This window comes from Odocoileus virginianus, chromosome 8 (assembly GCF_023699985.2).
Source record: "Odocoileus virginianus isolate 20LAN1187 ecotype Illinois chromosome 8, Ovbor_1.2, whole genome shotgun sequence".
NCBI classification, from domain to species: domain Eukaryota; kingdom Metazoa; phylum Chordata; class Mammalia; order Artiodactyla; family Cervidae; genus Odocoileus; species Odocoileus virginianus.
In genome coordinates, this window is record NC_069681.1 from 31,781,639 (window position 1) to 32,646,354 (window position 864,716).

General features: G+C 40.9%; 2 protein-coding genes and 1 pseudogene across 5 annotated transcripts; 1 reads left to right on the forward strand and 2 right to left on the reverse strand.

Moving 5' to 3' along the window:
• Positions 1-19,300: 19,300 nt before the first annotated feature.
• FGF14 (fibroblast growth factor 14) lies at positions 19,301-623,070 on the forward strand. Of its 2 annotated transcripts, none has more exons than XM_070471440.1 (5): positions 19,301-20,323; positions 503,303-503,413; positions 510,878-510,981; positions 615,253-615,451; positions 617,142-623,070. In XM_070471440.1, exons 1-5 carry the CDS (start codon positions 20,116-20,118, stop codon positions 617,276-617,278), a joined length of 759 nt encoding a protein of 252 aa, XP_070327541.1. In that variant the 5' UTR covers positions 19,301-20,115; the 3' UTR covers positions 617,279-623,070. The 2 variants fall into 2 exon arrangements, with proteins under 2 accessions (XP_070327541.1, XP_070327542.1); XM_070471441.1 differs by lacking the exon at positions 19,301-20,323 and adding an exon at positions 456,760-457,505.
• Positions 623,071-623,457: 387 nt separating this feature from the next.
• On the reverse strand, positions 623,458-845,023 carry ITGBL1 (integrin subunit beta like 1). Of its 3 annotated transcripts, XM_070471438.1 has the most exons (11): positions 844,707-845,007; positions 843,496-843,716; positions 747,009-747,155; positions 740,587-740,709; positions 735,573-735,713; positions 732,858-732,998; positions 724,413-724,559; positions 654,892-655,008; positions 631,469-631,615; positions 625,358-625,471; positions 623,458-624,353 (listed from the first exon to the last, which is right to left on the reverse strand). In XM_070471438.1, exons 1-11 carry the CDS (start codon positions 844,805-844,807, stop codon positions 624,262-624,264), a joined length of 1,491 nt encoding a protein of 496 aa, XP_070327539.1. In that variant the 5' UTR covers positions 844,808-845,007; the 3' UTR covers positions 623,458-624,261. The 3 variants fall into 3 exon arrangements, with proteins under 3 accessions (XP_070327539.1, XP_070327538.1, XP_070327540.1); XM_070471437.1 differs by having other exon boundaries at positions 624,270-625,471; positions 844,707-845,015; XM_070471439.1 differs by lacking the exon at positions 735,573-735,713 and having other exon boundaries at positions 624,270-625,471; positions 844,707-845,023.
• Positions 649,696-649,814, reverse strand: LOC139036378 (5S ribosomal RNA; annotated as a pseudogene).
• Positions 845,024-864,716: the final 19,693 nt, after the last annotated feature.

Consider the following 864,716-nt stretch of genomic DNA (forward strand, 5'->3'; position numbering starts at 1 on the left):
ATAATCATCCTTCCCTCCCCCCACCCCCTCAGGCTTCCACTCTCACAGTCCAACCTGAAACTTGTCATGTGGATAAACTTTGAAGTCTTCGATTTACCTCAGTTCTTCGACCACCTCCTTTCCTCACTCATGGGTTTAAATAATTTCACAGGAAAAACTCTCATCAGTGAATTCTCTCCCGTAAACCTACCCCAGCACTTTCTTACCATCTCACACCCTTGCCCCCCCACACATACACACCTGTCTTCACTTTCTTCCTTGGGCAACACAGAGCCCTTGACTTATCATTATTTCATCATTGTTACTTTCCTGTCATCTCCTTCACCTTCTTCTCTTTTCTTTTGTCAGTTTTGCCTGGTCAAACCCCAGTCTGTGATGACTCAACCACCTGACCATGACTTCTGTGCTTACACACAGACAGATGAATGTTTCAGGAGGAGAGAAATGCAGACAGGCAGCCTAGCTTTCCTTTAAATAAAACATCTCAAACTCCAAGGGGGCACCCGGCCCTGCCTGACAACTTGACCAGATTTGTCTTCCAAGTTTCTCACTCTCTATTTTGTCCCATTTCCGTTCTCCACAAACTACTCCATCCCCCTACTTTCATCCTACTCCTAGCCTTAAGTCTTCTTTCACTTAAACATTGAAGTCATCAGCTAAGAATTTCATCTACTCACTTCCAAGTCTAGAAACCTACCAGCATCAAAACCCACGTATTTTTTCCCTCCAGAGGGAGGGAGGGCATTTTCTAAAAATTCAATATGTCCCAAACTTCATTTAGGTTCTGCATCATCTCTCTCTTATAAAAAAAATTTTTTTTTATTGGTGTACAGTTGCTTTACAATGTTGCATTAGTTTCTGCTGCAGAGCGAAGTGAATCAGCCATACGCAGATATCCCCTCTTTTTTTAGATTTCCTCCACATTTAGGTCTCCACAGAGCACTCAACAGGATTCCCTGAGTGGTCTCATTAGTTGTCTGTTTTATGTGCGTGCTAAGTCACTTCAGTTGTGTCCAACTCTTTGCGACCCTATGGACCACAGCCCGCCAGGTTCCTTTGTCTGTGGGATTCTCCAGGCAAGAATACTGGAGTGGATCTCCATGCCCTTCTCCAGGGGATCTTCCAGGCCCAGGGACTGAACCCAGTTCGCTGACGTCTCCTGCATTGGCAGGCAGGTTCTTTACCACTAGTGCCACCTGGGAAGTGTAGTGTGTGTGTTAATCTCAATCCCCAGTGTACCCAACAACTCTCCTTTCTCTCCGTGGTGTCCATATGTTTGTTCTCTCCGTCTCTACTTCTGTTTTGCAAATAAGACCATCTATACCATTTTTCTAGATCTCACATATATGCGTTAATATACAGTTCACTATTTTAGCCTTCTCATACTCTGTGATGAATTCTCCACGCTCAGGCTGTAACCTATCTCTTTTTCAACTGGACCTTTGCCCCAGGAATATGACCACTCTGCAGTGCTTCCCAGGAGATGGACTTCCCTTCCTTCCACTGTGCTTTGGTTTCTTTATCCGTTTCTTTTGTCTTGTCTTGTTACACCCCACCCGGTGATTTCCTTCTCCCAACTGGGCAGCTTTTCCCCTGGCTCCTCTCCTCAGCCTCCTCCAGGGAGCGAGTGCCTTAAAGGGCAGGAGGGTCCTTGACGTGGAGGGAGACGGCTGGGGCTGGGACTGGACATACTGGGGCTACTCTGGGGCTGGTTTGCTTCTTTTCCTTGATCTGTGAAGTGGATGCAATACTGTGCACCTCGTAATAATTCACAAAGCCGTATCGATCAAGCAAGTAGCATTGAAAATGTACACAAAGTTGCTCATAATTTCCTCTTTCTCCCCTTTAAATATCCGCACCATCCGTAGTGATAACCCCCTTTCTTCATGCCTAACGTGCACGTGTGTGTGTGTGTGTGTGTGTGTGAGTGTGTGTGTTTTTTCCTCATTTATTTTTTTGGGGAGGCAGCCACTATCAGTTTTACAAGTTTTTCAAGGATTTGTTGATGTTCTTTTAATATTCATTTTGCTGATTTCATTTCTTTTTTTCCTCCCCATTATTTGGGCAATTTGCTCTTCTTTCACTAAATTTTTGCGGTTGACTCTTTGCTCATTAAAATTTCAGCCTTCCTTCCTTTCTAAGATAAATGTTATATCTAGTCTTCAATTACTATCAGCTGAAGTAAAATTTATTTCCTATATTTCTAGTTTCTTACGGAGGCACTCACTGTGTTTTCCAGGTGTTGACAACATTTGTTTTCTTGATGACCTGATAGTCTTATTTACTGTGGTAAAACATTTCTAATTCCTAATGTTTTCCTTTTTCCCAAGCTCCCCCAAAACTCAAATTTGAAATGTAGGCACGTTGATCAGATTGATTCTTGGTTGATTTTATACTTATTTTATAGTTCTATATTCTTGCAAGTATCTTTTAATAGGTTGATTTTGTTCCACACAATGGAGAAAGAAACAGACACAAATAACTCTCAAAAAACACCAGGTACACCCAGAAATGGACAGTTTATTTTATCATGAGGAGCAGGCTTCCAGATCACACAAATTAGTGAAACATGTAAAATACAGTTCAGAAAATTTCATTGATCCTTGATCATGTTCCACACATTACTCAGTATCTTGCTTATTTGAATAACTCCCCAACTGTACCTGCTTCCTCATCATTTTTTAAGAGAAGATAGGAAGTTTCTGATGATGCTTTCTTCATCTTTACATTACCTAAAGAAATGACTCAGTAGTTAAAACAGCTATTGCCCAACACTTCTACAATTCATGGTCTTATTTTATCCCTGAAGTTAGTGCAGTACCAGCCTCTGTGTCCTCGTTCCTTCCTTGGTTCCAGTTGCTTTGTAAATGTGTAACTGCCTCTGTTGTTTAGTCACTAAGACAGCTCTGACTCTTTATGACCCTGTGGACCGCAGCCTGACAGGCTTCTCTGTCCATGGGATTTGCCAGGCAAGAATACTGGAGTGGGTTGCCATTTCCTTCTCCACTAATTGCCTCTATTACACCCTTAATGTAATATAGAGTGATGTCTCCTTCCTGAATCAAACACTAACTGTGACAATCTTTGTCTCCTGAGAGTTCAAACATAATCTTTCCTTTTATGTGTATTTAAAAGCCATAATGGAACCTTTTCTCTTGTCTGCCATGATCAACACCATCCCATTTTACCCACATGGTTTGAGTTGTGCGCTACCATGTTATTATATTACCCTCTACTCCCACGATCACTTTCAATTTGCCTAGAGGTGATCAGCTGACTCAAGCTACATCAATCAGAACAACCCCCTGGAATTTCTAAACGTGGGTCTGGAGGACAAGTTTCAAACCTTCACTGCTCCTGAAGCCTTGGGACTTCAGGAATCATTCTTTTCCTGAACTGGGAGAGGAAGTCCCTCTGATAGAATGAATCTGACCTGCTGAGAGAACAGAGACAATAGATGGAAAACTCATTTTCCTTTCAGCCTTGAGAATCAGTGAAAATTTTGCTCCTCTCATACTTAATGGTATCAATAGTTAAGGTTGTGTTTCTGTTACGTGCAACCAAAAAAGTCTTTTAAAAAATATTTCAGACCATGTGAAACTGCTCAGTTGTGATGGCTAGTCTGTAATCAGCCTATATTGATGCTAGGGTGTTAGGGAAAGTTTATAAAGTCACAGAGATTACTAAAAAATGGCCAACAGAGAAGTAAGAGCTGTTATTTTCCATAGTAATAGGAAAAACACAGATTCACACTCCTTCCTGCTTCCTCCATGTAATTTTTGTTGATAAACATTTATGATTCAACTTGGTGAAAGCATTGCTCAGTCATGTCCAGCTCTTTGTGACCCCATGGAATGTAGCTCACCAGGATCTGTTTATGGGATTCTCCAGGTAAGAATACTAGAGTGGGTTGTCATTCCCTCCTCCAGGGGATCTTCCCAGCCCAGGAAACGAATCCAGATCTCCTGCACTGCAGACAGATTCTCTACTGTCTGAAGTAAATTCACATTGTAAGTTACTCTTTCTAGTCCAGTCACATGGCAATGATGAATATGCTATGAAAACCAGAAGCCAAAGTTACATATCTGGGGTCAAAAGTCAAGATTGCTATTTTCAGGAACCAGAAATAGAATAGAAACTTGAGGGTTTGGTTCTTGAGGGGTAATGGGGTCTGGAGGTCAGGAGCTGGAACGGGATTCCCAGTCTTGTAATGGCCTCAGACATCATTGTTCTCACTACCCTCAGGGACGTGGGAAATTAGGAGCTTAGGAAAATAGATGATAAAGGTCAGGTGGCATGGTCAAGCACTCCCTTGGGAACTGGATGCAGTGTCCTGAGTACCACTGGAGCTTGTGAATATCAGCAACGCCATCAATCCTAGTGTGAACTATAATCCTGGGAAGTGGAGGATGGAGGCACCGTTAGAGCAGAGTGAAGGGGAACAGGAAGGAGATGAACAAAAATATAGACAGAAATCTTCCTGCTCACCATCTAAAAGCCAAAATTCCAACATGCACTTGAATCACATGCTAAGGAACACCACTAAGAATATGAACTGTTGGAATGCAAATTCAATCCATACTACATCTACTTTCTAGAACCATCTGACAGAGACTTTAGTGCATGCTTAAGATGCTTGAACAGAGAAATAAAAACACAACACATGTTAACCATAAGCCAGAAATCATGAACCCAAGACATAAAGGAACAGGAATCAATATTTCTGTGTTAGAATTTCCAGGAAAAGAGAATGGAGAGAATGGCAAGGAATAAATATCTGAAGAGGTGATGACCAAGAATTTTGGACTTGAAGTGTCTCCACCGTATAGAATGCAGGCTCAGGAAAGATAAATCTGCTCATAAGCACACCACAGAAAAACTGCAGATCACCAAAGAGAAAGAGGAAAATCTCAAGAATTACCCAAGAATAAAAATTTACCATGTGTCAGGCCCTATGGAAGGCTCAACACACCATATTCTGAAAATACAACACTTCTAAATGGGAATAATTATAAAAAGAAAAGAATACAGGAATAAAAGAAGAGCAATTTAAAAGAGAAATTACTGTAGATGTATAATTAAATACAACTCTTGTAAATTACTGTGAAGAATAGCTTAAAATGAAAATACATGTTATGATTTCACAAATCAGTCCAATTTTAACTACACAAGTATAATATTGGGGAATGAGAAGGGTTAAAGAAGTCTTCTGCTCATGGCTTGCTGGTTAACTTGCTCATTTTCCATAATTCCAATGTGGATGGGGATGGTGGAGAGGAGGTAAAAGGAGATGTTGGCCTTGGAAAAGTGATATAATGGCAAAATCTCATAGGATTTTACTCAGCCCGGTTTTACAGAAGTGGTCCAAACCTGGACCACATGTTCAGGTCCCTAAAGCAAGTGTTTTTAAAGAAACACCCTCAAAAATCTCCCTTTGCAGGTAGCACCATGTTTCTCTATTCTTTTTTAAACATGACAAAATGAATGGTCAATTTAGGAAAAGTTACATTCACAGAGTTGTGTATATGTGTGTGTTCATGCAAGTTTCTTATTAGAGAGAGAGGGGGGGACAGGAGAGGGCAGAGAGAGACGGAGAGAGAAAATTAATGCCGGTGGTCTGAATTTTCAAATTTTCAATGGCTGGTCTCACAGAGACAAAGCTGAAATTCTCTAGAGACTTAGATTTTTTAACACTCCTAGAACCTGCCCAAATTTCTCATGAATTGGCTGGCTAAATGCCAGAGTTAAAAATCAGTAGGCATGCATGATATAGATTTGCAAATATTTTTTAAATAAATAGAACTAGTAATCCTCAAATACATTAGATCCAGGCCAGCAGTCCACTATGCTTTTGGTTGAATACCATTCTGACTTTTGTATGTTTGAGATAAATATTCATCAGCTGCAGAAATTGACATTTAATATGTTGGAGAGACGCGGTAGGGTTTCCCCGGTGGTGAGGTGGTAAAGAATCTGCCTCCCAATGCAGGAGACACAGGGGATGTGAATTCCATCCCTGGGTTGGGAAGATCCGCGGGAGAAGGAAATGCAACTCACTCCAGCACTCTTGCCTGAAAAATCCCATAGACAGAGGAGACTGGTGGGCTACAGTCCATGGGGTCACAAAACAGACGGACATGACGGAGCCACTGATCATAGCAGGGGCAGAGAAGAGGTGAGAATGGACTCTGGTACAAAGATATTTGTTCAGCGCTCAGGTTTCGAGGAATGATGAATAATTTATCTAGAATACCACCAGGCACATTATCCTCTGGGCACACCAATTAGAAAAATGTACAATATAAGGCAGAGTTTATCTGAATTTCATACCTCGGATTGAATTAAAAACTTACCATTCCTTCTGAATCTAAGCCTGTCTTCTTTGATGAGTTTTATGTGTCTATACCCTCCCTTCTCTAGAGGTGGATCCCCTTGGTGTCATGGGTACTTAACAAGGGTCTCCTTGGTCTGGTGGATACGTTGACAGGAAGGCCTTGATTTCAGAGCTCCATGCAAGTCAGAAAAAAAAAAGTCCTTTCTGTATGGACCAATCAGAAAAAAGGCACCCGTTTTAGGTTGACCAGTCAATAAAAAGCATACCTTCTGGTCTGACCAATTAGAAAAAGGCATCACCTTTGGTGGACAAATGAGAAAAAGGCAGCCTCTCAGGGTGAACCAATCAGAAGATGTTCTTGGTTGATGCCTAGAGCCCTGGCTGACAAATGGAACCCAGCTTGTCTTTTAGTCCTGACTCAACAACCACCTTGGTTAGCGGCCTTTGAGTTTCCAGTGTTCAAAAATTAAATGGCAATGTTTTGCTGCAAGCAGTGGTCTTTTCCTCTGTGTTGTAGGAAATGAAATGAAAACATAATAGGTTTTCTTTTTTCGATTTTGTTTTTTTCTCCCAGATTTGACTTGAGATCTTGCTTCTTGCTGTTGTTAATGTTCACACTGTAATAAAGATGGTATGACTATTATCAGAAAAACATATTTAGTAATTTGAAGTTTACTGTAACACTATTTCATATGGCTCTGCATTCAATATCATACATCCTGCCTTCTATTACCTAAGCATATTGAAAATCTTACTTAAAAGAGTTGCCTTAATGGAATAAAATCAGATTCAATTTACTAATGGAAATTTACACACATCCAAACACTTGGGAATGCCTATTTAAAACATAAATTAATTTAAAAAGCTAAAAACAAATGAACAAGAATATCCTATTGTGTTATCAGAGCTTGAGAAATATCTGCTAAGAGAAAGTGGTTGATGTGAAGTTACCATATGATTTGTGTATATTTTTATTCTGATTTTATCCTAATTGTAAATTCCTTAAATACAATCTGAAATACTGGCCATGTTGTGCTTGACTAATTACTTACCTATTGCTCATTACAATGTTTATTTTTAAAAAAACAAAGTTGATATTAAGTAGTAATTATCTCGATCCTTTATACATGTGTGTGCATTCTATTATTTATCTCATACAAACAAGTAATAAAGTAAAATGCATTGTTGTCCAGAGACCAACAATACATTAAATCAAGTCAGTGTTCAAACACAGTATTTTAAACATTTTTCACACCTTCTTGGACAGGGATTCAAGTATGTGCACTTAGATTTACAATATTGTAAATGTTCATGAGGCTATTGGTTGACATGAACAAAGAAATGGGACTTTTTTTCCCATAATCTTCAGAATCTAAGTTTATGTGGAGATTCAGGACACAAACTATTAGCTAGACATATATTTAAAATTATTAAGGTACTATATTAAGTGAGTTAAATAGCCTTAATTTTTGACCTCTGGAAATTTATGATCCAATAGACTTGTGCCATTTATTTTTTGGAATGTAAATTCTCTCTGAGTTGGCATTTTCCTTCATTGACTTTGTAACCAAAATGTTAGAATATATGACACACTTTTTTTTGGAATTGCATGAAAGACACATGTTAATTTAATGACAGGAAATTTTGGTTTGTGGGCAAAATAATTCCATATACATCTTCTTATGTGAGCATTGAATTTGATTTTTTAAACCACTTTTTTGAGGAAATATGAGACACAAGCCCAACCAAGTCATTTTCATTCAATTCAGAGTGAAATGTGCTACAGAGTCAACTTGATTTTCTCAAACAAGTAGCCTGTTGGGTGGGGTGCTCAGCAAACATTTATGGGAGGAAATACTGTTTACATGTTTAAGAGTGTGTAATAAAACATGTGAATATTGGGTTGAAGTTTGTATTATAATACCGGAGTTTTAGGTTTTATTGTTTACCATCACAAGGTCAAAGGGAATTCTTTATCAGTAAGGTACCCAGTTTCTACAATCTATGGGCTTCCCTGGTGGCTCAGTGGTAAAGAATCTGTCTGCCAATGCAGGAGACTAGGGTTCAATCCCTGGATCAGGAAGTTCCCCTGGAGAAGGAAATGGCAACTCTCTCCAGTATTTTGGCTTGGGAAATCCCATGGACAGAAGAGCCTGGAGGTCTACAGTTCAACATGATTTAGCAACCAAAACTGAACAAGAATAGCAACAACTGGAATCTAGGCAGAGAGAATAATGTGTCCATCTGAGATCAATCAGGATGTATTCCACTTACAAAGTGTTTTCACATGGGAACTGGGGATTTAGAACTAATGGCGGAGCTGAGAATGAGGCACGCACCTCTTCTCTTCAGGCTCATATTCAATACTGTTAACCTCGTTCTGCAATTATCCTCACTTTATAAAGTGAACTTTGGGCACTTTATATTATATTATATTATATTATATTATATTATATTATATTATATATTATATATATATTATATATATTATATTAATATATATATATTATATATTATAATATATAATATAATATTATATTATATTATATTTAAATAATATTCTAAATTTTGAAATATCACAGATCTCTGCCCACACTGAGAAAGTTTAGTGGAGAAATTTCTCCTATCAGTGTAAAATGGTATCTTCAAAGTGGTCTTATTCAATGGTGATAGCGAGTAAGGGCCAGCTTCCAGGTGCAGGAAAGGTAGTTCCCCCTTGCATGCATGCTATGTCACTTTAGTCGTGTCCAACTCTTTGCAATTCTCAGAACACCCCAAATCATGGATGACAATATCTTTCAACTGAGGCCATACTTTCACAGAAAAAGGTGCAACAAAATTTGGGGTTAGTGGGAGAAAAAAATCAAGTGCTGTTTGAAGTAGTTGTATAGTTACCACTGGTTTGATTTAGTTTTAGTAATGATATTTAATTCACATTGAATTTAAATCACACTGTTGTTGTTTTCAGTGGCTAAGTCATGTCTGAGTCTTTGCGACCCCATGGACTGCAGCACGCCAGGCTTCCCTGTCCTTCGCTATCTCCCAGAGTTTGCTCAAACTCATGTCCATTGAATCAGTGGTGCCATCCAACCACCTCATCCTCTGTTGCCCCCTTCTCCTCTTGCCCTTCAATCTTTCCCAGCACCAGGGTCTTTTCCAGTGAGTCGGCTCTTCACATCAGGTGGCCAAAGTATTGGAGCTTCAGCTTCAGCATCAGTCCTTCCAATGAATATTCAGGACTGATCTCCTTTAGGATTGACTGGTATGAGTCCCTTGCAGTCAAAGGGACTCTCAAGCATCTTCTTCAAACTATAGTTTGAAAGCATCAGTTCTTCGGCACTCATCCTTCTTTATGGCCCAACTCTCACATCCATACATGACTACTGGAAAAACCATAGCTTTAACTATATGAATCTTTGTTGGCAAAGTGATGTCTCTGCTTTTTAATATGCTATCTAGGTTTGCCATAAATCACATTAAAGCAGGTTTAACATGTGTATCAATGGAAAGCATGAGTTATGATTGTCCAGAGACCTTGATACAATGGGCCATGCTGTGCAGGTCCTCAGATTGTTTAGGGTCAATCCCACTTATATAAGGTTAATTCCTACCTGCCTCAGAGGATGACAAGAAGGGCCCTCTGGACTCTTCCTAAGCTGCACAGGACACTAGGGCTTTACTGTCATGCATATCCCTGGTGGCTCAGATGGTAAAGAATCTGCCTGCAATGCAGGAGTCCTAGATTTGATCCCTGGGTCAGCAAGATACCCTTGAGAAGAGAATGGCAACCCACCCCAGTATCCTTGCATGGAGAATTCCAAGGACAGAGGCTACAGTCTATGGGTTTGCAAAGTCAGACAAGGCTGAGCCGACTAACATTCACACAACAGCATATCTATATGGTGGATATGAATTTGGGCAAACTCAGGGAGATAGGGGAGGACAGAAGAGCCTGGCATACTGCAGTCTATGGAGTCTCAAAGAGTTGGACATGACTTAGTGACTGAACAACAAATATATATATTGGCTGAGATAAAGTTCCTTTAGGTAAGAAATGAATCCTCATGGCATTTTGCCAAGAGAAGATCACATTACTGAGGATTCAGAGGGTTTCACCTGCTTTGGCCTGTATCTCTTGGCAATTTCCTCACTGTTTTATTACTAAAGTTGCCAACATAATAGGAATAAAGAGGAGGATTTTTTTTTCTTAAATTATTTTCTAGTATGGAGGGCGTCTTAAGACGTGATAATTAATTCTCCCCCTTCTCTCCACTTCTAAGTTCAGATTCAATATAGAAATATGGCCACATGAGTTAGAAAGATGGCTTTAGACATATTGTTTTTTTTTTCCATTTATTTTTATTAGTTGGAGGCTAATTACTTTACAGTATTGTAGTGGTTTTTGCCATACATTGACATGAATCAGCCATGGATTGACATGTGTTCCCCATCCCGATCCCCCCTCCCACCTCTCTCTCTATCCGATCCCTCTGGGTCTTCCCAGTGCACCAGCCCCGAGCACTTGTCTCCTGCATCCAACCTGGGCTGGTGATCTGTTTCACCCTTGATAATATACATGTTTTGATGCTGTTCTCTTGAAACATCCCACCCTTGCCTTCTCCCACAGAGTCCAAAAGTCTGTTCTGTACATCTGTGTCTCTTTTTCTGTTTTGCATATAGGGTTATCATTACCATCTTTTAAAATTCCATATATATGCATTAGTATACTGTATTGGTCTTTATCTTTCTGGCTTACTTCACTCAGTATAATGGGCTCCAGTTTCATCCATCTCATTAGAACTGATTCAAATGAATTCTTTTTAATGGCTTAGTAATATTCCATGGTGTATATGTACCACAGCTTCCTTATCCATTCATCTGCTGATGGACATCTAGGTTGCTTCCATGTCTTGGCTATTATAAATAGTGCTGCGATGAACATTGGGGTGCATGTGTCTCTTTCAGATCTGGTTTCCTCAGTGTGTATGCCCAGAAGTGGGATTGCTGGGTCATATGGCAGTTCTATTTCCAGTTTTTTAAGAAATCTCCACACTGTTCTCCATAGCAGCTGTACTAGTTTGCATTCCCACTAACAGTGCAAAAGGTTTCTCCACACCATCTCCAGCATTCATTGCTTGTAGACTTTTGGATAGCAGCCATCCTGACTGGTGTGTAATGGTACCTCATTGTGGTTTTGATTTGCATTTCTCTGATAATGAGTGATGTTGAGCATCTTTTCATGTGTTTGTTAGCCGTCTGTATGTCTTCTTTGGAGAAATGTCTGTTTAGTTCTTTAGTCCATTTTTTGATTGGGTCATTTATTTTTCGGGAATTGAGCTACAGGAGTTGCTTGTATATTTTTGAGATTAATCCTTTGTCTGTTGCCTCATTTGCTATTATTTTCTCCCAATCAGAGGGCTGTCTTTTCACTTTGCTTATAGTTTCCTTTGTTGTGCAAAAGCTTTTAGGTTTAATTAGGTCCCATTTGTTTATTTTTGCTTTTATTTCCAATATTCTGGGAGGTGGGTCATAGAGGATCCTGCTGTGATTTATATCAGAGAGTGTTTTGCCTATGTTCTCCTCTAGGAGTTTGATAGTTTCTGGTCTTACATTTAGATCTTTAATCCATTTTGAGTTTATTTTTGTGTATGGTGTTAGAAAGTGTTCTAGTTTCATTATTTTACAAGTGGTTGACCAGTTTCCCCAGCACCACTTGTTAAAGAGGTTGTCTTTTTTCCATTGTATATTCTTGCCTCCTGTGTCAAAGATAAGGTGTCCATAGGTTTGTGGATTTATCTCTGGGCTTTCTATTCTGTTCCATGGATCTATATTTCTGTCTTTGTGCCAGTACCATACTGTCTTGATGACTGTGGCTTTGTAGTATAGTCTGAAGTCAGGAAGGTTGATTCCTCCAGTTCCATTCTTCTTTCTCAGGATTACTTTGGCTATTCGAGGTTTTTTGTATTTCCATACAAATTGTGAAATTATTTGTTCTAGTTCTGTGAAAAATACCATTGGTAGCTTGATAGGGATTGCATTGAATCTATAGATTGCTTTGGGTAGTATAGTCATTGTGACAATATTGATTCTTCCAATCCATGAACACGGTGTATTTCTCCATCTGTTTGTGTCCTCTTTCATTTCTTTCATCAGTGTTTTATAGTTTTTTATGTATAGGTCTTTTGTTTCTTTAGGTAGATATACTCCTAGGTATTTTATTCTTTTTGTTGCAATGGTGAATGGTATTGTTTCCTTAATTTCTCTTTCTGTTTTCTCATTGTTAGTATATAGGAAGGCAAGCGATTTCTGTGTGTTAATTTTATATCCTGCAACATTACTGTATTCATAGATTAGCTCTAGTAATTTTCTAGTAGAGTCTTTAGGGTTTTCTACATAGAGGATCATGTCATCTGCAAACAGCAAGAGTTTCACTTCTTTTCCTATCTGGATTCCTTTTACTTCTTTTTCTGCTCTGATTGCTGTGGCCAAAACTTCCAAAACTCTGTTGACATATAAGTTTTGATTGCTGATAAGGTTTGTGTTGGGGAACGAAATTTAACCTGTGGACAGGAGTTGGTTTCTCTAACTTCTTGCCCCACATCTGAGTGTTTCAGTGACCACTCAAGGCAGAGTTTGAATCTGGAGAGCAGACACTTTCCCCCAAAACCCCACCTTCCCTCTGCAAACCCCACCTTCCCTCTGCAAACCCCACCTTCCCTCTGCAAACCCCACCTTCCCTCTGCAAACCCCACCTTCCCTCTGCAAACCCTACCTTACCTCTGCAGCCTGTCATGGTTTGAGTTTCCACAGAGAATGAAGATTCTAATACAAGTGGTTTCTTTAGGAATGAACATAGCAGATGAGGGAGGGGTGGATCATGGCTCCCTTTGCCTTATCATTATTCCTCCCAAGGAGTCAGGGGGCTGGGTGTTTAGTTGTGGAGAAACTCTCCGAGGGTGTGCTCCTTCTGTGATTGCCTAGACAGAGGGGACTTCTGTGGTTTGGACAAAATTCCTCAGGTTCAAAGATGGAGATGCTGGTAAATGAGAGCCATCTGGAGCACACTGATGTGGAAGTAGGAAAGGAGTCTGCTCCAAGTTCCCTTACAGAGTTCAGAGAGAGATTGGTCTCCAGGCCCGCTTCTAAAAGATGGACTATGGGCTTCCAGGCTGGTCCAGTGCTTCCTGAGCAGAGAAACTAAAGCAGAGGGGGTCTGAAAACCTTCTGAAAGCCAGCAGAGCCAAAGGGAGAGAGAGCAAGAGAGGGGGACAGAAAACCCTGGGCCACTCAAGTCGTTCCATCTTCACTGAGAAGCTGGGAGGTGGCAGAGAGAAGGACTGCAGTTCCTTTTCCAGACTGTTTGCTCCAGGAGAGATGACCAGAGGTGTCTGTGCTATGAGTCAATGGAGGAAATGGGGAAAAGAAGATAGCGTTCCTATGAAGTAGTTAGTTCAGTGATGTGAAGTAGAGAATTATTCCTTAAAAAGCGATAACAACTGTAAGAGAAAGAATGAGAAATAATTGATAAGAGAAAGAATGAGTGTGCAAATCACAAAATGCATCATCTTTTCCAAAAAAAGGTTTGCAAAGTAAATATAGACACCGAGGGCCTTGGCTACACACAGGTCTTTTTCTGACCAACTCTTCTTCCAATCACTTTGCCCTCGGTCTTTCTTCTCCTTTACTGTGGTGGTCATAAGGTCTAAACTGTCAGAGGTTACCTTTGATGGGCAGGCAGCAGGGCAGAGGAGGCATGGGGAAGCAAGATCTGACAACAGGACATTTGCACTGGTGGTGAGGATAAGAAAGAGTGGCTTGTAAGAAACAGCTAAGAGATATGTAGGTGCTACAGTGATTGGAAAGGAGAGTGGCAGACTGCATCAATCCATAGGTTATGTGTGATGTACTTGTGCTCTTTGTCTTTTCAAAAAAATTTGTTCCTGGGCTGTGCCACACGGCGTGCAGAATCCTAGTTCCCTGACCAGGGATCAAACGTGGGTGCCCCCTGAGTTGGAAGTGCAAAGTAGCCAGGGAAGTCCCTATCCTTTTAATATAAGTTCAGTTCAGTTCAGTTGCTAAGTCGTGTCCGAGTCTTTGCAACCCCAAGGCCTGCAGCACGCCAGACTTCCCTGTCCATCACCAACTCCTGGAGCTTACTCAAACTTATGTCCATCCAGTCGGTGATGCCATCCAACCATCTCCTCCTCTGTCATCCCCTTCTCCTCCTGCCTTCAATCTTTCCCAGTATCAGGCTCTTTTCCAATGAATCAGTTCTTCACATCAGGTGGCCAAAGAATTGGAGTTTCAGCTTCAACATCAGTCCTTCCAATAAATATTCAGGACTGATTTCCTTTAGGATGGACTGGTTTGATCTCCTTGCAGTCCAAGGGATTCTCAAGAGTCTTCTCCACCACCACAGTTCAAAAGCATCAATTCTTTGGCACTCAGCTTTAATATAAGTAAATAACCCAAATAGATAAGTGTTTTGCTATTCATATCAGGCCAGTCCATAAGATAGTAGAGAGGATAAGCTGCTGGAACAAAGTCACACAAAAATACAGCGGCTCAAAAAATAAAAGTTTCTTTTTCTGTCCCTTAGGAGAACAGAGACAGGTGGGTAATCCTGGAAAAGCGTGGCTGCTCTGTCCAAGGTCCTGGGTTTCTTCTATATTGTTATTTCATTCCTGGTGTGTGTTCCTGTCCATGTTCTCAAAGCTGCTCACACCACTGCTTTCTGCTCACAGGAAAGAAACGAGAGATGTGGAAGACAAGCAACTTCCTTTGGCGACAGTGACTAGGAAGTTGAACATGGCACTTTTGCTCACATCTCATTGGTCAGAATCTGGTCACATGACCTTGCCTAACTGCAACGGAGCTGGGAATTATATTCTCTATTTGGATACCCATGTGCCCTTCCCAAAGGGTGGTGGGGTTGAGGTTTTATAACTAAAAGGAAGAATGAAGTAGAAGAGTAACTGGAACAACTAAAAAAAGATAGTTACAAAGATTTTCGATAACAAATCTCATGAACGTTTATAGAGTCTATATTAAGATAAAATATATATTTTATTGTGTTCTGGTCATTACACATACTTTTAGGTTTGCTTACTATAATATGCTGAATGTAAAATTAATTCTTGAGTGAGCCTGATTATAAGAGCTGGGTTTATTTTACTTGAGCTTTGTGGTAACACAGTCTTTTTTTTTCTATCTGTATATACTACAGGTTTTACCTCCAGTTTTACAGTTGCCATGAAATTTTCCTTATTTTCTTTAGCTCTAAAGCTTACATTTACTTTCTAATAGCTACAATTTTTGTCATCTAATATTGATTTGAATGTAGCATGGCAAAGGGTAAGTAAATATTTTGATGTCTTCCAAAACAAAACTTAAATAAGGGTCTGAACTTAGGTGGGTGTGAGTATCTTTGGTTCATCTCTGAGCTGGAGGCAAACCACCCTTGGTCTTCTTTATTGCATAACTGGAAATCCGGTTTAGTTTTATGAATTAGCATGCACCATGGAGTCTTAAAAACAAAGAGGAACTAAAGAACCTTTTGATGAAAGTGAAAGAGGAGAGTGAAAAAGCTGGCTTAAAACTCAACATTCAAAAAGTAAGATCATGGCATCTGGTCCCACCATTTCATGGCAAATAAATGAGGAAACAATGGATACAGTGACAGGATTTATTTTCTTGGGCTGCAAAATCACTGCAGATGGTGACTGCAGCCATGAAATTAAAAGATGCTTGCTTCTTGGAAGAAATGCTATGACCAACCAAGACAGCATGTTAAAAAGCAGAGACATTACTTTGCTGACAAACGTCTGTATAATCAAAGCTATGGTTTTTCCAGTAGTCATGTATGGATGTGAGAGTTGGACCATAAAGAAGGCTGAGTGCTGAAGAATTTATGGTTTTGAACTGTAATGTTTGAGAAGACTCTGGAGAGTCCCTTGGACTGCAAGGAGATCCAACCAGTCTACCCCAAAGGAAATCAGTCCTGAATATTCATTGAAAGGACAAATGCTGAAGCTGAAACTCCAATTCTTTGGCCACCTGATGCAAAGAACTGACTCATTGGAAAAGAGCCTGATGCTGGGAAAGATTGAAGGCAGGAAGAGAAGGGATTGACAGAGGATGAGACGGTTGGATGGCATCACCAACAGAATTGACATGAGTCCGAGCAAGCTCTGGGTGTTGGTGATGGACAGGAAAGCCTGGTGTGCTGTAATCCATGGGGTTGCAAAGAGTTGGATACGACTGAGTGACTGAACTGAACTGATGGAGTCTTGTACAGTTACTTTCACAGCATAAATGTTCAGTAAATATTAGTTGAATAATTACATAGGGTTCCTCAAAGCTTGTTAGAAATTGCAACTCCCTTTGACCAAAGGTGACCTGAATTAGTGTTATGCCATCTTGATTTTCAGGCAAAAGTGTTTGGTATTTTTTGTTTGTTTAATAATGAGATTGCATGCGTGTGTACTCAGTTGCTTAAATTGTGTCAGACTCTTTACAACCCTATGGACTGTAGTCCGCCAGGCTCCTCTGTCCGTGGGATTTCCCAGGCCAGAACACAGGAGTGGGTCGTCATTTCCTTCTTCAGGGGATCCTCCTGACCCAGGGATCAAACCTGAGTCTCTTATGTCTCCTGCATTGGCAGGTGGGTTCTTTATGACTAGCGCCACCTGGGAAGCCCTAGTAATGAGATTAATAGCCTATATAATGCAAATGAATAATGTGTTGGTAAATATAGGGAAAAAAACTATAGAAATTTCATTCATTGTAAGAAAAGATTTCTCCTTGCTTTAAACAGCAAAATAAAATAAAAGAAAAGCAACCAACACAGTGCCTTGCATAATAGATTCTCAGTAAATAGTAGTCACAATTAATCACCTTTTATGTTGTTCCTTAGGTCACAGGACAAAGAATTAATAAGTTTCCCACCGGTACAAAACAACCATAACTTTCTGGCAGTCACCAGTCATCCTCTATGTTAATAGGGATCAAGTTCACTGTCACAATGTATAGAAGAGATTCTAATTTGGAGAGGCAGGAAGAGCTGCTTTGAGAAACACTTTCTCTACACAAACAGTACAAGAAAAATGCAAACACGTCCCCAGATTTTGCTCTAATTGTGATACCCCAGGGAACGCGGCGAGCTTTTACAGAAATTTTGAGCTGTGTAAGTTCAGAAGACCTTGATGAGGACTACTTTTTATCCAGTTGTGTACCTGGCCTATGTCCAGTGGTAATGTACTGAGATATTCTGGAACCCCTGACAGGTCACCAGAACATTATAAAAGCAGCATGAGGTATGTGGTCCTGATTGATTGATATCAAAAATTCTCTCCTAATTATTTGGCCTTGTTGTCTCATTTTCCCTCTTTCAAAAAAAGAACTCCGCTATTCAGTTTTTTTTTTTTAGGCTGATTATAAGTCATTTGGCGTTATATGTATAGACTTTTATATATTCTCTCTTCCCTTACTTTTCCCAAGTTTATCTAAGTAGTTTCTTTACACTGTATCACATGATTCCTTAAGCACATTGAAGACATCAGCATTCAACTTTCAAGCTTCTTAACTTTAATAAAATTTGCTTGAATTAAATTCCTCTTGTATCTTGTTTAAAAATCAGCTGACATTTCCCAAAAAGGTTATCGATATTGGATACAAATTTGACACCTCAAAATTCTTCTTACATGTTAGAAAACACCAGCATGGAAAGTTGTTTATTATATTTTCATAATTTAGTAACTGATAAGTAAGCAGTTAAATTTCTTTAAAATCAGTTTTTTTCTATTGGTCTTCAACAACATAAATCTACATCTATTTGTTTATAAGAATAGCTTGATTTCCCATGCAGAAGAGGTAATAGTTTTAATTTTTTGAAATTAAGACAGAGCTTAATAAGCTGGCATACCTTTAAGTCCTTTGCCTAACAACAGTGAAAGTGGTGAATTTTACTTTTTGAAAATGCTCAGCACACAAATATGAAATGTTAACATTTATTAATTCTGATTAGGAAGTACACTGGAATTTGTTATATGATTCTTAGTAATAGTTTGTATTATCTTGTATATTTTCCCCAAATGAGATAAAGTAAGTCAAAAGCTCTGCCCTAAATTGTTTCGTTTTTCTGCGAAATTAGGAAACTGGGTTACATCTTGATAAAAGAAAAAAATTTGCCCGTTTTGTTAGGTTAAATGGTTGTGGCAGGTGACAAGTTTGTAGACAAGCATAGATAACAGAATAAGGATGAATTTAATGTTAGTTCAGTTAATGAGTGCAGAAAAAAGCAATGAATTAGTGTGTGAATCGAGCAGAGTGCTTTCTGTACCAAAAAAAAAAAAAGTATTTGAAGATCATGGGTTGTCTAGAAAAGACATAAATGTTCCCATTTACATATGACCCTCCTCAACAAAGTATAGCTTGTCACCCTGATCTTAGTGATTGCTCTTTTAACAGGCAGTATCTGCAAGTACATACTTGTCATATGCCTAGTTTATATTTTTCCAACAGCTCTTCAAGTAGGATTCAAATAACAACTAAAGAAACTTGAGCTTTCCTTAAGGTTTTAGATGCTTTCCAGGCTGTTTTCGGAAAGTGTAAGGTGCAACTAATGTTGGCTGAGGAGTGGTCCTAAACTGCTGTTTCCACTTAAACCCCTGCCTCCAGTCCATCCCATGTATTTTTGAAGGTTTACTAATTATCATCAACTCTCCTTTTCAGAATTCACTTTGCAAGAGAAGGCTCTGTCAGCTGGCTTTGGAGGGCAAGCAGCAAGCCTCCTCAGGCCGGGGAGAGGAGGGAGGGGGTCGAATGGTGGGGTTGGGGCTGAGTGCCGGCTGGGTGGGGGGGTACTTCGAGAGGGGAACCGGCGGGGAGACTGCAGTGATGCTGCCCTCCCCGGGCGGGTGCAAGCATCTCACTGGTGACGGGTCTGAAAGCACGTGGCTACGTCATGGAAAGCCAGTCTTTTCAATGCAAACTTCAACTCCTCCTCCCTTTAATGCCTGTAACTCACATCCGAGGCTGGGCGAGGAATCCGGAGGGGAGATTTTCCCCATGCTCACCGTTGTTGGAAACTGGCGGAGCGCGAGCCAGGAGCCAGGGGGTCCGTGGCGCTGTCTACCTACGACCAGCCTGCCCAGGCACCTCGATTTACATCTTTTCTTCGTGGTGATTGAGAACTGCAGGTTCAATCCGATCCCACTGAGCACCGGCGATTGATTATTTAACAAAAAAAAAAAAAAAAGAAAAAATCGACACAGAGAAGGGAGGCTGTGTCTTCGGCTGTCAGACTCGGAGGTGGTATCGGTGTGTGTGTGTGCTCGTGGTGGTTTTTTCTTTTCCTTTTCTTTTTTCCCCCCCTTTTTTCTTTCTTTCTTTCCTTTTTCCTTTTTTCCCCCCTTCTCTCCTAGGGACAACACAATGGCAGTCTTCTCTCAGTGAGACGAATCCTGCTTAGCCTCCTGCAGACTCACTCATCCTCATAGCGATCAAGTAAAAAGGCTATGATTTTCTCTTCGGGGATCTTTTGTGCATTCCTGTTCTCCTTGATTAACTCTGCTCTCAGTTGGGATTTCTTTGCTTTTTTGTTTGTCTTCACGCTGAAAAAGGATTTTTTGGCCAACCCTTTGGTAATAGTCCAGTGGTGATCAAGGGGGATAAAATCGTTCACCCTGGCCGAAAAAAAACAATCACTGAGAAGTCTCAAAGAAATACACCACGTGAGGGGAAAAAACTGGGAGAAGATCCGGAATATCATCGTTTTTCCTATGGTAAAACCGGTGCCCCTCTTCAGGAGAACTGATTTCAAATTATTATTATGCAACCACAAGGATCTCTTCTTTCTCAGGGTGTCTAAGCTGCTGGATTGCTTTTCGCCCAAATCAATGTGGTTTCTTTGGAACATTTTCAGCAAAGGAACGCATATGCTGCAGTGTCTTTGTGGCAAGAGTCTTAAGAAAAACAAGAACCCAACTGGTAAGCAAAACATGCATCATGTTATGTTTTTCCTCCTAATAACCTGTCTGTTGCTCACTGAGCTAGATCTGCAGTTCTGCTATGCAGGAAGGCAGGGGAAACAGCAAAGGATCAGGACAGTGTAGTGTATAGAGCTATTGCATGGATAAACAAGTAACAGCTGGATCCGCGTCTCTGAGCCCCCAAACCCTTGTCAGCATCCCTTGGCTGTGACACAATTCATCACTCGGAGGGAGGAGGAAACTTTTTTTTTTTTTTAATTAATGTGTCTGGTTGCCGATGTTTGGTGAAATATTGAAGGGTTTATGGCTTAAGGTTTGGCCCGAGGCAGCTGAAGCTTCGTTCGTTGCCAGGAAAAAGAAGCCGAGAGCTCCGCCGACTTGTGCTGCAGGTTTCAGGGAGACCTAGCTTGGCTCCGAGAACCTGCTTGAGACTTTCTGATTAGCTTGCACAATACCCGCCACCCCATCACCTTTACCAAAGTAGAAGGGGCTCCCCCTCCCTCGCGGCCCCCGCCTCCCGCCCCCGTCTAGCTCGCCGTGCCAGAGTTTTAACTCCTTCCCCCGTTTTCTGCCTCCGACACCTCCTGTCACTGGGGACACTTGAGCGGGGCTCCTGTCGGGAGGGAACCCCACACCAAGCCGACAAGCCCGGTCTCTCTCTTTAATAAAGCAGTGTCCTCACCCCGCGTCTGGGTTCCCCGGGTGGGATGCGCCTGGCCCCGGGTCCCTGCTTCAGCCTCGCGGCGATCGTGCGCCCCCTTCCAAAAGGCTCCAACCGGGACACTTGCAGTGCGTTACATAAGAAATGCAAATGCAGGTGATTCGGGGGAGTCGGGTCCCCGGCGTTTGGGGGCGGTCGCGGAGCTGTGGGCGAGCCGCCCTGGGGAGGCCATGCCGGAGGACTGCGCGGTGGTGGCGGCGGCGCGCGGGCGCGGCGGGTCGGGGAGCGCGAGCGCTGGAGGCGGTGGGGCTGAGGGGCGGGGTGCGGTGTGCGGTGTCCCACAGTTCGGCCCAGGCCGGGGAGGGACCCGAGGGGCGGGGGGGGGCCGGTGTTTGTGTCTGGGGGCCGTTTTGGGGGGCGGGGGCGGGGCCCTGGCCGTCCTGCCGCGGTAGCCCGGGGCGCCCGGGGCTCCTGACGCCGGCACTGCGGTGTAGTAGATCATGGCTTCCCGCGGGCGCCCTGACACCGCGAGCTCCGCCGGGGGCGCGCTGGCACCCGGAGCCTCGCCGGCCGGGCGGCAAGTGGCGGCCGCCTCCCTGCCTCTGGAGCTGGCTGATGCAGCGTAGCTGGGCGGCGCGAGAAGAGGGGCAGGAGGGAGAGGAGGGAGAGGAGGGAGAAGAAGGGGAGGAGGCGGGGAGGAGGAAGAAGGGGGGAGGGGGGGGGACGGCTGGGTGGGCGGGGATGGAGGGGTGGATGCGGAGCCTGGGTCCCCCTCGCGGCCCCCTCCGCTGCTGTCCAGAGGGCGGGGAGGACGCCAGGCGGCTGCCTTCTGCCGGGACCTTTGGGTGGCAGTTGCGGGAAGCTCTGGGCGGCAGGGTGCTGCAGTGGCCCCCTGCCTCCCGCCTGGAGCTCTCAGCTCCCTGCTCCGTCTTGCTTGACCCGCTTTCTCTCCGCCCCCCTCTCCTCTTTCCCCACCACCCGCTCCTTGCCCTTTCCTACAACCCTCCTCTCTCTTAACTCCTCAGCATTTAGCAACTCTGAGATGGTACCACCATCCCGGAGCATCATCCAAGGAGAAAGCCGTGTGGTCACCTCACCAGCCGCATTTCCAGTTGGGCAGGGAGCTGTGGGTACCCCAACCAAGCAGGCATCAGGCCCAACACTTGCTGATGGCCTGGTCATACCCAGATATGCAACACTACCGTCTCCCAAGTTCACGCCAAGACCCTTGAGGCAAGGGTTACTCCCTCACACAGTCAGATCAGTGGTCTGTGAAGCCTTCTTGTGTCCTGTGAAAAGATTTATCTCCCTCTGAGAAAGGAATACTGTAAAAGCATTTCTTTGGACTTGGCCGTTTGTTTAGAGATCTCGAATCTGTCCCTCCATAGTGCTGAGAGTGGGCAGTAATTCAGCAGGGAACAGTAAGTTTCCTTACTGCCTTTTATAAATTTTATTTTATTTTTTTTTGGTAAATAGTTTTACTGGAAACAGTAATTTTCACCCATACACGATTCAAGATCTTTTTATTACACCTCCCGCACCCCACCCACTTTCATCTCTCTGGAATAGTAGTTTTTTTTTTTTTTTTTTTTTTTTGCTTCAAAGGCGTTTTAGGTGTCAAACAAATGATGAGTTATTTTTAGAGTGATTTATTTTGCAGCTTATGAATGCTAAAGTGCTTGAGTGTGAATTGATGGGTTAACTCAAACTGTGTCTAACAATGCCTAAACTACTTGAATAGGATAGTTTAAGTCTTAGAATGCCAGGGGTGAGAGTGCCAACCTGGGAGTTGGAGCATTTTGTAAATCGTTTTAAAAATGGGACTTTGATGTGTCACACTATTTGTCTCGCCTTCTAAAGTTTTGCCTTCCGAGATTGAATCAAACCTGTGCCTAGCCATTCACTTTCAGGATTGTAGCTGGTAAATTCTCTTCTCATTCTGCTGTTAACACGAGGCCTAAAATCGTTCTGATCCCAAGATAGCAGTATAACCAAGAAGTTAATTGGGTAATTAAAATAAAACAAAGACTAAAATCTTCTTAACTGTTAAAACCAGAAAGAACAGATTGACTACTACCTATTATATTATCTTAGATCTCAAATGAGGACAATTAACTGGTTTCAAACCAAGAAGCTTGGCAGAATACCTCCAAGTACCAGTACTAGGATCATGAATTTGCTCTAAAGACTTCTTATTAAAGGAATCTTTTTCCTCCCAATTTTTCCAAGTTATAAAATAATTTACTGCTTATTCCTAGCGCTTTATTAGCAAGTACAGACAGTTTGCTCTAGGGTTCCTGAGAGAAATGTCAGAGTACTGCTATATAACCAGGTTGGTGTGGAAATAAGCAAATAGTAGAGTCATAAACTTAAGGGCATTTTATTCACCTACCCAAAAGTCATTGATTAGTGTTTAAATAAGAAGTGATAATTAAATAGGTTTTTACTGGTAGTTGTTTTTTATATAAAACTTAAATAGAAAAGAGCATGAAGAATGCATTTGTACAATATATGCTTTTTAAATCGCAATAGCTTAGAAATCTTGGATAGAAAGTAAATTTACTGTCTTCATAAAGATGTCCAATATCTCACAATACAGCTATTATCAGACACAGAGTCACACACACGCGGGTGCGCATGCTTCTGCTTAAATGTCCTACTTTCTTCTATTTTCCTAGTAGAGGAATAGCTATATGTTTAGAATAGATGTTACCTGCTTTAACTTTCACTGCATGAGTCATGCAAAGGGACTATATTTTAGGCAGATCATTAAGTAGAGAATACTGAGTCCAAGGCACTTATTTTGCCCGGAGGAGGGCTTGATCTGTTTGTTTAAACTAGTACTGATAGTTTGGACTGACCAATGTGTATCCCAGGCCAGTTTGGGAAATAATCTAGGTCACTAAACTTTGACTGATGGCTGCTAAGGAAATAAATACTGTTGGAAAAAAGAAGTCCGCAATAAAAATAAATAGGAAGATCATGTCATGGATGTCTATTCAGATACTGTCCAACAAAGGAAGCCACAGATGTGCAAATATAGTAAGTCCCCTACATACGAATGAGTTCCAAGAATTTGTTCGTAAGTCTGACAAAGTTAGCCTAGGTACTCAAGAATCAGCTATATAGTATTGTACTGTAATAGGTTTATAGTACTTTTCACAGAAATAATACATAAAAAACAAACACAAAGTGCAGTGCAACAGCCGGCATACAGGAGCTGGCACTGAGAGAACGAACAGGTAAGCAGAGTCACTGACAGGAGAAGGGAGAGGAGGCGGGAGATGGCAGAGCTGACGGGTTTTCAGCAATAGGCCAGAGTGTGCAGTGTGCGCATGTGTGCTCAGGTGCTGAGTCGTTTCCAACTCTTTGCGACCCCATAGAGGAGACAGAGGGCAAGCTGCAAATGCACTCACACTCGACAGGTTCTGGTTCCTTGCTGGATTCAACTCTGTCTACCCTCTTAGAAAAATGAGCCAGTGATGTCTGAGTACAACCTGGGCTTGAAATAAAGATACTGTACTATTGTACTCTGTACAGTACTGTGTAGTAAAGTACACAGAACACGAACAATTATAGAGGGTGCGTGCACATGACTATGTCCACCAGACACATGAACAAACGTGACTGGACATGGGAATGCATCTTAGAAAGTTTGCAACATGAAGGGTCATATACAGGGGACTTATGTATAGCTACTCCCACACACAAATTGCCATGGCTTGATGGATTTTGGAAAGCACAGATTTTAAGAAAAATTTGTAACCAGAGGTAATTTTATCAGGGACCAGTGCTAGCAGCAAGGAGGGTATGAAGTGGGTGCCCTAGATTTAGTTCTGCAAAGCGCATTTAGAAAATCGACAAACTCGTGGCCTTGAGTTTCCTCTTCAAAACTCTCTCTCTGCCATGTAACTTTGAGATGAAACAAGCAGGGCTTGGTAGAAGTCATTGTCACTTTCTATTTTCTCCTTTTTGAGGGTGTCTTCCAGCTTTGCTTTTGCCATTTACTAAGCTGTTTTAGGTGCCAAAAACATCTGGTGTGCCACTGTTACTCATGTAAATATATGTTAATCTTTTAAAGCTAATAGCTTTACATCTGGGGAGGTCATGCCTTTGAGAAGTGAGAAAATAGGAAGAGGGAGAAGAAAAAAAGAGTAAGCATTTTTCACTCCTCTTCCTGCACCTGCCGACTCATCCTAGGTTCCCGTAGAGCTGGGTGAGCCACTAATGGGCCATAACCTCTGCATTTCTAAACACAGAGCAGATATAATATGGAGACATCGGATTCAGACTGCATGGCTGGAACACCAAACAGATGTCAGGTCCTTCTCCTTCTCATATGCTTGCCTTCAGAGTGGGATTCCTTGGATTGGGTTGCCCAAATATTTCATTTGGGTTTTTTTTTTTTTCTGTAGGATCTTATGGAAAAACAAATGAACTTTTTGGCTAACCCAATAATACCAGTTGACCTTGGACTCCATCCAGGAAGCTTCAGTTACTGAAGTAGCAAAATGAGTTTTGCAGGCAGTGGCACTTCATGAACCAACGATTGAATGTTTGTTAGGCTTCCAAGTATTGACTTGTTGGGAGTGTTGTGTTTTTGTTTTATGTTTGCTTTAATTTCTATCCAAGTTAACAAGTGTGAAACCAAATGCATGATCATCTGAACTTGGTTTTAACAATGGAGCTCACTTTAGCTGTACCCATATCCAGCCATGTTCTCATCACAGGCAGCATCCATAACCAAGAACATTCGCTCAAACGATGCACTGCTTTCAGAAGGTGCGAAAGCTAATTCTATATTTCACATTTCCCACGCGGAACCACTCCTTTAAAAATGTTCAAACCCAGTCTTCCATATTTTAGCAACACAAACATTGAGGACTTTTGTGAAGCGTTTTTATAAATGTGGTAACAAGGACAATCACTGAAGTTTTTGCTCCTTTGTACATTCTGGCATCATAACTCACTGAATTGACTCATAAGCTTTCTATAAATATGTACATGTCTCAAAATGGAAGCATTTATTCAAAATAGTTTCTTATGCCTTATGGGGAAACAGTTGGGATGTTTAAACAGTATATTTGAAGCTCTTCTATTAAGTTTTAAATGAGACATTGCATTGTGTCTATATTCTTAAAACCTTTGAGCCCAACATAGTACTACCTCTAGGAGGGACAGTGGGTCAAGGAAATACCTACTGACATGTCTAGCTGCCTAATGCCATACATAGTCTGTGCGGTGTTTCTTGGGGTTTTAGATTGTGTACCATGTGCTAGATTTAGTTATAAAAGTTGAACCTGAGGACAGAAAGGCAGGGAATTGCCTCAAGGAGATTTCTCAGTTCCTTCATATGCCTCTAGAGAGGCGCTAACTTTTTTGCTATTCTGCTTTTGAAGACCAGGTGTGTCTTCATGTTGTCCCTGTATATTTCTGTAGTTGGTACAAACTCATTTTTTCTTTTTTTGCTTTGGCCAGAAGTAAAAGGAAGGATGATGAAGGGTAGAGAAGTTTAACGGAGGAATTCTTAGGGCCTTCCTAAACTTGAAAGCAAAAAGGAGCTATACTGCAGACAAGTTTTACAGGAAACCCTTAAGTTTTTATCTAACCTACTAACACCATCTAAGAAAGTCACCTAACAATTGTAGAGCACTACTGCCTTTATCATTGTTCCCTGACAAAAACTCTGGTTTTGACAGATCACAGGTTTTCAATACATTTCAATTAACTGAATAGTGAAAAACAGGGTTCCTTGAGAAAGTGTGTGGGACTGTAACTCCAGTATCATACGATTTACTTGGTTAAGTTCACTTGATGCTTACTCCAACAGTGCCAACCAAGAATCTGGCCTCTAAATGATAAAACAAGGAAGGAAAAACCTGTTGGCTTTCTGACCCTTCATCCCAGGGCATCCTGAAATGTGGTTTGCAATATTCCCCGGGGCCCACATTTTTCTCATGCCCTTATGCTAAATCTCAAAACTTCAGACCTTCCTTAAACACATAAGCCCAAGAGTTAAGTCTTGAACATTCACTGGAAGGGCTGATGCTTAAGCTGAAACTCCAATACTTTGGCCACCTGATGCAAAGAACTGACTCATTGGAAAAGACCCTGATGTCGGGAAAGATTGAGGGCAGGAGAAGGGGACAACAGAGGATGAGATGGTTGGATGGCATCACCGACTCAATGGACATGAGTTTGAGTAGACTCCGGGAGTTGGTGATGGACGGGGAGGCCTGGCGTGCTGCAGTCCCTAGGGTTGCAGAATCTGACACGAACTGAACGACTGAACTGAACTGACTGGCGTACACCGGTTCTTGCTCGCTCAGCCTTTAAATAACAAGTGTTAGGGCACCCCTGGGTTCCCTCTGCAGAAGCCTGCTTCATTTTCTTTTCTGAGCTTTAATATGCTCCTTGAAAAGCAAGGCATTCGGCAAAACAGTTGAGTGAATTTGAATCCTCTTTTCATTTCCAAGCTTCTTCTGAAGACGCGACTCTCCCATGCGGCACGTTTTTGTTCTTGAGGGGACAGCCCCTAAACCAGCAGCCTCGAGCTTCACTTGCTGGGAAAGGAGGCGCCCCTTCCTTCTTTGCTCTTCGCCGTTTTTTAAGCCGTCATCTGCAAACTCCTGTTTTCCCCACAACCACACTCAGCTACTCGGCTTCCGCCCTCCGGAACCACCAAAGGCACGACTGGGCCGAGCTCCCGCCTCCAGAGCAGCAAGCGGACCCCAACAGTTCTCTGCCACCGCCAACCCGGCCACCTCAGCGGTTCGGATCTGCCTCCAGGAGACGAGCCCCTCGGGTATCTGGCTGGACGGGGGCTCGGAGTCGGCTTCATGGAACTCTGGAGAGAGTTGGGGGGCAGGCAGGCGACCCCGCGGCCAGAGCCCTGGGAGCCGGCCACTGCGCGCACACTTCCTCAGAGCGCCGGGGGCTCGGCTACGCAATGCGGCGGGAGCGGCCCGTCCGAGCCGCCGTACCGCGAGACGTTTCCGTTGCCACAGAGATGACCTCCGACCCTGGAGCGTCTCTGAGGGGAGGAGGGCTTGGCGGCCGGCGCAGTCGTTGCTATGGAAACCACGTGGCAGGAAGCGGCGGTGCGGGCGGTACTGGACGCGCGGGCCACACCGGCCGCCTGACGCCGGCACCCCGGGGTCGGCTACCACGCGCGCGTCCCCGCGCGCCCCCGGAGCCGGAGGACGGCGGAGGAGTGTGGTCCCGGTGCACAGGTGGCCGCCTTCACCCGAGGCGCCCGGGCGTTCGGGGGAAAAGGGGCTGGGCAGCAGGAAGGAGCTAACTTGCTGGCTGAGGCGCCCAAGTTCAGGACTGGGAGAGGATGAGCCCAGCCCCCACTCGTCACAGGCAGACCCGCTGGCTCCCTTAGTTCTCCCATCCTCACTTCCCTCACCTGCAGTGTACGCTGTTGTTGAGTCGCTCAGTCGGGTCGACTCTTTGAGACCCATGGACTGCAGCACATCAGGCTTCCCTGTCCTTCCTTCACCATCTCCCAGACTTTGCTGAAACTCTTGACCATTGAGTCAGTGATGCCATCCAACCATCTCATCCTCTGTCACGCCCCAACCTCCTCCTGCCTCTAGTCTTTCCCAGCGTCAGGGTCTTTTCCAGTGAGTTGGCTCTTCGCATCAGGTGGCCAAAGGATTGGCGCTTCAGGGTCAGTGCTTTCAATGAATATCCAATGAATATTGCCCCTGCAATTTATGGGCACTGATTAAAATAGTCTCAGGTCAGTTGTAGCTCTCACATGCCAAGCCTCTTGTCATTTTCCCACCAAATCCGGATTCTGAATGAACTTTCCCCTCTTCTGTCTCTCCTGGTCTATGTTGAGTATATTTTAGTTCAGTTCAGTGGCTCGGTCGTGTCCAACTCTTTGTGACCCCATGAATCGCAGCACGCCATATATTTTAAGTTGTAGTTTAAATTTGAGATGAGAGATGGAAGGCCACCTTCGGGCACATGATTGACCTTTTAGAGGTGTGGCGGCTCCCTCATGGTGCGGAAGTGACTGTTGGAAGAGCCGGTTTTGAGTTACAGAGAGAGCCCCTCTTCCAGCTTTGATCTTTGGAGGAAGAAACGCTTTGTACTTCACTGGTGCCACCACCAAGAGCTCTATATACATCTTACAGAGTTGTGTGGTTGGTGCTGAAACAGATGGCATTCCTTTATATCTATTGTATTCCCCAGATGTCTTTCCCTGCAGTCTCTAAACAGTTTTTGGAGAGGACTCGGCCCACGTTATGAACTATTGGGAAAAATCGCAAGCATTTTCAAATCTTAAATAAAACACACACACACACAACTTCACTGTAAATTTAAAAGTTGAAAAAGACTTTTGAGGGTATGATAAGGCAGGCTCCCTGCTTTATAAAAGAACGGCTAGACCCAAATTATGTTTCTGGGAGATAGAGTAGGTTAAGGTTCCCTGCTCAGATGGCTTTACACTTTTTAAAGACATCTGTTGGCCTAGTTTCCAGTCTTTTAACCTTTTTTCTCCTGTTTTATGATAATATCCTCCTTGAAGTTTGCTTTGCAAAGAATTGGTCATCAGTTCCTCAAGAAAACTGGGTAGACTATTTACTTCTCAAGACAGGGAAAGAATGTAAGATCCTTCAAGAAGGACTTTTGTTTCCTAAATCCAGGATTTTATAATACCTACCAGTGTAGGGGAGATTTGGGGATAGGTGAAATGGATAGGTGGACTTTGAATTGCTTTATGGGCTGCATTTCTGTTCTTTTAAGAACTCAGTTTCTGAAACAAGGAATAGTTTTGAATAACTCAATTGTGTTGCAACTTTTATGACATCAAAGAGCTGATCACTCATCAGACTACATTATCTTCTGTTTGCTGCTTTAGAGTGGGGAGAAGCACTTCAACTAACATGGAAATAAAAAGATTTCTGTGTACTAGGCTTAGAGCTGTCTGTTTCAGATCTTTCTTTCCTTCTGGGTTCATAGTTTCACTTAGCTTAGGGGTAGTGGTAATAGTAGCAGTAGTTGAGTGTGTGTGTGCAAGCGCCCATGCTCAGTTATGTCTGACTCTTTGTGATTCCATGGACTGTAACCCACGTGCCAGGCTCCTCTGTCCATGGAATTTTCCAGGCACGAATACTGGAGAGGGTTGCCATTTCCTCCTCCAGGGGATCCTCTGGACCCAGGGATCAAACCTATGTCTCCCGAGTCTCCTGTATTGGCAGGCGGATTCTTTACCACTGAGCCACCTGGGAAGCCTAACTTGGGGGAGGAGTCCTTAAAAAAGTTCTTATTAGGATCTGAATGTCAGATTTCAGTCTGGCCCACTTCTCACTGTAGAGCTATTTTAAATTAAAAAAAGATTTTTTTCTAATATCTTGTCAGGTTTCAGTTGAGACAAATGGTAAATATTCTGGCAGTAATGAAAAACTTGTTGGATTCTTAGAAGTGTCCCCAAAGAATGTGCAAAAGGTCCCACCCTCCCAAGATCCAGAGGCACATCCAAAGATAGCCAGAGAAAGACTCAGCCAATCAGGACACTAACTGCACATGGAGTGCAACCTACATTTCTGTCCGGCTGTGCTTTGAGGACCCTCAGTCTGATGGTTCCCAGGTCAAGTTCTCAGGACCCGAAATGAGACAAGTCGGTAGCTGTTGCTGGAAGAGAAAGGATCAATAACCAGTGGGTCTTGGAAAGGAAGAAACGGTGAGATTTTCTCTTCCTTTCTCAACTGGGCACTGAGATCCAGGAGAACTGAGTCTGGTAAGAATTCTTCGGCAGTCTTACCAGTTTTGTCAGGTTCCAGAGCAGGTGGGGTTTAAAGCAGAGTGTAAGTCTGGTATCTACGAATTTGTCGAGGTTGTTCATTAATTTAAACTTGAGTTTCCCACAGGCTGCTCAAGGGAATAACTAGTAGCGGTTTGCTGGTTTCCTGGAGAATCCCTTGAAGCCCTGTTAGCTCTGAGAGGGGTCCATTTGGGGGCAATCCTTCAAGGGTATGTGTGGGGGCATCTGTAAGGTCACTGATTTGTTGTTTATGGTTTTGTCATTTCTTCAGAGTGGAGAGGCAATTCAGATAGAGGATGCGTAGACTGTGAGGACTGAGGTTGAGGACAGAGGGGAGTAGAGAGTCTTGCAGTCTTCTGTTTTGGGTTCCTCTTGTGTCCTTAGTTTTTCATAAACCATTTGCAGTGAATCTTTCAATTAAGCTATTTTGGACTCTTGTTAATTTTGGAAATAAGTGTGGAAAAATCTTTGCGTGGAGCTGGGTTGAAGGCAAGAACTGCCAGAGAGGAAGTGGTGAAGTAAAAAACAAGGCAGCTACAGGGGCTGGAGAGGAAGTGGAGTCCACCTATCTCAGCCGCCAGTTTGAATTTGGGAAGGGAAAAGAGGGAGACATCTAGGATGTTCTGACCACAGGTTTGAACGGTTTGGACGATTCTTTTTGATTCTGAGCTACTGACCATTTACCAATAAAACACCCCTGTCTCCTTGAAACACAGAGCAAAACTTGCCTCTCTCCAGACGGCTTACATTCAATGGGCTGTGGTAACTTTTAATAGCAACTAGGAAACTTTGACAAGTTTCTTCTTCTAGATCATAGTTTAAATAGGCAATTCTTGGGAGAGTTGCTCTGGGTTAAAGAGTTCATTTTCTTGACTCCAAAGTCCATAGGGATGAAAAAAAAGCCTTACAATAAAGAGAAATCAAAGGGTTTTTTTGTTTTTATTTTTTCAAAGATGATATACAGTTCTTTGTTGATAGTAGATGCTTTTGTGCACAATACTTTGTTGCATTTGGGGAGTCAAATAATACATTTAAAAGCCAATTTCTCAGATTATTCAGGTCTGGCAAGAAAAAGGAAGTGTGAACTTTATTGAATATACATATGTAGGTTTGTGCACCTGCTTCTTGGATAGAAATGAATGTAGTTGTAATTAAAATGTCTGGGTTTTTTTGCCCCACAACATTTTGTTGTCTGCACAATTAGAGTGGATCACTGAAGTGTGTGGTAGCCTCTGCTGAAATGCTGCCTCTTTCTTAGATAAAATGTAGTTTGAGAGGGATTGTAATCTCTGATCTTCCCACTTCCTGTGTGGAGCATGCGGCAAACTTTAAAAAAGAAGAAATGTGAGTGGATTCTTTACCCGCTGGGCCATCAGGGGAGCCCCGAAAATAAGAAGGCTCCAAGGCTAAAATAATTGTAGGGTTTTTGTTTTTTTATTAAATAGCCACTTATTTGAAAGTCTGAAACTTGTCTTCCTTGGTTGGGTCTCTGTTGTAATCCAGGTGTTACCATTTGAAAACAAAGAAAGGGCTTTGTTTGCCTGGAGGTCTGAGTCAGCTTCTAAATTAAATACTCAGTAGTCACCAACATTCTGCCTCAACATTTTCCTTGGGGAGGGGGCGGCTTGAAAACAGTGACCAAGTCTGCTTTTTCCTCTTTTATTATCCAATGACTTGTTTCTAGGAACTCACTTTTTTCATCATCTTAATTATTTTTTCTTTTACATTTAAACTTTCCACCCAAATGCCAGTTAAGTGATGCAAAATTCCTCATACATCAGACATATAATAATAAATATAAAATATTGGAAATACTTCTTAATAGAATGGCTTCTAAATGTTAGAAATAGCTTCATGATATAGCAACACATTAAAAAATAAATTTTAAAACAAATTTGAGGGCTCATGATTGTTTACTTATTTTACCTTTCCTAATTATATTTCTTTTTAAATTTTTATGTCTTTTTCATATTTGTTGATGTTGTTTATCATTTTTTAGTTGAATTATATTTCCTTTAAAAACCTTGGGAATAATCTTAAACAACACCATGCGGAGGTGTTTCTGGCCCACCCATGGCACATGGCCCTTTCCCTAGGAACACGAACCAGTGGCAAATGTGCTAAAGATGCTAAAGGTGCTAAAGGTGCTGTCCTGTGCAGAGCCATGGAGCCCAGGCCGCTCTGTCCCGGTCGCTTCAATAAACTGCTTTTCCATCACCAAGGATCTCTCCCATTCTCCCGGGATCTGTACTCTCTTTCCCGAGATTTTGTCCTCTCACATTTTTCCTTTAGTTGTGTCTTTCAAATGGTTGGTCATCAATTTAACTCTTCAGGCAAGGTTGGGATTAGTATATTATACAACTGGCTTTTCAACTTTTACGTATGTTACCGTAAGGGGGAAAAGGGCAAAAAATGCCAACAGTACAGTTGTCAGACAGTAAATGAGACACATCAGTCTGAACTTGAGATATTTAAAGTAGCGCTATAATGTTTTTCTTTCTGTGCTTCAAATAACATGTTAGAAAAAACTGTGATGTGTATCTGTGGCTTTAATAGATCATAAACAATTTGGGGGTATTACTATAATCTATATAATTATTCCACCTAATATTCCCACTAATGAATGCCTATACTTACTAGATTTTTAAAAAACATATTGCTTTCTACTTTAACAGATATGCCCTGAATTACTCTGAATCATGTATTAATATTTGTGCTCCCTGTAATAATAATCTTTATAGGGTACATACTCTGTACTAGATATTTTATTTATATTACCTAATTTAGTCCTCAGAACCATAGGTAGGAACATTTCTTACATTTATCTGATAAAGGATGATGATCAGGCATGAAGAGTTTAAGGAATTTGCCTGATGCTACTCAGCTAGCAGTTGAAACGCAAGCAGTCTTTCTCCAGAGGCGTCGTATTAAATCCCTGTATTGCAGCTCCTGATTAAAGATGGGTTCAAAGGGTATACGTGAGAGTGGCTGGTATTGTCTCCATGTCTCTGTGAATCATTCTATCCTGAAACTAAAGGGGAATGCAACATATTCAGTGTTTGGATATTTAGAATTTGTAGTGCTTTTTTTTTTATTGAGCATAATTTACATACATTAAAATGCACAGCCTTCACAGTAGAGTTTGATGTCTTTGACTATTGCGTGTCTTTTTGTGCCAACCACCCCACTGAAGATCTAGAGCATTCTCATCACCCCAGAAACCTCATTCTCAGTTCGATTCAGTTCCCACCCTTCCTCCTGTGAGAGGCAGCCCCGATCTACTCTCTCTGACTTTACCTTAGCCTAGAGCCTCAGATAGTTTCCCTCGGTTGCTCAGCAGGAAAAGAACCTGCCTGCCGATGCAGGAGATACAAGAGATATGAGATATGAGTTTGATCCCTGGGTCGGGAAGATCCCCTGGAGAAGGAAATGGCAACCCACTCCAGTATTCTTGCCTGGAAAATTTTATGGACAGAGGAGCCTGGAGGGCTACAGTCCATGGGGTTGCAAAGACTCGGACATAACTGAGTGAGCATGTGCGCCCATGTGTGCGTGCGCACACACACACACACACACACACAGAGCCACAGATGATCAAATCCTGGAATCCTCGTGCCCTTGAGCATGTGCTTTTCACTTGCTGATTTTGAGATTTGCCTGTACCATCGCATTTGAGATGTGTAGAGCTCCATGTGGTAACTTCTGTTTTCTTTTGTAAACTAAAAACTCCTAACTGAACACACTCACTTTCAGTTAACATCCAGAAGTTTTCCGAAACTGCAAAGGGTTCTTGAGCTGACCCCATGTTCAGGCTAACAAGCCGGTCCTCCCCTGTTACAGGGATGCTGATTGAGGACGGCGGCTCCTGGGTCAGAGATGAAGGACTGGATTACTCAGGACACGGGCTTCCCAGGTGGCTCAGTGGCAAAGAATCTGCCTGCCAATGCAGGAGATGTGGATTCCATCCCTGAGTCAGGAATATCCCCTGGAGAAGGAAATGGCAACCCACTCCAGTATTCTTGCCTGGAAAATCCCACGGACAGAGGAGCCTGGCGGGCTGCAGTAGATGGGGTCGCACAGAGTCAAACATGACTTAGCAACTAAACCACAGTGACAACTGAGGGTCAACAGGCTTCAGGTTCTCGTTTCTCTGGTCCTCATATCTGCCCGGGGGGAGTGCTGAGTGGCCAAGGTGGGCACCTGCACACAGCGGGTTGGTGTCAGAGCTGAGGACCTCCGAGTTTAGGAAATCTGCCTTTTTTTAAGGAGCTTCTTGCAAAAATGCCCAGTCTTTGCCCATCAGGGAACCATGGTCTTTATTATCCTGGGTGGAAAACAATTCCACCCTTTAACCTGGAAGCTGAGCACCAAAGAATCAATGCTTTTGAACTCTGGTGTTGGAGAAGTCTCTTGAGAGTCCCTTGGACTGCACATAGATCAAGCCAGTCAATCCTAGAGTAAATCAACTGTGGATGTTCATTGGAAGGACTGATGCTGAAGCTGAAGCTCCAATGCTTTGACAACCTGATGTGAAGAGCCAACTCATTGGAAAAGACCCTGATGATGGGAAAGAGTGAGGACAGAAGGGGAGGAGGTGACAAAGAGGATGAGATGGTTGGATGGCATCACTGAATCAATGGACATGAGTTTGAGCATACTCTGGAAGATAGTGAAGGACATGGAAGCCTGGCGTGCTGAGGTCCATGGGGTCGCAAAAAGTTGGACACGACTGCGTGACTGAACAGCAACAACCTAGAAGCCCTGTCTTTAGATTCCAAGGTTGCTCTGCAAAGCAAATATCCTCCTGAAGATAATCTAAGTCAAAAGCTCTTTTGGAGACAGGTCAGAAATCCCCTGAGTAAGTTGTCCTTTAAATCTGTTTCTACACAGCAACCTTTTCTTTCCTCTCTGGTGTCTAGGGCTGCCAATCTTGTCATTCCGAAGATGCACTAAATGTAGAGAAACATCTTATTTGGAAATTATCTAAAAGATGATCCCGAGGTTTTGAGAAGATGGACAGTATACAATCTATCTGGATAAACCTATCAGCATTTATTCATTTATTTTTTAAAAGCAACATTTATTGCTGTAAAAAGGAAGTTATGCCATTATTTATTTTGGATCCAAGAGACCTGTAGTTGCCTTGGAGCAGAATTTTTTAGCAGCTTATTGAGCTATAATTTATATGCAAAAGACGTTGAATGTTTAATGTGTACGATTTGATGAGTTTGGACATATGAATACACTGTAGTGTTCTCACCATAGAGGTGAGATGTTTATTACTCATCAATCACCTCCAAAATTTTCCTTGAGTCCCCCTCTCCCTATCGGCATTTCTTTGATAACTGTATGGGGGTAAGTTGCATGTTAGTTACTGGGAGAGGTTGAAAACATTCTGGAAGGATTTGGTCTTTGGCCCCAAAGTACTGAAGCTCAACATCCAGAGAACACTGGTAATGAGATGTGAAAGGCCCGCGGGAAGGCTGTAGGGAGACCCACAGAAGGATGAGCTGGGAAGAAAGGGAAATCTCGTTGAGAAGTGTGACCTGAGCTGACTTTTAAATGCGTGTGTCTTTTGGCAGGAGAGATGAGTATATTCTTGGCAAGGCAAGTACAATGTGAGTGCAAGTCAGAGGCTGAGCAAAAGGTTCATGTTTGGGGACTCTGGGTGATGGACAGGGAGGCCTGGCGTGCTATTCATGGGGTTGCAAAGAGTCGGACATGACTGAGCGACTGAACTGAACTGAAGTGAAGGGACTCCTTTTACTTTGGAGGAGGAGAGGAATCATAATTCGGAGTCCAGAAGCCTGGCAGAGGAGCTAAACTGGATGTGGTAATAGTGGGTGAATTAGAGAATGTTTCTGGGATGGGAAGACTGAACAACTTGGTCTGCAGCCCTTCAGATCGGTGGGGCAGCATGAACTTCCCAGCAGGATGACGTTTCCGGTGAAACACCGCCAGACTGAAGATGTCACAGGCTGTTGAGTTACAGGGAACTTTTCAGCACCATGCCCACAATTTCTTGTACAAGAATCCTGATACACTGCTCTGGCTCTAGCAGTGGATGTGTGTTTGAGTAACCCCTGATGACTGTTGCTTAGTGGAGAGATGGCATTAAGTAAACGGTTTACTAAAAGCACAAGTCTTGGAAATGTATTTTGTTTTTCTTCTCCTTTCTGTTATAAAATTTGAATTGTGTTTGGGGAGGGGGTCAATATCCATTTCTTGGTTATCTTAATGCTTCAGAGTGTGATAAAATATATAAAATGATATTTTAAGGGTGATGACTTGTTAAAACAAGAGCACGAATTTAGTTATTAATGATCATTTAAACTTTACAAACACATACCTCGTAATGCCTTATAAGAAGCAATTTCAATTTCTTTGATTTAGAGCTAGGATCCTTCTTAGAGATCCTAGGTTGTAAGTTTATAAAATGAATATTTACAGGGCCACAGCATAATTCATACAAGAAGGGGAAGGGGTTCATTTTAAAACGGTGGTGATAACAGTTGTAGACACACTGTGGTGGGAGCAAATTGGCAGCAAAAACCTGAATTCTGTCGTTTCAGTGGGAAGTGAGTGAGTAAATGATTTAACTTTTTTTTGGTGCCAATTAGGGCAAAGACAATAGACAGCTGTACAACGCAAAAGGTCTGACTAGTGCAGAGTTAAGGAAAGGTTCTGAATGTTGTTGCATTAACACAGTCTTGAATAAAAAAATAAACTGCCGTATAAAGATGCCACAGTCCAGGTTGTGTCCTAAGGACTGGCACAGTCATACATGCACCTTCTCACCCAGGGTCTTTGGTGCCCATCACCATGTCTGTGAGAGCCTCGGGGGAAGGAAATGAGAGTCATCAGCTCTTTTTGTGAATCAGTCTTGCTCTCTTACTTTTATTATCCAGAGCAGAAGCAGTTACCTCTGTGAATCTTTGCCTGACTATGCTTTTCCTTTCACTGTTACAGGTGTTTTTTTTTTTTTTTTTTTAAATTTTATTGAGCATCTGCTAGGGGCCAGGGTCTGTGTTCACTGCTGAGGACACAGGTAAGAAAATGCCTGTCTCCTGGAGCTGACAAGTCTGTGTGTGTGTTAGTCGCTCAGGTGTGTCTGCATCTTTGTGACCCCATGGACTACAGCCCTCCAGGCTCCTCCGTCCATGGAACTCTCCAGGCAAGGATACTGGAGTGGGTTGCCATTCCCTCCTCCAGGGGATCTTCCTGGCCCAGGGATCAAACCCAGGTCTCCTGCACTGCGGGTGCATTCTTTACCATCTGAGCCACCAGGGAAGCCCCACTGTTACAGTTTTAACAGAAGATGGAACTTTGACCTTTTCTTTCTTGTATTCTATTCAATTAGTAATTGGTAGAAATACTTTTAAATATTATTGTATGTTTTATGAGGAGCTCTTCTTTCCTCTCTTCATTTTAGAATTACTAAGAAAATTAAGGAAAATGATAGATGTTGATACTGGTAACAAGTGTGGCAATACTGGTGCAGAGTACTTAAAAAATTGCCTAAAAGTAATTTCAGGTAATATACATTATATTTATTTCCTAAATGTCATATTATTACATCTTGGCAAAATATCCATATTTTAAACTGCTGAATAGTGATATACTCTTTCAGCTAAATTTTGGTTTGGATTTTTCCAACTTGAGGGACAAACGTTAAGCATGTTAAATGTATTTATGGACTTGGAAGTATGTCAGACATCTAGCTTATCACTAAATTCTGGATGCTTGTGTGCTCACTTAATCTATAGATGAACAGAATCTTTCATTTAAGATAGCCACTGGGCAAGGGTTTGTATTAACAGCAATTTGAAGGCAGAAATGAGTAGCTTGGAAGTGAGATCAATGCACAAATAATGAATAGGTTATTTATTTTGGGTTTTTAAACTTGTGATTTTGAAATTAAAAACCAGAATATTTTATACCCACACCAGTCCATCCCATGGCTTTCAAACAGTTTTTGTTGAGATAATTTTTACTTAAAATTAGATGCCAATTGAAATTAGATTGCCAAAGCAGTCTTGAGAAGAACAGCAAAGCTGGAGGCAACATGCTCCCTGAGTTCGAGCTATATTACAAAGTTGTAGCAATTAAAACAGTATGGTATTGGCATAAATGCATACACATAGGTCAATGGAACAGAATATAGAGGCCAGAAATGAACCCATGCCATATGGTCAATTAATTTATGACAAAGGAGCCAAGAATATACAATGGGGAAAGGACCATCTCTTAAATAAATGGGAAAATTGGACAGACACATGCAAAAGAATGAAGCTGGACCACTGTATTATGCCATACACTAAAAATTAACTACAGATGGATTAAAGACTGGAATGTGAGACCTGAAACCTTTAAGCTCTTAGAATAAAACAGAGACAGTAAGCTTCCTGACATAGGTCTTGGTAATGATTTTTTGAATCTGACACCAAAAGCAAAAGCAACAAAAGCAAAAATAAACAAGTGGAACACATCAAACTTAAAAGCTTCTTCTCAGCAATGTCTACTGAATGGAAGAAAATATTTGCAAATCATGTATTTGATAAGGGCTAATACCCAAAGTATATAAAGAACTCATGCACTCAATAACAGGAAACAAATGATCTGATTAAAAATGAGCGGAGGATGTGAACAGACTTTTTCCCAAAGAAGACGTACAGATGGACAATAGGTATGTGAGAAGATACTCAAAGTTATTAATTGTCAGAGAAATGTAATCAGAATTGCAATAAGGTTATCACCTCACACTTTTTATAATGTCTGTTATCAAAAAGATAAGAAATAACAAGCAGTAGGGACGATGTGGAGAAAAGGGCAACCTTGAGCACTACTGGTGGGAATGTAAATTGGTGCAGCCACTATGGAAAACAATGGAGATTCCTCAAAAAATCTAACATAGAACTACCATCTGATCCAGCACTTCCATTTCTGGGTATCTATCTGAAGAAAATGCTAACTAGAGAAGACATTGCACCCTCATACTTATTGTAGCACTATTTGTAATAGCCAAGATATGAAGCAGCCTAAATATCTGTCAATAGATGGACAGATAAGGAAGATGTGATATGTACCTATATACATAAGGAGTGGGAGAAATGAATTAATTGTTTCTTCTTTATTACTTAATAAAGTTAAAAGAATTCTCTTTTGCACTACCAGGTGCTCAAGCTACTGTAGTCAAAGAATCCATAGACCTTCAACCAGAGACCCCAGCTGTCTCCATTTCACATCTGGTTTCTTGATGTATTACCCACTGCCATCCAGGACTACCTGCCTTTCTTCTTTGTTCATGCCAACATCCACCTGCCGTTCCATTCCCCTGAAACTTCACTCATTTTCCAGGTACTTGAACCGAAAGACATCCTACACACATAGGGTCCACGTGTGCAGATTATCACCATCACCACCAAAATAAGGAAGATCCCCTGGAGAAGGAAAGGGCAACCCACTCCAGTATCCTTGTCTGGAAAATCCCACGGACAGAGGAGCCTGTCAGGAGCCTACAGTCCATAGGGTTGCAAGAGTCAGACAGGACTTAGTGACTAAACGACCACCACCACCACAGTCTAACCATCACTTTAAACTTCTATCAAATAATTAGGTCACATAGGTAACTTAGAAGTTCATTTTGTTACCTCCAAATATCTGGTATCTTAGTCTTTCTATAGGGATCAGAGGGGATTGGAAGGTCGGATAAAGATGGAAGAGTTACTGGGGTCTGTCCTGGAGCTAAGGAAGCAATATTGACAGAGGTGTAAACTCTATCATAAACTCATGCATCCTCCTTCCCCTTTGCTCTCCCATTTCTTTTTCCCTTTGCCACTGCCAATTATGTCATGAGATTCTGGCTGATTCATGTCAATGTATGGCAAAAACCACTACAATATTGTAAAGTAATTAGCCTCCAACTAATAAAAATAAATGAAAATGAAAATCACCCTATTCTCCAGTTGGGTAAAGATGGTAAAGAATTTGCCTGCAATGCAGAAGACCTGGGTTCGATCCCTGGATTGGGAAGATCCTCTGGAGTAGGAAATGGCAGCACATTCCAGTATTCTTGCCTGGAGAATTCCATGGACAGAGAAACCTGGCGGGCTAGAGGCCATGGGGTCAAAAAGAGTCGGACACGACTGAGCTACTTTCACTTTTCAAAGCCCTATCACTATAAATATGCAGAGGCTTTCCTAAAGCAGGTGGACATTCTCAGGGTCAGTCATCTGTGGAAAAGTTCAGACTGAACCTGAACCGTGAAAGTGGGAGTTAATTACATCATAAAAGGAACTTCATGCTCTCCCAACTTCTGGGTTTGGGTATTAGGTTGCTAGATGTAGCTATTTTTGGTATTAGCTATTTTTGGTAGCTCGGAGGCTGAGTAGGGAGCCATCCATGTACTGAACTGTAAGCTGAAAATGGTTAAACTGTGTGCTAGACTGTCCAGTTCCATGACATTCTATGTTGATTTCTTAGTGTTCTATCCAAATATTTAATTCCCTTATACTTAAGTATTGCAGCCTTCCCTTGACTGTGCACTGGGGACGTAAGAGAAGGCTTGAACCAGAGTAGTAAATTCAGAGCAGGGCCACTATGCTCTGTCTCGCAGGCATCATTAGTGGGACATGCACAGGGGAGGTGCATCTCAGGATAGATGACCGAAGCTCCAAAAGGCCTGGGTTAAAAACTTTGAAAGATCGTGGTTTTTATTTGCTTAAAAATAAAAGCTATTTTTTTGGTTTTATGACATCAAAGATATTTTATTTGTAATTGCATCATTAGGGAAAGTGTAGTTATGAGGTGATTTTTACTTCTCTTTTCTAACTTGTTTACTTGGGCCTCCAAGCTTTAAGAACCAGGTGTACATATATCCCCTCCCCTTTGGTCCACCTTCCCATCTCCCTCCCGACCCGGGATATATGCACACCTATGGCTGATTCATGTTGAGGTTTGACAGAAAGCAACAAAAGTCTGTAAAGCAATTATCCTTCAATTAAAAAATAAATAAATTAAAAAAAAGAACAAGGTGGAGGGACTTCCCTGGTGGTCTAGTAGTTCAGAGTCTACCTCATAATGCAGGGGATGCGGGCTCAATCCCTGGTTGGGGAACTAAGATCCCACATGTTGAGGGGCAGATAAGCCCTCTCACTGCAACTTGGGGAGCCCGTTCTCTGCAACTCGAAAGTCTGTGTGTTGCAACGAAAGATCCCACACACCACAACTCAGACCCAGCACAGCCAAGTAAAATGCTGAAGGAAGGAAACAAGGTGGAATTATTAACAGCATACTGGCATTCTTTTTCCTTAATCTGTGCACATTCAACATCCAGAAGCATACAGTAAAAGCTTACCCATTGAATTCTGTACATATGTGTATGTGTGCATATACCTGTGTGTGTATCTAGCTCCACATTCCCTCAGTATACACGTGATATATGTGATATATACAAATGAATCAAATATAGGGCTATGTCTTGGCTATTTCCTTATGTCTGGTGAGAAACTTACTTCCTGGTGCCTCGTGGCTTTGCTGAATGAATGCATTCAGAATAGGTTTGATTTACTTGAAAGTAATATTTTTCTCAATGTTTTTAATTTTAGATATCTCCAATCCAAAACTGGGGAATTGAGCTCTGAGTACAAATAACCACTTTCACAGAGGTTTTAGATAATATTATTATCATGTTAAAAAATGAAATGTTTAAAAATCTGAATTTTGATTTATGTGTTTTCCTTTCATAAGAAGCATAGAAAACTCTCCATCGTTAATGTCCTCCTCCACATGATAGAAGGATCTTCTGGTACAAGCCTAGGCCACATGGTTTTATCTTCTTTGGGCTTGTGCTGGCCAAGATGTCCTCAGCCCTATTGATTGAGATGGCCAATTCTATGACCCCTGTCTAAAGGCCACGGAGAGCCTCTGTGTCCTTATTGTCTTTTTGGACAACTAATAGTTGTATATCTAAAAAACAGTTTTTGTTGCTGTTATTTTATTTTTTTTTACTGTGTGAACATTGGAGTTAAAGATTGGAATCCTCCCTGTAATTTCTCTCTAGCTCAGACTTGTTTCTGTTTATTGGGTGTATTTTGCTTTTGGTAGTAGAGAGAGAATACTTGCCTTGTATGTCTGTAGTGACTGAAGGAGAACATGTAAGTAAAGTGCCTGAGAAAACATCTGGCACATAGACTTATTTATCAGTCCCTTCTTTCACATTTCCTTTCCAGAAGCAATTTTAGTTTTCTTTCCAACATTTCCCAGTGGGTGATCTATGCTAAAGTTATTATTATTATCAGTTAATATAATATTTTAAAGCTTTGCCTATAGTTAATACTTTTATTGTTGTTTAGTTGCTCAGTCGTGTGTGACTCTTTATGACCCTACGGACTGTAGCCCGCCAGACTCCTCTGTCCATAGGATTCCCCAGGCAAAAATACTGGAGTGGGTAGCCGTTCCCTTCTCCAGGGCATCTTCCCAACCCAGGGATCAAACTTCATCTCTTACGTCTCCTACATTGGCAGGTGGATTCTTTACTGCTGAGCCACCGGCAAAACCCTAAGAAGTTACTTATGTACCCTATAGTATTAACTAAAATGCCCCAGTTACGGCTGAACAGAGACAGACTGAGAGTCCTGGTATTGGGTTGGCCAAAAGGTTCGTTTGGGTTTTTCCGTAAGATGTTACAGAAAAACCTGAAGGAACTTCTTGGCCAACCCCAATAGAAGCCATGTTTTCCCCGAGTCTCCTTTTGTACTTTATAGGCCTAACCAGTTCTTTACTCACACGTCTTCAGGGCCTGAGGGAGACTGGAACATTTTGTGTTTCGATTAAAGTGGGACTGGCTGCAAAGAGACAGTATTGAAGTTCATATATTGTTCTGAAGCTAAAGAACATTGTCACACATACCTGTTAGAATATTACAATATTATCTGCTTTTCCTGTTTATCTTATTGAGTTGAGCCTTAGTCATCTACACTTACAAAAGTGAATATCAAAAATATTTTACAGCCTTTTCTGATAGGTATATTTTACTTTACTTTTATTATTATCTTCCTTAATGGCTAATATCTAATAATAAATACCTCATGATTTTGAGGTAAACTTTATAGGTAGTTCTCTGAGGATTTTTACTTTAGTTATAAGTGAAGTTATAAAACAGTCAGTCTTAAAGGAAATCAACCCTGAATATTCATTAGAAGGACTGATGCTGAAGCTGAAGCTCCAATACTTTGGCTACCTGCTGCAAAGACCTGAATTATTGGAAAAGACCCTGATGCTGGGAAAGATTGAAGGCAAGAGGAGAAGGGGGTGGCAGAGGGTAAGATGGTTAGACAGCATCCCTGACTCAATAGAATTGAATTGAGCAACTCTGGGAAATGGCGAAGGACAGGGAAGCCTGGAGTGCTGCAGTCCTTGGGGTTACAGTATCAGACAGAACGTGGCAACTAAGCAACAACCACCTAAATGAAGAAAGCACATTTTAAAGCAAACTTTTTCTGTCATTCATTGCCCAACTTAGTATTTTTTATTTACTTCTTTGAATTAAAAAATCTCACTTGCAACTTTGAACTCTATTTTGCTCCTGGGCTTTTCTTTCTTTTCATTCCTTTCCAAACACTGTGTATTTAAGTCTGAGTTTTGCTACTGGCCTTGCTGCTTACACCCTGAAAACTATAAATAGCTTTCCTGCCAATTTTGTATTATCCGTGAAAACTGTAGCCCATTTCTTTGTTTCTACCTGGCTACTTCAGGCTCCATCATTCATTTATTTTCTTCAGGAAAAAAAAAAATAACCTGATATTTAAAGTCTAGCTTGAATTTGCCTCTTTCAAGAGACTTGGAGGAACTGCTAGGCTTGTAAATGAGAATCTTGATTTGTTGGGAGGGAGCTTGGATCCCAAGAGCACACTTCTCACCCCAGGACCCAGGTGACTGGGGCTGTTTCTAACACCAGGCACCACTGGACTTGTGGTTACTTATTATCAATATGTGGGAGTGACCCCGAATAACTGACTCTCTTTTTCTTGACAGTACCACTGGACAACACATAATTTTCATGTGCTAGGAAAATATAGTTTAGGGAAACTAGCAAGTGCCCCACTCCAGTATTCTCGCCTGGAGAATCCCGTGGACAGGGAAGCCTGGTGGGCTACAGCGACTCTTTGTGACCCCATAGACTGTAGCCCACCAGGCTCCTCTGTCCACTGGATTCTCCAGGCAAGAATACTGGAGTGGGTTGCGGTGCCCTCCTCCAGGGGATCTTCCTGACCCCAGGGAATGAACCTGCATCGCCTGCAGTTCCTGAATTGCAGGCAAATTCTTTACTGCTGAGCCATCAGTGAAGCCCAAGTGAAGTTGACCTGATTCAAAATGTCACTCAACCAATCATTAAATTGATTTCCTATTGTGTATTTACTATGACACCAGAAGCAATGAGGTTTCACTAAAAGTTACTTGATGTGTCATTTGATATGTACTTTATTTAGAATTATGTGGTAGTGCAAGTTCTTTCTGGAAGAGGCTGTGCAGGAGGAACATATATGTTTAAGAGCACTGTAGACTGTAGTTACTCGTATCTACTCCTCAGAAGATAGGCCTGGGGTACAGAAAGACATGCTGGCACATCAGTATGGGGTCGGTAACTGAAAATTTAGGAATGAATGAAGGACAGAGGAGAGAAGGCTTGGAAGGAGAAGATAGCCTAGGACAGGGTCCTCACAGACTCCAACGCTTAATAAAATAATAAGCCAGCCAGGCATCTTTATTGAAAGCAGAATTAGCTGACTTACTCCTTAGAATCCGAAAATCAATGTAATAAATGGACTCTAGAAATCTACAGCTTCTGAATTAATAGGTTTCTTTTTCAGTCAGGTTTGCACTCAACAAAGAAGGAAGATACATTAGGACACACTGTTCTTTTGGTTATGATGTTCTGTTTTATGTATACAGTTTTTAATCTGTTGTTGATCTTTTTAGAAAGATGGATTGAAAAATTATATAAAAAATGGAGGCAGAGGACTTTTATTGACCCGTTTATCTGCTGAGTTGAGGTTGGGTTTTCTTAAACTAAGGAGTGGTTATCTTGTCTGGAAAGGAATTTAGGTGAGTGTTTCTCCTTTCTGAAATCTGGAGGACACAGTCTTAAAATAGAAACTATAGTTCATGCTTCCAAATATAGCTTCCCATATAAATAGTCTTATCATCCGAAGGTTGGGCCTTTATTTTATTTAGAAGGTAGATTTTATATGATATGCTTAACTTGATTTTTTAAAAACAATAGATTAAACTTTACTAAGTCTTCTATATTGTGATCATGAAATAATTATAATTTGTGCCAAAGAGCTGAGTGTCTAGTCACTAGTTTACTCCGAAGTCTTATCCCTTCAGCTAAAGCATTTTATTATCTGGATCGCGCTGTCTGAGGGTTCGGATTCGAGCACAGTGGTGACTGGTGCCCGGGGCTGAATCAGGGACATGGAACACAGCTTCTTCCTGGCGACTGCTGGGCTCCTGCCTCTAGCTCAGTCCTGCGTCTAATGGTGAAGATTAACAAGACCACACATGAACGTGGATTTCGTTTTCGGGGTGTGACTGTGGCAGCAGGGGTGTTGCTTTTTATCAGAGCGAGTGACCTTGCCTAGCATTCTCTGCAGTTCCAGTTCTGTTAGGTGTAGTCAGCCAGAGACGACGGGCTAATTATTATGATAGCTAGGGCTTCCCTGGTGGTTCAGATGGAGAGAGTTCAACCTGCAATGCAGGAGACCCGGGTTTGATCCTTCGGTCAGGAAGATCCCCTGTAGAAGGGAACAGCAACCCACTCCAGTATTCTTGCCTGAAGAATCCCATGGACAGAGGAGCCTGGCAGGCTATAGTCCATGGGGTCGCATAGAGTTGGACATGAAAGAGCAACTAATACACACACACGATCCACGTCTTCCTTTGACTCCAGCTCTGCCTCTCTGAATTCTTGTTTGTAAAAGTTTAGCTTTCCGAAGTAGAATTCAGCAAATGTCTGTTAGCTGATGTTCTCTCATATCTTAAGTATTCTTTTTTTTTCCCTTGAATATTTATTTCATTTATTTATTTGGCTGCACCAGGTCTGAGTTGTGGCATCTAGTTCCCTGACCAGGGATTGAACCTGCATTGGGCGCACACAGAGTCTTAGCCACTGGACCACCAGGGAAGTCCCTCAAGTATTCTTTCTTTTTTTAAAATATAATTTTGTTGATCTCTTTCTTTTTGTCTGTGCTGGGCTTTCTCTAGTGGCAGCGCACGGCATTCTCACCCTGGTGGCCTCTCTGGTTGCAGGCTTCAGCAGTTGCAGCATGCAGGCTCAGTAGTTGAGGCTCCCCGGTTCCAGAGCACATGTGCAGCAGTTGTGGCACATGGACTCAGTTGCTCCCCAGCATGTGGGGTCTTCCCGGATCAGGGATTAAAGCCATGTCTCCTGCATTGGCAGGTGGATTCTTTACATTGAGCCCCCAGGGAAGCCCTCGAGTATTCTTCATCCTGTGGGATCAGCATGGTTCACTAGCAAAGTGGCCGTTTTTAGGCAATTGTTTCAAGTTATTGGGAATTTGGTTAAACTGCATAAACCAACAATATATCTGTGTCACTCTAGGAAATATCACTTTAGCCCTTGGTTAAAAAAAAAGTCTCTAGAAGGTTTTGCTTAATAGAATTTCTTCCCATAGATGTTTGGGGAGGTACACGTGCATGTTGGTATACCTAAAAGCTGACCTATGACTTTGGCATTTTCCTTTGATATCTCTTCCCCTTCAATAAAACATATGACATGTGGATTTTGCACCATAGCTTAAGAAAATAAGATAACATACTTCTACCTGCATCAGCCTTTTCTTCGCAACTGGGCGTACTCTCTTAAATGAACTATCATGTACTTAAACTTCAAACGTATCACCTTAGTTTTGTATCACAGCCATTCATGCCTGTTAAATTGTCAGTTCCAGTGAGATCTGAGACTCCAGTGAGACCAATAACTTGTTATTGAGTGTTCAGTGCCCAGAGGATTGTTTTGCAGATAGTCGATCCTCAGTAGATATTTCATGATTGAATTGATTGGATTATTCACTTTAAATATCTCTTCAATTGGTGATCTGCAGAAGATAGGATACTACAAGAAGGAGGTGTAAATAATAGTAGTGGCTTCTCTGTAATTGGAAGGTACACCCAGGAAACAATATCACTGCAACAATTTATTCTGAATTCACACATCCAGAGAAACTTCAGGTCTAATCTAGTACCATGTTGTAGCATGCATCATATCAACAATCAGACTTACTGGAGACATAAAGAACAGACTTTTGGACACAGTGTGGGAAGGAAAGGGTGGGATGATTTGAGAGAGTAGCATACACATTACCATGTGTAAAACAGATAGACAGTGAGAATTTGCTGTATGATGCAGGGAGCTCAAACCCAGTGTTCTGTGACAACCTAGAGGGGTGGGATGTGGGTGGGAGGCGGGAGGGAGGTTCAAGAGGGAGGGGGCCTATATATATATACACCTATGGCTGATTCATGACAGAAACCAACACAATACTGTAATTATCCTCCAATTAAAAAAAAACCATTGGACTCTCAGGGTTGGAAGGGTCCTGAAATGGCACCTGTTCCAACCTTCTATCCAGTGCTCAAGTTCCTTCTGTGGCAGTGGTGTCCACCGTGGCCATCAATTTGAATGACTTGAGCTTCAAAAGCCCTGTATTAAAAAAAAAGTCTTCACGCTTCATCTCACTCCAGCTTTATCAGCACCTCTGTGAGTGGGACCTGGGCCTCAATCTTGGAAAAACTCCTTAGGTGGTTGCAGTGTGCGTTCCAGGTTCAGAACCACGGTTCCAGAAACTCAGTATCAAGCATCTACCCCGTCTGATCGAACTCCTCTGGTGATGAGCGCCTCACTATCCAACTTAATCTTGTGTTTATTCCATTTATTCCAACAGTGACTTAATTATGAATGTTTAAATTATATACTAGTTTAAATTACATAACATAAATCAAGCATCCCAATTTAATACTCAGCTGTAGATAAACAACACTGAAGAGAGAGTGACATTTAAATTCTAGTTATCTTCTTTGAAGTAGTACTGCTGCACTTTTGAATGACTTCCAAAAGGCTGATCATAAAGAACCACTTTACTCATTTTCAAATTCTACTTTAGTGGTAATCAAGTTACTTGGTGTGACTCAGATGAACAGTCTGCTTTTAGAGTATTAAGAGCATTTCACTTTCTTGTACCTGGGAGAACAGAGAAGAAACGGGCAGATTGCCTTTGTATTCACCTGCCCGCACGCGTTAGGGAGACCCTTTTGGAAATGTGCAGGTTTCTTAGGACTGCAACATACCATCTAGGAAACTTGAGGTATACTGGAAGGGGAGCTTTTGTATGGCTCTTTGATTTTAGAGGAGAATTTTTAGAGAAAGCTGTATGTGACCACACACAGATACCTACACACCTGCATTTGCGCTTAGGAACTTACCTATCCTGAGGCTGCTTATCTGTATGTCAGCTCACTTGAGCACTTCTGCATTCCCTTTGAACCTTTGAAGGACTTCCCTGGTGGCTCAGATAGTAAAGCATCTGTTTACAATGCGGGAGACCGGGGTTCGATCCCTGGGTCAGGAAGATCCTCTGGAGGAGGAAGTAGCAACCCACTCCAGTACCCTTGCCTGGAAAATCCCATGGATGGAGGAGCCTGGTAGGCTACATACAGTCCATGGGGTTGCAAATAGTCGGAAACGACTGAGCGACTTCACTTTCTTTCACTTTGAACCTTTAAAAGAACGTAGATACTAAAAGTCAGCATGTAACATCATTACTAAGTACTCATGTAGCTCTGGAGTCAGACAAACCTGAATTTGAGTCTTGTCTCCACTTTTCCTCATTGTTATTCTTGTTCCATCACTAAGTCGTGTCTGACTCTTTGCCATGGATGGCAGAAAGTCAGACTTCCCTGTCCTTCACTCTCTCCTGGAGTTTGCTCCAACTCATGTTCATTGAGTTGGCAATACCATCCAACCATCTCATCCTCTGTCACCCTCTTCTCCTTTTGCCTTCAATCTTCCTCAGCATCAGGGTCTTTTCCAATGAGTCAGGTCTTCACATCAGGTGGTCAAAGTATTGGAGCTTCAGCTTCAGCATGAGTCCTTCGATTGAATGTTCAAGGTTGATTTCCTTTAGGATTGGTTTGATCTCCTTGCAGTCCAAGGGACCCTGAAGAGTCTTCTCCAACACCACAGTTCAAAAGCATCCTAGGGCAAAAATTATCATTGTATCTCAGTCTCATATCTCTGTTTGTAAAGTAGAGATAATGACACATATCTTATAGGGGTGTAGTGAGGACTAATAGTAATAATGCGTATAAAGTCTCACCATGACCCCTGGGTTTTAGGGGCTCTTAACTTAGTTAAGTAGTTTGCATTGAAACTGGGGTTTTCAAAGATGAATAAAAGTTTGTTGGAGAAGAGGAGAGTTAAGGCCATTTTAAGGAGAGAGAGAAAAGAGAAAACCCTCCAACACACCAGCCTGTGGATCACCTGGTAGAACTCTTTGTAAGAAGACATGGTGTGGGGAGTGCTCTGGACGCAGTGAACCCTGTGGAGCTGGTGATCAGATTTAAGGACAGGCAAGAGCTGCAGTCCATGGGGTTACAGAGTCGAACACAACTGATCGACTGAACTGAACAGAACTGAACTGAAGAGAAGATGGGTCCATGATGAGTGTTTTATATCCGGTTATGAGTTTTGATTTTATAAAGTTTTGAGTCAGTGAGACCTAATTGGGTTTTAGGAATGTATTTGGAATATAGAAATCCAGGTGGCCAGTTGTTGCAAGTTTATGGACGATAACTCGATGACATAGGAATGGAGTAATTAGAGCAGGAGTTAAGAGATTTGAACAAGTTTTCTGGCTGCTTTTGCTTTTTGTATGAGGGAAGAGTTTTGAGCATAAAAGAAAGGGTTAAGTTGTGTGTGTCTGTGTGTCTGTGTGTGTGTGCGAGAGAGAGAGAGAGAGAGAGAGAGAGATTTCCCCAAGGCCTAAAGGTCATCAGAGGCAAGGACCCACTTCTAACACTTCTGTTTGGTACCCACAGTGCATCAAACTGTACTCAATAAATACTACATTTGAGTAAGAAACACAAAATTATAAGATCTGGAATATCTGTATATGTATACTTTATTATTTTGATAAGTCTGTGGGGTATTACAAGAATAATCCTGGATGCATAATGGAAATTCACTCTTCACCACCTTGGTTAAATAAAATAATCCCGGTATCTGATAACATAGCGATCTCATTAAAATTAATCTTTGTATTTAATAATGTGTTCTCTCTTTTGATTGTTACAATTTCCTTTAAAATGTAATTGTCTGTAATCCTTTTAATTTTGGATGTGTCAATAGAATTGTTCTTCCCATTTTGCAGTTGAAGAATTCTGCTAGGGCAGTTTGAGACAGACCAAATCCTGAACTTGGAATTCTCAGTGGTAGTTCTGTAGCTCAAAGCTTCAGTGATAAATCCTGAGACCAAGAAACAACAAGCAGTGATGCTAATAGAAAGGCTTTCATGTTCCAAGAAGTGTATTACTTTATACACAAAATAGCCAATGCACTATTTAAATATTATTACATGGGAATTTTTTATTTTCCTGGGTGATTCCGCCCCCCCCTCCCCTTTTTGAGGCCATCTAATGCTACTGGATTGTAAGTGTAGGTTCAAGTGGGTGCATTCGGGGAAACACACCAGTTGAGGAGGTCCTGAGCGAGGTTCTCAAACACCCAGACTGTAAAGCGGCAACACTTAACCTCGAAAGGTAAAGAGCCGCTTCCCACTCCCACAGAGTCGGGATGAGAGTGTGACCTTATGATATTCCATTCGGTAAGGTCTGCAGCAAGATTCTGTGAGCACCACTCACCCACTGATTCTGCAGCCAGGGGAAGACACCGAGGAGCAGAGCTGACCCGTCAGGTGGCGGTTCGCGTTGAGACACGGCACCTGCATGCCCGTCAGCGCGTCTCAGGCCCTGTACCCCCGACGGCGGAAGAAAGCAGGACGCCCCTGGGCGGTTTCCGGTCCGGCTTCCGCCGACGGGAGGTGGGGCAGCCATTGCGTGCTGGGCTCCTTTCTCTGTGCTGCGGCCCTGTGGTGGCCTCCGCGGTGGCCTTTCAGGGAAGGACAGTGACAGAAGAAGACTGAGGTGGCCAAAGCCTCCGTGAGGCTGAAAAACCACATTGCACTGACACCAGAGCTCCAGGGTCCGGCTGTGTGACCCAGATGTGTGACACGTGGGCCAGTGGTCCCAGGACTTAGGTTACAGAGACACGTGTGGTCATTCCGTCAGCGAGCTGACCGATGAGTTGACTAGTCTGTTGACTGGGAGCTGAGGGTACATCCTGATAAACTCTGTCGGGGACAAATCCTCTGAAACGGCGTGATGACTATGGTGATGCCTGTATTCTCTTAAAGAAAAGCCTTCTTCTTATTGACTCTTCCTCCTATTAATTTAGGAGTCTTCCTCAGTACCTCAGTAGTGAAGAATCCGCCCGTGATGCTGGGGTTGCAGGAGATGCAGCTTCAATCCCTGGGTGGGAAGGTCCCCGGGAGGAGGGCATGGCAACCCACTCCAGTACTCTTGCCTGGAGAATCCCGTGGACACAGGAGCCTGGCGGGCTACAGCCTATGGGTTCACAAAGAGTGCAGCATGACTGAAAATAGTTGGCATGCATGCATGCTTATTCCTTTAGGTCCAGAGGATCCAATTATACCTTGGCTTTTTATGTTACTGAGTCAAGGGATGAGGCAGGTCAAGTTACTTCTTACATAGTTCTCTTGTTGGGACAGAGGCCCTGAATGATGGCATCTGTGGAGCTTTAATGTCAACATTTAAGAGCAGGTGGGTTGTATTCTGTTTACATGTAAGGAAATAGTGACTTCTGTAGAGTAACTCTGAAATACAGTCATTGCATTACTGTCAGGACTGATAAATCTCTTAAAGTGTTACCAATTCTGTCATGTGCTTTATGTCTTAAGATGCTCCCAGATAATTCTTGTCCCACAGAAACTGTGTGAGGTGGTAAATGTTTGCTGCTGTTTCAAGTTGATAAGTTGTGGGCTGATTTATTATGCAACAATAGAAGATAGCAATACATGGGAATTCTATATTTCCCTGGGTGGTTTTTTTCTTTCCCTTTAAGGCCATCTAATGCTATTGGATTACTTCCTTACTTTGTGTTTTCCCTTCAACTCTAGAATTCTTCCTGCTTATGACAGTGAGTTTTAAAACTAACTGAATTGTAAAGTGGTACTTTTCATAGTGATTGTCACACAATAGTATGTAAAGAAATTGTAGTCGCATCTAGTAGTTCTAAGCAAATTTGGTGTAAAGGTCTGTACAAAAAATGATATGCTTGTGTAGAAGAGAATTTTTGCAACCTATTTTCCAACAAATGTGTGTTTTTCCTCTTTAAGATTTACCTATTTGATATTATTTTATGTTTTAAATCATATTGTGAAGTTTGGAGAAAGAACAAGCTTGGACATTTTTTATGAAGAATTTATTGTAGGGAGGAAGGCAGAACTTAGAAGTAACTGCTGGCTTCTTGGCAGGGAGGGGTGTTTTCGGTGTTTTAGTCAGTGCTGTGCTGCCCAGGCAGAATGTGGGCAGAGTTTATAAAAGGCAGAATCCTGCAGTGGAGGGCACACATGTGAGGCTTGTGTGACTGGCACCACCCATGAGCCAGAATGCTCACCAAATCCACACATGGATCACAGATTCCATCACGTCTCAAATGCCACGACTCATCCTTTCATGTGATGGTATGTTGTTGATACTTAGGCTATTAATCAAGGAGCATGTGATATTTATAAATCTAATTATTTTCAGAAATATGACAATCCAGAACACCAGTATGACATGGATTAATATCTAGTACCTTTATGTTTTTTAATCACTCATATTTTACTCTTGAAAGTTGTACAGTCTTTCAGAAACGGGCCTGTCAACTGGGGATCCCGGCATTTCCTAGGGTTCCAGGGGAGGGAAGGTTAAGATGAGTCAGCTCTTGCCAGAGTCTGTGAAGACCCGTAAGCCAACAGAATGCTATACTTCTGCATCACATCTTCCTAATATCTGTTTCAAAATCTTTGTTCTATTGAATGAGAAGAAGCTTTCTCAATGAAAGTTGATTCATTGCCTATTTGTGCCCATTTCTCCCCACCTCCCCATCAGAAAATTATCTTTTTCTCTCTCTCTCTCTGTTCTAAATTCTCTATCTTGTATAACTTTGTGCCAGTGCAGAAATGATTAGTAAGAACGTCATTTAGATCAAACAATAATTCATTTTGGAAACATGACTGCCTCATAGCAACAAGCAGAGAGATAAATGAATATATATTGCATTCACATATAAAATTTTGTATGTAAAAAAAAAATTTGTATGTTTACATACACAAATGTAGATATAGACATTATATATGTATGTGTGTGTGTGCGCTTAGTCGATCAGTGGTGTCTGACTCTTTCTGACCCCATGGACTGTAGCCCAGTAGGCTCCTGTCTTCATGAGATTCTCCAGACAAGAATACTGGAGTGGGGTGCCATTTCTTTCTCCAGTTGTATATGTATATTTATGTTTACTTATTCGTATGTAACAATGCATATTTATAACAACTGGGAAGCAGAGATTGGGGTTCAGGCATAGGGACCTGACCAAGGTGAGTGAGTAGATGAGAGACAAAATCAAAGACTCAAACATGACTCCAAGGTCTCTAATTTAAAGACATACTTTAACCTCATAGGGATATATAATTACAAACTTTTGATATACAGAACAAATTTTATTGATAGAACCCAGAGATGTGGTGATGGCAGAAATTACTATCTTGTGAAAGAGAAAATAGAGGCTTGAAGAATTTTAATTGATTTGCTTAAAGTCTTATACTCAATAAGGACCAAAGCTGAAAGTTGAATCTGGGGGTTCTGTCTTCAGATCTACTTAGAACTTTCCATTCCCAGAGATTCTTCAGTCCAGTCCTTGGATGGCTCTCTGGGGAATCCAGAAGGTGCTAAAATGTTGTATGCTGGAGTGTAGTCTGAATTTCCTCACCGGGGGACTCAGACTTGGAGATTCTCAAAGGGGTCATGTCTCAAAAGAACTTAAGAACTTGGTTTCTCCTTGGTTACTGTCTGGTCTTTGTGTCTGAAAGGATGCTGAAGTAGGAGGGGCAGCCCTAACTAGTAACTGGATTGTGGAAAATCCCCCTCCCAGAAAGGAGGTGTCTTATGGTAAGAAGACTCCTGAGTGTGGGATGAACCTGGAGCCTGTTACACAAAATGGAGTAAGTCAGAGAGAGAAAAACAAATACTATATGCTAACATGGGACCTAGAAAGATGGTATTGAAAAATCTATTTGCAGGGCAGGAATAGAACAGACTTGTGGACACAGGGGGGAAGGAGAGGGTGGGACGAATGGCGAGAGTAGCATGGAAACATATGCATCGCCATGCGTAAGATAGATAGCCAGTGGGATTTGCTGTAGGACACAGGGGGCTCAACACGGTGTTCTGGGACAACCCAGAGGGAGGGGAGGGGGTTTCAGGAGGGAGGGGATGTATGCATACCTATGGCTGACTCATGTTGATGTACGGCCGAAGCCAACACAAGACTGGAAAGCATTTATCCTCCAATTCAAAAGAAAAAAAAAAAAGCAAGACTGTGGGATTCAGTGAATTTTTAAAGGAAAATTTTTACCTGGGGTGGAGCTGGCTCTGGATCCCAGTTGGGGAAACAGGTTGAACTCAAGAGCTTAGGTCTCCTAGATTTCGTGACTCTGTGAAGGGGTTAGAGCTCACCTGTATATGTGCAAGGTTTCTGGTCCCTTCTGGCCTTCCTCCCACAGACAGTAGATTCTTCACTCTGCTGTGGGCTGATGACCAACCGCAGAGGAACTGGACTCCCCCAGAGGAACTGGGAGACTATGGTTTCTGACCCCTGTCAGCAGGGTGCTGTGGACAGTTCCTGAGGGCACTGTGGGTGCCTTTTGGTGCAAACAAGCTTAAATTTTGTTAACAAGAACTGTTCTCTGCCATTTTATAATCTAACCTCCAATAGGTCTGTTTATACTCTGTGAGTGGAATACTTGTTAGACTTAAGTGGAAGTGACTCTATATGAAAATATCTATGGAGAAGTTCTCTAATTGCCACAATTCTTTTTTCCCCCCTCAGCAGTAGTAAACAGGGAACATTCTTAAGCAGGAAACAGGGAAGAACTAGAGTGGCGAGTCTGAGACTGCGTGGACGAACGTAGCCTGCAGCGAGCACTTTGGTAGGAGTTACTGTGGACTTGCTAGCAGCTTTCTAAAGTTGAACTGTGTCCGCTGCGAGGTTTTGGCTTTTATAAAAACTTGGAAACCATTAGAACAAATCGACATGAAAGTCGTGTCAGAGTAAAGCATCGCTGATGGCTTAGAACCTCAAGCGTGACTCCTGAAGCGTTTTGCAACACAACAGTTCTTGATCCTTTGAGTGTTTACTGAGATCAGTGTTGGCATATCAGTATGGATGCACACATTTGTGCTGTTGGCAACTAGTTTAAAAAGCTTAGAGCAAAGTCCTGTGGCACTCACAGTATCTTCTCTCTAGTAAAAAGGTAGCAATAATAATTACCTTCAGACCCACTGTTATGAACCAGGGTATCCAGATGATCTCTAATGGTTTGGCTCATCCTCTCAGGTAGAGACCAGAAAGTTCAAAGTGTGTTTTGGGGCTAAGATTTTTTTCACAGTTAAATCACAGTTAAGACTTTTCTTCCAGACAAGATTGAAAAACTCAAATGTCTCCCTGTTTAATGTTAAATATGAGGGAAAAGAAACCTGGCTATAAATTGGCAGGGATGGATAGAGAGAAACTCATTCAAGCTACTCAAAATGGCAGGAAGACAAAGGACTTCCCACGCTGTCAAACAACAGTTGATAGAGACATCACATTTAAAAAATAAAATGTTATTTATTTTCTTCAGTTCAAGGAAATGCCTTTTGTTTTTCCTTTCAGAATAACAATAAACATTCATCTTTATGACAGTCTCATGCCATGGGAAAAGGAGTCTTTTGTCACAAAATTTACTTGAAGTCTCTATGAGCACAGAGTGTTCTAATCCAGCTTGTACGGAACGTATATTTTTATAGTTCTTTACAGTTTACAAAGCTCTTTGAACATTTATTATCTCACTGAATAGGCTGGAGTCCTATTTCTGATTTCCCAGCTGATCTACCATGTGAAAAGCAGAAACTGTTAAACCTCTCCCAGATTCACTTTTCTTTTTCCAAAATGAGGAAATTAGTGCCATCCTAAATGACTGGGCTTTTTTTCAAATAGATTAATAAGAGTGTGTTTTCTCTATAAATAAATTATTAACCACAATACCTGAAGATCACAATCAACTGATCTAAGTGTTAAGTTGAATTAACTATTTAAGCCTTGGCTTCTCAGGTCTGGAACTTTCTTTCCTTCTACTTTCAGGTGCAGGGAGTGGTCCTTTCCCGTGGGAGATTTATTTCCTGCTTTCAGAGAGACAAAGAGGAGGATCAAAGTGTACCTCTTGAATTGACTGTTTCTCTTAATTCAAAATAATCAATATTCTATTGAAGCATATCTTGGAGTGGCCTGCCCTGGGCCCCCCTTCCTCAAAAACTTATAATTTGCCTGGGAAGAAAGATACAAGCGTATTTATTACAAATGATTAGAAAAGATTGGTGCAGAATTGCATACAAGTATCACTGATATTTCAGTGTTTTTCTTTCATGTGTATACATCTCTTAAAATAACCAATTTTTATTGTATTTCTTGTGATAACTCACTCTTTAGTAAAATCAGAAGTTTATGCTTAAATGGTTTAGTTTTCTTAATAGGCTTCTTATTGATAATTCATTTTTTCCTGTGGAAGGTAAATCGTTTTCCTTTTCAATACCTCAAAAAAGTAATCTTTTCCACTTGGATTTAGTTAACATGTCTTTTTTATTCTTCATAATATGACTAAAGATAATGCAGTATTGTTTTAATCAGGTTTTAAAATTTTTATGCTGCAATATAGTTATTTAAAGCTTGAATTCTTTTTCCTGTATTTGTATGGACTTCACAAATAAGTGTCAAAATGAAATCCTTCTTATTTGTTTGGGCAGTAAATGAAATAGTGGTATGGGTAGTGTTGGGGAGGGGGAAATCTCCCCATCCACTCCTCTTGAGTTCTTATATCTGAAATGGATGCAAGACAGATTAACAGAGGAAAAAGAAATAAGTTTAACTGGTTAGCATGGAGTTTCTCAGAAACAGGACCAAAAAGAAACTAATGCAAGCAATTTTTATGTTTTTTAGACAAAGAACCAATAAATTTGAGAGGAATTGACAGGACAAAGAAACTTAGGTTGGGTGCTTAATTAATAAGGAGTTAGGCAAAGTTTGGGTAGTAAATTAATAAAGAAGTAACAAGTTTCATTTATATAGGCTTCTCAGGCTTGGAACTTTCTTTCCTTCTACTTTCAGGTGCAGGGAGTGGTCCTTTCCCATGGGAGATTTATTTCCTGCTTTCAGAGAGACAAAGAGGAGGGTCAAAGTGTACCTCTTGAATTGACTGTTTCTTAAGTAACCTTGATTCAAAATAATCAATATTCTATTGAAGCATATCTTGGAGTGGCCTGCCCTGGGCCCACTTCCCCAAAAACTCATAATTTGCCTGGGAAGAAAGATACAAGCATGTTTATTGAACATACCAGTACTAAATTAAGAAAGTAGTATTGTACATAGCTGTAGAACCTTCGATTTTGTCTGGAGGCGAGATTAAGTGCCCCCATGGCACTCTGATCATCTTGCTGTTATCCTGTTGATAATGTTTTATTCTAATGAGTAAAGTTTCCATTTCATCTGCTAAATATTTAACTACTTTGGGCAGAAGCACTCTTATTTATGTCACTGTCTCCAGTCCTTTACCTTGCTTTATGCTCATTAAATATTTATTGAGTTCATTTTGGTGGGCAGAAGAGCCCAGAGAGGAGATAGCACTTAGCAAATGAGATCACATCCAATGTGGGCCTTGAGGACTGATGGGGCAGAGAAAGGACAGAGTAGAGGTGAGAAGGGAAGTTCCATTCCCGCAAAAATCAGAAAGGAACAAGAGCTTGTGAAGTGTTTGGAAAATGGCAACAGAGTGCGAGCGATTGGCTGGAAATGCAGATGGAATGGTAACCCCAGGCCATAAAACCCAGGCCCTTCAGGCCTTGACTCCCGTGGTAATGAATTTAGAATCTTCTTGAGAACACTCAGACCCACTGGTTTATGGGAGTAATGCGGAAGCTGCCCAGAAGCAATGACGCTAGAAGGAAGGCCATGACGATAGCCTAAGGAAGAGAAGATGGCGTCCTGAACTAAGATGGCAGCCTTGAGAGTGGAGAGGAGGAAATGAATTTAAGAAACAAGCCTGGTGGAGCCTGGGTTCCTGACACAGGGGTACTGCTGTATCAGCCCTGTATTGGACTGTTACTTAAGAAATTTAAAAAATTTTATCCTGTTTGAGCTAATGCTTCTCTTGGGCCATAGATAATTACAGGATGACAGCTGGGCATTTGAAGTGCTATTGATGAGGATGTTTACATTTTGCTGTGAGACTGCCCTGATTTGACTGTCTTGAAATGAGGTGCTCTGAAAAAAGCGTATCAGTTAGTACTGCACTATTTTACAGTTTACTCCTTAAATTTATTATTAAGACACTGAGATATTATTTGTTCTAGAATTTTGATGTGGAGGTCTTAACTCACCCCCTGCCTTGTTTCCATTATAAATTCTATGAATCAGAAAGTGATATCATTTGACTAGAAGATATTTTAGAACTACCTTCAAACGAAGCAGCAATCTGCTGTCTTCTCTGCTTTGTAGTTTGTGCCCTAGGTGCAGAGACCCTACATCCTGGTGCTCATGGCCTGTTTTCTGCATCACTTATTCAACAGTTAGGCTCTGTGCACCATCAGAATGAATGTACCTGTTGCTGATGCAGTGGTGTGTGTGGGTATTTTGCAACATTTAGAGTGAATGTGCAGTGGGAACTGGCTTGGCTGAGACACGAGGACATGAAGAATAGAGTTTCAAAGGAGAGCACAGTGCACCTAAGGAAACTGGAGACAGGTATGAATGATTAGCTAGGGGGAGTGGTCATTTTCCCCCTTGACGTTGACTTCCAAGGATGATTGCCCTCTTATCTGCAGTTTTTCTCAGCTTACTGTGGGGATGTTACCTATGATTTACATAAACTTCAAGTGAGAACTTTTATTTTCATCTTGTATTACCTCTTGAGGTTTTAAGTTCATTAAATAACTAGCATTGTGTGGAATACCATTTTGTCTTAAAATTATGTGCCTAATTTTAAAGGATGAGGAAAAACTCCATTGTTCCTTTTTAACCTGTTCTGTCCTATTCATGACATTCAACATTTTCAATCAAGATATTTCCATCTAGGCTAAAATGCTTGGGCTTATTTGCCCCAGAGAAGTGCAAGTAGTGTACATTTTGGGGCAAGTCATTTAATTATTTTATAGATTAGTTTTCAAAACTAGAGGACTTCCCAATAATGTCTTCTTGTAATTGTATCCACATGTGGTTTATAAATTTGAAATCAAGAATATGATGTGCTATGGTTTTAAAAATCACCACAAGCTGACAAAAGACATGATCTAGATCCCCCTTCAAAGCAGGTTTCTATACACAGTGCACCCCCTCCTGGGTATATGTAAGATACTGCTTTTTGTGGTATTAATTATTGCTGAGTGAAAGCAAAGTTAGGATGGCTGAAGGTGAAAATGGATAATCAATCCATTCTTCAAAGGTTTTATAGCTATTTCTGATCTTTTTAACTTTTCAGTTTTGTTTTAAAATCATCCTCATACTTTGGGTTGACATAACATTTTTATTGAAAATCTAGTCTACTCACTCTGTATATTCTGTATACTATAACATTTTCTTTCATTGTATTTTAGGTACCAGAAAATGTTGCAAATGTGGAAAAGTAAATCTTTCTCCCTGAGGACTGCTTGGTTTTTTTTTTTAACACAAAGTTAATTTTGATTAATTTCTTTTCTAAACTGCTATAGTAGTTTCCCAATGGAATTCTATTTAGAATTTCAGAAAGTTAACACATAAAGGACATGAGTTTTTTTTTTTTTTTTAATTTTATCTAATTCAAAAGTTTACTGTACGAGGAGAATCTTGCTGAGATATGAAGGGCTAAAAATGAAACTTTATTTGGAACAGCAGCTTGTAACTTTACTTAAACCATTGTACATTTTCAGATGCACTAACTTCAAAATTCCTTGTATCATTTTTCTTTAGGGAATCTGAGTGATAGAAGAGCTGCCTTTTAGTTGGTATTAGGTGAAAAGAATGTGAAAGTGAAAACTAGCAAGATGTATAGAATGCAGGAGTCCATGGTATTTGGTTTAAATCGTCAAAATGTGGAAAGAACGTTATATCTTAAAAGTGATGAGAATATGGAGAGGAGTATTAAGGGGCAATAATAGTTTTTTTCTTTCTCTTCTGCTATATGTGAAAGCATGTTTTTGTATTATGCCTGGCATTTATTAGGTGGTTATAAATTTTATCTGAATTGATGAATGAAAATTTTTCTAGGGTTTAACTGGTATTCATTGTAGAGTTGTATCTCAGATAAGCATTTACAACATTTGAAAAAGGAAATTTTGTCATCTGAGTCTTCCTATTCCATGCCTTCATTGTGGAGCTCTAATTTATGGTAAGCAATGTATTTTTGTGGCAATGAAGAGAACGGTTTTGTGTCATGGAGGTGAAAACAAACACGAATCAAAACATACCTGTCATGTTTCAAGTAGAGAGTTAAGAACACGCATGAGCAAGCATGCACACACACACACACCGTGTTAACATGTAAATGCTCAAATCTAAGCTGGACTGGGCTCTGACAGCTTATGTACTCTCTAGACCGCACCCCTGGAACTTTTGGTAGCATCAGACTATCAGGCCTCCTAACCAAACAGTTTATGGTTAAAAGCCTGTCTGTAAGGAAATCCCATACATTCACTAGGATACCCGCTTGATATTAGAAAATCCTTCTAATTTTGGTGATGTCAGGGTCTACTGAGTATCAAAAATGAATTTAAAACAAATCACAGTGAAGACCATAGACAGTCATGATGGAGGGATTCTCTGTTTCATATAATTGCTGTATTACTGAACATGTATCAGTTGAACATATTTTTGTTATTGATTCATATTTCAGTTGTTTTTTGGGAAATCACTATTTAGAAGAAACCAAAGGTTTTAAAAATTGTGATCATTTTTCAAAGGCAAACAGCTCTCTTTCATTGTATAAAGTTCAAGTTTTGCCCATTAGAAATAAGACCTCCTGATGTGAGGTCTTTTATCAAAATGGAAATAATAGCATTGCAGTTGGTGAAAATCTTTCCATTCTGCTGTCCCTGCTCATACAATACTTTGGCATGTCATCGCTGAACTATTTATTTATGCCCAAAGATATGTACCTGTAGCTCTGGAGAATAGTAAGTCAGATCTTGAGGGCTTATGTCCGCTTCTCTCTGAGCGTGACTGGTTGGAGACGTTTATAAGGTGGGTACAACGAGTGAATCCCATTTTTAATACCTTCTCTGCCACCTACCTGTCCAGCCTGCACCCCTCTTTCCTACCGCTTATTGGTGTAGACACAGCAAGAACACTGTCTCCAAGTGACATGTATTGAATATGTATTATGTTTGTCTGAGGCCCTGTTCTATGCGCTTTTTCTGCACTAAGTCACTTAAACTTCATAATATCCCTATTAATGCCCCCAATTTACAGACTGTGAAATAAGGCACAGATAAGCAGTTTTCTGAGTTCCCTAGGTAATAACAGATGGGTTCAGGATTCAGTTTTAGGCAGTCTGTAGAGCAGGCTGTTTTAGCCACTACCTTGAGTTGCCTTCTTTAAAGGGAGGATAAACATGTCAGACTTTATTTTTTGGGCTCCAAAATCACTGCAGATGGTGAATGCAGCCATGAAATTAAAAGACGTTTACTCCTTGGAAGGAAAGTGATGACCAACCTAGACAACATACTAAAAAGCAGAGACATTACTTTGCCAACAAAGGTCCGTCTGGTCAAGGCTATGGTTTTTTCAGTGGTCATGTATGGATGTGAGAGTTGGACTGTGAAGAAAGCTGAGTGCCGAAGAATTGATGCCTTCGAACTGTGGTGTTGGAGAAGACTCTTGAGCGTCCCTTGGACTGCAAGGAGATCCAACCAGTCCATCCTAAAGGAGATCAGTCCTGAGTGTTCATTGGAAGGACTGATGCTGAAGCTGAAACTCCAATACTTTGGCCACCTCATGGGAAGAGTTGACTCATTGGAAAGACCCAGATGCTGGGAGGGATTGGGGGCAGGAGGAGAAGGGGGCGACAGAGGATGAGATGGCTGGATGGTATCACCGACTTGAAGGACATGAGGTTGAGTTGGTGATGGACAGGGAGGCCTGGCATGCTGTGATTCATGGGGCCACAAGGAGTCAGACACGACTGAGCGACTGAACTGAACTGAAACATTCCAGAATTCAACAGTGTATTCTTTTCTTTCTGGACCTTGACTTTGCTATCAGTGGCCCTCTCTGTATCATGTTGGCAGTGCCCTCATGTAGGCAATGGCCCTCTTAGCAACCTCCGCACCCCCCACTTGAGAAAGCTCTGGGTGTGTGTGTGTGCAGGTGTGCCTCCAGCCTTTGTGGAGGTCTTCCAAGTACCCTGTGAACAACATGTCCACAGACACGATGCACGTGGTGTGCTGTGGGCTGGAGGCCTCCATGGTGTGTGCGGAATTGACCCTGATGAAGGACTGGGACATATTTAGAAATCTTTTTAGTGGGGTATAGTTGATTTACAAAGTTGTGTTCATTTCAGATGTACAGCAAAGTGAATCATTGTGCATATACATATATCCACTCCTTTTGCGATTCTTTTCCCATATAGGTCACTACAGAGTGTTGAGTAGAGTTTTCCGTGCTATGTACTAGTTCCTTATCAGTTTTCTACTTTAAGGACACTTCTTTTTAGGAAAACATTATAATGAAAGTAGTCCATGTTGAAGCTTGTTAAATGAAACAACTCAGATTTTATGATGTCGTTGATTCTTGCTTTTTTTTTCTTTTTTTTTTTTTTTACCCCTTCAGAGGTAGTACCTTTTAACAATCTGAAGTGAAACTTTCCAGATATTTAATAAGTACCCATAGAAGTGAATCTACTTTTCTTTTTATGTATAGGTTATAATGAACATATACATATTTGTATTTTTTAGAATAAAGTTATACTTTACATACATATTGTTCTGACTTTTTCTTTTTTTGCTTAATAAATTCTTTCAATTTCAGAAATCCAAGTCAGCATATTGAGAATTGGTTCATCTTAAAAAATATTTGCTGAATGTCCCATTATATGGATCTATTTAGCCCAAATAAAATGAATAGCACTTAAAGTAGTAAAATTATTTGTGTAACCAATCCCCTACTAATGGAAATTGAGTTCTGTCCCAGTTGTGTGATTCAGTGAATCAGCTGACAGGGGGACTTGGGTCCTGAGGGTGCAGTGACCTGATCTTGCCTTCAGTTGTTGAGCTTAGTGCGTTTCTTGCCTCTTGGATGTTTATCCATCTAGCAGATTTTCAAGGTTTCTCATTAATAATGACAGATTTTATGTGCCACACAGCCCTGTGGAAGCTTAAGGAGCTCTCCGCGTTTGGCTGACTCATTAAGGCTCGGTGTCCTTTTGTCAGGCAAGACATAGGTATTAACTTTCTGAATGCTGTGTTTTTAAAGATCAGGCAAATATGAGGGTTTCAAACCTAAAGTTCCAGGTTTCTATCCAACTGCTTCAGTTATTCTTGTCCTGGAAGGAACTCCTCCATCTAACTGAAAGTTGAAGGGTTGGGTCTAAAAAGGCTCTACTTGTAGTAAGGAGCAGAGTTGTATTAAGGAAGAGGTGTATTTCTGGGTCTGGTTTTACCTTCACCTGAGATGGAGGAGGCGTTTCAATGGCTTCCCAGGAGGACTCCTTCAGAGTCTTCTTCCTCTGTTGAAATATTACCACTTTCTTCTCCCATTCTCTACTTAAAAATCTATTATGACCTCACTTCAGGCAGTAAGACTGTTTTGTGGCAAGTTCCAAAAATAGTTATCCTGAGCAAGTGATTTCTAAGTGGCAATAAAGTTGATGTCCATGAGGGATGGGAACACTGCACTAACTCAGCTGTTGCCTGCTTTCTCTGCAAAGTGGAATGAGATGGAATGAAAATCTTAGGACTGAATTAGTCTTAGAAAAATTTATTATTGCATTTTGTTGAATTTGTATGAGCATTTTCTGTAATTTTTATAAAAGTTAATTATATGGAGTTATAAATATATTCACATCCATTTTATTTGAAATGTACTGCAAAAGATTTTCAGATGCTGAAGGTGTAAATTACAATGGAGAATATACTGTCACTAAATAATTTTGTGACACTAGGGAGTAGAACTACTTAAAATTCTATTCCTTCTGTATCAGATGCGGGTTTGTCTAAATTTGGGAGGATGTGGAAATGGTGTTAATTCAGGTACTAGGATTTCACACATTCACACTTTCTGTCTCACACAAGAGGGGCCCTTTAAATTTGCCTTAAGCAGGTATTCCCACTGTATCAAAATTCTCAGCTTCAGCCAGTGGTGTATACAGTTGACCCTAGAACAACATGGGTTTGAACCATGCAGGTCACTAACAGTTGGATTTTTTCCAGTGGTAAATACTGAAGTAGGGCAAGTCCTGTGGTTGGTTGATTCTTAGGCTGGAGGTTCACCACTGGGAGTGATCCTGTTATTTAGCTGGTTTTTGAGGCTGTAGGAGTTGACAAGCCCACGAGGGAAAACACTTAAGATGGGAAGAAAAGGAACCTTAAGTAACACTTGGATAGGGAAGGAGCCAGCAAAGATCTTTAGACAGAATACATGGAAAGACACAGAAAAAGCAGTAGTTTATTAGTAATGTAAATGTATTATTGCTTATGCTTTCGTGGGCTGTGTCTGATATTTTTTCACATGAGTTGAATATGCCTTCTTACTAGGTATACTGGTTTTATTTTTATTTATTTTTTGGTTTCACGGCACAGCTTGTGGATTCTTAGTTCCCCAACCAGGGTTCCAACCTGCACCCGTAGCAGTGAAAGTGCCACTGGACCACCGGGAAATTCTGCTTTTATTTTTAGATATAATAGTTTTGATTCCTTGTGAATTAGACATGGAACTACAATTATTTCCAACAGTAAACTTTAGGATTTGGACCATACTTTCATGTGGAGGAGGACAAAAGTAAATCTAAACTCTTCTGGTCCAGGACACCTTTCTTCCAGGACAGGAGAAAGAGAAAAAGGCAGTGGGAACAAGGTGGGAATTAGAGCAATCAATTATAAGAGAGAATATTTTGGGAGGGAAACTTTTATCTCCTAAAAACACAATGTTTTTTCTCATAACTGTATCTTAAAAGGTGACCTAGATTATGTGATCACTGATAGTTAATAATGGACTTGTCCTAATGTATGAGTAAATGTAGATCATTTTTATGAGCTATTAAAACAACTTGTTTCCTTAGCAGTTAAAATTGTCCCCATATTCTCATCTGTGAGTCATCCGTTATTTTCTATAGGACCTATTGGTGTTCCATAGTTATTTTTAATTGTCAAGTTAAATTATTGGACTAAAGTGTTGGAGATGTGTGTGTATACAATTTGACTCTTGAACAGCACAGGGATTGGGGTGTTAACTCTCCCTGCAGTTGAAAATCAGAGTACAAGTTATAGTCAGCTCTCTGTACCCCAGCTTCCACCATATTCTGGGTTCTGCATCCACACATTCAACCAACCACAGTGCCATCGAATTTACTGTTGAAAAAATACCCATTGTAGTGGAACTGTGCAGTTCAAATCTGTGTTATTCAAGGGTCAGCTGTATATAGACGTAGATAATCTGATTGCTTGAGTATTTTATATTGGCAAAAGCTATGAATTTGTAGCTTTCAACAAATTTATCTGAATAACACATTATAGTATTCGGCAACATCCTTTAGCCACATTCACACATTGTGGGGTGTGTCCCCCTTACAAAAAATCTCTGTTTTAAACGTATGCTTGCAGGTAGATTATAGTATGAGTTTTCGTTATGGAAATAACACTCTGAGTAGGCCTTGGTTTAAAGCTTTGCCCATTCAAGTGCTTTTAAATGTGTCCAGAAATTCTCTGAAACTTCCTTCAAATGTTGGAACCTAACCCCTCTGCCTTCAATGTGATCCAGTTTTAATGACTTACTCCTAAGGCGCAGGGGGTAAAAAATGGAAGTGACCGAGTGTTACTTCAGAGACCAGGTTAGAAAAGGCAGCCCGATTTGTTTTTTCCTGGATTACTTGCTCTGAGAGAAGCCGGTTGGCTGTAAACACCCAGGCAGCCTCTGGGAAGGCCCACGTGGTGTCAGCTTCCTGCTGGCAGCCTCTGAGTGCGCCATCTTGGAAGTGGACCTTCCGGTTCCCGTCAGGTTTCGAGAAGACAAAAGTCCTCCCTGTGAGTAACGTGAGTGAAACTCATGAGAGAGCCTCAGTCAGGACCACCCAACTGAGCGGCTCCTGGACTGCTGACTCACAGAAACCATCAGATACTGAATGTTTGTTGTTTTTGGCCACTGAATTTTCTAATAATTTGTTACACATAACTAATACACTCATCAAAATGTTTTTTTTAAATATGCTGAAATACTCTGAAGATTTCCAGTGATAAATTATTTAAAAATATGATTTTTAAGCAAAGTAGACATTGTAGAATTATGTTAAGAATATGATTTGAATAACTTTGGTAGGGAGAAGCAAATCTAATTAGAGGAAAATGAGGAAGGAGTTGGGACATTTTTTGCTTTAAGATTCTGAAGGGGAATTTTGGGGACTTCCAGCAGCTATTTAAGAGTTTTAAATTGCATATAATTTTATTATACTTAAGGGCTTCCCTCATGGCTCAGATGGTAAGGAATCTGCGGGCAATTCAGGAGACCTGGGTTTGATCCCTGGCTTGGGAAGATACCCTAGAGAAGGGAATGGCTACCCACTCTGGTATTCTTGTCTGGAGAATTCTATGGATAGAAGAGCCTGGCAGGCTGCAGTCCATGGGTAGGCAAAGAGTTGGATATGACTGAGAGACTGCCACTTCTACTTATGGCTGTACTTTTCCAAAAGTTTACTAATATCATGGGGTGTTTTGGACTTGCATAATGAAGAATTATAATGAGAGATTGAGAAGTGAGAGAAGAATGGTGTTCCTTAGGCAAGAGTTGGAAGAGGGGTGTTGAAGAGAAGAATGAGAAAGAAGTGGAAGAGTGGCAAAGAGTGAGGAGAAGTGGAAGAATGGGAAACAGTGAACAGAAGTGCATTTGAACAAGAACAAGGTGATCCTGCTGCAGATGGGATTAGTTGGGCTTAGTTGCTCAGTCATGTCCGACTCTTTGCAACCCCATGGACTGTCGCCCGCCAGACTCCTCTGTCCATGGGATTCTCCAGGCAAGAATACTGGAGTGGGTTGCTGTGCCCTCCCTCAGAGCATCTTCCCAACCCATTGATTGAACCCAGGTCTCCCGCATTGCAGGCAGATTCTTTACCATCTGAGCCACCAAGAAAACCCAAGAATACTAGAGCGGATAGCTCATCCATTATCCAGGGGAACTTCCTGACCCAGGAATCGAACTGGGGTCTCCTGCATTGCAGGCGGATTCTTTCCCAGCTGAGCCACGGAAGCGTCTCTGCTGCAGTTACTTCCCCTCTGATATGAGGGGAACTTGTTGCCCCCTGAGACAAGTTAGGCTGGACTGACCCTGAGCTTAAGGTGGTAAGAGGGGGGCAGTGGCCACTGACCATTCGAATACAGAAAGCTTGCTTATGAAATCTGGTGGATGTCCCACCCTTCTGACTTCAGTGCAAACTTCATCATTTCCCCCTGACTTCCTGTGAATTCCCACGTCATTGCTTTATACCTGAATACCTGGATTGTTGTCAGTAAATTCTTGTCAACTGGCTGATCATCTGTGTTCTGTAGAAAGGCCAGCATGACTTTCACCACATACAAGAGAGGCCTTTCTTTCCAAATAAGTTATGCAGTTTGGCAAACAGATGTGGAACTATGCAATACAGGAAATAGAACTTACTCAAAATGAGAGATGTCAGAATTTCTTCCCTGGGCTGGAAATGTGGAGAGGACAATCTGTCTTGCTCCAAGTGAGGTCAAAGGATAATTTCTGTCGTGCCCATAGCTCCTTTCTTGAAGCCCTTTGGAGAAGTACATTTTTCTGTGGATGCTTCAGATGGCATTTGGGGGCACTCTCTGTGTCCAGATAAAAATGACTGCTGACAAGTTAATTTTCCTTCCGCATGCTATCACATAGGGCTTTGGTAAATCCGTATTAACTCATTGCTGATGAATATTTTCACAAGCATGAGCTTGTAACAGGTCACCATAGTCCATATTCATTCTGTTCCCTTCTCAGGTTTGTATTGGAAAACAGCGTGTCAGAGATCAGAACACACATATCTCCCCAGAATTGCTTAGTAGTCACTCTGAAGGAGAAAACAGTCCATCACTTCTATGGTCCTGATGATTAGTGGAAGCACTGTTTTTAAAATATTTTATAGGTTTACTGCACTGACATTTCCAATGGAGTACTCAGAATTTATCCTAATTTAACCTAAACCCATGGGTTCATAACACATTATATGGCAACCCACTCCAGTATTCCTTCCTGGGAAATCCCATAGATAGAGGAGACTGGAGGGCTACTGTTCATGGGGTTGTGAAGAGTTGGACATGACTTAGCGACTGAACAACAACAAACAAGGAACTAAATGTGCGAGGTTTTTAGCTTTATTCCTAGAAAAAACATTAACTCTCAGCTTCTTGGCTTTGAAATTTCTGTTGATAAAAAGAAAAAAAAATAAAACTGTTTCTGTAGATAGACATTTTGTATTATCTTTGTGGAATGAAAATTCGCAGATTTGTACAGCTCCCCACCAAGCGGCATCATGATGGGAACTATCTTTCTGTGTTTATACAACATGTTGAAGTCAGAAAAGACGAAGTGCTGGAAACATGACTTCAATTCTCTTTGGGGATTTTTAAATGGTAGATTGAACGTTGACATGAAGGGTGCAGCTGAGAGGGTTGTGTTACCTGAGAAAAATCATATATAATTAAGATGAGTGAATGGGAGGCAGATCATGGAAAAGCTTGTGTATAAAGAGAGAATTGACTGTGTCAGTGGAACCAGGATTTCACAAGTTTTCAGTTCAGCTCAGTCACTCAGTCATGTCTGACTCTTTGCAACCCCATGGACTGTAGCATGCCAGACTTCCCTGTCCATCACCAACTCCCAGAGCCTACTCAAACTCATGTTCATTGCATCAGTGATGCCATCCAACCATCTCATCCTCTCTCGTTCCCTTCTCCTCCAGCCTTCAATCTTTCCCAGCATCAGGGTCTTTTCCGATGAGTCTGTTCTAGTGGAACTAATTTGGGTTGGAGGAATAGAAGGGACAATAGATGATGTTTGGTGTGAATTTAGTTCCCAGGGCAACTGGTCCGCATCAGAGTTTCTCAACGGCAGCTCTAAGGACAATTCTTTGTCAAGGGGAGCTGTTTTCTGTGTCGTAATGTGTTTAGCAGCACCCCTTGCCTTTACCCAATAGATGATGGTAGTACCATTCTATTTCCCCAATTTTGACAACCAAAATTGCCCCTCACATTGCCATATATTCTCTGAGTAGCAACATGGCCCAAGTTGAGGACCACCAGTCTAGATAAACCCTGTGGGAAGCTTTGAATTAGGATAGCAACCTGTGTTCAAGGCTTCAGTAAGAGGGGTTTGTTGAGGAAGAAGTACCTTTTCACTAAAGCAATGTCAAATGCCCTTTGACCAAAGAAGCCACCTATAAACCCAATTTCCCAGGTAACTACCTGGTAACTATGGTACCTTCATAGCTATTAGCTTTCAGAGTAGTGGTTCCCAGATTTGAGTGTGCATGAGAATCACCTAGAGGGTTTATTAAATCACAGATTGTTGGGCCCCTGCAGTTGCTAATTCAATAGATCCCAGGGCCCAAGAGAGGTTTTACACTTCTAACGAGTTCCCAGATGACAGTGTTGTATCACAGAGACCACATTTTGAGAACCAATTTCCTGTAATAAACTACTGTGCCACTGTCTGGCATAAGCTCTTTCTTGATTACCTTTATGATTTCCTTCATGCTCAGGCTTGCTCCCTTCAGATTCTCTTGTTCACCATTTGCTCTTTCCAGTCTTTGCACTGTTTACTTCGCACGGTTCTTAATTCTGTCTTCCTTGATTCACGTTCTGCACTGAAGGATGAAGGGAAAATGCCTCCGTTTCCCTTTACTTCTCTCATTGGGCATGTTTTTCTCTTCGCGTCAAGTCTGGATGAGACTCAGTTTCCCTCATGCTACCTGCTGTACCATCCCCAAGGTCGCCCATCTTTCGGGACATCTGTGCTGTAAGAACGCGTCATGAAGAAACATCACAGTTGTCAAAAAGTCCCAATCACTCAGGGTTTGACATGCTGTCCCGACTGTAGTAACACATTTAAGGGAATATCTGACTTTTAGATCCTTTTCCAAGCTGTAAGTGATTTCTTGGAACTCATCTTTCTACAAGGGACATTTGAATTATTTTGCATAAATGTATAATTTTACACCTACCCACATCAAAGCTCATCTGTGAATTTCCTGCCCACTCATGCAGCCTCATGAGATATCCCTATCAGATTGCATTTTATTACCCAGGAAAGATTACTTAGGGTCATATGCATTCTCAGAGATACCACCGCATCCTGTCCTTTCTTAGTCATTAGAATGCTTTGTATGTTTTAGTAGGCATAGATTGGCCCTCAGGGGACCATCACTGTTTATATTTTGACAAATGCATTCCCTTTGCTGCATGTTGATATCAAACTCACTGGTCATGGGAAGCAGCATCACATGATTCTGTAAGAGAGGATATAGAATGTTCCTCTTCCCTTCTGCATGCTTAGCTGAGACCCCTGTGATAAAAGAGACCAGCGAGAGAACAACAAGGAAGTGTGTTTGCGTGTTACGTGTGAAATACCCAGGGAAAATGAATAACTCCCAGAAGTGGCTCAGAATCTAGACTTAAAGACCATCTTAATAGGCGAAGGGAAGAAGGGATGTAGGCCTTTGAAGAGAGATTAAATGAGTTTTAGGAAAGACAAATGGGTCCTAAGAAGAATCTATGGAGGAGCAAACGGCTGACAGAGTTTGGTTGAGTGTGGTGTTGACCTCTGGTCTTGTCTTCCGTGGGAAGGGCCAGCCCTCTCTGGTTGGTGGAACTCCGGGGGGAGTTCCAAATTCCTTTTGAAAAATCTGTCTTGAAGCTGAATCAGATAAGGGGAGTTCAGAGAAAACATCTCTCTGCATTTGCTGCCTGTAAGTTCAAAATGATAACCGAAGGCAGCATGTTTTGGGGTGGCATATTCTGCTACCTTCACTCTTACTCCAGTTCGGGGTCAAGGTTGACCTCTAGCACCATCTGGTTTCCTGGGCCTGATTCTACTGACTAGCTGACCCGAGTAAGTCATCGTGAGTTGATAGTTCTGTCTCTCTGGATCTTCCAGTATGCTCATTTTAGGTGTGCTTCCTGGCAGGGGGCACTCCTGATGTGGCTCCGTGGGAAAGAATCTGCCTGCCAGTGTAGGAGATAGGGATTCGATCCCCGGGTCAGGAAGGCCCACTGGAGTAGGAAATGGCAACCCACTGCAGTGTTCTTGCCTGGAAAGCCCGTGGACAGAGGAGCCTAGTGGGCTATAGTCCATGGGATTTGCAAAGAGTCAGACACGACTGAGCACGACTGCGCGTGCCTCTTCTTTACTGTAGGTTCTTTGCACACTCAGAACCTGACAAGCAGCAAGGGCTCAAATATTGCTCAGGTGGGCTAAACTGACAGGTCTTCTGTACTAAATAGGGTGTGAGAATAAATCCACATCAATTAACAGATGCCCTTGGTCTATATTCTATTTAGAAAGAAATTTAGTGTGATTTTTGAAAATACAGTTTTCAAATGATTATTAAGAGCCACTGTTTGTATTGTTACACATCAAATTAGTATTTTGCCCAAGTGGACAAACCATGAGTATTTTTTATCCAGAAGCAGCATGTTATGTATCAATAGTTAATGGATCTAGTAAGGTTCTTTAAGGAAGCAGTTCTATTTTCATTCAGGTTCCCTAAGTGGTTGGAGAAATCTTTACCAAGAACTGCAGCATTTTGACAATATCTATCTTTTTAAAACATCCTGACATCCAAGTGATTTGATTAATTTAGTTTTTGATAGGTATGAGGGAATTTTAAAATATTATAACCACAGGATAATTTATTCATGGAGGATCATTTTGTACGTGATGAATCTCATTCCTCCTTTTCTGGCAGAAGTGGAAAAAGTGGATTGCAGCAGCTAACTTAATAATTTTCCTGGTAACTAAGAATGAAACAGATCTCACTGTAAATTATATAATCAGCTTAAAAACCACTCCATATTCATTCTGTGACAGAGTATGAAAAACACAAGGTAGAGAATAAGGTTATTAGAATTTCTTCCCTGCAAAACTTAATGATGTTACATTCAATAGTACAGTCAGAGAAAGATCGGGTTAGAGTGCTCAGACAGCCGCTCAAGGAATGTACCTTAATGTCAGCCTTAAGTAGCTTTTCTTTTTCCAGCTAAGGAAATCTAACAGGATATTAAAAATGTGTTTAGATTCTGCCCTGCTTCTTAAAGAGGCAATATGAGAAGATGAGAGCTATGTTTAGTAGAAGGTTTGACCCATAGAATTTTCAGAAAGGGGTCACTTAAATTTAGTCTGAAAGCCAACACTCTGGCATGTGACTCCGTCTAATATCACACCCCTCTAATCCATTCTTCATGCAGTTATCTTTCTAAAGGCACATCTGATTATGCTATTCGTCTGTTGCAAGCTCTTCAGTGGGAGAATTTTTACACATTAGGTTGGCCGACTAGGTCCTCGGTAAGCAGGTCTTGAAAATAACTGCCCTTGAAATCCATGCCTGAGCTCTAAGGAACAACTCCCAGTTGGCAGAACGCCTCAGCCATCGACTACACTTTTTTTTTTTTTTAAATTATAATGCTACTGTCTCTGTCAGCCTGGAATGGACACTCTCTGTCCATTCCCCCAGGGGAATTGATCACCCCATATCTCTTCGCCCAGGGCTTCCCAGGTAGTGCTAGTGGTAACTAGCCTGCCAACGCAGGAGACGTTAAGAGATGCGGGTTCGATCCCTGGGTTGGGAAGATCCCCTGGAGGAAGGCATGGCCACCCACTCCAGTATTCTTGCCTGGAGAATCCCATGGACAGAGGAGCCTGGCGGGGACAGGGCTACAGTCTGTGGGTCGCACAGAGTCGGACACGACTGAAGCAACTTAACACGCACGCGCACACTTCTGCATCCATAAGTTACCTCCACACCCCTCTCCTTTCACCACTCTTGACATTTTGTGTATACAATTACCCTTCTCTCTTAGACTCTAAGTTTTTATTATCTCTGCATGGCTCTTGGTTGATTATATTTATGAATGGATTCACCCATACCTGAACGTGCTTGCTCTCTCTTGAAAACAATATCCTTCGTGGGAGTTTTGCCAGCAGTTTCAAAATAAACGGTCTTCAGCTTGGGGTGTTTTCCTGAGCTCTTTATTATTATACTTACTGATTTTGTTTTCATGTTGTAGCTTAAAACATTGGCGATTAGTCGCTTTGGTTTATAATTTTGAATTATATACTCAAATACTTAGACTCCTACAAGAAGAAATGCTTTAAGCTACAAAAACAGGAAGAGTCAGCAAAATGCTCAATTTTGACCTTTTTTCTCCCCCATAGAAATGTGTCTTCCAAAATCTGCCCATTGATCCATTTTGCCCTCCACTGGTGTTCCTGGATGGGTTTAGGATTTTCTTGAGAGCAAACATGGGAAAAGCATCACCATTTTTAGCTAGATTCCTAAACATTTAGAGTGATTTCTATGTTATTTTGTTCCTTGAGCTGTCACTAATCCTGGCTGCTGGATTGCTGTTATGTCTGAGTTATTTTAATTCTATAAAGTCAGAGATGATCATGTCGGGTATTATACACAGTTATAGAATTAGTTGCTGCTGTTGTCTGCAGGCTTAAAAGTAAATTCTGAAGAAGACAACGTCATTGCATAGAGTAACAGAGCTTTGGATTGATTTTATTGCTCTTCTTTTGTTTTTAAAGTGGAGAAGGCCGAAGTCTAGAATCTGAAGTGATTATCTAGGATTTTATGGCAAATTCAGAGAAGCAGTAAGCCCTATGCAAAGTATTTCCAAAATGCCTCCCTGTGTATGGATTTGAACATCATTTCAGTGGCAGTGTCGGGTAGAGGATAGGGAGGTAGCAGGGGTGGAGCTGGGAGTCACACTGTAGCTTGCTTTCCAGTGATTTTTCCATTGTTCCCTTGTAGAAGACTGCCACGTGAGTAATTAGTCCTCAGCATGTGAAGCACAAAGCTGCTTTGTCAGCACTGGCCTTATCAAAGTGGCTATGTGCTTTCAGGTGACAACCTGCGTGGGTACGTGCTAAGTCGCTTCAGTCGGGTCGACTCTGTGACCCCGTGGACTGTAGCCCGCCAGGCTCCTCTGTCCATCGGGTTCTCCAGGCAAGAATCCTGGAGTGGGTTTCCACGCCCTTCCTGACTCAGGGATCGAACCTGCATCTCCTGCATGGCCGGTGGATTCTCTACCACTGAGCTACTGAGGACGTATCCAAAATGCTGATTTACAAAATGTGGAACTTCCCTGGTGGTCTAGTGGTTAGGACTTTGCCCTTCTGATATAGTGGGCACAGGTTCGATCCCTGGTCATAGAACTAAGATACCATATGCTGCATGGTGCAGTCAAAAGAAAAACGCTGATTTTCTACTTGAATTAGCCAGCTTTGACTGGTGAGTGAAGATCTCAAATTATAACTACTCCTCCTAACCACTGTACTTGTTACTTCCCTGTGGCTTGCGAGACTCCATGCTGAGCAGGGTCGGTTCGGGCGGCCTCGTGAAGCTCCAGGCAAGGTAATAAGGTGAGGTGAGGGAGGGAGAACAGCCCCCGAGGAAAATGCGTGCAGTCTGGGGAGTCCTTTAAAAATACATCTCCACACCCTTCCTTGCCGGGCACCTGACAGGCGTTCTTCCTTAATAGGTCAACTATTGTGGCTAGGTGGCTTTAATCATTTTGCAATTTCAAGTTAAAAAGGAAAAGTAATGCCAGAGCTTTGTGTCAGCTTTCCGCCTTTTATTCATAGTAAGAGAACATAAAAAGTTCTTGACAAAATGCCCTGTCTTGGAAACCTTGCAGGAAGGTAGCCCTTTCAGTCATAAAAATATTTCAAATAGCAGCTTTGTCAGCCTTCTTGCTTTGAGCTGCTAACAGGGACAGTGGGTGGGCTTGGGGAGGGGAAAGAGCAGGCTTTAATTAAACATCAGGACCACTTTAAAGGAAGGAACTCCATGTTGTTCAGTATCCTTTAAAGCCCACAGTTGTGCTAAACACACAGTCTGTACCTTGAGGAGGTCACTGAAGGAGTAATGGGTGTATTGGATGGATGATGGATGGGTAGATGGATATGGATCTTTTACATCCAGTTTGTGTCATTTTGAATGACATAAGAGCTCTAAACTATTAATAAATTTGTCTCCTCACAATGGAATATTTTTTCTTCCTGTTTAAATAAAAGAACCATCCTTTTATTTTTCTCTAGTCTCGTATGAAAAAAAGAGCCTTCTTTGTAAAGCTGTCCACGTTTTTGGGGGGGATTATTTCCCATCTTACTTCCGTGGGACTCAACCCCTTATCATCTCCCTTGCTTTCCTAATGTCTCCATCTTTGGAAGGCCTCAACTCTGCCACTCCATTTCATCTTGTCCGACACTCAGCTCTTTAAAGGGATGGTGGGTACCTGCTGCTTTCCCTCTCAGTTACTTCTTAATTCCTGTGTGCCTGAGTGCTAAGGTGCTCAGCTGTGACCCCATGGACTGTAGCCCACCAGGGTCCTCTGTCCATGAGATTCTCTAGGCAAGAATACTGGAGTGGGTTTCCATGCCCTCCTCCAGGGGATCTTCCCCACCTAGGGATCGAAACTGAGTCTCTTATGTCTCCTGCATTGGCAGGTGTGTTCTTCACCACTGAGTCACCTGGGAAGCCCCCTAATTCCTGCAACTGGGCTCAAACTCTTTGAGGATGAACATCCCCATATTTAGGCTTTCCAGCTTGCTCAGTGGTAAAGAATCTGCCTGCCAATGTTGGAGACACAGGAGATGCAGGAGACGTGGGTTCTATCCCTGGGTAGGGAAGATCCCCCTGGAGAAGGAAATAGCAATGCACTCCAGTATTCTTGTCCAGAAAATTCCCTGGACAAAGGAGCCTGGTGGGCTACAGTTCACGAGGTTACAAAAGAGTGGGACACGACTGAGTGACTAAGCGTGCACACACACATTCATCCCCACATGTAAGATGGAAACTGTAATGCTCCCTGACAAGGTGGTTTTGAATATTTGTTAACTGTGTGCTTGCTCATAATTGATAAGTGGTTTCCCTAATTATGGTGGTTTGGGTGGACAGTTCTCCCAAACAAAAGTCTTCTTTAATCCCAGGCTTTGAGAGGCTTTCTTCTCCTCCGTCCTTTTTTCTTAAATTTGCCTCCAGGTGGGGAAGATCCCCTGGAGGAGGGCATGGCAACCCACTCCAGTATTTTTGCCTGGAGAATCCCCATGGACAGAGGAGCTTGTTGGGCTACAGTCCGTGGGGCCACAAAGAGTCGGACACGACTGAGTGACTAAGCGCAGCTCCAACAGCACCACCTCCGTCAAGCTTCTCATTGGTTATTTAACTTTACTCCTGTTGTTTACTCCTGTTGTTAGCTATGTTTATTTGCTTGTTTATTTTTCATACAACAACTACATAAGACAAAGTAATAGCTCATATTTTGCTTAAAAAAATCTCAATATCTAATTCAGTGCCGAGCACATAGGTAATTAATGCATGCATGCATGCTAAGTCACTTCAGTCGTGTCCGACTTTGTGCGACCCCATCCCTGGGACTCTCCAGGCAAGAACACTGGAGTGGGTTGCCATTTCCTTCTCCATAGGTAATTAATACACACTTCTAAATTGGCTAAACGATTACAGATATATGAGGGAGTTGCTCTTTTGAGTAAATCTGGTTGCTAATTTATTAAGGACTCTAAATGTCCACAAAAGTACATTCATCATAGTAATTGATTACCTTTTCCTCTTGCAGAAACTTTAGCTATTATGGTAAGAATTTTCCTTGCATCTTTATTACTGTCTTCTCAATCCATATATTGATTTCAAGGTTGGTTTGTTAGATGCTTTACCATATTCTTTTTCATCATAGTTGCGAGTTATTATTTCAGAATTAGGAGAGCTTGATCGATATACAAAAGGAATGACGAGATAACACAGAATCTCTGATTGTAAACTAAAAGGATATCTTGGGATGCATAACAAAGAATTCATGGTAAAAGTCTTACCTATTTTGTGGACCATCTGGGACTAATTAACACTCTTCTTTGGAGTGTGTGTGTATATGTGTTTTGCACCAGGGGCCTTCCCTGGTGGCTCAGTGGTAAAGAATCTGCCCACAATTCAGGAGACCTGGGTTTGATCCCTGGGTTGGGAAGATCCCCTGGAGAAGGGAATGGCAACCTATTCCAGTATTCTTGCCTGGAGAATTCCATGGACAGAGGAGCCTGGTGGGCTACAGTCCATGGGGTCGCAAAGAGTCAGACGCGACCGAGCTATTAACACTTACTAAGTATGAGAGGGAAAGGATTGATCATAATCTTAGATGTTAACTATAAAGAGAATCGATGTTTTAACTTCCTGTTATTATTATGCTTCTTTTAGTTCTTTCAAACAAAAGTACTTTTTGATGTGAAATACAATTGCTTCCAATTCCAAACTATATGATTCCCCTCTAAGAGATTTGCCAAAATGAAAAAAAAAAAAAAAAAAAGGCAGGGTAAGGGGCAATTTTAATGTAAAAACAATACAACTGAAAAGAAATTCAGGGTCACACTTCATTGGGCAGAATTGCAATTGAACTGAATTTGGTGGATATTTTTGTAAGTCTGCCAAAAATATGAAGATATTAAGCATTACTTTATTATTATTTTTTTTAAGTTAACTGAACTTATCAAAGTGCCTTTGAAAATCTATTAACCTTTTATCCAAACCCAAGTAGACAACTTCCTTATTCAGTGAGTCACTAACCTCCACTCTTGCCTCCGGTTCCTTCTACCAAACTAGTAAAAATGAAAAACGACCTGTGACAGATGCCCAGCACGCTTCATATGACGTGTTCCTTCTTCATCCTTGTTTACTATGAGCTATGTAGTCCATGCTATCATTTTGGAAATTCCCTTCACCTCTTTATATGTGGGGCCTTCTCTCTCACAGAGCTCATATCACTCCTCACTACGGTGATTCCTTGAGAAAGGAGGAACATGTGACATGGCATGTTTATTAAAAACGTGTCTAAAAATGTCTTTATCCTCATGCTGAACAGATCATTTTGCCAGGTTTAAACTTTTAGATGAAAATTACTTTTTCTTAGAATTTTGAAGGCATCATTCTCTTGTTTTCTAGATTCCAGTGTTAATAATGGGAATCTGATAACCACTTTTTCCTGATTCTTTGTATGTGACCTTCTCTTTCAGTTCTTTCCCTAGAATTTCTAATTATATGGGGTGGACCTTTATTGATTTGGCTAGACATTCTTAAGGACTTTTCAATTTGGACACCCACATCAGTCAGTTCTGAGAAATGGTCTTTTATTTTTTATAATTTCTATATAGACTGATCTTTCCTGCTGAAATTTCTATTAGTTAGATTTTGGACCACATGGATTTTCTAATGTTGTTGTTTATTTCCCTTTCTTTGACATTTTGTTCCTCTTTGGAACTTATTTCCTTGCTTTCATCTTCCTATTCTCTTATTAGATTTAAATAATTTTTACTTTCATACTTTTAATTTCAGAGAACTCTTTTTTTTTGTATTTTTATTATCCTTTGTATGACATTTTGTTATTAATTCATGGATGCAATGTCTTTTTTATCTATGATGCTGTCATTGTCAATTATTTGAAATTTTCATTTTTGTTTCTTTTCTTTCTTCCCCTGTTTCATTCTCTGCCTTACAGTTGGAGGCTTTTCTCAAAGATTTGGTAATTCTTGCTTTTCTACCCATCTTCATGCTGAACCACCAATGAGAAGCTTTGTGAGAAAGTTGAGTTCGTTCACTCTTCACTCTTCTGTGACCAGCCAGATCATTCTTGGTTGGGGATCCCTAGGAGTCAGTCTGAATACATTTTTCCCATTTCTCTAGAGCAAGATCCTCCAGGCTTCTCTGAAGGAAGCCTAAGCCTGGCTGTTGACACCTAGAGCTGGGTGGAAAGGAGGGATGGATGTCTTGGTCTCCCTATGCCCCCCGATGTCCTTGAGTCTTGATAGTATCAGGCTCAGTTTCTCTGTAGAATACTTCTCAACACTCCTATGGGAAATGGGATGAGTAATCTCATAATTAGTGCATTAGAGATGGGGATTCTGGAAAATTAGTACTCTTTCTAGGCTTTCAAAATTAGTTTCTTATTAATATTTTCAAGCTTCTTAGTCCAATATACTCTTCCCTTACATTTTACCTGTACTTCCAACTCCTGAGCTTTCTCAGATTCTGAAGGGCAAACTGAAGTGCATCTCACTGGTATCCTCCTTTGGTAGGTACCTTCCTTATTTCTACTAACATTTCTTGATGAGAACTGGGTTTGGTGTATGTCTGCTAAAATTACTAAATCATAAAAAAAGATTGGCCATTTTGAGAGGACTTACATTATGCATGGAATAGATTGCTATATAGATATAGAGATAGCATAACTAAAAGTAATTTAGAAAGTCCACAAGGTCCAAAATCTAACCAGCACAAATTTCAGCAGGAAGCATCCAACAAAGTAAGAATAATGAAATGAATTCTACCATTATGGTACTTCAGCGTATCTATGATGATGTTGTTTGTCCTCTCTCCAGTTACTTCCAAGATTGGGCTGTGCAAAACCGGGAGCCTAACTGGAAATGCGGGGATATAAACTGAGAAACCTAAAATATTGATATGTGGTCACGAATTATTTTCCTGTATTGAGATACGGGAAGGCCCCTGAAGGAATGGGTTGTGGATGAGTGTTGGTGGGAAAGTAGGTTTAGAGGTGAAAGGGGCTGCAGGGGATAGAAAGGACATGGGTCTAACATTGTGGCTTCTAGTCAGACAGAGTGCCCCCTAGTAACCTTGATGTCAGTATGGGTTGAAAATGGGTGCTTTCTTGGGGGCAGAAGTGTCACCAATGCAATTGCCAAAATGGCCCTAGATCCCAGAATTTTCCTTGTTATCATAGTGGATTCTTTTGGAAAATCCAGGGCAGCCTTCACATGATTACCTCAATGATAACTGAAATGCATAACACCTTTTAGAGTACAAAAAGCAAAATTCAAAATGTCTCAGAAAACTAAATTATTTCCAATAGGGTTTATAACATATGTGAAACGTGGGTTAGAATTCTAATCACGGAAACCTTATACTAATGCATTCTTTTCTCCGAGCCGCATCTGTGTTGATTGGCAGTTCTTCATAACAGATCAGAAATCTTGGCGCAACAGGGCTATGTTGAAGCAAGAGAGGACGTCTCAGTTGGTTTTGTTTCACTGAGTAGGGCTCCATGACTCTGCTGTTTCTGAAGAGTGGCCATCATCTGTATGCTTTGCTGCAGACAGCCTTCCTGGCTGCAGTCATCTGGGGCATCTGAGAGCTGTGCAGTAACGCACCATCAGGCAGGCACCGAGCAGGGTGTCCTCTGAGGCGGGGTTCATCTTGTAGGTTGTGTGCAGCACGCGTTTCTGTCGATTCACTGAGTCTACCTGCCTACATGCCTGGGAGATAGGACTGAGCCAGGGATGTTCAAATCAGCTTAACGTTCATTTAGGCCAGTTGACTTAGAAATAACCGCATCAGCCCAAATCCAGCAGAATGGGTGGGCAGCTTTGACTGGGTCTTCTGGTCTACCTCACGATCCTCCAGAGCAGGGTGGGAGCACACCCCTTTAGACATCCTCTTTCTGTGTGTGTTTGGAGAGGCTGGGACCTGAACAGATGGCCTCGATCTGGGCTCCCATGACTACCAGGCATGCCAAGCAGGCAGATGAGTGATCTGGCTTGTTCCTTCTCTCTTAAATCGCTGTCAGCCAGAGAAAAGTGGTGAAAATAAATCAATGGCTCCCTCCTCCAGACCCGGCATGTACCTTTCAGTCATCAGAATGAGAAACATCCTGTGGTGGCTGTGGGTGAATCTCTCTGATAGAAAGAGCCCTTCACACACCAGAGATGAACAAAACAAATGGCCAACTTGTGCCTCTGAAGGGAGTTTTTTTTTGTCAGAACCAAAGTTGGCACCAAGCAGACGGCAGCAGGTTTGGAAGGAGCATTGTTTATTCACTCCCAGACGCTGTGCGTCCTTTGTGACCAGTATTTTTGGTAACTGGTTGGTAACTGTTTACATCTCCCATCCTCAGGACACAGGAAATCACAAACAGGAATCATGCTGAATATCTCTGGCAGAGCCTTTGTGTTCCCACTGTACTGAAAGCTGAGGGGCCTCGTCTTAGGTCATGTGAATATTTCTGACACCTCGCTGAGTCCCAAGGACACTCTCTGACAAGAGACTCATTTTAAGTAAGACCAATGCCACAAGCTTTAACTCTAGTTTATTCTTCAGTATTAACAAGTGGACCCTGAGCCAGCCAACATTTTAGAGTCACACATCACAGAAAAATTTGGCCCTGGATCAGGGGAGTGTAGAATCTTTATTTTTTAAGATTTAAAATATCAAGGTATGAGTAATTGCTGATCATTAGTATACTAACAAGTTGACCTTGTATTAGACTGTGTTATGACCTAGTTTCCCTTTATTTGGAAAAGATACGCCCTCTCCCCCACCCTGCTTGTAAACCTATGAATCACATTCTCCCAAATGCAAACTGATTTTCTAGTTGTAAATCATGGACGTTGATGTGTTTTCAAACAATAAACATTTCACATATGCACATATGTGAGAGCTATGTTGGCTTAAAGTAGAAGAGAAGCTTTACTTTTGGGAATGAATCATATATATATTATACATATATATATGAGGCTTTTCAATTCTGAAAGCTTCATCTGGCCTGTGGGTGGCATGTTGGATATCCCGACTTACTTAGTGTGGTATGATAATCTTGTTCCCAAGTTTTACATAGCTTGACACATAGAACTGGTAATGTTTCTAGAAATACCATAAATAGAAATAGCTTCATAAGACCTTTACTTTGTGATCTGCTTTAAGTTGTGTCACTAGTTAGCTCGAAGCATTATGAGACAGTCAGGTCAGACCATTAAAAGTGGAACTTCTGGTCTTCTTTCTGATTTGGCTTCTAACTGAGCTATTTCTTGAAAAATAGCACTTATCATGTCTCTTCACTGATGCTTAAAATATATATATGCAAAATAAAGCTGTCCAACTTGCAAGGCTTTGGAGGGGGTTCCTTATAAATGTGAAGACAGATATAAAAATTATTAATGACCGAAATACTTAGAACTGTCAGGAAGGATGGCAACGTTTCAACCAGCCCTCGAGAGGAGACAGGTCTGCTGCAAGTTAGTCATCCTCTGTGGATGATGTGTTTGAGGACAGGATGCAAAGCAGTTGAGTTTTTTAAAAAAGATATTTGTAAAGCTCTCTCTGGAGAAGTCATGGATTGCAACCTTAAATTCTGGGAAAATGAAATCTTCCCTTAGCTTTACAAATGTGGCAGAAGGGATCCTCATTATTTTGCAGTTTTGGATTCTCTTTAATGTTTCACACACATGTGGAGTCAATAAAATCTGTGATAATTAAAAATTTTATCTTAAAGATATATTTCAAAACATTAACATATAATGGTATCTTATAATAATGACTGTTTTACTTCAGTTGCTTCACTTATGCATTTTCTCTGGGGGAAGTGGGCAGTCAGCTATTGATTGGTTCATTCTTACCCTTGTGTTCAAATGTATGAAATAGAATGTTACCTTCAGGCCTCTGTGTTCCAGGGAAGCACCATGAGTCTTAGCACAAAAACACTTAAAACTTAAATGCTTCTCTTCTTTTCCCTACCCTTCCAACTTACAGTCAACCACCTAACAAGCCCTCAGAATAGTGGAAACTATTGACTGTGATGTGAGTATGAAGATGAGAAAAATGAGACCAAAGAGGTGGAGCAACTCATCTCTCTCATAATTCAGTGCTTGCACAAAGATGTCTGGTGCTGGGTGCTGCGCTGGTTGCTATTTCTGTGCCCTTTCTCTTCCGTGATGCTGCCTGCCTGTCTCTGCTACGGAGGATTTGCACAAGGGAAATTACTTTTCTTTTCACAAGTAGCATTTTCTTACTGCCCATTCCAGTGGATGACTGTCTGATTCCAAAGCCTTACTCCTAATCACTATGCATTCTCCCCAAACCACTCAATCATTGACCACGTGTTTTTTTTTTTTTTTAATTGGAATATTACTCTTTTAGAGGCCAGGAGAATGGAAAATAAAACAGACAATCCTGATCTCATGCAAATGTCATTCTTACAGGCAGGAAGGTAAGTGAAGAAATGGGTAAAATGTCTAGGATGTCATACAGCAATGGGAGCTCTGGAGAACAATATAGCAGAGAAAGGAGTAGGGAGAGTTGAGTTAGGGTGCTGGACTTGCAGCTTTGAGTAAGGTGGTCAGGGAGGCCTTGCTGAGAAGGTCACACTGCAACAAAGTCATGAGAAAAATGCACAATAGCAGTGAGATTGAAACATATTGGAAAGGGCTCAAGAGAAACTGGGAAGAGAGACAGGAGCTGGAGAGAGAAAGAATAAAGACAACTTTTGGAAGTCATGTATCAAAAACTGGTCCTGGATCAGAGAGTATGGGATCTTTTAGTTTTTAAAAGTCCAAGGTTTCATTGCATGGTTACGTGCTAAATGCAAAGGGTCTAGTGGGGAAGGAAAATTGATCGATGATGCACTGGAGAGATGTGAGAGGTGTACCAGAATAATCCAGAGCAGGTGAGATAGAGGGGACCCAGTGCAGGAGTGGAGGGCTGGATCTTCTGGGCACAGGAACTGGTTCATAAAGGCAGGAGAGACGGCAGAGGGAAGGTGCACAGTGCGGGTGGGTGAGGAGACGAACTTGAGGGAGTTGAGGCCATCCTCTTCAGATTGCTCCTATTTTCTTTCTTTCTTTTTTTTTCCTATTTTCTCATTGATAAAGCAAAATCAGATCTCAGGCTGAAGGAGCAGATGAGGGGAGGCTGTGTTGGAAATCTGAGGAAGGAACAGTGCAGAATTTCCCACTGGAAGAGTAACAGAATGGCTGGAACATATCTGCACAGTTTCATGGTCTGCCAGCATTAAGGGTCCACTTGGGGTTAGTGGCCATGTGTTCAAAGTGAGAACCTTAGATGTGACTGTGGGTTCAGTTTCTGAGGAGCGAGCATGCTTCCCAAACCAGGCCAGGATGCGCAGAGGAGGTGGAGAGGGTTTAACAGAAGACTGTGATGAGGAAATAATAACTGAAATTTAAACTGGGAAGGTAGGAAGTGAGGCCATGGAGGTTGAGGAACATGGACACGTGATGAGATCCATGGATATGAGCCCTGGAAGGGTCCCAGGGCAAGAGACTGAAGTGGAAACAGGGGCGCAGGTCTGACAGTGCAGTGCTTGGTAATGAGCTCCTCTGGCCCATGAAGTGTTTGTGGTTACAACCACAGGTCTGAGCAGCTGAGGTGGGGCAGAGGACTAGACCGTCAGAAGGAAGGGGCAGGACCTGAATGATCATGGTTAACTGGAAAGGGAAACCATCAAGCATCATTTTGGGGTTCTTCTAGAGATGGGTGATGAGCTGAAATTAATGCACTCCGGCAGGGGAGTGGCCACGGCCAGAGGTCAGCAGTGGCTGCGGGAAGGAGGAGGTCATGGATGGGTTTGAAGGGGGAAGAGCCTGCTCAGAGTAAGCACTGCTTGCCAGTGGGACGGAGGGGCCATGGGTCTTTCGGGAGCGGGAGGGCAGGGGGGATCACCTGGCGAGGACAAGGAGGACACCAAAATTGCATCACCCTGGTGGTGTGGAAGAGAAGGCAGCCTCCTCTCACAGGGCTGAGAAGAAGCTGATTCTCAGGGAAGATCTGTGTCTTGGCAAGAAGCTGAAGGAGGGAGTCAGGGGATGGCACAAGGCAGACGTGTGCTGGTGGAGCTGAGCTGTGGTGGACACAGGGTAAGAACTCGAAGCGTTGGGCACGGGGCTCAGGACCAGCGAAGAGGACGTCGGGAGCTGGACTGGATGGCAGACAGAGAGAGGAGGAATGAACCAGAGTGCCCGGGCCACTTAAAAGTGCAAATCAAGTGAGCCCTGCTGGTGGCTGGGCAGAGAGAGGAGAAAGGGAGGTTGATCAAGAGCATATGGGGGTCTTGGGATCCTCCTCTTCCTGCAAACGGCGGTGCAGATAGTAAGTTTCACCTTGAGCACCAGGATGTCTGGAAGGCTCTTCTGATTCCTAGAACACGAGCAGTGTTAGGGCACAGGCTTGTTTTCTACTAAATATTTATGTTGAGGAACTGATTTTCTTCATCTGTGAGAACACTCAGCCGTGGAACCACAGATTTTCCCCCTTTAGCCATCTATGCCGCTGCTCCTGCATCCTGTTTCCACCATGTGCCAGACACTGCTGTTTGTGCCTCAAGTGAGGGGGGAGGTGGGAGGTGGGAGGTCTGTGGATGGAGAGAGTCCTTTCTTTGAGGAGTTTGGATAAGTGTACTGACAGGTGGCAAGAGAAAACTAACATATATACTGGGAGATGGAGGAGATAGGGACGTGTTCAGGTGTCAGTTATCCTAGAAATGTAGACGACAGAACATTCTATCTGGAGGACAAATTTCACCAATTTGCATCAGATTATTAACAGAATTTTACAGTCCCCCTGCCAAGAACTTGATTTCTGGGAAGTTATATAGTTCTTAGCACAATGTTTATATATAGTATGTGCTCAAATATCTTTGATCAATAATTGAATGGGTAGATGGATAAATAATACAGGCACTTATGGAGGACTTTAGCCTTCCAGATGATTGACTTGAATTAGTTGTAAGCATTGCTTGTTTATGTTAAAACTCAAGGACAAAGTGAAACAGTTGGACTTCATTGCCTTGAAACTCAGATGGGAGAAGGGAGGCGAGGAGACCGTCTGTGCTCTGATTGGAGACAATAGAAATACAAAAACTCATGAAATACAGCCCTCTTTGTTCCTATTTTCCCCAGGAAGGAGAAGAGGAGTCCTCCTGGGTCACAGATTCTTAGGTCATATTCTAGTATTTGCTCTAAGTCTTTCTGTTGATCTTTCCATTTCCCTTAATGCTGTCTTTTGCTTATGAAGTTTTCTGGTTTTTTTTTTAGAAATTAGTCCAATCGGTATCTCTTATGTTTTGAGGCTATTAAAACAGTTTTTTTTCTATCAGATAAAACAGATTTACGGAAGTGATTTGGCCACCTGAATGTATCTATTTGAATTAAAAGAATTTTCTGGAGTTATAGGCACCTTTCAGTCATTTAAAGGCAACTTTGCTCTGCATTGGAGATTGAGACAAGAGCTCATATGAGATAACCATAATTATCATTGGTGGTTTTTAAGTGACTTCCTGTTGTTCTGTGCTGGTTCCTCTCCTCCCAAGTAATCTGTACCTTTGGATCCTAACAGATGCATCACAGGGCAGCCAAATGTGAGGGACTGCATGTATGATTTTTTAAAAATTATCATTAATGGTACTGACGGCAAAGAAATAGGCATTGATATATTTCATGCAATTTTGGAGGATCAGAGAGCCATTCCTAGGTGGCATGTGATAACCTGATGTTCTTCCACTTTATTTAGATGAAAAACCTGGAGGTATAAGCCCAGTTGCTGGAAGCTAATTATTCATTTAATTTTTTTTTTTTCCCCAAATTTGAGCTTCTGTATTTTTGCTGGGTTTCTCCTGTACTAGACTGAACTGTTATTCCGGTCTCACACATGAGCTGGACAGAACCTTCTCTGTGAGTCTGCCTTCTGCAGAGGAATAACTGGGACTATTGCCCTGACTTTTTGTTCTGTTCATTTTCAATCGTTTATCTATTTTGGTCTTTTATGGACCTTCTTTTTCAGCCACAAGCTCCAGGACACTGGAACATTCATTTCCTCACATGCATTTTTGGGAGTCTTTTTTTTTCCCCCTTTTAAATTTATTTTAAAATGTAGGATTTAAGATATCAGATTTTAAAAGGCTTTATAATCATTTTGAGCTGTTTTCTTGTATGCCTGTTCCTCCTGTCACCCCCACGCTATTTCCTAAGCGACGTGATAATAGATGAGTGCTTTTTTCTCTGGTGCGTGTTGACCAAATGATGCTAAATATGCTGTCCACTGTCTGTTTACTAGGCATTAATATGTCTCAAGAACATAATTCACAAGGCTAAGGAAATTGTAAGAAGGGAGTCAGCCTTCTTCTTCTGGTTTTGATTCATTTAAATTGAACTTAGATTATAGGATAATTCTCTGCTAAGTTTGGCCTGATTATATCAACAGTTTGATCTGGCATTGTGCTGTTTGTGCCTTTGAGCATATTAAACGACATTTTTGGGGAAAAAAAGCAACTGGCTGCCATGTTTTCAGCAGAGAAATTTATTTTCTCTCGTCATCTGCATTTGATATTTAGTGATTGTTCTTAGGCTTTGTGGGCTTATTCTTTACATTTTGCGATTAGTTTATTTGAGGCTATGATTTAAAACTTGAATTAACATCAGAATGATAATGATTCATCTCACATTTCAACTCCATAAATGATAGGGAGTATAAGTTCTCCTTTTCTCTCAAGAACACTCAGTCATATGCACAGGGACTGATTTGTTTGTTTTTAAGCATCAGAAACAAACTGTGTCTATTGGATGGGCTTCCCAGGTGGCACTAGTGGTAAAGGACCTGCCTGGCTGTGCAGGAGATGCAAGAGACGCGTGTTCGATCCCTGGGTGGGGAAGATCCCTTGGAGAAGGGCATGGCAGCCCAGTCCATTATTCTTGCCTGGAGAATCCCCATAAACAGAGGAGCCCAGCGGGCTACAGTCCATGGGGTCTCAAAGAGTTGGACAGGACTGAAACAACTGAGCATGCATGTGTCCATCGGAACAAATGTGAGAAAAAAAATCACATTTTAAGTTTATTGAACAAACACTTTTTGTTTGTATCAGGCACTGTTTATATACTCTCAGGGTGTATCAATGAAAAAATGGATAAAAACAAAACAAAACAAAATCTATGCCTTCACTGAGCTTATATTCCATTGAAGAGGTAGAGGGTGACCAAGGGACTGGACAAAATAAAAAGCCAACATGGTGGTATATGGGATGATAGAGCATGGTAGCCTTATAAAAAAATACTATCAGGTAGGTAGGATTAGGAATGCTGGGGTGGGGGTGAGGTTGCAAATTTGAATTTTAAATAGCAAGGTAAGTGCAGGTCTCTTCAAGGAGATGAGGGCATTAACCATGATGCTGCCTGGAAAAACAGAGTTCCAGGCGGAGGGAAAGACCCGGGAATGTCTACTGCACGTTGAGATCATACCAAGGTGGCCAGAGGGCAGAGTGTTAGGAACATGATGGGATGTGAGGGAGACAAGACCGGAGGGAGCTACTCATCAGAGGGAATGGTCCTTCTGGGAATGGCCCATGGTGCTGTCGGAAGGACGTGGCTATTCTTTCCAATAAACAAAAGAGAAAGATAATCTCATAGTAGCATTTTTCTAAAAGCCTCCTTTTCCTTTTGTTGATAGCCTTAATCGGATTGAATACTCTCCACTCCTTTTTAAAATTCTTTGGGAAAAAGAGTAATGCCAGGTATAATTAAAAAACCAGTCCAATCTTTCCATGTTTCCTTTGCATCCTTTCTTCTTTGTTTCTGTGGGGTGATATTTGAGAGCTGTTTGTGGAAATCTTGCCCCATCTCTTTAGGTTCCTTTCATTTCCTTTGAGCATTTTCTCTTTGATGTGCTATGATTTCAAAAATACCTTCCTTTTAAAAAAAAATATGACTGCACTGTGTGTGTTTATGATATTGAATTGAGAATCACAGTAAAGTTTTAAAAAATTTGCCTTTAATGTTTCTAAAATTATTAGCAGAAATAACAACAGATACCAGTTAATGGTTATTCTCTAGAATGTGGGATACCAGTTAATGGTAATTCTCTAGAATGTGGGAAAAAACTGTGAGTTTTAATGAACTAATTAAATATGCTAATATTTGTAACGCGCCCTAGAACACAGAATTTCTCATATGAAAGTGTGATGTCTGTTTTTAATAAAGGAAAGAAAGAACTGTAAATGGGCAAGAGACTTCACCTCTTTTAACCTCGGTTTCCTCCCAAGTAAACAGGGTCCATGACTGTTTTTTTTTGCAGTTGGTTTCATAACTCTCAGTGCCTCACGTGCTAGCTGGTGCCCAGTAATAACAAAAACCCTGTTAACCAACAGTCACTGAGGGTTGCTCTGTTGCAGTCTGAGTGTAAAGGCTTTGCAGCCAGGGTCTGACTGCACTGCCACAAGAGAAGACACCTCATCTGTGTGGTTTGGTGTTTGTGTGAATGGCGGAGCTGGACTCTGGGCCCGGGCAGGGCCAAGCTCTCACAGACACCGGCAGGCTCTTGTAAGTGTGTGTATTGGGCAAGAGAGAGCTCAACTCTCCTTCCGTTCTTCTGAGTCTGCAGCCCCTCCTTTCCACTTGATCATAGAATGGGATCACGTAATAGGCACGATGAGTTTCATGGCCGTGATTACTGTCCTTGGGTACAAAATTACTGTCATGTCTCTCCATGACGTCTTTCTGTCTTCCCCCATAACTTCAGCCGAGGTGAACGTGGTAATGCCTCTAAACACATGCATGTGCTCACAAACAGCAGCACAGGCTCATGACATGCACACACATGCTGCACACCGGGACCCTTGGCCAGTCCTAGGCTACATAACTCTTAAGTTTCCTTCAGCAGTACTTTAGCTGCAGTGAAATAATCACTGATCTGGACTAAATTTGTTTCCTTAATTGTCGTATGTAACAAACTGGAGAGCAGCAAATGAAACTCAGAATCTGGATTTAAATCCCCCACCCCCCCCAGATAATACGTTGCTGGGAAAGACTGAGGGCAAGAGGAGAAGGGGGAAACAGAGGCTGAGATGGTTGGATGGCATCACCGACTCAATGGACATGAGTTTGAGCAAACTCTGGGAGATGGCGAGGACAGGGAAGCCTGGCGTGCTGCAGCCCGTGGGGTCACAAAAAGTCAGACATGACTTAGCAACTGAACAACAACGTCAACAGGTAATATATTTTATTGCTACTAGGAAGTTAATTTTACTCCAGTCTTTTCTCCCTCGATGATTGATTATTGGTTATTGTAGGTCACATATCTTTTTAAATTCTCAAAGGGTAAAGAGAATCAAGGGGAGTGTGGTAAGACTTTATAGCTTATATTCACAAAGGAGCCAGTAAAACTTTTTTAAAAGAAAACAATTTTTGCTAAATTTAATCTGGATTGCTATATAAATAATATGATTTCAATCTGACTCAGAGATAGGGTTTTGTTCTTATCAATGTCATATCAATACCTTTTGAATATCATCAGGTTTTTGTGTGTTTTTGTTAGATAGCTCAAAAGAAAATTATGAGTCAGACTCTTTAATGGTACTCAGTTAGCTTGCTTCATTGATGATAAAGACAGGAAGCAAAATAAAAAGGAGCAGGTTAAGGAGCTACAGAAAAAGTGGTCTTATAAATCCATAGGTACATGTGATCCTGCCTTCATTTGAAGACTCAGAATTACAAGTATTCTTAGAGAAATTTGTGACTAATGCAGCTTAAAAGTTCTCAAACCAACATGTAGCAATTTTTTCTCAGTATTTGTTATATACTGAAGTGTGTCAAATGCTAATGCAGTATTAATTACAATTACAATAACTCATAAATTGACATTGCAGGAACTTTTTTTAATCTTACACTTGGGCAGAAGAAGGAAGAAAAATCATTGGAATCAATGCTAACCAAATTTATGTTATAAACAGAAACCACAGACCTTCTATTTCTCCTTTGTGCTATTTGCCAGTTTAAGAAATGCTGGCATAAGGATCAATTTTTGAGAAAAGCAAGGGCTGGAGAGGTCAAAATAGAACATTTCTCCAGTTTTTATTTTGTTGTTTTTAGTATCACACAGCGAATTTTATTTCCTTTCCTTCTTTTCTTTCTTTCTCTTTTTTCCGTTTGAAGGTAAGCTGGGAAGAGGTAGAGATTAGACATAAAGGGAACAAATGTATATGTCTTAAAAGATGGGTGAGACTAGAACATGTTACATAGTCTGTTTTAGGAATGATTTATACACATTTTAATATGAAACAATAAACAGAATGATCTTCTGAAATCTTAAAATTCTATGCAGGCGTTTGTGTCACGTTACTTTGCAAAGCTGAAACTATGATTTGGGGAATTCCCTGGTGTTTCAGGGGCTAGGCCTCTGCGCCTGCACTGCTGTGGGCCAGGTTCAATCCCTGGTCTGGGAGCTAAGATCCCACAAGCCATGTGGCACAGCTGAAAAAAAACAACTGATAATTTTACCACAGGGAAACCATGTGGTGGACAGGGAAGGAAATAGTGAGCCAAATCTTTATTTATCAATATGAGAAGACTTAACATTTTAAGCAAAATTTGGGATAATTTTCTTAAGAGTGTGTGCACTGCTCTAGAGAGTCCAGTGGGTAGTTCTTGAAGTTCTCCACCTTCATCAGGGCCCACGACTCACCACCATGAAGTCAGGATAGTTATGGGATCCCCGAAGCCACCGGGACCCATTGTGTGTTGGCATCATGACAGACAGGCCTCATCGGTCTTTCCTGCTTGTAATAAATATGTCCCTGTTCTCCACACCAGGGGATATTTTATTGATTTCCTCCATTACCACGGTGAGGTCTCTGTCTTGGTGGTAAAGCTCATTTCAGGAAATTACAGTTTAAAGTTGCTAAACTGCAAGCATTAAGCCATCCAGTCAACCGCTCACGGTGTTCACGGCAGGACTCTGTGCATCTCGGCGTGACGTTTAGAAGCAACATGTAGGTGTGTTTAGAAAAGGAACACTTCCTCTCTCCCTAGAAGGCATCTTGCCAGCCCGTTAGCTTTTCATTCCTGTGGACACTGGAGGGGAAAGCGCCGGGCAAGCCGACCTGTGTCCAGACTTCTGTCCTCTGTCTGGTCCTCATGTCCTGGGCTCAGCCCCACCTCAGCCAGGCTGTGTCCGAGGCAGACTCCTCGTGGCCTGGGTCTGCCTGAGCGAATTTAGTCCGTTCTGGTATAGTCTGGGTTGAAAAGACTTTTAGAAATTAAAGGTCATTTTGAACTTCTGGGTTTGAAGATGGTAAAAATGTAAGGTGGGGAGAGAGGTGCAAATTAATCCAAATCAATTAATAAGGATGAGCCATGATTTGCTTTATTAGGTATAGAGTCAAAAGCTACTGGAAAGTTACTGGTTATGAACCAGACCTGGGATCTAATTTTGTTGTATTTAGTGTGCCCTGTTCAAATTTAGAAAACATGTTGAGGCCCAAGCAAAATTAATGAAATGCAAGCACATTTTGGCAGTAGTCCAAATGTTCAGTTGTCTTCACCTATAAAAATCTTATGCACACATATACTTGTAAAAATACAGTATGGAAAAGTCTAATAACAAGAATTGACCAAAAATTTCTATTAATGAGCACTTCAACATTTACTACTAAATGAAAATGTGTGTTTATAATGACTCTGAGAAGTATTACATTTCAAATTCATTTAAAAATTATATTCTGTGTGGTTAAATACATTTTTTTTTACACTATGGCTCCTTGAAAATTGAGAATTAATTATATGGCAGCTCTTTGTTAGCCAAAATATACCATGCATACCATCTCATTTATCTATATTATGGAAATTAAAATGATCAGTATAATTCAGATTTCTAGCTACACACACACACACAGACACACACATACACCTCCCTGGTAGCTCATTGGTAAATAATCCACCTGCTAAAGCAGGAGATACAGGTTCAATTACTGTATCAGGAAGATCCCCTGAGAAGGGAAAGTTGAAGGGGGCAGAAGAGGATGAGGGGGTTAGATAGCATCACCGACTCAATGGACCTGAGTTTGAGCAGACTGCAGGAGATAGTGAAGGACAGGGGAGCCTGGTGTGCTGCAGTCCGCGGGGTCTCAAGAGTTGGACATTAAAAAAAAAAAAAGAGTTGGACATGACTTACCAACCGAATAAGCTACACACACCACCACCCCCCCACACACACAGATACATATATATAGTCATTTTACTGATGAGAAAATGCAATCCATAGGAACGAAGGAGTTTTTCCAAAACCATACAGCCGTTTGGCAGCCAAGGAGAGGTTGCAGTCTGGCCGTGTAACTTATAGATTGGTGTCTCTGCCTCTGCAGAATATCAAACAGAAATTAAACAATTTAATGCTTTTTGAACAGCCTAAAGTTTTTCTGTGTTTGAACTGCACCAACCACCCGGGTTGGTTACGAGTTGAGCGTGTGTTCTTGCTTCCGAGAACAGCCATACTGGCTCCACAGGGAGTCTCGTTTATACGTTGAGATGCCCAAGAGTTTAGTGGAAGGAGCAAAGGGCACAGGAAATGAAGCCTCATTCCCTAAGGGGTGCATCGTAAACACACCCCGTGGCCTCCCCGCATCTCCTGTGGCCGTTTTCCAGGTTTCAGACCCATTCAAGGGGCCGTGGCTCCGCAGGTGTGGGGCGCGTGGGTGACAAGATAGATGCGGTTGGCGTGTTTCCTTGCGCTCCCAGGCTTGTCCTCACCTGTCCCCTTTGAAAGAGCATGTGCTCCAAGTGGGGGCGCCTCCTTGAGTCAGCCTTTTGTTGTGAATGAGCAGACCCCATTCCTTCCCTCCCAGATTGCATGAGGGAATTAGTCTCCAAAAGGAGGGAATGGGCATGGCAAGGCTAAGCATAAACATGAAGAGAAACTCGGCGCGGCCACCACTGCCCCTGGACGGCCCCAGTCCCACAGCAAAGGCCCAGGAGGAGATTACATGGCGGCTCTAGGCCAGCATCGGCTGAATCCACGTGGGGAAGGATCCCCACGTCTCCATCTAGACCGCAAGGTCGCCCGAAAGTTTCCCCACATTCTTCTTCCCTTCCCTTCCCAGACCTGCGAGACTCGTGAGTGCTGTCCTTTTCGTAGGTCACAAGCTGCTTTCACATCAGCTCTTTCATTTCGTGCTCACAGATTGGGCAGTAGAAATCGTTATTTCCCCTTTGCACCAGTGTCAAGACTAGAACCGAACTTCTGGATTCCCAAATAACTTCCAAACTATTACTGTTGGCAGTACCTATAGCTGCTCTGGGAGGACACACACACATAGGCATATGCATGCATTTTGCATATAGAAACCATACAGATGTGTATCTCTCCCACTTTTGTAGATAGTCTCAGGAAAAGCAGCTACAATTTGCTTGGTAAACGTGGAAGTTATTTGGGGATATTAGCCAAGTGGCTTTCATCAGTGTCTCTCTCTCTGTACACACACGCACGCATGCGCGCGCACACACACACACACACACACAGTGCTTAGCACATGTGTATTTATATCTATATGTCAATCATCATCTTCAGCTGACATCTCCTGTTTCCATGGCACGGCAGCCATGGGCATCAGCCTGGAGAACCCCCTGCTTCAGAGCTGATGGGAGGATACAGGCAACGTGTCACTTTGGCTCGAGTGCCTGTAAAGCTCCCATGAACTCAGAAAGACTTTCCTGACAAGGCTCGCATTTAAGTAGCACGTGTGTGCACGTGATCACTGACACCAACTTGTACTTCAGTCCCTGCCCTCCCCAGAGCCCTGCCCTGGGGCACGTCCCAGAGACTGAGTGATGACACCATGGATCCAGAGGTGGGAAGCCGGGCTCTTGCAGGACCAGGCTCTCAGGTTTCCTTTTCAGCATCCAGAGCCCTAATGGTCCTGAGAGGGGCATCCAAGAACCTGATTGGAGAGGGGGGCACCCTCCTGGGTCCATGCTCATGATTTCCCACCTTCCCCAGCTGTGATTAGACACATCACTGTGAATCTATATATGTAGTCCATCATTTGCATATGTAATTAATTAAACTATAGTTAGTTCTCCCTGGTCTCCTTTTCTTAAAAATCGAATCACTCAAAAACTCTTATCTGACACTGAAATCTCTTTTTATAAGTACCTATGATATTTGGAAGGCTAAGACTGCCTGCTATTTATAGCACTCCAACTTCAGAGTCTTCTGTTGTGATCAGACAGCTCAGAGTGCCTCACTTTTTTAGGAAACAGTTTCAGAAACTTTTTCACAGCAGCAGCTTCCCTCCAGAGGGTGCAGTGTTCAATAGGATCAGGAAAACCACAGTACCCCAGACCAGATGAGTGACCCTCAGTGAGGGCTGTGCACGCACCTGTTCATTTATTTAGCCCTTGGGTTGAATGCCGACCTGCTGTGGGCCAGCTGCTGTGTTAGGTGATCCGCAGATAGTGATCAATACCACCCCTGGGGTCACACGTAGCACTGTATTCCCTTCAAATTCACATGTTGATGCTTAATCCCACCCCTAGAGCCCCAGGATGTGAAATTATGTGGAAACAGGGTCCCTACAGCTGTAATTAGCTAAGATGAGATCACACTGCAGTAGGGTGGGTCCTTAATCCACCAGGACGGGTGTCATCATACAGAGGGGGACATTTGGATACAGACGTGCCCACAGGCAGATGCCACATGAAAATGAAGGCATGTATCAGATTGGGCTGATGCTACTGCAAGCCAAGGAATGCCAAAGATGGCCAGTCACCCCCAGAAGCAAGAAGGGAAGCACGGAATAGATTGTTCTTCATAACCCACAGAAGAAACCAGCCCTGCAGCAGACACCTTGATCTTGGACTTTGGCCTCCAGACTGTGAGACAATACGTTCCTGTTGGTGAGGCCCACCCCCCGCCACTCCCCAGTTTATGGTACATTGTTATGGCAGCCCCAGGAACCTAATACAGCTGTGAACCCAGGTGGGGTTGGATAGGACATCCTGGGGCTTCCAAGGTGGCGCTAGTGGTAAAGAATATGCCTGCCAATGCAGGAGATGCCAGAGGCCAAGGTTCAATCCCTGGCCTGGGCAGATCCCCTGGAGGAGGGCATGGCGACCCACTCCAGAATTCTTCCCTGGAGAATCCCATGGACAGAGGAGCCTGGTGGGCTATGGTCCATAGGGTCAAAGAGCTGGACACAACTGAAGCGACTTAGCTTGCAGGCAGGACCTTCTGAGGTTTGGTCAGGTCCCACAGCATCTAGCGAGCTCCTTCTGTGGACAGAGTCTCAACTGAACCTTCCAGTGGTTAACATCTTTCTCACCTCTGTGCCTTGAATGTCCTATGGCCATGCTGACCTGTTTATCCTCTCAGCCTTCAAGGTGACTGAAGGGACCCAAGATGGCTGTAGCCTCTAGCGACTCCCAGTTACGGAGAATGCCAAATGCCAAATGCTGTTATCAATTTTTATGTGTGGCATGAGGGGAAAATAATGGATAAACCCTAACCTAAGCAAGCATGAAGAAGAAATAAAGTATGATGTTGGGGTCAGTTTTGATTTCCAAGGATGTAGAATGAAGGCCAATGCCCATGATAGCTTCAAGCTTTCACCTTGTGGGGGTTTATGATATTGCAGTTTTTTTTAGGAGGCTAGAGTGGGGTGGAGGAGGGTTTATCTGGGTTGAGGAAATATAGTGTAAATAGGACGATTTATTGACGGGAACTGGCAGGAACTAAGCAAGGGTTTCCTCTTGATCAAACTGGTTTCCTCTTGATCAAACTCCACCAGCTGCCCCTCAGGCGGAGTGTGAGAGCTTGAGAGTGGGTCAGAGATCTGGGGCGGGCAGAGGGCCAGTCAGACAGGTCTTGGTGTTCTGGGCTGGTCAGATGGAGCCGGATGCCCCCTCCCCAGCGGGGAAGGAGTAGGGAGGCCAAGCGAGGCTCTCATGCCTCCTGGGTTTGCTGCAGCCTCCGAGCCCCCGGAGAATGTGGTCCTACGTTTGGGGAAGCATGTAAAACAAACACACGAGGTATTGAAACCAGCACATCTCCAAGCCAGAGAGCAATAAAGAATCGGACTCCTACTGAGTAAAATACATCCTCACCAGAGGTAGATATACTGACATTGGCGAGGTGTCCTCCTTATACCAGTTGTCGGAGGAGTTAAATGACTGCCTGAGCTGAATGAATGAATGTGGCATGGCCCACAAAAGCAACAGAAAGCAGCCATACTGTTGCAGAGAGGAAGCCAGTTCTGACCCCCTGTTGTAACTGTTTCTTCCACTTGCATTTCGTTACTTTTGTTACTATAATCATATAGAATGGCCCCCTTCAGAGAAGCCTGCCCCTCTGACTGACTTCCAGTGCCTTTGTTCAAGAACACTGTCCACCTGCTCATGGCAGGCAGGAAGGGATTTACACATCCCCTGCCTAAGGCTTGCCATTCTAGGGGATGTCTGCAAGATTAATGGCCTTTTTACTTTGCTTCCTCAGCTCCCCTCTCCCCCACCAATCCCTTATCTATAAAAGATTCTGGTATCCGGACTCCGATAAGATGGTTATTTGAAGGCGCTAGCCTGCCATCTTCTCAGTCAGCCGGCTTCCCAATTAAATTCTCTTTCTTGCCTCAAATCCTCATCTCTCAGATTTATTGACCTGTCATATGGCAAGCAGAATGAGCTTGGACTCAGTAACAGTACATCCTAAGGAAGTGTGATGCTATGACCCACCGTGGGCAGGCACGTGCCTGCCACACCTCAGCCATCCTGGAGGAAGTCGATGTCTGATGGTGATGATCACAAGGGATACTCTGAGTGAGGACTATGTTATTTTTGCTGTACTCGTTCATATGTCTCAGAGGTTTTAGGATCAGCTTTATAAAAAAGTGTTTAAAATTAAAATTCTGTTTCTTAAAGAGATCTACTTGAGATAGCTGAATAAAAAAAATCAAGTTCTATAATATGATGGCTGAGAAACAAGGTGTCAACTTTTGTAACATTTTATATGCAGGAACACACATAGAGTTCAAGAGCGCTAGTTCATGCAATCTGTAAATACCGTGTGTTTAGATTTTCCTTCAGTTCAGTTCAGTCACTCAGTTGTGTCCGATTCTTTGCGAGCCCATGGACTGCAGCACACAAGGCTTCCCTGTCCATCACCGACTCCCGGAGCTTGCTCAAACTCATGTCCATCGAGTTGGTGATGCCCTCCAACCATCTCATCCTCAGACTTCCTCCAAGTTTTATGTGTTCAACTTGCATGGCACGTGGCCTTTTCTTTCGAATGTTCAGTCATTGATGTGCTTGTGGGTATCTGTTCCCCTCTCTCACGCTCAAGAAAACCGACTGGGCATGCAGGTGACAGTAATCATGTTGGAGAGCTAATTCTGAATCTTCTTTGATGTATCGAAAATATATTGTTTTAAAATCTTAATATTTTAACTATTATGGATAGGATTCCTTTTGACAGACCCACAACTGATTGTAACCTAATAGGATGTCACTGCAACTTGGTTGACTACTATAGCTGAAAAGTCAGGAATTGAGGATTTAAGAATGTTACATTTTCTCCAGGCACAAAGCTCAACCTGCTTTCAATTTCTGGTGTATTGCACCAGCCCTGGGATTAACATAAGACTCCGTACAGTCTTCTGATTTAGACCTTTGTGTCCTGGCAGGGCATACTTCCCCTTAATTAGATTGCACTGGCCAAGTGCCTTATTCTTCCCTGAACAATGCAGCTATGGGACTGCACACTATGCACTTACTATCATCAAAGTAGTTATGTCCTAGTTTCTGCTTGTTCACAGTGCTGGCATATTCATGAAAGAGTGTAATGTACAATATTTTTTTAATATCCTGGGATATTGTAAAGGGGAGTAATTGGCTATAGAGGTAAGAAGAGGGAATTAAGGCTTTAATAAATCTGTGTTAGACTCACTGCCTTGCTGTGTCTGAGGTCTTACCTAGTTTATTTCAGGCCTGGGGTTATCCCTAAGGTACACAGGACTCAAGGTAATATATTTTAGACGTGTGCTATTTGGGACAGAAATTTCCAACTCTGATTTTGTGATAGGATAGGGGATCCTCCGTGATTTTAGGGAGGATGACAAAGTATCTCAAAAGGAAATGCATTTCGTATTTACTTCAGCAAACTGATATATGCCATTGAGTCTCCTTTCTTGAAGCTGTGGGGTCTGACCCAGACTGTGCTGAGTACCTGGTGTTTAAAGAAGAAAGGGTCACAGTGCCAGCCCTCAGGGAGCTTAGTCAAGTAGAACAGACCTGCAAAGGAGGCAGGGAGACGTTCCAGGTGCTGCTTGCAGGAGAGACTGCATGGAAGTCGTCGTCCTTGAACTAGACTTCAGTTCTGGTCTGCTCTGCCCAGTCAGGATGGAGTCTGCGAGGCACCCTGGCAGTGGGCCTCACGTGCATGGGAGTGCGGCTGGCTTCTAGAGCAATGTGCGTTTGTGAAAAGGTAATGACATTTTGTACAAAGAGAGAATAGCAGGCTTCATAATACTTTATCTTTACCACTGATTTCTTTGACCTACTTATTAGGGAAAGCACGTGGGTATATGTGTGTGTGTGTGTGTGTGTGTGTGTGTGTGTATGTTTATAAAAACATATTATTTGGATATTGTTATAGTAACATAAATATTATAGATATATGAATAATTTTGAAGCTAAAGCAGATAGAAATGAGATAAATGACACATTCTATCTGGTTCCCCGTAGAATGAACCCTCCTGACAGGTATGGTCAAGCGCTTGGTTTGGAGCCTAGTGGGAAATGTCTAACAGTCAAAATACAGAAGAGGATTTCCTTTCTGAGAGAAGAAATGAACTTTCAGATTAAAAGCTGCACTCTCTTGTCCCGAACATTTCTGAAACAGCAGTTGGCATTGCTTCACTTGCCTGTCTATCCACCTGTTTATTTGCCCTGTATTTCTTGAATGCTTAGTTTGAACACTTGCTTTGTGAGTTACTGTGATGATGAGATGAGACTGCCAACTCTCATGGGGGTGGGAATGCTTTCTTATGAGTTGTTGGATCCTTGACCTAGTACAGTACCTGGAAAACTCAAGATATTCTTGGTTGGTTGAAGTGGCCCATACTAGAAAACGTACAGACTTGGTCCCTTCACTTCAGGAAGTGGATGTGGCATTTGAGGACGTGGTCATCAGAAACTAGCATGTTGTTGTTCAGTTGTGTCCGACTCTTTGTGATGCCATGGACTGCAGCACTCCAGGCTTCCCTGTCCTTCATTATCTCCCAGGGAGTTTGCCCAAACTCATGTCCACTGAGTCAGTGATGCCATCCAACCATCTTATCCTCTGTCACCCTCATCTCTTCCTCCCTTCATTCTTTCCCAGTGTCAGGGTCTTTTCCAATGAGTTGGCTCTGTGTAACAGGTGGCCAAAGTATTGGAACTTCAGCATCAATCCTTCCAATGAATATTCAGGTTGATTTCCTGTAGGATTGATTGGCTGACCTCCTTGCCATCCGAGGGATTCTCAAGAGTCTTCTCCAGCACCATTATTCAAAAGCATCAGTTCTTCAGCGCTCAGCCTTCTTTATGGTCCAGCTCTCACATTCTAACATGACTACTGGAAAAACCATAGCTTTGACTACACGGACCCTTGTCAGCAAAGTGATGTCTCTGCTTTTTAATATGCTGTCTAGGTTTGCCATAGCTTTCCTTCCAAGGAGCAAGTGTCCTTTAATTTCATGACTGCAGTAACTGTCCGCAGTGATTTTGGAGCCCAAGAAAATAAAATTTGTCAGTGTTTCCACTTTTCCCTCATCTATTTGCCATAAAGGGATGGGACTTCAGTAAAGGATAAGTGCATATAAGAGATGTTTGGGAAAATCTGTGGAAAGAGAAACCATTCCATTTGACTAAAACTTGATGGTACATAAATAGAGATGTTGGTAACTTTATTGATAACTTCATTTTGTAAGACCACCGTGTCAGGGAAACCACAGTGCTGCTCATTGCTTTGGCATAAGGTAGACTTTCTGTTTTACAAGCAGCAGAAAGAAATGTCACTCTTTTTTCCACCCCCAATTGACGTATCAGCTTATGAGCCACCAATCCTTTTCAATATGCAATTCCTCGTGACTGTGGCCTGCGTGGCAGAAGGGGCGTTTTCCTAACGCAGTGAACGCCTTGGTGTGTGTCTGTTGGCTGTGTCTTTCTGCCTTAAGCTGGCAGAGCTGTCACTCATTGCTGCATTTCCTGTGAGTGATGTTGAAAACCAGGTGTGGTGGTTTCCAAGTAGAGAATTGCTATTCAACAAGTCCTTGTTAATTATTGACTTTTAAAACTTACGTTATGTTCTCTTAAACAGCCATGCGTTATTTTGTGGATGGATTTGTTATTTTGTTTTTAGGCCTTGTTGTTACTTTCGCATTTGGATGTTGAAATCATAAGAACTAATGATTAGAGACAATTTTCCATAGAATTTAATCCAAGAGGTTGTGGTGAATATCTTCTTTAATTAAAAGAAAAAAAAATATGCCTCTTTGGGTTGAGCTTTCCTGGTGGCTCAGATGGTAAAGAATCTGCCTGCAATGCAGGAGACCTGGGTGTGATCCCTGGGTTGGGAAGATCCCCTGGATGAGGGAACGGCTACCCACTCCAATATTGTGGCCTGGAGAATGCCATGGGCAGAGGAGCCTGGTGGCTCGTGGGGTCGCAAAGAGTCAGACACGACTGAGCGACTTTTAGTTTCACTTGGGTTGAAGGTGGAAATATACCTTTCAAATATAATTATTTTATTAATCTAAAAATAAATTAGGACTTTCCTGGTCATCCAGGGTTTAAGATTTTATGCTTCCACTGCAGGGAACATGGGTTTAATCCCTGGTAGGGGAACTAAGACCCCCAAAAGTGTGGTGTAGCCAAAAAAATAAATAAATAAAGCCAAGAAATAAAAGTGTTTTGACACCTCCTTCCCTTGTATTTTTGAGGGAACTCCCAAAGAATCTCTTGTTTGATCCACTCACGACAAAGCCCACACTAAACTTTCACTATTTCCTATAAAATCTAGGCTCTTCCCTAAATGCCTTTCTCTGTGAGTGGCATACCCTTCCTGCAGCTCTGACGATGAGCTCATTCCTCTCTCCTGATGGAGCCCAAATGTTACCTTCCATAATGCTCACATGCTCAGTTGACCCCGTGGACCGTAGCCTGCCAGGCTCCTCTGTCCATGGGGTTTCCCAGGCAAGAATACTGGAGTGGGTTGCTATTTCCTTCTGCAGGGGATCTTCCCCACCCAGGGATCGAACTTGCATCTCCTGCATTGCCGGTAGATTCTTTACCACTGAGCCATCAGGGATGCCCTGTTACCTTCTAGGTCTCAGACAATCTGAGTTCTCTGATTCTGCTGTAATTTATAAAAAAGACCAAACACTCATGTGTAATTTGACTATTTATATACTAGCCTTCACTGCCTGTGAGTTCTTTCAAATTCAAGGCAGTGCTATGCTGAGTTGTACCTTCAAGGCAAAGTGTTCACAGTTCAGGTTTAATACATCCTTAAATTTCCTTTTGGTTAGATCAATGGGAACCTTGCTATGGAGGCTTGCTTGGAGCTTCCCTTACCTCTATAGCACTGTAACGCTCTCAGTGTTCTAAGGGGGCCCCAGTGTCCTTGAACTAAATGCAAACTTGATCCAGGGGCTATGGCCCAGGGAGAGGCAGGAGGGTGTGCGTGACATCATACAGAGCACACATGCTTACATCACACGTGCCTGCATCCCTTGGAGGAGGAGAGGGAATGCCGCTGTCTTTCTTGGGTTTGGTCTGCTCTCCCCACCTACCTCCTTCTCACACAGCCTGGCGGAGCTGTGGCCGGAGGGCTGGTTTCTTTCATTTCCCTCTCGCTGTGTCTGAGAACAGGATTGGGACCAAAATAATCAGCAGTAGCTTCCTGCTGTAGGCAGCTGTCCGACTTGTGTCCTAAAAAAGGAAAACAGACCTCCTTCAAGTACAAACAGCCGCCGTGAGAGTGCTCCTCGGGCTGGTGCTGAGTGTCTTTATCAGCTCAAGGCTTCCAGGAGGATGGAACACCAAACAGGACTGGGATGAAGAGGGAAATGACTTCATGCTGGCAGCAAGTGTCTGTGGGAAACGCGTCTTCTGGTAGATTTGATTGTGATGGGATATACAGACATTTCCAAACTTTTGGTCCAAGTTCCATGTCATGCACGTGGAATACCTCATGTGAATGCATCATGCACATCTTATGGACATAAGAAAGATATTTTTCAGTGTCTTGGGATAACCCTTAAATTTCCCCATTCAATTCACCCATGAATGTTAGCCTCCAAGGTCTGTTGTGAGACTTGAATGAGAATATGTCCACGGAGCTTCTTTGGAAAGAAAACCTCAGTTGTGTCTGGATTTAGGGGCTACCGTCAGTTCTCTCCCACTTCAGATCTTTTCTCCTCACTTTCATCAAAAGGAACAAGTCAGACTTACCTTTCTGCTAGGCTTTGAATGTTGTTCATCATGTCACACAATGGAAACGAGAGTAGTGTTGATACTAAAGGGGACAATGGTAGTTCCATAAATCTCAGGCAACCTCAAAGAGAATGCAGCCCTTTATTTAGCAGAGGGAGACCTGAAACTCGGAGTTTGTCAGGAAAAGCCAAACAGTCCTTGGCAACACAGCTAAACTAAAACTCAGGTCCCTTGGTTCTTAAATTCAAATTTACTAACCCATAAATACAAAGGAGTACATTGTAGTTAATATTTTGGAAAATAGGGGCGACAATCTCCCTCACCCCCTTTTTTTTCCTCTAAAGGTCCCCACAGTAAGCTATAGTAAACAAGTGTTGGAAAATATGAGTCCCTAATAATATTCAAATACTCGTTTCTGTCTGATTTGGATACGAAAGAAACATTTGAGTGCATCAGTACATTTTCTACTTGTGTTCTTATGTTTTATTTGGTAGATGCTGTGATATGTCTTCTGTATTTCCAAGAAGTAGGGAGAGAAGGGGGCAATGTGGTCTGTTCTCAAATGTGATCACAGACATCAGAGACTGGAGAATAGCCTCTGCAGTTGTGCTTTAGAATAGCTTAGTTCTTTGTTCATTTTAAATATCCTGTGTTATACACCTTTAAAAAAAATACTTTGCTTCATGCATGTGTGCTAAGTCGCTTCAGTCATGTCTGACTCTTTGTTACCCTATTGACTGTAGCCAGCCAGGTTCCTCTGTCCATGGGATTCTCCAGGCAAGAATACTGGAGTGGGTTTCCATGCCCTCCTCCAGGGGATCTTCCTGACCTGGGGATGGAACCTGTGTCTCTTGCGTTTCCTGCACTGGTGGCTGGGTTCTCTACCACTAGCGCCACCTGGCACTGACCCTTAATCTCAACTTACCCCTTTCCCCTCCCTTCTCCTTTCTACAGCTTTCTTTTTGGTTATTGGTAATATGACAGTACTTCTGAGTAGTGATGGTAGTGTTTTTCCATACCTGCCTCCTGTCCCCAATTCATAAGGTGACTTTTAAGTCATCCCAATTCAGCTATGGGAAAGTGTGGATGCTTGCCAGCAGGAGCATTGGAGCTCAAATTAAAGACACTTGTCTTTTCTGGGGAAAATCATTGATAAAACTTAGTTTTGCTCTGAAAGCTTCACACAGAAAAGATGTTTTCTTCAGCACTGATCTGATAATTGTACCTGGTAGATCATAAAGCTCAACCCTCCAGGGCCCAGAAACCAGGGCAAGAGACTCCTAATGCAATGTGATCTGTTCATGACCTTCTTAGAAAAGAACAGCTCAGTTCTCCCTGAGGAACGCACTTTCAAATGCATCTCTCCTCACACCCTTCAGAAATAACCTCTTCCCCTGGACCACGCCGGGTGTAATGAATGGAAGGACACTGAATGAAGATGCAGTCAGAGCCTCGAGCCTATTTAAATGGCTGACCAGACCTTCCCAAAGTGTGTGTGTGTGTGTGTGTGTGTGTGTGTGTGTGTGTGTGTGTGTGTGTAAATGAACGGACGTGGGCCATATGGGACACAGCTGGTAATATCAGCAGAGGTAATGCTGGCGCAGTAGAAGGACACAGGCTTGAATTAGGTCATGCCCTGGATGCAGCTCTGAGCTCCTGAAGATGAGACCCTGGCCGTCACTTCCCACCCCCAAGGGAGAACAATCTGGCCTGGCACCTGGCCCCAAATGATGGGTTAACTCTGGAGAGAAGGAGACTCAGAGCTGGCGGAGGCCAGGCTTCCCTCCCCCAGAGCTCAGGGCTTGTTACCCCACAGACACAGGAAGGGGGCATCATATGGCAGCTGGAAAAAAAATAAAATAAAAATCAGAAAGAAAGGAGGTTTTGTTCCTTGCTTTCCTCTGTCTCCTGGCCCAGGAAGACACTTTTCTGTCCCCTATGGGCACGAATCCTGAGGACAGAAGCAACAGAGATACATGTGGAAGTGCAGGCTCGATTCTCTTAATAGTTTAAAAAGTGAATTCTCTTTTAATGTTTATCAGCTTCATTCATTCCGTATACTCTTCAAGGTCATTTCTATTTTTTAAATTTTAGGATTCTGTCTGCCAGGATTCCTCACTTTAAGTAGTTAATAATCAAATAAAGAGGAGGGGGAAAAACCCCAAAAGACTCCCAAGTAGTGAAAGGGGGGAAGGGGAAGGACGTATGAGAAAGGCAGAGACAGAGATTGTGTGTGTTTCACCTTAGCAAGATTAAAGGGGGCAAGAATAGAGGGGCAGTTCTCCTCCTTTCTATCACTTGGACTTGGTAAAGCCCTTCCAAGGATTTCCCAGTAAAAGCTGATGTCAGAATCATGGAGCTAGAAAGAAAGTCCTTATTTTCGAGGGAAACAAAATGAGCCCTAAATTAAATCATTTTCTAACTGGCAGTGAAGGGATGACTTAAGGTCTTGTCGTGGGCAGTGAGCACCTTGACTATCTTGTGAGTGAGATCTATGCGTGGGTGAAAAATGAAAGGTCATGAAGACCTTATCAGTGATTTCCCACCAAATATTGAATTTAAATTTAACTGCTTTAAGAGTAACCGAGATTCACAGACTAAACCAAATGCATGATGACGATCTGGAGAGGACCTGACATCTTATTCGCAGCAGAACAGGGAATTAAAAGATTGTTACCACTTAATTCTGTAGAATTTTTGTTCACATCCCTTTAATGGATGACCGTGGAGGATTTCTTGCAGTCTTGTGAATAGACAACAGCCGTTTTGGCCTCCTGTTTGCTAAACACTTCAGTGCCCTCCCTATTTCTGCCATTTACACTTGAATTTACTTTGCTATGTTCTGTGCCCAAACTGGAAGATCCTTCTGAGCAAGAAAAGGCACTCGTAGGCACCAAAAAGCAAGTTTCTTCATCCTTTGATTCGTTCCCGGCAGCATCCGGGCAGAATATCCTTTCCTCCCCGGTACTGCAGAGTCGGGTGTAAGGCTGCCTTTACCAGGAAGCCTGAGTTCAGGCTTCTAGTCCTTTCCACTGGTTCAACGAGCGCCTTTATCTGGCTGATAAAAACGTCTGAGTCTGGAAGGGCTCCCGGGTCTCCTTTGTGCGCGCAAGAATGTGTAGGGCGGGCGCAGGAGCACTGCGCGTTCCGTGGCTTTGGTGCGGTGCCACGACGGTCTAAGAGCTGCGTGTTGACGCGTGCCCGGGCTCCGGGCTCCGGGCTCCACTGAGCGAGTGGGAAGCCTCCCTCACTTCTGTGCGAGGGACTGAGTGTGTGTGTGTGTGTGTGCAGTATATGCATGTATGCATTTGTGTGGGCTCATGTTTACTTTTCTTTAGATCCCATTAACCAAGTGTCAAGTACATCTGCCATTACTTACTTAGCAAGGTTACTATTTCTGGTGTCCCAGTTTTATTCAAATCTTGGAAAATTCAGTACATTTTTGCTGATACTTTGGAATGCTCTTTTCCCTAGGTCTTTATATATGTGTGTGCATATATATATGCATTGTGTCACATGCGTGCTCAGTCGTGTCCAGTTTATTTGCAACCCTATGGATGGTAACCCACAATTCTTCTACATCCATGGGATTTTCCAGGCAAGAGTACTGGAGTGGGTTGCCATTTCCTCTTCCCGGGGATCTTCCTCATCCAGGATTGGAACCCACAGGTTCAGTGGCTCCTGAACTGGCAGGTGAATTCTTTACCACTGAGTCACCTAGGCAGCCATATATATATATATATATATATATATATATATATATATATATAAATGCATATATATTATATATATATTATATACAATGCATATATATAATGCATTATATATATGGCATATTTATAATATATATTATATATAATGCATATATATAATGCATATATATATATATATATATAAACTTTATATATGTAAAGTCCTCCTAATTCATGTATGAATGGCTCTGGGGTTTGGATGTTTACCATCTTCTGTCTCTGATACCACTCCGTGTACCAAGCCCCACCTCAGTCCTGCTGTCTAGCACATTGTCTGAATGTAGACATTCTATCTGTGCAAGGACGGGAGTCAGCACTAGGGGGAGATTCGCTGTTTTGTAGACCAATCTTTTTGTTTTACAAATAAAGACATGGAAGTGGACAAATGAAACGACTTGTTCAAAGTCATTTGGGTGAGTCCGCTGACCTTTAGTCTAATTTATTTTTTCTGACATAGTTGTACTGAAGTTTTCTAGATGATGCAGAGGTTGAATTCCCCCCCATGTGTCCTATACGTTTCTTTAGTGCCATGGCTGTTATCCCACAGATCACTGAAGCTCTTTTAACTTCTCTTGAGAGTTTTAAGTTTGAAATCAATATACTTAGGTAAATGATATGTAACCAGATGTTCCTTAATGCTCATCATACTGATTTGCAGATAGTTATTGTTCAGTTGCTCAGTCGTGTCTGACTCTTTGTGGACACATGGATGGCCACACGCCAGGCTTTCCTGTTCTTCACTGTTTCCCAGAGTTTGTTCAAACTCATGTCCATTGAGTTGATGAAGCCATCCAACCATCTCATCCTCTGCCACCCCCTTCTCCTCCTGCCCTCAGTCTTTCCCAGCATCAGGGTCTTTTTCAGTGAGTCGGCTTGTCACGTCAGATGGCCAAAGTATTGAACCTTCCAGTGAATATTCAGGACTGGTTTCTTTTAGGATTGACTGGTTTGATCTCCTTGCAGTCCAGGGGACTCTCCAGAGTCTTCTCCAACCACAGTCAATTCTTTGGCACTCAGCCTTCTTTATGGTCCAACTCTCACATCTGTACATGACTACTGGAAAAGCCATAGCTTTGATTACATGGACCTTTGTTGGTATTCAGTAAACGTTGAATCGGTTTTGTAATCAGGATGAGATGAAAAGTGGGAAGGTGTCTAAAGCTTATTGTTGTTGTCGTTAAATACAAATATTACCAGTTGTTGCCTTGGCATCGGTAAAGTCCACCCTCTGCCAACAGAGAAGATCTCCAGTGTCCTTTGGGAGAGAGCTGGCATGATTCAAATGTTTGGAAAGCTTTTAACTAAAATGCTCCTCTGGCGACTGTCCAGAAGAAGACCTCCTCAAGTAGCTAGCTGTACATTTATGCCACTGGCCCAGCCCAACTGGGCTTCTCTAGAACAGCTGGATGGGTAAAAGGGTCTGTTCTGTGGTCAGTTCCAACCTGAGCTGTGTGTTTGCTGTAAGATACTGACTGAATTTCCAAGATCCCTTATCTGTGAAATAGGTGCCTTGGGGCTGTTGTGTGCCGGGGCATGGAAGAACTTGGCCTTGAACCTGGCACTTTATGCCCCTAAGAAGTGCCTGCGTCTGTCAGAGTGCTGCTGTGGGGATTAAGTGGTTACTATCTGTGTGACCTTAGTACACTCCTTACATTCTTTTATCTCAGTCACCTCATCTGTAAAATGGGCACACTAATGGAATTCGAGTCATAAAGCAGTTGTGAAGATTAAATAAATCAATACATGTACAGTGCTCTGGACAATGCCTCTCACTGACCAACTTAAAAAAAATCAGCAATTACTATTGCTATGTACAGCCATTAATGCAATAGCTATTCCGTGATGTTTACTCATTACATAGTAGCCTTCCTTATTATTTACTCTTTCCTCCCTTTTAGAAGAAATGGTCCATAAAAATAAGTGATATCACTCTTAACAGTTTTTCTGGATCTTAAAAAGTGTTTTTTTTTTTTTTTTTTGGCCAAGACATGCAGCATGTGGGATCTTGGTTCCCCAACCAGAGATTGAATGTGTGAGTGTATGTCTGTCTCTGTGTGTGTGCACACTTAGTCACTCAGTCGTGTCTGACTCTTTGTGACCTGATGGACTATATAGCCCACCAAGTTCCTCTGTCCATGGAATTTCCCAGGCAAGAATACCGGGGTGGGTAACCATTTCCTTCTCCAGGGGATCTTCTCAACCCAGGGATCAAACCCTTGTCTCCTGCATTGGCAGGGGGATTTTATACCACTAGCGCCATCTGGAAGGGGCTGCCTGGTGGTAAACTGGTAAAGAACCCACCTGCCAATGCAGGAGATGCAAGAGATTTGGGTTTGATCCCTAGGTCAGGAAGATCTCCTTAAGGAGGGCATGCCAACCTACTGCAGTATTCTTCCTGGAAAGTCCCGTGGACCGAGGAACCTGGCAGCCTACAGTCCAGGGGGTCACAAAGAGTCAGACATGACTGAGCAACTAAACACACAAATAAACAATAAAAACTTAAAGTTTTATAAAAAGATACCCCTTAGTTCATCTCTCTTGTATTCCTCATATATTTTGAATGTTGAGTTATATTTATATGCAATTCTTCGTGTTACAGGGCTCATGACATTCTAGGTTTACTTTCCTTATAAATTGATTTTGAATGCACGTTTTCTCACCTATCTTTGGCTGCATAAGAAATTATCCTAAATCTCAGTGGCTTCAAAGAAGAAGAAACATTTTATCTCTCACACAGTTTCTCAGGGAGAGGAGTTGAGGGGTAGTTCTAGCTTAGGGTCTTTCACAAAGTTGCATTTAAGATGTTGGCTGAGGACTCAGTCATCTGAAGGCTGACCCACATGAAGATTCCTCTTCTTAGTCGGCTCACGTGTGTGGATAGCAAATCGGTGCTGGCTGTTGGCTGGAGGCCTCTGTTCCTTCCTAGCTGTACTTCTTCCTGGGGCGACTGTAGTGTCCACGAGGCATGATCACTGGCTTCCTCCAGAGCAAATGGGCCAAGACTGCAAGGAAGACCCTACAAGGTCTTTAGGACCTAGCCATTGCCACATAGATCTTTCCTGTTCCATGTTGGAGGGGGCTATAAAAACTATGAATGCAAGATGTGAGAAGCACTGGAGTTCTCGTGACAGCAGGCTATCACACTCTTTTTCCTTAAGCCTGTGTAATGGCTGATTCTGCCTACTTAGAAAATATGATTTAAATTTACTTAAGCTTAACTGGGGCTTCCCGGGTGGCTCAGTGAGTAAAGAATCTGCCTGCGCTGTAGGAGCCACAGGAGATCCCTGGGTTTGATCCCTGGGTCGGGAAGGTCCCCTGGAGGAGGGCTTGGCAACCCACTCCAGTGTTCTTGCCTGGAGAATCCCATGGACAGAGGAGCCTGGGGGGCTACAGTCCATGGGGTCTCAGAGTTGAACACGACTGAAGTGACTGAGCATGTATGCATGCAGACACAGGCTTGACTAGAGAACCTGTGTCTAGTAAGCCTCCGGAGCTAGGACATAAGGTAACAGTGTTGGAAATGGGAGGATTGGATTCAGAATTAGCTGCAGGACTCTGGGTCAGGAAGACAAGTGCAGAGAAGAGAAGATGTCTAACCAAGCACATTTCAGGGCAGCTACCTCCCTTGCTCAGGAGAATTTGTGGGGTTACGTAGGAAGACAGGACTCTGGATAGTGGGTCCCAGAGAGCTGGACAAGAGGCACCCCTAGCTGTTTATCCTCAGAGAGGATGTTTCATCTAATGGGTTTTTCTGATTTGTGCCTGTGAGGATGCTGAATTGGGTACAGCAGCACCCTGGCAAGTAATCAAGTCTTGACAACTGGAATCTCAGCATCCACAGAGAGCAGGTAGCCGGGGGGAACAAAATTGAAGATATGAAAATTCCACCCTTACAGTGGTGGTATCCATTTAGCAAGACAGTGACGTTATACCAGATCTCCGCTGGAAAATATTGCGTCTAGAAATCTACATGGCTTTAACAAAATTTGCCATTGTGGTTTATTATAGGATATTGGATATCTTTCCCTGTGCTCTATGGTAGATTCTTGTTGTTTGTCTATTTTATAAATAGTGCTTTGTATCTGCTAGTCCCACACTCCTAATGTAACCCTCCCACACCTCCTTCCCCCTTTGGTAACCAGGAATTTAGTAACCACGAATCTGTCAGGTGACCATTTAGTGTTGTACCTACTGTGTGTGGAGTTTAGTTTTTAATCCCTAACCGCTGATGTGTGCTGGGTGCTCAGTGCACACTAAGGTTACTCCCGAGGTTCGTCCCAGCGACACAGCTAAGAGGCGCTTGGAGTCGGCAGGAAAACAACGGACCGTGGAGAGAAGCAGCTGGCAGCATCAGCCTCAAGCCCACTGCCCGGCGGCCCTGGGAGGAGGGTGGGTCATCTGACTTCCCCCAGCTACCATTTCTTCATCTGTACAACTAGGGGTCAGCAAGGGCTTACCTCAGAGTTTGTTGTGAAGGTTGAGAAAGACAAAACAGGCCGAGCACTCAGTACGCCTGAGGGGGAATGCTCCTAAGTGTTATCTTTTACGTATTCATAGAAATGTCCCTTCTCCAATTTCAGTTAGTTTCTTTGTTCAACAATTACTTTCTGATTGCTTTTTATCTGCCAGGCATATTTTTGGGTTTGGGGAAACAGGCTTGAGTAAAGTGTCCAGGATCACTGTCCTCATGGTATGGTGTCGAGAGCCATAAAGAAAGCCACGGAACATAAAGTGTGTAAGATGATGATACATAAAACACGAAACAGAGAAGGATGAGAGCAAGTGCTATTTTATAGAGGATCATCAAGGAAATCCTCAATGACATATTTGCAGAGAACTGGAAGAAGTGAAGGAAAGAGTTACAAAGGTAACTGGGAAGACGTTCTGGGCAAAGGGAACAGCAGGTGCAAAGGTCCCGAGGGGCAGCATGAGACCCCATGGACTATGTAGCCCACCAGGCTCCTCTGTGGTGTGTGGGGTGCTCCCTAGTTGTGGTGTGTGGGGTGCTCCCTAGTTGTGGTGTAGGGGTGCTCCCTAGCTGTGGTGTGTGGGGTGGTTCCTGGCTGTGGTGTGTGGGTGCTCCCTAGCTGTGGTGTGTGGGGTGGTTCCTGGCTGTGGTGTGTGGGTGCTCCCTAGCTGTGGTGTAGGGGTGCTCCCTAGTTGTGTGTGGGTGCCCCCTAGTTGTGGTATATGGGTGCTCCCTAGTTGTGGTGTGGGGGTGCTCCCTAGTTGTAGTGTAGGGGTGCTCCCTAGTGGTGTAGGGGTGCTCCCTAGTTGTGTGTGGGGGTGCCCCCTAATTGTGGTGTAGGGGTGCTCCCTAGTTGTGTGTGGGGGTGCCCCCTAGTTGTGGTGTAGGGATGCTCCCTAGTTGTGTGTGGGTGCCCCCTAGTTGTGGTATATGGGTGCTCCCTAGTTGTGGTGTGGGGGTGCTCCCTAGTTGTGGTGTAGGGGTGCTCCCTAGTTGTCTGTGGGTGCTCCCTAGTTGTGGTGTGGGTGCTCCCTGGTTGTGTGTGGGTGCTCCCTAGTTGTGGTGTAGGGGTGCTCCCTAGTTGTGTGTGGGTGCTCCCTAGTTGTCTGTGGGTGCTCCCTAGTTGTGGTGTAGGGGTGCTCCCTAGTTGTGTGTGGGTGCTCCCTAGTTGTGGTGTAGGGGTGCTCCCTAGTTGTGTGTGGGTGCTCCCTAGTTGTGTGTGGGTGCTCCCTAGTTGTGGGTGGGTGCTCCCTAGTTGTGGTGTAGGGGTGCTCCCTAGTTGTGTGTGGGTGCTCCCTAGTTGTGTGTGGGTGCTCCCTAGTTGTGGTGTAGGGGTGCTCCCTAGTTGTGTGTGGGTGCTCCCTAGTTGTGTGTGGGTGCTCCCTAGTTGTGGTGTAGGGGTGCTCCCTAGTTGTGTGTGGGTGCTCCCTAGTTGTGGTGTAGGGGTGCTCCCTAGTTGTGTAGGGGTACTCCCTAGTTGTGTGGGAGTGCTCTCCAGTTGTGTGTGTAGGGGGTGCTCCCTAGTTGTGGTGTGTGGGTGCTCCCTGGTTGTGTGTGGGTGCTCCCTACTTGTGGGGTGTGGGCTTCTCGTTGCAGGGTTCTCTTGTTGCGGAGCATGGGCTCCGTGGTCCACAGGCTTCAACAGCCGTGACGCAGGGGCTCAGTGGTCGCGGCCGCCCGGCTCTAGAGCACAGGCTCTTAGCTATGGTGCAGGGGCTCAGGTGCTCTGCCGCGTGTGGGGTCCTCCCAGATCAGGAATCAGACCCCTGTCTCCAGCCCGGGCAGGCAGGTTCTCTCCTACTGAGCCACCAGGGAAGCCCTAGCAGTTGTGATTTTAAGGAGAGTGCCAGGGAAGCTGGCTTGTTTTCTCCAGTCCTGCTCAGCTGCCTGGGTGCACTGTGGACCAGGGTTTGACTGGTGGGTTGCAGTGAGGAGGGTGGGGTGGGGGGGTGATTATGATGATGCCCTGCGGAATCCACGTGGGTGAGGCGAGATGAGAGGGCTGGAGGAGGGCGAAGGAAGCTTAGCAATCAGAGCCATCTGTATTTCCATCTTGCCGTTGATTATCAATAACTTGTATCTGTTTCTACGTTCTCAGTTGCTTATAAGTCCGTGTCTCACTCTGATGTTCCCAACGTGCTCTGTGGCAGTTTTTTTCTCCCAAGTAGGAAATCCATAACTGTCACTTGGATTGTGCTTTCATATTTTTCTTAGTCATTATACATCAGTCGCATTATGTGAAATTTTATTGAAAACCCTTTAAAATAGTCAGCTCCAAAAAAAAAGTCAGCTCCATTTAAATATGTATAAAGAACTATTCTGCTCCAAAATGCTACTTTTGATTATAGATGTATCAGAACAGATGAGGTAGACTGACCTTTTGACGATATGGTCAGTTTTGTCAATTAAGTAGATGGAGAAAAAGAAATATTTCAGTAAAGTATTTGGCTTGAACTATTTGAATTGACCTGTGTACATTTAATCAAATTGACCTAACTCTTGCCAATTTTCCATTTTATTTTGAGGAAAGTCTGGAAGATGAATAAAAGGCAACCACCTTTTTTTTTCTTTTGAAAATAATATTTTTGTAATGATTATCAATTTGAAATTTTATTAAAGCTAGGTAGGTGTGGTGTGTGTGTGTGTGTGTGTGTGTGTGTGTGTGTGTGTGTTGATAGGGGGTTGATGGGGCCAGGAAGAGAACATGGAATTAAAAAAAGTTAGGTCAGAGGTCAGTGACTGCAAAGGGTTTCTAAAAGTAATCCTCTTGTGTGTGCCTGCCTTATATTAAAGATGACAGCCACCAGTATAGTCTTGAGGTCTAGCAATGTATGACTTTCATCAACAAGTAGGTATTGTGTATCTTCTTGTGCGTGATGCTGTGCCAGGCGTTGGGGCCATAGTAATTAAAACAGATAAACAGCAAGATAAGATTCTTACTGTCATGGGGTTCAAAATCCAATGGGGCTACAAATTAGAATCTTTGTGGAGACAGCGTGGGAAAATCTGGATAACTGACAAAATGTGGGGGGTAAGGAAGAGAGGGCTGTAGCTGATCACAAAGAAGTTCAATCCTGAGAAGATGGTGGTGGAACTTATGTTGAGAGGACTGCAGTGTCTGGGAGAGATGCTGACTCTGATGATGCAAGGTTAGCTAGAAGGTCCACACAGACTTGTGGATGGAAATGTCTGGTGGGAATTATGTGAGAAGGCAGAATGGACACAAATGGGACTGCTGAGGTTTCTGGGTGGAGGGAAGGGAAGTTATGAGAAATGCTGGTGCGAGTGATGAGTTCTGAGCCAGGCTGTAAAGAGAAGGATGCTAGTTGTTGCTGCCTCCATTAACACAATCAGTGCTAGCATACTGTGTGTAATCTTAGTTTTTGAATATGAGGTTTGTATTTTTTCCATACTGTAGATTTGAAATTATGTGGGAATGTACCAGGAAATAGCAGCATGTTCTAAAGGTAGAAGAGCTAGCCATAATAATGTCAGTTAAGTCAAATTTCATCTCAAACACTGGAAAGATGAAATACATATACAAACAGAAGTTTGTCCAGGGCTGAGATGAGCAAGCTTTCAAAGTTTCACTGCATTTCTGTATTTGGTTTATGTATTTGCCTTTCTCCCTGTCATTCCTGAAATATTACTGGGGGATACTCACATTCTGTCAGCCAAGTGGATGTACTCTCCAAATCGGACCTTGCTCAGACCTAGGGAATGTGTGCTGTGCAGCTCAGACCATCCTGTTTGCCTCTTTCCTTTCTGCGTGGCACTGCTGGTGTCACGGTTAATTCTAGCGGAAAGCGTGCATGCGTGCTAAGTCGCTTCAGTCGTGTCTGACTCTGTGCAACCCTATGGACTGTAGCCCGCCAGGCTCCTCTGTCCATGGGATTCTCTAGGCAAGAATGCTGGAGTGGGTTGCCACACCCTCCTCCAGGGGGTCTTCCTGAGCCACAGATTGAACCCTCATCTCTGACGAGTCCTGCTTTGGCAGGCGGGTTCTTTACCACTAGCACCACCTGGGAAGCTTGTGGGAAGCATGGGAGGGGAAAAAAGAGGAAGCTTTTCCTTCGGAGACTTTGCTCCTGGACATCCCCGCCTCCACTCACTTCCCACCTTTCTTTCTTTCTCACCTCCCACCCTCCATCAGTCTCCTCCCCTGAGCTGGGGGAGATGGGGGGTGTCTGAGGGGTGCGGGTTGTGGGGAGAAGCCCACAGCCCCAGCGACTCTCCCTGTTAGATTTTCCTCTTGGTCTCCTGCCTACTCACCAGCCAGTATTTCTGGTAATAGTCTGCTCATAGTGGAACCGTCCTAAGTCCATCCAAGACTAAGTGCAAAGCCTCACCTTTAAACTTTCATCTTGCTTACCCGAGGAGGAGGCATCATTCTGGGTCCTGTGTACTGCTTTATGTTCCCGACAGATAGCTGATATCCATTTCAGCTCTCTCTGTTTGTCTCCCAAGTGTGTTTTTAGTAAATGCCCTATTTAAAAAATTATTCCTCCAAAGCATATCCCAGACGAAAACCACACTAATTTTTCAAGGACTTTTTATTTTATTTTTTATTTTTTTGAGGGTGAACAGCTGAATTTGTAAATAACCATTTAATTCCATTTGTTGTATCCTTAGGGCATTTTGCTGTTCATTTTGCTTAGAAAATTCTAACAGTTTGTTATGGTTCAGCTTTGATCAGAGTGAGTTTACTACCAATGGAGAAAGAAGCAGCTTTGTCACCATCAAGAGAGATTCTCCTGGGAAGGGTAAAGTACGCCTTCGTGATTTTGCTTTCAATATGATCGAAGAAACAGATTCATATCCGGCGTCTTCGTCTGGTGCAGAAACACCTTGCATTTATTCAGTATTCATCCTTTCTCCTACTTAGAGTTCTTCAAAGAGACTCACTTCATTTTGAGGAAATGATATTGTTTCCCCAGACACTGAGTCTAAAACAGGCAGACAGACAAACATTTTTGAGTTCCCTTGTTCTCAGGGATTTCTCCTCCCCCTCTCATGGGATGCTTTATGTTGTGCATCTAAGAAGGAACCAAACATTTTCGAGTTCCCTTGTTCTCAGGGATTTCTCCTCCCCCCTCATGGGATGCTTTATGTTGTGCATCTAAGAAGGAACCTTTTGCTCCTTAGGAATTTGAAAAGACGCATCTATTTCTTTTGAGCAGCACAGAACACTTAGGCAGTCACTTTTGTATCTTGAGTCCACTGGTGGGAGAAGGTGACAGAATTGCACAGTGGGCTCATTATAAAACAATGCAGGATGAAAACCTGAACTTACCAGTAAAATGAAAGCAGCCAAAAATGGACTGTAAATTATTGCATGAAAGATGAAAATAAAAATTGTCTTCAGTAGAATGCCTTGGTTAGTCATTTGGGATCAGTGGTAATTGGTTCATTGAAAAGATCAGTTAATGAAAAAGCAGTAAAGCAAGGAAATTATTAAAAAGGATATGCGTGTCTTAAACAGTTTATTTTATATTAAATATATAAATGCTCACTCAGCAGTCCTTTGAGATAGCACCATGGTGTTTTCTTTGATTGTGGTTGAAATGACTTGGATTCCCACAGAAATAACAGCCACAATCTATGATTTCTAATTTTGGTGTCTTTAAGTAGAGCAGAACTTGAAGGATGTGAACAATCTGAGTACAGAACTCTTCTTGACTTTCATGACATTTTCTCCCAATCTTTTATGGTACAAAAATATACATCTTCAAAGGAGTATTTTTAGCTATTTGCCTTTATCAAGTTTTTTTCAAACCATTGAGTCTATTTTTTTTTTATAGAAATAACGACTCTTTTGCAATTATACTTGTGATTTCAAACTAATTAAATTACATAATTAAAATAACAAGTACATCTGGTATAAACAAGATTGGGGGCATGTATTAGTAGGAACAGAGCTCCACTGCAAGGACAGTCTATGAGGGCAGCCCAGCCACGTGGTCAGATTCCCGTGGGATCCATCACGTTCCTCTTCTGTGAAACAGAAGAAATAAACAATAGCTGGTTAATTCAGTTATTTAATCCATTGTTGTTGTTGTTGCTAAGTCATGTCCAACTCTTTGTGACCCCATGGATTGTAGCATGCCAGGCTTCCCAGTCCTTCACCATCTCCTGGAGTTTGCTCACACTCAAGTCCATTGAGTTGGTGATACCATCCAACCATTTCATCCTCTGTTGCCCACTTCTCTCCTGCCCTCAATCTTGCCCAGCATCAGGGTCTTTTCCAGTGAATTGGCTCTTTGCATCAGGTGGCCAAAGTATTAGAGCTTCAGCTTTAGCGTCAGTCTTTCCAGTGAATATTCAGGATTGATTTCCTTTAGGATTGACTGGTTTGAACTCCTTGCTGTCTAAAGGACTCTCAAGAGTCTTCTCTAACACCACAGTTCGAAAGCATCAATTCTTTGGTGCTCAGCCTTCTTTATGATTCAACTCTCATATCACACATGACTACTGGGAAAACAATAACTTTGATGTACAAACCTTTGAGTGCAAAGTGATGTCTCTGCTGTCTTTGGATCCATAGATATCAGTAAAATCAAAGGAATGAATTTTAAAAATTTATTCAGTAGTTTTATAAATATCTTAGCCTCTTTTATGTATTTATTTTTATTTTATTTTTTACCTTTTGGCTTCACGGCATGTAGGATCTTAGTTCCACGACCAGGAATCAGATCCACACTCTATGCAGTGGAACCACTGGACTGTCAGGGGAGTCCAAACTTTTTTTTATTTTTTATTTTTAAGAAAACTTTTATTTCAGAAGTTTTAGGTTTATAGGAGAGTTTCCAAGATAGTAGTACATAGAGTTCTCATGTACCCCACACCCAGTTTTCTCCTACTTAGCATGGTACATTTGTTACAATTAATGAACTAATATTGATGCATTGTTATTAATGCAAGTTTTCCAGTGGCATTAGTGGAAAAGAAACTGCCTGCCAATGCAGGAGACAGAAGAGACAGGATTCAATCCATCAGTTGGGAATATCCCCTGGAGGAGGGCATGGCAACCCACTCCAGTGTTCTTGCCCAGAGAATCCCATGGACAGAGCATCCTGGCAGGCTACACTCCATAGGGTCGCAAAAAAGTCGGACATGACTGAAGTGACTTGGCACTCATCTTACTTAATGAGTTAATATTTTACTTAATGTTGTTTCTCTGTCTGGGGTTTCATCCAGGATACCTCATGACATTGAGTAGTCATGTCTCCTTAGGCTTCCCTAGATGGTGACTGTTTTGCAAACTTCCCCTATTTTTGATGTCCTTGACATCTTTGGGGAGCAGTGGTCAAGTGTTTTGTTTCTCAGTTTGGGTTTGCCTGACCTTTTCCTCACGTTTAGCCTGGGCTTATGGGTTTTTGTGGGGAGGATCCCAGAGGTAAAGTGTCCAGTCTCATCACTTTGTACGGAGGGCTCTTATCAATACGGTCAATCTGACTTATCCCTGTTGACGCTGACCTTGATCATCTGGCTCGGGTAGTCCCATCAAGTATCTTCTCTGCTGCGTTTGTGTGATTTTGATTCTCACAAATTTTGATTTTGACTTTGTGTGATTTTGATTTTTGGTTTGCTACAGAGAAGTGGGAGGTGGGTCAGTTCTTTCAACTGTGTTGTCTCCATGATAGAATTAGATCGTTTGGCCTCTTTATGAGGGTTTTGTGAACAGCTGAAAGAAACGCACTTAATGTCATCTTAGCCCTCCTTCTGAATTCTAGTTTTGCTGTCTTGTCTCATGTTTCTTGAGCTTTGGTATCTAACCAAAGGAAGCACAGGCTCCAAAGATTTTTGGGGGGGCTGTGATTTGGAAAGAAAAGAGAACACTGAGTTGGTACAGTTGTGCCTCTACACTATGATTCAGAATTTCAAGAACCAGCATGGCACTGTGAACACAGCTTTGGGAGGGAAATCCTGAGACCTGGGTTTTACAGTTTCCTCCGACTCTTCTAATTCTAGGATTTAAAAACCTTAATCTTTGACTCCGAGTTGTCTGGGAGAGTTTGAGGGGAGAGTTATAATTGCCTTGCTTGTCTTTAGGAAGGTGGTTTTACAGACTCAGTGCACACTGATTGTGCAAATGCATTATAAACCACATAGTGCTGGAAAGTTATAGGAAAAGAAAGAATGGGAATCTGCTAAAGGGCAAGGCAAAGTCTGCAGGAGCCCTTTCTGCCTACACCACTGTTAGGAATCACAGTGCAGGGTGTGGTGAAGATCCGTGCTGTTAAAAAAAAAAAAAAGTGGTCCTGAGGGACAGAGAAGATACTGAATTTATCTAGAGTGCTGAGAACATCTCTAGGCCTAAAGCTTAGATGACAAATATTCTTCAGCAGCATCACAGCTGTGAGAAGTGCAGTTAGTTGTTGAACGAAAGTCTGATAATAGTAATCATGATAATTGAGAATCTACTACAGAAATGGAAGCTAGACAACAGGACTTGAAAGGGTTTTCCTGGCTTTACAATCCCAGTGATGAAGTAGATGGATCTAGAGTCTGTCATACAGTGTGAAGTAAGACAGAAAGAGAAAAACAAATATCATGTTAACACATACGAATGGAATCTATAAAGATGGTGCAGATGGGCCTGCTTGCAGGGCAGGGCTGGAGACACGGACGTAGAGAACCATCACGTGGACACAGGGGACGGGGAGGCAGAGATGGACTGACATGTACACCCACTACGTGAGCAGCGGAGAGCGAGCGGGACCTGTGTGCAGCTTGGGGAGCTGGCTCGGGGCTCTGCGGTGCCAGCGGGGTGGGCCAGGGGTGTGGGCGGGAGTTTCCAGCGGGAGGGGAAATAGGCCTACATATCCCGCGTTCACTTGTTGTACAACAGAAGCGAACACAACATTGTAAAGCAATTATACTAAGAAAAATAAATGCACGGATGGCCAGCTTACAATAATCAACCAGTGACTTAAGTTGGAGTGACCAACGGGGGAAAACGATTAAAAATGAATATTTTAAACTATTTTGAGCAGTAGGCATTCACATCTGAATAACTCCAGCTTTCAAGAGGAGCACATTAACAGAGAGCTCCCTGGGCGCCCGGTGGTGTTCCCGTCACCACCCTAACTCATCAGTGCTCCTGGCAACCTGATGAGGCAAGTGGGGAAAGCAAGGCGCGCAGAGAAGAGATGATTTGACGGAGGTCGTGTAGCTGGTTTCGCGGAGCCAGGACTTGTACAGGGGCCATTGAACTACAAATATGAAAATTGAAATTGGAAAGTTGTCACTAATAGACTCGGGGGACAAAATAGCTCCTTTGGCAACTGGGAAAAGAGTGGAAATTAAAAAGGGAAGAGGGGCTAACAAATTCAGAACCAGGATCTACTCAAATGTTCAAAGACAAATGACAGTGTACAAGACAAGAGAATGCCCCAGTATGAAAGGAAACATTATGGAGATTAATATCTGGAATGTATTTGCTCTTAAAGTTGATCTTAGATAATTGATGGCTAATATTTAAACATTTTTTAGATAAGGCCATTCTAAAGTTATCCTAATCACGTTCAGGATATGTAGTTTTTTTTTTTTTTTTAATGAGATTCTGAAAAAGGACCCATGGGACACGAAGGTTAAGTAGTGGAGGAAAGGGCTATTCTTTTAAGAAAATTAATTTTTGAACATTAATAGGAAAAACATGTGATCATATTGGGTGAATATCCTTTCTGTTTGGCTTTAGTACTTTAGTTGGACCAGATCGTTCATAAATTTCTGCCATAAGATCTTGATTAAAGAAACCACTCGTGTTGCAAGAACATAAGAATCATGTGTTCCATTTGTCAGTAACTCTTTCTCCTGGTGTGGTAGATGCTGTTTATTTGTTTATTTCATACTTCAGGTTTCTACTTCTGCCTTTCCCTCCTCGAATACTCACGAAAAGCTGTCACACCTGTGACAGGTTGCGTGATTATTTTCTCCCCTCTGTGTGTGTTCAATTTGTGTATTATTGTATCATATGACATCTTGAATCAAGCACTGCGAGTACCAAGCTGTTATCAGCAGCTGATGCCAAAAATATTCATTTATAACACTTCTCAGCATGCAAGTGAGAGCCCTTCAGATCATAGCCGCCGAATTTCCAGTCATTGTTCTTTTCTTCTTTGCATATGATACGGCAAAAAGCATGCAAAACCAAGGGAGATTCATTAGAAAATAATGCCTTGGGGAAATGTTGTAAAACATTCGAGACCTTGTTCGTGAAGGTCGTGAGACTCGGTGCTGCTTTAGAGACACTGTCTCGGAGGCCTGTTCCCCCTTCCTTTCTTTTTTCCCCAAAGGTTTTCAAGTGGTGTGTTTTTGCAGTCTTTGATTACATTAAAGTGCAAACCATTTACATGTCTGGAAGTAAGCAACACCCTCAGCAGAGAACCAGGAAGTGGAGGTGTGGAGCCAACCTTTGCCCTGGATGTGTCCTCTGTATGTTAACATGCAGGACAGGGCCATCAGGGGGAACCAAGGCAACAGGAGACACAGAGGGCTTTCTTCTCTAAAGAAGGGCGATTAAAAAGCAAAGTCAATAAGTAAGGTTTGTCACTTTCTCATATGGAGAGTGCTGAGCCTGCAGCTCTCAGCAGATTTTTTATACATGAATTCATTTTGCAAAGTGAATGCTGAGATTTGGTGGCCAAATGACAAGACGCCAGAGGCTGCCGTGGTAGAGAAGAGAGGGCCTTCAGTGGCCTTTCTGGACACCTGACCTCCGTCTGTCACTGTCTTCTGGAGGAGGAACCTCGGAGCCTACTGACTGGCGGGTGAAGGGGAGGTGGTTACTAGAGGTGCAAATGTGGGCTTGGCCAGGGGATGGCAATCTGTGGACGCTGTCTTCCTTCCTACTGCCTGAAAAACTGGGCTTCATCACTTTCCCTCGCATCTCCTCTGACTCCAGAGAGACTGAGCAGAGGGCTGTGGAGGAGGACGAGGGGAGTTTTCATGTCATCTGGATGAATTGGTATCAAGTGCTTCCTAAATCCCTGGTTCCTGCAGTCTCCAGCAGAGAGGGCCCAGAGCCACCCCTGCCAGTGGAGGGAATCCAGGCCTGTTGCTGGGGTCTACTGCGTTCAGAAGAGATGCCCAGACTGCCTCTCGGCTCCCACTGCTGTCTTCTGCTTTCCCTGCTCTGCTATTTTTTCCACAGGTTGACTCCATATTTTTTTATTTTTCTTTAATTTTTATTTTAGTTATCTGGCTTCCCCAGGCTTTGCCACAGCATGCAGAATCTAGTTCCCTGACCAGGGATCGAACCTGGGAGCCCTACATTGGGAGCCTTAGCCACGAGACCATCTGAGAAGCTCCTTGACTCCATATTTTTTAAAAAAAAAATGTATTCAGGTATAGATGCTTCATATTTTTTGCATCTCAAGCTCAATGTTTTAGGTGAAGTGATTTCTTCTGTCTGGTTTTGTTAGCTTTTGGCTTGGAAATTACCAAGTCTTACCAAAGCCTTAAAGAAAAAGCTAAGAATTCATGTTTGCTGATCCCTTAGTAAGTGTCAGATATAGTAAATACTTTATATATGAAAGCCCAGAACAAGCTGATGTGCATATCTTCAAAAAAAAAAAAAAAATCTCTTATCTGTGGAAACAGGTAAGAAGACTTCCCTGGTGGCTCAGATAGTAAAGAATCTGCCTGAAAGGTAGGAGACCCAGGTTCGATCCCTGAGTCTGGAAGATCCCCTGGAAAAGGGAATGGCAACCCACTCAAGTATTCTTGCCTGGATGATTCCATGGACAGAGGAGCCTGGTGGGCTATAGTCCCTGGGGTCGCAAAGAGTCGGACACGACTGAGTAACACTTAACATCTGTGGAAACGGTGTAGGATACTGATTTCACACTTTCCTATTGCATTTGAAATTCTGGAAGATAATAACATGAAAGAGTTACCCTCAAGAAGAGTGATACACTTAAATCTCCTGCTTTGAACATGTTCAGAAATTTCCATATTTATTTGCTCTGCAGTGTGTATATTATGAAATATTTGGCAGATAAGACTTGACTTCTGGTAAGCTCCATGAGTTTTTGCCACTTCATTTAAATTTGTAAAAGCAGCCCTTTTATTAATAACCGTAACAAAGCCCCACAAAAGTTAGGCTTTTGTTGGTGGAATATGGTCAGTTCAGTTCAGTTCAGTTGCTCAGTCATGTCTGACTCTTTGTGACCTCATGAACTGCAGCACGCCAGGCCTCCCTGTCCATCACCAACTCCTGGAGTCCACCCAAACCCATGTCCATTGAGTCAGTGATGCTATCCTACCACCTCATCCTCTGTCATCCCCTTCTCCTCCTGCCCTCAATCTTTCCCAGCATCAGGGTCTTTTCCAATGAGTCAGCTCTTCACATCAGGTGGGTAAAGTATTGTAGTTTCAGCTTCAATATCAGTCCTTCCAATGAATACCCAGAACTGATCTCCTTTAGGATGGACTGGTTGGATCTCCTCGCAGTCCAAGGGTCTCTCAAGAGTCTTCTTCAACACCACAGTTCAAAAGCATCAATTCTTCTGCTCTCAGCTTTCTTCACAGTCCAACTCTCACATCCATACATGACCACTGGAAAAACCATAGCCTTGACCAGATGGATGATCAAGCCATTTTCAAAAACCTCTCAGCATATTTCAAGTTGTAATGACAGACTTCCAAATGGGAAGGCTAGTTCAAGGTTGACCACTGATTCACATTGAAGAATTAAATGCATGCCAGGAGAAGGAATTTGCACCGGCTCTGGTTAGCTGGCCCTCCTGCAACTATTGTGATCGGGCCAAAGGGTACCCGGGGTCACCAGCCAGGCTGGCTCTAACTCAGGCAAGTGGAGAGTCAGCACCGGGGTGCTGAGTCATTGCAGCGATGGGAGCATTTCTGTCCTCTTGTAGGCACTTCCACATTGTGTGTGGAGAGAAGGCTGGACAGGCATCATATGGGCAAGCAGGAGGGGTGGCCTTGGGTCTTCCAGTCCTATTCCTGGTGGTCAGAACCAGAGCAGGGGAGGCCACCTGTTGAATCCATCCAGGGGCACCGTGGCTGCTGGCTTCTGAGCTCTGTCTTCTTTGCCGGCCTCATTCTTAGGATCCCGCCTCACTCAGATTAAGTCCTTGACATTCCTGCTCGGTTTCTTGCCCAGGAGAAATTTCTGACATTTTTGCCCAGGAGTGCTTGAGAGCATGGAGGACCCTTAGCTCGGTGGATAATTACTTGGTTCTAAAACTCTTGATCCCTCCATCTATTACATGTTTGTGAATTTATTTCCTTTGGTGAATAGATAAAAAAATTCTTGAGCCAGGGAAGAAGTGAGCTCCGCCAGGCTTCTGTTAGTACTGCTGTGAAACCTTCCCCACTTTTTTCCCCTCCCAAACCTTCTGAGCATGCTAGCAAGTTCTCCCTGTGTCCCACTGAGGTCTCTAAATGTAGTTTCTCTGCTCTGAAGGCAAGGATCAAGTCCAGTGTATAAAATGCCCAGGGTGGTATTTGAAATTTGTCAGTTTCAAAAGAAGAAAATGCTTAATTTTAACATTTAAATGATCCTATGTAAAACATAGGAATGAAGGTAATTCATAATGTTATTTTGCATTATTTGATCATTATAATTAAATTAAGTTACTCTTTTAAGCAAAAGAATCTTTTTAATGGGCTTCCCTGGTGGTTCAGATGGTAAAGAATCCACCTGCAATGCAGGAGCTCAAGAGACATGGGTTTGATCCCCTGAGTTGGGAATATCCCCTGGAGAAGGGAAATGGCAACCCACTCCAGTATTCTTGGAGAATCCCCATGGACAGAGGATCCTGGCGGGTTACAATCCATGAGGTTGCAGAGAGTTGGACATGACTGAGTGACTAAGCATGCATCTTTTTAATACTTTCAGAATTGTGTACAGTAAAACATGCTGCTTACTGAAAAAAATTACCATTGCTCAGTATTAATGCTCTCTTTATTTTGATTATTGTATTTCTTTGTGAAAGTGATACAAAGTGGAAAAGAACAATGCTATTTTTCAAAATGCGAGTGGTTATATAACTTTGATTTCTGCAACATTTTCTGCTCTTCTGAGGGAAAATGATAAACTACATAGGTTTGCATGGGTGTGTAGAGCAGGTTTCACTAAGACAGGGCGGTTCTCTGCTGCTTCGTCATCTCTAGGACCCAGTGTCTCCAGCAAAGACTGGTGTTGACTGCACGAGATGAAAACTATGTGATTTACAGGTAGGACGTGGAGGAACAAGGCAGTAAGACTGCTAGGCAAGGGTGACAGCGGCTTAAGAGACCCACTTAGGATTGTCCCCTATCACTCACTCCAGAGAGAAGTTCAAGGCTACAGCCAAGTCTTGTATATGCAGAGAGACCCAATGCTACACCGAGGCTGGGCTCAGGCACACTGCTAGAATTTAGTGGAGAAAGTGGTAGTTGGCACCAGCACGAAGCAGATCAAGTCCAACAGCCTAAGATGGGCAGTTCCTCTGAACCTCAGAGGTTGGTGACTCCTGCATCGAGAGGCTGACCTGGAAAGGCAGCGGCTGTGACAGTGTTGATAATGTGCTGTGTGGCTGATCACCATTCCACTTACTTAACCAAGCTTTCTTTTGACGACTCAGTCCCCTTCTAAATATCCTCAACTTAATGGAAACTGATACTTTCAAACTGTGGAGCCAGAGAAGACTCTTGAGAGTCCCTTGGATGGCAAGGAGATCCAACCAGTCCATCCTAAAGATCAGTCCTGAATATTCATTGGAATATTGGGATATACTAAAGTATATTGGAATACACTAAAGCTGAAGCTCCAGTATTTTGGCCGTCTGATGCAAAGAGCCAACTTGTTGGGAAAGACACTGATGCTGGGCAGGGTAACCAGGGGGGTGACAGAGGATGAGATGATTGGATGGCATCATAGAATCAGTGGACGTGAGTTTGAGCAAACTCCAGGAGACAGTGGAGGATAGGGAAGCCTGGCGCGCTGCAGCCCGTGGGGTCGCAAAGAGTCAGACACGACTGAGCGACTGAACAACAACAAAAACAATGGCAATGACTTACCCTTGTAAGGTTCCCATATTTTGGCCTCACTAGAGTCTTAGAGAGGGTAAAAAAGGTTCCAACACATTCTCTCATCATAAATAAGTTAATCGTGGTGTTATGAGAACCATAAATTATTCAGCATGAATAATTTAATAAGCATGTATTGAGTACCTACAACATCCAGAGAACTATGCAAGGCCTGAAGCTGTGCAAATAAAAGGGCTGCAGAATCTGTTCTTGTGGATCCTATGGTCAAAGGCAGGGGTCAGCAAACTGCAAGCCATCCCTGACTGCTTTTGGAGGGAGAACAAGCTAAGACAAAAGAAAAATCTAAAGAAGCCTAATATTTTGTGGTCCATGAAACATTATATGAAATTTCAAATGTGGGGGTACAAATACAGAAATATTGTTCTATTGGAACATAGTCACACTCATTCAATTTTGTGTTGCCAATATGGCTGTTTTCAGATTATGATGGCCAGCCTGAGCAATTAGAGAGCTTTTGGTCCATAAAGCCTAAAACATTTAGTATCTGACTCTTTGATAAAAAAAAAAAAACAAACTTGTCGTTGGGTTTTCTAGTGGAATAGAAAGACATTCATCAGATCATCACACCATTAAAACATGCATGGGGTAAGTGCTGGACAGGAAAGGCGTATAAATCTATGAACTGGTGTAATGGAGCCAGAGATGTAACCATAGTGAAGCAGAGACACAGTGGCCTTAATACCTTCATCGTGTTTAATTCTTTGCAGCGCTCACAAGGGACCACACTCAAGGAGTGATAAACAAATTGTAATTGGTAACATAATTCTAGTAATACTAAGCGTTTAGGGATGGAATCCCTTCCAATCTGGAGCTGATGATTTGTAAGGCAAAGGGGCCAGATATACGTTTAATGTGTGTGCTAAGTTGCTTAGTCATGTCTGACTCTTTGTGGCCCCATGGACTGAGTGTAGCCTGCCAGGCTCCTCTGTCCATGGGATTTCTCAGGCAAGGATCCTGGAGTGGGTTGCCATTTCCTACTTCAAGGGAATCTTTGGACCCAGGGATCAAGCCCGTGTTGCTTGAGTCTCCTGCATTGCCAGGGGGATTCTCTACCACTAGTGCCCCCTGGTAAGCCCAGTAAGTTTAATAACAGCCTCTAATTCTTAGGCCTTCGTTTGTTAGCCTTGGACTTACCAGTACTGCACCTGGAAAAGGAAACCGATAAATTCACAGTAGATTGAGGAAAATGTGGAAAGACAGACACTTTCAAAAATGAGAAAAGACAGCACCTCTTCAGGTACATGAAACGATAGGAATATATTGTACTCTATAAATGAGTAAAAGGTGCTTATTTTTGTGTTGGTGGTGGTTTAGTTGCTAAGTCATGTTGGAGGCTTGCAAATCCTTGGACTTTAGCCCACCAGCCTCCCCTGTCCATGGGATTTCCCAGGCAAGAATCCTGGAGTGGGCTGGCATTTCTTTTTCTAGTGGATATTTCAAACCCAGGGATCGAACCCACGTCTCCTGCATTGCAGGTAGATTCTTTACTGAGTGGGGTGACTATTTAAAATTTATGAGAATAATGCTTTTCTTCTGAAGGATTCAAAGTACTTTTGTTTTAATTCCCTTAATAGTATTATGGAAGAGTAAACAAGACAAACCTAAATAAATATCTTAGCCTGCATTTAGAATGAATACAAAGCTGACTCAATTTCAATTCAGCTTTGAACTTTGAATTGGTTTTCCTGTTAATTACTGAGAATTTGGGGACATATGAGAGTAAGGCAGTTCCTCCAATTTTGGCAGATGGTTTTCATGAGTCTGCAATAGGCTTTGGTTTGCAGGCATCTTTGGACACAAACCACCTTATTGGTCTTTTCTGATCACAACGGAGAGAAATAAAAAGACTTGACAAAGGAAACTCAATGTTTCAAAGTGGTATTGAGATAAAAAGAAATTGCCAGGGTAATGTAGAAAAGATTTTGAATTATTAGATTCTTAGATTCAACTTCAAAGATTACTTTATTCTCTGAAGCAATTTTTTTGTCATCCATCTTCAAAAGATTTTCTTTCATCTGTGTGGCTTTAAGAAATTCTCATTTATTCTTTAATCAAACAATTATCAAGTGCCCACAGCATGCCAGGCATTGTGCCTGAAGTGCATGGAATAGCAGGATGACCAAAGCAAGTTCAAAGCCTGCTCACATGTTGCAAAGACAAAGGTAAGAAGTGGCTGAGGATTAATCCTCCCAAAGATAAATTTTTGTAACAGGTGGGCTTCCCCAATGGCTCAGTGGGTAAAGAAGCCTTTGCAGTCCTCCTGCAATGAAGGAGACACAGGTTCGATCCCCGGTTTGGGAAGATCCTCTGGAGAAAGAAATGGCAACCTGCTCCAGTACTCTTGCCCGGAGAAATCCATGGACAGAGGAGCCTGGTGGGCTGCAGTCCACAGGGTCACAAAGAGCTGGACTTGGCTGAGCAGCGAAGCACACAACATAGCACTCAGGTGGTTTACTGGGGGAAGTGAAGTGGGTAATATTTTGCATACTAATAATTTTACATCTCTTATTTTAAAAATTCCATTTGATGTTGTTTCATATGTCTTCTAGGGCCATTTATGTTAAGAGCCAGAAAATTTTAACAAACATTCAGTGTTAGAGAATCAACTGAGATATTTTCTTGTTACAGAGATATAAATTACACGATCTGCTCTACAGTTCTGGCCTGAAATTTAAATAAATACTAGCAGAAAACATTTGTGAGGGAGGGGCCATATATACATCAAAAAATTTTTTTTTCCACAAAAATTACTTAAAGATTTGCATGTCTCCCTTTTTTTTCCCCCATTTATTTTTATTAGTTGGAGGCTAATTACTTTACAACATTGCAGTGGTTTTTGTCATACATTGAAATGAATTAGCCATGGATTTACATATGTCTCCCTTTTAAAATGGGCTTCCCTGGTGGCTCAGATGGTAAAGAATCTGCCTGTAATGCAGGAAACCTGGGTTTTATCCCTGGGTTGGGAAGAACCCCTGGAGGAGGGCATGGCAGCCCACTCCAGTATGGGAGCGCCCATGGACAGAGGAGCCTGGTGGGCTACAGTCCATTGGGGTCCCAAAGAGTCAGACATGATTGAATGCACACACACCTTTTAAAGTAGAGATGTTAATAGTTATTATATCCCAGATAATGTTATAAACCAAGGATCCATCATATCTCACTCCACATTCTTAACCTCACACCAGACAGAGCACTTGTACGCGTGCTGCATGCATATGCAACATTTTTACAAAGGTCCGAACAAAAGTGAAATATATTTATGAGAGGACTTGGTAGCCTTGAGTCAAAAGCCTTCTTCTTGATTGCTATCACTGTGAAAGCTCAAATTTCTCAACTGTGTTTCGAAAAGAAGGAGAACTCCTCAAGTCCAGAAGGTATGCCACACATCCTCACTTGAAAGAAGGAAGAAAAATGTGTGCCTTTTCTCGAAATGAATCCCACAGGTTGTGTTCAGAGTGTGGCTTTTATGGAATTTCACGAAGTACCTTCAGTTCGGTTCAGTTCAGTTCAGTTCGGTCGCTCAGTCGTGTCCGACTCTTTGCGACCCCATGAATCTCAGCACTCCAGGCCTCCTTGTCCATCACCAATTCCCGGAGTTTACTCAACCTCATGTTCATCGAGTCGGTGATGCCATCCAGCCATCTCATCCTCTGTCATCCCCTTCTCCTCCTGCCCCCAATCCCTCCCAGCATCAGGGTCTTTTCCAATGAGTCAACTCTTCACATGAGGTGGCCAAAGTACTGGAGTTTCAGCTTCAGAATCAGTCCTTCCAATGAACACCCAGGACTGATCTCCTTTAGGATGGACTGGTTGGATCTCCTTGCAGTCCAGGAACTCTCAAGAGTCTTCTCCAACACCATAGGCGCATACTAATTAAATACCATATTATTAAATACCATTATTATTTGATAATACCATTTAATTTTAATACCATTATTAATATACCATTGTTAATTATTAAATACTACCATAATTAAATTATTAAATATGCATGTTGTTAAATTAAACACCATATTATTAAATATCATTATTATTTGATAATACCATTTAATTTAAATACCATTATTAAAATACCATTATTAATTATTAAATGATACCATTATTAAATTATTAAATACACATATTATTAAATACCCTTTTTTCATTTATTTTTATTAGTTGGAGGCTAATTACTTTACAATATTGTAGTGGTTTTTGCCATACATTGACATGAATTAGCCATGGATTTACATGTATTCCCCATCCCGATCCCCCCTCCCACCTCCCTCTCGACCCAATCCTTTTGGCTCTTCCCAGTGCACCAGGTCCGAGCACTTGTCTCATGCATCCAACCTGGGCTGGTGATCTGTTTCACCCTAGATAATATACATGTTTCGATGCTGTTCTCTTGAAACATCCCACCCTCGCCTTCTCCCACAGAGTCCAAAAGTCTGTTCTATACATGTGTCTCTTTTTCTGTTTTGCATATAGGGTTATCGTTACCATCTTTCTAAATTCCATATATATGTGTTAGTATACTGTAATGGTCTTTATCTTTCTGGCTTACTTCACTCTGTATAATGGGCTCCAGTTTCACCCATCTCATTAGAACTGATTCAAATGAATTCTTTTTAATGGCTGAGTAATATTCCATGGTGTATATGTACCACAGTTTCCTCATCCATTCGTCTGCTGATGGGCATCTAGGTTGCTTCCATGTCTTGGCTATTATAAACAGTGCTGCGATGAACATGGGAGTGCATGTGTCTCTTTCAGATCTGGTTTCCTTGGTGTGTATGCCCAGAAGTGGGATTGCTGGGTCATATGGCAGTTCTATTTCCAGCTTTTTAAGAAATCTCCACACTGTTTTCCATAGTGGCTGTACTAGTTTGCATTCCCACCAACAGTGTAAGAGGGTGCCCTTTTCTCCACACCCTCTCCAGCATTTATTGCTTGTAGACTTTTGGATAGCAGCCATCCTGACTGGCATGTAATGGTACCTCATTGTGGTTTTGATTTGCATTTCTCTGATAATGAGTGATGTTGAGCATCTTTTCATGTGTTTTTTAACCATCTGTATGTCTTCCTTGGAGAAATGTCTATTTAGTTCTTTGGTCCATTTTTTGATTGGGTCATTTATTTTTCTGGAGTTGAGCTGGAGGAGTTGCTTGTATATTTTTGAGATTAATCCTTTGTCTATTGCTTCGTTTGCTATTATTTTCTCCCAATCTGAGGGCTATCTTTTCACCTTGCTTATAGTTTCCTTTGTTGTGCAAAAACTTTTAAGTTTCATTAGGTCCCATTTGTTTATTTTTGCTTTTGTTTCTAAAATTCTGGGATGTGGGTCATAGAGGATCCTGCTGTGATTTATGTCGGAGAGTGTTTTGCCTATGTTCTCCTCTAGGAGTTTTATAGTTTCTGGTCTTACGTCTAGATCTTTAATCCATTTTGAGTTTATTTTTGTGTATGGTGTTAGAAAGTGTTCTAGTTTCATTCTTTTACAGGTGGTTGGCCAGTTTTCCCAGCACCACTTGTTAAAGAGGTTGTCTTTTTTCCATTGTATATCCTTGCCTCCTTTGTCGAAGATAAGGTGACCATAGGTTCGTGGATTTATCTCTGGGCTTTCTGTTCTGTTCCATTGATCTATATTTCTGTCTTTGTGCCAGTACCGTACTGTCTTGATGACTGTGGCTTTGTAGTATAATCTGAAGTCAGGCAGGTTGATTCCTCCAGTTCCATTCTTCTTTCTCAAGATTACTTTGGCTATTTGAGGTTTTTTGTATTTCCATACAAATTGTGAAATTATTTGTTCTAGTTCTGTGAAAAATACCGTTGGTAGTTTGATAGGGATTGCATTGAATCTATAGATTGCTTTGGGTAGTATAGCCATTTTGACAATATTGATTCTTCCAATCCATGAACACGGTATATTTCTCCATCTGTTTGTGTCCTCTTTGATTTCTTTCATCAGTGATTTATAGTTTTCTGTGTATAAGTCTTTTGTTTCTTTAGGTAGATATACTCCTAAGTATTTTATTCTTTTTGTTGCAATGGTGAATGGTATTGTTTCCTTAATTTCTCTTTCTGTTTTCTCATTGTTAGTGTATAGGAATGCAAGAGATTTCTGTGTGTTAATTTTATATCCTGCAACTTTGCTATATTCGTTGATTAGCTCTAGTAATTTTCTGGTAGAGTCTTTAGGGTTTTCTATGTAGAGAATCATGTCATCTGCAAATAGCGAGAGTTTCACTTCTTCTTTTCCTATCTGGATTCATTTTACTTCTTTTTCTGCCCTGATTGCTGTGGCCAACACTTCCAAAACTATGTTGAATAGGAGTGGTGAGAGTGGGCACCCTTGTCTTGCTTCTGATTTTAGGGGAAATGCTTTCAATTTTTCACCATTGAGGGTAATGCTTGCTGTGGGTTTGTCATATATAGCTTTTATTATGTTGAGGTATGTTCATTCTATTCCTGCTTTCTGGAGAGTTTTAATCATAAATGGATGTTGAATTTTGTCAAAGGCTTTTTCTGCATCTATTGAGATAATATGGTTTTTATCTTTCAATTTCATTTTATTAAATACCATTTATTTAAAAACAACTACTAGATTGTGTTCATAATCATTTTTTCATAACACTGCAAATGATTTCTGACTCAGTAAAGAAATGATTAATCAATAAAGATTTATTGAGCACTTGTTATGCTCCACAAATGGATGGCCTAATGGAAGAAGTAGGCTAACACATAAATTATGATATTCGTTAGCATCTTTGTTGAGCGAATGTCCATTAGGCATTTTGTACAAACAAATCCCACCAACGAGCATTGTAAGTGATGAGAGAGAAGTGATGCTGCACTCCATGGTCTTTGGCCACAGAGGTTAAGATGTTATACAGAAAGCCAAAACGTTTCAATGAATGGATGACAGATGACAGATACTGTGGCTCTTTAGGCCTTTAAAAGGAAAGGGGGGGGGGGAAGAGGGGGAACTTGACCAGCTCCTGTGTGATGGGGAAGCTTTGAGAGGCAGGAAATTTCTTTCAAGAAAAGGTAGATCAGTAGTGGTAGGCGGGATGGAATAAGCAAAGATGGTGCCAGGGAATCAGTGCTGATAACCCTTCAGGCGATAGGATGTAGACAGACCTGGTAAAACGTTCAGTGATTGCCTTGGATTCCGGGTGCCTTACATAAAACATCTATCGATTAGGTTACTTAACTCCATCTCTAAGGTCGGAGCTGCCCTACACAATGAGACCGATATTGCCCTCAGTCAGAGCGTGTTCTGAGAATCAAGGATTCAAGTCGGTTTTCCTTTCTTCAGCAGCTGTGTTGCTGTGAGCCGCGTTCCGGGATGAATATGCTCCCCTTGGTCCTCGTTACCGACCCCTGCCTTGTATCACAGTTCTGCCGTGGCTGGCCTGTTTGTCTTGAAGTGTCCGCGTTGGCTTCATGCTGTGTGCAGCTGGCTGTCGTAAGCCTGGGCAAATTGCTTCCCTTTCTTTTCCTCCATTTTATCATTTGTAAACTGGGATAAAAATAGTTGCTACCTCATTGGAGCTTAGAACAGAGCCTGGAACTTACTAAGCACTAAAAAAGTACAAAAACTATCCAAGTCTTACTTTGGCTTGTTTACAAAGATCTGGCTTGTCCATTCCCCGACTAAATAGAAATCTAAAAGGGTGGGGAGTTTGTGAAGGAAGTCACCAGCAGTGTTGGAATGTGGTGTACTCTCAAAGCATCTAGGAAGAAAACAGAGGAAAAACTCAGGGCCAAGATCAGGTGGTGTTAATTCTTGGTGTACCTTCCAGGTTATTAGGAACTGGGTTTCTTTTTGATGTGATAAAAATGTCAACTAGCATTTATCCCACCCATCCTTTGTTCATTCTCTTTCTAGAAATGTATGTATGTAAATAATTCCAAGGAGGTTACTTTTCTAGACTTTTTATCTTTAAAAAACAGCTACCATGCATATATTTCATATAACACACACAAATGCAATGTGAAAGTTCTTAATGAAGTAGTGATACACAGCCCTTGAAGCCATGTTCACATCCAAAAACATAGTTTTAATCTGCATGCTGAGGACATTCGTCAGACCACCAGAGGGGTTATTGTGGAGTTGTGAATCTTCTCCTTTGCTCTATGAAAAATTTCATCTGCCACCAGGAAGGTACAAGTCTGCAGTAATTTTTAAGTGAATAAAAATGTTTAATTTTATGGTCCTGCAAGATTTCTTCTTTCTTTTATGCCTTTGGTGACTCTCCCTGCCTCTTTGCAAAATATGTGATTTATACAGTTCAGACAGAGTGGTCACACACACATACACACAGATAGCTAAAGACCTATAAACACTGTTTGTGATAGAAACTATGGTTCTGTTAATTATTTAGGGTCTTCCACACTCAGCAGTTAGTAAGAAATATCATTCAAAATTTTATGTAGAATTGTTTGCATTTAAATCACAAATAAGCACCTGGGTTTGAAATCTTCATTGAAAGGCTCTAGTTTTATGTTTCTATTATTTTATAGTAGATGCGCAAACTCACACAGGGTCCTATCCTTGTAATCAGCGCACAGATCTGCATCTAATTTTAAAAAACATTCACATTAAAATTAACATAGAAACTTAACTTCTTACAATTTCAAAGCAGAAAAATACCTTACAGAGTCTCTGGTCTAATTCCATTTTTAAAATAAGAAGTTATAGTGAGAGCTGGCTGCACTGTTTATTCTGATTGTTCATATTATGAAAGGTAAGAAGTTAGCCAAAGTATAGAATTGCTAAAGAGCTTTTTTTTCCTTAGAGTTTTGCCATATTTATCCTTAGTAAGTTCTTCCTTTGATCATTTCCTTAGTTCATAAATTTTATCGAGGATTTACATTCTATAAACTCCCTCAGGGAGGTGATGAGTAGATCAAAACGGTCTTAGAAAGTTTTGTGAATGTTCTTTGTAAAAGAGGTAAGATTTAGTGGGCTACCAGAAATATACTTTCGTGTGTTCAAGAGCTGTTTCCTAGAGTTTGAGACGCTGTAAGACGTCAGCTTGTGTCCAAGTACTGTTCTGTCACTGGAAAGGGAAGAAGCACAGGTTGACTACAGTGTTTCCTGAAGTTCCCATGCCGGGATTGTTTCTGCAACACCTCTTTACCCTTCACAGTTTTTTGGTCCTAGAAACAGAGTATTAAAGATCATCTAGTTACACCTATTTTTAGCGTATAAAAGTGTCAACAACTATTGACCATCTTCCAGTGTTTTATGTACATTATTGTTCTATGTAAATCATTTAAATAATACTGCAATGTGCATTTATTATTTTCAATTTACAGTGGAAAAAACCTGAGACTTGAAAATGTTTACTGACCCACCGAAGGTGACACTGTCAGTGAGTGACATTCTTGAAATTAAGGATTAGGTAATAAAAGTGATGACTTAACATCACTTAATGTCTCCCTATGAACATGTATATTAGAGGAAAATAATTCTGTTACATATTCTCGTTGTAGAATGGTTGAACTGAACAATGAGTTCCGAAAAATATTTCAACATACGTCTTTGAAAAAACTTTTATTTCATAAGAATGGCTAGAATATGGAAAAATAAGCTTATGGCAAACTGCTGATTTTCAGTGTGAACTTTTGGATAATGCCAGTGAACGATTCCTTCTAGTTTGCTTTATACGTGTCCCCTGTAATTTCATTCACATTCGTCAAGTCTCTCATTCACATTGATGAAGTCTCTCATCCCCGCGTGGGTTTTCTGGATGTTGTAGCAGAGATGAATAGTTCTTCTCTTCTCCCCATGCTCCTCCTCTTTTATAGCAATAGACATTCTAGCTAAGCACTTGGTTATGTCTCTAGAGGCTATCTCCCAGCATCCTTTGCAGGTAGTTGTGCTCATGTGATCAAGTCATACCCAATAGGATAGAAGAGAAAATAGTGTGAACAATTCCAGGGAATTCGCTTAAAATAGAAGATGTAGTATGTTCACCTTTCTTGACTCCATTAAACGGAATATGAATGTGAGAGCAGGAACTGGTGGAGTCATCATAGGCTATGAAGCAGTGCCTGTTGAAGACCCCTGGGCAGCATTGTAGACGGAGCCTGGCCCCTCACACCTTGGAACCACTAGGTCTGCTCTGGACTGACTGCTTCGCTGGCTCGGAGAAAGAGATCAACTCTTCTATCTTGTTGTAGCCACTGCACACGTTTATATCGACAAATTGTCCCCTAACTTTTTCGGATATTATTAAGTATGACTTGAAAGAAAAGTATCCAAAGACAAAAATGTACCTAAAGCTAGAAAGTGTTTTTTAGTTGTAGGACTTTTCAGAGCTCTTCTTGGATGAGTGTTAGGGGTGAACCTCTAAGAGGGGACATGCATCGTTTCTAATTATGAATATCATTTTTGAATGGGGCATCCTATGGGCTTATGTGTGTGGACTGCGTTTTGAGAACTGCAACTTTAAGAAAGCTCTTAGTAGCTGAGCTTAAGATAAGCATTGAAGGTGGTACATTAAGGGTAGAAATAGGCGCAAGGAACTTTTGGTCTGGGGAACCATTCAATTCCACTAGGGAACATTAATTGTTGTGGAAAAAGAAACATTTTTTTAGAAGGAAAAAGAAATAAGTTATTATTATAAACACTCAGATAACTACGATGTTAAGACAGAATGAAATAATGTCTAAATAAGACGTGGCTGGTGTTGCATATGTGATACCTATAAGGAGATAGGCTTATGAGCAGGAGCAAGACTGATATCTCTGATATCCTCTGAATTTATACATGTGGAACGTATTAGTCATTATATGGCTAGAAAAAGGTGCAGTGCTCTCAGTGCAAATGCGTGATGCTGTTTCTTTGGTGTAGTTGGGAAAGGTACCTGATGGAGAAAGAATAAATCCTGGCAAGGTCATCTCTTGTTGCCTCCCCTTGTTGGGGCATACAGACAGTGAGATACTTGGTGAGATATCTGGGTGGATGTGTGCAGCATGCTTTCAGGAGTAGAGGTTTAAGACTGGAGATGAGAAGTATTGGAGAAGTTGATTTGGGAGTCATTTTCAGTGACAGTCGGAGCACAGAATGTTTGTGGAATAACAAGACAAAACCCAGGAGAGGATTTGGGAAACAGACCATTTAAGTCACTGGTGGAGGAAGGAGAGCAGTAGAATGACTGAGGAATTTGGATCAGAATAATAATGGGACAGTGTGTTAAAAAGCAGAGACATCACTTTGCCAACAAAGGTCTGTAAAGTCAAAACTATGGCTTTTCCAGTAGTCATGTACAAATGTGAGAGTTGGATCATAAAGAAGGCTGAGTGCCAAAGAATTGATGCTTTCCAATTGTGGTGCTGGAGAAGACTCTTGAGAGTCCCTTGCACTGCAGGGAGATCCAACCAGTCCATCCTAAAGGAAATCAGTCCTGAATATTCACTGGAAGGACTGATGTGAAGTTCCAGTACTTTGGCCACCTGGTGCAAGAGCCAACTCATTGGAAAAGACCTTGATGCTGGGAAAGATTGAAGGCAGGAAGAGAAGGGGGAGGCAGGGGATGAGATGGTTTGAAAGCATCACCGACTCAAAGAACATGAATCTGAGCAAACTCTGGGAGATAATGAGGGACAGGGGAGCCTGGTGTGCTGCACTCCATGGGGCTACAGTCAGACAAGACTTAGCGACTGAACAACAACAACAATGGGGTGAATTGGAAAAACAGAATCAGGGATTCCAACAAGGGCAGATTGTTAGTTTGGATCATCAGGAGGTTGTTCGTGACCGTGGTAGGGTTGATCTGGTAGGAGGGGTGGAGATTTGGTTGCTCTACTTTGAGAGAAGAATGGCTGTGAGAGGAAGAGGAAGGGGGGCCAGAACGTGCTAGAATGTAGAAAGGACACATGTTACTTTGCTGGTCTGATGAACAGAGTTTTCACAGGGAGGGTTGCTCTTGCTTCCTCTTCACCAGACATTCTAGGTTCATAAAAGCGTCAAGAACAGTGGCAGTACAGGCCATGGGGTGGCCTTCCTGTCTTCTGAGCATACTCAGAGCCTGCATCCAGATAACTCAGTTCTGATGCTACTTGATAACCTGTAAAAGAATGGATTTTCATGAAAACAATGACTTGATTTCATTTAGAATGCATTTAAAATTATTTTTATTTACCTTTGTGAAAATATCATTCTTCAAAAAGCTCAAGTGTTTGGAAAACAAGTAGAAATCCGAAGCAGAAGTGGATGAAATCCGAACTCACGTCCCCAAGCACCTGGGAAAGCACCTCTTGATTCTGTTCCTTTGTGCCTGTTGACCAGACGTTGCTTCTCTTCATGCATGGGACCCTGGTGTTAGGGCCCTTTGAAATTTACAGAGAGTTGACTCAAACTCCCGAGTCCTCTTTCTGCAGGAAGCTCAACAACCTTCTGACAATTTCTGTTATTTCCCTGGGGCTCACATTCTTATTTCCACCCCAGAGCTGTTTTCGTATTTCTGCTGGCTCTAAATCTCACTTTTATCTCAGCTCCTGGAGCCACTCGTATTTCTCTGTCCATGTATTTTCAAGTGAAGCCAAACCCATGTTCAGGGAAGGGATTGGTGTGTAACGGCTTTTCTGAAGGTTTGCAGTAATGAAGGTGGTTTACCTCGGAGAACCAGACTCTGACTTGGTTAATAACTCAATGCCTTGACTTCCCTGCCATTTGGAATTTTCTGAACCGACCTCCTTTTTTTGCCTGATCAGACCTTCTGTTAAGTTGCTGTCTCTTACCCTTGCATGGCTCCGTGGGTGAAAATCTACCTGCAGTGCAGGAGATACAGGAGACCCGGGTTCGATCCCCGGGTCAGGAAGATCCCCTGGAGAAGGGAATGGCCACCCACTCCAGTGTTCGCATGGGCAGAGGAGCCTGGCCGGCTACGGTCCCTGGGGTTGCAAAGAGCCGCACACGGCTGACTGACTAACACGCACACACATGCCCCATTCCCTCTCACTGATGACTGGTCTTCTTGCCTCTCTAGATGCCTCCTCCACCCTCCAAATTCTGCTGACATTTCATGGATCAGTCAAGCTATCACTTGCTTTTGCTGTTTTCACATAAAGCGTTCCCCTTGGGTCACACTTGCCCGCTTAAGGCAGTCTGTCTAGGTATTTTTCCTAAGCAAAGACAGTTCCTTCCTTTAGGAGAACTCTGGTGCCAGCTGTTAAAATGACTTTTTTTTTTCAACCTGCTATATAATTTTAAAAAGATAAATGTTATTTATTCTTCAGTAGCAGACATGTCTGGATACCGCTGAAATAATTGCCTATTTTCCCTGCAGCATGTTGTCTAAGTAGGGACTGTTATTTGAACAGAGTGAGTGAAAGAAATAATAATAATAATTTAATATGTACAGACCTGCATCCACAATATACTCAAATGATGCTGGTAATTGTTATTTACCATCCGGAGAGCTTCCTCCCTGATGTATTAAATCATTACACTCGAGGCCTGGTCCCTGGGCTCTGTGTCTACAAGTCACTCTGTTTCCAGGAAGGTAGAAACTCTGAAGATGTGAACTCCAGCAATCAGCATACATTCAGCAGCAGACTCTGAAGGCACCTTATGCATTTAGTGGGAGAGAAGATGGCTGGATATTTTCCAGGGGAGAGTCTAAAGGATTTCAAATGGAGTTCCTAGAGGATTTTTATTCCAAAGAAGATGTTAATAGTTATGTTATAAAAGCTTAGACTTTTAAGCTATGTTGTTTCTGAGACGGGTTTTATTTTTATTGATGTGCTTTTTTTTTAAAAGTATAATTTACTTATTTTAATTGCAGGCTAATTACTTTGCAATATTGTGGTGGTTTTTGACCACACACATTACGTTGCCATGAATTTTTTGAGGGAAGTAAGGCAGGGCAGAGAGAACAGTGACATAATGCATTAGCTACTGTGCCAGTTGCTTTCTGACGGTGTTTGATTTCGTTCTCACAGTAGCTCTACAAGAGAGGGTGCTAGCATCCCTATTTTCAGACTGGAAATGGGGCACTTAGGGAGGGGAGTACCTCTCCCATGGCTGTGTCTAGAAGAAAAGAGTAAGGTTAGGATTTGACTCAGGGCCAACTCACCGCGATAGTTCAGTACCTGGAGATCGCAGTTCTCCACTTCTCACCTCTTGAACTTCTGACTTTGTATTCCTATTCTTTCTCTCAAAAAAATCATGAGCATGACACTGTGTAATTCTGCAAGAGGAGGAGTAGGACACATGTCATTTGTGGGGAGGATAGAGCTGTTTCAGCGAAGGAGCTGAGTCACCGGGTCTGCTTTCCTTTGTATGTTTTTTTTTTTCCCCTAAAACTGTTCCTTATCCAAATATATTAATATTCCTGTTTTAAAGTGCTGTTTTAAAAAACGGGAAAAATATTAAAATAGCATGCTTTAATAAACCCACGAACTTGTTCTTTAGGGAGGTAGTAACACTTAACACAATTCAGAGCCGGGCTCAAGGATTCTGGGTTTGAACGCCTGATCCATTCTGTGTCAGCCCTGTGGCCTTAGAGAGAAATTAGAGCATTTTCTCTGTGGCTTAGTTTCCTTTCCTCCTTAAAGATGATAAAAGGTAAGAATGATCTTATAGTGCTGGTAAAGTTTAAGATGTGCAAATACATAGAAAGTCCTTAAAAGAGTGTTCGGTATATAGTAAGGGGTCAGTAAGTTTGTTAGCACTATAAGTTGATGAGGAATGATAAAGACATTCAGAGAAGGGGCTTCCTAGGTGGGGCTCGTGGTAAAGAATCTGCCTGCCAAAGCAGGAGACACCTTGGGAAGATCCCATGCAGTTGGAAATGGCACCCCACTCCAGTATTCTTGCCTGGAGAATCCCATGGGCAGAGGACCCTGGAGGCCTCAGTCCACGGGCCTGCAAAGAGTCGGACAGGACTGAGCGACTGAGCACATAAGACTTGTGAAGTGAAGTGAAAGTCGCTCAGTCCTGTCCGACTCTTTGTGACCCCACGGACTTCTCCGTGGAATTCTCCAGGCCAGAATACTGGGGTGGGTAGCCTTTCCCTTCTCCAGGGGATCTTCCCAACCCAGGGATCGAACCCAGGTCTCCTGCATTGCAGGCAGATTCTTTACCAGCTGAGCCACAAGGGAAGCCCTATATAGCTCACAGTTATTAAGAAGAAAACTCTAGCAACTGAATTCATTAAATGTAACATGTACATTTTAAAAAATGCATTTATTTTTAATTGGAGGACAATTGCTTCACAATTTTGTGTTGGCCTCTGCCATACGTCAGCATGAGTCAGTCAAGTGTTGACATGCGTCTCTCGCTCTTGAACCTCCCTCCCCTCCCCACCCCTTCCTCTCTCCTGGGGGGTCACTGAGCCCTGGTTTTTTGAGGTCCCTGAGTCATCTAGCAGGTTCCCATTGGTTATCTGTTTTACATACGGTGGTGTATATGCTTCCATAGAACATGTACACTTTGTTAAGCTATTGCTAGTTGTAGAGTTCTTTTGATAGCCGAAAGGTAGAAATAACCTGAACCTCCAACAATAGAGAAATAGTTAAACATATAAGCTTATATATAAAAAAGAAAGTAAAAGAAAGATAGTGCTAAGTCGTGCCTGACTTTGGCGACCTATGGACTGTAGCCTTCCAGGCTCCTCTGTCCATGGGATTTTTCTAAGCAAGAATACTGGGGTGGGTTGCCATTTCCTTCTCCAGGGGATCTTCCCAACCCAGGAATGGAACCCAGGTCTCCAGCATTGCAGGCAGGTTATTTGCTGACTGAACTATGTGGGAACACAACAGTGGTAGCTACCAAAATATCATGCTTTCCACATAAATGTATTACATGGAAAAAGGATTGGGACATTGTATTTAATTAATCTACATCTATTTATCTATCTATCTATCTGCATACACATGTAAAGGACTGGAAGGAAATACAGCTCTATGTGAGAAACAGTAATCTTTCAATAAGTGATTACAGGTGATTTCCCCCTCCTTTTTTCTTCCACAAGTTCCCAATACTTTTGTAGTCATACAATGCCACTGAAATAGAATAAAATAAAAATTAACCTAGATGGTATATTAGCCACAAAATATATACTCTATATAAAGTATTGTCAGAAAGCATCATCTTTCTTTCCTAGACACTTTGTGCAAAGCCCCTGACGGAGGGGCTTCAGGTATGCCCTGTGTTTATCTGTGGCCTCATGGTGGGCACCATCATTATACCTACAGCAGATGGGGCCAGACCATCTGTGTTTGGTTGAACATGATTTCCTCTTTCACAGTCATTTTCTTCCAATCATTCAGCTTAAAAGTAAATGAATGAACATTATGAGAGCAGCAGGGAAGAATTTTGCAGAGTGGTTCATACCTTGGAGCTTAATGAAAAATTTTTTTGTACACAAAATATATGTAGAATGAAACTTTTAGGGATTGCATGTCTAAAATCCTGCGTTTGAGGGTATCTTGATTTTGTTTTCCAAAGGAGTGATACATCTTGAACCTGTGCTCAGCCACCCCCTGTTTCATCTACCCAGTCTGCTGATTAAATGCATCAGTTTATAAAAGGATAACTTTAGGAATGGCTCAGAGCTGATGTCAAAATATATTGCTATTTTGTTCACCCTATCTTAGAAGCTACCCTTCTAGAAATTGATGTTTGTCCACTGCTCATTCTCCAGTGGGCAAGTTTTTGAGCCTCGGGAGATAGCTGTAGTTAGCTTCATCTTTCTTCTCCAACCATTTCACCTTCTAAGCCTGTTTCTTCATCTGTGAAAAAAGGGACTCTTTAGACCCTTAGCCGGTGACCAGGGAGCCTCTTATAATGGGCTCAGATGTTAGTAGGATGTCAAACGGGCTTAGGCAGCATCCATGTTATTTCCCAGGAGTTCAGTTGTGGAGACTGGTAGGAGAACCCTTTAAGCAAAACCATGGGTGGGTTCCCGCCTTGACTACAGTTCCTAAAGGGGCTCTTCAAAGGCTGAGTGCCCACCAGTAGCGGGAAAAGGGTGTCAGCATTTATCTCTCTCCCCCTTTCCCTTGGTGAGAGCCAGTCAGCCACTGAGGGTTTAAAGGCCTTCCCTCTTCTGGGCTCCTCCCCTGCATGGGATGCTTCCCAGCAGGATTACGGGAGGCGACAGAGCAGAGCCTGGGGCTGGTCTCTGCATGGACCACTTGCCGCTCCCTCTCCCTGGGGATAGAAGAGGACGTCCGCAGGCTACAAGTGGACTGATGAGTTACATTTACAGGGAATCTTCTAAATAACCCCAGTTTGCATGGCAGGGAACCAACACGAGTGTGCACTGGCTGGAGGATCTCCAGGCCACGGGGCATTCTGCACGGGATGGGGACAGATTGAAAGCCAAAGTTGGTGGTGGGGCTGTCTCTCCTAGAAGGCCGTGAGTGCGGCTTTTCTAAGCTCTGAAAATCAGCTTAAGCACAATTTGAGAATTAAACAGGAATGCATACATTTAAGTCAAAGAGACATCGCCGTTGTTTAAAATAGGAATATAAAGTCAATAATGATTTCTAAAATAGATTTTCTTGACAGTCATTCTAAAATAGAACTTCATCAACCACAAGCCCTGTTGTCTAGCATCTGTTTAAAAATAAGGTTGATAAAATTGGCCATATTCTGGTAATGTGGCAGCTGATAAAATTCAAAGCTACAAAAATACCTGAACAGATAAAATTATTAAAATAAAAAAAAAGGCAGGCAAAGTGTTAGCCCTTGCATCATCTTTCTAGGCTGATATGCTTTAGCAAGCATTGTGGCTTCATTATCTATGCTTTTTGGCCTCCACTAATTTGAAAAGGATGGCTCACCAGCACAGCTACCAGAAACACGCTACCAAATTAGTCAAAGTCACGTTCTTCTATTATTAATGGCAACTCTAAGACCTTGCAACCTCAAATTCTTTGCATCATTTACTGTCAACTTTAAAATGTCATGTTCACAACTAAGCACATCATTCATGTGTTTGCAGTTGCTTATGTAAGATACTGCCTGAATAGAAAAAATTCTCTAAAAACATTAAAGGTCAGACGCATACATCCCTTTGTAGTGTTTCAGAAAGAAGACTGCGTATGCTATGACAGTTACGTGTTTTTTAGGCAACTTGAATAATGCACCCGAGGCTTTACAACTCTTCTTAAAAGGATAAAGAATTCTTTGAACTGGCAGTGAACAGTCTTTTCAGAGCTGCACAAGTTTTGTTTGACGGCATGCAGCAAATGTAATAAACTGTAAGAAAGACTCCGTCATCTAAATATGTCTGTAGTTTGGAGGAGATTCTAAGTGATCTTTGCCTATGTGCTTCTGATATAGCAATTATAAAATAATTATATTTGCTTAGTTGCTCAGTCATGTCTGACTCTGCGACCCTGTGGAGTGTAGCCTGCTGGGCTCCTCTGTCCATGGGATTCCATGGAGTGGGTTGCCATACCATCCTCCAGGGCATCTTCCCAACCCAAGGCTGGAACCTAGGTCTCCCACATTGCTGGCTAATTCTTTATTGTCTGAGGCAGACAGAAATTTCCAGAAAACCCTAATTAGTGTAACTCAGTAGTTAAAAGCATGATTATTGAGACCTCAACCATGCAATGGTGTTAACTTCTATCATCCCATGCAGTCCTCCTCAGGACAATGTGTTACTTGTCAAAATCTCAGATTGAGTAATTTGCAGAAAACCATTCCATCAATGCCAAAGCTCATGGTCATTCCATATCTCACGGTGCTTCTTACTAATAGTATGTGCATTCCATGTTCATATTGGTAAGTCATATGGGTAGTGTTGATATTTGCACAGTAATAAGATACTCACCCAAGAAGTGTGTGATTCAAGTTTTGTTCATTTTACTGCTTATTGCTCTTAAATCCAGCTTGAGAAGGTGTTGCTTTTATGCATGACCAATCAGCCATCAGCCATCTCATCTGCCAACCTTCTTATCCCAGTCGAGGTCATTTGTATCTGTGTTAGATTGCGATGGATACATGCCAGGGATCCTATCTGTTCAGTTCATTTTGCATAGTGACTTTACATCACTTGAAAGTTAATATGCAAAAAATCACTTTAAATAATTGTTCCTTTTTCACTAGTCTTGGGAAGATTTTAGAGGGTGTTATATCAGATGCAGGAGAGTTTATTGGGCTCATTAAGCAAAGGTGGACATTGGCAAGAGAAATCTCCTTTGAGGGTCTGGAATTTGGACTCATGTCATGGGATAGGACTTCAGAAGTATCATATCTGTTCTAACATCTAGGAGTTTGTCAGTCACAGAAGTCTGGGACCCAAGTTCTAGGTTTGCGGTCTGCTGTTCTTTGCAAGGAGCCCTTTAAGGCACTGGGACAATGGCCAAGTTGTTTCCCAGTGGAGTGCCTGAGAGCTCAACTCATTAGTGTCAAATTCACTGTTACCTCCTTTACTTTTTCAATATTCCCAACTTTACGTTTAATTTGGGGATTGGTAGAGGGATCTCTCCAGTTTTAATGCAAAATTTTCACAGGTTGTAAAAAATGAGACAGTAATAACTCCTAATCCAAACATCTTGATTTTAATTCTTCATTGGACAGTGTGCTTTTAATCTATTAAAAATACCAAAGACAAATCATTTATAATTTTAGAGTGAACAAAAGAGAATGATGTCAAGGGCCAGAGGAGCTACTTGTGCATGTGTAATAGAGAAGTCACTTCACAGAGAAAGCGGTCAACCTCTGTCATTTCATGTGGAGGCAGAAGGACATGCCTGCAAGCACTTGGGAGAAAATGCTTCAAATATATGCTAAGATTCTCTTACAGGCAACATAAAATCTTGTTCACATAAAATCAGCATACATTTACTTCTTGTGGATTTCACACTTATTTATGAGTTGAATGCTGTCATTACCATTATGTGAATAATTTATTAAATAATGATGAGTGGAAACAAAACAAAATGCCTGCATTGGGCATAAAATATATAGGCATGTTTCCCACACTCCATAGCTGAGGATCAAAGATGAGATACACCAAGTCAGACAGAACCAGGATATGGTTTAAAGCAGTGGTTTTCCACATTTCCTCCACCTACAGCTCTTTTAGTGTGAGTGTGTGTGTGTGTGTATTGAAAAGGGTATTAAAGCTTGACTTGTACAAAAAGAAAGGTGAATAGTTTTCAGATGAGTAAAGCATTTTCCATGAACTAGGAATATGGATTGACTATATACAAGCATTAAAAAATCACTATTCTTTGTGCACTAAATTTCAGGTGTTTTAAATCAGTACATGCAAAATATCTGTTGCTAAAATGAAGAGATTAAGAATGAAGAATGTAACTTTTTTTTGTTACCCCATTCTTCTTATATCACAAAATTTATCTTTAGGCCAATGCGATGGTTCCCTTCACCATGTGGTGTAAATGACCAGATGCCTCCGACCGTGCTGGTGGTAGGTCACTCTAAATCTCGTGAAAGACACAGAGCAGGTGGTGCATCTTCGGATTTCCTCCTGGTGAGGGCTGTGCACAGAAAAGGAAATTACCTCTTCTGGATTAATTCTGTCTCATGCTGCTATTTCTTTTTCTCACGAATTCTATTTCCTAGGAACACCATTAGCTGATGGATCAGCGGTTTGCTATTATTAACCAGGTTAGGTGTATCTTTTAGTGTCCCTGTCCAAAAGTTCCTCAGCAGGGTTTGAACCACACCATATGTCCAGTGTTTCTGCTTTTTTGTCAAGAGAATTCAGTGCATCTGGGTCCCGTGCATTCCTCTCAGGTAAAGAGAAAGAAAATCTTTGCTTTTTGCTAAGGGTAGGCGTTGGATTTAGTTCTCCTGTCACTGCTTTTTGTTTATCCCCTGACAGGTCTTAACATATGATTTCAATCTGCTTTATTTTTAAAAGTGTTCTTCTTTGAACTCTTCAGATATGGTTTATAATTAATTCAAAATAGATTTAAAACTAGGAGATAAAAATCTTTCTGACAGTTTCGCCATCATTAGAACCTTGGGGTTCTAAACAGGCGCTGTTGTTGTTCAGTCATTAAGTCCTGTCTGACTGTTTGCGACCTCATGGATTGTAGTGAGCCAAGCTTCCCTGTCCTTCACTATCCCCTGGAGTTTGCTCAAACTCCTGTCCATCAAGACAGTGATGCCATCCAACCATCTCATCCTCTGTGGCCCCCTTTTCCTCCTGTCCTCAATCTTTGCCAGCATCAGGGTCTTTTCCAATGAGTCAGTTCTTCACATCAGGTGCTATCCATCCATTTTTTTGCAAAGATTTCCAGAGTGGTCATTTGACTTGCTCAAGAAACTCAGCACCTTCCTACTTCTGTCTGAACAAAATGCTCTGCCCTACAGTTTAAACTCATTTTTCCTAATACTGTCTTCATAAGAGACGTTGAAAGTTGATCCCATTCTTCACATAATACCCGCCTAATATGAAAAGTAGAATTACATTCTCTATTGTCTTCCTAAAATAAGCTTCCCGTGCTATCCATGTTGAGAGACATTTCAGAGCTAATAAGAGGGCTTTCGTTATACACTTGAAGTCTGTTGCTGATCCATAACTTGTGATATATTTACAGATGTGGCCTTTAAGTTCCTGTATATCCACCTGGACTGTACCTAGCACTTCAGGGTTTTTCCTGATGAACTGGCTTTCATTTTAATGCATACTTATGCCTAACATTTTACTGTCTGTTTCAGACCACATTTTTCCTATGAACCAAACATGAAGTTTGAATTATGTTTTTCTCAGTTGAATATTATTTGAACACATAAAAAGAAGGTTCTATCTCTCCAGATTGTTAATTATTAGGTCAGTCGTGTTCAACTTTTTGCAACCCCATGGACTGTAGCACGCCAGGCTTCCTGGTCCAACACCAACTCCTGGAGCTTACTCAAACTCATGTCCATTGAGTCAGTGATGCCATCCAACCATCTCATCCTCTCTTGTACCCTTCTCCTAGGTGGTAAAGTATAAAAAGGGCTTCCCTGGTGGCTCAGTTGATAAAGAGTCTGCCTGCAGTGTGGGAGACCTGGGTTCAATCTCTGGGTCAGGAAGATTCCCTGGAGAAGGAAATGGCAACCCACTCTATTCTTGCCTGGAGAGTCCCATGGACAGAGGAGCCTAGCAGTCTACAGTCCATGGGGTTGCAAAGAGTCAGCCACTATTGAGTGATGACCACTTTCACTCTCTTTCCAAGTATAAAAATCTAAAGCTTATCTAACTGACATATCTATCTTCTTGGTGACCTGTTGAACCCATCTTGTTATAGAAGCAATTAAACTGGTTGCTATGGTGAGTTTATCATTGGACTTACAAGATTAGCCAGATTTCTGATGTAAATATTTTTCTTAATTTGTCTCTATTTGAATGATATGGTGTGTTTTTCCTGGTATATTTTAGTGACCTAACAATTAATGCTAGAAATTTCCAGATGGCCTTAGTAATTTTTATTTGTTTTTAATCTAAATGGTTTAAATTATAAAATTAGCATGTTCATTATAAAAGGTTGATACAACAGGTCAGAAATGAAGACTGAAATTCTTCTCCTTTTCCATTTTTCACTTCATCAGAACTTTTACTGATATTTCATATACAGTTGTATTTATAATTTTAGACATTTTTCTGTATAAATAATGTTATATGTGTATTTGATGTAGTATTACTTATCTTAATTTTTTTTTAAAAGATGTTTTATTTTCTGAACACTTATAGGCACAACAAAATTAAACTGCAGGTAGCAAGATTCCCCATATACTCCCTGCCCCCAGAAATGTGTAACCTCCTCCATTATCAACATCCTCCATATGTTATAACATATGTTATAATTGATGAACCTACACTGACACATCATAATCACTCAAAGTGCATAATTCACATTACTGCTTACACTTGGTGTTGTAAAGTCTGTGGGTTTGGACAAGCTTGTGATGACATGGATCCACCATTACATTATCAAACAGAATAGTTGGCAGTGAAACTACACTATTTTTATTTATAATATCTACCTATCTTGTTTTCAGACAAATGAGATCTTTATTCTGCAGTGTTCTCTTTTGACTTAATCGTGCAAATCTTCCCATTTGTCATTTTTCAATCTTTTTTTTTTTACTGTTTTTCACAGTTGCGCATTATACCTTTGCATGGGTTGTTGTGAATTACTCCACTTGAGGAATGAATTAGTAACGGTAGCTCCTGTAGGTCCTGTCCTGACCTACACTGGCTTATGGGGCTGCAGTCAACACTACAGACCAGACTTCTGTCCTCAGGGTGCACACAGTTTGTGCTCATAGCATGGACACTTATATCACTCAATTTTCCACTATTGCAACATTTTTCTCTTTTTTCACTTATTTATTTTTGATTGGAGGATAATTGTTTTATAGTGTTGTGTAGGCTTCTGCAAGATTTTTCTCTTTTAAAAATTGATTTTGTTCCATTTACATTTATTGTTTTCATGAGTTCCCTTCCGATCTATTTTCAGTTGACTATTCTTTTCTGTCCTTTTGGGTGCGTAAAAATTCCAGTTGAACTAACTCCAGTCTCCTCTCAACTCTTCCTTATCCCACCCAGAAGGCTGATCTTGACCTTTGACCGATGGGGAGCACTAGCAAGCAACCAGCAGGAAGTGAGGTTGGGGACTTCTTCCTCATACTGTCACCTGAAGGGTCACTGTGGGCCAGCTCTGTCCCTTGACCAAAGTTCACAGCTCCTGTGAGGGGGACTCCTCTGGCTCCCAGGCTGAATAATCACTTGCTGCTTACTCCTTTGGCTCGGGTGTGGTTGGAACCCCCTGGTCCCCATCTTTAGTTCAGGGTCCTTTTGCTATCCCTTGCAGTTTCTAATGTGTCCTGCCGGACTCTTACATACAGTTCCTCTATAAACCCGCCTCTCAAATTATCCAGTTGAAGCCTTCTTCTTTCTGCTGAAACCCTGAATGGTGCCTTGGGAGGCCCTTGGACTCGCTTGGCATATATAAGTATTTTTAAAGTCTCTGGAATTCCCCTAGAACAAACACAGATGGCCTGGTGGCCATACAGCTCAACTGGCTGAAATGGGAGGACATTTATTTTTGGCCAACTTTCATGCTTTAAATGGAAGCCTACATAATATTACTTCACTAAGTTAGAGAACTGCAAGTATGCCTCAATGTCATTAGTAGATGCTAATTTTAGGGAAAGAGGGGAAAGGATGTAGACTGGGGTTTTTTGCTATTTTTTTTTTAATTTATTTTTAAATTGGAGGATACTTTCTTTCAATGTTCTGCTGGTTTCTGCCATACATCACCGTGAGTCAGCCATAGGTATGCATGTGTCTCATCCCTCTTGAACTTCCCTTCCACCTCCCACTCCATCCCACCCCTCTGGGTTATCACAGAGCACCGTGTTGAGCTCCCTGCATCATTTAACAAATTCCCACTCGCTATCTGTTTTACATTTGGTCATGTATATGTTTCAATGCTACTCTTTCATTTCGTGTTTCCCTCTCCTTTCCCCACTGTGTCCACTAGTCTGTTCTCTATGTCTGCATCTCTATTCCTGCCCTGAAAATAGATTCATCAGTACCATTTTTCTAGATTCCATATAGATGTGTTAATATACAATATGTTTCTCTCTTTCTGACTTCACTCTATGTAACAGGCTCTAGGCTCATCTACCTCACTAGAACTGACTCAAATTCATTGTTTTTTTATGGCTGAATACAAACCATTTTTGAGCATGGATTTTTTTTAAGAGAAGGAGATAGGCAGTCCTATCTTTATTTAATACAGATGTATTCATTAATTAAATCAATTTTCCTCTAAAAACAAAACAAAACAAAAAAGCCTTAGCCTATGAGCATGATGTAAGATACTTCCAAATCTTCTTCATCAGAGGATAGTCCACTGAGAAGAAACACTATAACCACTTCCCTTTTCATTTTTTTACAAATCAATTTTGTTGGAGTGTAGTTGATTAACTAGGTTTTTGTGTAAGATTCAGGTACACAGCAAAGTGAGTCAGTAATACGTATACATATATGCACTCTGTTTTAGATTCTTTTCCCATATATGTCATTACAGAGTATAGAGATGAGTTTCCTGTCCTCAGTATAGTTACCTATTTTATATATGTAGTGTCTATAAGTCCCAATCTCCCAGTGTATCCCCTCCCCCACCCTGCCCCAGCATTGATTTTGTATTGGTGTCAGTGCTCAACATCTCATTATCCTATGTAATCCAAGTAAGACTCTCCAAAGAAAAGTATCTTTTCCTCCCCTTTCTAGATGAGAATCAAGAAGATTAGACTGTCTTAAATTGTCCAGTGTCCCAAGAATGGTAAATGGTAGACCTATGATGCAAACTCTATCTTACTCCATCAAACTTGGATCCCCAAACCAGCTATACCTCAGAAGAACATAGGGAGCTCTTCGAAAAATCCAGATTGCTGGGACTACCCCAGAGTAGCTGAAAAAATGTTTCTATAGAAGGGTGCCGCCTGTGGATATCTTTTTATTAGCCCTGCCCGCCCCCACCTGGTGATTCAGATCATGTCAGATCTGGAAACACTGAGTTTAAGCTTCTGATGGGTTCTGGTCTTAAATGGGCATCCCACGTGGTACCAGTGGTAAAAAGCCGTCCTGCCAGTGCAGGAGACCTGGGTTCAGACGCTGGGTAGGAAAGATCCCCTGGAGGAGGAAATGGCAAGCCACTCCAGTATTTTTGCCTGGGAAATCCTATGGACAAGAGGAGCTCTTAATTGACAAAATTGCCTTTTCTGATTCTTGGACTTTCTGCTATTACCTAAAACAGAGCCTTGTGCCAGAGTTTAAGTCATTACGCTGTGCAAGAGTGTTTACTGTGACTTTCCTTCTAGGGTGCTTTAAAAAAAAAAACTGAATTTTAATAATAGTTCATGAATTAAAGGCAATTTTATATCCTGAAGTGCTGTGCTAGAAATATTTTTATCTTTACTAATATTTAGTGTACTAGAAACAGAATATTATTCCAGGGTCCATGAAAACACACTGGATCTAAACTATCAATACTTATAAAGTACAAAACAAGTTGTTAGGTACATGATTTAATAAAAGTTGGCATAAAATGAGGATATTGGCATTTATTAATCTCATAAACTCTAATATTCATGCACAACAGATATTATCTTCACCGTGAGTATCTCTGATATTTTTTGAAGAGTGAAGGGAACATGATAGTATACAAACCCTTAATACTTGGGACCAAATTTTTGTTTTATTCTGAAATCCTAATACCATGTAATTTTTCACTGCCTATGTTACATTTCCTTATCTATAAAATGAAAGTCTTCCTTCCTTAACACCAAATAAATATTTATCAAATCTCTTTTTTAAAAAATGAATCACTGATTCCTAAGAGGATATGTAATGAAAATGTCAATTAAATACAGGTAAAAATGAACTATTTTGAGGGGCCCCTGGAAAGTCTAAATACCATGTGAAAATGTGCTACTTCTGTGTGTGCACTGCCTACCATATGCCTACCTCTTAGTAAGTGCTAAACTTTGGCTATCATTTGCTGAACTTTGGCTAAAATTGGCTATGTGTACTTAGCTGCTCAATCTTGTCCAACTCTTTGCAACTCTATGGACTATAACCCTTCAGGCTCCTCTGTCCATGGGATTATCCCGGCAAGAATACTGGAGTAGGTTGCCATTTCCACCTTTTGGGGATCTTCCAGACCCAGGGACTGAACCCATCCCCTGCATTGAGAGGTGGGTTCTTAACCACCGAGCCACCTGAGAAGCCCTATAATTGGCTATATTAGATCACTATTACATGATTTGGGCTTCCCTGGTGGTTCAGATGGTAAAGAATCCACCTGCAATGCAGAAGACCTGGGTTTGATCCCTGGGTTGGGAAGATCACCTGGGAGAGGGCATGACAATCCACTCCAGTATTCTTGCCTTGAGAATCCCTATGAACAGAGGAGCCTGGTGGGCTATGGTCCATGGGGTTGCAAAGAGTCAGACACAACTGAATGACTTTCACTTATTACATGATGTAATAAATGCAGTCATGAGGTTTTCTTAGAACTATGTTTATATAAAAATATGGCCCAAGTACTCCTCTCTGCTAGGAACTTTAGAAAGAGCATCTAAAATAAACAACTTCCTATTTAGGGGTAAGTAATGCTGAAAGATGGAGAGGGGAATGGCAACCCACTCCAGTATTCTTGCCTGGAGAATCCTGTGGACGGAGGAGCCTGGTGGACTGCTGTCCATGGGTTCGCACAGAGTCGGACACGACTGAAGGGACTTAGCATGCATTCATGCATGCATGCAATGCTGGAAGAATCTCAATTGGGGATTGATTGTAGCACCATTTCCTTCAATTACAGCTCCTCACAGGGACAGAATGAACTTGGAATACAGAGTAAAGCTTTTTGCCTCCTCACTTGCAAGGGAGGTTCAAGAAATACTTGTAGGAAATAACAATTTTGAAGTTTTGTTTCCACTTTAGATGGTAAGTTATTGCTCCTGAAAAGTTTTAGATCATTTAACCTAAGTATTTCATTTAAAATGTTTATTTCTGATGTATGAACCTTAAAGTGTTGACCATTTAAAATATTAAAAACAGCACAGGTTATTTATTGCACTATCCATGAAGGGCAGTTCTCCCCAACTACGTCGTAGTGAAGATCAGCCTCTGCTTTGTAATATTCAAATCCCTTTGTCCAGTGGAATTTGCCCAGTCCTTAGCTGATACTGTGCTGATACCGGGATACTGATACTGGGCTTCCCAGGTGGTGCTAGTGGTACAGAATCTGCCTGCCAATGCAGGAATAGTAAGAGACATGGTTTTGATTCCTGGGTTACGAAGATCTCCTGGAGGAGGATAGGCACCCCTCTCCAGTGTTCTTGCCTGGAGAATCCCATGGACAGAAGAGCCTGGAGGGCTACAGTCCATGGGGTCATAAAGAGTAGGACATGACTGAAGTGACTTAGTACACACAGCTGATACTGGGTGAAGGTGTGAGCCCGCTGTTTTTATGCAGCTGAACCCCAGGGAACTAATCTAAGACACCCCCCACCCCAGCAGCTCCTGGTACCTCTCTCTAATGAAGCCATTCATGTCATCTGTGAGTCATCTTGGATCACAATATCTCAGAGACCATGAGCAGACAGACTCCTCCATCTACCCAGCACAACCCAACCTGCTGCTTACCCTCTATTTGTACAGTAATAATCTCCCCTTTATTTGAAATTCAAGAAAAAAAAATCATTTTGTCTCTAAAGTGTTATGAAAATCCCTGAAAATAGACTAAGGGTAATTCAAATTCTAGGAATACACTTCCAGATTTCTTTCTGCATGATGTATTTATAGAAAATTTTGGACTTCCAAAGCTGATAGCCACCCTTGTTAGTTGGGAACCATTTAGTCATTATTTCTGAGGCCTGCTGTCATCTTTACTTTCCCAGTTTGGAAGAAAGGGGGGTAGGGTAACAGGTTATTTTGGAATATGCAAGACAGACTCTGATGAGCTATAATTACATAGTGACATCTTGGGAACTGCTATTGGATTGCTGGTTCCAGCTAATTTATTATTCTTTAAAGATGCTACATTCATATTGGTTTTCATTTACTTTTGTTTTTTTTTCTCATTTCTTTATAACCGAGAGCACAGTGATTGGTTTAAATATTGCAAAGATTTTTCTCTACAACATGCAGCCAAAGCTGATTTAAAACTTGTTATACCAGCCAAGAAGCTAAGGGTAATGTGCCTTAAATGTTACTCAAAATCCTATAACTGCCTCTTATAGAACTTCTCTTTTGTTCTTGGTGCTTAGTTGAACCCAAGTGTAGGACAGCACCGATGGATCTTACCAGGTACCCTCAGCCCTTTTCCGTTTTCCCTAGATACTGGTCTAAGGGCAAGACTACTGGAGAGTGTAGCCATTTCCTTCTCCAGGGGATCTTCCTGACCCAGAGACCGAACCCGGGTCTCCTGAATTGCAGGCAGATTATTTACCATCTGAATCACCAGGGAAGCCCACACTAAAATTACATGCATTTTATTTCTAAAGCAGTCTACATTATCCATTTTCCCCCAGCTACTTTAGTAAGTGTCTGCCATGAACGCTTCAGGGCAGGGCACTGGCGAGAGACAGGGATTGTTATAATGCAGGCACCATGGAGCCCCAGGAGGGGCCTGCTCCCCTCTCTGCAGGAGTGAGGAAGGGCTTCCTGGGGAAGTAACTTCTCTGCTGAGCCACGAGGTGAAAGAGGTGGCATTCAGAGAGCCCCGGAAGCCGAGGGGTCCCAGGTCTGACCCCAGGCGATGAGAAGGGACAGGCTGGCCCTGGGACCCTGCACGGGGCTGTGTAGGATCTGACCTCTTTACAGAATGGCTTAGAAGATGGCCAGCTGATTTCCTCTCAAGCCTGGGGGCCATCCTACTTCGTGGCACTTTTGGGGCAATGGACACTCATTCCGCGATGGCGGGGAAAACATGGTCATCTTCAGGATGTTGTCGTGAATGGGAGAAGAGAAGCAACTGCAGGCTTGCAGAGGGAATGAAAACAGAGCAGCACTCGGATCCGCCCTTTGGAACTGCCCAGAAGGCGAGTGCGGAGTAGCTCCAGACAGCCTGCAGACTGGCACGCGGCCACCACCGTGCCTGCAGGTAGCGCTTTGCTCTTTGCTGGCTCAGTCTTCATTTCCAGAAGGTGTGCTCGAGTTACCACACATATGGGCAACCCAATGCATTTGTACTTGAGATTGAGTTTTTACTGAAGATATAAACAGCTGAGGAGTTGAGTGTCATTTACGTATATACAGGGTAATTAGGTTTCAACTGGTGTCTTTATAAATCTGCTTAAAATTATCCTCACCTCCCCCTTCCTCTCCTCTCCTGTTTCATCCTCTACCCTCCTCTCTTGTTCACTTCTTTCTGCTTCATCCGCCTTCACTTTCTCCTCCCTTTTCTCTTTTTCCTCCCTCCCTTTTCTCTCTCTGCATTAAACATGAAGGGCTTCTCTGGTGATGCCCTCCTACTTACCAAATCTGTCACTTACAGATCCCTTGAAAAGGTGTCGGGCAGTTATCCCTGTAGAAAAGGTGATGGGCAGCTTGCACCACTCAGAACCACTGTGAAGGCACCAGTTGCACTTCATACTTTGCAAAGAAAAAAGGGTTCCTGATGCTTTTTTGTTTGTTTGTTTCAGGGCAAAGACATAAAGAACTGGGGCGTGTGAGAAGTACCACTGGAGTCAGAAGGAGGCTCTTAGTCCTGGCCCCTGTCACAAACCAGCTATATGGAATCAGGCATTAACTGTTTTAGCTATAAAATATAATATTCGACTATAGGAGATATTCAGTGCTTTTCCTCTAGTACTCTATAATTCAGGTTTCCTCCCTTCATTTGCTCATTCTTAGAGCAGACATTTGTGGGAGAACCTAGAAGGTCTGGGGAGCTGTTTTAGGGCTGAGGGTTATGAAGGCAGAAGAGTTTTACCTTCAAAGAGCTGTGTCCTGGGAGGGCTTCCCTGAGAGTGATGAACCCAGAGATAAGTAAATATACATTGATAGGGGGAGGGCATATGTGCCGTGAGAGAGGTGTTCACAAGTTGCAAAAAAACAAAGATGACTTTAGTTGATGGAGACTGGAGCTCTGGGGCTGTGGTCATGGACATTTTTTTTTTTTTAAAATAAAGGATGGGATGCTAGATTAGCCTGTGACTGTTCATTAGCCTTGTCTAGGTGGAGGTGGGAGATCTTGCTGACAGAGAGGAGGACGGTGCCGTTAGGGGCTATGGGCACTCACTCTGTCTGCAGTGGGTGTGTGTGTTGATCAGGGCTGGGCTGAATCTGGACAGGCGGACCCAGACCAGACGCCTGCCTGTTGGCTTTTTTTTTTTTTCTTTTGCGGCAGAAGTTTTATTACAGTGCAAAGGGACAGAGAAAGCTTCTGACGGAGACATCAGAAGGGGGTGGAGAGTGCCCACTCGCTAGTCTTTGGCAAGGGAATTATATACTTTTTGGTTAGTTATTACAATAAATCAAAAGAACGTCTCAAGTTTGTGAAAATTTTACCAGACCCACTCCCCCAATTTACATTTTAGGATAACAGGATTAGAATTTAACAACAGAAATATCCTACCTGACCCACTCCCGTAATTTACAGTCTAAGATATAAGGATTAGTCAGAAGGTTTTTCAGGAAGGGGAGACTGTCCTCAAGCAAGATACATTGTTGTTTAATTCCTAGTACAGGGTTGAAACTGAGTTGTTTGTCCTGTAATCATCAGTTCTGGGCTTAAAGAAGAAAACCATTTTATGTGACTAAGATTAAGGAATGTAGAGAAAAAACAAAAAAGTGTTGCCTTTGGGTCTGTCATGCTTTTGATCTTATCAGGAGAGTGGTGGTGGTGGGGGGGCACTGAAATGTTCTCAAGAATTCAGGGCAATCTCTTTGTGCCTTGGAAGCAACATTTATAAAATGAGTGGCTGAATGAAGAGACTGGTTTCTAGCTTTTTCAGATCACATTCTGTTTGGAGAACATTAAAATTACATGCAGAGCAGTGCATCCACGGGTAAATCTACATCTCTGTAGTTACAGCAGGCAGAGAGACCCCCCGAAGACCAACCAGGATCAGAGTGGATAACACTAACACTAACACTGTGTATTTTTTCTTATTAGCTTTACATCCTTGGGATTTGTCCCAGAGCTGTTTAACTGATCCTGAAATTTTCACATTATTGTTCATATCCTACATTCAGTGAATGAAACCAAGAGTACATCTCTCGTGTGTTCAAGTGTGGTCCCTCTGACATGATCCATGGCATCAGCTAGGTGGAATAAATAATTCACAGAGACAGCTGTCACTCTGGGGGCTCAGAGCTTTCTGGAGTCATCAGAGTGCTACCATACCCGGCCACGTTCTCCCCTATGCTCCCAGTCCTCAGAGGACAGGAGATGGCTATTGAAACAGGGGTTTGGCAAGTGATGGGCAAGCCGTTAGGGTCCGAGGTGGGCAGGCCAGCGTTTACACCTAAGAAGGGAGCAAAGTAACTGAGCAGCGTGAGGGCATGAAGAATAGTCAGCAGCCCAGGCAATCAGGGTTGGGGAGAGGCAAGCGGGACCTACGTCTGCCTCGCTTCTGGCTGCCGCCTCTGGGGTGGGTCCAGGAGCGATGGATTAGCACCCCTGCCCCATGCAGGGGCGAGGTCCCGGCTGCACCCCCAGCTGTAGACAAAACGCCCCGAGGAGCTGGAGCAGGACTGTGCTCTGCGCTGTGCTTAGTAGTGTCTGACTCTTTTTGACCCCATGGACTATAGCCCGCCAGACTCTTCTGTTCATGGGGATTCTCCTGGCAAGAATACTGCAGTGGGTTGTTATGCCGTTTTCCAGGGGATCTTCCCAACCCAGAGATGGAACCCAGGTCTCCTGCATTGCAGGCAGATTCTTTACTGACTGAGCCACCAGGGAAACCCAGGAGTGGGAAACCTATCCATTCTCCAGGGGATCTTCCCTGACCCAGGAATCAAACCAGGGTCTCCTGCATTGCGGGTGGATTCTTTAGCAGTTGAGCTATCAGGACGGCCAGGACAGGCCCCCCAGCTGACTCAGCTTGAAGAGCTGGGAGGAAGGGGAGAAAGGAGACTGCAGGTGGTCTCAGAAACACAGCGCACTGGCAGCCTTGCAGCATCCTTTATTTTTTGCTGCAGCTCTGGCCTTTCCTCGTGGGCTGGTGGAAGCAATTGTGAAAACTGAAAGTAGAGGTGGAAAAAATACACATTTGCCACAAGATAAGTAGTCACGGACTTTATTGATTAGAAATGTACATGCATGTGAAAAGGAAAAAGAAAAAGCCAAGATGCCATCCAAACCATCAGTAGACTATTGAAATCATCTGTGTCTAGTAACTATTGAAAGAATCTACTTCCAGAAAAATATTATTCTGAAGACTTATTCTTGGGTATAATGAATTTTCATCTGGTGGTGGTATCTTTTTCTAATGAGTAAATTGTATATATTCACCCTTATTTACCCTTATGCCATTGTCATCAGAAAAATGTCAGTTTAAGCCAGCCAAGGCTTCATTTTGTGATAATCTTACTGTTTCTATTATGCCAATTATTGTGCAAGTCAACCCTCCCTTTTCCTTATATACCTACCGGGAAATGAATTTGAAACAAACCACTCAGTTTAGATAGAAAGATGTTAATCTTGTTTAAAAAGTGAAGGCAAATGAATGTTATTTCACAGGTTATTTCATACCATTTTTCTTTTCGACAAATTTTCGGTTCATTTTTACTGTTTTATTCCAAGCTACTGAAATTTAATTTATAGCACAAATTTAAAGTTAAACAGTGTTCTGTGTAAAATGATTTTATTGTATTTTCAGCAGTGTCTTAATTTTAAATCAAGAAATGCCACCCACTTGTTAAGCTTACCTTATGCTTTAACATGAGCGATTGCTAGTAGGTTATATATTAATTTAGACTACATCTTATGGAGAAAGTAAATTTTGCTTAAGGTGTGGAAAATTCTAGAAGATGTATTAACTCTTTAGAGCATCCAATTCAATAGTTTCCAAGAAAACTTTTGGAAACATTCCAACAAAATTTGATAAGTTTCTGGGTGCCCTGTTTTTCTTTTTCCTATTGTTGCTCTTAAAAAACCTTGTGGATGTGTGTGATCATCTGGGTTCTCAACCTTCTCTTCATTTTTTCCCCTCTCTTCCATCACCTATAACATCCTTTCATATTCTCAAATTAAAATACCGTTCAGTAATAATTTGGAGTTTGGCTGGGTGCTGCACCCAAACTGAGTTCCCAGGTGGCAATCAAATGGTCTCAGAGCCTTATCCAATCAATACAAGTATTGTATTAAAATTGTCAGCTTCCAATTTCATCTCCTAAAACCTAGGCTCTCTACCAGAGTCTGTCCCACATCAGGTATGCCTTGTAGATGTCCTGACGTGGGAAAGCTTAGAGGAAGCTTGCATTGATATACTAGGAGCTAGATGAGTTTACTTAGTGACAAGATTAGCCCTTTAGAAGCTAGGTGGTAACAGATGTTGTTCTTCTCTCTGCAGACTTGTGGTTTTAACCCAAGTAGACACATTCTACATCAAGTAGTAATAGCCTTTGGTATCCCAGCAGAAGTTTCTGAGACAGAGGAAAGGTTCTGTTTCTCTTTTTTTTTTCCCCTCTAATTGCCCACCAGCAGCAGAATTCCTTGATGAGATAATTACTTACTTACACCTTATCCAGGAAATTACATTACTTTGTAATCTTGCCTCATTTACAAGCCAGGGTAAATCTTCCATCACAGGCCTTTCTGACGATGGCTCTGTCTGTGGGTTAGTAAGACACCCGACTACCTGACAGTCTGTTTTCTTCCCTGTTTTAGAATTCTGATTTACTTCCTGAAATGGATTAGCTTCCTTCCAGCCCTGCTTTATTTCCTGTTCTTTGTTATGTGTGCGCATCTGTGTTGTATTTAATTGACTGAATGTAGCTCAGTAACATCCCCTATCACTGTATTTAACACCCAAAGGCGGTTATGCCGTATGCTATGCTTAGTCGTTTCTGATTCCTTGCGACCCCATGGACTGCAGCCCACCAGGCTTCTCTGTCCATGGGGATTCTCCAGGCAAGAATACTGGAGTGGGTTGCCATGCCCTCCTCCAGGGGAACTTCTCAACCCAGGGATCAAACCCAGGTCTCCCGCATTGCAGGCGGATTCACTGACTGAGCCACCAAAGGTGGTTGGATATTCATATTTGCTCTCGGTCCTGGGTTTTTCATTGAGTCCCTTTAAAGCTCCAAGTTGGCTCAACTTTGATCAGAATAAATGGTCAGAGGAGTTACAGATGATAGGGGCATCATTTGCCTTCGCAGGAAGGCAGCGATGAAAGAGGAATTCTGAGGTGGCCCCCACTGTCTTTCTGATCGACAAGGACAATGTGGTTCAGTTTGAATGGATAGAAACAGCACCGAGAACAAGGAACAGGACCAAAGGGGTTAGAGTTTGAATTTTTCTTCCAAAGCAAGAACCATTGGGTAGATTTCCATGGAACTATCTCAGATGATCAGTGATTTTAGAGGTGTCACCCAGCTATTTGCTGAAATAGTTAACCATGGATTGTGAAAGAAAGCAAGTTGGTCAGGAGCATGCAGTCTCTACGGCATTTTCTCTGGGACTTCAGGTGCACCAGTGGTTCTCAGCTAGGAGTCATTTTGCTCTGCAGGGCACATCTGAGAACATTTGAGACATTTTCAGTTGTAATTGAGGGCAAGCGCTCCAGGCATCTGTCTGGTGGGTAGGGGTCAGGGTGCTGATCAATGTCCTGCTCTGCACAGGGAGGCCCCCACCACAGAGAATCATCTGGCCCTCAGTATCAATAGCGCTGCTGTTGAGAAACTCTGAGCTTTACCACCAAAACCATGATGTAGATTAGATACTTAGGTAAGCCACACTTACCAGATTTGAAGGAAACTGGTTTGTTGTTGACTGTACAATTCATTCCCCAAATCGAGACATTTTGAGAGTGAAATGAAGGCTGTATTAACTATTCCAGGACCGTAAGCAAAACATGGGATGTATACATCACCCTCTGACGCTGAAGCTGAAGCCGATGGCTAGATAGCCTCAGTGACTCAATGGAGATGACTTTGAGCAAACTCCGGGAGATTGTGAAGGACAGGGAAGGCTGGCATGCTGCAACCCATGGGGTTGCAAACAGTCGGATGTGACTTAGCCACGGAACAACGACAACCGTGGCTTGGTTGCTCTGATGAGCAGTCTACAGGCAAGAGCCATCCCGGAGCCCAGCCAGAGTTGCCACAGTAAAATAAAAGATGCTCCTCGTGCTTTTATCTTTTGGAGCGTTCAAGGCTTTTAGGAGCTCTGTGCACGGAACTGGGGGCAGAGACCAACGCATATATTTTCTATTATCTCCTATCAGATCTCACTTTCCCCAGTGCCACCTACATGTGGCAAATGGCTGATTTATTTATTTTTTTTCTATTTGATTTTAAATGTGCATAATGCTTTTCCTAGTTCTCTTCTTTGCCGACACGATCCAGACAGATTGGATTAGCTTCATAGATTATATTTTGGGATATTTAGGTGTCTGGGGTCAGTAATGAGTGATGACTGGGCCAGTCCAGTGTTAGGTTGACTTAATTTTATCCATTTGTGGGTCACAGCTTGTGTAGGCTGAGATGCAGAAGAACAAGGGGAATGAGTTTTGTGGGTGGGTACATTTCAGTTCTAATTTATCAGTGATATTTCGATAACAGTGCACTGTTACCAATAAAGGAAATCTTGTTTGGTGATTAAAAGAGGCTTGGCAGAAGGACAGAACTGGCCGGATTATTTGGAGGATGCTGGAAGAGAAACCTCAAATGCATGAAGGCGAGTGGCATCTCATACAGGCTGAAGCACCAGGGCTTTGGGGGTGACCAGCCCTGCAGCTTATAGTTCCCCTGCCTCCAGGATTCCTCTGGGCGCTTTCATCAAGGTACCCCCTCTGGTAGGACAGGCCTGGGGGTGCGGAGCTTGGCCGGGAAAGTCCTGCAGGCTCATGACTGCATGCGTGGCACCCCCACTAGATTTTAGCCATGCTCACCGCTATCCTCGGTCCGGCATGCTGTGTGCAAGTTGTTCACTATAGGCAGCAGCCCTGAGGGCTCAGGAAATACTATTTCATCTTGAAATCCCACTTCCTGACATTTTGAAAGATTGAAGCTGGAAAAGAATAAAACAAAACCAACACGCCAACTGGTAAGGCTTCTTGGGGGACCTGAAAAGAAAAGCTTTTTACAAAGGCCAGGCTCTTCAAGCTCTCACTCAGAGCCTGCCAGCTATGACTGACAGCTGACAGATGGATTGTAAGAGAGGCAACAGAAGGAAATTTACAACAGGCTCCCAAGCCATCAAAAGTCACCATCCTGCAGGGAACCTGATGCTCCCAGCCATATAGTCTCCAAGGGCCTAGAAAGAAAGTGAAAGAAAGAAAAGTGAAGTCGCTCAGTTGCGTCCGACTCTTTGCGACCCCATGGACTGTAGCCTACCAGGCTCCTCTGTCCAAGGGATTTTCCAGCGAGAGTACTGGAGTGGGCTGCCTAGACCCTCTACCAAATGAGTAATGACTCTATGTAACTTTCCTGTTTATAACAGCCACCCCGAGTAATAAGATAGCTAAATTGTTTTCAGAGGTTTTATTTTTAATAGCTCAATGTTTTAAATGTTAAAATGTATAGGACTGAGCTCCAGTTATCATGAAGATTCACTTATGCAGGGTGATTAATTTCTTGATGAGGTTAGTTAGAGAACTGCAAAGTGAAGGACTGTAACAATTATTTTGTCATAACAATTTGTAAATAAAGGAATAACATTCTACAGCTCGTTCTTTAGAATGAGCCATTAAACAATGAACTATTCCAAAAATATTTTGGAGGTAGAGATTCTGTAATGTGCTAAATGTCCAGAATGATGTTTTTAAAACTCTTTCAATGAAATATTAGATTGTGGGGATGTTAATTGGAGTTCTCTGAAAAAAATATCCCTTGGATAAATACATTTGGGAAACATGAGGATTAATGAAGCAAACACGCTTCTTCATTGCAGCATTTTTCAGGAGTTTCAACATGGTAAAGTGCATTAATATAATATGCAGCCTGTGTCACACTTGTGTATAAACTCATGACTGAAACTTAAGTCCACTCTGCCTACTGTTCCTTACACATTGAGTGTGGGGGTGGTCTCCTTGCCTGAGATGTGGATGATGTCATGATGTTTGATCACTCTCAGGTGATAACATTCCTTTTGCTATAATCCCACTTCTGGGCATACACACCGAGGAAACCAGATCTGAAAGAGACACATGCACCCCAATGTTCATCGCAGCACTGTTTATAATAGCCATGACATGGAAGCAACCTAGATGCCCATCAGCAGACGAATGGATCAGGAAGCTGTGGTACATATACACCATGGAATATTACTCAGCCATTAAAAAGAATTCATTTGAATCAGTTCTAATGAGATGGATGAAACTGGAGCCCATTATACAGAGCGAAGTAAGCCAGAAAGATAAAGACCATTACAGTATACTAACACATATATATGGAATTTAGAAAGATGGTAATGATAACCCTATATGCAAAACAGAAAAAGAGACTCAGATGTATAGAACAGACTTGTGGACTCTAGGAGAAGGCGAGGGTGGGATGTTTCAAGAGAACAGCATTGAAATATGTATATTATCTAGGGTGAAACAGATCACCAGCCCAGGTTGGATGCATGAGACAAGTGCTCGGGCCTGGTGCACTGGGAAGACCCAGAGGGATCCGGTGGAGAGGGAGGTGGGAGGGGGGACCGGGATGGGGAATACATGTAAATCCATGGCTAATTCATTTCAATGTATGACAAAAACCACTGCAATGATGTAAAGTAATTAGCCTCCAACTAATAAAAATAAATGGAAAAAAAAAACATTCCTTTTGCTATGAAAACAGACCATTCAAAAAACATACAACGTACTGGGAGTAATTACAGCTCTAAACAGGTGCATTAACTCGCTCTTGAACTTCACCCAGGTCAGGTGTGGTTCAGCTGGACGCTGCTGTCCCAAGAAGTGGTGACTGATGCCTCCTTGCTCGGCTCCTCGCCTTGGCAGCTCCCACTTAAGTCCCTGGGCTTCCCTAGTGGCTCCATAGTCAAGAATCCACCTGCCAAGCAGGAGATGTGGGTTCGATCACTGGGTTGGGAAGATGCCCTGGAGGAGGGCCTGCCGACTCACTCCAGGACTCTTGCCTGGAGAATCCCGTGGACAGAGGAGCCTGGCGGGCACCGGTCCATGGGGTCACAAAGAGCTGGACTGAGCAACGACTGCTTAGCTCCCTGGCGGGGTGGAGATGCGGGAAAGGGACTGCGGCAGGCGTGGCCCAGCTCCGCTGGCGCTCCCTGGTCTCTGCCCCGGGTCACGCTCATCCTTCTCGCCCGGTGATGCTTCGCAGGCTTCCCCTCCTGCAGCTACACTGACGTGGAGTACACGCCTCTTCTTACCTGGAGGTGGTCTCCTCCTGGTCCCTGGACCACGATGGTCCCCATGCTGCTCTGGGGGTCTCCTCTTCTGCCAGGAGGTTTACAGGAACAGGCCAAGGCCGACTCCCCATCCTGCCTGGCTCCTACCTGGTCTGCGAGCACTCATGCATCCCTGCCTGGAGGCGCCTGGGAGCTCGAGTCACCCTGGGTCTGCCTTCGATGGGGACGGTCAGCCCTGCTCCCAGCCCATCCAGTCATGGGTCCTGGGATCCAATTCAGGTTTCTCTCTCGAGGAGGGAGGAGGTGTGCTACGGCGCTCTAACACTGAAGAAATCCTCTTTGGATCTCTGTCTCTCCAAAGAGTTCAAGAGACATGGAAGAGCTTTCTTAGTCATTCTCTTCTGAAATCCTGCTTAAGAATTGGGGGCCAGGGTGGGAGGCTCTCTTATCCTCTTCCTCCCTTGCCTATGTGAACACCTCCAGCTTGGCAACTTGCTTGAAATGGACTCAGACGAAGTCCTGTCTAACACCTGGTGTCATTCTTTTTTACCATGGAAGATATCCCCTAACACACACACACACACACACACACACACACACACACACACACACTGTTCTCAGGACTGTTCTGTACCTTTCTGAGTACTTGGTGATATTTCCCACTTAGCCTCCATTCTTCACTGTCTATCTTACCCTTGATTCTTCAACTCTTGTTACCATCATTCTGCAGAACTGCCATCTGCAAGATCACCACTTTGTTTCTGGCTGGGCAATCCATTTGTCTTTCTCCAAGTCTCATGCTCTCTGACTGGCTCAAAATTTTCTCATCCCATGAAGGAAATGCCAACCCACTCCAGTGTTCTTGCCTGGAAAATCCAATGGGCAGAAGAGCCTGATAGGCTACAGTCCATGGGGTTGCAAAGAGTCGGACATGACTGAGCGACTTCACTTTCTTTCTTTCTTTCTTTCTTTCACGCTAAATAACAGTCTACTATCAAGGTTCTCTTTACCTTTGTAAACATTTCTCCCCCACTGTCTCTTTTCCCCTTGCTCCCAAGGAAGGGATAACATGAAGATAAACTCTCAGTCCATTGCTAGTTCTTCTTCCCCTCCTTGGAGATGTTACTAAGTGCATTCTCAGTCACTTCATTATGTCCAACTCTGTGGGACCCCACGGACTGTACCCCGCCAGGCTCCTCTATCCATGGAATTCTCCAGGCAAGAATACTGCAGTGGGTTGGCAGGCCCTCCTCTAGGGGATCTTCTTAACCCAGGGATCAAACCTGTGTGTCTTGCATCTCCTGCATTGGCAGATGGGTTCTTTACCACCAGCACCACCTGGGAAGCCCATGCACGCTAATCGGTGCTCTGAAATCTCCACCTTCAGGCCTTGACCCGCCTGCTGGGCTCCATCTGCACGGCTCCAGCCCTCCGTGTCCCAGGGGCAGTGCAGAGGTGTGCTGGTCCTTGAACTCTTCTCCAGAGCTCAGCTCTTTCTCTCTGGATGTTCCTTCCTGGACTCCCTCGGGCTGTCCCTGTTGTAGCAATGCCCCTGTTTCCTCCGCACCACCCAAGCTTCAAAGTTTGCTGTTTAGACCCCACCTGCTCCGTTGTTTTCTGTGTGATCAACCACCAGTCTCAACAGGTCTTTCCTTTAATGCGGCCTTTTCTCTTTTCTCCTCGCTACTCATCTTGTGCAGTCATTTTTTTAACATCACAAGACACTGGTCTGCACATTGTTCTTTTGATTTTTCTTTTGATTGGCAGATAATTGCTTTACACTGTTGTGGTGGTCTCTGCCATACATCAGTGAGAATCAGTCATGATTATATGTATGTCCCTTCCCTCTTTGGCCTCTCTCCCCCCACCACTCCAGCCCTCTAAGCTGTCACAGAGCCGCAGATGGAGTTCCCTGCAGCTTCACGCTAGTTTAGTTTAATCTATTTTACCCATGATGTTGTATATATATCTGTCAATGCTACTTTCTGAATATGTCCTACTCTCTCCTTCCCTCGATATGCCCACGAGTCCATTCTCTCTGTCTGCATCTCTGTTTCTTCTCTGTAAATAGATTCATCAGTACTATTTTTCTAGATTCCATACATATGCCCTAATATATGACATTTGTTCTTCCCTTTCTGACCTACTTCACTCTGTGTTACAGGCTCTAGGTTCATTCTCCTCACTAAAACTGACTCAGATTCTTTCCTTTTTGTGGCTGCATAATATTCTATTGTGTAGATGCATCACAGCTTCTTTATCCATTCATCTGTCGATGGACATGTAGGTGCACATTTTTCTTTGCTTCCGTTGTTTTTGCACATAGTTTGTTTTGCATGTTTCACCTGAAACCATCCTAAACATAGCTTTGATTATATTAATTCTTGGTTCAAAATAGCTCACAATTTCCTGATAAATTAAGTTCAAATCTAACCTGGAATTCGAAGCTTTGTGTAGTCTGGCCTCAACCTTCCTGTGATAATCTAGCCTTCACTTATTCCTCTACATAAGCCCTGGGTGTGAGTCACATTGACCTATATGTTTATTTGTTTATTTATTTTTAAACTGAAGGATAATTGCTTTACAGAATTTTGTTGTTTTCTGGGAAACCTCAACATGCATGATTTTATACTGAATTTACTGTCTGTTTCCCAACCCTCTGCTCTTGTTTGAGTCTTGCAAATCTTTAAAGCGTGTATATGTGCCATAAACTTCTGAAACAACACACATCTATGTTTTCTTATTTTATCTGTCCCCCCATTTTACTTTCGTTGGTAAAGAAGTACATGTTAAAAATTTCTAAGTGTCTAAAAGGCAGGGACTTCTATTTCTTTATACATCCCATAATGCTGATGCTCCAGTACTTTGGCCACCTGATGCGAAGAGCTGACTCATTTGAAAAGACCCTGATGCTGGGAAACATTGAGGGCAGGAGGAGAAGGGGTCGGCAGAGGATGAGATGGTTGGATGGCATCACTGACGCAGTGGACCTGAGTTTGAGCAAACTCCAGGCGATAGTGAAGGACAGGGGAGCCTGGTGTGCTGCAGTCCATGGGGTCACAAAGAGTCGGACACAGCTTAGCGACTGGAAAGCGACAACAGTGATGCTGACTACAGTGCACCTGCAAACAGAGTCCATGGAACTAATACTGACTGATTGAAACTAGGAGTGTCCGTCATAAATTGTCCAGCACACTTGGAGACGACAGCGCCTCACTTTCCCCTAACGGTAGCTGGGACGGGTCTTTTTCCATGTCCAGACTTGCCTTGGCTTCTCTGCCAGTGCCAATGCCATCTCTTTCAAGTACCTTCGCACAGTGTGGATTAACATGTGTTTGCCGATTCATCTTCATTTTAAAAAGCTGACACAGTTACATTTGTGAGGGCATTGTTTGCCTTCCTTTGTTAGCTCAACATTTGAGGACTAATTGATGTTTGAAAATCTCAACAACACTGCCATGACTGCAAGGTAGTGTAACAGTTCTAACGTGGAGGGTTCTTTGCCTGTTTCAATTCTCACATTTAGTGTGATCATCATTAAGTTTTTTTGAGAGATCATGTACCAAAGTAGTAGTTTCGAGATTAAGGAGAGATGAATTCTGAAAATAAATCTCTCTTTGGCCTGCTGGATATCTTTGCCAAGCTACCTCACCTTTCTCTGCTTCAGGTCTTTTCTAAGACAAATGAAAGTGATGATTGATATCCATCTGTTACATAATTTGTTTTGAAAGAGAAAGGAATAAAACAAAATATGTTTTACACACTATGTTCAATTGCATGTAAAGATTTTCAACAAGTAAGTAGGAAAGATGATGACGTACCATTTCAATTGACTGTAAGCTGCTAAATTAATGTTTTCCTTACTACACATTTCAATTTTGTAGAATAGATCTCTTGCACACATAGGTTTGTCCCTGAATTTTGGACATCAAATGACACTTTAAATCCTTATCTCAAATCTCATATTCCTTTTCTGAGAATGACAGGGGCCCCTAATCTTAACTCTAACAAATGCAGTTATATTTATTAAATGAGATAATGCTCTCAGGTGTCCATGTAGTCTAATGAATAGGTTTTCAATAGGTTGTCAATAAACCTACAGTCAGTCGGTTTTCAATAAACCTTAGCTATTACTATCATTTTATACAAATCCTTTTTCATGAAGGCCTTGTAGCAGTAAAAACTAGAAAAATCTGTATCAAAATGCATATTAATGATAGTTGAGTTAGAGATTATGGGAATTTTTTTCTCTAATTTCGTGATGTTATTATTTAATTCAGTTCTTCATTTAGTAGCATTCTACTGAATGCCTACTATATGCTAGGCATTTTGCTGAATCCTTGCCATCCAACTGTTGATAAAACCAACATGGTCCCTTCCCTGGTGAAACTAAGTCTACATTTTGTAAAGAACCACCTGAAATACATTAAAGAAAGTTCCATTGCCTGGTTCAGATACATTGAATCTTTTTTGCCTTGTGTACTTATGTGTGTTCACAGAAACATATGAGTTTCTTCCTTGAAAAGAGTCCAGAGATATTGACAATAAGGGAACAGTACACTCGGGGAATAGACCCCTTCTTTGAGGCACATTTCATTGTTATTTTCAGTGTTCCTTATTTGAGAAGAAAATATATTTGTTTCACAGAATAGCTGAACCCAAGCAATCAATGAGTAATGACATGACACCCTAATCTGTAGCTGGTTTAAAGGATTCAGTGTGTTGCATGCCATAGCATGAACAGTCTAAAGGACTCAAGATAATTCATACGGATTCATCTGATATTTTTAGACTCAGCCATCTCATCTGTAGTTTAGCATAAGGGTTTGATAATGTAATTTTATTGAAGGCTCGATTTTAAGGCCCAATAATGTAATTTTAAAGGAGAATTTTTGTCTCATTTAAAGTGCCATGTTTGGGTTTCTCTTTTCTGTTTTTTAAGCCCACCCTATGGTGCGTGTGAATTGGTCAAAGAGTAGAATTCTGAGAAACCAGAGAGGATGTAGGTGCTGCATAGAGAGAACCATCGCCCCTCTCTTCTTGTGCACTGGAAAGAAGAAAGTCACCTCACATCCATCCTGCAAGTCACGCTTTTTCAGTTAAAGAACAACTCAGGACCAAGTACAGAACCCAAAATGCAGACAAATTCTGAACCAGTGCAGATCTGCAACACTACACAAATTACATGGAAATTCAGACCCACATAATAAGTACCAGCTTAGATTTTACAGAATACACGAAGGATGCAAGCTTCCTTAGCAGTACTCTTGTTAAACACTTAGAATTTCAAGAAAACTTTGAAGCACTTGTAGATAAAGGATTATCACCTCCTAAATATAATGATGTGGGGCTTCTAGAAGTAAGAAAATATCTCAGTGCAGACAGTGTGGGATGAGATCCAGGAGAGGCACTCAAGGGCATCAGCTGCGTCTAGACAATCCCAAAAGAGGAAAGGGAATGGATTTGAAAGAGGTGTCATCAACATCGTTGTTGAAGAATTTTATTATTTCAGTGAGAAGCTCTGTTCTTTACAGCTTTGTATGTAAATATGTTTATTAATGAAAGGACTACTGGTAGTAGCTACACTCTTGCTGCAGCTTATTATTTGCCATTTCCTGACTAAACATTTATTGTAACATCACTTGCTGGATTGTCTTATCCCCATATTACATGGATTTCATTACATTACATTACACTGAGACTCAGAGAAATTAACTAACAGGCTTAGTATTTGTGGAGTCTTGTATTGAAAAAACAGTCTGCTTGCTTTCTTTCCATTTTTCCACACTGATACCCCCAACTTATGTTACAGAAATAATTAGAAGTTGGCCCTTTTCCCTCCTTAATTCCATGGACAGAAGAGTCTGGGGGGATATAGTCCATGGGGTCACAAAGAGTTGGACATGACAGCACACACACACAACCTCCTTAATTATTTTTAGTTAAATACTTCAATTAGTTGTTGTTATAAATGTCAGTCCTAGACAATTATTTTTCACCAGTGACTTGGGTTTATAAAACTTAGATCATGTATTTTGGACTTTAAAACTTTTTTGAATTGCTGGAAGTCCATATCAAAATGTAGTTACTGCTGGAAAAGGTAGCATTTGTAAATGCAGAATTTGGTTGAATAATTAATTTCTTTTTAATTTATTAAGGTAATAATTAAGCTGTTATGACAAAGAGACCCCTCCCCCCTTTTTTTCTGTCATTGAAAGAAGATAGAGCTTTATTTTTTCTTATGTAATAGCCCAACCAGTTCAATTTGATAGCTTAGCTCTGCTTTGAGACGTCATTCAGAGACCCAGGTTCTTTCAACATTGTTGCTCTGTGTCCTCTGGGCTTTGTCTCATCTTCATGGCTATAACTGAGTCACTTAAAAATACCCCTGTTCTAGCTTGTAAGAAATGGGAGAAAGAATGGTAGAGTGCATGATCAACTTCAATGACCAAGAATCCCTTTTGCAGACAGGAACTTAGTCACAACATGTCAAAGAGCAAAGGAGGCTGGAAAATATAGTCCCTAGCTGTATAATCCTCTACTCCAGGGCACGAGTGAAAGTGAAAGTGAAGATAGCTCAGTCGTGTCCAACTCTTTGTGACCCCATGGATTATACAGTCCATGGAATTCTCCAGGCCAGAATACTGGAGTGCGTAGCCTTTCCCTTCTTCAAGGGATCTTCCCAACCCAGGGATCAAACCCAGGTATCCCACATTGCAGACAGATTCTTTACCAGCTGAGCCACAAGGGAAGCCCAAGAATACTGGAGTGGGTAACCTATCCCTTCTCCAGCAGATCTTCCCCACCCAGGAATTGAACCGGGGTCTCCTGCATTACAGGCAGATTCTTCACCAACTGAGAAGTGATTTGGAGGGAAAGCTAATAGTCTGCTAACTGGATGGAATCATACTCTAAAGAGATAGGATTGGTTGAAGGAATAGTTTCCAAGCAAAATACTGAGAGAAGGACAAAGGTTAAATAGGCAAAGTGGATATTTATACCTCCCTGTCACTTCATGGTATGTCCCGGGCTTAGCTCTACCTTTATTCCCCAAAATTACAGATTTACATATATTTAAATATTTAATACATTTTCCAGTAGTCATGTATATGGATGTTAGAGTTGGATGGACCATAGAGAAGGTGGAGTGCTGAAGAATTGATGCTTTTGAACTGTGGTGTTGAAGAAGACTCTTGAGAGTTCCTTGGACAGCAAGGAGATCCAACCAGTCAATCTTAAAGGAAATCAATCCTGAATATTCATTGGAAGGACTGATACTGAAACTGAAGTTCCAATAATTTTAGCTGCCTGATGCGAAGGGCTGTCTCATTAGAAAAAACCCTGATGCTGGGAAAGATTGAAGGCAGGAGGAGAAGGGGATGACAGAGGATGAGATGGTTGGATGGCATCACTGACTCAATGGACATGAGTTTGAGCAAACTCCAGGAGATGATGAAGGACAGGGAAGCCTGGTGTGCTGTAGTCCATGGGGTCGCAGAGAGTCAGATACTACTGAGAGACTGAACCGATTTGAAAATTTAAGTATTTCACTTCCATGTAATGTTTTTTCTATTGCCTGAGGAATACTAGAGAAAGAAGAGGTGGGGGCAGGACTGGTTAGGACTTCTGTGGGCTCAAAACTTATTTCTGCAATTTACAAGTCTGTGTGCTTCCTATTTTATCTCAGTCTCCCAACCTAGGTTATTCTGATCATACCCATTTTACAAATCTTTAGATTTGAGATTCAGGCCAGTGAATGGAAGGAGCAGGGGTTTGGTTTCCTGCCACCAGAAGCCAGTGTATTTCTCATTTCCCTACTCTGGGGTCTTAGAACCTGAAGAGAGCATTTAGTTTATTTTCCATTTTCAGGCTGCCAGGAGCAAAGATTCTTTAACTCTTATATACAAAGCAAGCAAAACTTGCAGGGCTTGTAGAAAATCATTTCCTAACTAAAAATAAGACTTCCTGGCAGGAGCTGTTTGTTGGATCAGAGCTTTAGGGTTTCTCATTGGCAGAACCTTGTCTCCCGTGGTTCATCTAGCCTCATTGTGCTCTAAACAAATACTTTCCCTCTTCATTAAGTGGATGGTTCTGTAGGTAATGGGAGGACAGGTTGGCTGCTACTCATGGAAAGGATTTTTTTTAATAATGGAAAAAAATAGACTATCTCTATATTGAAGTTCTCCAGCTTAAATTAGCAAAAGCAGGTGGACAAATGATATTTTCTCCATCATGTAACTCCAGCGGGAGTCTGAGCCGTCTTTGTTAGTTGTCCCAGTTCTTTCTGATGGATCCTCAACAAAGAAATCTGCATCTTTTGACTCGATTGTTTTCTCCTGCAGAGTCTTTTTTTATGGGGTGGGGGGGTGGGTGGGAAGGAAGAATCTGGCTGCCGTGTTTGGCTGCGTGGGTGGTATAGGGTGTGCTTCTCAGGTGGCACTAGTGGTAAAGAATCTACATGCCAACGCAGGAGATGCAAGAGACGCAGGTTCAATCCCTGGGTTGGGAAGATCCCCTGGAGTAGTAAATGGCAACCCGCTCCAGTATTCTTGCCTTGAAAATTCCATGGGCAGAGGAGCCTGGTGGTCTATAGTCCATGGGGTCACGAAGAGTTGGACATGACTGTGTGACTGAGCACGCATGCATGCGTGGTATGGGGTACAGTCCCAGGATAGCCCTGGGAGAGTGAGGTATCGTGACTCCTGTGACTTCCTGTGGACTGGGGTAAGGGCACACAGAATTTGAAATCATGCTTCCTTTCTGCAGAGTGGCTCACGCATATGTGTAGTCTGTCTGCACAGTGGGGAAAAAAGCACTGTGTTACCTGAGAGATAGTATTCCAGAAGGATGTGTAAGAGCATCCCTTCCTCTGCAACCCTCCAACCACAGCCCTCCAATCACATTCCCCCAATCACAACCCTCCAACCACAGCCCTCTAATCACAACCCTCCAACCACAGTCCCCCAATCACAACCCTCCAACCACCGCCCTCCAATCACAGCGCTCCAACCACAACCCTCCAACCACAGCCCTCCAATCACAATGCTCCAACCACAGCCCTCCAATCACAGTCCCCCAGTCACAACCCTCCAATCACAGTCCCCCAGTCACAACCCTCCAACCACAGCCCTCCAACCACAGCCCTCCAACCACAGACTATTACACAATCTGATGGGAAGTAGAGAATCCAATTATTCTAATTTGTATTCTGATTACTGGTGAGATTGAAAATCTTTCCTCGTGTTCGCTGGAACTTTGCATTTCTTTTTTCCCCAGGGAATAATCTTTTCAGAACCTTTGTCCACTTTTATTGAAGAAAGAAATGGCAACCCATTCCAATATTCTTGCCTGGAAAATCCCATGGACAGAGGAACCTGGCGGGGTACAGTTCAGGGGGTCTTAGAGAGTCGGTCACGACGTAACAACTGAGCACACCTGTCTATTTTTCTATGTTGCTCACTTTCTGTTGATGATTTGTGGAAATGCTTCTCCTGTTATAGACCTTGGCCATTTCACTAGTATGTATTTTGAGAAAATTTCCCCAGGAAGAGGGTAAAAGTCATTCTTGTGTGTGGTTTCTCCCAATGTTACATTTTTTCCTCATTGATGTTTGAGTCTTCAATCTTTCTGGAATTTACAGACATTCTAGGGTAGTTTGCCTTCCTTCTTCTGCCTCTGCCTTAGCAACACTCCAGAATGGTCCTTAGATGGGGAGAACTGGGGCTGCGGCTGCAGACTTAACTGTGTGTTTTCTGTGACGCTGCTCTGTGAAGGAAGGGAGATGAGGGCAAAACACAGAAAACTGGCCTGTTAGTTTTAAAAGAGGCAAATATCCACTCTCAGCTTTGCTGAAAAAACTGATTTTAGTTGCGCAGTGTCACAGGGAAGGTAGGAAGGGAGAGCGTGCTTCTCAAGTGAAGACACGTCCTTCAAGTTATGTAACCTGTGAGCTGAGGAAGCATGATTTCATGGAGCAGGGAGAAGCAGAGATACCAGAATGACTGCATTTGGTTGGCCATATGCTTTCTCTTCTGTCTTGGATTAAGATCGCTATACATAGAAATATTTTATCTGTAACCTCCGAGAGCTGGTTTGTAATCTTGCTTAGTTAGGTATGCTATCTGTAAGAGGGATTTTCTTCCTCACAATGCTGATAAAAAAAATAATAATGCAGGTGCAAGGGGACAACCAGCGTTTCTGGTAACATCCCTGAGACAGGCTGTGATGTGAAGTGAGAAATGCATGATGTTAAACTTCCACTGTGAAACAGCACAACTGGGAAGGGTTCTTTGGTGGGGGGGAAGCGAAAGGCTTTGCCTAATTAGAATGAAATACTAATATGCCTTTTGCATTTTCCTGATAAATTCTGGAGTTTTCAATCCTAATGCTGTGCTTTTGAAAGATTTGCTTCCATCCACTGACATTTTAGGAGGTGTATTTTCTCATTTATTTATTGGATTATTGTTGATTTACAATAGTGTGTTAGTTTCAGGAATACAGCATAGTGACTCAGTAATATGTCTATCCATCTATCTATTCTTTGTCAGATTCTTTTCCCTTAAAGTTTATTACAAAATGTCAAGTATAGTTCCTTATTCTATACAGTGGGCTAAAGATGTATTGCCTTCAACTTTATGTTGGAGGAGAGGGGTTTCTTTTCCTCTGAGATATCCTATACTAAGTGGGTGAAGAATCAAAACTAATTAAGAAAATGCTAGAGGGACTTCAATAAGAAAAGTAAATCTTAAATTACATGACATAGTAAAACTGCATCCAGATTTTCTTGGTCATTGGGGCTCCATTTGTTTGGAGGAGTTCCAGAAACCATAAAAACCCCTTTTTGATAAGAATCTTGTTTCATATCTTTACCTATTTTTTTTTCCAGTGTGAGATGATCACTGTGTCAGATGGACAGCTAATGCTCTAAGTGTAGCCACCCAATTCAGCAGTTCAGTCAACCTCATTCAAACCCCAAAGCAGAAAATTGATCATAGCCTTCCCTAAGCCTTGCTGTTTTGTGTGGTCCTTGGACCAACAGCAGCAGCATCACCCTGGAGCTTGCTAGGAAGACCCCCACCCAGACCTTGTGAATCAGAATCTGCTTTTTTTTTTTTTTAAAGGATATTAACATTTGAGAATCATTGTCCTGTAGCACTGATCAACCAAATATCACTTGGATCTTATTATCTTTAACTCTTTTGAAAAGCAGTACATCAGATATTTCTTTGAACAGAAGAAATAGCCCAGTTTGGCCAGAGTATGATGAGAAGGAAAAAAAATCTATAGTAAAAGGGAAATGGAAATTTATTCAGTGCAATAGCTCCCTTAGGGCTTTGCAGTCTGGCAGACCGGGGCTGGACTCCTGGTTTTGTGATTTACCAGTTTCCTTACCAGAAAATCATCTCAAAATTTCTCTACTCTCAGCTGAAACGAAGCATGCTGACCCTCAGTTCCACTGTGCTTTGTGCTGTGTTTTCCACTATGTCAGGCGGATAAGCAAGATAGTTCAAGGGCTACATAATTACATTCAGCCAGGCCATTCTTTCCAATGACTTAATTTCATTCTTTATGTACTGCCTCTCTAAAGGCAGAAACATAAACCATACACATAGACATATAAATGAGCTAGAGGCAAGGGGACATCTGTATTTAAGTACTATTAGGTTATTTTAATAGTTTAATTTACATTACTAAGTTTCCAATTAAATATTCTCCCAGTTTTCTATAAAAATGAATCAATGACCCTGACTGTCTCATCCTTTTCTCTTTCTAACCTGACTTCCTGACTGTAACAATATGAGGAAATTTCTAATGAAGATATGATGCTCTGACTCACTGACAAATTTACACATTTTACATTAGTAGGAACTATGTCCATAAATATATCTTAAAGGCAAAGGGTATTTCAGCTTCTCTCTGAAATACTGTCTGACTTAGATATGAGATATGGAAATGAATTTTCACTGAAAAAGATAGTGCCAGGCATGCGGATGGAATGTGTATCTTTTGTAATTTAGGAAAGCATGATAGAAAGAAATTATCTCTATGACTTAAGTGGAGGTAAAAAGACAGGATATACAGGACAGTACATAAGATGGAAAAGTTCATTATATTCTATACATTTTTAATGGTCTCTAGAAAACTGCCTACAACCTGTTTTATCTTGAATTATGGCATCTGATTAATCTTTGTCTCATTCTCTTAAAGTGTCACCTTTTATTTCCTCGTTAAATAGTCTCTTCAGTATATTTCAGATATTTTGACTTGGTGCAGCTTTCACAATACAAATAGCTTATGTCCCAATTATTTCATTTAGTAAACATGTCAATTTAGTCAAGAGACAAATTTAATTATGAAGAAGAAAATGTTGCCCATTATGTGCAAGTTGAGCACATAAATGGTAATTAACAAGATTTGCGGGGAGGACAAAGAGCTGCATAATTAAAATTTAAGTAGATTTTAAAAACATGATTTTTCAGGTATATGCGTCCCTAATATCAGTTCAGAGTGGATGCCAACCTTGATTTCTCTAGATATGTGGTTCAAAAATCTGCATATGAATCTCCTATTATGAATCAACAACCAACAAATTTCGTCTAGTCAAACAAAGCTATGGTTTTTCCAGTAGTCATGTATAGATGTGAGAGTTGGACTGTAAAGAAAGCTAGGCACTGAAGAATTGATGCTTCTGAACTGTGGTGTTGGAGAAGACTCTTGAGAGTCCCTTGGACTGCAAGGAGATTCAACCAGTCCATCCTAAAGGAAATCAGTCCTGAATATTCACTGGAAGGACTGATGTTGAAGCTGAAACTCCAATACTTTGGCCACCTGATGTGAAGAACTGACTCATTTGAAAAGACCCTGATGCTGGGAAAGATTGAGGACAGGAGGAGAAGGGGATGACAGAGGGTGAGATGGTTGGATGGCATCACCAACTGGATGAATGTGAGTTTGAGTAAACTCTGGGAGTAGGTGATGGACAGGGAGGCCTGGTGTGCTGCAGTCCATGGGGTTGCAAAGAACTGGACACGACTGAGTGACTGAACTGAACTGAGCTGATTATAAATCAAATCACTTTGTTATTGAATTCAACATTTTACTTTTAAGACACTTGTTATTTTAGATTTATAATTGTTGTTTGTTAATTTGCAGATTAGAGTTTTGTTAGTTCTGCACTGTGAAATTTTTACTGTGAAAGCATGAAGATAATGTTAAGATATATTTAATTTATGGCTTAGGTGACTTGAAATTATTTATAATATTAAAATAAAAATTTTTTTTTGCTTGATTGGCATCGGGTTTGGAACGCTTTCTTTCTATGTGGGAAAAGGTTCCCAGGTGGTTTAGAAGCTAGGTGCAAACACTGGTTCTGTTGAAATACAGTTTGTGCCAGCTTGTTGTCCCTCCCTTTTAAGTAAGCTTCCTCGTGACATTTACTACTTCTTAGGGGACGGCGGAGCAGGACGTCTGCTAGAATAGCTGAGGACGGGTCACTATTTCCTTGATTGCCACTCTTGAACTGTCTCTCCAGGGCTTTTCCAGAGCTGGGGAAAAGTACGTGGGGTCTAAGCCCTTCGCAGGAACCCAGCCCTGCCGGTGTCGGGAGTTCATCCGTGTTTTTTTTTTTTTTTTTTTTCCTGATGTGCGCAGAGTGAGTCTTTGGGGTCGCCGATTGCGGGGTAACAAGTGTGGGAAGGTCTCAGGTGAGCGAGTGGGCATGAGATGAAGCTGGCAGAAAAGTTTCCATGCTTGTGATGGACGGAGCCCTTGGCGGGAAGGGAGCAGCGGCAGCCCCCCTCCCTCCAGTCCTAGACTGGGAGGAGGTCTGCAGGCCAGGTCAGAAGGGAGACGCCCATCACGGAGCAAACCCAGGAACCTGAGCCCCGGCCGCGGGCACCCCCGCTCCTGGCTCTGCGGTACCCCAGCCCTGTGTCCCGCTGCCCCTTCCCCGGCCCCGCCTCCTTCCAGGAGCTGTCGGACTCTCTGAGCCCTTGGCTCCCACCCACCAGCCCAGTCTTCTCTTGATCTCTCTGATGGACTCGGGTCAGAGGAGAGGAGGGGTTCTCCATGGCCAGCTCCAGACGGGAGCTGCACACACGGGCGCCGCAGCCTGTGGATTTAGCCTCACTGGGAGACAGTGAGGGCTTCCCTCATAGCTCAGTTGGTAAAGAATCTGCCTGCAGTGCAGGAGACCTGGGTTCCATTCCTGGGTCGAGAAGATCCCCTGGAGAAGGGATAGGCTGCCCAGTCCAGTATTCTTGGGCTTCCCTTGTGGCTCAGCTGGTAAGAATCTGCCCGCAGTGTGGGAGACCTGGTCGATCCCTGGGTTGGGAAGATTCCCCTAGAGAAGGGAAAGGCTACCCACTCCAGTATTCTGGTCTGGAGAATTCCATAGTTGGGGTCTCAGAGAGTCGGACGTGCCTAGTGACTGAACAACAACATTGATAGCTGAACAAGAAAATGCTCATACCTTTTGCCTTTCCAAGTTTTTGCTGTGCGTACAACCTCTGAACCCAGGCACATTTTAAACTCTTGTTCAGACTTCTTTGCTCAGAGGGCGGACAGCCCTGGGCTAAGGCAAGTGACATGGGCGTGGGGTACCTGCTGGTGGAGGGGACCATGTACTGTCCAGAAAAGAGGCTATTCTTTACATCTCCTGGGATAGATTTAAAGTTCTGTCCTTAAAAAAAATTTTATTTCTTGTTAATTGGAGGATAATTTACAGTATTGTGTTGGTTTTTGCCATACGTTGACATGAATCAGCCACAGGTGTACATATATGCCCTTCAACTGGAAATTCCCTCTCACCGCCCTCCCCACCCCACCCCACTAGGGTGTCACAGAGCACCAGGTTTGAGCTCCTGGAGTCATACAGAAAATTCCCATGATAGCTTTAAAGTTCTGAGCTTACTGGTGACATCCCACGACCATGTACTTTGTTGTATTTTTGCCACGAATCGTTACTCTTTTTAACTAATAGGGTCAGACTTTTTATCCACTCAGGACAAGGATAGGCAAAGACATTGTTTGCTGGGAGACTTCTCGGTCTAACTGTTTGCTTGGTGGGCCAGCACCCATGGGTTATTTACTGTGTACAGAATTTTTTCCTGAGGCTCTTAAAGCTTTTCCGTTCTGGAGAAGCCTGTAATTTCCAGACTTCTATGAGCTGGTGATCCCAAAGATTAAAGACAGGGATCCTCTATCAAAATATCTCCCGAAGAGATACACTTTTCTCTAGAAAGTGTTTCACCAGCTAAGAACTAAGGGCTCAGGAGATCAGAAAAATAAATGAATGTTCTTCCTTGATTCAGATCTCTAATGATCCTAAATTTGGAAAGAAGACCAGTTGAAAAAAATTACTATATATCTTTATAGATCCCTAGGGCTGTCCTTCTTAAAGGGCGTACAAATCTTGAGTCATTTATGTTAAACAAGGTTGTGGGGGGAGGTCTTAGATTCTTCACATTTGAGAATTTCTCCTGTGAATGCTGTTGGGCTATAAACCAAACTTTGGGTGACAATGATGTGGAGAGTTTACAGTGAATAACTTTATTGGGTTATATTGCTAGCTCAGTGGAGATTAGATTTTTGAATTATTCATGGCTTCTAATTTATTCATTTGTAAAACTTTAATGACATGCTGGAATTATAATATAGTCTACATAATTAATAAATCTTATTATTTGGCATGATTAAGCATTGCAGAAAATATAAATAAATCCTCAAATATAATTTCCAAAGGAATAAATGCTGCCAAATGATTTTTTGTTTTTTGATTTCTGTTACAGAAATTCACTGGAAATATATGGCATAGAATCTGTCAGTAAAACAAATTTATGAATCAGATGATTATCAAAAGATATACTGCCTTGAACAGATGAAAGAGCTTGCTCTCTGAAAATCTTTCAGTATGTATATGGACAGTGTCTGCTATGTGTAATCTTAGCCATAGATACATATTAAACAGAATTCATGCTCCTCTGAGAAGCAGTAGATTTGACTTCTCCCACTTAGTGTTTTAAAGCTTTCCTAACTCTTAGAGTCTTCTCTGCCTACTGTTTGACTGTAGTAAATGTGATTCCAGATTCCGCCGTACACCACTGGGAAGATGTCAAACCTTTAACTTTTATAGACTCAGATACATTGTTGTTATTCAACCCCTCAGTCAGGTCGGACTCTCAGACTCCATGAACTGCAGCGCTGACCCTCCCTGCCCCTCACCATCTCCCAGAGTTTGCTCAAGTTCATGTCCATTGAATCAGTGTCTAATGATCTCATTCTTTTCCACCCCCTTCTCCTCCTGCCCTCAATCTTTCCCAGCATCAGGGTCTCTTCCAATGAGTGGGCTCTTTGCATCAGGTGGCCAAAGTGTTGGAACTTCAGCTTTTGCATCAGATATAATTTATGAATAATATGCATTTATAATGTGTCTGACATACATATGTGTGTATATAGCAATAAAATATTTGCATAACTTGAGAGAATAATTGTGAGCCTTTGAAGATGGTTAATATATGTAGCCATTTCACAAAGAAAAGTTGAATATCACCTAGTAACTTCTTCCTTGAATTCTTAGATTTTTAACTGTGTTGAGCTACCCATAACAAAAAATATGCCATCTGAGCTGTGTTTATGTGTAGTGTCCCAGGATTAAATCAGTCATGTTGTGTGCCTCCATCAACACCACAATCCACTCTCCATTTCCAGAACTCTTTCCATCTTGCAGACGGAAGCTTTGTCCTCATTAAACAACTCCCCATTTTCCCTCCTCCTAGCCCCTGGTCACTGCTGTTCTACCTTCCGTCTCTGAATTTGATTCTTCCAGGTTCCTAGCATAAGTGGGAAATTATCTACTATATTGTAGTCAAATATGGAAGTGCCTAGTCTAATGGCTGCAGACGTTTAAAAACATAAACCAGGAAACCAGTCAGAAGCACATTTAAGTCAGCATGATGCAAAGGCAAGGTTGCAAGAGCCCAGTTTCTCAAGGACTTCCTTCTTTTGTGTGTCTACACCATTGAGCATGAGTTTCTTAGGTGGTACTATTGGTAAAGAATCCACCTGTAATGCAGGAGACCCGGGTTCAACCCCTGGGTTGGGAGGATCCCTTGGAAAAGGGAATGGTAACCCACTCCAGTCTTCTTGCCTAGAGATGCCATGAACGGAGGAGCCTGGTGGGCTGCAGTCCATGGGGTCTCAAAGAGCAGTATATGGCTCAGAAACTGACACTTTTATCTTCACCACTGAGTATAGGGTTGCTAGACTTTCTACTAAATCATGGAGGCAGAATGAGGCCAGAGAAGGCTCTCACGTCTGACTGTCCTTTCAGCTAAGAGGAGCTCAGAAATATGTCACTGACAGTCTTGGGGGGCTGAACCAGGGATGGTCTTCCAAGTCCATCCTTTGTTCAGGAATCTGAGCTCTTCATTTTGCTGGCCTCTGTGGTCGTATTGTGAGCACAGCTGCAGGAAGAGGGTTCCTGCCCTCATGGAGCTTTCACTCGATTGGGGGAAACTAGACGAAAAAGTAAGCTCAATATGAAAATGATGTTACATATTCAGCGGGGAGGAATGCTTTGTTAAAACATGAGGCAGGAAAGGAGACGGGAGAGTGTAAGGTAGGACCAGGGAAGGTGGAACTCAGAGGGAGGGAGACATGGGCTGTGTGCGTGTCTCCCGCAGATGGGAAACCCTGCCCAGGGGTCGCCTGGTACAATCGAGGAACAGAAAGGATGGGGCTGTGGGCAGAGTTGGGAGCGAGGGCGAGACTGGTATGTGATGAGGCTGGAGAGATAGAAGCAGACCAGAGCAGAAGAGACCTTGTAGTCAGTGATACAGACTTCAACTATTACTCAGAATGAGTTGGGGGTCTCTAAAGGGCTTTCAGCTGGAGCAGTGACTTGGTATGACATGTTTTGGAAGAGGCACTCTGACTGTGAAGGGGTTGTGAGCAGAAGTAAGAGTGACGGTCAAGAGAGTGTTGTGCAAATGCAGTTGATTTATTTTGAGTAGCTTGGACCAAGATGAATGGTAGCGATAGAGGTGGTCAACCACGGTTTGAAGGTGGAGATTTGCCTAAAGATGAGAAGGCTGTGTTTGCACTCTTTGACCTGAGCACCTGGAAGGATGGAGCTGTCACTCTCTAAGGTGAGAAACTTTGGGAGAGCAGGCATGAGAGGGGATATGCAGAATTTGTTTGAAATTGATCACCTCTTCGATGTCCAGGTAGAGATGAGGGGCTGGGAGTTGGTCCCAAGAGTGTGGTGTCTTCAGGAGAGGAACCACTGTCATACTTACTATTTGCAGATGGGGAAACAGAGCTAGGTGCTGCTTAGGTAATTTGCCCAGCGACTTACAGCCAGAAGGAGATAGAGATGGGAATCTGAATTCCATCTGTCCTCTTACCCTCCCTGGATGGAGGGTATCTCACTCTTTGCTCATTCTTTAGTAGGTTCTATGAAATAGCCATTGGACATATCCTAGGGAGGAGAAGGACCTTTCCTTGCTGGATTTTCAGTTAGCGAATACTTAAGAAGCAACATGACTCTAAAGCAGCATAATTAGGGTATCCAGCTTAAAATTTCAACATTGCATCGTACAGTTCTTTACCTCTGTCCATGGTGATGCCTCCCTACCAACCCCAACTGTGCCTTCTGCTCTGGCTTTAAATTCTTGCCTCTCATTTCTAAATATTTCTAGCTCATCCTTGTAACCAGCTCACCTCTTGACACTGCTGTTCATGAAGGATATTTTTCTAGGTTCACAGTGTGGCAGAAAGGCAAGAAAGATTACTTTTAAAAGAAATAAACATAAAAATGCAAAGTAGGGTACTTATTTTATGTGACCTTGATAAGCTGTTGATTTGCAACCTGCCACTTTTCCCCCATCGATTTAGAATGGAAGACTTTTAAAGAATGATTCATATAACCCACAACATATTAAACTGGTTTCTGAGAGAGGGAGAAAGAGAAAAAATGTATTTGGTGGCAACTTGGTTCACCAGGTTGGCAGACATCAAAATATACCATTTCAGAAGAAAAGAAGAAGGAGAATAATTTAGGGAAAGAATATATTTTAGGTTAATATACTCAAGGTCAGATTCTAACCACTTAATTCCTCTAAGACCTTGAATAGGTCACTTTAACTCTTAAAGTATCTTTCTTCACCAGGTGAAGAGGGATACCTTTTCACTTCCATGGGTTTGGAATATTAGTGAGATATTTATAAAGTCTGGCTTTACTCTGGCCATCAGCAACAACACATGTAGGTGTGAGAAGGGCAGGGTCTATTCTATTACACCGTGACCACATCCTAAGGAACCCTGAGTTTGGACAAAGAAAGAGATTCCAGAAAAGGAGCCTGAGAAGGAACAGTTGGAGACAGAGGAGGAAAACTGAAGGAGTGGAGTCTCCCAAGCCGAGAGCAGGGTGTTTTCAGGAAGAGAGAGTCGCAGGTCAGTAGATGATGACTAATTGCAGCTGTGCCATCTTTTGCATCCAGCATTACCAGCAGAAAGAGGAAATGAGAGGGAAGAGTACCAGGCCTGAGCACAAAGTACCCCTTCTTGGCCTCTTTACATCATCATCGGTCTCACCTCATCCGTGGAGTGGGGATAGGGGTCCTTCCTAAGCCATTAGCTTATCCTGGGGATGAAGTTGTAAAAGTCAGCTGGGCTTCCCGGTGGCTCAGCTGGTGAGGAATCCACCTGCAATGTGGGAGACCTGGGTACGATCCCTGGGTTGGGAAGATTCTGCTGGAGAAGGGAAAGGCTCCCCACTCCAGTATCCTGGCCTGGAGAAATGCACGGACTGTATAGTCCATGGGGTCGCAAAGAGTCGGACACGACTTTGACCTTCACTTCGGACTTCCCCGCATGGAGCCCTGTGAATTGTCAGTGCTAAAGAAGCACGGGTTCTAATACTGTGGTGGTGGTGTGATCCAAGTGAAATTAGCAAGATGTAACTAGACATCACCGTGTAAGAGTTTTTGTCTCTAGCAGAGAACCTCCAGGAAGTGAGAACGTCCAAGAAGCATCTGCTCCTCAATCTTCCAGGCTGCAGGGCGGGCCAGCTCTCACCTGGGCTGAACAACCATTTAAGGTGACCAAGAGGAGTCAGGGACGCGAGGAAGGAGTCGGCGAAGGAGAGAAGTTCAAAGCCAGTAGTCTTGAGAGTATTATTTTTAAATCAACCCAAAATGTATGTTCTTAAAAAGACACTTAATGACCGAGGGGGCGGTTTTATATTTTAATATTCAGCTTGCAGAGGACAGAGATGTGCTATGTTTAGAAGGCAGCAGAGTTGAGCTGTTAAGTGCACACTTTTGGAGCCAGAAAAACCCACGATAAGAACCCCAGTGCTAGGACATATTTACTGTGTGAGCTTTCTTTACTTGTCTAAGCATCAATTTTCTTATCTGTCAAATGGGAGATTTAAGAGCTAACTCCCTGGGTTACTTTAAGGAAGAAATTGTATAATATTAGGAAAAATGTTTGCAGAGGGCCTGGGGAATGGGTAAGGATCAATAAGAAAAATATCAGTCAGATATTGTAGGATGATAGAATGCGATAGATGGATAGATTAATAGATAGATAGAACCTGTTTTCAATCCCAGGAAGAATAGATAGTAAGTATTAACTAGATAGAAAGTATTAAGTAGATATTAAGTATTAATTCTTACCTTGACTTTCCTTAATCATATTCAGTTAATAGTCTGAGAAAGCTAAACCACCATTGGTGTCAGAAAGGAAGATACTGAGACTCTGAGTGGCTTAGAATTCTATTTATTTCATCTTCACCATTTCTTAAGTGACACGCCTGCCACATGTTAGTGAATCTTAATCTTTGGGCTTGCCTACATTTGTGTTGGTAAAGAAGTAGAACTGCCCAACATTCCTGAGAATACATGTAAGAGGATATAGGTAATGTCATTTTTGATGGAAAAAAATCTTGGGAATAGGAAACTCTGCCATGAGGAAGCAGCAAAGAAAGTATGTTTCCATTTAGTCATTTTACAGTTAATAAACATGAAGGAGAATGTTGGTCAACATCAACTCCCAACAAGGAAAGCTGGCTCTTAGTCAGCAATGGAGGGTGTCATATGTGAGCTTCCCTTTGTGAGCGTATTTCAAATAAATCCGGAAATGTCTGTGAGTCAAAGATGTGGTGCGTGCAATATATGATGTAAAACAAAGACGCATGGTCTACGCAGCTCTGCAGACAAGTTGCCAGATGGTGTGTATGCTTGATTGAAAGGCACCCAAGACAAGGAAGCACCCACCTGTTACTCTCAACACACAATGGGAAGAATCCTCGACTTTCACAACCCTCGCACTGACAACTCTTTTTTTTTTTTCTCTTTTGATATTTAATGTCTCTGTTACTTGTATCTATTATTCTAGGTGGTACTAAGTCTTTTTGGGAAGGAAAAATCTAAATAATATAATTTTGTAAATAGACAAAGTTTAGTAAAACTTTTGAGTTAGAAGCAGATCTATGCCTGGTATCAGATAGTTTTATAAATAAATACATTAAAAAAGTTTTGAATTCTGACTAGCCAAACAAATTACTTTGTCAACAAAGGTCCATCTAGTCAAGGCTATGGTTTTTCCAATAGTCATGTATAGATGTGAGAGTTGGACTGTAAAGAAAGCTGAGTGCCGAAGAATTGATGCTTTTGAACTGTGGTGTTGGAGAAAACTCTTGAGAGTCCCTTGGACTGCAAGGAGATCCAACTAGTCCATCCCAAAGGAGATCAGTCCTGGGTATTCATTGGAAGGACTGGTGCTGAAGCTGAAACTCCAATACTTTGGCCACCTCATGCGAAGAGCTGACTCATTTGCAAAGACCCTGATGCTGGGAGGGATTGAGGGCAGGAGGAGAAGGGGATGACAGAGGATGAGATGGTTGGATAGTATCACCGACTCAATGGACATGAATTTGAGTAAAGTCTGGGAGTTGGTGATGGACAGGGAGGCCTGGCGTGCTGCGGTTCATGGGGTCGCAAAGAGTTGGCTGAACTGAACTGAACTGAAACAAATGAAAGTGCATAGTTGCTCAGTTGTGTCCGACTCTCTGCGACCCCATAGACAGTAGCCCACCAGGATCCTCTGTCCATGGGATTCTCCAGGCAAGAAAACTGGAGTGGGTTGCCATGCCCTCCTCCAGGGGATCTTCCCGACCCAGGGATTGAACCCAAGTCTCCCACAGTGCAGACCAGTTCTTTACCATCTGAGCCACCAGGAAAGCAAATGAATGGCAGGATGTTACTTTCAAGGGAAACACTATTTACCTTAATACATAAATGTGAATTTCTTTAATATACCTCCATGAAGCAGTCTGGTTTGTAAAACAGCAAGAGAAAACCAAAGGGAAAACATATTTTGCTAATCAGAAAGTAAACACAAAGAATTATAAGCTTTTTGGATTTTGTCTTTTAGTCTGTAATCTGCTCCTTTCCTTGGTGTGTCCTCAGAGAGACTAATATCATCTATTAGAGGTGATTGGAAAAGTGTCAAGTGAAAGGCAAGTCTAAATTAGTTAATAGTAGCACAGGTTTAGTAGGAGAAATAAAGCTCATATTTTGAACTGACAGAGAGGTATGCAGTTTGCTTTAATAGAAAACTGTCTCCTTTGGAGATTGTGAAATAAAGGGCTGGATATTATGGGCTGGTCTAGCATGCCTGCACATCTGGTCTGGCGCTGGATGAAGGCATTAGTCACTGAGCTTAGAACTGTAACACTGAAGAGATGTATACTGTAGTCTTGGAATGTCTGAGGAAGCCAGAGTTGCAGGAAGATGCTCTGGGATGGAAAGCCTTGTTCACGGGTTGAGGCAGACTTTTGGAATCAAGAGGGAAGGCAGGTTGAGGGAGTGCTAAGTATGCTACCACTTAACCACTGAAGAGTCAGCTCTTCTGCTGGGAATTGTGGGAGGCCGAATTTGGACTTGGGAGCTGGAAGAGATCTGGAACATTTCTGTGCAGAGAGGAATCAATCAGAGTGAAATGTTTTTCTTTGTTCAGCATGAAGTGCCAAGTTGCAGTTCTGAAGCGCCAATGTCAACGAGAACGTGTTGAAATTTCTTTTTTCCTTTTCTTTGTGGATGCTGGGAGAAGAGAAAGCAACAGAAGCTATAAATGATTGATTATCAGTCACTGAAGTCACAGAACTGCATAAAAATAGTCACTAGGAGATGGAGGACGTGCCAAAATTGAGCTAAAACATTTCCTCTTAAAGCATCATTTAGGATCGCCGTAATCATTGATCATTAAGGTTGTCCTTACTCAAAGGGGTAAAACTTGAGTTTGTGTTTGAGTAGTTGAATCATGTCTTGTATTTGATGGATACTTTGCATATATGTCTGTGTATGTTAGATGCTCAATCATGTCTGACTCTTTTGTGACCCCATGGACTATAGCCTGCCAGGCTCCTCTGTCCATGGAGTTCTCCCGGCAAGAATACTGGAGTGGGTAGCCATTCTCTTCTCCAGGCTAATAATTCTGGTCACTTTCTGGATCTCCAGTAGCCATAAAAATTGTCACATCGATGGTCTCCTATAGCCATGCATTGCCCTCTGCCCTCAGCCATATACCCGTATCTGTATCTAGTCACTGATGTCTGCACTGAGTCACCAACCACATGTTCTAACAAATGGTCTTGCCTGAACCCTTATTCCCCCTCATAGCGAATTTTGGTAAATGAGTGAATGTGTGTGGCTTTACCATTTTTCTAGGCTGATTTTTCTCTAGATAATTTGAAACCTATATTTGGAACTGTAGGAAATGAGGTTTTAAAGTGAAAACTAGCATATTCTAGGATAGTTTAACTGACCCAGATAGCATTCCAATAGATGATGAAAGATGGCTAATGAAAGCTGAGTGCTAAATAGCCCCCTCAAATATCCTTTAAATCTATTCCCCCTGTTTGTTCCTGTGTACGGTTTTGTGCTGAGAAATTGTGCCTAACTTGTGGTATTCAGCCGGTACCCTTAAGAGAGCTGTGTTCCTTTCTGATCTGTATTTCCAGAAGGGCGTAGATTTGAGGAGTATTTGGGAGAATGACCAAGATGTTCATTGATGCAGAGATCACATGCCGCAAGGACTAGTCAAGGACAATGGGACCCTTACCTTGAGGAAGAAATGTCCTGAATGAAACAAACTTGCTGACCTGTATTTCAAGCAAACATCCTCTAGGCACAGTAGAACAACTATTCAGTCTTTCTCTCCATAAAGGGTTAAAGCCAGCAGGCAGGAGGCACACGGAGAGCGGTTTCAGCTCAGATGAGAATTCTCTGACAACCAGGGCCATTCCTCTCTGTAACAGCCAGAGCTGTCTCAGGAAGTCATGGCTACTAAAGGAATTCAGGCAGGGGCTGGGAAACCACTGCTCAGAATTTCTTGGTTGGGTGTGTGCGTGCTAAGTTGCTTCAGTCGTGTCTGATTCTGTGCGACCCCATGGACTGTAGCCCACCAGGCTCCTCTGTCTATCGGATCTCCAGGCAGGGATACTAGAATGGGTTTCCATGCCCTTCTCCAGGGGATCTTCCCCACCCAGGGATCGAAACTTCATCTCTTGTCGCTCCTGCATTCTCGGTTCTTGGAGGACATGGATCTAGCCTTTTTCTTTGGGATTCCTTCAGTGCTCAGAGCAGTGATAGGCAATAGGTTTAGAGTTTAGTCAGTCAGTCAGTTAAGTTGCTCAGTCATGTCCGACTCTTTGCGACCCCATGGACTTCGGCATGCCAGGCTTCCCTGTCCATCACTAACTCCCAGAGCCTGCTCATACCCATGTCCACTGAGTTGGTGATGCCATCCAACCATCTCATCCTCTGTCGTCCCCTTCTCCTCCTTCCTTCAATCTTTCCCAGCATCAGTGTCTTTTCCAATGAGTCAGTTCTTTACATCAGGTTTAGAGTTAGTGTCTTAAAGTTCATTCTTCCTTTACTCAGTTGTCTTGAGAGAGGGCTACATTTTTACAAGTTTAACATCCTTTGTTTATCTGTGGGTTTGGGTTCATTAGGTGATTGGGAGTTCTGATTTACTTCATAAAATTTCCATCTGAAAAAAATTGTTTTATCTCCAAATCTAGTTCTCTTCTGATAATAATTGCCTCCATAGCACAGTTTGATTAGAATCACGTGCACACATTTGTAAAAATTCTGTTCTTTAATTTTTTGCGGTGTTGGAGTATCTAGAGTTCATTGGACATGTTAGACATGAAAAAGGACTCAGGAAAAATTCTTCCCAGAAGCCAGTGTATGTTTGTTCTCCCAGCACGGTGGATGTCAACGCAGTCATAAGGCGTTTACAGAGTGAACTATCTTCACTGTTACAGCTGTTGCCTCAACATGTGTGTGCAGTGCATTTCCTTATTTTTCACAGAAGGAGAAGCGCATTGGGGAGTTCAAGTGTTTGTCTATATGGCTGGAAGAAGGGCCTAGCTGAGGTCAGCATGCAAGCTTCAGCTCTGGGCTCTCTCTTCTTCCATGCATAAACTATGCGGTTAACATGTATTGATATATCCTTATGCTGTGGAATGTCCACATAGCGTGAATTCAGTAGGGAAACCCATTAGTCAAAGGTAGCTGCGAACATTGTGTGAAGTGCCTCTTAGTGCCAAGTCACAGCAACCTACGAAATGTGCTTTTGAAAAATGTATATCGTACCTTAAAAATTCTGCTTTGTTTCAGAACAAGAAGGGGACCCAGTGTTTTACTCTAGTGCGATAGGCAAGGATGGGTAAACAGGAGTTATATAGCGATATATGAATCATCTCAAGAAACCTGCATTGTATTTTCCAAATATCATGAGGAAAAATGCATTTAATGTCTTGAAACTTCTGGATATTTAGCTCTCTTCCTTAAATTTCTGCATCTGTTTTTAGTAAGGACTAAAGAAAATACCACATTTTGGATTTTATGTGTAGATTTAGGGCTTTTCCTGCTGACGACCAAAGGTGAGATATATTCAGAGGTTTTTCTCCCTTTTAGAATCAATCTGGATTCTGAATTGTTTGTGTAGCACTTTTATATATCTTCTTAAATGACAAGTGTAGCCACATATTTTTTGTAAGGAGAATTAATATTATTACTCCTCAGGTAAAAACATCTTTCTCTATGCAGTGCTGAGTCATTCAGTCTTAGAAGTTTAGAATTAAAAAAGACCAAATAGAAAGAAACTTTAGAAATTTGATTCTCATGTAACTTTTAGATTTTATACAATTGAAAATTTAAAAAAAAAGCCAGAAATGTAAAGTCACTTGCCCAAAGCCATACATTTATAGTTTTCATATGATTATACTGGTAATACTGTTAACAACATTAAATTAAACTATATTCAAGCTATAAAGTATCAGTACTGTCCCAGGCTTAGGTTTGGTGAATAAATATTTCTTGAGAAGCTCCAAACGTGGCTCAAATTTAACCAAAAGGAAACATTTTGCTTTTTAATTGCTATATTGACTCTTGTGCTAGAGATATTTCATAGAATCCAAAGCTGTAAGCTGTGAGTTGGGGCTTGAAATACATAAATTGAGAGCATTTTAATACCAGTTTCAACAGCTGAACCCCATCCATCAAAATGGTAATCTAGCCTTCCTATTCTAGGAGGAAGTTAAAAGTAAACATTATAAATTCTTCCCTGACGTCTATTCCTTTCTTTTTTTTCCTAATGATTGAGAACACCCTGTTACACAAGTTCTAAACCAAACTCCACAATAAGTTCAGAAGGTTCAACTCCACAAGCAATTTTGACAAGGATTGAAATGGAGCAGTGTCACTTAACGGTATAAACCCTGGAGAGCACAGTTCAATCAGGTCCGAAGAATTCCTTCCTCTGCCTCCGGGGTTCCCATCACATGGAGGAGCCGCCCTGGGGAGGGCCCCGGGGAGGAGGCCCTACCGTGAGGGAGGCTGCCTCCGTGTGATTTACAACGAGAAGGGCTTAGAGGTGCCGGGGGCAGGCAGGGAATACAGCATCACTTTACAACAAGCCCAGTAGAGAAAGATGGTCTTTGATCTAACCAGTCTAGCTCCTTCGAGGCAGGGGAGGATTTGAAAAAGAAGAGCAACGGGAGTATTACCCAGACAAGATGCATAATGAGTGAATCATGACTTTGCTCCTAATTGAAACAATCAGTTTATAATCTCAAGTTTGTAAAAGAAAAAGAAAAAATTTGCATGTATTTTACATGCTTATGTACATACTCATGTGCTGTGCTTAGTCACTCTATTGTGTCCGACTTTTTGCCACCCCAGCGACTGTAGCCTGCCAGGCTCCCCTGTCCACGGGGATTCTCCAGGCAAGAATACTGGAGTGGGTTGCCATGCCCTCCTCCAATGCATATTCATATATCTTAGCATATTGTCTTATCAGCAATTATAAAAGTGGATGAAAACACACCGAGACACTCATCTGGGGTGCAGCGAGGGGAGATTGTGGGAGGGGTGAGTCCAGAGGAAAGAGGAAGAGCCGGGGCCATTAGCACCCTAGCTTAACTTGGTGCCTTTTAGTACAAAATAAACCTAAACGCTAAGGGATCTGATTTTTTTCTCCCTTAACGTATAATATTTCCTTCACTTAAAAATTTTCTTCTGCACTTCCTAGAAGATTCTGAGGTCCTTAAAATTCAGCTGGAGATTCTAGTTGTTGCAATCGCAATTTCCCACCTGAAAAGTCCACACTCACCACCGATCCCCATTTCAACTGCCCAGTCATTGCCTACCAAGCACCACAGGTCAGGCTTAGGCCTGATGGCTCTCTCACCTTGGTCAAGGGCCATCCTGATGTGATCAGGAATCTAAGCTCTCGGCCCTGTGTGCTGAACAAATAACGTGGAAAGAAACTCTTGCTTTGCGGGCCAAGCTTTTTATTCAAGCAGAGCTCTGGCATTGAGGAGAAAAATGGGGATTTGATGAAAGCTCTTCAGGCTGGGCCTCTGGAAATCAATACTGCGTTTGCAGAGTTAGGCGAAGCTGGAGTTGATGAGGGTCCAAAGGCAGACTGTGCTCCTGAAAGCAGAACACGTGAATAGCAGGGAAGACTCTCTTCTTGATGCAGGAGCAGAATTCTGCCGCTGCAGAGAATTTTCCTAAGCCATTTTAAGTGCTAATTTTTAAACATATTTTTTTCCCTACAATGTTGACTTGCTGTTGAAGTGGTGGTTGGGTTGACCTGGTCCTGAACACCGTCTCCAGTCCTCCTGGTTTTCATAGCTTCCTCTGATGAGCTTGGCTCTCTATCCGTCCCCCACAGGCTCTAGCAGTGCCCTTCATCTTTGGCCATGCAAGCCTGCATGGTTCTGCCAGTAGGATGCTGAATCTGCTGATGCTGGTTGCATGCTGCTTTTTTGGAGTAAGACAGGGTGTGTGTGTGTCGGGGGGGGGGTGGGGACTTTTGACTGATTGATGAATTACCTGTGTTTTCTGGGTCGATATTTTTCTTGCCCTGAATTTCATGGCTGCCACAATTCTGGGAACTTAAATTCTAATATCAACATACAGAATAGGCTTTGTTTGATACCTGTTGATAGAATGAAATGCTATTTCCTGAGCATGAAATGTCTTGCTTTTCTCATTTTTAGCAAATGATTTCTTAAGACATACAAATTTCTTTTTGGGGGCTAGTAATGAGGAATTCTCTGCACAATGGATGGTAACACTGATGTCACATTGGAAATTTCTGTAAAAGATTCCTGTTTCCTTCAGAACAGAAATGTCTTGTGACAAAGGTTTTAAGAATGCCTGGTTTTTTGCTCCCCTGGAAGGAAATAGCAGGAAAGCAGTTTCCCGCCCCCCCGTTTTATGTGTAGTTTCTGTGCTTTAACGTCTCCCAAGAGAACACGGATGCTTTCTCCCCTGGGCATTAGTGGTTAGCCCGTGAAGTTTTAAGCGCATTAAGCGTACTTATAATCCAGTTTTGCTTTTGCTGTTACTCTATGTTTTGTCTCCAGAAATTAGAGAACTGGGTGATGTTATGAGAAAGTGCTCACATGGCACTGGGCAATGTACCTGATTCAGTACACACATCACCGCAACCCTGATATGTCATCATTATGGTCCTCATCTTGAAGATGAGGACATGGAGTTTGGGGAGATTTAAGTTACTTGTCTGAGGTCATCCGGCCAGCAGGGGGTGCAACCACTGACATTTGTTCTGTCTGATTCAGTGGCTAACGTTCTCCTCAGCTTCCTCCTGCCTTCCCTTCAAGCTGCGCTGAGAGTCTAGGATGAGGCCCATGACAGATCTGGGCTCCATACTGAGAGATCTCGGGGATCTCCATGCCACGTGATCACTTCTCTTTCTCTTGCCCAACTTCCATTGGTTTTTATGGTTTCCCTCCTTCCTGACACTTTTCTCCTGCTCCATTTTGTCTCCTGGCTCCTTTCAGTAAATATTCCTCTGCTCAGCTCATCTACTCTTGTGCCTTCAGCTCACATGTATGTCTCTATCTGGAACCTCAACCTTCGTCTCTGACTTTAACTTTTCTCTTTCCGAGTGCTCTAAGAGCTCGAACAGTACAACATCAACTCAAACTCAACCATGAATAAGAACAGTGCTTTCAGAAGAGGAGGCATATGGTTAAAATAATGTACATAGCATCCTGACTCCCTTTCCACTCAGAAATAAAAATGATCAACTAACATGTGCTGAGTATTGTATATATAACCCTGTGCTGGAAAAAGCAGTTTGAGATGATTCAGAGACTCACAGTTTGCTTTTGAAAAGTTCATCATCTTAAGAAGGATACAAAATGTTCTAATGGGAGTTGTATAAATAGCCTAAACATACACACACACACACACACACACACACACACACACACAAAGGGTAGCAGGAAGGTTGCTGGTCACAGGAAAGGGACTCAGGATGAAGATAAATGTGTGGTCATTTAACCTGACCCTTGGAGCAAAAAATTGTGTCACTAGAAAGGCCTGGGGCCTGGAGATGATTTTTATTTGAGAGCACTGGCTGTCTAGGAGAGTTCTTTTTTACCTTGTCGGAGTTCTGAGCCAATGTGCCTGAAACATATGTTGCGTTTATATCTTATTTTTAAGAAGTACAAGGGAAAAAAAATATAAAGGAGTAAAAGCAGTGCCAACTTCTTCTTAAAAGACTATTTTAAAAAGCTGGCATCGAACCAGCGAATGTTAAGTACATCTTGTATTAGCTGTCACTCGAATTCAGCACTCAAAGGGTGCTGATGCAGCCGGCTTCACGGAGCAGGCTGACCCTCTCTGATGCCTTTTCCCTGCTCTGTGATCCCTCCACCTCAGCTCAGTGCAGTTGGACCAGAGGACTGGGAGCAATTAACCTGTCAGCATCTCCCATTTTTAGTGCCTTGTAATTTGCATGTGAAGTGAAAAGAAGTAAATTGTGAAATTTTCAACTTAATTTTCCTAGAAGAGTGAATAGTGATCTGCCTCTCCTTCACAGAATGTGGGTGGTGACATTCAGTTCCCACCAAAAAAGTATAGCTGTTTTCCCCCTCCTTTATTTATCCGTGAGTCATCCTTTCAGGGTTTATGGGAGTTCTTCAGGCTGAGGAGTAAAAAAGAGGCTTTCCGCATCAAATATGCCTCGTGGCATGCCAACGAGGCATGCAAGAGAGAGTATCTGGACCAGGCTTTTTCAGCCTTGACACTACAGACATTCGGGGCTTGCTGATTCTTTGGGGCTGTCCTGGGCACTGTAAGATGCTGAGCAGCGTCCCTGGCCTCTACCTGCTGGAAGGTGGTAGCTGTTCCCAAGTTGTGACGATTAAAGAGCCTCCAGCAGCAGCCAAATATCCCCTGGGGAAAAGAGGGCAGAGACGCTCCTAGTTGAGAACTCCCGATCTAGAATTATAGGGCTTCCCTGGTGGCTCAGTGGTAAAGAATCTGCCTACCAGCGCAGGAGATCCAGGTTCAATCCCTGGGTTGAGAAGATCCCGTGGAGACGGAGATGGCAGCCCACTCCAGTATTCTTGCCTGGGGAATTCCATGGAGAGAGGAGCTGGTGGGCTACAGTCCATGGGGTCGCAAAGAGTCGGACACGACTTAGTGACTGAATACATACGCATGCACGATCTAGAATTATACATATAAATGATGACCTGTGTAACGACTTAGTGGGAGCAGATTTTTCCAGATGGTTCCCTGACTTCTGTGAGGGGTGCTGAGGGTTCAGAGTGATATTCTGAGAGTGTGAAGGATGACTTGTGTTTTAGTCGTGTTTATACGATGATGGCCAATGTGCTTCCCTAAGTTCATAGAAGACTGTGGACCCATCTTGGAGCTATCCAAGATCCCTTGGAAAGCAAACCTCTCTCTCTCTCTTTTTTTAAAAAAGCTTCTGCATCTTAAATGGTGGGCCAGATACTCATATTAAGAATAAAAGAGACAATGAAATGACTCTCAATCATGGCTTCAAAACAAACAGGACCTTTTCATGATTTGGTTGTAAATTATTGTTGTTCAGTCACTCAGTCATGTCCAATTCTTTGCAACCTCATAGACTGCAGCACACCAGTCTTCCCTGTCCTTCCCTCTCTCCTGAAGTTTGCTCAAACTCTTGTCCATTGAATCAGTGACGTCATCCAACCATCTCATCCTGTGTCACCCCCTTCTCCTCCTGCTCTCAATCTTTCCCAGCATCAGTGTCTTTTCCAATGAATTGGCTCTTCGCATCAGGTGGCCCAAGTATTGGAGCTTCAGCTTCAGCATCAGTCCTTCCAGTGAACATTGGTTGTAAACAATGGCAAAGGAAGGGAATCAATGAGCAAGTGGAGAAGGTGGGAGGGTCTTCCCCAGGAGACCACGATGGGCAGTATTGTTAATCCTACTGAGTACAACTAAGTCAACATCCAGAAGTTAGACCATGAAACTCAAGACTCGGAAGTCAAAGGCTGGGTCAGGGCTAAGCCATTCCAGTGTTACAGACGCCCAGCTTGTTTCCTAGTTTACCGATCATTTCAGGAGCGGGACATCTTGTCTACAGGACCTGACTCTAGAATAATGATCTGATTCTCACCTTCAGGCTGTCTCGGGTGAAAGGCAGCATGTCTTTCCTCCTTCCCGATCCTGGGGCATTCTAAACAAAGACTACTAGGACCTTACGAAGTAAGGTAATGCCTTCTGTTTACTGGAAATGGGCAGACTATGAGCTGTTCTTCGTTAGCACCATCTCAAGAAGCTGGGCTACCTGCACATTTATTTGGCACCTGGAGCACAGAGAGAGGAGTGTCCTCTAAGTCAGACTGGCTATCTGGGAGGCCAAAGCAGATACTGTTGAGGCTGCTTCTTGGGGAAAGGGAATAAAGAATAATTCTTTAGTTGAGTCTATTTAGATTGTTGAATCTATTTCTTCTTACTCTTCAATGCCACCCTGCTGATTTATTGTTTTTTTTAATTAATGGTGACAGCAACAATAATGATAAAATATGTATAATAGGTCAAGGTTTCCAGAAAATTTCTTTTGGTTCTTGATGTATTGGCAGTTACTCCAACAGATTCTTAACTTTAGTCACTTGATGAATCTGTTCATGGACCCCTAAAGATCAGCTTGACATATTTACTGCAGGACGTTTCTTTCACCTACCATTTGAAAAATATTCTGATCCTATCCCTAGCCCTGGCACTCGCTGGTGAGTGCAAAGTACAGCGAGATCCACAAGTGAAAGGGACATTCTAGGAAGATGTGGTTATTCTCTAGGCAAAGATTTCTAAACCCTTTCGTTTGCATTCCCCCCCAGTGTGAGTTACTGTATTAACATATAGTATTCCTTAATGGAATGTTAATGTTTAATGTTTATGCTGTTTGTAAAAAAAAAAAAAAAAAGGTAATGATAGAATTCCCTGAGCACTGCATTTTCATTCAATGTACACTTATCCTTAAAGCGCAAAGCAGGCTGGGAGAAGCCTGGCTGCAGGCGTGGATTGCTCTTTGCTAAGCTCTTTGCTAAGAAATCTCCATCTTTGTCACTATTTTCCTCAAGGTGTTGAATAATTTTAAAAGTGGCAGTTGCAACAATATGTAAAAAAAGCTGACAGCTGGCATGATTCAGTTTACTTTTCTGTCCTTTTAGTCAAAAGCTTGGAGTGTTTTGCCCCATGGGGGGGATGTGGAGCTGGAGTTTATTTGGATTTAATGGAAGTATGCTGCCTGGTTAGACAGAAGACTCCTGCCTGAGCAAAGCTTTCTGCAAAGCTTGGATGCCAGGCCTCGTTGCTTCCACTACACCAATATATCTTTGCTGTTCATTTTGAAGATGAAGATATTAGTAGTTTTTTCCTCCCCCTAATGGTCAGTATTGTAATTCAGTTCAGTTCAGTCCCTCAGTCGTGTCTGACTCTTTGTGACCCCATGAATCGCAGCACGCCAGGCCTCCTTGTCCATCACCAACTCCCGGAGCTTACTCAAACTCATGCCTATCGAGTCGGTAATGCCATCCAGCCATCTCATCCTCTGTCATCCCCTTTTCCTCCTGCCCCCTATCCCTCCCAACATCAGGGTCTTTTCCAATGAGTCAACTCTTCTCATGAGGTGGCCAAAGTATTGGAGTTTCTGCTTCAGCATCAGTCCTTCCAATGAACACCCAGGACTGATCTCCTTCAGGATGGACTGGTTGGATCTCCTTGCAGTCCAAGGGACTCTCAAGAGTCTTCTCCAGCACCACAGTTCAAAAGCATCAATGTTTCGGCACTCAGCTTTCTTCACAGTCCATCTCACATCCATACATGGCCACTGGAAAAACCATAGCCTTGACCAGATGGACCTTTGTTGGCAAAGTAATGTCTCTGCTTTTTAATATGCTATCTAGGTTGGTCATAATTTTCCTTCCGAGGAGTAAGTGTCTTTTAATTTCATGGCTGCAATCACCATCTGCAGTGATTTTGGAGCCCCCAAAAATAAAGTCTGACACTGCTTCCACTGTCTCCCCATCTATTTCCCATGAAGTGACAGGACCGGATGCCATGATCTTAGTTTTCTGAATGTTGAGCTTTAAGCCAACTTTTTCACTCTCCTCTTTCACTTTCATCAAGAGGCTTTTTAGTTCATCTTCACTTTCTGCCATAAGGGTGGTGTCATCTGCCTATCTGAGGTTACTGATATTTCTCCTGGCAATCTTGATTCCAGTTTGTGCTTCTTCCAGCCCAGCGTTTCTCATGATGTACTCTGCATATAAGTAAAATAAGCAGGGTGACAATATACAGCCTTGATGTACTCCTTTTCCTATTTGGAACCAGTCTCTTGTTCCATGTCCAGTTCTAACTGTTGCTTCCTGACCTGCATACAGGTTTCTCAAGAGGCAGGTCAAGTGGTCTGGTATTCCCATCTCTTTCAGAATTTTCTACAGTTTATTGTGATCCACACAGTCAAAGGCTTTGGCATAGTCAATAAAGCAGAAATAGATGTTTTTCTGGAACTCTCTTGCTTTTTCGATGATCCAGCAGATATTGGCAATTTGATCTCTGGTTCCTCTGCCTTTTCTAAAACCAGCTTGAACATCTAGAAGTTCACGGTTCATGTATTGCTGAAGCCTGGCTTGGAGAATTTTGAGCATTACTTTACTAGTGTGTGAGATGAGTGCAATTGTGTGGTGGTTTGAGCATTCTTTGGGATTGGAATGAAAACTGACCTTTTCCAGTCCTGTGGCCACTGCTGAGTTTTCCAAATTTGCTGGCATATTGAGTGCAACACTTTAACAGCATCTTAATTAGTTCCTATTAATTTGATAATAAAGTCAGAACCATAATTCCCTGTTTAATTCATTCAATGCATATTCTCATTGCTGTGCCTAGAATGAATCATTTGTAAATAACAACCCACTGCAGTATTCTTGCCTGAAAAATCCCATGGACAGAGGAGACTGGCAGATTACAGTCCATGGGCTTGCAAGAGTCGGACATGACTGAAGCAACTAAACAAGCTAAAAAGTAATCAGAAGTCAGTCCTGAATATTCATTGGAAGGACTGATGCTGAAGCTGAATCTCCAATAATTTGGCTACCTGATGCGAAGAACTGACTCATTTGAAAAGACCCTGATGCTGGGAAACATTGAGGGCAAGAGGAGAAGGGGATGACAGAGGATGAGATGGTTGGATGGCATCACTGACTCGATGGACATGAGTTTGAGTAAATTCCGGGAGCCGGTGATGGACAAGGAGACCTGGCATGCTGAACACGACTGAGCGACTGAACTGAACTGAAAGTAGTCAAGAGAAAGAGAAAGGTGATGCTGTCTATGACCTCAAGAAGGTTAAAGGTCTGGTGGTAGAGGAAGGCACGTGATGGATTAACCCCAACACGGATCAGGTGGAGAGCACTGCTGAGTGAAAGTAGCTCCATGACAGTTCTGAGCAGCATCCAGGGGATCCAGGAGCAGGGGTGCCTTGAGTTCCTTTGGCAAGTTCTGGGCTATTGCACTTAGACTTGACCATGCAAGGAATTTGTGTGCTGGTCTAGAGACTCTTTATTGTCCAACTCTCACATCCGTACATGACTACTGGAAAGACCATAGCTTTGACTATATGGATCTTTGTGGGCGAAGTGATGTATCTGCTTTTTAATATGCTGTCTAGGTTTGTCATAGCTGTTCTTCCAAGAAGCAAGTGTCTTCTAATTTCATGGCTGAAGTTGGATCATAAGGAAGGCTGAAAGCTGAAGAATTGATGCTTTCAAATTGTGGTGCTGGGGAAGACTCTTGAGGGTCCCTTGGACAGCATGGAGATCAAGCCAATTAATCCTAAGGGAAATCAACCTTGAATACTCATTGGAAGGACTGGTGCTGAAGGTAAAGCTCCAATACTTTGGCCACCTGATGTGAAGAGATGACACATTGGAAAAGACCCTGATGTTGGGAAAGACAGAAGGCAAAAGGAGAAGAGGGCAGCAGAGGATGAAATGGTTGGATAGCATCACCGATTCAGTGGACATAAACTTGGTGAAGTGAAGGACCGGGAAGAGCCTGGCGTGCTGCAGTCCATGGGGTCTCAAAGAGTCGGACATAACTTAGCATCTGAACAACAACTAGAGACTCTCCCTCTGTTTACTTCTGGCTTGGGAGACAGGTTGAACTGCCTTAGTGGTGTAAGAAAACCCCACGATATTAAATAAACAGCAACAACAAGTGTTTTGGAGGAAGCCTGAAACTGCTGAGATGAAAGTCAGCGGGCGCTGGTGTGGGCTCACAGCACAGAGGCTGCCTCTGGGGAGGCGCGTTGTGGAGCCAGTTAGGGGACTGGAGTGGGGGCCGTCTGATCACTTCCTGCTAGACTCTACTAAGAGAAACCCTGTAAATGAAGGGGCCCTAACTATTCTCTCAGAAAACATCCGCGCAATCGTGAAAGGAAAATTTAAGTAAAATCAGAGTGTTTGAACAGAAATTGAGGACTGAGATGGAAAAGCTAGGGCAAATTACATGCTCATCAAATTGAACTAAGAAGCATTCATGACAAAAATAAGTCTCAAAATGGAAGCCCTTTTTATGAAAATCACTCCAAAATGCACCCTTGGCTGCTGGCTACCTGCGGCGCTTCCTTCCAGCCCCTGGTCTCTGCTGGGTAAACTGAACAGGAGCCCTGTGTAACATCACCAATCTGATAATTTTTGGTATTCGAGTTTAAAAGAGCAACCAAACTTCGCTGACAAACTATCAAGCAAAAATTCAATTTTAAAGGAGACTTGCAAGGGCGAGTCTGCAACTTGCAACTGGCAATCCGGTGGTTAAGACTTCGCTTTCCAATGCAGGGGGTTCTGGTTTGATCCCTGGTCAGGGAGCTGAGGTCCCACATGCCTCTTCGTCAAAACACCAAAATGTAAAACAGGATAATATTGTAAGAAATTCAATAAGACTTTAAAAATGGCCAACATTTTAGAAAAGTCTGTAAAAGATAATCTAAAAAGTAGACTTGCAAGCCATGCTTCCTCTGAGCCTAGCAGGTACCTAGCACGCAGGGGTCCAGCATAGGTTTACTGCCTTCAAGTGGCAAAAGAGATGTTGAGCTTGCATTTTGTGTCTTTGTGTTTTTCTATTCCCACCTTCAAAAAATTTGCAAGTAATTGAACCAAAAGTCTGATTAGTTTCAAGCTAAAATGGCAGACACTAAAATAACCTTGAAAGATAATTCAAAGGAGTCATATCATGTAAATTTTGATTAGAATGAGGGGAACACACAGATTTGCAATAGGGCTCGGTTCAGTTCAGTCTCTCAGTCTTGTCCAACTCTTTGCGACCCCATGGACTGCATCATGCCAGGCTTCCCTGTCCATCACTGACTCTTGGAGCTTGCTCAAACCCATGTTCATTGAGTTGGTGATGCCATCCAACCATCTCATCCTCTGTTGTCCCCTTCTCCTCCCGCCTTCAATCTTTCCCAGCATCAAGGTCTTTTCCAATGAGTCAGCTCTTCACATCATGTGGCCAAAGTACTGGGGCTTCAGCTTTAGCATCAGTCTTTACAGTGAATATTCAGGACTGATTTCCTTTAGGATGGACTGGTTGGGATCTCCTTGCAGTCCAAAGGACTCTCAAGAGTCTTCTCCAACACCACAGTTCCAAAGCATCAATTCTTCAAAGGCAATAGAGCTAGACAGTTTTTAAAATGTTTTATTAGATAAGGCTTGGATAAATCACACATATTGTTTATATGTAATGAATAGTTAGTGTGAATAGTTAGCTATAAGGCCCTGGGAGCCTTATCAGAGTGTGTTGTCCATTTACCCTTTCTTCCTATAAAGCTGTGTTGACCATTCTGTCTTTCATCTTGGCAAAATAATGAATGGTTTTTATGTTGCTTATTTTTTTCATTATAATCATAAGCTTTCCTCTTTTTCTTTTTTGCTGATATAGAAGTCTTGAGAGAGAGAGAGAGACAGAGAGAGGAAGGGAGGAAGAGAAGGAGGCAGAGGAGGAGATGGAAGAAGAAGGAAAAAATGAAGGGAGTAAAGACAGTAAGAAAAAACAAGCAAAGGCAGCGCTGAGGTGGCTGCATTTCCTCCTGGAGATATCACTCAGAGGTCTGGCCTCTGTCCCAGGATGCTCTCCCCTTCCTAAGGCTAGAGGCATCTATTACAGTAAGAAAAAATCGAGCTGGGTTTCTAGTCTGTTTGACTCAATACAGGGTACCATTTTGGCCCTCAGTTTTCCCAGCTGGAGTTTTCTCTCCCGTGCAAAGCCTCATTATCCAGTGACGATCTCTCCTAGATTGGTTTGGATGTGGTCGCTTTTTTACTCCTTTGCTGTGCTGAATAGGAAACTCTTAAAATGCTTCCTTGACATTTAATGAAACATGTTTCTGTTGGTGGTTCTGAGGTGCTGCAAGAGCAATAGTTTTCACTCACAGTTTATAATATGAGTTCCCAAGTGTTGGGAGAGACTTTCAAATACAGGCTCCTTAAACTCTTTTGCCTGCTTACTCTCACCCCCCCCCCCCCAAAAGTTTGGAAACCCTCTGTCCCCTGCACATTTCACAATGAAGCCTAAATTTTACATCGTCATTGCAAAGCATGTAATTTTTAGTGTAGTTTCAATATTTTAAAAATCAAAGTATAACACCTCTCTTTTGAGTCACAATCACATCTGGAAAGTACAATGATTTGTTAATCACCGTTTTCCATGTTAGATTTTAATTTTTTAAGTTTTTCTTTTTAAATATGTATTTATTTACGACTTGGCTGTGGTGGGATTTTTGTTGGATCTTTTTATTGTGGGGGATCTTTTTATTGTGGTGCTTGGGCTCAATACTTGTGACACTCAGGCTTAGCTGCCTCAAGGCATGTGGGATCTTAGTTCCCTGACCAGGGATCAAACCTGCATCCCCTGCATTGCAAGGTAGATTCTTAACCACTGGACCACCAGGAAAGTCCCCACATTTTCCATTTTGAAAGTACATAAGCAAGCTCTTCTTTGGTGTTTGGACAATTTCCATCATTTCCTTTCCTCCATGAACCTGTATTTTCATTTAAACTTCCCTTGCAGAACTTAAAGTAATAGGTTTATTCCTCAAAACCTTTTGTTAATCATTTTTTCATATCTCTGTAATAAAAATATTTATTTGACTTTAAAAATGTTACCTTCTAAATTAAATTTTTATTAGAACCATTGTTCAAAACAATGTAATTTATAATTTTATAGTTAATAAACATAACAACTAAAATTATGTTGAAATGCATGCCAGTGAAATTTTCCCAGGTGGCACTAGCGATCAAGAACCCGTCTGCCAATGCAGGAGACATAAGAGATGTGGGTTCAGTCCCTGTGTTGGGAAGACCCCCTGGAGGAGGGCATGGCATCACTCCAGTATTCTTGCCTGGAGAATCTCACGGACAGAGGAGACTGGAGGGCTACAGTCCATAGGATCATCAAGAGTCAGACACGGCTGAAGCGACTTTGCATGCATGCATGCCATTGAAATGGATGGAGCTGTAAAAAAAATCTCAACTAGATCTTGTATCTGGGGTGAGTATTACTTATTGCTAGAATGAGAAAAGCTCAGGAGTCAACACCATTTTCATTTTTATAGTTTTAAGAGCTGAGAATACTTGTTCATATAAATAAGCTGATAGATTTCTTCATCCTTCTCTTCCCCGAGTTGAATTTTTTTTAAATGTTAATTCTTTCTTGTTTAGTAGATGCTTCTTTTTCATTGCCTAGGCACCCTTCAAGAGTCTCTGAGGTCTTAAAAGTTCAAATAAAGATTTCTACACTTTGAAATCTGACTTGGAGGTGCTTCCTACAGTGAACAATCCCTTTTGTAGGCAATACTGTACTGTTCGTCCTAGCTCCTTCAGATCAGAAGGGCCATCCCCAGATGCTGGCAACATGGACCATCGATGGCTTATAGTTCCTGGGGAACTGTGGCTGCCAGGAACTGCCTGCCAAGCTACCGCCAGTGACTGGCTGGTGCAGGGATTGAAAGTGAAAGTGTTAGTCGTTCAGTCGTCTGATTCTTTGCCACCCACGGACTGTAGCCAGTCAGGCTTCTCTGTCTGTGGAGTTCTCCAGGCAAGAATACTGGAGTGGGTAGCCCTTCCTTTCTCCAGGGAAATCTCCTCAACCCAGGGATCAAACCCAGGTCTCCTGCATTGAAGGCAGATTCTTTACCACTGCGCCACCAATGATACAGAGATACAAAGCCTGCCTTCAGCTGGGGACAGATCTTCAGGGTCATCCCAGCCCCAGAGCTCCCTGAGGTTCTGAGGGCTCACTTTTGGTTCTGCTCGATCCTTGTCTTACTCACATCCTTGGAGGTATATTCCTGGGAGCACCTCTCAAGCACCACTTGACTCTTGAGACTGTTCTCAGGAAACTCACTGTAAAACACCTATTCATTAACCTGTACTTCAAGAGTGTGGTTCTGCAGAAGACAGCTTAAAAATCACTCTGTTTTGGGTGGAAATGATACAGTGGGCTTATTCCACTTGTTGTGGTTGTTTTTTGATGGTATCTTTTTTGGTGTTTCTCATATGAAATATTTGTATTCAACCCGAGGACCTCTGCTGAACATGTGTTGTTGTGGTTGCTAAGTCTGTGCGCGACTACATCTGCTAGGTTGTGCATGACTTAGTTGCTAAATTGTGTCTGACTCTTTGCAGCTCTTTGGACTGTAGCCCACCAGGCTCCTCTGTCCATGGGATTCTCCAGGGATGAATGCTGGAGTGGGTTGCCATTTCCTCCTCCAGGGGATTTTTCCTGACCCAGGGATTGAACCTGGGTCTCTTGTATTGCAGGTGGTCTCCTTCATTGCAGACACATATGATCAATTGTTAATAAATACTCCCCTTGATATTTTCCTAATGAGCCCCAAATATTTTGTCTTTTGGATTAGCTGTTTTCATTCTGGTTTGAGAGGCAGTGTGCAGGATACTCAAATTTAAGAATTTGATAACCCCCCAATTAAAATGCTTCAGTTAAGAACCATGTTGTTCTTAAAGAGGTGGTTTCTAACAGAGAACATATAAATATACACACATAATCCTCAGTAGCATGGAGCCTGGGGAAAAGCTAACTGCATAGTTTATGAATAATGCAAAATTTTGCTGTTTATGCCATTTCCATCTGTTGTGTGCATGATATTTATGATATTCACAAGATAAACTGATAGGAGTGTGTACGTTGCTAATATGTATATTTTTAAAAAAATCTTTAATTACTGTTTTTATGGAAGAATGGTGTCTATACTCTAACTCCAAGGAGGTGAGGATTAGGAAATAAAACAGCAACACAAACCACACAGACACTTTGGAACATCCAGACATTTGTTTTAATGAGTGACATTTGATTTGTGTCCTATCACATTCCAGGATCTCCTAGCACTGAGAGCACTGTTTCTGGTCGCACGTTAGATGGCTCAGAAGGAGAATGGGTGTGAGTGCCATGATTCCATCTTTTCCCTGCTGACTTGCCAATCTCACTGTTTCTCCATGGCCACATGTTGACTCAGTTGAACCAGGAGGGATGACTTTTGTGTGTTTCGAATGCCATCTTAACCTTGAAACTTATCTTGGGAGTTAATGTTTTAATGAAGTGAGAGTTTCTAGAAAAAGCAACAGAAAATCACATTTTCTTCTCCATAAACCAAAAGGCACAATCCCACCAAGGAAAATTTTGTTAACTCTATAATCTGTAGATTTTTTGAGTTACCAGGGTTGGGTGGAAAGTCATCCTTTCCACGGGTGGAAAGACAGAAGAACCAGCTTCTATCACTGGGTTAGAACAATGGCCAATTGACTGGGTGGCTACCGGCAGGTCATTCAACCTCTCTGAACTTCATCATTGTAATTAGAAAAATGCATGGTCTGGGCTAGTTGATTTCACACATTCTTTCAGCACAAACATTTTTACAAGTCTTATATCCACTTGATTTTCACCTTCAAAACATTCATTATGGGCTCTAAGTCCATGAACACTATCTAAGTTTTATAAAAACTGATTCTCCTTTCTTTCTTAAGATATGATGCAAAAATTGTTTAAATGCTTTGTTATTTTTCCCACCTAAATGCTTCTCAGACATTTTGATTCCTCCCTCCCTTTCTCTCTCTCTTCCTCTCTCTCTTTTGTTGGAGGAGTTGTTAAAATAATTTGGAACCTGCTTTCCCCCATTTTGGGGATAATCCTGTTAGTCTGGAAAGAGGTCAGCCGTTTACTTTCAAACCTGGCTTTCTTTGATGACTGTCTCCTGACAGTTTTCCTGAGTTAGAGACTTAGAGGCATCAGAGGGCTTGTTAGAAGTGTTCACATTAACTTAATTGAAAAAATGTGAAATCTAAGGTGTTGGGGGAAAGAGCTATGCCTGAGCATTCTATCAGATACAGCTTGTCATGAATCTTTGACATGTAGGTAGTTGTGTGATTTAAGATAAGACTGTGGCCCAAATATTTCTTCCATATTTACCCAAATTATAGCAAATACTAATAATTCTTTAGACCTAGCAACATCCTTTTTGAAAAATGAAGCACCCTCTGTTCATGTGTAGTAGTGTGTGGGTGTTGAAGTTTTTCTGGGGGTGAATTAGTTAAATGCTTCAGAGTTTCATTCCAACACCAAATGTTCACACTGTGACCCTGTAGCAGCCACTGGTAGGTTCTCAGTTGCCTTCTGGTGGAAGCACAGTCCAAGGGTGAGCTCCCTGTGTGTCCAGGGGGACAGTTTGTTGGGTGATAATCCTCATTGCCTTAAAAGTGAGTGAACTAGTCACTGCTGGCCGTGGACCCACTTCCCACTTCCTTTCTCAGATGTTCTCCTTCAGCCTTTTGAAGATCCACTGAATTACAACAGAAATTTAGGCAGTTTCTTCCAGAAGGTTTCCTTAACTTGGGAGATGGTGATAAGTTGCCATGTTTCTCTCCCTTTCTGAAGACATTTTGTACCCTTTCTAATCCAGGTCCCCGACTCTGGGGGACTCTTTCTTATGGAGTCCAGGTCACCAGTTTCTTCCTGTGTCATAAATTTCTTCCCCTCTGACCTTGGAAGGCATCCTGAGATCAGAGATCATACAGTATACCTCATATCTCCCAAAGCACAATGTACCTTACATATGCAATGTCTAAAGTCTGTGTGCCAAACGTCTAGTACTTTTCATGGACAATAGTGATAGTTACTATGGAGGGTTTTTATTTTTTGTGTCTTGTGATCTGTTAAGCCTGTCACAGGCATCAAATCATTTAGTCCTTCCATCAGTCCTGTAAGGTCACTCTGAGAAATCATCCCCATTCTATAGATGGAAACACCAAGGCTCATAGAGATTAAATAACTCGCTTGAGTTAACGCACATGCACGTGTGTGCACACACATACACAAACACCAACGCCCCACGCCAGAGCCCTTCTTCCCTCAGCTTCTGCTGCTTCAGAAGCAGGAGGGAAGGAAGCCGTCCTATTACCGTCTTCATGATGGGGCTGGTGCGTCTGTCTGTGGAGAAGACGATACTTCCAATCTGATTAGCGTCAGTCTTTTCCCTGAAGGGCAAAATCGATTTATATTCCTGTGCTTTCCTGACCACACCTGAAGTGAGGTGTGGTACGGGGAGGTGGTAGGAAGGGAGAGTGTTCATCCAGCCCAAACCTTACCTGAGATGTCTGTGAGCGGAGGGGAGCCAGGAGGGGAAGGTGCGTGCCTCCTGGGAAGATGCAGCTAAGTGGGTTAAGAGAAAGCTCTTTGGGACAGCCTTAAGGTCGTGAGATAAGCTGGGCAGAAGCAAGTCAGACTACCCGCCTCCTAACCTTTCCTCATGGTATGGAAGGTGATGGAATGTGTCACTCTTTTGGTTATTGTGGCCTCTGAGTCAGTTTGCCCTGTTCTAACTGAAAGTTGCATTTGGAGCCACAATGGAAGTCCACGTTCTGCCAAAGTGGAGACCTTACCCATTGACGGGACTTGGTTGATAGTCTTTTCCACTGAGCGTAGTCAAGCTAGTTGTTCCAACAGGAGCCACTTATCTAATAAAGTGAGAAGTGCACGGTAGGTAACGATTAAGCTTTAATTAGCAGTTGTTTCCAGTTGTACAGTCAACCTTTAATGGGAGGAGGGGCAAATGGATTCTTGAGCTAAATTGTGTTTGCCCTCATGCAAATTGGTGTCAATACTTGTGTTAATTGGGAGGAAAAAAAAATAAGGCATTACAACCCAGTTCGACAAGAAAAAATTAGACTCCATGAAATATACTTAAAAGCAAAACAGACAAGTGTTTAAAATGAACTGTTCAACAGATTTTATTAAAATAATATAAGCATCATGGTTTTGAGATTTCTAGATTTCAATTATAATACACATTATATATTCATATATAATATATTATATATATTACTTATATATTCATATATATATTTATATATATATATTACATATATTCATATTATATATAATATATACTTATATATTATATATTATATATATATATAATATAATTCCACTCCTGTCCTCTCATTGGTCTCCTTTTTTATTAAAATTGATGATTATCTATCTATTTTCAAAGAGGTAATAGACACATACTATTGACACTAAACTGTAAAAAGCTCGTGGGAAGAGAGAGCCATCCAGTCCTTCTCTCCAGAGTCAATGACCTAACTGCTTTATTTTCCTAGAGTTATTCAGGATTTTGTTTTTCTCTTCTGAAAATTATGCCCCCAATTTGCACGTGCATCATCTGATTTGAGATTGACAAACAACTTTAAGAAGCAGATTCTCTTTCATCACCACCCTGACCTTCCAGGGGGCTGCCTTCTCTCACTAGTTGTTGATCAATACAACAATCATTTTGGGAAATGCAAACTGATTTGTTGTGGATTTGTTTAAGCAAAGCATAATTCCATAGGCAAATATAGTGCTGTCGGAACAAAGGGAAAACACAAGGCCTTTCACGATGTCAAAGTGAAGTAGGATTCGCCCCAGGCTCTGGATCACTTTGGTTGCAGGTCCTCATGCTGCTGCTGCTGCTGCTAAGTCTCGTCAGTCGGGTCCGATTCTGTGCGACCCCATAGACGGCAGCCCACCAGGCTCCCCCGTCCCTGGGATTCTCCAGGCAAGAACACTGGAGTGGGTTGCCATTTCCTTCTCCAGTGCAGGGAAGTGAAAAGTGAAAGTGAAGTCGCTCAGTCGTGTCCGACTCTGTGTGACCCCATAGACGGCAGCCCACCAGGCTCCCCCGTCCCTGGGATTCTCCAGGCAAGAACACTGGAGTGGGTTGCCATTTCCTTCTCCAGTACACAAAAGTGAAAAGTTGAAATGGGGCTCCGGCTCAGTCTTGCACACCTTTAGGAGATGCTTCAGTTGTTAGTTATCCAGAGTGAGACTGAAGGGTTTTCAGTGGGGGCCTGCCATAATGTTTGGGTCGGTACTGCCCCCAAAGCTCTGATAAAGAGGTCCATTAATTCCTTTCCCCAGTCTCCACCTCTCAGAGAATTTGGGAAAGAGCTTGAAAAAAAATCATCAGCATTGCAGCATCCTGACTCTGAGCCCTTTTGCTGCTGGTGGTCAGACTAAAGCCAGGCGTTTAGAAATGCAAAATTGGCCAAACTGTCTCCTGCTTAAGGCTAGCACTCCCCTGCAAATGTTTTGGAAGGTCTGCAATTACAAGCGGAAAACAATATCTCTCAGACACCAAGGTCAGACCTTTTCTAAGCCGAGTTTGCCCTCTCCAAGAAGCCTGTCGTGTCAGCAGCAGCGGTACTGCTAAGATGATAAAGTTTAATTCCGGGAAAGAGCTAAAAAGGACTTTTTCCCAATGCAGTAGGATATAGCCTGGTGTAAAAAGTGTTTTTCAGGTAATATTAACTACAAGCCAGTGGGGGTGCAAGAAGGCTCGTGACTTCTCCTTCTGCCTCCTGGTCACCTCTCTCACTCATCACATCCCCAGACTCTCCTGTGAAGCATCATAACCTAGCCTCTTGCTAATGAGCCTCCTTTCCCTGTAGGTGAAGGAGAATAAATGCTATCAACTTCCGCACCGCCCCAGCTAGTCAGAGTCCGCACTCCGCCAGGCTCTCTGGACCAGCTGTGCGTTACCGGGACCGTGGTAACCTCTCCTGGCGCGTCGGCTCACAGCCGCGCAGCTGGTCATATCACGTCATCAGTGGTGGACACAGCAAAGGGTTCCTCTCCAGTAACTCAAACCCCGTCCCCACGTTATTTGTCTCTCACTATTCTCTACCGCTTCGGGATCACAACTGTGCCAGGTTAATATTTTTTCAGACACTTTCCCCACTCTCTTCTCCACTTTATCATAAGAATCCTGTTCAGTGGCTCATCACTGGAGCTCTGGACTATCCCAGACTGGGCGTCCTCTAAACTCTTGCCAAAGACTCAGATGCATGTGTTCAAGACACTTCAATATCGGCCCTGGAGAGGATGTTCAGTGATACAAAAGAAGAGAGAATTTAAGTTCCTGGTCTTACACCTCAGAGACTTTTTTGCATCCAAACCGTACTCTTAAGGAATAGGGTAAATCTTTTGAAGGGATATAAATCTTTTGGGGGAATATGAAGAAGATGGTGGCTGTTCTGGGCGGTCTGTGTATATGTACCATTAGTCATTATCTCTTCTTTTCCTTTGAACCGTATATACTCACTAATACAGTTCATTCATCCATTAGGTGTGTTTATATATTCTCTCCCAGCTCTCCCCGTATCCACTATGCTTGTCCAGCTAGGGGATCTTCAAGTGAAGATGAATTCCAGGGTACCTGGTGAGTGGTACCATAGTAAAGATCCCGTTTACTATGTTGGAGAGATTACCTACTAGGTCAAAAGTTTTAGCATTTGCATTTTAAACTTTTCTGAGGAGACTCATGATAAAGAAGGCATTAGTCCTTTTTTTTTTAAAAAACATGTGGTCCTCTTAATGCTCTTGTTTGTATCTTCCCACATTTTCAAGTTGTCAGCAATGTTTTGAGTTGCAGTGACACCCTCCAAATGTAGCTGACACTCCACCCACTCGGTGCTATCTACAAACAGTGAGTACATTCTCTGAATGTCATTAGGAAAAATAAGTCCGATTCATCAAGGAAAAAGCTAACAGAGCAGCTTGGTTGAAAAAAGTCTCAAGTGAGAATCTGGAGATCCGCATTTGCCCTGGGATAGTCGTCTGGTCACTGATGTATCTCCCTAGTCTGTACGTTTTTCCAGTGGATAACATGGGAATGATGATTTTTCCCTAGTGGTCCTGAAAAATGCATATTCAACTATTTTTGAGCATTATTTATTGTGTGTATCATTATGCTAGAACCTGAGAAGGATATCAGCAAAAAAGGTTGCTACCCTCCAGGAATCTAGTGTCTATCTTTGTTTATCTGTGTCTCTATGTCTGTATCTATCTTTCTGTTTACCAGTAAGACATCATAATGATTTTTTACCTCTTTAGAGCATTTTATAGTTTCCCGATCTATTATATTTGTATACTAAATTATATATGTATAAAGTAAAAGTGTTGTTAGTTGCTCAGTTGTGTCCAGCTCTTTGTGACCCCATGGACTGTAGCCTGCCAGGCTCCTCTGTCTATGGAACTCCCAGACAAGAATACTGGGGTGGGTAGCCATTCCCTCCTCTAGGGGATCTTCCTGACCTGGGTCTCCCGCATTGCAGGCAGACTCTTTACTATCTGAGCCATCAGGGAAGGCATGTGTATGTGTATACTCATGTATAAATATTATGTAATGGTTAAATAAAATATAATTTATGAAATTTTATTTATGTAGACAAATCCATAGGGCTTCCCTGGTAGCTCAGACTATAAAGAATCACCTGCGGTGCAGGAGACCTGGGTTTGGTTCCTGGGTCGGGATGGTCCCCTGGAGAAGGAAATGGCTACCCACTCCAGTGTTCTGGCTTGGAGAATTCCACAGAGAACCCTGGTGGGCTACATATATTTGTTTGTATTTCTACATACTTGTGTATGCATTTATAATTTCATTTCATCCTTATAGCATTGCTAATGACTCCACATCATAAATGAAAACCCTAAGGCCACATGATATTAAGTAACCTTGTAAGTAAAACTTGGATTTCAGTATGGGTCTCTGGATTCTGAACCCTGTGGTGTTTCTACTGAAGCATGAATTCTTAAACTAGTGTAAGAATGAGTCCCCAGTGCATCATATAACTGGGAAATGCTGCAGAAGGCTTGCTCGGGGAAAGCAGAGCTTGAGGAGAGGCTTGGACCTGCAGAAGAAAAGGACAGGTAGAGTTTGAAATGTGACATATTGAGGGAGAAGGAGAAAGAACCTCGGTGTTTTTAAATGGAAATAGTGGGATCTCTTGTTCTGGTACTTGGGGTCTGAATGTGGAGGAGGTGTGAGATTGGATTTTTTCTGAAGAGTTGGAGTGAATGCAACACAGTGCAGGTTGAGAAGCACTTAAGGAAGTTTGAGGGGGGCTCTCCGTGGACTAGGTTACAGCCTGGAATCAGAGACGTGAGTCGGAGGAATTCAGCAGCAGTGGTGAAAGGCAAAAAATAAGTAGACTGGATAGCAAGAACCCCTTTGAAGGATCTGGTAATCAGCTATGCGTGTGTGCTCCATCATGAATTCGCTTAGTCATGTCTGACTCTTTGTGACCCCATGGACTGTAGCCCGCCAGGCTTCTCTCTCCCTGGAATTCTCCAGGCAAGAATACTGGAGTGGGTTGCCATTTCATCCTCCAGGGGATCTTCCTGACCCAGGGATCGAAACTGTGTCTCTGGACTCTCCTGCAGCGGCTGGTGGATTTTTTTTACCACTGCAGCTGGGAACCCCAATGTATCAGCTGGTTTAGTGTTAAGGACTAGGATTCTAGCTCCACTGCTAACTAGCTTTGTGACCCAGACAAGTCATAACAGCTTCTGCTTCATCTGGTTGTTTTGAGGATAAATGAACCAATCCACATCAAGTTAATCCTAACCCAGTACCCAGCATTTAGAACACACTATTTAAACATACATGAGATTTGTATTTTAAACTATTATCAGAGGTAAAGTTGCAAAAGCTGAGATTTAAAAGGATGGCATATTATCCTGAGCATTTTAATTCCTGGAAGGACTAAAGCTCTATTAAACCAAGGCACTGGAGTGTTCTTGGTGGTTCAGTGGTAAAGAATCTGCCTGTCAATCAGGAGATGTGGGTTCAATCCCCAGTTGGGAAGATCCCCTGGAGGAGGAAATGGCAACTCACTCCAGTATTCTTGCCTGGGAAAATCCCATGGACAGAGGAGCCTGGCAAGCTACAGTCCTTGGGAGTCGCAAAAGTCAGACACGACTAAGCGAATAAACAACAGCAACAAGAAATCAAGGCACTAGACCATTTTCACTAATAAGCAATCCATGCCTACCTTCTCTGTGGACAAGATTTATTTTAATTTGGATGAAAAGTTTCTATCTGATGCAATCTTAGTGACTCTGCCAAGATAGTAAGAGAATCACCTACACATCTTACAAATCTTAACAGGTATGTAGTCGTGGAATAATGTCGTTTCATGTTACTGAGCCAGTTCCTGATATATTTCAGGACCTCTGTCGTGGTTGGGACATTTAGATGTAAGAGGGTAATTTAGGGGCTTCACTGAGGAGACTTGGCAAAGAGTGGGAACTAAGTGCCTTCCATTGCTCAGTGAGCTTAAACCCTGAAGCCCGGGGGAGAGCCTCCAGAAGTCCGTTAGCTGTGTCAGAGGCTGCGAGGGGAAGGCGTCCAGTGAGGGCGGGCCAGTTCCTCTCATCCCCCAGAGCCGGTATTTTAACGGTTCTTTGAAGCATTTGAATAATCGAATCACTGTGGCAGATTTTCCTCTCCATATTTAAATAGCGGTCAATTTCGGGAACACTATTTTAAAAGTCCAAAAGGATATGGAATTTGCCAGGTGGAGCAGAAATCATCTTTGGTCTTCAGAAGGAGGAACTAGAATGAGCACATCCCCATTTCCCCACTCAGAAGGATGCTGTGTTCAATTTCCTCACGAGTTACCTGGCTCTGCTTTGCAGTTCTTTCTTCTATGGCTTCTTCCTAGAGGCAATTTGAGGAATCAGTTCGGTTCAGTCACTCAGTCATGTACAACTCTTTGTGATCCCATGAACCGCAGCACTCCTGGCCTCCCTGTCCATCACCAACTCCCGGAGCTTACTCAAACTCACATCCATCGAGTCGGTGATGCCAATCCAACCATCTTATCCTCTGTTGTTCCCCTTTTCCTCCTGCCTTCAATCTTTCCCCGCATCAGGATCTTTTCCAAGGAGTTGATTCTTCACATCAGCTGGCCAAAGTATTGGAGTTTCAGCCTCAGCGTGCATCCTTCCAATGAACACCCAGGACAGATTTCCTTTAGAATTGACTGGCTTGAACTCCTTTCAGTCCAAGGGACTCTCAAGAGTCTTCTCCAGCACCATAGTTCAAAAGCATCAGTTCTTTGGTGCTCAGCTTTCTTTATAGTCCAACTCTCACACTGATACATGACTACATGATTTAAGGAATGGGGTCCTGCCAGTAGAATATAATGTTGGTGGAAGCAGAAAGGCCCATTTGCCTGAAATGTCCACTCCTGGAATCACTAACAGTGGCTGGACCATCCTCTCTAGAAGAAATTCATGTATTCTACTTTATGCTGGTATGAATTGATCTGTCCTGGGGTTTTATACTTGGAAGACACCATTGTGGTCTAACTGCCTCTTCCAGCCCTCTCTTAGCCTTGGAAGATGGTCTTCATTGCTCTGGTTCTTATCTCTCAATGAGCCTTTCATCTTGTTGGTGCCTAAAGAAAGCCCTGTGGTTTGCTGCCGCCGTTGCCATGGTCTACCTTGAATGGGCGAGTTTCAGAAAAACCTCACTGGAAGGGGGTGTGATTGAAAAGAAGAAGATGCCAACTGTGAGTCAGGGCGTGTGGGTGGAAGAGGAAGCTGGGAGGAGCTGGTGCCAGCGAGGAGAGACCACGGCGAGCAAGAGGAGAAATAAAAGTTGTTGACTTTGCTGTGATGTCCGAGTGTCGGAGGCCCTTTCTGCCAACACAAATGTTACAGGGTGTTGGCTTCTATCCGTTTAGAGGTTTCCTGCTTGTAAGGAGCACCCTCACTCAGGAGCAGGCTACTATGTGCCCTGAGGCTTTTCTGTCTTCTGCGTCTGAGACCTAAACTAATTTTATACTGACCTGAAACTACTTTGGAAGGGAGGTCTGGAGACTGAAGATGCACTTACTGTAATATATGTTGGTTATGGAGTATATCTGTGTGTGCAATATGCTATATATGTATGCATGTGTCCTTAGTTGCTTCAGTCCTATCTGACTCTTTGTGACCCCATAGACTGTAGCTCGCCAGGCTCCTCTGTCCCTGGGATTTCCCAGGCAAGAATACTTCCTCAAGGGCATCTTTTGGACCCAGGGATTGAACCTGTATTTCTTATGTCCCCTGCATTGGCAGGTGGGTTCTTTACCAGTAGCGCCACCTGGGAAGCCTGCTATATATGTGTGATTACATATGAATGGAGATTATTTATTTTATTATATATAGACACATAATACATATTATTTTATTATCTATAAATATGCTTATAGATAAATATATATTTACATATTATATATTCACTTATTTTAAAGGAAGTGGGATATTTACTGCATAAAATCACAGAATTTTAAAGATACAAGTTTACTTTCCTCTTTTTACAGCTAAAGAAACTGTGGGTTTCAGTGTAGAGTGACTTGGCCCAGGTCATAGGAAAAGGCAGAACTATACCTAAAACTCATGTCACTCTTTCCAAGCTGGGATACCCATCCACATGTCCCTGAGTCTAGAGCAGGGGTTCCTGGTGTTGGTGGAGGGGGGAGGCTGGGGGTCTTGGCTGTGTCTCCTAAGGGAGATTCTGAGATGTTCCCCCTCTAACTCTGACTTGATATCCATTGAAGAAGGACCAAACTGAGACATGTTAAGAAGTAACTGGCCTGGCTTCCCTGGTGGCTCAGCAATAAAGAATCTGCCTGCATTGCAGGAAACACAGGAGTTGTGGGTTCAATCCGTGGGTCGGGAAGATCCCCTGGAGAAGAGAATAGCAACCCACTCCAGTATTCTTGCCTGGAAAATCCCGTGGACAGAGGAGCCTGGTGGGCTACAGTCCCCGGGGTCGCAAGGAGTCGGACACGACTGAGTATGCGGCACACACACAACTGGCCTAGAGGGCATAAATAAAACTTCAGTAGGAAAATGACACAAGGTTAATTTGCCATCAAATACAAATGAATGCATGGTCCTACGTCACTGTGCTCCTGAGGAATCAGCCTAGAGGGCCCCACTCACAGGAGAAGGAGGGTCTCTCCCTTCTACTTTCTTTCCTGTTCACTGAGACCACTAGTTTCTGTCTGGGGCTTCCTTGGTGGCTCAGATGGTTAAGAATCTGCCTGCAATGCAGGAGACCTGGGTTTGATCCTTGGCTGGGGAAGATCCCCTGGAGGAGGGCATGGCAACCCACTCCAGTATTCTTGCCTGAAGGATCCCATGGACAGAGGAGCCTGGTGGGCTACAGTCCATGGGGTCGCAAAGAATTGGACATGACTGAGCGACTTGCATTTTTGGTCTTGCTTCAAGCCTTGCTTCAAGGTTATGCTTGTAAGGGCAGGACAGACTGGGTCTATGCTCAGCTGTAAGTTCTTTCCAAAGATAAACCGCTCACTTTACCTGAGGCAGTTTATGGGGTGTCTTCCACTGCCAGGCAATCTGAGGACCCTGCTGTTCAGATAATGTTTCTGTGCAAGAAGGATTTTTTTCCTTCCCTGAGTCTTTTCACTTGAATCCAAATTGCTTCACTATTGACTCATTTCTTTCTCCTGCCCCTGCCCACTCCTGTTATCTGTTCTGGGAAAAACAGCAAATGAGTTTAACATTTGCAGCCAGTGGCTGGAGGCCACAAGACCAGGACACTTAGTATAATGTGGTTAGCTTTGTTTCAGATTAAAATTGGAACCAGTAATGTCTTAATTCTCTTGTCTAGACAATTGTCACGGCTGTAAATTACCATCATAATGGCCCCCGAATGGCTTATAATGACCTTACCAAAACATTATTTGCCAATCTTATAAACTTTCTGAACATGCTGTTAGTTTATCCTAATTAATCTATTAGGAGATGGCGTATACATCCTGCTTGCTCTCTCCAAAGTGACATTTGCGGATTCACTTCCTTTCTCTTGCTAATGCTACTCCATAAACTCACTACTGATCTAATTCTGCCTTCTGTCTGTCTGCAAGAAATTTAATCAGAAAAATCATTATCCAGATGTGATGCTGTTCCTTCCGTGTTTGAAACAGTGGCTCTTTCCTCTGTAGATGCTTGGTGCAGTTCCTTTGTGATTAACAGCTGCTTACATATATTTTGTTCAGAGTAGGGTTGGTGGTTCGTCGTATAGGTTACTAATAACTGCATGCAAAAATGAGTTTAAATGAACTCTTTTCAAAGAAGAACCCATAAGAGTTCAAAATACTCAGGAGGTAGGTCTCTGTACCTAAATGCTTGTTCACAAAGTATATAAGCACAGCCTTCAAAACAATGTGAGAAACCAATACGCCTTAGAAAGTGTGGGTCAGCCAACTGTGTAGTTAGAAGCTCAGTTAATATCTAAATGGTGGCTTCCGTGGTGGCTCAGTGGAAAAGAATCCGCCTGCGAATGCAGGAGATACAGGGTCGATCCTTGGGTCAGGAAGATCCCCGGAGAAGGAAATGGCAATCCAGTCCAGTGGCAACCCACCCACTGTAGCCTTGGAAATCCCTTGAACAACAAAAAAAGTCACTTGAGCAGAGAAGCCTGTCAGGCTACAGCCTATGGGGTTGCAAAAGAGTTGGACAAGACTTAATTTCACTTGCAAATGTGTGTAGGGGGTACACAGGAAGTAAGGAGAGAGTCGTTACAGGCATCAAGAAAATGTCTAAAGTCGTGGTTGCAGGTCCTCAGTTACCCCAGCTATCTACAAAGGATGTTCTTGTCCTGTCTTCCTGTGGAACGTGGAGTCATCTTTTGCGTTGCTTCCTCTTCTACCAAGGCACTCTGCACACAGCTCTTTGTTACAAACTTCTTTTCCTTGATGACTATTATTTCTCTCCTTGTCTTTTTCTATAAGTAAAATGTGATCTCAAGAGCAGGGACATTATCACTGCCATTGTCTAAAAAAATCGAAGGACCTGGTTTTGAATTCTATTTTTGCTACTTTTTCTTTCTAACTGTGTAACTTTTAGCCTGTTTCCTTGTCTCCTTAAACTTGATTTTCTTCATCTGAAAACTGGGGATAAAAATAATACCTGTTTCATAGAATTTTTGTAGAAGTTAATAATCTTAGCGATCATCATTTTCATATTCATAGCCCTATTGTCATTATAAAGCACACAGTTTTTCAATATTTTTCAATTAAATAAAATTACTTTAATGTTTCTCTTTTCAGCCTTTCAGTTCTTCCCAATGTCTTTTTTTTAAACTAAGATATAATTTATTACCATAAAATTCACCCTTTCAAAAGTGTTTAATTCAGTAGCAATTACTATATTCACAAAGTTGTGCAAACATCTTAATTTCAGAAAATTTTTGTCATCCCCCCTTCAAAAAAAGCTTTCCCCATTAGCAGTCATTATTCCCCCATTCATTTCCCAGCCCCTGGCAACCATGGATCAACTTTATTTCTGGATTTGCCTACAGTGGACATTGCATATAATGAAATCATGCACCTTGTTGTCTTTTTTATGTGACTTCTTTCACTGAACAAAATGTTCTCAAGGTTCATCCCTGTTGTAGCTTGTATAAATATTTCATTCTTTTTTTATGGGTGAATAGTATTCCATCAGATGGATATACTACGGTTATTCATTCATCAGTTGATGGATATTTGAATTTCCTCTACTTTTTATTGATTGTGAATAATACTGTTGTGAGCAGTTATTTATACATTTTTGTGAAGATGTGTTTTTAATTATCGGGTATGAATTTGGAGTGTGATTGCTGAGTCATAGAATCATAAACCCTATGTTAAAATTTCAGAGGAATTGCTAAACTGTTTTGTAAAGTAGCTGCCCCATTTAATATTCCCACTAGCAGTGTATGGGGATTTCTGTTTTTCCACATTCTCACTAATAGTTGTTATTATCTGTGTTTTGATTATAGATATCCTAGTGGTGTAGTGGTTTTTATTTTTTGGTTTGTCATCCCCTAATGCCTAATGTTTTGATTGTCTTTTCATGTGCTTATTGGTCATTTCTCTATATCTTCCTTGGGGAAATGTCTATTTAAGTCATTTGCCTATTTTTTTTTTGTACATAGGTCATTTGTCTTTTTATTTTGAGTTGTAACAGTTCTTCACATATTCTTGATATGAGATCATTAGATATAAAATTTACAAATATTTTCTCCTATTTCATGGAAGAAATGTCTTTTCACTTTTATTATTGTGTTCTTTGAAGCATAAAGATAACTCTTAACTTTCTTAAATTTTAATGAAGTTCAGCTTATCAGTTTTTCACTTGTTGCCAGTGCTTTGCTGTCATTTCTAAGAAACTATTGCTCAGTCTAAGGTCAAGAAGAATTGCCTCCGTATTTTCTTTTAATAGATTTATATTTTTAGCTCTGGCATTTAGGTTTTTGATGCATTGAATTATTTTAGTATGTGGTGTGAGGTAGGGGTCTAACTTCATTATTTTGCAGGTGGAAGTCAGTTGTCCAAGGAATATGTTATTGAAAAGAGTTCTTTTTCTTGTATATTGAAAATTCATTCTTTGTCTTGGCATGCTTGTCCAAATTAAGTGATTGTAAATGTTAGGATTTATATCTATACTTTCAGTTCTACTCCACTGGTCTTTATGTCTTTCCTTATTGCCAGTAGCACTCTGTCATGATTATTTTAGCTTTGTAGTAAATTTTGAAATCTAGAAAGGTGAGTCCTCCAACTGTTTTCCCCCTTTTCAAGATTGCTTTGACTATTTTGGGTCCTTTGCATTTCCATATAAATTTTAGGATCAGATTGTCAAATTCTACAAGGAAACCAAGGTGGGATTTTGATAGGGATTTTGTCAAGTCTGTAGATCAGTTTGGGAAATGTTTCAATCTTGATAGTAATAGGTCTTCTGACTCTTGAAAGTGAATGCCTTTCCATATATTTATGTCTTCTTTAATTTTAGCAATGATGTTTTATGAATTTTAGTGAACATGTCTTTTTGTTAACTGTATTTGTATAGTATTTTATTCTTTTTGTGCTATTATAAATTAAATTCTATTGTTAAATTCAGTTTTTGTAATATTCCTTGCTAGTGCATAGAAACAGATCTGATTTTTAATTTATATTCATTAATGTGTATTGTGTTCATCCATTTTAATAGACTTTTTTAGTGGATTCCTTGAATACAAGATCATGTCATATCTGAATGTAAATAGTTTTACTTCTTCCTTTCCAATCTTTTTTCTTGCCTAATTGCACTATCTGGAACCTCCAGTACAGTGTTGAGTAGAAGTGGTGAGAGTGGATAACTTTTCAGTGTTTCACCTAAACTATGATGTTCGTTGTGGATTTTCATGTTCTTTATTAGGTTGAGAAAGTTTCATTTATTTTTTGATTTACCTTATAATTCATAAGGTATATGGTCTGCAAATTTTTGGATCAGTTCAGTTCAGTCGCTCAGTAGTGTCTGACTCTTTGCGACCCCATGAATCACAGCATGCCAGGCCTCCCTGTCCATCACACACTCTTGGAGTTTACTCAAACTCATACCCATCGAGTCGGTAATGCCATCCAGCCATCTCATCCTCTGTCATCCCCTTCTCCTCCTGCCCCCAACCCCTCCCAGCATCAGGGTCTTTTCCAATGAGTCAACTCTTTGCATGAGGTGGCCAAAGTATTGGAGTTTCAGATTCAGCAATTTTTGGATAGGGAGGTCTTTTTTTTGTTTTGTTATCAGTAACACTTGTCTTAAAGGATGAATGGGACATATTCTGTTCTATTCTTCTTTTTCTTTTTTTTTTTTTTTTGAAGTTTTGTGTGCAGGATTCATGTTCTTCTTTAAGATATGATGGGATTCATTGGGGAAACAATTTGAGCCTGGGATGCTCTTGTGGAAAGGTTTTTGATTACTAGCACAATCTCCTTATTTGTTATAGGTCTATTCAGATTTTCTATGTCTTCCTGAGTCAGTTTCATTAGTTTGTATTTTTCTAGGATTTGCCTATTTCGTCTGGGTTAGCGTAATTTGTTGGCATGCAATTGTTCATAATGTTCCCTTATAATGTTTTTTATTTCTGTAAGGTCAGTAGTATTGCCCTTTTATCACTAATGATTTTAATAATACAGGCTTCTCTCTTCTTGGTCAGCCTAATGGTTTTTCAAAGAACCAACTTGATTTTTCTTGATTTTCTCTGTTTTTTTTTTTTTCCTGCTCTCTATTTTATTTATTTCAAACCTGACATTTATTAGTTTTTTCCTGCATGGTTTGGATTTAGTTTGCTCTTCTTTTTCTAGATTCTAAGGTGGGAAGTTATGTTTTTTGATTTGCAATCTTTCTTCTTTTTAATATAAGCATTTACAGGCATAAATTTCAATCTTAAGCATTCATTTAGCTAACTCTCATAAGTTTTGGTATGTTTTGTTTTCATTTTCATTGTCTTATTTTCTAATGTCCCTTAAACTTTCTTAGATACATTGATTATTTAGTAATATGTTTTTAAATTTCTACATATTTGTGAATTTATCATATTCCTGCTGTTATTAATTTCTAACTTCACTTTGTGTAGTCAGATAACATGCTTCAGATGATTTTAATCTTTTAAAATTTATCAAGACTATTTTACCCTGGGGAATATTCCAGTGGTATTTTTTTTCTTTTTTAATAGCAGTCTGAGACATGTCCCTATGAATGACTCATTCACCAGATGTTTCCTTTAAGTTTTTGGTCAGCTTCTTGTTTGCCCCAACTCTCTGAGGTAGCTCTGATGCTAAACAATTATCCCTGATTGATTTGGACAAAGGCCCTGAGGGAAGGTTGTTTAAAATGAATGATCTCTGAGTCAGGCCAAATAAAGGCAACCCCTGGTTGCAGAGGTTTCCAGGAAACCAGACAGTTCAGATAATAACATCTACTAATGGTGCTTTGGGCGGAGCTCTGAACCTTTTCTTCTCTCTCCAGTGGTGGGTATGTTGCTGGTTGTCACATTTACTGTGAGTGCAAAGCTATTGTTTGTCAAGGCTACTGTGGAGCCAGGGAAGAGGAATGGGAATAGGGCAAGTTAAACAGGGCATTGTTCTTGTTGAGATTCAGCTGATTTTTTAAAAAGAAACATTACTTGGATTCCTCTGTTGGCTAATTTCCAAAGCTATCAAAAAGTTGATTCTGATATTATGGTTAGTTTCTTTATTGCTTTTATGAAGGAGGATATCTTTGGAGATCTTTACTATATTTCTGCAGTGCTCCCCCACCCAGTTAATTTTTAATGGGTATATTGTTAACTGAAAAAAAAAAAATACACAGCCTTAGAGTTGAGAATTATTTACTTATTTTTGCTGCACCACATGGCTTGTGGGATCTCAGTTCCCAGACCAGAGGTTGAACCCTGGCCACAACAGTGAAAAGACTGAGTCCTAACCACTGGACAACCAGGGAATGCCTGAGAATTATGTTTTATTCTGCAGACTTGCTGAGGAGGTAAGCCCAGGAGGCAGCCTCTCAGATAGCTCTATGGGACTGCGCTAAAGAAGTGAGGGAGGAACCAGGATATATTGAAGTTTTTGCAACAAGAACCAAACAGTGGAATGTCAAAAGGTTATTATCAATTGAAGAAAACCAGACATTTCCAGTTAATGAATTTAGCACTTCTCTATGTAGGGGAAGATGTAAGTCTGGGTTCCTTGAAATCCTTCCTTTGATACGCACCTTATCCATCGAGGTCCAGCATCCTGTTTCACTCCATCCTGAATCCCCGCAGCATGCAGTCAGGGATAGTTGCCATGGCTGGTGACTTGAGGGATGCAACGTCGTTTGTTTACTGACACAGCAAGCAGCATTTTTCCTCCACATATAAATTAAATGTACTTTGTGGTTGTCTTTCTAACATTGATTTTACATTTCTCTGTGAATATGAAATTGGTTTTGGAGTTGGTCCCACCCTCAGATTCAGAGGTAATCCCTGATGGTTCTAATCCAGCATTCTTGGCTGTGATACTGTTGACATTTTAGGCTCAATAATTGAGTTGTAGGGGGCCGTGCTGTGCTTTGTAGGATATTTAACAGCATCCCTTTATCCTACCCACTCGGTGCCAGTAATGCCCTTCCAGCTGTGACAACCACAAAATCGTCCAGACGTTGCCGAACGTCTCCTGCAGGAAAAACTGCCTCTGGTTGAGAACACTGTTCAAACCATATTAATAGTCTCATGCTTTTAGGCACAAAAGTCAATTCAGGCGAACAAGGCTTAAAGCCCTAAAACACGTGGAAATTCCATGGTCACAATGCATGCTTCAAAAATGAAGGGGTAGTCAATTAAATAAACGGGGATATGAGGGAAGGGTGCCAGAAACAGCTGGAGGAAAAGTTTCCTTCTTTCTCCTTAGTTGGGCCTTGTGAGGACATAAAATCCACCAGGTGTTCAGCTTTAGCATGAAGCTAAAACGGTGTTATACAACATGTGTCCCCTATACATAATAGTTATTTAGACTTTTAAGATACAGATTTGGCCTATGCCATGGCATTTGCTTTCCTCATGGGAACTACTGAAGCTAAGATTCCTGAACTTAAAGATGTTACAGAAAGTTTTAAGGGATGGTACCCACCAGAGTCTCTCTCTCAAACTCAATCCCTCCTTTTCATAGCCCTTCAACCCTCCAGTTTCCATTTTGTCTCTTAAGCCTCAACTGATTAATTGAAACACTTTTCAAGAAATGTCCTCTCTCTTTTTACATCACTCCATTCAGCTCATCCTATCGTCCCTGGTTATCTTTCCAAAGCACACCTCTGATTTTATCGCCACCTGCTGTTGTGAGGTTTCCTTACTATCTCCATGTTAAACCCAATATCTCAGCCTGTTTTTCAACCTGACTGGAATCAACTTTTCAAACCTATCAGCTTTCACTTTTCTTCTAAGATCTAAACTAATCAAATCAGAATGCTCACCATTCCCAGAGCTGGTTCTATATTTTCTGTCTCTATGAATACTCTTATGCTATGTTTGATGCTAGAATATTAAAAGTAATCATTGATGAAAAATGACTAAAAAATGATTGAAAAAATAATGAAAATATGTAGCCTTTATTGATTCAATTGAGCATTAACCCTGTGCCAGATACTGTATTTTATCTCATTTAATTCTCCAAAACAAAAATAGAAATGAAACACTCTATGACTGCTTCTATTTAAAACCTTCTGACACGTAAAAGGAAATTATAGCTTGGAGAGGTTAAATAATTTCCCAAGTTCACAAAGATATTAATTGAAAAAATTGCACGTTAAAATTGGATCTTTTCAAATTGGCCATATTCATGTTCTTCACCACAAAACTATATTGTTTTATCTTTGATCCTTTTCATTCTTCCTCTCCTTTCTCTCTGTAAGTTGCAATTCTGATGTTTTGTAGTCTAAATTTATATGCCAGTTCTTGCATAACACATGTTCCATTATTTCAATTGAAAACCAGTCTTTCCCCTCTCTAACCCCTTACTGAACCCAACACAATGCCTAGCACATCATCATAGATTGTCAGTAGATATTCTGCAAAAAGGAGATGGATTAGTAAAACCTGGAACATCAGTATCTTGATCTTTTCATTATTTCATTATTGATGTAAAGAGAAAAATCAAAAGTGTGCGGTATTTTTCAGATAATAGGCACTTAGCTATTTGTTAAATTGAATGAATTCCTGAAAATTGAATAAATCAGCTTTTGGGGGGTCTATTACTCTCTGTGCTTCCTTTATGCAGACTGTAGCTTTGTATATAAGAGCAGGTGCTTCAGGCATCTACCTCATGTATGTGGAATGTCCATTAACTTCTGTATTTTTGTACAGGTAACTAGGCCTGGAGATGTATTTGTTTTGTGTTAACAAAGGGCTTCCATGGTGGCTCAGATGGTAAAGAATCTGCCTGCAATGCAGGAGATCCTGGTTCAATCCCAGAGTCAGGGAGACCCCCTGAAGGAGGGCATGAAAACCCACTCCAGTATTCTTGCCTGGGAAATCCCATGGACAGAGGAGCCTGGTGGGCTACAGTCCATGGGTTGCTAAGAGTTAGACATGACTTGGTGACAAAACGACCAACAACAAAGGGAAAAGGCCTCAGTCTGAAATATTTGCAGGGGAGTTTGGAATTTCTAGCCCTGTGAACAACTGCAACTGAGGCTTTCCTTCCACAGAGAAGCTGTTTTATGGGCTTTCGAGATGAAACCAAACCTGTTTCACTGGTATGTCTGTCTTATCTGTCCCCAGTGAGGGTGGTATTTAAGAAGATCAAGGACAGGGCACGAAGGTGGAAAAGTGGAGAAAAGAAGGTAGGAAAGAGAAGAGGATAATGGATGAGAATGGAGACCAGACTAAAGCAGATGCCAGAACGCCCAGCCCAGGAGCGCTGTTGCTTTTGTTGTTGGCCTGAGTCAGCAACAAGATCAATTTGTCAGATCTGGCTGGGCCTGGCCCCCTGACAGTTTTCTTCAAATCAGAAATTCTAGAATTATTTCATAAAAAACTTTACAAAGTATTTAGACTTATTTCATGGTGGTTCAGACGGTAAAGAATCTGCCTGCAATGTGGGAGACCCGGGTTCGATCCCTGGGTTGGGAAGATCCCCTGAAGGAGGGCATGGTAACCCACTCCAGTATTCTGGCCTGGAGAATCCCATGGACAGAGGTGTGGCAGGCTACAGCCCACGGGGTCACAAAGAGTCGGACACGACCGAGCAGCTAAGCCCATGATGTAGATGCCAGAGTTTCTCCAATGGGGCTGTATAGACATTTCCCCAGTGTCTGTGTGTTCCTCTAGAAAATGGTCAGCTTTGTAATTCCATTTTTATTGTTGCTGCTGATAAATCACTCAGTCATGTCCGACTCTTTGTGGCCCCTTGGACTGCAGCATGCCAGGCTTCCCTGTCCATCACCAACTCCCGGAGCTTGCTCAGACTCATGTCTGTTGGTCTAGAGAAAATAAGGTAAGTGCGTTCCAGATTTTCTGGGGCTCCTTATGGTCCTGCAGTTTCAGTCGCCATACTTTCTATTGGATTGGTCATGATTAGCGTGAGGAGTGCTGTTCATGTGTGCAAGATTTAATGGGAAAAACTCAAGTTGTCCTCCACACGTGAGCCAGGCTTGTATCTGCGTGTGTTCCATGCGTATTACATGTATGACTGCAGTGTGTGCAGCATGTGATCTGTGGGCGCACACACACGGACTGTATGTGCCTGTGTGTGCACCGCATGTATAACTCAGGCATGCACCATGCCAGTGCAGATTTAATAGAATTTTAAATAGAGAAAAACATTAAGAAAATTATGTTTCTGAACATGTCAGACTTTGCGCATAGATACCATCACATGCATACTGAGAGCCATTGTTTCAGTGAACGATGTAATCCTTCACATTAATCTTACTATTTTTCATACAGTTTTGGCAGTTTTCTTTGGTTGTAACTTATAAATTAATTTTAGCTTCACAGTTGTAAACAAGCCATTAGGATACAGCAGGCAGATTATACATAGTTTTATATATTAATATTGTTCTAAAACAATTTGCTAATATTTTACAGTTAGAGGATCTTCTTTAAAGAGTTTATTTACTTTACTTACAGGGCTTCCCTGGTAGCTCAGATGGGAAAGAATCCACCTGCAGTACAAGAGACCTGGGTTCGGTCCCTGGGTCGGGAAGATCCCCTGGAGAAGGAAATGGCAACGCACTCCAGTGTTCTTGCCTGGAGAATCCCACGGACAGAGGAGCCTGTTGGGCTACAGTCCACAGGGTCACAAAGAGTTGGACATGACTGAGCAACTAACACACATTTTATATTACTTAAGTCTGAAAAATGCTGTACCATTCTGTACTGAAGTGCATAGATGTCTTAACCTGTTGTCCCCAGCGAGTTGTTTGGGCAAAATAATGTTCACGTTGCCAGGGAATATTTTAAGCTTATTAATGACAATGTCCCATTTACTGTTACGGTAGCTATGATCTCTCTGTTTTGTAAACTATCAGCTTTACTTCCTGAATCACATTTTCTTTTACATAGAAAAGAATTGCATGCATGCATGCTCAGTCGTGTACAACTCTCTGCAACCCCATGGACTGTAGCCTGTCAGGTTACTCTATCCCACCAGGTTCCTCTATCCAAGGGATTTCCCAGGCAAGAATATTGGAGTGGGTTGCCATTTCCTTCTCCAGGGAATCTTCCCAACCCAGGGATCAAACCTGCATCTCTGGTATCTTTTGCATGGTAGGTGGATTCTTTACCATTGTGTCACCTCATGTTAAAACTGGTAAATCCTTGAGGCTGTACTCAACGTAATGTGTCCAGGCTAAGAACTTTTCCAGAGTGGGTCAACGAAGTTTACTTTTAACCTTTCCTTCATTTGAAAAAATGCAGCATGTTTATTGAGTGAAGAAACCCTGCCAAACTTTTTCCCCTCCTTTATTGTGAAGGAATTAAAATAATAGCTTCACAACCTATATTCACTTCTATGTATATTATCTCATACTGTCAGGATAAGATGGTGGGGACCTTATCATTTCCATGCAATAGATAACAGGAGTGGAGTGACTTGTTCCTTTCATGAACTTGGGGGATCCAGCTCTGATTGCAGGTGCTCTGGTTTCAGACCTCAGGTGCCATTCACTAAATAAAATTTAAACTCATTTTTGGATAGAAATTGAATTATCTGGGAAAGATATTAATATATTAACTCATAGGAAATCTTTACATTTCTTACTCTACATTGGGTATGGTTTTTCATTACCAAAATCATTCTTATTATTGCTACATATATATTTTTACTGAGATGTAATTGACATGACATTATATTAGATTCAGGTGTACAACATTATGCTTATATGAACATATTGTGAAATGATTATTACAATACATCTAGTTAATATCATTACTATTGTTCTGGTTACTGTACTGTTATTATTTCATTTAAAAATATATATAATGTTATAGAATACTACTCAGCCATGAAAAAGAATGAAATAATGCCATTTGCAGTAACATGGTTGGACCTAGAGATGATCATACTAAGTGAAGTCAGAGAAAGATCAATATCATATCACTTATATGTAAAGTCTACAAATGAGCTTATTTACAAAACATAAATAGATTCACAAACATAGAAAATATTTGATTACCAAAGGGGATAGTGGCAGGGGGGAGATAAGTTAGAAAATTGGAGTTGACATATATACTCTACTATGTATAAAATAGGTAAATAACAAAGACCTACTGTATAGCACAGGGAATGATATTCAAAATTTTGTCATACCCTATAATGGAAAGGAATCTGAAAAAGTATATACATATATATTCATTGGAAGGACTGATGCTGAAGCTGAAGCTCCAATACTTTGGCCACCTGATGTGAAGAGCCAACTCATTGGAAAAGACCCTGATGCTGGGAAAAATTGAGGGCAAGAGAAGAAGGGAGCAACAGAAAGATGAGATGGTTAGATAGCATCACAAACTCAATGGACATGAATTTGAGCAAACTCCAGGAGATACTGAAGGACAGGGAGGCCTGGCGTGCCGCAGTTCATGGGGTCGCAAAGAGTCAGACATGACTTAGTGACTAAAAATCAAGAATATATAACTGAATCTATATATATAAATGACATAGATATACATATCTATTAATACATATATAACTGAATATATATATTCCTGCTAACTACCAAAGAGGATTCAGATAAAACACAATACTGTGCAATGGATCCTTTAATTCATGTTAAAATACAAAATTCAAGTAATAGAGAAAGAAGATAAGGAGAAAATAAAATTTTTGAAAGGTCTCTGCTGAAAATGTTAAAGGACTACAGTATATAAAATTTTGTTCTTAACCTCCTGGAAGTTGAGAACAAACTTTTTATAGTCAAATGCAATGAAACCCCACAGACTTTTATGGAGAGAAAATCTTCTCTGTCCCTAACTTCTAAAAAAATTTATTACAGGTGGAATGAGTTTAAGAAGCTTCTTGAAAGTAAGCATAGCCTGGGTATATTCTAAAGCTTTAGTTCTGTTAAGTAACTATTCAGTTAAAATAGGCCTGCAAAATGAAAATGAAAAATGCCACATTAAGAAGCATAGAGTTTGAAGAGAGGCTTAGAATGTTTTTTTCTCCTAGAAATAGCTCCATCTTCAAGAATTTGTTGCTACCTCTTAACTTCTCTTCCCACCGTCCCATGGCCTGTCTGAAATCAATTAATAAAATTACTTTTCCACTGAACATTTTCTTCTCAGAGACATAAGGTCTCAGAACCATGAAAGGAAACAGAGGACCACTGTTCCCTTTTATCCTTTGTTTTCCTTATTTTGGTAATTACTAGCTTTATGTCCTTTCTGAGCTTAAGATAACGGGTGTGCACTTAGAAAATTTGTAAAAATAGGGAGAATCAGGAAATGTGCATTCATAGTTCCAGCAATAGCAATCTCAGTGTATTTTTCTCAATAAATCTTAGCTTTTGTGAGAACATATGCTTTCTTTAGTTGACATTTTTAATGTTATTAAATTTCCCCATGTTATTGAAAACCCTTCATTTTTAATGGCTACAAAGTATTCCACCATATGGATATACCCTGGCTTTTTAAAACATCCTCATAATGTTGAACAGTTGGGGGGCTTCCAATTTCTCCCTGTAGTATTACGCTTCTGTCCATCACTTTTTTTGTGGGTCTTTTGGCATATCATCTTTTATTAATAATTAACTACCTTATGAGAGTTTCTAAAGAGGGTTAATAAGTCAAAAGATAGGCACATTCTAATTTTATAAATATCACCAAATTGCTTTTCAAACTCTTATCCCAGTGTACACTTCCGTCAGCGGTATCTGAGTGTGTCTATTCACTGTCTTCAACGGCACTGAGATTCTCCTTTTTAAGCCTCTGTTCCTTTGATAGGCAAACATTGCATCATATGGATCTAATTTGTGCTATTAACAGAGGATGGGCCATTTGTTTTGTTCATATTTACTAGCCATTTATCATCTTCTTTTGAAAACTGTCTAAAGCATCTTCTTACCTCATTTATCATCTATCACCACTCTACCTCAGAAAAATAGAATCGTTTCAATCTTAGAGATTTAGAGCTGCGATTAGCATGGCCCAGCTGCTCCCTACATGCGCTCCGTACATGGCTTGATGACGAGCTTTGGATAATTAGCGACAGATGTCTCTGTGCCTCCTGCCTGTCTTTACTGCCCCCTCTCCCTTTTACTTTTTCTCTTCTCTTCCACACATCTTTTCTCACCATTTTATTCACCCCTCAGTTTAAAGTTGTCGACATCCTTGTACTAAACCGGGGTTAGTAAGCTCTGCGTGGGTTTCTCTGGTGACTCAGCGGTAAAGGATTCATCTGCCAGTGTGAGAGACTCCGGTTCGATCCCTGAGGTGGGAAGATCCCCTGGAGGAGGAAATGGGCACCCACTCCGGTATATTCTTGTCTGGAAAATCCCGTGGACAGAGGAGCCTGGCGGGCTACAGTCCTCGGGGCCACAAAGAATGAGGCCCGACTGAGCGACCGAACAGCCATCACCGCAACATTGCCTTTGTCCCAGCTGTCTGATGTCTGCTGCTGTCCTCTTGCGCGTCTCCCGCATCCTCGGACGGTTCTCCCACGTGTACCTACAAGATGCCTGCACGTGTACCACGAACTCCTTTACTGAGCTGCCTTTGGACAGAAGTCTCGCTAGTGAACAGGAGTCCTTCAGAGCTGTGCGAAGAATTGCTAAGTGTTTGTGTGCTTTCTCAGCCTTCCAGCAGCTCCCCGCGAAGGGCAGCTGTGCCCCTGGGTCTGAGCTCTGGAGAGCCCGGGGCCCCCCTCTGTCCTACCGTTTTCCCACCATCACGTAGTGCTGAGGGGAGTGGACTTGAAACTCCGTCTGATGGATTCTGGAGGCTGGGCATGACTTCTCTGCTCTGTTTCTTGGTCTCTCTGGTGGTGGGTGAGGGGATCTCTGCTTGTGCCTGCTCTCGGCTTCAGGGCACCTGCGCCAGCTCTTGTGGGGCCAGACCGAATGGGGTGCGGTGCGGTGAGGAGGGAGGAAGAAAAAGTCAAAGCCAGCTCCCATTCTGACGGCGAATGACCGAGCTCGCTGAGGCACGGGGGCAAGTCTGGGCTTTCTGCTCCCAGCACGTGGGAGACACTTACACCTACTGGTGACTCGCATGAAGGATGCTTGTCTTTAAGCTACCATCTTCCCACAAATAAAAGCAGGGTTAACTAGTCTGTGGAGCAGACTACCCCCTTTCTTCCTGACTCAGCCTGTCTTCAGCAATCCATTGTGTCTTCTTAACCATCAGTTCCTCAAAATGAGGCTACCAAGCTCCAAGTGGTGTTATTAAGATGAATAAGTTTTGAATTCTTTGAACAAATGACTAGCAAAGAAGATGAGTGTTTTATTTAACATTTTTGGTGACCTGATTTGGAATTTCTGAATGCTGAAGAAATTCATAGAGGGATGGGTTCTGAACATATTATATTAATAGGTGAGTGTCATGTTTCAAATAGGAACATACTTGGATATTCCAGTTCTTGGACATTCCCAGCAAACATGTGACATTTACTTAAGGCTACAACCCAGCTGTTGGTAGGAATGGTGTGTTATCCACCTCTTTGGGACCAGTGGGCTTGCATGTGCTCCTGAAAATAGAAGTCAGGACTTGCCTTGTTCCACGTTGTCTAACATCTCCTTCTGACTCTTGACGCATGTTTGCTGTCCCAGATGCACTATAGTATCACATCCCCAAACTGCCCAAAAGAATTTTAAAGATGAGTAAATATAGTCATAGGGTGACTATTTTTAAATTCCTTTTGAGAGCTACAATTAGACAATAAATCTGCTTCCTTAATTTGAACCTCAATTAACTGTTTAATTAAGGCTTTGAACCTCAATAAACTATTCAACTAGAAATATTGAGAAATGAGAGATCTGCATTTTAAGTATAGACCTTTCTCAACTCACAGTGGGATTATGTCCTAATCAGCCTATCCTAAATTGAAAATATTCTAGGTCAAAGATGCATCCGATTCATCTAACGGGATGACCGTCATAGCTGAGCCTCTTAGACATGCTCAGAACACTTACCTCAGCCCACAGTTGGACAAATCATCTAACTTAAAGCCTATTTTATAAGAAAGCATTGAGTATTTTGTGCAGTTTATTGTTCTATTTGCTGAAAGTGAAAACCAGAATGGTTGTCTGTGTTCAGAATGACTGGAAGTGGATCAGTTTCTGACTGCCGGGGACCCGTCCCGTGACTCACTGACTCTGGCCAGCATCATGAGAGAGGATCATATTGCATGTCACTAACCCAGTGAAAGATCAAAATTCAAAATTAGAAGTCATTTCTATTGACTGTACATTGCTTTCATACCATCGTGAAGTCAAAAAATTATGTCAAACCATCATAAATCAGGGCTGTCTGTATTTTCTTTTTGACAAACTTGAAACTTGCTAAATCAAAACAAGGTGTCAGCAAACTTTGTGAAGTGCCAGGTAGAGAACATTTAGGCTTAGTGATCTGAGATAAAAAATCAAAGATATTATGTAGGTACAGGAGAAAAATAAACAACTTCCATAAAATTTGGTGAAATTCATTTGATAACAATCATAATTATAGGTGAGTAAAACTTTATAGGTCTATTATATTACTTTTCTATTGTAATCATAGCAAATTATCACAAAGTTGGTGGCTTAAGCAATATAAATTTTTTATCCTACTATTTTGGGGTTCAGAAATGCAATACAGATCTCACTAGGCTAAAACCAAGGTATTCCTTCTAGAGGCTCCATTGAAAAAGCGGCATCCTTGTCTTTTCCAGTATCTAGAGGTTGCCTGTGTTCCTTGGGTTATGCCTACCTTCCTGCTTCCAGCCTCACATTTTCTTGTCTCACCACAACCGAGAGAGGTTGTTCACTTTGAAGGTTCCTTGTGTTTCTCTCTGGACCATTTGGATAATTCAGGATGAACTTCCATCTCAATGTCCACGAGTTAGTTTCCTAGAGCTATGGTAACGAATTACCACAAAGTGGGTGACTTAAAACAGCCAAAATTTATTCTCTCGCAGTGCTAGAGGCTCGAAGTCCCAAATCAGCGTGTCAGCAGGGCCATGCTCCCTCTGAGAGTCAAGGCAGAATCCTTCCTTGCCTCCCTCTGGCTTCTGGTGGTGGCCATCAACCCTTGGGGGCTTCCTTGGTGGTTCAGTGGTAAAGAACTCACCTACCAATACAGGAGACAAGGGTTTGGTTCCTGGGTTGGGAAGATGCCCTGGAGAGGAAATGGCAACCCACTCCAGTATTCTTGTCTGGCCTGGCAGGCTACAGTCCGTGGGGTCACAAAGAGTTGGACTTGACTGAGCAACTAACACACACACACACACACACACACACACACACACACACACACATCTTTCTGGGGACATGATTCAAACAGTTCATAACCTTCATAACATCTGCCAGATCCCTTCTACCAAGTAAGAGAACATTTTCACAGGTTCTGGGAATGAGGGTGTGAACATCTTTGGGAACCATTATTCTGTCAACTACACTTACTAATAAGAACATTATATTTTTTGAGATAACATTTGGTTTAATTGGGATTCAAAATTAGCATTCCCTGTCATCAAGTTGATTGCAAATCTGGAAAAATCTCTTTGAATGTGAGTCACACAGAAGCAGGTAGAGAGTTGGGTTTGGCCTATAGGCTGCACTTTGCTGACTCTTCCTTTAAACAAAATAGCATTTAAGTTAAAAGCTACTAGAGTGTTACTAAAGTACCATTTCAGTTCAGTTTAGTTCAGTCACTCAGTCACGTCTGACTCTTTACAACCCCATGGACTGCAGCATGCCAGGTTTCCCTGTCCATCATCAACTCCTGGAGCTTGCTCAAACTCACATCCATCGAGGTAGTGATGCCATCCAACCATCTCATCCTCTGTTGTCACCTTCTCCTCCTGCCTTCAATCTTTCCCAGCATCAGGGTCTTTTCCAATGAGTCAGTTCTTCACATCAGGTGGCCAAAGGATTGGAACTTCAGCTTCAGCATCAGCATGGCACAAAAATTGCCATTTAGTGTAATTATAAATATGACTTGAAAAATACATTTGAAATTATAGTCCTAGTCAGTATGGAACACGTATATGGGAGTGACTCACATGATAAATGGACCTTTTGTGGAACAAAATTTCCAGGTTTAAAGTGCTTAATATTTATCATTGATTTATTTCAAAGGAATGCTAGTATCCTTCTGCCTGTGTATGTTTCTTTAAGCTACTAGATAGATGATAGATAGATAGATATAGATATATAACCAGCAATGAATTTCATATACTACATGCATTCTTCTTGGGCAATTACTAATAAGCAGAATAATATGATCAGGCTTCTAATTTAGGAGAACGCTAATCAGTAAAGCATATTTCTTTTATAAAATGACTCATCTTAATTGTTATCAACAAGCTTCCATACTTGAGCAGAGTTACAGCATGGAAATGATAGTAAATAGTCATAATGATTAACATATATACTGTCAACAGAAAAGCATCATCAATTTCAAACAACTTATCTTTCAAATAAGGAAATTACATCTGTTGGCATTTAACTGGATACCCCATGGTCCTGCCTTGGAGATCAATGCTAAATAACCTTTCTCTCAAAAGATTGCCATGAAAGTTTATAACCTTTTGCCAGAAACACACATTTTTTTTTTTTTGCATCAGTAGTGAAATGTGAAGTTAAGGAGGTAATTTGGATGGGAAATGTTAAGTAGGGGTGAGGAGTGATCATATCTGTAAACCTGATCAAGTTTCGCTGACAGATCTATTTTAGAATCCATATGCTATTAAGACATGCACCAAGCATAAAGGTATTTTGAAAGGGGATATAAGGTCAATGGTCCATTCAAAGGGCTTTCTTAAGGGGGGAATTATACTCTTCACAATTTTAGTTATTTATTTGAACTCATTATTAGGTTTCACTCTTGAGAATTATCATAGAATAGAGATAAATAACATGGTCTCCGGAGCCAGACAGCATGAGTTTAAATTTCAGATGTACTCTGTCCAAGTTGTTCACTTAACGTCTTTAAGTTTTGATTTACCTCTCCATGAAATTGGAGAAGGAGTGGCAACCCACTCCAGTGTTCTTGCCTGGAGAATCCCAGGGACGAAGGAGCCTGGTAGGCTGTCGTCTATGGGGTCGCACAGAGTTGGACACGACTGAAGCGACTTAGCCGCAGCAGCAGCAGAAATGGGTATAAAGCCAGTACCTAAGTATAACATGTTCAGGAGAGATTCTGGCAAGAAATGAACATTATATTAGTGCTATTTCTTTATTATTATTATCAATAGCAGTAGTAGTGTTGATGGGAGTGGCAGCAATAAGACTCCACGTTTTAGTGAACATATCTGTTAAGCAATATGGAAGCCAAGGACTAGTGTGAGATGCTGTCATCCCCAAACCATTAAGCTTAAACTTAGGTAGCTGAGAAACACTGGTTTATCCTGGAAACACTTGAACCAGGGCTGAAGGAATCTACTGGTGAAGGAGATAAGACCCTCACTATAGAGATCAACCCAGGGATCAGGAGCACGCGGGTAGTGGAGACACAGACAGGCCATTCTCTGAAGCTACTGGGATGACGCTGACTCTTGGGGCAAATTGGGTATTTCTCAACGCAGTGAGTGCTCAGTAGCTTCAGTCATGTCCGACTTTTTGCGACCCCATGGATTGTAGTCTGCCAGGCTCTTCTGTCAATGGGGATTCTCTGGGCAACAATACTGGGGTGGGTTACCATGCCATCCTCCAGGGAATCTTCCCGACCCAGGGATCGAAGCTGAGTCTCTTATGTCTCCTGCATTGGCAGGTGGGTTCTTTACCACTAGCACCAGCTCTGATCTCCTTGCCCAGTACACTTCCTTCAGTTCTGGTTCAAGTGTTTTGAGGATAAGCCAGGGTTTCTCAGCTACTTAATTTTATGCTTAATGGTATTTCTCAATCGTATTCCTATTTCTTTATCATTTGCTGCAGGAAGTCCAAGAGAGACTGGGGACTTTATGTCACAAACCCACTTCTATGCTGTTTGATCTGCGGGTACACTATTGCTGCAGGTTGAGTTACCGACTCCCATTCTGCAGGCTATGTTTGAGATTTCTTTTAATCTTCATTCCTTCTTTTTTTTTTTTTTTCCTAATGTCCTTTCCTAACATGGTTCCCTCAGTATCTCTTCCTCATGACTGCTTACTGTTGCCACAATATCAAATTCCCAAGGGATACATAGCTCCTTGAGTACAAAAGGTGAGACAGATAAAATCTTTGCATTTGGATTTAAATTATAATGGTAGATGCAACTTTAAAATTAAAGTTAAAATAGCTCATGGGGGAGTATGAAGTCGTTGTATTGGAAAGCTGAGGGAGTTGGAGTGAAATTGGTGGATTACATCCCCAAAGTTGGTTTTCAGTGGCCTTGGGAGCAATGGTCTACACAATGGGAGGATTATGACTCTGTTTACAGAGTTTTGGTTTTCCAAGCTTTTATAATCCCCATTGGCAGGACTTTTCCTTTCCTCAGTCCTCACTTTACTCCCATCAAGCTACTGAAGCAGAGCAGGGCACTGGGCTTTGGGTATTTTCAAAGTCAAGAGTCTGGACTTACCAAGCAGATGGATCAGTGAAGATACCAGTGAAGCCAGGGAAACTGATCATGGCAGCTTTGGCCCTGTATTTATGTGATGCAGGGGAATTGCTCACTTAGGCCATCTATGTGAGTTGTGATGTGCGCTGTGATCAGGGGAGACCTAGGGCATGAGCTATGTACTGGAAGTGATGGATCAGTATCATGGATGGTGATACTTTCATATATGCTTGTTGGGATGTGATTAAATATTGTCTATTTTTCTTTAATAACAGATATAAAGGAGTGTAGTGATATCAACTTTTATATAAAAATTATGAAATGAAGGGCCATTTTTTTTTTTTTTCTGAGATGGGATCTTTTTTCTTTATCATTTCTTCTGTGTCACACCGGCTTGAATAGCTCTTGGGAACAGACTCCCCTTTGAATGAAGGCAGGGTTTCAATGAGCCATAAGGTCCCCGAGAAAACACCCAAGCAGACTGTGAAGGTTTTGCTTTTTACTCTGTGGAGAACTTGCTGATGAAACAGTTTAGGATATATTCAGTGCACAGACATTGGAAGATGCTAGATAAAGAAGCCACACAGAAAAGGAGGTGCATCTCTAAAAAGTAGTAGTCACCTGGAACATGTTAATTGAAAAAGTGAATTTCCTTGAGAAAAGGAAAAGATCACTACATTTTTCCTCCCCTAAAATGAGGAGCCTGCCATTTAGAGAATGACCCACACACCAAGAACCAGCAGAATGGACACTAAGACTGAAAACACTGACACTGAGTTTCGCGTGGCTCCTGTAAGACACGACTCGACTTCCTGAGGGATCTACAGTACTCAGGGTCTTCTCTACCTTATGAATTAATGAGAAAAACATATACTTTCTCAAAAATTTGAATCTTTCAAAGTAGTTTAACATTGAACTCTAAACTCCTTGAAGAGATATTTCCTGCTGGACCAGTCTTTGGTAAGAATCACTGGGTATGCTTTGGATTTGAGTTACATAGATCCCAGGGCTTGTACACACTTCCCCATGTGGGCATTAATTCATCAAGTCATCATCCGTTGCTGTTGTTATGAAGCAGTAAGTGCTTTGCTCACAGGTCACTTTTCTTGTCATAAGACTGGCAAAGAAACAGAACATGGGAAGCACTAAAAATGAGGGACCATTAATATATTATAGACACGTGCAAATATTTAAAAATATTCATGTACACACTCCTTCAAATAATATGTGTTTTTATTCCCAGTATTTGCTTATGTTTGACCTCCCAGATGCTTTGGATTAAGTAGATCCAAGTACATAAATTATCGTCCGATGCTGGGACATGGCTGATATGCCCCACTTTGACCATCTTGGTATTTCAGTCAGCAGAAGATCTGGCTGGTTTCCATGTCTACTTGTTATTAAACATCATCACCCATTCTTGGTAACTAACCAACAAAAAGCTAAGAAATTGCCTAATGATACTTCCAGGTTACGTGCTAGGTTACCCAAGTATTCCCTTGGGTTTCAGAGCCTCAGTGATTTTGCCCCATATCAACAAGATGACCTCTAGTTCCAGGCAAAAATTCTGAGTGTATTGAAGGAGGAAGTGTCTGTCTTGTGTTAACTGATGCTCTTTGTTTGTGACTTAAACACAAGGGAGAGAGGTGTGCAGAGGAGCTGAGCTGAGGGTGGTGTTCTTAAGACAGGAGATAATTCAAGGGCCGAATGTGTTCCAGGGACTAAGCAAAGACATACTAGGAGGCTTCGGAACACATTTCCGTAAAGACTGACCAGAGTTCTCTAGCTGATTCATGTTCAGAAACCAGGGATTGTATGTGTATGGCACCATATTATTGAACTGGCTCCTAGGCCTCAATCCTCCTGCCTTTCTCCATCAAAACACCCAATTTTCTCTCATAAATCCTGTCTTTTTGTTTTTGTGCCTGCCCCATTCCCCTCCAACAACCTTCTGAGAATTTGTAATCCTGGAAACCCTAAAAAAACAGTTTTGAAGGAAGACCATTCCAAGCTACACTGGGGAGAGGCTGGGTTATCTGAGTAGAATTGATTTGTTTTAAACCATTGGTAAGAATTGATTTTGTATTTACATTCTTTTCTTCCTGAAATTTGATGCAAGTATTTTACAGTAATGTCTTAGAAACACAAAAGTTTTCAGTTTAGAAAGTAAATCGTTCATGTTTTTTTTGCAAAATTTATTTTGAAATCTCTTTTAAAATATATAGTGCAGGGAAAAGACGGAAAGCTGCAAGATTTTGTGTTTTCATTTACTGAAGAATTGTTGGAGGTAGGCAGTGTCCAGTCATCAAAATATGGCAGTATCTTGTGGTGCTTCTTAAGAAAATAGCCACTGTTATCAAAACTGGCATTAAACATGTTTTATTGACTGGCAACAAAAATCTTTTTCAGTCTGGATATATTAAATTCAACAACACATATAATTATTTTTAGCAGACTTGAAAGAACTTTTGTTTGAAAAACTGCTTGTTGCTTACAATAATTTTATTCATTTTTTGCACAAATAATAATTTTCCAGCAAGATTAAAATGAGAAATAAAAGACATGAAGTTTTTTTAATTTTTATTTTCTTATGTTTGGTCATATGCTAAAAGTTAAGGTTAGGCTTTTGGCCTCCGGAATGATTTTCTAAAGTAAAAACTTAATTTGAAAAGAAGAAACTTCCTTTCTGGGTATAAACCCAGATGAAGAGTCTGTTGTTAGAAGCTCCCTTATCATTTGTCCAGGATTTTTGATGAATTTAAGTGCTTCGTTGTCTGAATTTCTTGAAGACACTGTTAGCAAAGCTCTTTCTTGAATGCTTCATTGTACAATCACTCATTCATCAGTTCGGTCACTGTTCCATCCGTGTTCTGGAGACGAAAGAGTGTCTTGCTCACAACTGATTCTTCCTTTGTAAAAACCGACACAGGAACAGAACAAGTAGACAGTCATCTGAAAATGAGGAGTCAATTAATGCATAACAACTTTGTGCAAGCTTATTTAGAGTGTCCCTGTCCACATTGTCTCCAATATTTTATATTTATATCCTGATGTGCTCAATTGCTCGGTCGTGGCCAACTCTTTGTGACCCCATAGGCTGTAGCCGAGTAGACTCTTCTGTCAATGGAATTTTTCAGGCACGAACACTGGAGTGGGTTTCTGTTTCCTACTCCAATTTATATCCTCAGTTTATGCTTATATTTCAAGCAGGCTTTAAATTGCTATCCTGTAATTTCATTTTCATTAAAATAACTTAAACAAAACCAATCACATTTAAAATTCTTGTTTGCATTAAAGAAAACTACCATTGTTAATGATTTTAAAACAATGTGTTTTTTTTTTTTTTTAATTCACGATGCTTTGTGAGTTAGTCACACAAAAACTTTTGCAAGAAAAGTGGTTAAAATGGAGATGAAAGATTCCAGAGTTTATACCAAATAACATATTAGAAGATGCAGGTATGGACTAGCTCTGAAGCATAGTAGGAAAACACTCTTCACTTCCTGATGTTACAAAGGCTTGCCTTTGGTTTGCAAGGTCTGGAAGAACATAATCCCAGGGAGCTAAATTTCATAGAAGGGTTTTTGTTTTGTTTTTTAAAATGATTGCTGAAGAACATCTTGGCCCACCTATCATTTCAGGATAACAAAAGATGCCCTACGTTCTTGGTTGCTGTAAATCTTGCCCTGAACTGCCATGCTGAACTGATGATAAGATAAATGCTTTTGTGATGGGAGATGTGTTTCAAAATATCACCCCAGCTGTCGCTCCTGCATTTGTCTGTAAATGGCTTTCTCGTGTCTGGTAGACCAGGACAGCCATCTGCTTGGGTGCAAGACAGAAGTGGTAACCCTGCTGAGAAAGGAGGAGGGGCAGGGAGAGGAGGGGGGAGAAGGAGGAGAAAGAAGAGGAGAAGAGGAGAAAGACAGCAGCAGAGAGAAGAAGACAAAGAGAGCTGATGTTTCCCACACAGGATTTCTGTGTCTTCGTCGACGTCATAGACATGAAAGCCTAATTTACCAAAAGAGAAAACTACGATCTTAATACCCTTCCCTTCTCCTTTAAGCTGACAGTATCATGGTGGTATACTGACCGCCCAGCGATGGAGGAGGAGAAGCCAGAGAAGGAATGGGGAGCCCTCACCACCTGCTTGTGGCCCAACCTCTATTCTAAGATGAATGTGGACAAGGACCCCCCACCCTCCCATGACATGATGTCAGTCACATGCTCAAAGGGGCAGCTGTGTTCTATAGTTGAGGACTAGTGAGTTCTGAGTTAGCCAGTGGTGCTTCAGTTCGGCAGCCACTAACCATATGTGGCTATACACATTTACATTTTAAGTTAATTTTAAACATTCAGCTCTTCAGTCTCACTGGCCACCCATCAAGTGCTCCATGGCCACGTGTGGCCAGTGGTCACCCTGTTGGACCACGTGGTTCTGGAACATTCCTACCATCATAGAAGATTCTACTGGACAGTATTGCTCTTCCCATGGGGAAGCTGGTTTCCTGAAAGAACTTCCTCCCATGGGCTGGGATAAAGTTTACCCAGTTAGATGACTTTTGATTGGGACTTTTGAGTGGAATTAAATCACCATAAAGAAAGCTGAGCACCGAAGAATCGATGCTTTCCAATTGCAGTGCTGGACAAGACTCTTAAGTGTTCCTTGGACTACAGGGAGATCAAACCAGTCAATCTTAAAGGAAATCAACACTGAATATTCATTGGAAGGACTGATGCTAAAACTGAAGCTCCAATACTTTGACCAGACCACCTCATATGAAGAGTCGACTCATGAAGAGACCCTGATGCTGGGAAAGATTGAGGGCAGGAAGAGAAGGGGGTAACAGAGGATGAGATGGTTGGATGGCATCACTGACTCAATGGACATGAGTTTGAGCAAACTCCAGGAGATAGTGAAGGACAGGGAAGTCTGGAGTGCTGCAGTCCATGGGGTCGCAAAGAGTCAGACCCAGTTAAGCAACTGAACAATGAACAACAACAGATCAGTTATTTAAAGGAAACAAAAATATTATTTTCTTATTTGAGCATCTAGAGCAGCAGTGTGAATTTGCAAATTTGATCATATGACTAAAGAATTGAACTATTTCTTTTCTCAGTGGTGGGCTTCTATTGTCATTTTTGCTTTCTGGAATGTCTTATGGGCTATTCCTTTTGTAACTTTTCGTTTGGAGTTTATGATTTCTGTTGCACTTGGTACAGTTAAGAGTTAGTCTCTCAGTCATGTCTGACCCTTTGCAATCCCACAGTCTATAGCCCGCCAGGCTCCTCTGTCCATGAGATTCTCCAGGCAAGAACACTGGAGTGGGTTGCCATTCCCTTCTCCAGGGGATCTTTTTGACTCAGGGATCAAACCGGGTTCTCCTACATTGCAGTTGGATCCTTTATGATCTGAGCAAAGAAACATGAAAAATTTTGATCTCATGATCTGGTCCCAGTCCTGTCCTCAGGGGCCTGCAAGAAGCTGGCTGCCAAACCAAGGACAGGTGTCTCAGGGAGGCTTGGAGGGGTGACCAGGTGTTGGGTGGGAGGGGTGAGTGGGAGGCTGGAAACAGAATACTGAAGTGAGAGCTCTTAGACTGAGGATATCAGGGAAGCGTGGGAAGAAAAACTGAGGGCAAAACAGCTCCACTGGAGAGGGTGTGAAAGAGTCCAGCTTATGAATGGGAGCAGCCTCCCTGGCTTAAAGGCATAGACCCTTCAGTGTCATCAGGTTGTCTGAAGATGACGGATGATGCACGTGTAGTCTCTTCAATCGTGTCCGATCTTTTTGACCCTGTGAACTGTAGCCCTCCAGGCTCCTCTGGCCTGGGATTCTCCAGGCAAGAATGCTGGAGTGGGTTGCCATCTCCTCCTCCAGCGCACCTTCCCAACCCAGGGATTGAACCCCTGTCTTTTGCGTCTCCTGCATTGGCAGGCGAGTTCTTAACCAATAGCACCATCTATACATTTCTTACATCCTGAGATAGGATTTGGGATGAATGACTGACCAGAAACTGAGTGTGGAGCTTTTCTTCCCTCTCTCTGTGTTGTTGCAGATACAGTGTCACATCTAACTGTCTTTAATGCTCCATCTGACTTTCGCAACTATATTCTAGTATCTCCAACTCCGGAATCAGCAGCAACTCACACTGTCACGGAGCTTCCTTGGCACAGGGTCGATCTTCAGCTTGTGTTTGTTGACAAAAAGTTCAGAAAGGGAGCAGACCTTTGTCTGGGGGCTCTTCTCCTCTGTGTCTGTCCCAAGGCTCTCTGCAGAGTGTTCACGGGGCGTCATTGGTCCCTTTGTGTCGAAGCCCGCTATGCTGGCCCAGCTGTGAAGAGCAAGGGTCTGCCTTCAGCATGTTATGTGATCTTGTTGATGCCCTCGGCCTTCATCAGAAGTCAAGAGAGGGTAAACAGAATCACTGGCTCAAGAGAAAAGAAGCTTAAGATTTCCATCCTCTTCTCTGGGTTCTTTTATTTTAAAAATTGCTAGACTGACTCTCCCTCTGAGGAACATTGTTATAGTCTGGGAAAAATAAACAGAGGGTGATAAGATCCTGCCTCAATCAATTTTAAGGCAAATTTTTGGAGCCATAAGATAATAATTTGTTTTTAAAGAAACGGCACTTGTGCACCTTTTATGAGGTTTATAAGTATGTCACAATAAAAAGTCCATCTCTAATCATGCTATGTGCATCGCGTTCAAACAAGGCTTTCTCAAGGGCTTCCCAGGTGGCTCAGTGGTAAAGAATCTGCCTGCCAATGCAGGAGACGCAGGTTCGATCCCTGGGTTAGAAAGATATCCCCTGGAGAAGGAAATGGCAACCCACTCCTCCAGTATTCCTGCCTAGGAAATCCCATGGACAAAGGAGCCTGGTGGGCTACAGTCCATGTGGTCATTAAAGGGTTGACACGACTTAGCGACTAAACAAGGCTTTCTCGAAGTAGATTTCAGTTCCTATAGGCTGTTTCACCACATCAAGCAAGGGCAGCTCTAAAACTCACTATTTAACCTCCATCCTTGTCCTGATGTGGCCCCAGGAGAAGGATTCATTGCACCCGTGCCATGTTTCCCCCCACACTTTGGAGGGCTTATCAAACATGTGCTCGTTGCTTCTAAAAATAATAAAATGAAAGCAGTTTCTGGCTCCCTTTTACACAGTTTTCCTCCCCCACCCCCCCTTTTTGCTTTCGTTCTTTCTTTTATTTTAGCATGATAAAGAAGGCAGCTGCTTTTTTTTTTTTTTTTCCCATGAAAGCAAATATATCTCATGTTCCTTTTTCTCTGTCACTCATCTGGCCTATCTTAGTTTAGCAGTAGGATGATAACCGTTTATTATTCAGGCTGATTTTCGGTTACGAGCGTTTCCGCAGCCAGATGAAACAGTCAGATTCTCAGGATTTATTTGGCACAAGCTCCCCTGGGTGCGGAGTCCTTCTTCGGCAGCCGTATTCCCATGGGATAGAGCAGCATTGACCATGAGAGTCGAAGCCTCTAATTCAACGTTTAAAGGCACGGTTTTCACAAAAGGAAAAATCGTGTGCGGTAGTGAATTGGGTCACATTAAAAAAAGGAAAGAAACCTTATCTCTGCTCACAGCATATCCAAATTGTGTCAGAATTAGCAGTAATGCCAAAGGTAAGGACACTTGAATGGCAGGTTCCTGAGAACCACGAATGAGGGGGAAGACAACCAGCATTAGCTGTCATTGTCACTGTGAGTGGCTGAGTTAGAGGTCAGTGTTATTTTTATCGTAAATTACCAGATCCTGTGCACTGGAAATGTGGCTTACATCATCAACATCAGACCACTCATAGAACAAGGGACGGATAATTTTTCTTTTAAGAATGGTATAGAGAAGACCCTTGGCATCTGAGGAATTTGTGACTACCGTGCATTTTGATCGTGACCTCCAAATTCTAGGGCTTCCCTGATGGTTCAGACGATAAAGAATCTGCCTGCAATGCAGGAGACCCAGGTTCAATCCCTGGGTCAGGAAGATCTGGAGAAGGGAATGGCTACCCACTCCAGTATTCCTGCCTGGAGAATCCCATGGACAGAGGAACCTGGCAAGCTACAGTCCATGGGGTCACAAGGAGTCAGACATGACTGAGGGACTAACACATTCAGCACTTCTCTAAGTTCCAGGATATATGGTGACCTGGGTCCTTGTTGAGACCTAAATTTGAATCTTGAGTCTTCCCAGCCTGGCACGGAGGAACACGTCTCTTCACTCTAAGTGATTACCATGTATCATCCTTTCAGTTGTGCTTTACCAGTTCACTACACTAGTTTGCCCAAGCTTCCCCAGGAATTAAAGACCGTATTTTCTTTTCAGGGGAAAAAAAGCAAGGTTTAGCTAGGAAGCCTACTCTTGGGTTCCAGAGATGGAAGCCACACTCAGAAATTCAGGGCATTTTTGATAGTGGAGGTTCTACAAAATTCCCAGGAAACAGCTATTATATATATGAATATCCTCACACCTTCCTAAAGACCTGTGCACACTCAAGCCCTGCTTTTAGAACTTTAAGTCTGATCATGAGAGGCGTGCACTATCTTTGTGTGCCGTGCTGTTTCTGCCCAAGAGCTTAGGTGAGAGTGGCGGACCTTCAGCTTTAAAAAAGGACAGATTCCTTGGTTCACTGACCCATTCACTCACTCAACAAGTTTCCCTGAATGAGCACCTGCTGTATGCAGACCCTGTGCTAGGCACCCAGAAGGCAGTGGTGGGCAAATAGCTCCCCGGACAGTCCACTGGGGAGAGAGCTCATAATTAAAAGGTGCACAACTGTAGAATTTCACAGGGATCCCTTGATCCCAGAAAGGTGATCCCAGGAAGCTATGGATGATCCCAGGAAGCTACGGATGACATGGTAATAGACCAGTCAACATGGTGCTGGGTTTGGACACTGATATTGAAGAATGAGTACAACTTGATGAGACACTGGAGGCTTGAAATCTTCACCCCATGTCCCCGGAATGTACATGCTTTTCTTCATCCTCCAAAAATTGTTTACATTGTTGTTGCTGTTCAGTCACTAAATCTGGTCTGACTCTTTGTGATCCCATGAACTGCAGCACACCAGGCTTCCCTGTCCTTCACCATCTCCCAGAGTTTGCTCAAACTCATGTCCATTGAATTGATGATGCCATCCAACCATTTCATCCACTGTTGCCTCCTTCTCTTCCTGCCACAATCTTTCCCAGCATCAGAGTCTTGTTTACATTGTAGGAGTGAATATTTTCTATAGATACTAGAATCAGCAACACTGTGCAAACATAATCTGTAATGTTTAATGACAAGCAGTGGGATTTTAAGGATAGACTCTTGGTGATTTGCTTCATATTTTAACCTGTGGTCTTCTTGAAACAATTAAAAATTTTGGTTCAGGGTTTTTGAAGCTGTAACTTTATTGAAAGGAATTCAGTGGCTACATGCGGAAAATGTGCTCAGTTGCTAAGTCCTGTCTGACTCTCTGCAACCCCATGGACTGTAGCCCACCAGGCTCCTCTGTCCATGGGATTTCCCAGGCAAGAGTACTGGAGTGGGTTGCCATTTCCTCCTCCAGGGGGTCTTCCCAACCCAAGGACTGAATCCTCGCCTTCTGTGTCTCCTGCATTGGCAGGCAGTTTCTTTACCACTGAGCCACCAAGGAAGCTCATATATACTAAAAAGCCACAACAAAAAGGCAAGATGGTTAAATAACAGATTTTGGAGGGGCACATAATAACCTGGCCCTTTTATTTTTTTAATTTTATTGATCTTTCATCTGAAGGATTACAATTCATGACCTTTTCTTCTCTTGCAAATTGATTCCACCCCGAAATATGTTCAGCATCCTCCAAAGCATATTTTGAAAAAACAAAAACAAAAAAAGATCTGGCATTTCAGTTTCTAACATTTTAATGAGGAACTCTAACAGATTTTTCAAAGTTCATGGCTTTTTCAACTCAAGTCTCACATGCACTTAGTTGTTAAATCAGTGGGCTCAGTGTATCACTTATTTTTCAGACTTCCTATTAACTTATTATTCAGATTGAGAAATAGGATAGAAACTAATCCAGGTTGACTGATTCACATAGAGACATAGAAATTAAAACTCCCAGATCCAATGTTGTTTTTTTTTTCTTCTTCTTCAGTTAAAAGGTAAATTATGAAAGGCATTGCATGGATTTTCAATAATAGTAGATTAAAAAAAAAATCTTAGTATACATGCTAAAAAATCCATCCATCATGGATGGCTTCTTTCCGGTGATCATGGTGGTGGTACTTTAGTAGCTAAGTCGTGTCCGACTCTTTGCAACCCCATGGACTGTGGCCTGCCAGGCTCCTCTGTGCACAGGATTCTCCAGGCAAGTATACTGGAGTGGGTTGCCATTTGCTTCTCCAGGGGATCTTCCTGACCCAGGGATCGAACCCAGGTCTCCTGCATTGCAGGCAGATTCTTTACCAACTGAGGAGAGGGAAGCCCAAGCAAACCTTATATTTTAATTAAAGAAAAATTCTGCAAAGGAAAATTCTGCATTGGGATGTGGTATGTATTGTTTCAATAGGTACAGCCTGCAGTATCCATTAACGGGGTCTTTGTCGGCCTCTTAGGGCCCTTCCTCTGTCATGTCTCCTTTGCAAGGCCTCCTCCCCACGGATGCCTCTGCACAGACGCCGCAGCGATGCTCTGTCTCGTTGCTTCCAACACTGCTTTAGGGAATGTGTGCCATTGTGTCTAGGGTGCAGGGCTAGGTTTCTGTGAGCCTCTGCTCACACCATTTGTGCCAACTGATCAATTCAGAGCCTTGTTTTCTGTGCATTTCTGATTAGAGACGCTGTTTAATATGTACTCCTTACAACTGTTCTCCCAGGTGGCTCAGTGCTAAAGAATAAGTCTGCTAATCCAGGAGACACGGGTTCAATCCCTGGGTCAAGAAGACGCCCTGGAACTGGGCATGGCCACCCACTCCAGTAGTCTGGCCTGGAAAAGTCCACGGGCGGCGGAGACTGGTGGGCTACAGTCCATAGGGTCGCAAAGAGTCAGACACGACTGGGCATGTGCCATGCACAATACTGCAACTCAGCTACCAGCACTTAACTCATGCCTGAGCAGGGCTCATCTCCAAGGCACTTGGCAGCCCTCTTGTGCTTAGAGAAACCAGACAGCACTTCAACGGTACATCAGGAGGCCACTTAAACAGGGAAATCACCAACAAAACACAAACATGTGGAAAACGTGGCACTCCGCGGACTGGGAAAAGGACCCTTGCAGCATCAGCTGGAACCTCAGATGAGAGCGGCACCGCCATCCGTGACTTAAATGCTTCTCCACTCCGTGCGTGTCTGTGAATGACTGTGAAGGCACAGACAATATTCATTTGGGGGGTTATGGATATATTTTAGTGAGGAGGTGAACTTGCAAACAGAGACTCTGCAAATGCTAAGAGTCCACTGTATTCCTATGTTCCTGTTTCTACCGTCACCATTCTGAGCTTGGTCACTGAATTCTGGGTTGCTGCAAAACCCTTCAATCTTATTTTTCTCCAAGCCTTGTCTTTTATTTATTCTTCTTTCTTGATTGATCTTTTCAATTTCTTTGTTATTGTTAACACCTTTCTCGAATTTTAAACTTCTCGAATGAAATAAAATATTGTCCGGGCATTCAAGGACTTTTTTGTTATATATACATATTTTTTTCACTTTCTATCTCACTTCTCCTAGACCAGTATTGTCCAATACGATGTTCTTCAGTGATGAAAATGTTCTATCAGTTCAGTTCAGTTCAGTTCAGTTCAATCAGTCAGTCGTGTCTGACTCTTTGCGACCCCATGGACTGCAGCACACCAGGCCTCCCTGTCCATCAGCAACTCTCGGACAGGTGGATGAAAACTGGTTCACGAAAACAGAGTGTCTGTCATTCAAGCAGATGTCCAATAAATACCTATGGATCAATCATCAGCAATGTTTGCAGCACAAGACAGTAAGAGACATAAAACGTCTACTATTAGGGGATTGTAGAAGTTAGGCTTCTACAAGGTTAGGCTTGAAACAAAAAGATGTCCAGATCTCTTTAGCCTATAGAGGCAGAGATGTGTTTCTCGCTTATATCCCATATCCCTTGTAACATGACTATGGCTCTATCCAGGGTTTCTTCTAACTGATCAGGATCTTAAAACTTCTGCTAGTTAGTAACCTGCAACATTCTCTGGGCCAAAGCAAATCGCCTGACTGCTGCTGGGGTCAATGGGAGGGCATGCATGACCCTCTAGCATGGAGGACATCAAGTCAGTTGGTGAAAAGTCATGTCATCTACAGCAGGGATCACATGTCTCAGTTAGGTTTCCGCCACTTGCCCTGTGTTTTTGGAATGGCTTTACCAACTCACTTCCCTGCATCTCTCCCTGCGGCAGATGCCCCTTTAAGGAGCATCCAGGATGTTGTTTCCAGGATTACTGATGTCATTACATCCCCTGCCCAACAGCCTTCAAAGTCTCTTCGTTTTGTTTATGAAAGTCCCCAATTCCTATGCATGGTATGTGTGAATCTTCACAGTCTAGCCTCCTCTTGGCCACCTTCTCATTATCTACCCTATGCTGGTCTTTGTAAGCAGCCAGATCACCTACTAGAAGACATAACCCTGGTGACCATCCTGTGGAGACCCAGACCAAAACGACTTCTGAGAATCATCACCAGCAACCTTGCTGAGAGATTCACACCCTCACTGTGTTTCTGTGAGACACAGGACACACCTCTGGTTAGATAGCGTTTCCTAAACTGAAATGCCACAGGTTTACCAGTTGTCCTCCCACTTGCACCAAGAGTCCTTTAATCATAGAGTCCTGATACTGCTTTACTGGTATGTATAAACTTGATGCCTAGTATAGTGTCTGTCTGTCACATTTATACAAGCAGGTGCTTAGTATAAATATCCTTCCTGTATGAGAAAAAAAAAGTGAAAGTGTTAGTTGCTCAGTTGTGTCTGACTCTCTTCAACCCCATGGACTGTAGCCCGCCAGGCTCATCTGTCCGTGGGATTCTCCAGGCCAGAATACTGGACTAGGTTGCCATGCCCTCCTCCAGCAGATCTTCCCAACCCAGGGATTGAGCCCAGATCTCCTGCATTACAAGCAGATTCTTTACCATCTAAGCCAGAGACAAAGAACAAAATTCCTTATCTGGTTAAACGTGGCATATCACACAAGGTTCTGTACTTGGTGTGTATATCTCCTTGTTAAAGGGTAATTTACACAATTAAAGTAGAATGAGTTTAATACTCATAAACTACCCAGAAGCTCTGATTTATCATCAAAGATAGAATTTATCTATGAGAAGTCATTTTGTGGAATTGTGCAGAGAACATTTCAAAGGATTTACATTTACTGCGAGTTGTGACTATGCGTTTGGCACTTGATAAGCTTTTTATAAAAAGAAAAATGTTTCATATATGGGAAGAAATTTTTATGACTCCATTCATATGAAATAGGTGGATGTATGTTGACAGCACAGATATTTATTTAGAAGCATTTTCAAAGTAGGTATGTTCCTTGGAGAATTAGAAATAGCCTTTATTTTATCCTTGTTGCCTTTACCACTAGCTTACATCTAAATGAGAGACACTGCCAATCATTGCTACTGACCAGAGGAAAATATTTACCCAGGCTTATAACAGCCTCCCAAAAAAGTACCAACTGAACATACAATAGAGAGAAGCCAGGCAGCTTCTTACTCACAAGTCTGGAGCATAAACAGAGGTCATGCAAGGGCACGCTGTTAACATGTTCTCCACCCACAAGAGAAACCTAGGAATCATAGCTATGACTCCCCTAAGAATCATAGCTAATTTCTCTATTAGCTCCATTTTTCAATCCAAGTTCACTCTCAGTTAACAGAGTTCCATGTTACATTGGGATATGCTAGAAACTTGATGGATTATGTTCAAAGATCAAGTCTTCTGTCTGGGAAGGCATGCAGTATTACTAATACCACAGACTTGATTAACTCCTCTGGTTCAAGCCTTTGTGCTGCTTTCAATGATGCAAAATGCTTGTTTGTAAGACAAGACGTTAATCTCCATCTCCTGGCATTTGATATAAAAGAGTTGATTTTAATGTGATGTTGGTTTATAATAATTGCTTTGGAAGTTTGCTCTCTGGTTTCATAATGCCAAAGACCAGAATAGCTCAATGGCTGCTTTTGCCAAAAATCTGTTTTTCTCAAAGCTTTCTCTTCAATTGCTTTCCAGTAAATGTATTCCTGTGATCCATTCTTATAATTTCTCACAATATGCCTAGAATAGCAAGCTTTGTTCAACCCCTGACCAAGAGATTCAGCGTTTGCTGAAACTTCAGTTACCATTTAAAACAGCACTTGTTGAAAAAGCTCAAATATGCCAGCAACTAGCTTTCACATACCTCCAGTCCATGACACCTGCAACTGACTCTAGTTCCTTTTCTTAGTATTTCTTAAACACCAAGAGATAGGGACTTTCCTGGTGGTCTAGTGATTAAGACTTTGCCTTCCAATGCAGGGGATGCAGGTTTGATCCTTAGTCAGAGAGCTAAGATCCCACCCGTCACATAGACAAAAAGCCAAAACATAAAACAGAAGAAATATTGTTACAAATTTAATAAAGACTTTAAAAATGGTCCATATATAAAGGAAAAAATCTTTTAAAAAACCCAAACCAAGAGATAACATATCTAAAAATACTTGAAACTAAGATATCTTACATGGTTCAGATTTTCATTGTTCTATTAGCTTTAACATTTAGATCCTAAGTTGTAGCATCATATTAACAGATCAGAAATTATTCATAGAGATTCTTGAACCACCATCCACCATATGCTACATTTAAGATAAAGGACAAAGGCAATATTATTTTTCTTGATAAGGAGATGAAAATCAATGTCCAGAATGAGCAATAACATTCACTCCATTCATTCATTCATTCATTCTCAAAACATTTAAAAATTATCTTCTAAGAGCATTATGCTGGGAATACAGTGATTAATTAAAGGCCTCACAGAGCTTAGAGTCTGACTGAGGAATTCTTTCTTTTCACATTGATTGATTTCTACAAATGACTTTTTAACAGCCTCAATAAGATATAATTCACATATGATATAGTTCACTCACTAATAGTATATGATTCAAAGACTTTTATCATATTCATGCAGTTGTACACACCATTTTATCATAATCAATTTTTAGGAGATTTTCATCACCCTCAAAAGAAACTATAACCATTAGTAGTCATTCCCAATTTCCTTTCAACCTTGATTGAGGAATTCTTAAGTTTCTATTATCTGTATTCTTTTTCTTGGGATAATATGATTAGTGGAAAGTTGGTGGCATTGAATATTGATATTTACAATGAAAATATTATGAAATAAAAAGAGTTCCTAAGAAGCTCCCCCAGCTATTTACCTCCATTTGTGAAAACAAGATTATATCAACTGTTTAACTGTTGTCTGTCCTGAGTAACATTTGCTCCCTGGAAGGGCATATCTGCTGCTTTCCTATCCCTTTAGCCAAATGGACACCAAAACACAGCGGTGATGAGAAAGGCACCGCTACATGAGTGGCAATGGAATAGCAGGCTTCATTTTCCATCGAGAATGGCAGGAGTCCCTTGTTCAGAACAGGGAAACCACCACAAAACATAAACATGGAGTTCTGGTTGCTGCCCTTCCTTCTCTCCTTTCTTCCCTCTTCATTTAGTTTTCTTTTCCTCATTCATTCATTCCTTCAAAACATTTATTTAATGCCTAATAAGCTGTAGAAGACATTTGGACCTAGTGATCCATTTGATTTATGAGGGAGAGTTTTTATTCCCCCTTCCTTCATCCTCTTCTTTCTCTTAGGAACTACCCTCTGATGATTTCCCTCTCTTATTTTTCTCTATGTTGATCTTAACTATAGTATCACTTTTCATATCTTCCAAGCAGAAACACATACATGATTTGATGTGGTTTTGAAGACTGTCCAACTGAAGCACTGATGTTTCGTTTTAAGCGTCTCTGCTGAGTTGTAATTCAACGCTCTTTGGTTGGAAGAGGATCTCTACCAGTTGTTTTACCACCTTACGGCCACTTTTCCCACTCAGTGTAGATTGCACTGTAGTGTCCACACACCCCAAATCACATCCTTGCCTACCCAGTGGTGAACATTCCAGGAATCTCCCCTGCCTTTCAGCACTAGGCTTCTTCCCCAAGCCGTGTGTGTGTGCATGCGTGCACACGCTCAGTAGCTCAGTGGAATCCAACTCTTTGTGACCCCATGGACCGTAGCCTGCCAGGCGCCTCTGTCCATGGGGTTTCCCATGCATGAATATTGGAGTGTGTTGCCTTTTCCTACTCCAAGGGATCTTCCTGACCCAGGTACTGAACCCATGTCTCCTGCATTGGCAGGAGGATTCTTTACCACTGAGCCACTAGGGAAGCCCTGGACTAAGTTTTAATGACCAAATATTCCACCTAGCAGGAAATGAGAATTTGAGGTAGCATATTAGTCATATTGATTAGGAAAATACAAAACTGTTTCAAGAATTTATTGAGACACTTCAATAAACCGGTTTTAAGTAAATAGGTTCTAATTTTCTTCGTACCCGACAGAGAAAACTTGTAGTTGCAAAATCTGAAAGGAGAAATAAAGCCTTAGTAGAAATTCAGTCAATATTGACTGGATGTTGCAACTGGCACTTAATCAAATGTGTGTTAAACTATGCTGTGGTCCAGGCACCAGGCAGAATGTTTGGTGTAGAGAGACAGAAAGGGGAAGATCTCATAGAGCAATAAACACAAAATTCTGCTACAATTTGATGGGTTCTGTGACAGAGAAGTGAACAGTTAGCCACATCTCTGGTTTCATTATTGATATGGCTTCTGAAGCTCTAAGATGTCATTGTAGGCATGTTTTTCTGAAAATTCACTTGGTTTAAAGGAGAATACGGGAGAAGAGTTATAATTTCCTTCTGGAACTACTTAAGCTACAATTAGTGAAGAATTATACCATCCATCCCTCAATTCTTTACTCTGCATTGATGTCATATTCTTCCTGCTACCCCCTCTCTTCATTTGAAGAAAGCCTACTTCTCTGAGCCCCAGCTAAAATGCCAAAATCATGAAGCCTTCCTTGGTGTCAGATTCAATCCATGCCTGTGTTTTGCCTTTGCAGTATTTGTTTGCATCACTAGTTACTCCATTTGCCATAATCTGTTATGGCTAGCCTTGCCTGTGTGCGTAAGAAACCGTATTTGCAACTCCTTAAATTTTGCTAATGGGAAACACTACAATTTTGATTGATATTCAGTGGTTTCCAGTAGTTTCCCCAGGCTAATGACTCTGACTCACGGTGTACAAGTTCTGAATCAATTTGGAAATCCCCAAATTCAACTCAGAATCCTTAAAGCAGAGTCAGTGTTTAATCTCAAAGATTTAACTATGTTTACATTCTTGTTTCATGGACGCTGCGTATCACGGGACCCAGAGCAGAGATGCTGAGGTTGTATGGGTCCTGCCCTGTCTGTTACCTCTTTAGACATTGGTCTCATTTCCTCAGAACTAGAATATCGAGGACAATGCCTACCTCAAAAGACTGTTGGGAGAACCGGGCAAGGCAGAGCTTATACCTTCTTAAAGCAGTGCTGGGGCATTGTAAGAGGTTATTAAGTAGGTGTTGTCGTTCAGTTGCTAAGTTGTGTCTGACTCTTTGCAGCCCCAGGGACTGCAGCACACCAGGCTCTTCTGTCTCCCACTATCTTCCGGAGCCTGCTCAAACTCATGTTCACTGAGTCGGTGATGCTATCTAACCTTCTCTGTCACCCCCTTTTCCTTTTGCCTTCCATCTTTCCCAGCATCAGATAGTAGTTTTTATAATTCCTTTTAATAGTATGTATGATTCCTCCTCCACTCTCATCGTCTGAGATTAGAAGGATTTCCAACTAAAGAAAGGAGAACTAGATTCACAGGTGTGGAAACTTGTGTTCATGCCCTTCCCCCCACATTCCCAGTGCCCTTGATGGAGAAGGAAAGTGGAAGCCACTGGGAGATTGCAAACCCTAGTCTACAGAGAGATAACTGTTCCTTAAAGAACACTTCTCACTCCTAGCATTCTCTTCTGAAAACACGAGATTCATTCAAATTTTAGCCTCCATTGGGAGTTGGGCTAATACTTGAAATCTACCTGTATATGTTTAATACCTTAAGGCCATTTATCTTCAAGAAAATGAGTAGAAAGCTGTAGAATATGAACTTGTCTTTTCCAGAAATACACAACCAACCAAAATTCTTCTCCAAGGGGTGACAGTTTACATTACCGTGTCTCATGCTGTGCTTCATCTGACCCATAGGAAACCTGTAAAACAGGCAGGGTTGAGATTGTTAACCACCAGTTTGTACAGGAAAAGTCAACCTCCAAAAGATGGCAATTTGCCCCAAAGCATGAAAGAAACAAATGGAAGATTGGGGAGTATAATCCAGACTTTATAACCCCAGGATCTCCCTATGACATTCTAGTTCTTTTCATTCTCCGCCAACAGAACAGGCCTGCCCTGGGCAGTTCCCTCTCTAAGGCTCTTTTCCCCATTTCCAGCCTCTCTCAAAGTTTGAGAAAATGTCAGGTATGTTTGAAAAGGCTTTGTCTTATTTGAGATGATTCTAAATTCAGTTAATCACTTATTGTTTAGGAGAACCTCAGATTAATGGACCTGGAGACAAAGCCAGCAGGGACCTCTTTGCTCCTAGCAGCTCCCATTGAAGCTGTGAACCATCAGATGTTGGCAGGGACCTGGGGCCGTCGAAGTGGAGAAAGGTGAATCACCTGGAAAATAAAAAAGCGGTTTCTCCAGTAGCCCTAAACAGACCTCTTGAACAACCCCCTCACATCTTTTAAAATTAAATGTTCAGCAGAACTTGAAACATTAGTAGATTAACATGTCAATACATTTTCCACATCACTGCACAAAGCTAAGCTCTAAGAATAAAATGCACTCTTTAGGTATATTTTAACAGGTGAAAAAAATTATAGGTGAAAGCAGAACCTCATAACTCTAAAAAGATCTATTTTGGAATTGAGTTTTAGCTTTTCATGGAATTTAGATCTGTGCTCTAAAAAATTTCCTGACATCAGGGTTTTGGGCTGAGTTGTGTTGGCCCCAATTCATATGTTGAGTTCCTAAATTCCAGTACCTTAGAATGCAATTGTATTTGGAGGAAATTTCCTTAGAAAGGAAATGAAGTTAAAATGAGGCCTCTTCGGGTGGGCCCGAATTCAGTGTGAGTGTTTTCATTATTGGCCTCACTAGGTTGCATTAGGGGTAAAGAACCCACCTGCCAGTGCAGGAGACATAAGAGGCAGTGGGTTCGATCCCTGGATCAGGAAGATCCCCTGGAGGAGGGCATGGCAACCCACTCCTGTATTCTTGCCTGGAGAACCCCATGGACAGGGGAGCCTGGGGGGCTACAGTCCACAGAGTCACCAAGATTCGGTCACAACTGAAGCGACTTAGTACGCATGCACGCACGTTGTCATTATTAAGAGGAGGAGATGAAACCAACACACAGAGGCGGGAGGGCGTGAAGACAGAGGGAGAAGGTGCCACGTACAAGCCAGAAGAGAGGCTCAGAGGAAACCAGCCCTGCTGACACCTCGATCTCGGCTTCTAGCCTCTTATTGGAAGAAAGTAAACTTCTGTCTTTTAAGGCCATGGTACTTCGTATGGCAGTCCTAGCAAACTAAGATAACTAGTGAGCAGGGCTTAGGAATTTGGCCACATCTTAAATTTTCAATGAAACGAAATGTTATCAGCAGTAGCCCTAACCTCGCTTGGGTGACAAAAACCACCACTTTTATTTTTAGGGATAGAAATCCAGCATTTGTGTCCTGAAATGTGGAGTATCATAGTGTATTGCAATGTCTGCACTTTGATGCTTGGTGTCAGGCGGTGTGAGAAAGAAGCCGCTGGGGAATCTGAATTTGCTCAAAGACCCTGTGAGCTGTGTGGACTTGCTGGATGTTTTCTCATTAGTAAAATGGGCTGATTAATATGTCATAAGATTGTTGTGAGAAATAAGTCAGCTAATGGCTGTGAAACTCTGCACCATGTAAAGAATAAGAGTTATATAAACGAAGCTGTTACATAATAACATGAGTCATTATTTCACGTGGACCCTTGCGTTGAATGAAGAAACTCAATTCCTCTTTGGCATGTGATTAAACATTAGTAATGCAGCTAAATTCCCTCATCTTTTCTTTGATTTTTTTAAAAAAATGAGATTTAAGAAGATGATGGAGGGAATTCCCAGGTGTGCCAGTGGTTAAGAATCTGCCTTCCAATGCAGGGGCCCAGGTTTGATCACTGGTCAGGGGATTAGGATCCTACATGCCACAGGGCAACTAAGCCCACGTTCCACGCCTACTGAGCCTGTATGCAGCTCGCCAGGCTTACCTGTCCTTGACCATCTCCCAGAGCTTGCTCAGACTCGTGTCCATTGAGTTGATGATGCGACCCAACCACCTCATCCTCTGTTGTCCCCTTCCCCTCCTGCCTTCTATCTTTCCCAGCATCAGGGTCTTTTTCTAATGAGTCAGCTCTTCGCATCAGGTGGCCAAAGTATCAGAGCTTTAGCTTCAGCATCAGTGCTTCCAGTGAATATTGATGGTTGATTTCCATTAGGATCCACTGGTTTGATCTTCTTGCTGTCAGGGATTCTCAAGAGTCTTCTCCAACACCACAGTTTGAAAGCATAGACTATTAGGACACCCTAAGACTGTAAACCATCCTGCCACTTATCTGCATTCACCAATGAGCCCTAGGAGGGTCTATGGGACTTGTTTCCAGACTCCCAGATGATTGAACCAGGACCAGAACAGATCTCTCCCTTCCCTGGCCAGTGCTGTTTCCAACATCTGCTGCTGCTTAAGCCCGAGCCACATTTTCCCTTCAATTCAGAATATTGGGAGATGCTCCACTGCATACATCTTAATGAGGCTGGCTCTCTGTCATGTCTACATATGATGATTTTTGTATCTGATTTGGTTTTAAACTTCTCAATGAAAAGTCCTATACTTTTATCAGGACTAAGTCGGGGCTGTAGGATAGGGGCCTGTGATTTTCTGTTATGCTCAGTGAAGGAAAGAAGACCAAGCCTATCAGAGTAGGGCCCCCTTTGTTACCCCATTCCTTGATGTGATTGATAAGGTCTTCCCAGGTCTGACTGGGTCTGCTTTTGCCATCTTGTCTCCATCCATCTCGTGCCTTTGTCCTTGTCATCCCACCCAACTCCTTACCCCTCCCTCCAGCAATCAAAGGAAAGTCTCCTTTCAAACACATTTCACATCGAATCTGCCCCCGGAGTATTCCTGCCCACCTGATACAAACATATTGTTGTATTTTGAGTTTCTGTATTAGCATTTCCCAAAGTGTGCTCTGCGGAACACCAGGTCAGAGGGATGGTCTCTGATGTGTGTGCCTTGACGTGAGCGTGCATGTCTGTCTGCAATCTTGCTCTCTTGCAAAGCTTTATATGTGGTTGTGTAATAAAGGCTTTAAGTAGAGTTATGGCACAGAGATGTCTTTGACTGCTTTAGTTTATCCTCTCTTAAACTTATTTGCCATCCATATTAGCCAGCATTCTCCAGAGGAACAGAATCATTAGGACATGTATAGATGTACAAGAGGAGACGTTATGGGAGCTGATTTAGGCGGATATGGAGGCTGAGAAATTCCACCAGGTGTCATCTGCAAGTCAGAGAACCAGCAAAACTGGTAGTATCACCCAACCTGAGTCTAAAGATCTGAGAACTAGGGGGGCCTGTGGTGTGGGCCAGGGAGGGTAGGTGGGGTGGCTTCAGGTCTAAGTCCTGGAGTCTGAAGTTCTGAGAGCCAGGAACTCGTGTCTAGGAGAAGAAGGATGTCCCAACTCAATAAGAGAGAGAGAATTTTCCCTCGCTTTACCCTTTAGTTCTCTTCAAGGCCTCCAGTGGTTTGGACGATGCCCACATTGATCAGGAGGAAGGCAACACTTAGTCTATTGACTGAAATGCTAATCTTCCAGAAACATTCTCACACACCCACCCAGCAATAAAGGTTTGCCAGCTATCTGGGCATCTCCTGACCTAGTCTAGTTGACACATAATACTAACCAGAACAACATTTTTTTTTAATGTAATACCTATCAGTAGTGAAAAAAAACTAGTGTTTCTTAAAATCTACCATGGGAAACATCATTTTATATCAATCAGTTCAGTTCAGTCACTTGTCATGTCTGACTCTTTGTGACCCCCATGGACTGCAGCATGTCAGGCCTCCCTGTTCATCACCAACTCCTGGAGTTTACTCAAACTCATTGAGTCGGTGGTACCATTCAACTGTTTCATCCTCTGTTGTCCCCTTCTCCTCCTGCCTTTAATCTTTCCCAGCATCAGGGTCTTTTCAAATGAGTCAGTTCTTTGCATCAGGTGGCCAAAATATTGGAGTTTCAGCTTCAGCATCTGTCCTTCCAATGAATATTTAGGACTGATTTCCTTTAGGATGGACTGGTTGGATCTCCTTGCAGTTCAAGGAACTCTCAAGAGTCTTCTCCAACATCACAGTTCAAAAACACAAGGAATTTATTTTACATCAATAAGTGCTGCAAATACTTGTCTGGGAATCACTTATTTTAACTAATGACATGCTGCCTTAGATGTTTCTATTTGACCCAAATTGCATTCTTTTAAGTAGTAAGATAGTCCAAGTAAAGCATTTAGCACATAGCTGGGCACATAATAGGTTCTCAATAAATATGAGCTATTATTGGTAAAAACCCACAGTTTTCTGTATCTCTATAATCCATTTTCCACATCCTAAGATACATAAAACTGTGCATGGGGAGGGGACTACACTGCAGGACACTTGAGTGTGGGACTTTAGAAAGCAACTGGACAGAACAAAAATGAATATTTTACAGATAGTAAAACTTTCATTTCCCATGCAAGGACTGTTGACACATTATATATTAGAGCCTTGGAGGCACTATGCTTGGAAAACATTTTAATTCAAATTTATTTAATAAAAGTTTTGCTAAAAATTACATAGCTCCTAGGTATGGGAGAATTGCTGCATTTGGGCATTTGCCAAATTTTGAAGAGCACTTATTATTTACACTGTGTGTGTGCAACAGTTCTTGAAAAACATGGCCTAGCATACAAGATGGACTGAAACGGCACACGTTAGTTCCTGAAAATTAACAAGAAAATCATTTTTGGCTGGTGAAAGCTTCTCAGTAGAGCAAACACCAGATTGGTATCAGAAATGGAAATTAAAGACTCCTTTCAGCCTCTTCCTAACCCCTCCCCTTTCAGAGAACCAGGTAGACCAGACACCCTGGGCCCCAAGGACTCTGGGTTTCTGTGCTGAAATATTTGCATTTTCAAAAGCTTAGATGGATAGACCAATGATTAGTATCAAAGAATGACATTTTTGATTATGATATTTTTGACATGTATAGGAGTGTGTATGTTAGTCGCTCAGTCATGTCTGACTCTTCACGACCCCATGGATTAGAGCACTCCAGGCTCCTCTGTCCCTGGAATTCTCCAGGTAGGAATACTAGACTGGGTAGCCATTCCCTTCTCCAGGGGATCTTCCTGACCCAGGGATCAAACCCAGGTCTCCTGCATGGCAGGCAGATTCTTTACCAGCTGAGCCGCCGGGAGAGGTGGTATTTAAAAGACGCCCTTTGGGTAAACTTGGGAAGCACTCACTGCAGTGGTATTGACACATATTAATGACTGGTCTGTGTACAGATGTGTCTCCCTTTGGGTCACATAAGCTCCTTGAAAGTAGGCTCTGCCTATTCATCCTGATATCATACCTCCTTACCAGTGTCGGGCACATAGAGATGCTGAGTACCTGACTTGCAGTATAAACATATACACCGTGTATTCATAAGGCCTGACCCGCCATCCCAACAAAGCTGTGAATCTTAGCTGGTCAAACACAGGGCAGAAGAAAAGGTGACCTGAAGTTCAGAAGACCCAGATTGGAATCCTATCAGTTATTTCCTGGCTCATTGTGGGCCAGCTGCTTCACTTTGAATCTCATTTTTCTCACCTGGCTAATACAGTGTCTTGCCTAAATATGAATAAGGTACTTTTCAATATATATGTATCTAAGTATTTTCAATAGATATTTGTCTGAGTGTGATCTAAAATAATTCAGCAGAATACTTTATAGCCGCTAAATCATACCATCATTCATTCATTTTAGGGGTTTTACGGGTGGGTGCTATTATTTATCAACTCAGATTTGGTCAGTGCTCATTACTGGTAACTCCTTGTGTTGGAGAATATTTACTTAAACTTTTAGTTGAAATATAGTTGATTTACAATGTGTTAGTTTCTGTTGTATAGAAAAGTGATTCAGTTATACATACATATATATGTGTATATATTCCTTTAAAAATTCTTTTATTGAAGTATAATTGATTTACTATGTGTTAATTTCTGCTGTATTGCAAAGTGGTTTGGTTTTACATATATATGTGTGTGTGTGTGTGTGTGTGTGTGTATGGTTGTTTGTCTACTTTATATGTAATACATATCTGCCAGTCTCAAGCTCCTAACTTGTCCCTGCCCCATGGTGTCAGAGTTTAAACCGCAGCCCACTGGCAAAACTGAAATGGAACCAGGCATTGGTCGTTAAGTCCCTGTTAGTTCTTTGAACTTTGCCCTTTGCCCCCGGCTACTGTTACTTGACGTGATAGTCTCCCTTGCCTCTTAGACGACTCATTTTCATTAATATTCTTCATGAGTGAGTCAGAAAATTAAGACTGGTTTGAAAGAATATTTTATTCTTTGTATCTGAAGCTCATGTTTTTGCTTGGTGAAGTTGGATTAGGCAGTCATTTGGAGGATTATTATTGTTGTCCAGACAGCATGCTGTGGCTGACAGAGCAGTGGCCTGGGAGGTGAGGCATTTAGAATTGAGTTATGATGTTGTCACTAAATAGATACCCTGATGTAAATTGCATCACCGTATTGGGCCTCCATCTTCTCACCTATAAAGATCTTGGAAAAGAGTGCTTTCTAGTGACAATGCTTATTCCTCAATAATCGTGTCACAGAGGCAGTGTCTGGAGCATCTGATGAATGAATTAGGGAATTAATGAAATATTGCTGCATCTAGGTTCTCTAGCAGACATCAAACATAGAAAAAGGGCCATCTTTCTTAATGTGCTAATGTGAAAATACTGTTATACCATGTTTATGGTTATGTTAGAAATCATATGGCTTTGGTGTTCATCTCACAGAATGCCTTAGGAACCAGAAAAATCAACACTCACTTTCATTAGCCAGTTAATTCTTTAAGGCCCTACCCGCGGCTGCTCTTCATGCATATACATTGTGCATATGCTGCAAATGGTAAAAACACAAACAGAACAACACCCTTTTTCCCCAGTGACGTTGACAGTCAACATGAAGTCTTCGGACCAGCAACCAGGAAGAGCTTTATGACTCACAGGAACAAGACTTGCAGAATAAAAAAAAAACCTTCTTGAGTCATTGAATTCAATAATGTGCTTTGCTTATCAGAGTGCTGGGTGAGACTTGCTGTTTTATGCCATATTCACCATTTTTTCCTTTGGCATCTACGTAGAACATTATTGAAAAATAAATAGGAGTTATTTTGCTTGGGTGTTTTCTGGTTTGTTTCTTTCACTATGAATGGATTTCATTTCTCTTGTACTCAAATAAAATAATGTTAATATACTTCTCTAAACACTCTCCATTTTGGCAGGATTTCCTGTTCCAAAAATGCATTAGGGCAACCAAGAATTTTATTAATACACCAATAATTCCTGGGGTGGTTGGGGGCCCTATGTAGCTCTATGGAGAAGGGATATTACTTCAGCTGTTCAAGAGTATCATGAACAATCAGAGACTTTGGAGCATAAAGACATTCACAGCTATAACTGATCCACTGAAGGAAATTTCATATGTAGAAATTTGGGTCATAGGATTTAACATATTTTCAAAAGGAAATATTAGAATACCCAAATAAAATTGGCTTAGATGCAATTAAGAGGGCTGAAGGCAGGGAAGTTCTAGAGTTGGTTAATGCAAAAGTTTAATGACATTCATTCGGGATCCAGATTTTCATCCTTTCCCCCTGCCACCATGGGTGGATTGACCTCTATCCCCATGATTGCAAGATGGAGGCAGAGATTCAGAAGGCACCTGATAATGTCTGAGGCACACCCATCCCCAGCAGGACTTTTCACAGAGCTCGCTGGCCAGCCCTGGGTCTCACGCTCATTCCTAAATGAGTCACTGACAAGGAAAAGTGATGGTCCTGATTGCCTTCACCTACTCGGTATTCACGTAGTAACACTCGCGAGGGCTTCATCTCCCCCAGCAGCACGATGCATCCTCCTACTCACAATACCTTGAACAGAATTGGGGTTCTTTTAGAATTGAAAGAAAAGGAGATAATGGCTGTTGGCAACAAGATCATCTGTCATGCTTGTCAAATAACCGAACGAAATCCGGGAATGTTTATCTTTTGGAATTTTTGTGTCATATATTACTGGGAAATTACTTGGTTGTCATATGTTTTCTTGACTTAGAGAGGCTCATTGTTAAAATGATTTAACTTTTCTGATTTAGATCATATTTTTAGAATTCTTTTTCCTTTTATGTTTGTGTGGTGTTTATTCAGATGAAAACCGCTTGAAACACATGTACTTTTGATGCTGGTTACTTAAGCGTTGAGCTGCATAATATCAAGAATAGAGAACAAAATGTGCTGGGTTGAGTGTCTCACTGACTTACTGATGAACGCTGAACTTAGGAATACACGTGCCTTAGTTAGGGTGCTTAGGTGGACAGAGAATAGTGGAAATGGAATTTGGTATCATTCAATGTTGACCATCCAGTGACCAGAAAAGGCAATGTTTATAATCTCACCTAGATGTTTTCAATGTGTGCTGCAAGAAATAATACAATTCGGAGGAGAAGCTTCTGAGATTCTGCTAACACTGTTTTTGAACTTAATTTCAAAGCATATCTTTAAAATTAATTGAAAATTGTGGTAATTACCACACAAATGTGTCATACGTACAGTTTTAATAGTTGAAGACCATCAACTTCCACTGTCAGTTAAATTATTTCAGGGGAAAAACCTTTTAATAAAAGACTTCAGGCATAACAACACATAATTGATTTTATTATAAGCTGTTATTAATGACAAAAGTTGTAACTCAACACTGGCTCATTCTTCTTAATCCAGGCTGGCACATGCTATGTGCATAAAATGGTATAATTGCCATTACCATCTATGTTGTTATTTTAGTCACTTAGTAGCATCTTACTCTTTGGCGACCTCATGGATGTAGCCTGCAAGGCTGCCGTGTCCATGGGATTTTCCAGGCATGAATGCTGGAGAGGGTTACCATTTCCTTCTCCAGGGGATCTTCCTGACCCAGGGATCAAACCTGCATCTCCTGCCTTGGCAGGGGGGTTCTTTACCGCTGAGCCACCAGAGAGGCCCACAGTACATGGAAGTCTGGCTTAACTGAACGCCAGCAAAGGCCTAGGCAGTGTGTGACGCAGCCTATGCATGGACCATTAGATTATCATAATGTAGATGGCCATGAGCTTATTAAAGCTTTGGGGCATTTATCTTCTGGGTTTATGATGATGTATTTGCTTGCTAGGGCTTCTGTAAGAAAATAACATAGACATAACAGTGGCATTAACAGGTTTCCCTGGTGGCTCAGTGGTAAAGAATCTGCCTGTGATGCAAGGAAAACCCAAGTTTGATTCCTGGGTCGGGAAGATCCCCTGGAGAAGGAAACAGCAGCCCACTTGGGTATTCTTGCTGGAGAATCCCATGGACAGAGGAACCGGGCAGGCTTCAGTGCGCGGGATTGCAAAGAGTCGAACATGACCGACCGAATAACAGACACATACGATGCAAGTGAGAAAGGAGGAGGGGCAGGAGTTCTTCTATGGGAGGGGCTTGGCCCCCCGCCCCATGTCTCCGAAAACCGTCCGACAGAATCCCACGGGACAAAGCATCCAAAGCATTTGGTGGAGGAAACTATCTGGGCTCAGATTTGGAGGCAAGCTGTTTAAACAAACAAACAAACAAACAAACAAAGGATACTTTCTCAGTGCTCCATGGATGCCCATCAATGGGAGGATAAATGGGGGTCCTGTCGTAATTGCCATTTCCTGTGGACCCGTCCAGGTTACGGGGATGAACCAGAGCGGAATCAGGAGGAAAGTAATAAAATCTGAAGCAAGACAGAAAACAGAAATTGAATACAAGAAAACATTTTTGGAAGGTATCAGATTTGTAAAAATAGGCTTTTTTTTTCTTTTACGAGCAACATTAGAAACGACTAAGCCGAGTGATTCTATGAAACTCTTGAATTCCTTGTTTATAACTTTAAAAATTTGTGTTGCAAGGAAATTCCAACAAAATGAGAGCAACCTGTATTTTAATACATTCGTGATGCTGCCTGCAAAGTAGTGACTTGAAACATACGGGAGGAGAGATTAAGATGCAAAAGGCATATCCAATCCAAGGCTGTGCTTTCACTCATCGCAAAGTCAAATCAGTATGCCGTCCCCCCACCACTTTTCTTTACCTTCAGAGCATAGCAGCAAACTTTGTTCTTGTTTTTATTTCTGGTAGAAGCACTGATTCTGGAAAAGCCCTCTCCCTTATTAAAAAACAGACAAACCCGAAAGCAAATCAAGGGAGACAGCACTCCTTGCCTTAGTTATCGGTACTTGTCGAACATCCACAGTGACAAGATGAAGCAGTGTTTGCTTTTTCTAGAGAAGTTGGGATGTTTTTTCTCTCTTTTTTCTTTAAGAGTAAAACAGCTGTTGAAGATGGAGAGATTCTGCAGGCATGACTCAAGCACATTCTTGTGTGAAGATAGCAACCAAATCATATCCTATTTTTACCCCAGTGCCTCATTAGCTAAGAAGAGATGCAATGTATATCTGATACTTACAAGATGTAGGAGCGATGCAATGTATATCTGATAGTTACAAGATTTAGAATCAGTTTAGTGAAATATATTTTGCTTGATAATTTCAGGAGAGAATTACTTCAAACATCCTAAATGTGCCTTGAAAGTGAAAGTCGCTCAGTCGTGTCTGACTTTTTGTGACCCCATGAACTATACAATCCATGGAATTCTCCAGGCCAGAATACTGGAGTGGGTAGCCTTTCCCTTCTCCAGGGGATCTTCCCCACCAGGGATCGAACCCAGGTTTCCCACATTGCAGGCGGATTCTTTACCGTCTGAGCCACAAGGGAAGCCCAGGCAACTGTGAATAGTTTGGCCAACTTGTGACATTCTTACCATGTTGCTGTAGCAGTGTTTTGATGTTACCCTATTCTTTGATAGTGCTTCAATAATTTTGCATGTGTCTAAATTTTTATGAATCATTGATAGTTTGTATATTCCTCATATATGAATTCTCTTTTTTTTGGAGAGGAAAAGATGGGGAGAAAACATAACAAAATGGTCCATGGCAAAGTGTGAGTATGTTTAGGTTTTTCTTACTAGATTTAAGGAAAACATGCAATATCTACATATCTTAATTCAGTCTAATCCCAAACTTGCTATTTTGTCATTTTCCAGACCTTTTCCCCCTGACAGAAAGTCTTATTTGTGCCCTCTAGTGGTAGATGTACACAGTTTTTTGCAATGAGTCAGGGAAACCTGACTTATTTTTCTTTCTGTGTATAATGATTCAGCATCTGCATAACTAAGTAATAGTGGTGATCCACACACAGAGAAAAATCTCATGTGACTGAGTTTGGTGTATTTTCAAAATGCATCAAAGTTATATATGGGAAAAATAAATCCACCATTTATCTAGCTAGAGAAAGTTCTTAGATCAGAAAAGTCTATTTCCTCATGATTTTTATTATCCATTTGTTCAGCAAATGCCGTGATTCTTTGAGAAGTGAGCACATTTTCCACAAAAGCATTTTCTCTTTTTAGAATCCACTTTATGAAAACTCTTCTATATTGCTGCATTAATCCATAACCTGTTTCTTCTTATTTTATTTTATTTTTTATTGATGAGTATCCTTAAAAAGCTGCAGGAAAAAGGAAACTATCTTGTTTAATCTGGCAAGAATTGACCCTGTTAGAAAATACCCACCAAGAACTAGATCCCGGCCGGATAGCTCCACTGGACTTCTATTGGAGGGATGCCTAGTTCTTCTTCCTCTTCCTGAAACTTCAATACCTCCATTTGAAACATCCGTTTTCTTATATGACCAAAAGTGATTGGTCCAGGAATGGATTCTTTATGCAAACCAAGCTGACTAGAATCCTCTCCTGAGTTTCTTAGCACTAGAACTTGAGAAAAAGGCTAAATCTGTTTCTAGTATAGGAGGCCCTACCACATAGAGAAAATGTTGGTGACCATGTTTATTGCTAGATCTCTGTCAGAGAAGATGAGTCAAAGACAGAAAAAAAAAAAGTCTTGCTGACATTTCTACTCCTGGTTTCTGCTTGTACTGAGAGCCAGCCATCTGCCTTCCCCATAACTCTGCATGTTCTTTTATTGTTCTGTTTTTTTTTTATGTTGTTTAATCCATTCTTGGATTTTGTAATCCAATCAACTCTTAGTTTCACTCAGGTAAATTTGATTTTAAGTTTAGTTTCTATCACTTTTCACCAGAGTAATATGATAATGCTATAGGCTATACTGTCAATTTTTGTGTTAAAATTTTCTTATAACCTAGTTTATACAGGGGGCATTGAGAAGGAAATTGAGTTTCTGTGAAAGTGGTAGAAAACTGTGACCTTTTGCTTATTCACTATGGGGATTTATCAAGTCTAGTTTCTACTCCATCACCCTTAATTCAGGCAGTCTATCTCTTTTTAAAATACATACTGTATTCCTACTTTTTCACTCTCCCTTACCAAGACTACATAATACTAAATTACAGGCAGACTGGAGTCTATTCATAGCAAAGTGTTACCTCTTCCAGGTAATTTTTCAGCCTTTTATTTCTAAAATTCAGGAAAGATAAAGTTTGTCTTCCTTTGAAGTAATTTTTGAAAACAGATTATGTAAAGTATGGAAACTTATTGGTGAGCTGAGGCCATACTGCTTTAATTTTGAAATGACCCAACATCCAACTTTGTGTCTAGTACAGAGAAGAACATTGATAAATTTTGGTGAAATATAGAGCAGTATTTATTGAGTATTACTTGCCAGATGATGGGGAATCATTATATTTGTATTAAGTTTTAATTTTTAAAGTAACATTTCCAGGTCTCCATTAATACCTCCACTATAAAAGAGCAATGTTGGAGAGTTTTCCCAGCTCTGGTTCCAAATATTTCTCCCCTGTTTTCCTCCAAAGCACCAAATGTGGCTGAATGATCAGGTTAGACGGGTCTTGGGGAGTTTCACTTAATGCTGTCATGATAAAGTTGATGTTGCTTTAAGACATTGTATATAATAAGATTTCTGTGAAAATTTCACTCCACTAAGTTAATACGAGACAGTTACAATAGAGTGAAACCATTATGTGAATTAGACTAGATACTCTTGAAAGGTAAGCCATGCTTACCAGATTTGAAGGATACTGATGTGTGATGACTGTACTATTCATCCCCCAAATCAAGACATTTTCAGAGTGAAATGAGGCTATTATTAATGGGATGTATACAGAAGTGAAGTGAAAGTCGCTCATTCATGTCCAACTCTTTGCGACCCCATGGACTATACAATCCATGGAATTCTCCAGGCCAGAATACTGGAGTGGGTAGCCTTTCCTTTCTCCAGGGGATCTTCCTAACCCAGGGATCAAACCCAGGTCTCCCGCATTACAGGCGGATTCTTTACTGGCTGAGCCACACATCACCCTACAAATTTGGGATGTTGACAGTCCATTACAAGTGGGGTTCACCAAAGATAAGTCCATTTATTCCCCCAAACTCCTCATTTACTGTTTAAAAATACTGGAGTCCAGTCTTATCCAGACACATCAAGCATATGTACATCAACTTTGGTTGCATATTATTTTTTAACGATGAAACAATCCATGATCTAGACAACTATATGGCACCTCCAGATTTTCTTGCTCAAATAATTTTTTTTGTTTATACAGAATATGTTTCTAGAGGATAAGATTGCAGATAATTCATAAAAGCAGAAAGCACTATTTGATCATTGAGTTTGGATTTTGGGTTTCACTGGTGGCCCAGACAGTAAAGAATCTGCCTGTAATGCAGAAGACCTGAGTTTGATCCCTGGGTCGGGAAGATCCCCTGGAGAAGGAAATGGCAACCCACTCCAGTGTTCTTGCCTGGAGGATCCCATGGACAGAGGAGCCTGGCGGGCTACAGCCCATGGGGTCGCAAAGAGTTGGACATGACTGAGCGACTAATACTTTCACTTTTGGGTTTTAGCCTTTGCCAATTGTCTTGATTTGGTTGACAAGAGAGATAGATGCCCGGGAAGTAGTTGCTTCAACATAAATACAGTGTGTGTGCTGGAAACATCAAGTTTGTTAAAGAGCCCCAGGTAGACAGCAGGTGTCCGAGGAAAGCTTGTGCAGCGGTGTGCCTGCCCAATGAACCAGGGACACTGTGGGACCGCCCCCAAACTTTGCAGGGTTTAGAGCTGACCTCACTGACGTTTCTAAAACATGATGGGCAGAGTGGCCTAGTTTCAGATTCTTATCGTTGTGGCAAACTTTGTGTCTGTTTGCCTGAGAAATCTAACCTCTCAGCTTTTATCCTCACCTGGATCAAGTCTCTAGGGCTGGTCCGTGAGCCAAGTGTGGGAGGTAGGGAGTGGCTTGGAAGCGTTAATTTATTTTTATACAGAATAAGCCAAATGCAAATGAGTTAATTAGAATAACAACCATGGAGAAGGACATGTTACTCTTTTTTTATTTTGGCTAACAGGACAGAGTAAGTTTTCTTATTAATGTCGGTCATTGTTACTTCGGGTTGTTTCATGTGTTCAAGCCTGTGGACTCACTTTGTCAATCTGAGCTCTTTTTTCTCAAAATTTATTTATTTCATCTGTGGGCTGCTTTATAGCTAGGCTTGCTGCCTATGTTGATCCTAGGAAAACTAATTCTTCCAGCAGGACCATTCTGGTTGCTATAGTGCTTTTTGCAATTAAAGCTTTTTAAATAAGATGACCCATTTTCAAAGCAAGGCTGTGGGTGTATTGGAGCTGATTATTTTCTACAGACTTTGTTGTTGTTAATATGGGAGGCAGATTAGTACAACAGCCGTGAGCTCAAACTCATAATGAAACTACCTGAGTTCAGCCTTCAGCTCTCAGTGTGACCTTGGACCTGTTACTTGAACTCTCTGTGCCTCAGTTTTTCTCATCTATAAAACTGGTATAATAATGATAATAATTGGAGTAGGAAATGGCAACCCACTCCACTATTCTTGCATGGAAAATTCCATGGAGGAGCCTGGTAAACCACAGTTCACGGAGTTGCAAAGAGCTGGACATGACTGAGCGACTGAACAAAATATGATAATAATAGTATCTACTTCCTAGGGTTGCTGGCACCATTGCATAACCCAAAGCACATACAGTGGTTAATATAGTATTTGGAGTCTGAGAAATGCCAGTTATTAGTGTTTGTGTTCCAGATATGAATAATATTTTTATTAGGAAGCAAAATACTATTAACTGTTTAATTTTAAAAGCTATCATTGGATAAAAAGTTCTGGGTCATGCTATGATATATTTCATTTTTGAGATCTTGGTTCTTTTGGAGAACACAGTTCTGCAAAGCAAATGCATTGACACATGTAAAATAAGAGAACAGAAAATTACATCCAAAGTCTTATTTAAAGATCCCCTGGAATTGAGGTTCGAAACCCACATGTAAGAAAGTACTATTTACAGGCAGCTTTCCAAATATCATAGACTCTGTTGTAGACCTGCCCTCCAAAGTCCTAGTATCTTATTCATTTTTAACTCTTCCATGCTACTTGTAATAAGAACAGCCGGTTAAAGGAATTCTAAAGAAAATTCAGACTATAGCTCAGAAAAAAGTTTCCATGTCCTTGCTTTCTTGCAATGCAGTATTTGTCCAAATAGCATGTAGACCAAAATGTTGTTGAGCTTTTTCACTGTGCAAGTGGACTTCATTTTATTTTTATTTTACTTCTAAAATTTTTATATAATTTTTGGCCACATCTTGCAGCGTGCAGGGTCTTAGTTCCCTGACCAGGGATTGAACACATGCCCCTTGCAGTGGAAGCACAGTCTTAACCCCTGGAATGGCAGGGAAGTCCCTGGACTTCCTGTTAGATATAACTTGACAACAGATCTCAGTTGGGTCAGATGAAAGCAAAGATTCTAGGAAGAGACAATTGTCACATTTTTCTAGAGTGCATGGAAACAATTTCTAGGAATTTTCTTCCGTGATTTTCTCATCCAGAGACACTTGACCTGAGAGTACACTGAAGAGGTTTGAGTTGAATTTAGTATGTCCAGGAAACATTCATGCCAACAGAGGTTTTTTTTTCCTCTCATTTAATGTTAAAATTCTTTATTCAAGCAACTTTGTAAAAAGATAATACAAAGCATTAATTTTGAGTCCCTCCATTTCAGATGCCATTTCCATCATCAGTAAGAAGCATTCATGATTTCATGTTGCTGAGTTTCAGCATGGTGTCTCCAATAACCACTGTTGATTAGCCCCACTTGTCATCGGAGAGGAAACCTCTTTGCCAGGTTATGCTGTGACTGGGTTCCCACAACTGCTATATAAGTGGTGACTATTAACTCTGACATGTGCAAAAGCATAAGTCCTAAGACAGGCTAAATAATATTTGATGCCCATAATTACTTTCATTGTTGAGTTCCATGCGAGTATACACCAGTGCCAATGCTTGTGGGCTTAGTCGCTCAGTCATGTCCAACCCCATGTGACCCCATGGACTGTTCTCCAGCCAGGCTCTTCTGTCCTTGGGATTTTCCTAGCAAGAATGTGGGAGTGGGTTGCCATTTCCTCCTCCAGAGCCTGTGCCTGTGAGAAGACACCAATCTTAGGCACTGTTTTTCCATCCACTGGACCTGATGACGGAGGTGGCAGACACATGCTGTGTCACCCTCTGAGCATGCTCAGGAAAAGCTCACAGCAGGACTTCTTGATAATGCAAAGCACCTGCATTTTTTGGATGAGATGTTTGTCTTCCTGCAGGCAGTGCTGTGTCTTCCTTGTCTGTGTTTGACACTTAAGGTCTAGTCCGGTGACTTGTTCAGGACCTACAGACAAGGCATGTGCTTAAATATAATAAACACCGCATCAGGACAGGAAAGATGACAACATAAACAGAATTTTTGTTCAAACCAAAATTTTTGGTTTTTGTTTTTTGATGCTTCAGACATTTGCTTACGATGTGTGTGTTTCAGAAAGAGATCAAGGAAAGCAGAGTGTATGTTTTCCCATAGAAGATAGTGAGGAAACCTGTAAAAAGTCCATTCCCCTGTATGTGGGCAAGGCTGGCCTATGCTCAGGATGTGGGTGTGAACCTCCTTCTGCTGAAACCAGGTGTGATGCTGTGTATGACAGAAGTTAAAAACATGCTCTAATGAGTCCAAACGAGACTGTTAACTAATTAATCCTGCTGCGTTTATGTCAATTGTCAGCTAACAATTAATAGATTAAAGATGGTGGGACTGTTTTAACTAGATTCTCAATCTAGAGAATCATGATATATAGATTAGCATGAATGTTTTTCTCTTTCTTTGGGAAATTCTGTCTTCTCAATTCCTGCTTATGTATAAATTTCTTAGTCTATATATTATTCTCTACTCTAGTCTTTTATCATATATTCAATCTTCTAGAGTATATGTGAGTACATATATATATTCCCATAATATATATATATATATATTTCTATGAAACATGCACCCAAGGATACTTATATACAAATATTATAGAAAATTGATTGTCATGATCTAAATTATAGTCCATTTAATAAGACTTTCATAAAAGTGATATTATTATTATTCCTTAAAGTATAAACAATAATATTTATGTACATATGCACGCACATACATGTATATATTTCTATGCAAATTTGTTTAATTAGGAGAAGCAATCCCAAACTAGTCATATTATTCTAAATCTTGTATAGTTACTATGAATAAAGAACTATTTGGATTCATTTGTCAGATTAAAAGTACTACAGACATAAAAGCATAAATAAAAATAATTATTTTAAAATCACACTTCCATTAAAATATTATACTGCTGCATTAGTGGGAAATTGTGGGTGAAAAATAATTGTGTCGAGGGTATAAAATAATGGTCAGTGATTCATTTCAATGTAATTGTAGGAGATGGGATAGAAAGGCCTTCTGTTTTGATGGTTTTGATAGCAGATGTTTCAGAGCTCCCTGCTGGCTGTGTTTTCAGGGATAAATGCAACTGCTCAAATGGAAATGTATTTAGGTCAACAAAGCACCTGAAAGTCTTTTTAACAGTTCTCGCAAATGCTTCATTGGTCACTTTTAGATTTAAATAAAGGGTAAGTAATGTGATCTGTAGCCCAAAATAAACCCTCTTAGGAGACAGGAAACTACTTATAACTTTTAAATAATGAACTCCTAGAATCTGTGCATTGACATCTGTCTGTCTGTCATCTGCTTCTTTAATTTGGACCTCAGATTGAAATAATCATGCCTTGACTTTTACATCTGTGTGTGAAAAAACTGTCTTGGCAAAGTCCTTCATATATCCATTTCTCTATCTACCTATCGATCCATCTAATGTATCATCATCTATCACATGTATCTATGTATCATCTATTCAATTTATCCAATCTATCTACTTACTGTTATTTTTCTCCTAGTACACACTAAATGTCCTTAAATATGCCAGTATGTAGTGTTTTGTGTGTTTATGTTTTAAATTTACAAGACTAGTTATTTTGCTGTAGATTTTTGTTTTTTCTTTTGAGTATTATGTGTTTTATGTCTTGCCATGTTGTTTCTCTCTTCTGCGTACTATTCTAAACTGGGCTTCCAGTATATTCTACTATTCAGCCCCTACTATTGTAATGATTTTGAGAATAGGACCCTGGGGCGGATTCCAACTCCCCTTGTCACATAGAAGGTCAGGGAAAGCGTTTTCATCTGTGTACCTGATGAGATTTTTGAGAATATCTCTGGGATATATATTCAGGAGGGAGCTTGCTGTGTCTTAAGGCAAACAAATTCTTAATTCCACAAATCCTGCCAGTCTGATTTCCTGAATGGCTATGCAGTGTTACGTCCACACATACATACGAGTCTTTGACTTCTGATAGCTCTACTAACAGCTGATAATATCGGTGTTTCCAAATTCTACCATTTTGATGGCTAACATGTGTTTCATTACTTCCCATCGTTGTAAATTGTGTTTCTGTGATTATGAGTGAGCTAGAGCACTTAGCTCTATCCTCAGTACTGGGAGAAATACAAGAGGCAGGATGTAATTTAACTGAGCTTAGAACATGTTTGAAGATCAAAAAGGTAATGTAAGAACCAAGTAGCAATCTACGGCCTTAAATACTATAGGACTTTGGAGAATGAGATTAATCTGTGTCGTAACGTTTGAGGCTTCTGTAGAAAGTGGGATCTAGATATGATAATGGTTTTGAGATTACAGGCCAGGTGAGTGAGGTCGAGAGGGTGAGAGTGAGTTGAGCATATGTCTGGGAAGGTGAGCAGACCGGACTGGAAACAGTGAAAATGACACATCTCTTGCATTCCACTGAAACGCCTCCTTCTGATTAATCAGGGGATTGAAATCCTGGCCAATAATGAAAGCTGGATAGAAATGTCATAGTTTTATTTATTAAACACTTTGTGGGTGAGAAGACTCAGTGGAACAAAATCTCAGTCCGTTCTCAAGGAGCCTCAGTCTTGGGAGGAGACGGTCTGATGAACAGTAGTGGAGACAAGAGTCAGGGGGCTATAGGAGCAAAGACCCGCAGGCAGGAGGCAGGAGGGGTCAGACCAGCCTTCCCAGAGGAAGTGATGCCTAAATGCAGACCTCGAGGATGACAGAGAATTAGCAAAGCAAAGGAGGGCGTGGAGAGAGAGGAAGTGAGGAAAGAAAATGCTTTGAGGCAGAAGTAACAGCAGGAACAGGAGCCTGCGCTTCAGGGACTGACACTCGTGATGTGGCTAGAGCAGAAAGTTCAAGATTTGTTCGTTTAATCTAGTTGCTCAGTTGTGTTCGACTCTTGCAACCCCGTGAACTGTAGCCCTCCAGGCTCCTCAGTCCATGGGATTTCCAAAGCAAGAGTACTGGAGTGAGTTGCCATTTCCTCCTCCAGAGGATCTTCCAGACGCAGAGATGGAACCTGCGTCTCCTGCATTGCAGGCAGGGTCTTCACCACCTGAGCCCCCTGGGAAGCCCAAAGCACAAGGTTAGGGGGTGGAAAAAGAAAAGGGGTGGAAATGCCTGGAGATCAGGTGGTAAAAGGTCTGCAATAGCTCACCAAGGCGTTTGGAATTGATCTTGAACAGAGCAATGAATGAAGAGAGAGCGTCTAGCGGTAAGCCACAGTCACATGACAAGAGTGGGGACAGCTTGTAAAATCAGGCTCTGGATCAGTTCTGTTCAGTTCAGTCGCTCAGTCGTGTCCAACTCTTTGTGACTCCGTGAATCGCAGCACACCAGGCCTCCCTGTCCATCACCAACTCCCGGAGTTTACCCAAACTTCTGTCCATGGAGTCGGTGATGCCATCCAACCATCTCATCCTCTGTCATCCCCTTCTCCTCCTGCCCTCAATCTTTCCCAGCATCAGGGTCTTTTCAAATGAGTCAGTTCTTCGCATCAGGTGGCCAAAGTATTGGAGTTTCAGCTTCAGCATCAGTCCTTCCAAGGAACACCCAAGACTGATCTCCTTTAGGATAGACTGGTTGGATCTCCTTGCAGTCCAAGGGACTCTCAAGAGTCTTCTCCAACACCACAGTTCAAAAGCATCAATTCTTTTGTGCTCAGCTTTCTTTATAGTCCAACTCTCACATCCATACATGACCACTGGAAAAACCATAGCCTTGACTAGACGGACCTTTGTTGGCAGAGTAATGTCTCTGCTTTTTAATATGCTGTGGTTTTGGATACTTTCTTGTAAAATATGAACAAGGCAGTCCAGTAGCAGTCAGGAATCTTGCATGAGAGACAGTAAGGGCTCCAGCATAGAGCCCAAATAGTCCCAGAGAGACGAGTAGTTGTGATATAAAGATACGAAGTGGACACCTGAGACAGGTGTGTCGGGATAAAAGAAAGGAAAGTGCATCTATTCGTTTCCCTAATTCAGTTAACACTCTTATGACTAATGCTTTGGATTCATTGCTTCATTATTTATTGGTTTAGCAGTTTTCTCTTGCTCTTCATCTGAGAGCAGATCCTCTGCCATTTCATTTTGCTCAATTTTGTAAGGCAAGTGCAGAGAAAAAGAGAGCGAGCCGGGCAGTCAGGCAAGAAAAGGAAATTTATTAGAGGGAAAAGAGAGGGTGACTGGCCCTTAAGGAGAACCAGCGTTCTCCCTCTCTGATAGAGTCCTTCTTATACCCCACCAATGAAAAATTCTCTGGAGGGATGGTCAACATAGCCGGAGGTCTGGAATCTGGTCGTCTTGCAGCTTTGAGAAGATAAGCGCCAGTGAGATAACAGGATGCCATTTGGGCAATTTGGTTAGTCTCACAGATCACTGTGATTTTATTCTTCATTTGCAAGGTTGACATAGCGAGCCACCTTATCAATGAGACCCCATGTGGGCCCTATCAAACTTTATCTGCCTTCCTGAGTGTAGGTAAGACGATTCCCTATCACAATCTTAAGGTGTGTCCTTATACAGGAGCATTCCTCCGCAGACTACATGTGCCCCATGTCTTTGCAGGAGGGCTGGATTTGATGTGGACCCCAGTCACATCTTTCCTAAGGATATGCTGGCCACTATCATCTTGGTAGGAGGTGGAGCCAGCTAGAACTGGAGCCAGTGTGAGGTGGGGTCTCCCCTCTGTTCAGGAGCCATCCCTGCTCTGCTGGGGCAGAGTCTGTCCCAAGTTGCTGGAGCAGAAGCCCGTAGGGTCGGGACTGAGCTGACCCTGTCCCCCTTAAGTGCGTGCTTTCCCTGTCCCAGCACTGGGATGCTCCCCCCACAGTGGGGGCGGGGGTGGTGACGAAGCAAGGGGGGCCTTTGCTCGTGTCAGCTGCAGACAGAGGTTTGGGCTGTCTCCTCCACACTGCCTGTCAGGTGCCAGCAGTCGTGACCCTCTCTCACGGGACACAATCTCAGGAACAAATCTCCCTTGTCCCTCAGAGCTGGTCACTGCCTCCCCCTACTCCAAGCCTCTGCATCCTCTGCCTGCTGTGGAGCAGCTGGGGCCACGTGGACTCTTGGCATGGGTGGATGGTGTGGGCCGACTGCCGCCAGGGCTCTGGACTTCCCTGCGGTGCTCCTTGAGTAAGAGTCAGCGGTGGCCGCTTCTGCCCCGCCCAGATGCCACTCCAGGTTTCCCCAGACCCCCTCGTAGTCCCAGCCACCCACCCCCCCCCCCCCCCCCCCCCAGCCAGCCTGGGGGACTCGGCTTCTCTGTGTAGGATCCCAGGACTGGGATATCCCATCAATGGCTGGAATTGCTCACTCCCCAGGGCAGGTCTCTGCCCAGGTGACCGTCCTTTCCCTCTGATTCCTCTCCCAGGACCATAGATCCCGACCTGATGGGTTTTCCTCCCCTCCTCCCTGCCTACTCATGGATCTTGTTTAAAGCCTCGCGTGTTCAGGAGTCTTCCTGCCAGTCTCCAGTTCCTTTTCAGTGAGAACGGCCCCACGTGCAGATGTATTTTGGATGTACTCGCAGAGGGAAGTGAATTCTGAGTTCTCCTACCCTGCCATCTCAATCAGTTTCCTAGAGGTTTTATATTAACCTGTTTCACCTTCCATGCTATGACATCAGGTTGTTGAAAAGGAAAATTAGGCTATAAATATTTGTTAAAATACTGTTACATGTATTAAACTATAGTATACTCTGCAAAATCTACAAAGAAGCGGTTCAGATCCATTTTATAATTCTATCATAGGAAGTAAGACTAAACAAACAAACAGTTTTTTCAAATGTTTATTGACTGCCCTGGGGCTTCCCAGGCGGCGCTTGTGGTAAAGAATTTACCTTCCAATGCAGGAGATGCAAGAGATGTGGGTTCGATCCCTGGTTTGGGAAGATCCCCTGGAGGAGGGCATGGCAACCCACTCTAGCATTCTGGCTTGAAAAATCCCATGGACAGAGGAGCCTGTGGGGATACATCCATGGGGTCTCAAAGAGTTGGACATGACTGAGCATACCTACACACATTACCTTTATTGGGTCAAAGGGCCAGCTTTCTTCTCCTGACAGCCAGCAGTCTTCTGGGGAGAAGATTCACAAAGCCAAAATGGCTAGTATCCATTGGATATACACAGGCATCAACAGTTATCATGAACCAGCATTTTCTTTCTAACTCTACTAATTAGAGGACTAGTTTTCACACATCTGTAAATAAAGCGCTTTATTATTCTTTGGGATGTACTGCTATGATTATAAATATTAATGCTTAGCAGAATGTTGACAATGACTATCTGTAGGTTGAGGAATTATGAATGATTTTCTTATAGTTCTCTGTTTTCTAACTTTTTTACTAGGGGCATAAATTATTTTTGTAATTTAAATACATGCATAATAAGAAAAGTCAACAAAGCTTTCCAATTAGGCAAAAAAAAAAAGCCTAATTGGCTAATGGAAAACTAATTTGACAACCTGAGCAAAATAAGTTATTATTAGGAATAAAATTTCTAGGTTTCTGTTAGTAACAAAGTGGGGTTAGTTTGATCAAGTTTACACATGAAACGATAATATCTGAGGGCTTAGTTTACCGAAAGAAAGAGTCAATAGTTTAATTTTTTTTAAGTGATAAAACAGTAGTAATATCTCGTGGAAATACATGATTATTATATTCTATTTTGTATTATGGGAATTCCATGTAGTTTGCTGAACTTTATAAACTTAACCTGGAGAAACTGAAACATGTTCTAAATACTGAAGCAATAAAATAGTATTTCTAAGAGCAAAGGGTAAAAGAATGATTATTTTTGAATATAAAGGAAAAAGAGGCTAAAAATAACATTGTTGTTTACCACCATAACTTTTTAAATCCCTTTTAACTGGAGGATAACTGCCTTACAATATTGTGCTAGTTTCTGCCATATATCAACATCAGCAGAGCTACACATACGTCTCCTCCCTCTTGAACTTCCCTAGGATGCCAAAGAATTTTTGTTTTCTCTTAAAAACACAGAAAATGGAGCAAAAACAAATGGGCTCGAGAGAAAGCTAGCGATGGTAGAAAACAATAAAAGGAAAAATACTGGAAATCTCAAATTGGTAAAAACAAGATATGAGTTAGTTCTCCAGCTCATGTAAGAGAAGAGAAAAAAAAAAATCTGCCCAAAGAATTGAACAGATGACTGCTCCAAAATGTTTCTAGATCTGCTGGTGTGTTCTAAGCATAAGAGGAATTCGGCTTTGCCTGTTGTTTTAAATCTCTAATTTCAGCAGGTGCCAAAAAAAAAAAGCTATTAGTATAGAAAGTTGGCCTTTTCTTTCTAAGTTCATAGCTAGATATTCCATAATCTTGCTTTTTCTATAACACAACCCCAATATGGCAACATTCAACATTCCTCCTTTCTTGAGAGTATAACTATCTCCATTTTGGTGGTCAAAATTAATGTTCTTTAAAAAAAAAAAATTCCCTTCTATAAATTACATTTTCCTGTACTATCTTTTGTCCCAGATTCACACTTCATAGTCCACAGTCATTTTTCCAGGTTTCTGCTAGCAACCTAGTTAGTACTTTCAAATGGGACAGCTTTTTAATTTTTAGTGACTTGTAATTAATGTCACTTTCTAACCTTCTGTCCCTTTATAACGTGTGCCTTGTTCCCTAGAACTTATCTGAGGCTAATAGTTCTGTTTCTTGCCTTTTTCGTGTCGCCATTCTTTCTTATTCCTGCCCCAGTGCTCGTCCTGGATTGTGCAGAATGTGGCTGGAGGCTGTCTTGTGCTAGTCACTCAACTGTGTCTGACTCTGAGAGTCCATGGATCTCCAGGCTCCTCTGTCCACGGAACCCTCCAGGCACGAATATACTGGAGTGGTTAGCCATTTCCTTCTCCAGGGGATCTTTCCCACCCAGGGATCGAGCCCAGGTCTCCTGCACTGCGGGCAGATTCTTTACCATCTGACCCCCCAGGGACGCCCAGAGTGCCTTTTATCAACATGTAAATCTTCATCTTGCATTCCGGAGAAGTCTTGAATTTTTTTGTGTGGTAGTATTTTCATTAACCAAGTTCACTTGTTGTGTATTTCTAGGTCCAAAGCACTTCCACTTTAAAATATTTAATTCACACAAATTATTTTTATTTTTGTTTCATGCTTATTGCATGTATACATTTGTAGAAATTTTTAAAAAATAAACACTGCAAGCCTCACCATATGAAGAATTTAAAATATGGGCTGGTGGACTAAGACTTGGCAAAAATTCCTTAAAAACGGATGACATCAGCTACATATAATGCAAAAAAAACTCTTTTAAAGATGTAGAGCAATATGAAAATAGAAAAGTAATGGTGATCATGGACCCTATCTAGGGACTTTGAAAGCTTCATATTATTTTAATTTGGAAAATCAAGCAAAGCTTTGATCGTCTGGGTATTAACAATTTTGTTTATTACCATATCTATTGTGTCCACCACTTGATGTTCTGAATGATAGCGTCTCTTGAGAAAAATCAATTTTTATTTAATCATTTCCCCTGGGCTAAGTTCCTATATAAGCAACATTATATGCATTTAAATTCATTGCGCTAATGCTTTTCCCTAATGTCTTATTCTTAAGCACAAGTTCGTTTTGTAGCTTCACTCAATTATTGATTAGCTTTATATTTTTCCTCCTACCACCACCTTTGTCATTTTACTCAGCAAAGTGCTTAAGGAAAAAGGTAGCTTTTTCTCGATCTAGTTGCAGACATGGTCGGCTGCATATGACCTAGAAAATTCTGTTGCAAAACCTGATTTTATGACCTTCAACAAGTTCTTTAATCTTTTTCTGCATTGGTTTCAGCATTACTACTGATAAGCTACTTGAAACAGAGGTGTCATCTTAATTAGTTCGTTCTCACCAGGCTCTGTCTGTCTACAGCTATCCAGCTATCTCTCATCTATCTATGTAGCTGTCTGTCATCTTTTCCTCCTCCTCCTCCTCATCCTCCTCCTCCTCTTCTTCATCATCATCTCTTTATATGATTTTCTGTAAGTGCTGCATTCCTTAGACCCAAGTCACAATTAATTTGATTACTTGGGGCATGAGGCATTCTGGGTAAGTAATTTACTGCGTGATTCAGCATCATTCGATGAACGGGAGGATGAGTTTCCCAGTCAGGCAGCCTAAGTTCAAACACTCGCCACCTCTATGAACCTGAGCAATTTAAACTTTCTTCTTAGCTCCTGTGACATTGAAATAACTCTCAGAGTTATTTGAGGGGTCAAATGAATGAATAGATATGAAACATTTAAAAGAGAACTTGGAACATTTAAGTCTTTAACCAAACTTTGCCATTATTATTGAAAATATTTATTTCAAAAGTAATTTTAATGATCTTTCCAAAAAAACCCCCAAAAGTTCACTTCCCTGCCAGAGTATTTGCAATGTAGGGGATCTAACTAAATCTTTCTAGTTCATCAAAATGCTTGTAAAAATTTCTGTTTGGATTTTCAGCAGTGTGTGCCTGGTCTCCCAATCGTGTCTAACTCTTTGTGACCCTTTCTTTGGACCGTTGCCCACCAGGCTCCTCTGTCCATGGGATTCTCCAGGCAAGAATACTGGAGTGGGTTGCCATTTCCTACTCCTGGGAATCTTCCTGACCCAGGGACTGAACCCAGGTCTCCTGCATCTCCTGCATTGCAGGAGGATTCTTTACCCACTGAGCCATCAGGGAAGCCCAGCAATGTAAAATGCAACCAAATAATCAAGACTCATATGGACTGAAAAATATCTATGAGTTTAGCAGTAAGGTGAAAACTAGAAATCTTGTAGGGACGTCTCTTAAGAGGTAAAGAGGAATTTTCCCAGTGGACATGTGGAAAGACTCACTATATACAGTGAGATACTCCTGTTATCATAGTATCTGTAACAGAGGAAATAGTGCTTGTAGGCAAATAAGATTTAGGGGGTTGTTGTCAGGAAAGCGTGGGATGAAGAGTTAAGGTACAAGCTGAAGGTCTGAGGGTTGGGACAGGGTTGGGATGTGATAAGAGTTTCAGGAGAAGGAAGTTGGAAGAGCTATAATGGGAAGAGGAGAGAATGCCAACTAAGACCAGAAGTCCTGCTACCAATATGTGGATTGGATATAAAAATAACAGCCTGACATACAACTGGGAAACTAGGAGATTCCGAAATATGTAGAAGTCATCAGTGTGTTGGATGACATTTTGCTTGGGTGAGCTTGTGAATAAATTAAGTTGCTTTTTAATCGGTTGCTTTTAAAAGCAAAAACATCCCAGGAGGATAGAACTCACGACTCTCATATAGCCTGAGGATTGGTTGCAGTTACAAGCAATATTTCAGTCATTAATGGCTTCTTACTTTGTTTTGGTCAATTTATATTTGATTGTATTTGATTGAAACTTACCTTCTGAAGGCCAAAAAAGATTCCCTTGGCAAAAACCAGTTTTATTAGACCCCCTAAGATAAGCTAGATAATTCTGTTTATATTAGACATCAAAAATTTGATGTTTCAATGCCTTTAAACTCAAGAAGATTAGGAGCTTGATGATATTCACACTGTATTAGCTGTGTTCTGAACCCACTAGATAAAGCAAAAGTGGTTTCATTACATTCTCAGCCTGAATTCAAAGACATCCTCTCCAATCTTATGGAAGTATTTGAGTATGTACAATTTATACATTTAAGAATATGTTCAGGGTAAAATATGAGGATGTATTAATTAAGATAAGCAAACGTTTCCACCTGAATACTCCACACTCTATCGTTGCTGCAACAAAATATGATTACAAATGAAAACTGAATTTTAAAAACGTTCTTGGGAAATAAGGCTCTGAGGATTAACATTTTTTCTGTACTGATTTATCATTATTAGTAGCAAACAATGAATCAAAATAGGGCCTTTTTTTTTTTTTAAGTTAATGGTTAATGGCAGAGAGAATTTTCTGGTAAATAGAAAAAAATGTTAGGTATTCATATCTTCCTGGGAAGGATGGTGGGGGGTGGGGATACTGGTGAAGGGAAAGTGGAGCAAAAGGAGACTTTGCCAACACCAGTGTTTTGGATTGTCCCATGAGCAGATTTTCCATCACTAAGCAACGCATCACAGTGATGTTCCAGGTCTGTGAGAGGTTTATTTTTTCTTCATGAAGTGGGTGAAGCCCACCTGTGGGAGAGGGTGGTGGACAAGCACATCAGGGTGGGCTTGAGACCTCCCAGACAGGTGTCGTCTGAGGCAGAAGAATTTTAGAAAAGAGTTCCCATGGAGGCTGAGGATTTGTATTCTGATTCCCTTAAACCATCAATGCCTGAATACCTTGGAAAGTGCTGACATTATGCCCTGGGGAACACATTCCCTAATTTATTTTTATTTTATTAAAAAAATTTATTGGGGTATAGGTGATTGACCCACCTGCCAATTCAGGAGACACAAGAGATGCGGGTTCAATTCCTGGGTCAGAAAGATCCCCTGGAGAAGAAAACGGCAACCCTCTCCAGTATTCTTGCCTGGGAATCCCATGGACAGAGGAGCCTGGCGGGCTACAGTCCGTGGGGTCACAGTCATATACGACTGAAGCAACTGAGCAGTTGCTTAACATGTTGGACAGTAAATGATCTTCAGGGGTCTTTGTGACTTGAGGAGGGGTTCGTGTTCTTCTCCGCCCCTTCTAGGACAAAGCTGCCAGTGTCCGACCCCTGAAGCATGTGCCCGTGCCACAGAGGGGCAAGTGAGGAGAGAGGTCTGGTCTAGGTTCCTAGTGAACACGGTACACAGACCAGACAGGAGCATCCTATCTTCCATTCCCATTATACCAGCAAATCCAATTTTTCAATATATTGTCCAGCACTCAGTGGAGAGCCATGGCTTGTAAATGTGACTTGGATTCTTGCAACTAGTAAATGAAAAATATTTGTTTTGGGATCTGTTCATGCTGTTAATTGAACTTGTGCATGAAAGTGCAATCAAAATAATTCTATGCCATAGAATGTCATGTGTGTGCATGCTCAAGTCTCTTCAGTAGTGTCTGACTCTTTCTGACTCCATGGACTATTGCCCACCAGGCTCCTCTGTCTATGGGATTCTCCAGGCAAGAATACTGGACTGGGTTGCCATGCCCTCCTCCAGGAGATCTTCCCAACCCAGGGATCGAACTGGAATCTCCTGCATTGCAGGCATATTCTTCACTGCTGACCCACTGGGGAAGCCCATAGAATGTCACATCCTGATCTAAATAGGTGTCAGTGAAGATATAGCTAAATGTCTGATCTTTCTGTAAAATTGTGATCTACTTTTATAAGCCTGTGAGAACTACATCTTCTCGAACCTTTGTCCCAAGTCTCTGGAATTCCAGACTTGAACGTGGAAGACCTCAGTGAGAGGACTATGCCCAAAATGCTCAAGTTAGATAAATCTGTTTTCTCATCTGAAAGTGAGGACTACATCTACTTACCTGGTAGGTTTTTATGAGGATCAGAAATTAAAGTGTAACATGTAGATACTACAAAGTGCTGACTGCATGGGTTTTAAAATAAAATAACTTAGCAAGTTAATCCATTACTTTTATTTTCAAGGTTGTTTTTAAAATAACCCAGAACCGTGCCTATTTAATCATATAATTCCCCAAGATAATTTGAGCAACTTCTTTCTTTATTCCACCTGCTTAGAGCAGAGGGGACCGCATGCTGATTGAATGAATAAATGAATGAATGTTTATTTCAGACCTAGATTTTGACATAGAGTAAATATACTTTTCAAATGACCTAATAATCTTTTGAAAAAGGAATCAGTAGAAAGCCTGCAGGTGATGTGTAGGAATTCCACTCATGAGATATGACTCCAAGCTGGCTTCCAGGTATTAAACACTGAGCTGGTGGGACTAGTGGGTGGTAGGAGTGAGAAGGGAGACCCACAGTTCCTCCCCCCACCACCTAGATTCACATCTCCTAGTCTGGACTCAGGAACCTGACCACTTGGCTTGAAATCTGGCCTCTTTACCTACTGTCTGGGTCAGTCACTGTGAGTCACCTGCTGTGTCTCAGTTTCCTCATCTCTAAAATGGGAATAATAATAGTAACAGCTTCCCCAGGGCTGTGGAGGATTAAATTAGACATTAAGGGCTCCTCTGTTGAAGGGATCCTCTGGGCAAGGATACTGGAGTGGGTTGCCACTTCCATCTCCAGGGGATCTTCCTGACATACGGATTGAACCTGGGTCTCTTGCATCGCAGGCAGATTCTTTAAAATCTAAGCCACCAGGGAAGCCTATAAAGTACTAGAACAATATTAATTCACAATAAGTGCTCAATAAAGGGCAGCGATTCTTTTCACAAATTGGATATACCTCATATTAGATTTTGTTTGTGCAATGGACTAAATGTATTGCCTACACTACAGAACTGAGGATAACGTGAGAATTAGAGAACATACAAACTTAATCTTTTAAAGTGTAAAGAATATTTCTAAAGAAATTTTTAGTTCTTGCTTGACACGTGAGATAATAAGATGCAAAATTACTAAGAGTCAAGTCAGACTGTGGTTGTCTGTCTAATGATAGGGAAGGGGACTCACCTTTATCCCGTGCCAAGTATATTACATATGTGTGTCATTTCATATGCCCAAGGTGACCTATGAAATAGGAAATGGTCGCCCTCAAATTAGGCAGGTACTTGAAAGAGAGCTTTGGAGAGGTTGACTATCTTTTGTGTAAGTAAAGAACAAAATTTGAAACTTGGAAGCCTGTACTGCTTTTGCTATACCAAGTTCATTCTAGTTAAAAAACACAGAATCTAAAGTTATTTGGATTTCATTTGAAAACTCTTTTCATGAATATGAACATAAATTCCTAAAATGCACTATCGTCTTTCTGAAATCCAAATATTTGGAGAAAATGCCCAGCCATTGGTGGAAAGCAGAGAGAGAAAATTTACTATCAGTGTCTTGAAAAGGGCTTCCCAGGTGGTGCTAGTGGTAAAGAATCTGCCTGCCAATACAGGAGATGCAAGAGACACGGGTTCAATCCCTGGGTAGGAAAGATCCCCTGGAGGAGGGCATGGCAACCCACTCCAGTATTCTTGCCTGGGGAATCTCCATGGACAGAGGAGCCTGGCGGTCTACAGTCCATAGGGTTGCAAAGAGTCGGACTCAACTGAAGCAGCTTAGCACATCTTGAAAAAGTATTAACACATTGCAAAAAATCTTAAGATCTTTACAATTGAATAAAACACAATTTCTTTCAAAATACTTCCATATTCTATTAAAGTATGGGGTTTTAAATATACTGTATTTAATAGCAATCGTTATATGGATTAACTACACCTAGAATTCTCTATGCTTCCCAGGCGTAAATTGTGGGAACTACCATACCTCTGCTTTGGTTCAGTTTATAACACAATCTGGAAGAAAGATGTTACTCATTTGTTTGATGCTAAACAGGAAGGAAGAGGGGTAGGAATTGATTACCCAGATAAACGATAAAAGCAGAAACTGAAATGCTATTAGTAGAACAAGACAGAAAAGCGCTTACTGCTGTACAAAGAAGCATTTCTGCTAGAAAATTTGGAGTTATTCTCCTGCCAATGCAGGAGGTGAAGATTCAATCTCTGGGTTGGGAGGATCCCCTGGAGAAGGAAATAGCAACCCGCTCCAGTACTCTTGCCTGAGGAATCCCATGGACAGAGGAGCCTGGTTGGCAGGCTACCATCCATGGGGTCACAAAGGGTCAGACAAGACTTCGCGACTGAACAACAAAGTGACTAAACAACAGCAGCAAAGACATTCAGTGGTTAAAAGCCAGAAAGGCAGAAGAGAGCAAGCAGGAGGAGGAAGGAGTTTTGTTAGAAAGAAATCACATATGTAATAAAGACTTTCAAAGATAACTGCCATCATATTTTAGAAGTCTGCCATAAGACGATGCTTCTAAAACGAGGTTATTGGAGTCTCTGCCTTGGTTGTGTAGCTTGAAATAAAGCAAGAGTTCCAGTCTGAAGGCTGTGCCTCCAACCTGCTCCTGTGACATTTGTTCAAGTGTGACACCCAAGTGAAGGTCCTCTATTTGCATAAAGTTTATGTGGGGCTTTTTCAGAATTTCAGCCTTACTCAATCCAAGCAATTTTAGACCACACTGAAGTATAATTGATTTGTGTTTTAATGTGTTCAGTGCAGACATGCTTAGAATTAGTTTTGAATTAAATTTAAAAGATCCTCAGTTCAGTTCAGTTCAGTTGCTCAGTTGTGTCCAACTCTTTGTGACCCCACAGGCTGCAGCATGCCAGGCCTCCCTGTCCCTCACCAACTCCCAGAGTTTACTCAAACTCATGTCCATTGAGTCAGTGATGCCATCCAACCATCTCATCCTCTGTCATCCCTTTCTCCTCCCACCTTCAATCTTTCCCAGCCTCTGGGTCTTTTCCAATGAGTCATTTCTTTGCATCGGCTGCCCAAAGTATTGGAGTTTCAGCTTCAGCATCAGTCCTTTCAATGAATAATTAGGACTGATTTCCTTTAGGATGGACTAGTTGGATCTCCTTGCAGTCCAAAGGACTCTCAAGAGTCCTCAGTATATCTTCAGTATATACTTCAGATCTTCAGTATATCTAAAAAAGTATCTAAAAAATGACCAAGAATGAAGAACTTATATATATATATATCATATATATAATATTCTAATATGTTATATTCCCACCAGAGAATTTATAAGGATCCTGAAAATAAGATCCATAGCAGCATCCCTAAGACTGGATCCAAGTTTAGACCATGGTTAAGAACTTTATCTGTTTAATATATTAGCATTTTAGGAGTTTTGGTGTATGTAAAGTAGAGGTTATTGGGGAAGGGTGCCCTGACTAATCCAATTAGCAATTGAACAATCCCTTCTGGTTTTAGGATTTATTAGAATCCCCACTCCCCTCCATTTCCACTAAGAATGCTTTCCTCCACTTCATTTCTCCCAAATCCACGATCATCACCCATTTCACTTCCTCCACCAAAATCTTTGCTAACTAAATGTTTCTCAGCCACTGATCACTCATTCTTTTTACTCAACACATAAAGCCCTAAGCATTTTGTGGTTGGTGATACATTTCTTCAACTGGTTTCGTTATAACTTGTGGTTGTTTTTATGTTCTAAAGGGTTTCCCTGATAGCTCAGTTGGTAAATAATCCACCTACAATGCAGGAGACCCCAGTTTGATTCCTAGGTCGGGAAGATCCCCTGGAGAAGGGATACATTACCCACTCCAGTATTCTTGGGCTTCCCTTGTGGCTCAGCTGGTACAATATCCACCTGCAATGTGGGAGACTTGGGTTCAATCCCTGGGTTGGGAGAAAGAAAAGGCAATCCCTGGAGAAAGGAAAGGCTACCCTCTCCATTATTCTGGCCTGGAGAATTCCATGGACTGTATAGTCCACAGGGTCGCAAAGAGTTGGACGTGACTGAGCGACTTTCACACTCACTTTCTTATGTTCTAAATAAACTGACTGTAAGCTTCTGGAGAATTTTTGTCAGTTTCTGTTTTATTTTAATTATTTTCTGTTAGGTTAATGAACTCCTTTAGACATGACACAGTCTTGGTATATAATAAGCATTCAGTAATTGCTATTATTGTTGTTATTATTCCACACAAGTAAGAGTACACTTTGCATCTGCGTGTGTGTTGAGTTGCTTCAGTCATGTCAGACTCTTTGCGACCCTATGGACTGTAGCCCGCCAGGCTCCTTTGTCAGTGGGGTTCTCCAGGCAAGAATACTGGAATGGATTGCCGTGCCCTCCTCCAGGAGATCTTCCCAATCCAGGGACTGAACCCACATCTCCTGCATCTCCTGTTGGCAGGGTGGTTCTTAACCACCAGTGCCACCTGGCAAGCCCACATTTTACATTTACCTCTGCCCAAAGCACTGCACTAAGTTTTGAGGTGTCAAAGGACTTGAGGCATGGTTCCTGCTGTGATGGGTTTAAATCCAGAGAAGACAGAGAAGCGGAACCCCAAACCCAGCTCCAGAAATGAATGTGTGTGTCCAGTTCTAATATGTCAAGACCTGGTAGTAGCTGAGGTACATGGAGAAAACCGACATTGCTGGAGAGTCAGAAGCTCATGAAAGGCCTGCTTAAGTGTGAGGACTTGCTGGGGAATGGACAGCAAGGGTAGGTAGGGCTTGGAAGACAAGAGAAATAAATGGCTGGAAGGTCAGAGGGCTGCCTGTAAGAGGAGTTTATGAACCAAGGTCTGATTCGCTCGTTTGTCAAGTCTTCTATGTTGGGATAAAGATTCTAAAAATTTTTTTGAGGCTAAAGGAAACTTCATCCGTTTATAAGGTGAGTATCAGATAATGGTTCACTTCCCTGGTTGCTCAGTGGTAAGAGTCTCCTGCAATGCAGGAGACGTGGGTTCAATCCCTGGGTCAGCAGATCCCCTGGAGAAGGAAATGGCAACCCACTGCAGTATTCTTGCCTGGAGAATCCCACGGACAGAGGAGCCTGGCGGGCTACAGTCTATGGGGTCGCATGGAGTCAGACACTACTTAGCAATGAAACATCAGGTAATGGTATTTCAGGAAAGGTAAATTATTATTTTAACAAGGGAAGAAGTGGGATGGGTGTAGCAAAGACACAGAAGCAGTTGCAGCGAATCCAAACCCGGGTGAAGGGGAACTGAGCCGGCAGTGAAGTGAGGAAGGCAGAGACCAGCACGGTTTCCTCACCAGGACACCGTGGCCACAGTGGGGACAAGCGGAGGCTCAGAGTGACAAGGCTCAGTGGCGGACCTTGCGGGGCCCGTGGATGCCTAGGTCAGGGATCGGTCAATTCAGCTGGAGGCCATAGGGTCGCAATGCAACTACTCTCCTCTGCAGTTGAACCAGGAAAGCAGTCCTGGATAATACTTGAAAACTGGTCCCATTTGTTTCTTGTCAAATCAGGCAGATTATAGGAAAAATGAAATTGTCCCTTTAAGAATCGAAGACCCCACATCTGTGAACAAGAGCTATACAAGTAAATGTGCAAATTTCCATGTATACATGTAAACTTACACACACACACAGACACACACACACACACACACACACCCTATTCACCTGTACATTTTCACCTATATATACATACTAGTTTAAATAAATACTGAACAATGGGATAAGTAAAAACATAGAACCTGTCTTTACAAATAGCTAATAAAATTTCTTAGCATTGTTAAGAGATATCCAATTTGAGACTAGTTTTCACTTTTTGAACATTAATCTCTTCTTAGCAAATATTTCCAGTCCAGCAAATATTTCTCATTCTTTGCCACTGTCTACTACTACATGGCTCTGTATCTTCCAGATCCAGTCCCATATCGCCTGTTATAATAAGTAGAAAAATTGGGATGGTTTACAAATAAAATTTACATGTGTAACACAAATTTATGATGTGGAAAGAAAATAAAGAAAACTACTGTACTGACTTATCCCAATTTGATGCAATAGATGAAATTTAAAAATCAATCTAGAGCACAAAAATATGATCATTTTCAGAGATGAAAAACATCACATATGCTATGTAATTCATATTTAATGAATATTTAATAATTACTATTTAATGTAATTCAATTTAATGTCATTATTTAGTCTAAATAATTTATAAATGTCCTGAATAAATGCTTTTAAAAATATATTTATATACTCCATTAAAATCATTAAGAATATTTTATATGTACGGAATTCCCAAATGAGATTAGATGTCTTTCTGATAAACTGCACAAGGGAACTCTGTCTTCAGTTCTAAGAAAGGCAAACATTTCCTCCTTGCCCCACAGGCCTGTGATGCAAACTGTAAGACTGTTTTCTGATCATGTCTTATAATTGCTGAGGCATATGGGCCTTGCCTTAGGAAGCTCCATCTTCCTGAAATGCCATCTTTTTCTTCTTCTACTTCTGAGATTAAGCTCCATCTTTAAAGTCTAAATGCCAGCTACTGTGTTAAGCTCTGCATTAAGATATAACTACTTCTCTTTCTTGCATCAACTATTCACAAATGTACATTAACAGTTATATTGCCCTTTATGCATTAAATCATAGCAAGTTCTCGGAGGTGTCTAGAGCATCGTAAATGCTCAAATGTAGCTCACTATTTTTATTCTCTTCCTTGGTGGCTAGCTGCTTTATTTTCCTCATCTTTGAACACCCCGAAGTGCTGAAAATATGTATTGAATTGAGTTGAATTTTACTCACTATAATAGAGTGTCAAGATTGGGCAAATCAAAACAAGACAAACTTTCCAGATGTCTTTCCTTAGAGTCCAGGCCTGCCACTTCAATACATTTTTATCAGTTCTGACCTGAGCTTTAAATATTCTACCACTCACATTCCATGCCAGTTTGGCAACAGTGTCATGGAACCCAGATCTCAAAGCGGTCAGCATATAGGGCAGTTTGCTGAATTTCTGTACCCACCCCTGTTTCATTATGAAAGTTTTTCCTAAACTGTGTCTCTTACATAAAATACGAGTACTCATCAAATTGAAGTTCACAAGTGGAGAAAACCTGCTAAAGTTTCCAAATGATGTGTTACAAGGTATGCTAGAGCCTAATTAAGAGAGAAAATCATCAGGACATAAATGTGTGTGGCTTACATTCTGCAACAGTCCACACTATAGATGAATTTCTTAAAATGTTTCTATGAACTTTTCAGATTATCCTCAGTACAGGTGTGGGCCACCTGATTCATTTTCCTTACTCACCAGTCTTGATTTTAATGAAATGTGATCTTTTAGCATAAATAAATATGAAATGAATATATAGATAACTATTTATTAACTCAATGTCATAAATATTGTCCCTGAAAGTGAAGTGAAAGTCACTCAGTCATGTCTGACTATTTGTGACCCCATGGAATTTTCCAGGCCAGAATGATGGAGTGGGTAGCCTTTCCCTTCTACTGAGGCTCTTCCTAACCCAGGGATTGAACCCAGGTCTCCCGCATTGCAGGAGGATTCTTTATCAGCTGAGCCACAAGAAAAGGCCAAGAATACTGGAGTGGGTAGCCAATCCCTTCTCCAGCAGATCTTCCCGACCCAGGAATTGAACTGGGGTCTCCTGGATTTCAGGCGGATTCTTTACCAACTGAGCTATCAGGAAAGCCCAATAAATATTGTCCCTATGTTTTAAAAAAAACATGTAAACATATTTTCTCTTACATCAGCCCTGTGGGAAATATTGGAAGCTACTATAAACCCAGATGGATATGTTTGCATACAACTGTTTACCTTGTATCATGTTCTTTGGCCTAAAGCTTTTTCAGTTATTAAGATTGATTTAACTTTGGATCCTTTAAGCAAATGGGTTTGTGTATCTTGGCATGAATCACTCAGCATTAAGTTGGCTTACTGAATATAGACATATTCAAATTAAGTATTTTTTAATAAAGTAAATCCTATTTCTCTGGAAAAAATTTTTGAATCTCAACCATTTTGGACCTGCTTTCTCTGTAGTAATCCTGTGATCCAGTGTCAAATCTATTGATCTGTTTGAATAAAAATGCTACACATGGAGACCCTGTAATCAATGTGTTTACGACTGTCTGGAATCTATCACTGTCTTCAATAAGTGTTTACTGAAGATGCAAACAATTGATGTATGTGGCAGTATATACAGACACTTAAAGTGATTAATAGATGATGACATTACCATTTAAAATTAAATACCTTCTGTATTGAATCCAGTATCTGTGATATTCTGACTACCTAAGTCTTTTGGCTGAGTGCACTGAAATGCTATGAAAATTGGGTTTACAAAATGACAGGCAGTTCTCGTTTAATTTCTTCCACTTAAAAGTCTACTGGTTCTGGATGACTGAATGTATTGCAAGAACCAGTGCGTCAGTCAAGCCCTGTTGAAAAAACAAAATAAATGGAATAGGCTTCATGTCCCAGTTAGCTATATTTAACATTGTAATATTTCACACTTTTAGAAATCTACTCTCCAATCATACATAAAAGCTCTGCATCAAAGCTACTAATTATCAGTGATAAAAATACCTGGATATGTTTTAGAATTTCTAGCAATTAGGGATTCAAAAACAGTTACAATGAAACTATATATTTTTTCACCATCTTGTCAAATATTGAGAGACATGAAAATGGAATAAAATAGGTCAGTGGTTCCTTATGAAAAAAAATTTAATTGGCTCCAATAGAGGTCAACCATGGTCAATTAAATGATCAGGGGAAAATATCTAATTATTCCTCTAGACCTACTTAATACTGGGAGCAATTTTCTCCTTTTCTCTTGGAAAAACAAAACAAAACAAAAATGCAAAGACTTTGCCTGAAACAATGGCAAAATACTTCTTTTTCAGTTAAAATGTAGAATTCTAACCTCCAGCAGCAGATCGTAATACACTGCCTTCAGGACACAATCATTAGTTTACTGACATTTTGAAATGAGCCAACCAGCCTCATTTTTCTAAGTTCTACAGCAAATGTCCTTTTAATCAAAATAGCACAGCAACAGTTTGGTGAAACAGAATCTCCTTACATTAAAAAAAAAAATCGATACTTTTCTTTGCATGAGTTGTGTCTCGCCACACACTCTTCACTTAGGTTTTGGATCCGATCCTTGCTGTAACCTAATTTGAATTCTGGAAATGTGTTTTACTCTTGATTTAATCACTAAAGACCCCTTCGTGTTTGTAAATAGGACACTGATGCAGGGCTTGTGACTTCAGTGGCAGAAGAAGGCTCTTCTGCTCTGGCTGTGGACCATTTACCCTTTCTCTCTCCCGTTTTTTGTATTGGCGTGTAATTGCTTTACAATGTGTTTCTGCTATAGAGGCAGTGAATCAGCTATATGTTTACACTTATCTCCTCTTTTTTGGATTTCCTTCCTATTCAGGTCATCACAGAGCATTGGGTAGAGTTCCCTGTGCCATCAAGTAGGTTCCTATTAGTTTTGTATTTTATACGTAGTATCAATAGTATATAGCTGTCCATCCCAATCTCCCAATTCATCCCCCCCTCCCTTTCCCCCTTGCCATTTTTACCTTCACAGAGTCCAGGCTTGTTCTACTCCTGGCACAATAAGTCAATGAATCGAAGATGAAGTGTGGAAGGGACTTTATTCAGGAGCCTGCTGATCAAGAATATGGCAGGCTAGCGCCTCAAAATAACCTTCTTGTTGGGGCCTGGTTGCCAGGTTCTTTGTTGGATGAGAGCAGAGATGGGGGGAGGGGAGGAAGCAAAGTAAAAAGACTATTCAGTCCTGGCACGTGTCCCCTAGAACGGCAGGCCTGAGGCAGGGGAATGCGTTAATTTCATTTCCTTACACTCCACCACAGGCGGGCAGCTCAGGTTAGCCCCCCTAGGCAGGCCGCTGTAGGTGCCTACAGTAACAAAACGAGTGGCAGGATGAGAGTTCAAGCCACAGAAGCAGATCCAGCTAAAATCAAAATTAACCCTTCTCAATTACAGTATCCATACGTACGTTCTCTATATTGGTGTTTCTATTTCTGCTTTGCATATAAGATCATATATACCATTTTTCTGGGCTTCCCCTGTGGCTCAGCTGGTAAAGAATCAGCCTGCAATGCGGGAGCTGCTGGTGCTGCTGCTAAGTCACTTCAGCCGTGTCCGAGTCTATGTGACCCCATAGACGGCAGCCCACCAGGCTCCCCCATCCCCGGGATTCTCCAGGCAAGAACACTGGAGTGGGTTGCCATTTCCTCCTCCAATGGCAATGCGGGAGACCTGGGTTCGATCCCTGGGTTGGGAAGATCCCCTGGAGAAGGGAAGGGCTGCCCACTCCAGGATTCTGGCCTGGAGAATCCCGTGGACTGTGTATAGTCGATGTGTGCTCACTTGCTTCAGTCGTGTCTGACTCTTTACAATCCCGTGGACTGTATACGGGGTCACAAAAAGTAGGACACGACTGAGTAACTTTCACTCACTCACTCATACCATTTTTCTAGATTTCAAATATATGCGTTAATATACATTTGTATATTTGTTTTTCTTTTTTTGACTTCACTATACGACAGTCCAGCCATGTTTCTGCAAATGGTAGAGTGTTTTTCCTTTTTATGGCCGAGTAATAGTCCATTGTATCTAGGTACTATGTCTTTATCCATTCCTCTGTTTATGGACATTTAGGATTCTTCCATGGCTTGGCTATTTTAAATAGTGCTGCAATGAACATTGGGTGCATGTATCTTTGTGAATTACGGTTTTCTCTGGGTATATGCCCAGGAGTGGAATTGCTTCTAGTTTTAGTTTTTAAGGAACCTCCATACTGTTCTCCACAGTGGCTGTATCAATTTACATTCCCAACAACAACAGAATTTCCTTCTCCAGGAGAGCCTCCTGATCCAGGGATCAAACCTGGGTGTCCTGCATTGTAGGCAGTTTCTTTACCACTGAGCCACCAGGGAAGCTGTAAAAGCCTTCCCTTACTCCACATCCTCTCCAGCATTTATTGTTTATTGCCTGCTCAGGTCAAGGACCCTAAACAGTGCTTCTCCAACTTAAAGTACACATAGAACCCCTGGACACCTTGTTAAAATGCAGACTCTGTGAGCAGGTCTGAGTTGGAGTCTGAGGCTCCTTGGTGAAAGATGGAGGGAGCAACTTCCTTCTGTGACTTTCCTCTTACTGATTTGCATTTCTAGCAAGTTTCCAGGTGGTGCTGATGCTGCCTATATGAGGACCACACTTTGAGGGGAGTGGCCATACCTCAGAACACTGACTCTTTTGTTATTGTTGTTAAAAGAAGCAAATCAAGTCTGGAAGGAGAAAGTGCTTTTACTCATACCCTGAGGCTCTTTGGACCTTTAGACAAAGAGTGTGGATTCAGTAGGGACATCCTTGTAATGACCTCACAGTGTATCTGAGTACCAGCATCTTCATCTCCTGAAATAAGTAAAAATGCTCAAGTCCATCTCAAGGTAAGCCTATTCCTTCTGCTCTGAAAGACTTGTGATCTAGAATTACGTAGCGATTTTACCCTGTAAGAAAGTGGATGTGTCTCTGTGTCTAGAGTTTTCATTTTCTTCCAGAGCAGAGAGATTTTTTTTGCAGTTCTTAAGCCATGAGCCCATGCAATACCACTGGTATTCCTTCTCTTGCTTGGGTGATTGACAGAGAGTTTAATCAGGGATCGTTAACTATTCTTCTTGTTAATCTCTTCTTATTTTTCCATCTCCTACTCGGCAACTTTCATCAGATTTTTAAGGATGGCAAATAGACCTTCAATGCCATCTTTGAAAAGCTGACTTCTTGGAGAAATAACATTTTGCTAGGCAGACTTCACAGCGACTCCCGTGTGGTTTGGATCTTTTGTGGTGGTGGTCCTTTTCCTCTCCTTCGTCAGTGTACTAGGATGAGGACTTTCAGGCTTGGGAGCTGGCCTATGTCCCCAGTCCCTGAGGACGCTGCAGGGAGAATGGTAGCTCTCTCTGAGATTGCCCAGAGTGGGTTTCCTGGGAGGAGCAGTAGGTGGGGCCTGCGGAAATAGGAGGAGACCTGGATATAAGTTACTTCTCTGCTACTATGTGACTCTCCAAGTATCGGCTACCCCATCAGTGATATGGGGTAAAAAATGCCTGTCTTACTTGCACTAGGATTAGAAGGATACCATGAAAAATGCACATGAAAGTCCGTGTACAAATTAATTATGAGCAGCATTTGTGTTGCATGGAAGATTCCATTCCTCACTGGCTTGTCTGAATTATTTTAAGATTCAGTGGCCCAGCAGAGTTCCATGTGATCTTAATTGATCATTAAGGATGATGATGTCAATGGCAAAACAGGGCTCTTCTGCCTCTCTAGGTTTTCCATGATGCTTACAACAAATTAGCACAGAGTTTCCCCAGTTTCAACATCAAGGTAACGGTAGTCGACAAAGAGCATGTTCATTAGCATTGCTTGTTAGAATTCCCCAAGTATTTTGTCAGGCCTGGACTCAGCAGCCATCCAGAATGGTAAGGAATCTGCTGCTGCTGCTGCTGAGTCGCTTCAGTCGTGTCCGACTCTGTGCGACCCCATAGACGGCAGCCCACCAGGCTCCCCCGTCCCTGGGATTCTCCAGGCAAGAACACTGGAGTGGGTTGCCATTTCCGTCTCCAATGCATGAAAGTAAAAAGTGAAAGTGAAGTTGCACAGTTGCATCTGACTCCTAGCGACCCCATGGACTGCAACCTACCAGGCTCCTCTGTCCATGGAATTTTCCAGGGAAGAGTACTAGAGTGGGGGGTTATTGCCTTCTCCGGGTAAGGAATCTACTTCTCTTCTAACCCTATGAAATGCTTTGGTGGTTTTTAGCAGGAAAGTACCTTTCAGTGCTATTTCTTCTTACATTTTGTTCTTGCTGCTTCTGGTTTAGAGTTCCTTTAAAATGGTTTAACTGGGAGCATTGAGGAAATAGCTGATACTTAACGTTATTTGCACAAAGTAAATCACTGATGCCCAAATTTATTAGGTCAGTTTTTAGTAGGGTTTGTCTTCTGTCCCTTGAAAGGGTATTCTGTAAAATAAGGATGTGGAGACTTTCTTCTCTTGGGGGTTGTCTGTCTCACACACACACACACAAAAGCATGGGAAGAAGTGGACAGTTACTACTCCTAAAGGCATGCATGTTTTACACCTGAGTTTCATCCATCTACAAATTTTTATAGGCTCTGAAAATGCACTTTGCTTTAGAAAAAAACACAAAGCATATTTGAGATTAAGAATGGGCATGCTCTATTGCCTTTTGAAGACTGTTCATATTTCTTATGTTTGACAAATGACTAAAAAAAGACAAACTGTGAATTTAGGCCACTTCCCACTTTGTCAGGTGTGTCTAGGAGGTGTCTGCTTATTTTACTTTTGGATTTCTCAGCATTCAGAGGAAATAGTTTACCCTATCATATTATATAATTATAGGGGAAGGACCAAATATAGTCCCAACAGTCACTCAGTCATGTTCAGCTCTTTGCGGCACCATGGACTGCAGCACACCAGGCCTCCCTGTCCATCACCAACTCCCTGAGTTTACTCAAACTCGTGTCCATTGAGTCGGTGATGCCATCCAACCATCTCATCATCTGTCACCCCCTTCTCCTCCTGTCTTCAATCTTTCCCAGCATCAGGGTCTTTTCCAATGAGTCAGTTCTTTGCATCAGGTGGCCAAAATATTGGAGTTTCAGCTTCAGCATCAGTCCTTCCAATGAATATTCAGGACTGATTTCCTGGTTTATCTTATCATGTTCACAGATAACCCCTCTCTGGATAAAAGGTCATTGTTAGAAGGCCGGAGGCTAAGCAGAAGTGACATGGAAGGTCATCTATTACCAAAGTAGAAGAGTGAGCTGTGTGTCTTTGGGCCTTTACCTTTCTAAACTGAGGGTTGTTCATCTTTAAGATACAGACTGTACATCTTAAAGGGGGGAGGGGCATGCCCGGAGCCCATAGATCTCGGGGTTGAGCTCATCTCCTGTGTCTGATTTCCTCCAGTCTCAGTCGTTTTTAATAGCAACAACATTTTCAACATCTTTTGCTTTCTGAGCATGTTCTTGCTTGCTTTACGGTTCAGTGTCCAAATCTCATCAAGCTAATTATCATGCACAGTGTATTTGTAGAAATATTTCAATAGAATGTAGCAGTAGTACATCATGACTAGCTATAAATGCCAAGTACCTCTGAGATCACCTACTGCCTGGGCATCAAAACATGAACCTTATCTGTAAATTGCTGAAAAAAAGCACACACACACACATAATTCTGCAGCATTTGCTCAGGAAAAGCCATAGAAGCCCATAGATTTGTAAGAAACAAATCTTAGAAGACGGTCTTGGTGTTATATCTGGGTATATCAGCCGTATGATCATTTTAAGTGTGAATAGCCAGGGACATGACTTTCTGGAAACAGGTTATTAAATAGAAAAGCAAATTGGCGACAGACGGTCGGCTGGTTTTCTGCATAGAGACTCAGTGCATGGAGTGAAAATGAAACTCTTGTCTGTTACCAGTGAGGGTGCACAGAGCCAGGGCTGGTGGGGTGTTAAGGCAATTGTATCGAATGTGCAGACTGAGGGCAGGTTCACTTACAGAAGCTCAGGTGAAGCTGGAGATGGGCCAGCATCATGGGGGAGAGGGCAGCACGTTGTAAGAGAAAGTGGGGTCCCGCTGCTCGCTGCTCAAAAGCCAGTCAAGAGGCCAGGTTGGTGGAAAAGCTTGCTTTATTTTAGATGCTGGCAAGTGGAGGGGCGGGGAGAGTGGATGTCTGTCCAGAAGCCAACTCCTTCCCCGCCCCCTCCACCACACTGACAATCAGAGGCAAGAGTTTTTATAGACAGAGGGAGAGGGCTATATGCAGAATCAGCACAGCCAGCTCCGACAGTCAGCTTGAAATTGGTCATCAGGGGGCTGACCAGCATCATCCTTGTTTCGGGTACAGTTAATTTTCAGTTCCAGGGTCAGTTTGTTTGCATTTCTTTGAGGCCATTTCTTGGAACTGGGGCAGCTGATGTCATGTGGCTAGTCTGGTCATCATGTAATTAACATCTCCACCTGGTGGGGATTTCAGTATCTACCAAACAGCTCACAGGATATGGCTGGGAATGTTACCTATGGCCTTGAGAAGGAACTAAAGATCCATGTCTATGCCTCATGATTACATTGTTATTATCTGGGCTCCTGGGACTGTTTTTCTTTGTTTCTGCATGTTCTTACTCCTCTGACTAAACTTACTCTTTGGCTAAAGTCTTTCCACAGACAAAGGCAGGCAGAGGACGTGGGGTGCGGGTGGGCAAGGACCACAGGACTCTGCTCCAATTCACCACGACTCTAAAGATGCCATTTGGGCTTCCCTGCGAGCTCCCGTGCATTCCAGTAAGTGGCTGCTCCTTGAGACTGGGGCTGCGGGGCTGCGGAGTTCCTTTGGTCGACTGCTTGTCATGATAAGTAGACGCAGGACTCTGGGCTCACAGTCTGGACCCAGACCTCAGTCAGCTGTGAGCTTTACGCACAAAGCGATTTTATTCTCCTGTTACCTCTGTTCTGTTCATACTGTGTGGCTTCAAACGCTCCCGGGAGTATTGTTTGATAGATGTGCTGTAGGACAAAAACGTTCTCTGGTGGTGGAGGAAAGGGGGGTTATTTGGGAAGATAGCAGACCCTTTCAATCATTTTCCATCCCACAGAGAGTTTCTGATGTCAAGAGTTTGGCCCTCAGCTCCAAAGATGCCTCTGTAAGTCTGTGAGCTGTTGAGTTGGTCTAAGACATCAGACTCTTAACAACTTGGGTCACAGAGAATGTGGCAGGGTGTCAGCCCAGTCTCTTTTGCTGCTCCCTGAAAAGGGATGTGATAAATACGTCTGAGTTAGCACTGTGCTCAAGTAGACAAAAAGATTTATTAAGGTCACCATTAATTTGTCGAGAAGCACGTTGGGAAACATGGTTGGATGACATCACCAACTCGATGGACATGAGTTTGAGCAAGCTCCGAGAGTTGGTGATGGACAGGGAAGCCTGGCGTGCTGCGGTCCATGGGGTTGCAGAGTCAGACACGACTGAATGACTGAACTGAACTGACGTCGGGAAACTAGTCATCCTAGATGAACTCACCAGGTGATAGTAGATTTCTGACACTGGCTCTGACCATCTAGAGAAATTGGGGAGAAGGCTCCATTCTGAATTTTTCTGTTCTAAAGGCCTTAGCCATTTTAGAATAAGTAGCACATGGCTATATTTTGAAAGGAACTTGCTGACCACCTACAGATTGAATATAGTCTGAATTGCAAAGCAGCAAATGTTTGTCTTAGGCATTTTGGGGGCAACTTTCCAGGATTTTGGAGTTCCGGCTGGGGGGGCATCTTTGCAAGAACACAGCTTTTTTGGTTTTATGACCGAATCCCACAATCAGTGAAAAGATTATGCCCTCTAATTGTTTGCTGAGGCAGACAGAGCTATTTTGTTACAAGTATGGGGTTTGTATGAGAGCAGACTCTATGCAGTCATATGCAACTACCTACAAAAAAGGCAAGCATAGGTGCTGGCAGTGGATCTAAATTAGTTCGGCTTCACAGATATCTTGTGGGTGATTTCTTCATTGGTAGAAGTTCTCATTGTTCAAACAAGGTCCTGGCTTGTCCCTAGTCCGGTTTCTTTCCTTCCTGGCTGTCCAAGAAGTCTGCATTTCCTACTTCATTGTCTTCTGTACCTGCCCATCCTCCACTCAGAAAGAAGAGTCCAGGGAGGGGTGGTGAGTGGCAGCTCGGGAATCCAAAGCTGTGGGTTCGAATTTGACCACTGACAGCTGGATGTGGCATGTCCTTGGAGAAGTCACATACCTTCTCCGAGATGTACAGCAGAGATGTCAGAGGTGCAACAGGAAATCACCTCCTTGTGTGGTTGTTCCAACGGGTAAATAAACTCACAGATGGGAAAATGGTCCTGACAGACTTGCTCCAGGGGCTTCCCTGGTGGCTCAGATGGTAAAGAATCCGCCTGCAATGCAGGAGACCCAGGGTTCGATCTCTGGGTTGGGAAGATCCCCTGGAGGAGGGAATGGTAATGCACTCTAGTATTCTTGCCTAGAGAATTTCATGGACAGAGAAGCCTGGTGGGCTGCAGTCTGTATGGTTGCACAGAGTCAGACACGACTCAACAACTATCACTTTCACTTTCAGACTTGCTCAAGGCAGGGTTGCCACAAACCTTCAAGTTGTTGCAGGGAAAAAAGCAAACAAAAAAGCCCCCCCAAAACTCAATAACTACAAAGCCTGATAAAGTGAAGTGAAATGAAACGAACTATGCCTGTGTTGGCTTTCTTGATTCTCAATAGATGTGGCTTTACTCCCAGAGGCATCTGGGGAGGTTCTGGTTAGCTCTGGGGCTGAGTGTTCAGAGTCAGTCTTTAGATGTCCAGCAATGCCTGACTGCCCTGCTGGAGTCTTCTCCCATGTCTCCCATGACTGTATTGTACGGAGAAACACAAAGCGTTATTTTTTTCCCCCACCATTTTAAGCCATGTGCTGTATTTCTCAGGGATGAGACTATAAATCAGAGGAGATGACAGTTGGTTTTGCTCAGCACATCGTAAAGTGTTGTTCGCCGTCTCTGAAAGCGGCATCATCAAGGGCATTGCTGCTCTGTGATCACCACTGTGTCAGCCTCGTGTCAGTCAGTATCCATAGCAATTGCGTTTATGATCGTTTTATGTGTATATACAAACATGCCGTTAGTCCTTACTTTAAACGTTCAAATAAAAAAGAAATCACGTTAGCAGTCTTCAGTAGGTGTAGCAGTCAGAGTCTGGTCAGGAGAGAGAAATGTCAAGTTAGTTGAACAGAGAAATTTAAAGAATTCTTACGAATACGCTGTCAACTGGTAACTTAAAAGGTTAAAAAGAAATGCTAAGGTATCCTGGAAAAGGCAGCTTCAGGAAGCAGCTCCCACCACTGGACTGATGCTGAAGCTGAAGCTCCAGTACTTGGGCTGCCTGATGCTTAAGAGCCAAATCATTGGAAAAGACCCTGATGCTGGGAAAGATTGAGGGCAGGAGGAGAAGGGGGCGACAGAGGATGAGATGGTTGGATGGCATCACTGACTCTACAGACGTGAGTTTGAGCAAGCTCTGGGAGTAATGAAGGACAGGGAAGCCTGGCGTGCTGCAGTCCACGGGGTTGCAGAGAGTCGGGCACGACTGAGTGACTGACCACCACCACCACTGCTGGGGACCAAAGGGAGAAACCCAGAGACTTGGAGGCTAGACCCGGTGATGCTCAGACTCAGAGCTCTAGGGAGGAGGGCGGCTCGCTGGTGGCTGGTGTGTTTGATTCAGAGGAGGGGGCCATGAAGCTGGGATGCAGGCTGCTGATGGAGGAATAAGGGCTGGCTGGCATCTCAAGGAAGCGGGGCCTTGAGGCTGTGGACAGAACCACAGGCTGTGTTCAGGTGCCACCCAGGAAAGGCTCTGCAGCTGATGACAGATGGCAGGGCAAGGCTTGCAGGAGCCCTAGGCTGCCAAGAGGCTCCTCGCCAAGAGATGGAAGGAGCAACTTCCTTCTGCGACTTTCCCCTTCCTGCTCCAGCTGTGAAGTCTCCAGGGCCCCCAGAGGCAGAGCCTAATGGGGAGAAACTCAACAAAGCAGAAATGAGGTTTGGGGGTACCATACCCAGCCCTACAAAGTGGAACTGGGGAACTGAGAAACAAATGAATTAGTAACTGATAACCTTGGTGATTGTCTGGTATCTCCTGAACACAAACTTACTCATTATAACCATGTCATCTAGTATAGCTGGACCTAGGCATTTGAATATGATACTACATGAAACGTATCTAGGGGCATCCTCGGTGGTGCTAGTGGTAAAGAATCCTCCTGCCAACGCAGGATACATAAGTGACCTGGGTTCGATCCCTGGGTCAGGAAGATCCCATGGAGGTGGGCATGGCAATCCACTCAAGTATTCTTGCCTGGAGAATCCTGTGGACAGAGGAACCTGGCGCGCTATAGGGCTTCCAGAGGGTCTCAAAGAGTTGGACACGATTAAAGCGACTTAGCCTCTGGAGAAGGAAATGGGAACCCACTCCAGTACTCTTGCCTGGAAAATCCCATGGACCGAGGAGTCTGGTAGGCTACAGTCCATGGGGTCACAAAGATTCGGACACAACTAAGCGACTTCACTACTAAAGCAACTTAGCATGCACAAACATATTGAAATAGAAATGCAGATCTGTGTATTATAGCATGCAATAATGTAAAATATAAGTACATATAATGTATGTATTTGTTTCTTATTCTTTTCTATTACATAATCACATTACATTGATTTAAATTATGTTTAGAAGGAAATAATTTCATTTTGGGCTAGCCAACGAGACATTATAAAATATTTGTTATAAAAAGTGAGTATTGAAGCTCCTATTATTAAGCTTCCCTGTCTGGGTTTAGATGGTATAATATCCATTTGGACTTCAGACTCTCAGCTTCTTGCCAGCTCAGAGTGACTGTGCCATCTGCTCTCAGTTACAAGGCTAATATATGGAAAAGGACCTCGTGTACTTTTAGGTTCTGACCACAGTGAAAGCATCCTCTCAGAGCTGGCATCCATGTCTTTTTGGAATGGGCATGCACGAATGGGGATGTGAGTCCCAGCCATCCTTCTGGCTGTCCCCAGGTTTTTAGGGCCATTTTTAAAGGTTGGGAAGGACGTGTGGGAAGTGGCATTCTCTTCCGCTGCCATCTAGGTCAGTGGCAGAATTCTGAGTGCCCGTCGCAGGAAAGGCTGGGCTTTATATGGAAGTTACATTCCAAACACTGGTTACCCTGCTGAGCCTCTGCAGAAGCTGAGCATTCGGGTAGGGGTTATAAACACAGTCTGCTGACCCATAACAATTTCTTAGTAATAAATATTATATCCCCATTTTATGGATGTAGTAACTGAGGCAGAGACCTTGGGACTTAACTAAGACAACCCAGCTCCATTCTGTATGTTTTCTACAACTTATAACTTCTTTTCACTCTGCTTCCCTGTAGCAGTTCATAACACAAACTCCTTTTTTGTGAGGGGTTATTTTTGCAAACAGCACAGTTACTCAACAGATAATTGACAGTAATTAACTAAGAGAATAAATAAACTCATAAATGCTTGATACAGATAGAGTCTCATAAGTATCTGTGGAATTTATGGGAATGTATTGATAAAAATGTTTGTTGTAATGATAAAATTCAAGTTGGTCCATTTTGACCTCAGGTGCCTCACCTATCCAGTTTTTCTAAAAAGATCAGATGTACATAGTAAAGCTAATTACTAGATACTAGAAAATGATTTTTCTTTTAACAGGATCTCCTGTCATTTAAGCTACAGGCAAATGGAATTTCAAAACACAAGAGAAAGGGACGAAGCTCTAAGAATGGCAGTCATTCTCAAAGAGTTTTCAAGTGTAAAACCGCGGACCCCAAGTAAAGGGTACTTTCATATCTGTATAGAGCAGAAAAGAATTGTTTAGAAAACAAAGCTAGAAATTAAAATGAGCTGAAGCAGTTATGTGATTCCTAAATCGCCTGTCTCAGCCACTCAGGAAATCAGACTTATCAAAACTACCATTGTGTTCTATTTCTCTGTCTTTTACGCTTTGATGAAGCAGAATCATTTCTGAAGACTTGATATCATGATGAACATTTTGTTCATAGGCACCTTACATGGTAACTGAACATAGTTGTAAACAGAGAGGACTTCTGTAACTGAATGCCAAATAGACACTTCCTTGAAACTCAAGCTTGGGGAAAATGTGGACCCCTTAGGCAGTAACACTGACCAGAATCACACAGAATCACATTCTTCCGCTGGCTGGGGAAATTAGCTAACCGCTAAAATACTAGCGTCAGTTTTCAAAACATCTTATCCAGATGCGCTAGTGCCCCTTCTCGTCGCATTGCAGGCCATGAAAGGAAGTGCACCTTGCTGCAACTGGCATTTATTTTATTTGAGCTTGGCTTTCCTCTGACCAAAATTTCAGACATTAGGTTGAATGTCTGCCACTGCCCTCTTCTGGATAAAATATAATATATTTATGGAAATGGTCTATCTTTTTGACATATGGGCCAGACAATTTCTCTTTCAGCTTTGTGAAGGGAAACAAATGATAATAGAATATAATTTGGTTTTGTTGTGAGCATAAAGGATATACTATGTGTATTATGCTCCAGTGAATATGAACAAATGTTTAAAATCTGTTACCTTGGTACTCAATCTGTTTTCCCTACAGTCTTGAAAACATCACTCTAAAATTAAGACTGTATTCTGAATTCTGTATCTATGTAGGTAGATAAACAGCTTTCACAAATATCTTCAATAGAGTTGAAAGAGGTGTGACCATTTAGCCTTTTATGGAGGCAAAATCTTGACATCATTGCAAAAGTGAAAGTCAGTCATGTCCGACTCTTTGCAACCCCATGGACTATACAGTCCATGGAATTCCCCAGGTCAAAATGCTGGAGTGGGTAGCCATTCCCTTCTCCAGGGGATCTTCCCAAACCAAGGATTGAACCCAGGTCTCCTGCATTGCAGGCGGATTCTTTACCAGCTGAGCCACCCGGGAAACCCAAGAATACTGGAGTGGGTGGCCTATCCCTTTTCCAGCAGATCTTCCCGACCCAGGAATCAAACCTGGTCTCCTGCATCGCAGTCAGATTCTTTACCAACTGAGTGACCAGGGAAGCTCCGACATCATCGTGACTTGGGTCCAGATTCTGGCTGGAGTTTCAGTTTCCTAAGCTGGAACTATAAATCAAAATATATACACATACACACCTCATTTGATAATTGTGGAAATTAAATAAGCTTATGCATAAAGCACTTATCTTTGTAGGTTTTCAAGTATAAAACCATGGACCTATGGTATTCTCTACAATATCTGCTGTGCTAAGAGCCTTAGGACAAAACAAATGTCTTTTTTAATGAGTGTGTGTGCACTCCATTGCTCAGTCATGTCCTACTCATCGCGACCCCATGGACTATAGCCCTCCAGGCTCCTCTGTCCCTGGGGTTTTTCAGGCAGGAATGCTGGAGTAAGTTACCATTCTCTTTCTTAATATGAAATGTTTGAATTTAGACAATTTTGAGAAAATATTTTAATTAGGATATGTTTCTAATTGTTAGATTATAGAATTTCAAAGCTATACATTTCCAACGAAATATTTATATTTTCCAATTATAATCTCCAGATGCCTTGTGGACTGGCTTTGCTTTCTCAAGAAGAAAACATTAAAGTATGTTTACCGGAGGACTTGAAAATGTGCCACATTTTAAGTCTAAATATTATTTCAGACTTTGAAGCATAAACAAATATTCCACTTGGTTTATTTAGTTTCAGTACATTTCTAAGTTATGCAAATTGTACATTTTAACACTAATTTGATTTTGAATCCATGGTATAGGTATATTTGCAACACTTTGAGGTCCATTTTCATTAATAGGAAATAAAGAATTCTGTCTGATTATCAAACGTACCACTTTGTTTTTTCTCTTAACTTGGCAATAACTAGAGCCCAAACTTGGCAAAATATTAGGAGAAACTTAATCTCTGGCTCTTTCCAGGTTGACAGCAGTTGGGTCAAGCTGTATATATATATATATATATATATATATATATATATATATATATAATTTACTGTCTGTTGGCTATGTGTTTTGGAGAAGTGAACTCACACAAGAATGGAAAGTTAAACCACTAACTAAAATATTAGAACTTTGGGCATGTGACCCATTTTCTCTGTGCCTTAGTTCCTTGGTATGTAAAACGGGACAAATAGCTTCAAATTCAAAAGGTACAGGTGAATATTGTGAGGTTTAATACAAAATGAGACCTCAGTGTAAGTTGATTCTCCACAGCATTTTTTCACACAAATGGAGAAGCAGCAAAGCCATGGGCTTTGAAACCAAACATCTGTATGAATACGGTCTTCTCTGTTTCTGACATTGGTATTTCAGAAAGGTGGTTGGTGTATTAGAGGCGTTGTGTGCAAAATGCTTCTGGGTGGAGTGTCTGCCACAGCGAAGGTGCAGGGCAGTATAGAAGGCGACAACTCCTAGTGCCTTTTTTGTCCTGTTACCTGCTTTGTGCCGGATCCTGTGTTCAGAGCTACAATCTCTGCTTCTCGCTAGGCCCAGGCAAGGTAGGCATGAGAACACCCAGCTCAAGTCACACTGCTAGCTTCGGTCACACTGTTGGGAGGGGCTTCCCGGCTGAGTGGTCAGGAATCCACCTGCCCGTGCAGGGGATGCGGGAGACACGAGTTCAGTCTCTGGGTTGGGGAGATCCCCTAGAGAAGGGACTGGTTACCTGTTTCGGTATTCTTGCCTGGGAGATCCCATGGAGAGAGGAGCCTGGCGGGCTACAGTCCATGGGGTCGCAAAGAGTCGGACATGACTCAGCGACTGAGCATACAGGCAAGCACTGTTAAGAAGCCCTTAAACTGCATTAATTCTTCTCTTCCTTTAATATTTCACCTATACGGGCCTGCATGCTATTTCTGGTCACACAGATTTTTCACAATGGAGGGACCACCAGTGTATATAACATTTCCAGAAATGTACAATGGTGTTTTCCAACTCCAGTCCCATCAATCTGAACCAATCCTGTGTCCTATTTCATGAGCCAATGTATCTGATGAACTAAATTATGGCAGGGCTGTTTTTGGAACTGTGTGCTTGTCCTGACAGGTAACACATTTACCTTCTAAAGTCTGGTTCCTTTGGCCTCAGGTCCTGCAAGTCAGGAGGAACTTTCAGATAACACAGAAGGTCAGCCATGGAGCCTTTGGGGAGTATTATGATTTCTAACTCACCCCACCTCATGAGCCCACCTGCTGTCTAAGCTGCCTTTTCTCCCGCTGTGAACTCTGGAAAGTTTTGAAAGCTTAATGCCAACTTCATATGTGTTTACTTATCTTCAAAGGTATTTACAATTGCATGTGCTGAATTCAGTCAAGCTAGGTAGATTATTTGAGCCTGGAATGAGAATGAGATGAGAGGGAAAGTGCCAATTTACTATCTAATATTCAGGCGGCACTACTGGTAAAGAACCCAGCTGCCCATACAGGAGAGGGAAGAGATAGGGCTTCAGTCTCTAGGTCAGGAAGATCCCCTGGAGGAGGGCATGGCAATCTATTCCAGTATTCTTGCCTGGAGAATCCCAGGGACAGAGAAGCCTGGCGGGCTACAGTCCAGGGGGTCTCGAAGAATCAGACACAACTGAAGTGACTTAGCGTGCATGCACATACAGCCGCCTTAGCATGTGTGAATCCTGAGATTCAAAAAAAAATACACATATACATTTCCTTGTGTTCTTTCTTTTTGTTGTTGTTTAATTTTCTTGAGAAAGTCACTTACGTCCTCATGTGTAAAATGTAGAGATGTGATGAAATTAGGTCTGAGGTACCACTCAATTCTAAGAGTCTACATTTAATTTGAATTGAAATTAGCTAGCAAATTGCATTTAAAGTTGAGATCAGCCACAGCCTATGAAAATTTGGTTTAAGAAAAGAATTGGCTTTAGTTCTTAATCAAGACTTGTCATTCATCACAACTTTGCATTCAGAGTCCTTCTAACTATTGATTAATCTCTATATTGATCAATGTTTCAAAACGGTAGCCTGCCCTTTTGCCTGCTTCAGGGACCTCGGATTGTAAATACACGAAAAGTTTAAAAAAGCGTTAATTGCTCAGTCATGTCCGACTCTTTGGACCCTGTGGACTGTAGCCCGCCAGGCTCCTCTGTCCATGGGATTTTCCAGGAAAGAATTCTGGTGTGGGTTGCCATGTCCTTCTCCGGGGGATCTTCCTGACCCAGGGATCAAGCCCGGGCCTCCGACAGTGCAGGCAGATTCTTTACTGCCTGAGCCAGCAGGGTAGTAAATACATACAAAACAACCGTTTATGTTCAGCCACAATTTAGCAGAGCTGGGGAGTTTGTCAAGGCAGCTACTGAAATATGGTTTCTCATCTCTTTTTTAAGCTCATCTTCATCGTTCCTTTATGCATGAGGTAGAATGCTTTTCCTTTTAATATTTTCAACTTGTATGTGTATGTGTCACACACTTGTGTGTGTGTGAGTCACTAAGTTGTGTTCAACTCTGCAACTTATGAATGCCTTAAGGTTCAGTTAAGGAAATTCTGTTTTAGCAGGTCTGATCTTCCAATACCAAAGAAAAAGTAGGGTGATTGGTTTTACCGCAGAGGTTGCTGGGTACCCAAACTTTTCATCCTACCAGAGGACATTTATTCTCACCTGAACCAACATAAATTATGAATTCCCCAGGATTATATATTCTCTGAGAAGCCAGGGAACTCAGTTTTATTGTTCTGGATATCAAATCAGTAATTTGCTTTTGTCTCACATTCCTAAACTGTGTCGTAGTCACTGTTTGTCACGTCAGAGTTCTTCTCTTAATAATTAATCAGAAAATGGAGTATCATCACTCCCATTGTTTCTAACAGGTAGTTTAGAAAAATAACATAAGATTGTTAAGTTGCCAAACTTAGATCAAATGATTTCTCCAGCGCTTATCAGCTGAAGGATTATGGGCAAATGAACTTTAATTTAAGGATTATTTTCAGATTAAATGAATTGGGGTTAATTATGGTGCTTGGTACATACAGGGAGGTTAATAAATCATTCTACCTCACTGGAACATACACCACATACAGAGAGACACACACACAGTCCACACACATACACACACAAGAGTTGGGGGAAAGAAAAAGAAAAAGAGAGAGACTTAGCTTTAATTAAAATAGAATTGTTTTGAGTAAAAAGTATATAAAACGTGCATGGCAGAGTGTGCAGAGAAAAGATGATAAGGGTTAAGGCCTATTATACTAATTTCTAACTTACTTTGTTTAACTTTGTTAGTTTGGTCAGTGATACTTTCTATGAGAATTTCAAGTACAGTCAATGGATAACTCTTGGGGATTTTGTAGGAACTTTCCACTTAAAGAATAAAGGCCAGAAATGGTGATAGTAGGAGGCATTGGGAATCAATATTAATGAGTGTTTGGGGGAGCTATTTCTGCCCTTGTAGCTCTTTGTGGTTGGGACTATCTACATCATTTCACCTAAAAAGCGATCCATCCAACATGTTAATGAGGAAATTCACACCTGGATGCGGAGGTGCCCCTTCTTCAAAATGTGTTTTCTCTTGTGCTGATTTGATTGTAAGTTGTCTGGGGAATACATCTTCAAAGCCCTTGCTGTTGCCATTTTTCTAATGTGATTGCTCCAGAAACTTCCTGCTTCCTTTGACTATATATAACTCACACCATTATTATAATGATATCTGCCTCTGTCAGAACCGGTCTTCATTTTATGCCTTATTTTGAAATTGTCAGCAAATAATACAAGTCATTTTCATTACTGGTCTACATAGTTCCCTCTTTGAATGTCTGTTAGCAAATGAAAAGGAAGTATGTAACTGAAAATGCTTTTTTTTAGTAGGAAAGTTAAATGGAAGAAAGAAAAAGAAATGCTTATTCATTAATATTTTTCAACAAACATGTATTTTTACTGAAGTATAGAGATACAATATTTCAGGTAAACAGTGAAGTGACTTGGTTATACATTTATATATCTGTATCTATTCTTTTTCAGATTCTTTTCTGTGATGGGTTATTATTAATACAGGGTGCTGATGATAGTTCCCTGTGACATACAGCAGGTCCCTGTTCTTTATCCATTTTACATGTAGTAGTGTGTATCTGTTCATCACAAATTCCCAATTTATCCCTCCCCCAGTTTCCCCTTCTGTACCCATAAGTTTGTTTTCTGTGTCTGTGAGACTGACAACTAATTCTCGATGCTAGGGATATATCTGTGAATCAAAACAGACCAGAATATCCTATCGACATGGAATTTATATTGTAGTGGACCAAGAAGAATTGCATAAATGAGTATACAGTATGTTAAAAGACAGTGAGTGCGAAGGAAAGAAATGTAGCCCAGAGATATAATGTGTGGCGATACTGCAATTTTTGGTAGGGTCAGCCTCATGGGTTAGATGATATTTGGGTAAACATTTGGAGGTCATGAGTGAGGTCACCTTGTGGGCAGGAGGAAAGAGCAATCCAGCATGAAAGGCCACCCTGAGCAAAGGTTTCAAGTTGGGGCATTGGTTTCATGAAACATAAGGCGAGTTACTGCAGGAGAGAGGGATGGAGAAGTAGGAGATGAGCTGAGAGGTAAGAGAGACTTATCTCAAGGTGTTAGAGGAACTGGCTTTTACCTGGACTCACATGAAAAGCTACTTCATCTATTTCATGGCTTTGAACAAAGGAGTGACAGTCTGGATAGCTGTTAAAAGGCTGCAGGATTGAGACTGGACTAATGGAGAACAGTTGGAAATAAGCTTTTTTTAAAGTAATTCAGATGAAAGATGATGGAAGTTTGGACCAGTGAGGGGGATGCCAAGTAGCCCTAACACAAAAGGTAAGATTAGACAACATTTGCTAATGAATTAATGGAGAAGGAAATGGCAACCCACTCCAGTGTTCTTGCCTAGAGAATCCCATGGACAGAGGAGCCTGGTGGGCTGCCATCTATGGGGTCACACAGAATCGGACACAACTAAAGTGACTTAGCAGCAGCAGCAGCTAATGAATTAGGTGTCGTGTTGAGAGATGGAAACGCCTCAAGGATGAATCCAAGTTTCTTTAACAGATGGAAGGTTATTGAGACTGAATAAAGGTACATACCAAGTCAAGTGATTTTATAGGAAACTGGGTTTATTTCAATTATGGCACAAGTTGCTGTGATATATTCCAAGAGATTAATGAGAAATTTGAGTTGAGAATGTGTTACTTATTCAAGGCGCACGAATCTATGCATCTATTTTCATACTGAATGTTGATCTTGTTTAAGTGTTTTCCCATCTCTCTGAGTTTTGGATTGAACAGGGCACAAAGCCCATCACTTAAGTAGCCATTTAGCCATTTTTGTTGCTGATGTTGGTTTTCTGGTCGTGACTTCAGTTCTTGAAATTAATGAGAACTTAGTCTTTGAGAAGATGGATTAGAGTCATTTGGCAAATGCCAGTTCTATTTTGTCTCTTATCATGGCTTTCTCTTCTATAAAGAACACAAGCTAGCAAGAGAAGACATAGCTTCAGGTTTTATTTTAAGTAAGACAGAGGAATAGCTTTGTAGGAAGGCTTGCCGAATTCTAACTGAGCTAAAGTACACTCTCTGGCTTTTTCCTTTTACGTTCATTCCATGAGATAAAAGCATTTGACAATGATTTTTCCAATTTATTTGCATTGTGATCTCTTTTGAATGCTGTTGACAAAATGTTACGGTCTTAATTTGGTTTCTTCCTTTTCATTTTGAAGTCACACCTTAAATCTCTTGGTAATTTTAAGTACAGTCACTGTATAGTAATAACAGAATGGGTAAGTTGAGTATCTTGAAATGGAATTTTTTATGGACTTCTCTGGTGTTTCAGATGGTAAAGAATCTACCTGCAATGTGGGAGACCCAGGTTTGATCTCTGGGGATGCCCTGGAGACTGGGATGGCTACCTACTCCTGTATTCTTGTCTGGGAAATCCCATGGACAGAGGAGCCTAGTGGGCTACAGTCCATGGGGTCGCAAAGAGTCAGACACGACTGAGCAACTTTCACTTTCCATGTGATTTTTGGTTTCTCTATTTGCTTTGGTTGCTTTAACAGTTATAGCCAATTTAAAAAACAGTTGTTACTTTCAGGATTACAGTTGAAATAATATACTGCTGTATACATAAGATTCCATTTATAGATACTAAAACTGAAACATTATAATTTTACACTTGGAAGCTCATTTTAGTGTTGCTTTCACAAATTTTACCAATCATGTTTGCAATTAATACATAAGTCTATATAACACTGTGTCTGAATTTTGGCACATTTTACCAGGTTATCCTTAGAAATAAGAAGTTTTTGATTTCACATAGAAGGCAAAGGCATGTATTCATAGCCATATAAATAACTAAAAATCTATAAGATACTTATAGCTATGTGACAATGTCACAATCTTAACTGTTGGAGCATGTGTATCTACTGAAAATAATAATTAGTTTACAATGAAGGAGCAAAAGGATGAAAAGATGCATTTGGTTGAGATCATGAAAGAAGGTAGAAGATATTGCTGAGAATATTTCAACAAATGTCAGTGAGATTCTTGGGATGAGCAATCACATAGAGCTGAAAATGTGGAACTGAAATGAGGAAACCATCACATCCTCAGTGAAGGCAAATGTGTCCCCTCCAGTTCTTCCTCATTGATTGATGCCTAAACTCTGTCGTCAGAGTTGTATTGCTCTACCCAGTCATCGGTACATATACTTAAACATGCTAGGTCTCTACTAAGAGCTTTAAGGAATCTGTGGTCCTCTAAAGCAGCGATCCCCCAACTTTTTGACACCAGGGACCAGTTTTTTGGAAGACAAATTTTCCACAGATGGGATGAGGGGATGGTTTGGGGATGATTCAAGTGCATTACACTTATTGTGCACTTTATTTCTATTAGTATTACATAAGCTCCACCTTGGATCATCAGGCATTAGATCCTGGACGTTGGGGACTCCTGCTCTGAAGGTACTAGAAAGCAAGATGAAGCAATTTTATCTTTGCCTGGTTTAAGGCTGACACTTTGAATGAGTGATGGGAAAGAGAAGCAATGGCTTAACTTTCTCCGAATAGCTTGGGGTGCCTCTTTTATCCTCATAAACATTACTTCAGTTTTTAATGTTCTTTTACAAGAGCTGCCATTTTTCCCTCCTTCTATTCAGTCATCTCTTTAAAATGTTTTTAATGGTCCTAGAAAATGAGGAGAAGGTTTCAGGCAGAATGAACTCATTAAAGCATCCTCATCCAAAGGAATGGACCTTGGAGCGCAAGGACACTCAGGTCCTCTCTGATCTCGGTTGCCAAGTGACCTCCCCTGGGTTGTCTCCAGAGGAGACAGCTGAAAGGCAGTGCTCTCAGCTTTCTTACGTGTCTGCTGAGAAGCAAGTCTTATCTGGTCTTCAGTTTGATGGTACAATATGATGTATCTAGTAAATGAACTTTTAAAATTTGCAGGCAAATTAGATCATTACCTAAAGAATAAGATGAAGTCTTCTGCAAGCCAGTTCACTTCCCATCCTGTTGTCTTTGGATTGAGAATTAGTTCCAAATGGAAGAAACGAGGTCAGGCAGACACAATGCCAACATTTATGCTTTTAGTTCTTAATCATTTACAACACTTTTTAAAAGAGCTTAGTCTTCCCAAACATTGTACACATTTGGAATGGAGATGGTTGATTTGGGGAAGGAGATGGGGTAGAGAATTAAGAGAGTGATGTGTGCATTTTCCAGTCTTGAAAGAGAAGAAACTGGCCTATAGGGGCACCAGCAGTCAGAGGGTGAGGAGTCATGTTCAGAAGAACTGAGCCTGGTTCCCACAGACTGGTCTGCAAGGCTTGTCCCAGATGATGGCAGCAGCAGCACCGGGCGTCACTCTTGACTCTTCACTCTCTCCTTTGTTTGGTTCTTGGTTCTTTCAGTGAAGTTCACAGGCCCTTCGTCAGGTCATTTGCCGACGTGTCGGTGCTCGGCCCCTCCACTGTGAGAACAACCCAAGCCGCAGGTGCTCAGCTCCATGAAGCTTCCCCAGAGTAACCTTCCACCCCATCCGGGACATCACATGTGCTTTGGACTTTGGGGTCCCTCTTACAGGGTGTGATCCACATCTTTTCTGTGAAGATTCCCCAGTGGTTGATGAAAAGGAAAAAAAAAATCATTTTCAGGCACTGGGATAGGGTGTCCAAGTCTTAATAGCTACCTGAGAACCTACATTCTACTTAAGGAATATGCATGGATTTTGAATTATACTTTATAATATATCTATTTTGTATCTTAAAGTATCTTAATTTGTATCTTAAAGTATCTATTAGAGTATCTTAAATTATTTATGTCTCAGGAAGTTCACACTCTGGGAAATGGCCCCAAAGTTTGTCTTCTGGCTTCCCATGTGCCCACCACTGTCTATTTACTTTGAAAGCCCTGATCTGGGCCAGCACACCAGGACCAAGAGCTAAGGTGTTCCCCCACCTCCTCTCCTTGTTCCCCCTCCTCCACTCTCCTTTCCTTGAGAGTTCACCAAGGAAAGCATGCAGGTTGCACCCGACAAGGACGTTCTCACCCCGCTGCAGTATTTCCAGCTGTAGCATTCATCACTTTCCAGATGCTTGAAAGTGGTTTTTCTTGGTCATTTTTATCGACCCTGCAAGTTGTGTTAGGAAGTATCATCCATGGCCAAGGACAGATTTTAAAATGTGCAAGACTACTTAGAATTCTGGCATTCCATTATTATTATTATTATTATTTTTAAAAAACAAAGTCCTTCCAAACAGTACATTTTTGTGGTGTTGTTACTGTCAGTAGAATCATTTTGATTGAAGTAAATGTTAAAAATACACAGAACTAGGTTCATCCATGTTGTTACATGTATATCCATGGCTTATGCACTTTCTCTTATTACTGAGTGGTTTTTGATGGTGTGAATATATTATCATTAAAAAGGTTTGATGTTTTTTAATTTGGACTAGTTATGTCATAACTAAGACCGCCGATTTAGTGATATTTAATTTAGAGACAGAATAATGAATTTTATTACCTAGAACTTGGTGTTGAATACCAACTCTACCCATATTAGGTACTCAGTGAGTATTTACAAAGTACATGAATGAATGAGCAAAAGTCTAACCTACAAAAGAAAAATAGCCTATAATTATGGAATTTAGGTATACTCATCACAGAATAAGAGACTTCCCTGGTCGCTTAGAGGGTAAAGCAGGTTCAATTCCTGGGTCAGGAAGATCCCCTGGAGAAGGAAATGGCAACCCACTCCAGTACCCTTGCCTGGAAAATACCATGAACAGAGGGGCCTGGTAGGCTACAGTCCATGGGATCACAAAGAATCAGACATGACTGAGCGACTTCACTTTCACTTTCACTTTTCATAGAATAAGAATACACAAAAAATGTAGAATAAAAACTTCCCAGCAAATCATGACTGAGAGATAACCATGATGGATGTTTTGGAGTATTTATTTATGTAATTAAAATCATACTGTACATATAGTTTTTTCCTCTTGGCATTTTATTATGAGGATTTTCCCACTATTCAATTATTTTTGAAAACATTTTGATGGCTATTTACTATTTCAATATATGGACTCCCAAAATGAATGTAATTATTCTATTAATAAGTGATAGCTCTATAAACCAGGTATGAGACCACAGTGAAAATGTTGTTAACTATATACATAGATCCATAGACATAGATCTGATTATATCCTTAGGAGGAGTTCCTTAATGTGAAATTACTAAACCAAAGCTATGAAAAAAAATCTGAGACTCTTAGTGACTAGTTGCCTTCATAAAAATAACAATTTGCTCTTATCAGCAGAGTAGACCCTGATCAAACTCCCTGTATACATACCAGAATAAGATATTAACACTAAAAAAGAATCTGTCAATCTTCTAGGCAAAAACATTAAAAATGAAAAAGAGGCATTATGCTGATGTTTAATTTGAGGTTTGAATTGGTGCATCTATGAATTTGTTTTTATGTCCTTTGCATGTTTTTCTATTGAGATGGGCATCTTATTGATTGTTCAAGATTTGCCTGACAATGCTGGCAAAAATCTTCATATCTGTAGTTTCATCTATTGGTATTTTGGATGTCTATCCTTTTCCCTTTGTTTACATTTGGAGTGTGCAACATAGTCACGCATATATTTAATGATACACTTTTTCTTCTTTCTTATCAACATTAATTTAACATTCACCTTTTTAACAACTTAGAATTTATTTTTTGCAAAGGTCTTGAGGAAAGGTCTCATCTTAACTTTCTTTTTCACTGGTGTCCTTTCAGAAAAAAGCCTCTCAAACGAAATGTGTTTCACACATTGGTAATTAGAGTTTTGGATATCCAGAATGTATGAACAACTGTACCATTAATTCCAATCAGGCTATTCTTAGAAAATGACATATCTGCATTTCAAATAATCAGATTATAACTTTATTTCCTTTATTATCCTTTATGATGCCTTGTTATTAATAAATTATTGAAAGGTAATTTCTCATTTTAAGTTCATCCATATCCATTGCCCAAATTTTAGAGTGATACTTAAAATTACCAACTGGATTATCTATAAAAACTATGTATGTAGAAAATTTTGAACCGAGAAATTTTAAGATAGAAAATAATCCAGAATTTTACAAAATAGATATTTTTCTCTATTTTCTTAATTTTTAAAATTTTAATTTTATTGGAGTATAGTTGATTTATAATGTAGTGTTAGTTTCAGGTTCACATCACAGTGATATGGTTATACACATACATAGATTCATTCTTTTTTTAGATTCTTTTCTCATATGGGTTATCCCAGAATACTGAGTAGGGTGCCCTGTGCTATACAGCAGGTCCTTTTCGGCTATCTCTCTTTTCTATTAATTTTTACTTCGTTTAAGTTCAACAGTTAATATGAATTTTTTAACATAATTAATGCAAGTATAATCAGGCCTTTGATGTAGAATACTGTGCTGCAGAGATATCATCCACTTGGTAGGTACTGCTTTTTCCTGATTAGCGTAAAAGGCTTCGCCAATTATTGTAAAATTTAAGGAACTAGTTAAACACTGATTTTAAATGTATTGCAAAGAACTCTCGCAATGAAATTGGCAACAGCTTTTCTCTATGTAACTTTAGAAAAAGGGAGAATATGTTTTGCTGGGTAAATTTAGGTTTCTTGGCACATTGTTTCAATCAAGTACAAATGTTAGGCTCTATTAGTTAGCTCTGGAATAGAACAAAGCCTGTGGTTATTTTAGCCATCATCAAAAGTGGTCCTCAATTCCTCAGGAACTATCTGGTAAAGGATGAGATGCACGCCCAGTGGTGCAGTAGAAGGAGTGAGTGGGGCACAAGGGCAAACTCGGGTCACCCCGCAAGGTCAAGGTTGCTTGTGGCTTCACAGTCTACCTGATGTCCAAGTTCGGAGCTCTGTTGGGATGGGAACCTGTGAAGGGGAAATCCTAGGATGTTTTCACAGCAGAGATCAAGCGTTGCTGCCTCTCTGGGCTGGATGGAGGCAGTGGACGTATTTTCAGCATTTGCATTTCAGTGGTGGATGGAGTATGAACTTTCCAAGGTTGCCACAAATATCACCACTTCTGTGGCTTTGCATCAACCAATTTGCACATCTATATTACTAGTTTTCCTCTGGCAAGGCCTTTGCTTTTGAGACCTCAATTTACAACTTTACTTCACTGTACCCCAAATTCTTTGTCTCTGTTTCTCTATCAGTTGAGTGAGCTTTCAGGCAATTTTTTCTAGAAGTGTCAATGAGTGATATGTTGTCCAGGTCTTGCTTATATGAAAATATCTTTCTTGTTTCCTCACGCAGTGAAGTGAGTCAGCTGGAAATAAAATTAGTCATTTGTAAGAGCTTGGCCTCTAAAATCTGTACATATATCCCTCCATTGTTCTATATTCCTTGGTTGACAATGCTGGCAGGATTTGGGGAAGGGATTGTTATTAACTTTGTTTAAGACTTGTAAAGTCCTGCACACAAATGACTTTAAAATGTCCTTAAAATTTTTTATACAATTTTACAGGTTGCACTCCATTTACAGTGATTACAGAATGTTGGCTGTATTCCCCATGTTGTATATACATCCTTGTAGCCTATCTTACACCAGTAGTTTGTACCTTCAACTCCCTCACCCCTAATTTCCGCTCCCCCTACTGGTAACCACTAGTTTGTTCTCTTTGTGAGTCTGATTCCTTTATTCTTACAAGTTTTAAATTAAGACAGTAATCTAGTTGATATATTACTTGCCTTCTTTTTATAAAGTCATGAGTTTTTTAAAATTTAACATATAAATGATATTATACAGTATTTGTCTTTCTCTGCCTGACTTATTTCACTTAGAAAATGCTCTTCAAATTCATCCATGCTGCTGAAATGGCAAAATGTTTTCTTCCTTTTTATGACTGAATAATATTCCATTCCATAGATTGAAAGATATCACATCTTCTTTATCCATTCATCTCTTGATGAATACTTGGTAGTTCTTATGACCCAGCAATTCCATTCCTGGGTATATATCTGAAGAAAAAACCAGAAATACAAGTTATTAATACTTTCGTTAGTTAGGAAACATTTCTTTCATTGGGCTCTTAACTATTTCTTCTGTTCTTAATGATTCCTCAGGGATCCATTTGTTCTGAGAAGCTATTTTGCCCTCCCTCCTGTATTTCTTGAGCCTCTTCTATCTTACTGTCTATAAGTTGGTTTTTGTTTTCCTGTAACTTCTAGGAATTCTTCTGTAGGTTGTCCTTTTGTCAGTGATTCAGTTTGGACCCCTGGATCAATGCTACTCTTTGCCGCCTTCAGTGAGAATAGCAATTCTGTGTCCTGAAGTTCAACCCTTCACCGTCTAGTGATAAGATGTTTGTTCACCACCTTTCCTGTGCTATGGCCTTCTCTTCTTCTGTCACAAAGACTGTACGTATTTGCATCCTTATGATATAGATGTTATTGCTTTATTGATTATGCCAAAGCCTTTGACTGTGTGGATTACCACAGTCTCTGGAAAATTCTGAAAGAGATGGGAATACCAGACCACCTGACTTGCCTTTTGAGAAATCTGTATGGAGGTCAGGAAGCAACAGTTAGGACTGGACGTGGAACAACAGACTGGTTCCAAATAGGAACAGGATATGTCAAGGCTGTATATTGTCACCCTGCTTATTTAACTTCTATGCAGAGTACATCATGAGAAATGCTGGGCTGGAAGAAGCACAAGCTGGAATCAAGATTGCCGGGAGAAATATCAATAACCTCAGATATACATATGACACCACCCTTATGACAGAAAGTGAAGAAGAACTAAAGAGCCTCTTGATGAAAGTGAAAGAGGAGAGTGGAAAAGTTGGCTTAAAGCTCAACATTCAGAAAACTAAGACCATGGCATCCAGTCCCATCACTTCATGGCAAATAGATGGGGAAACAGTGGAAACAGTGGCAAACTTTATTATGGGGGCTCCAAAATCACTGCAGATGGTGATTGCAGCCTTGAAATTAAAAGACGCTTACTCCTTGGAAGAAAAGTTATGACCAACCTAGACAGCATATTAAAAAGCAGAGATGTTACTTTGCCAACAAAGGTCTGTCTAGTCAAGGCTATGGTTTTTCCAGTAATCGTGTATGAATATGAGAGTTGGTCTATAAAGAAAGCTGAATGCCGAAGAATTGATGCTTTTGCATCGTGATGTTGGAGAAGACTCTTGAGAGTCCCTTGGAGTGCAAGGAGATCCAACCCTTCCATCCTAAAGGAAATCAGTCCTGAATATTCATTGGAAGGACTGATGTTGAAGCTGAACCTCCAATACTTTGGCCACCTGATGTGAAAAGCTGACTCACTGGAAAAGACCCTGATGCTAGCAAAGGTTGAAGGCAGAAGAAGGGGATGACAGAGGATGGGATGGTTGGATGGCATCACCAACTCAATGGAAATGAGTTTGAGTAAACTCTGGGAGTTGGTGATGGACAGGGAGGCCTGGCGTGCTGCAGTCCATGGGGTTGCAAAGAGTTGAACACGACTGAGTGACTGAACTGAACTGAACTCCACCACAGAAATGAGCTCTGCTCCCCTGTTTTCATGATGTTCTCTTATTTTGCAATAGCTTGCATGGAGACCATGGTATTATATCTCTCATTTCCATTTTGTGCATTTGTGGGGTGGTCCTAGCCCCTTTTTTGGGGGGATAGTGATTCTCTCTTCCATCAGTGGGACTTCCCAGGTGGTGCTTGTGCTAAAGAATCAGCCTGCCAATGCCAGAGATGCAGGAGACTCTGGTTCAATCCCTGGGTCGGGATGACCCACTGGAGGAGGAAATGGCAGCCCACTCCAGTATTCTTGCCTGGAGAATTCCGTAGGCAGAGGAACCTGGCAGGTTACAGTCCATGGGGGGTCGCAAAAAGTTGGATGTGACTGAGCATGCGTGAGGTAGCGAGTCTGTTTACAAGCATGCAGTGCCCACTGCCCCCTCCCTTCCCAAAGCAGGTCCTCACATTTTATTTTAGGACTAATAATTGGACTTCCTCCTATCCCTATCACCTAGATCTCTTGCATTCATGTTTCAGTTCAGTGATAAAAACTGGAAACTGTTGCCACTATGCTATTACCCAGTAGGTATCTTCCTAAGCAGACCAGACAAAGACTAGAGAAAGATTGGAGTTATCTATCAAGTTATCTACCATTTGTTTACATAGATGGGATGCAGAAGTGGGGAAAATAAGTTGATCTCTTTCTGTTCCATTTGAGAAAACTGCTCATATATATCTGTATGAGAAAGACAGCAATGAAGTTCAGTTTACTGTTGCATTTCTGGTGGTGGGTATTGTCTTGACGTGATGGTTACAAAAGTTATTAAAGAAGATGAAGGAAACATGGAACAAATAGTAAACAGAGGGAGATTGGTACAAAGTAAAAAGAAGGCAAGTAATATATGAGCTAGGTTACTGTCTTTTGTTTAAAACTAAACATTCCCTGAAGACAGCTGGAGTGTCAGATTGTCAACCCTGAGCCTCCCTGAAACACGTTTTACTATGATTTCTGTGGATATCACTGGTTGGGTAGTTTTCTCTCTGCTTATCTACAGACGCACTATTTTTAAGCTTCCCCTACCATCTTGATTCAGTTCTTTATCCCCCTGTTGTGTTGCCACCTACTGTCTACACAGCAGAGCTTCCAAGGACAGAATATCACTCGGGTTTGATTTCCTTTTCTCCTCCTGCGATGCTTACCTGTTATTTAGAGAGGAGCTAGGCCAACAGATTTGTCGGTAGTATAAGCTGTTACTTAAAGTTGTAAGTTACTTAATCACATATGCTTTTTTCCTCAGGTTTGCACAGGAAAAAAAATTAGTTTATTTATTGTTAATTGGAGGATAATTGCTTTACAATATTGCGTTGGCTTCAGCCATCCATCAGCATGAATCAGCCAAAGGTATACATACATCCCCTCCCTCTTGAATCTCCTTTCTACGCATCTAGGTTGTCACAGAGCCCCGGCTTGAGCTCCCTGGGGCATCCAGCAAGTTCCCTGTGGCTCTCTACACATGGTAGTGTGTACGTTTCCATGCTGTTCTCTCAAATCATCCCACTGTCTCCTTCGACTGTGTCCGCAAGTCTCTTCTCTACGGCTGAGTCTCCACTCCTGCCCTGCAAATAGGTTCCTCTTTTCTGCCCAGTAACATTGCAGTCCTTTGCGAACCAGTTACCAATGCAGTAAACATATGTATGTGGTTTGACTTCCTGGCATTATTCCTGAAGATAGGATATGAAAATTGGTCTTTATATGGTAGTACACAGAGGAAAAATTAAATCTTGTTTAAAAAAAAAAAACCATGTTTTGTTTAAATAGGTATCTCACAGTTGTCTCATAGACCATGAAAACTCACTGGTATAATTCAATTCCTTTGTCAAAAATTGATCAGACAGTGTAAATGGAAGCACTTTCTATGTAATAGCTCAAAAATAGGAGTTGGTTTTTGAGAGAACAAGGTCTCAGCAGTTTTTCAATGGACAATGAGAGCATGTCATTGCATCTTATCTATCACCATTAGCGATGTTTCTAAATTATTTGCATGATACAAAACAACCAAAAATGGTAGTTCTCTGGGAGGCAGAATTCCTATTTTGATTTTTCAATATCCAGCTGGGTGGCTATACATAAGTTAAGTCATTATCTTGCACCATTATCTTTCACACAAGAGTCATATTTATAAAATGAGAGAACGAACCAGATGATTTCAAATGGCCTTTTCAGCAGGATAATATGGTGATCTCATGACTTGAAATAAGTCCAAGCTTTCACGTACTTATTGCTTGTTTTGTGCACACTTCTGTTGGAGCTCTTGGGAAACATAGGGCTTCTAAGTAAACCAACGTGTGCTCTGGAGGCATGGTTTCTGGGGGTGAAGTGGGGGACAGGAACTTTTTACTGAGAAACAATGGGGGAAATGGTGAGTGAATTAGTTAATGTCAGACGGTGGAAAGTTTTGAGTATATAAATATAAATATATATATATACATATATATATTTTTTTCTCTGCAAGCCATGGGGGACCCATGCTTTTAAGATGTATATTTCATGATACAAGCATGAACCAGGGATGGTATGGATGTGCTGTGTGTTCAGTCGTGTCCTACTCTTTGTGACCCCATGGACTCTAGCCCGCCAGGCTCCTCTGTCCATGGGATTTTCCAGGCAAGAATGCTGGAGTGGTTTGCTGTATCCTATTCCAGTGGTATGGGTGGGGAGGAATAAAACTGGACTGGAGGCCGGGAGGTTCCTGCAACGGTCTGGGTCCAAATTGATAAATGCTTGGGCTAAGAGGTGGCAGGTATTCTGCAGATCCAAGAGAGATTTCATGGAGGTATGACAAGGATCCAACAATAATTAGGCCATAATTAGAGAAAGACACTTGGGACTTAGGACTCATAAGAATAAAAGGAGAAATATGTGTGAAGAGGAATATTTCCTTCTAGAAACTTTAGAAACATTGTTTGAATGTGTCATCTGGAATCATTTTGATGGGAGCTTTATAAACATGTCTTTAAAGAGCAAAATAAGTTTGATAGTGAAAAACTCTGGCCTGTCGTTGTCTTTACTGCTCCCTGGTTTCAGTAAAATAGCACTGTTATTGATAAAGTAATTTTACTTGTTCTTCTATTTTTGAGTGCCTATTTTATTTTCAGTTTAAAATTAAAAACCTGATGCAAATTAGATGTCAGAAAAAGTAATAGCCTTTTAAGATGTTCTCAAATCACATGCTACAGTAACAATGAAAAAGAAGTTTGGGCAAGTCATATGGTACTTATTAGACATCGAACTAAGCTTCACTTTTTTAAAAATAGAAATTACTATTATAAATTAATTTCTCATTTAAAATTCTGGGCATTCTACTGTGATAATTAGTATGGATTCATAATACATTAATAATCCCCTGCTTAAAATCAGGGTATATTTTAAACCAAATGTTATTATTAATGTATTGCTTAAGTGTACTCTGGTGTGCTGGCATTCTTAATTACTTACATCTGAAATATGCTTAAATAGAGCCTAGAGCTACATTCCTCTACCCAAAATCTATATCATGAAAATGTCTTTTAATATGTTGAAAACAGAATTGCTTGAATACTCTTTTATTAGGTTCAGTTCAGTTCAATTCAGTCACTCAGTCATGTCCGACTCTTTGCAACCCCATGAACTGTAGCATGCCAGGCCTCCCTGTCCATCACCAACTCCCGGAGTCCACCCAAACTCATGTCCATTGAGTCGGTGATGCCATCCAACCATCTCATCCTCTGTTGTCCCCTTCTCCTGCCTTCAATCTTTCCCAGCATCAGGGTCTTTTCCAGTGAGTCAGCTCTTCACATCAGGTTGTCAAAATATTGGAGTTTTAGCTTCAGCATAAGTTAGTTAAGTTGCTCAGTCGTGTCCAACTCTTTGTGACCCCGTGGACTGTAGCCCACCAGGCTCCTCTGTCCATGGGGTTCTCCAGGCAAGAATACTGGAATGAGTTGCCATTTCCTTCTCCAGGGGACCTTCCCGACCCAGGTATCGAACCCAGGTCTCCCACGTTGCAGGCAGACGCTTTAACCTCTGAGCCACCAGGGAAGCCATTAAATAATCAGCATTAGATAACCATATATAGTGATTAAAATGATCGATAGTTTATTTGTCATGAATTCACTTGATGATTTTGTAAAATCCTGGTCACATGACAGTTGCCTTTCTATTGTATATATCCAGTTTTTTCCAAGCATGTGTGTTTTTTTTTTAATTGCCCTTTCATGTATTTCAAAATAAGCAATGTTATCTTTCTTATACTTCCAGAACACATTTTCAAAATTGTAGAGAGGCTAATTTAGGAGAAATGTTTTGAAGGGGTGTTTTAAGCTTTGTTGCTACATATCCAGAACGCCTGAGCTTTGCTGTAGTTATCAGCCAAGGAGCCAAGGATACTAAGCTCCACTTGATCTTGATTCCTAGCAAAAGAGCCTGGTAGATCATATAGTAATGATTTACCTTGAGCCACAAGTCAACGGTTGTAAACATTTGCAGTGATTATATATATCCCTGAAGAAAGAGGTGTTTCTATACGGAAAACTTCTACAAGTCCAATCTCCTTTCTCCTTCTTACGATGTTGATTCATCCTGACCTAATAGATGTTCATGAATTTGCAATATGAGCTGAAAGTAATCAGTTATTTCAATAATAATGATGTTTAGTTAAATAATGTTGAAACTTTTGGAATTGTTTTTCATGGAAATATTTTAGTTTTGAAAAAGAGTGACAATATAATATCATTTATCTATAATAATGTAATTATTATATATTAGCATTCAACTTTCTTTTTATGCATTATAGCTTGTTAAAAGAAACAATTATACATATTTGAATTGTGTATTTATATAAATGCCTTGATTTTTAAAGCTACCTTTTATTTTCATTTTGTTTTTAATCCATAAATATAACATATGTTTAGATTAAGTTTCACATATACCAGTTTTTTTTTTGTTTTTTTTTTACCAGTTTGGTTTTTGAAATTTGCACAATAGAGGTGATGAAGTTGTCTTCTTTTGGACTGTTTAAACCATCTTGAAGAGGGTCATCAATTTGTATTAAATATGATACAAGATTATGCAATATAAGTGAGCATATGTGTTATCAAAATTCAGGTGTTCATGTACATGATGTTTTTGGAATTAACCTAAGCAGTACATAAGCTTTGAAATTTTGTTGTTGTTCAGTCGCTCAGTTGTGTCCGACTCCTTGCGACCCTTTTCTCTTTGAAATTTTAAGAAATGTATAAACCACCTCTAAGCCTATGCATGAAACGTGTCTTCAGCCTTCTGAAAGAAAGAATGAAGCCAGTATTTCTCTAGGCCACTCTAAGTAGATGCTCATTTTGCACTTTGTATCTCAAAAGCACAAACAATAATTTTTTCAACTATGTTGGTGATCAGCTCAATCTATTTTAAGCAGAAACTTATCTGAGTCTTTAGATATCTCAAAGTGCTTTATTTTCATGCCTTCAGGTTTCACTCTGATAAGACATAGTGGTGTTTCATTAGCAAATTATGTCCTAGTTATATGCTTGGTGGTACCTTAGTAATTTTTTGAGACTCATCTCAGTGTCATTTCTTTCCTCAAACCATCATTCATTCAAATACTACGATTCTTCACCACCTTCCGCTAGTCTGGTTATGTACTATGCTTAGTTGCTCAGTTGTGTCCGACTCTTCGTGACCCCATGGACTGTAGCCCGCCAGGTTCCTCTGTCCTTGGCATTCTCCAGGCAAGGATGCTGGAGCGGGCTGCCATGCCCTCCTCCAGGGGATCTTCCCAACCCAGGGGTCAAACCCAGGTCTCCCACATTGCAGGTGGATTCTTTACCATCTGAACCACCAGGAAAGCTAGTCGGGGCAGCTGGGTAAATTAGATGTCTTTGATGAAATAGTTAACACTAGAAAAGAGGAATGACTTGTTGAAGAAGAATGGTTTCCATTTTTTAATAAGTAGTTAAATATATTTGGGTGTGTCATCAGTACACAGATCACATTTGAAGTTATGGCTTTGAAAAAGGCCATCGAGCCCATACAGTGAGAAATTATGATGTCAAGGAAGGACCCATAGACTCAACTACATTTAAAATGTTGTTGGAGATAATAAAATGCCAAATTAATATATTGTACCAATAAAAATCAAATAAAAATATGATTATGCTGATAATGTATGCTCCTTTTAGAAAATGTGAGAAATACAGAAAAGCATGAAGAATAAAATTAAAATCACCAATAGCTTCATGAACTAGAGACTATCACTGTTAATTTTTATTTCCTTTGATTTTTAAAATTGCATTTGTAAACTTGTAGTTACAGCAACTATAGTTTTCTAATCTTTTTCTTTTGTTTTTACTTAAATGATGAAGTCTAAAAATTCTTCAAAATTACTATTTCTAGTGGCTGTGATTCTTCTGGAATCAGGGATTTTTGATGATTTTTCGTGCTCATTTCTTTTTTCTTATTAATTTAAAGTGTTAGAACGTTTTCAGGAGTAGATAATCTCTATCAAAATACTGTGAGGCATTAATTTTGCAACACTGTTTAGACGAAGTATCAGAATTTGTTTGTCTGTATTTGACTGATTTCATGCTCCCTGGATAATTTTATTTCTTCACCCTTCTTTTAGTGGTCTTCCTTGATTTCCTGTTGTTCTGTGTAGGGCATCAGCTGGGTTACTTAGGAGGCCTTTGGTCGATGGTGCGTTTTCTAAGTCCTTGCTTTCCTCAAATGTGTTCTACGCTCCTGTACACCAACCAGGCTTTTGTGAATCCTTTCAATCCCAATATGTTTCCTTCAGAGATTCATGTCTTGCTCTCTGCTTGGGGTGCACACTCATGGCAGAAGCCAGTCTTCTAGAGGGACTGATACACTCTAAAAGATACTGGTCTACAGAGGCAAAATAGATGCCCAGCTGGGTGCCTCTACTATGCCGAGCACTGCCCCCATGTCTGACTCCCTTTATAGAACCTCATTGTCTTCTATTTACCTCTTAGACATCTTAGGCTTTCAGAGGAAAGTGCCTTCCTTCAATCCCATTCAATCCACCCTGTGTCTAGAAGACATTTGGTTCTGGCATGTAAATAGCATGCGTCATTAAATTTCTAGAACATATAGAGCTGTCATCCTCATTTTGGGGTAGCCTGTTGGTTATTTCATCAGGAATTTGGTGGCATGCAGTTATATACCTGTGGTCACATAGCTATCTATCTTCATAAACGTCTATTTACTTCTGAGTTAAGAGATAAGAAATTTCTGGTCTCCCTGGCAACTCAATATCCTAAGAAATGTGACTATGCTCAGTTGAAAAGCATTTAGGAGGCATGGTAGCTGGAAACGAGTGGTCCCGTATCAAATTCCAATTCAAAGAAATCATCAGTAATAGAAATTTGGAGGCTAACTGAACATTCGAATAGGACTGTGTATTAGATGACATGAGAATTTATTGAAAAGGAGGTATCCTTAATTGAAAAAAATTCAAAATCTATTATTGTATTATCTTATTTTGAAGAAATGCAGACACATGTGTGTGTTTACAGGCAATGATACCCTGCAATGTGGTGGTGGCAAACTCTTCATTAGAGAGGTGATTGGTTTATTTTCTACTTTTCCTATGGGTCTGTTGTCTGCTTTCTACATTGCACATGTGCTGCTTTTTATTTATTGTATAATTTTTTAATGTAGGCTGTTTTTAAAGTCTTTATTGAATTTGTTACAACACTGCTTCCGTTCCCTGTTTTGCTTTTTGGCTCCAAGGCTTGTATGATCTTAGCTCCCTGACAAGGGATCGAACCCTCAGTGGAAGGTGAAGACTTAACCCTGAACTGTCAGGGAAGTCCCCATGTGTACTTTTTAAATAATAAGATACCAATGTTATTTTTTAAAAGAAAGAACTATAGCCTTTCTTAACTTCATGCACCAGTGTAAAATCCCTTGATAAAAAGTGAAGCAGCTAATTTTCTTCTAAGAAGAAGGACATGCAGACTAACTTTGAGTCTGTTATGTGATTTAAAAAATGAGTGAGAAAATCAACGCAGATGTCTTCTGAGAGGACTGTGTCTAGATTTTATTATCATATTATTCTGTTTTCAAATATGTGTCAAGGAGGTTCTTATATAGCCAGGAAATTGTTAATAAAATAGTCTCTCTCTCTCTCTTTTTTTCCTTGCACTTGACTGAAGCCTCTATGTTCATATCAATCAAACTCCTCAAAGCAGGATTGCTGTTGCAGGGGCTGCGGCTGCCCGGGAACTGCAGCTTCTCTGTAGCAATGTTTGATTACAGGCTCATGTCCTTTAGAACAAGTGATAATAAAAATAATGAAAGCTTCACAGACTTCATGTCCATCTGCTTTGAACATGTTCTTGGCAAATGACATATACTGAGCTGGTGGCCGAGACACAACAATAATAAAGTTATAGTATTGTCACCAGAGGAGTTTCATGGCCTTACACAAATAGACATTAGATTTCACTTGTGATGGAAGACAGCAATTCCAATATTCAGCACATGGAGAAACTAAGGTACTGAAAGAATTAACTCCAGATCTAAAATACTCCAGTAATTTAAATTCCCCAGTGACTCAGTGGGTAAAGAATCCACCTGCAATACAGGAGATGCAGGTTGATCCCTGGGTTGGGAAGATACCCTGGAGGAGGAAATGCAACCCATTGCAGTATTCTTGTCTGGGAGATCTCTTGGCCAGAGGAGCCTGGTGGGCTACAGTCGATGGGATTGCAAAAGAGTAAGACAGGACTTAGTGACTGAACCCCATACTTCTTATAGGTGTTGAACTGGTTCAGTCATTTATCCGTTTATTTACTCCTTCACTCATTCAAGAAGTAATTTTGAGTCCACACTGAATTATGCATTAAGAATTTGTTAACACCTAAGAGAACTTCCTGGCCATGGAAATTGCATTATTCATGCTATAAATAGGTACATACTCAATGAACATTTATTGTGTGCCTCCTATATTTCAAATAGTGTATTAGTTACTGTGAATACAATGTTAAAAGATACGATCCCTATTCAAATACCAATTGCAGTCTATCTGGATGAGTCAGATATTAAATTAACAAATGAATGAAGAGATTTGGTTGCCATGGATGTTATGAGGAAACAAGACAACTGGTGTGATAAGCAGTCTGGGAAATCTGCTTACGTTGTTGGTACCGAAAGTTGACCTGACTCAACCTGTGGTCTGAATATCAATCAAATCTGAGCAGGAATCTCTGTACCCACCGTAGAGTGAACACAGGTGCAAATGTTCCTGAGGAGAGTGGCTAGGAGTAAGGCAGGAACCTAGGAAGCAGAGGCTAGACAGTGACCCCAGGAAACAGCCCCTTCCCACAGCTGTAGGGCGCAGGAAGGAGGGAAAATGGAGACCCGCATGCCACAGTTTAAACCCCTAACCTCAGACGTCAAGCTCATTGGACAACCTTGACTGAACTGTGCTCTCTCTTCTACCTTGACAAATGAAGTTAAGTGTTAGTCCCTCAGTCGTGTCTGGCTCTTTGTGAGCCCACTGACTATATCCTGCCAGTCTCCTCTGCACATGGGATTTCCCAGGCGAGAATCTGGAGTGGGTTGCCATTCTCTTCTCCAGGGAATCTTCCCGACCCAGGGGTAAAACCCCGGTCTCCCACATGGCAGGCAGATTCTTTACTGTCTGAGCCTCCAGGGGAGCAAATATGCCTTCATAAAGACAAGATTTTAAAATACCCATCAAACTATAAGATTTGCATGACTAAGTGTTAGCAAACAATGCAGGATGACAAAATTTCATTATTATTGCTTATTTTTGGATGTTCTGTAAATGGGCCAGTGATTTAGTGTTCTTAAACACATTTGTAATTTATAGAAACAATGATATCATTACTCCTTAGATTTTATTTTTCTTGCTTTCATTTTAGCAAAATCACTAATTAAGCTTAAATTTAAAAAAATGTCTGTAGCATATTTTATTGGCAGCAATGTTCTAAAGGATTAAAAAACAACATGTAACTGTGTTCAAAGTGTACAAAATTTAAATGTCACCAAAAATACAAGTCAAGGAAAATTTTTTAAAAGTTGAAAACCATTTGCATATATTTTCTAAAATAATTATATTCAAAATTGCATATAATAATAAAATGGAAATATGAATTATAATACATGCATATAAATTTTATTTTAAAATTTTAATTATATTTCACATAAACTTAAAATTATGTCCATTTTAGTTTTATGTATGTCTATATTATATATTATAAATATTTATTGCTGGTATTCAGTGTTAAATATTTGTGAGCGTAGAGTTAGGCCCACATTTCATGCATTTTACCTCTAGATCAACTTAAATTTAAGACAAGAATGAATGTTTTAGTATTACAAAATGTTTCTGAAATGCTATGTAGGACTATTGCATATATTGTGATGAATTGTGAGTGTCTCTGGAACCACAAATAAGAACATGAAGAGAAGTAAGAAAATGGACACTTAGCATTTTGGGGAAGTATTTTATCATGTAGGTGTCTACTACATCCATATTCTCTTAGAGGAAGGCTATGACAGGATACATACTGTGTCTTCTTATAGCTAAAGCACTCAGTTCCTCTCTTGCTCCCAAAGAAATGTCAGTCTCTTTGTTGTTTGTCTGCTGCGTGACTAGTGGGATCCTAGCTTACTGAGCAGGAATTGAACTGGGGCCCCAGCAGAGAAAACCTGGAATCTTAACCCCCAGGCTATCAGGGAACTCCCAGAAATGTCAGGCTTTGATGCTGATGACACAGCCTACAGACCTTTATATCACTGGGGTGTAAAGCAGCCTTCATTTTGAGAAGAAAGGTAAGCAGACCTTGGGAAATGTCCCTTTGGGCCTGAAGCAGGTGAATTTTTCTGTAAAGTGCCAAACATTTTTGACTTTTCAAGCCATACAATGTGAAACAGTTACCGAGTGCTAAGATTGTGGTACAAAAGCAGCTTTAGACAACACATAAATGAATGGGTGTGGCTGTGTTCCAATAAAGCTTTATTAATAACAACAGGCAGGCTGGATCTGGTCATTGAACTGTATGGTTTGCAGCACCTCCTCCCTCCGACCCCCAGTAAAGTGCCACAAAGTCACTGAACTCCAGATGCTAGTGGCAAGTGACAAAGGCACCCACGTGTTCATTAATAAATGAATCATGGGTGTGTATTTGGGGTGCTTAATCCTGCGGTCCAGGAAAGAAGCCCACTGTCTAGTTCCTAATGGAGCTGATTCAGGACAGGGTAAGGAGTTTATTTTCTTTTCAGAAAAAAAAAAAAAAAGAAATTAGTCCTTGCAGAGGAAATCAATAAATGCTTCACGGAGCAGACGGCACTGGATCTGGGTCGCAAAAGATGAGTTGGGTTTTGCCTGACATCAAGGCAGAGAAAGACAAGTCAGGCACAGGGAAACAGTGTGTGCAAAAGCAGAGATGCACAAAGCACTCAGCATATACTGGTGATGATGGAAAAAATCCCAGTGATGGGAAAAATATGTGCATGAGGCAGAGATAGGACTGAAAAACTAGGTTGGATCCTTGTGTGCTGCAAATGGGCCATTGAACTGTGAGAAACAAATATGGAACTGGCCAAGTCTGAAGTGGGTAAGGTCAGATTTTTATTTTTAGGTAGAAAACTGGGACTGTGGTGTGGATATTGGACTGGAGTTGAGGGAAACTGTTACCTGCCTGTGCAGTAATCCAAGTCGAAGGTGATGAGAACCAAAAACGAAAGCTGGACTGTGGGGACAGGCAGGGAAGCTGGTTTCAAAAGATACTCGGGAATTAACACTGATGGGATTCGGTAACTGGCATTAGGTGGGGATAAGTTAAAAGGAGGGATGACTCTGATGACCTAGGGACTGTAGGAGGAGAGACACCTCATTTTGTGGTGGAAGGAGGGGTGGAAAAGGAGGGGAGAAACAGGGTGACTTATGGTTTGGGCACAGAAGGAGAACCTGCTTTGTTGTTGTTTAGATGTAAGTCGGGTCTGACCATTTTGTGACCCCAGGGACTGTAACCCACCAGGCTCCTCTGTCCATGGGATATCCCAGGCAAGAATACTGGAGTGGGCAGCCATTCCCTCCTCCAGGGGATCCTTCCAAACCAGGGATTGAACCCTTGTATCCTGCTTGTAACCTGCAGGCCGGTTCTTTACAACTGAGCCACCCACCAAGGTAGCCCAAGGAGAACCTGGGTTGGGACATTCTGGTACAAAGTCTAGCAGGTTGCTGAAGATGAGGGATGTTTAAATAGTTGAGTATCGGCAGAGAATCATAGCAGCTGATGCCATCGACGAAGCTGAGAAAACCCAGGGGAAGTCTGAAGACCAAGAAGAGGACAAAGGCTGTCTGATTAACACTGACCTCTCAGGGGGCGTGTCAGAGCAGGAGATGAACGAAATGGACCCTTTCTATTCCTGAAAGCAATTCTGAAGCTCACTATGCTTCCTCCATTTTTCTTACAGGGGAGCTGGCCATGCTGAGGTGTGTGAATCCCCCCATCACCTTACAAAATGGCTTGTGTTCAGTTACATGTCATTTAAACGTAAAGTCTCTAGGTGATGTCCATTATAAAAAGGGTGCCAAACCAGTAGGAGAGACAATCTCTGAATACACCAATAAATCTCCTACCAGAAAGTAGTTTCAGAAGTTTCAGCCTTCTTTTAATATCATGGTTAACTTTGATTTCTCAAAATCCAACCTTACACTTTGTTTCATTTTTTTAAGAGGAAACTGTATTCTCTTGCAAAAGTGACAAAAGATTAGCTTTTCCTTCTTTAAATTTAGTCCATTATGTCTTGCCTTGTTCCCCAGGATGGTGCAGAAGCCACGAGGAAGTGCCCATAACTGTGGAGACACACATATCAGCCATTAGATAAATGTTGCCCATGTACCTGCTGCCTAAAGGCCTTAGAGTACTGACAGCTTCATTCATTCATGTAAAACTTGTCGAGTGAGTTCTATCTGCCAGGACTGTGTTAAGTGTTGGGGAAAAAAAAAAAGGTTGAGCCTCTGTTCTTCTGTGACTGACAATCTAGTAAAAACAAAGGAGATGAAATGGAAAAAAAATAGAACTAAAACTCTGTTTACTTTTATATGAAATGATACCATCACTGCAGTCATGGTTCAGGAGAATCTACAAAGTGGGGTGACTAAGATCACAATTCCCAACTATTTTTAAGTGGATCATTTCAGTCTTTTCCCTGTAGTATACCGACTGTTGCCAAAAAGGAAAATTGATAGAATCTAAACTTTTTTAAGATTTTTTTTTCTCTTAATGTGGACCATTTTTAAAGTCTTTATTGAATTTGTTACAATATTGTTTCTGCTTTATGTTTTGGGTTTTTGGCCACAAAGTATATGGGATCTTAGCCTCCCAACCAGGGATCAAACCTTCACCCCCACACTGGAAGACAAAGTCTTAACCGCTGGGCTGTCAGGGAAGTCACTAGTATAAACTTTTAAGTCAGATATAGCTGTCCATTTCCAAGTCCCAACTCTGCCAGTTAGAAGTTCCAGGCCATTTGCATGTATCACTTCTCTGAAGTTTTTCCTCTGGGAAATGAATATGATTTGTATCTCCTCCTGGGCTTGTATGAGAGTTAAATGATGTAACACTGACAAAGCACTGAGCGTGTATCTGACACTTAGCAAGTGCTGGAATAAATATCGGTTCATCGGGCAGAGAATGGGGGTGGGGAAGCTTGCACTGAGCACTGCAGGGTCTTCATGGGTCCCCAGTAAACTTAGTTCAACCTGATACACTGTGTTTTGAATTGAAGACCATTATTTTCCAGGTTTATTTGCTGAGAGGTAATATCTTCTGATGTGCCAAGTGGGATTGTCTGGTTGAGGGGTGTTTTTAGGCAATCTCTTTCTCAGAGGGAAAGAATGACGCCTTCTTGGGTAAGAAGTAGAAAAATGGAGATCACTGATTTGGTAGTTAACCTTGGTAACAAATGTCACCAAAATCTGTAATATTTGTTATAGAATGTCAATGTATGGCAAAAACCACTACAATATTGTAAAGTAACTAGCCTCCAACTAATAAAAATAAATGAACAAAATTAAAAAAAAAATAATTTGTTGATGAATTTCATTTTTGTGAGGTAGAATGTATTAAGGGGCTTCCCTGGTGGCTAAGATGGTAAAGAATCTGCCTGCAATGCTAAGATGGTAAAGAATCTGCCTGCAATGTGGGAGATCAGGGTTCGATCCCTGGGTAGGGAAGATCCCCTGGAGAAGGAAATGGCAACCCACTCCAGTATTCTTGCCTGGAGAATTACATGGACAGAAGAGCCTGCTGGGCTACAGTCCATGGGGTCACAAAGAGTTGGACACAACAGCGACTTTTCACTTTGCCTTTTTTTTTTTTTTTAAAGAATGTATTGAAAGAACATAAAATTCACAATTCCTTATCTAAAATCCTTGGGACAGGAAGATATATTCCAAAATTAAGATTTAAACATTTTAGATATCTATGTTAATATTACATCTATAAATAGTATGTACTGATCTATTGTGTATCACGCACTGTCCATAACCCATGGGATCTGTGCAGTGTACCAGCACTTCTGTATCTGCAGGAAAACTGTGATTGTTCATACTAAGTGGGATCAGCAAGAACCTCAAAGATCCCCATATCTGATCAGGTCGGAATTTAGCACTAAACGTGTTATAAACTTTTGGTTTTCAGACATTTTAGGGTTTTGATGGTCGATATGGGATTTTAAAACTTCTGGAAAGATATAGGGTGATCTGTATCATTCTGGTGTTTGCATATGTATGTCTCACAATAACTTTCTGCAAATATATGTTTCAAAATCTATTTTTTGTTTTGTCTTCTGTTGTATGAAGTCAAAGAGGTTAAGATTTCTAACATGAGACCAGAGTTTTTCCATCCAAATAATTTAGTAGAAAGTAAAAGAAAAACACAGAAGTATCAAAAGGCTAGAATTCCTTGAAAATATTGTCAATCAAAGTGAGAGAGTCTTGAAAATAGTTTCACAGGTTGTGGGATGAACTGTCATCTAAAATATCACTGTGGAGACTACAATACAGGGCTTCATTTTCTGCTAACTAAATTTATTTCTTAAATAATTATCCACTTTTAAGAGAACTGGTGAGAAACAAAAGTGAAAGTGTTAGTTGCTCAGTCATGTTCTTTGTGACCCCACAGACTGAAGCCGGCCAGACTGCTCTGCCGATGTAACTCTCCAGGCAAAAATGCTGGAGTGGGTTGCCATTTCCTTGTCCAGGGGATCTTCTGACCCAGGTCTCCTGCACCGCAGGTGGATTCTTTACCGTCTGAGCCACCAGGGGAGCCCTATCTATTGATAAAGGATTTTAACCAGGTTTTGATTTAAAAAGTTTGCAAATTACTCTGAAATGAACCTTTAAGAGAAACATTTAGTATAATACATTTTGGAAAAGATATTGTAATGACACTTGGTTACAGATTTATTCATTTTCATTTAATCTCCCAGTCAGTATGTAATGCACTGGCTCTTAAAGTGAAGAATAAATAGATAAAGATGCATTTATTGACTCATTTGATTTCCCAATCCCCAGTCAAAACATCAGCTTATTTTCTAAGACAGGTATGGGTATATGTTGTTTGACTGTCTGTTAACTGAGTGTCTATACTATGCGAGGCGTAGCTACAATTTCTACAAGTTCTACAGTGATCTGTAAAAGTTAGTGGTTATTGTGATTGAGAATATAAAGACCATGAAGTGTGGTTCCTAAACTCCATGGATTTGTTTCTTTGCTAATCAGATTTTTCTCTCAACTTCCAAGGTAGTCTGATGGAGAAGATCTAGAAAATCTTTAGTTTTATGAATTTATTAAACTGTTGATGTACACTGGCTCCTGAAGCAAAGAGAAGAATAGGTATGTGTCAGGCATTTCTCTTTTATTTTCCTCTTAACATCTTTGCATCGTCCACTCTTAGCCTTGAAAGGAAATAAACTCCCTGAGACTTCGCTTTGATATTTCCATTTATTTACATAGCTTTTAAAACTGGAAAACTGAACACCAAGTCCTCGGAGCCCATAGCTGAGACAGCCTCAGTGTATCACTTTGCTAGGAGGACTGATGTAACGCAGTAAAATGAGCTGGGGGCCTTAAACAATAGAAAGCTATTGTCTCCCAGTTCCGGAGGTTGGGTGTTCAAGCTCAGGGAGAAGCTTCTCTATGCCTCTCCGCCTGCTTCTGATGGTTTGCTGCCCACCTTTCGTGTTTCCTTGATTCATAGATGCCTCTCCCCGTATCTCCTTTCAGGTTCACAATGTGTTTTTCTACGTGTTTATCTGTATGCAAATCTCTACTTTCTGTAAGGACTTCAGTTACATTGGACCAGGAGCCCACCCTCCTCCACATGACTTCATCTTAAATAATTCCATTGACAACAACTCGGTTTCCACCCAAGGTCACCTTTGAAGTGGTGTGGATTAGGACCATAACTTGCGAATCCTGGGGGTGGGGGGTTGGGGGGGGGACACAGGAAACAATGCAAACCATAACATCAGGCAGGCAAATGATGGATATTTATGGTTTGGAACTAAAAAAAAAAATATTTACATTCTAATGGGGCTTCCCCAGTGGCTCAGATGGTAAAGAATCCACCTGCAATGCAGGAGACCCAGGTTCAATCTCTGGTTCGGGAAGATCTTGAGAAGGGAATGGCATCCCACTCCAGTATTCTTGCCTAGAGAATTCCATGGACAGAGGAGCCTGGTGGGCTATAGTTCATGGGGTAGCGAAGAGTTGGACACGACTGAGTGGCTAACACTTTCACTTTCACTAACTTTATGTTTGGCATCTAACAAACTATTAGAAGACTCAGAATTATTAAACCCATCCAAAAGAGACAGAACGGTTCATGGTGAAGTGAGGCTTCCTGAAAACGTGTTCGGCTTGGGTGCTGTGTCCTGCAACAATGATTTTTCGAGTCAATCAGAAATTGGATTTTCTCATTCATTTAGACGGAGAAAGAGCACATTTATTGATTCGTTCCACTCAAAAATGTGGAGGTAAAGAAAAGGGCACTGGATTGTGCAAGACAAAGTTTGTGCCTTTTATTATAAATTATATATGGCCTGTGAGGATTTTCTGGCATGTTCAAGATGAACATGGTCTCAAATTTGTATGGATTTCATTTTTCTTCAAACTCTTTTCTTTCATGAGGTTGACTGGGCTTCCTTTGGCAGTTCATTGTTGTTTTCTCAGGAGTGTTTCATTTTCTACCATAATCTTTGCCTTTTCTTTGAATCAAACATCTTTTCCCCATTTTCAGCTGAAAGGTAGCAATGTAAAAGACTGCTGCTTTAGGGCAGGAAGTTATTCAGATTTAAATAATTAATGTGACAGTATCTGAGGAATTAGAGTTGAAACCCAGAGGAATGAATAAGAAAAACCTGCTTTTCCTCCAGAGCCAATGAAGCAAAGACCAATTAATATTACAAGCGTGACTTCAGTCTAGACAACCTGGGTTCTCCCGTTGGACACGAGCCCTGTCTACTATGGGCTTCCATGGCTGAACGTCACTCATCCCTGGTCGACGCTTCTCTTTGGATTAGCTGCCAAATTCCGTAGGCACGAGTCCCTTCCCACCCAGATGCTCACCACCAAGTGTTCCCTGACTGCCCCTTACCTGGTATAGAGGACAAATCAGGGTAAGCGTGCTCTGGATTTGGAATCAGATGACTTGCAGAGAAGTTCTATGTGACAACAGGAAAGTCATTGACTCAACTATGACATGGAGGTGGTAACTGATCTCAGAGTGATGGTGTGAGTGTAAAACCTGGGAAAGCGTACAGGAGACGCAACCAGACAGTAGTCTTACAGTGACCATTCCCAAGTGGCGCAGTGGCAAAGAATCTGCCTGCCAATGCAGGTGATGCAAGAAACACGGGTTGGACCCCTGGGTCAGGAAGATCCCCCAGAGAAGGAAATGGTAACATGCTCTAGTATTCTTGCCTGGAAAATTCCACGGACAGAGGGAGCGTGGTGGGCTGCAGTTCATGGGGTCACGGAGTTGAGCACAACTCAGCACACATATGGACACACCATCTAGAGTGTAGCCAGTGCTCTGCTAATTGTTTCACACACGCCTATTATCCCATGAGATTTTCACAGTAGCCACTCAGTGTAGGTATTTATTATCAGAGGAGAAAAATGAGATAGAATATTTTCCCTAAGAAAGCAAATTTGTAAGTGGCAAAGACAGAGTATGACATAACGGCTTCACTTTTTCCCACTCTTCTACACCATTAAACAACATGTACTGGGTCATTCTGCAGAAGAAAAGAAAAAAAAAATGATTATATGAGCCTAGAGTAAATCATTTCAGGGACCAGAAACTCTCTTAATCCTTTTCCTGTAAACTGTGTGTAAAAAGAAAAACTCTGTACCAGTTGCTTTTTCTTTTAACATCCAAGATAATAAACCAGGCTTAAAAAAGTCTCACTTCAAAGGAATGTGCACTGGATCCACTAAAGAGACCCTTCTCTTTCTTAAATGAAAGTATGTTTTTTGCTGACATATGTAAAGATGAAGATGTTTACAATATTTCAATCCTTATCCTATGCTTAACAGGCTAACAATTTTTTTTTTAAATGAGCATCTCTCAAGAGATGAAGTGATTATGATAAAGAATATTTCAGGCTTGAATTGTCATCTGATTTATTCCTAAAATAAACCAAATATTTGAGATGCCAAGCAAGGTATATGCCTATGGCAGGAAGGGGAGGAGGGGGTGTATGAACTGATTAATTTTATTTAGTAAAGCAAAAATAAACTTTAGAGGATCTTTTATGATATGTAGGTGTATTTTATTTCTAAAATTTCTCACTTCAGTATCTGGTCATTCTCTTCTTATTTACAAGAAGAGAGTGTGCATTGTAGAATGTGTTTGTAGAATTCTTCTACAAATAAGAATATATAATATTTACTTGTTTTGATGTGTGAATTTTGCATTTTAAATATAGTTCTTTAATTCATTTCTAGAGTTGTATGTGTCTGGTTCTTGCTAAAAATAAAAATAAAATAACAATGCTAAATGCTAAAATGCTAAATGCTAAAAATAACACACTCTTAATAGTTTTATGCTAATGTAGCACTAACCAGACACCTCCCCAAAAGACATATCTGATGGTTTTATGGCCCAGTTAACATATTTCTAAAATTAAATATGTCAGTGGAGAAACCTAAACTAGTGGGGTGGCAATGTTTATTCTGAACTAACTTACAGATGTGTAAATCATACTTTCAGTCTAGCAAATATATGAACTTATATTTTGTTTTTTAATTCTCACCTTCTGATAGTAGACATTTAGGCTTTTGGTCTATCAACACATTCTTGTGCTTTACAATGATGATTAGCTGAAGATGAGATAAAGTAATTTTAATAATCCTTTTCAAGATGGTTCACCTTTTATTTGATATCAAAAACAGCACTTGCAATTTGTTCAATGCGCCATTTGTGGGAGGACCAAGGAAAACAGTATGGTAATTTAACACAACAATGAGCCAAATTGTCTAGTAAAACTAGGTGACTAAAACCTCAAATGTCAATCTGAGCGCTTCTGCTCACTTGTCATCTTTGCTGCATTATCATATCCTGCTCTCTGTGGTTCTTCATGTTTAATTCACGTGGCTATAAAATAATAATAACTTGTATGAGCTGCTATGCTAGTCTTCTTTATATTAGTAAAACTCAAAGATATATCCTGGAAATATATATTAATTTTTCCCAGGCACTCTGGGCAAATTTATAGTAAAGTATTTGTATGCAGGTACATCTAAACCACAAACATTTGTGTTAATTCTTCTTTTATATCAAAGTATCTTCTTGCACATTAATAATCTTATTCTGAATATCTTTCTGGAAATCATCTAGAGACTAGAGACAGGCTGTGGAAGAAGGCATTAGTAGTTGGATGACTGGATAACCAGAGTGTCTTGATTGGGGCAAAGATAAAAGACATCTCTCTTTTTATTTTCCTTATGAGAGGTGTGGGAGTTAGAGAGATGACATGGGCAGGTGAACACTGACCCTTGGTGGGAAGGGAAGACTGTGGTTAGTTGGTGAAGACTGGGTCATCACTCTTGGGAAGGCACCTTGGAGAGGGGCTACCATGTTCATCATCTTGCCCATCTTGCCCTTAATATTGATTTTCAGACTCTAATCCCTTCTTCATGAATGACTCTCTTCATGCTTTAGTAGCCTCTAGGTAGCCGCCAGGAAAGCCAGCCTACAGTTCAAGAAGAGCTTTACAGACCAAATTAAGATGTTGGAGCCATGCAATTTTGCAAAATTTAAAACACACACCAGAAATCAGGGCAGGGGTGGGTGGGTGGGGAATATGTACCCGTTGCTCTTCTCTAAATTGCATCAGGGGTCAGGATGAGAACTTTTCAGACACGTAGCTTTGTGGTTCCTTCTCTCAGGGGTCCCTGTGAACAATGTGATGTGTTCCACATCCCCATCACCCTCTTTCTGCAGGCTCCTTTCCATTCCTTTCTAGATGAAGAAAACTTCATGACAGATGTATCACAGCTCTGTGTAGATCAACATCAGAAAACTGATGTGCTCATAGATTCTTTATATCTCAACCAAGTCCTCAGCCTTTTGTGCCATCCTGCAGATTTTCATCACTCTTTACGGAATTCTAAAAGCCTAATGTTTATGGAAGAGATCAGGCATTCCTGTTTCCGGCATCCTGTGAGGACTGAAACTCCTGTGTGTATGGACAAATATTTAGATCTGGTTTACAGCCTTTCTCTCTTCTGTACAGTTGTTTCCCCCTGAATCATTCCTCCAGGATGTCTATTTAGCTGTTGTGACATCTTCCATCTACCTGTGCTTACTCAGGTGCTTGACTGTGCACAACTGAGATGCTTCTTGGACCTTCATCCTCCAGTGTCCATTGTGATGACACAAAGGATCATCACAATTATCAGATGAATGAAAGCTAACAGACAACCTCAGACTCTGAGGACGGCTTAACCGACATGGATGTGGAAAGTCAGCGAGGGTTCAGCCACTTATTTTCAGCCCTCCTGCGGTTCTCTCCTGGAGCAAGCATGATGAGAGAAAGATGTCCCCAACTGTAGGCCATGTTGGGGAGTCAGGGCACATAACTCATGTTTCTCCAAAGTGTGTGTTAGTTGCTTAGTCGTGTCCGACTCTTTGCAACCCCATAGTCCACCAGGCCCCTCCGTCCACGGGATTCTCAGGCAAGAACACTGGAGTGGGTTGCCATTTCCTTCTCCAAAAGGAACTATAGAAAGAAAGAAAGTGAAGTCGCTCAGTCGTGTCTGACTCTTTGCGACCCCGTGGACTGTAGCCTACCAGGCTCCTCCATCCATGGAATTTTCCAGGCAAGCATACTGGAGTGGGTTGCCATTTCCTTCTCCAACGTTTCTCCAATAGATGGGGGATATTTTGTTTGACGTCTTTCATCAGTATTTTCATTCAACTATTCATGATCTGCATATGTCTGATCAGATAATGTGTTTGGGATTTAGTGTGGGGTTGGAGAGAGGTGTAGGGTCTAACATTATATTTCCTTCCTCCTCTTGGATAGTGGTGAGTCATCTGAGGTTACAATCTCCTCCTAAAAGTGCCTGTTCCACCATGATGTAGCTTTGAGGGATCATGGGTTTGGAAATGATTAATGCCATAGTCTTTTTAGGGCAGCTTTTTCCAAACTGGGTTTAACTCAGTGCTTTAAAACATCTCGCGTCACCTAAAAGGGACACAAAATTGGATGCATGTGCATTTTTTTTAAAAGCAAGAGTCTTTGCTTTCATTCCTTTCTCAACAGGACCACTGATCTGATAAATAATTGCCACTGGATGATGAAGGTGTAGCCCAGGTTTTCATGAATTGTTATAAATTCTTTTACATATTTCCTTCTCCCCGCCCTCCCAGATAAAGCATCCATCTAATTTACTTAACAAAGTAGCTTTCATAATTTCAATCTTTATTGGCAGTTGTGAGGAGGAACACAAAGAGAGAGATCTTCTCTTGGATAATTAACAATTAGGGTAGAGTTGATCAGGAAGAGGAGGGTACCTGTGAAAGTGGAAAATCCGATTAGGAAGTGCCTGCAATTGCAGCTTCCTAAGGAGTCATGGCGGAAATCACAGGGCCAGCCTGGTCCCAACCTAGGAGAGGTTCAGTGGGGGATGCACACCTGCTCTGCAAGCAAATAGGCTTCAAGATCCATTAACACAGCTGCCTGGAGCCCACTTGGCCATGAATTTAGACTCTCCCATCCCAGTGTTGTTTCTACACAATTCACTCACAGTACCCCAGGGTCAAAGCTTAATAGAACTTGAAACTGTAAACCCAGAGATCCTTCTGATTGCCACTTACACCAGGATAACACAGCCTAGCAGCTGGGTGACATCTGGGAACTGCTGTGACATCCCCAAAACATGTCGGTTAAGCTGCCCTTTGCATCTGAGGTAATTTGGAGTGAGACCCAAAAAGATGAAACAAGATGCTCAGGTCAACCATTCAGAAAGAACCTCTGGAAGAGAAGCTAGGCTTCTGAGTTCCTCATCCAATGTCACACTTCACATACGGGCCATTTTCGGTTGGTCTTCACTTGCGATCTTCTCTGGTCCTTTTGGAGAAGCATCTAAGTTGGCATGTGCCCAAGCGCGTGTGTGCTCAGTCATGTCAGACTCTTTGCGACCCCATGAACTGTGGCCTACAAGGCTCCTCTGTCCATGGGACTCTCTCGGCAAGAATACTGGAGTGCGTTGCCATTCCCTCCTCCAGGGGATCTTCCCAACCCAGGGATCGAACAAGCATCTCCTGCGTCTTCTGCATTGCAGACAGATTTTTTTACCTGGGAAGCCAAAGTGCATTCCTTCTCTTTTCAATTTCTCCCCCAAACCTGCTTCAAGAGTTATAAGACATTTCTCCTCACTCCTTTTGAAGGAAAAGAAACCTGCTGTTCAACTGACTTCAGGCTAGGGGCTGCCTGTCCTCTGCCAGGGAGAGGTAGACCTGGCCCTTGCAGGCCACACACAGGTATATTAATTGAAAATTGTGCTGCCTGGGGAAGAAATTAAGAAATAAAAACTGTTGTTCAGAGTTTAAGCCGTGGCATTTAGCAAAATGCCTAATACAATGGAATAAAGTGGAATACACAATGCCTACTTTATGTCAGACACTTTGTTAAATGAATCAATGAAATCTGTTGCTTGAATGTTGTTGAACAACTGTGATTTGATTTAGCCAGGTACAGATGGGAAGAATAAGTGATCTGAGTGATTGGAATGGCTCAAGCACAATAATCCTTGAGGGAAAGGCCTGAAAAGCACAGAAGGTGCTAAACTCTCAAACTGACCTTCAGCATATCACTCTCCTTATCTTGGGCTGCATTTTCATTTTATAAAAGAAGTAAATATCAGCCCTATTTCCCCACGAGACTATTAGGATCACATGTGCATGAATGCATTTCATAAGAATGATATAAATAGGAGGCATTTATTATTTCTTTCTGTCCACACAAATCTATTTACCAGAATGCAAAGATGCATACAGCGCAGGCTCTCTCACCCAGGACCTAACGGACGTCCCTGTTTCCTTTCCTCTGTCTGGCAAGCTCGTATTGTTTAGACCAGTGATCCGCTTCTGGGGGAACATTTGGAACGCTTTCAGACACTTCAGGCTGTCATACTGGGGATTCGCTTCTGACATCTGCTGGGTGGAAATGAGGGGTGACAGTCAACCTTGTACAGTACACGACAGCCCCCTGTGACCAACAGTTACCCAGCCCAAAATGTCAATTGCGCTGAGGGTGAGATACCTGCTTTTGTTTGAATAAAATTTTTACCAAGTGTCTCTTGAGCTACAAAGAGTGTTAGTTCTCTCTGCTTTTGGTATTCTCCTAGGAATATACAAAACATGTGTTGGCAAGCATATCACTAATATTGCAATTTAAACTCCCAGTTGACTGAGTTCTGTGAGGGCAGACAAGTTGATTGATATATATCAATAAGAAAAAAGTTCATATTCTTTTCCATTGTGGTTTATTATAGGATCTTAAATATAATTCCCCGTGCTCTACTGTAGGACCTTATTGCTTCTCTGCGTTATATATAGTTGCTTGTATCTGCTAATCCCAAACTCCTAATTTAATCCTCCCATTCCCTTTCCCATTTCCTCCCATTTCCCTTTAATCATAAGTCTGATCTCTATGTCTGTGAGTCTGTCTCTGTTTTGTAAATAAGTTCATTTGTATCATATTTTAGATTCCACATATAAGTGATATTGTATGATATTTGTGTTTCTCTGTCTGAGTTACTTCTCTTAGTGTGAAACTCTCTAGGTCTATCCATGTTGCTGCAAGTGACATCATTTCACCTTTTTATGACTAATAGTCCATTGTATATTTGTACCACATCTTCTTTATTCATTTAGGCATCGATGAACATTTAGATTGCTTCCATGTCTTGACTACTGTGAGTAGTGCTGCTATGAACACTGGGGTGAATGTATCTTTTAGAACTAGAGTCTTCTCCAAGTATACGCCCAGGAGTGGAATTGTAGGATCATATGGTAACTCTAATTTTAGTTTTTTAAGGAACCTCCATACTGTTTTCCAAAGAGACTGCACCAATTTACATTCCCATCAACAATGTAAGAAGGTTCTCTCTTCTCCATATGAGAGGATTTTTTAAAATGCTTTTGTTTATCATAATACTTCACTTAAGAATAAGTATCAATAATAAATTATAATAAATATACTTTTCACCTAATCTCTTGGAGATATCATGTTAAAAATTTCACACTGGATTCAAATAGGTTGCCTTTGCTTTATAAATGACATTAGAAGGCCTGTCTTTCAGTCACTCCCACTCAAGGGCACAAAGCTAGTGCACATACTTAATGTAATCAAGTATAGGATGTATCAATTGTAATCAATTAATAGGATAAAGAATAAATCAAATTACAAAGAAACCACTTGTATACTGGGAACACACCAAGTCCCTACTCAGTCAATTTGTTGAATTCAGATTATCTGTGATGAATGAAATGAAAATTTACAGTTGACATTGTTGTAAGCAGGAGCTTAAAACATCCAGGAAATCAGAGTATAGAAAGATGGCTAATACAACTGTTCTCAACTGCCCACAGGCAAATGCCCTCCATAGTGATTTTCCAGTTTTGCGTGACCTAGGAGCAGGGCTTCAGTCAATCTGCTCTACTTTTGTATGGGTAATTATAGTGTAGAGCAACTTAATGGCTTATTGAAATGGCTGTGCTTACTAAAACATATAATCTGACGCAAATTGTGACCTTAAGTAATATTATTTATTTTTCATTTGGAATAAAAGAAGTTAAGAAACTTTCAAAGGTGATTGACCTAAACCTCTTGGTATTTGACTTTAGAACAAATTTTTGAATGTATGGTTCAACACGGGCATTTCTGTACATGAAATATTACAACTTTTCTCTCTCTTTCTCTTATTTTTTGCAAAATTATGAAGGTGTAATGTGGATCTCCAGTCTGGAAGTTTTTAATTGGCTTCTTAGCCGTCTTCCTAGCTCTAAACTACCTTTTTCCATACCCCACTCTTTTTAGACTGCACAGTATAGAAAATCGGTTTTACTCATGTTTTTGCATTATTTGTACCATCTTTTTTCCTGCTTGGTTGCCTGTTCAAACTACAGGTATAACATGGGAGAACAAATAAAGGCTTGATCTGAAAGAAGAAATCGTTGTACCAGTTAGGGAGTTACTTGTTCTTTGGTGGATGAACGTGAGGGGGACTCAAACCCTGGGAGCATGGATGCATCACTAAGCTCAGTCACTGACTATCTGTCTGTAACGTGGCTGATGTGCAGCTGATTTTCCTTAGTTAATGTTTATGTCTTTTGTTGGTTTTATGTAGCCATTTTGGAACTTTTTTTCCATGTTGTTGTTGAAATGTTGTTGAAAATGGTATTATTTCATTCTCTCTTTTTTATGACTAATATATCACTTATATGTGGAATCTCAAAACATGATACAGATGAACTCATTTACAAAACAGAAATAGACTCCCTAACATAAAAGACAAACTTAGGGTTCTCAGTAGACACTGACTCAGTGGACATGAATTAGAGCAAGTTTCAGAAGACCTTGAAGGACAGGAATGTCTGGCTTGCTACCATCCATGGGGTCGCAAAGAATCGGACACAACTTAGCAACTGAACAATAACGACAAAATTAGGAATTTGAGATTAAAAGATACACGTGGCTATATATAAAACAGATAAACAACAAGACCCTCTTGTATAGGACAGGAAACTATATTCAATATCTTCTAGCTACCTATAATGGAAAAGAATCTGAAGAAGAATATATATGTGTGTATATATACACACATATATACGTAACTGAATCACTTTTCTGCACACCTGAAACATTGTCAATCAACTATACTTCAATCTTTAAAAAAAGAAAAAAGAATACAAAAAAACAAATTTGTAGTTGGTACTATGGTCTTTCCTCCCTTCCTTTATTTTCTCCTTTTCTTGATGAATGGTCTCTCTTCACCTTCTCTCTTCCTGTTTTTCATTTCAGGATAGATTTCTTTAGAAATTTTGAATATTTGGGGATGTCATTTTAAAGCATTTTACTCTTATGTAACTAAACATCTCATCTATCATGGTTCAGAGCTCATCTGAATAATAACATGCCTCCCTCACCTGCACAGACATCCATGTCCTAATCCCTAGAACCTGGGGATCCGTGCACCTGTCACCTCTCATGGCAGAAGGAGTTTTGCAGACATAATTAAGTGAGGGTCTTGGATAAAGAGAGATTATCCTGGATTATCTAGGTGGCTCGGTCTAATCACATGGGTCTTTATAAGCAGATAACCTTTCTGCCTCAGGTCAGAGAGGGAGGCGTGACTTTGGAAGAAAGGCAAGGAGAAAGGCGATGCTTTTGGTTTTGAAGATGGAAGAAGAAGACCTCTTAAGGGTCACAAGAGGTGGAAAGGACAAGGAATAGACTGTCTTCTCAAGTCTCTAGACGGCAACCCAGCAGTGCTTACATCGAGTGAAAAGCCACTAAGTTTGTGGTGGTTTGTTACAGCATAAACAGGAAATTAATACAATAGATTTAAGACTGTAGTAAGACCATAATACAATAGAGTAAGGCTTTACATTACAGTAAGACTGTAATGTCTAATGCAGTAGACATTTCACTTAATAATGAAAGCTAGTTAAGAGTTAAAGAGTCTTTGTTTTGATCTACAATAATAGCTAATCACCAATAAACTCTTAAGGGACTTCCCTGGTGGTCCAGTGGCTAAAACCTCACACTCCCAAGGCAGGGGGCCTGGCTTCAATCCATGGTCAGGGGACTAGATCCCATGTGGCAACTAAGAGTTAACAAGCCACAACTGCAAAACAAACAATAACCAAGAGGTGGTTTTTCCCAAATAGGCACCCACCCAAATGAAGAGTGTCTAGAATTTAGACCTCGAGTCTTCTAGAAATTTGCTCTTCTGTGCATTTCACTCTGGTCTCTTTCACATTTTGTGACTGGTAAGAGGTCAGGATGTCTCCTTTCCTTCCTCAGTCTTAGCTTTCCAATGTTATGAAAACAGAAATGCAAACATTAGCATTCTTTTTTTTTTTCTTTTTCCACATTATTATTCTTCATTGCTCTCAAAATGTGTTCGTGACCTAGAATTCTGCGTTTCTCATAAACTGAATACAGCGGCCCCTAACTTTGATCCAAGACGCAATGGGTTTTACTTGTTTTTGCTCAGTATGGAATCCTGAGGACCTAGTTTTCTCCCCCTTTTCTTTCCTCTCTTTGATCTAAACTTTTAAATTCTCATTCTCTCATTAGCTCTCCAGGAATTTGTGATACACTTGTGTAAGTTATCCTGCAGCATCAGATAGCTCCAGTTAAGCTGTTGTTTTCAAAGCTGCTGCTTCTCACGCTGCCCAGCCCAGCCTGAGCCTGAGCGGTTTCCCTTCCCCCGTCTTTAGGGGGTGAACCCTCAAGCAGTCAGAGGTGAAGTGTGTCCCACCATTTGGTTACAGAGGCACAGATCTGAGACAGCATCTTATCATCATAAGGGCAGAAAGACTATCATGCCTCCCAAGGGACATGTGTGAAATGGGTGTGCAGGCTGGCAGGTTAATCCCCATTTCCCAAGATCTCGTATGACGCACTCACCTCCTCTTAGAGCTGCCTGCCTTCCTCCCCAGTCATTTTGGTGTTGACATGGGTCATTTAACGGAAGTATTTTTGAAAAGCATGAACACTCTGCTTTGCCCAGTCGTTCTCAAACTAGTGAGCATCAGAATCATCCGAAGGGCTTGCTGAAACACGTGTCTTGGGTCTATAGTATCTAGAAGGGTCTTCCTCTCGCTGTTTACCTACTCCCTGCACCTCGACCCTGGTTACAGCTTGCCAGCTGTTCCTCTTCTCCTATTAAAAATGATCTTTCTGCTCTAGACATACAGGATGGTTTTGTGGACACAGTGAGGGGTGGGGAGAGGGTGGGATGAACTGAGAAAGGAACATTGACATATACACACTACCATGTGTGAAATAGAGAGCTGGTGGGCAGCTGCTCTATAACACAGGGAGCCCAGCTTGGTGTTCTGTCATGCCCTAGAAGGTGGGATGCAGAGGGGTGGGAGGGAGACTCAAGAGGGAGGGGAGATATATATATATATATATATATATATATATATATATATATAGTTATGACTGACTCTCGTTGTTGTATGGCAGAAACCATCACAGCATTGTAAAGCAATTATCCTCCAATTAAAAAATTAGCTGCTGCTGCTGCTAAGTTACGTCAGTCGTATCCGACTCTGTGCGACCCCATAGACGGCAGCCCACCAGGATCCTCTGTCCCTGGGATTCTCCAGGCAAGAACACTGCAGTGGGTTGCCATTTTCTCCTCCAATGCATGAAAATGAAAAATGAAAGTGAAGTTGCTCAGTCATGTCTGACTCTTTACAACCCCATGGACTATAGCCTACCAGGCTCCTCCGTCCATGGGATTTTCCAGGCGAGAGTACTGGAGTTGGTTGCCAGTGCCTTCTCCAAAAATAAATAAATAGATAAATAAATAAAGCAATCTTTCTCAATTTATAAAATACGCGGTATTTTTCTCTGAACTTGATCTCCTCTCCCCCAGGCCATTCTTTCTGATTCATCTCCCCTGTATGTGCTCCAATTTCTGCTTCCACTCTCCTAGTCTTTAGTGTCTGTTCCTAGACATCAGACACAGAACTTGAGATGTAGAAGGGTGACTCTCGCTGATGCATATTTCCACAAGTATAGCAACTGCCTTTGCACCCATCGCACAGGTCGGGAGTGGGATATTCATTCTCTGACCCAACAGAAAGATACTGGTGTGAAAGAACCTAAATAATTATAATGTGAAGAGGTTATTACAAAAATCTAGCTTCGTTTTCCATGAGACTGGGAGGGACTGAGAATAGCTCTGGCAGTGAGAAATGAAAGTCAGCAGGACAGCACATGTGAAAACGTCAGGTGAGGATTCAGGGGCGGTGATTGGGTTTACTGACCGCCCGGAGTCAGCCAGAAGGCCCGGCACAGGGACCCCGAGAACACTGGCTGTAAAATAGGCAGCCTGTGGGGTACCCACACTCACACCTGCTCCAGGGCTGGGACGGCCGCTCAGCCACATGCAGCCCAGAGCCCAAGACCAGTCTAGGAGAGACCTAGCCAGCAAGTTGCTGCTGGTTGTTAGAAAGTATTTCAGGTCAGGACAGATGGGGTAGGAACGGGAGACATTCCCTGAAAGTTTCATGTGTAAATAAAGCAACCTGGTTTCTTTGTCCAGACTCCTTTCAGCCAAAGAGAAACATAGATGTAAATAACCACAGTTAAGGGAGCCACACCTTCACCTCCACCTTCTCTTCCTGCGTCCAGATCAGCGTTCATGCTACAGTCTCCTTCGATCTGTGATTCTGACCTGGATTTTTCTGATGTGGATTTTTCTGACAGGGATTTAGGGCTCTTTGAGGAGCACCTGGTTGTCTCACTCAACAGAGGCATCAGACAGCCCCACCTGGCCTCTTTTGTATTACCTCAAGTATTTAGAATGCATCAAACAAGTTTCAGAACAAGTTTTATTTTTAATGGACAATAACATCACGGGGGTAAGGAGAACCCAGGAGACAGAGGTAGACACCCTGGGCTCATGTCCTGGCCCAGACACTTGTGAGAACCTTATTTCCATCATCCACACAATGGAAAAATGACGATGAACTCAGAAAGTTACAAGGATTAAATGGGGTCCTGTTTCCAAAGGACCCTGTGGGTTCATGCATGGATCTTAGTAGGCAGTCAGGGGCAATAACATCCTTTCTTTGTAGAGTTTTCCATCGTATCCATCACGTAATGATCTCAACAGCTCTCTGAAGCGCAAGAGCAGGGCTGTAAAAAACCTCATGAGTTGTGTGGTTCAGAAGCAGGCTCCAACCCTGTTTTAGAAACTTCCCAAGTGACACTAGTGGTAAAGAACCTGCCTGCCAGTGCAGGAGACCAGATTTGATCCCTGGGTTGGGACGATCCCTTGGAGGAGGACACGGCAACCCACTCCAGTGTTCTTGCCTGGAGACTCCCTCGGACAGATGAGCCTGGAGAGCTACAGTCCATAGGGTCACAAAGAGTTGGACATGATTGAAGCAACTTAGCACGCAACCAATTTTAATTTTAAAAATATGATTTCTTCATGAATATTTCTGCATTGCTTTTTATTTAGATACACTTATTGTATTTGGAATATTATCCTGATTCTGAGCTGTGGGGCACGGCTTCAAAACTGTGCTCAAGGCTGGTGCCTCCCTTGCTGCACCCTCATTGTGGTCAGGGGGTGGGTAAACGGGAGAGTGCTGCTTTCCTTATTTTGTAGATAGAAAGTCTCGGTGCAGTGACTTACGCGGCCACGAGCATACTCTATTTGTCTGCACAGCTGGCATCACTAGGGAGTCATCTGTGCAAATCACCCGCCTCACAGCTATGCTTCTAACTCTTTAAGAGCCTTCTCACCCATTGGTCCCTCCCCAGCAACCAGAAGACACTGCCACTCCATCGGAGACTCCTGCCGCCGACTTATAATGTGATGCCTTGTCACGCTCCGTTGGGCCAGCTCCATCTCATTCTGTCCGACCCTGGAGCCGTGGGCTCCTGGAGGGTACAGTCTCCGGGGATGTTGAGTTGTAGACTCTGCATTAACTCCTCTGCTTTTATACCTACTGCTTCATTACGCGAGCACCTCCTTCCCTGCTGCGAGGGATAAGAGTGCATCGATCCCAGAAAGAAGCGAGGCATAGCTGCTGAAATCAAGGCAAAAACAAAGCTCGCCTTTTCCTCTGCTGTGAGAGCCTCGCTGGTCTAGGTTTGTTCTCCTGAGATGCAGCATTTTGCTCTTTAGGTAGACGGGTGGCCCTGACACCCTGTATCATCCAGGCTCCACCTCCCCAGAGAGTACGTGCCCAGATGGTGGGGGAAGCCCAGCTGATAGGCAACGCTGGTTCAAGTTCATGGATTTACAATTGTGAAATTGATTCAGGGCCTGGTTTTGCTGAAACCAAGTGATTCTTTGCATATAAACTTTCAAAGGGACATAAATACCTTGGAACCAGTGAGAGTTCTTGCTAAATGGACATCGCGCCCTAATGCAGTCTAGTAACAGACCCTCATCCCCTTTCTAGAGTGTCTATTTAAGCCCAAGAAGCTCAGATCTTGTCCTGAAAGGGGCTTTAAAAATCAAGGTGACACTGAGGTGATAAGTCTAAGTATATAAGCCCTTTAAGAGTGTGTATGCGTGTGCACGTGCATGCGTATGGGCTGACATATTGATTCGGACGGGTCTGTTAAACCGAGTATTCTGTTATATATTGTTGTTGTTTAGTTGTTAGGTTCTGTCTGGCTTTTTGCAACCCCTTGGACTGCAGCCCACCAGGCTCCCCTGTCCGTTTTAAATATAGCAAACTTCTTTCTCTCCGGATTCAGTCCAACCTGAACCTCCAAATCTTTTCTTGTTCAAGTCATTTCTTCATGCTAATCCTATCATAGAACTATTTTATTTCATTTGTGTTGTTCTATGGCCTTGCTTCTCTTTGGCACACTTTGTGGTTTTACATGGATTTGTTACAATCAGATGTGATTCAAAATGTTCTATAAATCAGAGCGTGTTTGAAAGACAATGAAAAAGTAACAAAGATCATGAAGATACTACGAAAACTAGCATGAGTTTTCATGGAAAGAAGTTCCAATTTCTAAAGGTTCTATGTAGAGTACCGAAGAGCTATTTTTTTTCTTTTATTGCAAACCATTTTTCTAGCACATGAGGAAATTCTAGGAAGCAAATACATAGTTGGGGTCAAGTGAGGTCTTGAGTGTTGAAGAAATTGCGTTAGGTTTATTCTTTTGGAGAGTCTTGGACCAAAGTTAGCCTCTGAGCAATCTGTCTTAGTCACTGCTCCATCTTAGGCAGATTTCCTAAAGGACACTTCCAGGGGATAAAATCTTGACTGGTAAGAGGGGCGGGGGGAGGTGGGGGTGAGGAAGATACCCCTGGGATCACTGACATCTGCCCTGGGATGTTTCTCGTGGATCTCTGCCCCTGTGTGATGCTGTCCTGATAGGACTGTGACAGTGCAACTCCGGGACAGCATCTTAGTGCAGGGTCTCCGCATCCCTGGCTCCTTCTCTCCCAGCCTGTTGCGGCGCTTACCCTTTGGCAAGCCCAGGGCTCAGCCCTGGAGAGTGTCCGTGTAAAGGACCACAGTGGAACGAACGTGTGTCACAATCACTCAAGGTCTCTGCTGGAATCTCTCAATAGCGTGAAGGAAACACCACCATTTCTCAAAGTATCTTAAGGTCTCACTAATGTTCTCTCCCATCCACTGCCTTCAGGTGCTGCGGCCTCTCTCTCTCTTTCCTTCCAAGTTCCCCCCCCCCCCCCCCCGTAAAATTCCCTCAGTCCTCTGCCTTTGGCCTATCTTAGCACCCTTTTTCCTTCCTATTTCTTTCTGATCGATCATCACTGAGCTTGGCAACAGGCAGACAAAGCAGGATCCTCCTTAGAAGAGAGGAGAAGGAAAAGGCTGAATAAAGTGAAGCAAATCGTATCTGGTAGGCAGGGATGAGGAGAAGGGGAAGACAGTTGCCCTTCAGTCATTTTCTCCCATCAGAAATAGAAGCTTCCAGAGGGCAGAGTCCTTGTGCCAGCAGCAGCCGATGTGAAGGGAACATGGAGCTGTGGGCCGGCAGGAGGTTTGGAGTCGGGCATGTAGCCTCCTTATTTAGAGTATCAAGGGTAGCAGATTTACAACCTCTATATTAATGGTATGAATTCAAGCCCTGTCCCCCCACCCCCATCATTTTCAGGATCCTGTTTCTAGGAAGCTAATTAACAGACTTGTGATTTTAGAAACGTGCAAGTAGATATGAGAATTTCATAGTTATCCTTAAAAAGCTTTGATAAGTAAGTGAATAGAAACCTTATCTTCATGATTCTTTAATGTTTCATTCTTTTACAAAATGTTCTCTTTACAGAGATTCAGCTATAGTTATTTTCATGGGCTGTATGTATATGCTCTTTCAGTCTTAAGGAAATAGATTTCCTAAGGTTATTTGAGACTCTTTAATGGACCAGAGCTGTTCAAAGTTCCAAGATAAAGAGTGGTAATATTGTTATACTTTTTTTTTGTTTGTTTGTTATCCTACATACACTTTCATTGTATCTTATGGGCTGTAGCCAAAATTTAAATAAATATGAAAATAAATATTTTCCAGTCTCTCATCTGGAGAGATATTTGCATTTCTAATTTCATAAAAAGAGTTGAATGGTCTTCATAGTAACTCAGATCTAAGTTCTAATCCTAGACCTGACTACACAAATGTGGCCCAATTACTTAGCATTTCTGAGCCTCAAGTATGGTTAGTTCATAAGGATATTTATCTTTCTGTGAGAAACAAATGAGGTTTAATGCGTTGCTAGGGCTTCCCTGGTGGCTCAGATGGAAAGAATCTGCCTGCAATGTAGGAGACCAGGTTCGATCCCTGGGTCGGGAAGATCCCCTGGAGAAGGAAATGGCAACCCACTCCAGTATTCTTGCCTGGAGAATTCCATGGACAGGGGAGCCTAGCGGGCTACAGATCATGGGGTTGCAAAGAGTCAGACACAACTGAGGGACTAACACACAATGCATCGCTAAGTGCAATCCACATCTATCTCATGCTAATATAGCACAATTTAAATTTCATCTCTCACTACAGAAAACTTTCTAAATTTGGATCTTTTTCACAATGAAGCTCTGAGTTATAAAAGATGTAAATGGCTATACAGAAGGAAAGAAATTAGCCAGCTTATGTATTCTTTGTGGGTAGTTATATAATACAACAATGCACAAATGCTTGGTAAGCCATAAATGTAAAGCAAGAACATTTTTGCTACTTGTGATTTTTATGTAACTGTATGGGTGGCATGGAAACCAATTTTATTTTGACTTATGTTATAAAGCTGTTGCCAAACACCCCTTGCTTAAGTCATGCTTCACACAGAGATAGTATTGTCAAGCGTGTTTCTGTGTAATGTGGATCTTAATTTTTCCCTGTGATATCAGAAATTGCAATGTGAGCCCAATGAAATTCACACTGAGAATTCACTTATATTTTCAATTGAGAATAACCTCAGGACCCTCGATAGTTATGATTACAAAGGCGAGACAGCTACTGCCTGGGAGGGAAAGGAAATGGAGAGGAGACAGAGCCAGAGGGAATTCCATACCTGCTTCCACACCTTGCCTTCAGGCTTCCCCTAAGGTCCTGCCCAAGACTCAGGCTGACCTGTGACACTGGTGAGACAGAAATCTACCAAAGTTCAGTTTTTCTTTGACTTTTATTGGAGTCTAGTTGCTTTGCAAGGTTGTGTTCGTTTCTGCTGCACAGTAAAGTGAATCAGCTATTGTTGTTCAGTCGTGTCTGACTCTTTGCAACCCCATGGACTGCAGCACGCCAGGCTCCCCTGTCCATCACTATCTCCCTGAGTTTACTCAAACTCATGTCCATTGAGTTGATGATGCCATCCAGCCACCTCATCCTCTGTCGTCCCCTTCTCCTCCTGCCTTCCTCTTTCCCCAGCATCAGGGTCTTTTCCAGTGAGTCGGCTCTTCACATCAGGTGGCCAAAGTATTAGAGCTTCAGCTCCAGCATCAGTTCTTCCAGTGAATATTCAGGACTGAGCTCCTTTAGGACTGACTGGTTTGATCTCCTTGTAGTCCAAGAGACTCTCAAGAGTCTTCTCCAATACCACATTCTGAAAGCATCAGTTCTTCGGTGCTCCGCCTTCTTTACAGTCCAGCTCTCACATCTGTACATGACTGCTGGAAAAAGGCACCATCTATACGTACACATACATCCTCTCCGTTTAGGACTTCCTTCCCATTCGATATTTTGCAAAGAAAGGGATCAGAGGCTATCTCAAGGAACTTTCTGGCCTGAAACCACAAAGTTTAGGTTAATATTTCCCCTGAACACATCCCATTCAGCCCCCTCTCACTGCCCACTGACCTTCCCTAGCTAACTGATCTCCCTGCACCTTGACACCTCTTGCTGTTGAAGATTTATTGATTGGTTTCAGCTATTTAACAGTGATCATGGTCAAGGCCATGTCTACACAATCTACCTCCTTGGTCTCCTTGCTGCATCTTTGAAACCATGTGGGTGTCCTGTCCTCCCCAGAATGCTGGTCTCTGCAACCTGGGGCCTAGTGATTTGACAAGTCCATTAATTTTTACCATCCAATAGACTTTACAAAGTCAAGATGTCTATTTTTTTCTTCTTGGCTTCTAAAAAGTTTGTCTGGAAACAAATCTATAGACAAAGATATATTCCTTTTATTAAATTATGTTATTTTTCATAGGGATTTAGGGGCTCCATAAATAATGGTGGTATGAGTAGAAATCTACCATATAGTTGACCTAGTATTCCTGAAATTTATAATATGTACTTGACACCTAATACCTCTTTTTCACCCTCCAACATGCAGCGTTCATAATGTGTGTGCTTAGTAACTCACTTACTTTCTCCCTCCCACACAAGATCATAAGCTCTATGAAAACAAGAACTTCATTTCCCTTCTGCTTACTTCTATATTTTTAGTGTTTATCATTGAGCCTAAGACATAATGGATACTTAATATGTGGCAAATAATCTAAAGAACTGAATAATCCTCATCGTTATTGAATAGTTGTCCTGATTCCTAGAGAGCATGTTAGTTCTGTTTCTATTTTGGTTATTGTCCTCTTTGGATAAATGATGGAACTGAAGAGAAAAAATAATTTTGTTTCATCAATCATACCTTTCCAAAGATTTTCAATTTTTTTCTCTTGTAATAATATCTAAGTCAAATATCTCTATAGCTTTCTACTCTGGATTAGGTTCTTTAAAATTGTAAACTGAAAAGCTACAATAGACATTCATGATCTAGTTTAATTTGCTTGAGATTTGGGTGTTTGTAATGACATAATGCATGTCAATCGGCATACACAGTGTTATAGTGGCTCAAGTTACTTCATTTCTCAAATGCATTTACTTCAAGACATTTTGTTCACTTGATTAAATCTAGCATAAGATAAAATGGCATGTAACTACTTGATGGGTAAATAAAATCTCCTGCTTTCTGCCTTGTTTTCCTTCACTTTGCAGAATGAATAAAATAGAGAGTCTCTTTGTTCCCAGACATTCACAGTGATCTAAGATTGGATGAGGAATGAATGTTTTAAACTAACTGCCTCTTCCTACACCTCAGAGCTTCTTACAACATAGTAACAAAGCTCTTTATCTGCTGGATCCAGACAGTGCTGGAATCAACTGAGCTCTATCAGACCTCAGAATGAGTCCTTGTGTCTCTTCACCAATTTAATCCCCAAAGGACTGAACATAGCCAGAGGGGCAGTTTGTAGATATGGTATTTGCTTAATGCGGATGAGATGGAGAAAGTCTTCGCATTCTAAGTTATACTATTATGAAAGGAAAGATTCTGATATTATGCATAATAGCAGTGAATTCGCCCAATCAGCCTTTTTCAGACCTCAGAACATCTGCTCCAAATAGATCTGGGCACTTGACTTTGAAGAAAGATGCACATGGCAGGCAACACAAGAGTCCTCTTCTGCCCTCCTCTTCGAAGTGCTTGTTAGCTGATTTCTGGATAATTTCCCAAGCCAGTGAAATCACCATGTGTGCTGTGACAATCATGTCACCACTGTTTGTATATAATTCAGGCATGTTTGATTTCTGCACTGATGAGCTGTGGATTTTTCATGTGCATGGAGAGTGTGTTCTGTGAGCCCTATCTCCAGCTGAGTGCTTCTTCCCCTGTGGGCAGAGATGGCTTCTTCCTATTTTACAAAACTGAGAGCCAGCCATGGAAAGTGGGAGACTCGCAAAGCCCGGGACACTGGGCACAGAGCGTATGGTCGGGGTGGGAGCGTTAGGTAACATGATTCATTGGGTGAAATTTGTTTATACTTTTGAATTTCTCATCCTTCAATTTTCATTTATTCTGAAAGCAGAAGGGCTTCTGTCACTTCAAGCTTTAAAATGGAAACAAAGAAAACTGCAGTGAAGACTCAAGGGCCAGCGCAATGGTTAATTTTCTCAGCGTCCTCAGTGCGTGGAGCATTTGCTTTTACATAGTAAGCATTTCATAAATGCTTGAGGAAGGAAGACAGAAAAGGCATCGGTGCAGCTGCCTTTGGAAAGACATGCTTCAGTTTCCTTCCTCCCCTTTCTTTGCCTTCCTTTCTCTTTGGGGGACGGTTTAATAGTGACAGGTGGCAGAGCTGTGCTGTGCCTTTGAGAATAGGGAGGAGAGAAGTTTGGGTGTGCCTGGAGTCGGCTGATACCAAGTCAAAACCCTGTGTGTTATTTTGCAAATAACAGGTGACGAATAATCAGAGAACAGAACTGCTTCTGTTAGGTTTCTCCACTGAAAGCAAAAATGTGCCTAAGATTGTTACCTGTAGTGACCCAAAAATGAAAACCATTGTGACATGTTTGTGATAGAAATACCAATAGCCTGACCTATAATAAACGCATGTAAATTTTGAGGGTACTGACCAATAGCTTAAGTCAGATACACACACACACGCACACACACACATACACACACACATCTCCTGAATTCAAATTATCTATTTAATCTGGACTCTTCTTTAATCTTAAAGGGTATAGTTGGCAAATCGGATTGTACTAAGTCAAGCACAGGCTGGGTGGTTTAATAAACAAGATAGCCATATGCCAAGTGTTTTTAAACTTTTAGTGTAGATATGGCATTTTTCACAGATTTAGGAAAACACACCTGCCATTTTTTTTTTTCTGCTTTTCTTGTTGTGTGTACACCAAGGGAAAATTTGAGGGATTTCAAATAGTTGCAACCCTTGGAATATGCTGAGTGTTTAAAGTATCATTAGGAACTTCCCTGATGGTCCAATGGTTAAGATTCCACCTTCCGATGTTGCCGATGCAGGTTTGATCCCTGCATGCCTGACATCCAGGAGTGAAGAACCCACATGCCTTGCAGCCAAAAAATCAGAACATAGAACAGAAGCAATATTGTAACAAATTCAGTAAAGACTTAAAATTGGTCCACATCAAAACCAAATCTTAAAAAAAAATGCTCATTTAAAAAAGAAAGTATCATTAGAATTATCTTTCTTGTTAGCTATCTAAGGTGTTAACAGACAAATATTAGAGGAAATTTGATTCAATATCCCCTTTTCTCCTGCTTTAATTTTTACTTTTTCTGAAAGAAGAGGAATATGTGTGATTTCAGGTATGAAAGGGCAAAGCTATTCCTCTGCTGACCTATAATGACCACCACGGTGTGTGTCACACTCACGCTGTTTTATATTTGTGCATGCATTTGTGTGTGTACTCAGTTCAGTTCAGTTCAGTTGCTCAGTCGTGTCTGATTCTTTGCAATCCCATGGACTGCAGCAGGCCAGGCCTCCCTGTCCATCACCAACTCCCGGAGTTTACTCAAACTCCTGTCCATCGAGTCGGTGATGCCATCCAATCATCTGTCGTCCCCTTCTCTTCCCGCCCTCAATCCTTCCCAGCATCAGGGTCTTTTCAAATGAGCCAGCTCCTCACATCTGGTGGCCAAAGTATTGGAGTTTCAGCATCAGTCCTTCCATTGAATATTCAGGACTGATCTCCTTTAGGATGGACGGGATGGATCTTCTTGCACTCCAAGGGACTCTCAAGAGTCGTCTCCGACACCACAGTTCAAAAGCACCAATTCTTCAGTGCTCAGTTTTCTTCACAGTCCAACTCTCACATCCATACATGAGCACTGGAAAAACCATAGCCTTGACTAGACAGACCGTGGTTGGCAAAGTAATGTCTCTGCTTTTTAATATGTTGTCTAGGTTGGTCACAACTTTTCTTCCAAGGAGTAATCTATATATGTCTATATATGTATATCTTTGTGTATTCTTTTCAGTTCTCAAGTTCAATGAATTCTTACTAATTAGGAAGTTGGTTTACCAATTGCTCTTATTCAAAAGTCTGACTTTAGGTCCAGTCTTGACTTGGGCATTGATGAGGGGAGAGGGGCAAAGATAAACCCTGAGCTGAACATTAAACACAAGGATGGTGTATTGATGGTTTTGTCCTTCCCATTATTAGAAGCTAGGTTATTGGCACAGTGCAGTGAAAGGATTATTACATTCACTTGTACATTAAAAGGACCTGTTAGAAAGTACTCATTCTTCACATCGTGACTGCTAAGTTAAAAAGATGAATGGTTAGTTGGTATAATTATTTAAAACTTTTCTCTAAAAACTTTTCCCGCCAGTTGTAGCTATCCCATCTCTGAAATATCACTCTTGCTTTTACTAATAGTTGTCCACCCATCGGCTAAGCATTATCTGGTGATGTCAATCTGTTACTTGTTTTGTGTGGGAGTAAAGACCTGTGTGTGTTTGAGAATATTTTACTACAGGTACGCAGTTTCCCTATTAGACTGTCAGTCACTCTAGCCCGGAAGTCCTGCCTTGTGCTCTTTCTTATTCACCAGGGAGTCCAGTGCAGGGCTTCACCCGAGATGGTTCCTCTGATTCCTTACTAGGGAAATTTGCTTACATGCTGTGATGATGGAAACAGGTAATTTTGAGTGTACATTGTGAAAAGTGGTATGGAGCCTTCATATAGCATCCAAAATTGACATGCAAATCTTTATCCAAAGATTTCCTCTGTTTTTCTAATTTGACATGGAACTTAACATCTATTTTATATGAGTATTCCTTTAGTGTGATCGACTTCTTAGCATTTTGTAGCACTTAAAATACATCAAATGAAAGACCTCTTGGCTTTTGTTTGGATATTAAACCAAGTCAGGACAATATTATTGGCTATCTGAGGCTGTGGCATCTATTTATCTTCTCCAAGTTCCTTCCCATTTATTTTTAATTCTCTGGCAATCTTCATGCCAATCCAAGAAGGTTTGGTTCCTCTGAACAGATGGAGTTATGGGGAGGGGCAGGGGCAAAAAAAAAAAATGGTAACAAAAAAGAGAGGTTGATATTACTGTCTGTTTGGGAGAGGTTAGTTCCTCATCTCATTTTGGAGGGGCTCCTTGCACTAATGACCTGAAGAGACCACCTATCTTAGTGGGCTTTTAAAAAGGCTTATTAGAAAAACCCCCAATCATTCTTACTTCCCTCCCCTTCCTCTGCTACTTGTTTTTTTTTTTTTTTTTTTAATTATTTCTGGCACTAGATAGATATGATGGCTTTGCGTCATTCTTAAGAATTCCAGAGAGGCCACCCTCCGCGTCCCCTGAATAAAGAGGAGGTTCCCTCTATAATATAAAGCAAGCTCTATTTGACAGCGCAGCAAGACCGCTAAGTGAGGCGGCCCCCACCCAGTGGGACTCTGAATGTTTATGGGAACAGACTCTGAGGTTGGATGGAATTGGGGAGGGTAGTTGCCAAGATGGAAATCAAATAGACAGGACCGGTCTGTCTCAGAATTCCCAGTAAATCACGGATGGTGTCTTTGTTCCTTGGAGCGGAAAAGGTCACTCGTTATTGTCTAGTCCATCATCAGTCATTTTGTAGGTGAGGAGTCTGGGGTTCGGGAAATGCAAGAGGTTGCTCAAGGTCTGGCAGTTAATAGGAAATCCAAAGATAGAAGTCACAGCTCCTGGCCCCTCCCTTGTGGAATGTAAAGAAAACGCACTGCCTCCTGTCTCAGATGAATTCATTAGGCTCTGAGGATGTTGGGCTCTGGGAGGCAGTTTGGCATTTCTAGCAGCTAATATGAATTGTCTCATCTGTGGATTCTTAGTCAAAGTAATTTCCTGGTAAATATCTCTTGAATTTAATGGATCACCAGTTTTCCCTGCGTGGTCCAGGGCAAACCGATTTTGCATCTATTCTGTCGATTGTCTTTCCCTTAGCATCACACTGATGGGATTTCTGGCATCCCTGTTTTGTGATTCAAGATTGCTGCTGAGTGAGGAACAGGAGAGAGCTACTCATATAGGGCTGAGTTGGGAAAGGAGGGGCTTTAGAAAAGCTGGGTCACTATGCGGGTCTCTCAAGGGTCTCTTTCTCCCCCGTTACATTTCCTCAGAATCACAAGGTGAGTCGATATTCAACTTGAACTCCCCTGCCATCAGACCATTACTGTTTACCCTCTTTTAAAAAACCTCTGCTCTTTCAAGGATGTTGCTATTTAAGTGCATCACTGTGTTCCCTTCCTATTTTCAGACCGACACACTATTTTCTACCTTCACTTATCCAAGACTTTGGCACCCAGCTAGCAGTCTTTCTCAACTCTAAACCTTGTTTCATCTTTAATGATGTCAAATCTATCCTCCTGGGCCATTGACTGTTTGATTCTCTCATTTCCAATGTCTTTCTCCACTCAAGCCACACACACACCCAAGGGTCATACCCTAAGCGTTGTGATCGCTGAGAATTGTTTATTTCCAAACCACTCATTTAAATATCATGTGTTCTGACCCTAATACTCTCTCTCCAGCTTTGGTCTGTCTCCTCCCACTGGGACCATTCTTCAGCCTGGTTTGAACCCCTGTGTTCATGGATGTGTGTGCGCCCAGTCATGTCTGACTCTTTGCAACCCTATGGACTGTAGCCCACCAGGCTGCTCTGTCCATGGGACTCTCCAGGCAAGAACACTGGAGTGGGTTGCCATTTCCTGCTCCAGGGGATCTTCCCGACCCAGGGACCAAACCTGGGTCTCCTGCAGCTCCTGTACTGACTCCTCTTTACCACTGAGCTACCAGGGAAGCCCCCTGTGTTCTTGGACATGTCAATTTCCCATTCTCCTCCTGTGCACCGTCTCACTGAACCTTATGCCCACGTCCTAAACTCACTTGACTCTGAGAACCCACTCTTCTTGTCAGGCCGTGCTCCAACTCTGGGGTTCCCCAAAAGTCCTTGTTAAGTATTCCTGCACTCGAGTTGCTAATTCTACTAGAGGAAGCCATGAACACTAGGAAAACAGAATTCACTGTGACCCACCTCTCTTATGGGCTTCCCCTGTGGCTCAGCTGGTAAAGAATCCACCTGCAATGCGGGAGACCTGAGTTTGATTCCTGGGTTGGGAAGATCCCCTGGAGAAGGGAAAGGCTACCTACTCCAGATTATTCTGGCCTGGAGAATCCCATGGATTGTGTAGTCCATGGGGTCGCAAAGAGTCGGACATGATTGAGCTGCTTTCACTTTCACCTCTATTATGCTCTCAGCATTTCCCCATATCCTGATCTTTTTCTCTTACTTTTCTACTCTTGAAATACCTGACCTTTCTGCTATTTTCTGTCATACACTCCTTCTTCCCAGAGAAAATTAAGAAAATAAAATAAATGCCCTCAACTTTTCACTACAGAATTTACAAATCTAGCCATATCTGTACCTGTTTCTACACCCCACCTTCGATAAGGCCATTCACAACATACTTCCTCCTGATTCCTCCCCTTTTTGGAAACACTGTTACACCCCTAGCATGCTCGATCCCTGGATCAGGAAGATCCCTGGAGAAGGAAATGGCTACCCAATCTAGGATTCTCACTTGGAAAATCCCATGAACAGATGAACCTGATGGGCTATAGTCCATGGGGTTGCAAAGAGTCGGACACGACTGAGCAACTGAACTGAACTGAAGTACTTGACAGAGATAAAACTTTTCTTTCTTTATTGAACTAAATCCCATCTCTAATTGAAGAGATCTGCTCACACCTGTGCTGAAATGGGATGACTCTCTTTGTGGGCAAGAATACCAGTCCAGCTCTTATCCTCCAATAGCAGGACAGTTCTGCTGCTCCAGGCTCTGACATTTAAAGTGTTTCAGTTCTTAGGTAAATAAACAAAAGAGCCTATCTGCTGTCAAAGTACAACATAGAGAAAATTTAATTATGAATGTCCTAGGAGTCAGCACCTGCCACAGGCTTGCTTCAAACACCTCATTCTTTAGAGAAACATTTAATTAGTATGCTGTGAAGTAGAAAGAGTATGACCTTTAGAATCACAGACCTGAATTTGAATACCTGCTCCATCACTTACTACTTATGAGAATTTAAGCAGCTTATAACTTCTCCAAGAGAGATGCAGGGTCATCAGGGGAAAGTGGGATGTTTATCTGTCCTGGGACTCAGGGAAGGCACACACAAGGATGGCATGGAGGACTCCAGGGAATGGTATCTGGTTCTAAGTCTTGGCCAGTGGAGGAAGGCAGGTGATTAGGCACGATGCAGTCTGTGCTCATGCCTGGGGTGAGGGTCGGCAGAACCAGATGCTTCAGGTTCATAGAGCAGCAGAAATGACTCATAAACGCTACTCGGTGGTATTTCAGTTCAATTCATTCACTCAGTCGTGTCCGACTCTTTGCGACCCCATGGGCTGCCGCACGCCAGGCCTCCCTGTCCATCACCAACTCCTGGAGCTTGCTCAAACTTATGTTCATAGAGTCAGTGATGCCATCCAACCATCTCATCCTCTGTCTTCCCCTTCTCCTTCCACCTTTAATCTTTCCCAGCATCACGGTCTTTTCAAAAGAGTCAGCTCTTCGCATCAGGTGGCTAAAGTATTGGAGTTTCAGCTTCAGCATCAGTCCTTCCAATGAGTATTCAGGACTGATTTCCTTTAGGATGGACTGGGTGGTGGGACAAGAGTTTCTCAGATATCCTCTCTTGAGGAAGGTTGGGTGCCCTCTAATCCACTTGGTCTCAAGATGAAGACCTGAGAGAGGTTAGGAAATGAGGAGAGGGTTTGACCAGCTAGCCATCTTCTTAAAATTGTCTTCCCTGTGTCAGGTCAGCTCCTCCCCAATCTAAGCATATTGTTTTAATGCCTTGCAAAATATCTTTGCTGAGTCATTTTCTTAGCGAAATTTTCTTAGCATCTTGCTTTTCTACTGGTTGTGTTTTTATTAGATTGATACATAAGGAAGCATTTTAAGTATGGTAAATTTTTCCTTATTTCCAGTTTAAGCATAAAACTCACTGTGGATATTTGTGAAATGTACAAACTCAAGCCCCATACTTGGAGATGTTGATTAAGCAAATCCAGAATATCACCTGGGAGTCTGTAATCCTGTCAATTCCACAAATGATTCAGATGTACCATATTTTAAAAGAGCTACCGTATTTGAAAATAGTATTCACTGTTATCTGTTTTGCATATAGGGTTATCGTTACCAGCTTTCTAAATTCCATATATATGTGTTAGTATACTGTAATGGTCTTTATCTTTCTGGCTTACTTCACTCTGTATAATGGGCTCCAGTTTCATCCATCTCATTAGAACTGATTCAAATGAATTCTTTTTAATGGCTGAGTAATATTCCATGGTGTATATGTACCAGCTGTACACGGCAGGTCATGCTATATTTAATCCTGTGGATTTGTGTAGATTTTGATAAAACGATGAAAGCTCCTCGCAAAATAATCTGTAAGCAATTAACTAGTCTCAGTTTATCACACTGCTCCCTATTTCTCCAAGATGGCCTTTTCAATTTTGCCAATTTTAAAATGTATATGTTGCATTGTGTTAAAATGTTGAAACCTTTTCATATTATTCTGATAGCAAGCTAGCTAAAACTTCTATATTTTAGAAATAGTCATAAACATTAAAATATGGAGAGAATAGAGAATTTTTCTTACCTTCTTGCATTTCAATTTTGTCAGTTGTGACATGAAAACTATATAGATTAAAATTGAATTACTTCATAGGATAATTTTTGTGATCAAATTAATAATTCACTTAAAATACTTCAGATTATGCTTTTACTTATATTGGTCACTCGAGTGCTAGTTTTTTTTCATGATTATAATGGATTTCATTTTCTTTTATTGAGAAAACATGTTATTTATACCACAATCCAGATAATTCTCTTCCAAAGGGAGGTTTGGAATGAGAGACTAATAGTTCTATATTTCAACAGCTTGGCTTTGAGGACTAATGAGGTGGCAAATATGAGAGAATATTTCCATTTGTTTTAGTGAGTATTTTTGAAAAGGCAGCACATTGCTTGCTGAGATTGCTATTGAAGTTGGAAAAATAAACTTCAACTAAGACTATTTTCAGAGTCTACTGGGGAGGAAATGCAAATTGTGCTTCTTAGTCAAATTTGTTTACATTCAGGTAATAGCATGCATTGAACTTTTAATTTTGTTAAAGAATTCTGTTTCAGGTTCTTTGGAAAATAGCACAGAAGTAGGTGATGGTTTTCTTATCATACCATCCACCCACATAGGGGTTTAATACAAACTTAAAATACCATTTAAAAAAAAAAGCTACCCCACAGGAAGTTTGCATTTGGACATATATCGTATTCAGGATGGGTGTGTGCATAGAAATCTGTGATAGTCAGTCTGCATATCATATACAGGGACAAAACACTAGAGTAATACTGATAACATTGCAAGAGAAATTTAATACTTACAACAGTATTTGACATTTTAATTGCATATTATGGTTTCCAAAGTGCCTTTGAATGTATGTTGGATTTTGTTCTCTGAACGGCCCCTTGTGACACTGTGGTTCCCGCTTTATAAACCTTAACACTCATGCTCGGAGGAGAATGTGGTGCATGGATGGGGGCACAGCTCCAGGCACTTGCAGTGAAAGCCAGCACTTTCCAGCCCACAAAACATGCTTACAAAGAGCTTGCCTTGCCCCTGACTATGACAGCCCCACTCTTCAGCCCCCATTCCATTGCTGCAAAGAGCTGTCCTCTAGGACTTGCAGATTCTGGTTCTGCTCCACGCATACATGTTATGACTACACTAAGGGTTACGGAGTTGCTAAACTGGTGGAAGGAAATGTCTCATTTAAAAAATTAACAAAAAATTGCTTTTGGCAACTGACATGTTACTTTATTCATATATGTAAATTTAATTTAAAATGTTTTAAATTAATAATTTGGTGCCGTTTGAGCACTGATGGTCAGGTAGAGATAGCTATTCCATAATAAACTGAATATAGGAAAAAAAATCTATGTCAAAAAGCATCAGAGGAGAATTAAGGGGAGTTTTGAGATCCCCACGGTGTATTTAAATGTTCACTGTTGAATATGTTCTCCTCTTCTCACAGCCTATGTTTAGGCCAGATGTGCAGTGATTCAAGGGGTTTGAATCCTGTTTCCACCATCTAGATTTAGATACACTTCTTAACCCCATGGTGTGCTGCAGCCCATGGAGTGGCAAAGAGTCAGACACGACTTAGTGAACCTTTCTTCACTACTGGGCCACATGCTCTTCACGTTTACAAAGTAGCTTTTATAGAGGCTTAGTAAAATTGTTGTGGAGATTGAATTCATTAGGACATTAAAAGTACCTGATACACAGAGATATTTTATGTATAAATGTTGATCTTAGCTATTGATCTTCATCTTCCTCTATGCCCTTTCTGTTAGGAAACCACCTCTTCTCTAACCCTGATTAAGCTGTTAGGCTCCAAACAAGTCTGGTCTCATGTTGACCTGACACAGTTGTCCTAGAGACAAAATATTCAGTGAAATGGCACAAATGACAGTGCCTGGTATGTGGTAGGGGGCTATGAAACAAAGAGATATCAAAAATAAAAGTTTGATATTTATTGTGTTTTATGCAGTGGGATTAGGAGGGAAGTTGGCTAAATCTAAGAAATGGTTTGAGTGCTTGTCAGTTGTCATCCCTGCATTATGCAGGTGATGGGTTCTGCGATTCAAGAAGATATAATTCCTTTCCATTTAAGAACCTATTTATTTATAAATTCATGTTTCAGTGGAAAATTTCAAGGGACCCCTTAGCAGGACAGCAGATAGGTTGTGAATCTCTCAGAATTTGAGACACAAACTTAAAATACCACCTGAGAGTGTTTCCTTCCCAGAAGATGACCCTTAGAAAAACTTACTCCTGCAGCCAGTCATATTTCTTGAAGTCTCTTCGTTCTTGACATTTGTTCTAATGCCTTTGTCAGTAATCCTTGTGGTTAGTCAATTTTTTATAAAATAAAGTTTAGCACACCTCAGGAGGAAATTCTAATATGAAAGGCTAATTATGGGTTTAGTTTTATCTTCTCTCTTTCTCTTTCTTCCCACTTACCTCCTCTTCCTTCTTCTCCCGGTTTATGATTTTTTAAGTTTTTATGAAGAATTTATGTTTTCTCAGGAGATGCTAGTGGAAACGAATCTGCCTGTCAGTGAAGGAGATGCAAGGGATGCAAGTTCGATTCCTGGGTCAGGAAGATGCCCTCGAGTAGGCAGTGGTACCCCACTCAAGTATTCCTGCCTGGAGAATTCTACTGGGCAGAGGAGACTGGTAAGAGCCTGGCTGACTCCAGTCCATGGGGCCACCAAGAGTCAGACATGACTGAGCAACTGAGCTGGCACATGTGAAGAATTTATGCTTTCAGAGCAGTCTTTGTTTTACAGCAAAATTCAGCTGAAGGTACAGAGATTTCCCAGATATCCCCTGCCTCCACACATGCATAACCTCCCAGGTTATCAACATTACCCACCATAGTGGTTTATTTGTTACAACTGAATGCACATGGGTGCATCGTGATCACCCAAAGTCACAGCTTACATTAGGGTTCACACTTGGTGTTACGCATTCTGCAGCTTTGGAGAAATGTGTGATGACATGTATCCATCATTATGGTATTGCACAGAGTACTTTCACTGCCCTAAAAACCCTCTGTGCTCTGTTTATTCATCCCGTCTTCCCCAGCCCCTGGCAACCACTGATCTTTTCACTGTCTCCTTAGTTTTGTCTTTTCCAGCATGACATACAGTTAGAATCAAATAGTATGTAGCCTTTTCAGATTTATTTCTCTCCCTTTGTTGCTGTTCAGTTGTGTCTGACTCTTTGTAACTGATCCCATGGACTGCAGCACCCCAGGCTTCCCTGTCCATCACCAACTCCCAGAGTTTACTCAACCTGATGCCCATTGAGTCAGTGATGCCATCCAGCCATCTCATCCTCTGTCATTCCCTTCTTTTCCTGCCCTCAATCTTTCCCAGCATCATGATCTTTTCTAACAAGTCGGCTCTTCGCATTAGGTGGCCAAAGTATTGGAGCTTCAGTTTCAGCATTGGTCCTTCCAATGAATATTTAGGGTGGATTTCCTTTAGGACCCACTGGTTTGATCTCCTTGCTGTCCAAGGGACTCTCAAGATTCTTCTCCAACACCACAGTTCAAAAGCATCAATTCTTCAGTACTCAGCCCTCTTTCTTTCTCTCACTTAATGATATGCATTTAAGATCCCTCCATGTCTTTTCATGGCTTGATAGCTCATTTAGTTTTAGCACTGAATAAAATTCCATTGCTGAATCTTCCACAGTTTATTTATCCACTCACCTCCTGAAGGACATGTTAGTGGCTTTCAGGTTTTTGAAGTGACGAATGTAGTTAATATATATCCACACGCAGGCTTTTGTGTGGATACAACTTCAAGTGATTCTGTTTTAGTATCTGTATTCTTCTGAAAGGAATGATAAGATACTTTGAAGCAGTGCTTCATTGCACCATTATCACTCATTCATTCTTCCATTTGTATATAAAACCAATAGTTGATACTTGGCATCACTTTAAAGGAAAAGCAGAGAGGGCTTAATAAGGGAGATGGGGCACCCAGCCGAGGCGGAGCCAGAGCCCTGGATGGAGAGGCTGGAAACAGGGAGGAAGGTGGTACCACTGGTGAGCATCTCTCTGTCCTCACGAACTCCAGCTTGGGAGTGAGTGCTTCCTCTTCTTTCTCTTACCATCTTGACTTTGCCAAGTTCTGAAAACCCAGGCTATTATGTTACCACGTGACTTTATTTTAGACCTGTTTAACTTGTTTTATTTCATTGCGCTATTCTATTTCACTGCAAATACCAATCTACTGTGAAATACCCTGAGGTTGTGTCCTGCCTGTGTTTTATCAAATGCTTTGGGCTTGTCTCGCAATATCCTGCCAGGGTCTACAGCTGCTTCTCCAGGTCACTAACTTTGTCAGAAGCATGGTTCTGAACCCTTCTTGTGCAGGCAAAATAATCTGGAGAAAAGTTTCCCAGAGCAGGGAGCCCTGTGAAGGCATCTGCATTATTCTGAGAGTACTTACTTTCACATTAGCATCAAAGACCTTATTTTTCTTTCCAAACCCAATTATGAAGAGTGAGATATAAGGTTATAGCCAAAATTTAATTTATATAACATTCATGACACTATGTGGCGCAGGCCATGGTCTTTTCTATAATCCAGCATCCTTGTCTGCTATCTGGTTCCACAGGGCATTGTTGAGTCACTAGACAAGCAAACTCATGAGTTCATTTACTTTAAAGAATTAGGGATTATTCAAGGCTTAAAGTGATACCTCTCCTTGTGGCAGGATAAAGGATCATGACAGTTCTACTCCTGTCCCTGATTTGGTCTCCAAGCTAAACCTAGAAAAAAAAAATCTCAAAACACAATATTTACATGATATCAAGAAAAAAATAAATACATTGCCACAAATGTATTCATAAAGTTGTGAATGACAGCTAAAGATAGACGATTTGCTTCATCCATTTATTTTTTTCCTTTTTTTGGTGAGACAGTTCTCCATTTAACTCAGGTGCAAGAAAAAATATTTCCTTGGCAGAGAAATGATCTGGAGATCAGTGTTTGTAGAATTAGTGTCCTCAGTAATATCATGGCAGAGAGTGCTCATAATCTGGGAAACCAAAGACTTTGCTTTTCTGTGGTCTTTTCAGAAATGCTTTCATATGGATTGCCGCTATTGGGATGAACAAACATCATCAAAAAGCCATCCTGAAGTAATGTTTGTTTGGGCTGTTCTTTAAGCTCCATGACTCAGCTAAATACTTGTGCAACATAAGGAAAATACACCTAAGTCTTGTCTTCTTCCTGGGTATTGAGACTCTTGAAAGAGTGAAGTGTGAATCGTAGGTGAAGGGTTTTTTTTTTTAAATGTTTAGTGAATTTTACTGGAAATTCTTTGAGAAAGATCAAGGTATGTTACCATAGTAATTCTCTCCATATATTAGTAGTATTTAGGAGAATATAATACATGATTAAGCAATTAATCAAAATTTTTATAATAATGCCATTTTAAATGATTCTCAGTTGAATGCACTGTAGGAAAGACAATGTCTTCAAGTTTTTAACCTTGTTCCCATGGAGATGGGACTCTCGGTTTCTCATAAAGGGCACATCACTAAACTAATGCACTAAAATGAACAATGGCATTATTAAAAATAGAAAACCTAGTCTAAGTTATTCGCTTTTTAAATTTAGCATTGTTGTTGTTAAGTTACCCAGTCGTGTCTGACTTTTTTCGACCCCATGGATTGCATATTCTCATTTACTTATGCAATGTTAAGAGAATAAAAGCCCACTTTGATTTTTTTGATGTTCTTTTCTCCACATCCTCTCATCCTTCATCTCTGCTGATTGATGACTGAAATTGAACAAGTGGTTGTCACTTTGATATGCCATCAATTCTACCTTGTATTGGATGCTTTATTTATAACACAGTCATCCTGAGAGTATTATTATTATTATCATCTTTTATTGCAGAGGAGAAGGTTGAAATTGAGTGAGGTTAACATAGGCAAGTATTATGATTGGTAAGTGGTAAAACTAAGTTTGGACTTAGGTCTCCTTGGTTTTAAAACCTAGACTTTTCCAGGCACTTAGCTCAGGATCTCATTCTACACTGGCAACATAAAAATGCTTGATAGATGCTTTTCACATAAATAGACACAAGAGTGAAACCCTGTCTTTAGAAAAAATAAACACATTTTCCTTTTCACCTCTGTGTTAACACCTAAGAATAGGAAGTAGGTTGTGGACAGAGCTCTTGCTGATTAGACCCAGCTGTTAACTCCGTGGAACTTAGGCATCCCTTTACTCTGGAATGTGGACCAAAACAGGGTGAAGTTGTCCTCAGGGCTTTTCCTCTCTTTGCAGGAATGGCCGCTGCCTTCACGGCTGGTGCCATCTGCTGCCATTTTAACTGTTTGTTTTAATGACTTCACATCAATTTTATTTTCCGTCTCAACCCGGTTATATAACATAAACCCACTGTGAGAGAATGTTCTGTTTCTAAACTGAAGTGAGGAGTTATGCTATTTCAACCATGTACTTAGTCAAGAGAGATGGTTCATTTAAAGTGTGAAAGTAGCTAAATAGGGCCGTAAGGAAGCAGCCGTACCATCTTCTTTTCCTTCACTTCTTAATTTTAGAACGCCATGACTCTTTCCTCCATTTTAGTCTGGGTGTACTTTTTCGTTATTCAAAATTCAAGGACTTTTGGAATTCCTTGGTCAACCTCATCAGAGTTTCTGTAAAGAATTGGAAAGGATAGAGGCTCTTAGTATGATCTCTGTTTGGCTTTGGGAAACTTGGCTAATAAGCTACATTTTAGCATAGCATACTGGAAGAGAAGATAATAAAAACAGAGGAGGTACTTGACTTCTTTACATTGTTTCCTTTAAGAGTCTGGTAATACTTTGGCCCCCTCATGCGAAGAACTGACTCATTTGAAAAGACCCTGATGCTGGGAAAGATTGAAGGCAGGAGGAGAAGGGGACGACAGAGGATGAGATGATTGGATGGCATCACCTACTCAATGGACATGGGTTTGGGTGGACTCTGGGAGTTGGTGATGGACAGGGAGGCCTGGCATGCTGCGGTTCACGGGGTCGCAAAGAGTCAGATACGGCTGAGCGACTGAACTGAACTGAATCAGTCTATAGTACACTTCATTATAAACAAGGTGAATCTTTTATTAAGATTATTAATGCTTTGGAATGTTAAAGAAAGACACAGCTAGGTTTTTCAAGATCATTTCCTGATGGTAGATTAGTGTAAATTGGTGGAGACTTTTTGAAGGAATATTTTGAAATCTCTATAAAAATATTAAAAAAAAATCTATTTTGATGCAAATTTTCAATTTCTAAAGTCATATCTTAAAGAAATAATTTGGAACATATATAAAGGTATAAACTCCAAGTTTGTTTATCGCAAGGCCCAGTGAAACCACAAACTCATGAACATCAAACTCATAAAGAATACATTTCAACTAATCGACAATAGGAAATTGGTTAGAAAAGTTACCAGTAGAATATAATAGTATGTAGCCAACAAAAATGATGTTGTAACTATCATCTCTCTCTCTCTCTCTATCTGCTTCTATCAAATCTATTTACATGGAAAAATACTTATATTTTTATAGAAGTATAGTTGATTTACAGTGTTGTGTTAGTTTCAGGTGTACAACAAAGTGATACACACACACACACACACATATGTATTCCTCTCCATTATAAAGTGAAAGTCACTCAGTCGTGTCCGACTCTTTGCGACCCCATGGACTATACAGGCCATGGAATTCTCCAGGCCAGAATACTGGAGCGGGGCAGCCTTTCCCTTTTCCAGGGGATCTTCCCAACCCAGGGATTGAAACCAGGTCTCCTGCATTGCAGGTAGATTCTTTACCAGTTGAGCCACAAGGAAAGCCCATTATATTATAATATAAATGGAAGTCTATTTTATATTATAGACTATTATATTATCGGCTATTATGAGATATTGAATATAGTTTCCTGTGCTATATAGTATGTCTTTTTTTATGTATTATATATAAAATATAGTATTATATTATCAGCTATTACAAGATATTGCATATAATTTCCTATGCTATACAGTAGGTCTTTGTTTATGTATTACATATAAAATATAGTATTATTTTTAGAATGAAGTTACAAAATATGTTGAATATGATCTTATCCAAACTGACAAGTATATATGGAAAAGGTATGAAAGAATATACAAGATGTTAAAAATGTAATATACATGGAACTATGCTTTTCCTCATTAATCTTTTTCTATTTTTATTTCAAACAGAAAGTATGACTTTTACATTAAAAGAGAACATTTTTGTAACTCCCTGTTCATAACTGACAGATATTCAAATTGACCTAAATTTTCAGTTACTTTTCTGCAAATCAAGGTGGAGATACTTGGTACTAATTGATGACATAAAATAGATACAGAATTTGGAAATTTAGATCCCAGAGCAGAGATAACTGACAAGTGACTCTCAGTTTTTCCCAAACCCAAAACCGAATTAGGTTGTGATGGCAAATCAGTTTCACTGGTCTTAAGTATCCCTATTGAAACTTGAAAACTGACTTAAACAGGTCGGCTTCTTTAACAAGTTCAAAACACTGTCATTTACATCCACTTTTATACTTTCTTTGCTCCACAGCAATTAGATCATCACATGGAAAGAGCTGAGATATGTTACCAATCATGTTGCTATTTACTGTCCTACTGTGCAGTGGATTGTCCAAAGCTGCGACCTAAAGGCAGTGGGACACTTATCACTTGGATGTGCATGCATGCTTAGTTGCTCAGTCATGTCAGACTCTTTGCAACCCTTTGTACTATAGCTTGCCAGACTCCCCTGTCCATGTGACTTTTCAGGCAAGAATGCCAGAATGAGTTGCAATTTTCCTCCTCCAGGGGATCCTCCCAACCCAGGGATGGAAGCTGCGTCTCCTGCATCTCCTGCATCTCCTGCATTGCAGACAGGTTCTTTACCCACTGAGTCATCCAGGAAGCTATTACTTGGTTAAGCATCAGCTTTGTTGTAGTTCCCAGTGTAAGATGCTAGGTTCAGTCCTTCTACTACCTGCCCTACAATACACACTTTAAAATGGCAAGACATGGATAACTGCCTCAAGAAGCACAGGAGAGAGCCCTTCAGTACTGAGGTCTGTTCATCAAATGGACACTCGGGCAGAATGATTTTAATAACTGTGTAGTGATTTGGAGAGGACTTCCCTTATTTTGGATCCACGGCAGGAATAGAGACTCAGATGCAGAGAACAGACGTGTACACAGAGGGGGAAGGAGAGGGTGAGACAGAACTGGGAGATTCGGATTGACATAGATACATCACCACGTGTAGAATAGCTAGTGGGAACCTGCTGCAAAGCCCAGGGAGCTCAGCCCAGCGCTCTGGGATGACCTAGGGGGTGGGATGGGGGTGGGTGGAGGGAGGTATGAGAGAGAGGGGATATATGTACACGGAGAGCTGATTCACTTCGTTGGACACCAGAGCAAACACAACAGTGTGAAGCAATTATACTCCAAATTAAAAAAGGAAGAAGAAATTTAGTAACTGTGGGCAATGAAGAAAGAATCAATATGTTTTCAAGGTGGGTAGATCAGTTTTCAGGTATGAAAGATCCATGCCAGAGTCCCCCGAAGCTGGTGCCTGCCTAGCATACACAAACCAATTAGATGGCAAGCGGTGATCTGATTTTCTTTTCATCTTCTCTTGGTGGTCATAAAAGTATTATCTAATATGATGGAATTGGAGGATGTCTAAACTTCTAGGAAACGGACATTCTGTATTTCTGGGCTAATTTCTGCATAAATTACGAGTACAGACATTGTGAGATTTGATGACGCCTGTGACCTGCAGCCTGGTTGCCTCCTTACCTGGATCCTCAGTGGCATCTAAGGCTCATTATTTCCTACCCCAGTTCCCTGATTTCTTTCTTCTTCTGCCTCTCCAGTTTATTCTCACAGATAATGAAATGTCTTAGAAGTACAGTGGGACCTCACTGTAGCTTTTTTTTTTCATTATTAGATTAACTCAAATGCATCACCGGGAAGGTCCTGTCTTTGGACTGTAACAGCATAGAGGAAAGCTCAGTACCCACCTGTGGTTGCTACGAAAAGAATCACAATATCACAGGCGTTTCACAGGGAGCCCCTTCTTAGCCTGTGCTGGCACAGACACGAGCTTCTTGGCATTTCACCACAGCATGATTCGATTGACAAGCTGAGACTGATGAACACAGCTTGGAAGATAAAGAAGAAAGTCACTGAGCCACTGACTGTCACTACCCGCTGGATGGAGTCAGACTAGTGATGCAACTCGCGTCTCCCCATCCACCCTTGATAAGTGTCGCTCACTCACTATTAGTTCAGAAACATGCTCACAGTTCTGGAGTTTACCCACTTTTCCTTTTATCCTGTTTCTCACATCTGCACTGTATTATAACAGTGCTCAGGGCACTTTGATCATTGGACACGTTTGCCTCTACGCGAGAGCTGATAACGCTGCCTCAGACTTATGTGAACACTCCACCATCCACTGTACGTGGCATCCCGTTTAGATCGTCCTGTGATTCAGAGGGAGTGACCCCTGAGACCCCCATTACTCAAGAGAACCTAGTTGTTCTCCTTTCCGTTTGCCTTCTTGCAAAAAATCCAGAGGGCTGCATAGCTGAGATAACCACACTGGGAACTGTAGTTGAGAACTCTGGGCTTAATTGCTACATCTGTTGTTTTCTAGGAAATTGATTTCTTTTTGACCTATTGGTATTTGTCCCCCTCTCAGAAGTAAGAGTTTATGATTCATATTTCAGACCATGGCATTTTCCAAGGCTTTTGATTGTTTATTCAGGCTTCTTTCAGGTAACAAAAGGCCTGTGTATTAAAATATTCAGTTTGGCTACTTTTGACTGGTTTTGTTTCCATGCCCAGGTGAAATAAAGGAGAGCCACCTTTTATAAAAGGTGGGTCTGTAGACTTTCTATGCTAACTTGTGGTGTCTGTAAAATCAGTTTTCTTTCAGAGTTTCACTGACATAATTGTAATGGGTTGAGAATATTTGGCCTCAAATAGTGAAGCTTTGAAACTTTTCTATAAATTTGAAATTTCTCAAAAATTAAAAAAATATATATTATTCTAAAATAAAAATCTACCACCACATGGCTGGACTGCCCTAAGATTCTCCAGGACTTACTGTTAATATAATTGGCTTAACAATTAAGCACAACCACCTCTGTTAACCTTTCTCAGCTGTCTTTATGTCCTATCTTTTTATAATTGCATACAAATAAATTTTATTTCCCCAATATGATTTTTTTAATTTTATTGAAATGTAGTTGATTTACAGTATTCTGTACAACAAACTGATTCAGTTACACACACACACACACACACACACACACACACACACACGTATCAGATTCATTTCCCTTATACATTATTACAAACTATTGAGTGTAGTTCCCTATGCCTCACAGCAGGTCCTTGTTGTTTATTATGTATATGGTCGTATGTAATGTTCATCTCAAACTCCTAATTTCCCTCTCCCACTTTGCACTTCAGTTAGTTCAGTTCACTTCAGTCGGCTCAGTCGTGTCCAACTCTGTGACCCCATGAATCACAGCACACCAGGCCTCCCTGTCCATCACCAACTCCCGGAGTTTACTCAAACTCATGTCCATTGAGTCGGTGATGCCATCCAACAATCTCACCCTCTGTCATCCCCTTCTCCTTCTGCCCTCAATCTTTCCCATCATCAGGGTCTTTTCCAATGAATCAGCTCTTGACATCAGGTGGCCAAAGTATTGGAGGTTCAGCTTCAACATCAGTCCTTCCAATGAATATTCAGGACTGATTTCTTTTAGGATGGACTGGGTTGATCTCCTTACAGTCCAAGGGACTCTCAAGAGTCTTCTCCAAAACTGCAGTTCAAAAGCATCAATTCTTCAGCGCTCAGCTTTCTTTATAGTCCAACTCACATCCGTACATGACCACTGGAAAAACCATAGCTTTGATTAGATGAACCTTTGTTGTCAAAGTAATGTCTCTTTTTTTCAGTATGCTGTCTAGGTTGGTCATAACTTTTCTTCCAAGGAATAAGAGTCTTTTAATTTCATGGCTGCTGTCACCATCTGCAGTGATTTTGGAGCCCCCCCAAAATAAAGTCAGCCACTGTTTCCCCATCTATTTGCCATGAAGTGATGGGACCAAATGCAGTGATCTTAGTTTTCTGAATATTGAGCTTTAAGCCAACTTTTTCACCCTCCTCTTTCACGTTCATCAAGAGGCTCTTTAGTTCTTCACTTTCTGCCATAAGGTTGGTGTCATCTGCTTATCTGAGGTTCTTGATATTTCTCCTGGCAATCTTGATTCCAGCTTGTGCTTCATCCAACCCAGCATTTCTCATGATGTACCCTGAATATAAGTTAAATAAGCAGGGTGACAATATACAGCCTTGATATACTCCTTTTCCTATTTGGAACCAGTCTGTTGTTCCATGTCCAATTCTAACTGTTGCTTCCTGACCTGCATACAGGTTTCTCAAGAGGCAGGTCAGGTGGTCTGGTATTCCCATCTCTTTCAGAATTTTCCACAGTTTGTTGTGATCCATACAGTCAAAGGCTTTGGCGTAGTCAATGAAGCAGAAATATATGTTTTTCTGAAACGCTCTTGCTTTTTTGGTGATCCAGTGGATGTTGGCAATTTGATCTCTGGTTCCTCTGCCTTTTGTAAAACCAGCTTGAACATCTGGAAGTTTACAGTTCATGTACTGTTGAAGCCTGGCTTGGAGAATTTTGAGCATGACTTTACTAGCGTGTGAGGTGAGTGCAATTGTGGAGTAGTTTGAGCATTCTTTGGCATTGCCTTTCTTAGGGATTGGAATGAAAACTGACTTTTTCCAATCCTGTGGCCCATACTGAGTTTTCCAAGTTTGCTGGCATACTGAGTGCAGCACTTTCACAGCATCATCTTTCAGGATCTGAAATAGCTCAACTGGAATTCCATCACCTCCACTAGCTTTCCCCTTTGGTAACCACAAGTTTGTTTTCTGTGCCTGCAAGTCTATTTCTGTTTTGTATATAAATTCATTTTTAATCATTGTTTTTTATATTCCACATATTAGTGATATTATATGATGTCTGACTTGCTTCACCTAGTATGATAATGTCTAGGTCCATTCATGTTGCTGTAAATGGCATTATTTCATTCTTTTTTGTGACTGAGTAATATTTCATTTTATATATGCACCACACCTTCTTTATCCATTCATCAGTCAATGAACATTTAGCTTGCTTCCATGTCTGGACTATTGTAAGCTTGCTGTAGTGAACATTGGGGTGCATGTATCTTTCTGAATTATGGTTTTCTCCAGATATATGCCCGGCAGTGAGATTGTAGGATCATATGGTAGTTCTATTTTTAGATTTTCAAGGAACCTCCATGCTGTTTTCCATTGGCTGCACCAATTTACATTTCCACCAGCTGTGTAGGAGTACACAGCTTTTCCCAGTACAATTTTTTAATAAACTTTTTATTTTGGAAGAAGTTCAGACTTACAGAAAAGCTGCAGAAGCATAAAGAAAGGTTCTGTGTATGCTTTCTCAGCTATCTCCATTTTACACAGTAAGAATTTAAGCTTCTTACTGACGAAGAGCATGTCCCTTTTGTCTCTAAAGCTCTTCATAGCACAGAAAACCTTTCATGTACCTAGTACTTACTCATTGGATCTTAATACATTGAGGACAGATAGACAATTGCAGAAAAACATTTTTATCTGATTTCTATTTTATATGTAGATAAGGGCAGTTGCTGTCATTACTAAATATATGATACAAACACCAAATGTACTTGTAAGTTCAGCACCAGCTGTCACTTGTTTTAAATTTTCTGTGTCTTTTCCATGGGACTATAATGGTGGCTTCAGTTCTACAAATGTTGTACTTCAGACTTTGAGAGAGGTAAGAGCTGGTCCATTTCTCCAAATTAATGGCAAGTTATCATAGGAATCATCTTTTAGGAAACACTGACATTTATTTCATTATGTTATGCCTGAATAATATATTTTGTGAGCTAGTTTTATAAGATTAACTCACATCAACTGAAGCTATTTCAAATTTGGTTAGTGATGAGAAGCCATCCAAAGCGGGTATCACCCAACATCCTTTCTCAGCTGACTTTGGAATTCTTAATTAGAGATCATCTTTGTAAATATGGTCATTACCCAAGTCTGCTAGCTAGGTCATATCCCGAAGGTACACTGCCCTTCAAAAACCAGTCAGAAAAACATGCGGAGCATATTGGAAAGACCTGTGGACTGATATTGTTCCTATGTGTAAAGATGAAAGCAATAAAATCTTGAAGCCAAGGCCACAGTAAAATATTTTGTCTGGCACTGGCGTTGAGCAGAGAAAGCTCTGAGCAAGTTTAAAAGCTACTATTTGCATAGAGAATGCTATAATTCAAGAGCAAAATCAACATTTCTTGGGCTTATTTGCATTCGATTATGTATCTATGTGGGGATTTTTATAACAGCATCACTAAATGGATATAAGAACGAAAAACAGCCTTCTCTTTGGAAAATAGATAGTAAAGCAAAACTTGAACAATTTGTATTAAATTTTGGATTGCTTCCTTAGAATAAATCCCAAGAATAAATTAAATCAAGTGTCCAGAATGCCAAAACGTCATTCACTGCCTGACATTCTTAAAGCAGTCTCTTCTTTGGAAAGAAACTGATGCCACCCTATATGTTTGCTTCTCAAAGACAAATCAGCCAAGATCATTAGTGATGGATGTGGTAAGCTTGGGTCCAATAGTTAATCAGGCTAAGCTGTACTGGGAGGGGCCACAACTCTAGATAGAACTTTGTCATGCAAGTTGACAGGTGTTCAGGTGGAGATTAGGGAATAGTTGGGTTGAAGGGTCCAAAATGGGGCTCCAGGTCACACTTCTGCTTCTGCCAGGACTTGGTTCCCGTCTGATCTGATGAAACATCTATTTTTCTACTCCTGTGTTGAATCACATAAGCATAGCCTTCTAAAGTGACTCATCTCTTTTCTCTCTCCAAGCATAACCAGGCTGATAGAAAATGTGTGGGATAATCTAGCCCCTTTTCAACTCTAAGCCTCTTAGAAATTCCTTTCCTCTCTGCTGAAGGTGCTGGATGCTTTAATCTTCCAATGTGATGAGCAAAGACTGTTTGAATAATGCCAGTCCATGCAGAAGCCAGAACTGCAAATTCCCCGATGAAGTCTGAGACGACGCAGCAGTTGATTCAGCTTGGCAGCTTTCCTGAAAGTGGGGATCAGGCACGGTTAACTCTCTCGGGAGAGGAATGAGAACGCAGAGGGGGTGCTTGGGATAACCACAGAAGCGCCAGGCGGTGAGCTGAAAGGCTGAGCACTGCTTTCCGCTTCCTCTCTAACAGGATGATGACTTCAGTTCCTTTGTTACGTTGGATGTCTCTTTTGGCTCCACACCTGAGCATTAAGAAACACTGAACAAATCCATTAGTCCTTGCTGGAGGCTGCCATTTTTGAAAGCCAAGGAGAGTTGGCAAAGAAAAGGCACGTGTTACTCCCCCAGGCACATCCTCTGGGAATTGCTCAGATGTCCACATTAACAAAAGCCAGCCAACCCTGGCTGGCAACAAAACTAGCCACTTGGTTTGACATCCTCAGTGCACCTGATGTAGCTTCCATGGTGGCTCATGGTCTCACAATGTGACCATTCCCAGCTTACATCATGTATTTCCAAAGAAACAGGTACGTGGTTCATGAATCAGCTCATCCTCTCCACTCCCCTGCCCACCATGATGCACACCAGCTCACACGTCCAGTTGAGTTCAGTGACTCAGTCAATTTGATTGTTCCTGCTTTTCTCTTATTTTCCTAGGCCATTCTTCCCTTTCTTCTTTATTCATCTGGTCAACCTATTCATTGGTTTTTAACTTAGATTTTGTTTCCCTGGGACTACTTGCCTGACCTACCCTACACCGAGTTAGGCTTCCCTTATAAGTGGTTCTATAATCCCTTGTGATGTCCCCCAGCATGGGACTTTGGTCCCCACAATGTAATAGTATATTTATTTATTTGCATTCACTCTTCCAAAGTTTCTCTTATGGCTGTGGATACACCCATGTGTTTAGAAGGGATCATATGTATGGGATAGTTGATCCCTCAGCCCCAGGACACTCAACAGAGCCGGGCAGTGGAGTGGGTCAACTGCTGATATACAGTCTCATCTCTTTACTTCAATACAGATGCTATCACTTTTTTCTCTGAGCCTGAGTGTGAAACTACTTGGGAATCATCACCATAGTAGATCGTAAGCTCTTTGATGGTAGGACCCATGTCAGGTTATTTCATCACAGTCTCCCAGAACCAGGTACAGTGCCTGACAGACCCATAACAGGAATCTGATAAATATTTACTGAGTGAAAAAAAGTTCATTCTAGAAAGACTGAGTCTTTTCTGATTCATAGCATCATAAGCCTATCTCACAGGCTGTGAGTAGGAATGCAGAAACTTGAAGAAACAATAGCTGAATGATCATAGCCATTTAATGACCAGTTGATATTCTGGGAATGCTTTTTCTGACTTTTGTTGTTGTTCAGTCGCTCAATTGTATCCAACTCTTTGCAACCCCGTGGACTGCAGCACACCAGTTTTCCCTGTCATTCACTGTCTTTGAAGAGTTTGCTCAAACTCATGTCCATTGAGTCAGTGATGCCATCCAGCCACCTCATCCTCTGTTGTCCCCTTCTCCTGCCTTCAGTCTCCCAGCATCTGGGTCTTCTCCAATGAGTTGGCTCTTTTCACCAGGTGGCCAAAGTACTGGAGCTTCAGCACCATTGCTTCCAAAGAATAGTCAGGATTGATTTCCTTTAGGATTGACTGGTTTGATCTAAAAATGAATTCATAGTTGCGGCCTACCTGTGTATGGGAGATGGACGTGAACTGCTGTTGTGTACAGACAGCTTATAGGGTGATGGTTTGAAGCCTGACTGTGTGAAGAACTTTAGGCTCTTCTGTTATTGACTCTGGGCTCCTGAGTGGATTGTGGGAACTTCCCCCCACCTCAGTTTTTACAAATGAAGACAATAGCAGCACCTACCTCTTAAGGCTGCATGAGAATTAAATGAGGCAATGTATGCAAAATGTTTCAAACAACACCTGATATCCATCTAATAGCAGCATGGGTTTTTGTCACGATGTTATGTAAAGGCTGCCTTTCAGGCATCTGTGATCCAGGTATTTTTTTGTGGAAACTTAGATTTATAATAATACCGGCCCAAGGGTCATCTTTGTATGAAAAAGTGAAAGTCGCTCAGTTGTGTCCGACTCTTAGTGACCCCATGGACTGTATGGGGTCGCCCCATACATGGGTCCATGGACCCCATGGAATTCTCCAGGCCAGAATACTGGAGTGGGTAGCCTTTTCCTTCTCCAGGGGATCTTCCCAGCCCAGGGATTGAAGCCAGGTCTCCCACATTGCAGGCAGATTCTTTACCAGCTGAGCCACAAGGAAAGTCATCTTTGTATGCATGTCTTCAAGACACAGCCCTTCTCCATGCACCAAGTTATAGTATGATTGCAAGAGGGAAAAAAATCAATTAGCAATCATAAATTCCTGAATTGTTTTAAATTCTAATTTCTTAAAAAAACATCTCAACCTTAATAGGAAAAAAAATGCTTTGACCATCTTCCATCATTAGCCACTCTATTATCATCACAGTAAGCTATGAAAGGTGAAAAAAGAGGGGAAAGGAAGAAATAGAAAAAGGTAAACAACTTGCTGTGAGCTCAGCTGATCCAAAGGCTGGGAGAAGGTCATGGTTCGTCATAAACAGTGACAGCTCAATACCATTTTCGAGTAAATTTCAACCATTTGGAGCCCTTCCCTGGGGGCTTAGAGAGAAGCCAGTCATCTCTTGCCCCTGAGGCTGTTCTTTGCAAAGAAGTGTCTGGCATTAGCATCTCTGTGATCTAGCTTATGGCTTCCAGATGTCTCTCTGAGCCAAAGGTGTGCTGGTTCTTCTGTCACAGGACTCCCTTGATGAGTATCCGTCACTGACAAATTTCTTTCCCGGATTTTATCTTTCCTCTGAGACCAGGTATTATGCTAAGGGTGATGTTCCTCATTTCTAATTATGAAAGAACACATGGAAAATTTTCAGTTGTGCTCTTTTCCCAGAATTGCTCTTCCGTGTTCTTAAATGATCAAAATAATGTTTTGGCTATCATTCATTTAAACTGTTTTCAGCTTATTCTTTAATTGTCCCGATGCTGTGTGCTGAGTCGCTTCGGTTGTGTCTGACTCTTTGCGACCCCATGGACTGTACCTGCCAGATTCCTCTGTCCATGGGATTCTCCAGGCAAGGATGCTGGAGTGGGCTGCCATGCCCTCCTCCAGGGGACCTTCCCAACCAAGGGTCTGACTTACATCTCTTATGTCTCCTGCATTGGCAGGTGGGTTCTTTACCACCCGATTCTGTGCCTACACATAAGCAAGCAGCATTTCATCCTCTGATTTTTCTTCTCAGTTTCCAGGATCTAACTTTTGACTGTGTTCTCTGTTCACTGATGCCCTTCTTCATCCCAACCCCACTGTTGGCTGTCTCCCTACACTCCAGCCTCAAAGTGCCATCCTGGCCTCTTAGCCCTCTTAAGACTGCCTTGGCTTCCGTTCTCTTGGTTTTGCTGTTCCCTGCAAGTAGATGACTCCTCAGCCTTCATCTCCAGTCTTCTTTCTCACTTGCAGTGTCAGTTGGTTCCAGAGTATTCTAGTACTGTGGAATCGTAAGTGAACATAACGGAGAACAGAGGTGCTGTCTGGGGCTGGACTGATGACTGAAATGAGCATTTCTGTTCAGAAACAGTGAGAGCAGTTATAAGGGATCTTGGAGGAAATTTTGAGGAAAAGTGGAGTCAAGGCAAAAGGGAGAAAACCAGGAACAGGGTCAGAAAAGGCTCAGATTGTTTACTTACTGAAATATTTACTTGCTATCCACCTCTTTTCTCTCTCTTTTATAGCTACAAAAACAACACATACTTTTGAGGAATATACAGAAATCACAGTTAACTACACATTCACCAGCAATATCAATACCTAGACTTAGTGATTGTTAATATCTTGGTGTATAACCTTTCATAACCTTCCTTTGACATTTACAAATACTCACAAGTCATAATGACCTTCTTTATGACCTGCTTTTTAAACAGTATGTGTGGATATGTCCACACATATTCACATGTTTTGGAATATCTTAGAGTATGAATTTTATGGATATACTGTGGTTCAGCATATAGATTTATATAATCTATTTAGCATTCCCCTATTATTGGATGTCCAAGTCACTTAAGAGAAACTTTTAAAAACCCCAAAGACAAGACTTCCAGTGGCTAAGATTCTGCACTCCTGATGCAGGGGGCCTAGGTCTGATCCCAGGTCAGGGAACTAGATCCCACTTGCTGCAACTAAGACCCAGCACAGCCAAAGAAATAAATATATATTAAAAAAACCCCCAAAACCAAAGGACCCATTTGAGGGATTCATGGAGAAATCCCTTTTGGGTCCATCTTTAATGGCTAAGGGAGAGGAGAGGACATGTAATCCACTGAAAGGAGCATCATTCTAGGAGCCAGGAATGGGTTTCCAGGCCATGACCATCTACCATCTGTATGTCTTACCATCTTTATGACTCTGGGTAAGTTACTGCACATTTTGGGTGGCTGCGTTTCTTCATTTATATAGTTAGGGTCTTGGGTTAGTTTAACTCTCAGGTCCTTTCAGCTCTGACATTTAAAAATTCTGCATGACTGAGGATAATGCATGAAGAATAGTCCATTGCCTAGCATGGGATTCTGCTGGAAGCCCACAAATATGGAACTCGGGCCTAAGCTCCTGGAATGAGAACAAAATTGATCCTCTTTACAAGGTACCAGCTTGTAATTACAGTTCACCCACTGGTGAATTCTGTTGTCCTCCCATCCCCACGCCCCCATCTTTGGCAAGCAGGTGCTTCCACCAAGAAGAACCACTTGGAAAATTAGTTTGGAACTTTTGGAGAATCTGTGTGTTTAAGAGGGGAATAAAATAAAGAAGCTACAAAAAGCAGAAGCTGTAAGAAGCACTTAACTTCTTAAGTGACACTGGGTCACCCTCTTCACCCTGTGGCTCCCCGGCCTCTAAATGAGTCTCTACACATTATCAGATTTTCTTCATTTCCTTTGAAACCTATCCAGAAACTCAGCTAATTATTTATTGATTCTTGTTAGTGTTTCTCTCATCGCTTGTAAACTCATGTCACCTTTGATGAAGATTGTAAAAGTTACATTCTCCTTTAACAAAATGTCAAACTATAAAGAATATCACAGCTATTTATACAACAAAGTTGAGGTTTTCTCATTTCTCATTACATTTTTGCATATGTAATTTCTAAATTGCATGCCTGCTCCAATCTACCTTTCCCTACCCCCACGTCCTGTTCTCAGATAGTCTGAAAAGCACAGTCGAAATCACTTATGGGAGTTAATAAATTACATGAATCTTTTAAAATAGTAAGGTTAAATTTTTGCCTTGTGTACATTTTGGCAAAAAAAAAAAATGGAGGTTTACTAAGCAGGGACTATACAGCAGGCCTTCTCTAGGTGGTTTGTGCTGTCTTCATAGGTAATTGTGTGGGATAAGTATTACTGTTCATCACTTCTCCATAAGGGAACAGAGGCGCAGAGAGATCCAAGACCACATAGCAAAGCCAGACTGCGAACTGCATGTCACCAGACTCCAAAGCTCACCTGTTACTCCATGATCACATGCACGCGCCCAGGGGAATCTCCAGCTTATGTGCTCATCTGAAGGTCCACAGCCCACCAGGGTGGTGGAGAGGCCTTTCTGGAGGCCTTGCAAGGCAACTGCAAATGATTTTCAGAAATCCTTAAGAATGAGGAAACAAAAACCAACCAATGAAGAACAAGCAAACTGTCAGGATCCAATTTCCATTTAATACAATTTCCTCACTTTTCACAAGGATAACAGTAGCCTGCCCTGTGACATTCCCCTTTGATAGCTATTTGCACCTAACTAGTGGTTCAGATGGTTAAGGATCTGTGCCGGAGGCCCAGGTTTGATCGCTGGGTCAAGAAGGAAATGGCAACCCACTCCAGTCTTCTTGCCTGGAGAATTTGATGGACAGAGGAGCCTGGCTGGCTACAATCCATGGAGCCGCAAAGAGTTGGACACAGCTGAGCAACTAATAAGATAACCCGGAGAAATTGATAGAACCCCTTGCTCTCTCAGCAGTGTCCTGGTTTGGGTCATAAATAATGTGATCCTTATATTTCTCTTGAATAATTAAGATAAATATGGTCTTAGGTCAGGAATCTATAAAAGCCAAGAAATCTCATTAAAGAGGAAGTCTCCAGGGCCTTATCGAGCATTTTTGCAACCACACATCCTCAACAGTCTATGATGTCTTGGCAGGAACTGTCAAAATGTCTTGACATCTTGAGGAACTGTCCTCACGATGTCCTGACAGGAGCTGGGAGTTATACAGTGACCTCTCCTTGTGAAAATTTCTTTAGCTGCTTCCTATTACATTTTCCACACTCTTTAAATGTGAGGTTCATTCTTCTGAGCAGTGTAATGCAACTGAATAAACAGAGTGTAAAAATCCTAATCCAGTTACGGAAGCAAAGAGGTCTTCTAGGTATTTTTAAAGTAGGTTAGGAAGCATAAGACTGTAAACGGAGGAGCAGTGATCTGTCCCCCTGGGGACCCACTCTTCGGTCACCAAGACAGGGAAACGTCCCAATTCCTGACTCTGCAGCCTATTTCTGCTATAATTATGTCATAATTGGAAACGCAGTGGTTCCCAAAGTGTGGGCCCTGGGAAGCGATACCAGTTTAACGTGGGAGCTTACTGGACCCACCTCAAAGCTACTGAATCAGAATCTCTAGGACTGGGGCCAGCAACCCACTTCAGCAAGTGATTCAGAGGCGTGCTTGGGTCCAAGAACAGCTGCTGTCCCAAGCCACTGTCTAGTCAGCTGTGAGTGAAATAGTAGTATTGCACATGTAAAAAAAAATTCATTTAAATTTAGTAAATAAGAAAAGACATGTGTGTATATTAGTTATTCAATCATGTCTGACTCTTTGTGACCCCATGGACTCTAGCCCACCAGGTTTCTCTGTCCATGGAATTCTCCAGGCAAGAATACTGGAGTGGATTGCCATGCCCTTCTCCAAGGGATCTTCCAGACCCTGGGGTAGAACCTGGGTCTCCTGCATCACAGGTAAATTCTTTACTCTCTGAGCCACCAGAGAAGCCCAAGAAATAGCAAAATCACCTTTAAATGTAGTAAATAAGAAAGGGCGTAATTGCCTTATGATATGGGCAGTTGATTGAGAATTTCACAGGTAGTAACTAATCATCTTGAGAACTCTTGAAGCTAGGATGTCTGACAGTTCTAAGGCCAAAATAAAAATAATATTCATTCAGTCGACTTTTGTTTAGGGCCGGCTGCATGATGGGAGCTCTTCTAGAAGTTAAGGATACAGGTGTGGGTGAGCAAAAGCTCTACTCTCATGGAAGTTTATTTTTTTTTTCCAACTGGGAACAGACAATAAACAAAGAGTAAACACATCCACTTTGAGTAGTCTATCACGTCTGATTAGTGGTGAGAGGTGCTCTGAAGCTGATTGAAAGGATGGAGAGTGCTGGGGCATGGGAGCACTACTTATTCAGCTGCTGCAGAAGCCCTTTGATCATTTAAGGGGAGAGACTGGGAGAGCCATGCCGAAATCTGGTAGCTTCCCAGGCAGAGGGAGCTGTTAGTGGAAGTGTCTTGAGTCAAGAATGTGCTAAGCATCAGACAACACATTTACTATTAATGCATTGCTTCTAATTAGGGCCTAGTGGGTTCTGTTGATCTGTGTTGTGGAGGGAGAAGAAATTGTTCATGTAGTAGTTTTGTAAACCAGTGTCCTTTCTCTCACTCATAAGTTTGGAAAGAACAAAGGAAACCTAAAGAGAAGATCACCTGGTGCATTAGGTGTACCTTTAATTTGTTGATCACGAACCTCTAACCCACTTGCAAACTAGATTTGGAGGCGGGTGGTAGATTATGACAGATTCATAAAGCTCAGTTCTTTATTCTAAGGTCTGCTCCTTTCTTTGTTTCATTGCCGGGGCAAGATTTCAACCGAGTCAGAGACTTGGGTTATCTTTGATATCATCTTTCTTCTTTATCCCCTTCTCTGCAGTCTAGTCTGAATTTGTCAACTGCATCTCCTGAAGGTTTCTGTCACTACCTCCATCAGTTTTCACCTGGATAATCCTCACAGCCCCTAACTAATGTCCCTGGTTCCAATCTCTATTCACTCCAATTCATCATCCATAATTTTATGAATTACAAAAACATGGGCATTAGTCACAACCCTCCTCAGAAAGTTTCTCTATTGACACAGTGTTCAAGTCCAATCTTTTCAGGCCCCAAATCAAGATCTTCTATAATCTGCCCCAAACTGCTTTTTCCCACTCTCACCCCCCTCCTCTCAATACCCTCCTATTTATTCTAGCTCAAAGCCCAAAGAAGCTGACGTTCTCTAATCCAGTTTTCAAAATCCCTTTTGCACGTCTAGATATCATTCAAATGCCAGCTCCTGCAAGCAGGGTTCCCTGATTTTCCAGCTAAAGAGGGATTGCTCTTCCCTGTAATGTGGCAAGTTAGTTTTATTTCTACTCAGTACCTTGTCTTGTCTTACAGTTATGCGTTGTCCTTTTTCTCTCATTTGATTGTGATCTATTTTAAAATGAGGTTTTAGTCATTTTTATTTTTCTCCAATTTTTAGGACAATGTTATACATGCAATTACTTGCTAGATTGAATTCAATTAAGTATTCAACATAGGTAAGATATATATTATAAAATAAAAACATGACTTAGCTCTTCTTTAAGCATAATATTTGACTTACTGTTATACTTCTGTTCCACCAAACCTGGAAAACAATTCTTTTTCCTAAACTATGTTTCCTTGATATTTCTGAATTTCTACTTATTGAGAACTTCCTTCTTTCCCCTTAAAATGTGATCTTTTTTTGGCTCAGGGCTGTGCTGTGTAGAGAAATTCCTCATATATCCATCTTATATCGAGTAACACACACACGACACAAGCACGCAAATGTATTTCTTTCAAAAAATGATGAAAAAGCAAAACACTATGTGAAGCTTTCAATGAATTTTTAGAAAATTACTGCCCTTCAGATATTTTTATGACCATTCACACATGACAGTTGCTAACAGTCTTTATGATCCTTACTTTAACCAACAGATGTTCTCTTCAGATTGCTATAATTATTTTTTATCTGTGGTTAAGATACAGTACAAAGAATTTAAAGTAGAAAGATAGATGTTTAGAAAGGTCTTGCAGTTTGATTAGCCATATGTTAATGTGTCATGCCTAATTGCATAACACAAATCCTAATAGTGCTGTAACAGGTCTTTTAATCATGATGAGATCATAGTACAGAATGCAGGACATATTTCAAATAACTAGGACATTGACTAAGGGGGAAACACATTTTTCAATAAGGAGTAGCATGCGATATCATTGTAAGTCTAGCAAAATGTGTTTATTAGCTCATTTTAAATTTTGCATGCTACTAATTTTATTTCCTGCAGTTCTTATAAACCTCAAATTACTTCTTATGGCAAAATTGTATTATATTACTTGGGAAATGAAATAAAAATTTCACAATTTGTGATTTATGGATTTAAGTACCAGTAGGTAATGATTTGGCAACCTCTTGTGGGCAAAACCAATTTCTCTGGAAATTAGAATAAAAATAAACAGCATCATACACAAAGACTTTGTTATTTTTTAATTTAAAGAACAGAAATCATGAAGTTCATTGACAGTAAGGCTTCTGTCTTGAGAGTCTTCAAGGACACCTTAAAAGTTAAATGAGGATTTTTACCAAGATCTGTTTGTTTCAGGGTGAGGACAATTTCATTTTCCTCACCCTCAATTTTTAACATTCTTTTCCATTATGCTTTGTCATAGGATACTGAGTATAGTTCTCTGTGTTATATAGTAGGAATTTTTATATCCATTCTATATATAAAAGCTTATATCTACAAACCCCTACTTCTCATTCCAACCCTCCCCCAAAACCCTCCCTCTGGGCAACCACCAATCTGTTCTTTGGGTCTATGATCCTGTTTCTGTTTCATAGATAGATTCATTTGTGTGGTGTTTAGATTCCAAGTATAAGTGGCATCATAGGATACTTGTCTTTCTCTTTATCACTTGCTTCCCTTAGTGTGATAATCTCTAGTAGCATCCACATTGCTGCAAATGACATTATTTCATCCTTCTTATGACTGCATAGTATTCCATTGCATGTACACATATATCGCACCTTCTGATTCTGGGTTTCTGATGCGTCATGATTCTCTGTACCGACCTGTCTTTACAGTTCTCAGGGAAGCAGTTTGCCTTGTGATCTCAATTCTCAGACAGAACGAAGAGAAGTTACTGATTTTCAACTTGTCTAGTTTTCCTTATTGTGAAGATGGGAATGACAACTTTCCGTCTCTTTATCAGATTAGAAACAGGAAGCCCATAGCTTTTCTGACACCAATCAAGTTCCACATGTTTCAATTGGTTGTTTTGTCCCTGTGGCCACCTGAATCTGGAAACCATTCAACTGAACTCAAACTTCTTTAAAATTGTCATTGCCAGTTGAACTGTAGAAGCTTTCCAGTATGATTTTGTCAGATTGTTTCCCTATGGAGGGGGCATCTGTTGATGATGTTGTGAAAGAAATTCGAGAATATATTGGGTTTGGAGCGGTGACTCTTGCACAATTCTGTGAATTACTAATAACCATTAATTTGTTTACTTTAAGCAGGTAAATTTTATGGTATGTAGATTGTACACCAAAGTTATTTTTAAAAATATATATTGGGTATATGGTTAATCTTGAGAAATTAATCTCCTTAAAATGCAATACAAAGTTTTTTATGCTGGGTTAAGGAAGGACATTGAGGGTTTCCCTGGTGGCTCAGTGGTAAAGAGTCCGCCTGTCAATGCAGGAGACCTGGGTGTTGTAAAGACCCCCAGAGAACGGAATGGCTACCCACTCCAGTATACTGGCCTGGAAAATCCCGTGGACAGAGTAGCCTGGCAGGCTATAGTCCATGCGGGCCACAAAAGAGTTGGACGTGACTGAGTGACCGATTTCATTTTCAGTTCCTAAAGAGCTAAGATTGCTTGTCACTGTTTTCTCTGGTTATAATGTTATCTGTAGTTAACGTTATTTGTAGTTCATTTATGATGCTGCCGCCCTCCCCTTCCTACCATCTTGATTGCTAAGTCAGTATCCCCAGAGACCAGTGTGTAGTCGAGCTGGTACAGTTGCCCGGAGCCCACAATAATGCAGTACTAAGGGCAGTCACCCTTTTGTTCTCACGGTCACATCACCCCAGAAGTACAGTCACTCTTAGACGTGAAATAACTTTGAGGTGGACAGTATAGCTGTAAGTGCAGAACTGGATGTACATGTGAATGGGCATTTAATTAAAACAGAAACTGGAGTAAACATATAAGAGCCTTGATAGCCTCCATCCTAAATTATTGTGATTTCACATCCTTCCATAACCACTAGGCTCCAAATCAAGGTGCTAGATCAGAAACAGCAGGTAGGCGTCAACTGAATATCTCTCGTTTGTGTTCCGAGCTCTGACATAGTATTTTATGAGCAAGAGCACCACAACTCTTGTGATTTTGGAAAGTTATTTTCAAATGAAAAGGTGACAAAAAATATTTGGAAGAAACTGTGAGACAGGGCTTTCTTAGGGGATAATTTACTAATCTTATAATAAATCTGCTTGTGTTGGAATGAGTAACAGAGAGAACTTGGCAAGGATTTATGGTTAAATGTTTGCAGTGAAATAACTTTAGGATGATATCCAAAAAGATAAACTACAATAGGTGCAGTGAGATGCCTAATTAATACTTACAGGAGCCTCCATCCTTGAAAACCCATTTAAAGCTGATAATTATTATCATGAGGAAAATTCTAAGGCTTGCTTACCTGTTTACCAAACAGTTTAAGACTAAAGCATATTTATTAATTAAATATATTTGTTAATTTATGTATGATATATTATCATATATAGTATCACAGATAGTCACTAAATATTTAATAAATGTGCCAGAATCAGTTTATATACATATATGTATATATATGTAAAAATACATATGCATGCATATATGACTTGGTCTCTGAAAGCTTTCTTTATTAATGGAGTAGCTATAGAATTTCATCAATTAGTTAATTACCCCTGTGTGTGGATTTAGAAAATGGACACTGTGAATTTGACTAAGAATAGTCTATTATTTGTGTAGTGGAAGAAAACATGTTTTAATATAGAAAATCAAATGTACATCATCTTCTTTATAATCTACACAGAATTCCCTATAATCTTTCATAAAAATGAAAACCAATGGGTAATTGTTTTGAGGGTGGAAGATGAACATGGAAGACAAACACAGAAGTTTTGTAGCAGTTCTGTGAATTGGAGCTTTTAATAATTGTAAACTAAAATTTTCAACTTTTTATACATTTAATACACTGAGATTTACAAGTAACAGTATATTCCAGAGAGAGAAGAAAATTGCTTATTATTTGAAAACTTATTAACCCTCTTAAGCAGATACAGCTTTTCGGAAAAGTTTTTTGAAGTGATTATCCAAAGATTCTTTTTAAATCGGTGTACTATCAGAGGGATCGAAGGGCTGAAGAAGACTGATAAGGTCATCTATGAGGCATTTCTCCAGCAATCAGTATATTCAAGGTTTGCTTGACATTGGGAAGTCAGATTCAACATGAAACGTTTAGATCAAATTTCCATCTCAGGGGACAAAGCCTTCAGGTGGAAGTTGTCTCTGCGGATTAAAAACATTTATTTGGGTTGGATCGAACTCACAGGAAAATATAAGTTTGTTGAGCACTATTCACGGCATTGTTTAGTTATTCTGTCTTCATTTCTTCTCTCTGAACTACTTTCACTGGTCCTGCCACGAGCTCATGCCCAGCGTACTAACCTCTCCGTGTGTCTACCTGACGGTGGTCACCATCTCTACCATGAGCTTTGTCCTGTTAGTTATTTCGCTCATCACACTAAGAATAGTCCAGTACTGATGCAGTGGAAGAAAACATGTTTTGATATAGAAAATCAAATGTACATTGCCTTCTGTAGAATTCCCTATAATCTTTCATAAAAATGAAAACTAATGGATGATTGCTTTGTGGGTAGATGCCATGGAAGACAAACATACACAGGACAGTTTTATGGACTGGAGCTTTTGATAATTATAATTTAAAATTTCTAACTTTTTATGCATTTACTACAATGAGATTTACAAGTAATAGTATATTCCAGAGAGGAGAGAAAATTACTCGATTATTTTAAAACTCATTAACCCTCTTAAGCAGATTCAGCTCTTTGGAAAAGTTTCAGCAAAACAGGAGGACCAACTTCTGATGATTTGATCATCACCACTTGTTTGCATCTCTGCTACAGCCACTTAAGACCCTTATTAATCATCTGTCTTTGCTAATGACTTAGAATCCTTCTCAGCTTCCCAAATCTGAATGTCTATATTTCCAATCAAAATACAAGTGTCCGTAAGAAATTTACTCATGGCTTCTAATTTCCGAAATATTGTCTTGCATGCATTTCGTTTATGGTTCAAGAGTGGGAATGAAAATAACGCAGCTGTCCACTTAACAGTTAAGAAGTGTGTGATGATTGGTCACAGGCACTAACAGTAGGTCAGCAAACAGGATACAATCCATTTCTATTCTTATGGACTTGATGCTGTCGCAGAAGGAGGTGATCATTTAACCAGTGACTCAGGTAATGTCTACAGCAAACTTGCCTTAAAAATACCAAGGAAAATAGATTTAACAGCCTCTTCAATTCTTTACCATTATTTTTGTATTGGTCAAAGCAGCAAATATTTGTTGAATATCCACATGCAAGCATTGTTCTGGGTGCCAAAGATAACAGCGAGGACAAAAATGCAGGTGACATCAAACTCTCATGGAGCTAAGATTCTGGTAGAGGGGAAAGGAAAGTAATTAATAAAAAGATGGATCAATAAGTTTAAGCACTAAAAGTTTCTGTGAAAAAGAATCAAAGCAGGGAGAAGAGAAGAGAGTGACACAGAGGGTTTAAGTACGTGGTGGCAGGACTAGCGTCACCAAAGAGGTGATGTTTAGGCAGAGACCTAAGGGAAGTGAGGGTGGGAGAGATGCAGGTATCCTGGGGAGGAGGATTGCAGGAAGAGGCAGATCCCTGGAGTAACAGCCTCCTGGGTGTGTTTGAGGAGGCAGGGAGACCAGTGTGCTGGGAGCAGAGGTGGGATTAGGAGGCTGTTAGAAGAGATGGGGCTTCCCTGGTGGCTCAGATGGTAAAGAATCTGCCTCCAATGCAGGCGAGCCAGGTTTGACCCCTGGGTCAGGAAGATCCCCTGGAGGAGGAAACGGCAGCCCACTCCAGTATCCTTGCCTGGGAAATCCCATGGACAGAGGAGCCTGGCGGGCTATAGTCCATGGGGTCGCAGAGTCAGACACGACTAAGCTACTCATGAACACACACAGGAGGAGAGATCACAGCGGTGGTCAGGGCAAGGTTGTGGCATTTTTACCTTCAGTGGGATGGGAAATTGTTGCAGGATTTTTCAGAGAAGAGTGATATCGTCTGAATTTTGTTTTCAAAGAAAGAAGATAGTATGTGGAGGTCAGGCTATAGCCTGGAGTTAGGGTCGTAGTTAGGAATTTTTACAGTAATCTGAGCCGAAGGTGATAATGTCTTGGACTGAGGCTGTAGCAGTTGAAGTGATGGGAAGTGATTAAGTCCTAGACATGTCATGAAGGTAAAGTTGACGATTTCCTAATAGACTGGAGGTGGGGGCAGGGACATGGCTGCAAAATTAATTTCTTAACCTTGAAATTGTATTTTTCTCTGCTCTATCTGCCTCCTGTGTGCACACGGATCACACTAAGAACTCTGAATGTGGCCCTGGGCTTGAGCTGGAGTTGAGAGTCTTCTGAATCCTTGCAGATTTTGCAGAGCTGAATAAATAGCTGTTTTGACAAAACTGGAGAAAATGGGAAGCTGGCATACTATTTTATCCGACTTTTAAATATGTAAGCTGCATCAAAGTCCCTGTGCTTTTTAAGCTTATATTTTGAGTAATTTTTTTTATTATGAACTGAATAGTAATAACTTGTTTGAAAATCTATGCACAGCATCTTACAGGATGTCATTTGCAGCTGCAAAAAAAGGGGCCAGAGATAAAGATGAAAAACATGTATTTTCAGGTTTCTTTATCTGAGCCATGGATTTTTTTCAACAAAGAAAAGCTATTTCCCTGGCAGAGATTCTCACACCATGAAGGACAGTGCTAATGCATTAGCAATATGTCATCTATGATTAATGCTGATGACTCAGTGAAACACAGCAAGATACTGAAATAATGGGATTTTTCTGCATTTTATAAATGCAATCATCCTGACACATGGTCCATGGGATATTTTTATGAGTGTGTTAATTTTTTTTTATTTCCAGAAGTTACTTAACATGAGAATAGGTTCTGTGAAAAGAATACAGCACACACATAAATATAACTTCTTTTTCTAAATATTAATCACATGCACACATTGGAATTTGATCAATTTCCTTCATTTAAAGCTAGCTTTAAAATTATTAGTATTTTGGGACATCCCTCCATAGTTTAAGCATCCACTCAAGGTTTATCCTTTTAGAAGATAATAGAAGTAACCTGATGATCTGCTTATATAGAAACTAGAAAAACTCTTTTCTAAAGCAAATATCAAAAATGATTTTGTTGTGCTGCAAACCTTGAATTTGTGATCAATTCTTCAATTCTGATATGCTCATGACAAGTAAAATGACTTATTGATGCTGGTTTAAAAAAATTTTTTTTTGCATTTTAAGTATTTGTCTTTCCCAATCTGTAAAATCAGATTTTAATCCATAGGTCAACTGAGGCCTATAAAAATTTATATTTTAAAAATATTTTTGTGCTTTTCTTATTATAGATTATCTAGATTTTATGATGCTGTCCTCAGATGTAATATTTTCACAACTTAGGCATGTTTTCCCACACAATACAACGTTTCTTAAATTTTTATGAACACATCTTCTATGCAATTTAGTTGTCATAATTTGTTTTAAAATTTCTGTATGTATTTCTGGAAAATACAGATCTTGATGTCCTGCATAGGCCCCCTCTCATAAGAGTCCTACATTTTATAGAAACTGGTGATTCTGGTAGACTTATAGGGTAGGTTAGGTTTAGTTAAATAATAATGAAATAACATAGCAATAAATAAACCCTTTCTTCAACTACTCTTAAAAATTGCAGTTGGAAATGAGTTTTAATAAAATCCATGTTATTCATTTTTGCCCCAGTGACTTTCAAAGAATAGTAATCCCATGAGATTTCTCCTTGTTACTGAAGACAGTAGGAATCATAAACTAGAGAGACAAAATAAATTTTTTTTAACTTGCCTTATCTATGTTTTTCAATGTTCATGGTGGCAATAGATGATAGATTGAATTCAGCTTGGTTCTTAGAAAAGTTATGGCTGCAAAATGGTTTATAGATGCAATTTTCTTTTGCACATTTTATGTGTGAAGTACTTATGTGAAAGACACAAAACTGGAAAGTATCACAAGGTCAAACTTGGGATGTATTTCCCAGGCCTTTTATGATATCAATATAAAGGGCAGCATAGTTTGGAGGGCCTATTACTTTACCTGCATCATCTCACTGAATTCCCATGACATGAGGGTATGTTCCCATGCGGATATATTGTCTCTATTATACGGATGAATAAACAGGATAAAAGAGAAGCTGCATAATTCATCTGAGTTCATGGGAAGAAGTGGCAATAAGAAGTGGATTCAGGTGTCTCTGACTCCAGAGTGTAGATGACCCACTGTGACCAAGCAGTGGACCCAGATCATCAGGAAAGGCCATCGCCTGCGTGGCCCCCTGCCACCAAGCTCTCCTCTCATGGAAAACCCAGCTGGCGAGCCTTGCCACAGCCCTGTGGGACAGGCGCACAGGGGCAAGGCTCGATTTTTATCCAATCACAAGTCTCGGTCTGAGTTTTCGGGTAATTGATGTCTGCCCAGAAATGACTTGAGCACACGTCTGGATTTGAATCTTTTGAAATATTTCTCCTGTCAATTTTGCCTCAGGGACACCTGCAGATAACACGAGGGTCAGCTCCTTGGGTCCTCAAGATAATGTGTTCCAGCAAATGAGGAATCTACTGGCAGGAAAACTGTAAACTGACCACAGAAAAGTACAGTTAATTGGGCCTGCTATTTCTCATTTATGGGATGGATCCGGGGCTAACAATCAAAGACTCAAGAATGTTTTCTTACCCTTTTTTTGGAGGGGTGAGTGAATTCACTACTGATTGTATTATCTCATTCCTAATAATAATCACACTTAATTTTAAATATTTTTTTAATAGTTTAATTTTATCGCTGAAAGTGATTCAGTTATACATATACATGTATTCACTCTTTTTAGATTCTTTTCTTATATAGGTTATTGCAGAATATTGGGTAGAGTTCTGTATGTTACATAGTATGTCCTTGTTGCTTATTTATCATATATATAGTATTCATCCAAAACCCCTGATTTATCCCTCCTCCTCTCCACCCCATGTTTCCCCTTTGGTAACCAAGTTTGTTTTCATTATCTATAAATCTGCTTCTGTTTTGTAAATGAATTCATTTGTATCTTTTTTGAAAATTAGATTCCACATACGAGTGATAATCATATGATATTTGTCTTCATTGGTCTAACTTCACTCAATATTGCTATCTCTAGGTCTATCCATGTTGTTGAAAATGGCATCATTTCACTTTTTTCATGGCTGAGTAGTAGTCCACTGTATATATGTGCCACAGCTTCTTTATCCATTGCTCCGTCGATGGACACTTAGGTTGCTTCCATGTCTTGGCTATTGTGAGTACTGCTGTAGTGAGCACTGGAGTGCATACATCCTTTTGAATTACATCTTTCTCCAGATACATACCCAGGAGTAGGATGGCTGGATCATATGGTAGTCCTATGTTCAGTTTTTTAAGAAACCTCCATACTGCTCTCCATAGTGAAGTGAAATTCACTCAGTTGTCTCCGACTCTTTGCAACCCCATGGACTATACAGTCCATGGATTTCTCCAGGCCAGGATACTGGAGTGGGTAGCCATTCCCTTCTCCAGGGGATCTTCCCAACCGAGGGATAGAACCCAGGTCTCCGTCATTGCAGGCGGGTTCTTTACCAGCTGAGCCACAAAGAAAGCCCAAGAACACTAGAGTGGGTAACCTATCCCTTCTCCAGGGGATGTTCCTGACCCAGGAATTGAACTGGGGTCTCCTGCAATTCAGGCAGATTCTTTGCCAGCTGAGCTATGAGGGAAGCCCTCTGTTCTCCATACTTATAAGTATTTAAATGTAGTTTTCAGTTAGTGTTTGAGAACTGGCCAGAGGCATGAATTACAATGACACATTATTGGAAATATTTTAGTTATAAAATGATGTTGCAATGATAGTTCAGTATTGAGTGGAATCTTTTATAATCCTGGTATAAGGATATTGAATTAACCCTGGTGCATAGGTTAATTCCTTTAACAGGAATACTAATTGATGGTGCTGGTCCAGAGGAATATGGGAATACCAATGATTCTGGGTAGAACGTAGCTGCACAAAAGTTTATCTACATTCTAACAAGTTAGTTCTCAAAGATTCTTTATCTGGTCATTTGTTTACAATTCCAAAGAGCCGCTACACAACAGCCACTCATATCAAATGCTGGCAGGACTCAGTTAATATGCTTTCATGGTTGCATCTAGATTGCTTTTATCCATAGTTTTAGGTTAGAAATTTCATGCAGAGAGAAGTGTCTACATGACATTATTGCATCTGAGCAAGTCAGGTATATCACATCTCTTAGGTAATATGAGTTTGGCCAGGAAAACATTCTTTCCAGTTTGTTCCATCTGCTTGCTAGAAGACTGACTTTGGTAAAGCAGTTTTACCCAGAATAGGATAGTTAAATCAGGCAATAAGAAAGTTTTAATTTTTCCAGTTTTTATTTCTGTTCTCCAGGATAGAGCTGGCCAGCTATATTCATCTATATTCATAGTGTATCTCTAGTACCATGAGTAATAGGGCTTTTTGTCTCTCTAACACATTCCTTAGGTTTCTCTGAGATGTAGCATGTCTAGCTCCCAAATATGTTTAAAATGCAAATTTGCACTTTTAGATAATGTATGAATTGTTGTGATCTATTTTTTAGAGAACATTCTACAAGTTAGACATCCATATAAAAGAGGCTGCCTTTTGATTCATCACTTTGCAGGATAGCAAGATGTATACATTCTTATTTTAGCATATTACAGTATTCAAAGCCTTGTTGGAAATTTTCTTCTGTTACGCTATCTTACACTGTAACAAAATTCTCAAGATTTCATAGTGCCAAACCTTAATATTTTGAAGATTAATTTAATTTTGAAAACAAATCCTTTTAGATTAAAACCTGTTGTGCAAAATGGAGATACAATTTGCAATCTGTGTATTAATTAGAAATATATATTTGATGTGTTTTGTAACTGTGATAGAGCAAAATTATATCAAATAAGAATTGGAATTAGAATTGTTAGATTAATTTGTTTCTGTTTTTGTTTTAACCACAATTATTGCCAGCAACACTTCTCACAAGGGTTTTCTCTGAATGTCAAACTTTATGGTTACCCTACTAATTGGTGAAATTAGAGAAATATGGTGTTTAGTACCCATCCTTTGGGCTTCCTAGGTCACTCAGAGGTAAAGAATCCACCTGCCAACGCAGGAGACACATGTTTGATCCGTGGGTTGGGAAAATCCCCTGGAGAAGGGAATGGCAACCCATTCCAGTATTCTTGCCAGGAGAATCCTCTGGACAGAGAAGCCTGGTGGGTTACAGTCCATGGGGTCACAAAAAAAGTTGGATACAACTTTACTTACTCACACACACACACACACACACACACACACACACACACATACACACCAAGAAGGCTTGTCTATACCTGAGGCCATTCTGTCTCCTTCCCAACCATCTTTTCTTTCCTGAGATTCCCCAAGTAACATGTAGAACTAACTATGGTAGCTAAGTCTTCGGAATCCAAGGTGGATTCCCCCAAAGGCTGGCATTACTAATTTGGCCTCATGCCTTTCACCAGCCCCTCTCTTGCTACTGTTGCTAATGGAAAGGCCAATTTTTCTGTTCTTCTTGGCACACTTGGACAAGAGTCAGAGGACTTTGTCTTTCTTTTAAGGACTTCCTAATTTTCAATGGACCCCTAAACACCCTACCACGAAATAAGCTTAAGAATCAGTGGATCATATCCCCTCTTGCCAACCTAGTATAACTTTGAGTTTATCTTTTTCATTGTATAACAGTGTTCTCTCCTATGGTTTTCATCCTCTGATTTTTCTCAAACAGTCCTCACTTTACTAGAGCACTGATTAGACCCCAACTGAATTCTCCATCTCTGTCACTTGTCCTGAATAGGTTTGTTCCCAAAACATTTTTGTCTGCCTCATTCCTTCTTAATCTTGCCCTGTGCCATGAAGCTTAGATGTAAAATTAAGGTTTATGTGTTGATGTGTTTTACCCCCACTGATGGCAGTCTGGCACTGACAGAGGAGGGGAGTTCTCTGTACACAGCGACTTGATCCATTGCAACAAATGTATTTGAATATTTTGGAATCCGTAGGCATGTTTTTGAGAAAATAGTCACTTCTTCCAAAACCCTGAAATTTCTAGACAAATCAAGTATGAACCCACATGTGGAAATCATTCCCTTATCCACTGCTTTCCAATAGCAATTTTATTAAAATCATTATGATGTTCCAGTTTAAATTTTATCATTATCTCCACTTTTAGTAGACTCCTTTTACATTCTCACAGAAGCAGGGATTTTCAACAGGACTACTATAATAGAAAACCTTTACATGTCTTTGAGCTCTGTTTTTTTTTTTGCCACTTTTGTTCTAATGAGTAATATAAAACTAACCCTTAAATCCACGGAAGTCAAAATAAATATAATAGTCTTTATGTATATGTTTTCCTTAGGTAACTTAAATTATTAGAAACAATTACCTTGCCTTTTTGCAATTTTAGTTAATTAAACCAGACTTCCTTGCACATTTATCTGTTTAGGAACAACAGGTTGTTTTTTTCCCCTGGAGAATGCCAGAAGTAATGAGCTGGCATTACTTGCAGATAATTAATCCTTTCATTCTTTATAAATAGTATCAATAGCACTGTGAGTCTTGGCGCTTCTATCTAACAAAAAGTCTATTGCTTGACTTGCGACTGATGGTGGGCAGCTGCTTTCTCTGCAGCCAACAATTAAATGTTGACTGACAGCTGAGACGGGAATGTGGAAGTCTCTCTGCTTCTTCCAATGCTTACTCTAGTTCCACTTTGCCCTCTGCTTGCAGGAAATGGCTCTGCATTGTCATCCAAGTGGGTTTCCATGTTGTTCTTGCTTTCGTTTCTTTTTTGGTATCTCCTGTTCATCATTAGGGCTTCCCAGGTGGCGCTAGAGTGCTAAAGAACTCGCCTCCAATGCAAATAGACGTAAGAGACATGGGTTCAATTCCTGGATGGGGAAGATCCCTTGGAGGAGGGCATGACAACACACTCCAGTATTCTTGCCTAGAGAATCCCATGGACAGAGGAGCCTGGCGGGCCACAGTCCATGGGGATGCACAGAATTGGACACGACTGAAGTGACTGAGCTCACACGCAACATCATCATTAACCAGTTTTGTGTAAAGGTGTATTCTTTTTCACTCCACGGGGTGCACTAACTTTAACTGTGACAGTCAAAATGAGAGACCCTCCCCGTAGCCTTCAATCTGTTTCGTATTTGTCTTTATCTGCTTCCTTCTGTTTTTCCTCTTTCTATGTCAATTTCAAGTGTTCCCGTCCTACCCTAACTTTTGACTTACAAGGTTGTGAGATGGAAAAATCACTTTCGATTTTGGATCCACAGAGAACTGGATGCAATCACAGAGCACTGGGGAGAATTACATAAACTCTCTGTGCCTCATTTTTCTCTTCTGTAAATTGGAGCCAATAATGCCTATTTTGAATTTTTTTTAAGGGAATCCAGGGAGATAGATGAGCTGTAAGATCTGTCTTGCTAAATAAATTCAGCACAGTTTCACTCCTTCCCCTTTGTGGGATCAAGAAAAGAGTAAAATTGCAGTAAACAGTCTCTGTAAATGTTAGTCCTACTTTCTAATTTATTTCTTTACCACAACTGTGTGCTGCTTAATTAAGTGCTATAAGCACTTTACACATATTCTTTTAATTCTCATAACTACCTCAAGAAGTAGGTCTTGTTATTTGTCCCATTTCTATACTCAAGGAAACGGAACCAGAGGGCTGTTGAGCATCTCGTTGAGGGCCACGTGCTAGTTGCTGTTCCCGCAGGATTTGCACTGGGAGGCCTGACCATGGAGGCGGTCTAGCTGCTGGCCGCGCCTGCTCTCTACTCTCTGCTCGAGCGGCAGGGTTTATGGTGGCAAGTTCCCTTAAGGGAGCCTGCCCATGGCTCCTACCTTGGCTCCTGACCCTCTTCACTCTCTGCCCTGCTGCTTCTGTATAGGCTCCAACACACCCTGGCCGTCCCTCCAGGAAAGTCTCTGCATGACTTTCTGGCAGGGGTGATACAATGCGCAGCTGGAGCTGGCCTCTGGGGAGCGAGGGGGAGTGAATTATCACCCTCACGGGAGGACTCATCCATTAGGGGTACTGGCTGGCTTCTGGAACCGCAGGAGCCCTTCGCGACCTGACAGAGGTAATTTATTCAACAGAGATCCTCTGAAAGTAGACCTGACATTTTATTAGAAGCATCATTGCTTTTTGCAAATGCCTAATGAATTCAGATGATGTTATCAGCCTAATAATTTCAGAGGTGCATCCTAGTCAGGTTTTGTACTTCTCCTATATTAAGGCTGAAAAAGTCCACTTGGGCTTCCAGTTTTGTTTTGTTTTGTTTTGTTTAATTTAAAAACCACCCCTTGGTTTTTTTGCCATGTATGCAAATGACCTCATTTTTTTCATTTATTTTTATTAGTTGGAGGCTAATTACTTTACAATATTGTAGTGGGTTTTGTCATACATTGAGATAAATCAGCCATGGATTTACATGTATTCCCCATCCTGATCCCCCCTCCCACCTCCCTCTCCACCCAATCCCTCTGGGTCTTCCCAGTGCACCAGGCCCAAGCACTTGTCTCATGCATCCAAAAAAATATATATAGTTTGCTTTTGCCTTTTAAAGCATTGGGAAAATGTCTTTGATAGCAGTGTTTTCTGAATGATGTTTAGTGATACTTCTGGCTCCATGAATTCTGATTAAAATCAGAAACTAGGTTGGGACTTCAGTTCCACTATGCAGATGAGGCAGAGACAATTAAAGAGTGTGATTATAGTAGGATAGAAATGTCAAGAAAATGCCACTTCAAATATCCTTGTTCTATACAGATTACAGGTAAGATTACAGATTACACCTATAAGCAGAACTTCATTAACAAGATAAGGACAGTGAGGGGGTTTTGCTTTGAAAATATGCGTCTATTAAAAGAGATTTGTCTATTGCGAATGGAAAATTTCACCCAACAGACTAATGTAAATCCATGAGAAAGCACCCCCATTTTGGTTAACATGTTTGAGTCTCCCTCTTTTGCAGGAGGAATGAGTGGAGGGTTAGTGAAGGAGCCCCAGAAATATAACATAATTATAGCAAAAACTGGCTTAGCTGATTGGTCTTTCAAATGGAAATTTTAGTTCACTAGCATTTTCTTTTCTGTCAGGAAAATGATATTCTAGGTTTTCCACATTGGGAACTGGGTTGTTTTACATGACTGAAGTTTCCAGCCAGCTGATATCTAGCTAACCTTATGATCTGATAAGTATATAAGTTGAAAAAAACTCAAATTGACTTATACAAAATTGGAATTTATTAGTTTACATAAAGTGCAACTGTGACTCGGTGGCCCTATGGTGACACGGTGGGACATACATTGTTTTATGATTTTTGTTTGTATGTTTTCTCCAGTCTGCCTTCTGTGATGTTGGTTCTGTTCCAAAGCTAGTTCAGTGTACATTTGCAGGATTAGTGTCAACATTCCTGGGACCACCTACTTTCTTGTCCAGTTGAAACAGAGAAAGTGTCACATTAAAAAAAAAAAAAGGAAAGGAAAAGAAAGGAGAGAAAAAAAGGGAAGAAACAAAGGAGGAAGAGAAGGAGGAAATAAAATCCGGGGACTTTTATCTGATTGGGTCACGTTAGGTCACTTGCCCCCTTGGTCAGGAAATGCAGTGGGGTGGTTGCTTTTGATTCAGGTAGGAAGTTCATTCCTGAGCCTTTAGACCAACTTGGGCTCAGTCTTCAGAGTGACTTCAGTGTGGGGGAGCTGGGAAAGATGATGGAGAAGCAGCCATAAATACAATTCACTGAAACTCCAAAATGGCTTTGCTTCAGACAGGCACTATATGTTCCTAAGCAGGCAGATCTCGTATATGGTTTTAGAGGAGTAGATAGTAATCACCTTTAAGGGCACAGTGTCAGTGGCTGAAATGGAGCCTCAGGGATTCTCATGGGCTGTTGTTAATGTTCTTTTCCTTGATTTGGGTGGAGGTTACATGGGTCTGTTCACTTTACAGCTGTATAATCATGGTTTATATACCTTTCTGTATTAAGCCCATTTTTATAAGTAGATTAAATATAAACCTTAACTGGCAATAGAAAATATTATAAAATTATTTATGTAAAATATCTTACATGAAGTATACTGATTGTATTTGTTTCCCAAACTACGTACTAAGGCACCGCAGGGGTGCCACTGCAAGCTCCTGGTGATGCTGTGTGCAATTTTAAAAATTTCAATGAAACATAAAAATATGCCACATCTATTGAACACCATCAGGTACTAGCTTGGGATTGTTGATAGCTTCTGTATTAGATCATGCTGTCTTCCTTTCAGTAGTGTCCTATCTCTGAAAAAGTGGTTTGTTAGCAGATGCTTTGACTAAAAGCAAATATTGCAAGAAAAATTAGTGAGAAATTGGCAATAAGGGAGACATATCAGGAAAATATGATTCTAAAGCATAAGCAGCTTTACAGTGCTTAATAAGAGCACCTAACCTGTTGGTCATTGTGCCTGTCTAAGGAATAAAATTAAAACATGATACTATTATTTTCTTCAGTTGGCTACTAAATTGTTAGGACATCAATGCTGACTAAATTGTTTTGACTTAATGACTTAATAAATGGGACTGTAAGGTATTCCTTTTGGCTTAGAGTGTAGTGAAAAGAAACTGCTGAGACACCTTAGAGTGCTATGAATTGAGAAAATTTGGAAATCATTGGATTATACAATTTTTGGATAATTGGCCAATTGACCTCCACTGTTTGGTTTCTGAATAGTCAAGTGTGCAAATTAATGAACTAAGAAAAATCAGTGATGTGTTGTATAAGTTTCTACCTTCTAAAACAGAGCACATTTAATAGGTGAAGCGTGTTTATAATAACCCAGGTTAATTGTTCTAAACAGCAAACATCGCTCTGAAATTTAATACAGGTTTCGATGTAATATATGTATGTGTATATATACATACATATATGTGTATACACACACACACATATATATACACATATATGTATATATATATATATATTCAAATGGGCTAATATTAGCTCTTCTCTCCTTCATCTAACTGGCTTTTGTTTCCCCATCAAAAGAACAGAATAGAAGAATAGAAGGGTCATGGACTTCTGATGGCTCTGTACAGGATTCTGGTTCTGACACTAACCTTTTGATCTCAGTAAGTTACCCTTCTGAAATGCAGCATCCTTACTTTCAAAGAAGGCCAAGCAAGCCTATGTTTCAAAGAGAAAGGCTCTGCCTGAAGTCTGGCACATGACAGTCGTTTAAGATGCCATTAGTGCAAAATATTTGTAATATAGCTACCCCATGTGTGACCTCTGTTCAATATCATGGAGGCTAGAACCATGCTAAAGACACAGATATGTCTTCCAGAGGCCAAAACATGTAATCATGGCAGCTGACATGTGGTTCAATAATTAAGGCCAAAAGTGGAGGGTGGGGGGACAGAGGTTTCGAGTGCAGTGAGAACAGAAGAGAATGAATTCTTAATGGAGAATACTCCTTGGAGTGCACGGTGGGAATCTGAGGTATGAGTGGATTTCACTAGGCAGAGGAGGAATCAATCCACTGGAGAAGCGGGGGAGAGGGTTAGCTGGGTCCGAGGTGAGGGGAAGGCCGCTGTGAAAGGCAGGGCAGGACCACTGGCTGAAAGCAGCTGGTGTGGAGCAGAAGAGGCCGGGAGGGTGCAGGAAGGCAGAGAAGAGGGCCTTGAAATGTGGCTGGGAACACAGCTGGAGTGGGATGAGGTGGATATCAAAGTTCCATTCATTAACCCCACTAGCTCACTGATGTTCGGAGGTCTCCCTGTGTGGCTGAGGGTCTGAAGCAGAGCTGGGGGGGCGTCCCCCTCTCTCTCTCTTGCTCTCACTACTGTCATCTGCTTTCTCCCATTCCGTATGGCAAACTTGTCTTCTAACACTGATCCTATATCTCTTAGTTCTTACCCCAAGAAATTTGGCTTATTTATCCACTGGCACAGGCTTCCCCGGTGGCACAGAGGTGAAGAACCTGCCTACCAGTGCAGGAGACCCAGGAGACCTGGGTGCTATCCCTGGTTGAGAAGGTCCCCTGGAGCAGGAAATGACAACCCACTCCAGTGTTCTTGCCTGGAGAATCCCGTGGACAGAGGAGCCTGGTGGGCTACGGTCCAGGGGCACACCAAGAGTCAGACACGATTGAGTGTCTGAGCACACACCCACACATCCATTGACACTCGGTGAGAAATCTCTCATTCCTTTTTTGGGCCTGGATGTACCTCCATTCAACGGAAACATGTTAACTACTTTATAGTATATTGCTTGGGTTTCTGGCTTGTGTGCTGAGTCACTTCAGTCATATCCAACTCTGTGAAGCCCCATGGACTGTAGCCCAACAGACTCCTCTGTCCATGGGGTTCTCCAGGCAAGAACACTGGAGTGGGTTGCCATGCCCTCCTCCAGGGGATCTTCCTGACCCGGGGATTGAACCTGCGTCTCTTATGTTTCCTACAATGGCAGGCAGGTTCTTTACCGCTAGTGCCACCTGGTTTGAGAATTATAAAACACAAATTGTATTTGTGGTCCTATTTATTGATCTCTTTTTTTTTTCTTTTTCACTACCCACGGGTTGTTTTTTAACCACTGAGTCAGGAAGAGTTTATCATCAGGGCTGCTGTGGATGGCTGCTCAGGGTCTGAAATGCACGACTCCAGGAGGGGTTATTCTTATAGAATATGGTGGGAATTATGCCCACCTCTCACAGCTCAGTTGGTAAAGAATCCACCTGCAATGCGGGAGACCTGGGTTCCATCCCTGGATTGGGAAGATCCCCTGGAGAAGGGAACAGCTACCCACTCCAGTATTCTGGCCTGGAGAATTCCATGGACTATACAGTCTATGCGGTTGCAAAGAGTCAGACACGACTGAGCGACTTCCACTTTCAATGCCCCCTGGAGTTGTGCCATGTTGCAACTCTGTTTCAGATAGCTAAGGGATATCATTTTCAGGTAATCAATAATTTAAAGTATTGTTAGGAAGCACTGCAGTGTCATAGGTGGACTGCCCAGTCATAAAGCTAGTTTATGTTCATGAACTTTAAATGACTGCTGTGTTCAATTGCAGTTTCATAGAAGTATGCTGCAACAGGAAACTTTAGAGTCAGACATTTGTGGGGAGTTCTGGCTCTACCACTGGCTAGCTGTGTGACCTTAAGCAAGTTACTTCACCTTTCTGAGCCTCAAGAGCCTCATCATCAACCTAGAGAAAAGAAGACCTAACTCTGAAAAATAAAATCTTTAAAAAGGAATGCCTAACTTTGAAAGCTCTTGTGAAGATGAGGAAGTATCTATGAGTCCCAAGGGTGGGCTCAAAGAGTGAATGTTCAATTGATAACTATTCTGCTACTCTGAGAACTGGACTGGTGTTAACTTATTTATTTCTCTTCCCTGTGTCTAAGGACAGACGTTATGGTCTTGTGTCTAAATAGCAGAATCTACAAGTCAAGATGGTTAATAAGACACATGATTTCTTAACCAGCCTGTAGGGCTGTCAACAGCATTCAATGACTGTAATACATGATATTGATTGAGTTTTAAAAAATATTGATAAAAATAAAATTTCAGACCTTTAAAGGGATAGGTGAGAAAGTTAAGTGTGACAGTAATTAGCAAAGGAATTGAATAGCAGCCACCACAAAATCAAGACTTCTGTATCAAGTATAAAAGAGAGAGTAAGATAACTACTGCAGCAAGGGAGACTATCTCGATGCCAACCTAAATTGTTTCATAGAGCAGTGTCTTTGTAAATGATGTTAAAGTCTCCTTTGAAAGAATGGCTATGTTTTACATAAAAGTATTAGAAGGTTTCCATGACTACGACCTCTGGAGGAAGAGGATAACTTTTTTTAAACACGCATGTGTATTATTCAGTTCACATTATGTACCAAACCAGCTGGTCAAATGCTTTCTCAAGAACTTTACAAACAGAAGTAAAGAAAGTAAAATTAAGTGCATTTTTTGGGATGTATTCCATCAGCTAGAGATCGTATGTCCATGAAAGGTGAGGATAGTTTTCCCATTTTAAAGGAAGAGAAACTACAATGCTAGAGAGTCATTAGTTCAACCCACCTAGCAAATCAAGATTTCTGATAATATATATCAGATATATCAGATCTCCAGTTTTCTGTATCAAAGCTTATCCACCAAATCTACTGTTTCTCAATAGAGTTGAATATTTCCCAAGCAAAAGAATCCCTATGCCATTATTCTTGCATTTGGTTTACTCCCCTCAAAGTAAAAAACTCCAAAAATCTTTGAAAGAAAGACTTTATCAATAAGATTACAATGAGTAATGAGGGTGAAAGGAGAATTTCTTTTTCTTCTAGAAGTGTGGAAAAGAGAAAGACAGATTGAATGACCTCTCAAGGCACTTTTACTCCTAAATATTTTGAATAGTGGCTTAGACAGTAAACAATCTTCCTACAATACAGGAGGCCTTGGTTTGATCCCTGGGTTGGGAAGATCCCCTGGAGGAGGACATGGCAACCCACTCCAGTATTCTTGCCTGGAGAATTCCAGGGACAGAGAAGCCTGGTAGGCTACAGTCCTTGGGGTCACAAGGAGTCGGACACAACTGAGCAACTATCATTTTCATCTTGAATTTAGAGAAGAATTTGAAGGGAGTCAATGCTATCGATAAAGCAAGTACACTGTTTTGTGAGTTCTGCCTTTCTTCTGCCGAAATATCACAACCTAGGGCAAGAAGAGCCGTGAAATTGGCTGCCTGTTTCCACATAACTAAATAGCAAGACCTCTGCATTTGTTTTAATATTTCCAGCTGCTCTAATAGTTCCGATGGCTTTGAAACAGACTAAATCTGGTAGCTGTTCACTGTTCAGGGAGCCTCATGAATATCTACTGTTGAGTCAACAAGTTCCTTTGATGTTGGGACTTCAGGTGGAAGAAAGATGGAAGAAATCTACATGCTGTGCTTACAGATGAACACTCAGATCCCCATGGAAAGCAGGCTTTTATTGGAAGCATATAATCTTATATTCACCTATTATTGTGTTCGATCTGATTCATCAGGGATTTATACTGGAAGCTTAAAATAACATTGATAGAGGAAAGATCTTCTCTTCCCCATCCCTCGGGTTACTCTATTAAATTCCCATTTGGGATCCCTAGCTCCATGGAAAATGTGAGGACAGAAAATGTGGCTATGCCCTGCTATGTAGAATGCACACTTGTATGCATCTGATGCACTAAATAGTTTCAAATGTTAATATATCTGCTGCAGTATACCATCACTGGCTTGATTTCATAGGAGAAGCCACTTTATACCAGAAAATAACTTTCTCATTAGACCCTCTCAACAAAACATCACTCCTCCCAGCCTAGAAGTGCTGTTTGGCTTTAAAAACACTTGACTGAACTGAAATTTAATTTTGTCTAGAGAATTTCTATATGCCCCCCAAAGTACCTGGAGACATCACTGAGAAAAGTATAAAACCATGGTCCTCTGATCTTTCTCATCTAGGATTCCAGTATCTGCATATGTGATTGATCCCCAGTCTTTAAATGTCACTCAGAGGGTCCTCTTGACAGATAAAATCACAGGAATATCTCAAAAATGTCTTTGCATGAAGGGCTCTATGCAAAGTGCAAGGTGTAGGGGGCAGGGGAATACTTTCAAAAATATCCTGGGAACATGTTGCCTTGATGAAATGTTTTCTGAATGTGCTGAAGATAGAAACAGAAAGAAAGCACTTGAGTTCAAGGTCTACATCTCCTTAGTATGGTTCCTGTAAGAGCTGACAAATATGTATCTCTTTTGGGAGCCTCCACTCATCTTGAAAACATGAGACCCAAATCTGCACCCCCCCCCCGCAGGATTGACAGCCAGTGGAGCCAATTAGAAAAAGCTGTTACATGGTATTTATTTTGACTAGAACAACATACAGTTGAGGGAGATTCAGAGATTGTCATGAGGCAAATAATAAAACCGGAAGAAAGAGCATCCATAACAATGACTGTTTGTATTAATAACATGATGAATAATGAAAAAAAGGATGTTCCGTCTTGGCCCTTTGAGGTCACTCTGTCGGGATGTTGGGTGTTTCGTGCTAGGACAAAGGAACGACCTTCCTGGCAACCCCTTGTTTCATCCCCAGTCATCACAACTCTCTGCTTTTTTCTCCTATTACCTAATTAGATGCTGCTTTGTTCCTCTGGGCAGAAAATCCTTCTTATAAAAACTAACATAAACCAAAATTTAAAACAGATGGACATATGCCAGCTTTGAGTTTAACTGAGGGTGAAAAATAGTCATAAAAAGCCAGGCAGGCTTTGTGCAGTGGCATCGGTAATGAAGAGGGGGTCCCACCAGCCGATTGCATAGGCTCTCCAAAGGACCCATCGAAACTGTTCCTTTGCTGGCAAAGAATATTCACAAAGCGCCAGAGACCGTCCAAGGCAGTGGACTGACCCGTGACTGTCCAAATGAGGGCAGCCAGAAACACTGACAGTACCATTTCTTATCCTTCAGCCAGAGTCACAGGGTCAGGTAAATTTGTTATTTATTAATTTACCAATACTTTATAAGTGCCAACTAGGAGCTGAGTATTGGATAAAGATAGTTTTAGAAGACCTATGCGGTCCATCTATTTATGAAGAAAGATCCGTGAATGTCCCCAAGCATGGAGCCTATTGGCCAAACATCCCCCATCCTGTCTTTCATCAGCAGTTCTTACCCTTGTCAGCTGATGAGTTCTATGATAACGGGGTATGTCCTTCTCTTTTTTCTTGACCAAAGTTATCCTCAGTTTGAAGTATGGATGGGAAGCAACCTGCCGTTAGAAATCCATTTCCTGAAAGTGCCTCCCCACCACTGCTTTCAAATTCCCAGCTCTATTCAACTCAAACGATACTCACATCATAAACAGTCTGCTAATGGGATGAATGAGTGAATGAATAAAAGAATGAATGAATGACTAATGAATGAGATGAGAGAAGAAGGAGTAGGGGTAACTTCATTTCACAGCTCTCTGCTCTGACATTTTAACTTCAGGGCATTTTTAAACATAAAGTACTAGACCTCTTAAGCTATGGGGCCTTCATCAATATATTCCTTTTAGATCTTAAAAAAAAATGTGCGCAATAGCTGTTATAAGAAAACAGTATTTTGTACATCCAACAGTTAAAATGTTACATTCCAGTTTGGTAGGTTGGGAAAAATATTTGAAGCGATATTTTTCAGTCTTCTTGTCAGATTTATGACAACACTCTTCATAAATTAAGCATAGCCATTACATCACAGCTTCACCTTTATTCACCTATAACTCATTTATCTTCATTTCTGAGACAACATTTATCTATTTATTGCTGCACTTTCACTTGTTTGAAATTGGTTGTAATATGTAATCAATTAGAGTTTCCCCTCCAAGTCATCAATCTTAGCTAGTAAAAGGTAGACGGTCATTTTTAAAAATATCTTAACATGTTGGCACCGAGTCACAAGCTCATAGTCTGGTCATTGACCCAGTAACTCATCTACACTACAGCCATAGTTGTTCAGTCACTCAGTCTTGTCCGACTCTGTAACCCCGTGGACTGCAACACGCCAGGCTTCCCTGACCTTCACTGTCTCCCAGAGTTTGCTCAAACTCATGTCCATTGAGGCGCTGATGCCATCCATCCATCTCATCCTCTAATCGTAGGTGAGTTGCAAATTCAGAAAAAAATGGTTCTCTCATGTCACCAGTGTGCTCAGGCACCACCCCATCTTATCCCAAGAGTATTAATTTATCAGCTTCTTCTCCTTCTAAACAGGCAGCAGGCACCTATTTGGCCCTTACTGTGTCTAAAGGCATGAGATAGATTCTGTAGAGAATTCAACAGTGCTACAAAGACATCACCAGCAAGATATGGTATCGCCCCAAAGATGGTATCGAGAGAAGCTGAAACACAGGTGCATAACCATTCCATGCCCAGGGTCTTTAAAGGAACAACCTTAATTTAGAAGAGGCTATGAAAGGAGAGCGTCTGAAGAACAGATTTGCTTGCTTAATGACTTGTAGCGTTTCCATTGTTCTTGTTGTGTGAGCTGTTCACGGGAAACAGTAAGTTCCTCCCACACAACATAAAAGTTCGCACGGCATGACCCTGAAATGCTGATGCTTCACCTGTGCTGCAGAAACTGAAGCTGGCACACATTTAAACCTCACCATAGTTAGAGGGGAAGCGGTAGGAGAACAGTCTAGGAGAGCATAGAGCAGGGCTCTCAAACCGCATGTGTGTGAGGCTCAGCTCAGAGTGATTAACAATGCCTCTGGGACCCCCCTGCTGGTCCAGTGGTTAAGAATCTCCATGTCAATGCAGGGGACATGGGTTTGATCCTTACGGAAGACCCCACATGCTGCGGAGCAGCTAAGCCCGTGCCCCATGATTATTGAGCCTGTGCTCCCCAACAAAGAGAAACCACGAGGGGTGGCCCCCACTCACCGCAACTGGGGAAGACCTGGGCATGGCAGCAGGGACCCAGCACAGCCAAAAATGAATTAAAAATAAATTAACTAGTAAGTTAAAATAAATAAATAGAATGTTAATTAAAAAAAAAATTCCCTTTAGATATTCCAATGCAACAGAAGAGGCGACTCCATCCTCAGCTATTCTGGGTGATTCCACAGATCTGAGGTGAACACAGGAGACATGAGCTTTAAGGTTTATGCTGTGTGACTTTGATGCAGGAAACCCAGGGCCACACACCAAGATGCTCTGTTAGAGAAGAAACCTAATGAATGTTATGTAAGTGCTAGATGTGTGCTCCTGTCAAAGAACTAAGCGTTATAGATAGCATTGTGTTGAAGCGTGGTGTTCTCAATCAGAGACTGGGTTAGTTAACTATTAATTCGAGTTTAAGCAGACTTACCAAACTCTTACATTTCTAGAATAAGTAATTTTCTCAAGCCTTCCTTTAAGCTTCTTTTCTCTTTTATATTTTTTAAATTAAAAAACTATTTTATTTAAGAAGTTTTCTCTTTCCAGCTTTATTATAAACACTTAAGGCGTACACGCTAATGATTTGGTGCACATGTGTATCACAAAATGATTACTACAATAAGGTTAGTTAATGCCACCCTCACCTCACGTAGTTGCCATTGTTTGTGCATTGAGGGGTAGGGGGGTGGTAAGCTTTAAGATCTACTCTCCTGCGCCAGCAATCCCACTTCTGGAAACGTGTCCATAGGAAATGAAAGGATTCTCTCAAAGCCATGTCTATACTCCCATGTTCCCTGCAGCATTATTCACAACACTGGAGGTATAGAAACAACCCAAGGCTGTGGATCGATAAATGGATAAAAATAGAGGGTCTGTATCCACAATGGAATATTATTCAGCCTTACAAAGAAGGAACTCCTGCCACTTACCACAGCATAGATGGGCCTGGAGGGCATTATGCTAAGGGACGTAAGCAGAAAGACAAATGCTGCATGGGATCACTTATATGTGACATCTAAAAACATATAAAAAATCCTGAAAACAAAGTCAAGGTCAGAAAAACAGAGAGCAGGAAAATGGTTGCCAAGGCCTGGAGTGAGGGGCATTGAATACAGAGAGGTTGGTAAAGGGGTGCAAACTTTCAGTGATTGAAAAAAAAAAGAATAAGATCTGAGGACCTAATGTATAAATATGATGACTAGAGTAGATAACACTGTACTATATAACTGAAATTTATTAGGAGAATAAAACTTAAATAATCTCACCGAAAAAAATAAAAGGGCAAACCTGAGGTGATGACTGCTTTGAATTAATTTAGTGAAGAGAAGTCCTTTCCTCAGTTCAGTCAGTTCAGTTCAGTTGCTCAGTCGTGTCCGACTCTTTGCGACCCATGGACTGCAGCACGCCAGGCCTCCCTTTCCATCACCAACTCCCGGAGTTTACTCAGACTCCTATCCGTGGAGTCGGTGACGCCATCCAGCCATCTCATCCTCTGTCATCCCCTTCTCCTCCTGCCCCCAATCTTTCCCAGCATCAGGGTCTTTTCCAATGAGTCAGCACTTCGCATCAGATGGCCAAAGTATTGGAGTTTCAGCTCCAGCATCAGTCCTTCCAATGAATATTTACAGCGTAAACATATGCCAAATCACTGTGTTGTAGGCTTTAAATATCTTACTTTTTTTTTCAAGATTTATTTATTTAATTTTGGTTGCCCTGGATCTCGTTGCATTGTATTTCTCTAGGTGGCTATAGGGGCTTCTCCTCATTGCGGAGCACAGGCTTTTCACTGCACCGGCTGCGAAGAGAGACGTTTCCCTCCGTCTCTCGTTGCGGAGCACAGGCTCTAGGCGTGTGGACCTCAGTGTTGAGACTTCCGGGCTCTAGGGCGCTGGCTTGGTCGTTTTGGCAGGGACTTAGTAGCTCCACAGCGTGTGGGATCTTCCCAGACCAAGGATCTGCCACCTTCATTGACAGGCAGATCCTTAACCACTGACCACCAGGGAAGCCCCATATCTTACAATTTTCATCATCAATCACACCGCAATAAACCTGGGGGAAAGAAAATATCTCCTTTCTTAACAGCCGCTGCTTCACCTCTGCTTTCTTTGCTCAGAAAGAACAACTAGTTATCCAGTTACTTTTGTACCTCATTTACAAAAAGCAGAACTAATTTCGAAATGAGACAAGCTAGACACAGTGTCCAGGGGATACTGATTCATATTTCCTTTGTTTAGATTTTGTTTTGGATCACAACTCTCATCTCTAAATGCAAATTTAAGCCCCTGGAAGGAAACACAGAGAAATGCAGGCCCTCCTTGGGGTTCAGTATTTTCTTTGTAACTTGGAAACCATCTGCACTCATGAAGCAGATTCTTGATTATATTCCTACATGTTATCTTGATTATTTTGACTATATTGATTACATTTAGCTATGGTCTCATTAGTCTCACAATTAAATGTGTCACTGTAGCAAGAGTTTAATTTTCAACATCTAAAATGAGATAATAAAATGTATAAGAGAGAGAGAAGGGAAGGAAAGAGAAAAGGAACAAGAAACAAGACCATAGAAAAAATATTTTATCTCTTTTTGCCTTTACTGGGAGCATTTGAGCAGCTCTACCAATGACTGTTATTAGATTATGGACAACTTATTTTCTCATTCTTAATTTCCTTTATCTATGCAGTGGCATAATAATATACCGTTTGCATGCCTATTTTAAAGATAAAAATGTTTAATGCACAACATGTCATCCCATGTTTAACATAGTAGGCACCTCATAAATGTTGATGGGATTTAATTAAATACAGTGTATAAATTCATGAAGCACAAGCTAGCAGACAAAGTGGAACAGTTTTATTAATATAATAAAACTGTAGTCAATGATATATTGGCCATTGTCAAATATTTAATAGGTGATTCAAAGAAATTTAATATGACACGTTAATATTATTCTCTTTCTGGTATTAAGAAATGTAAAGAGGAACCAAAAAGGGTAAGTATAGTCTGGATGATTAAGGCTGTTACTGACAACGCTAATAATAAATGAATTGTGGTGATGTCACACCTTACTGATGTAAGGGCAGGTCACATACTTAGCAGTTGAGTTCCAAATCGAAATTCTTATTAAAATCTTTGTTATTATTTGAGGATTGTCAAATTATGTATTGGTGAAGTCTGGAGGCTTGATATTGATGAGTTGAAAATCCAACCAGCTTGAGCATTCATAAAAAGCTGATTAAATGCTGAAGCTCATCTTTTCTGAACAAACAGGATATGCTCATCTTCTTGGGAGATATAAATTGAGTCTGATTCTTCCTCTCCATTCCTTAATGTTTCCAGTTTCCTAGATCCTGTTGAATATATACAGGCAGTGATTTGCTTATCAACATAATTACTGACCCTTCAATTTGGAGATTATAACTGGGTACTGGGAAGACTGAGAGAATGGAATTAAATTTTTTCTCTTCCTGTTTCCACCACCATAGTCTATACTTAGACGTCCTTCAATCTCTTCTTAGGCTGGTCAAATGTCTTAACCTGTACTGTAATAATACCTCTTTACTAGTCTAACTATGTTCTACAACATGCATCTGATTATATTAACCTGATTATTTGGCCACAAACCTTGGACAGTGTTGCATTTTTTCTTAATGAAGAACAATGGTCTGAGCCTTAACTATAAAGTCTTCTGTAATAAGATCTTAAATCTGATTATCCTACTATACTCTTTTCTTTGCATCACATTTTCTTTTCTTTTTTTGGGGCAAAAATCTATCCTGTTGCTCCAGCTAGTCTCTTTAGGTAGAACCTTCATTCTTCACTCTCATTTTAACTGATACGTGCTTTGTATTACTTCATTGAAGTATAGTTGATTTTCAATGTTGTGTTATTTTCTGCGCCCAGCAAAGCAAGTCAGTGGTTCAGTGCTGGATCCGATGGCAACTCGATTTTGAGTTTTTCTGAGGAAACTCCATATTCATTTCTCCAAAGGGGTGACACCAATTTACATTCCCACTGACAGCGTCGGAGGCTTCTCTCTCCACACCCTCTTGGGGATTTGTTTTGTGTATGTTGTTTAATGATGGCCATTCTGACAAAAGTAAGGTGGTAACTTATTGTAGCTTTGATTTGAGTTTCTCTAATAATTAGTGATCTTGAGCATTTTTTTCATGTACCTGTGGACCATCTGTATGTCTTGGATAGATGTGTTTTACATGTTGAAAATTTGCTCAGCTTTCAAAGTGGAGCTCAGCTTCTGTCTCCTGGGCAGCATATGTGAACATTCCAGTCAGGAATAACCCCTTTCTCTTCCTACTATCATGCCCTGTAAGCCACCATTTTCTTTTCGCTATGCAGATCTATTCTCCCATTAGCTTAAAAACTCCTTGCAGCAAGAACTATGTCTAGTTAATCTCATAATTGAACACTTCTTTAAGGTTGAATTGGACATTCAAAAACAAAACCTGCTGAGAACAGAGACATTGCTTAACTAGCTTTTCCTTTTGAACTACAAGGTATTTTGAGGTTGTGGCTGAATAAAGAGATATTACTAAGAGGCTGAGTCCTGTGATCCTAAGTTTCTTGACATTACGAGGTTGATAGTTACTCAAATTTTAATTGAGTATTTCTCAAGCACCTCACTCTAGGTGTAGTGCTTGCAGATAAGATTTTAAAAATCAGTAAAAGACAAGCTTTTGATCACTAAGAACTTCACTAGCAGATAGAGAAGATGAAAATGGCACAGATCAACACCAGTTACTACAATATTCCTGTTACTGGAGTTCCTAACGTAAGTTTCCCTAAGGACAACTAGATGAGATTATAGTAATTATTATATAATATCTGGGCTTCCTTGATGACTCGGTAGCAAAGAATCTGCCTCCCAATGCAAGAGACACAAGTTCTATCCCTAGGTCGGGAAGATCCCCTGGAGGAGGAAATGGCAACCCACTCCAGTATTCTTGCCTGGGAAATCCTGTGGACAGAGCCTGGCAGGCTACGGTCCATGAGGTCACAAAAGAACTGAACGAGAATCAGTGACTAAGCTACAGTGTTATGTTACGTTTGCTGTTGTTTAGTCACTCAGTTGTGTCCAACTCTTCTTCAACTCCATGGACTGTAGCCCACCAGGCTCCTCTGTCCATGGGATTTCCCAGGCAAGAATACTGGAGTGGGTTGCCATTTCCTTCTCCAATACTATGTTATGGAATATATAATAATATAATGTTGCTATGCCTAGAAAATACCTAAGTATGTCAGGATGCATTCAACTATAAGTAACTTAATAACAATGTGACTTTAGAAAAAAATTGGAATGTCTGGAGGGAGATCAAACTATAGGCTTGTTCAGTGGCTTCATCAGTGACTTAGAAACTCAGCTTTTCCTGCCCTTACTGAATGCCTCATAGACACAAGGTGACTTCTAGAGCTGCAGTTGGTGGTTTAGTCACTAAGTCATCGTGTCCGACTCTTGCGGCCCCGTGGACTGCAGCCCGCCAGGCTCCTCTGTCCATGGGATTCTCCAGGCAAGAATACTGCAGTGGGCTGCCATTTCCTTCTTCAGGGCATCTTCCCAATCCATGAATCAAACCCAGGTCTCCTGCACTGCAGGCAGATTCTTTACCAACTGAGCTACAAGGGAAGCCCAGAGCTGTAGGAATCTTTGTCTTGTACCAAAGTCCCAAAGAGAAAGGAAGGGGCCAGGCCGAATGGATTGAAAAACAGAAAAAAATCTTTCCTAGCACCTCTCCCATCACACCCCTTCCTCCCCACCAGAAGACTTCCCTTTATAACTCATGGGTCAGGAACTTGTCCCATAGCTGCACACTTCTCTAGGGAAACCTGGGGTAATGAGTTTCTAGAAAAGGGATGCAGAAATAGTCATGGACGTAGAGAACAAATGTATGGACCCCAAGTGGGGCAGAGGGGCTTGGAGTGAATTGAGAGGTCGAGACTGACATCTATACGCTATTGACGTACTTTGTATAAAATAGGTAACTAAGGAGAACCTGTCCAGCACCAGGAACTCTACTCAGGGCCCTGTGGAGACCAAAATGGGGAGGAAATCCAAAAGAGAGGGGGCATCTGTATATGTATAGGTGATTCACTTCGCTCTACAGCAGAAGCTGACACAATGTCTAAAGCAACGGTACAGCAATAAAAGTTAATTAAAAATAAAAAAGCAGATGCTCTAGTCACAGTTGGTTCAGAGCAACTGTGTTTCACTCCTTGGGGTGGAGCAGGTCACCATGGTGAAAGCAGTCAGGATTTCTTTGACAAAAATGGGTGGGATGCCATCTGGTGAGAACTTACTATCTCCCACACCAAGCAATTAAAAATCTTTTGCTAACTCTTCTCTAGGTTCTTTGAGACACTTAAACATCCTTCTGAGTGCAATGTTAGGCGTTTGGGGAGTGGCATGCGCTTTTTAAAATCTCCACGGCACAGTCACTAAAGGGCATGTGTTTTTAAGCACCAGTGTGCCTTTACTGGGTCTCCTAGGTGGCGCTAGTGGTAAAGAGCCCACCTGCCCATGCAGGAGACATGAGACATGGGTTCAGTCCCTGGGCTGGGAAGATCCCCTGGAGGAGGGCATGGCAACCCCCTCCAGTATTCTTGCCTGGAGAATCCCCATGGACAGAGGAGCCTGGTGGACTAAGACCACAGGGTTGCAAAGAGTCGGACCCGACTGAAGCGACTTAGCACAAACACTTGTGCCTTTACTGAATTTCCTTTCTTTTTACTTTTTAGCACTTACCAAATTGAGTGTTTGAAAATAGCATTCACTTGCTAAATAGCACCCAATGGCCCCAAAGAGCTGCTAATGCCTGCAGTCCCTCCAGTTTCTGCTGACCTGCAATTGAGGAGCTGTGTGTGTGTGTGTGTGCATGCACGTGCACACGCACTCAGTCATGACTGACTCTTTGCCACCATGGATTGTAGCCTGCCAGACTCCTCTGTCCATGGGGATTTTCCAGGCAAAAATACTGGAATGGGTAGCCATTTCTTCCTCATGGGGCTCTTCCCACCCCAGGGATCAAACCCACGTCTCCTGCTTTGCAGGCAGATTCTTTACCACCAAGCCATTGGGGAACAGGCTGTGTGGGGGAAGAGTAGCAAAGAAACTTTGCAGACAGATGGGGCTGCCACCTAGTACTCACTAAAGTGTGGCATCACAGAAGTTCACATTGGGCGGTGGTGACAACAGGGAAGAGCACAGAGATCTGGTTATGAGACGAGTTTCCTGGAAGAGGAAAGTGTTGGGGCGTCTTCTCAGTTTTGGATAGAATTCAAACTCAATATGAGAGCCATGGGCCATTTCACAGAGGGGAAAACTGAGGCACAGAAATAGCCATCTAAATGTAAGACAGTGAAACCACTGATGAGTGAGGAAAATGCCATCATCTTGTGTCCTTCCTATAATTCATGTAACAGAACCCCCAAATCCCAAAACACACACAAAAGGAAAAGGAAATCCATCTTGTCTCTTTCATGTCTCTTCAGATTGTACCAACTGAGACCATCCTAGTCACCTGAATTGGGAATGGATAGAATACTAAGTCCAAAAAAAAAAAAAATGCCTGTTGTAAAGTTGGAGAAATGTTAAAAATTTCATGGCAGCACATTAGAACTGGTATATGTCCTATTCCAGAAATGTTTGATGACTATGTTAATTATAAGGACTTTGGCAGATGTGAAAATTGTGTCAAACTTCTCTCTTATTTCTACATTTTTAAAAGAAGAGAAAAACCCTCTAATTTTTGCTTCTTTGTTGTTAATGAGGCTTGTGCATTGGGAACTCATTTACTGTTATTACTAACAATCTCATTTTATATACGTATTTGTGATTAAGCTGACATCATTAGAGAAGTCTAGAAGTCTGCCCTTTAGACAGTGAAAACCGTATGAAGTTCTATCAACCACTTCCGTTTTCTCTGTCTCTCTCTCTAACACACACACACACACACACACACACACACATTTACATATTCTTTCTCTTTCTCCGTCAATCCTATTGAATTGCTTAACAGCACTAATTTTCAGCATGTATTTGGCATTCTGTATATTGGGTAGTGAAACCAACATACTTTTAAATTTATTTTGATGACTAATAAATACTGATGATAAAAATAAATTCCAATGGTAATATATAATATGCCCTTCCAAAGATAAAAGTCTTTGCTTCCTATACATCGCTGGTAAAGTTTAGCATATTTAAAAAGACCTCTTGAATATGACTCTCAAAGCTGACAAAAGATAAAATTGTCTTGGGAATGCATATTCAAGGTCTATCTGGACATCACCGCCTCTCAACAAAGTTTTCCTGTCTTTAAAAGTAAATCTTTATAGTTTGAATTAATATACATTAATTTCCCTGGAAGAATTGTCCTATTTCAGAAAGTCTATTTTCTACCATTAAACTGCCAAATTATTGCCTTTTACATAATACTTTTATTTGGGGGGAACAACTCATTATAAAGAAAGATTTATTTCTAGGATTACTTTATTGGAAAATCTCAGCGTTAAGTGATTAAAAACTATGGGAACTAAAGAATTCTTCCTCTAGATATAACATATGGTAATCTCACTAGGTCAATACAGAACTTTATCTGTAAAAGGAAGCTCTCTAGATAATATGATAGTATTTTGTTAATCATGAATGACAACATTATGCTCTTTACGGAAAGTTACATATAGAATTGTGCTTCTGCAATGCAGGAGACCTGGGCTTGATCCCTGGGTTGGGAAGATCCCCTTGAGGAGGAAACAGCTACCCACTCCAGTATTCTTGCCTGGAAAATTCCATGGACAGAGAAGCCTTGCAGGCTATAGTCCATGGAGTTGCAAAGAGTTGGCCACAACTGGGCACACACACACACACACACACACATATAGAATAGTTTTTTTGGTTTAAATCAGATCTGTCTTTCATAAGTGCAGCCATGTTGACACTCATAGGTCCATAAAGTCAAAGCCATGGTCTTTCCAATAGTCATGTATGGATGTGAGAGCTGGACCATAAGGACAACTGAGTGCCAAAGAATTGATGGCCTTGAATTCTGGTGCTGGAAGAGCCTCTTGAGAGTCCCTTGGATATCAAGGATATCAAACCAGTTAATCCTAAAGTAAATCAACCCAGAATATTCCTTGGAAGGGCTGATACTGAAGCTCCAACAATTTGGCCACCTGTCATGAAGAGCCAACTCGTTGGAAAAGACCCTGATTCTGGGAAAGATTAAAGGCAAAAGAAGAGGGCAGCAGAGGGTGAGATGGTTGGATGGCATCACCCACTCAATGGACATGCATTTTAGCAAACTCCGGGAGGTAGGGAAGGACTGGCGAGCCTGGTGTGCTGCAGTTCATGGGGTCGCCAAGAGTCAGACGTGACTCAGCAACTGAACAACAACGGTATGTTGACACGATAGGGTACTAATTCCTAATAGCCAACATTCCTCCAACATTCCTAACATTGTACAAAATTTTGGCTTTTAGGTCAATGAATGGAATTCAGAATAAACATTTTGTCTGATACTTACTACTTTTATTGAAAACATGTAATTTTAAAACACAAAAATTAAAATGTAAGCTAATTACCAAGAATGCATAGTCCAACCATCTCTAAAAGATTCATTCTAAGTGGCCAGTTATTTTCATGCACTTTCTGTCTGGCACATTCAGCAGGCTTAGAAAATCATCCAAATGCTTAAGTGGCAAAGAGGTAAGAACAAAAAATTAACGTCCCCAAGGGGTAGCTGTGATGTGGTTAAAAAGTTTGTTCATTTACTCACTAAGTATTGGCTGCACAAGTAGTTTGTGTTTGCAAAGTTCTTGAGTGTTAAGGAAGGCTTTCTCAAAGGGAGCTGTGCACTTGAGATTGAGTAAACGGCCAATGGGGCTTGAAGAGGGGAAGGGGAGGGGATGGATCAAGGATGTTATGGATGGTTCGAGGGAGCCCTGGTGCCATCTTTGGGGGAGACTGGAACTACTGAAGTTCTGAAAGCAGCTTAATGGGGTAGAGCTTGCATTTCAGAATATCTTTCAGTCTTATAGATGATGGGCTGCGGGCAGGAAGGAGAGGTGGTCAATAAGAGAGGCAAGAGACTGGTTTGGAGTCTAATTCGTTAAGCATCCTTTAGACCAAAAATCAGTGAAAGTTTTGTGTAAAAGGCCAGAGTAAACATGTTAAGCTTTGTGATCCCTGGAATCTCATTGTAACACTTCCACTCTATGCTGCAGTGTGAAAGCAACCTTTCACAATATGTAAACAACTGGGCATGGGTGTGTTCCAATAAAACTTTATTTATAAAAATAGACCTCAGGCTAGATTTGGCATAAGGGTCACAGTTTGTCAGTCCATGATTTAGACTGTTAAATATGCATTTGAGGTTAAAAACTGATTGCCATATTCAAACTTGCTATTTGCAACCAGGCAGCATTTTTCATACTAGCCAAAAAATAGAAGAAACTCAAGCATCTTTGGGTGGATGACGGGATAAACAAAATGTGGTGTAAACATACAATGGAATATTATTCCATCTTAAAAAGGAAAGAAGTCCTGATACATGCTACAACATGGATGGAATGGATGGCCCTTGAGGACATTATGCTAAGCAAAATAAGCCAGTCACAAAAGAGCAAATACATGGAGAAGGAAATGGCAACCCACTCCAGTACTCTTGCCTGGAAAAGTCCATGGACAGAGGAGCCTGGCGGGCTGCAGTCCATGGGGTCACATGACTGAGCATGTGTGCACGAGGGTGGAGGGAGATGGGTTAGTAGCAATAAAGTGGTAGAACTAAAAAAAAAATAAAAAGAGCAAATACAGTGTGATTCCACTTACTTGTGGTACCCAAGGGTAGTCCAATTCATAGTGTAGAGTGGTGGTTGCCAGGGTCTCAGAGGAGAGGGAGATGGGAGTTATTGTTTAATGGGCACAGAGTTTCAGTGTCATAAGGCGAAAGGATTCTAGAAATGGGTGGTGGTCGTCCTTGGATTACAACGTGAAAGTATTTAATGTTAATGAACTCTAGGCTTAGATATGGTGTCAGTGGTAATTTTTATGTTATGCATAACATAAAATTTTTATCATATTTTACCACAATTTTAAAACAAACAAAAAAAATGATTGAGCAAAAAGCTCTTCACTATTGCTCTATTCCAGTTCCACTTTACAATGGCTGTTAGACCCTGTTATTGCTGTTGTTTAGTCGCTAAGGTGTGTTTGCCTCTTTGCAACCCCATGGACTGCAGCCTGCCAGGCTCCTCTGTTCGTGATATTCTCCAGGCAAGAATTCTGGAGTGGGTTGCCATTTCCTTCTCCAGGGGATCGTCCCAACCCAGGGATCAAACCTGCGTCTCTTACATCGGCAGGCAGATTCTTTACCACTGAGCCACCAGAGAAGCCCATTAGGTGGTTGCCCACATACAACTATTACAGAAGATTGAGTGAAATCTACATCATGGTGATGGTGTCAGGAGACTGTGACACAGAAGTGGGGTCCCAGGCTCTACTTATAACCGTTTGAATGTGTTTTGACGGCAGGTAACAGAAACTCTGCATCAAATTGGCTTAAGCAATAAGAAAATTTATTCTTACATATTGCAGCAAGTCCAAAGGGACTGCAGTTCACAAGGCTGACTCATTTCAGCCATGACCTCCAGTGACATCATTCAGAATTGCTTCTGTCCCTGCTCTGCGATCCCTGGGGTGGGTTTCCTCCTCAGGCGGGTAGCAAAGTGACTACAGCAGGTCCTGGCACCATAGACAAAAAAAAAAGAAACTCACAGAGGAAAAATGAGATTGTCTCTGCCAGGGACTACTTAGGAACGAAAACCTCTTTCTGCAAAGTTCCCCTGAATTTACTGGCCAGAACTAGGTCACATGGCTGATGCTAAATTTATTACTTGTGCGGTATTCTGGATTGACCTTGGATCAGCTTAATGGAGTCTCATTCCCGAATTTGGAGGATGGGGTCATTTCCCAAGGCACTTGGCTGCCTGAGTTAAGGTAGACATCCGAACAAAACTGGATTTGCTTTGGGAAGGAAGGAATATAGTTTGTGAGTGGGTTTAATATACTAGTCACGCAAGAAATAATAAACATATCCTTTGAAGAGTGGAAAGAGTCACTTTTAAGGATATGTTATATGTTGGACAGTTTAAGAGGATTTTTGCATTACTTCATTTGCTCAGCCTCTTCAGTTGTGTCTGACTCTTTGTGACCCCGTGGACTGTAGGCCACCAGGCCCCTCTGTCCATGGGATCCTTCAGGCAGGACTACTGGAGTGGGTTGCCATTTCCTTCTCCAGGGGATCTTCCTGACCCGGGGATCAAACCTGGGTCTCCTGCACTGCAGGCAGATTCTTTACCCTCTGAGCCACTGAGGAAGCCTGTCACTTCATTTAACATTGAGGAAAATTTCTCGTGTAGAAATCATCCTTTTTTTTTTTTTTTAGTAGATGGTGAAAACTAGGGTTTGAAAAATTTTAAAACTCACATCACTTTGACTCCAAAACCTCTGCTCTTTCTACTAGGTGGCAGTGCCTTTGAACATGTATAAACATACTTCGAAGTGGAAAAGCATCCAGTCTTTGCCATGACCGTAATTGTCAAGTAGATTTTCTTTTTTACCATTTGTAAGGGAGGATACAGAGATTCAGGGAGCTTACGCCAATGGCTCCGGTTCACACAGCTGGTCAGTGGTGCAGCCTGCCTTCAGAAGCACTCTCTGCCTCCAGAGCAGTGCGTCCTAACCTGGGTACCACTGACATTTGGAGCTGGGTTACTCTTCGCCGTGGAGCTTTATGGAGCGTGCGGCAATAACCCGGCTCCTACCTGCTAGTGCTGGTACCGCCTCTCCCTCCGACGAGACGATGTCTCCAGATATTCCCAAACGTCCCTTGAGGTGGGCGATAAACCCTGGGTGAGAAGCACTGGTCTATATCCACGTCTTTCCACCATGCTGCTTTTACTAACATTCTCTGGGTGCTGAGTCGCTTCAGTGGTGTCCTACACTTTGTGACCCCAGGGACTGTAACCCGCCAACCTCCTCTGTCCATGGGATTTTCCAGGCACATATACTAGACTGGGTTGCCATTTCCTTCTCCAGGGGATCTTCCTGACCTAGAGATCGAACTGCGTCTCCTGCATCTCCTGCATTGCAGGCAGATTCTTTTCCACTTAGCCACTGGGGAAGCCCCAAATATTTTCTATCCCAAAGCAATTCATAATCTAGTAGATGGCAGCAGACAAGGTAGAGAGCATCATATTGAGAGTCAGTGGAAAGGCCCCTGATGCTGGGAAAGACTGAAGGCAAAATGAGAAGAGGATGGCAAAAGATGAGATGGTTAGATAGCATCACTGACTCAATGAAAGCGAATCTGAACAAACTCCAGGAAATAGTGAAGAACAAGGAGTCCTGCATGCTGCCGTCCATGGGGTCACAAAGAGTCAGACACGACAGAGCGACTGAGCAGGCCTGCATCCATAGACAATCTATCAATTTTCTGTGCCTCAGTTTCCTCATCTATAAAATGGGAGTGATAATAATACCTACTTGGCACAGAGTAAGCAGCCTGATTAGGGCAAGTTTTTCTCCTCTGTATAGCAGAGGAGAAAGGAGAGAGTCAGAGGCTTTCTATTTTGAGCCCACTGCCTAAAGCCCTATTTCCATTAGCTTTGAAGGCCGATTTCCATTATGCTTGCCCTGAGGGTTGGAACTTGTGTTTCTGGCCTCGCAGAAGGAGTAGCTGTTTTATAGGGGTAGCTTTTGGATGGAGATGAAATAAACACCTTACCTGATTACACAAGCATTGCAAAGGCTTTTTGCTCTTGTCTGTCCTGAGAAAGTCCTAGAAATGCAGAAATCAGAGTAGGCATTTATGGTGATTTGTGAATTGAGGTAGCTTCTTTCCAGACAGATGACAAAGATCAGAGAGGACTGATGGTCGGTCTAGAGGGGCAGAGCTGCTTCGTGGGAACCCAGGACTGGAAGCAGGGCCTCTTCCAAATAGTTTTGTGTTTCTCACACTGATGGGCAACATCTTTCTGGAGACCGATCTTTTGTAGATGCACAGGATATACTTAAAACAGGTAATGATTGGTTATTCTGCAGCTAATAGATAAGTTCCATAAATTAATAACACAAAATCAAATGAGAACCATCTAAAACATAAATATTTATTTCTTAATCATCTTTGGGTTTCTAAGAGTAACACTGTTTTTTCTTTTTCCAAAATTTATTTTATTGCTTTCCCAGAAGAGTTGACAATGTGACTATTGAGGGGAATATAAGAGCAAGAATTTCCTGAGATATTGAGCAGGCTTTTTCCTAGTCCCTGTGTGATGATAACTAGAGTAACAGTGTCCACTGCTGGCAAATCAGATAATTGCACCATATTTTTACATAGAGCTACTCTATGTGAGGAATAACATGTAACCTTCACGAGGATGCATTTTCAAGCAAGAGTTTTAAGGAATATATCCTGAATGGATATCCCTGTAGCTTAAAAAAAAAAAAATCTCAGTTTTCTACTAGGCCAAACATCAATTAATGGTTGAATTTTATCAATCTAAGGAAACAAAAACTTGCCTCTCTATCACCTAGTAATAGATCCTTCTTCTTCTTTTTTTTTTTAAATAGCAGAGGCGTAATGTATTAGAAGAGTAGGAAATATAACTTTCACAAAGAAAAGTCAGTTATCATTTTCTAGTGATGCAACTGAATTTTCTTGATAATTTCAAGCAATAATTCATGAGAAATTTACCTGAGTTTATTGTCTTCTGGACATTCTTCACAGATTTGGAAGAGGAATCATACAAGATCATTGGAATGAGAGGGTTTTTTTCTAAATTTATTCAAAATATTCAAAGACAACTCAGTTTGTTAAACCTTTGAAATGCAACATGTAATCTAAGAATTTAATTTCTTTAACTAGACAGTTGGATAAAAGCCTAACTAGAAATGGTCTCTTTTCCAAGTTTTCTCTGCACGTTAGAAAGGCTTCTTAGATTTCAGTGCCAAAAGTAAGCAGCAGAGGGCCCAGTGAATTGTAACCCTGAGATTTGTTGAAAAGGAAGACAGGATTTTTTTGCTCCTCTTTTATATTTCTCCTTAAAATTTGTATTAGTATATGCTACAGGGAAAAAATCATTAAGATGCATGGATAAAATGGTCTTATCATTTTGGTAGAATTTACAGAAATCAGCACATAGTGATTTATTCTAATGGAAGAAATTTAGCTTGGGTAGTTAAGAGTAGAATTTCAATGTTTATTAGCTTTGAGATCTGGTAACTACAGCTATCCCAGGGAGCACACACCCTTCAAGACAACTCTACATATTGATGGAAAGGTTAAATTATGTGGAAATGCTGCAGTCCTTTCCTCTGCTTTGTGATGCGTCCGGTTTTCGAGATTTGAAGCTGTAGGCCTCTTGGCATCAGGACTTGGTAGGCTGATAACCTCCATCTCTCCACGCTTTTGCTGCTTCCAGCTCACAAGGTCATCTCTCGTGACTCTCCAGGTCTCACTCAACCTGCGGGATCAAGTCTGCCCCCTTTCTGAGTCTTTTGGGTAGCCTCTCCTGGGGGGTCTTATCTTTCCAAGGATGTAAACTATTCTTCCCATGTTCTGTCTCCATTCTCTGTTTCCCAGATTCTCCCACATGCAAATTTTATCCACAGTATTTCATATGCATTGATTCACTGATTCATTCAACACATCATTTTTGAGTTTGACCCTGGTGTCAGGTGGAACAGAGCAATAATGAACAAGACCTACGAGGGCTCTGCTCCCGAGGAGGGAAGTAGATCTCAAGCACGTAAAGAAAAAAATAAAGATGAGCTGCGACACTGAGAAAAAAGAAAAATCTCAAAAAAAAAAAAGAGAAAAATCTCTGTAGATGAAATTGGATGAGATCTAAAGAGCTCAGGTGGTACTTGAGAGGGGCAGTTACTGTAGACTGGGCGAGCAGAAAGAGCTCTCTGCGCAGGTGATACAGGGGTGAGAACCCAGATGACAAGAAAGGTCAGGCCCTACCAAGGATTTCAGGTAGAAAAAGGCTCTTGATTCCATAGCCTCAAGCTTTGTGCGTTGGGAGAACAGAAAGTAGGCCACTCTCTCTCCCTCTGCTGCCTTCCAGTTCCCCTTGAAGAGGACCGGGGAGCCCAGAGGAGGCTTTTTATTCATCTACCCTGAAGAATCATGGATCCTTGAGTGCCTGTGCCCCCCTCCACTCTCCCAGAGGAAGAGGAGACTGGGTTCCACCCTCCCGATCACACTTTCACATCGCTCTCCTGCACTTTAAACGCCGTATGTCAAAGACTGCTTATCTAGGCATTCTAATTGTTGAATTCCTTGCTAGCTAGCCCACCCAAGACACAGAGCCAGATATTTACTGCTGGGAAGGACTTGAACTGAGATCATTCAAAGTTGGTAGGGGCTGAAGCTCCGACACTTTGGCCCCCTGATGTGAAGAGCTGACTCATCAGAAAAGACCTTGATGTTTGAAAAGAGTGACAGCAGGAGAAGTGGGCGACAGAGGACGAGACGGTTGGATGGCATCACCGGCTCAATGGACATGAGTTTGAGTAAACTTAGGGAGATAATGAAGGACAGGGAAGCCTGGCAGCCTGGCCTGCTGCAGTCCATGGGGTCCCAAAGAACTGGACGTGACTTAGTGACCGAACAACATCACACTCACAGAGGGAGAAGGGACCTGGTTCAACCCTCCCAGTCAGCCTTTTACCTCACTCTTGTGCACTTTAAACCCTGTATGTGGAAGCCTGTTTATCTAGGCGTGCTGATCGTTGAGTTTCTTTCTAGCTAACCCACCCAAGGCACAGATGGAGCTAGACATTTACTGCCTGCAAGGACCTGAATTGAGATCGTTCAAAGTTAAAGCCTCTGTTCTGCAGTTCCACAGAGCTTGAGTGACTTGGACAAGGCCATCTGGACAATGTAAGGAGGAAAAGAACCCAGGAGTCGCGCCTTGCCTTCCAGAGCTCTTTGAGTTCCCTTGTTCTGCCTGGTGTCCTCTTCAATGTTCCGTTTGCCCCCTCCCACCAACTCTCACCCCCTCCTCTTGGATCTCACGATTCCTTTGCTTTCTGACTCTTCGCTTCATACTATTTCTTTCCAAAGCATGCCGGTTCTTGGCCCCGTTGCCATTTAACAGGAGCATTTGGTAGCCTTTGGACCCAGTAGCTTTTCCCCCATTTACATAGAGTGAATACAAACAGTAAGGCCCTCCACGCTGTGAATTCTCTTCCCACTCAGGCTATTTCAAGTGGACAGTGCCACTATAGGAGAGTGACTGGCATTTGAGTCCAGGAATCCAAAATAAAGATGGAAGGCTGATCAGCATGTGGGGAGATTTTTACAAAGCTTTGTTACTCAATATTCAAAGCCAGCCAGGACCGGTGGTGTATTATATTTAAGTGTCTGAGTTAGTCCCCGGGGCCTTCCTGGCTGAATTCTATCTGCTTTACTCAGCCATTCTAAAGGTCAGAGCTGGGCTTACAGTATGGGATAATGTATAGAAGGGATGTGCTTTCACTCCTGGGATCATGGAAAATCAGACAAAAATAAAGGGCGGCAGGGACTGAGAGGGCTGTGGAAGCTGGCTACAGCTCCGAGTCTTTACTAATCATCGTTCAATGAGCGTGTGAACTGGTGCCGTTAATAACCCTAAAGCTTTTCCCAGGAGGGCTGGAGACGTCCTGCCACCAACACACAGAGAGAAGTCAAGGTCAGAGATCTATGAATTGCACAGAATTGTACTGAGCAATTATGTCGCTGGAACTAGAAAGTATCACTTGGAAAACTTAGAGATGGATGGAGAATCCGAAACTCACCAAGCTTCGTTAATTCATCAATGGTCAATGTTCAGTCACAGTCTAACAGGCTCTCCGAATTCTTAAGCAAATGTGCCAGCTCTGAGGCAGGCTTGCTCAGCCTCGGCTCTAGTTACATTTTTGGCAGATTACTTGTTGCTGTGGGAAGTAATATGCATGCTTAGCAGCACTCCAGATCTCTGCCCACTAGATGCTCGAAGGCCCGTCACTCCTAGTTTTGACAACTAAAAACAACTCTAGGTTTTGCCATATAAAATGTGGGGGGCAAAATATTCCCAGTGGAGAATCACTGGCTCCTGGATAAAGGCATTCATTTTTCTCCAAAGGATGATTCTTACTTATTATTCATGTCCTGTTTAATTCTAGAGAAGGATTTGAATAAGCTTATTGGAAAAAACCATAGGTTGGTGTATTTGTTAGTTTAATGGCCGAAGGTAAAATACAATGATGTGGGAGAAATGTCATTCCAGAAATCTAGGCTGAAGATAGTAATTATATTTAAGGAATATATTTAGCTTTGAGATTCCAAGGGGATGAATTCTTATTGACAGATGAAAGAAAAAAAACAAATACTAGTTTTATTTGAATGGGGTTTTCTTTCTGGCCTGGATATTATTAGAAGTATACCCTATTGTTATTTTTTGTTGTTGTTCAGTCACTAAGTTGTGTCCGACTCTTTGTGACCCTATGGTCTGCAGTGCACCAGGCTTCCCTGTCCATCACCACCTCCTGGAGTTTTCTTAAACTCATGTCCATTGAGTCAATGATACCATCCAACCATCTCATCCTCTGTCACTTCTTTCTCCTCCTGCCCTCCATCTTTCCCATCATCAGGGTCTTTTCCAATAAGTCAGTTCTTCCCATCAGGTGGCCAAAGTATTGGAGCTTCAGCTTCAGCATCAGTCCTTCCAATGAATATTCAGGGTTGATCTCCTTTAGGATTGACTGATTTGATCTCCTTGGAATCCAAGAGAGTCTTAAGAGTCTTTTCCAGCCTCACAAATCAACAGCATCAATTCTTCGGTGCTCCATCTTCTTTATGGTCCAACTCTTGTTATTTTAGTACTGACTTTTATTAGGAATTAAATAAATATTATTCCCATGTTCATATTTAATACTAACTCAAGAGGTAAGAGCAGAGGGAATAATTGTAAACATTAATTTCATGAAGACATTCTTCACCAGATGTTCATCATAACTAATTTTAACAGTGCTTGATTAAAGGAAATCATTCTTGGTACATATGCACGGTGGCCTGTCTCTGGGCCAGTGAATTTCTTGGCTGTGCATTCAGCAAGTGGCTAAAAGTGGTCGGTCTCTGGTCATGTGAGGATGGTGACCCTCCAGTCCCCTTGAAGTTCTTTTCCTCCTTTTCCATGTAAATTTTCATAACCTTCATGGTGTGGATACTAAGGAGCTGCTCTGAGCTGGTCTCGGGAGACTCAGACACTATCACCCTGCAGCATACTCGTTTCGCCAACTGGGGCATGGAAGCGAGGGTCTCTCCTTGGTCAGAATGTCTCAGGATTAAGAGATAATGTATGCTAAGGGCCTGCTACTAAGCCTGATGGGCTGTTGAGATGGCTCAGTGGTAAAGAATCTGCCTGCCAATGCAGGAGATGTGGGATCAATCCCTAGGTGGGGAAGATCCCCTGGAGAAGGAAATGGCAACCCACTCCAGTATTCTTGCCTGGAACATGCCATGGACAAGAGGAGCCCGGCAGGCTACAGTCCATAGGGTTGCAAAGAGTCAGACATGACTTAGCGATTCAACAACAACAACTAAGCTTGGCACTCAATAAACGTTCATTTAGGCAGGATGTCTGAGATCCTGAGAGACCTTCCACCACCACCATCCAGCCCTCAACCTCTTCCCTTCACTGACCTGCTGCAGGAACTATGAGTGGCCTTATTCTTCTGAGATGACACAAATATGGTTAAAAATCTTTTCATAAGAATTCAAGCTTCTTACCTGAGTGGGAAAAAGGAATGCGTTGAATGATTTTTAAGACTATTGGTGACAGTAGCTGGATGACAGCTTGGAAGCCAGGTGGGGGAGACAGAATTTTCTGGACATCTGTGTGTCTTTTGGGTTTTGTGTAGCTGTATGGTGGGGTGGGGGGCGGGGGGGAGTTGTGGTTAGGGGCAGCTTGGGTATCAGGACCAAGAAGCACTGAGAAGGTGTGTTGATAGAGTTCCCTGGTTAGTAAGTGTTCATTAGTGGGAAGGTGGATTCTCTGATGGCTCAGACAGTAAAGAATCTGCCTGCATTGCAGGAGACCTGGGTTCAATCCCTAGGTGGAGAAGATCCCTTGAAGAGGGGAATGGCAACCCACTCCAGTATTCTTGCCCGGAGAATCCCATGGACAGAAGTCCATGGGGTCCCAAAGGGTCGGACATGAATGAGTGACTAACACTCACTTTCACTTTTGTTAGAGGGTATCTGGGGAGCAAGTGGCTGCTCAAGGAGATTGTGAAGGGGTGGAAAGGAAGATGCTGGTCTCATATCAACTGAGTCACGATTTGCCTAAACCTAATTATATACAGTATATATATATACTCTGAGCTTTCCATTACCATTTCAACTTTAGTAGGAAATGTTTTATTAAAATGTACTTTGGGAATAAGTGCCTTTTCTTGTCTTCTCCTTGACTTCAGTGAAGTGTATCTGTATCACCATAAGGCCCTTTTGTATCTCCCTGAGTCTATCACAAAAGCTGGAGCTGGATTTCCTTCATCACAGTTTGGACTGTGGGACGACCCAACCACCAGACCGCCTGCAGCAGGAGGACCTTACGTTCCAGTCTCCACTGTCACGGGGTCTTCCATGGAGAGGATGGTAGAGGGGGTGGGAAGCGCGACCCTCCAGACACTCTCCATCAGCTGTGGTTGTTCTCAGACCTGCCACTAGGCTACCTTCTGTGCCACGTGGCTTCAAGGCCGTGTCCGCCTTGGCGACCCCACGGACTGCAGCCCCGCCAGGCTCCTCTGTCCTTGGGATTCTCCAGGCGAGAATGCTGGAGTGGGTTGCTTGGCCTCCTCCAGGGGATCTTCCCCACCCAGAGATAGAACACACTTCTCATGTCTCCTGCATTGGCAGGCGGGTTCTTTATCGCTAGCGCCGCTCGGGAAGCCCCAGACTCATTTGAGCAGGGGTTTTTGCTGCTTTTATTTGTTTTCTTCTAGTAGAATTTTATTGAAGTATAACATGCACAAAGTAACTGCAGACGTTTCAGCTCAGTGAATTTGGTCAAAGGCACACATCCCTACACTCATGACTCAGATCAAGGCAAAGAGCATCTCAGTCACCCCAGAAAGTTCCCTCTCTACTTTCCAGTCAACCCCTCACCTCAGAGACAGACTTCAGATGTCTAGAGATGACGTTTTCCACTTTTTAAGTGGAGTGGCGATTGTACTTGTTTGTGTCTGGCGTCTTTGACTGTTTTAGCTCATGTTGTTGAGGTTTATTTGTTATTGTGTGCACCAGTGAGTTGAGATTCTTTGTAACTGTGGAGGAGTCCTGTGGTGGGTGTGTGAATAAACCACAGTTTGCTTTCCGTTCTCCTGCTGATGGACGTTCGGGTTGTCTCCTTTGGCCGTGTTTTGGAGAATCAGCCACCATCACGTACTACTGCAGAGTGGAGGCTGCTTTCTGCCCTTGCATCAACCGCATTTATTTATCAAGTCAAGGCTTCGGTCTTTGAAGTGAATCGCTGATTTATTCAAGGTCTACTTCCTTGCCTTGGTGATGAAGCAAATTAAAAGTTGGAAACTAGCAAGGACTCAAAATGCTTCTTCTCCTCCCTTTTGCAACTAGAAAAGTTATCACTTGGAAATATTGACCAACTTGGATATAGAAGTTTATAGCTTCATGCTCTGCCAAGAAATAGAATCCAAAGTCTATTACTTGTAAAATTAAAATTAAAATATATTATCTACTCTTGAGTCATAGTTGTAAAAACCAAAAGAAAACGTGTGTATGTTGTATGCGGGTATGCATATTCATGTACATAAAAGCCATAATAATACATAGACTAGTATTCAGTTACTTAAATTGCAAAGATTAGAATAATACGTGAAACTACAATCACAAACTAATTGGGTAAATACATCAAAGTATAATTAGTAACATTAGTTCAATCTGATTCAACAAACATATTTGCAAGGCAATCTGAAAATCTTATATTAGTTAATTTCTGATTTATTGCTATTAAAGCATTTGCTCTATTCACAATGGGAGGCCAGAGGTAGGCAGAGAGTGGGTTCTGACCACAAACACATACAAACCGTGTTTTAAGGAAAAGGAGTAGTTTGGGTTAGTTTTGGTTAGTTTTAATGTATCTGTTTGAACATGTTTTGAGAAATAGAAATGACTCAGCTTTTAGAATAAAAATATATTACACCAAAAAATATATTGGTGTAAAATATCACCAATATTATTCATGATAATTTAGTTATTTTCTTAATTAAGAAAGATGGAGGTGGATACAGTGAAAAATTAAGGCTAAAAAGAACTTAAAAACAAAAAGGACAGAGAAACCAAAGAGAGAAGCCAGGCCTCCAGGGCGTCACTAGAGGCGGGTGGCCCTTCCACTTCCCCTCTCCTTCTCAGCAACATTGACCCCAAAATCATTTCATTGCAGTTTTTTCTTCCTTCTAAATTTGTCCCCTATGTTAAACACTGAAGAAAAATGTTTCAACTAGAATTTTAGAATCTGATTCTTGCCCTTAGAATTCTTCTTAGGTGATTTTTCAAATTTACTTTATTGCAATTAAACAAAAAAAAAGAAGCAGCTTAACAAAAGTGGATAAGGGCAACTGATTGACAAATAACTTCAATTATAAAAATAACAACACAAGTAACTCTTCCATTTTAGAAAACTTGCCTGTAGCTTACTTTAACTCAGCTGGTAGTTACTAGAGATCCAAGAACCAAATTTTCCTCTGGGATGATATGACTTATTTATGTATTTATGATTTCCTATTTAAAAATCATGAAAAGAACAACTGCCTCTTTTCTAATGGACTCAAAATAAAGGCCACACTGTCTTCCATTAAAGGACATTTTTTTTTCCATACGCTAAGAAAAAATTGCAAGCAAGTTTACAAGTTGACACAAGAAACAAATAATACGCTTCCAGAAAAATCTTTGAAAAGATATACTATTAATTGTAATGGACTGTTCTGATCATTTATATAATACCATATTTGTAGTGGATTTTGGAGAGCTTTAGAGAAGGTTCTTATACTTAGGACTTACCCCAGCCCCCCAGAGATACTTTTTAAAAGTTTCCTCTGTGATTCCATGAGCAGCAACTATGGAGATCCACTGGGCTACAATATCAATCTAATTTATATAGGAAATAACATGAAGAAGACGTGGGGTCTAAAGGGAAAGTCAGGCTAGATCAACCTTGTTCTTCCAACCCTCTGCTGAGCGAAGGTTGCGTGTGTGCATGCTAAGTCACTTCAGTCGTGTCTGACTCTTTGCAAGCCTATGGACTTAGCCCTCCAGGCTCCTCTGTCTATGGGGTTTTCCAGGCAAGAATACTGGAGGGGGTTGCCATGCCTTCCTCCAGGGGATCTTCCCAATCCAGGGATCAAACCCAGGTCTCTTATGTCTCCTGCATTTGCAGGCAGGTTCTTTACCACTAGTGCCACATGGGAGCCCCCCCGAGTCTGGACTCCGCATGTCTCTACAGCGTGCATTTCTGATCTGAAGTTTTAACACGGCCATTAGCACGCTGTCCAGCTTACTCAGAGCAAATTTATCTTCCAAAGTTATGGGACAACTTGTCCCTGAATCCCTTCTGGGGCCAAGCATGATGGCCGGCTCTGGGAGCATCAGGTATGAGCAGTGAGCAAGTCAAACAAGGTCCCTGACTCAGTGAAGCTGAAAATCTCCCTCATCTCTCACACACGGTGGAGGAGTGGAGAGGTGAGCAGACGGTCCAAAGGCTTTGAGAGAATGAAGATAAATGCAGCTTCGTTTAGAAGTCTCAGTGTTAGCAACCAAAGAGAACATCAAAACCTGTTCTCGGAAGAAGTGCCAAGGACAGCGAGTGTTAACTACTAACTGAATTGCCGATGGAAGACGGAGAGAAAACGTGGGTGTTAAGACTTGACATTGAAACAACGTGAAGGTGGACATAAGGACATAGCGAGCCACAGGCGAGAAGCAGAGATGGCAAGCGTGTAAGGGTTCACTTGAGTTCCAGAAGCAAGCAGGAAAAGTCAACAGATGAGCAGAAAAAACCTGCAAGTTTTGTGTGACCTTGGCGACAGCTCTCATGGGTGGGTCAATGTCATTAAAAGCATGAAAACTAGAGGGACAGAGATCAATTGAGAGGGCCTGTGTTGTAATAAAGTACTTAAAGAGGGTCATGTGGAAGAGGGAAACATATTTTATTCCAGTGAGCTGTACCAAATCAGGCTTCAGGCCCAGTACTGGGAAAGACCTTCTAAATCTCAAGCCACCTGGAAAGGAGAGGGTGACTCTGGGTCTGTTGGGTCCTCAGTCCCTGGAGGGTGCCCATGGAAACCAGGTATTCTCTGAGCAGTGCTGTTAGAATAAAACAGGACTAGATGACTTAAAGCCTCTTTATGGGAATTCTGAGCAAAAGGGTGGTGGCTCAGTGGTAAAGAATCTGCCTGCCATGCAGGAGATGCAGGAAATGCAGCTTCGATCCCTGGGTCTGGAAGATCCCCTGGAGGAAGGCATGGTAACTCACTCTGGTATTCTTGCCTGGATAAGCCTGTAGACAGAGGAGCATCATAGCATCACAAAGAGTTGGAAACGGCAGAAGTGACCGAGCATACCAGCACGCGATATGCTGTAAGGTAACAAAGAAAATGACTGAGGGATTGTATCACAATATGGAGAGAGCAGCATGAAAACCAGATATCCCAGTGACCGAGTTGCATTTCTGTTTATCAGCACAGCATTGGTACTGGAATATGGGGGCATAAGTGTGTTGTAATTAAAATTGGACCTGTTTATCCAGCAGCCAAGGCAAGGTCATAAAAAGACCAATACTTTATCACAGGAAATTAATTTTGCTCTTTATGATGTCAGGCCTGGTAAACACTCTCAACCCTGAACTATATTATTCATATCCCAAAAATCTATAGTGGAGGTTGTCTTAAAGATGGCAACTTGATTTTCCAAGGAAAAAGATGTTACTCTTTTCGTGGTTTTGTTTGTGTTCTTAGAGTGATCCTGTTAGAACAGAAAAATTTTATAACAAAGAAGAAAGGGAAAGATGTTGATGTTTAAGAATTCTGAACACAAAGCTTTTGCTACATATAAATAGAATATGCTCTCACCTTAAAAGGAGTAATAAGATTAATTGCAATTTAGAAGGAAGAACAGTCTAATCAGCTAATGACATCTACAGCTAGGATAATGATATCCTCAGCTAAATGTGAAGACTTTCTTTCCCCTTTGTATACATGTTGTCCTCCTATTCCTTCTAAAATCAACATCTCTGTATTTTTAAAAAGGCAACCTTTTATGGTTATGAAGTTAGCGCATGTACCTTGTGAAATATTGGGGGGGAAATACAAAGAATAAAATATAAAATGTATGCCCCACGATCAACTGGTAAACAGTTAATATTGCCCTTCAGTTTATAGATAGATAGATAGATAGATAGATATAGATACAGATATGTATATAGATATATAGTTCTTCCTAGATGGCTCAGTGATAAAGAATCCACCTGCCAATGCAGGAGATGCAGATTTGATCCCTGGGTCGGGAAAATTCTTTGAAGAAGGAAATGGCAACCCACTCCAGTATTCCTGCCTGGAGAACCCCATGGACAGAGGAGCCTGTCTGGCTATAGTCCACGGGTCACAAAGAGTTGGACGTGGCTTAGTGACTGAACAGCATCAGGAAAGTCTGTGTGTGTGTATATGTGTGTGTGTGTGTGTGTGTGTGTGTGTGTGTATGTGTGCGTGTGTATGTTTAATGGCGTAGATCACACATACCCTATTTTGTATACAGTTTAACTCCAATGACCCTGGCTCTCAGGTTAATAGAGAAGTGTGGATAAAGAGCAGTTGAGACTTGAGAGAGGACAGGCAAATACTCAGGTGAGCGAGTGGTTCATATTGCAAACATACATGGAAAGACAATACTCCACGAATCATTACATAGTGTTGATTCTAAAGTTGGTGCAAATTTCCCTAAATGTCTCTTAACGTGGTCACCTGCTAAGGTTCTTTATACTCTTGCCACCAACACAGATTGGGCACTTCTGGTGTACGAAACCATTTTCACTGAATTCTCATGTTAAGCTGTGTCTTAACTTGGGATTTCTCTCCTTTGACACTTTCCCTCTGGAGTCCCCAGGCCCCTCTCGTGAACCTGGTAGAACACCTGCTTTTAAATCTCAGCTTGCCACGTGGCTGTTTCCAGGAGACACTTCCCAACCCACACCAGGTCGACTCATTCTCTTTCCACTCTCCTTGTGCAAGCTTTACACTCTGAATCTCTAACACTCAGTCCCACTTATGTATGTGCCATCTTCCCCTATAGTCTGAGCTTCTTGAGGGTAAAATCATTTTTCATTAATATCTAAGTACTGGGTCAAACTTAGTGATGAAGAGTCAGTGCTCAGTAGATTTGTTAACTGAGTGAATGAATGAATGATGGCTGATTATATAAATGAAGGCATATGCCTTTATGTCTACAAAAAAATTTTTTAATGAAAATCTTAACTGAAGGGGGCTGATTTTTGCCAATGTCAGATGAAGTAATTCATAGACAACTCAGATTATTTAAGTAATAGCGGTTGTTGTTCCATTGCTGAGTCGTGTTTGACTCTGGACCCCATGGACTACAGCATGCCAAGCTTCCCTGTCCTTCACCATTGCCTGGAGTTTGCTTAAATTCATGTACATTGACTCAGTGTAGTGTGTATGTCTTAAAAAAAAAACCAAAAAAGTGTTGAAATGTATCAGGCTCTTAGAAAGCGAGGCCCTTAGGTCCGGAGCCCTGCCCTGGGGTGGTTGGGTGCTTGGGAGGCAGAGAGACCATCCTCAGAAGCTGAGTTGGTGGAAGTGAATTTCCAGAGCCAGAGGGTACAGTGCCCCCACAGGAGGCAGGTGAAGACGTTACAACAAAGGTCTTGGAATAGGACACCTGGTTTATCATTGCCTCAGCGACATGAAAAGTAGAAAGCAGCACTTGCGTGTCTGCTCTCACTCCTGCAGAAGGGCATCAAGGGCTAAAACTAAAACCTCAGAGTGTAAAGACATCAAATTGCTGTCTCCAGTTTATCCTCAAAAATCCCTGAGATGAACAAATCTGAGACTTGTCCTGCTAGAACTAAACCTCTGGAGAGGCCCACTAAGCCCATTTTATGGGCTTCCCAGGTGGCACTCAACATTCAGAAAACTAAGATCATGGCATCTGGTTCCATCACTTCATGGCAAATAGATGGGGAAACAGTGGAAACAGTGACAGACTTTATTTTGGGGGGGCTCCAAAATCACTGCAGATGGTGACTGCAGCCATGAAATTAAATGACACTTGCTCCTTGGAAGAAAAGTTATGACCAACCTAGACAGCATATTAAAAAGCAGAGACATTACTTTGCCAACAAAGGTCTGTCTAGTCAAGGCTATGGTTTTTCCAGTAGTCATGTATGGATGTGAGAGTTGGACTTTAAGAAAGCTGAGCACCGAAGAATTGATGCTTTTGAACTGTGGTGTTGGAGAAGACTCTTGAGAGTCCCTCAGACAGCAAGGAGATCCAAATAGTCCATCCTAAAGGAAACCAGTCCTGAATATTCATTGGAAGGACTGATGGTGAAGCTGAAACTCCAATACTTTGGCCACTTCATGTGAAGAGTTGACTCATTGGAAAAGACCCTGATGCTGGGAAAGATTGAGGGCAGGAAGAGAAGGGGACAATAGAGGATGAGATGGTTGGATGGCATCACCGACTCAATGGACTTGAGTTTGAGTAAGCTCTGGGAGTTGGTGATGGACAGGGAAGCCTGGTGTGCTGCAGTCCTTGGGGTCACAAAGAGTTGGACACAACTGAGTGGCTGAACTGAACTGAACATGTGGCACTAGTGGTAAAGAACCCGCCTGCCAATGCAAGAGACATAAGAGATACGGGTTCAATCCCTGGATTGGGAAGATCCCCTGGAGAGGGGCATGGCAACCCACTCCAGTATTCTTGCCTGGAGAATCCCACGAACAGAGGAGCCGGTTGGGCTACAGTCCAAAGGGTTGCAAAGAGTCGGGCACAACTGAGTGACTTAGCACAGGGGAGATGCACAGAGGTCTGTGAGCGTGGCCAGAGTTGCCTCCTCTTTAGCCCAGGTGGCTGCACTAGTTAGGCATCTGGGGAAGGAATAATTCTGCCTGGACCCTTTATCTCTGTTCATTGGGAAGAGATCCATGTGTTGATATGTGTCAGTGTTTCAAAATTATATATATTTGTCCGCAAAGTAGAATGGCCACTATTCCAGACTAACAGCTGAAGACTTCTTGCAAGCACACGGTACTCTCATTTCTGAAAACTAACTTTGAGTCTCCGTAGGGACTCAGAAGAAAATAAAGTGAGTGACAACGTAAAAAGGGGGGAAGGGCACAGGATTGAGCTAAGAGGCATTTAGAGAATAGGACAACAGAATTTGTCCATTTAAAACCTTCCATGCTGTTCTGCCTAAAGTTACTCTTTTTCTCTGAAATTCCTTCCTCTGTGCACATCAAACTCACTGAAAAATTTCTGAGTTCCTTTAAAAATCTTTGACTTGAATGATACCCTTCATTTGCAGTCAGTGTCAAATCCCCAGGGAACACAAATTCTTACCTAAGGAGCTAGTCTAAATTTCTAAAAGGAGATAGCAATTATCTACTACCCCTACAGCTAAATAAAACTGAAAATGGAATGGGGAAAAGAAAAAAAAAAGATTTTCTGAATCTATTTCTTTCATTTGATGATAGCCTCAGGCCCTAAATCTCATCTTGCACTGCATCACATGTCTAGCTTTAGTTTTATTCAGCTCCTTTCTATGGTCCTAAATCTCAATGAAAGGCATGCTGTAAACTCAAGAAATTTAATTCTTCGTGGATTTATGTGGTACTCGGAAAATGCATCCTCACAACCCACAGGGGAACAAAATGGCTCTGTTTCTGCAACATCTGAGAATTGCTATGCTTTTTTTCCCCTGAGAAATGCAATAATTAAAGTCATAAGACATTCAGGTAAGCAGGTGGCATCAGAGAAGTCCAGCTAATAACAAGATATCATTCTGAACAGGGACTAAAGCAACAGGGCTGCAGGAGCAGGCGCTAATCAGATTCAATCAAGTAAACAGCTGGTGTTTTTTTAAAAAATTATATTTGTAGGAAACAGCGCTCTCATTTAAAAACTGGCATTCTGTCCATAGCTGTGAGGTTGGGGTGTGATTATCAAATGGTAGGCAGTGCTCTGTTTTCACATGCTTTAGATGGAGTGTAGGCATGGCGATATGATGTGAAGAGCCAACTCATTGGAAAAGACCCCGATGCTGGGAAAAGTTGAAGGCAAAAGGAGAAGTGGGCTGCAGAGGATGAGGTGGTTATAGCATCAGTGACTCAATGGACATGAGTTTGAGCAAACTCCAGCAGATAGTGAAGGACAGAGGCGCCTGCTGTCGATGGAGTCACAAAGAGCCAGACGGTGCTTAGAAGAATGAGGCATGGTAGGTTGAATAATACACTCCCCAAAGATGCCCGAGTCCTCTCGCCAGTCCTTCAACTGTGAGTGTGTTTACAGCGCCAAAGAGACTTAGCAGACATGATTACGTTCAAGCTGTTGAAATGTGAGATGATCCCAGGTTACCTGGGTGAGCCCGAGGTCATCATTAGGGCACGACTGAGTGACTGAACTGAACTGATCTCTTGAGTGTAAAGAGTTTCTAGAGACATGTGGAATATACTAGTTTCAGATGGACTTCCAGGTCATGTAGTGAAAGTGTATGAACTTCGATACACTGGCTTTTGCATCAGTTACATCTTCTCAGTCACTAAACTGTGGCAAAAAAAATGAGAGCAAATTTTGTGGTAAAATGATTTTTTTTTAACCAGAAGAAATACAGCCAAGTTTTCATGTCAAGATTAGAGGTGACTTTATTTATCATTTATTTTTATATTCTGATTTTTTAATGAGTACATTTTACTTTTAGAGTCAGCATGTAGTATGGGATGCTGTGTGCTCATTCCTTCTCCGTCTCCCTCTGCAGTTGTGATTTTTATTCCTGCTTTGGATGCAGGTCACTTTGAGAACTGGATGAATTCTGTGCATCTGTGAACCCAGGTTCCATAAAAATGCACATATGTATGCTTAGTCACTCAGTCATGTCTGAATCTTTGCGACCCCTTAGACCCCAGGGAGGGTACCAGGCTCCTCTGTACATGGTATTCTCCAGGCAAGAAAACTGGAGTAGGTTGCTATGCCCTCCTCCAGGGGATCTTCCCAACCCAGGGATCAAATCCAGGTATCCCACATTGCAGATGGATTCTTTACCCTCTGAGTCACCTGGGAAGACACCCCCAAAGTGCAAATGCCCACCATTCTTTTCCCTTTAGTACAAAATTCATGGAGAATCTCAGATCATCTAAATCCATCCACGAAACTGCTGAAAGTCCTCAAGTCCCATGAAAGTTTCCCCATCCTAGACTTGGTGCTGTGACAGCGGTCACATTTTAAATAGATGGATGGAGGTAGCTTGGTAGGAAAAGGATATACTTAAGATCAGTTTCTTTCTTTCTAGCACTGTAAACACAAGAGTCATTTAACATCTCAGAGGCTTAATGTTTCCCCTAAACGGAGATCATGACCCCCACTTCAGTACATGTACAAATTCTTCACAGACTATTACACAAATCTTACTTGGGTGTTTATAAATTGAGAGAGACATACTCTCAATTTGCGTTCAAAGAATTATGACCTAAACCTATGTTCTAATGTATTCCTAATTTCCATTTAACTGTTATTGAAAAAAAATTTCAAAACTGAAATTACATACATACGATCTACACTCTTGGGGTGGTGATGAAAATAGTGTTTTGAGATTCTTAAACTGGGAGTTTGCAAGTCACTTGTGTTCAGAAATCACTGATGCTCTCTGACGACCTCTACCATCATAAGGAATTCAGTCATGTGTTTTGATACATGCTTGCATGCATGTGTGTGCATGCGTGTACAGGTGCACATGTTCATATTTGTGTTTAGCCCACATATTACTAAATGCAAAATAAACATCTGCATCTGTGCACACATATTACTGGGCTTCCCGGATATCTCAGCTGGTAAAGAATCAACCTGCAACTCAGGAGACCTGGGTTTATTCACTGGGTTGGGAAGATCCCCTGAAGAAGGGAACAGCTACCCACCCCACTATTCTGTCCTGGAGAATTCCATGGACTGTCTAGTCCATGGGTCACAGAAAGTCAGACACGACTGAATGACTTTCACTCACATTTATTACTACATACAAAGAACATAATTAACCTAGAAACTGTCATGGCTATGGAAGAGACCATTGTAGTAATCATTGAATAGAAATTGGTTACAATGTGATACTCAGATAAGGTTATATCATATGTGCAAACAGACTCTTTGCACAGAGAATAAATTAAAGTTCATTTCTCATTTTTTGGGAAACTGAATAATATTTTTTTCTGTTGAAATATTTAATAGTCTTTTCAAAAACCCAGTTCACTGATTAATGGTTAAATTGTTGTTATTAGAGTGAGGAAGCATAAGTCAATACTTTCAGTTCTGAAATGAATGCTATGTATGTTTCAGGTTCATTTTAATATAGGAGACTGGAAACCACTGAGACTATTTTTACAGCATATTAGTCAGAATTAAAAAATACATTAGACTTATAAAGCAAAGCCATCTGCACATATCAATCTGGTATTGCGTCTATAGTGAAGACTGTTCACAAGTTTTCAGTACCAATAGTTTCCACTTTTTCTTTATTGAGTCAAAATATTAAGCAACAATAAAATGCCTTCCAGGTTTTTTAATAGATGGAAATCTGTTCCCTACTAGAAATAAATATATCCAGCAAAATTAATCAAGGAGGCCATTATAACATTAACATAATCAATTACTCCTTGAAAATCTAATTTAAAACATTTTAACATTCATTTAGATTATTTTTAAATCTAAAATAAAGATCAATAATACTATCACAGAAAAAATAAGATTTTGAACTTGAACTGTAATGAATGGATACACATCATTCTTAATTAACTACCTGAAATGTTGTCCCAAGTGCATCTTAACATTACCTTTTGATGTTCTTCCAAATGAGTAAAAATCAAAAAAGGTCATTATTGTTCACTAAATTCTCAGAATTATCTCACACATTTTCAAATAGAACCTATTTAATCCAGAATAAAGAATAAAAACATAAATGCTGATATATCCTTTATGACCTACGCAAGCTCACCCCAAATTAATTTATGATTATTTATTCGTGAAACAATGTTGGGCCCTCATATTTTATCCTTAACTTTAAATAGTTCACAAGTGATTGATGTTCAAAGCAAACCATGTGACAAAATGGAGTGAATCGTTTATTGTGTGGAGATGATCAAATAAGTAAGCAGGGAATATTTGAGGAATATTTGTTTCTACCCTAACTAGCCTTCCAATTCAGACCCACTGGGAGATAAAGGAATTAAGACAACAATGACAATAATGAAACTAAAGATATTTCTGAACACAGGTGCCCTGAATCACTTAAAATCTTTTTTAATCAAAAGATGTAAGATGTTCCTAAGCAAAATACAGGGCATGACATAGTTAAATAAGGGTAGAACTCCCATTTATAGACTTACATAGTGCCATCATATCCTATTTCATTGGTTCTACCATGCAAATAATTTTTGTATAAACATCTTTGAAATTGATATACACCTTGTGATTTATGACATGATATAGTTTAATAAAATGTTTTTTTTCTTTGTACTTAAATCATGCATCTTAAAGTCAATAATTTCTTAGATCTGATGAATTTGGTCACATAGAAATGATGTCTGTGGTGGTGGCATATATGAATAAAACATAGGCAGATTGTCAGTTAGTGGAACTAAGGGTTTGCATTTAATAGTGATATCAGTATCACAAAATACATTTTTAGACTTTTTTGTTTATTTGAAGTTGAGATAATGTACTTGTTTTTAGTAAACCATACAAAAACATATATTTAAACAACCTATTCAACAAAATAACCTAGAATATAACAAAAACTCTGAAGGCAAGGGGGGAAAGGCTCTTTTAATAATGAAATCAGTGTTAATAAGGCTGTTTTTTCTCTTCTTATATACTCTCCTCCCTTAGACTTTATTTAACTTTATATTTATAGATGATTCTAACCTATATTTCATCTAGCTTCCAATGATTGATTTGATGTAACAAGTTTGAAAACGGGGCAAATTGTCAATTGGGAAACTGAACGCAGAACCCAGGTGGCTCGGTAGTAAAGAGCCCGCCTACTAAGCAGGAGGTTTGGGTTCAATGCCTGGATCAGGAAGATCCCCTGGAGAAGGAAATGACAACTCACTCCAGTATTCTTGCCTGCGAAATCCCATGGAGAGAGGAGCCTGGCGGGCTGTAGTTCATGGGGCTGGGTTGCAAAGAGTCAGATGACTGAGCAATTAAGCAACCTGAAAGCAAAGAGAAGACTGGGTGTTGGGAGGCAGGGATGAGTCACAAAGATCAGTAATATTGTCCTCTCCAATCCCAGTGGAATCATTCTCACACCCTTCAGTAAGCCCTGAGCATCACTGCTGGAATTTAGAACTCAAACTACGTGTCATGTTAGGTTAAGCCTAAGTGACATAGCAAAGTGTAAAGACCTCTCTGTGTATCCTATTTCTGAGGTTGAGGTTGTGTAGATTCCAAATGGAATTTTAGATTTCTTGGTGCTTAAACAGATCAAGCATCCTGGGGTAATTTATCCTTGGCAGACTGGGTTAAGTGAGATTTTCTGTTCCTCTTATTTGGTATTAACTGTTTGGCTGTCTATGTATCCAACTTCTTAATTCTTTAAGCACCCACTTTGCCTTGTGCCATTTTAAGCAAGTGGACATGTGACAGTTGACAAATTGGGCACAAAATACGTTCTCTCTTAGGCTTGTGTTTGAAAACAGCAAGATAGTGCAAATGAATAAGATACGTACTAAAAAACATATATAAAATGCATAGAATTTTTTAAAGTTGTAAGTGCTCTGTAGAAGGAATAAGGGATTGACTGTGTGGCAGTTGCTATTTTAGTTAGGTCTGTAAGAGAGGATCTCAACTGGGATGATAATCAGTGAGCAAGATTTCGAAGGTAAGTGAATCATATGGAACAGAAAGCATGGAAATCCTTCCATAGCAGCATGCCAGGTGGGTTGAGGAACAGCCACTGGTGAATGAAGAGAGAAGCAGAGATGATGTCAGATAGCAAATGAAGGTAGATGAGGGATACAAATCATCTGGAGCATTGTGGACACTGATGGCTTTGGTTTCTACTGAGTTGTAGGATTTTGAATTGAGGCGTAAAATAATAGGGTTTATACCTCTAACACTTTGGCCACAGTTTTGAGAGCATATTAAAGGTCAAGGGTGAAGTCCAAGGGACCAATCAGGTCACTACTGTAACAGTTCAATAGATGATGGTGACAGGTAGCAACGTAGACAGTGGGAAGTGATCGTGTAGTAGATATATTTTGATGATAGGGCGAATGCATTTTGCTGAAGAATTACATAAAGGTGCTAAAGAAGGAAATGAGCTTAGTATGATGCCCAAGCTTTGAGCCAGAAGAACAAGCAGAAGGCAGATGTCATTCCAGAGATGGGGGAGATTGTAAAGCAGGTCAGAGAAAGGAAAGTGAAAGTGTAATCTTGGCCAAGTTAAGCCTGAGATGCCTACCAGACATCTTCATAGAAAATTCAAGGTAGGACTTGGTCGTTGAGGAAATGAAGACCTGAGTAATGAGGGTTTAAGAAATTACCGATGACTATCATGCATTGAATTTGGGAAGATCTCCTGGAGAAGGAAATGGCAACCCACTCCAGTGTTCTTTCCTGGAGAATCCCATGGACAGAGGAGCCTGGTGGGCTACCGTCCATAGAGTCACAAAGAGTCAGACACGATTAAGCAGCTGAGCACACTGAGTTTGCACTATGTGGCAGGCACTGCTGTGTTTTACACACGTGTTCTCCGCTAATCCTCATAATGACCTTATTGCATTATTATGACTATTTTACAGCAAAGGAGATTGAAACCTAGGTTTAGATCAATCGCTCAAGGGTGCAGAGTACAGTCTATGTTTGCTTTGCTCCAATTGTGATTTTAGCTACTGTTTTATATTGCCAAGGGGAGTGTGGGCAAGAGGCAATAAAAATGTTCCAGGCAGAAGGAACAACATATGCAAAGAAGAAGGGCCAAAGGGAACCTGGCATCTTCTGGAGACTTTCGAGCACAAGGAAGTGGTTGGTAACCAGCCTCCAGTGAACTAATGCTTGTGTGATACTTTGCAGTGTTAGAATTGTTCTCAGAGGCACACATATTGCTCTCTGTGAGGCAGGGAAATGTTTTTATTATCACTCTTCAATGAGTGGAGAAAGAGGCTTACAGAGCTAAGTTCACAAATTTGGTCAATTGTGAGCTAAGGTTTGACCTTGGACTTCTTTTGCCAAGACTTAGAATAATTTTTACATTTCTGAGTACTTAAAATATTTCTGGGGACCCATTTAGGAGCTGGAGAAATATACACGAGGTTACATGTATGTTGTTACCAAAAAGCCATGGAAATTGGAACATAATTTCCAAGATAGAAATAAGTGATATGAAGGACAATGAAAATAATAGCTGTCATACTTAAACACCGAGGATGTACCAGACACTGGACAAGGATCTTTACAATTGTTTATTAATTTTAATCTCACAAGAACTGAAACGGAGATTTCATTATCATCTCAGTTGTAGAGATAAGGAAACTGAGGCTGAAGGAGACTAAAGCAACTCACTGGAGATCTTTATACTGGCAGGATGGAGCAAGAGGCAAGAAATGAACGTGGCTGTCTGAAACCAGAGTTCAGACTCCTGACAGGTTGGTCAGGAGGCATTGCTGTCTTAGCAGTACTTTATTGTTTGCTTTTGTAAAGTCTAATGTGAAATTAGTGACACCAAGGAGGTCCTCATGAGTGTGAAATTATTTTCTGAATCACAGCAAGGTATGGATTTGTGTTCACCTGTCCTGAACGGTTTTCACCCTGTTGGTTTTTTTTTTTTTTTTTGCACATGCTTTTATCACAGCTTAAGACAGCAGATGGCCCTCTTGCGTTTTTTTTCATTGCCTCCATCTGTAAACAACTAAACAGCGTTTTGGGGAGGTGAAAAGGAAAACGCATGGATTAAGCGAAAAGACCGGGATTATCCCAATGCTGCCCCCAACCCATGCTCCGCTAGGACAGGAAACCACACAAGATAGAAATGACCCCGTTTAAGGCTTGTGAAATTCACAATCCTACATAGATGCGCTGAGACTGAGGAGTCCGCTGCGCCAGGGGTCGGAATGCATCAGGAAAAAACACTATTTCTCGGTTATCAAAAAGCTGAAAGGCTTTGTGCTCCAAGGTGGGTTATTAATGCCAGTGGAAGCAGTGAGGATTAATTTCCTTCCCGCCTTGGGTGGCGCGGAGTGGGGAGTGGAAAGCTGCTTTTAAGGTAAAGCATCAGAGGCGCTCCCACGCTCAGGGAACTTGCTTCCTCGCTCAGCGCTAAGGCTGGGCAGAATCTCTGTCCGCGGTGCTGAATCGCACCCTTGTCTGAGGTGGCTCGCGTTGAAGGGAGGGGGTCTAAAGAAACCAAAATACCAACCTTCCCTTGGATTATACAATCCAGAGACTTGTAGAGAAGACTGAATTATAAGAAAATGCCTGGAAAGAAAATAATTAACACAGCTCTAATAATAAGAAGCTTTAATCTGTTCAAGTTATTATACTAGACACATTTATCACAAGGATTAAAAAAAAACAACTTTCAAAGCAAACTGGGTTATGTTGTTTGGGGCAATTGTATTATATTCAAAAGGTTACTATACTTAACATTTTGCTTCTTTGAAAAACTCATTACTATAAGTAAATATGTTTGCTTTAGTTGTAAAGTCATTAGGAAATTGCAATCTGTAATGTCTGAGATAGCCACTCTTCAATAATGGAAGGCCAGAGAAGCTACTTCTTCTGTTCAATACGACTTATTTAAGTGTGTTTTTTTAATAGCCTTTTATTAGGTGTATCCATCTCTGCCAATGACCTTTCCTTTTTCAGCAGGAACATGGCAACACTAAATACATAGTGTAAAAAGATGAGAGCCAAGACACATAACACAGGGAGGCCAAGGTAGGCATGGAGTCAAATAGCCAACACACCCCTTTCCTTTGCTTTTCCTATCTCTTAGCTGATTCAGGATTGCAGATTTCTGGAGAATTACTCATGCATTTTCCTTTTAATAATCATGGCTATTAGACAGATTTCATGTGTGCATAAAACACAATAAGGTAGGGAAAGCCAGCTTACAGAATATGTTTTTTAATGTTAAATATTATATACACTGTCCTAAAACCAATTTGATCTGCACTGGACTGAAATCTACATACTCCTTTTAGATTAAATTCTCTTCCTCCAAAGAGACTTGTTAGTAAAATGTTGTAAATACAATGAAAAGCAGCTGAGCAGTAATTGCTTCCGTGGTGAGACTGTGGCTAAGTTCTTCCATCGAACAGAAGGTGTCTAGCCTCCTTGTCATCAGCCCTTGTCTGAACTTCTCCCACTTGCCTGGTTGCAGGTCTGCGTGGTACTTTACTGCCTATTCCTGAGACAAAGACAAAGTGTGTGTTGGTTCAGAACTGCTCCCAGGGCTGCTTGCTGTCCTCTTCCCAGCTCTAAAGTCGTCACCAGAGAAGCGATTGTTACAAGCAGCAATTACCAAATGAGTTTTCCTTCCTCCATTCTTCACACCCGATTGTGAGAGGTCTAGTTTGCCCATTTCTTTTCTTTGCCTTCCTGGAATGACAAGCAGTCTAAAGGAAAGAGGGAAAGGTGAGAAACCACAGGAGCACAAGCTACTCCTAGTTCTGACGGGTGTATCCTAGAAACCATGGATCTGCGTTCACCCAGGCGTGAATTGTGTCTCTCCCAACCTCCTGTTCTAGGGCGCCCTCCACTTGCTCCCCTCCTCCGGGGCCTTCATATTTTCGCTTGCCCAACACGGAAGTGCTGTTGGGACCCCGACAGGAAATCAGGGAGACTAGGCAGCAACTGCTGTGTTTGAATGTCAGACACAGTTCATTCGTTTCGCTCCCTGGCTCTCTACCCAGGGACACCAGCTCTAATTGGAGTGTCCGTCAGTCTGGCTGCTTTCTCTCGTTACTGGAGTACTGTGTCAGCCTGCCCGCCCTTGATATTCCGTGCTGCCTTCTTCAATGTTCCGTCCCCGCGGCTGTTCCGTAGCAGCTACTGCTGCAGCCGTCTCTTCCTCCGGAGTGCTCCTGAGTAAATTTGGGGAGGGGCGGGGGGCGCGGGATGAGGTGGGGTCTTCTCCCCTCCTCTCCTCCCTCCTCCTTGCTCTGCTACGGTTTCAGGATGACAACCCTACTTCTCCCGGCAGCCAGCCGAAGGGAGAGTCCAGCAAGTCTGGGCGGATTAGGTAGGGAGTGGAGACGCCTCGCTTCCCAGGACACACTCGCCTCGCTCCCAAGCTCCCTCCTCCCCTCTCCGCCTTCTCGGGGTGGAGAGGCTCCCGGAGCTGGAGGGATTAGCCAGGAGGGCGGAAACCACCGCGCGTTCCAGCCGCGCCCGCGAGTTTCCGTGGACCAAGAGGCACGTTAAGATCCAGAAACCCTCACTAAGCCCGGGGAGCCTCGGACACCTGCCAGTTTTCATCCAAGAAAAAGAACGCTGATCATTCCTTCAATTCCACCTGCTTTGGTTCAGCCTCTTAGGACCCCACCCCCCCTGCCACCCATTTCGGGCTTTCTTTTATATGATTATTAATATTTTTAAAGTCATTCTTGTATCTCCCTTTTTTTCTTTTCTTTTTTCTGAAGGCTGACCTAGGAGGGGAGGGGGGGAACGGGAGGGGAGTGGAGTGGGGTGGGAACGAAGCGCTCTGATTAGAGATCTCCTGGGAGAAGATTGCTCTCTCCAGATGCTGATTTCCAAAGCACTTGACAATCACCGGCAGAATCAGCGAGCGGGCAGCGGCGGCGACACCGGACGGGGGGCAGCTCGAGCCAGGCGCTGAGTTCTGCCCGGCGCGCCCTGGACGCACCGACGCGGAGACCCTGCGGGCGCCGCTCCTCCACCCCTTGCCCTGGAAGAAGGCGGCCAGCTCGCCCTCGCGCCCGGGAGGCGGGCCGGACAGCGAGGCCGCGCGAGTTGCGGCGGCTGCCCGTCGGAGAGAGGGCTCGGGCGGCACGCGGGGTGACCGGCGGCGCCCGCAGCCCCGGGCCCCACTCCCGGCTCCGACGCGGCCGCCACCTCTGGCTCCCGCCGCGCCCCGGGCGCATTTGCGCGCCGGGCCCCGCGCTCCGCGGAGAGGGCGATGGGTCCTAGTGGGGACTGAGCGCCCCTGCGCCCTCTCCCCAGCCCTCCTCTCCGCCTCCCCGAGGGCGAGCCGCCGTCTGCGTCTCCCCGTCTCTCTCCGGGGTCCCTCAGCTCCCTTCCCTCCGTGCCTCCCTCCTCCGGACCCGGGCCGGGGCCACCATGGCCGCGGCCATCGCCAGCGGCTTGATCCGCCAGAAGCGGCAGGCGCGGGAGCAGCACTGGGACCGGCCGTCCGCCAGCAGGAGGCGGAGCAGCCCCAGCAAGAACCGCGGGCTCTGCAACGGTAACCTGGTGGACATCTTCTCCAAAGTTCGCATCTTCGGCCTCAAGAAGCGCAGGTTGCGGCGCCAAGGTCTGTGCTGGGGTTCCCTGTCGGGAGGCGCGCCCTCGGACCTCTCCCATCTCCCCGCCTGCGTGGGGCCTTTTCGGGCCCCCCTCCCGCCCTCGATCTCTCATCTCACACCCCCACCCCCCACCCCACCCCAAGACAAGTCTCCTTTCTGAGCGCTCCGAGCGCCTTCCGCCCCCGGGAGCTGGGAACAGGCTCTCTGGCAACCTGTAGCCGCTGACAACTCCACCGGCGGCCAGGAGCCCGCAGGGTGGCCCGTTCCCACCGCTGCCTCTTTCTCTCCAGGAGGATGTGGGCTGACCCCCAGGGGGAATCTGTGCTCTCGAGGGTCTAGGCTTCTTCCCCCCCGGGACGTAGAGTCTGACTCCGGAATGTTGGGGCAGTGGGCGGGGGGTGGGGGGGACCTCCCCTAACACCTCGGGGTCGCGCCGGCTGCTTCCAGTCCGCTTGGAAATGCCAGGAATTTCTGGGTCTGGCCTCTCTGGGTTTCCAGTGCTCAGGGAAACCCGCTGGGCTCCCAGACCTTGGCGGAAGGTGGTGACCCCCGCCGGGGCTCGGCGGGGGCTGGTGCGAGAGAAGTGAGCGGAGGGTGTGTTTGCCTTGGGAGCCAGCTGGGTTGAGATTGACCAGAAAGCTGCTTATTGTGCATCACTGGTCATTCTGAAGTCTCGAGATCGCCTCTTGGGACGAGGAGAGGGGCGCAGAGTAGGAAGAACGCTTCGGGAAGGAGGGTGCGGGGTGGCAAAGAACCCCATACGTGGTAGTCTTGATTCAAGGACTCGAGAATTACACGAGGTAAAAGAAGCAGTTACTATAGACAGATGACGAGAATAGTTGCCTCATTGGACGTATTTTTCTGGAAACAACTAGTGTCCAGCAAGACCTTCTGGTGCTGCCTTTAGAATGACCAGAGTCTCAGAAGGCGACTCACCCCTGAGCTGGAGCTCAGAGGCTTTTGTTCCTTCTGCTAGTTGGCTGGGCATCCAGTTGCTAGGGGAGGTTGTTTGGCGAGCATGTGGGATGTTTCCGTGGGATAAGTGGGGATGGCTTGCTTTTCATCACTAAGTGGGCTCGGCAGGAAACACTGAAGAATGTATTTACGTTAATAGGAGTATATGTTTGCCCAGCACTTTATATTCCCGGTGCCCAGCTGTATTTATTTTAAGTTCCCTGTTGTTCCAAAGATGGGTAAGAGAAGCATATGTTTTAGGTGTGTATCTATGTGAGGGTGTGTGTATCCCACACATTTGCAGATTTATGACCAAAAGTTTCAATGCTTCTTTAAACAAAAGCTAAAACTGTATATATATTTTTTAAGCCACTCCTTGTCATAGACAGAAATTAGAGTTACCAGCTCTTAGAATCAAGAAGGCAAATATCTGAGCAGGATCAGAGTGGAAGTTCTAAGGTAGATAAATTATAGAGCTATAAGAGAAGAGACTTCCTGATGAGGAGTTTGGGGACAATGATGTTTTCACACCAGTGTTGAAGCTGTTTAAAAAAAATGGACCTTAATTTTCTTCTTGAGCCTAGAGCCCTATCCAGCAAACCTGGGTTTTATAAGACCAACTGGATTGTTTTAAATGCTGCTGTTCCATGGAGGGTCATGTTATCATGACTTAACCTGTTTGCTTCTCTCCTAATTTCATCTGAATATCTTTTAGGACCCAGTTTTCACCAAATAGATCTCCAATTCTGCCATCTATTTGAGTAAATAAGCACATTTCTTCTAGATAGAATTATTTTAATATGAACGATGAGGAAAACTTGGTGTGTTTTCTTTAAATATAAACCAGTGGATTGTTTTATAAATATGAACAATAAATGTTCTGAATCATATGAGTCATGAAGGAAGGTTTGCTTTACACTTGTGAATGTTAGGATGGGGGTAAACTTTTTACCAGAGAAAAAGACATCTGAGCTATCTATTTCAACATTTGTAACCCTGGCTGCTCTCTTGACATTCGTGAGTTTGCAGTGATATGCAAGCCTTAATGATCTGCAAGAAAAATATATTTGAGGGCACTTTTGCTACCTTATTTTTGATGGAAGAATGGAAAAGAAATAGAATAGAAGGAAGTTTCATCAGGACCTTTTCTTTTATCCTTCTTATATATTTTCTATATAAAGGCATATATTCTTCAGTGAAGAAAATATAGATAAACCCTTTGAGTATCAGAAAGGAATTATTTTTAATTTAAGCAAAATAAATATTGAAACTATATTGTGTAAATTGTATATTAGTATATGATTACATGGTTTTATATTACTAAATATAATGATACACAATTCTTTTTTAATTAAATATTTCTTTAGAAGATATTTTTAAGCATGTTTACCTTTTCCTCCTGTACTTATCCTTTGCATAGGAACTGACTCAAGGAAATTTTAAAATTCTGATTTCTTGATTTAAAGATATAACTTTTAGGTGTGACAATTTATCATTGTATTTGAAAATTATTAATTTGGCAAATAGTCATTGAATCTTTATGACGTGTCAAGTCCTGTTCTAGGACTTGCGGAGTGTTGTAAAGAACAGACGATTCTTCTTCCACCAGGGAGATCACAGACGTGAGACAGAAAGTCACTGCAGGTAGCAAAGAACAAGTTAATAAGACATTGCAAAACTCGAGGTCCGGAAATGCACAAGGAGAGTTGAAGGAGAGAACCAGGGGGCAAGGGTGGTGGGAAGGGGTACCTAGTCAGGGCCGATAGACAGGGTGGGAGACACCGAGAGCTACAGGTTGAAGGCTGCCATCTGAGAGGGGATGCCGAGGTTTGAAGAACAGTGTGTGTGAAGCCCCTGATGCGGGGATAATCTTAGCCTGTTGGGAGAAGCGGAGGAGGTGCAGAAACTTCAGGTACACTGCCATTTCACGTTACATCTATTTTGTCTGCAGTTTGCTTTTTGACACAGAAATGCAAATACATTTGACTTGTTTGCCAACAAAATAAAGAATAGCTTGATATTTTGTCTTTTGGGGAAAAGTAATATACATATCTTAGATGTAGTGTTTTTTTTTCTTTTTAATCCTCCTTTAAGTAGTAATTTATTTAATATAAAAAGTATGACACATTTATTTATCCCCTTTGGGTCAGGCCTTACGTCCCCACTCTGATCACCTCCTGCCCCCATAGAAGGTTTTTGCACCAGTTGAGTTGCTCCTGGAAAGGATAGAAATTTGCTAGATGGCTTAGTGGTCGTGGTGGGCACCACACCCTATCTTACCTTCCAGACTCATCTCCCTCCACCCGTGAAGTAACTCTTTAGACTCCAAACATCATTCACGGTTCAACCACATGGTTTCAAATCTATGCACTTTAGTTTGTGCTTCACTCGACATAGAGTCTCTCCCTTCACCTGTTGCCCGTTTCTTAAAGCTTGAAAAAAAATGCCAGCTTCTCTGAGAAGTCTTCCCTCCTTGCTGAGAAGTAAGAAGAACTCATTTTATACCTCATGCTTGTTGTTTATGCCCAATAAGAATTAACACAGCACACGTATTCAGTAGTTTGTAGTAGGGAGCAATGTCTCTGTTTTATGCACAGAGATTTCTGTACAGATTTCTGTACAAATCTTGGCAGTGTGTCTGCCATGCCCTGGGTACTTGTCACTGCCCTCGAATTGAATTGAAATAAGGAATGTCAATGTGTCCAAAGCTGAAAAAGTGTTTTTGGACCACGGTGCTCTAACTAGACTATTTTAGAAGCAAATATACTTTTCAAAATTTTATATCTTTTTTTTACTTTCCCTAAGAGTACACATATAATCTATCCTTTTTTTTTTTAAAGGGATTGGAGTGTGATTACATATTTGCAAGTTATTCTCTGCAAGAATATAACCAGCCTCACTTTAAGGCTTAATTAGTTTATGAAAATAGATACTTAGAATATCTGTTGACATAGTTAAAGAAAGAAGGCACAAGGAAACCAACAATTTGCATCTAGCTTTATTATTTGGAATCTCAACAAAAAAAAAAGGGAAAACTGAAATAGAACCAACCTGTGATGATGTATATGAACATTATATGTTCATATGGTGAACATATATATGAACATTATATCCTAAAATTGTTACATTTTTGTTATCAGTTTTTAAACCAAAGAAGAACTTTCATTTTTGTAGGATAATAACCTTTCAAAATCTTTGGTACAGCTAATGCAATTGTGTTTTGAAATCTTCTATATTTCACTTTTTGGCTGTTGTCATAAGAGCAATGGTGTCATGTGTCATGTACTTATATGTTTAATCAGTAGTTATGTGGGTTTCCCACTAACACATTTTACATAACGAACTACAGGATGTCATAAGAAATAAGGAATGAAAAATTAGCTACTGAAAATTTGTTTTCAACTTATTCTGTCAGATATATACACACCTATATATACATTTCTTTGCAACATTGTGATAATGAAACCCATCAGCTATCCTAATAAAAGAGCAGTGGACTTCCTTCTTACACGGTATTGTGTAAGGAAGGCCAAGCACACCCTTTCAGAAAATAATCAACAGCAAAGAGTTCTCAATTTTGTCTTACTGCTTCTGAGCCATCACCATTGAAAATAAAAAGACAGCATACTTAACTTGGGCTCTTTAGGTCAAAATAAGGAAGGAGTCTTTTTCTCCCAAAAGATCACCCTGTTTTACTTTTGGAAGTATATTTTTTTACTTTTCTAGAATGATGTCTGTGGGAGTCTTCCTACCTATCTTTTGATAATACCTGTTGCTAACTTTGATAAGCAGAGTTTTATTACTTATTAGTTTTATTAAGGCAAGACAAAAATTGTACATTTTCTGTCTTGAAATATCTCATTCTTTAATGAGGGCTATTCTGTCGAATGCAGGGTTTCTAAGTGAAAGATGTTATGGGGATATTACTGAATTGGTACATAAAACAATTTGAAAGGCTTTTTCTTTAATTGACCTTGATTCCTTATGTATATTTTCTGTGACTTGTTATGATTTCAGACATTCTACATTTGCTGAAAGCATCTGAAAAAAAAAGGTTAATACCACTCTGGTGCAATAAATTAGTGTTGCAATACATAAAGTGTAAGATAGCAGAGTAGGTCAGGTAAGATGCAAGTTAGGTTAAGTAAGTAAGAAGGTTTGCTTTGGGTTATGTTAGATTCATTGCTTGAGTTGAGTTTACATATATTGAGAAAATAGTACTATTAACTGTTAAAGAAATCCTTTGACTTATCTTCAAATATAGAATTTCAGAAGCACCAATTCTCCCCCACCCCCCCTACTCGGTTGCCGTTATCATCTACAGATTTCACTTTATATTTCAAATTAGTAGAATCATTGGTGCACTTGTCCTACATTTAGCTCCTAAATTCTGTTTTTTCTGTTAGTGATTTTAGTCTACACAATGTTCCTATAAGAAAGTCATTTTAAAATAGACATGAACCTCCCCTCTCTTCAATGTAAAAAGATATCTCCTAAATTTTATTTACTTAATTTTAAATAGTGGCAGACATTGAAAGGGAGTGGTAAATGAATTATATTTCAATCTGATTTATCACTTTGTTCTGAAATCTAGGTTTCTTTCTAGATATAGTTTATATTAATTTCTCTCCAAATGGTCAGAAATTTTAGCCAAAAAGAACTATGATATTTAGATAGTACAGATTGTATATAATATTTTAAATATAGTCATTTTAGCACTCAAAGGCTAAAAGCATAATAATGGTAGACTCAAAAATATAAGAGACCATATTAGGGGGGTAGATGCAATTTAAAGTCAACTGCACTATGTTGACATGACTACAAAACTAATTTAGTCATTTTATCTACAATGATTCCAACATTCAATTTAAGAAATTGCTATAATTTAATAATTCTATTTAAATTAATATGGTACCATTCACTGTTTCCTAGGGCTGAAAGGCTAGCTGTAAAGCATGGTAGTAGAATTTAGACACCTTTTATAAAAATCATTTTATGTTACCACTTTGTCATTCAGGAAAAAAAGATTCTTTTCATAAAGCTATATTGTATAAAATATTTTTTATGGAATATGTGTTTCACCCTATGCTTTTATACTTCCTTAATATCAGGTTTAATAGGGACCCATATGGTGTGATGATGGGCAACAACCACTTAAAGGTCAGTGTCTCACCGGTGCCTGACAAATAGCTAACATTCCAGAGCATTTATTGAATGAATGGAAAATCCTGTATTTCTCAGGATTTGTGAGTAGCAGTGGCATAGAGTGGCAGTAGAGATTAGTATGCACGTGGCAATGACTGTAATTGACTGGGAACTTATTAATGTGTCAACAACTACCTATATGACACTCACAATGTCAGGCACTGCCCTTGAGTAACCATTTACCCTCCCAACAAGCCTATGTAGTAGGTACACTATATTATCCATTATTTGAAGAAACACTGAAATATTTCCCAACCACCCATTTTATAAATAAGGTATCTGAAACCAAAGAAAAGAATGAGTAAATTGTCCAAGTTCATGTAACATTAAGGTATGGCACTTGGATTAAAATCTAGGTTCCAGGTTGACTCCAGGGTCCCCTCTATTAACCAGTGTCCAACATCAGTTGTCACATATTTGATTTCATTACTTCAGTTAGTTGAGATTCATCACCATCTCAAAGGAAACCAAGGCTTGAAGAATTTGTGTTTTGCCAAAAGCCTTACACATAGCAAGTGACACAACCAAAATTCAAAAGCAAATTTGTTCTTCAATACTCTATCCTTCTCACTACTTTCCACTCTTTCAGTTCTTTATGGCGTTAGCATTAATGGCAGACATTATTTCAAGACACATAGTAGATGCTCATCATAGGTATCTGTTGATTGGATGCATGTGAAGTGAAGAGAAGTGAATGTCGCTCAGTCATGTCCAACTCTTTGTGACCCCATGGACTATACAGGCCATGGAATTCTCCATGCCAGAATACTGCGGTGGGTAGCCTTTCCCTTCTCCATGGGATCTTTCCAACCCAGGGATTGAACCCAGGTCTCCCACATTGCAGGCAGATTCTTGACCAGCTGAGCCAGGAGGGAAGCCCTGAATACATGTAATAATGTGTTATTTACTTTTTAAAACTGAGGGTGCAGGTACATTTGCCTGGAAGTAGAGGTTTATTTGTGGGATTTGGGGAAAGAGAAAAAAAAAAAAAAGGCATGTTTTGCCAAGTCATTTTTGATATAGGAATGCAGCTTTGGTTTTTCCAGCAAGTGTTTGGAAGTGACATAAGTTGATGTTATCTTCTTAATGAATTGCCACATTGACCTGAAATTCTGAAAAGGATTAATTAGGAGGGCTTTCACTAGCATGTAATGACTTTAATGTGAGGTCTTTCATTAATTTTTCATTAATTGTCTCAGATAATATATATTTTAATATTTCTTGTGTCTCTTAAGTTATATTCCATGATAAACTGAAGCAAACCACCAAGGTTATAGAGTCACAAATTAATCATGAAAATTTCAGACTGTTAGTAACATTGGTTCATTGTCCTTTTCTAATGAGTTCTTAGATCTTCTCAATACCAATATCAGAAAAATGGAGTCAAGGCTAAAAATTGTTTGTAAATTGTATTATGTGCTATGTAACGATTGCACACATATGAATATTTAAATCTGATACAGCCTTGCAAGTCTCCCTGGAGAAGGAAATGGCAACCCACTCCAGTATTCTTGCCTGGAGAATCCCATGGACAGAGAGCCTGGCGGGCTACAGTCTATGGGGTTGCAAGAGTCAGACCAACCTAGAGACTAAGCCGCCACCGCCACCACAGCTTTCGCAAGTCTCGTTAAATGTTATTTAGATATTGTTATTGACATGTTATCTGACTCTTCTTTTCTTGTTACCTTGCTTACTACATGGCAAAACTACATGGTTAACCCAACTGCCCACCGACTTTGTGCCTGCACCTACACGTCTGATTTTGGCTGAAGAGAAACACGCATCTGCTTGGATTGGTTCTGCTTCAAGTTCATAGTCAGTAATATCAAGTGGGCTCTTGGTACATTTTTAAAAATCTATTTACACTTGAATAGATTATATTTCTTATCTTCTTTCTCTTCAAACATCTTAGACCTCCTCTCCTATCCTTACCATCAACTATGTTCTTACTTCTATTTTTCTGAGAAAATAGAAATAATCGAAAATAAATTCCTGTATACTCCACAACTGCTTTTACAAATCTATCTGCTGATCTGTCCACTTTCCCCCTTTTCCTGCTGAACTTGGGAATGAACTCTTAGGGCTCCTATTTAAGGTCAAGACCTCCACAAACTGAGAAACAGACCCTTTCCCCTACTATTGGATTGGCAAAAATCCAATATTTTACTCTCTCTTCTGCATCACGTAATTTCTATATCCTACTGTATGATTCTCAGCAGCATATAAATATACTACAATATAGTTCATCTTAGAATTTAATCTCCTCTTGATCACACATTTCTCTCTTGCTATTAAACCAGCTAATCTTTTATTGGCCAAACTTAGAGTAACTTTTGTTTTACATTTGTGTTTTTGAATGTTTTAAATATCCTGTTAGTATGACAAAGGACTTCTAAGATAGGGGAAATGGTAAAAGTTTTAGCAATTAAGAGTTTAGGAATAAATTTATAGACAGAGTTCTCTTATCTCTCCTGGTTATTCTCCAAGGGCTATGTAACCACTGGGTTCAGTGGCTACGTGAATACGGTATCTTTTCTCAGGAAACTCTTGAATGTTTGATGGACAGCTGTTTTCTTCAGAATCCAACAATTTTCTCCCTTTTGAAAGGATCTTGAAAATAGAATCTCATTGCTTTATGTCTTTTTATTCCAGCACATGCTTCATGGTAGCTCTTTAGATTTCTGTAAATAATTCCTGCCTAGCCTGGGCTACATTATGCCCTTTAAATATTTGTTCACGGCTTTTTATCCTCCTTACCATTTGGCCAGCTTACAATTGTTTAACTCTGTTAATCTTTCTGCATAAGTAAATGCCACCAGCAGCTTAATCATTTCTGTAGCTTCAATCGTTCACTGATTACCTCATCCTTATTCCAGCAAATCAGATCACTGCTGTTTTCGTGAAGAAAATTTCATGCTGAGGCCAACCTTGCCATAGACGGCACTGAACACATCTGCTGTCTCCTTCTCTCTGGGGGTGAGGTCGGGCTTGAATGGAGGGATGGAGAGACTGAACAGATCTATGCAAGACAGAAGGATCTGTCTTGGTTTCCTACTGGACCCATGAAAGGAAAGCGTAGGGAAAGTAATCAGATCTCTTTACTGAACCTGCTGGAATTTAGGGATGTTGTAATCCCACCTCTTACTTCTCCCAACCTCAGGATATAAGGAGCATTGTTTTTACTTTTGAAGGGCTTCCCGTGTAGCTCAGTTGGTAAAGAATCCACCTATAATGCAGGAGACCTGGGTTCGATTCCTGGGTTGGGAAGATCCCCTGGAGAAGGAAATGGGAACCCACTGCAGTATTCTTGCCTGGAGAATCCCATGGACTGTAGCCTGCCAGGCTCCTCTGTCCATGCAGTCACAAGAGTCAGTCACGACTTAGTGACTAAACCACCACCATTTTTATTTTCGTGGATGTAAGAAAGTGAGGTAGTTTTTCCAGGGACTTCTACTTGGCAGAAGGAGTAACATCTTATGGGGAAAAAAAAAACCCAAATAAGCTCTTTGAACAACCCAAATATTTGCATGCTGATCTGAATGATACAAGGTGTACATTTTTAGAATGAACTCAGTGTATCTCAAATAAAAGTAGAATCTTCACTATATCCCAGCATCTTACCTGATTCACCCTTGGGATGAGCTAGAACGTCAACCACAAGGTTTGCTTCGCTCTTACTGGTTCTCCGTGTTCTCTCCTGGGTGCTCCGGCAGCCGCTGCAACCAGCAGTGTCACAGACAGGGTAACCCCCTCACTCAGCGGTGTGTCCCCAGCCTGCCTCCACGTTTCCGTCCAATGCGTGGGACTGGACACCAAGCTGAACAGAGAGGCAGAGCCTGGATGGGTTCATTCCATAATCCTTTAGACTTTCCTTTTAGAAGGAGCCATTCCCTGGTGTCTCAGATGGTAAGGAATCAACCTGCATTGCAGGAGACCCGGGTTCCATACCTGGGTCAGGAAGATCCCCTGGGGAAGGGAATGGCCACCCACTCTGAATTCTTGCCTGGAAAATCCCATAGACAGAGGAGCCTGGAAAGCTAGAGTTTGTGTGGTCTCAAAGAGTTGGACACAGCTGAGTGACCTAACACACACACATCCCAGCTAGTGTGGTGATGTAGACGTTTTCCTGGAAGGTTTGGAGTATTTTACATAAGTCAGACTTTTATATACTTCATCCCCAGAACTTTGCAGTTGGAAAGTTATAAAAGTAATAAAAGTTGCTGAAGTGTTAAGAATATGAGGTTAATAAGCAAACATTTCCTCTTTCCCTGCTACTGCTGCTGGGCTGATGCAATTTTTATCATGAGAAATGTCCCTGGTACCCAAGTTCTCCCATGACTGTAACCATTTTACTTTCTGGATGGTTCATGGTTGTAGGCTGAAATGAAACTGAGACTTTGAGGACAACATTAAGCGCTTTTTGGCAACATCTTTACACCAACGACTTGGTCTAGAGGTAACCCCTGGTGGCTCAGTGGTAAAGAATCTGTCTGCAATGCAGAGACCTGGCTTCAATCCCTGGGTCGGGAAGATCCCCTGGAGGAGGGCATGGCAACCCACTCCAGTATTCTTGCCTGGAGAATCCCATGGACAGAGGAGCCTGGCGGGCTACAGTCCATGGGGTCGGAAAGAGTTGGACGTGGGTGAGCACCTAACACTTTCACTTAAACTTCTCATATCTGCATGGGTTTTTCTTTTGCCACATAAGCAGCCAGGGATTGTACCCCCAGCCATACACAGCTGCAAACTCCACACATCACACTGCTCTCCGTGGTGTGGTTGGTAATGGGGAGAATGTGGACTCAACCACTGGGCCTTGGGGCTTCACTATGCCTCTTCTGTCTGAGCAAACTCTGCCAATATTCACAGACTGCTATGCAAGGAGCAGGCCCGCAAGGAGGTTTGGAGGAATCCCTTTTATTGGAATATAGTTGATCTGCAATGTGGTGTTACTTTCTGTTGTACAACAAAGGGAATCAGTCTATACTCTTTTTTTAGATTCTTTTCCTATATAGTGGAGAAGGGAGTGGCAACCCACTCTAGCATTCTCGCCTGGAGAATCCTATGGACAGAAGAGCCTGGTGGGCTACAGTCCATGGGGTCACAAAGAGTGGGACAGGATGGAGTGACTTTCCCTGTCACTTGTCCCATACAGGCCGTTACCAAGTATTGAGCAGACTTCTCTATGCTGTTGTTGTTCAGTCAATAAGTTGTGTCCAACCCTGCAGCCTCACAGACTCCAGCACGCCAGACTTCCCTGTCCCTCACCATCTGCTGGAACTCACCAAGTTCATGTCCATTGAATTGGAGATCTCTGTGCTGGACAGCAGGTTCTTATTGGTTATCTACTTTACATGTAGTAGTGCATAGGTGTCAGTCCCCATCTCCCAACTTATTCCCCTCAACCCCTAGTAACCATAAACTTTTTTTCCTACATCCATGAATCTATTTCTGTTTTGTAAATAAGTTCATTTATACCCTGCTTTTTATCGGTTCTCCATATGAGCTGTATCATTTGATGTTAGACTTTCTGTGTCTGATTTTCTTTATTCAGTATGACAATCTCAGTCCATCCATGTAGCTGCAAATAGCATTATTTGGTTCTTCTCTATGGCTGAGTAATGTTCCATTGCATGTATGTACCACAACTTCTTTATCCATTCCTCTGTTGATGGACATTTAGGTTGCTTTCATATCCTGGCTATTGTAAATAGTGCTTCTATGAACTTTAGAGTGCATGAATACCTTTTTTTGATTAAAAGCTTTTTTTTGCATGTACATGTATCTGTTGTTTTCCAAATTCTTGTCCTATTTGGGTAATTACAGAATACTGAGCAGAGTTTCCTGTGCTACACAGTAGGTCCTTGTTGGTTATCTATTTTAAATATAGCAGTGTGTACCTGTTCATCCCAAACTCCCAATCTGTCCCTCCCCTGACTCTTCCCCATGTTTATCTTTGGAAGAGTACCTTTTAGCTTCAAGTTTGAGACAAGTTGTGACTAAGGGTGCTTTTATCACCTCCTCCTTCCCTTTCTCTTTGTGTTCAATTGTGAAAGGCAGAGAAAATATGTCATATGTATGTGTGTGTCTATGTGTAAATTAAAAGATTAATGTGAGGCTTGCTATGTGATGCAGATATCACATGAGGTATAAAAACAAAGTACTAAGTATGTTCAATTCAAAATTTATATATATATATATATACACACACTTAAAATTGATGTACTTACACATGTAAATACTGAGACAAAAGAGAAACCTGCTTAAGTCTCTACTAAAAGTCAGTTTAATGCATCCCAGTACTTCTAGAACTCAATTTTTCAAACATCTTTTTTGTTTTTCCTTAACCAACCTCATTATGTTTTTCTGGGATTGACATTTGCATAGAAAATTTTTTTTAATTCAAAGCTTTGATAAGACCCAGTAGGTACTAAGACAAAATCCATTTGAAAGGAATAAAGTTGCAATGAAGAAATTTGGAAGCAGTGACAAGCCTGTAAATGACACATGTAACTTAAATAAACACACACACACACTCTCTCACACACACCCATCTCACAACCATGTTCTGCAACTTAAATGGATTGTTATGGTGCCCAAGGAAATGTCGATCTTCAGTTTTACATCCATTATGTAAAATTGCACACATTTGTCAAGAGTGGGACACCTGGATCCTAAGTAGCAACCATGAGATAATGAGAGAGAGAAGGCAAACAGAAAATTGGAAAAGGTAATCTGTATGGCAGCATTGGTTGGGCTAGAAAAAAATAAGACCATTGGATTGTGGCCAGTTGGAATTGACTGCAGCACCTCTTTCTTTGGAGGAGAGGGAGAAACACTAAATTTTCACTAAGTTCTCAATTTTAAGAAGCTGAATTAGTCAAACAAAGGAATAAAGCTAATGGATTTGTATCAAAAGTGCTGGTTTTGAAAGTAGCATAGACTCATGCATTTCTGATTAGCAATCAGCCAGGGAAACTTCGAGATTCTCAAAAACCTGTGACAGAGTTCGGAACAGGATAAACAGTCTTTGGTAAAAATCTCAGTAAATAGTAATTTTCCTAGTGAAGAAAGTAATTATAAGTCAAGAGGATTCCTTTGTGCTTCAGGGAGTTGGTTATTAGAGCTTGTATCCAAGGTGATTCCATTTAAACAGTGCTTTATCCACGAGTGGCTTGATTAAACATACTGGTTTAATAGCTACTGTATCAATATTGGATGCAACATCCTGTTTCATGCATATCCTGCTACTGGATTTCAAGGTGCAGCTAAGGAACTACATAATACAAAAAGGAATTTGTAATACTTGTCTGCTGGGTTTATGTTTGAGAAATATATAAGTTCCATTAATTCAAAATACGCCTGTATACCATAAAGAAAGTCTTAAATGTAAACATTTACCATCAGAAAGCTAAAAATGAGGACAGGATGAAAAAGGACAGAAAAGATAATAGAGAGAGAAAGCCCTCTAAATGTAGAAGGTACAATCATCAAGCAGACTCCTTAAAGTTGAAAACTTATATGCACTTATATGTCTCCTGGCAAAGTGGCTGTCTGTGTCTGGTCCTCTTTATGCATTTGTTGCCTTGAGTAATTTAAGGGTGTTGCTAAAATAATAAATCTGAGATACTCCAATTGTTGCAAGTAAGTATAAGGCAACCAGTATCTTAACTCACCAAACTTTACCATTATCTACATTAAAATCATAGAAACTCTTTAGACCACATTATGTCTAATTTTAAGTTAAAAAATGGAAATTTATGGATATTGGTAATTTTTCCTGGGTTACATAGTCTATACTATAGGAGTAGTAGGATTAAAACCCTATAGTTTTGGGTTTCTACTGTAAGGTCTGCTCTTTTATCATATAGATATCTTTCCCCCGAAGTTTCTTGATAATGATTAAGAAAAATGTACACAGGACATTCTGTCCCAATTATTGGGACATCATTCCCAGCTAGGGAATACTTGCAAGTTTCAGAACATTCTTCCTAACGAGGGTTGGAAGTTACCCATTGGGAAGTGGACAGGAGATGCTAAGAATTATGGTTTTAGTCCATCTTCTCCCATATTTTCTTTCTCTTCCATGCTTCTATTTAATTATGGGAAATTCCAACTCCATTTTTTTTTCCCTGAAAGCTTTTCTTTCATTGCTTCATAAATTTTGCAAGACAGTAAAATCCAGGTGACAACCCAACCGAATAAATGCTCTTCCCCAACTTTTGGGAAATATCGTGCCTCTTGCTTCTGTCCATCTTAAGCTTTTGGTTTTTCAAAAAGGCATTTGTTTTTCTATTGATTAAGAAATCCCCTCAGTATGTCTCATATAACAGTAGAGTAGAAGACTTTTCTCCTTTCCTCCTTTTTCTCAAACACACATGACTTAAAAATTCCTAGAGTTAAGCACTTCCAAAGGCTTATTAAATGAACTTTAGATTGAAATGTATGTCATCTAATTCTATTTTATAAATTTATGGCAGTTTTTACATTTAAAGCATATCTCAGTTTTAGAGTCAGTATTTTATTAAAGTATAATACACACATTGAAAAGTGCACAAATAGCATACAACTTAATGAATTTTCACAAGATGAATAATACTCTTATATAAAGATCACTTGAATCGAGAATAAAGCAATGCCCTTAAAATTCTATGCACATGCCTTTCCAGTTAGTAAACCCTAAACATAGGCACTGTTGACTTCTAACACAATATAATAGCTTTCCCTGTTTCAAAACATAAAAATACATACAGCATGTGCTTTTTGTGTCTGCCTCGTTTTCCTCCACGTTGTATTTGGAGATTTATTGTTATAATCACTAGGGGTCATTTATAACATCTGTAGCAATGTCTCCCTTTGTTGTGATAATGATAGTCTGTGCCTTTTCTCCTTTTTCTCAAATACATATGACTTGCAATACAAAACACCCATTTTATTTATATGTACTATATTTTATTGGTCTTTTTAAAAGAAGACACTTTGGAGAGAAAAAAAGAAGACACTTTGGGATTAGTTGTTTTTTTTTTTTTAATATCATCTATTTTTTGTTTCAATAGCTTCTGTTCTAACCTTACTTCCTTCTGTTTTCTAAAGATTAAATTTGCTGTTTTAACTTCTTGAGAGTATAAAGTAGAATTTCATTCATTTAAGTCATTAAGGAATTTAAACACATTCAAGTTATAAATTTATCTGAAAACATGGGCTTGTGAGCATTTACCTTTGGGTATGTTACACAAGTTGTGCTGTGTTATATATTCATTTTCATTTGAGTAAAACATTTTCTAATTCCCATCATAATTTCTTCTTTTACCTATGGTTATTTAGAGGTGCTTGTTTGATTTTCAAACATTTAGGGATTATCCAGTTTTTTAATAATTATTCGCTAAATTTCTAGGTCAAATACACTGTAATCAGAAAACAAATGAAAGATGCAGGTTGAAAGCAATATATTTATATTTTTGGTTTGGCAAGTAGAACATTTTATCTGTATCAATTATATCAAGTTGGTTAATTATATAGTTCAAATTTTTTCTGTTAAGAATTGATTTTTTTCTTTACTTTTGTCAGTTACAGAGACAGCTATGTTAAAAATCTCCCATATATGACTGTAGATTTTTCTGTATTCCTTTAGCTCCATCAGATTTTGCCTTTATTCTTTATAGGTTAATACAAAATTATTATATCTTACTGGTAGATATATACTTTTATCATAATATCCTGTGTTTTCTTTTTCTTGCTTTAATGTATATTTTGTTGGCTATTAGGATAACTATGCCAGCTTTCTTTGTTTTAGTATTTCCATGGTGATTATTCTTCATATTTTTAACTTTTATATATCCTTATACTTAACCATGACATTTTAAAATGTAAGTTTATTTTGTTTTACTTTAGTTTTTGTTTTAAACACACTGTCAATCTCTGACTTTTAATGGAAGTATATTTGGTCTATTTTCATTTAATGAAATTACTGATATAGTTGTATTTAATTGCACCATATTAACATTTGTTTTCTCTCGGTCCAATCTATTCAATATTCCTTTTATTATTGTTTCCTTGTATTCTTTTAATATGTTAAGAATGTTTTCTATTCCATTTCCCCCCATTATTAGGCTGAGGTTTATATATCCATTACAAATATTTTAGTGATTGTCCTGGATAATATCACATTTAATGTTGAGTTAATAGATTTTAATATATAAATTTGAATCCTTTCCACTTTTAATGAAATATTAGAACTTTATTACACTTTACCACATAATCTCTAGTTTTTTTTTCTTTCCTACTGTCATGCTTTTATCTCTATGTATGCATAAAACTTATAAGAAATTGTTTTTATTGTTTGGTGCACTCAATATTTGTTTAGATAATTGTGTTTTTCCTTGCTCTTTATTGCCTCCTACATTTTTGTGTTTCCATCTGGGAGGTTTTTTTCCTTTTGCCTAAACAACCTTTTAGTAGTAGTGCTATTTTAGTGTAGTCTGTTGGCTATGAATGCTCTCACCTTTCTTTGTGTGCAAATTTATTTTGCCTTTTATTTTAGATAGTGTTTTTACTGATGATAGAATTCTAGATTTGAAGTTATTTTTGTTCGGGTTTTTTTTTTGTGAACTTTTTGTTTTGTTTGTTTATATTTATTATTTTGAAGTGGACTCTTTTTAAATTCTTTGTTGAATTTGTTACAATATTGCTTCTGTTTTCTTTTATGTTTTGGTTTTGGCTGCGAGGCATGTAGGATCTTAGCTCTCTGACCAGGGGTCAAACCTGCACACCCTGCGTCAGAAGGCAAAATCTTAACCACTGGACCCCCAAGGAAGTCCCTGGAAGTTATTTTCTATCATCACTTTAATGATGGCATTCTGTTGTCTTCTAGTTTCCATTATTTTCTCTTGAAAATTCAAGTGTCACCTAATTGTCACTCATTAGAAAAGAATATGCAAAAAAAATTTAAAAAAAAAGAATATGCATTCATTTTTCTCAAGCTTTTCAAAAAGATTTTTTTCTTGCCTTTTTTCCCCCCTTCTCTTTTATTTCAGCAAGTTTATCATACCTAAGTATAGTTTTATTTGTATTTCTCTTGCATGAGGTTTGCAGCACATTTTGAACCTGGGGTATAAGGTTTTAGGTCAGCTTCAGAATTTCTAAAAATTTTATTCAAATATAACCATTCTGTCACATTCATTTTTCTAGAACTTAAGTTACCTCAATATTATTGCTTTTCTTTGTCTTACACATTCTTACTCCTTTTTCCAGATTTTATACATTTTTATGCTCTCTACTTTAGTTTGCAAATTTTCAAGAGTTCTTTTCCAGTTATTTAATCATCTCTTCTCTTTCTGCTAAACAAAAATCTATTGAGTTTTTTCTTTCCATTACTATATATTTTCCAATTTTAGAAATTTCATTGATTATTTCAGTTCTCTGGTTAGATAATTATTTCTTCTCTTTTCTTAAACATATCAATCATAGTTATTTTAAAGTCTGTGTCTGTTAAATCTAATATCTGGAACACCTAAAAATCTGTGTTTATTTTCTGTTTCTCTCATGTATTTTTTCGTATTTTCTTTGATAATTTGGCAATTTTTACTGAGCTTTGAACATTTTAGGTAGAGAGCCTTACAGACTGCCTATGATTTTATCTTCCTTGGAGAGGATGTATATATTTTTTCTTTTTGCAGGTAATTAGAGTAAGGACTGCCAATGCAGGAGATGCAAGAGACTCAGGTTGGATCTGTGGGTGAGGAAGGTCCCCTGGAGAAGGAAATGGCAGCCCACTCCAGTGTTCTTGCCTGGAGAATCCCATGGACAGAGGAGCCTGGTGGGCTACAGTCCATGGGGTCACAAAAGAGTTGGACATGACTTAGCAGCTAAACAACAAAAAGAAACTTTGCTTTCTGGTCCCTATTTCCTGAATATAGAAAGAATATCAATATATTGATGAAAGTTGACTGTTGTTGGGATACATAGGTATGATCAACAGTTCAGTTACAAGTTTTCTTATAAGTTGGTTGGTTTTGTTGTAGGACAAATTCTTGACAGTCTTTTTGGTTTATTTCCTCTTTTGGAACATTACCTACTGGCCAAATGTATTTTCAGTTCTAATTTCTAATAAAATCTGGAGCAATGATTATTTTTGTCAATAACTGTTTCTGGATGTAAATCTTTTGCATATTACTTGTCATGCTATTACATTGTGTGTATTGCCAACTGTAAGTATTTTAAGGCTTTTTGTTCTATTGTAAAAATTGGGTTGTTTTTTCATTTTCCAAATTCATTCCCTGGCAGTTGCTAACAGCAAAAAGGATGTAGATTATCAAACTTCCAGAATGTTATAAATTTGTGGACTTGCAAAGAGTAATATAAAAATTTGCATGTGTTCCATTTTAGCTGAGTCCTTGAAGTTTACAAGAAAGATGAAATGGCATATCCCAAGCTCCAGGTTGCTATAACTCCAGGAAACAGTTTTATTTTTATTTACAAACAACTTTAAAAGACTGGAGCCCACTTGACAAGAAGTCCAAATATTCTGGCTTGAATCCTATGGTGTGCTACAATGCTCATGCTAGCTTAGACCCCACCCTGAACTGCCTTGATTTTGCAGAGCTGTGTCAGATTAAGGCAGGGTATTTTTGAATCATTGATTCAGTTGCTCTAATATTCAGTATTTTTATTTGTGAAGTAAGTTATTATAATCATATCTATTTCGCTTATCTCATAAGTAAGACTCAAATGAGATAATACATGTGAAAGTGCTTTGTAAACTCCCAAACTCTATATGCATACAATGGGGGGCCAGCCCTGGGCCTGGATAAAACCGTTCAGAACACCCATTGATCAGGTCACTCCTCCTTTAATACATAGCAACATATCTCCCAGCACATTCTGTCTCTAATTTCATTCCCAGGGATATTAGCATAAATTCTTTTTGGAAACCTGGACTGGGGGGAAAACGTAAAGTTGTTGGTTACTAACTTTTGCATTTCTTATTTTTATTTGTGCCTTAGTGTATTTTCCTACCTCTTTCCTTTGTTCATGCTCAGTCGCTTAGTCGTTTCCAACTCTTTGCAACCCCATGGACTGTAACCTGCCAGGCTCCTCTGTCCATGGGATTTTCCCAGGCAAGAATATCGGAGTGGGTTGCCATTTCCTTCTCCAAGGGATCTTCCCAACTCAGGAGTCAAACCTGCGTCTCTTGCATTGGCAGGCAGATTCTTTACCACTGTGCCATCTGGGAAGCCCATGTCTTTCCTAGAAGGAATTTAAAAAACCTTCCAGTTCAATCACCTCATTGTGTAGATAAGGTAACCTACAAATATAAAGCCCAAATACGTAGGTTTTCCTATGATGGTCTCATGGTTAGGCACTGCCAGAGCCAGATAAGAAATGGTTCTCTTAATTTGTTTTGTTGGTGTGCTATGAGTATGATGTAGCATTTCACCATTTCAGATACACACAGATACACATGTCTGTGTATGTGCATACATATACACACAGGAAGGAAAATAACTTTCCATAGACTGCGTGGAAGGATCTGACTTCATTTTACACCTCTTCCTTCATTCCAAAGTGGATTTCCTTTCCATTCAGATACCCCTGTATTCAGGCATTAGTTGTTCCTGTTGGAATCTTTCACTGCCTCTCAACCGGCATCTTTTTTTCTACCTTGGAGTCACACTGTGAGAACATCTGACTATTAGAGCCCAAAGTCTATGAACAGGACCCATAAAATTATTGAAGAACAGTGTGATGGCTGGAGAGTGATGCAATTTATGCAGAAGTAAAATCCTCACAGGAGGGTGAAAGTGCGGAAGGAGGCTCTGCAATGTAGTCAGGGAGAGAAAGAAAGACACAACACCTTAGTGTGTGTCAGAGCTTTATGTGATGTCCTCCAGGCTGTGGGGAAGATAGATTTGAAAATAAAAGGCAAAATATTTAGCTGAGATCGACGTGGTGACATAACATTCAGGGACTGTCATTGTTCTGCCTCGAGTGCAGGGAAAGTGTTTTCTGCTCACCACCAAGCTTTGCAAAGGGGTGTGGATACTCTCGGGGAACAGAGCAGTACACGGGGGAATGAGAGCCCAGAGGTATATCTTTGTGCAGCATCAATTTTAGTTAGTGATTAAGAATAATTGGGGCTTCCCTGGTGGATCAGTGGTAAAGAATCTGCCTGCCAATGCAGGAGACACAGGTTGGCTCCCTGGGTTGGAAAGATCCCCTGGAGGAGGGAATGCCAACCCCCTCCAGTGTTCTTGCCTGGAGAATCTCATGGACAGAAGAGTCGTCCAACAGGCTACAGTCCACAGGGTCACAAAGAGTCAGACACAACTGAGCAACTGAACCTATAGCATAATTTTAGTGAAGCATTTAAAAATATTTATATCAACCAAAGCCAGATTATAGAGTGGAATACATATTTCAAATTTTTCAGTAGAATACACAATTCCAAAGAAACTCCTGCTTGCTGGGTAATATTTGAGGCTTCTTTCCTCAGACCCACCAGTAAATATGACAACTTACTTTGCTCTGCTCTTAAAAGTGCTTAAGTAAAATGTGTGAGAAGCACTGGAGCATGTGTATTGTTGCATATCTAGTCACTTTTTATAGTCCTCACAAATCTTTCCTTTCACTTCTGGACCTTCTGAATACCAAGTATCAGATGTTCCTGTTGTTCAGTTGCTCAGTCGTGTCCGACTCTTTGCGACCCCATGGACTGCAGCATGCCGGGCTTCGCTGTCCTTCACCATCCCCCAGAGCTTGCTCAAACTCATGTCCATTGAGTCAGTGATACCATCCAACCATCTTGTTCATCCTCTGCCATCCTCTTCTCCTCTGTCCTTCAGTCTTGTCCAGCATCAGGGTCTTTTCCAATGAGTCAGTTCTTCACATCAGGTGGCTAAAGTACTGGAGCTTCAGCTTCAGCATTAGTCCGTCCAATGAAAATTCAGGGTTGATCTTCTTTAGGGTGGACCGGTTGGATCTCCTTGCAGTCCAAGGGACTCTCAAGAGTCTTCTCCAACACCACGGTTCAAAAGCATCAGTTCTTCAGCGCTCAGCCTTCTTTATGGTACAGCTCTCACATGCATACATAATTACTGAAACACCCATACCTTGACTATATGGACCTTTGTCGGCAGAACAGTGTCAGATGTTGCCCTTTCTAGTAATAATTCCTAGTGCAAAGTATAGATGGTTGATTCTTTTCAAATTGATGTAATTGTCCTCCTACATTTTAATTTGCCAAATTTCCTCTCTTGGGCAGCTGTGTTTGTACCTCATGGCCCTTCTAATGAGAGTAATTATTTTTCATCTGGCTTTCAAAGATTTCACAAATTTGCCTAGCTTGAAAGAACATGTGATATTAACATCCAGGATAAAAAGGAAGCATTTTTACTGTGTAAAACCAGCTTTGAATGAACAAATGAGGGAGGAAATAAGGGAAGCAATGGAGAAGAAATGCATCAAGTGACTCACCTGATAGAATTCTGCACGGAAGCTGATGACTGCACTTTGTAAAGGACTCAAAGCATTTGAAAGGATATTAAATTATCAGACTTCAAAAATGGTTGAAAATCTAATGGCTTCTTTAAGAACATGTACTTTGGAGAAAGTAAAAAGATCCTTCTCAAGTAGTCATTAGGAGATTAATGGCATGTAAGATCTCTGAGTCCCATGCCCACACTAAAATTATGACAAAAGGAATATATTTAGACCTTAATTTAAGGAAATTCAGAGAGAGATGTTAATAGTAACTGAGTCTCAGATGTTGACTTATCAAATATATATTAAAGAATTTATTTTGAACCCCAGATTTAATGATCTCCAAAAATATTTTCCATACTGGATAAATTAATATTCTTTATGTGACCCCCCAGTTCAGTTCGGTTCAGTCGCTCAGTCGTGTCCCACTCTTTGCCACCCCATGGAGTGCTGCATGCCAGGCCTCCTTGTCCATCACCAACTCTCGGAATTTACTCAAACTCATGTCCATTGAGTTGGTGATACCATCCAATCATCTCATCCTCCGCCATCCCCTTCTCCTCTTGCCGTCCCCTTCTCTTCTTGTCTTCAATCTTTCCCAGCATCAGGGTCTTTTCCAATGAGTCAGTTCTTTGCATCAGGTGGGCCAAAGTACTGGAATTTCAGCTTCAGCGTCAGTCTTTTCAGTGAATATTCAGGACTGATTTCCTTTAGGATGGATTTGTTGGATCTCCTTGCAGTCCAAGGGACTCTCAAGAGTCTTTTCCAACACCACAGTTCAGAAGCATCAATTCTTCAGTGCTCAGCTTTCTTTATAGTCCAACTCTCATATCCATACATGACTACTAGAAAAACCATAGCTTTGACTAGATGGACCTTTGTTGGCAAAGTAATGTCTCTGCTTTTTAATATGCTGTCTAGGTTGGTCATAGCTTTTCTTCCGAGGAGCAAGTGTCTTTTAATTTCATGGCTGCAGTCACCACCTGCAGTGACTTTGGAGCCCCCCAAAATAAAGTCTGTCACTGTTTCCCCATCTATTTGCCATGAAGTGATGAGATTGGATGCCATGATCTTAGTTTTCTGAATTTTGAGTTTTAAGCCAACTTTTCTACTCTCCTCTTTCACTTTCATCAAGAGGCTCTTTAGTTCTTTTTCACTTTCTGCCATAAGGGTGGTGTCATCTGCATATCTGAGGTTCTTGATATTTCTCCCAGCAATCTTGATTCCAGCTTGTGCTTCATCCAGCCCAGCATTTCTCATGATGTACTCTGCATAGAAGTTAAATAAGCAGGGTGACAATGTTCAGCCTTGACATACTCCTTTCCCGATTTGGAACCAGTCTGTTGTTCAATGTCCAGTTCTAACTGTTGCTTCCTGACCTGCACACAGATTTCTCAGAAGTTAGGTCAGGTGGTCTGATATTCCCATCTCTTTCAGAATTTTCCACAGTTTATTGTGGTCCACACAATCAAAGGCTTTGGCATAGTCAATAAAGCAGAAATAGATATTTTTCTGAAACTCTCTTGCTTTTTTGATGATCCAGTGGATGTTGGCAATTTGATCTCTGGTTCCTCTGCCTTTTCTAAATCCACTTTGAACATCTGGAAGTTCATGGTTCACATACTGTTGAAGCCTGGCTTGGGGAATTTTGAGCATTACCTTGCTAGCATATGAGATGAGTACCATTGTGTGATAGTTTAAGCATGCTTTGGCATTGCTTTTCTTTGGGATTGGAATAAAAACTGACCTTTTCCAGTCCTGTGGCCACTGCTGAGTTTTCCAAATTTGCTGGCATATTGAGTGCAACACTTTCACAGCATCATCATATGTGACTCCTAAATGGGGAAATATTTTATCATCTACTTGACTTTGTTGTCTTACGTAAAGTTAATGTATTTTTCTTTTTTCCACACTAGGTTGTTAAAAACACAAATTCAAATTGTGCTGAAGCGTAAAGTTAGAAGATGACTAGTATTAGAATAAAGAAGTGCAAATATATTTGACAGACTCGGTTACTGACATTGTTACTGAGTAGAATGCCCCTTCATATTCCTTCCTTCTATTTTTAAAGAGAAACTCACTATGTATCCAAAAGCATTCTAGGAGACCTGAGAAGCTCAATTTCCCAATTGGTACCCACTCAACTTAATTAATAACAGAGGTCACTAGCAGGTATATGGTAAGGGTAAGGGTAGCAAAGAGCACCTCGGTGCAGGTAGTGGATGAGAGTGGACATCCTTACTCACAGCTTCAGAGTGGAGCAGGACATAGGTTCTCAGCTGGCTTCCTTGTGCTCCAGGCAGGGATGAGTCTCATTAGTGCCTCTGAAAATCGCTGGGTTCGTAGCACTGACAGATACTCCCTAGGATACTGTCTACCAGGACAGTGGCCTTATGTGGGAGGTGAGTGTTCACTTACTAACAGCAAACAAAACAAAGTGTGAATACAGTGATCTCACAGTGTGGTTAGCGTTCTGCCAGTCCTGCCAACCGTCTCCACTTTTCTATACTCTCTTCCATATGTGTTCTTTATTTTGTTTGCAATGTAGATCCAATCCAATCGTAGCTGGAGTTAGTGGCTCTCAACTGGGTGAGGGTGTATGAGAGCCCCTTTAAATCTCTAGAGGGCCATTCCAAAGGCAAAGGGAGCCTATTGCTCTTCAGATTGTTTGTCAAACATTTCACCACATCTCTACAAGGGGATGGTTCTTTAAGAACAGGACAGGAAGGGTTGGGAAAGGCTGTGTTATTCAGTGGAAATACTTGCACAGATGCAGAGGGCTAACCATATGACGCCTCTCGGGGGGGTCACAGGTACTGTCCCTCCTGTTGAAATGCTAACACCCTGGTACAAGGGTTGTTCTTTGTTGTTATGTCACCAAGTCATGTCCAACTCTTTTGCGACCACTTGGACTGTAGCCCACCAGGCTCCTCTGTCCACGGGATTTCCCAGGCAATATACCTGGAATGGGTTATCATTTCTTCCTCCAGGGGATCTTCCCAACCCAGGGAACAAAGCCAAATCTCCTGCATTGGCAAAGCAGACTCTTTACCACTGAGCCACTGAGGATTCTCATTGCTGCTGTAGCAAATGACCACAAATTTGGTGGTTTAAAACAGTACATACAGATTTATTATCGTAGAGTTCTGTAGGCTTAGAACTCTGACATGGGTCTCACTGCACTAAATCAAGGTATCAGTAGGACTGCATTCCTTTCTGGGAGCTCTAGAGGAGAATCCACTTATTTGCCTTTTCCAAATTCTAGAGGCCATGTGGATTCCTTGGCATGAGGCTGTTTCTCCATCCTTAAATCAGCAGTGTTGCATCTGTCTGATAATTACTCCATCCCTATGTCCTCCCTCCACTTTCTTTTTAAGGATGCTTGTGTTTACACTGGACCCACCCAGATAATTCAATATTATCTCACATGGTCTTTAGTTTAACTCTACATACAAAGGTAACATAGTCATAGATTTCAGTGCTTCCCATGTGACCCTAGTGGTAAAGAACCCACTTGCCAATGCAGGAGATGTAAGATATGCAGGTTTGAGCCCTACATTGGAAAAATCCCCTGGAGGAGGGCATGGCAACCCAATCTAGTATTCTTGCCGGAGAATCCCATGGATAGAGGAGCCTGGTGGGCTACAGTCGATAGGGTCGCAAAGAGTAGGATACAACTGAAGTGACTTAGCATGCGCGTTCATAGATTTCAGGAAATGGAATGTGAACATCTTTGGGGAACCATATTCTGTTAACCACAGCAAGGCAGTGCCATGAACCGATAATCACAAGTAACACAATCAAAGAAACAGCAGCACTTGTCCATAATGCATTATGAGAGCACCTTGCAAGCTGACTTCATGCAACTGTGGGTGCAGGGAGCAGGGAGGTCCTGGGAAAGGTGGCACTGGGTAGGGACGTGATGGTGAGGTGAGTGGGAAACAGCCACTTGAAAAGATGCAGAGGCTGGCGTTAGACAGCCGGTAGCCAATAAAGAGAGCAAGCCTTTGTTAAAATAGCCCATAATTTCTACCTCCTACGTGGCTCCCACTTGGATGCGTTTCTCACCATCCCTCTGATCCCACCTCAGAGAAAGGCTGGGCCATCTATAGCATAGCCACAGGGATAATATTTTAACTCTACACACCATACGGGCTTCCTTGGAGGCTCAGATGATGAAGAATCTGCCTTCAATATAGAAGACCCGGGTTCAATTCCTAAATTGGGAAGATCCCCTGGAGAAGGAATGGCAACCCACTCCAGTATTCTTGCCTGGAGAATCCCCGTAGACAGAGGAGCCTGGAGGGCTCCAGTCCATGGGGTCTCAAAGAGCCAGACACAATTGGGCAACTCACACACACACACATGTATCTGACAATCAGTCCAGTGACTAGAGAAATCCTTTATTTATTTTTTAAAGGTTTTTTTTTTAATGTGGACCATTTTAGAGTCTTTATCAAATTTGTTACAATATTGCTTCTGTTTTATGTTTTGGTTTTTTGGCTTCGAGGCATGAGGGATCCTAGCTCCCTGACCAGGGATTGAACCTTTATCCCCTGCATCGAAAGGTAAAGTCTTAACCACCAGACTGTCAGGAAAGTCCTGGAGAGCCATCCTTTAAATATCTCCACAGGATTTTGTCACTTGGAGAGCCATCCTTTAAATATCTCCACAGGATTTTGTCACTTGCCTGCTTTAATTTCCTGATTTGCCATCAATCAGTTCAGTCACTCAGTCGTGTCCAGTTCTTTGCAACCCCATGGACTGCAGCACGCCAGGCTTCCCTGTCCATTACCAACTCCCAGAGCTTGCTCAAGCTTATGTCCACTGAATCAGTGATGCCATCTAACCATCTCATCCTCTGAATATAACCTGCCATATTCTCAAGCTAAAATTCATTTTTGACACTATTAATCAGACCTCCCAAGATCTGAACATTTACCTACCATTTCTTGATATCACTCCTCACTGCTTTAAGATAAGGCTTCCCTGATGACTTGGTTGGTAAAGAATCAGCCTGCAATGCAGGAGACACAGGTTTGATCCCCAGGTTGGAAAGATCCCCTGGAGAAGGGACTGGCAACCTACTCTAGTATGCTTGCCTGGAAAATCCCATGGACAGAGGAGGCTGGTGGGCTAAAGTCCACGAGATTGCAAAAGAGTCAGACATGGCTTAGTGACTAAGCCACCAATTTAAGGTGCTGTCTGAGCACCTTATATTCTTATAGCATCCTCTGACATTGGTTGGCCAAGAGTTTTTACGTGCACTATGTAGAGAGATTTGGGAGGCTATGGTTTAATTCAAACCACTCAGCTAATAAGTGCCTGACCCTCCTCACCCCCACTGTCCGAGTGTACAGTCTGTTCCTGGAGGGCTCAAGTATTCAGAGCCAAACTGCCTCACTGTTTTCTGCAAATGCGTTTCCCCTTAAACCAGTTAATACTAGGACTGGGGTATTTTGGGGGCATGGTAGTGAGTCATAGCAAGTTAAATTCCTTTCACTTTACATGTTCAGTGGCCCACATAATTGCAAAGTATAGACACTTCCTCTCTGCTGTTAAGAGAATTATCAAGTTAAGAAAGTCTTGATTCTAATTAGCTTTTCTGATGCCCAAATAATATATGTGGCTAAATGGTAAACAATTAGGGTGAGGACAATTTTCTTTTGTTCCTACAACACTCTGTTTTAAAGAATATGTAAAGAGAACTCATATGGAAATCTTCATATTAAAATCCTTTATGTAATATTGTGGACTGACCTAAAAGTTCATTCAGGTTTTTCTGTAACATATTACAGAAAGCTCAGATGAACTTTTTGGCCAATCCATTATCTGGCGCTTTTCCTTAGGGGAAAATTATGAGTTTGAATAAGGGACAGCTTTTTAAAAACAGTGAATAAATGTAAAACAGAAAGCATTTCTTTTGCATCTTTGTAGTGACTGTGAGTTGTTTATGTCCTTATTTTCTTTTCCCTTCTGTGCAAAGTCTAAATACCTTACAAGTTAACCACTGATGCTGTTGACCACTATACTGTGCATGCATGCGTGCTCGGTCCTGTCTGACTTTGTGACCCCATGGACTGCAGAAGAGGAGGACCTTTGTCTCTGTGGGAAACAGAGAGAGATGAGGAGAAGGAAGGACGCATTCTGGCATTTCTAGGCGTGCGGGTGCTTTTGGAATGGAGGCCGCTACGAAGTATTCCCCTGGGATGCTCCCATATGAACACTGGACGTCCAGGGGCTCCATCTGGAATTGGGTTATTTTCCATAGAGCTGGGGAGAAGGGTGGGCGAGGGCACTGTGAGGGTCCAGGCGTCTGGGGTGTGTGACTGGAGGGGCTCTTGCGAGAGAAGAGGTGCAGAGAAAATCGCAGTGTTTCCCCATCTCACTGCATCACTGTTTCCAGTTTCACCAAATCTGGCAGAGACGCCACTTTGCCAACAAAGATCCGTGTGGTCAAAACTATGGTTTTTCCAGTAGTCACGTACAGATGTGAGGATTGAATCATAAAGAAGGGCGAGAGACAAAGAATTGATGCTTTTGAACTGTGGTGCTGGAGAAGACTCTTGAGAGTCCCTTGACTGCAAAGAGATCAACTAGTCAACCCTAAAGGAAATCAGTACTGAATATTCATTGGAAGGACAGCTTCAGCTGAAGCTGACACTCCAATACTCTGGCCTCCTGATGCAAAGAGCCAACTAATTCATTGGAAAAGACCTTGATGCTGGAAAAGATTGAAGGCAAAAGGAGAAGGGGGTGACAGAGGGTGAGATGGTTGGATGGCATCAGCGACTCAGTGGACGTGGGTTTGAGCAAATTCTGAGAGACAGTGGAGGAGGGAAGCCTGGTGAGTTACAGTCCGTGGGGTTGCACAGAGTTGGACACAACTTAACAACTGAACAGCAATAACAAAAGGTGGAGATTGGGGATTCTCATTGAATTCTGGTGGAAGGAGCAGAAGAAATAAGTAGTGGAGGAGAAGGAAAATTTAACCTCTGCCTGGCCTCTCCTGAGTGCCAGATTTACATTGATCTCATTGGTGGCCTCACCTTGGTGGTTTGACATTATTCCACGTGTGTTCTTATGGATGAGAAAACACTCTGGGAGATGAGGTGCTTATCTTGCTCGCCAATCAGACGAGGTCCCTGTGGATAGATCTGCAGTCACGAATGTGCAGAATAGGAAACTCTTCTCTGGGAAACATTTTATGCCAACCTGTAGGTTGTGTGGGTGTAGAGCATTGTTGTTACAAGTCATATTGTTATAACTTATTGTATGCTGTCCTCTCAGAAATTTGAGGGTTTTTTTTTTTTTTTTTTAGTTCCAATTGTATTTAAAGCTTTACCTTTCTGTGATGACCTTCTGAACTATGGATCCCATTTTAGTCGAGGGTATTATATGAGCAATGGCCACCAAAGTATTCTCCTAGGCACAGAGCAGAGCAAAACAGATGGAAAGGTTTCACACAGGAGCCCTGGAAGGCAGCACTCATCCATTTTACAAGGTCAGTGTTTTCTCAGGCGTGCCAGGAAATGCTTTTTAGGATGGAAGATACTGGTATCCCACAGATGTAGGGTGATGAGGATAGAGAGAAGCCGTCATACAAGAATGCCCCACACCCTTTGCCCAGAAAAGTTCTGAAACCCACACATCGGCGCTTGCTTTGTTTTATGTAAATAAATTGAGCATTAAAACATAAGAAGTGACTATATTTAAAATATCAGTAAATCACCAACAAAGACCTACTCTACAGTACAGGGAACTCTGCTCAATATTCTATAATAACCTAAATGGGAAAAGAATTTGAAATAGAATAGATACATGGATATGTGTAACTGAATCACTTACCTGTATTCCTGAAACTAACACAGCATTGTTAATCAACTATACTCCAATATAGAAGAAAAATAAAAAAAAAAAACTCAACAAAGATGATTTAGTAAAATATGCAAATCAAGGAAACAAATACTATTTCCCACAGAGAGAGTAAGAGACCATTTTAGAAACAGGGGGATACCTAGGCAAAGCCTTGATGTAGGGCAGTGTTGTGACCAGTGTGGAAGAAGAGGAAGTAGTTTGGATGAAGATGTATATAATAAATACCTATATATGTAACTGAAGCGGTGACACAAGACAAAGACATTTTCAGATCCCAAAACATTTTAGGATTTAGAATCAACTTCATCTCTCACCAACTGGGCAAGAGTGGACAAATGCTGTGTGTTCCCATATTCAAGTTTTCTTGTGTATTATATGGGTTAGGCTAAAGATTTAATTAAATAATATGTGCTAAAGTTTCTAGGTCAAATAAGCACATGTGCATGCGTGCCAAGTCACTTCAGTTGTGTCCAACTCTTTGAGACCCTGTGAACTGTAGCCCGCTAGGCTCCTCTGTCCATGGGATTCTCCAGGCAAGAATACTGGAGTGGGTTGCCATGTCCTCCTCCAATATTCATGATAGCTAAACTTTATTTTTTATTTGATATTCTCTGTGAGGCTTTCCTATTATTGTACATAAATGAGTAGAAATATATCTCTTAAGATGTATTTTTTTTGGCTGTTTTCCATGCAAAAGTAATCTCCAAAAGAAAACATGGCATTTTAAATTTGTCTGCCTTTCAGTTTACCAGGGAGATACTAATATATTTAGCTTATTTATATTTACACATTTCAGAAAAATATTGATAAGGATTTAGACATTTTTTTATTAATGATCTTATTACATTTCCCTCCTTCTTGAAACAACAGAGTAAGCTTGCCTAAAATATTATTTAAATGAATCCCCTGTGAAATATCAGTAGGAATGATCTTGAGTGACCTAAAGTCATAGCATTTAAAAAGACCTACTGTGTATATAGTACAGGGAACTTTGCTCAATGTTACGTAGCAGGCTGGATGGGAGGGGAGTTTGGGGGAGAATGGATACATGTATATGTATGCTGAGTCCTTATGCTGTCCACCTGAAACTATCAGGACATTGTTAATTGGCTATGCTCCAAAATAAAATAAAAAGTTTAAAGAAAAGCCTTCCATTACTAGACTACAACAGCCTTTACATTTCATTACACACACACACACACACACACACACACACACACACAGAGCTAACTTGCGAACATGTGCTACAGCAAAGCTTAGAATTTTGGATATGGAAATTTAGACACACAGTTCAGTTCAGTCGCTTAGTCGTGTCTGACTCTCTGCGATCCCATGGACTGCAGCACGCCAGGCCTCCTTGTCCATCACCAACTCCCAGAGTTTACCCAAACTCATGCCCATCGAGTCGGTGACGCCATCCAACCATCTCATCCTCTGTTGTCCCCTTCTCCTCCCGCCTTCAATCTTTTCCAACATAAGAGTCTTTTCCAAGGAGTCAGTTCTTTGCATCAGGTGATGAAAGTATAGGAGTTTCAGCTTCAGCATCAGTCCTTCCAATGAGTATTTAGGACTGATTTCTTTTAGGATTTAGAAACACAGCCAAATTACTTTCTCAGATTAAATTTTTAAAAATTTACTTCCCCAAGCTTTCATTGTGCATGGAGTAAAAGTCTGCAGTTGATATCATTCTCTAAAATGTTACAACATCAGATCACCTTTCAAGTAAGAACAAACAAACAACAACAACAAACCCAGAGCATGATGACTCTCTTTCCACTGATGAATGTGCCTGCTGCTCACCGTGACTTTTCTGGATGCCCAAAGCTGCCTGCAGACTGCAACCACCCTTACCTACCACCATCCCTACATCCCCCCAAACCCAGCCTGTCAGTCAAAAGGTCTTCACCAACTTGTACCATCATGACCTTCTCCTGACTTGAGAAGCCCGTGTCTCTTTCCATCCCCACATCCTGTCCATCTCTGATGGGCCCGCACCTCACTTTCTCTCTGAAGTCTTCCACTAACCACATGGATTTAGAAGGACAGCTCTTAATAGGTGATATGCATGTCTCCATCCCACATTCTTCAGCCAGTCAATCAAGAGTGGCCATCTTCTTTGGCCAGTGGCTTTCATAAATGACTATTAAGTCTTTTATTATTATTGAGCTGTTTGCTGTCTAATCTCTGGAGAAGGAAAGCAAACCACTCCAGTGCTCTGGCCTGGAGAATTCCATGGACTGTGTAGCCCCTGGGGTCGCCGTGAGTCAGACACGACTGAAGACTCTCACTTCACTTTTGCTGTCTAATCTACCTTGAACTCCACGTAACACTGTAAATTCTTTCAGGAAGGAAGCGCCTTAAACTCCCTAGTAAATGTGGGTTCCCACGTTGTCTATCACACAGAGTGGGAATGAAATGAAGAGTTTTCCGTTTGTTTCCATGTCAGTGGGCTGAAGGACTGAAGCCAGGTTTTAAAACTGGTGAAAATGTTGGCATCCTATGCTGTGTGAAATGATCTTAGAAAAGAAAAAAAAAAGCACGTGCTTAAGCAGTGTTTCTGAGTGTAGTGATTTCAAGCTCGACTTTTCGTTTCGGTTGTGCTGTGTCACCTGCGACCAGGATCGCTAAGCGGTGACTGCAGACTGTCTGGACCATGTTCTCCTTCGTGGCTTCAGGCCACTCGACTTGTCTGGTTCTTCTCTAGGAAGCTGTGTTTTTTATTTCAGGGGGCGGAGCAAGTCAGTTACAGGTCAGAAACACTGTGGAGTGGAGAAGAACTTTGTGTCCCAAAGAAAGCCAAAGAGTGGATGTGAGACCACAGAACCAGTGGGAATGGGCGAGCAGTAGTTCTCTATCCCGTCTCTACAGGGCTTGTGCCAAAATGCGCTCTCTGAGTAATGCCTCTCCCAGTGGGTTGTTTTTTTTCCCCCTTCTGTTTTTAGAAATTTAAAGTATGAATCTGATGGCAAAGCCACAAACCACAAATCCAATTTAAGCAGGGACTTAAGACTCAAGCGTGCACTAGGAAGGGTGGGGGAGGGCGAAGGAGGCTGACTCGCGACCAACTTCTCCCAGACTTCTCTTCTTCCGACCCACTCGGCGCCCTGAAAACACGTCCAAACTGCGAGATTGCTTATTAAATTAGCACACTGTGAGTCTGTGACTCTGTTTGCGAAGTTAAAGTAGAACCAAAAGAAAATGGAAATACAAAAAAAAAAAAAGAATAAAAGGTGTAGGTCAGTGCAAATTTACTCTCAGACGTGAGTGGATTAAACTCCCTTTAAAATGTGCCTGGCTTGATAAACAACAGGGACCTTCTGTAGGGCTTCCCTTGTGGCTGAGCTGGTAAAGAATCCGCCTGCAATGCGGGAGACCTGAGTTCAATTCCTGGGTTAGGAAGATCCTCTGGAGAAGGGAAAGGCTACCCACTCCAGTATTCTGGCCTGGAGAATTCCATGGACTCTGCAGTCCATGGGGTGGCAATGAATTGGACACGACTGAGTGACTTTCACTTTCACTGTAGAGCATAGCATACATTTAATAACTTGTAATAACTTATAATGACAAACAACCTAATATATATATATATGTGTGTATATATATATGGACATGTGTGTGTATATATGTATATGTGTGTATATATGTGTGTATGTATGTATATATATGGAATCCCATGGACAGAGAAACCTGGTGGGCTACAGTTCATGGGGTCGAAAAGAGTTGGACATGACTCAGTGACCGACACACACACATACATATGTTGTTGTTTTTCAGTTGCTACCGTGTCCGACTCTTTGAGACCCCGTGGACTGCAGCACACCAGGCTTCCCTGTCCTTCACCGTCTCCCAGAGCTTGCTCAAACTCATGTCCATTGAGTCAGTGATGCCATCCAACCATCTCATCCTCTGTTGTCCCCCTTCTCCTCCGGCCTTCAATCTTTCCCAGCATCAGGGTCTTTTCCAATGACTCAGCTCTTTGCATCAGGTGGCCAAAATTTAGGACTTTCAGCTTCAGCATCAGTCTTTCCAATGAATATTCAGGATTGATTTCCTTTAGGATTGACTAGTTCGACCTCCTTGCTATCCAAGTGACTCTCAAGAGTCTTCTCCATCTCAGAAGCATCAATTCTTCAGCACTCAGCCTTCTTATGGTCCAGCTCTCACATGCCTTTTAATATGCTGTCTTGGTTTGTCATACTTTTTCTTCCAAAGAGCAATCATTATATATATAAATGCACACACATATATATGTATATGTATATATATGTAACTGAATCACTTTGTTGTACACCTGAAACTATCAAAACATTGTAAATCAACTACACTTTAATTAAAAAAAATACACGTGGGTTGTCTACAGCTAAATTCTAAATTCAAGACCAAATTCTACATCATTGTTCATGGAACTTCCTTCTTGATTTCTCAGAGGCTGTGTGTGTGTGTTTTAATTTATTTTCATAACCACTGGCTTCAATGATTTCCCTCTCTAGTTAAAGGTGACAATGTGACTTTACATGATGAATAAGTACCCCGAATGCCTTCTCCTTCCTGCCTGTGACCCTGCTGCTCTGGGGTTTCCAGGAGGACTGACATTATTAACAAAAGGGTTTTTACAACTTTCATCTCCTCTGAGAAGTAGCTGGGAGACAAAGTCTGCAGAAATTTTAGAAGGAAACAAACCTCAGCTATTTGCATCTTCCTTAAATAGAAGTAAACCAAGTATTTACTGGTACCGTTTTCATCTGTTCTTACAACTCTGCCCGTTAGATGGAGTTACCTCGTAGTTCCAGGTATAAACAGGCAAAGTGGATTTTAAATATCTGCTCTGAAACACTATTCTAAAGTGTGAGCCTTGACTCTGGAGAATGTATTGATCAGTCCTTGTTACCTACAGTTACTTTTAAAAATTTTCCCCTTGTCCTGATTATTTTCTTGGCATAACACATCTAGGGAAATGCTTCCCGGCTGTGCAGCAAATGTGTGCTAAAAAAATGGAAAACACCATTTTTTCATGCAAAGTCCAAGTTTACTGCTGTATGTCTTCTCACAAGAAAGCTAATAAGACTATTCTTCTGCTCCAATTCTTGTTTTCATAGTTCATATGAATGACACATCCTAATCCAATATAATTTTCACCAAAGTCCTTCCATGCTGAATTTTTATTAAACAATGTATGCTATGTCTGACTCTGCGACCCCATGGCTGCGACCCCTGTATCCCACCAGACTCTCCATGGGATAGTCCAGGCAAGAATACTGGAGTGGGTTGCCATTTCCTTCTCCAGGGGATCTTCCCAACCCAGGGTCAAAGCAGTGTCTCCTGCGTCTCCTGCAGTGGCAGGCAGGTCTTTCCCATTGAGCCGTCTGGGAAGACTATTAAACAAGAGTGCACTTTAATTTCAATGGATGACCTTGGATTCTTTAATAGCATCCTTTTTGTTATGCTAATTCTCAACTTCTGATAATGTAATGATGGCTGGAGCACAAATTAGTATGGCCTGCTATAGGTTTGACTGGCTATAAAAAGTCTTTGAGTGAGTCAAATAGTCGTTGCTTTTCAGATTCTTTAAATTTAGAGAATCCCATTTCTAGTTTCTGAAAGAAGTGAATCATACTTTCTAGTGATTAACTGAATGTGTTAAGTTTAACATATAATACTCTAAGCCTTAGGGTTTCTTTTTTCCTTCTTTTTCTCTCTTTTTGAGAATACACTTGAAATTTCTGACTATCAAATTAGATTTTTCTTTTTCTCCTTCAAATCCCATTGGTTTTTGCGTCATGTATTTGAAGCTCTGTCATTAGATGCAGAAACATTCAGGATTGTTATGCATTCTTCATGAATTGACTTATTTATCATTAGGAAATGATCCTTCCTTATGTATTGTAAGATTCTTTGCCTTAAAATCTATTTTGTCCTTGATTAATATTGTCTGATTATTCCCAGCATGGCATACTGTTTTCTATCCTTTTACTTTGATTTTTAATAGCTCTGCTAAGGTATAATGGTCATAAAATCATCTGTATTTAAAAGTGCATAATGTTATAAGTTTTAACATATGAAGTCATCATCATGCTCAAGGCTGTAAATATGTCTGTCACCACAGAGCTTTCCTTAAGCCCCTTTGTACTCCTGACCCCTGCTGCTCCCAGTCCCCTCACCAGTCTCCAAGTAGTCACACATCTTGGGGGAAGAAGCGATGAGCTCTTTATCACTGGTTTTAAGTACTTTCAATACAATGTGTCCTTGTATAATTTTCTTCAGGTTTCCTGTCTTTGGAATGTGTTAAGCAGTTCGGATTTTTGTCTTTATTGTTTTCACCGATTTGGAAATTTCCAGCCTTTATTTCTTAAACTATCTTTCTTTCTTGCCCTCTTGGTACTTTTCCCTGGGATCTCCAATTAGACATATCTCCAATCATTTAAAGTTATCCCACAGCCCACTGAGGCTCTGTTAATTTCTTTTTAGAATTCTGTTTTCTCTGTGAGTTTCATTTGCACTCATTTCTAGTACTATGTCTCCAAGTTCACCACTTTTTCTGCGATTAATCTAATCTGCCATTAATGCCGTCCCGTGTATTTTTTTTCTTCATTTCATGAAGTGCAGCTTTCACCCATCAAAGTTTCTTTTGAGCTGTCCATGTCTGTACTTAACTTTTTGGATGTGTGGAAGGTATAGAGTTGTAAAGACTGTTTGCATGTCCCTGTCTGATATTCCGACATCTGGGGCAGCTCTGGGTCAGTTTTGATTTACTGATTTTCCCTTTTGTTATGGGTTAGATCCCTCTGCTTCTTTGCATACCTTAAGGCATTTTCTTATTGGATTCCAAATACTTTTAACTTTACTTCCCTGGATGTTAGATAATTTTGTATTCCTATAAATGTTCTTGAACTTATTCTGGGATGCAGTTAAGTTACTGGGAAACAGTATGCTCTTGCTTTCAGGATTTGTTAGGGGAGACTGAAGCATTGCTCAGACTAAGCTGATTCCCCTCCTACAGAGGCAAGCCTCTTATTTATACTCTGCTCAATGCCCCGTGAATTATGAGTTTTTCCAGTCTGGCTAGCGGGAATAGGCATTGTTCCCAGTCGTGTGTGTTTGAGGCACTGTTCCCTCTTTTCCTCTCGGATGATTTTTCCCAGTCTTGAGTGTTCTCCTCATATGCAGCTGTCCATTAGTACTCAGCTAAAGACGTAAGGACCCTGTGTAGACCCCAGAAATTCTATCCCTCTGTAGTCCTCTCCTTTCCCTGGACTCAACTCCATCTCAACGTAGAGAGTCCACGGGGCTCCCCTTCCTTCACCATGTCCTAGAACATCTCTAAGCCTTTAAAATCCGGGAAGAAAAGAGCTCACCTTAGTTCTTTTCCATCTCCTGGAAACCTCTGTCCTTCATTTCCTGGTATCCAGTGTCTTGCAAAATTCAATTTGTCCTTTTTTGTTGTTTCATATGAGAGAGTACGTCTGGTCCTCATTATTCTTTCTTGGTCAGAAATAGAAGTCATTTTGACTTTTAAAGAAATTCTGCATAATTATTAAGCTCTCTCAGATTGTGGTGTATAGCTCATATAGCATTCATATTCTTTTTCAGTCATATTTCCAGCATTGAAATTTGCTCATTATGGTGTTTGACTACAAATATTAGCAAATGCTAATAATACTCTTGGGCCTTTGTTCCTTAAGCCATTCAGTTACATTTGATTAGTCTCAAACTTTATGAAGAACACAGTAAGAGGCCTGATTAATAATATGCAATTATATTTTGTATTATAATAAGCATAAAATAGCTTTTGTGTTGAGCAGTAGAAAGTGAGAGGATTGTCCATTAAAAATAGTGAGATTTTGGCCACATATATGGTGAAGTGAAAACTTCTTCACTCTATGCTGTTTGGGATATGTATGTGTATGTGTATTTATTGTGCCAAGGTATCATAAGTTAAACACAGAACTTGGAGTGTTTCAAGATGCTACACTTTGCTTTCAGAATCCATCATTCCAAAGGAGGTTTGCAGCAGTTTTTCCCATGGTGGTTTTCTTAATTGAAAATAATCCTATCATAAAGAAATAGAAAAGAGATTGTTATTAAATATTTAGGGACTGGCTGAGTAAACATGGAGTGTTCTAGTAACAATATATTTAGTAATATGACCTTAACTGAAATTATATTGCTAAGATTTTGAATAACATTGGAATGGGGTGCTTTTCTAACTGAGCTTCAAAGATATGCTTCTTTCTGGAACTTGTAGACCCTGAGTATTTGAAAAGTTCAACATTGCCGCAGGAATCCCTAGATACCTACATCTGCTCAAGGTCTGCCTGCTCCTTGGAGCTTAGAGTCAAATATTAAGCAGGATCCTTACTGCTTGCCTTCCTTTTAATGATCATCTCAGACAGTTCCCCAAGAAAGGCTTTACCCACTATTGTTTTTTTTAGTATATTTTACCTAGAGGGAATTTTTGGGCCAAAATAATTTTTGGAAAAAATTAACAGCTTGAAACTTTGTGGTGTTTCCCTTTAAAAATCCACATTTACCTTTACCTTTATCTCAAGTATACTCTACTCCTCTAAATCTTAAATAAGATATAGAAAAATGCATTTTGCCTTGAATTCCATTTAGAACTTATTGATCTTCAAAAACCAACAGAAAATAAATTCAGTTCAATATATATTTGTTGAGCAGCTATTCTGTGCAAAGCATAGTGACAGGCTACTTTGAATAATACATAATGCAAATTATTAAAAGATATATAATGTATTTTCTGGGCAGACAGATACATAAACCCAATAATTTAATGCATGATTAATTGGTGTAAATTCATATTACGAGTTCTCCTCTTCTCCTTTCAATAGATAGCAAGCTCTCTGAGCCCAAGAACTGTGTTTTCAGGCAAGATTGTATCCCTAATACCATCAGGCAAAGGATTCTGGTAGGCAGAGGTGGAGAAGATTCTGTAGACGGTAGAATCAGCAGTTAAAATTCAGCAGACATGATAATGCGTTGGATTGGGGTGGTGGGTTGAGCAGCAACTCTGAAATAGCAGAAACAAGATTCCCTGGGTAGTGGGGCTCTGAAGGTGACATGGGGTCAGTTCCAAGAGGAAAGTGAGTACCATTCTCAGAAATTAACAGATATAGCAGATTTTCCCACCTTTAGTTATTTTTTATCATTTTCCTTAGTGCTCTCACCTTTTTTTTTCCAGCCCTTTGGAAGAGTTCCTGGGCATGTTTTATTTTTATGATTGGACTATATGATAATTTATGGATTTGGATAAATTATTCACAATACTATTTTCTGCTGCTAGGAGTGCCAAAATCTAATTAGATCTACCAAAAAAATGTATATTCCCAAAATTGCCTTTTACCCTGTTAAAAAAATAGATGATTTTCCATAGCTATAGAGGAGTGACGCTGAAGAACCTATGTTGATAGCTAGTACCAAGGTTTATGTGTAAATAAATGTAGTATGTGTGTATATACATTTGTATATTTGCCATATAAAAATCCATGCCATATTGTACATTTGTTAGTTTAAATGATGATTTAAAATGTATACATCATCTTAAAAGTTATTCTGATTTCTCTTTTGTCTGAACATTTTGTGAAAATAATTTATGACAGTGATTTACTTAGATGAACCCACTTCTGAGAAAGTGATTGTTTTAATTAAAAATGTTGGATATTTTTTCCTTGCACCTAAAGGCAGTTGGACTGACTTGCATTTCTTTCAGTTCTAAGTGTTGAGGCTAATATATTATGAAACATCTTTTTTTCCTCTTCATATACATGTGTATTAGTTTTCATTATTTCTATTTTAATTAATATCAGAGAACATAGTTAGTCTAGAGTTTCACACAAGGAGTATCCTCAGGACATTTTCAGTGAAATGGCCAGACACAGCAAATAGAAAAGGCAAAACAAAAAACATAATTAATACAGGCTAAGGTTTCATATTTTCTTGAGCATAGTAAGATGCTCTGGATGCATAAGTATTTTAAAAGAGAATAAAGATCCCTAACAGTTTTATGAGTTGAAAAATATTTTTCATCTTTATATGGCTAACTAAAATATAGGTGTAGGACTTCAGATATTGATTCATCCTTGAGAGTTCAAGTTATAGAAGTTTGGGCTATATCAGTATTGAAAACAAAATAATAGTATTTTTGTACTTCATCATCAAATCTTTTTGTCCCATTAGTTTAATGAAAAAAGTGAGCATGCATCTCAATATAAATTTATTTCATACAAGCGATATTTCCACTCTTTTTTATGTCTCAAGTTATAACACATATTTAGGGTGACACTCCATTTTTATTATAGTAGTTGTATTTTACATCGTCTTCTAAACACCTTTAAAATCCTTTGACTGAGCTCATGTGAGATCTGAATAGATCATCATTGTTTTGATTTCTTATTTTCATGTTTGCTTTTAACCACATAACCCACATAGAATATACATCATCTTCCTTATTTTCTTGATGTTAAGCTTTAGCTTGTTTTTCTTTTTTCTTTTTTTGGTTTTTCTTATTTTTTAATTTCACCTCTGGCTTATACTATCTCTGGGATGTTTTTTCCCCTCAACTATCCTAATTTTATTTAAACTATATAATATAATTTATAAGCCCCTTAACCAGGAACACGTGAATTTCAATCTATGGCAAAGCATTCATTGGGAACAGTGACTGAGAGGCAGGCTCACTGGGCCAGCCCCTCAGTATTATGGGATGGCCCACCTGCCCCACATACTTCAGGGATCTAATGTAACATGTGACGTGTGACTTTGAAGATACCAATGTCAATCCATGCTTAAGTTCTTTGTCATTTTTGGAGGTAATGACAACAGTAAGTTCTACTACTGGGTCTTCTTCATACATGGCAGTGTGCTATCTTGCAAACCCCTGCATGGGGAGAAGCACCCCCCTGCCCACTTTGGATGCTGTTTGCTTTCAATATTTGCAAAGTCTGGATCCTGTCCATTCCTGCAGTTATGTGGGATTTTCATGTTTCTTTTTTTGTTAACTGTTCTCTCCAAGAGTCATGATGGGTTCAGCACGTATTATTATGGATGGAAGCTGAGACTTGTATTGGAAGTAAGGTAAGAAAATGGAGGCTGAGAGCCTTCTTGCACAGAGACCCAGAAGGTTGGTCATACCTTTGACTGCACCTACTGATGTGGCGGTTTTCTTAGTAAAATTGTTGTTTTGTTTGTTTTTGCTCTGGTTTTTGGTTGCATATTTTCACTTTAGGCTTAGGGAGAAAGGGTTTGTTCTAATTATTTGAAAGACTGACTTTAAGCTATACAGGGCTACCTTGAACAATTGAATAAATGAGTATCACATTAAAGCATTTATGAACGTGTGATTATGTACGATGAGAAAATACTAAGTGGAATTCTTGAAAATTTGGGGCAACCAGTTAATCTATAGCAGTAATAGGTGTTCAGTTTATTTGCATATACATATGCGATCTTCTTTGCAAGTAGGTACAAAATGCTATTTTGACTCATTCTTTCTCAAAGGCATTAATATATTTATTATAGTTTCTGCATTTACATTATAAAGTTAGCATGCCATCATGACTGGACATTTTACAAATAATAAATGTTGAAAAATAAATATTCTGATATCCATCAAAATACAGTTACATTTAACGTTTTGGCATATTGTCTCTCATTTTTCCTATGCACAGTATTTTTACATAGTCATGCTTAAGTTATACACACAAGTTTTTACACAAAACCGTAAAACTCTAAAGACTTATTTTTAAGTTGGAATTCCAAAAAGTGCAATTACCTAGTCAAAAATTGTGGACATTTTTAAGGCTTTACTATGATTGCCGTCTTGGTTTCCATGTTCCAGTTTTCACTCTTACCTGCAATATGAAATTACTGGAAAAAGTACACCTTTGTCAGTATTCGTTCAAAAAAGATGTAGTGCATAGCTCTCATTTATCTAGACCCAGGAGATGCCATAGTGAGCAATACTGTACATTTCACTTTTCCTCATGAAACTCACAGTCCAGAGTTTCACATCTCTAGGCAAGAGGGCGTATTTGAGACAGGTAAGTTTACAGGAACAGAATCAGTGTGGGAGATTATGGGATATTTGTAGGCAGCCCACAGTGTGCTGCAGTCCATGGGATTGCAAAGGGTCAGAACAACACAGTGACCCAGGTTGGGCTACATGCTGAAGATGGAAGGGGAATAGTGGGAACCAAGGTCAGGCAGGTCAGATGGGCCCCTGCTGCTGCAGACTGAGTCATTTGGTGGGTGTTGGAGAGTTGATGCTCATTCCCTGGTCTGATGGACAAGAACGGCACTCTGCGTGGCCTGGGAGAGGCCACAAGGGGTTGAACACTTGCTGGCAGTGAAAATAGAGAAAGGGAAAACAGTGAGAGAGATTTTGAAGACTGTGTCTGTAGGAACTGGGCAACTCATTGGATGGAATATAAAAGGCAAGCATGGTGTTAATCTGAGGGGGCTAACAATTAACATCAGTGGTCAGGTCAGAGTGGACCTTTGACTGAAGCCGATGGAGATAGAGGAACTGGAGTGAAAATGATACTGTAGGAAGTTTAAACTTAAACGGTGTTAAATTTATGATTTTGATGAGGATTTCATGGGTGGAGATTTATTGGAAATGTGGTCAGTGGCAAAGCAGGACAGATCTTAGAAGAGATTTTCAGGAAATGTGGTCATCTCTAACTTTATGTTATGGCTTTACATTATAGAGTCAGCTCCAAGTATGCAGGATTAGAGGGGTTAGACACAGCCCAAGATAACCTTTGAGAATCTAGTTTAAAGAAATAGATGTTTGCATTTCATTTTAAGTTGTTTAAGATTTAAGTTGTTTAGTCTGATTGTTCAATTACAGGTTACATAATTTAGTTGTTAAGTGGGCAGGATCATGTCAGTCCAGCTTTGCACTTACTAGTCATGTGCTGTTTGTCAAATTACCTCATTGTGCTCTGTCTTTACTTTCTCATTATCAAAATGGGCTTCCCATTTTGTAAGTAAATTGTGGTGAAAATTCAGTGAGTTAATTGTGGCACCTGAGAAGAACAGTCAATATTACTATGGTTTCTAAAAAAAAAGAAAGAAAAAACAAATACTGTGAAAGTAGATAAATAGAAATCAGTTTGGTTTTCTTTTCTTGAAATTAAATAAGAACTCAAAAATTCAATTTTGTATTTTACTTGTAATTTCTTAGCAGGCATGAGGTGTGGTTAGAAATTAGGTTCTCAGCCTAATGTCCTCCAGGTTCAGTCCTGTTATCACAAATAGCAGGATTTCCTTTTTTATGACCAAATAATATTCCACTATATATCTACACCATGTATTTCTTTATCCATTCATCTGTTGATGGACACTTAGGTTGTGTCCACGTCTTGGTTGTGGTGAATAATGCTGCAGTGAACACGGGGGGTGCAGATATCTCTTTGAGATCCTGATTTCATTTCCTTTGTATATGTGCCCATAAGTGGGATCTTTGGATCCCATGGATCAGTTTTCATGATGATCAGTTTACTGATCAGTTTTACTCATCAGCATGAATAACCTCCATTCTGTTTCCCACAGTGTCTGCACCAATTTACATCCCCACCAACCATGTACAACGGTTCCCTTTTCTCCACTTTCTCTCCAGTGCTTATTCTATCTTTTTAATAGAAGAAACAAAAGGAAGGGGGCTCTCTCTGTAAGTACGAAGGGACTTGTGAGGGTCACGTGTCTTCTCACTTTCTTGCCTGGTATACTTAATTCAAGTCCAGAAGATATCATAGCTAAAATATAGGATTACTAAAAGTGAGTGATCCAGAACATAAAGCTTTTGCAGAAAAATTTTCTGTCTCTGAAATGCTCTGTTTGTTTTCATGGCAACTAAGAATTCCTGCCCTATCCCACCTTTTCACTTTTGTTCCCTTCTTTTTCTGTGCTACCTATTTTCAGTGACAAGCATAAATATAATACAGCAAAACTGGGAAAACTCCTCAGTACTTAAACTTTCAATAGTACTTATTGGGTGATGAGCAGAGTAAGGTACAAGAGTAATTTTTTCACTAAGGCACATATTAGAATTATGTGATTTTTAAAGTTATATACTACAGAGTAAGGAACATACAGGGCTTCCCATGTAGCACTAGTGGTAAAGAACCCGCCTGACAGTGCAGGTAGACATAAAAGACGTGGGTTCGATCCCTGGCTCAGGAAGATACCCTGGAAAAGGGCATGGCAACCCACTTATGTATCCCTGCCTGGAGAATCCCATAGACGGAACATTCTGGTGAGCTACAGTCCATAGGGTCAGGCACAGCTGAAGTGACTGAACACACACACACACAAGGAACATACATGACACAATTGTAATAATCACTTTTAGTGTGAGTGTTAGTTACTCAGTCATGACTGACTCTTTGTAACCTCATGATCTGTCCATGGGATTCTCCAGGCAAGAATATTGGAGTGGATTGCCATTCTCTTCTTCAGGGGATCTTCCCAACCTAGGGATGGAACCCGGGTCTCCTGCATTGCAGGCAGATTCTTTACCACTTAATAATCACTTAGATGTTTCTTTCTAAAATCCTACTCCTCCAAAAACACCTGTATTCTAATATGCTTGATTACACAAATGCTGCCATGCTGTGGTTTTCTTGCATTATTTTCCAGATTCTTCAATATCACAGTGTCTTTGAAGAAAATCTGTGCCAAGGGGCCATTTCTCAAATGATCAGTCACATCAGATGTACATAGAAACAGATGCTGTCATTCTTTTTAATTTCCTGAGAACTAAACAAAAGGCTGCGGATATTCTGTTTTGAACAGCTTTTTTGGTTTCTTTTTGCACATTTGTGTGTGTGTGTTCACTTGTTTGCCATCCATCATTTTTTGATCAATTACAACATGCTCAGTTTCATCATTCTCTAACAACTGCCTGTTTTGACAGCATGACCATATTTGCATGTCTCATTCAGGGGTTTTAGAGAGATGCTAGTTGCCATGGGGAGGATTCTGATGTCTCCCATCAAATCTAGTCATGAGATGGTGGTGACCTTTGAAAAGCCACATGCAAATATTTATTTTCAAAGGTACAGTTGGCTCTTTGTGAAGCACCGGATCAGTAGACTGGCTATCTCTTCGATGAATCATCTAATGAGAAGTCTGTTACCTTTTGTGTAATTTCCCTTTTGGTTTTAATAAACTCCCAATGTCCCTGACCTTTAGCCACTTGAGACAAGAATAAAAATCCATAGTGTATAATATTACTATCCCTTGTAGTTATATAAATTATATAGGATTATCTGTCTAATTCATCTAATTGGTCTGGATTATGGCCAGAGATTATTGGAGATTCAGCTGAAGCTGAATGCAATACAACTCCAATACTTTGGCCACCTAATGCAAAGCAGTGACTCACTGGAAAAGACCCTGATGTTGGGAAGGATTGAAGGCAGGAGGAGAAGGGGATGACAGAGGATGAGATGGTTGGATGGCATCACCGACTCGATGACGTTTGAGTAAACTCCGGGAGCTCGGAATGGACAAGGAGGCCTGGTACGTGGCAGTCCACGGGGCTGCAAAGAGTCGGACATGACTGAGCGGCTGAACTGACTGACTGGTGGCCAGAGAACTTAGCTTTGTTACTGTGTCTCGGCCTGAGCTCAGAAGTTGATTTTCACATTTTCCTGTGGATCACATCTAAGTACACAATACTTCCGTGCAATTTCCCTCCATATCAGGGCTTTTTCTGCAAATGTGTACCAAATGTTAGTATGGGTTTTTTTTTTTTAATAAAAGTTTTTCACATTTGGGGATTACCTGTCAAATTAAGTGAAAAAAAAATTCTGTTATAAAGCCTTTGATATGGTTTCTTAAAGCCAGGAGTTCGCAAAATTCTTGTCCCACTATCCTGAATATTAGTTTAAACTAATACCTGCTAGTTAGTTTATGACATAACTAATAGCTTAATAGATTAAGTAGTTTAATCATTTTAAGTAGTTATTTAAATACATACATGTCAGGTTTTTTGAGGTTTTTTAAAATTATCTGTTATCTAAAGTTTATGACTTTACGACTTCACGTAAAATAAGTTTACACTTGCATTTTCCTCACCTCCCGTGATCAGCATCTTCTGGTTTGAGAAATGCAGACATTCCTGGGAAACATAAATTAAAAGGTGCTTCTATAAGGTGCTTCTATAAAATACCCTCTTCCTTCTGAAAAAGAAAGAAAAGAAACAGGGAAGAAAAAAGAAATTCTATTGTGATGCATTGTGAGGCTTATGACCTCTGTGTTTGCCTTTCAGATCCCCAGCTCAAGGGTATAGTGACCAGGTTATATTGCAGGCAAGGCTACTACTTGCAAATGCACCCCGATGGAGCTCTCGACGGGACCAAGGACGACAGCACTAATTCTAGTAAGTGACCGCCCCAGGCCACCGGTTCACACAATTGGTAGGAAAGACACTGCTGCTAAAATGACTTTACAAATACATTTGCAAATATTGGGTTACGTGAGTTCACTTTTACAAATGTTATACCCTAGAATTCCATTGACAATTCTTCTTGGACCACCTGGATAGAAATATTCATAGAGCCACAAAAGAAACCTGTCATTTTAAGAGAATTATTCACCTTTTCAGTTTTTTCCCCAAGCAGTTGTCATATCCAGTGTTATTGATACTTGAATCTCATTATCATCAAAGTAACTGCACTAATGCATTCAGATGAAAGTTGATTACCTGTTTACTTTGGAAGTTTTGTCTTTGTGAGACCTGTAACTTCTTCTTTTTTTTTTTGAAATTAATGTATTTATTTTAATTGAAGGCTAATTACTTTACAATATTGTAGCGGTTTTTGCCGTACATTCACATGAATCCGCCACGGGTGTATGTGTGTGTAGCTTCTTAATGATAACTGTGTACATTCAAGAACAATAAGGATTAGTTGTTTCAAATAATAGAAGTGTTATTTTTCAAATTCTTTGTCTTCAAAATAATTTTTCTTTATAGAGGGAACATGAAGGCTGTGTACTTTTTAATGCATTGTATGAATTATTTATTTATAAAATTGGATCTGTGCTTTTTTTTTAATTAAAAAAGCCACCCACCTTCCATTGTTTTCATGTCTGTCTTCATTTTGCTATTTCTTTACATATAACTTTTCTTTGTATTTTTATTCTGGCCCTCCTTCTCTTCAGTTTTCTGTGTTTTTGTTTCCTATTTTCTGTTCATACTGGCCTCTGATTCCCTTTAATTTAGCACATCAGTTCTAAAGTAGACACTTTTCATTGCTCAGGAGAATTAGTGAAAAGTAAAAATCAATTTTATTGGCAATATTTAATCATATGTTACTAGTGGATATGAATCTTTTCCTCGATTTAGCATTTATCCTTCACATACAGAACATCATTCCATGGGACGAAGGAGGCTTTGAACACATATAACCAAATTATAGACAGTTCCTGTTTTAAAGTCTAGTCATCAACTGTTCAGATACACTGATTCTGAGAGAAGCTAATAATATAAAGTAGGCTATTTTTGCATTTGGTGTTGCTAAGTGAAATATCATTATTTTCCCAAACATTGTGCTTGTATTTTAGACTTTGGACATTATTTCGTTTTTTAATTTTTCTTTCAACTTTAAATATTTTCTTTATCTATATTTCCTCCTATTCAATTTTTAATCTTTTTGTCTCCTTATTTCTATTATGTCATCCTTATGTACTTTAGGCTTTTCCCTGTCATATTTGTTAATTGATTTTTGTTTGCTTTATTTCCTCTTGATTTAGAAATAGAGAAGGTAAAGCAATTCAGACACAGGGAAGAAAGAGAATACACTTTTATTCATTAAATTGGCATCAAACGTTGTTTACCTGTTGGGATTTTGATATTAGGTTGAACTCTGAAAATCATCAGCACCTAACCATCTCTGACCTACAGAAGATGTTCGTTTCTTCTGATTCATGTTTATATATATTTCATATATATGTATGTGAATATATATATATATCCGCTAATTTTCCTTTCTCAACTTTAAACTCCTCACCTACTCTTTGACAAGAGGCATTCTCTTTTTCTTGTGTGTTATAGTCATGAGGATCATGGGCTTTAGATTCCTAAGTTCTCATGTCTTCAATGTCTCTGGTTTTCTTTAGCCAGAGTCTAGCAGAGCATGAAAGCAAGTTTTCTGTAAGTCTGATCACAATAAGAGCTATGACACTCTGATTTATCAGACTAGAGGCTGTCATCCATCAGACAAAAAATTTCAAAGAAAGAAAAAAATTATAGCTATACGAAAATGCTGCTTAGCTGGACTTCTTGAAAAAATAGCTTCCTTCAAGCAAATATTTTATGAGTTTTTTCTTAACTTCTCCTTTTGTTTTTGTAGTCCCAAACAAGTTGGTTTTTTTCATGATGGAATCAATATCAAGTTAAGAAATATCAGTAGACACTGCTTTTTAAAAGCATATTGCATCACAATTGAATAAGCAGCACAATATTTTCTAAATTATGAAAGTGCAGGTGTAGAAATTATACTCACACATGATTATATCTGGTTATCTGCATAGTATTAAACACTGGACTGGGAAGCTGAGATACTAAAAGATACTGGACCTTTTCTCTAAATGTATGAGGCTTTTTTCCTGGAAGAGAATCTTTGTTTGGCTCTTGAAATCCTTTCTAATCCCCCTCAATGCTGGTGAGGAACAGTTCTGGGAACCAGGCAGGAATGGGAACCCCGATGGACAAGCAAATCAGAACCAAATTATAGTGACTGGCCTGCAAGGGCTTCCATTCCTATGCAAAGATCTAGCCCACAGCTTCTTCTCAGTTACCATTGTGATTTCTGTGCCCTTTAAGTCAGTAAGGTTAGTTTCCTTACTGTTTTAACATTTGCAAAGACAAAGCAGAACAGAATAAAACAGACTGAGATAAATGTTCCCTCCTCAAAAGGTTATGAAAACTGCATGACTGCAAATTTTATAAAACATTGCAGGATTATAGCAGCTTTGTAAAAGCAATGGGAATTACTAATTAACTCAACTTTTTCGTACTATCACCATCTTAACTGAAAAGCACAAGCTTTTAGGATGAATTTTAACATATCTTCTTTTCTCTGGTTCATCACAGTAGTCTTATACATTCTGGGAAAATCATTAGCCCTGAAAAGTGATCTTTAGAAATGAAGGTCAGAGATGCAGACAGACAGACAGGTCCTCAGCAGAGCACTGCCCTCTTTGCTTGAGCTAAGTCACTTCAGTCGTGTCCGGCTCTGTGACCCCAAAGACGGTAGCCCACCAGGCTCCTCTGTCCGTGGGATTCTCCAGGCAAGAATACTGGAGTGGGTTGCCATTCCCTTCTCCATTTTGCTTAAGAGTGTGATGTAATTATTCACAAACATTCCAGTTTTTTGCTATTTCTCTGAATACAAAATGAAGATTAGTCATCCATAGGTAGGAAAAATAAAGAGGAATTACCTAAAAGTCACCCTGATGGCACCCCAGAAGTCACCAAATGGGAGAACTGAGGCTTGACCCTCCATGACTGGAGCTCATTGCTATCCCACTAGTAAATATGAGATTACTTAGAACTAGGTAAGGGCTTCCCTGGTGTCTCAGCTGGTAAAGAATCCACCTGCAATGTGGGAGACCTGGGTTCGATCCCTGGGTCAGGAAGATCCCCTGGAGGAGGGCATGGTGACCCACTCCAGTATTCTTGCCTGGAGAATCCCATGGACCAAGGAACCTGGCGGGCTATAGTCCATGGGGTCACACAAGTCGGAGGTGACTGCGGCTGAGCAATCAAGCACAGCACAGCTATAGGTGAAGTCAGAACCACCTGCTAAGCTTTCTTGGTCAAAAAATTTAAATGCCTTGAAAGGGAGAAAGGGCGGCAGGCAAACCTAATGCCCTGATGCTTGTGCCCTCCCTGGGTCACCAGCTGAGATCTACAACTTTCTGGGCAAGAAAATGGGGCAGGGTGGATGACTGGTCCTAACTGAGAGATTCTGAAATAACTCACCTGCTTACCCATGCTTCTGGTGCCCTGGAAACATCTTTCACAAAAGGAAGTGAATGCCCGGGATAGTTTATCATCACACTCATTTTCCAGAGTGCGTTGCTTTGAAATTCTTAGAGCTGCCCTTCTATGCACCAAAGATAAGCATTACCATGACTATGGTATTTGATTAGAGAATGATTTTTTTCTTCAGTTTACTTTTGGGCAAGTGGCCAAAAGTTTGGGATTTTCTTGTGTTCTTAAAGGTCACTGTTCCCACTACCAGATACTGCAAGCAGAAGAGGGCTATAGAAATATTCATGTGTCAGCCTTTATTGCTAGATGAAAGCCCCACCCAAACCAATCCCTCTTACCTTGGAGATTCCCAACCTGATAACCTGATGCATAAAACCAGCTGGTGCCTCATAATGCTCACTATTTGACAGGCCTCAGGAAGGTGGTTCTCACCTTGTCTGTAGGTTAGGGTCATTTGAGGAGCTTTAAAAAAAAAAAAAGTTCCCGATGCCCTAAACCCACTCCCAGACACTCTGATTTTATTTCATTGCTCTGAAGTTGGACAGTCCCTGGTGGCTCAGATGGTAAAGAATCTGCCTGCAATCCTGGAAACCCGAGTTCGATCCCTGGGTCGGGAAGATTCCCCTGGAGAAGGAAATGGCAACCCACTCCAGTATTCTTGCCTGGAAAATCCCATGGACAGAGAAGCCTGGTGGGTTACAGTCCATGGGGTCGCAAAGGGTCGGACACGACTGAGCGACTTTATTTTCACTTTTCAGTTTCTTTCATCTTGTCTTATGAATACAACTAGTTTTAAAGTGCAGCCAGGGTTGAATGAAATTCACTATCGTATGGAGACTGGAGTGTTCCACAGAATGAACAAAGTATCATGAACATCATTCTTACTGCCTTAGGCCTTGTGGCCTTTATAATTCTGTGGCCTTGTAGGCTTTATAATTGTGTTAGATACAAAGAGGCTAAAAACCCATAATGATGTTTCAATTAATGTGAGTATCTGTGGTTATGACAAGCACCGTGGATCCGTCATGGTCAACTCTGAATGGGCTTCCACATTACAGTGGTTCTATGGATACACTATCTGTTTTCCTCCTATAAATGATAACTATCATTTTATAATTCAGGTCTCAACCAAAACCCTGGGGAGGGGGAAAGTTTTCTTTTTTTTTTTTTTTTTAAATACAGTATGGGGCTTCCCTTGTGGCTCAGCTGGTAAAGAATCCACCTGCAATGTGGGAGACCCGGGTTCGGTCCCTGGGTTGGGAAGATCCCATGGAGAGGGTAAAGGCTACCCACTCCAGTATTCTGGCCTGGAGATTTCCATGGACTGTATAGTCCATGGGGTCACAAAGAGTCAGACACAACTGAGCGAATTTCATTTTCACAGTCATTTTAGACTATCTTCTATAACTTTACTCTTCCCCATACTATATTATTTTCATGAGTTCATGATACATTATCTTCTAGAATTATTCCACCTGGCCTATATCAATTATCTGGCACCTCCAAAACCATTTGGGCTTGCCAGGTGGCGCAGTGGTAAAGAATCCACCTGTTAATGTAGGAGATGCAAGGATGTGAGTTGGATCCCTGGGTTGGGAAGGTCCCCTGGAGGAGGAAATGGCAAGCTTCTACAATATTCTTGCAGTCCATGGGGTTGCAAAGAGTTGGACATGACTGAAAACACACATAATACCATCAGACATATATGAAAGTTAGAATAAATACATTTGAATAGGTTCAGATGGAATAGTTTACATGGGCAGATGCACAATTATAGTTTTCCCTAAAAACTTTTGCAAATAAATCAGAAATTTATGGTGCCAATCCTTTCAAAATATTAGCAAGATGGGACAGTTCAGTTATTACAGAAGAGAGTGAAAGCATCCAATGACTTTCTTCCATGAAGAAGGAATACTGAGGAGACATCCCTGGTGGTCCAGTGGTTAAGATTCTGCACTTCCAGTTCAGAGGGTGCGAGTTCAATCCCTGGTTGGATGACTGACATCCCACCTGCTGCATAGCGCAGCCAAAAATTTAAAAAAGAAGAAATACTGAGAGTTGCCATGACACAAATATTCAATAACTCCACACTCATATTTAACATTATATAATATAATAGAAATAAGCAAACATAAGCCTTATTCCTCTGTAAGGATATTATAAGCCCCTAGAATCCTACAGAAGACAGTTCAGTGCTAGTTTGCATCCTGAAAGTGAATATCCACCAAACCTGATGCCCCTAAATGTTCCTGTAGGGATAATTCTCAAGGGTCATGGTCAGCCATTCTCCTTTCATCATCTGAGTAACACAGACATTTTGAGATCTCAAAATCAGTAACATATAGTAATTGGAAGAGAGAGTGTAATCTCCCCCCACTAGATCAGAGAAAACATGTGCCTTGGAGTTATATAGAATACAGTTTAGAAAATCCATTTAAAATTATGTACTGAGTAGACCCACAGATTTAAGTCAAAATTGTCCACATCTTTCAAATTATTTATTCTTTGTGAAATATAAGCAAGAGCCTAAACCTAAGATATTTTTCTTGTACATTTACTTCAACACTTTAGTGCTTTCATTTTCTCTTCTGGGCTGGTTCTCTTACTTAGAATTAGACTTGAATTAAGAATGCAAATGGGAGCAGATAACCTCTCATAATTAACGATAATCTTATAAATGTGTCTATGATAAACTCTCCAAGCAGTCATCACCAAGAATGATGCTAGACACTTCCCAGGAGGTTCAGTGGTTAATACTCTGCACTTAATTGCAAGGAGTGAGAGTTCAATCCATGATCTGGGAACTAAGATTCTACATGCCATGTGGCCAAAGGGGCAAAATAAGAATGATGCTAAAATTCTCACTGCTCAATCATATGTAACCCTAGCATGGAAATAAATTATTAAGGACGTTAATTAAGACTTTTTAAAAAAATCAGTGATAACATTGCTATCTGCAGTGTGAAACTTACATACGAATACATTTTTGGTCAATAAAGGAAGAAATAGAACATGGAAACTTTTTATCTCTTAAGTGGGTAAAATTGAACACTTTTCCCTCTTTGCTTTAGTTTTCACTCTAAATGGTTTTATGAAATATTAAAGAAGAAAATTCCCTCTCTGAAATTCGTATGCCATCCAGTGTGATTAGTTCTTTCTAAATTTAGCAGGCAGGCAGGTGCACATCTTTTCTGGGTTCTGTTGATGTCATGTTGGCTCTGCAAGAGTAATTTAGGTTTGGAATTACCTTTTTAACTTCTTGCCTGTACTGCATCACAATAATGAAGCAAACCTTCCACCTAAAAGACCAGAATAAGCACTCAACTTAGGGTACTTCCCTGGTGGCCCAGTGGTTAAGACTTAACCTTCCAGTTCAGGGAGTACAGGTTTGATCGCTGGTGGGTCAGGAAGCTAAGATCCCACACGCCTTGTGAGTGAAAAACTGAAACATAAAACAGAAACCATATTGTAACAAATTCAATAAAGACTTTAAAAATGGCCCGTGTTTAAAAAAAAAAAAACTTCCTAGCTGATTTTTTCTGGTATCAAATGGTGTCAGAGACTGTGATGCTAGAGTCGTGATTACAGGCTTGATTCTGTTTATTATCCTACCGTTCTTCAGAATGCTATAGGGGGCCTGCTAAGATCTACAGCTCAGAGTTCAAGTGCTATCTTGACTCATAACAAAACTTCTTAAATAGAGAGATAGAAGGTAATGAATTAGAACCTCTCAGAAGGTTATAACAGACATGTCTCTCAAGTAGAATAAATGAAACAGAAACGTGATGGGGGTAGGTATTCTGCTTCTCCCTACCCATTGTTGACAGACCATCTTTCTCTTTGCAGCACTGTTCAACCTCATCCCAGTGGGACTGCGCGTCGTTGCAATCCAGGGAGTGAAGACGGGGTTGTACGTAGCCATGAACGGAGAAGGTTACCTCTACCCATCAGTAAGTAACACATCCAAGGGATTGGCCACCCAGCTAAGCCACCACAAAAAGGAGAATGTTCTGTCTGGTGATGCCTTCAGTTTCACTTTAGTGTCTGACCTTTACGACAACACCTACGCGCTGTTAATTCATGATTCAGCAATGTTTGATAATGCATTAGTATATCAAGCAGAAGAGGAACGTTACCTCTTAAGGTTGTGCGTTTGCATATTTTTATATGCCCCAGTTCATCGAAAATTGAGAAATTTTGAAGGGATTGGCTTTTTTTTTAAGAGATCTTATCCACTTTATTCAAATATTCCAACTTAAGTTTTATGTTAGGTGGTTGATGTTATATAAGCAGATCTTTTTCTTGCCTTCCTTTTAAATATAAGGCGGAGAACACAGGCTGATACTTTATAGGCTAAGAAAAGTGCAGTAGTAATATCTGTCCACTTTTAAACCCAAATGAAATTTTATTACCTAATTGCTATTAGAAATTGATATTAATGTAATCTTTTTCTATTACTGTTTAGAAATGTACTTTTCTTAGGGAGTTTCTTGTAAAAGATTATTTTGCAAAAAGAAGCACAGTAAATGTAATTCTAGAAGAGAAAATTGAGAGAGTAGTTCTTTTAAAAAACAAGAATTGAGATTGAGTAAGTCTTTTACTGGGAAAATATTTCTTATGTCAAAGTGTATATCGCATTTAAATGTAAGCAAGTCTTGGTTTTGTATTAATGTGTATTAACATCTGAGCACCTTCCCATTCTCTTCTGTAATATTTACTGTTTACGAGTAATTTGCATTCAGATGTGCTGTGTACATATATTATAATGCAGTTAGAATTCTTATCTGCCACAGGTCCAAGCAATAGAGACTTAAGATGGAAATACTTCTTTCCACTATCCCTTGAGCAAAAACTGACAGATTAAAATCACGGAGCCTCAGAGGAGATTCTCTTATTTGGGTTTGCCTGTCATCTTCCTATGAATTCTTTAAACCTCTGTTGTTAAATATTGTAATTAAAAAAAAAGTATACATGCATGCATTTTGCACACGCACACACTGCTAAAACTTAAGCAGAGCAGAAGGGTTCTCTGGGGACTCCCATGAAATGTGATATATTTTCTTCAGAAAAATCTGGAAAATTCCTGTCAAGGAAAATGAAATGTGAGCCGTGGATTCCCTTCCTGTTGAGCTGAGACATGCTCTAGTCGTTCTGAAAACTTCTTTCTCTTTCCCTGAAGGCCATTCCTGTATGCAGACCTGGGCTCTGCATTATGCAAATTGCATTCGGTTGCCCAAGATGAATATTCAACATATTGGGAGCCAGAGGAAGCTGAAATTCCCTATCTCCCCTTTAGAAAAGCTCTACTCAGATAAAGATCATTTCCTAGAGATGCCTTATCTCAAATGAAAGTCAGTTTCATGGATTTGACGCGTATGCTCTTATTTTTGTTTCTTTGTCTCCCCCAGTCATCTCTGAAATGCCTAAAAGTGATCAGATGCAGTTTCTGCCATCGCCTCTAGTTCTGATTCTGCAGATGATTTTATCACGTCTTCCTGCTCTAGTGTATGCACTGATGTCAGGGGAAGTGTAAATGTTTGTTTGATCTCTTTTGCTTCTGAGATGCTGTTTTCTTGTGATGGGGTTGCACCTGGCTGGCATTTTTTTTAAAGGTAGAGAATATCAGAGTGAGTCTGTGTCTTAGCTTAAAATCCAAGAGCTGGTTATGTTTGGTGCAGTGTAAGTGGTAGGACAACAATAGCAGGCTAGTTCAGTCCTCAACACCTTAAATAAGGTCTTTCTACCCAAGAATCAGATCTTGGGAGAGCAGCCCGCACCCAGGATTTGTCCCAGGAAGAGCATCAGGCTTTTTATCCAACCTGCTGTTTTCTGCTCCACCTCCAGGTTCTCCAGTTATTTGGTTTCTGGGCCTTCCAGTTGAGGCCACTGAGTTTCTGATTTGCGGGTCTTGGGTTTTCTCTTCTTCTCATATTTGACTCTCTGCTCTGGACCCAGGACCTAGTAAGGAGCACTCTGTTCACCCAGCTTACCCCTGCCTAGACCAGGCCCTTAGAATCCTCAGCAGCTTATATAAAAAGGATTTAGACCAAAATCGAGTGTGATTTCCAGTTTTTACTAATTCTCTAGTGGAAGTGCTCTGTTTATTTCAAGGTAATGGAATTTGAACTTCAAATACTTCAGGAGAAAGGAATGTTTTCCCTTTATTCCATAATTAGTTTCTGAGAACCTAGTAAAATAAGAATCTAGCACAAGACAGTATCACAGTTACTATAATATATAATATATAATAATAATGGTTAATATTTACCTAGTGCACTCTCCCTAGTACTGGTCTAAGTGTGTTGCAGTCTTAGCTCATTTAATCCTCCCAACCAATTAAGCAAATACTATTAAAATGATATTACTGATACACAGAGAGCCTAAAGAGTCATCAGTCACCCAGGTAGTAAAAAGAGGAGATAGGATTTGAGCCTTATTAGTCGGACTCATTAGATCACTTTTAACTATTGCACCATAATGCTTTCATGCGCCAGACATTTTTCATAATATTGGTCTGACACCTATTCTAGCAAGAAGTTATAAACACAAGATGATGTCATAAAAATCTTTAGGGAATTGTTACCTAGGGAATTGTTAATTTCAAACATTAAGAAGTATCATTTGAAACATAGTCTGTTTCCTTTGGGGAATCTCAAGTAAAAGAAAATCATAGAAAATATTTATTGGGGGGGAAGTTGCATATTATATGTGTGTGTGTGCTCAGTCATGCAGTCATTTCCCACTCTTTGCAACCCCATGGACTATAGCCCACCAGGCTTCTCTGTCTGTGGAGTTTTGCAGGCAAGAATACTGGAGTGGGTAGCCATTTCCTACTCCAGGGGATCTTCAGGACCAGGGATTGAACCAGAGTCTCATGCATCTTCAGCACTGGCAGGCGGATTCTTTACTGCTAAGCCACCTGGGAAGTACATATTGCTATTATATACTGGGTGTTTAATATTCTTAAAATGTGTTCCATGTAACGTTCGAGCTTAAAATTTTAAAGCTAACATGGGTTAACCCCAGCAAGAAATTTTGAACTAAGCTGAATAACTTTTTTAAAAGGAAAACTCCACTGAAGCTAAGATTTAAAGAAAAAATTTGATATAAAGATTGAACTCTGAGAAATGAAGCAATCTGTTTTGTGCCCACTTTAAAAAGATCAAATTAGACTAGTTCCTGACATAAGATCAGTTTTATTGAGGATCTATAGATTTGGAATGTAGCCAGTAAAATACTGAGATCTCTCAAAGTGAGTTCTGTTAAATGAAAGTCACTCTTGGAATATGACTTGAAACTCTCATAATCCCTTGCCATCCAAATAAAGATATTTAATTTGTCAGATAATTTCACCTCAGGGGGGTGAAAGAAGGAATCTTGACTGAGATGTAAATAATCACATTTCCAATGCTGAAGGCATTTGTTCCCTGTGGAATCTTTTCATCAACATGACAATAGTCATTTCTTTTGTGGTCATAACTATTATAATATGTTACTTGAAGAAGCCTCTCTCCAGAGATTTGATGTCAGATACAGTTTGCTTGAAGATAGAACTCAGGCTGTAAGCTCACAGAACAGAAACTGACAAGGAAATATTTTTTTAAAGAATTAGTTTAAAATAATGTTTAGGAAACAAAATGCATGTTGACCAACTCCAAACTATTTATAGTGCTGTGAGGAACAGTCAAGAGTTTGTTTCTTTTTGTTTTTTGTCTGTTTGTTTATTTTCTCCCTTCCAAACCTACAACTTTGAAAGACTAAGTTAATCCTCCATAGAAAGTTAAGGTTCGAATGTAAATTCCAAACACTCAAGAAAATTTGGGAGGAAAGAAAAATAGCATTCATCAGTTGGGCAGAAATAGAGAATAGTTGAAGCCTAAGGGTGTTTCTGATATAAGAAAGTGAGGAGCTGTGGGGGAAGGAAAGAAAGGAGACTGATGATAAAATGGATAAAACCTTAGATCTTGGATCTAAGGCAGGGAAACATGTTCCTTGGATGCTTTAAGATAATTTGGGGTGTTAAAATTCTGGTTTCAATCTGGTTGACTTTTCTCGATGATGAGGTTAAAAAATGTACATAAAGCGTATAAAGATTCATTTTCATTGTCTTATCACAGGCTGACATTAGTGTGAATATTGCTTTCCAAAGTGGGACTATAAATGTTTCTGTTACCCCGATGCAGCCACCTAGAGAAACAGCCCTGGTGTTCTCCTGAAATTGGTATTTCATCTGAGTCTCTTAACCAAGTGATGCAGGTGAAGAGGAAGACAATTCCTTTCCATATAGATTTAAAAGCAAATCAAGAAAAAACATTGTAAATATCAGGACTCATAAGAGTCACATGGACAAATAGGGAACATGAAGATTCCTTGGGTGAACCTCTAGATATTTCAACACAATATGTCTCGGGGGAGGCCCAGGAATCCACAGTTTAATAAGAATCCCTCCTTCACAGGTGGGTGATTCTAAAGCTGGTAGCCCAAAAACCAACCTCCACACAGCAAGCATTGTTTCCATGGCTGGTAGGGATAATGATGGTAGCTTTAGACCAAAATGGTGAGAGTAGTTTGGTGAAAATTGGTAGGCAGACGACCCAGGCCCAGGAGCTAACACTGGGTGAAATAAAATATTTGATTTTCCTAACTTCACCTGCCGCTAAGTTGAACTTTGTAAAAATTTGAAGCAGTGCTGCATGCTTCTTCGCTCAGGCCCTGGGGTATCCGGGTGCTGAAACTATGCATGCTTACTGATTGTGTGTGTTGGCATGGGGCAGCAGTGAAATAGTCTATAATTAAGGAAGAGGAAAGCTAAATGCTGTGTGTTCTGAAAAAAAGTATTTTCAGGGACTTCAAAGTCTTATTTAGTTGGCCTGAGATAATTTTTCCGATATGATAGTTGTATCTTTCAGAAATGGTTTCATGACCCTCTCCACAAAGGGGGCCCCAGTGTCCCTGCTCTGTGCCAGCGGGCATCCCTCATTTATGTTCCTTTATTTGTGTTGCTATCTGTCCTCCACTTAATAAGAACTCCCAGACGGGAAAGTCTCAGACCTCCCAGCCACCTCCTACCATCAGTGCTTCATCCTTCTGCCCAGTCCACAACTCTCGCAAAACAAGATGGAACAGTGTTCTTTTCTTCTTGACATTTGCCCCTCTGTTCATGGCTCAGGTTTGGGCATAAAGATGGAACTGCTTTGTCATGTCTCAGTGGGGTATCGAACTTCCTGCCAACGCTTTCTCTTCTTGCCTGGCAGTTTCGCGTCCACAGGCACACATGATCCCTCCCCTGTATTTCTGTGCCCATGGAGTCTTGTGTGAGTTGTTCCCTCATCCGTGATACCCGCCTTGCCTCTGAACGACATCCCTGGACATCCATCCTCAGGAAGCTGCTCGCTCTTTACCCCAGTGCAGGTGGCGTGACCACCCATGCCTCCCACTTCCTGTTTGACTTTATGTACCAGGCAGTGGCTGGGACGGATCCTGTACTCTGAGCTGCAGCGTGGCCACAGTAACAGCTGCTTGACTGAATAAAGGAAGGCATGCCCCACACCTGTTCGCTTTGTTTCTGGGCCAAGAGACACTGGTGTTGGCAACTCGGGAATTAAGGGGTTGGAAATGGTGGAGAGATATTTGAAGATGGTTCCTGAGACGTTATGGAGGGCTTCCCTGGTGGCTCAGTGGTCAAGCCTCTGCCTGCCGATGCAGGAGACACGGGTTCAATCCCTGAGCTGGGAAGAGCCCCATGTGAAGTGGAGCCAGTAAGCCCGTGGCCCTCACCTGTTAAGCCTGTGCCCTAGCGCCCCGGAGCCACACCTAATGAGCCCAGAGGCCACAACTACTGAAGCCCTTGAGCCCTAGGGTCGATGCCCCACCACAAGAGAAGCTCCCACAGGGAGAAACCTGCTGCCACAGTGGAGTAGCCACGCTCTTTGAAACTAGAGAAAGGCCCATGCAGCCGTGAGGACCCAGCACAGCCAAAAACACATAAAGAAAGAAAGAAGTGGCGGGAAGAAGTCTGTGGTTGCCTGGGTATGGGAGGCAACAGAACCACGGCTCACTCTGACATGAATAAATCAGAATCTGGTGAGCTGTGATGCCTCCCTCGAAGAAAAGAAAACCCAGAAGCAGGAGGGAGCTGGGGTGGATGAAGAGGCTGCCTTCAGTTGGACCAGGATATCCAGGTGGGTTAATAACCCCGCTAAATGATGACTGGATGATGCCAAAGCTTGTGTGTCCTGGAACAGTCCATCTAAGACTGTCTTAAGAATGGTTTGCAGGTGGCAAAAGAGTTGTTCTGCGATGGATGATGGTGTTTTCCTTTTCCTCCAGAATGTCAGACAGAGATGAAGAAGCTGGGTCAACAGCATCTGCATGGGTGAAGTTAGATGTTAGAAAGAACCTTATTAAATAGCACGACTTCTTCAAAAAGCTTTCTAATATATTTTGCCTGTTTCGTAAATATACAGAATCAATAGGAGCAATTTGGGACACCAGGTAATAAAACAGAAGACCATGCTGAGTACATTCATATCTTGTACCTTTATAAAAATGATGCTAGTAACATGGGGACAATATATCAGACCTTTGGATAGTCTTACAAAAATTCGCAATCCTCATTATACATATTTCTTCCTCAGATAGCATGGTAAATATCCAGACTCCAGGACATTCACCTAAAAGGTTGATTAAACCCCAATTCAGAATTTTGAATATGCATTTCTAACACACGTGCCTGAAGGAGCACCCTTGATAAACAAGGGTCTGCATCACTGCATCATTATATAAAATATAAATGATTTTATATTTGCCATTGCTTTATTATTATCACTGTTGTTGTCATTTACAAATTCACAGTCTGCCTCAAGCCCCCATGAAGTAAGCAGAATGTGTTGTGTATTCAGTCTTAGTCATGTCCCACTCTTTCATGAACCCATGAACTATACCCCTCCAGGCTCCTCTGCTCCTCTGGGATTTCCCAGGCAAGAATACTGGAGTGGATTGCCATTTCTTTCTCCAGGAGACCTTCCCAACTGAGGGATCAAACTCACGTCTCCTGCACTGGCAGGCGGATTCTTTACCACTGAGCCACCGGGCAAGCCTGATGAAGTAAGCAGAATGACCTGACCGGTAAAAATGCTCACCTTTCCTACTGACCAGATGAGTCGGCCTTTGGGGAAGTGCTCGGAGAAGAGTCCCAGCTGCGATCATTCCATTCAATCTGGAAAGAATAGGACAAGAAATGTGACCTGGAGTATCAAGATAAAATAGGGGAAGACAGGAATCTTGCTGAAACTTAAGAAAATAAAGTAAGAGAAACAGAAAGAAAGACATTGAATGTCCAACTAATAACAGCTGGTTTTCAATCCTGGAAGAGAGACATCTCCCTCCTGTAAAGCTCCAAGGGTCTCCCTGAGCTGATGGACCTGGGGCCACCTCCTGGCCTGAAGGGTGGTTCAGAACAAGCACATCCTGTAAAGAGCAGGTTTCCAGTGACAACGAATCTGGGTTGCTTCAGAAGCGAACTCTTTTGAGATTTTTTTTAATTGCTAATGAAATAAATATATCTATCTGTTGTTTATTTTTCCCTAAGCCTGTGCTTCCTCTGAGACTAGTTTGGTTTTCTCTCGGCAGGACACTCCTACACAAGTCCCATTCCTAAAGCAAAGGAGGTTCCCTCCTGCCTTAGATGGTCAGCAGGTTCCTGGGGTTTTGAGCATCTTTTCTGGGTCCCAGGTAGAGAGTGGATTGATCTCATGTGGGCCCATCATTTTACACACACACACACACACACACACACACACACACACATTTTTTTAAGTATACCAAAGACTCACAAAAATTAAACACATGTCTGATATCAGAAGAGTGTGTAAGAAATATATAGAAGATTATTGCTGCTCAGTATAATTACTCAACATTTAAATGAAGGTTGAAGAGCCAAGAACTCTGCAGAGATGTGTATAATCATAAATTCAGTTATTTGCTCATTCACATCAACCCACATTATCCCATGCCTCCCATTGACAGCTATTGTGTGTTGTAGGCACTGGGGCTTCAAAGATGTGTGAAAAATTCCTGATTTAAAAACAGACAAACAAACCCTCTAAAGTGAAATAGATAGGAGGAAACCATTCAGAGGACATCTTGACTAGATGAATAATTCTAAGACTCTTTTCTCCTATCTCTTCGCCGAATCTGTAATTCCGTGATTATATTTGTACATTTCTTATCACTCCTTCGATAGTGATGGATATGTAGGAAGTCTTCAGTCTGTAGTTCTTGATTGCTCATTGTTAAGGTGGAATCAGTTTCACCAACAGATTTTATTAATCTGCTCCTTGAGTGCCTTCCTTATGCATGATATTTATTATGCATGCCACTTATCACTTCCCCACGAAAAACATTAAACATCAGCAGAGAGGAGATGAGTCTGTTTATTTCTTGAGTTGGAATTGCAGAAAAGCAGTTATTTACACATTTCCTTTTCTGAAAGGGCATGATAATCCCACAGAGGCAGAACTCAGATATGCAATGTCTGCCTCTAACATGGTCATATTTGCATTAATAAGTTGAGTGGTGATGCTGCCTTCCCCTGAAAAAAAAGAATCTCAAGCAAAAAAGTAAGCCTTGATTTCTAGTAAATGTCACTACCACTTAAACTTGAACAATTTAAAGTAAGAGCATGAATAATGATAATTAGAGTAAAGATGCAGAAAGGATTTTATTATTTCCATATGTTTGTAAATGATATAGTGAGAAAGAAAAAAATCATCACAGTTTGCAGTTGAATCCTATTTTACTCTAGAGTGAAAACTATTAATATAAAGTACTGTAGATAGCAAAAAAAAATTAAGTTATATCTAAATGTTTCAATTTTTTTAAAAAATCTATATTTGTCAAGGATGGATGGTAGATGGTGAAAGGAATTTTTATATGTAAGGAATTTTGAAGACTACCTGAAAAATTGAATCCTAAATCAAAAGATAATGTTTGAGAATGAACTATCTCTTTGTTTTCATTCTCCACACCATGAAAAAAACTGCAAAAAACTCCGTAAATGCTAAGAAGGTTGGTATACCGTATGCATGCATGCTCAGTTGCTCGGCCGTTCCCGGCTTTTTGTGACCCCCACGTATGTAGCCCTCCAGGCTCCTTGGTCCATGGAATTTTCCCAGTAAGAATACTGAAGGGGGTACCATTTCCTTTTCCAGGTAGACTATGTAAGGAATGATAAAGCAGCTCTAACATTAAAGCATAATTAATATTACTAAAATTGGGGGGGATTATGGTCTTTAAAAGTTGTTTGTATATGTGGGAGGCCTCCTTACTGAAATTGGATTCGTCATCCACTCAAGTAAAATCGAACATTTTTGTTTCTGATTCCGTGTTTTACTTTTAGAGAATTCTTTTTATTTCTGGGAATGGGGTTGTATGTAAGCTACTCTGAGAACCTAAGAACCATGAGTTCATGGTGGGCTCTGAATAGAAGTTGGGTATTTCTCTAAGATTCCTCAGTGCAACCCATTTCTTAGTAATTTATATTCCGTTTCTTAGTTACTTGGGAATTAACAAGAAAAATAATTTATAAAATAAATCATAAAAATATGATTCTTTTTCTTCAGAAAAACTACTATAGCAACCATTTTTGAAAAACCAAATTGGCTGTTTTATATCACATTATTTATTAAATTGGCAAAACTGTTCCTTTTATGATAATTTTCCTTGTTTCTTCTTTATGCTATTTGTTTCTGCTGATTTTAGAGCTATGGTATTATGGCAAGAATAGTGACTGTTTACTCATCTAAAATTATTGGTCACATTTTCTTTCTAATATTACCTGTCAATCAATATTGATCTAACACATGCTAGAACCTGGAGAAATAATAATGAAAAAGACAGATATAGCCCCTGGCCTCATGGAACTTATTGTTTCCATATATGTGAACTCCATACACAGTAAATTTTAACTTTGAATTATTTCTCTGTGTTATAGAAGGGTGTTTTGTGCTCTGAGCTACATATGGTTTCACTCTGGTTGTTTGTCTTAAGGAAATGCATTCCATTTGGATTGCAAGTTCATGACAAGGTACATAATGTTCTTCTGAGTAAAGACAGAGGAGATCTCTTGAGAGTTTTATTTAGAGTTAGATATTGGTTTTAAGATCTGACAACTATATAAGTGAGGAGATGAGTCATTTGTTAATAGGTACATCTCAGTCCATGCAGAGGCATCCTAATTGGTATCTATTTGCTGTCCCAGTAAAGATAGAGACTGAATGGGAGCAAGATATTTTTATGAGGCTTTAGAATTGCTGCATCTTTGACAAGATGGAGGTTTTTATTTGGTTATTAATCCAGGTCACCATTTAGCAGAAATAGTTATGTGGCCAAAGAGGAAATATCTGTCTACTATACTCTTATGCTGGTACAAATAGTACCTAAAGGTACTAGTCTGACAAATGGTGAATATTGGTTTATGTTGTGAGAGGAGAAGCTTTTACCAATGTCATGTAAGAAATTATCTGTGAATGCCCTTCACGAGGGCATAATGACAAAGGGTTGACCTTCACTGACTCCCCATTTGTGTTAACTTTTCCACTTAAGGCTTCCCTGGTGATTCAGATGGTAAAGAATCTGCCTGCAGTGCGGGAGACCTGGTTCGATCCCTGGGTTGGGAAGATCCCCTGGAGAAGGGAATGGCAACCCACTCCAGTATTCTGGCCTGGAGAATTCCATGGACAGAGGCGCCTGGTGGGCTACAGTCTGTGGAGTTGCAAAGAATCAGACACGACTGAGCATCTATTGCATTGTTAATTATTTAAATATTGCCATTTAACATTTTGCTTCCTATCCTGCAATTATCAATTAATGTTATCAATAGAAGCAATGAAAAAATGTTTGGTATTAAGAATTTGCAGTGTAGGGGATGTCTCTGGTGGTTTAGTGGTTAAGACTTTGTACTTCCACTGCAGGGGGCCTGGGTTTGATCCTGGATCAGGGAACTAAGATCCCACACTCTGCTATATTTAAAATGGATAACCAACCAGAACCTACTGAATAGCATAGGGAACTATGCTCAGTGTTATGTGGAAGTCTGGGAGGGAGGGTAGTTCTGGGGAGAATGGACTGATGTGTATGTATGGCTGAGTCCCTTTGCTGTCTACCTGAAACTATCACAACATTGTTAATCAGCCATTGTTGTTGTTCAGCCACTAAGTTGTGTCTGACTCTTTGTGACCCTGAGGACTGCAGCACACCAGGCTTCCCTGTCCTTTACTATCTCCCAGAGTTTGATCAAATTCATGTCCTTTGAGTCAGTGATGCTTCTAACCACCTCATCCCCTGCCAACCTCTTCTCCTTTTGCCTTCAATCTTTCCCGCATCAGGGTCCTTTTCCAGTGAGTCAGCTCTTTGTATCAGGTGGCCAAAGTATTAGAGCTTTAGCATCAGTCCTTCCAATGAATATTCAGGACTGATTTCCTTTAGGATTGACTGTTTTGACCTCCTTGCAGTCCAAGGTACTCTCAAGAGTCTTCTACAGCACCACAGTTCTAAGGCATCAATTCTGTGCTGAACCTTCTTTATAGTCTAACTCTCAACATCCATACATCCTGGAAAATACCATAGCTTTGACTATGCAGACTTTTGTCAGCAAAGTGACATCTCTGTTTTTTAATATGCTGTCTAGGTTTGTCATAGCTTTCCTTCAAAGGAGTAGGCATCTTTTAATACCCCAATACACAATAAAAAGTTACATTAAAAAAAAAGAGTTTGCAATATAGGTGACTCTACCTACCACATACCTAACAGAGTTGTATATTTATTGTGGTATTAGAAATAACTGCTTTTATTAGAAGGCATGTTAAATGTTCACAAATTTCAATCATAAATCTGTATTTCTAGAAACATTAATAGCAGAAAAAACAACTTTCAAGCTATTCAAAATTCTCTAGGCACCTTTCATCTAGAGGTGAAGTAAGAGGCATTTTCTTAATATCCATGGAGAAATAAATTGTAACATGAAATATCATATTAAAATAAAAAAGGAAATTATTAAGAAATTGTTCCACAGGTACCATAAATGGGTTAACTGTTTATCTAATGAAATTTCAGTCCTTTAAAAGGTTGTTTTTATAGACTTAGCAAGGCCAAATGTATACCCAGGAGAAATAGCAGTGAATGTTTATTTAATTTAAAATTACATTTCGTGAGAGTGCTTGTACATTGAAATGGGTAGACAGAAGAAATGCCTTGGGCAATGGTTCCCCTGTGTTCATCTAAAAAAAAAAAATCAGCACCTTGTAGGAATTTGAATGCAGACAAGGTTCTTATTAATTTTCATGCATCATTGATGCAATAACAATAACCTAAAGAGAGGAAAGAAATCATGTCAGCAATATGTGATTGTTTGTTTAAGCCAAAGTCTGACTTTGGTTCTCTGAGTCCTGAAAACCAGCCCTGATTTTATTATTTTATTCCTGATGGCCAGTTTTTGGGACCAATTAGAAATTCCTCAGACTCGTCAAAATGTTAACTTCCAGGACTAAAATATCACATTGTTTAAATTTTTAATGAATAATAGCTTCATTAGACATTATGTTCCTAACATGACTATGGAAAACTATGGAATATGGTACACCATCACACTTAATTTCATTTATTCAATATTCAAATCATTTGCTTAATGAGAGAGTCGCCCAAGGGTCTGCTGAAACACTGAATATCTGGCAAATTACTGTGTACTAATTGATTCAATAATAGCATGTTAAAATTACCTTAACCATTCTGCTCAATACTTAATTGCATTTCCTATTGATGTCAGTGTTCTACCAACAAGCCCTTCATGCTTTAAAATAATTTTTCACTCTTAAAAAAAGTGGCAGAACTGCATTGTCAGTTACCAGATGTGATTTTACATTTGAGATGTTGATGGTGAGACTAGCAAGATAAAGATGTAGAAATATCATACCCAAGTCCTGGAAACGTAGAGACTGCAGAATCCCAGAGTATGATGTATTCATGAACTAATCTTGTTGATTCCACTTCAAAGTGAGTTTTTAAAGGGTAAGTCAGTAATCTTCAGGGGTGACTGCGGCACACCCAGTATGTTACCACGCGGGGAAGTCAAGTTCTTGCCCTGCGGCACTCTGTGGTGTGTGTTTGTGTCTAGGTGTTCTATAACCATAAACCACCATCGAGACGACATCTCTTTTCCTACACAATGACAAGAGTACACACATAGAAATTAGGATTCTGATATGTAAATGTGGGTGTTTTCTCTTCATCCTCATCTAGGCGTTTTTCTGAATACACATCAAGAAGTATTTGGGATAGTGTATAGGCGAGCTAAGTAAAGAAATCTGCCTGCCAACGCAGGAGATGCAGGTTCGATCCCTGGATCAGGAAGATGCCCTAGAGAAGGAAATGGAAACCCACTCCAGCATTCTTGCCTGGAGAATCCCATGGACAGAGGAGCCTGGTGGGCTACAGTCCATGGGGTCGCAAAAGAGTCAGACATGACTTAGCAACTAAACAACAACATAAGGTTTTTAATTCACAAATCCAGTTAATTTTAGTTCTTCGGAGAATTCATTCTTCTACAACTCATTCCTTAGATGGACCACAGAGTGGGGTTAGTAGGTGGACTTGTATCACAGGAGGAGAAAATAGCTAGCTCAGAAGACTCACAGAAGCAGGCAAGGCCACTAGAACTAACTGAAGCATTTGTGCCCTTTGCATGACCTGGAGAATTCTGAATGACTTTTTATAATGTGATGATGACATTTGAAATGCTTTCCAAGAAATGGATGAAACACCCAGTCATGTTTTCTTTGATCTTCAGATCTTGTTCTGATTGTGTTCTGATTATGTTCTGGCTGAATGATGACAGCTAATTTTAACGTAAGGTCAGCAAACACCGCCAAGCCTATCGCAGACACGTCACGAACAAGTCAGATCTTCCCAACTGCGCGGTCGGCCTGGGGGCACAGTGCCAGCTGCAGATCCTCCCTCTGACATGTCCTATGTGCAGAGATCCCAGACTGGAAGCACCGGGTTGGCAGGGAGAAAGGGTCCTTCTTCCTCTCCCCCTCTCATCTGCTCAGGATCTCTCTTCAGATTTTTAAAAAGACTAAAGTTATGATCGTCCACACAGCGCATTTATATTTATCCATCAGTGTGAATACACACTTGTCATCTCAAGTAAAGATCACACTTAGGTACCGTTCTTCAGATTAGCACTCACACATTGTCCATGCTTGTAAAAGATCTGCAAATGTAATGTCTTTCTAAGTTTCATAAAGTCTAATGAGTTTCAAAGACAAAGGAAATAACCTTTCTGAGATCCTTTTCCAATTATGAAAGCAACAAGCTCATAGGAAACAAAAATTTGGAGCTTTGGGGTAAGAAATATTTTCTTTTCTCTTCTGTATTTTAAGCTTTACAACTCAGTTCACTTCATTGGTAGACCTCAGGGTTTCTTTCTCGTGCCTACAACTGTCGTTACTATCTTTTCTTAATGTCACATTGCTTTCACTCTGTCATTGAAATGATCTAGAAACAATCCCATGAAAGTTGACCCCATAAAAGAACATTTCTGTGGCATCTTTTGATGTCCTGAAACTAGACAAAACTCAATATAGTATAAATAAATATATTATAAAACGGTTCATGCATGATTCTAAAGGGGAAATTTTTACTGCTTTTTAAATTGATTTCCTTGAAAACTAAATTCATTCATTCTGTGGGTTTTATGGTTTTTAAACACAGAATATAATTTCATTTTGGTCATTATTTTAGTAAAATTTTTGTTTCAACTTTCAGTAATATGTATCCTATGTCATATCCTTAAGAGGGCCATTTTATCACCTCATTTGGAGAAAACACTTCATGGAAAGCCACCTGTATTTTTATCACATTGATGATTTTGAAAATATAATTTATTTAATTGTGATGCATTTCTGGGTCTCCTAAAAGTGAGCCCCCTAATTGGGTCTCCTAACTGTTAAAAAGGAAATCATACTTCTATTCAAATTTGTATCAGAGAAATCACCCCATTGCAAGGAAAAGACTGGCATTCAAGGTTCTGATGTGTATATTAGGAGAAAAGTATTTAATCCATATTTAGGTTTTGGTTTATTTTCCATTTAGCATTTGTTACCCTGCCATATTGAAGAAGTATATGATTATTTTATTTAATGTATGTGTAACAACCAGGGAAATTTCTGGGTATCCAAATTGCCAGGATGAAATGTTCATATTTTCCTATAAAAGATACTTAAAAGAGGAAGAAGACAGCCTTAGTTCGGCTTTTCTCAAGTTTAAAGGGAGGGTACCTGGACAATGGGGCTTCCTTGGTGGCATCAGTGGTAAAGAATCCGCCTGCCAATGCAGAAGGTGCAAGTTTGATCCCTGAGTTGGGAAGAACCCCTGGAGAAGGAAATGGCGACCCACTCCAATGTTCTTGCCTGGGAATCTCATGAGCAAAGGAGCCTGGAGGGCTACAGTCTATGGGGTTGCAAAAGTGTCAGACACGGCTTAGCAACTAAACTACGACAACAACCCAGATAATAGCATTTCAGTTCTTTTAATTTTCCTTCCTGCTAGGACCCTTGATGAGGTTGCCAGTCAAATGCTTAGCCTGTGCAGATTTCCACTTTTATATCCATCATGATTGATTTTCCAGATGCTGATACATTTTAAAAATGATTTTAATATTCACAGGTGAAATAAGGCATTACTTTGGATTATATATGTTTATATCTTTCTTCTTGGACCACATATTTTATTTTTAGTATCCTTTTTTTAAAAGAATCTTTTACTTGGGTATTGATAGCACCAGTAATGAACTGTGTACACCTGGCAAATAAATTAGACACGGCTCCTACTAGATCAAGCTGCTGTCAACAAGATTACGGAGGAGCAGCACAGAGCACTATAGAGAAACGATGAAAAGACGCTCATGGTTGCCCGGTGACCAGATTGTTGGCATGCTGACCAGACATGTCCATTATCTGTGCTAGTTTATGATTATGCACTGACCTCTGCCACGCGAGGGACAGCCAGGACTCTGCCCTGGAGTTCAAAGCTTTCTGCCAGCCTCGAATCTAAAGCCTCTCTAGCCCATTGCCTCTACCCTCACCACGTTCCCAAAGAAGAAGACATCTTCTCTCTCCTTTAAAAACTCACAGTTTGTTACTTACGCTTCACTAGTGGCTCTGATCCCATTTTTGTTTTGCTTGGAGAAAAAGCTTTTCTCATGTTGCCTTTTTGAAAAGTCACTTTCTTTCCCCTCTTGATTTCTTTTCTGCCTCTCTCAGCATGCCTGCAATGCCATTTCCCTGTTTCCCTATCTCTATTTTGTGACCTTTGCCATTACCCCCAGATCATACTTAGTTCTGCCACTGGATAGTTTCAAATTAATCATTCACTTTGGGATTTTTCTTTGTAAATGACCACTTTAGAGTCTGTTCTTTTCCATGCCAGCAACAATTCTCCCCATTTAGCTGTTATAATTAGAGGAATTGCTCCCCGGGTTTTCTTATCAGAGTTATTGTTTGCTGTTTTATAAGTTACGGGCATATAAAGACTTATTAAGCAGATCACTCAAGGTCTTAGGTTAGAGGTGCTTTCAACATGCAACAGTCTGTGAAAGCTGTTGTGATGATTGTTGAAAAAATCCAGCACAAATCTAAATTTCCACTGTTATTGCATTTTTAAAGACATTCTGCTTTTACCAATTAAGGTTGTGTTACAGGTTCCACAGCAATTTTTCTTCTCCCAGACATTTAACAAAAATCACTAAACCCTAAAAAATCATATTTACTGCTGCATAAGGAATTTATGATTTTTGTTTGTTTGTTTTCTGCATTGCTCCCAAGTCATGACATTCACAAAGGACCAACAGATATATGTGATGAGGACCTCAGACGACAAGTCCTTCCAGGCTGGGAGTTCCCATTTTAACCAGATAATGGGGATTTTTCCATCTTTCTACCAATACTAGAAAGAATCAACCCAAAGCAAAGATTTTCTTGATCTGAATTCATACTTGTAGACTTCTACATATCATTAGAACTGAGAATGTTGGTCTTTGGCACTTGCCATACAATCTTTCAGATTTCCAACATCATAACTCTGTTCTCTGAGTTAATTGCTGTAGGTTCACCAAGGTATATTCAAGAATGCATACGTGTACCTCCATGGAAGGATCTTGCAAGCAAATAGCTGCACACGATTTAGGGAAGTGTGTGTGTGTGTGTGTGTGTGTGTACTCAGTCACTCGGTTGTGTCTGACTCTTTGTGATCTCGTGGACCGTAGCCCGCCAGCCTCCTCTGTCCAGTATATTCTTCCTAAAACAAAGGTCAATAAGGATGTGCACTGAGAATCAGGTAATGACTAGAATTTAATGCTTGCTGTTTGAGAATTGTGAAAGGGGAGAAGCGTAATGATGCTACCTATGCTAAGCCCAAAGTACCATGTTTTATAAACTGAGCAATTCAGTTCAGCCATAGAGCAAAGAATAAAACAAGAAGATAACTCAGCTATATGGTAAGAGATGAGAACTGTGATATATGTTGAATAAAAGGGTCAGAGCCCATAAATTTGTAGTTATAATGATAAATGAGCTTTAAGTATATGTCATTTACTCACCAGAGCCTCAAAGCCAAATGATTTCTTCGGAAGATGATGTTTTTGTGCATGGTCTTCAAGTCAATTTCAAGGAATGATGTCTTTTAGTGAGGACAGGAGTGAAGTGAATGTGACATTTTGGGACAGTGAATCTATGTATGGGTGACATAATGTCAGAATTCACCAGTGACCCTGGTCTTGTTATGTATCTAGCTTTCCTAGTTTTAGTGAATGTCCATAATTGGCAGCAATGCAGGGATCTTCTTTCTATGACTCATCTGTCATGGTTTTAAAAAGTTCTATTTTAATGGCTTCCATTTGTCGCCTGATGTTTGTGATTTCACGGGAAGAGACTCAATTTGTTTGAGTTTAATATGATGGGATTTTGCATTGCGTATGCTTTAAAGCAAATAGCACGTGCACTCAATAATAGATTATGTTGGAAAACAAACCTCTGAGCTAAAACCTAACCTAAAACAGACTAACTCATAATTCCTTTTGGAGAAGGAAATGGCAACCCAACCCACTCCAGTACTCTTGCCTGGAGAATCCCTTGGACAGAGGATCCTGGTGGGCTACAGTCCATGGGGTCGCAGAGTTGGGCATGACTGAGCCACTGACACACACACACACACACACATAATTCCTGTGACTTGGAAGGCAAATTCGGTTATGGGAAAAAATAATCCACACGTATTTTTTATTTCTCAAAACTAGTCGGAGAGTATATGGGATGATACTAGTTCAGTCCATGCCCCTTGGAGTATTTCCTAGTGAACCACTATCCCCTTCGGCCATCCCCACAGTATTCTGAGTGGATAGCATCCTGCAAATGAACAAAATAGTAAAATAAGCAATGCTACTGTCATTATTAATTATTATTATTATTAATTATTAATTATTATCAGTCTTATTGTACATAAGATTGCTTTCAAAATCAAAGGATAATTGTTTCTAATAGAAAAGATACAAAATACCAATGGGTTGTGATGTCTCTACGTATTCCTTGGACTTCTTGAGTTGATAGTGTCTGTCTTGGAAGATATGATTAAACCATGATATTTATCCCGTAGGACTTTCCTGATTGAGATCCACACTTGAAATTGTAAACAGCCCCTCACTTGAAGGTATAAACTCCTTATTACATGGAAATCCGTATGATAGTTGCTCTGTTAATATATTTGTGTCAATCCACTTTTTATCTAAAGATAAACATTTAAAACTACTGAACTATGGTTAGACTACTTATTAAAGCATAAAAGCATATATCTTTGATTGTCTTTAGATATAGATAGGTCTGAAGAGCTAAAGTTATGGTAATAAACTTGTAGAAGACATTTTAGAGAAAAGTGTTGTGTAACTATGTAATTACCTGGGTACTGTTGACTTTTTTTTTTAATTTTATTTTGTTTTGGTTACCTGAATGTTTTTAAGCCAGTGTATATTTGGTTGCTATATACATACAAAACACTGCATTTGTTACTTTGCATGAAAGGCTTAAGTTGCAAATTATTTGACTTAAATCTCTGACTTTTTTCCGTATTATTTTAATAATATTCTTCCCTGGTGACTCAGGCACTAAAGAAACTGCCTGTTTGCAGGAGACCAGGGCTCGATCCTTGGGTCAGGAAGATCCCCTGGAGATGGGAATGGCAACCCACTCCAGTATTCTTGCCTAGAAAATTCCATGGATGGAGGAGCCTGGAGGGTTCCATGGGGGTTGCAAAGAGTCAGACACAACTGAGCAACTAACACAACACATCTTTTAACCATCAGTTTGTAAACGTGTATTCTTATTTACATGATAGAGTCTGTCAACTTACTAGAAAATGTATCATTGTATTAGTGGATTAAGAGAGTTGTTGCATCTTACTGAAGAGGGATTCATAATTAGTTGTAAATTGTGAGGGAAATTAAATAATTGACACTTACGATGCATATTTTAAGTAGCTGGGAAATAAAGGAAAGTATTTGTATAATTTAAAACACATGGAGATGCAATTCTTCATCTCTTACATCTTATCTTATAGTTTGAAGGTGTGCATGCGTGTAGCCTAGCAGGCTACAGTCCTTAGAGTCACGAAGAACTGGACACGACTGAAGTGACTTGGCACACATGCACGCCTTCAAAAAATAAAATAAGGTGTAAGAAATTAAGAATTTCTTCCCATAATGTGTTTTAAATTAATACATGCATACTTATATATATGTAATACATGTATAATATGTAATGACTGCATTAATTTTTGTGAATTGAAAAGAATAGACTAGAGCACCTATAAATCATTTCACAATTTTAAAAACAAATTCATAATCCTTTTTATTTATTTTTTTTTTGTTTTATTTATTTATTTATTTTTTTAAGGTTTTTTTTTTTCTCCATTTATTTTTATTAGTTGGAGGCTAATTACTTTACATCATTACAGTAGTTTTTGTCATACATTGAAATGAATTAGCCATGGATTTACATGTATTCCCCATCCCAGTCCCCCCTCCCACCTCCCTCTCCACCCAATCCCTCTGGGTCTTCCCAGTGCACCAGGCCCGAGCACTTGTCTCATGCACCCAACCTGGGCTGGTGATCTGTTTCACCCTAGATAATATACATGTTTCAATGCTGTTCTCTTGAAACATCCCACCCTCGCCTTCTCCCAGAGTCCACAAGTCTGTTCTATACATCTGAGTCTCTTTTTCTGTTTTGCATATGGGGTTATCGTTACCATCTTTCTAAATTCCATATATATGTGTTAGTATACTGTAATGGTCTTTATCTTTCTGGCTTACTTTGCTCTGTATAATGGGCTCCAGTTTCATCCATCTCATTAGAACTGATTCAAATGAATTCTTTTTAATGGCTGAGTAATATTCCATGGTGTATATGTACCACAGCTTCCTCATCCATTCGTCTGCTGATGGGCATCTGGGTTGCTTCCATGTCCTGGCTATTATAAACAGTGCTGCGATGAACATTGGGGTGCACGTGTCTCTTTCAGATCTGGTTTCCTTGATGTGTATGCCCAGAAGTGGGATTGCTGGGTCATATGGCAGTTCTATTTCCAGCTTTTTAAGAAATCTCCACACTGTTTTCCATAGTGGCTGTACTAATTTGTATTCCCACCAACAGTGTAAGAGGGTTCCCTTTTCTCCACACCCTCTCCAGCATTTATTGCTTGTAGACTTTTGGATAGCAGCCATCCTGACTGGCGTATAATGGTACCTCATTGTGGTTTTGATTTGCATTTCTCTGATAATGAGTGATGTTGAGCATCTTTTCATGTGTTTGTTAGCCATCTGTATGTCTTCCTTGGAGAAATGTCTGTTGAGTTCTTTGGCCCATTTTTTGATTGGGTCATTTATTTTTCTTGAGTTGAGCTGGAGGAGTTGCTTGTATATTTTTGAGATGAATCCTTTGTCTGTTGCTTCGTTTGCTATTATTTTCTCCCAATCTGAGGGCTGTCTTTTCACCTTGCTTATAGTTTCCTTTGTTGTGCAAAAGCTTTTAAGTTTCATTAGGTCCCATTTGTTTATTTTTGCTTTTGTTTCTAAAATTCTGGGATGTGGGTCATAGAGGATCCTGCTGTGATTTATGTCGGAGAGTGTTTTGCCTATGTTCTCCTCTAGGAGTTTGATAGTTTCTGGTCTTACATTTAGATCTTTAATCCATTTTGAGTTTATTTTTGTGTATGGTGTTAGAAAGTGTTCTAGTTTCATTCTTTTACAGGTGGTTGACCAGTTTTCCCAGCACCACTTGTTAAAGAGGTTATCTTTTTTCCATTGTATATCCTTGCCTCCTTTGTCGAAGATAAGGTGACCATAGGTTCATGGATTTATCTCTGGGCTTTCTATTCTGTTCCATTGATCTATATTTCTGTCTTTGTGCCAGTACCATACTGTCTTGATGACTGTGGCTTTGTAGTATAGTCTGAAGTCAGGCAGATTGATTCCTCCAGTTCCATTCTTCTTTCTCAGGATTACTTTGGCTATTCGAGGTTTTTTGTATTTCCATACAAATTGTGAAATTATTTGTTCTAGTTCTGTGAAAAATACCGTTGGTAGTTTGATAGGGATTGCATTGAATCTATAGATTGCTTTGGGTAGTATGGCCATTTTGACAATATTGATTCTTCCAATCCATGAACACGGTATATTTCTCCATCTGTTTGTGTCCTCTTTGATTTCTTTCATCAGTGTTTTATAGTTTTCTATGTATAGGTCTTTTGTTTCTTTAGGTAGATATACTCCTAAGTATTTTATTCTTTTTGTTGCAATGGTGAATGGTATTGTTTCCTTAATTTCTCTTTCTGTTTTCTCATTGTTAGTGTATAGGAATGCAAGAGATTTCTGTGTGTTAATTTTATATCCTGCAACTTTACTGTATTCATTGATTAGCTCTAGTAATTTTCTGGTAGAGTCTTTAGGGTTTTCTATGTAGAGGATCATGTCATCTGCAAACAGAGAGAGTTTCACTTCTTCTTTTCCTATCTGGATTCCTTTTACTTCTTTTTCTGCCCTGATTGCTGTGGCCAAAACTTCCAAAACTATGTTGAATAGTAGTGGTGAGAGTGGGCACCCTTGTCTTGTTCCTGATTTCAGGGGAAATGCTTTCAATTTTTCACCATTGAGGGTGATGCTTGCTGTGGGTTTGTCATATATAGCTTTTACATAATCCTTTTTAAATAGAGACAGTCAATGTTTCTTCTTAAAATCAGATTCAGAATGTCAGCTAGGCTCCACTTAACCTTGGACTTACTTGAACTAATATTTTACAGTTCAGGACAATTCTCATTTGCCAAGAAAAGATTGAGGTTTGTTTTTCCGTCAATAATGTCTTCATTGGATTTTGAATCACAAGCATTTATAAAACTACCGGTGTTAAGGGGACACAAAAACATATCAGCTGAAGAGTTGATTTCATTTGCTCCCAATTCTGTCCAGGAGGATAGGTTCTTGTCTTATTTATTTAGACAAAACGTCTCTAGAGCTAGAAGAACTGTCTGTTTGGTTTTACAAGCTTAAAGCAAACTTTTTTTCTTTTTTTTTCCATTTTGGGTCTATACACGTAAAGTGATATTCTAAATCATGTGTCATTTACCTAGGGCTTTCTTTAATATTCCATGAACTGTAATTCAGTTTAAACAAAAGAGAGCAGTTGGAAAAACATATTAGACAAAACTTATTCAAATTATGCTTACCGAGACTATCCTGAACTCATCTATCAGTTTGTTGTGGCCTTTATTTAGCTGGAAGTGCTGAAAGTTGAGTTTTACTTTAATTTTACCTTTATTATGACTCATAATTTTACCTTTCTCTTTATTTCTAAATATTCTTTTCTCATGTTGAATTTTTAATTTCTTTAAATTTGAAAGCCAAGGCTCTTCTCAAGATTGAATTTGTACAGTATAGGTTACAAATTAAAGCCAAAGAGAACCTAACTTTGCATTTAATTTGAAGTTCATATGATGCCTTTGCAATACTAAATTAAAATTGTAGACTGCATCAGATACTACACAGTGCAGAGCAACAGAGAAGTGTTAATTTTTAAATCCTATTTGTTACTAGATATGCACCATTATTAGCATTATCATATCTTTCTTATTATGAAAGATATGTTATCCACTAAAGCAGTGGATTTTAGCCTTGGCTACACATTGGAAACTTTAAAAAATATTAATGACTGGCTGCACTATCCTAGAGAATGATATAATTGGTCTGAGAAGGGGTATGTGCATTTGAGTTGATCATTTTGAAAGCTTCCTAAATAAGTTTAATAGATTCACCTGCCTATGGCTGTAATAATAGCCAAGCCAAAAAAGCAGACAACAACAATAACAGCAAAAAAAAAAAAAAAAACACAAGCAAAATTCTTTGAGAACAATTGGAAGATGTAAATTCTTGCCCCACTGATAATCTACATCCCTTGAGCTTTTTGCCTGGATATCCTTTACTTGTCAACTTTCTCATTAGTTGGGAGTGGTCATTCGGTATTATTAAGAGTCATTTGTAGTATCTGCAACCTCTCTTTCTGAATAGCTGTTTTTACTGAGTTGCTTGCTTAGTTTAAAGCTCATGTTATGCAAAAGTGCATTTATGAGAGCACCTTACTTTTGGTCTACCTTTGCACAGCACCACGACTTCTTGCCTATTTACTTTATATCCTTATAAAGCAGAATGTTTGAAAGTACTTCTGCCTTCGAAGTGTTCTTCTGAAAGTTACCTGATTGCCAAGCAACCAAAATTCTTTGCATATGCACGCCTTAGTCTCACCAGCATTTTTCTTTCGAATATAAATTTTAATCTCTGAGAGTTGTGATTTCCATGCATATTTTGGCTTCAGGCTTCAGGATGAATCACTGTGCTTATAGCAAAATCTTTGTCAGAAATGGAGGCAATTACCCAAAGGAGTGAGCAGGAATTACCAGGGAGCCCTCTGGTTCCGGGTCTCCTCTTAGAAGTAGAACATCATTGAACAAAACTCCCCAGAGCTGTAGAAAGTTGCAGGCTCAGAGAGTTGACTGTTTTTATGTGAAATATGAGACAGGTTAAGATGAAATTCCTACTGAGGACAATTAAAATATATTTCAGAATATATCAGTATAATTTTATGTAAAGTTTCTCATCTTTGTTCAAAACAAAGACATTGAAACTCTAACCAATTTAGAGTTAATCTGTGAGGGAAACAATGCCTAAAAAAGATACTGTTATTCCTACCACTGGACGTACAATATTCTGGTTTAATTGCTCTGCTTGCAACCTGGCCTTTAGGATTTTTAAAAACAACCCACATAATTCTCACATACAGCAAAATTTAGGAAACATTGCTTTAAGTCTTATTCAGCTTATTGAATCCAAGTCTCCAGATGTATGTAGGATCTCGTAGTTTGCATTGTAAGAAGCACTTTGAAGTGAAGTGAAGTTGCTCAGTTGTGTCCGACTCTGCGACCCCATGGACTGTAGCCCACCAGGCTCCTCCATCCATGGGATTTTCCAGGCAAGAGAACTGGAGTGGGTTGCCGTATCCTTCTCCTGGGGATCTGCCCAATCCAGGGACTGAACCCGGGTCTCCCACATTGTAGGCAGACGCTTTACTGTCTGAGCTACCAAGGAAGTCACTATACGCACTGAAGTTTAATAACCACTGGTTTTACTACGTGGTATTTTCTCCCAGGAATTTTTGAGTCTATCATTTGATGATTTTGTCCTTGCTTCCATGATTCACGTTTTAAGTGTAAACGTTTATGATACTAATTTTTTTGTTCTTGGATTTTCCTTGTGGCTCAGTGGTTAATAAAAAAAACCCACCTGTAATGCAGGAGCCACAGAAAAGCTGGTTGGATCCCTGGGTGGGAAGATCCCCTTGAGGAGAAAATGGCAACCCACTCCAGTATTTTTGCTGGAAAATCCCATGGACAGAGGAGTCTGGTGGACTCAGTCCACGGGGTTGCAAAGAGTCAGACAGAACTGAGCACACATGCATTGTTTTTTTCCCTTGTTCAACCACCACCTATGTTTATTTGCTTTGTGTAGGTTCAAGCACATACTAGGCATTCTTATTTCCACTGACTTCTCCATTAGGACAGAGGTAGTATAATAGAGCAGAAGTGGTTTGTGTTTTTACATATGCTACAAAATTACTTGACAATGTTCAATCAACTACTGAGGTGTAGGGGTAAGCTTCTTAGACTCTTATCTCAGAATATTTAACATTCTGACAATCACTCTTGCTCTAGCCTTGGGAAGTTTTCTCAATTGAGCTTTCTTCACATAAGAAATGGTAGTTTTTAGTATCTCTCTCTTAGGGGTATGATTTGCATAAGGTAATAATACATGTTGGTACTGTGTAGTTTGTAAAGTGCTATGCAATTTTTTTTTTGGGAGGGAGGTCGTTCCCTGGTGGCTCAACTGATAAAGAATCCACCTGCAGTGTGGGAGACCTGAGTTCGATCCCTGGATTAGGAAGCTCCCCTGGGGAAGGGAATGGCTACCCACTCCAGAATTCTGGTCTGGAGAATTCCATGGACTGTACAGTCCATGGGGTTGCAAAGAGTTGGACATGACTGAGTGACCTTCATGTGCAGGTTTCAGGTATGGATGTTTATATGTTTGCAAAATTAGCAATATTCATTTGTAAGGCCATTTCCATTTCAAAAATCTATGGTTTTTCACCTAGATGTGTCCAACACATTCTCTGTATCCTCCAAACCATTTATGTCAAAGAGTGTTCTTGGTTGATTGTGTAGCTTAGAACAGTTGAATAATCCAGGAAGAGGAATTTAAATTTCTTTCTACTATTTTCTTGTTTTCTTTTTTTTATCACCAAATTCCTGTATCATTTTGTTTATTTATTTATTTTATTTTAATTGGAGGCTCATTACCTTACAATATTGTGGTGGTTTCTGCCATACATTGACATGGATCAGCCACGGGTGTACATGTGTTCCCCGTCCTGACCCTCCCTCCCACCTCCCTCCCCACCCCATCCCTCCAGGTCATCCCAGTGCACCAGCCCTGAGCACCCTGTCTCATGCATCGAACTTGGACTGGCGATCTGTTTCACATATGATAATACACATGTTTCAATGCTATTCTCTCAAATCATCCCACCCTCACCTTCTCCTACAGTCCAAAAGTCTGCTCTTTACATCTGTGTCTCTTTTCCTGTCTCAGAGCAAAGGAAGTCAGAAAGAAAAGCACCAATACAGTACATTAACACATATATATGGAATTTAGAAAAATGGTAGCAATGGCCCTATTTTCTTATTTTCTGTTTTGTTGTTGTTGTTTTGTTCATTTGATTTGTTTGTTTTGGTAGGTGAGTGAGGGAAATTTTTTATTCATCCTTTGCCTACTTTTCTGCAAATTAAGTCATCTACATGTTAACAGTTGAGAAAATATCAAAAGCACCCAGTGCTTTAAATCAATTCCTATTAAAATATATTATTGTAAAAAATGGATAATTGATTTAATGGTATAGTTTGGGTTGTTTATTTTATGTAATATTATTGTTTGTATTTTGTTTTGAAGCATGTGATGATGAAATAGTCTGGTTTTCTTTTAAAATACAGTATAGAACAACACTACTTATTTTCGCAAAGGACACTGGCAAGCTATACTTGAATAGTTTGCTACAAACTTTTATGAAATATGAAGCTGATCCATGTTGGGATTCTGAAAGGCTTTACTGGTCCCACCTGGGAATGTGCTGTGCTGTGCTTAGTCGCTCAGTCGTGTCTGACTCTTTGCAACCCCATGGACTGTAGCCCACCAGGCTCCTCTGTCCATGGGGATTCTCCAGGCAAGAATACTGGAGTGGGTTGCCATGCCCCCCTCCAGGGGATCTTCCCAACCCAGGGATCAAACCCAGGTCTCCCACATTGCAGGTGGATTCTTTCCCCTGAATAAGAAATAGGCTACCCACTCCAGTATTCTTGGACTTCCCAGCTGGGAATAACTGAGAACTATTCCTTATATCTCTAATTACATTGGTGGTTTACAGTGTACTCATAGACGTCTCTGTTGACTGTCACTGCATATTTCGAATATACAGTGTAATTTTTTATCAATAAAGAAACTTACTGATTAAATGTTTTATGTTAGCATAAGGTAATTGATGAGCCAACAATTTATTATATTATATAATCTTGAATCCTGAAGATTTATTGTAGTGTTATGGATTCTTAAAATATGATTCCTTTATTATAAATATATGAGAGTTCAGGCAGTCCCCATAAGGCAATCTGTGTGTTTTACATCAAATGTGTTTTATGTATTTGATATACATTTGATATATATTTGATTTATTTGTTCAGAGTAGAGATAAATAGACACACAGACATATATATATATAGAATCAATAGAGAGGGAACCTAGTTGCCTGTCATAGAAATTTTAACTTAGTTCATAATTAAGACTGAAATAAGATCATGAATAACTACAGGATTTCCAAAATATGTTTTATTTTTGCAATGGATATACTTAGAATGCCATAGCATGGCCCCAGCTATAAGAAATAAGAATGTGAAATAGGAGGTCAGAAGACAGGACTGGGTAAGTATTTTGAGACTTGCCTCATTAAGATGAGAGAGAGAAACAGAGAGAAAGTTACAGAGAGAAGGAAAGAGATTATAAAACATTTAGATCAATGGCAGCATGATTAGAAAGAACTCATTGTCTTCCAGATAGCTTCCTGAAAGCTCAGTTGGTAAAGAATCCGCCTGCAATGCAGGTCGGGAAGATGCCCTGGAGAAGGGAAAGGCAATTCACTCCAGTATTCTGGCCTATAGTATTCCATGGATTATATAGTCCATGGGGTCGCAAAGAATCGGCACGGCTAAGCGACTTCCACTTCACTTCGCTTCATTATCTTTCTAAATGATTGCTAGACATGAAACATTCATCTGAACATAGTTTTAAAAAACAGTTTCGTTAAGTGTATATCAAAAAAAGAGAAAGAGAACCATAAAACTTTCAGATATCTTCTATGTTACAGGGAGTTAAGCAAGTCAGGATAAGTTCTTGTCTTTTTTATTGAGTCAACACCAATGAAACATGTATTTCTGAAGATCAAAAGGTGCAATCTGCATGTTCAGATTTTTTACTTTATGCGGAGAAATGTGTTCCTTCATTCATTCACCAAATATTTATTTATATTTTAGGTATTTATGAAATTATTATACTATGTGTCCGGTGCTCTTCATAGTGTTGAGGATACAGTTGTGGCCAAAATAGGCATATGTTACTGTGCTTATCACCCTTACGTACTACCATAGAGGTGTATCAATATATGCACATTGAGGGAGGGGGAGATACCAACCCAAAGGGGAGATCCAAACTGAAGTTATAAGGTTTATCACCAACCCAGCTGGTTTATGATATGTTGCATGACTGTTGTACATTTCTTTTTATCATCTTCATAGTTTTGTCCAATTATATCTTTTTCTAAAAAAAATAAGCTTAGAAAATTTTAATATGTCTCTATATAGTCATATTTGGATTTTCAATGCTTTATGATTCTCTTGAAGTCAAAAAGTTTGTTGTCTAAATTTATCTTGGCTCGGTTAATTTAGAAGTTTGTTTAAATACTGAATATATTGAAAGAAATAAATTTCACACACACACACACACACACACCTCTAGGAAGGCTGAGTGGAAGCAACACTACTTATCTAAAGAAAAGCTTTTTTCCAGTCTAAAGAGCAAATATGAAGCTTTCTTATTTTGATGCAATAAGAGAAGGTGATTATAAATTTACTAGAGTTACCGTTACTATCTTTCTAAATTCCATATATATGCATTAGTATACTGTATTGGTGTTTATCTTTCTGGCTTACTTCACTCTGTATAATGGGCTCCAGTTTCATCCATCTCATTATAACTGATTCAAACGATAACCCTATATGCAAGACAGAAAAAGAGACACAGATGTATAGAACAGACTTTTGGACTCTATGGGAGAAGGCGAGGGTGGGATGATCTGAGAGAACAGCATCGAAACATGTATATTATCAAGTGTGAAAGAGATCGCCAGTCCAAGTTCGATGCATGAGACAGGGTGCTCGGGGCTGGTGCACTGGGACAACCCAGAGGGATGGGATGGGGAGGGAGGTGGGAGAGGGGTTCAGGATGGGGAACACATGTAAATCCATGGCTGATTCATGTCAATGTATGGCAAAAAACACTACAATGTTTTAAAGTAATTAGCCTCCAACTAATAAAAATAAATGAAAAAAAAATAAATTTACTAGAAATGATTTAAAGTACAATTCTTTGTCATAGTTAACATTGATTCTTTCTTTTGCTTCCAAATATCTATGTGCCATTATAGTTAAACTTTGATTCTTCCTGTGGAACCAGCCACAAATATTTTCTGCCTAGAGCCTGTGTGGCCTTTGAATGACACTATTTACAGAAATGTTACATATTTACTTTGCCTTGATCAATATCAGCAAGAAAGTTATCATACCAGCATATCTTAAACGGCATATTTAGGTCCCTAACTCATATCTTGTATATGACTGTTATGCTGGTAAAATCATGAACTTCGATTCTTATACATTTATTTGTGTCTTATCATCTTGACATCTAGGAGGTTTTAAGCAGCTAACTGCTTTCTACAATTCATTTCCAGTCATGTTTGTCTTGAGTTGTCTGTAATGTAAAGAAAGAATTCAATCCAATGCGGTTGTTCCTTTGAGAATGAAGATTTTAAAGTACTCAATTCTTGGACCACATCTTTCTTCATAAGTCATGCGTGCATGCATGCTAAATTGCTTCAGTTGTGTCCGACTATGTGCCGGCCTATGGATTGCGGCCTGCAAGGCTCCTCTGTCCATGAGATTCTCCAGGCAAGAATACTGGAGGGGGTTGCCTTGCCCTCCTCCAGGGGATCTTCCCGACCCGGGGATCAAACCCTAGTCTCTTATGTCTCCTACGTTAGCAGACAGGCTCTTTACCACTGGGGCCACGCGGGAAGCCCCTTTGAAGTCCTACTTTTATGACAAATGATACTCAGATTTATTTTAGCGTCGAAAATATTTATTATCTACCACTTAGTGCATGTAAGTGGGTCTTTGGGAAAACTTGTTGACTTCATTTAAGGAAACATTATTGAATTAGTGAAAAGCCTTCCTCTGTAGTAGTGCTTATCTGTAGTCGTGGACCACCATGTATTTGCCATCTTCTTGCTTACTGGTTGGTTAAGAATGTGTCATTTTGTTGACGTTCAAGTTACCCACATTCCCAAATGTGTAGATCAGAAAAATGCTATGATACAAACATAGAAAGTTCCAGGAGATCAACACTTGTGATATGACTAACAGGCTATTGCAAAATACTATAGAATGAATGAATTCTGCAAAATCAGAGAGACTGTATACTCAATAAAGATGCACTATTGGAATTTGCTAGGAACACTTTAGCATTACAGTTCAAGTTCTAAAATTTTATTAACACATCTTTCTAACTGCGTCATACACTTGGAGGTAATTGTTTGATCACTAGGGAAATATATTATTGGTTTGAGAAATAAAGTAGCCACAGTGTTAACTTTTGATTAGCATCATTTATGAATTAGAAATATGATCTTGTTTGGGTAGACTATCCCATTATATTTCTTGAATTTATGTCAGGATATAACCAAGTGCATTCATCACCTTAGGTGTTTTGCATTCAGCATAAGTTTAGTTTCCTCAAGTCTACAATTAAGCAACAAGACACAATAACAGCCTTTGAATTTTAATGGCAATTGGCAGAGTGCTGAATTGTAATTAAACCAGTGGAGATGATGAATTACTTACAGATTTAAACTGTGTATAGACTAGCCAACCTAAAGCAAATAGTCTGTGGTTTTCTCTATTGATGTACATATATCAGTAGTCCTACATATGCTATACAGACCATCTTAAAATGCAAGTGTCTCATGTAATTAAACAACCTTCAAAAGACTGTCTTTTGGTCTTCTAGCTATAAATTAACTAAATTTACATACCACATTTTTTTTTTCTGGAGAGTAAGAACCCTGCTTTCTCATTTCTATATTCCACTTATGCCCATAGAAGTTATTCAGTCAATACAGTTGAGAATGTCTCTTGTATGAGAATCCTTCTTTTCCCTCCCAAGTTAAAAAGAAAAGTATATATAAAAGAACAGACTTGCTAAATCATCTGTTTTTATGAGCGCTTAACACACAAATGCTCCCTGTTCTGAAAAGTACTTCTGTATACAAATAGTTTATTTTATTTTTTTTACTTTTTTTTTAACAAATAGTTTAGATTCAAGATTGCATTTATATTTTAAAAACAAAGAAGCTTTTAATGCCATGCCTATTAGGGACATTACTTTGCCAACGAAGGGATCCCGACCCAGGGATCAAACCCGCCTCTCCTGCTTTGGCAGGCAGATTCTTTGCCACTGAGCCACCTGGTATACCCCAAACAGAGGAGAACCCTATGACAATACCTTGTCATATTACAAGAACCTGATTTCACACGGAGTCAGCTGAAATTGATACCTCTCTACTGTTTGACACTGTCCTTTTGAAAGCTTAATTTAATTTTTGTATTTTATTTATTTTATTGAAGTATCGTTGCTTTGTAATGTTCTGTTAATTTCTGCTGTACAAAAAAGTATATCAGATATATGTACACGTATATCACCTCCCTCTTGAGCCTCCCTCCCACACCACTATCCCACCTCCGTAGGTCATCACATTTTTAAAGGTGATTCACTTACAAGGATGTATAATAACCAGGCTGGTTCTTCAACTTAATTGATTTGTGCTTCCTGTAAAGAGTACATGATGGAAATAATATTATGCCTTTATTAAAATTAAAAGACGCTTGCTCCATGGAAGAAAAGCTGTGACCAACCTAGATAGCACATTAAAAAGCAGAGACATTACTTTGCTCACAAAGGTCCGCCTAGTCAAAGCTATGGCTTTTCCAGTGGTCATATATGGATATGAGAGTTGGACTATAAGAAAAGCTGAGTGCTGAAGAATTGATGCTTTTGAACTGTGGTGTTGGAGAAGACTCTAGAGAGTCCCCTGAACTACAAGGAGATCCAACCAGTCCATCCTAAAGAAAATCAGTGCTCAATATTCATTGGAAGCTGAAACTCCAATACTTTGGCCACCTGATTGCAAAGAACTGACTCATCGAAAAAACCCCTGATGCTGGGAAAGATTGAAGGTAGGAGGAGAAGGGGACGACAGAGGATGAGATGGTTGGATGGCATCACCAAGTCAATGGACATGAGTTTGAGCAAGCCCCAGGAGTTGGTGATGGCCAGGGAAGCCTGGCATGCTGCAGTCCATGGGGTCACAAGGAGTTGGACACGACTGAGTGACTGAACTGAACTGGATATTATTCCTTAATTCCTTTTCATTATTTTTCTTCTTGATGTCGGCACACACCTTCTCACCTGGCCTCTGCCCAGAGGTATATAGCAAACAGTAGAACTTGAAGGCCCCAGGAGCACAGCAATTCAGATCCTGAAGGGTAGGGGCACAAATGAGCTTCCTTGACCCTGACCCAGGTAGCATCAGGGGTTTCTGTTGCCCGGTGTGACTCTGGTAATGATTTTCTACTGAGAAGTCAGGAAGGTATGAGAGAACTAGGGGCGGCTTCCCTCTTAGACTTGCCTTCCTGAGGGTGTATGTAGAATAAAATGCAACAAAAAGCAAATCAGTAGAGATTTCGTTAAAATGTGTTACTTGTTTTTTTAAGCCAGAGATATTTTTATCTCAACTTAGCAAGCATAATTGGAATAAAATTAGAGCATGTAAGGAATTGAATTGATCCATGAATTAAACCCATCTATTCTGGATAGCACAGTTATTGTGGATCTAATCTAAAAACCAGTATTGGCTGTGTGGCTGTGGGCTCTGTGCTGAATAAGGATACTGGGCCTCCTTGCAGTCCTCGATTTGGAAATCTCATGATAACATCGATTACCTAGTAAACTAAGAAGCAGTTATTACGAGGCGTGCTTGCTCTCATCTCCTTGCCAAAAAACTAAAGGTCTGTTTTATTTTTAAAGTCTTTGAAGTAGCTCTAGGAATTGTTCAACAGTTAATGAGTATCACACAGTGCAACAGTTACCAAGGATGAATATGTTCCTTTTAAATGGCTTGGAGCATCTAGTGGGGATATTCGATTATGGAAGTGATTTACTGTGCTGTGTTTGAATCCGTCACAGAGAAGCAAATCAGCTCACATTTTGGACCTGCTGAAATTCACAAACTGACCCAAGTAGATAGTGCAACTACTGACAACAACTGCAGATCATCTCATCATGGCTTTACTCTTGTAAAAATATTCCTAATATTATACATATATGATATATATATATGTGTGTGTGTGTGTGTGTGTAAGATATGGAAAGACATGAAGGAACATTTTGGCCAACCCAATTTATAATATTTCATTTGTAATGTACAAATGATTCATCTAAATGAGTTACACTTGGGACAGGAGAATAAGGAGTAGATTTCATAATAATTCAGGCATGACACTGAGTGAAGTCTCTATTTTTTATGTTCCTAGGGTGAGCCTACCACTCTGCCACTTTTTTTTAAGTAAAGAGTCAAATTTGCAGGTGATTTGTTTAAATTCACCTATGTGTCTCTGAACACTTAAGGGTGCTTCTTTTTCCACTTATATGGGAAAAAAATATGACATGACTGCATTTTGATAACTTTGGTATGGCATACAAAGTATTTTTTTCAAAATCCAGATTTTTCAAATTCAGATTTTCTTCTAAAATGTTAACTAAACTATGATTTTCCTATGATATCTCAACTCCGAAGCAGAAACTGAACATGAAATTTTCACCCACCCGCTTGGTATATTAATTTTGGTCATATTTCACAATTTCAATTATATTATTAAGCAATGCTTACTTTATTTTCCCTAATTTTTAATAGCAAAAATATTAAAATATTATTAGTCATCTGTTGGTCATCGGTGCTCTACACGAAGAACCATGTTGTTTTAAACAGTCTATCTGCTGAAAAGTGGTGCTATTTTTTTTTTCTGATATACTCTCATTACAGATCATGTCTTTTATTGACATAATGTGTTTTCCCAAGCATCAGAAACATCTGTCCACTGATATATTGTAGCTGCTGCTTCTCTGAAATTTTATATCCTTTGGGGTCAATGAGCATCTCCCACTGGCATGTCCCTTGGTGGCTTTATATCGGTGTAATTAATTCTCAGCTTAAGTCTTCTCACCTGCTGTCAGCCAAGAACCAGTTATGAAAAGCTCAGTTGTCAAAGTTCGTCGATCTTAGACAACAAAAGTGATGAGTGTACACTTGAGTCTCAAGCACTTTCCTTTTTTTCTAATTATACACCTGTGCACTGGAGTAGCTGTCAGTCACACACATCAAACAGGGTCCCCACATTTGAGGGAGAGATGCATGTCCATAAGGCAAGGATTTCAAGTCCCAGGATGGAAGATGTAAAGGCATGTTTTCACTATGACTGTGGTTGATCTATTATGTATCTTCACAAAAAATTTAAACATCCAGTATTACAATAGTTTGGGGCATGAACAGGCGGCAGTGCTACCAAAGATGTAGATACCTGAATCATGTCCAATGTGGGATTTAAAATCAAGCAGATCACTAGGTTTGCAGTTTACCTGAAAAATTCAATTTCACATTCTTACCTATAGTACCAGAATTATATACTTTCCTATCTGTCTGCAATATAGGCTAACTTTTAAGTTACTGATAGCTAAAATATAATGATAGGAAAATTTCCTTACTAAAACATAGATTTCTCTCCTTTTTACCCCAAGTCCTTGGACCCCGTTTTGATGTAAGCCTTCTCTCCTCTGCACACAGCTCTCACAGTGGACCTCTGAACTCTCGAAAAATAACTGCCTGTAAAGGAGAGATCTTGGTTGTTTTCCTACCACCCCTCCCTTCTCAACACTTTAATTTGTTGCCAATTAATTTAACACCTCAGTTCATGGAAGAGCTCTGAGGTACTGGATGCGTTTCTTAAACTCTGAGCTTTCCTTTCCTCTCAGTTTGAGATAAGTACCTCCACCTTAGAGTCTTATTATGGGGAGTAAAAGAAAGTAGTCTGAAGTGCTTAAATGGATAAAAAGCACTTGGCAGCAGGTCAATGCACAACAAATGGTCTCCATCCATGTTTTCGTTGTGTTTTTATTGATGTCTACTCAAGACAAAGGACTTGCCCCGGTGGCTCAGTGGTAAAGAATCTGCCTGCCTTGCAGGAGACACAAGAGATATGAGTTCAATCCCTGGGTTGGGAAGATCCCCTAGAGAAGGAAATGGCAACCCACTCCAGTATTCTTGCCTGGGAAATCCCATGGACTCAGGAGCCTGGCAGGCTTTAGCCTATGGGGTCGCAAAGAGACTCAACTGAGCGACCAGACAACAGCAACAACTCCAGACGACCTGGAAAGCAGGCCTCACAGGAGGTGACTGAAGAAAGAATAAAGAGGTTGCCCATCCCTGTGACTTGGAGTAACAGATGGGCAATGCCCAGACAAGCTGAGATTGGGACAGATAGTTAGACTGGAAATCCTTTAAGTAAAAACAAATCAGGTAGGCTTAGCTCTACATGAAGGTAATTATATTTTGCAGGTTTATGTTGTGCTTCCTTTGGTAAAATAGACGTTTGTCCTTCAGATTAAGTTGTGCTATTCTGTTTTAGCTCAGAAGCTATTCTAGAATGGCCAGAAATATAATTTGTTGGGAAATATTATTGGTACATTGCAATTCTGCCTAAGCTATCTCTTCATAAATACTGATAAAACTCTCCCCACCATCCAAACACTTGAGAGTAAAGCTGTGATCCTCAAAAGAGGCCAAGAGGATTTCAATGGATATTGTAGCTGTGTCAGGGACTCCCCCATCATGACAGTCTTGCTTGAGTTGACACATGGCATACATATATATCTTTTTCAGTGGTCTTTCACCATTATAAGAAAGCTAGAGGATTAACAAAAAAATGAGGGTGGAGTGTATTATCCAAAATACCCTGTACAGCAGACGGAGGACCCAGTTGGGCAGGCATCCAAGCTCAAGCCCTTTGGAAGCACCAGAGCTGATGGGGAAATACATAGTTTGCTTGGGAATGATTTCTTTATCACAATTGCAGCGTTTGGGTTTGGTCCAAGAATATTTCCATCTAAAGAAGTTTTAAGAAAATAACAAAAGAGGCAAAAACTAATCTTTCACTGCTGACAGTCTGACACAGGGTATTCTTAGTGGATTCAGGCTTCGTTGAGCTTTTGAAAGTTTCATATGTCAGTAGATATTTTTTCCCAAGACAAAGGCTCTGGTTAGAAGCTGAAAATGAGAGGATCTTGAAGTCAGGGTTCACATCTTAGTCACCTTGATTTTCCGAGAGCCTTCAGTTCCTAAGGGATAATAGGCACTCCGTAAGTGCATCTTGGCTGAGGGATTGAATGGGCAAGTGAGTTAAGAATGATGAAGATGATCTGCTCTTTGCTTAGATGATCTACCTCCTATACCTTTGTGCATAGTTACTACGATTTCTTCCAGTCTCTGGTGAAAACCTTCGTGTTGTTTTGATCACCAAGACCATAGCTGGCAGTCCTCTATGAGACCAAAGAGTAAAGATGTTTCTCAGATTATTGTGTTTGCTAACAGTCCTCTGGGCTTCCCAGGTGGCGTTCATGGTAAAGAACCTGCCGGCCAATGCAGGAGACATAAGAGATGTGGGTTCAATCCCTCGGTAGGAAAGGATCCCCTGGAGAAGGGCATGGCAACCCACTCCAGTATTCTTGCCTGGAGAATCCCATGGACAGAGGAGCCTTGCAGGCTACAGTCCATGGGGTCGCAAGGAGTCAGACAAGACTGAAGCAACTTAGCGTGCACGCACACAACAGTCTTCTATGAGACCAAAGAGTAGAGACATTTCTCAGACTATTTTGTTCGCTGGTAAATTTTACTATTTTCTCTATTTTACATCAACTCATGCTGATGCAACAGCTGGATCCTGATGACATCCAGGGTCCTGGTTAAGTTTATAGGAAGAAAGGCAGGGGATGTAACTCAATAGAGCATCTTTCTTAGAACTTCAGAGGGTAAACTTAACCTCTTATTTCTCCAGTTCCTTGCTAGTAAGAGGTGAAAAAATAAATTCAAATGAAAAACCAGAGATTAAGTGTTTCTTCAAAGAAGACACTGTCAAACCAAGCAATAGCATTAGTAATGAGGAAATTGTGTGCCCGAGGCCGTAATGGGCAGAAGGAAAGAGCATAGCTTGTCTCTGCCTTGCTCTTTTGAATAATGTATCATTTTTTAAGCATAGAAAAGTCTCAAAGAATTAATCAGTGTTTACACTTTAGAGAAAATTTTGTATTTCAGGTTTTTTGGTTGTTGTTTTTTTTTAAATTTATGTGTCAGACACTTCAAAGCTTCTTTTGCTAATTCCATTAATTGAAAGAAAAACTTCACATCCACTGATTAAAGGATGGAACCAGAAAGATGAAGTGAAGGGGGAGGAGGGGGGTAGAAACATGATTATTAACTAAAGTGAGTGTGGCCTGAACATTGCCAGAACTCCAGATGCCCATTGAGAAAAAAAAAGGCCTGTGATCCTGAGATTACAACCGTAGGTTAACTCATGTACCTGTTTGGAAATAGCCACTTAAGTTCTTAGAATAATTGAGCAAGAATGCTCTGTTCTTCCTCTTACAAAATTTTTTAAAGATGAGAAAAAAGAGCAGGTGCAGCAGTGTGACCTTAAACATGTTTCTTTGAAAGAAGATGAAGTTATTTTACAGTTTTCGAAACCTGCTCATTTTGTCAGAAGTGATAAAGAAGTTGAGTTTAGCAAAATAACAATTACACTTCACATAGCAATAAAGAAAACTTTCCCATTATTAGCAGTGATTATCTTTACATTGCAGGAATAAAGATAATTTTAAATATACTTTCTATATGTGAATGTTTGACTTATTTTCTAATGAAAATAAATATTATAAATAGTATGTGGGATTTCTCTGTTTTAACCTAAAAGAGTTTTGTAATAAGACATCTGTACAATAGAATAGAACATATGCTTGAGGGCATAAGAAGGTTAATGAAGTACAAAAATAGCATATTTTTCTCTATTAAAATATGTAAAATCAAGCTGAGATACATGAATTTTTAATCCAGGCAAACTAAAGTATCATCTATGCTCAGTAATTATTTTGAATCTCTGTAGCTATAGAGTTTTTACATAATTTTGCCTTTATTTATGACATATCAAAATGGTGACCCAGGTAATTATATGTAAGGGAATAAATTGATATTGTGTTATTTGTTAGTCAGTTGTATTCGTATCACTTACAGGTAGATCTTTAATCCCTTTTTTTGTCATGCTATGTACAAGAGCAAGAAGTTCCGAAAGTCAAAGACGTTAACTATCAAACAAAACTTTTAAACCTGAAAAGCTAAGAGAGCTCATCCCTGGTCTTGCTAATAACCCCTCACCCACCTGTCCACGTTCTTCTCCTTATTTCCTTCTCAAACCATCCTTGACTTCTGCATACTCAGGTATATGGAAACTTTTCATCCATCATGACTCAGATATACTAAAGAATCCTGCAATGCAGGAGACCTGGGTTGGGTCGGGAAGATCCCCTGGAGAAAGGAATGGCAATCCATTCCAGTATTCTTGCCTGGAGAATCCCATGGACAGAGGAGCCTGGCGGTCCGTGGGGTTGCAAAGAGTCAGACACGAGTGAGTGACTAGCACTTCACATCTAGCTCACACCTACTTTTTCTTGGAAAATTGCTTTGGGGAAATCTACATAAGGGGACGTTACCCCAGTGATTACATGATCCTCTTCCTCCAGCTTCCACTGCACTGTATCTTGGGTGAGCTGCCTGGCAGACAAATCCAACATTTTTAAGTCAGTTGAGTGGGGGGCAGGGGGGCGAGGCGGTGGCAGAATTAACAATGCGATGGCCTTCATTTTGTTTAATTCATCTGCTTTTGCCAAAGTGTCTTCAATCTCTCTTCCCTTGTCTGGAGAGCTTCTTACAATATAAGGTTAAGGGCAGCCTCACAGCCCTGGTAGCTGCAGCGTCACAGAAGAATCCCCAGTGGGCGTCTAGGAGCTGATGCGCGTTGTCTATGATTACCCCTCTGGGGTGCCTTGCTGTTCCATCAGTGAGCCTTCTTTAAAGGTCTGAGACTTGGACACACTTCATAAACCAAACTTTCCTCTTAAAATGAACTCCTGAGTACCTTTTCCTCGACTGTCTTTCACAAACATCTGCTGTGTGTTTCCCGCACTTCACGATCACTGTACCCTGTCACCTTCTTGCCACAACAATGCTATTACTGGATTTTCCCATAAACATCTTTACTTGATGTAGACTCCCACTTTTGCCTACTTTCCACCAGCTCAATTATCAGTATCCAGAGCTAGTAGGGAAGTCAGTCTTCCTCTAGTTTACAGCATCTCCATTCTTTCCTCCACTTGACATCCTGGGCTCTCTCCCCACATTCAGAAATGCCCACTTTGTTGGTACAAATGGTTATTGTAAGAATAACTGTCTAGGAGACTAAAAAATGTGTTTCCTTTTTTTTTTTTTAACTTGCTTACTACTTATACATCATATTGTTGATTGACAGTTATCAAAACCATTTTGAAGGCACAAAGACTTATCTGCCAAAGGTTATTGCATTATTATTCAAAGTAAGTCACAAACTGGAAAAAAACAAATATCCAACAACTGGTAAATGGATGGATGAACAAAGTACTACCCATCCAGACAAGGGAATGTCATTCAACAATAAAAAGAAGCATAATATTGATTCCCTTAGGTCAGTCTCAAAAACGTCATGCTAGGTGAAAGAAGTCAGACCAAGAAATACCCTCAATAATATATGGCTGCATTTATATGAGATTTGTATAGGAGACAAAACCACCGCCTCCCACAGCAGATAAATAGCTTTCTAGGAGCAAAAGTGAAAGAAAGGATAGATTGTAAAAGACCTGAGGAACTTATAGGGATGATGGAAATATTTTAAATCTTTAGTCATGGTTATGACCAGATTGTTTAAATTTACTAAAACTCATCGAATTGCACTTATAATGGGTAAATTTTATGGCACATAAATTCTGGTGGCTCAGTGGTAAATAATCCACCTGCCAATGCAGGAGATGCAGACTTGATCCCTGGGTCAGGAAGAGGAAATGGAACCCACTCCAGTATTCCCATGGACAGAGGAGCCTGGCAGGCTACAGTCCATGGGGTTGCAAAGAGTAAGATACAACTTGGCAACTAAACAGCAAAAGATATAAATTCTGCTTTAATATGTAAAATTGATGGAGATACAAAACTACACTTTTGCATAGGTCCATTTTATACATTTTTTCAGCTTCCCCTTCTTTGGACAGTGTTTCATAAACATTAATGTGCACACAGCTCACCTGGGGATCTTGCTAAAATGCAATTCTGGGTCAATGGTTGGGACTAGAGTTTCTGCATTTACCAGCTCCCAGGTGATGCCTGTGTTTCTGGTCTGGGGTCCCTGCTTTTAGAGGAAGTGTTTAGCTGTCTCTTCACTTTTTTCGCTTGTAAGGGTTACTTGACTTCCATTACAAATAAGCAAAAATGCTCACCCTATCATCCGATGGTTTACGGTATGAATGAGATCTGTTTGATGATTAAATTCTGTAGCTATGTTGGTGTTTAGACCTTTAAAATGTAGGTTGTTGCCTGGTCCTGCTCTTAGAGGCCATTTAAATTAAGCCCAACCATCATCTTAGTTTTTCTGATTCTTCATCAAAGCCTAGTTGTTAAGATTGTTTTAGGAATAAGAAACCATCTCTGAGAATAGTGTTCTAAAGGAGCTGCTTACCTGTGTACACTTTTCCATTGCTGGGGCTAAGTCACTTCAGTCGTGTCCGACTCTTAGCGACCCCCTCCAGGTTGCAGCCTACCAGGCTCCTCCGTCCATGGGATTTTCTAGGCAAGAGTACTGGAGTGGGGTGCCATTGCCTTCTCTGACACTTTTCCATTAGAGGTAATATAACTCAAATACATGAAACTTTTAATTTTGTTTAGTTTTCATTGATAAATTAAATTTTTATCAATAAAAATTTTCATCTATGTACCAATAAAATTTTTATCAATAAAAATTTTTAAACATTTTAGTGAAACATAGTTGATTTACAATGTTGTATTAACTCCTGCTCTACATCAAAGTGACTCAGTTATACCTACATGTACATTCTTTTCTATATTTGTTCCTATTTTAATTTTAAATATATCAGTTTCTAGAAGACTCTATACAGTCAATCTGAAATTTTTTTTTCTTTTTTCTTTTCCTGACCAAATAGTGTTTAAGGTTCAGAGGTCAAGGACATGGTAATGGTGACCTAGAGGGAAGCCATGGGTGGGAGAAAGAACACAAATCTGACATCCAGGAGATCTGGGTGTGGGTGGAGGTCTGGCTGCTGCCTGTATGTACTACGGTGAGGTTGGTATTGCATCTTTCTTCACCTGCAGACTAGAAATGTTTTCCCATAGGCTTCTGCCCTTTGGCAGTCTGTTCAATCCTTTGGGCCTCTTCTAAGAAAAGCATTTTGAAATGAACAAAATGAAAGTGCATAGATGGCTAAGGAAAGCAATTACATTGAAATTCATTTTTTCAAAATATAAAAAAATGATATAATGATGTAGATTTTTAAGTAACATATTAAGTAAGATCTAGTGGCAAATCTAAATAGTGATGAGCATAAATATTTTGAGGTCTCTGCAACTATTTATAAAATGAAAATACCTCTACTTTCTATAAATAACAAAATGTTAGGTATTGATAATACCATTGTGGCTTGCTGCTTATGTGCATAGTGGAAGAAAATGTGAAAGTTCAGTAAAAGACTCATGAAAATAAAGATATATTCTTGCCCATTTTAGTTTGCAAAGCTTCTGGATCCTGTTCTCTCTCTTCTTGGGAGTAAACATCTTCCCTAGGAACTCTCTTAAGATCTAACACTTACCAATTAATTGATGACAATTTGAGTAATATTTTACAGAGTTTCCAGTCATGTAACACTATTAAATAATTCTATCATGTATTTTCCAGAGAGCAATCCAACTGAGGAAGTTGAGTATTTTTCAGTCGCTTCTTTGTAGATGAGGGAACTTCAATAGAATTGAAGTGGTTTCGCCATCATGTAACTGGTTGTTGATAAATCCCTTGGTACCAGATCTAATAACATGCTCTGGGACCCTTTTTCTGATCATGTTTCAATTTAGGAAATTAAATAACAAATTTATTTGTTCATCTTTCACTGGATAATTCAAACAGTAACAGAATTACTTCTTCAGTTCAGTTCAGTTCAGTTCAGTTGCTCAGTCATGTTTGACTCTTTGCGACCCCATGAATCGCAGCATGCCAGGCCTCCCTGTCCATCACCAACTCCCGAAGTCTAACCAAACCCATGCCCATCAAGTCGGTGATGCCATCCAGCCATCTCATCCTCTGTCGTCCCCTTCTCCTCCTGCCCCCAATCCCTCCCAGCATCAGGGTCTTTTCCAATGAGTCAACTCTTCGCATGAGGTGGCCAAAGTATTGGAGTTTCAGCTTCAGCATCAGTCCTTCCAAAGAACACCCAGGACTGATCTCCTTTAGGATGGACTGGTTGGATCTCCTTGCAGTCCAAGGGACTCTCAAGAGTCTTCTCCAACACCACAGTTCAAAAGCATCAATTTGTCAGTGCTCAGCTTTCTTCACAGTCCAACTCTCACATCCATATATGACCACTGGAAAAACCATAGCCTTGACCAGATGGACCTTTGTTGGCAAAGTAATATCTCTGCTTAGAGACCTTCAAATATTAGACCTAAAAGATAAGCTTAAATATTTAGGCCAATCCTTTCATTTTAGGGATGCATAAGGGAGGTTTATAGAAGTTGTGTCATGCCCAAAGTCACAATGAGATGGTCCAGGCTCTTCCAGATTTGCCCTTTGGTACCTCATCATGAAAAATATAAGATTCATAGATCTCTCTGAAAATTAAAAAAAAAATACAAGATATTTTGGAAACTATAAGCATCTTTGTCTGTATGAATGGACTGTGAACCAGCCTAAAAAAAAGAGACCCCTTAGGTGTTGGTTAGTGATACCCATAATGTCGGAGCAGTTATGTGATTTGAATGTGAGGAGGAAGCTGTAAGCAGAGATGCATAGAGCCAGGATGACAGAGGGCTGAAGTCCTGTGGCTGCCCGCTAAGGAGACAAGGGTCTGGCCAGGGTGAGTAAGAAATTCATGGCACCGCAGGAGTGATGCCATCATTCGGGTATTAGGTAGGCCAGGAAGCATGCTCTACCTGAAGCTAGGAACTGCATTTATTACTGCATTATTATTATTCACTTTAATGCATGTAAAGTGAATTATGGTGTTGTTCACTTGCAATGAATTCTGGGAAGGACAGAGCTATGATTATTATAATATGTACATTAGGAAAGTAATAATGAAGTGGGATTTTAAAAATCATCTCCTAGTACAGTTGTGCACACATACCATGCATGCGTACATGCTAGTTGCTTCAGTCGTATCCGGCTCTGTGCAACCCTATGGGCTGTAGCCCACCAGGCTCCTCTGTCCATGGGATTCTCCAGGCAAGAATACTGGAGTGGGTTGCCATTCCCTCCTCTAAAGGATGTACCCAGGGATCCTACCCACGTCTCTTATGTCTCCTGCATTGGTGGGTGGGTTCTTTACCACTAGCACCACCTGGAAAGCCCACAAATACCATGAAAGTGAATGTAAAGTCGCTCAATCATGTCCGACTCTTTGCGACCCCATGGACTGTAGCCCCCCCAGGATCTTCCGTCCATGGGATTTTCCAGACAAGAGTACTGAAGTGGGGAGCCATTGCCTTCTCCAGGGGATCTTCCTGACCCAGGGATTGAACCCGGGCCTCCAGCATTGTAGGCAGACGTTTTACCATCTGAGCTACCAGGGAAGTTCATAGGGAACATGAAAATGATTGAGATGTAGATTCACTTTTCAAGAAGCTTGCGGTCTAAATTAGCTCAGAGGTCAGACTCTTGATTCAAATACAGACTCTGCCAATTCACTGGCTAGTTGTGTTGCCTTAGGGAGTTTCTTCCTCTATGAAACATGGGTCATAATGAAAATATCTTAATAGGACTGCTGTGAGGAGTGAATGTGTTTATTAGATAGCTGGCCCTGTTTGTAAAATCAACAGCTAACACCATGACCCATTTAGCCAAGAGTTAATCTCAGGTAGTTCAAGAATCCTAGGACTCAGGATGAACTTTTCATTCTCTGATGTATTAAAGTCCTTCAGCCTTCCACGCGTCTTGAATGAATCTTTCACCCTTGATCCAGAGAGCAAAACTGTTTTGCTGTAAGTACCTTTACCTGTTTGACTTTGCTAGTTTAGGTCATCTCAGCTGGTGACAGCCCTCTGCACTCATTTGTAGAATAATTGATAAATTGTGAATTAGAGAAGAAAAACGAAGTCCTTTCTTCATTATCATGAGTTTTACTATTTTTAGATTTTATGATAAGCTCTTCAGAGCCTGCACCTGGGACAGCCAGGTGCGTGTATGGTGACAGTCACAGATATGACAGTAAGCTAATGACTGCTGTGATGGTTACTGGTCATGGTAAAAAGCTAGATGGCTAAGTATTTTTTAATCATGTTTTCTGAAAACAGAAATAAAATCCTGGAGCCTAAACTGAGCTCTTTCTTCTATGTAAAGTATTTTTCTATGCACACTGTCATTAATTCATTGTGACATATTGTTTCACTGTACAACATATACAATAAGTGAAAAGATTTGCCTGGATTGTGAAAATGTAGGCATCATGGTCACAATTTTAATAGAGGACTTATAGGCAAGTGAAATAGCACTGGATTAGTTCTTCAGTCTATCAGAAGTCAGGGACTCCAGAGGGCTTTAAAGCTTACACTCAAATTTTGTCTACTTTCTGGTAATTAATTAGAATGAAAGAGTGTAAGATGAATTCATAGAATTCTTTTCTAAGAATTGTAGTAAGGACCAAAACATGGTTTTCACATAATATAGGAAAAGAATAAATTGTAAATTACATCATGCACTAAATTTATATATTTTATGAGCATGTTTTCCTTACATTAATTGTAAAGGATTGAAAAGTAACATAAGCTTTGGATTTTTCTATTTGATATCCAGACATCACGATGTTCATGCAATATATGTTCAAAACCTTTACCTGGAAAAAATTTCTAAAAAGACAAGTTAGCTTAATATCTTATATATTTGGAGACCACTCTACCAGTAGGTATTTCCAGATAATAAAAGCTGTTTGGTGTTGTAATGCCTTTCAAGAAGAAAGGGATGTGAAATTGCAGCCTCCAACCATATTTGTGTTACTAATAGTTTGTTATGGTTCTGCTAGCAAAAGATGATTTCTCATACTCTAGATTTGAGATGGAAGCATATATTTTTATATTTTATTAAGGAATCTCAACTGAACTTCTTATTTCAAAGTTTAAGATACAGAAAGTAGTAAATTAACATCTTTGTAAAATTAAACATGACAGTACAAATTTTTATTAGGTTAAAAAAAGTCATTTTATTGCTAAATAATGATTAATTAATAGATAAAGGTTATAAGAAGCACAGAAAGAGAAATGTGGAAGAGAAGAAAAAAAGAGAAAGAGAAGAGAGGGAATAGGCATAAGAGATGAAGACAGAGAGAAAGATATTCAGTAGATTCAGATATGTGTATGTTACAGTAAATGGTGTTCTCATGTAACTACTTATGTGGAAAATCACTTGATTTTGGAGCCCAGGAAAATAAAGTCTGTCATTGTGTCCACTGTTTCCCCGTCTATTTGCCATGAAGTGATGGGGATGGATGTCATGATCTTAGTTTTTTGAATGTTGAGCTTCAAGCCAGCTTTTTCACTCTCCTCTTTCACCCTCATCAAGAGGCTCTTTAGTTCCTCTTTTGCTTTCTGCTATTAGAGTGGTGTCATCTGCATATCTGAGGTTGCTGTTATTTATTTCTCCCAGTAATCTTGATTCCAGCTTTTGACCCATGCGCATACCTCTGTAACTGTTATCATGTCATTGCTACCAGAACTTCCATGAAATTATTACAGTTGACAATACTGAAGACCACTTTTGGCTGTCCACTTCTCTTTGAATTATTCTCAGCATTTTCATAAAATCTTTCTTGTCTAACCTTTTACTATATCCCTATCCTCTTGTCTTTCTCCTTGCTTTGGGTCATCTTCCTAATGTCCTAAGAATCTTTTTCTTTGGGAAGGGAATGGGAAGTGGTCTTCCAGGTAGAATAGAAACAAAATTCTGAGTTTGAAATGGTGAGAAAAAGTAATGACTATTGCAAAGCAATACCACACCAGCTATTTATTCAATACCCACCCCACCAACATTTGACTTCTCAGTGTTTCTGGTGGTGCCATACATTATTCAAATTGATGTAAAGCCATGTTTCTCGGGTCTAAATCTTTTTCTCCAGCACCAAACTATGAAAAGAGGTCTTTCACTGGAGCAAATCCCCTCAGCAGTGCTTTTGCCTTGACAGCTCGCAGGCAACCCTCTGCTTATCAAGAGAACAACAGCTGAGTTTGGGCAGGACTGAAGGAGGCTTAGGAGACGCGGCATCAATGTCACACCCAGGCATTGATGTGACTTTTCTATCCTCTGGGCTCATGGAGCCTAAGAAACTTCAGATTTGAAAGACAAAAGGGATATCAGCGGTAACAGCTTTGAATGTGAAATGAGAAAGATCAGACAGGAAAAAAAAAAAGTATCTCTAACCTTCCATCCCCAAATGGACTTGAGTTAAAGAAAAAAGTCAAGTAACACTGAGATTCGAGTAGATATGCAAGAATTCTGTACACCCACGATGCATTAAAAATTCAGCAGAAATCTTTCCTATGCAGTATTTTGTGTTTACTGTATCTGTATGAGATAGTCTTTGCTTCAGAACAACTCTTTGCGAAGTGATTAATGCTTTTCATTAAACATACCTCTGCCTAATAATAGAATCCAATAACTACTAATAGTTTTAGGAAATAATAGTTTAAAATTGAAGTGAGCTCAAAATTTTACGAATATCATGCCAAGGTCATTGGTCCTTTCTCATTACTTACTCCAATCTACACAGTTGTTAAGTCAACACACACACACACACACACACACACACACACACACACACCTCTACCTAATCCCATAGTCTAGTCATTTATACAGGCAATTATTTATCTGAACAGCCCTCCAGTGGACACAGGAAAACACAACTCATATTCCCACACAAAATTTAAAATGACAACTCACAAGACACATATGATTTAAAATATTTAAAATGTGTGTTAGTCTATTCATTGCAAGGACTTCCCTGGTGGTCAGACGGTAAAACGTCTGTCTACAATGCGGGAGACCCAGGTTCAATCCCTGGGTCGGGAAGATACCCTGGAGAGGGAAATGGCACCCCACTCCAGTACTCTTGCCTGGAAAATCCCATGGATGGAGGAGCCTGGTAGGCTGCAGTCCATGGGGTTGTGAAGAGTCGGACATGACTGAGCGACTTCACTTCGCTATTCATTGCAAGATTGTTCATTGACTCATAGGCATATTTATCTATTTTTTTTTAAAGAATGAATTTTTAAAGCAAATGTATTATAAAATAAAATTAAGCTAACATACACTTTAGACATTTCTGTTAAGAAGAAATTTTTATTTTAATCCCAAAGATCTCTATCCTGTTGCTCAGTCATCTGTGTTGGTGAAATTTTCCTCACTGCTATTTAGACAACTACCATCATCAGTGAATGAACGGGAATGAGTTCTGTCCTTCAGTTCAGTTCAGTCGCTCAGTCGTGTCCGACTCTTTGCGACCCCATGAATCACAGCATGCCAGGCCTCCCTGTCCATCACCAGCTCCCAGAGTTTACTCAAACTCACGCCCATCGAGTCAGTGATGCCATCCAGCCATCTCATCCTCTGTCATCCCCTTCTCCTCCTGCCTACAATCCCTCCTATCATCAGGGTCTTTTCCAATGAGTCAACTCTTTGCATGAGGTGGCCACAGTACTGGAGTTTCAGCTTCAGCATCAGTCCTTCCAATGAACACCCAGGACTGATCTCCTTCAGGATTGACTGGTTGGATCTCCTTGCAGTCCAAGGGACTCTCAAGAGTCTTCTCCAGCACCACAGTTCAAAAGCATCAATTTGTCAGTGCTCAGCTTTCTTCACAGTCCAACTCTCACATCCATACATGACCACTGGAAAAACCATAGCCTTGACCAGACGGACTTTGTTGGCAAACTAATGTCTCTGCTTTTTAATATGCTATCTAGGTTGGTCATAACTTTCCTTCCAAGGAGTAAGTGTCTTTTAATTTCATGGCTGCAGTCACCATCTGCAGTGATTTTGGAGCCCCCAAAAATAAAGTCTGACACTACTTTTACTGTCTCCCCATCTATTTCCCACGAGGTGATGGGACTAGATGCCATGATCTTAGTTTTCTGAATGTTGAGCTTTAAGCCAACTTTTTCACTCTCCTCTTTCACTTTCATCAAGAGGCTTTTTAGTTCTTCTTCACTCTCTGCCATAAGGGTGGTGTCATCTGCATATCTGAGGTTATTGATATTTCTTCCAGCAGTCTTGATTCCAGCTTGTGCTTCTTCCAGCCCGGCGTTTCTCGTGATGTACTCTGCATATACATGAAATAAGCAGGGTGACAATATACAGCCTTGATGTACTCCTTTTCCTATTTGGAACCAGTCTGTTGTTCCATGTCCAGTTCTAACTATTGCTTCCTGACCTGCATATAGGTTTCTCAAGAGGCAGGTCAGGTGGTCTGGTATTCCCATCTCTTTCAGAATTTTCCACAGTTTATTGTGATCCACACAGTTCTGTCCTTAGTGGAATGTAATACTTAGAGAATGTGATCAAGGCTATGTTTTGAGTTTTAAAGTCTATAAATGTCTCTGGGATTCACATATAATACCATTTGAATGTAGTTTCCCATGGTTAAAACATAAACAGTTTAATATTTCCTGAATTTTTTCATTTTTTCCACTATATTTGATAACATAACATTGAGAAACACAACATCTGCTATGTTTTTGTAGGCCAAATATATGATACCTCTTTAAGTTTTTAGAGATCAAAGTATTAAACTATATGATGTAATGTTCATGTCTAGTATGGTAGCTTAATTTACCAAAATGTAATCTTTAGGAATGGTTTTAAATCTCGCTATTGACAAATGAAAAAAAAAAAGTTTACAGAGAAAAAAGAAAGATATATAAGATATATATTCCTGTGTCCATATAAGAATGCCATGACTTCTCATAAGAAACTTCAGTAAGAAATGCTTTGTCACATATTTTCTATTTTATCTCAAGATTCTTTTTAGTATGAGAGTGAGAGAAGTCATTTGTATTTCTGATTTGATTTGAAGCAAAATTGTGAGGCCCTGGATGAGAGAAAAATAGTTATGTCTTTGAAAAAAAAAATTAAGACATAATAATTCCTCATCAGTTGATCAAGACATATTCAGTTTTAATCACCATTTCCTTCCCCAAAGACCAATTAAACATCTGAGATGTGGAGTAGTATTGTTCAAACTTCAGTCTATATTTCTTTTTCTTACCTATTATTTTCTGGATAATTTGACATATGAGTTATAATTTCAATAAAACCAGCTGTCTATGAATCAACATAATAATTATTCTAAGGTCAAATTATTTTATCATAGGATATTTTTCAGATCAGAGGCTGAGATAAAAACCAGAAAGTTATCCCAAGCTTTTCTAGAACATTCATCCTTTAAAAACGAATCCTTTCCTCCTTATTTGTTGGATTTGCATCACAGCAAAGTGTGTGTGGAATTAAATGGTCCACCACATGCTCTTAATATATTTTATCTTTATTAGTACTCTAGGGGAAATGTGTAAGATATGGAGATCAGATTTGTTTATTTTCTTCCACTAGAAAAAATAGACATTTGAGTTAAGTTTTGTTTTGTTGTTTTGCATGAAAATACAGATGTCCTTAATCAAATCTGAAAATGAATAGATAGATAGATAGATAGATAAAATAAAATCCTTCTAAAGCACTGAGAGGAGATAACAGGGAAAAATTTTTGGACCAGAGTGTATCTAAGGACAGAAAATGCCTCTATCAAATACTTTCATAATTAAAAAAAAATCTTACTGTCTACTGATTTTTTGTTGTTTAGTCACTAAATCATGCCTAACTCTTTTGCAACCCCTTGTACTATAGCCTGCCAGGCTCCTCTGTCCGTGGGATTCTCCAGGCAAGAATACTTGTGGGTTGCCATTTGCTTCTCCAGGGGATCTTCCTGACCCAAGGGTCAAACCCACATCTCCTTCTTTGGCAGATGGACTCTTTACCACTGAGTCACCAGGGAAGCGCTACCTTCTACTGATAACCGTGTGCATTTTCTTAATCCTTACTTTCCTTATAGTTTTCTGTTTCTGGATTTAAAAAACTGCTTTTTTGAAATAACTTTAAGACAATGAAAGGATAATATTGCTTTTTTAAAGACAGTACTGACTGAGCATCCATGTTTTTATTGAGTTTGAACACAAAGACAGAGCAATTCATAACAATTGCTTTAGTTTATTCCTAAGGTTGATAACTTTCATTTTCTTTGGTCAGGTCATAAATTTTAAAAATGAAGAAATGGAGTATAATTTGTTTTCAAAGCAGTGAGTGTGTGTGCACGCTCAGTCATGTCTAACTCTTTGTAACTCCATAAACTGTAGCCCGCCAGGCTCCTCTGTCCATAGAGCTCCCCAGACAAGAATACTAGAGTGAGCTGCCATTTCCTCCTCCAGGGGATCTTTGCAACCCAGGGACCAAACTCTGGGCCTCCTGCATTGCAGGCGGTTTTTTTTTACCATCTGATCCACTAGGGAAACCCTTTTTCAAGAGAAGGCTAGAAATGTCAATTTTATGTAAGTCCTTCTGATTTTTAAATGTGGGTTCAATTGGTTAAGGAAAGAGAAAAATGAAAAGGGAAAAAAGAAAATATGTGTGCACAGACTTTGTTTCATGATATTGGATTTATGACTAACAGCAAGACTGCAACAGCAGTCTGAGGCAGAAAGCAATAATATTTTCTTTAATTTTTTTTCCTTCACGAAATGACCTTGATCTTAGTTCTCCTCATGAAATAAGACTTCACTGTGTTGTTCAGAGTTTTCATTCTTTGCTGGAAACTTCCAAGGTGCCTATCTGTAGGACAGACAGTGATGAGTTGTGACATGTGTCCTGTATATCAATTGTCAACCCAAGTGACACTAAAATGAAAAGCTCTCATTTGGTACCAGAAAACACTTTGCTTTATTTCCTATTATTTCAGTGATCCAATGGGTGTCTGGGTTTGAATCAGGGCTCTTTACCTCTGATCCAAGTGTTTCATCAGACATAGGAAAATAGCTTACAGTTCATTGTAATTGGTCATCTTTTTATCACCTTCCCTAATTCTGTGTTTCTTTTCTTTTTACTTATTCTACCTGAATTCTTCTTAGACTCTGCATTATCAGTAAGATGACTTCTGGTTTAATATTCCCTGTGAGAATTACAGATCTTTTTACTGTACCCATTTTGATTTACAATTTGTTTTCTCATTTGTCACAAAAAAAGGCTAAATGAGGCTTCAACAACATCTTCTATTTACCTTTATCAGATGCTATAATTTATTATACTCATTCTCTAGGCAAAATGTGTTCATTTTGATTTTAAATTCCAATATATATAACATATCTAGCTTCTCATTTGACTGGAGAGAACTTTACTTTCCAAATGGATGAACTGGACTCAGTAGTCTCGTGCCCTTAATGTCCAGTTCAGTTCAGTCGTGTCCGACTCTTTGCGACCCCATGAACCACAGCACGCCAGGCCTCCCTATCCATCACCAACTCCCAGAGTCCACCCAAACCCATGTCCATTGAGTCAATGATGCCATCCAACCATCTCGTCCTCTGTCCATCCCCTTCTCCTCATGCCCTCAATCTTTCCCAGCATCAGGGTCTTTTCAAATGAGTCAGCTCTTCACATCAGGTGGCCAAAGTATTGGAGTTTCAGCTTCAACATCAGTCCTTCCAATGAACACTCAGGACTGATCTCCTTTCGGATGGACTGGTTAGATCTCCTTGCAGTCCAAGGGATTCTCAAGAGTCTTCTCCAACACCACAGTTCAAAAGCATCAATTCTTCGGTGCTCAACTTTCTTTATAGTCCAACTCTCACATCCATTCATGACCACTGGAAAAACCATAGCCTTGACTAGACAGACCTTTGTTGGCAAAGTAATGTCTCTGCTTTTTAATGTGCTATCTAGGTTGGTCTTAATGTTCCTTCCAAGGAGCAAGCGTCTTTTAATTTCATGGCTGCAATCACCATCTGCAGTGATTTTGGAGCCCAGAAAAATAAAGTCAGCCACTGTTTCCTTAATGTTCATAAATCCTAAATCTATAGGACCTTTTTATACTATGGGTTTCAGTCAACATTTATAAACTTTACTTGAAATTGACCATGAAAGTGTTCATTTTAATACTAATAGATCAGATAAGAGGGTAGTATTCATTGGAAGGACTGATACTAAAGCTGAAGCTCCAATACTTTGGCCATCTGATGCAAAGAACTGACTCATTGGAAAAGACCCTAATGCTGGCAAAGATTGAAGGTAGGAGAAGAAAGGGGTGACAGAGGATGAGACAGTTGGATAGCATCACCAACTTGATGGATATGAGTTTGAGCAAGCTCTGGGAGTTGGTGATGCAGCCTGGCGTGCTGCAGTCCACGGGGGTCACAAAGAGTCAGACACTACTGAACTGAGGATGCTAGTAAGGTAACTCTTGAGTAGAGACTGACTTCTAGAAATCTGCTCTTCTACTGTCTTTGAGCTACTGCAGAAGGTCTTGATAGACACACCAGTAAAAATCCTGTTTCTTGTAGGAGAAAGGAGTTGAAGATATGATAATATTAGCAAGAAGAAGATAATTACTGAAGAGTAGATGTACTTCTAAATATCACTCACTTGAAACTTTTATTGAACCACTGTTCTCTACAGACCACTAAATGTTGTATAATTCCCAAGGAGTAATATGAGATTCCTGAACTTACAAAAATTATAATTTACAGGTGGTGGGTGTAGGGGTTGTAGGAAAGCAGGAGAGTAAAATTGTCAGCTCCCTAAGGCCAAAGCGTCTCATATACTATATTAAATCTCACAATGCTTCTCATTCCAAAATATGAATGTCAAATGTGTGTTTCCTGCTCATACAACTTTGTATCACCTTCTCATTTAATGCTCACAGCAACCCTTCAAGGAGAAGGCAATGGCACCCCACTCCAGTACTCTTGCCTGGAAAATCCCATAGACGGAGGAGCCTGGTGGGCTGCGGTCCATGGGGTCACTAAGAGTCGGGCACGAATGAGTGACTTCACTTTCACTTTCCACTTTCATGCATTGGAGAAGGAAATGGCAACCCACTCCAGTGTTCTTGCCTGGAGAATCCCAGGGACGGGGGAGCCTGGTGGACTGCCGTCTATGGGGTCGCACAGAGTCGGACACGACTGACGTGACTTAGCAGCAGCAGCAGCAACAACCCTTCAAAGTGAAGGGATGACATGCCCATATTATACTCATAGGGGAAGCAAGATTTGAGAAATATGTTCATCAAAGACCATCGAGATAGAAAGCGAAAGGGCCAGAGTGGGAGCCCAGGAGCTTCTTGCACACATAGAGCTCCTTCATAGCCACCTCAAGAGGAGCTACCTGCATGCCAGCCCCAGCAAATGTTTCCAATCAGCCCTGTCAATCCTTCCCTTCATTTGGCTTATTGACTGAGCAGAAGACAAAATAGCAAATGTTTTCAAATGCAAAGAGTCCTTTGGCACAAATGTCAGTATCGAACCCACATTCTAGTTGTTATAATGAAAACATACGCAACAAAGTACTGATACTCTGAAGATGTACAACTAATTGCTGTCCTCTAATCCTTTATCTAAGTTTATCATAACACTACCCAAGGTGAAGTTACTGCAAAATCACTTTGGATCTTTATTTAAGATATTTATTCCCAACCATAAGCCCCCAAACTATTTAACCAACATCTCCATGGTGGATGGGACCCAGGAGGAAGCCTTTAAACACTTTCCCAAAGGTGAGGCATACTGAAGTCCAGGAAATACAGCTAACTTATGGAGTTTAAGTATTTCACACCTTAGAGGTGAACTTCCACTTAATTTTGGAGTGAACATAGGCACGTATTTAAAGAAAACAAATCCGGCCAATAACATTACCCACATTCCAGTTTCCCTCACTACTGTAGTTGAAGATACTCTCCAGGAATTAGAAGCAGATTGGTTCCCACACAATTATAGTGGTAACACTTACTGCTTATTATTAGAAAAAGAAGTAAACGCCTGGATTGCAAATTGAGAAAAAGAGAGAGAAGACAGTGAAGGGAGATTGTTGTAAAATCAATAAGTATGGTGTTAGAAAGTGTTCTAGTTTCATTCTTTTACAAGTGGTTGACCAGTTTTCCCAGCACCACTTGTTAAAGAGGTTGTCTTTTTTCCATTGTATATCCTTGCCTCCTTTGTTGAAGATAAGGTGCCCATAGGTTTAAGCAAAGCTCTATAAAAATGAGATTGGGGGAAAATTAAAGAAAAACAAAATGGCAACCCTCTCCAGGATTTTTGCCTGCAAAATCCCATGAACAGAGGAGCCTGACAGGCTACAGTCCATGGGGTTGAAAAGAGTCAGACATGACTGAGCAACTGAATATACACCCAAAGGAAAACAAAAGGAAAATGTTAGAATTAGACCTGTATTTAGAGAGGAAACTAAGACAGTTATATGAGTAGATGGAGCTCAGGAGACAGAATGTAAGCTTCATAAAATCAGAATGACATTTAACATCTGGCTGAGGGCCAAAAGCAGTGGAGGGCAGCCTCAAAAGGTGTTTTGTTTGTAATAAAACTAAAACAGTAATGTAGTTCATTGATGCATTGAGGTAGAGAGCTTCTGAAAATTATCTGATGATCAAAGATGATAACTCTTTAAAGTTTTGTCATTATTTTGATATGTATAAGTGTAATTTACATTTTCTTCATTTAATATAGTCTCTCTTTTTCCATCCTAGGAAGCTATTGATATCTATAAGGACTTTCATATGTTCATTGCAAAAATTAGTCTTTCTCCATAGTTTTATATAATATTTTACATTCCTGTGAATCTTAGAATTTTATAGGGAACCTCTATGACTAGAGAACACACAAGTCTCAAGAAAATGGTAGTTTGTGCTTTAAATTTTGAAGTGAGCCTAATGAGGAAAAACATTTAGAATATGAACTAAGTTCGTTATAGTTGAGGAATCTGAAAGATTTGAGGAAGAGAAGATTTCATCTGATGCACAGTAAAGAGCTTGGTTTTCTAGGTGATTCCCCAATTATGATTTGGACTGGGAAGAGAAGATGAAGTCTTACAAGATGTGGACATCAGAGATGGGGTGTGACAACATACATGAAACTTTGAAAAACTAATAATGTTGGAGATTGAAAAAAAAAAATAAAAGTACTTGGCGCCCATTGAGGGTCTGGAGCAAGGTAGGGGGAAAGAACTCCCAGTGGATTCAAGCCTAGAGACACAGAAGGGCAATGTGAATAAGGGGAAGCATAAAAATTAGGAAAAGTGTTTTCTTAGGGAAAAGAGCTCCCTTTCAGACATACTTCATTCTAGCTACTGAGGTATTAGAATGGGAAGAGTCCAGGACATGTTGAACTAGAGCACAGTGGAAGAGGAGAAGGGAGGTGTGAAGTCAGAGACTTCTCTAAGTCATGGTGGTGTTCAAGTTGGTCAAGTTCAATGTGGTAGCCAATGAACTCCTAAAAGGAGGGTGTGTATGGAGGGAATGGCAGGAAAATCATGGGTCCTTTGCTAGGAGGGAATAAGAAGTCTTAGTGATATAGTCCAAAAGGCACAAAGAACAATGAAGGAGTTGTCGGTGTTCAGTCGCTCAGTTGTGTCCGACTCTTTGCGACCCTATGGGCTGCAGAATGCCAGGCTTCCCTGTCCTTTGCTGTCTCCCGGAGTTTGCTCCAACTCATGTCTATTGTGTCAATTATGCCATCCAACCATCTCATCCTCTGTTGCCCTCCTTCTCCTCCTGCCTTCAGTCTTTCCCAGCATCAGGGTCTTTTCCAATGAGTTGGCTCTTCACATCCGGTGGCCAAAGTATTGGAGCTTCAGCATCAGTCCTTCCAATGAGTATTCAGTATTCCTTTAGGATTGACTGATTGATTTCATGTCCTTGCAGTCCAAGGGACTCTCAAGAGTCTTCTCCAGCACCACAGTTCAGAGGCATCAGTTCTTCGGTGTTCAGTCTTCTTTATGATCCAACTTTCACACCCATACATGACTGAGAAAGCCATGGCTTTGACTATACGAACCTTTGTCGGCAAAGAGATGTTTCCGCCTTTTAATACACTGTCTAGTTTGTCATAGCTTTCCTTCCAAGGAGCAAGCATCTTTTAATTTCGTGGCTGCAGTCACCTGTCCACAGTGATTTTGGAGTAGGATTTCTCTTAAATCAGGGAGCATCCTGGAGAAAAGAAAAACAAGTGAAGAAATATTCAAAACCCTAAACAGGCAAGGCTTTTAATAGTGCTGGAACTTACAGCAAATTCCTTCTGGCTAATATGACAAACACCAGATAGGGAATTATGTGGAAAATGCCCTCTGAAGAATCCAATCATTGTCTCCATCTCTTCCCTCCCCCTTGTATTTGTTTTTGAATTTGATCACATTCAAAGTAAGAAAAGAAGGCATGCTTGTGATGTCCCAGTCACATTAAAGGAGTTGATTGGGCCTCTGCTAACTACAGGCTTTGGGTTTGTAATCAGTTCATTTAGCCACGTATTCCATCTCAAGACTGCTGCTTTTTGTTACACTAGCAGATATTTCAGACCGTCCCTCAGTGCTCACGCACGGGTCTCAGTTTCCTGGAGGGAGGATGATGATTACGTCCCCCGAATTAATTTTCTCATTCAGGCTCCTAATTACCAGTTAATTGCTCTAATCTGATGGCAGTGACCTAGACAAGAAATCAGAAGGCAGACCTCGAATTAGCTGGGTGGTTTTCCCAAATGGTAGAGGCACTCGACAGGAGTGTACCTGCTCTGCTCATGTTCTGCGTGCCAGTGGAACCGCTCTGGTGGTTTTAGAGAGAAAAAAGAACGAGGTAATTGGAGACAGTCAGGTGTTTCTCTGTGAGTTAATGTGCTCAGTGGGCAGGAGTGAGCAATGGGTGAAAACAAACACCAAACCCAATTACGATCCCACACACGCTAGGGTGACTGTTTAAGACCTTTGGAAGTGGGCCTTCCACCGCCGACGGATGGAGGCTGTGCTCCGTCTGGAGAGGAGGAAGCGAAGAAGACAGGCTGCGAGCTCCCCAGAATGAAAAGCAGGCTGACGTGTCCTGGGAGATGCAGTCAGTAAGCAGAGGCCGGGAGAGTTTCTACTGAAAACCATGCAAGGTTATGCCTTGAAGAAGCAGAGCTGCTTGCAAACGAGATCCTTGGCTTCAGGGGTTTATATTCCAGTGGGAAAAGAGATGAATACCTGTACAATTAAAATACCATCTAATGAATACTGTAATAAAGGTAAGTGGAGAGCATGGGGAATAAACAGGAGACGCAACTAACAGAGCTTGAGGTATGAAAACAGTGGAGCCTCCGTTCACTCATACAATAATGATCACAAAAATGGATAATAGCAGTGATCCAGTAGGTTGTGCTGTGCTATGCTAATTCACTTCAGCCGTGTCCGAGTCTCTGAGACTGTGGCCCGCCAGGCTCCTCTGTCCAGGGGATTCTCCAGGCAAGAATACTGGGGTGGGTTGCCGTGCCCTCACCCAAGGGATCTTCCCAGCCCAGGGATTGAACCCGTGTCTCACGTTTCCCACATTGGCAGGCGGGTTCTTTACCGCTGAGCCATCTTGGGAAGCCCAGTAGGTTTCACAGTGCCTTATGGCTTTCAAAGGACATTCATATACATTCTCACTGTCTTTGTTAGAACAGTATAGAAAGGAAAAATATTATTGGCTTAGCTTTACAATATACTCTTGAACAATGTATTAAAGAATACACCATTAATTAGTATCATGGGTGATATCATATTTTCTAAATTATAGTCCATGGTTTTTCCACATTGTTTATTTTGTGTTTTGAATATGCACTTTGAGATTAAAAGGCAGATTTAGGCTTGGATTCTGGCTTGTAGATAGTACATAACATAATGTGTTTGGGAGGACAAAACAGACTGCATATTTGCAGATGGGACAGGATTAACTAGCAACATGACTCAAGCTATTACTGTTGACCTTCCTGTATGTGTATCCATCATTGAGACAGCTGATTTCGTTTTAAGTTTCTTAAAAGGCACACCAAAATAAAAAAAAAAAAAGGCACACCATAGACTTTCTAGCAGCCTATATAAATGCGATTTGATTTAATAGTCAGCAACCATGGGAGGAAACTGAAGAATCAGACAAATTGGAAAAAGAAAAGTGTTATGGGCTGGACTGTGTGCCATTACAATTAAAATGTTGAAGTCTTGACTCCCCTATTAGCTCAGAATGTGGCTTATCTGGAAATCAGGCTTTCAAAGAAGTAATTCATTTAAAATGAGACCATTAAATTGAGTCCTAATGTCACAAGGCTGGTGCTCTTCTAAGAGGACATGGTGCAGTGGTAAATTCTGCAATTCAGGAGACGCAGGTTCAGTCCCTGAGTCCGGAACATCCCTTGGAGGAGGGCATGGCAACCCACTCCAGTATTCTTGCCTGGAGAATCCCCTGGACAGAGGAGCCTGGCGGGCCACAGTCCATGGGGTCACACAGAGTCAGACACGACTTCGCGACTAAACAAGAATAAAGGACACAGTGACTCAGCAGGGAAGACCAAGTGAGACAGCAGCCATCCGTAAGCCGAGGACAGAGGCTTCAGAGGGACCAGCCCTGCCAGCACCTTGATTTTGGACTTCAGGCCCCCAGATTTTTGAGGAACTCTATTCCATTGTGTAAGCCTCTAGCTTCTGGTCTATGTTATTGCAACCGCAGCAATTGAATACAAAAGCATTTTCTTTTCATACTGACAATCGATAGAACTCTATATGCAAATAGTTAAGGGTTTGCCTAAGTAATAAAAATCCCTGTTCTTGTAGTGAAAGTGAAAGACCCTCAGTCATGTCCAACTGTTTGCGACCCCATGGATTATACAGTCCATGGAATTCTCCAGGCCAGAACACTGGAGTGAGTTAGCTGTTCCCTTCTCCAGGGGATCTTCCCAACCCAGGGATCGAACCCAGGTGTCCCACATTGCAGGCAGATTCTTTACCAGCTGAGCCACAAGGGAAGCCCAAGAATATTGGAGTGGGTGGCCTTTCCCTTATCTAGTGGATCTTCCCCACCCAGGAATCGAACCAGCGTCCCTTGCACTGCAGGCGGATTCTTTACCAGCTGAGATACCAGGAAAGAGAAATGGGTAAAACAAACAGGAATAGACAGTTCATGATGCTTAATGAACACTGGTACTCTCATAATTCTGTGAAAGGGAATAAAATACGTGGTCTGAGCCAGGAGCCAATGCCTTGGGCTGGGATATCCGGGCAGTGATGAGCTGGTTGCTGGGAGTTCTTAGCAGCCAGTCTGGTACAGCTGGTGTAGAGTCAGGGTGACATCCAGGGCCTGCTTGTACCAGCCGGTCTCGTGGACGGGGACTCGGATAGCAGTGAAGAGGCTTTCACGTCAATGGTCAGTTTTAAGTCCAATACAGTTCTATGATAAGTAATCATGAAACTTGAGGGAAAAAATTATTTGGTTAGTTGCGTTCTCAAGTGTGGGCAGTCATGCTCTCGCTGTGTTATTAGGACATCAGGAACATGTTGGTAACTTTTAAAAAAGCCCTCACAAAGGAAACAACCAAAAAACTATAATAAATTCACTTAATCTTGAACACTCAATTCTTCCTACCTCCTAGAAAAGACTCAGAAACAATTTGTCAACAGAGGAAAAAGTCCTCTAGCTCAAACTACTGTCAAGTCAAGAACCTTGATGATGGAGTAGGGCGTGAAATAAAGGAGCATTGTATGTGCTCAGTTGTGTCCAATTCTTTGGGAGTCTTTGGACTATCACCCACCAAGCTACTCTGTTCATGAGATTTATCAGGCAGGAATACTGGAGTAGATTGCCATTTTCTCCTCCAGGGGATCTTCCCAACCCATGGGTCAAACCCTCCTCTCCTCTGTCTCCTGCATTGCAGGCCGATTCTTTACCCTCTGAGCCACCTGGGAACCAAGCAATATATAATGCATTTTAATTTAAAGATAGATATGTTTAATTGCAGAGTCTGGTTATTAAACTACTGTCAAGCATGGCTTAAAATGGTGTTTAAGTTTACAAAAGCCTTTAGGTCAAACCTCCCAGCACTCAAAAATAGTATCATTTTGCTTTATAATTTTTTTTTTATTGATTTCCACCTCTTCCTTTTAGCTTGTGTGTGAAGCTGACCTTTGAGACTGTGAGTATATGAGTGGAGGCTGTTGTCATCCACTAAAATTGCTGACCCCCTATTGTGAAGGTGACGTCCAAGCAGAGAGAAGCTATGCTCTCTGCCTTTGAGTATATGTAATATATGTAATTCAAAAATGATGAAAACTCCAGACATGTCAATGACATATCTGTGTGCAGTTTGCGTGTGTCTACAGGGGAAAGGTGTGGTTTCACATGGAGGAGTAGTGATTCCACTTCTCATCTTGTTCAAAGAGAGAGAGAGAGGTGTGCTGAGACAGTGGGAGGAAGTGGACATGTTTCGGCAGAAGTGGTATCCACCCTTCCCTCTTTACAAATAAAGCTAGAGGTGATCATGAGGGCTGTTTATGACATAGATGGCTGGGGCCCAGCCTATATCTTTCACCACCCCAGCAACCCACTGCTCAGCCCCACCAGCGTCCGGTAGCTGCCCCCCAGAGCACGTGGACCTGTGGGTTGCATGCACTAGTGGGCCCCAGTGTGAGGGACGCATGCCTCAGTCTGATCCATTCACCACTCCATATTCATTGCCTCAAACAATCCAAGATGAACAGCGGGTGTTTAATAAACACACGCTGACTCCCAAAGCCGAAAGGGAAATTGACCTAAGAGGGACAGTGACAAGCAGGACCAAGGTAGGGTGAGATAGGAATGAGCAAATAGATGGGGAACAGGAAGATTATAGTCAGGATGTGGAACAATTCAAGCATTAGAATGATTAAAGCATCCTCAGAAGGGCATCCATTAAGCATCGCATAAGATTTAAAAAGGAAGAAAGACGGGTGTCCAGGAGTGAAAAGGAAACACGCTCCTCAGAGCACAAGCCTGTCCATGGTGTCTCCTGGACTTGAGAGATGTGGCAACTCAGTCAAGAAAGGCTTTCTGAGCAAGGATCATTAGCTGTGCCTCCAGGGATTTGAATAAAAGAGAGAAGAAGGGGCTGCATTCCAAGAAATGGGAAACTGTGGGAAGCATCCTGAGGACAGAATTGAGTCAGGTATATATTTAGCAGAGTTCCCTGAACAGGAGGATAGTAAGGAATAGTAGGAGCTAGCATGACAGGAAGTGATGGGACCACATTATAGACGGCTCCTTCCCAGGGACACTGTGCAAACTCTAAACTGCAGGCAGTAAATTTTTGAGAAAACTGTAAGCGATACTAATGTGTAGTGATGTATAGGATGAATTCTAATAGGGAGAACATGGAAAATAGATCAATCAAGAGGCTATCCAACAACTGAGGTGGTTTCACATAGATTTGAAATATGGTATTGCCAGTGAAAATGATGAAAAGGAGATAAACACAAGTCGTATACATGATTTAAATAAGAACTGATGAAATATAACTCCTTTTTGGTTAAGTAGTTAAATATGGTGACTCCTTCATGACTGGACTATGATGTCAGTGGTAGAGAAAATTCAGGACAAAGAGCCAGTTGGTCCTGGAGGAATATTGACTTTGCTTAGGGACAGGATGCTTAGATTACAATATGATACCATGCACTAGCTATTAGGAGATAGAATTGGAGTTCAAGCACAAGGTCAGTCTTAGAAATGCAAAATTAAGTTGCAAAGCCATAAAAAAAGAATGAATTTTCTGAAGGACAATCTATGGATTGAAAAGAACACATGCTGAATTTTAAAGAGACACCCATAATCAAAGGAAATTGGAAAGACAGATAGCCAGAGAAGAATGAGAAATAATTAGGTTTTATTAATTCACATGGTGGTTTGATTCTCTGCTTATATAAGCATTTATTTAATTATTTCTCTCATCCCGGCTTCTGAATCAGAGTTCCCTTATAATAATAAACACTTACCTAAGAATTGACAGAGTCTTTTAAGTTCTTAAAAGTTCTGTAAGATTTATTTCACATCTGTGTCATGATGAAATTAACAAATTTGGAAGCTAAAAACCAGGTCTCAAGGTCTGGCAGTTGCTTGCTGAGTATATGCCCTTGGGCAAATTCCTTAAATTCTAAAATCTGAGGCTTCAGCTATTAAGTGAAGGTGACAGATACTCTACAATGTTATTAGATAGATAAGTAAATGTACTGATAAAGAGGCTATGCCAGGCAACTAAGTATTAGTTCCCAACTCTTCACTATTTCCTTAGAAATGTAAGGCAACCTTAAAAAGCCACTATAGGGACTTCCCTGGCAGTCTAGTGGCTAAGACTTCACCTTCCAGTGCTGGGGTTGTAGGTTTGATTCCTGGTCAGGAAGTGAAGATCCCACATGCCTCAGAGCCCCCCAGAAACAAAGCATAAAACAAAAGAAGTGTTGTAACAAATTCAATATAAGAATTTAAAATTTTTTAAAGACCCCTATTCAGTGTTCATGCATGACATTCATTCATTTAAACTTGAAATTTCTATCATGATTATGATATGCTGAGGGTACATCAAAGACCATGACCAAGTTTTGTCTTCTTGGGGTTCATAGACCAGTGAACGAAAGAGAAATAAACAGGCAAACTGAGAATGCATGTAATTTCAGGCAATGAAAAACTCTTTGAGAATAAAATAAAGAGACAGAAGAGAATGGCAAGATTTATGTGGGAGCAGCTCCACTTTCCGTGGGACACTCTAGGGACACAAGGCTTCGATGAGATGAGAGGGAGGAGGAGAGAGAGACAGCACGTGGGGAGCGAGCATCCGCGTGGCGAGGTTGCTGGGGAGAGATCGCTGGGGCCTCGACCGCAAGGTTAAGGACCACGCGGTGACCCTGAGTGGGCAGCGGGAGGAGCAGGGAGAGGACGGCTGTTGTGCCTCGTGTGGCATGGGTCAGGGTCAGAGGTCAGAGCTGCAGGCAAAGATATGATCATGTAGGTCCTCTGAAGTAGAATAAGGAATTTGCTTTTTTTTTTTTTTTTTTCCTACGAGGGATGAGATATCATTGGTGATTTTAGAGCAAGGCGCTAACATCATCTGCTTTGGAGGAAAATTCAAGTTCCTCAATTCAATTAGAAAAATGCTTGTTAAACCTTGCGCTTCTCTTAATACTCCCCCTGCCCATGGCCTATGTATCAGTGCTGTACTGAGTTCTGTTCACGACAAATTGCAGGAAAGATCCTTCCAAGTCTTGGGCCAGGGCCGGGGGTGGCGGGGGTGGGGAATGCAAAGTTTTACAGGGTTTAGGAAGATTTGAATTAAGAAAAGAAAAGAAATGATGAAACAAATTTCCGGGGCACCACTCTATTCTACTTCACACAAAGGAAAGGAGGTCTCAGTATCTCTCATGATGCACAGTTTCGCTATTTAGACAGACACCAGTTGTTATAAGTTAATGATGGAGACTTTGACTTCATGTTTAAGTACAAAAGTAGCAAAGACTCTAAGTTGTAGATTGGCGTGTGTGTAATGAATGCTTTTTTCAAAGAAATGTTGCAAGGATTTCTTAGGAAAAAAAAAATTAGAACATATGCTGCCTCACAAGTGGCTGCTGGAAAACCATAAAGTCAGCAGCAATTTTTCTGGCAATTTTATGACAACTGCTTCCAAAAGACGGAGGGTAACAAAGAAACCCAGGGCGGCTTTATAAGGACACACAGTTTGTAGGATTTCGAAGCTCGGGTCTTAGTGATGGTAATTCTCTCATCAAATGACTGGGACAGATTGTTAGTAGTGAGTTATTTCAGCTTCATCTTAACTTTGCATAGGAAGTTTTGAACCACCACCACTCGGCCCATTCCAGATACCAAAGCCAGTGCTCCAGGGTAGGAAAGGAATTGACCAGTGCCACTCTGTTAATAAGAAGTTGTGCCAACACTTGAACTCAAGCCCGTTGGCTTCCAAAGTCTGTGTCCTTAATATTTTATCACAGGACAGCAGAGTGGGCATACATTCGTTCAGGGCATACACTTATTGGAGACAAAAAGATACTACTTTATTCACTGAAAAATATTTTATTAGCAAAATACGTAGCTCATACAATTTACCTTATTCCTCCTCCAGAACATAATCGTTTGACAGAAAAGGTGATGTCAGTTTTCCTTTCTGTGCATATAATAGTCAAATCAAATCACCATTGGAGCACCTTCAATAAGCCAAATTACCATTTGACATAAAGTGAGCACATTAAGACAGCAGTAATGATGATGAGGGCTTCCCTGGCGGCTCAGTGGTAGAGAATCTGCCCGCCAAGCAGGAGATGTGAGTTTGATCCCTCGGTGGGGAAGATCCCCTGGAGAAGGAAACAGCCACCCACTCCGGTATTCTTGCCTGGGACATCCTATGGACAGCGGCACCTGGCGGGCTACACTCCAGGGGTCACAAAGAGTCAGACACAACTTAGTGACCGAACAACAACAATGATTACAAGTGTTTTTTTGTGGAATATTCAGGTCAACAGTTCAAACCTGAAATATTTAATAACTCCTTTTCAGAAGCTTGTAAATTCCTTAATTTATATGTTTTTATGTTTAGCATTTTTTACATTTATGAAACACACTTGAGACATATTTCAAATGGAATTATCAATTTAAGCCCATTTTTTAAAATCTGAAAATATTGTTGAGGCACATTTTCCCCTGAATTGTTATTTCTTTGAAAGTTTTATTAGTCCCTGCAAAAAGATGACACAGTTGAATCTCTCAAAGTCTTTGAGTATTGGGGTCTGCTATTCTTTCTTTGACTGTAGTAAAGCCATGACCTGATTTCTAAGTTAGGAAGGAACTTTTATTATTATTAATATGTATAAATGACATTGTTGTCCACCTGACTTTAGGCCCCAACTGCTGTCTCTGGCCCTTTCAAAGATTCTTTAATAATATTTAAAGATAATGGGATGAGATAACTAAAGAAGGTGCCAGGATTAAGAGACTGGAGGAAGAAGAGAAGATGATGCTTTGATATCTTCTCTGACTTTTTCAGTCATTTCTTTTGTGTTCAGTAACAGTAGGATTACCAAGTATAACTAATCCTTGGTTGCCAGGCACACTTCACGAGAACAGAGAAATTTACAAATTGGTCAGATATTTTGGAAGAAACAGAAAGAGTAGAAGTCACTTTCCTTAAGAAATCACTGTCTATCCATGTATCCATAATATGCATATGTTCACACATGAATACAAATATACACAATCGTATTCAAAACCTATAGCACAGTCTATACACACTCTATAGAAAAGGGGAGATTTATGTGAACCAAATGAGCTAGGACTCATAAAAGGAGTAAAACTTGAACTGTGCCTTGAGAATGGTGAGCATTTGATAATGGGGACCAGAGGAGAAGGAGAGGTGAACATAGCAGAGCGTAGTAAAACTGAAAGTGAAAGTCGCTCAGTCGTGTCCGACTCTTTGCGACCCCATGGACTATACAGCCCATGGGGTTCTCCAGGCCAGAATACTGGAGTGGGGAGCCTTTCCCTTCTCCAGGGGATCTTCCCAGCCCAGGGATTGAACCCAAGTCTCCAGCATTGCAGGTGGATTTTTTGCCAGCTGAGCCACAAAGAAGATCTAGCAGAGCATAAGTAGATCCCAAGACAAGTCAATGAGTACATCATCAGTTAAAGTCAGTGATCAGCAAAGAGGTCGGCCTGCCTGTTGAAGAGGCTACCTGTAGGAGTGGTGTGAAAGAGCTTTGGCTGCTGGCTTAGGCCAGTTGCTAATGGCTTAGGCTTTCTGATTGGTGAATTGTTAACACAAGGAGAACCATGCTGAAGTGAGCTGTAATATTCACATGATGTGGGTAGTACTGGTAAGAAGTGGAAGAAAGGTTGGCTTAGCTAATAGCAATGGAGACTTTTAAGTCGAAAAAACACAATTGAGATTGTAAAGGACCAACCCAATTTAACTCTATCTGATGGTTCAGTTAGGGTGGGCAGACAGTTGCTCTTGGGTAGAATAACATCTTACAGCCACTTCTGAAGTCAATCATTTGACTGCCTGAACTTTTCTTTCCTGATTTATGGAAGCAAGCATCATAGCCATTTGATTTATCAGCTACTCTCACCAAGCAGCTCAAGGATACAGTTCCCTTCACATGTCTAATCACAGTTTCATTACAGAATGCATATAGATTTTTCCCCTCTGGGGTTCTAGAGAGCATCTGGGGTTAAGAGGAAGTCTGAAACCTCTCTCTCTAACCTTGAGACTAAATTAATGTTATTTTAGACTCAAAACTTCCTCCTGTGCATAGTAGATCATGAATGTAATTGAAAGGGATTTGAATCCCAGATGTTTACGCATTTGCAATATCCCAAAGGTTTCCCCCAGGGAGTCATTCTCCTTTGCAGTTAGAGACAATGGAAAAGCAGCCTCAAAGCAAGCCAACAGTGTCAGCTAAATTCAGATGTCAGCCTGGCTGCTTGGTGACAGCCCTGGAGTGTAACATGGTTACGCTAGGTCTCACATCAATTTCTGAATCTTGCCAATTATGATATTACGACAACTGTCTAACCAAGACTGGCATTTGAGCAAATGACCCCTCTTAATGACTATCCCTCTTTCATTCAGTAGGGCGGAACAAATCCTTTCTGTAACAAAGCAGGTTTCCAAGGACTCTCATTTAGAGAAATCTCAGTGGAAGAGGGACTGTCAACAGTGATGCTCTGCTCTGGGAAGCTACAAGTTAGATGAAGAGATAAGATAAAGAACATGAGGCAAAAAAAGAGCAGTGCTGGGTTTCTAAGTGTGAGATGGATAGGGTTTGCAGTCAGTGCTCTCTTTTCAGAGAGAAAGCTGTTTGCCTAGTTCTGCTGTAGACCATGGGGTCATCTCTCTAGCTTGTTGATTTAAAGTAATTGTGGAAGTTTGGTGACTCATGGACCAACACATTTGTTGTTGTTCAGTCACTCACTCATGTCTGACGCTTTGCTGCTCAATGGACTGGAGCACCCTGAGTTTTCCTGTCCTTCACCATCTCCTGAAGTTTGCTCAAACTCATGTTCATTGAGTTGGTGATACCATCCAACCATCTCATTCTCTCTTGCCCCCTTCTCCTCTTGCCCTCAGTCTTTCTCAGCATCAGGGTCTTTTCCAGTGAGTCAGCTCTTCACATCAGGTGGCCAAAGGATTGGAGCTTCAGCTTTAACATCAGTCCTTCCAATGAAGATTCAGGGTTGATTTCCTGGAGGATTGACTGGTTTGCTCTCCTTGCTGTTCAAGGGACTCTCAAGAGTCTTCTCCAGCACCACAGTTCAAAGGCATTGATTTTTCAGTGCTCAGCCTTTTTTATTGTCCAATTCTCACATCTGTGCATGACAACTAGAAAGATCATAGCTTTGACCATATGGACCTTTGTTGGCAAAGTGAGCTCTCTGAACCAACATATCTTTTCTTTTTATCACTTTTTTCCTCCAAGCGTGGCTGACTCTGTATGACAGTCTGTAGATAGGAAGGCCCATGTCCATTCTCTCAAACTTCCTCTGGAAACATTTGGACTCCTGAGAACGATCTGAGATATTTGCAATGACCTGGCCATTGAGCTGATTGGGGAAGAAGTTGGAGCCTGCGGTTCAGTCACTAGTCTTGTTCTGTGGCGTCTGATTCCAGGTACTTCAGGGGGAGAAGTATTGCAGGTTGTGAGGCTGGTAGAGCGCAGGAGCTACTGGGAGGGGACCCAGACACATAGCTTTAGGACATGTTGCCTTGACCACAACTTGACACAAGGATGTGCTTTGAAGAAGCGCGGGGTTTGTTCAGGGACTGGGTTCTCCTCGGCTCGGCTCAGCTTTCAGTGTCTATAACTGCAGCTGTGGCCTTCTGCGCATGTGGAAAAGGTTAGCTTGAAAGCTGCTCTTTTGCCAGCTGAGATCAGACACTGATCTGCAGAAATTGGGAGGGGATTTACTGTAATATCTCTGAACTGAAAATGAAGTCCCTAAATGGCAAGCTTCAGGAGAAAATAAACTCTGAGGATGACCTGTGGGCTCCCCGGATTCTGCCCTTGAGAAAGCACCCTAATAATTATGGCTTGGAGCGAAGACAGCCGGAATAACACCAAGCAATTTTCATTTTGGTGTTTCACAGAATAACTATGTTTCTCGAGCACAATCCTAAATTGTAATATCTTCAGGTTCTAACTGATTAACTGACAAATGTAGTTAAATAACTAGCTTTCACTCAGAGAGAGAAATGATGCAGAAAAAAACCTGCCTTCTGATATTCCCACTGATAGTGATGGAAAGTGTTGAGGTCTGAGACGTCTCTTCTGGATTCCCGGGTATGATTTTCGTCTATATTGATGGAAGTGCCAAATACATCTTGCCAATAAGAAAACAGAAGTTTAGGAGGCTGTCCCTGTTGATTGGGCTGGTTTTTCATTTCAGAGAATTATATAGCACTTTCATGAACTTTCCAGCATCCTGGAAAAACATTGCTATGCCATGTATGTTATAATTATCCTTAGAATACGGTGTTTCTAGTTGAGAGGCTTGTGTACGTGACCTGAGCATTCTAGCTCATGTGCATTAGTTAGTAGCAAGGAGTTGTTGCAAGAGGTACAGATGCTTTTCCCCCTCAGCTCGGAGACTATTAATATCAAATGAAAGCACATACCAACATCAGGAGGAACACAGCCTCTATGCCTCTCCAATTTCATTTTACATTACCTGACGACTTCATGGAATCCTTTAGGTGTAAACTGTACATTTTTCCTAGTATCTTTGTCCTCCCTTTAGACTTCAGTCCTTGCTATACTAATCTACACAGAGGCAAGGAAACAAGTCTCACTGCCTCTCTTATTTCCCCCTAAGATTTGTTGCTTAAATGTAAGAGAAACCCCTTGGCAACTCAACATTCCTCCTTCCCTCCCCCCAGCCTTCCAGAATTTCTCAGCTCCTCACAAGTGTGTTTTCTCCTTATGGAGAAGTTGATTTGGTTCCATTTATAAAAATAGCAGCTGTTTAAATGGGAAAAGCTTTCCCTTATATCGTCTTTGGGCCAAATGTTTTTCTGAAAACACACTTTTTTTTTTTCCCTAGTGGAGAAGACAGATTCTAAGTGGATTCATGGTTCATCAAATCGTTAAAGAGTTTTCTGGGGGTTAATGCACTTGAACACTAAGTTCACATAAGTGCCAAAATGAAATATGTGAATTAGATAATGGTTCTATATAATTGTATTATATGTATGTGTGGTTTGCACATATGTATATTATATATACAGTCATGTTTGTATATTGATATGACATTATATTTATCTCCTATATAGAATTTTATATAGTGATTTTTTTTCTTGGAAGGCGGGACGTGTAGCCAATATAAATCGTTGTTTAAATTCTATTTTCTCTGTCCCAGGAAAGCAAAAAGAGGATTCTGTAGCCCTTTTCTCTAGTCCTTTTCAAGCTCACGCATGCATCACCAAATTCAAACTTTTTAGTTTCTCCAGCTAAAAATATACTCCAATTTTTAGTATATCCAGGAACAGCTGGATGTGACCTTGGAGTTCAAAAGTGCACTGTCTTGCCCAATGTATGAATCACTCTATCGTCTGTATTAGCCTCTGTTTGAACATTTCCACCAATGGTAGTGTCAGAGAGTGGCCAGAGATAGGAGTGAGGCCGGGGTGTGTAAGGCTTCAGAACCAACAGAACCTTCTTCAGCCCCTTTGGCCACAATAAATGTGTGTAAAAGTCAAGCAAAACACTGCCCTTAGGTGATGAATTGGGCTTGCTTCAACATGGGTCTCTTGAAGTCTCCTATCCCTGTCTACCACCAGGCTGCTCTATTCTTTAAGGCACTCCACCCCTTTTAAAAAAAATTGACCATTTTAATTTTGTTTGTTTTCATTTATCTATGGCCGTGCTGGGTTTTTGTTGCCGCTCACAGCCTTGCTCTAGTTGTAGCAAGCAAGGGCTATTCTTTAGTTGCAGGGTTCAGGCTTCTCACTGCAGTGCCTTCTCTTGGTTCCAGGGCACACAAGCTTCAGTAGGTACAGCTCATGGGCTCCAGAGCGCGGGCTCAGTAGTTGTGCACATGGGCTTAGTTACACAGCAGCATGTGCGATCTTCCTGGACCAGGGAATGAACCTGTGTCTCCTGACTTGCAAGGGGATTCTTTACCACTGAGCCACCTGGGAAGCCCTTTTAATATTTATTTATTTACTTATTTGGAGGCAACAATACCATTTCACTAAACTTGTCTTTTCCAGGCTAAATTGTTTGCTTCTTCAGCAAACAATCAAAGCATGTATCAAAGCAGTCAGTCCTAAAGGAAATCAGTCCTGAATATTCGTTGGAAAGTCTGATGCTGAAGCTGAAACTCCAATACTTTGGCCACCTGATGCAAAGAACTGACTCATTGGAAAAGACCCTGATGTTGGGAAAGATTGGAGGTGGGAGGAGAAGGGGACAACAGAGGATGAGATGGTTGGATGGCATCACCAACTCAATGGACATGAGTTTGAGTAAGCTTCAGGAGTTGGTGATGGACAGGGAAGCCTGGTCCGTGGAATCACAGAGAGTCAGACACAACTAAGGCACTGAACTGAACTGAACTGATCGATAGTAGTAGTAACCACTGATTTATTTATAGCACTTTGGAGCTTCTAAAGCACTTCCACATGTTCTCCTATTTTACGTGCATAGCAACAACTATAGATTCTTCATTTTACTAGTGAGGAAACCCAGGCTCAGAAAGGATAAGTCACATACCTTAACAATCGACTCCACAGTACTTATTGAATCCCTACTATGTGCCAAGCACAGTAGAAAATCCTGGGATGTATGAGGAAATAAAATAAATGTGGTGCCACTTCTGTACATCTTATAATCTAGTGGGGATGGCATACATTTAAAAAAATCACTACAGATGACTCTCAGGTAAAAGTCACATTTGGGGCAGAGTTAGAACTTTTGCACAAGTCTTCTGCCTCCAAACGAATGTGGTAGGACTACTGCCTTCACTGAAGTGGACATTTGTTTGTATTAATGAGGTTCAATTAACCTAGTCTGTCTGACCACCAATCAGACATGAACTCTTGGCATGAACTCTTTTTGAGATTGATGCTCTCCTTTCTATAGCTATAGAACTGGGTGGGGTCTGCACAGCTATGATCAATTTAAAGGAGAACTTCACATTGATTTTCTATTAAATCTTGTTTTGTCATTTTTTTCTCATCACTCTAATTTGCCAGCATACTTTTGAACTTTTATTTGATCTTCTCCTACATGTTAGTTCTTCCTCTCTTTTTCTGTTATCTGCGGGTTTTATGAAATTGTGTTTACCTATATCACAAGCAAAAAAAAAAAAATGCCCACAAGTGCTTGTGTGGAAGAGCATACATTTGTCATTAGTTGCAAATTAGATTTCCTATCAGCCAAGTAACCTTGGGCAAATAGCGTCCTCTCTGAGAACATCTGATTACTCATCTGTGAAATGAAGAAACCGGGCCAGAGAATGTTGAAAGGATTCCCCTGTATTAAACGTTTTATGATCCAATGTGTTTGAAAGCATTATGCTGAGTTTTTAATCCTTGTCTTCTGGTGTACAAAAAAGGAAATGCAGAGCATACAGTGATATAAACTGAAGGATATCACCCCCCTCTTCACTAATGGAAGAAAGTAAGCCAGTAAACACTGGCCCGAAACCATACAAAAATGACCAAAGTGTAAGACTTGTCAAACCTTGCCTTAATCTAAGACAATGGCTTCGTGAAGCCCCTAATAGTCTCTTTGGGTGTCTCCTTTTTAAAATATTTAGAAACCAACAATGAATAGACATTATAAAATCTAATAATTATTTAAGGATAGTCTGTGTTGCTCAGTCGGTAAAGAATCCACTTGCAATGCAGGAAATCTGGGTTTGATCCCTGGGTCAGGAAGGTCCTCTGGAGAAGAAAATGACAACCCACTCCAGTATTCTTGCCTGGAGAATCCCATGGACAGAGGAGTCTGTCGGGCTACAGTCCATGGTGTTGCAAGAGTCGGACATGACTTAGCAACTAATGCACCACCACCACAAGAATAGTCTGTACTTTGAGGTCTTCAGTGAGCCCGCTTTTTCTCCTCTATGTAGGAAAATGATCCTCGATTCTACAAGCAATACCCCTCACAGGCTTCTTTCCAAAATCTGTCTAATAAAGGCAATTCCTATTTTCTAACTTTAATGTTACAATGCATTTGTGTCTCTGAACCTCAGTCATTTGTGGATTCTTTTGCCTTAATATTGCTTCACTAAGTCACCTAGTGTACCTGTTTTACATCAGCCCTGTTTGGGTTGCAGTATGTGTGACCGTTTAGTCCTGTCATTATCTTAAACTTGCTAATTAGAGAGAATTAAAAGTTAATGAATAGAAAGTTTCACAACTTTCAGCCAGGGATAAATGGGAAGTAATTACAGCAGCCAAAACGTCTCTATCCTGAGACGAGAGAAAAATGAAGAGGGCACCCACCTCAAAATGTAACCAGTAGGCTCTGCAAAGTAGAAAGTTCTGTCCTGGTATCATGGTTTAAAGACAGGCTATTTGGAATTTCCCTGGTGGCTCAGCAGCAAAGAATCCACCTGCCAATGCAGGAGACCCGGGTTCGATCCCTGGGTCAGGAAGATCCCCTGGAGAAGGAAATGGCAACCCACTCCAGTATTCCTGCCTGGGAAATCCCATGGACTTGGACCTTGGTGGTCTACAGTCCATGGAGTCACTAAAGAGTCGGACCCAACTTAGCAACTAAACAGCAACAATTCCAAATGTGCAACTATGTCAAGCAATGTGAGACGTATTTTCTATATCCTCCGAAAGATTACTCTGTGTTAATTATATCAAACCATGGAGGACTAATTACCCAATAACAGTGAATTGGCTGCTAGATTGTGCAGCTAAAAAAATTCTTCTCTTCAGTGACTTAGTTCCTTGAAGGCTTCTCATAATGTATCCAGGCTGTTTCTGGTCTGGAGAGCTTCCCTTGGATCCTTATCAATCCAATAATCCCTGCTCTAGTCCAATAATGTCTGTCCTTCCTTGGGACTGTTGATGCAACTGCATTCAAATTTATTATTTCTTACTTACTACATTTTATTGAAATATCTCAAAGGCAAGCATCAAATTCTATCTGTATGATAGCATTAATTTTTAATCAATGTAGGTACAAAGTCAAGGTGGTATGAGTACTTACCTTGTATGTAAGAGTGTGTTTTGTTTTTTAAGCTGGTTCTCTTTAAATTATGCATATTCTTAGTTGGAAAACTATTAAAATGTCTTGAAAACAGAAGTTAAAATCAAATATGTAGAATCCCTAGTTTCATAAAACTCAAGTTGAAGAGATTTTGAGTGTTTTACGTGAAAATGTTCTGTCAGCCCATTCCTTAAGTTCACATTTCAGAGAATCCGGCTATCTGTTATACGCTGTATCCAACTCTTTGCAACCCCATGGACTGTAGCTTCCCAGGCTCCTCTGTCCATGGAATTCTCCAAGCAAGAATACTGGATTGAGTTGCCATTTCCTTTTCCAGGGGATGTTCCCGACCCAAGAATCGAACCTGTTTCTCCTGCATTGCAGGCTGCTGCTTTACTGTCTGAGCTAGTTATATGTTGGGGACCAAATAAATATTCAGTACTACAACATCTCTGATTGAGTAAAAAGCAAGATGTCTGTTTTAGAAACAACAGTGTGTGCTAAAGGGCTTCAGTCTTATCTGACTCTTTGCAACCCTGCCAGGCTCCTCTGTCCATGGGGTTTCTCAGGCAAGAATACTGGAGTGGGTTGCCGTGCCCTCCTCTGGGGGATGTTCCCCACCCAGGGACTGAGCCTGTGTCTCTTATATCCCCTGCATTGGCAGGTGGGTTCTTTACCACTAGCGCCACCTGAGAAGCCCCAGAAACAGCAATGCATTCCTCAAAATTGTAAAAACACTAAAATATAAATGAGGGCATTGCAGAGGAAAATGAGAAAGTTATTTTAGGCTGTCATTTTTGTATTCAATTTTCTATTCTCAATTTTGTATTCAAACGTATCTCATCATGTAACAAGATACTTAAATTTTAAATCCACACTTAAAAATGTAAAAAGGCAATGTTGTCATTTCTAGAAGAACACATTTGGTAACAAAAGTGACCGTTTTTCTCCTCTGTGTAATTAGTTGCTTACTTTGGAGAGGTTCCGCCGAAAGGCTAGCATGGCCATAACAGTTACTACTGCTTTTAAATTTCCATCTCTTATTTCTGCCTCTCTGGGACGACCACTTTACCCCCAGCTGTCCCCAGATCAATGATATTGCTGTCTCTCTGGCTCAGGTCACATGACTTTTTTTTTTTTAACTTTTCCCAGTTTCTCTCAAAATCATATTAGGATAAAATATTACATGAGTTTGTAGCAGAGATTTAGTAAGATGTGAACACACATATAGAGCTTATTCTTGGATTTTATTTTTACTTTCAAGTTAGTGCCATCAGACAGTCATTTAATATACTTTGCTGCAACGTATCAGCTTCTATCTAGGAAAGCCTTGCTTTGTATTTTCAACCCAGGCTGCGTTTTTGAAACTCTGGGGAGCCCTAAAAAAAAAAAGTATGACCTAGTATCACACCAGACTAATTAAATCAGGATCTCCAAGGATCTGCCTTCTAGCATCGGTATTTAAAACAGCTCCCTAGTGGATTCTCAAATGTAATGATGGTGGATAACCATAGCTCCATACAATATGACTGGCTGCTTCCTTAGACATATGAATCATAGTCTGTATTAGTTTGTCATCACACAGGTGCTAGGAAAATTTTTGGAAAAAAGGGAGAAGTAAAGACCTGCAATAGTTGAGGCTACTTGAGGCAAGCTCTGATATTAATTATCTTCTGCTGATATAAATTGAGGACAAACAGACAAAAATTCTGGGACAGTGATAAATTGTGTTGCTAGTTTAGTAAAGTAAGGACTGTCATGTATAATGTAAGAAAACTCTCCCTTTTATTTGGAACACTTTGCTATGGGATGACTAGAAGGAAAGTTCATCTCAGTCCCTGTATTAGATTCCTTGCTGTTTAGTTGCTCAGTTGTGTCCAACTATTTGCAACCCCACGGACTGTAGTTCACCAGGCTCTTCTGTCCATGGAATTTCCTGGTAAAAATCCTGGAAGGGGTTGCCATTTCCTCTCCAGGGGATCTCTCCGATCTAGCGATGGAATCCGTGTCTCCTGCATCGGCATTGGCAGGCAGATTCTTGATCACTGAGGCACCTGGGAAACCCATGTTATTCTCCTTCAGTTGCTGTAAAATATGACCACAAACTGGGTGGCATTAAACAACAGGAATGTATTCCCTCACCGTTCTGGAGGCAGACTTCTTAAATCTTGTGCGTCACGTGGTGGCTCTTTCCAGAGCTTCTGAGGACACATCTGAGCCCTGACGCCCTCCCACCTTCCGCTGGTGGCCTGCAATCCTTCGCATTCCTTGGCTTGTGGATTCCGCACCGCAGTCTCCACCTCCAGCTTCACCTGGCCTTCTCCCCTCTGTCTGTGCCTATGTCTTCATGCGCCTTTTTAAATAAGGTCATCAGTCATTGTATTTAGGGCTCACCCTAAACTAGGGTGACCTAAATTTCACTTAAATCATTACATCTGCCAAGACTCTGCCTCCAAGTCAAATCACAGCAAGAAGTTCCAGGTGGACATGAATCTGGGGAGGGCACTACTGAGCCCAGTATAAGCCTTGTTGATACTGGACTTTTCTGCAGCTTTGGCTGTCATTCGACACTCTTGCTACACTGCCCCAGCCCCCGGCCCAAGTCTTCCACGTACACTTTGCATCTTCCGCTTACTTCTGTCATAAACATCTCTAACACCATACTGCAAAAGTCTGTTGCATACCTGTTTTCTCCCACAGTCTCTGAAATCCTAGAGGGCAGGGGGAGTGGTTTATTCAGGCTTGTTTGTGATCACCTAACATGAGTTCTCAGGTGGTGCAGTGGTAAAACATCCGCCTGCCAGTGCAGTAGGTGCTGGAGACGTGGGTTTGATCCCTGGGTCAGGAAAATCCCCTGGAGGAGGAAATGGCAGCCCACTCCAGTATTCTTGCCTGGAGAATCCCATGGACAGAGGAGCCTGGAGGGCTGCAGTCATGGGGTTGCAAAGAGTTGGACATGACTGAGTGAGTAAAAACACACACACATATATCTGTACTCCAGTGTCAGCGCTATTTACAATAGGTAAGATGTGGAGGCAACCTAAATGTCAACATAAGTGTCCATCAACAGATGACTGGATAAAGATGATGTAGTACGTATATACGATGGAATATTAGCCACGAGAAATAGTGAAATAATGCCATTTACAGCAACAAAGATGGACCTAGAGATGATCATACTAAGTGAATGAAGTCAAAACAAATGTTATATGATACTGCTTATATGTGGAATCTAAGAAAATGATATGAATAAACTTATTTACAAAATAGAAACAGACTCACAGATAGAAAACAAACCTGTGGTTACCAAAGAGGAAAAAGGAAGGGAAAGAGAAATAAGCTTGAGAATAGCAGATACAAACTACTATATGTAAAATAAACAACAAGGACCTGCTATGTAGCACAGGGAACTATATTCAAAATCTTGTAATAAACCATGATGGAAAAGAGTCTAAAGTATATGTAGATACTCTTGCTACCACTTTCACACATAGGTTGTAGCATGGAGGAACCAATCCGAAATGGAACAATAAGAGCAGTTGGCTCACAAAATGCCAATTATATGCTGTGTGCATGAAGCATCACTTTATAGCAGACACATGGAGAATTCACATGCAGGAAGTAACTGTCTATAAGGGATTATGTTGAACCCAGTGGTATTACTGAGTTGAAAGCAAAGCATCTTTTTATTACCATTATCCTAATCTGTGGCAGAGGTCCCCAGACCGACACTGTCAGCTGTCAGGTCCTGCCCTTTAGAGACTTCATGGATTTACAACTTTGACCAAGTAGGGGTCTGCACTCAATTGGAAACAGAGGGGGTTTTAATTATTTCTGTTTTTCTTTTTGTAAGATTAATTCAGATTTCATTAACTCAGATTTCTTACAGCTGAAATATGAAGCAAGGAAGGAAAGTAATAGACTTGAGAGAAGAGGGTGTAAGTCTCAGAAGCAGAGTAATACCCTCTAGTCTACTGTTTAGTCATACCGACCAAAGACACTCTTGCTCCCGCTCGCATACACAGGTTGTAGCATAGAGGAACCCATCCGAAATGGAACGGGAGGAGTGGTTGGCTCACAGAATGCCAATTATATACTGTGTGCATGAAGCATCGCTTTATAGCAGATACATGGAGAATCCAGATGCAGGGAGTCACTGTAAGGGATGATGCTGAACCCAGTGGCCTCGCTCTCACTTTGTGGTTTATTAAAATGCTAATTCTCATTTGAATCCCGGTTAACCGCCATATAACCAGTTTAAAATGCAGAATAGGTTATCTTAGAAAGGTAAATTTGAAGATATGTGAAAATAATTAAATGCTTTGAAAATTTGCTGGATTCCTTTCCTCACGACCTCCACCTTGTGCCCATTTTGCTCCTAAATCATGACATTCCTTTAGAGCAGTTAGTTACCCAGGGTGACTTTGCCCTTCCTCCCCAGGCACTGTTTGGAAATATTTCTGTTTGTCACAGTTTGAGGAGACGGTGCTGATGGCGTCTCTTGGGAAGTCAGGGATGCTGGTAAACATCTTGCATCACAGAGGACAGCATCTCCCCTTCCTGCCCAAAGCAAATAATTATCTGGTGGAAATGTCAGTAGTCCCCATGTTGAAAGATTCTGCTTCAGAATAAATGAGGACAGGGAAGAGGAAGACATTGGCTCTCAAGCTAGTCAATCTCATTCATGGTTACTCACCTGTTGTTTGAAGGACCCTTCTACACCGGAGCAAAGATGGGGCTAGGTGATCACCAGTGAGGTTTAATTACTCAGCACATTTGCTCTGCTCCACACCTCAGGTCCATCCAAGAGCTTAACTGGTGCAGTTTGCTTGACAATTACACAGCACTCTCTCACCCATTATCACATGTGATATTCACAATTCTGTGAGATAGTGGGGGCAAGTCCTGAGATTGTCACATGAAGATCAGAAAACTGAAGCTGAGAGCTTAGAGACCCATGGATGGGATGAGGCACAGCCCACGGGAGAGGTCCCTGGGTTCCAGCTATGCGGCAGTGCATTGTCTGTGGAGAACCAATAAACAACGTACTGACTGGAGACATATTAATACATCTTTTCTTTTCCAAACAGTATTATCCAAAGGTATTTCAATATTCACTTACATAACAAATAGCTAGCCATAGGTATTTGGGGTTTCCTTTGTGGTTCAGTTGGTAAAGAATCTGCCTGCAATGCAGGAGACCTGGGTTCAACTCCTGGGCTGGGAGGATCCCCTGGAGAAGAAAATGGCAACCCACTCCAGTATTCTTGCCTGGAGAATCCCCATGGACAGAGGAGCCTGGTGGGCTACAGGCCATGGGGTCGCAAGAGTAGGACACGGCTTAGCAACTAAACCACACCACCAGCAGCCATAGGTATCAGATTCTGTAAAGATCCCCCAGTCGATAATGTGAAATAATAATGATGAGACCAACTATTGACTGCTCTGCGCTACCCTTCTAAACACTGACAGTGATGAAGCATCATTTCCCATGAGACAGACCTCACCTAGCCCTGCCATCCTAGTCTTCCACTGCTTTGGGAAACTGAGTACCTTCATCCCAAATTAAAATCAGAGGAAGCATGAGTGCATAGGTATGATATCGAATTCCAAAACTCTGGTCTCCATACACATGGCTCTGTTACCGTCCCAGTCTAAATATTGTAACTGAGGTTTTGTAACTTTCAAGGGAAAGAAGAAGTAGGCCCTGAAAATGCCGTTAAATCCAAATAGTTTGGGCAGATTCTGTATTGATACTGGTGCATTGAGTCCAGCTGAAGAACTCCACTTCTTATACAAATCAGTGATCTAGAAGGTTCCTCCTGCCTTTCTCCGGGTCTTGCCACTGCTGGGGACAGCTGGCCAGGGAATTTTATGCCTTTTATTTTGCACAGATAAAATCATCTGTTACACCTGTAATCATGGGCCCTTCTTCTGTGTAATTTTCTCTCAAGTTCCAACTCTGCCAAACTCCCCAGACCAGAGGCTCTTACTCCTGTGCCTCTGGAAACTTCCAGCACACTCAGTGCCCTACATTTGACTTTCTTTTTGATGAGAGGGGAGCTGGCAGTTGCTCGTCTGAAAGATAGCCCCTGACCTGCTCGCCGTGGAATGGAAGGCTGCAGGCTGGAGTTGCGGTGTGTGTTTGGCACTGTTTTCAAAGATGTTTCCCCCCGGCTGTGTCAGCGGCCTGACAAAATACAGCTCCTTGACTAGCATGAAAATGTTTCTTGGGGCAAGAGGGAAACCATGATGAGGGAGGGAAGATTTGACTTGATACAGATTCGGGAAGATGAAATGTGACAATTGCTAATACCTCACAGTTCAATAGAAACCGGCGCATTTCGGGTTCCCAGCAGGTACAGCAGCATATAGAAAGTGTGTATGTATTGAAGTATAAAGAAAAGTGTGAAAATTCTGTTGACCACACTGTGGTTCTCTCCACCTATTAATAACTAGAGGACCCTTCCAACAGTGCCTGCTGGACCGGCCCTCTTGGTTTTGTCATTTTTTACCTTCTTCACCCACCTTGTATAATCGCCCAGCTCTACATTAGCAGGCAGATTCTTTACTGCCTGAGCCACCTAGGAAGCCCCAGATGAACAAGAGCTGTCTGGATTGGTATTTGTTACTGTCGTTCAGTCGTGTCCAACTCTTTGTGACCCCATGGACTGCAGCACTCCAGGCTTCCCTGTCCTTCACCATCTCCCGGAGTTTGCTCAAATTCAGGTCCATTGAGTCAGTGATGCCATCCAACCATCTCATCTTCTGTCACCCCTTTCTCCTCCTGCCCTCAATCTTTCCCAGCATCAGGGTTTTTCCAGTGAGTTGGCTCTTCGCATCAGGTATGTATTGGAGCTTCAACTTCAGCATCAGTCCTTCCAATAAATATTCAGGGTTGATTTCCTTTTGGATTGACTGGTTTGATCTTACTATCCAAAGCACTCTCGAGAGTCTTCTCCAGCACCACAGTTCGGAAGCATCAATTCTTTGTGCTCAGCCTTCTTTATGGTCCAATTCTCACATCTGTGTGTGACTACTGAAAAAACCATAGCTTTGACTATGGTTAAACCATATCTTTAACCATAGCTTTTGACATAGATGGACCTTTGCCAGCAAAGTGACATTTCTGCTGGATTGGTACTATATTTCTTTAATTTTTATCTTATATTGGAGCATAGTTGATTAACAATGCTCTGTTAGTTTCAGATGTACAGCAAAGTGATTCAGTGATTTATGCATCTATTCTTTTTCAAATTCTTTTCCCATTTAGGTTATTATAGAATATTGAGCAGAGTTCCCTGTGCCATACAGTAGGCATGAATTGGTATTAAATTTATGTGTTACTTAAGGTTATATTTCTTCTTAGTCTTTCAATGGCTAGCTTAATGCACAGTGTGAAAAAGTGTCATGCTCCCAACAAAAGCCGTTTGGTACAATAAATTAGTGAGTTTATTGGATAAAATTTCAAATTCAGTCTGAAAGTCTGGCTTTTCCAAAATGGAGTTAGAAGAGTTCATTGAAAAGTTTACCCAGCTAAAGGCAAATATCATCAATTTCATAGTAGGGCATGCTGTTTTAAAATATTGCATTACTGCATGAGATTTAATGCAGCCATCTGTGACTGAACACTTTTCAAGTGTGCACACATTTCTATAAGCCCTTTCCAAACATGTCAAGGAGTGCAATTAAGGAATCACAAAATGACACTGCCGTCAGGGTTTTGGGCTTCATCCACTGTATTCAAGCCTTCTTACTATGCAGCAACCTACAGTACAATACAGTACCTGGCCCTTTGTCTCACCTGGATCATCAGTACATCCTGTCCGTGCTCAGAATGTCAGCTGAAGCCAGCAGACATAAAAGGACTGGACTTAACTCGTTTCGCCCCAGTTCTAGCTCCTTGCCAGTCTCTCCGTCTGGGGCTCTCTTGTTAGCTTATTTCCCCAGAGATGAGAGCCTTTCATTGTGATTTTAAGCCCCTGGATTGTGAACTGAGTATTTACTCACCCCTTTGCTGTCAGCACGGAATAGAGGGCTTTTTCATGGCTGTGAATTTACCCAAGAAACCTAAGTGAGCATGTATCTGCCGGTGGCCTTCCTGCCAGGCCCTGAAGCTGAAAGGACTCTTGATGGTGGGAGCTTATGGTCAGATGGGTTCCACGCTTTAATCTCTCCCTGGACTGGCCAAGTGACAGACACTAGTCATTCTGGACTTTCAAATACCCCACAGGACAACTGACATTATGGTATGAGGTTTTCTTAGAGTTTTTCAACTAGCTAAAATATCTCTCCATGTGTCATTATCTTGTGTCTCCTCATTTTTAAGATTATGTAAATTACAGTGGGGAGGTTGTTTTACGATTTCCCCTACATGATCTATGATTTATTTGGAGATTCACAAAGTGTATTATTTGAGTCAAAAGTTATTGTTAATGTATATTGAATACAGAATCACACAGCATCATTTTGTTTTCATATAATGAATGTCCCTAATTTAAGGCCTTTGTCTTTTAACTTTTGTTAATAAATAGCATTGGAAAAGGAATGTACCTAATTTATATTTTGATCTGAAAAGTAAGATTGCTGTAGTAGAATTTTATCTAAGATCTGAATTCTTAATAAGGGGTTTCAGTCAATACTCTTTTTTTTTAAATCTTTCAAGATGGTAATTCATTAGACAAAGTATCAAGCATGCTGACTTTGAAATTAAAAAAAAAAAACACTTTTTAATTTATTCTCAAAATCTTCCTTGAATGCTTATTTTATGCTAATGGACTGTTCTTGGTGCGTGGGAGTCCAGTGAATACATCCAAGTCACTGCTCTCTTGAAGTTTACATTTTTGTGGAAGGAGACAGTTAATAAACAAACAAAAAACACAGTGGCTATTGGCAAGAGAAACATAAAGCAATGTGAGCAAGAAAGGGCATGTCCAGTGTGAGGAAAGGGATCTGCTTTAGAAGAGCTGGTTCTTAGGTGTCTCTAATAAGGGGATGCTTGGGCAGAGACATGAAGACCCTGAGGAAGAAATGGGGTCTTGTGGACATGAAGGGAAGAGCACTCCTGGTAGGAAAAAGAGCAATGCAAAAACCCTGCGGTGGAAGTCTGTGCAATGGATGGAGACGCGCTAAGCGGCCGTGGGCTCAGTTCCCATTGCGCGCGTGCTCAGTTGCCCAGTCCTGTCCGACTCTTTGTGGCCCCAGGGACTGGAGCCCGCTAGGCTCCTCTGTTCATGGGGTTTCCCAGGCAAGAATACTGGAGTGGGCTGCCATTTCCTTCTCCATGGGATCTACCCGACCCGAAGATCAAACCCGCATCTCTTGCATTGGCGGGTGGATTCTTTACCACTGAGCCACCAAGGAGGCCCATATTTTTTTTTGTTGTTATATACATCTGTTTATTTTCTGAATTCCACATTTAAGTGGTAACACAGTGTTTGTCTTCCCCTGTCTGACATTTCACAGTACTCTTTAGGTCCATCCATGTTGCTGCAAATGGCAGAATTTCATTCTTTTTATGGCTTAGTAGTATTCTATCAGGGCTACATACTACAGCTTCTCTATCCATTGGTCTGTTGATGGGCACTTCGGTTGCTTCCATATCTTGATGGCTTTTAATCAAATGCTTTGAGCAAATGCTTTGAGCACCTGAATCATTGGAAGGCCACTTTATTTTTTTTTATTTTTCATTTATTCAACAAGTGTTAGTATTTATTGAATACTTGCTATGTTGAGACATGGGGAAGGCACCATGTAAGACTGATTTTTCCCTCTATAGTTTCTGTACTCCAGAAGCTAATCAATCCTTCCTACCTTACAAGTGTCATCAGCTAGCCTATATCTACTTCCTTCCTTCCTTTCTTCCTTCCCTCTTTCCTTCTATCCATTCACACACCCATCTATCCATGCATCCTAGGCTTTGTTCCAAAAAGGAACTCAGGAGGCTACAAGAACTCTTGGAAGGCCATCGTAAAAGTGCACTTTTGCATATTTTTACAGATTTTGTTACCACATTAATTCTCCCTGTGACAGTCTTTGTGACTCTGAAAATTATATGAATAGACAACATTTGACAAGAGGTGTTGATAGGAAACACATTAAGTCACCCGACTCCCTAGGTCTTTATAAACAAAGGCTATTTTACTACAGGATACATGCTAGACAAGAAGTACTGAACATACAGTAAACTCCAAATAGATACATTGTATTTCTGAGACTCCAGGAGCTAAATGGTTCCAAGGAATATAGTTGAAAGAGTTTTTTTGCCTTTCTTTCTGAGATGCTAGTTCATATTTCACTCAGATGTATCTCTGTCAAAAGTAGTTTCATCTAAGGGTATTTTGTTCACTTACCTTAACTAAAAAAGTATATTTTCCTTTAGTTGCTGATGCGGTAGTCTGTGTGAAAAGAACCATCAGAATTGGCCCTATTTTTGGTAGGCTCAGAAATTGGTATTAGATAAAAAGATGTGAGATTTCCCTGGAAGCTGGGAAATCCTGTTTCTTTTTCATAGTTTATGAGGTTATTTAGCTGCCACTAAGCTTAGCTTATAAGAAGAAATGGGAGCAGCCTCTGAAGATTCCAGACTGATCCTCTCATTTATCTGAACTCCATTTCTACTTCTGCAGAAAAGAGCCAGGTGATAAATCTGGTCCTCTTTCCTCTATGAGAGTAGCTCCCACTCAAGGGCATCTATTCCAAGTCTCAACGGGTGAAACCATGAGGACTGGGAAGTGCCTTCGAGATCATTGGGTCCTTCCTCTTAACTTCACAGTCGAGACCCCAAAGATCATTTCCTCAAAACTAACATGGGTAGAAAGAGCCTATGTAAAATGGAAATAGGTGATGTGAACCTACCTTTTCAATGTAGAGATCAGAGGTTCAGAATTATAGAAATGTATGCTTCCCTGGGGGCTCAGAGGGTAGAGAATCTGGCTGTCCAGCAGGAGACACAGATTTGATATCCGGGTTAGGAAGATGCCCTGGAAGAAGAAATCGTAACCCACTCCAGTATTCTTACCTGGGAAATCCCATAGACAGAGGAGCCTGGTGGGCTACAGTCCATGGGGTCGCAAAGAGACAGACACGACTTAGTGACTAAAACATGACTTAACAACATTCAGCAGTGCAGTGGGAGTGGGCACCCAGAGAATGAGGTTGTTGGAGGATCTATGAGGATGTTGGATAACCAGGCTTTGATTGGAACCAAGAGTAACCCAGTCCAGGCTGAAGCCATCTGCATAGGATGTATAACTGGTAACATTTGCACCACCCTATGAGCTCCTTATGGTCGTTAGCAGCCCCCACCACACACTCGGATTCACCACCACAATCCCCACTTCACCAGGCTCTCTAATACATTGAGTACCTGTTTCATCCCCTGAAGATTCAGATTCCCACCTGGAGCATCTGACTGGCCACTTTGGATGCTATGTGGTACCCTAGTGGCTCACAGGCTGGGATGGGAAGTGGGAGGATTGGAGGCAGGTGGGTCCCTGCCTCTTGCCCCTATTGATTCTCCACAGATCTGGAGAAGTCAAATGACCAATGCCCTGCACAAATCTACATAGTTTTGCATACAGATCTGTTTCACACTTCAGTCCTAAAGCAATCACAGGGTCTGGGTAAGGTATGGTCAAGCAGCCTGAACCGAGATGTGGCTCTAAATTGCTGTCCTTGGAGAAAAGATATTTTTGCGGTTATTGTCATTGTTACTATTTTTCTCCTATCAGACAGCAACCAGATTTCATATAGATAGATTTGAGAAACCTATAAATCGGAGTTCCTCAAAGCATGTTGGAAATACTGCCTGCATCAGAACTATCTGGGTTCTTAAAGCGGATACCGCATCCCAACCCAGAACTGCTGAACCCCAATCCATGGGGCCCACGTAAGGGTGTACACTGAATTCTGAAGACCATTGATCTACACTCAGGGTCCAATATTTGTGTTCCTCTGGGCATTACATTCTTTTGCTCACTTTCCTGACTTTTTGCCAATCACATAAAGAACTAGAAAGTTCTACAAGTAGATCCAGAAGTGGGGGAAAGTGTTCAAGGCCCCTGAAATGATTTAGTTACTGTCTTTATGGTTACTGTGTCTCTATAGTTACTGTGTCTTTATGCTCTGCAAGGGCAGAAAGCTAAAATACATTAAGCTCCTACTGTGCATTCATCTTAGCTAGGCTGAAGGAATTTCCACTGCAAAAGCCACATACGCCTTTTAACTCAGTGCAGTGATTTTCAGAGTGGTCCCCAGGCAAGAAGCCTCAGTATCACCTGGGAACTTCTTAGAAATGCAGAGTCTCTCCCAATCTATCCCCAGAATGATGTATAAACTCCTTGCTGGATGATTCTGATTCATGATGAAGTTTGAGGACTGCTGATCCAAGCTTTCTTGCTTGTGATAGAAAAATAATAATTCATGCCTCATAGTTATCCTTCCTGTTATTTTGGATTATAGTTCTAAAACTAAGTGAATGCATACAAAAGCACTTGGCCCTGGGAAAGTGTTGATGTATAGTTAAGAATGTCATTGAGTCTAAATTAATTTTTTTCAAACTGTTCCTGTTTTTTCATTGCTAATGTCCCAAGGAATCCACTGGTTGCTGATAATATAAGCAGTCATGTTACAAGTTAGATGTGATAGTTATAGTAGGGATCCAGATATTGCAAAATTGTGGTACTGAAGGGAAATGAGGGTGGTTTTTTTTTTTAATTCCTCATTTTAAAAGTAAGGACAAGACTATTTTTCCATTGTCACTGTAAGACATATTCACAGGTGAGTTTAACATGGCATTAATAGGCTTAGTGGGACTTTCAATTTCTTAATCTCGAATGGAGGCCAATTTTTTGGGGCAAAGTAAAATAATCTTTACCTCTTCATCCCTGACACATAAATAAAAATCCCTGAATCTGGGCTTGCGCTTGATTTTCAAACTGAATCAGTTTGCAACTTAAATGCATGGTGAGTGACACTTCCTCCAACAATGAGGATTGAGATCGAAATATGTGTCAACCCCACTAGAGGGTGACCTTTATCTTGAGTCAGGGTGCAGATAAATCAAAAGCATCCTCTTTGGCCATCTTGAGAGTAGGTTGTGTTGTTATTTGTTTGGGGCTTCCTGGTGGTTCAGAAGGTAAAGAATCTGTCTGCCATGTGGAAGACCTGGGTTTGATTCCTGGGTCAGGAAGATCCCCTGGAGAAGGGAATGACTAGGTCAAAGGCACCACTTCAGGCTGGATTCAGACCTGAATAACCACCTGTTTCTAAATAATCTAGTGACTACCAGGTACATTTAAACTGAGCTGTTGCATATTCTCAGTTTTATTTTAGAGTAAATTTCCTTCTTAATAAATGCAAGTCTGAATTTAAAAAATTTTTATCTGTTTCAATTCTGCTTCTCAAATGTCCACCTCACCAAAAAAAAAAAGCAATTGAAAATATGAGAAAGAGAACTCTGTTTTGTAAAAACAAAATAAAACCAAAGCCAATGGGATTTTGTTATAAGTTCCATTTGGTGATTTTAAAATAAGACAAACAGATTTTCTAGACCACAGAATAAGAGCCCAACCAAGATGTTCAGACTGTGATCAAAGAGTCATTTTAGATCAAAACCTAAGAAATTAGTGTTGAACACCAGATTCGATTTTCCTTTCATAGTTTAGATTTAAGAACTAAAATATGTGTAAATATTAGAATGTGCTGTGCTTAGTCATTCAGTCATGTCTGACTCTTTGCAACCCCATGGACAGTAGCCCACTAGGTTCCTCTGTCCTCAGGGATTCAGTTCAGTTCAGTGGCTCCGTCATATCTGACTCTTGGTGACCCCATGGACTGCAGCACACCAGGCCTCCCTGTCCATCACCAACTTCTGGAGTTTACTCAAATTCATGTCCATTGAGTCGTGATGCCATCAACCGTCTCATCCTTTGTCATCCCCTTCAATCTTTCCCAGCATCAGGGTCTTTTCAAATGAGTCAGTTCTTCTCATCAGGTGGCCAAAGTATTGGAGTTTCAGCTTCAACATCAGTCCTTCCAGTGAATATTCAGGACTGATTTCCTTTAGGGTTGACTGGTTGGATCTCCTTGCAGTCCAAGGGATTTTCAAGAATCTTCTTCAACACCACAGTTCAAAATCATCAATTCTTCAGCACTCAGCTTTCTTTATGGTCCAACTCTCACATCCATACATGACTACTGGATCCATACATGATGTCATATAATAGTCCTCAGGGATTAATAACCATTAAATATCTTTCAATTAAACATCAGAGTTCAGGGTTATTTGAAAAGTCATCTTAGTAAATATCTTTTTGTTGCATTTAAAGTAAACTCAACTTTTTGCAACACTGAATTCAAGTAACATTTATGTATTCTGACTGATTTACATACTAACTTGATTTTTAATAATTTTTAGCAGAAAAGAAAAGCTTAGCGTAGCATAGTGCTAATTCTATTAAAATACATAGATTTTACTGATATTTGCTTCTTTTCTCAAACTATTCTAAAGAATGTTTCTAGACTCCTGGATAGCTATACTACCAATGAAATCAATTAATTTCATGCAGAAGAAGACCACAGTAATTAAACATGGGTTCTGACATACAAATGATTTTAATTTTCATACACCTCTATAAGCCAGAAAAACACTGCCTTATAAAATTAAAAGGATTAAAACACAAAGAAAGGGTTTTATGCGGCCTGAGTTCATCTGAATCGGTTTTTATCTTGTATCTAAGTTCATGCGAAGAGATTGCTCTGGACGAAGTGTTTCCTTGACGGGGAGGGGGTGGTTTTTATCATTTTTTTTAATCCTCTCCGAAGAATAAAACACAGCCTGAATCGAAAGCTTTCTTGTCTGAAAAATAAGCCTGCCGTGGCTTTGTACTACAGCACTGTCTCTGTTAATTGCATATGTTTTTATATACAATTGGTAAGAACCACTCTGATCTTGCAATTCCCATGCATTGCAAGTTCATGCATTAATTTTTATGTTTAAAATCAGGCATCCTGTGTTTAAAATTAGGTATTTCTCCACAAATTAATCAACTCCCGCTTTAAAACTATAGAAGTCATTCTTGAAAATTCTGTGGAGTGTTGTATCAACATACACTCTTATCACCACCAAAGCCTAAAGAGGATGGACCTAAACTCTCATTTGCAAATTGGGAGTTGGAGGAAGCACACCCGATTTAATCACCTCACGATGGTGCCTCTCAGACTTACCTTCCAGTCATAAACTATGACTAAACTATACGAGTAATTTGCCTGATTGTCTATCACCTGTTGAGATTAAACAGCACCTATGCATGTGAGAGCAACTCATCCGGAAGTCTTCAATTCTCTCCCCAGTTTAAGATTAGGTTGGTCAAGTTTGTCTGAATTCCTTGAAAGTTGAATACTTCATGTATTTATTTTTAGCCAACTGTTTTGGTTCTTCCTATTTAAGGTAAAGTTTAAGAGGCAATCCATTCAGTTCAGTTCAGTCGCTCAGTTGTGTCTGACTCTTTGCGACCCCGTGAATCGCAGCACGCCAGGCCTCCCTGTCCATCACCAACTCCCAGAGTTTACTCAAACTCATGCCCATCGAGTCGGTATGCCATCCAGCCATCTCATCCTCTGTCGTCCCCTTCTCCTCCTGCCCCCAGTCCCTCCCAGCATCAGGGTCTTTTCCAGTGAGTCAAGGCAAGAGTACTGGAGTGGGTTGCCATTTCCTTCTCCAGTTAAGAGGCAATAGACAGACGTAAAGAAAGCTAGCTAGAAGGAAATACACGAGGGTTAAGAGGGCGGGTAGTGTGGAGTTTTATCTTTTATACAGTTCATGAGGTTCTCAAGGCAAGTATACTGGGGTGGTTTGCCAGTCCCTTCTCTAGGGGATCTTGACAGCCCAGGGATCAAACCTGTGTCTCTTTATGTCTCCTGCATTGGCAAGCAAGTTCTTTACCACTAGAGCCACCCAGAAAGTCCCAACTGTATGGTATAAAAGCATTAAAATCCTGAAACAGAGAGGGCAGCAGGGAAATATACCCTCTGGGCAGAACTCTTGACAACAAAGCAGGTTCTTCTGGATACTTTGCTTTACCTGATCCATAGTTACTTTGAGGCGGGAGGAGGCAGTGTGTTCAGATGGCCCTTGAGTCACCAGCCCTGTCACCAGCCGTCTGCCCTGAGATGCTGATTCTTCAGAAAGCAGCGTTCTGGACCAGCCCCTGCCTGCCTGGAGCCTAAGTGAGGACTGGGGTTCTTAGGCCCTGCAGCTCAGGGATGCAGACAGATAGCCTGAGAGACACACGACTCATCTCTAAGGTGGAATGACCATAGCATTCAGCCTCAAAATGAGACTTTTTAAAAACGAAGTATAGTTGATTTACAATGTCATGCTAGTTTCTGATGTACAGCAAAGTGATTCTGTGATATGTGTATTGACTCTTTGCGACCCCATGGACTGTAGCCCGCTAGGCTCCTCTGTCCTTGGGATTTCCCAGGCAAGAGTACTGGAGTGAGTTGCCATTTCCTCCTCCAGGGGAACTTCCCAACAGGGATCGAAACTGTATCTCCTGCACTGGCAGGCGGATTCTTTACCACTGAGCTATGGTTACGACCTTATGGAAAAACTGAAATGAACTTTTTAGCCAGACCGATTTATGTTTTCTTTTTATATTCCTTTCCATTACCTATAGGATATGAAGTATTGTTCCCTGTGCTATAGTATACAGTAAGACCTTGTTGTTTATCTCTTTTGTATATAGTAGCTTGTATCTGCCAATCCCAGACTCCTAATTTATCCCTCCTTGCCTTCCCCTTTGGTAGCCATAAGTTTGTTGGCTAGAAAACTTTCTCCAGAATCATATCGCCAAATCTCAGATATTCTCAGAGGGATCTATCAGCAAATGGATTTTTTCTTTTTCTGAGAAGGTTCTTGTATCTCAGTATGATTTCTTCTGAAATGAGGGAATCCTGTGAAAGCCATACATATTCAGCCAGTCCCAATAAGAATCTAACACAGGGGCTGGCAAACTTATTCTGTAAAGGGCCAGATGAATGTTTTATGTTTGTGGGTCTTACTGTCTCATTTACTACAAATCAACTACTACTGTAGCTCAGAAGTAGTCAAGGCAATAAGTAAATTAGTGGACTTGGCTGTGTGCTAATAAAACTTTGCCTAGGGACTGCAGTTTGCCCATCACTGATCTGGAAATTCCATTTTTGCTTTTTCAATCTGGATATTCAACCACTGTCCTTGAGAACTGTTAATATATTGTCCTCAATGCATGATTGTAAGTGATTCCTAATGTGGAATTTAATAAGACTTTAAAGGGAGAACCTATTTAGAACCTGTAAATCTCTGCCCCTGGACTAAAATCCTCCTCCACGCTGAGTTATCTTTCTTTTTCGATTTTTCATTTCGATTTTTCATTTCTACTCTAAACGAGTAGACTTTATTCTTTTTAAGGAATTGGAGAAGGAAATGGCAGCCCACTCCAGTATTCTTGCCTGGAGAATCCCAGGGACAGAGGAGCCTGGTGGGCTGCCATCTGTGGGGTCGCACAGAGTCGGACACGACTGAAGCGACTTAGCAGCAGCAGCAGGTTTATAGAAAAAGTAAGCAGAAAGTAGAGTTGCAAGTTACCTCCACCCCCCAAAAGTTTCCCTTATTATTAGCATCTAAGATTACTATAATATTTATTTTATAATTGATGAACCGATATTGGTATACTACTATAAACTAAGGGCTTCCCAGGTGACTTGGTGGTAAAGAATCTGCCTGGCAATGCAGGAGACACAGGAGAGGTGGGTTTGATTCCTGGGTTGGGAAGATCCCCTGGAGGAGGAAATGGCAACCTGTTCCAGCATCCTTGCCTGGAAAATCCCATGGACAGAGGAGCCCCGTGGCCTACACTCAATGAGGTCACAGAAGAGTTGGGCACAACTGAGCAAGCAAACATAAGCATTATGAGCTAAAGTCTAGTTTACATTGAGTTTACTCTTTGTGTTGTACATTCTATGGATTTTGGTAAATATAGGAGATATACAATGTCATCTAGATAATGTATCATTATCATATGGATAATTTCACTGCCAGTGATCTTTTTACTCTCTCCATAATTGTGCCTCTTCAGGAATGTCATTGAGTTGGAATCATACACTAAGCATCCTTTGCAGATTGGCTTCTTTCATTTACTAATAGGCATTTAAGATACCCCATGACTTGATCATTTCTTTTTATTGCTGAATAATATTCCATTGTGTGTGTTGACTAAAAAAGATGTACCACGTGGGAGTTGCAAGTTAAGTCTTACTTGGGGGCAAAATGAGGACTGCTGCCCAGGAGACAGCATCTCAGACAGTTCTGAGGAACTGCTCCAAAGAGGCGGGGGGTGGGGGGGGGGGCGGGGAGGACATGTTTATATGTGATTTGGGTGAAGGGGGAGTTCATACAATGAAGCACTTATCTTACAAAAAGGTTTCTTGCTAGTCTCGAGGAGCTGAGGTCAGCATGAAGGCATTTAGTGTTTTTCTAGAGAAAAAGATGAAGAATGAGAAGATGCAAGGATTGGGCTCATGAAATCATGTAACTGAAAATGTGTAACTATCTAAAGACCTATTCCACCAGTTTTCCTGGAGCACAAAGAGCTTCATTCTCCACACTGAACTCCCTTCAGGACAAGTTGAAGGTCAGCAGCTGCAGCATCTCAGGATTCAGCCTCCGCAGAGGCAGATGGCAAATGCCTTTGGCAAGCGCCCATGTGTAGTTGACATATGGATTTACCACAGTTTGCTTATACATCCACCTATTGAAAGCCACCTTGGTTGCTCCTAACATTTGTGAATTACAAATAAAGTCTCTATAAACATCCTATGCAGGTCTCTGCGAGAATGCAAATTTCAGCACATCTGGGTAAGATAGCAAGGAATATGGTTGCTGGATCACACGGTCAGTTATCTTTTGAAAACATTCTCAGGACATCATCTGTTTTCTTGGACATCTCCAGAGCTCACCTTTGCTTATTAGAAAGTCACGATCCCACAGCGTGGCCAATATGATTTTCTGTCTTCCAGCTTCACTTCTCCACACAGAGCTTAGCTTCCAGCCACTCTCATCCAGGACTCTTGCCTCAAAGAGCTTCTTATAATTTCTAGAATACAGTTCTTTTCCTTCCAAATCGGCTGTTTTTGTCTTTCTTCTTTACTTTCACTAACCCTGACTCAGCTTTCAAAGCCTAGCTAAATAGCATCACATTTAAAAAGCTTCTCTCCTTCTTTGAGGCAGGATTGGCTGTTCCTTCAGTCCATGGGGCTGCAAAGACTGAGGGCAAGAGACAAGGGGCCAAAGAGGATGAGATGGTTGGATGGCATCACCGACTCAATGGGCATGAGTTTGAGCAAACTCTGGGAGATAGTGAAGGACAGGGAAGCCTGGCGTGCTGCAGTCCATGGGGTTGCAAAAGTGTTGGACACGACTTAGAGACTAGATAGCAACAACAATGGGGTTGCAAATGACTGAACAACTGCAAAGGATATGCACGCTTCTAGACTCTGCCTCTCAGGTCTTCAGCACAACACAGGAAGCTCTGTTTTGTGATTGCTAATGTAATATTGGTCCGCTCTACTAATATGAAAGTGAAACTCTTGAAAACACACACCCTGTGACATACCTACAAACAAGTCCTTAGTCCTAAGATAACTGATTTAAATAGAACATTGCAGAAAGTTACTCTCTAAATACATGAAATAATATCCTATAAAAGGACAGAAAGCACCATGCGAACTTATGTTATACACAGAAGTTTTATTTCACCCAAGAACTACAGCATTTGACCTTTCAAAAACAGCAGTGAACACACACCAAATGTCATCCAGTTCCATAAGCAAAAAACCTACACGTTGTGCTTGACATTCTTTCTCCCTTAGCCACCATGTACAGTCACAGGGTCCTGACCATTTGACCTCCTAAATATTTCCCCAGACTGCCCTTTTCTCTCTGTCTCCACTGCCGACATCCGCGTCTGGTACTGAAGTGAACAGCTAGCATCCTTGAATCCAAACTGGCTCTCTTCTCCATTCTTCACACTTTTGCCAGAGTGGTCTTTCCAAATGCCTACCCGACTTTGACATGCTCCTGCATAAAAACTTTTAATGCTCTTCCATTGTTTTTAGGGAAAGCCCCAAACTCTTCATGTGACCACCCAGTCTGGCACATGTTTAGCACCCAGACCCTAGCTCTTACTGCTGTGTCTTTCACACTCTGCATTCCAATTTCAGTTTTCTTTTTGTCCTCTAAAATCTGTGTCTGTTCCTGCCCCAGGCCTTTTGCACGCGATGTCGCCCTCTCCAGAAATGTACTTTTTAAGTTTTTCCTTTTAATGTCCATTTTAAAAATCATTATTGAATTTTTTACAGTATTACTGCTGTTTTATGTTTTGGTTTTCTGGCCACGAGGCATGTGGGATCTCAGCTCCCCAACCAGGGATTGAACTTTCATCCCCTGCATTGGAAGGTGAGGTCTTAACCACTGGACCAGGAATATTCCTCCAGGAATATTCTTTATCCTGCTCTGTTGTTGTTTAGTCACTGAGTCCTATCCAACTCTTGCAACCCCATGGACTGTAGCCCTCAAGGCTGCCTCTGTCCATGGGATTTCCCAGACAAGAATACTGGAGTGGGTTGCTGTTTCCTTCTCCAGGAGATCTTCCCCACCCAGGGACTGACCCCAAGTCTCCTGAATGCAGGCAGATTCTCTCCCACTGAGCCACCAGGAAAGCCTTTATCCTGCTCTAAGCCTAGCTAACTCACGGCGATGTTTCAGATCTCAGCTCAGAGTTCAGTGTTCTTTCCTTACCCATTCAGGCTGGGTCAGACTTGTTTATTATGTGTTCTCACAGAAGTGACTCCTTTCCTCGTGAGAATTTGTCTTATTTTGTAATGATATGATCAGTAGTGTAACTGTTTCCTCTACTAAACCGTCATGCCTTAAGACTACCAACTGTATCATTTTTGCTCATAGTTGTATCTCCAGGTCAAGAACAGTGACTGGCCAGAATATAATGCCTAAAGTTCATGCATTTATTTATCCAGTTAACAATGGATAAATAGATGTGTGAATTTTAGACATTATTAACTACAGAATAATGGAAACTCGTTACCATGTGTGTTCACAGTGTTTAAATTTTCAAATTTATTATGTAATATCTAGGACAGAAAGTTTAGCATTTGCGCAGAGTCAGACATGACTGAGTGACTAACCCTTTCATTTTTCATATGTGTGTATATACATATATATACGTTTTAATCAATTTTAAATAATATAATTATTCCCATTTCCTAGTATCATACTCTCAACCAACAACCTGGAAAGTAAAACAATTTATTTTTGCCTGTAAAATTCATAACATAACATGAAAATAATTCAGTGCTAATTATGCAATTAAATCCACAGCAGGACTGAGCTTCCTGGTGTTGCCTTCATCTGGGTAAAGTCATTTAGCCAATAGGTAGATGTTTTCCTCTCGCTCGTCACTCTTCCTCCCACAGAGTGTGGCTGTTGCCTCGTTTCTGGCTTTCCTGACCTTTCTCTTCAGTGGTCTATATCTGCCCTTTGGTGTAACCTTTGGAATTATCAAACAACTTGCAACCAGAATCTGGGGACTCATGGCCAGTGTGTTTCTAGCTAATAAAATCAAATCAAAGGAAAACAATCCTTGGGTTTTCATTTCAGCACCACGTGAGCCTCCTCTGTATTCCACATGTTCACGTTGATGATGATTCTTTTTTCTTTTTTTCTTTTTGTTAGTGTTGGTGATTTTTTTTATTACTGACCTCTTTTATTCCAGTAAGATGATTTATTTGATACTCTGGGTGAGGGGGAAACCCCTTACCTTTGGCTCATATTTTCAACGTTGTTGTTTTAATAAGTGTTGCTCAGTAGCAGCAATATGTAGATAAAACATCACTCAAACAGCCATCCATTCCTTATGAGGACCTAATCCCTCAGAGTCTTAAAATCATCATCTCTGACATGGGATCATGCTATTCTTCTTTTCAAAGCATTTTTAACTACACTGTTGAATCAAACAAAATATATGTGAGTGGGCTCTAAAAATCATAAAGCTCAATACAGGTTAATATTTTTCAACAAATATGCCATTTTAGGAGTACTTCAGAACCTACTTCTAGTTCATTTTTTCTATGGAAGCTTGCATTTTTGTAGGTTGGATAAATGGGTACTTTTGATTATTTGTGTGGTTTGGTTTTTATTTATGCAAGTGGTTTTTGACTGAGCACATTTTTATTAGGAAAAATCCACAATGCAAACACACACAAAAATTTTAAGGGAAGGTCTAACTTACTTAAGTGGAGCTTAAAGGAAAGAAAGTAGAAAAAGCTTGTAGAGGCATGTACAAATTTCTTTTGTTTTTTTAAATCATTCAGTGGTGGGGGAAGGTGTGTATGCCTTGGGTGAAGAGGAGAAGAGATTCATTTTAAGTATTCCTATGTATTCTTGTTCTTTTTTTTTTTTTTCTCTTTTTAACTCTTTTATTTTACTTTTTCCTCCTTAACAATTATATCCTAAGACATGTGACACTTCTGCCAAGGTGATAGCATATATCAATTACTATTTTCCATTTATATTTGTTTTAACCTGTAGTTAGATGTAGATAAAGAGTAGCTATATAAGTTACATTTAAAAAAATAATCTTATGCATTTATTTTGACTGTGCTGGATCTTCATCGCTGTGCGGGTTTTTCTCTAGTTGTGGCGAGCGGGGACTGCTCTCTGGTTGTGGTGCTTGGGCTTCTCATTTCAGTGGCTACTTTTGTGGATCACGGGCTCTAGGGCGCTCGGGCTTCAGTAGTTGCGGTCCTGACCTCTAAAACACTGGCTCAATAGTTGCGGTACACGGACTTAGTTGCTCCGAAGCATGTGGGATCTTCCCAGACCGGGGATCGGACCCATGTCTCCTGCATTGGCAGGTGGATTCTTTACCACTGAGCCACCAAGAAAGCCCTAAGGTACATATTTCCTGTGTTTTCACTGCATAAATAATTCAGTTGAATGAATAATGATTTGTATGGGTTATCAATTTCTTAATGATACCAGGTAGCCAACAATGACCGCTGAAGTAGGATATAACAATTAAGTGTATAATGCCTGTGCCTCCTGAGTCATATGGAGCTGGGATAGGTGGCTCTGTTGATGTTGGTAGGACTTGATCACCTGTCTGGAAACAGGCTGCTTTACATCAGGCAACTTGGCTATGTTCCACGTGTCCCTCCTCCAGCAGGCTAGCCCAGGCGAGCTCTCGGGGTGGTGGAGGACACTGAGAGAACAAACCCAATTGAACACGTGCCTCACAAGCCTCTGCCCTCTCCCCCTCAGCTCACAGTGCGAAGACAAGTCAAAGGACATGCTGAAGACCTTTGATTCAGGGGAGGGTGAAGACTTCAGCCCATTTTTGCAACTGATCACATTAATGTATGGCAAAAACTATCACACTATTGTAAAGTAATTATCCTACAATTAAAAACAAACTATACATTAAAAAACATTTTTTAAGTGATTAAACTTGAAAATAAAGTACCTGTCTTCAGTTGAATGATAAATGGATAGGAATAGTTAAATTATTCACCTTGATGAAAATAAATGTACTTGGGCAAATTGCCTAACCCCTCTGGGCTCCTTTTCTTCATTTCTAAAATGAGGGCACTCATAGTACCAACCTCATAGATTATAGTGTGGAATAGTTAGTTGATTAGGTAAATGTATAGAACAGTCCTTGGTACAGAATTATGCACAATTTAAGTGTTATCTGTAGTTATGTATGCTCAGTCTCTCAGTTGTGTCCAACTGTTTGTGACCCTATGGACTATAGCCACCAGACTCCTCCTCCATGGGATTCTCCAGGCAAGAATACTGGAGTGGGTTGCTATTTCCTTCTCCAGGGGATCTTCCCTGGGATCTTCTCCAGGGATCAAACCTGTGTCTCTTGTGTCTCCTGCATTGGCAGACAGATTCTTTACCACTAGCACCAACTGGGAAGCCTTGTCGTTATTAACACAATAATGCCATTATTAGTAGTCTCATTAGGCATCCATTGTTAAGCCATAACAAATTGCGAGAATGGTATATGGTTGGGTTAATACTTCTTTAAGCATATTTATTTTGTGGTAGTTTTGCTAATATATATAGCACTGATACCATCTGTTCATGTTGCAAGCATTATTATTTTAGGAATTTATTCATGTCTATATTCTGGAGAAAACAGATTTAACATTATAGAACCAGTTCCCATATATTTTAACTACAATCTTAAAACTTCTTATTTAAAGATACACTGTAAATATATTTGTTTCCGTTTTCTTGCTTTAATAAATTTTTATTCTAATCATAAAAATAATAGTAAGCTTATGAATAATGCCAATTTAATCAATATTTACTAATATTTCATGATCATTTATTAATTTGTTCTGTATAATAGCAGCAGGATTTCCCTTGTGGCTCAGTGGTAAAGAATTTGCCTGTCAATGCAGGAGACTCGGATTTGATCCCTGGGTCGGGAAAATCCCCAGAAGAAGGAAATAGCAACCGACTCCAGTGTTCTTGCTTGGTGAACCCCATGGACAGAGGGGCCTGGTGGGCTACAGTCCACAGGGTCAGAAAGAGTCAGACACGACTTGGTGACTAAGCAACAAATCAGCAATTTTAATATAGTCAGAGATAGAAACAAAAGAGGTGTAGTAACTCAATGGATTGTGGACTATGACATAGCCAAGCACTTTCACAGGAAGCCCAGACTCAAAACATACCTTAAAGGCTTTTCCAGGGCTGAAACACTGATGAAAATACTGGTTCAAATGGTCTGCATGTGTATATATGAAAAAAAGTGCAATCCAGACTTCCTTTGGAAATATCCGCAACTAGTTTAACGACCCCTCCCCCAATTCCCTAGATTGGAAAGTCCTCGAAATTTACCTTTAGATCAGAGTTTACTTTTACCCTAATTTACCTTTAGATCCGAGTTTACCTTTAGATCCGAGTTTACCTTTACCCTAATTTACCTTTAGATCAGAGTTTACCTTTACCCTAATTTACCTTTAGATCGGAGTTTACCTTTACCCTAATTTACCTTTAGATCAGGCAGAGTTTTTTAGCAAAGGGCCGTACAGTAAATACTGCTGTTTTTACAGGTCATGTAATCTCAACTCGCCTCTGTACTTTGTAGCATGAATTTGGCCCATGGACTGTAGTTTGCCAACCACTGAGTCAGATTCTCAAGGTTACTGTTAGCTGTTAGGTTAGGATTATGCTGAATGATCTGCGTTTATGGCTTACTCATTGGTTACAAATTGTGGAACGTGGGCCCTCCATTTCCCCCCACCACTTCTCTCATTCTGAATGAGATGCCTAGCTTGCTGCATGCAAATGGCCCATCACGGTATTTTCCTAAACAAAGACGTTTCCCTCCAAAGAGGAATTCTGCTGCTACTGTTAAGATAATAAGTACACCACAGATGGTGCTTTCATTTCAAAACAACCACAACAGAAAAGGAGATATGAAATTTTTGTTTAATTGTTGTGTTTTTTCTCTTCTGTGATTCGATGATTTCGTTTGGCAAAGTTACAAATTAATATTTAAGCTTCTGCTGGGACTATAGCGCTCTAAATATAGTCTGGAAGGAGGAGAAAAAGACATACCAAACTCCTTATCTATTTCATTTTGGCAGTTTCAAAGAGTTTATAGCTGAACTTAAATTTAAATACGTCTTCACGTATTATCATTGCCAGCTGTAGGATGCCTCACTGGCACAATCCTGGTATTGCTCAATCATTTAAAAAGCATCCATCAGGTTAGGGCTGTGTTGATAAGCCTCCTGGTCTTCCTTCCTTCCTTAGCTCTCTTGCCGGTCCACACTAGGGGGTCTCAAATTGGTGTGTTCAGGGGGCCATCTCGGATCCTTGATACACACTATATTGAAAAACAAAAGCGGGAACAAACAAATAGCTGCCAACATACACAGGAGATTTTTATCTAGAAATCTGGGTTTTTTATTCCTTGAAAATCCAGATCACTGAAGATCCAAGGCTTTTGTTTCCCCATGAGAACCGTCACCTTTTCTGCCACTCCGTCTGTCTGCTCAGCTCCGAGACTCAGTGAGGGGCATTGATCCGCACGTGTGCTCGGCTGGGCTGCACCCAGCAGGCCTGCAAGTGATGTAGTTGAGCAGCTTCAAGTTCGAAGAAAGAGCCCAAAGTCCCCAGTGGTGTGACTCAGTTCCTCCAACCATCTTATTACTCTATGATTATTTATTTAGTTATTTATTGTTTATTTTTGGCTGTGCTGGGCCTTCGTTGCTACATGGTCTTTCCCTAGTTACTGCGGGTGAGGGCTGCTCTCTGTTGCAGGCGCGTGGGCTTCTCATTGAGCTGGATCCTCTTGTGTTGGAGCTCAGACTTTAGATGCTTGAGCTTCAGTAATTGTGGTGCCTAGGCTCATTTGCTCTACGGCATGTGGGATCTTCCTGGACCAGGGATAGAACCTGTGTCCCTGCGCTGGCAGATGGATTCTTAATCACTGGATCACCAGGGAAGTTCCTTATCCTGTGATTTTTGTACCCATTTTAGAGATGAGAATACTGAAGCCCAGAGATTAAGTAATTTTCCCAAGAACATGCAGCAAGGAAAGAGTAGGGTCAGGATTGACCCCAGGCAGTCTGGATCCGCAGATGTTGTTCACCATCACTCTGTCTCCCATTTGCAAATTAAAAGTATATTTGTCCCTTATAAGTAGTTACCAATCTCAGTTTCCATTAATGCTACCAATTCTCCTGAGAATGAGGGGGTTGTTTTCAACTCCAATATTTCACGAGCAGATTAAATCCTCAAAAAGTCTAGCAAAGAGCATTAGACAATAGTAGCCTTAAATGTAGTGTGTGTGTGTGCATATGAGTATGTGTATATGCAGTAATTATTTAACCAAGAATAAAGAAGGGTGAAAAAGTACTGACCAGTCTCCACCAGCACAACTGCCTGAAAGCTTTGGCTCTAATGTGGAAGACTGAATCACCTCCCTGTGAAGTCACTGCCACAGCTTGCAGAAAGGATATGTTATTGACTTCCTCGGAGTCCTAAGATGCAAACCTTTTATCTAAAAAGACTTAGTGTCAGAGGTATACTAAGGTGCGTGCTAAGTCACTTTAATCGTGTCCGACTCTGTGTGACCCCATGGACTGTAGCCCACCAGGCTCCTCTGTCCATGGGATTCTCCAGGCAAGAATACTAGAGTAGGTTGCGGTGCCCTCCTCCAGGGGATCTTCCCAACCTAGGGGTTGAACCCATGTCTCCTATGTCTCCTGCATTGACAGGTGGGTTTTTTACCACTAGCACCACCATACTGAGGTACACTCTGAGAATAAAAGACTTCTTCTGAGTCAAAGGTCTTCATTATCTTTCACATTCAACTTCGTCAATTTAAAGTAGAAACAATACATTTCCAATTGCCGATGCAAGGCAAGCAGCATCCTCCATATTTCACACATCACAGCACTAGGGATCGGATCCATGTAAGGAAGGGTTGACTACTCTGTGGACCTGTGTTTCCAAAGCTGGAGGTCAGTCTTCCTGGAGATTAAGATCAGTCTTCTGTGATCCTCTTAATAAGGGAAGGCTATGGGTAGAGACCCAATATCTTAGCCAGCAGGTGCCAGCTGCTCTCCCCACCTGAATGATCAACTGGGTCAGCCTTTGCCAAACCCACTCCCGGTTGATTCTAAGACAGATTTTTAACAATAAAACTTGCTTTAGGTTTTATTTTTATGCTTGGATGCCTTGAAAGTGAAGTGAAAGAGTTAGTCACTCAGTCATGTCCAGCTCTTTGCAACTCCATGGACTGCAGCCCGCCTGACTTCTCTGTCCATGGAATTCTCCAGGCAAGAATACTGGAGTGGGTTGCTGGTCCCTTCCCCAGGCAATCTTCCTGACCCAGGAATCGAACCTGGGTCTTCTGCATTGCAGGTAGATTCTTTACCCTCTGAGTCACCAGGGAAGCCCTTTGGATGTCTTGGCCTGTCTCAATAAAATGACAAAGAACATGCCAAATTCTAATCTGTTTGTCCCAGAAGATCCATGTTCAACCAATATTATATTTATTAATCTTTTGATGATAAGCCAGATTTAGAGCATTCCATTTTATTTCCCTTACCTCACCACCAATGTGTGAACTTGGACCCTTTTATCAGTCTTTATTCTGTTCAGGGCCTGGAGATTGACTTACCAAGGCTATCACTTATTAGTGAGAGAGCTAATAGGATATTTGGAGAAATAAAACTTAGTGGAAGAACAGAACATTTTTTCAGATGGTACCTTATTCAAATGAGGGCTACATAAATTCCTTTGGGAGGGGCTAAACCTATCTTTCTGCTATTTTAATCTCATCAGATTAATCACTGCAACTGTCATCTTTGTCATGAAAAGCATCTGCCATTAAAACCTGTTCCCCTTGGAAAACAATTTAACTTTCATTGAATTAAAGTTATGGCGCACTCTGAATAAATTATATCCTGCAAGAGACACCACTTGATAATTAACACTCTCATGGGAAATACTTAAAGAACATTTCTACAGGCAACAATGTCATGCCCCTTATTATGGTTAGCATAATTTTAACTCTTAAAGGTTTTATATTTTTAGACCCTAAATGATGTGTTTTTCAGAATGTGTATAGAAAATAACTTCTTTAAAAGAAAACAAAGTTACCATTTTTCAGCAGTCATAAAAATCTATTAAGGCGAAAAAAATTTAAGTACGTGATATTTTCAAAAAGATAATGACAATAAAGGTCTGCTTTGCATCAGTATTTCATAAACATGGAATAGCACAGTGTTGAGCCTACATAAAACAGCCACAAAAGCTAGTTAAGTGACTTCCATGATATGCAACTAGGAAGGTGGCATTTTTAAATTATTTTTCAAAGAAATCTATCAGAAATGCTTTTGTAGGTTAACTTATAGAAGTATATAAAACTCATCTATGAATATTTGTATTATTAATGATAGTCTAAAGTAGCAACTGTGTGTTATTCATCAGTTGATGTAGATCATGGTGGTCATGTTAGCTCATTGTGCTGTTTCAAAATATGTGGAGTGGAATTTAGTCATGACAGCTATCGATGGTTCTCTTGAAGAGTTCCAGGAGGACTCCAGACCATGGGTTAGGTTGTGGTTTTCAGCTCCCGTCTCCACAACCAGCTAACATGACCCCTGGCCTCAGCTTCAGGGGCTAGCTTCTGTGCCAACTGATGGCCAGGGGTTTAGTTTGAGGTGTCAGTCTGTCTCTTTGTAGGTAAAACATGTCATCCTATAATATCAGTGATCCAGTGAACAACTGGGAACTGTTAGATTATCATGTAATAATAATTCCTACCGAAATATTGAAAATAGGTTAGCAAATACCTTCAATATATCTTTTAGAGGTTTGGCTGAAAAGTTCATTTGGGTTTTTCCACAAGATGTTACAGAAAAACCTAAAGTAACCTCTTGACCAACCCAATATTGTTATTGATTTTTAAACTGTGAATACAGGGTGTTGGACTTCCCAGGCGGCCCCAGTGGTAAAGAACCCACCTGAAAATGCAGGAGACAAAGGAGATATGGGTTTGACCCCTGGGTCCGGAAGACCGCCTGGAGGAGGGCATGGCAACCCACTCCCGTATTCTCGCCTGGAGAATCCCATGGGTGGAGGAGCCTGGCAGGCTACTGTCCATGGGGTCCCACAGAGTTGGACACAATTGAAGCAGCTCAGCACAGGGTGGTTGGTACTTTATCATGCTGTTTCTGGTTATACCCTGCTTGAACCGGATCTTATTCAACCGAATACTATTGCTCCTGTCTTCTATTTTCTAATTAGAGGACATCCATAGTTTTGCCTATATACATACATACATATATACATGAGTGTGTGCTAAGTCAGTTCAGTCCTGTCCAATTCTTTGTGACCTATGGACTGTAGCTAACCAGGCTCCTCTGTCCATGGGATTCTCCAGGAAAGAATACTGGAGTGGGTTGCCGTTTCCTTCTCCATGGGATCTTCCCAATCCAGGGATCGAACCTACATTTCTTACTTCTCCTGCACTGGCATTGGCAAGCAGGTTTTCTACCACTAGTGCCACTTGGGAAGCCCCATACATATGTACATATATATATTTTTTCCCCAAAGCAGCAGCTCCTTCTCGACACATTGTGTGTTGATAAAAGTTGACACCTATAGGAAGAGGAACATCTGGTCATCCATGCCCGAGTGCTGCCTGGTCGGCCATCCTAGATGAGTTTCTGCAAGAAGGAAGAGGAAACACGGGGAAGCTCCCACCCCTTCCTCTAACCTTCATTTCTTCCTTTTCTCTCAACAGGAACTTTTTACCCCTGAGTGCAAGTTTAAAGAATCTGTTTTTGAAAACTATTACGTAATCTACTCATCTATGCTGTACAGACAACAGGAATCTGGCAGAGCCTGGTTTTTGGGATTGAATAAAGAAGGGCAAGTTATGAAAGGAAACAGAGTAAAGAAAACCAAACCAGCAGCTCATTTTCTACCCAAGCCATTGGAAGGTGAGTGTCATGTGTGCCTTATCCTGATCATGATGTAGTACATGTTTATCTTCCACATCCATGACTCTGCCATGGCCACAAGGGACCCTCATGGGAGCCTGGAAATGTCTCTTATCTTGCTCTGGGTGGTGGTCCCATAGGTGTCTACTTACATTGTGCATTTAAGATTTGTATACTTTATTGTATATACATGTATGCGTGTATATATGCATGTGGTGGTTCATCCTAATGAAACATAAGGTATCTTCATAAAATATCAGCTTTCAAAACCCTAAAAGCAGGTTGGGCAGCTCTAATTCACTTGTGTTTCTGATGGCAGAAGATTTTAAGTCAGCTCATTTCCCCCAAGCACCAGTCAGTCTGGAATTTCCTTTCCCAGGATTCCCTGGGATCCCTTTCTAACAAAACCACATGAACTACTGGAATCAGTGATGTCACCAGACACTACTCAATTCCTTGGAGCCTTCTGGGATGTCAGTCCCAGTGATCCTCTTGCCATTATGCACTTCTGCCTTCAGTTCAGTTCAGTTCAGTTCAGTCGCTCAGTCGTGCCCGACTCTTTGCGACCCCATGAATAGCAGCACGCCAGGCCTCCCTGTCCATCACCAACTCCTGAAGCTTACTCAAACTCATGTCCATTGAGTTGGTGATGCCATCCAGCCATCTCATCCTCTGTTGTCCCCTTCTCCCGCCCCCAATACCTCTCAGCATCAGGGTCTTTTCCAGTGAGTCAACTCTTCGCATGATGTGGCCAAAGTACTGGAGTTTCAGCTTCAGCATCGGTCCTTCCAATGAACACCCAGGACTGATCTCCTTTAGGATGGACTGGTTGCATCTCCTTGCAGTCCAAGGGACTCTCAAGAGTCTTCTCCAACACCACAGTTCAAAAGCATCAATTTTTCAGTGCTCAGCTTTCTTCACAATCCAACTCTCACATCCATACATGAGCACTGGAAAAACCATAGCCTTGACTAGACGAGCCTTTGTTATAGGATATTAATTACAGATTTTCAGTATTACATCTGAAAATGAGGCATAAAAATATAAAGCGCCTCACACTTGCCTTCAGTTATTTAAGCGGGTCTGTGTACAACTGGCAGGAGAGAAAATCTAAACAGTGAGCTCCAGAAGCTTCTGGCTTTGCCTGTTGCTTTGTATGGCTTTGAAGCTGACATAGTGTGACCATGTGGCTTTTTAATCACTTGAGAGTTTGAATTTAATGACCTAAAAGACCTAGACTGGAGAAGATAAGTGGGAATGAGTGTCCATGTGTTGACAGCATGTAGTGGAAGGAAGGTCTGAATTTTTCTCCCTGAACAAAGAGAACTGGATTAAATGCCTGCCATTCTCACATACTTCCTGTGGCCTGGGGGTGTGTGTGTGTGTGTGTGTGTGTGTGTGTGTGTGTGTGTGTGTGTGTGTGTGCATCCCCCATTTAAACCTTCTCTCCTCAACAAAAATCCAGGCACACCCATGTGAACTGTTTGGAGACACAAAACCAGAAAATGCAGAGGAAGTCATACTTTCTGTTCAGGGGCTGGATTTTACTTCTTTAAAACAGGAATTCCCTCTTGACGGGGTTACTTGACTTCTGGGGAAAAAAGAGGACTGGGCCTCCAGCGGAGGTCTGCGCGTGAACCTAACCGGGTAACATCTCCTCTTCTGCCCTCCTCCCCCTTCCTGTCACTAGTTGCCATGTACCGAGAACCATCTTTGCATGACGTCGGAGAAACAGTCCCGAAGGCCGGGGTGACGCCGAGTAAAAGCACGAGCGCGTCGGCCATCATGAATGGAGGCAAACCAGTCAACAAAAGTAAGACGACATAGCCAGACCCTCACAGGTGTTGTGACTGAGTCGCCCCCCGAGCGCTGTTGAGCCCTTTATCCCGGCCAGACCCTCCCGCTCCCTCCGGGGGCCCAGGAGCCGCTGGGGGTAGGCTGCTCCCCGCTGGCCTGAACTCCTTGGTTGCAAGTGGGATAAATCTCAACGCGTTGCGCCCCCCCACAAGAAGAAGACACCTGGACAACCAGCTCAACTCAGACCATGGAATGCCCTACCAGATATGGAATGCCTTTTTAATATCTTTTCTGTGACTGTGACACTTCATGTGAATGACCTCCTTCACGAGTCCACTCGACACCTTGCCTGCTGACAGCTACCCATATTCCTTTTTGAGTCCCGTTTCGGCGAAATCCATGTGTTTCAGTTCGATTTTTGTAGCACACAGATACTCTTGAGTAAATTTCTAGTTAGATGCTGTAAACCTGTGCTATTCTGGAGTTCTCTTCTTCCCCTTTATTTTCCCCAGGGCTGCTGGCTCTACTGTCTGTGACCTTTTGTAGGGATGGTGTTCCTCTCAATCTTAACTGTTGCGGTTGGCTTAGTTGGGAGAGCGATCAGGGAAACAGAAAGCCTTCTAAACCTATTATGACAAATTGCATCTGTAAAGAGTAGGACTGTGGTCTCCGGCTCACACAACTGATGAAACACACATATACGCCCCGTCCAGTAGCAGACACTGTGCTCCCGAGGCCCGCGTGGCCGGGCTGAGAAACGGGGTCAAACGCAGACATGGGAAGCGCTCTATGATCTGGGTTTGACATCCCCCTTAGTTTCTTTGTGTGTGTGTGTGTGTATGTTTTATACATATCACAAGCTTACTGGTAATGGTAACATTTGCCTTGCCCAGCGAGCAAGACCCACTGGTTTTTGAGAAAGTGGGTCAAAAGAACTCTGTAGGCCTTGTAGGCCTGATTAAGGTTCATTTTTCATCTATGAATCCTCATTATTTGGGAAAAAAAAAGGAAAAAAATAATTAATTAACAACCTACAAGAATTGCGCTACCTAAATCCATCTCAGATGAGAATCCTTCCTGTTTTTAATGAACCAAACTTAACACCATCCCCGATTTGGGCTGCGTTCCACTCATACTCGGTAGAGCATGGGCAAGGCGGCTGTTGTGTTCTTTCCTGCAGCAGCAATGCAAACGTTAGTTATAAATTAGACTTTAATATTTTTGGTGTTTAATGACAAGTTTTTAAACCGGACACATTAGGTAAAAAAAAAAAGTATTTTTTTTAGCTCAGCATGCTGAGTCAGGTACTGTGTATTTCACCGGTCCATACCTCTGACTCAGCTTCTGGGGTCCACATGGCCCAGTAGCTGAGTTAGCGGTGCCTTGCCATGATCTCAGAATGCAGTCTGTTGAATTATTCTAGATTAAAAATAAAGGCAAACCAACACGTTCAAATATCAGGTTTTCAGTCCATCCGATATATATACATATGTTTTCTTGCTTTTGTTTGAGTTTGCTTTCTTAACTTCCTTTGGGATTTCCAACTGCTGAATTCTGAGGTTAGGGAGGACAGTGACGAGAAAGTCTGGGAATAGTTGACTCCACAGTGAAGAAACCATGCAAAATGTTTACTATTGGATCTAAAGAGTTTCACAATGTTTGATACTAAACTGTTTGGAAATATACTTGTTAACTCTGTGTATACTTAATAAATTTCAATGTTTTTCTCCTCTGAACAGTTAATTGAGACCAAACTGAACCTCATTTATAGACAACTATATGTGGGATCCATGTACTGGCCTCTTGTTATTTTCCATGTGGAAGGATGACCCAGTTGCCATTTTCTCCCATCCGCACTGTATTTACTGGGAAATTATTTTGTCACTGCTTTCCTAAGTCTCCATGACAGCCTTTGCCCAGCCTTTAAAAATTTTGGCCTGCTTAGCTGATTAAAGATTTACTATCAATTTAACTGTTTATGCTTATTTCATTTTCATATTGAATTCCACTTTAATAAATAAAAAGTTAGCATAACATCTGAGTAGATTTATTGTCGATAATGCTAAAGTACAAATACAACAAAATGATTCTTTTGACCTCTCTTGATTTCTTATTACACTGTTCCAAAGCCTATTATTTTTAACAGGCTAAGTTAAAATACATTAGATGAATTACATTAATCAATTTTTAGGGAAGACATATACTCCATAATATGTGACAAACTGTGAATAACAACTTGAAATTCCAATTAGATAGACTTACCCTACCATGCGCATGTGTGTGCAGGCACACACACACACACACACACACACACACACACATCAAAAAGCCCCACCTATATGTTTTTGGTAATCGGCCCTACTTGCTGGTTTCTTTTTCTCTCCTGCAAGTTTGTTTATTGGTTAAAATTATGACAAGATTTATTTTTGTAAATGAGTGAGATTTCAGTAAATGTGTACCTCTGTTTTATTTTTTACATGAGTTATCTATAAGGGCATTTATCCCTATGAATGGATGTCAGAATACTTTCTTCTAATATATGTTTAGACGTACTGCAGAGGGGTCCTTGTTATTTGTGATTTAGTTAGATCATTTCCTCTGTGTCTGGTCTGACCTGTTGCATGGAACGAGGACAGCACTGATGAACTGCATGTCATAGGACCTGTGTTTCAAGAGCCATTGGTGTGTGTTATTCAATCTACATACAAAGAGTTTGTCTGCATTGTACAGTTTCTGTGTTTAATATCATTTGTTGTATTCATAAATACAACATATTGAATAAAATATTTATATGAAGGCATATTCAACAACATCCAACAACTTTATGTAACAAAATGGCATTGCATCACCCACAGATACAGAGAAATGTCATGTAAATAAGTTTGGTAAACTCAGTCTCCCCCTTTACCATGCCAAAGAAGATTTTCGCTCTTTGATGATACCTCTTTAGCTATTTTTCCAGGATAAGACTCCACCATTTCCCCCCCCTCAAAAACTAAGTTTGCTGTTTTAAGTGCAATCTGTCGCCATTGATGTTCTGTACAGTAAATCTGATGGAATTCATTTGTATTTGGAGACCACCATGTGATCTGTACCTACATGTACGTATGTTGATTTTATCGAGTCTTTCCAGTATCACATGCCTTTTGCATCCATATCTGGTGTGGGAGGGTTGTGTCTGCTGATCTGTTATGGTAGCTGTTGCTTCACTCATTCCTCAACAATGCTCTGGAATGTTCATTGTTTTAATATTTCAATACCATTTTATTTTCTTATGTTTGCTAAAATATTCTGCTACAACTTAGCCTGAAAAAATTATAGAAGAGAGGCAAATGGTCCAACCTATATAAAGAGTACAATGGAATTGAGCATCATTCCATTACAAATCTTGGAGAATTCAGAGGTTCTTGCTCCAAACGTTCCTTTGCCCTGAGTGTTTTGGGTTCAGGACTGGCTTCAAAAGTGCCATGATGAACCCACAAGACTCCTGCCATGGTCTATCTAATTATTTGCCTCTTGGAGTGCAAGAAGAGTTTGTCACACCTGGCCAGTTGCTTAACGAATGCTTAAAGCATTAAAACAGTCAGCTGTTTTCAGGATGACCAATATCGGATTTGGCTCTTTTTTAAAAAACAAGAAAAAAATACTTCTCGACTTAAAAGTTAGACATGTACCACTTCATTTAAAGTTCTCTCCCTAATATTAGAGGGAGTATGAACATTTTAGAAGGAGACTATATCCAGGGACAGCTGTTGAGCTAAACCCAGGCATCTCAGACTCCAGATGTGAACTGTGTTACTCTGGAGTAAAATACACTTTTTAGAGTAGCTTTGTTAGCTTACAAAGTGACCTGTTGACTCAATACTGAGTGGGGTTTCAAAAGCTTTGATGGTGAGTCTGCAAACAAATGTTGAATTATGTCTTGTTTTTGTTTTCTCTTGGCTTTTTCTGTCATTTGGTCTAATCCCCATGTTGTGTTTGCATTTGAAGTGGTGGAGGCAATTCCTTCCAATGCATGGTGAGAATCCAGATTAGCTCAGAGTCCAGGGTGATTATCTTAGGTCTCAGGATGTTTGTAGACTCTTATTCAAAAGTCCTTTATGAAAGAATTACTCAGTGATGGTTTGCCAAGCAAACTGGGTTGGTGCTAACACCATTGGCAAACATCTATCGTTCCCAATAAACGTATTTCCACCATGACTACCGACCAACTTGAATAAGCCAATGAAATTTCCCTCCAACTATTATAAGTTTATTCTTGTCCTGACTTTTTTTTTTTTTTGAAGAGGGAGTTTCTATCTAAGCAATGGAATCAAAAGTCAAAGTACAAAATCACATCTAAGAAGGGTAGAAATTTATGTCTTTGTACATAACTATGTCTATTTTTCTCCAACTTAAACATGTAAGTTAAATCACTTCTTCATAGATCTATATTGATGTCTGCATTGCTAGAGACCCAAAATCATATATACACACATACAAGAACTGTTGCAGCAGACAGAAAGTGGTAAAATGAAAATATTTTTGTTTTAGAAGAAAAATATTAGCGTGTAGGTACCATGTGACTTAATGCTGTAGTTTCCTTTTGGTTCAATAATTGCGAGCTAAATGAACCCCAGAATAGAGCTGAAATATATTTTCAACTTTGTCAAAAAATTTGGACCAATCATATTTTGAACTTTATAATACACTAATTTCTCCGTATTTTTTTTTCTTAAAAAAACACGAATGCCAAGGACATTTTTGTTAAATGAAAATAGAAAAAGAACAGCACTTTTGTTGTAGATTCTGTAATGAAGAGGGTTAACATGTAGAGAATGATAAGAAAAAGAAGACACACAGAGGGTTATGTGATAAGAGAGGAAGCTAAGAGCAGTTTCAGTAGAGCAGAGGCTGGCAAACTCCTGCCAAATTCATCTCCCAATGTTTCTTACAGTCCAGGAGCTCAGAATGAATTCGTTTTGTTTTCTTAGCTTTAAAATATTAAATGAAAACAAACAAGAATTTGTAACAGAGATGTATGTGACCCACAAAGTCTAAACTATTTACCATCTGGTCCTTTATAGAAACCAAAGTTCTGCAAGAAAGGAACCTGAAGGTCTTTTGTACAAATTATGATGGCTGGATAAGGTAACGAAGTTTAGTGTCTGTGCAGCATCACATAAGGCATCAGAATTGCAACTGAACAATAACAGCTTTGTTTGAGTGTTGACGTGTTTAGACAGAGGAAAGAGTATAATCTGTGTTGTTTCGTCACAGCTTATATTTCCCTCATTTACAAAAACTGATCTATTGATTGATATACATGAGACTAAAGATACAATCCCATGGTTGCACTCCTTAATCTCAGGATAGAAGTGACAATTTTATAAATCTCCTAAAGTACGAGGACAATATTAGTACTATCAAAATCAGCATCAGTTAAATTTTCTCTTAAATAATTTTCAATATCAAATTTTTCAGTAACTCAGCAGATGCATATTTTCCTTATTTTTGGTGATGTGACTTAGAAAAGTCCAAGCCACAATTCTAGAATATTTACATCATCAAGTAAAATTTCCAAGGAAAACTTTTCATCTTAATATGGAAATGATTTTGTTACATTATTCTAGGATTTTACAAGATAGAAATCGCCTTTAGAAAAAAAAAAAGTGGGGTTTTTATTAGCTCTAAATAATTAAAGGTTGCCTAACTAATGTGTATAAGTAGATTTAACTGTAAATATGTAAGGGAAGTCTGAATTATTGTACATTTTCATAATTCAATGTGAATTTCATACAGAGCAGAATTTCACCATTAAGAAAATAAACATTTTGTTCTTATTATTGACTGAATACTTGTAATTTCTATTTCAGGCATTTCTGGATTTTTTTTTAAACCCTCTGAGCTTTTGAGACTTTTTAATCTTAATATAATTTCTTGATTTCTTTGCATGAGCCTACTTTTCCAATAAGTAATGTATCCTTACAAATAAGAGTTTTTAAGGGAGGTGAATGTATATTTCAGGCCCATCATACATCTAACTATATGCTGTCTTTTTAAAAGGCAAGTTACCATGGAGTAAACAGTAAAAAATCAGAATTCTTATACATGTAACCCCTGCTTAATATTAAAAAATGTTCTAGAAATAGAAGATAGATACCCCTGAATAAAAATTCATTGGGGAGGGGGTGTTAATCCTCAGTAGGTAAATATATACTGACACAGAATATAAGCAAGTTATGTCACTATTTATTTAAAATGTTGAATTGTACATTTTTCATAATATCTTCCTTCATCTTAAGAGAGTTTTTTTGTGTGAGTCTAAAGGGGGATAAGACAAATGACTTAATGGCTAAAATGACCAGGTTTTTTTTTTTTTTTTCCCAAAAGCACTGATGATGTAGTTTCTGCCCCATATCCTATGTGTGTCTGGATACCTTATGTCTCCATGGAAATGATAAGTGATATGGAATCCTGGCAAAATATGATCAATGGATTTATGTAAGACTGTATTTTTTCCTTAGACACGAATACGGTCTTTCTTGTACAGGGTTATGCATTTCTAACAACCATCTAATTCAATGTTTCTCAGCTCAGGCACCCTTGACACGTGAAGTCAGGTCATTCTTTGTTGTGGGGGGCTGTCCTGTGCCCCAGAGGACGTTCACAGCATCCCTGGCACCCACCCATTGAATGTCCACCCCCAACATGCCCTCCATGCCACACAGGGTGACCATCAAAATTACCTGTAAACATTATTGTCAAGCGTTTTCTGGGTGGTAAAGTTTGCCCTTGTTGAGAACCACTGATGTAAATGAAGGTAGGAAAAGTTTTTTCTGATGCTATTTACATCAGAACTTGCTTAGCTCATTTTTAATGGGTACCCAGATTTCATTCAGGCATTCAGAAAGAGAAAAACATACAATAGTCTGTTTGACCTGTCATAGTGGTGATTATACATGGTTTCCTCTGCATTTATCCGTTCTGAGGGCCGAAAAAAAAGAAGAACCCGGTTCCCTGCCACATAATCGTTAAGGGTATTCCGTGCCGAGCCAGATTTCACAGGCGTTCCCGTTCCATCCGTCCCAGCATTCACAGTTTCCACAGCTACAGATTCCATTCCCTGCAGCAAAGCACACAGGGCTGTCATCATCATGATGGGAAGGCACCACATTAAAAGACGTCATTCCAAACCGTAGCTGTTCATCAGCAAGACCATGTCATTCATCCTCCGCAGAGTTTCTTGTGCTATTCTGTAACCATCTTATCCCATTTAGCAGCTATGGGGAATCTAATTTTTCACACAGTTAATGGCAGCTGCTTGATGCCACCCTGAGTGTAGCATCTATGAGTGACTATCCTGTATCATTCCCGGTGACTTCCAAGTCATGATTTTGTTTTCCTGTAGACAGCAAGTTATGTCTGACGTATGAATAAATGTTGAAAACTACCAAGTCCCTTGACATAGAATGAGGTAAGCTGGGGAATCAGCTAGAAGAAGAGCCTTGTTTCATAGGGATGGACTGAAAGTGAAGGCCTAGCTTGATGACACACAGAAGCTTTCATCTTTTACCTGCCACTGGAGATAAGGAGAGCAGATATATGTGTCTCTTTTCCCTGTAACTTGTTCAAGGGAATGTATTTTATTGACATAACTGATTACCAGGATTCAATAACTCGAGAAAGCACTAGCTAGTACACTGCTAAGTTTTTTCATCGCTCCCATCCCCTCAACACACACCCCATTCCTTGCAAACAACCAACACATCAACCAATGGTCTTTGGAAGCGGCACCTGGGTCCTGTTTAAAGTAATATTCCATTGCCTACATCTGGTTCAAAGTAAAATGGTTGTCAAGACCATTGTTTTCTCTTTTCCACACAGAACAGCATCTGTGTAAAGAGGGGAGAGGGGTTACTTTGTGAAGTTTCCCAATAGCCATATAATTTGGCTTTATTCTTTTGTATGCTTCTGGATTTGGGAATCAATGCCCCTCCCCTTCTGTAGTGACTTGGATGAACAGCAGGTCTTGATTGCAAGGATTGCGGTGCTGCCCTGCCGTCTGCGGCAGGGTGGTCTCCGCTGCTGACTCTGACAAAGAATGATTAGGGTCGGTCGATACGGCACCTGTGCAAATGAGCCCATCGTGTTTGTCGCAGTCCCTGTCATCACAGTCGCAGAATTCTCCCGAAATGTACCATTCTTCAGCAGAACAAAGACACTTTCCGCAGTGGCAGGAGCCTGAAATCACAAAGGGAACTACTTGCCGTCACCACTTAACTAAAGGTTTCTGCAGAAAACGGAATATTATCAATGCAATGACCGTGGACGTCTAATAGCCTAACAAAGGGAAAAGTTTACCGACTAGCCAGTCACTCAGAGGGGAGCCTGACTTACTGTAATTCATAAAGGTTATCCAGGAAAGGCTTCGTTATGGATCTCGACAGTTGCAATTAGCCTTGAGCAAATGTTCCGTGGCCCCGCCTGGTTGAAATGTCAATGAGGGCAGAATGTGGCTGATTCTTATGGGTGGCCTTCAGAAAAGGTGTTCAAAAAGAGATGTCCCTTTTTTCTTTTTTCTTTCTGAAGTCAATCGCGCCTTAAAGGTGCTTGGTTTTTTGGTTTTTTTTTTAAGGAATTGAATAGCAAGTTCTATTAGGTGGGGATGCATTCTATAATGAAAAGAATTACTAAATTACCATGCTTACAATTCTGGATTTTCGTTTTCGTGATTTTCTTTAAATAGGGACACACCTGCATATTGGGTAGCTCTTTAAAGTGCCAAGAATACACAGATAGTAACTCATGTATATTTGACTTAGAAGATCTCATTCTTAGAATTTGTTGCCGTAATCAAGAAAGGCTCTAATTCACTCAAAATGTTCATCTTTTATGGGGGTCTTGGTCAAATTACCTTTTGCATTACTTACTCATTTCTCCCCTTTTTAATTATTTAATTAATGTTATTAATTTAAAACTTCCACTTTGGTTATTAAGAACATTTTGGTTTGCCCAGAAACAATTTTATTAGTTACTTAAATATATTTAAAAGAAAAGAAAATGTATGAGTTAAATGGTGTCACAAAAGTAAGTTCTCTCAGTCTAAGTGTTTTCACCTGATGGACTATGAGACCCTCATGTGGCAAAATTTCAGCTACAACAACAGTAAAGACAGCTTTAAAATTTAAAGAAAACACTTAAGAAGGACTTACCCTTCCTTTTATTTCCTCGGATGGATTATCTTTTCCAAACGTGTTTTTCCTTTTACTAAAAGATGCTCATCACTAAATTGTTCAGGTCAAAAATCACCTTAAGAGATGGTAAAGTAGAAAAAAAGCGCTTTGGCCTATTTAACAAAATTCCAGACTTGGTAAGTTCAAAATATATTGGGAGATGAGCAGCAATCAACCATTAGTGCTTCTAGGAAACACAGTGCTTGAAAAATGAATTAAGAAACTGAGTGAGTCAAGTGGTTGAGAGAGAAGGATTTCCTGATATCACAGAATCCCAAAAGGATCCGTATAAACACATCTCACGCATTAAGCACTATGTGGTATCTCATATCATGGAAATGGCTATCTGTATTTTAGCTGCAAAAATCCCCAAGAGCCAAATTAAACTTTTCACATTCCTTGTCATGCTCCTAAAGAAGAAGGTAAGGGAGTAGTCAGAACTAGTTATGGGTTGAGAGCTGAGTTTACATTAGTTAAGTCCTTGCTTAACCATAGCATAATTTCATATAGTCTTGTCTTACTTTCCTGAGGGTCTTGTTGATGTGCATTTCCTTGAGCAAATTCTAGACAACCTTCAGTTCTGATGAGTGACTGACAGCCTGATGGTTGCTTAGGAATCAATGAGCTCCTGGCTCAAGTCTGTGAAGGATGCTGGCTTCTTGGTCTCATTCAGGTACGGTGTTACCTTATTTTAGAAATGTATTTGTCGTACTTTTAAACACTTTCTTTCAAATTTCTAGGCATGGAAGTGTTTACCATAAGCTGGTTTAGTAAATGGTTAGCGATCTGAGAGCAAACAAAGACGACTTGTGGCATTTCATTGACTTTTCACGGTAACTGCTTCAGAAAATACCATATTTCATTCTTTAATTCCATGACTATTGGAAGAATCTGGTTGTTTTCAGTTGTTTCTAAAATAGTTATCCCCTTTACTTTCCAAAATTATTTCTACAAAGCAGCAGAAGTAAATGACTTTCTATGTTCATGATATTCACAATTATGCCTAGGATATCTTTTTTGTCACAACTCATGAAAAGATCTCACATTTCATTTTTAAACTCACCCCCTAGCCCTGAAACTATTTTAATTACTGCTCTTGCTTCTGGGATGTTCAGCTTCAGGCTAAAACAAAGTATTTTCCTAAAACTGGTTAAGCTCAGCTAAAGTTAATATGGTATCTTGGATGGACCGTTTGACAAGTAAACTCCAGTTCCAAAAGTCTACTAGACACTGAACTACTTCAAGTGAAAAATGGGGATTGATTTTTGTATGTGTGATGAAAAAGCAGCTTTTCTCAGTCAGCGTTTTCCCCAGCTTGTTGTTCTTTCTATTTGTGCCTCTCAGAGGTAGGAACTTTTTCTGCTTGTAAAATTAGGACTAGCACAGCATGTAATACTGACACAGTGTGAGCGGCATCAGGACCTCTAGAGCCGTGCCTTTGTTGTAGGGTGCTCTGACTTGTTTCATCAGGAGCCAGGGCTCAAACTGCACACGCCTAGAAAGGGGAACACTTCGGTGAAGGGTTCTCAGACAGACACAGACAGACACAGGCCACAGGATTGCCAAGAGGGGACCAACTGTTCCGCTCCACTGGCGGGGCTCCACTCACACCCATGAGACCCAGTCCAGCCCAAGGGAGCAGCTGGCCACCCCCGTCTTGGCAGGATCTCTAGGGTAGTAAGTTCATGACCACATCACCTAACTCCTTTATCATCTGTCTTGGTATAAGGACTAAAGAGCGCTCTGATCTTCCTTCTGTGCTGCTTACTGGCTTCCATTCCTGAGCAATTAACCACATTTTCTCATTCGTCTTCAGAGTGTCCTTAGGACGTAAGAAGGGGAAAGAAATGAAATTCTTCTGCCTTCGAAGATGAGAAAATGGAAGTACATCAGTTAACCTAAGATTCCAATCTGATTCAGTCTACTCTTGCATCTATCTGTGATGCTTCTCCCAGAGGTGTGGGGAGGGGGACTTCCATGTAGTTTCAAAAATGATTTGTGCATCCTATAGATTCTGCCCAGACAGTCACTGAGCAAGGCAACCAGAACACAGAGCCAAAAGGGCGGCTTTTGAAACATGACTTTTCACCCTTTCTCTTTTCCAGGCGTGAAGAACAGGCTGGGCCGGGCCGGGGGTGAGGGATGGGTGGTGGGGGTACCATGGACTTAATCTGGATAACAAGTATCAACGTAAGAGTGTAAAGGGTCATTGAATAACACACAGTTAACAACTGTCACACAACGGCATCTTTAAGGATATTAGAGAGCATGACCTATATTGAGGTGGAAGTTACAAGGCCAAGAAGGTTACTGTGTGTTCTTGGATCCAGAGGAATAAATCCCCAAACATCCTATGAATTGTATCATGCATCCGTCAAAAGTAGCTAAGCTTAGGGGAGACCTAGACCTGCATTCATCTCCGGTTATTTACAAAAACCCATCGTGTGTCAGGGCGAGGCACCTCTGTTCGCTGCCCCATTGACAGAGTTGGACTTTCTTTTTCATCCATCAAGCCTGACAAAATGCTGCAACCCGACATCCCAGCAGGCAGACTTCACTACTGTTCTAACTCCTCCATCTGTTATGAAGGTCACAACAATGTATCTTGTTTTAAATTTTTCTATGGAGTGATTTATTGTCTTGGCTATCAATTTGTAAAGAAATAAAACGCTATTTCTTCATCGTCTCCTGAGGTGGTGGCTTTATTCACAACTTCTGGGGAGCCCACGTTGCAGGTTCGTTTTTCTGCTGGAAACACTCAGCTGGGTCTGGGCTGCTAAACTGCTGTGCCCTGGGGATCTCAGGACCCTCTGCTCACACCTGCCCCATCGCGGGAGAAAGAAAAAGACTGATTTCCTCTGTGAAAGCCAGGGTGAGTGGTTTTCATGTACAAATTCCAGAGTAAGGTACATGGCAATACGGCAAGTCCATGAGATGTATCCAGAAATAGATGGCCCCCGTTTAAATAACTCAGAAGGGGGTGTCTCTTCTCAGCCACCATGTTGAAGACCTTAGGTCTGTTTCGTGATCCTTTTCTTGTGGTTCCTGGGGTGCGGGTCCCTCCATGCTGACAAGGATAAGTTCTGCATCCCCACTGTTCACTGAAAGAATACAATTCCATGATCTCACGTGTAACCCCTTCTTTGCTTTACTATTCAGCGTGGATTCTTCCAAAACAGGAAGAAACAAAGTTCACAGCCAGCCACTGCCAACTAGGCATGCCAGCCTCATCACTAACACCAACCTCAAAACAAACAACCTTGAGGCTATAAGAGGTCCTGATACTGATCACACTCTTACATTCCTTCAAGTTTAAAACTCTCTACCCTTTGAAGGGTAAACAAATAGTTTAGACAAATATTGTTTCAACTATTCATTGATACCTGGATAGATTTCCACACCCAAAGCAAACAATTTGAAAAGGCATTACCTAGAGAGATTTTTCTCCTCCTGTTTCACTTTGAGGAAATGCCTTTGGGCCAATGTTTAGTCCATATATATTTTTTAATATATGTTTTCTACATTTATGATGCTAAAAAAATGAGTCTCTCTCTTCAGAATGTAATGACTTTAATCAGAATATTTATTCTACTTCTGAGGACTCCTCCCTGGCTATTAGGCAACTCTCTTTCTTCACTGTGTCTTCTTCAGAAAGGTATTTACCTGCTAATCCTGCCCCCAGGGTAGGTGTCTGAGGGTAAATGTAGCTTCGGCTTCAGCTCCACTTGGGAAGTGGGGATCATCTGTTCTGAAAGGAGCCTAGTGAGCTGGGAAGCCCCAGAGCATCTAGTTTGGTGTAGGGCAGCTCCTGAACATTCAGTGAGAACACACAGACTTCGAGAACGTTTCTAGGTGTTTTCCAGCCACTCAATGCTTAGTCGCTCAGTCGTGTCTGTCTCAGTGACTTCATGCATGGCAGCCCACCAGGCTCCTCTGTCCATGGGATTCTTCAGGCAAGAATACTGGAGTGGGTTGCCATGCCCTCCTCCAGGGGATCTTCCCAACCCAGGGATCAAACCCAGGTCTTGTGCATTGCAGGCAGATTCTTTACCATCTGAGCCACCAAGGAAGCCCTTCCTAGCCACTAGCAAAGAGGAAGATGGCCTGAGACAGAAGGCTTTTAAAGCCTCTTGGAAAATTTATACAAAAACATCAACATCAAGCTACCTAAAATTCAGGACTTCCCTGGCAGTCCAGTGCTTAGGGCTCCAAGCTTTCAAATGTGTGGGTTCAATTCCTGGTGGGGAAACTAAGATCCCACATGCCATGTGTGGCCAAAAACAATAAAAATAAAAAACAATCAATTAAAAAATTCACTTTGCAAAAAGATATCTAAAACTCAGTCTATTAATTAGTACTTTCTCAGGAAAAAAAAAAAAGTGCCCTTTGGGGGTGGGGGAGGGGCACTGGGTGGGGTTGCTTTTCTCCTTGAATTTATTTGTGGTAAATGTTTGATTGGGTTATTTGTTCCTATTCCATCAACTTGAAGGCTGTAACCACTTTGAAGTCTTCATTTTATTTTCTTTTATATTAGGTTACACATGTCTAGTTGGCACTAGTGGTAAAGAACCCATCTGCCAATGCAGGAGACACAGGAGATGTGGGTGCGATCCCTGGGTCGGGAAGATGCCCTGGAGAAGGGAATGGCAACCCACTCCAGTGTTTTTGCCCAGCCAATCCCCTGGACAGAGGAGCCTGGCGGGCTACAGTCCATAGGTTCGCAAAGAGTCGGACACGACTGAAGCCACTTCGCACGCACATGTTTCTATCGCTAATTCATTTATGACTAAAGAAAGCAGCATACAAGTAAATTTGAGGCTTTCCTTCTGATAATACTTTCCGTGATCGTGTGAGTGGGAGAAATTCAAGCCCAAAGTCTGGTCGGAGCAGAGGACAGCGTGGTTTCCATACAGCCCGGAGAAGCCGGTTGTAGGGACCGTGCTGCCGCTCAATACAAACCACACGTAAGAACAGGGAACCCGTCCAAGCTCCGGCGGATACTCACCCTTCCCCGAGCACAGTATGCCATCTGCCGATTCACACAGACTATTGCTCTGTTCCTCCGTCAGGTTACACTTCCGCGGATGCTGGCAGAGCGTCCCGAACCATCCTTTCTCACAAACACAGCGACCGCAGGAGCACGTCCCATGGCCTGCGAGGCAGTCACGGGGTGGGGCGAGAGGAGGAGACGGGTACACAGGCAGTGAGTCACACTCTTTAAAGAAGACATATGTAAACCAGGGAAATCTCCTTTCCTGTGGAGCAAACACGCTCTCCTTAACCATAGCCGATCTGGCTTGTGAGCGTTTAAAAGAACTTCACAACCGAGTTCTAGCTGAACACGATCCTCTTGAATGTCGCATCAGAGATGGACTCCAGAGAGAAAGAAAGCTTGGAACAAATTAAAATGGAAGGTGACCATCCTTTCTGGATACACAATACGTGCCCGTTTGCATCGTTACCAGGATGGAGTCCTCCTGTTTTTCCTCACTGTGAACACCCTGACACCCAGATCGATTTACAAGCCTGGTCAAGGCACCACTGCCTGCCCATTTATGGATCCCTCTCTTATTTCCAAATAAAAACCAAGGGTTTACTTCCATACAAATTGCATCCAGTATTATACGCCTCTCTCCCCTGTGCTCCTCTGTTTGCTAATAACAACAGATGTGCGTGTAAGTAATGGTGTCTCCCTATGGTTGAATGGGGTTATAAACAGCACCACGCTTAGACTCATATTTTTTTTTCCCCCTTTTGTTTCTGTCACTGCTTCCTGGTTTGGGGATGTTTATCGTTGGTGTAGATGCAACATGATATCTGTGACAGTTACACACTGGCATATACATCGGTCCAGTTGCTGGTCACCAACACCCCAGGTGATTGCATCATCTTCCATGTTCGTTTCTCTTTTTTCCAATCTATGCTCTATTCTTTTTACCTCTTTGTGCATTATCTTAAGGCCAGATCTCTCCAAAGAAACAAACAAAACAGCTGTTTGTTTGGCAAATTCTTCCTAATGATTATATACAGAGCATTTCGCTAGCACCAGGGAATGCAAAATCAAAGGTGAAAATGCAAAAAAAATAAAAAAAGAAACATCAGGTGAAAAATCATGGTGGTCCCTGCCCTACTTCCAAGGACATATCAAATCATCATCCAGACTGGTCAGGCCCTCTGATCTCTTGAGATCCTTCTGTCTTGACCATTTGCTCTGGCAGGACCTTCAAGAGTAAACGTATTCCATCTGCCTCCTTTTATGCTCAGGTCTGCCCAAGGAGGGATTGGTGGCCAATATTTAATTGCTTGCAATTCATTATTAAGCCTTATAGAACCTAACTACCCATGAATGCAGGTGATGGCACCCCATAACACATGACCATCTGGAAGTGAATCAAAAGCAACTGGGAGGAAAATTTAAAAGAGACTTGGATTAACAGGCCTATTTTCACCAGTTTCTTCTTGTCCATATGCTAATTTATTGAACTGCATCTCACCATAGCCCATTGAGTCAAGTATTATCACCATTTTATAGTCAAGAACCTAAGGCTCGGAGAGATTAAACAGTTCAGTTCAATTCAGTTCAGTCGCTCAGTCATGTCCGACTCTTTGCGACCCCATGGACTGCAGCACGCCAGGCCTCCCTGTCCATCACCAACTCCCAGAGTTTACTCAAACTCATATCCATTGAGTTGGTGATGTCATCAACCATCTCATCCTCTGTCATCCCCTTCTCCTCCCGCCTTCAATCTTTCCCAGCATCAGGGTCTTTTCAAATGAGTCAGCTCTTCACATCAGGTGGCCAAAGTACTGGAGTTTCAGCTTCAACATCAGTCCTTCCAATGAATATTCAGGACTGATCTCCTTTAGGATGGACTGGTTGGATCTCCTTGCAGTCCAAGGGACTCTCAAGAGTCTTCTCCAACACCACGGTTCAAAAGCATCAATTCTTCGGTGCTCAGCTTTCTTTATAGTCCAACTCTCACATCCATACATGATTAAATAATTTTGCATCAAATCATGAAACCATACAGGATGAGAACCTGACTCCAGTTTCCCCTAATATCTGTTTCCTCATTTTCCACATCACAATGCCTATACCTTTCATTATGGAAAATAAACCACAACTACTAGACTTCCCTGGTGGTCCAGGGGTTAAGAATCTGCCTGCCAAGGCAGGGGACACAGGTTCTATCCCTGATCCGGGAAGATTCGACGTGCACCTAAGCCTGAGCACCACAACTACTAAGCCTGTGCTCCAGAGTCCAGGCTCTGCAACAAGAGAAGCTGGTACAGCTCAACTCGAGAATGGCCCCTACTCGTCACAACTACAGAAAGTCTGAGCAGCAACAGACCCAGCACAGCCAATAAGGAAATAAAGATTTTTTAAAGAATCGAGTGTAACTCTTAAAAAACCAACAGACAATGACTATCAATTTGAGACATCTAGGAGACTTTTCTTAATCCCTGTATTTTTATTTTTATTTTTTGTGTGTGTGTGTGTGTTTTTTTTTTTTTTCTTAATCCCTGTATTTTTACACAGCTGCATAGCATAAGGTATACATTTGACATTCGTGGGTACTTTCCCTTTAAAAAGCATCTCCTAGGTTGGTTTGCATGACGTTGAACTTGTCTTATCCTTTCAACACTTCCCCTTTGTCTATTTATTCCTCTACTTTTTGCCTGACCAGATCAGTGTAGGAATCCCCTGACTGTCCAGCCTCAATAATCTTCTTTCGTCTATCACCTCTCTCTTGAAACAGTCATCAAATCATAGGATTTTAGATAACCACAATGATCCAGCCCGTAAATCTCTCCTAAGTTCCACTCCTGTGATTTCATACGTTCTGTTCTCAGTTCAGTTCAGTTCAGTCACTGTGTTCTGCTAGCATCCAAAAGCTGCCTAGAGACCTATATACATAATTTTCTTTACAAAAGTTACTTCTCTGGGTAGACCATCCTTTAAGCAGCCCAACTCTCCTTCCGGTCAACCAGTTCAAAATGTTTTGGATCACATTTCAATCTCTCTCACTCTCCTCATCTAAGAAGCTGCCAGATTCTATTGAAACAACCTCCCAAATCTTCACTCCTATCACCATCCGAGGGCTTCCTAGGTGGCGCTCGTGGTAAAGAACCCGTCTGCCAATGCAGGCGACGTAAGAGATGCAGGTTCGGTCCCTGGGTTGGGAAGATACCCTGGAGGAGGGCATGACAACCCACTCTGGTATTATTGCCTGGACAATCTTCATAGACAGAGAAGCCTGGCAGGCTATATAGCCCCTAGGGGTGCAAAGCGATGGACATGACTGAGCAACTTAGCAGGTACATGCATCACCATCAGAAACCTTTGAGAAACCTTCTATCATGTCTTTCTCCAGTGTTCTGGCTCCCAGCTTCCCATAAAACCATACTACTCATGACATAGCTTTGAGACTCCCTAATGCTAATGGAAAGAAGTTCATCCACTCTCACCTTCTCTGTCTTAGGTTCCTAAAATAGAGCCCCAGTTGCTTCTCCAATCTTACTTCCCATCCCCTCCATTCACTTTCTGATCCACTCATCCTTCCCTATGTAGCTCTGGAGTTTTCCTGACTTCATGACTTTGCCAAGACAGGAATCTATTCTATACAACCAGATCCTGCTAAATTTTCAAAACACAGGGACAAGTGACTGCCTGTGAAAGATTTTTTCTAACACCCCCAGTGAAAATCATCTTTCTCCTCTGAATTTCTACATCATGTTATTTTTCACCTCTATGGTGTAACTTTTTTCTTTCACCTTGTAATACGCAGTTATGTATCAGATAAACACATTACCTGACAGAACTCTTTGACAGTTGGAATCACTTCTGATAAATCACTGTAGTCTTCAGAGTACCAAGTACTCTGCCTTAGACATAGGAGATTCTTAAAAAACACTTGTAGAATGGGGTTATTTTTTCAACAAAAGTTTCCTATTTTTTTCCCATAAATTCCAGCTGACAACCATAAACTGAATCCAGGACATGTTTGCAGGTCATCTGGTTAATAACTGGTTGTTCAAAGTCAACAGATAGTTCTTAGATGGCTCTGTTTAATCTACGTCGTGTAGAGTGAATGAAGTTAGCAAATCTGTGTAAGAGCTACATACTCAATTCACAGTTATGTAAATGATTCTATCTTGACTTCCCCAATAAAACAAAAGTCTACTTAAAGTGAAGTCTACCTTAGAAGTTCAAAACAAGTTATCCACCTTTAATGTGTATGTATGTGAAAGTTGCTCAGCTGTGTCTGATTCTTTGTGACCCCATGGACTGACTGTAGCCCACCAGGCTCCTCCGTCCATGGGATTCTCCAGGCAAGAATACTGGAGTGGGTTGCCATTTCCTTCTCCAGGAGATCTTCCTGACCCAGGGATGGAACGCAGATCTTCTGAATTGCAGGCAGACTCTTTACCGTCTGAGCCACCAGGGAAGCACCATTGGAGGCAGATAACATGTGGTGAGAAGCAGAAGGAGAAGGAGGAGGAGGATGAGAAAGACCTTTTAGTACCAATCTCATCAAGCTATGGACTTTTCAAATGTTTATGTTTCTTACTAACTCTGGGTTAGTAAGCACTACCATCATTTGACATAAATAGAATAATTTAATCTCTAGGGCAGAGAAAGACACTCTGCTTTTGATTTAGGATATCACTGAGAATGAATGAATGGCTCCTCACCACAAGTAATTTAATATAAAATTTACATGCAAGGAAATAGGAGATCGTTTTTCATTTATTAGCTTATTTATTATACCCTTCCATATAGTAGGTTGGCATCTAGCCCAGACAATGGTCAAAATGCACTGGGATTTAAAAGTTAAAGTTGCTCAGTCATGTCTGACTCTTTGTGATCCCGTGGACTATGCAATCCATGGAATTTTCCAGGCCAGAATAGTGGAGTGGTAGACTTTCCCTTCTCCAAGGGATCTTTCCCACCCAGAGATCAAACCCAGGTCTCCCACATTGCAGGCGGATTCTTTACCATCTGAGCTACAAGGGAAGCCCAACAGTATTTAAACATTTTGCCATTTACTTGACTTCTCTTTACTCAAAATAATTTCAAGGCTTTTAATACTATCTTCTTTATAAGCTCTAATAATTTAGTCACCCATTCAAAAACTTTTTACTGTGCACCAAGCATTGTATCAGCTCCACTCTTAGGGGCTTACAGTCTACTGGGAAGAAAACAAATAACAACGTGGGAACAAATACACTTGTGCTATGGAAGAATTAAAGAGGGTGGTAGTATATCTGGCAGAGAGAGCATTATTAACTGGAGGAGTCAGCTCTCTGACACCCAAGGGCTGAGATGGAGCTAGACAGTCAATGTTCTGGAAAAACAAATGAAAATTCTCAGAATAACAAAGAGCTGGCATGTTATAGGCAGTGGGAAAAAGAAAGTCAATGTATTTGAAGAATAATGGGGAAGGAGAAAAATGGAAAAAAAAAAACAATAAAGTTGGAGAAATATTTAGGAATCAGAACATAGCAAATTATGCTCCTTGGTGAGGCACTGAGATTTTATTCTGAGAGGAAGGGGAAATCATAGACAGATGTTATGCAAGAGAGTGATGTGTTATAATGTACAGTTTGCAATACATTTTGGCAGCTAGGTGGGAGAGATTCTGGTGTGTTGGGAAGCGGTGAGGATGGGGAAAGTGAGAGGGTGTTGCAGAGCCCAGGCGAAGGGTGAGGCAGGCTTCAACAAGGCTGATGTCAATGCCGACAGGGAGAGGTGGCTGGAGATCTCCTTCGATGGGGGTGCCTATGGCACTTGCTGCTGGATTGTACGTGGCAGGTAAGGGAGAGAAAGGCCGAGTTCTCTAACAATGCAACCTCATAGACAATGGAACTGCAGGAGGGAGAGCTGAGAGCAGAACATCAGTTCCATTTTGTACCTTGTGTGTCGTCTGAGATACTCTTAAGATAACCAAGGAGAGGTCAATAGCAGCTGACACAAACCTGGCATTTGAGGACAGGCTGGCGCTAGGGCTGTCCATGCTGGCGCTTCCCAAAGGAGATGGCATTTAAAGCTTTGGAAGTCAATGAGCCCACTCAGGGAGAAGCAAATCTTGAGAAAATCTGATATTTATGGTAGGGTAGAAGGGAGAAGCCAGACAAGTAGGATTATCCAGGAAAGAAGGAGAAAAATATGATGATTATGTTGTCTTGTAAAATAACAAGGAGAATATTTCATAAAGGAGACCTACTGAGTGGAATCATACTGAAAGTCAGAGTTTAAAAAAAAAAAAAAGATGCTAAAACCCACAAGAGTAGTTTCAGTCAACTTTTGCCAGATCCGCCCCATTCTGTTGACTCAGGCCGATGTGTGGAACACCCAGGGGTGGCAGAACTGGGAGAATCATCTATTCACATTCAGGGAGAACGGGATCTCTGCTTGGGGGTAGAATTCACAGTGATGTCACCTGTGATGAGTGCGTGCACGCTCAGTTGCTCAGTCGTGTCTGACTCTTTGCAACCCCGTGGACTGCAGCCCGCCAGGTTCCTCTGTTCATGGGATTTCCCAGGCAAGAATACTGTAGTGTGCACCATTTCCTACTCCAGGGCATCTTCCGGACCCAGGGACTGAACCTGTATCTCCTGTATTGGCACGTGGGTTCTTTAACCACTGAGGCACCAGGGAAGCCCTATCTATGTAATGAGTGTGTAAAAGACCATTCTAGAACCTGTAGGGAGAACCAGCCTAAGGAAACATTTGAGGTCTCCTAAATCTGCCTCCACTTGACTTCCCAAGTCTTCACACAGGTGAGCAATTTTCCATTTGATTTTCATTTCCAATGCCATTCATCTTCTCCCGCATCTGGCAAACCCCCATCCCCCCACCCCACAACCGTGATTTTTCCTTCTATTCTCTTCCCTTCCCCCACACCAAAATATTCACCAAGAGTGCTCTGGATGTGTGTTGTCCAATGTAGTGATCACTAATCAGAGTGACTATCTAATAAAGTTCAGTGAAATTTACAATTAAGTTTCTCAATCACATTGAGAAACTAGTCACATTTCAAGTGTTTAACAGCCATGCATGGCCAGTGGCTACTGTGTTGAAAAAGGCAGATATGGAACATTCCCATTATCTTTGAAAATACTCTTGAGTGGTGATGTTCTAGACAATGACATTTCCAATGAATCCATTGGCTCTGAGACACACTTCCATAATACACTGCAATGATAGTGCTCAATTAAGGAACTGACCCACATGAATGGATCTAATTGCATCAGCTACTATTAATACATACTGTCTGCCCAATACTCTTTTCCCCTTGTTAATAATAGGAGGACTCTCATTTTTTTAATGGAGATGATGATATGTTCATCTGCAAAATATTTGATTACTCACGCTCCTTTTGACCTAGAGTTGCCTTTAGGATTTAGCTCTATTAAATGAGATAAAAAAAAGAAAATCTCTTCAGTAAAGTTTCCAGGAAAGCTATTGTCATCCAAAGAAAATGAGACAGACTCAGCGAGCGTGTATCCTTTGCCCTTTGTCCTATTCCTTTCCCTTTCTTCTTTCCTAGAAGATGGGCACGACAGGAGGTTTTCATTGAGCATGAAAGGGCAGAGTGGGAAGGAAGAGAGAAGGTTCGTGGGACGTTGATGGCTCTCAGGCAGTCACCCTGCCATCCATCCAACCCTGAAGTGACAACCTGCAGGCTTATTTGTGTCATTACTTATAGCTGAACACAGTCCTAACTGGCTATATAGTCAGGCCAGTCAAGATGGCTATTCTCTTGCTCTCTGCATATCTCCTGTTCAACCAGTCCCTGCTTCACTCATATAACTGTCCAATCCTCTTAATTATACACTTAATTAGTAATGGTTTATGTGCTTGCCTCTTGCCTCAGCCACTGCTCTCTCTGGTAACAAGGAGCCAACATGATCTCAATTCCCCCTGTAAATACTAAGCTCCTCCCCGCCAGAGTAGCCAAGATTGCTGGCATGTCCTGCCACCTGCCATATGATGGGTGGGGTGTTGCTCTAGGAACTTTTGTTGTGAACTTGCAAGATTCTCTTGTCCAGGGGCTACCCTGAGGGTCCAAGGACTACCCTGATGGTCCAGGGGTTAAGAATCCACCTTGCAATGCAGGAGACTCAGGTTTGATCCTGGTCAAGGAACTAAGATTCCACATGCTGCAGGGCAACTGAGCCTGCTCATCACAACTACTGAGCGCATGACACATCAGAAGATCCCATCGGCTGCAACTAAGACCCAACACAGTCAAAGATGGACAAACAGATATATAGAAAACGATACCCTGTCCAATATTCCACTGATGTCTCTGCCGCTGTCTCCAGGCTGGGCAACTACAAGGCCTGCAGGCTGACAGGGTGCCTCCCAACACTGGCGCATGTACAAGCTCAGGAAAGAGGTTTGCAGTTTTAAGATGTAATTCGGAGACAAGGAGACAATCACGATGCCACTCAGATCGTCCAGCTAAGAAAGTCGTGGCCTGGGTCAGTGGTCTGGACCTTCCTCAACATAAGAAGTCCAGCAGTACCTGGGGACAGAGGTGTCACTGCAGTCATACTCTCAGGCTGCCTAATCATCTTCAGATTGCAGCTATGAACCAAAGAATTCCTAGAAGAAACGTGAACTGATTGTGTAATCAAGAGGTAGCTCTTCATCTTCCTTTCTTTTTTCTTAAATTGGACTCATGGGCTCATTCCAGGAGCAGAGAGGAAAAAGGAAAGCAGGAAGCAATCCACTTCTTCTTATCCTGGAGATATGGAGTACCACAGGGAGGTCTCTGGTTAAGCTTGAAAGTGAATAGGAATGCAAGGGATTTCTGTGTGTTAATTTTATATCCTGCAATTTTACTATATTCATTGATTCAGTAATTCAAAATTCAGTAATTTTCTGGTAGAGTCTTTAGGGTTTTCTATCTAGAGGATCATGTCATCTGCAAACAGTGAGAGTTTCATTTCTTCTTTTCCTATCTGGATTCCTTTTACTTCTTTTTCTGCTCTGATTGCTGTGGCCAAAACTTCCAAAACTATGTTGAATAGTAGTCGTGAGAGTGGGCACCCTTGTCTTGTTCCTGATTTTAGGGGAAATGCTTTCAATTTTTCACCATTGAGGATAATGTTTGCTGTGGGTTTGTCATATATAGCTTTTATTATGTTGAGGTATGTTCCTTCTATTCCTGCTTTCTGGAGAGTTTTTATCATAAATGGATGTTGAATTTTGTCAAAGGCTTTTTCTGCATCTATTGAGATAATCATATGGTTTTTATCTTTCAATTTGTTAATGTGGTATATTACATTGATTGATTTGCAGATATTAAAGAATCCTTGCATTCCTGGGATAAAGCCCACTTGGTCATGATGTATGATCTTTTTAATATGTTGTTGGATTCTGTTTGCTAGAATTTTGTTAAGGATTTTTGCATCTATGTTCATCAGTGATATTGGCCTGTACTTTTCTTTTTTTGTGGCATCTTTGTCTGGTTTTGGAATTAGGGTGATGGTGGCCTCATAGAATGAGTTTGGAAGTTTACCTTCTTCTGCAATTTTCTGGAAGAGTTTGAGTAAGATAGGTGTTAGCTCTTCTCTAAATTTTTGGTAGAATTCAGCTGTGAAGCCATCTGGTCCTGGGCTTTTGTTTGCTGGAAGATTTCTGATTACAGTTTCAATTTCCTTGCTTGTGATGGGTCTGTTAAGATCTTCTATTTCTTCCTGGTTCAGTTTTGGAAAGTTATACTTTTCTAAGAATTTGTCCATTTCTTCCAGGTTGTCCATTTTATTGGCATAGAGCTGCTGGTAGTAGTCTCTTATGATCCTTTGTATTTCAGTGTTGTCTGTTGTGATCTCTCCATTTTCATTTCTGATTTTGTTGATTTGGTTCTTCTCGCTTTGTTTCTTAATGAGTCTTGCTAACGGTTTGTCAATTTTGTTTATCTTTTCAAAAAACCAGCTTTAGCTTTGTTGCTTTTGCTATGGTCTCTTTTGTTTCTTTTGCATTTATTTCTGCCCTAATTTTTAAGGTTTCTTTCCTTCTACTAACCCTGGGGTTCTTCATTTCTTCCTTCTCTAGTTGCTTTAGATGTAGAGCTAGGTTATTTATTTGACTTTTTTCTTGTTTCTTGAGGTAAGCCTGTAATGCTATGAACCTTCCCCTTAGCACTGCTTTTACAGTGTCCCATAGGTTTGGGGTTTTTGTGTTTTCATTTTCATTCATTTCTATGCATATTTTGATTTTTTTTTTATTTCTTCTATGATTTGTTGGCTGTTCAGAAGCGTATTATTTAGCCTCCATATGTTTGAATTTTTAATAGTTTTTTTCCTGCAATTGAGATCTAGTTTTACTGCATTGTGGTCAGAAAAGATGACTGGAATGATTTCAATTTTTTTGAATTTACCAAGGCTAGATTTATGGCTCAGGGTGTGATCTATTCTGGAGAAGGTTCTGTGTGCACTTGAGAAAAAGGTGAAATTGATTGTTTTGGGGTGAAATGTCCTATAGATATCAATTAGGTCTAGCTGGTCCATTGTGTCATTTAAGGTTTGTGTTTCCTTGTTAATTTTCTGTTTAGTTGATCTATCCATAGGTGTGAGTGGGGTATTAAAGTCTCCCACTATTACTGTGTTATTGTTAATTTCCCCTTTCATACTCGTTAGCATTTGCCTTACATATTGTGGTGCTCCTACGCTGGGTGCATATATATTTATAATTGTTATATCTTCTTCTTGGATTGATCCTTTGACCATTATGTAGTGTCCTTGTCTCTTTTCACAGCCTTTGTTTTAAAGTCTATTTTATCTGATATGAGTATCGCGACTCCTGCTTTCTTTTGGTCTCCGTTTGCGTGATATATTTTTTTCCAGTCCTTTACTTTCAGTCTGTATGTGTCCCTTGTTTTGAGGTGGGTTTCTTGTAGACAGCATATATAGGGGTCTTGTTTTTGCATCCATTCAGGCAGTCTTTGTCTTTTGGTTGGGGCATTCAACCCATTTACATTTAAGGTAATTATCGATAGGTATGGTCCCATTGCTATTTACTTTGTTGTTTTGGGTTCGCGTTTATACAACCTGTGTTTCCTGTCTAGAGAAAATCCTTTAGCATTTGTTGAAGAGCTGGTTTGGTGGTGCTGAATTCTCTCAGCTTTTGCTTGTCTGTAAAGCTTTTGAATTCTCCTTCATATCTCAATGAGATCCTTGCTGGGTACAGTAATCTGGGTTGTAGGTTATTCTCTTTCATTACTTTAAGTATGTCCTGCCATTCCCTTCTGGCCTGAAGAGTTTCTATTGATAGATCAGCTGTTATCCTTATGGGAATCCCTTTGTGTGTTATTTGTTGTTTCTCCCCTGCTGCTTTTAATATTTGTTCTTTGTGTTTGATCTTTGTTAATTTGATTAATATGTGTCTTGGTGTGTTTTGCCTTGAGTTTATCCTGTTTGGGCCTCTCTGGGTTTCTTGGACCTGTGTAACTATTTCCTTCCCCATTTTAGGGAAGTTTTCAGCTATTATCTCCTCAAGTAAAGTGTGAGTCACTCAGTCGTGTCTGACTCTTTGCAACCCCATGGACAGTAGCCTGCTAGCCTCCTCTGTCAGTGGAATTCTTCAGGCAAGAATACTGGAGTGGGTAGCCATTCCCTTCTCTAAGGGATCTTGCTGACCCAGGGATCAAACTCGGGGCTCCTGCATTACAGGCAGATTCTTTACTGTCTGAGTCACCAGGAACAATTAAACATACAAGAGCCAACACAGAGATGCATTTTCCTTATGAAATCTTAAAGTCAAGTGTCACTTAAAAACAAATACATCCCAGGGACTATCACTCCAGCCAAAGTTTTTTTTTCTCAGTAGTGAGATCTGATTAAAAAAAAAAAAATCCATGCATGTGTTGATCACATAATATTTTTGTCATTAATAGAGAACTGAGAAGGTCCACATGCAGTCTACGATCACTGAACACTGCTTGTTGTTGTTCGGTCACTAAGTCATGTGCAAGTCTTTTGAGACTCCTTGGACTATATAGCTTGTCAGGCTCCTCTGTCCATGGGATTTCCCAGGCAAGAACACTGGAGTGGGTTGCCATTTCCTTCTCCAGGGGATCTTCCTGACTCAGGGATCGAATTTGGCAGGTGGATTCTTTACCACTGAACCATCACTTTGCTCACCAGTTTAAGTTGATTAAGTGAGGCATAGTCTTACTTCCTTCTGACTCTCTCTGTGCCAGTCACTCACATGACTCTAATTTTCAGGTTGTAATTTTGGTGTAATCAAAACTGAACTGGTTAAAATGATGTAATTGCTTACATTCACCTTCAGGTATGCTTGCTAACTGATCCCAGCCTACCAGAATTGGTTTAATCACTTTCAGCTTTATTGTTGGTACTTGTTGGTGCTTAGTCATTCAGTTGTGTCTGACTCTTTGTGACTCATTTGCCCACAGCCTGCAAGGCTCCTCTGTCCATGGGATTTCCCAGGGAAGAACACTGGAGTGGGTTGCCATTTTCTTCTCCAGGGGATCTTCCCGACCCAGGGATCGAACCCACATTTCCTGTGTCTCCTGCATTGCAGGCAGATTCTTGCCCTGCTGAGCCATTGGAGAAGTCCTATTTTTGTTGGAAAGGTGGATAGACATCAATGCCTGTTAGTTCTCATGTGCCTGCTGATTAAGTAGGTTTACATTATTTGGGGTTTTACTTGCTTGCAGAAATGCTCAGGGAGTCCCAGCTTTGGAGTCAGGGACCTGCATTTTGATCTCTGGCCTCACATCAGATATATGGGCCTCTCGTCCAGCCCTCCAGGTGCAAGGTCAGAGATACTACGACTCAGGGTCTGGCAGTGAACTGAGAAAATTTCCCAGATTAGCGATGCCAATTTTGTTTTTTGAAGCCACACCAGAGGGATGATGCCAGTGAGCCTCACGCATGCCTCATAGTGGGACTTGTTCTCCACTGGCCGCCACGTGATGTTGTTGTTGTTGTTCTGTCACAAAGTCACATGTGACTCTTGGCAACCTCATGGACTGCAGCATGCCACGCCCCCCCGTCCTTCAGTATCTCTTGGAATTTGTTCAAATCCGTGTCCATTGAATGGGTGATGCTATCTAACCATCTCATCCTCTGCCGCTCCCTTCTTTTGCCTTCAATCTTTCCCAGCAACAGAGTCTTTTCCAATGAGTCGGCTCTTTACATCAGGTGGCCCAAGTATTGGAACTTCAGCTTTAGCATCAGTCCATTCAGTGAATATTCAGGGTTGATTTCCTTTAGGACTGGCCACATGATGTGGAAACTAAATTCTTTGAACAAAGTAACTGCTACTCCTTCCTCAAGGCACAGAACTGCTGGTTTATATGATACCAACATCCTAAACATTCTGTAGTTGGTGCTTCAAGAAATTCAAAATAGATGTATTTGGGACATCCTTGGTGGTCTAGTGGCTAAGACTCTATACTCCCAGTGCCCTCTGTGAAGAAAGCATTCTTTTTTCAATAGACGGAGACAACAGTACAGAAAAACATAGTCTCCTCCATTCATCTGATGCTCAAACCAGAAACTTGGGAGTCACCCCACAAGCTCCCCTGCCCCTCACTCGTGTCCTTCAATCATGAATAGCCATAAATGGGAATTTTACTCCCGGGGTGGGGTGGGGGTCACCCTTCTCAGGTTCAACTAAACATTTAGATTGGCAGTTGACACCGGTCTCCTTGGAGGGATGTGGGATGGGACAGGAACCACGTCCTGTCAGCTTTCCTCTCCATGGGCGCCCTTACAGCAGTTCATGAGGATAACAGCTTTATATATACCGCAGTCTGGGGATAACCTTTTCTTCAGGTAATGCAGTTCAGATGCCTGGAGATGAACTCCGCATTGCACAGATGTTGAGGCTCCTCTGGCTTAGAAGTCTTATGCCCCATAGGAGCCCAAAATCTCTTCTGATGATTCCTTAAGCATAGCTTCCAGAAGATCCTCAAGGGACATGCCTATTGGCTGAGACACGACACTCACAGAAAAGCGTGGCGTTCCCATAAGACATTCACAATTCATTCTTAATCCCTCCCAATCTGGTTGAAATTTATCAGTCATAGGTCACATTACCAAGAGCAATGTTGCCTGGTTGGCATCTACCATATTCATCTGTTTCTGGGGAGTTGGAGGAGGGGTTTAACAGAGGGCCATGTCCCTTGCAGCAAGTCAAAGGATTTTGGGAGCCTGTTGTCATGTTGTTTCTAATATGTTGTCCAATACATCACAGTTTTTCCATCTTTACTGTCCTTCATCTAGCTAACCCGCCTGCATCTCTCACCAGGACTCATCTCCTGAATCCACATTTACCCACCAACCCTACAAACACACACTCCTCCCAGCAATCCATAATAATAATCCTCTTATTATGAAAAGCAATAGTGCACCAGAAATTTTATACACTGTAAGTCTAACTCCCCAGTGTTTATGTTTGTAAAGGTTCAGCAACCGAGAGGAAAAGTCCAGATCAACAAATTAAGTTATACTCATACTGATTGGCAGCAAGGGGTACTTTTTAAACAGAGTGATCATGCTATTGTCTTGTTTAAACCCTTCTAAGGTTTCCGATCAGCCTTTCAGTGAGAGTGAAAGTTGCTCAGTCATGTCTGACTCTTTATGACCCCATGGACTATACAGGCCATGGAATCCTCCAGGCCAGAATACTGGAGTGGGTAGCCTTTCCCTTCTCCAGGGGAGTCTTCCCAACCCAGGGATCAAACCCAGGTCTCCTGCATTGCAGGGGGATTCTTTACCAGGTGAGCCACAATAAAGGCTTTCAAATCAAGAACATGTTTACAAAATCTATCATCTTCTTCTCCTCTTTGATATCTTACCATCTATCACACAGGGCTTTTCTCTGGTTCTCAAAAATCCCTTGACCATGTCATCCTCTCTTTCTGCCATATGCCTGAGCACGCTTTGTTCTGTGACACCTGGGTCAACCCACCTCCCCTCACCTGGCTAAATACTATGCATCTGATTACCAAATGTGGTGGTCACGATGTTTAGCTGATTAATACATATCAAGCACATATTAGTTCCCCTCTCTGGTGGTTCAGACTGTAGAGAATCTGCCTGAAATGCAGGAGACCCGAGTTAAATCTCTAGGTTGGGAAGATCCTTGGGAAGGGAATGGCTACCCACTCCAGTATTCTTGCCTAGAGAATTCCATGAACAGAGGAGGCTGACAGGCTACAGTCCATGGGGTCACAAAGAGTCAGACATGACTGAGCAAGTAACACGCACACATAAGCACATATTAGGCATCGTATAGTTTTGACCAGACATGAAGGCATTTGCGAAGGCTTCTGTAGCCTCTAGTCTATGTCCGATCCCCTATGATGTATGCTTTCATTGATTTAGTGCTTCTCCTTTCAGACCATCCACCTCACTGTCCTTTCTTCGTCAATGTTGCCCTTCAAGTATGACCATCAACTCTAATAGATTCATCATGAAATCTCCAGTGCTGGCTAACAGTGGGGGCTCAATAATATTTCCTGAATTAAAGAAGAAATAAATGATTATGTCAGTTTCGACCATGCAGAATATGGAGGGATTTCCATATTGGAAATAAGTAATTTGAATTTGAAGAGTATGAAGCCAGGAGGGAATGATGCTAAGAAATCATCTTGGGAGACACCGACCTTAAGAGAAAACAGGAAGAAGCTGAGTGTATGCAAGGGCAGCAAACAGTCAACAGAAAAGACAACCAAAGGCAATTTATAGGGAAATGCTAAGATTTATTGGCAGGCTCTGAGAGCTTCCCCCAGTGGCTCAGTGGTAAAGAATCTGCCTGCCATGCAGAAGATGTGGGTTTGATCCCTGGGTCGGGAAGATCCCCTGGAGAAGGGAATGGCAACTCACTCCAGTATTCTTGCCTGGGAAATCCCACGGACAGACGAGCCTGGCAGGCTACAGTCCATGGGGTCGCAAAAGAATTGGACATTACTTAGCAACTGAACAAAAACAACTGCTTCCTTCTGCCTCTGAGAGATAAGCAAGAAAAAAAGATAAAGTGATTATGAGAGAGGAGAGAGAAGAAATGGGGTAAGGTGCTTCTGAGGCCCAGGGAGAAGACCATGTCAAGAAGACCTGAAAGCAGAGTAACCAGAACCCTATGCTAAAAAGTGGTCATGCAGAATGAGAACTGAATGGCACCTCAGATTTGGGCAACTGGGAACCATGAATAACCTGGAGAGTCAGTTAGGCAGAATGGTGGGAGACAGAGCAAGTTTCCATGGCTTAAAGATTAAGCCAAGATGGGACTTCCCTGGTGGTCCAGGGGTTAAGAATCCACCTTGCTATGCAGGGAACAGGGGTTCAATCCCTGGTCAGGGAACTAAGATCCACATGCCGTGGAAGAACCAAGCCTGCATGCTACAACTACTGAAGCCTGAGCAGTTTGGAGGCCACAACGAGAGGGCCTGTGCGCCTCCAGGAAAGATCCCACATGTCACATCCAAGTCCTGATGCAGCCAAGTAAATAAATATACATTTTTAAAAGCAAACTAAGTGTTCGGCTTAAAAGTCTGTTTCAAACAAAAATGTTTTGGAAAAAAAAAAGACTGAACCAAGAGGAATGCAAGCAGACAGGTCAGAGGTAAAGGTGTCTAGGAGAAATTACAGGCATGCTTGTGTTTGAGAGGCAGTGATGGTCATTACATGGAACAAGTATGACTTAATTATGTGCTATACACATGATGGGATAATATGAAATAAGATACTATTTTCTTATGATAATGTGTATTTTCAGGAATACAGAAACTGGTGATGCATGTGGTGGTTCGAACCTTAAGGGTCAGTTTCATCTTTTTTGTGTTACTTCACGCTTGCAAACCCATGAGATGCTTCCCTTTAGGTACCCTGCTGAGTAACAGCCACTAAAAACACTCCTGAGATGCATGTCGCCACTTTAATTTGGTAGCTCAGTGTCAAGTGTGAGGATAAAGACGGCTTTATGCAAAAAAAAAAAAAGCCAACAGTCATCATTCTGAATAAACTGTTATAAAATGAAATTAATAAGCAAACATGAGTTCTGGTCTATGTCCTAGAGTTTACCGTAATCCACAGCATAAACTGCAACTGGACCGGTTCTGTCTTTCATCTTTATATATGTATATAACACTAATGATGGGCTTCCCAGGTGGCGCGCATGGTAAAGAATCAGCCTGCCAACACAGGAGACATAAGAGATGTGGGTTCATCCCTGGGCCGGGGAGATCCCCACAGAAGGGCATGGCAGCCCACTCTGGTGTTCTTGCCTTGAGAATCTCATGGACAGAGGAGCCTGGTGGGCTTCAGTCCATAGGATCGCAAAGCGTTGGACAGGACTGAGGTGACTTAGCACGCATGCAACACTAACAACAGTAGCATCTATATCTACATATGACACATGTGCTGCATACAACCCTGAGCACTTTACATGCATCAACTCATTCAATCCCACAATAACCCTATAAGAGACATATAACCATCTTCTATAGGTGAGAGAAGTGGGATATGTGAATTGCCTCAGGTTACACTGGGAATAAGTGGCTGAGCCAAAGGTTGGAACCAAGACAGCCTCAGGTCTGCAGTCTTAACTGACATTATAATTGGTCATTTATATTCCTAAATAGCAAATTACGTTTACATAATTTTTTCTCTACTATTGATTTGTTTTTTTAATATAAATTTATTTCTTTTAATTGGAGGTTAATTACTTTACAATATTGTATTGGTTTGTGAAGGGAACTTGTCGTCTCCTTATCAACGGGTCTAGAATGCCATATATTTTAATACTGGGATTACTGTATGTTCAAACTTATTAATTAACAGCAAGTCTCTTGTAATTTCTTTCCAGAGACCAGCAGAGAAAAAAATTAAATTCAAGGGACTTCCCTGGTATTCCAGTGGTTTAGACTCCACACTTCCAATGCAGGGGGACGTGGGTTTGATCCCTGGTCAGGGAACTAAGATCCCACATGCTGCAAGGTGCAGCCAAATAAATTAATTAAATTCAAGATTATAATAGTTAGTGTTACTCATTCAGTCGTGTCTGACTTTTTGCAGTCCCATGGACCATAGGCTGCCAGGCTTCTTTGTCCATGGGATTCTCCAGGCAAGAATACTGGGGCAGGTTGCCATCTTCTTCTCCAGGGGATCTTCCCGACCCAGGGATTAAACCCAGGTCTCCTGCATTCCAGGCAGATTCTTCACCATCTGAGCCACCAGGGAAACAAAAGCCTACAGCACCCGATATTCCCAGGCAGTCTCCCATCCAAGTCCTAATCAGGCCTGACCCTGCTTAGCTTCTGTGATCAGATGAGACTGGGTGCGTTCAGGGCGGTATGGCCATCGCTGAGCTACCAGGGAACCCCTATAACAGCCAAGGCTCAAAGGATTCCTTCCACAACTGTCTTAAAGAAATCACAATTTGAGGCCAAGTGCAAAACTCATGTGGGAGGTGATGTTTCCAGTGAGAATATGAATTTCACTTGATCCTCATTATTTGAAGATTCCACATTTGAGAACTTGCCTACTCCCTGAAGTTTATTTGTATTCCTGAAATCAACACTCAAGAAGCTTTCCAGGTCGTTTGAGAACACAGGGCAAATGGTGAAAAATGGAGATGTGCAAGGTTCACACTCCCAGTGGAGGTCAAAAGGTCACGCTCTGCCTTCCTGACTCAGCTCTTACACTGAAATTAGTGTTCTTTTCCCAGTATAGTTGGTGCTAGACTCTTCACATTTTTGCACCTTCCGTTGGTGATCTTGATGTTTTCGATGGCCCCCAAGTACAGTGCTGAAGTGCTAGCCAGTGTTCCTAAGTGCAAAAAGCCTGTGATGTACCTTACGGAGAAACCTGTGAGCCAAATCATCTTTGTTCAGGCATGAGTTACAGGGCTGCTGGCCATGAGCTCAATGTTAGTGAATTAACTATATGTAACACAGTATGTCTTCACATAGAAACACACATGAAACAAGGTTATGTATTGATCAGCTTTTGAAAATGCCAGGAGCAGAGGTGAGATCCTAGCTAGTCCCATATTTCCCTCGAGTCAGTATTTGCCAACCCCCTGTTCATGGCAACTTTATAAACCATGTGTGTGTTAGCTGCTCAGTCATGTCTGATTCTTTGCGATCCCCTGGAATGTAGCCTGCCAGCCTCCTCTGTCTATGGAATTCTCCAGGCACGCATACTGGAGTGGGTTGTCATTCCCTTCTTTAGGGAATCTTCATGACCCAGGGAACAAACCCAGGTCTCCTTCATTGCAGGTGGATCCTTTACCATCTGAGCCACTCTGGAAGCCCCTTTATATACCATAGCCACCAGGAATACCAAGACTGGACTTATCTTGTTGAGGAACACTCACAGAGCATCAGGGACGATTGGAAATGTTGTGTAGCATTTCTAGCTAGAAGTCACTATGGATACACATGAGCTGACCACTGATGCAGACTTCTCCCCCTCTCCTGGAACTAACCTCCTCCAAGCAGTAGGATTGAGCCACCATCATAGTAAAGATTCACAAGTGAACGAAAAGGAAAGCAAAAACACAATACACCGGAATGTGTACAGATGTGTGCATAGGTTCCAGTGCAAAATCTGTGGCAGAATGTAAGGATTCATGCTGCCACCTGGGCATCAGAGCTCAGAGAAAGCAGGAGAAGGTAAGTGAAATTGATCGTTGTTATCCACAGACACCTTTTAAATTAATGGTATCATCCTAACCCCAAATATCTCTCAAGGACATTATTCAAATACCAAAGTGAAATTTAAGAACAACCGCATGGAGACTTCCCTGGCCATCCAGTGGTCAAAGAATCCACCTTCCAATGTGGTGGACATGGGTTTGATCCCTGGGCCGGCAACTAATATCTCACATGCTGTGAGGCAACTAAGCCCGCGTCAAGTCACAACTATGGAGACTGCGTGCTCTGGAGCCCACGTGCTTCAGCTAAAAAGCCCATGCACCACAGCTAAGACATGACATAGCCAAATAAATAAAAATTTGTTAAAAAAGAACAACAACATAAAATATTTTCAAGGGAAATTTCCAAGGTGAAGTGTTTCCTTTACATACTTGAAAAGTGTTCTGAGATCCTTTGGTCAATAAAACATGAAATTAAATGCATAGGTGATTTTGCAGAGCGGGTTTCTAACATTTAAGAAAAAACACTGAGTGAATCTGTCTGGTCACACAGGTCAAAGATGCTGTGCTTATCTGGTTAGTATGTGTCAGGTGCTAGCAGACACACCCAGTGGTAAAGAATCCGCCTGCCAATGTAGGAGATGTAAGGGACTTGGGTTTGATCCCTGGGTTGGGAAGATCCCCTGGAGGAGGAAATGGCAACACACTCCAACATTTTTGCTTGAGAACTCCCATGGACAGAGGAGCCTGGCGGGCTACAGTCCATGGGGTCGGAAAGAGTTGGACATAATTGAGTGAGTACTCATGCAGCAGGACACACAGAGGCAGCAGCAACGTTTTCCCCAACCTCGAAACACATTCGTCCTCTGATAATTATGTTCCGGTATCATCTATATTGGGGAAGATCAACCACCTAGGAATTAATCTCCAAATATGTGAGGGAAGGATCTTGAAAATTATAGCCAAGGCTCTACCAGAAGAATAAGGTATTAATAGATCAACGCGTCTCCAGCTACTGCCTAATCTACTGTGCTTCATCCTGCATCCAGCCAAAGAGAGGGTGGATTGGATGATCAGCAACATGCAGACCATGTCAAAGAATGAGAGTCTGCACTATCCAGAAAGGACAGACCACCCGCCGGGAGAGTTGGGGGCCCTTCTGCGGTGGTGTCCCAGCAACGCCATCCTTCCTGTTATGATGACTTTCACTCAGCACCCCTTGAGGTTCTCTGCCCAGAGCTTCACCCCAGCCACTGAAGCCTGCTCTGATCAGGTACCCGTGGGACAGGCTGGATGCGGCCTGGGAATTAACGCCTCCTAGAAGCAATCCTCCACCCATGGCTGACGATAGAAAAATTGTGTGCTTGACTCAGAGTTTCCTCCTCTGAACTGATACGAATCTCCAACTGACCACAGCAGTAATTGGGTTGATACCATGGTCTTCATTGGCTGCCCCTTCTCCACTGTCACATCTTCCCACTTTCCTACCAGTAACTCATTCCCTTTTCCAATAAACTCTCATGCTCACATGTGCTCAGTCATGTCTAACTCTGTGACCCTGTGGACTGCAGCCTGCCAGGATCCTCTGTCCCTTGGATTTTCCTGGCAAGAATACTGGAGCGGGTTGCCATTTCTTCCTCCAGGGGATCTTCCCAACCCAGTGATTGAACCCGTGTCTTCTGTGCCTCCTGCATTGGCAGGCAGACTCTTTACCACTCAGCCACCTGGGAATCCCCTTCCAATAAATGACTTACATCCAAATCTTAATCTCAGATTCTGACTTCTCATAGAGTTTCTTTACAAAAATTCTAGTCTCTAGCTCAATTACATTTCTGATTGTATAGCATCAAGTAATTGATGTTTAGTTTGTACATTTGTCTTTTATTGGTTTGGCTAATGGGAGTCAGTCCCCCCCATCCTGCCCCCCAGGACACAGACAACTCTGGGTAGATGGACAAAGTGTAGACACGGAGTGTCAAAAATTAAAAAACTATCACTGTGAGATGTTTTCTCACTTACCTACTAAACATTTGATCTCATCTAACAAGAAGATATATAGATTCGTTTTATCTTGATTTCCTCCCCAAAGCTGGAGAGAAAGAGAGACTCACTGGGGGGAGGGGGATTCATTATTTAATGGGTATGCACATATATCAGGTCTGTACTATGACAACAATTAAAAGGACTATAGTCTGTTTAGGTATTTCTGATGACTATTGTAAGTAAAGGGAAAATCTAAACTAATAGTAATATTGACATAAAGTACAAACAGTTGCATGTCACTCTGGGGAAAACTGTGGTTTAGCAAAAGATCTGTGAACTAAATTCCACAGCTCCTGCTGTTGGGTCTGGTACTTTTCAGAGATGGGACATTAACGCCCCAAGCCTCACTCACTTTTCTGTTTGTGAGATTAGGGTAGGAGGAACAATCTCTGAGGATGGCTGTCATGGGAACCAGGAGAGACAAAACACCCAGCTCAACAGTTATTAAAAAGGGCCTATTCCCTTGGCTCACAGAAAAACGAAAGAGGAAAATACTTTTGGTGAAATTCCAAGTGTTTTATAGTTGGTTAGAGAGAGAGTTGCTAGACAGCCATACGTAGTGGTCACAGAGATGACAGAAATGGATGGTTAGCTCCCTTCCCTTATATGTGCCTTTGGGGACTTTCCCCCCAATAACAATACCCAATTCATTATGGTAATTATCTTAAAGAGATAGAGTTATATTCTGTTTGTGTGATTCCACGTCCAGTTCACCTCGCTTGTCCTAGAAACCTGGGAGGAGCCATAATCAGCATGCACCTTCTACAGTACGGATCTTTGCAAGACTAAGATGGAACCACGGTGACCCTCATCCCCTCCCCTGGATCCGGTTCAGGTGGGCACTGGCAACATTCTGCCCCTGGGACTCTCCTTTTTGCAGTTTTACCTTTGTAACAAGCCTCTATCTGCCTCATTCTTCCTTTATGTTGCTTATCCCTGGGGGCTCAGACGGTAAAAAATCTGCCTGCAATGCAGGAGACGTGGGTGTGATCCCTGGGTCGGAAGATCTCCTGGAGAAGGCCATGGCAACCCACTGCAGTATTCTTGCCTGGAGAATCCCATGGACAGCGGAGTCCATGGGGTTGCAAGAGTCGGACGTGACTGAGCAACTAACAGTAACAAGCGTGTGTCTGGGTCTCAGATCCACTATGAAAACAGAGTGTATAGCTCATGTTACTGTGTAATTAACTTGGAGTGTATCTAACTGCTTTTTTCTTCTTTCAAGTCTCAGGTGATACTTCCCGGATCAATTTTTATCAGTAGAGTAATAAAAACTGGAAACTGCTTGGTTGAAGCAAACCCTTTTCCTGTCTTCAGAGAATCTTGTTTAGTGTCCATCTTCTTTTACCAATAGGATGCTGTGTCCTTTCACATACATACACAGGGACTGCATTCAGAGTACGAGGTCATTACCAACCCAACTGTATATGGCTAATTGTATAGGTCTAATTGTATACGTATATGCACATATGGATATGCTAATTGTGGGGAAGGAAATGGCAGCCCACTCCAGTACTCTTGCCTGGAGAATCCCATGGGCAGAGGAGCCTGGTGGGCTACAGTCCATGGGGTCGCAAGAGTCCGACACGACTTAGCAACTAAACCACCAACAGCACTACCATGTGCTAATTGTATATGGCTTTTTGTATATCTTCTTCTTAACAGAATGTTTTTAAAGGAGAGGTGGAATAAGAAAAGCAGATAACGCAGGTTGCAGGCAGAGAGCTGTGAGCACTGCTCACCTCCACAGACCACGCCGTCCAGATCTTCACAGCGACGATCGTCACACTCACAGGCCTTGCCGTACACCCTGCTGTCTCCCGGCGGGTAGCAAGTGCACTTGCCACATTCACACTTACCTGCAAAACACACAGGGAAAACACACTCATCAGGAGACTCGCGGAATCAGGAAGACCTCTCAGGAGAACAAGCATCTGATTAGACCCAGACCTCCTGGATCAATATAGTCTGTGCCTGCTACAATTCAGGAAATACCTTTTCCTACATCCCTGAGTTTAAGCTGAGGGTCGAGCATAAATGCCAAGGAGGTTGAGCTGGAGCTGAAGTGACAGCTCCTGGCTCACAGGTGACTCCCGTTTCCTACTTTCCATGTTCTGTTTCATTCATTTTTGAAGACTGATTTCAATGATGAAACTCCCTGGATATTCCATATACCACGTATGAGGAGACCATTTAACATAACTGAATCAATTTATTTATTCTGACACAATTTGAACTAATATGGTCATTAAAAAATATTTTTAATTTGGGTCTGTCTGCCACATAAGAAAAAAAAAAAATCTCATGGAAACATTTCAACCTGATATTTGAGTGGTGATTTGGTGTCAGTTTTTGAGTTCACAGAATTCATCTTAACATGGAACATGGGTCAGAGTTCATGTCCTAAATACCCTTATTAACCTTGACTTAAAGTTTAAAAGTAGAAACTTGTTTTGGAATTGAGTTTGGTTCACAGTTTGGGAATTTCTTAATTATTTTCCTTATGACTTTCGTCATTATTTCCTGAGCTGTAACTATGCCGCAAACACTATAATTTCTTCAATTCCATCCTTTTGTATTCATGATACCACACATGCACTAACATTATCACTATCATTTTACTAAACAGGAGATGGAGACATATTGAGGCCAAATAACTTTCTCTGCTGAACCAGCTCTCAAGGGATAGATTCCAAATTTATATCTATTCTCATCATACTTAAAGTCTGTGCATCTAAACATTCGGCCATACTGTATCTTAATATATCATAGCGGAGCTCCAGGAGGCTGTATGAGAAAGCACAGTTCTTTTTTCCTGAGGAATTGGGACTGGTTTGCCAGGAATTCAGCCGAGTGGCTACTCGAGGACATCTGTTAACTCCCTGTCATTATCCCAACCATCATAATTACACACCCACTGAAAGGATCATAAGATACTTCAGGGCTGACCCTGCAATGCTGTTAGTCATTCTGTTACTGCATTTGTATCATGTTAAAGAAATTCTGAGCTGGGATATGATAGGAAAAAGAAAAATTAGTATTTAGAATCATATCACTTCGGAGTTGTAATTAAAGAAAATCTAATGCAGTGATTCATAATCTTTTCTGGCAGAAGTGGCAGGGTCATGGTCCCTTTGAGAATCTGGTGAAAGATACGGCGATAGATAGTGTTGTTCTGGCCGCCCTTCAACCCGTTTTTCTACCTGGAGGCAGAGCTGAGTTCAGCAGGAGACAGAGACCCCCCTCCCCCAGTGGCATCCCCTCTCCCAGGGGGCTGGCAGACTGCGCAGGGACACACCAGACGCCCTTGGTCAGGGCGTGGATTCTTGAGGGTGAAGGCATGGCACGGGGACCGCGGCAGAGTGGCGAGTCTGAGCGCACAGCGGTGGCTCGAGGCAGGGAGGCTGAAGCTCCGAAGTGATGGCCGGTTCGCGGCAGGGCCTTGCTTCCCTGGGTCGCTGTGTGAGGGGACTGTCCGAGCTTGCACTCTGAGCCCAAGCCCTTGGAACAAAATATTTTTTTCATCTCAGTGAATGAAGTTGGTGTCCGTTGTTAGCAATCAAGAATTCTAACTGGTAGACCCCAGATCCGTCCCTGGGAAAACATATACCAGCATGCATTTATTTTTAGCAAAATGTCATGAGGATCCATGAGTTTCTACAATTTATTTAAGAGATGAGGAAACTCAAGTACGCTGAGGTTAAATGGCTTGCCGAAGGCCAGCAAAGTAGACATTAGCCATATAGCCATGTTGGTGTTAGAACCCAGATTTTCTGAGCTCTGCATAATATTGCCTGCTGTGCATAAACACACTGGCCCTGTCACGGGTAGATGTGTGAATGACGACAGTGATCCGGACTGTGGGCAGAGGCAAACTACATACAGCAGCAGTGAGCATGGTTGACTAGTCCATGGTGGACAGACGTGAGAAACGTGAATCACACCATTCCTGAGACGTAATCCTTCCCCGGTTACCAGGACAACATTAATTCTTAAGTTTGAGGATGTATGTGTTTATGGTGACCATTTCATTAACATGTTGAGGCATATAAGAAGTTTCCTGACTATGTATTATTGGTTTCTTTGACAAGCATGAACTAACTACTGGCATATGTGTTTATTTTATTTTTCACTTGAGGAAGAACTTTTTTAATTAATGTACTCAATATCTATGACTTAGTCATAGTTCAAAAGATTAAACAGAAATATCTCTCAGATCCAGACTCATTAATAAAATTATGGTATATAAACAAAACAGAACATTAGAGCATATGAGGGTTTTTTTTCCCTTTGGCTGCTCCTCACAGCATGTGGGATTTTAGTTCCCCAACCAGGTACTGAACCCAGGCACTTGGCCATAAGCGTGCAGAGTCCTAATGAGGGAACCACCAGGGAACTCTGCATAGGGGTTTAAATATCTACATTTCACTGGCCGTATATTCCAGAACTTTCTCTGTAAAATTCAACCTAGTGTTCAATAGCCTATTTAAATCTAATCTCCTCCATAAACCCTTCCTCGTTCTCCCTGATTGTTGAGTCACCTGTCAGAATGCAATCTTCTCTCTGATCCCACAATACTGAGTCCACACCATTAGTAGATCACTGAATGCAAACTTTATACTAAATACACGCCTGAGCGCTACTGTAAGTGGTGATGTCTTTGTTTCAGGCTGTGGGTGGGTTCATGCAGTGACAGACTTTATTTTCTTGGGCTCTAAAATCACTGTAGATGGTGACTACAGCCATGAAATTAGAAGAGGCCTGCTCCTTGGAAGAATAGCTATGTCCAACCTAGACAGCATATTAAAAAGCAGAGACATTATTTTGCCAGCAAAGGTCTGCATAGTCAAAGCTATGGTTTTTCCAGGAGTCATGTATGGATATGGGAGTTGGGCCATAAAGAAGGCTAAAAGCTGAAGAATTGATGCTTCAAATTGTGGTGCTGGAGAAGACTCTTGAGAGTCCCTTGGACAGCAAGAAGATCAAAGCAGTCAATCCTAAAGGAAATAAACTCTGAATATACATTGGAAGGACTGATGCTGAAGCTGAAGCTCCAGTAGTCTGGCCACTTGATGCGAAGAGCAGATTCCTTGGTAAACACCCTAATGCTGGGAAAGATTGAAGGAGGCGGGGAGAAGGGGATGACAAAGGATGAGATAGTTGGGTGGCATCACCGACTCAGTGGACATGAGTTTGAGCAAACACTGGGAGATGGTGAAGGACAGGAAGCCTGGAAGGCTTGGAAGGAAGCCTGGCCTGCTGCAGTCCATGGTGTGGAAAATAGTCAGACACGACTAAGTGATTGAATTGAACTGTGGGTGGGATCTGTAACTGTATAATATCTGTGATAGATATTATTATTTACATATTTATAATTTAAAAACATGTTGAGAAGTTGTAATTTCAATAACTCACATAAAATCCATTCCTTTCTATTTCTCCCCCCAAAAAATCAACTATATTTTCTGATCCAGAATGAGATTATTTAAGAGGAGCAACATATCATCAAAGGCACCTGCCAGCCTGGTAACAGCAGTTACACTCTCTTCAACCTTATTTTCTTCCACTTTTTAAAACGGCAAAAACCACACTTGCATACAGGCTCAACAGTGGGAGAGTAATTAGAGGCTCACATAAAACAGAAAAGAGATTAGCACTTCACTAACACAGTCGTCCTTCGCCTAAAATAATAGGTTTACCATAGCAACCTGATTGCACCAGGAAAAGCTCCTGCCAAATGCATCTGAAGTTCCCTTGAAATTTCCACAAGGAGGAATTAAACACTTGAGAACTATAATATTCTGTACCATTTCATCTAAATACAAATATTTTGTGTGTGAGAATAAAGTCATCTTCCATCAGACAAATTTACAGTGAAGAGGCACCTTCACCTACTGCTTCAAAGTGAGCAGTAAGATGTCTTATAACTCAAGCCACACTGACACCACTTCAACTAGTCAAGGAAGAGATGCTGGTGACTTTTTAAAAATGAGGATAAGTGTCAATCCTTCCATTCATGTTTTCTTAGTATACAAGGATTAAAGTAATCAATCACAGACCTTTGTGCAGAAGGTAAAGAATCTGCTTGCCAATGCAGGAGACTCAAGAGATGAGGGTTCGATCCCTGGGTCGGGAAGATACCGTGGAGGAGAAAATGGCAAGCCGCTGCAGTATTCTTGCCTGGGAAGTTAAATGGACAGAGGAGCCTGGTGGACTACAGTCAGTGGGATCTCAAAGAGTTGGACACAACTTAGTGACTGAGCATGCACGCAAGACATTTAAGCAAATGATGTACTAATATCATTTTCTGTTGTCTGTCTAGAGTGTCTAAAACTGAAATTGCGATATGGGAACACCGGACTTCACTTTTCTGTAAAGCTTTCCCAAGGTCTTGAGGAGACTATCACAGAGGAAGTCTATTAGACCTTGAAGTAAGATGATCTCATTATTCACCCTTAAGATTAGTTTCTATAACAACAACTAAAATTACTCAATTCGGGTCAGTTCTCCTCAAATGTTCTTTTCCTCATTTGCAATTCTCTTCCTTCCTTCCTCTGAATTTCAACCTAACTATCACTTCATCGGGAGTAAAGTGGCTCAGCAGTAAAGAATCTGTGGGTCAATGTAAGAGATGCAGGTTCGATCCCTGGGTGGGCAAGATCCCCTGGAGAAGGAAATGGCAACCCACTCCAGTATGTTTGCCTGGAAAACCCTGCGGACAGAGGAGCCTGGCAGGCTACCGTCCATAGGGTTACCAACAGTCAGACATGACTAATCGACTAAACAACAACAACAATGAAATCATCTTATCAGCAAGGCTTTTTTCTGACTACGCAACCCCGCCATCTAAAAGAAACCCCAGGGCACATTCTTCCCTCTAGTTGGTCTTTCTTCTTCTTCATCCCACATATTATCCCCTGCGGTACTTCTTCCTAAGTTGCTCATGCTCTGCCGTCTCCCATTAGACTGAATCTGAGGTTCAGTCTCCTCTGCTCATTGGCTGATTCCCCAAACTCAACACAGCGCTTGGTTCAGTAAACATTTGAAGTAAAAAAAAAAAAAAAAAAAAAAAAAAAATTTTATAAATTAGGTAGCCATATCACACTCATTTACCAGTATAACCCAGAAACTAAGTAATAGTTTCAAGGTTAAAAAAAAAAAAAACCAGAATGAATGGCATTGGAAATGTGGAGCTTGAGTAATTAATCAATGTGGTCAATCCCAAATGAGGCAATATAAAGGAGAAAGGGAATCTCCTTCTTCCTAGCTGGTAAATCTACTGGGCCAGACAGTGGGTGGCACCTTGCTTCACAAAGTTTAGGAATTCTGCAAGCAAAAATCAGCCAGAAAAAGAAAGAAAACTCAGTCAGTTATAGTGAGGTGAATGAACCTAGAGTCTGTCATACGGAGTGAAGTAAATCAGAAAGGGAAACGCAAATATCACATATTAACACATACATACGGAATCCAGAAAAATGGTACTGATGAACCCATTTGCAGGACAGGAATAGAGACACAGACGTACAGAATAGACTTGTGGACACAAGGTGGGGAAAGGAGAGGGGGGGACAAATTGAAAATCGCACTGCCACACATATAGCTCCAGGTGTAAATAGCTGGTTAGTGGGGGGCTGCTGGATGACCCAGGGAGCTCAGCCTGGTGCTGTGATGACCTTGGGGGGGGGGGATGGGGGGTGGGAGGCTCAGGAAGGAGGCGATGTATGTATACTCATCGCTGATTCATGTTATAGCAGAAACCAACACAACGTGGTAACACAATCATCCTCCAATTAAAAATTATAAAAAAAATCCTATTACATCCAGGCATATACTTGTTTGGTACTGAATTAATGACTCCATTCTAGGTCATAAGCACAAGCAATTGTAATTCACCATGAAATACTCTATGAGATAAATGTCAAAGGATAAACAAAGGCAACAAATGCTGTTTACCAGTGAAAGAGCTGGTGTAATCAGAGAAACATTTCTACAGAAAGTTTCTTGAAGATAAACTATATTTGGGCAATAAGGGAAAAGGTGGTATCAAGCCCTCATCACTTTTAAGTTCTTGTTTGGTTTCGTCACTTTAAAAAATTCAAAAGTGTGACTGAATATATCACTTCCTTAATAGTTCAAGAGTGCTAATTAAATTGATTTGAAACAAGTGTGGACTCTCTTTCCACATCAGGGATAATTAGAAAATTTATTTTACAAATTGAATAATGAAATTCATCTAACAATAAGCAATATATTTCTATCAATGTGCTAATCTTTTACATTGAAGAAAAAATAAACTATAAAGCAATGTTTTCTAACTTATTTTTTATTATTCTTTATTTCTGAATCTGCCAATATTACAATATTGATGTTACTTTTCAACAAACTCCTATGACACCTGAAAGTCCTATTTCCTTTTTGTCTCTAGTCCCAGAAACAATTTTTAACTAAAAAGAAGTCAATATAGAAGATTAAGTCAAAGCCTCCTAAGGCAGCCTGGACTTAAGTGGCCAAGATTCTAGAGAAAATGGAAGCATAGGGTAGTGAGTTCTCCCTAATACACAAATAATACCCTTCATACATTTGTCAAGCCTGAACTTTTTAGGGCAAGAGGATAAAGCATTAAGCAGGAAGCAACATCTAAAAGATGAATAAACTAAACGGAGATTTTGGCTTTTTCATCTGGCTGGCAAGATAGTACTTGGAACTCAGGGACCTTTGAGAAGGAAGGCATTGATGAAGAGAATATAAACATTCCAGGTTTTCACTTTAGAAGTCATGTTAATGCCTGATTGGATTGAAGTTATCTGCCTTTGTACATATGTCTGCCAGACAAAAAGCAAATTATCTCAAGGAAGATGACATCATTCACAAAATTCTACCAATTTTATTAGATGATATTCATATTCAATGTAAAAAAGAATAGGTGTATCAAGAGATGGGACAGAGTGACCATTTCAATAGAATAAAATATTTAAGAGCAGAGAGCATAGAGATTTCCATGGCTAATCTTGTTCAGTTGCCAAGTCGTGTCCAACTGTTCTTGACACCATGGACTACAGCCACGCCAGGCTTCCCTGTCCTGCACCATCTCCCGGAGCTCAAGTTTACTGTGCAAAAAGTAATGACTAGTCTTAGCTACCTAGAAAAACTGAATGAGGACCAAACAGATGAGGCATTCTCTGTTCCTTGGACACTACCTGATAAGAGCAAACATTTCATTTTGATAAGAATATTAAAAGTAGTGTAGAGATAGAGGAAGAAAGAGAAATATGCTTCCAAATAAGGGGAAGAGAAAAAGAAGGATGATGTTGACAGAGAAAGAACTCTCAAATACATGATTAGCTGCTTGTACTGATAACAGAAAAACTGTCAGAAAGTAAAGGTATTTAAAATGCAAGTCCTTCCTGCAAGCCTTCATATCTCCCTGACTACAGGAAAATATCCCCTAGAGAAGGGAAAGGCTACCCACTCCAGTATTCTTGCTTGGAGAATTCCATGGACAAAGGAACCTGGCGGGCTACAGTCCATGTAGTTGCAAAGAGTTGGACAAGACTGAACCACTAGCACTTTCATTCATAGGTTAAATAGTCATTTGTTTGGAATAAAACCTAATCTTACTCTGGATCCCTTCATATTATGAGTTAAACTGTGCTTATGTGTCTCTTACTCAAGTCTTGGATAAAATCCAAGTGAATACAAAATAATAAAAAACAAATCACATGTAATTGCTAATTGTCAAAAACATTTGTGCCACTGTTTGAAAAGCAATGTATTCTTTGAAGGAACAGGAAATTGCAATATCAGTTCTTCAGGGAAATGACTTCTGCTGTCACCTAATCTAGCCAAAGAGGAAGGCTAGTCAATTAGTCCTAGTGATAATAGTCAGCATCGCTGCTGCAAAAGTTATTCAGCCAATTAAATTAGGCAATAAAAGAAGACAAAGGGGATAAAAGATTAGATGCTTGAAACAATGATAAAGTTTGCATCACACAAAAAGCAGTATCACAGGAATCCTGATTAATCTTGTCTTGAGACATCTTTGGCTTAAAAGCATCTGATTGCCTGAGAGTCCAAAGGATTGACTGCTTGCCCATGATGTGTTATGTAATGAGAACTTGCACTAATTCCACTGGGGATTTTAATTCACACATTCCTTTTCTTTTTTTTGGCTAGGAAATGATCATTGCTTTATGGAAAGTATAATTAATAAACATTCTAAATGTATTCTCTTCCAAATATAAGTTTCTTGTTTATCCTCTACTTATTTTTATTATTATTTTTTTTTTTTGGTGTGGAGATGTGATTTTAAATCAATTCTTACTAATTTCACTTCTTGAAGAAATGTTACAAAAGATATATTACAATGAAGTACATAGTATGTGGGCGTTAGCTTCTGGTAATAAAAAGAATAGAAATATACTAGACTTAAAGTGTTTATTCCATGGCTGTGCTTATGAGAAGTTATATAATTCTTCAAGAAACTCAAAACCGAAACTGTGAGTTGGAATAAGAGCGATTAGCATCAGCTCATACGAAAGGGGTCCTGAGGGTCAAAGCCCACAGCAGCACTTCAAGCAATGGAAGCGGAGAAGATGAGTCTGAGATTCCTTGAGTAAACTGGAAAGAAAGCTAAAGAGATCCAAGATCAGTCATTTCCTTGGGAGAATCTAACACAAGACCTTAATGAAGACAAGTATCCTGAAATTAGGCTTCAAAATGTTCCAGAGTTTAGAATAAACCATGTATAAGGCTTCCCTGTTGACTTAATCTACCTACAATGAGGGAGACCCAGGTTCAATCCCTGTGTCAGGAAGATTCCCTGGAGGAGGGCAGGGCGACCCACTCCAGTATTCTTGCCTGGAAAATCCCACGGAAGGAGGAGTCTGGTGGGCTACAATCTATGGGGTCACAGAGAGCCTGACATGACTGAGCAATTAACACACACACATGCTCCCAACTGAAGACGAACAAATGTATACACAAACCACCAGGAGTGACAGTCAGTAAAAACAGTATTTTTTCCTGGACATGACTGAGTGATGAAGCACACGTGGACTGGATATTGTCTAAATACCTGTCTTGCCATCTTTTTTTGAATATATTTGCTACAGTTACCCTGATATTTGTTACCTGATAATAACCAATAACCGGGTCATTTACACATTTGTTTCTATAGTCTGTCGTGGTCTTCTTGGTCCTATTTGTCATTTCTCTGACTGTTAGAAATTGTGTATGAAAAGAGTACAGAGGCTCTGGATTACAGTCCCTTAACCAGAAATAATTCACTATTTTTTTTTTCTTTTGCTGTGTAGCACGTGGGATCTTAGTTACCGGACCAGGGATTGAACCTCTGCCATGAGCCCTGGGAGCACAAAGTCTTAACCCCTGGACCTCCAGGGAAGTCCTGGACTTCTCATAAGCAGAGAGAGCAGTGACTCTCATCCTGGGGAAATGGTGCTCCCCAGAGGCATTCGGTAATGTCTGGAGATATTTTTTAGTGTAAGTATGGGTTGGACGCCTCCCTGGTATCTAGTAACAAACAGAAACACTGCTGAACACCCTACAAAGCACAGGACAGCCCCACAACAAAGAATTACCTAGCCGAAAATATCAATCGTGCTGCTCTTGAGAAACCCTAAGAGAGGTGAGGGAAGATCACCTTAGTCCAAATAAAGAAGGGCTCACCTGAGGCTGAGCTGCATTGCTTCCTTGTTTCCCTCTCCCCTTCTCAAGAGGTCCAAATACAGAGGCCTCTGCACTCACACACTCACACACACACACGTATACATGCTCACTTGGGTGAAAATTAGCTCACCAAGTCTACCCTTCCTCCCTTAAGACTGACCACTGTCACGTCCTCTGAGAAGCAGCCCGCCACTTGCCCAGCCCTCATGCACATCCACCACTGAAGGCTTGACTAGGTATCACTACGATGTTGAAAACAGAACCTTGGCGGTACTCTAGCCTGATACTGATTGATACGGATCGATCTATACAGATATTGATTGATCTAAAACGTGCTCCATGATGCTGAAGTCTGTTTGATACCTTTTAATCTAGGCTGCTCATTTGCATCTTGTATTCAGTGTTTACGCAAGACATTAAAACTTTATGCCATTACCTAAGACATGCATTTACTATATTTTTTAATGTATATCCCCATAACCTGTATTAAAAATCACATTCCTAATTGCAAGTAGATTTTTAAATATTACATACACAGACACACACACGTACATGAAAATACTAAGTGCCTTTTACTTTTAAAACTATGATTTGGCTGATTTAAATATATTATTTTCAAAGTAATTCATGACCATAAATCAACACAGGATCAATGTAAATAAAAATAAAATACATACATATAAGGCAGTAAATTCCCCATTACACTCAGCTCCAGGGACAATTACTGTTAACTTTGTAATGAATGCCTTTTATCTACATCTATTTCCACCTACATGAGTAAACAAGGCAATATAATTTCATCTCAAGTTGTAACATAAATATTCTAGCTAAGAGCACTTTGAAAGGATTCACTTTAATTAAGATCATTCTTCCAGTAGCCTTTCTCATGACCTAACCTGTGGCTGGATTTCATCCCACACTATGTTATTATATTCTTTAAAGAGCAGATGTATCTGGTACCAGCCAAAACCTCTTCTGCACACATCCTAGCTATGCCTGCTGTCAGAATTTCAGGTGTAGATTAATTTATTTAAAGCCTGACTAATTGGCCATTCACTCTGAGTGGAGACAGAATGCTAACTTATTCACTTAAATCAGTAAGTAGGCCATCTCTGGGAGAAGAAATTCATCTTTCTACGCTACTCTTTTGAAACTGTTCATGAACTCTTACAAATGAGCTTCTTTCTCATATGTGCCACCCACGAGATAAGAAGAGACAGGAAACTCAGGGAAGTTTCTCCTTCGCTCCCTCCACTCAGGAGTTCTCTAGTGCAGATTAATCAAGACAGAACCGTTTGTCCTCTGCTTCATAATCCGTAGAGACGATCGTTAATATTCCACCATGTAGACAGCATTCTAGGTGCTGTACGGAACTCAGAGGGAGAGTGTCTAAAACCTAAATCAAACAGATGAGACTATTAAGATTGATGGTCCCAAGGAAGTTACCCTCCAATATGAATTCCAATTTCCACAGAACGAAAACTGACCTCAACATATTTTTCAATGATAAAGAAAACCACTATTGTGCTTTGGGCAGGTTTAGCTCATAGGTAAGGGGAGTCATACAAAATAGAGTAAGTCAAAATGAAAGAAAGTGGCCCATAGTAACATGCAAAATGGGCATAAGAATGCATCACAAGATGCATTTTTTTAAAGTTTTATATTAACGTGTGATGGGCAGGTGAGGAGGAAGTTAATACAGTGGGGTTTATACAGTGTTAGACTAGACCATTTACCATGATCAGCATATCATCAGAGAGGTGGTATGCTTAAGACTTAAAATAATGAATTAAAAGAAATGTTCAAAGAAATAATTTATTTAAACAGTAAATGATAAATTTTAGGCAAGCTGAATTAAAAACAAGTTACAGTGGGCTAAGCATAACTTTAAAGCTCACTGAATTTAAATGCTAACAATTGTATTTATATTCAAAAAAACCCTCACACACCATATCAGCTTCATTATGTTTACGGCCAAGTCAAGGGACTTTCCTTTCTGCCTTTGAACTAGTTTTCTTTCAGAAGCAATACTGGGAACATGGTTTAATCAATTTAATCAACATTATTTGAGCAAAAGGGACCCTGAATATATATCTAAGATGTATTTTATTGACCAAAAAATTGGCAGGCAGAGATGCCAGTTCGATCCCTGTGTTGGGAAGATCCCCGGAGAAGGAAATGGCAACCCACTCCAGTATTCTTGCCTGAGGAATCCCATGGACAGAGCAGTATGGTGGGTTACCATTCATGGGGGTCACAAGAGTCAGACAGGACTAATGACTAAACAGTGGCAACCACAATGCATGGAGCTTCAAAAAAAAATACTAAGCTACTCCCCAGAAACATATTTAACAAGGATGCCTTTTACTAATCCACAAATAAAAGGAAAGTATAGCCAACTATTACAAACAAGTTAAAATGTGAGTGCATTTTGAAAACAGAGTAGTAGGTTGATGACATGAGTTCCTCTGTGAATATACATCATATTATCTGGACATTAAGGCTTCCAATTGCTTCTCTGAAGGGCAATTATCAATGGCAGCAATCGACAGGGAAAGATATGGCCACTGTTACAAGAACTGTCAACAACCAGTCAGCTCACTCGCCTGAACATGGCATATCAGTGGGAGGTTGTAACAGAGAAGCAAATGAATTTTAGAGGTAATAGTGGATGTTTGCTTTAAATGTAGGCAAAGAGATAAGACTCATAGATTAACACCATAGAAAGGGGAAGCAAAAACTGGGTTTACAGATTTAGAAGTTCTAATTAAGAAACAAAGGAGAAGGACTTCCCTGACCGCCTAGAGGTTAGGACTTTGACTTTCAAGGCAAGTTCGATCCCCAGTTGGGGGAGTTAAGATCCCACACACCTTGTGGCAGAAAAACCAAAAGGTATAACAGAAACAATATTGTAACAATATTGTAATTGTTAAAAAACAGTCCACATAAAAAAATCTTAAAAAAGAAAAAGAAGCAGAGAAGAAACTCAAAATAACATTGTCAACACAAGGTTATATACACCGAGTTGCTTCTTTGCTCATACACCAAGATGATCTCAAGTTCTGCAGCTTCTTTGCTCATACACCAAGATGATCTCAAGTTCTGCAGCTTCCCGGCACTAAGAATGCTTTAATTACATGCAGGAAGAGAACTACAACAGGGATTTGCATTTTCTGAGGATAAATTATTAGTGCATTAATTTGACTAAATATATCTCATCTACCTCTTCTCTTCCTACATCTAAATATGCATGTCTAACAACTGCTTTTTGCAATACGTCCACTCCCCCCCCACACAGGACAACAGAGAAGATAAACCAAACACCTATTCTACGCCATCAATCAAAGTGGTAATTCTGGAGTGTCCATTTCCTTCTCTTGCATTCTGTTCCTGAACATTCTCCCATGTTTTCCCATCTAGCAGTTGATACGTTTAAATAATTATAACAAAGCACTTGCAGGGGATTAGACATTCACTGAGACCTTCATTGTCTTCAGGCCATGAATCTGGATTTTCCACATCTTGGTTGGTCTTGGGACTGGAATTCCTGACAATGTCCTAAGGCTACATGTCAGCAAGAAAACAGTCCTACCCTGAGACAGGGGGGTAACTATGGCCATGCAACTCATTTCCTGGTGTTGTACTAAATACTCCCTGTCCACTGTTTGATTTCTTCTCCACCATGACCCCTTGGAAGAAGGTCCTGATTTAATGCCTGTTTTGCAGACAAGGCCCATGGATTTACAGGGTTTAAGTCCTTAACTGAAAGTCACACAGTAAGTGAAGAGTGGGGCCAAGATTCAATCCAGTATCTACTAACTCATAAATTTAAATCACTAAGTTATACCCATTCTTAATTTTGGACAAATGCCACAAGTAATTAATTAATACTATCAGAATAAAATGTTATATACTAACATATATACTAGGATCACGATATAAAAATGGCTCTAAATGCAAGAGGAAGTCCTGGGGAAATGTCTAGTAGAAACATCTAAGTATCTAATAATATCAAGCATAGAGGGAAAAGATGGTTTGATGGCATCACTGACTCAATGGACAAGAATTTGAGCAAACTTCTGGAGATGGTGAAGGACAGGGAAGCCTGGCGTGCTGCAGTCCATGGGGTCGCATAGAGTCTGACACGATGTAGTGACTAAGCAACAACAACGTGGTTTAATCGCTAAGCCATGTCCGACTCTTGTGAACCCATGGACTGTAGCCTGCTAGGCTCCTTTGTCCAGGGGATTCTCCAGGCAAGAATACTGGAGTGGGTTGCCATTTCCTTCCCCAGGTGATCTTCCTGATCCAGGGATTGAACCTAGGTCTCCTGCACTGCAGGCAGATTCTCTACCAACTGAGTTATGAGGGAAGAAGCTAACAAGAACAACAACAACAGAAGGACAAAAATATGTACCATCTCCTTACAAAACACATTTGCAAACCAGTTTGTTCATTTTGAAAACAAACTAACTTATTTTTTCTTCTTAAAGAAAATAAGGCACATCTTCTAATGCTGTTAGTATATATCTGACAAAATATAAAACCATGGTATGGGGCACCAATTATATTTATCTTATTCAAAAATCTTTTGGGCATTTGAAGACCTGATGAGAAAACTGAGATTCAATGGCACTGTGATCTTAAGAGAGCCATGCATTTTTAGGAAAACAACCAACTCTGTCTCCCAGTCTCTGTCCCCCCCTCTCTCATTCTGGCTCTTGTTACTCCTTAGGCATCTAACATTTTATTGAACAAATCAGACAAAGATGCCTACATGTTGAAGCACAGTACGCTAAGAATGTGATCAAAGTAGCTGGGAATTCCCTGGTAGTCCAGTGGCTAAGAGTCCAAGCTCCCAATGCAGGGGGCCGGGGTTCAATCCCTAGTCAGGGAACTAGATCCCACATGCTGCAACTATGAGTTCAAATGGCACAACTAAAGATCCCATGTGCTGCAACTTAAGAAAAAGACCCTGCTTGCCACAGCTAAGACCTGGTGCAGCCAAATAAAAAAATACCTTTTTTTTTTTTTTTAAAGTAGCTGAGGGAACACAGACATCCAGGCAGCTTCTCAGAAAAAGTAACACCAATTGAGATCTATAGTTAGCCCACGTGGATGTGGAAGAAGAAAGGAGTCTGGACTTTTCCTAAAGGTTTAAAATGCATTAAGCTTGATAGCTGCTAAGTCGTGTCCAACCCTTTTGTGACCCCATGGACTTTAAGTCCACCAGGATCCTCTGTCCATGGGGTTTCCCAGGCAAGAATGATGGAGAGTGTTCGCCAGAAGATCTTCCCGGCACAGGGATAGAACTCATGTCTCCTGCTTGGTAGGCAAATTCTTTTATCACTGAGCCACCCTGTAAGCTGGAAAACTAGAAAATCAAATTTGGATTTTAGATAGATTACCCTGACAGCAGTATGGAGAAAACCTGAATGAGAGTGCTCAAGACACATGATGGAAAAACCAGATGAGAGGTTCTTGGAGCCAATGATCTGGGTCACGGGTTGGCAGAGATATGCAGAGCATCTGATGTGGCTTCATTCAACTGAAAAGGAAAGTATCTACAAACATATAAAATTCCCATGAGAAATATCTGCAGGGCCAATATCTGAAAATAAAAATATGTAAAATACTTTAAAAAATCTATTTCTAATTCAAAATATAACCTAGCTATTCATGTTTTCATTTTTTCAATCATTTACTTAGGTACCCTACTCACATGGGTCTTATAATACTCTAATTGAAAATGATAGAAATACATGAGTGAAAATGTAAATATTTAACATGAATTGTCATGTAAACAAGGTGGCAATGCAAGTTGATGATTTTAGGACTTTATTGGCTATTTCTTCCCCATAAATAACATGAAGACACATCTCTTGCACTCTGAATAATTTCCTGGGTTCACAACAATTGTCTCATTTCAGAGTTTACCATAAACATATGAATCAGAGAAACAGATGTGTTTTCATGTCCAAATTTCAATAAAAATTTAAAACCCGTGAAGAATGAAAGTGAACAGATGCTTGAAAGTCAACAAGATTCTGAAACTAAAATGTGTTTCTTGATTCATACGTATACTCTTCTTTATTAAGAGGAAAAATGCATTAATCATAATTTTAATTGTGACCCTTCTTTTCAATATTTAAAATCTTATGTAGGTGTCTCATACTTTAGTGTATTAATTTTTAAGTCATTTTATATAAATGTACAGAAAATTGCCCAGTCATGGACCTATGACTTAATTAACTTTCATAAAGTGAACAGACTCATGCAAAACACAAATGGAGACATATGCCGTTATCTAAACCTCCAGATTTGTCCCCTACAACAATCCCTAGACAAAACTATCAATCTAGCCTTTATCACTACTATATTAGATCTACTTTTTTTGAAATTTATGTACATGGAATCACACAGAATATGCTCTGTTGTGTCTAGCATTGTTGCTGGGATAAAGTTATAAAACTTGTATTTTCTTAGATTCTTGCTTTCTAGGAATTTTTTTAAACATTATTACTTTTAATGGTTAGCCTGAAGTTCTTCTGAATATCTAGATAAGCAGATACTCATGTCATTGGTGAATAATGATAGTTTTATTCCTTTTCATTTCTTATGTCTTTTTATAATTTTATTACTGACTAGGTTCACCAAAATTGTGCTAAACTGTGTTTGGCATCCTTATCTTGCTCCTAATCTCAGGCTCTTTTCTTAAACACAGGTCATATATATCTAATTTCCAACAGCATCTCTGGGTCTGTTTCTATTGTCTGTTTTCCAAATGGTCCTAGTTGGTTGTTTTCTGTTTGTTTGGTTGGTTTTCTTTGACACATTTTAATTAACTGCAGGACACTGAAGAAACTCTTGTGTAATACTTCTCCTGAGATCATTTGTCTTACTTTCTAGCAGATGCCCAAATCAGAGATGGCTCTCCCCAGTCCAATCAAGGGCTGAGCTGACTTACGTTGCAGCCTTTGTTAGGTCTGATCTCTCTGCAGTTCTCTGCCACCTTTGTAGATGTTTACAATCCATGCTCTCAGTGGGCCCTGAAATTCAGTGTTTGTTTCCTGAGCACCACATAATGCTCTGAAGTTCTAATCGGCTTGTTAGTCATTTTGCTCTTGGCTTCTTGGTCTGTAATCTTTCACTTCTCATGAATGAGCAAATGCCTTGGAGTGACAGGGGATCTTAATGTACTTAGGGGTCAAACTCAGGTGTCCCTCACTGCAGCAGATTCTTTTAGCATCTGAGCCACCAGGGAAGCCCTGGAGAGAAATTAGGGTGGAGTATTTGATTCCCTTTCTGCACCTCCGTTATCTCCAAGATCATGATCCTACAAGTCCTGCCAGTCTTGGCAGCTGCAACCTTATTTAGTCTCCATCCCTTTAAGATTCTAGAAAGTTCAAATGTCTTCTCTCCTTATATCCAAGCCCTCTGCTGGCTTCTCCCCCTTTCGCTGCACAAGGTGAAAATTAGCAAATACTCTGAGGGGAAAGCATTGCATAGGATAGCAGGTTCACACCAAATTTCTTCTGTTTTCTATGAGATCTTGGCTTCTCAAGCCCTGGCTATCTTAACAGCATTCCAACTCCTTCAAATATTTTTAAACTGATGCAGCTTTTCACTTTATCTTTGGCCACTGCATTGGTCTATTAAAACTATTTAGGGACTTTCCTGATGGTCCAGTGGCTAAGATTCTGTGCTCGAAATGCAGGTTCTGTGCTGTGCTATGCTTAGTTGCTCAGCTGTGTCTGACTCTTTGCAACCCCATGGACTATAGCCCAGAAGGACCCTCTGTCCATAGGGAATCTCCAGGCAAGAGTACTGGAGTGGGTTGCCATGCCCTCTTCCAGGCGATGCAGGTGGCCCAGGTTTAATCCCTGGTCAGGGAACTAGATCCAAAACATTGCAACTAAACTTGGCATGCCAAAACTAAAGATCGTTCACCATGTGAATGTGTTAGTGCTCAGTTATATTTGACTTTCTGTGACTCCATGAACACTAGCTCTGCTCAGGATCCTCTGTCCATGGAATTCTCCAGGCAAGAATACTGGAGTGGGTTGCCAGTTCCATCTCCAGGGGATCTTCCTGACCCAAGGATTGAACCCAGATTTCCTACATTGCAGGCAAATTCTTAACCATCAAAGCTCCTCATGATACAATAATGATCCAATGCAGCTAAATGAATAAATATTTTTAAAAAACTATTTAATCATAGTGAAAGACAGAATAATTTAGTAATTTATAAAATGTTTATAGTGAATTTTTGCCACACAAAATTTTGTATTACAAATTAATTACAGACAAATTTATTTTTCATCACAGAGGATTTTGAAAAAGAAAATATTAATGTAGGTAACTATTTCTATTACTACTACATCACCTGCTTAACATGATTGATTTCTATATTTTGGCAAACAGAATTTTGGCAAAAATAGTTTTGGCAAATAGAATTTTTGCAAGTAGAAATCTAAAAGACTGTTCTTATAATCCAGTGGTAATTTGTTTAGCATTTGTCCTAGAAACTGCCTTCTAAATAGTTCAGTGTATATGATAAACATGCTAAACGTAAATGCTGTCACTGTGCTCAGTCATGTCCAACTCTTTGACACCCCATGGATCATAGCCCACCAGGCTACTCCGTCTATGGAATTTTCCAGGCAAGAATACTGAAGGGGGTTGCCATTTCGTCTTCCAGGGCATCTTCCCGACCCCGGAGTCTAACTTGAGTCTCCTGTGTCTCCTGCACTGGAGGCAGGTTCTCTACCCTGAGCCACCAGCGAAACTGTTAATAAGCTTGCTAAGCAAGATACAATAATAAGCATGCTAACCAAGGAGATTTTGGTGGTGGTGGTGGAGGAGACTCTTGAGAGTCCCTTGGACATCAAGGAGATCCAACCAGTCAATCCTAAAGACAATCAACCCTATATATTCATTGGAAGGGCTGATGCTGAAGCTCTAATACTTTGGCCACTTGATTCAAAGAGCTATCTCACTGGAAAAGACTCTGATGCTGGGAAAGATTGAAGGCAGGAGAAGGGGATGACAGAGGATGGGATGGTTCAATGGCATCACTGATTCAATGGATGTGAATTTGAGCAAACCCCAGGAGACAGTGAAGGACGACAGAGAAGCCTAGTGTGCTACAGTCCATGGGGTTACAAAGATTCAGACACAACACTGACTGAACAACAAAAACCAAGATAATTCATCACATTTTAGTGACTGAATGAATACAAACTTAGAAAATAAAAAAATAATAATTTATATGTTTATCACTCAGAGATTGCCACTTATACATTGTTGGCTTATTTGTTTCTATTCTTTCTTTTAAAGAGATTATATACAATATATATAATATAAAACTTGAGGGGTGTGTGTGTGTGTGTTAGGTATGTTAGCCACTAAGTCACGCCCAACTCTTTTCGACCCCATGGACTGTAAGCCTGCCAGGCTCCTCTGTCCTTGAGATTTTCCAGACAAGAATACTGGAGTGGATTACCATTCCGTTCTCCAGGGGACTTTCCCAACCCAGATATCAAACCCTGGTCTCCTGCATTGCAGGCAGATTCTTTACCATTTGAGCTACAGGGAAAACTTGTGGATATATTTTAAATCCAGTTTATTCTACGTATATCATGACACTGTCCATATTTTTCATTTATCCTTTGAAAACTTTTACTTTTTAGTGTGGGCTCTTCATTCTTTTGCATTTAATCATGTAATTCTATTATTAGATATTTAAATTGTCCTCCTTTTTCTACTACTGGAATAAAATTGCAAAGTATTTTTATATATAGAAATATTTGCATCTCTGTGGTTTTTCTTAGATAAATTCTTTGAAATAAAAGTATTGGGTCAGGAATATAAATTTTTGAGGCTCTCATAACTTACATTGGTAAATTACCCTAAGAAACTAAGTCACAGCTGGTTACTTATAGTGAATCCTTATCTCAACACTGAATTGCATGAAGAAAATCCTTCCAATTTACAAACAAGTTTAAATTTCCATTTCAAAGGAATTTTTATGTATATATTTTTTCATTATATTATTTCCTTTGAGAAAATTATTTAAATCCTTTGATGATTCTTTTTAGCATATTTGTATTTTTCCTATAATATTTAGGCTTTTTCATATTAGAAATAATCTTTTTCACTACTGAACTCCAACTAAGGAAAGTAATTATACCAGCTACCAGAGCAGTGCTTTATTCATTGAGAAATTCAGTGGAGTGGTAGAATATACCCTAAATTAGTGCCAAACAACAAACGTTTTTTTCTCCAGATGGTGCTTAAAGTTCACACCTTTGTGGATGTTTAAAAAAAAAAGGAAGATTAAGCCAATGGAAACATCGATCTAGAGGACAGTTGAGAGCGACATCCAGAAGTTCCATTCTCCCCACCGAGCACACACTCCTTGGCATTAATCACTATCAGCTGCTCTCCTCGGGCAGAGAATATTTCAGTGCTCCTGCAGCCATCAGGGATCTGGGTCAATGGCCCCACAACTGCTTTTTCAGGAGTTTCTAGAAATCTAGATGTCGATTCTATTGTAGAAATGGAGCAAACACCCTGAGGGCTAATCTAAAGGCTCACTAGGTAACAACCTCAGGAAGAGGAGAAAAAACTTGATATGAAGAAGTTACAGTGCTTCTCACTGTAAAACCAAAACACAAAACAGAAGCAGTACTATAACAAATTCAGTAATACTATAACAAAGTCTTTACTATAAAAATGGTCCACATCAAAAATAAATAAATACATTTTTTAAAAAAAAGAAAATGTGTTGACTAATACAAAAGTCCATGGTAATATCCTGCAGTGACTATTTCAATTTCAATACCTTCAGCCATAGATGCCAGGTATAGAAAAGTACTCGGTAGCAAAATGTGCATTCCTACTAAATAAACTAAATATTCATTGGAAGGACTGATGCCGAAGTTGAAGCTCCAATACTTTGGCCACCTGCTGCGAAGACTCACTGGAAAAGACCCTGATGCTAGGAAAGATTGAAGGCAGGAAGAGGAGGAGATGACAGAAGATGAGATGGTTGGATGGCATCACCGACTAAATGGACATAAGTTTGAGCAAACTCTGGGAGACGATGAAGGACAGGGAAGCCTGGTGTGGGGTCACAAAGAGTTGGACATGATTGAGCAACTGAATAAGAACTAAATAAGTAATGGATTTTTAAAAGTCATTTAGTCGGTGAGTCAGTTATCGGCTATTCACTGGGACATCACAGTAACACCATAGTTCTTGATGTGTCATTGCTTGTCTAGATCTAAATAAGAAATGTGTGCTCTCTTTTGTAGTTTCTATTCTAATGGCTAAAATCGACTTTTAGAAGGAAGCAAATATATACACACATATATATATGCTTTCAGGTAATAAAAAGTGCTATGAAGAAAACACACATCAGGTAGAGGAGAAACAGTGGGAGGGCTTAACTGAAGGGCCAGGACTTCCCTAGAGGCCCAGTGGTTAAGAATCCGCCTGCCAACGCAGGGCACACAGGTCTGAGCCCTGCGCTGGGAAGATCCCACATGCTGTGGGGCAACTAAGCCTGGGTGCTACAACGCCTGAGCCCATGTGCCCGTCTATGGGACCCAAAAGCCTGGAGCCTGTGCTCGGCTAGAGAAACCAACAAAATGAGAAGCCCGTGCTCCCCAGTAGCCCCTGCTCGCCACAACTAGAGAAAGCCTGTGCACAGCAACCAAGACCCAGAACAGCTAAAAATAAATTAATTAATTAAAACAATAAACTGATGGGTCACGAAGTTATACATTTTTCCTTACGTGGAAATAATATTCTACCATACGGACTTCCATATGGATTCAACTTAAATCTTAGAACATCTACATGTAAGTAAATCAAGGGTTATCACAAATAGACTTCTTATATTCTATTTAAATGATGACAAAGTAACACATTTAATACATTAAATCCTTAAATGCTGAATGCTTTGTTCTCTAAGAACTTTCTCAGAAGAAAAAAGGGCACTGATTTTCATGGGGTTCTTGCCTTTCTGAAAGTTGATTTAAAAATTAGTGTGTAAAGTTCCTGCTTTTAAGTATAATCATTTTTCCTTGTGAATATGAGTTGGGAAGATTATAAGCTGTCAAGAATTTCCAGAGCTCCTGCCCATGACAGAATGATGGGTCCACATGCTGTATTTAAAACCCAGCTGAATGGATAAAAATAGTATTTAACTCTCATAGTCATTATGAGCTGAAGCAATTTATTGAACCCTTCAATCAGGAAAGGAGACAAAAGACGGGAAATGGGTGAATGATTCATTTCTTCGTGTGTTGTCTACATAGTGCTATTCTAATAATTGGATGATCTGAAGTTTAAATGAAACTGCGTTAATGCACTTTAGAGAGGAGGCAAGCGCAAAATATTTCAAAAAAAAAAAAAGATGCTGGAAAAAGTTGAAAGCATCCAATGAAATGATGTAGTTAGAAAGGCACAAAGACGGTGCATGAAATGCATAAGAATAGCATCAGCTTAAGTAAAATGAAAACTAAAAAGCCAGGAAGAATAAGCCTACCTAAAAACTCAAATTGAAATCTTGTACCTATTAACTGTTCTGAAACAGCTTGTTTTACAAAACATATTAAAAGTAAATATTTAATTTATTTCAAAAAGAATAACAAACAATTTCAGGAACATCTGCAGGCTGTATTTTAAATAATTGACTTGATCATATTTCATATGAAGCAATTTGAAAATGATTCACCTAACTCCCAGTGACAAGGAAATATGAGTATTTGTGCTTCTTGTGAAACAGTCATCAGTATCTTCAAATATCACTTGTTCAAGCAATTTCATCCCATGTATTTCAGAACAAACGAAAATTCTCTCATGGGGGAATACTGGCCAAAACTTCAAAAGAAATTACTGTGAAAGATTTCCAGTTCTATCTCATTTTGCATTTCATAATTATGCAAAAGGAACGCAACGCTTGATTTTTTTTGAGTAAGAAAATAAATGAATATCAGAAACCAAATGCTAATTAGTTTTATTCTCGACTCACACACGTGACACCATATTCTCTTCCATTTGCTCTTCAAATGCTGTCTCTTAAGGGAATCAGCAGTTTCTAATATACACACCATGTAGCAATGACAAATATGATGTTTTTACTTTTATATGGCATTAAAGTTCATTTTGCTTCTCGGTGTTTTGGCTAAGATCAACTGTAGTATGGAGGCTTCCTAAGTGGCACAGAGGTAAAGAATCTGCCTGTCAATGAAGGAGACGAAAGAGACACAAGTTCGATTCCTGGGTCTGGAAGATCCCCTGGAGCAGGAAATAGCAACCCACTCCAGTATTTTTGCCTGAAAAGTTCCATGGACAGAGAGGCCTGGTGGCCTATAGTCCATGGGGTCACAAAGAGCTGGACACGACTGAGCTGCTGGGCACATAAAGTACATTTCATTCCTACCAAATCGTCTACACAATAATGTCACTGACTTTCTTTGAAAGGGGGAGTTTAGCTTCCAATAATGACCTCTCAATACACCCTGAAATTGTGTCCAATGAATGGCAAGTAAAAATAATTTTTGATATATTTTTTCATTACAGATCCTTCTTTTCTTCTATCCTTACATTGCTGTTGTTCAGTTGCTAAGTCGTGTCTGACTCTTTGTGACCCCATGGACTGCAGCCCGCCAGGCTTCCCTGTCCTTCACCACCTCCCGGAGCCTGCTCAAACTCATGTCCATTGAGTCAGTGATGGCATCCAACCATCTCATCCTCTGTCATCCCCTTCCCCTCCTGCCTTCAGTCTTTCCCAGCATCAGGGTTTTTCCAGTGAGTCGGCTCTTCACATTAGGTGGTCAAAGTATTGGAGTTTCAGCTTCAGCATCAGTCCTTCCAATGAATATTCAGGGTTGATTTCATTTAGGATTGGCTGGTTTGATCTCCCTGCAGTCCAAGGGACTTTCAAGAGTCTTCTCCAACTCCACAGTTCAAAAGCATCAATTCTTCGGTGCTCAGCCTTCTTTATGGTCCAACCCTCACATCCATACATGACCACTGGAAAAACCGTAACTGCGACATACAGACCTTACATTAGTATTGGGTAATATAATTTGTGGGGCTTCCCTGGTGGCTCATTGGTAAAGAATCCACCTGCAATGCAGGAGAAGCAGGAGACACGGGTTGGATCCCTGAATCAAGAAGAACCCCTGAGGAAGGACATGGCAACCCACTTCAGTATTCTTGCCTGGAGAATCCCATTGACAGAGGCTACAGTCCATGGGGTCACTATGGATGGGCTGGAGTCCACAGGGCCGCAAAGAGTTGGACTCAATTGAAGCAACTGAGCACACAATATAGTCTGTCGTGTACTAGGGACATTTCTTCAATAAAGGGCTTTCTTTTATTTTAATGAGTGTTCATTCAGTAATAATTAAATGGTGCAACACAGGAGTGAGAATTTGTTTTTGTTACAGAACTAAGTTTCTGCACAAAATCAACTGAGTCATGAGCAGATAAATTACATCAGATTAATTTGAGAGCTGGCAATGTTGAACAATGGGAAAATATAGTACTGATTCCCAGGAAATGTGCTTCTTTTTATGCAGATACAGAATTCCCATGAAAACCAAGAGTAAAACAGGTACTTGGCAGATAGCAATGGGCACATTTCTGTGTGATGCAGCTAACATAACAATGATTGACAGCCTTAAAATTATTGGTCAATCATTTTGACTTGGCTTCCCCCTTCACGGATTCAATTTCAAAGCCAATCCATGCACATACACATATGCTTACATATATTCACACCTTTATGTATATATACAGCACACATCGAATTGAAATATTTTTAAATACTTTTATTTGAAAATACTATCACATGTAAGTCACTGAAAAGGCCAACGTGTACTGAAAATACAGGTTCAGCAAAGCCTGCTCTAAACAACTTCCGATGTATGTTCCCATTTTGTCACTTCAGTGATCAAAACATAAAACTCTTTATGACTATGAAAATTTTTTAACTGGTACCCATGCAAGTGTCTAGTAGATTCAAATATCAGCCTCTGCAAACAGTTAATTTCAGAATTAAGTTGGATGTGATTATTTAATTATATCATATATAAAATGACTCTAATTAAATTTCTTCATAAAACATATTTGATGGTATCAGGACAAAATTTAACAAGGCAGCAGACTGCATCTTTGGCACCCAAACAAATACCATGAATGATGTTCCCAGCACAAGATGTAGCAATATCAATTTGGAAATGCTGGAACACACCGAAGTATTAAAAATCATGACCAGTTTATTACACAGAGGATGTGAGGAATCATGATGTTTTATAACTTCTCCTTCCCATCTCTGCAGAGAAGAGAAGCTATTTTAAGTGATTCAAGGCACGTAAAAATACCCTGTCTACCTAGTGCTAGAACTCGGTGTCTCTAAAGAAAGTCAAAGAAAAGGTTCCAATTAATTTTTAAATCAGTGGAAATATAAGTATTATATTTACAAGCCTATAATCTACAAATGTTTGAACAGAGTTCCAACCAAATAGGAAGAATCTGTGTTTATGGGGAGCCCTACATTCTCCCCAGTAGCCCTTCATTAAATAAGAGGTCATAGAGGTTTCTGACTCACTCAGCTTGAAAATGAATCATAAGATTAAATGACAGTAAACTAAGGTAACTTTTGCCCTAAGCAGATACATGTTTGATGATTAGAAGAGCAGGTGCACTTGGCACTGCCTAATGAGAAAGTTGCCTTTCTCCCTGACAAAAAAAGCCTCTGTAAAGGTTTCTGATTCCCCAAAGTATATTTCTAGATTTAAATGTTCTATTCTGAATTGCCACTGGGAATCTCTTGGCTAACATTAGGAACAAACTGAAAAGGAAATACATTCTGCATTTTTTCAATGTATCACATAAAACAGTAAAATGGAAGGAAAAGTATAAAAATATGGCCTCTCACCCACAGGGAAAAAAACATTCAATCTCATCACTGAGTAAACTGTTATTAGTAATTCTTAAGAATCCTATAGGCTCTGTATTTTGTAATAGTTTGTTTGAAACTATGTCACTTAAAGTAGATATATGGTTTGGGTGTTGATGGTTAGACAAACAGTAATGGTTTCCTCCACTTTTTATTTAGATATTGGTCAAACTAGGCCAAAATTAAAAACTATGATGATTATAAGTAGTGAAGCATTTTTAGGATGGACTTTCTACAGATTCTCATACAAAAGTAGAACATCAACACAGCGAGTGTTTAGAGTATTAGAAAAAGCTTGATATGCCCATCTTTATTCATTGCTGTTCAGTTGCTCAGTCGTGTCCAACTCTTTGCGACCCCATGGACTGCAGCACACCAGGCCTCCTTGTCCTTCAACATCTCTCGGAGTTAACTCAAACTCATGTCCATTGAGTCGGTGATGCCGTCCAATCACCTCATCCTCTGTCGTCTCCATTACCTCCCACCTTCAGCCTTACCCAGCATCACGGTCTTTCTCACTGAGTTGGCTTTTTGCAACAGGGGGCCAAAGGACTGGAGCTTCAGCTTCGGCATCAGTCCTTCCAGTGAATATTCAGGGTTGATTTCCTTTAGGATTGACAGTTTTGATCTCCTTTGAGTCCAAGGGACTCTCAAGAGTCTTTCCACAGTGATTTTGGATCTTTATTCATATAATATAATCACTAACTTGTATATACTGTTCAGATTTATATTATTGGAGTTAATCCAAATATATAAGAAGCTATGGGTTTAATCTTCTCTACTTGAGTGCATTCAGATTAAGAAATGTTTCTCCTGTTCCCACCATCTACACTAATAAAGTACTTATACAACAGCAAGAATTGAAATGGAGCCAGATTTTAAGTATTTCTAACCTCTGAGTATATAACACAATCATGATGTTCAGTCGCTACATCATGTCCAACTCTTTGCAACCCCATGGACTGCAGCCTTCCATGCTCCTCTGTCCATGGGATTCCTGAGGCAAGAATACTGGAGTTGGTTGCCATTTCATTCTCCAGGGGATCTCTCCAGCTCAGGGATTGAACCTGTGTCTCCTGAATCGGCAGGCGATTCTTTACCACTGAGCCACCAGGAAAAACCAACATAATTATACTCTCTTTAAAATAAGCTTTGAAAAAAAATAAATAAATAAAATAAGCTTTGAGAGTTTTTTTAACTGCATATAACTATATGACCCGAAATAATGTTGTGATTAACATAAGTAATTTGCTTATGATTAAAGTGGAGTTTATTTCAAAGAGACAATATTCCTATTCATTCTATTGAAATATATATTATTTTGGTTTCATTTGGTTTATTTATTCAGATATTTAACATGTGTTTAATTTTCTTTGGTTTGAGGTTTTGGGGAGGGGCCGTCGGGGGTGGGGATAGGCCACTGACTAAATCTTTGGCTTCAAAGAATATTTTGTGCTACAAGAACTTGAGAAACTCCTATTTGCTGAGGTTGCACAGATCAATGAGGCAACCAAAATCATTTTTTTAAAAGTATGCATGAATGATAGGAAACTTCCCAGATAATTATGCATTCTCATTTTCTTTTTGACTATATAATATATAATTTACATGTTCACAATACAGTTGTTACAGTTTAAGACATGCCTATGAAGCTACCGAAGACAAATAAAAATAGAAATTGAGCCTACCTGCCTATAAAATGAATTCTTTAAAAGGAGCCCAACAATGGAAATACACACACACACCCTTATTTTCAAAAGGATCTATATATTTTTCTAAATGTGGGAAGCACTGGCCTTGGTGACATCACAGAACATGAGAACCTCACTGCTGCCTTAAGGCATTTTCCCTCACTGGGGTGCCAGGATCACTCTTGCTTCGAGCTTGTTTTCTTAGTTCATTCACTTGTTGTTGTTCTAGTCAGTTGCTAACTCCTGTGAACTGTTTGTGACTCCATGGACTACAGCCCACCAGAATCCCCTGTCCTCCGCTATCTCTCAGAGTTTGCTCTAGCTCACGCCCATTGAGTCAGTGATGCCATCCAACCATCTCATCCTCTGCCGCCCCCTTCTCTTTTTGCCATCAATCTTTCCCAGCATCAGGGTCTTTTCCAATCAGTCAACCTTTGCATCAGGTGGACAAAGTATTTGAGCTCAGCTTAAGCATCCAATGAATACTCAGGGTGGATTTCATTCAGGATTGTCTCAATTGATCTCCTTCCAATCCAAGCAACTCTCAAGCTCATTCAGAGCTCAGCTCAAACATCAGGTTTTCATCCATGGCCTTTTCTGCTGATCCCTTCTTCCCCCTTCTTCCTGCAAATACCACTCGCTCCTCACAGTCACACTCAGTTCTCTCTTATCAGTCTCTTCATTGTATTTAGGATTTCCAAAAGATCGTTCCTTCTGTTGGTTTGCTTCTCCCACTGGAATGTAAGAGATTTGTGATAGCAGCTTTATTTCCTGTTTACTGCATACGACCCACACCGAGAACACTTGGCAGAGAGCAGATGCAGTATAAACACTTATTTTAAAAATAAAACTTTTGAGAAAGCTAGTCCCAAATGACTTGCCCAATAGATGCTCTAATCTTTTCTCATAAAACATCTTTATTGGAATCTTTCCCATCCTAATGGGAAAGTACTTCACCTTGAATACTCCAAGTTTACCCATCAACACAGATCTCCTAAGCACAAACCTTGGATTCCAGACCTTTTGCAGTCTCTCCTTTGAATTCCTCACTGACTATCTCACTGACAATCAAACCTTCAATTATCTGTCAAGTTTATCATGTTTATTTATTCAACTAAAAGCTTCTAAAATGGGCTAATAATGTTTCCCCATTCATTCATCTTACTGGGATCTAGTTTCAACTTTCAAACATCAAAACCTTAGCCTATTTACTCCAAAAAAAATCCCAAGTAAATAATACTCAGAGTTTTAAAGAGTGAACATTTTTAACTGGAGGTTTTTTCATTGAGTGGTAAAATTTTATTTAATCAACTTTTAACAGAAACACCAATTGTGGTGGAGAAGGTTCTATTTTCTGTAGTTGCCCATTGGTTTAGATACTGGGATTTGCTAAGTCTCTTCAGTTGAGTCCAACTCTGCAACCCTATGGACTGAGCACCCACCATGCTCCTCTGTCCATGGGATTCTCCGGCAAGAATACTGGAGTAGGTTTCCATTCCCTCCTCTAGGGGGTCTTCCTGCCCCAGGGACTGAACCTGCTTCTCTTATGTCTCCTGCACGGCAGGTGGGTTCTTTACCACTAGCACCACCTGGGAAGACGAGGTTCAGTAACAACTGCTGTTGTTCACTTGCTAACTCATGTGCAACTCTGTGATCTCCATGTACTATAGCACACCAAGCTTCCCTGTTCTTCACCATTTCCTGGAGTTTGCTCAAATTCACGTCCATTGAGTTGGTGATGCCATCCAACCATCTCATCCTCTGTTGCCCCCTTCTCCTCCTGCCCTCGATCTTTCCCAGCATTGGGGTCTTTTCAAATGAGTTGGCTCTTCTGACAGTATTTCTTGATAAACTTGATTGTCTTCCCACAAAATCTTATTTATTTATAGCTCAACATTTTATGCATTACCACACAGTGGTATAATTGAAAGAAATCTCTTACCAGAATTAATGTGGTCAACTCTCTGTAAATCTTATTTTCTCCCCTATAATTTGAGGGGAAAAATATTTAACTAACAGGATTATTGTGGTAACTGAAAACAAAGTAATATACATAATCAGCCTAGTCCAATATCTGATGTAAACTATGACGTATGGGATATTTCAATAATTTTCTCTAGATTTTGCAGCAATAACAGCCGCCAAATTTCACTGACATAGAAGAACAAATGTGTATTTCTTGCTCAGGTTACAAGTGGGCTAGAACTCTTTTGCACATATTTTTCTCATTCTGCTCAATGGAAAGGCCACTCTCTGAGAAATTCCACTCTTCGGGCAGAGGAGAAAAACAATTGAGAAAGCAGCGGAGGGCTTTTAGAGCCTCTCCTTAGAACTGTACATCCTACTCACTTATCATTGGCCAAGACAGGTCACATGACTAAGCTTGTTGTCCAATGAGTAAATAGCCTTTCCCTTTCCCCACGCCCAGACAGCCTCATAAGTCACAAGGCAGCGCACACGGCAAGGACTGGACACAGTAATAAAATCTACCGCGCTGTCCCACCCCTTAAATAAATCAGTGACATGGCTTAATAACAGTTCATAGTTGCTTCCTCACAGGCCAGGTGGATACAGAAACAGGAAATGCTGTCTAGAAGTAGATATTCATTATGAGTATGCCTTATAGTGGTTTGCCAGAACTCAAATAAAGGTCAGATCAGTGATCTACCTTGAAATTCAAGACTCAGCAGCTGCTCCCACCATACTCTGATATTCATGCACCTTTGAAATAAAACTGGACAATTAACTGTTTTTCTGAGCCCTTCGATCACTACCAAGAAAGCCCATTATCCAATAGTATTCCTCTGTTCTGGACCAGAAGTATCGGCATCATCCGGGAACCTGTCAGAAATGAAAAATTTCAGGCTCCACCCCAGACCTGCCGTGGAATCTGAAACTCCTGGAGATTCTGATGTCCATTGGAATGCGGTTTGAGAACCACCGCTTTGGCTTTGACAGCAATTATCAGAGATGAAAACAGGATTACCAGATGAAACTAAACTGATGGCTGAACTTAGTCTGTGACTCAGAAGTTGCCCTTTTCTGAATCAGTATTTCAGAAGAGCAGCAGTTTTACTTCCAAAGTTGAAAACCTGACCAACTGTTTAAAAAAACAAACTAAGGTCAAGACAGAAAAGAATGCCTTTTCCTCCACAAATTATTTTTTGAATGAGGATAAAAGTTGTATAAATAGGTCCATATTATTGTGTATATCATCCAGAGAACCCATATGATTATGTGTAGTGTGTATTATTTTTTATTGTTAAGAAATATTTCATTTTATGAATTGTCACCATTTCCTTTTCCATTAGTTTTTTGGGTTTTTTTTTGCAAACATTCATCACTTACCTTGGGTTAACATCTAAGTGGCACAGAGTATATTTTTGCCAAATTATAGGTGTTCCATTTTATACTCCTAACAGCAAAGTATGAGAATTCTGGGCTTCATATCTTCACCAACATCTGGTGTTTTTAGTCTCTTTGATTTCATCTATCTAATGACTATATATCTAATGGGTGGATAACTGACTGAGATTTTCATGAATAGTTCCCTGATAATGATGCTGCATACTTTTCCATATGGTTTTTCCAAGCATATGTCTTCTTTTGTGAAGTCTAATTAAGTCTTTTTCCCCATGTAATTGAGTTGTTTATCTTTTATTACTGAGTAGTAAAAGTTGCTTATACATTTTAAGTACAAGTAAGTAATTGTCAGACATATGTATTGAGAATAAGCTATCCTATGTGTGATTTTCTTTTTCATTTTATTACCAGCATCTAGACGTCAGTTCAGTTCAGTTCAGTCCAGTCACTCAGTCGTGTCTGACTCTTTGCGACTCCATGAACTGCAGCACGCCAGGCCTCCCTGTCCATCACCAACTCCCGGAGTTTACCCAAACTCATGTCCATTAAGTTCATGATGCCATCCAACCATCTCATCCTCTGTTGTCCCCTTCTCCTCCTGCCCTCAATCTTTCCCAGCATCAGGGTCTTTTCAAATGAGTCAGCTCTTCGCATCAGGCAGACACACTAAAACCATAATCATGGAAAACTAGCCAATCTGATCACAGGACCACAGCCTTGTCTAACTCAGTGAAACTAAGCCATGCTGTGTGGGGCCACCCAAGATGGTCGGGTCATGGTGGAGAGGTCTGACAGAATGTGGTCCACTGGAGAAGGGAATAGCAAACCACTTCAGAATTCTTGCCTTGGGAACCCCATGAACCGTAGGAAAAAGTAAGAGTTTCAGCTTCAATTATCAGTCCTTCCAATGAACACCCAGGACTGATCTCCTTTAGGATGGACTGGTTGGATCTCCTTGCAGTCCAAGAGACTCTCGGCATATTAAAAATCAGAAACATTACTTTGCCATCAAAGGTCTGTCTAGTCAAGGGTATGGTTTTTCCAGTAGTCATGTATGGATGTGAGAGTTGGACTATAAAGAAAGCTGAGCACTGAAGAATCGATGCTTTTGAACTGTGGTGTTGGAGAAGACTCTTGAGAGTCCCTTGGACTGCAAGGAGATCCAACCAGTCCATCCTAAAGGAGATCAGTCCTGGGTGTTCATTGGAAGGACTGATGCTGAAGCTGAAACTCCAATATTTAGCCACCTCATGTGAAGAGCTGACTCATTTGAAAAGACTCTGTTGCTGGGAAAGACTGAAGGCAGGAGGAGAAGGGAACAACAGATGATGAGATGGTTGGATGGCATCACCGACTCAATGGACATGACTATGGGGAAACTCTGGGAGTTGGTGTTGGACAGGGAGGCAAGGTGTGCTGCAGTCCATGGGGTTGCAAAGAGTCAGACACGACTGAATGACTAAACTGAACTGAACTGAACCAGCATCTTTTGATAACTAGAAGTTGACTTTTTATTGTGAGGCAGTTCAATTTACCAATTTTTATTTTATGGTTTGTGGTCTTTCATTCCCTATGAAAATCTCTGCCTAACCCAAGGTTGCTAAAATATTGTCTCATGTTTTCTTCTAGAAACTGGTAACTTTAGCTTTGACATTTGGTTATTTATGGTGCCCATTCATTCTTTCTCATACATGTATTTCATCATTCCAGCATCATTTTTAAAAATTCTAATCATTACTTTAAAAAAATTTATTGGAGTATAGTTGCTTCACAATGTGATGTTAGTTTCTGTTGTAGCAAAGTGAATCAGCTATATATATATCTCCCCTCTTTTTTGGATTTCCTTCCCATTTAGGTCACCGCAGAGCATTGAGTAGAGTTCCCTGTGCTCCACAGTAGGTTCTCATTAGTTGTCTATTTTATACATAGTGCAGATGTTCAAGCTGGTTTTAGAAAAGGCAGAGGAACCAGAGATCAAATTGCCCACATCCACTGGATCATCAAAAAAGCAAAACTACTTCTGCTTTATTGACTATGCCAAAGCCTTTAACTGTGTGGATCACAACAAACTGTGAAAAGTTCTTAAAGAGATGGGAATACCAGACCACCTGACCTGCTTCCTGAGAAATCTGTATTCAGGTCAAGAAGCAACAGTTAGAACTGGACATGGAACAACAGACTGGTTCCAAATAGGGAAATGAGTATGTTAACGTTGTATATTGTCACCCTGCTTATTTAACCTATATGCAGAGTACATCATGTGAAATGCTGGGCTGGATGAAGCACAAGCTGGAATCAAGATTGCCGGGAGAAAAATCAGTAACTTCAGATATGCAGATGACACCACCCTTAGAACAGAAAGCGAAGAAGAACTAAAGAGCCTCTTGATGAAAGTGAAAGAAGAGAAGTAAAAAAGTTGACTTAAAACTCAACATTCAGAAAACTAAGATCATGGTGTCTGGTCCCATCACTTCAAGGCAAATAGATGAGGAAACAATGGAAACAGTGAGAAACTTTATTTTTGGGGAGAGACTTTATTTTTGGGGTTCCAAAAGCACTGCAGATGGTGACTGCAGCCATGAAATTAAAAGAGTCTTGCTCCATGGAAGAAAAGCTATGACCAACCTAGACAGCATATTAAAAAGCAGAGACATTACTTTGCCAACAAAGGTCCCTCTAGTCAAGGCTATCGTTTTCCAGTAGTCATGTATGAATGTGAGAGTTGGACCATAAAAAAAGCTGAGCATCAAAAAATTCATGCTTTTGAACTGTGGTATTGGAGAAGACTCTTGAGAGTCCCTTGGACTGCAAGGAGATCCAGTTAATCCTAAAGGAAATCAGTCCTGAATATTCACTGGAAGGACTGATGCTGAAGCTGAAGCTCCAATACTTTGGCCACCTGATGCAAAGAGCTGACTCATTGGAAAAGACACTGATGCTGGGAAACATTGCAGGTGGGAGGAGAAGGGGACAACAAAGAATGAGATGGTTGGGTGGCATCACCAACTCGATGGACCTGAGTTTGAGCGAGCTCCAGAAGTTGGTGATGGACAGGGAAGCCTGGCATGCTACAGTCCTTGAGGTCACAAAGAGTCAGACATGACTGAGCAAGTGAACTGAACTGGAAGCAACATTTGTTGAAAGGCTTGTCTTGATGGCCAACTGTACCTGTGGGAACTCACTTCATTTTTGTTTTTTATAAACTTTTGTATAAACATCTTTTCATAGTCTATCATATTCTGTCACTATAAAATAATGGAGCATAATTTTTTGATACCCAAAAAGTAAGGTACTGACACTACAATGTTCCCCCCACCCCAACACACAGAGTTCTTCACTTGGTAAATTTAAGCAAAAACATGAGTTCACATGCTGCAATCAGTTACTCTGGCATCTTTTAGCACTCTTGCCATGTTTCAGTGTAATCTAAGATAGTATGACGTGTGTGCTAAATGTTTGCAATTTTCTTCTGCAGTTTCTCTATGTGGGTGTCTAAAATCTATCTATAAAAACCTCATTAAATGATTTTCCTCATCTGAAGAATTATTATACATATATATATATACTGAACATCTACATATTACTTTTACATAACAAGGAAAAACACTGGGAAACTCATCACTATTTCTTCTCATTTGTAAAGAAGCTCTATCTAAATATAAAATCATAGCAAATTGGCTTTAAAGTGAAAATGTATACTAGTGGATAATTACAGCAGTCAAAGGATTTCTCACAATATTTACAGCTTATAAAATGATATATCTTTAGCCATTTGTGGTCAAATATAATTCCATGAAACACAGGCTCTGTGAGATGTTTTGTGAACTTTTTTGAGGAAAGTTCTAGGATCGGGGACTTCCGTGGTGGTCCAGTGGTTAAGAGTCCACCTTCCAATGCAGAGGACACAGGTTCAGTCTCTGGTCAGGGAACTAAGATCCCACAAGTCGCAGGGCGATTGCCCGCAGTCCACAACCAGAGTGAAGCTCCCGCACAGCAACGAAACATTCCACGTGTTGTGACTAAGAGCAGATGCAGCCAAATAAATAAGTAAATGCTTTTGTAAACATTCTAGGATCAATTAAAGTTTTCGAACATATTGGGTTGGGGACAGTTCAGGAATGTCCTTACTGTAGGAGGTACCTCTGCCTTTAGCAAACTGACGGTCACTGTGTATTTCTAAAGAGAGCAGAGTAAACCGCGCAGAGATGGCAAGAACTACAGAACAAGCACAGTGACAAGTCAAATTCAGAAAGACACGTGCTTCTAGAAACTGTTTTAGCCCTACAAGATCTTTTTTTTTTCCCTTTGTTGATTGCAATAAGAGATATAGCTTCAATGAAAAAAAAAGTCATGCAGGAGAGCTATTTGAGATAAGAGAGCTGGGTGAGAAGGGGAGAAGGATGCAGGAAGCCAAGCACATTTGTAACATTAAAGCCTCTATGGAGAAAACAATGAAGGGCAGACTCACAAGGGGGTGGAAATCAGTCTCATCAGTGATTTGGAATAAAAATGACAAAAATTCCAAAAACACAGAAGAAATGAATAAAGACAAAATTATTGGCAGATGATGCTGGCTGTAGGTCTATCCAATCTAAGAATCCCAGGTCTTCCTAGGAAGAATCAAGCATAACAGTAGAAAAGTGACACTGAAGAAATCATTGACAAAAGCATTTTGAACCCAAAATCAGGCCTCACATTGAAGCTACAAATGATTTACCATGCTCCAGGGAAAGAGTGCAATTGAAAGAGATTCACAAAATGAGAGAAATTAAATATACAGATGGCAAATAAATGTGGATCACCTACAAAGGATCAGATTTATTATAATTAAAATACCAGAAGGAAATGGAACATTTAGATAAAATGTTATCACTTAAAATAAAGATTTCTAAAGGAAACTTGATGTTCAGGTTTGGGGGCAACAGAAAAATAATTTTAGATATTCAAGGTAAACTACACAAAGAAAATTCTTCTAAGAACAGATACACGTGAATAAAAATGATCAAAAACACAGGGAAAGTGGAAAATAGGACCAGTTATAAGCACTGTAATCATTACTCACAGTAGTTGGGTTTAATAACTATTATAAATAGGGTTAAACAGTTCAATGAAAATGTCAAAAATACTATTTGAAACAGAAGCACTATGAAATAGTCATAATTTAATTTTATTTAGTGAGTTCTAAAAAATCTAAAGTTATAATAATAATTTCCAGTAAGTAAAGATGAAAGGAAAATAAAATGAAGCTAAATCTTTCATGAAGGACAAATGACATCATTCAACTGAAGACCTTGATAATTACAAAAATTTATACTGACAATGTTTTTAAAATATTATAAGATAATCAGAGACAAAAAGAGATATATTTATTTGCAAAGCACTGGAGATTAAAACCTATACAATGTATTTCATATTAGCATTGAAACAAAATTCAGAAAATAAAAAATGGCATGAAAAAGGATAAAAGAAGTTGGCAGGAATAAAACCAAATATATCAGGATAATAAGCTCAAATAGTTTAATCCCCACCCTCTTAAAAGATTCACAGATTCAATAAAAAAATTTTAAAAATCAAATATTCAAATATGTGATGCCCATAAATGATAAATCTGAGTCAAGAAAATGAATAAAAGTTAAACTGTTGGGGAAGATTTACCAAGCATATAGTATGAAGAAAGAGTAGCATAAATTTCAGACCTAGCAGAAGTTAATATCAAAAAACTAAACAAACAAGGTCATATGATTTTGTTCTTTTATAATTTGAATGTTAATCAATACATAGAGTCATGAATTTTTTGTCCATGTTGTTAGGGAAGCACATTGACTGAAACCGCCCACCCTGGCCAGGCACCATAGTAACCATTTGCATGAGTTGTTTTACGACAGGAGGTCCTGGTAAGGAACCAACCTGAAGAGTTCAGGAAAGGTCAAAAGGAGACACCACCTGTCCAACCACCTCCCAGAATCCTTCTCTCTGGCGTCCATCTTGGCTGAACAAGGGTGCACCACCAGGAAGGACTCTGAGTCAGAATGATTGGCTAAGGACAACCCAGAAACTAATCCCATCACCATAAAACCCAAGACTGCAAGCCACGTGACAGAGCAGTTCTCCTGGGTTCCCTTACCCTCCTGCTCTCCACCCGGGTGCCCTTTCCCAATAAAATCTCTTGCTTTGTCAGCACATGTGTCTCCTCAGACAATTCATTTCCGAGTGTTAGACAAGAGCCCAGTTTCAGGCCCTGGAAGGGGTCCCCCTTCCTGCAACAATATCATGTCTCATCAATACATATGATATAAAAACTACTAGAACAAAATGAGAAATTGATTATTGTCATGGGAAATTTAGTACTCTCCTTTCCACCATCTAGGGAAGAGAATGGCAACCAATTCCACCATTCTTACCTGGAGAATCCCATGGACAGAGGAGCCTGGCAGGCTACAGACCATGGGGTCACAAACAGCTGGACACCACTGAGCGACCAACACTTTTCCACCCTGGATAGATCAAATCTAAACAGGATCATTTAGGATCCGAACAAAATCACTACTAGGGCTAATTTCTTTAAACTACCCAAAGGGGTTCCCTGATAGCTCAGTTGGTAAAGAATTGGCCTGCAATTCAGGAGAGTCTGGTTCAACTCCTGAGTCAGGAAGATCCGCTGGAGAGGGGATAGGCTACCCACCCCAGTATTCTTGGGCTTCCCTTGTGGCTCAGCTGGTAAAGAATCCGCCTGCAATTTGGGAGACCTGGGTTCAATCCCTGGGTTGGGAAGATCCCCTGGAGAAAGGAAGGCTACCCACTCCAGTATCCTAGCCTAGAGAATTCCATGGACTATTCAGTCCATGGGGTTGCCAAGAGTCGGACACGACTGAGCGGCTTTCACTTTCAGCCATAGAACATTTACCAAAATTGACTTTATACATCATATGTGTGTGTGTGCACACTTGATCACGTCTGACTCTTTGAGACCCCACGAACTAGAGCCCACCAGGCTTCTCTGTCCATGTAATTTTCTAGGCAAGAATACTAGATTGGATTGCCATTTCCTCCTCCAGAGGGTCTTCCTGACCCAGGGATTGAACCCAGGTCTCCTGACTGCATCTCCTTCATTGGCAGGCAGATTCTTTACCACGTGAGCCACCTGAGAAGCCTTCACATCATATACTAGATCACACAAAAATCACTCAAATATTCTAAAACATGATTTCTTTATTTATGCTATATGATCATAATGCCATAAAGCTAGAAAGAAAGAAAATCCCCAGGAAAAAAAGGTAAGTGAAAGAGAAATTCTTCAACTCAGACTACACTTTGAAAAGCAGTGAAAATGAAAGTAAGCCCTAAAACCTATTGCAGAAATTAGTGAAACAGAAAACTGCACAATTAATCCTTATTTAATCCTAACAAGAGTCTTATCTTTCCTTGCAGACAAGATAAAGGAGAATCAGAAAGGTTATGTGGCCTCTGCTTAGTGACAGCCTGAAAGTGTCCAAACCAGGACTTCCATTCAGATCTTGTCTCCTATTTTGGGTAAATTTTCAAGATATCCTCTTGGCTCTCTGTTGAGTAAACTAAGATCATAATCAAAAAGTATTTAATTAGCCAATCTCTTGGTTCTAAGACTTTCTCAGTTTTCTGAAATTAGGATGAATCTTGAAATGATTTCTTTTAAAAATGATGTACTTTCATTGCCTGAGGAGAGGCAAATTAACAACACAAGAAAATATCTGATTAGCTTTTCTCCACAATTGAATTAACTTTAATAAGAATGTGTGCAGCTGGATTTTAATTTAAATTCAAATCCTTCATTTGTATTTTAAAAAACCTTTACAAAGCACTGAAATACAAGAAAGCCATTGTGTGTGCAAGAAAAAAAGAAACTTCCACAAGAAAAGCAAAAATGAAGGCAGTTAGAAATTGCCAGGTTTCCTGGAGTAGATGGTACTTTTAAAAACGAGGTGAGAGAGATGTGACTGATTCTTTAAAAGGCCCATCATTCATGTACAAAGGACAATCAGTGACTAATGTTTAAGGTCAGCTGCTTGTCTTGATGAAAGCTGTTATTCATTTACAATTCCTTTTTAAAACATTGAAATGCCCACAAAACTCTGTTGTTCTTTTTTGCACCATGAAATTACAGTGCCATTTTCAAAATGCTTCACAGATCAAGGATTATGGGAAAGGCTCTGAACATTTATGGGTTATAATGATGCATATTTTAAAATAGCAAAAGAAGTTATGAAGAATTTGCAGGCACTATTTATGAAAAAGACTTAGATTTGTTATGGATAATAAAATTAATAAATATATGCTAATTTTAATTTTTTCTCAATGTGGGCATTTTATATAACATTCTACTCCTAGCACTGTTATGTACATACTGTTAATCATTGGTCTGTGGAGTCACAAATAGTCAAACACGTCCTGGCGACTGAACAACAACAAGAAAATCATTGGTCTACTTCATCACTGAATGTCTTAAATCTAGGAAATAGGCTACGCTAGTTATATCAGGATGCAAGCACTTTTTTCTGGACCCATCATTATCCCTTTCTACAGAGCTGTCAAGAGAAAAGAAATTGACATTCATCCACTGCTACCTGTTTCTGAAGTTTCAATTTGTGGTTATTTCACTGAACACACCAACTCAAATTTATTCTATTAGGATAGTGAGATTAAAGCTGACAGAAGCTTTAATCATCACAGAGCCTGAAATATCAGTTTCATTTCTACTGAGTGTTCAAATAATTAAAGTTAACAACAAACAAAATATTATGAAAGATGATGAAAATAATTAGGCTTCTCTTTCAGGATATGCATATATCACTTTTAGTTTCCGATTTTTAAATGTTACTTCTAGGGTCTGTTCAAAATACTGAATTGAAATACTACCCCATGAAGAAAAACCATTTAAAGTATATTTCCTGGCCTCGTCAATAATTAACACAATCTTTCAAAATAAAAAAGGAACTTCCTTCTTTAACCTTAATTTGTCAAATGCTTAAATGTCAACCTTCCTTTGTTGCATGTTGAGAAAGCATTTCAGACTGTAAAGGTTAAGTACATTACTAGTGTATTTAAGTTACAGATTTCAATTTCCTCTACAAATTTACCATCCAGCTTGGAAGGGCCCAGCACACCTTAGTCGTTAATTTGTCTCCATCAAGGCCGAAAGGCAGGCCCTCATAATGACCTGACAAATGTGTTTCCAGTGGGCAGAAGTACAGTGCCAAGACATGAAGTAGAATGATCCAGAATTAAAAGATGTGGTGCTAGGAGAGGAACGGATTTTAGAAATATGCTCGGATACCTCAGTACATCTTTCTGAATTTATTATCATTATTTTCTTTTAGGATTTCATAGGGATATTTCCCAAGGCACTCTTTTGCCCATTGTCATTGAAACCAGAAGAATCGTTTTCCCACTGTGCTAAGAGAAAAGTCTCAACATTGAGACATTGCTATAATTTTTCACAAGTTCTCCAAAGCAGGCATCATCACTCACCCTGACATCCTCTCTAAACCCTTCCTCTCCTAAACAGAAGCAAAACAGGTTGGCAGACCTGTAACAAAGGAACAGTGAGCTCTTATTAATCCTCCTGGTGAATATCAATCACCTGGGGATGGTGTTAACAATGCAGATTCTGATTAAGTAGGTCTGGGGTGGGGTCTGAAATTCTGCCTTTCTGATGAGTTCCCAGATGATGTGATGCTGATAGTGTGGATACTTTGAACAGTAAAGGTACTGTGTACCTTGAGACTGGGCATTGGCATTCAACTCAACTGAGTCAAATGCCCCCATTTTTCAGCTGAGATCCTTCACAAGTCATTGCCCTGAGTGTAATTTCTTCCTGAGTAGAGTGAAAACACCTAGTGAGTATATTTTAAAACATATGATTCATGATAAATTTATGTGATGCCCTTAGAACAGAAGCAAATGCTCAGTAAAAGTTAATGATTACTATGACAGGATATGGACTTCCCAGGTGGTGCTAGTTGTAAACATCAACAACAAACTCACCTGCCAATGCAGGAGACACAAGAGATGAGGGTTGATCCCTGGGTCCAGAAGTTTACCTGGAGGAGGGCATGGCAACCCATTCCAGTATTCTTCCCTGGAGAATCCCACGGACAGAGGAGTCTGGAGGACTAACAATCCATCCATAGGGTCACAAAGAGTCAGACATGACTGAGCATACGTGATAAGATACACATACAAATACAGAGTGGGGCCAGATGAACATTTTTTGGTTTTGTACAAGATAAAAACCGTTAGTTGCAAATATTCTATTCCTTTAAAAATATACAAAGAAAATGATTTTTATGAAATAGGATAAAAATCACAGGAGGCAAAGGCAACTTCTCATAAAATCAAGGAAAACTGGTGACACTCAGAAAATCAAAATCAGTTATTAACAGTTACAAAAGGGTCAAGGCAAATCGACTGCAAGGGAACAAACCACATCAAATTTCTCTCGAGCCATCTACCGAATGGTTTCTGTCCCATAAGTTAATCGCCACCTCAGACATTTCAAGTTGTGCAGAATATTATTTCTGTCCACTTCACACAATGATGAAGTCATTTATTTAATAAATACAAGATCAAAGAAAGGGACTGTCTCCATTCAAAGAATACAGTTATAGAGTCATCTAGTCCTACAGGTAACCCTCAAGCTACAGATGAAACAGTGTTATCCCTGAAATCAAATGAAAACTGTCATCTCAGAGGTCACTCCCCAGCTGAATTTTCATCGTCAAAGCAAAGACAGATGAAGTCTTAACTGGTAGGAACAGAACTAATTTAGAATTTGAGATGATGCATACGCCAACAATCTACCTATTTATAAGGAAGTGGTTCTCCCAATCCTGCACCAGGACTGTGTACTAAATCAGTCTGCACACTGCAGGCTACTGTCACCTTCTGTCACTTGGGGACATCAGCCCTCCATCAGACATGATGATTAAAATCTACAACCTTTCACTTGGTAAAACAGGAAAGGTAATCACGAGAGCTGCAACTGTGTCCCTGAAAAAAACATCTCTGGCTTCAAAAAATAAGTATGCTGCCTCAGCCTCTCCATTTATCTCTCAGCAGGGGACCATTATGGGTGACGACGTTCTGTCCCGGAAACATTATCTCTGAATAATTACCTGCCTCTACCCTCTCTGGGCTGATGTAGCGGCAGCTCTTTTAATCTGGTATACGGCAGGATTCACAGATTGCACCTTATTACTATAAAAAATGCCTTTGTCACCCTCTACAAAAAAACGAGAGTAACTGTTAGCCACGTCCTGAACCAGGCTGCAGTTCAGTTCATTTGCAGCCTGCTGATGGGGAGGGTTTCTGTCTCTTCCTGAGTCACTTATCAACAAAAGAATCTGCGGGTGTCTCCAGCAGATTGCAGTGACCAGGATTTGAAGGGAGGTCAAATCATTGATGCTGGGCCCTTCTGTCTGACTCTCAGGAAAGTCACAGATTTAAGAGAAATAAAATGCAGAGCGGTTCAAGCCCCATGGCAGCACTGGACACAGTTATTCTTATTCTTTTGATTTTATTCTTCCTCAACGTTTGGGTTTCAGTCTGTGACCAACCCTAGGTGCGTCTACAGTCCTGAGCCCTCCATCCACATCCTTTTGGAGTGACAGTTTATTTTATTTTATTTTTTTTACATGTTTTCTTTTCATTTATTTTTTTTTTCATTTATTTTTATTATTTCAGGTGAACCCTTAAAGGCTCCGAGCAGGGAAACTGAAATGCGTTGTAGTTATTGGAGCATAGAATATAAATGTTTGCCTAAACTGGAGATAAATTCGGGAAAAAAACGGTGTTTGCTGTCACTAAAGCAAAGGTTTTCACGTTTGAACAGCAACAGCAACAAGAAACCAGCAGAAACATTTTTTTCCAAATGATATTATTAATAGATCCTTACTAAATAATACATATGTAAGTGAAATTTACCTGGAAGACGCAAGAGTTAGGGGTAACGGAAAAAGCAACAAATCCAGGTTTTTCTCTCTCCAAAGTAACCTTTTTAGGATCCCTCCAGGATATTTCCAGAATATCTCTAGGAACCCTGAGGTCTCTGGGTCACGCAGTACCCATGACTGCTCTGAATGAATACAAGACCCTGTATATATTGCTATTTTCAATAGATTGCAGAGGGCCGTGCTTAATCAGCCGAATGGGGTATTTATTAAATTGGTTACTTTAATTGCTCCATGCAATAAGGTATTTTGAAATGAGATTTAAAACAGACTCCAAAGGCTATAGTATGCATGCAAAAAAGTAAGATTTCATTCCTTTAGGATGTTCTACATTCTTAAGCTGGAGCAGCTGCTATGGAAAACAGTATGGTGGCTCCTCAAAAAATTAAAAATAGAATTACCATGTGCTGTGTTGTGCTGTGCTAAGTTGCCTCAGTCATGTCTACTCTTGGCAACCTTGTGGACTGTAGCCTGCAGGCTCCTCTGCCCATGGGATTCTCCAGACAAGGGTACTGGAGTGGGTTGCCACGCCCTCCTCCAGGGGGTCTTCCCGACTAAGGGATCAAACTCGCATCTCTTACATCTCCTGCATTGGCAGGCTGATTCTTTACCACTAGCGCCACCTGGGAAGCCCAGAATTACCAACGAGCCACTAATCCCACTCCTGGGCACATATCCAGAGAAAACAATAATTCAAAAAGATACAAGCGCCCTTATGGACAGAGCAGCACTATTCACAAGACCCAAGGCATGGAAGCAACCTAAATGTCCATCAACAGATAATGGATAAAGAAGATGTGGTGTAGATGCACAATGGCCTACCACTCAGCCATAAAAAAAAATGAAACAATGCCATTGGCAGCAACACGGATGGAAGCAGAGATTATCAGATTAAGTGAAGCAAGTCAGAAAGAGAAAGACAAATACTACATGATATCATTTACATGTGGAACCTAAAATAGGACACAAATGAACCTATCTATGAAACAGAAATAGATTCAAAGATAAAGAGAACAGACTTTTGGTTGCTAAGGGGAAGGGGAGGTGAAGGACATGGAGTAGGAGGTTGGGGTTAGTAGATGTAAGCTATTACACACAGAATGGAAAAACATCAGTTCCTATTGTATAGCACAGGGAACTATACTCAGTACTCTCTGATAAACCATAACGGAAGAAAATATTTTAAAAGAAAAAAATAAATACATATATAAATTGTGTTAATATATATGTTGTGTTAATATATATTATATATATAAACAATCGTTTTGCTGTATCACAGAAATTAACACAACACTGTAAGTTAACTATTCCCCAATAAAAATAACAATAAATAATTAAATGTTCTACATGCAGATTTTTCAGTAGACTACCTTGATGATCTTATACAACAGGAAGGAGAAAGTTCTCACATCAATTGTCCATTTTACAATCTCTTGTCTTGCTTTGGATCCATGCAATGTGAAGGTTAAATGTGATTGCAATGATTTTCTTTATATCTTTGGAACAGCAATGACTTCATAGCTGAACTCATTACCTGTCCTCAGATAAAAATCAACAGGAGACCTGAGTTTTATAATTTCATAGGATCATCTAATCAGGAATCTACATGGAAACCATACAGGAGAGTGTAAATGCATTTGCATGTCTTTTAAAAAATAACGACACAATGTTTCTGCATGTGGAATGAGAAATAAAATAGAATTCTGCATTAGGTATTTGGACAGAACTAAGAAAACAATTTCAGTACAAGAAAATATGAGATAATTCATTTAACAAATGTTTTTAGACTTTTAGGAAAAAACAGTAGGTAGTCATCACCCTAGAAGAGGATTACTTAAGAGGTAATCTCTAAAAATTTCTTACAGAATGTTGATCATACACTAAATATTAGATCACTCTATCACAGGGTCAAGTTAAATGAATAAACCACAGGTTACATTATTGTATCAATTTTCAAAGTTTTCTTCAAATTTATGATGAGCTATTTTAAATAGCAAAGATTAAAATGTACAAGTTAAATGCAGATTAAAATCCATATTAATAATGTTAATCACAGTGACAGAAATTGCCTATTATTAATGAATTCAAATTTTGTTCATCTGTCTGCAAAACAGAATCTACTCTATTAGAGAAAAGAACATAAATAATGGAAAATTCTCATAGTATTGCTAATTGACTTTAGAATTAAGTCACAGGTACAGGAAAATATATACACACACACCAACTTCACTCTAGATTCAATTTTTTTCCCTTTTAGATCAGTGTCAGGAATATAGAACTAAATCCATGGAAGAAGGCCCTGTATTCACTGAAATACAGATTTTCCGCTCATATCCACCCTGTCTTCAATCCATTAAAACATTTTCTCCCATTTCTTCTTTTTCTATCTCTTTGCTCCAACCAGCCTGGGCCCTTGACCCGAGGGTGCCCATCTTCACTTAAATCTGTGCTGCCTCCAGCTGATTTCCTTGTCTGATCCAGGCTTTAGGGATAATCCGCCTAACTTTTCCACTTCCTGATTTCAATGATCCCCTCCAACCCTAATTTGTCATGTCCAACAGTCTTATCCCCTTTTGACTAAGATAAAATCTGCTTTTTCCCCCCTAGAGAAGACGTTGAGGGTAAAAAGTTTTGAAAAAAGCTGTCTTTTCATATTATCTTCACATCAACACGTTAAGACTCTGAAGATCTTCAGTCTCCAAAGTCTTGTGAAGAGATGGACAAGAGGATTTTAAAGGTAAAATAAAGGCTCTAGAGTGGGGGAACGCTTTTCAACGAGTAGGCACAGCTCATTTTAGGCTTAGCTTCAATCTGGCCTCAATCAGCTTCCTTATCTCTTTTCAAGTGAAGGGAAATACAGTCAGAAGGGCTGAAACTCTGAATATCTATTACCTAAAAATCTAGCTTTTTATGAACTCTGAAACCAAGACTCAGGGTCACGATTACATTTTACTGAAAGATCTTGAGGTGTGTAAGGGGTTCAGGTGAGAAATGGCAACCTGAATGAAAAAGAAACAAAAATAGAAATATTGAGCCTTCAGGCCAGAGATCAAGTCGTAGCAGCTGAACATATTCTGTAAGGCCCAACCCTCACTTGCGAGCTTCCGCATTTGGGAAGTTGGGAAGGAACAAGTCTTGATGTATACAGAGCCATTTACAGCCAATTTTTATGCAAAAACTGTAATTCCATCATGCTCTGGATTTTGTGATGTTTGTGGTGTTTGTCTGCTTTAAAAAAGTCTGTTGGACTTTCCTGGTGGTCCAGTGGTTAAGAATATACCTGCCAGTGCTGAGGACACGGGTTCAACCCCTGGTCTAGGAAGATTTCACACGCCCGGGGGCAGCTGGGCCTGTGCGCCACAGCCACTGAAGCCTGGATGCTGAGAGCCGGTGCTCCGCGATGAGAGAAGCCACAGCAATGAGAAGCTGCCGCGCTGCAACCAGAAAGAGCCCCTGCTTGCCACAAGCAGAGAAAGCCTGCACGCAGCAACGAACGCCCGGCACAGCCAAAGGTAGACACAATAGATGCGACGAAAACAAGTATGCTGATTTCCCCTAGCATCCTAAATAAAAACTCATCTGAACTAATTTTGTACCTGTCATTTTGAATTCATTTTATTAAAAGAGACTCCCAAAATGTAGGCCCAGGAAAACTTAGATCTACTCACTTATTCCAGGTAACAATGCACACCCAGTATTAAAATGCCAAAACTGGAAAAAAATTCAGACCGTAATATGAAAATCATATAATTGTGTTCATGGGCCATTTAAGTAGAATAATGGATTAAATGAGGAAATAAAGATGAATGTTACATGTGGTCAAAATCTCTTAATACAGTTTACAGCCATTAAAAGCAACATATCCAGACTATATTACAAAATGGGATAAACTGTAAAATCTCATATAATTGCAAAAAGCAGGATATAACGTTGTGTTTAAAAACTAGTTTCCAATATTTAAAAATGATGCAAGAGGAAAGTCAACATAGAAATTATACACTAGTCAACCTTTTAGGTTTATGCTGGTAGGTCAAGTACTAGTAGTAAAAGAAATACCTTCTAATTTGTAAAATTTGTAAAATTTACAAATTTTGTAAAATTTTAAAATCTAATTTGTAAAATACCTTTTACAGATTGTAAAAGTCTAAGAAAATTCACGGGACTACATAAGTCACTCAGAAAAAGATTCTGATTTATTGATTTATATTCTAGTGACTATGCCAAAGAGTATTTTCATGTAGCACTGAACCAGTTTTCTTTCTTCTTCTTTTTAAGATGTTTTTGATGTCTACCACTTCCCTGGTGGCTCAGATTGGTAAAGAATCTGCCTGTAATGCAGGAGACCCAGCTTCAATCCCTGGGTTGGGAATTTCCCCTAGAGAAGGAAATGGCAACACATTCCAGTGTTCTTGCCCGGAGAATTCCACGACAGAGGAGCCTGGCGGGCTACAGCCCATGGGGTCTTTACTGAATTTGTTACAGTATTGATTCTATTCTTTATGTTCTGCGTTTTGGCCGCCAGGCATGTGGGATTTTAGCTCCCTGATGACCAGGGATTGAATCCACAACCCTGAATTAGGAGTACGAAGTCTTAACCATTGGACCCACCAGGGAAGGCCTGTACTAATTTTCTATCACTGCTGTAACAAATTTCCACAAACTCTGTGGCTAAACATGACACATGTACTACCTTATAGTTTCAGGGATCAGAAGTCTAAATGGATTTTACCAGGCTAAAATAAAGGTGTCAGCAGAACTGAATCCTCTGGGAACTCTACGGTCGAATGATCCCTTGCCTTTTCAAATTTCGGGAGGCCAACCACATTCCTTGGCTCCGGGTCCCATTCCTCCATCTTCCAAGTCAACAACGAAAAGCCAACCCCCACATCACCTCCTTCTGATTCTGTCTTCTGTCTCCTGGTCCTCTGGTGAGAACCCTTGTAATCACACTGGGCCAACCCAGATGATTCACTACAATCTCTTGACTGTGTGTATATGTGTGTGTGCCCAGTGACTCAGCTGTGTCCAGCTCTTTGCGGCCCCCTGGACTGTAGCCCACCAGGCTCCTCTGTCCATGGGATTTCCCAGGCGGGAACACTGCAGCGGGCTGCCATTTCCTTCTCCAGAGTATCTTCCTGACTCAGGGACCAAACCTGGGTCTCTTGCAGCTCCTGCTTTGAAAAGAGGGTGTTTTACCACCGTACCACCTGAGAAACCCCGTTAGCAACCTTAATTTCATGTGCAACATTTTCCTCCTTCCCACATAATCTGACATAATCACAGGTTCTAGGGATCAGGACATGACTGTCTCTGGGGATTATTATTCTCCTACCACAGTTATTCAAATTGCCTAATCAGGTCGTGGTGTCCTTATATTATGAACCTGAAAAATATGCTACATATCAATCTTGCTATGGGAAGATGGCTGTACATGTAATCAAAGATTCTCAAGATCAATACAACTTGAAATGCAGTTGTAGCCAGTAAACATTGCTTTGTTTGTCCAGAAGGGCTCTTTGAAATCTTTTTATTTTCTTGATCACACCATGGGGCATGTGGGATTTTAGTTCCCCAACCAGGAATGGAACCCTTGGAGTCTTAGCCACTAGACTGTCAGGGAAATCCTTCTTTGAAGTCTTAAACTATTACTTATCACCACCCCAGCACTGCTCCTGGGGTGAACCAAGTTCAATACTCCATCAACTCTCTCTTTGGAAATACATATATGCTCAGTCGCATCCAACTGTTTGCAACCCCAGGGACTGCAGCCCATCAGGTTCCTCTGTGCACGGAATTTTCCAGGCAAGAATACAGGAGTGGATTGCCATTTCCTACTCCAAGGGATCTTTCTGTCCCAGGGATCAAAACTTCATCTCTTGCATTCTTGCATTGGCCAGTGGATTCTTTACCACTGGCACCAACTGGGAAGCTCTTGGACATAAGAACTGGTTCAAAATTGATCATGGTTCCAAGTTACACAACCTACTGTTTCTGCCTTGAACTGCCAGGGGAGTTTTCTCCATGCCCTCATTTTCCTTTGTGAGGGCACAGTAAAAATATAACCTTAGGTGATGCTAGAACTCATGACCCTTCTGCATGGAGAATAATTCATCTATAGTAGGCAAGATTAAGATAAAAATTCTAACAGAGCAGAAATCTATGTGCTGGGGACAGCTTCATGTGGTCATGTGCCTGCATCCATGTGTGTAAGTGTGTGTGTGTGTGTGTGTGTGTGCGTGTGTAAGAAAGAGAGAGACTGATGTAAAGGTTTGTAAATCCCTTCTCCAGTAGTTCTAAAGCTCATCTTCACCCCTGTCCTTCTAGGTTATGTAAGCATATAACTCCTTTGTTTGTTTGAACTAACATTCTACCATCTATGTCCAAAAGACTCAGTTAAAATGGATGTTGTGTAATATTGCTATATCCTTAGCACTGTAACTAATGACAAAGGAATTAAATACATAATCAAGAAAGCTAGACTTTTTCAGGACATAAAATCCAAACAGCTCGCAATATGTCCCAAACTGGGGATCGCTCTTCAATGTGATCCAGCAGCGGTAATGTCATATCTTTTTGTTACTGAGAGTCTTTGATCTAGAGTAAGCATCAACCATGGTCTTACGAGCACTTTCCCATATTTATCATCTACATCGAAAAAATAAAAGCCATTATTCTCACTCACATCATTCCTCTCAGTCCATTCAGTTTATGGCATAGAAATAAAGGCCTTGGATTCAACCAGAATCTAGCAGCAACATCAAAGCTCAAATAACGCCACGCAAATCATTCCATTAAGGTAACCATTAAGAAGAGTCTACTTGTCATTTTATATTGCCAACAGAATTAATTGCATTGAATAAAGAAATGAATACATGAATGGACACATGTATGATAAACAATTTCAAGCCCAGGAAGGCAGAGCTTGGTTCATTCAAGATTAATAATCACAGAAGTTATTACTGCTTCATGACCTATTTGTCCATCTACTTTAATGTTAATCCTCAGGTTTTGTGCTCTGTCACACTGCTTGGAATTTTCTTTGATAATTTATCCCTGTTTGTCATAATTCCAGGACTCATATGGACAATAACTAGCTAAAGTTGAAACAACAATAACATGACTGAACGTTGATTGGAAAGAAGTTTATAGACTACCCAAAACCTTAGTTTGGAGCCACAGAAGAATTGCAAAACACCAATTATATTTCTTTATTAAATTTTTATATATATTAATAAAATTCAAAAAAGAACTTATTAGCATACACGTTAAATTTCCTTCTGTTCTTGTTCCCATACTCCTGTTATTTCTAGAGTGGCAGGTTACACTCTTCTGAGCATTCAGGACTGCAACAGTCATTAATCAGAATGGATACCTGTCACGAGTAGAGAATAAAACCCACAGCATTATAGAAGAAATGTCACTCTGTTCGAAGGAAAACACAGGAATGGAATTTTACCCCTACTTGAAATTTTACCTGTGTTTCCAATTATCCTAATAAGAAACTTCAGTGATAAATTCTCCTGCCTCAGAAGAAAATGGTTTTGAGTTTGGTCTGTCATTCCAAACTCAAATCTTGTGAACACATTTAAAAAAAAAAAGCCAGGATAACCTACTGATAGGGAGAAAATACTTGCAAATGATAAGACCGATAAGGGGTTAATATCCCCAGTACATAAAGAACTCATACAACAACTCAACAACAACTTAACATCAAAAAGCAAGCAACCCAGTTAAAAAAAGGACAGAAGATCTAAATAGACAGCTTCCCAAAGAATACTTACAGATGGCCAACAGGCACAGGAAAAGATACTCCACATCATTAATCATTAATCATCAGAGAAATACAAACTAAAACCACACTTAGATAACACCTCACACCAGTCAGAAGAGCTACCATTGAAAAAGACCACAGATAACAAACGTTGGCAAGAAAGCACAGAGAACCCTCATACACTGTTGGTGGGAATGTAAATTTGTATAGCGACCATGGAAAACAGTATGCAGGTTTCTCAAAAAGCTAAAAATAGAACTATCATATGACCCAGCAATTCCACTCCTGGGTAGTTAATCCTAAAAAAAGCAAAAGCGCTATTCAAAGACATTCATGAACCCCAATTTTCACAGCAGCATTATTTACAATTGCCAAGATATGGATGTTACCTAAGAGTCAATCAACAGATGAACAGATGAAGATGTAGGGGTGTGTGTGTGTTTATGGACATGTGTGTGTATATATATATATATATACATATACATGTGTTTATGGACAGGACATGTGTGTGTGTATACACACACACACACACACACACACATATATATATACAGACACACACACATATATATGCACACACACATACACATATATACATACATAGAATAGAATACTGCTCAGCCATAAAATAAAAAAATGAAATTTTGACATTTGCAACAATAAGAATGGACTTGGAGAATATTATTCTAAGTGAAAAAGTTAGATAAAGAAAAATGGATACTATTAATGTATGTTATTTATATGTGGAATCTAAAAAACAAAACTAGTGAGTATAACAAAAAACAGACTCATAGATATAGAGAACAAACTAGTGGTTACCAGTGGAGAGAGGGAAGGAGGGAGGAACAAGATAGGAGTGGGAGATTAAGAGGTACAAACTACAAACTATTATCTATAAAATAAATAAGCTACAGGGATATACAGTACAACACAGGGAATGGAGCCAACATTTTACAATAACTGTAAATGGAATATAACCTTTAAAAATGGTAAATGACTATGTTGTACACCTGAAACTTACACAAATATTGCACATCAACTGTACTTCAATAAAGAAAAGAAGTCACATCATAAGTTACAAATACAACTAGATATCACCAAGTATTTCTATATTTGATTACTATTTGGATAATTGACTAGTTTAACTATTAAACCATACAATGTATAGTTAAGGCCCATCTAACTCAAAATATGTTTCTTAACAATCTGCTGTGACCTCTCTCTAAAAGTGTTTTGGTTTTATGCAGTGGTTTTTAAATCACACCTTTTGTTGATATTATGCAGTTCTTTGAGAACCTGGTAAAAGAAACAATAGGCCTTCTCTTTATAAAAATATAAAATGTCATGTACAGTTAATTCCCACTATTATATGAGTGACTTATTGCCCTGACACCCAACCATAAACTGCCAGAATTGTGTGAATTTCAGGTTAAGAATCCTGGGATATAGAAGTCTAAGAATCTTTCATTATAATATAAATTAATTCTGGTTGGAAAAACACATCACAGTTTAGTTGTCAGAAAGCAACCCGTGAAGGTTGAAAGTCAGCCCAAGGGCTCTGGGCAACTGAGGAACAGGGAAGGATAATACTGTGAAAGAGATTCAACCCCAGCATTCACACCCCAAAGCTTCGTAATTACACTGGATCTATTCTAAAATTCAGATTCTCACTCCTACCTCAGATACACAAAAACTTGGATGGAGCAATTCCCTGAACAAATATAGTATACTCTTTTATATTTCTGTACCTCCTGATGGGACTTCCTGTTTTGAAAATTCTTTATCCTTTTCTCCAAGAGCATAATTTTCCCATGCCCCCACCCCCCACTGCTTCACTGCTTTTCCACCTTTTCAACAGAGCATCCGGCAAAGACCCTGCAGGGCATTAATTTTTCTGTAACTCTTAAGCACTCCCCAAAGGCCCATTTGCTCTGTGGGAAGTAGGGCAAAAACAAAAGAGCCTGTCCTTCTGTGGCAGGACTCTGCCCATTACACAACTCTGCAGAGCAGTGATTCTAAATGTGGCCACAGAGTCAAGTCACCAGTGAGCTTTTAAAATCCCTGATGCCCAGGCCATCTCGCAGATAGATTAAGTCAGGTGGGAGCTCATGGTGGTTATTTTTAAAATACCTCTTCAACAAATTCTGTCTCCTCTCTAGATTCTTAAAGAACAAAGCCCACCCAACTTTGGTCTCTTCCAGGAAACCTTCATTACTTGAGTCTGAAGTATGGTATAAATACATTTTTTTTTTTTTTCTGTTTTCCAGCCATCTTCCCTCATCTGGCCCTTCTTCAACACTTAGACCTGGCCAAGTAGAAATCCTCAGAGAGGGTCCCTGACTCTGTTATCTGGTGCTGGCTGCATACCCCACCTTGGCCATATCATCTTGACGTCCTTCTCCTAGTGCTGAGAAATTGTTTTCTTCTTTAGAATTCCCTGGTGGCTCAGATGGTAAAAACATCTGCCTACAATGTGGGAGACCTGGGTTCGATCCCTGGGTCAGGAAGATCCCCCTGGAGAAGGAAATGGCAACCCACTCCAGTACTCTTGCCTGGAAAATACCATGGATGGACAAAGGATCCTGGTAGGTCCAGAGAGTCGCAAAAAGTCGGACACGACTGAGCTGTTTCACTTCACTTCACTTCTCCAACCAAACTGACCACAAGCTGAGAGCCCTGACACTAGCTGCCTATTTATTATTTTATCCTACGCACCTAGACCAGTTCTAGGCACACAGTAGGACCCCAATAAATAAAGGTCGAATGTGTGAATGAATTATTGAATGAATGAATGAATACTGATTTTATTTTCTAACATTCTATGGCCTTGAGTTCACCTGTTGTGTCGTCTACTTAAACCGCAGCAATCCCTCACAACTGCAGGTGGGCTTTCCAGTTAAGACAATTTGCTATGCACCAACTTAATCGTCCCTCACAACCTTTTAGAGGAAGCAGCCATTATAATACAGAGATAAAACTGACAGTCTGTAAAGTAAAACGAAACTTCCCGGGGCCACACAAAGAATGAACGGGATGAGCACAAGCGTGTGGCCATGTCTGGAATCCCTGTCCCCACAGAGGCACGTGGCCCCAGGATGGGAAAGTGGCTGACGGGATGAGGCTACAGACACTGAGAGGAAGCACAGCACTGGAGCACGGTGTGTGAGCATCTCGACCCAAACAGGAGGCTGCTGCCCGTCAAGGGTTTTCCCAGGGATCACCCAAGTAATGGGACGGATGCTTGGGAAAGGGTTAGATAACGTCCATAGGTTCCAGCCCCGTCAAGCCTTTGTGCTGCCGCAAGACTTGAGGCCTCCGACCACTCCCAGGACTCTCATCCACTACAGTCCTTCTGGGTTTCTCTCTTTATGTAACAGCATCATCCAGAGTAGTGGATTCAGAGTCGCGCATGAATTACACGCCTTGGGTTTCGCCTCTTTATAATTACAGTAAACCACACTCAAGTGTGTAAGTTCTGCCATCATCTCGCTATCGTGACAATGTCACTGAAAGAGTCAGTCGCTCCGTCGTGTCCGACTCTGTGACTCACGGACGGTAGCCTGTCATCAGGCTCCTCTGTCCAAGGACTTCTCTAGACAAGAATACTGAAGTGGGTAGCCATTTCCTTCTCCAGGGGATCTTCCCGATCCAGGAATTGAACCAGGGTCTCCTGCACTGCAGGCAGATCCTTTACCATCTGAGCCACCAGGACAGCCCATTGAGACTATCACTTCCATTCAGTTGCTCAGTCACGTCTGACTCTTTGCGACCCCATAGACTGCAGCACACCAGGCTTCCCCATTCATTACCAACTCCCAGAGCTTGCTCAAACTCATGTCCATCGGGTCAGTGATGCCATCCAACCATCTCATCCTCTGTCACCCCCTTCTCCTTCTGCCTTTAATCTTTCCCAGGATCAGGGTCTTTTCAAATGAGTCAGCTCTTTGTATCAGGTGGCCAAAGTACTGGAGTTTCAGCTTCAGCATCAGTCCTTCTAATGAATATTCAGGATCAATTTCCTTTAGGATTAATTGCAGTCCTTACATTCCAAGGGACTCTCGAGTCTTCTCTAACACCACAGTTCAAAAGCATTAATTCCTCAAGGCTCAGCTTTCTTTATAGTCTGACTCTCACATCCACACATGACCACTGGACAAACCATAGCTTTGGCCATACTGACCTTTGTTGGTAAAGTAATGCCCCTGCTTTTTAATATGTTGTCTAGATTTGTCATAGCTTTTCTTCCAAGGAGCAAGTGTCTTTTAATTTCATGGCTGCAGTCAGCATCTGCAGTGATTTTGGACCCTAAGAAAATAAAGTCTCTCACTGTTTCCATTGTTTTCCCAACTATTTGCCATGAAGTGATGGGACTGGATCCATGATCTTAGTTTTTTAAATGTTGAGTTTTAAACCAGCTTTTTCATTCTCCTCTTTCACTTTCATCAAAAGGTTCGTTAGTTCCTCTTCGCTTTCTGCCGTAAGGGTGTTGTCATCTGCCTATCTGAGATTATTGATATTTCTGCCAACAATCTGGATTCCAGCTTGTACTTCATCCAGTCCAGCATTTCACATGATGTACTCTGCATATAAGTTAAATAAGCAAGGTGACAATATACAGCCTTGACGTACTCCTTTCTAAATTTGGAACCAGTCCATTGTTCTACGTCTGGTTCTAACTGTTGCTTCTTGACCTGAATACAGATTTCTCAGGAGGCAGGTAGGGTGGTCTGGTATCCCATCTTTTTAAGAATTTTCCACAGCTTGTTTTGATCTACACAGTTAAAGGCTTTGGGGTAGTTGATGAAACAGAAGTAGGTGTTTTTCTGGAATTCTCCTGCTTTTTCTATGCTGAAACGGATGTTGGCAATTTGATCACTGGTTCCTCTGCCTTTTCTAAATCCAGATTGAACATCTGGAAGTTCTCAGTTCATGTACTGTTGAAGCCTAGCTTGGGAATTTTCAGCATTACTTTGCTAGTATGTGAGATAAGTACAATTGTGCGGTAGTTTGAACATTCTTTGGCATTGCCTTACTTTGGGATTGGAATGAAAACTGACCTTTTCTAGTCCTGTGGCCAATGCTGAGTTTTCCAAATTTGCTGGCATATTGTGGCTATAGTTCAATATAATTCATGATATTCAGACTTCTAGCAAATTCATCAAGTGAAACTGTGTAAAAGAACTTTCTAGTCACTGTAGATTCTGTTATCTGCTGACAATTTTTTTTTTTTTATATTTCTTTTAAGCTCCTTCAGTTAACCATTGTGCAATATAGGGCCACAGGAAAAACTCCAGACAAAGAAATGCTGGAAAATGATTTGATGTCCTTGTAAAGAACGTTACATATGACCTCAAATATCTGCAGTTTCATTCTTGGGACCATTCAAACTTTAAACAGCTCATGACAGTGCTATGCCAGACCATTTGGTATTATTTACAATATCCACATGGCATGGATATTTTGAGCAGCAAAGAAGCCAAGATTACTTAGAAACTTAAATAGGAAGCCAAAGAACCTTGTCTTTCTTCCTTTATCCAAATAAAAGGCATCACATGAGAAATAAATACTTAAGAAGAACAAAAATTTCATCCATCTTAACTGTTACAGTCCAAATGAAAGGATGTCTTAACTGAAGAATATATGAGTCTGTACCCAAAGAAGTCACTTGGGAGAAAGCAGAGTCTAGAAAACAGCATAGCGAGTCACCTGATTCTTCTGAAGAGTACTCAGCTGTCAGGTTAGCAATGCAAAACCAGAGAAAGTCTGTGAAGAAGGTGAGTCATAAATGAAACCCATGGGACCCATGAGAGCAAGTGGAATCTAAGGATCCAAATGAGTCAGAACAGACTCAAGCACACTTGCTGCAGAGAGAAGTGAAGGAGAGGAAAAACAGCCTGAAAAAGTGAAGTTCAAAGTCACAGTAAGGTAGCCCCAGTGACTTGCTGGATCATATAGCTGTCTACTGGCAGAACCCAGATTCAGTCTAGAGTCTTTCAGCCCAAACAAATAACCCCACTTCCTTGCCTCACTGCAATACTGTGTCCTTTCACCATTTAAAACAGGTAGGTATATGTACATATACCCGGTAGAGATAATGAGACCCTCAAAATACCAATCCAACCACTAAACTGTTGTCATTTCACTGCTTTGCTAATATGAATGACTCTTAATGAAACAGTCACTATAGAACTCTGTCTTCTCCTATTCCATTAGATAAGTAAACATGATGGGAGGCAAAGAAAAGAGGAAGAAAACCTCATGAAAGGATGCTAACATACTTGCCTCCTATATAAGAAGGTTGTATCTTGGTCACTTTAGTTACACTTAACTTAGTATTTTAGCAAGGATGCATTGCAGTAGGCACTGAGCAAGGTTAACCTAGCATTTCTATGACAACATTTAAGTGTGCATGTGCTCAGTCATGTCCGACCTCATGGACTGACACCCACCAGCTCCTCTGACTATGGGATTCTCCAGGCAAGAATACTGGAGTGGGTTGTCCTTTCCTCCTTCAGGGAATCATCCCTACCTGAGGATCAAACTTTCATCTCCTTCACTGCAGGTGATTCTTTACCACTGAGCCATCGGGGGGGAAGCCCTATACCTGGTAAAATGATCCATCAATACTAGATTTATTAAATTTAATAAGCAACATCACTAATGAAAATATGATACATAAGATGTCAACATGCTCTAGTATGATTACACATTGAACATACTACTTTCTGTTGAATATAATATTTGTATGCAAAGAGACAACACATTGGAGAAGGCCCTGATGCTGGGAAAGATTGAAGGCAGGAGGAGAAGAGGATGAAATGGTTGGATGGCATCAACAACTCAAAGGACATGAGTTTGAGTAAGCCCCAGGAGATGGTGAAAAACAGGGAAACTTGGTGTGCTGCAGTCCATGGGGTTGCAAAGAGTCACACGACTGAGTGACTGAACAATATAATATGTGCATATATATTCATCATGGAAATTTAACACAATGACAAGCCATATAATTTTTAATGACATCTTATGTATCCAAGAAAGGAATTATAGAGTTTTGATCATCTACATGACCCTAAAACCAATGATACTCTGCCTCATTGATTTTTCTATTAGAAAGTGTATAGAATGTGTAGTTCTGTGAAGATTACTGCTGATAATCAGAAGAGACTGTTCCCCACTAAATGTATCTGGTTTGCTTGTTTATATTGAATAAAATCAGGTAAATAACCACTAGAGCCCCACACTATATCCTACACAGTGGGCTTAATGTTTTAATAGAAATAAATAATTATCATAACAAAATTGTCATAGTTGCCACACATTTCATTTTAAGGTCACTTAAAGAAATCGGGATTGAATTCATGTCCAATATTCTATTTTAATTTCAAATAGAATTTGACAATATTTGTTGCAGACTTTACTGGGAACTTTCCTTAGCCAGAAAATTTCGCCAGTTTTCAATTTACTGCATAAAAGTTATGCAAAATGTAATAAAAATTGTCCATTTATTTGGATCAATTTCTATCTTTGACACAAAATGTTCTGTTGCCGGAGACAAACCATTTAAGCAAGATTGCTGACTGGAACACACACAAAAAATATTCACTCTTTCTGGGGAGTGGATACACTTCTCTGGACTATGGATCAGAAAATCCTCAAGTTATCAAAAAAAATACTATATTTATTATTTTCCATTGAATTACTTTGTGCCATCTTTTTTAAAAAGATTAGACAAAATTATTAAATTCAGCTTCTGAATTTCTTTTCCTTTCTGCTCTGCTGAATATTAAAATAGCAAGAGGAAAGGCACAATGAAATAAAGAAGGGAAACAGATAACTCTTTGCCTGTTGGAAAGGAGAATTCCTACCAAGTCATCTTACCTGAGATCTTCTTTTCTTGGCTTGCTTCCATTATATTTAGCAATTTCCTTCAATGTACACAAACTATGCCTGTAGTTTAGTAAACGCTGCTTCTTCATAGGATTGAGAGATTAAATATCAGATTTAATATGGACTGTCCAGAAAAACACCAGTCTGCAGGTGCACAAGGCACTTGCACTTCTGGTTTCCTCATGAAGGTAGAAAACGTCCCAACACATCATGAACCATGAAGAATGATGGAGGCACTATATTTAGTTCTCCCACGATCCCAATCTTTTTCTCTCCATATTATTTTTTAAATAAGTTATGTGTGTGTGTGCATGTGCATACAGTCAGATCCAACGCTTTGTGACTGTAGCCCCCCAGGCTTCTCTGTCTATGGGATTTCCCAGTCAAGAATACTGGAGTGGGTTGCCATTTCCTTTTCCAGGGGATCTTCCCAACACAGGGATTGAACCTGTGTCTCTTGCGTCTCTTGCATCAGCATCCTGGATTCTTTACCACTGTGCCACCCTGGAAGCCCCAACAAAGTCATAATAAATAGCATTTACATTGCTGAGGTTTTGTGAAATGTGGAACACATATACAGTTTAAGACATTCTAATAAGTATTTTCTGAGTACAAAGGAAGCAAATAATAAACAGGCTTTTTCTCTTCCTAGATATTATTTTTCTATCCTGGGTCATTCCATTATTTTAGAGCACACATAAAAGCCATAAAAGAAACACTGAAAATTTAAGGTGTGCTCAGAGATCCATGGGAGACACCCTGGGGATCCAAAGACTGATGTCTCATCATTTAATGTCTATAATACGACAAAATATAGACTTCTGCTTCTGGCATGATTTCCCAATTCACTGATATTATCCCCATTTGGTGCATCACTGAAAGTGCGATGATTCCTTCTGAAAAAGAAAGAGTAAAGAAGCTTATTTTACAGGATCATTTCTGTGTCTTCTTTGGCTGGGGAGCTCAGCAACTATGTCTGAAAGGCCATAATTCAGTGTATGACTGTTCCAGGGTTCTCAAGCTCTGACAGACACAGGGGATGGATCAAACTGAATACTTAGTAGAGAGTAAATCTGAATCCCACTCTCCTTCTCAAAGTTGTTGTTGTTAAGTCCCTAAGTCATGTCCAACTCTTTTCAGCCCCATGGACTGCGGCACACCAGGATTCCCTGTCCTCCACTAACTCCCGGAGTCTGCTCAAATTCACATCCCTTGCGCCGGTGATGCTATCTAACCATCTCCTCTGACCCAAAGAATGGCGCTGACGTGGGGATCGGACCCCTGCTTCAATGCCTCCACCTGCCGAGGGCAGGTCTGGTCCTACTGACACTCCTGCTTCTCCCCCTGGTTCTTTGGTCCTACCGAGTTTTGTGTGGTTCTATATACTCTTTTCCGGTGGTCAGGTACTCCTGCCCGCTCTCAGCTGGTGTTCTGAAAGCACTTCTGTGTCTGAAGGTGTATTCCTGATGTATTCGTGGAGAGAGATGTCCTCCATGTCCGCCGACTCCTCTGTCATCTTGTTCCTCTCTAACCATTTCATTCCTGCTGCCCCCTTCTCCTTTTGCCTTCAGTCTTTCCTAGAATCAGGGCCTTTTCCAGTAAGTCGGCTCTTTGCATCAGGTGACCAAAGTACTGGAGTTTCAACTTCAGCATCAGTCCTCCCAATGAACATTCAGGGTTGATTTCCTTTAGGATTGATTGGATAACAGTCCTTATTATCCAAGGGACTTGCAAGAGTCTTCTCCAGCACCACAATTTGGAAGCATTGGTTTTTCGGCCTTCAGCCTTCTTTATGATCCAATTCTCACATCCATACATAACTATTGGAAAAACCACAGCTTTGACTATACAGACCTTTACCGACAAAGTGTACTCAAAGTACTGCTCAAAGGAAATACTGGGTTCTCTTGTCTATACATTTCCCACCTCACTTACAATAAGATATCTAATTAGGCCTCTGGGAATTTTAAAAATACAGTCAAAATCACACTTGGTGGTGCAGTACTTAAAATGTTTGGAGAGCTATCCTCTTAACAATTTTTTTCAGTTCACAAAACCACACAAAAAAGTTAAAATTGTTAGCTATCCACTCTACATTGTATAGGAGATCTCCAGACCATATTTACCTTGTATAAATAAAACTTAAACCCACTGAAAAAAAACTCCCCCATTTCCTCCTCCCCACTCCACTGGCGATCACCATTCTATTGTCCGCTTCTGTTAGTTTGACTATGTTAGTCAATGTTTGCTTGTGCTAAGCATTCCTGCGTACACATACAGAGGAGAAGGACACAGGGGCATTTATTGGATATGTTTATCACCTTGACTGTGCTGATGGCATCACAGGTATATGCACACATCCAAATTAATCAGATTATACACATTAAATATGTGCAATTTTTTGTTTTTTATATCAATATCTCAATAAAGCTGATAAAAATTTATTAAAAAATTAAGACCCTCCTACCCACAAAAATTGACAATAATTTTTTAGAGGACTTCCAACTTAAAAATTTTTTTCTATTTCAAATAACAATTGTATCTCTCTATATATAAATAAGAAAAATGACAGCTACAAAAAAAAGTATGTAGAGTAAAAAACACAGGTTAAAAAAAATGCATGCATCACAAAAAGTTTCTCTGGTTGATCAAAGCAAGAAGTGGTGTGCTTTGCCAATAAAAAGAAGAGATAAATGATAGTTTAAATCTAAAAATCTCCAGATGGTGCAAATTTGGCATGCTATCCTTCTTTCAAATTATGTTCCTAGGTGAGGAAACTGAACCAACTTGCTTAATTCATTAATTAAGGCATACTAATTGATAAAAATGAGGACATGGTTCCTATTTTCTAGAAGCTACAATATTAAATAATTAGCTTCCATTTGTCATTCTTCTCCCACCTCACACCTCCCCTTGTGGGGGTGTATGGGTGTGTGTGTTAAGGGCCAAAACATATGCAATATCTCTTAGAACAAGTCTGATGAAAGAGAACCAAAGGGTACAGAGGACAGACAACAAAAGCTCATGGGACTTCAGTACCAAACAAAACGATGACTTAGACACAAGGACAAATGATGATCAAAGAAGGCAAATACTGCAAACACAAGCTTCTGAATATTAATGCCTGCAGATAAATCATTTGTTTTCATGATTATAGAAGTCAATAAAAGGAGTCTGATAAACAGTAAAAGTTTAAACACAAACAGAAAATACACCAAGGAAAGCTAACTAATTATTTAAATTGTCACTACTGGTAGGTAGAGGGAAACCCTCTTCTACTCCTGATACAATTATTCTAGAGATTATAAATTGCTTGGGAAAGTTTATTAAGAAGTTATAATATATTTTTATTCATTTAAATGTTTTCAATCCACATCCACTCCTTCATGGATCACAGCCTTGTCATGACAAAGTGGCCTGCATAACTCAAGGAATCTATGAGCCACGCCATGCAGGTGACCCAAGATGGACCGGTCATAGTGACAAGTTCTAGAGTCCACTGGAGCATGAAATGGAACCCACTCCAGTACTCTTGCCTCGAGAATCCCAGGAACAATATGAAAAAGCAAAAGATAAGACACCAGAAGATAAGCCCTCCAGGCCAGAAGGTGTCCAATATGCTACTGTGGGAGAGCAGAAGGCAATAATAGCTCCAGAAAGAATGAAGAGGCTGGGCCAAAGCAGAAGCAACACTCAGTTGTGTATATATCTGGTGGTGAAAGCAAAGTTCTATCTATAAAGAATGATACTGCCTAAGAATCTGGAATGTTAGGTCCATTAGTCAAGGTAAATTGGATGTGATCAAGGAGATGGCAAGATTGAACATTGACATCTTAGGAATTAGTGAGCTAAAATGGACAGGAATTGGACAAATTTGATTCAGATGACCATTATATTTACTACTGTGGGCAAGAATCCCTTAGAAGAAATGGAATAGTCCTCATAGTCAACAAAAGAGTCTGAAATGCAGTACTTGTGTGCAATTTCAAAAATGACAGAATGATCTTGGTTTATTTCAAAAGACGTACTTTGCATCATAGGGGATTGGAATGCAAAAGTAGGAAGTCAAGAGATACTCAGCATGACAGGCAAATTTGGACCTTAGAGTACAAAATGAAACAGAGCAAAGACTAACATAGTTTTGTCAAGAGAACATGGCGGTCATAACAAACATCTTTTTCCAGCAACCCAGGAGACGACTCTACACATGGACATCAGTAGATGGGCGATATAAAAATCAGACTGATTATATTCTTTGCAGTTGAAGATGGAGAAGTTCTATACATTCAGAAAAAGTAAGACCTAGAGTTGACTGTGGCGCCAATCATGAGCTCCTTATTGCAAAATTCAGGCTTAAATTGAAAAAAGTAGGAAAAATCACTAGACCATTCAGGCATGACCTAAATCAAATACCTTATGATTAAAAAGTGGAAGTGATGAATAGATTCAAGAGTGCCTGATGGAGTGCCTGAAGAACTATGGACAGAGATCTACAACACTGTACAGGGGTCAGTGACCAAAACCACTCCCAAGAAAAAGAAATGCAAGAAGGCAAAGTGGTTGTCTGAGGAAGCCTTACAGAAAGATGAGGAAGAAGAGAAACACAAGGCTAGGGAAAAGGGAAAGATACACCCAAGTGAGTTCCAGAGAACAGGAAGGAGAGATAAAAAGGCCATCTTAAAAGAAGAGTGCAAAGAAATAGAGGAAAACAATAGAATGGGAAAGACTAGAGCTCTCTTCAAGAAAACTGGAGGTTTCAAGGGAATATTTCATGCAAGAATGGGCATGATAAAGGTCAGAAATGGTAAGGACCTAATGAATAAAGTGAAAATGAAAGTTTCTCAGTCATGTCCAACTCTTTGCGACCCCATGGACTGTATAGTCCATGGAATTCTCCAAGCCAGAACACTGGAGTGGGTAGCTGTTCCCTTCTCCAGGGGAATCTTCCCAACCCAGGGATCAAACCCAGGTCTCCCACATTTCAGGTGGATTCTTTACCAGCTGAACAGCATCAAAACATGTATATTATCTAGGGTGAAACAGATCACCAGCCCAGGTTGGATGCATGAGACAAGTGCTCGGACCTGGTGTACTGGGAAGACCCAGAGGGATCGGGTAGAGAGGGAGGTGGGAGAGGGGGATCGGGATGGGGAACACATGTAAATCCATGGCTGATTCATGTCAATGTATGACAAAACCCACTACAATACTGTAAAGTAATTAGCCTCCAACTAATAAAAAAAAATGTAAAAAAAAAAAAGAAGAGGTGGCAAGAATGCACAGGAAAACTATACAAAAAAAGGTATTAATGGCCTGGAATCACAATGGTATGGCTATGCACCTAGAGTCAGGCATCCTGGAGTGTGAAGTCAAGTGGGCCTGAGGAAACCTCACTATGAACAAAGCTGGTGGAGGTGATGGAACTCCAGCTGAGCTATTTTAAATCCTGAAAGATGATGCTGTTAAAGTGTTGCACTCAATATGTCAGCAAATTTGGAAAACTCAGCAGTAGTCACAGGACTGGAAAAGGTCAGTATTCATTCCAATCTCAACGATGGGCAATACCAAGGAATGTTAAAACGATCATACAAATGCACTCATTTCACATGCTAGCAAGGTTAAGCTCAAGATCCTTCAAGCTAAGCTTCAGTAGTACTGTGAACCAAGAACTTCCAGATGTACAAGCTGGCTTTTGAAAAAGCAGAGGAATCAGAGATCAAATTGCCAGCACTGCTTGGAACATGGAGAAAGCAAGAAACTTCTAGAAAAACATCTACTTCTTCTTCATTGACTATGCTAAAGCCTTTGACTGTGTTGATCACCACATACTGACTGTGGAAAACTCTTAAAGATATGGGAATACCAGACCACCTTACCTGTCTCCTGAGAAACCTATATATGTGGATCAAGCAGCAACAGGTAGAACCAGACATGAAACAATGGACTGGTTCCAAATCAGGAAAGGAGTAAGATACTATTAGTTGTCACTCTGCTTATTTAACTTATATACAAAGAACATCATGAGAAATGCTGGGCTAGATGAATCACAAGCTGGAATCAATACTTCTGAGAAAAATATTAACAACCTCAGACATGCAGATGAAACCACTCTAATGGCAGAAAGTGAAGAGGAACTAAAGAGTCCCTTGAAAATGGTGAAAGAGGAAAGCGAAAAGCTGGCTTGAAACTCAACATTTGAAAAACGAGGATCATGGCATCCAGTCCCATCACTTCATGGCAAATAGAAGGGGAAAAAGTAGAATCAGTGACCTATTTTATTTTCTTGGGCTCCAAAACCACTGCAGACAGTGACTGCAGCCATGAAGTTAAAAATGCTTGCTCCTTGGAAGGAAAGCTATGACAAACTTAGGCAGCATATTAAAAAGCAGAGAAATCACTTTGCTGACAAAGGTCCTTATAATCAAAGCTATGGTTTCTCAAGAGTTGTGTATGGAGTTGGACCATAAAGAAGGAAGGCTGAGAGCTGAAGAATTGCTGCTTTTCTACTGAGATGCTGGAGAAGACTCCTGAGAGGCCCTTGGACAGCAAGGAGATCAAACCAGTCAATCCTAAAGGAAATCAACTCGGAATATATACTGAAAGGAATGATGCTGAAGCTGAAACTCCAATATTTTGGCCACCTGATGTGAAGAGCCGACTTACTGGAAAAGACCCTGAATCTGGGAAAGATTGAAGGCAAAAGGAGAAGGGGGCAGCAGCACCATGGACTTGGTGGACATGAGTTTGAGCAAGCTATGGGAGATGGTGGAGGACAGAGGGGTCTGGCCTGCTGCTGTCCATGGGGTTGCAGAGAGCCAGACATGACTGAGCCACTGAACAACAACAAATCCACAGCTAAGAATAACACTTAGGGTTTACGCAAATATTCTGCTCTAAGAGCATAAAGTATGACATTTATCACTTGAATAAAATAAGAGACAATTTAGATTTCTAATAAAAGAGGGTTGATTAAATTATTTTGCTATGGATACAACCATATTGTGGAATGCTATGCAGCCATATCAATAATTTTGCAGAAGAATATTTATAACAAGAAAATGTATTCACTGCAAGTTGCTCAGAAAATTGTTATAAGAACACATTAACAAATTAGAATGTTAGTAAATTATCTTAAATGACAGCTCTTGCATCGAAGGGCATGGATTTAAATTTCTATGAAAATTTGTACCTCCTGCACCTACTAGGTAAGATGACAGATTGTTCCAGTTTCTTCTTTTGTGAAAAGTGGAAGAATTATACTTCTTCCTACCTCACTGTGTTTTGGAAATATTAAAAAAGGTAATGCATTCAATGTTCTTAGCATTTTATTGTGCCCATAAATGCTATTGATATTAACAGAATAATATAAATGTATCACTTATAAAATATACATATATTTATGTTTGATTTTGCCATACCATGAACATATGGGGTCTTAGTTCCCCAACCAGAGATTGAACCCATGTCCCTTGCAGTGGAAGCATAGATTTCTAACCAGTGGACTGCCAGTGAAGTCCCTATTTATGCTGATTTAGATACTCATACTGATATGATATATTCAATATATATACAGTAATAAACCTCAACTTTTTTATACTCATCTCTTTGGATTAAATTGCGATTTTTGTTGTAATTGCTAGCTTGTTTGCGTTGCTTTGGCTGCATTCCCTAATTCTGCATGCAGAAGGGAGTGTGATCAGGAGTTCTGCAACCATAACAAACAACCCCAGTGTCTCAGCCCACTTGAAACAAGAAAGATTTATTTCCCACTTGTGTTACAGACCTTTGGTGGGTCAGCAGACATCTCCTTATTTAGGGACCCAGACTAATGGTCAGCCATCATCTCAAACACTGCAAATCTCCACGCCAGGGAACACGACACCATGACATCTCTCACTGCCTCTGCATCCTCCACTCCGAACTGATAACATCCCTTTTGCTCATATTTTCTGGCCAAAGCCAGACACATACCCAGGAGAACCTCAATAACAATAAAAGTGTATTTTAACCAAGAAGAGTTGAAGACTGATGTGTAGACATCACCTGTGTCTGTGTGCTCAATCATGTCCAACTCTTCTGCGTTTGGAGTGGAACACTGAAAGGAGAATCGAGACAGTTGCACCTCACCCCCGAACCCCAGGAGCAGAAATTAGGATGAATCACTGGATATCCACACTGACTCCAGGAGAATCATCTAACTACATGAAGGAACAGAAATCAAGGAATCACAGGATTAACCAAGAATTTAAGACATCCTCTAAATTATTCCCCTGCCTTTAAGACATAATGATCACACTTAGTCATCACTGGCACAAGCAAGTAATCTAATTTAATTCTACCAGGAGAACTGCTTTTTTTTCCCTTGGCCCCAGCTGGCGAGCTGCTGAGGCTCTCCGGCTGGAGAACCGATGGGCCTTGTAATTGCTTTCTTCACTCATGTAACCACAGCTGCAGCTGTCATTCATAAACTGCAAAACTAATCCTTCGGAAGTTTCCATCTTGGCCATTTGCTTTAAAACCTCCAGTGCCCATGAGTTTGCAGATGTAGCCTATGGAAAACAAAGTCTGTGACCATTGGTCCAAGCACTGGCCTGCCTGTCAAAAATCCTTGGTCTTCATTCTCAAAATTCTTACATTTTGTTACAGTTCCCTGGAAAACCACTTCACTCATCAATATCTCTGTTTCCTTGTGAGGAAACTAGAGAAGCTTACAATCAGTAAAGAGCATCAAAAGGCTTGAATAAATTACAAAAAAATAAAAAATGTAATTCTCTACATATTAACACCTTTTTGGTATAATAAACTTGAAGTATATGCTAGTCCTGAAAAATAGGAACTAAATAAGGACTCTTTAGAAAGGTAGGAGACAAATATGTTTGTCAGAGTTTATTAAACATTGATATATGAAGTCCATAAATAATTCTCTTATGCTAACATCATATAAAAATTCAAGACAAATGGAAAACCTTGGAAGATATATATAAATAACACAGACATATATACACACACTTAAAGTCATTTTCTATGCTTAAGATATTTTATATGCTTTTCTTATTTTTCTATTACATAGCTTGCTATTCTTAGCAATAAATAAATAACAATAGTCCAAGAAAAACTGATTTTTTAGTCTTTGTTATTTTAAGAGCATAATAGGCTTGCTGAAGCACTAGAATCACCATATTTTACTAATGCTGGTATAACAGTGGTTCCTGTCTAGGGTTATTAGTGAAGGATTGGGTAAATCAGAAATGCTCCTGAAATTAAACACTCCTTCCACCCATATTTTATCCTCTTTCTTATAATCATTAGGGATAAATATCAGAGTATAGGAAAATAGTATGTTACAAATAATCTTGGAGACTTGGGAGGGTTTTCTACCCATCCCTCAAAAAAATAATAGTATAGAAAAGATGACATATGATAATAAATAACGGTGGGGATGTGGAGAAATTGGAACCTTCATACACTTCTGAAGGAAAACTAAAATAGTATAGTCACTTTAAAGCCAGTGTAACGGTACATCAAGAACCAAAACATAGAACTCCATATGACACAGCAATTCCACTCATGGGCAGATATCCAAGAGTAACAAAAGAAACAAAAATTCTCTACACAAAACTTGTATATACATATTCATAGAACAGTATTCACGATGGCCAAAAAGTATAAACAAGTCAAATGTTGACTGACAGATGAGTGGATGAACAAATGTGGTATATCCATACAGATGAATATTATGCAGCCATAAAATGAGGTAGTGACACATTATAATGCTAAAAACATTAAGCTAAGTAAGAAAAGTCAGAAGCAGAAGAACCCATTTCATGTTCAGATGCGATATCCAGATCAGGCGAAAGTACGGAGACAGGAAGAAGATTAATGATTTCCAGGGGCTGAGTGGAGAGAAAACGGGAGAGTGACTGGGAAGGGGTACCAAGTTCCTTTTTGTGGTGATGAAAATGTTCTGGAACAAGTCAGTGGTGAAGGTCAGATAATTCTATGAATACAGTAAAAAAAAAAAAAAAACCTCTAAGTTGTACACTTTGACATAAGTGTAAATTTTAAGACATTTGAATTCTATCTCAAAAATTCACTTTTCAAAAAAAATATAGCCCTGCAACATAAAATTAATTTTTTAAATTTATTTAATTGGAGGCTAATTACTTTACAATATTGTGGTGGTTCTGATCTAACATTCACGGAAGGGAAATATTTCTCCTTTTCCTCTTTCATGAATAAAATTTGTAATAACTTCAATTACCAGTTCCTCTGAAAGCATATTTCACATTAACTTTGCCACTTTCCCATGAGAGGTGAAATTGTATTTCTTATTTTGATAAATCAAAAACAATGAAACCAGCTTTCCCCTAGATGAATTCTTCCTTCTTCTCCAATGTGTACTGATCTGGTATGAAGAACACATCTGAGGCTATATGCCATCCAAGAAGAGGAAAGCTTATTCCAAGAGGTCTGTTTATATGATGCTTCCTCAAAAGCCAACAGTACAATTCAATAGGATGTTATTAAGTTTCAGAAATGTCAGTGGACAATTAGATGGTTTTATTGATAAAGCTCTGAGCAAACATCCAAACTTTTTTTTTTCTTCTTTTAATGCAGCATTGAACTAGATGGAAATTGAACAAATCTCAAAGCTAAAATAGACTGAGTGAGTGAGTGTGTGTGTGTGTGTGTGTGTGTGTGTGTGTGACAGAGAGGAAGGAAGAGAAAGATATATATAGTTCTCCATATTTTCACTCATGGATACTGGAGTCATTATTCTGAAAAGGCAAAATTTTCCGCATTCAGGAATCTCAGCTACGTTTTAAATGATACGTGTGAGCGGAATTCGCTCGACTCGCAGGATTAGAGGCGGTGGGTGGCAAGGCCTGAGACCCTCACTTACCCCTTCCCGAGCAGGGCAGAGTGGCACTTCCTTGGCACTTTCTGATACTCTCCTCCGTTGTCAGTGGGCAGGAACGTGGGTGTTCACACTTCTTCCCAAACCAGCCTACTTTGCAGTCACATCTTCCACAGTTACACTGCCCGTGACCTTCACAATGAGAGTAAGAGTATATATGTATATTAGTGTATGTAAAAATGTGTTATATATACACACATACACATGTATATGAGAAAAATATACTAAAGTCAGAATTAGTTTCCAAACACTGAGTGTCATAAAGAAGTCAGGATTTCCATCAGCACTATAGAAAACATTAAGGCAAAAGTCCATTTTCCAACAATGTTCGTAAATACCCGAGCTATATTGATTGATCATGAAGGGTAAAGAAAAGCAACAACTCCAGATCAGACAAACAGGTTCGGAGGGCTATCAACTTGAATCTATCAAAATCCAAGTGCATGAGATTGAATTAGCCTGCTGGGGCCCAAATGGAGGATTTAATGGATCTGGTGATTAATTCACATGGAGGGGAGCCACAGGAAATGGAAAGCGATTTGTTTTTGAAACAGGGTCTCAGCTCCTGGAGTCTCGCAGACTTTATTTTCATGACCTTTTTACTACCCACAACCCTTGAAGACTAATTTCATACACACAAAAGAGGTCAGGAAAGAAATTAATTTCTTTACACATGGACACAGAACATTCAAAAAAAATGTGATAAGTGGTGATATGGTGTAGCAGAAAATAGACCAGGTTATCAATCATATAAGTAGGTTCAAATCCTCACCCTACTTCCTACAGAATACAGCTGGTCAAATGACAGCCTCTTTGACATTTAGGTTCTTCATTTTAAACCACATTATCTATCCACATTTATCAAGAAGTATATAATGTATCTTAAAACGCTACATAAAAATGAACTATTGTTATTTTTATTCATTTGAGCCCACACATCTAACCAAGTAGAAACAGAAAGGAATGAATAACTTAGCTGAGTTTTTTTTTTTTTCAACTGAGTTTTTCTAACTCTTCATAACCGTTCTGAAACTCATTATTACAAATGCAAAGTAAAGTAGATTTCAATAATTTCTCCAAAAATGCATGAAGGATTTTAAAGGAAGTGGAATCATACTTTCCTTAAGTAAATCAAGTATGTTGCTAATGGATGAAAAATCCATGCTATATTGTATTTCACATTCAGTTCAGTTCAGTCACTCACTTGTGTCTGACTCTTTGTGACCCCATGGACTGCAGCACGCCAGGCTTCCCTGTCCATCACAAACTCCCAGCGCTTACTCAAACTCATGTCTATTAATATTAATATATATCACAGAGTATGAAGACTGGCCTGTTTAATCAGTATCTCACGAGGTCTGTGGGCAGATGTCCATCTGTCAAGTTGAAGCATCCGTCTATCAGGAAGCTTTTCATTATAAACTGGCTTCCTCATGGAATAACTCATAAAATCATACGTCAAAGTAGGATGAGCTATTAGGGGCCATGGAACCCAAATCTTTCATTTACACTAAATTCCATTCAACAGATTTATTGAGCACCTACTATGTAACAGAATCTACGGAACAAGTTGCTGTTGATACTAACACTTTGTCTTAGAGCTCATAATTTTAAAGGAAAATTTTTTGATTACTAATAGATACATATGACATGTGACTATGATCATTTAGACCTTCAAACATAAGAATTTTTATTATAAAAATTTAACTTACTAGCACATATATCTCTGAGGTTATTGGGTTGCCTAGCTTCTTGCCATTTATCCTAGCTTACAAAGTTCCTCCCCATCTTCCCTGTCCTCATATAATTTTTAGAGCAAAATTTGCAAAACAGAGCTGTATTGCCAATGCATAGATAAAAAACAGCTTTTAAAACAAAATCTTTAACATTTAAAGTACAATCAATTCTGCTGTTCTCTGAGAGCCGGTGACTTTGAAATTCTGGTAGAGAAGCGGCATCATTTGTAGGGCACTTGAATGTGCCAGGAGGATGCTGGACAAAGTACAGAACATGCTGCCATTTGTGGAAGATGAGCTGACACTTCAACAATAAAACTGAAAAAATACAGTTAGATTGAAAGGGGTGGGGGGGAAGCTTTCCTCTCGAAAGTTTAAAATAGTTGTGGAAGTTAAAACAAAGCGTCCAGTAGGTGAGGAGGCAGGGAATTCCTAAGTACGCAGGAGAAGGCCACCTACTGCTGCAGGCGCTTGGCATTCACAGGCAGTGACAGTCCTGACCCCTTGGCTTGCGGAATAAAGTCAGAGCCTGTGGAGGAAGATGGGGACTGGCGGGAGGATATTCTGAAGTTCTGTAGTTGGCATAAGAGCAGCCATTACAGGGATGTCCCTGGTGGTCCAGTGGCTGGGACTCCACGCTTCCAACGCAATGGCCCAGGTCGGATTCCTGGCCAGGGAACTAGATCCCACATGTTGCAACTAAAGATCCTACAGCACGTCACTGCGAAGATCCCATGCATCGCAAATAAGACCCAGTGAATTCAAATAAGTGATCAATCAATCAATCAATCAATTAATAAGGAATTTAAAAATAAATAACCATTTTTAAAAAAAGAATAGTCATTACTTTCTGTCTGAGGTTCATTCACATGTCAACATTAAAAAAAATTTGCAGTGCCATAAAACAAATTCGTGAAGATGGTCAGACGCTATTAATAGAGATTCTTGAAATTAAAATCTGGTCTAGTTAGTATCTTAAGAAGTCAGATTAATTGTGGGTGCTTTAACAAATGTTTAAAAGATGTACAGATGCACCAGACCTAGAAGAAATCTCTGCAAGCCTTTCCCCTTGTTGCCCTCATATTCACTCTCTCTTGTTCTACTTACCTCGCTTAGTCCTTGTTCTCTGTGCTTTTCTCCCTAATATTATGCGGCTTCACTCTTCTGTCCCTTTGCTATTTCTGTGCACTTCTACAAGCTCTAGGGGAAACATGGCCTGTAAGGTCTTCACCTCTATTTCCTGCGCATCTAATGCAGCATCACGGACCTTCGCAAGGATTACTACTCTGAGTTAATGCGTCACCTCTAGGCATCACCAACTCCAAACAAAAACAGGAAGAAGATATAAAATGTGCCCTCACTTTCACCATATGTGTGATGATCCTTAAGCTTTAGGTCTTGGTCTCAGCCTTGGACCCCAGCCCCTGCCTCATCTGAGCAAAAGGCGCTCTCAGAAACAGCTGCGGTCGATTGTGTACACACTGGGAAGAACTGATGGGATACTGTCATTGCTGCGACTGGCCTGGGCTGAAAGGTCTGGCCTCTAAATAGGAAAGGATCAAAGTGGGAGAACACCACCTAGTTCAGGATGGCCCCCGTGCCTCCTCAAATCATCCACGGATGTGCCTTCTACACTTTGCCACCAGAAGCCAACATCCACTGAACAAGTTCAAGCTGGGGAAAGAAGGGTTATGAAAAAAATGAATGACTTGAATAAAACATTCACAGTGAAAGTAATTTCTGAGAGTCAGTGGATATACAGCAACCAGTTTAAATGATGAAATAGTGGCATACAGAATGTTTTTGAAGGTTTCATTTTTTGGGGAAAAAAAGTAGGTATACCTAAATCCAGTACCCCAATGAAGATCACAGAAGAAGCAAATGTAAAAGTAATACAGAAAAGGCTTAAATGTAACTCTAGTCTAGCATGGTGAAAAATAGTATTGACAGTGGTATTGCTAATCTAAATGTTGACCAGAGATTAACTTGACGAGTGAAAACATAAACAAAACTATGCTTTTGCAGTCGTAAAAATTATATTTTATATTCTTCAGTAACTTAAACTCACATGCAGCCAAAAATAAGTTATGATTCCATTCTAAATGAAAATGTACCTTTTTCTATTAAATTCTTCATGGTATTTCATCAGTGGGTTTAGGAAATCAGTTAGAAATGCAAGGTATCAATACCAGATTCTGAAGCAGATTCTGAAGCTTTTCAGAAAAGACAGGAAATCAAAACTTGAAATTGCAATTTCTCTTCCGAGGTTACTAGTTTCTCAGTTTTATAGTGATAAAATGAAGATGATGAAAATGCTTGTTTTTGATTCATAAGTTTAGAAATGATAAGATCTACTTATGAAAATCCTTTAGACTGTCATAACATACTATATCAGGGTCTTTTGTAAACATATAGAGAAAAAGGCAAAAGTAAAGAAGTTAGGAGATTCATGTCCTCCATCTATATGAGTCACTGGTTCATCTTTCCAGGCTTCATCTCACTTTATCTTTAAAATGAGAGAACTAAAAGAAGTGAATTCTACCACTCTGACCTGAAACATCATGTTTCAATGCTACTGTGTCAAACCCAGGTGTGTACATATACACATATATTTGGCCTTCAGGAGTTCATTTCATTGATCCTAACAAAGATTCTTTTAAACTCTGTAGACAAGAGAATCAACAAAATAGAGATGAAAGATACAGAATGTTTTTGTTTTATTGCAGATATTAAATACATGAAACGTACATTAGAGAACTACTTTCAAAGACCTACGAACACTCCTTAGACACACACACACACACACACACATTCATGACATGGGAAGAATGACGGTGTCTAGTGTTGGCATGTAAATAGGATCACAGCCAGAACTGCATCACAAGGGTGGGGAGTTGGCAGCAAGAGGCGTCAAAAAGCATCATGGCAATGCCGAGTTTTAGGCTTCCATAATGGCTCAGTGGTGAAGAATCCACCTGCCAATGCAGGAGGCACGTGTTCGATCCCTGGTCCAGGAAGACCCATAAGCTCTGGAGCAACTAAGCCCAAGCACCACAGTGACTGAACCTATGCTCCAGAGCCTGGCAACCACACCACTGAGCCCACACATCCTGAGTCCAGAGCTGCAATCACCGAGGCCACGCGCCACAACTACTGAAGTCTGCCCGCCCTAGAGCCCGCGCTCAGTAAGAAGAGAAGACGTCGCGACGACAAGCCCACTCACCGCAAAGCGACAGTCATCCCCACTCAGCCCGCCCGGCAACAAAGGCCCAGCACAGCCAAAAATATTCTTTTTAAAAAAAACAGCAAAACTTACTTAAAAAAACAAAACACTGAGCTTTAAAGGCTCTCAAGAAATTATAGAAGAGGTTGCTGACACCAAAGCTTTTTTCTTTTTTTTGGTGATCATTGCACTCTTTTGTGTTAAGCTATATAACCTCAGAAACATCAACCCGGGACATATGTAGTTCCATCCATTCCAGAATGCTCTCCTTTCACAGAGGCTATTTCTCTCCTTGAAAATGATCAAAAAATGCTCATGAATTGGAATCTGATATTTACAAGTTGCTTTTCACAAAGAAGTATGAAGACCACAGAGAGAAAAAGTTGGGGAAATGAATTCGATCTAACTACTTGTCATTTTTTTAAAAAATCCACTTGGTATATTATTTTTCCCTTTCAAGACAACATAAACTAAATGTATGTAACCATTTCCTCGCATTTCTTCCCTTAACTCTTTGGTAATCCACAAAGACAAATTTCCTCCCATAACATGGTTCTACCAAATGAGTCTACTTTCCAAACTAAGGGAACTCTAGGTCAGGATTAACCTTATATTTTCATCATTTTGCTAGGCAGGAACAAGCTAAAAAAGTGGAAAGTCACACTGCAGCGTATATTTTCCTATTCGGGAATTTGGCGAAATGGATCAGACTGAAGCAGTCATCAGGAAGAAAGGAGTTATTTCAGAATCAGAAAGTCATTTGAGGGGAGCAGTTCATAGAACTGGAATACCAGAGCAGCTGATATACTTCAGGATGGCTAGTCATGCCCCTGTCGTTTCAGTCACACTCAAAATTTGTCTAGAGTATCCTCTTTGAGGCATGTATATGCGTGTGTATCTTTGTGGGTATGTGAGTCATATTTGCATATGGATGAATTCATGTATCGATGAACAGGAGTGAAAGAAGTGACAAATACACTTTAGCAGTGAAAGTAGAAATAAATACAACTTATTTATTTGGAAGCAGGGATCATATTTTAAAATTTGTATCACATCTCCTGTACCCATGATAGATCAGACACAAAATATTTACATTTAAGTGCATTATTGAATAGATGAATGGAAAGAGTGGGAATGAATAAATAAAATGAGAAGGTCAATTAAATAAGCCAACTATAATCCAATGGGAGATTTCTATTCGACTTAAATAAGCTCAACACTCTCGGGGTGGCTGGAATGGGAGCTAAAAATAAAGCTTCTTTTTATCTAAGTCTTATTACACTCCAGCCTGGCATAAAGCACTAGAGAATATCCACATCCTTGGGGTACTTCTATCTCATATCACTAAGGTACTACCACACTCAAGAGTCAATTGCATGGCTCCCTTCTCATGGTGCAACTCTGGGCAATTGGGAAAGTTGTGAAGACTAGTAATTTACCAAGCACTGTATATAGAATTCTAAAGATTTCATAAGCATGAAGAAATACTCCAGAGATTGATGCCCACCCCAGATCAAAACAATGTTCAGAGAAGCTTAGTTTTATAAGAATTTTGAGCATCCAAAGGACATCTCTTCCTTACTGAAATAAAGTAAAACTGAAGCATCTTCTGTGCATCATTTGGAGATTAAATGACAAGAGCACTTCAGCTAAAGTTGTTTTCAGGTGACACTTAAGGGCGGTGTGAACTTTGTCAAGCCGCTAATTTCTTTGAACGTTCCCTCTTACATGTAGATAATAATGTATCCCTGTCTGAGTTAGTGTGAACATAAAATGGAATGAGGTGTGTGAACGAACTTGACAGGTGTCTCTCAGTGCAGGATCTCGGTTGAGTTTCTCCTTGCTTAAATTTCTCATGTTAGGTGTGGGAGGCAGACTGTGGAGAACTGGCCACATTCAGCTCACTTAATAAAGGAATAACAAAATCACAATCACAGCCTGATGTCTTATTGTTCAAATCACAGGCTACGACCCCATCATCTCTGTGAGTCCATTCAGGAAATTCTCCCAAGCCCAAAGGATCATCAGAACAGGGTGAATCTTCTGCAGGGGAAGCTACAGCGGCCAGCTCCCCTTGGCCAGGCCAGAGAAATCTTTGCAGTTGCATCATTGTAAATAAATAGGGCAGCTCTTTTATCTGCCTTTGCTGGCAAACTTTCTGGAGACAGAGTTCCCTATCTATTTCCTTATACCAACCAAGCAATCAAGCATGAAGATGTGTCTAGGCCTCCTGGATTGTCCCATGTAATAAAATCTATTACTCCATTTTTGCTGAGTGACATTTTTTAAGATAAATCTGACTGCTTATTGTTTTCCTTTGCACTATTCAAAATTCTGGCAGCGTGCATTTTTTTTTTTTCCTTTTCATTTAGATTGTGTGTGCTTAGTCACTCAGTCATGTCTGACCCTTTGCGACCCCATGGACTGGAGCCCGCCAGGCTCCTCTGTCCGTGGGGATTCTCCAGGCAAGAATACTGGAGCGGGTTGCCATGACCTTCAACAGGGGATCTTCCCAACCCAGGGATGAAACTCAGGTCTCCCACATTGCAGGCGGATTCTTTACAGAGAGTGACCAGGGAAGCCCAAGAATATTGGTTTGGGTAGCCTATCCCTTCTCCAGGGGATCCTCCCAATCCAGGAATGGAACCAGGGTCTCCTGCATTGCAGGTGGATTCTTTACCAGCTGAGCTACAAAGGAAGCCCCTTGCATTTAGATTATAGGCTCCATGTCAAGGATTATGTTTGTCTCCTTCATTGCTGGAACCAGTGACCCGGATGCAGCACAGATGCTGGCAAATAGTAGCTGGTCCATAATAGAATTTTTGAATCCACTAATTGACATTCAATTGTAGACTTAATGCAGAACAACTTTTAGTATATAAATTATACCAAAGAAGCAATGCAACAAACTACCTACAAGAACCATATTGTCTTTAGTTTTGTACCGTGTTAATAACAGTTGCCTTAATGGTACCTCTTCTGTTCGTGGTCAGGTCTGCTAGCTTTGTGTTCTCACTGCTGAGTATTAGATACACGGAGGTAATAGTTCTTTTTGGTGAAAGACTAGACTGCTTTTCAGAGAGTGGGTGTGTTTTCATCTCAAATCTTTTGCCCAATGTGGCAAATTCTCTAAAGGTTTTTCAGGTTGATATTAGGAGTCCTATGGGTCTCATATTCTTCAGAAGGCACATTCAGTTCTTTCACGGTTTCTGGGAGAAGCAGAATAAATCTTGTAAAGAGGGAAAGGAACATTTTCTTATTTAAAAACAGGAATTAGGGACCTCCCTGCTGGTCCAGTGGCGAACACTCCAAGTTCCCAGTGCTGGGGGCCCAGGTTTGATCCCCAATCAGGGAACTAGATCCTACATGCCACAACTAAGACCCAACACAGTCAAATAAAAGAAATAAATAAATCTTTTTTAAAAAGAATAATCATAAAAAAATAAAAACAGGAGTTAGGAAAGCACTTACCAGAACAGAAGTCATCAGAATATCTGTCATAGACAGCTCGGCAGTCCCTCTCGTCACACTCACAGGTGTCCCCATGAATATCCCCCCAGTCTCCAGTGGGGTCCACATCGTGGCAGGAACATTCACCACACACACAAATCCCTAGAGGGGAAAAATAATTTTGTATGGGTCGAATGAAGAAAAATCATGAAAGAAAGCATCTTACACATTGTTCTTTCTTCTGCTGTTCACTTTATATTAGGAAAATATACGTGTTCAGGAAATATATTCTATAGAGGAAAACACCATCCAGAGTGAACAGTAGAGATCTTTCATAAACAAAAGTTATTATCCATGCCGATACTTCTATGGGATTGCAGGATGTATCAGGAGCACCGTGCTGGTAGGAGTCAAAGAAAACACCAACACAATTAACATAAAATGTCATTCTTGCTCTCAAGGGGCTTACAATTTATTCGACAAAAAAAAAAAGCTAATAAAAAAAACTAGCACGTGCAGCACTAACATTTTGTAAGCCAGGACATAAATACTCTTAAGAGTTGGGAAAGTGGAAGTCAATGTGAGCAGAAGTAATTAAGGTAGATGGTCTGGATAAGAAGAGAGAAGGGGAAATGTTTTAGGAGGTTTGGAGGTAGAACAATTCAAGAGAGGTCAAGAAAGCAAGGATGAGCAAAGGAAGATGGACATGGGATGGACATGGGATCCTAAGTAGACCTGACCCACTGGAGCAGAAGGAGCATATCCAGGGAGTCTAAGAAGCAGGCATGGCTGGATCAGACGAGCCCAGGTTATAGAGGACACTGGAACAGGTGGACAGACAGAACTCTGGCTTTTTGGAGACGTGTATAGAGAAGTGTTAAGCTGTAAACCATATTAACTTTGTGTGAAATATTAATAATCATCTTTAGGGCAACCAGCTGATCATTTGTGAAAGGAACAAAGTTAAACCCCTTTCTTACCTCTTCCATCAAAGTCAATTCCAACTAAACATTTAAGGATACAAAACCATAAAATATAAAATAAAATTCATCTTTATTCAAAATCTTCAAAGCAAATTATTTAAAGAAAAAATAAAAGAATTAATGACATAAAAATCTAAAATTCTGGCTGGGGGCAAGACACCAAAAATGAACTAAACGATAAAAACAGCTGAAACAAGTAGTCATATGTACTTAAAAGACAAAGCTACTTTCACAAACACAAGCCATTCTTATGAATGAATTATCTAAGGACAAATATGCCTACAGAAAAATAGACAAAGGACGCTAATTGGAAGTTTTGTAGAGAGAAATAATGAGGATAGATGTATGTAAAAATGCTCACCACTCAACCTATAATGATTAAGGGTTAAGAGAACTTTAAACAACAGTGAGTTAGAATTATTTCAGACGTCAGATAGAAAGAAATAAAAAAGATTGTTTTAGGATTAAGAGTTGGTGCAGGGACAGAGTATAAAATGTACAACTTTCTGGATGGCAGTTTCACAATATAGACTCTTTAGATGTATGTTACCTATAAAACAGCTCACTTCAATTAAGGTATTTTGTAAAGAAAAGGAAAAGAACTGAAAAGTACATGTATAGGAACATTAAATATGGTGGTATCATGTCATTGAAAAACCATTAGTGATCTAAATAACCATCAATAAGGCATTCATGAAGCAATGGTTCCTGCATAGCTTATATAATAAATGAAAATATAAGTGAGTTAGTATGATAAATAATCAGACCAACTCTGCATAAATTAAAGACAGGACTTTTCTTTATAATTTTGTCCCAAGTTCAGGCCTTTTGCTTTTCTTTCTCTACGTACAGAAAGTGGGCATATTCTATTTTTCTGTGTCAGCCTTTAAAAAGATAAAACTGGTGGTGTGTTCAGGCTCTCCATGTAAGCATTACCTATTAAAATGTATCATTCATTTACAGAAATGCAAAAAAATAATTTTCCAGCTTTCTAGAGTTTAACTTTTTTATAGAAGGAAACTGACCACTTACTGATAACTTCAAGTAGTCAGAAAAGTCCAACATGGCTATTTATCTACCAGGACAGCTGACAAAGGGAAAAAGAACATGTATTTTCAAGAATTTTCTTCCAAGCATTTAATACTAGTCGATTTGATATCAACACTTAGTTAACTCACTTTAAATTACATGATAGCAATACTAATATATTTTTTAAATTCCTGCCTAAGGTCAATCTCAATTTCACATGGCTATATTTTATTCACTATCATGTTTTTATTATTGTGTATCAAAGTTAAGTGACTCCATATCAATTCGGTATTGTAACCAAGCCTTTGATTGAATCAATTAAGACAAGACAAGTTTTTTCTGGAATGCTCTCTGAATAATTAGATGTTCATGTTGTAGCTGGTTCTGTGAGTCAAGAGACATTTAACAGAAGTATCTACAAGAATCGTCTTTTTGCTGCACCATGTCATTTCTGGAGGGCTGCCAAAGAAATTACAGTCCCTGAGTTAACTATTTGTTCAGTGAAGCTGAAAGTATGACAGCAACTTTCTTATCTTTCTGCCTTCTGCCCAGTAAAAAAAATAAGAAAGGGACGCTTGTTGGTATAGGAAATCTTGATTTACATCAAAGTCAAACCCTATAAAAGATGACTTCCACATGGAAGGAAATACACAGAAAAGGTGGGGTAATAATTAAGAGCTTTGTTTTTTCCCCAATTATGTAGTAATGAGTATGAAAGACACACCTCTGTTACTGCAGACTTTGCCATCTGGAGATGTGCATCTTCGCTTGCTCTCCCAGGGGGTGATGTCACACTGGAATTCGCATTTATCTCCATGCCAACCAGCCTGGCAGTAACAGTTTCCACAGTAACACTTTCCGTGGCCTTTACCCAAAATGAATTTTATACAGTGAGGAAAAAAAGCAACTTTCAAAAGCAGAATTAACTTTCTACCTCTTGGTGATCACTTCTGCCTTTGGAAATAATCAACCCGCTCCACGGTTCTTGCTTAAAATAATCAAATTATGTAGTTTGCCACCGAAACATCATAGGTATGCCCATATCTACATCATCACACACAGAAAGCAAGTCAAGGTGTCCTCGGATTTGTCCTAGCCAGATGGCTGATGAAAATCACAGAATGTTCAAGAAACTGCATGAAAGACAGAGAAAGTCTACCAGGCCTCCGATCACAAATGTGTACATCAAACTCAAATGTACATAAGCATTCACTCTGAGAGCATTTCTTGGGTTATCTGAAATCAACCATGAGAAACCAATGGTGCATACTTCTTTGGGTGCACAGTATTAATGACTGAGCCATTTCTTTAACCAGAGGGAATATTTCATCTTTTCATTCAACAGTATCCGACAAGCTATTGTGTTTTACCACGTGCCAGAGGGTTTCAGTCAAATCAACTTTTAGTAGTTACTTAAACTACTAACTACAAATAAAATAGCATGTACCCTTGGTATTAAAGTCCAATCCCCTTCCTATCTGTCAAGAGGATACAAATGCTAGGTAAGCACAGCCCATTGTTTTGAGTCCAGCTGCCCCCACACCATTGCAGTTCCCACCCCTCCATAAACTGTTACTCTGCTTGTTCGTAATTATGTCCATCCAATCTGTAATGATGTCACCTCATCACTTTCTGTGCCCATGTCCAGCAACCCTACAAATTCCCAAAAGATGACAAGTCTTTTTCGCCCCAAACCTCCTTTTATATCCTCTTTTTTTCTGTAGTTAGGACAACAACCATGAGTGTGTGTTCTTGCACCTATGATGAAAAACAGGACCATTTTGGTTTTTTAATCTATTCTTTCTGCTTTACAGGAATTTATGCTTTATCAGTCTATGGCTAAAGTCTTTGCTCTTGCCTCTCTCTTCTACATCAGCCATCATCCCAGAGAGTCCATGGGAAACTAATAGCAAGGCTATTTTTCTTTCTAAACACTATGGCATTTCTGGCCAACAGCAGGAGTTTCAGTAGGGCCCAGAACATGCACATTTGAAGGAAAAATACAATAAAATATGCTAGTCCCATGCTATTTTTGCCTCTCAGATGAGACTTCCTTCATGCAGATACATATCAGAGAGACAGAGAGAGTCAGAGATGAAGAGAAAGTGCTAGAGTGAAATATAGAGAAAGTGACAAGGACCCAATGTATAATGTCATGCTTTCTGTCTAAATGAGCTGCAATTGAAGTATATATAGAAAACCTCTTCTTAAGCTGGAGATGGGGTTTCCTTGGAGGCTCAGATGGTAAAGAAGCCAGCTGCAATGCAGGAGACCTGGGTTCGATCCCTGGGTGAGGAAGATCCCCCAGAGAAGGGAATGGCAACCCACTCCAGTAGTCTTGCCTGGAGAATCCCATAGACAGAGAAGCCTGGCAGGCGATAGTCCATGAGGTTGCAAGGAGTTGGACATGACTGAGTGACTAAGCACACAAGCTAACAGACAGGATCATTTCTACAGCAAATTTTAACTTTTTCACTTAAGCTGACATAAAGACCATCAAATGATTTCATCAATAGTAAAATACAAAAGCTATACATTTTATTCATGGACTTAAAACTATCTCTACATGTAGGCACACAAAAATATCACAAGCCAGTGTTACATCACAAGCCTCAGGAACCTGAGGGTTATACTGGAAGAAAACAAGACAACTGTTTACTAAAAGCTTTTCCTAGCAGTCAGTTTTTTGTTTTTTTTTTTTTAAGACTTGATTAACTTCTTAAAGTAGAATTTCCTTTAAGTAGATTATACTTAAAGTAGTATAATTTCAGAAATCTTCAAAATTTATCTCCTCTGTCATTGTAAGAAATTTATGTAACATGCAGCAGTTTGTTAATCTCATGTAAGGCTTACCATGAGATTAAGAACTGATCATAAATCTTCATTCCTCACACCCAAATTCTTTGCATGTTTATAAAATTCAGTACTGATAAGGTTATACTAAAAAATCATTGAGATAGAGATGAACAGGATTATTAGAATAAATCATGTAAAGCTTTACCATATGCAGATAGGGGAAATTAAGCAGATATCTTCATAATTCAAGTGAAAATACTCTAATAAGACATAGCTGGATAAGTGAGATAAAATATAAGCCTTAGGACAATACACAGTCCAGACAATGAACATCATTCTTTGCTTTGTGCAAACTGATGGAGCAAGAAAATCTCTTTTTGAATTACTGCCCTATTGGGCAGTAGAATCACCCCTCAACAGACTGTTTTCATGTGAATGACACATGGAAAAATCTAGAATCCTACTCAATGTCATCGCCAGAGGATTTTATGGCAGTGTTGGTTGTCTGTGGTCAGAGAGTTTGCACCATGAAATTGCTTTAGCCTCAAACCAACAGAAATAATAAGTGGAAAGGTTGAGCGTTAAACATTTCCTGTTCTTTCCAGTTCAGTGTTTCTATTTACACACGCAAATAGACTTTGCTTTGGTGGTGTGCATCAGAAAACACTGCTCCACACATGTTCCCTTCCTCTGTTTTGATCTGTGATAACTGCAAATGAAATATCAGGAAGACAAACACACTACATGTGTGGGTAGCTTTATCTAATTTCTAATCATTTTGGAACAAGCCCTTTAGCAGAACTGTCAGAGCAGCATCGAGCTTAGGTCACTGGGTGGAAAAAATGAAGGTTCTTCTCCTTGTTTGTTTTTTCCTGGTTGGTGTCCAGCAAGGACACCAGAGAGAGAGATCCGAGCTGACCTAAAATAAGAGCATCTGGATGACCACAGGAATTGAAGCCTCAATTTGTTTTGTAAACCAAGGGACAGCTTAGTAACACTTTATGGCCTTCTGGTTCCTCCCCACCCCACTGGCTCCTGATCCTTTCAGGGAAAATACTCCTCTGAAATCACCCGTTGGTATGCGGGATAGGATTCCGTGGGTGGAGTCTCTTCAGATGTCAGTGAAAGAATTAATTAGTTATGGATAGAAAGATTAGGCCAGAGGTAAGCAGCTTAAGATGTTTCATAACAGCAGAGAAGAGTGCTCCCAAACTGACGTGATTCTCACTGCTGTTTACTTTGCTCCCCTGTGCCAGTCATGATCGAAACCCTGGGCAGAGAGTTGCGGGGAGGGAAGCAGAAGAGAAGGGAGCTATTAATATAGTACAAGTGGTAAGTAGGGCTTTCCTCATGGAGCTCCAAACTCCAGGGCAGTTCTCTGTGGGGAGTAATCAATAGCACAGTCTTTGGCATCAGACAGTACGTGCGTGCATGCATAGTCACTCAACCTTTTGGGCTGTAGCCTTCCAGGCTCCTCTGTCTATGGGATTTTTCAGGCAAGAATACTGGAGTGGGTTGCCATTTTCTGCTCCAGAGGATCTTCCCAACCGAGGGATCAAACCCTCATCTCCTGCATTGAGGCAGGTTCTTTACCCACTGAGCCATCAGGGAATCCATGCATGAGACAGACAGGAGTTTAAATTCCATTTAACCTGGGCAAGTCATTCCCGATCCTGGTAAATTACCTAATGAATACAAATTACTCACTGCAGTTCTTGACACTGGCAAGTCTGCAATAATCGGTACAATAGAAAAATTGATTACGTAATGGTGGTCCATAGAAACAATCATGAAAAAAGTTATCTGAGTGTGTGGGGAGGGATAGATTCTAGGCTAATAATCCAATTGGTCTTCAATGTCCCCAGTAGCACATGAGAGTATTTACAAGGTTATGGTTCAAAATGGGAAAGAAAATGAAATTAAAATATGCAGTGGAGAGTGGGAGAAAAGAGGCCGAGTGAAAGCTGAGCAAAGAAGACAGAGTCCAACTAGGACTACTTGAGAACCATGCAATCGGCCTGTTGCCATAATGATCTGGCTCTTCTCTGGGAACAATCTGATTCTGCATTTAAAAAGCACTGGAAAACAACAACAAAATTCTGTAAAGCAATTATACTTCAATTAAAAATAATAAAAAATTAAAGAGAAAAACTCAAAAAACTACTAGTCTACTGTAAATATCACATAATATCACTTGTATGTGGAGTCTAAAAAAATGACACAAATGAATTCACTTACAAAACAGAAATAGATGCACAGACATAGAAAACAGACACGGTTACCAAAGGGGATACCAGGGATAAATTTGGAGTTTAGGATTAACAGATATACACTACTCTATATAAAATAAACAACAAGGACCTACTGCATAAGACAGGGAACTATATCCAATATCTTATAATAACCTATAATGGAAAAGAATCTGAAAAAGAATATATATGTGCACAAATATATTATTTGAATCACTATGCTGTACACTTGAAACCAACACAACACTGTAAATAATACTTCAATAAAATGGTTGCAAGATAAAAATTACAAACAATTTTTCATTGGAAAAGACCCTGATGCTGGGAAAGATTGAAGGCAGGAGGAGAAAGGGACAACAGAGAATGAGATGGTTGGATGGCATCACCGACTCAATGGACATGAATTTGGGCAAACTCCTGGAAAGTTTGCTCCCTGAAGGTCAGGGAAGCCTGGCGTGCTGCAGTCCATGGGGTTGCCAAGAGTCAGACACAACTGAGCGACTGAACAACAACAAAGGTCTATGAATCTGCTCTGAATGCCTTAGTCTAAATTTCCTTACATGAAGTATTTTCCAAATAAACATAGGTTCAGCTTAAATGAGTAAACTCAGTGCCTAAACTCATAGAGATAAAAGTTCAATGAAACAGGTGACAAAATCAAGCACTTATTTTTTGCACAGTTAATATACATACCTCCACATATTTCTTCTGTTTCATCATCTATGCATTCTCTGTCATCACACTCACAAAATTTACCATAAACAAGTCCATTTCCATCTGAATTATCACATTTACACCTGCCACAGTGACATGTACCTAAACCATTAAAACAAAGCAAAAATTATTTGTTAAATGCATATAAATTATAATTAATAAATTTTAACCTCTCTTTCATGGATAAAGACAATTCCAATCAATTTTATACTCCAATTAGGTTTTACTGTGGGTATGATGAGATGGATAATGACATTCTTTTTTGAGATTATTGTAGCCCATTAGTTACATTTTATAGCACACAGTTACTATGATTGACCTCTAATAGTTTCATGAATGTAAATCTGAACTCCCCAAGAGCAGAGTTACATTACAAATGTCCATCCAATCAATGCATGAATGAATATCTTCTGATTACACCTGGGTCTGAGTGAACTAAAGCAGAAAATGCTAAGCTTTCTGAGAAAAGTAACCTTGCTTATCTTCCTCACCAGTTATTTATTCAATGCTTTGCACAATATTTGAGCTTATCATTTAAATAATAAATATTTGTGGAATTCATTATCAAATTTAAATATATGAAAAACTCAGATGTTCCTAAAAACTTCATATCTGCAGTGTTAAAGTGATACCCATGTCCTTATGACAAAGGGCCCAGAGTGGGTTTTCCTTATGCATGGAGTTCTAGCACCTCACCAGAACCTCAGGGTGACTCAGGCTGAAACAGAGGCACTAGAACCATCTGGTCTGCCACTCTCCACATACCCAGTCAAGTTTATAAGGATTTGACTACAGCCCCTGAGAATGAGTTCACTGACAATAAAACAGCATTCAAAGGATACTGAGAAGTAGAATCTAAATTTGAGTAGCTTCCTTTTTAATGCTTATTTTTTTATCTTAATTGATCATCACATCAATTACCACAGAGTAACTGAGACTTTGTCATTCACTAGATATCATCCTAGATTCTGGAAATGCAACAGGAGATTGATTCAGCCATAACCTCCTCTTAAAGTTTTATATGAGTAAAAACCAAAGTCATAAAATAAATGGAGAAGTGCAAAGTGTTGCAGAAACACATAGTAAGGGGATTTATCTGAGACCTGGGGGCCAAAGAGTCCCTCGGGAATGGCTCTTAAACTGAGAACTGAAAGACAAGTGAAAATAACAGCTAAGAGAAGTGAGATGATGAAGAAGCCCATTTCCAGCAAGAGACAACAGCAAAAGCTCTGCAGTAAAAGGGGAAATAAGAGGGGGGGAAAGACAGCTGGTGTATAGTGGAAAATAACGCAGAGGGTGTCATGAAAGGAAGAAAAGGCAACTAGTGGTGAAATTTATGGAAATCTAAAAGGCTGAGCACTGAAGAATTGATGCTTTTGAATTGTGGTATGGAGAAGACTCTTGAGAATCCCTTGGACTGCAAGGAGATCAAATCAGTCAATCCTAAAGGAAATCAACCCTGAGTATTCATTGGAAGGACTGATACTGAAGCTCCAATACTTTGGCCACCTGATGGGAAGAGCTGACTCATTGGAAAAGACCCTGATGCTGGGAAAGATTGAAAGCAAAAGGAGAAAGGGGGTGGCAGAGAATGAGATGGTTAGACAGTACCACCAAGTCAATGGACATGAATTTGAGCAAACTCCAGGAGACAGTGAAGGACAGGGGAGCCTAGTGTGCTGCAGTCCATGGGGTTGCAAGGAGTCAGACATGATTTAGCAACTGAACAACAACAAAGAGGTCACATTAAAGATTTCCAACTTTCATCCAAGAATAATGAGAAGCCATTGAAATATTTCAACAAGGGAGTCATGTGATCAGGCATTCATTTCCACCAGGTTATTCTGGTTGTCACATGGAGAATACATTGAAATGAGGCAAAGTGGATTTGAAGCAATGTTGGTTCATTAGTCTGCAGGAAAGAAGATAGAGGCTGACCTGGGTTATGGCCATGAGTTTAGAAAAAAGAAAATACAAATGGGGTGATATTTTCAGGAGAAAGAAAAGATGACTCAGTGACTGGTTTTGAGAGGTAAAGGATGGAAAGGAACTAAAGATATTGAAATTTGAATTGAGCTACTGAATACTGGAAATTCTCTATGTGTTGAACCAGAAGGAGCATGGATTTAGGACTAATGAAGATCTGAAGCTAAATCCACGTCTTAATCCCCTCTAGCTATACACTTTTGAGGTCATTATTTTTATCTCTAACTCTCAAACTCCTTATCTGCAAATAATGTCTACTTCATACAGCTATTCTGAAGAACAAGTGATAAATATATCACCCTGTCATCTTTCTAAAAACTCTATTGTGTCTAGCACATTGTAGACTTCCAGAAAATGCTGAGTTCTTTGTCTTCTCCCGTTAAGACTTTGAGTATATTAGTCATATTCCCAAATATTTTCTCCAGACACATTTTATATTTATGGCTCCCACTGTTTCCTGGTTTCAAACCCTCTGTGTGATTCTGTTACACAGGTCACTTCTTTCTCTCACAGTCACAAATAAATGGTGATTTCACAGAACCTGAGCTTGTTATTTTTCTTCCTTGAGAATACATGTGTGAATTTTACTTTTATTAAATTTCATTTTTCTTGTTTTTTTCCCCCCCGGAAACTATTTTGATTTGTAAAAGTTCATTTTGAATCTAATGCTACAATTCATGAGGTTGCCTCATCTCTTTTTTTTTTCTAATTATCACCCTTCTTTTTCATTTTCACATTATTCATGCTCTCTTTCAACCATTCACATCTCTATTCATTACATTTTCTCATTGCTTATTATATCACTGGTGAAGTTGTAGGTGCTATAGGAGATAATAAAAGGAATAAAATTAAAACCAAGTAAATCATAGATCAGGAAGAATGTGCTGGATGATTGATAATTATTACACAATGGATTTATGAAACCAGATGACACAAAGACATTTGCAACAGATTTGTGACAAATGCTATAAAGATAGCATGAACCTCAGGCTGGCTCTGTGAAGAAGGAAAGACACAGTGAAGAAGTAAGTTTTGAGTTGGCACTTGGCATACAGATAGAATTTCAAGAAGAGGAGATGGAGAAAAGCCTTGTGATGCTGTAGAAAGAGTCTGAGCTAAGGAATAAGGATGAAGAATTAAAGAACACTGAAGACTCTGACTTGAGTTTGGAGAAAAGTGTCTACTGCAGGCAGAAAGTATGGGATCCAGAATATTGGTCAAGGATTTTAGAATTCATCTGTTGGAATACCAGGAGCACTTCATGGTTAGGGAGAGAGGTGTACCATCGTGAAGATTACGATGCCATCATTGTTTTCAGGGAAGATGAGAAGGCATAATCTCTGCTCTGAATTCTACAACTCCTCCCTGACGTCCCCCACAGGCTGGCTCCCTGCAATCCACACATCTGAACCATCCCTGGGTGACACGGGAAGTTTACAACAGTTCAGAGCCTTCCTGTCTTACTCATCAAGTGGAATTCACAACTGAGGCTCCAAGAAGCGGCATATGGAAGCCCCGGCAGACGCGCCAGACTCGTGTGTTCATGCTGTGTCATCCCGTGGCTCTTTCTTGGTTGCCAATTAGCTCAGTCTCTAGGATTGGTCTTCTGTCTCATGCTAGATTATTTTAGTTCTGACTTTTCATTCTGCCTAATATAGCTGGCTCTTTCTAGGATGACTCCCTGTCTTGAACACCAGCCTATATTGCTGATGTGATGGTGCAGGAGACTCGCTTTGCTCTGGCTCAGCTCTGCAGGCTGTGCCTTGCCATTCTGTGCCCCAACAGAGTCGGCTTTTGAGACTCCTTTGGTCCTCCGCTCCACCTTCCGCTCCCCCTGCTCTTCGGTCTTCTTCCCCATTTCATACAGCTCCTCTTCCCTTTCTGCTCCAAGCTGCTTCCTGAAAACCACACTGCGGTGTGAGGGGGGAAAGATCAGTAATAACAACTCAGTTGTTGCTGTTGTCCTGTTGCCAAGTCGTGTCCGACTCTTTGCAACCCCAATGGACTGTGGCACGCCAGGCTCCTCTGTCCTTCACTATTTCCCAGCATTTGCTCACATTCAAGTCCGTTGAGTCAGTGATGCCATCCAACCATTTCATCCTCTGCCGCCCCCTTCTCCTTTTGCCTTCAACATTCCTCAGCATTGGGGTCTTTTCCAGCAAGTTAGCTCTTCCCATCAGGTGGCCAAAGTGTTAGAGCTTCAGCTTCAGCATCATTCCTTCCAATGAACATTCAGCGTTTTTTTCTCTAGCATTGACTTGTTTGATCTCCTTGTTGTCCAAGGGACTCAGACTAACACAACTTGTGGGCAGTGGTCCTCTAGGCTGGGAGAAGTAAACATTAAAAAAAGACATGTGAGGACAAGATCCCCAAAGTAAACGTGAAAGGTTAAGAAACTGAGAGGAGAGTAAGAGATAAAAAAGATTGTGTTTAAAAAAAAAAAAGACTGTGTTGTCTGTGAAAATTGTCTAAAGACACATTAAAGGATTCTGAAGATTTATGACAACCAGAAGTAACACTGCCCCTAGACTGGAACAGAGGTGGGGGCAATGCTATAAAAGGCATTGTTGGGTCAGCTGACAAAACTGGAATATGGACAGGTTACATAAAAATACTGTATCCATGTTAAAAAATAGAGGTAAACATATCTTAGAAATGTATTTTATATCTTATCCAACCTGTTTCATCATTTGCTAAAACAATTCTGTAAATTTTCTCCTTTCAGATGTATTGAGATGATGATGTAGTGAATCACACATTTAGATTCCTTAATAGTGAAACGCTTTTGGATTCCTAAACTAATCCTTAGGTGGTTAACATGCATTATTAAATTTTTAACAATTATTAAATGCCATTAAATTTTTAATAATTATTAAATGTATTATTAAAAAGAAAAAAAAACAGATTTGAAAATCAATCAATCCAAAATAAGACGACAAAGAAACAAAACTGAAATTGACTTTGACACGTCTTATTACTAAAAGAAGTTTAGAAAGCATGAAGTTGAGAGAGAGGGTGAGTGTGTGTGTGAGTCCGCATGTGTGTGTGTGCGTGTGTGTTTAAAGGGTAGGTACTGTGAACCGAAGTAAAAAGATTTTACTAAGAAGAAAGAAAAGAAGGAAGTGCTGGTGAGAAGCCAGGAGAGTGACAGTAAACACAGAAAGTGACCTGACTGTCAGGACTTGCGTCATGGTTCCCGGCTGCACCAGTCACAACTTACCTTGGAAATAGCCCTGATTACTATGAACAAAACAGCCTACTGCACTGAATCTACACAGAACAATTCCTGTCGGTCAAGACTGTGGAAAAGTCCCAGCTCTGACTGCAAAAGGAGTCCACCAACCATGGGAACTTCAGAAGGGCAGGTATTCCTGTGTCGTCAAACCCTGGCCTGGAGCAGACAAAGCAAGAACTCACGCCCTCAGACCTACTTAAGAAGGGATGCCCAACCTCCGGGTCTAATGCCCGATGATCTGAGATGGAACTGACATAATAATAATAAAGCGCACAATAAATGTAATGCACTTGAATCATCCCTAAACCTTCCATCCCACTGTTAGTCCTTGGAAAAATTTTTTCCATGAAACTGGTCCCTGGTGACAAAAAGGTTGGGGACCATTGTGCTGAAGAACTACCCAGAGAATTTTAAAAACCCACTCCAGTTCATATCAGATGCCAAAGAAATGAAATCAAAGCCTCCAGTGAGGACAGGAGCATTCCCAGTTTCAACCAGGGTTGAAAATATAAACTGACTTTGAGCTTCTATGTGCTCAACTGCCAAAAGAATATTTAAGTATAGTAACATTGGCTAAACACCATTAAAACCAAAACCATAGTTGTTGAGTTTTATACGATTTGGGTAATTAATTTTAACAGCTCCTCAGTACATTTCTAAGAAAATAGTTTTAAATGACATCTACAAGATAGAAAAATATTTCAGTTAAATAAAACTCTTGCTGTCACTATCTTCTTCAATGGGTTTCACATCCAGGGCATCTGAAACCTCCATCAAATTTGAAAAGTTTAGTTCTGCTTGATGGTAACATATGAATTCAAAGCACCCTTGATCTGTAACAGAGAACAATTAATTCAGTTTATACAAGCCCTTTTTAAAAGAATTAACCCAGCATTTGAAAACATGGCTCACAGTTGACTTAAAATGCTGTCAGGGGTTTTTATTCCAGAAAATATCCTGCTTGAAGCAGGCATGTGGAACAGCTGGAGAGCCTCAGACTTGCCAGTCTCAGCAAGATGACATTTTCCCCAATTGATTTATCTGAATTTCATTTCAAAAAAAAATACACTCAAAAGCAGTCTCACTCCAAGGTTCAACATTTCTCGACGCCTACATACTTCCATTAAGAACCCGACTTTGATGATTTCATTTGAGGATGCTCTGGGGACAGAATTCTTACCTGCATTAGAGCAGATGATGTCTTGAGAATTCTTGCACATTTGGTTACTCTTTTTCTTGGTCAGCTCACAGTTGGTTGGGTACTGGCAAGCATCACCAAACCATCCTTCATCACATTTGCATCTGCCACAGTCACACTTACCATGGCCTGAGAATTTAACAACATCTAGTTAGACTTAGACTGTTCTCCAAAGAATCTTAAGAGTGATGCTGGCTCAGGAATAAACCATAATAAATTCAAACACAAGTATATGACAGCAGTTAGTGGGGGAGGGGGGCGGGTAACACTATTTATACTCCATACAATGGACTATGTGGGCTTTATTTCCAAAATTAACTTTGATAACTCATTCTAAAAACATTAACTCATAGAGACATTAGGCTAGATAATTAACCAGAGGTCTAAAAAACACATGATCAGAAAATTTAGCACTAAAAAGTCCACCAGGCACTTGCACATTTAAAACACAAAAACCCAATAAAACTCATTTCCGTTTAGCTGCATTTTATAACACATAAAACCACAAACTCTAAGTAAGGAATCTTAGATAAAATTATACTAAACATTGGCCTTATGTTTATTTGAATTTCATATGTAATAAAACTGTATAGAAATGTTAAATATATATCTCTATATATTTATAATTTTCCCACTTTGGGATAAGATTAACATGAAAAATAAGTATACATTTTGTTTCTTGATGGGAAAATTTGGTTCAGGAGTCAAAAGGCTAAGAGTCATAGCCATCCACGTTCACAAAAGTTTCTCAACCTTTCATTCTCTCAAATCAACATTTTGCTGTTTTTATTTTTGCAGTCATTAATTTTATCAAGTCTTGTTTGAAGAAGCCAGCTAATGTTTCTATTGACTACACATTAGACAGAAGTGCAAAACACATACAATCCTTGGTCTTTGTCCTCAAGGGATTTACAAAGTGCAAAGTCAAGGCTAATATGCAAAGAGGATTGTGTTACGTTCAGCCAGAACTATGTGCTGGATGTTGTATGAAGTTGAAGGATGTAGTCTATGACCTACAGAAGAGGAGAAAGATTTTCTGGACTTCTTTGACCTTTAACTGGGCCTTGAAAGGTGAGCAGAATTTGAAAGGGTTGCAGGGAGAATGAAGAAGAAGGTGCTAGTCACTCAGTCATGTCCAACTCTTTGTGACCCCATGGAAGGTAGCCCACCAGGCTCCTCTGTCCATGGAATTCTTCAGGCAAGAATGCTGGAGTGGGTTGTCATTTCCTTCTCCAGGGGATCTTCCCAACCCAGGGATCGAACCCTGGTTTCCTGCACTGCAGGCAGTTTCTTTACAACCTGAACCACCAGGGAGAGAGTATTTGTATATTATTCAAGATGACAGTGCTATGTCCTAGTGCCTGAAATTCACAGGCCACAATGGAACAGAATCATTGAACTGGGGCCAACAGTCACTCGAGATGGTGGCCAAAATCCACATGATGAGGTCCAAATGGTCAGTCAGAGTGAATGGCTCAAGGGCATGCCATATGGGCATGTCGGGCAGAGCCTGGGTCTCTGATCGTCTCTGACTTTAAAACTCCTGTGCATGTGGCCCAGTCCACATAAGGGTTTCTATTCCTGTTGCATTTTTCAAATTAATTATTCTGTTTTACAAACAACACCTTGCCTGCACCCTAATTACAATTTATTTTATCCAGTGCATGTTACTTTGTCAAGCTGATTGTATCATCTTGCATCCCTGTCTGGTCCGACACGATACTGTCAATCTCAGCCAACTTGGTATCACTGACAAGCATAAGTGATCTCTTCTGCCAACCATCCAGTCTATTTTTATGAACATATTGAGCCAAATTCTTAAAGTGGCTAAACCTCTTTTGGTGAATTAAGAATCTTGGTCACTGTAACTATTCTTTAATAATATTAGTTGTATTAGGTTAAACAGTGTGAAATAGCCACTTTTAAAATAAATGTATTTATTTTTGATTGGAGAATAGGTGCTTTACAATACTGTGTTGCTTTCTGCCGTACACCAACATGGATCAGTCATAGGTACACATATGTCCCCTCCCTCTAGAATCTCCCCCTCACCCCACCCCACTCCTCTGGGTTGTCACAGAGCAACAGGTTTGAGCTCCTTGCATCATACAGCAAAGAAACAGCCACTTCTATAAGTTAAATGTCAGCTATTTCTTATGGTTCATCCCAATAACAAAAGCTCCATATCAACTGTGAAGAAAATAAGAATGATTTAGAAGAAAAGGAAGTATCTAGAAAAAGAATACATCTTTTATATTGGATGGAAGATCCGAAACTCCAAACGAAGGTACATATGACAGAGGTGGGTGATGGTTTGTGGGTCAAAGGTTACAGACTTTTTAAAATGGAGATTTGCAAAAATAGAGGAAAAATAAGGAAAATGTACAGAAGATATTAAAAGGCTCATTCATCTCACAATGACTCCATGAAGCATCAGTAGAAGCTATATTTTAGGTGCTTATACCCCAAAGTTATTAGTACATGGAGGTGCAGTTTCAGAAACTTCTTCCATAAAAGGCTCTATGATAAAATAAACACGGAAAGTGACATGCTATATTCTTCTCTTAGCGTGTCATGATATATACCAGCACGCCGAAGCCCAAGAGAGGTCCTTTCGAGAAAAAGCTATTTAACTTTATTTAGAATACACAATTTTTTTGATTAGTGGGCCCCTTGTCCTCACATCTTATGTTAACATCTTAGGCACACACTGCCAGGTAATGTGATTTCAGCTTTTCCTTAAGCATCTGATTGTAGGCAAAGCTGACAGATGAGGTAGGACAGGGTCATCTGCTTTTATGTTTTGTCTAAACTTCATGCCTGGCAGGGTCTTCTTGATTCACTTTCCTCCACTTAGGAAAGCAAATGGGAAGAGATTTTTTTTTTCTTTTTTTACTGTCAAAAATTACCAAGGAATAGCCTATACAACTTTATCAGGAGATAAGTGCACAATGTTTTTAGAAAGAAAAGAATCTTTAAATAAGTTCTACTCTTTGAAAGTGAAAGTGTGACTCAGTCATGTCCGACTCTTTGCGACCCCATGGACGGTAGCTCACCAGGCTCCTCTGTCCATGGAATTCTCCAGGCAAGAACACTGGAGTGGGTAACCATTTCCTTCTCCAGGGGATCTTCCTGACCCAGGAATCAAACCTGGGTCTCCTGTGTTGCAGGCAGACTCTTCACCATCTGAGCTACCAGGGAAGATCCTCTTTACTCAAGGTTAAAAAGAACTCTGGCCAACCTCAGGGAATGAGGCTGCTGTATTATGGAAGCAAGGTAATCTCCCCTGCAGTGTTAACAACGTGGCTTCGCCGAACATCCCATTTGGCGAAACACTTTATCCACTGTGTGCTAGTTTGCTGCAGCTGTCATCCAATGTACCATAAACTGAAAGGCTTAAAGCAACAAAACTTTCCTCACTCCCAGCTCTAGCGCCCCCAAGCTGACATCAAGGTACCAACAGTCTGACTCCTTCTAGAGGATCTACGACAGACGTTCTCCCGTTCCTGTCTCCCGTCCACTGGTGGCTGCAGTCCTGGTGCTCCCTTGTCTGAGCAAGCTTTCCCTGCTCCGCTTCTGTCTTCATGTGGCTTTTCCCCTGTGTGTCTGTGTCTTCACATCTTTCTCCTTATAAGTGCACGGGTCACTGGATTTAGAGTCCATCAGACTTCCGGAGGACCTCATCTTAATTACATCTTCCAAGACTGTCTTCCCAAATGTCACATTCAAGGCACCGGGTGGAGGGATTTCACCCATCCTTTAGTGGGGCATAATTTAATTCTCAAGAGTTGCAAGTAATAGATCCTGATTACCCTCTTTCTTACCTAGATGGAATATTTAAAAGCAGAGACATCACTTTGTCAATAAAGGTCCATAAAGTTAAAGCTATGGTTTCTGTAACAGTCACCTAAGGATGTGAGAGTTGGACCATAAAGAAGGCTGCATACAGAAGAATTTATCTTTCAAACTGTGGTGTTGGAGAAGACTCTTGAGAGTCCCTTGGATTGCAAGGAGATCAATTCACCAATTTTAATGGAAATTAACCCTGAATATTCATTGGAAGGACTGGTGCTGAAGCTGAAACTCCAATACTTTGGCCACCTAATGTGAAGAGCTGACTCATCGAAAAAGACCCTGATGCTGGGAAAGATTGAGGGCAGGAGGAGAAGGAGACAACAGAGGATGGGATGGTCGGATGGCATCACCGACTCAATGGACATGAGTTTGAGCAAATTCAGGGAGATGGCGAGGACAGGGAAGCCTGGTGTGCTGCAGTCCAGAGGGTTGCAAAGAGTCGGACACGATTTAGTGACTGAACTGAATTACATATTCACATATAAGATGTGGTCTTTTTATGCCCTCTTGGATGTGAAAATAAATGGCTAGAGCTGAGAGCAGCTTCCCCCTCCCCATTTCTACGCCGCAGCAGGAGGGCCTGAGAATTCCCACCGACAGCCTGGCCCAGGTCCACGTGTGCATGCACAGCTCTGCGAGCCCCTCTCCTCCCCAACTCCTCCCACAATCGAGGTCCCTGACCACCCCCAGTCCCAGGACATCTGCACCACCCAGACTAGGGGGGAAGCCACAGCAAGCTCTGGAAGAGATGTGGAGACCTTTGTGGTAGAAGGTCCTGGTCCCAGTCTCCTCGGGCTAGCAGGGCAGAGGTGGAATGGACTACTATTCAGCTATGAGAAAGAAGGCAATCCTGCCATTTGGAGCAACATGAAGGGACCTCCTGATGGCAAAATGCGAAGTGAAATAAGTCAGACGGAGAAAGAGAAATAGTGCCCAACCTCACGTATACATGGAATCTGAAAATAACGAGCCAAGCAAACAAAGAAGCCAAAATCCAAACTCATAAAAAAACAGGTTTGTAGCTAACATGGCGGGGATAGAGAACTGGATGAAGGTGGTCGAAAGGTACAAAACTCCAGTTTTATGATAAATAAGTACTAGTATGTCATGTACAAGATGATGACCATAGTAACAGACATTGGCCTTCCCTGGTGGCTCAGATGGTAAAGAATCTGCCTCCGATGCAGGAGACCCAGGTTCGATCCCTGAGTTGGAAAGATGCCCTGGAGAAGGGAACAGAAACCCCCTCCAGTATTCTTGCCTAGAGAATCCCCACGGACAGAGGAGCCTGGAGGGCTACAGTCCATGGGGTTGCAAAGAGTCGGACACGACCGAGTGACTAAGACACACACACACACACACACACACACTATGAAGCAGCAGTCCTCAACCTTTTATAGCTCTAGGTACCAATTTTGTGGAAGACAATTTTCCACCGACCAGGGCAGGAAATGTTTTCAGGATAATTCAAGCTCGTTACATTTATTGTGCACTTTATTTTTATTATTATTATATCAGGTCAACTTCAGATTATCAAGCATTAAATTCTGGAGGTTGGGAACCCTGCTGTGCAGTATATTCAGAAGTTAAGGAAGTCAATCCTAAGAGTTTTCATGACAAAGAGAAAGAAACATTCTCTTCTTTCTCTGTAGTTCTATGAGATGACAGATGTTAACCAAAGTTATTGTAGCTAGTATTTATATGTAAATTATTATCCTTCACACTTTAAGCTTACACAATGCCATGTCAATTGTATCTTAATAAAGTGGAAATAAATCCTGATTATTAATTACTACCCCATCATTACTACTGAAGATAATTTTTCATCTATAGGAGGATAGATGTTAGAAAATTATTCTCTATACATGTTCAGATACACTGCTAGAGCCATATGGTAACCTTGAAATAGACTATTTTAATCTGAGAACTCAGTTGGCCCTGCAAACCTAATTTCTTGTTGCTTAGTTTCCAAGTTGTGTCTGACTCTTTGCGACCTCATGGACCATAGCCCAATAGGTTCCTCTGTCCATGGAATTTCCCAGGCAAGAATACTGGAGTAGGTTGCCATTTCCTTCTCCAGATCTTCTCAACCCAAGGATCAACCCCTCATCTCCTGCATTGGCAGGCAGATTCTTTACACTGGGAAAGCCCACAGATCTACTTGCTTTGGTCAAATAGGTAAACTTCCATGACCAGCATTGTATCCTAATGTCCAAAGGATTCAAACAAGCTCATTTAATAATAGACACACTCAAATTTTCCACTGTTCTTTCTAAGCTACTATAGCTCTCCCAGCCTCTCTAGGTATGAGAAACAAAAGAACAATGCCACATCTAAATTCTAAGAAAAGTATCCCTTGACTAATTTTACAATTATTCCATGGTTTGCAATAGAAATGACCATTTTCAAGACAGGGGCACCAGTCCCTCCCTGTTTCTTTAAAAAAAAAAAAAAAACCTCTTAGATATTTATTTCTCACTTCTATGTGAAAGATGGAAGGATTCTGTGTAGAAGGGAACTTTGCCCCAGAAATGGAAAGATCTGCTCTCTAGTCTTGCCTGGACACTAATCCACACATGACCTAGATCAGGAAAGTGAAAAAGAGGAGAGGAAAGGAAAACTAATAAGTACTGCTTTCTGGGTAGAGTGATAAGTACTTTATACAGGCTAGTCTCTTTGACTTCCATAAGGAGCCAATGAGACAGATTCTGTTGCCTTGTTTTACAAATAAGAGGAACAAAGTATATTTAGCTCACTTAGCTGAAAAGTTGTGTTTTTCCTATTATAATCAACATTATCCATTTAGTTGCAGTGCAGTAAACATGAGAGGTCAAACCAGTCAATCCTAAAGGAAATCAACTCTGATTACTCACTGGAAGGACTGGTGCTGAAGCTGAAGCTCCAAGACTTTGGCCACCTGATGTGAAGAACTGACTCACTGGAAAAGACCCTGATGCTGGGAAAGACTGAGGATAAGAGAAGGGGGTTCAGAGGATGAGCTGGTTGCATGTCATCACTGACTCACTGGACATGAGTTTGCGCAAACTCAGGGAGGTAGTGAAGGACAGGGAAGCCTGCGTGCTGCAGTCCATGGGGTCACAAAGGGTCAGACACGACTGAGCAACCGAGCAACAAACACGAGAGCACCTTTTTGATCCAGGAAAAGTGGTGTCAGTGAGGACTGGCGGCCGGATGACACCAGTTTAGTCTTTGATGTTTCCTTTTGTAACTCACACACTCAGAACTGGATTACTCAATCCTTGTTGAAAGAATCCTAACAGCAAAATCATCAGACTTGACTACTGAAAATTAGATAATGCTAAAGCTGGCAGATTAAAGAATTCAGGAGTCTAGTTATCTGATTTCTCTAGACCTCACTGTGCTGATCCGCACAGTTAAAAGACTGGACTGAATAACCCCCAAGATTCCGTTCACCTTGAAAACTCCACACTACAGCCTCAGTTATCTTCTTTTTGTTACAATAAACCAAGGCAGCCCCTTCAAACAGTGCATTCAACATCTTAAATCAGGGGGGTGGTGGTGGATATTGTTACCGAATCTATTTGCCACTAACAATATTATGAAACAAAATCCTACTTGTTACTCAAAGCACCCACTAAAATACCATACATTATCCTGATAAGCTTATTTTAAAAGTGATTTGGGTTGAATACTGCTAAAATTGGGGGATTTAACATTAGAATTCTGGTAACCTGAAATAATTATAAATTGTAAAACATAAAATATAAACTATAGCAAAACAATACACAATGTTTTGGCTGAATCTTGGGTAGTAAATTTCACAAATAAAGCAAGAATTATACAAAGACACTCAGATATAAGCACTAGCTTGGAAGTTCAGGAAACCTAGGTGCTCATGTATAGTCTGCCATAGTTGGTCTTCTGATCTTCACAGGTGAGTTGTTATTCTAACATTTTTGGACTTACTTGTTCTTTTTGGTCTGGTAACTTAAACATGTACACAAATACAGTATTTCTCAAAGGATGCAGGGTATGTATCTTTAAAGTGAAATTCACTCAGTTGGGTCTGACTCTTTGCAACCCCATGGACAATACAGTTGATGGAATTCTCCAGGCCAGGATACTAGAGTGGGTAGTCATTCCCTGCTCCAGGGGATCTTCCCAACTCAGGAATCAAACCAGGGTCTCCTGCATTGTAGGCGGTTTCTTTATCAGGTGAGCCAACAAGGAAGCCCGTGTCTTTAATGGGGAATTATTAGAATTGTCTTCCCTGCTCTGCTTCATCCACACTTCTCAAGAAGCTGGTGTTCCCACCCTACCCCATCATAAGAGGATGTACTCTATTTCTCAGACGTCTTGAGAAGGGAAAGAGAAAGAAAGATTACTGGACCAGATGATAGAAACTTTCAGTTCTCTATTCTTCTAGCTCCAGTTCTAAGAGATTTTTCATCAGAAACATTTAGCAAGATTTCCTCATTTTCTTCTGTAATTAAAAAAAAAAAAATGTACCCTCAGTTCCTTTAGTTTCTTCCTTGGCTTGTTGTTCTGTGTAGGGGTATTTTATTCAAGAGCGTCTCTTCATCTCAAATACTCCAAATGATAGAAGCCACTCAAGTCTTGTGAGTTGTCCAGCTGAGTCCAGCTCTTTGCGACCCCATGGACTATAGCCTGCCAGGCTCCTCTGTCCATGGAATTTTCCAGGCATGAATACTGGAGTGGGTTGCCATTTCTCACTATCCACCAAGAGTATTTCTTAGTTGATGGAAATGAACTTAATCAAACTGGAATCTAAGAATCTCAGAACACTATAACCAGACTAGGAAAGCGGGAATGAGTGACATCTCCCCAGTTTTACTAGGAACAAAATGAAGCTCCATGCTCACCATCACCCACCTCCTTCTCATTTAGATAAAGATATGTGTCAAGGAATTGGGTCAATGGAGATATGTATGTATGGATCTCAATGGAGCTACATATACATATATATGTATATCTAGGTGAAACAGCTATGAATGGGCAAGCACATGACACGGGCCATGTATATGTACATACATACATGTTCATATATGTCTATATATATACTCTTGGGGAGCTCACTCATGTATAACTCATTCACTTTGCCCTACAGCAGAAACTAATGCAACATTGTAAATCAACTGCCTGCCAATAAAAATAAAACTTAAAAAGTCCATAGGAAAAAAATCCAATAGAAATCCTCCATATAACAAAGCACACTGCCTGGGCAGTCATTAGGAAACAGATAAAATGATTCTCCATGGCTTATCTTTCTAATCATTCTGCCTAGGACTCCTCCATTCCCCAAACCCTATTTTCTAGAAAATAAAACCACTTCATTTGTTTGAAAAGAATACTGGGCTTCTCCTGTTTCCCCTGTTGCACTAAATTCCAGTGGGTTGTGGGCAGGTTCCCCGTACAGAGCTTCTAAAATACGTCCCGAAGTGGACACTACCAAAATCGTGGACTTTTAATAATCCACCTTTTAAAAAAATCTATTTTTATTTTTTTTTTTTTAGATTGCACATATAAGTGATATCATATGAATTTGTCTTTCTTTTTTTTTTTTTTCCATTTATTTTTATTAGTTGGAGGCTAATTACTTTACATCATTACAGTAGTTTTTGTCATACATTGAAATGAATTAGCCATGGATTTACATGTATTCCCCATCCCAGTCCCCCCTCCCACCTCCCTCTCCACCTGATCCCTCTGGGTCTTCCCAGTGCACCAGGCCCGAGCACTTGTCTCATGTACCCAACCTGGGCTGGTGATCTGTTTCACCCTAGATAATATACATGTTTCAATGCTGTTCTCTCGAAACATCCCACCCTCGCCTTCTCCCAGAGTCCACAAGTCTGTTCTATACATCTGAGTCTCTTTTTCTGTTTTGCATATAGAGTTATCATTACCATCTTTCTAAAGTCCATATATATGTGTTAGTATACTGTAATGGTCTTTATCTTTCTGGCTTACTTCGCTCTGTATAATGGGCTCCAGTTTCATCCATCTCATTAGAACTGATTCAAATGAATTCTTTTTAATGGCTGAGTAATATTCCATGGTGTATATGTACCACAGCTTCCTTATCCATTCGTCTGCTGATGGGCATCTAGGTTGCTTCCATGTCCTGGCTATTATAAACAGTGCTGCGATGAACATTGGGGTGCACGTGTCTCTTTCAGATCTGGTTTCCTTGGTGTGTATGCCTAGAAGTGGGATTGCTGGGTCATATGGCAGTTCTATTTCCAGCTTTTTAAGAAATCTCCACACTGTTTTCCATAGTGGCTGTACTAATTTGCATTCCCACCAACAGTGTAAGAGGGTTCCCTTTTCTCCACACCCTCTCCAGCATGTATTGCTTGTAGACTTTTGGATAGCAGCCATCCTGACTGGCGTATAATGGTACCTCATTGTGGTTTTGATTTGCATTTCTCTGATAATGAGTGATGTTGAGCATCTTTTCATGTGTTTTTGTGCCATCTGTATGTCTTCCTTGGAGAAACGTCTGTTTAGTTCTTTGGCCCATTTTTTGATTGGGTCATTTATTTTTCTGGAGTTGAGCTGGAGGAGTTGCTTGTATATTTTTGAGATTAATCCTTTGTCTGTTGCTTCGTTTGCTATTATTTTCTCCCAATCTGAGGGCTGTCTTTTCACCTTGCTTATAGTTTCCTTTGTTGTGCAAAAGCTTTTAAGTTTCATTAGGTCCCATTTGTTTATTTTTGCTTTTATTTCTAAAATTCTGGGATGTGGGTCATAGGGGATCCTGCTGTGATTTATGTCGGAGAGTGTTTTGCCTATGTTCTCCTCTAGGAGTTTGATATTTTCTGGTCTTACATTTAGATCTTTAATCCATTTTGAGTTTATTTTTGTGTATGGTGTTAGAAAGTGTTCTAGTTTCATTATTTTACAGGTGGTTGACCAGTTTTCCCAGCACCACTTGTTAAAGAGGTTATCTTTTTTCCATTGTATATCCTTGCCTCCTTTGTCAAAGATAAGGTGACAAAAAACCTCTCCTATTGCTCCTTAAAGAAGTCTGCAATGGCTGAAACAAAGCTAGGATCACTTCAAGGTCTTCAAGCATTATGATCAAGAAATTCTGGAGGTATTTTATCCTCAACCAACTAAAAAGGAGCAGATGGTAACAATTTATTATTTTACTTCCTTCTCACTTACTTCAAAAATTAATAAACATTTATATGTTCAGTCCAACTTTAATGTAAATCCTCTAATAGTAAGGACTTTTCTATTAATTCAATAACTCCCTAGGGTAGCTCTCCTCTAAGCTGTTCATAAAAGCAGGTAGTGAATAAAATTGTTGACAGTTTGGTTCACTTGATTGGAAATAAAATGAAACTACTCTCTTGAAAGCAAGTAAAGCACTTTAAGTCAAGAAACTTTCTACAATACAAAGATCAGTCAGCAGAAAAAAATACTTATCAGTAGTTGGCATGGAGACTAAATTGAGCTCATTACTATTCATTTTTAAAACGTTTTAGGAACTCAAGAAGTCATTTAGAAAATTGGACAAAAAGCAACTCACGGACAAGGTAAAAAAATTTTTTTAAATGAGTTGTCACTGTTGGCTCCCTTTAAAAAAAAAAATTAAAATCTAGATCAGTAGACAGAAAAATTAAATTGGAAATAAAACCAGAGGGCAAAGGTGCTTTCTAGGATATAAGACTCTGTCACACTGCTCTGACATCACTACTCATTTCAGGAGAAATAAAAACGAGACCCAGTTCATTCACAAGTAGCTCTTATAGAAACCATACATATTGGAAAAGGAGAGGCAAACTTTATTAGCGAGGTATGTTGAGAGGATTGAAAAGAAAGGACATTGGCTTGGACACAACACTTGCTTGGCCGATGGAATGCTGGTAGATCTTTATGCAGAGGCTTGAAATATGCTTTGCACAGCTAGGCTTGACTTCTTCTCTTTTTATCATCAATTGACAAGACTTGTGGAGCAGATCTGAACCAAACGTGTGAATAGTTTATGTCAACCAACTCCCACCCAAAGGTTTCCCACGTGACTCAGTGGTAAAGAATTCATCTGCTGATGCAGGCGTTGCAGGAGACGCAGGCTCAATCTCTGTGTGGGGAAAGATCCCTTGGAGAAGGGACTAGCAATCCGCTCTAGTATTCTGCCTAGCAAATCCCACGGACCAAGAACCTGGTGGGCTACAGTCCATGGAGTCGCAAAGAGTCAAGCACGACTGAATTTGCCCTCCCACCTGAACCATGAACACATGAGCACAAATAAACTATTGCTGTTTGAAGTGGAAAAAAAAAAAAAAACAGAAAGAAAGAAAGGAAAGGTTGCCATAATAGCCAGCATGCTCGCTTGTTTTGAAGCCATTAAAATCAAGGTGTTTTGAGAATGGGAAAAGAGTATGACAACAGTGGTAACAGCCTGAGCTCCAAAGAGAAGGAATATCTTCGCATGAAAACATGAACAGTTTGGGAGCTCCCTTGGTGGACCAGTGGTAAAGAATCCTCCCACCAATGCAGGAGACACGGGTTTGATCCCTGATCTGGGAAGATCCCACCTGCCTGGGAGCAACTAAGCCTGTGCGCCACATATTGGGCCTGGTGCTCAAGAGGCCAGGAGTCACAACTACTGAGCCCACGAGCTGCAACTACTGAAGCTTGCATGCCCCAGAGCCCATGCTTCACAGCAAAAGAAACCACAGCAATGAGAAGCCCCTGCACCTGAACTAGAGAACGTGCCCCTCTCGCCACAACTAGAGAAAAGCCTGCGTGGCAACGAAAACGCCGCACAGTCAAAAACAATGAATAAATGAATGAAAATTAAAATGAAAAATACAAACAATTCCAAACTTACCAACCCCCGGGATGCACTCTGTGACTGAGTCATGAGCTATGTCATTCCACACTATGAAAAGTTATAGTTATCATCATAATCCATGACAGGTAAGTTTCACCTACCATTCAATTTCAAAATATCCCTTTTTAATCATCCTAATGTATCTTGTCTTCCTTTTTACATTGGTATAGAGATATTTATTCTGGAAAATAGCTTTACCAAACCATACTAGAATGCCTAAAAATAAAAAGCATGTTAAACTTGTGAGCTACAAATCACTTTAATTCGTATTATTTGGTTATCAAAATGACATGAAAAAACAGAAAACCAGTATTACCATCCTCACCTACTGAAGCGAAAATTCTCAGTTAATGCCTTTAAACAATTCCTCTAAACTTTCAACCAAGCTCTCAAGTCTCCCACTCAGCTTGGGTACCCCCAAGGGTGAGCAGGAATGAAATCCCCCAGCTTTCTGTCCTTGCTCCGTCCTAAGGAACCCTCATCCACTCTGCCTCCTTCCTGCAGCCCCAGAGGCTCTGTCGAGGTCCATTCCTTTCAGGGAGTCTTGATTTCTTTGCCATCTGGTTCATTGGAAGCCCTGCTTCCTCTCTCTCCTCTGATCCAACCTCAGCTTCATTGTTAGCACCTTTCTCTTATACCATGAAATTCATCAAGTGTCTCTGCTAAAGGTAGTCAACACTCCCTGTATTAAAGCCAAATCCCTATTCTTTGCCTCTATTTCAAATCAAAGCTCCGTTCCTTATTTAAAGCTCCAGGTAGGCAGTTTTCCACTCCCAGTCACCTTTTCTCTACAATCTGATTTCAGTCCCACCATTCTACTGACATTAGAAAATTTAATATGCTTTTTGTTCCTTAATTCAATTGGCATTTAAATCCTTATCTTATTAGTTGTTTCTGAATCCTTTGGCACCTTCCCCTCTTTCCTACCCTGCCCCTTGTCCTTCTCTGCCACCTCAACCTCCTCCATCCTGCCTGAGCACATAGCATCAGTAAAATCCATATTTCCCAGTGTATCTTAGATAATCTAAGGAAAGTAAGAGGAATAAAAAGACACTGGAATATTTATTCTGAAGAGAGTTAATTAAACTTAAGCTCATCATTACACCACTGAATCACACTAAGTTTTAAGCAAGCTTGAACTAAGTCATGTTTAATTACTTTACTTTTTTCACTGGCATTCAGTGAACAGTTGGAAAATAAGAGGAAAACTCATAACAAGTATCACAGAAAATTTGAAAAGGAATTAAAAGCAGTATTTCCTTTGCTTAGCCAAATATGCAAGCTTCAAGTTAAATAAAGTTAAATCTGCCACATATACTCACTTATCAGTTTTCTTAAAATTAGCAACGAATTTTGTTCTTAGCTTTGATGTTATTTTTCTACCTAAAATATATCTTGGAGAGATTTTGGAAACAACTGTGAAGGCCTATATTAACGCATATCTGTGGAATCTAGACAAGCAGTATAGATGATCTTATTTGCAAAGCAGAAATAGAGGCACAGAGAACAAACATATGAGTACCAAAGAGGAATGGGGGTGGGAAGAACTGGGAGATTGGGACTGACACATATATATATGTATATATACACACACACACTACTGATACTATGTATAAAATAATTATACCTACAGTATGGCACAGGGAATGTTGTTCAGTGCTCTCAATAGGAAGGAAGTCCAAACAAGAGGGGATATATGTATCCATATATCTGATTCACTTTGCTGTAGAGTAGAAACTACCATAACATTATAAAGCAACTATACTCCAATAAAAGTTAATAATTTAAGAAAAACAAAACGCCTTCACAAAGAGACTAGTTACAGGTGCAGGAGCACATCTGACACAACCACCCTATGTATTTTTTTAAATTAATTTATTTATTTTAATTGGGGGCTAATTACTTTACCATATGTATTTATACTCAAATTCTGTTTCTAAAAACACTGGCTTTCAAACTGAACCCCATTCTTCCTCCTACTGTTAACAAGTAGAGAAATCATAAAGAAAGTAATACCTTTGCTTCTATGTCACACAAAATGGATATACTTTAAAACAGAATATAATCACCTATGCTTTTAATATTTGTTCAGCAAAAAGCATGTCTAATTTCAAGACACTAATATTAAATATTCTGTATGGTTATAACCTGACAAGTAAAGAAAAATTGCAAAGAGGGGCTGAGATTTACTTCTCCTCTATTTCAAACTATTAAGAATAAATTAGCCTGTACCATTTCATGGATTCTGGCAGAAGACATGAGACTCTGGGTTCAGAGTCTAAGGACTGTATTACTCACATCAATAGCAGTAACTGAAATCTCAATTTCGGTCAGTTACCCAAGCTCCAGTCCCCACAGGACAACAAAAGGAAGAGCGGGTGATTCCTACACATGTGGCAGGTTTATGGGAGAGAACCCTCCTGGGTGGGGATCCTGATTCTTACAATATACGAGGAATAAGCATGCCTGTTGAGAGGCCCTTGGACTGCAAGTAGATCCAACCAGTCCATCCTAAAGGAAATCAACCCTGAATATTCACTGGAAGGACTGATGCTGAAGCTGAAGTCCCAATACTTTGGCCACCTGATATGAAGAGCCAACTCATTGGAAAAGACCCTGATGCTGGGAAAGACTGAAGTTAAAAGCAGAAGGGGGCAGCAGAGGATGAGATGGCTGGATAGCATCACTGACTCAATGGACATGAATCTATGAGCAAACTCCGGGAGAGAGTGGAGGATAGGAAAGGCTGCCATGCCACAGTCCATGGGGTCACAAAGAATCGGACACAACTGAGCGACTGATCGATAAAAAGCATGCCAGAATCTGTGCCAAAGAAGGGTGCACTATTCTATTACACTAGGTTATAAACAAACTCTCTTTGCTCCAGAAAGAGACACTGACTGTGTCTTGCAAGACTCTCTGTACAAACATACATGAAAGGATATTCTGGAATGAAAGCAATCAGTGCCTGTGATGACAAAAAGTACGGAAACATAAGAGACTCACGGAGAATTATCTCCCAACCCCAATTCATGTCAACATCTTAGCCTATAGAGATTTACTTTACTCACGCTAACAGAGGCATAAAATTCCACTGTATTTACACTGCAACCATGTAGCCATCCCTTTTAATGATTTCACTTAACTAGTTTTAATCATTTACCACTGAAAACAACGTTGTCATAGGGGTTCTTCCTTAAACAGGCACATTTAAGCAGAAGTGTGAAAAGATCTGTGGGATAAATTATTACAAAGGGAAGTTCAGGGATAAAAGGGCATGCATATCACTAAAAGCTTTGTTTCTAAAACGATACTAAATACACTCCCACGAACAATGTGTGAGGATTCACTTGCCAACACATAACATGGAATATCACCATGTAACCTGAGTTGATCTGAACATCAAAAATTACATTGGATATTTTTGTTGACATGTGTCAATGATGGATGAGATTCAACATGTTTTCTTTGGTTTATAAATCATTTTTATTTTATAAACAAAATCATTCTTTGTCTCATTTTCTTACAACTTTCTGCTTATATAATTTCTCAACTTCTCTATTGTTGTTGGACATTTTCATGACTTTTATGAGCAGTGGATTTTACAAGTTAAAGAATTTAGTCTCTTTTCTGCCATTATATTGCAAATTTTTATGACATCAAATTTGATAGGCTGCAGTTTGGGTTTATTTTCCTTTTGCAAGAGTTTTAAGAGGAATTTTTTTATAAGTATCCTCATTATATATCTTTGCTGTGTGAACTTCAGCAAGTTATTTAATCTTTCTATATATCCCAGAATTCGTGTCTGTAAAATGGGAACAATAGTAGTATTTGTATTATAGTTATTATAAGGATTAAGTCATATGACAACTGCAAAGTGCTTAAGATAGTGACTGTCACATAATAACCATTATGTAAGTATTTATTAAATGCTTAAAGTTTTTTTCTGTCATATAATTTTCTCCTTGAGTACTTGCATCTTCTCTTTGAGTTCACTGCCGAAAAGCAATTTATTCATTAAAAATAGTCCTTTCTTTTTAATTTTAAACATAAGTTGTTCATAATTTATTTTTAGCTTCACAGTACAGTCTTTCAGATGCTGACTTGTTATCTGAGTTTTGATTATTATTTCTGTTCTATATTTCTTATATTATTTTTACAAGTTTCATACTAATGTTTATTATTCATCACTGAAGAGAGGGATTTTTTTTCCTGGGACAATTATTTTTGAAAGGATAATGTGGAAAGGAATCAGATAAGTGAAATTCTCCATGAATATCGGTTGGCCTATACATGCAAATATTTTATTATTAATTTCTAAGGTAAAGTTGATGAATTGAATGCTATACAATTATGTAAGTTTAATAGATGTGCCCATAATGTTTTCTAAAATGGCTGTAAATGACTTTCATTTCCACCGAGGACTGTAAGTCAGTTCATTGTTCATGTTTTTTCTTCTGTTTGAAATGCCCTCCCACTCTCAACTGGAAAAGAAATCTTTTCCAGGCTCCATAATACCATGTACATATCTATTACTTCACTAACCCATAATTATCTCTTGATTTGGCTTTCTGCCCTACTAAACGGTTACCTTCATTAGGACTATGTGTCATCTTAATTTTATATCCTTGGTTCCTATCCAATTTTCTGGCACACAGTAATTGCAAAAAAAAAAAAGTTTGATAAATATATAGATGATTAAGAAGGCATAAAATTATTGCCCAGGGGCACATTACTCGTAAATAACAAAAGTAGTGATGAATCCAGCATTTTCTTCCTGCAAATCATATTTTTCATACATCCATATAAGTTTCCACATTTACATGAAAATAAATTAAAGGACTCAAGCCTAGGTCAAAAACCTGTTTTATATATTTGAAATTATAATTATCCTTCAAATGACTTGCAAATGACTCTTTTCATTCTAATATGAGCAAAATTATGGTGTATGGTTTGCACAGACATTAATAATAAGCTTTAATTCATATGAGATTTTAAAGCTTGGTTCAAATATAGTTTCCATCTATGTAACCAAAGTTTGACATAGGATTAATAAACCCTCCTGCATAATTCTTTCTTTGATTAAGCTGCAACTAACCAACTACAGATAATTATGACTAAAACTCAACTGCTTCTAATGCAAACACTCAGAGAATCTCTTCTTTTTCAGATAAGATTAGACAATATTTAGAGTCCATTCTAAGGTGAAAATACCTGGGAGTTGATTATAGTAATTTAATCGGTTGTGATCCATAAGACAACTTTAATTATCTAGCTGGGAGAGGAGAGGAACATTTTTGTTTTATGTTAAAAATGTGTATGTTTTTAAATGAATAATTTTATTTAATTAGGATTCTTAAATCTAGGAAATTCAGTGAGATTACCATTGTGCTGTATGTTAATAAAATAAATTGCCCAGTTGTCAAAACTTTTACTTTCAACTTAACTTTTGCCAAAGCAACACCACAGGCAATAGCATCCTCAAACTGCCACATATTTTCAGTCTGAATGGTTGAACTCAAAGCCCTTCTTTGGGGACTTCCCTGTTGGCCCAGTGGTGAAAATTTTGTCTTTCAATGCAAGGGGTGTGGGTTCGATCCTTGATCAGAGAACTAAGATCCCACATAACTCAAAGCCAAAAAAAAGAACATAAACAAAAAATGGAAAATATTGTAACAAATTCAATAAAGGCTTTAAAAATGGTCCTCATCAAAAAAAAAAAAAAATCTTTGGGAAAAAAAGAAAGCCTTTCTTTGAAATGTTCTGTATCTCTAAAGACTAAATTGTATATGAAATTATATTAATCTAATTTATTTTACTCATTTAAGATATATATCCTATTTTAAGTACTGTCTAAATTACTAGGCCAAAACTTGTTTTAGTTCTTGGTGGTCATCAAAAAAAAAAAAAGAGAGAGAGAGAGAGAAGGTCCTGGAGATCCAATCCTCTGATTACCAAGATATACTTTCTGGCAGTCAGAGTTGAAATAATTTTTCCATAGTCAGGGCTGTAATAATCAACTTGATTAAAATATTATGAATTCACATATCTCAATAGACTCATCATGGAATGCAGCAGGACGTTATCACTTTAACACGGTCATCTCTATATGCTCACGGTTCTTATAAAATTACAAACAGGGAGAGGAACACTGGAAGCCAGAAGAGGTCTAGGAAATAATTTATTGACAATGTATATCATGTTCACCATAGGAAAAAAAAAGGGGTCGACTTCAATACAGAGATAAGCAAAGAAAAACTATGTATTAAATGTTTATTAAATGCTATTGGCTTTAATACCTAAATACCATTGGTTTCTTGAATATGCACAAGTATCATTGGCCCTCAGTATTTTCCAGGGACCAATTATAAACATGTGATTAAAATAAGTTAATCTGACCAGAAATCATCCTCTGTGATAAGGCAATATTTGCTATTGAGATGATCACAGGAAAATTAATAAAGGTCTTGCACCAATTGACCCAAAAACTTTCATAAGGTAAAGTAAAAATGAGAGTAAGAAAGGAAGAGATTAACTTTCATTGAGTACTTACTATATGTCAGACCCTATGCTGGGTACTTTATGTTCATTAGCACTAGGTTATTTACCAAACCCTTATGAGTTTAGAATCAGAAAGTCAACATGGAGGACCAGGAAGAGTGACTGGCTTGTCTCACATCATAAAATCTGATTCAAATCCAGTACCTATGAATTTATGTATCCCACCACACTTCTCAGTTTCAGCACTCACTCTAAATTTTTCCTTCTTCCAACATAACTTTTAGGAGCTGCCTCTATGGTTCAGTATTTTAGAATAATGACTTAAGAAAGCATGTTATATAATCTTATTTAGATTGATTATGCTAGAGAAATTGGATGCTGTTTTATATATTTTCCCTTCTGGAAATTAAATGCTTCTAGAAATTAAAAAAATGCAACATTGTTCTAGTAGTAAGCCTGATTTGGGGGAGAGGAAGGCAGTTAATTTTGCTTTTAGAAGAAATAAGTATAGCCTTCTCTTCTGATTATTTGCCAGTCAGAGTCCTCTTAAATATAGGACCACCAACCTTCCCCAGGTACCCATATTTAAGAACAAGAAAATAAAATAAACTAAGGACCAAACACAAAATGTATGTCAAGAAGCTAAACTAGAAAGCCATAGGAAATATACTTTATATACTTCTTCACAACAAAAATTAAGCTTGTTGTCAATGTCTGATACAGTTCCTCAGGGTAACATGAGAAATGTTCAACTGGAACTTTCAGTACAAAATGATGATGAACAAAGTCTTTGAGTTGGCAAATCTTGCAAGGAAAATGTTTTGGTAACTCTCTCCATCAAAGTTTTCAGGAATGAAATTTTCTTCCGAGAACTTAAAGACAGCTTGGGACATTTTTTGTTGTTGTTTGTGAAGATAATGACAATTTGTGTCAACTTGTTTTCACTTCTACATTGATCTAGATTCTTGGGCAAACACTCAACTTATCCTTAAGAAATGACTCTGGACCAAAAGCTTACATTTCCACAGAAACATGCGCTAGATTCCAGCAAATGAGAGGAAGTTTAGAGAAATTTCTCCATTCATAATTTTCACAGGGATTCAAAGATATTCTCAATGAAAATAATAAAAGTTCCAACTAGGTTAGTCTAGCCAACATGTCTTTTGAAATCTGACCGTGAAATCTTTCAATGATAAAATTAATAAGCATGAAATGAGTAGTCAATCTTCAGATGTATTCTTATCATTCTAGAAGTTTGCTCTAGATGATGGTATTCAGCACTGGCTTAAATTCAGTTGAATGTTGATATTAACATCCAGCCATTGGGAAGAAGGTACCTCAATTATCTATTGTCAATATTGCTTAAACAGGATTTTTTAATTTTTCTATTCTAAATAATCCTCAGTTAGTTTAATTACATGCCTTTAAATAACCATGCAATAAAAATTGGACCTAATGTTAGGAGTTAGGACCTAGTGCTTCTAGGCATCTACTGATAACTATAATCATCTTTATGATAATGAAAGGCTATTATTTAGACTTATTATTTTGATCAATCTTTTTTACTTTATCACACTAGTGTTATGGAAAACAAAACATTTTGCAAGGTAACAGTTTAAAATTATTTTGCATTTGTACAGAATTTCATATTTTATAAATTTCATATGAAATTTATATGAAATTTTATAATATATATAAATATAATTTATATAATATATAATTTATATATTATATATTATATATTATATATAATTTATATAAAATAATAAATTTTATAATTTCATATTCAGAGAAGAATTTCATATTTCAATAGCTTTCCTTCCGTCTTCTTAATCTTAAGTGCTAGGAAGTGAAGAGAACTTTATTGGGTGACACAATGTTTAGAAAATCTGCAATAAAGATGCTGTTTATAATCAATCTATGGAGCTTAGATTTTGACAGGAAGACCGATTAATGTGCACCTGGCATCTAAATACACTGATACTGAATTCTAAAAATATAGTCACTTATATTTTGACTCTGCTAAAACATATTTAAGCATCTACTAAGCAGAACAATTGGGAACTTAATTTTTTTTATCCCCTCCCTTTTGAAACTCCCTCCCATCTCCCTTCCCATCCCACTCCTCTAGGTCTATACAGCGCCCCTGTTTGAGTTTCCTAAGCCATACAGCAAATCCCCGTTGGCTATCTATTTTACAGATGGTAATGTAAGCTTCCATGGTACTCTTTCCATACATCTCACCCTCTCCTCTCATCTCCCTGTGTCCATTAGTCTATTCTCTAGGTCTGTTTCTCCATTGTTGCCCTGTGAACTTGATTTTCAATTTTCGATGAACAATCACACTACTTGTTAGATTATGTACTGAATATTGATCCTCTCTCTGTATGCTCATAAAATAGAAATTAACTTCTTAGATAAGTAGAGAATTACTGCAAATATTTTAGTGCATATTTACTTTTTTGTTTTTTAAAACACTCTTGTGAAAGTGAAAAGTCGCCCAGTCGTGTCTGACTCTTTGGGACCCCATGGACTGTAGTCCACCAGGCTACTCCATCAGTGGAATTTTCTAGGCAAGAGTACTGGAGTGTGTTGCCATTTCCTTCTCCAGGGGATCTTCCCAACCCGGGGATCGAAACCGGGTCTCCCGCATTGTGGGCAGACGTTTTACCATCTGAGCCACCAGGGAATCCTTAAAAAGCACTTAATAGTACCAAAATCATTTTGTTTTTAATTAACATCTCTTCAAATAAACAGTTTCCTTCTAAGTAATCATTTGGAAATATTAGTTCTTCAAATAGGGTGTATGATCTATTTTAAAAAGTACACATTTGTCTTGACTCTTGGAGAGCAAAGTAAAAAGTATGAAACCTTCAAGAAAAGCACCAAACACCAATAAATTACCTAAATTACTTAATAGATAAGGTAGATTCTCAACAAAACCATGAAGTGAGTGGACACGACACCTTTCCCAGTATCTGTCATTCTTCCAAATTTGTGAAAAATCTCCTAGTGAACTTGACTTCATCAACTATTGTATTTTTGTTTTTTTAAAGTGTACGCCAATGCTCTTTGCAGCACCATGAAACAATGTCCATCAGCAGATGAATGGACGAACAAAATGTTACATATACATACAGTAAAATAACAGTCAAAAAAGGAGTGAACATAGGTGACACATGTCATGCTACAACATAGATTGATATGAAAACATTATGCTAAGTGAATTAAACACAAAAGGAGAAATATTTTTTCCTTCACTTAAATGAAATATCTGCTAAATTTTATCCCTTCAACGGCTAATTTTATTCCTTTTATTGCTTTAAAACAGCACAATATCTAACCCAGGGAAAAGAGTAGGACCTGAATTAGTACTCAAAACCTGAATAAGTGAATAAATATTAATGATAAGAAAAAGCTTGGAGAGAAACTTGAAGCTACAAGAAGGAATTTCAGTGCAGCAGTGGTAGAACCATGAGAGTCCTACCATCTTAACTTGTAAGGAACTCTTAGTGCTTCCTATTAATATTTAGTGACTTTTTAGTCACATTTTAATTACATGAAACAATACTGAAGACCTCTGATTTCGAACCAACTAGCATAATAGTTTCAAAAATCAACAATTAAAGCTCAACTTATAGTTTAAATACTTAACTTGAACTTCATGAACTCAGCCATCATTTAAAGTTTATCTCACACATGTCCGAAGGTTTTCAAAGTCAACAGGATTGCCTTGCAATATATCTTCCTGGAATGAATTAGAACAGTTCTAACAGTTCTACTTCTTTAATTAAAAAAAAAAAAAAAGGCTCAAGGTACTTTCAGACTGAGACAGCATATTAAAAAGTAAGGACATCACTTTGTTGACAAAGGTCCATATAGTCAAGGCTATGGTTTTTCCAGTAGTCATGTAGAGATGTGAGAGGTGGACCATAAAGAAGACTGAGTGCCAAAGAATTGATGCTTTTGGTCTGTGGTGTTGAGAAGACTCTTGAGAGTCCCTTGGACTACAAGGAGATCAAACCAGTCCATCCTAAAGGAAATCAGTCCTGAATACTCATTGGAAGGATTGATGCTAAAGCTCCAATACTTTGGCCACCTGATGCGCAGAACCAACTCATTAGAAGAGACCCTGATGCTGGGAAAGATTGAGGGCAGAAAGAGAAGGGGACAACAGAGAATGAGATGGCATCACTGATTCAATGAACATGAGTTTGAGCAAACTCTGAGAGATAGTGAAGGACAGGGAAGCCTGGCGTACTGTAGTCCATGGGGTCGCAAAAAGTCAGACATGACTTTGCGACTGAACAACAACTTTCAAACATGTAAATGTGTAACTTCTATGGAACTTTACTTCCTCTTTGATAGAAGTATTCAAAAAATTTTGGACAATCCCCTTAAACAGAAACTGCACAAAACACTAGTTATTCATTCATTCAGTCTTTCTATCAACGAACATTCAAGCTAGAGTTCTCTGCGGGGAACAATGAGCTCACACATTGAGCCCCTGCCTCCATACACCTTAGACTCTAGTACAGGAGACAGCTCAAATAATCACACAAACACATGTAAAATCACATCAGTGGAGAAAGTGATCAAAATAACTCAACCTAACGACCATCCAAATCCTTCCCAAACTCAAATGGGTCCACTTTTTTTTTATATCCCCTACTTTAGAAATCAAGTGTCATATTTTAACTTTTGATTTATGAATAATGGCAAAAAGAATGAATAAGGAAAGATTGAGTTCTCCAATCTATTGTTCACTAATAAAAGCACTGAATTATTTCCTCTATAAAGTAAACCACAATCTGGACAATGTGAGCAGGTTATATATACTCTGAAGTGTATCATCAACCATATTCATTGTTTCTGTTTTTCAAAGACAGGCTATCATAAGAGATATATGATAAGAGAACAGACTCTGTATGATTTCAGTACCTTTAGATCATGAAATTTTTGCACCTGGTCTTATGTCCCTGGATATGTTCCAGTGTCTACTAGTTTAGAGCCTATGAGAACTTGAATAGAATTTGTATCCTACTGTTGTGCGAAAACTGTATAAATCTTAATTATGTCAATTTGGTTCATAGTGTTTTTCAGGTCTACTACATCTTTCTACTTCTCTGTATATTCATTCTATTAATTTTTGAGTTTGATATTGAAACTCCAACTAAAAATCTTCACTTATCTACTTAAAAATGATTGTATAATATATAACGGAACTATATGTAACTTTGTTCTGTATTTTCCAAGTCTCCTCTAAATATGTTATCATATTTCCAGAATTGAGAAAAATAAAAAAGAGAAAAAATAAATAAAGACAGGCTATAATTGGGCTTCACTGGTGGTTCAGATGGTAAAGAATCTGCCTGCAATATGGGAGACCTGGGTTCAATCCCTGGGTGAGGAAGATCCTCTGGAGAAGGGTATGGCTAATACTGTTGCCTGGAGGATTCCGTGGACAGAGGAGCCTGGTGGGTTACAGTCCATGGGGTCACAAAGAGTTGGACACGACTGAGCGACTAACACTTTCATGCTTTTAACTGGGAGAATTTTCAGCAAGGCAGCAATTGTTCCCTGCTGTTCACTTGTATAGAATACTTTAACTTGCAGTGTAGAGGAGAGGTGGTGAAAAAAGAAAAAAAAAAACGTTGTTTTTTTTTTACTTTTAATTGCATTAGGAAGACAAAGATTAATCACACTTAACTGCAGTAAAAAATGGTTCTGTCACCTTCTCTTTCTCGCCCACGTTAGACCAGAGAGTGACAACTCAGTTGGCCACATTCCATAATTCTCAGCCATCACGTTTCGCCCCTACCACACGACAGACGTGCTCTGAGGAGTAAAGCTCTGGGGCAAGTCCTCGCGGTGCACGCAGCGACTGCTCATGGCGGTGTGGAGTGTCTGTCCCTCCCACAAGCTGGCCCGGAATCACTGGGAGCGACGCACGCTGCTCCTGGAAGGAACCGAAGATCCCGGGATGGAGCCACTCAGACGCACACGGGTTTACTTGCTTTTTACAGCCACAGACACGCTCTCAAGGCTCCGAAGCACTTCCAGACTTCAAGATCAAAGTGTTGTCAAGAGAAAAACAAGATGCAACCCTGAATCTGAACAACACACGCTCCTCGAGTGAACAAGCAAAGTGTTCAGGCTTTGACATTTCCGAAGTCACCTGCAGTCATCACAAGTCTATGGGTGTCTGACATGAGAAACAAGCCGTCTTAGAGGAGCATGAATCCAAAGCAGAAGGCGCCCTGTCAATAAAGGTACACGGTGTTTTTGTCAAAATATTCTATCTCGAGAGTAAAGTTTCATCCATTTGACTTTCAGTCGGCAAAAACACTTCCGGTTTCCAGTATACTGAGTGGCAAGCTACACACTCCAGGACGTATCCTAAGCCAACTCTGCTGGCTGGAAAGGCAGAGCGTTGGGTTCTCACAAAGGTGCCTGGAAGGGGAAGTCTGAAGAATTGAAAGCCACTGTTTGCACCCAGCCCCGCTCTTCTTGTGAACAGTTAATGTAGGGTCATTCACAGATTGCTGAAACACTTCCAGCAATCGATTTATTTTCTAAGAAATCTTGGATCTGGCACCATATATATTTCATCTTGGATAGGCAATCATTTTTGTCTGACAGAATAGATAAGCTCCAGGAAAGGGAGCTAAAGAGTGGTGGCTGACATGGTAAAGAATCTGCCTGGAATGCAGGAAACTTGGGTTTGATCCCTGGCTCGGGAAGAGCCCCTGGAGAAGGGAACGGCTCCCCACTCCAGCATTCTTGCCTGGAGAATCCCATGGACAGAGGAGCCTGGCAGACTACAAACCATAGGGTCACAAAGAGCCAGACACAACTGAGCGACTAACACTGAATTTTCAAAAGGAGCATTATTTCCATTTAGTTTACATTTTGAATTTACACAAAAGGAAAGAAATCCCTGCATGACCTGAGATGAAGTCTTTGGCTGAGCAATGAACATGTATTGTGTCCACCAGCACTATTTCGCCTGCAGCTGAATCAACCACTCTCTTTTCCTTTGAAGACGTTGCTTCATCTTCCTAACTCTAAGGCTGCATGCACTTGCTACTATTTGCTTGTGTTCTTTGCCTTTTTTCTGCCTGGATTAATAAAATGTGTTCCTGTGTCTGCGTTTGTGCTAAATCGCTTTAGTCGTGCCTGACTCTTTGTGACCGCATGAACAATTAGCCTGCCAGGTTGCTTTGTCTATGGGATTTTCCAGGCAAGAATATTGGAATGGGTTGTCATTTCCTTCTCCAGTGTCTAGGTTTAAGGATCCTCAAGTCTGACTTTTCTTTATTTTCACTGAAGGTAAATATCATGAGTGCAAGGAGCCCTGACTTGTCCTAGTACTTAGAACCCTATGCTCAGTCACTCAGTCGTGTCCAACTCTTTGTGACCCTATGGACTGTGGTCCGCCAGGCTCCTCCTCGGTCCGTGGGATTCTCCAGGCACAAATACTGGAGTGGGTTGCCATTCCCTTCTCCAGGGAATCTTCCCAACCCAGGGATGGAACTCGTGTTTCTTGCCTCTCCTTCAGGGGCAGGCAGATTCTTTACCACTGAAGAACTCTCAGAAGCTTCTGGGAAGCCCAGAACCCTATACATGGGACATATTAGTACATAGTAGATGCTCAATAAATTCTGCTGATTGGATGAACCTCCCTCAGCATCCCACTTATGAACCTCATCACATTTTTCTTCCATCAGTGGAAAAGCTGGTCAACTGGTCTCCCGCTCCTAACCTCCATGCCTCCCAAGAGGCAGTCATCCATTTCATTCTTCAAAAACCATGCTTCTAGGGAAGTTTTATCTCTTTTTAATATTTTTTAATTGGAATGTAGTTGCTTGGGTTATGTTGCTTAACGTTGTGTTAGCGTCTCCTGTACAACAATGTGAACCAGCTCTAAGTATTCATGTGCTCCCTCCCTCCTGAGCCTTGCTCCCACTCTCCCATCGAACCCCTCTGGGTCCTCATAGAGGCTGAGCTGAGACCCCTGTGCTCCACTGACGCTTCCCAGCAGCTGTCTGTTTTACACATGCATGTGTGTGTGCTAAGCTTCTTCAATCATGTCCAACTCTGCGACCCCATGGACTGTAGCCCACCAGGCCCCTCTGCCCATGGGATTCTCCAGGCAAGAATACTGGAGTGGGTTGCCATGCCCTCCTCCAGGGGATCTTCCCCACCCAGGGATTGAACCCGTGTCTCATGTCTCCTTGGCAGGCAGGTTCTTTACCACTGAGCCACAGTGGAAGCCCATTTTTCCCATGGCAGTGTACGTATGTCACTTTTGAGAGCACTTTATCGGCATCTCCAGCTGGACTCAGATTCCTCCATGATGTGCCATGTGAGTCACAGAAATCATAAACTCCAGGGCTAGGACAATGGAAGTAAAAACTGGATGGAATAGTAGGAGTCTCACCTTTTACATTTTTTAGTGTAGTTTTCCAGATGAAAAATAACTAGTCTGGGGGACAGACATAGTCAGCACAAAGTTTTGATGGTGATTTTACTTGAGCTCACTGTGGATGGATAATCTGTCAGGAAAAGGGGCCAGGAAGCTCTTCAGCATCGCTGAGGGCGTGAAGCCTTTGTCGACGCCTTCGGGCTCTCCTGGTGGCTCAGAGGGAAAGAACCCGCCTGCAAGGCGGGAGACCTGGGTTCGATCCCTAGGTTGGGAAGATCCCCTGGAGAAGGGAATGGCCATCCCCTCCAGTCTTCTGTCCTGGAGAATCCCCATGGACAGAGGGGCGTAGAAGGCTACAGTCCATGGGGTCGCAAAGAGTCGGACATGACTGAGCGACCTTCATTTTCACTTTCTTTCATAGTTGGCAGGGCCCTCATCCTGGGTCCAGGTCTCTGCTGTGTCTCCATCAGACTCTACCGTGTCCCTGGCCCCATCCACTGCTCCTCTGACATCAGCTCCAGCCCCTGCCCCTCATTCCCTCCATCCTAGCCACACTACCTCCTTCCTGTCTTTGAATAAAAAGGAAGGTCATTGGCAACTGCCGGTCCTTCCTGGCCAACCAATGTAACACCACAGTCCTCCTCAGCCCAACAATCCCTAATCCCCCTGCCTGTTGAATTTTCTGTAGCATTTATCACCATCTAACATACTTTATTTTTTGCTTCTTTTCTAGCTTATGGTCTGCTTCCCATATTACAATGAAAGCTAAAAATGAGCAGAGAATTTTATCCGGTTTTATTTCCTGCTAGGGCTCCCACTTCTACAACAGTGCCTGAAAAATGAGTAAGTGCAAGAACAAATGAACTAATGACTTGATGAGCTTTTTTCTTTTTAGTACTCTGAGATTACATGCGTGCATGCTCCATCGTGTCCAACTCTTTGCAGTCTTGTGGACAGTAGCCCCCCAAGCTTCTCTGTTCATAGACTTTCCCAGGCAAGAAGACTGGAGTGGGTTGTCATTTCCTCCCCCGGGGGATCTTCCTGACCCAGGGACTAAACCCAAGCCTCCTGCATCTCCTGTATCACGGGTGGATGCCCTACCCGCTGAGCCACCAGGGAAGCCTCGAATGAACTAATGAATATGAGATAACTCTCCAATATTACCCCAAGCCACATGTCACCAAACACGGCTCCCATATTAGCAAAGGTCTGTTGGTCTGGGTCCACCCAGAGTCTGTAAATATTTTTCCACTGCAGAATTTCTTATCATTCCTTCATTTGATAATCTTTTCTTCTTTGATTTCTGCCAAAATCCTCTCTCTCAAGTGGCATTTTTATTTAAGACAGGAGTCAGATCCAAAAGGACTGTACCGGAGGAGACAGAAGGCAGAGAGTTGGCCACTTCATCAGCCTGCCTATTCTTCGTTTCCACCTCCTTCTCAAGCCCGAGACACCAACCTGTTTGCCTGGAAGCCGGTCTTGGCTGCTGGTATCCTGTATCCCTTCCCCTAGCCCCACAGACGAGTGATGCGCCCAGCGATGCTCTGGTTCCACTCTTCTTGCTTTGGAATCTCAGCAAATACATGTACTCTCAGCTTAAACTCGCTCTCCTTTCCTGCCATGTGCTAAATCCCTTGGTTCCAGTGAGTCAGCCTTGTGGTGTCTCCAGCCTCCTGCCAGCAGCCCCGTGGAGTCAGCGGGACGCCCTGAACAGAGTGATGATTATCTTTTCAGAGTGTGACTAGATGCCATCTCCTCCACGGAGCTTTGACAGCAGTGGAGGGTGGAAGTTGATTCATGACTTGGCATGCATCCTGGCCAAGAGATGACTTCTTTAGCTTATATTCCCTAAACAATACCAGGTTTCCTCTATCACTCGCCACTTCTGTGTGCATTTCCGGGGCTTGGGCTGAAACTTTCTAACTGCAGATAACACAAAACAAATGCTGCCCTCTAAAAAGCACTGCTAATGGTCTGTTTAAAAAACAAACAAACAAACAGAAAAAAAAAAAAAACAGAGAAGACTACTGAAAAATCAATTTCTGGAATTTTGATCATACTAAAATCATTGATTCTGGTATGTTATTGTTTTCTTTCATATAGAAAAGTTTTAATGAAGGCCCACATTGGTATTTGGAATCTTTTATATTATTTTTAGGATGCAATATGACAGTGCAGAAGGAAAAGCAAATGAAAACAGAAGATGGGAAACTGAGTACAAGTTCTTCACAATCTGTAGCAAACCTCTTACCAGTTTTTATGTTACCACGAGTGCATGCCTGCATGCATGCTAAGTAGCTTCAGTCATGCCCAACTCTTTGTGACTCTAAGAACTGTAGTGGCCAGGCTCCTATGTCCATGGGATTCTCCAGACAAGAATACTGGAGTAGGTTGCCATTCTCTTCTCCAGGGGATCTTCCCAACCCAGGGATCTAACCCGCATCTCTGCCATCTCCTGCACTGGCAGGTGAGTTCTTCATCACTAGTGCCACCTGGGAAGCCCAGAGTTGTTGTTCGGTCACTCAGCTGTGTTCGACTCTTTGAGACCCCATGGACTGGAGCACGCCAGGCCTCCCTGCCCTTCACCATCTCCTGGAGCTTACTCAGACTCACATCTATTAGAGTCGGTGATGCCATCCAACCATCTTGCCCCCTGTCCTCCCCTTGGGAAGTCCGTTATCACTAATAAAAGAAGCCTAATAGTTCAACCCTTATCTCAAAAAGCACATGTACATGCTCACGGATGAAAACCTTCTCCCACTTAAACCACTGAATATGCACATGGCATTATTAACAACATGTGAGATACCACTATATTAATGAGGAAATATATGACTACAATAAGAAACACTGATGACACTTTCTTCCCATTTGCTAAATGGACTGCACAATATCACTATTAGTACGACCATGTGTGGATATGTGCTCAGTTGGTCAGTCGTGTCTGACTCTTCCGTGACCCCAAGGAATGCAGCCCACTAAGCTCCTCTGTCCATGGGATGTCCCAGGCAAGAATACTGGAGTGGGTTGCCATTTCCTTCTCCAGGGCATCTTCCCAACTGGGGGATTGAACCCAAATCTCCTGTGTCTCCTGAACTGCAGGTGGATTCTTTACTGTTACACCACCAGGGAAGTATGGCCGTCACCACGGTCAAATCAACATGAACAGATGATTTATAGCAGTAACTCTACAGGATCTCCCCATTAATCCTAAAAATAACCATACAAGTAGGTGCTATGATCTACTTACATTTAGAAAGGAAAAACTCAGTTATTTACTCAGATTATTATTATTAGGATTTAAACTTTGATGCCAAAGCTTGCGTTTATCTGCTTTATTCAACAAAAGAGAAAAAGGAAGAAAAATGATAAGAAAAAGAAAAGAAGAGAAGAAGAAAAGATGGGACGTTCCTAGTAGTCCAGTAGTTAAGACTCCAAGGTTCCACTGCAGGAGACTTGGGTCCATCCTCCCGCAGCAGAGGTTGGGGAACTAAGATTCCACATGCAGAGTGGCCAACAGAAAAAAAAAGAGGCTACCATGCTGGTTAGTGCAGAGAAAGAATGCTCCATCAAGCTTCCTGTTCCATTGGGCACCTCTGGGTTAGACCAAGGTCCCCTAAGCACAGTCCCCCTATCAGACACAGGTATCAAGACACTTTCTGTGGAGGTCTCAATAGCACCGATCACTTTACCTTCCAAAGGTTTATTTCCAAAATATTTCCAAGCTTCTCTTGAAATTCCATTATGAATTTGAACACATTTAATTTTTAGAACCTGATGCGACTAGCTGACTCATTGGAAAAGCCCCTGATACTGAGAAAGACTGAAGGCAGGAGGAGAAGGTGGTGACAGAGGATGAGATGGTTGGATGACATCACTGACTCAATGGACATGAATTTGAACAAACTCTAGGAGACAGTGACAGAGGAAACTGGTGTGCTGCAGTCCATGGGGTCACAAAGAGTACTGAGCACGCACACACACATACATATGTGTACAGTAACACTTCAAACATCAAGAAGTGCCTTAATTTGTATGTCTAAGTCTAATAGTTAAGAGTGTGAAGCAGGTCTTAACTGTGATTAACAAGCTGAGTAAACCTGGACAAGTGTTTTGAGCAGTTTCCTCACCTGACAGTAAAATGGAGACTGTCAAACTAAACAAGACAATCTTTATAAGGTAGGAACACGGTGTCTGATACATAATAGGCACATGATTAGTGGATATTGTGGTTACAACAAAAGAAACATAAATGCTATGCATATTTAACTTGGACTTTGTAAGGGGGAATCATGTTTTCTGAAGGCCGAGGTTATGCAGAACTGACTTAGACAAGCTGAGATGTACTCAGTAAAGATACTAATGAAGAAACTGCCAACAAATCAGCTTCAAACGTTCTCTAAAATGAAGTAATTCATCCACATCAATAATTAGGGGGAATTTCTAAATGATAAGAGAGGAAGCACCAATAGGATTAAAACAAGTCTGCCCCGATCCAGTAGAGGTGCCACCAGCTGATACAATTTTAAAGGTGATTCATACTGTGGAGACAAATGATAAAGTACCTGAGGAAACAGAGACAAATTAGATGCATCTAGCAAAAAATGTGGAGTTGAACTTTGATAGTAATATACTTTTCAATGATAATTTTTTTTAATCAAACAATTCCATGCGAAAAAACTGCTTCAAGACAAGAGGCATCCTTTTATGGTTTCTTTTAAACTAAAAAGGAATGTACAGGCCTTTGTCTAAAGAAGAAGAGGAGACTCTGGTTTTGCTGACCAGAAGCTCCAGTTTAATTCTGATTCCTTTCTTAATATTTTCACTCAATATCTCTCTCATTCTGTCTGAAACAGCAAACCCCTTGGGAGCTATTTTCCAAGTGTGGAGAAGATTTGGAAGAGAAAATGTTGGATGGTGCTTCAGGGCAGGCTCAGCCAGTTCATCTCAATGCCTCACACCCCGACCCAGCGTGGGAGAAAGAAAGCGCCCTTCAGGTGGGATGGAGCAGGGCAGAGGGGCAGTGCTGCGGAGACCCAGGGGACCACAGACCCATCGTTGGGCAGATGCGCTGGTGTCCTCTTAGCTAAGGCCAGCGCAAGGGGTTAAGAAGCAGCCTGGACCAGGGCCCTCTGAGCCAGTTTCAACTCCCTTGAAACTCACTTGCAATCCTAGGGAAAGAGAGAAACCTAAATTAGCTAAGATCAACTCTCCACCACAGTGGCCGAATTACACCGGTTGGAGTGTACAACTTGTCGTTAAAATTAAATTAGGTTATAAGGAAACGCCTCGCATTTCCAGAACATCCAGACCTGTAGCCTAGGGTCCTCATCTGCCACACACATCAAGATGGGTGACATCACTTGGGGATGTGGGTTTATAAGACAGCGACTGTTGAAATTGGCTCCATGCTGTAGGCATCTAGGAGGTTTAAAAAACTGGACGCCTGGTTCCAATCGCAGACATTTTGATCAGCTGGTCTGTGATGCAGCCTGAGTATTAGGAATTAAAAAGCATTCCAAGTCAAGACTGGGAACCAGAATTCTAAGATAAATGTTTATATTTTACGTTAAAGATACCCCGAATCTGGGGACAAAAATTATTGACATCAACAGCTCCAGCACACAAGGCATTTAGATACCATCAGAGGCTTTAGGAAGAGAATGCATTTTAAAGAATGCATGCTTTAGCATGCATTTTAAGAAAAAGCCGGGCAATGTTACGTTCTCCCTCTGATTATTGTCTCCCTGCGCTGGTAATTAAGGTTTTTTATTTTTATTTTTCCGGTGTTTCGCTGAAATGTAAATATCAAGGATTGCTTGGGGCAGAAAAACCCAAATCAAAATCAAGGTTGGCATATCTTGAAGTAGTTCCTTTTTTCTCACACTCGGAATGAGTGAAGAGAAAAGCCACATTTCTCCCTGGTGACCAGCAAGGTTTAATGTCACCTCGGCAGCAGGAATATTGGCCACAGAAACCTTTGCAAATAAATGTCAGCAGAAGCTTTGGAACCAAAGTTCATTTCATGCCAATTTGATTTCACAGAGTCTAGAGAGGGACATACTTTCTTTTCTAAATGGTAAATGCATACATCTGGAGCAGCATCTAAACATACTGCATTTCAGAACTGAAGTAATGATTCAGGAAAGGCAGGAACCAATTGTTTTATGTAAAACTGCTTGGCTATATTAATGAAAACATTTCCAGATATTTTCATTTCTAAATAAGAGGAACTTAGAGATGGTAGGACAATGAGCAGGCTTTCCTAAGCAAAATCTATCTCACTAAAAAGATTGTCCTTCATTTTTAATTCAAAGGCTTCCACAGGGAATATAAAACATGAGAATTAGTAATAATTTGTGGGCTCGGGCGATATACAGTTGTTATCAATCTTTTTTATCTTTTCTTTTGCTAACACATATTTTGAGCTAGAGATAAACAATGGTTTAAAATGCAGTTAATTACCACTTGCAACAGTTTGGGTTTCCTTGAGCAAAAGTGGCACCAGGCACAAACCAGTGAATCACTGGGCTGAGTGGCTCTAGATATGTTACCACCTGGTTGTAATCATAACTAACTCTACCTGAACTTCCAAACCAAATTTTACCCTCTGATCATTTCTCAAGCACCTTTCAAGGATATGTGGTAATCTAAGTCTAAGGACTGTGGTGTTTTTTCATCACCAATATCGTGTAGAGAAGGCTTCCCTGGGGGCTTAGCCAGTAAAGAATCCACCTGCAATGCAGGAGACCTGGGTTCAATCCCTGGGCTGGGAAGATCCCATGGAGAAGCGAAAGGCTACCCAAGCCAGTATTCTGGCCTAGAGAATTCCACGGACTGTATAGTCCATGGGGTCGCAAAGAGTCAGGTAAAACTGAGCAACTTTCAGTTTTCCTTTCATCTTATGGACAGACGGGAACCACTGGAACAGACAAGGCTTCAGAAAAGTGTGCATCAAGAAATATCATTTCAAAAACACAGATTAAAACAGAATTCATAATGCTGCTTTAAAACTATTTTGATAAGTACAAGATAAAACAAAATCAGTTCTATTTTTAAATTATCTTTCTCTAGAGAAAAAGCAAAACAATCCTCAGACCAGAAGAACATAATGGATGAAAGGGGAACAGACTGTTTTATTTTCTCCTGTAACACAATATTGCAGGCTCACGGTCGAAAAAACGGCCTGGAGGTGTGGGTGCATAATTGAGCTAATCAGACCCCTCCACGTTGTTATTCTCCTCGATGCACATTTAAGTGCAGAAATAATAACTGATGTATTCGAGAAAAAAGTAATTGAAAGAGGTAGACTAGTTAGATTGCATTTTCAGTGACTGGTGATAAATCGAAGTTTAAAAACATCGCAGAGAAGATCAATCTAGAGACTCATTTGAAGTGTTTCACCTGAATCCAGAGTTTCTTTACATTCTTGTTTTCAAAGTTTGTTTTTCTGTGAATTACAACACTTCCTTTAAATGCTAACCCACTCTCCCCCTCATGGCAGAAATGTGTCTGCAAACATAAAAGCTGGGGAGAGCGCCTTGATTGTCAGAGGCAGACAAATGATCACAAATAAAATTTTAAAAATAGGGGACTTCCCTGGTGGTCCAGTGGTTAAGACTCTGGGCTTTCAACGCAGGAGGGCGTGGGTTCTATCCCTGGTCGGGTAACTAAGATCCCACAGGCTTTGTGTGTGCCAAGTCGCTTCAGTCATGTCCAACTCTTTGTGACCCCATGGACTGTAGCCGGCCAGGCTCCTCTGTCCATGGGATTCTCCAGGCAAGAATACTGGAGAGAGGTGGGTTGCCATGTCTTCCTCCAGGGGACCTTCCCAACCCAGGGGTCAAACCTGAGTCTCTTACGTCTCATGCATTGGCAGGCGGGTTCTTCACCACTAGTGCTACCTGGGAAGCCCAACAGCCGAAGAATTAAATTAAGAAATAATAATAAATAAAAACAAATTAAATCTCAATTTAAAGAAAATAGGGGAATGACAAATGCATTGGCTGCTTTTTAGAAACCTTTAGAGTTACCTGGCAAAGTCTCAGCCCCAGGGACGGGTTTTCAGTTAACACAGAAAGAACCGGAGGAAAGAGCCACAAAGAAGGCAATCTTTCCTTCCTCTCCAGTTGAAACATGCATTGCTTGTGACATTATTCCTCTTACCACAACGACCACCCAAAGAAATCCCACCCTTGCATGAAATACCAAAAGCTAGGCTAACAAAAATACCCAGAGTTTCATTTCAGGATAATCTATAAGCCCGCTTATACTTACTCCAATGACTAGAATCATATTTTATGCCATTTATAAGTATATAATGGTTTTATGCACATATTAGCTAATGCCAATATTTTTTTCAGCAGAGTTACTGAGCACTGTCTTTAGAATTGTCAGTCTGTTCCAAGGTCTCCAAAAACAAAAACAAAACCAGCGACACAAAGTCACTGCTTTGCTTTCATGAAAACGTGAATTTCTCAAGTTTGTTCCTTAAAGTCATTTTGTATAAGAACACAGTGAGTTTGGAACATTTTCCTCCCAAAGATAACTTTATCATAAATACTACAACACTTTTTGTTTGATGGCAAATGAGCTGTTGCACTTTGTATTTTTATACTAGGATGGAAGGAATATGGGAGCCCTCTGGCGGCCAGTCTTAAAGTGCCTATAATATGAGTTCAGGCTCCCCTAACCCGGGAGCATAAGAGGCAAAGATGGAAGGAACTAAAATCACAAATTCAGGTACATGAGGGTGTCCACACACCACACCCACATGTCTTCAAGTTCTTGAGTTTTTAAGGCAGTGTTTTCAGCGGCTGTTTTAGATTCAAGGTTACACTTTCACATAAAAGGGATGTAAAAGGAATTGAAATTCAGATATTAAATGCAAGTGATTTTGAACAGCTGGAAGGAAAATTAAAATTTCATAATATTAACAGATGTAAGTATTACTAGAGATAAGTAATCTGTTTTAACATTTATCATCACTTGTAAACATATTTCTCTCACTACACAAATGATATAAAAAAGAGAAATGAGACAGTTTTAGAAAATGAACTCCTAAAAATGATTCCTAACTAAAAAAATTAAACTAATTAGATAAGATTCATGGAATAGCACCTTGCTGACCTGGAAGAGTTAATTTGCTTTGAGTGACTTATTTTTTCCAAGGGAGACTTTTATTCTATTTACTGAAGGATATAAAGTCATAATAATTCCAATGATGAAAATTAGCAGGTTTTTAACAGAGGCCAACATCTTGACCACTTTTATCTTTAATCCAGCAATAAATACATACTTAGTTATAAAGTTTCCATAAACCAATCAACACACTTTATACCATGCAAAAAGATGGGGATGCACAGAATGGAATATTTACATATAAGCTATTTTGCTTTTGCTATTTCAGAACGTGTCCTCACTTACCCACCATCACATGAAAACAAAGAACATATGTTAAACATGAGACATGTTTAAAATCTCATGATACAAAATAATGGTTAGCAATGCAGAAGGTATTACAATTTAGGGTACTAATTACATACAAATAAATTCAAATATTAGACAAATGAATGCTGTATATGTATTTCTATACACACTCAGGGCAGTACCTCATTCCCAGTTATTGCAAGAAAATAAAATTTGCTATATATTACTCATCACTGAGTTGTGTCTTGCAATCAGGAAGTATTGCATGTGAGGTATTTTCCAAGATCAATTTAATCTAGAATATCATTAGTCCAAAATAATTACCACAGATATGAATAATACATCCTTATCAAGAATTCATTACTGGTAAGTCAATTTCAGAACTTGATTTCACTAGGTCAATGGTTCTCAATTAATCTCAACTATAATTATGAAAGACCATATTAAAAGCTTCAGACTTACAAGTATGAGAGAATAATAAAGGCACAGGAATTCTAATCTTAAAACAGATACCAAGTTTTTGATTAACAAAAATAATTTTAAAGAGCATATGATTTCTCTTTTAAAATTATAATACTCTCTTAAAGACATAACAAGAAATTGGGAGAATTTCCAGTGTTATATCTTATCTTTATCATCATCATAACAATAATGTTATTTTGTCACCAAGTAATAATTTTATTAAACTTTCTTCTGCACAAGAATCACACGCAAGTCTTTTTTGTATCTTGAGCTCCAAAGCCAAACATTCTCATTTTCAGTATGTCTAACCAAGTACCGACCTTATGCCACAGCAGATGTGTACCCACCAAACATCAGTGTCACCTTCCCAGTAGGTCTCACATTTATTACATCTGGGAGGAGAAAGGCAACTCTTATTCATCTTTAAACTCTCCACAGCCCTCTGTAAACTGTCTGGAAAAACATAATTAGCCACTAAATGTTTGTTAAGAAAAAGAATGCAAAATTTTTAGTAAAGAAAGACAACCCAGACAAAATGAATTCACCAACACAAATAAAAGTATTTCCTGCCCCACAAATGGGCAGGACACCAAGCCACTGCTATGTCCTGGCACAGGAAACACGCAAGCAATTCTTATAATGTCTATTATAATATATTCCGAGTCCCAGATTTGGAGAATGAGGCACAGATGCAAGAACTAGAGGAGACCCTGGCACACAGAAGGCTGAAGGGAAGGCAATCATAGAAGAGAAACAGACTCCAGAAAGAGGATTGTCTTATCGGTTCAGGCTGCTGCAACAGACAACTACAGACTGAGTGGCTTACAAAGAATAAAAATTTATTTCCTGTAATTCTGTCAGTTGGATATTCTAAGATCATGATGTTGACAGATCTGGATGCTTGCTTTTTGGAAGTAAAGCTGTGACAAACCTAGACAGCATCTTAAAAAAGCAGAAACATCACTTTGCCGACAAAGGTCCATCTAGTCAAACCTATGTTTTCTCCAGTAGTCATCAACAGATGTGAGAGTTGGACCATAAAGAAAGCTGAGCACCAAAGAATTGATGCTTTTGAACTGTGGTGTTGGAGTAGACTCTTGAGAGTCCCTTGGCCTGCAAGGAGATCCAACCAGTCCATCCTAAAGGAAATCAGTCCTGAATATTCATTGGAAGGACTGATGCTGAGGCTGAAGCTCCAATACTTTGGCCACATGATGTGAAAAGCCAACTCACTGGAAAAAGACCTGTTGTCAGGAAAGACTGAAGGCAAAAGGAGAAGAGCACAGCAGAGAATGAGATGGTTAGATAGCATCACTGAATCAAAGAACATGAGTTTAAGCAAACCCTCGGAGTTAGTAAAGGACAGGGAAGCCTGGCATGCTATAGCTCATGGGGTCACAAGGAGTTGAACATGACTTGGCAACTGAACAACAACAATATGTGGCAGGAGGAGCATGTTTGCTCTAGGGCCTCTTTTATAAGGGCACTAATTCTATTCATGAGGAGTCCACCCTCATGACCTATCACCTCCAAAGGCACCACCTCTTAATACTATCACCTGAGGGATTAGGATTTCAAAATGTGAATCTGGGGCAAGGGGGACACAAATATTTAATCTATAGCAGATGTCCTCTGGTCCAAGAAAAACCAAGTTCCCCTGTGATGCTTCTGATTCCAAAGGACCATACCTAGACTGGGAATGGTCTTCATGCTCACTTACAATCTATAATTCACTGTCCACAATCCGAGAGCTCAGGTGAGATGCTCATATGTGATCTTCCATCCAATGATGATGAGAAATCCTGTGCTCACTGAAAGCTTCATATTGACTTGTTCACTTCTTGAAGAGTAAACACAAAACTTGAATCCCACAAAGGAACAGGCCTGAGCTCCACATATCTAAATGTGAAACTTGTCAAGCAGAAAATGAAATTCTACAGTGGAGATGAATTTTAAAGAGGAAAGGAGACAGAAATTTCTCGAATGCTGAGTGGCATGGGGAAGATGCAACGAGGCAGGGTTAACAGTGAACCCAGAACGGGAATGGAAAGAGGATATAAACTGAAATAAGCACCCTGAGCATGTAGACTTGACGGGGAAACTCAGCATCATCCAGCAAAGACAAGGGACAAATAACAAGGGGAAGAGATCAGGTCACCAAACACAATGACAACTGGAAAAGGAGTGTCCTCTTGAGCTCGGATGCAAAATGGCTTAAATCGAATAGACAAAAAGTAAAAGAGTAGTAGAATCATAAGGAAGTTCAAAACTCAGAGAAATAAGTACAGCTATTAGTCAGAGGGGGTATTCTTTCAAGAATAATCCCTTTGATATTTTTATCAGCCTCGCTTAATAAAAACTGTCCACAGGAGAGCTATCTAAGAGGCTGTTGTCCAAGCTTAAGCCTTCAATAACTTCCATCAAACAAAACAAAATCCTCAAAAAAAAAAGTGTTCACAAGGAAAGAAACAGAAGGAGTACCAGACCGGATCATTCTTCAGACACGAGCATGATTTCAAATTAGAACAACACCATTCAAATTAATCTACAAACTGAGGGTGAAAGGAACCACACATCTTGTATCAAGAGAAGTGAGTTCTCCCTGCCTTAGCTGATGCCAGCCAGGCGATTGCTTGTTTTAATTATCTCTGACAGCACAACAAATGGCCACGAACTGAAAGGCCTGAAATAACACCAATTCCTTATCCCACAGCTTCTGCAGATCAGAATTCTGGAGGCAGCTTAGCTAGGTCTTCTGATCAGAGCTTCCGAAGGCTGTCATGAAGGTGTAGGTTTGGCTGTGTTCTCATCTGGTGGCTCGAATAGGGAACAGTCCATCTGCCGGCTCCCTCTGGTTATTGGTGAAATTCCTTTCCTGGTGGCTGTAAGATTTATGACATCCTGCTTCTTCAAAGCCATGGAGGGTGTCGGGGGTAGGGGAAGATCTGATGCTTCAACTCTCTAACTTCAGAGAAGGCCTGAATCTTCCTTTCAAGGACTTGACAAGGTCTTAGTATAATCTCCCTTTTGCAGTAACCCAGAAGAAATAGTGTTCAGTCACTCAGTTGTGTCCAACTCTTTGCAGCCCCATGCACTATAGCCTGGCAGGCTCCTCTGTCCATAAGATTCATCACTTTTGCCATATTCTACTGGTTATAGGCAACTCACAGGTTCCACTCAATAGGGAATGGACTACCCAAGGATGTGACCTTAGGGTTTTGTCTGCCACACAATTGGACACTCAATTACTTTCTCTGCACGCTCAATTCTGAACTTCCTTTCACCATTCTCCTGTACAATACCTAAACAGATAAGCCCATAGTTTCTGCAAATTAAAATCATCTTCTATTCCATTCCTGGAGTTCTTTTTTCTTCTTCCAAAATAGAGGAGTAAAGAATGACTATTCCAAGAAGAGTCAATAAATTAGGAAAACTAAGAAATCAGCATAGGGCATATTTAATTGCTCTAATATTCTTCATTCTTTCAAGGTCACTGCAGAATCTATGCCTCAGCAGGCACATTGTTAAATTAAATTAAATCAATTATTATAGTAACTACTCACAGTTATAAAATATTGGTGATTTTAATTTCAACTTGAAGGCAGCAACAGGAAATTGGAGAACACTGCTTTTTAAAGAGATTTGTCTAAGGGTTTCAGCTGATATGTTAGCACTTAAAGGACTCATAGGAAGGCATATTATTTCCATTCACTCTAGAGTCAGGCATTGAGGATGACTGGCATCCGTATTGCTAAAATCAAATTCCTCCCCCTATTCATCCTCACTGATTGGAAGTCACTGTGATCAGTTTCAAGGACGCAGTTAGGACCATGTTCCAACCTCACCCTCCAGTAACAATAATACTATCCAATAAATTGATACTGAGGCAATCACAACATTGTGCTAAGCAAACCAGGTTTGATGGCATTATTCCACTTAGAGCATGAGCACTGTAATAATTTATGCTTGCAAATACAGTTAAAATGGGGGGGGCGGTGAGTGTTCAATTGTGATTTTCAGGCTTGCTCAATACTGGTACAAGAATGGACAAATACATAAGATATAAAAACATTTTAGTTTTATGGCCTTTCTTTTTTGTCTGTGTTCTGTTTAGTTTTTAAGCCAATGTTTCTTCATTACCTACTAATATAAGCCAGTTTCAAATTTGATAAAGAAGATAATTTTAAAAGCCCCTAAAATATAATTCATGAATATAAATTTGATACAGAAAGTATCTCAAAGAAGTGAAATATTGAAAACATCAAAGAATTAAAGACTGAATATTCTTCTGCCGTCTGGATAAAACTTTCTTTCAATAAAAGAAGTCACAAAGGAAAGAATCAATGGCTTTGACTACATAGGCGTTTAAAACTTCTAGCATAAAACAAAATGATGTAAATTTTGTTTTTAAAAGTATGACCAAGAATGAAAAATAAATAAATAAAAAATAAAAGTATGACCAAGAATGAATATTCATGATATTCTAAAACTTGAAAAATGTTTATAATTTTAAAAAAAAACCCTCTGCACTTCCATGGGAAAAAAAATTAGCAAGGATTTAAACATGAAAATATTCAGTTCCAGTGGTGATGAGATAAAATGGAAGCTTTCACACATTGCTGGCAGGAAACTGAACTGGAACAGTATCCTTATAAAACAGTTCTGCAAATGCAAAATGTTCCCAACCTGACTATCCAATAGCTCATCTTCTCTTAAATCAGGAAAACTGTCAGAAATGTAGACAGTTTGTGCAAAGATGCCCATTACTGCAGTTCTCAAGGTGGTAAGCTGGAAAAAATCTAAAGTTGCAATCTTGGTGAATCCATCAGAAACAAATGTGGATAAAATATGTAAAGTCCTGGCCAAATGCTAGGTGCTGTGGATACAATAAAGAATAAAACAAAGTTCCTGCCCTCCTGGAACTTATATTCTAGGGGATTGGAGAGTCAAGAGACACAGTAATTATAGATGGTCAGAAACACTAGAGAGAAAATGAACTGTGTGGTGGGTTTTACTCAGAGAGGGCCATGTGGGGGTCACTGAGCAGGTGAGGTTTCTCTGCAGAGGTGACTTTTGAATTGCAACTTAAAATATGTCAATGGATCAATTTTGTGAACAGCAGCAAGAAAAGCATTCTAGGCAAAGGAAATAAAAATACAAGAAATAATACACAAGAATAAGACTGTTGTGCTAAAACTCCATTTCCCAGACTCCCTTGCAAGCAATGCCTCCACAAGCTCTCAATTTCATAAAGCAGATTTGGAAAGAAAATAGGATCAATGGGATATTATTTCCAAAAGCTTAGTTGTGTTGTGGTTCTATGAGCTTGCTATATCTGTGTTTCCTTAAAACACAAGCTAGAATTAATTATCAGAATGATGCTATAGTTAACATCAGCTATATGAAAACATACAAGATGACTAGAAGAATGTAAAAGAGCTAATAGTTTCCTATGGCAGATGAAATTGTGCTTTCCCTGCCCCACATTTTTCTGTACTTTAAAAACATTAAGGAAATTATATTTTTTTATCATAAGAAAAAAATTAAAAACCACATATGCTAGAAACAGTATTTGAAGTGGGATGAAAAATAAGGGAAAAAATCATTTATCCGTCAATACAATCATAAAAATAATAATTTATTTCTAAATAAATAAGTCATTTGTTCCGTAAGTACTGGAGCACTCTGTACCAAGCACGTGTCCTTGCTGTTGGAGCTGAAGCCAAGAACAGAAAAGGCTATCCTCCTTCCCTTATGGAACTTCTGGTGGGAAATGCAGAAAATAAACAAACAGACCTGGCTTCACCAAAGACAAATGGGCGCTTTCCCAGGGGTTCAGCAGTAAAGCATCCACCTGCCAGTGCAGGAGATACCGGAGACTCAGGTTCCACCCCCGGGTTGGGAAGATCCCCTGGAGGAGGGGAAATAATGGGTGTATCTGAAGAATATCTCCTGGTGGCTCAGTGGTAAAGAATCTGCCTGCCAATGCAAGAGACACAGGTTCAACTCCTGGGTCAAAAAGATCCCCTGGAGAAGGAAGTGGCAACCCACTCCAGTATTCTTGCCTGGAGAATTCTGTGGACAGAGTTGCCTGCTGCGCTGTAGTCCACGGAGTCACAAAGAGTCAGACATGCCTGAACGACTAAACGACAAGTGCTCCAGTTGGCATCCCACAATAGTGCAGTAGCCCTTCATATCCGCTGGTTCTGCACCCACGAATTCAGAACCCACAGATACAGAGTGCCACAATCCTGCACCATTTAATATTAATTACTTGAGCACTGGCAGATTTTGGTATCCATGGGGTCTTCTGGAACCAATCCCCTGCAGATATCCAGTGACAACTGTATGCAGTGTAAACCCTTTTCCTTCTAACCTTGTGCAAAAATTTCTAAAGACATTGCTTTCTCATGGGTCTGCGCTGTGTGTGTGCTCAGTTGCTTCAGTTGTGTCTGACTCTTCGTGACCCCATGGACTGCAGCCCCCCAGTGTCTCTATATTTTCCTTCCTTGTACAAAAAGCCTGAGTTCTCCCAATTAGACCTTCAAGACCACCATCTCCACTGAACAAACAAATGCCTGTCTTTAAAATCCACAGTCCTTAGAAACTGGAAGCCTTTCATGTTTTCAGTGTCACCCTGGGTAATCAGTTCAGAGTCAAGAGAGAGATCTCAGGAGACAAGACTCCGACATGCCACACAAGTCAAAGGAGATCAGAAATCACATGCAAATCAGAGCCCACAGCAAAGGAGACAGGAAACCCAAAGACGATTTTATCTCAGTTAATGAGTCTCTTGTGTTTCCTGTGGAGTCGGGAACCCCCCCCGCCCCCCAGGTCTGGAGCCACTGGATGAAGGCAGAGGGTGGGCAGATGGTATGAAGACAGCCACTCCATGCCCAGCACTGCCAACAAACCCTCCCTGCTTCCCCTTTTATGCACCTGTTACTTCACCTGGAATTCCTGGCCCATCTCTGAAGTATCTTGACAACCCGATTACATGCTCTTTATGGTTGCAATGGACAACAATGAAAGTAAAAGTGAAAGCTGCTCAGTCGTGTCCAACAATTTGCAACCCCATGGACGATACAGTCCATGGAATTCTCTGGGCCAGAATACTGGAGTGGGTAGCCTTTCCCTTTTCCAGGGGATCTTCCCAACCCAGGGATAAAACTCGGGTCTCCCACATTGCAGGCAGATTCTTTACCAGCTGAGCCACACAAGGGAAGCCCAATGCCTCTCATCAAAACACCATTGCTCTCCTGATATACAACACAGGAAATGTATCCCAAAAGAAACAAGATGAAGAAACTACAGCATTGTAGTTTTGTCTTTCACAATCAAAAAGTGTAACATGTCTTCTATCTGCAATGTCACAGATGTTGCACAAAAGTAGAAAGTTATGTCCCCTGGTAATTCGTCCCGAATCAAACTGAAGAGGAAAACACCCCATCAGGAACATCTTATTTAGCTCAGCAGGACATGATCACAGTTTAGGACATCCGAAGTTCTCTCAAATGTCCTTGGGTTAGTTCACTGCACATCGCGGTTGGCCCACCACCAAAAGAATATTCACTTGGTAGGAAAACCCACCTTTCAAAAGTAGCGGAGCCTCTGGGCAAAGCACCCCTCTAATGTCACTACTGCACTGCCATCCCAGGACTGACACGCAGCCAAAAAAGAGAACAGACGTGGGTGTTCTGCTGCCCAAACAACTTTCAAATCTACAGACCTAGATCCAGCAAGTCCAGTTTCTTTTCTGTTGTTAGCTTGATAAGTTTCTGAAGAACTGGAAAGCTGCCACCCCAAGCTGCCCTTGTTCAGCACTTGGGTAAAGCCATGGTATAATTGCTTCTGTGGGTGTTAGCAAGCAGAAAGAGGATGGGAAAGTCAGTTACAGATGGTCCTTCAGGTCGAGAAAAAGCCCTGAGATAGGACCTCTTGTCCAAATCACAGAAGGTCACGGGAGGAGACAGGGAATTAAGAATACGGTTTACCAGACAGAGATACACATGCTTAGAGACCGAACTTAGGGTTGCCAGGGGGAAAGATGGGAGGAAGGGATAGTTAGGGAGTGTGGGATGGACAAGAACGCACTGCTCCATTTAATACGGAGAACCAATACGGCCCTGCGGTGCAGCACGGGAAGTCAGCTCAGTGTCACGTGGCAGCCTGGATGAGGGGAGTCTGGGGGAGGATGGATGCGCGTATATACAGCGCTGAGTCCCTTTGCTGCTCACCTGAAACTATCACAACATTGTTCGTTAATCAGCTATATCCTAATACAAAATAAAAAGTTTAAAACATATTTTTTAATTAAAAAATAAATAATTCTCTTTAAAAAATACAGTTTAGTACTGTCAGTGAGGGGACAGGGAGATGTTCAGTTTTTTTTTTTTTCCTCTATGTACTACTGCATTTCTACTTTATAAGAATGATCTACTAGTGTTGTAGGGTGCTCTAGGTGGCGCAGTAGTAAAGAATCTGCATCCCAATGCAGAAGACTGGGGTTCCATCCCTGAATTGGGAAGATCCCCTGGAGCAGGAAATGGCAACCCATTCCAGTATTCTTGCTTGGAGAACCACACGGACGGAGGAGCCTGGCGGGCTACAGCCCAAAGGGTCACAAAGAATCAGACACGACTGAGCACACATGCATTCATTAGTGTTGCATTTTTTAAAATATAAAAATAAAAATATTTCATGCATTATATTTTTTTCAATGTATTATACTCTTTTTAAATCATCTTTTAATGAGAATCAGTGAAGTGCAAAGAAGTAGGTCATTTCCCTGATCACAAAAGTCAACTCCTCACAGCAAAGAGCAGGAGAGAAACGTCATCGCAGGGACTCAAAGGTTTAAATTTCTCTGTTTGAGCACATAACTGTCTGCAATGTATTCCATACACCACTTGTGACCTACTACACACACTGTAACAAATCAGTATCAGTGAGATCCACAGTGTTCAGCAATTACCAGTTAAAAACAAAAGGACCTGTTTACATGTGTCTAAATTTAGAATTAAAAAGAATAACACAAAGCCTTAATAAAAGCAGAGGAAGAATATATAAATATATACAAAATAAAGTGATAAAAATTAGTAAAATTGATCAATAAGTTATTTGAATTCTATTAGGTATTTAAAATCCAGCAAAAGGAAAGGTAAAGCTCAGATGTTTATCAAGAAAAAAAAAATCTAGGGTCATATGAAACAAGAAAATTCTTTTTGAAACTAAAAAGTAAATACAGATTAAAACATTTTCACTTGGGCTTCCCTGGTGGCTCAGTGGTAAAGAATCCAGCTGCCAATGCAGGAGACATGGGTTCCATCCCTGGTCCGGGAAGTATCACATGCCGCAGAGCAACTGAGCCCGTTCATCACAACTACTGAGCCTGCGCTCCAGAGCCTGGGGGCCGCAGCTTCTGAGCCCGCGGGGCCCAGAGCCCGAGCCCACAAGAATAGAAGCCACTGCAATCAGAAGCCCAGGCATTGCAACGAGGGGTGGCCCCGGCTTGCCACACCTAGAGAACAGCCCACACAGCAACAAAGACCCAGCCCAGTCATAAATAAATAAAGTTAGAAATTTTTCCACTAATAATTCAGAGTTATATGATAGCTGTCATCATCATTGCAATGATAAAGAGTAATACAAATATAAATGGTAATACAATTTGAAAAATTTAATGTATTAATAATAAGTAATTTTGAGATAAAGTATAGATTAGTAAGATTCACTCAAGAAGTAGAAAATATAAATTCGCAGTTGTATACATCATATTGTATCTATGTACACAATACATCGAATACATCACAATTGTATTCACGTGGACCTTCACTGCAATTTCCCATAAGATTTGGAGAGCAAGAAGAACTGATATGAACATGCAATTTATGCTGTCTGTCCTGAAAGGAGTAACATTTAAAGTCCTTTGTCTCTGAACCAGGAGTTTTGTGCTCTCTGCTACCATGCACGACATTGCCAGTCTAATTTGTTCACCTACAGAGAGTAAAGGTCTCAGATCCTTCTTGTTCTTGACACTGTTATGTTTTGTCACCAGTGTGCTCCCAGCACCAAATACAGTATTTCTAGTTATTCATTTATTTATATCTTCTGCTAGACTCTGAGTCCTTCAAAGACAGACACATCTGGTATACTGCAGTGGCTTCGTTGCTAAGTCATGTCCAACCCTTGTGACCTCATGGACTCTAGCTTGCCAGGCTCGACTCTCTGTCCATGAGATTTTCCAGTCAACAATACTAGAGTGGGTTGCCATTTCCTTCTCCAGAGGATCTTCCCAACCTAGAGGTTGAACCCTGGTATCCTGCATTGCAGGCAGATTCTCTACCAACTGAGCTACCTGAGAAGCCCCAGTACACAGCAGGCACTCAAAAAATATTCATGGAATTGGTAAAAAAAATTTTTAAATGCCACTTATGTGCATACTCCGGTACAGGTAATCTACATGCTCTTGATTGTCAGTCAAACAGTTCAGAGAAAAGTACAAACACCCTTTGAGACAACCCCACTGACAATCCCTCTAACAGCGGAGACACTTCATTCAAAGACATTTTCTTTGTGTGAATGCACTCACTGTTAATTTTGCCCTTTTGTGAAGGTCTCCGCTTTTAATGTTTATAATAAATAAGTAGGCAAGCTTGAGAGTTGGTAAGAGCTTAAAACACAGCATGGACACCCAGAATGTCTCCGTATTAACACTGCATGGAGAGATGACCTGCTGACCACTCTATTCTGCCCTCATCGGCTTCCACTTACATAGAATTATCCCTAATTGTACAAACAGGTTGCGGGATGCTGTTTTTTCTCTGACATGATGTGAAGATGCTGTTCTCTCCAAGCACAGTGGAATGCGCGGTAGAGAAATTTGCCAGGAAAAATGTTCCCCTTAAACACAGTCAAGACGGGAGCAGTAGCTACGAGAGCAAGTTAAAGCAAAGAGTCAGCCAGCTTGACTACCGTGGCTTCTTTCAACTGTTTTCCTGCAAAATAGGTGCGAAGGTGAAATGTTCATGCAACATTTCTGCATTCAGTATCTATGTTTCAATATCTCCTCTCATGGAAAATGTATACACGGGACATATTTAGATTTGCATATCTAGAATGAATTTGTCAGAATGGTGATTGCAATGTAAGGATGGTAGCATTTTTATGTTCTTGATGATTACTTAGAAAGAGATATTTAAAGACATACACAGAACATTTGCTTTAGTAGTGGCATTTTGTTTGCATATATTGTTACAAAGCACTCTTATTATTTTATTTAAGCTTCAAAACAAATCTTGAATGTAATATAAATAGCAACTAAGTTACCGGGCTTGGCAGTCATATTGTCATGTCCAAATTCTCACTGGGCTGGCCCTAACAGAGGACTTGATTTCCTTCCATCTATTTTTGTATCTACCTGGAGACCAACTGCTTGATGGAGACATCAACTACTAAGGAATGATCAGTTTTATAACAAAAATATTTTAATTTTCCAAAATGAAAGTATCCTAACCGTGGTACTTTTGACAGCTCCCCTGGGAATATATCTTCATAAAATCTTTGCAAAACGTAAAATATTTTTAATAGTTAGCCCAACATTCAGAAAAATGTTTACTTTTAAAATCAGGTGCTTTTTTAAATTGTCTTTTGTCTTTGCAGATTGAAAGGTATGCCCATATTGCAGCTACACTCTGCATTTTTCACATAATCCTCACTTTGTTGTTCAGTCACTAAGTCATGTCTGACTCTTTCTGACCCCATGGACAGGAGCACATCAGGCTTCCTTGTCCTTCACCATCTCCCAGAGTTTGCTCAAACTCAAGTTTGTTGAGTCGGTGATGCCATCCAACCATCTCATCCTGTGTCACCCTCTTCTCCTGCCCTCAATCTTTCCCAGCATCAGGATCTTTTCCAGTGAGTCGGCTCTTTCTTTACCAAGTCACGTTACCCTGAGATGACCATCAAGGTTAGAGCAGTAACTTCAGGATTTGTGGACACCCATTCCTGAATACTCCTGCTCTTCAACAGGACCATTCACCACAGTACAGATGTGCTGCTTATTTAGTTACTATTTGCTCTGACATCCCAAAACTCGACTCTGTCTTCTTTAAGAGTAGAAGAGGGCAGTCTCAGTTCTCAGCACTGTTACTTATCACCTCCCCACGGTTTTACATAATGAGGCTAAGGGGGAAATGGACCCCACCAGGAATGAAATCCACCGAAAGAAAGTCAGCTCTTTCAATTTCTATGGTTCCTTGCTTTTTTGAGAAATTTGAAGGGCACCCTCCAGGGGCCATACAGGAGGTCATTTCAGAGCCGCCCAGCAGTGTCACATGCAAAGGCATACTCTCTGCTAACCATGAGCAAAGACACCGCATCTGCGCAGCGAAAGGGTGAATTCTGGACTCTCCTGGAGCTCTTTTCTTGATCTTAGCCCCCATGGAAGGAACGTGGTGTGTTTTCCTTCATTATTTCAGAATAATACTTCCCATTCTCTAAGGCTTGATGATCAGTTCAAACTCCTGTCACCATGTCCTCACAGGTCCAGTAGATCCTTCTGGAGAGTGAAACCCTACGATATCCCACTGTCTGAAGCTGTCATGCCCCTGAGAACCTCACCCCAGCCCTGAGTAAAAGTAGCCTTAAAATAGTGGGTTCACATATTTAGAAAAATGTACATGTAGGTAAGCAGGTGTGTGTGTGCATGCTAAGTCTCTTCAATTGTGTCCAACTCTTTTGCAACCCTATGGACCGTAGCTTACCAGGCTCGTCTGTCCACCGGATTCTTTAGGCAAGAATACTGAAGTGGGTAGCCATCCCCTCCTCCAGGAGAACCTTCCCGACCCAGGGATTGAAACCCGTGTCTCTTATATCTCCTGCATGGGCAGGCAGGTTCTTTACGACTGGCGCCACCTGGGAGGCCCCACGGGTAAGCACACAACTTTCTTTCTTCTCATGTTCTAGATCCTTCTGCCTGAATCCTGACTTTCTTGCTTCCCTAAATTTCACAATATACCAAGGCCCAGGAAACTGTAACATAGATTATCCCCTGTTTCTTTTATCAGATACAACATCTAGCAGGTGGAAAATAGCACTTGCTCCAAATTTTGTGCCAGTTTGAACAAACCACTATCAGACTAAGTGTGTTTAACTGTTAGTCGTTCAGTTGTGCCCGACTCTTTGCGACCCCATGGACTGCAGCCCACCAGGCTCCTCTGTCCATGAGATTTTCCAGGCAAGGATACTGGAGTGGGGTGCCATTTCCTTCTCCAGGGGATCTTCCCAACCCAGGGATTGAACCCGGGTCTCCTGCATTGCAGGCAGATTCTCTACTGACTGAGCCACTAATCCTGTTTTATTGAGTCTACATAAAACACTTTCCCAGGAGCATCGCATTTAAATCAGAGGAAGGAAACTGTTAGAGGATAGAACCTGTAGATGGAGAGATAAAATGGAGAAAGAGAATTCATTTTGCCACATTCTCTCTTCTCTCCCAGGGAAAGAAAAGCCTAGTGGAGAAAACAAACATTCTAAATGAATTTTTCTCTTTCCTCCCGTCTCAAAAACTATAACCAGGGGTATGAGAATTTAAAGGGAAAAAAGCCACTGACATTTTGACTACTAATATTTCCTTTGCAGTATGTCTGCTGCTCTTACAGTGTAAGTCCTATAGAAACAAACAAAATTGTGACTGAATCATATCTGTCTCTCTCATCATTACCAACAAGGTGCTGAATCTTAAATTCTCTGTGTGTGCACTCAGTCATGTCTGAATTTTTGCAAGCCCATGGACTGTAGCCCACCAGTCTCCTCTGTCCATGGGATTCTCCAGGCAAGAATACTGGAGTGGGTTGCTATGCCCTCCTCCAGGGGGTCTTCCCAACCCAGGGTTCAAACCACCTCTCCTGAGTCTCCTGCACTATAGGCCGATTCTTTACCACTAAGCCACCACAAAAGTGTATTCAATTGATAAGTGCATGAACCAGCCTTCCTACACCCAAGTAAGCAGAGTAACCACAAGAATAGCAGTTTTAGAAAATGAGTTTCTAGAACAGGATTTCCTGGTGACTCAGATGGTAAAGCGTCTGCCTATAATGCGAGAGACCCGGATTCAATCCCTAGGTCGGGAAGATCCCCTGGAGAAGGAAATGGCAACCCACTCCAGTATTCTTGCCTGGAAACTCCCACGGACGGAGGAGCCCAGTAGGCTACATTCCATGGGGTCTCAAAGAGTTGGACACGACTGAGCGACTTCACCTTCTTCCTAGAGCAAGGGAATTGGGTTTATTTAGAACTATGTCTTGGATATCTAAAATGCCATTCTAAATGCTTCAGATGGAAGAGAAAAGGCTGATGTAGATGCCACACACTCTATCAGTGCTTATCAGATAAAGGACTCGGCGCCTGGTCAATGGTTACTTTTGAAGGCAGAGAGTCAGGTCAAACTTGGGATTGGACACATGGCTTCTGGTTTGACTGCAGATTTCAATTACTTGTCCCGAGAATTCAACCGTCTAATGCTTTGTTAAGCTATGCATGGCTGTGTGTGGTTTTCTTCATCTGTGTTTTATTTAACAACACACTTTTTAAATTGGAGAATAAAAATACCAATTTACATAAAAATTAAAGACTGTTAAGTGCTTAATGTGTTTCTCTCACTCTCAGAGGGGCACCTATTTAACAGAATCCGTTTTGGTGTTCTAAGTATGCACTTATGCCTATGAAATCCCCTCCACTTTAAATGAGGCTATTTCCCTTGGGGCAGTGTAAATTCTCACTTTGTTTTGCCTGCATCCCTTTGCCCCACTAATGGTGTTAATCTAACCCATCCGTTGGAGGTCAGGCACATCACTGGAGCCTGTGGGGAGAAGGACTGCAGAGGAAGCAGGATGCAGCTGGCTTACACTGCATCCTCTGGTCCTTCTCACATCCCCCATCTTTGTGACGAGGGATTCCCAAACGTTAGATCATAAGGGACTTCAGCAAGTACGTTAGGCAGTGTGTGTGCCCCCACCCAACCCCAGACTATAGTTTGCTCATCACTCGTCCCAAAGTGTATCCATTCGACAGACCTTGGAGAAAACCTGACTTCATGGGAGTCCAATAATAAGCAGTACAAGAGGCCGACCCCACTGAAGGGTAAAGCGTAAGGTCACACAGCATTTACAGATCTTTCAATCACATATCCTAAGTGGGGAGTGAATTTAAGGGCTACTGGAGGGCGTTCTGATTCTCTGAAACACTCTGCTTTCCTTGCTGGGTAATATCTAAGAGTCACTTGCCTTTTCGTAAGATTTCTTTCTGGTCTCCTGCAATCAATGCATTTTTATAAAGATTTTTTTTTTTATGTGGACCATTTTTAAAGTCTTTCTTGAATCTGTTACCATATTGCTTCTGTTTTAAGTTTTGGATTTGGGGCCACAAGGCATGTGGGATCTTCGCTCCCTGACCAGGGATCACACCAGTCCATCCTAAAGGAAATCAACCCTGAATATACATTGGGAGGACTGATGCTGAAGCTGAAGCTCCAATGCTTTGGCCACATGATGTGAAGAGCCAACTCATTGGAAAAGACCCTGATGCTGGGAAGGATTGAAGGCAGAAGGACAAGTGTGTGACAGAGGATGAGATGACTGGATGGCCTCACCGACTCAATGGACATGAGTTTGAGCAAACTCCAGGAGACAGTGGAAGAGGGACAGTCCATGGGGTTGCAAAGAGTCACACACAGCGGAGTGACTGAACAGCAAGAGAGGTCGAGCCCCAAACCGCTTGCATGGGAAGCTGAAGTCTTAACCACCAAGGAAGCCCCCCAGTCAATGCATTTAAAGTGAGGATATCAGTGTCAGATAGCTGGACCCTCTATGGGAAAGCTCCTCCTCGCTTTTGCCTGGAAACTGAACCACTACAAGAGCGACGAGGTCCCGCACACACGAGGGCCACACCCCATCGAGGCCCTGAGAACAAGAGGACGGGCTGGCGGCACCAGCTGCCGATGGCTGGGACCTCGGACAGCTCCCCGCGCCGGGTCAACCGTGGCTGCCAGTGTCCAGGAGAGGAGCATGACTCAGACGTTTCCAGAAGGCTGGGCTGTCATGGCAAGACTGGAATCAGGAAAGGACTTCCTACCACCCCCCTGACTATCCCTTTTTCCTCCTAAGAATCAGATCCAAGACACCTGAGTTCTTCCTAGAACAGATTCCAGAACCCACGGTGCCGGCCAGGCAACACAGACCAAAGTCATCAAGGCAAGCAGCAAGAGCCAAGACGTGAATCTCAGCCGAGCCAAATGCCATCTCCGCCACAAAACCGAACAGGAGGCTCACAACAATGTTAATAATCAGAATAACAGCTATTGAGATCTGTATCACGTTGCTGTTTAAAAATAACTGTAAAAATGTTTATTAAACTATGGTTTATTTATAACACCATGTTAGTTGCAAGAACACAGCTTCAGATTCTTTTCCATTACAGGTTATTGCAAGATATTAAATACAGTGCCATGTGCTATGTATACAGTAAATCCTTACTGTTTATCTATTTTAAACATTGTGTGTGTGTGCATGCACACAGTCGTGTCTGACTCTTTCCGACCCCATGGACTGTAGCCCACCAGGCTCCTCTCTCCATGGAATTTCCCAAGCAAGAACACTGGAGTGGGTTGCCGTTTTCTCCTCCAGGGGATCATCCCCACCCAGGGATTGAACCTGCATCTCCTGTTTCCTTTATGGGCAGGAGGATTCTTTAACCACTGCATCACCTGGGAAATCCCAAAACATAGTGATGGGTATCTATTAATCCCATATTCCTGATTTATCCCTCCTCCTTCCCTTCGCCCTTTGGTAAGCATAAGTTTGCTTCCTATATCTAAAACAAACAACTTTTAGTTATTATTCTATTTACTATCAATAGGAAGGAGCGAGAACAATTAGGTTTAGATAAACTGTGAGGGACTTCAACTGGTAACAAGCTGGGTTGGAGTCCAAATTTTATTTGCTTTTGTCCTGGAACAGTCCAAGGCACTTCAAGACTGGATATTGGAGTTGATTCAAATCCCTCGGCTAGACACAGGGTTCCCCGAAGATTTACACATGTGTCCAATTTTTATTCTCATTTGTTTTGAAGAAGCTGTTTGAAAGGCTACAAAATGTCATTTCCCAGAAGAATGTCTCTTCTGCATCTAGGCCTCATTTACATGAAAGGGAAGGACGGGAGATGCAATAACCAGCCCAGTTTCGGAAAGGAGCAGGTTCCTGACTGCTTAAATTCACCCTACTCTTGAGAAATTCAAAAGGATTAATTAGTAAATAATTTTGAAATTTTATGTCATTTGGAAAAATAATAATCTCACAAGAATTTTGTGGCAGTTGTTTAACATTCAGCGAGAACATTAAGCTCCTTAGAAGAAAGAAATTGTACGGATATAATAATATAGCATAATGAACCTCCCAGACAAAGAACTGCGTGACATTTTAAACTTGATAGTGCCTTAATTTCATCCTTGTAAGTGAAACTTTCATTTCCAAGATCGGTCAGCAGGAATTTCACTATATTAAACTCACTGCTAGAAAGAGGAACCCAATGAGCTCTGTTCATAACTATTTTTTGTTTCAGTTCAGTTCAGTCGCTCAGTCGTGTCCAACTCTTTGCAATCCCATGAACCGCAGCATGCCAGGCCTCCCTGTCCATCACCAACTCCCAGAGTTTACTCAAACTCATGTCCATTGAGTCAGTGATGCCATTCAACCCTATCATCCTCTGTTGTCAGCTTCTCCTCCCGCCTTCAATCCCTCCCAGCATCAGGGTCTTTTCCAATGAGTCAGCTCTTCACATCAGGTGGCCAAAGTGTTGGAGTTTAAGCTTCAGCATCAGAACTTCCAATGAACACCCAGGACTGATCTCCTTTAGGATGGACTGGTTGGATCTCCTTGCAGTCCAAGGGACTCTCAAGAGTCTTCTCCAACACCACAGTTCAAAAGCATCAATTCTTCGGCACTCAGCTTTCTTCACAGTCCAACTCTCACATCCATACATGACCACTGCAAAAACCATAGCCTTGACTAGACAGACCTTTGTTGACAAGATAATATCTCTGCTTTTTAATATGCTATCTAGGTTGGTCATAACTTTCCTTCCAAGGAGCAAGCATCTTTCAAGTTCATGGCTGCAGTCACGATCTGCAGTGATTTTGGAGCCCAGAAAAATAAAGCCTGCCACTGTTTCCACTGTCTCCCCATCTATTTGCCATGAATTGATGGAACCGGATGCCATGATCTTTGTTTTCTGAGTGTTGAGCTTTAGGCCAACTTTTTCACTCTCCTCTTTCACTTTCATCAAGAGGCACTTTAGTTTTTCTTTTTTTTTTTAATTTGTTGTTTTGCAGACTTTTCCCTCGTTGCGGCGAGTGGGGGCCACTCTTCACTGCAGTGCTTGGGTTTCCCATCTCTTCTCTTGCCGTGAAGCATGGGCTCCAGGCACACGGGCTCCGTGGTTGTGGTAGAAGGACTTAGTTGCTCCGCAGCATGTGGGATCTTCCCAGACCAGGGATCAAACCCATGTTCCCTGTATCAGCAGGTAGATTCTTTATCACTGGACCACCAGGGAAGTCCTATTCATGCCTCTTAAAGAAAACAGTTTATAAAGAGATACTGCATGATACATCTTATTGGACTCCCCGCTAGTGCGTTGAAGTTTGCAGGCAATGAATAAAGACGATTCTAACCACGATCAACCAAATAAAGCTGATTTTGAATTCAGTCTTCATCCTGATGGCTTTATCCTGAGAGAACACCTAGAATGGGAGTACCGAGGGGACTACATTTGGTAGGTGGGATGGCATGGTTGGAGACACCTGTGGCCCACGGGGCCAGCAGGAGATGGCCTCAGGGGAAGGAGCAGGGACAGGGAGACCAAGGTCAGCCCATGGCCACAAGGAAAGCCAAGCTGAGCCAGCAGCAGAAGGCAGGAATGTGTTTCAGGCACAGAGTTCCATCTGAGAAGCAAACTAGGACACGGAGACCCCCAAGCCCTGAGTCACATCCCATCTCTTCTTTCTCTTTTTCCCCAATTACGATAATGAAAGCATGTCAAACACATAGAAATTTCTTCCTTTTTCAAGGCCATCCATTAATGATCCCTCTGGGGGCAGCTGATTACAAAAAGTAAAATTATTGCTAAAGTCTATTTATAGGCAATTCACATTAAGAGAATGGAAACAACACGTGAAATTTCTTGTCCGAGCCAGAAGTGGCAACTTTTGACAACTGTCCTTGTTCTTGCTGATCTAATTTCAAAACTGAGTGAGGGCATTTTACAGTGAAAGTCAAAGAGAAAATATGAACACAAAGAACATAAAGAAAAGAATATTTCCTTGCTAGAAAACAGCCTTCTTTCTTTTTCCAGATAAATCCATTAAAAACTGTATAACCTTCCATGGTAAAGCAATCATTACTGCAGCCTTCTACAACGTTGATTCAACAAATTTTGTGACAAGTACCTCTGTGTAATTCTAAGGGCAAAGATCTGAGGGAGGAGTTGATAGAGTTAATAGGAATCAAAGTAAGAACCAATACGCCATGTAGAAGTCATACAGTATAACAAAAGGATATGCAGTAAACACAGATGAAGTCTGAAATTTTTTTTTGCAAATGACCAGGATATGACCAGTATGTGATTAAAGACACAGTGCAAAAACAAAGCAGGACTGTCATGCCCAACTCTTTGAGATCCCATGGACTGCAGCCCACTAGGCTCCTCTGCCCATGGGATTTTCCAGGCAAGGATACTAGTTCAGTTCAGTTCAGTCACTCGGTTGTATCCAACTCTTTGCGACCCCATGAATCGCAGCACACCAGGCCTCCCTGTCCATCACCAACTCCTGGAGTTTACTCAAACCCATGTCCATCGAGTCGGTGATGCCATCCAGCCATCTCATCCTCTGTCATCCCCTCCTCCTCCTGCTCCCAATCCCTCCCAGCATCAGGGTCTTTTCCAATGAGTCAACTCTTCATATGAGGTGGCCAAAGTATTGGAGTTTCAGCTTCAGCATCAGTCCTTCTAATGAACACCCAGGACTGGTCTCCTTTAGGATGGACTGGTTGGATCTCCTTGCAGTCCAAGGGACTCTCAAGAGTCTTCTCCAACACCACAGTTCAAAAGCATCAATTTTTCGGTGCTCAGCTTTCTTCACCGTCCAACTCTCACATCCATACATGACTACTGGAAAAACCATAGCCTTGACTAGACAGACCTTTGTTGGCAAAGTAATGTTTCTGCTTTTTAATATGCTGTCTAGGTTGGTCATAACTTTCCTTCCAAGGAGTAAGCGTCTTTTAATTTCATGGCTGCAGTCACCATCTGCAGTGATTTTGGAGCCCAAAAAAATAAAGTCTGACACTGTTTCCACTGTCTCCCCATCTATTTCCCATGAGGTGATGGGACCAGATGCCATGATCTTAGTTTTCTGAATGTTAAGCTTTAAGCCAACTTTTTCACTCTCCTCTTTCACTTTCATCAAGAGGCTTTTTTAGTTCCTCTTCACTCTCTGCCATAAGGGTGGTGTCATCTGCATATCTGAAGTTATTGATATTTCTCCCAGCAATCTTGATTCCAGCTTGTGCTTCTTCCAGCCCAGCATTTCTCATGATGTACTCTGCATATAAGTTAAATAAGCAGGGTGACAATATACAGCCTTGACGTACTGCTTTTCCTATTCGAAACCAGTCTGTTGTTCCATGTCCAGTTCTAACTGTTGCTTCCTGACCTGCATACAGGTTTCTCAAGAGGCAGGTCAGGTACAGTGGGTTGCCATTTCCTTCTCCAGGGGATCTTCCTGACCCAGGGATTGAACCCAGGTGGCCTGCGCTGTGGGCAGATTCTTTACAGACTGAGCTACGAGGGAAACACTTTTCTTTCTTTTCTCAGTATGTGATTAAAGACACAGTGCAAAAACAAAGCAAGACTGTACTGATAACAAACACTTGGGAACCAGGAGGCCATGTATACTAGTAGGCTGGAGGCGGCCCCATTGGCAGTTTAATCAGCTCACAGGTATACCACCACCGTGCAGCAAATATCCATCTGAATAAATGATTGAGACCATCTGTATATATTTTAAACTCAAAGACATTTCACATCTTGTAAACTGATCCCTTTTTTCAACTGTGGTAACATGTGTTTATAACATTAGATATATTTCAAGTGTACAACATTATAATTCACCTTCTGTATACACTGCAGTGTGATCACCAAAACTCTAGTTTTTAGCCATCATAACTTTTTGTTTTATTGAAGCATTGTTGATTTACAACATTTCACCAATCTCTGCTGACAGCAAAGTGACACAGTTTTGACACAACTATATATATTCTTTTTTAGTATCCTTTTCCATTATGGTTTATCCCAGGATATTGGATATTGGTCCTGCGCTATACAGCAGGACCTTGTTGATTATCCACTATATATAATAGTTTGTATCTACCTTGCCTAAATTTCCAATTCAACCCTCTCCCTGTCCGCACCCCCGTGGCAACCACCAGTCAGCTCTCTATGTCTGTGAGTCTGCTTCTGTTATGCAGACAAGTTCATCTGTGCCCTGTTTTAGATTTCACATATAAGTGGTATCATACAGTGTTGCCTTTCTCTTTCTAATTTCCTTAGTATGATAATCTCTGGCTGCATCCATGTTGCTGCAAATGGCATTATTTTGTTGTTTTTATGGCTGAGGAGTACTCCGTTGTATACATGTACCATATCTTCTTTATCCGTTCATCTGTCAGTGGATATTTAGGTTGCTTCCTTGTCTTGATTATTGTGAATAGTGCTGCTATGAACATAGGGGTGATGTATTTTTTTGAATTATAGTTTTGTCTGGTTATATGCCCAAGAGTGGGATTGCTGAATCATATGGTAGTTCTATTTATAGTTTTCTTGAGGATCCTGCACACTGATGTCCATAGTGGCTGCACCAACTTACAGTCCCACCAACATTGTTGGAGGGGACCCTCTTCTCCAGTCTCTCCAGCATCTGTTCTTTGGAGACTTTTTAATGATGGCCATTCTGACCGGTATGAGGTGGTACCTCACTGTAGTTTTGATTTGCGTGTTTCTAATAATTTGTGATGTTGAACATATTTTCATGTGCTCACTGGCCATCTGTATGTCTTCTCTGGAGAAAGGTCTATTAAGGTCTTCTGCCCATTTTTCAGTTGGGTTGTTTGTTTTCTGGTTGTTGAGTGGTATGAGCTGTTTCTGTATTTTGGAGATTAAGCCCTTGTTCATGGCATCATCTGCAAATAATTTCTCCCATTCCACGGGTTGTCTTTTCATTTTTTTATATTTACTTTGCAGTGCAAAAGCTTGTGAGCTTGATTAGGTCCCATTTATTTATTTTCATTTTTATTTCCATTAACTGGAGAGACTGATCTAAGAGAATGTTTTGCCTATGCTTTCTTCTAGGAGTTTTACAATCACTATAACTCCTTTATTTTTGTAAAATCCTAAAACCTTGATGAGTCAAAATTGCTTGATTCTTTTATTTTTGCAAAACCCTAAATGAACCTCACTAAACATCTCACTGTAGATCTCTAGACATACGTCAATGCAAACCCCAGACCTTTCCAAATGACCCAGGGAAGCACATCAACACTTAAAGGTATTTCACAGGTGTCAAATGATATACAAAAGGATGACTATAACATATAATCTCTATAGAAATGTATACCTCATATTTCCACCCTTGGCCACACCATTACAGATTGTTTCAACAGTCTTGATTTTGCGTCATATTTGAGAAGTTAAAAAAAAATGCACTCAGATCTGCTAAGGAAATACGATGACCAGGCTGCACACAAGAGCCTTCCCGGCTGCACATGTGGAAACTAAGGCCAGCCAGTGGAATTTAAAAGGAAATGGAAGTTGGAAGTGGAGACAGCTCCCAATGAAAGTCATATGAGGTCTCACATGGAGAACTCTTTTTTTTTTTTTTTGCTATTAAATTAAAAGGAAAAAAAGCACGACAAAAATGTTAAGTGATGGGTCATCTACATTAAATGAGAACGTAAATACCAGAAGCACCAAATCATAGGACTGAGCGGAAAACCTGACTGACTGAAATCCTACCACAGACCACATGCTACTATTGGAAAAACATTCCAAGCAGAGATTGGCATCAAAATCTCCCCTACCTCTACTGGAACTGTCCAAGTATTAAATCCTACATAAGGAACATTCATCTTTGAGCAGCATGGAATTTTGTACCTGCCTAAAAAGAAAATATCTATCAGCTGAATTACTCTGAAACAAGAGACAGATGCTATTTCTCTCAAGGACTCCTTAGCATCAGAATCAATTTCCGGATAATTTCTCTAGAGACCACTTGGTTGCCGTCCAAAGGAACAGCCCTTAAGAGGTGCTACAGGGCCACACGGGGTTACGGACGTGATTGTGCTTTCAGCTCAGGAAGAGAAGTACCAGGCCGCTTGGGTCAAGAGCATCTTTGCTTAGGACTTCCATGTGGTCAATTTCAATTAGAAGATGCCAAAGGGAACCAAAGTTTCTCTTTCCTTTCCAGCTTCACTTTATGATTAGTTTGCTTGATGACTCAGAACTTTCAGAGTCTTGATGCCTTTCCTGGTTTAAGGGTCCAGGTCTAACTCAACAGGAAAAACCGATATGGCAGTTACATGCTTTGGGAATGAAGTGGGTCATGTCAGGTAAGCAGAAGGGGAAAGCCAAGGTCTTTTCCTCGTGCCTTAGACAGACATTCCAAAAGCTGGCTCCAGCAACTGCTACCCATGTGACTGAACCCAAGCTTCCTCAAATCACTGTGCTTTAGACTCCTGACCCATGATTTATCCAGTGCAGGAGGTGTGGGTACCATCCTGGTCTAGAAACGAAACTTCCACATGCCTTGTAGCCAAAACCCCAAAAGATAAAACAGAAGTGATACTGTAATAAATTCAATTAACAATGATACATATCAATAATAATAATAATAATAATACATAAAAATAAAAAATAAAAAGCATGTACCTAAAAGGGATAATGTGAGGAATAAAATAACCCTCTTATAGTACTTATCTCAGTGCCTTTCATGTTCATATAGTGTTAGTTGCTCAGTTGTGTCTGACTCTTTGTGACCCAATGGACTGGAGCCTGCCAGGTTCCTCTGTCCATGGGGATTCTCAAGGCAGGAATACTGGAGTGGGTTGCCATTTTTTTTCTCCAGGGGATCCCACCCAGGAATCGAACCCGGGTCTTCCGCACTACAGGCAGATCCTTAGCCGTCTGAACCACTAGGGAAACCCACTCACAGTGGTCAATTAATATTAGTTATAATAATGAATATGATGCTTATCAGGTGAAGTTACTTTACAGAGCCAAGAAGACCACTTTATCAGATGGCCTCCATTCTAGCTCCTTGCATCCTATAATGCCAAGTCACGCTCTTTCTTCTCACCATGTCAGACCCCCACCAGCTGGGAAGGTGGGCTCCAGGGTCTTTCCCATGGTGGGTGTTGCCCTCTGCCATGTTCCTTCAGCTGCCCTGGTTCTCCAGACCCTACCCAAGGTGATCGAGCAGCTCAATAATTCAGCTCCCTAGACTGTTAACTCTTGTAGCATTGATGCTGTTTCTTAATTCCTTCATGCTCATCTCTAGGTTTTTAACCTTTGTTCAGGATGGGCAAGAAGCTGCCGACAAAGGATCTTCCCTGGATAAGAGGGAATGACAGAGGAAAGAACCGTGGTACCACAGAATTACAAGGGGAGCAACTAGTGATTCGGGAAATAATATTCAATAGTCTTTGGGCTTCCCAGGTGGCACCAGTGGTAAAGAATCTGCCTATAATGCAGGAGACCCAGGTTCGATCAGGAAGATCTCCTGGAGAAGGAAATGGCAACCCACTCAAGAATTCTTGTCTAAAAATTTCCATGGACAGAGGAGACTGATGGGCTATAGTCCATGGGGTCGTAAAGAGTTGGACATGACTGAGTGAGGACACATTATAATAGTATTTAACATATGTGTCCACGTGTGGGCACAGCCACCATGATGAAAACAACAGAGAGAAGAGGTTCAGGATGGCAATAATAAAAGGATGCAAGGTTCCCAGGGAAAATCAAATGCCACTGATACTAACTATTGATACTGGAAAACCCAATAAAATGAGAGGAGGAAAGGCTTAAAAATGGATGTGTTTTTTCTAGGTTATAACCAATTAGAGCCATTCATTGTGAGCCATTTATCACTCAAGCCTAATTCTTATGCAGCATAAGGACAATTACGCAGATCATTAAATATTAAAATCAGAGAAGAGAACCAGAATCTTTTAAGCCTGAAGAAGCTCTGCAGATTAAGTAGGTCAAGCCACTCCCTGGTGTGAAGTGTGAGAAGTTAAATGACTTACATGATCACAGAACTGGGCACAGACAGCAGGAACCGCAGTCCTGGTTTCCTGGTTCCCAGCTTGGACTTGATCCCTGCTGGCCCCCGGCCTCCCCGGGAGCTTATCTCTTACCTTTGGAGTAAGTGGAATTTGATTACAGTGAGAAATTCGATACTGAGCACTACCTGCTGTCTTGCAACAGAAAACGATTTTGAACCTTGGCTTCAATATGTTAATTTTCAGATATCAGTAAATCACTCAAGCAGAAATATTCTATGAAAAAATAGTGACTCTGGAGTAATACAGACTGGGGAATATAGATCGAAGGGTAGGGTATCAGCATGTAAACAAGTTGTGGGAACAGGCTAGTGGGAAAATTAAAGAGGATAAAGAAAACCAACATAAGACAATAAAGCTTTTGAAAATACCCCATCCTTTCTTAATGGCAGAAAGTGAAGAGCAATTAAAGAGCCTCTTGATGAAAGTGAAAGAGGAAAGTGAAAATGCTGGCTTAAAATTCAACAATCAAAAAACAAAGATCATGGCATCCGGTCCCATTACTTCATGGCAAATAGATGGGGAAACAATGGGAACAGTGACAGACTTTATTTCCTTGGGCTCCAAAACCACATGGATGGTGACTGCAGCCATGAAATTAAAAGATGCTTGCTCCTTAGGAGAAAAGATATGACAAACCTAGACAGCATATTAAAAAGAGAGACATCACTTTGCTGACAAAGTTCTATGTAGTCAAAGCTATGGTTTTTCCAGTAGTCATGTAAGAATGTGAGAGTTGTACCATAAAGAAGGCTGAACACCAAAGAATTGATGCTTTTGAACTGTGGTGTTGGAGAAGACTCTTGAGATTCCCCTGGACTGCAGGGAAATCAAACTAGTCAACCATAAAGGAAAACAACCCTGAATAATCATTGGAAAGACTGATGCTGAAGCTCCAATACTTTGGCCACCTGATGCAAAGAGCCAACTCAGTGGAAAAGACCCTGATGCTGGGAAAGATTGAGGACAGGAGTAGAAGGGGTGGCAGAGGATAAGATGGTTGGATGGCATCACCGACTCAATAAACATTAGTTTGAGCAAACCCCGGGAGATAATGAAGGACAGAGAAGCCTGGCATGCTGCAGTCCATGGGGTCGCAAAGGGTCGGACTAAACAACAAATTATGAAATACACACTGTAAGCTATAAGATAACTTTTTTTTTTTAAGAGACTAACTTTTAGCTCAATGAATCCTTTTACTAGAATTCTTGTCTCAAGATAAAGGGAAGCTATGCTGGTTGTGTGAATCATGTAAGTTTACACCACCACCACCCCCTACCTTAAATAGAAAATCTTCTTCCTAATTATGTCCCAGACTTGCTAACATGTTACGTTGCCTTACTCATGTCCGACTCTATGGGACCCCAAGAACCGTAACCCGCCAGGCTTCTCTGTCCATGGGATTCTCCAGGCAAGAACACTGGGGTTGCCATACCCTTTTCCAGAGGATCTTCCCGACACAGGGATTGAACCCGAGTCTCCTGTGGCTCCTGCATTGAAGGTTGCTTCTTTACCACTAAGCCACCGGCGAATGTCCCAGACAGATGCCGGGACACCCCATACATCTCCCCAGTAGCTCCAAGTCAAGACCTTTTCACTCCTCTTCCACCCTGACTTGGACTCACCCTATGTGAGGGAGGCCCCTCCTGCAGTATGGTTTGAGAAGTACCAAATACTATTTGCTCGAAAAACAATTTTCCCTCTGTTACTTCTTTCTGCTCCCAGAAGACCCGTATACACAGCACTGGGGAGGGAGCAGCACCCCGAAACCAGACTAAGTCCTGAGCATCCTTGAGCGGACGGCAGAAGGACAAAAGACTCTGGGGTGGGAAAAGAAAATGAAGCCTGGGGAAGAGGAATCTACATTTTCATCTGTTGGGAGAGAGACGGGGTGTCATCCTTGTGTCAGCTAAGGTGGGCTATTTCAAGGTTATGACAAGAGCAATCTCAGTCCCTAATATCCTCACCACTTCAATATCACACGTTTCTAAAGAATGGGCACCAGGGCTTTGGGGCCCAGTCTCCATTCCTGCTACTTACATATTTTGGAGCCTTTGGAAGCCAATGGTCCTTCTAAAATATTTAATTTATTGGGAACATAGGGTTGAGAATTGGAAATAACCAGCACCTTTCATATGGTCTTATTCAAGCTATGGTTCCCAAGGCCCGACTGTGGATTCCAAAGCCTCCCTGACCAACGGGAAATATCTGTCATATTTACACAGGACGTTCAGTACTTGTCACGGTCACTGCCATCCCTTTTCAGCCAGTGTGTTTCTATTTCCTGACATTTTGTCTCACAGAATTGTAATCATGCTGTGTAAACCAGTATGAAACTACAGAAGAATTTTAAAGCCAAGAAAAAAACGCAGTTACAGGCACACCAACACCGGTTAGCTTTTCACAGAATTTTTTATATTTGTCTGTATGCATACATACTTTTCCCACAGTTGATAGCAGAAGAGACATAACAATAGTAGTTGTGGTTTTTCACATCTGATTTTACAACCTATGCCACAAATGAAGTCTTCGTACTTATCATTCCAATGACTGCAAATTATCACATTAATTTGCTGTGCTATAATGTATTTTCTACTGTTGGGTAAACAATCTGCCGATGACTTTCTGCTTTTATGGGCATCAGTGCTTAATGCATCTTCATGTACATAGCATACACCTTCCTCTACCTTATTTCCTTAGCATACATTTCCTGAAAAAAGCTCTAAGATTAGAACTTTGTGAGGAAGTGAATATGAGGCATATATAATATAAAAAGAAAATCTAACAGAATATTAATATAAATATCATATTTATTTGTATAGAAGTGTGTGTGTATATATGTGCTGTGCCTAGTCGATCAACTGTGTCCTACTCTTTGCAACCCCATGGACTGGAGACCCCCAGGCTCCTCTGTCCATGGAATTCTCCAGGTCAGAATACTGGAGTGGGTTGCCATGCTCTCCTCCAGGGCATCTTCCCATCCCAGGGATTGAACCCAGGTCTCCCACACTGCAGGCAGATTCTTTACCAACTGAGCCACCACGGAAGCCCATATATATGTGTATATATGGAGAGAAAGAGCTGTATACTTGTATATTCTGACTGAAGCTTCTACTTTTTAGCCCCTTTCAAATTTTTACTAGAAAATAATATTTATACCTTAAAAAAGCAGTAATTTCTTAGTTAAGAAATCTAAGAACACTGAGGAATAAGCAAACAGTCACCAAAAGTTCAGTGCTATCATCTATTTAAAACCCAAAGGCAAATTTCACCTGAAACATGAGCTAATTTTGAGACTTTGACAGGAAGCCACATTCGCTCTCTGGGTTTCAGTTTCTCAATTAAAACAAAACAGGAATCTCCACATTCCCTGCTTGCTTTTTGGCCCTCCAATCACGTGCATTATTATTTTATGACTCCAGAACACACACTGCTGCTGAAGATGACATCTTATCACAGATAAACACTATGTCAAAAAAGCCAAAAAAAAAAAAAAAAGGCTGAATAGTGGGATATTTAGATAAATGGCACAGATATGACAAACCTAAATATGTGCTCTTGGGTTAAGGATGAGGAACTAGAATTAGTTAAAACGTCTGTGTGAATCTAACGTGGCACATCTCTCAAATGGCTCTGAGGTTAGAAACCAGCAACAGATGGCAACAGGCTTTGCACAAAGCCAATTTCTCTGTAACCTTGAAACTCTGAAAGGTCCCCAAAGAAGAAAAATCAGATAGGCTCTTAGCCGGGTTTGTCCTCAAGACAGATGAAGCTAATGGACTCGTGTCAAAGAAAGAAGAGATCGATGTTTCCCCGGCCTCGGTCCCTCAGGTGCAAGGACATTTTGCCATCAGGCAAGCAAAATAAATCTTGGGGCGACTGGGAGGACAGATGTGGAAAATATATTGGCAGACTGAACAGGTGACGAAGGCCCAGCTCACAGATCACTCGGGAGAACAGTTGTCGGGTGGATGAAGCCTGTCCGGAACGCAGATGTCATTTCACACCCAGAGAATGGTGTCACTCTGGTCCACATACCGGAACGTGGAATGTACATTTTAATCAAGGACATTCAGGACACAATTTACTGCAACGCTGAGAATCATAATAAAGAGGACAGGACATCAGGCATATTAAAGTGATTTAATAGGAAACATTGCAGCCTCATGTTGGTTTGTTTATTTTTCAAAAAGTCAGTGAAACTTGCTATCTTGTTAAAGAAAGCCTTCATCAGGATCATCATCCTTCATTATCCTCCCAATTCTTCATGGGGAGGGAGGGTAAAAGGTCAAAAGGCAAGAGTGTCATCTTTTTGCTAAGGAAGGAAGCCAGAGAATTAAAACAGCCTTTCGCTTATGAACTACTAGAGGCTTTCTTGGCTTTCCTGGGGGCTCAGCCACCTGCCAATGCAGGAGACATGGGTTCGATCCCTGGGTCGGGAAGATCCCCTGGAGAAGGAAATGGCAACCTACTCCAGTGTTCTTGTCTGAAGAATGCCACGGACAGAGGAGCCTGGTGGGCTACAGTCCATGGGGTTGAGAAGAGTCGGACACAACTAAGGGACTGAGCAACAAGAGGCTTTCTTAGCTCTCGATGGCACCTCCAAGGAGCCAAACTTTGAAGATGCTTGGGATGCCATGAAATCTGCTCATCCAACAAAATCCGTCATTTCCATCTCCCTGTCACCCATTCACCTACTTATTTATTTACTTATTTGTGCATCTACTATGTGCTAAGTAATCTCAGAAACCTTGGGATTCACTCCTAGCAAATGCCTACATAGAGATTATTGTTAAATAATGTTGTTCAATGCATTTATACCCTAGGCAGCTTGACACATCTCCATTTGACTTTGGAGGGTGAAGGGGAGTGGCGAATTTCAGGATTTTTAGAAAAGCAATGCAAAGAGAAAGAAACAATTAACATTAGGCTTCTGAAACTCAAAAGAGGATTGTACCACAAGACAATACACTCAAAAGCCAGGCTCTTTGAAGAGATTTTCCAAATTCCTTTGGAGCTATCACCCTCTGGGGCTGCTGAATTAAGTCCCGGTGCTTTACAAAATGGATTTCCTAGGAGCACAGAAGGGGAAGGAAAGGAAAAGCTCATCAAGCTCTGAGGGATTCTGGGGAAAGAAAGACAAAGAAAGGAGGGACCAGAGGGAAGAAAGCAGAGGAGACAGATCTGGAGAGGGAATTCTGACTTCCCCAGTCTCCTTTCTGACTGACAGACATGGCCTTAGGAAATCTGAGCAGAGAATCAGTATCCACTGCAAATTAGAAAGAGGCCCTAAAAACTGCAATGAAGTGTGGCAGCTCCACTGAGCCAAATGGATTTTTAGACTCAAAAAGCAACCCCATTTATTTCCACTTCCCTCATCTCCCAAAATAGCAAAATCACCTCCTAACTGAATAGCAGTCGAGCATGACCACAAATACAGCTCTGTATCGAAGCTGTTGAACTTGACAAAGAAGGTGCTGTTCACAATCCAGATTCTCGTGTAAGAAAACGTTCATCCAGGGGACTCAAGACTTCACCATCCTCCAATTCAGCTGAAAACCAAGAGAAATATTTAAAATCCTCAAAGGGACGTGTGGCAGAAGAAAACGGCCACATAGGTGATGGAGAAAAAGTTGTCAGAATCCATCTGGAGACATGAACCCTCTGCCACCACGTGTCTGATCTCACAATCCCTTCCAACAGTAACAATCCAAATTCAACTGCACAGCTTATCCCTGATTATATAAACCTTCTCTTGATGAGAAATCCCCAAAAAGGGTTAATTTGGAAGCTGTAAGCTTTGTAAGGCAAATGGCTGCCATGACAGGGATGCGGAGATGATTTAAGAGGACGGTCAGACGGAGAACTTGGCCCCAACCAGCTCTGCCATCTGCTGACCTGAGAGAGGAGAAAACTACTGAAAAGGAGTCCCACGCACTGGATCCCCCATCTTTCATCAGAGACAGAGAACCAGGCCGTTTCCTTAACGACAAAATTCAGACCCACTTAACTCATCGTGATTTCCATAATAAGAAGTTGGAGGTATAGAAGCATTTGAAAGAGTAGAAAAGTCATCAGACCTTCAAAAACTCACTTTATAGAATTTTCAGGCAAATGGTTTGCCCAGAAGCAGAGAGATCTTAGGTGTGCACACTCCAGTATACCACTTATTAACATGGGACCCAACGTGAAGAAGAAATTTGAGAGGTCTTTACTAAATGTCAGTAAATATCTCTGGCTTTGGGGCAACCCTGATGCTGGGAATACCAAGGGCTTCCTAGCTCATCAACAGAAAAGTGCATCCTTCAGTGATGATTTCTCTAATGACCAAGAAACTCTGCTCCCTCTCTCTGCAAATCTATCAGACTAAACCCTGAAGCAAGAAGATGAACAGATCCAAGGCTGCTGCTTTTGACTTGGCCTCCATTTGTCACATTTGGCATATTTTGTCAACACATTGATTTGCAGTTCAGCCTCTTCTCTGCACTCATTTGCAATGAATGTCTCACCTCTCTGACGCTATCATACCCCAAGGATACAAATCCCTCTCCTTCTTCCAGGCTCCATTCAAAGGGTACCTCCCAAGAGACAATCCCAGGCAGAATTCAAGGTTTCTCACACTGTGCTTACATTACTTTAATCAGTCTTGCTTTCACTGGTCCCAGCGTTGGACTATTCCTTTTTACTTAAGAGAACCCCGTGCTTAAGTAACAGCTGCCCCAGCGCAGGTGGCTATAACACAACACCACAGACCAGGACGCTCAGACAACAGACACTGCAATGTCTCACAGTTCTGGAGGCTGGGAGGGGGGGCGGCAGGTGTCCAAGATTAAGGTGCTGGGATATTTGGTTGTTAGGGAGGGCCCTCTTCCTGGGTTGCAAACTGCTACCTTCTCACTACATTCTCACATGGTGGAGAAGGACAGAGCTCTGCTGTTTCTTCCTCTTCTCACAAGAGTATTAATCCTATCATGGGGGAACTTGCCATGACCTCATCTTAACCTATGTTGCTGTTGTTCAGATGCTAAGTCGTGCCCGACTCTTTGCAACACCATGGACTGCGGCATGACAGGTTCCTCTGTCCTTCACTGCCTCCCGGAGTTTGCTCAAACTCATGTCCATTGAGTCGGTGATGCCATCCAACCATCTCATTCTCCACTGTTCCCCTCTCCTGCTTGCAGTCTTTCCCAGCATCAGGGTCTTTCTCCATCAGTCAGCTTTTTGCATCAGGTGGCCAATATATTGGAGTTTCAGCTTCAGCATCAGGCCTTCCAATGAATACTCAGGGTTGATTTCCTTCAGGATTGACTGGTTTGATGTCCTTTCTGTCCAGGGGACTTTTAAGAGTCTTCTCCATGTAAAAGAATGAAACTAGAATGCTTTCTAACGCCATACACAAAAATAAACTCAAAATGGATTAAAGATCTAAATGTAAGACCAGAAACTATAAAACTCCTAGAGGAGAACATAGGCAAAACACTCTCCGACATAAATCACAGCAAGATCCTCTATGACCCACCTCCCAGAATATTGAAAATAAAAGCAAAAATAAACAAATGGGACCTAATTAAACTGAAAAGCTTTTGCACAACAAAGGAAACTATAAGCAAGGTGAAAAGACAGTCCTCAGATTGGGAGAAAATAATAGCAAATGAAGCAACAGACAAATGATTAATCTCAAAAATATACAAGCAACTCCTGCAGCTCAACTCCAGAAAAATAAATGACCCAATCAAAAAATGGGCCAAAGAACTCAACAGACATTTCTACAAGGAAGACATACAGACGGCTAACAAACACATGAAAAGATGCTCAACATCACTTGTTATCAGAGAAATGCAAATCAAAACCACAATGAGGTACCATTACACACCAGTCAGGATGGCTGCTATCCAAAAGTCTACAAGCAATAAATGCTGGAGAGGGTGTGGAGAAAAGGGAACCCTCTTACACTGTTGGTGGGAATGCAAACTAGTACAGCCACTATGGAGAACAGTGTGGAGATTCCTTAAGAAACTGGAAATAGAACTGCCATATGACCCAGCAATCCCACTTCTGGGCATACACACTGAGGAAACCAGATCTGAAAGAGACATGTGCACCCCAGTGTTCATCGCAGCACTGTTTATAATAGCCAGGACATGAAAGCAACCTAGATGCCCACCAGCAGACCAATGGATAAGGAAGCTGTGGTACATATACACCATGGAATATTACTCTGCCGTTAAAAAGAATTCATTTGAATCAGTTCTAATGAGATGGATGAAACTGGAGCCCATCATACAGAGTGAAGTAAGCCAGAAAGATAAAGACCATTACAGTATACTAACACATATATATGGAATTTAGAAAGATGGTAACGATAACCCTATATGCAAAACAGAAAAAGAGACACAGATGTACAGAACAGAATTTTGGACTCTGTGGGAGAAGGCGAGGATGGGATGTTTCAAGAGAACAGCATCAAAACATGTATATTATCTAGGGTGAAACAGATCTCCAGCCCAGGCTGGATGCATGAGCCAAGTGCTTGGGCCTGGTACACTGGGAAGACCCAGAGGAATCAGGTGGAGAGGGAGGTGGGAGGGGGGATCGGGATGGGGAATACATGTAAATCCATGGCTGATTAATGTTAATGTGTGACAAAACCCACTACAATATTGTAAAGTAATTAGCCTCCAACTAATAAAAATAAATGAAAAAAGAAAAAAAAAGTCTTCTCCAGCACCACATTTTGAAAACATCAATGCTTCGGTGCTCTGCCTTCTTTATAGTCCAACTGTCCCATTGGTACATGACTACTGGAAAAAAACCGAATCACTTCCCAAAAGGTCCTACTTCCTAATATTATCATATGAGAGGCGGGCAGGGCTTCAACATATGATGGGGGGGGGACCACACAAACTTTCAGTCCATCACAAAATTCTGTTTACCCTTATTGAATGTTTCCATCGCTGCCGGTAAGCTCTTGAAACAAAGTCTAAGATGAAGAGCATTTTGTTTTTCACTTATTCTGAAAGCTAGCAACCCTCACACCGAGACCTTTAGTCCACCTCTCAATGGTTTCTATTTTTTCACCAGTGAGTCAGACAAACTGAATGCTATTTTATCAGCATGCATCAGTACTCAGGTGTCCTTTGATGTCAGCGACCTCATCCCTGGCAGTATATTTAGGCTTTTTCCTCTGGTGCAAAAGAGAATAAAAGTTTACTAACTGTCTTCCTTCAGAAGGGATCTTACCAAATGTTACTCTAACATTATTTACATTCACACTTTTCAGACACGAATCATTCTGTTATTAGATTTGATGGCGTTGACTTGCATTTATAAAGAATTATTCTGCAAACTCTAATTCAACCATGACATTTCATTTAAATGTGATCCAATTTTTGTCAATCCCTGTGATAGGTCACCTTCCATTGTCTCATTTAAGCTTCATAAGAGAGATGATTCTCACACTTCCAATGAAATAGACTCAGAAGAAGTGAAATAACCTGTTAGGTGTCACACAGCCAATTCAAGACAGACAAGATTCTATCTGGCCAATATTTTTAACCCTGAATTCCATATATATTCATCTATATTGTCTGGTTTTTCAAAGCATAGACCAGAAACTAAAATATATTGCTGTGTTGAGTTGCTTCAATCATGTCTGACTCTTTGCAAGCCTATGGCCTGTAGCCCACCAGGCTCCTCTGTCCATGGGATTCTCCAGGCAAGCATACTGGAGTGGGTTACCATGCCCTACTCCAGGTTATCTTCCTGACCCAGGGATTGAACCCGCATCTCTTATGTCTCCTGATTGGCAGGCAGGTTCTTGACTTCTAGTGCCACCTATTTACACCCCCTATATGCCATGTGCCAACATATGAGGCAGAGTTCCATAAAAATTTAATGGGTGGGAGTTGGGGGGGTCGGAAACTATCTTGCAAAGCTGTATATAGTTTATGTCTCAAAAGGAACAGAGTTTTATCCCTACTTTGGAATATGATTTTTGCTTGTTTAATGTCTCTAACCTCACTGATTACCCTCTCAAAATCCCGTAAGGCAGATTAGTAGTTATTGCTGCTGTCAGAACACAACAGTGCTTTCTCACAAAGCTGAACTCAGAATTTCATGAATGATACACAGGATACCAAGTACGAAGCCTGGGCACACAGTTTATGCTGAGTGGGTAGTACTCTCTATCAAGCTGTCCTATTCTTCAGGTCACAGACAAGAAAGTTATTGGACAGGTTTAGCAGCTTTCACATCCTGACACAGCTCACACAAGACAGAGTTAAGGGTCAGCTCAAGAATTCCAGGTTCTAAAGCCTGTGACCTGGAATCTCCTCCCATGTCCATTCCTAAAGCCATCCATCCCAGTTCTACAATCAGTGGAGGGGAACAAAGCAGCCATATATCCTTAACCTACTTAAAAGTAAAGGAATGAACTCCAAAATGCCACTCTTCTAAATCAAGACATAGAGTCAATTAAATGTATATGTCAAGCTAAAAAAAGACCCTGATGATGAAAAGATTGAAGACAAGAGGAAAAGGGGGTGGCAGAGGTTGAGAGGTTAGATAGCATCACTGACTCAATGGACATGAATTGAGCAAACTCTGGGAGATAGTGAGGGCCAGGGAAGCCTGGCATGCTGCAGTCCTTGGGGTTGCAAAGGTTGGACACGACTGAGCGACTGAACAACAAAAACAACACTACCTTTAAAAAGAAAATAAAGGATGAGCAGACTGTTCTGAAAAAACCATGTCTTCCAATTAGAAAATCCACCGTGCATGTGTCTACAGCCTCATACTCCCTTGAAGGCCAGTGCAAGGGCTGGATCCTTGGGTTGAGAGGCATGACTTGCTTCATCTAAACGTCTTTTGGGAAACACACACATCAGTATCTCCACTTACTGGGGCCCCAATTTCCTCTGTGTCTGCTCTCGCATCACAATGAAGGCCCCCTTGGTCTCCTCCTTTGAATCCCAGCATTTCTATCATCACCACCTCCTAGGCGCCAACCTTTCTGCACGGCTCTATGCCACTCTCCTTCTGTGCCAACCACACACCGAACACACCCCTGGTTAACCTCTCACCTGTCTTCCTAGGCACCAGGTGAGTGAGGGAGGTTAAACCTTCTTTCTAACACTCAATGATCAGCAACACAATAAAATTCACAAGCTGAGATTGGATATATGTCTACAAGCTCCCCATATTCATTTTCTTGAAAAGTAAATGAAACTCTTACTTTAGGCTAGTGCTTTGCCAATATATCTGAGCTTGACAGTTACCCGGGGCACTGATTAAAGACACACACCTATAAAATGCATTTCCCTAGACAACAGCCTTAGGAAGCCAATAATAGAAAACATCACAGCTAATTCTGCAGGTGGTAACTGCACTCATGAAATTAAAAGATGCTTGCTCCTTGGAAGAAAAGCTATGACCAACCTAGACAGCATCTTAAAAAACAGAGACATTACTTTGCTGGCAAAGGTCCATCGAGTCAAAGCTATGTTTTTTCCAGTAGTCCTGAATGGATGTGAGAGTTGGACCATAAAGAAAGTTGAGCGCTGAAGAACTGATGTTTTTGAACTGTGGTGTTGGAAAAGACTCTTGAGATTCCCTTGGATTACAAGGAGATCCAACCAGTCCATCCTAAAGAAAATCAGTCCTGAATATTCATTGGAAGGACTGATGCTGAAGCTAAAGCTCCAATACGTTGGCCACCTGATGCAAAGATCTGACTCACTGGAAAAGACCCTGATGTTGGGAAAGATTGCAGGCAGAAGGAAAAGGGGATGACAGAGGATGAGATTGTCAGATAGCATCACCAACTCGATGGACATAAGTTTGAGCAAGCTCTGAGAGCCGGTTATGAACAGGGAAGCATGGCGTGCTGCAGTCCATGGGGTTGCAGAGTCAGACACAACTAAGCAACTGAACTGAACTGAATTCTTATGGTCACCAAGCTGGGAAAATACAACCAAAGTAATTTAGCTATACATCAAATATATTTCCGGAGAAGGCACTGGTGACCCACTCTAGTATTCTTGCCTGGAAAATCCCATGGACGGAGGAGCCTGGTAGGCTGCGGTCCATGGGGTCGCTAAGAGTCGGATACGACTGAGCGACTTCACTTCCACTTTTCACTTTCATGCATTGAAGAAGGAAACGGCAACCCACTCCAGTGTTCTTGCCTGGAGAATCCCAGGGACGGGGGAGCCTGGTGGGCTGCCATCTATGGAGTCGCACAGACTCGGACACAACTGATGCGACTTAGCATCAGCAGCAGCAAATATATTTATTTTAAAAATAATGTTTTTTTGTCATCACAATTAAAATTGCCAATATTATCCATATTTTCACTGCTAAACTTTCAATAATTACAACCATATTTTTAGAATCATCCTAATTTTCTTTTCTCAGTGATATTGATGTAAACTTCCAACACATACATGCATGTCAAGTCATTTCAGTCATGTCCGATTCTTTGGGACCCTATGGATCATAGCCCACCAGGCTCCTCTGTCCATGGGACTCTCCAGGCAAGAATACTGGAGTGGGTTGCTATTCCCATGTCCAGGGAATCTTCCTGACCCAGGGATTGAATCCCAGTCTCTTATGTCTCCTGCATTGGCAGGTCAGTTCTTTACCACTAGCGCCACCTGGGAACTTCAAACCTCCAATACAGGCCTTCTGTTTTAACTGGAGCATTGGTAATGTGACAGGTTAGGCATTATCTTAGGTCACAGTACAAGGACACGTTGTTATCAACAGGCTCCCTATAATTTCCTGTGTTCCTCTTATGTCTCCCAGCAACCTCCCTGACATGGCTCGAAATTAGTGTGAGCAATCCGACAGGATCACAACACCTGCCTTGCAGCTATAACTACATATTTCTCTTCTGAAATTTAATGCGCTTGAGTAACATGCTAAATCTGATTTGTTCTCATCTAAGATATACAAACAAAAAATAAGATGGATCATCAAAAACCTGGAAAAACCTAGAAGCCATAAAACAAACTCAAGGTTTATGAAGAAATATTATAAAGAAAATTGTATTATAAAGTATTGATCCTAAGAATGTATTTTAGTAGTTCTTTACATATTTTTAGATTTTATCATTTGGTTGATGCAATTTAGAAAACATTTTTTAAAAAGCTTGACACTTGAAAGGTACAATATAGTCATATTTTTGTGTAAAACTAACCTAAGTAAAGTGAGCAATACTGGCTGTGTGTTTACTGCCTTCATAGTGCTAAACATGCATCGACTGAATAAATGAATAGTAATGTAGCCACTGAGAATAGCAATAGCATGAATGATTAAAATTATCATTATTTTACAATATTAAACATGACAGTTGAATAGCTTATGAAGTTTTAAAGCTGCAAGGGGTCTAGCCTTCTAAAATATGAACCCCATGTTGCAGATTTATATTATTTACCATTTCTCCCGATTCCTCAAATAGCCTTCACATCCCCAGTCACCTCATCTCCTGTTGTTTCTCCAGTAGCTCATCTTTTTCTCTTTATTGCAGTCATATTTTCTCCCTCTGACTCTCTTCTTTTAAAGAGGCTTACATAAAAGAAAAACATGCTGCATATGTTGATCCATACAGTTTCCATTTCTAGTTCTCTTCATTTTTCATGTGGACACAGGTTTCCATCTGCTACTGAAGACTGTGAAGGTAAAATCACTTCTCTTGTCCACTGGATGACATGCTATGAAGGCTTGTATTTTAAGCTGCCACTGGCTACCATGTGAAGCTTGGAGATGGGGCTGTCCCTGGGGTCTACAACCCACATTTAGGTCCTGGTACAATCCCTTAAGCAAGAAATTGAGCTGCACCTACAGACAGATTCCAGCCTGGACCAGTGGCTCTTAAAATTTACTGTGTTATCAGGACAACATGGTGACCTTGTTTAAGCAGATGGCTAAGCCCCACAGTGAGAGTTTTTGAGCAGGTAAATCTGGGGTGGGGCCTCAGAGTCTGCATTTCTAACAAGTTCCCAGTTGAACCACACTTTGGGAACCATTTCCTAAATATTTCAATTAAGTAGACCAGCAAACTTTTTTTTTTTCCTTAAGCATATTTGAGTTGGGTTTTCTATTATTTGGACCCAAGAAAACTGTCTGATCTGATAAACCCACGAGTACCTAAATGACAGGCTTCCCAGGTGGCACTAGTGATAAAGAATCCACCTGTCAATTCAGGTGACACAGGAGACCAGGGTTTCATCCCTGGGTCAGGAAGATCCTCTGCAGAAGGGAATGGAAACCCACTTCAGTGTTCTTGCCTGGAGAATTCTATGCACAGAAGAGCCTGGTGGGCTACAGTCCATAGGATCCCAAAGAGTCAGACACGCCAGCACATCTGAAAGACATCTCCCTCCCTCCATACAAGCTTGAATTATTCCATCTTATTTAAGTATTCATACACTGAAAAGTATATGAAGGGAAGCCATGAAGAAATTATTATACAGAATAACACAGATTTCATAATATATTCAGGGTTTATTCCTACATCATACTGTGCTACAATTAAATTCCATCACATCTATTAATCAAATATTGGAGATACACTCAAAAATTATTTAATACTTAGATTTCTTTTTATTATAATAGAAAGTTCATGATATTTTCATGTGGAGTATTATTTTTATGAACTTAAATTGAAATTATGTATACATAAGGAATATAATGAAAAAGACAGATCTTATTTTACTTTGAATATAGTAAAAAATAACAAGATTTGCAACTAGCATTTGTTTAACATACAACCTATCATTTTATTTCTCATCCATCTTTCACAATCCTAATGAAATGGTAACCTGTATTTAAAGAGTCCAGGTGTGCTAGATAAACACAAATAAAAATACATGTTTCAATAAGTAGAAGCTTCTCTGGATGCGATATTGTAGAGAAAATGAGTTGAGCTCAAGAGTATAACTGTTCAGTCTTCTGGCTCCTAACACATATCCATCAGATAATAAACTGGCAATCCAGAAAAACATCTAATTCTGTTTCATTGACTACACTAAAGTCTTTGACTGTGTGGATCACAACAAACTGTGGAAAATTCTTAAAGAGATGGGAATACCAGACCACCTTACCTGCCTCCTGAGAAACCTGCATGCAGGTCAAGAAGCAACAGAACCAGACATGGAACAACTGACTGGTTCAAAATTGGGGAAGGAGTAAGTCAAGTCTGTATGCTGTCACCTTGCTTATTTAACTTATATGCAGAGCACTTCATGAGAAATGTTGAGCTGGATGAAGCACAAGCTGGAATCAAGATTGCCAGGAGAAATATCAATAGCCTCAGATATGCAGATGACACCACCCTTATGGCAGAAAGCAAAGAGGAACTAAAGAGCCTCTTGGTGAAGGTGAAAGAGGAAAATGAAAAAGCTGACTTATAAGTCAATATTCAAAAAACGAAGATCATGGCATCTGGTCCCATCACTTCATGGCAAATAGATGGGGAAACAATAGAAACAGTGACAGATTTTATTTTCTTGAGCTTCAAAATCACTGCAGATGGTGACTGCAGCCATGAAATTAAAAGACACTTGCTCCTTGGAAGAAAAGCTATGACAAACCTAGACAACACATTAAAAAGCAGAGACATTACTCTATGGACAAAGGTCTGTCTAGTCAAAGCTATGGTTTTTCCAGTAGTCATGTACGGATGTGAGTTGGACCGTAAAGAAAGTTGAGTGCCGAAGAATTGATGCTGTTGAACTGTGGTGCTGGAGAAGACTCTTGAGAGTCCCTTGGACTGCAAGGAAATCAAACCAGTCTATCATAAAGGAAATCAGTCCTGAATATTCACTGGAAGGACTGATTCTGAAGCTGAAACTCCAATACTTTGGCCACCTGATGCAAAGAACCAACTCATATCAAAAGACCCTGATGCTGGGAAAAATTGAAGGCAGGAGGATTGAAGGGGATGACAGAGGACAAGATGGTTGGATGACATCACAAACTCAATGGACATGAGTTCGAGCAAACTCCAGGAGATAGTGAAGGACAGGGAAGCCTGGCATACTGCATTCCTTGGGATCACAAAGAGTAGGACACGACTGAATGACTGAGTGACTGAAAAACAAAGACCCCAACTAACTACATAGTAGTTTCTCCATAAATAGCTGGTACCTGAACCAACAAATGGCATAGTGATTACACACACACAACACAATGATCTGTATCTCTAATTTTATATCTGTCTATAAGTCTTTAAATATGAAAAAGTGAATAAACTCAAAATGGATTAAAGATCTAAATGTAAGACCAGAAACTATAAAACTCCTAGAGGAGAACATAGGCAAAACACTCTCCGACATAAATCACAGCAAGATCCTCTATGACCCACCTCCCAGAATATTGGAAATAAAAGCAAAAATAAACAAATGGGACCTAATTAAACTGAAAAGCTTTTGCACAACAAAGGAAACTATAAGCAAGGTGAAAAGACAGTCCTCAGATTGGGAGAAAATAATAGCAAACGAAGCAACAGACAAAGGATTAATCTCAAAAATATACAAGCAACTCCTGCAGCTCAATTCCAGAAAAATAAATGACCCAATCAAAAAATGGGCCAAAGAACTAAACAGACATTTCTCCAAGGAAGACATACAGATGGCTAACAAACACATGAAAAGATGCTCAACATCACTTGTTATCAGAGAAATGCAAATCAAAACCACAATGAGGTACCATTACACGCCAGTCAGGATGGCTGCTATCCAAAAGTCTACAAGCAATAAATGCTGGAGAGGGTGTGGAGAAAAGGGAACCGTCTTACACTGTTGGTGGGAATGCAAACTAGTACAGCCGCTACGGAAAACAGTGTGGAGATTTCTTAAAAAGCTGGAAATAGAACTGCCATATGACCCAGCAATCCCACTCCTGGGCATACACACCGAGGAAACCAGATCTGAAAGAGACACGTGCACCCCAATGTTCATCGCAGCACTGTTTATAATAGCCAGGACATGGAAGCAACCTAGATGCCCATCAGCAGATGAATGGATAAGGAAGCTGTGGTACATATACACCATGGAATATTACTCAGCTGTTAAAAAGAATTCATTTGAATCAGTTCTAATGAGATGGATGAAACTGGAGCCCATCATACAGAGTGAAGTAAGCCAGAAAGATAAAGACCAATACAGTATACTAACGAATACATATGGAATTTAGAAAGACGGTAACGATAACCCTATATGCAAAACAGAAAAAGAGACACAGATGTACAGAACAGAATTTTGGACTCTGTGGGAGAAGGCGAGGGTGGGATGTTTCGAGAGAACAGCATCGAAACATGTATATTATCTAGGGTGGGACAGATCACCAGCCCAGGTTGGATGCATGAGCCAAGTGCTCGGGCCTGGTGCACTGGGAAGACCCAGAGGAATCAGGTGGAGAGGGAGGTGGGAGGGGGGATCAGGATGGGGAATACATGTAAATCCATGGCTGATTAATGTCAATGTATGACAAAAACCACTACAATACTGTAAAGTAATTAGCCTCCAACTAATGAAAATAAATGGAAAAAAAAAAAAAAGTGGTCCATTTTCAGTTTCAGCTCTTAATGTTGGTGACTAATTTATACCAACTAACATTATAAATAATAATTACATATATTTTTGTCAAAAATATTTATACTCATACTAACTTCCAATAAAACTCTAAGTATTTTTAATTTCAGAATCAATCAAACTTCATAGAGAAATTAGTCCCTAAAGGACTTACAGTTCTTCACTAGAAACAGGAAATATATTCTGCATTAAATTAATGAGCTATGGACTCTGTGGGAGAAGGCGAGGGTGGGATGTTTCAAGAGAACAGCATCGAAACATGTATATCTAGGGTGAAACAGATCACCAGCCCAGGTTGGATGCATGAGACAAGTGCTCAGGCCTGGTGCACTGGGAAGACCCAGAGGGATGGGGTGGAGAGGGAGGTGGGAGGGGGGACCGGGATGGGGAATACATGTAAATCCATGGCTAATTCATTTCAATGTATGACAAAAACCACTGCAATGTTGTAAAGTAATTAGCCTCCAACAAATAAAAATAAATTAATTAATTAATTAATTAATGAGCTAAACATATAACAGTGCTGCCAATTACTTTACAATGGTTCACTGGCCAACCACTGGTGGTACTGACATCTCACACAATTTAAAACTGTTTACACTCTCTCTTCCTCTTAAACAAATTGAGCTCCATTGTTTAAAATCTAAATAACAGAAATCTGAATAATACCAAATACACAGACTTATTCCAATGCTTTTTTGAAGTTCTCAGGAAGTAAAAGAAAGTCCCAAAATAGCTTATCCAAAAACCAAACACATTGTGCTACACAAAATACTCTTCTAAGGCAGAACAGGTGTGAAAATTAAAGACAGCAATTTAATTAAAAAGTAGATAAATGGCTTACTGAACATGCACATGGAAACAGACAGCCACTGAACCTATTTGCTTACATGGTGACATGGGTTTTCATTAAATTGCTGTATTTTACCACGTTAGGGGGCTTCCCTGGTGGCTCAGTGGTAAAGAATTCACCTGCAATGCAGGAGATGAGGGTTTGATCCCTAGGATGGGAAGGTCCCCTGGAGAAGGAAATGGCAACCCACTCCACTACTCTTGCTTGGGAAATTCTAGAACAGAGGAGCGGCTACAGTCCATGGGTCACAAGGGTCAGACGTGACTTAGCAACTAAACCACCATCACCACTACCACCATGGCCTTTGGAGCATGCATTTATACAAAGATCAGCTGGAAGATGCCATAAAATGACAGATTTTGTGTATTTAAGTACAGTGGAAAGGAACTCTTCCCCTCTGACACACAGAACATTACGTTTATATTTAAGGAGTTCCCTTTATGAGAATGATATGAATTCCTTCATTGAATATTAGTTTCTAGATACATTTTTGCTTTTTCCTTTCAAATTTTCTCATCCCTTCATAAAAATCCTCAAGATGCCAATATAGGCTTCCATGTAATTAATTTAACATGGTTACACTTCAAAAGGAAACATAATGACCCCCAAGTTAGATCTAAATATCAGATCGTCACAATCACATTAATCCATTAATTCCACTGAAGAATCACTATATTCAAATATTTATGTTAAATCCTATGACTGAGAAAATTATTACCATCAGTTCCTCAACTCCCACCTACCTATCCACCTCACAGAGCAGAAAGAGCAGAGCATAGCTATTGTTGCCCAGTACCTCTCTAGACATTCTTGTGGAGATAGTTAATAAATGCTTGTTAAAGTTAATTTCACTGAGGCTCAGAGAAGTTAAGTGACTTTCACAAGGACACACAGTGAACAACAATATTGGAGAAAGAACAAGCAGCTTGCTTTGTTTTTTAACTCCAATTCCCAGGCATTTTCCAGAGCAGTCTGCCTCTGCATGTCCATCCTGTCCAAACATTCTCACTTAGCTCTCCTAAAAGACAGATTATTAAAATCAGTGAAGGCTTTACTGGGATTCCCAGGTGGCGCAGTGGTAAAGAATCCTCTTACCAATGCAGGAGACTCAGGAGACTTGGGTTCAATCCTTGGGTCAGGAAGATCCCCTGGAAAAGGAAATGGCAACCCATTCCAATATTCTTGCCTGGGAAATCCCATGGACAGAGGAGCCTGGTGGGCAAAGAGTCAGACATGACTGAGCGCACATATATGCATGCACAGAAAGGCTTTATTAATAACAAGTTACTGTGCTGTCCCTCAAAAGCCTTAAAATTCTCCATCCAGCATATAAGCAGGGCTGTCTGAGATAGAAGCATTCAGGAATGTCACATGCCAGGCAGGTTGATGAGTGATAGATGTAGCATGTCCCAGAACCCGCATATCAGGATACAAAGATTGACATGACCACCTTCAAGGCACAAAGGAAATGCTCATGATGACCTAATCAAAATTGTTCAGTTTTCTCCATATACTTTTCTTCTCTTCTGGTGCATTTCCATCAATTCGCATCTCTTTGTTCTAAAAAATGCCATACATATATTTTAAAATGCATGTATTTGAACTTCTGGATTTCATATTATAAACACCTTAATTTTATAAAAGCAAAAATAATATCTAAGTTCATTTATTCATACTATCCAAAATGGGTAATACACAAAATAATACTAGTTCATGTCCATGAAACTATGAAATATATATTCCACTCTCCCACCTATGTTTTCTTTTCTTTTTTTCTATGTTTTCTTTTGACTTTATAGAAAAGGAAAACCAAAGGTTGTGAAAGAGTTTCCCTTATTGCTGACTCTAGTGAATCCTCATTCAGTGCTAAATGCAATCACTCTAAGAACTTCAATCACAGCTGAGAGAAAAGCTCTTTGTTGGTGTGAGTAATTTAGTCTCAGTGATTTGTTACCTGGACTTCTTCTGATGCTAAATGAATGAGGTGTTCTTTCTCCTGCCCAATATTTGAGCTTTTAGGTGCACTATCTCTGACATAAGACAGAAAGGACAGGCACAACCTGCTTCTTTACAAAAAAAAAAACAAAAAAACTCGATATACTTTCAATGGAAAAATGAGGTTCTTGAATAATGAGGTTCTCATTTCAAGACTCCAAACTCATGAAAATATTTCCCCTAAATATTAGACCATAAAGAAGGCTGAGTACCCAAGAACTGATATTTTTGAACTGTGCTGCTGGAGAAGACTTGAGAGTCCCTTGGACTGCAAGGAGATCCAACCAGTCCATCCTAAAGGAGATCAGTCCTGGGTGTTCATTGGAGGGACTGATGCTGAAGCTGAAACTCCAGTACTGTGGCCACCTCACGCGAAGAACTGACTCACTGCAAAAGACCCTGATGCTGGGAAAGATTGAGGGCAGGAGGAGAGGGGACGACAGAGGATGAGATGGTTGGATGGCATCACTGACTCAATGGACATGAGTTTGGGTAAACTCTGGGAGTTGGTGATGGACAGGGAGGCCTGGTGTGCTGTAGTCCATGGGGTCGCAGAGTCAGACAAGACTCAGCAACTGAACAATTTCCCCTAAATATGTTGTCTCAGGACAACTTTAATATGCTTGAAGAGAAGCTACCTATTGATTTGGGGACATATTTCTTCTTGGGTTACTCAGTATGATAGAGAATTATATATATATATATATATATTTTATATATATATATAAAACTTTTTGACTGTGCCGTGTTGCATGTGAGATGTTAGGTCCTCAGTCAGGGATTGAACCTGTACCCCCTGCATTGGAAGCACAGAATCTTAACCACTGGACCGCCAAGGAAGTCCCTGAAGAATAATAATTTTGACCACCTCTTTCAAGTTATAGAAGAAGTGAATGAATTCATTGTTGTTGTTCAGTCTTTCAGTCATGTCCGACTCTGTGACCCCATGGACTGTGGCACGCCACGCTTCCCTGTCCTTCACTATCTCCCAGAGTTTGCTCAAACTCATGTCCATTGAGCCAGCGATGCCATCCAACCATCTCACCCTCTGTCATCCCCTTCTCCTCCTATCCTCAATCGTCCCCAGCATCAGCGTCTTTTCAAATGAGTCAGCTCTTCACATCAAGTAGCCAAAGAATTGGAGCTTCAGCTTCAGCATCAGTCCTTCCAATGAACATTCAGGGTTGATTTCCTTTAGGATGGACTGGTTTGATCTCCTTGCTGTCCAGTGGACTCTCAAGAGTCTTCTCCAACACCACAGTTCAAAAGCATCACTTTTTCAGCACTCACCCTTCTTTATGGTCCAACTCTCACATCTGCACGTGACTACTGGGAAAAAACATAGCTTTGACTATATGGACTTTTGTCAGCAAAGTGTATGAAAAGCAAAATATGAAAATATTTTCCAACAAAGCATGCTCAAAAGTAAATTGATATTTTTCTATTATTCTTTTGTATTACTAATACAACACTAATTTTAGGACTCAAATCTATCCAAGGAAGCAATCAAAAGAAGTCTATCTAGTACACAGCTAACAAATCAATTATTTGCTTTCTTTCTCAAAAAAATACTTTCTTAGTTTCTTAAAAATGTCCTTTCTTTCTTAAAGATGAGTTATTTTTACATCAATACTGCTTTTAGAATTTATATAAATAATGGTGTTGATCAAGAAAGCAAAAAAGAAGAAAGTCTATAACTTGTCTTCTGTATTTAGGAGAAGAAAGGGTTTAATTAAATGGCCAAGTCATTTTGTTTAGAGAAATGACTAGTTTTGTCTAACTGTTGTGCACAGCAGAAAATGACAGCTTTGAAAGAGCAATAATGACCAATTAGGAAATACATTAACCATGCTTTCTGATTTCCTGATTTTGGCTCCTTATTCTCATTGGCTAAATCACAAATGTATGCTCATGCACCGCTGTAAGAAAAGCTTCTAAGCAATATCTAACTCACTGGCCCCTTTCAAGAAAAAAATTTAGCCTGCCTTTTCCTAGGAAATATCCAGATAAAATAATAAATCAGGAAAACTGGAGTGGGTCACTATTGACTTGGAACAATTTGATGTTCGAACAAGCGATCACGTACAATTAGGATGATAGGCACTTTGGCACAGAAATCTGTCCCACCACATAAATTAAGACTGAGGTGACACAAGGTCAGACCAATGAGCACTCTTATCAAGGTCTTATTTTTCTTTCCCCTTTACAAAGCCATCATTCTAGCCAGCCTTAAATAAGATGATTTAGAGCAGACAGAAGAATGAGTTCTATTACCAAATAGAGTTTCTTATTTGCCAGGAAATGTGATCCTTAAAAAGACAAAGCACTCTTTTCCAAAGAAAATGAGATTTGCAACCTTCTTGCAGCTCTCAATCTTTATCAATTGAAGAGTTAATGGAAAATAGCTTGAGAATTTACCCGTGTGGGGCTCTGAAGATGCCCTGGCACATCCCGTGGCCCTCTCTGCCCGCAGCACTGTACTCCTCCCCCTTCTCAGATGTGACTCACGACCTTGAATCCCAGACCAGGCTTGGAATCAAAATTTCCCAAAGGACAAAAGCTTCAGATCTCCCAGTTCCGCCCTGTTTGAAGTTTCCCTTTGCCAAGATTCTCAACACAGGAAGACACTTTTATTCACACTTCTGTTGCCTGGAGATACCCTCTCACGTGTCTTGGAACCCGACTCACTCTGCGTGTACTTGCTTGTGCAAGAGCCAGAGTGCTAGAGAGCTGTGTGCGTGTATAAATATGACTGTGTGTGAGCAATTTTAAATCGAATGCTCTTTCAAGTCTCTATATCAAAAAACACAAAAATAATAAAAACTTCAAACCAGAGTGTTCACTAAAAGGCAGACAGTCTAAGGAAGTAACAATTCATACTACAGCACATCATATACTTATGAAAATTCTTAATCATATATGTATAAACTAGACTTTGGGCCATTATCTATTCTTAAAGAAAAAAGGCAAGAAAAAATGAATGGAAACAACCTATCTATATGTGTTTATAACACATATTTATATAATCATGGGAAAATAGGGATGTATACACCCTGAATTTAATATTAACAAGAGGCTATAATTAACAATAAGACTGAAGGGGAGATACGGCACATATGTATTTAACTTACTTGAATTTCATTCTGTGTGCTGAGGCACTTAGGGTATATACGGCAATAAAAGGAGGTGGTGAGTGAGTGCAAGTCACTCAGTCGTGTCCGAGTCTTTACGACCCCATGGACTTCACAGTCCATAGCCTTTCCCTTCTCCAGAGGATCTCCCCAACCCAGGGACTGAACCCAGGTCTCCCACATTGCAGGTGGATTCTTTACCAGCTAAGCCACAGGGGAAGCCCAAGAAGACTGGAGTGAGTAACCTATTCTTTCTCCAGCAGATCTTCCCAACCCCGGAATCAAACCAGGGTCTCCTGCATTGCAGGAGGATTCTTTACCAACTGAGCTATGAAGGAAGCCCAAAGGAGGTGGAATAATATATAAATATACACACACAACATGAAATATCCACTATAAAAAGGAATGAAATAACGCCATTTGCAGCAATGTGAATGGACCTAGAGATTATCCTACTGAGTGAAGTCAGTCAGACAGAGAAAGACAAATATTACATCTCACTTACATGTGAAAACTAAAAATAACACAAACAAATTTATTTACAAGACAGAAATAGATCCACAGACATAGAAAACAAGGTTACGGCTACCAAAGGGGAAAGATAAAACAGGAGTATGGGATTAACAGATACAGACTATTATATATCAAATAAAGAGCAAGGTCCTACCATACAAAGCAGGGAAGTATATTCAATAACTTAGAATAACCTATCATGGAAAAGAACAGAAAAAAAAAGTACACTCACACATGCACATGCACACACACACTCACATCTGAAAACCTCTGTGCTGTATGCCTGAAACGAACACAATGTTGTAAATTAACTCTACTTCAATTTTAAAGACAGGCTTCTGGAACTCCACACGAATTCTAGGCAGGAAGAAAGGGAGAAAGCTAAACCAAATTCCTCCTGCAAGTTAGCTCCCTTTCAGTCCCCCACACCTCCATCTATTTCTTCTGTCTCCTAATCCAGTTGTCTTCCCATTAAGTTCATGCCTTTGCTCAGTCATGTCTGACTCTGTGTGATCTGTGTAGTCTGCCAGGCTCCTCTGTCCACGGGATTTCCCAGGCAGGAATACTGGACAGGGTTGCCATTTCCTCCTCCAGGGGATCTTCCCAACCCAGGGACTGAACCCACGTCTCCTGTTAACAGGTAGATTCTTCACTGCTGAGCCATCTGGGAAGCCCAGTCATAAAAGCCCAGACATAAAAGTTGATTTATCTCATTTTATTTATTTCCTTGTTTCTCCCTGCTGAGGTATGATTAGAAAATTCAGATGAACTAAGCAGGAAATCAAATTTCTGTAATAGTAGAATTTATTGCTATAGGCAAAACCAGACAAGAAGATATTATTGCCTTGAGGATAGAGAAAATTTATGATTTGGTTTATAGTTTTAGGACTGCCGGCTATAAGAGGAATCCTCAGTGATTTTGCATCTAACCCTGGACTCAAGTTTTCATCATGGAACAGGGGGCCTTGAGGAATTTTCAAATTCTCCTTTAAAATGTATGTAGAGTAAAAATATGTTAGTGGCAAAAGCAGTACTATTTTTCACTTAAAAAGTAGGAAAGGGAATCATTTTTTCATTCCTGTCTATGAACAAAGTTTTAGTATTAGAATTAGAGGACTTCTTTACCAAATATGGGGCTTCTCTGGTGGTTCCGTCAGTAAAGAATCTGACTGCAACGCAGGAGACCCAGGTTCAATCCCTGGGTTGGGAAGATCCCATGGAGAAAAGAATGGCAAACCACTCCAGTACTCTTGCCTGGAGAATCCCATGGCCATATGGGCCTGGTGGGCTACCGTCCATGAGGTCAAAAAGAGTCAGACACTACTGAGCGACCTTCATTCATTCATTCTTACCAAATATGAATCGGAGTTCAAATGTGACTTCAGCAGCCTAATAACGTTTAATTGACTGAACAGTGAAAAAGACAACCAAATTAGGAGCCAACCAAGTAACTTCCCACTGTCTTCATGAGATGTTCTGAAGAGGCAGTCACCCAAAGTATTCCCCAATAAGCTACTGGCTTACAAATGTGGTAACAGCCCAAGTGCCTTTTCTATCAGAAGTATTAGTGTTGCAAAGATACTCAATAAGCTATTGGTTTACAAATGTGGTAATAACCCAAGGTGCCTTTTCTACCAGAAGTATTAGCATTGCAAAGATTTGAAAATGGAATGGACTCCCCTCTGCAGATAGCAGTCTTTCAGAAAGAGGGGTTACATGTGTGTGTCTTTGTGGTACATTTAGATGCACACACATACATAAGTACACATAGGTAAATGCAATTGTGCATATACTCATGTATTAATACTCACATACACGACATAAACACATACACATGCAGACATATGTCTGAAGACATATTTATGTATTTACATGTATATAACATATGTGTATACATTTAAGGTAGTAAATACATATTTGCACACACATATATATGATTTAACTGGCAATCAGAATATATATATATATATAAAGAGAACTTCCCCAGGCCTTGGTATTTATATTACTTAAAAGTACATATACATTATAAAGCAAGATTTGCAAAAAGTGAATATATATATAACATTAATACCTAAAGATATCAACTCTTAGAATACACACCAAGACTTCAAAGACTGTGGATGACCAAAAAACAAGATGATAGAAATAATAGCTGAACTCCTTGCCCCAAATTGGCAGAATCTGGAAATTAAATAAACATGATGAATAGTGAGAGAAAGAAAAGTTTGGCGATCAGGGAGAGGACTGAAGTACGGGACTGGAAATCGGAGTTTTAAGAACTAGAATGATTACTATTCAGTCTTAAGTTGGCTTACATTCCTGTGATTAAACAACCCCACCCCAATGTCTCTAGAACGTGTAGTAATGTTTCACTAAATACAGCTGACCCTTGAACTACACAGGTTTGAACCACACAGCACCACTTACGATGTGGATGTCTTACAATAAACATGTACCCAGCACTCCATGATCCAGGGCAGGTTGACTCTTCGGATACAGAACTGCAGCTACGGGGAGCAAGGTGGAAAACTGAAGATGACTAAGAAAGAAAAACTGAGGAGTGATTCCACAAAATAGACTTGGAGACAGTTATTCAATTATCTAAGAAAAATGCAACCATAACTCCAAAAGACACATGTACCCCAGTGTTCATTGCAGCGTTCTTTACAGGAGCCAGGACATGAAAGCCACCCAAATGTCCATCAGCAGAGGAGTGGGTAACGAAGATGTGGTGCCTATATACGATGGAATCTTCTTCAGCCATAAAAAGGAACAAAAGTCATTTGTAGAGATGTGGATAAGTCTAGGGTCTGTCATACACAGTGAAGTAGGTCAGAAGGAGAAAAAGAAAGACTGTGTGTTAATGCATATATGTGGAATCTAGAAAAATGGTCCTGATGAACCTATCTTCAGGGCAGAGATAGAGACGCAGATGTAGAGAATGGACTTGTGGACATGGCGGGGGGGGGGGGGGGGGCGTGTGGATGAGTGAGATGAATTAAGGAAGTATCACGGACATAGATGTACTACCACATGTTAAACAGAGAGCTAGCAGGAAGCTGCTATATAACACAGAGAGCTCAACTCGGCACTCTGTGATGACTTGGAGGGTGGGATGGGAGGATGGAAGGGGGGTCCAGAAGGGAGGGGACACATGCACACACATAGCTAATTCACAGTGCTGTACCATAGAAACAATGTAAAACAACTATACTCCAATTTTGAAAAAAAATTTTTAAGAAAAATGCAACTGTGAGGAGCAAGTAGGTCCAACAGTTCTAGGACAGACTATAAGGATTCAGAAAACCCAGCTGTCATGAATAATCATATACAGTTCTTGTACTACTTAACGGTATAGACATCAGAAATAGCTGCCAGAAAAAAATTACTAATGCTTCCATATGAGGGGTATTTCCTTGTATTTTAAGTATTTTCATACCATGTGTGTTTAAATCAATGCTTATAAGGATGTTTCATAGTCTGAATAAATTAAATACATTAATTAATCTTTTTTGGGGTTCCAAAATCACTGCAGATGGTGACTGAAGCCATGAAATTAAAAGATGTTTGCTCCTTGGAAAGAAAGTTATGACCAACCTAGACTGAATATTAAAAAGCAGGGACATTACTTTGCCGACCAAGGTCCATCTAGTCAAGGCCGTGGTTTTTCCAGTGGTCATGTATGGATGTGAGAGTTGGTCTATAAAGAAAGCTGAGTGCCAAAGAATTGATGCTTTTGAACTGTGGTGCTCAAGAAGACTCTTGAGAATCCCTTGGACTTCAAGGAGATCCAACCAGTCCATCCTAAAAGAGATCAGTCCTGGGTGTTCATTGGAAGGACTGATGCTGAAGCTGAACCTCTAATACTTTGGCCAACTGATGTGAAGAGCTGACTCATTTGAAAAGACCCTGATGCTGGGAAAGATTGAGGGCAGGAGGAGAAGGACACGACAGAGGATGAGATGGTTGGATGGCATCACCAACTCAATGGACATGAGTTTGAGTAAACTCTGGCAGTTGGTGATGGATAGGGAGGCCTGGCATGCTGCAGTTCATGGGGTCGCAAAGAGTCGGCCACAACTGAGCAACTGAACTGAACTGAATAAATTAATCTTTAAATTATATAGATATTAAACGTACTTATACATAAAGATTAAAAGTTATTCTGAATAATATCCTGCAGAATGTCAAGTTCTTTATATCCATAAAGATGTTCCAGAAAAAGAAACTAACTTTCAGAGAAATCAAATGACTGTCTCAGGAATGAATGACAGAAACAAGTTAACTCGAGTTAACAATTCAGACAAGATTCCGATCTAACCCCAGAAGTGCCATAAAGTCCAGACTCATTCTACAAGCAATCATTCTTCATTTCACAGCAATTCCAGATGAAAAATAAGTGTTTTTAATTTAGCAGGGCCTTTTCACCATTGATGAGTTTTCTGACTCTTTCTCCTGACTTTCTTCCATCAGTTCTATCACTGACCCCATCTTACTCATCCCTGAGTACTAAAGCATATGATTCTATCTTCCAGCAGTCTTTAAAATGCCTCATAATTCTATCCTTATTCTCTCCCCAGGAAACTAGTATTTAAACACGATCTAACCTGAGTTCCTCCCCATCAAGTGTCTATCCCAACCTGCTGGGCCCCCAGGCACCATATTACTTTTAATGAATCAAAGCACTGACCATCAATCATGTTCAAACTCCCACGTTCAAAGTGCTTCATGGGTCCTATATACTGTTTAATTGAGCACAGGCTTCACATTCAGCATGTTTCACTTGTGGCTCAGCTGGTAAAGAATCTGCCTCCAATTCTTTTGCAGGAGTTCTGGGTTTAATCCCTGGGTTGGGAAGATTCCCTGGAGAAGGGAAGGGCTACCCACTCCAGCATTCTGGCCTGGGAGAATTCCATGGACCGTATAGTCCATGGGGTCGCAAAAGAGTCGGACACGACTGAGCAACTTTCACTTTTAACTTTTCACTTTCACCTTCAGGTTCAGAGCTCTCCGCCAGATGTCCAGCTGCAGCTCTCAATGTATATTCCACTAGGCTTCCCACAGCCCTAATTTCCAGTGAAGCCAGCCCCAGAACCCTTCACTCTTCTCCAAACACACCTACATGTATTTCTGCCTCTAAACCATTTCTTCAATTTTTCCTCACTCAGAATTCCAATTGTCCACCTTTTGGAATAAAAACCTCCTTATGCTAAAAGATTTATGTCAAATGCTACAATTTTTCCAGGATTTAAACCACAATATTTAATTCCTACCTTAATGGAACCCTCATAGAAATGCATAGAAATTCTATTCTTCCTTGCCTTAAGCATTTGGTATTTCTCTGAACCTCCCTACTCAGTGGGAAGCTGTCGTGTATTTCTCATCTTTTGTAGCACGTTTATTTTTTTTAGGAGTTAACTGACCTTCATTTTATTATTTTTTAACTTTTCATTTTATATTGGAATACAGTTGATGAACAATGTCCCATTAGCTTCGGGTATACAGTAAAGTGATTCAGTTATACATAAACATTTATTTACAACATCTTACAGGGCTTCCCTGGTGCCTCAGTGGTAAAGAATCCGCCCGCCAATGCAGGAGACACAGGTTCAATCCCTGGGTCAGAAAGATCCCCTGGAGAAGGAAATGGCAACCCACTCCAGTATTCTTGCCTGGGAAATCCCATGGACAGAGGAGCCTGGTGAACTACAGTCCATGGGGTTGCAAAGAGTCGGACATGACTAAGCGACTACACAACAACATCTTTAATAGCACATCTTGCATAGTAAACAGAGAGTCTAGCAAATATGCAGCACTTGTGTGTGCAAGTGTGAGTGCTTAGTCCTCAGTCGTGTCCAACTCTTTGCCGCCCTTTGGACTGTAACCCTCCAGGCTCCCCTGTCCATGCGATTCATGGGTTTGATCCCTGGATCTTCTTGACCCAGGGATCAAACCCAAGTCTCCTTCATCTTCCACGCTGCAGGCATATTCTTTACCCAGTGCCATCGGGGAAGGCCATATAGCACTTTATGTGTGTGTGTGTGTGCATGTGTGTGTATGTGTGTATGTTAGTTGCTCAGTCGTGTCTGACTCTTTGTGACCCATGGACTGTAGCCCACCAAGTTCCTCTGTCCATGGAATTCTCCAGGCAAGAACACTGGAGTGGGTTGCCATTCAATAGCACTTTATAGAACTGACTACAATGGATTCAATTAGCTTTTCCAAGTTCCTAAAACTGAATCTCTTTTAAGTGATGTATTTCAAATACTGATTGGAAAAATGTTTAAGAAACCAATACTTTAAGTGTAATCACAGGTACCCAGGGGGTTATTCAGAATACCCTGAAGTCCAAACCAAAAGTTTGTCTTTATAGAATCAAACATTTGACTATTCTTAAAGAAATATTTTACCAAAATGAGTTTACTCCTCATTAGACCATCACACCCACATGAACAATTGCTGGGTCAGATCTTTATGCTATGGAATTTGGAGGAAGATCCATGTGCCAGGAGCCAGTGGAGACTGGGAGAGACAGACCACTTGTGATCGTGTGTAAACGTCATCACTCTCAACCAGCTCATTTAAAATAAGGATGTCTCCTATGAGTCAGGGTGTAAGAATCCCAGTGGACTTAACTTGAAAAGAGCACAGTGTTATCTCCTACAGAGGCTCTCAGCTTGAGCCAAAATCGCTGTCCTTGCTTGACCTTTTGAACTTTGGATCAATAACAGGTCCCCCCCAACCCCAAGACTTTAAAGAAACTAAATTCCTTTCACAGTATCAACTGACAAACACAAAGCCAGGCTCTTTATCTATCCATCTCTTTCTATCCATTCACCCTAGCTCACCTTCTGTGCAACCCAAAATAATGTTATATAGACATATACAAGCATGTTCATGTGTTCTGAGTGCTGACTTTATGCAAAACAGTATTCTAAGTCTCCTGTATCTGTTAAACCTCACAACAATCCCATAAGATAGCTACTTTATTATTCCCATTTTACAGATGAAGAAATCAAGGCTAAGGAATGCTAAGTAACTGCCCAAATTCAGACAGATGTTAAGTGTGGGATTCAAATCCTGGAAAACTTCTCCCAGAGCCCACAGTCTTAACCACTCTATGATACCCTGCCAGAGCAGAACTGTGTTTTCTTCACAGAGGTGGGGGAAGTCTCTGGAAGTTACCCTATTTCTGAAAATCACCTATAGGGGCTTATCACAGAGACCAAGGCCCAGACGCACATAAAACATAAAAGACAACCTACTATGTTTCTCTCTTGAGTGAGTGCTCGGTCATGTTCAACTCTTTGTGACCCCATGGATTGTAGCCCAGGAGGCTCCTCTGTCCACAAGATTTCCCAGGCAAGAATACTGGAGTGGGTTGCCACTTCCTTCTCCAGGGGATCTTCCCGACCCAGGGATCAAACCCATGTCTCCTGTGTCTCCTGTATTGCAGGCAGATTCTTTTTCCTGCTGAGCCACTGGGGAAGCCCATGTTTCTCTCTTACCGGCGATAATATAGGAATCATTTCTTGCAGACAGAATGGAGGAGCTAAACTTGAAGCACAGAACAAGCAGGCAAGCTGGCAAGATAACCAGACAAGCCTGTGTGTGAGGCTGTCCTCACTGACCTGGCAAATATAGCCAGTGCATTTGCAGGGGCAGATTCTACACCAGGCCCAGCGAGCTGGCATCAATGGGCAACAGTCAGAAATAGGGGGAATGGAAACAAACACAGTTCTTTCATTCAGTCTTAAATACAGAGAAGCAGGAATGTACACACAAGCAAACAAAACCATGCATGACTCAGCACTGCATTTTGCACCAGGATGGACAGAATGTAGTGACAAAGACGGTGGGACGAAACAAAAAATCATTTCCCATGGGAGATAAACAAGAGTACATAAACATACCACAGCTACCCTTTAACTAACAGAAAGGAAACCGGTCAACTTCTTTAAAAGGGGAGTTCAAGCCACTGGTAACCAGAACTAGCTTACTGGCTGAAAACTGCATCCTGCTTCTTATGTTTCCAATGAAAGAACAATGCAAAATGCCCTGAAAAATGTGTCCACAACTCATGATATTGAGGAGGCCTTGCCAGAGGCAATCAAAGCCAGAGAAGCCAGGTAACAGTTGAATTTGGAGAGAAATATTAGACAATACTTAGCTTTCATTCCAAACGGCTGCCCTTAATAGCACTGTAGCATGTGGGACTGACAAGCTAAAATAAGTTGTGGCATTCAATACTTTTAAAGGGTTGAAGTGCAGCCTCCAAGGCTAAACAAACCCACAGAAGCACCTGTGGCCCTCCGAATTACTTATATGACTTATTTTTTTTTTCACAGTCAAACAGCCCGCGTATTAAGTACCTTCCCTGCGCTTCTAGGCCCAAATGCCACAGAAGAAAAAAAACATTTTGCTATAAACTCATGCTTGATCTCTCTGTTACTGTTGGACTCTCATTCTCAGCTACACTGTGGGTAAAATAAGTGGATTTTTTTTCCTATGAGTCTGCCAAACACTGGTGGGAACGCACTGTGTGTATTCCCACAAAAGTGCACTGAGAATGCGCTTTCACTGACCGAGGGCCTGGATCATTCACAATGACCTGATTGAGGTTCTTGGCTCCAAGCAAGCGGCGCAGTTATGTGAAACTGGTTATAGACGTTAGGGGTGTTCTCTTCGAAGAAATAGCTTGACCTCTTCCAGTATGAGAACGCAAATCACTCCTTTAAAATGTGCAAAGGGAATGAGTTTATTTGCACCCCACCCTTACAAAACACCAAGCTGCACTGAAGCCAAAAAATGGGAGCAGCAAAAACAATACAGAAGCCATCGCTTCCAAGAAAATCCAGGCCTGCTCGTCTTGGTGTACAGTTTTCTGATATACGCCACCACGTGTCAATTAAACGCTACCTATGAGAGGGCAAATCCACATTCAAAAACACAGTGGGTTTCCCTGGAATGTAGGAAAATAAGATTCTCCTGCGCTTCCTCGGTAAAGAAAGAAAACACGGGTCAGAAACTAACACCACACTGTCGATCAGCTACCCTTCAATTTAAAACAAATAGAGGCTTCCACTCTGCAAATATTACGGTTAACATGCGTGATCAGAGTGGGGAGCCCAGCGAAACAACTGCGTTTAGGGGGAAGTGGGGAGGTTTGGTCTGTAACGAGGAAGCAACAGTAGAGGCTGAGATTCGTGATGGAGCAAGTGAACCTTAGCAAATGCTGTTCCCGCTGAAGTCTAGGCCTAGCGCGGAGGTCGGGGCCAAGAGACGTGATTCCAGACCCGACCGGCGGAAGGCAGGCCCCCTTCTGGATGCGGAGGGGGTGGTCCCCAGGCCCCCCTCCCCGCACGGGCCGCAGCCCCCGCGGCGCGCGCGGACGGCCGGCGCCGCGCCCTCTTACCTGCGCAGGTGCTGCCGTCGTAGGCCTCGCACACCCACTCGTGACACTCGCACAGGGGCCCGAAGTACACGCCGGGCTCGCTCACGTGACAGATGCACACCCCGCAGTCGCAGCGGCCGCGGCCGTGGCACAGAGCGCCCCCTGGGGGCTGCCCGGGCGCGCGGCACCGGCGCTCCGACTCGGCCCGGGACAGCCTGCACGCGGCGGCGCCCGGGCCGCTCCTGCAGGGGCGACAGACCACAGCGGGGGCCTCGGTCACTTCCAGGCACTGCCCCTTCTGCTCCGAGCCCCCCACCCCCCCCACACACACACCCGCCCCGCCGCCGCGGCCTCCTAGGGTCCACCCAGATCTCTGGAGACCGACCCCCAACCCCCTGGGGATTGTTAGCCTGGGCACCCCCTCCTCCCCAGTTTCTCCGAGGACCAAGCTGTTGCCATCCACTGGTCATCTCCGGAGAAATGACCACAGATGTCTAAGTGGTGACCTGCCCGCCGAAGAAGAGGACCGTCTTCCAGGTGAACTGGAGGATCCGGGCCTGCCCCTTGGAGGTCTGCCACTGAACCTTACACAGCGCATTTAGATTAAATGCAAATTAATCCAAAATTAATCCAAAGTCTGACCCTTGGCTGACTTTTCAGTTCTCTTTCAAAAGTCCTGTTGCTAGCTGATGGCCAGGGTCAGTTGTTTCATGAAAAAGGAGAGATGGTTATATAGAAAGAACCATACGGGTTATGATAGCAGAAAACACAAAGCTTTTCCAAGCTGCAATAAGCAATACTTACAAACTATACTTTTAAAACATAAAATACTTATAAACTATAAAGCATACAAGGCTAGTTATCGCGATGTGCCTCCAATTCTCTTTGAAAATGCCATGCAAAATGTTAATGCCAGCCCCACGCTCCGCCTTCTAGGCGGTGAGAGCACAAAGTTACACCTGGCGTGGCAGAAAATTCCTCCTGATACGTATTGGAGTAGGAGGAAATGATAAATGTATTCGATGATTGTATTTTTCCCAAGGAAGGGCAAATGAACAGGGGTAAGGCAATGCACAGTGTAGATGGAAGAAGAATCGGAACAGGTTGAAAATCAGTTGATCTGGCGTCCAACTTCCTAACTGCTCTTGGCTTGGGGCAGCCATCCCGGAGCTTTGAGTCCCGCCACGCAAGGCAGGGCAGGTCTATGTTCAAGAAAAACAAACCAGACTTACCTCAGAGTCGGCGAAAAGCTTCGCGGAACAGCTGACAGCCCCCCGGGCAGGAGAAGGGCAGACATCAGCAGCAAGATGCTCCCCAAGCCTGCGGGACGCATGCTGAGTCTCCAGGCTGCAGAGGCTGGAGCGCCGCTGCGAGGTGGGGCTCGGGGGGCAGGGAGGCCGAGCGGGGAGAGGTGCCCCCAGCAGACGGCCGGGCAGACGGCCTCGCAAACACCCAGGCGTGCAGGACCCGGGCTCTACCCGGAGCTGCGAGGGCGTGGACGAGCTGCCTGCGAGGGTTTGGGCGGCAGCGCTCTGGGCGGGGTGCTGGTACCAAACCCCTCAAGTGGAGAGTCTAGGCAGGGAAGTAATTAGAAACAGTTGTACAAGCAGATGGTTTATTTTGACATCAAAAAAAAAGAAAGAAAGAAAGAAAGAAAAATGCCCTGTTCACAGATTTGAGAGAATCGTTCCTTTCTTCAAGTGCAGGCCCCAGAAATATTTGACAAGAGGCTCTTTGGGCTGGCTGACATTAAAGGGACAGATAAGATAATCCCCAGAGATGAGAAGAGGAACGGGGGAGTTAGGTGATGTCAGGAGGGAATTCCTCTTCACCCCTCGCTCTTCAAGAAAGTGCACTATTGGACTGTCCGTGGTATGAGCTGTGAGGGGCAAGCAAAATGAGTTAAGGACCGCTTTTTTGTACTTTGATCCTGCGTTTTAAATTATGGATCTCTCATTTCCTTAAGCCTTTAAAAACTGTGTCATGCTTCTCGTTGTTCGGGCCAGTAGTTTATCACACCACATTTTTTTCTTGACTTGGACAGTTCAGACTGTAGTTATTCCAAGTTCACCCCGTTCTCCCCCACGGATTGAGTATGAGAAGATGCAACGTGTGATTCCAGTGTCAATGGCACTGAAAAATCATGAGTGTCACTTGCGAAGCACCTACGTGGTACCAGTCACTTAGGAAATTCTCTCTCCAATTGTGGCAATAACCACACGCTCATTTTCTCATTTAGCAAACACAGGCTTAGCATCTATTAGGTGTCAGGCTCTGTGCCAGTAAAGAAGACGCAGCAGAGAATTAAGGAGACATGATCCCTGCTCTTGGAATCACTGGGCTAGCAGACATAAAATAAAATCAGGAATATAAAGGGAGGAAAGGTTGCCAGTTACTTCCATCTTAGCTCCACGCATCTGATCTAGTCAAGATGCTACAATATAGAAAAGGATCAAATTGACATGTTGTCCATGTGGAATTCACACAATATTGTATGTCAAATATATTTCAATAAAAATTTTCTCAGTGGAAAAAAAAATGATGGCATTTGAGCTAAAGGCCAAAGAATGAAGGAAAGTTGGCTGGACATGGGGAAGATGTGGCAAGAGAGTGGGGCAGTATTCCCATTATAAAGATCAAGAAACTGAGTCCAAAGCATGCCTTCCTGCTCAAAAATGATGGACTCACTCAAATTCACACAGGAGCTGGACTTCAGCTGAAAGCTCTGAGCTCTCAAAGCCCGCAGGCAGTCACCTGGGAAAGGTGTGGACACTTCTATGGAAGGGAAGAAACATTCTCCCATTGTTCTAAGAAGACCTTTAGAGGCAGTAGACAAACTGTGCCCTGGTCTTAAAATCAGAGAAAACATTTCCAGATGGAATCTCTTCCTGTCATTCTCGTGAACAAATCTAAGACCACTCCCAGGGATCGGTCCTAAAACCTTGCCTTCCAATGCAAGGTGGTTTCAGATTCGATCCCTGGTTGGGGAGCTAAGATAGTGGCCAAAAAACCAAAACGTGAAACAGAAGCAATATTGTTACAAATTCAAATAAGGACTTTAAAGATGGTCCACATCAAAAAAATCTTGAGAAGGGACTTATGATTGGTAGGAGGAAGCATAGGGGGAAGGGATAGTTAGGGACTTTGGGATGGACAGGTACATGCTGCTGTATTTAAACTGGATCCCCAACAAGGACGTGCTGTAGCGCATGGGGAACTCTCCTCGGTGTTACGTGGCAACCTGGATGGGAGGGGAGTTTGGGGGAGAAGGGATACGTGTGTGTGTATGACCGAGTCCTTTTGCCGTTCACCTGAAACTATCACAACATTGTTCATCAATCAGTTATACTGCAATACAGAATAAAAAGTTAAAAAAAGAAAAAGACCACTTCTAACATTTACCTGCTGGGGCAAAAAGGCAAATGGAAGTCCCTAAACGGAGGGCCACCCGCTTCTCTCTCTCTTCTCCAAAGGCTGACCCTTTGCCAACCCTTACTGAACCACGCATGTACACACTGGTGGTGGGATCGGCCAGTGGAAGGACAGACTGGGGAGATGTGTGTACAGAACAGCGAGTTATCTGGGTGGGAAATTCTGGAGTCCTGGGTAGCCACAATGTGGTTTAGAAGGAGCCGCCAAGTCTCATGTTACTAGATGCCCTGGATCATGTGATCATCCTGTGCGGGAGGGGCATATCTGGAGGAGAGATGGAGGGAATCCCTAAACCAGTCATTTCCTAAGTGTGATCCCTGAACCAGCATCCTCAGCACCTGGGGACTCGTTACAAATGCAAGTTCTCAGCCCCCTGCCCCAGACCTATGAAATCACTAGCTACACTTTAACAGTGTTGCTGAGAATTCTATTTGCACATCACAGGGGGAAGCTTTGTGAACCGCAGTGCCAAGGACTGGGGCCATGGATGCCTGGATGGAAGAATGATACCCACACTCACTCCTAGTTCAAATCCTGGCACCCTGTTCCTTCCTGGCCACGTGTAACTCTGTGAGGACGTCGTAGGAACAGACTCTCCTGCCAACATCCAAAAACCTTGGTGACTCAGAGAATATGGGAATCGTAGAAGAGAAGCATCCATTCCAAAGCCTGACTAGGAATTTGCAATGAAAACATGGAACTTTTAACAAATGAGTCATGTATTGCTTCTTGCATATTTTCTGAGGGAAAAAAAGACTTGTGGAATAGGGAACTGGTGTTTGAATATTTCTTTCAGGAATTAAAAGATTTCTTTTATTCTGTGGTATTTTCATACAGGGCACCATGCAATGATGAATATTACCATGAGGACCGTGTGCAGCTGTGAAGCAAAGATAGTATATTCTAGGTTCCTGAAAGTATTGGAATGTTCAGATCATTATATCACTGCGACTCAGAAATAGTATTCCCAGGAAGCTGAAATAGTTATATTGCGACTGAGTTGGTGACTCAGTAGAAAGTCTTGGATCTACACAAACTGTCAAAATAAAAGAAAATAACCTTTTCTCTTTTTAGCAAACTTTGATATACTTTTTTTTTTCTGCCAAAGTACTAAATGCCTTGAAACGACCTACTTTCTTCCCTCTCCCAGTTTGCAAAATACACAAGGGCAAGCATCTCCTGAGACCAGAGGTAGGAAGGAGGACCCAGCTGCTGTGTGGAAGGTTCTGAGCTTCTCACTGACCCCAAAGACCCCCTGACAGCTCTGAAGCAAAGGCCTCGTCTCCTAGTGCCTGAGACCAAACTCAAAGGGACTGAAAAGCATCTTAGTCCTCAAACATAGTTCTGAGTCATCAGGTCACAAAATCATACAATCTGGGTTTCAAGAAATATTTTAAAGGCACTGAAGCACCAATACTTTGGCCCCCTGATGTGAAGAGCCAACCCATTGAAAAAGACCCTGATGCTGAGAAACATTGAGGGTGGGAGGAGAAGGGGACGACAGAGCATGAGATGGTAGGATGGCATCACCGACTCAATGGACATGAGTTTGAGCAAGCTCCAGGAGATGGTGAAGGACAGGGAAGCCTGGCTTTTGTAGTCCATGGGGTTGCAAAGAGTCAGACAGGACTTAGCCTCTGAACAACAATTAATTATATCATTTTACTGAATTCAATAGCCACTATCAGAGAAGGCAATGGCACCCCACTCCAGTACTCTTGCCTGGAAAAATCCCATGGACAGAGGAGCCTGGTAGGCTGTAGTCCATGGGGTCGAGAAGAGTTGGACACGACTGAGCGACTTCACTTTCACTTTTCCCTTTCATGCATTGGAGAAGGAAATGGCAACCCACTCCAGTGTTCTTGCCTGGAGAATCCCAGGAATGGTGGAGCCTGATGGACTGCCATCTATGGGGTCACACAGAGTCGGACACGACTGAAGTGACGCAGCAGCAGCAGCAGCCACTATTCTGAGAGCTATCTTTGATTCCTCTCTACAGTTTACCTGGATTGTCCAATAAGTCACTGAACCAAGTTGATTCCAACTTTTAGAAATCCAGCCTCCCTCTTCAGCATCTTTTACTTATCTTTTGTCCACCACTGCCACAGCCTCCAAACTGGCCTCACTACATCCAGCCTCTGACTTTTGTATCTGTCCTTATCCTGCTCCCGGGGAGCTCTTTCTAACCTACAGTTTTCAGCACATTCACTCCCTATTGTAGATCTATACACTGTTGATTGCGTAAAGCTCAAATACTCTGTCATTTCATGGAAGATGCTTTATGTTGGTCTCCATCGCGGGTGCTCATCCAGATCCCCTCATCAAAGCTCCTGTACCCATCCCCTGGCTGATGGATGCTGGCTCACAGCTGCATCCCTCGCTGGACATTGCCCTGTGCCTCGGGAACAGCCTCTCCCAGGGCTGATTGCTCAGATCCCAGACGCACCCCCCGCCCCGCAATGCCCATCTGCAACATTATGGACCTCCTGATGCCCCTCCCATATAGAAATTGTAGAGATGGACAGCTCCATCATTGTGATTCGTGTTGACATGGCAGGAAAGACTCAAAAAATGAAGACAATTAGACGTGCGAGATGTGAGGCTGAGCAAGGTTTTTCAGAAGTGTTTATTCTCCTGTGCGTGCGGGCTCAGTCACTTCAGACTCTTTACGACCCCATGGACCGCAGCCCACCAGGCTCCTCTGTCCGTGGGATTTTCCAGGCAAGATTACTGGAGTGGGTTGCCGTTTCCTCCTCCAGGGATCAAACCTGAGTCTCCTGTGTCTCCCACATTGCAGGCAGATTCTTTACCAGCTGAGCCATCGGAGAAGCCTCATTTATTTGTTAATTTACTATTCCCTTCCTCCTTCCCTCTCATCTTTCTCCCCTTTCTCTCCTTCCTTGCTCTGTCTAAAGCTGCCTCCCAGACCAAGAACCTTTTCTTCTGTCTTTTTTTTTTTTTTTTTTGGCAGCCTTGAGCAGGGGGGTCTCACATCTTTAGTTCACCTACTGTGTATTATCTACCTCTTCCAAGTTAAAATCAGGTTCCATTAACGCAGGGACTTCTCTCCAGTGCCTGGTACAGAGTAATATTTCAGCAAATATTTGCCTAGAGAATGATTAAGTGAATGAATAAGTGAATGACTTTTTGACAGTTTGATTAGATTCAACAGTCTGAACTAAAGTATTGGTGCATGCGTGCTAGGTTGCTTCTGTCCTCTTTTTGTGACCCCATGGATCATAGCCCGCTAGGCTCCTCTGTCCATGGGATTCTCCAGGCAAGAATACTGGAGTGGGTTGCCATGCCCTCCTCCGGGGGATCTTCCCAACCCAGGGATCGAACCCTCAGCTCTTATGTCTCCTGCATAGGCAAACTGCATAGTAGTAAACCACTAATTCTGCTGCCTGGGAAGCCCAAAGTATGGTATTTCAAGTTCATGGAAGGAAAGAATTAACACACCATTAAGGTCATTAAAATATGAAAATCAGCAAGAAAATATTTTTCACCAAAAAAAAAAAAAATCCAAAAAGCTAATCTAGAGTCAGATAATCAACAACTCTTAACTCATCTGTCCACATGCATGAGCCACACTAATTGTTCAATCACTTAGAGTCAAGTTTGAAGTTTTTTGTTTTTTTTTTTAAATCTCAGTTTCACTCAAAATCCACTCAGGTAATATTTTCAGCAGAAAGGAGGCATCTGGGTTTCCAAAAAGTAAAAGGTACTCCGAAGCTTTCAGGAAGCTTCAGTATTCCCGGGCAGCAATAAAAATAAGCTTCAATTTCCAAGAAAAAGAACTTTTCATCTGGCCCATAGCTGTGGAATAAAAAGGTGTCTAGTTAACATCTTTTCCAGACATCAGAGCAAAACCAGGAGCAATTTTTTTTTTTCTCCCACTTAGTGAAAACACCTGGAAATATTAGGCCCTTCAGGGATAAGAAATAATCTTCCAGTCTTCTGAGTATTTTTACAGTTCTGGTTGATGTGGGAGGGAAATTTTAGGAAAAGTAAAATATATGGAGGTTATTTTCATTGACTTCAGGGGGAAAAGATTTATCACTTTAATATTATGTTATCCTGACTAATAGACTCTTAATTCTTAAAGACACACTCGACTGTTGATCAAATGAATAAGCAATGGGAGGATAAGACCAGGAGCCGGCCAGTGGAGAGAACACTGAACTGTTTGTTCAGAAAAGGGTTTCTGATGCTGGCTTTGCCATCCACTAACTGCCAGGTCTTGGCGGGTTTCTTTAATCTGATGAATTTCAGTTTCCCAAATGGCACAGGTGAAGGGAAAGTTCTAAATTTCTATGATTAGATTTTCTTTATATATTTGTTCAAAGTCTTCCAGTAACATAGAGGGAATAGGAATACATATTTTTGCAAGAGAACATAAACAAATATATATATATATATTCACTTACATACACACATCTATTAGAGATGGAAATGATGGAAACTTGTATTTAGTCTTCTGGTGATGGGCATTTATATGGAGCTCTAGATTATGTAACATATATTTCCAGAAGTTAAAAATATATTTAATTTATATGCATTTTTATTTGAAATCTGTCCTTCTTGTTCAGTCACTTAGTCGTGTCAAACTCCCTGCCACTCCATGGACTTAGCACGCCAGACTTCACTGTCCTTCACCATATCCTGGAGTTTGTTCAGACTCATGTCCAGACTCCCGACTGGTTGTTGCCTTTCTCACTATGCAGGCTGGTCAGTGACTCTGTCCCTCAGCTCTCTCTTCATCATCATTGCTAGGTGTTTGACTCCGCCCCGCAATGCAGGAGACCCAGATTCTATCCCTAGGTAGGGAAGATCCCCTGGAGAGAGGAACAGCCACCCACTGCAGTATTCTTGCCTGGGGAATCCCATGGAGAGAGGAGTCTAGCAGGGTCCGGTCCACAGGGTCACAAAGAGTCGGACACAACTGAGTGACTAAAGCTACCTTACTACTATTATACCATACACTATCCTGTTTTAAAAGTTTTATGTATACTACTGTTTCCATTATTTTCAATATTATTCCAACAGGAGTAGGATCTTTTCTACATAAATCAGAAAAAAATTAAGCAAACTAAAGGCATATTGCATGCATTCTAAGTCGCTTCAGTCACGTCCAGCTCTTTGGGACTCCAGGGACTGTAGCCCGCCAGGCTCCTCTGTGTATGGGGACTCTTTAGGCAAGAACACGGGAGTGGGTTACCATGCCCTCCTCCAGGGGATATTCCCCATCCAGGGATGGAACCCATGTTGTCTCTTTTGTCTTCTGCATTGGCAGACAGGTTCTTTACCACTAGCACCACCTGTGAAGCCCGAAGGCACTCCATGTAGGTTAAAAGAGATTCTCAACCAGCTGCATGCCAGCTCTGAGTCTGGGACCCTGAGTGCGTTGTCTGACACATTGATAAACATTTGGGGAAAAATAATAATAATAACAGTGTGTAAAAGATCAGATCAGAGATGAACATTTTCCCACAATAATATGCAACTTACAAACTGAAATCATAAGTATGAAAAAAAATTATGTGAAGTTTGATGTAGTTGGTGTGACTAGGCAGCTCATAAACACTTTCTCATCATGAGGAAAATTGTTAGCAACATTTATGTATTCATGAATAATGACGAAATCCGATTTTACAGAAATTTCATTTGCTAGAAGCCTAGTAATCAGTCTGTATAAATTACTGCAAATGGGGTGAGAATTAAACTGATTTAGGAAAAAGGAGAGGGGCGAAATGAGGCCAATAACCCCAAAGAAGAATAACTGAGGAGCTGAGAAAGAACTGGAAATAAAGGTGGTTTTGGAGGAGACAGAGGCTCATGGTCTTGTCTTTGGGTAACTGAGTCCATTTCTTCTGCTTTCCTCTTGACCACGGAGACACCATAAATTTTACTTGCCTTTCAAGCTCTGGCTGAAATGGTCAAACAACTCATTCTTTTAGTTAATTCTGCTCCTAAATCAGTTGCTTTGGCATTTCAGATACAAGTTAAGCTTCAATCTCAACAATTCTTGAAAACCTAAATATCTTTAAGATTGTCCTAGTGTGCTGAGAGATATTTAAAACAATGGGAAAATTGAGTTCACTGTTTTGTTATTGTCATATTTTTAATTAACTCTCTTCCTAGGACTATTACAACTGATTGGATATAAGTGTGGTTAGAAAGAGAGATGACATTTACTTCTTCCAGTTAATGATAAAACTCTAAATACATTAAAAAGATACTAATTAAATGATTAGTTTTTACTTTCCATTGTGTTCATTTTCCAAAGCATTACCGGAATGACTTAAATGCCTAAGTCCTTCAAGATTGACAACTTTACAAATAATTGAAAAATCAAGTCCATTCACTTTCATTGAGAACCTATGATGTGTCAGCCAGGTTCTGTGCCATATTTCATCCAATATAAGATTCATTATTGTTTGATGCACCGCTGAGAAAGAGAAAATATGGCCAACTACACTGTGATGTGTTCTTCTCTGGTATATGCTTTATTTTATACTGACTGAAAGAGCTCTTTTATGCTTATTTACATTTATTTTTCATCATATCTTTCTAGTTAATAAATCAAAGAGAAAGCTGAGGTGAAATCAATTATCTTTCTGGAGACTATCTCAGCTTTGCAGCCAAGGGCACGACTCTTCCCGGAATGACTCATCACCCACCGGGTGAGGCGTAAGTGAGAGTCCCGCCGATTCTGCTCCACGTGGTATCACTAGGAGACAGGCCCTGTGTACCTGCTGCCCACGGGGCTGACCAGGGCCATGTCAGCCGGCAGAGGAGTCCGATGGCTCCCCCCGCCCCAGTCCTGCGTCCTCCTTTCCCTTCCCCAGGTGATAGTCCTCCCAAATTTTCTGCACTCCTAAACTCTCCTCCATGTTTGCTCATTTTGCTTTTTCATCCACTTAAAGCATTCTCTCTTCTCTTCCAGGCAATGAAGTCTTCCATATTTTAAAGGCTGACTTTAGTTCAAAGGCTTTCACAAGTCTGTTCAGCCCCCCTCCAGCCGCGGTGGATAATCTTGACAGCCTCAGCTTATGTTGGATTTACAGAGATAGTTATTTTACTAATCCCTGCATTGTACCTCATCAGCCCTTAAAAGTGCTAGTTGCATTTTCTCAGCACCGTGAAGGCATCAATTGGAGGTGGCAGATGTTGTTGGTTCCCTGCCCAGGCCACCTGATTCACAAATTTGGCGTAGTTGGTACCCCTTTGGTATCCTTTCGAAGGCCAGCATCCACAGATCTTCAAGGCGCTGCCCTCAGGCTATGGGGACCACGTTGTCAGTAATCGCAGAGTCAGAAGTGCCTGGGTGTTTCTTTTTATACCCTTACCGTCCCCTCCTCCCTCCCCCACTTACCTTCCTGAAGCCATTAAGCAATGACTGTTGAAAGCCCAGCGGATTTGTCTGGCTTTAGACATCTCTGAGATGTCAGTTATAATCCAGCAGTCCCCTACTAGCCGTGGTATATCCTACTCTCTGTGACTGAGTCTTATGCCGCAGATCACTGCTTTTTCCTCTCTCTGCCTTGCTTCCATCTTGATCTTCCTTGGGAGCACTTCTTTTAAAATTAATTGCATGCACATATTCATCGCAATGGGCTTCCCTGATTGCTCAGCGGTGAAGAATCTGCCTGCAACGCAGGAGATGCAGGTTTGATCCCTGGGTCTGAAGAGCCCTTGAGGAGAGCACAGCGACCCATTCCAGCATTCTTGCCTGGAAAATCCCATGGACAGAGGAGCCTGGAGGGCTACAGAGCATAGGGCTGCGAAGAGTTGGATACAACTGAAGCAACTTAGCATGCCTATATTCATCCCAATGTCCACTTCTAGGAAATTCAAATTAAGATAACATACATTTATTTTCTGTGTACTACATGTAACACCTGATGTTATATGGGATATCTTAGTTTAATCCAGAAGCAACTGTTGCTATCAACTGTTTATGACAATAAAGTTGATCATTTCCAGTGATCTAATAGTTGTGGCTCAATATTGAATGACTGATCAAGAGGTAATTAATTACTTAATTTGGAGAAAAAGATTAGGCTAGATTTAGCAATTGTCTCTGTGAATTTTTAAAAATTCATACAATAATAACAGCAACAGCATGTAAGTATATATAAAATACCTGATAGAATTTGCGACAAGCAACCATTTATTAATATATTCACAAATAATGTGACAAGGGCAAGAAATAGGCTTAAATCAAAGAAGATTTCTGGTGACTGTTCGGAAAATAAATATACTCTTGGTCACTGGAAGGCTTTTAATTATAAGAAAATCATTTCTGCAGTGCACAATTTTGGTTAAAAAGACACATTACATTCAACAGCTTAATGATATATAAATATAACAGCCAGATCATGTCTTTAATTTTTATCTTGTTATATAGTGTTGTGAAAACTTATAGCTAAAACAATTTTCTAAGTTTTTTCACTGAAGATTCTTATATAAGAGAGGCAACAATATTTTTTGCATAATTGAGTTATCATCCTGCCTAGGATGAATCCAATGGCCTCCGAAGGCTTTTCCAGTCTTATGGTATGAGGATGTTTCAAAGACTAATGAGGACATACTTATTCAACATCATCCCCTATTTTATTTTCACACTAAAGTAGGAAGCTTCAGTTCCCTGGTGGTTTAGTAATTAGACATTATCACGGCTGTGTTTTGAGATTGCTTTCTGGTCAAGGAATGGAAAATTTTCTGTTCCTAATATAAAAATATTTGATGGCCTCACTAAAAATACCTATTGCATCAAAGGGAAAATTATTCATACAAAGCATTTAATCTCAAGCAATTAAGTTTGTGGACCAATTGGTATTTAGTTAATTCATTAAACAAATATTGATTGAGCACCTCCTTGGGCAAAAAAAAATAGTACTAGACAAAGCAAAATCAGGATGCAAAGACTTATACGGTTAGGTTAGAGTCTAAATGAGCAGACACATCTTCATAAATAATTACCATAAAAAGCAATATGAAAGCAAGAATAGGACCAATCTATCCATTGGAGACTGTTAATGTAGAAAAATAGATAAAGTAAATTTATTTCTCATATCTTTTAGAAATTTCCCTCAAATACTTGTATTCTTTAAGAATAGATATGTTTTGATAGATTCCAGCTGAAAACACCTCAAAATCAACTTTGCAGGTTACCACTGAGGTAAATGAGGTTGAATAATTTTGGAGAGAAACCACAATGCATATTTCTTAAAGAGTCCTTTTATTCACTTGATATTGTCCAAAGAGCTTCCTTTTTGCCCCTCCTCGATAACATATTTTCTCATTTCTCTTTTCTCTCTGTAGATGTCTTCCATGAGCAGAAATGCTATTGAATTTTTTAAAAAATCTGTGTTAGCACAAGATTCATTAACTTTAGAAAGTAGAATAAATCTGACTCTATCTCCTTAAATTATATATATACATGCGTGCTAAGTGGCTTCAATCGTGACCAACTCTTTGTGACCCTGTGGGCTGCAGTCCACCAGGTTCCACCGTCCATGGGATTCTCCAGGCAAGAATACTGTAGTGGGTTGTCATTTCCTTCTCCAGAGAATCTTCCTGACCTAGAGATCAAACTCACATTTCTTATGTCTCCTGCATTGTCAGGCAGGTTCTTTACCACTAGTGCCATCTGGGAAGCCTGAATTATATGTGTGTGTGTGTATATATATATATATATATATTTATATAGCCTATATGTATATTTTATAATTTATAATATTTAACATATTAGATAATATATTTATATATTTTTGGCCCAAATAGGTGCATATATTGTAATATCTGCAGAAATAATGTGATGTGAAATCAATGAGGGCTTTCCATGTGGCACTAGTGGTAAAGAATCCACCTGCCAATGCAGGAAACATGAGAGTCTCGGGTTCGATCCCTGGGTCATGAAGATCCCCTGGAGGAAAGCATGGTAACCGATTCCAGTATTCTTGCTTGGAGAACCCCATGGACAGAGGAGGCCAGTGGGCTATGGCCTATAGGGTCGCAAAGAGTCAGACACAACTGAAGCAACTTAGCACGCATGCATAGAATCAATAAACTTTCACAAGAAGACTTGCTACTGTGGTACTTGACTTGACAATATTGTATTATTACATATTCTGTGATGGAGATTCCAGGCGTCTATAAAGTAGCGATTTTAAGCTCTAATGACATGGTGGCTTGAAAGTGATGCAGAAGGCAACTATGTATTTTTAAATGTTTTGTACAACTATGAAGACGTGTTTCAGACACTGTCTTACCTGATGATAGGTAATTATCACCATCTTCTAACCAAAGGAGATGAGAAAAGATGTAGCATCTTGATTGGTCCAGATACAGAGTAGCTGGTGATTGTAAATAAAACTCTTTTTTCTAGTTGTTTGTTTGCTGTAGTTTTTTGTTTGTGCTTTCACTGGAGATCATAATTTAAGATAACATTAAAGATCTTTTGAATTTGTCATTCACAGCAATAACAGATTGAAAGAGAAATATATGTTTAACTCAATAGATGTGGAATAAATTTTGTTTAAAAGACCAAGTCATTCAAGGTTAAAAAAAAAAAAAGAAAACTTAGTAAACTAAGAATAGAAATAACGTTACCTAAAATGTTATCAACCAAAAACGCATAGAAAATATCCTACATATAGCTTAATCAATGAAAGCTGTCCCTTTGAGATGCAAAATAACCTCTGTGTCCAATATCTTTTACGAAAGCAGGAAAAGAAATAAAATATATAAATTTGGAAAGGGAAGAAAAACAGTCACTTTCCAGAGACAAAATAATTGTGCATGTAGAAAATCTTTTTTTAAAAAAAAAGCTACATTAAATTTTTGGAATTTCAGGACTAAAGTATTGCAAGATTTCTGGGCTCAAAAACAACTAAGAAGAGAGTGCAATTTACTAACTCCTATTAAAACAGGCTGCAGAATTGGAAATCGTCTTCAATTAGCTTCCAAGAAGCAGAGTCTGAGACAAGGATTTAGGGACACATGATTTATTCAAGCACCTTCAGGAGAAAGGGAGAGTTGGTCTGTCTTGAGTAAGGGGGGGTCAGTTTTTTTGTACAAACTTGCCTATTCATCATTGGCTTCTGATTGTCCTTGGTGGGGGCGGGGAGCTGGACAAGTCCTATCTTCTAAAGAGGGCCATTCTCTGCAGAATGGGGACAGTGCTGAGAAGTTAGCACCATTCCTCATGGCAGCTGGGGATGGGTGCCTTGACCTGGCCAAAGAGGCTCTGGGTATGGCTTCAACAGAACCCAATGCCATCTGCCCCTTGCCTCTCCTAGCTATTCAGATCTACTTGCTGCTCACATTATGTTTATTTCATGCAGGCACAGTTACTCCCAAATTCTGGTTGGTCCCAATTTCTTGCAATTTATAAAAGAATTAGTGAGGTGATAACAGCCTTCTTGGTACAGCTGGTCCCAAGTTGATCCATGATGGTCATCAGCTCTCTTCTCTGTCACCCAATCTAGACTTTTTCCCTCCCAGTGAGTACTATTTTGGGGTGGCTTGCCTTAGACAGCAACCCAGCACCATCAACCTTGAAGGGGCTGAGTTCCTGGTTAATAAGATATTTTATACAATAAATTCAAGGTTATTTTCAGGACTCAAACTTTATGCCTATCTGGCAGCAGTTTTTCTTCTTGAGTGCTCAAAACATGCCTCATTTCATCACTAACTGTGTCTCTTGAAATACGACCTTTGTTTTCAGAGATCATCCAGTTCCTTTGGGCGTCTGACTCAGCCACCACTCAGGACAGTGAAATCCCTGTTTCGCTCCCAGCATGAGCATTTAATTGGTATTACTGTTTCTTTCTGATTTTACAGGCTTTTTTCACTTTCCTTGAAAATCTAGTTTCTCCTGAAAATATAATTCTAAAGTAGAACAAAGTCATGAGTCAGGAACTTTTTTTCCAATTAACCTGGAAAGTAGGCATGGTGTGAGAATCACACTTATTTATGTACCCTATGATTTTCCAAGTTCAGTTTGTCCTTGGGAATCCCTTCCATATCATTGAGCAGTTTATTTTTCCGTAAGAGAAATTAATTGCCTTCCTAGCCCCAATGTATTTCTCCCCAGTTTAAAAAATCATAGCTTCAGGGCTTCCCTGGTGGCTCAGTGGCAAAGAATCTACCTGCCAATGCAGGGGACAAGGGTTCGATCCCTGGTCCAGAAGGATCCCATGTGCCTCGGAGTAACTATGCCCCTACATCACAACTCCTGAGTCTGCTCTGGAGCCTGAAAACCACGTGCTGCAACTGCTGAAGCCCGTGTGCCCCACAGCTCACACTCGGCGACAAGAGGACCCGCTGCAACGAGAAGCCCGTGCACCACCACTAGAGAGGATCCCCCGCTCGCCTCAACTAGAGAAAATGAAGACCCAACACAGCCAAAAATAAATAAATTTATTTTTTACAAAAATCATAGCTTCTGTCTCTTGGAGGTTTAACATCATCTTTCCTTCTTTTATCTGCAGTTGAAGGATGAACAAGCCTATCTTCTACGTATGGCTGATCTGAATGCAAATAGGAAGCATTGGAACATTAAACACCCATGTGACAACCTTGCAGAACGTCAAATCTGAGGCAGCAGATGGTGTTTCAACACCCAGTTGCACTTACATGTTTTTAGTGCTTCAGATAACACGCGGCAGCCTGAGTGCAGGGTTTACCGGGATTCCAGAACTGGTCCAGGTCTGCTTGATGATGGATGTGTGCGGGACTAGCAGGAGAGGAACGAGAGTGGGCAATTCCATGATGGTCTACTAGGAAAGGAATCCTTCCTTGTGAAATGGTGCCAACTGCAGGAACCGTGTTGCTCAAAAGGATACCTGCTTCATTAAGAGAGCTTTTCCATAGCTGCATGTATCACTCCAGAAACACTTAGAATCTTCATGGCAACATTTAAGCTCACCCTGGGCAAGTCTTTATCCTCAGGAAAGTTTAGGAAGCTGAGGGGTCTTCCAAAACCCTGCAGTATATACGTGGAGAATGAACGTATTGTGGTCTCCTGGAAAGCTGACTCATAAGAAGACGAGGACACCCCAGAGGCACACAACATCATGCTTCCTGCTCAAGATGTAGAAACAAACTGTGTTAAACCTCCCCCAGGCCCTCCACCTCCAAAAAGCTCCAATCCTCATAGACTGAACTATGTACACGCTGATCCTTGCTAGTGGATAGGTCAACAGTAGGTGCCTCCTGGTTAGTCTGTTTATATTTTGAAAGTAAGTCTTCTGGACCTTTATCCTCCCCATGCAAAGATTCTCTAATAAAGGAAATTCAATCATATCCATATTTGGTTTCAAGACAGTCATATATAAGCCCTGAAATCACACAATATAAGAAAGATGTGTACAGGTTACAACCAGTCCTAACAAGGGTCTCAAAAATATTGGACTGTCTGGAGTAGTTACTTAGTGTAATAGGCCCATAGGGCTTCCCTGGTGGCTCAGAGGTAAAGAAGCCGCATGCCAGTTGCAGGAGACATAGGTTAGATCCCAGATCCGGGAAGATCCCACATGCTGCGGAGCAACTAAGCTCGTGCCCCGTAGCTACTGAGCTGGTGGTCCAGAGCCTGTGCTCTGCAAGAAGAGACGCCATGGCAGTGAGAAGCCCGCACACCACAGCTAGAGAGTAGCCTGGGCAGCAAGGAAGACCCAGTACAGACAGAAATAAATAAGAAATAAAATTATTTTTAAAAAAATCTACCCATAATAGAGCAGATTCCTTCCAGAGTTGAATCAAATCCTCTATTTCCATAGAGCACATGGCACTTCGTGTCCCCACCACGGATTTTAAAATTTCTTTCTCAGCATTGATATTGTTCTCTCAGCTACTCATTGTGATGTCAGATGAGATACTAATTTTTGGTGGAAATAAACGGTAGGGGCAGATGAGTTCATGAGAAACAAATGTCCCATTTTAATCAAATTTTTGCTGTCCTGTGTTTCATAGTTATTTCTGTTTCAAAGCACCTGCTGGACCCCGAAAACCATTTTCTCTAAATCACAGTTTGCTGTCTTGGCTGTACACTGGCCTGGCTTCATCCCCTACACTGTAAGCGCTCAAATCCCTTATATTAAAGGGCACAGTATTTGCATGCAACCTCCATCCTCCCAGATACTTAAAATCATCTCTAGATTACTTATAATAACTTCTGTGCTGTGCTTAGTCCATCAGTCATGTCTGACTCTTTGCGACCCCATGGACTGTAGCCCGCCAGGCTCCTCTGTCCACAGGATTCTCCAGGCAAGAATACTGGAGTGAGTTGCCATGCCCTCCCCCAGGGGACCTTCCCAACACAGGGATCCAACCCAGTCTCCCCCATTGCAGGCGGATAACTAATACAATGCAAATGCTATGCATGTAGTTGCAAATATAATATAGATACTAAGTAAATAGGTGCCAGTGTGTAACAAATTCATACACTTTATCCCTGCTTTTTGGAACTTCTTGGAATTTCTGTTAAAATATTTTCAATCTGTGGTTCGCTGAGCCCATGGATGTGGAATCTGCAGACATAGAGGATGAACTATATCAAGAATTCCTTGTATTTGCCTCTTTTCTCTCTGACAGTGCTCTGTGTCTGATCTCATAGCATTGAATAGAGGAGAAATGGAAAGGCAGGAAGAGGTGTGGAACTGCCCTGGGGGTGGAGAGAGAGGGCTGGGGTCAGGGCTAGTAACTGGATGGGGCCAGGGGCCAGCTGCACGGAATACAGGGAGTTACTTTTAATGAAGCCGACCCAGGACAACCACACACCCTCCCTCAGTCTTGGAGTTCTGCCCTGTGGAAGCACAGGTGGTTCAGAGGGCTTCCCTGGTGGCTGGTGGTAAAGAATTCACCTGCAATACAGGATCTGCAGGAGACTCAGGTTCAATCCCAGGGTCAGAAAGATCCCCTGGAGGGGGGCATGGCAACCCACTCCAGTATTCTTGCCTGGAGAATCCCATGGACAGAGGAGTCTGACGGGCTACAGTCCATGGGGTCGCAAAAAGGCGGCCCCGAGTGAAACGACTCATCACAAGCACACCCACACTCATGCTTCTGGAGGGGGGCGCTGAAGCAGGCTGAGGAACAGGAGCAAGTAGGACATCCTTGCCCGACTAAGCTCCAGCAGCCTTGCCTGGTGGAAACGCACATAGGACTCAGCCAGATCTTCTCTTTCATAGTAAACCAAACATCTCATGGTTTTCAAATGTTGGTAATTGATCTTATTTCTCAAAAATGTCTCACAAGCCAAACAAGACACTTTGTGAATTATTTTAAATTATTAATTTAATTTACTTAATTAATTAAAATTATTTAAATTGGGGCAGCAATTTGCTTTCATTGGATGATGGCGATGGGTGTAGTTACAGGGCCTGGACAAGATGTTTGCTCATCCTCCTTAATTTTACTGATAGGAAACTCCAAGGATAATGAGAAGGTAGAATGAATGATGTGATATCTGGGACAGAAGTATCTGCCTTTAGGATGATTGCCTATTCCAATACACGGTGAGTTTCTATAGATTCCTGGATGCCTGTACTAAGCTGACAGAGTCAATTCCTGGGCAGGTTGATAAGAAGTTCAGGGTCCCCAAAAAGGAGAAAGGGGTCTGAGGCTCTCAAGGAGGAGATGGGGTCTGGAATTCTCAACGAGGAGCAAATGACAAACTTTTTTCTGCATTCCTCAGTAAAGATTATCTAACAACAATGTAGCCTGCTTGAAGACAGTTTCTCCTTCCAGAAAACCTTCTGGCTGATCCTGTTACCTTAAAGTGTAAATTATGGGAGTGGGTCTGGTAGGATCTTTCTATTGTTAAGTTCTAATCCTGTTATCCTAAAATGTAAGTTGTGGAAGTGGGTCTAGTAAGATCTTTACAACCTTGAGACACTCTTTTGATTTATTGCAATAACCAATTAAGAAGTATATAACTGTCTTGCTAACACTAGCGAGGGGGGCACTCTCATCCCCCTTCTGATGTCTATGTCAGAAGCTTTCTCTGTTCCTTTTTATACTTTAATAAAACTCTGCCACACAAAAGCTCTTGAGTGATCTCGCCTGGTCCCTGGTCCCAAAGTTAAATTTTCTTCCTTGGAGATCACGAATATCACATCACCATAAGCTATTGCTTCTTCATAGATTTCCCAAGACTTTCTCATCATCTCATCATCCATGGGATTGTTTGGCTCCAAAGCATGAATTATGGATACTCACACAGCCGTAAATCAAATAAGGCCAGAGTAGGGTCTAAAATGGCTGATGGGTGAGGAGTGGTGCTGAGATTAGTAAAATTGATGCCTTGATATCACTTCATCCAAGAAAATTATAAATATCTTGTTTTATAAATTTGTTTATAAATTTTATTTCATTAGTATAATTTTTCTAACTGATGATTCTAACGACGAATTCCAAAGAATGCTGCATAGCTACATTTGTTTAATATGCAAAGATAAATAAACTAACATTTAGATAAAACAATTAAAAGCAGTGACTTAAGATGATTAGACATTTTGGTAACAGTGTTTCTAAATGAATGGTTTACAGATATATTATTGTTTAAATTATCTTCCATTTTGTGTTATGAAGGATATTTCTATATGGTTTCATTTGTTTAAAATGTAGCTTTTTATATAGTTGGTCTTTCTAATATCATCATAAATTTGCAAAAATATTCCACAGGGTTCTGTATTTCATAAAATGCCAGTTATTTTAAAAATTTCCTTTAAATAATAAAAAAAAAAAACACACCACACTAATATTGGTCCAATGTGAATGGATTGTGCAAAGATTTTTTTTAAGATGATAAGGTAATCAAATTTTACTTTAAAAATAAAGAAATTGTATTTTTAAAATGTGTGTATGCAACTCTATGTTCATCCCTTGGGCTCTAATTTTGTAACAGGGACTCATTCTTTGGTTTGGGGTTCTGATTTCTAGAGGAGGTTTCATTCTGTTTCCTCTCTCCCTGTATTTACATGTTTCTATTTGTGTGATATGTGTGAAGACAGGACCACACACAAGCACTAAATCACTGTCAAGGATTTTTGGCTGGGTTTAATAGCTAACTCCAAGGCAAGATGCCAGGCCCTGAGTAAACTTTTCAAGAAGTGCCACTGAGAGAATAGATGTCCCCTGGGCCTGATCAGGGTGTTAAGTTTCTGTGATTTCACCAAACCTGCTCTTCTGGGAGCCCCAGGAAACATCACAGGTGTTGTACCTGTTGTACCTGTCCTGGCCAGGTACTTTTTTTTTTTTTTTTCATTTATTTTTATTAGTTGGAGGCTAATTACTTTACAATATTGTAGTGGTTTTTGTCATACATTGACATGAATCAGCCATGGATTTACATGTGTTCCCCATCCCGATCCCCCCTCCCACCTCCCTCTCCACCCGATCCCTCTGGGTCTTCCCAGTGCACCAGGCCCGAGCACTTGGCTCATGTACCCAACCTGGGCTGGTGATCTGTTTCACCCTAGATAATATACATGTTTCGATGCTGTTCTCTTGAAACAAACCACCCTCGCCTTCTCCCACAGAGTCCAAAAGTCTGTTCTGTACATCTGTGTCTTTTTCTGTTTTGCATATAGGGTTATCGTTACCATCTTTCTAAATTCCATATATATGTGTTAGTATACTGTATTGGTCTTTATCTTTCTGGCTTACTTCACTCTGTATAATGGGCTCCAGTTTCATCCATCTCATTAGAACTGATTCAAATGAATTCTTTTTAATGGCTGAGTAATATTCCATGGTGTATATGTACCACAGCTTCCTCATCCATTCGTCTGCTGATGGGC

Bases quoted from the DNA above. Each gene is read 5' to 3' on its own strand.
- FGF14 (XM_070471440.1), top strand. From the start codon at position 20,116: ATGGTAAAACCGGTGCCCCTCTTCAGGAGAACTGATTTCAAATTATTA. The intron at 20,324-503,302 runs GTAAGCAAAACA...TTTGCCTTTCAG, and splicing joins GAAAAACAAGAACCCAACTG to ATCCCCAGCTCAAGGGTATA. The intron at 503,414-510,877 runs GTAAGTGACCGC...TTCTCTTTGCAG, and splicing joins GGACGACAGCACTAATTCTA to CACTGTTCAACCTCATCCCA.
- ITGBL1 (XM_070471437.1), bottom strand. From the start codon at position 844,807: ATGCGTCCCGCAGGCTTGGGGAGCATCTTGCTGCTGATGTCTGCCCTT. The intron at 724,560-732,857 runs GTAAGTGCTTTC...CTCATTGTGAAG, and splicing joins TTCTGATGACTTCTGTTCTG to GTCACGGGCAGTGTAACTGT. The intron at 631,616-654,891 runs GTGAGCAGTGCT...ACTGCCTCGCAG, and splicing joins GGACGGCGTGGTCTGTGGAG to GCCATGGGACGTGCTCCTGC.